The 1153433-nt window shown below is 40.7% G+C and overlaps 1 protein-coding gene across 4 annotated transcripts; it reads right to left on the bottom strand.

Moving 5' to 3' along the window:
* Positions 1 to 602719: 602719 nt before the first annotated feature.
* On the bottom strand, positions 602720 to 1107485 carry lrrc4ca (leucine rich repeat containing 4C, genome duplicate a). Of its 4 annotated transcripts, XM_063061795.1 has the most exons (8): positions 1107425 to 1107485; positions 1002430 to 1002629; positions 965634 to 965695; positions 891979 to 892047; positions 840513 to 840663; positions 746635 to 746715; positions 733313 to 733489; positions 602720 to 607469 (listed from the first exon to the last, which is right to left on the bottom strand). In XM_063061795.1, the coding sequence occupies exon 8, from the start codon at positions 607417 to 607419 to the stop codon at positions 605497 to 605499; it is 1923 nt and encodes a 640-aa protein (XP_062917865.1). In that variant the 5' UTR covers positions 607420 to 607469; positions 733313 to 733489; positions 746635 to 746715; positions 840513 to 840663; positions 891979 to 892047; positions 965634 to 965695; positions 1002430 to 1002629; positions 1107425 to 1107485; the 3' UTR covers positions 602720 to 605496. The 4 variants fall into 4 exon arrangements, with proteins under 4 accessions (XP_062917865.1, XP_062917866.1, XP_062917864.1 ...); XM_063061796.1 differs by lacking the exons at positions 733313 to 733489; positions 746635 to 746715 and adding an exon at positions 956941 to 957101; XM_063061794.1 differs by lacking the exons at positions 733313 to 733489; positions 746635 to 746715.
* Positions 1107486 to 1153433: the final 45948 nt, after the last annotated feature.

The following is a 1153433-nucleotide window of genomic DNA, read 5'->3' as shown; positions in this document are numbered from 1 at the left end:
TTATATGCATCTCTTCCACGCAGATCAGCTTTCACTGCTCATTTTCTTTTCTCTTAGCCAGCAATTCTGCCAACTGTTATTTAGATTTTCTTCTTATCTACCCCACTAGCATGTCTTATGTTGTCTTCATTTCATCCTGTTTGTGATTTCAATTATGTCTGATCTCTAACTTTGCTAGCTCTGAGAAAAAGGTCACCACCCTGAAATCTTCTCTGTTTCTCTTTTGATAGATGTTGTCTCGGCAGCTCTAGCATTTTCTCACTTTATTTCAGATTTCCTACATCTTCAATTTTCGCTTTTGAAACAAATTAAAATGGCAGCATCATCTTTCATTTTTGTAAACTGTCTAATAAAATGACGTTAAGCCTGCAGTTCAAAATCACATTTGGTTATGAAGCCAGATCAATGCTTCAAGTCATAGAATTATCTCCCTGGAACTCTTTGCTGTTATGAGGCCTTAACTGACATTTTGACTTACCTATAATGAACTCAGTGGTTTCAATACAACAGATGCTGAACTGCATGAGCCATAGGTGAATGCTAAACAAGTTATTTTGGTACTTTTAGATCTGTCAGATGTATGTTAAGTGTTAATATATTTTAAAACCTGTTTCACTAAAATATTCAATATGCTGCAATACTGCATAATTTCCACACTTTGCATGAAAATTGATTACAATATTCAGTATTTCCAGTATTTTTTTTATCATTGGAAGATGCTGAATTGTTAAGATGAAATAATTTGCTAGACGTTCTAGGAGCTCAATCTCTGATACTCCCAATTGTGTGTACATGTGCTAGGAGCAGGTATGCAGAAGTTTCCAGGTGACGTTCAGACAGAAGTGATGATAACAAGATTTTGAGACATTATCATCTATATTCTGCCAGCTGGTAGCGTAGTGGCATCAGCACCGGACTTCAGAGCGAGGACTCCCAAGTTCAAATCCAGCCTGCTCCCTTGTATGCTTTCCATTTGTGCTGGGTTGAGCGTCGAGCTAGCAACTCAGCCTCGTAAAAATAAGAAAGACTGAAATAAAAACACCGTTATGACAGCATCCCGAAGACTCCACTCGGAGTTAAGGGTTTTCTTCTTCTTCTTCTATCATCTATATGGTACATAATTGCATAAAGAAGTAGTTGCAGCTTAACGGATTGCCTTTACCAAGCACAGTTGGCATCACTGTAGCCTCTTTGAATCAAAGTGCTAATAGTAAAGCACCAGCTGTCCTTTAACTAGAGTTGGAACCCATCATTTAACAATCAATACAATCATGCAGCACATTAAAGCAATCACACTGAAGGCCATCAGCTCTACTATGTCAGGAGTTTGAGGAGATTCAATACGTTACCAAAGACTCTTGCAAATTTCTACAGATGTATGGTGGACAGATTGCATCACAGCCTGGCGTTGAGACGCCAATGCACCAGATCTTGAGGTAGTACATGATTCTGGACTTAGCCAGCTCCAGCACAGCCCTCCGACCATCAAGGTCGTCTTCAAGAAGCAGTGCTTCAAGCTGGTGGCATCCATTACTTATGACTGTCATCATCTGGGAAATACTCACTTTTCATCACTACCAACCTAAAGACCCACACTCAATGATTTGCGGACAGCTTCTTCCCCTCAGCCATTCAATTTATGAATGATCCATGAACATTATCTCATTATACTTTGCTTTACACTATGTTGTAGTAACACGTCGTTGCATGCACTATTAAGCACATATTGATCTGTACGTGTCTGCTGAGTTCAGTTTCTGCCAGTAAAGAAACATGAACCTTAGCTCCCGTCTCCAGCGTTTTTATTAATAGCATTGTTGTGTAGCCAGGCCATATACACAACAAATTGGCGACAAGGTTAATGAACCTACATCATATCAGAACGCCGAGTTTTAATTGATAACAACACTCGGAAGAAGAGCGCAAGGAACGAGCCGAGGAGCAGGAGAAGGAGGCAGAGCGAGGCCGCGAGTCTGAAAGGAAGTGGGAGCACACCCAGGGTCGGGAACGTTGGGACACCAAGAGACACAGTCAGAGCCACAGCATGTCCAGCCTAGACCGCAGCCAGCGCTGACCCCCAGGGGCTGAGGGTCTGCCTGCCCCAGAAGGGAGATAAAAAGAAGCAACACACACATCTAGATGGAGTGCGCACGTGGCGCTAGCAAAAAGGACACGTGAGTCAAAAAGGAGAATAAGGGGAGAATGGGGCTTAATTAACATAACAAAGATGGCAATGATTGGAACTATTCCAGCATTTGATAGTGGCATTGAAGACTAGGCAACCTGCAATGAGAGAGCGGAGTTATATTGTGAGGTTAACGGTGTTAATGATGAAAAGAAAGCCAACATATTACTCAGTATGATGGGAGCAAAAACATATGGGCTGCTACAGAGCTTGTTAACCCCTGAAAAGCCAGTTGACAAAGCGTTCAAGCAAATAGTAGACACCCTCCAACAGCACTTAAGCCCCAAACCACTGGTCATTGCTGGAAGATTTAAATTCCATAAACGAAATCAGAGCAAAAATGAAAGCATTTCTGAATATTGTGCTGAATTGCGCTAATTATCAGAACATTGTCAATTTGGAACGGGTCTATCAGATACATTGAGGGACAGGTTAGTGTGTGGCATGCACTGTGAAACCACACAGAAGAAGCTTCTGTGTGAAAGAGACCTGACATTCGAGAAAGCGCTAAACATCTCAATATTATTGGAAACAGCAGCACGGGGTGCTTCTAAGATACAACAAAAATCTCTGGTATAGGCCACAGATAAAATGTCACTGAACAGAAATGAAGGAAAGAAATGTTACCATTGTGGGAACAGGTGACATGACCTGGATTACTGTTGGTTTATAGAAAAATAATGCAAAAACTATGGCAAACAGGGCCACATTGTCAGAGTATTCAATGCTAATAAACAGCAGAAAAAGGACAAAATACAGTGAAACAAGAAACCCCAGGAAGGAAAATACAACAATGTTCACAAAATGAACGAAAGCAATTCTGATGAAAATGACTCAGACAAAAGTGAATTGTCTTGTCTGCAACTTCACAGCGTGAAAGAGACAGATGATTGAAGAGTAGTATGGATCACTCCACAAGTGGCAGGCATGAGACTGAAAATGGAGTTAGACATAGGCTCAGCTTTAACAGTGATGTCTGTACATGACTACAAACAACTGTTTTCTCACATACCTCTGAAACAAATTAAGCTGCTGCTAAAGACTTACACAGGACAGAAAGTGCATCCCACAAGTAAAATTAAAGTGACAGTGACCTACGGAGACAAAAAATAGCAGCTTAACCTCTATGTACTGAAAAATGGAGGACCAGCATTGCTGGGACGTGAATGGCTCAGGAAAATTCAGTTAAATGGCACACCATCAAGGCACTAAATGTGTCAGCAAAGCAGGGCAGCAAGGTTACATTTGAGAGACTGTCACAAATACTTACTGACTCTGATGAAGTGTTCATGAAAGGAATAGGAACACTTCAGGAGATGAAGGCAAAGACTGAGATTAAGGAAAATGCATGTCCAAAATTTCACAAAGCCAGACCAGTGCCATATACAATCCGTCCTACAGTAGAAGCAGAGCTGAAAAATCTGGAGCAGACTGGGTTCCTGTCGAAGGTGGATTGGAGTGAATGGGCCACGCTTATTGTTCCAGTGATGAAGAAAACGTCCAACACAAAACCAGGAAAACCAAACAAGGTGCACATATGTGGAGACTTTAAAGTGACTGTTAACCCAGTTCTCCGCACAGTACAGTATCCTCTACCCCAAACTGAGGACATTTTTGCTTCCCTGTCAGAAGGGGAACATTTCACAAAACTCGATTTGATCCAGATGGAAATCAATGAAGCATCCAAGAAATAACTGACAATAAATACACACAAAGGACTTTACCAGTACAACAGGTTGGTGTTTGGGATAGCATCAGCTCCTGCAATCTGACAAAGGGCAACGGACCAGATCCTGCAGGGGATTCCAGGGACTCAGTGTTACCTGGATGACATCATTGTCACCGGTAAAGATGGCAACAAACTTATTTCTAACCTAAAACAAGTGCTCACCAGGTTACGAGAATATTGGCTCAGAGTTAATAGACAGAAATGTGGGTTTTTAAAAAAGTAAATCTCATTCTGTGGGCATGTGATCAACAAGGATGGCTTACACATGTCTCAAAACAAGATAGAAGCGGTGCTTAAGGCACTACCACCTGAAAATTTGACTCAGCTGAGAGCATATCTTGCCCTAGTGAACTATTACCACAAGTTCTTGCCTAACCAGTCCATAGTCCTACACCCACTAAATGCACTATTACAGACAGGGACACAATGGAAATGGACTGAGAGCTGTGAGAAAGCATTTCAAGAAACTAAAAGATTCATAACTTCAGAAGGGGTGCTCGTGCACTTTGACCCTTCCTTACCTATCCGACTAGCTTGTGATGCCTCACCCCATGGCATAGGAGCCGTGTTATCGCACAAGTTACCAGATGGCTCAAAAAGACCAATAGCCTTTGCCTCAAGAACGCTAACTTCAGCTGAATGCAACTACACACAGATTGACAGAGAAGCCCTAAGCCTCGTGTGGGGAGTCAAGAAATTCAGTCACTACCTGTATGGCCAAAAGTTTACTCTGTTGACTGACCATCAGCCTCTGGTGTCAATCTTCAATCCAAGAAAAGGCGTTCTGGTGATGACAGCACAAAGGCTGCAGCGATGGTCTCTTTTCTTAGGAGGTCACATGTATGACATTGAACACAAGGGAACCAAGTAACACGGCCACGCAGATGGTTTGTCACGTTTACCACTGCCGACCTCAGAGATAACTACGGAAATGGATTCAGCAGAGGTCTTTCACACAACAATAGTTGACAATTACCAGCAACAAACAGCCTTATTGCAAGGGAAACACGCAATGACCCTATGTTGTCAAAAGTGTATGACATCACGGTAAAGGGATGGCCAGCGCGGGGTAACACACTGTCTCCAGCCTTCTCAGCGAGGAAGGAGCAGTTGTCAGTGCATCGGGGAACACTAATGTGTGGCTCACGAGTTGTGATTGCTCCCAAGCTACGCACCAGAGTGCTGGAGAAACTGCACGAGGGGCACCTGGATACCTTGAAAATGAAAAGTCTTGCCCGTGCCTATGTGCGGTGGCTAGGAATCGATAAACAGATTGAGAAATTGACCAAGAACTGCTCTGGATGTCAAAAGATTCAGAACACACCACTGAAAGCCCCTCTCTATCTATGGGAGTGGCCCTCCTCATGATGGCAATAAATGCACATCGACTTTGCCGGATCATTCATGGACTCTATCTTTTTAATTGCCATCGATGCACATTCCAAATGGTCAGAGGTCATCAAAATGAAAACAACCACATCGGAAAAGACCATTACAGTTCTGAGGGCCATGTTCACCAGGAATGGCATACCAGAACAAATCTGCACAGACAATGAACGACAATTTGTCATGGAAGAATTCTAACGTTTTGTGAAGAACAATAGAATCAAGCACTTTACATCGGCCCCTTACCATCTATCCACAATTGGCTTGGCAGAAAGATTTGTGCAGACATTCAAGAAAGCTATCAAGGACAGCGAAAATCGACCACTGCAACACAAGAGAGACAACTTCTTCCTTGCTATCGTAATGGAGTACACACGACCACTAAACAGACCCCAGCGATGATGTTTCTGAACAGGAACTGCATGGATCTTCTGGAAAACAGACAGTTCAAACACTTGAATGCTAACCCAACACGGAGCTTCAATGTGGGACATTGAACATTGAAAAGTTGCAACCGGGTATAATTTCTGCCATAGACGGGCCACTGATGTATAGAGTACAGGTGGGAGAGAACATATGGAGATGTCATGTGGATCAAATCTGGGATGCTTAGGTGAAAAACTCAACAACACCTTGCCCTGACTCCCTGGACATAGAAACAAACACCCCTGATGTGACCACATCAGCCTCAGCCACAGATAAGCCTGTCATCAGTGCTGAGGACCCACCTGATGCACCTGTGGAGACTAATCCCCCAAAGCAAACGTTTCAGGGCAGACATTACCCAGAGAGGCAGAGAAGACCCCCCCCCAGACAAGTTATAATTATTATTATTACGTTACTTTGTTATAATTTGATATTATTAAGTTGCTAAGTAAATAATTGGTAGGCATTTCCATGTTAGGGGTACACATATTTGTTTAGCGTAGTGCCCCAGAAAAAAAAGTTGACACACTATTAAAATAAAAGGGGAGGAGTGTACCATATAGCCTACTATATATTATGGGACGACTTTATGTTGTAGTAACATGTCGTTGCATGCGCTATTAGGCATGTATTGATCTGTATGTAGTGTTCAGTTTGGTTTCAGTCAGTAAAGAACCCTGTTAACTTAGCTGCTGTCTCCAGCGTTTTTATTTATAGCTTTGTTGCGTAACCCGGCCACATACACAACACACTAGATATTTATTTTGTTATTTATTGTAAATGTTGCGCCTTTGCACTGTACTGCTGCTGCAAAACAAAAAAAAAATGTAAGTCAATGATAATCTTTCTGATTCAGAATAAAGCAGGGGAAGAGATACAAGGTTTGCCAGAGAGTGGGCATCCCCAAAAAGAATTTTATGGTTAAGGGAAAATAGAGTGAAATATTTGAAACACAGGCTTTAGGCCAAGCAGTGAAGTTAAATATTAACATCATCAGACAGAATACCTCATTTCTACATTTTAAATGTCTACTAATTAATTGTTTTTAAACTTCAAATATTTTCCATTTGCTATCATCTTGGAGTGTTGCTGATCTGGTTAGCATTTCCAGCATTTTGTGATTTTATTTAGGATTTCCAATATATGTATTTCTTAAGCAAATCAGAATGCAAGATCATTTGTCATTTAAATAAGTTTGTCTAACAAAACAACTACAGTTTATCTATTGTGACATAAATATTCATTAGTTTACTGTGTATTTGGACAATTTGTAAGGAAAAGAATGGATAAAAGCATGAAATAAATTACTTCAACTTGATTACAATTCCTATTTTTAATTTTTGGTTGCTACGGTATCATATTTTCCTTATTTGGCATTGTTGTGTTAATGTTACTACTTTGACCAATGCATTAAGAAAGTCCAAGACTGTTTACTTCAACATTTTGTGCATTTGTATTATTCGTTTTGTCACCAGTAACTGCTTGAAACAGACCAGCAATTTTGTACTGGTATTGGACTTAGCATGTAATTTGAAGTTTTAATGTCCAAGACACTCCACTAGTGTTATTAAAATGGCCCTCTTGCTTGGAGTCCCAAGCAATCCTTGAGATTCTTTTAAGATGGAACTTGAAGCCCCATTGCATAAGTAGTGTATGAGCTGGCATTTTAAATGGGAAGCATACAATGCAATGCCCAGTCAGTTCAGCAGTTGGTGATGAAGAGATTCAATAAAGGTAAGTCTTTGTACCACTGGGTCACTAACATTTACTGCCACTTCATTGAAGTTCCATTCCAGATGGCAGTATCGTGCTGTTTAGTGTTTCCATAGTGAATCCTGTAAGCTCTCAGTATACTGTTGTTATTTGTTATTCAGGTAAGGATGTATTTCAGAAAATATTAAATTCCAACAACTTCGAACCGAACATATTTCTAATCTTTTTGACAACATTACACTGGATATATTCCTTATTGACAATATAGAGATAATGAAATAGTTGAATAATATACCCAATAATGGCAAGAATTAAAGCACAATTACAGTACTATGATATAACACTTTCCTTAATAAATAAGAATTTTTATCAGGGCAGCACTACACAAAATGTCCCTTTGAATTAAAAATTAACTTCATATAATAAGATAAAATTTATTTTATAAATGACAATATTAACAAATTAGACAAAATCAGGGTTTATACAATATGTGAATTGGATCAAACCCATCTACAGAACTATGCCATGCTACATATTCAACTGTAGACTGCGTGTGCAATATTGAGTACAAATCGATTCAATGAGCATAAACAGTCTGTGTTTCTTCATGAACTTAAATTGAACTTTTCAACCTCTTTAAAGATTGTATTGAGCTTTAGCCCAAAGTGTGATAAATGATTCAAGTGGAATCTTTCCACTACCATTTACTTTCCCTGAGGGCTAATCTTTTCTTTTAATCAATTTATGTGAACAACCTACTTAACTTTGTAAGGCTAAATCCAATATTCACGTTTTATGCAGGGTAGTGAATGGTGCTCAGGAATAGCTTAAGGTTTTTTAAGCATGCACTTTGATAAATATACACCAGTAGATTATCAGACGTCTTTAAAACATATACTTCATTGTAAATGAGCTAAAGCAACATTGAAAAAAGTAACCTGCTTCTAAGCAGAAAGAAGGGAAAATCTGCAGATGCTGGAAATCCAAAATGTTAAAGGATCTCAGTAAGCCAGGCAGCAGCGATAGAAAAAAGTACTGTCGACATTTTGGTCTGAGACCCTTTGGCAGGACTGAGCAGCATTATTTAATAATGTTATTTAATTATTAATAAATTATTGTTCAATTAATAATAAATTGGCTTCTAAGCAGTATTATTTAATTATCTAATTTTCTGCATAGTTGATTGTAAACAAAATCATTTTAACATGATAATATTTACCTTTCATGTTTGAGATTTTACTATGTTTTCAGGATCCCGCGTTAATAAATGAATTGCCCTACTGAAATGGCAAATAGTACTTCGAATTGAATCCACCAAATTAATTGTTGGTGCAGAAGCTTTTAGTTTTTTTTTACTTTTTCAAACAGAAGCACATTAATCCCATACATCAATTTATGAATAAAGTGCAATGAATATAGTTTATAGCTTAAATTTCCTGTCACCCAAATTCTCCAAGTGCAGATAAGTCTTGAATTTGCTCACATCATGGACCCTGTTCATCTGAGTTTCATACTTTAGCTGATGACCAATTCCTCCCTGGAAAAGAAATGAAAAATCTAACTGATTATTTCTGTGTAAAATTTGTAGCCCTTAGTGGGGCAATCCATCTCCTGGCCTCCTGAAAAAGGAAGATTTATTTCTGTGAGAATAGAAACACAGAAACATAGAAAATAGGTGCAGGAGTCGGCCACTTGGCCCTTCGAGCCTGCACCGCCATTCAGTATGATCATGGCTGATCATCCAACTCAGAACCCTGTACCAGCCTTCCCCTGATACCCCCTGATCCCTTTAGCCACAAGGGCTATATCTAACTCCCTCTTAAGTATAGCCAATCAACTGGCCTCAACTGTTTCCTGTGGCAGAGAATTCCACAGATTCACCACTCTCTGTGTGAAGAAGTTTTTCCTGATCTCGGTCCTAAAAGGCTTCCCCTTTATCCTCAAACTGTGACCCCTCGTTCTGGACTTCCCCAACATCGGGAACAATCTTCCTGCATCTAGCCTGTCCAATCCCTTTAGGATTTTATACGTTTCAATAAGATCCCCCCTCAATCTTCTAAATTCCGACGAGTATAAGCCTAGTTGATCTAGTCTTTCATCATATGAAAGTCCTACCATCCCAAGAATCAATCTGGTGAACCTTTTTTGTACTCCCTCTATGGCAAGAATGTCTTTCCTCAGATTAGGGGACCAAAACTGCACACAATACTCCAGGTGTGGTCTCATCAAGGCCTTGTACAACTGCAGTAGTACTTCCCTGCTCCTGTACTCGAATCCTCTTGCTATGAATGCCAGAATACCATTCGCCTTTTTCACCACCTGCTGTACCTGCATGCCCACTTTCAATGCCTGGTGTATAATGACACCCGGGTCTCATTGCACCTCCCCTTTTCCTAATTGGCCACCATTCAGATAATAATCTGTTTTCCTGTTTTTGCCACCAAAGTGGATAACCTCACATTTATCCACATTAAATTGCATCTGCCATGAAATTGCCCACTCACCTAACCTATCCAAGTCACCCTGCATCCTCTTAGCATCCTCCCCACAGCTAACACTGCCGCCCAGCTTCGTGTCATCCTCAAACTTGGAGATGCTGCATTTAATTCCCTCATCTAAGTCATTAATATATATTGTAAACAACTGGGGTCCCAACACTGAACCTTGCGGTACCCCACTAGTCACCGCCTGCCATTCTGAAAAGGTCCCATTCATTCCCACTCTTTGCTTCCTGTCTGCTAACCAATTCTCTATCCACATCAATACCTTACCCCCAATACCGTGTGCTTTAAGTTTGCACACTAATCTCCTGTGTGGGACCTTGTCAAAAGCCTTTTGAAAATCCAAATATACCACATCCACTGGTTCTCCCCTATCCACTCTACTAGTTACATCCTCAAAAAATTCTATGAGATTCATCAGACATGATTTTCCTTTCACAAATCCATTCTGACTTTGTCCGATGATTTCACCACTTTCCAAATGGGCTGTTATCACATCTTTGATAAATGACTCTAGCATACTACACAAAAATTGATAAGTGTTCCACACATGAAGGAAAAGCATGCAACCTGCACGCCAGGTCTTCTGTGCTCCTAAAATAATCACAGTTACCGTTTGAGATTAGCTCCCAAAATCTGCTGATGTAAATCATTTTCAGTGACATTCTGTGACTTTTAACTTCAGAAATCCCATAATTGCAGTAGGATAGATAAATTATAAGAATGACATACTTGAAGTCTTGCACCATTTCATTCTCCACGCTGGATACAGCTCAAACACCATGATGGAGTTTTGGCTGACTGCATTTACAGTTCTGCTGGCATACAGTCCAGAAGACTTTTAAACTTCATAGGAATCTGGCACAGAAAAGCCTGGAGTTGATCGGCCATGATCAATAAATGGCAGAGTAGACATGAAGGGCCAGCTAGCCTGCTCCTGCACCAACTTTCTTGTCTCTCTGAGACATGGAGAGTTTTCACACAGCAAATAAACAGTTCGAATAATTTAACATTTGCTCCTTCGATGTAAAAGGCAGAATGACTGCCCTTGAAGTTCTGGAGCACTTAAACACAACCAGCATGTTGAGATTGCTCCTGAACGCACAGCTTAGTTGAACGTGACATGTCCTTAGTACTGTATGTAAGAACATAAGAAACAGGAGCAGGAACAGGATGTCCTGTTGAGCCTGCCGTGCCATTTAATAAGATCATGACTGATCTGGCCGTGGACTCAAGCTCCACTTACCTGCCTTTTCCCCATAACCCTTAATTACCCACATTTTTCTAACTGTGTCTTAAATACATTTAATGATTTGGCCTCTTCTGCTTTCCTGAGGAGACAATTCCAGTCTCTGTGAAAAGCAGTTTCTCGTCTTCTCTGTCCTAAATCTATCCTATTGAATCTTAACACTAGAATACCCTCCGTTTCTAGTCTCTCCTACCAGTGGAAACAAGTTCACTGCCTCTGTCTTATCTATCCATTTCAGAATTTTATCTTCCTAACAGATCTGCTCTCATTCTTCTGAATCCCAGCGACTATAATCACAGGTGACCCAATGTCTCCTCATCTCCTGGAATTAACCTTGGGAACATCCTCTGCACCACCTCCAAATACAGTACATCTTCCGTCAAGTAGAGACTAGAATTGCATACAATACTCCAGGTAGGAGTATTGTATGGTGCAAAATGGTAGACCACTTCAACCTCCTAAATAGATTCTATATGGGAGCAGAGTTATGATAGGAGAAAGGAAAGTTGTCCATATAAGGACTGCAAAACAAGCTGAGGTTCAATGTCTAGAAAGGAGGCACTATAGCTGTTCACAGCATGACCAAACTAACCAATATATTTGGGACTGAGCTTTTCCAAATAAATGCAGTGAACCATCTGAGAAAGGTTTATTGAGGAATTCTAAAATTTAGCAGATCTGTGATCACTTCGTCCGGTCAGGGACAGTGAGGAGGTGATAGTGAGGAGCTATAGGCAGGTAGTCACTCCGGGGTCTGGGGAGACAGATTAGTGGGTGACAGTCAGGAGAGGGAAGGGCAAGAAGTGGGTGCTAGAGAGTACCCCGGTGGCTGTTCCCCTTAACAATAAGTACTTCTGTTTGAGCACTGTTGGGGTAGTGGGGGATGGCCTATCTGGGGGAAGAAACAGTGGTTACGCCTCTGGCACAGAGTCTGGCCCTGTGGCTCAGAAGGTTAGGGAAAGGAAGAGGATGGCAGCAGTGATAGGGGACTCTATAGTTAGGGGGTCAGACAGGTGATTCTGTTGAATGCAGGAAAGAAATGCGGATGGTAGTTTGCATCACAGGTGCCAGGGTCTGGGATGTTTCTGATCGCGTCCAAGATAATGGCAGAATATAGTATTAATGGTAAGACTCTTGGCAGTGTGGAAGATCAAAGGGATCTTGGGGTCTGAGTCTATAGGACACTCAAAGCTGCTACACAGGTTGACTGTGTGGTTAAGAAGGCATATGGAGCATTGGCCTTCATCAATCATGGGATTGAGTTTAATTGCCAACAGGTAATGTTGCAGCCATATAGGACCCTGGTCAGACCCCACTTGGAGTACTGTGTCAATTCTAGTCGCCTCACTACAGGAAGGACGTGGAATCCAGAGAAAGGGTGCAGAGGCGATTTACAAGGATGTTGCCTGGATTAGGGAGCATGCCTTATGAGAATAGGTTGAATGAACTCAGCCTTTTCTACTTGGAGTGACGGAGGATGAGAGGTGACCTGATAGAGGTGTACAAGATAATGAGAGGCATTGATCATGTGGATAGTCAGAGGCTTTTTCCCAGGGCTGAAATGGCTAGCACTAGAGGGCATATTTTTAAGGTGCTTGGAAGTAAGTACAGAGGAGATGTCAGGGGTTAGTTTTTATGCAGAGAGTGGTGAGTGCGTGGAATGGGCTGCTGGCGACAGGGGTGGAGGCGAAAACAATAGGATCTTTCAATCGACTCCTGGATGGATACATGGAGCTTAGGAAAATAGAGAGCTATGGGTAAGCCTAGGTAGTTCTAAGGTAAGGACTTGTTTGGCACAGCTTAGTGGGCTGAAGTGCCTGTATTGTGCTGTAGGTTTTCTATGTTTCTATGTTTCTAAATAGACTTTGTTTTTTTTTTGTTCTGATTATGTTCTTTCTTGTAAAAATGTGTCTTGTTTATGTTTAATGTATGTATGTTTCATGTGAGTGCTGCTTATTTGATGTCACATGCCTGTGATAGTGTTCTTCACTGCACCTGTGCATATGGCAACAAACTTGACTTGATTTTGTTTATTCTCGAACTATTTGGGTGCTAGGCTGAAAAACACATGATCACTCTGAGAATGTGCACATTCCAAATAGGCAGCAGCAGAGGTCAGGATTGAACTGGGTTCACTGGATCTGTGAAGCAGCAGCCTCAGTATCTGTGCCACTTTACCACTCTTATATTAATGTATTGTATAATGAACTTCTGCTGAGTATCATGGTATTGATTCTTTCTATGGTAGATAGCAATTGAGAGTCAGAGTGAAGAGGTGAAGGTTTGTATATAGAATTATGGTTGGGAATTATGAATGAATGAGAAGCCGACTAATTCTTGACATTGATTTATTCATTGCATACCTGTGGGATTTTCAATTCATTACAGTGGGCCACCAACAAACCCAAAGATCTTGCACGAACAGTGATTCTATCAGGATAATAATGACCGGCAGTCATTCACCGATCTGTGAGCAATAGTTTTAATGAACTTTGGCAATGCAGGATGTATGTGAATGGCTCTACAAAGTTGGAATCACATAGCATATTTCAACTTTTCACATGCCAACAGGAACCTGCATTAAGGTTCAGAGTTCCAAGTGAAATGATGAGTCTCACAAGAAATTCTTATGGATTACCATAAAAAGATAATAAATGTACTTTAACATTAATATCAGATTTTTCTGAAATTATATTGAGGAATATGTTAATTTTTTTAAAGCTGTGTTTTAAGGCTGGATTTCCTTTTGCCTGTTTTGTGTCCATTTTATTTCTGAAAACCATCGCTTTTGAAGGTCATTTGTTCTGAAATCACCAGAGGAATTGGAAATGACTTGTGGAGCTTGAAATCCTTGACAGAAAGATACAAACCCTTGGCATTCTCTTTACCACATCATATTCATATGGGGTTAGTGTTCTATTTGACCATACTGCCTAAATAATAGACAGTATTCTTGCTGAAGATGAACTTTGCTCCTCAGAAGGTGAGGAAGTGTTTCCTGTCCTTTTACATTATTTATAACTCTCATGAAAGATAAATACATTGCAACCTTGATTATCATGTTTCCTAGCTGTAGTATAACTGCTTGACCTTCAATTTCTGCTGCATCAAGGTTCCTAGAATGAGACGATTTCAAACCAACCAGGTACCGCAGGTACCACTTGTCCCTTAAGTCTAACTAGATGTTTGAAGTTGATTGTTGCAGGAAGTGACTTTGTGCAGAGTTCAGTTCTTGTAAAACATTTCCAGCCACTTGAATACACCACTTCAATCAACAAAATGAGCTTTAAAACTTGAATTTAAACAAAAGAACTGTAACTAAGAATTTAAATGAATCAGTTCAAATAAATTCTCAGAATGAAAATGGAATTTAAGTGATATTTTTCAAACTGCATTAAGAGAGCAGGGGCTTGAGAATTTGCATTTCTGTCCATTTATTTAATAGATAATGAATCTAAAGTAATGTAAACAAAAAATGCTGACAAAATAGAATAGATCAGGCAGCATCTATGGAGAAACAAAACAAGTTAGCCTTTCATATCAATGTTGTTTCATCACGCTATGAAATACTAGACGAGAAATACATTTTAAATTGCAGAGAAAGGACTGTGGGGAGGAGGAAATTAGGTGTGATGTGACAGAGTGGAGACCAAAGGAAATTTAATGAAACAGATTATGTTGGTGTTGTTATGGGCTGAGAGAGGGGGTGGTTTCATTAGTCACTGCTGATTGTCTCAAGGATATTTAAATAGTAAGAAGAGAGTAATAGTAAAGAGAGGGAAAGTAAAGGACATGATGCTGGGATGCAGAACATGGCACTTACTGGAAATTTGGAATATAAAACTATGGCTGAAAAATTCCCATCAATCAGCTTCTGTTGAGAGAGAAAAACAGACTTAGCATTACAGGCTAATAACTTTACTGTTGTGTATTTAATAGTTCAATAATAATTGTGTAATATTGTAAATATATTGTTTGATTAAGCATTGTTCATCGTTTAATAATTCATTATGGGTTATATGAAAAAGTACACGAATGACATACAACATTATGCCACCATGTCACATTTGTACACCTCACAAAGTAAAAACATAGTTTATATGCATCACTCTGTCTCCCTTGTTTTTCTGAAATTATTGAATCAGTGTAAATGCTTTAATGGCTCTAATCAGAAGAAGAGGTGCTGTTCCTTGAGTAGATATTTGGTACTGTTTGAACAGTGTAATCTTAGAGGTCAGAATGAAAACTGAATGGGCAATATGACAGGCAACTGGAAGTTCAGGTTCACCGTTGTAGATTTGCATCATTGTACTAGACCCATTTTAAATTCATTGTTTCCTACGGATGCAAGTAATGGCCCATGATTTATATTATATTTCTAAATGAAAAGTGAGTAACATGAGCTATAATTAAGGATTTGTGCGCTGATGAGACTGGGTAAATAAAAATCACCTTTTTTTACCAAACCTACACAACACCAAAATAATAAAATCCATAATGAAAATTAAATAAAACAGAACTGAGCTCTCAGGGCTTTGCAGCCTGAACTATAGTAATTCACCACTCTTGCTCAGGTATTTTATCACAGTTGGAGATATTGAGCTGATTGGGCCTAAAAATTAGAATAATGAATGTTTATCTTATTGATGCAGATAAAATTTTTATGAGAGTGACAACGTAGATGCATTTCAAGTTTCTGCTGGCTTGGATACCAACTCTGGAGACAGAGATCTTTGAATAAGATTTGAATCATGAGATATGGGGTTAGTGCAGGAAATTGAATGGCAGAGCAGATATGAGAGCCTCGTAGCCCACTCCTGCATCATTTTATTAGGTCTCCATCCCCGCTGCTTCTCTCCCAGGATGAGGCTTTCTGTTCCAGGACATCTCAAATGTCATCTTTCTTTAAGGATTGTGGTTTCCCTTCTGCCATCATCAATGATGCCCTCACCCGCACCTCCCCCATTTTCTGCACTTCAACCCTCACCCCATCCTCCCACCACCACAACAAGGACAGAGTTCCCCTGGTCCTCACCTACCACCCCACCAGCCTCCGGATCCAGCACATTATCCTCCGTAACTTCCGCCACCTTTAACAGGACCCCACCACTAAGCACATCTTTCCCTCTCCACCCCTCTTCGCTTTCTGCAGGGATCGGTACCTCTGCAACTCCCTGATCCACACGTTCCTCCCCACGGATCTCTCACCCGGCACTTATCCCTGTAAGTGTAAGTGCTACACCTGTCCCTACACCTCCTCTCTTGCCACCATTCAGGGCCCCAAACAGTCCTTCCAGGTGAGGCAACACTTCACTTGTGAGTCTGTTTGGGTCATCCGTTGCATCCGGTGCTCCCGATGTGGCCTCCTCTACATCGGTGAAACCCAATGCAGATTAGGGAATCGCTTCGTCGAGCACCTCCGCTCCGTCTGCCACAACAAACAGGATCTCCCGGTTGCCACCCACTTCAACTCTGCTTCACATTCCCATTCAGATATGCCCATACATGGTCTCCTCCTCTACTGCCATGATGAGGCTAAACTCAGGTTGGAGGAGCAACACCTCATATACCGTCTAGGTAGTCTCCAGCCCCTTGGTATGAACATAGAATTCCCCAACTTCCGGTAATTCCCTCCCTGTCCCTTCCCCTATCCATATTTCACTCTGCCCCCTCCCCCCAGCTGCCTATAACCTCCCTCATGATTCCACCTCCTTCTACTACCAATTGCGTTTTCCCCTATTCTTTCTTCACCTTTCCTGCCTATCACCTCCCTGCTTCCCCTCCCCCACCCCTTGATCTTTCCCCTTACTGGTTTTTCACCTGGAACCTACCAGCCTTCTCCTTCCCACCCTCCCCCCACCTTCTTAACAGGGCCTCTGCTCCTTCCCTCTTCAGTCCTGACAAAGGATTCTGGCCCGAAACGTTGACTGATCGTTTCCATGGATGTTGCCCGACCTGCTGAGTTCCTCCAGCGTGTTGTGAGTGTTGATTAGATCTCCATGTTTTTATGCCTCTGGTAATGCAAGTACTCTCCACAACTTTGATTTGACCCTATGGCTTGAATATACCTTCACAGTAAGCAACTAATGATAATTCTCTGTAGCAGAAACTTGCCTAAATATATCAGAAAATAGCATCATGAAGGTTAATCATTGTGATGATCTTCCAATTTCCATATCCATAATAAAGGCATTGATGTCAGTCCTGATTATTTGGTTTCAGTTAAGGTGTTCATGGAATTGAGGTCTGTCCAAATGATTCCAACCAGCAATGTATTAAATAATTTTATGATAATAGTAGATCAACCACAGATTCTAGAAGAACATAATGACTTCTTTTGTCAGTTGCAACTTTCTTAAACTCTTGCAAGAAACAGCGGTTCATTAGTAACAGTAGCAACCTTCTGAGTGGAATTGTCAGCATTTCACTATTCAATTCTGATGCATTTTAAGATGTATAGTTTGGAAAATAATTGATGCTGGGATCACTGCAAAAGGCAGGAGTAAGATTTGAGGAAAACACTTAAAGCAATGTCATAATCAGGAAAAAATTCAATAGATGGTGTCGGAGTATACAAGAATCTCATTTACCCTTACATGGCTTTCAAAGTTTTAACTGAGTTAACCAGAAACATTTGGAAGACTTCTATTAGCCAATATTATCATGTACAAACAGGCATCCATGGACATAAAACTAAACAAATGCAATGATTCAACATATACAAGTTTCCATGCTGGACGATTTTGTGATGTTTTTTACATGAGCTACAGATCTTCCTGATAAGCCCATTAGAAATGGATCAGAAGCAGAAGTGTTTTCAAGGTAAGCCATTTGCTTTCCATGTTCACAGCTACTGTACATGTTAAGTGTACTCCCTCAGGTTCCTCAGTAGATATTAGGGCTTCTACCACTCTCACCTTCTCCCCTCCTCAATTACAAAAATGCTACCTTCCACAACATCCAAGCCCTCGCCCCAAAAACCTCAAGCTATAACCAGAAACTGGAGTCAGTAAAAGAAAAATAATTAGACTCAGCATATAAAATCAACTGCCTTCCTGCTGGTTTGGCTGAAGCAGGAATTTGACAGAACCAAATGTGTACATGCAAGGATATAGCTTCATAGTTCAAATCTGCATACCCCTCACCATCACACATCCCATTCTGGTTTCAGTCATCTTTCTCTTTGTACTTGGTGAATATTTTCCTTATGGCTACCCCTGAAATGCACTTATCTTGAAGTTAAGGTGCTACATAAATGCAAATCGGTACTCATTCCCAAAAATACTTGATGCATGACAATATTAAACCATTTGAAATATGCTGCCATTACAATAGTATCACCAAGTTTTATGTTAATGGGTGGTCTAAGGATGATTTTACAAGATTCATTTAAATCTGCCCCATTAGGATTGGAGAATTCCTGGCTAAAGTTAACCAGAGCACTTATATATCTTCCTCCATGCTCACCCACTCTTCTGAAATCCATGCTGTTAAATTTTACTCCGCTCTGAGTTTGTGCTGTGAATTGTAAATGTTATTGCCTCTCAACTGCATTTTTTGTACCTGCATGTTTTATCTGCACAGAATTAATTTAAAATTATCACTAGGTATATTAGACTCAGCATTCTCATACAGGCATCTTGTATCATGAATTGCGAGTTTGGCTCGATGTCTCTCTGCAGAAAATTTAGCTTTACAACTGTATAATTTCTTGTTTACACTTTTGAATATCCATCCAGCATGCATCTCAATGATGCATTGGCGTGAAATCCTTATATGATTGAACCATGATTACAAGAGAACCACGATTCCGGTCGTGAAGAAAGGTCTCAGTTCGAAACATCGACTGTTTATTCATTTCTGAAGATGCTGCCTGGCCTGCTGAGTTCCTCCAGCATTTTGCATGTGTTTCATTGACAAACAGCATTCTTGAGGCTAAATCAGTTAAGATCCTAGCCTTCTGTAGCATGTAAACAGAGTGATTTTACCACTATTTTATTTTTAGTTTCATTCAGTCAGTTTTCAAGCCAAACTTTGAGAAAGGAAGCAAGTGACTGACAGATGGGAGTAAGGTAATTGTAGGTAATTCAGAAACAGAATCAGATTTAATATCATCGGTATATGTCATGAAATTTGTTAACTTAACAGCAGCAGTACAATGCAATACATGATAAATAGAGAAAAAAACTGTGAATTACAGTATGTATATTAAATAGTTAAATAATTTAGTGCAAAAATAGAAATAAAAAAAGTAATGGGGTAAAGTTCATAGGTTCAATATCCATTTAGAAATTGGATAGCAGAAGGAAAGAAGCTGTTCTTGAATTGTTGAGTGAGTGCCTTCAGGCTTCTGTACCTCCTTCCTGATGGTAACAATAAGAAGAGGGCATGTCCTAGGTGGTGGGGGTCCTTAATGATTGCCACTGCCTTTTTGAGACATCACTCCTTGAAGATGTCTTGGATACTACAGCGGATAGTAGCCAAGATACAGCTGACTAATTTTACAACCCTCTGCAGCCTACTTTGATCCTGTGCAGTAGTCCCCCATACCAGACGGTGATGCAGCCAGTCGGAATGCTCTCCACAGTACATCATTACATAGTTAGAGATAATTCTGTCATCTCAAATAATTGCCTGCAGTTGGAAAAATTGCATTTTTAATTAACTCAATTTATCAATTTGCAGGCAAAAATATAAAATAAGAATGAATAACAATGATAGTACAAATAAACCAAAACTGCAGATGCTGGAAGTTCAAAATATAATAGGAACTGTTAGAACAGCTCAACATGTCCCCCAACATCTGTGGAAAAAGAAACTAGCAACTTTTCAGATCTGGCAGACTACCTGAGAAATAGTGATGGTTTAGTTAAAGTTAACAGCATCACCGAGTCACAGAATCGTAGAGTAATACAGATTAGAAACAGGTCTTTATGCACCATTTGTCTAGACCAACCCTGGTGCCCACCAAGTTTGTCCCATTTGCCCACATTTGGACTAAAAAAACTATCCCAACCAAGTACTTATGCAAATATATTTTAAATATTATTACTGTAATTGTTAACTACTTCTTCTCATTTCATTTACACACTACCCTGCATATGAATAAATTGATCCTTTGGTCCCTCTTAAATCCCCATTGACTAGAATATTAAAGCAAAGATGTAATGTTGAGGCTATATAAAGTACTGGTGAGTCCTCACTTGGAGTACTGTGAGCAGTTTTGGGTCCCTTATCTTTGAAAGGATGTGCTGACACTAAAGAGGGTTCAAAGAAGGCTCACAAAAACGATTCCAAGATTGGACGGCTGGTCATATGCAGAGCTTTTGATGGCTCTGGGCCTGTATTCACTAGAGTTCATTAGAATGAGGAATGACCTAATTGAAACTGATTGAATGGTGAAAGGTCTTGATAGAGTGGATGTGAAGTGGATGTTTCCTATGGTGGGAGAATCTAAGACCAGAGGACACAGCCTCTGGTGAGAGAGTTTTCTTCTAGAATGGAGATGAAGGAGAATTTTTTTAGCCTGAATCTGTGGAATTCTTTGCCACAGGCAGCTGTGGAGGCCAAGTCTCTTTGTATATTTAAGGAAGAAAGTGATAGAATCTTGATTGGTCTGGGCATGAATGGATATGGGAAAAGGCAGGAGATTGGGGCTGAGAGGAAAATTGGATCAGCCATGATGAAATGGCAGAGCAGACTCAATGGGCCAAATGACCTAATTCTGCTCCTATATCTTATGGTTTTATCTTATGGTCTTAAATCTTTTTCTGTCACCTTAGACCTTTGCACTCTAGTTTTTAGAAGTTCTATATGTGTTCACCTTATTCTTATCGCACATGATTTCATACATCTCTATAAGGCCACTCCTCAGTCACCTACATTCCAAAGAACAAAGTCATAGCTTGTCCAACCTTTCCCTATAACTCAGACTCCTGAATCCTTGCAGCATCCTTGTAAATTTTCTTTGTACTCTTTCCAGTCTAATAATCTCCACTCTTTTCTATAACAGGCGACATACCATCCTAGTTCCTATACTCTATGCCCTGTTCAATGACGATCAGCAAGCCAAATGCCTTCTTCACCACCCTGTCTATTTGTGATGCTGCTTTCAGTGAAATATGTACTTGTACTCCTAGCTCCCACTGTACAGCTCAGTCCAACGCATCTGTAGATGTGAACTTCCCACTATTCAGGACATTTACAAAGACAGGTGTGTAAAAAGGTTCTGAAGGATCATTGGAGACTCGAGTCACCCCAACCACAAACTATTCCAGCTGCTACTATCTGGGAAATGGTACCACAGCATAAAAACCAGGACCAACAGGCTCCAGAACAGCTTCTTCCACCAGGCCATCAGACTGTATAATTCATGCTGATGCTATTGTATTTCTCTGTTATATTGACTATCCTGTTGTACATAATATTTATTATAAATTACAATAATTGCACATTGCATATTTGAACACGGGATGTAATGTAAAGATTTTTACTCCTCGTGTATTTGAAGGATGTAAGTAATAAAGTCAATTCAATTCAATTCAATGCCACAAGACTCTCCCAGTCCTCACTATTGACTCAATAAGACCGACCCTGTTCTCATTTCCCAAAGTACACTTCACACTCATCTGAATTGAAAACCAATCTTTGACTAATGTATCTGCTGACCATTATTCCTCCCCCCCACCCACCCCTGTGTTAGGACCAAGTCAAAAACAAAGCATGGAGATCCTCCAATTTTAATACAAGGAGTTATCTGATTTTAGTTTTTGCTTACTTGCTGACTCAGAAAGTAACACATGTCACCTGAATTGTCATTGCTTTCCTTACTGCTTCAGTAGCTGACATGTGTTAACCTGCAAAAAAAAACACATCATACAACCACCTGCTAATTAGACAGGAAGAAAATCATATGGTCTAAAGTTTTCTATTTCAACAGTAAGCTTTGATTCTGGTGTAATGCTTGAGACTCTTACCATAACTGTTCTTCAAATGAAAAAGCTGCTGTCACTGAATGATGGAATAGCTGCACCTGCACATTCAGTCCCATATGGGCCAAGCTATGTGTTTTACACGTTGTATAATGTCCCTGCAGTTGGCAGGCACAGGAGATGCATTTTCTATTTCACAGTGAGTAAGTCTTACGATAAATCTTTCTCATGGCAATGTTATGTAAAATTTATATGTGGCCTTTGAGAGAAAATTCATAAGCATCAGGACCCCAGTATTTCAAACAAGTTGAGAAATGTGTATCTTTGGCTTGCATAAAACTATACCGTATCCAGTTTAACCATCGTCTAAAGAATAAAGGTCTTGTATAGTTCACCTTATATAAATGTAGTTCTTGTTAAAATTTTGAAGGAGCAGAGTGGACGTTATGTGTTTTTTTATTAAAAGTATAATTTATTTGCTGAGAAAACATTTTAAAATGCTACTCCATTCTATAAAGTGCCAAGGGAATATTGGAATGTATGAAAAAAAGTATTTATCTCAAAATGGATAGGAAAGTTTTGCAGGGATATGGGCCAAACATAGACAAATAGGATGAGATATACAACATAGAATGTTACAGCATAACACAGGCTCTTCAGCCCTCTATGTCATGCCAGCCTTTTAACCCACTCTAAGATCAATCTTACCCTTCCTTCCCACATAGCTCTCCATTTTCCCATCATCCACAAGCTTGCATGGGAATCTTGGACAGCATGGAGCAATTGGGCTGAAGGTGCTTTTTCCACACTGTAAGAGTCTATGACAATATTTTAAATAAAAATGACATATTGAAGGTGCATACAAAGTGCTGAAAACAAGCTAATTCAGCTTTTTTCGAATTCTGAAGGGAGGATTTATGTAAACTCTGAATCAATAAAATTATCATAATTGATAGTCAGGTCATTGAGTAAAAATGCTGGCAAGTCATGTTGCAGCTGTATATAACTTTGTTTAGGCTATATTTTGATTGCTGATTTCAGTTCTGGTTGTCACATTACAGAGAGGTCATGAAGGCTTTGGAGAGGGTGTGCCAGGATATTGCCTGATAGAGAGTTTTAGCTCTTAGGAGGGGTTTGACAAAATTGGAATTGTTTTCTCGAACCCTGGAAGCTGAGGGGTGGCCAGAGGGATGTATATGAAAACATGACAGTTATACATATGGTAGATTGAATCATTTTTCCAATACAGGAATGTCAAATACTAGAGGGCATAGATATAATGCAAGAGGGGGAGAATTTAAGGATTTATGAGGCAAGTTTACACAAAGATGTAGCTGCCCAGAACACACTGCCATGGAAGGTGGATGGAAGTAGATAGAAAAGCTACTTTTCAGAGGCATTTGGACAGACACATGAGCAGGCAGAGAATACAGAGATATATGTACAGGCAAATAAGATTAGATCAAACTGATCTTATGGTCAATGCAGACATAAGGAGCCTTTCTTTTACTGTAATGTTCTAATAGTGGGTTCAGTCAGCAGGTTGTAATTACTTTAAGTAGCTGTAGTACAATTGCTTGTTTTCACTTACTTCATAATGAAAATTTTTGAGTTAAGTGAAATTTATTTTGATAAATTGTTCAAATATTAACACCGTGAAGTCATTTCACAGATCAAAAGGACTGCCCAGGTAAATTTCATATGACACCATTAAAAAACTGTTCAGTCAGCTCTTTGATGTTTCAAAAAGTTTATTGAGTGACATACAAGGAACACAGATTAAGAAGTTTAAGGCCAAGCATAGGAATGCGAAGCTATAATTAGATTCAATGTCACATGGTCAGGGTAGGGAAAATTGCTCGGAGCTCTGCCTGCCTTTTGTTATCCAACAACCATCAGACTATTGTCCCACACTATTGAGATAGTGGGTATGAACGTTAAGGAGGTGTATGGGGTGTCAGGGAGGGGTAGCACCTCTGGTGGGGAAACATATCGCGTCCTTTTCAAGGCGATTTGCCCACCTTTGGTCCCCACCTGGCACTCAGCTCTCACCTGTGGCTCCCCGTAGCTGTTTGCATGCGACAGCGGCCACACCCCGGGCAATGGCTTCGACAAGCTGGCTAAACCAGGTGAGGGTAGCCGACGGGTCTCAAACCCTCGGTGAGATAGGGTGTTGTCTATCCCAGCATGTGAAGACAGACTCCGGCGGATTGAGCGGACGAGACCAATGGAAGTCCAAAGGTCAAGAAGGTGGTCTCTGCAAGCGTCGTGGAACGTGTAGAGCAGGACAAGACACAGAAGATGTCCTGGTCATCCACTGCGCCTAGTCCCATCTCCAGCCATCTCGACTCTGTCTTGCCACTGGATCCAGATGGGAATTGGGAAGAGAGAGTGAGGCTGACACTGCACAACTCTCCCTCACTTAAATCCAAATCAAGCACTAGTCTCGACACCATCGCCGGTTGGTGGCACAGTGACATCAGCGCCGGACTCCAGGAACGAAGGTTCCCGAGTTCGAATCTAGTCGAGCCGCTCTCGGGCATGCTTTCCATCCGTGCCGGGTTGAGTGTCGAGCTAGCAACTTGACCTCGTAAAAAAGAAGTACTAATGGTGTCGAGGTCTTCATTGATGACGATGGATGAACCTTTTATGAATGTTAAGAGAGCTGCATATCCCTGCATTCTTATATTCTAGTCCTGATGAAGGGTCTCAGTCCAAAACATTGACTGTTTATTCATTTCCATAGATACTGACTGATCTGCTGAGTTGCTTCAGCATTTTGTGTGAATTATTCTTGTATCCTTACCTATTTTGAGTGGAACTATGATAAATCCAAATATATGCAACAAAAACAAAAAAATGTAGGCAGTACTCAGCTTGCATCATGGAATAAAACATCCTGTGCTTTCTGATCAAAAATGAATAATTAGTGATGAATGATTAATGTATCGAATGGAGGAAAAGGAAATGGATGGGAAAAGAAAGAAGACAACAAACTAGAAAAGAAAGATCTGCAAAAAGTTTAAATGAGGAGCAAAATGTGCTTAAATGTGAAATATGTTACCAGCATGAAACAAAGGAGGACCAAAGAGAGGAGTCTGAAAAATAAAAGTCCAGTTATAGACCAGGAGTGTGTAAAGATTTTATAAAAAGAGGGTTTTTGATAAGGGAGTTTAGGTAAGGGGACCCTTCAGAGGCAGTGACCATAATATTATAGAACTGACCCTCAAAATTGAGAGAAAATCTAAGGTCAGATGTATCACTATTACAGTGGAGTAAAATAAATTATAGAAGCATGAGAGAGATACTGCCTAATTTGATTGGAAGGAAACTTTGGTGGTTGGGAAGATTTTGGAGTCCTTTATTAAGGATGAGGTCTTGGAGGCACATGATAACATACATCAAAGTCAGCATGGTTTCCTTAAGGAGAAGTCATGCCTATTGAAATTCTTTGAGGAAATAACAAGCAGGTTAGACAAAGGAAAGCCAGTGGATTTTCTTTACTTAGATTTTCAGAAGGCCTTTGACAAGGTGCCACACATAAGATTGCTTATCAAGATAAGAGCCCATGTTATTATAGAAAAGCTACCAGCATGGATAGACTGTTGGATGACTGGCAGAATGTAATGAGTGGGTTTAAAAGGGGCCTTTTCTGGTTGGCTGCCAATGACTAATTGTGTTCGACAAGGATCTGTGTTGTGACAGATTCTGTTCACATTAAGAGTTAATGATTTGTATGATGGGATTGATAGGTTCGTGGCCAAGTTTGCGGAAGATACAAACATAGGTGGCAGGACAGGTAGTGTTAAGGAAGCAGGGAATGCAGAAAGACTTAGACTGGTAGAATGGGCAAAGTGGAAAATGGAATATCATTTATGAAAGTGTACAGTCATGCACTTTGGTAGAAGGAATAAAGGCATAGACTATTTTTTTTAAGCAGGGTGATGATTTGAAAAACAGAGGTACAAAAGAACTTAAGAGTCTTCTTGCAGGATTCCCTAAAAGTTAATTTTCAGATTGAATCAACGGTAAGGAAGGCAAATGCAATGCTAGCACTCATTCAATGACTAGAATATAAAAGCAAGGATGCAATGCTGAGGCTTTATAAGGCATGGCTCAGTCTGCACTTGGAATTCAGTGAGCAGTTTTGGGACCCTTATCTAAGAAAAGATGTGCTGGCATCGGAGAGGGCCCAGAGAAGACACACAAGAATGATTCTGGGAATGAAAGGGTTTACATAAAAGGAATGTTTGATGGCTCTGGGCCTGTATTTGCTAGAATTTAGGAGAATTAAGGGGAACCCCTTTGAAAATTATCAAAAACTGAAAGGTAAAGATGGAGTGGTTATGATGAGGATGTTTCCTACAGTGGGGGAGTGCCACTTGTATTTAGAACTTACCAGATAATGAAGCAATCCATGCCTCCCGGAGATGAGATGATTGGTCTCCAAGAATAAATGCCATCCTTCACGTGCAGAATTTATAGCGCTACCTAGCCAACATCCAGAAATGGGTTGATGAGAAGACTATGTCAATGTTGATAGACAAGCAATGACCATTTCCAGAGCAAATTAACTCCCTCAGTGACCATTTCCAGAGCAAATTAACTCCCTCCCCCCTGGCATTTAAAGTTACAAACTATAGAGAGTAAATCATTCTGCATCGGCAGTCCAGAAGCAGAGTATTCACATCCTGATTTCCAAAGCCTTTCCAACACTATCATGGATCTGGTAAGCTGCACATTATTGGGAAGTCAGGATGAGAGCACTCTGCTTCTGAACCGCCTTTACAGAATGATTTATTCATCAGAGTTTGTACTTTTAAACCAAGGGGAGGCAGTTAACTTGCTCTGGAATTGGTCACTGCTTGTCTATCATATTTACATATTATTTTCAAGCTTGGTCGAGAGAATAATACTTTGTAGAGTGGAACCCCAAGTACAACTGAGCTCAGTGCCACCGAAAAGATGGCAGTCCACATTATTGACAACCTATCCACTGCCTTTATCATTCATTACTTGTCTTTTTGCAGATTGCACCAGCTACAAAATGCAAACTATGGTTTTCTCCACATCAGTGGTAGGAAATGTCTGGATAAAGTTCTGAGGAATAATATCAACCAGTTCATGGAGAGACAGGGCTTTATTAAGGTGAGTCAGGGTGGCTTTGTTAAGAGTGGTCCTGTCTCACTAATGTAACAGAAATGTTTCAAAAAGATGGCAATGTGTGTTGATGAGGATAATGGTCTTGGGGATCTTTGGAAAAAATGAGAATGTTATCGAGGTGGAGAAACACATGCTTTGTAGAATGTTCAGAGGATCTCGTTGAAGGCTTGGAAATAGCTGGACTGTTGGAAAGTCCAAACGACGTCATCACGTATTCACAGTGGCCAGTGGAAACGACAAACACCATCTTCCAATTACTTCCCCAGCAGACGCAGATCAGGTTGTATTCTCACTATGGATCCAGTTTAGTGAAGAACTGGGCCCTGCAGCGTGTTTTGAATACACTATCCAGATACTATGTACTATCCTTATAAAAATACACGCACACAGAGAGTGGCGGGTGTGTGGAATGCACTGGCAGCGAAGGTAGTAGAGGCAGATACAATATGGTCTTTGAAGAGACTTTTAGATGGGTACATGGTGTTTAGAAAAATAGCGGGCTATGCGGAAGGGAAATTCTAAGCCGCTTCTAGAGTAGGTTATATGGTTGGCACAACATTGTGGGCCAAAGGGCCTGTAATGTGCTGTAGATTTTCTATGTTCTATCAAGGGCAGAGATTTTGTCATGTGTATGATAGTCGATGGAGGGAAGAGACCCCAGTCTTTCTTTTTGACTAAGAAGAATCCTGTATTGGCTGAGTATAGAGATGGTGGAATGAAGTTGCGCTATCGTGCCTTGGCTTGGGTCCCAGGAGCACAGATGGAGAACAGATGACCTTGGGGAGGGGCTGTGCAGTTCTGTGGTCTGTGAGGTGCCAGGATGCCAGCTTGCCTTTTACTGAAAGTGACGGCTAAGTCATGGTATTCCTGAAAGAGTTTGGTGAGGTGCCATGTTTCCTCTATCTCCATTGATTTACAGGGTGGAGTCAACTGAAGTTCTGGCAGATGGGTCCCCAACTCAGCAGTGAACAGGATGACCATGCAAAGTAAAGGTAATGAGTTGAGCGCCAGGGGTAACCCAAGATGAGAGGAGCATAGGGTGAGTAGATAAGGAGGAAGTGGATGGATTTTCAGTGCTCTCCGCTGGTTATGTGCACATTCTATGTGCATGCTCTGATCATCTCAGACCCCAAGGAACGTTCATCAATGGCCATGTTGCAGAAGGGGCAAGAAATAGGCTCAGTAGGGAGTCCAAGCAGTGGACACAGAATCCAGTCCAGAAGGTTGCCTGTTATGCTGGACTCCACCACAGCATCCTTTGTGCATAGAGGTGTCAGGGATGTTGAGGGGGACAGAGAGATAGGTTAGCCATGGTGCTGGAACAAGATGTTAGGGGAAGCTTACCAGATAGAAGTTCCCTTGTCTCTACATGGTGTTATTGCTTTCCTGAATGCACTTGTGGGCACTTGATATCAGGTGATACTTGGTTCTACAATAAGTGCATAGGTTGTTTCTCCACCAATGCTCATATTCTTGGGGTTTAAGTGAGCTCTCCCTAAATTGGCTCTAGAGGCATTGATGGTGAGAGCCTTTTAGTCTGAAATGCTTCTGGGAATGGAACTGGGGTTCCTGCTGATGATCTGAAAGGTTGTTTCATTAGAGCTTATACAGAGTGATGAGGTTTTTGAAGTCGGTGGGCACTTCCAAGGAAAACAGCTTATTTTTCAAGCACTCCAAGAGACCACTGCATTCCAGCCACACTCCACTGCGAGGATTCTGATTCTAATTCAGCACCGACCATGAGTCTAGGCGTAGGCAAAATAGCTGACCTACTGTCCTCTTTCCGCTTCCTGGATAGTCAAAAAAACCTGATGCATCTCAGCTTTAAAGTCCTCAGATTTATTACAAATGGTAGTTCTGTTGTCCTGCTTAGTAGAATCCCAGCTCAGATGTTCTTCAGTCAGGAGAGAGATGATGAAGAATCCAGGGCTCCAAGGGAGGAGGTTGACTGGCATAGTATTGCTGTTTTGACATGGTGAGTTGATTAAAAGTGGCATGCAGATGGTTAATATTTCCTGCTGCTTTGGGATTGTGTGCTCCTTATGATGGACAACTTCCTTTAGGCAAGCATACTCTAATGGGTCAATTGTTGGTTCACCCATCCAGGCAAAAAGTGTAGAGGAGACTAAACCAAAAAAAAAACAGAGTAGCAGAAACAATTTAGCAGTAAATGATATTTTACTAATAAATGTCAAAATGACAAATCATGAGGTGCCATAAAACAAGAAAGAACAAATATTGAGCACAACAAGGAAACTGAAAGCTAAGAGCAGCTGGCTAGTTCAATGGGTGAACAAAAGACTCGGGATGAGAGCTGGGCTTAAATAGGGTGCAGGTGATGAGTAGGAAATGAGTGGCAGGTGACTCCTGTTAGGCTGGATGGAGCCTGTGCAGGCCTGACATATGAGACTAAATCAACACCACAGGGACAGGTCTATGATGGGTAAATTGCTGACATTTAACTAATCCAAGATGGATTCTGCTTGGTGTGCTGGAAATTGGAGGATCACAGTTGGAAGAAGAATTATTTTTGCTCAGGTAAATAAATATATCATAAAAATAAAATGTGAGCATCTGGCTGCTCTCCTTAAAAACACAGCTGAACAGAATGTTGCACTCAAATTTATGAAAACAATTTAAAAATTGTAGCTTTAAGTTCAATACAAAAATAAATTCTAAAATCCTGACTCATATTTCCCTTTCAAAGACATTATTTCTTTTTTTAATTAGATTTACACCCTTTACACATAACTAAATGTTCATGTATCTGCTTCAATTTGATAGATCGATATTCTTCAAAATTGTATTTGTTCTCAAACTCATTTGGTGATTGATTACTTCATAAATCTTAATCATTTCACCTTTTTCTATTGATCCATCCTGTCCTCAACTATAGAATACTCTCTCAGAGTCAAGTTCATATGATTTACTAATTCAATAACTTTATAGTGTATGAGAATAAAACAGCTCGCATTTAGCATGCTGTATCAAATATTGGGACATGTTTAATGCTACTGTTTAAAATAGAAGTTTATTAGATTATATCTATTCTGAAGATGGATGCATTCCAGAAGTTAATCAGTAATATCAAGCATCTGGTAATTAAGTGAAAAGGATACAGTGGTGTATAGATACATTATAATCAAATGCATTATATGTGTTGGAAAATATAAATTGAATACTGATGAATGATCGTTGACCTTTAGCATTAGCTGTTGTTTCCTTCTCCATTGACTGTAGTAATGTTGAATTGATGGTTCTTCTTTGAGTCAGTGGGGTCATTGTGTATGCCTGATCTTTGGTAAATGTCATTTCTCTGTCAGGGAAATGATTGATTAGCACATGCTGGCTCAGTAGACTGGCAAGAAATAAATAAAGCCAGCTAAAGATTAAAAATAAGCTTCCAGTTTTTGGCTCAAAATAGAACAAACTGTTAACAAAGAAAATAGGATCATAATTGAAAATAACATACACATTAGGTAAGACGACAGAGCAACCAGTTTTCAAGAACAAAGCTGGAGTGGAGAGGGGTGGGGGTAGGAGTGTGAGAGTGTGGGGAAAAGGGAATGGGAAAGGGAAACTGAATCTGAAAGGGGAAAGGGAACAGGAAAGTGAATATCTGACAACCATGTGCATACAAAGATACAGGAACAGTGGAAGCAGCAGCACAATTCAATGCAGCATTTAATTCTCAATTCCAAACATGGGTAAGATATTCTGAAATACTACTGAAGGGTCTCGGCGTGAAATGTTGACTGCACTCTTTTCCATAGATGATGCCTGGCCTACTGAGTTCCTCCAGCTTTTTGTGTGTGTTGCTTGGATTTCCATCATCTGCAGATTTTCCCTTGTTTGTGAAATAGTGTGATGTTTTTTCCGTTGATGACCTTGAGTATGTTAATAACTAGCAGTCCACCTTAATCAGACCCGTATTTCCTTACAATGTTACATTCAAATGTTTCCAATATCAAATTGCATCCTTGAAATCAGGAAAACTCAGCTTCTTCTTTTTGTTTCAGGTTATAATATAGATGCTGCATAATCTGCTGAGTAGTTGCAACATTTTCTATTTCAGATTTATTCAAAACTAGTTAAAATGGTGACAAATGGTAATCATTTTTTCTAAGCCGCAGTTGGAGAGGGTGAGAAGTGGTGAAGAGATGACCGCTAGGCTGATTCAGTGTGCTGCGTGCATGATGTGGGAGGTCAGGGACATTGATAGTGCCTCTGGATCCTACACCTATGGAAAATGTGTCCAAACTCAGCTTCTGAAGGACCATGTTGCAGACTGGAGAGGCAACTGGATGATGTTAGGTTCATCCGGGAGAATGAGAGTTTTCTGGGCAGGACCTACAGTGAGGTCGTTACACCCAGGATACAGGAAGAGAGAAGGAGGACGACGATGAGCAAGGAAAGGATGCTTAAAGTACAGGAGACCCCGGGAGATGTGCCTCTCCTAAACAGGTTCCCCCTCTTGGAAGCTTTCGGGACAGAAGACAGTGCCAGTCTGAGAGGCGGACGGGTCTGCGAGTCAACAATTGGCACTGAGGCAAAGCCGAGGAGACAGAAGTCAGGCAGAGCCGTGGTAGTAGGGGACTCCACAGTGAGAGGTACAGAAAGGGGTTTCTGTGGCAACAGGCGAGATTTAAGGATGGTGTGTTGCCTCCCTGGTGCCGGGATCAAGGATGTCACAGACCGATTTCAGGGAATCCTCAAGAGCGAAGATGAACATCCAGATGTGGTGATACATGTCGGCACAAATGACGTAGGGAAGAAGAGGAAAGACATTCTACAGCGTGACTTCAGAGAACTCGGAAGAAGGCTGAAAAGCAGGACTTCCAGAGTGGTTATCTCCGGTTTGCTCCAGTTCCCCGTGCTGGAGTGGGCAAGAACAGGAAGGTAATGGATCTGAATGTGTGGCTGAGGAACTGGTGCAGGAAGCAAGGATTTACATTCTTGGACCACTGGGGTATGTTTCGGGGTAAGGATGAAGTGTACAAAAGGGACGGGTTGCACCTTAATAAGCGGGGCACCAGCATTCTGGCAGGCAGTTTTGCCTCTGCAACAAGGGTGTGTTTAAACTAAGTAGTGGGGAGGAGGGGATGAACTGGTAACATAAGGATGGAGATAAAGGGAAAGTGAGAATAAGAAAAGTTAAGAAAGACAGCAGAATCAACAGAGCAAAAAGCTCAAGAAGGGATCGTACAGTATGGCCAAGTGAAATAGGAATTGATATGGGAGGTGAGGGGAGTAACGAATTAAAAATATTGCATATGAATGCACGGAGTATAAGAAATAAAGTGAATGAGCTTGAGGTACAGTTGGAAATTGTTAAGTATGATGTTGTGGGAATAACAGAGACATGGCTTCAAGTGGACAGGGCCTGGGAAATGAATATTCAAGGGGATACATCCTATCGAAAGGACAGACTGATGGGCAGAGGGGGTGGGGTGGCTCTGTTGGTGAGGAATGATATTCAATCCCTTGCGAGGGGGGACATAGAATCAGGAGACGTAGAGTCAGTATGGATAGAACAGAGAAATTCTAAGGGTAGAAAGACCCTAATGGGAGTTATCTACAGGCCCCCAAACAGTAGTCCGGATGTAGGGTGTAAGTTGAATCAAGAGTTAAAATTGGCATATCGCAAAGGTAATGCTACAGTTGTTATGGGGGATTTCAACATGCAGGTAGACTGGAGGAATCAGTTTGGTACTGGGCCCCAAGAAAGGGAGTTTGTGGAGTCCCTCCGAGATGGATTCTTAGAACAGCTTTTACTGGAGCCTACCAGAGAGAACGCAATTCTAAATTTAGTGTTGTGCAATGAACCGGATTTGATCGGGGACCTCGAGGTAAAGGAGCTATTAGAAGGTAGTGACCATAATATGATAAGTTTTAACCTACAATTCGAGAGGGAGAAGGGAAAGTCGGAAGTGTCAGTATTACAGTTGAACAAGGGAAACTATGGTGCTATGAGGGAGGAGCTGGCCAAAGTTCAATGGAACAATACCCTAGCAGGGATGACAGTGGAACAGCAATGGCAGTGTTTCTGGGAATAATGCAGAAGGTGCAGGATCAGTTCGTTCCAAAGAGGAAGAAAGATCCTAAGGAGAGTAAGAGGAGGCCGTGGCTGACAAGGGAAGTAATGGACAGTATAAAAATAAAAAAGTATAACATAGCAAAGACGAGTGGGAAGCCGGAGGATTGGGAAACTTTTAAAGAGCAACAGAAGGTAACTAAAAAGGCAACATGCGGAGAAAAAAATGAGGTACGAAGGTAAACTAGCCAAGAATATAAAGGAAGATAGTAAAAGCTTCTTTAGGTATGTGAAAAGGGAAAAAATAGTTAAGACCAAAACTGGGTCCTTGAAGACAGAACCGGGTGAATTTATTATGGGGAACAAGGAAATGGCAGACGAGTTGAACAGGTACTTTGGATCTGTCTTCACTAGGGAAGACACAAACAATCTCCCATATGTAATAGTGGCCAAAGGACCTAGGGTAATGGATGAATTGAAGGAAATTTATATTAGGCAGGAAATGGTGTTGGATAGGCTGCTGGGTCTGAAGGCTGATAAGTCCTTGGGACCTGATGGTCTGCATCCCAGGCTACTTAAGGAGGTGGCTTTAGAAATCGTGGACGCATTGGTAATCATTTTACAATGTTCTATAGATTCTGGTTCAGTTCCTGTGGATTGGAGGGTGGCTAATGTTGTCCCTCTCTTCAAGAAGGGAGGAAGAGAGAAAACAAGGAATTATAGACCAGTTAGCCTGACGTCGGTGGTGGGAAAGATGCTGGAGTCAATTGTAAAAGATGAAATTACGACACATCTGGATAGTAGTAACAGGATTGGTCCGAGTCAGCATGGATTTACGAAGGGGAAATCGTGCTTGACTAATCTTCTGGAATTTTTTGAGGATGTAACTATGAAAATGGACAAGGGAGAGCCAGTGGATGTAGTGTACCTGGACTTTCAGAAAGCCTTTGATAAAGTCCCACGTAGAAGATTAGTGGGCAAAATTAGGGCACATGGTATTGGGGGCAGAATACTGACATGGATTGAAAATTGGCTGGCTGACAGAAAACAAAGAGTAGCGATTAACGGGTCCCTTTCGGAATGGCAGGCGGTGACCAGTCGGGTATCGCAGGGTTCAGTGCTGGGATCGCAGCTGTTTACAATATATATTAATGACTTAGATGAGGGAATTAAAAGTAACATTAGCAAATTTGCCGATGACACAAAGCTGGGTGGCAGTGTGAAATGTGAGGAGGATGTTATGAGAATGCAGGGTGACTTGGACAGGCTGGGTGAGTGGGCAGATGCATGGCAGATGCAGTTTAATGTAGATAAATGTGAGGTTATCCACTTTGGTGGTAAGAATGAGAAGGCAGATTATTATCTAAATGGAGTCAAGTTAGGAAAAGGGGAGGCACAACGAGATCAGGTGTTCTTGTACGTCAGTCACTGAAAGCAAGCATGCAAGTACAGCAGGCAGTGAAGAAAGCTAATGGCATGCTGGCCTTCATAACAAGGGGAATTGAGTATAAGAGCAAAGAGGTCCTTCTGCAGCTGAACAGGGCCCTGGTGAGACCACACCTGGAGTACTGTGTGCAGTTTTGGACATTCTTGCTATTGAGGGAGTGCAGCATAGGTTCACAAGGTTAATTCCCGGGATGGCGGGACTGTCATATATTGAAAGATTGGAGCGACTGGGCTTGTATACTCTGGAATTTAGAAGGCTGAGAGGTGATCTTATTGAAACATATAAGATTACTAAGGGATTGGACACGCTGGAAGCAGGAAGCATGTTCCCACTGATGGGTGAGCCCAGAACCAAAGGCCACAGTTTAAGAATAAGGGGTAGGCCATTTAGAACGGAGTTGAGGAAAAACGTTTTCACCTAGAGAGTGGTGGATATATGGAATGCTCTGCCCCAGAAGGCTGTGAAGGCCAAGTCTCTGGATGCTTTCAAGAAAGAGATGGATAGAGCTCTTAAAGATAGCGGAATCAAAGATTATGGGGATAAGGCAGGAACTGGATACTGATTGTGGATGATCAGCCATGATCACAGTGAATGGTGGTGCTGGCTCGAAGGGCCAAATGGCCTACTCCTGCAACTATTGTCTATTGTCTAAGCAATGCCTTATGATACCACCATTAGGAGTATCAAGATTGCTTTCCAGGGGGCGCTCATGGAGTGAGCTACATTCTGGCGGCACTCCATTCCCTTTATCTCTTTTACCTGTAACCACCCTTATTTATGTTACCTGTATGTACACTAAAGGATTTATACTACAAACATATCTTTGAACTTCGATTTTTACTTAACTGAAAATTCACACCAGAGCATGAGATGTTAAAAACGGAAAGGGCTCCTGTGGGAACGGAAAAAAAGATGGTGATCCTGAAGCATCGAAGGAGACTCCATTAACTGTTGAAGTAATGACGAAACTCCTACAGAACACACTTAACCAAAGATTTGCTGTGTTTGAAGAAGTTTTGAAGACGATTCAAGATGACGTTAAATCATTTAGACGCGAAGTTGGTCAACAACAAATTAGAATCTCAGAACTAGATGAAGATGGTCGCAAAAGGGATCAAAAAATTGAATCTTGAAAAAAATCTAACTTTGACAACTCAGCAGTTGGAGTGTTATAAAGCAAAGATTATCGATCTTGAAAATCGTTCTCAACGACAGAATCTATGAATAATCGGATTTCCTGAAGATGTTGAGACGAGAGATCCTACTAAGTACTTTTCTAAATTGTTAATGGATGTGTTTGGTTCAGATATTTTGGAGGAACCCCCATTGCTAGACCGCGCATATTGTACTTTACACTCTAAACTGTCTAATCAACTTAAACCGAGGCATGTCATTATTCAGTTTCTTTATGTTCATGTTAGGGAACAAGTGATACGAGCTGCTCAGCGGAAAGGCATGATCGAATTTCAAAGTTTTAAATTTCGTTTCGCTGAGGATTTCAGCCAAGAAGTATTGAAAGAATGGATGGCTTTTAAACCACAGGTGTCAGAACTTTATCGCAAGGGCTATAAATTAGCATTGCTGTTCCCAGCCTGTTTGAGAGTTGTTATGCCAGATAATTCTCGTCGATTGTTTAAAACTCTGGGTGAAGCTCAAAGTTTTCTTGACAATTTGTCTTCCTCTGCTGAGGACTAACTAACGCACTGTTTTTATTTTTTTTTAATCTGTTTTTCGTTTCCTTTTTTTTTTGAAAAAAAAAGCTAATATCTAGCTTACAGATTTAGATTTTTATATTTTGAGGGTTCTTGCCTTGATTCTGTAGTGTAGGTATCTTTCACATTTTTAAATGATAGTACTCTTTTTTTGTTAGTTATTTTGTACATCTCACTTTTAATATTTTTTTCTTTTGAGAGCAATTTAGTAACAGTTTTAATGTTTGCTTTTCCTTTAATTTTTGGAATGTTACTGGAGAAGTATTACATCTTAAGATGGTGGATTGCTTCTTTTTTCTTCTCAGAATTTTCTCCTCTTCTTGCGTCGTTTCCAATCATTTATATACAAAAAACTAATAATATGAATTGGCGGTTGGTCTTTTTTTTAAATATGAGTAAGAAGTAACTATTTTGTGTTTGTAATTGTTGTAATCTTTTCCTTACAGAAACTGCTTTTTCTTCACTTTTTTGTCTATGGGTGGTGTTCTTTAGATAAACATATTTCTTTTGGGTTACCTTCTGGAAAGATGGGGTTAGATTTAGCTGTAGATTTAGCATTGGCCACTTTCTGGGTTTTTGTGAGAGAGGGGTTGTATTTTTGTTCCTATTTTTAATTTAGTTTTTTTCTTTAAATGGGCTGACTTGAAACTACCGAAATGTCTGGGATGTTGTGACTTCGGGTCTCTCTTTGAACCTTCTTTCCTTTGCTGGGGTCATGAGTTTGCATTTTGGTTAACCCTTTACATACCTTATGTTTGATTTCAGTACTATAGATAAGAACATTAATTTGGTTTCTTCGAATACAAATGGTTTAAACCACCTGATTAAACAGAAGAAAATTTTTAAAGTATTCCATAGGATGAATGCTCACATTATCTTTGTACAAGAAACTCATGTCCAGAAAGAGGATAATCAGAGGTTTTTTTAGGTTTTAGAAGGGCTAAGACAGTACCACTCGAATTCACAGGCCAAAGTAAAGGAGTTTCTATTTTTATAGATCCATCAAATTCATTTTTGCATCATGAGACTATTTCATATCCGAATGTTAGATTTTTGTTAATTACTGGTTTGTTATTTAACAAAAAAGTTGTTATGCTTAATTTTTACACTCCAAATGTTGACTGTCCTGAATTTTTTAAGAGTCTCTTTACATCACTTCCTAATTTAAATGATTATATGTTGATTATGGGCAGAGACTTTAACTGTTGTTTAAATACTTTGATGGATAGATTCATCAAAGTACTTCTGAACAAATTGGCTACTTTTATTAAAGCAACACACATCAAAGTTGCTGGTGAATGCAGCAGGCCAGGCAGCATCTCTAGGAAGAGGTACAGTCGACGTTTCGGGCCGAGACTCTTACTAGCTCTTCTTTCAGTTAGTCCTGATGAAAGGTCTCGGACCGAAACGTCGACTGTACCTCTTCCTAGAGATGCTGCTTGGCCTGCTGTGTTCACCAGCAACTTTTATGTGTGTTGCTTGAATTTCCAGCATCTGCAGATTTCCTCATGGCTACTTTTATTAACTCTTTTATGGTTGACTCTGGAATCTTAGAGATTTGGAGATTCTTACACCCCAATGAGAAAGAGTTCTCATTTTTTTCACATGTATATCATTATTATTCAAGAATTGATTATTTTCTTACTGACTCTCGATTAATTCCACTTATTATTGACTGCAAATATGACTCTATTGCTGTCTCTGATCATGCGCCATTGAAACTATCTATTAAGTCAATGGATGCATCTTCTAATACTAGACAATGGCGATTTATTACCACTGCTTCAGGATTCGGACTTTGTTAACTTTATTGAGGAACAGATTAATTTTTTCTTTACAGCAAATTTTACAGAGGGAATTTTCAGCAGGGTACAATGGGATACTTTTAAAACATACAAACCCCATTTCCAGAAAAGTTGGGATATTTTCCAAAATGCAGTAAAAACAAAAATCTGTGATATGTGAATTCACATGATCCTTTATTTAACTGACAAAAGTACAAAGAAAAGATTTTCAATAGTTTTACTGACCAACTTAATTGTATTTTGTAAACATACACAAATTTAGAATTTGATGGCTGCAACACACTCAACAAAAGTTGGGACAGAGTTAAAATAAGCTTGAAAAGTGCACAGAATATTCAAGTAACACCAGTTTGGAAGACTCCAGATTAAGCAGGCTAATTGGTAGCAGGTGAGGTATCATAACTGGGTATAAAAGTAGCATCCATCAAAGGCTCAGTCTTTGCAAGCAAGGATGGGTCGTGGCTCACCCCTTTGTGCCAAAATTCATGAGAGACTTGATAGTCAGTTCAAAAGGAACATTTCTCAATGCAAGACTGCAGAGAAGTTAGGTCTTTCAACAGCTACAGTACATAATATTGTGAAAGGATTCAGAGAATTCAGAGACATCTCAGTGCGTAACGGGCAAGGTCAGAAACCACTGTTGAATGCACGTGATCTTCGAGCCCTCAGGCGGCACTGCCTAAGAAACCGTCATTCTACTGTGACAATTATAGCCACCTGGGCTCGGGAGTACTTCGGAAAACCATTATCACTCAACACAATCTGTTGCTGCATCCGGAAATGCAACTTGAAACTGTATTACGCAAGAAGGAAGCCATACATCAATTCTATGCAGAAACGTCGGCAAGTTCTCTGGGCCCGAGCTCATTTCAGATGGACCGAAAGACTGTGGAACCGTGTGCTGTGGTCAGATGAGTCCACATTTCAGCTAGTTTTCTGAAAAAACGGGCGTCGAGTTCTCCGTGCCAAAGATGAAAACAACCACCCAGATTGTTATCAGCGAAAGGTGCAAAAGCAGCATCTGTGATGGTATGGGGGTGCATCAGTGCCCACGGCATGGATGAGTTGCATGTATGTGAACGTACCATTCACTCTGAGGCGTATATTAGGATTTTAGAGAGACATATGTTGCCATCAAGGCAATGTCTCTTCCCGGGACGTCCATGCTTATTTCAGCAGGACAATGCCAGACCACATTCTGCGCGGGCTACAACAGCGTGGCTTTGTAGACACAGAGTGCGTGTGCTTGACTGGCCTGCTGCCAGTCCAGATCTATTGAAAATGTATGGCGCATCATGAAGAGGAGAATCAGCCAACGGAGACCACGGATTGTTGAGCAGCTGAAGTCTTATATCAAGCAAGAATGGACAAAATTTCCAGTTGCAAATCTACTACAATTAGTATCCTCAGTTCCAAAATGATTAAAAAGTGCTAATGAAAGGTAAGGTGATGTAACACAATGGTAAACATGCCTCTGTCCCAACTTTTGTTGAGTGTGTTGCAGCCATCAAATTCTAAATTTGTGTATATTTACAAAATACAATTAAGTTGGTCAGTAAAACTATTGAAAATCTTTTCTTTGTACTTCTGTCAGTTAAATAAAGATTCACGTGAATTCACATATCACAGATTTTTGTTTTTATTGTATTTTGGAAAATATCCCAACTGTTCTGGAAATGGGGTTTGTATATTCATGGACAAATTATTTCATATTCTGCTGTATTAAAAAAGTGAACTAATAATGAAATACTTAAACTAGTTGACAAAATCAAAGAAATTGACAAGAAATATTCTATTGCTCCTAATCAGGAGTTTTACAAAGAGAGAGTTGAACTTCAAATGGAACATAGTCTATTACTATCATCTTTGATTGAAAGCCAATTAATTAAAACTAAGAGTCAATTCTATATACATGGTGATAAAACTGGGAAACTATTGGTTAATCAATTGAAATTGGCTTCTGTTAAACACCAGATTGTTAAGATTCATAAAAAGGATGGTACTCTGACGGTTGATCATGATGAGATAAATAAATCCTTTCAAGAATTTTATACCTCCCTATACCAATCATAATTTCCTGATGATTCCACTATAATGCATGAATTTCTAAAGAAATTGAATATTCCAAAATTATTATCCAATGGACGTTTAAAACTAGATGTACCTATTACGGTAGAAGAAATAAAAAATGCTATTTCTTCGATGAACTCAGGTAAAGTGCCTGGCCCAGTCGGATATACAGTAGAATTTTTAATTTTTTTTTCTAATACACTGTCTCCTTGGCTATGTAGAATTCTTAGGGATGCAGTATCTATATGTAAATTACCACAATCTTTTTATCGAGCTTCTTTTTCCCTAATTCTCAAAAAAGGTAAGGATCCTCCTGAATGTGCATCTTATAGGCCTATATCTTTGCTGAATGTGGATTCTAAGATTTTTTTCTAAAATATTGGCAACGAGCTTGGAGAATGTATTGCCTCAAATTATTTCTTTTGATCAGGCTGGATTTATTGAAAATCGTTATTCTTTCTTTAATATTAGGAGATTAATGAACATTGTTTATACTCCTTCACCTAGAACTCCAGAATGCGTCATTTCACTGGACGTTGAGAAAGCCTTTGATAGAGTCGAATGGACATATTTGTTTAATACGCTTGAGAAATTTAATTTTAGTCCGATATTCATATCTTGGATTAAATTGATATATCCTATTCTTTTGGCTTCGGTATTTACTAATGATCAAAGATCTCCCTTTTTTCAATTATTCCGTGTAACTAGGCAGGGTTGCCCTCTTAGTCCACTATTATTCGACATTGCCCTGAAACCGTTAGCTATTGTTATCCTTGACTCTCCTAATATATTTGGTATTACCCGTGGAGATGAGATACATAAATTATCACTATATGCAGATGATCTATTATTATATATTTCTAACCCGGAGAAATCCATTCCAGCGGTATTAACTCTGTTTGCTCAATTCAGTAGTTTTTCTGGTTATAAGCTGAATCTTGGTAAGAGTGAACATTTTCCATTAAATATGCAGGTTCCCATTTATAGATGTTCACCATTCAGAGTGATTACTGACTATTTTACTTATTTGGGAGTTAAAATTGCTAAGAGACATAAAGACTTATTCAAGCTCAGCCTTTTACCGTTAATTAGTCAGGTTAAACAACTGATTACTAAGTGGTCCCCATTGTCTCTATTACTGATTGGCTGAATTAATGCTATTAAAATGATTATTCTACCTAACTTTTTAATATCTACTCCAAGCGATACCAATTTTTATTCCTAAATCTTTTTTTGATACTATTGATTCTAAGATTTCCTCCTATATAAGGCAGAATAAAAATCCCAGGTTAAGTAAAAAATTTTACAGAAGCACAAGAAAGATGGCAGTTTAGCATTGCCGAATCTAAGATTCTATTATTGGGCAATTAATATTCGATATTTAATATTTTTGACACAAGATTGGAATATTTCCAAGTCCACAATGGGTAAACCTTGAAGGTTACTCTGTACAAGGGTTCTCTTTGACTTCCATTTTAGGAACTTCATTTCCTTTTGTATTATCTAAATTGAATAAACAAATGGTTAATCCAATAATTAAACATACATTACAAATACGGTTTCAATTTTATAAACTTTCTGGTTTGAACAAATTTATATTATCAAGCCCTATTATATCTAATATTTTTTTTCAATCTTCACTTATGGATCAAGCCTTTTTGAAATGGAAAATGAAAGGTATAACATGTTTCCGTGACCTATTTCTGAATAACCATTTCATGTCTTTTGAACAGTTATCTAATAAATTTATTTTGCCCAAATCCCATTTTTTTAGATATCTACAAACAAGAATTTTTTTAAATACCACGCTGCCTACCTTCCCCATTTCACACCCTGCTGATTTCATCGATAAAATTTTAGGTTCAAATCCCTTTCAGAAGCGATTAATAGCAACTATTTATGATATAATTATGAGATTACAGCCAGGTATATCTGATAAAATTAAAAATGAATGGGGAAGGGAACTTCAACTTTGCCTACCTATAGAGAAATGGGATAAATTTTTTCAATTAGTTAGTTTTTCCTCTATATGTGGCAAACATATGTTAATACAATTTAAAGTAGTGCATATGTCTAAAGATAAACTAGCTCATTTTTATTCCCATATAAACCCTATCTGTGACAGATGTCACTCAGAGGTGGATTCCTTGACTCATTGGTTTGGTCCTACCCTCTCTTGGAAAAATTCTGGAAAGATATTTTTGATATTATTTCAACAGTTTTGCATTTTGACTTACTGCCCCATCCTATTACGGCAATGTTTGGTTTGCCAATGATGGAACACAGATTTTTATCCTCTTCAGCCTGTCGGATGATCGCATTTGTTACTTTAATGGCCAGAAGATCCATTTTATTGAACTGGAAGGAGACCAACCCTCCTACCACATTTCAATGGTTTTCCCAAACTATATCATTTTTAAATTTAGAAAAAAATAGAAGTGACGTTTTTGATCCTTCGGTTAAATTTGAAGAGACTTGGAAACCATTTATTCAACAATTTCATATGATGTAATTTGACCTTTTCTGAATCCTTCTCATTAACTGAAAATATATAAATAGAAGAGTGGAGTTGATGACATTATTGAATGTATTCGATCTAAGATATTGGTCTAGCCTTGTTTTGTTCCTTTTGCTTTCTTTTCGGGTTTAGCATTTAGTTTTATTATTTTTTTGTTTTTTTTGGAGGGGGTTCTTTGCATTTTTTTTATTTCCTTTTTCTCTGATTAACTATATAAGAGTTTGGAAGTCTATTACACCTGTATTATTTGAAGTCCTTTTTGTACATGTTTATCAATAATAAGATTACTCCAATCTCTCTGTATCAATACAGTTATTCTGTTTATAATTTTGGAAAATTAATAAAAGGATTTAAGAAGAAAGAAAAAGGAGTATCAAATTTCCTCTATGTTAGACACAACATATATTATGCTGCTTAAGTGTTGTTGCCTGAATGTACTGCTGAGTCAAACATGTCTGGAAGCTGAGTAAATGAGGAGGAAAAAAGATATGCTTATAGTCCTTATCTTTTTTTTTCTGCCGTGAAATTCCATTTCCTTGCTCTTGTTGGAAAAGATTCAGTGCCCCTGCATTTTTCTGTGTGTTGCTGTAGCATTTCTTTCTGCAGAATCTCTTTTGAGTGCATTATTATTTCATATAAGGCTTGGACTTGTCTTGAGAAACCTTACCTTTTGGGCAGTGAAAACATTTAAATCTGTAACAGAAGCTGCACGATGAATGATGCCAAATTTCAGCATTCTCTTGTAACTGACAACAGTGAAATTGTAAATCTTTGTTATATTGGTGATTCCTATAAACAGGGACAGAAGAGGATCAATTATATTGCCTTGGTTTTAATAATTCTACTCTAGTTCTGATATTTTTCTTTTCCATAGTTAATATTGATGGGCTTTATCTTTGCTTGGCACCATTGCAATAAAATGCACTTTGTTTAATGTGATTTTGCTGCTTTCAAAAGAGCAGAAACACATTCTAACATCTCCCTGTATTTTACCAGATTTATGATTTTTTCCACCGTTGAATCTATAATAATAAGTTTTCTTTTAAATAGATATTTTGGCTTATTAGGGCATGGTCTATAAATTTGTGTCTATTGTCTTGTTCTTGAATGAACTTTATTTATGAAATTGATTCTAACTGATAATGGTCAGCGTACTTCAACCTTCATCGAGGCTTTTAGGACAACTTCTTTGAAATTATTCCTCTAGACAAAAATAAATAATCAAGGCTGGCATTTTATTGCAGTCCTGAAGTGGTGTTTATAGATGTCCCTGAGCTATATTGATGCAAGATGGTCAGTCTTTCCATTCTTTCTTTTATTTTATGACATTGGCATTGATCCCCAATCTTCTCTGCCACTTTCTCATTAGCAATCATAAGGAAGCACAGTTGACCTTGTCAGGGATGCCTGTATCTTTTTAAAAGGTCACTTTATATTATGCTTCTTAGTCAGTGGTTAGTAAACTCTGAATGGACTGAATTGTCCTGATGAAGGTTTTCAGCTCAAAACTCCAACTGTTTATTCTACTCCATAGACGCTGCTTGACTTGCTCAGTTCCCCCAGCATTGTGTGTGTGTGTGTGTGTGTGTGTGTTGATCAAGATTTCCAGCATTTGCAGAATCTCTTGTGTTTATGTTATGCCCTGAATGGCAATGCCTTCCAAATATTTCAAGGCGTACCTGCAGGCCCTACTACAACAAGCTGATGTCAGCTGGAAGAGATTGACATGAAGCAATTTCTGTCACTGGAGAACCATAGGTCAAGCTTTCCTAGTTATTGTGAATAAACTGAAACATCACCTGACAAGAATTTGCAGAGGACTAGCAGAGAAATATTGCCTTTCAATGTTTATCTTCTTTCACTACTCATAATGGTAGCCCCCCCCCAAACTGAGAAACTGACTCTTCAGTGCATCAGGTGGGTGCTTGCCACCAACCACTGCATATACTGCATTCCTGTCAACTCCCCTCCATATTCTATCATTCACCTATATACAAGGGAAAATTTACAGTGGCAAATTAATCTACTAATCAGCATACCTTTAGTATGTGGGAGGCAACTAGAACATCTGGTGGACATTGAAGCTGTCACTGGGAGTGGAAATGTGAGGCAGCAGCTCTGCTAACACCAAGATTAACGATTAATTATTGTCATTCTTCAGTACTCGAGTGTAAAGGAGAACAAAATGATTGTTACTCCAGGTCCAATGCAGCATAAGAAAGCAATGTAACCACTATACTCTGCTGCTCATAGCTATGTTAAATCTGCATTGGAGTTTGTGAAATATAATGCATATGGATTAACCTTGGCTATTTTATTATAATTAGTGCCTTCTGCTTAAAACTTTATAAGATTTTAAGAAAATAAGTCTTTGGTTGCATAGAAAACACGCAACAATAGCAATTTCTCTTTATTCTTCGGAAACCAGACTTTACTGAATCCTCTTTATGAGTGGAGATAGGCCCCAGGGACCAATATCTGAGCTGTAAGAATGTGTGAAAGATGTTCAACCTCGTATTGGTTTTGGATTATTTGGTGGACACTGAAAACGGCCGTTAGGTTCATTTCATACGTAGATCAAAAAATAAACTAACCTATGCTATAGACCTCCACTCGGGCACTAGATAGCAATAAAAAGCTGAGCATATTCATTATGGGTAAAACAACAAGCATCATCAAAATATATTTTAGTATATTATTTATCTTGAAGGAAATTTCACCACATCGTCAAAAAAGTTCTACTGTCTCCTCTATCACCCCTGATATCTGTGGATCTCCTTGACAAAGTAATCTGGCCCAATGTTACCAGTTTAAAGTGGGCAACACTGGTATCTTAATGTAGAATTGTAGCTGAAGCCCACCATGATAAAATTTTCGATGTTCATATTGTATCATCTACAGCAACACAAAATCCATTCATAATTTATAATTCAGTGGATTAGCTTTTTGATAGGAAAAAAAGCCATGCTGCAGTATTGCATGCATGTCTCTGCCTGCACTGCTTGTTCTCTCAACTTTTATGAATTCTGTGCCAATCTTTGAAAAAGAGCAGCCAGGACTGCCAGAGACCTAAGGAACATCCTTTCCAGTATCATTTCATTAATGCGCTGTTAAAGTGTTAGTGCAATCCATTACATTTTAATTCACCAGGCAAAATTCTGCATACACCCAGTGAAGTTGTTGCCTGTGTTCATATATCAATTCCTAACAAGGACTCTAGATGGTGCATTGGTTAACAACAGGGTTTTTTTTCTCTATATTTAAAAAGACTGAGGCTCACTATTCACAGCTCTGCTTTTTTTTCCTTTTCACATTTTATGCTCATGCAAAGAGTCTGGCCAAGGAAAGTATGAATCATCAATGTTATGTATGAATTCACCGTATATGACAACAGTTTCATGAAAATTGAAAACTGGAAAGAACTTGAATCCACAGGGTAAATTATTTGAAATTGTCTACAGTGAAAAACCAATGCATTTATGTTTAGACTTCACACATCGCATTCCTTTCACGTCTGATTTCCCAATGGCCATTTTTTCCCTAGCAAACAGTGACATTGATTGGGGTTTACAGAAACACGGGCACTGATAAATAATTTTGGTGATAGTGTATAGCATGGTTTAAGAATACTGACGGCTCTAATCAGTCCTGATGTTCCTGTTTGGTTGAACCCCAAATCATACCGACCTAGACATACAGTATATTGTTTATGAAAGGTGGCCCTCTCACCACTCAATCACATGGCTGTTAACAGAGCTAGCTAACAAGCCAAGTCTGTATACACTCCCGGTGAGAGGATTACATAAGGAAAGATTAAACAGGTTAGGACTTTATTCCTTGGAACGTAAAAGATTGAGGAGAGATTTAGAGAAAGATTTACAAAATGATGAGAAGTATAGATGGGGTAAGTGCAAGCAGGCTTCTTCCACAGAGGTTGGGTGGGACTACTACAAAAGGTCATGGGGTAAGGGTGAAAGGTGAACAGTTAAAGGGGAACATGAAGGGAAACCTCTTCACTCAGAGGGTTGTGGGACTGTGCAAATGGTGCAGGCAAGCTCAATTTCAAAGTTTAAGAGAGTTTGGATAGGTACCCAGATGGGAGGGGTATGGAGAGCTATGGTCCCAGTGCAGTTCAATAGGAGTAGGCAGTTTAAATGGTTTTGTGAGCTAAGGGCCTGTTCATGTGCTTTTCTATGGGTATGACTCTACAAAGAGCATATTGGGCAAACAAAAGTCAATGGACTGCACAGGGAAGAGCAAATGATAAAAAGTCAAGCTGCAGTTTTAAAAAGAAGACGAAGCTGCCTGCTGTTGAGGATAAATCTGATAATGATGAGAGTGGCACAGGTCTGAGTAGCCTTGAGATTAACTATGTGAAAACTAACAATAGACAAGCAATGTAGTTTACACAAAAAGTGAACGTCAAATTAATTGAAAATGATTTGGACACTGGCTTGGCCGTTTCGGTCGTTCCATAAAATGAGTTTGAATGATATTTCAAAGATACTGAACTGAAAACTATGGATAGTCATCTAAGAACTGACACTGGAAAAAAGATAACTCCTGTGGGAATGACATTCGTAACAGTGAAATACAACAACCAACAAGCCACTTTGGGCTTGTATGTGGTAAAAATAGGAGTGCCAACGTTGTGGGTATATGACTAGCTGAGAGAACTGCAACTTGACTGGAGATCCATTGCCATTTGCATGCCATATCCCCTACAATAGAGTTAACTGAAAGCAAATTTAAAAAAAGATACTGGACTATGCCACAACTGTGTTCAAGGATGATGATGGAAAACTCAAACATATCAAGAGTAAAATAGTGTCAAATGAAAATGCCACACCCAAGGTTTACAAAGCCTGTCTGGTTCTTTTTATTATCCATGATAAAGTAGCCAGTGAGCTAGATCACATGGAGACTGAAGGAATTCTTTACAAGATTGTCTGGAGTCCATTGGCAAAGACACAGGTCGTGTAGCCAAGAAGAATGGGTCTGTTAGGATCTGTGGTGATTTTAAGGTCACCATCAACTCAGTAGTGGAAGTAGATCAATACCCTCTGCCTAGGATAGAGGACCTTGCAAACCTTTCTGGGGAAAGCACTTCAACATAATTGATTTAGCTGAAGTCTTTCTACAGATGAAGATAGAAGAGTTCAAAGAGCTTCTCATGATAAACACTCACAAAGGGCCTTATTGCGATAATGGACTTATTTTTGGAGTAGCAACTGCACCTGCACTCTGGCAGAAAGCTATGAACCAGATGCTGCAAGGCCATCCAGCCACTCAGTGTCACCTGGATGGCATCATTGTTACTGGTAAGGAACACAAGGGATATCTTCAAAACCTCAAGATGGCATTAACAATATTAGAAGATTATTGCCTCAGAGCATGATGCAACAAGTGCGAATTCTTTAATCCAAGCATCACTTACTGTGGTCACACCATCGATTCACAAGGATTTTCACATGTGTACTGAGAAAATTCAACCAGTGGTGGCGGCCCCAAGGCCAAAAGATGTGTCACAATTGCAGTCCTTTTTAGAATTTGTCAATTACTATAACAGGTTCCAGTGAAACCTGGCTAATATTCTCCATCCCTTGAACTCACTACTACAGATTGGGAAGAAATGGCAATGGGAAGGATGTTATTCCGGAAGAGCAAAACAATCCTTCACAACAATTAAATATGTAGGCTTGAATGGGGCAATTTAAAATTTACAATGCTGTGGATATCTATATAATAGTTGTATTATATGGAATATTGTATATACATATGTTATAAATTGATATGCATTCTATATTAAGTTGGAGTCTATAGTTCAGCAGGGAGCAGTGTTGTGTATTTATTATCAATAATGTTTCAGGAATATTGTAAATATATTGTTTGATTAAGCATTCTTTGTTGTTTAAATAATTCATTATGGTTATATGTAAGAAGTACAAGAATAGCATAGGTCATAACTCTACCAAGTTACACATTCAAACCTCGCTTAAAGCAAAAATGAAACTAAGACAAAATTTCCTGGGCTCCTGTCTTTTTGCTTTCAACTAATTTTATGATTTGGAGTTACAAAACATAACAAGAACAATGAGACCAAAGTAGGCTATTTGATTGAAATCTATCAATCACCATAAGCAGCCTCTATCTTCACTACTAATGCAGTGTGTAGCATCAGAAGACATGTTATAAAAAGTTCTATTGACAGCACTTCCCAAACTTGACCTCTCCTGACTGAATGGATAAACATAACAGGCACATCGTAATACACTGGCTGTGGTTTCCCCTTGATGCTGCAAACCAGGCTAACTTGGAAATATATCATCATTGCCTTATCATCACTGAGCGAAAATCCTACTTTTCCCAAAGGAATGTCATCATCACATAGAGTCTTGTATTTCAGGATGGCAGAATATTAGCACCTTCAGTGATTGTGACTTTATTAAGGTATTATTGGAAGGGCAAGAGTGTAGAAGACCCTTTCTCCCATCCCATCAACTCCTGCTGGTGCTTCTTTAGATTATGAGGACACACAGTCCTCTTTTATTGTCATTTAGTAATGCATGCATTAAGAAATGATACATTATTCCTCTGGTGTGATATCACAAAACACAGGACAGACCAAGACCGAAAAAACTGACAAAACCGCATAATTATAACATATAGTTACAACAGTGCAACAATACCATAACTTGATGAAGAACAGACCATGGCACAGTAAAAAGTTCAAAGTCTCTCGAATGTCCCACATCTCACGCAGACGGGAGAAGGAAGAAAACTCTCCCTGCCATGCCCTACCGCAGTCTGATTCTGAGTCATCCGAAAACTTCGAGCCTCCGATCAGCCTTCCGACACCAAGTACCGAGCACCATCTCTGTCCAAACGATTTGACCTCGATCTCGGTCGCTAGCAGCAGGCAAAACCGGGGATTTTTGGGCCTACCCTCCGGAGATTCTCGATCGCACAGTAACAACAGCAGTGAACGGACGTTTCAGAAATTTCTCCAGATGTTCCTCTGTGCTTTCACGTCTGTCTCCATCAAATCAGAATCGTCCATGGCCCCTATTTTACAGAGACAATATCATTTTCACCGGAGAGCTGCGCGTGTTGCTTGGATTTCCAGCATCTGCAGATTTTCTCATGTTTGGAATAATTGTTGACAGTTGGGCAAAATTTGTATTACCAAACAAACCAAGGTCATTAAGTTTTTATTTTTGCTATATAATCTTGCCTGGTGAAAGAGGGTAAGTAAGGTGTGAAACAGTAATCCTTACCTCCAATGACAGAGTCACATAGTCAAAGAGTTATACAGCATTGAAGCAAACTTTTCACTTCAACTTGTCCATGCAGACCCATTTGTTCCTTGAGGTACTCCTAGAAACATAGAAAGTCTACAGCACAGTACTGGCCCTTTGGTCCACAATGCTGTGCTAAACATGACTTAGAAATTACCTAGGGTTACCCATAGCTTTCTATTTTTCTAAGCTCATTGTACCTATCCAGAAGTCTCTTAAAAGACCCTGTCGTATCCAACTCAACTACCTTTGCCAGCAACCCATTCCACGCACTCACCACTCTCTGCGTAAAAAAATTAACCCCTGACATCTCCTCTGTACCTACCTCCAAGCACATTAAAACTGTGCCCTCTCGTGTTAGCCATTTCAGCCTTGGGAGAAAGCCTCTGACTATCTATTTCACTACCTTTGGCCTTTATCCCACTAAATCTTACCTATACAAAAATGTCAACAACAGGAATTCTGCAGATGCTGGAAATTCAAGCAACATACATCAAAGTTGCTGGTGAACGCAGCAGGCCAAGCAGCATCTATAGGAAGAACCTCTTCCTATAGATGCTGCTTGGCCTGCTGCGTTCACCAGCAACTTTGATGTATGTTGCTTATACAAAAATGTCTATATCTTTTAAATTATTGCAAATATAGCTGCCTCTATCACTTCCCCTAGCAATTCATCCTACATACCATATCCTCTCTGTGAAAAGATTGTCCCTCAGATCCATTTTAAGTCTTTCCACTCCTGCTTTAAACCTATGCCCTCTATGTTTTCCCTTATGCTGAGAAGAAGACTGTGACACTTCTCCTTATCCATGCCCCTCATGAGTTTATAAGGTCACCCCTCAGCATCCTTCGTTCCAGGGGAAAATGCTCAGCCTATCTAATTTCTCCTTATAACTCAAGCCCTCAAGTCATAGTAATATTCCTGTGACTATTTCTGCACTTAATCCCACTCACAGAGCCATGCTGATTATCCCTAATCAGTCCTTGCCTTTCCAATTGCTGGCAAATCCTGTCCCTCAAAATCCCCTCCAACTCCTTTCTCACAATTGATACTTGGCTCACTGGTTTATGGCTCATTGGCTTGTCTTTGCTGTTTTCTTTGAATAAGAGCTCAACATTAGCCACCCTCTTCGTAGTCTTCCTTACCTGAGGCTAAGGAAGGTATAAATATCTCTGCCAGGGCCCCTGCAATTTTTCTCCTTGCTTCTCACAATGTCTCAGGATACACTTCATCAGGCCACACTGATCCATAATGGGACCCATTTGCTTTCTTTTTATACTTTTGCTTTTGACATACTTGTAGATTCTCCTAGGTTTCTTCTTTACCTAAACTGCCAAAGAGATCTCATAAACACAAGAGATTCTACAGATGCTGGAGATCCAGAGCAACACACACAACATGCGTGAAGAATACAGTAGGTCAGGTAGCATCCACGGAGAGGAATCAACAGGATTTTTCAGGCCAGTGAAGGGTCCCAGCTCAAAATGTAGACTGTTTATTCCTCTCCATTCATACTGGCTCATCTGCTGAGTTTCTCCAACATTTTCTGCGATAATTCTCACGTCCTCTTGAGCATTTTATATGAGGGCTATCTCATGTCCTCTTTTTACCCTCCAAGTTTCCCTCTTAAATTAACTGTTAAATCTTTCATACTCCTCAAAGGAATCATTTGATCTCAAGAGCAAGAAATGTTTCTGTCAGAAGCAAATAAAAGACAACAGAATGTAAAGTATGAAAGAAACATTTAAATGATACTTGTCTAATGTCTGTACTGAAGGAAACAATGGAGATCAACTGCAAATAGACACCTATCACCATCAGTAATTCAATAAGTAAGTCAATATGTTCAAATATGGAATTAGACAGTCTAAATTATCCTCTGTAATAAATTCTTTCCTTTTATAAGCATATTGTGTGGATTCCTTTTTTAATCAAGATGAGGGAAGAAGTAAAAAATCTTCAGATTTTTCCAATGATCCCTAGATTTCTGCCTGCTCTTATCTTCATTGTATCAACAACAAAAATCCTTGTCTATCAGGTGAAATTCACAAGCACTTTAAAAAAAACAATATTCCTTCATTAATAGTTAATTAAATTAAAAATTGTTTCTTAAGTGATTCAGGGGGCCAGAGTCTATGAGACAATAGGAGGGTACATTTAAATGATGAAATTGTTTTAGACACTGATCCATCAACTCAGTGCATTTAACGTGGAATCCAAATGGACATTTTTTAATTGCAATCTACTCTAACAAGAGCAGCTTCAAAGGATAGAGGAAGGTCAGTAGATTACAAACACCAATCTCAGAAAAGCTTAATCAGGCAAATGAATAACCACATCAGAGGCAGGGATAATGTAAAAAGTAATTGCTTGAAATAGATTGCTTTATTGTATCATAATAAGCCATTAGCTATTTTAGAATTGGTCTGGGGAATTAATACCATTATGCCCTTAGTATAGCCCATTCCAGAAGCAACGCATGCAATTTCAGAATTAGAATCATGATCGGGATCAGGACTCAGATAATTTCCAAGTTCCGCATATCACTTTCCACTGTCCAATGTTAAAAAGAAAAAAAGAACTTCTATTTGTATAGATCCTTTTATACCTGCAGAACTTTCCAAATTGTTTTAGAGGCAAAGAAGAATGTATTTGAAGTGAAATTGCAGTTATATTGCAGGAATGTGAATTTTTAAAAAAGCATGTATCAAATCATAGAAAGAATAATATGTGCTAATGTATTTTGATAATCTTGATTACTGCAGCTTGTTCCCATTGACCTTTATCATTCTTTATAGTTGCAAGATAGAAAGCATCCTATCCAGATGTATACAACAGGACTTCTGCAGATGCTGGAAATTCAAGCAACACACATCAAAGTTGCTGGTGAACGCAGCAGGCCAAGCAGCATCTGTAGGACGAGGTGCAGTTGACGTTTCAGGCCAAGACCCTTCGTCAGGACTACACGGCCTGAAACGTCAACTGCACCTCTTCCTACAGATGCTGCTTGGCCTGCTGCGTTCACCAGCAACTTTGATGTGTATTGCTATCCAGATGTATCACAGCTTGCTACGACAACTACTTGGCCCAAGAGCACAATAGACTGCAGAGAGTTACAAGCACAACTCAACACATCATGGACTTTACTCCAGAGACTCTGTCTACATGTCTCACTGCTTCAGAAAAGCAGCCAACTTTATCAAAGTCCCTCCCTCCCTGAACATTCTCTTTTCTCCTCCCTACCATTGGGTAGAAAATACAAAAAGCCTGAAAGCACATACCACCTGGCTCATGAAGAGATTTCTATCCCATTGTTAGAAGGCTATTGCATGGTCCTCTTGCACAACACATGGATTCTTAATCTCACAATCTACCTTGTCATGGCTTTACACCTTGTGGTCTGCCGATACTGCTTTATTTCTGTAACCATAACATTACAGTCTGCATTCTGTATTGCTTTTCCTTTATTTTGCCTCAATATACTGATGTGATGAAAAGATCTGTATAGATGGCATGGAAAACAAAGTATTTCACTGCATCTTAGTACATTTGACAATAGTAAGGCACTCACAAATTACCATCAAAATAATGATATAATCTGTATTGGTCATGTCATTTAAAGGATAATTATTAACCAATGCATGAGGGAGAACTCTTCTGCCAGTCTTTGAAATTACATAATGGAAAATTTATACTCCCCTAGGGAAAGAGTAAAATTATGTGAAGTACAGAATAGTGAGACCTCTGGCACTGTAGCATTCTTTCAGACTGCACTGGCTTTCTAAATGTTGTGCTGGTATTTGTCCAAAAGTGAGACAATGTGAATGAATGTACAACAATTAGCAAGACAACAAACTTAAAGCAATTTATGGAAAAACAAGTTGCTATTGACTCCTGCGAGTTGGAAAGTCCTTGCTCTCTAGGAATAGGAATAAAGCAAAAGCTTAGCTGTAATTAACCTTTTTTAAATGGTTCATTATACAATTTGGCACTGAGCTGTGAAGTCTGTCATGGTTGTGTCTCAGAATTAGTTGTCTTTTTTTTAGGTTCGAGGAGATCATTTTGGAGACATCATTTTGAAGTTGAGGGTCAGGCTAGAGTTTATGGACAGAGATGAGATAGAGTTAGAGGTCAGGGGTAGTAAATGAAGATTTGGTTAGGAGCCAGTATTTGGAGAGCAGGTCAAAGTGCCAGATGAAAAGGAGACCAATGATCCCCAGGTTGGCGAGTCTTGGGTTCAATATCCAAAGGTCAGCCAACTCTAGAGGTTAGCGAGTCCAGGGGTAGAAGCCCAAAGCTCAAAGATCAAAGTCAGTGAGTCCAGCGGTAGAGGCTCAAAGACCCTGGGTTGGTTTTTCAGGAGTTCAGAAGCCCGATGTCTGCAAGTGTGAGAGTTCAGGCCCAAGGACTGGAGGCCTGGAAGTCTGTGTGTAAGTGGGTGGGTGGCTGGGTGGCAGGGTGTGAGGGATGGAAAGGGATTTGTTCCACACTCATCCCACCTTCCCATGGCCTTAACAGTGATAATTTCCTCTTGTTCTTACCTATCATAAAATCAGCCTCCACATCCGACATATCATCCTCCACAACTTTCACCATCTCCAAACAATAAGACCATAAGACATTGGAGCAGAATTAGGCCATTCAACCCAATGAGTCTGTCCTGCTACTCCATCATGGCTGATCCCAGATCCCACTCAACCCCATGTACCTGACTTCTCACCATATTCTTTGATGCCCTGGCCGATCAGGGAGCGATCAACTTCTACCTTAAATATACCCACAGGTTGGCCTCCACCGCAGTCTGTGGCAGAACATTTCACAGATTCACTACTGTCTGGCTAAAAAAATTCCTCCATACCTCTGTTCTAGATGGTCACCTCTTAATTTTGAGGCTGTGCTCTCTAGTTCTGGAGACTCTCACCACAGGAAACATCCTTCTACATCCACCCTATCAAGTCCTTTCAACATTCAGTAGGTTTCAATGAGATCCCCATGCATTTTTCTAAATTCCAGTAAGTACAGGCCCAAAGCTGCCAAACACCTCTCATATGTTAACCCCTTCATTTCTCAAATTATTCTTGTGAATGTGCTCTGGACTCTCTCCAATGACAGCACATCCTTTCTGAGATAACTGGGCCCAAAACTGTTGACAATACTTCAAGTGCGACTTGACTAGTGTATTATAAAAGTTCAGCATTATCTGCTTATTTTTATATTCTATTCCCCTTGAAATAAATGCCAAAACTGCATTTGCCTTCTTTACCACAGACTCAACCTGTAAATTCACCTTCTGGGAGTCTTGCACGAGCACTCCTAAGTCCCTTTGCACTTCTGATGTTTGAACCTTCTCCCCATCTACATGATAGTCCACACTACTGTTCCTTTTACCAAAATTCATTATCATACATTTCCCAACACTGTATTCAATTTGCCACATTTTTGCCCTTTCAATTTGTCTAAGTCCTGCAGCAAAGGCATTGCTTCCTCAGCATTACCTACCCCTCATCCGCAAACTTGGCCACAAACCTATCAATTCCGATCTTTAATTCCATCCCTCCCCCTTCCCAACTTTGCATTCCACAAGGATCACTCCCTTCCCCCACAATTCCCTTGTCCAATCGTCCTGCCCCACTAATCTCCCTCCGGGTACTTAACCCAGCAAGCGGGCTAAGTGCTCACCTGCCCGTTCACCTTCTCCCTCACCTCCATTCAGGGCCCCAATCAGTCCTTCCAGATGGGGCAACATTTTACCTGCAGATCTGCTGAAATCATCTATTGTGTCTGGTGCTCCCGATAATGCCTCCTCTTGGTTGGTGAGACCCATTGTAAATTGTGGGACTGCTTCATCAAGAACCATCTGCTACAATCAGAACCTCCTAGTGGCCAAATGTTTAAATTCTGATTCCTAATCCCATTCTGACATGTTGGTCCATGACCGTCTCTTGTAGCAAGATGAGATCAGCCTCAGGGTGAAAGTTAAACACCTTATCTATCTGAATATCCTCCAATCTGATGGCATAAATATTGATTTCTCCTTTTGATTAAAAAACCCTTCCCTCCCCTTCCCCTCTTCCTCTATTCCCCTCCCTGGCATGTTAACTCTTTACTCCTGCCTATAACTTCCCCTTGGGTCCCCTCCTCCTTCCCTTTCTCCTCCACTCCTCTCTCCTCTCCTATCAGATTCCTTCCTATCCAGCCCTTTATCTTGTCCACTCACCTAGCTTCCAGCTATCCTCTTTCTTCTCTCTCCCCACCTTTTTATTCTGGCATCTTCCCCTTTCCTTTGCAGTCCTGAAAAAAGGTCTCAGCCTAAAAGCCCGACTGCTTATTAATTTCTATAGATGCTACCTGACCTGCTGAGTTCCTCCGGCGTTTGGTGTGTGTGTGCTTTATATTTCCAAAATCAGCAGACTTCCTCGTGTTTGTTATGCTGTTGTTGTTTTGTTTGGTTTTGTTGTTGTTGTTGCTGCTTGCATTGCTCTGCTGAATATTGTGGTCATGCTCCGTCACCACCAGATTGTGCCGACACTTGTAGCCTGCCCCAGCACATCCTTAGCTGAGTTGGTTTCTAACACAAATGCCATATTTTATTGCATGTTTCGATGTAGGTGTAATAAATACATATGAATAAATCGGTGTAAGCCCTTTTCCGTAAGCATTGTATAATGCTCTAGCTTAATGATGCTTTAGTTAAGGTTTTCAAATGGGGATTGGGATAGGTTGTGAAGTGAGAAGTGGCGTCCACATGTATCTTCATTCAATGCTAATAATTACACTGAAGAACTACTGTCTGGAGTGCAGTAAAAATTAACATGTCTAGATAGCTAGCAACAAAACTTGAGAATCTTTGCATTGTAGTTTTCAGACTTTAAACTGCATTTTCAAGCCTTAATGAGCCTTATACACAGTTTTGGAATGTTTGCTGGTGGCACCCTGAGTATTTCAGGTCACTCAGAATATCAAATACATTGGCGATTTCAATTTCTATACCAGATCATACTTGCATTAGACCTTCAACTTAAAGCTGAAAGCGCAATAATAATTTGCAAAAACAATCACTATCTGCATCAATAACACTTTCAAAGTGTCACAATAGTAAAATGTAGAAAGGTTTAATGCATCAGGAGAAGAAAATCTTTGCACCTCTGTGTGGATAGTCAGAGGCTTTTTTCCCAGGGCTGAAATGGCTGACACGAAGGGGCATAGTTTTAAGGTGCTTGGAAGTAGTTACAGGGGTAATGTCAGAGGCAAGTTTTTACACACACAGAGATGGTGGGTGCGTGGAATGCACTGCCAGCAATGGTGGTAGAAGCAGATACAATAGGGCCTTTTAAGAGACTCTTAGATAGGTACATGGAGTTTAGAAAAATGGAGGTCTATGCAGTAGTGAAATTCTATACAGTTACTAGAGTAGGTTACATGGTTGGCACAGCACTGTGGGCTGAAGGGCCTGTAATGTGCTGTAGATTTCTATGTTCTATGTAATACCTTCTTAGAATTTTGTTTACAGTCGTTAATTGGATTGAATTATCATTTTCTGTTACCTTAGAAAGAGCTGGCAGGGAGTAAAATTGGAGAATTATACAAATGAAGCCGTTCAGCCCAGCAAATTAGTAATGTACAGATTCTTAAAGTGACAATCCCATTTGTTCCATTCTATTGCTTTCATAATCTGTGCCAATGTTTTCTCCAGCCAATAGCTGACTGAGGCCTGTAAAGATGTCATGTTCAATACATGGTCAGTGCTTGTTGGATTAAATCAGTCAGGTAGCATCATACATGTGCTAATATTAGCCTTAATGTTTTGAGACGCCAAAGAAAGGTTGGCAAGAATTTATGCTTCTAATCACTAGTCTGTGACTTCAACTGGAAAATTGGATTGTTGTGTGTAGATGAACATAGCCTCTGCTGTCACGTCCATCACAACCGTGAAGCTTTGCTGATGTACTAAGGTAGCTGACATAAATGCTGACTTAGCATGCAACTTATTAGATGGCCATTGTTACTAATGGAATGAAATTCCAAATGATTGAAGCAGGTTTGATAGAGAAAACAAGATAACTGGAGAATCTTATGTATAATTATGAACTTAATCTGTTTGGGGGAAGTGGGATCATAATTATATTCATTGTTCATTAGTATTCATCTCTGAGCATCATATTTCTAAATTGTTATGCCATTGCAGTGTTAGTAGAAAGTGATGTGTAAAACAGGAGAGTGATATAGCTATTTTTGATTGCCTGGAATGTATTCTAATTTCATGTGTTTTGAAATTGTGTTGAATATGTGCATAATTTTTAAAGGTCTGTTGTTTTTATTATAATCTTTAGAATATAAAGGATGTAGTGAACAGTGGATTTTAAATGAGCCTATTTTCCATATTATGTTGAAGCATGTTTAAGTTCCTCGGGAATCTCAAGGTATGCAAATAACTCCTCGTGTATTTGAACGCTATTTACTGATGCATTAGATATGATTGAGGAGAATCTGAATTTTACGTTGCTGAGATAGACCTGGGTCCAAACTGAAACCTAATGGATGCTGTGTACTAGCTCGTTCCTTTGCAACTCAAACTCCATCTAAAAAATTATGAAATAAGAATTAAGTACTTGCTTTAGTACATTTTAACCTGTTTCACCAATTAATTTGAAGTCTAACTGCTTTTTCCCAGTATTCCCTAATAACTTAGTCAACAAAGAACCATTAATCTCATAGTTGAAAGTAACAAATGGCTATTTGCAGAAGACAGCTCCAAATTTATACCAGTGTTAGCATGTAAAACTTTTTCTTAACTATGTTCTTGAAAGCCCTAGGCCATGCCACAGTCCTAGATTTCCCAATCTGCTTCAATAATTCCTAGCTTGCTTAACATTTCCTCTTCTGTATCTTAAAGCCTTCTATAAAATCATTCTTTAAATTATCACAATTCCAGTTCTGAAGTTTCTTCTCATAACACCTGCCATTCAGGTTTCATTCCAGTATATCTATCTTGGGTTCCTTCCATGGCCAGTACATACATCCTAACATGTGCTGCCCAGAACTGCTCTAGAAAAGAAATCAAAGAAAACGAAATTAAACTGAAATGGAAGAAGGATCTCCAATTCAAGACATTAATTATGCATTAGCATACTGAAGTGCATAAATTAAAAATTGTAGGGTACAGTACACATTATCTGCTGACACTTCGAATGTGATGTGTCAGGGAGTTCAGAAACCTAATGGCTTGAGGGAAAAAGCTGTTTATCTATCCAGACCATTCTTGTCTTTATGCATTGTAGTCTCTTGCCAGATGATAGAATATCAAAGAGGATGCTGGATGGATGGGTGGGATCCTTGATAATACTAAAGGCCCTGCATATGTAGCATGCCCGATAAATGTCCCCAGTGGATGATAGGGTGATCCTACCATCATTAATCACTACTCTCTCTATACTCATGAATGTGTGGCTAGGCATAACTCAAATGCCATCTATAAACTTGCTGATGATACAACCACTGTTGGCAGAATCTCTGATGGAAACAAAAGGACATACAGGAGCGAGATACGCCTACTAGTTGAGTGGTGTCACAGCCACAACGTTGCACTCAATCAGGGTAAGATCAAAGAGCTGATTGTGGACTTCAGAAAGGGTAAAATGAGGGAACATGAACCAATCCTCATCGAGGGATCGAAAGTGGAGAGAGTGAGCAATTTCAAACTCCTTGGTGTCAAGATCTCTAAGGATCTAACCTGATCCAAACATAGTGATGCATCTATAAAAAAGCAAGACAGTGGCTATATTTAATTAGGAATTTGAGGAGAGTTGGTTTGCCATCTAAAACACTGAAACATATCTACAGATGTATTATGGAGAGCATTCTGAGAGGCTGCATCACTATCTGGGTATGGTGAGGCTACTGTTCAGGATCAAAAGAAGCTACAGAAAGTTGTAAAATTAGTCAGCTCCATCTCAGATACCAGCCTCTGCAGTATCCAAAACATCTTCAAGGAGTGGTGCCTCAGAAAGGCAGTGTTAATTATTAAAGACCCTCCCTATCACTGAGGACATGCTCTCCTCATTGTTATCACCAGGTAGGAGGTACAGAATCCTGAAGGCACACACAGAATGATTCAGAAACAGCTTGTTCCCTTCTGCCATCTGATTTCTAATTAGACATTGAATGCATGAACACTACCTCACTGTCTTTTTTTATTTTTCCATTTTTGAACTATTTTTAATTCAATTGTTTTTAAAAAAAAATATATAGGACTGTAATTGATTTACTTATTTATTTTTTTCTATATTATTATGTATTGCATTGTACTGCTGCCACTAAGTTAACAAATTTCATGAAACAACATATGCTGGTGATCTTAAATCTGATTCTGATAACACTGTATCTCATTAAAGACTTCAACTCAATTCATATTGAAATTAACAACAAAAAAGTGGTGTGAATGGGTGACATATTTATTCTTTTGCTCTAGTCATTGGCAGAATGAAATTAATGCAGGGAATTGCTACAATCACATCACATTTTTTAGTTTTATTTGGAGATACAACACATTAACAGGCTCTTCCAGCAGTTCAGGACACTACATCTTGGTAAGTATGTAATGGTGACGGAGGGATCCCAGGACAGATATTCTGGAATAAAACCTGAATAACTGCCCAATTACACCCATGACAAATTAAACTACTAACCCACACGTCTCTGGAATGTGGAGGAAACTGGAGAACTCGGAGGAAATGCAGACTACTTTGGAAGTAAGATCTGTAAGAGGTGGAAATCCGTAAATTTTCAACAATTAATTTATCAGAATCAGTAATTTAAACAGGAGCTATCAGAGGTTGTGATGAGCTTGTGGCTTTTTTTTGTATCTCACAGCAGATTGTTATTGTTCTCAACAGAGAGCGGGGACTTTGGGAAAGCCTGCTGGAGCAGAGCGAGGTGTTCCATTGCTACAGGCAGCAACTGAGGCTCGAAGCACACTGCCAGACGATGAAACCAGAAGTAGACAGCAGCCAGTAGATTAATCACCAAAGCAGGTCTGAAGGATGGAGGATGTCTGTTTCTCTCCTGTCCAAATAAACCTGTAATGAATCCCATCTGGCTTGAAGCAACATAGTGAAAAATCTATTTCAGCTGCAATCTGCCAGTATTTTTTTCATCTCCCATACAGTACATGCTGAATGGGAGCTTTGTTACCGTAGTAACGTTAACACGGACAGTCATCTCATACCAGTATAACAAATGCCATTATCCTTTGTGTAGTCAAAGTAATCAGGGACGCTGTTAAGGGTACTGGTCAGAAGAGCTCAAACGATCAAACCTTGTTAAATTTAGCTGGGTCAATTGGGGCTCTCTGGGTCAGACATCTGTTAAAAGAAATTGGACAAGATAAAATACTGCCTGAGAAAGAGAACATCCCTTCATAGTAAGGGCAGTGATGTGGCGTGTTCTTGTTTTTATTAGAATGTCAAATAAGCTTCACTGAATTGGAAAACAAAGCAATTACCACAATTATGGCAAAAGCTATATTAAAACTAGCAGCTCACTAAAGGCAGCAGGTGATGTGTTCCAGCCTTCAGTGTTTGTGGTACAACTGCAAGTAAATAGGTAAACAAGTTTTCTGTGTATGAGACATAATGATTTAATGGTACACGTAATGTAAACATATGTAGTTGTTAGTCATCAATAAAAAAAATTGCATATGTTCCAAATCTCTGATGTCTCCTAGAGCTTACCTAATCAGCACCCATGAACTCTTTAATAGTGGCACAAATGCTGCCTCTCAATTTATCTAATTGCTGTTTGGCTGAAGCTTTAAAACTTCCATGTCTTGGCATTGTAAGTTTAAATTCAATTTAATTCTTAGCAGCTCAAGTAGGAGAACCCAGTCCATAGGGCAGCACAGTAGCACAGCAATTAGTGTAATACTATTGCAATGCCAGCGACCCAGGTTCAATTCCACTGTTGTCCATAAGGAGTTTGTATGTTCTCCTTGACCTCATGGGTTTCCTCCGGATTCCTCCCGCAGGTTAGACATGCAGGTTAGTAGGTTAATTGGTCACATAGGGATTATTTGGTGGTGCCCTATAAAGGGATCTTTGGCCTGGAAGGACCTGTTACCATGCAGCATCTGTAAATAAATAACTTCTCAGTTAGATTAAGCTGTCACTGATGAGGGCCACCAGAGGATCAAGACTGAGACCTGTTGGTTAGGCTACTACTTCCACCTGGCAGGTGAATCTGTAGCTACTGTGGGAAGGTTTGCCATTCTTCCATGTGAGTCTTATCCCACACCTCTTTCAAACATCACAGGTTTACTAATTTTGTTGTGTCACCTCACAACTCTGAAGATGTTATATGATCACTTCCCCTTCTTGGACAAGTTATCATTCCATGCAATTTTCCTTAGGGAAGCAGCTTTGCCTGAATTGAAAAGAACTTGAGTATGGTTCAGCCTCTGAATCATTGATCCCAGTGAAATGCTTTGATAGCAGCCGGATACTGTAATGGTTAGCACAACACTTTACAATAGAGGCAACAGGGGTTCAATTCCCACCTCTGCCTGAAAGATGTTTGTACATTCTTCCTGTGAAAACATGGACTTCCTGTGGGTACTCCAGTTTCCTCCCACAGTCCAAAGACATACTGATCGGTAGGCTAAGTGGTCATCGTAAATTGGTCCAAGATTAGGCCAGGATTAAATTAAGGAATTTCTGGGCAGTGTGGCTCGTAGGGCCTAATAGGCCTATTCCGTGCTCTATCTCAATAAATAAATGTATTCCCATCTCTGGTTGAAGCAAAAGTAAAACTTCCTCAAAGACTTTGAATGCTAGCAATTGTCTTTGAGGTTTACAAATGTTCAAGTAGTTAAAGTTGACTATTAAATTATTAAAACTATTAAAACATTTTTAAAATATTTACAAAATAAAGCACTTCAAATGTGCACCGGCATAAGTTACCTTTTTTGTAATCCTTTCCCTCACACCTGTTCCACTTCATTGAAGTAAATTAATTTGCGAAGGCCTGCCAGGTCTGCAGTGACAAAGTTGGCTGAGAAATTGCAGAGACTGACTGTCAACTGCTGGACTCTATGTGCAATCTGGATAATTGTGCTGATCAGTTGTGCAGATGTTTGAGACCAGTGATTTGTGTGGGAGCCCTAAGATCATGCAGATTTATGGAGGTAAAACTGGTTGTACAATACAGAACTGCCAGCTTTGTTGTAGGAACCTCGGGCCACTACCCAGACACAAAAGACAAGATGAATCATGTTTTTGTTTTGCTCTCGTGGTATTTCAAAATCATCCTGTTTTCTTTTGGAATAATGTCCTTCCGAGACACAAAGAAGTTAAATCTTTAAAGTTGCTCAAAACATAGTGCACCTGAACACTGGTTCTTAAGTAATAGGTTATGGCATGAAGTAGTCCCAATCACTTTTGAGTGTGACAGATTTACTCTGTGAAATATGGAAACCCCTCACTTCTTGCAGCGCACTCACTGAGCATCAGGAACAGCCAACACCAGAATACAATGGACAGCCAGCTCAAGCTGCTGGTATATTCTGATATGTTATACTGTGGCTTACCTGACTACTGAGACCAGCGGAGGTGGCTGACATTGTAGTGGGGAGAGTAAATGCTGGTTATGGAGCAATATTGCTCAGGAAAGTGTGAGTATCTGGTGTGGAGATCTGATAGGTGGGGAGGAGGGGGAGTAGGGAGAGGAAAAGGAAGAGCAGAAAGGAGGGAGGCAACTGAGGAAGAAAAGAAAGGGTGATGGTGAGGAGGAGGATATGTGTGTGTGTGTGTGCGCCTGTCTGTATGTATACGCATGCATGCCTGCCAATGTTCATGTGATCGGCGTATGTATGTGGTGCAGAAAAACATACAAACTCTGTATACCAGAGTTTATTGCCCAAGGTTTCTCACTCCTGTCCCTGGTGACCGACCCTACCTGCAATTTCTCATTCAGCTATCAAATCAGATCAGATCTGATTCAGGTCGCTCTCAATTTCAGATCATTCCCTCAATTACATTTAGGATCAGATAGGTTATTGGTATTGTTTTATTACTGTCACGTGATTTGCATACTGTTTAAACAGAACAAATCACTACACGATGCACTGAGCTAAAATAAGATAGATCTATAAGGCGTAAGATCATAAAATAGTAGATTGTGAGGCCAAGAGTCCATTCTAAAGTACAACAAGTCTGTTCAAGAGTTTGGTAACAGTGGGATAGAGGCTGTCCTAGAACATGGCGCCACATGCTTTCAGGCTTTTGTATCTTCTACCCGATGGAAAGAGGAAAAAGAAAATGCCCTGGGTGGGTGGATCTTTGATAATGCTGTCTGCTTTGCTGGGGTACTGAGAAGTATAGACTGTGGAGGAGAGGCTGGTTGCTCTGATGTGCCGAGCCATATCCACAACTCTCTGCAGTTTCGTGCGGTCATGTGTAGGATAGTTGCCAATAAAGCCGTTACACATCCAGACAAAATATTTTCTGTGGTGCATATATAAAAATTGATAAGAGTCAACAGGAACATGCCAAACTTCTTAAACCTCCTGAGGAGGAATTGGGCTGGGCATCAACATGCAAGTTGTTCCCTGTAGGTTATCAAAGTTCAAAGTAAAATTTATTATCAGTGTATATACCTGTCATCACATACAATCCTGAGATCATTTTATCTAATAAGTTTTCATAATTTTACAGCATTTTACATAATTTTACAAAGTCTTTGAAACTTTGAAAAACACCGACATATGTAATAGGTTGTCAGAAACCAGCTTAGGAAGCCATCATGCAACAAAGAAACAAATGCTCATCCAGATTCTTAAATATTGTTTGATACAGTACCTGCCTCCACTGCTCTATGCACTCCCACAGAGTACATTCCAGATTGCAGCCACCCTCTGTTGAAAATATCCTTCCTTCAATCCCCTTTACACTATTTGCTGATTGTCCTAAATCTATGCTACCACAACTGTGCTATGTCCTTCATGAGTTTATATACTTTTGTGTAGCTTTCCCACATTGGCTTTTAGCCTCCACCACTGCAAGGAAAATACGATCAGCTCATTCTCTTCTCATAAGTGAAATGCTTCATTTCTAGCAACAGCCTGGTGAATCGTTTCTGCACCCTCTCCTTTGTAATCTCACCCTTCCTATAATGTGGCACTGTGATCCACCTACAGCCTAACTAAAGTGTATTAAGCTGTACCACAATGTTGCTACTCTTATATTCTGAACTCGAATTAATGAGGATAAGAATCTGTGCAACACACATCAAAGTTGCTGGTGAACGCAGCAGGCCAGGCAGCATCTGTAGGAAAAGGTGCAGTCGATGTTTCAGGCTGAGACCCTTCGTCAGGACTAACTGAAGGAAGAGTGAGTAAGGGATTTGAAAGTTGGAAGGGGAGGGGGAGATCCAAAATGATAGGAGAAGACAGGAGGGGGAGGGATAGAGCCGAGAGCTGGACAGGTGATAGGCAAAAGGGGATACGAGAGGATCATGGGACAGGAGGTCCGGGAAGAAAGACAAGGTGGGGGGGGGACCCAGAGGATGGGCAAGTGGTATATTCAGAGGGACAGAGGGAGAAAAAAGAGAGTGAGAGAAAGAATGTGTGCATAAAAATAAGTAACAGATGGGGTACGAGGGGGAGGTGGGGCCTTAGCGGAAGTTAGAGAAGTCGATGTTCATGCCATCAGGTTGGAGGCTACCCAGACGGAATATAAGGTGTTGTTCCTCCAACCTGAGAGTGGCTTCATCTTTACAGTAGAGGAGGTCGTGGATAGACATGTCAGAATGGGAATGGGATGTGGAATTAAAATGTGTGGCCACTGGGAGATCCTGCTTTCTCTGGTGGACAGAGTGTAGATGTTCAGCAAAGCGGTCTCCCAGTCTGCGTCGGGTCTCGCCAATATATAAAAGGCCACATCGGGAGCACCGGACGCAGTATATCACCCCAGTTGACTCATTCCTCTTCTCACCAGAAGACTGGGAGACCACTTTGCTGAACATCTACGCTCTGTCCGTCAGAGAAAGCAGGATCTCCCAGTGGCCACACATTTTAATTCCACATCCCATTCCCATTCTGACATGTCTATCCACTGCCTCCTCTACTGTAAAGATGAAGCCACACTCAGGTTGGAGGAACAACACCTTATATTCCGTCTGGGTAGCCTCCAACCTGATGGCATGAACATCGACTTCTCTAACTTCCGCTAAGGCCCCACCTCCCCCTCGTACCCCATCTGTTACTTATTTTTATGCACACATTCTTTCTCTCACTCTCCTTTTTCTCCCTCTGTCCCTCTGAATATACCTCTTGCCCATCCTCTGGGTCCCCCCCCCCTTGTCTTTCTTCCCGGACCTCCTGTCCCATGATCCTCTCGTATCCCTTTTGCCTATCACCTGTCCAGCTCTTGGCTCTATCCCTCCCCCTCCTGTCTTCTCCTATCATTTTGGATCTCCCCCTCCCCCTCCAACTTTCAAATCCCTTACTCACTCTTCCTTCAGTTAGTCCTGACGAAGGGTCTCGGCCTGAAATGTCGACTGCACCTCTTCCTACAGATGCTGCCTGGCCTGCTGCGTTCACCAGCAACTTTGATGTGCGTTGCTTGAATTTCCAGCGTCTGCAGAATTCCTGTTGTTTGCATAAGAATCTGTGTGCCATCTTCACCACCCCATCTACCAATGCTGCCACCCTGATGAATTCTCACACTTATAAAAATGCTTGTTCTTTTCCCCAATATTCCTTACCTTTTTGCAATTGATATGGTCTACCTGGACTTTACGAAGACCTTTGACAAGGTTCTGTATGGGGACTAGTGTAAAGAGTAAGAGCCCATGTGATCCAAGGCAAATTGGTAGGGTGTATTGAAGAACATTATTGAGGAAACTGATAAATCCCCATGCATCACCATTGGGTAGCCAAACATTTAATTACTCTGAAGTCCCTTAGCTGGCTTACACATATATAGCTAGTGGATTATCATCCCTTACTGAAAACCTAGTTAATAACATCCACTGGCTTAACATTAACGCAGTCAGCCTTTTTCAAAAATCTCCCATTGGCCAATTCTACACTGGCAGTCGTGAGTGAAATTTTTGCCTTCTCTATAATCCTCGCAAATACTCCTTTACAAAATTTGAACATTTTTCCTAACAACATACAGAAGATTTGTCTGTGGGTTTATACTGTACATTCAGATCCTCAAGATAGTGAATCAGGAGAACACAGAAGACCTGCTTAAAAGGAGCAATCTTATGAAATACTCAGCCTCGTGTTACATCAGGCACCTCTTGCTCCAATTTGGAAGAATTTGCAGTTTCCATATTTGCCTCTCTAGTCATTTCAGAACAAACAGTACTGGATTGAAAGCAAGTTCTGGATCCTGAAGGGTTGCGGGAAAAAAGGGACATTGCCTAATTCATGTGAGATTTGAAAAGTGTAGGCAAGACAATCACAGATTGGTCATCTGAAACTTTCATCTTTTATGTAGCACAAAACAAAATCAACAATATACATCATTAGTTACGTATGTACACCTAGATGGCATAAAGATAATGGCAACTCCTACTATAGAGCCATAGCATCAATACACTACAGATACAGGACCTTTGGCCCAACTTGCCTATGCCAAATGTGATACCCAATGAGCTGTTCAAACTGAGTGCATTTGGCCTATGTCCTCTAATCCTTCGCCATTCACAAACTTATATATTACAGAAAAGTGTCGTAAAAGAGCTAGTAAAATCATAGAGGATCCCATCCACCCTGCGCTTGGATTGTCTGTCCCATTCCCATCTGGGAGGAGAGTACGTAGCATTCATGCAGAACCACCAGACTAAAAAGCAGTTCCTTTCCCCAAGCAGAAAGACTGACCAACATCTCCACCCACTAATCCAGCCCTGCACAGCCCCAACCACCAGTACTTTATCATTTCCTGCCGGTCACCTTATGTACAGACACTACTGTGCCTAGTGACACTTTGTGGACATACAATCAGCCTATGTATATAAGCTATTCTATGTATTTATATTCATTGTGTTTTTTTAAATTTTTGTATATATTGTGTTTTTGTACCCCTTTGGATCTGGATTAACAACTATTTTGTTCTCCTTTACACTTGTGTACTGGAAATGACACTGAACAATTTAGAATCTTGAGCTAAGTATTTAGTATTGTTAATGTGCATGCCTCAACCAATATATCTGGCAGCTCATTCCAAATACGCATCAACCATGGTGTGATTAAGTTACCCCTGATGTCCCTTTTAAATCTCTCGATCCGAATCTTAAAACTGTGCCCTATTTTAGAAGCCTTTCCTTGGGAAAAAGACAATGTGCCTTCACCCTGTCTATGTCCCTCATGATCTTATATGCATCTGTCTGGTCGGCCCTTATTCTCTTACTTTGCAGGGAGTAAGACCATAAAACAATAAGACTATAAGTCCTAGTCTGTACAACTTTGCTTTGTAACGTTGCCCTAAGCTACAAAACAGGATGACCAAAACTGTATCATCATCAGGTGCCGTGCCCAGTTTGAGCTTTGACTGCCATGGCCCACACACTCCTGTTTCGGGTCAAGTGGATCAATTCATTGGTATTCATTTCCAGTTCTCTGGCTGCTGTCTCCATCATTATTTGTCTCTGCCTTCCTCTTGCTTTCTTCCCTTCAATCTTTCCCATAATTACCATGCGTTCTAACTCCTCTTTCCGAATCACATGTCCGATGAAGTTACGTAGCCTTTTCATGATCTCATACATTATTTCTCTTTTTGTGCTTGCTCTGTTCATGACATCCTTGTTAGATACTCATTTCATCCATGATACTCTTTGCATCCGCCTCAAAAACCAGATCTCTGCTGCTACAATTAATTTCCTCATGTTACTAGATGTTGTCCAACATTCTGAGCCATATAACATAACTGGATAAACGTAACATTTCAGTACTCTGAGGCGGGTTGTCATGCCTAGTTTAGTGTTGGTCAGTATACTCTACTTTCTCGTAAAGTATCTTTTGCCATCCCTATTCTTCTTTTGATGTCCTTGTCGCACCTGCCATCTGATGTCACCCAGCTTCCTAAGTAGCAAAAGTTCTGTACTTGTTTTATGCCACCAACTTTGATTCCCAAGATGTCTCTTATTTTTTGTAATATTGTTTCACTGTACACATTAAATAAATCAGGGGAGAAAACACACCCTTGTCGAACACCTGCTTGATTTTGTAAACTGACTCTCACTTCTTCATCTATTCTTACAGCAGCAGTTTGTTCCCAGTACAGATTTCTGATTAGATGGAGGTCTTTCGAATCTAGATGTAGAGTTTTCTGTAATATTTCAAATAACTTATTGTGCTTCACTTTATCAAATGCTTTTGTGTAATCGATAAAACAAACTAACAAATCTTTTGCACTTGAATAGCTCGTCCTGATAGTATCCTTAAAATCAATATTGCATTTCTCATACCTTTGTCTTTCACAAAACTACATTGTTCTTTACTAATTTCAGCTCATATCTTACTTTTAGCTCTTGTCATCAAAATGCTTAGAAGTATCTTGGTGATATGACTCATTAAACTTATGGTCCTATGTAATTCACATTCTATTGCTCCAGGTTTCTTAGGAAGAGTGATAAATACTCTTCTGGTATTATTCCAGTCTCATAAATGTCATTGATTAAATCAGTGAGTTTTTCAATTCCATAACCTTCAAGGGCGATAATTTGTTCTACTACTAATTCATCAGGACCTGCTGCCATTCCTTTCTTCATCTTATTTATTGCATTATGAACTTCAGATTTTAAAATACTTGGACCTTCAATTCTTTTTCTTAATTTCTGGTTTTTCACCTCGATCATCTTCAAACCATTCCTGAATATACTCAGTCCATCTGTTCATAATCTCATCTTTTTCCATGATGATGGTACTGTCCTTCAAAACTGTATACAATACTCAAAGTGCAGCCTCAGCAAGATCTTATATAATCGCAACATAATTTCCCAGCTCCTGTACTCAATTAACTTGATTGATGAAAGCCAATGCCCTGACTGATGAAAGTCAATGGAGTCCATGTGTTTTTTTACCTGATAAGTTATGAATTATCTTGAATAAGTAATCATAATGATTTATCTCATGTGTCCTAATGGTATAAATTGGCGGCAGGTTATTGAAATTAACCATTGAATTTGATCACTTAACAGTAGAACATGTGGTAATTTTAAGCTTATGACTGGTGCAGCCAGAATTTATACACAATTTAGTTTTTCTACCAAAACAATAATCCCCACAGTCTTTGTATTATCAATATTCTGAGTGATTTAACTAACAAGAAATTAATATTGGCAGTTCTCATCACTGGGGATAGATTTCTCTCTCCTGCATATCATTAAGATCAACTATATGTCACCTCCCTTTATTTAATGTGCGTAATCTTGCATGGTCCCAGAACACACTGCATACAGTCAAGAAAGCTTACTAGTGCCTCTACTTTCTAAGGAGGCTGAATAGGGCAGGACTTTGCCCATTCATCCTCATATCGTTCTACATGCAGAAGTAGAGAGCATCCTAACAAGCTGGGTCTCTGCTTGGTTCAGAAACTGCACTGTGGCAGACAGGAAGGTTCTACAACAGGTAGTCAAAACTACCCAATGCATCACTGTCACCAGCCTACCCATCATCAAGGACATATACAGAAAGGTGTTGGAAAAGGGCCAGTAGCATCATGACCTGCTCATGGTCTGTTTGTCCCACTCCCAGCAGGAAGGAGACTACATAACATCCATGCCAGGACCACCAGACCAAAAAACCATTACTGTCCCCAAGCAGTTAAGTCTGTTCAACACCTCCACTCACTAACTCCACCACAACTTTATAATGGCAAGTCAGTCACCTTATTTACAGCCTAGTATCCTATGGGCAGGCAGTCAATCTATGCACAGTATATAAACTATCTCATGTATTTATATCTTTAGTGGGTTTTAGTACAAATATTATTATTGTGTCCTTCATCTTTTGTGTTTTTTTTATGCTGCTTTCGATCTTGAGTGACAATTATTTTGTTTTCGCTTATACTTGTATCCAGGAAATGAGATTAAGCAATCTTGAATCTTGAATGTGTCACATTTGTATTTATTGTGTATAATTCTCAATCACTTCTTAGTTTCACTTAATGACTGTGCCTAACCCATCCCTCTACTGTGCTTAAATGTATTTCATGAGGCTGTAAAGCTATTCTTCAGTTACCATGGTAGACATCACCATCACCTGTTTCCTTGCAGAATTATTTTTAGATATTAAAAGCAAAATATGAGCTGTTCTATCTGCTCTATATCAGAAAGCCTTTTAAGCTGCAGAAAGTTCAGTTATAAATCTTCAGCTCTCTGAGATGTCAACATAAAACTCTCCAAACTATTCTACTTTCATCATAGCATTAATAAATGGATTATTAAGATAATCTAACAGCCTGAAATACTATTAAATATTGAATCATAGCTTTTTCTGTTTGAATAAACGTGATCTTTACATCTATTTTTCTTTCAATTTTATAAACATTCTGGGTTCAAGGCCGAGCCTCACGGAATAGAATAACACCAAGCCGGAAAGATCAGGAGGGGGGAGCTGATTTTAACAGAACTTTCTGATAAGCCATTTTAATTATAAGGAACTCCGCTCCATTGTTACTGGATTTTTAATTCAATTTGTATTTGAACACTGCTTTAAACTTTAGTGTTCATTTAATTATGAAGCTTCAAATCATTGTTAAATAATGTAGCACTTACAGCGTATTCTGTGCATGATCACTTACTATAACAGGGGGAGCATTTGGCCCATCATATCTATGGCAGTTTTCAGCAGAGCAATCCCATAAGACCGTAAGATATAGGAGCTGAAGTAGTCCATTTGGCCCATCGTCTACTCGCCATTTCCTCATGATCTATTTCCCTCACAGCCCCAATAACCTGACTCACCATATCCCTTCATGTTCTGACTAATCAAGTATCTATACACCACTGCCTTAACTATCCCCAATTACTTGGCCTCCATAGCCACCTGCAGCAAATAATTCCTCAGATTCACTAGCCTTTGGCTAAAGAAATTCCTCCTCAGCTTCGTTCTGAAAGGACGTCCCTCTATTTTGAGACTGTGTCCTCTGGTCTTAGCCTCCCCCAATATAGGAAACATCCTCTGCACATCCACTCTATCAAACCTTTAAACATTTGATAGGTTTCAATGAGATCCTTCTTCATTCTTTTGAATTCCAGTGAGTACAGGCCAAGAGCCATCAAATACTCCATTCAATCCTGAAATCATTTTTGTGACCTCCTTTGAGCCCTCTCCAATTCCTTAGATAAGGGGCTCTAAACTGCTTACAAACAATTAAAACGTATCATTGCCTCTGTAACAGGGTGGCACGATAGTGTACAGGTCAGCACAATGCTTTATAGTACAGGTAAACTGGGTTCAACTTCCAATGCTGTTTGTTAGGAGTTTCTACATTCTCCCTGTTACCGCGTGGGTTTCCTTCAGATGCTCCAGTTTCCTCCCAGAGTCCAAAGATGTACCAGTTGGTCGGTTAGTTGGTTATTGTAAACTGTCCTATGATTAGCCTAGTGTTACATTGGTGGGTTGCTGGGCGGCAGGGTTTGAAGCGCCAGAGGGGTCTACTCCATGCTATATCTCAGTAAATAAATAAAATAAGCAGGCGATGCCTCACCACAGGAGATCATTTATACAGATTCTGCTCGATAACAGAAATATTTGAATAAAATCTGTTAGCAACTCCCATTGGTTTCAATTTCCTTCTAATTTCCCTGCTTATTCCCTCTTGCATACCTTTCAACTCCCCTGTGAGATTTCTTTACCAATTACCAACACCGGGGATGATTGCACCAGGGATAATCTAGCAGTACATCTGTGGAGCAACACACAGAAAGGCTGGAGCAACTCAGTCAGGCAGCATCTATGGATAAAAATGCACAGTCGACATTTTGGCTCAGGACCTTTCCTCCGCAAATCTTTGGATGATGGGAGAAAACTGCAGAGCTCAGCATAAACCCACTTAGTCAATAAAATTGCAACTGTATGTGACGTCACTTCCTTCTATTTCATTATACTGTTCTATTGAGCTAATCATGCAGATAACAGTTCCTAGCAGTTTTTTTTCAAATACTCCAGTTATCTGGCAGAATCTGTATAAATAAGCTCCTGTGCTAAGGCATCACCTGCTCCAGCTGCAGGTTCTCACCAGTTTTCCTTCTCAGAGAAACAGACTGCTATCTCAATCAACTGAAAGGAACAAAAGATGATGAGATAAGGGAGCATGATTTTAATTCCCAATGTGAGATTAATATTTATCTAAAGTTAAACATAACTACTTTTACAAATATCTACTGATTTGCAATATCTTTACATCAGTGATTTATTTGGTCTCTAGCTGAAGTGATAATATTATTGGTAATATTAAACTAATATTTACAATATCATTCTCTAAGCCACTTAATGCTTAATCACTATAGAGGAACATAAATTATGAATGAACTTCCATTGTCATATGCACTCAGTAGCCACTTTATTAGGTATAGGAGGTATCTAATAAAGTGGCCGCTAAGTGTAGTTTCAAAATTCCTGTTAACGATTTAGTATTTCAAATGAATTGGAGATTATTCTCAAAAAGATAGGCAAACTGAAGAAAGAATGTTCAAACTTATCTGAAATGTAAGTTGAATAACTGAAAGAAACAAAGTAACCTTACCCCAATTTCCCGTCACTTTGATGGTTTTGCTTTATAGAAATGGAAGTAGTTTGTTCAAATAATCAAACTTAGTCTGATAGACAGTTAAGGAAATTCCTTTCTGTATTCATGTGCTTACTTGTGAGAGTGTAGAAGGTCATTTGTCTTGTCAGCTCATGCTGGCTCTCAGCAGAGAAATCCCTTCAGCCATTTATCCTCACTCCTTACTTTCCTGTCACCTTACAACTTACGTCCTTTCACATGTCCTTTAATCTTCCTTTTTATTTGCTACACAAAGGTTAATATGCAGTGACCAATTAACTTCTCAGTATATCTAAGGGAGAAAACTGGAGCACCCAGGAATAATCTACATGGATACAGGGAGAACACAACAACTCTACACCAGCAATACTCAAGACCAGGATCTTGAAGCTATGAGCCGGTAATGCTAAATAACACAGCAGAATTACAGTCAAGTAGCCACATGGGAGAACTTAACTCTGGCCAGCCATTTTCTAACTCAGGGGTCACTTAGACCAGGTTATTTCTGCCCATCTGTCATTCTTCACAGCTAAGGCATCCCAGTACTGAATACAGAAACCAACATATTCCAGGCACTGTATTTTGCAGTAAAAAAAACACTTTTGAAGTATAAATCAATGCATTCTTACATGCAAAGCTGACATTTCATTCAAATGATTTTAAGTTTCTAGAAGTAGTTATATTAAAAATGTGATTTCTTCTGTATGTACAAATGTTCCATATAAACAACAAAATACTTCCCAGTTTAATGAAAACTCCCAGAGCCACCAGTGTTGGCCTACTCTGAAACATAATAACTTCATGCTTTGCACAGCTAGATACAATTCTTCAGAACTGAATCATCAACGCTTCATGGAGTGCCTGTACCAATACCTTTGACTCCAGCTTTGTGGCTTTCTTGAAACCTAACAAAACTGTTACCGTGTTAGAATTCAGCATATATAACAATGTATTTTTTCCATGTTTTTATGAACTGCTGTATTTAATAAATTTTCCATGTGATTTCTGTAGCAATATTCCTTATAAATATTCATATTTGACAATATATATTGCTTTTCCTTTGTTTCAATGTCCACTGATTTAAGTGTCTATTTTACAGAACTTCATTAAATTTTAGCCTTTTCTTCAGAGTATCCTGCAATCATGCACAAGGTGATAGTACTCTAAAACTTGCTTTTAAATTAAAATACCTTCAAAGTCATCATGTTACATTTTGAATAACTGACCCACAAATAGCTCTAAAGATCTTTGTTTTATTATATCCACATAATTACTTAATCAGCTAATAACCTCATCCATCAGGTTGATTCTTCATGTTGTCTCTTTCACTTTGATCTCCAAAATTCCATACAACCAAAAGAACATGGCCAAGATTTTAGCTCTGAGGCAAACTACATTTGAGCAAAGCTAGGAAAGCTATTTTGATGCTGTGAAACCCTGTATTCATATTTCTCAATATCAATAGACAATAGACAATAGGTGCAGGAGTAGGCTATTCAGCCCTTCGAGCCAGCACCACCATTCACTGTGATCATGGCTGATCATCCACAATCAGTACCCTTTTCCTGCCTTCTCCCCATATCCCTTCACTCCGCTATCTTTAAGAGCTCTATCTAACTCTTTCTTGAAAGAATCCAGAGAATTGGCCTCCACTGCCTTCTGAGGCAGAGCATTCCACAGAACCACAACCCTCTGTGTGAAAAAGTTTTTCCTCAGCTCCGTTCTAAATTGTCTACCCCTTATTCTTAAACTGTGGCCTTTAGTTCTGGACTCCCCCAACATCGGGAACAAGATTCCTGCCTCTAGCATATCCAATCCCTTAATAATCTTATATGTTTCAATCAGATCCCCTCTCATCCTTCCATTTTTAATGGTAGGCTTCCATGAATGACAGGCTAGCAACAGCTACCATCAATCAATACTCTCATGTCACACTCTAACTGAAGGGAGATGCAATCAACCGAGTTAAATTGTGAAACCAGGAGGTGGAAGACCTGAATCTCTCAAAAGTGGTCTAATTTTAAGATTTTTAGTAAAATGCAAAGAATGAAAGTGTTTCATGAAAACAGTGTAATCTAAAAACAATCTTGAAAATAATTGAGTCTTTTTTTTAAATGATTACTAATACAAAGTAATTAGCATTGCTTACCGTTTTACAGGAAAACCAATGGCATCTGAAGGCAATTATGTAGAAAAAAAACACATTAACATTGATCTCCTCATACATTACATTCTTAGATAAGCAGTTGAGGTATCAGCTGCACATAGGAATGGGAAGTTTGGACTTCCATGTTGATGTGAAGAAGCTGGTTCAGATGCTAAACCCAAATCTGAAGGTCCCATAGTCTATAAAGAAGTGCTAGAAAATAATAGCCTGGGATGAGCACTTGATTTTCACTTGTACTGAAAATACATTAGTTTCTAATTCTCTTACAGTTGATGGAGTGGGGACTGGAATATAACGGTGAAGTATCTGTGCATTTGCTACCTGCAGTGGGAAGTCAGAGTTTTGGAATGATCCACAACCTGATCATGGCACTATAGTACAAAAGTCCATTCAGACAGGAAAGAGGAAAGAGAAAGAAACATGGTAGTCATGAGAATGGTATAATCAAGGAGATACATACTCTGTCACTATGATCAGGAATTCTGATATTTTGTGTTATTTTGACTCATTCGTGCTATTATCAGGTTATCTCCTTGCCAATGGAGAGGGATAAAACAGATTCAAGTGTAATAGTTCGTACAGAACAAGGACTAAGATTCTGCTCTGGTAAATTAAGAAGCAGATGTTGAAATTAGGTGAATCACCTGAAAGAGTCATTACCTGAGGCACACACAAAAACCCTTGTTAGGACAAGAACATTCAAGTTGAATCTGTGACGTTGAGATTTTAATGGGAGACCAGCGTTTAGATACCTACATACAGAGTTTTACATTTGGATGTACTCAGACTGGAATTACTCTGAAGCAAATCCGCTGAATAAAGTTTAGGTCTGTAGAGAAGACATCAATATAAATTATAGTGAATGTGGCAAAAGAAATAATGCAGGCAAGGTGCATGGCAAAATATAAGGGCAAAGAATAACACAGGAATCTGTGGAGCAAATTGGCACTGGTATTCATCTTGGAAAGCATATTCTATGTCATTAAGGGCTGAGGTTTCATATTAACTTATTTCAGTGTTTGAAAATTGTGCAGGCACTTCTTTCAATCAGATTTTTGTACTGTATTGGTACAGTGCTATGAGGGAGTCATATATGTTCTGCTGGAAATAACTTGCAAAAATTAATATGATATTGAGAAAGGCAATGGACCAGTTACCTAGTTTATTTGACTCAGCTGCTGATATTGCAGTGACTGGGTCTCATTTGGAGAGAGGGCTTTATATCCCCGAGATGTTTTAGAAAGGAGGTGAAGAAAAGTAGATGCTAGTGTAGTGAAGCAACACAAACAGAATACAAAAGAACTCAGCAGGTCAGGGAGCATGTATGGGGGAAAATGAACAGTTGGCATTTGGAACTAAGGACCTTATCATCTTATCATAGTAGAAGCCTTATAACAATGAGAATCTGGTACAGGTGCTTTCAGGTGTTTCTATCTTCTATTGGAGGAGAAGGGGGAGGAAATAGTTGAAGGGTGGGTGGGGTCTTTGATTATGCTGGCTGCTTTACCGAGTCAGCAAAATGTATTGATGGAGCCCGTGCAGAGGAGGTTGGTTCATGTGATAAGCTGAGCTGTGTCCACAAATCTCTGGAGTTTCTTGTAGTTATGGGCAGAACAGCTGTCATATCAAGCCATGCTGCATTCAGGTAAGATGATTTAAGAACACAGAACATAGAATAGTACAGCACAGTACAGTACAGTACAGGCCCTTCAGCCCACATTGTTGTGCCGACCCTCAAACCCTGCCTCCCATATAACCCCCCACTTTATATTCCTCCATATATCTGTCTTGTAGTCTCTTAAATTTCACTAGTGTATCTGCCTCCACCACTGATTCAGGCAGTGTATTCCATGCACCAAACACTCCCTGAGTGAAAAACCTTCCTCTTATATCCCCCTTGAACTTAGCACCCCCTACCATAAAGCCATGACCTCTTCTGGTGCCCTGGGGAAGAGGTGCTGGCTATCCACTCTGTCTATTCCTCTTAATATCTTGTATACCTCTGCCATGTCTCCTCTCATCTTCCTTCTCTCCAAAGAGTAAAGACCTAGCTCCCTTAATCTCTGATCATAATCCATACTCTCTAAACCAGGCAGCATCTTCGTTAATCTGCTCTGTACCCTTTCCAATGCTTCCACATCCTTCCTATAGTGAGGCGACCAGAACTAGACACAGTACTCCAAGTGTGGTCTAAACAGAGTTCTATAAAGCTGCATCATTACCTCGCGTCTCTTAAACTCTATCCCTCGACTTATGAAAGCTAACACCCCATAAGCTTTCTTAACTACCTACCTACCTGTGAGGCAACTTTCACGGATCTGTGGACATGTATCCCCAGATCTCTCTGCTCCTCCACACTATCAAGTATCCTGCCATTTACTTTGTACTCTGCTTTGGAGTTTGTCCTTCCAAGGTGTACCACCTCACATTTCTCTGGGTTGAACTCCATCTGCCACTTCTCAGCTCACTTCTGCAACCTATCAATGTCTCTTTGCACTCTTTGACAATCCTCTACATGATCTACAACACCACAAACATTTGTGTTGTCTGCAAATTTGCCAACCCATCCTTCTACCCCCACATCCAGGTCGTTAATAAGAATCACAAAAAGTAGAGGTCCCAGAACAGATCCTTGTGGGACACCACTAGTCACAACCCTCCAATCTGAATGTACTCCCTCCACCATGACCCTCTGCCTTCTGCAGGCAAGCCAATTCTGAATCCACCTGGCCAAACTTCCCTGGATCCCATGCCTTCTGACTTTCTGAATAAGCCTCCCGTGTAGAACCTTGTCAAATGCCTTACTAAAATCTGTATAGATCACATCCACTGCACTACCCTCATCTATAAGTCTGGTCACCTCCTCAAGGAACTCTATCAAGTTTGTTAGACACGATCTGCCCTTCACAAAGCCATGCTGACTGTCCCTGATCAGACCATGATTCTCTAAATGCCCATAGATCCTATCTTTAAGAATTTTTTCCAACAGCTTTCCCACCATAGACGTAAGGCTCACTGGCCTATAATTACCCAGACTATCCCTACTACCTTTTTTGAACAAGAGGGCAGCATTTGCCTCCCTCTAATGCTCCGGTACCATTCCTGTAGACAACGAGGACATAAAGATACTAGCCAGAGGCTCAGCAACCTCTTCCCTCACCTTGCGGAGCAGCCTGGGGAATATTCCATTAGGCCCCGGGGACTTATCCGTCCTAATGTATTTTAATAACTCCAACACCTCCTCTCACTTACTATCAACATGCTCCAGAACATCAACCTCACTCATATTGTCCTCACTGTCATCAAGTTCCCTCTCACTGGTGAATACCGAGGAGAAGTATTCATTGAGGACCTCGCTCACTTCCATAGCCTCCAGGCACATCTTCCCACCTTTATCTCTAATCTGTCTGACATTCACTGTTGTCATCCTTTTGTTCTTCATATAATTGAAGAATGCCTTGGGGTTTTCCTTTACCCTACTTGCCAAGGCCTTCTCATGCCCCCTTCTTGCTCTTCTCAGCCCCTTCTCAAGCTCCTTTCTTGCTACCCTATATTCCTCAATAGACCCATCTGATTCTTGCTTCCTAAACCTCATGTATGCTGCCTTCTTCCACCTGACTAGATTTTCCATCTCACTTGTCACCCATGGTTCCTTCACCCTACCATTCTTTATCTTCCTCACCGGGACAAATTTATCCCTAACATCCTGCAGGAGATCTCTAAACATCGACCACATACCCACAGTACATTTCCCTGCAAAACATCATCCCAATTCAAATTCGCAAGTGCTAGCCTTATAGCCTCATAATTTGCCCTTCCCCAATTAAAATTTTTTCTGTTCTCTCTGATTTTATTCTTTTCCATGATAATGCTAAAGGCCAGGGAGCGGTGGTCACTGTCCTCCAGATGCTCACCCACTGAGAGATCTGTGACTTGACCCAGTTTGTTACCTAATACTAGATCTAGTATGGCATTCCCCCTAGTCGGCCTGTCCACATACTGTGACAGGAATCCATCCTGGACACACCTAACAAACTCTGTCCGGTCCAAACCCTTGGAACTAATCAGGAGCCAATCAACATTACAGAAGTTAACGTCACCCATGATAACAACCCTGTTATTTTCACACCTTTCCAAAATCTGCCTCCCAATCGGCTCCTCGGTATCTCTGCTGCTACCAGAGGGCCTATAGAATACTCTCAATAGAGTAACTGCTCCCTTCCTGCTCCTGACTTCCACCCACACTGACTCAAAAGAGGATCCTGCTACATTACACACCCTTTCTGTAGCTGTGATAGTATCCCTGACCAGTAATGCCACCCCTCCTCCCCTTCCCCCCCCCATCCCTTTTAAGGCACTGAAATCCAGGAATATTAAGAATCCATTCCTGCCCTGGTGCCAGCCAAGTCTCTGTAATGGCCACTACATCATAATTCCATGTCTGTATCCAAGCTCTCAGTTCATCACCTTTGTTCCTGATGCTTCTTGCATTGAGGTACACACATTTCAGCCCTTCTACCTTCCTACCTTTACACCCTTTTTTCTGCTTCTCTTTCCTCAAAGCCTCTCTATTTGTTAGAGCCGGCTTTACTCCATGCACTTCTTCCACTGCTCTATCACTCTGGGTCCCATCCCCCTTGCAAATTAGTTTAAACCCTCCCGAACCATGCTAGCAGTATATCACCCCAGCTGACTCACGGGTGAAATGTCGTCTCACCTGGAAGGACTGTCTGGGGCCCTGGGTGGTGGTGATGGAGGAAGTGTAAGGGCATGTGTAACACTTGTTCCGCTTACAAGGATAAGTGCCAGGAGGGAGATCGGTGGGGAGAGATGAGGGGTACGAATGGACAAGGGAGTCACGTAGGGAGCGATCCCTGCGGAAAGCGGGGGGTGGGGGGGGAGGAGGGAAAGATGTGCTTAGTGGTGGGATCCCATTGGAGGTGGTGGAAGTTATGGCAAATAACATGTTGGACCCGGAGACTGGTGGGGTGGTAGGTAAGGACAAGGGGAACCCTATTCCTAGTTGAGTGACAGGAGGATGGAGTGACAACAGATGTGCGTGAAATGGGAGAGATGCGTTTGAGAGCAGAGTTGATGGTGGAGAAAGGGAAGCCCCTTTCTTTAAAAAAGGAGGACATCTCCTTCGTCCTGGAATGAAAAGCCTCATCATGAGGGCAGATGCAGCAGAGACCAGTGGCCACATATTTTAATTCCACGTCCCATTCCCATTCTGATTTGTGTATTCACAGCCTCCTCTACTATCAAGACGAAGCCACACTCAGGTTGGAGGAACAACACCTTATATTCCGTCTGGGTAGCCTCCAACCTGATTGCATGAAGATTGACTTCTCTAACTTCCATTAATGCCCCACCTCCCCCTCGTACCCTATCCGTTATTTATTTATTTCTCTCTCTCTCTCTCTCTCTCTCTCTCTCTCTCTCTCTCTCTCTCTCTCTCTCTCTCTTTCTCTTTCTCTCTCTCCTTTTTCTCCCTCTGTCCCTCTCACTATGCTCCTTGCCCATCCTCTGGGCTTCCCCCCTCCCCCCTTCTTTCTCCCTAGGCCTCCCATCCCATGATCCTTTCATATCCCTTTTGCCAATCAACTGTCCAGCTCTTGGCTCCATCCCTCCCCCTCCTGTCTTCTATCATTTCGGATCTCCCCCTCCCCCTCCCCCTCCCACTTTCAAATCTCTTACTATCTCTTCTTTCAGTTAGTCCTGACATAGGGTCTCGGCCCGAAACGTCGACTGTACCTCTTTCTATAGATGCTGCCTGGCCTGCTGCGTTCACCAGCAGTTTTTATGTGTGTTGTCCAACGTTATGTTGTTGGTCGGCAACCAGAGAATCCAGCAGTAAGCCTTGTGGTCACAGGGAGAAAATGCAACCCCATACTGACAAAAAAGAGGATCGAACTAGTCCACCTAGACCCTCTGAAATAGCGTCATTTTCTGTTGTGACACACAAATGAACTTGTGTGTCAAGACAGCATCTATGAAGGGAAATGGACAGTTGTCGTTTTAGATTGAGACCATTCTAGACGGGCTGAAATCAGCAGCTGTACCATTAAGCAATCTATGCATCATGTGAGAACATAATTATTCCAACAGTAATTGTCTGATTCAGAGGTCATACAAACAGGATTAGTTTTATCCATCCATCTACTTTCACAGCTGAAGGTTCATAATACTTAGTGTAGAAACCAAGATGTTCCAAGCCCTGGTATGTTACATCTCTTACACTAGAAACCAGTCCAGAATTAAAATTCAATGCATTCTTAAATAAAGAGCTGAATTGACATTTGACATTTAAACATAACATTTAAAAAGTCACTGAAGTGATTATACATACCTAAGAATAATTACAGATCAATTGTTAGATTAGATTAGATTAGATTCAACTTTATTGTCATTGTGCCGAGTACAGATACAAAGTCAATGAAATGCATTTAGCATCTGACCAGAAATGCAAAGAATAGTGTTATTTCCAAAATAACTGTGAATAAAAAAAGTGCTACAGAACACAAATATAAAAGTACAGAGACAGTACAGTACAGATGCAATACTGCTTAGCGCTGTGATGAGAGGTTCAGCAGCGTCACAGCCTCAGGGAAGAAGCTCTTCCTGTGCCTGCTGGTGTGGGAGCGGAGGCTCCTGTAGTGCCTACCGGATGGCAAGAGAGTAAAAAGTCCATGGTTAAGGTGAGATGCATCCTTGATAATGCTTTTCGCCCTGCCCAGGCAGCATTTATGGTAGATATTCTCAATGGTGGGCAATTGGGTGCCAATAATCCGCTGGGCAGTTTTCACCACACGCTGGAGTGCTTTGCAATCTGATACAGGACAATTGCCATACCACACTGAGATGCAGTTGGTGAGTATGTTCTCAGTGGTACAGCGGTAAAAGTCAGTCAGTATCCTGGGACAGAGGTGAGCTTTTTTCATGCTCCACAGGAAATAAAGGCGCTGTTGTGCCTTTTTGATCAGGATGGAGGAGTTCAGGGACCAGGTGAGAGCCTTGGAAATGTGGACACCAAGGAATTTGAATCTTGATACACGCTCCACTACAGCTCCGTTGATGTAGGTGGGGACGTGAGTGTGACTCCTGGCATGCCTGAAGTCTACAATGATCTCCTTGGTCTTCTGGATGTAATTAGATGTTCTACATATGTACAAACAAAATGGACTTAGTAGCTTGCTGACAAAACTCAGAGCAATGCCATCCTGTTGTGTATAGCTGGCTGTGTTCAATAGACAAAAGACAATAGGTGCAGGAGTAGGCCATTCAGCCCTTCGAGCCAGCACCACCATTCACTGTGATCATGGCTGATCATCCACAATCAGTACCCTTTTCCTGCCTTCTCCCCATATCCCTTCACTCCGGTATCTTTAAGAGCTCTATCTAACTCTTTCTTGAAAGTATCCAGAGAATTGGCCTCCACTGCTTTATGAGGCAGAGCATTCCACAGAACCACAACCCTCTGTGTGAAAAAGTTTTTCCTCAACTCCGTTCTAAATTGTCTACCCCTTATTCTTAAACTGTGGCCTCTGGTTCTGGACTCCCCCAACATCGGGAACATGTTTCCTGCCTCTAGCGTGTCCAATCCCTTAATAATCTGATATGTTTCAATCAGATCCCCTCTCATCCTTCTAAATTCCAGTGTATACAAGCCCAGTCGCTCCACTCTTTCAACATATGACAGTCCCGCCATCCCGGGAATTAACCTCGTGAACATACGCTGCACTCCCTCAAAAAATGAATGTTTTTGAAAAATGTTCCTTCAGAAATGAATCATAAATGTTTCTTTGATTGCCAGCATCAATATCTTTAACTCCCAATTTGTATCTTTCTTGAAGCCTGACATAACTGTCTACCTTGTCTATTATCTGCATATATATTTTTCCATGATTTGATGAAATACCGTTAGCAATTTAGTCTATAGACATTCATATTTAGCAAAAATGTAAAATACTGATTTTCAATTTCTTTTATTATTCCCATATTTACGTGTTTGTAGATTTTTACTGAACTGTATCTATTTCTCCATAGCATTCTGCAATCTTATGAGTCAGTATCATTTGAAAACTGTGACATTCAAATTATGCTATCAAAGTTTTCAACATGTGATCTGAGTAACAGTAACCCACAAACAAGCTTATGGCTCTTTGAAGTTTGCATCTATGCAATAAAAACTGTGCAGGACAGGAAAATGGGTGACAGTCAGGAAGAGGAAAGAGGTTAAATAGCCAATGCAGAGTACCCCTGTAGCCACTCAAAAACAAGTATACCACTTTTGATTCTGTTGTGGGGTGGGGATTGACCTAACAGAAGAGAGTCACAGTGGTTGGGTCTCAGGTACTGAGTCAGCCTTTGTGACTTAGAAGGGAAAGGCGGAAAAGTTTGTGTAGGGGAACACTTCCATTCAGTGACTTCAATACCATTAGTTTCAAAGTAAACATGCAAAAAAATAGGTCTGGTCTGTGGGTTGCGATTCTAAATTGGAGAAAGGCCAATTTTGATGGTATCAGAAATGATCTGGCAAGTGTGGACTGGGACAGGCTGTTTTCTGGCAAAAGTGTACTTCGGAAAGTGGGAGGCCTTCAAATATGAAATTTTGAGAGTACAAACCTTGTATGTACCTGTCAGAATAAAAGGTAAATATAACAAGTGCAGGCAATATTGGTTTTCAAGAGATATTGAGGCCCTGGTTAAGAAACAAAAAGAGATGCATGCAGGTATAAGCAAGTAGGAACAAATGAGATGCTTATGGAGTACAAGAACTGCAACAGTACACTTAAGAAAGAAATCAGCAAGGCTAAAAGAAGGCATGAAGTTGCTCTAGCAGACAAGGTGAAGGAGAATTCCAAGGGAATCTGTAGAATTGTTATGAGAAAAGGATTGCAAGGGACAAAATTGGTCCTCTGGAAGACCAGAATGGTAATCGTGTATGGAGCCAAAATGGCTGAGGGAAATCCTAAATGAATTTTCTGCATCCATATTTACTCAGGAGATTGAAACAAAATCTATAGAAGCGAGGCAAAGTGGCATCAACTTCATGGACCCTGTACAGATTACACAGGTGAGGTATTTGCTATCCTGAGACAAATCAGGGTGGATAAATCATCAGGGTCTGACAAAGTGTTCCCTCAAACCCTACAGGAAGCAAGTGCAGAAACTTCCAGGGCCCTAGCAGTGATATTTAAAACATCCTTAGCGACAGGAGAGATACCAGAGGATTGGAGGTTAGCCAGTGTGGGTATGCTGTTTAAGAAAGGCTCTAAATATAAACCAGTAAATTATAGACCGGTGAATCCAACATAAATTGTGGGAAAGTTTTTGGAAGTTTTCTAAGGGACCGGATATATAAGTAGACATGGACTGATTAAGGATAGTCAGCATGGCTTCATGGTAGGTCATGTCTAACCAATCTTAGAGCTTTTTGAGAAAGTTACTAGGAAAGAGGATGAAGGCAAGGCAGTGGATGTTGTCTACATGGACTTTATTAACCAAGGCAACCTGTTCATATTCTATACCTTCACAGAATGGTCTGGGTCAATTTTGACCCGGCCTAAGAATCCCCTCATAACAAGTGTCTATACTAATTTTGAACCACAGATCTATTTAAAATGTATAAATAGCCTATCTGACATTAATAAATGGGTGATTAATCCTTAATTAATGTTTCAGAGATCTAAAGTCCATTTCAATAGATACGGGTCAAATTTGACCCGGAACAGCCTCAATGTACAAAAATTTGTATCACCTGTACAAAATTATAAAATTTTAAAATATTTTCATTTTTGCGCATTTTGGGTCACTTTAGGGAAAGTCATCAAATTTCGGCTAAAAAAATGGCATTTAGGGTGTTTTTACTGTTGTCAAATGTCAAAATGGGTCAAATTTGACCCAAACAGTATGAAAGGGTTAAGGCACCTGATACAGTCCTGCAGAGGAGGTTGGTCAAGAACGTTCAGTTGTTCGGCATTTAGGATGCGAAAGTAAATTGGATTTAACATTGGCTTTGTGGGAGAAGCCAGAGAGTGGTAGTAGAGAGTTGCCTCTCTGACTGGAGGCCCATGACTAGTGGTATGCTATAGGGATCGATGTTGGGTCCCTTGTCATATTGTCACGTATGATAATGTGGTGAACTGGATCAGTATATTTGTGGATGACACAAAGATTGAGCGTGTAGTGGACAGTGAAGAAAGCTATCATGGCTTGCAGAGGGATCTGCATCAGCTGGAAAAATGGACTGAAATGCAGACAGATGCGAGGCGTTGCACTTCAGTAGGACCAGCCAGGAAAGGTCTTACACAGTGAACAGTAGAGCACTGAGGAGTGTGGTAGAACAGAGGGATCTAGGAATACAGGCCTATTATTCATTGAGGGTCATAAAGAAAGCTTTTGGCGAATTGGCCTTCATAAATGTATTGAGTACAGGAAAAGGGATGTTTTGTTGAAGTTGTATAAAATGTTGGTGAGGCCTAATTTGGAATATGATGTAAACGAAGTTGAAAGAGCACAGGGAAAATTTACAAATATGTTATCGGGTCTGGAGGACCTGAGTTATAGATTGAAGTGGATAGGAACGCATTCCTTAGAACGTAAAAGATTGAGAGGAGATTTGATAGAGGTATACAAAATTACATGGGGTATTAAAAGGGTAAATACAAGCAGGCTTTTTCCACTGAGGTTGGGTGGGGCTACAGCTTGTGTTCGATCATGACTTAAGGGTGAAATGTGGGAAGTTTACGGGGAACATAAGGGGAAACATCTTCACTCAGAGGGTTGTGAAATGAGCTACCAGCATAAATGCTTGATTTCAACATTTCAAGAGAAGTTTAGATAGTAGGAATATGTAGGGCTATAGGAATGGGTAGTTTAAATGATTTCGGCCTGCATGGACTAGATGGGCCGAAAGGCCTGTTTCAGTGCTGTACTTCTGTATGACTCTATGGCTCTAAAACTATAACAACATAATTATTCAGCTAATAGTCTCAGTCCTCAGATTGATTCTTCATATTTAGTTATTTTTATTTTGTATGCTTTCTGAAACAACATATATCTGAAAGAAATTGGCCTAGATTTTAGCCTGGAACTGCATGAATGTGGAATCTGTTTTCATGTTGAGAATCCGAACTAAAAAGCAGCTTCTCCAATATCTAACTCCAATTTCTGTAATATTGAATTAACCATGAAAGGCACGCTTGCATAAATTATCTTCAATCAGTTCTCTCACCTAACATTCAAACTTAAAATCTGACACAATGAACTTAACTAAATTGTGAAGCCGGGAGTTGAGAGACCCAAATCTTTCAAAACAACATGTCTAACTTTAAAATTGTCACTAAGTAAAAAGCTTTCAATGAAATTTTTATGTGTGTTGCTCTGCAGAATTCCTGTTGTTAGCTTTCAATGTAAGCTGCAGTGCCTAATTAAGAACTTCTAAAATAACTAGAAAGCAAATTAACAGTGTTTTTTTTAAATAAGATACAATGCAAAATAATTAGCAACACCCACTCTCTCACAGGAAAACCAATAACATCTTAAGAAAAGTCGAAAGCCAAGAAAGTGTGCTAACATCGATGAAGATGAAGGTGAGGCACCAGCAGCATCTGGGAATGGGAGGCCTGAGCTGTCATGTAGATGTGGAAGGAGCTGGTAAAGATATCAATTACAAACTTAACAGACTCAGAAAACCTGCAGGCAGAAGAAACTGCAGATGCTACATGACCCATTGAGTTTCTCCACCAGTTTAACTTGCAGTTGAATTCACGCTAAGGAAGACAAATGCAATGTTAGCATTAGTTTTGAGACGATTAGATTTTAAAAGCAAGGATATAATGCTGAGGCATTATAAGGCATTGTTCAGACTGCAACTAGAGTATTGTGAGCAATTTTGGGCCCCTTACCTAAGAAAAGATGTGCTGGCACTGGAGAGGGTTTAGAGGACATTCATGAGAATGATTGTAGAAATGAAAGAGTTATCATAAAGCTATTTTCCATTTGTATGCATTCAATACTGAGTTGGAGCTAATCTCCAACTGTGAAATTGTCAAAGTTTGTAATCGGGCATCAAAGTAAATAATGGTGAGAGTGAGATGAGGAAGGATGCAGGTGAAATATACAACAAGACAGAATAACATAGGACGAGGAAATCTGCAGATGCTGGAATTTCAAGCAACACACATAAAAATTGCTGGTGAATGCAGCAGGCCAGGCAGCATCACTAGGAAGAGGTACAGTCGACGTTTCGGGCCAAGACCCTTCGTCAGGACTAACTGAAAGAAGAACTAGTAAGAGATTTGAAAGTGGGAGGGGGAGGGGGAGATCCAAAATGATAGGAGAAGACAGGAGGGGGAGGGATGGAGCCAAGAGCTGGACAGGTGATTGGCAAAAGGGATATGAGAGGATCATGGGACAGGAGGCCCAGGGAGAAAGAAAAGGGGGAGGAGGGGAAGCCCGGAGAATGGGCAAGGGGTATAGTGAGAGGGACGGAGGGAGAAAAAGGAGAGAGAGAAAAAGTATGAGTGTATATAAATAAGTAAATAATGGATTGGGTACGAAGAGGAGGTGGGGAATTAATGGAAGTTAGAGAAGTCAATGTTCATGCCATCAGGTTGGAGGCTACCCAGACGGAATACAAGGTGTTGTTCCTCCAACCTGAGTGTGGCTTCATCTTTACAGTAGAGGAGGCCGTGGATAGATATATCAGAATGGGAATGGGGCGTGGAATTAAAATGTGTGGCCACTGGGAGATCCTGCTTTCTCTGGCGGACAGAGCGTAGGCATTCAGCAAAATGATCTCCCAGTCTGCATCGGGGCTCGCAAATATATAGGAGGCTGCATCGGGAGCACCGGACGCAGTATATCACCCCAGCTGACTCACAGGTGAAGTATCACCTCACCTGGAAGGACTGCCTGGGGCCCTGAATGGTAGTGAGGGAGGAAGTGTAAGGGCATTTGTAGCACTTATTCCACTTACAAGGATAAGTGCCAGGAGGGAGATCGGTAGGGAGGGATGGGGGGTGGGGGATGAATGGACAAGAGAGTCATGTAGGGAAAGCAGAGGGGGGGAAAGAAAGATGTGCTTAGTGGTGGAATCCAGTTGGAGGTGGCGGAAGTTACGGAGAATTATATGCTGGACCCGGAGACTGGTGGGGTGGTAGGTGAGGACAAGGGGAAACCTATTCCTAGTGGGGTGGCAGGAGGATGGAGTGAGTGCAGATGTGCGTGAAATGGGGGAGATGCATTTGAGAGCAGAGCTGATGGTGGAGGAAGAGAAGCCCCTTTCCTTACAAAAGGAGGACATCTCCTTCATCCTGGAATGAAAAGCCTCATCCTGAGAGCAGATGCTGCAGAGACGGAGGAATTGCGAGAAGGGGATGGCATTTTTGCAAGAAACAGGGTGAGAAGAGGAATAGTCCAGATAGCTGTGAGAGTCAGTAGGCTTATAGTAGACATCAGTAGATAAGCTGTCTCCAGAGATAGAGACAGAAAGATCTAGAAAGGGGAGGGAGGTGTCAGAAATGGACCAGGTAAACTTGAGGGCAGGGTGAAAGTTGGAGGCAAAGTTAATGAAGTCAACGAGCTCAGCATGCGTGCAGGAAGCAGTGCCAATGCAGTCGTCGATGTAGCGAAGGAAAAGTGGGGGACAGATACCAGAATAGGTTTGGAACATAAATTGTTCCACAAAGCCAACAAAAAGGCAGGCATAGCTAGGACCCATACGGGTGCCCATTGCTACACCTTTAGATTGGAGGAAGTGGGAGGAGCCAAAGGAGAAATTATTAAGAGTAAGGACTAATTCCGCTAGAAGGAGCAGAGTGGTGGTAGAGGGGAGCTGGTTAGATCTGGAATCCAAAAAGAAGCAGAGAGCTTTGAGACCTTCCTGATGGGGGATGGAAGTATATAGGAACTGAACATCCATGGTGAAAATAAAGCGGTGGGGACCAGGGAACTTAAAATCATCAAAAGGTTTCAGAGCGTGAGAAGTTTCACGACCATAGGTAGGAAGGGACTGAACAAGGGTGGGATAAAACACTGTTGAAGTATGCAGAAATGAGTTCGGTGGGGCAGGAACATACTGAGACAATGCAGGTTTGTGGATCTTGGGAGGAGGTAGAAACAGGATGTGCTCCTCCTTTTTTAAAGAAAGGGGCTTCCCTTCCTCCACCATCAACTCTGCTCTTAAACGCATCTCCCCCATTACACGCACATCTGCTCTCGCTCCATCCTCCCACCGTCCCACTAGGAATAGGGTTCCCCTGGTCCTCACCTACCACCCCACCAGCCTCCGGGTCCAACATATTATTCTCCGTAACTTCCGCCACCTCCAACGGGATCCCACCACTAAGCACATTTTTCCCTCTCCCCTCTCTTTGCTTTCCCTACGCAACTCCCTTGTCCATTCGTACCCCCCCATCCCTCCCCACCAATCTCCCTCCTGGCACTTATCCTTGTAAGCGGAACAAGTGCTACACATGCCCTTACACTTCCTCCCTCACTACCATTCAGGGCCCCTGACAGTCCTTCCAGGTGAGGCGACACTTCACCTGTGAGTCAGCTGGGGTGATATACTGCGTCTGGTGCTCCTGATTGGGCCTCCTATATATTTGCAAGACCCGACGCAGACTGGGAGATCGTTTCGCTGAACACCTATGCTCTGTCTGCCAGAGAAAGCAGGATCTCCCAGTGGCCGCACATTTTTAACTCCACATCCCATTCCCATTCTGACATGTCTATCTACGGCCTCCTCTACTGTAAAGATGAGGCCACACTCAGGTTAGAGGAACAACACCTTACATTCCATCTGGGTAACCTCCAACCTGATGGCATGCACATTGACTTCTCTAACTTCCGTTAATGCCCCACCTCCCCCTCGTACTCCGCCCGTTATTTATCTATTTATTTATTTATTTATGTATTTATGTATGTATGTATTTATTTTTTTTTCCTCTCTCTCTCTCTCTCTCTCTCTCTCTCTCTCTCCTTTTTCTCCCTCTGTCCCTCTCACTATACCCCTTGTCCATCCTCTGGGCTTACCCCCTCCCCGTTTTCCTTCTCCCTGGGCCTCCTGTCCCATGATCCTCTCGTATCCCTTTTGCCAATCACCTGTCCAGCTCTTGATTCCATCCCTCCCCCTCCTGTCTTCTCCTATCATTTCGGATCTCCCCCTCCCCCTCCCACTTTCAAATCTCTTACTAGCTCTTCTTTCAGTTAGTCCTGACGAAGGGTCCCGGCCCCAGACGTCGACTGTACCTCTTCCTAGAGATGCTGCCTGGCCTGCTGCATTCACCAGCAACTTTTATGAGAGCAACATAGGAGTTCGTCCTTTGATGTGCAGACTCTGATGGGAAGGGACAATGGGAATGAGTTAGAAGTAAAGGGTGTTGCCATTAGAGGAGGAAATCTCCTATCATTCTGCCTCAGTGATATAAATTTTTGAATGCTTTTTGTATAGAGTAGTATGTTGTTTTTTCCCATTATCACAACATGGTGGGTAATAATGCACAAGTCCTGGCATACATTAAAAAAAAACTTACCATGATAAGAATTACAGTGAGAGAAACACAGAACAAGGTACTTACTTTTAACACAGCTGTTGATATCATAGTGACGAGTGATGGAGGGAAGTCCAGCTGTACTTTATGGGCAGTGAAACCTTCTAGATATTGTAGGAAATGGGAGGGATTACCTACAATCATAGCTTTTGGATATGGTTCCATTACTTGAGAAAATGTAGTGGTTTCATAAATATGGTAAAGATCATGGAGTACATCATTGAAAACAATCTACCAATAACTAAACTCTCATATATCTATCAAGAACTTCTATCAATAAATGTCCTGACTTTTTATTGTTCTTTCTCTTGTGTATTTGCTCTGTTTCATATCTTGAGGCTATGTCCCCTAGTTCTAGTCACACTCACCGATAAAAACAACATTTTTTCCTCTACCTTATTCATAATTCTGTGTTTCTATATGATATGCGAACATTTTCCTGAATTCCAGCATTTATAAACCAGGTGACTCAATCTCTTCCCATATGCTAGCCCATACATCTCCAGAATCAATCTTGTGCACATCCTCTGCACCTTCTCCAAAGCCAGGATATCTGTCCTCAAGAAAGGAGACCAGAATTACATATAGTAGTTTATGTGTGGCTGCATCAGTACCTGTACAGTTGCAGTATAATCTTCCTGCTCTTAAATTCAATCCCTCTAGCAATGAAGGCCAACACTCTATTTGGTTGCTTGAATACCTGTTGCACCTACAAGCCAATCTTTCGTGTTTCATGCCAAGGCTGTCCCAAACGCAACAGCACACTGCACCATTTAAGTCATACAGCTGAACTTCTATTTTACCATCCAAAGTAAATGAACTTGCACATACGAACATTGTACTCCATCTGTCAGACCCTCGCCCACTTAATTAAGCTATTTATAACTTTCTGTAGCCTTTTGACATCCTCTGCTCAATTAGCTTTTCCACTCAATTTAGAAGCATTAGCAAACTTAAACAGTCATAGAGTCAAAAAAAATACAGAAACAGGCCCTTCAGTCCATCTAGTCCATGGCAACACAATTTAAACTGCCTAGTCCCATCAAACTGCACCTGGACTATAGTCATTCATATCCCTACTATTTATGTATGTATCGAAATTTTGCTTAAATGTTGAAATCAAGCTTGCATGCACTACTTGTCTAGCAGCACTATCACGACCCCTGAGTGAAGAAATTTCTCCTCAAGTTCCCTTTAAACTTTTCACCTTTCACACTTAACCCATGACTTCTAGTTGTAGTCCCACTCATCCTCAGTGGAAAAAGCTTACTTGCATTCACCCTTTCTATGTCTCTTTTGATTTTGTATACCTCTGTCAAATCTTCCCATAATCTTTAATGTTCCAAGGAGTGAAGTCCTAACCTATTCACTCTTTCCTTATCTCTCAGGTACTCCAGTCTCAGCAAAATCCTTGTCAATTTTTTCTATACTTTTTCAACCTTATTTACATCTTCCCTGTAGATAGGTGAACAAAACTGCACACAATAATCCAAGTTAGGCCTCACCATTGTCTTATACAACTTCAGTATAATGTCCCGTCTCCTGGCATATATGACATATATGCCAGGAAAGTACTTGATCCTTTTTCACTGACTTCTAGGGGGAAGAATTTCACTGGAATATCCCATGTTCTGTACTCAATATTTTGTTTCATGAAGGCCAATGTGCCAAAAGCTTTCTTTATGACCCTATCTGCCATCACTTTCAATGGATAATGGGCGTATACTCCCAGAACCTTTGTTCTAACACACTCCTCAGTGCTCCACCATTCACTATGTATGTCTTTTCTTGGTTGCTCCTACCGAAGCGCAACACCTCACACTTGTCTGCATTAAATTCTATCTGCTATTTTCCAGCCCTTTTTTTTTCCAGCTGGTCCAGATCCTGCTACATACTTTAATAGTCTTCCTTACTGTCCACTACACCCCCAATCTTGGTGTCATCCACGAATTTGCTGATCAAGCTAACCACAATCATTCAGATCATTGATATAGATGACGAACAACAATAGACCCAGCACTCCACGAGGGGCACTCCACGGGTCAAAGGCCTCCAGTCAGAGAGGCAACTATCTACTATCACCCTCTGACTTCTCCCACCAAGCTGATGTCTAATCCAATTTAACACCTCATCCTGAATGCCGAGTGATTGAACCTTCCTGACCAACTTCCCAAGTAGAAACTTGTGCTTTGTGTGCAAATGCATTGCTGAAGTCCATATAGACAACATCCACTGCCTTGACTTCATCAACATTCCTGCTATGCTACACTCGGTCCCCATTAATGTATATTGTGAACAGTTGTGGGCCCAGCACCAACCCCTGTACATCAATGACTGCCAACCAGAGAAACACCCATTCACACTATTTCTCTGCCTTCTACTGGTTAACCAATCCTCTAATCATGCTAATATATTACCCCTCAGCTCCATGCATCCTTATATTACAGATATTCTTTATGTGACACCTTATCAAATGCCTTCTGGAAATCAAAATTGACAACATCCACCCATTCCCTCTATTCATTGTGCTCATTATATCCTCAAAGATCTCCAGCCAGTTTGTCAAACATGATCTGCCCGTCATGAATCCATGTTGTGTCTACCTGATAGAGCCACTTCTATCCCAATATCTCACTATTTCTCCATTAGCGATGATTTAATGCATTTTCCTGACTACAAGCATTAAGCTAGCTGGCCTTTAGATTCCCATTTCTTGCCTACATTCTTTTTATGCTGGAGCATGATATCTGCTGTCTTCCAATCCACATGGATCTGCCCAGAGTCTAGAGAACTTTGGTAAATTATCACATACATGTCTCAAAGCTGATTTGCTTGTACACAAGTTCTCAACGTTCTGAGGGAGGTGCGGGTTCCTATACAGGATATGTAGACTTTGGCACAGATGTGTCTATTGGTACTAGACAGAACAGTTAGATGGTGTCAAGAGATCTAGCAAGTATAGCAGTAAAGAAATCACATGTGTAAGTTTGTTTATTTACTCTGGTCCAGACAATTAGTTGTGAGTCTTTGTGGCAAACAAAACAGGAGGTAAAAGGCTTGCTTTCTTGGTTTAATTTGATTAGTTTCTTTTATTATATAGAGTAAAATTCCAATGGTGTAGCTGCCAGACTTCCTGGATTAGTGAATGATCTCATATTGATACACCAACACTATGCAAAAGCACTTTTTTTTTTACAAGCATAATAAATGTTTCAGAGAAACTGACGAATTTAAAGAGAGTTTGGGAAACAAGGCCCCAATGAATTTAAAGTGAGCAAATTAAACAGGCCTATGATGAGTTTAAAGGGAGCATCTGAAATTAGGCCACACTGTGTTTGAAGGCAAGCTGGGATATGAGGTGTTTTTGAGTTTAAAGGGAGTGCAGAAGTATTGCTCCAGTGAACCAAATACTGAACCATTGGGGTTTCTAAACAATCTAACATCTGATATGTCTAAAATCATTTTTCCAAAAAACTGTACTTGTAATTAAAGTATGTTACATAATCACAGTGGGATGGACGTGACAATGAAAGACTTTTTCTGCTGCATTTTGTGAACATCTTGTAGTTGGTTGTGTTTTTATTTAATTTTATTTTATGCATTTATTGAGATACAGCACAGAGCAGACCTTTGATTCAAAATTATTGAAAGAATTAAATATGGTAGCTCGAAGGAATGCTCTATCATCATCACAAACTTCCATCATATACAATGGGAGCATTTCAGAATAATATTAGATAGTCAAGTAAGATGGTTGGATAATGCTGTAATATGCAGATAGAGATAGAGGTATCACCAGTCTAAGTCGGAACACTTCCCTCCATTGTGGGAGAAGCATGTATTTTATTTAGTTTGGATAAACTGAGTTGAAGAAAGGGGTAAATATAAAGAACATCTTGTCTTTTGGAAATATTTTCAATACTGCTAAACATGAAAACCTATTCCCTTCAAGAAGAATAAGTTTAAAAGGAGAAGACAAGATGCTGGTGAGCCATATGGTCAATGCTAAAAACTACTGTGATAACTTGCCAAAGGTATTCAGTGTAATTTCATATAATTACACTGGAATACGTATTCAGTGACAGATGTGTTTGAAATTGGAGACTCAAAGATGCAAGAAAAATTGTTTCAAGTAACCTGGCCTTAGAGGAAACAGATGGAAGTCCTCATGTAGCCCAGAAAGTGTGGAGGTTCAGTTTAAAGTAATTATTGAGTCAAGAGTGCCACAGTAAATGCAATCTCCAAGAGCAACAGAAGAAAGCTGTAGGCAAAGGCAAAAGAAACCCCAGGAATATGTTTGATGGACTATAGATTGAAACATGAATTCCTCCAGAGGAAATGGTATTCTGTTTTGGGGAAGATGTCTAACACATGCGGAATGAGCAATCATTTTGTGTCAGCATGGTCACATGGTGCTTAGCACAGTACTTTACAGTACCAGCAGCCCAGGTTCAGCTTCCCGCTGTTGCCTGTAAGTAGTTAGTATGTTCGCCCTGTGACTGTGTGAGTTTTCTCTGGGTGTCCCGGTTTCCTCCCACAGTCCAAAGACACTGGTTTGTAGGTTAATTATTTATTGTAAATTGTCCTGTGGTTAGGCTAGAATTAAATTGGGTGATTACTGGGCGCTGCATCTCAAAGGGCTGGGAGGGACTATTCCCCGTTGTATCCCAATAAGTAAATAAATACATTTTACAAAGAAATACTGTAGAAAGTAATCATCTGTACAAATACAGACAGCTGGAACTATTAACCAGAATGTATTGCTCTCTCAGACTTGACTTCTAGTGCTATCTGTGTGAATTTGTTCATTCTCCCAGTGAATGCATGGAGCTACCCCGGGTGTTTCAATTCCTTCCCACATCCCAAAAACATGTTGGGGTTATTTGGTTAATTAGTTACTGGAAGTTTCCTCTGATGTGGGTGGATAGCCGATGATTCTCCGGGAGAATAAATTTGGGAGATATAATTGGGGGACTGGGTTCAATGGGATTTGTTCAGATTGCTGAAAAAGATTCAATGCGTGAAATAGCTTCTGCCCTAAGGTAATATGGAAAAAAAAAACTGCAATTAAAAAAGAAAATAAATATGAAGCTAGTAAAATATAAAAGGTCAGTGATTTTGATTTGGATTATGAGAAGTGTATTGCACTTATTTTTTATGCTGTGCAATTACCTGAATTACAAACAGATTTAAAAACCTAATATAAGACCAATAATTTCACTCTCCCTTATAGGAAATGCCTACACTGCTGAGTTCCTTCAGCAGATTTTTTATTGCTCTGGACCCCAACAAGTGAAGCCTCTTGTGTTTCTACTGTTCCCATTTTATTCTGCACCCAGATTCTACCAGTCACCTACACACCCAGGGCAATTTGTAGCAGTCATTTAAAGCACAAGGCATCTGAAGCATGTTGGCAAACTGAATCCAAACTTGGCTGAGTAATAGAAAGCAGATGATGGTGGTGGATGGGTGTTTATCTGACTGGAAATCTGCAATGTTTGTTGTATTGCTGGGATTGGTTTTGAGACTTTTGTTTGGGTAATATATATAACAGACTTGGATGATTAAATCCACTTAACTTGCAAAGGAAAGAAACTAAAGATCTTAAAACTTGCAGAGGTGGAACCACTCAAAGCTTTTGGGGTTCCCACCTTCCTATTAGAGAACAAGTACGGGGTATTGTTTCAGAGAAGCAATGATAAATTGATGTTAGACTGATAATTTCGTTGATTTTATGATTGATACCTCTGCTGGGTAGAAAGAGACGTTTGGACAAGGAAATTAATTAATGTGGTAATTATATAATTAATAGAACTCAATCTGCTGATCATGTGTTAGTCATATTAAGTGACTACAAGATAGCAAACAAAGTATGCTTCCTGATGAAATTTAACAACTCAGAAGATGCTACTAAATCAGATTTTATGAAATAATTCAACATGTACCTTGTCGTGCGCTGGTGGATTTAAAGGATAAGCTGAAATAAACATTAGATGAGTCAGCCAAGATATTCTTGTTCCATTAAGAATATATTGACTGCTTAGATCAGTTCAATGGCAGCAATATCTAAGATGGATGTGTCATTGCAAACATCTTTCAATCTTAAAGTCTTGAATAAAGCTATTAAAAGTGGGTTTTATCCACTGAAATGATAGAAGATGCATGCCTACATAGTGCTAAAGCTTTTATGATTCTAGTTATACTAAATGGGTTTATCATGGGAGTTTAGATGAAAGGTCATCATATTTCATTAGTTTCTGTAGACATTTTGTGAAGAACCACAGACTGCATGTGGTACTGAAATCATCTTTGAGCCAGATGTTTCCCAAAGGAAAATGCATGAATTGCTAGCAGGACATCCGAGAATGGTAGACATTATTGTTTATTTTACGACTACAGGATTTGGAGAAAAGCTGGAAGAAACAATTTCAAACCATGATCAAGATTTATTTGCATTTCTGCAAAGATATACTGAGCATGGAGTTGTGCAAAATAAAAACAAAGTGAAACGTTGGAGTAAAGGTTTGATTTTATTATAAATACTGCAATTGGGCAGAGTTTTGGTAGAAAGAAAGGTGAGTGCAGTCCCAGGTGACTCAAACTTTCATACTACAACCCCCTAATTTCTGGAATGAACCTGATGAACCTCCTCTTCACCACCTCCAAAGCCAGTATATCCTTCCTCAAGTAAGGAGACCAGAACTGCATGCAATACTCTAGGTGTGGCCTCACCAGTACTCTGTACAGTTGCAACATAAGCTCCTTGCTCTTAAATTCAATCCCGCTAGCAATGAGGGCCAACGTTCGACTTGCCTTCTTGATGGCCTGTTGCACCTGCAAACTAAGATTTTGTGATTCATGCACAAGCACTCCCAAGTCCCTCTGCACAGCAGCATGCTGCAATTGTTTACCAATTAAATTGTAACAACACACATCAAAGTTGCTGGTGAACGCAGCAGGCCAAGCAGCATCTATAGGAAGAGGTGCAGTCGACGTTTCAGGCCGAGACCCTTCGTCAGGACTGTTAATTAAATTAAATTAAATTGTAATCTGCTTTTTCATGTTTCCTTCTGAAGTGGATGGCTTTGTATTTACAAACATTGTACTTCATTTTCCAGACCCTTGCCCACTCACTTTATCTATCTATATCTCTCTGCAGATTCTCTGCATCTCCTGCACAATTTGCTTATATACTGATGGCTCCCAGCCATCAAAGGTACACTTGGGGAGTTGAAACTGTGTGTTGCCCCTATCCAATCCACCTCCTTCCCACTTGCCATTTTCTCCTCAATTGCAATCAGATTTGTACTGCATAAACAACTTGATTGGTACAGAGGAGACTTGGGCTTGCTAGGCAATCCCAGATGCTGGTATCATGACTCTGGAAATCATTGTTCAAAGGAACTTGGCAGTGCCATGTCACTTCAGGAACCTGATTTGCTGCAGACAAATAGAATCATTGAGACTTTGCTCCCATGAATAGGTGTCAGCTTTGAGGACTACATGTCTTTTGTCCTCAGTATAACATGAATGCAATACTGAGGACAAATGATATATGTAATCCTTGAAGGAAACTTCCGGTTAAAGATGGTTTTACAAAGACGTGCGACAGATCACTGGTGTTTCAAAAGGCAAGAAATTCAACCAAAAACATCACTAATAACACTCTTTCTGAAGTAAAGTGTGGTGAATTATCACCACAAACAATGAAGAGGTGAGAAAGGTGAAGCAAATTCAGGAGATGACCATGCTGGTATGTTGCAGAATTGACGCAGATTGAGTGAGCCATTTGGAGAAGAGGAGTTGAGGTAGAGGAGTTTAGATGCCCGCAGAACTGGTATGATGTTTGATTGTTCTGGATGTCAAGCCAATTTGGAGAAATTGAGAGCGGCTTCAGGCTGGGCTGTGAAATCAGGGCCCGGAAGAAGTTGCTGAGTGGTGTGGTCTAGACCCGGAGCATTGTGCTCCAGTAGTGCACAGGTCCTATTGCAAGGTACAATACATTGTTTGGACAATTTAAATGCTGACCCAAATAGACTGGAAAGACAGGGTGTCAGGATTGGTGGTGAGAGCCAATTTTGCTCGCTCTTCCGCATTGCTCATTTCTCTCTCCATGGCGCTGAGGCTCTGAAAACTGTCCCAGCTGCTGTCCTCCAAGCCTGCTAATATGATGAACTGATACCGGGGCTTTGGGCCTACTCAAGGCTGTACCAGGATTCAGATCTAAGGACTCATTTTGTTTCATAATGTTGTTGCTCACTTCTATTGTTTACATGATTTGTGGATTTTTTTCCCCTCTCTTTGCACATTAGGTGTTGATCATTACTTTTTTTAAAAATTAGGTTCTTTCTGGTTTCTTCATTTGAGGCTGCCTGTAAGCCAACAAATCTCAAGGTTGTATAATTTATTCATTCCTTGATAAGAAATGCACTTTGAACTTGAACTTTGAATCTTGATTGTGTGTCCCACCATGGTCACTCCATCAAAATGTCTGTGCCTGCCCTTCTGTCTATATGTACAATATATGTCTATATGTATATATATTGATATATATACAAAAATTAGTATACTATTATGTTACCTTGGTACATTATGTTTAAATTACATTGTTTGTATTATTTTTTTGTATTAATATCTTCTGTAATTTTATTATATTCTAACAGTGTATTAGTGCCTATATGGCTTACCTTTTTGTGTACAACTCAAAACAAGGCAGCACTGTATGAAGTAATCCTATCAACGTCCACAGTTAATCCTGACTACTTTTCATATCATCTCTTGTTGGATATGAGTGTAAAATTGTTATTTTTCTCATAGTTTATCCTTTCCTATGATTGCTAGTATTTTTTATATAATCACCTATATACATATGATTGTTTAGTGAATTTTTCAGTAAAGGCAATATAGTTGGTTCTGTATTTTTCTAGAAGCTTCTCTGCAACAGATGTGTCTATGAAATCCAGTGATTTCATAGGATATCCTTATTGCTGGAATGTTTATTATCAGTTTATTCTGAGCCAATTTTTATTATGAGGTAACCATGACTTCTTTCTTCTTTGTATTTTTTTTTATTTTTCAATCTTATCACACTTATTAAATGTCTGTAACTGACAAGCTTTATGCATCATTACTTATTTCTGAAGAACCCTTGGATTGCAAAATCACTGGGATCCAACATCTCCAATCTCCTTCACTACAAACCATCTATCTTCCATGAGCATGGCTGTATCTACTGCAGAATCTTGGGTACAAGTAGCAGCACATGCCCAGGTTCACAAATAACAGGCACTAGAAACACACAAGGGTAACTAGTCATGAAATGTATGGCTTTGATATTGAATAGGTAAAGACAATTGTTATGTTCTTTCATATATGATTTGTATTCAGAAGCTAATGTGATGATGGTTAACTAAGGATAGCAAAATGGGAAGTGTGTTATTTGGAGAATAACAATTTTCTGCATCTACATCCATTCCATGGTGGTTGGTTATCTCTAGGAATTCTGCATCAGATACCTACGGACACAGACTGTCTATTGTAAGGAGTTGACTTCCTATCTTCAAGTCTTTAACTTTCTAAATGCAATAGCAATCCAATTCAGTAAATGAGAACGTGTCAAATATGCACGTATCTAGGTGTCAAAGTGCGGGTCTAGAATCTCCTGTGGCCCCATGAATCAGTTGGAGATATAGGGCTCATTCATCTAATGTTTGCTTCTGCCATGTCCATGTTTCAATGATGCAAAATATCTCAGCCTTGGGTTAAAATTTTTTTTAAAAGATACCGATAATGTGAAACAAAATCATTCTTTAACTCCATGCTAAATTCTAAGGTATTACGGTCATTTCTCACTGGAGGATATCTTTCTATAATATCAACGGACCCTATTTCATAATATTAAACAAGAAAAAGATGACTTAATGAAGAATTGCTCCATGAATATGTTTTGATTGCATTCCCAAGGAATAGTGCTTTAGACTATTTTGATAATCTCCTGCAATTGTTGTTTTAGTCCTGTTCCATGCCCTGATTTGTGTTTTTTTTCAATTTATGCACTGAGAGTACAAATTATAATATCAGAACTTAAAACATGTGTAAAACAAAAATTATTGGAAATTTGCAAAATAGTTTAGACTTTAGAGGAACCACTTTAGTTCTTGTTCTGCATAATGAGCAGGCTTAGTTGAATAGATCTTCTGTGTGAGAAGTGACTATGTTAGAATTAAATTTGAGATTTTTGCATTTAAGTTGGAAACTAAAGCTTACACATAAATTAGGTTTATTGTTAAGCATGAGTGATGAGTAGGCTAAACACTGCATTAAATACTCCTGTCTAGGCTAACTCTAACAATTGCAGCATGATTCCTTTGGGAAATGCTCATGATATCACCAGCAGCCTTTGTCATTTACAAAGGTATACTGTGCATCCCCCTTCACTGTCCCCCCAGAGGGGCTAGAGGTGTTTGAGGAGCTCTTAGATAAATACATGAACGTGAAAATGAAGACAAATGAAAGTGTGGAAGACTGGAAATTTCTACATATTATTTGGGAAGCCATAAAATCCCAGGTTGTTGCAGGATACTACTGGAATGGAAGAGTGAACTGTACCACCTATTGTATGGAATATCTCACTCTACTATCATTACTGCAGTTACCTGATTTTTTTTTGAATAATCCTATTCAAATTGCAAAACTTCCTTGTGAAGCAGCATGGTTATACATGCCCATAGATATTGTAATAAGTCCCAATCCGTCCTATCTGTATATTTTGATCAATTCCCAGCTTTGTTTACATGGTGCTTTGCCAGGCAGCCTTGGTAATGACTCATACTGTCCCAGCCTTGCTGGCCAGTTCAGCAATCTTCACAGATGATTTTCAGGTGGCCATGAATAACTAGCTGAGGTTCTGATCTTTATTTACCAACTCAGCATGGTAAATCAGAAAATTTAGCATCCTCTGCATAGTGTCTGTGGATGCAGAAACCCAATCAATGGATCCCAAGTGGCTACGATCTCTTACAACCATGGACAGAATCTAGTTTACTCTGAATATGTTTTCTGAATTGCCATTTCTGTGTGATTATTTGTCTCTGCAGGTTACCAGCTATACCAGACAGGATATTAAACTTTCAGTTTCCTGTCACATATAGATAGTTCTCTATTTCTCTTCAACAGTTTTATTTTTGATATACTTTGTTTTGCAGCATCTGAACAGTAATGTGTTTGCTTTCAAACTACATAGTTTACTAGTTTGTTTTACATTGGCTGTATTCTCTCATTTGTTGGCAATGATCTCAGAGTGAAGATTATTCATAGCAGGCAATGTAAACTCATTCCATTCATTTGTAATACATTATATTTGAATACTTTTTGCTTTCACCTTTAACCTGGTGTAACTGTTCTACTCTTCAATCGTCTGTCTCTTAGCTTTTAAGTAAACTCAGTGGCTATTTTATTAGGAACACCTCTATACCTACTCATTAATGCAAATCATGTGGCCACAATTCACTGGTTAACAGCATGCATACATGGTCATGAGGTTCAGTTGTTGTTTAGACCAAACGGGGAAGAAATATGATCTAAGTGACTTTGACGGTGAAGTAATTAATGGAGCCAAACGGATGTGGCTTAATTATCTCAGAAACTGCTAGTCTCTAGAGTTTACAGAGAATGGTGCATTTTTTTTTAAAGTCTAGTGAACAAAAATGTGTTGTTGATGAGAGTGGTCAGAGAAGTATGGGCAGACTGGTTCAAGCTGACAATAATTCAAATAAACATTTGTTATAAAAGAGGAGTGGAGAAGAGCAGCTCTGCATGCACAACACATCGAATTTTGAAGTGGATGGGCTACAGCAGTGGAAGACCATAAGCATATCTGCGTGTATGTCTGTTCTTGCCCTGCTGTGTTTGAGAGAGGGGCAGCCTCTAGGGCAGAGGTTCCCAACCTTTATATGCCATGGACCAACATGATTAATAAGGGGTCTGTGGGGCCCATGTTGAACCCCTGCTCTAAGGGCATAATTTACTTTAAAAATACCATTTCCCATATGCAGACTGTTTTTTTTCCAGATCTATAGTGCACAGAGAAAAGACATCAATTTCCATCTACTCTTTATTTGCCCTTGAAACAGAAATATCTGTGAGTTCTAAGATTTTGGTAGTATTAGCAAACATTTATTAGATATATTTTGAAGAAAATATTGTTTTATTTTTATGTCACATGTTTACTCTAATTTACACTGCACAGATATGGAGCGTTATGTACATATACTGTTGAAATTAGTTGATCATCTGTCTGTATACTACCTCGGTTAATACCCATTATGAGAAACTGTTATTAACTGTTTACTGCATCCTGCTATTGCCAACACGCTGTGCAAAACTACCATCACTTCTTATCTGGATGGTATGAATGTGCACCCATTAATGTATAATATCACAGTAATTTTTGCACTACCATTTTATCAGTGTGAACTTGTAAACCTTGTACATCTTATTTTTAAGGTAACTTTTTTAAAATTCTTTTTTACTTCTAATATTTGTATATCTGTGCATTTGCAGTGCTACTGGGACACTGTAATTTCCTTAGGGATCAATAAAGTATCTATCTATCTATCTAATTGACAGTGTTCGTATATACAGTATAATAATATAGTATATTAGTATATTATACATCCATGGCATGATCACCAGACTCAAAAACAGTTAATTTCCCAAAGCAGTAGGGCTAATCAACACTTTCACCCACTAACCCACCTCACCACAAGACCCCAAAGCTACTACTTTATCATTCCTGGCAGTCACCTTATGTACAGTCAGTCCCATGGCTGGCATCATTTTATGTCGATCGAATGAAACTATGTACAAGCTATCATATGTATTTGTATTTATTGTGCTTCTCCCTGCCTTTTTGAATCAATGGTTTTCACAGCAACTTCACTCCATTGAAAGATTTTCTGCCCTCTCCACAGTTTAGTTAAGCAAATCCTGCTGCTCAAACCAATCAACTTGATGCATACATTTTACTCCACTGGATTTATTGCTTCTATTCTACCACACAGACACCTGCCACACCGAACTGTTTGCCAGGTATTCCAGAAGGAGTCAAAACTAAAAATGGTGATGATAATTAAACAGCTTTATTTAGTTTAAGACATGGCACAGTTCACAAAGCAGATTGCTAACAATCTTCCCATCTTTGGCAGAATCAATACAAGTAATATTATCCATTCCCATTTGGGAATAGTGCTTGGTAATTTTGAATAAAGAATCTGTTTCCATGCTGTAGATCTCTATGGCTTTTTTTTTCACTCTGAATTCACTCATCTGCATCCCTTTACCTTAAGGGAATGCAGAAAGTGCTGTTGTTTCAAGCAATGTCTTTGCGAGAAATGAACGTACATAAAACACGCTATGCCTCTCCTTCAAGCCCTTGGCGTATGGTACATGTCGGGTGACTTCTAATCATTTCATTTTGTACCTGAGCTGGTGTGCTTTACCGCATGTGTCAAAGAAGTTGTATGCTAGAATGCATTGTTGGTAAAATTCAATTTCCCCTGGAAATAATGGTTCAATTCTACCCTGTCATCAGAGAGTGCAACCTCATATCAGCCATTATTCTCTGGTTTTGTGTAGCCTCCTCTCACATTATATGAAAACTGCAGCAAACTGTCAGCTCAGTAGCAAAGGTCATTGGCTGTAGTCTACCACCAGTGCAGAACTTTTTAGTGTCCAGGGTAAAGAAGCTGGCAGGAAAAAAAATCATTGCGGACACTACAGACTCTGCAAATTGACTTTTCCAAAAGCTCCCCACTGGAAAACACTATAGGGCTATTATAACAGAAACTTCACACTATTGTACCCCAGACAGTTCATCAGAACAACCATTCTAGTTACCCCAAACCCCTTATATTTATTACCCCGGTCACCACACTGCACAGTAAACACTTTAAACCACTTTTTATAATGCTATTTACAATATAAACGCATGCTGCTATTTTACTTATGTTCATTTTATTCCCTATCCATCCTTTTGCATATAATTTTATTAGTTTTTTAAATTATGGTATATAATTTTCTTTATTTCCATATATTTCTTTATTTATAAATGCTTACTTTTGCTTTTTGTTGCATGTCATGCCCTGACCAATACCCCACAGCAAATTCTGAATACATATGAATGTATATGGCGAATTAAGTTAATCCCTGATCTTTGATCTCAAAATTGCCCATGATCTTCCCACCAATTATATTTCAAATGTGCACAATTACTTGAAGACCCTGATGATTCCCCTGCATTGACTTTGGCATCCCTTCCTCAACAGGAGTATATTTAACAACACAGAGTACAGTCCTATATTCCAGGCTCTACTCAGTTTCATATAATCAAATTCCCCTCAGGATTAAAGGAAAGAGAGACTTTGAGATCCAGAAGGTTGGACAGGACATCCTGCACCATTGAATAATGTGACTGAATACTGTTGGAACGTGAGGAATATTTGGATGCTCTATGTTTAAGTGCATGGGAGCAAATTCCAAAACAGGGTTAATTGTTCAACTCCAACCTGATGGCATGAACATTAATTTCTCAAAATTCCGGTAATGCCTACTCCCACTTCACCATTCCCCATTCCCCTTTCCCCTCTCTTACCTTATCTCCTTACCTGCCCATCACCTCCCTCTGGTGCTCCTCCCCGCCCCACTTTTCTTTCTTCCATGGCCTTCTGTTCTCTCCTATTGGACTCCTCCTTCTCCAGCCCAGTATCTCTTTCACCAATCAACTTCCTAGCTCTTTACTTCATCCCTATCCCTCCTGGTTTCACATATCACCTTGTGTTTCTCTCTTCCCTCCCCTACCTTTTAAATCTACTCCTCATCTGTTTTTTTTTTCTCCAGTCCTGCCGAAGAATCTTGGCCTGAAACGTCAAGTGTACCCTTTTCCATAGATGCTGCCTGGTCTCCTGAGTTCCTCCAGCATTTTGTGTGTGTTGCTTTAATTGTTCAACCTGCATTTATCCTCTTTAGAGATGCCACATCACAAGCAGGCATAAACCATGATGATATTATTGTAAATTGGAGGAGTCCATGTCACAACTCTTGCCTGCTACTGTGTTGCTACCTGACTTCTGATATCATCTGGAGACAGGTTTACACCTCTGAATGCACACAATCAGTAAGAATTATTGTGGAAGGAGTTAGCAAATACAATGAATGTAATAAAAAGGAAAAGAGCAAATTAATGGTGAATTGTGTAACTTGACCTAAAGTCATGAAATGCAGAAGTATACAAGTGAAATAAAAATATAATCCTATTCATGGTACCACTATTTTCCCATGACAGATTCTAGACTTAAGATTAATAATCATCAAAGTTTCATCCAATTTCTTCAAGTGAACAAGGAGGTGAAAGAGAACAGTCAAATTGTCTGCATACTGACTGACACGGGAAAAAATGTTGCTGCTGTCAAGGGCAGACCTATTGTGACCAAAACCCCAAGTGTCTATGACAGAGCAAAATGGAAAGCATCCAGCAATGATTAGAAAGGTGAGGGATTGTGAATAGCTTGTCAAGGATTTTGTCACAGTGAGAATCTAATCAGTTCATGTCAGTTGCCATGAGGCTCGACCTATAATGTGGTAAGCTAGCTCAAACATAAAGCTCAAGAACACCTCAACTGGGAATGTTTCACATATAGATGTGGAGGAATTTTTAAACTGTATTTGTACTGTGCTGCCTAAATGGTTGTGCTTCATTAGATAAAGTCAAGGGAGCTGTCTGCTGCATTCAGTATATTTTTAGTTAGCTGTACTTAGTCCACCAATTTTATTAAATTTTATATTGTGCTCAATATTATCGGGTAACAGTTAAGCAGATGCTACAGAGGCAGATTTCCCACTATTGGACAAGATAGTTGCACCATTAGATAAGAATGATAAACACTAGGGATTCTGCAGATGATTTAAATCCAGAGCAACACACACAAAGTGCTGGAGGAGCTCAGCAGGTTAGGCTGCTGATAATATTGATGATCCACTCCCTACTTTACTAACTTCTCACTCTTTTGTAAAACACCTGATTGCAATTTTTTTAATTTACTCCCAACTTCAATTACTTAAGCTATCTCTGAGCCTATAGAAAAATGAAATAACTGTTGATGCTGCAAATCTGAAGTAAAAGCATAAAATAATAGCACTTTCCAGAATATAGAACATCTGTGGAGAGAGAAACACACTGAATGTGTCATACTGTCCATATTCAATCTATCACAATACCTCCCACCTCAAATCCTGATGTGATTTGATCTTAGATTAGATTAACCTCCTTCACTGGAGATTCTATGAGCTGCTTACAGTACATGGCATGACTGGTCAGCATTGTCTTCTGTTACTATGTTCTACAGATCCAAAATGAGTGGTTGTTTGGAGATGCTTTAATTGCAGTAAATCATGAAGCATAGTATTTGCTTAACATGCTGGTTAAGGTCAGCGATCTTCATCCCAATCTAAAAAATATGCCTAACTCATCATTTTCTTCTGTTAATTTTGTTCTGCCTTCTTGTGGATCTGCTCCTCTTATCAGTCCGATTCTTCTTGTTACCACCATTTGAGGAGAAGGTAGAGGAGACTGAAGACCCACACCCAATTATTTAGGAAAAGCCTATACTCCCTTGCTATTCAGTTTCTGGAAGGTAGTTGAACCCATGAACCTAACCTCATTGTTCTTTTTCATTATACTAGTCATTCATTTTTATAATTTATATCATTTATTTTCTTTGCATTGTATTCCCGTTGCAAAACAATGAATTTCATGCCATATAACTGAGTGATAATGAATCTGATTTTGATTCATATTTGGCTACTAACATATACACAAGTGAAGACAACTTCCAGCTTTAAAACATCTACATCAGATTGGCCTGAATGGCCTGTTAATAAAAAAAAAACAGTTTATCAAGCTCCAGGACATTTGTACACCAACAATCTTTCCCAGAATTACTTTGGGAAAGGTAGCAGGCAGGTAATGGGGATTGGTGTCTAATGAATTCATATCTTTCGAAAGAAGTGCTGACATAGGATCAGAAGATTTCGAATGCTTGCCAATAGAGTTAAGTAACTGCAAGGATAAAATGTAATATGCAAAATGCTGGAGGAAGCAGCATCAAGTGAAAGAGTAGACATTTTAGGCCAAGACCCTTCATCAGGATTTCCAGCATCTGCAGAATCTCTTGTGAAAGGATAAAAAGTCCCTGATGGAAGTAAGGTACAAATTACAACAGGAAATGAAACAGGCATGTATAAGGGGCAATGTTACAATGGTCATGAGGACTTCAATATGCAGATTATCATCATCATTATGTGCCGTGTCGTATGATGTGGGCAATCATGGTCAAAAGGTCTCGGTTGTTCTTGGCAAATTTTTCAACAGAAGTGGTTTGCCATTGCCGCCTTCTGGGCTGTGTCTTTACAAGATGGGTGACTCCACCCATTATCAATACTCCTCAGAGATTGCCAGCCTGGTGTCAGTGGTTACAGAACCAAGACTTGTGACATGCACCAGCAGCTCATACATCCATCCATCACCTACTCCCATGGCTTCGTACTGTCCTGATTAGCGGGGGTGGGTGGGAGGTGCTACACCTTGCCCAAGGGTTTCCTGCTGATGAAAGGTGGTAAGGGTTGCCTTACACCTCCCTTGGTGGAGACGTAATTCCACCCCACCTTCAGTAAATATGCAGGTAAATTGGGAAAATCTCATTGGTACTGGATCCCAAGAGAAGGAATTTGTAGAACGTCTGTGAGATAGTTTTTAGAACTCTTAATGGCTAAGCCCACTAGAAGAAAGGCGATTATGGAAATCTTCAAACACCAAGAGGATCCCACAACTAATTATATCTTTATGTCTCCATACCTCTTCACTTTCTTCACTTTCCACAGGGATCACTCCCTCCGAATTCCCTTGTTAATTTATCCCTCCCCACTAATCTCCCTCCAGGTACTTATCCATGCAAGCAGCCTAGGGGCTTAACCAGCCCGTACACATCCTCCCTCACCTCCATTCAGGGTCTTAAACAATCCTTCCACGTGAGGCAACATTTCACCTGTGAGTCTGCTGGGGTCGTCTATTGTATCCGGTGCTCCCGATGTGCCCTCCTTTACATTGATGTCACCCTTCTTAAATTGAGGCACTGCTTCACACCATCTGCCACAAGCAGGACTTCCCAGTGGCCAAATATTTGAATTCTGATTCCCATTCCCTTTCCAACATTTCAATCCATGGCCCCCTCTTGTGCCAAGTTGAGGTCACTCTCATGGTGGAAGAGCAACACCTTATATTCCGCCTGGGTACTCTCCAACCTGATGACATGAATATTGATTTCTCCCTCCGGTGAACAAAGATCTCCCCTCCCCCCATTCCCCACTCTGACATTTTACATTTGACATTTCACCTGCCTATTACTTTCCACTGGTCTCCTCCCCATTCTCCTATTGTCCACTCTCATATCAGATTCTTTTTTCTCCAGCCCTTGACCTTTTCCAATCCACCTGGCTTCACTTGTCACCTTCCACCGAGCTCTTTTCCCTCCTCCTAATTCCTAATTCAGGCATTTTGCCTCTTCCCTCCGAAGAAAGGTCTTGGCCTGAAACATCAACTGCTTACTCTTTTCCACAGATGCTGCCTGATCTGCTGAGTTCCTCCACCATTATGTGTGTTTTGCTTTGGATTTCAAGATGTGCAGATTTTCTCATATTTTTGATTCTGGATATGGTGCTGTGAAATGAACCAGATTTGATTAGGGAGCTTAAGGTAAAGGAACCCTTGGGAGTTAATGGCCATAATATGATAGAATTCATGCTGCATCTTGACAGGGAGACTTTAAAATCAGATGTATCAATATTAAAGTGAAATAAAGGGCCTTGAGGCATGAGAGAGCAGCTGGCCAAAGTTGAATGGAAAGAGATACTAGGAGGGATGATGGTAGAGCAGCAATCGCTTGAGTTTCATGGAGTAATCCAGATAATGCAGGATTAGCTCATCCCAACGAAGAGGAGCATTGAATATGAAGCAAATGTGGCTGACAAGGGAAGTCAAAGTCAGCATACAAGAGAGGGCATAGAATATTAGCAAAAAACAAGAGTGGGAAGCTGGAGGATTTGGAAGCTTTTAAAGACCAACGAAATGCAACTAAACAGGCAAAATGGAAAGAAAAGATGAATATGAAGGCTAAATAGCTGGTAATATAAATGAGGATACCAAAAGTTTTTCAGCTATATAGAGTAAAAGGAAGGCAAGAATTGACAATCAGACATTGCAAAATGACACTAGAGAGAAAGTAATGGAATAATAAAGAAATGGTATTTTGTGTCAGTCTTCACAGGGGAAGCCTATACTGTGGTATTCTATTCTATTCTATTCTATGAATCTATGAACCTAGCAGGAAGGAGCTTAAGAATGAAATTAGGAGAGCTAGAAGGGCTCATGAGAAGGCCTTGATGGACAGGATTAAGTAAAACCCCAAGGCATTCCACAAGTAAGTGAAGAGCAAGAGGAAAAGTCATGAGAGATTACGACCAATCAAGTGTGACAGTGGAAAAGTGTGTTTGGAACTGGGGGAGATGGCAGAGGTACTTAATGAACACATTGCTTCAGTATTTACTATCGAAAAGGATCTTGACGATTGTAGAGATGACTTGCAGATGACTGAAAATCTTGAGCATGTAGATATTAAGGAAGGGGATGAGCTGGAGCTTTTGGAAAGCATCAAGTTGGATAAGTCACCAGGACCTGAAGAGATGTACCCCAGGCCACTGTGAGAAGTAAGTGAGGAGATTGCAGAGCCTCCGGTGATGATCTTTGCATCATCAATGAGGACAGGAGAGGTTCCAGAGGATTGGAAGATTGTGGATGTTGTTCCCTTATTCAAGAAAGGGAGTAGGGAGAACCCAGGAAATTATAGACCAGTGAGCCTTACTTCAGTTGTTGGTAAATTGATGGAGAAGATCCTGAAAGGCAGAATTTATGAACATTTAGAGAGGCATAATATGATTAGGAATAGTCAAAGGCAGGTAGTGTCTTATGAGCCTGATTGAATTTTCTGAGGATGTGACTAAACACATTGATGAAGGTAGAGCCGTAGATGTAGTGTATATGGATTTTAACAAGGCATTTGATAAGGCACCCCATGCAAGGCTTATTCAGAAAGTAAGGAGGCATGGGATCCAGGGGGACATTGTTTTGTGGATCCAGAACTGGCTTGCCCACAGAAGGCAAAGTGTGGTGATAGACGGGTCATATTCTGCATGGAGGTTGGTCACCAGCGGTGTGCCTCAGGGATCTATTCTGGGACCCCTACCCATTGTGATTTTTATAAATGACCTGGATGATGAAGTGGAAGGATGGGTTAGTAAATTTGCTAATGACACAAAGGTTGGGGGTGTTGTGGATCGTGTGGAGGGCTGTCAGAGGTTACAGCGGGACATTGATAGGATGCAAAACTGGGCTGAGAAGTGGCAGATGTAGTTCAACCCAGACAAGTGTGAGATGGTTCATTTTAGTAGGTCAAATATGATGACTGAAAATAGCACTAATGGCAACACTTTTGGCAGTGTGGAGGATCAGCGGGATCTTGGAGTCTGAGTCCATAAGACACTCAAAGCTGCTACGCAGTTCCTGTGGTTAAGAAGGCATGCGGAGCATTGGCCTTCATCAATCATGGGATTGAGTTTAAAAGCTGAGAGGTAATGTTGCACTATATCGGACCCTGTTCAGACCTCACTTGCAGTACTGTGCTCAATTCTAGTCGCCTCACTATAGGAAGGATGTGGAAACCATAGAAAGTGTGCAGGGGAGATTTACAAGGATGTTGCTTGGATTGGGGAGCATGCCTTATGAGAATAGGTTGAGTGAACTCAGCCTTTTCTCCTTGGATCGGCAGAGGATGAGAGGTGACCTGATAGACGTGTACAAGATAATGAGAGGATTTGATCTTGTGGATAGTCAGAGGCTTTTTACCAGAGCTGAAATGGCTAGCACAAGAGGGCATAGTTTTAAGGTGCTTGGAAGAGGGTACAGAAGAGATGTTGAGGTAAGTTTTTTATGCAGAGAGTGGTAAGTGCATGGAATGGACTGCCGGTGGTGGTGGTGGAGGTGAAAACGAGAGGGTCTTTTAAGAGACTCCTGGATGGATGCATGGAACTTAGAAAATTAGAGAGCTATAGGTAAGCCTAGGTAGTTTTAAGGTAAGGACATGTTTGGTATAGCTATGTGGGCCGAAAGACCTGTATTGTGCTGTAGGTTTTCTATGTTTCTAAGAATCACAAGATTCTGGAATGGTTCTGAGGACCGGGTAATCACCAAAGCCATTCCACTCTTTAGGAAACTAGGGAGGTATCAGACAGGAAATGATAGGCTAGTTAGCCTGATCTCAGTGGTTACATAGAACATAGAATAGTACAGCACAGTACAGGCCCTTCGGCCCACAACGTTGTGCCGACCCTCAAACCCTGCCTCCCATATAAGCCCCACCTTAAATTCTTCCATGTACCTGTCTAGTAGTCTCTTAAACTTCACTAGTGTATCTGCCTCCACCACTGACTCAGGCAGTGCATTTCACGCACCAACCACTCTCTGAGTAAAAAACCTTCCTCTAATATCCCCCTTGAACTTCCCACCCCTTACCTTCAAGCTATGTCCGCTTGTATTGAGCAGTGGTGACCTGGAGAAGAGGCGCTGGCTATCCACTCTATCTATTCCTCTTAATATCTTGTATATCTCTATCATATCTCCTTTCATCTTCCTTCTCTCCAAAGAGTAAAGTTCTAGCTCCCTTAATCTCTGATCATAATGCATACTCTCTAAACCAGGCAGCATCCTGGTAAATCTGCTCTGTACCCTTTCCAATGCTTCCACATCCTTCCTATAGTGAGGCGACCAGAACTGGACACAGTACTCCAAGTGTGGCCTAACCAGAGTTTACCTCGCGACTCTTACACTCTATCCCTCGACTTATGAAAGCTAACACTCCATAAGCTTTCTTAACTACCCTATCTACCTGTGAGGCAACCTTCAGGGATCTGTGGACTAGATCCCTCTGCTCCTCCACACTACCAAGTATCCAGCCATTTACTATATACTCTGCCTTGGAGTTTGTCCTTCCAAAGTGCACCACCTCACACTTCTCCGGGTTGAACTCCATCTGCCACTTCTCAGCCCATTTCTGCATCCTATCAATGTCTCTCCTCAATCTTCGACAATCCTCTACACAATCTACAACATCACCAACCTTTGTCTCGTCTGAAAACTTGCCAACCCACCCTTCTACCCCCACATCCAGGTTGTTAATAAAAATCACGAAAAGTAGAGGTCTCAGAACAGATCCTTGTGGGAAACCACTAGTCACAATCCTCCAATCTGAATGTACTCCCTCCACCACCACCCTCTGCCTTCTGCAGGCAAGCCAATTCTGAATCCACCTGGCTAAATTTCCCTGGATCCCATGCCTCCTGACTTTCTGAATAAGCCTACCGCGTGGAACCTTGTCAAATGCCTTACTAAAATCCATGTAGATCACATCCATTGCTCTACCCTCATCTATATGCCTGGTCACCTCCTCAAAGAACTCTATCAGTCTTGTTAGACATGATCTTCCCTTCACAAAGCCATGCTGACTGTCCCTGATCAGACCATGATTCTCTAAATACCCAGAGATCCTATTTCAAAGAATCTCACTGGTCTATAATTACTCAGAATATCCCTACTACTTTTTTTGAACAAGGGAACAACATTCGCCTCCCTTGAGTCCTCTGGTACCATTCCCGTGGACAATGAGTACCTAAAGATCCTTGCCAGAGGCTCAGCAATCACTTCCCTCACCTCGTGAAGCAGTCTGGAGAATTTTCCATCAGGCCCCGGGGACTTACCCATCCTAAAGTATTTTAACAAATCCAACACCTCCTCTCCCTTAATATCAACATGTTCAAGAGGTTGCCAAGAGATTAGAGTCCATTATTAAGGAAGAGGTTTCAGGGTACTTGGAAGCATAAGGCAAAATAGACCAAAGTCAGCATGAATTCCTTAAGGGAAAATCTGTTGAAATTTTTGAGGACTTAACAGGTGAGATTGAAAAGGAGAGTCAGTTGATGTAACTTACTTGGATTTTCAGAAGGCCTTTGACAAGGTGCCACATGTGAGGCTGCTAAACAGAATAAAAGCCCATGGTATTACAGAAAAGAGGGGTAGAAAATTGGCTTATTGGCAGAAGACAAAGAATGGGAATAAATGGGGCCTTTTCTTTGTTAACTGCAGATGACTAATGGTGTTCTGCAGGGACCAATGTTGAGTCTGTTACTTTGATTCAATGATTTGGATGACAGATTTGATGGCATTTTGGCCAAGTTTGCAGATGATACAAAAAAGATAGATGGAAAAATAGGTAGAGTTGAGGAAATGCTTGGAAAAAGGACAAAGAAGTGCTAGATGGAACACAGCATAGGTAATTGGGTGGTTGCACTTCTATAGAAGGAATAAAACTGTAGAATATTTTCTAAATGGGGATTGAATTCAAACATCAGAGATCCAATGAGACTTGAAGTTCTCATGCAGGATTCTGTAAAGGTTAACTTGCAGGCTGAATCAGTAATAAGGAAGGCAAATGCAATGTTAAAATTGATTTTGAGGTCTAAAATATAAAAGCAAAGAATTGATCTGATGACATTTAGAGTATTGTGAGAGTTTTGTTCTCCATATCTAAGGAATGATAAGCTAGCATTGGAGGGAGTCTAGAGTAGGTTTACAAGAATGATTTCTGGAATGAAAAGGTTAATGCATGAGGAGGGTTTGATGGCTCTAGACCTGCACTTGCTGGAGTTTGAAAGATATGAAGGAGTCTCATTGAAATGTACCAAATATTGAAAGGCCTGGATTGAGTGGACATGAGAGGATGCTTTCATTAGTGGGAGATTCTAGGACCAGAGAACACAGCATCAGATTAATTGGACATCCCTTTAGAACAGAGAAGAGGAGGAACTTCTTTAATCAGAGGGTGGCAAATCTGTGGAATTCATTGCCACAAACAGCTGTGACGGTCAAGTCATTGGGTATATTTAATGATAGTTTGATAAGTTCCAGATTAGTATGGGTGTTAATGGTTATGAGATAAGGCAGGAAAATGGGGTTGAAAAGGAAAATAAATCAGGCACAATATAATGGCAGAGCAGACATGATAGTCTTAATAGTCCAAATATGTTCCTATGTCTTATGGTCTTATGATCCTTTGACTGAGGTATTTCCAATTTTTATCTCTCTTACAAAAGTACATTTCAGATATCCAGTTTAATAGGTGATTTTGACAATCAATGCCTCATGACATAAGCAATCTCTAATTGGATTCCATATCAATGTTCTGGTTAGCAAAAGCTCCCACAAAATTCAGAGGATTATTGAGATATGATAATATCAACAGAGTTCTGATTTGAATTTCAGTTAAGTTTTAGATTGTCTGCAAAATATCCAAGTGTAATGAAATCAAAGAAGCCATTAAAACCAATGCTTTTGAGCTGAGAGGAGATAATTTTGGCCAACAATTTTTCAGGATTTCCTCTTTCCTCTATTTCGGATTCCCTCACAGCTTTTGACAATTCAGCTTTGTTGTGACCGTGACTAAATCACTGGCAAAACCGGTAGATAAGAGCATCTTTCTTCATCAAGGGAAGCAGACATTCTCTTGGAGACCCTCTCACTGAGATATCGCCGAACTTTCAGTGCATCAAGCTTTTGTAGTCCACAGAACACAATAACAGCAAGTGACTCAATACAATTTCAATCATGACAATGACAAGGTTTATTTTTGTGTCTGACAAATGGTTCAGTTGAATTACACACTGTATGGGCGCACACTGTGATTGACAAGACCTTGAACACCTTTGCTGTGACCAAGTGATTCACGTGGAAGTTCTAAAAGCTTTTGAGGACAGAGAAGTCTCAATACCCAAAATTAGTGTTGTGAGGTCTGACTCCCTGAATATATAATTGAGCAAATATGTCAGTGATCATTTTTGATCTGCTAAGTTGCAAAGTAACCTAGATGTAGATGCCTTGGTTAATGTAGGCCAATTAACATAGCAGAATATTTTATATTTACCTGATACCTGTTATGTCCCATTATCATGTTGCTGTATAAGCCATGTCTCTTAAGCATCCAGCCTCCTGTTGTGGGCCAGCAGCCAGTTCTTCATAAACAAAGATTAAAGTTTAAAGTTTAGCATTGTTTGTCACATGCACAGTGAAACACACAGTGGAATGAAATTAGAACAACTTTTAATTTGAAAACCGATTATTGCTTTTACTTTTTTTATGTCAGCAATTTATTGAAGATTTCTTCTTTTTTGGGATTAATGCCTGTGAGCCCTATTTCAAATCCCGAAAAGATATTTCATGTGTGACAACTCCCTAACAATCTTCTTACTGTAGTGTCAGTCCCAGTTCAAGATTTTATGTCGGGATGCATGTTTGGTGCTCTAAACTTTGTCTACCAATTTTAGATGAGGTTGAAATATCCTCAATATCCACATCAGTGTGTAAATGATTGGTTGACTGGTGCATCTCCCTGCCAGTCACCAAGAACCAAAACATACTCAAATTAGATAAGCCTGCAGAGTTGTCCACCCCACCTGATTGTGATCAGTTCCAATATCAATTGTCCTGAAACCCTGAATTGAATTGTCTTGGTGCCTGTGAGGCATGTTCAATGCAGGTATGTACAATTAACACCAACACGAGTGTTCACATGTTAAAAATGAGTTGCTTTTATTGCATGTGTTAACTATAATTAATTTAATTTAAGTAGATCAGTTGGAGTAATTCGCCTTTCTTACATTTAATTTGAATTCACCAGAGAGTGACAAAAAAAAGCTTTCTATTTTTGACTATGCCAATGATTAATCCTGTATTCCCAGGGCTGCAGATTTATCTTGAAAGTTAGCAAAGAGTGTGAATCTGAAGCAAAGTAAATCTGATCAGAGTAAATGGGAGAAATGTGAGCCTGAGGCAATGTGTAGGAGGAGTGCTCAGTGAAATGGCTTAGTGCATTCTGGACAGTGGGAGATGAATTTATCTGAAACAACAAGGAGGAGAGAATAATCTGAGATGATTGATAAGTGAATGCGGAAAATGGATTTGGTATCTGAGACAATGTGGATGCATGGAGTATCTGGGCAGAGGTTAGAGGGTGGATCTAACATCAAAAGCACCATGGTAGGTCAGATGAGAGTGCACTGTGTAATTCTATCCTCAAGCTGAGGAACAACACCTTATATTTTATTTGGGTAGCCTCCAAACTGATAGCATGAATATTTATTTCTGCTTCCATTATATTTGAAAAAAAACCCTCCCTGTATCTTCTTCTATTCCCAACTCTGGCATCTTTCTTCTTCTCACCTGCCTATCACCACCCTCTGGTGCTCCTCCTCCTCTCCTTTCTGCTATGGTCCACTCTCCTTCTCCTATCAGATTCCTTCATCTCCAACACAATAAATTCTGTAGATGCAGAAAATCCAAAGCAGCACACACAAAATGCTGGAGGAACTCAGCAGGGCAGGCAGCATCTATGGAAAAGAGTAAACATTACTGGCCGAGACCCTTCAGCAGGTTCTCACCTTCCTTTCCATCCCAATGAAAGGTCTCGGCCCAAAACTTCGACTGTTTACTCTTTTCCATAGTTGCCGCCTGGCCTGCTGAGTTCCTCCTTTTTCTCTAGACCTTTACCTTTACCTTTCCCACCCACCTGGCTTCATGTATTATCTTCTAGCTAACCTTGTACCCTTCCCCTTCCCTTCACCAACATTTTTATTTTGGAGTCTTCCCCTTTCCTTTCCAATCCTGAATGGTATTGGCCCAAAATATCGACTCTGTATTTATTTCCAGAAACACTGCTTGACCTGCTGAGTTCCTCCAGCATTTTTGTATCCATGCTCTTTTGTAAACTATATTGGGAATGTTTCACCTCAATAAAATGCTTGATTAATTGGTTAAAAGTTCATCTTTCTATTTCTTTCATTAATTCTATAATGTGTGTTCTAACCAATTAATTTTCTATTACTTTAAGAGAATGGTAAAAAAAAACTAAAATTGAGGTTAGAAGCCATGCTAAGGCAACAAATATCACAACTACACTCACTTCTGCCCATTGACATTCAATGTGGAAATCTATTACGCTTGAAAAGCCAGTGTTGAGGAAAAGAGAAAAACAATTACCTGTGACAATAATATAAAAGGAAGTGAATTTTATCAGGATGATATCGTGAAAATTTTGTGATTGACTATTTAGCTGGATACTGGCAGTTTTCATAAGTCTATTAAGTTCTTGGAAAAGGTGACAAGAGGTGAGCTCATATGAAAACATTAACAGTCGATTAATTGGAAGTGTTTAGCTCTGATGTATCATGGATTTCTTGTTCTATATTCATCCTATTTTGTACCTGAGTTTGTGTGCTTCATTGGATAGTGTTAAGGTATCAATAAGCTGCATTGAACGCATTCTACTTTCATAATGACTGTGTTGAGTGGCAGCATTTACTAAGCACTATAACCTATACTGTCATGACCTGGGATTATTTGAGGTGCCACTATTAAACAATCTTTACTGTGTATTTTGATAGTACTATTCCTGACTTGAGAGTATTTGTAAAATAGTACAAAGTATGATAAGATGGCCCAGTCAGTCAAGAACTGTAATGATCCCTCTATTTACTGACTATGACAATCCTTCAAGTAACTGAAATCTAAAAATGTTGCAAAACAGAATTTTTTTTTTACTTTTCTTGATTTATTACAATTTCACTTTTGTTCAGGTTAACTTTGAACACTATCAGGGATGATAGCAGAACAGCAATGGCTGGAGTTTCTGGGGGCAATTCCGAAGGCACAGGGCAGATACACCACAGAGATGAAGAAGTATTCTAAGGCAATGATAAGATGACCATGGCTGACAAGGGAAGTCAAAGACAGCATAAAAACAAAAGAAAGGGCATATAAACAGTAAAAAAAATTAGTGGTCATTAGAGAATTGGGAAACTTTTAAAAACCAACAGAAGACAACTAAAAAAACCATAAGGAGAAAAAGTAAGTTAGCCAATAATATAAAAGAGGATACCAAAAGTTTTCTGAGATATATAAAGAGTAAAAGAGAGGTGAGAGTGGATATTGGACTGCTCGAAAATGATGCTGGATGGCTAGTAATGAGGGACAAAGAAGTGGTGGAAGACACTAGCAATATGCTAGAAATTTGAATGTCAATGGGCAGAAGTGAGTGTAGTTGTAATTGCCAGGGAGAAAATCTTTGGGAAGCTGAAAGGCCTGGAGGTAGCTAAGGCATCTGGAGTAAATGGATTATACCCCAGGGTTCTGGAAGAGGTAACTGAAGAGATTGTGGAGACTTTAGTAATGATCTTTCAAGAATGACGAGATATTGGAATGTTTCCAGAGGACTAGAGAATTCAAATGTCTGTCCACTCTCTGAAATGAAATTATAGGTCAGTTAGTCTGACTTCAGTGGTTGGGAAGATGTTGGAGTCCATTATTAAGAATGAGGTTTCATGGTACTTGGAGGCACATGATAAAGTAGACCAAAGTCAGCATGGTTTATAAAGTGCATTCCGACTTGGAGTGCCTGTGCAGAATTCCCTGATGATAAACTTGGAGGTTGAGCCAGTGGTGAGGAAGGCAAATGCAATGTCAGCATTCATTTTGAGAAGACCAGAATATAAAAGTACAGGTGTAATGCTGAGACTTTATAAGGCATTAGTCAGACACACTTGGAGTATTGGGAACAGTTTTGGGCCACTTTTCTAAGAAAAGATGTGCTATTAGGGAGACCGCGCCTGTCTACAAATAGAGTAGCAGCAATTTTGTGCTGCCCTTAGTTTTGTTTCTCTCCCCCTAGTTTAAACTTTGAACCTAAAATTTTTATTTGCTGATTTTTGAGGGGGAACGATATGTCTATGTCTACGCGGAGTGGGAAGAACATGTGTGAACCTAGTGACAAAGGTAATGGGAGAGGAAAGATGCAAAAGGAAAGATCTGAAGAAATGCCACCATGGGCTGAAGATGTCATTTGGACATTGAATTCAATTAAAGATCAGAATGGGTCAATTAAAGACCAACTGGAAAAGAATAGTAACGAATGAATCATTTTGGGAAAACTTAAAGACTTGGAAACTCAAGTTATTACACACGAAGAGGAATTGAAGATAACTAAGCAAAAATTGTTTGCAGCTACAACTCATTTGGAAAGATATCAAAATAAGATTATAGACCTGGAAACTAGGTCTCATCAAAGGAATATACTAATCGTTAGGCTGCAAGAAGGAGCTGAAGATGGAGAGTTATCTGCTTACTTTGGTAAGCTTTTTCATACTCTATTTCCTACCATATTATCACAGCCGCCTGCTATAGAAAGAGCACACAGAGCTTTTACTTCGAAATTTAAAGATCCAAATAAACCAATATCTGTTTTGGTTTGTTTTCGTCACTTTAAAATTAAAGATTAAATAATTCAACAGACAAGAAAACAAGGGTTTTTAGATCTAAGAAATCTGAGCTCTGTTTTTATGAGGATTATCCGAAGGAGGTAATGGAACAAAGATCAAGATTTGCTCTGGTATTGAAACAGGCATATGATAAGAAACTGTTTCCTTTGCATTACTCGACAAGAATTAAAGTTTTTCCTCCTAACTCTCCTCGTACATTTTTTGATCCAAAAGCTGCACTGGACTTCGTTCAAACTATACCTGCTGCCGCTACCGATACCGCTACCGAATGAACTATCTGAAAGGTTGTTTGGTTATCTGTATATTACTGGCATTTTGGAAAGAAGATTTATGAAGGTTATTTGGATATTCCATTGAGAGACTAATACAAGAAGATAAGGAGATTTGTTCATTATTGCATATTATCGGTTTTTCTTTGGAAAGAAGATCTATGGTTCAAGTATGACTGTTTAAATGGTTACTCGGACATTCGACTGAGAAAAGAAGACAGAGGGACTTGTTTCTTTAACCTATTATCTAGTCTGATGTTTTTTTTTGTTTCTTTCTTAATTAACTAATTGGTAGTTTTTCCTAATAATGGGGTTTCTTTATATATATATATATATTTATATATCTATTTAGGGGAGGGTTCAATTACTTATGATATTATTAATTAGTATTTTTAAAAATTTAGTAGGGTTAAATATGCCATTTACTTTTTTTTTGCTTTATTGTAGTGTCTCATAACTGAATTTAAAGTTTTTTTTAGGGATTTAATGTTAAAATAAAAATGGCACTGTTTTATTCTTTTTAAGAGATAATATTATTTTGGTTCTTTCTTGTTTAATAGACGCTGGAATGTAAATACTTTCCTTTGTTAAGATTTTATTGCTTTTCTTACAAGGTCAGTCAGGTTTTTTTAACTAGGGGAGGGAGAGAAAAATCCTTAAAAAATTTTTTTCTGTGCAGACAGAGCGGCCCCTGGCTTCATATTCTATCATAGGTTGCTTGCCTTTTTCTGGGCTTTGGGGGGAGGATGGTGGAGTTAGACTTAGGAGTTTTTTCCCATTGGGTGGTGCTGGAGCATACGTGTTCTCTATGTGGTTGTATTCTTCATTGCCGCCACTTTTGATCATCCCGTATTGGTATGTGCTCTGCGCATGTGTAAAGTAGAATAAAATTATAGTATCACACATCAAAGTTGCTGGTGAATGCAGCAGGCCAGGCAACATCTCTAGGAAGAGGTATAGTCGACGTCTCAGGCCGAGACCCTTCATCAGGACGAAGGGTCTCGGCCTGAAACATCGACTGTACCTCTTCCTAGAGATGCTACCTGGCCTGCTGCATTCACCAGCAACTTTGATATGTGTTGCTTGAATTTCCAGCATCTGCAGAATTCCTGTTGTATGCGTTATTAAAATTATAGTATGGTATTTAAATAGATTAATGTAGTAAGCTGGAATGTATGTGGTTGGAATCATCCTATGAAATGAAAAAGGAATTTTAAAATTATTAACCGATTCCAACCTGATATAATTTTTGCTCAAGAGACACATATCAGGGCGGGAGATCAAAATAGATTTTTTGGATGGTGGAGGGCTTTGCAGTTTCACTCCACTTCTCAAAGTAAAACTAAAGGCGTTCCCACCTTTATGAAATCCAAAATATTTACTCAAGAAGATATTCAGTCAGATTTTAATAGTAGATTTTTAATTGTTAAAGGAGTGATCTGTATCAGAAAAGTTGTTTTGATCAATCTGTATGGTCCTAACTTAGATGACCTTTTCAGAATGGCAGGCAGTGACTAGTGGGGTACCGCAAGACTCAGTGCTGGGACCCCAGTTGTTTACAACATATATTAATGACTTAGATGAGGGAATTAAATGTAGCATCTCCAAGTTTGCGGATGACACGAAGCTGGGTGGCAGTGTTTGCTGTGAGGAGGATGCTAAGAGGATGCAGGGTGACTTGGATAGGTTAGGTGAGTGGGAAAATTCATGGCAGATGCAATTTAATGTGGATAAGTGTGAGGTTATCCACTTTAGTGGCAAAAACAGGAAAACAGATTATTATCTGAATGGCTGCCGATTAGGAAAAGGGGAGGTGCAACGAGACCTGGGTGTCATTCTACACCAGTCTTTGAAAGTGGGCATGCAGGTACAGCAGGCGGTGAAAAAGGTGAATGGTATGCTGACATTCATAGCAAGAGGATTCGAGTACAGGAACAGGGAGGTACTACTGCAGTTGTACAAGGCCTTGGTGAGACCACACCTGGAGTATTGTGTGCAGTTTTGGTCCCCTAATCTGAGGAAAGACATCCTTGCCATAGAGGGAGTACAAAGAAGGTTCACCAGATTGATTCCTGGGATGGCAGAACTTTCATATGATGAAAGACTGGATCGACTAGGCTTATACTCGCTGGAATTTAGAAAATTGAGGAGGGATCTTATTGAAACATATGAAATCCTAAAGGGATTGGCCAGGCTAGATGCAGGAAGATTGTTCCCAATGTTGGGGAGGTCCAGAACGAAGGGTTACAGTTTGAGGATAAAGGGGAAGCCTTTTAGGACAGAGATTAGGAAAAACTTCTTCACACGGAGAGTGGTGAATCTGTGGAATTCTCTGTCACAGGAAACAGTTGAGGCCAGTTCATTGGCTATATTTAAGAGGGAATTAGATATGGCCCTTGTGGCTAAAGGGATCAGTGGGTATGGAGAGAAGGCTGGTACAGGGTTCTGAGTTGGATGATCAGCCATGATCATACTGAATGGCGGTGCAGGCTCGAAGGGCTGAATGGCCTACTCCTGCACCTATTTTCTATGTTTCTATGATCCTTCTTTTATAAAAAAGGTACTTGCTTTACAGCCTGATTTAAATGAATATATGTTGATAATGGGTGGGGATTTTAACTGTTGCTTAAATCCTTTGATTGACAACGGTTCAACCAATCAGCGACTTCCAAATCACTCTGTGTCACTTATTAATTCCTTTTTGACCAATTTTGGATTGATCGAATTATGGAGGTATTTACAACCCGATAACAGAGAATATTCTTCCTTTTCATATCTTTATTAAAAAATGGGAGGATCAATTATATTATATTATATTATAATCGATCCCAGCTTCTTGCCTAGTGTTAAAAATTGTGAATATGACGCTATTGCCATATTTAATCATGTGCCTTTGAGTTTATCTTTTGAATTTGATGATGTCATTCTTGCCAATCCACAATGGCGCATGTCTCAGACATTATTGGAAAACTTTGACTTTGTCAATTTCATTGAAACCCAGATAAAATATTTTTTTTCTTTTTAATGATATAGGGGATACGTCCAAATTAATTATATGGGAGAAATTTAAAGCATTTTTACGTGGTCATATCATTTCTTATTCAGCGAAGCTTAAAAAACAGACTAAAGCAGAATTAGAAAAGATTTCAAAACAAATTAAAGACTTAGATAATATTTATGCAACTTCCCCTAATATTGATTTATTCAAACTTTCAGTCACAATATAACCTATTATTAACTCATCCCATTGAAGGCTATTTGCTTAAGTTAAAGAGCCAATTTTATATGTCTGGAAATAAAAATAATGAACTGCTTGCGTCTCAATTAAAAACGACTAAAGCCAAAAGGCAAATTTTGAAAATTCGTAGGAAAGATGGGAATATGAAGAAATCAGTAAGATTTTTCAAGATTTTTATACTGAACTTTATAAATCTCAATGTCCAGTAGATTCTTCTGAAATGAATGCTTTCTTACGAAAGATTGTTTTTCCTAAAATTTCTGTTGAGGATTAAAAAACTATTGATGTCCAAATTACTGAAGCCGACATTCATAAAGCCATTTTTTCAATGCAATCTGGTAAGGCCTCTGGACTTGACGACTTCTAAATCCTTTAGAATTTTATTAAAAAATTGGAAAATTGCTTTCTCCGTATAAGTTGGAAATGTTTAAGGATTCTTTTGTGAAAGGTGATTTACCCACTACTTCCTATGAGGCTTCTATCTCTTTAATTCTTAAAAAGGATAAAGATCCTACTGACTGTGCCTCATATAGACCTATTTCATTATTGAATGTCAATGCTAAGATTCTGTCAAAGATAATGGCCAATCGGTTGGAGAATATTTTGGGTAAAATTATTTTTAAAGATCAAACAGGCTTTAAGAAGGCTCGTTATTCTTTTTCAAATGTTCGGAGACTATTTAACATTATATATTCGTCCTCTTTTAAAACTCCAGAATGCATCGTTTCTTTGGATGCTGAAAAAACTTTCGATCGAGTTGAATGGAAATATTTATTTAATGTTTAGAGAAATTTGGCTTTGGTGTTAATTTTAATAATTGGATTAGAATACTATATAAAGCTCCTATTGCCGTTGTCACTAACAACTGTAGGTCTCCTTTTATTCAGCTTTCACGGGGGACAAGACAAGGTTGTCCATTAAGTCCTTTGTTATTTAATTTAATATTAGAACCCCTTGCTATTGCTCTTTGTGAAGCTAAAAATATTCTGTGAATGAGATCATTCATAAGATTTCTCTTTATGCTGACAATTTATTGGTTTATACACTGTATATCCAATCCTGAGGAATCTATTCCTGCCTTGCTAAAATTATTCAATGAATTTGGAGATTTTTCAGGATATAAAATAAATTTTAGTAAAAGTGAATTGTTACCTTTAAATGAATCTGTCTCTATATATGATAATACTCCTTTCAAAGTCACGGATTCTTTTAGATATTTAGGTGTTATAATCACTAAAAAATATAAAGATCTTTATAAAGCCATTTTGTTCCCTTGGTAGACTCTATGAAGTATTTATTTAGTAGATGGACTCCATTTACATTTTCACTTGTCAGTCGTATCCATATAGTCAAAATGATGATCTTACCAAAAGTTTTATATTTATTTCAGAATATCCCTGTTTTTTTGACTAAGAACTTTTTTGATCAGATTCATTCTATTATTTTATCTTTTATTTGGAATAATAAAAGACCAAGAATTAGTTAACGTCACTTACAAAAGTTGAAAAAGGATGGAGGTTTAGGTTTGCCTAATTTAAGAATGTATTACTGGGCTGTTAATGTGCGATACATGTCCTTTTGGCTATATTGGCTTGATAAGAATGATCAGCCCATTTGGGTGGACCTGGAAATGAAAGATATGAAACAGTTTTATTTAACCTCATTATTGGAAGTTGCTTTGCCTATGCAATTAGGTAAAGTTGCTAATTTAAACGTATACCCTGTGATTAAGCATTCTTTACAAATTTGGCTCCAGTTCTGCAATTTTTTTAATCTTAAAAAATCTAAACTTTGTAGTTTAATTTATGGAATTACTTTTTTAAGCCTTCTTTGAGTGATCCTTTTTTTACTTTGGAAAAATAAAGATATTTATTCTTTTTTGGATTTATTTAAAGAAGATAGATTGATGTCTTTTGAACAATTAGTTGATGAATTAGTTGTAGTAGACAGTGAGGAAGGTTTTCAGAGCCTCCAGAGGGACTTGGACCAGCTGGAAAAATGGGCTGAAAAATGGCAGATGGAGTTTAATACAGACAAGTGTGAGGTATTGCACGTTGGAAGGACAAACCAAGGTAGAATATACAGGGTTAATGGTAAGGCACTGAGGAGTGCAGTAGAACAGAGAGATCTGGGAATACAGATACAAAATTCCATAAAAGTAGCGTCACAGGTAGATAGGGTCGTAAAGAGAGCTTTTGGTACATTGGCCTTTATTAATCAAAGTATTGAATATAAGAGCTGGAATGTTATGATGAGGTTGTATAAGGCATTGGTGAGGCCGAACCTGGAGTATTGTGTTCAGTTTTGGTCACCAAATTACAGGAAGGATATAAATAAGATTGAAAGAGTGCAGAGAAGGTTTACAAGGATGTTGCCAGGACTTGAGAAACTCAGTTACAGAAAAAGGGTGAATAGGTTAGGACTTTATTCCCTGGAGCGTAGAAGAATGAGGGGAGATTTGATAGAGGTATATAAAATTATGATGGGTATAGATAGAGTGAATGCAAACAGGCTTTTTCCACTGAGGCAAGGGGAGAAAAAAAACCAGAGGACATGGGTTAAGGGTGAGGGGGGAAAAGTTTAAACGGAACATTAGGTTGGGCTTCTTCACACGGAGGGTGGTGGGAGTATGGAATGAGCTGCCAGAAGAGGTGGTAAATGTGGGTTCTTTTTTAACATTTAGGAATAAATTGGACAGATACATGGATGGGAGGTGTATGGAGGGATATGGTCCGTGTGCAAGTCAGTGGGACTAGGCAGAAAATAGTTCAGCAAAGCCAAGAAGGGCCAAAAGGCCTGTTTCTATGCTGTAGTTTCTATGGTTTCTATGGTTAAATATTCTCTTCCATACTCACACTTTTTACAACACCTTCAAGTTAAACGTTTTTTACAAAAATATTTAAGTAATTTTCCTTACATATTGGATGCTGATCTGTTAGACACTATTATGGGTATGAACCCTTCGATGAAGGGTTCTAGTGGAAGAATTTATAATTTATTATTACAATGGGATAATCGTCCTTTATTTAAGATAAATAAGATTGGGAAAAGGAACTCAATTTGACTTTTATGACAGAGGATTGGATGCGGATCCTGAAGCTGGTTAACTCTTCTTCGATTTGTGCTAGTCATTCATTGATTCAATTTAAAATTGTACATCGTTACCATTTGACGAAGGAGAGATTGTCTAAAATATTTCCTAATGTTGATAGTTATTGTGATAGATGTAAAACTGAGACAGCTACACTGACACACATGTTTTGGTCTTGTTCTATACTGGAACAGTTCTGGAAGTCAGTTTTTTCCACAATTTCTAAAGCACTTAAAATTAATTTACAACCTTAACTGTGATTTTTGGAATAATTCCTCAAAATATCCGTGGTATCTCTGTGTCTGACCAACATTTTATTGCATTTGTTACATTGATAGCTAGGAGAGCTATTTTGTTGAAGTGGAAGGATACATCAGCTCCCACTTTGTCACAATGTTTCTCTCAAGTGATGCTATGTCTTAGTTTGGAGAAAATTAGAAGTCGAATCTTTGAACCTATATTTGATTTTGCTTATCATTATCATTTGAGTTAATTGATAGATTTCCACCATGATCTAATTGTAAATTTTTGGTATTTTTTTTTCTTGCTGGCGGTTTGATGTTTATCTTTAGAAGCTTTTTGTATGACACATGGCTCCGGGGTTGAACACCTAATGGTTTTTTCTCCCCCACTTTTTCTTGCTTAGTAGGGTTTTTTTATTATCGCCAAAAATTTTTCAATCTTTAAAATATTTTTTTCTTGAGACATTGTAAGTGTCGCTTACTTCGATGTAATCGTATTAATTTTGGATAATAATAATCATAAAAAGATTTGAAAAGAAAAGATGTGCTACTGTTAGAGAGGGTCCAGAGGAAGTTTACAAAAATGATTCCAGGAATGAAAGGGGTAACGTATGAGGATTATTTGATGGCTTTGGGTCCGTACTTGCAGGAATTTCAAAGAACGAGGGGGGATCTCATTGAAACCTATTGAATATTGCAAGGTGTTAAATAAAGTGTATGTAGAGAGAATGTTTAATATAGTGGGTGAGTCTGGGACCAGAAGGCACAGCCTCCGATTAGAGGGACATCCATCTAGAACTGTCATGGTCAAGTCCGTGAAATCCAGATTCCGGTTCACGGTCCGGTCTATCATTCCTTATTCCAGGTTTTCTGGTTTTCCCTTTTTATGTTGGGTGCTGTAATTGAGGCAGCTGATTCACATTTTGGGCTGGCTACATAAATAGCTCCTTGGTTCAGCTTCAGTTTCTGGATTGTTCCTGTCAAAACCCTCTATCTGAATCCCTGCTTGCCCCCTTTCTCCTGAAGCCTTGCCTCGCCTGCACTGCTGTCAAGTTCAACTGCCGGAGAAAGATAAGGAACTGTCTATCGTAGTTTTGAACTGTCTCTGTGTCCATGCCTAAGTAGGTCTGGCCGTTTGCCACTACCTAGTGTTGGAAACTGTCTCTGCGTCCGCGCCGTCGCTAGGTAGGTCCAGCTGTTTGCCGCTACCTCGTGGTGGGAACCGTCTCCGCTGGGTAGGTCCAGCCGTTTGCCGCTATCTTGAGTGGAGATCTGTCTCTTAGTGTTCTGTGTGGAGCCCCGGCCCCAAGTTCTGTTCCCAAAGAAGGGTCCTGGCTCTGTGTTCCGTGTATGAGTCCCGGCCCTAAGTTCTGTTCCCAAGGAGGGGTCCTAGCTCTGTGTTCCATGTTCCTGTCTCCCAAGATTACCAAGGCTCTGCATTCCTGTCCCCCCTCGAGCAAGGCTTTGTGTCCCTGTTCCCACTCAACCGAGTCTCTGCGTTCCTGTTCCCACTTGACCGAGTCTCTGCGTTCCTGTTCTCCCTCGACCGAGTCTCTGCGTTCCTGTTCTCCCTCAACCGAGTCTCTGTGTTCCTGTTCTCCCTTGACTGAGTCAAGGTTTCATGTTCTCGTCCTGTGCTGGAGTTCCCTCGTCTTGCCCAGGAGTCTCTTGTTCTGTCCTGTAGCTTCACCTAGTTCCGTCTCCCAAGACTACGTCATGTCTTCGCCTAGTTCTGGAGTCCGAGCCTGAGTCAAGGCTCAGGTTCTGGGTCCTTGTGCAGTCTCTGGCTCACAGTCCGAACCCAAGCCTCATCAGGTCCTCGCCTCGTGGAACCCAGGCCTCCTCAGATCCTCGCCTCGAGGAACCCATGCCATATCCTGTCCTTTAGCCACGTCATATCCTCGCCTACTTCCGTGGTCCGAGCCCGAGTCAAGACCCAGGTTCAGGGTCCTTGTCCAGTCTCCGGCTTGGAGTTCAGGCCCAGGCTCCTAGTTTCTAGCTCCTCGTCTTGGTTCCGCTTGCCTAGCCCAATTCTGGGTTCTTGTCCCAGCTCCCTAGTCAAGTCCTGTTCCCAGTACTTCAGTGTCTGTGTCTTGCATTTGGGTCCACCTCTCAGAGACCCACGTATGACAAGAACAGAGATGAGGAGGGATTTCTTTAGTCAGAGGGAGGCAAATCTGTAGAATTTATTGCCACGGACATCTGTGGAGGCCAAGTCAATGAGTATATTTAAAGTGGATATTGATAAGTTCTTGATCAATCAGGGCATCAAAGGTTATAAGCGGAAGGCAGAAGAATGGCATTGAGAGGACTGAATGGCCTAATTCTCCTATATTTTGTGATCTTACAGCCATAATTTTAATTTAACTCAATGTTAGTAGTCGTACACATATTCAGGCTAAATATAGGACTGGAATTGCTGGAGGAATGTCTCTATAATTAACTGGGATAGGATTTCTCATAAAACCTTCAGTTACTTGTTTACATATCTGGTCAATATTCACAGCTATTTGTCCTATCAGGTTCATTGCAGGATCTCCTCTGCGGCTCTGCTTTTGGGTTAAGCCTCATTTACATTTCCTGATGAAATGTAGCAAATACATGACAACCACAAAATATTTTGTGGTCAAAGTGATTGTTATTTTACATAATGTATGGTGATTCTCAGTTCCCAGAGTATCTCTTTGTCCCTACAAGCCATGGCCAGTTTGCATATCAATACCAATGTGGTTTATTCATGTACCACTAGTTCTTAAGCTTTCTCCAGTGTGAATATTTTACCAATGATTCTTAGGATCACAATTCTTGACTTTTGGTCAGAAATTGTGGTTTTTGCCATTGTTCTGTCACATTTCATTTATTCTAGGATAAAATAGTGTACCACGGGCTTGGCAAAATACTCATGCCCCTAGACGTTGAATAAATTGACTGGATATAATGATTACCTACAAAGGTTTTTGGATTTGTCTGTGAATTTTGTTTTTCAAAACATGACTTAATGATTACACACTGTGTTCTATTGTCATCACTTAAATTCAAGTGAGATGTTACTGTTTTCAACCACGTTTTGCAAGAGGTGGAATGTTATCAAAAGCACTTCAGTAAGATCAACGTGATGGAGAGGAGTTCCTTTGTTTATTTCTTGATTATGACATGTCAAAATCTCTCACCTGCCAACTTTTATTTTAAAACTCTCCATATAAATATTTTCTCATTTCTAGCATCATAATCTAATTATACTGAACTCCAGCCTATTTTCACAATAAACAGATTAGATGACAATGTGACCTTAATATGGATTGCTTCAGATGTAATAAATAATGAATGCAGGCAACACAGCACCTGCTTCGCCATCACAGCCATTTCATCTGTGCAGGGAAGACTCTAATGTTGGGAATAGTAACACATTGCTGTCAAAAGCTCAAATTACCAAAATTCCAGAAAAAAAGTACAACTGTAACCTAATAAGAAATTATCTCTTTGGCTGTGACAACCTGTGACAAATGTGTCTCCTGATCACACTTCAAAATCTGCAAAGCAAATCCCAGCAACATGGGGGAATGCACTTACCTGAGTGAATGCAACTCCAACAATACTCAAACCAAAGAGGGAAAAAAGGGCATGGAAGGTGAGCATCATCCTCCATTGCAAGCCTTTTATTCCTTCAGCTATCATTTCGCAGTTGAGCACCATTTACATAGTGCACCACAGTTACTCGTCTATGCTGCTCCACTTGCAGTTTCCAAATACATTCACCACCAAGCAGAAGACACAGAAGGTACAATAGTAATCCCATCTCTTTCAGTTCGCTCTAATTTTTATGTTGTCTTGACTCCCTACTCATGGTATTATGTGAGTAATTTGACAAGAAAGGCTGCGATCACCCACGTAAGTGGTTTACCGTCACCTCTCTAGGGCAATTAAGGTTGACCATAAGACGTAGAAGCAGAATTAGATGTTTCAGTCCTATTGAGTCTGCTCCATCGTTCCATTATGGCTGATTTGTTATCCCCCTCACCTACTTTCTCTTGCTTTCTCCCTGTAACCTTTGGCGACTTTGCTAATCAAAAACTCATCAAGCTCTGCTTTAAATATACCCAATGACTTGATCTCCACATTTTAAGGATATCTTGGTATTCTGAGGCCATATCATCTTGTTCTAGGCAACCCCCCACTATAGGAAACTTCCTTTTCACACCCACCCTATCTAGGTCTTTCAATATTCTGCAGGTTTCAATCAGCTCTTCCCTCATTTTCCTAATAAACATGTACAAGGATGGATAAAAAAAAAACACTCAAATTACCAGTTCTGTAAATATCCAAAGCAAATCAAAAGTAAGTAAATCTTTCCTTATTTTGCTTGCTCTTGAAGCATTCACTCATGACTTTGTTACTTTTACAACAGTCAAATCCAAATCAGTCTGAGCTAGCCTCTGTAATGTCAACAAGCTGAAACTCCATTAGAGAAAAAAAATCCGTCAAGATTTCTACCAGAACACAGCTGTCTGCAACTGCATCCTGAACTTCTTCACAGGGAGATCTTGATCTGTATGGATTGGTGATAACATCTCCTACTCACTGACAATCAACAGAGGTGCACCTCAAGGATGCATCCTTAGGCCATCGTTCTACTTCTCTACACTTATCACTGTGTGTCTAAGCACAACGCAAAACACATCTATAAATTCAGAGTTGACATTAAATTTACAAAGTACACTACCACTGGTAAAATCTCAGAGGGCAATAAGGAGGTGTACTGGAATGAGATAGATTGGTTGGTTGAGTAGTGTTGCAACTACAATTGGCAATAAACTGGACTGGTCAAAGAACACTGAGGCGTCTACCAGAAGGGTCAGAGACATCTCTATTTCCTGAGGAGACTGAGGTCCTTTAACATCTGCCGGACGATGCTGAGGATGTTCTACAAGTCTGTGGTGGCCAGTGCTATCATGTTTGCTGTTGTGTGCTGGGGCAGCAGGCTGAGGGTAGTAGACGCCAACACAATCAACAAACTCATTCGTAAGGCCAGTGATGTTGTGGGGATGGAACTGGACTCTCTGACCTCTGACGGTGGTGTCTGAAAAGAAGATGCTATCCAAGCTGCATGCCATCTTGGACAATGTCTCCCATCTACTACATAATGGACTGGATGGGCACAGGAATACATCAGCCAGAGACTCATTCCACCGAGATGCAGCACAGAGCGTCATTGGAAATCATTCCTGCCTGTAGCCATCAAACTTTACAACTCCTCCCTTGGAGGGTCAGACACCCTGAGCCAATAGGCTGGTCCTGGACTTATTTCCTGGCATAATTTACATATTACTATTTAACTATTTATGGTTTCATTACTATTTATCATCTATGGTGCAACTGTAACGAAAACCAATTTCCCCCGGGATCAACAAAGATATAGAACTACAATCTTCTATTCAGTGTCAACAAGACCAAGGAATTGCTTGTGGACTTCAAAAAGGGGAAATCAGGAGAATATACACCAGTTTTCATTGAGTGTTCAATGGTGGAATGGATAAGTAGCTTTAAGTTACCTGACATCAGTGTCTAAGAAGATCTATGCTGGGTTCAGCACATTGATACAACCACAAAGAAGGCAAACCTGTAACTCCGCCTTGCTAGGAGTTTGAGGAAATTTGGTACATCACCAAAGACCCTTGAAAATTTCTATAAATATACAGTGGTGAGTATTCTGACTGGTTGTGGCACAGTCTGGTACGGAGCCTCCAATACACTGGATCACAAGAGATTGTAGATTCAACCATCTCCCATCATTTGCACAGCACTCCCCATCAAATACATCTTACAGAGGCGGATCCTCAAGAAGGTGGCACCCATCACTGAGGATACCCACCATCAAGAACACATCCTCTTCTAATCAGGGAGCCGGAAGACTCACACTCAATAATTCAGAAAAAGTTTCTTCACCTTGGCCATCAAATTTCTGAATGAACCATGAATCCATGCCACTAGCTCATTGTTCCTTTTTATTTTACATGATATATTTATTTATTTTGTAATTTATAATACTATTGCTGCAATGCAACAAATTTCTTGTCCTCTAAGATAGTGATAATAAAGTTAATTTTGACTCCTAAAATTTTAGAACCTTTATTAATTCTACCACTTCCTCAATATGGACTTTTGAACAACCCTTATTTAACCCTAAGAATATAACAACATAAGCTATTTAGCTCTATTTACCATTCCATGATTATAACTTCACAAGTCATCCATGACCTAATTCTCTGTAGACCCATCATTTTCAAGTATACTTCCATTAGTTACAGATATAATATTAATGATCATTGAGTCATCTCCCATCATTTTCAGAAGAAAATTCCAAAGGATTCCCTCTCTGCATTTCAACTATTTTTGAAAGGTTTGGCTTTAATTTTTACAACATAGTACTTTGTCCTAGCCTCCCCAGTCTTACTTCTATCTCCATCAAACTTCTGTATTTTCTTGAACTTCTTACAAGGCAATCAGCCTGTCCTTTAACCTTCAAAATTCCGGAGACACTTGATATTATATGTTCTACCCTACTATAATCAGTATCTGATTTATTATCACTGATATATGTTGTGAAATGTCCTGTTTTGCAGCAGCAGTATGGTGCAATGCATAAAGAATTACTATGCAGTGGGATGGAGTAATAAATAAATACATAAATAGATATTAGACCATAAGATTCAGGAGCAGAAGTAGGCCATTCAGCCCATTGAGTCTGCTTCACCATTCTATCATGGGCTGATGCAATTCATCCAGCCATCCCCACTCCCCTGCTTGCACCCCATATGCTTTGATGCCCTGGCTAATCAAGAACCTATCTATCTCTACCTTAAATACACCCAATGACTTGGCCTTCACAGGCACTCGTGGCATCAAATTTCACAGATTTACCACCCTCTGACTGAAGTAATTTCTCCGCATCTCAGGTGTAAAGGGTCGTCCTTCAATCCTGAAGTCATGCCCTCTTGTCCTAGAATCCCCTACCATGGGAGATAACTTTGCCATATCTCATCTGTTCAGGCCTTTTAACATTTGGAATGTTTCTATGAGATCCCCCCTCATTCTCCTGAACTCCAGGGAATACAGTCCAAGAGCTGCCAGACGTTCCTCATACAGTAACCCTGTCATTCCTGAAATCATTCACATGAATCTTCTCTGAACCCTCTCCAATATTATATATCCTTTCTAAAATAAGGAGCCCAAAACTGCACACAATACTCCAAGTGTGGTCTCACGAGTGCCTTGTAGAGCCTCAACATCACCTCCCGGCTCTTATATTCTATACCTATAGAAATGAATGCCAACATTGTATTCACCGCCTTCACAACCGACTCAACCTGCAGGTTAACCTTTAGGGTTTCTTGCACAAGGACTCCCAAGTCTCTTTGCATCTCTGCATTTTAAATTCTCTCCCCATCTAAATAATAGTCTGCCCGTTTATTTCTTCCACCAAAGTCCATGACTATACACTTTCCAATATTGTACAAAGGGAGCAAAATGATGAGGTGGCTTTCATGAGTTCATGGACCATTCAGAAATCTGATGGCAGAGGGGAAGAAACTGTTCCTAAAATGTTGATTGTGCCTCTATATCTCCACCTATATAGTTGTTCTATAACTTAACAATTCAGAACACCAGAGATTCTGCAGATGCTGGGTATCCAGCGTAACACATGCAAAATAGTGGAGTAACTCTGCAGTTCAGGCAGCATCTATGGAAAGAAATAAAGAGTCAACGTTTTGGGTCCTATTAAAAGATCTCGGCTCAATACATTGATTCTTTATTCCTTTCCACAGATGCTGCCTGAGCTGCTGAGTTCCTTTAGCAATCTGTATGTATTAGCAATTGGAATGTGTGCATTCAGTTGTGTATATGCAGCAATCTATCCAAGGCAATTCCTCCTTGAAGCTTCTGGTACTCGTGGATATTCTAATCAGGGATTTGATCAATGTAGATTGTTTTCTACATCTTTTAGTACCAGGCTTCTAGAATAGCATTGAAAATATTTTAATTAAGAACTCTAAATTTTTTTAATTACCTGCAGATGACAGTTTATGATCTGTGAATAGGGATTACAGACCTGATCATTTTGTCCTTGTTCTACAAGGCATCTCTATCGATTCAATATACAAACTGAAATGTTGCACTTCGTTTCAGCAAATGTGATTTCAGCAACTACTGCACAGAGTCTTGCCATCTTCAGAAGTTTTCTGATGACTCTGCCGTGGTTGGATGCATCAACAAGGGAGATAAGGCTGAGTACAGGGCTACGGTAGAAAACTTTGTCACATGGTGTGAGTAGAATTATCTGCAGCTTAATGTGAAAAAGACTAAGGAGCTGGTGGTGGATCTATTTCCTGAGGAGACTGAGGTCCTTTAACATCTGTCGGACGATGCTGAGGATGTTCTATGAGTCTGTGGTGGCCAGTGCTATCATGTTTGCTGTTGTGTGCTGGGGCAGCAGGCTGAGGGTAGCAGACACCAACACAATCAACAAACTCATTCGTAAGGCCAGTGAAGTTGTGGGGATTGAGCTGAACTCTCTGACGGAGGTGTCTGAAAAGAGGGTGCTGTCCAAGTTGCATGCCATCTTGGACAAAGTCTCCCATCCACTATATAATGGACTGGCTGGGCACAGGAGTACATTCAGCCAGAGACTCATTCCACCGAGATGCAGCACTGAGCATCATAGGAAATCATTCCTGCCTGTAGCCATCAAACTTTACAACTCCTCCCTTGGAGGGTCAGACACCCTGAGCCAATAGGCTGGTCCTGGACTTATTTCCTGGCATAATTTACATATTACTATTTAATTATTTTGGTTTTATATTGATATATTTATACTCTATTCTTGGTTGGGGCAACTGTAACGAAAATCAGTTTCCCTCGGGATCAATAAGGTATGACTATGACTTTGACTATTAGCAATATAACTCACGTCCAGCTGGGCTGCTGTTCAGTGCTGTCTTCAAGTTCAACAGTAATACGAAACTTCGCAGGTACTACATATTCAGTTTGTTTTTTTGCTTGGGTCAGTATGTCAGACCACATGGCTAAGATTTTGGCAGGTGACCATCACTCCCATAATCATTTTTTCCACTTGTTTCTTTCTAATGCTCTGGAAGAAAGCGGGTTCATTCTCAGTAATATCAACAGTAAATTTGTCCAGAGGACAGTGCTGTTATGTAGTACTTTATTGATTAGGATTGCTGTATTAACAATTGGAAGAACAGATTAAATAACTGCAGTAGTTACGCCCACTTATCTAATAAAGATTTGTGTTTCTCACAGTGTATCAAAGTCAGGCGTCTTTTAGACAGAGGAGACTGAAAATTTGCGGAGTATGGAGCAACAGTCATCTGAAGGAACTCACTGGTTCAAGCAGCATCAGTAGGGGAGAAATAAGTTATTTCCAAACCAGCCTGGGCCCTCCAGTTTCACTACTCTGTAAAGGAATTAATGCGTTGCTGATGTGAAATGCTGCAAGTGTGATTTACTGATTTAATGGTGGACAGGAGCGTAGCTGCATGGCCCTGATCATGGCAAGGACTGGGCACCAGGCCACGGTGTCACCTATTTGCAGCCACCAGGAGTGAGGCACTGGAATCCGTGCACTCCACCAGAGTGGTGGGGGTGGTGTGACGTGGCGTCCAAACTGGAGTCAGTGCTGTCCTCTAGTGTTCGCTCAGCAGAAGACAAGCTGTATTGTATTTGACTGCAGACTGCTGCAACATTCATGTACTCAGGGTCTTAGACTACATTCTTTTTCCCAGTGACTGTATTTTGCTGATATGTTATATATGCTATAGGTGCCTTGTACTGCGTATGAATGTTGGTAGTGTTTTTCACCTTGGCCCCTGAGATACCCTGTTTCATTTGACAATATTCATAGGTATTCACATATAGTTGATTGACAATTAAACTTGAGTTAAATTGAAGCTTCTGATGTAGGGGTTTGAAATGAAAACAATATTCTTTTCCCCCTATGGATGCTGTTTGACCTGAGTTCTTGCAGCAGAATGCCTGTTGCTTCAGGTAGCTTTAACATTGGGTCAAAAAGTTGCTGTTTATTCCAGTGGATAACTGGGCTCACTGTACAGTCATATAACAGCCCAGCTTTGCAATCAACACTGGCTGCATGCTGTGATTATTGAAATGACCAGGCAGAAAAAAAGTCTACATGCTGTCTGTATTACAATCAGTGAGCAATCATTTGTCTCCCATGGGTTCCTGCCATGACTTTCAGGGCTTTCCACAGAAACCTTAACTTTTTAGATCATGTTCTATTCATAAGGAGATCATAATTGTCTTTACACGGTCCCCTCCTATACATATGAGGTTAACAGCTGGAATCTAAATTCAGATGTCAGGAAATTAAGCAAAATTCTAGTTTTAAAAAAGTAGGAAAATATTGAAGGTCTGAAACTAGAAAGTAAACAAATCTAAATGAAAACTATTAAAGATTTAAAGTTGGAAGTTATAAACAAAAGAAGCTACAAGGCTTAGCTTATCCAATGATATAAAGAGAAAATGTCAAATTTGGAAGAAAGATAGCAAGGGACATCAAACTACAACATTCATTGTGGAAAGGTGCGATATGCCAATTCTGGTAATTATACAATATAATTATGAACCTGCATTCTTGAAACAGAAGAGATTAGTAGCTACATGCCCATTAAAATATTGAGCTTTTGAATATTCATCGTGCAACAACATAAGGTGGAATGGATCCAAGAATTACTGATTGAAATGAAGTGGAAGCAGGTAGAGCTTGGCTGAAAATTTTCACAGTCCATTAAATTCAGAAGCAGGACTAAAAAATGAGAAAACAGCTTATGCTGTTTCAGTTTCAAAAAGAGTAATCTGAGACATTGTCTTGGGAACAACAGGCCGGTTAGCTTGACAGATGCATCTGAGAAAAATTCTGAAATCTATTATAAAGAGAAAATCTGAAGTCCATATATTAAATCTTTTCTCATCTTTCATTGAAGTCTGGTTTTAGGTTTTCTAGTGTTCTGGAGAGGAAGGAAATTATTGTCAGTTATGTCAAAAGCAAAGGTACACAGATGATAGTGATGCTATTTCATGCTTGTTTGATTAGAGTTGACGTGTTTGCATCCTAAAGAACACTTTTGACACTATTCCAGCATTATATGACTGCAATATTATGTCCATTAACCCAATTAGGATTCACGTTCAGGGAATCAGTGATTCAAAATCAGATAGCTTTAACCTTAAGTCAGATATTAGTTATTTATTCAAGTTAATGTTTTTATCCCACATCTTCTCCCAGGAAACTATACCATTAGGTTCTGGTAGAACTTGGCCATGAGTTCATTGAGATTTCTGGAAGACCATCTAATAATGTACAAAAAGAATTGAGTCTCTGTGGGTTGGAAACTCTTTCAAAAGTAACGTCAACAACAATATTGGCAAAATAAGATTAAAGATGATAGATCTCATATATTGATTTTATTTCAGATGGTTGGTAAAGTAACAATTAAAAGAAAGGTTAATTATATGGTAATACTTGTACATCTTAGATTTCAAAGTACATTTAATTAAGTGCTTCTGAATGGCATAATTTAAGTTAAAGTCCCTTGGATGAAACTTGTAGCGATCAATTTAACATTTGGTTGGAACTTGCTGGAAAGTGCTAGTAGTTCTGTTCTGAACTGTTGAGAGCCATCTCCCTTAACTGCTCAAACACGAGGAATTCTGCAGATGGTGGAAATTCAAGCAACACACATCAAAGTTGCTGGTGAAAGCAGCAGGCCAGGCAGCATCTCTAGGAAGAGGTACAGTCGAGGTTTCAGGCTGAGACCCTTCGTCAGGACCCTCCGGAGAGGGAAACCAGAGGTCCATGAGCCAGTAATCATTGGAAGGTCAGAGGTGGGGAAGGTCAATAATTTTAAATTCATGAGTGTCACTATCTCAGAGGACCTGTCAAATAAATATAAATATAACTATAATTGTGAAGAAAGAACGACAGCACCTCTACTTCCTCAGAAGTCTGTAGAGATCCTGCATGTCATCAAAAACCTTGGCAAACATCAATAGATATGCGGAGGAAAGTGTGCTGACTGGCTGCATTATGGCCTGGTATGGGATCACCAATGCCTTTGAGCAGAAAATCATACAAAAGGTATTAGATTCAGCTCAGTGCAATACGGGTGAAAATTCTCCTAACCTCTGAGCACATCTATACAAAATGCTGTTGCAGTATTCATCATCAAATTTCCTCACCACCCAGGCCATGCTCTTATCTCACTGCTACCAACAGGTGGAAGGTACAAGTCCCTCAGGATTCACACCACCAGGTTCAAGAACAATTACTATCCCTCAATCATCAGGTCTTGAACAGAAGGGGATAACTACACTCATTTAAGAACCCTTTTATCTTGTTATTTCATGCTATTTATTTCTATCTGCATTTGCACAGTTTGTTTTATAGTTCCTGATGTTTACCATTTACAGTTACTGTTCTATAGATTTGCTAAGTATGCCCACAGAGAAAGTGTTGTATGTGGTGACATGTATGTACTCCGATAATAAATTGTACTTTGAACTTGGAACATCTGCAAAACCACAGAATGATTATAGTCTTCAGGAAGGGGAAGTCAAGAGGACACACACAAATCTTCATTGAAGGGCCAGCAGTGGAAAAGCCTAGCTATTCCGAGTTCCTGGGTATTAACATCTCAATCAATCTATTCCAGATCCAGCATATTGCTGCAATCATGATGAAGGCATCTCAGCGACTATACCTCATTAGAAGTTTGAGAAGCTTTGTAATATCACCAAAGACTCTAGTAAATTTCAAAGGATGTACGTGGAGGGCGTTTCCACTAGTTGCATCATTACCTGGTATAAAGGTGACAAAGCACAGGGTCAACAGAGCTACAGAAGGTTATAGGTTCAGCCAGCTCTATCACAGGTACAGCCCTCCCCATTATCAAGGACATTTTCCAAAGGCTGTGCTTCAAGAAGGCGGCGTCCATTATCTGGCCAGTACGTGCACTCTTCTCATTCCTGCCATCAGGAAGGAAATACAGGAACCTGGATACCCACACTCATCATTTTAGGAACAGCTTTTTCCTTCTGCCATCAAATTTCTGAATGGTCCGTGAACCCATGAACATTATCTTGCTATTGCTATTCCTCTTTTATACTGTTGATTTATTTTTATTGTAACTTATAGTAGTATTTTATGGCTGTACTGTACTGCTGCCACAAAACACTAAATTCCATGATTTATGGCAGTGACAATTGATCGAATTCTGATTAAATACTTGGCAAAAAGTAGGAATAAACAGGTCATTTTCATATTTTGAGGCTGTTACTAGTGGGTGCAGCAGAGATCGTTGATACAGCTTCATCTGTTCTTGACTTTTAGTGAGGGAATCAACAAAAACATATTGAAGTCACAAAGTCAAGGGGCATCTGGGGTTTGAGGAGGAGGCAGAAAAACGTCATGGGGGGAGTAAAGGCAGGGTAAAGAAATGGGCAAAGACACAACTAACGGAATAAGATGTTCAAAAGCTACTTTGGTAGAAAAATAGAAGCACATATTTAAATGTTCAGTTTATTTCAGAGAGAACTTGGCATCTGTGTACACAAGGCACTGAACATTGATGTTTAAAGAGAGTAAACATTCAGTAAGATAAAGAAATAGCAGTACAGCCAAGATTTGCAGAATGAATCCTGAGATAATGCATTTGACATTCATGGATGGACTAAGCAATGGTGATCTCTCATTGAAATATAGAAAGTACGTACAGGTCTTGACAGGGTGAAGTGGATGTGGGGATGATATCTATCTGGGCCAGCATGTCCAGAATGAGATGAAATCATTCCCAGTGCAAAACTCCCCTTGGGACAATGTAGTAAAATTTGAGACAACGTGAACATCAAACCCTGATCTCCAGCTTGAACTTCATTACCTGTTGATATGTTTCCCTGAAACTTAATTTCATATAAGTCACTGATAATAACTGTGATTCTGATACAGATTCAACCTCTTTGAAAAGGTTGGCCTGACATTTCACTCCTTTTTTTTTATCTCTACAAAAATGCTGCTGCCAATGCATCAGTCCCCAAGTGTAATTACATGGTACTTTCTTACTTTCCTCACACTGACTCTATACCAACTGCTTATCTTTCACCTACCCAATACCAAGTTCCCATCTCACACCACCAATGCCTTCCTGAGTCAAGCCTTTGGAAAGAAAGAATTGTAGCTAATTTTTGGCTATGAGGACTTGGATCTCAGACACAACAGGTTTTCAGTGGAGGACCACAATCAAATTGCATTGACATAGTTTCTCAAACAACTGCAGTGTCCAGATATGTTAGGAAGACCATAATGTCAATTAGAATCTTAGCTTGATTCCTAAACATAGTATATTGAATGGCAGCATTAGGAGAATCCTAAAGGTTCTCCTAATGCCACTATGTAATACACAGATTACCTGTTGACAGCTGATGATAAGGGAGGAGTTCATGTTGTTATTAAGAAGAGATGTACTGTCATTCTTAACAATCGAACATACTTTGATATAATATTGATGATGTCATCACACTAAAATTAGCTTTAATTAATATATACTTTCTATTTTTACAAAATTGATGAATTCTTAAAAATGTCTACAATTTCAAATATTTCAATCTGAGATTTTATGAAATAAGTTTTCCTTGAAAAGTATTTTGCCAAAATGACAAACAGTTGTCAAAGCTTTGAGGCACAATAATACAATGCCAAGAAATATTTATATATTTTTAAGTTCAGTTATTGTGGATGTAAGCTTAGGCCCAGCTCGTGTCAATTGGTCAGGGCATGAAGAGATACAGGGAGAAGCAGGAGTTTGGAGCTGTATGGAAAAATGGATCAGACAGAATGTGATGGCGGAGCAGACTCAATGGGAAAATGGCCTAATTCTGCTCCTATATCTTATGGTCTTAAAGCATATCCAAGGACTCTGAATGCCTCATATAAACATATTGCTGGTTTACATTTAGTGCAATAATTATTTGAAAGTCATATTTGAGAAAGAAAGTGTTTCAATGAAATTTATACACCCAAATATGAGAGCACTCCACAGACCAACATTCTGAAAAGAAATTGGTGTCCTGGGAACATTATTAGGGCAGAGATTGATAGGTTCTTCATAGGACATGTTGTCAAAGGTTATGGGGAGAAGGCAAGGAACTGGGGTTGAGGAGAAAAAAAAAGGATCGGCTATGATTGAATGGTGGAGCAGACTCGATAGGCCAGGTGGTCTAATTCTGCTCCTATGACTTATGGTCTTATTATTTCTATAAATCCTTCAGAGACAGTTAGACAAGCTGATGAATAGACAGGGGATGGAGGACTGTTGACCAAGTGCAGGCAGATGGGATTAGTTTAAATTGGCATCACAGTCAGCACAGACATCGTAAGGCATAGGAATTACTCTTGTGTTGTACTGTTCTATCATTAGAAATTGTAAACAGTTGGAGAAGCCACATATAGCATACTGTATAACTCCAGTGCTCATTTGTTTAACAATCTTGGGCTATCAATCCCTATCTTTTTTCAAGTACTCGGGTAAAATTCAGCAAAAGTTCTGGTGGTTCATATACCATTTTTGTTGAACAACTGACCCTTTCAGCCTCCCACTATCAACGAGACAATCCCTATCTGCAGTTGACCTCTAACTTCATCCCTTCAGATGACCACCTGCTCTAAATGTTTGCAATCTAACATCCTTCTACCACCAGTCATGCTGACCTTCACTTCTGTCAATCTCCCTGCTTAAGCACTCTATACACTTCATAACCTCCTGTGCTCCACTTTCTATCAACTGCACCTTGTCTAAGACATTGTGGCCTATATCCAAAGCTAATTTAAGTAACATTTATCCATCATCCATTCACTTGGACAGTTCCGTTGGCTCTGTGCCTTCCAATGCATTAGATTTCAAATATCTATGATCTTTGTGATGTCCTCAATCATATATCTTCTCCCAAGCTTTTTTGATCTTTGGACAACAAATGCTATTTTTTCACATTTTACCCTACCAACATTGACTTCAGATAACTTGAATTTTGATCTCATTTTTGTATTAAAATGACTTAAATTAATAGGCAGTATTTTATATTTGAATTCCAGGAAGCTTTACAACAAGCAAATTGTTGGTGAAATGTGGTAATTGTTGTGATGTAAGTACATGACGACCAAATGATGGACTCCATCAGCCTACCACATGGCACTGATTTATCTGCTCAATTAATTCTCCAGATCCAGACAATGGGACAACATTGACATTCCACAGTGTTTGACACTTCTTCTACATTTTAGTTTAGATTTCAGTAAGCTCAGAATCTATTCTCCCTTTCCCAGCTAGAGATTAACAGAGCCAGAGAGAAAAAAGAAATAAGTGTCCTTCCAAGATAAAATAAACGGACTAAACAATATAAAGATCACAGAAGTTTCTATCCAAGAATCTGAATCAAAGTGGCAGCCGTGGATGGGACTTCTACGATCTAGTACTGGACTTGTAGATTTAGCAGCTATCAACAACTTTAACATAGAATATAGAACATAGAATAGTACAGCACAGTACAGGCCCTTTGGCCCACAATGTTGTGCCGACCCTTAAACCCTGTCTCCCATATAAACCCCTCCTTAAATTCCTCCATATACCTGTCTAGTAGTCTCTTAAAATTCACTAGTGTATCTGCCTCCACCACTGACTTAGGCAGTGTATTCAATGCACCAACTACTCTCTGAGTGAAAAACCTTTCTCTAATATCCCCCTTGAACTTCCCACCCCCTTACCTTAAAGCCATGTCTCCCTGTATTGAGCAGTGGTGCCCTGGGTAAGAGGCACTGGCTGTCCACTCCCTCTATCCCTCTTAATATCTTGTATACCTCTATCATGTCTCCTCTCAGCCTCCTTCTCTCCAAAGAGTTAAGCCCTAGCTCCCTTAATCTCTGATCATAATGCATACTCTCTAAACCAGGCAGCATCCTGGTACATCTCCTCTGTACCCTTTCTAATGCTTCCACATCCTTCCTATAGTGAGGCGACCAGAACTGGACACAGTACTCCAAATGTGGCCTAACCAGAGTTTTATAGAACTGCATCATTACCTCGGGACACTTAAACTCTATCCCTCAACTTATGAAAGCTAACGCCCCATAAGCTTTCTTAATTACCCTATCTACCTGTGAGGCAACTTTCAAGGATTGTGGATATGTACCCCCAGATCCCTCTGTTCCTCCACACTACCAAGTATCCTGCCATTAACTTTGTACTCTGCCTTGGAGTTTGTCCTTCCAAAGTGTACCACCTCAGACTTCTCCGGGTTGAACTACATCTGCCACTTCTCAGCCCACTTCTGCATCCTATTAATGTCTCTCTGCAATCTTCGACACTAACCTCTACACTATCCACAACACCACCAACCTTTGTGTCATCTGCAAACTTGCCAACCCACCTTTCTAGCCCACATCTAGGTCGCTAATAAAAATCACGAAAAGTAGAGGTCCTTGTGGGACACCACTAGTCACAGTTAAGTCCGTATACTCTCACTTTCTTATGAAACTTCCATTTGACTAGTTTCCACAAAACATCGATCAGGATGTATAGTTTTGTGACTGGCAGGTAATTACTATAGCATTTCGAACACTGTATTCTGTTCAAACTATGCTCAATCTTCTTAATATGCTGTCAAGCATTTGGGAAAGCAATTAATTTAGATTAAGGGGTCAATCAGTTTTTACCATGTAAAGTTTCCCCACACATTTTGTTCTAGGAGACATTTATTTTTTTAATAAGAATCAGAATCCAGTTTATTATCATCGGCATGGGTCGTGAAATTTGTTACCTTTGCATCAACAGTTCAATGCAATACATAATATAGAAGAAAAAAACAAAGTAAAATAATAATAATAATAAATAACTAAGTAAATCAATTACCTTATACATATATTGAATAGATTAAAAATTGTGCAAGAACAAATAATATATATTCAAAATGTGAGGTAAATAATACAAAACAAATTGATTGCATTTGGGTGCATGCATGAACAAGCTTTGAACTTAATTTAGAAGAAAAGTTACCAATAATAAAATAAAATATTTTGTTCAAAGGCAGTTTGCAAATAAAGCATGATAATGGTACCTTAATATTTTTGGCATCTAGAAGTATCTATAAATACATGGGAATGAACTCCTCTGCATGATACATTTATTTGAAATAAAAGACAACAGCTGCTATTCATAACACATATAATTTTGGATAGAGCGGGTGAAATAGTTTTTGGGTGCTAGCAAAAATGGGTATTCATGGTACAAAATTTAAAATAAAGAAGTTGTAGATGCTGGAAATTTCTCAGAGTAATCTGCTGGCCAGACAGCATCTGCAAACAGAGAGATCCTGTTAATGTTGTGGGTCAATAATCTTCCATCAGAACTCATTTTATTTCATATACAAGCTGACAAATCCCTGTAAGCTGATCACAAACAAGAGAAAATCTACAGATAGTGAAACACATTCAAAATACTGGAACTATGGATCTATGGCAGCTCCTATGGAAAAAATGTACAGTCGATATTTTGGGCCAAGATATTTCTGCAGGACTGGAGAGAATAAAGATGAGCAGTAGATTTAAAAGGTGGGGGGAGGAGAGAGAGAAACCCAAGGTGATCAGTGAAACTGGGGTGGGAGGATGAAGTAAAGAACTTGGAAGTTGATTGATGAAAGAGATACAGGGCTGGAGAAGGAGGAGTCTGATAGGAGAGGACAGAAGGCCATGGAAGAAAGAAGAGAGGGGAGGAGCACCAGAGGAAGGCGATGGGCAGGCAAAGAGATAAGGTGAGAGAGCGTAAAGTTGATGGGCAATGGTGAAGGAGATGTTGAGAGTATATTACCGACCTGTAATCCCTGTAATCTGCCTTCTTGTCAACTCCCAGCAATTTCAAACCATTTTGCCTTGCAGTAGCCATATGAGATCAACTAGTATTTATGCAGCTTCATAAGCATTTTAGAATAAAATAAAACAAGACACTTAGGGGTAGAAATTAATTTCTGTTATACTTAGATTTTAAACACAATAATTTAATACTTCAAGCTGACCTCTTCAAAACAGGTCTAGTCTAGCCTACATCCATATGAATATGCAATGTTATTTCATCTAAAAAAAACAAACCATTTTGCCTCATTATTTCTATCTGAAAATATAGTACAGTGTTTGGTGGTTTAAGACTATCGAAGTTTTATCTCTACAACTTAGCATCCCTGCCAAGTTTCAGATTACTGGCAATAATAGAAAGGACAGATGGCTGTTCTCCACTGTCTGCACTCTGTTGTGTAACAGAAGTGACAATTTAAAATATGTTGAAACTAAACTGAGATCCTTTAACCTCTTAAATACTAAATTCCCAAGGCTGTCTCGAAAGCATAATGCATTAATTTCAAAGCCCTTTCCCACATGTGAGGCATTTTCTTGTCTGAGGTTGATACTAATAAATTCACTCATTTAGAATCATAAAGTGTGCTGAGTAGAAAGTAAAAAAAATATGAACAAGTACCTGATGAATGACAGATGCATTTGACAATTCCATCCTGTATCTTGACTGATCCAGACCAGATTTAACCGGTCACTAATGCAGTACTGAGTGGTTTTCAATGAACACAAAAATACAACATCATATCTTCTCGAAAAATGTCAGAGTAATTACACCTGGACAATGAGGTGAGTTCACCTGCTGCCTGGCAGCTCCAGAACCAGAATCAGAATCAGGATCAGAATCAGGTTTATTATCACTGGCATGTGACGTGAAATTTGTTAACTTAGCAGCAGCAGTTTAATGCAATACATAATCTAGCAGAGAGAAAGAAAAAAATAAAACATAATAAATAAACAAGTAAATCAATTATGTATATTCAATCGATTCTAAAAAATGTGCAAAAACATAAATACTGTATATTAAAAAAGTGAGATCGTGTCCAAAGCTTCAATGCCCATTTAGGAATCGGATGGCAGAGAGGAAGAAGCTGTTCCTGAATTGCTGAGTGGGTGCCTTCAAGCTTCTATATCTCCTACCTGATGGTAACAGTGAGCAAATGGCGTGCCCTGGGTGCTGGAGGTCCTTAATAATGTACACTGCCTTTCTGAGACACCGCTCCTTAAAGATGTCCTGGGTACATTGTAGGCTAGTGCTCAGGATGGAGTTGACTAGATTTACAACCTTCTGCAGCTTCTTTCAGTCCTGTGCAGTGGCCCATTGCAGAATCATTGTTACTGACATATGTAGTGAAATTTATTGTTTTGAGGCAGCAGTACTGAGCAGGCATAAGAAGTGACTGTAAGTTACAATATAAAACAGAAACATAAATAGTGCAAGAGAGGAATAGTGAAGTAATGTTCATGAGTTCATGGGCTGTTCAGAAATCTGATAATGGAGTGAAAGACACTGTTCCTAAAATGTTGAGTGTGGTTTTCAGGCTCCTGTACCTCTGCCCTGATTGTCGTATTGAGAAGACAACCTCTGGTGCTGTTTGTGTGAAGTTTGCACTTTATCCCTAAGCACACATAGCTTTCCTCAGGTTCCATAGAACATGGAACAGTACAGCACAGGAACAGGCCTTCCAGTACAAAATATTGTGCCGAACCATCTAAATTAGTAATCAAATGGCTAACTAAACTAATCTCTTCTGCCTGCACTGTGTCTATATCTTTCCATTTTCCTGACATTCATGTGCCTATCTAAAAGTCTCCGATGTCTCTGCCTCTACCATCACCCCAGGCAGCACATTCCGGGCATCCACCAGTCTCTGTGTAATTAAAAACTTCCCCCTCACATCTCCTTTGAAATTATCCTCTCTCACCTTAAATGCATGCCCTCGGGTATTAGACATTTCAACCATTGTGAAAAGATACTGTCTATCTACTCTATCTATTCCTCTCATAATCTTATAAACCTCTACCAGATCATCCCCTCAGACTCTGCTGTTCCAGAGAAAACAACCAAAGTTTGTCAAATCGCTCATTATAGTACAAACGTACATGCCCTCTAATCCAGGCAATATCCTGGTAAACCTTTTCTACACCCTCTCCAAAGCCTCAATATCATTTCTACAATGGGGTGACCAGAACTGAATGCAATACACCAGACACAGCCTAACTAGAGTTTTATAAAGCTGCAACATACTTCCTGACTCTTGAACTCAATACCTCAACTACTAAAGGCAAGCATGCCATATGCCTCTTAACCACTCTATCAACCTGTGTAGTCACCTACAGGGATCTATGAATTTGGACCCTAAGATCCCTCTCCTTACCAACACTGTAAAGGATCTTTCCTATAACGGTCTCTTTAGATTTGACTTACCAAGGTGCAACACTTCACATATGGCTGGGTTAAACTCTGCCTGCCATTTCTCTGCCCACATCTATATCCTGTTGCATTCTTTGTGAGTCTTCTACACAATCCCCAACACCACAACCATCGTATCATCTGCAAACTTACTAACCCACTCATCTACATTTTCATTCAGGCCCTTTATATACATCACAAAAAGCAGAGGTCCTAATGTAGATTCAATATGGAATACCACTAATCATAGATCTTTAGCTAGAATAAGTTCACTTGACTGCCACCCTCTTCAATCAATAAACCAGTTCTGAATCAAAACAACCAAGTCACCATGGATTCCATGCATCATAATCTTCTGGATGAGTCTTCCACGAGGGATCTTGTCAAACAGCTTACTAAAATCCATGCTGGCAACATCCACAGCTCTAACTTCATTAGTCACACTCGTCACTTCATAAAAAAACTCAATAGTGTTAGTACAATACAATTTGCCCTGTACAAAGCCATGCTGCCTCTCGCTAACCAGGCCATGGTTTTCCAAATGCTCATAAATCCCTTCCCTAAGTATTCTCTCCAGTAACTTCCCTACAACTAATGTGAGATTCAACTGCCTATAATTGCCAGCAATACTTGGTTCTCTTCTTGAGTAATATAAGAACATTAGCTACTTGCCAGGGTTCACGACCTTGCCTGTGGCTAGAGAGAACACAAAGACATCGGTCAAGTTCCCAGTAACCTCTTCTCTTACCGTTCGCAATAACATGGGGTATAGCCCATAAGATCCTGGGGATTTAATCACCTTAATGTTCTTTAAGAGGCCCAACACTACCTTTTTCTTTGCTTCGAAATGCCCTGGCATATTAATGCTTGGCACCGATATCCCTATCCTCCATGTCCTTCTCCTTGGTAAATACTGATATAAACTACTCATTAAGAATCTCAACCACATCCTCTGTATCGAAACAAATGATCCCCCTTTTATCCTTGAGTAGTCCTACAAGTTATGCTCTTGCTCTTGATGTATGTACAGAATGCCTTGGGAGTTCCTTCAATCCTACTTACCAAGGACATTTTATGCCCCCCACCTCCAGTTTTTTTAATTCCTTTCTTGAGTTCTTTTCTGGCTTCATTATAATTCTCAAGGGTTTTGTCTGATTCTAGTTTCCTAAGCTTTACATAATTTTCCTTTTTCTTCTTGACTAAAATCATCACCTCCTCAAAATCTAAGTTCTCTTACCTTGCCATCCTTGTCCTTCCTTCTTAGTGGAACTCCATGCAGTTGGTCTTCAAACAAGCTCCACATGTCAGATGTAGACTTGCCCCAAAACAGCTGTTCCCAATTAACTCTGCCTCCTGCCTAAAGCTAACATAATTTACCCTGCTCCAACTTAATACTTCCCCGCAAGGACCTGATCTATAGCCATCTTAAAACTTAAGGAGTTGTTGCCACTGTTCTCTAACTGTTTACCCACTGATAGGTCGGTCACCTGGCCGTGCTCATTACCCAACACCAGGTCCTGTACAGCCCTTCCTCCTGTTGGACTATCGACATATTTATTTAAGAAATCCTCCTGGATTCAGCTACCAAATTCTGCATCACCTAAACCTTTCGCACTCACAAGATTCCAGTAAGTACGTATTAGAAAAGTCGAAGTCCCCCATGACAACAGCCCTCTTGTTTTCATGCTTTTCCTTATTCTGCCTGCATCTGTGTTCCTCAAAGTCTCAGTGACTATTGTTGGGTCTGTTGTACAATTCCATCAGAGTGACAGCACCCTTCCTGTTTTTGTGTTCTACCCGTACAGACTCAGTGGATGAATGCTCTATTATGCCTTCTCTGAGTGTAGCTGTGATACTGTCTCTGATTAGCAGTGCAACTTCCCCCGCCCCCACCTCTTTAACCACCCTCTCTACCTTTTCTAGAACATTGAAGCCCTGGGACATTATATGATGATGAGAGGCATTGATCATGTGGATAGTCAGAGGCTTTTTGCCAGGGCTAAAATGGCTAGCGTGAGAGGGCACAGTTTTAAGGTGCTTGGAAGCAGGTACAGAGGAGATGTCAGTTTTTTTACGCCGAGAGTGGTGAGTGCGTGGAATGGGCTGCCGGGATGGTGGTGGAGGCGGATACAATAGGGTCTGTTTAAGAGACTCCTGGACAGGTACGTGGAGCTCAGAAAAATAGAGGGCTATGGGTAACCCTAGGTAATTTCTAAGGTAAGGACTTGTTTCGCACGGTTTTCTGGACCGAAGGGCCTGTATTGTGCTGCAGGTTTTCTATGTTTCTATTAAACACCCTCTTCCATCCAAATCTCTGTAATGGCCACAACATGATAGTTCTATGTACTGATCATCACCTTTACCCAGAATACTTCTACCATAAAAAATAACATACACTTCAAACTATCAGTCCCATCATATCTATTACGGTTTACTCAAGGGAAAATCTTGCCTGACAAATATGTTAGAATTCTTTGAAGAATCAACAAACAAGATAGATAAAGGAGAGTTGGTTGATGTTGTGTACTTAGATTTTCAGAAGGCCTTTGACAAGGTGCAACACATGAGGCTGCTTAACAAGTTTGCAGATGATATTAAGATAGGTGGAGAGGCGGAGGGCAGGTAGTTTTGAGGAAGTAGAGAGGCTATAAAAGGACTCAGACAGATTAGGAGAACGGGGAAAGAAATGGCAAATGGAATACAGTGTCAGGAAGTGTATGGTCATGCACCTTGGTAGACCAAATGAAAGGGTTGACTATTTTCTAAATAATGAGAAAATACAAAAAAACTGGAGTGCAAAGGGACTTGGGAGCCCTTATACAGGATTCCTTAAAGGAAAATTTGCAAGTTGAGTGTGTGGTAAGGAAGGGAAATGCGATGTTAGCATTCATTTCAAGAGGATTAGAATATAAGAGCAGAGATGTAATGCTGAGACTTTATAAAGCACCAGTGAGGATTCATTTGGGGTATTGTAAGCAGTTTTGGGCCCCTTATCTTAAAAAGGATGTGCTAAAACTGGAGAGGGTCCAAAGGAGGTTCGTGAAAATGATTCTAGGATTGAATGGCTTGTCATATGAAAAGCGTTTGATGGCTCTGGGCTTGCATCTTGGAAACAGCTTCAGAAAATGGAGGGGAGGAGTAGATGGCGGCGCGATGCAGCGCGCGCGGCCACTCAAAATTGATATCGTATTTGTTAAATAGGGGCCATGCACAATGCTGATTTGATGGAGACGGACGTGAGAAGCACAGAGAAACATCTGCAGAAACTTCTGAAATGCCTGCTTCGCTGCTGCTGCTGCTACTGTGCGATCGAGAATCTCCGGAGGGGAAGGCCCCAAATCTTTGGCTTTGCCTATTGCCTGTTGCCAGGGCTGGGGTCAAAGCACTCTGCAGAGATGGTGCTCGGTGCTCGGTTTTGGAGGGCTGGTCGGAGGCTCGAAGTTTTCGGATGGACTCAGAGTCAGACTGTGGTCAGGTGCTTCCAGGATGCTGCATCGGCAAGTTTGCGGCGCTGGAAGCTCATGGCAGGGAGAGTTGCTCCCTTCAACCATCTGTATGAAATGATGGCACTTTCGAGAGACTTTGAGACTTTTTTTTTTACCATGCCCATGGTCTGTTCTTCATCAAATTATGGTATTGCTTTACACTGTTGTAACTATATGTTATAATTATGTGGTTTTTGTCAGTTTTTTTTTAGTCTTAGTTTGTCTTGTGTTTCTGTGATATCATTCTGAAGGAACAAATTGTATCATTTCTTAACGCATGCATTACTAAATGTCAATAAAAGAGGACTGCGTGTCCTCATAATCTAATCTAAAAAACAGCTCTATTTCTATCTTTGATATCTCTTTTTTCCCTTTTCAAGGTTCTTTTGAAGACCCTGTCCTGGAGTTAAACTTTGACTTTGGTTCGTTGCGGGCATGGGACCCGCTCTCACGGCCTCATAACTGATCGCTTTTGATATCCCAAGGATGTGGCCTGGAAAACTAGTGCACCTTCAGGCTGCTGGATTTTCATGGCTCTGGAGACGGGCTGATTCAAGCCCGATGCCCCTGACTGAAGTACTGTGAGAGAACACCGAACACTGAGAGCAGCAATGGGCATCAACATCTCAGATCTATTCTGGAACCATAATATATCTGCAATCATAAAGAAGGCATGCCAGCTGCTTTACTTCCTTAAGGGTTTGAGGAGATTCGCCATGTCACCAAAGACTCTAACAGGTTTCTACATATGTACATGGAGGGCATTCTGACTAATTGCATCACCATCTGGAATAGAGGGTCCAAAGTACAAATCAAGGGGGCGGCAGAGGGTTGTAGTCTCAGGCAGTTCCATCATGGGAACAAGTATCCCCACAAATGAAGACAGCTTCAACAGGCATTGTCTCAAAAAGGCAGCATCCATGTTTAAAGTCCTTCTTCTTCTCATACTGCCTTCAGGGAGGAAATACAAGAGCCTGAAGACGCGCACTCCATGTTTTAAGAACAGCTTCTTTCCCTTGACCATTAGGTTACTAAATGTTCCATGGATCCATGGTCATTATCTTTCTATTCATCTTTTGCACTATTATTTATTTTATATTTTATTGTAAATTTCAGTAATTTTTTTTTCATTGTCCTGCTTCCATAAATTAACAAATTTCACAACACATGTCAGTGATAATTCACCTGATTCTGAATCAAGTGAACATGACATATCCGGTAATGCTCTTTTTGTGGGTTTGTTTCTTGTGCCGTCTGACCGATTGGGCATTTCCACCATTTTCTACTTCTATCCTGGATTTCAGCATCAGTGGCATTTAGCTTTGAGTAATCTGCCATTTGAGGAAAAGTTCTCTGAATTAGTCTGTGACTCATTCTTGAAGCGTCGTACACTTGTGTGATTATTGACTGTCACATTTTTCTCCATCCAGCTGTGTTACTAGGCACACTGGCCCTCTTGCAGGATGAGGTGACATAGTACTGCTGCTATTTTCAACTGTGTTCTTCTTGGTGTGCTTTCCCTTTCTTATTAGATGTAGGAATTATTGTTTTGTTTTAACCCTCGTTAAGAGTGGCACAATGGCACTATTCAAAATATCCTTTACCCATATTAATACAAGTACTAAACAAGCATATTGCATTAGGTCTATATTACTTTGAATTATTAACCAGTTTCAAAGCCCCAGCCCACGAATGTGAATCTGATGAATAATCTGTAGGAGTACAACAATGCATGAGGATCTGTATCAATGGGATCCAATGCCATTTCCACTTCAACTTCATGAATGATTAATCCTTAAATTCTCTAAATAATAAATGTACCACAAATTTTACTTTAAGACATTTTTCGAGATTCAACGCATATACATTGTCATTGTTTCAAGCTACAACATTGTTACAAATCGTAACATAAACACAGAACAGAAGTCTGTAGGACTTGGCTATACTGTTTACTGGAGCGACAAAGTGAAAGATCTGCGTGTATCTACCAGTCCTGACGTCGATATTGTGCCTACTATTCAATTAATTCAATGTGTGTGTAATCATTTGGACAATAGATTTCCTGATGATGAGTTAAGAGGATGGCAAGATTTTGACTTTGTTGCTACTTCAAAAGCAATCTATTTTGAATTTGGAAAAGAGAATGTTGTATGACTGACAGCAAAAAATACACATCTAGTACTATGGACTATGATGAAAGCATCGCCTTAAAAATGTTGCAGCAACATTGTGATGTCAAATTTGTCATTTCTGAGAAAGGTAAGACTGGTTCAATTAAGATGTTCACTGATATGTTGAACTATGTGCTTAGAAATAAAGAATTTGAAGTATTGTCAAGTCTTGTTGACATTGCTGGAACATTTCAAGCTTCTGGTGCTGACTTTGAACGTTTTCAGTCCAATGAATTTAGTTTTATGATTTCAATTAAAAATAAATCTAGAAACAAACTAGAAATGGAACATTTGTATAACCTAATGAGATTAAGATATACCTTTCATCTGGATGCAAAATTAATTTGGATAGTGTTTATAGACTTTGGATTTGTAATAAAGACATAAGAAAAAGTTTATGAAATGTGTAAGATTTTCTTTGTTGTATTGTATTTTATTATACTCTTCAATGAATAAATAAAATCAAAAGTATGCAACCTTTTAATTTTCATTCTAGATATTCATAGCATGCATATTACAAAAAAAAATTAGAAGTACCACGTAGATTTCAAGCCATGTAAAAAAATTTCCGGCACAGAGCAATGGTTGGTCGGCAGAGCTGTAAAACATTAGAAGGAATATTGCTCAGTGATCTAACGAGCCTGTTACCATGCTACAATGGTACGGCTATATTAATTGCATAAAAACTGATTTCTTAATATTAAGATAATAAGTAGATACTCGGTTAATAGGCACTGCAGTAAAAAGTCAGCCGTGATCTTATTGAGTGCGAGGCACATACAATGAACCAAATGGATGTACCCTACTTCCAATTTCTTCTAATCATATTATTTTGTAATTCACCCCACACATATACAGACTCTCAGTAGTTGGTATTTTTCTTTCAGTACAAGATGAACTATATCTGCTGCTAGCTACAGTAGACTGCCAGCTGCCTCAACTGTAGCTCAAGGTGCAATGGTCATCAGGAGATAGGACAAGCAATTGATGAGGCACAGTCTTATGCAGAGTTTGAGAATGTTCAAAGTGCAGCCTTTGTCAATCTTGCCATCACAGGGGAAAGAAGTGAAACTGGGGAATGTGACTAAGCAAGAATGCGAGGAAGAGGAACAACAAGTCAGGCCTTCACTCTCCTTTCCTAAAGTTTACCTTCGGGCCTGTTGTGTTTAGTTTCTGTTCTGTCTCTTGTTTTGTGGCCCCTCATGGCATGTTATCTTGCAGTCTATTAGTAAACTACTGTTTTACTGCTAAATCATCCCTGCTGCTCTGCTTTAGGGTCAAGGCACCTCTATATTTCCTGACAAGCAGAAACTGATTGACTTAAACCAGTCAACAGTACACAAGAGACTGAATATCCTATACTGAGGATCTCACCTAAAACCTCAAAGACTTTTCACCAAGAAATAATTGCATGAGAATTTCTCTATCCGTGTCTAAGAATGCAACTCCAAAGGCCACGAAAATGCTTGCATCCTGGACTTGACTGCCAATGCCATCTATTGCCATCAGCTTTCACTCCAAACCATTTCCAGCCAATGTTTGCAGTATGCATCATTTGCGAATGGATGCCATCAACTCTCAAATGTTTCCCTGGTAGTTCCTTATTTCTCAGCCATTGGCAGCATCTTCCAAATCCACAACATTTTCCTGCTGGACATTCAAAGGCAACAAAATCTAAGGGAGACTGCCTCAGGAAGGTTGTCTTCCAAGCCACATACCATCTTGACATTGAATTACATCATCTACTTTCACCAATTGCTAGATCAGGTTCCTAAGCACTAGGATTTTGGTAGTTCACATAGGCAGCTGATGGCCACCTTCTCAAGGGCAATGAGGAATAGGCAATTAAAGCTTCTGAAGCCCAGACTTTGAATGCAAAAAAAAAGGGCAGGAAATAGAGTGGCTAAGTGCATGTTTCCCTCTGAGTCACACAGCATCCTGACTTCAAAGCAACTCACATCCCTTCATTCAGAATGTTCAAGCTGCCTATCTTAAAGCACTGAAGGAATTCCTTCACCTCCACTATTATACTAGATTTGAAAGTTTCTCCCTTCCATCCTTTCTGATCATGAGGGATGATCAGTCAATGAGACTTTTCAATGATGCTTCCTATAACCTTGGCAATAAATAAACTATTCCTGGAATGAGATGAATATACAGACTAAATGAACTGAAGTTCAGGTGCAAGTCTTTATCCTGAAAATTATTATTACTTTTTTGTCGCCAAACAATTGATACTAGAGCGTACAATCATCACAGCGATATTTGATTCTGCACTTTGCGCTCCCTGGAGTACAAATCAATAGTAAATATAATAAAAATTTAAATTATAAATCATAAATAGAAAATAGAAAAGGGAAAGTAAAGTAGTGCAAAAAAACCAAGAGGCAGGTCCGGATATTTGGAGGATATGGCCCAGATCTGCGTCAGGATCCGTTCAGCAGTCTTATCACACTTGGAAAGAAGCTGTTCCCAGATCTGGCCATATGAGTCTTCAAGCTCCTGAGCCTTCTCCTGGAAGGAAGAGGGACGAAAAGTGTGTTGGCTGGGTGGGTCGTGTCCTTGGTTATCCTGGCAGCACTGTTCCGACAGCATGCAGTGTAAAGTGAGTCCAAGGATGGAAGATTGGTTTGTGTGATGTGCTGGGCTGTGTTCACAATCTTCTGCAGCTTCTTCCAGTCTTGGACAGGACAACCAGATTGTGATGCACCCTAGAAGAATGCTTTCTACAGTGCATCAATAAAAATTAATGAGGATTTTAGGGGACAGGCCAAATTTCTTTAGCTTTCTCAGGAAGTAAAGGCACTGGTGGGTCTTCTTGGCAATGGACTCTGCTTGGTTGGACCAAGTCAGGTCAGCTGGGAGGGCAATAGCAAAGAAATAAATGACTCCAGTGCTATGCGTAATTGTATCATTCGACTCAATCCCAAACAACAGAGGGATTACAGCAGATGCTGCTGAATTTTTTTGCTGGAAATGATATTGTCAATGTAAGTAAAAGGAAGGCAATCTGTGTTGAGTACAGGCATTTGCTCAATGAAACAAAATGAGATTTAAAAAATTAAGGACTTGCAAATGAAACAGGCTGTTCAATGTAACAGCACAGGCAGGGAACCAGCTGCAATACATAATATAACAGAGCAAATGGGTCATCACTTTCTAAAAGTAAACTCAATTATTAATGTTATTGTGAGCGATGCTGGCAAAATGATAGTTCAAGCAAACACCCTATAAGCAATTTTCAGAATGATATATAAGTGTTGAGGTGTATTCTAGAGTTAAGTTATATAGCAAAATATTAACTTCAGCAACCAATTTTTAGACCTGCATCTGGATTGTAGATTAAATTTAATGTGCAGCCCTGGACAATAGTTTCCTGGAACTGTGCACACTAGTTAATGCTGATTAACATTAATTTTGGGTGTCTGGAGTGTGGGTATGAAGAAGGCATAGAAGCATCCATTAGTCTTGCAAGACCATGGATCTGCGTCTGGAAAGTCTTCACTCTCCAGGGTGCAGGCCTGGGCAAGGTTGTACGGAAGACCAGCAGTTGCCCATGCTGCAAGTCTCCCCTCTCCACAACACCAATGTTGTCCAAGAGGAGGGCATTAGGACCCATACAGCTTTGCATCAGTGTCATCGCAAAGCATTGTGTGATTAAGTGCCTTGCTCAAGGACACAACAAGTTGCCTCGGCTGGGGCTCAAACCCACGACCTTCAGATCGCTAGTCTAATGCCTTAACCACTTGGTCATGTGCCCTTGAAGAAGGAGGTGTGAAATTATATGTAATTCAAAGGAAGTATTGTAGATACATTGTAAATATAGAATTGTCCTTTGATCTTTAGCAATAAAGTGTCAAGTAATACTGGATCGAACAGGCCTCTTCCACTGAAATTGTCTCGTTTTGTTGAATAAAACACTTCTGTATCCACTAGCATCAGAGTATCTCTGGGGACTTTGTTCATGTTACATTTAGGGGCTTGTACAGGATACCATCATGATGCATCATGTGGCCAGTGATCTCTATCAGTAGGTGAGTATTTTTTTAAATTAGCACCACTCACACTTGGATCTGTTCAGTCGCTGACTACAGGATCACAAAGTATCACAAACACCGTGGAGAGTTGAACTAGTGGTTATAATAGTAGTGTGTTTCATGTGTGCATGCATGTGTGTTTATGTCAGAGACTAAATGTTTGTGTGTTATTTTGATGAGATGGGGCCACCAGCTGCAAAGGATGGGGTACTGACATATTGGAATGCTAGTGGAGTGGATGGATAATTGCTCCGGGAACTATACCTTGGCAGATACATTTCTGAGTGCATGTTTTTTTTTTAAGTATACTGTAACCTTGATGTAGCAGTTTTAAATGCAAAGGAATTCTGCAGGCATTATGAGTTCATTGGCATATAAGTGGCAGGTTGTAGAGTGTGTACTCTGTGGTTTTAAGTATGTATTGTTTAAATTTTATCCATCATTTATATTTTGTACAGTGTGGGAATTAGTGTGGAGATATTTGAGAGAAAGGTTATCCCGCGATATATCCATCAAGATGGTACCAATCAAGGCTTGATTTTGATTACAACTATTCATAGTTCCTCCACCCTGGGGAGAGCAGAGCATTTTATTAGTTGTCCTCACTTAAGGTCGTCTGTGGGAATGCAGAACTCAGGTGCAAGCTCGAAGAAATGATTGAAATTCGTCAGATGCTCCCTAAAGATATACATGCGTTGGTAAAAGAGAAGTGCTCGAGAATATGAGGGACCTTATGACCCAAGTGGTGCGGGATGGTACCTTGGCAACTACTGGGAACACTAGCAATGAAGGAAGATAGCGCTTCTCTAACGGAGAAGTGAGGCAGCAACGAGAGGAAGTTGAGAGTAACTGGGGAAGGGTAACGTCAGTCGTTCAGAGAGCTGATGTGCCTGCCATGGATTATGCAGAACACAAATATCAAGTGTATGAGGAGTATTCAGGGTTAGATAATCGAGGGGGGATAACCCGGCCTTCCTGAAAATGCTGAAGGAAGTCCTGAGCTCAGCCCACCAGGAAGTTTAGATTTGGGGATAGTGGTGGAATCAGCCTACACCACGGTAGTTTCATGGCCGTTGAGATAGACCAGAGGACAGGGAAGAGAAGTTGGAAGTGGCTGTAGTGACATCACAGGGAACTTGCTTTGTGTGCTAGTAGCTAGGGCACGTAGCAAGAAACTGCTGGGATAGATGTGTGAGGATAAAGGAGATGATTTGTTACTGCTGAGGCTTCTCTTGCCATGGTTGGGGGCAGTGTCCTGAAAAGAGAGGAAAGTGCGAAAATCACTCACCAAAACATGCAGAATCCACAGCAGTATCCTTTCTTTCTAATTTGACTGCTGGCCGGATTATAGAGCTGGTGAGTCCAGACAAACAGCTGACGGAAGCCTCTATTACCAGTGCTGGTCATCTATGGATGTACACAAGATTTTTATTAGGGGATCCGCAATGTGAAAGGTTAGTGGACATGGGATTGTCAGTATCAGTTGGTACATTTAATGTCAGAGAAGTGTATACAGTACATATCCTGAAATTCTTTTGTTTTGCAAACATCCACAAAAACAAGAGGAGTGCCCCAAAGAATGAATGACAGTTAAATGTAAGCACCCCAAAATACTCCCCCAGCTCCCCCATCCGACGCACAAGCAGCAGCAAAGCAACATATCTCCCTCCTCTCCCACCAGCAAAAAAGCATCAGCACCCCTTACCAAGCACTCAAGCATGCAGCAAAGCATCAATAAAGACACAGACCGGCAGTACTCCAAAGACTACTTGTTCACCCGGTATTTGACATACCACAGGCTCTCTCTCTCACTAATAAGGGAAAAAGAGATGTCCCTGTGTCACAGCGAGAGGGGAGACATAACAAAACAACTCGCTGATTTATGGTGTTAAAAGTCTGTTGTGTCACTTTTGCTGAGCTCTGTGTTTCTGGACACACACCCAGCAGCAATCCCACTGCTTCCCATCTTCCTTGTTCTCCCATGGCGCATCAGTCGGCGGCATCAGCCTTGTATCAGCCTGCCTCCAGAAACTTGAAAATCCTGAGCCCTGAAGGCACGCTCGACTTCCCAGCCACATCCTTAGGATATCGAAAAGCAGCCGATCGTGAGCCCCTGCGAGCAGGTTCCATTCCTGCGAGGAACTGAAGTCAGAGTGTAACTCCAGGTCAGGGTCTTCAAAAGAATCTTGAAAGGGTAAAAAAGGGATATCAAAGATAGAAATAAAGCTGTTTCGGAAGATGCAAACAAAGGAGTCACTGTTTAGCTCCATCATCACTAAACTCTGCCCTCTTCAATCAATAACTGGAGGGGAGGAGAAGATGGCGGCGCGACGCAGCGCACGCGGCCACTCCAAATTGATATCGTATTTGTTAAATCGGGGCCGTGCACAATCCTGATTTGATGGAGACGAACGTGAGAAGCACGGAGGAACATCTGGAGAAACTTCTGAAATGCCTGCTTCGCTGCCACTGCTACTGTGCGATCGGGAATCTCCAGAGGGGAAGGCCCCAAATCCTCTGCTTTGCCTATTGCTTGTTGCCGGGGCCGGGGTCGAAACGCTCGGCAGAGACGGTGCTCGATGCTCGGTGTCAGAGGGCTGGTCTGGGGCTCGAAGTTTTCGGATGGACTCAGAGTCAGACTGTGGTCGGGTGCTTCTAGGATGCAGTATCGGCAAGTTTGCGGCACTGGAAGCTCATGGCAGGGAGAACTTCTCCCTTCAACCATCTGCGTGAGATTGTGGGACTTTCGAGAGTCTTTGAGACTTTTTTTTACCGTGCCCATGGTCTGTTCTTCATCAAATTACGGTATTGCTTTGCACTGTTGTAACTATATGTTATAACTATGTGGGTTTTGTCAGTTTTTTTTTAGTCTTGGTTTGTCTTGTGTTTCTGTGATATCATTCTGGAGGAACAAATTGTATAATTTTTTAACACATGCATTACTAAATGACAATAAAAGAGGACTGCGTGTCCTCATAATCTAATCTAATCTAATCTACCCTTGCCCATGACTGGAGAGGCAATTTATATTACCAGAGTAGGAGTTGAAACAATAAGAGTGGAGAGAAGTCAGCAGCAGGTACTTGAGATTGAGGGAGTGCAGCTTCCTGTAGATTTTTGTGTGTTCCCAAACAAAGACAACACACTGAGTAAGGTGGGTGCTATCATAAACTCAGGAAAAGGAGAACTAACATGGACAAGACAGGGACAGCAAACATGTATGACTCACAAAGCAGCTAACATGAGAGACAGTAGCCCCAAGCAGAGAGGAGAGATGGCAATGTGTGGGAATCATGTCAGGACATCCCGAGGGTCGGGGCCAAGCACAGTCAGGAGCTGTTAGAAGTAGTGAAGTTGCATGAGGAGGCCGTAGTGATTGAAGTAAAGGCTCACCAGAAAGGGGATAGTAAAGAGCAGAAAGGGAACGAGTGGGCAGACATCAGTGTGAGGAGCGCAGCAGAAGAACAAAAAGCAACATAAATTACAAGCGCACAGGAAGAAACTACAACTGCCAATTTAGCAAGATTACATGGAGATGTGAAGGACCACTGTAACCAGGGTAACACATTGAGGGATCGAGCAAAGCAGCAGCGACATATTGTGAATTAGAGAGAGCCAGAGGGAGAGAAGATAGCCACCCCATTGCCAGGTGACCAAGTTACGGCAAGGGCGCTGGTTGAAAGGACAGGATAGAACCTCAGGCAGTGCTCTGGACGAATGATGCCTGTGCTGGATGTGCAATCCGGTAAGGCAGCCAATTGAAACACTGAACTCAGGTTAAACTGTATAACTCACATTCTTGTCGCCTCGCAGACAGAGCAAGAGATCAATTGTACCCAGTAACAGTGTCATTGCAGAGAACCCAAGTGATGAACACCAGCCGGCTGCATCGACCTGACCACAGCTGATGGAAGCAGATACACAGCAGACGCGAAAGTAGAGGACGCTGAGAGAGCACGACAGCAAGCCATGAATATCATATTAAAGTATAATGGTAATGGTACTTTGTAATGAAGGCTGGTTGCTGAAGGAAGACAATTAATTGTATAACTTGGTATAGAAACACATTTGAAAAAATAGATGGGAAGGGATTCAAGTTACAGCAGAGACATCAAGTTCCACATCCTTGGGTCAGACAAAGAAAAGAAAATATACACAGCATCTGAAGGCAGTCACCCAGCCTGAATGAGGAGTGAACACAAATGAGCGAGGACCTTTCAGTGGTTGGGCCAGCAATCGAATGGGCAGTCTGGAAGGGGGTGCCACTGGGGAGAGGTCCTTGCAGCCCTTCAAACAGAGACCACCCCAAGTCCTCTGGTATATCTGTGAGCCTGAGACATCTACCTTCCTGTGCCCTTGACCAGAGAGTAACCACTGGTAGCCACTGTAGTGTCTTAGCTATCAGAAAATGAAGTAGTAATGATAAAGAATGTGACTAAACTGCAATTGGCCAGCAGGGAAGGAGGCAACAGGCATATGAATGATGAAGCTGCATATTGAAAATTGTTGGTCAAATTTCTGGAACAATCTCTGCTTAGAATCTTGTAGGTAGACATTAGGGATGATAGCATAGATGTAGATACACATAGAGTAATTGAGGGAGAGGTTCTGAAGCAGGGCATTTTTGCTGACCTATTTGATTTAGATCCTTCTTAAGGTTTGTCCTTTCCTGGAACAAATTTATTTCTCTCCAGGAGGGCCAAGAGGAAGGACTGTCAGTATGTATTCTGGAGTTAGGTTTTAACGCAAAATATTAACTTTAGCAACTGAACTTGAACATGGGTAGTAGGTTAAATTTAAAATGCTGCCGTGGACAATAGTTTCCTTGAGCTATGACCTCCAGTTAATTGAAAACCAGACAATGCTGATCAGCATTAATTTTGGGTGTCTAGAATGTGGGTGGAAAGATGGAGGTGTGAAAATGAGTTATAACTCAAAGGAAGCATTGTAGATACATTATAACTATAGAATTGACCTTTGATCTTTAGCGTATAAAATGTCATTGAGTTAAGCAGGCCTCTTCCACTGATAGTGTCTCATTTTGTTGAATAAAACACTTCCGTATCCACAAGCTTCAGTGTCTGTCCGGAGACTTTATTCACATTACAACAATGAGTGAAGCACTAAGCAGAAGGGAGGCTCTGTAAAGGAAGTAGTAAATTGGGAGTGGACTTAACAGTGTGGAGTGTGATGTCTGTGTGTGTGTGTGTGTGTGTGTGTGTGCGTGTAAGAGAATGGAAGGCTTAGGCAACCCTGAAACGAAGACGGCAGGATGGAGATCAAGAGGTCCTGGAAGCATATTGACCTCACTGGTGAACCAGGAACAGGGGTGGATAGAGTGTCGGGGCAATTAGGTAATCAATATACAACAGCAATCAGCTGCAGGGTGACTGGGAGTTGACTGCAAGGGTGATACGGCGGCACATTGTGTGGGAGGACCTTCCATCACGGAAAGATGGAGACGCCTCCACAGAGAGCAGCTCGAGCAGACATGAAAGGAAAAGACAGGATGTCACTTAAGTGACCTGAACAGGAGATGGTTAGCTGAATCTTGGGTAGTTCTGAAAGAGTGTTGCCCTAGCAGACCATGTAGGGTAAACTGGGGATACAGGGACGGACAGGCCGAGTGAATGGGAAAATAAGCAAGATATGGGCAATGGTAACTCAGTGCACAGTGAAGCCAGGAGAGTAACATGACTGGGAGGTAATCACAGTAACTGAAGTAGGTAGAGTGCTGGGCCAGAAGACCAGGTAGGAGAAACATGGACAGCCTGAGAAAGCAGTGAAGCAACAGTGAATTTGGTGGGCCAGAGGAACCACCTTCTGAAAGCACAGGAGCAGCTGAACATCCTGGAGTGGAAATGGCAAACTGGGTGCAGACCTGCCAGGGGGTTTCACAGGCAGAGGTGAAAGGAAGAAATCAAGGTGTGGCCCAAGGGGACCCGAGAGGGTGAATGAAGAGCTTGGATGGACAGAGTGTAGGGGATAGCTAAGGATTAAGCAACAGTAATCGACTGCAAGGAGATTGGAAGTGGACTGCACTATGTGAAAAAGGTGTTGATATGGGAGGGTGAAGTGCAAAATGACGTGCGTGACAGTGTAGACAGCAGCAAGGGTGAAACAGTAATTTTGGACTGAAGGGCCTGATTCTGTGCAGTATGACATTAAGCTACTGATGATCCAGCACGGTTGTTCATATCAAGGCTAATGCAATGAAATCTAAAATGAAGGCAGAAATTGATAGGTTCCTCAGAGAAAATAATTAACTGATGTACACTCTCCCATTGTGCTAACGCTGAAGTCTGATAGATCCATCAGTATCTGTGGTGATAACAAACTAATAGTTATTGAGTCTTGTCACTGGAACAGGGTCCTGTTCAAAGAACAGGAGGCAGAATTGATGTTTTATCTGGGAAATGTAGTTCACTAATTTGGATATAAGTCACACGATGTTGCCACAGTAGCATTGCGGAATCTGGAAGAAGTGCTTAGCAGACTGCAAGAAACAAGTAAATTCCAGTGAAATGTACTGTAGGTTTTTACTACAAGTGCATTTCAAAGCAGTGCTCATTTATTGATGGACTAATCTGCTGCTAAACAGCCAGAGAGTCTATCTTATCTTCTGATTCATTACCACAAGATGTTAATGTTGTATTGATTGGAAGAAAGTTTTGTAAGCTGATTGAGATGATAGCAAGAAAGCTAACAGCAGTAGATAAAGTTACTCTCAGCTTCATAAAGAAGGTTTAACTGTACATTTTGCAATGCAGCAGTTCCATACATATTTTATGAACATTGCATTCACATTTGGACAAAGCAACGAACTTTTGATTTTCAAACATGAGAAAATCTGCAGATGCTGGAAATCCAAGGCAAAATACACAAAATACTGTCCTGATGAAGGGTCTTGGCCCAAAAAGTTGACTGTTTGTTCCTTTCCATCGATGCTGCCTGATCTGCTGAGTTCCTCCCACTTTTTGCGTGTTTTATCCTTGATTTTCCTATGGCATGGAATAAAGCCAGGCCCTAAAGTGGTTCAAATATTGGCTTAGATCCTGAAAACTATCGTTTTCAAAGAATGGATGTGCAGATGCCCTCAGATATCCTGTTGTGCCAGAAACATGTCTGACCAAAGGAGGAAAAAGAAGATGGCGGTGTGACGCAGTGCGCGCGGCCGCTCTGAAATGATATCGTATTTGTGAAGTAGGTGCCGTGCACAATCCTGATTTGATGGAGACAGATGGGAGAAACATGGAGGAACATCTGGAGAAACTTCTGAAATGCCCGCTTCGCTACCGCTGCTACTGTGTGATCGAGAATCTCCGGATGGGAAGGCCCCAAGTCCTTGGCTTTGCCTATTGCCTGTTGGGGCCGGAGTCGAAGCGCTCGGCAGAGATGGTGCTCGGTGTCGAGGGCTGGTTGGAGGCTCGAAGTTTTTGGATGGACTCAAGAGTCGGCCGTGGTCGGGTGCTTCCAGGGTGCTGAATCGGCAAATTTGCGGAGCTGGAAGCTCATGGCAGGGAGAGTTTTCTTCCTTCCACCGTCTGCCTAAGATGAAGGGACTTTCAAGAGACTTTCAGACTTTTTTTTACCGTGCCCATTCTTTATCAAATTACGGTATTGATTTGCACTGTTGTAACTATATGTTATAATTATGTGGTTTTTGTCAGTTTTTCAGTCTCAGTTTGTCTCGTATTTCTGTGATATCATACTGGACGAACATTGTATCATTTCTTAATACATGCATTACTAAATGACAATAAAAGAGGACTGCATGTCCTCATAATCTAATCTAATCTAATCTAATATAGGAAGAAAGGGTTGTTCACCCGCTGTAGACTCTCCATCTGGAACCGCAGTTGTAACACACCTTTCCTCAGAAATAAAATTCTTCCACCTGATCTGCTCTGCATACCTCTCTAAAAGATATTGATCTCTCTTATTCTTATCACATCATTATGTCCTTCCTCAGTTGAAACTCTCCAGGAGTTGATTCAAAGTTCAAAGTTCAAAGTAATCTATTATCAAAATTTATTATTAAAATACTTGTAAGTCACCATAAACTGGTGTCAAAATTGTTGTTGTGATGCATCTCGTGTGGTAGTGTAGTGGGTAGTGCTTGTCACTTCCGCTTTCCCTTTCCACTGCTGGCTAACAGTCTCGTGAAAAGGAGAACTGAATGTGTAAGTCTATCCCTGTCAGTACGTAACTTCTCTAACAACAAGCCTCATGTGGTGCCTCCTCGCAGGTGACACACAAAAACTGGACTTGTCACAGTGGTGGAGCATTGGGAGCAAGGGTGGACTCAAGTGCAAGACACATCTTGTGAGGTTAATTAAATTGAGTTTATTGTTTGACACCAGGAGAGCAAAGCAGAAGCAGGAATAGCGAACTGGACTAGGACTCAGGATGACAACATGGCTGGGACCAAGGGTCTGGGCTAGGACTCGGAATCGGCTCCCAGAACTAGAGGAGACATGAAGAGGCTAGGGTATGGACTTCGAGCCAGAGACTGGGCAAGGACCCAGTACCTGGGTCTTGCCTCGGGCTCAGACCCCAGAACCAGGCATGGACATGACATGGGCTAGGGAAAGGAGGAACATGGAAAACAGAGCCTCAGTCTCGGGAGAGCAGGTACATGGAACCATGGACACGTACACAGAGCACAGAGTTGGGACCCCTCCCTGGGTACAGGACTTAGGGCCGGGACTCATGTCCCCCCGCGGGGCAATGGCAAGACGGCCTGACTTACCCCACGGAGGCGAGGACATGACACGACATGACATGACCCCCCGCGGAGCAACGGTAAGATGGCTTGACTTACCCCACGGAGGCGAGGACAAGACAAGACCAACACGAAAGAACACTAGACAGTACCCATCTAGCTCCGGCGATAGAACTAGACCGAGGTGCAGGCGAGGGCTAGAGGCGAGAGGGGCAGAGAAGGGATTCAGACAGCAGGGTAGGACAGGAATCACAGACCACCAGGGCCAGGACTTGACTTGGTACTTGGATGCCGCCAGACAGTGGCGAGCTCTCGACTCAGCCTGGGAACAGTAGACAGTGGTTCCGATTCCCTCCAGCAGGTTAACTGATGGACCCACCTCGGCAAGGAAACTTTGCAGATTCGCTTTGGCAAGGGTTGCTCCGGAGAGGAAAGGCGAATTACCGGCACTCATTTCGGGCGGAAACTAGTCTGGCTCCGGCCAGATGACACTGGCACGCTGTACCTTGGTGACTTTGCAAACGCTCATGCACCGAACAGCTGAAAGCCGAAGACTATAAACTACCGGTTCAGCCAAGAGTAAATTGCCTCTAATCACCAAGGCCGAGGGACATGGGAAAACAGGGAGTCAACAGTCCGGATCGTAACATAAACAAAGTAAATTTAAAGAGACCCCGATCCGGACCATGACAGAACTCCTTTTGGACTCAGGCTGAACTACAGTAGATGGGGAGGAGGTCTGGCTCCTGCACGTAGCGCACAGGCCCATCAGTATATGGAAATGCACTGGTGCTTGTGAACCAGATCCCCAGCTCTGGGTAAATAGCCCCACTGCCTAGTGAGCAGCCTTGAGAAGAACAAAGGCTACAGGAGTAAACCCAGACAGCAAATCCAGAGTGGCGCCCCTAAGACGGCTGGACGTTATTAAACATCCTTCTAGCAGCTCCTGCGACCAAGCTGGTGCCAAGCATATTGCTTCATAAGCTTTCCATTGGACTGCAATTGTGAGGCTGAAAGGGGGATCTTAACCACTGGGCATCTCAAGATCTCCAGACCTTACGCCCATGATGGAGGTACAGTCGACGTTTCGGGCCGAGACCCTTCATCAGGACTAACTGAAAGAAGAGCTAGTAAGAGATTTGAAAGTGGGAGGGGGAGCGGGAGATCAGAAGTGATAGAAGAAGACAGGATGGGGAGGGATGGAGCCAAGAGCTGGACAGTTGATTTGCAAAAGGGATATGAGAGGATTATGGGACAGGAGGTCTAGGGAGAAAGAAAGGAGGAGGGGAGAAGCCCAGAGGATGGACAAGGAATATAATGAGAGGGACAGAGGGAGAAAAAGGGGAGAGAGAAAAAGAATATATACGTAAAATAAATAAATAAATACCAGATGGGTTATGAGGGGGAGGTGGGGCAGTAACGGAAGTTAGAGAAGTCAATGTTCATGCCATCAGGTTGGAGGCTACCCAGACGGAATATAAAGTGTAGTTCCTCCAACCTGAGTGTGGCTTCATCTTGACAGTAGAGGAGGCCGTGGATAGACATATCAAAATGGGAATGGGACGTGGAATTAAAATGTGTGGCCACTGAGGTCCACACCACACAAGCAGTGGATATTAGTAGCTAGACCTCACTGTGGAATCTAGTTCTTGACGAGCAGATGGATACAATATAACCTCTCCATACTGAGGGTACCCATTGATATCTATATCAGATAGGGCTTAAAATTTATTTTTGAATTTAGAGGTTTGCAGGCAATGAACCCAATAGCATCAAGCACCACTTTTTTTGGTTCAGATTATAGTGGGCAGAGACATGCTGGCTCAGTATACTTGTAAGCAATTGATGAAACTGCCTAGCATATTATAATTAACCTGCTCCTCTTGTCAAAAAATAAGACCTGCTTCCCATGAAACCCAAAGCTGTTTGCCATCTGTCCAACAAACAGTTCATTATGCATATGACCTGGAGTTCAGTGGTGGACTTGCTATAGTCCCAGAGTATGACTTGAGAAATTGTCTGTCGAACCTATATTTAGTTCAACCTTACAAGAACTGCATTAGTACTCATATGACTAGAGAGCCCTCTCACAGCTATTGCACTAATAATTTAATGAACACAAATTTTAATATTAGCGTAAAGCAAGCATCCACTACTATATTGGACACAATGTTACAAATCAGACAAGATTTAAGTGAATTGAACTACATGAATTTACCCAGAACATCGTTTTTGTTGGTATTATTGTAGGTGTTTTGTTTGATTTTGCTTCATTTTCATAGTTTTAATTTTTTATTTTTATCATCATGAATTTTTTAAAAATTTTATGGAAATCCATAATGATGCAGAGTCCCTGGCAAACTTGATCATCGGATTAATCAATTGTAAAAGTCTTGTTGTTTGGGGATGAAGCTACCTTTGTCTTTTATCAAACAAAAGGCTACTTATCGTTTGCACTTTTAGACTTGATTGGCTTCACATAGCAGGTTGGTAGGCAGACTCAGAAAAGGCATGTTTGTAGGTTACTACGGAGCATAGGTTATTAGCCAGTTTCAGTAATTCTCAGTTCAATAGCAATTCACCATTTTGCAGTATCCAAATGACAGTTTCCTCTGTATTACTAACTTGACTAGGTATTCCAGGGGTTTCTGCTGCCAAGCTAGCTTGGAAGGCTCTGCAAAAGTACACGCTCAGGACAACAAATACTTCTTCGGGTTTTAATTCCTTTATCTGTTTTAGACGTTTAAATGCCAGAAGAGGGTTGCAAAACAAAACGAACGAACTTACAACCAGTTCTTGCCATTACAATCTCAGTTTAACTTTCGATCCACACCCTTGTGTATGGACAGAATTGCGTATGCAGAATAAAAATACCAGAACTAATGCGGTAAAAATGCGGTAGTGGCAATCCTGGAGGAACACAATATGAACAATATTAGAATCCCGCCCCCCCCAACCCTGTATCTTATACATAGCAACAAAAAATGTAAGCAAATACATCTCAACTAAGACGTACACACGTGCTGAACTTCCGAACAGCGACTAAACATTCACGTTACACTGTTACATGCACAATCAGTCATGATACAATAAAGTTAGACAAAAGGTATACTTTGGCAGAACTTTTACAAGATATTGCCTGGTAGTTAAATTATAGGAAGACTGACCTACTTGGACGGTGAGGAACTTTGCATAAGCCACGCAATCCAGCTTCGATGACTTCATTCGTGAAAGTCTAAAGCATCCACATGTAAAACATGTCAAATTACTGATATTCTTGATTCGCCAACAAGCATAAACGAATTCACATGGCAACTAAAGCTCACCTTTCCTCACCATGCCCGGTCCCGGGGAGGAACTCAATTCCAATGCCCCACCAGCGTCTTCAGCAGAAACAAAATGGTCTCCTCACGATCCTGCACGTGCGTAATGACATCACCGTCTCCACTTACAGGCACAGTCAACTCTTCTAGCGTTACCCGGATGGATGCCTAAGTACACTTTTAACGATACTGAATAAGATTCAACGGTTACCCGTTTGCACCCAGTTCAATAACAATTCACCATTTTGCAGTATCCAAATTAGTAGTTTCCTCTCTACTACTAATTTGACTAGGTATTCCAGGGGTTTCTGCTGCCAAGCTAGCTTGGAAAGCTCCCTTACAGTGGAGGCCATCGTAGTGTCAGTACATTCGGATATGGCCCACTTGTAGAGAGAGGGAGAGAGACACTGAAGTGAGTTAATCGTTCACAGATTTTAATGCAGCAGGGTTTTATGGGAAAGGAAAACAAAAAGCACTGGGCCACACAGGGCCACTAACTAAAACTCTCAAACGGAAAGCTATCTGCCAACACTGTGGCCGAAAGGAAATATTTAAATATAAAATTATTACTGCTAGTCTTCAGTGTCAGTCGACTCGATAGTCCACTTTCTCAGGCAAAGTGAAATGCAAGCAGGCACACATGAGGAAATCTGCAGGTGCTGGAATTTCAAGCCACACACACACGTTGGTCCTGACGAAGGGTCTCGGCCCGAAACGTCGACTGTACCTCTTCCTAGAGATGCTGCCCGGCCTGCTGCGTTCAACAGCAACATTTATGTGTGTTGCAAGCAGGCACCATAGTTTTGCTGTGCTTTGCTCATGCTTCAATGAAAAGCAAGGAGTTAAATAATTAGCTGACACGTGTACAGTCATGAGTACAAATGTCAAATCTACGGTACAGCCTACCTGTGGAGGCTCATAGACCCTGCAGCCAGCTCTATGGTTGTGGTGTGCAGATAGCCAAGAAGGACAACATGAAGCAGCTCTGATGCCCTGACTTCAGGTTACAGCAAACTGGGATACTTGGTAACAGGCAGTCAGTGGGGGCCCTGACCAAGGGGCAGCAATGAGAATACAAGTCATGTTACTTAGACTTTCTGTTTGTGAAGCCACTGCTCTGAAGTGAGACACAATCACAGTAGTCTCCTGAATTTCAAGAGTCTATGAAGATATATCTTGCGGTTCTGGTATCATGGCAACAAACTGAAATTGCAAGGCAGCAAGCAGGCTTTAACTATAGATGAAAAAAAATGAGTGTTTCCACTACAATACTCACACACTTTGCGTTGCTCTTGCCTTTGCTCTATTGTCTATTGTCAGACATGGGACACAGTCTGAGTCTACAAGTGTTGACATGTAACTGACCACAGTTTGCACACACTGACAAGGACGGTCTCCAGGGTCTGTGAAAAACCACACAACACCCAGAGCATCTCAATTACTATAAACCAGCTTTTTCTCTGTCCCACCTGAGCCCTCCTGGCTGCAGGCTACCTGAACTTAATAATTTTTCATATATAATTCTATCTCCAAACCACCTACTACTGAAAGGAAAAGACAAGGCTCTGGAGTGGTGGTTGGTCGGTGTCAGACTGTGATGCAGTTTCCAGTCTGATGGTATTTCAAGTTTAAGATCAATTTCCAATTTACTGTTACTCAACTAAAAGTGTATACTGCCACATAAAACCATGTTCCTCTGGACCAAGATGCCCAACAGAGTACATACGACTCACACACAACACATAAAGTAATGTACAGTAAGTAACAACAAATAATAAGGTGCCTTTACAAAACCCATTAAAAAGTAAACAATGTAACACTACTGGTGCTTCATTCGTGATCAGATATGGATGGTGGCAGGGAATTCAGAGGTCTCATGGCCGAGGGGAAGAAGCTGCTTCCAATCAGAACAGTCATTGTCTTAATGCTACCATGCCTCCTGCTTGATGGTAGTGGGTCAAAGAGTTTGGTGAATGGATGGGAGGGATTATTGTCAATACTAAGGGCCCTGTGTTTGCAGTGCTCCAAATAAATATCTTGTATGGGTGGAAGAGAGATTCTGATGATCCTCTCAGCAGTCCTTGCATCCTTTGAAGAGTTTTGTAGTTTTGTAGTTCCTGTAGAAAATGGTGACGCAGCGAGTTAGGGAAATCTCAATGATGCCCCTGTAAAAGTTGGTTAGAATGGAGTGGAGGGGGAGCCCCACTCGTCCTAATCTCCTCAGGAAGGGAGACACTGCTATGCTTTCTTGACTGAAGAGGTTGTGTTGAGGGACCAGGTGAAATTGTCCATTATGTGAACTCCCACAAACTTGGTGCTCCTAACTCTCCCCACAGAAGAGCACTTATGTCAGTGAGTCGTGGTCAGCCTGCAACTTCCTGAATTTCATAATCGTCTCTTTAGTTTTGACCATTTTAAGATTTAAGTTGTTGCGCTTACACCATCCTACCAGCCACTCTACCACTCTGTATGCTGTCTTGTCATTGTTGATGAGGCCAGCTACTGTCATGTTATCAGTGAACTTGATGACTTGACTTGAACTGCATCCAGCAGCACAGTCACATATCAGCAGCATGAACAAAAGAGGGCTGAGCACACAACCCTGGGGAGTGCCGCTGCTCAGCGTGATGGAGCGAGAGATGTTGCTGCAAACACAGATTAACTGTGTTATTCCTTTCAAGAAGTCCAAGATCCAGTTACAGGGAGAGGTGTTGAAATCCAGCATGACCAGTTTACCCACCATCCTCTGAGTGATGATCATATTAAATGCTAAGATGAAATCAATTATCAGTATCCTGGTGTCAGGGGTACCATTTTCCAGGTGGGACAAAATGGAATAGGGTGCAGAGGCTATGGCATCATGATTTGAGTGCTAGGGAAAGGGTCTAATGTAGCAAGAAGATGGAAGTTACTGTGATCAATCATCACCTACTCAAAGCACTTGATTAATGTTGAGGTTAATGCCACCGGGTATTAGGCATTAAGGCAGGTTACTGTCACCCTCTTGGGCACTGGGATGATGGTGGCAGCCTTGACACCTACGGGGATAGTGGACAGTTTCAGAGATGTTAAAGATGCTTGTTCGAACCTCTGTTAACTTGGCTACATAGTTCTCAGCACCTGACACAACATGTGAAATTGGGGTTCAAGGATTTTAAATAAATACAATACAGTTTTACATAGAACAGAAGCTGGCTATATAACCTAGTCATCCTGTTTATCATGCTCCATTCAAACTTCTTTCCATGTTTCTTCAACTGAATCTCCCATACTTGTCCAGCTTTCACCTGAGTATTATACCACTCAAATCACTTACTTGCTCTGGCTAGCAGTTCCAAATTCTTACAACTTTTATTTAAAACTGTGTGAATGGAATGATGCATCAAATAAATGCAAACTTTATACACTTATTAAGTATACTGAATTTATGCTCTCTCTTAGAAAAGCCATTCTGTTGGTTATGTTCCCCTACAATGATACATGTGCAGTGCATACTTAATTGTGTCCTTTAAATTAAAGCCATTAAATTTCTTCCAGCTCTGTGTCCAGAACAACACACAAAATGTTGTAGGGCTCAGCAGATCAGGCAGCATATATGGAAATGAATAGACAGTTGACATTTTGAGCAGACTCAGAAAGAAGATGGAGAATAATAAGGTGGGGGTAGGGGAAGGAGGCTAGTTGGAAGATGATTGGTGAAGCCAGGTGGGTGGGAAAGAAGGTATCTGATTGGCGAGGCAAGTGAACCATAGGGAAGCGGGATGGGGGGGGGGGGCACCCAGGGGGATGTAATAGGTAGGTGAGAAGAGGTAAAAGGTCAGAGTGGTGAATACAGGAAGGGTGAGGGTGGAGAATTTGTTTACTGGAAGGAGAAATCAATATTCAAGCCATCAGGTTGGAGGTTATAAAATTGGAATTTTTGGCCACCGGGAAATCCTGCTTGTGGTGGATGGTGCGGAGCTGCTTTCTGAAGCTGTCGCCCAATTTACAACAAATCCCACCAATATCCAGAATCTTGAGGAAATGCACCTAGTGGTTGGTCTATAATGCAATTATCACAAGTGTAAAGTGGATGAAAGGTATGTAAATAATGTAAACCATCTCCATCTTGTTAATCACAAATTTCTAGGATAAGGTGTATGTTGTACGTAAGGAGGAGAATTAGACAGGAGCATGTCATCATCTTCCATAATCTCAACTTCACCAGTAGAAAGAATCTCTGTGGTGACCAAGTTTGTGATTAGCTTAACCTCAATGTGATTCAGTCTACAACTACATTATGAATTCCCCTGTCAATCTACTGCAGGAACTGACACTCTTGCAAGAGGTAAATGATGATGTTGCAATGTGTCTGTGCTAGACTTGCCATTACTGAACACGTAGAGGTGTGTGTACCTGAGAAAGAATTGGAACAGAGGTAAGCATTTGAGTATATGTTCAGTAAGAGCTAGTTTGACAGATGTTGAATGAACAGTTCATGTTTAGTGTGGCCATGTAGTTTTGGCTGCATTGGCTTTGCTCACTAGTTTTGGTCACTGTGATGGGATCCTGAATTATCCCTATGAACTGTGTTTTTAAAAAAGAGAGAGAGAGTTGTTCAACACAAACACCTTGTTATTAAGAGAGAGAGAGAGAGAGAGGCGAAGACTGCTCACAGTTTGTTTGGAACTTCTGCGAGGACACTGGAAGCTTCTAAGTTTCTACAGAGAGAGAAGGGAGGAGCTACTTGATGGACAGCTGGTGTTCAGCACAACAGTATTGAAACCAGTGTAATTGCTTGTTTCACGGGGGGACACACGGACGCACAACAGTGTAGTGAAGTTACCACTATCCTGTTCAGGTGCCCACGAGTGTGAGACTGAGGATCGATCTGTGATTATTAATGCGTGAAAGAGTGACCCTGTGGAGTCTACTAATGTGTCTCACCCTCGCCTGGGTTGGTAGACTATCACTTGAAGACAGTGCTCTTAAGTTAGTCAAGTTCGGCTATTTGGAAGTTTCAGAGGACAATGGGAAGATCGACGGCATCAGCTCACCTGAAGAACTAAACACCTCTTTCTCTCCATCACTACTCAACTCAATACCATGAACTGAACTGAACTTTACTTATCACCGTAAGACTGTATCCATTTACGCCTAGGCTGAGGAAGCTTGGTTTTTATATTTCCACACTTATATATATATAATCATTGCTAACCTGTTTGATATGTCTGATTTTATATTACTGTATTGCGTAGTTACCAATAAAACACCATTAGTTAATAGCAATACCGAACTCCAAAAGTGTTTTCCATTTCTGCTGGTTCTTCAACCCGTCACAGGTTACATGACAGTCACTAACTGATCTCACTAATTTTATCCAGCACGAGGACTGGTTTCTTATTGTATCATTCCTGGCACTAACTATGCTAGCACCATTCTCCCAAAAATATTTCTTCTGATCTGGGGGACTTCCTGGGTCCCTAAGGATTCAAGATGTTTCCAAGGAGGATTTCTGATGCTGTTAAGGAAGCAATATATTAGCTCCCAGTTTTACAAGACCTTCAGTTTTACAATACTGAATCCTCATTCTGCCCAGTGATTGCAGTTTGGATAGGCAGCAACATCTCCATGAACTCCATCATCACAGGAGTACCACACTTCTGTGTGCTAAGTCCCCTGCTTTATCTGCTTTACCATTATGAGCACAGCTCCATGCTGTATTTAAGTTTGCTGATGACACCACTGTTGTGGGCTAAATCAAAGGTGGTGATGAATCAGCATACAGAAGGAGATTAAAGATTTGACTGAGTGATATCATAACGATAGGATTTCACTCAATGTCATCAAGACCAAAGAAATGATTGTAGACTTCTGGAGAAGGAAGCCAGAGGTCCATGAGCTAGTCCTCATGGGAGGATCAGAGGTGGAAAGTGTTAGCAATTTTAAATTCCTGGATGTTACTATTTCAGAGGAACTGTCCTGGACATAAGTACAATTGCAAAGAAAGCACAGTAACACCTTTACTTCCTTAGGAGTTTGCAGAGATTCGAAATGATATCTAAAAATTTGATAAATTTATATAAATGTGTAGTGAAGAGAATATTGACTGGCTGCAGCACAACCTAGTATAGAAACACCACTGCTCATGCATGGAAAATCCTACAAAACATAACGGATTTGGCCTAGTATGTCATGGGTAAACACAAAATACTCTGCAGATGCTGGGGTCAAAGCAACACTCACAACACGCTGGATGAACTCAGCAGGTCATCATGGGTAAAATCCTCCCAGCCACTGAGCACAGCTACATGAAGCTCTGTTGTAGGAAAGCAGCATCCATCAATGGAGATCCCCACCATCCAGGCCATGCTCTTTTCTCACTGCTGCCATCAGGTAGAAGGTACAAGAGCCTCAGGGCTCACATCACCAAGTTCATGTACAGTTACTACCCCACAACCATCAGACTCTTGAACAAAGGGGGACAATTACACTTAATTGCCCATCCATTGATATATTCCTACAAATAATGACCTCATTTTAAGCATTCTTATCTTGTTATTTCATGTTCACATTATTTATTGCTATTTATTTATATTTACATTTGCACAGTTAACTGTCTTCTGCACTTCACTTATCCTGTTATAGTTACTATTCTATAGACTTGTTGAGTATGGCTGTAGGAAAATGAATCTCAGAGTTGTACATGGTGACATACGTATATGTACTCTGGTTCCAAGGTTGCCAAGCCGAGGAGTGGTAGTGGGGACAAGATCCCGCTACCTAAAAGTGCTCTTCACGGCATGCGCCTCAAATATCCTCTGACAACTAAGTCCAACTCCTGGCCTTCTCGTGTGGCTTAGCCTCTAAGCCCGGTGGAACTGCTTCTACTGACAGGAGAAGGAGCGACAGTGGGTCCTGGAGCCTTAAAACCAGTGCTTTGGGTAGATGGAGCTGGTCAGCCTGGGAAGGTAGTCCTTCTAAGAGAGGGAAAACTCTGATTTGAAACCTCCACTGCCTTGCGGCCATACTCACTCATGGGAAAGGCTTCAAGAGTAAACCCTGAGGACAAATCTGGAGCTGGAGTCCCTAAGGCAGTACGACGTTGCCTTCAACCTCGTTTTGGCAACTCCTGCGATGACAGTGGTCCCAAGCTGTATCAGCCCTTGCCCTTCCCTTGGACAACATCAGTGTCGTGGAGAGGGAAGACTTGCTGCATGGGCAACTGCCGGTCTTCCATACAACCTTGCCTAGGCCTGCACCCTGGAGAAGACACTCCAGCGTCGCCTCATCGTGACGGCACAGAGACTTTCCAGGCGCAGATCCATGGTCTTGTGAGACTAACGGATGTCACCACCATAATAATAATGGCTCCGTCTGTCTAAGTAGACAATAGATGCGCCCAATTTAGGACTCAATTGGGTGTGGAACAGCGTCAGCTGTGGCTGAATAAGCCGATTCTTGAGTGGCAGTCCTTGACACAGCTGCTGCACACGAAAGCTGATGGCTGCAGCTGGGTCTCTCCAAAGTGCAGACCTGGGCGATGGATATGGAGATCCTGAGCTGCCAGACATCAAGATCCCCCTCTTGCCCTCACGGATGTAGTCCAAAGGAATGTGAAGCAGTACATTTGGCATCAGCTTGGCTACGGGAGCTGCTGGGAGGTGACGTGATACGTCATCCAACTGCCTTAGGGGCTCCACTCCAGATATTTATAGGGTTTACTCCTTAGCCTTCTCTTCTCCCGAAGATACCCACAAGGCAGTGGGATCCGTAACCCTGGATAGGGGCCCATATCGGGTACTGTCAGCCGGAGCCAGCTGAGCCCGGATCTCATGTAAGGCAGGGTCGTCACATCATGTAGTAGTGACATATAGAGCCACTACCCACGACCCAGCACCATATGTACTTTGATATCAAAATTTACTTTGAAATTTGGAATATCTGGCAGTTATCCCCTCCAGTTCGCCTACAAGCCCCAACTAGGAGTTGAGGATGCCATCTCTACCTGCTGAACCATGCCTACGCCCACCTGGACAAGCCAGCGAGCACTGTGAGGGTCAAGTTTTTTGACTTCTCCAGTGCTTTCAACACCATCCGCCCTGCTCTGCTGGGGGAGAAGCTGACAACGATGCAGGTGGATGCTTCCCTGGTATCATGGATTCTTGATTACCTGACTGGCAGAGCACAGTACGTGTGCTTGCAACACTGTGTGTCCGACAGAGTGATCAGCAGCACTGGGGCTCCACAGGGGACTGTCTTGTCTCCCTTTCTCTTCACCATTTACACCTCGGACTTCAACTACTGCACAGAGTCTTGTCATCTTCAGAAGTTTTCTGAAGACTCTGCCATATTTGGATGCATCAGCAGGGGAGATGAGGCTGAGTACAGGGCTACGGTGGGAAACTTTGTCACATGGTGTGAACAGAATTATCTGCAGCTTAATGTGAAAAAGACAAAGGAGCTGGTGGTAGACCTGAGGAGAACTAAGGTACCGGTGACCCCTGTTTCCATCCAGGGGTCAGTGTGGACATGGTGGAGGATTACAAATACCTGGGGATACAAATTGACAATAAGCTGACTGGTCAAAGAACCCTGAGGCTGTCTACAAGAAGGGTCACAGCCGTCTCTGTTTCCTGAGGTGACTGAGGTCCTTTAAAATCTGCCGGAAGATGCTGAGGATGTTCTACGATTCTGCGGTGGCCAGTGTGATCATGTTTGCTGTTGTGTGCTGGGGCAGCAGGCTAAGCGTAGCAGACACCAAGAGAATCAACAAACTCATTCATAAGGCCAGTGATATTGTGGGGATGGAACTAGACTCTCTGACGGTGGTGTCTGAAAAGAGGATGCTGTCCAAGTTGCATGCCATCTTGGACAATGTCTCCCATCCACTACATAATGTACTGGTTGGGCACAGGAGTACATTCAGCTAGAGACTCATTCCACCGAGATGCAACACAGAGCATCATAAGAAGTCATTCCTGCCTGTGGCCATCAAACTTTACAACTCCTCCCTTGGAGGGTCAGACATCCTGAGCCAATAGGCTGGTCCTGGACTTATTTCCTGGCATAATTTACATATTACTATTTAATTATTTATGGTTTTATTACTATTTAATTATTTACGGTGCAACTGTAACGAAAACCGATTTCCCCCGGGATCAATAAAGTATGACTATGACTATGACTATGTTAAGTGCAATCCGTCTTATCTGCCGAGAGAGTTTTCCACAGTCATTCTGGTAGCAGTGTACATTCCACTTCTGGCCAACGTCAGGCAGGCACTAGAAGATCTGAGCACCATGGTCAACAGTCATGAAACATCATAATGGCCCCGATGCCTTCCCTAAGATTCTGGGAATTTCAACAGGCCAACTTGAAGAAGTCTCTGAACAACTACCACCAACAGATTACCTGTGGAATCAGAGAAGCCAAAGCACTTGAACACTGTTATACCACCGTCAAGAACATTTACCAGCCCATCCATCTGTTATTGCCTATATGAAGCCACCCATGTCGATTTGATTGGGCAGCAGGAAATCATTGATGAATATCATGAGTGGCTGAGATGCTTCACTCCCAGATGAACACAACTCTTTTTATGCAAGCTTTGAAAGGGTGAATCCCTGTCGCCTCTGGTGACTCTGTGATCTCTGTCTCAGAGGCTGACGTCTGAACATTTTCCATTAAGGTGAACCCATGCAAGGCATCAAACCCTGATGGTTTATCTGGTGGGTTACTGAAAACCTGTACCAACCAACTGGTAGGAGTGTTTGAGGACATCTTCAGTCTCTCACTGCTGCAGTCAGAGGTTCCCACGTATTCCAAAAGGGTGACAATCATACCATTGGTGAAGAAGAGCAGGGTGAGATGCTTCAATGACTGTTGCCCAGAAGCACTCACATCTACTGTGATGAAGTGCTTCAAGAAGTTTGTCATGGCCAAAACCAATTCCTGCAGAAGCAAGGACTAGGATCTGGAATTTTCCTATTGCCACAATAGGCACAGAGCAGATGCAATCACACTGGTTATCCATACAGTCTTGGTTCACCTGGACAATAATAATATCTACGTCAGGCTGTTGTTCATCGATTACAGGTCAGGTTTCAGATCCATCATACCCTCCATACAAGCTCCAAATCCTGTGCCTTTTCACCTCCCTCTGCAATTGGATCCTTGTCTACCTTATCGGGAGACCTCATCATTTTATCTTACAAACTTCCATTTAGTGTTACACATTTCAGGTTTACATAACAGGAATTAATCTTAAAACTTTTCTTGTACATAGGTCCCACGTGACTTAATATTTTATATGGCTACCATTAGGGATCTTCATAAATATTCTTGCTAAAGTTATATTGAGCTGATACCTGCATATCCTGCAGTTACTCCCATTAGTCTGCCCTGATACAAATTACTGACTTTAAGTGTTCAAATTACTGCATTATGTCTGTGAATAGACTCTGGATGCCAGCAACATTTGTGAAAACTTGCACGCTCCCTAGCTAATCATGGCCCATACTCATAACACTCCTACTTTGGCAATGCAGCGAAATTGTAAATCCCGTCTCACCTTGGGTTACGATTTGTTTATGCTCTTGAGGCCAGTTATAATTCTGCTGCCATGTTTAATGAAGAGTTTTACAGTCATGTCAAAAGACTTGATTTCTAAATTGTCGAGAAGCCTCTGATAAATCTATCCTTATGTATTCTTTAGTTCATAAATTTCTCTGGATATTAATTCATATTTTCCCTTTTGGCCTGATATTTGATGTTCCATCTATTCTATCTAATCTCATTGCTTTCCTTCCTGTTGATGTTCTTCTTCTCCCTTCAGCTGCGATTAAATTAAATTCTCACTGCTTTGGCAACAAAAATCAAACCGCTGGAAGGACTTAGCAGGTCACTTAATAATATTTTTACTCATCAGTTTCTGGAACCTGCAGCCTTTTGTTTCTCTTTATCACTTCCAGTCTCTCTTTCTACCTCCACTCTCCCCTCTCCTGGCTCCATCTGCTCCTTTTTTCCTCTTCCCTTGTCTTTAACTATTTATCTATCATTCATAAGCCAGTATCTCCCTGCTCCACCTCTCCATATGCTCATCACCTCCCTCCTCATCTAGTTCCACTTACCTCACCCCTCTGTACTGGTCAGCTCTCCTTTTACAATCTGAGTCTCAATGCAAGGATTTGGCCCACAACCTCAACCATCTCTTTTCCCCCCATCTCTATCCTACTTCTCGCTCTCTTTGTTGTCTTTTCTCTTCCATCATTTTGCCTGGCATGCATCGCATAAGTATTGCCTCCAGTAGTTATTTAAGGTATTCCTGATTCTCTTTGTTCGGTTCACATTCAATTCTAATTGCTTTTGTCTATTGTATGTCTAAGTATCCGAAATAATGCAGCAATTTGTTTTTCTCTTTTTCAGAAGCATCCAGTGTCAATAGGTTTAATTGCTCCTTCAAACATTTTAAGCTTCTGACTTTAACGGCTGTTGACTCCGTTTTTTACACGTACCTAAGCAAAAACATATTTGTTCATTAAGCAATAGCAGCCCCTTATCAAATAAAAACTTGAGACAAAACAACTCATCTCTGAGTAATAATATAAAAATAATTAATATGTAAATGTCTACTTTAGTCATTGACTGATTTGGACTTTTTTTACTCTTTCATAGTTTTATCCTTTATGATTCATTTTGTCACAATCCCTTAAGTTTATTTCAGATTAATATGCGCAATGACATTTTTTAATTGATCTGTGGCCTCCAACAGTCAAGAGTGACTTCAAAGAAGAAGCAGATAGCAACTAACTCTGAGTGTGAATCATCATTGGAATGCCAATTTATTATACACTCAGGCTACGTCCACACTACGCCGGATAATTTTGAAAACGCCGGTTTTGAGTAAAATCGACAGGTGTACACACTAAGCGTTTTTCAAAATATCTCTGTCCACACTAACATGGATATTTGGGTGAATTTCCTCTACTGGGCAGATGCAGGACACACAGAAAACAAGTGAAGAGGAAACGGTATACTTAGCGCGCATTTGTCCAGTTACAGAGTAGAAAAACTTAAAAGGAATTGCTCTTGGCTCTCACGCAGGAGGACCTAAAACTAAAAAAAAACAAATACTGGAGCGTATGGAGGCAACCGACAGGGAGTTCACGGACAGTGTGACCCGACTGACGACGAACATTGAAAAACAACGAACTCTGTTGCATTAATAGAGCACCTTGTTAAATGTATAAAACATGTCTACATCAGTGTTATCTTGTATTTTCATACAATGTTACATTAGGCTGTTACACATCTATTGTCAGAGAAGTACTTGCATAAATAGGTAAACCACCTTCATACAAGCAAGGACAGAAAACAGGGCAAAGTGAGTATACTTATTTATTCAGTAAGCTATGGGTCAAAGTATTTGGTGAGTACATTTCTAACTCTTCTGGCTTCAGTCTCGTTGCCGTCTGTTCTGAAATTGGTAGATTCTGCGAAGCACAGAATCAAATATCGTTCTGATAATTGTACGCTCTAGTATCAATTGTTTGGCGACAATAAAGTAGTAGTAATAATAATAATAAGAAGAAGAAGAAGAAGAAGAAGAAGTAGAAGAAGGAAACAATGAAATGCCGCGCTGCCGCCATCTATTCCGGAACGTCATGACAGCGGTTTTAAAAAGCTCCGGTTACCCCATACACACTGCAACAGCGTTTTCAGATTTATTCATTCTGGAAACCATTTCTGAAAATCTCCATTTTCAGGGGATGAAAACACCGTTTTAGTGTGGACAAAGTGTCAAAATGAAGAGAAAAAGCTTTGTTTTCAAAATTATCCGGCGTAGTGGGACGTAGCCTCAGTAGCCACTTTACTAGTGTAACGCGTGGGTTATTTGAGTTACTATCACCTCTCTGTCAGCTTGAATCAGTCTGACCATTCTCCTCTAATCTATCTCATTAACAAGGCATTTTTGCCCTCTGAACTGCTGCTCACTGGATGAGTTTTATTTTTTGCACAATTCTCTGGAAACTTTACAGACTGTTGTGAATTAAAATCCCAGGAGATCAGCCATTTCTGGGATACACAAACCACCGTGTCTGGCACCAATAATCATTCCACAGTCATTTTAATCACATTTCTTCTTAATTCTGATGTTTGGTCTGAACCTCTTGACCATGCTTGCATGATTTTATGCATTGAGTTAAAGAAGAAAGAATCTGGGGAAAAATCAATGTCAATGAAGGATAAATACAATGAGATTAGTGTAGAGTTAGTGTAAATGATTGGCTGAAGCAGTCTCATTGGGCTGAGGGACTACTCAACAAGTCAGAAACTTTATTTACCAATACTGCCACCTATAACGGCTATTGGATATGTACACCATGATCCATCTGTTCCTCCATAATCACTAGGATCCAGTAAATATGTAGAATCTCCCCTCAATAGTTCTGTTGAAATGTTTCTTCACACCTGTCACTGCTCTGTCCATCTTAACAATTGATCAGTTTTACCACAAATTTTTGTGTCATCTGCAAACTTAACATACCTTCTGCATTCATATTCATATCACCTATGTATGTAACCAAACAGTCAGGGTTACACAGTTGATCTCTGCATTACACCATTGGTCATAATCTTCTAATCACAGGCATCATCATCATTATTATCATCCTTTGTCTCTTATTACTGAACCAATCATCAATCTAACTTGTCAATTTACTTTAGATCTCATGGGTGCCAAGTTTTTGGTCTTGACTCCCATGTGGGAATTTGTCAAAAATCTTACTGAAGTCCATGCAGACTATATCAATTGCATTGTCATCAGAATATTTGTTACCACTTTGAAAAATTCTGTTGGATTACTCAGACATCTCCCTCTCACAAAGCTGAGCTAACTGTTTTTGATTAATTTCTTGCTTTTCAATTGCAGATTAATCCTGTCCATAGGATTTTTTTCATTATCTTTTTCTATTACCTTCCTTACCACTGAGATTAGAATCACTGGCCTGTAATTACCTGGCTTATCCTTGCTGCCCTTCATGAATAAAGATACTGCATTTTCTGACTGCCATTCATCTGGTACCTCACCTGAGACAAGTGAAGATTTAAATATCTCTGTCAAGGCTCCAACAATCTCTCCTCTTGTTTCCCTTAGTTCCTCATTAGCTACTGGTGACATATCTACCTTTAAACCCATGAAGGGCAGATCCTCCATTTTAACAATAGCATTTTCTAGAATTTCACCACACCTTTTTCCAAACTCTCCAACACAATGTCTTCCTCTGTAATGATTACAGATGAGAACCATTCGTTTTAAGGTCTTGCCCCTGTCTGCTAGTTTCATACATGGATTTTAATATTGGTCCTGATTAACTGTTTCTGTTTTCCTTTGGCTACCATCTTGCTTTTAATATATGTAAAATGCTTTGGGATTTTCCTTAACCATTTTTGTCATTGTCCTCTCCTTGCCCTCTTAATTAAAAAAAAATTCCTTCCCTATATTATTTACACTTTTGTAAGAATTTACTTTTATCTTCTTTACTCAGCCCTCAATATCCCTTGACTTCTTAAGTTCCTTGGACTTAACACATGTGCTTTTCACCATTATGGGAACACATTGACACTGAACTCTTATTATCTTAATTCCCACATGGAGATGTAGATCTAGCTACAAGTAACTGGTTCAAGTACATTTTTGTCAGGTCTTGTCTTGTGATATTGAAATTGGTCTTTCTTCATTTCAGGATCAACATTCCCAAATCATCTTTATCTCTATCTACAACTACCTTGAAACTTACAGTGTGATGGTAACCAGCTCCAAAATGCTGTCCCATTGACACTTCAACCACTCACCCGTCTACGTTCCCTAACGTTGCTGGATTTGAACTTCAAACTCCAGAATGCCCTCATCTGTAATAGTGTCACGCTAAACAGCTACGCTACACTGACGCCCACTATCTCAGGGACAAAGAATTGCATACTAATGCTGGCCTTAAGAGTGACGTCAAGATTCCTGGAAAGAATGGAAATAACACAACGAGGTAGGTTTTAACTATGGGGAGGACTCAATCTATTTAGCACTGCATTCTCCAACTTTCACAGAATATTTAGGTAACATTCATGAATTACAAAGAAGTTTCTGAAGTTGGAGCCTGAAAAATCAGGCTGGAGCTGTTAATGGGAAGATCGTTTGTATGTGGAAATAGGGCTCTGAATTCATTGCTTACCAAATTGTTTCTATGATACCAGCAGAGGCACTTCCTTATCCTTGTCTGCAACATACACTTGTTTCAATATTCCATTAGAGTCATGGAGTTATAAACAGGCCCGAATGCCCAATTTATTAATGCCAATCAAGTTTCCTACCTGAGCTAGGCCTATTTGCCTGTATTACCCCACTTCTCTCTAAACCTTACCTGACCATGTACTTGTCTAAATACCTTTTAAATATTGAATTTCCGTGCCAGCTCATTCATATTCCCACAACTCTCTGAGGTCCCCATTAAATTTTTTCCCTCTCATCTTTGGACTTCCCAACCATAAGGAAAAAAGACTTTGGCTTTTCACATTATTTATAGCCCTCATGATGTTATATACCTCTATAAAGCCACTCCTCAATCTCATATACTCCAGGGAAAAGAAACGGCCTAACCAGTCTTTCTTTATAACTCAAGCCCTCCAGTTCTAGTAATATCCTTGTGAATCTTTTCTCAATCTTTTTTTCCAAATTAACTACATATTTCATGTAGATGGACAATCAGAAATGCTCAAAATATTCCAAGTGGTGTCTGAAACCGTTATCATATTCAAGTTCAAGCTTAAATTTATTGTCATCTGACTGTACATATGTACAACCAAATGAAACAATATTCCTTCAGACCATGGTGCATCTGCAATAAATATATCACATAAAGCACAGCTGTAACATAATATCACTATGCTTCATCAATACAAATTATCGGACCTTTTCTAAATTGAAAACCAAAGTCTGATTAACTCTATAACGGGGATCATCATTATTAAAAAAAAAACAACTTCTTTGGATGGTGCTGTGGATCCAGTGGTAAGCCCTTATATAGCAGTGCTAGTCTTATCACTGGATCTGACAAGGCAAGGGCACTCAAAGTTGCCAACAAGTACAGTTTGAATCTTTCCCAAGGTTTAGAAGTTTTATTTTCTTTCTGTTATCTATGAAGAGAGGGCAGACTGAGAAAAGCCAAGAAATGTGTGTGAAATGGGAACATGTACTTAAATGGAAGAGTGCAGCAATATTATCAGTTATATGAACTTATTTTTTCATAATAATAGAGTAGATCTCTGAAAGTTCCATGCAGCAAACTGTCAATCATAATTTTATTGCTACATTATTTCTCGTGCAGTCTAAATTGAATGAAATATCTGTCCAAATGTCAGCCTTAGTTTTATAGCCCTGCATACATCTCTGAATCACAAGGTTATAGTTCAAGGCCCCTTTCAGAGACTTGAGCACATAATTGAGCCCAGCAATTCTACTACAGTAATAAAGGAGTATTGTAACATTAAAGGCATTACTTCATGGTGTTGTCCATTGAGGAAAGATTAACCACACTGAAGCTTTACTCCCTTGATCTTAGAAGAACAAGAAGTAATCTTATTAAAATGTGCTAAATTCTTAAAGAGCTTAACAGGGTAGTTGCAGGGATTGTATTTCCACCATCTGACGTTTCTAGAAACAGGAGTCACAGTCACAAAGAACGAGCTTGGCCATTAAGGGTACTGATTTTTTTTACCCAAAGGGTAAAGCTTATTTGGAAGTCTCTGCCCTCATCTCTCACCGCTTGCTGCACTGTTGAACATGACACTTTATACCCGCTGCCTTCAATTTATCCCAGCAATGTCTTGCATTATTTAAAGTCTAGTAATATTCCACTTACCTGAAACTAGAATTTAAGTAGAAAAGAGTTAATATTTCATTTTGTGTGTGTGCTCTTGATAGTTAAGTCTATTATCTGCACAGTTATAAACAGGACCATATAAAATAGATGCAAGCTGAAATATATGCTACAAGGCAGATAATACCTTGGAGTTTAAGGACAGTATATGTACAGGTACATGAAATATTTTATCACTCCAAGCTAAATTTTCCATGAATTTCAAACCTCTCTTTTTCAACTACCTGTAGAAATAGGAAATACGTTGAAGAATGAACTCAAAGATGAAACTTACAACATAAGTAATTGTTAACAGTGAATATTTGGTAACTTCCTATAAGCAAGTTACTCTGATACTTGAATAGAAAAAAAAATACTTACGAGTTTAAGATTAGGGATAAAGCAAACTGGGTTGTGATGCAACTTAACAGATGCTTCTAAGTATAACTGTTAGGAGTACGTGGGTCAGCCTATTTCTGGTCTCATCACTGCAACGAGAAAAGAGCAGGGAGGTTGATGTCATCCGATTTAGTTATTATACTACTGGTCCATGCCAAATTCCAGCAGACCATCTCAACAATCCCAATCCACTTCCATGTAACTCTGCCTTGTACTCCCACCAAAATGTCCATCTACACATTTCATTCCCTTAAATACACTTTGGAGTAAGTAGAAAATGTAATTGACCGCAGTCTATTATCATTGCAGGACTCTTATGCAGCCAGGACAAAGAAGTGAGTTGGTTGGAAAAAAATAACTGCGAACATTATCCACTCAGCTAGCTGCCTTTTCCGAAAGCCCCCTTCTGCAACATGCTATAAGGCTATTAAATTAAAGAATTTGTACCTTCTTAAAAGTTTCTTCCCCCAGGCAGTTCATCTGATCAACCATTCTGGTCAGACCTCCCAACTCTCTCCATCATATAATCTCTGTCACTGCACTGCAAATGCTTTAAGCCACTTTCTAAAATCTTGCTTACATTGTAAATACATACATGTTGGAATTTATGTATTTATGCAAATTTTATTCCATATCTGTACTTCTGACTTTACATTCTTTATTCTGTATAACTATTGAATTGTTGAACTATTTCTGACACCTCCCTCTTGTTTCTTGATCTCTCTGTCTCCATCTCTGGAGACAAATTATCGACCAACATCTTTTATAAACGTACTGATTCCCATGGTTATCTTGACTATACTTCTTCCCACCCTGTCTCACACAAAAATGTTAATCTCTTTTCTCAGTTCCGTCATCTCCATTGCATTTGTTCCAAGGGTGCATTTTCCTTTCCGGGGTATCAAAAATGTCCTACTTCTTCAAACAATGGGGTTTTCCTTCCTCCACCATTGATCCTGCCCTCATCCGTATCTCCTCCATTTTCTGAACAACTATGCTCATTCTATCTTCCCACCACCTTAACAGTGATAGAATTCCTCTTGTCCTTCCTAGCACCCCATGGACCTCTGCATCTAACACATTATTCTCTGCAACTTCAGCCGTTGCCAAAGGGCTCTTACCACCAAACATTTCTCTACCTCCCCACCTTCCGCTTTCTGCAGGGATTGGTCCCTTTGTGATTCCCTTGTACATTCATCCATCTTCACTAATCTCCCTCCTGGCACTTAACCCTGCAAGCAGCCAAAGTGCTGCACCTGCCCATTCAGTCCTCCCTCACCTCCATTCAGGGCCCCAGTTGAGCCAAGAGTTCATCTGCAAATTTGCTGTGGTCATCTATTGAGTTTGGCATTCCTGATGAGACCTCCTCTACATTGGTGAGGCCTGATGAAAACTGGGGGACCACTTTTCCGAGCACCTCATTTAATAAATGTGATCTTTTACCTTAGCATTATTTTCCTGCACTAACTCCATATCCCGTGAAGTCATTAAAATCTACAAATCAATCAATTTTTTTCTTGGGTACATTGTCTTGATGCCTTGTCCAAGTGTAGGTTCAAGTTCAGTTTCTTGTCATTTAACCATACACATGAAACAACGTTCCCTTGGTCCAAGGTGAAAAACACAATACATATAACTCACACACATAACACAAAAATTAATATTACCTCTAATAATTTAACAAATAGTAAGGTGCATTTACGACACAAGTTAAAAATTAAACAGTATAACGCTACTGATGCTTCATGTGTGATGAGACCTGGGTGGTGGCAAGAAGTTCAGTAGTCTTACGGCCTGGGGGAAGAAGCTGTTTCGGATTCCAGCAGTTCTTGTCCTAGTGCTATAGTACCTCTTGCTTAATGTCAAAGAGATTGTTGGATAGATGGGAGGAATTATTGACAATTCTAAGGACCCTGAAGTCATTGTCCTCTTGATAACTCCCTTTGATGGGTGGAGGAGAGACCACAATGCTTTGGAGAGACTTGCAGTTGGATGCCTTGCAATTCTCAGAGCAGATGGTGATGCAGCTGGTCAGGACACTCTCAATGGATCTCCTGCACAAATTGGTTAGAAAGTGGATGGGGGAGGGGGGAGCATCACTCACCTCAATCTCCTCAGGAAGCAGAGATGCTGCTTTCTGGACCAAAGAGATGGTATTGCGGGACCAGGTGAGATTGTCCATTAAATGCAATCCCAGAATCTTGGTGCTATTAACTCTTTCCATGGAGGAGCTGTGTACATGCGGTGAGGAGTGGTTAGCCTACACCTTCCTAAACCTTCCTAAATCTTCTGTCATAGGAGGATTGGCACTGCTGTGTGGGAACAGGTGGGGAGCAGGGGAATGGAAGGAGGGGGTGAATGAGATGGAGATGCTGAAAGACAGGAAGGAATCTAGGAAGTAAGTAATATGGAACTTAATAGGTGTTGATATGATTGGGCACCTGACAATAAATGTCCGAATATGAAAAGTAACAGTATGCAAAAATACACACAACACCCACACACAAAATAGAAGGGAACAAACAGTTAACGTTTTGGGATGAGATCCCTCATCAGAACTGATGAAGGATCTCAGGCCAAAATATCAACTGCTTATTTCTTTCCATAGATGCTGCCTGACCTGCTGGGTTCCTCCAGCATTTTGTGTGCGTTACTCTGGATTTCCAGCAACTGCAGAATCTCCTGTGTTCGTCAGATGAAAACATTGGTGTTTCCAAATGTTTCCCCTAATTTTCACATGCCATTCACTTCCCAAGTCTACGAAAGAATTAATTTTTAATTGCTGCAAGCTGGAGATTTAATTTTCTCTTAACAGTGCATTTGCCCCAAAAGGTCCTCAGTATGTGGATAGTATTTCAGCAAAGAGAGAAGTTCGATGGGCAGGTAAAGATGTTGGCTCTGGTGAAAAGCACGGTCAGACCACTTGAACAACAATTTCACTTCAGTAAAGGATTGTTTTTTTTTTGTTTTACCAGGTAGAGCAGATTGCCAAAAATTTGACAGAGAGGATGCAATGCTGTTCAAAGTAATTTACCTCTGTTTCTGTCCCTTCGCATGAAGGTGAACTTAACGGAACAAGTAAGTGCATACATGAAAGAGATCCAATGTAGCAAACATCAAGAAATATTTTGCATATTCTCTTTATGGTGCATTCACATAATTTGTATACCTTAAGAGAAAGAAAATGTTTATGATTAATTATTGGAGAGAGAATGAGAAGTGGCAAAGGAGACTGTAAAAAGGATTGCTGATGGACTTGGGTTTCAGATAAAGAATCAGATGTGCTCATGGAGCAGATAATTATGGAGCATGGGCAGCCAGCACATGGTCCTTGACAGATTGCAGTCAGGGTCCGGTGGCATAGAATGCCAGATGACCAGGGAACCTTCACTGCTCCAAACTTCATCTGCCTGCATTGTCATTATGATGTGTCATCATCTTCTGTCAGTTCCACCACTGAGTTCTTGGTTGGATCACTCTTTGTCTGGAAATTCCTCCTTGACCTGACTGCTAAGCTCCAGAAAGCATCGCTCTTGGGATCTCAGGAACGCACAGACGTCTCCACCATGATAAGTTGATGATCCTTAGAGAAGTGGGGCAATGGAAGGCCAGATCAGGTAGATTGGAGTTGGGATCTCGACTATGTGGAGTCCTGGGAAATTAAGGCAGTTTCTGCTTCAATTGTGGATTTTGTCAGACAGGGCAGTTACAAATTCAGAAGCCTGTAGATCATTTATAAACAAATGATTGACTTGAGGTATAGAAATTGGCAAACAGCAGTTAACTTACAGATTCAACCATGAATGAGCTACAAAGATTTATTTCTCATCTAATTACTAATCTGGGTTACAGATAGCAGACATGACAATAGGTATGAATGAAGAGATGGCTGGTGGTACCCACTTTCCCTTAGACCCCTACATTTTGTCAGAAGCACACACCCCTCAAAAATAGAGTTAGGCCAAAGCTACATCTCACTGCATAATAAAAATGCTGAAGATATCAAAGTTTTCATAACTGAGTTCATTGTCATATGCACAAGTATACATAGGCACAGGAACACTTAAAAACTTATAGTTCTTGTGGTAGCATGACAGACACACAGCTTTCTAAAGAAACAATCAAATTAAATACAAATTTATTAGCCAAAAGGATTCTCTCACCCTCCCTCCCTCCCTCCCTCTCTCTCTCTCTCTCGCTCTCTCTCTCTCTATTGAATAATACCACTGAGTTAGCCTTGATTTCGTTATATTAATTGCATAGTAATACTCTTTAGGGAGTTAGTATCTACAAATCTGCTATCAGCTCGGAAAGAACAAGGGGCGGAACAAAATTATAATTCCTGAGGGATTAGTTTAAATGGGTGGTTGTTGGTCAGTGTGCATTTGGTGGGTATAAGTATCTGTTTCTGTGTTTCTTTCTATGACCCAACATAGCACATACACATTTGGCACTTTCTACACTAAAACTGGACCATCAGCTCCCAAAAAAGATTGAACAGATTTACATTATAGTTTATAAAACATTTTGCTGTATTCATAAAATATTCAACAATAGGTGCAACAGAGAGGAAATGTACTTCAGGAATCAAACAATTACTTCCAAGTTGAAACACAAATTGAGTGTGTGTGCCTTCAAAACAGGTGGGGCTGGATTCATGTGCTAAGGCAGTATGGCCCAGATTTCGATGGATTAATTGTAATTAAATGACCAAACTTCATTAGCAAAGTCTATGAGGCCTTTCTGAGCAGTGCAAAATAGTGCTGTTTGCAGCTATTACTGCTTGCTAAAAATCTAGTAGCTGAGCTTTTTTGCCTCACGTTGTTATGAAAAGATGTATGCTGTTGACTTATTCTTTTCCAGTGAATTGCAACAATTGCTGATGTACATTTTTAATCATCTGTCGTAATAATAGCTTGTGAAAAACTATTTATTGCTCGCTTATTCTTTGGAATTTTGCACCATGCAGATTGCTGGATCAACCTTTATAGATTGAGTTAGAAGTTTGGTCTTTGCAGAAAGGATGTTTATCTCTTTTAAGTTGATGAAAATGAACCAGGTTTCCATATCTGCATCCAGAGAAAAGTTTGTTTTGCCATTTACCTTCAACCATCAGGCTCCTGAACCAGCATGGATAACTCATATGTCTCAACAGTGGCTTGATTCCACAACCTATTGACTCACTTCCAATGAATCTGCAACTCATTTTCTCAGTAATATTTATTTATATGTCAGTCTGTTTGATTGTTTATTTATTATTATTATCTTTTTATTGTTTTTACACAATTTGTCTTGTTTTGCATATTTTTGTTAGTGTTTGTGTATAGTTTTTCATTGGTTCTGTTATATTTCTTTATTTTATTGTAAATGCCCGTAAGAAAATGAATCTCAAGGTAGTATCTGGTGAAGTGTGTGTACTCCAATAATAAACTTATTTTGAATATTAAGCTTATACCTTTAGTGCCCTCATCATTCATGTGCCATTTTGGTACCGTGGAGAACCACCCATATTATTTGAGGCAGGTGAAGCCCAGGTGTCTTGTTATAGGATCTGGAATGCATTCCCTATTTCACGTAGTGATTTCAATCTCAATTTGTTCTTGACTTACCAGTTAACAGGGTGAGTTTTGTAATAATGCTGTATCTCTCAAAGCTGATTGCCTTGTTTGAAGCAACTGCCATTTAAAAACTGTCATGGTGATAATTTCAATGAACTTCACAAACTGTTTTAGTTTTTAATTCCATGAGTTATGTGATCTTCACACCATAAGCAACAGCTAGTTAGCAGCCCTGAAATAGCATGCAAAACACTTCATGTCATGCTCCAGGAGAAGCCAAAGGTCACTTGCCGAAATAATAATGCAGTAATGCTTATTTGATATAATGTACCATAGCGGTCTGTGCAGAATGTTAATAGGACAATATTATGTCTAAAAGTGTATGTTAAAAAAATAAAAATCATCATTTCCTTTGTCTCCAGCAAAACACAATTGCAAATACACTGGATTCTGGTTAATTGTAACACATCGGGTCCCATTTAAGCAGTTGCCCCAATAGATGAAGTGTCATGGATATAGTTAAAAAAGATAAAGGAAAGACAAGCTACCATTTATATGAATAATAAATTATGTACTTAAATGAAATATGGAAAAAATAGTGAAACTAGAAATGCTACTACAGTACTATGAAACTGTGTATTAATTCCTAATACTTATCAGTGGAGGAATTCATTCAGTGTCCACTGCTGCATTCTTTTGATTCACTGTATATGAACAAAATCACTGCATACACCTAGAGCAGATAATTGATCCATTATGCGATCTGGACACCTCACTATAGGAAGGATGTAGAAGCATTGGAAAGGGTACAGAGGAGATTTACCAGGATGCTTCCTGGTTTAGAAAGTATGCATTATGATCAGAGATTAAGGGAGCTAGGGCTTTACTCTTTGGAGAGAAGGAGGATGAGAGGAGACATGATAGAGGTGTACAAGATAATAAGAGGAATAGATAGAGTGGATAGCCAGCGCCTCTTCCCCAGGGCACCACTGCTCAATACAAGAGAACATGGCTTTAAGGTAAGGGGTGGGAAGTTCAAGGGGGATATTAGAGGAAGGTTTTTTACTCAGAGAGTGGTTGGTGCATGGAATGCACTGCCTGAGTCAGTGGCGGAGGCAGATACACTCGTGAAGTTTAAGAGACTACTAGACAGGTATATGGAGGAATTTAAGGTGGGGACTTATATGGGAGGCAGGGTTTGAGGGTCGGCACAACATTGTGGGCTGAAGGGCCTGTACTGTGCTGTACTATTCTATGTTCTATGTTCTATGTTCTATGATCTATTGCTTTCTTTGATCTTGATAGTGTTGCATGCTTGTAGCTAAGGGAACCGCTCAGTATGGCACAATAAAAAAGGCCTGTAGATATCACCTGCACAAATTTTTTGAAGCAAATCAGAGAGTTTTGTAGATCTTCAGGTTTCTGCACTGCAATATCAGCAGCACCTTTCTCGCCTTGAATCTAATGTGCAAACAACATTTCCATTCAAGCAACCAAACATCTGTTATTTTAAATTCTTCATGTCCAGTCTCTTAGCTAACAGGTCTCTGACTTTTTTTTTAACTTTGGTCCACTGACGTGCACACTTTGTCCAGTTACAGTGGAAAACTATTGTTTGAGGTCTTCTTCATTATCTGGATCCTTACCTTCATGCTTTTACCTTTGGGATGTTCACTGTTGTCCCCCATGCAATGCCCATTCTTCTCGCAGTTGTAATCATGCATTTGTAACTTTCAGCACTGCAGTTATCTCTGCCAGCTGATGATGTGTGGTGTTAGGCTTTTAATTTGCTCCTGTTGGGTCATTGTTCCAGCTACTGTCAAATCTTTTTGTGGCATCTTGGCAGGGGTTGTGACTTTTTTAAAAGTCAATATAAAAAAACAAAATTCTCAAAAATTACTCTTTTTTGAATTGGCATCAATTGGACCGAACAGATAACATAACACAAGTACACACAACTGATACTATTTCAAAACTGTTAACTCAAAGCATGGTGTAGTGTCTACAGTCACGCAAGTGCATGTGACTAACACTAGTCAGAAACTGTTCAGCAACAATCTCCTGTCCCAATTAAGTGGTATGCTGTCCCAAATAAACAAAGGGAATCCCAGCTATTTTCTTGATTAGTTTTTGTACTTTAAGAGTTGCTACATATAAGCTGCTGCCCTAATTCCACCAATGGCCCAATTAATTGGAATCTACAGTAATTCCAAATCTTCTAAACTCATGTGAGGCAGTGCTAATTGCATTCATCTGTCATCAATTTTCTCACTGTTTAGAGGACAGGATTGTATTGTCATGAGCAATCTGGCTATGCTAACTGCTCATGGTCACAACATCTCCAAACTTAGCGGAACTCAGAAGGCTGTTCCTGCTAGTTGTAGTATCAGGTAAAGAATGTCTGCAGGGCAATGCAGTGGGTGCTGTACATGTATTCTTCTCGGAGGATCATCATCTAGTTGCAGTGGAGATGCTTATGAGTGCCTGAGTTCCTGAGAGCTGGGCCATCCAGAGTCTAGCCATCTGATACTTAGCTCCTAGTAGTACCCGTGGTGGTAAGGACAAGCGGGAAGTTCCACACAAACAGCAATCCAACCAAGACCTCAACGGTGGAGCAGGGGAAGGGGAAACTACAGCAGTGGAGAGTCCTCAGTTGTCCTGCACTGCATGCCATAGGATCCTGAGCCCGATCTGTCAAGGGCTGTGTGGTGGCTGCTCATGAATCAGCCTCTCCAAAGTCACGCACAGGCATTCTCCGGTAGGGAAATCCACCCATTAGGCCGTAAGACATAGGAACAGAAATTCTACTTCCCATTCCCATTCTGATATGTCTATCCACGGCCTCCTCTACTGTAAAGATGAAGCCACACTCAGGTTGGATGAACAACACCTTATATTCCGTCTGGGTAGCCTCCAACCTGATGGCATGAACATTGACTTCTCAAACTTCCGCTAATGCCCAACCTCCCCTTCGTACCCCATCCGGTATTTATTTATTTATATACACACATTCTTTCTCTCTCTCTCCTTTTTCTCCCTCTGTCCCTCTCACTATACCCCTTGCCCATTCTCTGGGTTTCCCCCCACCCCCTTTTCCTTCTCCCTGGGCCTCCTGTCCCATGATCCTCTCATATCCCTTTTGCCAATCAAATGTTCAGCTCTTGGCTCCATCCCTCCCCTTCCTGTCATCTCCTATCATTTTGGATCTCCCACTGCCCCTCCCACTTTCAAATCTCTTACTAGCTCTTCTTTCAGTTCGTCCTGACGAAAGGACTTGGCCTGAAACAACGACTGTACCTCTTCCTAGAGATGCTGCCTGGCCTGCTGCGTTCACCGGCAAATTTGATGTGTGTTGCTTGAATTTCCAGCATCTGCAGAATTCCTCGTGTTTGTGGAACAGAAATAGTCCATTCTGCCAATTGAGTCTACTCCACCATTCCTTCATGGCTGATTTATTATCCCTCTCAACCCCATTCCACTGCCTCTCCCTGTAACCTTTAACACCTTCACAAATCAAGAACTTATCTCTTCAATAATACCCAATGACTTGGCCTCCAACACAGCCATCTTAAGCAATGAATTCCACAGGTTCACCACCATCTGGCTAAAGAAATTCCTCCTCATCTATGTTCTAAAGTGTCATCTTTGTATTCTGAGTCTGTGCCCTCTGATCCTAGGCTCCCCCACTAGAGGAAAGATCTTCTGCAAGTGTACTCTATCTAGGCCTTTCAATATTTGATAGATTTCAATGAGATCTCCCCTCATTCTTCCAAACACCCTCACATCCCACTTATGTGAACCTTGGATCAGTCTATACAGCCTCCTGAAGACCCACCAATAGACAACCCTTTTGGAGAACATTATATCCAACTCAAGTGTTTGAACTACCTCTACTACTACTGAAAATGGGCCAGGGTCAGCTGCATTCACAGAACCTCTGGAATGGGTTTGAGCCAGAAAGACCTTGCCCTCAGCATTGCCATAAGCTTACAAGTTTTAAATGTTTCTGAATACCTCTCATCTTTAAAACTATTTAAGTTAAAGGATTAAAGTTTAAGGGTTCTGAACAGTTTTCAAAATAAAAGCAAAAAGAAAACAAGATATTGGAGATACTTAGCTAACACCCGTGGAGGTAAAAAGCTGGTGCAGAGTCTCAACACAAGATGTCAGCCACTCCTTTTACTCCCCAGATGCTGCTTGATCTGCTGAAGTTCTTCAGCAGCATGCTTTTGTTCCAGGTTCCGGCATCTGTAGTCTCTTCTGTTTATGAAACACCGAGAGGCAGGGTAGAGGGATGTTTTTTCTGACCGGGTCTATGACTAGTGTTGTTCCACAGGATCTGTACCGAGACCTCTATTGTTTGTGATACACAGTATATAGCTGAAACGACAGGTGAGCTGATTGGTAAAATTACAGGTGAGACAAAAATTGGTGGATGTTTGGCTGGTGAAGAAGGATTCAGCTGGACATAGATAAACTGGAAATGCAGGCAGAGAGATCATCATCATAGCTTGTCGCACCAGACAGCCAGCCACTCTAGCGTTGTTTGGTTGATGTTGAGCAGGTCAGTGTCAGGTAAATCAGGTGAGAGTGGGCAGTTGCGCAGAACGTGTTCAATGTTCTGCACCCTTTCACGACACTCGCAAGATTCGCTGGTCTTTAAACCCTACTTCACTGTATTGTCTGCCATCCTACAAACTCCAGCTCTCGCACTGTTGAGAGTGTACCACTTCTGTCTGTCAAGCAGTGACCTGTCTGGCAATATTTCTGTGGGGTGTTGCACTGTATTGTTTGGTGGGGTTCTGGCTTCTGTTTGTTGCCGGAGGTCAATCCTGTATGTTTGGGGTGATGCTCCGTGCGGTAGTTCCTCCACTGGAGCAAAGCTTTTCCTCAATTTTAGGTGGTTGGAAACTGGCACATAATGATGTAGTGGCCAGGCAGAGAAATGACGTATGGAGTTTAATCCTGACAAGTGCGTATGGAGTTGCATTTTAAGAGGTCAAACATAAGAGGAACGTACACAGTAAACAGCCAGACCCCTAGTAGCATTCACGATCTTGGGATGCAAGTCCATAGCTCCCTGAAACTGGCAAGCACATGTAGATAATGTAAAAAGTTAAACAGGGGTTTTCAGTAAAAAGACTGAGAAGTTCATGTTACAGTTGTATAAAACACCCATTAAGCTACATTTGCAGCATTCTATGTAGTTCTGGTTGTGATATATATCAGGAAAGATATGGAAGCTTTGGAGAGCGTGCTAAAGAGGTTCACCAGGATGTTGGCTGAAGGAAATGCAGTAGGTGGACAAAAGTTGATCGTTTACTCTGAACCATTGGCGGTTGAGAGAAATATAGAAACTTATAGAGGATATAGGTTAGAGCAGAGTAATTTTCTGAGGGAAGAAATGTCATATACTAAAGGGTATAACTTTAAGGTGAGAAATGGAAAGTCTAAAGGAGATTTACAAGGTATTTCTTTTTCACACACCAAGTGGTAGGTGCCCGAAATGCCCTGCCAGGACGCCCTACATAACCCTAACCCTAACCCTGACCCTGATGGCGGAAGCAACTATGACAGCAAATTTGAAGAACAATTTTGACAAACACGCGAATAAACTGAGAATGGAAGGATACAGACCATGTGCATGCAGAAGGGATTAGTTTGGATTGACTTCACGTTTGGCACAGACATGATAATCAAAATGGCCTGCTACTATTATTATTCGAAGCCTGATATTTATGTTGGGAGCTTGTTGGGCATATTCCTAGAGTGTGGATCCTAGTAATAGGCAGTGACTAATAAAGGCATTACTTAAAATGCAAATCTGTTTTCTATGCCTGATTAAAGGTCCTGAAATGTCTTTAATTCACCAAGAACTTTATGGCAAAAAGAGTCAAAAAGCCAATTTCACAAAAGGCACTTAATGATATCTTCAATTCCAATAGTATTCCTCAGTGGTTATTTAATCCAGGCTTTAGGACATCTTGGGGACTAAATATTCTGGCATATTAGTTTTTTGAGATTTTAAAAAAAATCATTTTCTGGGATGTGGGCTTCCTGGCAAGGCCAGCTTTTATTAGCCATCCTTAGTTGGAGTAGGTGCGCTACCTGTTTCAATCCTTCCGGGAAAGATATGCCCCCATTGCTGTTGAGTAAGGTTCCAGGATTTAGAGCCAATGATGAAGGACAAGTGGTTGTAACTCCAAATCAGAATGGTCTGCAACTTGGAGGAGAAGCTGCAGGTGGTGCTGTTCCCATGTGGCTGCTACCTTATCCTTGGTGGTTTTCATCTGGATTCTCCAGTTCCCTTCCATATTCCAAAGACGTACCGGTTAGTACGGTAGTAAATTGTGGGCATGCTATGTTACCGCTGGAGGCAAGGTGACACTTACGGGCTGTGCCCAGCACATCCTCTGACTGTTGGTCTTTGATGCAAAAGATACATTTCATTCTATGTTTCCATGTACGCGTGACAAACAAAGTTAATCTAGTCTGTTTTTGGTGGTAGGTGTTGAGGGGGTTATATTTGGTAACAAAACATTAGAGTAATTCAAAGAAACTCACGAGAGTCTGAACATACAGGTGTAGTTCAAATTTACTTTATGCAAGGTGCACACATATCGTGGTAGCGTGATGACATATGCAATTAACATATTTTTTACATATAACCTGTAATAAATTATTTAAACAAACAGAAATGCTTAATCAATGTTCAAAAGACATTTATTATCAATGTATACATTATACAACCTTGAGATTTGATTCCTGACAGCCACCCATGAAACAAAGAAACATAAAACAGCCCATATGAAAATAAGAACGACAAACACCCAATGTGCAGAGAGAGAGAGAGAGAAAACATACCATGTGAACAGTAAACACAAGCAAATAGTATTTTGAACTGAAGTCTGCAAAGGAAGTTCTATAGTTCAGTGCAGAGCTAGCCACAGAGCTGCAAGCTGAACCAGCCTGTCCCTTGCTTCAAGCCAAGACGTCTTGATCTTTTCAGTCTGACATGGCACCTAAATTAATGCCCAAAAATTGGGTTGCATCACCTCAATATGCTCTGAGGCCTGGACCCCACTGACTTGTTTCAGCCTTCATCTGACCTTTCCAATTCAGCCCTGCACTTAAGTCTCCATCCAAATATTTGACTACCATCACTCTGGTGCCCAGACCTCGTCGCTTCAATTTGACCCTCAGGTCTATGCCTGAAACAATAAGCATAGGTCCTTCTCGCTCTCGGCGATGGGCCTGCCACCTTGCCTTCCCTCACGTCTGTCACGTCGAATTGCCTCCAAGTTGAAAGGTAAGTTACAGACTACTACATGCAATGATCACTTTCCAGAAGAAGTGTGATAATCAAAATATTTTGCTCTTTTCCTTGTTTTGTTAGCCACTAGCCAGATGTCGCTGAGGTTCACCAGCGCCATCTTAAATTGGAATCTTAAGTACCATGTATACAAGATTACTCAAATATTACTGAAATATTAAATACACACCACCCTCCCTGCTAAGCTATAGAGAATGAGAATGTATTTCAACTACAGTATATAATATTATGCAACAACTATTTACAGTCATCCACAGCATTGTAAATTCGCTTTGTCCCATTCGGACATAAAGATTTAATCACTATGGGAGATTTCTTGCTCTTGGGGGATTACATCTTTCCTGACAGGAAGGATCAATCTCCTTGGCAAGTGAGAATTGTGGGTGAGAAAACAATCTCAGGTTCTGGGACCTCTTCCCTAATGGTTGAATGAGTTGTTTCTGAGACTGCTGGAAATGATGCTGACAGCTCTGAACACTCTTCTTCTCTTTTTCTCTCTTTATATCTACTTTGTTCCCTTTCTTATTCTTTCTCCCATTCTTTCTCCCTTTTTCTCTCTTTCTCACCTTCCTCCTTCTCATTCACATTTTTTTCTCTCCATCTCTTCCCTCCTATTTCCTCTTCTAGTTTGTGCATCTTGATCTTGGGAAGGTCCATTTAGTTAATTAGAATTTTCTCTTATTAATTCTTCTATTGCTCCCATTACTATCTGATCTCTCATCTTGTTTTCTTCATCCACAACATGATCTGATGAATCTTCTGTTTCTATATCTCTATTGACTCCTTTCTTATTGGTGCTCCATTCATCAAGCTGAAGGTTGGTCTTTGCATCTGCTTTTACAAGCAGCTTACTGTCTCGCACTTGAAGTTCATGCAATAACATTAATGCACATATGGTAGATTCTGTTTCCTTGTACTCACAAAAGCTGAATGCTTGCAACTTTCCTGAATCTCCTTGAGCTCTCTTCTAGCATAAAACTAAGCCACATTTTGCAAGTAACTGCCTTATTAACATAATCAGAAGCTTTCTCATTTATGTTTGCCTACGAAAACTGTTGTAGTCAGACCACTGCTTTCATCATTTTCACAATTCCACTGAGCAGCATGGTCCTTCCTTAATCCAATATACTGTCCAACCAGAGGCACAGAAAGAGGTTGGCATCAACACCTGTTTGTCCTCTGTTGGACAATGGTTCTTGCTGGTTGGTGTGGAGACATTTGTGGCACCTTTCTTAATTCACTATCAGTTGACTTCATTGCAGGGGATGTGGCATGCAGATGATGGATAGATCTCCAATTAAGTTGTAGTTGTCTCAGCCAATTACATCCCCACAATACTGGTCCTCCTGTTTTCCCACATACAAGCCCAATGTTACTTGTTGATTGTTGTATTTCACTGTTACAAATGCCATTTCCACAGGAGCCATCTTTTCTCCAGTGTAAGTTCTTAGTTGGTTATCTGCAAGCTTTAGTTCCGTGCCTTTGAAAGGCCGTTCAAACTCACTTTGTGGAATGACTAAAATGGCTGAACCACTGTTGAATTCCATTGTAATTAATTTGCTGTTCACTTCTGGTGTAAGCCATATTGCTTGTCTATTGCTAATTTTTACACTGTAAATCTCAAGGCTACATAATTCTGTGTCACTCTCATCACAATCAGATTTTTCATCAACAGCGTGCAGATCAATGTTCTTTTGGAAACTGCAACTTGATGTTTGAGCATTTTCTCTTCCCTGTACAGTCCATTTATTTTTGTCTGCCTGACATGCTCGTTGTATGTGTCAAACTTTGTTGCATTTTGACATTGTGTAGTCAAGTTTATTGTTATTTAACTATAGACATTATATATCATATATAATCACATATTGCATATAGAAACGAGGCAAAGTTTTTTTGAATCAGGGTGTAAAGCGCGATAGTGCACATAACACACAAAATGTCACGATAACTTATGAAGGTAAGGATAAAACCTGCAGGTGAATCACAAATAAATAACAAATTAAAATGTGTTTATATTAAATATTGTAAGGTACAGAACTGATTACCTAGTGACACTTTGAATACGATTCAGCAAGGAATTTAAATCCTAATGGCTTGGGGAAGAAACTGTTTCTCATACTGACCGTCCTTGTTTTTATGCATTATAGTCTCCCGCCTGATGGTGGAAAGTCCAAGATGATGCTGGATGGATGGGTGAGATCCTTAATAATACTAAGGGCCCTGCGTATGCAGAGCTCCTGATAAATGTCCCCAATGGCGCGTCGTGAGACCCCTGTGATCCTCTCAGCTGTTCTCACAGTCTTTTGTAGGGACGTCTGGTCTGAAGCTCAACTACTCCCATACCAGATGGAGATGCAACTTGTCAGGACACTCTCAATGGTGCTCCTGTAAAATGCAGTTAAGATAGGTGGGGGGCAGGGAGAGCCTTGCTTGCCTCAATCTTCTTACAAAGTGGAGACTCTGCTGTGCTTTCTTGTTCAGGGAGGTAATATTAAGGGACCAGGTGATGTCATTTGTGATGAGAACTCCCAGGAACTTGGTGCACTTAACTCTCTCTACAGAGGAGACATGCATTTGCTGAGGAGTATGGTTTGTCTGCACCTTCCTGAAGTCCACAACAATTTCCTTAGTCTTTTTCACTTTCAGACTAAGGTTGTTCTTCTTACACCAATCCACAAGCTGCTCCACTGCAAGGTTCTGCTGCAAGTTTCACCTTCAAACCTGCATTTGGTTGTGTACCAGCCACAACGGTAACACAATTTGTTAGGCCACACTAATTTCCATTCCTGACTGCAACTCAGTTGCATCCCTGTCTGCAGTTTCCATTGAAACAGTGATTTCTGCTGCTCTTTTACATGTAAGCTGTGCTTCAGTTAGGAGCCATTTTTGAATGCTTCCTTGTAAGATTCCACAAAACTAAATGATCTCTTGGTGCATCATTAAACCCAACTGACAATGTTCAGACAATCTCTTCAATTCAGCCATGTACACTGCAGGGGACTCCCATTCCTTTTGGTTCCACTTATGAAACCTAAAGTATTCTGCAAATTCAGAAAAATTATAGATGAGTTTTAAGCTGTACCTAGCAACAGAGTCACTTAACTTTTTCAATGCTATTTTTAGCAAAATATTGCAGATGCTGGAAATCGTCTGAATTCTGTTGAATATTCATTGATCTAAAACTTTGACAATGTTTCTCTGTCCTTGGAATGCTATCTGTCTGAAAAAGAATTGGAGCCTTGCCATGCTACAGATTTTCCCAATGTTCCAATATCATCATAAATGCAGACTATCTACAGTTCTGACTTATCCCAACCACTGCTTCTCTTAACCCTGCAGTAGAATTCTACGTAGTTGAAATTGGCATGGACTCACACATGCTTCCAATATCACATCAATTTTAGGCAACGGGACAAACAATGTCAGCATCTTCAGAAAATCTAATTAATTTTATGGCCAATTTTAGACAATATTTTGAACAATTTCAAAATCTGCTGATTTACTTAAAATGTATGGACATTGTGGCTAAACTTTGAAATTCTTGGGAAACATAATCATTCTGATTTATATTTTGCTGTAACTTTAAATTTGCACTGAATGCTACAATCTGGTGAAAGGTTTTCACTTGTTTTCCAAAGAAAAATTGCTGAAGAGAAGTTCAAGACAGAAGGGAACTTCCACTTCACAAATTGATAATGACTAAGAAAATATTCTTTTGTATTGATAACAGAATCTAATTTAGAGAAGGCCATAATGAACAAGATATTGGTTAAACACACAAAGTTTCAAATGGAAATCAAAAACAGGAGATGCTGGAATTCTGAACCAAAAAGAAAAAAAATACTCAGTAGTCAAGGGTGGACTTGTGAAGGAAGATTTTTAGTATTTCAGCCCAATGAAATACTAAATGATATCGTATCTGTTAAATAGGGGCCGTGGACAATTCTGACTTGATGGAGACAGACGTGAAAGCACAGAGGAACATCTGGAGAAATTTCTGAAATGCCGGTTTGCTGTCACTGTTACTGTACGATCGAGAATCTTCCGGAGGGAAGGCCCCAAAATCTCCGGCTTTGCCTGCTGCTGGCGACCGAGGTTGAGGTCGAAGCATTCAGATAGAGATGGTGCTCGGTACTCGATGTCAGAGGGCTGATCGGAGGCTTGATGTTTCGGACCACTCAGTCAGACTGTGGTCAGGCATGGCAGGGAGAGTTTTCTTCCTTCTCCCGTCTGCGTGAGATGTGGGACATTCAAGAGACTTTGAACTTTTTTACTGTGCCATGGCCTGTTCTTCATCAAGTTATGGTATTGTTGCACTGTTATAATTATGTGGTTTTTGTTAGTTTTCCAGTCTTGGTCTGTCCTGTGTTTCTGTGATATCACACCGGAGGAATATTGTATCATTTCTTAATGCATGCATTACTAAATGACAATAAAAGAGGACTGCGTGTCCTCATAATCTAATCTACTCTAATCTAATCAATGAACTTTCAATGGAACTGTGAAAAGTTAGCTAGAACATGACAAAGGAGAATGATGGAAAGGTCTTTCAAACGTATTATCAACAAAATGGAGAAATGTTTGAATCCTCTATTTAAGATGGCTTTGGAGGTTGTTACTGAACAAATTCAAGAAAGAGATTGATAGATGCTTGGATATCAAGGGAATTAAGGGATACACAATTAGAGAGTGAAAAGGCACTGGGTTAAAAATTAGTTTTGATGTTATTTAATAGCATACACAAGTGGACAACTACCCCACTCCTGCTTCTATTTCTTATGCTCAACTCCCTGTCCCTGGGCATGTTCAAACTTTATTATAAATAACCATTATTGGTGCAGAATTTGTGAGACCAGCTTGATTAAGCAAAGAGCTCAATCAATTCTGACTTTTCCCATCATTTTAGCTGCAACAAGAGGGATATTTATGACAAGTACAAGATATGCACTTCGAAGGAATCCTGTTTTGATGATGTGCATATAATAGTCTCTCCTCACTGAGAATATATCTTAGGTACAAGGTCACTATATTCTGATTGAATTTACTCTTTAAAGAGCTACTCCATAACTACCAGTAATTTTCATAGTGCTGGCTGAGATGGTACAATGAAAAATCAAATCTAAATCAATGCTGCTTTGGTTGAAATAATCATCAATTGTGGCTTATAAAAGCAATAACTCAAATTTTTGATTTTTTTTTCTGCTCTAATATCAAATAATTTCAGTTATATCCAAAATAAATAAATTCTTAACTAGGTTAGATAGCTGCTCTCAAAAGTGTATCCCAAGTACGTTCTAGTACTCTTCAGTTAATATTGCCAGTATTACTCAGACTCCTGTCAAAATGGCAATACTGTTATGCACAATTACACATTCTGTATATACCCTGTGGCTCTATAATGCTATTAAATTTCACTCATAATAATAAAACATAACATATATTATAAAATTATCACATTTTTAAGTGACCAGAAGGGTGAAAATAATTCATCCTAGGATTCTCAGCTTGTATTGAAATCTTGACTTTCCACTACAAACCATATTAATAGACAGAAAAGACCTAGAGGATATTTTCCTTAGAATTCACTGCAATGAATTAAATAGATACTCCATATATGCACATACATTTTCTGAACTGCCAACCAAGTTATAATTATGTGGCTGAAGAAATAATAAAAACATTTTTGCCACATTATTTCTTCATTTTGCCTTGCGTCTTTTTACATAGATCAAACCAACTTCCCCACTAACTTATATTTTGTAATTTTTCTTGAGATTAAAAAATGTTGCATATCATTCGGATATTTAATAAAATTCAAAGAAGTAAATCAAACTCAGTTTGTCTAGTTTTTTTTGGGGGAAAGGGTTTTGAAATTGCTAGGGTCAGTAGCTAATGGCAAAGGGAATATCTTGTAATATTTCAGCTGATCGGAAAGACCCACTATTAATTTGTGACGGTTAAGTAAAGCATGACGACCTTGACTGAAATTTTTTACAAGCTGAATAAATTGGTTAACATTGCAATGTTAATGAATACTATTTATGTGGAGCTTGAGAAAGCATATCATAAGGCACCATTTGATGAAGCTGACACGTGGATACAAATGCAGATTATTGAAGAGGCTAAGAAGTAGGCCCTGAGAGACCGGAAACAGTTATGTGCGCATTCTCCAATTGACAGGAAATGAGATTAGCAAACACGTTGAGAGACCTTTCATAAATATAGGAATGAAAGCAAGCTTGTTGGTGACAAAAAGGTAGATTGCATTATATAAGCAGTGTGGATGGAAAGGCGCAGATTATAGTTTAAGCACAACTGACAAGTGGAAGTTAGTGTAGATGAATTGAGAGACAACAATAATCAGAATGCCTAATGATATGCTAGACTTTATTTCTAGATAATTGAAAAACAAAATTTATGCTGCAGATAAATCAACCCTGGATGGACCATTGCCAGTTAAGTGAGAACTTCTCAGCATCACACTTTTGAAATATTAGCCAAAGATGTGTAGACCTTAGGTTTACCCGAATGATGCCTGGACTCCAAGAATTATAAGAAGAGCTTACTCATAGGGTTGTAGTCCTTGTAAATTATAATGTCATTAGGAGATTTGAAATTTTAAAACTCTTAAGAAGAATTGACTGAAACTATTTCAATTGCTTAGGATAAGGAGGCATTGTGCAAAAAATTGTGAACTTTGAAAAATATGTATCACACAGTGCTTGTTAGCACTTATTTACCTGCTTACAATTGTCTTTACACTTTGGTAAATAGTAGTTGTTATTTGCACAATGGGAGTTCCTATCTAAAGAAACACTGTTGGTGTGATGTCAGGCCAACATTTCATGACCCAGGAGACAGAATGTGCTAGTCAGTGACCTCCTGTATCTGTTAATTCACAGTTAACAGATTCAGCCACGAGTACTACACACATGAGGAAGTCTGCAGATGCTGAAAATCCAAAGCAATACACACAAAATGCTGAAGGAACTCAGCAGGACAAGCAACATCTGTGGAAAAGAGTAAACAGTAATGTTTCAGGCTTTGCCAGCTGAGTGCCTCCAGCATTTTGTGTGTGTTCCCTCACAAGTACTAATAATTTGGAGCCATTGGAAGGTTGCATTGGCATTTGTCCTTAATGTAGTGTGGATAAATTGGTCAGGTGAAGTAAGTATTGTGTGGAGCAGAGCATGACGCATCAACTGAAGAGAGATAACAAATCTTCATGAAAGAAAATGGGAGAAAATTGATCTGCAGCAGGCATGTTAGTTACAGAAAATAATCAATATATTTATTTGATGTAGATTTGTTGACAATAGATTCATTCAACTCCAAGATTTTCACTGACTGGTTGCCAATGCATTTGGGACAGGGCAAATGAGTTTAGATTGCAGATAAGCCAAGATCTCACTAAATGGCAGAATAGGGTCAAGTGGCTAACTCATCTATTTTTGTTCCTTTGTTTCTATGTTCCCTCAGCTACTAAAATAAATACAAAACTGTTAACACTATTTATTTCAATTTCCTGAATTTACATGGCTCCATTGTTAAGCTTGGAATATTGCCAGCTTAAAGTTTGGGAAGATGATCACATATAGTTTACAGTGGATATTTGATCAGTGCAACCAATGCTGTGAAAGCAATTTTCCAATAGTGGAGGAAGGGGTTCAGCAACGACTACAAGATCTACAATTGGAATATTTCCAGGCATACATTGACTACCCAAATATTTAGACCAGCCTAATAACATTTTATAGACAATTCCATAGATTCCAGGGCATACCTGTGAAAATTTCTCACAGCTGCTTCTTTACAAGAATAAATGGCAGAGGTTGAACCTCATGTCACAGTACATCTTCAGAAAATATCAGAAATAAGGTAACCTGCTCAACAGAAAATTAACACACTAGAAAGTTATGTCATTTCAGCATACCACATGGAATATTTGCTCCATAAGGTTGTGTCAAGCACCTTATAAATACTCTGTTTGCATTATCTTAACACATTATTTGTTGGAAAGTTGCTTTAGGCAATTTTCCCCGAAGTACCTTGATTGTATTGTACCTGTGCCATTAAGGTTCCTCATACCAACCTTAAAAATGGATAAAAACAAATCTAACTTCCATGCATTACGTGCGAGAGATGTAGTTTTGTGAAAAGTCAGTAGTGATTATTCAGGAAGCAGCAAAACACTTCCAGTACCCTGTGTCATTTAAACTCTTCTTGCCAAACATTGTCAGCAAGTACTCAACTTCACATTTTTTCACATTATTTCAAAAAGAAAAATTACTCACATGAAATTTGAGAGATATGCAAATGAATCAATGCAGTTGATTTCACTGGGAATTTTTCAAAAGACTGTTTAACTGGGTGCCTGATTATTAACCCTAACCATCACGTCCACTTTCATTGGATGTGTGGTGCATAGCTTTGACATAGGGAAAAAGTCTGCAGTCATTACTCACCTCATCTGTGGAAGACTCTGAATTTAATACAGTGGCTTCATCAGCTACTTTATAATCCAGGAAAGTGGAGTGGAAGCAAGTAATCTCCAATCATTGGAAGGAAACAAAGCAGGATTGCAATGTAAACAGCAAACAGCAATGCTTCAAATACAACTTCCCTGATGGTTGGTTTCCTAGCTGCTAAGTTTCATGCCAGTGCTGGAACTCCAGGCACAAATTTATCAGAAACTGAATATCAGTCCATTATCAATAGTGTCTTTTTTATTTGAAATCAATGATCATGTTGACTTTATCAGTGACCTCCATCCATTGAATTTCTAGCATTGCTTATTCCATAAGTAAATCCCCCACCCTCTTCTCCAATGTATACATGCCAGAGAAACCTGTGGCACCTTCAAATTCACATGTAAGAGCGACAAAGCGTTGTCAGCAATTTGTCAACATTTCCATCTCACTGTTCTCCTCTCAATACTGAGCTTCAGCTTGTTGAGGACGAATGCTGCTTGAATTTACATCCTAGAGTCAACAGTGATAATGGTACTAACTAGGACATGTGGATTTTCACCTATCACCTGAGAGCTTGTTCTTTCCATGCCACAGACTAAGTTTTGCTTTGGAATCCTTACAAATTCTTCCATGGAGCCTTACTCAGACCAATTAACACAGAGGCCCACTCTCGCATTGCATGATGTTGTCACTGTCTGCTAATGGCTCTCCCTATGAAACCTCCCCTCCTCTACAAGTACACATAGACTCCACAAACCTGAGTTCACCATTCTTGCCTTGTTAGTGGGATATTTAAATGAATTTTCAGGAAGTTATTATCGAAGCCTTTGAAATTTTGGAAGTGTTAACTGTAAACTTCCATTATTTTGAGTGCTTCACTGAATTGTTAGAGTAATGGAATAACCATTATACCTGGCACTCACCTCATGTAAAATAATATTTACTTTGTAATAGAATGCATAATAGGTTTGCATGCTATAGTTTCTGGAGTTTTCCAAACAGTAGCATATCTTCGCCATAGGCATGCTTCCCTATACTTAAGAGTAATAATGTGCCGTGCCTCTTCTCTTGTTTGTTAGCAGCAGAATGAATAGTGTACAGCTGTGTATTTTATTGCACACAATTTTACATCGGAAACTGAAATAGTCATTTTCTTTTACTGATCAAGGTGTTAATTCTCCTCACAAAAGGAAAATAGATCTTGGTTTTTATTGAACTGCTTTTACAGAGCCCAAAATGGTTGCAAAGTTTTTGGTAGATTTGTAGCATTGTAAATAAAGATAAAATATCTGAAACTTTTAAGTAACAAAGCAAACCTGAAGGATAGATTATTTGTGATCAAATTCTAATGGATTCAGAGAAACCCAGTAATGAAATAATGTAAGTTCTGGTGACTATAAAAAATGCATTTACTATTTTCTATGTTTTTTTTTAATATAAAACTGTTTTCCCAAATGTCTCTGGTTCTTTATAAACTATATCTTAGATCAATAGCAAACAACAGGAATTCTGCAGATGCTGGAAATTCAAGCAACATACATCAAAGTTGCTGGTGAACGCAGCAGGCCAAGCAGCATCTATAGGAAGAGGTGCAGTCGACGTTTCAGGCCGAGACCCTTCGTCAGGACTAATTGAAGGAAGAGTGAGTAAGGGATTTGAAAGTTGGAGGGGGAGGGGGAGATCCAAAATGATAGGAGAAGACAGGAGGGGGAGGGATAGAGCCGAGAGCTGGACAGGTGATAGGCAAAAGGGGATACGAGAGGATCATGGGACAGGAGGTCCAGGAAGAAAGACAAGGGGGGGGGGGTGACCCAGAGGATGGGCAAGAGGTATATTCAGAGGAACAGAGGGAGAAAAAGGAGAGTGAGAGAAAGAATGTGTGCATAAAAATGAGTAACAGATGGGGTACGAGGGGGAGGTGGGGCCTTAGCGGAAGTTAGAGAAGTCGATGTTCATGCCATCAGGTTGGAGGCTACCCAGACGGAATATAAGGTGTTGTTCCTCCAACCTGAGTGTGGCTTCATCTCCACAGTAGAGGAGGCCGTGGACAGACATGTCAGAATGGGAATGGGATGTGGAATTAAAATGTGTGGCCACTGGGAGATCCTGCTTTCTCTGGCGGACAGAGCGTAGATGTTCAGCAAAGCGGTCTCCCAGTCTGCGTCGGGTCTCACCAATATATAAAAGGCCACATCGGGAGCACCGGACGCAGTATATCACCCCAGTCGACTCACAGGTGAAGTGATGCCTCACCTGGAAGGACTGTTTGGGGCCCTGAATGGTGGTAAAGGAGGAAGTGTAAGGGCATGTGTAGCACTTGTTCCGCTTACACGGATAAGTGCCAGGAGGGAGATCAGTGGGGAGGGATGGGGGGGACGAATGGACAAGGGAGTTGTGTAGGGAGCGATCCCTGCGGAATGCAGGGGGGGGGGAGGGAAAGATGTGCTTAGTGGTGGGATCCCGTTGGAGGTGGCGGAAGTTACGGAGAATAATATGTTGGACCCGGAGGCTGGTGGGGTGGTAGGTGAGGACCAGGGGAACCCTATTCCTAGTGGGGTGGTGGGAGGATGGAGTGAGAGCAGATGTACGTGAAATGGGGGAGATACGTTTAAGAGCAGAGTTGATAGTGGAGGAAGGGAAGCCCCTTTCTTTAAAAAAGGAAGACATCTCCCTCGTCCTAGAATGAAAAGCCTCCTCCTGAGAGCAGATGCAGCGGAGACGGAGGAATTGCGAGAAGGGGATGGCGTTTTTGCAAGAGACAGGGTGAGAAGAGGAATAGTCCAGATAGCTGTGAGAGTCAGTAGGCTTATAGTAGACATCAGTAGATAACCTGTCTCCAGAGACAGACACAGAAAGATCTAGAAAGGGGAGGGAGGTGTCGGAAATGGACCAGGTAAACTTGAGGGCAGGGTGAAAGTTGGAGGCAAAGTTAATAAAGTCAACGAGTTCTGCATGCGTGCAGGAAGCAGCGCCAATGCAGTCGTCGATGTAGCGAAGGAAAAGTGGGGGACAGATACCAGAATAGGCACGGAACATAGATTGTTCCACAAACCCAACAAAAAGGCAGGCATAGCTAGGACCCATACGGGTGCCCATAGCTACACCAAATTAGATCAATAGGTTTCTTTAAGGGAGGAGAAGATGGCTGCGCAACGCAATGCGCGTGGCCTCTCCGGTGAAATGATATCGTACTTGTTAAATAGGGGCCATGCACAATCCTGATTTGATGGAGACGGACGTGAGAAGTACTGAGGAACATCTGGAGAAACTTCTGAAATACCCGGTTCGCTGCCACTGCTACTGTGCAATCGAGAATCTCCGGAGGGAAAGGCCCCAAATCCTCAGCTTTGCCTGCTGCTGGCGGCCGGGGCCGAGCTCGAAGCACTTGGCAGAGATGGTGCTCGGTGCTCGGTGTCGGAGGGCTGGTTGGAGGCTCGAAGTTTTCGGATGAACTGTGAGTTGGACTGTGGTCGGGTGCTTCCAGGGTGCTGCATCGGCAAGTTTGCGGCGCTGGAAGCTCATGGCAGGGAGAGTTTTCTTCCTTCTACCATCTGTGTGAGATGTTGGGACTTTCAAGAGACTTTGAGACTTTTTTTACCGTGCCCATGTTCTGTTCTTCTATCAAATTATGGTATTGCTTTGCACAGTTGTAACTATATGTTATAATTATGTGGTTTTTGTTAGTTTTTCAGTCTTAGTCTGTCTTGTGTTTCTATGATATCACACCGGAGGAACATTGTATCATTTCTTAATGCATGCATTAGTAAATGACAATAAAAGAGGACTGCGTGTCCTCATAACTAATCTAATCTAATTTTATTCAGAATTACAGAAAAAATTTGAAGTTCTGATTCACAGATACCTTCAAATTAAAGGCTATTGATCTGCATGCTGAATAAGTAAATGATAGGAAATACAGTTAGTAAAAGGTCTTTAATTTTAGGGCAAACTTATAGATATATTTCATTTTTAGCACACATGCTCACCTGTACATTTTCCCCTCCCTTGAAACCATAAGACGGAATTAGTTCATTGAGTCTGCTGTGCCATTCCATCATGGCTGATTTATTTTCCCTCTTGTTCCCATTCTCCTGACTATTCAGCATAATATTTGATGCCCTTACTAATCAAGAACATATCAGACTCTGATTTAAATATATCCAATTACTTGGCCTCAATAGCTATCTATGACAATGAATTCCTTAGACTTACCAACTTCTAGCTGAAGAAATCGCACCTCATCTCTGTTTTAAAGTGTTGTCCTACTACTCTGAGGTTGTGCCCTTTGGCCTTAGACCCTCCCACTATTGGAAGCTTCCTTTCCGCATCCACTCTATCTTAGCCGTCCAGTACTCAGATAGTTTCAATGAGATCTCCAATTTAATGTTCAAAATTCCAGCAAGTGCAGGCCGAGAGCAATCAAATGGTCCTCATACGTTAACCATTTATTCCTGGAACATTTTCATAATCCTCATCTGGACCCTGTCCAATGCCAGCATATCCTTTCTTGGATGAAGGGGCCAAAACTGCTCATAATACTCCAAAGTTGGCCTGATAATGTCTCCTCAAAATACCAGGAGAATGGTGTTTCACCTTTAATTTCTGAATTTGCTCAACATTTAGAAAATAGTCTATGCCTTTATTCCTTTGAGAAAAGTTCATGGCCATACACTTACCTATACTTTATTTCATCTGCCACTTCTTTGGCCATTCTCCTAATCCGCCCAAGTCCTTCTGCTGACTAACTGCTTACCTCTACAGCTATCGTTGTATCATCTGCAAATTTGAGAAAAAGTCATCAATTCCACCATCCATGTCATTAACATGTCATTAACATATAGCATGCGAAGTAATGGACCCCCCACCACTGACCCTGCAGAACACCACAGATCACCTGAGTCAACCGAAAAGGCTCCCTTTATTCCCATTCTTTGCCTCCTGCCAGTCAGCCCCTACTTTATCCATGCTAGTATCTTTCCTGTTGGAGATGCAGAGGACTTTGTTAGTCCTAGTGCAGAGTTTTCTAAAGGTTAACTTGCAGACTGAATCAGTTAAGTAACGCAAATGCAATATTAGCATTAATTTCGCGAGGACTTGGATATGATGCTAAGGAATTATAAGGCTTTGGTTAGACCATAATTGGATTTTTGTGAGCAGTTTTGGATCTCTTATCAAGAAAGTATGTGCTGGCAATGGAGAGGGTCCAGAGGACACTCATGAAAATGATCAAGGTATCTGGCCTCCTGCCAGTCAGCAAATCATTTGCCCATCTTCCTTCCTGTAATACCATGAGCTTTTATCTGCTTCACGTGTGGCACTTTGTCAAAGGCCTTCTGAAAATCCAAAAAAGTAATCTTCACTGACTCTCCTTTGTCTATACTGTCTGTTATTTCTGCAAAGAAATAAAATATAAATATAGCTGCAGATATAAAATTGAATATAAACAAATAAACAGATGCAGTCAACTATTACCAGCAAATGACAGGAGTGCCATATTATTTTACATAAGTACAAGGAAAGGTGTCTATAGTTAAGATACACTATTGATGGAATACGCCAAAATCTATAGCATACAAACATATCATGCATTCTAATACAAAGTAGAGATGATTCTACATGAAGTGAGTTTCAGATATAATAAGTAGTCCATTACTGTTCCCCCACATTTTTATCCTGGCTTCTGCCCACTTCCCTTACATGCCTGATGAATGTTCTCAGCCTGAAACATTAACTGTTTATTCCCCTTCATTGATGCTGACTGACCTGCTGAGTTCCTCCGCCATTTTGTGTGTGAAGCTCATGATTTCCAACATTTGCAGAATCTCTTGTGCATTTATATCACTAACACAGTGGTTATTGCAATGCTTTACAGCACTCAGCTGTAAGATCAGGGTTCAATTTCCGTCACTGTCTGGATACAGTTTGTATGTTCTCCCCATGAGCACATGAGATTGCTGTAGGTGCTCCAGTTTCTTCCCACGTTTCAAAGACATACGGTTAGGGTTAATGAGTATTGGGCATCCTATGTTGGCACTTATAGCTTGACAACACTTGTGAGCCTCCTGCAGCACGGACTTAGCTGGTTTGATGTCAGAATCAGAATCAGGTTTAATATCACATGCATATGTCGTGAAGTTTGTTAACTTTGCAGCAACAGTACAATGCAATACATAATAATAGAGCAAAAAATGTGAATTAAAGTAAGTATAGATACATTAAATAGTTAACTTAAATATCTAGTACAAAAAAATAGAAATAAAAAAGTAGTGATTCAATGTCCATTCAGAAATCAGATGGCAGAGCGGAGCAAGTTGTTCCTGAATAACTGAGTGAGTGCCTTCCGGCATCTGTACCTCCTTCCAAATGGTAGCAATGAGAAGGAGGCATGTGTGAGTGATGCTGGTCCATAATAATGGACACCTTTTTTGAGGCATTGTTCTTTGAAGATGTCCTGGATACTACAGAGACAAGTGCCCATGGTGGAGCTGACTAAATTTACAACTCTGTAGCTTACTTCGATCCTGTGCAGTAGCCGCACCCACACAACACCCCTTCCCATACCAGATGGTAATGCACCCAGATAGAATGCCCTGCACAGTACCTCTGTAGAAATTTGCGAGTGTCTTTCCTTAAACTGCAAATGAAATATAGTCACTGTCTTGCCTTCTTTATAGCTGCATCGTTATGTTGCATCCAGGTTAGGTCTTCAGAAATATTGATACCCAGGAACTTGAAATTGCTCACTCTCATCACCTGATCCCTCTATGAGAATTGGTGTGAGTTCTTTCTGAAGTCCACAATCAGTTCTTTGGTCTTACTGACGCTGAATGCAAGGTTGTTGCTGCGACACCATTCAACTAGTTGGTATACTTAGTTCCTGTACGCCTTCTCGTCACCTTCTGAGATTCTGCCAACAATGGCTTTATTGTCAGTAAACTTTTAGATAGCTTTTGAGTTGTGCCAAGTCACATAGTCGTGGATGCTGAGAGAGTAAGGTGGTAGACATCAACATCCCTGCGCCAGTGTTGATTATCAGTGAGGTGGAGATGTTTCCAATTTGCACAGACTGTGGTCTTTCGGTTAGGAAGTCGAGGATCCAGTTTCAGAGAGAGGTACAGAAGCCCAGGTTCTGGAGCTTTTCAATCAGATTTGACACAAACGACATACTTTACTGTATCTGTATGATTTGACATACACGTGACAAATAAAGCTAATATTATAAATAGTATAATAATATAATTATATTTTTTTCCTAGTTTGGGCTCTGTCTTGATATAGACTGGTTTGTCAGAATTGAAAGAGGAGAACACTGTATGTAATTATCTTCAAAAATATTTCCTAATCCTCAATACCAACAGGTGTGAAACTGAATGAACAGTTTTAAATGAAAGGTTATTGGCTGCATTTGAATAAATCTCTGGTTAATCTTTCAAAATAACTAATTGGCTTTTAGTTTGAAAAATATGTACTAGGTAGGTTTAAACGTTTTGGATTATGACTTTCTTGGAACTGACTATCTGACTAACAGTCTATCTTACCTGCACCTAATTAAGATACAAGGTACCGTCATGTTGAGCATTATTAAAGCGAGCTCCTTGTAAACTGTGTTACCTCTTATGATGTTAATTGCAATGCTGTGTTTCAGTGTCAAAGCCTCATTACAGGTTGTGACAGATGCAAATGACAATACTAATTAAACAAGTAACAGGGGTGATTGAAACAAATGCTGAGGACTTGGACCGAATATTGTGCTTTGCCTAGGTCCTTCATACTTGGAAAATCATGTTAATTTAATAACAGGATCACCTTCCAACTTACTCAGTATTCACGTGATGATACATGGTATTGGGCTGAACAGCATCTACATATTGTCCAGTTATCAGCTTGCTTACCTTATACAGCACTCTTTTCCCACCTATCAGACAAACGAGGGCAGTGAGCAAAAGCTACATGCTGGATCTGAGATACAACAACGTAGGAGCAGGAGTAGGCCATCAACTGCCTCAAACCTGTCCACTCATTTAACTGAGCGTGGACCCACAGTAATCTGATCTCAATTCTACTTCTGTGCCATTTCCCCAAAACCATCAATTGCCTGGTCTTTCAAGTATTTATCCATCTCCACCTTCAATATATCTAATGAACTGGCCTCTACCATCCTCGAGTCAGAAAATTGCAGATATTCACAAACATTATAAAATAGTTTTTTAAGTACCTCCACTTTTGATGTATTCCTTGCTAATGAAAATATAGGGACATCTACTCTGTCAAGTCCCACTAGGATTTTATATATTTGAAAAAGTTTACACGTTATTCTTCTAAACTTCAAGGAAAGCAGCCATAAAACACAAAACATATGAAATAAAAGAGCATGCTGTAAGTATTCAATAGATTAGGTAGTATCTGGTCACTGGCCAGTTTGGCACACCCTCAAAAGTCTGCTGTCATCAGAATTTGTTGACTTCACTCTTGAGTCTCAAAGACTGCAGACTGCCTGGTTGGAAGACGATGTGCTGATATTCAAGCTTACTTGGAACCGTGCAGGAGATTAAAATAAGAGAGATCAGAATGGGAGTAGGTTGGAGAATTAGGATTGCAATTAGAAGGTCAGGAACATAAATGGTAGTGGTTTGCAAAGTGGCTTCCCGTTCCTCATTTGGATTCTCCAGAAAAGAGAAGACCTCATTGTGAGCAATTAATCTATTGAAAGGGGTCTAATTTGGAATACGGTGTGCAGTTTTGGTCACCTACCTACAGGAAAGATATAAATAAGGTTGAACGTGTACAGAGAAAATGTACAAGGATGTTGCTGGGACTGGAGGACATGAGATATAAGGAAGGATTGAATAGGTCAGGACTTTATTCTTTGCACTGTAGAAGATTGAGGGGACAGGTATACAAATTATGTGGAGTATAGATAGAGTAAATGCAAACAGGCTCTTTCCACTGAGGTACAATTTGGCATATAGTATAATTCTCCCCTCAGAACTAATCACTGAGCTCCAAGTCCTTGGCCACAATACCTCCTTGTGCAATTGGATCCTTGAGTTCCTCACTTGCAGGTCCCAGTCAGGTTGGATTGGCAAAAACATCTCCTCCCAAATCTCTATCAGCACAGGTGCACCACAAAGCTGTGTGCTTAGCCCTCTGCTGTGTTTGCTTTACACTGATGGCTATGAGGCTAAGCACAGCTCCAATGCCATATTTAAGTTTGCTGATGATGCCACCATCACTGGGCTGAATCAAAGGTGGTGACTAATCATCATATAGGAGGAAGATTGAAAATCTGGCTGACGGCACCACAACAGCAACCTCTTACTGAATATCAGCAAGACAAAGTTACTGATCATTGATTCAGGAGGAGGAAACCAGAGGTCTATGAGTCAATCAACACTGGGTGATCAGAGGTGGAGAGTATCAACAACTTTAAATTCCTTGGTATTATCATTTCAGAGGACCAGTCCTGGTCCCAGCATTTAAGTGCAAATACCAAGAAAGTACAAAGACTTGACGTGACTTCTAAAGGTTTGACAAACTTTTATAAATGTATGGTAGCGAGTATATTGTCTTGCTGCATCACAGTTTGGTATAGAAACACTAATGACCTTCAATGGAAAACCCTACAATCTGTAGTGGATATGACCCAGTCCATCGATGGTATATCCCTCCCAACCACTGAGCATATCTACATGGAACATTGTCACAGGAAAGCAACATTCATCATCAGGGACCCCCCACTACCTAGGTCATGCTCCCTTCTCAGCTTTGACCTCAGGAAGAAGGCACAGGAGCCTGAAGACTCACACGTTTATGTGCAGGACGAGTTATTACCCCTGACTTATCAGGCACCTGAACCACAGGGGATAACTTCAATCAACTTCACTTGCCCCATCACTGAACTGTTCCTTCAACCTATTGTCTCACTTTCATGTTATTGATATTTACTGTTAATTTTTATTATTATTATTTTTATTACTTTTTCTTTTGGTTTTGTACAGTTCGAATAGAAAATCCTGCAAAACGTAGTAGATATGGCCCATCCATCACAGGTAAAGTGCTCAACACAATTGAGTACATTTACGTTGAGTGCTGTCACAGGAAAGCAGCATCCAACATCAAGGACTCCACCATCCAGACCATGCTGTATCAGGAAGAAGGTACAGGAGCCTTAGGATCCACAACACTGGGTTCAGGAACAGTTATTACCCCTCAACCATCAGGCTCTGGAGCCAGAAGTGATAACTTCACTCAAGTTCACTTGCCTTAGCACTGAACTGTTTCCACAACTTATGGACTCACTTTCAAGGACTCTTCATCTCATGTTCTCAATATTTATTGCTAATTTATTTATTGTTATTATTCTTTTTCTCTTTCTTTTTCGTTTTGCAAAGTTTGGTGTTTTTATTTGCACCTTCGTCATTGTCCATTCTGTTGGGTGTAGTCTTTCACTGATTCTATTGTGCTTCTTGTACTTAATGTGATTGCCTACATACAGTATAATATGCTGTTAGAAGAGAAATATTTCAAATTTCAATATCAAGAAGTCTATCAAGAAGAAGCCAAATTGCTTTGAAAGAAGACCCCATTATTCAGCGGAGTAAGAATCTCTTTATGAAATGGTGCAAAACCATTTTGAAATTATCTGTCATTGACTCATAATACATTGCTCTCCTAATTAGAAAGGTAAAATGAATGACATTCCTCACTGCCTCAGAAATGTGAGCTATTATATCAGATATGCCATTCCTCACACATTTGCAGTAGTAGCTGATGGTTTTTACTCTAATGAGCATTCTTGTCCCACAATACCATTCCATCATTTAATTAAAAATGATAAATAAAAGTCAGCAGAATTTATCACCAAATAAAAGGCTATTTTACTTTAATTATTTTGTGTCATTACTTCATGAAGGCTAAGCTCCGCTGACAGTGCGGAGTGTGAGATCAGTCTGGCAGGTGAGAAATAATGACGTTCCTTGCAGGCTAAGAGTATTTTCCATTTTTATAAGCCAAAAAACTATATATAGTTTCAAACAAATTTAAAATACAATCATTTTTTTAATTACTATGGGCTTACAATGGTGAAAAATTACCCTCCTAAATAATTAATCATAATCATCTTCTTACCTTGTTGATGATAATAGCTTCAACACATCTTGGAAAAAGTTCAGGTTCCAGCTATTGCACTCCAGATGCTCTCTGCACTTTTTGAGACTCAATAATCCTTTGCATTTGACAAATTATCATCATAAGCAAGTCCTAAGCATGTTTAAGATAGATTTCCTTTATTAATGCATGAAGGACCAGATCCCATGAATGTGATAGAAGCCTTTGGATTTTTATTATTGTCATTCCTGCTGAGATACTACACTGCTGATGATCTCATGACTCTTTGACTCTAAGATTCTTTGTACAGCAAAATCCACTGTACAATATGGAGCTAATACTGGATATAGATAAAGGTACATGCATTGTATGGTTGCATTGAAGATGTATTCATATGAACTTACCATGGGAAAAAAAAGATGAGCATGCAGAAAAACAACAGAGGCTTATATTTCATGAGATTTGAGAGTTGCTGACTATGCCATAATTTGTTATCCATCCCAGAACTACATAACTTGCTGAGGTATTTTAATGGGCAATTACAAATTAACCACATTCTTAGTGTGGAGCTCCGTACAAATGTGAATGATATGATAGCAAAGCACCTGGTTAGATTATCCAGCATACCGTGGACGTTTGTAGGAAGGCTTCAAAAAGAGTGCACTGCCAAATCTGATCGCTGATAACAATAGAAACCAAAGCAGATATTTAATTCAACCAACACACATAAAAGTTGCTGGTGAACGCAGCAGGCCAGGCAGCATCTCCAGGAAGAGGTACAGTCGATGTTTCGGGCCGAGACCCTTCGTCAGGACTAACTGAAAGAAGAGCTAGTAAGAGATTTGAAAGTGGGAGGGGGAGGGGGAGATCCAAAATGATAGGAGAAGACAGGAGGTGGAGGGATGGAGCCAAGAGCTGGACAGTTGATTGGCAAAAGGGATATGAGAGGATCATGGGACTGGAGACGTAGGGAGAAAGAAAAAGGGGAGGGGGGGAAGCCCAGAGGATGGACAAGGGGTATAGTGAGAGGGACAGAGGAAGAAAAAAGAGAGAGAGAAAAAGATGTGTGTGTATATAAATAAATAACGGACGGGGCACTAGGGGGAGGTGGGGCATTAGCGGAAGTTTGAGAAGTCAATGTTCATGCCATCAGGTTGGAGGCTACCCAGACGGAATACAAGATGTTGTTTCTCCAACCTGAGTGTGGCTTCATCTTTACAGAAGAGGAGGCTGTAGATATACATATCAGAATGGGAATGCGACGTGGAATTAAAGTGTGTGGCCACTGGGAGATCCTGCTTTCTCTGGCGGACAGAGCGTAGGTGTTCAGCAAAACGATCTCCCAGTCTGTGTCGGGTCTCGCCAATATATAGAAGGCAACATCGGGAGCACCGGACGCAGTATATCACCCCAGCCGACTCGCAGGTGAAGTGTTGCCTCACCTGGAAGGACTGTCTGGGGCCCTGAATGGTGGTAAGGGAGAAAGTGTGAGGGCATGTGTAGCACTTGTTCCGCTTACACGGAAAAGTGCCAGGAGGGAGATCAGTGGGGAGGGATGCGGGGGACGAATGGACAAGGGAGTCGCGTAGGGAGCGATCCCTGCGGAAAGCAGAGAGAAGGGGGAGGGAAATATGTGCTTAGTGGTGGGATCCCGTTGGAGGTGGCAGAAGTTACGGAGAATTATATGTTGGACCCGGAGGCTGGTGGGGTGGTAGGTCAGGAGAAGGGGAACCCTATTCCTAGTGGGGTAGTAGGAGGATGGAGTGAGAGCAGGTGTGCGTGAAATGGGAGAGATGCGTTTGAGAGCAGAGTTGATGGTGGAGGAAGGGAAGCCCCTTTCTTTAAAAAAGGAGGACATCTCCCTCTCCCTCCTGGCACCTATCTTTGTAAGCAGAACAAGTGCTACACATGCCCTTACACTCCCTCCCTCAAAACCATTCAGGGCCCCAGACAGTCCTTCCAGGTAAGGCCACACTTCACCTGTGAGTCTGCTGGGGTGATATACTGCGTCCGGTGCTCCCAATGTGGCCTTATATACATTGGCAAGACCCGACGCAGAATGGGAGATCATTTTGCTGAACACCTACGCTCTGTCTGCCAGAGAAAGCAGAAACTCCCAGTGGCCATACATTTTAATTCCATGTCCCATTCCCATTCTGATATGTCTATCCGCGGCCTCCTTTTCTGTAAAGATGAAGCCACACTCAGGTTGGAGGAACAACACCTTATATTCCATCTAGGGAGCCTCCAATCTGATGGCATGAACATTGACTTCTCAAACTTCTGCTAATGCCCCACTTCCCCCTCGTACCCCATCTGTTATTGATTTATATACACACGTTCTTTTTCTCTCTTTTTTCTCCCTCTGTCCCTCTCACTATACCCCTTGCCCATCCTCTGGGTTTCCACCCCCTCCCCTTTTTCTTTCTCCCTGGGCCTCCTGTCCCATGATCCTCTCATATCCCTTTTGCCAATCAACTGTCCAGCTTTTGGCTCCATCCCTCCCCCTCCTGTCTTCTCCTATCATTTTGGATCTCCCCCTCCCCCTCCCACTTTCAAATCTCTTACTAGCTCTTCTTTCAGTTAGTCCTGACGAAGGGTGTCGGCCCAAAAGATCGACTGTATCTCTTCCTAGAGATGCTACCTGGCCTGCTGCGTTCACAGCAACTTTTATGTGTGTTGCTTGAAATTCCAGCATCTGCGGATTTCCTCGTGTTTGCAGATATTTAATTGTCAAAAGGTTCTCTCAGTTTCTTACTGGCAGTTGTGCTGTGGAGTGATTGGAGACATGGGAGTGGTGTGGTGGATGGAATTGTACATAAGTTGTTGTGAGCGAATGCGGCCATGATTAAGGGGTGGAGAGACTGGTGGTGGATATGCAGAGATGAGGGTTTATGGAGACTATAACTACAGGGGCTGGTGCAAATGTCATATCTTGTTCTACGTGGGAAAGGGAATAACAACCAAACCACTCTGAAAATTTAAATATCTACTGTATTATTGATTTGTGCAAAATAGTTTCATGGGTTGAGATCAGCTCGTCAACTGACTTTCTGGAGGGCCAGTCTGACAGGGGTCTGTGATGGAGGCCCAAGTGCAGAGAGATAAACACTGAAACAGTTTGAACAGTTCACTGAATTTTAATAAGAACTGTGCAGAACAAAAAGAAAATACTAAGTGTTAGGCAAACAAGGTCGTTAACTAAGACTTTCAAACCAAAAGCTTTCCCGACATTGCGGCTCAGAACATTAAATAAATACTAAATAAATTCCGCTACTTTACTTGGACAATCTAAAGCGTAGTCTTCTTTCCTGGGTCACAGAGTGAAGTACGCAGGGATCATTACTGTTGGTGTGCTTTGGACAAAACTCGATAAGACCGAAATGAGAGGAAGGGAGTTAAATACAACCACAAAGAAACACTACTTGGTTGGAATGTGCATACTCACGAGCATGATTGGGGACCTCCTTCAGCCGCCTACCTGCAAGGGCGTCCAGACTCCGCGGCAGTGTCCGTGGTTGCGACAGGTGCACAGCCTCCAAGGCACCAAAGAACTGGGCCCGCAGGAAGTCCTGAATAAGAGACTTGTCCAAGAAGTCATTAACTGGAACTCAGATGTTTTTCAGGGCTACATCCCTCTGAATCCATGAGATACTGGACCCTGCCCTGCACCTAGCATGATGCCAGAAGGTGCTGGACAGAACAGACCACGGGCACATGCAGCAAGCTGAGAGGAGAGGCGATGGAAGAAGTCGCCAGCTTGAGCTGGGAGACATGGAACACTGGGTGAATCTTCATCGATGATAGTAGGGGGAGTCTATAGGAGGCTCTGTTGATAACCTTCTCTGCTACAAATGGTTCAACGTAGTGTGGGGTCAACTTGTGGCCCTTAACCTTCAAATGAAGATCTCTGGATGCCAAACAGAAGTTTATTGCTGGCTTGAGAGACTTTATTTTTCAGCAAGGCTGTGAGGCACATGCAGTTGGCAGAGTAGACCAGCAGGGCACTGACTTGATGCTTTGTTGTGGGCACAAGTGGGACAGGCATAGACAAAGTCGTGGATGCCCTGAGACATAGACGGCCATAAATCATGCCTTTATAAATTCCAGGATCCATTGAATTCCCCGATGGCCAACCAGGTGGAAAGAGTGACTTGGTATGTTAGGGCAGGCATGTCCCTATCTCACAGGTATATGACAGCGCTGATTTCCGTCCTGTGGTTCTGCCTGTCTGTTGAAGCATTATACCTGGGTGTGGCTGCTGTTGTATGCAAACAGCTACTTGGAGCCATAAGTGAGAGCTGAGTGTCTGGTGGAGACAAAAGGTGAATGAGCTATCCCAAAATGGACATGACAAGCCTCTTCACCAGAGGCTCCATACAAAAGGAATTACTCAAATATTACTAAAATATTAAATACACAACATACTTCCCTGCTTAGCTATAAATTCCTACTCAATATAGAATGTATCTCAACTATATACACAGTATTCTCTATAATACAACTACTATAGAGACAGCCACAGCACAGAAAATTTTAATTTGTCTCATTGAGGCATAAAGATTTAATCGGTCTGGAGTATTTCTTACTCTTGTGGGATAACGTCTTTCCTGACAAAGGAGGTCACTCTGCATGGCAGATGAGACTCATGGCTGTGAAAACAATCACAGGTCTATTACTCACATTATGATCTGATCCCTCATTTTGTTTTCCTCATCCACAGCATGATCTGATGAACCCTCTGTTTCGGTATCTCCATTGACTTCTTTCAGAATCTTTCTCATTTATATTGCCTACAAAAAATGTTGTAGTCTGATCACTGCTTTCATCACTTTCTCAATTCCTCTGAGCAGCATGGTCCTACATTGATTTGATTAGTATGATTTCCAACCAAAGTCACAGACATTCAGCATGGATACAGTTGTGGCATCATCCAGTATCTTTCTTAATTTGCTTTCAGTTGACTTATTGCAGGTGATGTGGCATGCAAATAATGGATGGTTCTCATATCAAGTTGTAGTTGTCTCAGCCAATCACGGCTCGACAATGCTGGCCATCCTGTTGTCACCACATACAAGCCCGATGTGCCTTGTTGGTTGCTGTATTTCACTGTTGCAAATGTGATTCCTACAGGAGTTATCTTTTCTCCAGTATAAATTCTTAGATGGATATCTGCAATCTTCATTTTAGCATCTTTGAAATGCATTTCAAACTCGTTTTGTGGAATGACTGAATCAGCCAAATCAGTGCCCAATTCCTTTTTAATTAATTTTCCCTTCATTTCTGATGTAAGCCATATTGTTTGTCTCCTGTTAGTTTTCACATAGTAAATATCAAGGCTGCCCAGTTCTGTATCACCATCATCATTATCAGGTTTTTCATCAACAGCATGCAAATTGGTGCCTTTTTTGAAAATGCAACTTTACTTTTTATCTTCATCTCTTCCCTGTGCAGTCCATTTATTTTTGTCTGCCCACATACTCTTGTATGTATCCTACTTTGAAGCATTTTCTGCAAGTGTCTCCTTTAATCTTGCTTTGGTCTGGTGTATGTGAGACCCTGCCAGAACAGTAACACAATTTGTTCAGCCAAGCTTGTTTCTATTTAGGCATTGCAATGTTGCTCATGCTCACTTTTATTACTGAGTGCAGCTCAGTTACTTCTATGTCTGTTGTTTCCATCGATACAGTAATTTCAACTGTTCTTTTCAATGTAAGTTGTGCTTTACTTAGGAGCTATTTTTAATACTTTCTATTTAAGATTCCACTAACTAAACAATCTCTCAGTGCATCATTATACCCATCATTGAACTGACATTATTCAGACAAATTATTAAATTCAGCTATGTACATTGGAATGGACTCCCCTTTCTTTTGATTCTGTTATGAAGCTTAAAGTGTTCTGCAGACAACAATGGCTTCAGTTCTAAGCATTCTTGCATAATTTTCATGATATTATTTCAGCTGGTTTGGTTTATAAGCAATCTGTATGTCTTTACACCCTATGCACGCAGCAAAACTGGCACTCACTTTTCATTGGCTATTTATTTGCCTCAAACTACAGCTCAGTTAGCTCAGTATACATGACCCAGTTATTCATTGTGTAATCAAACGCATCGATCTTTCCTATGCAGCCAGCCATTTCCACTCTTTTTTTTTTCTGATTGTTATCATCGGGTACTCACTATTTATGAACCAGTGAATTGTCCTGTTTTCCACTTTTTAAAAATCTCAATAACTGTTCCATTTGTGAAGGAAATGTGCTGCTCTAAAGAAAAAAAAATCATACTCTGCTGTTTTTAACTCAAATGTTTTGTTGCACTTCAATAAATAAGTTGCTGTCTTCAATCATCTTAACGGTACCTGGTTATTGCTGTTAAGTTGTGTAAGAAAAAAACATTAAACTAATTGCAAGAAAAAGACAAAGCCCAGGAAAACTGATCTTAGTTTTGCTCTTTACCTTAAATGAGATGCATGGCTGTGTGAAGACGTATGCAATTTGTGCACTTTTACAGATAATTGAACTGCATTATGTAAACAACTAGAATGCTTAATCAAACAATATTACTTTTTTCTGACCTGACAAATGAATGTCAGGGCAATGGTCAGCTGTTCTTTCTCTATTGGGTCCATTTTGGCCGCCGATTCTTGCTGACAGGAATCTTTGGTGATGGTCCAAGTTGCTGAGGGAGAAACACTGAAGAAGATTGAACAGTTCACTGAATTTTAATATGAACTGTGCAGAGCAAAATGAAACTAATAATGCTAGGCCAACAGGGCTTTAACTAAAAATCTCAAACTAAAAGCTAATGCCAACACGGCAACTTAGAAGCAGAAACTAAATACTAAACATTATTAGCTATGCCCGTACATCAGGTTATATTAGCTTGAGCTGAGACAAAATAAAAATGCAATAATAAAAATAAGAGTTAGAGTACAAATTACATTATGATCAATCCATTATTACAGATAGGAGAATCAATAATTAACTGCCCCAGATATAATATTACAGGATAAGCAAGATAGAACAGCTTACTTGATAGATGTAGTAATTCCAAAACACACATAACATACAGAAATCAGTTAGTGAAAGACACCAGAAATGTGCTGAATTAAAAGAGGAAATAAAAAGACTAGGGAATATGTACAGGGTATACATTGTCCCAGTAGTAAAATCTGCAACTGGAATCGTCCCAATGCCACTACACAATGTCATTAAACAAATATGGCTATGCAGCAATATTTATGTAAATCTCCAGAAAACTACAAAACTAAGCACTCTTGGAATAGTTAAAGTTTTCAAGCAATTGAGAAATTAGTGTGCCCGTGTCTCAGATTTTTCCAGATTGAGCTGGGAAAAAATAAAAACATAAAGATTAATAGTAAATAAACAATACTGAGAACACGAATTGTAGAGCTTTTGAAAGTGAGTCTACAGGTTGTCAAACCTATTACAATTTTTTGAGGAAATTACAAGTAGGCTAGACAAGGGAGATGCAGTGGATGTTGTATATTTGGATTTTCAGAAGGCCTTTGACAAGGTGTCACACATGAGGCTACTTAACAAGATAAGAGCCCATGGAATTACGGGAAAGTTCCATATGTGGATACAGCGTTGGCTGATTGGCAGGAAACAGAGAGTGGGAATAAAGGGATCCTATTCTGGTTGGCTGCCGGTTACCAGTGGTGTTCTACAGGGGTCCGTGTTGGGGCGGCTTCTTTTTACATTGTACATCAACGATTTGGATTATGGAATAGATGGCTTTGTGGCTAAGTTTGCTGATGATACAAAGATAGGTGGAGGGGCCGGTAGTGCTGAGGAAACAGAGAGTCTGCAGAGAGACTTGGATAGATTGGAAGAATGGGCAAAGAAGTGGCAAATAAAATACAATGTTGGAAAGTGTATGGTTATGCACTTTGGCAGAAGAAATAAACAGGTAGACTATTATTTAAATGGGGAGAGAATTCAAAGTTTTGAGATGCAACAGGACTTGGGAGTCCTCATACAGGATACCCTTAAGGTTAACCTCCAGGTTGAGTCGGTGGTGAAGAAGGCGAATGCAATGTTGGCATTCATTTCTAGCGGAATAGAGTATAGGAGCAGCGATGTGACGTTGAGGCTCTATAAGGCGCTGGTGAGACCTCACTTGGAGTACTGTGGGCAGTTTTGGTCTCCTTATTTAAGAAAGGATGTGCTGACATTAGAGAGGGTACAGAGAAGATTCACTAGAATGATTCTGGGAATGAGAGTGTTAACATATGAGGAATGTTTGTCTGCTCTTGGACTGTATTCCTTGGAGTTTAGAAGAATGAGGGGAGACCTCGTAGAAACATTTCGAATGTTGAAAGGCATGGACAGAGTGGATGTGGCAAAGTTGTTTCCCATGATGGAGGAGTCTAGTACAAGAGGGCATGACTTAAGGATTGAAGGGCACCCATTCAGAACAGAAATGTGAAGAAATTTTTTAGCCAGAGGGTGGTGAATCTATGGAATTTGTTGCCACGGGCGGCAGTGAAGGCCAAGTCATTGGGTGTATTTAAGGCAGAGGTTGATAGGTATCTGAGTAGCCAGGGCATCAAAGGTTATGATGAGAAGGCAGGGCAGTGGGACTAAATGGGAGAATGGATCAACTCATGATAAAATGGCGGAGCAGACTCAATGGGCCAAATGGCTGACTTCTGCTCCTTTGTCTTATGGTGTTATGGTCTTAAATCAATTCAGTTTTGAGGTGAGTGAAGTTATCCACGTTAGTTAAGGAGCCTGATGGTTGAAGGATTTATAACTGTTTCTGAATCTGGTGGTGTGAGAATTAAGACTCCTATGCCTCCCCAATGGTAGCAGCTAAGGGTGAGCATGGTTTGGATGGTGGGGGTCCTTAAGCAGAATCTTGTACTGAATCATTGACTGATGATACCTGACCTGCTGAGTTCCTCTAGCATTTTGTGTATGTTGCTTTGGATTTCCAGCATCTGCAGATTTTTTAATGTCCTTAATGATAGATGCTTCATTCTTGTGACAGCACTCTGTGTACGTGTACTGAATGATGCAGAGGGCTTTTTTACTGATAGACTGGGCTGTATCCACCACTTCTTGCAGTTAGTAATAGTGTCATGGTTTCCTTCAAAAATGGTTCCTCCTACAAGACAAAAAACATAAGGGCCTCTGCAGATGCTGGAAGGTTTCACACACTATTACCAACCTCATCAACTCTGGAGATCTCCCATCCACTGCTACTATCCCCTGTTATCCTGTTAATTCCTAACCAAGATCCAAAAACAAGACTGTTCGGGTAGACCCACTGGTTCTGCCTGCTCCTGCCCCACTGAACTTACGTCCGCATAGCTCAACTCTATTTTATCCCCCTTCCCCCCTATATCCACAACACTTCACATGTTCTCAATCTTCCTTTTTCTTCATTCCTTTGTCTCTGTTACCAGAATGAGGCTTTTCTTTCCAGGACAGAGATGTCCTCCTTCTCCAAAATATGTCCATTCTCCACCATTGATGCTGCCCTCATCCACACCTCCTCAATTTCCTGGACATTCATACTCACTCCTTCTTCCCACCTCCTTATTAGGGATAGAGTTCCTCTTGTCCTCATCTACCTCCCATTGAGACTTCATATCCAACATATATATCATTCTCCACAACTTCCACCATCTTCAACAGGATCTTGCCACCAAACATATTGTTACTTCCCCCCTCCCACTTTCTACTTTCCACCAAGATTGCTCCCTCCATGATTTCCTTGTCCATTCATCCCTCCCCACTAATTTCCCTCCTTTCTCAGATCCCTGCATGCAAAAGAGATGCTACACCTGCTCATTCACCTCCATTCAGGGCCTGAAACAGTCCTTCCTGGTGAGGCAATACTTCACCTGTGAATTTGTTGGGTTGTTCACTCTATCCAGTGTCACTGATGCAGCTCCTCTACATTGTAGAGACCTAACCTAGATTGAGGGACTGCATTGTTTGACACCTCTATTCTATCCACAGAAAGATGGGATTTCCTGGTGGCCAACCATTTTAATACCTGTCCTGACATGTTGGTCCACGGCCTCCACTTCTGCCATTGTGAGGTCACTCTCAGTTGAAGGAGCAATACCTTATATTTCATCTAGGTAGCCTCCAACCTGATGACATTAAAATCAATTTCTCCAGCTTCTTCTATTCCCCAATCAGGCCTCCTCACCAGCACATCACCTCCCCTGGTGCCCCTCCTCCCTCCCTTTCTTCCATCTCCTTTCACATTCCTTCTTCTCCAGTCCTTTATCTTTTCAACCTATTACCTCTTACTTCATTCCCCCTCCTTAATTCAACTGGCTTTATCTGTCACTTTCTAGCTTGTACTTCTCCACACCCCCACCTTCTTCTTCTTGAATTTTTCCTCTTCCTTTTCAGTTCCGATAATGGGTCTCAGCCCAAAATGTCAACTGTGAATTCATTTCCATAGATGCAATCTGCTGAGTTCCTCCAGCATTTTGTGTGTGTGTGTGTGTGTGTGTGTGTGTGTGTGTGTTGCTCCTACTTTATTAGACTGCAGGGCCTAGAGAGCAGAGATAAGCACCTGGAGATATATACTGTAACTGTCCTGTATATTTCCCTCTTTGGCAGAGCAATGATTGTTGGTGTTGGCTCCACTTCAAATTAAAATGCTCTCTCTAGGCATTTTAGGATAATTACCATAATATTTATCATTTACGATACTTATCAGGAAAATAGGCAAGGTGGCAGGAGATTAGACAGGCAGACAGACAGACAATAAACACTACTCATTTCATCTAAAGGAGTTTATGGTATCAGGAACCATATGAAAAAAATCACTCATTGAAGAATTGTCTGTCTGCAGAGTGCGCATTTAATTATATGGAAGGCAACTGCTATAATGTTGTTGCAAGGTTGTAATATTAATAGACATATTCCCTGGCTCATAATAATTCCATACTTATCATATTTCCTCACAACATACAAAACTATTATGAAACATGCTGGCACTGAGCACAATCCTTTCAATACCATTTCTCCACCAATGTTCCTGCAAAACTTTCTCTCTGACCAGCCCATCAACTCGTCTGCTACCCCCACTAGTAAAAATTTATTGCAATTAATTAAACCAATCCTTGGTTGGGTTCAAATTAGGAGTTTGATGCAACGTTCTTCACTTACCTGGGAAATGTTGCTTCAACAGTCCTCAAATGCTCAGTACCATTCAGGATAAACCAACTAATTTGATTAATACCCCAATCACCAACTTCATTCATTCCATCCACTATCCATTGCACAGTAATTGCAGATTGTACCATCCATAAAAAGCACTGCAATTATTCACCTCTTCTAACACTAAAACAAAACCAACACTCTCTCAAGAAAGAGTATGAGAGCACCACCAACTGTGTACACATCACAAATTGGAACTATGTCAATCTTACCTCATTGCCACTTAGTCTTAATCTTGGGACTCCTTCCCATTCAGCAACATAGTACTACAATATTTTAAGATGGTGGCTTAAATACTGAAGGTCAATTAAAGAGAGGCAATAAATGCTGGTCTATCAAGCAATGCAAACATTCTGAAAACTGTTGTATCTTATTCCACAAGGGTAAGAAAACAAAAGGATTTCTCAATCTTGGGCAGCCAACCATCAATATCAATTGAGTAGAATTGAACCTGTTGGAATCTGCTGTTTAAATCCAAAGTTCTTTTATAATGGGGCATAAAACTTGTTGCTTTATGATTGTTTTATTATGGATTTGATAAAATAAACAGAACAGGAACAGAAGTGTGACAAGGTGCCTTAGTACTTGAAGATGAGAGGGTCTAAAGATTGTGACTATCGTATAACAGCTAATTTTATACCCAGAGATAAGAAGGTTCTATATGTAACAATAATTCAATGAGAAAGTATTTACTTAGTGCTGTTGTAAAATCAACCAATGCAAAAAAAACTAGCCGCTTAATGAAAGAACAGAGAAGATTTAGAATTATAATTTGTTTAGCCACCAGAGGTATATTAAGCTGTTATGAATATAAAGGCTACTAAAAGTACAAGCAGATAATTAATTGTTAATCAGCAAAAAAAAAGACAATTAAGTTTAAACAGTCAAATACAAAACCCGCCCCCACCCCCAACATTTGACCCTAAATCACACCTTTGGAATCATTCCATCTGAAAATTCTGAGGCGGTATAACCTGTAGTATCTCCAGTACTTTATGTATAAAATAATCAAGAAACTGCTTATGTTCCAAAATATCAAAGGGTATATGTTTTTCAAATTATTCATAAGTTTATTTTATGGTTAGGCAGATCTGTAGACAAACTTAAACTGTTCTGTTAATGATCACATTAAAGCAAGTAAAATAGATGGAAATTATAATAAGACATATTAATATGAATAATATGACTCATAATATTGAGTGATCCCAGCTTTCAAGATATGAATGAATCCAATCAAAGAAATCCCGTCCATCAGATTGATGAAACTCAGCTGCTTCTTTATGAACATGATCAGCCAAATCAGTATTTCTTCAGACTCGTCATGTATGTAAGTACAACACTCTTTGCCTATAACTGCACACGTTCACCCCTTAACTATTAGAAAAGATCTAATGTCATATGATTTTAAAGTTTGATCGAGGCATGACTGCACAGGTGCATGGATGTCAGCAAGTTAGATCAGCGGGAAGAATTTAAAAAGGAGACAGCTTTATAAAGAGGGCACATGTGTAAAGAGAGTCAGAGTAGGAGGGCTTTTGCCCAACGGGGCTTCGGTGATAACAGGTCGAAGCCAGGTAAGTTACTTGTGAGGAATAGGAATAGGAAGTATGTCTGCGAGGCCTGTGTTCTGTACTGGGTGTTGGATGTGGGATGTCCGGGAGACTCCCAGCTTCCCAGACAGCCACTTCTGCGCCAGGTGCATTGAGCTGCAGCTCCTTAGGGACTGGGTTAGGGAACTGGAGATGCAGCTTGATGACCTTTCATTGGTCAAGGAAAGTGAGGAGGTAATAGATAGGAGCAATAGGCAAGTAGTCACACTGGAGCCTCAGGAGACAGATAAGTGGATAACAGTCAGGAGAGGGAAGGGCAAGAGTTAGATAATAGAGAGTACCCCTGTGGCTGTCCCCTTTAACAATAAGTACTCCTGGTTGAAAACTATTGGGGGAGAACGACCTATTGGGGGAAACAACAGTCGCTGTGCCTCTGGCACAGACTCTGGCCCTGTGGCTCAAAGAGTAGGGAAAGGAAGAGGATGGCAGCAGTGATAGGGAACTATATAATTAGGGGGTCTGACAGGTGATTCTGTGGATGCAGGAAAGAAGCATGGATGGTAGTTTGCCTCGCAGGTGCCAGGGTCTGGGATGTTTCTGATTGCGTCCATGATATCCTAAAGTGGGAAGGTGAACAGCCAGAGGTCGTGGTACATATTGGTACCAACAACATGGATAGGATAAGGGAGGAGGACCTGAAAACAGACTACAGGGAGTTAGAAAAGAAGCCGAGAAGCAGGTCCACAAGGGTAGTAATCTACGGATTACTGCCTGTGCCACGCAAGAGTGAGTATAGGAATAGCCTGAGCTGGAGGATAAATGAGAGATTGGGGCAGGGGGCAGGGATTCAGATTTCTGGATCACTGGAACTTCTTTTGGGACAGAGGTAACCTGTACAAATAGGAAGAGTTGCACTTGAATCTGAGGAGGACCAATATCCTGGCAGGGAGGTTTGTTAAGGCGATTGGGGAGAGTTTAAACTAGAATGCTGGGGGATGGGAACCGAACTGAAGAGACGGAGGAAGGGGCAGTTGGCTCACAAATAGAGAAAGCCTGTAAGCAGTGTGAGAGGGAGGATAGGCAGGTGATTGAGAACGGATATACTCAGACTGATGGTTTGAGACGTATCTATTTTAATGCAAGGAGTATCATGAATGAAGCAGTTGAGCTTGGAGCGTGGATCAGTACTTGGAACTATGATGTTGTGGCCATACAGAGACTTGGATGGCTCAGGGGCAGGAATGGCTACTTAGAATGTCAGGCTTTAGATGTTTCAGAAAGGACAGGGAGGGAGGCAAATGAGGTGGGGGCATGACACTTAAAAACACAAACACGAGGAATTCTGCAGATGCTGGAAATTCAAGCAACACACATCAAAGTTGCTGGCGAATGCAGCAGGCCAGGCAGCATCTCTAGGAAGAGGTATAGTCGACGTTTCAGGCCGAGACCCTTCGTCAGAACTAGTCGACTGTACCTCTTCCTAGAGACGCTACCTGGCCTGCTGCATTCACCAGCAACTTTGATGTGTGGGGCATGGCACTGTTGATCAGAGGTAGTGTCACAGCTGCAGAAAAGGAGGAAGTCATGGAGGGATTGTCTACTGAGTCTCAGTGGGTGGAAGTTAGAAACAGGAAGGGTTCAATACCTCTACTGGGTGTTTTTTATAGAGCACCCAATAGAAACAGAGACGTCAAAGAGCCGATAGGGAGGCAGATTCTGGAACAGTGCAATAATAACAGGGTTGTCATGATGGGAGATTTTAACTTCCCCAATACTGATTGGCATCTCCCTAGATAGAGGGATTTAGATGGGGTGGAGTTTGTTAGGTGTGTTCAGGATGGTTTCCTGACACAATATGTAGATAAGCCTACAAGACGAGAGGCTGTACTTGATCTGGTATTGGGAAATGAACCTGGTCAGGTGTCAGGTCTCTCAGTGGGAGAGCATTTTGGAGATAGTGGTCAAAATTCTATCTCCTTTACCATAGAATTGGAGAGGGATAGGAACAGACAAGTTAGGAAAATGTTTAATTGGAGTAAGGGGAAATATGAAGCTATCAGGCAGGAACTTGGAAGTATAAATTGGGAGCAGATGTTCTCAGGCAAATGTACAGCTGAAATGTGGCAAAGGTTCAAGGGATATTTGCGTGGCGTTCTGCATAGGTACGTTCCAATGAAACATATAAAGGATGGTAGGGTACGGGAACCTTGGTGTACAAAAGCTGTTGATAATTTAATCAAGAAGAAAAGAAAATCTTCTGTAAGGTTCAAAATACTAGGTAATGATAGAGATCTAGAAAATTATGAGGCTAGCAGGAAGGAGCTTAAGAATGAAATTAGGAGAGCCAGAAGCGGCCATGAGAAGGACTTGGTGAGCAGGATTAATGAAAACCCCAAGGCATTCTGCACGTATGTGAAGAGGATAAGATGTGAGAGAATAGGACCAATCAAGTGTGACAGTGGAAAAGTGTGTATGGAACCGGAGGAGGCAGCAGAGGTACTTAATGAATACTTTGCTTAAGTATTCACTACAGAAAAGGACCTTAGTGATTGTAGGGATGACTTACAGTGGACTGAAAAGCTTGAGCATATAGACATTAAGAAAGAGAATGTGCTGGAGCTTTTGGAAAGCATCAAGTTGGATATGTCACCGGGACAAGATGAGATGTACCACAGGCTACTGTGAGAAGTGAGGGAGGAGATTGCTGAGCCTCTGGCAATGATCTTTGCATCATCAATGGGGACAGGAGAGGTTCCAAAGGATTGGAGGGTTGCAGATGTTGTTCCCTTATTGAAGAAAGGGAGTAGAAATAGCCAAAGAAATTATAGACCAGTGAGTCTTACTTCAGTGGTTAGTAATTTGATGGAGAAGATCCTGAGAGACAGGATTTATGACATTTAGAGAGACTTAATATGATTAGGAATAGTCAGAATAGTTTTGTCAAAGGCAAGTCATGCCTTACGAGCCTGATTGATATTTTTTGAGGATATGACTAAACACATTGATGAAGGTAATACAATAGATGTAGTGTATATGGATTTCAGAAAGGCATTTGATATGGTACCCAATGCAAGGCTTATTGAGAAAGTAAGGAGGCATGGTATCCAAGGGGACCTTGCTTTGTGGATACAGAATTGGCTTGCACACAGAATGCAGAGTGGTTGTAGACAGGTCATATTCTTTATGGCAGTCGTTGGCCAGTGGTGTGCCTCAGGGATCTGTTCTAGGACCCCATCACTTTGTGATTTTTATAAATGACCTGGATGAGGAAGTGGAGGCTGATGACACAAAGGTTGGAGGTGTTGTGAATAGAGTGGAGGGCTGTCAGAGGTTACAGTGGGACATTGAAAGGATGCAAAACTGGTCTGAGAAGTGGCAAATGAAGTTCAATCAAGATGAGTGTGAGGTGGTTCATTTTGCTAGGTGAAATATGATGGCAGAATATAGTATTAATGGTAATAATCTTGGCAGTGTGGAGGACCAGCAAGATCTTGGGGTCTGAGTCCATAGGACGCTCAAAGCTCCTGTGCAGCTTACTGTGTAGTTAAGAAGGTATATTGGCTTTCATCAACCGTGGGATTGAGTTCAAGATCTGAGAGGTAATGTTACAGCTATATAGGACCCTGGTCAGACCCCACTTGGAGTACTGTGCTCATTTCTTGTCACCTCTCTACAGGAAGATGTCACATTGGCGGGGGCATTGGGAGCAAGCGTGGACCCAAATGCAAGACACCTCTTGTGAGGTTACTTAGATTTAGTTTATTGTTCGAAACCAGGAGGGCAAAGCAGAAGCAGGAATAGCGATCTGGACAAGGACTCAGGACTACGACTTGGCTGGGACCAGGGGTCTGGGCTCGGACTTGGAATCAGCTCCCAGAACTAGAGGAGACACGAAGAGGCTAGGGTATGGACTCTGGGCCAGAGACTGGGCAAGGACCCAATACCTGGGTCTTGCCTCGGGCTCGGACCCCAGAACCAGGCATGGACATGACATGGGCTAGGGAGAGGATGAACATGGAACACAGAGCCTCGGTCTCAGGAGAGCTGGTACACGGAACCATGGACACATACACAGAACACAGAGTCGGGACTCCTCCTTGGGTACAGGACATAGGGTCGGGACTCACGCACAGAACAGAGAGCCGGGACCCCTCTTTGGGTACAGGACATAGGGCCGGGACTCATGATCCCCCACGGGGCAACGGCAAGCAGCCTGACTTACCCCACGGAGGCGAGGACAAGACAAGACAAGACCAACACGAACAAACACCAGACAGTACCTAGCTAGCTCCGGCAATAGAACTAGACTGAAGTGCAGGCGAGGGCTGCAGACGAGGGCTAGAGGCGAGAGGGGCAGAGAAGGGATTCAGACAGGGGGGTAGGACAGGAATCACAGACCGCCAGGGCCAGGACTTGACTCGGAACTGGGAAGCCACCAGGACCAGGACTTGACTTGGTACTTGGATGCCACCGGAGCCAGGACTTGACTTGGAACCTCCGGGTAGTGGCAAGCTCTCGACTCAGCCCGGGAACAGTAGACAGCGGTTCATGAATCCCTCCGGCGGGTTAACTGACGGACCCACCTCGGTGACAAAACTTTGCAGGCTCGCTTTGGCGAGGTAACTTGACAGGGTTGCTCCCGTGAGGAAAAGCGAATTACCGGCACTCGCTTCGGGCGGAGAGTAGGCTTGGTCCGGCCAGATGACATTGGCACGCCATACCTTGGTGACTTTGCAGATGCTCCCGCACCAAACAGCCGAAAGCCGGAGACTATAAACTACCGGTTCAGCCGAGTGTTAATTGCCTCTAATCACCGAAGTCGAGGGACACGGGAAAACAGGGAATCAACGGTCCGGATCGTAACATAAATAAGCTAAATTTAAAGGGACCCCGATCCGGACCATGACAGAAGGATGTGGAAACTATAGAAAGGGTGCAGAGAAGATTTACAAGGATGTTGCCTGGATTGGGAGCATGCCTTATGAGAATAGGTTGACTGAACTTGGCCTTTTTTCCTTAGAGTGACGGAGGGTGAGAGGTGACCTGATAGAGATATGTAAGATGATGAGAGGCATTGATCATGCGGATAGTCAGAGGCTTTTTCCTAGGGCTGAAATGGCTAGAGCGAGAAGGCACAGTTTTAAGGTGTTTAGAAGCAGGTACAAAGGAGATGTCAGGAGTAAGCTTTTTACGTAGAGAGTGGTGAATGCATGGAATGGGCTGCTGGTGACGGTGGTGGAGGCAGGTACAATAGAGACTCCTGGATAGGTACATGGTGTTTAGAAAAATGGAGGGCTATGGGTAACCCGAGGTAATTTCTAAAGTAAGTACATTTTCGGCACAGCATTGTGGCCAAAGGGCCTGTATTGTGCTGTAGGTTTTCTATGTTTCTATGTTTCTAACCATCCTGTGCATGGGGACCAGTCTTGCTATCACTTTTACCTAAAGGCACCAGCAGTGTTATTGCTTATCCTTTCTAAGGCTGCAGCAACCTTTTAAGTCTCTTGTATACTCTTTGCAACACCATAAAATAGGAATAAAATGGATGCAAAAGGTTCTCCTTCAGAAATGTCTCGTTCACTTCTATACTTGGGAGGTAATGTTACAGTGTGTATATGTGTCATGTCACAGAGAGCATACCCTAAATAACAAGATCCTAAACAATTAAGTGGAAGAGCGGGGTAGGTGTAGACGCCATTTCCGCACAATACGTATTTACTGTTCCATGAACTTAGACCATTTCTTATCACTTGACAGGAGCTTTTATGAATTGTGGTATTTCTGATCATCAATAATACAAGTGTACCATGTGAACAGGAAAATTTGGCAAGAATACAACAACAAATAATATTAGAATGAACTTTATAATGTCCAGTAGTTGTTGACTTGCTTGAAGTCTTCTGGCAGGTTAGTGATTTGGTCACTGTAGCCCAGCAATGTACATGCTGTGTCAGAAGTTACTAGCACAAGAACCACAATACTTATTGTCTTCGATGTATTGCATTTCAGCTCCTTTGCAGTGGCTGGCATGTATCTACTTACTTTGACCTTCTATTTTCACCACTGAGTTGGAAATTAACAGCACTTGATAAGGACCTTCCCATCCAGCTCCCGGTGGTCCTCCCATGACAGGAATTAGGATGTGTCCTCCTTCTGTTGGATCTTCCCAAGCAGCAGAACCTGTTGAGAAGCAGACTGGACAGCTTGGATTAATTTCTCACAATAGATACCTAAACTCTCTGTCATAATCCGTATATCAGCCTTTCTGAGATTGAAGGCTACTGGCAGTGACATAGAACACCCTATTACCACCTCAAATGGACATAGTGCAGTTTTCTTGTTTGAGGTTGTCCTGATACTGCTCAAGATCATAGGAAGAGTTGTAAACCGTGCTACACCTTCCTCAGTGAAATGTGTTCCTTGGTCAGAATCAATGTGACATGGCAATCCCCATCTCAGAATGTAGTCCTTGATTAAAGTTTTAGTTGAGTGCTTTGCAGTGGCTTTCTTTTCTGGAATAGCTTCCACCATCTTGGAAATTTGCCCTCTACTACCAGTACATCTGAGTATCCTTGGCACATTGGAAAAGAAATATACTCCACTTGTAAATGTAAAAAATAGACCAGGTGGGGCAGGAACACTTAATTGTGTAGCTTTGCTGCTGCCCCATGATTTATTTTCTGGCATGTCAGGCATCTTTCAAACGTTTGTTGAGCTTGTGCCCTGAAGTTTGGATTCCACCACCATGGGGAGAATTTGTTGATCATCTTTTGCACTCCGATGTGTCCTAGAGAGTGTATTTTCTGTGTTCAATAAGGAAGCAATGGAGTTGGGGCAACACTTTATAGCTATTGATATATCTCTATACTCCATTACTATTTAACTTCCCACCATTCTCCATCCAGAACCACTTTTCCTGTCTGGAGCATTGAAATTGCATCTCTCAGATATCTTGGATGTTCACCTGTGATACAGAATTCAACCTCATTTCCATACTTTCAGTTGTTGTGTTCACGCCATATGTTCCCAGTATTGCTTTTACTTCTCTTATTTCTTCCCATGCTGCCTTTTCTACAATTTCATCTGAAATGCATTTCCATGGCTTTCCACTGTAGTCATTTTGCAGTGACTTATACATTTAAATGCGCCAATTTCTGATGGCAGATATATGAAATCCATAAGTTCTTGTACTACTTGGCCATTCCTGAAGCAACTGTATATGGAATCAGATCTTTGGCACAGGGTAATAAAGAAAAGTGCACTGATGGTGTCTATGTTCTTGGATAAGGACTGCTGTCATTACTTCTAGTTGACATGGTTTACCTATATCAGGATTCTTATTGCAGGTGCAGTACACAAATGTCTCCTTTATAGTTTGAAACACTTTCAGTTGTTCTTCATTAAGTGACACAGGGTTATCTGACCACTTACTGTTCTTCAGCAAATTGTTGAGTGGTTGAGCAATAGTTGATGAATCCACCACTAGATTGTCAATACATTGATTAACAATGCTTTCTTTTTCAGTCCTGTGGGTTTTCATTCTCTTGGGCTTTATTGGAGCAAGCAATGACATAGCTGTCAACCTTATCGTTTCATCACTGTCATCCTCACTCGAATTGCTTTGGCCACTGTAGCGTCCATGTAATGTCCATTCTATCATTCTTCGGAGTTCAAATTGTGTCACTCTTCCAGAAGTCTGTCTGTTGTAGTCTGCATTAGTCTGAAGATCAGATGGTGTCATATTTAGGGAAACTGATCAATGTGAGCTGTAATTCCTCAGGCAGAGCTTCGGAAGTCATTATTTCCCGGATGAAGCGCCAGCAGTAGTGTCAAAAGTAGCGTCACTCGAAACCAACATCACCCCTTTGAAGTCATGGCTGCGCTGTTACATTTTGTTTTAGTTCAGTTTGAAAATCTGCACATTGCACATTGATTAAATTAGCATGTAACTCTCTCCCTTGTTCAATTAATGCAAAGATTTGTTCTTTAGTCTTCTTATTGAATATCATGCTGTTTTTGTAGTTTATCACAAGTTTCACATTTCATTTAATTAGCAAAAGACTTCACTTGTCCCGTTAACTCTTTCAATCACTCATGTATTCAAACAAACTGATGAAGTGGTCTTTTTCTAAATTAGAACCACTATTTTCTTGATCTCAATGCATGCTTTCTTATTCTTAATAAACTTAACATTGTTGGTATTTTTCATTTGGACTTATTTTATTAAATTGAGACATTTCATTCAGATAAGAGTTGTTAGTATGTTTCACAACTTTGGCCATTGTTTTGATTTGATCTTAATTACGTATACCTTTTTACTTCAACCGTGATCTTGAATTTTAGTAGTTTGCAGCTGAAATTTTGAGAAGGTTGTCGTGCAACCCGAGTTTAATTCTTTTTCTGTCATGCTCCACAAGCTTGCATGTATTTAAGTTTTCTCACACACTCTACTGGTTCACATGACTTTTAATATTTTGTTTCTGTCCGTGCCCCATTGCATGAATAAATTTAATTTTTGACACTCTACCAGCTTGTATATTTAGTCCACGCACTCCTGGTTTTGCACGTAGCTCTATCGGGTTGCATTTCTTTTTACAGACCTGTTTTTTTAAAGTACAAACACAGCAATCCTCAATCCTGATTTCCATCTGATGATGTAGAAGCCAGGACTAATTATTCTCTCAGACAATAGAAGAACAGATCTTTCTTACCCTTTTTATTGTGCACTAAAAATTCCATCTTTGGTCTTTGAGTAAAACAAATTTTAAACTTTGGAATATCCTGCCAGCTATGCCAATTGTTGGATTCTGATGTATAACCCAAAGTTCTTTTAGAAGTCAAGCATGAGGCATAAAACTTGTTGTTTCATTAATCTTTTATTAAGAGTTGATAGAATAAAGAAAACAGGAATGGAACAGTGACAGGGAGTCTTACTATTTGAAGACGAGAACATCTAAAGCTTGTAGCAAGCATAAAACAGCTACTTTATACCCAGTGAGAAGAAAATTCCAGAGTTAATAAATCCAGTTAGAAAACACTTATTCAATACTGCCATGATATCAACGAATGAGAAACTACTAGCCACTTAGTGAAAAAACAAAGAAGTTTTAGAATTGTACTTTGTATACCCATTAGTGGCATACTAAACAGTTATTGATTGTTAAACTGCAGGAAGTTGACAAGTAAAACTGAACAGTTGCATCCAACAAACTCAAACTTTTATACCACATGATTTAACATCAAAAATTGCCTTTTATTTTATTTTTTCATCTTCCAACTAGATATTTAACTACTCAATTAAAAAAATTCTAAAGGCAAAGGGAAAAAGTGTTTTAACGTGTCACTTATGACTCTTCATTGTCTACAAATATTTGAATTGAATTGACTTTATTTCTTACATCCTTCACGTACATGAGGAATAAAAATCTTTACGTTTTGTCTCCATCTAAATGTGCAAGGTCCAATCATAGTATTTTATAATAATTTATAATAAATAGAACAGTAAATGTTACATAGAAATACACTCAAATCTGCATGAGTTAATCAGTCTGATGGCCTGGTGGAAGAAGCTGTCCCAGAGCCTGTTGGTCCTGGCTTTTATGCTGCAATATCATGGTAGCAGCTGGAATAGATTGTGGATGGGGTGACTCATGTCCCCAATGATCCTTTGGGCCCTTTTTTCACACCTGTCTTTTTAAGTGTCCTGAATTATGGGAAGTTCACAACTACAGATGCACTGGGCTGTCTGCACCACCCCCTGCAGAATCCTGCAATTAAGGGAGGTACAGTTCCCACATCAGGCAGTGATGCAGCCAGTCAGAATGCTCTCAATTGTGCCCCTGTGGAAAGTTCTTAGGATTTGGGGGCCAATACCAAACTTCCTCAACCGTTTGAGGTGAAAGAGGTGCTGTTGTGCCTTTTCACTACACAGCTGGGATGTACAGATCAAGTGAGGTCCTCAGTGATGTGGATGCGAGAAACCTGACGCTGTGCACCATCTCAAACCCAGATCCATTGATGTCAATAGGGGTTAAGGTTGATTTATACTTGTGTGTCCAATCGATGCTGTAGGTATGGTATAGCTGTGAACCCTACGCAGTGCCTACGCAAATCCCTACGCCGTAGCCTGACGCGCACCTCTCCCAAAATGTAACTACGCATCGCGGCAACGCAGACCGCAACAACTGTGATTGGTCCACTTGATAGCATCGCATTTCCTCCTACGCTGCAATAGCTTCCCATTGGGCGACTGAAGGGCAGGGAAGGAACTCTGACTGCAATGCTTTCCATAAAGCTTTACAGACCTCCGAAATTATGGAAGACACATTTCGCTTTTATGAAAAAAAGACGCTCGCTTTAAACTTGTTTACCCTGAGAAAGACTACCATGATCATGAAACCTTGCACGGGCAGGTGCGTGCGTATGCGCGACATACAAATACGTGATGTGCACACCCGTGTACGTACCTGAATTGCAGAGCGACGCAGACACACCAACGCACAAGTATAAATGCTCACAACAGCGTAGGCTGCGGCGTAAGCTGGTATGCACAAGTATAGATCAGCCTTTAGCCCGTCTCCATTCCTCCTTTCTTTTTCAATCTTTTTATTAAATTTCAGATTAATATACATAACAATACTGATGATACAAAGAGATCGGTATAACATTGATAATGGTTAACATGTACAAACATAATTTGAGTAAATTATATAATTCAAGCCTCCCAATTTCTGAGTAATTGAACATGAAAAAGAGTTTTATAAAGAACCCCCTAAACTAATAAAAAACAAAACAAAGTGTGGGATGTCCTATTCCCTTGGATAAGAACATTATTTGTCATTAACTCTGCTCTTCCATAGATAAACAAAAGATTATTTAAAAAAAAGAGTTCTGAAAGGGAGAACTTACATCATATGAAAATGTTGAATAAATGGTCTCCAAGTTTCTTCAAATTTAACTGAAGAATCAACCATACCACTCCTAGTTTTTTCCAGGTTTAAACATAATGCAGTTTGAGAAAACCATTGAAAAGTAGTAGGAGGATTAGAATCTTTCCATTTAAGTAAGATGGATCTTTTAGCTATTACTCTAACAAATGCAATCAAACAGCAAGCTGAAACAGATAAATGACCAACATCTCTCACTGGTAATCCAAAAATTGTAGTAATAGAGTGAGGTTTTAAATTAATATGCAAAACTTTTGAAATAATACCAAAAGTATCTTTCTAATATTTATCTAAAAGAGGGCAAGGCCAAAACATATGTGTCAGAGAGGCCACCTCAGAGTTACATCTGTCACAGACAGGATTTACATGTCGGTAAAAATGAGCTAATTTATCCTTAGACATATGAACCCTATGGACTATTTTAAATTGTATCCGTGTATGCCTAGCACACATTGAAGAAGTATGAACTAGTTGAAGAATTTTCTCCCATTTCTCTATAGGTAAAGATACCTGAAGTTCTCTTCCCCATTCATTTTTTGTTTTGTCAGATGTACTTAGATGTATTTTCATAATTAAATTATACAAAACTGCTATTAAGCGCTTCTGATAGGGATTTAAACCTAAATTTTTTTTCTGTAATATTAGTTGGATGAAATATTGGAAAATTAGGCAAAATAATATTCAAAAAACTTCTAATCTGCAGATGTCTGAAAAAAACATGAACTAGGCAACTTATATTTATTAGATAATTGTTCAAAGGACATGAAACAATTATCCATGGATAAATCACGAAAGCATGCTATTCCCCTTGTTTTCCATAAGGAAAAAGCTTGATCAATTCTAGAAGGTTGAAAGAAAAAAATAGATAGAATAGGAATAGATAAAATAAATTTGTTCAGTCCAAAAAATTGCGAAATTGAAACCATATTCATATTGTATGTTTAATTATTGGATTAATTATTTGTTTATTCAATTTGGTTAATGTAAAGGGGAGCGAAGCTCCTAAAATAGAAGCTAATGAGAACCCCTGCACAGACTCACCCTCAAGGTTCACCCATCGTGGACAATGAATTTCATCCCAGTCTTGCATCCAAAACATTAAATATCGGATATTAATTGCCCAATAATAAAATCTAAAACTCGGCAATGATAAACCACCATCCTTTTTTGATTTCTGTAGATGTTTCTTACTCAATCTAGGATTTTATTCTGCCATATATATGAAGTAATTTTAGAATCAATAATATCTAAAAGGATTTAGAGATAAAAAATTGGTACCATTTGAAATGAATACAGAAATTTAGGTAAAACAGTCATTTTAATAACATTAATTTGACCAATCAATGATAACGACAGTGGGGACCATTTAGTAAACAATTGTTTAACATGGTCAATTAAAGGTAAAAAGTTAACTTTAAATAGATCTTTATATTTTTTAGTAATTTGACACCCAAATAAGTGAAATAATCAATAATTAATTCAAATAGCAATTGTCTATAAATTGGAACTTGCATATTTAATGGAAAAAGCTCACTCTTATTAAGATTTAGTTTATAACCAGAAAAACTACTAAACTGAGCTAGTAGTGATAAAACTGCCGGGATAGATTTCTCTGGGTTAGAGATATATAGTAACAAGACATCTGCATATAATGATACCTTATGTGTCTCATTCCCACGAGTAATTCCAAATATATTGGGTGAATCACGAAAGGCAATTGCCAAGGGTTTCAAAGCTCTATCAAATAACAAAGGACTTAACGGACACTCCTGTCTAGTACCTCTGAAAAGCCTAAAAAAGGGGGATCTCTGATTATTGGTAAATACAGAAGCCAAAGGTGAATGATATATCAATTCAATCCAAGAAATAAATTTTGGGCTAAAATTGAATCTCTCAAACACATTAAATAAATATTTCCATTCAACTCTGTCAAATGCCTTCTTGGCGTCAAGCAAAATAACACATTCCGGAACTTTAGATGAAGGAGTATATACAATGTTCATTAACCTCCTAACTTTGAAATACAAAAATCAATTTTAATAAATCCTGTCTAATCATCAGAAATGATTTCTGGCAATACCTTTTCCAATCTATTTGCTATTGTTTTAGAAAAAATTTTGGAATCCACATTCAACAAAGATATAGGTCTATATGATGCACGATCAGTAACGTCTTTATCTTTTTTAGGAATTGAAGAAATGGATGCTTCATAAAAGGATTGTGGTAACTTACCTACAAGTAAGACATGCTTAAAAATTTTTGCATAGCCATGGTGAAAGTAAATTTGAAAAAGATTTATAAAATTCTACTGTAAATCCATCCAATCCTGGTGCTTTCCCAGAATTCATCGCAAAAATTGCTTTCTTAATATCATCTTCCGTAATGGATGCCTCTAGTTCTAAGCATTTATTAAGTGGTAATTTTGGAATGATCATTCCTCTTGTCATCCACAACCAACTCTGTTGTTTTTGCGACATTGAGGGAGAGGTTGTTTTCTTGACACCACTGTGTCAGGGTGGTGACTTCTTCACTGCAGGCTGCCTCATTATTATTTGAGATTCAACCATATTGTCAGCAAATTTAATTAGCAGATTGGAGCTGTGAGTGACGACACAGTCATGGATATACAGAGATTTAAGCAGGGGGCTTAAGACACAGCCCTGAGAGGCACCAGTGTTGGGGCTCAGAGGGTCAGAGGGGTAGAAGTGACGGAGCCTATTCTTACCACCTTCCGGAGATCTGAAAGGAAGTCCAGGTTCCAGCAGCATTAGACAGAGTCAAGGCCAAGGTCTCTAAGCTTTCTGTCGAGCGTGGATGGAATTATGGTGTTGAATGCTGAACTGTAGTCCAAGAACAGCATTCTCACCTAAGAAGCTACTGTTTCTAGAAGGTAACTTGTTTTGTGGCCTAACAGGGGAATATATGGAGGTTTACAATTGCAAAAAGCACAGCCTGTCATAAAATTATATTTGGAATAATTGCTCTTTCCATTTAAGGTAAACATGTTTTGTGGATAACATAATGCACATTCAAAAGAATTCTTATATAATTTATAGATATTGTTGGATGGGTGCAGAATTGTTATGTTTCTGATCATTTGACTTTCTTATACTTGTTTGTATTTTTGTTTAATCAGCTATATACATGTAGTTGCTCAGTGAGTTTTCTAACGGTCATAGTAGCATTTGTATTTTCTTTTGGAAACTTCTTGGTTTCAGTGGTGGGTGTCATGTTACTTCAATCTTCCCATTTTATTAGTTAATGTTATCAATGGAATTTTCTGTTATCAATAGTCTGCTATAAGAAGACCACAATACTCTTTTTCCCTGCTCTTTCCTTTGTCTTTTCCATTCTCTTTCCATTGTTTCTCACCATGCTTTTTGCTTTCCCTTCTTTGCTCTTGTAACACTTAATAAAATGATCGTATGCAACAAGTTTTATCCCTCATTTTTAACTTCTGAAGATCCTTTGGATTGCAATAGCACCATGATCCAACAATACACTCATCGCAGATGATATTAATGCAAGGCCTTATCATTTCAAATGATTTGTCAAGCATTTTATCATAAAGTAGATTCAGCTTTGAGGATAATTATTAGAGGACAACATATACTTTACACTGTAATACATTTATTATTCATGAGTTGATTTAAATTGATCTTGAAAGCTTTGGTTGATAGGAACAAATTAACTAGAAAGGATTGAAAATGCAGAACTTCTTGACTAAAATATCAGCGTAAAGATGACTTAATTATTTTTAAAATAACATCACAGCTTACAAAAAATAATTAAGTGGTAAAAACACTAGGATTCTGTCTAAAGTTACTTTATTTTAAATTTAGATAAAATCCATCTAAAGACTACTATGTTCAAGAAATCATTTACTCAAGCTGTATCTCCATATAAATTTGTGAGTGGTAATAAGGCTGGGTAAAAACGTTGGTGAATGAAGTATTTCTTTTTCCTGAAGTAATTGTCAATGACTATGAACATCTGGTTTGTTGGAACTGAAAAAAAAACACGGATATGGCAACTAATGAGAAAAATTATTCAAAGGAACTGACAAATATTTAATAATTAGCACAAATTAAACATAGATGTCATTTTTCTCAATGTAAGATCACTTGTACAATTATTTGCATCAAGCAGCTGAGATTCACATGGCCAAAAGGAGTTTTCCAGTCTGCAAGAATCACTAGGGCTTTGGTTCTGAAGTCTGATATTGTTAAACAAAAAATTATACCTAAATGTCAATTAGAATGCTGCCATTTGGAAAGGCTTTTTGCCTCTTATTTTATATAACAGCAATCTGCAAACTTATCTGAGTCAGGAAGGCATCTAGATATCCAATAGGTTTGAATAGGTACACTTAATGTCAGAGAAATGTATACAACATTCATCCTGAAATTCTCTTTCTTCACAAGCATCCACGAAAACAGAAATACCCCAATGAATGAATGACAGGTAAAACGTTAGAAGTCCAAAGCAACCCCCCAACTCCCCCCTTCCAAGCACACATAGCAGCAAGGCAGCACCCCCACCAACAAAAAGCATCAACACCCTCCACTGAGCACTCAAGTGTGCAGCAAAGCATCAATAAATACACAGACTTGTAGTACACCAAAAACTACTCTTTCACCTGGTAATTTGACATACCATAGGCTCTCTCTCTCCCTAATAAGAGAAAAAGAGATGTCCCCATTTCACTGCGAGAGTGGCGATATAACAAACAACTCACTGATTTACTATATTAAAAGTCTGTTGCGTCACCTTTTCCGAGATCTGCACCCGGAGAGTCGGCACCAAGAAGGCACAGGTCTCCAGACACACAACCCTTGGCATATCCATGTCTTTCAATCCACATTTAAAACTTTATCACTAACCTTTTAATAGCAGCTGAATTTCACATCTGAATTTTCTACAATTGTTTCTAAGTTTTATAAGACTTCTTGTGCAAAGTAAAATTGCTGTAGATTGACTTATGATTACCTTAATTCAGTGAAAAAAATATAGAAGACTGGAAAAGTCATTACAATTTATCTAGCTGGCCACAAGTGTCTATTAAATTTCAGTTCCCATTCACCACTTTCACATTATTTTGCCTTATTTTCTACTCCCTAGAAACTTCTATAAATCTCTTGAATTTGCTCATACTATCACCTCAAGTGACTGATTTGACAAAACTGCCCATATAGTTAATTTATTTCTGGCACACATTTCAATCAATCTTACCCAACAGGAGTGTTTTTCCCCCCAAGTCTATTTTAAGCTTGTTAAATTTACTGACGGTTAATATTGTTGTTTCTGTTTCATCAGCAGAATAATTCTGTCTGGATTCTCCTCTTATAATTTAGGAGTCACGTGCTTCATTTGTGAGGAAGTCCCAAATCTGAATGGTTTCCAACAAGCCAATACTGCAAATAAGAGCAATTATTTTAGTTTTTTTGTTAAGTCTCATAAACTCAATCGGTTAGTAAATGGTAATTTCACAGGGGTTTACAAATTACAAGGCACAATTTTTAATACACTAAATTTTAAAAACATTCCTTTAATAATAATCAATTTACAGTATAATTACTAATTTTCAATTATATTGTTGGCTTTATAATATAAAGTATCTTCCCAGTTGTTTTTTGTTCAGTTTTAAATAGAGCGTAAGTACGTATCCTTTAATTTTGGCAACCAACTAGATATGTTTATGTTATATTCCTCAACTTAAATCAAGATATTTACCCAGCTGGAAATTTGCTCATTGTTGCTGGAGTTTGTAAGAACTCTTCAGCTGAATAATCAAAATCAGGCATATAATCACCGACATACGTCATGAGATGTGTTGTTTTGTGGCAGCAGTACAGGTCAATATGTGGTGAGAGTCCTTGATGAGGATGGCTTGGACCCCAATGCTGGAGTATCCGAAGCAAGGATCGAGACACGATATCAAACTGGAGTGACAACCGAGCACAAAAAAAATGATAGATAATATCACTAGTAGGGCATCTGATTGAGCACTGAGGCTCTGTTCAGGTGCTCTTTAAGTATTCAATTCTTGGCTCCCAAAACATGATTGTCAATTAGCCTGACAGTCCTGAATCTTTACAGGGGCCATGTCAGCTATCCATATTCTGGAGAGTTAGAGCATCTAAAGCTGGCATGGTTGGGTGTATGGTGTAACAGGTCCCTTTCCTCTGTGCCCAACTCCTAATGGCCCTGCTGTTTAGTGAGACGATAATTATCATGGATGAGAGTCAGATCCAATATGTCCCTATCAGGAACCCGGCACTGATTCAGGGAGCTGCCACTGGCTTGAAGTTTCTGATGAACTTTGACATGAGCGACGTGTTCCTCCGTAGACTTTGAGAAAATTAGGATGTCATCCAAATAGACAGAGGCATACTTATGGAGAGCATCTCTGGCTGATGGGCATGGCCAAGTACTCATAGTGCCCTGTGAGTCATAGTTGGTGTGAATGTCGTCTTCCACTCCTCACTCTCCTTGATGCAAACCAGGTTCTATGCTCCCCTCAAGTCTAGCCCTTGCCTCTTGGAGAATCTTGAATTCAGTGTTCATGAGTGGAAGAGGGCAACGATTCTTGATGGTTTTACAATTCAGCCCTCTATAATCAATACATTGTTGCAGGCTCCCATCCTTTGACTGCTTGAAGAAGAAGTCAGCACTGGCTGGAGAGGTGGAGGGTCGAATGAATCCTAGGCCAAGAGCCTCCTTTATATACCCCTCCATAGCACTTTTCTCTGGGCCTGAAAGCATGTATAATTGGCCCCATGGAGGACAGGTTTCAGACAATAGATCTATTGCACAGTCATAGGGTCAGTGCAGTGGAAAAATCGAGGCCTTTCTCTCATTGAAGACTTTTTCCAAATCCTTGCAATTACCCCGGAATCTTCCTCTAAGGATGACTTCTGAGGCTCCATAGGTTGCAAGAGTCATTTGGCAGACCCCCAAATCTTTTCCATAGGTTCACAAGAGTCTTCAGTTAAAACAGAGGCCAAATCACTATCCAAATCTTCATTTGTATCTTCAGGCAGCAAGCCATTCCGGATGGTCTATGCCTCCCCCCCAACCCCACCAAGAATAGACTTCAGGGATCTGCATACAGGGGTCCTTCCTTTCATGAGACCTGACGGCTGGATTCCTTAGGCTTAACTGTGAGTTATCCAGACAGTTCGGCCATCTCCTTGGTCTTCTCCTGAAAAAGAGATTTCCTTTCTTTGGTTCCCATGTGGTCCCGACTAGACATAGTTGGGACACGCACAGTCCGTTGGCCAGGATGGGCTTGTCTGCTTTTTTGTACTTGAGAGCAGAATTAGGTCTCCAGAGAGCCGTAGGTTACCTTGCACTGAAGGCCACCCCTTTGTTGGTCGTTTCTATCAGGAGAGTCTGAGGGTCAGAACACCATGACACAAACAAACCCTCTTACTTTGACTGGACCAAGCAATGATTCTCCCCTCCCTCCAGTCCACGGATGGTTTATGCTGGGATCGCCAAAGGTACCCGAGGATCAGGGGTATGATTGGTGAGTTAATAATATAGAAACTCATGTCTTCCAAATGACGTCCCACCCTCCTCATCTTTAAGACAGTCTGTTGCTGAATCTGCCCGGAACCTGGCAGTCAACTGTCCAAGACAGTTGTGGGCATGGCCTGTCTCCACCCTCGCAGCGGTATGTCAAGCCGATAGGGGGTTCCTAAGTACAGAAGATTAGCCACTGCCCTAGAGTCCACAAAAACCTTCACCCACCTCAGGTGCTTACCCTAGGTGAACTCTGCCTTCAGCACGAAACCAGAATTCATGGGATTGGGAGTAGTAGCTGCTACAATCACAGTCTTTCTGACAACGGACAATCATTCTCCCGATGATTGCATCCTGGAACATGTGGCCTGCAAGTGATCAGTTTTCCCACAGTAAAAGCGGCTACCTTGACCACTAGCCGGGACCTCTCATCAGTGGAGAGTGTAGTGCAGCTGACCTGCATGGGCTCAACAGGACATTGAGCAGGAGATGAGCTGATCGTGGTCGAATGTTGGGGAGTGGAACTGCAATGCTTTAGGGCGGGGCTTAGAACTGCTTCCTTCAACCTCCTGAACTATTCCCATTCTTAATCTACCAGGAGATTATCGACGAATGGACTGGTCAACCAGAATATCTAAATTTTCTGCAGGCTCTCCCAAGGTGTGGGTATCCTTCTGTTCATCTTGGAGTCCGCGGCGGTATAGAGTGGCCACGCTTCCCTGTTCCGGCCACTCTCTTGGGCCAATGTCTGAAATTCGATCACATAATTGGCCACTGACATTCTATCCTGTTGAATCTTCATCAGGTAGTGCGAGGCATGGCTGGTTCCAGCAGAGCGATGAAATACCTTGCTCGTGGCGGCCATGAATTCCTCCGAATCAAAGCAAATCTCCAACCTGCATTCCCAATGTGAGGTGGCCCATGCCAAGGCTCTCTCTACAGACCTTTTTACACTCTGTAGGGAGCAGGTCCAGTGGAGTTCAAACACCAACGAGCTTTGAGTAATGAAGCCACGGCAAGAACCCAGGTCACTGCTGAATCTCTGCGGGGTCAGAAGATGGACCGGCAACCGATAGCCACATCCAAGCAACTTTGGCTTCCTCCCTGCAAAAGCTGACACATGGCAACCTGGAGGCTGTGTATCTCCAGGCTCTGTCTTGAAATTTTCTCACTGTCACTGGTCACAGCCAACGAAAGGGACCATGTTGACTCAATTGTACTGTGACGAGGGTCCTTAATGAGGATTGTTCGGACCCGAGTACTAGAATACCCAAAGCAAGGATCGAGACACGATACCAAACTAGATCAAAAATTAATACTAGACAATATCACTAGTAAGGATTATGATTGAGTACTGAGGCTCCATTCATGTGCTTTTTAAATACTTAATTCTTGGCACCCTAGACATAGCCACCATTTAGTGAGACAGCTCTAAAGTTTAAAGGGACTGCACCAGTGATCCATTTACTGGAGAGCTAGAGTGTCTAAACCCTGGAAGCTGGCACGGTTGGGTGCGTGTTGTAACACAATACATAACAGAAATTACTATAAGTTACAATACAAAGTCAATAGTCCAAAAGCAGATTATCAAGTTCGTGTTCATGGGTTCATAGATGGTTCAGAATTCTGATGGCAGAGGTAAAGAAGCTGCTTCTAAAATATTGCGTGAGGGTCTTTAGGCTCCTGTACCTCCTCCTTGATGATAGTAAAAAAAATAATGAACTTCATTGCTTCTTTTTCCAACATTGTCCATTCATTAAACTGACTTTAAAACATCGAGCATCAGAAAACAGAAAGATATGTGGAGTGGGTCTAAAAAGCCTTTAGACAAGTGGTTAAATTGATGGAACATTCTGTTGTTCTAGTTAATGACAACATATTATCAAGCAAAAGGCAAGTTTGTCAAAATTGTAGATAGGTTATTGAAGGCAGAATACAACACGCTTGCCTTTATTTTTTGAGAAGTTGCTTATAGAAGGCAGGAAGTTATGCTGTAGCTACATAAGACTTTGGTTAAGATGCATTTGAAGTATTTTGTGGATTTCTGATCACTGTATGACAGGAAAGATGTAAAGCCTTTGGAGAGAGTGCAGAAGAGGATCACCAGAAGGTTGCCTGGATTAGAGTGTGCTAGATGTAAAGAGAAGCTTGACAAACTTGGACTGTTTCCTCTGGAGCATTAGAGGCTGAGAGGCAACCTGATAGAAGTATATAAAATTACTAGAGATATAGATAGGAGATGTAGAGTCTTTCTTCCCAGTGGATATGTCAAATACTAGAGGCATAGTTTAAAGATGGTGTGCAGGGCAAGTATTTTACAGAGAGTGGAGAGTGCTTTGAATGTGCTATCAAAGGTAGTGATGGAAGTAGATATGAGAGCGGCAACTTAAAATGGATCTGGACAGGCACATGAACATCCAAGCAATGGAAGGATATGAAGATTTACCCTGTTTGAGAACTTTGCAGTTTAGACTGACATTTTAGCTGTTGACTATCATTTGGGGGGGAATGGGGTGTGGAGAAAGTGTGTTGGATGACCCAGTGCTGTCAGAGTGATGGAGGGATGAAGATCTGCTCTCATCTGGGTAGCTCCAGTGAATGACACACTATACTGAATTAAGGTCCCAGGCAACTGTTTATGTCTGCCTCATCTTAACACCAGGGAAATTCTGGTGGTAAATGAGACCGAATGCCTCCCTCCTTCAAATTTGAAGTAAGCCATCAGAAAATCAGCAGTGCAACCCCACAACTAATTACTTGTGCTAAAACTGTATGCACATTTCTGCAAGAGAATTGAAAGCAGAACGTACCAACTTTCAAGAGGCCAATTTCTCTTTACAGTAGGCTTTGCGAGTCAGGTTAATCATCAAGGCTATAAAGCCAATGGGCTGCCCAATTCCAACTAGGCTCATACATGTAAAAAAAACCTGAAATTAGCACTTCATATTCTCAAACTATGCTAAAGCATTTAAATACAAAATTATTGATTTTGAAGGTAAATGCTCTTGCATTGTGGGGAGAAAAGGAGATATGACGAACAATCTGTATGCTGAAAGCATTATAATATCAGTCAGAAGAAAATATTGGTCAAATCACCCCCAACAACTCCTCTAATCTTCATTAACTCACTATGGGGATCCTCTGTTATGTCTCAGAAGGAAGCTAGATTAATTACTCTGAGAAATGCCATTCCTGACAGTACAGCATTCCCTCTGTACCAAGTGTCAGCGTGCATTTTGTAACCAAGTGTCAGTGGGACCTGAGGACAAGGTTTTCTGACTCATGCTACCAATGTCTCATGCCATCACATGGAAAAGTATGGCTCTGCAGTTAGAACTGCCAGGGAAGAAAAAAAACTGGAGACAAAAATAATCACAATTATTAAGAGGAATGAACGTGAGGAAAAGTGCTGAAATTTCTGTCTCTAAGAAAGCCGTGCTTGTAGGGTTTCTTTAGCAAAGGGGTTCCCAACTGTTTTTATGCCATGGACCCCTATCATTAACAGAGGGGTCTGTGGACCCCAGGTTAGGAACCCCTGCTAGCATTTGCACTGATATTCTAACAGAACATTGAACAATTACCATAGATACACATCCCAATGGATTCACATGCACTCAAAAGCCAACTATAATTAAGTAAACCAGCATTGAACTGAGTTTGAAAAAGCATCCATTTTAAGTGGAGCTTTAGTCAAGGCATTTCATTCCCACAGCAAAATATGCTAATTATAGGTTCACCGAGCCCTTATTCACTGTGGGCTAGAAGCAGCAGACGTGGGAGCCTCTTCCAGCATCTATGCAGCAATTAGAAGTATATGCAGTGCAGCCTGTCACAAGTGAAACACCTCCTGCCTGTATTTTCAGAACATCTCACCCACCCACCACTTGAGTTTGTAATTGCTTGTGCCCACTACATCTCAGCTAACAAGTCAGAGGTTATGATGTCTCCGCTCTCCAAATTAGAGAAAACATATTCCGATGCACTGTGGTTTCGGCAGCAATCTGTGATTAAGTATTTAGCATTTCAATTTTCCTGACAAACAGTACTTTAAATTGCTGATTAATATATTTCAGCACTGCTGTGTTATGTATCATGTGAATGTATTGATTTTTCAACACACATCTGGTCAAGCGAAGAAATCTTTCTGCAGTTAAATCCTATGCAAAGCTCTCTTGTTCACTTGAAACGAGTATTTCCTCAGCGATTAATGCCCATCAAAAAAGAATACTTTTTACTTTTTAAACAAGCTCAGAAGAAAGCTTGTTTACCTCTAAAGGTATTCAGATGGAAAAGGCAATTAGGATCTAAGATGACAGCCTGGTGCCTGCCACTTAATCCATTCTAGCCTATTTGTCTGATTCATATTCTTTCACATTTCCCTTTTGTACAGAGTAAAACACCATAAAACCATCAAAAGCTACAGTGACTGCATCACAGGTGCCACCTACTCATTTCTATAACCCGATCCCCTCAAAGGTCTACGATATTATAAAGCCAATCTCAGTTCTCACCCTCGTCATCACAGTCACAATGACTGCATAATCTTCCAAAATTGGCACTTAATTATTGTAGATATTCTGCATTCGTTTGACCTTATCACCGTGGCTATCTTCTTCAGACTGGTAAACAGCAAGGATAGTCAGATTTTTTTAGGTTTTGCATATCTCAGCATTAATATGAACATTAATCAGTTAAGGTACAACTATCCTCTTCGATGCATTAGCTCACATTTCTCTAAATAAATAAAATGAAAGGGCCACAGGGCTTTCTTTTCTGGGTGCGTGTGGAAACTAATATCATTTAGTATGATTCTCATTGTATTAAAGGGAGCGATGGCAAGAATTGGAACAAACTTGTCATACTGCTCAGAACATGTTGTTTTACTGATTTAGAACACGAAGAATTTAAGAACAGCAAGGATTATGCAGCCAGTGGTTTGTCTTATCTAGTAATCTTGTTAAAAATGTTAAAGACATTTGATGGTTAAGGAGGGGACATCTCCTCTACCCACGCACCCACCCAACTCAGTCAACAACTCCAGCACCTATCACTGACAAAAGGGACTTTAAGTAGATTTTAATGTTTTCAAAAAGCTTAGACATAAGCTCTCCTCAACATAGAAGCAGTATTAGAGATACAATGAACTCTAGTTAATTGGGCATGGGTTAATCAGGGCTGCCACTTATATGGGAAAAGTCTTAAAGAACAAAAATTAATTGAGAAAGTAGCCAGGATTCACTTTGTTTATTTGGGACACAATGCAACTTAATTGGGAGAGGAGATTGTTGCTGAACAATTTCTAATTAGGATCAGTCGCATGTTGTTGTGTGGCCATAGACCTACACCATTCTTCGAGCAATCAGTGTTTAAATAGTGTTAGATGTGTGTGTTTGTGTTCAAATAGCATAATTTTTGTCATTGATAGTTGGCGAGAAATATGTAGTGAGATAATTCAGAACAGTTTGGCTAACTGCGGTTTCAAGCATTCAGGCCAGGAGATGCCAGAGATAGCTGGGAATTAAAATGTAATGACCTCACTACGTCAACAGGTTAGGTACTATGAAGAATTTGAAGGTATTGGTATCAGCAATCATTTTGAATTTTGCATTGAAGAAGAAGATTTGGAGGAGGCAATTGTTGAACACCTCAATACATCCTTGTTCACCTGGTTCCTCAAATCCCTCACTTGAAGATCCCATGTCAGTTTAAATTGGCAACAATGTCTCTTTCACAATCTCCTTCAGCACAGGGCACCACAAGGCTGTGTACTTAGTCTCCTTCTCTACTCACTTTATACTTATGACTACGATGCTAAGAACAGCTCCAATGTCATAGTTATAAAAACAGAAAACCTTCCTTCAGCACAATACAGGCTCTTCAGCCCACAATGCTATACCAAACATGTACTTACTTTAGAACTTACGTGGAGTTAACCATAGCCCTCTATTTTTCTAAGCTCCATGTACCTATCCAGGAGCCTCTTAGATGTCCCTATTGTATCCGCAATATTTAGGTTTGAAGATGACACAAGTGTTGTTGACTGAATCAAAGGTGGTAACAAATCAGCATATAGGAGAGAGATTGAAAATCTGTCTGAGTGATGCCATAACAACAACCTTTTACTCGATGTCAGCAAGACCAAGGAGATGATTGTTGGCTTCGGGAGGAGGAAACTGGAAGTCCATGTACCTTTCAGAGGTGCAGAGGGCCAGCAACTTTAAATTCCTCAATGTTATCACTTTATTGGACTGTCCTGGGCTCAGCATGTAAGTTCCATTATGAGGAAAGCATTGCATGCCTCTGCTTTCTTAGAAGATTGCAAAGATTCAGCAGGTCATCTAAAACTGGGAAAAATGTCTATAAATGTGCTGTGGAAAGTATATTGACTGGTGGCATCATGGTCTGGTATGGAAACACCAATGTCCTTGGATAGAAATGCCTACAAAAAGTAGTGGATATAGTGCACTCGATCACAGGAGAAGCCCTCATCACCATTGAGCAGATCTACTCAGATCACCGTCATCATGGACCATACCCATCTCGGCCGTATTCTTTGCTTACTGCTGCCATCAGGAAGAAGGTATAGGAACCTCAGGACCTACACTACCAGGTTCAGGAATAGTTACTCCCCTTCAACCATTAGGCTCTTGAACTAGAGGGGATAACTTCACTCAACATCACTGACCTCATCTCTGAATTGTTCCCTGAACCTACGGACTTTCTTACCAGGATTCTTCATCTCATGTTCTTGATATTCACTGCTTGCTTATTTATTTATTTGTTTGTTTGTTTGTTTGTTTGTTTATTTATTATTTCCCTTTTCTCTTTCTTTTTGTATTTGCACAGTTGGTTGCCTGCCTATCCTTTTGGGTGCAGTTTTCATTGATTCTATTGTGTTTCTTGCAACTACTGTGAATGCCTGCAAGAAAATGAATCTCAGGGTCATACATGGTGATGTATATGTACTCTGATAATTTACTTTAAAGCTTGAACTTTGAAAGCATTGCATGAAAGCAGTCCATTATAGGGTGTTTGTGCTGATTTTGTTTACTTACAGTCAATTGAAAGAACAAGCAAGAGTTCTTTGTATGAATTCCTCCATCAATAATTATTAGGAACTAATACACGGTTTTGTAGTACTTTAGTAGTATAAGTAGTGTTCAAATTTATTCTGTATTTCACTTAAGTACATAATTTGTTAGTCCGTTAAATGGTAACTTGTCTTTTTTATACCTTTTCAACTAGTTCCATGAATCTTTGTCTAATTGGGGTAGATGCTCAAATTGGCCAAAATGTACTGGTCCTGATGTACCCTAATTAACTAGAATCCACTGAATTTGTCTAACCTGTGATCAGTTCTGATGATGTTGTATTTATGTCTCATGACATACGAGGCAGCTTATTGGCCCATTGAGTCTATACCCCTCAGAGCATTTCCAGCAATCTCTCTATCTGCCTTATTTCCTGGTGGACCATTATCTCAGCAAACAGATGACCCCACGGTAGTGTAGTGATTAGCTATTACAGCTAGAGATGGAGTTCAGAGTTCATCCTCTGTAAGGAGTCTCTTGTACATCCTCCTCATGGAATGCATGGGTTTTCTCTAAGTGCTCCGATTTCCTCCCACAGTCCAAAGCCGAAGCGGGTAGGTTAAATCATCATTGTAAATTGTCCCAAGATTAGGTAAAGGTTAAATCGGGGCTACTGGGAGTTGCTAGTCGGCACAGCTCAAAGAGCTGAATAGGCCTATTCCGCAATGTATCTCTAAATAAAATAATTAAACAAACCCACACTGATTCTCCTCCCACATACACCCAAGAGGCAATGGCTTATTAACCCAGTCTTGAATATGGGAAGAAATCAGAGTGTGCAGAGAAGCTCACAGTCATCAGGAGCAAGGGCATACTCGCAGGCTAAACTGCCTTTATATTTGGCCTCCCTTGTGTCCAAAACCCTCCAGTACAAAATCATAAGAACAAGAGATTCTACAAGTGCTTGAAACCTAGAGCAGCACACACAAAATGCTATAGGAGCGCAGCAAGTCAGGCTGCATCTATGGAGCCAAATGAACGTTCAATATTTCGGGTCGATTCCTGGTGAAGGACTCAGCCCAAAATGTCGACTGTTTAGCCCTCTCCATAGACGCTGACTGACTTGCTGAGTTCCCCACCATTTTGTGTGCCTTGCCTTTGTATTTGTCCTTTTAACAATTCTGATCATTATCAGCGCTCCCTAGAACTCCACCTCCTTCATTACCTCGCCTTACTAGGCACCATCCTCACAGTCTGGAGCCCTGTCTCTCTGTCCACTGCATGCTTCAACCCCACCCACTGGCCCTGATCAATCACATCCCTGCACGTTCTCTCTCCCTACTGTGTGACCTTATAATACAGGCAATCACACTTGAAAAGTAGTTTATCTGCTGCACAAGAAACAGAATAAAAGCATTCAACTGATCCTGGTTTGAAATTCAATCGGCCCTCTGTTACATAAGCATTTTTTAGCTGCTATGACTCAGTCTCCTTATTCTCTCCCTCATCCTGCTCATCGTAGTGAATAACTTCCATATTTTTACTGAATAGATAAAAATAGGCAAATAACCTTGGATAAAGTGTACAAATCCTTCCCTTTATTCCAGAAGGTGAAAATAAACTTAGAAATTGAGTGAATTTGACATGTTATTATAAAGCATTCTGTTCCAATTCTTCACCTGCAAACTTCAAGGAAAATTTTATGGGCGTTAAGTTGACAAATCTGCAAAAAGAGTGGTTTTCGAGAAATAAGACAAGCTGTCATTATTATGCATTTAAATTTGTAATGAATATTGCCTCAATGGTGTGCATTCATTGGAACTATGACTTTTCCTTGGCAACATGCAAGTCATTTATATCTATATATTTGTACTCTCTTTTATTGATCAAGATAGTGATAAGTTACGAAACACCAAATTATTACATGTACTGGAAATCTGAAAGAAATACAGAGTGCAACAGTTAGTCAAAAGCTGAGAGAAATGATAGGATATTAATTTTTAAACATGCTTGTAAAAACAATGTACGAGTAAAGACTGGATGACTTAGAACTGGATGAATGAAGTAAGGAAGTGTATATAAAAACGCAAACAGCAGGAATTCTGCAGATGCTGGAAATTCAAGCAACACACAGCAAAGTTGCTGGTGAACGCAGCAGGCCAGGCAGCATCTCTAGGAAGAGGTACAGTCGACGTTTCAGGCCGAGACCCTTCGTCAGGACTAACTGAAGGAAAAGTTAGTAAGAGATTTGAAAGTGGGAGGGGGAGGGGGAGATCCAAAATGATAGGAGAAGACAGGAGGGGGAGAGATGGAGCCAAGAGCTGGACAGGTGATTAGCAAAGGGGATATGAGAGGATCATGGGACAGGAGGCCCAGGGAGAAAGACGGGGGAGGGGGGTGGGAACCCAGAGGATGGGCAAGGGGTATAGTCAGAGGGACAGAGGGAGAAAAAGGAGAGTGAGAGAAAGAATGAGTGTATAAAAATAAATAATGGATGGGCTATGAGGGGGAGGTGGGGCATTAGCGGAAGTTAGAGAAGTCATTGTTCATGCCATCAGGTTGGAGACTTACACTTCCTCCCTTACCACCATTCAGGGCCCCAGACAGTCCTTCCAGGTGAGTCGACACTTCACCTGTGAGTCGGCTGGGGTGATATACTGCGTCCGGTGCTCCCAATGTGGCCTTCTATATATTGGCGAGACCGGACGCAGACTGGGAGACTGCTTTGCTGAACACCTACGCTCTGTCCGCAGAGAAAGCAGGATCTCCCAGTGGCCACACATTTTAATTCCACATCTCATTCCCATTCTGACATGTCTATCCACGGCCTCCTCTACTGTAAAGATGAAGTCACTCTCAGGTTGGAGGAACAACACCTTATATTCCGTCTGGGTAGCCTCCAACCTGATGGCATGAGCATTGACTTCTCTAACTTCCGCTAATGCCCCACCTCCCCCTCGTACCCCACACGTTATTTATTTCTATACACGCATTCTTTCTCTCACTCTCCTTTTTCTCCCTCTGTCCCTCTGACTATACCCCTTGCCCATCCTCTGGGTTCCCACCCCCCTCCTCCTTGTCTTTCTTTCCGGACCTCCTGTCCCATGATCCTCTCTTATCCCCTTTGCCAATCACCTGTCCAGCTCTTGGCTCCATCCCTCCCCCTCCTGTCTTCTCTTATCAGTTTGGATCTCCCCCTCCCCCTCCAACTTCCAAATCTCTTACTAACTTTTCCTTCAGTTAGTCCTGACGAAGGGTCTCGGCCTGAAACGTCGACTGTACCTCTTCCTGGAGATGCTGCCTGGCCTCATTCACCAGCAACTTTGATATGTGTGGTTGAAGGAAGTGTATAGTTATTTCTGACCACAAGCTGGCCCAAATATGGTATAGACAATGAAGTAGTTAATGCTATATCAAGCCAAAAATGCATAATTCGTGCAAATTCAGGCCTCTTCAGAACTCATCTGAGAGATCCATTTGAATACAAAGCTGATAAACTCAGTGTGTGAGGAACAAGATTATCCAATTAGCAGAAATAATTTGACAAAAATCTCAGTCATTTTGAATATCTTAGAAAATAAAGGTTGTTGCCAGGTACAGTACTGTGCACTTATATATAGCAGAGAGTGAGTTTGTAAATCTGGTGGGAGCAAAGGACATTGGGAATGGCGAGGGTGGAGCGCTGCGAGAGGGGTGTAGGACAGGTGGCAGAGGAGTGCTGAGGCAGGGGTGAAGAGACACCAGGCACAATTGGTTTACTGATTATTACCCCCTTCCCACTCTCAGTCCAGAATAGGGACCCATATCAGAATCAGCTTTATCACCTCTCACATATGTCATGATTTTTTTGTGTGGCAGCAATACAGCGCAATGCATAAAATTACTACAGTACTGTGCAAATGCCTAAGGCATCTGAGCTATGTACAGTACATGTGCTTAAGACTTTTGCACAGTATTATAGGTGTATATATTTTGTGGGATAGTGTTGAGTACTTATCACAAGAAAATAGATCAAAAACTTGCAGATGTTAAAAACTTGCATTCTGCAAGTACCCAATAGGTCAGGCAGGATTTGTGGAGAGAAAAGCGGTATAGCAGTCTCCAGGTTATGGCGGTGTTCTGTTCCCGGGAAACCATGGTATTGCAAAAAGTTCAGAAGTCAGGAATGAGCAAAAGCAGATCAGAGAAGAAGATCATTAAAACAGCTGTGACAGGAGAAAGAACAGGTGCAGGAACCATGGCTGCCAGCCAACCTCACTGATGCAGTGAGCGCGCGAGTGAGCCAGCTTAGCACGTCCAACTCTGCTCAACTCAAACTACCCTGCGAGTTTTGTGACTTGGTGCAGAGGGGATTTGGGAGGGGAGGTGGGGTGGGTGAAGAAGGTTCCCATTTAGTAGATGCTTGCTGCCCCATTGCAGCCAACAATTCCATTCTCAGACATCCCACCGGTGTCCAAACACTCATTCATATGTACTGGACATCCACAGCCCGGGCATTCGTAACCTAGAGAGGACACGCGAATGTCTGAAGGTTATATGACATTTCATCAGAAGCATACCCCAATCTTTATGTAACTCTCACTACAGATGACATTATATGGTGTTATACTGTATACATAACAATGAAATAATTCAAAAACAATCCAGGAATGGCTGTAATATCATTAGGATAGCTAAAAGTCATGAAAGGAGCAAGTGAGTAGATTTGTTCTTCACGGAATAAGAATTGTAGTGTTCATGTCAGCTACAATACAAGGCACCTTATGTTATTTGAAGACAGCAGTTAAAGATCAGACACTGAATTAACACTAAGTTGTTTCGACATTAATCATTCTGCAGGTATAGATGCAGTAATTATCCTACTGGTCTGGTGGCCAGAAGACTGAACCATGGATCAAAAACTAACAAGGCAGTCAAATTATGAAAATTCAAATAGTTAAACAAAATCTGGAATCAAAACCTAAAATCAATATTGGCGAACATGAAGCTATTAAATAGTTATAAACCATCTGGTCGATTAATATAATTTAGAGAAAGGAATTTGCCAGCCTTATCTAGCGTAGCTTATGTGTGATTCAGCCCCACTAATGTGGCGGACACTAACTGACATTGGAGTAACCAGGAAAACCACTTGTCTTTGTGCTGTAGTTATTTCATGGATGAATAAAATAAAATCTTTGAGCTAAGTCCATTTGGGAAGTGATTTAATTATAACAACAAATGAAAACTATATTTAATAGCATTAAAGTAACTCAAGACTATGGTACTTTATTTGGTTCTGCTGCTAAATGAGTGTTGGACTAACAGCCTTTGTTGTTCTTCCCCTGTGACATCTAATTCCATTGAACTTTCAGCCCAGATATTTGAAGGAGGATTTCCACCTACGCCTTTTCACTGCACAAAGCCCAGATGTGAAGCCACACTTTAGCAGTTACAGTCACCAGACGCATTATCTTTATGCTCTGTGAAAACTGCAGATGTCTCTTCAGTAAGCGAGAACTATTTGATAGCATAAACCATGTAACCTAGCTCCCCTGAGGACCAATGGATCAGTTCCGCAGACACAAGCCCGTTCAGAACTTGTAGAGGAGATCCCCTGGAAATACTAGTGCGATAAAGTCAGAGGAAATTATCCAACCAGCAGATGGAATTCAACAAGAATTTCAGTCATAATCATATATGACCAAAAAAATAGATTTCCAGGTAGGTGTGCTCATCTTATGGTAAATACAGATCAGCAAGATTATCCTGCTTATTTTTTCATAAATCCACTGATAACATGACATTTTCTACTTCCGAAGAAACAAGAAACAGAAATCTAATTTTCTACCTATCCCTTGCTTTGTGTGTTCAGTGATACCCCCTTGGTGTTATCTGGTTCTTACCCATAGGTCTGAATACTCATTTTACAGTTATGGTCCATTTCACTTCAGTGTTAACGACCGACATCCCAACAAGGGCTCTCTGCTTCCTTGTTTCAATGTTAATATGATCCATTCCTCTTGTAAATTTGCTGTAATGTGGTGATGAACAGACAGCTGTCATGGTTTCAGACATTGAAAACCCATTTTCTATGTATCAGTGAACAACCACAAGAGGTCTACTGGTTTTAATTAAACAATGCAATATATAAAATGTATTGCAATTAAGCAGTCAGGATTTAACATCCTTGTTAGCAGATATTGAGGTTCTTGTCTGGAGCACAGTAGTAATCCTATATGTCAATAGAGTCAGCAAACCAAGCCATGGAGTACTTGACATTAGTTCTACTAGTTTGAGGTAGAAAGATTCATTTCATCATCATGGTACAACAGAGAAATTAGACTTAGATTAATCCAAATCAATTTATTAGTGAGATTAAAAAAAACAGATGTGAAGGAAGTTCTATAATGGATGTTAAAGAGAAGGGATAAAAGATGACTTCAAAGGTCACAACAGTTGATATGCTAATACATTGTGCAAAATTTTCATATGCTAATCGTTCAATTGCTTTGACATAAACTGTGTTCTTTGCATTTTGAACTCCATTCAGTCATAAAATAGAAAGAAGCTGGTGGATAGAATAAATGAAAACTGCCAGAGATTTTCTGATCTCAATACTGGAAATCATGATTGGACAATGGTTAAATTTTATTACTACCCATTATCTTCCACATTTCAAATTAATACAAGTATAAGCAAACCTCACTAAACAAAACATAACCTTGTGCTTCAACAGCTACATTATTAAAACATTCCACAACTCCTCTCTTAAAATAACATTTGAATTTAACAGTTGCTTATTGCTTATAGTAAGCAAATTGTTTAACAGTAATAGAGTTGCTTATATAGTCTCAGATCTGTATTTTAAGAGCTCAGTTGGATGTCTGAAACCAATCACATTCATATATTCAGTTACTTAACTGCCTGAAGTCAGTAATCATGCAATAAGTCCTTAATTTAGATTTTTTTTTCCTTTATGTTAAGGACAGTATATACAAGCTAATAAATTAAATGGTCTCCTGTTGGCACTAAATCCTGGTGTCCCACTGGAAGTAAACAAATAGAGGCAAATAATTGTAACTAAATATTTATTGCTCATTTAAGAAACCTGTCAGTAGAAGAACAAAAACCAAATTAAATAATTATGTCCGTTGCTGTATATAATTTGAAACATTGAAGGCTTCCCACATGCTGACATTTACACAGTGATGTCAAATAACTGGCTAATTTCAAGAGGCTTATTTTAGCTCAATTAATGGAGTTAGGAATGTGAAAATAATTTGTGTGGTATTTCTTCTGTTGTAGAAGATAAGGTTTTGCTGGAAGATATTCTGAAATAATCTCCAAAACCCAGAACCACAAACACCTAAGAAGACAGGGACACCAGGTACGTGGGAACACCACCCTAGAGTGTATCTCTAAGATATCCACACATCTGTCTTGAAATTGCATCACCATTCCCCTCCCCACCACTGACTCAAAATCCTGATAGGTATTAGCATAGAAAGGAGGCATGTTCCTTTTGGGTCCAGCTTATCTTTCCAGCCAAGTTCACAGAGATGTTAATAGAGCAAAACTTTGAATATTCACAATATAACTCCAGAAATTCTGATAGTTCAGCTCTGGGAGGAGAGGGAGGAGAAAATGGTGGCGCGACGCAGCTCGCAGCGGCTACTCCGGTGAATGGTATCTGTTATCTGTCAAGTAGGGTGCCGTGCACAATCCTGATTTGATGGAGACAGACGTGAGAGCACGGAGGAACATCTGGTGAAACTTCTGAAATGCCTGTTTCGCCGCCGCAGCTACTGTGTGATCCAGAATCTCTGGAGGGGAAGGCCCCGAGTCCTCGGCTTTGCTTGTTGCTCGGCGTCCAGGACGGGGTCAAAGCGCTCGGCAGAGATGGTGCTCGGTGTCGGAGGGCTGGTCGGAGGCTCGAAGTTTTCGGACGGACTCAGAGTCGGCTGCGGTCTGGTGCTTCCAACACATCGGCAAGTTTGCGGTGCTTCCGTCTGCGTGAGATGATGGGGCTGTCGGGGCTTGAGACTTTTTTTTTACCGTGCCCATGGTCTGCTCTTTATCAAATTACGGTATTGCTTTGCACTATTGTAACTATATGTTATAATTATGTGGTTTAGTCAGTTAGTCTTGGTTTGTCCTGTGTTTCTGTGATATCTTTCTGGAGGAACATTGTATCATTTTTTAATGCATGCATTTCTAAATGACAATAAACAAGGACTGAGTGTCCTTATAATCTAATCTAACCTAATCTAATATGGCCCAAAAGGTAATGTTTGTTGTGTTCCCTCCCATTCAGCACCAGGCCCAAGAATCCCACACTATAAGTTGGACTGATTGAAACTTGGTTCCTGCACTCATTTCCTATTCAGTGTGGTCACGTTTCCCGCACTCCATCCCATTCAAAAGATCCTCGTACCTCACTTATTTTCAAATTATCAGGACACTGACCCCTATGCTTCCTTTCTACTTACCTGGTTCACTTGAATATTTATTAATATAAGGTGCAGCATCTAAAGCGTAACATAAATATGTGTGAAAATTAACAGAAATAGCATCCATTATTCCAAGAATTCTGCAAAAAGAGTCTCAAATAAGCCCAATAGTCAGATTTTTACTGTATTGAGATCAATGCTGAAAGAGGTAACTTTTAGATCACAGAAGAGTGCAGTATTACACAGGCCCTTCAGCACATAATGTTGTGCTGATCCATTAACCTCCCTGATCAGTCTAACCCTTCCCTCCCACATAGCCCTCCATTTTCCTTCATACTTTTGCCTAAGAGTCTCTTAAATACCTCTAATGTATCTAGCTCTAGCACCTCTCTTGGTAGCGCATTCTATGCACCTAACACTCTCTGCATTAAAAAAACAGCTAGCTCTGACATCCCGCCTATACTTTCTTCCAATTATCTTAAATTCATGCCACCTCATATTAGTCATTTCCACTCTGGTAAAAAGTCTCTGATTGTCCACTCGATCTGTGCCTCTTATTATCTTGTTCACCTCTATCAAGTCAGCACTCATCCTCCTTCTCTCCAAGGGAAAAAGTTCTAGCTCACTCAGCCTATCCCCATTATGCATGCTCTTGAATCAAGGCAACATTCCAATAAATCTCCTCTGCACCTTCTCTAATGCTTCCACATCCTTCCTATAACGAGGATACCACAACTGAACACAAAATTTCAAGTGAGGTGTCACCAGAGTTTTAAAGAGCTGCATCTTAATCTTGTCCCAATCCGCCATTCACCTAACCACCCTAACAACTTGCACTGCAACTTTGAGGGATCGATAGATGTGGAGCCCAAGATCTCTTTGTTCATCTACACTGCTAAAAATTCTGTCATTATTCCTATATTCTTTCTTCAGTTTTGACCTTCCAGGTGAATCACTCACACTTTAAATTTATTCCCTTTATAAAACCCTGTCCCTTGGTTTTGCTGCCTTTAAAACATCTGATCATGTGTTATTCTGATTGCGAAAAACTGGGATGCAACTACTTCGTAATGTTCCCTTTCTTATGACAGCATGTTCAGTGTTTACAATTGTCTTTCATCATCAAAACATAGTCTCCCCTGTTATTCTTGTCACATATTTCTCCATCTTTGTAATAATTGCTTGAGAAATGAATAAACAGTCAATGTTTCATGCCAAGACCCTTCTTTTGGACTAGGATGAAAGAGGAGTTGGTGCCAAAATAAAAAGTTTGGTGGAGTTCTTAGAAGGTAGTAAGTGAAGCCAGGTGTGTAGTGGAAAAGCTAAAGAGCTGGAGAAGAAGGAATCTAATAGGAGAGGAGAGTGGACCATGGGAGGAAGGGAAGAAGGAGGGGCATCAGAAGAGGTGATAGGCAGGTGAGGAGAAGAGGTAAAAGTGTAGAATGGAAGAAGAAGGAAGGAATGGGGAAATAAATTACTGGAAGGAGAAATCATCGTTCATCCCATCAGGTTGGAGGCTACCTGGACAGAATAGACAGAATATGAGGCGTTGCTCCTCCACTCTGAGAGTGATCTTATCATGGCTAAAGAGGAGTCCAATGACCAGGATGACAGAACGAGAATGGGGATAGGAATTCAGATGGTTGGCTACTAGCAAATTCCACTTTTAGTGGATGGAGCAGAGGTGCTTGTAAAAGGGTCTCCCCAATAAAAAGGAGCTTCACCAATGTAAAGGAGGCCATTGCATTTTAAAGTAAGTTCTATCGCAAACAATGATCAAGCTTCACATCCTAGCATGCTTCGAATCAGAATTAGGTTTAGTAGCACTGACCTTTGTCATAACTTTTTTGTTTTACAGAAACAGTACAGTGCAATACATAAAACACTATAAATTACAATAAGAAATAATTTTAAATAAATTAAAAACAGTATATACTGTCAAAATAGAGCAAAAATTGTGGAATAGTTTTCATGGGTTGATTCATTGTGCACTCAGAAATCTAACGATAGAGGTGAAGAAGCTGTTCCTAAAATGTTGAATGGTGGCATCAGGCTCCTATACATCCTCTCTGATGGTAGTAATAAGAAGATAACATCTCCTGGGAGATGGATACTGCTTTTTGAGGCATCGCCTTTTGAAGATGTCCTCAATGCTGGGGAGGCTAGTACCCATGATGGAGTTGGCTAGTTTGCAACCCTCTGTGACTTTCTGTGATCCTATGTGGAGGCACCTCTGTACCAGGCGGTTGTGTAGCCAGTTAAAGTGCCCTACATGGTATATTTGTAGAAATTTGCCAAAGTCTTTGGTGACATATCAAATCTCCCCAAACTCCTAATAAAATATAGGTTCTGATATGCCTTCTTCGCAATTGCATTGCTATGCTGGGCCCAGGGTAGATCTTTCAGAGATGTTGAAACTGCACATCCATGCTGTGTGAAACCTAGCAGCATCTTAATAATTTATTTAAAGTTGGCTGTGAATTCAAGAGAATATTGGAAAAGCAATCCATGAAGAGATACGCTGGATAAAGACTAATCCGACTATACAATGCTAGAACATAATTAGCTTTTTCCTTCCTTGAACTCCTGTTGTGTGCTTATGAACAAGATTTACAAGTCAACAAACGTCATTATGATGGTTTCACTGAGCTTGGAATTGCCTCAAACACAGCCACTGAAAGTGCTAAACATATGAACTGTCAATGGTATAAATCCCATTAGAAAACCTACAGAATTATGATATTTCCCTAGTGCAATATTTATGTTTTGAAAATGGCCGAAAAACAAACAGAATGTCATTTCCTTAATGACAATGGACTGGTTGGTTAATTTAACTAATTCATGGAATACATCAGAAAGAGGGGCTAATGATAATACAACCAATAGGGGACTACTTCAATCATAGAGTCATTGAACATTTCAATAGAGAAACTGACTTCAGGCACATCTAGTCCACGCCAAACTGTTACTCCGTATGTTCCCATCGATCTGCATCTGGACAATAGGCTTCCATACCCTTTCAACTGTGCTTAAATGTTCTCTTAAATGTTGTGATTGGACCCACATCCATCACTTCCACTAGCAGCTTGTTCCACACTTGCACCATCTCTGAGTGAAGGAGTTCCACCTCAGGTTCCCATTAAATATTTCATCTTTCACACTTAACTTATGACCTCTAGTTCTAGTCTCATCCAACCTCAGTGGAAAAGCCTATTTGCTCTGTACATACCTCTCATAATTTTGTAAACCTCTAACAACTCTTCCCTCACTATGCCCCATGAAATAAAATCCTAACTTACTCAGACTTTCTCTATAATTCAGATTCTGAAGTCCCAGAAATATCCTTGCAATCTATTTCTGTGCTCATTCAATCTTATTAATATCTTTCCTGTAGGTAGGGGACCAGAACAGTGCACAATACTCCAAATTTGGCCTCACTAATGTCTTATACAATTTCAACATAACCTACCAGCACCTGTACTTAATATTTTAATTTATGAAGGTCAATGTGCCTAAGCTTTTTTTTTTACAATCTTATCTAACTGTGCTACCACTTTCCAGGAATTTTGGGTCTCTGTTCCCAGATCCTTCTGTTCTATAACAATTCTCAGTGCCCAACCATTTATTATATAAGACCTACTTACATTTGTCCACCCAAATTGCAACACCTCACTCCTGTCTGTATTATTTTTCAGTCCATTATTCCAGTTGGTCCAAATCCCACTGCAATCCTTCATCTCTGTCCAATACAGCCCCGGACTTGGTATTATTTGCAATATTTCTGATCCACTTTATCACATGATCATCCAGATCATTGGTATACAGTAGATGACAAACAAAAATAGACCCAGGATCAATCCCTCCAACATATCATTAGCCATAGACCTTCAGTCAGAGAGGCAGCCATCTACTGCCACTCTCTGGCTTTTCCCATGAAACCAATGTTGAATTCAATTTACTATCGCATCCTGAATGCCAAGCAACTGAACCTCCTTGACCAACCTCCCAAGTGGAAATTTGTCAAAGGCCTTGTTAAAATCCATGAAGACATCATCCCCAACTTTCCTTCATCAAATTTCCTCATAGTTAATTCAGAAGCAAAGGTTCTGAACTTAAAGAGGGGTAACTTTGAAGGTATGAGACGTGAATTAGCTAAGATAGACTGGCAAATGACACTTAAAGGATTGACGGTGGATATGCAATGGCAAGCATTTAAAGGTTGCATGGATGAACTACAACAATTGTTCATCCCAGTTTGGCAAAAGAATAAATCAAGAAAGGTAGTGCACCCGTGGCTGACAAGAGAAATTAGGGATAGTATCAATTCCAAAGAAGAAGCATACAAATTTGCCAGAGAAAGTGGCTCACTTGAGGACTGCGAGAAATTCAGAGTTCAGCAGAGGAGGACAAGGGGCTTAATTAGGAAGGGGAAAAAAGATTATGAGAGAAAACTGGCGGGGAACATAAAAACGGACTGTAAAAGCTTTTATAGATATGTAAAAAGGAAAAGACTGGTAAAGACAAATGTAGGTCCCCTGCAGACAGAAACAGGTGAATTAATTATGGGGAGCAAGGACATGGCAGACCAATTGAATAATTACTTTGGTTCTGTCTTCACTAAGGAGGACATAAATAATCTTCCAGAAATAGTAAGGGACAGAGGGTCCAGTAAGATGGAGGAACTGAGCGAAATGTTAGTAGGGAAGTGGTGTTAGGTAAATTGAAGGGATTGAAGGCAGATAAATCCCCAGGGCCAGATGGTCTGCATCCCAGAGTGCTTAAGGAAGTAGCCCAAGAAATAGTGGATGCATTAGTGATAATTTTTCAAAACTCGTTAGATTCTGGACTAGTTCCTGAGGATTGGAGGGTGGCTAATGTAACCCCACTTTTTAAAAAAGGAGGGAGAGAGAAACCGGGGAATTTTAGACTGGTTAGCCTAATGTCGGTGGTAGGGAAACTGCTGGAGTCAGTTATCAAGGATGTGATAACAGCACATTTGGAAAGCGGTGAAATGATCAGACAAAATCAGCATGGATTTGTGAAAGGAAAATCATGTCTGACGAATCTCATAGAATTTTTTGAGGATGTAACTAGTAGAGTGGATAGGGGAGAACCAGTGGTTGTGGTATATTTGGATTTTCAAAAGGCTTTTGACAAGGTCCCACACAGGAGATTAGTGTGCAAACTTAAAGCACACGGTATTGGGGGTAAGGTATTGGTGTGGGTAGAGAATTGGTTAGCAGACAGGAAGCAAAGAGTGGGAATAAACGGGACCTTTTCAGAATGGCAGGCGGTGACTAGTGGGGTACCGCAAGGCTCAGTGCTGGGACCCCAGTTGTTTACAATATATATTAATGACTTAGATGAGGGAATTAAATGCAGCATCTCCAAGTTTGCGGATGACACGAAGCTGGGCGGCAGTGTTAGCAGTGAGGAGGATGCTAAGAGGATGCAGGGTGACTTGGATAGGTTGGGTGAGTGGGCAAACTCATGGCAGATGCAATTTAATGTGGATAAATGTGAAGTTATCCACTTTGGTGGCAAAAATAGGAAAACAGATTATTATCTGAATGGTGGCCGATTAGGAAAAGGGGAGGTGCAATGAGACCTGGGTGTCATTATACACCAGTCATTGAAAGTGGGCATGCAGGTACAGCAGGCGGTGAAAAAGGCAAATGGTATGCTGGCATTTATAGCGAGAGGATTCGAGTACAGGAGCAGGGAGGTACTACTACAGTTGTACAAGGCCTTGGTGAGACCACACCTGGAGTATTGTGTGCAGTTTTGGTCCCCTAATCTGAGGAAAGACATCTTTGCCATAGAGGGAGTACAAAGAAGGTTCACCAGATTGATTCCTGGGATGGCAGGACTTTCATATGAAGAAAGACTGGATGAACTGGGCTTGTACTCGTTGGAATTTAGAAGATTGAGGGGGGATCTGATTGAAACGTATAAGATCCTAAAGGGATTGGACAGGCTAGATGCAGGAAGATTGTTCCCGATGTTGGGGAAGTCCAGAACGAGGGGTCACAGTTTGAGGATAGAGGGGAAGCCTTTTAGGACTGAGATTAGGAAAAACTTCTTCACACAGAGAGTGGTGAATCTGTGGAATTCTCTCCCACAGGAAACAGTTGAGGCCAATTCATTGGCTATGTTTAAGAGGGAGTTAGATATGGCCCTTGTGGCTACGGGGGTCAGGGGGTATGGAGGGAAGGCTGGGGCGGGGTTCTGAGTTGGATGATCAGCCATGATCATAATAAATGGCGGTGCAGGCTCGAAGGGCCGAATGGCCTACTCCTGCACCTATTTTCTATGTTTCTATGTTTCTATAACTTCCTTGAAAAACTCTAGGAAGTTTGGTTAGACACAATTACCACACATTAAGCCATATTGACATATCTATCTAAATACATGTATATGTTTACGGTACAATATTTTCCACTACTGTCATCAGGATCACTGGCTATTACTTTACTGGCTTATTCTTAGGGCCCTTTTTGAAGAACGTAACGTTACCTATCATCCAGCCCTCCGGCATCTTGCCTGTTGTTAAGGACATTTTAATTACTTCTGTCTAGGCCCATGCAACTTCTGTACTACCCTCCCACAAGGTCCAAGGAAGCACCTTGTCAGATCCTGGGAATTTATCCAACCTAATTTGCCTTGAGGCAGTAAGCACTTCCTCTTCTGCAATCCAGATACAGTCCATGACCTCACAAATATTTTGCCTCAGTTCTATACACTCCATGTCTGTCTCCTGAGCAAAAAGAGTAGATGAAAAAAAAGTCCATTAAAATTCCGCCAACCCTTTTGGCTCCATGCATAGATGACCACACTGATCTTCAACTGGGCCATTTCTATTTTGTCCCTTAATATCCTTTTGCTCTTAATTATCTATAGAAGCACTTAGGATTGTCCTTCACCTTGTCTTCTAGAGCAACTTCATCCTTTTTTTAGCCCAGCTGACTACATTTGCCAAATCCTTTCTGATACCATCAAAGTTGGTCTTTCTCCATTTCAGAATCTCAACTAGAGGATCAGTCCTATCCTTTCCTATAATTTTGAAATTAATGGAATTATGATCACTGGATCTAAAGTGTTCCCCTGGACACACTCATGCCCTGTTTCTTTCTCTATTAGGAGATCCAGTATCACACTCACTCTGGTTGGGATTGCTACATATTGATTAAGGAATCCTACCTGAACACATTTGATAAACTTCTATCCTACTGTATCTTTTACAGTATGGGACTCTTAGTCAATATGTGCAGTGTTAAAATCACCTGCTGCCACAACCTCATTTTCTTGTAACTGTTATCTTTCTGCAAATTAGTTCCGCTAAATTACACTAACTATAGAGTGGTCTATAATTTAATCCCATTCATATGGTCATCCCTTTTTTTATCCCTCAGTTCTATCTATATAGTGTGCAGATCAACTAGCTGGAGTGTTCACTGATATCCCCCTCCTCTCATTCGGCAGTCTGAAGTACCCACTTGTTTCAAGCAGGCTTCAATTATACTGGTGCCAAGGAAGAACGTGATAACCTGCCTCAAAGACTATCATCCAGTAGCTCTTACATCCACTATGATGATGTGTTTTGAGAGCTTTGTGATGAAACATATCAATTGTAACCTGAGAGGCAATTGGGTGTGCTCCAACTTGCGCACTGACACAAAAGTAAATGGAATTTCATTGGCTGTTCTCTTAACCCTGGAACATCTGGACATTGAAGATGTATACATTATGATATTCTACATTGTCTACAGCTTGGCATTCCATGTTATCATCCCATCAAAATGAATCAATAAGGTTCGATTCCTCGACCTCAGTACCTCTTTGTGCCACCAGATCCTTGATTTTCTCACCTGCCGACCTTAGTCAGTTCAGATTGGCAACAACACCACCTCCACAATAATCTGCTTAGCCCTGGCTCTGCTTTCTTTATGCTTGTGACTGTGAGGCTAAACACTGCTCGAGTTCCATATTTAAGTTTGCTGATGCCACTTAACACCACTGTCATTGGCCAAATCAAAGGTGGTGACAGATCAGCATACAGGAAGGAGATTGAAAATCCAACAGAGTGGTGCCACAACATCAACCTCTCACTCAATGTCAGCAAGATCAAGAAGCTGATTGCACATGGCCTGGTATCAAAAAATCAGTACCCTTGAAAGGAAAAGCCTACAAAAAGTAGTGTATACAGCCCAGTCCGTCACAGATAAAGCCTTCCCCACCATTGAGCACATCTACATGGAAAACTTTTTGCAGGAAATCAGCATCCATCATCGAGAAATCCACCATCCAGGCCGTGCCCTCTTCTCACTTCTGCTGTCCAGAAGGAGGAACAGGAACTCAGGACCCACAGCACCAGGTTCAGGGGCAATTATTACTCCTCAACCATCAGGCTCTTAAATCAGAGGAGATGATTTCACTTAACTTCACTCACCCCATCACTAACTGTTCCCAAACCTATGGACTCACTTTTAAGGTCTCTTCATCTCACATTCCTGATATTTATTGTGTATTTATTATTATTATTAATATTATCATTGTCATTATTATTTTTTTCTTTCGATTTGTATTTGCACAGTTTGCTGTCCTTTGCACTTTGGTAGTTTGTCCGTCCTGTTGGGTATGGTCTTTCATTGATTCTATTGTGTTTCTTGTATTTATTGTGAATACCTGCAAGGAAAGTGAATCTTGGGATTATATACAGTGATATAAATATATTTTGATAATTGATTTACTTTGAAATTTGAGCAATCCAGAACAAGATTAACAAACTTTCCTGCTGGATATTGATCTCCCTCCAGTTCAGATGCAAACCGTCGCGTCTGTACAGGTCCCACATTCCCTAGAAGAAAACCCAATGATCCAAATATCTAAAGCCCTCCTTCCTGCAGCAGCTACTTAGGCATATGTTAAACTGTATTATCTTTGTACTTCTATCTTAAATAGCACGTGGCATGGTAGTAAAGCCGTGATCACCACCTGTACAAATGGCACTTGCTCCACTTGCAAGGATAAGTACCAGAAGGGAGATCAGTGCCCACTTGCAAGGATAAGTACCAGGAAGGTGATCAGTGGTCGGCCTCCTGGTACCTATCCTTGCAGGCAGAACACATGCCATACCTGCCTCCACACCTCTCCCTCAGTACTATTCAGGGCCCCAGACAGTCCTTCCATGTGAGACTACACTTCACCTGTGAGTCTGTTGGGGTCATCTACTGTATCCAGTACTCCTGGCGTGACCTCCTGTATATCGTTGAGACCCAACGTAGATTGAGAGGCTGCTTAGCTGGGCATCTATGCTCCATCCAGCAAAAAAAGCAGGATCTCCCTGTGGCCACGCATTTGAATTCTCCTTCCCATTTTCATTGTGACCTGTCAGTCCCTGGCCTTCACTACTGCCACAATGTGGCCACACTCAGGTTAGAGGAGCAACACCTTATACTCCATCTGGGTAGCCACCAACCTGGTGGCATGACCATCGATTTCTTGAACTTCTGGTAATTCCACCCCCACCGCCACCACAATCTCCCATTCCTGTTTTCCTCTCTCATCTTATCTCCTTACATGCACATCACCTTCCATGATCTTCTACCGTCTCCAATCAGATTCTCCCTTCTCCAGCCATTTATCTCTTTCACCAGCTTCCCAGCTTTTTACTTCATTTACATCACCCCTCCCCCTCTCCCAGTTTCACCTATAACCTACCACCTTGTACTTCTTCCTTCCCTCCTCCCACCTTCTTGCTCTGACTTCTCATCTTTTTTTTCCAGTCCTGACGAGAGGTCATAGCCCAAAACTTTGACTGTTCACTCTTTTCCGTAGATGCTGCCTGGCCTGCTGAGTTCCACCAGAATTTTGTGAATATTAAAAAAGGACACCAATAGTGAAAAAGAGAGGGGAGAGTAGATTTAGGAACATTGGAAAAGGATGCTGGAGTGGTAGTAATGGGGGGCAAGGAAATGGAAGATGTACTGAATAGGTACTTTACATCATTTTTCATTGTGGATGACATGAGCAGTATGCCAGAAGTTTGAAAGTTTGAAAGGAGACAGAAGTGTGTGAAGTTGCCATTACTAGAGAGCAGGTGCCTAGGAAACTGAAAGGACTGCAGGTCGATAAATCACCTGGACCAGATGGTCTACACCCCAGGGTTCAGATAGACGTGGCTGAAGAAATTGAGGAGGCACTAGTAATGATCTTTCAAGAATCAATGGATTCTGGCATGGTTCTGGAGGACTGGAAAATTGCAAGTGTCCCTCCACTCTTTAAGAAAGGAGAGAGACAGAAGAAAGGAAATTATAGGCCAGGTAAACTGACCTCAGTGTTTGGGAAGATGTTGGAGTCAATTGTTAAGGATGTGGTTTTGGGATGCTCGGAGGCACATGATAAATCGGCTATAGTCAGCATGGTTTCTTTAAGAGCATGGTTTCTTGCCTGACAAAGCTGTTGGAATTCTTTGGAGAAATAACAAGCAGGATGGACGAAGTAAAATTGGTGGATCTTGAGTATTTGGATTTATAGAATGTCTTTTACAGGGTAGAAACATGGAAACATGCCTTTTGGCCCACAATGCTTTGCTGAACATGTACTTACTTTAGATATTACCTAGGGTTACCATAGCCCTCTACTTTCCTAAGCTCCATGTACCCATCCAAGAGTCTCTTAAAAAACCCTATTGTATCTGCCTCCACCACTGTCACCAGCAGCCCATTCCACGCACTCACCACCCTCTGCGTAAAAAACTTGTCCTTGACATCTCTGTACCTACCTCCAAGCACCTTAAAACTGTGCTCTTTCATTTTAGCCATTTCAGCCCTGGGAAAAAAGCCCTCTACCCACATGATCAATGCCTCTCATCATCTTATACACCTCTATCAGGTCACATCCCATCCTCTGTCACTTCAAAGAGAAAAGGTCAAGTTCATTTAAGCTATTCTCATAAGGCATGCTCCCCAATCCGGGCAACATCTTTGTAAATCCCCTCTGCACCCCTTCTATAGCTTTCATATCCTTCCTGTAGTGAGGTGACCAGAACCGAGCACAGTGCTCCAAGTGGGGTCTGACCAGGATCCTATATAGCTGTAACATTACCTCTCAGCTCTTGAACTCAGTCTCATGGTTGATGAAGGCCAATACACTGTATGCCTTCTTAACCACACAGTCAACCTGCACAGCAACTATGAGTATCCTATGGACTCAGACCCCAAGATCCCTCTGATCCTCCACACTGCCAAGAGTCTTACCATTAATACTATATTCTGCAATCATATTTGACCTACTATAATGAACCACCTCACCCTTATCTTGGTTGAACTCAAGAGGTACTTTTGGAGAAGGTGAGAAGGTACCAAACATGAGGCTACTTAACAAGTTAAGAACCCATGGTATTACAGGAAAGGTACTAGCATAAATAGAGCATCGGCTGATTGGCAAGACCAGTGGTGTACCACAGGGGTCTGTATTAGGACTGCTTCTTTTTACATTCTATGTCAAAGTCTTGGATGATGGGATTGATGGCTTTGTGGCTTTCAAAAACTTGTGGAGGGGCGTTTCATTTTGAATAAGCAGAGAGGCTACAGAAGGACTTAGATTAGGAGAACTGGCAAAGAAGTGGCAGATGGAATACAGTGTTGTGAACTGTGTGGTTATGGACTTTGGTAGAAGAAATAAAAGAGTGGACTATGTTCTAAATGGAGAGAAAATTCAAAAATCTGAGGTGCACAAAATGAAAACTGGAGGCATTTGACTTGTGAAATATTGAAAATGATTTCAGTAAAAGAGCACAGTTATTTAGAGGATCCTAGAGCATATGATAAAGGAGGTGCTGGGGCTATTGTTGATTAAAGACCAAGATTAATGATTAGCTTTATTTGTCACATGCACGTCAAAAGTTACAGTGAAATGCGTCATTTGGATCAATCACCAACACAGATTGTTGCTATATTTATTCTCTTGCTTCAGATATCTGAGGTGGTCACCTGCTTCAAGCAGGCAATAATTAATAATAAAAATGTGGTAACCTGCGTCAATAACAATCATCCAGTAGCACATACAGTGCATCCGCTGTCATAAAGTGTTTTGAGAGGTTGCTGATAAAACATACAAATTCCTGCCTGAGGAACGATTTGGATCTGCTCCAATGAGTCTACCATCACCAAGGTCAACACTAGATGCCATTTCATTGGTTTGTCACTCAACTCTGGAACATCTGGACAGCAAAGCCACATAGATCAGTTGACTTAATTGACTACCACATGGTATTCAACACTATCATTCCCTCAAGACTATTCAATAAGTTGCAAGACCTTGGCCTCAACCCCCCCTCATGCAATTGGAATCTTGATTTCCTCGCTTACAGACCCCAGTCTCCTACATAATCACCATCAGCACAAGTGCACCACAAGGTTGTGTTTAATCCCTGCTCTACTTGCTTTATACTTATCACTCTGAGGTGAAGCACAGCTCCACAGCTCCAATGTCACACTTAAGTTTACTGATGATACCCCTGTCACTGGCCAAATCACTGATGGTGACGATTCAGCATATTCATGTAGGAGGGAGATGGAAAACCTGGCAGGGCGGTGCCACAACGACAACCTTTCACTCAATGTCAGCTAGAGCAAGGAGCTGATTATTAACTACAGGAGGAACAAACTGCAGATCCAAGGGAGATCATTGGTGGATCAGAAGTGGAGAGGCATCATTAACTCCAAATTCCTCAGAGTTCTCATTTCAGAAGACCTGTTCTGAATGAAACACTTAAGAGCCATTTCAAAGAAAGCACGGAAATGTTTCAACTTTCTCAGAAGTTTGCGAAGATTCATCATGTCTTCTAAAACATCTATAGATGTGTGGTGAGAGTATATTGACTGGCTGCATCAATGCCCTTGAAAGGGAAAAGCCAACTATAGGTAGTGAAGGCAGCCCTTCCCACCACTGAGCAAATCTATAGTACATGGAGTGGCGTCACAGGAAAGCAGCATCCATCATCAAGGACAACTGTCATCCAGGCTATGCTATCTTCTCACTGCTGCCATCAAGAAGAAGGCACAGAAGCCTCAGGTTAGGTTAAGCACTCCACCAGGTTAGGAACATCAGGCTCTTGAGCTAGAGGGGATAGCTTCACACTTAACTTCACTCACCCTATCACTGAAATGTTCCCACAAGCTATTACTCACTTTCAAGGACCCTTCATCCCATATTCTCAATATTCATTGCTTATTTATTTATTATTATTTTCTTTATTTTTCTTTTTGTATTTGCACAATTTGTTATCTTTGCACTTGAATTGCTTGCCCAACTTTTTGGGTGCAGTCTTTCACTGAGTCTATTGTGTTTCTTGAATTCCTGTGAATGCCCACAAGAAAATGCATCTCAGGGTTGTACATGGTATGTACTTCAATAATAAATTTAATTTGATGTTTGAATTTTGAACTTCGATGTTTTGGTGGGAGGCCCGCTAGTGTTACCATGCTTCCAGCACCAACATAGAGTGCTCACAATTTACTAATCCTCCTAACTCATGCATATTTGAAATGTGGGAGGAAACTGGAGCACCTAGAGGAAGCCCACACAGTCATGGGGAGAACATACAAACTTCTCACAAGTAGCGGTGGGACTTGAACCCTTGTAGCTGGAACTGTAAATGGTTACACTAGTCACTATGCTACCATATCGTCCCATTATCATAAGATAAATGACACACTGTGGTCACATTATTCAGCAATCAGATCAAACATTACTGGGTTTGCTTCTTTATCAAATAATTGACAGGATCAGATTAAAAGGCAGACAAAAAAAAGTGGATGAATGATGTAACGAAAAGATAGATTACTAATGTTGAGTCATGTCTTATTCACCAAATGATGTATTCTCTGCAAACTGCCCTATTGGCCTGTTAATCCTGGTGTTTCATAGAGCGTTTTGACATCTTTGACATCATTACTTTGTTCTTAACTCATGCTTGGTTACTTACTTCCTCTGTAAAAGAAGCAGTTGTGCACTTAATTTTATGATCATTTTGGCCTCTGATGTAATGCTGTACTCTGATCTGCAATACACCGGTTTCAAATAAAACTGCTTTCAGAATTCAGGAGAGGTGTTGTAGCCAATATCATTTAAAGGAAGTTTGTTTAGTTGCTATCCTGGACACCAGGCCTACATCAGCCTGAAATTTAATAGCAAGTAGTTGTTTCTCGTGACTGGTGACTTAATCAAATTCCAAGGTTAAAGCTGCGACATGCTTAGTTGGAAAGTTGCTTGAGATATCAAAAAATTATAAGGACAATCTGAAGGCAGGCACAGGATCTGTGATATGTGGATATGCAGGAACCCTTTTGCTTTCTGGTATAGTCAATGCAGCAAAACCTGGAGCTTAATTTGACCCAAGGGCTGCATAAAGCCAGCATATATGCAGTCCTGTCATGAGGAGTCGGCTGGATCAAGGCTGGTCCAACCTGATGTACTCAAAGGTGAAGGGAAAATAATGCTGTGTGTAAACAATAGAATCTGAAGAAAAGAGGTAGTTGGTGAAAGCCATCAATAGGTCAGGAAGCAAGGCAAAATCTAGGCATTTAAGCGGACATAGTGGGCAGAAACCATGATTAATAACACTTACCTAAGCAATAACACTGACAACCTGGCATGCTTGGAACTTCAGATTGGCAGATTTTCCCAACTGTTCAATGTTATTCCCATTAATATTCCAAATAAACTTTAATTCACCTTTTTTGATGTTACATTGTATGATGATAAATTTTGCAGTAAACCCAGTAGGTTTAATGGGAAGCAAACATCAGGGATCATGGGAATCATCAACTGGTTAGCAAATGCCAAGCTATTGGGATTTCTGAATTAATAGATTGTAAATGTCTGTAGACAGTAATGTAGTACAATACAATTAAGATTAAATGTTTCACTAAAGCAATTTTGTTTATAATTTATTTTACTTTTTCATGCTCACATTTATCTGTTCCAAGCTGATGTAACATCTAATACCTCCTATAGTTTCAACACATGAAACTACACCCATCAATTTCAGAATCAGAATCAAGTTTATTATCACTGGCATGTGTTGTGAAATTTGTTAACTTAGCAGCAGCAGATCAATGCAATACATAATATAGAAGAAAAATAACAAATAAATAAATAAATAGATTGCCGTATATGTATATTGAATAGATTAAAAATTGTGAAAAACAGAAATAATATATATTTTAAAAAGTGGGGTAGTGTTCATGGGTTCAATGTTCATTTAGGAATCAGATGGCAGAGGGGAAAAAGCTGTTCCTGAATCGCTGAGTGTGTGCCTTTAGGCTTCTGTCCCTCCTACCTGATGGTAACAGTGAGAAAAGTGCATGCCCCGGGTGCTGGAGGTCCAAAATAATGGACTCTGCCTTTCTGAGACACCACTCCTTCAAGATGTCCTGGGTACTTTGTAGGCCAGTACCCAAGATGGAGTTGACTAAATTTACTACCTTCTGCAGCTTCTTTCTGTCCTGTGCAGTAGCCCTCCCCATGACAGACTGTGATGCAGCCTGTCAGAATGCTCTCCACAGTACATCTATAGAAGTTTTTGCGTGTTTTTGTTGACATATCAAATCTTTTCAAACTCCTAATGAAGTATAGTGGCTGTCTTGCCTTCTTTATAACCGCATTGATATGTTGAGACAAGGTTGGGTCCTCAGAGATCTTGACACTAAGGAACTTGAAGCTGCTCACTCTCTCCACTTCTGATCCCTCTATAAGGACTGGTATGTGTACTTTCGTCTTACCCTTCCTGAGGTCCACAGTCAGCTCTTTCGTCTTATTGACATTGAGTGCAAGATTGTTGCTGCGACACCATTCCACTAGTTGGTGTATCTCACTCCTCTGCGCCCTCGCATCTCCATCTGAGATTCTACCAGTAATGGTTAGTAGAAACATTCTCCACTCTATACTGGCATCTAGACCTTATCCAGTTTATCATTATCCTCTCGTTTAATGCTGTTATAATTTCAGGTGCCAAACCCCACTAATCCCTGCTAATATCTTCATTTGACTTTTTCCTTCACCTTCATCATCCTTGGTTCTCAGTATGCCTCAGTAGAAAACCTTGTCTTCTTAATTCTACCTTTGAAATTCTAGCGGTCAGGGGTGACAACACAGATCAAAGTTGCTGGTGAACACAGCAGGCCAGGCAGCATCTCCAGGAAGAGGTACAGTCGACGTTTCGGGCCAAGACCCTTCGTCAGGACTAACTGAAGGAAGAGCTAGTAAGAGATTTGAAAGTGGGTGGGGGAGGGGGAAGATCCAAAACGATAGGAGAAGACAGGAGGGGAAGGGATGGAGCCAAGAGCTGAACAGGTGATTGGCAAAGGGGATATGAGAGGATCATGGGACAGGAGGCCCAGGGAGAAGGAAGAGGGGGAGGGGGGAAAAACCCAGAGAATGGGCAAGGGGTATAGTCAGAGGGACAGAGGAAGAAAAAGGAGAGAGAGAGAAAGAATGTGTGTATATAAATAAATAACGGATGGGGTACGAGGGGGAGGTGGGGCATTAGCGGAAGATAGAAAAGTCAATGTTCATGCCATCAGGTTGGAGGCTACCCAGACGGAATACAAGGTGTCATCTTGACAGTAGAGGAGGCCGTGGATAGACATATCAGAATGGGAATGGGATGTGGAATTAAAATGTGTGGCCACTGGGAGATCCTGCTTTCTCTGGCAGATGGAGCGTAGGTGTTCAGCTGAACGATCTCCCAGTCTGCGATAGGTCTCGCCAGTAAATAGAAGGCCACATCGGGAGCACCAGATGCAGTATATCACCCCAGCCAACTCACAGGTGAACTGTCGCCTCACCTGGAAGGACTGTCTGGGGCCCTGAATGGTGGTAAGGGAGGAAGTGTAAGGGCATGTGTAGCACTTGTTCCACTTACAAGGATAAGTGCCAGGAGGGAGATCAATTGGGAGGGATGGGGGAGACGAATGGACGAGGGAGTCGCGTAGGGAGCGATCCCTGCGGAAAGCAGAGAGAGGAGGGGAGGGAAAGATGTGCTTAGTGGTGGGATCCCGTCGGAGGTGGTGGAAGTTATGGAGAATAATATGTTGGACCTGGAGGCTGGTGGGGTGGTAGGTGAGGACCAAGGGAACCCTAATCCTAGTGGGGTGATGGGAGGATGGAGTGAGAGCAGATGTGCGTGAAATGGGGGAGATGCGTTTGATAACAGAGTTGATGGTGGAGGAAGGGAAGCCCCTTTCTTTAAAAAAGGAGGACATCTCTCTCGTCCTGGAATGAAAAGCCTCATCCTGAGAGCAGATGTGGCAGAGACAGAGGAATTGCGAGAAGGGGATAACATTTTTACAAGAGACAGGGTGAGAAGAGGAATAGTCCAGATAGCTGTGAGAGTCAGTAGGCTTATAGTAGACATCAGTAGATAAGCCGTCTCCAGAGATAGAGACAGAAAGATCTAGAAAGGGGAGTGAGGTGTCAGAAATGGACCAGGTAAACTTGAGGGCAGGGTGAAAGTTGGAGGCAAAGTTAATGAAGTCAACGAGCTCAGCGTGCATGCAGGATGCAACGCCAATGCAGTTGTCGATGTAGCAAAGGAAAAGTGGGGGACAGATACCAGAATAGGCACGGAACATAGATGGTTCCACAAAGCCAACAAAAAGGCAGGCATAGCTAGGACCCATACGGGTGCCCATAGCTACACCTTTAGTTTGGAGGAAGTGGGAGGAGCCAAAGGAGAAATTATTCAGAGTAAGGACTAATTCCACTAGACGGAGCAGAATGGTGGTAGAGGGGAACTGATTAGGTCTGGAATCCAAAAAGAAGCGTAGAGCTTTGAGACCTTCCTGCTGGGCGATGGAAGTATATAGGGACTGGACATCCATGGTGAAAATAAAGCGGTGGAGGCCAGGGAACTTAAAATCATTGAAAAGTTTAAGAGTGTGAGAAGTGTCATGAACATAGGTAGGAAGGGATTGAACGAGGGGTGATAAAACCCTGTCGAGGTATGCAGAAACGAGTTCGATGGTGCCGGAGCAAGCTGAGACAATAGGTCTGCCAGGACAGGCAGGTTTTTGGATCTTGGGTAGGAGGTAGAAACGGGAAGTGCGAGGTGTGGAAACTATAAGGTTGGTAGCAGTGGATTATAGATCCCCTGAGCGGATAAAGTCGGTGATGGTGTGGGAGACAATGACCTGGTGCTCCTTAGTAGGGTCACGATTGAGGGGTAAATAAGAGGAGGTATCCGCGAGGTGTCACTGTACCTCGGCAAGATAGAGGTCAGTACGCCAGACTACAACAGCACCCCCCTTATCGGAGGGTTTAATAGTAAAGTTAGCATTAGTGCGGTGGGAGTGGAGAGCAGAGCATTCGGGGGGAGACAGCTTTTCTCAAACATATGCTCATTCATGCCTTGCTTCCATTTTTTTAAACATCCATCTTTCCACAGAATGACACTGCATGGCCCAAAATCTTTTTGAATTTGGCTACTTGTTTGTGGCCATGGCCTTCTTTGGTTAGTCTGTAGATTTTTGCAAAGAAAAATGACAAAGACGCTTTATGTTTAAGAAAATCCGTAGCAATTCAGTTATTGTACTCCAAAACCTGAACACAAAATTCAGTAAAAGTAATTTAGGTATTTATGTCATCACATCAGACCAGCCTCTTAAAGTGAAATCTCAACTCAATATCAATGGTTGAGAATTATGTATATTTCCACCAATATTATTACCCTACACAGCCACCCTTTCTTCCCCCTAAAAACATCACAAAACCTGGCATTGTGAGACTGTCCAGAGCGTGGACAAGCTACCTGGCTTGGGTCTTAAGTTCCATAGGTGCAGAATAAGCAGATGCCTCTGGCTCGTCTAAAAGTATGTTGACACGCTCGTGGTCATGTCATGACTCCGGGGGCATGGTGAGCAAAATCCTCCAAATGTTGGTGAGCTTGTTTAAGGTTATGTACTGAATTATGTTCAGGTTTATCCCTCTTGTCTATCATAAAAGTCTTTTCTCCTTATTCCAAAATGCAGTACCAGCCATTGTAAGGGGACCTAAGGGGATGCTGATGTGCATCATGGTGGACCAAAACAAACAAGGCAGAATGTAGGTCAACAGGAATCTAAGAGTGCTGTACACCATGATGGGAGGTAGTATAGGTGATAAGGAATTGAATTTACTTAAGAAGGTGGAATGCTGTTGAGAGGCTGACTGGTCATGGCATCAGGACTGAAATCACCTGGTATTCGTAATGGCTGTCCATACATCAACTCAGCCATAGATGACAGAAGCTCCTTCTTGGAAGCTGTTCTGAGCCCAAGCAGGACCCATGGGATTTGATCATGTCCACACTCATTGGTCAGGGAAGTCCTCAGAGCAGCCTTTAAGGAGCAGTGAAACCACTCATATACACCATTGGACTGCAGGTGATACGCCATGGTGTGATGTATCCTAATGCCAAAGTTATGGGCCACCGCAGCCCAGAGGTCTGATACGAACTTGGACTATAGTCAGAGGAAATATCAGACGGGGTGCCAAACCAAGCAAACCAGGTGCTGATGAATGCCTGAGCCACATCTGCTGATGTCATCAATGCCAGATGAGATGACCTCTGGCCACCTGGTGGTACAGTCCACCATGGTAATGAGATGTGTGAAATCTCCAGAGGGAGTAAAAGCACCAACAAGGAACACATTGACTTGGTCAAACCATCGCTCAAGGACCTCAAGAGGTGCCAATAGTGTCTGGACATGATGGTTAATTTTTGCCCGCTCACACCCCACACAGGGTGCATTCCAATCATGCACATCTTTTAAACACAAAATACTCTGCAGATGCTGGGGTCAAAGCAATACTCACAACACACTGGAGGAACTCAGCAGGTCGAGCAGCATCTGTGGAAAAGATCGGTCGACGTTTTGGGCCGGAACCTGACAAAGTCCTGACGAAGGGTTCCAGCCCAAAACGTCGACTGATCTTTTCCACGGATGCTGCCCAACCTGCTGAGTTCCTCCAGTGTGTTGTGAGTGATGCTCATGTTTTCTAAGGTAGTGTCACACAAACTTTAGAGCAACCTATTTCTCTGAGGACATCCGGCCCAGATGCAAGAGGCCATGTATGGTGAAAAAAGCAGTCCACCTTCAGTTTTTGGACACTATGGAGTGAGGGTGACCGGTTGAGACATCACACAGGTGAGAAACCACAGCTTCCCCAAACTTAATGTCAGTCAGCCACAGGCCTGTAACTGCTGTTCAGTAAGCATGGACCACTGCGTCACTAGCTTGGGCAGCTGCCATGCCGGCATTGTCAACCCCATATGCACGGTCTCAACAGCTGACCATGAAAGGCAGTCAGCCACAGCATTATTTTTTCCCCTTGATATGTTGTATATCAATTGTGAACTCTGATTTGTAGGCCAGGTGGCATTGCTGCCGTGCAGACCAAGGGTCTGATATTTTGGCCATCATGTGCATGGGGGGTTTGTGGTCAACAAGCACAGTGGAGTGGTGACCCTCTAGAAGAAAATAAAAATGGTGGTCAGCCAGATAGAGATCAAGAAGCTCACAGTCAAATGTGCTGTATTTCCTTTCAGGAGGACAGAGCTGTCAGCTAAAGAAGGCAAACGGCTGTCATATGCCTCTGATCAACTGTTTGTGCACAGCACCCGCAGCATAGTCTGAAGTGGAAGTGTCAGTAATAATGGCTGTTGGTGCGTTGGGGAGAGGGAGCGCCAGCAGGGTCACTTAGGAAAGAGTTTGATTGGTATCGTCTAATACCCTGGCCATGTCTCTGTTGTCCAGTCCAGCACATGATTAGGGGTATTCCCTTTAAGCTCACTGTACAGGGAAAGCATAAGTTCAGCAGCTTATGGAATGAACCGGTGATAAAAATTCTCCATGTCTAAATCCTCCTGTAGTTTTAAAAAAAAGTGCACAGTGTTGGAAAATCCATAATAACAGCTACTTTCGATGCGAGGGTTTTGGCACCTTCTGATAAGATGCGATAGCCAAGAAAGTCAACGATTGACAACCCAAACTGGTATTCAGCAGGGTTAATAATCAACCTCTCTTTGAAAAGTGTGCTGAGATGAGATATGTGTTCAGATATGGATGCATTGATGACAAGTATGTCATCCAGGTAAACAAAAAGAAAATCTAAGTATTTTAATACACAGTCCATCAGCCATTGGAAATTCCGTGCTGCATTTTTTAGCCCAGAAACGGCAGATTCAGAAAAGCACAGAGGCCAAATGGGGATATCACAGCTTTTTTTGGGAATGTCCTCCAAGCACACAGCGATCTAATGGTCGCCCGTAACTAGATCAAATTTGAAAAACATTCATTTTCCCACTAAAAGTCCTGGATGTGTGTGAACAGGTAATAATTGGGGTTGCTGGTCTTGTTAAGACATCGGTAATTACCACATGGGTGGCAACCATCATCAGACTTAGCGATCACACAGAGGGTTTGAAACCCAGGGGCTATTCAACCAGCTGTTAAAGTCTTTTCATGTTGACTAACTCAGCCTTTTTGGTTACTAGCTTTTCTGGGTCCAGTCTATGCGCACGGGTATATTCTACAGGGCAATTGTAGAAATGTGGGGTGCTCGACCCTATGGTTGTGACTGCAGGCTTGGTGGGGTTTGGGAATTCACCCAGCAGTCAAGTAAACTCACGTGTGGTGGTGCATACATTTGACAGAGTCGTTGCGGGGAACGTACCGGGGGCAGGGCAATGACCCAAAATCCTTGATATCCACAAGCCGGCAGTTCTTATGACCGACAAATAGTCCTTGGGCACACAGGAAATCTGCACGGAGCAGAGGACTAGCCACTTTAGCCAGGACAAAGTCCCGAGTGTAATGTCAGTCGCTGAAGCAGAGTATCATTCATCGTGCCCCATAAAATTGGATCCTGCTGCTGTTAGCGGCCTCTAGTGAGATTTTGTCAATCTTTGCCTTCTCATCAATGGGCAACGCAGGCAGCACACCCCCTTCAACATCCATGTCACACAGGAAGCATCGCCCTGAAAAGGTGTCCATAATGAACAGTGGATGACCCTGGCAGCCGGAACCCAGGGTACACAGACCTCCGATGTCCCATTGCAATGACACTGTCGAAGCTGCAAGAAGGTCGGCACATCCTAGCATTTATACCAAAGCTAGCATGGTAAAAACACAGGCCCGGCCTCGTCTCTTTCGCAGCTACTGGTGTCCTTATGTCGGGGACCATGCTGACTGGGGTTATTGAGGTAGAGAAAGAGGAGGAATGATGTAGCACTGCCTCGCTGAGTGTGGACTACCAGCCATTTTGCCAAGCTCCCTATAGTCCTTCACGGCTGCATTATCAAGGGCTATGCAAGCTTGATCAGGCATTTGCTGCATGAAGAGTTCTTTCAAAGTAAATCAAGGATGGTGATTTCTCAGGGGAGACAGCATGTAGTCCATTAGCTCCAGTGGCTTAGTATTACTGAGAGTGCAAAGCAGAGCAACTGTTCATCCCACTCAGACTCCAATAGTCCAAAAGTCCGTAAAAGGTGAGTTTTCAGTGATTGGTATTTCTAGTGTTCAGGCGGGTGCTCCAGTAGACTCACCATTCTTGTAGCCGTACAGTTGCTAAGCGACACTACTAGATAGTAGAATTTAGTGTCGTTAGTGGTGATTTCTCACAGTGCGAATTGGGCCTTGGATTGTACAACCCAAGTGATGGCATTTTGCTTTTAAAACTCTGGCAGTTTCAAAACAATAGTGTTGGTCGACATATTCAATCATCCTAGAGCATCGGGGTCACCAGCGTAGGCTATTGAAAATAAAAACAGCAGAGGCATTTTAAGTTTAAGGAAAACCATAGCAACTCATTTATTGTACTCCCAAAACACAGTAAAAGTTCTTTACGTAATTGCGTCATCTCATCAGGCTTGTCTCTTACAATGAACCCGAACTCAATGTTGGTGTTTGTGAGTTATCTACATTTCCACCAGTTATGTTATCCTACAAGCCTATCCTTTATTCATTACCAATTCCTAAGTGTGTTAATAGGCATTTTCAGAATATTCACCATGAAAATATTGAGTTATTATACATATTCATGTTTACTAATGAGGTGAATTGTCTTTAAAATGGTAATTTTCATATTTCATGCTTCAAATTTGAGTGCATGTAGATTTTTGAACAAGAACCAAAATTGAATACATTACAAGCTCTGGTGATGTTAAAGTCAGAGCAATACAGCACAGATACAATCCTTTCAGTCCAACAGTTCCATGGAAACATGATGCCCACCCTGTTAGTCTCAATTTCCTGTGATCAATCTATATTCCTCCAAGACTTAGCCCTCTATGTGCCTATCCAAGTACATATTAACTGATACAGTTGCATTTGCTCAAACATTGGTGCATATACTCACCATCCTGCGTGAAAATTTGCCTCTCAGGAGTTTTAAATCCCTCTCACCCTAAATTTATGCCCCTTAGTTTTGGTCTCCCCTACCTTGGGGAGAAGGCTATTACCATCCACATTATCTAAGCCTCTCATAATTCTAAACATTTCAATTGTTCAATAGTTCCATTTAATATCAGAGAAATGTATACAATATGCATCCTGAACAATTTTTTCTTTGCAGACATCCGTGAAAACAAAGGAGTGCCCCAAAGAATGAGTGGCAGTTAAAATGTTAGAACCCCAAAACCCCTCTACTCCCCCTCCCATGCTCAAGCAGCAGCAAAGAAATGACCATCCCCCACGGACTTACGCAGAAAAGCATTAGTACCCTCCACCCACCAAGCATGCAATAACAAGGCCCCATAAAGAACATGATCTGCAGTACGACAAAAAACTAGTCATTCACTCGACAATTCGACTTGCCACAGTCTCTCTCTCTCACTAATAAAGGAAAAAAGGTGTCCCTCTTTCATGGCAAGAGGGTAGACATAACAGAACAACTTGCTGATTTATGGTGTTACGTCTGTTGCACTGTTTTTTTTTTCAAGTTCTGTGATTCTATACGGCTTCACCTCATTCTCCTACTTTCTAAAGAATAAAAAGTTAGCCTGACCAACCTCTCCCTCGAACTCTAGTCCTCTGGTCCTGGCCACATTCTTACAAAACTTTTTCTGCACTCTTTCCACGTTAACCACATCTTTCCTATAACAGGGTGACCCAACCAGTACTCAGTGCTCACCAACAACTTATAGAAATGCAACATAATGTCCCAACTGCTATACTCAGTGCTCTGACTGATGGAGGCCATCATGCTAAACACCTTTTTTCACCACTCTGTCTACCTGTGACACTGCTATAAACTCTGACTTGTACTCCTAAGTCCTTCTGTTCCATTACACTACTTCGTGCTCTACCATTCACTGTGTAAGTTCTATGCTTTCCAACTTGCATCACCTCACATTTATCTGTACTGAAATCTATGAGCCACTCATTGGCCCATTTTACTAACTGATCAAGATACAATTGTAATTTCCAATAGCCTTTACCACTATTAACACCTCCTAACTTCATGTCATCCACAAACTTTCTGATCAAGCCTTGTTCATTTGCAGACATGAATGTCTGGTGATGCCCCATGTGCAGAGCGAGAGACACTGAAGCTGATGGGTCTGCAAGATTCAGCCTCATCCTGTCCAGTCACGGTAAAGCTTGATGCATCAGATGTCAGCATTGGAGTTGTAGTCTCCCTACTCTCTTCTATAGATAATCAGCTGCACCTCTGTGCTTTTCTTTTCTGTCAGTTGACTCTTGCAGAGTGTAACTATGCAGTTGGCACAGGAGATGCTGACAGGGGCTTGAGTTGAACCCAGAAAAGTGTGATCCCCAGTCTTGGAGTGCTTTTAGAGATGAAATGATCCATGCGCTGTGTCAAGATAGCCAGGGAAAGCCAAGCAGCAGTGGCAGTTCAAACAAATCAGTAAGCTAGAAGGAGAGCTGTTCCCTATGGTCGTCTTGTAGCATAAGTTTTAGGCATTCTGTGGAAAGACAGATCTTGCCAATGGCCAGAGTCTTGACATCAATGTCCTGTCTCAGTAGTTGAGTCCGGAACTCCCCGTCTTTGAGCCAGAGAGATATCCATGAGATTCCCAACTGCCTCGGAGACAGTAAGTTCCTGAAGCTTAAGGATCTGGAGATCCTCCACAACACACAGGCTTGGGAGCATTACACGATCAGGGGAAAAATCAACCATTAAAATTCCCCTTTCTGCTGACAGGTGTCCTCTTTTACCAGACAATTGGGACACAATACCTGGAAGCGTCCTAGAGTATCACAGTAGAGGCAGTAATCTCTTGTCCTGTGCTGAACTCGTTTCACCTGAGTTGAGGCACAAGCTCGCCCACCACCCCCCCCCCCCGCCGCCACCTGCATGGGTTCCGCTGCAGACTGTGTACTAGGTGATGAGAAAGAGGGTGAACATAAAGAGCGGGAGGCTTGGGACATTCTCTTTCCATGCCACTTAGTTGCCCGGTTGTCAATTCGAATACCCAGATTTATCAGATCATCCAGGCTGTCCTGTTAGTCACACATTTCAATCTCATGCTGGACTCCTGCACCGAACCCACACTGTAAAGCAATGATGAGGGATTTCTTGTTCCACCCTGTCTTAACAGCAAGCATATGGAACTTTACTGCGTAATCGTTCATTGTCCCTTCCCCTTGGTGCAGATCCAGAGATCAGTGGGCAGCCTCCTGAGCCCTTACTGGAAGATCAGGCACTCTCAAATTGTTGGAAAGGCTGTGCTGCAAGGAAACCTTGTTCTCATGGAGCATTGAACAGGCTGAGTGGGGGCGACCTAACAGATTGACCATGTAAGTCAGTTACACGCATCATCACCGAACTGAACTGGCTAGGCTGGGAAGGTCAGTTTCACACTGTGTAAGCAAGTTGCTGCAGCCATCAGGGTCACCAGAGTATCTGCCTGCTGGAGGAATACTTGGTTCTGATCCAGGAACTGATAAGGGAATTGGGGCATTAGTGGCTGATCCTGAAGAGACTGTTAAACAGGGGGATGTGGGAGATGCTGGGAGAAGGCCGCTGAACCACAGCACTGAGAGCGGTAATAGCTGCCACCTGATTCCAGCTGTCTGCAGTGAGTAGCTGAACAGCCACTGCGTGTCCTGATACTTGTTCTTCCTGCTTGTATTAAGCTTGCCCCTCTGAAGGTGCTTGTTGCACAGCTGCCAACCCCAACTTTAACTTCTCCGTGAACTTTGATTTGGGCCGGGCTTTTATTCTACGAGTTGCTGTTACACTACATGAGCCAAATCTGCCTGTAGAGCCTCAACTGATTTCAACCTCTCCAACCTGACCAATGAACGTCAGGGATGTGGTCAGCCGTTCTCTCTTCACCCCGTCCATTGTGATGGTCAAGTCTTGCAGATACAAATATGCGATGATGGCACAAATGCAGAGGGAGAGGCACTGAAGTGGATTGAAAATCTCACTGAATTTAAGAGGAACTGTGCAGAACAAAAAGAATACAATAAATGCTAGGCCGATAAAGCTATTAACTAAAATTTTCAAACTAAAAGCTGTCGCTGATATTGAGGCCTGTCCTTGCTACCCTTTTAAAACAACAGAACAACATTAGTCATCTTCATTCAATAACATTGTCGATCGAAGCAAATATCTCTGCAAGGGCCTTCATAGTTTCGTCTCTAGTCTTCTACAAATTCCAAATGCACTCAGTCAAGCCCTTGGGATTTGTCCACCTTATTGCACTATAATTCTTCAAAAATTTCTCCTGATAGTATTACTGTGCCACAAAGCATTTCAACTTGCTTCCTTTATTACACCTTTATTACAGCTCGGGGCATCGGAATTCGGAGTTGAATCCCAGTGTTCAATCTGTATATCCTCCCTGTGGAATATGTGGGTTTTCTCTGGGCCCTCCAGTTTCCTTCCACGGTGCAAAGATCTACCGGGTAGGTTAATTAGTCATTGTAAATTGCCCTGTGATCAGGCTAAGTTTAAATCGGGGCTGTGGCGAGCTGCAGGTAGGGCCTATTCCACAAACAAGAGTAAGTTTGCAGATGCTGGAAATCCGAGCAACACGCACAAAATGCTGGAGGAACTCAGCAAGCCAGGCAGCAGGCCAGGGCCCATTCCATGCTGCATCTCTAAATAAAGCATTGTTGTCATGATGATTTAGAAAGATTTTAATGTTATGATCATTTACTTTCTATTGACAATCTTTGATTATAACTTTACTTTACTATTCAATATTGGAATAGTTTTCATCTTTTTCAATTTTTTTATATTTGTTCTAAAATGAAAAGAAATAGCTTTCATGGAATGAAAATAAATCTTTCTGACCTAGGGCAGCTTTCAGAATGAGACAACTTAAATAGTGTCAGATGGTACAAAGACAGTATTGGAACTGAGGAAATATAAGATTCTGATTAGGTACACCGACAGCTTTCTGAACAGGGCTCAAGTAGCCAATCATATATGAACAACATATTTATTATATCATGATCACAAGAAAAAAATGAAAATATTATACTGGCAATTTTAAAACTATTCCTGGTTGTTTCATGAGTGCAGTACTATTCAATATTATTATTCCAAGCAAACTCATCACCACCAGGATCAGTAACATTTATTACCCTTCAACCATCAGGTTTTTGAACCAGAGGGGATAACTTCACTTGTCCTATCACTGAACTGTTCCCACAACCTATGGACTCACGTTCAAGTCTCTTCATCTCACATTCTTGATATTTATTGCTTATTTAGTTATTACGATTTTTTTTCTTTTGCATTTGCAGATTATTTGTTTCTCCATCATGTCGGGTGCAGTCTTTCATTAACTCTCAAACAAGAAAATATTTCCAGATGCTGGAAATCAAGGTAACATACACACACACAGAATGTTGAAGAAACTCAGCAAGCTAGGCGACATCTATGGAAAAGATTAAACAGCCAACATTTCAGGTCGAGAACCTGCATCAGGACTGTTGAAGGCTGTCAGCCTGAAACGTCGATTGTTTTCTCTTTTCCATAGATGCTGCTTGGTCTTCTGGGTTCCTCCAGTATCTTATGTGTGTTAGATCAGATTATGAAGACACGCAGTCCTCTTATTGTCATTTAGTAATGCATGCATTAAGAAATGATACAATATTTCTGCCGGTGTGAAATCACAAAACACAGGACAGACCAAGACTGAAAAAACTAACAAAACCACATAATTATAACATATAGTTACAACAGTGCAACAATACCATAACTTGATGAAGAAGTCCATGAGCACAGTAAAAGTTCAAAGTCACTCAAATGTCCCACATCTCACGCAGACGGAGAGAAGGAAGACAAACTCTCCCTGCCATAACCGACCACGGTCCGACTCTGAGTCATCCGAAAACTTCAAACTCTGATCAGCTCTTTGACACCGAGTACTGAGCGCCATCACTATCCGAGTGATTTGACCTCCTTCTCGGTCGCCAACAGCAGGCAAAGCCGGGGATTTTGAGGCCTACCCTCCGAAAGATTACCGACCACGCAGTAACGACAGCAGCGAACGAGCATTTCAGAAATTTTTCCAGATGTTCCTCTGTGCTTTCACGTCCATCTTCACCAAATCAGAATTGTCCACGGCCCCTACTTAACAGGTACGATATCATTTTCCATCGGAGGGCTGTGCACGCTGTTACGTACCCCGTAACTGGGTTGCCAAACCAGCAGAAATGGATCACTCAGTTGGAGTCTGGAGTACTAGAACTAAGAAAGTTTTATTAAAGAAACAAGCAACACAGTAATCGAAAGGATAATAAATGCAACAGTTCAGTGATGATAAACACACATGTGCACAGCATTAAGATAACAGCATCAATCAAGCTCTATCGTTGTCTAGGGGTAAATGACCAATTTCAAAATGACTCAAAGTTCAGTCCAGTTAGTAGTTCAGTTCGCAGTAATCGTTGCCATGGTGGTGGACAACGTGGGGGAAGAGAGAGACAGAATAGGAACAACTGATCATTCAGAACACTGCTTCACTCACAGACCAGCAAGATGGCTCACAGACCAGCGAGATGGCTCACAAACAGCTTTTGGGCGGGTCCTTGGTGATGTCACCTGAGGTCACCGACTGTGACCCCTCCTCCAGATGCGGTCGATCCTCTGCAGTGAACCCGGCACCCAGGCAAGGGCGGACACACACCGGGTTCCCGCTGATCGTACCTTTCCACCCTTGTCGTTGTCTGGCACTTCTCACCCACTCGTGAGAGGCGCACCGCTTCCAGGGTCTCGTTACCTCGGGTGGCGTGTGTGTCTGTCTTAGCGAACCTGTCCCTTTTTATCCCCCTGCTGGGGTATCGCCTGTCCATCACTTCAAACAGTTCAGGGTTCAAAGGGGGGAGCCGCTCCAGACAGCTCTTCCTCCCACATCCCTTCATTACACATCTCCAGACGCTGCTCCATTGTTCCTTATCTCTCCTTCCCCTGAGGGCAGGTGGCAGACCAACTGCTGATGCCACTGATGCTAGCCCAGGCCAGCAAACATCTTAATTTTATGTGTATTCTCGTAACACTTCCCCCCTTTAAGGATTTTTACCGGGAGGTAAAAATTACAAACATGACTACATTATCTGATACATACACAATATACATCTTTAACAGTTATTTAGCTAATACAGAGAATTTGAAGCTGTCAACACCTTGACAGACAGTCATCACATTTTCTGTTCCTTTTACACGTGTTATTAATAATCCCTTAGACCAGGCTCCAACTCAGCAAACTTCATAGTGGCCAAAAACACTGATGAATTGCGACCAATGTAACCTCTCATTTGGTTTTGTCCCGGACCACAACAACAAGGGTCGTCCCATTCCGACTCAATTTTCTCTCGCAAGGGCTTAGTAGGAGGGGGACGGGTATTGACCGCAGAGTTATTGCAAAACTTCCTGCAGTACCCCACCATCTCCAAGAGCCTTCTGAGGGCCCTCTTGTCTGTCGGGGTTGGGAGGTCAGCGATAGCCTGCACTGTAGCTTGCATCACTGTCAGCTGCCCCTGTGTCACCACAATTCCCAGGTAAGTGACCCTCGTGTGGCCGAATTCATTTTTTTCAAGGTTCACTATCAAACTGGCTTCAGACAGCCGTATTAAATTGCCAATACACACCTCTGTGTTCATCAGCCCTTTAGTCACTGAATTACTCGAAAAATATGGGTGTTGTTTACTTGGCTGCCCTATTGTAACCACAATCACCCAACGTCCCAGTTCTTTGCATTTCCTCGGGACAATCAAACACATAGGTGCGAGTCGTTTAATTACTCCTTCTAAAGATTCGCTTTGTTCGGGGATTAAGGGAGAGACCTTATCAGTAGACCTGGCCAAAACAATAGCCTTCTCCCATCTGACCGATCCCATCCTAATCTTTTCAAAATGGTTCTTTTCTCTTATCAGGGGGCCCCTAGCTTCATTGATTTCCACGCTAACACCGACTAGGTTTGTTAGCATATCAAAAGCCGGTGACCGTCTCAGTTCGCGTCGGTCATGATCAATAACATTTTTCCCCCTGGGCAGCCGGTAAATCTCTTTCATGATTCCACCAACTGTTTCCTCCAGCACCGCAAAATGTCCACCGGGGGGTACCTCGTGGGCCATGTTAAAAACCTCATCCCCATAACTTTTTTGCACCACCCCCCATTCCTCATCTGCGGGTACTGTACTTGATTTCCCTTTCTTCCTTAGCACTTCCTCATCCGCACAATAGCCTACTAGTTCCCTTGTCAAGGCTGTGTCAGAGAGAGCTGTCTCTGCAAAAACCATCAGCCCCTCGTCTCGCTCCTGCGTCTGCACAAATTCTTTCCTGGCTACTGCTACGTCCGTCCCAGCTCCCTCACTACCTCTTATCTCACTACACCCTGTCTCATACAAGGTTGGCAGAAATGTTTCAGCCAAATTCACCATCGCGGGCGGGGCCTCCATGCTGGCAGGCTGACCCGTCAATCTCACGACTGGGAACACGATTCCTCCGGCGATGTCATTACCGAGCAAGACTTCCACGTCTTTCATCGGTAATTCGGACCTCACCCCGATCGTGACTAGTCCAGAGACCAGGTTGCTCTGTAAATGTATCTGGTGCAAAGGGACTGACTCTGTCCCTTCCCCAACACCTTTGACCTCTACCTCCCCAGTCTGGGTCTCTGAGCTAAACTCTAATACACTCTTCAGTATTAGTGACTGACACGCTCCCGTGTCTCTCCAGATCCGCACTGGAACTGGTTTTAACCCCTCCTTCACTGACACCAGTCCGGCCGAGATAAACCTCTCGCGCCCTTCCTGGACTTTTTCAGACCTGTCCTTCCCTAGCGGTTCACTTAACAGCTCGATACAGCCATTCCAAATTTCCGCTTTTCCTTTCCCCGTCTCCTTCCTTGGGGCAAAGCACCTGGACGCAAAGTGTCCGGCTTTCCCACAATTATAACAGACGACCCCAGGAGACTTCCTACCAGACTGCTCCCGGTCTACCTTATCCTTTTCACTAGTCCCCGGCTTACTTTCTGACTTTTCCGGCGGACTCTCCCCTCCGTCCTGACTACCCTTCTGGTAGCCTTTACTCGGGGCAAACTTCATTTTATGCGTCAACGCATACTCATCCGCTAACTTAGCAGTTGCGGCTAACGTGGCTGCCTCTTTCTCATCGAGGTAGGGTCTCATACCCTCAGGGACACAACCTATAAACTGCTCAATCAGAATCAGCTGCAGCAGTCTGTCATAATCCCCCTCTACCCCTTTCGAGGCGCACCAACGCTCACAATATGTTTGCATCTCACGAGCAAACTCCAAATACGTGCGGTCCCACCGCTTCCTCGCATTCTGGAACCTCTGCCGGTATGCCTCCGGGACCAACTCATAAATCCTGAGGATGGCCTCTTTCACCACCTCATACCTCTGGGCATCTTCCGCGGATAAAGCTGAGTAAGCTTCTTGGGCCTTCCCTTTCAGTACACTCTGAAGTAAAACAACCCACTTATCCCTCGGCCAGTCCTGACTTATAGCCACTTTTTCGAAGTGGAGAAAGTACCGATCCACATCGGTATCGTCAAATGGGGGAACCAGCCTAACCTCCTGGGTCGCCCGGAACCCTCCACCTTGGTTCGGCACGAGCCCCTGCTCGGCCCTTATCTTTAACTTCTCCAGCTCAAATTCCCTTTCCCTCTGTTTCTCCTCTCTCTCCAACTGTCTTTCTCTCTCTTGCCTTTCTACCTCTTTCTCTCTCTCCCGCCTTTCTAACTCTTTCTCTCTCTCCCGCCTTTCTAACTCTCTCTCTCTCTCCCGCCTTTCTAACTCTCTCTCTTTCTCCTGCCTTTCTAACTCTCTCTCTTTCTCCTGCCTTTCTAACTGCTTCTCTTCGTGTTCTAACTGCCGTACCCGGAACTCGTGCTCGAGTCTCAGTTTTTCAAGCTGTACCTGTACCGCGTCTCCAGCAGGTTTTTCAATAGACACCACCCCCAGCTCACCTTGGGGAAACACACCTTTAGATACATAGTGCTCTACAATAGCTCTGTGTATCTCCTCTCTCCTCATTGTCGACTTCACCTTAGCAAGATTCACCCGTTTAGCCACAGCTATCAATTCCGATTTCCTGGCATCCTCTAATGCCTCCAAGGTCGGCGCCTTTATAAATTCCTCAACCTCCATTTCTGCTGTTTGTCTTTTCTTTCTTTCGGGAATTTTAACCCAATCAATTTACTCCGTCCCAAATTTAGCGTTCAAAATCCCGGACGAGCCCCCACTTATGTTACGTACCCCGTAACTGGGTTGCCAAACCAGCAGAAATGGATCACTCAGTTGGAGTCTGGAGTACTAGAACTAAGAAAGTTTTATTAAAGAAACAAGCAACACAGTAATCGAAAGGATAATAAATGCAACAGTTCAGTGATGATAAACACACATGTGCACAGCATTAAGATAACAGCATCAATCAAGCTCTATCGTTGTCTAGGGGTAAATGACCAATTTCAAAATGACTCAAAGTTCAGTCCAGTTAGTAGTTCAGTTCGCAGTAATCGTTGCCATGGCGGTGGACAACGTGGGGGAAGAGAGAGACAGAATAGGAACAACTGATCATTCAGAACACTGCTTCACTCACAGACCAGCAAGATGGCTCACAGACCAGCGAGATGGCTCACAAACAGCTTTTGGGCGGGTCCTTGGTGATGTCACCTGAGGTCACCGACTGTGACCCCTCCTCCAGATGCGGTCGATCCTCTGCAGTGAACCCGGCACCCAGGCAAGGGCGGACACACACCGGGTTCCCGCTGATCGTACCTTTCCACCCTTGTCGTTGTCTGGCACTTCTCACCCACTCGTGAGAGGCGCACCGCTTCCAGGGTCTTGTTACCTCGGGTGGCGTGTGTGTCTGTCTTAGTGAACCTGTCCCTTTTTATCCCCCTGCTGGGGTATCGCCTGTCCATCACTTCAAACAGTTCAGGGTTCAAAGGGGGGAGCCGCTCCAGACAGCTCTCTCTCCCACATCCCTTCATTACACATCTCCAGACGCTGCTCCATTGTTCCTTATCTCTCCTTCCCCTGAGGGCAGGTGGCAGACCAACTGCTGATGCCACTGATGCTAGCCCAGGCCAGCAAACATCTTAATTTTATGTGTATTCTCGTAACAACGCGCGGCACACTGCTTCTCTTCTCCTCCTTACCTTGATTTCCAATATTTTTGAATTTTCTCTTGTTTGTGATTTGACTACTATACTGCAAAGTCTCTTCCTGGGATGCCTACCCTGAAGAAGTTTAAATCTTCCTTTCGATGTGAGTTCAGTGAAACCCTATCTCACTGCTCCCCCTCTGTGAACATTCATTGACTCCATTGTGTTTCTTCAATTTACTGTAAATGTCTGCAAGAAAATTAATCTCAGGGTTGTATATGGTGACATATCTGTATTTGGATAATAAATTTACTTTGAACTTTGAGCTTGAACTTTGTACTTGGTCAGGCTAAAGAAATTTGACATGTCCCTATCAACTGCAACCAATCCGTATTGATTCACCAAAGAAAGCATTCTGTCTGAAAGAATAGCAAATTGTTATGGCAATTGTTCTATACATGACTGCAGGAAACTGCAGACAGTTGTGGACGTAGCTCAACACAGCACAGAAACCAGTCTCCCCTCTCTGGACTTTATCTATACTACTCACTACCTCAGTAAAGCTGCCAATATAATCTAAAACCCCGGGCACCCCATCCATTCTGTTTTCTCCCCACTCTCATTGGGAAGAATATACAAAATCCTGAAAGCACGTGTCATCTGGCTCAATGATGTCTGCTATCCCACTGTTATTCAGCTCCTGAACGGATCTGTTGTGTGATAAGATGGCTTCACCAGGTTACCGTGTTATGATCTTGCACTTTATCCTTCACTTGCATTGCCCTTTTTTGTAGCTTTTACACTTTATTCAGCATTGTAATTTTTTTCTATTATTCTAGCTTAATGCACTGTATAATGATTTGATTCATATAAACATTATACAAGACAAACTCTTCACTATATCTTGGAACATGACAATACTGAACCAATTACAATACCAGTACGTAGTTTTGGTGCATACTGATGTTGCACAGTATTTCACTCATGTCAAGTTGGAAGAAATGAAATGGATAATGGGGACATTCTGTAAAGAGAGTCATGGTGACATAGAGAGAGAAAAGAAAATACTTCATATTGAAATATGAAGCATTTCCCGTCCTCTCTGTATATCAGTGAAGACAATATCATTTAAGACACTGGTTCACATGAAAAGTAATTCCTCTTTCGATCTATCAGTAAGCAATACTTTCTTCAGCCTATTGACAGCTCCAGTCTACATTATTCTTTGTAATACTACAAATGCAAAAGAAACATGTCTCTCTCCATCAAGAAATCAGTGTGTCACTTTAAGTATTCATCATTGTGCATCAGCAATAGCTCTCCTGCCTAACCTGATACTAAAATTTTAAAGATACTTTTTCCTGTTGAACGCAGTTTGCACTTGTTACCTAGTGACATTAAGAATCAGGAGGAATCAGGAAAAATAAGGAGCGGTGAAAGCAAAATCTCGCCATGACTGAATGAATATTCCATGAGTCATGATTCGACCAAAATACGCAGCAGTTCTCTCCTTAATTTTGCACAAGGTCAATATGACTTGAATCCAAGAAGTTATTTAAATTCTGTGGTTTAACAAAAAAGAAGAAACAAAATTAAGCTTAAGTCTTACTCTTGCTGGTGCTGCTTCAGGTTTGTTGAAGCACACAGCTGAGATAAGTTGAAATTGTTTGATTTTGCTCATTCAAGCAGTTCATCGGGTTGCCTATCATTTAATTTCAGTTAAAAACTAGTGTATGTTAAGAGCTTAAAATGTGAAAGTTTGCTACCATCAAACTATAGTATTATTTATTCTTAATTTGTATACATTTTTGCTGTTTTTTTCTTTAATAAAATAGTATGAAAGGATGAACAAGATGATGGAATAGCTCAACGGTTCAGGCAGTATCTATGGAGGAAATGGGCAGTCCATGTTTAAGGTTGAAACCCTTTACCTGGATTCACCTCATATTTCTTTATTAAACACTGATACATTTGGATGCTACTTCCTTTTGTTGCAGAGTATTAGCACTACAGACCCCAGCCTTGTCATCTTATAATCAAGGGAACAACACACACTGGGAAGGGAAAAGGCAGAAGCCTGAATAAGAAATTGGGAGAAGGGAGAGGGTTACCAGCTGGCAGATGATAGGTGAATCCAGGTGAAAGGGTAGGCAGAAGGGTGAGCAAGGGGAAAAAATGGGATGAGAAGCTGGGAGGTGATGGGTGGGAGAGACAAAAAGCTGAAGAGGAAGGAGTCTGATAGGAGAGGACAGAAGAGCACAGAATAAAAGGGAAGCGGCTGGGGAGCCAGATGGAGGAATTGGTGGATGATGAGCAAGACAAAATGGTGGGGAAGGGATCATACTGCACCTTCAAACTGTGAGTGGATTGTTGAGGCACCAGCCACATGCCGTGAGGTAGTGAGTGAATGGTACAGGGCGTAAAGGTCAATTGGGTGAGCGATCTTGCTAGCAGTAGATTTTTAATGAAACAAAGAGATGTGAAAAGTTCAGAGCACAGGAGTGTATGGAGGAGAGTTTGCACATCTCATGTGAATCTTCCACCAGGTTTTTGAATTTCTTGTCACATTCTAAAGATATTCTGCTAAGTCACCTTGCAATAAAGGGTACACTACCCCTTATTGTAGATAAGTGGGAAAAAAAGGAGGGTTTGATGGGCACATGAGGGTTTGCTGGGCACATGAGAAAACATACGGTTTTAGACAGTGCTGGTGAAGCATAGCAACTTCTTGTCAGTAACCAACAAAACACAAAAAAAGCAGAACTACTGACTACTTTATTAAACACACTTTTTCTCAAAATGATCACTGTAATCAATAGCCTGTAAAGTCTCAAAGCTGCAGGACGGTTGCAGCGAGCTGTGTGTGGGCCAGATCGAGGCGGCAGGCCCCAGGCCTGAGAGCAGGGAATGAGCCAACGTTTGACCATTGCTGGAGTGAACTTGAAGATGATTTGATGCAGCAGAACTGAGGCGTGGTGAGAGAGGACAGCCCGAGAGCAAGCAAAGACCTGAGGTTTGATCGATTTAGGTGCCAGGCCGAATTGGAAAGGTCAGGTATTTGCCGAATTGAGACAGTAGAGCTTATGCCCAAGAGTGTACCAAAGCTGTAGGGTCCGAGTCTGGGAGCAAGCAACAACCCAATGTTTATTCAGGGCCAGATTGAAGGGGTCAGGATGTCAATGCAGGAGGCGAGAGACAGGCAGGTTCACTTAACTTGCAACTCCGTGAAGTTAATTCATCTTTGCACTGATCTGAGGCTATATCCTGCAACTAACAGGCTACTGGATCGGCTGCAGTGATGACTGGCTTCGTGGCTGTGGACCCACTTTTGTGAACTGCAGTTGTTTGCTTGCTTTTCTTGTTTGCAGGATTTGTTTTCTTTCTACACATTGGGTATTTGATGGTCTTTTTTAAAAATGGGTTCTTCTAGGTTTCTTTGTTTTGTAGCTGCCTGAAGGGAGACAAATCTAAGGCTGAATATAGAATTCAAACTCTGATAATTAAAAAAGGCAATGGAGGTGATGCATTTGCTGCGGAGGAAATTATTTACAATTGAAGGACTTCTTGCCCCATTCTGCAGTATATTGTCATTAGTAAGTAAACTTTAGCCTGTTGAAGATGCCACTTGATTATCGAGCTAAAAGGTCTCCTCTGGTGTCTGGTTAAAGCAAGCCGAGAATATTTTATCTCTCTTTTAAGCATCAGCTGCAAAGGCTGGTGGATTGGCTGCTCTGCATTTAGGAACACTGACTGAAATGTGTCAACTGTGTGCGTTGGTCAGGCATCAGCCATTTCTCAGAATCTCTGATATAGATTATACATTGGGTTTCTAATGTGTAATCTATATAATAATGTGTAATGCCCAATAATGCCTGTTTCAGGCAGGAGGCCTGTACATCTGCTGGCTGCCCTAGGCATACACTACATGTTGTATTAAGTGTGAAACCAACCCCAAAGACCATGCTTTTCTCATAAAAAATGGTTACTGCACAACACCGCTCTTCAACAGGGTACTAAATACTTTCACAGGAACTTCTCAAATAAGCTTCTTTGTAAGATTTCAAAATTAAACCTTTGAAATAGAATTCAATCCTACTTCAAACAAATAGATTTAATGGTATTTAGAGTACACTGCATTGCTTAATCACATGATGGAAAACCTCAGTAAGATATCTTCACGTGATATACTGTTCTTCTCATTTAATCTCCCCATGGCTTTCCTTTAATTGTTTTCTTTTGTTGCCTCTGTGCTATTATTATATTGTTCCAGGAGAGCTTTTATTAAGCTGTTTCTGTGATGCATAATTTGTTACTTACTCAAAGCAGCTGCACCTAAAAATCTGAGTGCTAGTTCTTATTAAAGTGTAAAAGAAAAGTCAGCTCGTGCATTCCTGTGCACAATGCAGAGGTATAAGATATGCTTGACAAACTCATTGTAGTGGATGCTCAGCAAGATTTAATGCTAGTCGTATAACACATTTTTATTATACTTCAAAAAGTGGCATGCATTGCACATTGTTTCATTCAGTTTTCATTGAATATCTTTAAATCTGCAAATTATTTGTTTACTTCTCTTTCTGGAAATAAGTAAATATCTCTGACACTTCCCAGAAAGGGTAATAGTAGATACTCAGGATTTGCTAATCATCAATAAATATTCCAACCTATATCCATTGCTTTTGCTTGTTTGTTTTGGGGGATTGCAGTTAGAGAAATGTGCAAGAGTATTTCTACTGGTTCTAATTGGTATTACAGGATTTAAGTTCTGATTTGCTGAGATCAATACTATCCTGATGAAATGCCAAGGGCAATTCTAGAAACTGCATTGCTGGGTTGAGGATTAGGCCTGTTCCTTGTACTACAACAGATATTTTGTGCAAAAAAATTAAATGTCAACTCAGTTCAAACCCTGAGCTTTCATACTGAGGTGATAGTCAGTCTGAATCACTGCTATAAACTACATTAAAGTGTTACCAGGAAGCAGCAAACAAACAGAACTAAATGTTGTCAGCAGCAGAATTAAGCCAAACTATTTGGAAGCAGAATAAGCAAGAGAAAGTTGAGGAGTATAAAACCTATGAGATTTATCTGCTCTAATAGGCAGAATCTGAGAGGTGACACAGTAACAGCCCTGGGGCCACGGGAAGAAGCTCCATATTGCTGTCTTAGCAGTTGCTTTGACATTCCCGATGTTGCCAAAGTTTGAGTAAAGCAAAGACATTTTACTTGGCAGTGGAATGGTCCATGATGATGGTAATGGAGGTGGTGAAAAAAGAGAAGGAGGAGGACAAGAAAAAGAAGAACTTTTAGTACAAATTTCAAGATTCTTCCTATATGGTGACACCACAGAGTTAATGTTAGTGAATTCACTTAGTCCCCTCTTCTCTTTGGAAGGATTTCCTGATAAAAAGTCTTGCTTCTGAGTCTTTAGCCTTAACTGAACAAGGTTTATTTCAGTAATATTGAGTAATTTGATTACAACCCAGAATTAAGTTAATTGATCCAAACTACGCATCAATTATGTCTTGTGAACACTCAAAGTATTGCATTCTCCAAAGAAATTGTTTCCAGTCTATTGCAACCTGAATAGCATGTTGCTGAATCCTTTCTAATAATTCCACCAGTCGTGCTTTTGTGATGAATGATCTACAGAACTGTTGCCAATTCAGCTGTTCATGTATGTTCTTGATGCCACATATTATTCATAGAACGACTTGATTACATTATTGACAGAAAATGAAATGGACTTTTTTATTTTGCTAAGAGAACTGGCTGTAGCAGTCTTGGTCATGGCAGTTTATAACTATTATTTATAAACACATTTGCCATCTTAGTGAGTGACACTCCTTAAATATGTGCATTGAGAAGCAATTTAACTCCATTCACTCAGACAAGCTCTTCTGATAGTGATTGGTTCTTGTCCACGATACAATAATTCACTTAGATTTTTAAGAAAATAAGATCTGGTGAATTATTCTTGTTCCTGATCTGTTCATATTTGTACTAACTTTCTGTGACTACTGATCAATAAAGCAAAAGTATTAGATGTATTGATATCACAATGTGCACATTATTAAATGTCAGACTAGGAACGAGATCTTGCAGTCAAGTCATTCCATTACTCCAGAAAGCTGTACAAATGCACACCACTCAGCAGGCTGCAAGACAATATATACCCAGTGCAAGATTCCCAATAAACAGACACTGAAAACCACTGCTCATTTGGAAGCAAACAATAGTCAATTAATGAGAAGTAATTAATGCACTCAGTGGTGCATAGAATGCAACTATGTCCAGAAGCTCCAGTGATGAGTGTTGGGACTGGGAGATGGTGTTTGCCACAGGCCTATGTTGATCAATGTTGAGGTTGCCTAGGAGTTAATATGTATCCTGACCAGCCTCTCAATGCACTTCATGATGGTGAGTTTCGTATCACTGAGGATGATTAGAAATTGTGAAATTTAATTAAATTAAGGAACACTAAAATATATTTCAGAAATACCAGCAGAAAATAAAACAATTCATAAGACTAATAATGAGACAGGAGCTTAAACACTAGGGAAGAAGCAATATATTCATGACACTTGGCTATCTTTTGGATACTGTCTCATGAAACTTAACATGAATGCCAAGCAGCCTTGCAGAGAATGGAGTAAATATTAACAAATAAATTACTTTAAATAGTCAAATGCAAAAAGTTGTCTATTACAGAAACGTGACAGAATTAAGTTAGAGTAAATAGTAGTAGATATTAAATAAATTAATTAAATACCGGTCATTTTGAATCCATGTTTGGCTTTAAAAAAATCTAAACTTCAGACAACAAAGGAGCATAACATCTATTTAATCAAACTCAGAAAAAGTGAACAGTAAATAAATTGAAACCAGCTGGCAGTTTGGCAAAATTGTGCCAATTAATGAACCAGTCATTCTGTGGATATCATTGGGGTGCCACAGTAGCATGGCAGTTAGTGTGTTGCTATTACATCTCAGGGCATTCCAGAGTTTGGAGTTCAATTCTGGTACGGTTCTGTAAGGAGTCTCTGTACGACTTCCCCCTGGAATGTGTGGGTTTTCTCCAGGTCCTCCAGTGTCCTCCTGCAGTCCAAGGACATACTGGGTAGGTAAACTGGTCATTGCAAATCGTCCTATATTAGGTAAGGTTATTTCAGTCAGAATCAGAATCTGAATTAGGTTTAATATTACAGGCATATGTCATGAAATTCGTTAACTTTGCAGCAGCAGTACAATGCAATACATGATAATATAAAACACCATGTACATACATAATAATATATAAATACACAGTAAATGTATATATATATTAAACAGTTAAATTAAATAAGTAGTGCAAAAACAGAAATATTAAAAATAGTGAGGTAATATTCATGGGTTAGATGTCCATTCAGAAATCGGATGGCAGGGGGGAAGAAGCTGTTCTTGAATCATTGAGTAGGTTTTTTCAGGCCTTTGTGACTCCTTCATAATGGTAGCAATGAGAAGAGGGCATGTCCTGGATGGCAGGGGTCCTTAATGATGGACACCACCTTTTTGAGACACCAATTTGATGACGTTATGAATTGACTAATTTTTCAATGCTCTGCAGCTTGCTTCAGTCCTATGCAGTAGCCACCCATACCAGACAGTGATGCAGCCAGTCAGAATGCTTTCCGTGGTACGTACATAGAAATTTGCAAGTGTCCCCTCAGTCCTAATGAAATATAGCTGCTGTCTTGCCTTCTTTATGGCTGCACTGATATGTTGGAACCAGGTTAGGTCCTCTGAGATATTAACACCCAGGAATTTGAAATTGCTCACTCCCTCCACTTCTAAACACAAAATACTCTGCAGATGCTGGGGTCAAAGCTAACACCTCGTATACAGTCTAGGTCGTCTCTTGCCCCTTGGTATGAAAATTGAATTCTCCAACTTCTGGTAATTCTCTCCCCCTCCCTTCCCCTATCCCAGTTTTGCTCTGCCCCTCCCCCAGCTGCCTATCACCTCCCTCATGGTTCCACCTCCTTCTACTACCCATTGTGTTTTCCCCTATTCTTTCTTCACCTTTCCCACCTATCCCCTCCCCCACCCCTTGATCTTTCTCGTTACTGGTTTTTCACCTGGCACCTACCAGCCTTCTCCCTCCCATCCTCCCCTCACCTTCTTTATAGGGCCTCTGCCCCTTCCCCCTACAGTCCTGACGAAGAGTTCTGGCCTGAAACATTGACTGATCATTTCCACAGATGCTGCCCGACCTGCTGAGTTCCTCCAGCGTGTTGTGAGTGTCTCTCCACTTCTGATCCCTCTATAAGGACTGGTGCATGTTCCCTCACCTTACCCTCTCTGAAGTCCACAATCAGCTCTTTGGTCTTACTGATGTTGAGTGCCAGGTTGTTGCTGTGACACTATTCAACTAGCTGCTATATCTCACTCCTGTACGCCCTCTCATCTCCATCTGAGATTCTGCCAACAATGGTTGTATCATCAGCAAATTGATAGATGGCATTTGAGCTGTGATATACACACCATCATGGGTGTAAAGAGAGTAGAGCAGTGGGCTAATCACACACCTCTGAGGTGCGCCAGTGTTAATTATCGGCGAGGCGAAGATGTTATTACAAATCTGGACAGATTGTGGTCTTCCAATTAGGAAGTTGAGGATCCAGTTGCAGAGCGGGGTACAGAGGCTTAGATTCTGTAGTTTATCAGACTGTAGGAATGATGGTGTCAAATGCTGAGCTGCAGTCAATAAACAACATCCTGACATAGGTATTTGTATTACTCTGTCATGGTCCGGTCCGTGAAGTCCGCATTCTGGTTCACGGACCGGTCCGTGGACTCAGGACTCCGAGCCTGAGACTGGACGAGGACCCAGAACCTGGGTCTTGCCTCAGGCTCGGACCCCAGAACCAGGCAAGGGCATGACGTGGCTTGAGGACAGGACGTGGCTTGGGTCTAGAGTCCTGAGCTTGGAGACAGGTTGGGGTCTTGGTCTTGGAGCTTGACTTGGGATCTTGGTCTTGAGGCTAGTGTTCTTGGAGCTTGGTTTGGGGTCTTGGTCCTCAGGCTTGAGGCTGAACTCCTGGGCAGGCCAGCCTGTAAGCCTGAAGACCAAGACCCCACCCCAAGCTCCAAGAACACAAGCCTCAAGACCAAGATCCCAAGCCAAACTCCAAGACCAAGACCCCAGCCTGTCTCCAAGCTCAGGCCTGACCCCAGCCACGTCCTGTCCTCAAGCCATGTCATGTCCTTGCCTGGTTCTGGGGTCCGAGCCTGAGGCAAGACCCAGGTTCTGGGTCCTTGTCCAGTCTCGGGCTTGGAGTTCAAGTCTTGTCTCCTAGTCCATGGTTCCTAGTCCTGGTCCTGCTTTCCCTAGCCCAAGTCTGTGTTTTTGTCCCTGCTCCTTGCCTCTATCCTGTTACGTCCCTACTCCAGTCAAGTCCTGTTCCCTGTACTTCAGTGTCGTGTCTCGCATTTGGGTCCGTTCCCAGCCCCCCCCTTGTGACATTCTCAGCTGATCCAGGCCACGTAGATTCCTGTGGTAGAGTGGTTTGAAGGGCCAGAAGGGCTTACTTCCATGCTGTATTGCTAAATAAATAAAATCATAAATTAGAAAAAGCTTTCTGATGAATTTGGAGGAATAGTTACAAATAAATAAAATTAGACTTGAAAAATAATCAGTAATGGAGAATGGTCAGGAAAACTAATTAGATAAATGTTGGAATTAAAAAAAAATGAATAGAATGATGTTCAAAATGTAAACTTGCCCAGTTAAGCAAAAACGTCTGCTAGATAACTCGTATTAATACTACCTTACTCCGCTGAAGACTAACTTCATTGTATTATAGCTAGATTTACTAATGTCATAATAATTTTAAGTGATGAGCATAATACTCAGCGCCTGTAATAGAATGTAGATAGGTCAAGAGACCCTGTACTTGGCCTAAATCCTTCTAAATCTTTTCTATCCATGTACCTGCCCAAACATCTTTTAAATACTGTAACTGTACCCACTTCCACACTTCCTCTGGCGATGAGTAGGCATAGTTTCAGATTAACGGATAATCTATTTAAAATAGAGATGAGATTCGTGATTCGAGATTCAAGAGAAGCTCTCAAATAGCCGCAAACGTTTGAAATTCTTTCTCCCTGAGAGAGCTAGAGGCAGAGTCATTAAATCAATTCAAGACTGAGACAGACACATTTTGGTCAATTGGAGAACCAAAGGTATTGAGAAACAAGTAGGAAAATGGATTCCTGATGTTATTGGATGACCAATTGCTGCTCCTTTGCCCTATGTGCTGATGTTGGTTCATAGGAATAAATACAGATAAATGGGTAAGTGGTACATGACCATACTATGTTAGCTTTAGTTGACTATTTGTTGTAAGTGAACAAATATTAAGAAGTAAGTTTCATTTATTTGAAGCCTTTGAAGACAAATTTAATTTTAAGAGACATCTTCTGGTCAAGCTAGCGCCAGCCAACAACGATTCCGCAGACAATATCTTCCAAATAGCAAATCTCTCCAATTATTTCACTTTTTCTATGCCTCCTGCTTGTTCTTTTCATCTTGTTTGTGTTACAGAAACTGCTGGAGCCTGTGATATACAATTTGGAACTCAATCCAAGGATCCTGTGCTCTACTGTGTCTGGAGATTTGCCTCGTGGAGATTAGAGACGGTGGGGGGGGGGGGGCAAAAAAGACCAAGGAAACAAGCTGACTCATGGAAAAGACCAGAGATGAGGCACGGGGTCATGAATGACTCCATCACAAAGTGGCAAGGGAGACTGAAGCATTGAGGTGAATGCAGAGAGAGTCAGTGATGGCTCCCAACGGAGACAGTCAGCAACCGGATCTATGTATTCCGCCCCGGATCGGCAGTGTCCGGACGCAGTTCGGCAGTCACTCTTTACGGGGGCGTTCATGCAGCTGCTTTCCTTGTATGCACATGAAAATGTTTCTGATATTCTCAGATTTATGTGATTATTGAACTCTATATTGGTTTCCCTCAGTTTTTCGGTGTTTTCTTTCTTGTGGTTGATTGGCGGGTTGGTGATTTACTAATTTTTTGTGTGTAAGTGAGGGGTCGGGGATTGTAATCGTCGTTATTCTTTTCTACAAGTGAGGGGGTTGGCGACTGTTAATTGTCTCTGTTCTTCTCTGCAAGTGAGGGGGGTTGGGGATGGTTAATTGTCACTGTTCCTTTCTGTCGGGAAGGTGGGATTTTGGGATCTGTGAGTTTTGCTTCTTTTCTTTTTCATGTGTGGGGGCAGTTGATGTCTTTTCTTTCATCAACACACAGGGTCTTTATGCATTTAATGGCTATCTGGAGCAGGCAAATATCAGAGTTGTATTGTACATGCATACCTTGACAATAAACTTAACCTTTGAACCTTTAATATGGCGTAGCCAAAACTTGTGGATAGGAGAACAAAATGGCAGTTGGTGAATTAACTACACATTTTGCCATCCACCCAACTTTAAGTGTCACAGAAAGACATCAGTTTCATGATCATTATTTTTACAAAGTCACTCAAGACCAGCTTCAAACCAAGGAACATGGAAATAAGAGTTAGATCTTCAGCCACTCTGTCATTTTCTTATACTGAACAGATCAGTGCTAGTCTGTGGCTGAACTCCATACATTATTGGAGACTGCGACTTATCAGATAATTTCACTGATTAGAAAATCTGTCTTTCACCCCTTACTCTATTTTTTCCTCAATAATTATCCCTGAACTCCAGGGACATCAAACTTTTGGTACATGCCTCCTTATCAAATGCTTTCCAGCTGGCATATAAAAAAAAAATCCACAGACATCGCCTTGTCCAGTACTTTATTCCTCTTTTCAAAATTATTTAGTAAATGGCCAATTTGTAGGCCTGAGACTATGCCTGTCAAATCAGGAAAAAAGCTAGTTTTGTTACAAGACAGCATATTGTCAATCAAAATTAAATGACTGAATGATGTACTTAAAACAAATCTGCTGTCTGTACGCATTCAGACACATATCTAAAGAAAGCAGAATGTACAATAAATATTATTTTATTCATTTTGCCAAATTACTAAACAAGAGCCTGTCACTAACTGACCTCAGGAGTTCAGGCATCTTTCAATACATTGTTAAACAAACCCCTTGTGCGTGGTCACCATGGAGATCATGAGCAGTGAAAGCAGCAAGAAGCTCACAGACCTGCTTTATATGCACAGCAGCCACTATGCTCAGTTTATGGGGATTACTACAATTTCCGATCTGACATACCCATGCTAAAAAGAAGCCATGGTTTAAAAACTGTTCAGTAAATCTCACAGCCAACTGGTACACTGCCAATGCATTAGGGTGAGTACACACTTCCACTGTTTTATTAAAGTAAAAATAGTTGTAAAAGCTTTCTTAAGATCTGCCCTGCAAATTAAAAGAAAACATTTATGAAACCTTTACATATTCAATTTCAATGTGTTAAAAATAGTTAAGAATTTCTTCACAGTGCACTCACATTCTTTCACTGGGAACATAATCCTATAGGAGTCTTCATCTCTGATGGTAACAGCATGAGAGTTTTGATCAGGAAAAGCCCAAAGGAAATTCCCTATGTATAATCTTAATAGTTAAATATTGTGCATTGGAAGATCTGAGCAAGAAGTGTGTCAGAGAGCTCATGCAAAATTAATTTCACCGAAAGACATTTAGGGAAATCCAGTGTTATTCTTTGAATTGTGACCATAGGGTTCTTTACATCCACCCGAATAGGCAGATAGCAATAAAATCTTGTGTAAGAGCTGATGCCCCTAGCTGCATACTTTTCGATCAGAATCAGAATGAAGGTGCCCCTCAGGGCTGTGTACGAAGTCCTCGCCTTTACTCTCTGTATACCCATGACAGTGTCTCCACCCACAGCTCCAAACTGTGAAATAAATTTGCTGATGACATTGCACTGATTGGCCTACTCTCAAATAAGAATGAGGCAGCCTACAGAGAAGAAGTCACCTGTGGTGTCAAGAGAACAACCTCTCCCTCATTGACACTGAAACAAAGGAGCTGGTTGTGGACTACAGGAGAAATAGAGACAGGCTGGCCCCTATTGACATCAATTGATCTGGGGTTGAAAGGGTGTACCGCTTTAAGTTTCTCTGTATAAACATCACCAAGGATCTCACGTGATGTGTACATACTGGCGGTGTGGTGAAAATGGCACCACAGCCCCTCTTTTATCTAAGACAGGAAGTATGGGAACTGTACTTCCCTCAATTGCAGGATTCTGCAGAGATTGGTGTGGACAGCCCAGCACATCTGTAGATGTGAACTTCCCACTATTCAGGACATTGACAATGACAGGTGTGTAAAAAGGGCCTGAAGGATCACTGGGGACCTGAGTCAAATCTCACCACAAACAGTTCCAGCTGCTACAATCCAGGAAACTGTACAGCAGCATTAATACCAGGACCAACAGGCTCCGGGACAGCTTCTTCCACCAGGCCATCAGACTGCTTAACTCATGCTGACACAATTGTATTTCTACGTTTTATTGATCATCCTGTTGTACATACTATTTATTATAAATTACTATAAATTGCATATTGCACATTTATATAACCATATATAACCATATAACAATTACAGCACGGAAACAGGCCATCTCGGCCCTTCTAGTCTGTGCCGAATTCTTACTCTATCCTAGTCCCACTGACCTGCACTCAGCCCATAACCCTCCATTCCTTTCCTGTCCATATATCTATCCAATTTAACTTTAAAAAACAACATAGAACCTGCCTCAACCACTTCTGCTGGAAGCTCATTCCACACAGCTAGCACTCTCTGAGTAAAGAAGTTCCCCCTCCGTTACCCCTAAACTTTTGTCCTCTAACTCTCAACCCATGTCCTCTTGTTTGAATCTTCCCCACACTCAATGGAAAAAGTCTAACCACGTCGACTCTATCAATTTCCCTCATAATTTTAAACACCTCTATCAAGTCCCCCCTTCAACCTTCTACGCTCCAAAGAATAAAGACGAAACTTGTTCAACCTTTCTCTGTAACTTAGGAGATGAAACCCAGGCAACATTTTAGTAAACCTCCTCTGTACTCTCTCAGTTTTATTGACATCTTTCCTATAATTTGGTGACCAGAACTGTACACAATACTCCAGATTTGGCCTTACTAATGCTTTATACAAATTCAACATTACATCCCAACTCCTATACTCAATGCTCTGATTTATAAAGGCCAGCAAACTAGAAGCTTTCTTCACTACCGTATCCACATGAGGTTCCATCTTCAGGGAACTATGCACCATTATTCCCAGATCCCTCTGTTCTACGGCATTCTTTAATGCCCTACCATTTACCATGTATGTCCTATTTTGATTAGTTCTACCAAAATGTAGCACCTCACATTTTTTCAGCATTAAACTCCATCTGCCATCTTTCAGCCCACTCTTCTAACTGTCCTAAATCTCTCTGCAAGTTTTAATAACCTACCTCATCATCCACACTACCTATCTTAGTATCATCTGCATACTTAGATAGATAGATAGATAGATAGATAGATAGATAGATAGATAGATAGATATACTTTATTAATCCCGAGGGAAATTTGGTTTTGTTACAGCCGCACCAACCAAGAATAGAGCAATATAGCAAATAAATAGCGTAAATATAGCAATACAAAAAACCCCAACAATCAAACAACAAAATTCAAAACTATGCCAGATGGAAAATAAGTCCAGGACCAGTCTATAATACAATTTACCACCCCATCATCCAGATCATTAATATATATTACAAACAACATTGGACCCAGTACAGATCCCTGAGGTACACCGCTACACACTGTCCTCCAATCTGACACACCACTACTCTCTGGCGTCTCCCATCTAGCCACTGCTGAATCCATTTTACTACTTCCATATTAATGCTTAACGATTGAACCTTCCTAACTAACCTTCCGTGTGGAACCTTGTCAAAGGCCTTACTGAGGTCCATATAGACAGCATCCACCGCTTTACCTTCATCAACTTTCCCAGTAACCTCTTCAAAATATTCAATAAGATTTGTCAAACATGACCTTCCACGCACAAATCCATGTTGACTGTTCCTAATCAGATCCTGTCTATCCAGATAATTATATATACCATCTCTAAGAATACTTTCCATCAATTTACCCACCACTGACGTCAAACTCACAGGCCGATAATTGCCAGGTTTACTCTTAGAGTCCTTTTTAACCAATGGAACCACATGACCAATACGCCAATCCTCCAGCACCATCCCCGTTTCTAATGACATTTGAAATATTTATGTCAGAGTCCCTGCACTAACTTTCCTCAAGGTCACAGGGAATATTTTGTCTGGACCTGGAGACTTATCCACTTTTATATTCCTTAAAAGTGCCAGTACTTCCTCTTCTTTAATTGTCGTACTTTCCATAACTGCCCTACTTGTTTCTTTTACCTTACACAATTCAATATCCTTCTCCTTAGTGAATAACAAAGAAAAGAAATTGTTCAAAGTCTCCCCCATCTCTTTTGGCTCTGCACATAGCCGTCCACTCTGATTCTCCAAGGGACCAACTTTATCACTCACTATCCTTTTGCCACTAACATAACTGTAGAAATCCTTTGGATTTATTTTCACCTTACTTGCCAAAGCAGCCTTGTATCTTCTTTTAGCTTTTCTAATTTCTTTCTTAAGATTCTTTTTACATTTTTTATATTCCTCAAGTACCTCATTAACTCCAAGCTGCCTATATTTATTGAAGATCCCTCTCTTTTTCTGAACTAAGTCTCTAATATCTCTTGAAAACCATGGCTCTCTCAAACTTTTAACCTTTCCTTTCAACCTAACAGGAACATAAAAATTCTGAACCCTCAAAATTTCACCTTTAAATGACCTCCATTTCTCCATTACATCCTTCCCATAAAACAAATCTTCCCAATCCACTCCTTCTAAATCCTTTCGCACCTCCTCAAAGTTAACCTTTCTCCAATCAAAAATCTCAATCCTAGGTCCAGTCCTATCCTTCTCCATAATTACACTGAAACTAATTGTATTGTGATCACTGGACCCAAAGTGCTCCCCAACACATACCTCTGTCACCTGCCCTGTCTCATTCCCTAACAGGAGATCCAACACTGCCCCTTCTCTAGTTGGTACCTCTATGTATTGCTGCAAGAGACTATCCTGCACACATCTTACAAACTCCAAACCATCCAGCCCTTTTACAGAATGGGATTCCCAGTTAATATGTGGAAAATTAAAATCTCCCACAATCACAACCTTGTGCTTACTACAAATATCTGTTATCTCCTTACAAATTTGCTCCTCCAGTTCTCGGTTCCCATTAGGTAGTCTATAATACACCCCTATAAGCATCACAACACCTTTCCTATTCCTCAATTCCACCCAAATAGCCTCCCTGGACGAGTCCACTAATCTACCCTGCTAGAGCACCACTGCTATATAATCTCTGACAACCATGCAACACCTCCCCCTCTTGCCCTTCCTATTCTATCACACCTGAAGCAACAAAATCCTGGAATATTTAGTTGCCAATCACACACCTCCTGCAACCACGTTTCACTAATAGCTACAACGTCATATTTCCAGGTATCAATCCATGCTCTAAACTCATCCACCTTTCTTACAATGCTCCTAGCATTAAAATAGATGCATTTAAGAAACTCTCCACCTCCCACTCTCTGTTTATCCTTAATCGAGCAAACAACTTTATCTTTTTCTTCTTTTTCCCCTACATAAATCTCCCCTCTCCTAGTCTCCTTAATTTGATTCCCTCCCCCCAAACATTCTAGTTTAAAGTCACCTCAGTAGCCCTCGCAGATCTGCCCGCCAGGATATGGTCCCCCTAGGATTCAAGTGCAACCTGTCCCCTTTGTACAGGTCACGTCTGCACCAATAGTGGTTCCAATGATACAAAACCCTGAATCCCTGCCCCTTGCTCCAATCTCTCAGCCATGCATTTATCCTACATCCCATTGCATTCCTACTCTCACTGTCACGTAGCACAGGCAGTAATCCCAAGATTACTACCTTTGTCGTCCTTTTTCTCAACTCCCTTCCTAACTCCTTATATTCTTCTTTCAGGACCTCACCCCTTTTCCAACCTATGTCATCAGTACCTATATGTACCACGGCCCCTGGCTCCTCTCCCTCCTACTTCAGGATCTCTTGGACGTGATCAGAAACATCTCGGACCCTGGCACCAGGGAGGCAAACTACCATCCAGGTTTCCTGACCTTGTCCACAGAATTGTCTATCTGACCCCGTAACTATTGAGTCCCCTATTACTATTGCCCTCCTCTTCCGTTCCCTATCCTTCTTAGCTACAGGGCCGGACTCTGTGCCGGAGGCACGGCCAGTGTTGCTTCCCCCAGGTATGCTGTCCCCCACAACAGTACCTAAACAGGAGTACTTATTGTCAAGGGGCACAGCCACAGCCACAAGGGTACTCTCTATTACCTTATTCTTCCTATTCCCCCTTCTAACCTTGACCCACTTGACCCCGGTGTGACCATCTGCCTGTAACTCCTCTCTATCAAATCCTCACTCTCCCTGACAAGACGAAGGTCATGGAGCTGCAGTTCCAGTTTCCTAACGCGGTCTCTTAGGAGATGCACCTCGACGCACCTGCGCAGATGTGGATGTCTGGGAGGCTGGGAGACTCCACTACCTCCCACATCCGGTGCTGAGAACAACAAGCTGCCCTCACACTCATATTTCCCCTTTTCCTCAAATAACAGTGAAAAAAAATGAATAACCAAACCCTCTTTGCCTCGCCCGTTTCGAAAGATTTAGATTTAGACGAAGATGTAAAGATTTTTACTCCTCATGTATATGAAGGATGTAAGTAATAAAGTCAATTCAATTCAATTCAAGTGTCAACCCAGATTTTGTGTTTGAAGTAAAGCTAGAATATACAATGCATTTATTATTCAATTGAATCTGAAATTTTCTTGCTTTGGCATAGAAACCATAGAAACTACAGTACAGAAACAGGCCTTTTGGCCCTTCTTGGCTGTGCCGAACCATTTTCTGCCTAGTCCTACTGACCTGCACACGGACCATATCCCTCCATACACCTCCCATCCATGTATCTGTCCAATTTATTCTTAAATGTTAAAAAAGAACCCGCATTTATCACCTCGTCTGGCAGCTCATTCCATATTCCCACCACTCTCAGTGTGAAGAAGCCCCCGCTAATGTTCCCTTTAAACTTTTCCCCCCTCCCCCTTAACCCATGTCCTCTGGTTTTTTTCTCCCCTTGCCTCAGTGGAAAAAGCCTGCTTGCATTCACTCTATCTATACCCATCATAATTTTATATACCTCTATCTAATCTCCCCTCATTCTTCTACGCTCCAGGGAATAAAGTCCTAACCTCTTCAAGCTTTCTCTGTAACTGAGTTTCTCAAGTCCCAGCAACATCCTCGTAAACCTTTTCTGCACTCTTTCAAACTGATTTATATCCTTCCTGTAATTTGGTGACCAAAACTGAACACAATACTCCAAATTCGGCCTCACTAATGCCTTATACAACCTCATCATAATATTCCAGCTCTTATACTCAATACTTTGATTAATAAAGGCCAATGTACCAAAAGCTCTCTTTACGACCCTTTCTATCTGTGACGCCATTTTTAGGGAATTTTGTATCTGTATTCCCAGATCCCTCTGTTCCACTGCACTCCTCAGTGCCTTACCATTAACCCTGTATATTCTACGTTGGTTTGTCCTTCCAACGTGCAATACTTCACACTTGTCTGCATTAAACTCCATCTGCCATTTTTCAGCCCATTTTTCCAGCTGGTCCAAGTCCCTCTGCAGGCTCTGAAAACCTTCCTCACTGTCTACTACACCTCCAATCTTTGTATCATCAGCAAATTTGCTGATCCAATTTACCACATTATCATCCAGATCATTGATATAGATGACAAATAACAATGGACCCAGCACTGATCCCTGTGGCACACCACTAGTCACAGGCCTCCACTCGGAGAAGCAATTCTCTACTATCACGCTTTGGCTTCTTCCATTGCGCCAATGTCTAATCCAATTTACCACCTCTCCATGTATACCTGGCGACTGAATTTTCCTAACTAACCTCCCATGCGGGACCTTGTCAAAGGCCTTACTGAAATCCATGTAGACAATATCCACTGCCTTCCCTTCATCCACTTTCCTGGTAACCTCCTCGAAAAACTCCAATAGATTGGTCAAACATAACCTACCACACACAAAGCTATGTTGACTCTCCCTATTATCTCCCTGTCTTTCCAAATGCTTGTAGATTCTGTCTCTTAGTACTCCCTCCAATAGCTTATCTACTACCGATGTTAAACTTACTGGCCTATAATTTCCCGGATTCCCGGCAAGGATGTGATCGGTAGGTGGGAAGCCTTCAAAGGAGAAATTTTGAGAGTGCAGAATTTGTATGTTCCTGTCAGGATTAAAGGCAAAGTGAATAGTAATAAGGAACCTTAGTTCTCAAGGGATATTGCAACTCTGATGAAGAAGAAGAGGGAGTTGTATGACATGTATAGGAAGCAGGGAGTAAATAAGGTGCTTGAGGAGTATAAGAAGTGCAAGAAAATACTTAAGAAAGAAATCAGGAGGGCTAAAGGAAGACATGAGGTTGCCTTGGCAGTCAAAGTGAAGGATAATCCAAAGAGCTTTTACAGGTATATTAAGAGCAAAAGGATTGTAAGGGATAAAATTGGTCCTCTTGAAGATCAGAGTGGTCGGCTATGTGCGGAACCAAAGGAAATGGGGGAGATCTTAAATAGGTTTTTTGCATCTGTATTTACTAAGGAAACTGGCATGAAGTCTATGGAATTAAGGGAGACAAGTAGTGAGATCATGGAAACTGTACAGATCGAAAAGGAGGAGGTCCTTGCTGTCTTGAGGAAAATTAAAGTGGATAAATCCCCGGGACCTGACAGGGTGTTCCCTCGGACCTTGAAGGAGACTAGTGTTGAAATTGCAGGGACCCTGGCAGAAATATTTAAAATGTCGCTGTCTACAGGTGAGGTGCCAGAGGATTGGAGAGTGGCATATTCAGCAGTTTGATGCAAAAGTGCCATGGGGTGGTAGAATAAATGGTTATCCCCTCTTATAGTCTCCATTAGGAAAGTTCCTAAGATCACTCATTGATTAACATACCCAAAGGAAGCTGGGTACCTGCTGTAAAGCAGCAAAGAAAATTCTGAATATGTGTTATCCATTCAGATCTTGGACATCATCCAGATGCTAGCTCAATGTATGGAAACCTTGAAGTAGGTCATCCCTTAAGACAAATGCATTATTCAGGAATATAATCAAGTAACAGTTAATAATTCTCATTGGACTCATAGTGGGTTAGTGACAACATTTTGCTTTTGTGTCATGAATGTTTCAATGTAAGTTGGAACTGGGCTGATTTTGTCAGATGGATACTTAAGAAATGACAGTCATGAAGAATAGCACAGCAGTGATTGTATTTACTGGCGGTCATCACTAAGTTATATAATAGATCATGAACCAAAGGTTATTTTCATTTGAATAATGTTTTCTAAAGTCCCATTTCCCTACCAAATTTCCTTCAGTAACTGCTATGAAATGGACTATAGCCATACCAAATCAGGAATGAAATTTGTTGTCAAGGACAAAATGCAAAACTACTCATACAAACACAGTATAATAAATACATATCTTGGGGATCCAGAATTCTGCACATTGACCAGATACTTATTTTTTGCTGTTCTTGATTCAATATTTGCATCTAAATTATTTTCATTTACTCATTCATAAAAGATGCATTTCCAATTTCATTAACACTGCAACAAAACAAACACGAGATTAACTCAATGCAAATTTCAAGGACATCTAGAAATTCCGAAAATTCTTTGGACCCATAAGTTATTTAACTGATGTTATATAGATGCTTTTGTTTCAGTATGTTATGCTCAAGATTAGCATTCTGTTGTTTTTTAAAGACACCTAAAACAGACTAGTATGAGACAATGATCTTAATTCATCAAAAATAGTAGTACATTTTCAGGCATACTGTAAGTATATTTTGAGCACTGCAAAACCACCCCCAACTCCATTCTGTTTAATCTTGAGAGTAGATAATTCTCAGTCTTTCAGTGTCCTGCCCTTTGACTTCTGAAATAATTATTATCCACTTTCACCATCCTATTTCAGAGCTACCAATTTAATGAAAATAAATCAGGAAACTAAGAGCTACTTGCATGCATTCTATCTTAAATTATGTTTTGAAGAAACAAGGCAAAGCCATTATTCTGATGCGACTGCAGTGCTGTTAATGATACAGTAATGAGCCATACACAGCATTTAAATTAAATTCCAATTGTACAATTCACAATATTTGGGTTGGTATATAGAATAATGTGTACATTCTGGAATACCCTTTACATTTGTTAATAATAAACCTATAAAAATAGCTGGTTTACAGAAATAATATAATCAGCCTCTGCACCTTTACTCTGCCAAGATGCTACAGATACGCACATAATATAGAGTCTGGTTTGGTCCAGCAAATTGGACCAAACGAGTTTTCCTTCTGGGGGAAATCTGTTCTGCATTTGCAGGAAAGGAATATAAATTCCAACTTTCCCTTTATGTCTCACTTTTCTCACACACAAGCTGACTTAATATTTCATCACTGCCCATCTGTCATGGTCCGGATTGGATTCCCTTTAAATTTAGCTTGTTGATGTTACGATTCGGACCGTTGATTCCCTGTTTTCCCGTGTCCCTCGACTTTGGTGATGAGAGGCAATTAACACTCAGCTGAACCGGTAGTTTATAGTCTCCGGCTTTCAGCCGTTCGGTGCGGGAGCGTCTGCAAAGTCACGGCGTGTCAATGTCATCTGGCCGGAGCAAGCCTTGTCTCCGCCCGAAGCGAGTGCCGGTAATTGGCCTTTCTTCACCGGAGCAACCCTGTCCAGTTACCTCGCCGAAGCGAGCCTGCAAAGTTTCCTCATCAAGGTGGGTCCGTCAGTTAACCCGCCGGAGAGAATCAAGAGCCGCTGTCTACTGCTCCCGGGCCGAGTCGAGAGCTCGGCACTACCCAGAGGTTCCAAGTTCCACGTCCTGGCTCCGGCGGCATCCAAGTACCACGTCCACGTCCTGGCTCTGGCAGCATCCAAGTACCACATCCACCTCCTGGCTCCGGCAGCATCCAAGTACCACCTCCACGTCCTGGCTCCGGCGGCATCCAAGTACCACCTCCACGTCCTGGCTCCAGCAGCATCCAAGTACCACATCCACCTCCTGGCTCCGGCAGCATCCAAGTACCACCTCCACGTCCTGGCTCCGGCGGCCTCCAAGTTCCACGTCCACATCCTGGCTCCGACGGCATCCAAGTACCACATCCACGTCCTGGCTCCAGCAGCATCCAAGTTCCACATCCACGTCCTGGCCCTGGCGGTGTTCAAGTACCATGCCAAGTCCTGGACCTGGCGGCGTTTAAGTACCATGTCAAGCCCTGGCCCTGGCGGCTTCCAGTTCTGAGTCTAGTCCTGGCCCTGGTGGTCTGTGATTCCTGTTCTACCCCCTTGTCTGAATCCCTTCTCTGCCCCTCTCACCTCTAGCCCTCGTCTGCAGCCCCCGCCTGCACTTTGGTCTAGTTCCATCACCGGAGCTAGATAGGTACTGTCTGGTGTTCATTCGTGTTGGTTTTGTCTTGCCTTGTACTCGCCTCCGTGGGGTAAGTCAGGCCGTCTTGCCGTTGCCCCGTGGGGAGTCATGTCTTGTCTTGTCCTGTCCTCGCCTCCGTGGGTTATGTCAGGCCGTCTTGCCGTTGCCCCGCGGGGAGTCATGTCTTGTCTTGTCCTGTCCTCGCCTCCGTGGGTTATGTCAGGCCATCTTGCCGTTGCCCCGCAGAGGGTCATGAGTCCCGGCCCTATGTCCTGTACCCAAGGAGGGGTCCCGGCTCTCTGTTCTGTGTGCGAGTCCCGGCCCTATGTCCTGTACCCAAGGACGGGTCCCGACTCTGTGTTCTGTGTATGTGCCCATGGTTCCATGTACCTGCTCTCCTGAGACCGAGGCTCTGTGTTCCCATGTTCCTCCTCTCCCTAGCCCATGTCATGTCCATGCCTAGTTTAGGGGTCCGAGCCCGAGGCAAGACCCAGGTACTGGGTCCTTGCCCAGCCTCGGGCTCAGAGTCCATACCCTAGCCTCTTCATGTCTCCTCTAGTTCTGGGAGCCGATTCCGAGTCCAAGCTCAGACCCTTGGTCCCAGCCCAGTCATAGTTCTGAGTCCTTATCCTGTTCACTATTCCTGCTTCTGTCTTGTTCTCCTGGTATCGTACAATAAACTAAACCTAAGTAACCTCTCAAGATGTGTCTTGCATTTGGGTCCACCCTTGCTCCCAATGGCCCGCCATTGTGACACCATCACTTTCAACGAGCCAACAAGAAAAGCATATAGAGGCTGTAAGTGCTAACACAATTAATAACTCTTCCCATTATTTTGTTTATTATTAATCTTAAGCTAATGGAGCAGAGATTGACTATGGAAGATATTTACAGCTTTTTTTTTGGATAGATACCACTATATTTGTGGTATTAAAGCAGCTTGGCTGTACTCTCAAACACAAGAAAAAAGCCCTGCTCTGATTTGGCATATTGTTAGGGACTGCGAAAAAGTCTAATGACAATTTAAATTGACATAGCAACTGTTGAAATAGAAAAAAAGTAATACGTTTGAATCAAAATAGCTTTCTGAGTTATTCACATTGGTTTGACACAAGTGGCAATTAAAGTTGCCTGATCATTCAGTATTGTAGTAGTGATAGCTGCAAGACCAAAACAAGGCTAAGGTCAACAAACAGCTTTCATGCCCAAACCTGCTCAGTTGATATATTTTGTTGCTGTTCTATAATAATACACATAACTTCTGGTCACATGTCAGCATATCAACTCTTGCATTGTTATCTTGCCTGTAATAAGCTATTCAAATATGAATGGAGTTGATTACTTTTGAGAAGTAGCTTCACTCTAGAAAAAAATATCGTGGCTGATAGTGACAACTTCTTATGGTTAACTGGCCTTATCCTTCAATCCATCAAAACTAAAATAATGAATATCAATGTTATTCAGATAGACTTCTACTCTAATTGATTCTTCTTTGTTCTCAGTTGCTCTCACAATTAAGTACGGACATTGCTGCTTACTCCAACCGTACTCCTTGCCTCCCCAACATCATTATCCTTTCTCAAATTGTAATACTATCATATAAGAGCATCCATGAGTCAAGCTATACAGGTTTAAATTAAGTGGTATAAATAAATGCAATTATTTAAAATGAAAATGTAGAATTTTATAAGAAGAATTTCACTGATACTTAGCTGCAAATTTTAGCTATACCTCATGACTGATCATATTTTGATTTAAGAGAGTTTATCAAAAGATTCTCTGGATTATTGTTCACATTTTGGGACATCCATAATAGAGATGTAAATGAACTTTCCTGAATACCTACCTCTTTAGTTGTGATGCACCTATAAATCTCAGGATTCTATCTGAAGTCTTAAGTATGTTAGAGCTAGTAATAATAATGTAGATCTAATATTTAAGTCTATTGAGTGATGGAGATCATGAGAGACTAAACTTGTCACAATTACATTAGCTAAGTTGCTTCAACAGAGAAAGAAGTGGTCGATAAATTTGCAATGAAAGGAGGAAAATTAAATGGAGAAGTAGCCAAAGGAATAGTAAGTTCAGCAAAGAGAAGAAATAAAGAAAACAAACCCAGAAAAAATTACGATATGGTCTTTGCATAGATTCAAAAACAATTTTCAAACTTAGTTTCAATTCCATTTTCAAAGTTCAAGTAAATTTAGTATCAAAGTCCATATATGTTACCACGTACTACCTTGCGAGTTTTTTTTTCTTTGCAGGCAATTAAGGTCAAAGAGAAATACCGTAGAAACTATGAAAAACTGGGCAGAAACAGACAAGGACTGACAAGGAACTGAAACCAAGTGCAAAAGAAAACAAACTTTGCAAATAAAAATATAAAACGGAGAAAAGGACTTGTAAAGAGTCTTTGAAATTGAGTCTTTAGGACGTAGAATCAGTTCAGAGTGGTAATGACTAAAGTTATCCATGCCAATTCAGAAGCCTCATGAGTGTTAGGTAATAACTGTTCCTGAACCTGTGGTGTGGGATTGAAGGCACTGTACCACCTGCCCAATGGTAGTAGCAAGAAGAGGGCATGGTGGGGGTCTTTGATAATGGATGTTAGCTTTCCGTGGCAGCATTCCGCATATATTTACTCAATTTGTAACAAAGATATCACCTTATTCTGCCACCAAACATCTCAACATATTTTACACATTGTTTCCTGATACAGACTGTACTGAAAGTTACTATAAGCAAATGTTTTGTCCGTGCAATATTCTATGAAACTTCATAGTCAGTCTAATCTAGTCATGGTCCAGATTGGGGTCCCTTTAAATTTACTTTGTTTATGTTACGATCCAGATCGTTGACTCCCTGTTTCCCTTTGGTTCCCTGTTTTCCTGTGTCCCTCAGCCTTGGTGATAAGAGGCAATTTACTCCCGGCTGAACCGGTAGTTTATAGTCTCCGGCTTTCAGCTGTTCGGCGCGACAGCTTTTGCAATGTCACCAAGGTACAGCGTGCCAATATCATCTGGCCGGAGCAAGCTTAGTCTCCGCCTGAAGCAAGTGCTGGTAATTCGCCTTTCCTCACCGGAGCAACCTTGTCAAGTTACCTTGCCAAAGCGAGTCTGCAAAGTTTCCTCACCGAAGTGGGTCCGTCAGTTAACCCACCGGCGAGAATCAAGAACCGCTGTCTACTGTTCCCGGGCCGAGTCGAGAGCTCACCACTACCCGGAGGCTCCAAGTCAAGTCCTGGCGCTGGGGGCATCCAAGTTCCGAGTCAAGTCCCGGCGCTGGTGGCATCCAAGTTCCGAGTCAAGTCCTGGCCCTGGTGGTCTGTGATTCCTGTCCTATCCCCCTGTCTGAATCCCTTCTCTGCCCCTCTTGCCTCTAGCCCTCGTCTGCAGCCCTCGCCTGCACTTCGGTCTAGTTCTATCGCTGGAGCTAGATAGTTACTGTCTGGTGTTCTTTCGTGTTGGTCTTGTCTTGGCCTCGCCTCCGTGAGGTAAGTCAGGACGTCTTGCCATTACCCCGCGTGGGGTCATGAGTTCTGGCCCTATGTCCTGTACCCAAGGAGGAGTCCCGATACTGTGTTCTGTGTATGTGTCCATGGTTCCATGTACTTGCTCTCCCGAGACCGAGCTCTGTTTTTCCATGTTCCTCCTTTCCCTAGCCCATGTCATGTCCATGCCCAAGGGGTCCGAGCCCAAGGCAAGACCCAGGTATTGGGTCCTTTCCCAGTCCCTGGCTTGGAGTCCATACCGTAGCCTCTTCATGCCGCCTCTAGTTCTGGGATCCGATTCTGAGTCCAGCCCAGACCCTTGGTCCCAGCCTAGTCGTAGTCCTGAGTCCTAGTCCAGTTCCCTATTCCTGCTATCTGTGGAATTCTCTGCCACAGGAAACTGTTGAGGCCAGTTCATTGGCTATGTTTAAGAGGGAGTTAGATATGGCCCTTGTGGCTACAGGGGTCAGGGGGTATGGAGGGAAGGCTGGGGCGGGGTTCTGAGTTGGATGATCAGCCATGATCATAATAAATGGCGGTGCAGGCTCGAAGGGCCAAATGGCCTACTCCTGCACCTATTTTCTATGTTTCTATGTTTCTGCTTTGCTCTCCTGGTATCAAACAATAAAATCAATTTACTTAACCTCACAAGATGTGTCTTGCATTTGGGTCCACCCTTGCTCCCAATGCCCCTCCCCACCATTGTGACAAACCTGAACCTTGGCAATATGAAACAGAATCCTTTCAACATAATTAAATGGTACTGTAAGTTCATTTGTTATTGCTACATGTACTGAGGAACAGTGATAAAACTTCACTTTACATGCCATCCATACAGATTTTAATTACAACAGTAAATTGTGTTAATTCACAGGAAAACAATAACAGAATGTAGAATAAAGTATTATGGTTACAGAGAAAGTGCAGTGCAGGCAGACTAGTAAGATGCAAGGTCATAAGCTGTGGGGTCAAGAGTCCATCTTCCATTTAACGGTCCATTCAAGGGACAATTTAACAGTCTTATAACAGTGGAGTAGAAATTGTCCTTGAAATAGGTGATAGGTGCTTTCAGGCTTTTATATCTACTGCCTAATGGGAAGGGGCAGAATTTGTAGCTATTTCCTGGCAAATGAAATCGATGATGAGTTAATCACAAAATAGTAATATCAAAAGATTGTTGTTCTTCCTTTCTGCACCTTGCAGTGCATGGGGCAGCAATCTTGCCATTTCTTTAGAATTTGTCTGTTTTTTACAAGCCTAAGTCACTAGCTCGATACTCAATCCAACACAGATGAAAAGTGTGCAGGGATTTAGCCAGAATTGAACTTGGGACCACTAACCTTGAAGTCCGGTATATATACCACTGGCTGGCTAATATCAGATAGTGTTGTATATTAATCTGAATGGTCAAGTATGCCACACACTTCTCAAACAAGATTGTATTCCACCCGAATTGTGTTAAAGTATCAACGAAGCTTAAGTTATTTAAAAAAAAATCTCTGAATATCTCTTATTGCCAGAGATTTTGCAAAGAAACATAACTTTTAACGTATTTGACAACTGGCTAAATCAGGGAGCTGGATTAAATTTGTTGCCAAAGTTCTTTGTTGACCAGATTTCCCCTGCTGGGGTTCGTACAGATTCCACAATGTGATAGCATTGTCCTACATAAAACCTTTTGTTTCTGAGGATCAGGTTGGCTTCTGAACTGAAGCTAACAATGAAGATTATCACAGAGAACAAGCAACAAATCCTGGCCCGTGGAAACCCTAGGCTTAAGGTCCAAAGATAATTTACCTTAATAATGTGATGTATAATGATATCCATCCCATAGGCTTACTAAACACATTCACACATTGTCATCCAGAAAAATAGTCATAGTTATAGTCATAGTCATACTTTATTGATCCCGGGGGAAACTGGTTTTCGTTACAGTTGCACCATAAATAATAAATAGTAATAGAACGATAAATAGTTGAATTGTAATATGTAAATTACGCCAGTAAATTATGAAATAATTCCAGGACCAGCCTATTGGCTCAGGATGTCTGACCCTCCAAGGGAGGAGTTGTAAAGTTTGATGGCCACAGGCAGGAATGACTTCCTATGATGCTCTGTGCTGCATCTCGGTGGAATGAGTCTCTGGCTGAATGTATTCCTGTGCCCACCCATTACATTATGTAGTGGATGGGAGACATTGATCCAGATGGCATGCAACTTAGACAGCATCCTCTTTTCAGATACCACTGTGAGAGAGTCCAGTTCCATCCCCACAACATCACTGGCCTTACGAATGAGTTTGTTGATTCTGTTGGTGTCTGCTACCCTCAGCCTGCTGCCCCAACACGCAACAGCAAACATGATAACACTGGCCATCACAGACTCGTAGAACATCCTCAGTATCGTCCGGCAGATGTTAAAGGACCTCAGTCTCCTCAGGAAATAGAAACAGCTCTGACCCTTCTTGTAGACAGCCTCAGTGTTCTTTGACCAGTCAACTTTATTGCCAAGTCGTATCCCCAGGTACTTGTAATCCTCCACCATGTCCACACTGACCCCTGGATGGAAACAGGGGTCACCGGTACCCTAGTTCTCCTCAGATCTACCACCAGCTCCTTAGTCTTTTTCACATTAAGCTGCAGATAATTCTGTTCACACCATATGACAAAGTTTCCTACCGTAGCCCTGTACTCAGCCTCATCTCCCCTACTGATGCATCCAAATATGGCAGAGCCTTCAGAAAACTTCTGTAGATGACAAGACTCTGTGCAGTAGTTGAAGTCCGAGGTGTAAATGGTGAAGAGAAAGGGAGACAAGACAGTCCCCTGTGGAGCCCCAGTGCTGCTGTTCACTCTGTCGGACACACAGGGCTGCAAGCACATGTACTGTGGTCTGCCAGTCAGGTAATCAAGAATCCATGATACCAGGAAAGCATCCATCTGCATCGCTGTCAGCTTCTCCCCCAGCAGAGCAGGGCGGATGGTGTTGAACGCACTGGAGAAGTCAAAAAACATGACCCTCACAGTGCTCGTTGGCTTATCCATGTGGGCGTAGACACGGTTCAGCAGGAAGACGATGGCATCCTCAACTCCTAGTTGGGGTTGGTAGGCGAACTGGAAGGGATCTAAGTGTGGCCTGACCATAGGACGGAGCAGCTCCAGAACAAGTCTCTCCAGGGTCTAAAACAAGGCTAATATAATGAGGCTAGAAATTCTTAATGTGGGCACATGGCCAAGTGGTTAAGGCATTCAACTAACCATCTGAAGGTCATGAGTTCCAGCCCCAGCCGAGGCAGCGTGTTGTATCCTTGAGCAAGGCACTTAACCACACAGTGCTCTGCGATGACACTGATGCCAAGCTGTCCCTTCCCTTGGACAACATCGGTGTCGTAGAGAGGGTAGACTTGTAGCATGGGCAACTGCCGGTCTTCCATACAACCTTGCCCAGTCCTGCGCCCTGGAGAGTGAAGACTTTCCAGGCACAGATCCATGGTCTCGCAAGACTAATGGATGCCTTAAGGAAATTCTTATGTAATTAATTGATCGTACTGAAGCCTTTGATTCTGCAATATGTTATCTAATCTTCTATTTGTCTTTTAGTGCTTTTCTTTTGAGCAGCTAAATCACAGGATAGGCAAATTTGTCTGGGCCAGATATATGCCTCCCTCCGTAATGAAAAGAACTCTTGAAAATATGACACAATTATGAGCCTCCTGAAAGAAATGCAGGAGGCAGCAGCAGAGACTGGGTCGTAGAAGAGCCAGGTATCATCATGGGAAGATTTGAAACTTACCTGCATGAGGTATGTGAGGAGTAGAAGGGTCACTTCCCATAGTCTGGCTTTCCAATTTTTCCCTTTCCATGAATCTTCATTCAATCCACTCCGATTTTCAGTTATCTAAGAGAATCAGGGTGTTTACTTTTAAAATACAATGAAAATGTAGTGTGATGAAGATCCGTTGTTCAGTTTTTGTACCTAGCCAAGACTTTTATACATTGTGGGGACCGTTTTTGAGTTATTTTCAAAACCTTTGATTTGTTCTGAAAGTACAGATGGTGGCTAATAATATATTTTATTATTCGATAAGGGTTTTTTCCCTCTTTTCTTGCTTTTCTCAACAGCTCTGACTTTGGTAGTGGGTTTAGATTTTTTTCCTGTATAACAAAATTATTGTATTTCAATATTATGATGTAATTTAATTTTATGAATACAGGGTTTTGTGATTGTAACTATTTTAATACAACGTATTTGGTACTATTTTATTTTTTTATTTTGACTTATAATATATATTATCTTGTAGTCTGTATTCTTCTATGCAGAAACTAATAAAAATATTGAAAGAGAAAATGTAGTGTGATGATGTTTTTGGAGCCAAGGGCCGAATACTGAGTGAACACAAGCATCATTCAGGTAACGAGCAATTACCAATAAGACTATGCCTGAATTTCTATGCAATGATTTGACTTCTGGGGCTCAAGCACAGTAATTGGGAAAATGTTTGGAATCATTAATCTGCAATATTTTCATTGCCCTTGGACATTTATTGTGATTTTTCTTACACTGTGTATGCTATGAGCAAAATTAACCCTCAAAGAGTTGATTTTCTTTTAATAGTCTAAACGTTGGAATTGCATGTTCTATATTTCATAATTGACTCAATTTCTCACCGATCTCACCTATTAATGTGTAGAGTAAGATTCAAATCAACAAGGATGAGAACAGAAGGGGAGTAGGTGTTCGGTGCCTGTGTTTGAGGTTTCGCTCTCTTACTCTTGTTCACTGCTGTCAGAGGAAGTTGTTTGCATTTTACCTGTCTCTCTCTCACCAGGTGGTGCCGGAGCCTTGAATCTTGGGCAAGGTTTAATCAACGTGGATTGTGGTTGGACTCTATTCGTGTCATATATATTTTTAGTTTCTGGTTACTCCTTTTTTCAATGGGTATTTTTTGCAATTTTGATTGGAACGGACTGGCTCGAAGGCCTGCAATGAACGACACAGAAATAAACTGAACGCGCCTAAGACTGGTTCAATGACTCTGTGGCTTGATGCTTTATAATTTGCATTCTTCTCTCGTTTTTTGACTGTTTGCATGATTTTTTTGCGCGTTGGGTTTTTGATGTTTTCTGTGAACTGGTTCCATGGTGTTTTCTTTTGTTTTACGGCGGTGTGTGGGAAGACAAATCTCAAGGTTGTATACTACATTCAGACTTTGTTAATAAATGTACTTTGAACTTTATTGAAAGGTCTGGATAACATGGATGTGGAGGGGATGCCCCTATAGTAGAGGAATTGAAAACCAAAGGACACAGCCTCAGAACTGAGGGATGCCCATTTAGAACAGAGATGAGGAAAATTTTCTTTAACCAGAGGATGGTGAATCTGTGGAATTCATTGCCACAGATGGTTTTGCAGGCCAAGTCACTGTGTATATTTAAGGTGGAGGTTGATAGGTTCTTCATTAGTCAGCGTGTTGAAGGCTATGCGGAGAAAGCAAGAGAATGGGGTTGAGAGTGAAAAGAAATCAGCCATGATGAAATGGTGAAACAGACTCGAAGGGGCTGAATGGCCTAATTCTGCTCCTATGTCTTATGGTCTAATAAACTTTAAGCTAAGATCTACACTCTCAGCAAAACTTCTGCCTATTTTGAGTCACCACACACCTTGAATGTAATCAAGGAGCAATTCTCACTTCATCACAAAAGCAATTAAAATTTGTTTTAATAGGTCAGGCCTTAATAATCAATTCTTTAAGGGTCTAGTTTAAAAGAGAGGAGGTTAGCCTTTTGACTGATCTTTTCATCTACCTCTAGAATAAGTTGTCAGCATGTGAGGTAAGTGAAGATTAATTGTCTTATTCAATTATGTTTGGAGATTGATAGAAATTTCAGGGATATACTTCTTAAATTAGCTGAGGAGTTATTTCTTTTTTTATGCCACTCCCATGAAATTTATTGATTGATTGTGCTATGGATACTGATTAAGTGTGCTGCTGGTGGTGAATTAATATTGAAATTATAGTAAAGGACTATACCTTTGGATCAGCATATATATTCCTGTCATTTTCCATTAGTCTTATGTTCATAAGGCCAGAATGACAGTGATTAGGGGTTTTTTACAGGTTTCACTGAAATTGGATTTTAGAATGTAATGAATAATTTTCCTTACAAAAAAGTTTTAAAAAAAGTGAATAAAATGCAATCACCTCATTTTAATACAGGATGCAGAAATAGAAGTGAAATTTACTCTGCTGTATTTTATTCAGGTTTCCTACTGTATATACACTTTCTAAATGACAAGAGAATGGATACTCATACATGTGAGAATGCATATCATTCTCATACTGAGTAGAGACATGGATCATATAGTCAAGACTAAAGTGTTTTAGACCTGGAAGTAATTTGGAAAATGTGTACCTTGTGTGGTTGATGGTTGGGTCGAGTTGTTCTCTGATCTTGGCATTTACTTGCAAACATTTCATCACCACGCGAGGAGACATTGTCAGTGTGCTGTTAATTGTAGTGTGTCTTCCAAATGCTTGGACTTTATATAGTTTTCAATCAGCAGATTGGACGTCATTTCAGAAATTCATCTATAATATGGGAGGAAATCTGTATGCAAACTTCCTGCAATATGGCCTGGAATTTTGCCTGCATCGGCTCATAAACAAGATCAAGGATATTTGTTTACAGAACTGATTACAGAAAACCACTCCTCTAGGAATTCTCTTGTATGCTGCATGTTTGCTAGACGTGTTTCTGGCCATATCTCTATTCTTACTTTCTCAACAAGGTTGATATTACACATTAAATGTCTGATGAAAGGTCATTGTTAAGAAGGGTTAACTCTAAATCTCTTCAGACGCTGTTTAGCATGTTGAGTATTTTCAGTGTTTTCTGTTTTCTAGAGTTTTCATTTGCTTTGCAAATTTACTATTACCCTTTGATGAACAGTTAGCTATCAAACAATTTGAAAAATAATTACGTGAATGGAATAAAGAAGAGTGGTCAGATTTCACAAAATCAGGATTTCCCAAACTTTTTTATACCATGGAGCCTTACCATTAACTGAGGGGTCCATGGCCCCCAGATTTGGAACCCCTGTAATAAATGATTTGCAAAAATGTTTTATAAACACACATATACAATGGAAGAAAGACTCCTACTAAAAGGAAAACAATTCAGATTTTGCACTAAAAGCTCTCAGTCAGAGGAACCTATTATCCACTAAATAATTTCCTAGGACACATACAAGAAGTTTCCTATCACTATATTAAAAGATCACCTGTAAGGTTGTAAAGAGACGAATGCTTTAAGTTTCAGGGCAACACGACAAATTTGGAAGGATGCTGTCATTGTATTTACATACGTTTATAAATTAGTTTTCTTGCAATCAGAGAAATAACACAACTGTTTAAAGAATGATTGTGATGGTGGTGTAGCGAGGGATAGGGATGGCCATAATGAATCAGACAGAGGCAGGCTGTACTGCAGTTTCGCCATGGGGTTTTGGGAAGCAAGCTGCTTCTGCCTGACTCCATGTTCAGATAAACACTTGCAATACAGGTCTCATTTTGGTGACTGTCTGCAGTAGCTGCTGCAAGGATTTCCTTGTTTCCCTGATAGAAGTTCGGCTGACTCAGGGCAAATGAACATTGCGGGATGGCCAGATGGTCCACTTCCCCGTCTCACCCATTGGCCCGTGTGCCTCCATTCATGGTGATACCAATACAGCTGGCAGTGTAATTCTGACTCTCAATGGGCATAGGCTACATGCCCTCCACTTCAGAATAATGAAAGGCAGTGAAACATCTCAAAAAGCAGCCCTTATGACACTCAGATGAAGAAAATATAAATCAGTATTTATTGTGTTGACAATTCATTGAGAGAACCCATAAATATTCAAAACTCAGAGGAGTTTGTGGCAAAACTTAGGTATAATTTATAATCTTTCTGACTCTTGGGAAATATGCTATATAATAGAACTGTTGTCAGTTGCCCATGGGATTAGGGATGAATTTGTATGGCTCAAGGATAGAATGTATATCATTGCACATATCTCTGCATGGTTGATTCATGAAATTCCCAGAGGGATCTTAAAACGAACCCAGCACACAAAATCTGTGTGTGATTGGGATGTTTTACACCTGCTGAAAATGCATGCATTGTGTGTTGGTATTTAACTATAAGTCAGAAAGTGTCACATGGTATCACTCTGTCACAGTTTTCCTCAGCCATTTATAGGGGCCACAATGAAGGTTAACTGGTCAGGATAAGTCACTTGAGGATGTGGAGAATAGAATGCCCCTGGTGTCGAATAGCACTGATCTTCCCAATTTACTCCAAGTGATCATTTATAAGCAAATATCAGAAGGAAAACACTGCAGGAACAAAAGTTATTTTGTAGATGGACAACAGTAATTACTTCACAAATTATTGGAAAACGTTAGTGACAATGAGAAATCTAAGGATAAGAAAATGACCTGACAGTCCAGTGAAGACTTTCTGAAGTGGAAAGAGATGTGGAGCTCATAACCTAGCAGCCATGAGCACGCAGCTTGTATAAGCATCTGAAGCAAATGTGAAATAAGCATAAATGATGAATTTGATGACAATACTTCACCTCTTTGTGCACATACCCGGCAGACTATAAACTCAAAATGCAATTGGAATTTTAATTGGTTTGCAAATAATTGCACATCAAATAGAGATTCAAAACAAATTATTTCTGAATTAGCAAATCCTATTGTCTCTACAGACTCAATAGAGCTCATTAAAAATATGATTCTTTGATCAGAAGAAAGTGGTCAATGGTTTTGAACAGACATTTTCAAAGACCTTTACATCATAAGACTATAAAACATAGGAGTAGGATTAGCCCATTTGGCCCATTGAGTCTGCAACATCATTCAATCATAGCTGATTTATTTTCTCTCTCAAATCCTTATTAAGCATGAAGATATCAACTTCTGTTTACATATATCCAACTACTTGGCCTCCACAGCTCTTCCACAGATTCGCCAGCCTGACTGAAGAAATTCCTCCTCATCTCAGATCCAAAGGGACATCCTTCTATTCTGAGTCTGTGCCCTCTGGAGCTAGACATTTCCACTACACTAGTGTTCCCCAACCTCCAGGCCGCGGACCGATACATTGCCGCGAAGAATGCAGCGGTGCTCAGAACGCACCCAGCACATCTTTAAGAAAAAAGCCGAAATAAACAAGATAATTAATTAGGTGCCGCCTGGCACGTAAATGTCGGCCCAGATCAGAGGCGATTGCCGATTGTGTCGCCTCTGATCTGGGCCGACATTTATGTACCGGGCGGCACCAAATCAATTAGCTTGTTTATTTCGGCTTTTTTCTTAAAGATGTGCTGGATGCGCTCCGGCCACCGCTGCACCGCTGCATGCTTCGCGGCAATGTATCAGTCCGCGGCCCGGAGGTTGGGGACCACTGCACTATAGGACACATCTTGTCTTGTACACTCAGTCTAAGCTTTTCAATAATTGGTACATTTCAATGAGATCTTCCTTTATTCTTCTGAACTCCAGCAAGTACAGGCCCAGAGCCACCAAATGCACTACATACGTAAACCCTTTGATTCCCAGAATCATGCTTGGAAAGTTTATCTGAACCCTTTCCAGTGTCATCACATCCTTTCTTAGATCTCATAGAACTTTCTGAGGATGTAACTAGTAGAGTGGATAGGGGAGAACCAGTCGATGTAGTATATTTGGATTTTCAAAAAGCTTTTGACAAGGTCCCACACAGGAGATTAGTGTGCAAACTTAAAGCACACGGTATTGGGGATAAGGTATTGATGTGGATAGAGAATTGGTTGGCAGACAGGAAGCAAAGAGTGGGAATAAATGGGACCTTTTCAGAATGGCAGGCAGTGACTAGTGGGGTACCGCAAGGCTCAGTGCTGGGACCCCAGTTGTTTACAATATATATTAATGACTTAGATGAAGGAATTAAATGCAGCATCTCCAAGTTTGCGGATGACATGAAGCTGGGCGGCAGTGTTAGCTGTGAGGAGGATGCTAAGAGGATGCAGGGTGACTTGGATAGGTTAGGTGAGTGGGCAAATTCATGGCAGATGCAATTTGAGGTGGATAAATGAGGTTATCCACTTTAGTGGCAAGAACAGGAAAACAGATTATTATCTGAATGGTGGCCGATTAGGAAAAGGGGAGGTGCAACGAGCCCTGGGTGTCATTATACACCAGTCATTGAAAGTGGGCATGCAGGTGGTATGCTGGCATTCATACCAAGAGGATTCGAGTACAGGAGCAGGGAGGTACTACTGCAGTTGTACAAGGCCTTGGTGAGACCACACCTGAAGTATTGTGTGCAGTTTTGGTTCCCTAATCTGAGGAAAGACATTCTTGCCATAGAGGGAGTGCAAAGAAGGTTCACCAGATTGATTCCTGGGATGGCAGGACTTTCATATGATGAAAGACTGGATCAACTAGGCTTATACTCGTTGGAATTTAGAAAATTGAGGGGGGATCTTATTGAAACGTATAAAATCCTAAAAGGATTGGACAGGCTAGATGCAGAAAGATTGTTCCCGATGTTGGGGAAGTCCAGAACGAGGAGTCACAGTTTGAGGATAAAGGGGAAAGCCTTTTAGGACCGAGATTAGGAAAAATCTTCTTCACACAGAGAGTAGTGAATCTGTGGAATTCTCTGCCACAGGAAACAGTTGAGGCCAGTTCATTGGCTATATTTAAGAGGGAGTTAGATATGGCCCTTGTGGCTAAAGGGATCAGGGGGTATGGAGGGAAGGCTGGTACAGGGTTCTGAGTTGGATGATCAGCCATGATCATACTGAATGGTGGTGCAGGCTCAAAGGACCGAATGGCCTACGCCTGCACCTATTTTCTATGTTTCTATGCTCATAATACTCCAAATGTGGTCGGACAAATGCCTTATATGGTCTCATCCTTGCTTTTATATTCTATTCCTCTCGAAATAAATACTAACATTGCATCTGCCTTCCTTACCACTGACTCAACATACAAGTAAACTTTTAGGGAATCCTGCACTAGGACCTGCAAGTTCCTTAGCACCTCCAATTTCTGAATTTGTCCCTATTTAGAAAATAGTCTATACATTTATTCCTTCTACCAAAGTGCATAACCAGACGCTTCCTCACACTGCACTTTGCCCATTGTGCCAATCTAAGTCCTTCTGCAGACTTACTGCTTCCTCAACACTACCTGCCCCTCTGTCTATCCTTGTTTCATCCACAAACTTGGCTGTAAGACTATTACTTCCGTAAAGGCCAGGCTCATTCTATTAACTGAGGTTTTGATTCATTTAAAAACAACAGAATTTGAAGATTTCTCTTTACATTCCCCAGTATTTATTAAGCAATCTACTTCATGTGATCAGGAACCTAATTAATGAGTACTTCACTGTTGAAATACTGTGGAAAGTTTCTTTTTGTCTCTTTCTTTTGCTTTTTCACTGACTGGTAACTTATTAGGTTTTCCCTTTCTATCCAGGCAAGTGAACTAGGACCATTTAGAAAAGAGACCTCGAGGGAATATCTGATGAATTTGTTGACAGTGTATCTTCTGAGTTGGTACTTTTTTTTGGCTTATTTTCTATTGATATTATTTTAACAACTGCAAAGAAAACCATTATATTTTTCTCTTTTTTCCAAATACTTTCAATAACTCATCTATTATTGTTGATTGGATTCTCTATAAAAGCATTACTCTAAGTGATCATGGCAGAAATTCCATGAAAATCAAGTAGTTGAAAAGCAGTGAATGGTTCAGTAGAGAAAGAAAAATAAAGGGTACATACAATACCTGAAATGTTTAGTCTCGCTTGTCATTATTCCAAGTCCCATCACACCTACTTGGATAATTTAGAAATCTGTCAGTATTGTCTCCGATTTTCAAGACGGGCTTGTATTAAGCTGCTCCAGGTTGAATTGAATACAACATTTATCCTTGAAATGAAGGACTTTGAAAGGTACCTACTTTATCACTTTCCCTATGGGGAAATAACTCAACAGGATTCAGACCTCTCACTAGGTGTCAGGAATTCAAACAAATTAACTGCTATAAACACAGCTATCCAAGCTTTTGACATCAATCACATGATTTTTGCAACTCAAGAGGAACTTTCTGTTAACTTTCAGGTGGTACCTAATAACATCTTAAAATATTATCCAGAAAATTTTATCCACAACACCCACAGTATCTATTCCATTGGTATCCTTTCCTAGGTATCTGCTAACACTAAAAAGGGATCATAGACTTGAAACTGGCCAGACCCTTTAAATCAGTTGAATTCTTCCCAACATTATTCAAAAGCATGAGGAGGGATTTATACCAATTGCTTGGAAAACATTAAACTTCAAACAGATTGGTCTAATGATTTGGTTATTGCCTTTGTTTTCTTTTCTGTGAGCCTGCCATACCCAAATGAACTGCTTATTTCCTCCATAATTTCCCACAATATTAATGCTCCTTACTTCCTGTAATGCTGAATTGAATTGAATTCACTTTATTTCTTACAACCGTCACATACATGAGGAGTAGTGTAATCTTTACATTGGTGTCTCCATCTAAATGTACAATGTGCAATTTATAGTAATTTATTGTAAATAGTATGTACAACAAGATAGTCAATATAGCATAGAAATACAATTGTATCAGCATGAATTAATCAGTCTGATGGCCTGGTGGAAGAAGCTGTTGCAGAGCCTGTTGGTCCTGGCTTTAATTCTGTTGTACCATATCCCAGAAGCTAGCAGCTAGAACAAAGAAACATAGAAAATAGGTGCACGAGTAGGCCATTCGGCCCTTCGAGCCTGCACTGCCATTCAGTATGATCATGGCTGATCATCCAACTCAGAACCCTGTACCTGCCTTCTCTCCATACCCCCTGATCCCTTTAGCCACAAGGGCCATATCGAACTCCCTCTTAAATATAAATATAGCTAATGAACTGGCCTCAACTGTTTGTGGTTGGGGTGACTCAGGTCCCCAATTATCCTTCGGGTCCTTTTTACGCACCGGTCTCTGTAAATGCTCTGAATAGTGGGAAGTTCACATCTACAGATGCACTGGGCTGTCCGCATGCTGTCTGCAGAGTCCTGCGATTGAGGGAGGTACAATTCCCATACCAGGCAGATGCAGCCAGTCAGGATGCTCTCAGTTGTGGTCCTGTAGAAAGTTCTTGGGATTTGGGGACTCATGCCAAACATCTTCAATTGTTTGAGGTGAAAGAGGCACTGTTGTACTTTTTTCACCACACATCCAGTATGTAGAGACCACCTGAGATCCTTGGTAATGTGTATGCTGAGGAACTTGACGCTGTTCACACTCTCTGCCCCAGATCCATTGAACATAGAACATAGAACATAGAATAGTACAGCACAGTACAGGCCCTTCGGCCCACAATGTTGTGCCGACCCTCAAACCCTGCCTCCCATATAAGCCCCCACCTTAGATTCCTCCATATTCTTGTTTAGTCGTCTCTTAAACTTCACTAGTGTATCTGCCTCCACCACTGACTCAGGCAGGACACGCACCAACCATTCTGAGTAAAAAAAACCTTCCTCTAATATCCCCATTGAACTTCCCACCCCTTACCTTAAAGCCATGTCCTCTTGTATTGAGCAGTGGTGCCCTGAGGAAGAGGCGCTGGCTATCCACTCTATCTATTCCTCTTATTATCTTGTACACCTCTATCATGTCTCCTCTCATCCTCCTTCTCTCCAAAGAGTAAAGCCCTAGCTCCCTTAATCTCTGATCATAATGCATACTTTCTAAACCAGGCAGCGTCCTGGTAAATCTCCTCTGTACCCTTTCCAATGCTTCCACATCCTTCCTATAGTGAGGTGACCAGAACTGGACACAGTACTCCAAGTGTGGCCTAACCAGAGTTTTATAGAGCTACATCATTACATCGCGATTCTTAAACTCTATCCCTCGACTTATGAAAGCAAATACCCCATAAGCTTTCTTAACTACACTATCCACCTGTGAGGCAACTTTCAAGGATCTGTGGACATGTACCCCAAGATCCCTCTGCTCCTCCACACTACCAAGTATCCTGCCATTTACTTTGTACTCTGCCTTGGAGTTTGTCCTTGATGTCTATAGGGGTTAACCAGTCTCCATTCCTCCTGTAGTTCACAACCAGCTCCTTTGTTTTTGCGACATTGAGGGAGAGGTTGTTCTCTTGACACCACTGTGTCAGAGTTATGACTTCCTCTCTGTAGGCTGCCATGTTATCATTTGAAATAAGGCCAATCAATGTAGTATTAGTAGCAAATTTAATTAACAGTTTGGAGTGGTGGGTGGTGCCACAGCCATGGGTATACAGAGAGTAAAGGAGGGGGCTTAGGACACAGCCCTGAGGCGCTCCTGTGTTGAGGGTCAGAGGGGCAGAGGTGAGGGAGCTCACTCTTACCACCTGCCAGCGATCTGACAAGAAGTCCAGGATCCAGCTGCACAAGGCAGGCTGAAGGCCAAGGTCTCTGAGCTTCTTGTCAAACCTGGAGGGAATTATGGTGTTGGATACTGAACTGTGGTCCAAGAACAACAGTCTCACATAAGCATTCTGTGTCCTGAAAGAGACGAAGAAGTGTAATGCAAATGCTTTTTGGTGATGCTATATGTTTAGTATATCTACTCCTCACTAGAATTCATTTTCTCAGTGTAAGCTCAAAAGTGAAAACTAAAAATTGTCCTTAATTTTTGAAATATTTAAATTTTCTAGCTTGCTCTGTAATGTTATTGGTATTGAGTTCACTGTCCACAATGCCCCAAACTCAAAAGGAGATTTTAAGCTCTGTCTTATATAGGTAACTATGTATGCTCTCACTTTATGCAGGTTATACTGTATTAACTTATTCAAAGATCACTTACTTCCTTGTCTCGTCTCTATGGTGAGATCTAGCTGCCAATACTAAATACTTGATTGATGAGATCAATCAAGAGATACTTCCAGCTAACAAAGTAATTAAAACACAGTTTATTGTATTTTTAATGATATATGAATAAACTTTTCGGACTTATGGCCAAGTACAGGTATTGATTATGACCGACATTTCGATAACAATCTCTGCCATCTTCATCAGTGGTGATGCCTATGTATGCCTACTCTGGTGGTAGTTATACCCCTGTAGTCCGTCTTTCCTGGTTGGTTAGTCGACATCCAATCAGGTTTCTGCTCTCTCACCACTTTTTACAATCGAATTCCAGTTTTTACTTAGAGTGAGCCCTTTGTCTTTGTTAAAATTGTTTTCCTCTAGTTTTATTTCAGTTGCTCCCATTAGCAGGTGGTCCTAAAAGCCATTGGCATGGCACAGTAGTTTTGTGCTGTCTAAGTCAATCCTATGGCCATTGCAAATCTAATGTTCTGCTACTGATGATTTCTCCGGGTAATCCAAATAGGTATACCCACCCACCCCACCCGCCGTGCTCCTTGATGCGGGTTTCCACTATGTGTCCCACCTGGTCGATATATGCTGCTCCGGATTCATAGATTCACGGGGATTCTTGTAAATGCCAGCCATCCTGAGTCCCAGGTCACCTTTAACGCACATAAGCCGTAATTTGTGCTTCCTTTTGGGTTGTGAATGGTATTAATCTAGTATTTCTTCTGGGCCCTGGCGATCCTACCAGAAACCATGGAAATATAGAAACATGGAAACACAGAAAATAGGTGCAGGAGTAGTCCATTCGGCCCATCAATCCTGCACCACCATTCAGTATGATCATGGCTGATCATCCAACTCAGAGCCCTGTATCAGCCTTCCCTCCATACCCCCGATCCCTTTAGCCACAAGGGCCATATCTAACTCCCCCTTAAGTATAGCCAATGAACTGGCCTCAACTGTTTCCTGTGGCAGAGAATTCCACAGATTCAACACTCATTGTGTGAAGAAGTTTTTCCTAATCTCGGTCCTAAAAGGCTTCCCCTTTATCCTCAAACTGTGACCCCTCGTTCTGGACTTCCCCAACATCGGGAACAATCTTCCTGCAACTAGCCTGTTCAATCCCTTTAGGATTTCAATAAGATACCCCCTAGTTGATCCAGTCTTTCATCATATGAAAGTCCTGCCATCCCAGGAATCAATCTGGTGAACCATCTTTGTACACTCTCTATGGCAAGGATGTCTTTCCTCAGATTAGGGGACCAAAACTGCACACAATACTCCAGGTGTGGTCTCACCAAGGCCTTGTACAACTGCAGTAGTACCTCCCTGCTCCTGTTCTCAAATCCTCTTGCTATGAATGCCAGCATACCATTCGCTTTTTTCACCACCTGCTGTACCTGCATGCCCACTTTCAATGACTGGTGTATAATGACACCCAGGTCTCATTGCACCTCCCCTTTTCCTAATCGGCCACCATTCAGATAATAATCTGTTTTCCTATTTTTGCCACCAAAGTGGATAACTTCACATTTATCCACATTAAATTGCATCTGCCATGAATTTGCCCACTCACCCAACCTATCCAAGTCACCCTGCATCCTCTTAGCATCCTCCTCACAGCTAACACTGCCATCCAGCTTCGTGTCATCCACAAACTTGGAGATGCTGCATTTAATTCCCTCATCTAAGTCATTAATATATATTGTAAACAACTAGGGTCCCAGCACTGAGCCTTGTGGTACCCCACTAGTCACTGCCTGCCATTCTGGAAAAGGTCCCGTTTATTCCCACTCTTTGCTTTCCTGTCTGCCAACCAATTCTCTATCCACACCAATACCTTACCCCCAATACCGTGTGCTTTAAGTGTGCACACTAACCTCCTGTGTGGGACCTTGTCAAAAGCCTTTTGAAAATCCAAATATACCACAACCATTGGTTCTCCCCTATCCACTCTACTAGTTACATCCTCAAAAAATTCTGAGATTCGTCAGACATGATTTTCCTTTCACAAATCCATGCTGACTTTGTCCAATGATTTCACCGCTTTCCAAATGTGCTGTTATCACATCTTTGATAACTGACTCTAGCATTTACCCCACCACCGATGTTAGGCTAACCGGTCTATAATTCCCCGGTTTCTCTCTCCTTTTTTTAAAAAGTGGGGTTACATTAGCCACTCTGACCAGCTTTCTGGTAAGAAAGATGTGGTCGTGACTGTTTCCTGCTTTTTGTGTCAGCCCTTTTAATTTCCATTTTGATTTCCATTTTGTAGCCATTCTGAAGGAATGTTGTGCATAATTGTCTTATTTCTTAAAGAAGACTTTCTGGGCCTGAAATAATTTTTGCATGGTTAATCAAAGTAGAATGTTTAATGATATTACATTTAAATCTAGCAAATAGTTCTTAAAACTCAGAGCATTGCTGACTTATGAAAGAATTGTGAATTCCAAAGGATTTATAAACTACAAAGCATTTCTGAATACAGGGTCAATTCCTATGAACTAAAGGAACATACCAACGAGTTGCAGATGAAAGGATTATCCACTGCAGACACTAAAGGTTTCCTTTTAACATCAGACTATTTATTGCTTGCAATTTTACATTAAAAACTGAAAGCTGGTTCTTCTTTACAACAAGAAGCTGAGCAGGAAATATTGGTTAGAAGTTTATCTTTGTTAGAACCAAACCCTGACCCTCTAGAAAGGTCATGCTACTGTATTATAAAGCTGAGGTTGGCAATAACCCTCTTGGGGCCTGGAAAGTGAATATCCATTACAGCTCCTCCTGCTGAGCAGATTTGGTTGCACATAGTATATATTTTGATGTACATTATGTATTTCAGTTATGGTTTAACTGGTCAGAAAGCTGTGTGCATGGAGAGAAAGAATTTCTCATTTATACTCCTAGCAAAATACATCACCTTTTCAGTACAGGCAGGAATTGATAACAGTTTTTACTGCTGACTTACTTTCCAGGAATTGTAGACAAAAAGGTACCTTGGTTAATATTGTTGATTAATTTATTGGAGATAAATTATTGGAATGATATATAAGAAGTGGTATAATATATTAATATAAAGAACTTTAATGGATAACATTTATTGGTTTGTGATTAACAGCCCAGCACCTCAGTAGTGTTCTAATTAAAACTGATTCCAGCAGTAAGTCATCTAGCATCAATAAAATAAAATAAACTGTTGCCCTTGCAGCTTTATAGATCTCCACAATTATTGACCAACCTTTTGGGGATTTGCCTGTGTTGTATCTTTATCTATTAATAAACATGTAATGCTGTTTCAATTGAATAACTTTTCCTGTTCTTATCTTGTGTTTATGTAAAATAAATTGGTTTGGTATCTGCATAATCCAGCTGGAATTGACAGGATGCATTTACTGTAGGATTGTTGACTATGAAACCATTGACAGTTGCCATACTTTAAAGCTCAATGATGATTGCATACTTTCAAGAGTACCAGTAAGTAATAACACTGAATTAATATAATCATACTTTTATTGTTGATACCATTTCTGGAGGGTGAAAAGAATGTGAGGGTTTATTTATTTATTCTTTGTGACAGATAGGTGACTTTATATAGAAGAGAATTGAAGAATATATGAAGCTGTAACTTCATCAAGATGATTGGTTTCCAAAAGTGATGCGTCATCAGTTTAGGGAAGTTATCAAAGTGTCAAATTATTTCTAGGTACCCCTTGTTTAATTTTACATTTTAAGACTGCTCTGGACTGAAAAAAATCAGTATTACATAGTTTTGAATTTGTGATGAAACTTCCAATAATTTTAATGCCAGTTAAAAGGTGGAAAATTGGTTCTTAATGAAATTGCATCTAAATAATAATACAAGTTGGAGTAACATGGTTTGTTTGAATATGCACTGACATGCAGTTAGATAATGGCTGATCATGGCTTTAACTCCAAATAACTGCCCTATCCCTGTAATTATTTTGGAACCCAAATGTTAAATAATCTATCTATTTCCTCATTGAACATACTTCATATTTCACTTTTTGCCATTATTATGCTTAATGACTCCGCATCCACAATATGATGGAGTAATGAATTCCTATCCCTTCATGTTCATCCCTCCTCCATGACCTAGATCAACACATTGACATCATGTGGAGGCTTGTGTGCTTCAAGGACTCCATCAGGCATTGCCAACTCAGGGTGACCCAGTTTGACAGACTCACATCTACCCCTCCCGGGCCGCACTTCAACTAGAAGTATGAATGTCATATGAAACAACAAGATATTCATCCCTAACTGGGAAAAAAAAGTCCTCCAGTCCTCTACCAACAAAGAAAATATCATCACAACATCTGTTCAGTCAAGTTTTGCAGGAAAACTTTTTTTCCTCAATGTTGTGAGTAATTTAATATAAGAGTGTTTGCACATCACAAGATCAAGTGATCAAATACCATTATGTTCACAAGTTTTCAAAACAACACTTAAAACAGTAAAATGAGTAAAAGATGAAGATTTGTTACATGAAGGTTTTAGGTCAAGCTTCAGAAATTATCTAAAGTTTTAAACTAAGTGAATCTATAATATTTTTAATTTGGTACCCAACAAGGAGGAAACTGTTTAACAATTCTGCCATTATCATAACTAGTCATGGGTATACAGAACCTATTATATAGACTAAACAAGAGGTGCAGCAATGGTAGATTGAGAACTTAAAGCAGACTTTGGATTATTAAGTACACATAAATGTGGGTTAGGATTCTTCTCCTTAGTCCCTATGTGTCAAAGATGACAAAATAAAAAAAGAATACACAGAAGAATATGAGTAAAACAATATGCCCTGTCAGCTTTTTCTCTATTCATAGAAGAGAGAAATACAGCACTGAAAAAGGCCCTTCAGCCCATCTACTCCATGCCAAAACCATTTAAACTGCCTACACTCAAAAACCTGCAATGGGACCATAGCCCTCCATATCTCTACTATCTGTACACCTATACCTATCCAAACTTCTCTTAAACATTGAAATCGAGTTCACATCAACTGCTTATGCTGTCAGCTCATTCCACACTCTCACGACCCTCTGAGTGAAGAAGCTTTCACTCATCTTCCCCTTAAACTTCTCACCTTTCACTTAGCCATGATCTCTGGTTGTTATCCCACCCAACCGCAGTAAATACCTGCTTACATTTACTCTATCTATATCACTCATAATTTTGTACAACTCTATCAATTCTCCTCTTAACCTTTTACATCTAGAGAATACAGTTCTAACTTATTCAGTCTTTCCTTATAACTCAGGTCCTCCAGAACCGGCAACATCCTTGTAAATTTTCTCTGCACTCTTTCAATATTATTTACATCTTTCCAATAGGCAGATAACCAAAACTGCACACAATACTCCAAATTAGGCCTCAACAAAGTCTTATACAACTTCAGCATAACATCCCATCTTCTGTACTCAATATATTGATTTATGAAGGTCAATGTGCTTTACGAACCTATCTACCTATGATGCCACTTTCAAAGAATTATGTACCTGTATTCAATTTGATTAAATATTATATCACTTATTTAATAATTGGTTGATTTTTGTCCTGTAAATTTTAGTTACCTTGGCATCAATGTCCTTCAGGGTAAGTGCAATTTATATTTCTACCAGCTTTGCATTAAAAAATGTCCTGCATTTTAATCCTAAATGGCCTTGTTGTAAGATCATGCTTACCTGCTCTGGATCTATCCAGCAGAGAAAGTAAGATTTCCATTTATTTTATTGAATTTTTTTTAGTGTTCACCCTATTGTGTCATGATTCAGCTTTGTAACCAGGAGGATATTGCCCAGATTATGTAACTTCTCCTCACATTGTAATGCTTTCAACTGCAGTATCATCACAGCCTGTTCACTCAAGCATGGTAGCTGGAGAAATTATTAGGAAAAAATGAAGATCATTATAAATCACAGAGAATAGAATAGTTTAATCATGGTCATTCAGTGAGCACTTACCTGGGACAGGTTGTGACTGACTAAAGATTGAAGGTAATATGAGGACAGTATGTTTGCTGTTGTCTCAATGATTGTTAGAAAGATTCTTGATATGGTTTCAAATGAGATAAGAAACATAAAAACCTATAGAAAAAGAGCAAATGAGGTTAGATAAGTGGTTAAAAAGAAATAGAAGGAAATATTAGTAATTAGATGGGATGAGGTTCTGTATTATATATTTTTAAGGTACAGTGTATATCAATTATTTTATACTTAAAAAGAGGAGCATTGACTTAGAATTTTTCAGAAGGCTCCAAAATTGGCAGTGGAGTTCATGCTTGTAAGCTATATATCAGGTGGACTTTAAATAAGAAGACAACGGAAGAGAGTACACAATATATCGTAGGATATTGAACAGCGAAGAGCAACCAGTAGACCACGGATTGTATAGCCATGGTACACTAAAGGGAAATACCCACATAAGTGAAGAAGTCAAGGCAGCATATAGCATATTAGCTTTTATTATTCCAGACTGCATTGTTTAAGACAAGGGCATGGGGCTGATATCATATAACACATAATGTGTATAATTCTGGTCACCAAATTAGGGGAAAGGTTTGATAATATGAGAGGAGGCAATGAAGAAAGTAGATGAAGAATTTACCTGGAAAGGTGAATATTAGTTATGAGGGGAGAATGGTAAAGATATGGTAGTTTTCTTTGGAATCAAAGAAAAAGAGGAGAAATTTAGTAAAGTTATTAAATTACAATTCCACTCTTGGTGATCAAGAAAGTCATGTAGAACTTAGGGAAAACCCACTTAAGGAAATATGTTGAAGAACTGGAGAAAAATTGAAGACTCTTTTTCTACTGAGTATGATAGGTTCAGAACCTTACTGTTCAAAAGTTAGTACAGATGAAAATCCCTATTGCATTTAATAAGTTTACCGGATGAGTACGTGAACTACTATAACCTACAAAACTGAGTTGGGAATTACCGTTTCTAACACAGTAGTAGTTACATTAGTAAGGTAGCAGCCTGGTCAAATGACTGGGAGAGCTAATTTCAAATGCCAACTTGACAGGTGAGAGTTATTAATTTGTAGTTAACTATTAAATACTAATGTGGTGTGTGGCCAAGTGGTTAGGGTGTTGGGCTCACGATCTGAAGGTCGTGGGTTCGAGTCTCGGCCAAGGCAGCGTGTTGTGTCTTTGAGCAGGCACTTAACCACATTCTGCTCCAGTCCACCCAGCTGAAAATGGGTACCCCCAAATGCTGGGGGTTAACCTCGCGATAGACTAGCGTCCTATCCAGGGGGTGGGGGGGGGAGTCTCGTACTCTCAGTCGCTTCATGCCACAGAAACCGGCATAAGCACTGGCCCGATGGGCCACAAGGCTCGAGACAGACTTTAACTTTAAATTAACTACAAAACTTGTTTTTGTAATGGTGATCTTGAAGCTACGAAATATATGTAAAATTTCATCTTGGAATATAATCTACTGTTGTTATGTGGATATGTTGTCCATAACAAGTTTACTGATCTACTCTCAACAAACAAACAAACTCTAACCAACAAATCGAGTATGAAGGAAAAAGAAATTACTGAAGCAGACCGGGTCCTCTAATGTTGACGGTTAAAGAAAAAAATAAGGTTGCAACATATATACCTGAAAAGCAAATTAACATCTACTCTAATTTAAAAAGGCTTTAAAAACTTTCATTAAGAAACATACAATAAACTATGATATTACCTAACCAATCTCACATAAACACTTATATTAATGTAGGCTTTACATCATCTAACAAGGTGTATCAATTTAATTGGAAAGCAATTCATATGCACAATTCAGCCAAAATAAAATAGAGAAAATTAAAGGCCTGGAATCTCCTCATCTCTATAACTAGAAAAATCAGTCACAAATTGGTAAGCAGTTCGTTTTCTTATGTTGTTCAAAATCTTTTAGTTGTGTCAGCATTCAGTGGCTGTTTTTATTATAGCAACGACTTACATCTGTCGAGCAGCTTTCATCTCAAAGCATTTCTTAGAAGCAAAGAAGAGGTACCTCAGTGGAAAGATTTCCAGTTGTGATCAAAAACGTGGTTGAGAAAATAGGATTGACTTTCAGGATACTATTTTTCAGGCAAATTGAAAGAAAGACATGGGTAGGGAATTTTCAAGATATCATTCCAGAAGCTGAATGAAGTTTATAGAATGAAAGGTAAAAAAATACAGCTTTTGGGGTCAGATAAGAAAATCATAAAGAATAAGATGCTCATATGATTGCATTTTATACAAAATTCAAATTAAAAATCTATACATTGGGGAGTAGGGTGCAAACGGAGATCAGCTGGTATCATGATTGGAATAGAACAGGACTTAAGTCAGTTCTTCGACAACTGGTATATTCTAATAATGGTGGCAAGGTAGCATGGTGGTTTGCACAACGCTTTACAGTACCAGCGACCCAGGTTCAATTCCCACCGCTGCCTGTAAAGAGTTTGTACATTCTCCCTGTGACTGTGTATGTTTCTTCTGAGTCAACATGAACGTAAGAAATAGGAACAAGGGTAGGCCATCCAGCCCATCGAGCCTGCCCTACCATTCAATAAGATCATGGCTGATCTGTCCATAAACTCAGCTCCATCTACCTGCCTTTTCCCCATAACCCTTAATTCTCCTAATATGTAAAAACCTATCTAACTGTATCTTAAATATATTTAGTGAAGAAGCCTCAACTGCTTCCCTGGGCAGAGAATTCTACAGATTCGCCACTCTCTAGGTAAAACAATTTCTTCTCATCTCTGTCCTAAATTTTCTCCCCTAAATCTTGAGGCAATATCCCTAGTTCTAGTCTCACCTACCAATGGAAACAACTTTCCTACTTTAATCTTATCTATCCCTTTCAAAATTTTGTAAGTTTCTATAAGATCCCCTCTCATTCTTCTGAATTCCCGAGAGTATAGTCCCAGGAGACTCAGTCTCTCCTCATAGGTTAACCCCTTCATCCCTGGAATCAACCTGGTGAAGCTCCTCTGCACTGCCTGCAAAGCCAGTATATCCTTCCTTAAGTATGGAGACCAGAACTGCACACAGTACTCCAGGTGCGGTCTCACCAGTACCCTGTATAGTTGCAGCATGACCTCCCTGCTCTTGAATTCAATCCCTCTAGCAATGAAGGCCAACATTCTGTTTGCCTTCTTAATAACCTGTTGTACCTGGAAACCAACCTTTGGCAACTCATGCACAAGCAATTCCCAAGTCTCCCTGCACAACAGCATGCTGCAATCTTTCACCATTTAAATAATAATCTGCTCTTCTATTATTCCTTCCAAAGTGGATGATCTCACATTTACCAACATTGTATTCCATCTGCCAGACCTTGGCCCACTCACTTAACTTATCTATATCCCTCAGCAGACTCTCCACATCCTCTGTACAATTTGCTTTTCCACTCAGTTTGGTGACATCAGCAAATTTTGCTACGCTACACTCAGTCCCCTCTTCCAAATCATCAATGTAAATGGTAAACAGCTGCGGGCCCAGCACCGACCCCTGCAGCACCCCACTCACCACTGACTGCCAACCAGAGAAACACCCATTTATACTAACTCTTTGCCTTCTGTCGGTTAACCAATCCACTATCCATGCCAATATATTTCCTCCGACTCCATGAATCCCTGTCTTATTCATAAGTCTCTTGTGCGGCACCTTGTCCAACGTCTGGAAATCCAAGTATACGACATCCACCTGTTCCCCTCTATCCACTGCACTCATTATGTCCTCAAAGAACTCCAGTAAGTTTGTCAAACAAGACCTACCCTTTCTGAATCCATGCAACACACATAAAAGTTGCTGGTGAACGCAGCAGGCCAGGCAGCATCTCTAGGAAGAGGTGCAGTCGATGTTTCAGGCCGAGACCCTTCGTCAGGACTAACTGAAGGAAGAGTGAGTAAGGGATTTGAAAGTTGGAGGGGGAGGGGGAGATCCAAAATGATAGGAGAAGACAGGAGGGGGAGGGATGGAGCCAAGAGCTGGACAGGTGATTGGCAAAAGGGATACGAGAGGATCATGGGACAGGAGGTCCGGGAAGAAAGACAAGGGGGGGGGGAACCCAGAGGATGGGCAAGGAGTATATTCAGAGGGACAGAGGGAGAAAAAGGAGAGCGAGAGAAAGAATGTGTGTATAAAAATAAGTAACAGATGGGGTACGAGGGGGAGGTGGAGCATTAGCGGAAGTTAGAGAAGTCGATGTTTATGCCATCAGACCTCCCCCTCGTACCCCATCTGTTACTTATTTTTATACACACATTCTTTCTCTCACTCTCCTTTTTCTCCCTCTGTCCCACTGAATATACCCCTTGCCCATCCTCTGGGTCCCCCCCCCCCCGACCTCCTTGTCTTTCTTCCCGGACCTCCTGTCTCATGATCCTCTCGTATCCCTTTTGCCTATCACCTGTCCAGCTCTTGGCTCCATCCCTCCCCCTCCTGTCTTCTCCTATCAGTTTGCATCTCCCCCTCCCCCTCCCACTTTCAAATCCCTTACTCACTCTTCCTTCAGTTAGTCCTGACGAAGGGTCTCGGCCTGTAACGTCGACTGCGCCTCTTCCTAGAGATGCTGCCTGGCCTGCTGCGTTCACCAGCAACTTTTATGTGTGTTGCTTGAATTTCCAGCATCTGCAGAATTCCTGTTGTTTTCTTTCTGAATCCATGATGCATCTGTCTAATGGAACCACTCCTTTCTAAATATTTTGTTATTTCTTCCTTAAGGACAGCTTCAAGCATTTTCCCGACTACAGATGTTAAGCTAACTGGCCTATAGTTGCCTTTCTTTTGCCTACATCCTTTTTTAAATGGTGCTCTGGCTTCCTCCCACAGTCCAAAGATGTACCACTTGGTAAATTAATTGGTCATTGTAAATAGTCCCATGAGAGCTGGGCAACTCAATTCGAAGGACTGGAGGGGCCTATTTCACACCGTATCTCAATAAATAAATAAATGCATATTCAGGGCCCCGTTTACAAATCTGTCGCATTTTCTGTTAGATTTGATTTGCAGTTTTGAACTTGATTTGCAGTTCTAACTTGAAGGAAACAAAGTGTTGAACTATTCCCAAAAATTTGGCTATTTTATCATCCTGTTGCATAATCCTGCGAATCACACACTTTGAAATAAGGTGTTAATGATCTCAATGGTGTGTTTACATGGCATTATATTACTGCCAATTTGCTAGTGCAGACACAATCTGTGATACATTTGTGATCTAAATCTCACAATGCAGTTTTATATTTATGTGCAATAATCCCCAGTATTATAATGATTTCATTACGCTGTTTTGATAATAATATCACAACTTTTAAACCACTCTACTGATTTTATTAGAGGGCATTTTTGTGCAGCCTCTTTATGTGAAGTTTCTCAGTCTGTCACGTGTCAGTGTATGAGCAAAAAAACAAGGAGAAGAGGAGGAAAAAAAAGCAATTCATTTTCTGTCATTTCAACTAGGTCTAGCTCAGATTTTCCCCTAAAATTCAATCAAGCTGTGTGAAATAAGTCAGATACTTAAAGTAAAGGGAGTTGAGGTGGAAAAATATCCCTACCAAAGGAAGTGTAAGGTGCTCCTCCCCTCCACCAACCTGGAGGTCACCCTTGGGCAAGGTGTAACATTTGGTTGGCTCCTAATCCCCTCCCCCATTAAGGTCATGTGAAGCCATAGGGGCAGGTGGTGGATGGCCGTATGAGTAGCTGGTAGATATCACCAGTCCTGGTTCTGTGACCACTGATGCCAGGCAGACAATCTTTGAGGAGTATTGATAATGCCTAGGGTCACCCGTCTTGAAAAGATACTGCCCAGAAGAAGGCAATGGCAAACCATTCCTGTGGAAAAATTTGCCACAAACATTGGCGATCATGGAAAGACCATATGACCAGGCACATAATGATGATGATGACTTGAAGTAAAGTAAAACAACGATCAAATAAATGAGTTATTGTTTTCAACTTATGATAAAAATAACCTTTTCCATATTTTGTCTGTATGTTCAATATACTGTATAATTGTGAGGCATCTTTTCCATTCAATTATCAGAAACCAGTCATACCAGAGCAAAAGTGTCTACAATATATTGTTTTAGCATTAAAAGCACTTTAACCTAATATCCCAGAATACCATTGCACAGAAGACACATACCACTAGCCTCAAGATGCTTCTGGAAAGTGGCGAATCTCTGCATGCAGCTCCAAAGGGAATCATCAAACATTTCTATTTAAGACTACTACAACTGAAATCCCCTCTCACAGCCATGGGTATTTCAGTAAGCAGCATTGCTTCAAGAGATTTTTTTAAATCTATCAATCCTCAAAGTCAGCAGGAAACTGGAGCCTCCTGTCACAAATGCAGGGTCCTGAAGCCCCCACTTTTATTATCCTGCTGGTGACTCCACAGTCTCTGGAAAATAAAACTGAAGAGCTCAGAATAAGATGGAAATACCTGAGGGAGATCAGGGACTGCTGCATACTTTGCTTCACAGAGACATGGTCCACCATACCATTTTGGGGATAAAACTGCAGCCTGAGGGCTTCACCATCCACTGCCTGGACAGGACAGTGAACTCTCTTAAAGGCAGAGGGGGTGAAGTATGCTTCTTGATCAACTGCACAGACATGGTAGTTCTGTCGCAGTCCTGCTCAACTGACCTGGAATATTTGACAATCAAGTGTCATCCATTTTATCTGTTGAGGGAGCTTTCCACTGTCATCCAATGCCAATGTCAAGCAGCACTAGAGAAGCTGAGCACAATGATCAGCAATCTCAAAAAAGCACACCCTGATGCCTTCCCAATCACACAGGGGATTTCAACTAGTCTAACTTAAAGAAGTCTATGAACAACCCGCCACCTACATAGCCTGTGGAACCAGTGGGGCTAACACACTGGACTACTGTTACACCACCATGCTTACCATGCCATCCCACTCCTACACTTGCCAAGTCTGATCACCTAGCTGTACTTCTACTCCAGGTGTATAGGCAGAGATTGAAGACTGCAGCACCAGTAGTGTGGACAACAAAGTTGTGGTCAAGGGAATCAGAGGAGAGCTCACAGGACTGTTTTTAATCAGTGGACTGGACAATATTCAGGGACTCATCGTTGAACCTGAATGAATATGCCACAGTTGTCATCGACTTCATGAAGATCTGTGTGGATGAGAATGTGCCTTGAACATATCGGACATTCCCAAATGAGAAGTTGTGGATGAACCAGGAGATTTGTAGTTTGCTGAGGACTAGATTAGTGGTGTTAAAGAATGGTGATTCAGAACTATACAAGAGGTCCAGGTACAGAAGGCTATTTTAAGAGTGACAATCTTGACTGAAGTTAAAGATGGAATCGGATGTGCGTCAGTTTTGGCAAGGGTTTCATGCTATTACATCCTACAAGGCGAAACCTTACATCATGAATGGCTGTGATGTTTCACTGTCAGATGACTCAATGCTTTTTATGCGTTCTTATAAACAGAGAATAAAACTTCACCTCTGTGAATCTCTGCAGCATCTGGTGATCCTGTGACCTCAGAGGCTGATGTCAGAACATCATTCAAGAGTGTGAACCCTTGCAAGACATCAGGCTCCACAGCTTCACCTGGTAGGGCACTGAAAACCTGTGACAACCAACTGGCAGGAGCTTTCAAGGACACCTTCAATCTCTCACTGTTGCATTGAACCACCAGGAATAGTAATATTAATATCTTTGTCAGGTTGTTTTTTTATTGATTGCAGCTCAGCATTCAACACCATCATAGCTTCAGTACTAATTATCAAGCTCCAAAATCTGGGCCTCTGTACCTCCCTCTGCAAATGGATCCTTGCTGATGGAAACTGTAAACTTCCCAAACCTATACCATTTCACCAGAACTAGAATGGTTAGAGAGGTTATGAGCAAACTTAAAAGAACAAATGAAAAGGCTGTAATAGAATGGAAGTTAAGAGAGATTAAATGACAAAAATGGACAGCAGTGTGTGGCAGTAGAAAACAAAAGCAGAATAAACACAAGTTTATAGTAACCTCCACAACTTATGGCATCTTCAAGGGGATCCTACCACCAAAAATATCTTTATTTCACCCACTTCCAAACACCCAGCTTTCCACAAGGAGCACTCCCTCTGGATTTCTACATCCTTTTGTCCCTCCTGGTTCTTAACCCTGCAAGCGCCAGAGTGCTACACCTGTCAATTCACCTCCTCCCTCACCTCCATTCCAGGCCCCAAACAGGACCTCCAGGTGAGGCAACATTTCATCTGGGAATCTGCTGGGGTTGTCTATTGTGTCCAGTGCTCCCAAAGCAGCATCCTCTGCACTGGTGAGACCCGTTGTAAATTGAGGGACTGCTTTGTAGAGCACCTCCACTCCATCCGCCAAATGCAGAACTTCCCAGTGGCCAAACATTTTAATTCCGATTCCCATTCTCGTTCCTGCATGTCAGCCCATCCTGTGCCAAGATGGGGCCACCCTCAGTGTCGAGGATCAGCATCTTTATATTCCATCTGGGTAATGTCTAAACTGATGCCAATATTGATTTCTCCTTCCGATTTTATTTTTATATATATATAAAAAATTCCCTTCCCCTCCCCTCTTCTTCCATTCCCCACTCTGGCCTCTTGCTCTTTCTCACCTGCCTATCACCTCTCCCTGGTGCCCCTCCTCCATTATCCCCTACTGTCCTTTATTCTGTCCTATCAGGTTTCTCTTTTATCTTTTCTAACCATCTAGCCTCACATATCATCTTTTATCTATCCTACTTCCCTGGCCCATCTTTTTATTCTCTCATCTTCCCCCTTCCATTTCAATCCTGAATAAAGGGTCTCAGTTGGAAACATCAACTCTTTATTCATTTCCGTGGATGCTTCCTGACCTGCTGAGTTCCTCCAGCATGTGTGTGTGTTGCTTACAGCAGAATGCTTCTGACAAAAGGTGCTTGCCTGATCTGCTGAGTTTTTTTGATATTTTCTATTTAATTTCAATTTTCCAGCATTTATATTATTATTTCATTTCAACTTTAATTATTATTCAACTTAAATTATTATTTAATTTCAACTTTCTAGCATCTATTACTATTTCAGAATTTCAGAAAGCAACAAATACACATACTGGACTGAGAGTGTTATATTTGAATGCATGCAGCGTAATGAATAAAATGGGCGATCTTGAAATTCAGCTACAGATTGGCAAATATGAGTTTGTGGCCATCTCCGAAACTTGGCTAAAGGATGTCTGCCATTGGGAGCTTAACATCCAATGCTATATGGTATATCGGAAAGATAGGTTAGGCAGAGGGGATAGTGTGGCTTTGTGTTCAAGAAATAATATTAAATCATTGGAAAGCTATAACATGGGATTGGAAGGTGTAGAGTCTCCATGGGTTGGGTTAAGAAATGGCAAGGGTAGAAGGACCCTAATGGCAGTTGTATACACGCCTCCAAACAGCAGCCGGAAAGTGGATTACAAATTACAGCAGGAGATAGAAAAGGCATGTCATGATAATTTTGGGGGATTTTAACATGAAAGTGGATTGGGAAAACCAGGTCAGTACTTGACCTCGAGAGAGAATTTGTAGGATGTCTAAGGGATGGCTTTTTGGAACAGCTTGTTGTTGAGCCTACTAGGGAATCGGCTGTACTGGATTGGATGTTGTGAAATGATCCAGAGGTGATAAGAGCATTTAAGGTTAAGGAGCCCTTAGGGAGCAGTGATCACAATATGATCAAGTTCACGTTGAAATTTGAGAGGGAAAAAGTAAAATCCAATGTGTCGGTATTCCAGTCGAATAAAGGAAATTACAATGGCATTGGAGGGGAACTGGCTGAAGTTGACCGGAAAGCAGCATTTTCTAGAAAGACAGCAGAGCAGCAATGGCTGGAGTTGCTGCGAAAAATGAAGGAAGTGGAGGACAGATATATTCCAAATAAGAAGAAATTTTCAAAGGGAAGAAAGACACTACCACGACTGACAAGTGAAGTCAGAGCCAAAGTAAAAGCAAAAGAGAGAGCATACAAGGAAGCCAGAGCTAGTGGGAAGAAAGAGGATTGGGAAGCTTTTAAAAGCTGGCAGAAGGAAACTAAGAAGTTCATTAGGAAGGAAAAGATGAATTATGAGAGGAAGCTGGTGACTAATATCAAAGAAGATACTAAAAGCTTTTTAAGTATATAAAGGGTAAAAGAGAATCAAGGGTAGATATAGAACCAATACAAGATAATGCTGGAGGTATTGTTATGAGAGATGCAGAGATGGTAGAGGAACTGAATGCATATTTTACATCAGTCTTCACAATGGAAGATGTCTGCAGTATACCGGATATTCAAGAGTGTCAGGGAAGTGAAGTTTGTGCAGTGACAATTATGACTGAGAAGGTGCTCAGGAAGCTTAATGGTCTGGGGGTGGATAAATCTCCTGGACCTGATGGAATGCACCCTTGGGTTCTGAAGGAAGTAGCTGGGTAGATGGCAAAGGCATTAACGATGATCTTTCAAGAATCGATAGATTCTGGCATTGTACTGGATAACTGGAAAATTTCAAGTGTTACTCCACTATTTAAGAAGGGTGGGGGGCAACATAAAGGACCGATTAGCTCGATATCAGTGGTTGGGAAGTTGTTGGAATCAATGGTTAGGGATGAGATTATGAAGTACGTGGAGGCACATAGGAAGATAGGCCAAAGTCAGCATGGTTTGCTGAAAGAAAAATCCTGCCTGACCAGCCTACTGCAATTCTTTGAGGAAATTACAAGCAGGGTAGACAAAGGAGATGCAGCAGACGTGATGTGCTTGGATTTTCAGAAGGCCTTTGACAAGGTGCCGCACATGAGGCTGCTTAGCAAGATAAGAGCCCATGGAATTGCAGGGAAGTTTCTAGCGTGGGTGGAGCATTGACTGCTCTGCAGAAAACAGAGTGGAAATAAAGTGATCCTATTCTGGCTGGCTACCAGCTACCAGTGGAGTTCCACAGGGGTTGGTATTGTGACCGCTGCTTTTTATGATGTATGTCAATGATTTAGACTGAAGTATTAATGGATTTGTGGCTAAATTTGCCGATGATACAAAGATAGCTGGAGGAGTAGGTAGTGTTGAAGAAACAGAGAGCCTGAAGAAAGACTTAGATAGTTTTGGGGAATGGGTAAAGAAGTGGCAAATGAAATACAATGTTGGAAAGTGTATGGTCATGCACTTTAGTGGAAGAAATAAATAGGCAGACTATCATTTAGATGGAGCAGAGAATTCAAAATGCAGAGATGCAAGGGGTCTTGAGAGTCCTTGTGCAGGATACCCTAAAGGTTAACCTTCAGGTTGAGTTGGTTGTGAAGAAGGCATTGTGATGTTGGCATTCATTTCTAGAGCTATAGAATATAAGAGCATGTATGTGATGTTGAGGCGCTATAAGGCACTCGTGAGACCACACGGAGTATTGTGTGCAGTTTTGGGCTCCTTAGTTTAGAAAGGATATACTAAAATTGGAGAGGGTTCAGAGAAGATTCACGAGAATGATTCCAGGAATGAAAGGGTTACTGTATGAGGAAAGTCTGGCAGCTCTTGGGCTGTATTCCCTGGAGTTCAGGAGAATGAGGGGGATCTCATAGAAACATTCCAAATGTTAAAAGGCCTGAACAGATTAGACATAGAGAAGCATTTTTCCATGGTAGGGGATTCTAGGACAAGAGGGCACAACTTCAGGATTGAAGAATGTCCTGTTACAACTAAGATGCGGATAATTTACTTTAGTCAGAGGGTGGTAAGTCTGTGGAATTTGTTGCCACGAGTGGCTGTGAATGCCAAGTCATTGGGTGTTTTTAAGGCAGAGATATTTTAGTTCTTGATTTGCCAGGACAGCAAAGGGTATGGGGTGAAAGCAGGGGAATGGGGATGTCTGGAAGAATTGGATCAATCCATTAATGAATGGCGGATCAGACTCAATGGGCGAATGGCCTACCTCTGCTCCTATATGTTATGGTCTTATGATATTATTATTATTCTGATGCAAAATCTTGATAAATGGACAAAAAGCTACAGGATTTGTTCAATGATTTGAAACCATTGCAGCTAAAGAATTTGATGTACTAATCAAACTTGGAATTTGAGACCAATATCAGTAAGTGCGAACATACAACTAAAAGATTGATATAAAGAACAAACTGGCTCATCAGGGTTGGATATTTGCTGAGTTAACCTGCTCTGGGCATACCAGTTTGGTTGATTACTAACTAGGTCATGGACTAAGTTCAAAGTTCAACGTACATTTTATTATCAATGTATATATGTCACCATATCCAGCTCTGAAAGTTGTGTTCTTGCGGGCATACACAGAAAATCCAAGAAGCACAGTAGAATGCATGAAGTACTGCACCCAACAAATGAGTAAACAAGCAATGAGCAAAAGAGAATAAACTCAGAATACAAAAAGAGAAACAAAAACAAACAAAATGAGAATAAATAAATAAATAAGCAATAAATATTGACATCATGAGATGAGGCATCCTTGAAAAGGAGTCCAGAAGCTCACTAAAAACTACCTGCTTTTAGCGCATTTGAGAACGGAAAGTAAAACCTGAATTTGGGAGAGATGCCCCAACCTATGAGTGGATCCCTTGTTGGTCAAATTCAACCATGAATGTTGGGTCCCAGCTGTATAGATAAGAAAGCCAGACCAGCATGATATAGAGAGCAAGCTGCTGCCCATTTGGCAGGTTCCCCTCCCCGCAAGTTTTGAGATTCGAGTTTTCTTTCTCCTTGTTGAGCTACCAACCATGTTTGAAGAGCCCTATTTTCCTGAAGAGACTAGTTTTAAGGCACCAGTAACCTACCTTTGTGCCTTCTCCTGCCAGTAGAAATGGTTCTCCCAGGCTTAGTAGTTAAGACACACATGAAGGCCAGGAGCTGGACGGGGTTGCCAGAGGCTATTAGAGATGCATGCCATTGGGAGTATTTAATTGGTAGTGAGAGCTTTTCTCCACTACCTTCCCGGCTATAATAATCTTAAGGAACCCAATCCTATGAATTAATTAAAATATATTTAAAAGGAAAGATGTTGATTATAGAACAAAGTTAGTGGTCATACCTGAAAATTTTGGACTCTGTATTGAGGCAAAGAGCTATACCTTTCATATGAGGAGTGATTAATACATTTGTGGCCTAAGGTAGAAGGAGTCAATTTTAGAAAACCTAGCACACTTATTTTTCAACATAGTCCCCTCCTACATGTACACACTCAGTCCAGCAGCCGTGGAGCATACGGATCCCTTCTTTGTAGAAGTTGTCCACAGCAGGGGTGATTGATAAGTTCGCGGCCTAAGATAGAAGGAGATCAGATATTAACTTCAAACTTTCTGCATTATCACTCAGAGTTGAACTGCATGTGCATGTAACGAGAGCATCTTGGACCTCCAGGTGGTCCACAGCAGGGGTGATTGATAAGTCCGTGGCCTAAGGTAGAAAGAGATGAGTTATACAGCTCTCGTTACATGCTCGTTCAGTTCAACTTTGAGTAAAAATGCAGAAAGTTTGAAGTTTCTCCTCATCTCCTTCTACCTTAGGCCACAAACTGATTAATCACCCCTGCTGTAGACCACTTCTGGAGGTCCAAGACACCGACTCCTACAACCACTCCACGACTGCTGGACTAAGTGTGTAAATGTAGGAAAAATAAATGTGCTAGGTTTTCTAAAATTGACTCCTTCTACCTTAGGCCACAAACTTATCAATCACCCCTCATATGTCTGCAAATATTGTCCAGGTGTTTGGTCACTTGCCGCTTCAATACTAGAGAGTCAACAAAAGCTTAATGAACTACACCTCATCTTTCAGTAGGGTTGATAACACCCCCGCGCCTCCCCTCATTAACTCAGCAGCATGCAAAATGTGCACAAGCACTACTGGTTTACAAACTTTTCTGAGCAATTACCTATTTGCAACGATTTAGCAGGAAGGATTTACTTTAAATGACAAACATGTTTCTGTTGAGATTAGATTGCATTATAAAACTATATCCTACTTTATGAAGGATTTTCATCTCTTACCAGGCTATTCTGATTGCTTACCACAGCTCTATGTTGCCATGGTGAGGAACTTTAGTTTACTTGCTATTGAATAATGTGAAATGGTTGTTTATCCAGGCATGTCTCCCTAGTCAACACTCTCATGACATGGGATGCCAGCAGTAACAGGATTACACAAGTTACCTGCTTTTGGAAATCTCCCTGAATTCTTTATTAGCCAATTGATGCAAAGCAATGAACTAAAAGGAAATTAAAGAGATTTGCTCACGAAACAGATCCATTAGACATCCCTCTACTGTTTTGGATTATCTTTTAAGCAGCTTTCTCTTCACTCATAGAATGAAAGCATTGCCAGAAAAGTCAGTGTGAAAAAGACACCTCTAAATTGCTGCAAAAACATCAAGGTTAGCTGCTGCCTTGAACTAATGCGGTCCTTTTGCTGAACACCTTATAATTTGCAAATGGTGCAGATTACTTAGCAATTGTGGCCTAGGAATAAACGATTCAAAGTTCAGAAGAAATATGAGCCAAAAAAAGTATGGAATTGAACCGCTGATTTCAACCTCTCAGTGCTGCTTCTCCAAAAGACGTCTGCTGTACTCATTACATTAACTTTATCACCGCTTTCAGCAGCAGATAATAAAATCCCTGATTAGCAGGGAAAGCCAAATATCCTCTGCAAATTTTAAGGAGTTGTGAAATGAGCTATTAAGTAGATTCCTGATCTATAGTGACTCAGGGAAGCCAGTAAACTGATTCTGAACCAATTAATACTGTCAGGTTGTGCCAAGGAGAAGGGTCTCACTCAGAGAGACTGGCCTGTGCATCGTTATGTGCAAGTCTCATAGCAGCAGCCTTTAAAACTGGATTGCTCTTCACTGCTGGAATAAAGACTCTGTGGAGCATTCATTATAAACTACCACTGCCTATTCTATCTGCAGCCAGCTGGGATAACTCTGTATGTGGGTGGATCTTCCCAATAAAAATGAAAGAGACATTTGTAATGCTAGATTATAGATAAATGGTTGCTTGTCTCATATATAACTCCATTAGCAATTTTGTAGATGCAGCAAGCAAGTTTTGCAGAAATCTTCTCCTGTTCATCCATTCAGCAGAATAGGCTCCAGAAAGAATTAGAAGACATAAAAAGGCAAGGAGATTTATTTAAGAAAAAGAGTGGCATGTTAAGGTGGCTGTTAGTGCAATGCTATTACAGTGTCAGTGATCGTGGTTCAGTTCCATTGCTGCCTTTAAGGAGTTTCTATACTCTCACCATGACTGCATGGGTTTCCTCTGAATGCTCCAGTTTCCTCCCACATTCCAAAGATGCATGTATTGGAAGGCTAATTGGTCAAATGAGTGTAATTGGGTGGCACAAAGGTTTTCTGGGTCGAGTGGGCCTGTTACTATGCTGTAACTCTAAATAACAAAGTAAAATACATGTTGCAGATTTATGGTCCAGTGAAACATAATTCCGTATGAAATGCAATGAAACCTAATTCTCTAAAAGGCACATATTAATTTCAGTTTTCTAACAGGGTAGAGTTTAAGGCACAAAAAAGATTCTGTTGATGCTGAAAATCTTGAACAACACACATTAAATGCTGGCGGAACGCGGCTGATGAGGCAGCATCTACGGCTGGAGATAAACAGTCTACATTTCGTGCTGAGACCTTTCATCAGGACTCAGAGTTTAAGACAACTTTCTTGTACTGAATTCAACAAAGTTCATTCTAGATGGGCAACTGAATGGGTGACAACGTGGTAGTAGGAATATAATGTGGAAAAAATACAAGGCCATCTACTTAGTAGAGAATTGGAAAAGCAACATTGTCTTAAATGCAGAGAGATTGAAAGGCGTTCATGCTTATCGTTTCCTGGAAGGTATTGTTAACAGTTGCAGTTATTCTTCGCAGAGAAGAGGATTGATGTTGTACGCGATTAATAGCCCTGGAGCTCACTTTCATCAGCTGCATCATGAATGACCTTGTTTCCCCTTAAGATCAGATGCAGGATGCTCATCACTGATTCCATATGTTAACTCCATTCATAACTCTTCAGCAAGTCAAGCCATCTAATCACATATGCAGCAAATCTGGGATAGCATTCAGTCACGGGATGATAAGTTAAAAGTAACATTCAATCTACATCATAGCTAAAGAGTGAACATCTCCACATGGGAGATTCTAACCATTTGTTCTTGATATTTAAGGGGTTTACCCACTATCAACATTCTCAAAATAATATTAACCAGAAGCCCTACTGGACACAACATCTAAATACTGTGGCTACAAAAGTGTTTCAGAGACTGGACATCATGCAGTGGTTGAGGAGAATAACATGATGTATTGAAGTTTCCGGATAAGTGAATGTGTTATGAAGGAATAAAAGCGCAAATTGAATAAAGGAATAAAGAACTAAGAAATAAAAGAGCAATAAAAGGGTGTGATGATGGTCGGTGAAGGAAGTCTCCTGTGTAAATGAACTGATATGGAACAACAGGGCAAAATGACTTCGTGATCATGCAATGCAGTTCAATGGACTTTGTCATAAGAATAGTTTTATTTACATTTCCGTACCTTTATTGATAACATTAAATTTGCTGTAGGGTTTAAATATGATGCAGTAAATTTGTGCTTAAGGTATTTTTGTATTGATAGCAACACATTGCCATACAGCAAGCAACAGAAGACAATTGAAACAGACGGACTGTATTTAATTCTCTTCTCACATCAAAAGCAAAGAACCACAATCTCAAAGATCACTTTCTATTATAGCATCTTAAAAAAAAATCTATTACTTCCAACTTCCATGATGTTTTTTGGTGACTTGAAGGAAGCTCACATATCTACCATATGCTTACAACAAGATCATTCCACTGAACCCATAAAGCATGATTTTAATGACCTTTAGACTGTTCAATACAACATTAACAGAGTGTATCCAAGCATGATTCTCTTGTCATCCCCATGAGATCAGTATTTACAGTAAACTGAAGATGTGACATTTTATAGCAAATGGATTTTACAAGGAAAATGGCCCAGAATTTGTGGTAGTGACATTAATAAGGTTATTGAAGAATAAAATACTACAGATGCTAAAAAAAAAAGAAAATAGTCAGGAAATACTCAGGCAGTATCTGTAGAAAGGGGAACAGAGTTATGTTTCAGGTTAATGACCTTTCACCTAACTTAGAAATGTTGGAAATACAAGCTGTTTGAAAATTCAATATATTATGGCACATTGATAGACTATCAGTGCTGATTCCTGCCCTCATACGGAATTCATATGTTACAATACCTTTTGATGCCAACTTGCATCCATGTTTGCCATTTTGTTCCTTTTATTAACTTTGATCGAGATGACAGAGGAATTGGTATAAAAATTACAAGCCCGCACAGCGGCATGGATGTTAATACTGTCCCTCCTACCCTACTTCCCTTCTCCCAGTATTTTCTGCTCTCCCCTACCTGTTTGAAGATTACACCATACAGTGATGCTTCTGAAATGTTTTTTCTTTATTCCTCAATACTAGTTTGCCTTCTAAAGTAATTGACAGGCATTTTCTCGATTTCCATGCTTCTACTCTTACCTTGTCCCCTCCCACCCAGGCAAAAGTAGAATTTTCTTTGATCTCACCCTCCAACACACGTGCTTTCACGTTCAATAGATCACGCTTTGTAATTTCCACCATCTTACAAGTGTTGCCCGATGTATTTTCCCTCCCCTCCATTCTCAGTAATATGGTCCATTATTCCATCCATCAAGACACATTTTCTGTCGCACAATAGATTTCCATGAAAATGCAGATGTTGCTACACCTGACATTTACTTTTCCTGTTTCCAGCTTTCAGAGATCCAACATTCTTCTGTGCTCATAAGAGATCACCTCCATTTCATTTGAAGGAATCAACCGCAATTTAGATGACCACTCGTAAAAATCTCTGTTCAACTTGCAAAGTTCACTCTGACCCTCCAGTTATTTATTGCTTTAATGCTCCACCCCACTCCTACCCTGAATTCTTTGGCTCCTTACAATGATCCGAAAACTTTCAAAGGAAGTTTGAAGAATGACATCTCATCATATGCTATTGTTGTTGCCCTCAAGAACTTACAGTTCATTTAACGCAGTGGTCCCCAACCACCGGGCCACAAAGCATGCGCTACCGGGCTGTGAGGAAACGATATGATTTGTCGATAGGAGTCAGCTGCACCTTTCCTCATTCCCTGTCACGCCCACTGTTGAGATTGAATGCATGCGAGGTCATTACGCACGTGTCATCCATGTCAGCGTGGGAAGGAGATCAACTCCTGGAGCTTGCAAAAGACAACGGGCTGAAAAGTATGTTTGACAGAACATCTCTGCCGGCATTCCGGATCAAAGTCAAGGGTAAATATCCTGAGATAGCCAGGAAAGCACTGAAAACGTTGCTAACATTTCCAACATATCTCTGCAATGAATGCAACGAAAACCAAATTGCGGAATAGACTGGACATAAGGAACCCCCTTCGAGTATCGCTGTCTCCCGTCACCCCTCGATAGGACCGTGTTGTTGCAAGGAAACAAGCCCAGGGCTCCCACTGATTCAGCGATATTGGTGTGTTGCAATGATTTTATATGTTTCATACGGGGAAAATATGTGCTGTGTGTTTAATATCCAAATGTTACTTAAAATGTTATGATGCTATTGACTTACTTATATAACCATATAACAATTACAGCACGGAAACAGGCGATCTCGGCCCTTCTAGTCTGTGCCGAACACTACTCTCACCTAGTCCCACGACCTGCACTCAGCCCGTAACCCTCCATTCCTTTCCTGTCCATATACCTATCCAATATTTCTTTAAAAATGATAATATCGAACCTGCCTCTACCATTTCTACTGGAAGTTCATTCAACACTTGCTTCAAGCTCCCCTATCCTCCCCTGATAATTGACTTATTGCTATATTCATGCGAGGAAAATATGCGTTGTGTGTTTAATATTAAATGCGTTAGATAAATCCTTTTAGAAACGAAATTGAGTGTATTAGCGACTTATCACCTATATTCCGGTTGAGATTAACACCCCCCTCTACAGAATCGCCAAAAATGATTTGTAGAAAAAATAGGCACGTACATACATACGCAAATCACGCATGCGCTCTGGTGCCTGCGCAAGGCTTCATGGTCATTGTAGTCTCTGGGTAAACGTATTTGACTGCTACTCTTGTCTGTTGGCAACCCTACCGCGCCCCTCCCCACCCCAGGTCGGCTGGTCCGCAAGAGTATTGTCAATATGAAACCGGTCCGCAGTGCAAAAAAGGTTGGAGACCCCTGATTTAGCATATAGATAAACAACCTTTCCACTTGTATCAAAATTGGCCAGTCATATAGGATGGTGGTCACCCAAAAGTATTATCATTCTTCTTTCCTCTGCACAAATGATACCTATTGGGAAATCAAACCCCAAGTGACCGCAGCAAAGCAATTGCACTAACCACTTTGCTACCGTGCATAACTTGCTTCTCCACAAAATGCATTATTGCAGTCTTCGTCGATGAAATCAAGGCTTTCAGATAGATCATGTGTAATTAACAGCCAATATCACCAGCAGGCGAGTAATCCAGTATCCGTTATTCATTACCCTATCAAGGGTTCACTATTATGGTGCCAACCCTTGCCCATCTCTGAATTTGAAACGTGTCTCATTTTTTATCTTTTCCTAGTTCTGATGAAAGCCCATCCAGCTGTTTATCCCCCCACTGATGTTGCCCGACTTAAATTACTAGTACTTTCTATTATTGCTGATTACCGCTAATTAATACAGCACCTCTGACATTTAGGCATGCAGCATTAAACACAGAGATCCAGAAAGGACCAACAGATAGGAAAAGATAAGCTTTATGTGTCACTGGTACATCAAAAACTTGAAATGTTTTGAAATATGTCATTTGTGTCAAATCAAACTGGTGAAGATTGTGCTGTGGGCAGCCCATAAGTGTCACCATGCTTTTGGCACCAACATAACGAGCACACAGCTCACTAACTCTAATCTCTACTCCTTTGCAATGAGGGAGGAATGCGGGACACTTGGAGCAAACCCACACTGTCATGAAGTGAACATACAAACTCCCTACAAACAGATGAAAGTCAAATCCGAATCGGTTTTCACTGCTGGAAGCTATTGCACAATGTTGCCGTACGTAATCCGCTTCTTCAGAAGATGCACCATTGCAGTCTTTGCTGATGACAATGAGACAGTCTTGCTGCTTTACAGAGGAAGCAGAGGTTTTGGCAGATCCTAATCTGACTGACTAGTCCCACTGATTCGTAAGGCCAGTGATGTTGTAGGGATGGAACTGGACTCTCTCACGGTGGTGTCTGAAAAGAGGATGCTGTCTAAGTTGCATGCCATCTTGGACAATGTCTCCCATCCACTACATAATGTACTGGGTGGGCACAGGAGTACATTCAGCCAGAGACTCATTCCACCGAGATGAAGCACTGAGTGTCATAGGAAGTCATTCCTGCCTGTGGCCATCAAACTTTACAACTCCTCCCTTGGAGGGTCAGACATCCTGAGCCAATAGGCTGGTCCTGGACATTTCATAATTTATTGGCATAATTTACATATTACTATTTAACTATTTATGGTTCTATTACTATTTATTATTTATGGAGCAACTAACGAAAATCAATTTCCCCCGGGATTAATAAAGTATGACTATGACTATGACTGTGACTATGACTATGATGCTCTCATCTGTTTAGTCTGAAGTACGTCAGGTGCAGCCTTAACCAGTAGTCAGAAGGCATCCAGGGCCAGCTCCTGTCAGAATAGTGACTTGCATCCACTTCAATTCTCCTACTAAAGCAACAGGTCTACAGCAGATGCTCTTCACACAACCCTGGTACATCTGGACAGCAAAGAGGCATACATCAGAATGCCCTTTATCAATTATAGCTTAGTAGTTAACACCATCATCCCCTCAAAACTAATCAGTAAACTACAATACCTGTGCCCGAATACCGTCTTGTGCAATTGGATCCTGGATTTCCTCACTTATAGACCCCAGTCAGTTCAGTTTGACAAAAACATCTCCTTCACAATCTCCATCAGCACAGGAGCACCTTAGGGATATGTACTTAGCCCCTGTTCTATTCGCTTCACACCTACAACTTTGTGGCTAAGTACAGATCCAACACCATATACAACTTTGCTGACAACACCACTGTTGTAGGCTGTAACAAAGGGGGTGATGAATCAGCATACAGATGGGAGACTGAAAACTTGGCTGAGTTGTGTAATAACAACAAACTCTTACTCAGTGTCAATAAGACCAAGGAACTGATTGTAGACTTCGGGAAAGCAAAACCAGTAATCATTGCAGGATCACAGGTGGAGAGGGTCGGTAACTTAGAATTCCTGTGTGTCACTATGTCAGAGCACTTATTCTAGACCTATCATAAAAATATTATTGTGGTGAACGTACGACAGCACCTCTACTTCCTCAGAGGTTTGGCATGTCATTGAAAACTTGGCAAACTTCAACAGGAGAGTGTGCTGACTGGCTGTATTACAGCCTGGTATGGGAACACCAGTGCCTTTAAGTGGAAAGTCCTGTGAAAGATAATGGATTTAGCCCAGTGCATTATAGTAAAATCTTTACAACCATTGAGCACATCTACATGAAACATTGCTGCAATGCAACATTTTGTTGAAAAGCAGCATCCATCAACAAAGATCGTCACCACCCAGGCCATGCTCCTTTCTTGCTGCTGCCATCAGGTAGAAGACACAGTTTCCTTGAGACTTGCATCACCAGATTCAAGAACAGTTACTACCCTTCACTCATCAGGCTCCTGAACCAAAGGGGATAGCTACACTCATTTAAGGACTCTGTTATATTGTTATTTCATGCTCGTCATTTATTGCTATTAATTTATATCTGCACAGCTTGTTTACAGTTTACAGTTACTGTTCTATAGATTTTCTAAGTATGCCTGCAGAAAAAGAATCTCAGGGTTGTTTCTGGTGACATGTATATACTCTGATAATAAATTTTACTTTGCTTGTACCATACGTATGAACTGTGTATCTTTTATCGGTGACATTTGTAGGAAAATGAAAATGAGTTTATGATTGTTAGGAATGAGTCAGAGTTGCTGGAAGATGAATGATAGGAAAATGATGCATTGTAATTGACTGAAACTAATGGCATTCAAAGATTCATTCATTAATGCAACATAATAGAACTCCTGGCTGCACTCAGTAAGTGACACAATAGCACAGCAGGTAGAGCTGTTGCCTGGTAGCTCCAGTGACTCATGTTCAATCTTGGCTTCTGATGCTGTCTGTGTGGAGTCTGGATATTCTCCTCATGACTGTATTGGCTTTTTCCTGGTGCTCCATTCCCTTTAACATCCCAAATGCGCAGAGGTTGGTAGGTTAATTGGTCACTGTAAATGGTCTTAATGTTATGGATGAGGCTAGAACCTGAGAGGAGTTGACAGGAATAAGAAGAGAATAAACATAGAACATAGAATAGTACTGCACATTACAGGCCCTTCGGCCCACAATATTGTGCCGACCCTCAAACCCTGCCTCCCATATAACCCCCCACCTTAAATTCCACCATATACCTGTCTAGTAGCCTCTTAAACTTCACAAGTGTATCTGCCTCCACCAGTAACTCTGGCAGTGCATTCCACGCGCCAACCACTCTCTGAGTAAAAAACCTTCCTCTAATATCCCCATTGAACTTCCCACCCCTTACCTTAAAGCCAGGTCCTCTTGTATTGAGCAGTGGTGCCCTGGGGAAGAGGCGCTGGCTATCCACTCTATCTATTCCTCTTATTACCTTGTACAGCTCTATCATGTCTCCTCTCATCCTCCTTCTCTCCAAAGAGGAAAGCCCTAGCTCCTTTAATCTCTGATCTTAATGCATACACTCTAAACCAGGCAGCATCCTGGTAAAGCTCCTCTGTACCCTTTCCAATGCTTTCACATCCTTCCTATAGTGAGGTGACCAGAACTGGACACAGTACTTCAAGTGTGGCCTAACCAGAGTTTTATAGAGCTACATCATTACATCGCAACTCTTAAACTCTATCCCTCGACTTATGAAAGCTAACACCCTATAAGCTTTCTTAACTACCCTATCTACCTGTGAGGCAACTTTCAGGGATCTGTGGACATGTACTCCCAGATCCCTCTGCTCTTCCACACTACCAAGTATCCTACCATTTACTTTGTACTCTGGCTTGGAATTTGTCCTTCCAAAGTGTACCATCTCACACTTCTCTGGGTTGAACTCCATCTGCCACTTCTCAGCCCACTTCGGCAACCTATCAATGTCTCTCTGCAATCTTCAACAATCCACTACACTATCTACAAAACCACCAACCTTTGTATCGTCTGCAAACTTGTCAACCCACCCCTCTACCCCCACATCCAGGTCGTTAATAAAAATCACAAAAAATAGAGGTCCCAGAACAGATCCTTGTGGGACACCTGTAGTCTCAATCCTCCAATCTGAATGTACTCCCTCCACCAGCACCCTCTGCCTTCTGCAGGCAAGCCAATTCTGTATCCAGCTGGCCAAACCTCCCTGGATCCCGTGCCTTCTGACTTTCTGAATAAGCCTACCGTGTGGAACCTCGTTAAATGCCTTACTAAAATCCATATAGATCACATCCACTGCACTACCATCATCTATATGCCTGGTCACCTCCTCAAAGAACTCTATCAGGCTTATTAGACATGATCTGCCCTTCACAAAGCCATGCTGACTGTCCCTGATCAGACCATGATTCTCTAAATGCCCATAGATCCTATCTCTAAGAATTTTTTCCAACAGCTTTCCCACCACGGACGTAAGGCTCACCGGTCTTTAATTACCCGTACTATCCCTACTACCTTTTTTGAACAAGGGAACAACATTCGCCTCCCTCCAATCCTCCGGTACCATTCCCGTGGACAACAAGGACATAAAGATCCTAGCCAGAGGCTCAGCAATCTCTTCCCTCACCTCATGGAGCAGCCTGGGGAATATTTCGTCAGGCCCCGGGGACTTATCCGTCCTAATGTATTTTAACAACTCCAAAACCTCCTCTTCCTTAATATCAACATGCTCCAGAACATCAACCTCAATCATATTGTCCTCACCATCATCAAGTTCCCTCTCATTGGTGAATACCGAAGAGAAGTATTCATTGAGGACCTCGCTCACTTCCACAGCCTCCAGGCACATCTTCCCACCTTTATCACTAATCGGTCCTACCTTCACTCCTGTCATCCTTTTTTTTTACATATAATTGAAGAATGCCTTGGGGTTTTCCTTTACCCTACTCACCAAGGCCTTCTCATGCCCCCTTCTTGCTCTTCTCAGCCCCTTCTTAAGCTCCCTTCTGCCTTCCCTATATTCCTCAATAGACCCATCTGATCCTTGCTTCCTAAACCTCATGTATGCTGCCTTCTTCCACCTGACTAGATTTTCCAGCTCACTTGTCACCCATGATTCCTTCACCCTACCATTCTTTATCTTCCTCACCGAGACAAATTTATCCCTAACATCCTGCAAGAGATCTCTAAACATCGACCACATGTCCATAGTACATTTCCCTGCAAAAACAACATCCCAATTGACACCCGCAAGTTCTAGCCTTATAGCCTCATAATTTGCCCTTCCCCAATTAAAATTTTTCCTGTCCTCTCTGATTCTGTCCTTTTCCATGATAATGCTAAAGGCCAGGGAGCGGTGGTCACTGTCCCCCAGATGCTCACCCACTGAGAGATTTGTGACCTGACCCAGTTCATTACCTAGTACTAAATCTAGTATGGCATTCCACCGAGTTGGCCTATCCACATACTGTGACAGGAATCCGTCCTGGACACACTTAACAAACTCTGCCCCATCTAAACCCTTGGAACTAATCAGGTGCCAATCAATATTAGGGAAGTTAAAGTCACCCATGATAACAACCCTGTTATTTTTGCACCTTTCCAAAATCTACCTCCCAATCTGCTCCTCTGTAGCTCTGCTGCTACCAGGGGGCCTAAAGAATTACCCCAATAGTGTAACTGCTCCCTTCTGTTCTTGACTTCCACCCATACTGACTCAAAAGAGGATCCTGCTACATTACTCACCCTTTCTGTAGCTGTAATAGTATCCCTGACCAGTAATGTCACCCCTCCTTCTCTTCCCCCCCCCCGCCCCATCCCTTCTAAAGCACTAAAATCCAGGAATATTGAGAATCCATTCCTGCCCTGGTGCCAGCCAAGTCTCTGTAATGGCCACTGCATCATAATTCCATGTATGTATCCAAGCTCTCAGTTCATAACCTGTGTTCCTGATGCTTCATGCATTGAGGTACACACACACTTCAGCCCTTCTGCCTTACTACCTTTACACCGTTTATTCTGCTTCTCTTTCCTCAAAGCCTCTCTATATGTTAGATCTGGCTTTACTCCATGCACTTCTTTCACTGCTCTATCACTCTGGGTCCCATCCCCCTTGCAAATTAGTTTAAACCCTCCCGAACCATGCTAGCAAACCTACCTCTAAGGATATTGCTCCCCCTCGAGTTCAGGTGCAACCCATCCAATCTGTACAGGTCCCACCTTCCCCAGAAGAGATCCCAATGATCCAAAAATCTAAAACCCTGCCCCCTGCACCAACTCCTCAGCCACGCATTCAACTGCCATCTCCTCCAATTCTTACCATCACTGTCACGTAGCACTGGCAGCAACCCTGAGAACGCCACCCTTGAGGTCCTGTTCTTCAGCCTTCCCGACACTCACACTTCAGGACCTCATCCCACTTCCTGCCTATGTCGTTAAAATAGGATTAATGTAAATATATACTTGATAGTGACCATGAGTCCTGAGATGGTGAAGAAAATTGACTTCCATAGTTCTGTGCTCCCACAGCCTTCTTGAGTTACATTTGTTGAGTCTACTGACTCACATGGAGATATTAATTCTCTTTTGGTTATATTCTCCACCAAGGCCTTCCGTACATGATCTAAAATCGACCCCACTTCTCCCTTGATACTTTACATTTCAGATTTTCTTCTTCAGTAGATGTCCTCATCTTCTCCAACTGCACTGCACTGCTGATCGAAAAAGAGCAAACTAACCACTGACGATACCTCCCTCCAACTGATATGCAGCCAATCAACAGCTTGGCTAACATCAGCCGAATGTAAAATCCATTCACTTGAGAAGGAAGCACATCACAATTAAGGAGCCCAGAGTATATCATACATCACAATTCACCATGACCAATTTTGGATACTATCCAATTTGGCTCCTAATATATTTCAGAAGCTTTAAATTAAATCTGATATTAAAAGCCAAGATAAAGAAATGTACTTACCATTCATCAATTCTTAAAGTAGTAACAATTCAATAATCTTAATGAAAATCCACAATGATGTTTAAGAGAAATTTATGCCATGATTCAGAATCAGCAAGGGATAAGATTATTTTAAGTGCATTTTTTAAAGGAAGTTACATATATTTAGTACTGCACTTGCCGCAAAACTGAAATGGGGACTATTACTAAATAGAAAAGTAAGTAGAGAAAGATACTCCTTATATAGCACCATCACTTTTCACGACATAGACTACCACATCATGGCTACCACATGTCAAGAGAGATAGTGCAGAGAAGCAGGATTCATTAATTCTGATGCACATGAATTAGAGTGAGACTTGTGTAGCCTGGGGAAAAGTACACACTGAGGACAACAAATACTTTTTCGGGTTTTAATTCCTTTATCTGTTTCAGACGTTTAAGTGCCAGAAGAGGGTCGCGAAACAAAAGGAACGAATTTACAACCAGTTCTTGCCGTTACAATCTCAGTTTAACTTTCGATCCACACCTTGTGTATTGAAGAATTGCGTAGGCAGTATAAAAATTCCAGAACTAATACGGTACAAATACGGTAGTGGCAATCCTGAAGGAACACAATACAAACAACATTAGAATCCCCCCCAACACTGTATCTTATACATAGCAACGAATAATGTGAGCGAATACATCTCACCTAAGATGTCTACTACTTTTTAGTACACACATGTTGAACTTCCGAACAGCAACTAAATATTTACATTACGCTGTTACATGCACAATCAGTCATGATACAATAAAGTTAGACAACAGGTACACTTTGGCACAACTTTTACAAGATATTGCCTCGTAGTTAAATTACAAGAAGGCTGAGCGACTTGGCTGCTGAGGAGCTTTGTACAAGCCACGCTATCCAGCATCGATTTCTTTACTTGTGGAAATCTAAAGCATCCACATGTAAAACATGCCAAATTACTGATATTCTCAATTTGCGAACAAGAATAAACAAACTTACATGGATATTGTCAATTAATGATCACCTTTCCTCACCGTGCCCAGTCTCTGAGAGGAACTCAATTCCAACGCCCCACCAGCGTCTTCAGCAGAAACAAAATGGTCTCCCCACTATCCCGCAGGTGTATAATGACCTCACCGTCTCCCTAAAGGCACAGACAACTATTCTAGCAATACCTCATATGGATGCCTAAGTACACTTTTAACGATACTGAATAGGATCTGATGGTCACCCGGTTACACTTATTAAAAGTAAAATTAATTTACAAGTGCACCAATGGTATAATTGAATTATGTGTGCAACCATCAACAGTAGTACTGCACACTTTGTCTTTTCAATAGGATATTGAACATGGTCTACAGATGGCTCTTGGTTGACTATGTACTAAGTTCAAATTACTGTCATAGATCACTTTTAACTCCATTTTGTCCTATTTGGTCTGTACTATACCATAAAGTTTGCTATTTGTATCCATCACCAGGGAAGAAAGTAATACAGCCACACAGAGGTGATGTATGCTGTTGATTAAACCTTTGCCCTCTCTTGTCCACTTTCTCCAATGAGCAGACAAAAAGATAATAAAACATCAGGTCACAGGCATTAAAAATGTCACATGTGACAGATGGTACCAATAGTGACCTGCTTCCCTAATAAGCTTCTCCACATTTCTTAGGAGGGTTGACTCTAGTATTAACTGAGGCCACATTTACATTGTCATAAAGGAACTAAGCTATACTACATGATGGCTGCAAAATTGTCAACAGGAAGGAATGAACTGGTTGAAGACTTTTTGGATGATGCCTGGCCTACCTTGTAAAACAGAATGATTAATGATATTCATCTCTTTGTTATTATTCAACAGAGTCACCACTATAATATACATCAGAATAAAACAAACATTCAAGATCTTGTTTCATTGAATGCAGAAGATAATAATTTTTAGTTTACTCTCACAGAATAACATTTTTTACTAATTTATACATGTGTTGATCAAAGTAAAGAAATTTACATATTCCAGTTCACCAGCAAGAAAACACCAATATTATCTGTTACATCAACCGCAAAATCAGCAGTGGATCACTGAATTGATAGAATCAGAAACAGGTTTATTAATTTTTGACATATGTTGTGAAACATGTTGTTTTGTGACAGCAGTACAGTGTAATATATAAAATATACTATAAATTACAGTATACAGTATTTTCCAGTTAATTGTTACATATTAGAACAAGTACATTTTGACCCAATTAAATAGTTGCCCTGGTTAGCTGAAATCTCATAAAAGTAGTTAATACATTGTAGAGTAGAAAATCTCTCATTTAACAGAGTAATAAATTATGTACTTAAGTAAAACACAGAACAACTTAGTGCACTATCAATACTACTACAATACCATAAAACTGTTTATTAGTTCCTTTTCGTTATCTACAAAGGAAAGCATATGCTGTGCTGTGCCTTGTTCTTTTGATTGACCATAAATAATCAAAATCGGTGCAAACACCTGCTGTAAATAATGGGCTGCCTTCATGCAAAGCTATCAAACAGTGCATCCTCCAAATCTTCATTTTCATTGTAACATTCAAAATGATTATTGATACCTTCACATTCTTCATAGTCCTTAACTTGTTGAAGTAGTGAAGTTGTATTATTTTCACTTCTGGCCATTTCTGGCATCTCCAAGCCTGAATGCTGAAACCACAGTGAGCATTGTCTCACTGCTTATTTCTTGCTAACGATCAGTGACAAAAATGCTGCATTTTGGATGCAAGCACACATAGCTGATGCTATTTAAAAACTGTCTGCCCTATGCACGGTATAGTGTCTAACTGCCACACAAGTGCATGTGCCTGATACTATTTAGAAACTGTTCAGCAACAGTTTCATGACCCAATTAAGTGGCATACTATCCCAAATAAACTAAGGGAATCCCGGCTTTCTTTTGGTTAGTTTTTGCTCTTTAAGAGTTGGCCCAAATAAGTGGCTTCCCTGATTAACAGGCTGGGCAATTAACTGAAATACGCTGTATATAGATATACAGTGGATTCCCGTTAATTGACCTTTACCTCTTCCCTGATGGTAGTAATGAGAAGAGCGTATCTCCTGGCTGAGAGTAAAGAGTTCAAAGTTCAAAGCTGAAAGTGAGTTATTCTCAAGGTACATATGTGTCACCAGATATAACTCTGAGATTCATTTTCTTGGGGGCAATGACAGTAAATACAAGAAACACAATAGAATCAATGAAAGACCACACCCAACAGGACAACCAATGAGCCTAAAAACAAACTGTGCAAGTACAAAATAAAGATAATAATAACAATAACCGAATAAATGCAGAAAATTAAACATAAAGAAAGGTGCAATACAAAACGGAACTGCAGTATACAATACAACTGATGGATGAATATAAAGCATATCAACATGAAAAGAAAATAGATCATAGTGTGATAATGGAAAAACTTTTGACAGAATTTATTTCAAGACTTAAGAAAATATGCCAAACAGAGCTCAAAGGTAGAAATATAACAAAGGCAATAAATGCTTTTGCTATATTAAGGTACACTTCTGACATAATATCTTGGTATGAAACCAATCTGGAAAATTTACAAAGAAAAATAAGAACAGAAATGACAAATTTCAGAAAATATTATGTACACTTGAATGTACTTAGATTAACACCACCTAGTAAAGAACTGGGGGAGAGGAATCACAGACATCAAAAATCTACACAACAGTCAGATAAAACTTCTAAATATAAATTTTCATCAACAAAAACAAGATTCAGTACTCCACACAAGCATATGCAATTATCATAAGAAGTATACAATGCTACTTTTAAATGAGAGTACATCCCAGAAAAATGAAATGTTTGATGATGAAATTAAATAAAAAATAAATTACAAAAAAAAAATTATCAACACTTAAGACAAAGTTAACCAATGGAAGAGCATGACTCTCCATGGAAGACATCTCCACGATGTGAGCAGACTAGATATCAACAAGGAAGCGTTGAATGCGTTGCTTAGAGTTGGAGACCTCTCCCCACAAACAGAAGGGTTCCTTGAGACAATACAGGACCAGGTGGTTAACACAAAAAAAAAATCAAAATAAATAATAAAAGACTAACAAATTCAAAATGATAAATGTGGAAAATGTCAAGACAAAACAGAAACAATCCAACACATTACAGGATCCTGTAGCAGTTTAACTGATTACTTACGCAGGCAAAATCAAGTGACAAACATCATTCACATAAATCTTGTTTTAAAATATAAATTCATAAAAGAAATCATATCTTACTACAAAATCAAGCCTGATCCAGTTTTAGAGGCAGAATCCCACAAATTATGTTCTGAACGATCCATTATTACAGATAGGACAATCAATAATAACCATCTGAGTATGATAAGAAAGGATAAGCAAGCAAGAAAAACTTACTTATAGCCATCCCAAACACACATAACTGTGTGTTTTAAAAATGAATATGCTGAATTAAAAGAGGAAACTGAAAGACCATGGAACATGAACAGAGTATACATTGTCGGATAGTAATATCTATAACTGGTATCATCCGAAAGTTACTACACAATAGCATTAAGCAATTAGGGCTACACAGCAATAGCTACGTAAATCTTCAGAAAGCCATAATACTAAACACCACTAAAATAGTCCAAAAGTTTCAAGCAAATGAGAAGTACATCTTTTAACTAATATTATTAATAAAAAAAGGCAACAAACATCAGCATTATGTGATGAAAAATCCTTGAAGTTGTGTCCATAGGTTGTGGGAAGAGTTCAGTAATGGTGCAAGTGAAGTTACCTGAAGTTATCCCCTCTGATTCTAGAGCCCAATGATTGAAACTCTTGAACCAGAGAGCAGATGGTTGTCAGTGTTTGAAAGGATATACTGGTTTGATGGTAAAGTAGGAAACTGTGTCAAATAACAACCAATTTTGCACACTTCAATCAACTTTTATTAAATGAACTTCATTGGCTTCAAGGCACGATCAACAGATATATTTCATAAACCTCATCATTATCAACTATCCTGATGTGCATTCTGCTATGTCTGTGTTACATCCATTGACTGCTCCTTCAGGATCATTTGAAATTCATTTTAGATGTCTCAACAGATGCAGCAGCTCAAATCAGGGAAATAATGCAGCAGACAAAGACATAAATGTGATGGTCAACAGCAAGAAAGATGAAAAATTCACATAAGAGTATTTGAAATGTGTAGGTTAGCGGTCTAGAAATTCATTATGCTAAAAATAGTATTTTGCAACTACCTGCAGCATCATGTCATACTGATATTCACTCAAGGATTAGTGTGCTCTCGTAGCACCATTCTCCATTTTTTGTTACTTGAAGTGTACCAACAGGTGATTAGGAAACACTTGAACCAGCCAAATCTCACTGATAGAAATTAAGTCTCTACACCTTAAAGTGGATGTGATCACTGACTACAATCTAAATAGTAGGAGATTACAGATCTCTGGAATGGAAAAGAATCTAATGCATAGTTTGCAAAAGGCCATTATGCAGGTGTAGTGCATAGTTTGGTAAGCAAGCAGAATATTCTAGTAAATTGTACTTTAGTTATTTAGGGCATTGGTCAGGCCAAATATGGGGGTCACTGTAAAGTATTGTTCTCCTTATTTAAGTATAGATTTAGAAGAGTGAGAGCTGGTTTGATTAAAGCATCCAAAGTCCTACGCTTCCGTAACAAGTTGGATGTAGAGGAGATTTTTTTTTCTCCTTTGCACAGAATTGAGGTCTAAGGACCATTGTTTTGTAAATAGGAGCTGCTTCTTTAAAAGCAAAAATCTGGTCTTTCAGGGCCTCTGAGTCTTTGGAATTCTCTTCATGAAAGGATGAGCTTCAGATATATTTAAGGCAGATGCAACAATATGAAGTTGAAATGGAGTCACTTTAGCCATGATCTTATTAAATGATGGAATCGACTCAAAGTATTGAATGACCTACTCCAACTTCTTATGTACATACGTATGACTGCAGCTACTGCAGGACACATTGCACAATAAAGGATGAAAACAACAAATGCATGGAGATGAACACATCAGCTCCCTTACACTGACTCTGAGATGATGATTAAAGAGATGGGCTTCTAGAAGGAGTCTACTTTGAAAATCAGGCAGGCCTTGGAACAGAAATGTAGAGGCAATGTATTGAGGATGTCAGGATGACTTATTCATTCAGTGCTTCTCCTTTGATATAGTCCAAGTGAAGAAGAAAGGTTAAATTTTTGTGTGAGTAAAGGCAGGTGGTAGACAATCACCGTCTTTAGTAATTAAGGAGTTTGTCCAAGAAAGCCAATGCAAAAATAATAGCAAAACTAATAGAATGATAGCTCGAGATGAAGAGGACAATTGTATATTTTGTTCAACACTCCATAAAAGTGTGATTCATGGATGGCTGGAATACACTTGAGATAATGACTATGGTTGGAATGTGAATAATGAGGCCTGGGATTCTGTAGATACCTCATACTTGTAAAACAAAGACAACCAGACTCATTTTAACCCATGCCAATAAGGGAATATCTGCTAACTGAGTGAAGATACTGTAGAATGATGTTACTTGTCTCTAATCATGCATAAAAAACTGCCAAGCTCTATAAAACTGGGGAGAAGGCATGAGCCATCTCCTCCCACTTGCAAGCATAAAATTCAGTGTGAGTAATTCTTTTCACTGCAACAATCATGATGAGCTTTGGTAAGTAAAGTGGGAGAAACCAAAGATTCAAAGATCATGAGATACAAATTTAAAGTGTTTGGCAAAGCCCCAGTGCTAACTTGAATATAAACATTTTTTTCTACAGAGTGTCTATGATCTGGAATGATCTGGAAATCACTATTTGCGTGGTTGGCAAAACAAAATCAATCAGAGCTTATAGAAAATAAATGTAATAATGCTTAAGAAGAAAAGATGTTTTTCCAGAGATATATGGAAACAAGAGATAAATAGGACTTACTGGATTTCCCTACAAAGGATTAGTGTGAGCTTGATGTACTGCTTTGCCATAAAGATTTTATAATTCAATGTGTAGTTGGTAGGGCAAAGGCGGTTCGAAGACAAAGATTTACACAAGTATCAGCCAAATTTTAGACTTGATTCTCTTTCTCCTTCCCTTTATTCCATGGTCCACTGTCCTCTCCAATTATAAATGTTTACCTCATCCACATCACCTCCCGGCTTCTTACTTCATTCCCCCTCTCCCACCTACCCACCATAGATGGTGAGCATGGCTGGGAGATCAAGATTTATTGATTATCACTGCAACAAAAAGTCATCTAAGATATTCCCAGGCATAACTGTGTGAGTTAAAATATTTTTTTGTTAAATTAATTGGTCAAGTAGGTTTGCATACTAGCAAATAAATATAACATAGTGCACCAGAAGCTGACCAATCATAACATGGCTAGTGATGTGCTGTTGAAAGAGCTTTATAGTTCACTCAATAAGGCTAATAATTGAAAATAATTCATTTGCTGCAAATGACATCTTACTTCTAGTCCAAATGCTAACTAATTAACTATCATTACAGACTTAACAAGGAAGCATTTACCTAATAGAGAGCTTTATAATTTCTGAAGAAAAACATGGTGTACATATTTTCTTGTGACAATGTGAACTTGAACAACTTTTTCAAGGGAAGATAATTCATTAAAACAGATTCAAAGACACAGAGTCTAAAAATGTTTAATCATTCATTCCATTATGTATGTTTTAGATACAAAATAGCTTTTTTGTAGAAATTCTATGTTTTGTCGAAGAATATATTTATTTGGTACTGTGTGATTAACAACATGTTAAACTAATTGCATTATAATTAATGGAATATATTAATTGCATAATAATATTTATAATATAATAACGCATAACATAAACTGCCATCTCAACTTATCAGACTACTAGTATGATAGTTGACTTTTACAAATAAAATCTTTATAGGTGAGAATGCTACCATTTTATTACTATTTGAAAATGATGGCATGTTTTTTCCCCAAACCATGTTCAAGCACCCATGTAGTGAACATACCTTTCCTTTTCAAAATCATGAAAGATGTACACAAAAGTCTGATCAAAATATACGCTTTAAAGCTAATTTGACAGTGACTTTACATTTACACCAGTACCCTACACATCAGGAATCCTTTCTTAAGATTAAAAGAAATACAGTATGCTGGACTATTCTAACAGATTGGTCAATATCTGTAAGGAGAGAATTACTGTTACTATTTCAGATTGATTATCTTCACTTTGTCCATTATCTACAGGTGTCAATGTAGTGAAAGTCATGTGTCCACTCATAAACTAGAGTCATAGTATCATAGAACCATAGAGTAACACAGCATGGAGATAAGCCCTTCAGTTCAGTCATCCATGCCAGCCAAGATGCCCATCTAAGGTAGTGCCATTTGCCTGCATTTTGTCCATAATCCCTCTCAACCAGGGGTGGCATTTGAGAATGTTTGTTCAAATTGACAATAATCTTCAAAAATAACCTCTCTTACGTGCCATGGTAACTTTGAGCAGAGGTTATTATTGATTAATGAATTAGTTACAACAATTATGGACTTCAAGGAAAATGGATGAATCCTGATGCTTTTTTTATGTGTATTCATTGATTTTATTATTAATAAAAGTATAACAGACAAATTGAAATAAATGAGGGATTTTAGAAAACCTGTTCCAAAATTATTAATATCAATATTTTAAAAAGACAATTAATAATAATACCAAATTCACATAAGACTTGTGAATTTGAAATTATAAGCTTTGGTGCATATTCATAAAAGATTGGGGAAAATTAAATACACACTTTACTCTCAGTGAGGCTTTCTTTGCTGCAATAACAGTGACAAATATTTTATGTCCAGTTTGTATTTGGTTGTTTTGAGAGCCACACAGACAACACTGGTTTCATCAGTAAGTCTACCTTTACAATTACACTTGACCAGGTTCATCACTGAAAACAATGACTCACATGGATATGTCAATGAAATTCTGTTAATATTGCTATTGCAAGATTTTTCAGATAGCTAAAGATTTCAAGAATGGAATTTCAGAATTTCATTTTCTGCATTTTTATGCTTTGTAAATCAATCAAATATATTTCAAATTCATCCAAATCAATCCACTGCAACATTTCTAAATTCTGTTTGTCTAATGTTGCACTGTCTGTATTTTTGATGAATTGTGCAGTTTATTCAAATTCCAATTCAAGATTGTTGGATGTCCAACGTATTTTGCAAACCAATTGACAAAAGCTGTCTCCTTACAAAACAAGCTGGGTGCACCATCAGTTGGTATGGAAACTATTTTTGAAAGGTTAACTTGTTGACCAGCCAACTCTTTTGTTAATGCATTACATATTTCAACCCATGTTCGGGTAACGTTACCAAATTAACTAGTTCTTCACATATTTCATCACTCTTACAAAACCGAGCAATAATGGCTAGCCCAGCTGATGATGTAACATTACTGCACTTATCTAGAAAAATGGAAAGAAATGTACATTAACTAATATCTTTAGTTAGTTGTTCTGCTATGTTTGTTCCCATCATTAATATTCTATCTTTTACTCTGTTTCTGCTCAGTAGAAAATCCTTCATGCGCTTAATATTTGTTTTTGTCTGGAAAACTGTGTAGAACTAACATTCCAAAAAAGCTGAAAAGTTTAAAACTAAATTTAAAACTTCTCACTGATAAACTTAAATAACATAGTTTTATTAATATAAATAAAAATATGTTTATTCTGAAAAAAACTAAATATTCATGAAGACACTAAACTACATAGAGAATTTTTTTGTTATTATCACTGAATATCCAGTGTTCTCTCAAAAACGACAATAGAATTTCTGAGATCTTCCAGTATTTTCAGTGTCCCAGTACTTGACCTCCCTAGCGAAAGGAGAGGTCCTGGAGGACTGGCAAGTACTTAAAATGGTATAATCCTGGAAGCTATAGACTGGCAAGTTTCACATTAGTGGTAGGGAAGTTACTGGAGATGATTCTAAGAGACAGGATGTACGAGCAATCGGAAAAGCATGGCCTGATTAGGAACAGTCAGCATTGCTTTGTGTGAGGGAAGTTGTGTCTTACTGTCTTGGCTGAGTTTTTTTGAAGGAGGTAACAAAGGTAAAGCTGTGAATGATTATGATTATGAGGACACGCAGTCCCCTTTTATTGTCATTTAGTAATGCATGCATTAAGAAATGATAAAATGTTTTTTCCAGAATGATATCACGAAAAACACATGACAAACTGACTAACAACTGACAAAAACCACATAATTATAACATATAGTTACAATAGTGCAAAGCAATACCGTAATTTGATAAGAACAGACCATGGCACAGTAAAAGTCTCAAAGTACCTTGAAAGTCCCATCATCTCACGCAGACGGTAAACCTCCAGTGTCGCCAACTTGCCGGTGCAGCATCCCAGAAGCATCCGACGACAGTCCGACTCCGAGTCCGTCCGAAAAACTGCGAGCCTCCGACCACCTATTTGACACCGAGCACCGAGCACCATCTCTGCCGAGCGCTTCGACCCCAGCCCCAACAACAGGCGATACGCAAAGCCAAGGATTTGGGACCTTCATCTCCGGAGATTCTCGATCGCACAGTAGCAGCGGCAGCAAAGCAGGCATTTCAAAAGTTACTCCAGATGTTCCTCTGCGCTTCTCACAGCTGTCTCCATCAAATTCGAATTGTGCACGGCCCCTAGTTACACATATCGATATTCATTCGGAACGGCTGCGCGTGTTGCGTCACGCCATCATCTCCTCCCACCTGTTTCAAATCTCTTACCAGCTCTTCTTTCAGTTAGTCCTGACAAAGGGTCTTGGCCCAAAACGTTGACTGTACCTCTTCCTATAGATGCAGCCTGGCCTGCTGCGTTCACCAGCAAATTTTTTGTGTGTTGCTTGAAAACATAGATGCTTTGAGTCGTAAGTTTGCATAAGACGTGAAGACTGATGGTGTTGTGAATAGCGTAGAAGACTGGCAAAGTATATAGTGGGATATAGATCAGTTGCAGATATGGGTGGATAAATGGCAGATGGAAGCTAACCTGGCCAAATATGCAGTATTGATCTTGGCATTCAAGTTCAAAGCATCCTAAAAGCGACTACATAAGAGATATGGCATGCTTGCCTTTATTAGTCAAGGAACTGAGCTCAAGAATCAGGAAGTTATGTTGCAACTTTATAGAACTCTAGTTAGGCCATATCTGGAATATTGCATTCAGCTCTGGTATCCCCATCATAGGAAGGATGTGGAGGTTTCGGAGATGGTGCAGAAGAGGTTTACCACAATGTATCCAGGATTATAAGGCATGCTCTATAAGAAAAGGTTGGACCAGTTTAGGATGTTTTCTCTGAAACGGTAGAGGCAGAGAGGAAGAGAGGAAATTTGATAGAGGTTTATCTAGAATTTAAATGCTTTTCCAAGAATTTAAATGCTAATACCAGAGGGCCTGTATTTAAGGTGACAGGAGGTAAATGAAAGTGATGTGTGGGGCAAGTTATTTTACACAGAGTGGTGGGTGTCTGGAATGCTCTGCTTAGAGAGGTGATGGAGGCAGGGACATTCAAGAGGCCCTTAGATAGACACATGAATGTGCATGAAATGGAAGGATATGGACGTTGCGTAGGCAAAAGGTATAGTTTAGTAGACATTTGACTACTAATTTAAGCAACACACACAAAATGCTGGAGGAACTCAGCAGGCAAGGCAGCATCTGTGGAAAAGAGTCCCAAAACATTGACTGTGTACTCTTTTCCATAAATCCTGCCTCGTCTGCTGAGTTCCTCTTGTATTTTGTGTGAGTTATTTGGATTTCCAGTGTCTGCTGATTTTCTCTTGTTTGTGATTTGTCTGCTAATTTAATTGGATTGGCAGTACATTGTAGGCCAAAGTGTCTGCTCCTGTGCTTTACTGTTCTATGCTCTATGCAGTGTTTTTGGCTTTCAGTCCAAGGTAGAATTTAACCATTCCCTAAATATGGTCATTAAATGTCATTGTTTGCTTCATAGGCAGTCTGTAATATAATTGTGATCGCACTTGTTTCTGAAGAAAGAAGCAGAACACCAAATTAAAGTCCATTTCTCAGGAGGCAAAATTTCACCACTAACAGAAGCTAAAAACTGACATCCGATGAATATTCCAGAAAATTCACCAATCTAGCAGTCTGCTTGAATTTACATGACAGTAGGAATTCCTGACAATGTGAACAATGTGCTTTGCCAGCAGGAATATCTTGAATTAACTCAGTCTAGGTTTCGCCTCAGAAAACAGTCAGGCCTGATAGCATCATGGTGTTAAGAATTTGGGGGCTTAGGCTCTATGGATTCTAAATGGCAAACAATATGCATATAAAGCTTGGTGGTCTGAGGTATTTGTCCGTTATTTCAGTAAGGACATCAGTACAACTGTCTCTCTCTCTCCTCTATCAGATGTATGCGAAGTGTGTTAACCAAATTACCAATCAATGTGCAGTCCTGTTTTACCACTAGCATTACTGAAATGGAAATCAATGCTCTTAATCTCTTAGTCTCACATGCACTTCACAGTTTTAAAGGGATCATTAGCCACTTAAAAGTCCTTTTCTGAAATTCTACCAGCTGCTTCTGTGATGCTACAAGGATTCGATGCTTTGGAGTTTTCTTGAAGACTGCGGGGGGGGGGGCCTCACCTGTAGGAAAGAGAAGACGATCAAACCACCACTTTCTGCCATTGCCAAGCATGAACAATTCAAAACCTTATTTCCTCTTTCACAGATCCCATGTCCTTTCCCCTGTTGTTGACCGTAATAGCACCTACTTGGCCTCAGTACCCTAAATAATTGAAATTCATTCCATTTTGTACTGGTGAAGTGAAAAATTACAAATGCACACAAACATCAGTTGATTTATCTTCTGCACCATGCACCAACCCCAGCCTTATACCATTGAGTATACTTTGCTAATAAATGATAATTAATTGTCCATTTAACTGATTGCAGATGACTTTGGTGGGAAATATTCCTGGATTTAAAAGAATAATTAGTCTTCAGACACTATCCTGGTAAGAGCAGTACCAACCTGGCCTGAGTATTAGTACAGGTGAACTGCCAGCAGTGGGATGGTGAATGTTGTTATTCTCAGTAATAGCAGCATATTTATACCTCTGAGGCGTGAAATGGTTCCTCAGCAGTTTCAGTCATACTGTTATATTACCCACTACCCTTTGAAAATAGCACAGCCAAGATGGAAACAATCTAATCTGAGTCAGCTGCATTCTGAGATTCAATGTAGCACTATATATTAAGTACCCTCTATTGTGGAAAAATGGAGGCTGAAATATTGACCATCTCGTGTTATGTTATGGTTACGTCAATTTATATGCATAAGAAACTTCATGTGGGAAAGGATGGGCTCCTGGTTCTCAGGCTTGCCAATGCACAATACAGCAAGCAATAAAATAGTTTCAGCCCCACCGATGGCCACAGATGGGCGATAGAATGTTGGAAATTGATGAACTGAGCAGTGTCAGGGGACCGTGCTGCAGTTAGTGGGATATGGCATTTGAAGACAATTTCACTGATCTTAATAAGTATAAAATCTTTGAACTTTAGTAGCAGTATATCCCAGGTCTTCAAGTCTTGGCTCCTTCTATTGACTGCCACTGTTCTCTCCACCCACATATCTATGTCTGGAAGGTCTCCTCAGTCACTAAGGATAGAGGAGATTTCTCCTCTTGCCCTTCAGCTCTCTAAAAGGTACAGATGTAGCACTGGAAAAGTATGGCAGTTGTCCTCTGTCTTGTATAATGTCACCAGATACTTGGCAAATTGCAATCCAGTGACCATGACCAGCTGCAACTATAATGCAGCTTCGCTTTGAGCACCAGAGGTTAGCATTAGGCTAGCTTGAAGTTATGCTATTTATTCAGAATATAAGCTTTTGGAGAAATAGGACAAAGGCATAGACCATATTTTGCTAGTGAGTGCTACAATATCATGTGTGAGCCATTGAAATACCACATCCTGAGGACAGAGAAGTGAAAGTTCATTGGGTCAGTTGTGCAAAGCAGCCCAACACCTCATCCCCAACCACTAGTTTCAAGCACTACCTAAATTAGTAGCCTTAGATTATTTTAAAATGTGAAGTATGTCTTCAGAACCTCTGGAAAATTAAGTGTTTCTCTTTTGGAATACTGCCAGGTTTACTCCACAGCATCCTTACCTCTGGACTCATATGATATCTACTATGTACTGTACATGAACTTATTGATTTAAGTTCCACATGCACAAGTTTACAGAGAGAGTATGATTCAGTTTTTCAAATACTAGTAAACCATTCCTGACAAATGACAGTATTTCCAGTGCATCTTCTAGCTGAGGAGATCTGACAAACTTTGATGGAGGATTGAAAAAAAAATTGTTTCCCCAACAAAAATGGAAAGCTGTGAAGGCTTTGCTGCTTCAACTTGTTTTCCTTTTCAGTCAGAATGCACTTATTAGCATTGGCATGTGTTGATATTCATGAGTTTCCAGAAAGTGACTATGCACTTCAACTATCAATTGTTGGCAAATAGCAAAAAGAATGATCAAAACAGGGAAATGTGAAAGTCATTCCAACAAGAGGTGGGTTTGGCAGCTATAGAGATGCGTCCTACGCTGTGACAAAGTGAGGACTGTCCCTTTAAAAATATGGGCAGGAATTTCTGCCAGCATTTTAGTATTCATACTGAAGCTTCTGTGAAGCCATCAGAGGCAGACATTTGTTCATGCTCACTGAAGCAAATCCACATGCTGAGTGAATCGCAAGCTCTCTGCCTTGATATTTAGAAAGTAAGCAAGGAATATCCATGTTTTGCAATGTGATCAACTAAAACTCATAAGTATATTTCTGTAAAAGAAATACAAGTTCTGCTTATTGTTCTTATAAAGGAAGCATATTTTCCATTGAACTGCATCCTATTGATTCATTGAACTGCAGGAGCCAACATTAAGCTATTATTTTGGTATACCAGTGGTCATTCTGTACATTTTCAGCCAGTCTCATGAATGTGAAAGAACAGCACATTGTGATCATAGCTGTAGAGCAGAGGAGGAGACGGATGTCCACAGCAAAAATTGATCTCCTCAGTACATGCTCATCATAAAAAAGATAACTGCTTGCAAGTTCACAACACTGCACACACATGCAGATGCTCACAGCTAACGCTGCTTCTATTCACAACATAAAATTTAATGGTACATCTTCGTCTACAAAATTGTTTCACTCCTGTAAAAAAATCAAAATCATTCTAAATCCCCATTTTGCACTTGTTTTCCTAATTATTAACCTAAGTAAAAGAACTGAGACGTTTGGTTCATTGCACCTACTTTAAGTTCAGTAAGTTCACCATCTTCCATTTTAGAACTTAGTAAAAAATTTACAATCACATTCCTAGGCATCTCCGTTCATTATCTGGTAAACTTATTTTCCAACAATGCTCTGTCCTAAAGGAACAAATCCACTGTTTTAGCTACTTTGAGATCTGATTTTTTTTTATATAGTACTGGTTTGAAAGTCCCACTCTTCAGGCAGTAAAAACTCCCAGCATTTCCATAACTTCAGAAGTAGATCAGCACAGTAATCATTGTACAATTATTGAATCAACATTGTCCAACAGTCCTCAACCCAATACATGGCAGGTACATTCCTCCCCAATATCAGTAGTATCTACTGATCGTCAAAGGTTTCCAGTATCCCAACCTTTCTATCATCTTGCAGCTACCATCAGGCAAGAGATACAGTGCCATACCACTAGGTTCAAGAACAATTACATCCCTCAACCATTTCGTTCTTGAAACAGCTAGCACAACACTAACCATTAGAGTTTAGCAACGCTATGACTGCTTTAAGCTGAGAACATTTGCACACGCTGTGTGTGTTGCTATGACTGCTTTGGTCACTTTGCAATAAAATTGTCTTTGTCTTTTTTTTTGACTAGCTGTGTTCTTTCTTGTAAAAACTGTGTATAATTTATGCTTATGTTTTCTAGTGAATGCTGCTGATACAATGCAATTTGCCTATAATACTGCCGCAAAGTTGAATCAATTTCAGCTCAGCTCTGCTGTGTCCTTTTCTCATGGTATTTCCTAAATTTGAAGATTAAGGAATGCAAAGAGCTGTCATTTTGTTGTGAGTAAGAAGCGTTAGTTGAATGCCTTCTGAAATCTGTCAGCCTCATCTGTGAAAGTGAGACTAAGAGGATGGTAAAATGTGATATTCTACATTTGTGGAAGCAACCAATAACTCAATTTAACATCCTATTCAATAGGTGAACCATCCACATTGGACTCCTTTAGCATTCTGGAGAGCAGCCGAGAGTGGGATCACACAACCTTCTGCGAGTTAAAATGCTACCAAATGAGCTACAGCTAAGTCCACTGAGATAAGCTGTGTACTTCTTTTGAGTGGCATTATGACATGGGTAAGTATAAACTTATTTATATTCCTAGCCCGGCATGAGTGTGCATCATGCATCAACATGAGTCATGAGGTTTCTCAGCTCAGTCATTGACAAACATAACAATGATGGATATACACAATGCTGAGAAAATAACTCCATAAAATGAGGGTGATGACAGAGCTCGAAGTAAACTGAGGAGAGGGCTGCAACAAGGTGATGGGTCTGCACTTGAGTGCCATTCTCTCGAGACCTGAACAATTATATAAAAGCATCTCCTACCCTGCTCTGAAAATGCAGCAAGATCAAAGATATGATGATTTAGTTTTGGCTATAATGCACTGTACTTTCATCTGATTTTCATGCCATTTTATGCAGTTTTTACTATCTAAATCAGAATCAGCAAAATGTTTAATATCACCAGCATATGCCGTGAAAGTTGTTGTCTTTGTGGCAGCAGTACAATGCAATACATAATAATAGGAAAAAAAAAACTCTGAATTATAGTATGTATACACAGTGCTTATAAAAGGTATTCACCCCCCCCCCCCACCCCCGGAAGATTTCATGTTTTACAACATTGAATCACAGTGGACTTTTTTGACACTGATCAACAGAAAAAGACTCTTTCATGGCAAAATGAAAACAGATCTCTATAAGGTGATCTAAATTAATTACAAATGAAACACCCTGATTTCTTTGGCTGCATAAGTCTAGAAAAGACAACCTGAAGCCCTGCTAAACTCGTGGTATTGAGGCACGCTGGATCCCACCCCAAACCCCGGTTTGTGTGGATGATGTGTCATTTGCTACCCTGTTACAAATTATTGCCACAAAATTACAGTGCATATAATTAAAGGAATTCTATTTATGAAGCTTAACTGAAGGATTAGTAAAAAATAACAAAAAGAAACTAGCCCGTTTTAATTAAACAGTCAAATGCGGACAAGTTGCAGCTCATCTTGAACTTCTCTGTCACTCACGCGCTGGGTCCTCAGTCAACGTAAAAGTATACACCACCTTCCGAACCTCGCTCACAATCCATCTCGAACAAACAGGTCTCCCACCGATCATATGCTATGACCAGTTCTCTCCAGCATCTTCTCTCATCATCTCCTCTCAAACAAAAGCCCCAAGCCCAATCTTAGTGTCCCTCACCAGAGAAACCTCCCCTTAATCCAACTATCCTAATTGGATGGCATACATTTCTCCTCTCTCTTATCTTCAACAGTAACCCAAATAAGCATGAAAACAGAGCTACCAAAATGAAGTACATACAGCATAACAGTAAAAATATGAACCAGGGCATTACATAATTATAACACACAATAATTAATTGCTTAAGTATTCACCCCCTTCAAGTCAGTATTCAGTAGATGCAACTTTGGCAGCAATTACAGCCTTGAGTCTGTATGGATAGATCTCTATCAGCTTTTCACATCTGGACACTACAATTTTTGCCCATTCTTCTTTACAAAACTGCTCAAGCTCTGTCAGATTGAATGGGGATTGTTTAGTCAGCAGCCCTTTTCAAGTCCAGCTACAAATATTCAATTCAATTGAGGTCTGGACTCTGACTTGGCCATGCCAGGACTCAACTTTGTTGTTTTTAAGACATTCCTATGTAGCTTTGACTTTATGCTTAGGGTTATCATTTTGCTGGAAAACAAATCTTCTCCCAAATTGCAGTTGTCTTGCAGACTGCATCAGGTTTTCCTCCAGGATTTTCCTGTATTTTGCTGCATTAATTTTACCCTCTTCCTCCACAGGTCTTACAGAGTCTGCTGCAATGAAGCATCCCCACAGTATGATGCAGCCACCACTATGTTTCAGGATAAGGATGTTGGATTTTTGATGGTGTGAGGTGTTTCGCTTATGCCAAACATACCATTTAGTCTGATGGCCAAAAAGCTAATTTTTGGTTTAATCAGACCATAGAACCTCATCCAGCTGACTTCAGAGTCTCCCACGTGCCTTCTGGCAAACTCTAGCCAAAATGTCATGTGAGTATTTTTCAACAATAGCTTTCTCTTTGCCACTCTCTCATAAATCGGTGACTGCTGAAGCACCCAGGCAACAGTTGTTGTTGCAGTCTCTTCCATCTCAGCCACTGAAGCTTGTGACTCCACCAGAGTTGTCATAGGTCTCTTTGTGACCTCCCTCACTCATCCTCTTCTTGCACAATTACTCTGTTTTAGAGGATGGCCTGCTTTGGCATATTTACAGCTGTGCCATATTCTTAACTGATTGACTTAACCGTACTCCATGGGATATTCAGTGACTTGGAAACTTTCCTGTATCCATCTGCTGACTTAAGCTTTTCAATAACATTGTTGTGGCTTTGCTTGGAGTGTTCTTTTGTCTTTCATGGTGTAGCTTTTGCGAGGATACTGATTCACCAGCAGTTGGACCTTCCAGATATTTTTACTACAATCAGTTGAAACACCTTGACTACACACAGGTCTCCAAAATCAGATCTTCAGTTAACAAATTATGTGACTTCTAAAACCAATTGGTTGCACCAGTGATGATTTGGTGTGTTATATTAAAGGGGAATGAATACTTATGCAATCAGTCATTTTGTATGTTATACCTGCAACTAATTTAGATCACTTTGTAGAATCTGTTTTTACTTTGACACAGCTGAGTCTTTTTCTGTTGATCAGTGTTAAAAAAGTCAAATTAAATCCACTGTGATTCAATGTTGTAAAACAATAAAACATGAAAACTATTAAGGGGGGTGAATACTTCTTATAGGCACTGTGTGTGTGTGTGTGTGTGTGTGTATATATATAATAGTTAAATTAAATAAGTAGTGCAAAAATAGACATAAAAAAGTAGTGTTTATAGGTCAATGTCCACTCAGAAACTGGATTGAAGAGTGGAGGAAGCTATTTGAAGCTGTTCTTCAATTATTGAGTGTGTGCCTTTAGGCTTCTGTATGATGGGGGTCCTTAATGATGAATACTGCATCTTCGAAGCATTGTTACTAAAGAGTTCCTGTCTACTATGGAGGCCAGTGCCCATGATGGAGCTGACTAAATTCACAACTCTCTGCAGCTTATTTCAATCCTCTTCAGTAGCTGCTCACCATCACCCCCCGATACCAAATGGCGATGCAGCCAGTTACAATGCTCTCCACAGTACACCTGCAGAAGCTTGCAAGTGTCTTTGGTCACTCAGTCTACGAGATCTGTACTAACTTGAGAGCACTTGAATAGAGCCCAAATATCAAATTTCATGGTGGAATTTGAAAGTACCCATGTCCTGGATTGCACATCGAAGAGGCATGTATAATTAGAATTCCGCTGCCAAAACCAGTGGAAGGAGTTTTGTATTGTGTCACCTCCCTACCGATTTTTAGGAAATTGAGAGAACTGTTGGTCTCAATCCTCTACGAACCAACTAGTTGCTAGTAGGAGTCACATACATCATTTTGCCTTTAGTTTGCTCAGTAGCTGTTAATGTTATTGATAGTGTGCAAGGAAAGCCCTTTGACTTCTGATATTCCCTTCAGTGTCCTAATCCTCAGCAGTCAGTGATCGATGACTGAGTGCCCGTCCAATCAGCTAACTGCATGGAATCCATTAGACCTCCACCTACATCATACTTGTGTTTCCGATTTGTGCTTGGATCTATTGGGTTTGCAAGGTTCTGTGATGCCTTTTATGTATACCTACATTGCAATACAAAACATCTGATGAATTAAACAGCATCTGTCACAGCCAGAAGCTATTTGTATCAACAATGGTACTTTATATCTTAGGCAGTGGTGGCAATTATTATGGTTCACCCAACCAAAATGAGTTAATTTTGCTCTGTGAACACAAGAGACATTTTTATGAGTACAGTAATAGGTACCCTATTTTGGACATGTCATTTGAAGCAGTATACATAAAGTCTGAAGTTAAATGCAGGGTATCCAATCCATCTTCAAGAACTGCTGGAAAATTTAAATAAGCACTCAATAAAGCTTAAAAGGCATTGCTTGTGTAAAGAAACTGAATAATAGGGTAACTGAACTGGATAATAGGGTTTCACGGCCCTGCTGATGGGCGGATTTTACGGCGGTTCCACTGACTGAAGCATTGCAGGAAAAAATGGAACATCAGGATCAGCTGTCGGGGCTCTGTATTCAGCGAATTGTGCTTTCGCTCTCTCATTGGTGGAGAGTTTGTTGCCCGTTCTTCAGTCGGAGAACACCGGGGGAAAAAAAATGATGCAACAGACTTCATCATCGCAAATCAGCGAGTTGTTTTGTGATGTCTGCCTTTTCACTGTGAAAGGGGGACACCTCTTTTTTCCCTTTACGAGGGGGAGAGGGCAGAGGGCAGAGGGGAGAGGGGAGAGGGGAGAGGGGAGAGGGGAGAGGGGAGAGGGGAGAGGGGAGAGGGAGAGGGAGAGGGAGAGGGAGAGGGAGAGTGTGATAGTGATATGTCAAATTATCAGGTGGTCGATTAGTTTTTGTTGTATTGCAGATCATGGTCTTTCTCGGGAGCTTGCTATTGCTTGCTTAGTGAGTAGAGGGTGCCGATACTTTTTTGCAGATGTGGGTGGGGGTGGGGAGGGGAGGGTTGTTGCGAAGAACAAGAATTTGAGGATGTATATTGCATAAGTTTTTCGGATATTAAATGGAACTATTGAACTAATAATACTGAGGATGGGGCTCTCTGAAGAACTGATGTAAAATAAATGTGGTCTTTTCCAGTAATAGCATTCCTAGGAAGATATTTTGTAATATGTATTAAGCTTTTTGTTTTATGTAAATATATACAGTATATGCAGTGATGTCACAAAGCATTAAAAATGAACTGAAATTTAAAAATATATATATATTTCTCCAGATTCTTCTGAGCCTGTTCACTCATAAACCATTATTCTTGTTACATTTCATTTTTCTTTCTCTTTTATTTTCTACCTTTCTTTTATCTACAAATATTTTCTTTTAAAATAAGGTTGGATTCTTAATATATTAAGTTCGGTTTTAAAATTGTATAGTTCTTAGCATGCCCAGTTTCTTGGCTGCAGCAATGATGCAAGAAATCTTTGTATCAGGATTGGTTTCAATTTCTGCAGTTGTCACAGTTTACATATTATCTTTCAACCTTAGGTTGGTGAACTCTGTCAGAAATGTGGGCTATGGCCAAAAATAAAATGATTGGAGTCACTTAGCATGTTAGTGAATGAATTTTTGTTTGGCGCATCAAGATCAAATTTTAAAAAAAAATCAATGAAAATTAGTAAAAATGGTGAAAAGAAAAATCCCAATATTTACTAAGTGATATCTACAAGAAAACACATAATAGCTATGTATTTATTTTGTGCAGTTTGAACTCCTGGCAGTCCCTATCTCTCTCTTTCTTGCTGAGGGTGATGAGCCTCTCTTATCAAGCACTAGATCATACCATCTTAATTACTAACAAAATTGACAAGAAGACACATGAATTAGAATATGATGCATCCCACAATGTAGTTACAATCATAGAAAATAAACAGAAGCATCTATATTAAACACAGTATACAAATAACAGTTACATATCCCCATTATTAAAGAAATGGAGTATTCACATGTATGGCAGGAAAGGCACCTTGAAGCCAGTCTAAGCTCATCTGCACAGTTTGGGGCGCAACGTACACTGCTGGACTGATGGGAGACAAAAGCATGAAGCAGAACACGCAGCACAATCACATACTTATAGTTTAAGTACAAATGAAGAGTGAAATTAAACTAAACTTTGATGTCTGACTCTGAATGTATGGAGTAATGTAGAGGAAAAACAGTGGGTTAATTATGAGAATATACCGAGGAAGCCATTGAAGTGCATACACTCACCACAATGACAGCAGACTGACAAGGTAATGTTTTTGTGTGAGTGAATGTGCTTGTGTAAGGAGCGTGTTTACCGAGTGCTCTCCGTCAGACACTTAAAATGTAAACAGGAAAACACACTCTCATGCCATTTCATGTGATGTTTTTGACCTTCAGATTTCCTACCAGTAAGCTCTGATTGACAGGCACAAATTTGCAAGTGATTGCAGCAAAAGAAGAGTTTGGTTTAGTGATATGTAATAGGGTCAGGATGCTGGAGCAGGGACCCAGTACCATGCACACAGTGATATTGAGTGACAAATCCCAAGGTGCAACCAAGTCAGAGTCAAAGTTCAGGCAGAAATCAAAGCATCCAGAAAAATCCAAAAACTAGAATCAGGAAACAGGCAGAGCTGATACTCAGACAGACAGAGTACAGATACAAATGCTGGAAAGGCTCGGGAAATTTCACTGGCACAATCTGCTAACAAACAGGTGAAAACACAGGACTAAAATACACTGAGCAATAGACAGGGAGGCAGATGATAGGTGGAGCACAATGAGCCACAGGTGGCAGCAATACAGGTAATAATGAGAAACAGGTGAGAGATGGAGTACTCAGTAATACAGGGGCCGGAGTAGAGCAGGAGCGGGGACAGGAGCACATGGCAATACAAAACCACAGACTGACAGCTAGAGCGAAACACACAAAAAGATAGAGTTCAACTGGAGGTTGAAGGGTACTAACAAGGGTAGAATGATTGTGTCTCATGCTTAATATCACGAGGATGGTTCAGAGGAGCTGAGAGATTGTGGGCTGGTGAGGCAAAGCATTGAGGTGCAATAATGGAGATAATATTGCTGGACAGATCTGTGAGGTTAATAAGGTGTTTTAGCCATAATATTGAAATCCAAAATTACAACAGTACTATCAAATTCACATTGGATGCTGATTGTTGTAACAATTAACCTACTCTGCAGAAAACAGCCTCAACAGCATCAGATCTTGCATGATTTGTGCCACAAAATTGGTTGCATGTGATGGATGCTATTTTGTAAAAGATTTGGCACAAGCTGTTTATTCAGTCCCGAGTTCAGTTTACTCAATGGTGCCCAACTTGCTGAGTCCGTGCAGCAGATTATGTCGGAGGCACAAACAGCCATCAGAACGATACCATTGTGATGCTGAATTTTGTGATCAGTGTCTCTGGGATTGCCCCTTCAGTACAATGACATAAATTAGCTTCAAAATCTCTCTGGTCCAAGTGGCTTTAATATCCAAGAATTGAAGGGATCATTTAAAGGTGCAGCAATGCCTAGAGAACTCCCAGTGATAAAGAAAATTATAGTCCATCATTAGTTAACTATCAGAGAAGTTATTCTAAACTATGGTGATGGTAATCTTATAGTACATATGGTAATCTTATTCTCTTGCATGTTATTTTAATGCTTCCAATTAATCACAAAGGATAGGGATGTCAAACAATTAAGGTGAATGGTTTTTACAGTAATACTTCCTGGAGAATGAATGGTGCTAATAATTATTATTTGTGAATAGAATAAAGATCACACATTATTTTAGTTCAATCTTCCAAAATTGAAATTAATTATATTGCATTCTGGATAACTTGGTGCTTAAAAAATACATTTCAGTTCTCTGTCCTCTACTGACAGCATTTGGAAACAATATTTCTTTTAGTGACTGGATTTTACAATCCCACAATTTTCACTCTTTTGCACCCATGTACAATCCATTGCTGATCTTATACAGTTTTGGAATTTGACATTTCTGTTGAAACTACAATCTATAAAATGAATGATAGTTTCAGTTATTGCTTCTGAATTGGCAAGACAATGACATTTTTACTTTCTTGATATACAATATTGTAATCTAAAATATGTTAACAGTTTCCACAGACTGATGAAATCCACACAATAAATTAGGCACCTGAATAAATCTGCATTTAATAATTGCACTGGAAACTCTTGCAAGCATTTTCTGCTCAAATGAAGGATATTTAATTAATTAATATGACTGAAAAAACCTGGACTCACTGATGGAACGAAAAGCCTCCTTCAAAACAGATTAGCAGTCAGAAGCAAAGGACTGTGATAAATTAGCTACTGAATATCTCAAAAGTCTGCACACAAATGCTTGAATATGCTTTAAATATATTATTTCTGATAGCATAGGGCACAACCTGGTAACCCTCCAATTTCAGAAGGATATTGTTTTGGAATAGAGAAATTGAACTAGGCCATTCAGTCTCTTGAGCCTTCCTTATTGCAATTAGATTACGGCTAATCTATGCCTGAGCAGCAGTTCAGATAATACACATAATTTACAAAAATCTATCAATCTCAGTTTGAAGACCTTCAGTTATTCTACCATACATAACCTACTGAGAGAGACTTCTAAACTGCAACATGTCTGAGTGTGAAAGTCTTCCCCAGTCTCTTCACTCGAATGAAAAGACTTTATTTGCTTGTTTTGATTTCCTATCAGTAAAAATAATTACCTCCAAAATGGATGTGGTAAAAGATTGAATGTTGAGTTCAAAGCAGGAAGCATGTCGACTTTGTATCTGTTTTGATAATGATTGTGCTTTTGCTTTTCAAGGAGACTTAGAATTACATAGTATGGAAACAGGTCTCTTGGCTCTCTGAGACCATACCCTTGAATGGCAAAATGCTTCCACAAGATGTCAATGCCATGAGTGGTAAGCATTAAAAGTAAAGTGAGTTTGCATTGCTTAATACTCGCTTGAAGACTCTTAAAGGGAAGGTGTAGCATGACCAGAGGAAGTATGCGAATATACAGTAGTGGCATACAAGAGGAGAGAGGGGAATCAGCTGTTTGTGAACATTAGGTTGTAGGATGTTGGAGGAGAAGGTGGAAGGATGAATAGATATACAGGGTGCAAGCAAGGACAAGTGATAGACTCATGCTCAGTTAACAAGGGAATAGATAATGAGATAGATCAGGATCGACCTTTAAGACTGGGAAGCAATGGTGTAAGATGTTCAAGGACCTTTTATAAACAGTTTAAATCACACTTCATGTGCCTTCAAATGTCACATTCCACAAATTGCCCTCGCCATATTAAATATTGTTCAGTTCACTGCATTCTAATCCTGATTGGGATCCACACCTACCACTGCTGCAGCTGTCGTACATATAACTCAGAGCTAGCACACAGTGCTGTCCTTGCAGCTATGGTTCACACATCATCCAAATTACATAAAGTTTGTCTGACAAAATATAGTAGCAGACACCAATAGTGACCAGATGGGACACGTGCACCTCATGTGGCAACTGCTGTGCAAGAAATAATGCATTAACACTATTATAGGAAAAGCTACCCTCAAGGCCTTGGTCAGCATTGGGCTGAACCCATGGAAGATGTTAGTGTCCTTGCACCTAATCTTCCTTCTCAGATCATACATCCCTCTCAGTTCATGATTTCCTAGTAGTTAATGGTTGAAGAATACCTCTTACTTTTTGAGCCCACCCCATGCAACATAATGCCTTTCTCCAGATGTCCCAGAACCACAGCTATCTGAGGATTGAAAGAATGATATAAAGATAGCGAAGCTGAAAACCCTTAACAGCTGTTTTCATGTTTTCAGCCATGAGCTGAAAAATCAACTCTGTGTGTGGTTTGAAAAAAAGCATAGAGTTGGGGCATATCTACAGGGAGAGAGCAACACAAGTGATCTGAAGCCAGGGCAATGAGCAGAGCAGTGAATATGCCGGCTTGCAATCTATTTCTGCCTCAGAGATCCATTTAATGACTTTAATGGAAGATGGCTGGCTACCTAAATGAAATGCTTGGGGCTTAGAGGGGCTGCTAGGAAGTCTTGCAAGAAATTGGCAAAGGGAACAACACAGAAATTATGGCAATTCCACTAATACATGTGGAGCTCATAGAATATCTTATACACAAATTTCCAGTGAAAAAAAGGATGTCCTCCCAACTTCAGACATGCCAGCTCAAATGGCTGGGATCTTGGCTATGGATTACAATGAGCAATGGAACCAGGAAGGAGTAGTACAGTCCTAGATTAGCTGGTTTTGCCCTAAAGAAGTACCAGGGCCTCATGATGTACAAATTCACTGTTCTAACAGAGGAAAACATGACTTATTCTCTCAGCCCTGGCCCATAGACCCTGCAACCTATGCCAGAATACAGCAATCTCCATCTTAGTCTTTCTAGGCTCAGAGGTGCTCAAGAGGTATGAAGCAGGATCTTTGAACTGGAGTTGCTGAAGCCTCTTTAGAGCACTATGTCAGAGTACTAGGAAAAGCAAAGGCAAAAAGAACAAGAAATGCTCAGATGCAATTAACACACACAAAATGCTGCAGAAACTCAGCAGGTCAGGCAGCATCTATGGGAAACAGCAAACAGTTGATGCTTCGGGCCGAGAACCTTCATCAGGACTGGAGAAAAAAATATGAGGTCAGAGTAAGACAGTGGGGCGAGGAAAGGAAGAAATACAAGTTAGTAGGTGATAGGTGGAACTGGAAGAGGGGAGGCGGTAAGTAAGGAGTTGAAAAGTTGATTGGTGAAAGTGATAAAGGGCTGAAGAATGGTGAATCTGATAGGAGAGGACTGTAGGCCATGGAAAAAATGGAAGGGTTAAGTGAAGTGATAAGGTGAGAGAGGGAAATAGAATGGGGAATAGCGAAAGAGAGAGGAGGGTCTTACTGGAAGTTTGAGAAATCGATGTTCTTTCCATTAGGTTGGAGGCTACCCAGGTGGAATATAGGTGTTGCTCCTCCAACCTGAGTGTGGCCTCACGGCTTCAGTTGAGAAGACCATGGTCCAACCTGAGTGTGACCTCACCCTCCCTTCCCCCCACCTTCTTACTGTGACCTCTTATCTTTTTTCTTCAGTTCTGCTGAAGGGTCCTGACTCAAAACATTGACTGATTACTCTTTTCCATAGATGCTGCCTGGCCTGCTGAGTTCCTCCAGCATTTTGTGTGTGTTGCTTGGATTTCCAGCACCTGCAGATTTTCTCTTGTTTGTGCCCAAATGCAATTAGTTGTTTTTGACTAAAATATGGAATTATTATTTAATTTATAAATGATTTAAATTAATTTTTATTTGGGACACTATTTCTGACTTCTAATTAAATTTTGGGCATTGGGCAATGTGATTTATTATGGTTACAAAGCAGTTTAATAATGAGAGGAAGCATTAGTTTGGTTTCTGTTCTAGATCAGAGTTGGTATTTAGCACCTACTAAACAATGTGCAAATAGATATTGCACACTTTACAATGGAGAAGCTTGCAAGCTTCACATATTAACTTTTCCTGTTGGCAAGAGAATAACATGCAGTTGGTTTCTTTGAGCAGAGAGCATCAGTGAATTCCCTCATCCAGAAGCAGATGACAAACTGCATGATGTTGCAAGTATCTCCAACTTTGGCCTGTTGTAGCTAGGTTCATTAACTTAATTACTGAAATGATTAGCTCTGTGATTTTTACTTTACATTGAACTTGTGATGTGACTTCAGTACATGACAGATTTTGTTGAGAATGTCCATGCACACATCTCAGTCCTGGCAGATGTGGCTTCTTGCTGAGAGACCCACTGTCCATTACTGCCCTGCCTCTTCTAACGTTTTACACTGGAAACTTCATGTCCACTGTGTATTTCCCAGTTATGCTATATATGTGAGCTAATACATTCATATCTGTGAGTGCCTGGTGTGCATAAAAGCCTGAATTCATTGATATAGTCCTGCCATACAATTCACAATAACTTGAATCAATGCTCTGATTGGAAACCTGTGACTAATGACGTTCGCAAACAACAGAAATTCTGCAGATGCTGGAAATTCAAGCAACACACATCAAAGTTGCTGGTGAACGCAGCAGGCCAAGCAACATCTGTAGGAAGAGGTGCCGTCGAAGTTTCAGGCCGAGACCCTTCGTCAGGACTAACTGAAGGAAGAGTGAGTAAGAGATTTGAAAGTTGGAGGGGGAGGGGGAGATCCAAAATGATAGGAGAAGACAGGAGGGGGAGGGATAGAGCCGAGAGCTGGACAGGTGATAGGCAAAAGGGATACGAGAGGATCATGAGACAGGAGGTCTGGGTAGAAAGACGGGGGGGGGGGGACCCAGAGGATGGGCAAGAGGTATATTCAGAGGGACAGAGGGAGAAAAAGGAGAGTGAGAGAAAGAATGTGTGCATAAAAAAAAAGTAACAGATGGGGTATGAGGGGGAGGTGGGGCATTAGCGGAAGTTAGAGAAGTCGACGTTCATGCCATCAGGTTGGAGGCTACCCAGACGGAATATAAGGTGTTGTTCCTCCAACCTGAGAGTGGCTTCATCTTTACAGTAGAGGAGGCCGTGGATAGATATGTCAGAATGGGAATGGGATGTGGAATTAAAATGTGTGGCCACTGGGAGATCCTGCTTTCTCTGGCGGACAGAGCATAGATGTTCAGCAAAGCGGTCTCCCAGTCTGCGTCGGGTCTCGCCAATATATAAAAGGCCACATCGGGAGCACCGGACGCAGTATATCACCCCAGTCGACTCACAGGTGAAGTGTTGCCTCACCTGGAAGGACTGTTTGGGGCCCTGAATGGTGGTAAGGGAGGAAGTGTAAGGGCATGTGTAGCACTTGTTCCGCTACACGGATAAGTGCCAGGAGGGAGATCAGTGGGGAGGGATGGGGGGGGGACGAATGGACAAGGGAGTTGTGATGTTCATTCATTTGTTATGTGCCATGTCTTTATGACATAGGCGATCATGGTCTTTCCATGACCATGATTGTTCTTGGCAAATTTTTCAACAGAATTTCTTTGCCATATCCTTCTCTTGGGCAGTGACGGGTGACCCCAGCCATTCTTATCTTCAGAAATTGTCAACCTGGCACGTATAATAATGGTGTATACTTTTTATTGATGCCTTGGCCAGTCGTGTTCACTTACAGGGACTCTTACTGTTTGTTATATACATATTAATTTGGATATGAATGCATGAGGAATGACTAATGTTTCCTGATGACACAAAATTGGTGATGGTGTTGCTTGTGAGCAAGTTAGTTGAAACTACAAACTACTTTTATTGAATGCAGACACTTTCACAGCTCAAAGGACTTGGACTCTTCATCAGTGAATTGAAGCAAACTTTCTGGGTCAAAGTAGTTCAGAATACCCAGGAAGAGATCAAATTCAAAGTCAATGCAGTCAGTAGGCATGCGGAAGGAGTCAACCTGACGGACAAGTGGGCCAGCACCTTCTAGTAAGACGGCTGAGTAATGTACTTTTCTGTGCTCTATTAAGGTGGATGGTTATATGGGAGACAGGGTTTAAGGGTCAGCACAACATTGTGGGCCGAAGGGCCTGTACTGCGCTGTACTGTTCTATGTTCTATGATAGATGTTATCTAATCATCTGAACTGTAACAGTAGAACATACATGATGAACGGCAGGGCCCCGAAATGAATTGAGGAACAGAAGGACCGCAGTGTAAAAGTTCAAGGAACCCTGTAGGCAGCACAGGTAGATAAAGTGGTGAAGCAGATATATGAAATGTATGCATTTATTAACCAACGCATAGAATATAAGAGCAGAAAAGCTGTAGTACAACCATACAGTGGTTAATTCACAGATGCAGTATTGCATACTGTTTGGTAACCACATTCTAAGAAGAAGGTGATTTCACTGGAGAGAACGCAAAGGAGATTCTCCCGGATGTTTCCTGGGCTAGAGTGTTACTGGTATGAGGAGAGATTGGATAGGCTGGGTTACTTCCTGGAATGGAAGAGCATTAAGGGAAAATAGGAATTATTTCTCCATTTCAGAGTTAATTAAAATCAGAGTCCATAAGTTTAGGATAAGGCGTAAAAGGTTTGGAAGGACTCCGAGGAAGAGAATCATTGGAATCTGGAAAGAGCAACCTCTGTAAGTGATGGAGGCAAGTACTCTGATGACATTTCAGGCATATCAATATGAGCACTTCAGTTGCCAAGATATAGGAAGCTAGTTAGTGGGATTAGTGTAGACAGGTCCTTATACTTTATACTTCATTGTCGTCAAACAATTGATACTAGAACGTACAATCATCGCAGCGATACTTGATTCTGCGCTTTGCGCTCCCTGGAGTACAAATCGATAGTAAATATTAACAATTTAAATTATAAATCATAAATAGAAAATAGAAAAGGGAAAGTAAGATAGTGCAAAAAGAAACAAGAGGCAAGCCCGGAAATTTGGAGGATAAGGCCCAGATCTGGGTCAGGATCCCTTCAGCAGTTGGAAAGAAGCTGTTCCCAAATCTGGCCATACGAGCCTTCAAGCTCCTGAGCCTTCTCCTAGAGGGAAGAGGGACGAAAAGTGTGTTGGCTGGGTGGGTCGTGTCCTTGATTATCCTGGTAGCGCTGCTCCAACAGCGTGCGGTGTAAAGTGAGTCCAAGGACGGAAGATTGGTTTGTGTGATGTGCTGGGCTGTGTTCACGATCTTGATGTTCATTGTGGACAGGAAGGGCCAAAGGATGCATTCCAGTGCTTTGCTTTATGACTTTATGACTGGAAAGGACCAAGCAATAAAAATAAATACTCCAAAAACTGAAGTTTAAATGGTTGACACACATGGGTATGGCAAGTCTATTTATATTAATATTTCTGTATTCTTTAACCATCTGAAATACCTGAATTAGACGTTCTTTCACTCATTGCACAGACAAATTAGTTGGAATTCAGAATCCTTTAAGTCTAAGTAATGTTCCAGTTCTGCCCTCTTTATGAGGTCAAAGCATCCTTCATGAGCACACAAAAAAAAATACAAGCCAACAGATTAAACAAAACTGTTTCCCCTTTGAAAACCAGCTAATTTAGAAAAAATGCAATGGTCTGAGATAATGCTACCATACAATTTTATCACTTTCAATGGATATTTTGTACACTCATCAGAAGCTCGAACTTTATAGGAGAAATTTAATTCTTCATTCTTGGAAGAGCCAGCTTTAACTCTGGTATTAAAGTGTTGGTAAAAGCCTGCACAGCAGAAAGCTTCAGCAATAATGCAGACACTAACAATACAACTTTTCAATCTGAATGTTTCATCTGCTTTTACAAAATATTATTACATTTGAGACCTATTATCAACACAATCAGCATTCAGAATAAAGAAAATATTTTTCATATCAATGTGAAAAATATCCCTTTGGGCCTTACAAGGATGATACTGGCATTGGAGAGCTTGAGGATGAGGAGATTCTGTATAGGTGAGGACTATTTTCCCTGAAGTGCAGAAGGCTGAGGGGCAGTCCCCTTCTAGAGGTTTATAAAATCCTGACAAGTATAGAAAGGGTAAATAGTCAGTCATTTTCTCATGACTCGAGAATTGAGAACTGGAGGGCATAGGTTTGAGATGAAAGGAAAAAGTTTTAAAAGTAAAGATGAGAAATTCAGCAGATGCTGGAAACCCAAAGCAGCACACACAGAATACTGTAGGTCTGATAGCATCTGTGGAGATAAACAAATAGTCAAATTTCGGGCTGAGACCCTTCTTCAGAACTGGAAAGGAAGGGAAAAATGCCAGAATAAAGATTTGGAGGGAGTGGAAGGAGAATCACTGGAAGGTGATAGGGGAAGCCAGGTGCATAGGAAAGGTAAAGGGCTGGAGAGTAAGGAATCTGATAGGAAAGGAGAGTAGACCACAAGAGAAAGAGAAAGAGGAGGAGATCTAGGGGGAGATGATAGGCAGGCAAGAAGAGGCCAAAGTAGGGAATAGAAAAAGAGGGGAGGGGGAGTGATTTTTTTTTACCGGAAGGAGAAATTGATATTCATGCCACTTGGTTGGAGGCTACCCAAACAGATTACAAGGTGTTGCTCCTCCACCCTGAGGACAGCCATGGACTGACATGTTTTAAAAGTATCTAAGAAGCAATGTTTTTCATACAGAAGGTAGTGGGTATATGGAATGACCTTTCAGAGGAAGAGGTAGAGGCTGATATACTTAAAATACTTAAATGGCATTTGGACAGATACATAGGAAATGTTTAGACAAACAGAACTAGCACTTTGTCCACACAGATGAGTTTTGCTGAAGGGCCAGTTCCTTGCTATATAGCTTTGTGATTCCATGAGTCTATTATTTTCTATGCACAGGCAAGCAGCCCAGAATTGCTACCTGCAGTAGTTAATGTGTGTTGAAACATACCCCATCTATTTAACTGACCTGAACGGTCCGTGAATTCAGAAACATAGATGACCAGTGGCTGAATGGGAAACTTCAGCTTTGTGCTGGCTTTGATTGCTGTCAAAGTTGAGAGGTTTCTTCAAAATAATAAAAACAAACTTATATATTTTCCAACTGTAAGTGCATAGGTCATATAATATAAAACATTTAAAACAAAATAATTTAAAAAAAAATTTATTTCTTGTCCTCTGCTTCTTTTTTTTAAAATAACATCACAACGCATAATAGACAAGACCTCTGCATTTGACTACATGTCCGGCAGTCTTTGATTCTCTGGCATGTTAGCAAGTGTGTACTTGTATTCAGATTTGTTGATACTTAACACAAATGATTGTCTTACAGACAAATATTCATTCAAATATTTAAATATTTGAATATTAAATGGCACTAAAATGAATACACAGTACATAATCCTGAGATTATTGCTGACATGTATTCCAAAATGATGCTAGTAAGATACTGGTACAAAACATACAACTGGGATACAAGACGAAGGATTCAGGGCAAAGTCAGAGAGCACAATAAGCACAACACTGCTCCTGTTTGCGATTAGCAGAACTATAGACACGTCATTTCCAAATGCCATTTCCACAGACACAATGCAACCTACTCCTGTGTTGCTATGCAATTAAGCAGCACATTCTACTATCCAGCATGTTATCAAGTACCGTTGACTGTATCTTAGCAAAATATATTACACTGGATAATATAAACTAAAGTACCTATCAACAACATTTGTTCCTTTCAGAATTCGGAACAAACATTATTAAAGGGCAATATGTTTCTGACTAGTGATTGTTAACATGTTTCTTGTGTTCATTACTTCCTCTTCCATTTGTATTACCTTATCTCACCTCGTTCATCTCCTTCTGTATTTAAACTCTGAACCTATTTTATTCTGTTGTGTATTTTCTGTCCCTGAAACATCTAGTGTGCATTCTATCAGTTCGGTCTTAAAAATTCACATTCTTTGACATGGTACTAGGTCAAGGCATCAAGTAGAAAGCTTTGATCTTTCTCAAAAATGTGAGAGAGAGAATTTACAGTGATCATCCATACCGGGCTTCATCTTTGGAGATCAGAAACAGGTTTTTTATTACCAGTATGTGTCATGAACTTTGTTAACACAGCAACAACAGTTCAATGCAATACATAATATTGAAGAAAAAAAAATAAATTAATAAATAAATAAATAACAGTATATGCATATTGAATAGATTAAAAATTGTGCAAAACAGAAATAATATATATTTAAAAAGTGAGGTAGTGTTCATGGGTTCAGTGTCCATTTAGGAATCAGATGGCAGAGGGGTAAAAGCTGTTCCTGAATCACTGAGTGTGTGCCTTCAGGCTTCTGTACCACCTGCCTGATGGTAACAGTGAGAAAAGGGCATGCCCTGGGTGTTGGGGGTTCTTAATAATGAGCGCTGTCTTTCTGAGACACCGCTCCTGGAAAATGTCCTGGGTACTTTGTCGGCTAGCACCCAAGATGGAGCTGACTAAATTTATGACCCTCTGCAGCTTTCTTCGGTCCTGTGCACAAGGCACCCCCTCCCCCCTCCCACCATATTAGACAGTGATGCAGCCTGTCAGAATGCTCTCCATGATAAATCTATAGAAGTTTTTGAGTGTTTTTGTTGACATACCAAAACTCTTTAAACTCCTAATGAAGTATAGTCGCTGTCTTGCCTTCTTTATAGCTGCATCAATATGTTGGGACCAAGTTAGGTCCTCAGAGATCTTGACACCCAGGAACTTGAAAATGCTCACTCTCTCCACTTCTGATCCCTCTATGAGGATTGGTATCTGTTCCTTCATCCTAACCTTCATGAAGTCCACAATCAGCTCTTTCGTCTTACTTACGGTGAGTGCAAGATTGTTGCTGTGACACCACTCCACTAGTTGGTATATCTCGCTCCTGTATGCCCTGTCGCCTCCATCTGAGATTCTACAAACAACGGTCTTTACATTACTAAAATATACTCTCAGATGTGGTCCAGAGCTTGGATTTCTGTAATATAGAATATAATGTATATTCTGTACAGTGTAGTGCAGACCCTTATGTGTCACACAGATTTGGGAAAGAACAAAAGCCAAGTAATGAGAAGAGTCTGGTAAAATAATCAGATGGCATAAACGAAAGCTTTATTCTTGTAACACATATAAAAGTTACTGGTGAACGCAGCAGGCCAGGCAGCATTTCCAGGAAGAGGTACAGTCGACATTTCAGGCAGAGACCCTTCGTCAGGACTAACTGAAAGAAGAGCTAGTAAGCTTCTTTCAGTTAGTCCTGACAAAGGGTCTCAGCCCAGAATGTCGACTGTACCTCTTCCTAGAGATGCTACCTGGCCTGCTGCGTTCACCAGCAACTTTTAATGTGGTGCTTGAAATTCCAGCACCTGCAGATTTTCTCATGTTTGCATCTTTATTCTTGTGTTTATGATAATCTAACGTCCCTGTTATCAGTGTGATATTCTAGCCAAATCTTATTGTAGCTAATAGCTTCTATTTTTCCATTGCATCTGCAAGCTAATGAAAGAATTTCTTGAAAAAGCAGCTTGGAACTTGAAATGATCTTCTATGCCCATTTAACATCTACTTTATGCCTATTCTATGCCCATGGACGTCTTCTATGTCCGTGAATCTATGATCACTACCTCTCTATTCCTGATTCCGATTTTGATATATTTATTCTTAATTTTTACAATTAATATTTTACTTGGATCATGACCACTGTTCCCTCTAAGCTGCGTGGGTGCGCAGCTGCACAGTAACGGAAATACTCACGCACACATAACCTTTGTTGCCACACAGCTGGAATTTTCTTTTATATAATGTCAATATAATTTTGAAATTATGCTACTATAATTTTGAAATCTATGTTAATATAATTGTGAAATACCCTGTAAAAGAGGGTAATTGGCTAATTTTCTGTGTGATGATCTTCATGATTGTCTGAATGAAATAGTTAGAAATAGCTAACACTTCAACACAACCCTTCAGATCTGCCCTATCATTAAATAACAGCAGCAACTCTGTGTTTCTGTCTTACACTGGCTATCTTTCATCCCTTGCTGATCAAGATCTATGTACATCTACCTGAAAACTGTTGAATGATTGATTTTCCTGCACTTTGTGGAAGAAAACTATAAAGACCTATGCCCTTCTAAGATGAAAAAGAACTGCCTCATCTGTCTTCAATGAGTGACCCCCTTTCTTCTTCAAAACAGCTCCAGATCTTCATGCAAGAAAAATCATCCTATCCTCATCAACCTTATCAAAACCCCTCAGGACCTTGTCTGTTTCAATCAAGACATCCTTCACAATTCAGGCCTAGCTAACCTTTCCTCATAAGACATCCTGCCCTCTCCATTCAGAATCTCATTCTCTGCAGCTTTTATAATCAACAATGTTATGTTTTGTAACTCCAAAAACTTATCAAAGGAAAACCACAGGGGTTGGGGATAACGTGTCTATTTTGTTTCTTCTTGTAGTGAGGCACTCAGGTATGACATGGTAGCGCATTAACATATGCCATTCACGTGCTTCTTATATATAATGGATTATGTAAAAAAAGAATGCTCAATCCAGCAATATATTTATAATGTTATTCAAATGTTACTGAAATATTAAATACATTACTCTCCGTCCTATTTAGCTATAAACTACTCAATATAGAATGCATCTTAACTCAAATATGTAATATATTGTTTTCTAGTCATGTTATATACACAGTATACTATGTAGTTCACCTACTATAGAGACATCCACAGCATAGTAAATTTTATATTGTCCCATTCTGGCCTAAAGATCTAATCGCTGTGAAGGATTTCTTACTCTTGTGGAATAAAGCCCTTCCGGACAAGAGAGGGTCAATTTGCTTAGCAGGTGAGACTTGTGGCTGATAAACAGTCTCAGGTTCTGGTATTTCCTCTGAGGTTGTTGTAGGAGCTGACTCTGAGACTACAAGAAATGGTCCTGACAGGTTTAGACATCTTTCTTCTCTAACTATTGACTCCACCAGGGAAAAGCGGGACATTCCCAGAGATGGAGAGGCACTGATCTTGTCATCTTCTGGATGTGGTGGCATCCAGGAAAGGCCACTGCAAGCTGCTCAACGTATTGATCTACCCCAGGTCACCAGATAAAGCTTCAAACCAATGCTTTCATCTTCACCATGCTTAGATGATTGATAAGTAGCTCCTTCAATACTTGAATTCTCAGCTTGGACGTTGCAAGACTCAATCCCCACATCAGGCAACCCCTATCAAAGGCTAGTTCATCCCGGCTCTGATAAAAATGGAGGAACTGGAATTTCTGCTGCACATTCCAGCCACTTCGTGTGGCCATGTAGACCTGAAACAGTGTGGGGTATTTTCTGGTTTCCCTTTGGATCATCTCTGCCATAATAGGGAGACTTTCAATTTGCACTAGGGAGAAGAAACTATTAGGAGTGTCCTTGTTTGCAAATATTTCAGTTATTTCCATATTGAAGTGCAAACAGTACAATACATCAATGTTTCCATTATTAGTTGTCTCTTGAATTTGATCTTGTAACTGTGTCCTCCAAACAAGACCATGTCTGCATTTGTGCTGCTGCTGTTAGTGAAGCACCCTTCTGTGGATTGAAAATCCACTCTAGTGGCTGATAATCCATTGGAGTGGATTGAGAGTGAGAGTGAGAGTGAACTCTCTCCCTATGCAGGTACTTGTTGAAACGTTTTACACCCCAAACCAGACTCAAGGCTCCTCTGTCAGTTTGTGCATAATTTTTCTGTGCAGAGGTAAGAGAACGTGATGCAAAGGCTATAGTGTGTTCACTTCTGTCACTCATAACATACGACATGACTGCACCTATACCATTGGTGAAGTGTCACAAACAAGCTTCACTGGACAATGTGGATCATAGTGTGTGAGTACAGTGTTTGACACCTTTGCCTTTTGGATAGTCACTTCACACTGCTTTGTCTATTGCTATTTCTTCCCCCTTTATAGTAATGAATTCAAGGGGTGGAGCACAGTAGTCAGGTTTGGCAAGAACCTGTTATAGTAATTGACAAATTCTGAAAAGGACTGCAACTGTGTTATGTCCTTTGTCCTTGGGGCATCCACCATTGCTTACATTTTCTCAGCACAATTGTGTAAATACTTGTGTGTCAGTGGTGGGACCACAGTAGGTGATGCTTGGTTTAAAGAATTCACACTTGCTGTGTTGTGCTCTGAGCCCATTATATTCTAATATTTTAACACTGTCTTGAGATTTTAGTGATGTCTGTTGCCTCTCTCACAGGTAATAATGATGTCATCCAGGTAACACGGTGCCTGGGCAGCTTTGCAGCACCTGGTCCTTAGCTTTCTGCCAGAGTGCGGGTGCAGGTACAACTCCAAGAATAAGCCCGTTATAGGAATAAAGCCCTTGTGTGTGTTTCTGGTGAGGAACTCTTTGGATTCTTCTTCCATCTCCATCTGTAGGCAGGCATCATCTGTCCATTTTGCTGAAGAGTTTCCTTCCAGAAAGGATTTCAAAGATACCCTCTATCCTGAGCAGAGGGTATTGATCTACTTTCAAAACTGAGTTGAAATCAGTGCAGATCCTGACAGACCCATTCACATTGGCTACTAGGATCAGTAGCATTGTCCATCCCAACTTGGAAAGAATTCCTTCAGCCTCCAAGCAATCTAGCAGAATCAGAATCAGAATCAGGTTTATTATCACCAGCAGGTAACAGAAAATTTGTTAAACTCACAGCAGCAGTTCAATGCAATACATAATCTAGAGAAAAAAAGAAATAATAAATAACATTTAAAAAAATAATAAAACATAAATACATCAATTATGTATATTGAATATTTTCAAAAATGTGCAAAACAGAAATACTGTATATTAAAAAAACATTAGTTACTTTATCACAGATGTTATAAAGAACCAAATAGGATTTGTAAAACTTGGAGGTGACATTTTCAATTTACATTATTTTGCCCTTGACATATTTGAGTTTTCCAATGCCATCCTTGAATACGGCTGTGGCATCATCAGGTAGATTTCTTAATTCACTTTTAGTTGACTCTGTTGCAGGGGATAAGGCATGAAAATGGTGGATGGATCTCTAATCAAGTTGTAATTATCTCAGCCAATCACGGCTTCTCGGAGCATTTCTCGGTGTCTACCCAGGAGATGCCCATTGACCTGGAAAGCCTCAAAAGTCTGGCACTCTGAATTGACAAGCATCTTATGGGCCGACCTTCCAAATCATCTCCAGTGCCTCCAAAATCTAAGCAATTAGGGAGAGCTTTTCTTAAACCCCTAAGTGCACATCGGTGGAGAAACAACCTGTGCACCTACTGCAAAGTAGCTGACCACTAAAGCAACAAATTCCCACTACTTTCGTGAAAATGGTGCCTCCAGGTAGAGACAAGGGGACCCCTATTTGGCAAACTTTTACCAGTCTCTCATTCCAGCACGATAGCCCATCTCACCTCACTGTCCTCCTCCACACTCCGTCAGCCCTACACGCACATGAGGCTCCGGTGGATTCCAGCGCAGCAGACAACTTTCTGGACCAGGCTCTGTGTGTGCAGCTTGGACTTCACACGGAAACTATTTCTCACCCCTTCGGCATCACGGCCATTGACAGAATTCCCTTGGGATCTGTGATGGTCAGAGCATGCACCTGGCCTGTAGCATCAGAGAGCACATCAAATCCATCCAATTCCTCCTGATCTACTTCCCAACACTCCTCTCATTATGGTAACCCTTGACACTCCACTCATGACCCTCACTTAGTCATCCATGCACTGATGAATTGGGTGCCCAAATGCCAGACCACTTGAGTGCATCCTCAGTTGACCTCACCCCATAAACCCATGGAGATGGAGGAAACCACAGTCTTCACCAAAAACGCATAGGAATATCACGACTTAATCATCATCTTCAGTACCTTTCTGCCTCACAGAACACACGGCCATATGATTGACCTTCTCTGACCCTACATTGACTACCGTGGAGTCAACAAAATTTGCATTAATATTATAAGACCGTAAGATATAGGAGCAGCATTAAGTCAGTTGGCCCACCACGTCTGTGCTGCCATTTCATCATAGCTGATACATTTTCCCTCTCAGCCCCAATTTCCTGCCTTCTCCCTGTATCCATTCATGCCCTGACCAATCAAGAATCTATCAACCTCTTCAGTAAATAAACACAATGACTTGGCCTCCACAGCCACCTGTAACAACAAATTCCACAGATTCGCCACTCTGTCTAAAGAAATTCCTCCTCATCTCCATTCTAAATGGATATCACTATTCTGAGGCTATGTCCTCTGGTCTTAGACTTTGCCACCATAGGAAACATCTTCCCCACATCCACTGAGGCCTTTCAACATTTGATAGGAATGAGGTGGTCACTCCTCATTCTTCTAAATTCCAGTGAGTAGAAGCCCAGTGCCATTAAACGCTCCTCATGAAATAAACCTTTCAATCCCAGAATCATTTTCATGAATCTCCTTTGAACCCTCTCCAATGTCAGCACATCCTGTCTTAGATAAGGCGCCCAACTTCAAGTTCAAGTTTAGTTACCACTAACCATACGTGAGCATAACCAAATGAAACACTGTTCCCTTGAAACCAAGTTACCAAGCACATTACTAACAGCACACAGCACATATGTTAATGATAGCAGAAAGCACACAGTCATAATAGCCCAAACCCCTGTGTGGCATAGCCTGTAAATTAATGGAGATGGTCTGGTTCAGCTAATTCTTTCACAGAGCAAACACTGGAGAGCAGCACTCATTAAAAAAATGTAAAGAACAAACAAGTACTCCTTTGGTTGGACTGGAGTGTTGAAATGTCTGCCTGCTAACAAGCCAGTTCAGCGAGCTACTCAACAACAACAACAGTCCAACTGTTTTCCAAGCCTTGACTAACGAGGTCCTTTGAGATGTGCAACACAGATATGTGTTCATCTACTTCGACGATACTGTCACCTTCTCCAAGAACCCCCAAGACCAAATCAGTCCTGCAGCATCTCCTTGAAAACCAAGTACAGTGCAAGTTAGAAAAATGTCCCTTCCTCACCCCAGTCATCTCCTTCCTGGGTTACATTCTTTCTCCTCAATGCATAACCATTGATTTAGACAATGTGTATGCTGTCATTGAATGGCTCCAACCACACCCCATCAGAAGTTTACAGCACATTTTGGACTTCAACTCCTAACGCTGTTTCATCGGAATCTACAATCAAATCACTGCTCCTCTCAGCTCCCACATCAAGTTATCTGCATCGTGGAGAACCTGGTTTCTTGCCATGGGCCATGTTTTTGAGGAGCTCTAGAGACATTTCAGTATCACTCCCATTCACTGCTATCTGAACTCCTTTGTGGCAGAGATGGTCGCATCTAATGTGAGTGCTGGGGTCATTGTCTCCATGGATGGGAAGTCACCCCCCTTGTACCTTTTTCTCATACAAGTTCAACCCTACAAAGCACTGTCATGGCCTTGGAGACAGGGAGCTGCTCACAGTTAAATGGGCATTGGAGGAATGGAGACATTAGCTGATGGGAAATACCAAGCCCTTCCTAATCTGGACTGACCAGCAGAACCTTATATCCATACACCAGACACTCCCCCCTACAACTCAACTCATGTCAGGCTCACTGGACTATCTTCTTTGAACAAGCAAATTCACCATCTCCTAAGACCCAGTTTCAAGAACACAAAGGTGGCTGCTTTGACTGACAACACCTGACAACCGAGGCCGTGGCCAAGGTTCTGTCCACTGGGGCCTTGGTTCAGAGCTGCTGGAATGCTTGGAGGAGGGCATGGAGTGCCATGTTAGCTGCCAGCCGTGCCCACTGCTGCCAAGCCAACACTTTCAATGCTAAGCCAGACCACTCCGGCCTGGGGAACACGTCTAGCTGTCCACCTGAGAACTGCCCCTGCTCACTGTCCCCTAGAAGCTCTCACCCCAGTCCATTGGTCCCTTCAAGATCACTCATCACATCAATCTAGTCACGAATTGACTCCAGCTGTCACAAGCTCTCAGGATCACACCCACCTTCTGTGTCCTGCCTCGAACCTGTTGTCTATGGACCACTCTATCTACCTGAGTCTGCACTTCTGGAACCTAGGATCATGGAATGTGATCCAGTTTATACAGTTCACCAGTTGATGGACTAACAACACCATGGATGGGGTACACAGTACCTGATCAACTAAGAATGGTACAACCCAGAGTAGAGGTCTTGGGTGCTGTCAAATCACACCTGGGATTTATCGCTTATCAATGAGTTCATCATACCCATTTGGATTGCCCTGGGTCATCAGAGGCCAGCTGTGGGAAGAGTCCTGACAGGCCTACTGAGAGCTCCTCATCTCCACCCAACTAAGAGGATTCACCTGCTGCTCATTCCACTCATCACCTGCAGCCTATTTAACCCCAGTATTTATCCACAGATATTGAACCAGCTTTCACTCTCCTTGCTGTCTATTGTATTTAGTTTTGTTTTTCTCTTGTTTTGTGAACCCATTGTGGCCTGATATTTTATGGCCTACTATAAAGTTATTGTTCACTGCTGAATCATCTCCAGTGCTCTGCTTTAGGGTTAAGCTTCCTCTACATTTCTTGACATGGGTGGCATTAAAATTCTTTTAAAACAACCATTTCAATCATTTTCACTTCAGTGAAAATTCAATATTTGTAAAAGGGAAATAGGTCGTGAAAAAGAACTGATGCGGGATTTGAACCCAAAATGTCACCAATTTCTCTCACTCAGCCCACCCCTCCAAAAGAACCTGTTGAGATTGTTTGTTGTTGTGGATGAAGACAAGAACTGCTGCCACTTACATAGAACATGTTTCATTCTAAGATATTAACAAAAGTAATGGATGTAAGAGTAGTACATGCATCAGTTACTGGCCATCAAAGTGCATCACAATCTACAATTTATGCATCTTAAATAAATGGATTCAATCTTGGAACTGCTCAACAAATAAATGTAACTTAATAAAAAAGTGCAGTTTTAAAAATACATACCATGAGCATATAATCGTAGAGCTTCACAATATTACAGAATATTGAGCTCATCTTTGCTGACTCTCTGAAAGACATTTAATTCCTCTCTCTTTATCTCTCTCTCTAGAGTCATTGCTCTACAAACTTTATGATTTCAATTCTCATTTGAAGGTTATTGTTGGTTTCATTATCTGCACTTTAAACCTTGTTGGTCAAGATCAACCTCCTGTCATCAGTTTGGTTCTTTTGCCAATTATCATCAGTCTGTGCCTTCAGTTCACCAACCCACCTGACCCTATATTTATTCAATTAGACCTCTGGATTGATTATAGATGATCAAGTAAAGCTTCTAAACTTCTCAGCTCTAATGGAAGCATCCTTAATTTCTCTGGCTTTCGAAGAGATACTTGGCATCTTATCAACACCTAGTCTAAATGCTGTGCAATACTTATACTGAGACCTAAGGTGTGAGCAATAATGGTTACTATGACTTCTCTGCTATCGTGATCTTCACCTCCATGAATAAAGCAGATTCCTTAAATTTGAAGAAAATTACAAACATGCCAGTACCCTCAAGGATATGCGTATGTGAACCATAACATTTAATCTACAATTTGTATCATTGCTCTTTATTCCTCCTACCAAAATCTATCACATTATTGCTCTCTATCAAATTTTATTTGTTTACTTTATTTCCTAAAAGTACTTACTGTTGCTTCACTGCTTGCATATATTGAATGTTTGGGCTGTCAGCAGACTTAAAAATTAACATCTATCAAGAAAAATGGTTATTTTAATGATTATTGCACAGGGGTATATTTCTCTATAAAATAACTATTCATCAGAAGTGTCTGCTATGTGACTCTCAGCTAAATTTATGACCACTTTCACTTTAATATAATGGGCAATCCTGTTTATATATGTAATGTTAATATTTTACTCACATATTTACTGGAAATTATTTTGAAGTAACATGAATATAATCACTATTTAATCGTGAGATTTATGTTTTTACCTGTAAGAAGTAAAAAAAAGTACTAATCACCTTAGGTTTTTGTGAATCTGATTATGTTCACTGCTGCCATTTCAATGATCCAAGTTAAATTTAATAAAAAGAAACACTTCACACATCAGAAAATTGAACAACAAAATCCACCACCTAACTTTTCACACTGAATTCTTAATAAGCCAATGTAACACTTCACAACCAAGAAGAGGATTGAAATAGAGAACTCTGAAAATACAAAGACTGCATGTATTCTATTGAATATACTTGGAACTAAAATAACAAAATGTATTATCATCATATTTGCAGGCAGATACAATTGCATATGCACTAATGTCTGCACATGCTCTATTTTGCACAGCTCGACTTTCAAATTGGATCCAACCTGAAATAGCTAAATAGTGCACTAAATAAAGCAAATCTGCAATTCAGTTCTTAGGTTTGCTTTGGTTATTTAGCTCAAAAGAAATACTAAGAGCAAGATTGGCATTTATCCTCATGGCTGCATGTCTTTGAACCACTATTGATGGTCAGAAATCAATCGTAATGGTCTGGAACTCCTGCCACCAGCAGACCAACTAGTAAGGATAGCAGATTTCCTTTCTTGAAGGATGTTAAACCAGCTGGGTTTTTAAATGCATTCAGCAGTTCCATTGTCATATTTACCTCAAGATGTCCTGAATTAATTTTTAAAATTAAAATAATTTTTTGTCTTCCGTAAGTATAATTGTGCATCACTAATCAACGCTGCCAGAAGATCAGTCTGGTAAGATGCTCTCTCTCTCCTAATAATTGCACAATAGTTTGTTATGGGTGTTTTGTGAAAGTTTTCATGCTTGGTTGATTTTGGTGCTATTAGTCTGATATTCCCCAAATCACCATGGACAAAATCACAGCACAAACTGACTCTTTTTAATCTCTTGCAATTGCTTATTTTAAGCATCTCTTTCGATGCTCTTTGCTTACAGAAGTAGCCCTGTTACCTGATAGATGAGCTCTTTTGAAGGGTTATTGTGATAATTTGTAGACTTGAAGGGATATTTTAGATGGTGCTAAACAGCAACTCCTTTGCTTGCATCTTCAGAAACAGCTCTATTTCAATCTTTAATATCTCTATTTTTCCCTTTCAGGGTTCTTTTGAAGACCCTGACCTGGAGTTACACGTTGAATTCGGTTCCTTGTGGGAATGGGACCTGCTCTCGGGGTTTCACTACTGGCCATTATCTGACATGCCAAGGGCATGGCCTAAGAGCTTGGCTCAACTTTGTAGGCCTATGATCTCAGGGCTCTGGAGACAGGCGAATCGAAGGTTGGTGTCCCAACAGACCGGTGTGTTGTTGGAGCCGTAAGATCTTTGGCTATGTGCCCTATGTGCCCAGAGATCTGAGATCTTTTAACATCGTAAACCAGTAATTTGTTTGTTATGTCTCCCCTCTAGCTGTGAAATGGAGACATCTCTTTCTTCCTTACTAGGGAGAGAGAGAGCCTGTGGTATGTCGAATACTGGGTGAACACGTAGTCTTTGGAGTACTGAAAGTCTGTGTCTTTGCTGTTGATTCTGCTGCATGCTTGACTGCTTGGTGGTGAGTGTCAATGCTTTTTTTTTGCTGATGGGAGAAGGGAGGGATCGTTGCTTGCTGCCGCTTATGCACGGGAGGGAGAGGAGCTGGGGGGGGCACTTTGGGGTTCTCACATTTAACAGTCATTCATTCTTTGGGGCACTCCTCTGTTTTCGTGGATGGTTGTGAAGAAAAAGCATTTCAGGATGTATATTGTATACATTTCTCTGACATTAAATGTGTCTTTGAAACCTTTGAAAAATTTCTCAAACTATATCTTATTTAAATCTAGAAAAAAATTAGGTGTTATTTTTGGACCCATCTATTAAATTTGATGAGACTTGGAGACCATTTATTCAATACTTCCACATGATGTAATTTGACCCTTGCCAATCTATTTTGTGATTTCAATATATGGGGAGAGGAGCGGAAATGGCGACACTATTGGTTCTATCCGAGGTATCATAATAGCCATTTCTTTGCTTTTTTTCCCCTTAGTTTTCTTTAGTTTGGGTAGATTAGTATTTTCGGGGGGAATTTTTTTTTCCTTTTTCTTTTTTTTAATGATATTTTATATTTTATGTATACTCCTTATATATTTTGTTGTTAATCTGTGTGATTTTGGGATGTTTCTAACTAGGTGTTACCTGGCTGTAAACTTCAATAATTATTATCAATTAATATAATCCCAATTACTATATACTTACTTTTTGTAATGTGTTTGTTGTTGAAGCTAATAAAAAGATTGAAAAAGAAAGAAACCTTTGAAAATATTTGTTTTTATGTATATGGATAAGGTTGCATTTTCTAACTTCAAAGCATTAAACTAATTCAAAGCAAGACAAGGAAGCCGAGAGATGCAAGTCTTAGTTCGAGTTTACCTTAAGTGAGGTGCCCACATATCCCGTGATACCATCATGACGTATGCACTTCACATATTTTTATATATAACCCTTAGTGAATTATTTAAATGAACAAGAATGCTTATTAAAACAATATATTTACAATATTACTGGTATATTAAATACACATTACTTCCACCTGCATAGCTGTAAACTCCAATTCAATATAGCATGCATCTCAATTATATATACATTTTACTATATATTACAACTACTATATACAGACTTCCACAGCATGGTAAATTTTAAAATGTCTCATTCAGGTCTAAATGTTTAATTCTTGTGGTCGATTTCTTCCTCTTGTGTTTTAACATCTTTCCTAACAAGGAGATTGCTCTGCTTGGCAGGTGAGACTCTTGGCTGTGAAAACAATCTCAGATTCTGGGGCCTCCTCTGTGGTGATTGTAGGAGTTGACTCTAAGAATGCAAGAGTTGGTTTTGACAGCTTAGGGAATCTTTCTTCTCTTTCCTTTCTCTTCTAGTTTATTTATCTTGATCTTGGGAAGGTGCCTTGAGTTCACTGGAATATTCTCTTAAGAATCCTTCTGTTGCTTCCTTCACAATCTGATTTCTCCTTTTGATTTCCTCATCCATAGCATCCTGGGATGAATCCTCTGTTTTCATATCTATATTGTCTCCTTTATTTTTGGCCTTCCATTCCTCCAGATTGGCTTTGGTTTTTGCATCCACTTTTACAAGCAGCTTTTTATCTCCGACCCGATGTTCATGCAATAACCTTAATGAAAATGAACACACAGAGGAGATTCTATTTCTTTGTACTCACAAAAGCTGGATGCTTGCAACTTTCTTGTAGCTCCCTGAACTCTCTTCCCACTGCATTTCACTTGATTAACAGATCAGAAACTTTCTCATAAGTTGCCTACAAAAACTGTTGTAGTTGGACCACTAGTTTCATCACCTTTATGATTCCTCTGAGCAGCATGGCCCTTCCTTGGTCCAATATGGTTTTCAAACAGAGGCACAGAAGTTGGCACTGACACCTGTTTGCCTCTGTTCAGCAACAGTTTATGGTGTTCAGCATGGATACAGTTGTGGCATCATCCATTACCTTTCTTAATTTGCTATCAGTTGACTCTATTAAGTGGGATGTTGCATGCAAATGTTGGATGGACCTCCAATCAAATTATAGTTGTTTCAGCCAATCACACCCTCACAATGATAGCCCTCCTGTTTTTACCACATACAATCTCAGTGCGGCTTGCTGGTTGTTGTATTTCACTGCAATGGATGTTATTCCCACAGGAATTATCTTTTCTCCAGTATAAGACCTTAGATGGATATCTGCAGGCTTCAGTTCAATATCCTCGAAGACCATAAGACCATAAGACAAAGGAGCAGAAGTCAGCCATTTGGCCCATCGAGTCTGCACCACCATTTTACAATGAGCTGATCCATTCTCCCATTTAGTCCCATTCACCCGCCTTCTTACCATAACATTTGATGCCCTGGCTACTCAGATACCTATCAATCTCTGCCTTAAATACACCCAATGACTTGGCCTCCACTGCCACCCGTGGCAACAAATTCCACAGATTCACCACCCTCTGGCTAAAAAAATTTCTTCGCATCTCTATTTTGAATGAGCGCTCTTCAATCCTTAAGTCATGCCCTCTCGTACTAGACTCCCCCACTGTGGGAAACAACTTCGCCACATCCACTCTGTCCATGCCTTTCAAGATTCGAAATGTTTCTATGAGGTCTCCCCTCGTTCTTCTAAACTCCAAGGAGTACAGTCCAAGAGCAGTCAAACGTTCCTCATACGTTAACCCTCTCATTCCCGGAATCATTCTCGTGAATCTTCTCTGAACCTGCTCCAAAGTCAGCACATCCTTTCTTAAATAAGGAGCACAAAACTGCACACAGTACTCCAAGTGAGGTCTTACCAGTGCCTTATACAGCCTCAACATCACATCCCTGCTCCTATACACTATTCCTCTAGAAATGAATGCCAATATTGCATTCGCCTTTTTCACCACCAACTCAACCTGGAGGTTAACCTTAAGGGTATCCTGCACGAGGACTCCCAAGGCCCGTTGCATCTCAGAACTTTGAATTCTCTCCCCATTTAAACAATAGTCTGCCCATTTATTTCTTCTACCAAAGTGCATAACCATACACTTTCCAACATTGTATTTCATTTGCCACTTCTTTGCCCATTCTCCCAATCTATCCAAGTCTCTCTGCAGACCGTCTGTTTCCTCAGCACTACCGGCCCCTCCACCTATCTTCGTATCATCAGCAAACTTAGCCACAAAGCCATCTATTCCATAATCCAAATCGTGGATGTACAATGTAAAAAGGAGCAGCTCAAACACAGACCCCTGAGGAAAACCACTGGTAACCGGCAGCCAACCAGAATAGGATCCCTTTATTCCCACTGTTTCCTGCCAATCAGCAAACACTCCATCCACGTATGTAACTTTCCCATAACTCCATGGGCTCTTATCTTGTTTAGCAGTCTCATCTGTGGCACCTTGTCAAAGGCCTTCTGAAAAACCAAATTCACAACATCCACTGCATCTCCCTTGTCTAGCCTACTTGTAATTTCCTCAGAAAAATTGCAATAGGTTTGTCAGGCAGGATTTTCCTTTAAGGAAACCATGCTGAGTTCGGCCTATCTTATCATATGCCTCCAGGTACTCCGTAACCTTATCCTTGACAATCGACTACAACCACTTTCCAACCACCGATGTCAAGCTAACAGGTCTATAATTTCCTTTTTGCTTCCTTTCCCCCTTCTTAAGTAGCAGAGTGACATTTGTAATCTTCCAGTCCTCTAGAACCATGCCAGAATCTATTGACTTTTGAAAGATCATTGTTTAATGCCTCCGCAGTCTCCACAGCTACTTCCTTCAGAACACAAGGGTGCATTCCATCTGGTCCAGGAGATTTATCTACCTTTAAACTATTCAGCTTACAGAGTATTTTCTCTGTCATAATTGTGATTGCGCACACTTCTCTTCCCTGACACCCTTGACTGTCCAGTATACTGTTGATGTCTTCCTCAGTGAAAACCGATGCAAAATACTCATTCAGTTCCTCCGCCATCTCCTTACCTCCCATTACAATTTCTCCAGCATCATTTTCTATCGGTCCTCTATCTACTCTCACCTGTCTTTTACTCTTTATATACTTGAAAAAGCTTTTAGTATCCTTTCTGATATTATTTGCTAGCTTCCTTTCATAGTTCATCTTTTCCTTCTTAATGACCTTCTTGGTTTCCTTTTGTAAGCTTTTGAAAACTTCCCAATCCTCTGTCTTCCCACTAATTTTTGCTTCCTTGTATGCCCTCTCCTTTGCTTTAACTTTGGCTTTGACTTCTCCTGTCAACCACGGTTGCATCCTTTTTCCATCGAAAATTTCTTCTTTTTTGGAATACATCTGTCTTGCACCTTCCTCACTTCTCGCATAAACTCCAGCCACTGTTGATCTGCCATCCCTCCCTCTAGTGTCCCTTTCCAGTCAACTTTGGCCAGTTCCTCTCTCATGCCACTGTAATTTCCTTTACTCCACTGAAATACCGACACATCGGATTTCAGCTTCTCTTTCTCAAATTTCACAATGAACTCAATCATGTTATGATCACTGCTTCCTAAGGGTTCCTTCACCTCAATCTCTCTAATCACCTCTGGTTCATTATACAATACCAAATCCAGTACAGCCGATCCCCTAGTGGGCTCAACAACAAGCTGTTCTAAAAAGCCATCTCGTAGACATTCTACAAATTCTCTGTCTTGAGATCCAGTACCGACCTGATTTTCCCAATCCACTCGCATGTTAAAATCCCCCACAATTATCATAACACTGCCCTTCTGACAAGCCTTTTATATTTCCTGTTGTAATTTGTAGTCCACATCACTGCAGCTGTTAGGAGGTCTATATGTAACTGCCATCAGGGTCCTTTTACCCCTGTGATTTCTTAGCTCAACCCACAAAGATTCTGCACCTCTTTCTAATGATTTAATATCATTTCTTACCAATAAAGCCATGCCACCCCCTCTGCCTACCTGCCTATCCTTCCAATACACCGTGCATCCCTGGACATTCAGCTCCCAGAGACATGCATCCTTTAGCCACGTCTCAGTGATAACCACCATATCACATCTGCCAATTTGTAGCTGTACGACAAGATCATCCACTTTATTCCTTATGCTGGTGCATTTAAGTATAACACCTTATGTCCAGTATTTGGTACCTTTTGCTTTATTTGCGCTACAACTTTATCGCACTGCAACTCATCCCAATGGCTGCAAATTTGCCCCATCAGTTGCCTGTCCTTCCTGACATCTTTACTGCTCACTATCTTAGATTTATTTCTGTTTTCCCCCTCTTCCACTCCATCATTCTGGTTCCCATCCCCCTGCCAAATTAGTTTAAACCCTCCCTAAAAGCTCTAGTAAACCTTTCCGCCAGGATATTGGTCCCCTTCGGGTTCAGGTGTAACCTATCCTTTTTGAACAAGTCATACTTCCCCCAAAAGAGATCCCAATGATCCAAGAATCTGAAGCCCTGTCCCCTGCACTAGTCTCTCAGCCACGCATTCATCTGCCTGATCCTATTATTCTTGCCCTCGCTAGCATGTGGCACAGGTAGCAATCCCGAGATTACTACCCTGGAGGTCCTGCTTCTCAGCTTCCTTCGTAACTCCTGGAAATCTCTCTTCTGGACCTCCTCCCTTTTCCTATCTATGTCATTGGTACCAACATGTATCAAGACAGCTGGCTGTTCGCCCTTTCCCTTCAGAATATTCTGGACCCGATCTGAGACATCCCGTACCCTGGCACCTGGGAGGCAACACACCATGTGGGTATCTCTATCAGGCTCACAGAATCTCCTGTCAGTTCCCCTGACTATGGAATCCCCTATGACTACCGCATTCCTCTTCTCCCTCCTTCCCTCCTGCACAACAGCGCCAGGCTCAGTGCCAGAGACCCGGTCACTGTGGCCACCCCCTATCGGGTCATCCCCCTCAACAGCATCCAAAACGATATTCTTGTTGCTGAGGGGGGCAGCCACAGGGGTGCTCTCCACTATCCGGGCATTTCCCTTCCCTCTCCTGACAGTCACCCAGTTTTCTGATCCAGCGTCCAATTCCATTTTAATTAATTTGCCATACACTGCTGGTGTAAGCCACATTGCTTGCCTCATGTTAGTTTTCACATTATAAATCACATGACTAGCTGGTCCTGTGTCACTTTCATCTATCACAACCATGGATTCAGCAGTGCAGCAGATTTGGCAATTGCACTCATGACTCTGCACGTGTCAGCTAATTATTATTTCATTGTGATCATATTTAACTCCATTCAATCTGTCGTAGTGTTTTTTCGAGACTTGAACCCAGGACATAGCTACGCTTCGCTTCCTGCATTGCCTGACAAATTGAACTGTCGAGTCAACTGACTCTGAAGACTAGCGGTATTAGTTTTATTCTTAGTTGTTCTTTTCAACCGCAGAGTAAGCTTCATTGCCTATTTGAGTGTTGTAGTCAACGGCCCTGTTTGGCCTAGCGTATATTGTTTTCTTTTCCCTTTAACATCGTTCGCATTAAAGTCTGTGAACTATCGACCTGCTTCAGTGTCTCTCACTCCGTACTTGGGCCATGTCCGAACCCGGTGACGCTCAACAATTCCACATTTCTCTTCATTAGCATGCAGATTAGTGCTCGTTTTGAAACCACGGCTTGACCTTGTTGCTTTTTCTCTTCCCTGAGCAGTCCATTTATTGTTGTCTTCCTGACATGCTATTTGTATGTGCCCTACTTTGCTGCATTTTCAGCAAGTTTCACCTTTAACCTTGCATTGGTCTGGTGTATGTGAGCCCCTGCCACAACTGCAATTCAGTTTGTTCAGCCCGGCCGGTTTCTGCTTTGATGTTGCAATTCTGTTCACACTCATCCTCATTGCCACCGTTATGCTTTGTAACTTCAAAACATTAACCTAATTCAAGGGAAGACAAGAGAGCAAAGAGCTGTGTGTCTTACTTTGTGGTTACTTTAAACAAGGCGTGCACGTGTCCCATAATAGTGTCATGTCGTGTGCAATTTGCATATTTTTATATGTAACATGTATTGAATTATTTAAATGAACAAGAATGTTTAATCAAACAATATAGTTACAATATTACAGAAATATTAAATACATTACAGATAGCAATAAACATGTTTTCAAAATAGTCTGCTTTTAAAATTCACTGAAGTGTCAACCCATTGACCACAATATAACCACCAATTCGAAAGGTAATCTCCACATGCACAAAGCTTCATTGCCAAAGCTCCTTCACAGCTGGAGTTTTGATATGGAAATTGCCCTAGTCACTCACACTCTATCTGAAGAATTCCAAGAGAGGAGGAGAGGAAATGTGGAGACAGTTTCACAAGGATGGAGGATGCAATCGAGTTCACCATTGTCATGCAACAAAGATAGATTCTGCTCTCTCAGCATCCACAAAATAATTGGTAAATTGGTTTATTATTGTCAGTGAAAATCCTGTTTTGAATAAGTCATAGAGCCATAGATTACTACATCACAGAAACAAGCCCATCCATAAATATTTATTATCCAGACCATTTCATTGCAACAGTGAATTGAGGTAGTAAAGGAAAATAATAATAGAATGCTGAATAAAGTGTTACAGGCAGTCAGTAAGGTTTAAGTCTATAAACAGGATCCACAAGCTGATTTATTTCCATGGATACTGCACAGCTGTGATAAAGAAAAGTAAGAATAAAGCAAAGCATACCATTTTTTCTTTAATTAGCTGTACTTTAGTTCTATACTTAAAGAGCTTCTAGGCATGATTTTATTTCATTATTTTCATTTTATTGTTATTTTTATTATAGCTTATTTCATTGTTGAAGGGTGTCCCTCTGGGGTGTCAGAGGGTAGCTCCTCTGGAGAAGGAGCTTGTTGTGTCCGTTCTGGGGCAGCTCAATCACCTTTGATCCCCTGTACACTTAGCTCTCATCTGTGGGTCCAAGTAGCATGCGACTGTGGCCACACCCCTGTACACCACTTCAAAAGGCAGGCTTCAAACAGATGAGGGTAGCTGGCAGTCTCGTACCCTGATGAGATAGGGACATGCCTGTCCTGGCATTTAAAGATAACTCTGGCAGATCTAACTGAGCTCCAACGGCCAGGAAGGCAGTTCTGCAACGTTCTGTAGAGGGCAAGGGGCATGGTGAAGCGCAGAAGAAGTCATGACCACTGCAAACAAAGAAGACTCCAATTATGATGAATACTTGTACCATTGCAACTGGACTTCCAAGGACAAGATAGTGGAACTGAACCAGTACAATAGCTTTTCCACTTTAAAATCTCTCCCATAGCGGTTTTCTGTCATCATCAGATATGACAGACAACCACCACTGCAATGTTGATTCTTCTTGATTTTCAGATGTTAGGGCTATTCAGCATTCCAAAATCTTAACAACTTGGAAAGATGGTACAGCTGGGCGTGGTATCTGGCTTCTGGTGATGTAAGCAAAGGTTGGGTGGACTGTACTTATGCTGGAATGGCAAGAGCTGTCATTTGCAAAAGTTTCTTTTTGTACACAGGTTTGTTACTGGAGTTGCTCACAAACCTCACAATAGAAAGAATAAACTCTAAGCCTTGTGCATGGCTGATGCTGAATTTCTCCAGGTTCATTGATATTGCAAGGTCAATTCTCCACTCAGTTTGCCAATGAACGAAACATCCCATTGCATATCATTCACATTCTCCTGTAAACTGCATCAACAAAGTCCTCAGCTGTGGTTAACTAAGATGAATTTGTACTGCCTCAATGCACTTATGTTTTTGTTTAATTATTTATTTATAGATACAGCTGGTAGCCAAAGCTATTTGACAGCTGGAGTTACCGTATGGCAATTGCCCTGACCACTAACTCTCTATCTGAAGAGATCCAGGAGCAGGACCTTCTGGCCCAATGAGTCCCCACTGACCATTACATCCTTGTGACCAATGAACCTACTAACCCGTAAGTCTTTGGTATAGGGGTGGAAACGAGAGTACCCGGAGGAAACCCACACAGTTATGGGGAGAACATACAAACTCCTTACAATTGAACTCAGGTCGTTGGCACTGTAATAACGTTATGCTAACAACTGGGCTTCCATGCTGTGCAGTGTTTGGAATGATTTGTCTGGATGGCATCCTTTGTATCTCAGTAGATGTGACAATAATAATTCAATTATCACTATTGTGATTCTATGAATACTACATGCAAGTTGTTGTCATCTTTTTTCTTCCCAGTATTAGTGATCATTAAAGAACTGTCAAAAGAATATATTGTACCTTACAATCAAATCAGGGTGATAGTATCATGGTTTATAATCTACTTTTATTATAAAAACCTTTTTTTTTTGGGATTGGCAATGGGGTTACGTGGTCAAGCCAGACCATCTGACTAAGTGTACTCACCTCTCACCTTGTAACTGCAGGTATAACATCTTTCCAACTGTAATCCTGAACATCTCCTGACTGAACTTGGCAGGTAGACCCTGCAGTGTGCTCTGCACCAAAGAACCAACATCGGTGCTACAGAAAGACTTGTGACCAACCCACCATTGCCATGATTGTGCAGCTTTGATCCCCTCACAATTCGTGGTATTTCCCTTTACAGATGCTGCAAGGCCCATTGTGTTGTTCCAACATTTTGTTTTTTTAACCATAATTTCTTTCAACTTGTCATGCACTTTAGATTTTTGTTCTATAAATATATAATTATTACAGAACTTACATTTATTATTATATAATAAAATATGTTATATTTTTTCCAGAATTTCTGTGATGTGTTCAATGACTAACTTTTTAAAAATCTATTTGCTTATTTTCTCTTTCTTATACAGTAAAACCTCTTCTGTGCTCTCAGTCTGTTTAGAACTCACACAGATCTTTGTTAATCTTTTTCTCTTTTTTATATATCCACAGATATTCTGACAGACTATTTTTCTGGAGAGCTGTGATATTCTATTTTTCCCTTTTCCTATCAATGTCCTTCTTTGCTGCTTTCTGAACTTTTCCCAATTCTCATATTGCTCTTCTAGATAACGTTGTCCTGTGATCCAATAACAACTTTAAGTTCTCTGGTTGGTCACAGGGGACTACATTTCCTTCTGATTCCACTGCCTTGGAACATGACCTTTGTTGTAAACTGTACTAATTAGTTTGATTAGCGACAATTAACTCTACAGATCCCATTGCCATCTGAACAGAACATGTGAAGTACTGGCAGTTATTCCCGTTAGCTGGACAGACAACCCATCCCAATTATATGCATCACAAACAATTACTCTCATAACTGCTGTTTGGCAGGTCAAACAAATGAACCTTGGTTTTGAACTCACAATTCCTCAATTGCTGGAGTTATTCAGAAGCAGAGCATCAGATCAATGTTTTTCAAATTCAAATTCAAATTCAAAAAACTTTATTGTCATTCTAACCGTACATCAGCTCTGCAGGGCAGAATGAGACAGCATTTCCCAGGAGCAATGCAATCATAACATAACAAATGCAACACTAAATAATAAACATAACAATAAATAGTAAAATACAACAGCCACAAGTCAGTTAAAATCAAGTTATAAGTGTCCAGTGCAAGTTAAAAGTGTCCAAAGCAGAGTCAGGTAGAGCAGCTATTTAGCAGTCTGACTGCCTGTGGGAGAAAGCTGTTTAGTAGCCTTGTGGTTTTAGTTTTGATGCTCCTGTAACGTTTGCCTGATGGCAGAAGAACAAACAGTTCATGGAGAGGGTGTGAGGGGTCTTTAATGATGTACCGTGTCTTCTGGAGGCATTGACTTTGAAAGAGGTCTTGGACAGAAAGTAGGTAGACCCTAATAACCTTTGAAATAAAAAAGGACAAGCACTATCAAGTACAAAAAGTAAATGACTGAAGTAAGGAAATAAGAGGAAACAGAACCATGTCAGTTCATTAAAATGAACAGAATGAATGCATGGTTCCTCCATTTTTGAACTGCAGCCAAGAAATTCATAACTATGTTTCCTCTGAGGGCAACTCAATGCTTTGATCACCAAACTTGTAAACTAAAGACTCTATTTGCCTTTAAACACTGATTTGAATGTTTTTTTTTGGTTTCCCTCATTTGTTTGTACTTTTCAGATTGCCAGTTAATTTTGTACAGATCTACTGTTGTTTCGCATCAGCAAGCTTCTACTGCTATTAACAAGCATTAGACGGGTCATAGTGGGTCATTGCTCAGACAAGAGAAGGTTACACGCATACACATGAAAAGGTAAGGCGAGTGTTATCTTCATCATTGTGTTATCCTTTACCTTGATCTGAGTGCATACAAAAAGGGGTTACTACACAGTGTGGATAGCAAAAATGTGTTCCAGAGACTTGTTCTGCCAGCTTTTTGTACGAACAAATAACAGAGTGCATCAAATAAGTGCAACCAACTCAGGAATCTGAGTTCATGTTGCTTGGAAATTTACCTACAATCAGTGGAGCTAAACACACCTCATTGTAAGGCCCAAGTGTTCAATCCCTCAAACAAAAACGTGTGCCATTGAAATCGTTTTTAGAAGTGTCCATTCTACTTCTGTTACTTCAGAACCTTTACATCTGGGAAAGAATTGCAAACTAGTGCTGTTTTATTCTGCTACAGGTATTTGAAGCATATTTCTTGCAACAGTATTTCCCTTATGTGATGTATGGTGGTAGGGAGAAAGTCCAAAATTCAAATTTATTATCTACCCAAGTATATACATGTTACCACATACTAGCTAAAGATTTATTTTTGTTCAGCCATCCACAGTAGAACTAAGCAATATAATAAAATCTATGAAAATCTATACCAAGACAGACAAACAACTAATGTGCAAAAGAAGAAAATACGTATATATATATATATATATATATATATAAATATAAATAGATAGATAAATAAAGCTGACAACACATGAGTTAGAGTCCTTGAAAGTTCAGCCATAGTTTGTGGAATTAGTTCAGTGTTGAGATGAGTGAAGTTATCCACCCAGTAAGTCCAGGTAGAAAAACAATTCTCAACTTTTCTTGCTTCAGAAAATCTAACAATGTGCAGTCAATTAATGAAGCTCTTTCAGCAACTGTTACAATCAGACATTTAATGAATAGATCACTTCAATTACCAATGGAAACATGTAAACAAACTCCTAAGAGGTGAATAACAAGTAATTGTAAATGTGACAATGGATGAAATTGCTAATTGCACTATTACATGACCTTAAGGAGTCGGGTAGATTTGAACATTGGTTCAGTCAAAGAAAATTAATTTCTCAATGCAGAGTCAAGCACATATCAGACTAGAGATAACTGAATAGGAAAAATTCTGAAAATGAAAATGCTGGAGTAAATTGGCACATAAGATATTGCAAATCAAGATCCATTTCTGAAAAACAGTACACACAAATCCCTGGGTTATTGTTTATTAGTAATCATTACCCCATTGTTTACAGCACAGTAACTAAGTTATTTTCTGTAGCACTGAATCAAGTGTTTGGTGTACATATGTTTCCTAATAGAGAGTAGAGTTTCTACTTCCCTGATTTCCCAAGTGGAGAATTCTCATTTACAGGTATGCCACCTTAGTAAAGTATAAAGGATGTTTAAAGTATCATTATTCTGTCGGAGAGGAAAATAATCAGATACAAATATTTAATTAATCTCTTGAGGCTAATCCCAAATGGAAAGCCTTCAACTGAAAGTGTTGGGGGCCTAATTAATATTATTTAAGTGTAGCTGACCAGCAAAGTGATAACAAGGGATCACTCCTGACTTTGGAACAGATGTGCACAGATGCACAGAGCCATTAAAATGCTGTGCTATAAACAGTGGGCGTTGAACCACTGATAACCCTGGGAAAATAGAAGTGGTGTTAAATCACACATAGTTGTGTAATCCCTTGCTGGTGTCAATAATCTACAGGATTTCTTTCATCTTAATTTGTAGGATTAAAGGATTTTATTTTCTTGCATTCCTAACTGTCCATAATATCTGAAAGTTTTACTGAATGCTGTGCCATAAAATTAAGTCCCTGCCCCCAACACTATCACACTATTGCACCAAGGGCTGTTATGTTCATGCCGTTGAAGAGAATTGAGGCATATCTGAGAAACTTTGGAGATTTAAGTACTGAGAGCCCCTTGTTCAGGACTTAGTGCTGGCAAGAGCAGCTGGTGTCAAACTCATTTAGCCCAAAAGAATGTGTGATAACTTGAAATGAGTTACTAAATTTAATGACTTATGTGTGGCCAAGGAATGGAATATAGGGATGGAAGTAATGGTTAAGCTTGATAAACCTCATTTCTCATTGTTAGACGCATTAGTCTCCATTTTTTGTCATGATCAGAGCAATTGTCAGCAGGTTTGCCTGGTATTGTTGCTTTCTGCACAATATGAGACCACCTCTAACCCTGCAGAGTCAATCTCATTCTGATGTTGGAGAGCTCTCAGATCTAGGAAAACAATTCACTTGCATTTCAGCCATTTACAATTCATACATTTCCAAGAAGGAAAACAAAAGCCAAACTTTAGGTTATTTTGCCATGAAGATAGACAGGAGTTTGTGAATTGATATTTGCACATTGCTCACATTTTACTCTAGTGCCATTCCTGTCCCTTTTTTGTGTAGGTATTCACCAAGAATCTTTGGTTGTTCTCTCAGATTTCTTAGCTAAATGCTGCATCAGAGCAAAGTCACTGTATGCTTTACCCATATTTTCCTCGTGTAAGCAAACAACACCTAGGTCCCTTCACCATTGCTTCCACTGAATTCTCTACTGTCTCTAAGTTGAAAAACTGCTTGTCCAACATGGAGTAGGGGATCAGACGAAATGTTCTCCAACTGAATATTTGAGGTCCATAGATATTGTCTTCATTTTGCACTGCATTTTTCAGCCAGCAATTCACTCTGACAATCTGAAATCTAACCAGGCTGTTTGCAGACATAGTTTCATGTTGACTAAGTTTAGCTTTAATACTCACATGTACCTCATTACTAAAACTGCCTATATCAACCAGTACACCAATTAACTTCATCCCTGCATCACCACAAATGCTGTTGATATTCTTCATTATCTCTAGGCTTGATTATTGCAATTCCTTTCAGGCTCTCCCCACTCATTCTAATCTTCATAAGCTAAAGAATATTTGATGTACAGACACCAGTTCAGCTCACTCCCGATTACAAAGAGCACTGCCACAAGAAAGTTATATCCATCCCCTGAGGACATTTCACACAATAATAAGCATTCTGCTTTGGATACTGCTGGGGTGGGGCGGGGGGGGGGGTCTGCCTACCAGGTAAAAGCCACAGTGACCGAGACTCTGGCACTGAGTCTGGCTCCGTGACTCAGAACGAAAGGGGGGAGAACAGGTGCATTAATGATAGGGGATTCCATAGTTAGAGAAGCAGACAGGAAATTCTGTAACCATGAAAGAGACACCTGTATGTTGTCGCAAACAAGAGAATGTCTGCAGACACTGGAAATCCAAGCAACACACACAAAATGCTGGAGGAACTCAACAGGCCAGGCAGCATCTATGGGAAAAAGAACAGTTGACATTTCGGTCTGAAACAGGAGGGCTGTGAATAGCCAGATGCCATGATACCAACAACATAGGTGGGAAAAAGGAGGAGGTCCTGAATATAGGAAGTTAGGTGGAAAGCTGAAAAGCAGGACCTGAAGGGAAATAATTTCTAAATTCCTACTTGTGCCACATGTCACTGAGGGTAAGAAAAGGATGATTTGGCAGATGAATGTATGGTTAAGTGACTGGGGCAGTGGGCAGGGTTTCAGCTCTCTGGAACAGTGGGATCTCTTTTCAACCATATGTGACCTGTACAAAAAGTATGGGTTACACCTGAACTTGAGGGGGACCAACATCCTTGTAGATAACTTTGCTAGGGCTTTTAAGGAGGGTTTAAACTACTTGGCAGGTGAATGGGAAATGGAGTGTTAAGGCTGAGAATGGGGCAGTTAGTTTGCAAGTAAATCCAGTGTGTAGTGAGACTCAGAGGAAGGATAGACAGATGAAAGGTCAAAATTGCATCAGTGGAATGAGTTGAAGTGTAATCCGCAGGCAAAATTGAAATGGATGATGAAAACAGGACTGAAGGAGTTATATTGGAATGCACGCTGTATAACAGAATAAGGTAAATGATCTTGTAGCTTAATTAGAGATGCCACCCAGTCCTTTAACAGTTTGTGAGTCCCGGTCAATATGTGGAAAGCTAAAGTCACCTGTGATCCCTAAATCACCTCTATGATAGATAAATCACCGGCAGATTAGGAGGGAGAAGCTAAAATCAGACGTATCAGTATTACAGTGGAGTAAAGAGAATTACAGAGGCATAAGAAAGGAGCTGACCTAAGTTGATTGGAAGGAGACACCAACAGGGATGACTGAAGAACAGCAATGGCTGGAGTTTCTGGGAGCAATTCAGAAGGTGCAGGATTAATACATCCCACAACAAATATTCCAGATTCTAAATCTAGAATCTAGATCCTGTAAAAATCTAGAGCAAAAGAAATGTTGACTGAAGTTAAAAAGACCTCATCATTATTCTAGATTCTATATCTAGAATCTAGTTCCTGTAAAAATCTAGAGATATAGAAATGTTGACAGAGGTTGAAAAAACATCATCTATGGGTGAGGAAGGATCTTGGCCTTGAAGATATATGAGTTAGCAAGTTGAAAGCCGCAAGTCCACATAAGCCACACGGCTAATCATCCTTCTATCACCCAGGAATCCCCAGGGAAATTGGAAGAGAGAGTGGCCACAGAATACCTGGCAACATGATCTTGAAGCTGACATCAAGAAGGTGGGCTACACCTGGGGACAACTTCAAAGACTGACCCAGGACAGAGGACTCTGGTGAGCTGCTGCCCATAGCTTATGCGCCAGTAGGGGAAAGGGGCTTAACTAACTTCGGTGTGGAAGACACTAGTATTATGCCAGAAATTCAAGAGTGTCAGGGGGCAGTGGTGAGTGTAGTTCTAAGGCCAAGGTGCTTGGGAAGCTGAAAGGTCTGAAGGTAGATAAGACACCAGGACCACATGGAACGTGCATTAGCATTCTGAAAGAGGTAGCTGAAGAGTCTGTGCAGACTTTATCTATGAGTCTGTGTAGGCATTAGCTATGATCTTTGGAGAATCATTAGATTCTGGAATGGTTCCAACAGACTGGAAAATTGCAAATATCAGTCCACTCTTTACGAAAGGAGGAGGGAGGAGTGGAAAGCAATGAAATTAAAGTTCAGTTAGCCTGACTTCAGTGATTGGGATGATGCTGGAATCAATTATTAAGGATGAGGTTTTGGTGTACTTGGAGGCACATGATAAAATAGGGCACAGTCAGCATAGTTCCGTTTCGGGGAAATCTTGACGACAAATCTTTGAGAAAATATCAGTCAGGGTAAACAAAGGAGAGTCAGTAAATATTTCATGCTTGGATATTCAGAAGGCTTTTGACAGGGATCCACACATTACACTGCTAAATATGTTGAGCCCATGAGATTTTGAGTTCTGAGATTCATTACTTAAACCTTCCCACTTCAACATCTAATCCAAAACTCTCTCCAAGCTTTTAGTCATCTGCCCTACTCCATTTTTACACAGTTTGGTGTTAAACTTGTTGGACAGCTTTCCACTGAAGCAGCTTGGGACATTTTCCTATTTTAAGTGGGCTGTTTCCTGTTCCTGTATGTTTGTTTTGTGAATCCAGAAACTAATGAAAAGAAAAACACAGGGATACTTTTCTACTTAGTTTTTTAGTGAAGTGCTCATATAAGACTAGGAGTCATCATGATGGATGTCATTCACGTACTTCTTACATATAACCCGTAAGAAATTATCTAAACAAACGAATAATGTTTAATCAAGCAATATATTTACAATATTACTCAAATATTGAATACACCACTCCTCCATGCTTAAATATAAACTCCAACTCAATGTAGAATGCATCTCAGCTCTAATAGTAACGTAATGCTCTCTAATCAACTTATATACATATTATGCCATATAATACAACTGTTATATAAATATCCACAGAATAGTAAATTTTAAATTGTCCCATTCCGGCTGAAAGATTTAATTCCTCTGGAGGATTTCTTACTCCAGTGGGATAATGTCTTTCGTGACAGTGGGGGTGGGGGGGAGTCGCTCTGCTTGGTAGGTGAGACTTGTGGCAGTGAAACAGTCTCAGGTTCTGGCGCCTCCTCCGTGGTGGTTGTAAGAGTTGACTGTAGGACCACAGAAAGTGTTTCTGACAGCTCTGGTCACCTTTCTTCTCTAGCAATTGACTCTGCTCTCCTCAACTGATTGATGTGTCTTCTCCAGGTGACACCAGATGCAGACGCAATCTCCACCGTGTAGGAGAGTGGTCCAGATCTGTCCCTAACCTTTCCAAGTAACCACTTTTGATCACCTCTGTCATGCCTTGCCAGGACGGCTTGTTCAGGAGTAAAACACTGAACCTTCTTGTTTGAGGAGCCTCAATTTGTCTCAGCTGTTTGCCCTGCATACTCCTTCTGAGATTGGGTTTGAGGAGTTCCAAACTTGAGTTCAAGGGATGATCTGGGAACAGCATAACTCATTGTTGGGTTTTGGTTATGGAGGGCAATATGCAAAGAGGAATTGCACAAGCTTCTGATTCATTGTAGTGTTTTCTGCTGATATTGTACACAATGAATTCTTTAGAAACTTAGAAACGTAGAAAACATACAGCACAATACAGCCCCTTCAGCCCACAAAGCTGTGCCAAATATGTCCCTACCTTAGAACTAGCTAGGCTTTACACATAGCCCTCTATTTTTCTAAGATCCATCTAGCTATCCAGGAGTCTCTTAAAAGACCCTATTGTTTCAACCTCCACCGCCGCCACCGGCAGCCCATTCTATGCCCTCACCACTCTCTGCATAAAAACTTACCCCTGACATCTCCTCTGTACCTACTTCCAAACACCTTAAAACTATGCCCTCACGTGCTAGTCATTTCATCCCTGGGCAAAAGCCCCTGACTATCCACACGATCAATGCCTCTCATTGTCCTGTACAACTCTGTCCGGTCACCTCTCACCCTCCAACTCTGGACAAACCTTTCTGCTAAACCATTGTAGCTGTAGTATGTCTTATTCCATTCATTTTCAGGAATGACTGAAACTGTTCTGCAACAAACTGTAGTCTACTCTCACTGACTAAGTATCTGGAATATCAATCTTTGAGAAGAGGCTTCTCAAAACATCAACAGTGTAAGGCTGTAGTGGAGGGTACAGGGATCACCTCTGGCCACCTTGTAGCTGTATGCATTACTAACAAGAAATTTTGTGCTCGTAAATGATCTGGCAAACTGCACATGAATCATCCACCAGGGCAAATCAGGCCATTCCTTGGGATGGACAGGGACTGTTCTTGTCAACTTCTGGGTGTGTTGCATCCAGAACAGTGCATGGCAAGCTGCTTCATCTACTGATTATCCCAGGCCACCAGATGAAGCTTTGAGTCAATACTTGCATTTTGCATGCACCTAGATGACCCGCATGTATCTCCTCCTACACTATAGCTCTCAGCTTGAATCGTACAGCAACTTTCAATCCACACATAAGACAATCCCATCAAGGGCAAATTCATCCCAGTACTGGAAAAAAGGGGGAACTTCAATTTCTATCACACATTCCAGGCATTTTGGGTTGCTGTAATAGGGAGATTTTCAATTTGCATTAGCAAGAATATGTTAAGAGGAGTGTCCTCTTTTGTAAATTTTACCAAGGGTAAACAAGATAATCCATTAGGATTTCCATGTCCTCTTGAACTTAACTTAGTAATTGTGTCTGCCAAGAAATAGGGCACTTCCCTACACTTGTGCTTTTGCTTTTAGTGGGACACCCTACTGTAGATTGAAAATGAACACCAGCAGTTGATGATCAGTAATGAGGGTAACCTCTCTCCTGTACCGGTACTGGTTGAAACAAATTACACCCCAAACCAGACTTAAGGCATCTCCATCAACCTGCGCGTAATTTTTCTCTGCAGCAGTAAAGGAATGTGATGCAAAGACTATGGGGCCCTCACCCCCATCACTTATAACGTGTGACATGACTGCACCTACACCTACACCATAAGACAAGGCATCACAGGCAAGACACCTCACTTGCCTTGTCCATGACATTTCTTCCTGATTTGCAGTAATGAGTTCAAGGCATGAAACACAGCAGCCAGGTTTTGCAGGAAGCTGTTATAGTAATTGACAAGTCCTAAAAGAGGGCCACAACTGTGACATGTCTTTGTCCTTGGGACATTCACCACTGTTTGATTTTTCTCAACACATCTGTGTAATCCTTGTAGGTCAATAGTGTGAACACAGTAATGATGCTGAGTTTAAAGAATTCACACCGGATGGGTGTTGTAAATCTTGGTTGTGGCATTTTCATCTAACACTATTTTACCCTTGATAAGTTTAAAATTCCCAGTGTCACCTTTGATCACTATTGTGGCATCATCCTGTATCTTTCTTAATTCGCTTTAAATTGACTCTGTTGCAGGGGATGTGGCGTGCAAATGGTGGACGGATCTCCAATCAAGTTGTAGTGTCCAAGTCAATCATGGCCCCACAATGCTGGCCCTCTTGTTCTTACCACATACAAGCCCAACATGTCCTGTTGGTTATTGTATTTCACTGTTATGAATGTCATTCCCACAGGAGATATCTTTTTTTCTGATATAAGTTGTTATAAGTTGGATATCTACAGGCTTAAATTCAGTATCTTTGAAATGCTGTTTCAACTCATTTTGTATTTGGACTGAAACAGCTGAGCCAGTGTCCAATTCCATTCACTTCTGTTGTAAACCATATTGATTGTCTCTTGTTAGTTTTCACACTGTAAATCTCAAGGCTACCAGGTCAGAGCCATTCTCAAAGTTATCCAACTTTTCATTAACAGCATGCATATTAGTGCTCATTTTAAAATGCAACTTGACTTTTTATCTTTTTCTCTTCTCTGTGCAGTCCATTGATTTTTGTCTGCCCAACATGCTTTTTGTATATGTCCTACTTGTTGCATCTTCGGCAAGTTTTACTTTTAAACCTGCAATGGTCTGTGAATGTGAGCACCTACCACTATAGTAACAAAATTTGTTCAGCAGGCAGGTTTCTATATAGTAATCTCAATTTTGTTTTTTCTTACTCACATTCCTCACAGTAACTCAGTTGCAGCTCTGGCTACTGTTTCCATCGATACAGTGATTTCAATTGTCCTTGTAAATGTGAGTCGTAATTCAGTTGAATTGTTGAATGATTTTTGTAATGTTCCACCAACTAACTGATTTCTCAGTGCATCATTAAGCTCATTGATGAACTGACACTTCCATCTATTTCTTCATATGACAATTTCTTTAATTCAGCTACATTAGCTGTAATGGATTCCTCTTCCTTTTCATTCTGCTTATGAGATGTAAAGTGTTCTGCAATCAGCGATGTTTTCAGTTCTGAATGTTCATGACAGCAGCAAAACTCAGTTCAGCTGGTTTGGTTGGGCCAGTTAAACATCTAAGCAAACAGTGTGCTTTTCCACCTATTGCACTCAGCAACACTGGCGCTCATTTTTCAACACTATTTCATTTGCTTCAAAATAGTTCTCAATTTATTCAATACACAACATCCAGTTATCCATTGTGCAAAGAAACACATCTATCTTTCCAATGCAGCCTGCCATTTCTGCTTTATTCACTCATTATTATTGTTGTTGTTGTTATTATTATTATTATTATCATCATCATCATCATCATCACCTGGCACTCACTGTATAATGACCATGGCTGTGCTTATCGTTTGTTAATTTCATTCATTTTCTGCCTTTTTTTAACTTAGAAGTCTCTCTTCCCCTCTGAAAAAAAATTGCTGTACTTCAACAGGTAGATAGTCATCATGGGTTCATTTTTAAACTTTCTCATCAGCACTGTTAAGTTTTGTAATTCCAGAAACTAATTTAAAGAAAAACACAGAACCTGAGATACTTGTCTACTTAATTCCTTTCCTTTTTTTTAGTGTAGAGCTCACATATGACATAGTGGCATAATGACGTATGTCATGCATGTACTTCTTAGATATAACCCATAATATACTGAGTAAACAAACAAAGAATGCTTAATTAAACAATATATTTACAATGTTACTCAATTATTACTGAAATATTGAATACAACACACCGTTTGTTCAAATCTCAAGTGGGACGTGCAAACAAAACATTCAGACACAAAGGGAAAAGTGTAGCAAAAAGTTTCACAGCTGACATGAGCAACAAGAACATATTATTTCTATTTCTTCAGGTTCTGCTTTAGATTTAATGGATAGTTAACTCTGGAAGCCATGTCTGGCAGATAAAGTTGAATGTGTTTACGTTAGCTGCCGACATCGCTGAACATATGCACCCATCATATAAGGGAACTTGAACACAGTTCCCATGAAAGAACAGGATGAAAACAACACTGAAAGAGTTGACTTGAAATTGACTCAAAAACTGCTTCAACTGTTAAGCTGAAATTTTGCAAATTGAGTAATGAATGGTGGAAAAAATCAGTAAAACTTGAGAAGCAGAGATAACACTTCAGTGATTACTCTGAAAGACCACTAATCTGTCATGTTTTCACTGACTGAGAGTACAATAAAATTCCAACAATCTAGCATCCAATTATGTTGAAATCCTAATGGTTAAACATTGAGTTCACTAGGTCCTTATTTCCGTGCTTGCACTTTCACATCGGGGCCCTAGTTTCTAAACTTCATTTCAAATCAACAGGGCCTTGTTTCCTGCAGTCCATTCAATCATACTTTGTTTTCAGGAAAGCTTATTTTTCAGCTGTGTTTGCTGGATATTTTTGAGTCATGATGAAGAGTCTTGGCCTGAAATGTTGACTTTTCGTTCATTTTGATAGATGCTACCTGACCTGTTGACTTGCTCTGGCATTTTGTGTGTGTGCTACTTTGGATTTCCAGCATCTGCAGAATCTCTTGTATTTAACTGTAGTACCTCTGTAAAAGAAGTGAAACAAATGTGTGTTAACCTCCAATTGTCCAGAAAATCTGAGAGCATGGCATCACAGTCATATGTGCCTGCATTAACTACAACATTTATTATAGATTGTACTAAAGAAAGAGAAAATGAATCTACCATCTAGATTTTGTTGCATTTTTACCCAAGGTCCAAAGTTCAAAGTTCAAAGTAAATTTATTATCAAAGTACTAAAATTATTATCAATGCCACTATATACTACTCAGAAACTAATCTTCTTGCAGGCATGCAAAGACATTCCTTTAGCTCTTACAAACTCAGCTCATTTAATTGACTGACAAATTAACAACAAGCATGTTTTCAAATACATATATCATATCAGATTAATGACAGTTCACAGTTCTTTGTGAATGATGAAGGAAGCACAGAGTAGTCTGTGATGAAGTATTATTAGGGAATAATTTTCATAATGTTTACTCCAACATTGGGATTCTCCACCTAATATTTCTGTAACCAGGCCTCTGCTAAAAACCAGTACTTTCCCAAGGCAAAATCTGCCTTCTTCTATTGAAAGGACAGGAAAGAAAAGACAGGTTAGAGACTTGTGACTGATAAGTGACGGATTTTTTTGTTTTGGTTTCTTTCCAACGAATAAACACAGCTTTAAGGAGCATCGAAACAAGAACAAATGCACCAGCTATTATCCAGAGAGTAGAAGTGCTCTTAACACAAGCTCATAATAACAAATTATAGTTTTTATTACTACATATTTTCAGTAGTACATTGTTAATTAATGACATTACATAGTTTTCAAATTTTGTCAAATATTACTGATCAAAAAGGATGGGTTATTGGACACCTCTAGAGTAAGTGCACAAAGGCCCCAATCACTCATTATACTTCCAGTAGTTAGTAGATCCTCCCATATCAGCTCTTCAGCATTCATTTCCCCATGAAATACAATTGATTTAATCTTTTCATTTTGGATCTAATATTATGTGAAGTTAATTTGATGACTTTATGTGTGTCAAATCTATCATCTTTAATATGAGATGTGATATCCAGCTCTCTATCAAGAAGAAAATTGGGGATCAAGTCCAGAGTAAAATTACAATTATCTCTTAAGTTCTGTAATTTAATCACCCAATGAGAGTCGTTGGCAATTAATTATCAATAAACTCACTGATTTTGAAATGGTATAGAGCTGAACCACCCTCCTAGATATTTCTGGGTGATGCCATGCATCTAAATCCATAATGTAACATAAAATATTATTCCTATAGTCGTTAGATGCACAGTAGAGTATAGAAAAAATGAAAACAGAGGTTTGTATTTTATATAGCATCATCCATGACCTAAGGCATTCTAAATCACTTTGCAGTCAACTAAATATTTTTGAAGTGCACTCACTGGTGTAATGTAGGATACACAGCAGTCAATTTACATACAACAGTATACCTTAGACAGCACTGTGAAAATGACTAGATAATCTGTTCTGAATGGTGATTGAGGATAAAGATTCAGCAGAGACATTGAGGATTAATGCTTTCATTTGAATCATGGAGTGCTTTTTTTTAGGTTCATCTGAGAGGATAAATGGGACAGGGTTGGTCTAACATCTCACTTGAAAGATGATTTCACCAAGAATTCATCACTTCCCAAGGTACTAAGGTACCAGGTAGGATCATGTATTCAAAACTGTGAAGTGGGGATTGAACTTTCAACTTTCTGCTTCATGGAATCATGGGAAATAGAGTAGGAAGAGAACATTCAGCCCTTCAGGGTTGTTCCACCATTCCTTGTGATTGAGGCTAATTATCCATTTCAGTAATCTCTTTCCACTTTCTCCCCATTTTGTGTGATCTCTTTAGCATTTATAAACCTATCTAAGTGATACTTGAATAAATTTGATTGCCTTCTAGGGAATGAAATTCTTAAGTTCATCACTTTCTAGGTGAACACATTTTTCCTGTCCTGGTTCCAGATGGTAAACCCATATCATAAGGCTGTGATTCTTGGCTCTGGACCCCTCAGCTATTGGGAACATCCTCCCTGAGATATCAAATTTCATGAAAATAATGATTCCATAATTAATCCACAGCTATTCAGGTAATATTTCAGCTCAAACTTTCTACTCCAAAGTGTGCCCAGCATACTATGATTTAACTAGAATAGTAACAAGCATATATTTTCTGTGAATTATTCCACTTGCTCAATTTAAAATGAATGGAGAAATGAAATATGTGGAATATTAATGTCAAAATGTTCAAATTGAAGAGTTTTCCCTAACACTGCATCAAATGTTCAAAGTTATTTGTTACCCAACCTCCCCATCACAACATTCAAACAAGAACCAAAATTTCTTTTGGCTGGCAGTGAGAAAAGTCCTCTCCATCTCATACTTCTTTCCACAGCTGGAATCTCACTGCACAGCACATTGCCCTCAAAATTGCTGCTCAACCACTGATCAAGCTGATCAACCACTTTTTGTGAACTGTAAGCTAATAAGTTCTGGAATAAGATGTAAGGACCCTTGTCAAGGTTTATCCAATCTATTGCATAAAAAACGACTCAGATCTACAGGCTGTTCCCAGAGATGCGAACTAAGACAAACATTGACTGTTGCAGACCGATTAACAACTCAATGAATAACGCAGTTTGATCCACTTGAAACTTTTTTCCTTCCTGAATAAGGAGACAGCCATAAGCAAGTGGTGCTGACTGCCACGTTCTAGGGTGCAGGACTCCATGTTACTTGGTGTAGCTACTGTAACAGCTTTGTCAGAGAGGACCACAGACAAGACCAGATTTCCACTGGACATGAGGGGCTCGGCCCTGTGTAACTGTCACTCAACCACTTGATGGGCATATTACTTAAAGAGGAATTAGGAGTGAATTTGTGCTTTGTAAGAGTATGTGATTGTTTGATGACACAATGACTGTAAGGCAAGATGTATACCAATTGTGTTTTCTGAATATACTGTATGTTTAAGAATAAATATGGTCCATTGCCCACGGTGCAATAAAATATACACTCTCTTTGGAGTAGCATTCAAACAGTAACCAAAAGGAAACAAAAACCTTCATTCAAGCCATTCATATATCAATTTATAGTAGCTTTTCTTGCAAACATTAATGTTAATGTTATACTTTGCGGGGATGACAAATGTTCAATTTTGAATTGGCAGCAAAATATTTTCGACCATCTTAAAAATGGCGATGAAAAATGATGAACTACACTGGAGCTGTGTCCAACTGATCAGTGGCATTTCAAATCTGATGTCAGCTGTTAGATGCTGAAAGCCCTGAGACAGTGCAGTGGCCCTGGTCTCAAAACCACAATTTGTGCTGTACTCTAATCGGTTTCTTATTATGTCCACATCATCAGGCTGGTCTTCTGCAGAGGCAGAGGCCTCTGTAATTCACGATCAGTGTTTAAACAAGGGAACTGCACCTTGCAATGACATTGACATTCTGATTGTTACAAAGTACTGATGGAGGGATTTAACCTGAATGTTGACAATTCCTTTCCTTCTACAAATGCCACTCAACCCACGAAGTTCCTCCAGCAAATTGCTTGTCGCTCCAGATTCTGCAGACTCTTGAATCCTCACTCATTCTCTTCCCACTGCTGCCATCAGGAAGAAGGTACAGGAACCTTAGGACTCACAACTACCAGCTCCAGGAGCAGTAATTATCACTCCCACATCAGTCTCTTGAACCAATGGGATTTCTTCATTCAGCTTCACTTGTCCCATCACTGGACTCTTCCCATAAATCACTTTCAAAGCCTCTTCATCTCATATTCTCGATATCAGTTGCTTATTTATTTATCTCTTTTGTATTTTCACAGTCTTCCGCACCTTAGTCTGCTCTGTTGGATGTGGTCTTTCATTGATTCTCAGATTCACTGAGTATGCTTGCAAGAAAACAAATCTCATGGTTGTGTAAGGTGACATATATGTACTTTGATAGTAAATTTACTTCGAATTTTGAAATTCAAACTCATCTTGTTTATATTGTGTACAGTTCTGGTCACCGAATTATAGGAAACATGTCAATAAAATTGAGAGAGTACAGAGGAGATTTTCTAGAATGTTGCCTGGGTTTCAGCTCCTAAGTTACAGAGAAAGGTTGAACAAGTTGGCTCTTTATTCTTTGGAGCGTAGAAGGTTGAGGGGGGACTTGATAAAGGTATTTAAAATTATGAGGGGGATAGATAGAGTTCACGTGGATAAGCTTTTTTCATTGAGAGTGGGGGAGATTCAAACAAGAGGACATGAGTTGAGAGTTAAAGGGCAAAGGTTTAGGGGTAACATGAGGGGGAACTTCTTTACTCAGAGAGTGGTAGCTGCGTGGCACGAGCTTCCAGCAGAAGTGGTTGAGGCAGGTTCGATGTCATTTAAAGTTAAATTGGATAGGTACATGGACAGGAAAGGAATGGAGGGTTATGGGCTGAGTACAGGTCGGTGGGACTAGGTGAGAGTAAGAGTTCGGCACGGACTAGAAGGGCCGAGATGGCCTGTTTCTGTGCTATAATTGTTATATGGTTGTATTTATTTACTTACAGTTTGAGAGCACTGCTCACTAATCCAGTGTCTGCCTCACCTTGCATTATTCTGAAACAGCTTACAAGGTCCTTTCATTTGAGAGTTTACTATGATGGACACACATGTGTAAAACAGAGTAAAGGTGGCTGATTTCCTTCCCTGTGTGGCAGCTGCTATTTCCAAAGGCCAGCTCCAGGATCAAAAGGGACCATTTCACTTTCTGCACAAGATTTGAGACCTGTGTTCTTTTGCAAGTATGATTTGCCTCGTTCCTTTTGAGTTCTGCAGTCATACCTTTGAAGTCTTTGGTTAAACTTTAAATCTTGCCCAAATTGTAAAGCACATTCTTACTCTCTCTGCTCATTATTCTTGTTCCCACATGCTCCGCGAAAAACCCACTTTCTCCTCCTACTTACTACCAGTTCTGCTGTAGCTAATGGATTAAAATTTATACTGGAAGGGAAGAAGCTGCGGTGTGTTACGAAAGCCAGGGAAGAGAAATATGAAATGGGCAGGGTTAATCATCCTCTTTCGAGATGACGTAGAAACAAAACCTACTTAACCCACTCCTCCAGTAGCATCTTATTCCTCAAATGGCTCACATTACTTCTGTGGATCCAATGAAAGCAGCACAGGAATTAAGTTCTGTATGGAGTTATTTTCATGAAACTGAGGATACAAAGAAATGGAGTGGAAGGTTCAAGCAGTGTGCGGGACAGAATGCTGTTAGGGTTAATCATCCTCAAAAGTTCTTAAAGGTGAAGCTGCAGCTATCCTTGGTGGGAACTCAGTTGTAGTTTCTTCCCACAGAAAAAAACTTAAGCAAGTTAACATGAATGTTTGAGGGGTGTGTACAATATTTTATGAGTGAAATAAAGTAAAAGGTATGGGATTAAAATACTCTTAACTTGCTAAAAGAGTCTTCTGTGTTGTTTTAGTAAGTAATTGATACCAGGGAGGAAATTTATATTTGGCAGGAAATGGTGTTGGATAGACTGTTAGGTCTGAAGGCTGATAAGTCCCCGGGACCTGATGGTCTGCATCCCAGGGTACTTAAGGAGGTGGCTTTAGAAATCTGGACGCACTGGTAATCATTTTCCAATGTTCTATAGATTCAGGATCAGTTCCTGTGGATTGGAGGGTGGCTAATGTTGTCCCTCTCTTCAAGAAGGGAGGAAGAGAGAAAACAGGGAATTATAGACCAGTTAGCCTGACGTCGGTGGTGGAAAAGATGCTGGAGTCAATTATAAAAGATGAAATTACAACACATCTGGATAGCAGTAACAGGATTGGTCTGAGTCAGCATAGATTTACGAAGGGGAAATTGTGCTTGACTAATTTTCTGGAATTTTTTGAGGATGTATAAACGGGACCTTTTCAGAATGGCAGGCGGTGACTAGTGGGGTACCGCAAGGCTCAGTGCTGGGACCCCAGTTGTTTACAATATATATTAATGACTTGGATGAGGGAATTAAATGCAGCATCTCCAAGTTTGCAGATGACACGAAGCTGGGTGGCAATGTTAGCAGTGAGGAGGATGCTAAGAGGATGCAGGGTGACTTGGATAGGTTGGGTGAGTGGGCAAACTCATGGCAGATGCAATTTAATGTGGATAAATGTGAAGTTATCCACTTTGGTGGCAAAAATAGGAAAACAGATTATTATCTGAATGGTGGCCGATTAGGAAAAGGGGAGCTGCAACGAGACCTGGGTGTCATTATACACCAGTCATTGAAAGTGGGCATGCAGGTACAGCAGGCGGTGAAAAAGGTGAATGGTATGCTGACATTTATAGCGAGAGGATTCGAGTACAGGAGCAGGGAGGTACTACTGCAGTTGTACAAGGCCTTGGTGAGACCACACCTGGAGTATTGTGTGCAGTTTTGGTCCCCTAATCTGAGGAAAGACATCTTTGCCATAGAGGGAGTACAAAGAAGGTTCACCAGATTGATTCCTGGGATGGCAGGACTTTCATATGAAGAAAGACTGGATGAACTGGGCTTGTACTCGTTGGAATTTAGAAGATTGAGGGGGGATCTGATTGAAACGTATAAGATCCTGAAGGGATTGGACAGGTTAGATGCAGGAAGATTGTTCCCGATGTTGGGGAAGTCCAGAACGAGGGGTCACAGTTTGAGGATAGAGGGGAAGCCTTTTAGGACCGAGATTAGGAAAAACTTCTTCACACAGAGAGTGGTGAATCTGTGGAATTCTCTGCCACAGGAAACTGTTGAGGCCAGTTCATTGGCTATGTTTAAGAGGGAGTTGGATATGGCCCTTGTGGCTACAGGGGTCAGGGGGTATGGCGGGAAGGCTGGGGCGGGGTTCTGAGTTGGATGATCAGCCATGATCATAATAAATGGTGGTGCAGGCTCGAAGGGCCGAATGGCCTACTCCTGCACCTATTTTCTATGTTTCTATGTTTCTATGTAACTATGAAAATGGGCAAGGGAGAGCCTGTGGATGTAGTGTACCTGGACTTCAGAAAGCCTTTGATAAGATCCCACATAGGAGATTAGTGGGCAAAATTAGGGCACATGGTATTGGGGGCAGAGTACTGACATGGATTGAAAATTGGCTGGCTGACAAAAAACAAAGAGTAGCGATTAATGGGTCCCTTTCGGAATGGCAAGTGGTGACCAGTGGGGTACCGCAGGGTTCAGTGCTGGGACCACAGCTGTTTACAATATATATTAATGATTTAGATGAGGGAATTAAAAGTAACAGTAGCAAATTTGCTGATGACCCAAAGCTGTGTGGCAGTGTGAAATGTGAGTAGGATGTCATGAGAATGCAGGGTGACTTGGGCAGGCTGGGTGAGTGGGCAGATGCATGGCATATGCAGTTTAATGTGGATAAATGTGAGGTTATCCACTTTGGTGGAAAGAACAGGACGGCAGATTATTATCTAAATGTTAGATAATAATCAAGTTAGGAAAAGGGGAAGTACAACGAGATCTAGGTGTTCTCATACATCAGTGACTGAAAGCAAGCATGCAAGTACAGCAGGCAGTGAAGAGAGCCGATGGCATGCTGGCCTTCATAACAAGGGGAATTGAGTATAAACGCAAAGAAGTCCTTCTGCAGCTGTACAGGGCCCTGGTGAGACCACACCTGGAGTACTGTGTGCAGTTTTGGTCACCAAATTTGAGGAAGCACATTCTTGCTATTGAGAGAGTGCAGCATAAGTTCACAAGGTTAATTCCCGGGATGGCGGGACTGTCATACGTCGAAAGATTGGAGCGACTGGGCTTGTATACTCTGGAATTTAGAAGGCTGAGAGGGGATCTTATTGAAACATAAAGATTATTAAGGGATTGGACACGCTGGAGGCAGGAAGCATGTTCCCGCTGATGGGTGAGTCCAGAACCAAAGGCCACAGTTTAAGAATAAGGGATAGGCCATTTAGAACGGAGTTGAGGAAAAACTTTTTCACCCAGAGAGTGGTGGATATATGGAACGCTCTGCCCCAGAAGGCTGTGGAGGCCAAGTCTCTGGATGCTTTCAAGAAAGAGATGGATAGAGCTCTTAAAGATAGCGGAATCAAAGGTTATAGGGATAAGGCAGGAACTGGATACTGATTGTGGATGATCGGCCATGATCACAGTGAATGGCGGTGCTGGCTCAAAGAGCCGAATGGCCTACTCCTGCACCTATTGTCTATTGTCTATTATCATGCAGATTAGTTCACAGTGGCCCTCAAGGAGCTGGTGTGTTATCATAATGGAGTGAAGGATATGCTGTTTCTGAGAGATTACAGATTGTCAGTACCTCCAGTTGAACCCTGTCTTTTTGTGTGTTTCCCCCTCTCTGTCAGTCTGTTGTTTTGTATTGCCATGTGCTCCTGTCCTCACTCCTGCTCTACTCCGGCCCCTGTATTACTGAGTACTCCGTCTCTCACCTGTTTCTCATTATTACCTGTATTGCCGCCACCTGCGTCTCATTGTGCTCCACCTATCATCTGCCTCTCTGTCTATTGCTCAATGTATTTCAGTCAAGTGTTTTCACCTGTTTGTTGCCAGGTTATGCCAGTGAATTTTCCTGAGCCTTTCCAGCATTTGTATCTGTACTCTCTCCATCTGAATATCAGCTCTGCCTGTTTCCTGATTCTAGTTTTTGGATTTCTCTGGATGTTTTGATCTCTGCCTGAACTTTGAAGCTGACTTTGTTTGCACCTCGGGTTTTGTTACTCAGTTAATATCACCGTGTGCACAGTACTGGGTCTGCGATTGGATCCCTGCTCCAGTGCCCTGACACTGATTTTAAAAAAAGCAAAATCTGTTACTGTTCCTGTCAGGGTGTTAACAGCATTGATCTGCAGTTTGAGGGGGGTGATACTTTGGGTAATCTGGCAGCGTAGCAGATAGTCTAAACTTCAGCCCTTGCACAAGTCATATTAACATCAAAGAAAAGGTAAATTTGATTATACAGCCTCAATATGGTCTCTTACAAAGTGTTTGTATCAGCAGAAGGTCCCAGAATAGGCTAACTCCTGAAGTAGATGTGGCAGACACTGGACTTTGACGGAGAAAAGAATTAGCTAAACACAGCTTCTCTAGCCAAAGTCCAATTGCCAGGCAAAACTACAGGGCAAATCTTGGTGGAAAATCTCAAAAGATGATTCGAACTGGTCACAGCAATAGAAAGACATCTAGGCAACCATCAAGAAGCAAAAGGCATGTCGAAGAGCAACTGTGATCAGATAGCAGTGAATGGATGGGTTGTCAACACAGTGTATTATGTAGAGTGTGCGGTTCCCAATGACCCAGCAACTCTACAAAATACAGTGAAGGTCTCTTAAGGTGCAACAAAGTATTAACAGCCAAGGCTGCACTTGGGTCTTTAATACACCACATTCTTCATGTATGGGTGGCGAATAGAAGTGCATGATTGGAGCGTCAAGGAAAATCTTGGACTCTTCCTGTACGCACAGGATCATCCAGCTTGAGTCATGATGTTCTGTGCAATTTCATTGCAGAAGTAAGGCAATTATCAACTGGAGGCCAATGCTTCCAGGCTTTGCAGATGCAGACACACCTTTGGTTCTTACTCCTGCTACGCTTCTCACACAGAAACACAATGCATCAAGGTTGTAAGTGTAAAGCAAGTAGAGCAGGGAGGTAACACATAGCCTTGTGGTGCACCTCTGCTGGTGGAGATTGTGGAGGAGATATTGCCAATCCAAAATGACTGTGTTCTGCAAGTGAGGAAATTGAGGATCCATATGCCAAAAGAATGATTAGGGCCAAGGTCTTGAAGCTTATTGATTAGTTTTCAGGGGACGACAGTATTGAATGCTGAACTGTAGTCAATAAAGAGCATCCTGATGTGTGCATTTTTTTTTGTTCAGATGTCCCAGGGTTGAGTGAAGAGCAGTGAGTTAGTATCTGTCGTGAACCTGTTGTGCCAGTTGGCAAATTGCAATAGATCCAAGTCACTTCTCAGGGAAGCATTGATATATTTCATCACCAGCCTCTCAAAACACTTCATCACTGTGGATGTAAGTGATACTGGACAATAGTCATTGGAGAAGTTCTTCAGGCCTGTGTCTGAGATTATTCTCCTTCTGAAAATATAGGACTGAACTTTGTAACCTGTTCCATTAACTGTTTCTGGCATATTTATAGAAGCCAGACAGGGAGTGTTCAGGCTTTTGTTTTGAAGTATAGCCCTGCCAACATTTATTCTAACTGAGCTACCACCTTCAATTTTGAAATTTAGTTGGAGCCAATGAGGGCAGCCATTTTGTTTTATGGAGTTTTTAAATCAGGCACATTTGCAGAATCCTGTGTTGACTTTCTTTTCTTTTCACCATCATAAACCATCCTCTGTAAGTGTTGGCCTAGTTCATAAAGGAGAGCACTATCTGAGCAATATTTTGTATTAATATTATGCAAAAGTTTACTCCTGATTATCAGTATAGTGTTTGACCAACATTGGTAATTTAATTAAAGCTTACATGATATTAATCTTCTCACATACTTTAAAACATTGCTTACTCATGGTATGTATAATTCTGGATATTTTACATGTAAGTCTAGCTTCATACTCCTAATTTCTTAAGGATGTGTGAATTAATCATCATAAGTTTGCTACATTAAGTACGTATGATATCTTTCTGTCTTCCATTCAGTTTTATTCTTACTCAATTTTATGTGTGTCTGCTGCCCAAATAAAACAATGGGAGCTTGGATGCTGTATCCTGACTGCTGTATTCAGATGAGTAGAGTTTGGCTTACTGCTGAATTGTGTACTTCCTACTTTGCGCACAAACAGAGCTATACATAATGATTTTCTACCTCCTCCCCCCCTCCACACCCACACATAACATATGGAGATTTCATTCTAGTGCATGCAAAATCAAAGAAAATACACTATAATATTTTTAATGCCACTACAAAGTTTGGAAGCTGCCCACCAAAACCAGATAACTATCAAAGAAATCATTCACTGTTGTATGTGGGATATATGCACGTTCAATATTAAGGATACATGTTGGGTAAAAAGCAACTTAAAGCAAATGGTAGTCATCAAATGATCTTCAGTCAAGTACTTCCCATACATCTTAGCTGTAAATTGTTAATGTTAATCACAGTCGAGTTGACTGAATCCTTACTTCTAATGTCAGTAGTTTGTAGTTCAAGTCCTACTCCAGAAACTTGAACATATAAATGTTTATCGGTGCTCCAGCAGACTGCAGAGGAATATTGCACTGCTGGTGCTGCATTTTTAATTTTATTATTAAGACAAGGCTCATATTCTCTGCGGTATATATAAAAGATTTTATGTTTTATGAAACACACATAAAAGAACTCAGCAGGTCATGCAGCTTCTATGGAAATGAACAAAGAATCGATGTTTTGGACTGAGACCCTGCTTCAGGATTGAAAAGGAAGGGAGAAGGTGTCAGAATAGAAAGGTGGGGGAGAGGAAGCAGGATAGCTGGAAGGTGATAAGTGAACCCAAGTGGGTAGGAAAAGTAAAAGGCTGGAGAGAAAGGAATATCATAAAAGAGGAGAGTGGACCATAGGAGAAACGGAAGGAGGAGGGGTTCCAGGGGGAGGTGATAGGCAGGTGAGCAGAGGTAAGTTGCCGGTATGGGAGTAGAAGAGGGGTGGGGAGGGATTATTTTTTACTGGAAGGAGAAATCAATATTGCTACCATCAGGATGGCGGCTACCCAGATGAAATATAAGGTGTTCCTCCTCCACTCTGACAGGAGGGCCTCATCATGGCACAAGAGGAGGCCATGGCCCAACATGTCAGAACAGTAATGGGAATCAGAATTAAAATGCTTGGCCACTGGGAAGTTCCGCTTTTGGCGAATGGAGTGGAAGTGCTCAACAAAGCGGTCACAGTACTTATGACAGTTGTTACCAGTATGATGCAAGGTGCACTGGGAGCACCGGATGCGGTGGATGACCTCAGCAAAGTTGCAGGTGAAGTGTTGCCTCACCTGGAAAGAGTGTTTGGGGCCCTGAATGGAGGTGAGGGAGGAGGTGAATGGTTTGGTCACTTTGACTGCCTGCTATGTGCTAGGAGGGAGATTAGTGAGGAGAGATGAATAGACAAGGAAATCACGGACAGAATAATCCTAATGGAAAGTGCAGTGTATGGTGAGGTAAAGAAAGATTTGGTTGTAAGGTCCCTTTGGAAATTGGCAGAATTTGCAGAGAGTGATGTGTTTGATGCTGAGGCTCATGAGGTGGTAGGTAAGGACAAGAGGAACTCTATCACTGTTAACGCAGCAGGAAGATGGGGTGAGCACAGATGTTTGGGAAATGGAGGAGATATGACAGCGTATACTGGGCCAATCATAAACAAGAGAAAATCTGCAGATGCTGGAAATCCAAGCAGCACACACAAAATGCTGGAGGAACTCAGCAGGCCAGGAAACATCCATGGAAAAGAGTACAGTCAACATTACAGGCCAAGACCCTTCATCAGTCCTGGGAATAAGTAGGTTTACAAAAGATGTCAGTTGACAGTTTGTCTCCAGAGATGGAGATGAGAGATCAAGAAAGGGGAAGGAGGTATCGGAAATGGACCGAGTAAATTTAAGGGCAGCGTGGAAGTTGGAGGCAAAGTTGATGAAACTGATAAAGCAGCACTAGTGCTGTTGTCAATGTAGTGGAGGAAGAGTTGCGGCGCATTACCGGGGAAGGCTTGGAACATGGACTGTTCTATGAAGCCAACAAAAAGGCAGGCTTAGCTGGGGCCCAAGCAGGTGCCTATGGCTACCCCTTGATTCTGGAGAAAGTGGGAAGAGCCAAAAGGGAAAAAAGAGGATGAGGACCAATTCTACCATATGTATGAAGGTGGTGGTTGAGGAGAACTGATTGGTTCTTTTACTGAGAATGAAGTGGAGATCTTTAAAGCCTTCTTGATGGGGGTTAGAAGTGTATTGGTACTGAATATCCACAGTGAAAATGAGGTAGTCAATGCCAGGGGATTGAATGTTAGTAAAGAGATTGAGAGCATGAGGTGCATCACCGATGTAGATTGGATGGTACTGAACCATGGGAGATAGAATGGAGTCGAGGTATGAGGATACAAGTTCAGCGGGGCTGTAGCAGACAGAAACAATGGGTCTACAAGGACACTTAGGTTTGTGGATCTTGAGTAAGAGATAGAAGCAAACAGTGAGGAGTAAAGGAACGCAAACAACAGGAATTCTGCAGATGCTGGAAATTCAAGCAACACACATCAAAGTTGCTGGTGAACGCAGCAGGCCAGGCAGCATCTCTAGAAAGAGATACAGTCGAAGTTTCAGGCCGAGACCCTCCGCCAGGACTAACTGAAGGAAGAGTGAGTAAGAGATTTGAAAGTGGGAGGGGGAGGGGGAGATCCAAGAGCTGGACAGGTTATTGGCAAAGGAGATATGAGAGGATCATGGGACAGGAGGTCCTGGAAGAAAGACAAGGGGGGGGGGAACCCAGAGGATGGACAAGGGGTATATTCAGAGCGACAGAGGGAGAAAAAGGAGAGTGAGAGAAAGAATGTGTGTATAAAAATAAATAACAGATGGGGTAAGAGGGGGAGATGGGGCATTAGCGGAAGTTAGAGAAGTCGATGTTCATGCCATCAGGTTGGAGGCTACCCAGGTGGAATATAAGGTGTTGTTCCTCCAACCTGAGTGTGGCTTCATCTTTACAGTAGAGGAGGCCGTGGATAGACATGTCAGAATGGGAATGGGATGTGGCCACTGGGAGATCCTGCTTTCTCTGACGGACAGAGCGCAGAAGTTCAGCAAAGCGGTCTCCCAGTCTGCATCGGGTCTCGCCAATATATAAAAGGCCACACCGGGAGCACTGGACGCAGTATATCACCCCAGCCGACTCGCAGGTGAAGTATCGCCTCACCTGGAAGGACTGTTTGGGGCCGTGAATGGTGGTAAGGGAGGAAGTGTAAGGGCATGTGTAGCACTTGTTCCGCTTACAAGGATAAGTGCCAGGAGGGAGATCAGTGGGGAGGGATGGGGGGGGACGAATGGACAAGGGAGCCGCGTAGGGAGCAATCCCTGCGGAAAACAGAGAGAAGGGAGGAGGGAAAGATGTGCTTAGTGGTGGGATCCTGTTGGAGGTGCCGGAAGTTATGGAGAATAATATGTTGGACCCGGAGGCTGGGGGGGTGGTAGGTGAGGACCAGGGGAACCCTATTCCTAGTGGGGTGGCGGGAGGATGGAGTGAGAGCAGATGTACGTGAAATGGGGGAGATGCGTTTAACAGCAGAGTTGATAGTGGAGGAATGGAAGCCCCTTTCTTTAAAAAAGGAGGACATCTCCCTCGTCCTAGAATGAAAAGTCTCATCCTGAGAGCAGATGTGGCGGAGACGGAGGAATTGCAAGAAAGGGATGGGGTATTTGCAAGAGACAGGGTGAGAAGAGGAATAGTCCAGATAGCTGTGAGAGTCAGTAGGCTTATAGTAGACATCAGTGGATAAGCTGTCTCCAGAGACAGAGACAGAAAGATCTAGAAAGGGGAGGGAGGTGTCGGAAATGGACCAGGTAAACTTGAGGGCAGGGTGAAAGTTGGAGGCAAAGTTAATAAAGTCAACGAGCTCTGCATGCGTGCAGGAAGCAGCGCCAATGCAGTCGTTGATGTAGCGAAGGAAAAGTGGGGGGCAGATACCAGAATAGGCACGGAACATAGATTGTTCCACAAAGCCAACAAAAAGGCAGGCATAGCAGTGAATGGGTGATTTCAGAGTTGTTGAAGTCAATAAAGGTGTCAGAGACAGTTTTCATGGTCCGGGGTGGGGTCCTCTTCAAGAGGTAGGTATGAGAATGTGTTTGAAAATTGCTAGCTGGCCTCACTAAGGTAGACATCAGTCCGCCACACGACAGCAGCACCTCCTTTGACTGCGGATTTGATGGTAAGTCTGGGATTGGTGCAGAGGAAGTGGAGGACAGTGCATTCAGAAGGGGTAAGGTTCAAGGAGAAGAGAGGGGCGCTGAAGTCAAGACTGTTGATGCCTCATTAGAAATTTGAGATAAAAAGATATAGAGCAGACAGAGAACTAGAGCGGAGTGTCTAAGAAGAGGAAGGTGGTTGGAGACGGAAAAAGGGGGCATCAATACGGTGTGCGGAATTCTTGCCAAAGAAGTGGGCTTAGATACAGGGACAATGACAGAAGAACTTGGCATAATGGCAGGCGTGGAAATCCCTTGTTGAGCACAGAAATTTCCACCTCGGAGAGGGGAACATCAGAGTGAATGGTGAAAACACAGCAAAGATTAGAGCAGGGATTGGGGGGGTGGGGGGAAGAGAGTTGGTGGCACCAGAGGAGAGGAATTGGCTGGAGGTTACCAGGAAAGTAGAGTATGAGAAAGAGAGAGGCTTCGAGGAACTAAGAGGTGATGGTGGAGCTTGAGAGACCTGGGGTTGGATGGTGGCATTGGGAGAAGTGGAGCCTAGAGTTTTATGCCACCACTTCAAAGAAGAGCAGAAAACTTGCTCCCAGAATTATGGATAGTAATTATCCCTTTTCAATAATAGGTTATCTAGTTATTTTATTATCTTATTGTGCACAATTGTTTATTGTGTTTCAAATTGCAACATTGCTTCATTTAAGATAGGGTTACATTCTTAGGGTTCATACATATGATTCTTTATTGCAAGACGGCGCCAGTGGCCAACGCAACTAACAGTAACATCCTGCAGACAGTTCAGGAAAATACCTCTTTTTCTCCTTGTACCAATCTGTGCACAGTTGGAGCCTATAATTTACATTTTGATAATGTGTTTTTGAGCCACCTAAGCAACCTGGCACATTTGCTGACTCCAAGGGAATTCGGTGCGGTTGTGGGCAAAGTTGAGAATGAATTATGTAGCCTAATGCTAGAGTGCAAACCCTTCCATTAGTCACCCATCTCACCAATTAAATCTTCGAACAAGTTTGAAACCAATGAGGATGAGAGTGGAAAGCAAGCGGGCGTTTAGCGCCATTTTCCATGTTTGACTAGTCTCCCTCTCTGTCCATCGCTCGCTGCAGCCAGAGTTCAGTACAGGAGTCCTGGATCTTGGGCAAAGCTTGATCAACTATATGTGGATTGGACTCATATTTAAAGAACTCTGCAGTTCATGTTATATGTGTTGCTGGTTTCTGGTTACATCTTTTTTTACTGCTATTTGGCGCAATTTTGATTGGGATAGACTGTCCCTGTGGCTTGCAGTCAACAAATGACACGGTGCTATATTGAACCAAACTGAAATATACTGAACATTCCTAGACTGTTTCAAGGACTCTGCAGTTTGATATTTAATATTCTGTGTGTTATTCACAATTATTTTTGTTGTTTGTGCAAGTTGGATGTTTGATATTTCTTTGAATGGGTTTTAGAACCATAGAACCATAGAACAATAGAACATTACAGCACAGAAACAGGCCTTTTGGCCCTTCTTGGCTGTGCCGAACCATTTTTCTGCCTAGTCCCACTGACCTGCACCTGGACCATATCCCTCCATACACCTCTCATCCATGTACCTGTCTAAGTTTTTCTCAAATTTTCTTCGGCAGTTGAACGGGGCATGACTGCGCAAGCGCGTGTAAGTTGGACAGTGAGGCAGCGGGACTGTGTTTAAAAAAGAGATGATTAACAGAGCGGGCTACCTTGTAGAGGGCGACAGAGTAGTGGGAGACAGAGTAGGAAGGCTTTGGCTCGAGCAGCTTCAGTGAGCAGAGGCTAAGGAAGAGCTTCACTCCAAGTGAGGTAAGGCTGGGTAAATTCCGTTAATAAATCTAATTACCTTAAGAGTAGGTAATGGAGGCAGCAGTTAGGGCAGTTAAGTGCTCCAATTGCAGAATGTGGGAAGTCAAAGCGAGCACAATTGCCCCTGATGACCACACCTGTGAAAGGTGCATCCAGTTGCAGCTCCTGTCAAACCGAGTTAGGGAACTGGAGCTGGAGCTGGATGAACTTCTGATCATTCGGGAGACAGAGGCAGAAATAAACAGGAGTTACAGGGAGATAGTCACCCCTAAGATTCAGGAGACAGTTAGTTGGGTGACTGTCAGGACAGAGAAGGGGAAGGGGAATAGACAGAATAAGCAGAGCACCTCTGCGGCCGTCCCCACCAATAATAAGAACACCATTTTGGATACTGTTAATGGAGATGACCTACCAAGGAGAAGTTGCAGTGGTTGCATCTCTGGCACCGAGATGGGACCCTCAACTCAGAAGGGAAGGAGGGAAAAGAGGAGAGCAGTAGTGAAAGGGGATACAATAGTTGCCTCCCTGGTGCCAAGGTCTGCGATATCTCGGATCGAGTTCTCGGTATTCTCAAGGGGGAGGGTGAGCAGCCGGATGTCGTGGTCCATGTAGGCACCAGTGACATGGGTAGGAAGAGTGAGGAGGTTCTGAAAGGTGAGCTTAGGGAGTTAGGCGCCAAGTTAAAGGACAGGACCTCCAGGATAGCAATCTCAGGATTGCTACCAGTGCCACGTGCAGGTGGGTTTAGAAATAGTAAGATAGCGCAGATCAACACGTGGCTGAAGACATGGTGCAGGAGGGAGGGCTTCAGATTTTTAGATAATTGGGCAGTTTTCCGGGGAAGGTGGGACCTGTTCTGGCAGGACGGTTTACATCTGAACTGGAGGGGGACAAATATTCTTGCAGATAGGTTTGCTAGAGAGGCTCCAGTGGATTTAATCTAGATACTGGGGGGGGGGGGGGGGAGGGGAACCAAAGTGTAGGAACAGATGTAGGGGAGTAGGAAGAAAAAGAAAATAGTAAAGTTGTTTGCACCTTTGGTGATAAACAGAGAGTTAGAGGAGGAAAATTTCTTAAATGCATTTATTTTAACGCTAGGAGCATTATAAGAAAGGTGGATGAGCTTAAAGCATGGATTGATACCTGGAAGTATGATGTGGTAGCTATTAGTGAAACATGGTTACAGGAGGGGTGTGATTGGTAACTAAATATTCCTGGATTTAATTGCTTCAGGTGTGATAGAATCGGAGGGACAAGAGGGGGAGGTGTTGCATTGCTTGTCAGAGAAAATATTACAGTGGTGCTCTGGCAGGATAGATTAAAGGACTCGTGTAGGGAAGCTATTTGGGTGGAACCGAGGAATGGGAAAGGTGTAGTAACACTTATGCGGGTGTATTATAGACCACCAAATGGGGACCAAGAATTGGAGGAGCAAATTTGTAAAGAAATAACAGATACTTGTAGTAAGCACGAGGTTGTGATTGTGGGAGATTTTAACTTTCCACACATAGACTGGGAAGCCCATACTGTAAAAGGGCTGGATGGTTTGGAGTTTGTAAAATGTGTGCAGAGTAGTTTTTTGCAGCAATACATAGAGGTACCAACTAGAGAAGGGGCAGTGTTGGATCTCCTGTAAGGGAACGAGATAGGTCAGGTGACGGAGGTATGTGTTGGGGAGCACTTCGGGTCCAGTGATCACAATGCCATTAGTTTCAATATAATTATGGAGAAGGATAGGTCTGGACCCAGGGTTGAGATTTCTGATTGGAGAAAGGCTAACTTTAAGGAGATGTGAAAGGATTTAGAAGGAGTGGATTGGGACAATTTGTTTTATGGGAAGAATGTAATAAAGAAATGGAGGTCATTTAAAGGTGAAATTTTGAGGGTACAGAATCTTTATGTTCCTGTTAGGTTGAAGGGAAAAGTTAAAAGTTTTAGAGAGCCATGGTTTTCAAGGGATATTGGAAACTTGGTTCGGAAAAAGAGAGATATCTACAATAAATATAGGCAGCATGGTGTAAATGAGGTGCTTGAGGAATATAAAGAATGTAAAAAGCATCTTAAGAAAGAAATTAAAAAAGCTAAAAGAAGATATGAGGTTGCTTTGGCAAGTAAGGTGAAAATAAATCCAAAGGGTTTCTACAGTTATATTAATAGCAAAAGGATAGTGAGGGATAAAATTGGTCCCTTGGAGAATCAGAGTGGATAGCTACGTGTGAAGCCAAAATAGATGGGGGAAATTCTGAATAATTTCTTTTCTTCGGTATTCACGAAGGAGAAGGATATTGAATTGTGTAAGATAAGGGAAACAGGTAGGGAAGTTATGGAAACTGTGATGATTAATGAAGATGAAGTACTGGCGCTTTTAAGGAATATAAAAGTGGATAAGTCTCCTGGTCCTGACAGGATATTTTTTAGGACCTTGAGGGCAGTTAGTGTGGAAATAGCAGGGGCTCTGACAGAAATATTTCAAATGTCATTAGAAACGGGGATGGTGCCAGAGGACTGGCGTATTGCTGATATTGTTCCATTGTTTAAAAAGCATTCCAAGCGTAAACCTAGCAATTATCGGCCTGTGAGTTTGAAGTCTGTGGTGGGTAAGTTGATGGAAAGTATTCTTAGAGATGGTATATATAATTATCTGGATAGACAGGGTCTGATAAGGAACAATCAACATGGATTTGTGCGTGGAAGGTCATGTTTGACAAAACTTCTTGAATTTTTTGAAGAGGTTACTAGGAAAGTTGACGAGGATAAAGCGGTGGATGTTGTCTATATGGACTTCAGTAAGGCCTTTGACAAGGTTCCACATGGAAGGTTAGTTAGGAAGGTTCAATCATTAGGTATTAATATTGAAGTAGTAAAATAGATTCAGCAGTGGCTGGATGGGAGACGCCAGAGAGTAGTGGTGGATAACTGTCTATCAGATTGGAGGCCAATGACTAGTGGTGTGCCTCAGGGATCTGTACTGGGTCCAATGTTGTACGTCATATACATTAATGATCTGTATGATGGAATGGTAAATTGGATGAGTAAGTATGCAGATGATACTAAGATAGGTGGAGTTGCGGGAAAATGAAGTTGGTTTTCAAAGCTTGCACAGAGATTTAGACCACTTAGTAGAGTGGGCTGAAAGATGGCAGATGGAGTTTAATGCTGATAAATGTGAGGTGCTACATTTTGGTAGGGCTAATCAAAATAGGACATACATGGTAAATGGTAGGGCATTGAAGAATGCAGTAGAACAGAGGGATCTGGGAATAATGGTGCCTAGTTCCCTGAAGGTGGAATCTCATGTGGATAGGGTGGTGAAGAAGGCTTTTCGTATCCTAGCCTTTATATTCAGAGCATTGAGTATAGGAGTTGGGATGTAATGTTGAAATTGTACAAGGCATTGGTGAAGCCAAATTTGGAATATTGTGTACAGTTTTGGTCACCGAATTATAGGAATGATGTCAACAAAATAGAGAGAGTACAGAAAAGATTTACTAGAATGTTTCTTGGGTTTCATCGCCTGAGTTACAGAGAAAGGTTGAACAAGTTGGGTCTTTATTCTTCGGAACGTAGAAGGTTGAGGGGGGACTTGATAGAGGTATTTAAAATTATGAGGGGGATAGATAGATTTGACGTGGATAGGCTTTTTCCATTGAGAGTGGGGGAGATTCAAACAAGAGGACATGAGTTGAGAGTTAAAGGGCAAAAGTTTAGGGGTAACATGAGGGGGAACTTCTTTACTCAGAGAGTGGTAGCTGTGTGGAACGAGCTTCCAGCAGAAGTAGTCGAGGCAGGTTCGATGTTGTTGTTTAAAGTTAAATTGGACAGCTATATGGACAGGAAAGGAATGGAGGGTTATGGGCTGAGTGCAGGTCGGTGGGACTAGGTGAGAGTAAGTGTTCGGCACGGACTAGAAGGGCCAAAATGGCCTGTTTCCGTGCTGTAATTGTTATATGGTTATATGGTTATATGGTTAAATGTTAAAAGTGAGCCCGCATTTACCACGTCATCTGGCAGCTCATTCCACACTCCCACCACTCTATGTGTGAAGAAGCTCCCCCCTAATGTGCTTCCTTGTTTTGTGGCTGCCTGCAGGAGGACAAATCTTAGAGTCGTAAACTGCATACATATTTAGATAAATAATGTTCTTTGAACATTGAACTCTTTTGAAAATAAATTAAATTCAATAATTCAGAAAGATAGGAAAATTTGCATTATTGTATTTCAGCATAGTGTATTGCTGTGGGGAGGCTGTAGTGCATTTGTTATAGGGAAATTGCATTAATAAATTGATATCATCCCAAAGAGTCAACAGTATAGCAAAAACTCATAAGTTGAAGAATTCATGTATCTTCTCTTCCTGCAACTTTACTGCAAAAGTAGTTTGGAACATTTGGGGAGGTGCTTTGGGATATCAAGGTTGACAATGTTGCTATTTATATGAAACATGTTTTATTTTTCTTTCATTATGCAATGAAATTTTAGAATAGGTATAAAACAATTGACCTTTAATTATGATTTTTATAGTAGCATGGACATGATAATAGCAGATTTCAAGATCAAATTTAATGGATATTATGTTATAGTTGGCAATGAAGACTAGCTTAAGTGGCAATTTACTAATGTGTTCCAATTTCAAATTAATTAGCAGCACTGGAATCGTGAAGCCCTGACATTGAATCATTTCAATTAAGAACTTTTTACATGCCAGATCTAATTGACTTTGCATGTTAAAGCCAGCCTGCTAATTTGTTAACTATGCTCTGAGTGTTTGCCATTCGTATTTTAAAATGTATAACTGCAGTGGTCCATGGTTACACGGCAGAATCAAAATGGTCATACGTATATACTACACTGCAATTGTCCACACCAGTAAACACATTTAGAGGAGCATTCTACTTAACCCCTCCTGCCTTTACTGGCATATAATGCAATTATGTCCATCTTCTCGCTACTGCAATCGTCAGGAGGTACAGGAAGTTTAAGTCCCACACCACCAGATCCAGGAACAGTTCAACAGTCAGTTTCCTGAACCAGTGTGCATATATTCACTCATCTCAACGCTGAACTGACTCCACAACTTATAAATTCACTCTCAAGAGCTCTAAAACTCATGTTCTCTGTATTATTTATTTATTTATGTTTATTATTGGCACAATTTGTTCCGTTTTTCACATTGACTATCAGTCAGTTTTAGTTATGTACCATTTTTCATAAACCCTATTGTATTTCTTTATTTTCCGGCAAATACCTGCAAGAAAATGACTTCAAGGTGAAATTTCATGGTGACATATATGTACTTAGAGAATAAATTTCCTCTGGCTTTGACTTTGATCCATCAGCTTATCCCCATACGACTTAATACTTTAGTCGACATGCATCTTTGAATCTTAATATTAATAATTTGTCTTGCCTCAATTTGAAGAGGGACTTTAAAACTTCTATCACTCTCCATATGATTCTTTTCTCATAACTTTCCCCTCAATAGATCTTGCTCCATTTTTTTAAATAGCATTCTTCACCCAGCAGAAATGATTTAACTAAAGTTACATTTCACAACATCACAGATTTTGCAGAAGCGAGCAGGTATGATCAATAAAGGTCAGAATTCACATCCCTGTTCTATATGTACACCACAGTACATTTCTGAAGCTGTCAAAACAAAACTCCATATTCAAACATATGAAGGATAACATCAACCTTCTACAGGAAATAAGAATGGTCCAACAAGAATGTTATGAATTTTTGCTCCCATCATACATTTTCAAACAATTCAGTCCAATTCCTTGGAAATCTGATTTGGCATCCCACGATACAGATCCTTCTAATGTTCCTTTATTCTATCACTATATTAGAGTGAACAACAAAGATTTTGCTTCCTTTATACTTTTGGGTGTATCTTATGGATTTTGGGCTGCTGATCATGAAAATCACCATGAAATTTCCCTATCACGCACCTTTTTTTTAATTGATTATATTTGTTATTTCAATTCATAATTCAAATTGAATACCTGATGTCAAGATTCAGGAAGGCATTTTTTTTTTGGACAGGCGATTTGAAGAACTTCTAGTGGGACTGAAGAAAATCACATGTTGTTGAAAATCTTCTAGGCAACTACAGAGCACAGAACTACATACGACTGGTTGACAACATGCTTCAGGCATATGAAACCATGAAGTGCAATATGTTACTAAAGATTCTTTTTCTGCATTCCCATGTGGACTTCTTCCTGGCAACTTTCGGTGTTGTCAGTAAGGAGCATGGTGAAAGGTTTCACCAGGACACTACGGTCATGGAGAAATGGTATCAGGGCAACTGAAATCCATCAGTGTTGGCTGTTTACTCCTGGACACTTAATCTAGAAACCTCAGATGCTGAGTACAAATGAAAATCATCAACATAACATTTTCTATTTAGTTAGTCTGTTGAAAAGCATCAGGACTGTTATGCAATTAAACACATATACAACATTTAACAAAAGTTAATTTCTTGTTTCTCCAAATTCCTGCATGATGCAAGTAGTCTACAATTATGCACCATGAGACCAGTCAAAGCTGATCTACCTGAATATGAATTTGGTAGAGCTCTTACATTCCCAGTTAATGAAATTACCAGTAAAACTACATTTTGATAACAGAATGGTGGCTACAGGAGGATTTGATAAATAACAGAGATGGTCCTGATTACAGAGTAAAATAAATGTGCACAGGTCTTGCAGTAAATCCAGTTTTCTAAAACAACACCGGGTGCATGCTATAACATAATTAATGAAATGATACATGCTATAACATAAATAATGAAGCTCCTGAACCTTAGACATCATCAGTGCTGCAATCATATCTCTATTCTAGGCTTTCTCTGCAGTTCTTTATTACCATGTTAGCACAACCTCATCCCTATTTGCTAGCTATTAGCCCTCACTCTTGTTTCCCCTACAATAGTCCTCTATCTCAGTCCTTCCTTCTAAAATGTCAATAAGGCCTAAAGATTAGTACGCTTGTTTAGCCTACTAAATGACAATCTCCCTAACACCCTGTGATGCATGGGCAGAACCTTGCCATTTCTTTAGCATTTCTGACTGTTTGTTCTTATGAGGTCAAGTTGCCAGCTCGATGCTCAGCTGAGCACCAATAGAACGTGTGCAAGGAGCTGGCTGGATTCAAACCCAGGACCACTGACCTCGATGTCCAGTGCGGATGCCACTACACCACCAGCTAGCTATTAAAGTAGACACACTGAAAAAGTAACAATCATTAAAACAATCAGCTGTAGAACAATGAAAATGTGCAAGTTAAGTTGAAAACGGGTGGATTTGTACGTACAAAACATTAAGATGGAAAGTGACATAGTTAATTCAGAAACAAAGGTTCTGAACTTAAAGAGAGGTAACTTTGAAGGTATGAGACGTGAATTAGCTAAGATAGACTGGAAAATGACACTTAAAGGATTGACGGTGGATATGCAATGGCAAGCATTTAAAGATTGCATGGATGAACTACAACAATTGTTCATCCCAGTTTGGCAAAAGAATAAATCAAGGAAGGTAGTGCACCCGTGGCTGACAAGAGAAATTAGGGATAGTATCAATTCCAAAGAAAAAGCATACAAATTAGCCAGAAAAAGTGGCTCACCTGAGGACTGGGAGAAATTCAGAGTTCAGCAGAGGAGGACAAAGGGCTTAATTAGGAAGGGGAAAAAAGATTATGAGAGAAAACTGGCAGGGAACATAAAAACTGACTGTAAAAGCTTTTATAGATATGTAAAAAGGAAAAGACTGGTAAAGACAAATGTAGGTCCCCTACAGACAGAAACAGGTGAATTGATTATGGGGAGCAAGGACATGGCAGACCAATTGAATAATTACTTTGGTTCTGTCTTCACTAAGGAGGACATAAATAATCTTCCAGAAATAGTAGGGGACAGAGGGTCCAGTGAGATGGAGGAACTGAGCGAAATACATGTTAGTAGGGAAGTGGTGTTAGGTAAATTGAAGGGATTGAAGGCAGATAAATCCCCAGGGCCAGATGGTCTGCATCTCAGAGTGCTTAAGGAAGTAGCCCAAGAAATAGTGGATGCATTAGTGATAATTTTTCAAAACTCGTTAGATTCTGGACTAGTTCCTGAGGATTGGAGGGTGGCTAATGTAACCCCACTTTTTAAAAAAGAAGGGAGAGAGAAACCGTGGAATTATAGACCGGTTAGCCTAACGTCGGTGGTGGGGAAACTGCTGGAGTCAGTTATCAAAGATGTGATAACAGCACATTTGGAAAGCGGTGAAATCATCGGACAAAGTCAGCATGGATTTGTGAAAGGAAAATCATGTCTGACGAATCTCATAGAATTTTTTGAGGATGTAACTAGTAGAGTGGATAGAGGAGAACCTGTGGATGTGGTATATTTGGATTTTCAAAAGGCTTTTGACAAGGTCCCACACAGGAGATTAGTGTGCAAACTTAAAGCACACGGTATTGGGGGTAAGGTATTGATGTGGATAGAGAATTGGTTAGCAGACAGGAAGCAAAGAGTGGGAATAAACGGGACCTTTTCAGAATGGCAGGCAGTGACTAGTGGGGTACCGCAAGGCTCAGCGCTGGGACCCCAGTTGTTTACAATATATATTAATGACTTGGATGAGGGAATTAAATGCAGCATCTCCAAGTTTGCGGATGACACGAAGCTGGGCGGCAGTGTTAGCTGTGAGGAGGATGCTAAGAGAATGCAGGGTGATTTGGATAGGTTGGGTGAGTGGGCAAATTCATGGCAGATGCAATTTAATGTGGATAAATGTGAAGTTATCCACTTTGGTGGCAAAAATAGGAAAACAGATTATTATCTGAATGGTGGCCGATTAGGAAAAGGGGAGGTGCAATGAGACCTGGGTGTCATTATACACCAGTCATTGAAAGTGGGCATGCAGGTACAGCAGGTGGTGAAAAAGGCAAATGTTATGCTGGCATTTATAGCGAGAGGATTCGAGTACAGGAGCAGGGAGGTACTACTGCAGTCGTACAAGGCCTTGGTGAGACCACACCTGGAGTATTGTGTGCAGTTTTGGTCCCCTAATCTCAGGAAAGACATCGTTGCCATAAAGGGAACACAAAGAAGGTTCACCAGATTGATTCCTGGAATGGCAGGACTTTCATATGAAGAAAGACTGGATGAACTGGGCTTGTACTCGTTGGAATTTAGAAGATTGAGGGGGGATCTGATTGAAACGTATAAGATCCTAAAGGGATTGGACAGGCTAGATGCAGGAAGATTGTTCCCGATGTTGGGGAAGTCCAGAACGAGGGGCCACAGTTTGAGGATAAGGGGAAAGCCTTTTAGGACAGAGATTAGGAAAAACTTCTTCACACAGAGAGTGGTGAATCTGTGGAATTCTCTGCCACAGGAAACAGTTGAGGCCAGTTCATTGGCTATATTTAAGAGGGAGTTAGCTATGGCCCTTGAGGCTACGGGGGTCAGGGGGTATGGAGGGAAGGCTGGTGCAGGGTTCTGAGTTGGATGATCAGCCATGATCATAATAAATGGCGGTGCAGGCTAGAAGGGCCGAATGGCCTACTCCTGCACCTATTTTCTATGTTTCTATATAACACAATTCCAAATACTGTCCCAAAAGGGCAGCTTCTGTAGAGCCACCATGGCTCCATTCTCATGATCTGTTATCCTTTTGTTAGTGCATCCCCTTTCTTAGTGACTTCCTTATCCTTTCAGACGATCTTTTCTGAATCAGAAAGAAAATGTGGTAGTTCTGTGGCTACATTCATTTGTCTGTGACACTACCATAAATGGTAAGCTCCAACTCCAGTATCCTGTTCTTGTATGAGTGAAGTCACTAGAGAAAAGTACTGGTAGATATGAAGCGGTATCTTTAATGGGCAAAACAAGGTACAGCAGGCGTCATATGGAAATGCGTTTGGTGGGAAGGTCTGCTGATGTCCAGTACTACACATGTTTTAAGTGCTAAAGATCAAAGAAATTCAGCACGATTCAAACAAATCCATATTTACAATCTTCCCACCATCACACGCAAAAACAGTATTAATCACTGTCACATCCACTCAACAGATGTGGATTGGACTCATGCATATGCAGACAATCAGCTGGGTGCCTGTTTCCTGGTCTGCCTGGTCTGTGAAGCTATTAAGAGCTGCATTAAAATCAAATCCACAATCCATATTCAGATCTGAACACTGGCGGCCAAAATTATCTGCTAAATGTGCTAAACCCAAAAATCGCTCTAACACATCCCTTCTGCAGCTGGCTTAGGCATGTTCTGCCCCACAATCATTGACTCAGTTGAATCGTCACCGATGGCCACATTATAGACAGTCAGATTGCTTTGCATTCGCTCCTTGTAATATTTGTAATATGCCCGTGCTGTTGTAGATGTAGTTCACCAAAGTAAACTACAGGAAGGTTTTGTTATTAACTAGCAATATGGACAGGAGACAGTTGTCATTTGTAGCAAAACTACATTCTGTCAGTTTCTTTGTACAAACTCTTCTGGTGATGTTGCATCAAATCCACTACCATCTTGGACTTGTGGAACTCAAATGTGTAGGCTAGGAGGTTGCTTTTTGATATCCATGTTCCCTCATGATATCTTCTGACATGATGTACTGTCTTAAGGAATATGCCTGATTGTCACCATGTAAGGGAATGTGGTAGGCTGCAGAAACATACAGTCCCCTCCTCTCATTTTTGCAGTGAGAGGATTAGTCTGAGCAAGATCTCAGTTGTGACACACAGGGGCACTTCCAACCACCCATTCTTTCAGCTGGTTGTCTGATATCCATTCTGAGATATTGTGGCCATCTAACTGCAGAATGCTTGTTCCGACTCCAGAAAAAACAAGGTAGCATATGTTGTAGAGACAGCATTTTTATTATGACGTTGAGTGTCATTGTTCACTCTGTCAATAACCTTGATAGTTATATCCTTTAATGGCTGCAATAACTGGATTATTTCCAATTCCACCTGCCCCTTGATTCACTGTTCTACTAAGTTGTCCCAAGTCCCCATAATTTTGTTTTATAATCCTGTTCCATTTAGGCTAGTGGGAACTGAGCAGTGTATTTGAGGAAGTAGAGGAGCTACAGAAGGACTTAGATTAGGGAATGGGCAGATGGAGTACGGTGTTGGGAAGTGTATGGTCATGCACTTTGGTAGAAGAAATGAAAAGATTGATTATTTTTTAAATGTAGAGTAAATTCATAAAATGGAGACACAAAGGGACTTGGGAGTCCTTGTGCAGGATTCCATAAAGGTCAACTTGCAGTTAAGACTGTGGTGGGGAAGGCAAATGCAATATTGGCATTCATTTCAAGAGGACTAGAATATAAAAGCAAGGATGTAATGTTGATACTTGATAAAGTGCTAGTGATGTCTCACTTGGAGCACAAGGATGATTCCAGAATTGAGGCTTCTCATATGCAGAATGTTTGATGGCTCTGAGCCTGTATTCACTGGAATTCAGAACAATGAGGGGTAACCTCATTGAAACTTATCAAATGATGAAAGGCCTTGATAAAGTGGATGAGGAGAAAATGTTTCCTATGGTGAGAGAGTCTAAGATCAGAGGACACAGCCTCAGAACAGAGGAGCGTCCTTTTAAAATGGAAATGAGGACGAATTTCTTAGACAGAGAATGGTGAGTCCATGGAATCTGTTGCCACAGGCAGCTGAGGAGGACAAGTCTTAATGTATACTTAATACAGAGCTTGATAGATTCTTGATTGGTCAGGACATGAAGAGATACGCGGAGAAGGCAGGAGATTGGGACTGAGAAGAAAAATGGATCAGCCATGATGAAATGGCAGAGCAGACTTGATAGACCAAATGGCCTAATTCTGCTCCCATATCTTATGTCTTATGGCATTTATTCCTGATATATCTAAAATATTGAGTATGGAGACCCCCTCTGAACATCCTGCTCCTAACAACTCTATTAAACCCCTTTTCCTACTCTGCCTTTCTGTCCTAAACTCACTCTAAGTAATTTGCTTATAGAATAAATGCTGGAAAAGGTGATTCATACTGACCTGCAAAACTGGGGAGTCATAATGCAGTCAGGTTAAAGGCTACCTGCACGTGTCTGTAGCCTGGTACTAGAGTAGCCCTGTCACCTGTATCTTCCAATACTAACCTTGTACCCCCGGTGTCCATCAACCCCTCACCACACTGTTGGTGCTCTTTTGGTAACAGGGAGTTCTGCAGTAATTGATTCCTGAATGGAGCAACCTTGCCGCTTTACCATTCAAGTTTAACTGTGGCACTTAGGAATGAATGGTTTGTGGGTCTGTGACTTGACATAACAAATAAAAACATGAGATGTCCCTCCCGTGTACACCCAATCCCACCGGACATTCCCTGAGCACTATACAGCTTTCAAATATCCCTTTCACAGCACCGCATGCTCACTTCCCCCATGTTGTCCTTCATTATTCCTTTGGTTTACAGTCTGTATTTTATTTGCTCCTGAGAGATAGCTCTAAAGAGTAACAGTTTTAATTATCCGGATTCTTCTGAACGTAGTTTGACAGGTTCCATGTTACTGTTTCTATGCAAATATGTTTGCATGGTTAAATTATTCCTGCCCAAGGTATCTTTTCCGGAGGAGTCAGAGTTTCCACCTTGGCCCTTCCTTAGTTTCGCTAGGAATCATGTTTCTAGAATACTGTAAACCAACATTCCTTCTCATTTTTTTTTTCAATTGCGCGGTCCAACCATTGCTCTAAGCAGGAAATTTTTACATGGCCTGAAAACTGTGTTGCACTTAAAATTAACATTATCTGAAAGAAAATTCTAGCTGAGCAGCAACAAAGGCTATGGTCATGGTGGCATTTCAGTTACTGCGCAGCCACGCACCCGGGGAGCTTGGAGGAAACTCTGGTATAATAGTTCCAAACATCTGGGTTGTAGTCCTGGTTTTGCTGGTTCTGCTTTAATCATTACCTTTCCTCTTGCTTCTGCTAGGCTCCCTTTTAGTTAGGCACTCTTGTACTCCCAGTCCCACACTCTCTGTTTATCAATGACTTCTCTTTCAGATCATGCAGATGAATGGCCAACTTGTGTACAAAATTGGGTAATCCAGTCCTTACCATTGGAGCTCTCCAGTCCTCCTGTAATCACATACTCCGGCAATTGCCCATTCTGTTACTAACTCAAAAAGAGCAGATCCTATCCCAAGAGTAGGGCTTGCTCATAGTTTTATCAGCACTGCTGGTAAGAGCTTAGGTAAACCTTCCCCGGCCTCCAATAGTGCCTTTGCTAAGCTTCATTTAAGGTGTAATTCATTACTTCAACCACACCAGAGCTCTAAGGTCAGTTTGGAATGTCAAAATTCTGTCTGACCCCTAACAATATGCAAGCCCTCTTGATTGCATTCCCAGTAAAGAGTGTCCCCTGATCCGCATCAAGGCTGGCTGCTACTCCCCACCTGGGTATTACCTCCTCAGTTAGCACATGGTCGACCATCTCAGTGGAGCGACCCCAGCACACAAATAATTTCAGCCATTTGCTTAAGCGATCAACGATCACAAAGCAATAAACTTTTATCCCTAGACTGGGATAAAGGCCCCGTGATACCCCTATGAAGCTGATCCCATGGACGTTTATGCATGATCTGAATCAGATTCTTCCACATTCCTTTCGCTGTCTGATCAGCAAATGCGTTTTCCTTTTGCTCAGGGGCGCCAACCCTTCTGTGCACCCTAATCTTTATGTCTGCTACTTCGCAGGGCAGCTTAGCAGCATCAGCTAGTTCCTTCACCATTTCTGCATGATGTATATCACCTCCTGACAAGATCACATATCCTCTCCTTGTCTAAACTGCCATTAAATCATGTACTACTCCATATGTGAGTCTACTGTTTGTGAAAATGTTTTTCCTCTGACACTTACCTAATTTAAGTGCCTCTGTTAGTGGTTTTAGTTCTGCCAATTGTGCTGACCTGTGGTCTGGGAGATTTCCTCCTGCCATTAGGTTTAATCCTTTATCTACAACAGCCCATCCCATTTATGGGCTACGAAATGGTACTTCCTAAACCTTTGTACAAAAAGAGGTCAACACATCTCTCCCCTCTAAGAGTGTTTCTCCTATGACTGACTCCTCAGGACCTTGAATTAGTCCATGCACTCATGTGGGGATCCATCCTGTCCTATCAAACTACCCCTTATAATCTGGACATGTTTGTCAGAGGGTAACAAAACTACCTCCCATTTTGCTCACTTGCTGTTGGAGACTGTCCATAGTTTCCCTGCCTTCAGGAGAGAGACTATGCTGTGAGATCTGTGCAAGACTATCTCACTCATCAAAGTCATAGGTTCTGAGTTGCAGAGTCCATCTCTTGCATACACCAATACATTCCTACCCCAACAGGATCCCGTTGACAGAATGATATGTTACAGACCACAACTTGTCACCATGTTCTTGCCATACAACTTGCATAAAACTTCTGATTATCACAAAAAAAGATGGAACAGCAAGTCCAAACCTGGCACTGAGGTTCGGGTTTACTATAGATGCAAAAGTGTCTGTTCTAAATCCCGCATCCATTCCACCTGTTCTTTGCCCTGTTTCTCTCCTTTTACAAGAGATTGCAGAGGTTCTGTGAGCTCAGTGTAATTTTCCACAAAAAATGTAACAATAATTTTGGGGCCCTAAGGTTTGACGGATTCCTTTCATTATGTATGGGCTGGGGAGTTTAAGATTTGCTTCTTTATGTTCCTTGGTTATTACTTTCTCACCCTGTCTAATTTTGTGTCCCAAATATACTTTCTTCGGACTGTCCAAATTGTAAATTGGAGGGGTTTTCTTTAAGGTCCACAATTTTGATAACCAGTAGATTCTTTGAAACCACTCAGATGTGATCTTTCTCTCCCAGAGATGCAATTGGAATATCATCCACATATTGCAAAATACTGCTACTGGTATCAAGCATGGTAACATGGGCAATTATTTTTGCCATATGTTAATGGAAGTAGGTGCAGCTTTATGTTGAGGCAGCCTTGTCTGTCCTGTCTTACACCTGGCACTATGATAACACGTTCTCCTGTTTCTTCCCTCTCTGCTTCTGGTCTCATTGCCCAGTTGATTAAATGTTTGGTCAAAAGGTAGCCCTATTTTTATTATCCGTGTCAGATGCAAACCCATGGCATCTTTCAGAAGTTGTGGGAAGATGTCATCGTCCCATTTAGGCCCATTTCAGCCACTATATTGTTCATATGCTTGATATTTTCGCTCAGCATAATCCTTGGCTTTCCCTTTTGGATCTTGCTTAATCAAAGTGAACTTGGTCCAATTCACAAGCCCTTCATCAATCGCCTCATTAACTGCTTTAGTAAAGTCTCCAGTTTGTCCACTGGGGATCTGCTTCTCCCTTTAAACCAATTTTTATTTTGGATATAGTCAGGTAACGTGGAACAGACCTGCCTGGGTATTTTGCCTTTTAAAAGGATGTGTATATTACAAAGAGTTAGGTGGTGAACCTCCCTTAATTCTTAAACCTTCTGCTAAAAGAACACGTTGTTATCATTACATTTGATAACAGGTAATTTATTATCTTTTGCTCTAAAAAGTTCTTCCACCCTGGACTCTGTTGAGCTATTCACTATGGTCTTTCAGATGACCCAGAGGGGTGCTAGTTCTGGGGCACTCATTGCTGCTTTATTATAGGATGGAGGTTGGGATTCTTTATTATCAGTCCCATTTTGTTTCTCCACTGCATCAGCTGAATTGGGGACACATGTGGACTTAGACTACCTACAATTCACCCTGAACGGCAAGGGGGGTGGGTGGTTCTGAACTTGTTTTGCAATCACTAGTCTGTCTTGTCTTACTATCATAACAGCCTTTTCATATTTGCCCTTCTCTTGTCCCTTCCATCAAACAATTTGTTCAGGGATTAGTTGATTTGGATTGTAACCTTTATTTATCATTTTTTGCGTCAGCTTATGGTTATGGTGTGCTGCCATCTGTATGAGGGATCCCCCTGATTCCCACACTACTTCCCCAGCTTCCTTTGGCTTCCTCCTTTCTGCCATGGCCACATCCTACAGTTTTGGCTCCCAAAACTATGTTCCAAATAAAGTAGGTTAGTCAATCGGTTTTCCAAATCAACTGCAACCCATCACCACCCATACCCTGTCTGCCAGTTACCCAGACACCCTAATCCCCTGTTCTTCTACACTAAACTCCTCATGCTCCAAGCTCTCTTTCTACCACAACTTACAGGCGCAGCCAACTATAGGGCTATCCTCTAACCTAACAGGGTGGTATCTCAAACACACTCACCCAACCAGGGGGCTCATAGTTGATTTGCGATCCACTGGCGTAACCTGCCAACTGTGCCAATTGTAGGAACACACAGAGTTGGTGTTAGAAATGATAGGTGGCTTATTAAAAACTGGTGTGCACCTGGACACCAGTCAAAGCTGATACACCTCAGTATGAATTTGGTCAAGCTTTTACATTCTCAGTTGATGAGATTACCAGTAAAACTATATTTTGATATCAGAATAGTGGCCATAGGAAGACAAAATTAAGTAATGGATTAGGTTCTGATTGCAGAGTAAAATTATTTTCCTCAGGTCTAACAGTAGGTTCAAATTCCTAGTACAGCAATGGGTGCACACTATAACATAATTAATGAAATGTACACACGATAATCATGGACATCGTCACTACTTCATTCCATGTCTCTACTTCTAGGATTTGTCTGCAGTTCCCTGTAACCACATTAGCTCAACCCACGTCCCTATTTACTAGTTATCAGCATTCACTTTCCCCTATAACAGTGTGTATTCCTGTACATGCCATCTATCAGACTTACAAATTTCTGCACAAAATTTACAGACAATGCTATAAAATTTATTATTGTTAGATGTTCAACAAAGTATGTCCAGAGTACACTTTATCATAAGGGACAAGCAACTCATGAACATTATTACAACAATGAATCAAAAACAAATAGTTTTCAACAGCTGGTGATAAAAATTATATTTTTTGCCAAAAAAGTCTTGAACTTTCCAGTGGCCAATGAAATTAAGGACCATATCACAATAAAGAAATACAACATATTTACTACATTTATGCAACTGAATATTTTTATAAGCTAGCAATACAGCTTTCTATACGGAACCTAAGCCAATATTAGAAAAAAGGATTCGGAGTTCATTAATGATATCGAAACCATTATCTTTAGCGGAAGTGATTTGGTATGTTTGTCAACTTGTATGCAGACTTAACTTCATAGAATTCTAACATAACTCACAGAGTTTAACATGATTTACTCTTTGAAAGTTTCTGACCAATGAAAATATGCAGGAAAGCTATATCTTGAACAGTGAAAATGAGCAGAAATTGTTAAAAGTTAAAAAACATTTTAAGCTGAATTAATCGTTTTCTTTTCCAGAGGCAATGCAAATGTACAAAATGAGGTACAGTATAAACTTATTGATCATCCACAAAGTGGTTAATAAGTTTCAGTTAAGCTGTAAGGAAATTGAAGAGAATTCTAAGAGTTCGGAAGGAAATAGAGGCAAAAAAGATTTACATGTTGTGTGAAATAAACTCCCTGTTTGGCTGAGACTAATCACCTGTTAGAGTGATTAGGAATGAAGTACATTTATTCCCCATAACAGAGCTTTAAAAGTCCCCGTTTTCTTTTTGAATCAAATTTCAAATTGACTGGAAGCATTTCCTGACACTGCTGTTAAAACTTGAGCTGGACACAGCTATCCAAAAAGTTGTGTATGAATTTCCATCTTAACTCCAGCACTTTCTTACCATCGAGATGGTGATCTATTGAATAAGTGCTTAAGTGTTGAAAGTTGGTCGAGACAATCGATAGTCCTGTACCTATTTTATACACCAAGGGTTCAGTTGGATTGCTGACAGATATCAACTCATTTTGCTCCAGATGCATGCAGCTACTACACTGATACAAGCTTCTCCACTGGATGCGGGATTCATACATGCAAACATGTGGGGCCTAATGATCGTTTAAAGCTCTACAGTATTTACCTGATTACACATCAACAACCAAATAAGATTTCCTTAAGGCTACTTCCTTTAACTAACACTACTTTGAAATTGACAGGAACAGAATGTATTTATTCAATAGCCCTGTGCCAGAAACCAAATTCAATCCCGTTCCATCTTTGCTCCCAACAGAATCTCTCTAAATTCAGAGCCCGAAAACATCACTGTACCGCTGCAAAATGTCCTCCGTTGTGTGTGCATACTTAATTTCATGCCAGTTTAGACGGATTTTGCGAAGCTAATCGCGACCCAAAAGACTGAGCCCCCTGCCTTTAGCTATCACTAGCCTGGTTTCAGCCTTCTGACCCCCGGCTGAAATGTCCACATATAGCACCCCTAAATCAGGTATGGGCAGCCCCATATATGTCCTAAGTTTGAGCTTTGATGGTCTAATGGGAGGCAGATTGAACCCCCATGTCTTCCTGTAGGTCTCCTCACTAATGACCGATGCAGTAGCCCCTGAATCAATCTCAAACTTAATGTCCTTTCCCCTGACAGTGACTGTGGCATAATATGGTTCAGGTGGTTCCTCATCTGTTTCCACTCCAAACATGTTGTAGGCACACGCTGCCTCTTCATCTGCTTCTTCTAGATGGTGTGTGGCTGCCTGAGCCTGTTGAGCTTTCCCCTGCCCAGGCTTAATCTTACCCTTTGAACTTCTGCACTTTTTAGCTAAATGTCCCTTTTTGCTACAAGCATGGCAGACAGTGTCTTTGAATTTGCAATCATTTGCATAGTGCGTCCCTCCACACTGGAAACATTCCACCTGGTTTGCCTGTTTACCAGTCTCCCTCCTGACTTGGTGCACTGCCGCTGACTGCAACCCCCAATGTCCTTTCTGGATATCCTTGACATTATTAGCAGCCATCTCCATGCCTTGGGCAATCTCTAAGGCTTTCTTGAAAGTCAATGATGGGGTTTCCTCTAAAAGGTGGCATTGTATGCCATCATTATTAATGCCGCATACCAATCGATCATGGAGCACGTCATCCCACACCGCTCCAAGATCTCAATGCTCCGACAGCTGCTGAAGCTCGGCCACAAAATTGGCCACAGACTGACCTGGCTTCCTGAAATGGCTGTGAAACTTGCACAGTTGGACTATCACAGAAGGTTTCGGATTGTAGTGGTTCCCCACGAGCTTGACAGTTCATCATATGGAATGTCCCCCGGTTTCCACGGTGTGGCTAAATTCCTTATTAGCTTGTAAGTCTTTGGCCCACACACACTTAGGAGAATAGAGCACTTCTTAGCCTCCTCAGTAATTCCATTAGCACAGAAAAAGTGTCCCAACCTTTCCTCATACTCCAGCCAGTCCTCGGTTCGCTCCACAAATTAACCGATAGTCGCAAACGTAGCCATCTGAACGTGGGGCCCCTTATGGGTACTGCTGCTCCTGTTCGAAAAGCGCCAACACGTCCACAAAACCAGTTCACCCTGTCGCCAAAAATACGTGGTAACTTCTACTTTGCAAAAGACCACTTGACAATTTCATGCTCAAAAGAACAACTTTATCCAGAACAGCAAAACCAATATACATATATGGAGGCTTTCGCCAATTTGAACGGCATGGCAGAGAAACTATATACAATGCACACTGGAAGTAAAAAGAATGGAACTAACCTCCCCCCCGCCCCATTATCCTAATTAGTATTATCTTACTTTGAATTATGCTCACATTACAACATCCATGGTAACCAGACAGAAGACACTGTCCATGACTACCATGGAGGAAAGATGCAGCAGGCTGGAAGTAGAGAGCTTCAAAATTTATTGAAGGTCCTATGAAATTTTCATAACTAACATATAGAGTGTGCTGGGAGAAAGGATTTGTGCATCAGAGAAGCTGGGTCCATCGTGTGAAGAGACAAATAGGAGGGGCATTTTTGCCTTTTCCAAAATTAGAATCCTTGTCCAATAGAGCATTGTTGGAACTATTTTATAGGCAGAAGCTAAATGAAATCTGTCACACATGCCCATTAACACGTTCATTTTCAGTCATTGATTCTCAAGTGATATCCGACTTCATCACAAACTGTTCCACTTGCAGCTGATGCATGCACTTATTTCCTGTTTTGCCTTTGCCATGAGGACAGACTCCAAATTTTCCATCACCTAAAGACCTAGATGGCATGCAGGAAGAGTAGAAGGGTAGGAGGAACCTGAGTGAAATAGTGCAGAGAGAAGAGGACTGCAAGCATGATTAAGTGGAGGGTATCTAAGTATGACCTTGGATTTAGGCAGCACAGAGAAAGAAAATTATATGAGTGAAATATGTTTATTTTATATGTTAAAATAAAATGATTTTATTTCTATCATAAAATAATGATAATTTTATCAAAATTATATGAGTGAAATATGTTCACTGGGAACAGGCTAGTTTCAGAATAGCAGCAAACATTAGGCATTTGTTTTCAGGACTCGTCGAAGAGAAGGCTTATGCATCAATATTCTACAAGTATGTGAAGAGCAAGAGGGGACCTTGCTTTGTGGATCCAGAACTGGCTTGCACACAGAAGACAGAGTGGCCGTAGATGAGTCATATTCTGGTGGATGTTGGTGACCAGTGTATGCCTCAGGGATCTGTTCTGGGACCCCTACTCTTAGTGATTTTTATAAATGACCTGGAGAAGGAAGTGGAGGGATGGGTTAGTAAATTTGTTGATGACAGAGAGGTTGGGGGAGTTGTGGATAGTGTGGAGGACTGTCAGAGGTTACAGCAGGACATCGATAGGACGCAAAACTGGGCTGAGAAGTGACAGATGGAGCTCAACCCAGGTAAGTGTGAGGTGGTTTATTTTGGTAGGTCAAATATAATGTCAGAACATAGTATTAATGGTAAGACTCTTGGCAGTGTGGAGGATCAGGGGGATCTTGAGGTCCAAGTCCATAGGACACTCAAAGCTGCTGTGCAGGTTGACTGTGTGATTAAGAAGGCATGCGGTGTATTGGCCTTCAACAACCATAAGATTGAGTTCAGGAGCTGAGAGGTAATGTTACAGCTATATAGGACCCTGGTTAGATCCTACTTGTTGTACTGTGCTCAGTTCTAGTCACCTCACTACAGGAAGGATGTGGAAACCATGAAAGGATGCACAGGAGATTAACAAGGATGTTGCCTGGATTGGCAAGCATGCCTTATGAGAACAGATTGAGTTATCTTGGCCTTTTCTCCTTGGAACGACAGAGGATGAGAGGTGACCTGATAGAGGTGTATAAGATGATGAGTGGGATTGATCGTGTGGATAGTCAGGGACTTTTTCCCAGGGCTGAAATGGCTAACACAAGAGGACACAGTTTTAAGGTTGTTACGAGAATACACATAAAATTAAGATGTTTGCTGGCCTGGGCTAGCATCAGTGGCATCAGCAGTTGGTCTGCCACCTGCCCTCAGGGGAAGGAGAGATAAGGAACAATGGAGCAGCGTCTGGAGATGTGTAATGAAGGAATGTGGGAGAGAGAGCTGTCTGGAGCGGCTCCCCTCTTTGAACCTTGAACTGTTTGAAGTGATGGACAGGCGATACCCCAGCAGGGGGATAAAAAGGGACAGGTTCGCTAAGACTGACACACACGCCACCCGAGGTGACGAGACCCTGGAAGCGGTACGCTTCTCACGAGTGGGTGAGAAGTACCAGACAACGACAAGGGTGGAAAGGTACGATCAGCGGGAACCCGGTGTGTGTCCGCCCTTGCCTGGGTGCCGGGTTCACTGCAGAGGATCGACTGCATCTGGAGGAGGGGTCACAGTCGGTGACCTCAGGTGACATCACCAAGGACCCGCCCAAAAGTTGCTCGTGAGCAATCTCGCTGGTCTGTGAGTGAAGCTGTGCTGAATGATGAGTTGTTCCTATTCTATGTCTCTCTTCCCCCACCTTGTCCATCGCCATGGCAACGATTACTGCGAACTGAACTACTAACTGGACTGAACTTTGAGTCATTTTGAAATTGGTCATTTACCCCTAGACAACGATAGAGCTTGATTGATGCTGTTATCTTAATGCTGTGCACATGTGTGTTTATCATCACTGAACTGTTGCATTTATTATCCTTTCGATTACTGTGTTGCTTGTTTCTTTAATAAAACTTTCTTAGTTCTAGTACTCCAGACTCCAACTGAGTGATCCATTTCTGCTGGTTTGGCAACCCAGTTACGGGGTACGTAACATAAGTGGGGTTCTCGTCCGCGATTTTGAACGCTAAATTTGGGACGGAGTAAATTGATTGGGTTAAAATTCCCGAAAGAAAGAAAAGACAAACAGCAGAAATGGAGGTTGAGGAATTTATAAAGGCGCCGACCTTGGAGGCATTAGAGGATGCCAGGAAATCAGAATTGATAGCTGTGGCCAAACGGGTGAATCTTGCCAAGGTGAAGTCGACAATGAGGAGAGAGGAGATACACAGAGCTATTGTAGAGCACTATGTATCTAAAGGTGTGTTTCCCCAAGGTGACCTGGGGGAGGTGTCTATTGAAAAACCTGCTGGAGACGTGGTCCAGGTACAGCTTGAAAAACTGAGACCCGAGCACGAGTTCCGGGTACGGCAGTTAGAACACGAAGAGAAGCAGTTAGAAAGGCAGGAGAGAGAGTTAGAAAGGCAAGAGAGAGAAAGACAGTTGGAGAGAGAAGAGAGAGAGAGGGACAGACAGTTGGAGAGAGAGGAGAAACAGAGGGAAAGGGAATTTGAGCTGGAGAAGTTAAAGATAAGGGCCGAGCAGGGGCTCGTGCCGAACCAAGGTGGAGGGTTCCGGGCGACCCAGGAGGTTAGGCTGGTTCCCCCATTTGACGATACCGATGTGGATCGGTACTTTCTCCACTTCGAAAAAGTAGCTATAAGTCAGGAATGGCCGAGGGATAAGTGGGTTGTTTTACTTCAGAGTGTACTGAAAGGGAAAGCCCAACAAGCTTACTCCGCTTTTTCCGCGGAAGATGCCCAGAAGTATGAGGTGGTGAAGGAGGCCATCCTCAGGATTTATGAGTTGGTCCCGGAGGCATACCGGCAGAGGTTCCGGAATGCGAGGAAGCAGTGGGACCGCACGTATTTGGAGTTTTCCCGTGAGATGCAAACATATTGTGAGCGTTGGTGCGCCTCGAAGGGGGTAGAGGGGGATTATGACAGACTGCTGCAGCTGATTCTGATTGAGCAGTTTAAAGGTTGTGTCCCTGAGGGTATGAGACCCTACCTCGATGAGAAAGAGGCAGCCACGTTAGCCGCAACTGCTAAGTTAGCGGATGAGTATGCGTTGACGCATAAAATGAAGTTTGCCCCGAGTAAAGGCTACCAGAAGGGTAGTCAGGACGGCGGGGAGAGTCCGCCGGAAAAGTCAGAAAGTAAGCCGGGGACTAGTGAAAAGGATAAGGTAGACCGGGAGCAGCCTGGTAGGAAGTCTCCTGGGGTCGTCTGTTATAATTGTGGGAAAGTCGGACACTTTGCGTCCAGGTGCTTTGGCCCAAGGAAAGGAAAGACGGGGGTTCCGACTGGCTGTATTGAGCCGGCAAACCCACCCCCAAGGGGGAGGACGTCTGATAAAGTTCAGGAAGGGCGCGAGAAGTTTATCTCGGCCGGATTGGTGTCAGTGAAGGAGGGGTTAAAACCAGTTCCAGTGCGGATCTGGAGAGACACGGGAGCGTGTCAGTCACTAATACTGAAGAGTGTATTAGAGTTTGGCTTAGAGACTGAGACTGGGGAGGTCAGTGTGATACAGGGCATTGGACAAGGGACTGAAACCGTGCCTTTGCACCAGATACACCTACAAAGCAACCTGGTCTCTGGACTAGTCACAGTCAGGGTGAGGTCCGAGTTACCGATGAAAGACGTGGAAGTCTTGCTCGGAAATGACCTCGCGGGAGGAAATGTGTTCCCCGCCGTAAGACTGACAAGTCAGCCTGCCAGCATGGAGGCCCCGCCCGTGGACTCGCAGGTTTATCCCGTTTGCGCAGTAACTCGGCGGATGGCGAGGAAAGCTGCAGAGGCCGACATAAATTTAGCTGAAACGTTTCTGCCCACCCTGTACGGGGGGGAAATAGAAAGTGAAAAGACGGAACGAAATGAAACAAGAGGAAGTAAGGGAGCTGAGGCAGACTTAGCATTAGCCAGGGGGGACTTTATACAGGCCCAGGAGCGGGACGAGGAGCTGATGGATTTGGCAGAGACAGCTCTCTCCGAGGCCGAATTAAAAAAGGAACCAGTAGGTTATTATGTAAAAGAGGGAGTACTAATGAGGAAATGGAGACCACCTACTGTGCCCGCAGATGAGGAATGGGGAGTTGTACACCAGGTGGTAGTGCCGAAGATTTATAGGGGCGAGATTTTTAACCTGGCCCACGAGGTACCCCTCGGTGGACACTTTGGGGTGAGGAAGACAGTCGACAGAATTATGAAAGACTTTTACTGGCCAAACATGAGGAAAGATATTGTTGAATACTGTAGGCGATGTCATTTGTGTCAGGTAGTAGGGAAGCCAAATCAGGTCCTGCCTAAAGCGCCCCTTCAACCGATACCCGCTTTCGGGGAACCTTTTTCCCGAGTCATTGTGGATTTTGTTGGTCCCCTGCCCAGAACTGCGAGTGGGCGGGAGTATGTGATGACTGTCTGTCAAGGTGTTGACAGCTTCAAATTCTTTGTATTAGCCAAATAACTGATAAAGATGTATATTGTGTATGTATCAGATAATGTAGTCATGTTTGTAATTTTTACCTCCCGGTAAAAATCCTTAAAGGGGGGAAGTGTTACGAGAATACACATAAAATTAAGATGTTTGCTGGCCTGGGCTAGCATCAGTGGCATCAGCAGTTGGTCTGCCACCTGCCCTCAGGGGAAGGAGAGATAAGGAACAATGGAGCAGCGTCTGGAGATGTGTAATGAAGGAATGTGGGAGAGAGAGCTGTCTGGAGCGGCTCCCCCCTTTGAACCCTGAACTGTTTGAAGTGATGGACAGGCGATACCCCAGCAGGGGGATAAAAAGGGACAGGTTCGCTAAGACTGACACACACGCCACCCGAGGTGACGAGACCCTGGAAGCGGTACGCTTCTCACGAGTGGGTGAGAAGTACCAGACAACGACAAGGGTGGAAAGGTACGATCAGCGGGAACCCGGTGTGTGTCCGCCCTTGCCTGGGTGCCGGGTTCACTGCAGAGGATCGACCGCATCTGGAGGAGGGGTCACAGTCGGTGACCTCAGGTGACATCACCAAGGACCCGCCCAAAAGTTGCTCGTGAGCAATCTCGCTGGTCTGTGAGTGAAGCTGTGCTGAATGATGAGTTGTTCCTATTCTATGTCTCTCTTCCCCCACCTTGTCCATCGCCATGGCAACGATTACTGCGAACTGAACTACTAACTGGACTGAACTTTGAGTCATTTTGAAATTGGTCATTTACCCCTAGACAACGATAGAGCTTGATTGATGCTGTTATCTTAATGCTGTGCACATGTGTGTTTATCATCACTGAACTGTTGCATTTATTATCCTTTCGATTACTGTGTTGCTTGTTTCTTTAATAAAACTTTCTTAGTTCTAGTACTCCAGTCTCCAACTGAGTGATCCATTTCTGCTGGTTTGGCAACCCAGTTACGGGGTACGTAACAAGGTGCTTAGATATAGGTACAGAGGAGAGGTCAGGGATAAGTTTTTTACACTGAGAGTGATGAGTGCATGGAATGGGCTGATGGCAATGGTGGTGGAGGTGAATATGATAGGGACTTTTAAGAGACTCCTGGATAGGAACATGGAGCTTAGAAAAATAGAGGGCTATGGGTAACCTGTGGTAATTCCTTTTTCTTCAATATTTTTTATTGATTTCTATATAGAAGAATACAGAGTTCAAGAGAATACTTATTATAAAACAAAAGAAAAAATATAATAATACCAGATACGGTAAATTGAATCACATTAATGAACTCCCTACTCTATATTCATATGGATTAGATTAATTTGTATATTAGAATATAAACAATTTTATTTTTAAAAAAAGGGATCTATACCCACTACCAAAGTCGAAGCTGTTTGGGAAAAAAGAAAAAAAAACTTATCAGATAATAAAATACACTATTAACCAACTTCTGTACTTTAACAAGAAGTCAAAGGTGATGAAAATAATTTAAAAAAGGCCCCCACAAACTTTGAAAAGCTTGGTTAGATTCAAAAATTGAGCAACAAATCTTTTCTAAATTTAGGCATGCCATAACATCCCATAACCACTAAGCATGATAAGACGGAACAGCATCCTTCCATTTAAACAAAAGCACCCTTCTGGCCATAAGAGAGATTTAAGCCAGAATGTACGGATCAGCTGTCTTCAAAATGATATCTTTCCTTCCAACAATACCAAATAGGGCAGTCAAAGGATTAGGCTTAAAATTTACTTTAAGGACTACAGAAAAAGTTTGGAATACTTTCTTCCAATATTTTCCAAGACATGGACATGTCCAAAACGTATGAATAAGTGAAGCTTCTCCATTGTTCCACCTATCACAGTAGGGAGATATATCCCTATAAAAATGACATAATTTATCCTTGGTCATATAAGCCCTATGAACCACTTTAAATTGTAGGAGGGAATGATGAGCACATAATGATGAAGTATTAACCAATTTAAAAATCTCGTTCCACGTTTCTTCAGAAATTGAGGTCTGTAAATCTTGTTCCCAAGATTTTTTAATTTCTCTAAAGAATCATTTATCATTCCCAACAACATCTCGTAAATATTGGATATTGAACCATTATAGAATGGTTTCATATTTAGAATTTCATATAATATGTTCTTACCAGGTCTATTGGGAAATGTATATAATTGAGATTGCAGAAAATCTCTAATTTGTAAGTACCGAAAAATATGTGTTTTTGGTAAACTATATTTAGTTGACAATTGTTCAAACAAAGAAAGACTTTCTCCTGCAAACAGATCCTGGAAGCATGTAATGTCCAATCTTTCCCATTGTTTAAAAATTGCATCAGTCAGAGAAGGCTCAAAAATAGTTTGTAATTTTAAAAAATGGGACCTGAAAGGGAGAAACTCAATAAACCAAAGTGTTTTGAAAATTTATTAACTGAGTTACCTTCTAAAGAATCCCACCCAGGACAGTCCTCATGGTTAATATAGTATAAACAAAATGTGAGATTCCATAATAAAACCATAATTCTGCCCAGTAATAAAACCTAAAATTTGGTAAAGCTAAATCTCCATTCTTTTCAACTTTCTGGAGATGGACTTTATTCAATCGAGGACGTTTATTTTTCCATATGTAGGAGGATAAAATAGAATCCAGAGAGTCAAAAAAGGATTTAGGAATAAAAATGGGTAATGCCTGAAAGAGGTATATAAATTTAGGAAAAACATTCATTTTAATAGAATTAATTCGGCCAATCAATAATAGCGAAAGGGGTGACCAACTTGATAATGTTCTTTTTATATAATTTAATAAAGTAAGAAAATTTTCTTTAAATAAGTATTTATAATTCTTCGTAATTGTTACACCCAAATAAGTGAATTGGTTTCTTACAATTTTAAAAGGAAGGTCAATATCAGTTAATGGCAAAATATTCAAAGGAAAAAGTTCACTCTTGTATAGGTTCAGTTTGTATTCAGAAAACTGACTAAAACAAGATAGTAAAGAAAGCACAGAAGGTAATGAAGTTTCGACATTAGAAATGTAACGCAATAAATTATCTGCTTAAAGTGAAACTTTGCGGATAGTACCCTTCCGTAAAATACCAGTGATATTGTTAGATTCTCGAAAAGCAATAGCTAAAGGTTCTAAAGCCAGGTCAAAAAGCAAAGGACACAAAGGGCAACCTTGTCTGGTTCCATGGTTGAAGTTTAAATGGTTTAGAATTCTGAGAATTAGTAAGAACCCGAGCAAAAGGGGAATAATACAGTAATTTAATCCATTGAATAAAGTTGGACCCAAAAACTAAATTTTTCTAAGATTTTAAATAAATAATGCCATTCAACCCAATCAAAAGCCTTCTCAGCATCTAAGGATATCACACACTCTGATATCTCCTTAGAAGGTGAATAAATAACGTTTAATAGTCGACGAATATTAAAATGAGAATATCGATTTTTAATAAAACCAAGTCTGATCGTCAGAAATGATAGATGGTAAGATATTTTCCATCCTACAGGCCAGATAAAATTTTAGCATCAACTTTAAGTAAAGAAATTGGTCTATATGAAGAACATTCAATTGGGTTCTTATTTTTTTAAAACGATAAGTGAAATAGAAGCTTCGTAAAAAGATTGTGGCAACCTACCTGACTTAAAAGAATCTGAAAAAATTGAATATAAATGGGGTATGAGCAAAGAAGAAAAAACTTTACAAAATTCTCCAGAAAATCCGTCAGGACCTGGAGCTTTCCTTGAATGCAACAAACGTATAGCCTCGGCTATTTCTTCGTGAGAAATACATTGATCCAACTGTTTTCGGTCATCAACAGAAAGCGTAGGGATATTTATTTGGTCTAAAAAGTTATCCATTACAGTATTATCTTTAAGAAGATCAGAACTATAAAGTTTAGAATAATGTTCTCTAAAAGTATCATTTATTTCTAAATGATCAGTTGTCCTAGTACCATTAGCTTTATAAATTTCTTTAATCTGTCATTTAGCACTAGAAGTTTGAATTTGGTTAGCCAATAATTTACCTGTTTTATCTCCATGAATATAAAATTGACTTTTATCCTTTAGGAATTGAGTTTCAATAGGGTATGTTAATAAAAAAATCATATTTAGTTTTAATTTCATCCCATCTTTTCTATACAATAGGATCTGAAGTCAAAGCATATTCTTCATCTTATTGTTTCAGCCGATTTGCTAAATTAATTTTCTCTTTATTAGCTTTTTTCTTAACACTTACAGTATAAGAAATGATTTGTCCTCTAATATGTGCTTTAATGTCATCCCATATGACAAGGCTAGAAGTCTCCTCCACCATATCAGCTTTGAGAAAAAGAGTGATTTGCCTTTCCAAGAACTTTAAGAAATCCTTGTCAGATAACAGAGTTAAATTAAAACGCCAGAAACTACTTGTCTGAGGAAAACCAGGAAGATTTATGGATAAAATCACAGGAGCATGGTCAGAGATAGCAATCTCTTTATATTCACAAGATCGAACTAATGGAATCATTTGGTTATCAATAAAAAATCGTCAATTCTAGAATACATATGACGAACATGAGAGAAAAACGAGTGTTCTCTATCTGTTAGATATAAGAAACGCCATATATCAACAATACCACATTTCGTTAAAAATGAATGGATAAACAAAACTGATTTATTAAGTGCCGCTGATTTAGAAGAGGACCGATCTAAAACTGGGTTTAACCAACAATTAAAGTCTCCTGCCATCACCAATGAATACTCGGATCAGGCAAAAATGAAAAAAATCGCTCAAAGAATCCTGGATCATCTATATTTGGGGCATAAACATTGGCAAATACCAACAATTTATTCTCTAATTTCCCTGATACTATAACAAATCATCCATTAGTATCAGAAACAACCTTGTGTTGAACAAAAGGAACTGTATTTTCTATAAAAATCAAGACACCTCTAGCTTTGTCCTGAAAACTTCAGCCCATCAGCTAAAAAGGCATGACTTATCAGAATTATATATGTGTGTTTCTTGTAAGAAAATAATTGGGACCTTAAGTTTTTTAACATAGGCAAAAATCTTACTTTGTTTCAAAGGATCATTTAATCCCTTCACGTTAAGACTAAGTAATTAAGTATTATAATCCAATTTATTATTACTTTAAAAAGAATTTAAAAGGATAATCCTTAAGAAGATTAACACAACTAAAGAAATGACCTATGAGATAAGAAAACCAAACAACAGGTTTGACTAAAAATCCCAAACAGCTTCCAAGAAAAAAACCCAAACACCCTCCCCCCTCCCAAAGAGAGGAAGTCAACCAAGGAAAGTCGACGCCTACAACTAATGATGACATCCCCCCAAAAATCCTGCTAGCTCATCTCCAAATAAATTACAAGATTAGATTATTCCAACCTAGTCAAAACAACAGATAATAAAGAGACAGTTAATTCTAGTATATAAAAAAAACTCTAGAAAAGTAAATATAATATAAAATAATATGGACACACAAAACATTGGCTCATTACAATCTTAATCTCAAAGTAAAACCTTAAGAAGTTCTGAAAGAAAATTGACTACAAGATTCACCAGACGCAAAATACACAATTATTCATGTAAGTTTTTGTTAAACAGCTCTAACATGACACTTTTAAACTTAACAGACAAAGTAATAGCTCATTAAAGTTTTATTCTCAAAATAAATCTTTAAAAAGTTCAAAAAGAAAGAGTTAAGTACAAAGTTTAGCAAAGGTAAAATAAACAGTTATTCATGTAACAAATAATCAGCAGTCACTTTACTGACTCTAAGTATTCCTGAGCCTGGAGATTGGAACGGAACCATTTTTGTGATCCATCCTGCAGTGTAATTCTGAGCTTCACCGGGTACTGTAAAGAAGGTTTAAGATCTTTTTTGTAGAACTCTGACATGATGTTTTCGAACTTAGCACATTCCCTCATAATCTCTGCTGAGAAATCTTCAACGATTCCAATCTTTTTTCCATTAAGGTCTCCTTTCCAACGAGATTCACGAATTATACGGTCCTTTGTCTGAAACTCATGAAAAGCCATTAGCACTGAACGAGGTTTGCTTGTAAACATTCTGTCCTCAGGTATTCTATGCGCTCGGTCAATCATTGGTGTCAATTTTTAAATATCAGGAAATAACTGAACCAGAAAGTTTGCAAAAAGTTCCGTAGGACGATCGCCTTCAGTTAACTCTTCAAGACCAAGAATTTGTATGTTATTCCTTCTACTTCTGTTTTCTAAATCAATAATCTTCTGTCTTAGTTCATCATTAACCTTGGATAGTTTTTCATAATGCTTTTGCAGGTTGTCCATTTTCTCATCCAGAATCAACAGCATTTCTTCTTTCTCTTTTATTCGTTTATTGTACTCAGTTATGGTTTCTTGAATAGAATCCAGTTTTTTGCTTAATTTCAGAGCCAAGATTTTGAAACTCTTCAGAGGATTCCTTTCTAGATTGCTGAAATTCCTGGGAGGATTCTTTTCTGAATTGCTGCATTTCCTCGGATGCTTCCTTTCTGTGGTTTTGCATCAATTCAATAATAGAATCCAAAGATGTAGAAGAATCTTAAAAACACAAACACGAGGAATTCTGCAGATGCTGGAAATTCAAGCTACACACATCAAAGTTGCTGGTGAACCAGTGGCCACACATTTTAATTCCACATCCCATTCCCATTCTGACATGTCTATCCACGGTCTCCTCTACTGTAAAGATGAAGCCACAGTCAGGTTGGAGGAACAACACTTTATATTCTGTCTGGGTAGCCTCCAACCTGATGGCATGAACATTGACTTCTCTAACTTCCGCTAATGCCCCACCTCCCCCTTGTACCCCATCCGTTATTTATATACACACATTCTTTCTCTCACTCTTCTTTTTCTCCCTCTGTCCCTCTGACTATACCCGTTGCCCATCCTCTGGGTTCCCCCCCCCTTTTCCTTCTCCCTGGGTCTCCTGTTCCATGATCCTCTCATACCCCTTTTGGCAATCACCTGTCCAACTCTTGGCTCCATCTCTCCCCCTCCTGTCTTCTCCTATCATTTTGGATCTCCTCCTCTCCCTCTCACTTTTAAATCTCTTACTAGCTCTTTCTTCAGTTAGTCCTGACGAAGGGTCTCGGCCTGAAACGTCGGCTGTACCTCTTCCTAGAGATGCTGCCTGGCCTGCTGCATTCACCAGCAACTTTGATGTGTGTTGCTAGCAGAATCTTCTTCTTTTTTACCTTTAGCAGTTCTCGTAGTCATAGTGTCAGATCAGGTTGGAAAGTAAGAAAAGTAAAGTAATCTAGGAGCGGCTGTAAAATGTTGTTATTCCATCCACCGCCAACAGGGAATCCAGGTAATTTCTAAAGTAAGTACATGTTTGGCACAGCATTGTGGGCTTAAGGGCCTGTATTGTGCTATAGGTTTTTATGTTTCTAAGTTTCTATATTACTCGAGGTAATGGACATGAGGATCAGAACTAGAATAGTTTCATGGCAAAATGTAAGAACCTACATTACAACAGAGGAGGTGCTGATGGCCTTAAAGTACATAAAGGTGGATAAATCCCTGAGCCTTACTAAGCATATCTTTTGACATTGTGGGAAGCTGGCAAAGAAATTGTTGGGGCCCTGGTAGAGATATATGTAACATCATTAGACATTGGTGAGGTACAGGAAGACTGCAGATGGCTAATTGCTAAAGCAGCTTTAAGTTCCTCAGCATGCACATCACCGAGAATCTCACATGGTCTGTACATACCGGCTGTATGGTGAAAAAGACACAACAGCGCCTCTTTCACCTCAGACAGTTGAAGAAGCTTGGTATGGGTCCCTAAATCCTAAGAATTTTCTTTAAGGACACAATTCAGAGCATCCTGACTGGCTGCTTCACTACCTGGTATGGGAACTGGACTCCCCTCAATTGCAGGGCTCTGCAGAGAGTGGTATGGACAGCCCAGCACAACTGTAGATGTGAACTTCCCACTATTCAGGTCATTTACAAAGACAGGTGTGTAAAATGGATCCAAAGGATGATTAGGGACCCAAGTCACCCCAACCACAAACTGCTCCAGCTGCTACCATCCGGGAAATGGCATCGCATCATAAAAACCAGGAGCAACAGGCTACAGGACAGCTTCTTCCAGTGGGCTATCAGACTGATTAATTCATGCTGAGGAATCATGGAACAGAGGTACAAAGTAAATTTATTACCGAAGTACGTTCAGTATACCATATACAACTTTGATTTTTTTTTTTGCAGGCGCCCACAGGAAAATGAAAAAATACAATAGAATCCAAGAAAAAACACACATAACAAAGACCAATGAACAACCAGAATACTAATGAGGACAAATTGTGCAAATAATATAAAGTAAATAAACAATACTGAGAACATGTGTTGTGGACTAGGTTAAGGCTGGGGCATTGTGCATTAAACAAAACATTGAAAATGATAAGGAAACGCCAGACAGGATTGCGTGAGGAATGCCAGGAAGAGGAGTCAGTAGAACATGTAGTTTTGTGTTGCAGGAAGTAAGGGATGCAGAGAGAGATGATGAGAAATAAATTAAGGGAGTTGGGGATGCAGGAATTCACATTAAAAGGGTTGCTGGACATGGGTGAGAGAGCACAAGTCCGGGTATTTTTAGCGTTTTTAAGGGTACAGGGGTTTTTTATAGAATATGATGAATAAACAGGAATAGGATACTAGGATGGTCAAAGATGGGAGGGTGAAGTGTAGGTTTGTATATATGTGTGTGTGTGTGTGTGTGTGTGTGTGTGTGTGTGCGCGCACGCGTGCGTGCGACGATTGGATGAAGGGATTTAGAGTGTATGTCTAGTGCACATTCTGGAGCAGAGGATGGCGGTAATGCACCATTAAGCTGGATGCCAACCGCCGTAAAACAAGATACAGACAGACAGAGAACATGTGTTTCAGAGTCCCGGAAAGTGAGTCCACAGGCTGTAGAGACAGTTCAGTGCTGAAGCACGACTAGAGAAGCCATCCCAACTGGTCCAGGATCCCAATCATTGTAGGCCAACAACTATTCCAAAACCTTTTGACATGGGACATAAAAATGCACCTCCCACCCAATGGTAGTAGCAAGAACAGAGGTACGCAGGTCAAATACAGGTATGCAGGACAGACTCAGTTGAGGGATCTTGGCTGCCATAAATAGTGGAGCTGAGCACTGGTTTGTTTTCTGTTCTCAGGCCTTAATGCTTTAATTTGGCTTGTAGTCCACCCTGGCGCCCTCACTTCAGGTGATGGCCGACCTTCATCCAGTTTAGGGTGCTGTACCAGCATTCCTGACAGTCTAGTTTGCTGAATCCTTCAGGAGCTCGTAAAATCAAAAGAGTGTTGCTTAATGGGAAATTACAGGCTGCAGATTGTGGTGAAAATACATGGTTCAGAAAAAGTATTTCTAGTGCAATATCTAGTAGTTTTGTGAACTGCCTGCAAAACATCGTCATGCGTTGCCAGTGCCAGCATGTTCATGAAGCAGTGCATAGTTCCCTGAAAAGGAAGCACAGGTAGACTGGGTGGCAAAGAAAGGGTTTGGCCTGCTTGCATTCATAGGTCAGGATATGAAGTAGAAGAGTTGGAATGTTATCTTACAGCTGTACAATACATTCGTGAGCCTGAACTTGAGTATTGTGTGAAATTCTGATTAGCTACCTATTCAAAGAATGCCCTTAAACTGGAAATTGTGCACATAAGATTGACAAAGGCGTTACCAGCTCCGGAGGGCTTGAACTAATAGGAGGCTATTGGATAGGAAGGGACTTCTTTTTCCGGGACACTGGAGGATGAAGGGTAACCTTATAGAGGTATATAAAATCATGAAGGACATAACTAAGGTGAATATTCACAGTAACACACACACACAAAATGCTGGAGGAACTCAGCAGGCCAGGCAGCATCAAGGAAAAAAGGTACAATCGAAGTTTCAGCCCAAGAACCTGTCTTGGCCCGAAAAGTCAACTGTACTCTTTTTTTATAGATGCTGCATGGCCTTCTGAGTTCCTCCAGCATCTTGTGGGTGTTACTTGGATTTCTAGCATCTGCAGACTTTCTCTTGTTTGTGAATAGTCACAGTCATTTTTTTTCCCCCCAGGGTAGGAAACCTGTGCTTAAAGTGAACTGGGAAAGAGTTAATGAAACTTGAGGGATATATTTTTCATAGCGAGGCTGGAGAATATTTAGAACGAGTTGCCAAAGAAAGTGGTAGAATTTGGTATATCATTTAAGACATTTAGACAGGTACATGGACAGGAAAGACCCAGAGGGGTATGGGCCAAATGCAGGTATATATAAATCACTCAGGTAAGTATCTTGTTTGGTATGTTGGGCTGCAAAACAGACAAAACTGGTACAATTTTGCAATTATCATTATTTTTCCATTAGAAATGATTGCAGAAGAGATTGCTCCAGGTTAAATTGACGTTTGTTTTTGGATTGCAGTGTGCTTAAAAAGAAAGTAAAAAAAATTGTTCAGTCAACTGGCTCCTCTGAATCCTCTGCAGCAGAACTCTGACTCGATCTTAACTACCACGATGTGGGCATATTGTCCAGACTGTATGCGATTGCAGGCCACTTGTGTTAAGCGGGTAAACCATTTGTACATTAAGCTTCTACAATCTGCAAAGTGTCTACATCTGAGCTGGTGCTGCATGTTTCAGATGGAGGGATGCTGTGGCTTCATCTTGGAGTCTAGTTGTTCAAATACATTGTAAAGATTGGGGGTTCCTCATTACTGGTTTCCCCCACCATCCGAAGGTAGAGCGTTCCTATGAAACAGTTCATAAGCCGGAATGTCATAAATTGAAGAAGCAATTACCATTTATTTATACGGGAAAAATTTGTGAGTGTTCACAGACCCAGAAAATAATCTACCAGATCACGCCAAATAACACATAAAACCTAAAATAACAGTAACATATAGTCAAAGCAGGAATGATATGATAAATACACAGCCTATATAAAGTAGAAATTCTTTTCTGCAATCATTGCTGCACTGTCCACCGTAGCAAAAATCTCACGCAAGTGCTCTCGGTAGAAACACTCTCTCTAGTAACCTTTTAGCTATGAAGCTGCAAATCATACCAAATAACACATAAAAATACACAGCCTATATAAAGTATAAATAATGTATGTACAGTGTAGTATCACTTACCGGAATCGGGATTACAGCGAGCATACTGATGATGGTGTGTTAGGCTGAGTCGTCGGAGGTTGGAGTGGTGCGACACTGGGGTGTCATCTCATCGTCGTCTGTTTCCATCAGGGCAGGCAGATCATCTTCTTCTATGTCTGCCTGCCTTGATGTCGAAGGTCGAGGTTCGTTGTCTGCTGTGGTTGATGTGGAAGGCTTGAAAAACGACAGTATGCTAGACTGCTTGGCCTCGCACATTTTTCTATCATACAGTTCTTTGTAAGCACTCAAACCATCCTGCAAATATGCCGTAAACTTACGTACCCTTTCAAAATTAAAGTCATACTTTTCTGCAATCATTGTTGTCAATTGCAGCGAAAATCTCATGCAGTTGCTTTACGTTCAGTTGCTGGATGACTGCACTTTCAGTCCATTTGCTACTGCATTCGGTTTCGATTGTTATCCTTTCCTTTTCCAATTGCATCAGCTCTTCATCTATCAGTTCTTGGTCATGGGATGCCAAAACCTCTTCAACATCTTCTTTGTCAACTTCCACAAGCCAAACTCTCTTTGTCCTTACTTCGTTCACCATGATTGAAACGCTTAATTATGTCTAGTTTTACACTAAGTGTAACACCCTTACGAGGTCTTTTAGGCTTTTCCGATACCTTAGAACTCATCTTGCTAACGGATGCTCAAAATAAATCGACATAAAGTACAGATGCTCACACGCATGTGTTTAAGCAATGCCGGCTAGAATGCAGTTCCAGGGGAGGAGCTCGGCTGCTTGGGGCGCCCGCTGCCTTTTTTCACATGCTGCCTTTTTCGTAACAGTGAAAACACCTTCTGTTAGTGAAAACAGGTAACTAATGTAGATCTTTCGTAACAGCAAGGCGTCATAAAGCGAACGTTCGAAAAGCGGGGGACACCTGTATCTGAAAGTATACACATTATCTGAAATTACCAAATATGGCACTGGAGAGAGGTGACACTTTACCAACAGGTAGCTTTCTTGTGAAGCAGCACACGCAAACTGTAGGAGGAACTCAGCAGGTCAGGCAGCACCTATGGAAAAGAGTAAAGCCTTCATTATGGGTCTTGGTCCAAAAAATTCAACTGTTCCATAGACGCTGTCTGGCCTGTTGAGTTCCTCCAGCATTTTGTGTGTGTTGCTTTTGATTTCCAGCACTTGTGCATATGACAGTGAGCTCGACTTCAAGGGAAAAAGCTCATATAAGCTAGGTCTGGTGAAGTCAACTATGTATCTCCATTGGGAAATGTTTAGATGTCAGAAGTGTGGTCCTTTAAATGATGCTCAAGTGAAGGAGAAAGAAGTGGGGCAGATAGCAAATCATAAGAGCATGTGGAACCTGAGGGATCTGGTAATGAGGAAGATTAGTTACAAACATGCCATCATCCCCAGTGGTCACCGACCCGTTTGCATCTCCATTTATAACCAGCACTCTATCTCTTGGGAGAATATGACCTGGAAGTCATTTATATTCCACATTGGTTTGTTACTGCTGACACTGCAAAAGGAGAGCAAAATGTAATGAGAGTCATGCAATTTATCCAACTGATGTGGTTGAGTGGACATTATTATGTATCAGCTGTGGGATTATATTTGTTGTACTGATGACATATGCCATCTGTGGATGAATTTGCTAATTGTGGCTAATGTGTGTGTCCAGCAAACATTTCCCATTACTAAAGTCAGCTCCTTAGATCTGCCGTCCTTTACCATGGCCATTTCAGTATATGTCTGCAGTACCTCCAGCATGTATCTCCCTCCTCCGCTGTCCATCTCATCAATACTGCTTTGGTAATTTATAAAGAACTATTTTTTCCCTTTCTCCTACTTCTTTGCACAAATTGCTGCAGCCACTAATTGCAGTCATGATGCACTGTGTCTTAAAGAGGTACAGAGGAACTGTATTATAGTCTAAACTAGTGCTAGTCGTTCCCAAAACTGCACGAAGGTAAGAAGCAGCATTGCTTATACGAGGCAGTCACTGACATCATGATAATCAGTTGGAAGCGGTAACTTCTTGTGTGTCCTGCCCCTACATGAATGGATGCATTCTCAGTGCACACTTCCAGCATTATCACATTTGGTATCACTTTAAAATGAATGGTGAAAAAAATGGCAATTAAATTTGCACTTACGAGTCCTCAATCAATCAGTGTTCAAGAAATGAAAGACTCTTCATTGAAAAGGGATATAACATGAAAAATAGCATGGAAAATAACATGGAAAATGATGAGAGAATAGATTCTGAACTGGAATATTAGCTTTTGGGGATACCTTTCAGCTGACTCCTCCAATGTTTTCTGTAGGCAAGGGCCAAATATAAGTAAAATTAGCAATGTATTTTCCCATCACAATTCTCTTTACGACCTTCACTGAGGTAATAAAGTGTAAATTACAATAAACATAGAACACTACAGCACAGTACAGGCCCCTTGGCCCAGGATTACATGTGGAAAATTCACCTCGTGGCCACTTTATTAGGTGCACATCATTGCAAATATCTATATAACCATATAACAATTACAGCACGGAAACAGGCCATCTCGGCCCTTCCAGTCCTTGCCAAACTCTTACCCTATCCTAGTCCCACCATCTCCCCCTCTCCCTCCCTCCCAGACCATCTCCCCCTCTCCTTCCCTCCCAGACCATCTCACCCTCTCCCTCCCTCCCAGACCATCTCACCCTCTCCCTCCCTCCCAATCTAGTCACTCATGTGGCAGCAACTCAATGCACAAAAGCATGCAGACATGGTCAAGTGGTTTAGTTGTTGTTCAGACCAGACATCAGAATGGGGAAGCAATGTGAGCTAAATGATTTGACCATGAAATAATTGTTGGTGCCAGAGAGGGTGGTTTGAGTATCTCAGAAACTGCTGATCTCCTGGGATTTTCACACATAGCAGTCTCCAGAGTTTAATGGTGTGTAATACAAAGAAAAAAAATCCAGCGAGCAGCAGTTCTGTGGGTGATACAGCCTTGTCAATGAGAGAGGCCAGAGAATGGCCAGACTGGAAGGTGACATTAACACTATGCGTTACAATAGTTGTGTGCAGAAGCACATCTTTAAATGCACAACAGTGGATGTGCTACATCAGTAGAAGACCAGGAACATACAGTACACCCAGTTGTCGCTTCATTAGGGAATTTCTGTACCATATAATGGAGCTGCTAAACATAAGTATATCTCAGTGCAAATCAACATCCAACTAATAAATCATCTTATATATAGCAAAATCTATTAAAAGCATGGGGACAGCAAATCAGAAATGCCTTTTTTGTGCCATGGACCCCTACCATTAACCGATAGGTCATAGACCCCAGGTTGGGAACCCCAGCCTCAGACTATATCATATTTTTACACCTTTGTAAACCCTCTCCAGACTTCATTGAATTATTTACTTCAAGGCATATTGCTGTATTACAAGACTTAGAAAATAAACAATTAAATGATGTGGTGCACAAACAGATACAGCAAATACCTTTTGTTATATTGCAGTCTCTAGAAATGTTCCTTTGTTAAATGTCATCTGGTAACCACACAATGAAAGAGCCTAAAACAAATCCAAATGCAAAATTAAATGTCACCTTGGGAACAAACTGCATGTGACTAACTCTTGATTAAAAATACCTTTATACTCTGCACTTGTGAAAAAAAAATATTTTGATGGTTATTTTCAAAAGGAAATAGCTTTTCACTTATTTATGTTTCAGTTGATAAGTGCACTGCTCTGTCAAACCTCATTAACTTAGTTCTTTTAATGTAGTGTATTGTGGAAGACAATGAAATATTTATGAATGCAAAAAAAAGTATGCCTATTTCTATGTTAAAATATAAACATCTATTCACAATGCTTCTGCCTCCCACCATGAAATATTTTTGGGTTGTTTATTAGGATCCTGGTATTTTCTAACTGGTATATTCCTTGACTAAATTCGATTTGGCTTGCTCTCCAGAATTTCTTGCCACGCAGGAGTTTATTTCTCTGCATAAATACTGCATACATTAACATTTTGAAGTAAAATGCTTTGGTTGAATACAGTAGTGTACTTGTTTATGTTTCGAAGTCTATTAAATTTGGAATTAACTATTGCTTTATTCATAGAGTTACTGCAGCAGTCCATAGGTAAATGGAATAATATGCTCCAAGAAAGTATAAAAAATAGCCTATTTCCAAATTTCCTATTAACTTCCTTTGCAGCGTCTACTCTTTGTTTTGATTTCGGTTGTAGATTAGAACAGTTCAGTTCAAAGTTCAAATACAAAATCCCGATTTGGAAAATCAGATTAAACCATCTACACATATGCTACCAGCGAAGAAGAGTTTCTCTGGATAATTTAATACGCCCTTCTCATACAAGGGCAGAAAATACCAAAGTACAAATAGTTTGAATCATTGGTAATAATCTTACCAAGGGAGATACAACACACTGCCGATCCTGAAGCAAGAAATCAAATTGCTGGGAAAATTTGGGTAGCAATCATACCTAAGTTAGGGTCTCCTTTACTGATAAAGGGATGAAGGTATAACTAGATGTTATTCATACTGACATGAAAAAAAAAGACATTTAGCAAGTCAGAAAGCATCTGTGAAGAGAGAAGTAGAACTAACATTTCAGGCTGATGACCTTTCATCAAAACTGAAGAGAATCAGCCCAAAATCATTAGCCTATATTCTTCTTTGTATGGGTTGTCTAACATGCTGAATATTTCTGTTTTATGTTTTATTTTTAAATTCAGGTCTACGGCGCCTGCATTTTTTCCACACTGCTGGTAAAATGCAAGCAGCTCCATTCAGATAAAAGGAGACCAAACATAATTAAAAGCTTTGGTATCACTGCAGGTACACCTAATGATGAAAATTAGAAGAAATTGCTTTTCTACAATTTCTTAATTAGGCCCATTTTTATTTTTGTTATCCAGGCTAGTACGACTAAATAACTGGAAGTTTTAAACAAATTCACATTCCACATAATTGAATTAATTATTTATTTTTGGTGGCAGTGTACTTGTACAGTATAATGTTTAAATGCAGTTCCAATGAGATACAAAGCAAAGATCTATTTGCTAAATTAACATCATTGAGGTAGACACAGTTTAACGTAAAACATTTATTAGGATATCACCACAATCATAATGTATATAGGTCTATATTTAACTTTCTGAAAAAATTACACTTTTTGATAGTTGTTGAGTTTTAAGGAGCGAGCAATTTAGTGGATATACTTCCTGTCTCTTTGGTCCACACTCCATCTCAGTAGTTGGCGGTAATGCACCTTATGCTGATCTGCCAGCTGCCATTAAACTTTATAAGAGGAAGAAGAAATTATTACTTCAAATTTCTGACTATTCATTATGTGTATCCTGCTACATACGCGTGGAGCAAGAATGTAAATTGAGTAGTGTGATTAAATGTTTTTATTGATTCGTGCCAGTAGCGGCACATGCTGAACAACATACAATCTTAGAACTATGGACTAGGCCTGCCGAGATGAAAATATGCGCACTCAAAAGACCGCATCTAAAAGAAAAACCCTGTACGTGTAGGAGGCCCTATGAATTTACTACGCCATGTGCACATCTGCATCATTCTCACAACTGATCTGTACAGTACACATCACAAAGCCTGTAAAACAGCCAGAGAATGCAAGTATTGTGTGTGTAATGTATGAATCTATTTTTACAGAGCAAAGAGTCCACACCCCTTAGCACTACATATTGATCAATTCTTTGTGCATGTGCTGTTATCTACATATGTGCATTGTGCTCTCTCTCTCTCTCTCTTTCTCTCTCACATTGCAATGTGAATGCACCAGTTAAAGCCTTCACACATATGCGTGCTTTAATTTAATTGCTATGTAGTTGTGGACTGACACCACAAATTGGATGTCAGAAAATATCACGAACTGCACCAACAGTTACGGCAATGTTACAGAACAAAACAGCAAGGGTTAAACTGTGGAGAAAACCATCATGGATGCTAACAAATGTGTGAGTAAACTGAAAGGCGCGCTGAATTTAAAGTAAAGCGATGGCTTCAGTTGGAAAGTTGACAAATTTGATAACGCTAATGAAGACTGGGAGTCATACATCGAGAGGGTTGAACTGTATTGTAACACAAGTAACGTGGAGGAGCAAAAGAAAGCCCCTAATTTCTTAGCTTAATGGATCCAAGAATGTACAGTCTTTTAAGCAACTTAGTAATGCCTGTGAAGCCAGCAAGCAAGACATTTGATGAAATTGTTACAATTTTATAAAATCACTTGAGCCCCAAACCCCTGGAAATTGCTGAGCGATTTGGATTTTACAAAGGAACCAGAGGAAAGTTTAAACATTTCTGAATACATTGCAGAACTGTGCAAGCTTTCCCAGTACTGTGAATTTAGAGATGGACTTTCTGATGCATTGAGGGACAGGCTTGTATGTGGCATGCATAGTCCAAGCACACAAATGAGGCTCCTGACAGAAAGAGACCTTAGTATGGGTGTTGACCATTGTAATATAGTAAGAGACTGCAGCAAAGGATGCAGCAGAACTACAGAAAAGGTTAGAATGTGAAATGCTCAAAATGTTCCTGAAATGTGCACAAAGCTAAAAACGCTATCAATGTGGCAAATCCTTCCATGATGCAAATGACTGTTGGTTCCAAGAAACAGTCTGCAGAAAGAGTCACAGAGAAGGTCACATAGAGAGAGTGTGCGAGGCAGACAAAAAGCACAACCAACTGAAAAGTCCCAAACACAAAACTAAGCAAATGCATAAATTCACCAAATGCAAAACAGAATCAGACAACATAGAGTCTGACAAAAGTGAACTGTCATGTCAAGAACTGAAGCAGATCACAAAATTGTCTGGATCACAATAGATGTGTCTGGTGTAAAACAGAAAATGGAGCTGGGTACAGGGTCAGCTTTGTCCATAATTCCAGAGGCTGACTACAATAGACTGTTTTGAAAGATACCTTTAGAGAAGACCTCAGTGATGCTAAAGACTTGTATGGCAAAAAAGTGTCTCCCAAAGGCAAACTGAAAATAAATGTGATGGATGGAGGTCAAACACAACAGTTAGAGCTTAATGTATTGCTAAATGGAGGGCCAGGTTGTTTCAGATGGCAATGCTTAAGAAAAATCGAACTAGACTGGCACTTAATCAAAGCTGTCAGTGTGACATCAATAGGCAATGGCAGCCCAAATGGTAGCACTAAACAGGGACTAGCTAATTCTAATGAGAAGGCGTTTGTGAAGGGGATTGGTAAATTCAAAGGCATGAAGGCCAGAATTGAACTGGATGAAACAGCACCAAGGTTCCATAAAGCACGTCCAGTGCCTGAAACATGGCATCCTAAAGTGGATGCAGAACTGCAGAGCTTGGAGGAGTCTGGAATTCTCTCCAAGGGATCAAGAAAGAGAAGGGTGGAGCCATTTGCATGTGTGGGGATTTCAAGGAGAGCATCAACCTGGTACTGTGTGCTGTGCAGTATCCTTCACCACGAATGGAAGACACTTATGCATCTTTGGCAGGCTGAGAGAGGTTTTCAAAGATGGACTTGTCACAAGCCTGTCTGCAAGTGGATATTGAAGAGTCAAGCAGGAAGTTCATTGCAATCAGTACTCTCAAGGCACTGTTCCAGTATAATTATCTCGTCAATGGCATTGCATGAGCTCCAGCAATTTGGCAAAGAGCAATGGACCAAGTGCTCCAAGATACCCCAGGAACACGATGTTACCTTGATGACATCATTGCGATAAAACCATAAGACCATAAGACATAGGAGCAGAATTAGGCCATTCAGCCCATTGAGTCTGCTTCGTCCTTCCATCATGGCTGATCCGGATTCCACTCAATCACATAAGCCTGCCTTCTCGCCATATCCTTTGATGCCCTGACTGATCAGGAAGCTATCAACTTTGTCCTTAAATATACCCAGAGATTTATCCTCCACTGCTGTCTGTGGCAGAGCATTCCATAGATTCACTACTCTCTGGCTAAAGAAATTCCTTGTTACCTCTGCTCTAAAAGATTGCACCACAATCTCGCATTATTCCCTCTAGTTCAGGACACCCTCACCATCAGAAACATCCTCTCCACATCCACTCTATCTAATTCTATCAATATTTGGTAGGTTTCAATGAGATCCCCACGCATTCTTCTAAATTCCAGTAAGTACAGGCCCAAAGCTGCCAAATGCTCTTTATATGTTAGCTCCTTCATTCCCAGAATCGTCCTCGTGAACCTCCACTGGGCCCTCTCCAACTACAACACATCCTTTCTGAGATATGGGGCCCAAAACTCTTGACAATACTCCAAGTGTGGCCTGACTAATGTCTTATAAAGCCTCAGCATTATCTCCTGCTTTTATATTCTATTCCCCTTGAAATAAATGCTAACATTGCATTTGCCTTCTTTACCACAGAATCAATCTGTAAATTAACCTTTTGGGAGTCTTGCAAGAGTATTCCTAAGTCCCTCTGCACCTCTGATATTTGAAACTTCTCTCCACTGAGTTAATAGTCCTCACTATTGTTCCGAAGAACACACTTGTGTTGACGGCATCCAACAAGATGGACACATTACAGATAGCGGACTTACAGACAGCAACCTGACACTGGAAACCGAGAATGTTGTCTTAGACAAGACACCTAGCAAACCTAATGCCAATCTACAGGTCCATAGGTGCGACGACAACGTTATTGTTGACAAGACATCTGCCAAACCTGATGCCACTCCACAGGTCCAGAGGCGCTACACTGAAAGAAACAGAGCGCCACCCAACAGACTGAATCTTTAGAACTGTAAAGTTAGTTATGGACTGTTATTGTGGAAGCGTGTTTATTTGGAATATGGGTTCATGAAAGGGGAATTGAATGTTTTGTGCATATACAGTTTTAAGTTGCATTAATCTAAAGGAGAAGGAAGTGTAAAGTGTGGATTTATTTTATTTAGAGCAATGATTCCCCCCATTAACACTACATATTGATCTGTTGTCTGTACATGCACTGCTCTCTACGCATGCACATTGCTATCTCTTGTTGCAATGTAAATACACAAGTTAAAGCCTTCTCCTATGTGTGTACTTTTACTTAATTGATATGTAGTTGTGCACAGACACAAGAGGGTGTATGGCAAGTTGCTTTGTAGCAATTTTTAGGATGAGGTTTACAGTCCTGAGGAGGTTGGCTGTTCATTTTCTTTCCATATTTATCTTTAAAATTATGAAAATGCTTTAATTCAAGTCTTTTAGTCCTAATGACTCCTCTAATGGAATCTTTCATTGATCCTTTTCCTTTAGGCTGATACTGAGTAATTAGATTCTTTTTCATTTTCTGCTTTCTATTGTCAGCATCGAAAATTCCTACTCAGATTTAAACTGAGTTAATTACAGGGAAAAGCTCTTTTTACATTCTAAAATGATGTCCCTTAGGTTCCAAAGAAACACCCTCATCTACAGCACTGTAACTTTTCCATACTACTGCTTCAGAACAAAAGTTCAAAGTTCAAAGTAAGTTCACTGTATTATTAAATCACCTTATACAACCCTGAGATTTATTTTCTTGCTGACATACTCAATAAAACCAATAACCATAATCAAATCAATCAAATACTGCACCAACTTGGATTTTCAATCAGTGTACAGAAGACAACAAACAGTGCAAACACAAAATTAAATAAATAATAATAATATATAAATAAACAATAAATATCAAGAACATAGATGAAGAGTTTTTGAAAGTGAGTCTATAGGTCATGGGAACATTTCAATGAAAGGAAACTGAAGTTACACCCTTTGGTTCAAATGCCTGATGATTACAAGTTAATAACTGATCCTGTGTCTGTTAGAGTGAGTTCTGAGGCTCCTGTATCTTCTTCCTGATAGCAGCAGTGCGAAGAGAGCATATCCTGTGTGGTGGGCATCCCTGATGATGGATGCTGCTTTTCTGTGACAACACTCCGTGTAGATGTACTCTGGGGTGGGAAAAGCTTTACCTGTGATGGACTGGGTTGAGTCCACTACTTTTTGTAGGATTTTCCATTCAAGGCCATTGGTGTTTCCATACAAGGCTGTGATACAGCCAGTCAATATACTTCCACAATACATCAATAGAAGTTTGTCAAAGTTTCAGATGTCATGCCAAATCTTTGCAAATTCCAAAGGAAGTAGAAGTGCTGCCATGTTTTCCTCATAATTGTACTTACATGCTGGGCACAGGACAGATCCTCTGATAACACAGAGGAAATTTAAAGTTGCTGACCTTCTCCATCTCTGATCCTCGAATGAGAACTGGCTCACAGACCTCAGGTTTCCTTCTCCTGAGGTAAATTATTATCTCCTTGGTCTTGGTGATAGTGAATCTTGCTGTGACATGACTCAGCCAGATTTTCAATCTCCCTCCTATATGTTGATTTACAACCACCTTTATTTCAGACTACAACAGTGGTGTCATCAGCAAACTTGAATGTGACTTTAGAGCTGTGTATAGCAACACAGTTACAAGTGTAAAGCAAGTAGAGCAGGGGACTATCTACACAGCCTTGTGACTTAGCTGTGAAAATGGTTGTATTTGGGAGTTGAATGTCCAAAGTTACACATTATATCGGAAGGATAGGAAGGTAGGCAGAGCGGGTGGTTGGCCTGTGCTGATAGTTGTAGTTGGGAGCTGAACTTGCAAGGTTACACATTATATTGGAGGGATAGGAAGGTAGCCAGAGGGAGTGGTGTGGCTCTACTGGTAAAGAATAGCATCAAATCAGTTGAAAGATGTGACATAAAATCGGAAGATGTTGAATCCTTGTGGGTTGAGTTAAGAAACTGCAAGGGTAAAAGGACGTTGATGGCAGTTATATGCGGGTCTTCCAACTGTGGTTGGGAGATGGATCGTAGTTTACAACAGGAAATAGAAAAGGCAAGTCGAAAGTGCAATGTTATGGTAGTCATGGGAGATTTTAACATGCAGGTCTATTGGGAAAATCAGGTTGGTAATGGATCTCAAGAAAGTGAGTTTGTTGAAGGCGCAAGAGATAGCATTTTAGAGCAGTTTGTTGTTGACACTATGAGGGGATCAGTTATAGTGGATTGGGTGTTATGTAATGAACTGGAGGCAGTTAGGGAGCTTAAGGAAAAAGAACCCTTAGGAACCAGTGATCATAATATGATTGAATTCAACTTGAAATTTGACAGGAAGAAAGTAAAGTCTGATGTAGCAGTATTTCAGTGGAGTAAGGGAGTTATAGTGGTATGAGAGAGGAGTTGGCCAAAGTAAATTGGAAGGAGCAGCTGGCAGGGATGTCAGCAAAGCGGCGATAGCATGTATTTCCGGTAAAAATGAGGAAGGTGGACAATGGACATTTTTAGATATGTATTCCAAAAATAAAGAAATACTCAAATGGTAAAATAGTTTAACCATGGTGGACAAGGGAAGTCGAAGCTTTCGTAAAAGCAAAAGAAAAGGTGTACAACAAAGCAAAAAATTTGTGGGAAGATAGAGGATTGGGAAGTGTTTAAAAACCTACAGAGAGCAACTAAAAAAATCATTAGAAGGAAAAAGATGAATAATATCAAAGTGGATAGTAAAGGTTCTTTCATAGTATGTTAAACATAAAAGAGAAATTTGAGTGGATATAGGACCGCTAGAAATTGAGGCAGGAGAAATAATAACTGGGTCAAGGAGATGGCTGATGAGCTAAATAAGTATTTTGCATCAGTCTTCACTGTGGAAGACACTAGCAGTATGCCCGATGTTGTAGTGTATGAAGGAAGAGAAGTGGGTGCAGTTACTGTTACAAGAGAGAAGGTGCTCAAAAAGCTGAAAGACCTAAAGGTACATAAGTCACCCGGACCAGAGGAGCTGCACCCTAGGGTTCTGAAAGAGGTAGTGGTGGCATTAGAAATGATCTTTCAAAAGTCATTGGACTCTAGCATGGTACCAGAGGACTGAAAAGTTGCAAATGTCACTCCACTCTTTAAGAAAGGAGGAAAGCAGTAGAAAGGAAATTATAGACCAGTTCACCTGACCTCAGTGGTTGGGTAGATGCTAAGAGTCAATTGTTAAGAATGAGGTGATGGAGTAACAGGACAAGATAGTACAAGGTCACCATGGTTTCCTTCAGGGAAAATCCTTCCTGTTGAACCTGTTGGAGTTCCTTGAGGAGATTACCAGTAGGATAGATAAGTGGATGCAGTGGATGTTGTATATTTGGACTTTCAGAAGGCCTTTGACAAGGTGCCACCCACGAGGCTGCTTACCAAATTACGAGCCAATGGAATTACAGGCAAGTTACGAACTTGGTTAGAGCATTGGCTGATTGGTAGGAGGCAGCAAATGGGAATAGAAGGATCCTTTTCTGGTTGGCTGCCAGTGACTAGTGGTGTTCCATGGGAGTCAGTATTGGGACCCCTTCTTTTTATGCTGTTTATAAATGATTTAGATGATGGAATAGATGGCTTTGTTGTCAAGTTTGCAGATGATACGAAGATTGGAGGAGGAGTAGGTAGTGTTGAGGAAACAGGTAGGATGCAGAAGGACTTAGACAGATTAGATGAATGGGCAAGAAAGTGGCAAATGAAATACAATATTTGAATATGCATAGCCATTCACTTTGGTGGTAGAAATAAATGTGCAGACTATTTTCTAAACGGAGAGAAAATCCAGGAATCTGAGATGTAGAGGGACTGGGGAGTCCTTGTGCAGAACACCCTAAAGGTTAACTTGCAGGTTGAGTCGGTGGTGAGGAAGGCAAATGCCATGTTAGCATTCATTTCAAGAGGTCCAGAATACAAGAGCAAGGATGTGATGCTGAGGCTTTATAAGGCACTGGTGAGGCCTCACCTGGAGTATTGTGAACAGTTTTGGGCCCCTCATTTGGAAAAAGATGTGCTGGCATTGGAAAGGGTCCAGATGAGGTTCACACGGATGATTCCAGGAATGAAAGGGTTATCATATGAGCAACATTTGATAGCTCTGGGTCTGCACTCATTGGAATTCAGAAGGATAAGGGGGATCTCACTGAATACTTTCGAATGTTGAAAGGCCTAGAAAAGTAGATGTGGAAGGGATGTTTCCCATCATGGGAGAGTCTAGGACAAGGCGCATAGCCTCAGGATAGACGGGCACCCTTTTAAAAGATGCGACGAAACTTCTTTAGCTAAAGGGTGGAGAATTTGTGGAATTTGTTGCCACACGCAGCTGTGGAGGCCAGGTTGTTGGGTGTATTTAAGGCAGAGATTGATAGGTTCTTGATTGGAAATGGCATCAAAGGCTATGGGGAGAACGCCAGGAACTGGGGTTGAAGAGAAGAAAAAAAATGATCAGCCATGATTGAATGGCGAAGCAGACTTGATGGGCCAGATGGCCTAATTCCGCTCCTATGTCTTACGGTCTTTTAGTCTGATGGAGATTGTGGAGGAAATGTTGTTGTCAATCCAAATTGACTGGGTCTGCAACTGAGCACCCAATTGCACAAGAAGGTATTGAGACCGAGGTCTTGAAGCTTGTTGGTTAGTTTTGAAGGGATGATGGTATTGAATGTGAAACTTGGTCAATAAAGAGCATCCCGATGTATGCACCTTTGCTATCCAGATGTTTCAGTGTTAAGCGAAGAGCTAATGAGATGGCATCTGTTGTGGACTTGTGCTCTAGGAGACAAATTACAGTGGATCCCAGTCGCTTTTCAGGCAGAAGTTGTTATATTTCATCACCAACCTCCCAAAACATTTCTTCACTGTGGATATATGTGCTACTGGATGGTAGCCACTGAGACAGGTTACCACATTCTTCTTCGGCACCAGTATAAGTGAAGTCTATTTGAAGCAGGTGAGTACCTCAAACTGTCGGAGCAAGAGGTTAAAAGTCTCATTGAGCACTCTAGCCAGTTGATCAGCACAGGACTTTTGCAATTGGCCAGTCTAAGCTGGAGGCTTTTCATCAGTTCACCCTCCTGAAGACACTGGCATGTCAACCTCAGAGTCTAAAATCACAGGATCATCTGGGCTGTGGGATTTCGTGATAGTTCCTCCATGTTTTCATGGTCAACTTATCGTATAATTCATTTGATTTTTTTGCAATGCTAAAAAAAGGACTAGAGATTGTGCATTTCAACCCTTGCGATTAAAAATTAACAGTTAAGAAAGCAAATTTCAACATGATCATCTGGATTGGATTTAAATCAAAGACCAGCATCTGAGGAAACAGACTCAGTTATCCTAATACTTTGTTGGTAGTCAACTTGCCAGAAGATTCTGGATGCAAGGAACTAAGAACAGAAATTTAGGCTGGCAGTCCAGAGCAGTACTAATGAATCCTATGCTGCCAGATGAGCCATCTGTTTGATGAAACATTAAAGCTAGATTCAATTTTCCTCTTAAGAGCATGCAAAAGGACCCACAGCATTATTTCAAAAAGAGTGAAAGAAATACGACCAGTTTCATTGATGATAATTACCTCACAGTCAGCATCACTTGCCTGAACATTATTACATTTCTGCTTGTTGATGACTGTTGTGCATAAACAGCACTGTTTTCCACTTAAAAATGATTGCATTTTAAGATAACTTCAGTGATCATCTATGCTTGCAATGTTCCAACCAAGAGGAGAAAAGATTTATATCTTATATATTTCTATCTCCATACTGGCAAATATTATTTTTTTTTAATCTGGCAATGGAAAAGAATGCACTTCCCAATCTCTTGAAATTGTTTTATGCTCTCAACAATCATTTCATCCCTTTTCATTTTCTGAAACAATAGCCAGAAGAAATTGTGAATGATGACCACCTAGAAAATGGAGACAAATATCATCCAATATCTTTGATATATGCAGTTTTAAAGAAAACATTTTAATGAAATTATTAAAGTTACTGCAAAATGCGTTCAGGACAGAGGAGAATACTTACCTACATGAGTGACTGACAAGATCTATGCACTCATTCTCAATACTACACGAGATTAAATATTATTTTCACTCAATAAGAGCACTCTTACTTTCAAGTCAGAAGATTTTAAATTGAAGTCCCACTGCAAATATGAATACTGCATTTGAGGTAATACTGTATATACAGTACTGTGGTAAAAATCTTATATAGCTAGGGCACCTAAGACTTTTGCACAGTAATGTAGCAATTTTATGTATTACACTGTACTGCTGCTGCAAAATGAACAAATTTCATGACATATGTGAGTGATGATAAACCTGATTCTGATATGGGTCTCTTCGCAGACTGAGAATGGGAAGGGGCAGGGAGAGAGGAATCATGGTTGAAAAAAGGGGAAGGGAGTAGGAGACCACAGAGAGATTTTCTGTAGTGATCAAACCAATTGCTTGGAATCACATTCCCTTGCCTAATGTCTCAGGGCTGGGTGTACCTGCACCCATGCCAGCCCCTACCCTGGCACTCCTTCTCTGCCTCCTGTCCCACATCCTTCCTGCAGTGCTCCACCCTTGCCATTCCAAACATGCTTTGCTCCTGAGGGATTTACAAATCTGCTCTCCACTCCACATTGACAAATGCACAAATACAGTCCTGTGCAAAAGTGTTAGTCTAAGGGTGGAGAGGGGGAACATGTGCAGCTGTAGTCAAGGAGTGTTGGAGTTAATGTACATACATGATGAGTCTGAAGGCATAACTAATTTGGCTGATCATATTCATAAAGAAGTAGTTCAAATACATCAATCTGATGGATGATATTTCTTTGATGAGATTCATTCAAGTCTTGGAAACTGGGGTTACTGACTATTATGAGTCATAATATTCATACCAATATGCTTTATCATAATTCACATCTTTTTATTTGTTTAAAGGTGATTATTAACAGAATAGTTCAAACTCGCATAAGTGTGTCTACTAATCTGCCTAACCATTGCATAACCTTATGAATACTTTGAAGAATATATACCCTCTGATATTTCAAAACCTAAGCAGTTTTCTGATTATTTTCTACCTCTGAATTTTCAGATGTAATGATTCTAAACATGTGATTTAGAATCAAAAGGGGATTACTGAATCCAGCTGTTCAATTTTGATTATCATTTTCTTTGATGATTAATAACAATGATCTGCTTGTATTTTAATTAACCTTTATAAACATAACAGTTTAATATTTCTCTAATGGCTATACAAAGTATAATTATAGAAGCTTCTTGGCTTCTTTGTTCCTTCATTAAGGGGCCAGTATTTTCTCATTGGTTAATTTTATTACAGAATTAAATAAGTATTTTCTAATTAGATTAATGTTATCTATGGAATTTTCTTATCTATTTAGTATAATAGTAGTTGTTTTATGCTGATCACCATCTTTAGATCCTCTCCTCTTCAAGTTGTAAGATTCTGTTCTATTCCTGTTCCCTTTGTTCCATCAATTCTTAAAAAAAAGATATGAAGCAACAAGTTTTATGCCTCATTCCTGACTTCTAAAAGAACCTTGGATTTAAGCAACAGAATCCTAAAAATTTTTAACATCCCTTTGCAACAGTCCATGTCCCTGCAGGCTTCACGGCAACCACTATCATTCCAGAATCCAAGAGAGCAATGGTAAATGGCCTAAGTGATTACTGCCTAGTGACACTGACCTCAGCAATCATGAACAGATGGCAATGGATCATATAAAATCCAACATCCACCTACATTGGACCCTCTCCAGTTTCCCTACCACTCAAACCGGTCCACTGATAAAGCCATTGCCTCGGCCCACCACTCCATCCTTTCCCACCTAATAAACAAAGCCTCGTATGCCAGGATGTTGTTCAGCACCTTCAGTTTAGCGTTTCATCTATCCCTCAGAGGCTGATAGGTAAACTCTCCTTGTTGGGACTCAACACCTGTTTCTGTACCTGGATCTCAGACTTCATGATGGGAAGTTCCTTGTCTGTCTGAGTTGGCAGCAACAGCTCAAGCTCCATCACACTGAGTACTGCTCCTTCTCAGGGCATACATTCTACCTGTTGCTGACTCATGACCGTGCTACTAGATCCAGCTCAACAGTGGTTGGCCTCATCAGCAACAGACAGAGAGGAGTTAGGGACTCTCGACAAATGGTGTGAGAACAACTGTCTAATTCTCACCGTGGACAAGACAAAAGAGATGATTGGAGACTTTGGGTCGGCACAGGTCAAACACTCTATTGCATATGAATGGTTCTGCCTTGGAGTAAGAGAAGAGCACAAAGTTCCATGGTGTGCACATAGTGGACAATCTAACCTGGACTCACAACTCCAGTTAGTTGAATTCAGCTTCTTTTCACATATTCCACAATATTTTTTTCTTGAAGTCCATGTCCCTACACTATGACAAGCAGTACATTCCAAGTTCTTATCTTTTGTGCAAAACCACAACTCATACTCTGGTTCCTGTACCTCCACAAATCACATCTCCATGTCCTGATGGTGGGTCTGAACTCAAACTGTCAACTCCCTAGCTGCCGCCTAGCTTGCTGGATTCCTGTTGCATTTTGTACGTGTCGCTCTTTATTTCCATATCTTGATTAGTTTTCAGCGATCGGAAAAATATTTTAATTTCTTTATTCTTGTCTAAAAGATTCATAATTTTAAACATCATCAAGTATCTAGTCATTTAATGATTTTTTTTACTGTAAGAAGAGTCTTCTAGTTTTTTTTTTCATTTTATCCAAAAAACTGACAAGGACTAATATTGTTGTGGGAAGGTTTGCCAGTACTGCACTGGAGTGGGGTGCGGTGTGGGGGGGGGGGAGTAGGTTTGGGGTTAAACTACAGTTGCAAGGGGATGGGAATAAGAGGGCAAGAACAGGTAGTGGATTGATTGTGGGAAAAGATGCTGCTAAGCCTACATACAAAATCAGGAATCTGAAAGATTGAGCATGATGGGACTAAATGTTCTGATTTGTGTATATATCAATGCAAGAGAGTATTATAAGAAAGGCGGATGAGCTTAGGGCATGGATCAGCATGTGGTATTAGGACACTGTAGCCATTAGTGAGACTTGGTTGCAGGAGAGCAGGACTAGCAACTCATTGTTCCATGGTTTCTTTGTTTTAGACGTGATACAATGGTAGGGATTAAAGGGGAAGGAAAAATGTCATGGTAGTGGTCAGACAGGACAAACCAGAGACCTCATCTACTGAGGCTGAGGGTGGAAGTGAGGAATCAGAAAGGCATGTCCACATTAATGGGGCTATATTATAAACCACCTAACAGTTCGTAGGATTTAGTGGAGCAAAATTATAGAGAGATCATTCTGTTGCAAGAAACATAAGATAGTGATAGTAGGTTATTTTAACTTTCTACACAGTAAAAGGGACTCCCATACTGTAAAAGGACTGGATAGGATAGAGTTTGCCAAATGAGTTCAAGAAAGTGTCCTTAATCAGTGCATAGAGTTTCCAACCTGAGGGACTGTGATAGTTGATCTCCTATCAGGAAATGATATAGTGCAGGTGGCATCTAGTGATCATAATGCGATTAATTTCAAGATAATTATGGAGATGGATATGTCTGATCCTTGGATAGAAAGACTAAACTGAGAAAGACCTATTCTGATGGTATCAGAATGGATCTGGCGAGTGTGGATTGGAACAGGTTGTTTTCTGGCATAGGTGTACTTGTCAGGTGGGAGGCCTTCAAAAGTGAAATGTTGAGAGTACAGAGTTTGTACCTACATTCCTGTCGGAAGAAATTGCAAGGATAGCAGGTTTATGGAGCATTGGTTTTTGAGAAATATTGAGGCCCTGGTTAAGAAAAAGATGGAAGTGTATAGCAGTTATAAGCAGGAAGGTGAACATGAGGTACTTGAGGAGTGTAAGAAATACAAGACAACACTTCAGAAAGAAACCAGGAGGGCTAAAAGAACACATGAGTTTGCTCTAGCGGACAAGGCAGAGGAAAATCCCAAGGGCTACTGCAGATAAATTAAGAGCAAAAGGATAGGAAGGGGCAAAATTGGTCCTCTGGAAGATCACAGTGGTAATCTATGCATGGATCCAAAAGAGATGGAAGAGATCTTAAATAGATTTTTGGCATATGTATTTAATTGGAAGAAGGACACAGAGTCTATGTGTTCATGAACCATATACAAATTACAGAGGAGGTGTTTTCTGTTAAGAGGCAAATTAGGGTGGATAATTCCCCACAAGCTGACAAAGTGTTCTTTTGGACCCTGTGGGAGGCTAGGAGAGAAAGTGTGGGGTGTTCAGCAGAGATATTTAAAACTTCCTTCACCATGGATGAGGTGCTGGAGGATTTGAGGATGACTAATAGTGTTCGACTGTTTAAGAAAGGCTCGAAGAATAAGTCAGGAAATTATAGGCCAGTGAATCTGATATCAATAAGTTATTGAAAGGTATTCTAAGAAACCAAATATGTAAGTACTTGGATAGACATGGACTGATTAGGAACAGTAAACATGACTTTGTGCATGGAAGATTACGCCTAACCAATATTATAGTTTTTTTTTAAGGAAATTTCCAGAAAGGCTGAGGAAGGTAAGCCAGTGAATGTTGTCTACATGGACTTTAGCAAGGCTAAATATGGTAAACTGATTCAAGATCCAAGATTCAATATTCATGATTGTTTAATGCTATTTTCAGTACACAGGTGCAATCTTCTTACTTAAGCCTATCACCCCTATTGGGGAATAGGTTGCTGACAGTAGCTCGCCAAAGTCTTCAGTCCTGGGCCAGTCTTTCACATTGTCTCCAGGTGTACCTCACCTTCCTGTTGTATCCTTCCTCTCCCAGGGATGAGGTCTTTGGAGCTTCTGTTGGTGTTTCTGTGCCACTGCATTTTTTAACGGGATTGGGGTGCTAGCCCCATGGCCAACACATTTGTAAAGGGGAACTAAATAATTGTTACTCCAGATCTGGTGCAGCACCAAAAAAAAACCCAATAAGATAAAGAACACAACAATAAAAATATAATAAATGTAGTAAATACATAAGGTAAGATTATGAACATAGATTGCCTGCCTGGTTATAAACTGATGTTAGGCACAGGAGTGTCTTGTTATAAGGTGACTGACAGGAAATGATAAAATAGTAGTGGTAAGAGATGTGGTGTGGTGGGTTAGTGTGTGGACATGTTGATCAGTCTTGCTGTTTGGGAAAAATTGAATTTTGAGTTTGGAGGTCCTGATGTGGATATTATGTTGCCTCCTCCCAGGTTGAGAGGGACAACCATGAGTAGGGTAGGTAGGATGCTTTATGATGTTACTGGCCCTTTTCTGTATACATGTCCTTGAGGGAAGGTAGGCTAGTGCTGATGATGTGCTGAGTAGTTTTGATTACCCGTTGTAGAAGCTTCCTGTTCACAGCAGTGCACTTTTTGTATCATGCAGTGATGTACTATGTTAGGATATTCTCTACTGCGCACCTGTAAAATGACGTGAGCATAAGTGTGCATGGTCCATCTTCTTTGAAACACTTCTGAAAGTAGAGACATTTTTGAACTTTCCTGATTGCGTAGAATGTATTCTGGGACCATAAGAGTTTGTGCAAGATGTGCCCTCCCAGGAGTTTGAAACTGCTCGCAATTTCCACTGATGTAAAGAGGAGTGTGTGGTGCAAGTTCTGAAGTCCCTTTGTCTTAGTGACATTGAGGAACAGGTTTGCCTGGAATCAGGCCCGGAGTGCTTCCACCTAATTCCAAATTGTCTGAGAGATAAGCCTAGTTCTGGCTTCAATACATTATTGGATAGAAGTAGGTGTGAGGAGAATTTCATGTTGTTATTTTGAAAAAAAATCAGAACGGTAAAAATTAAATTTACAAGCCAGTGAGCCACGTGCAGGCAGTTGTTGCGATAATTAAATGTGCCAGCCAGTGGAGCCAAGTGCGGAGCAGTGGAATGCTAATTAAATATGTGCAAGCTATTGGGCGTGAATACATGTAAGGCAATGGAGCACAAAACAAAATAAATATACACAAGCAGTGGGACACAATACATGCAAGCCAATAGAATGCATGAGAAAATATTGGGATACATGACAACCTATTAAAATTTCTGTTGCCATCTATTAATATTTCAAGATCATGGTCAAAGTAACAAAATGTACTGTATTATGAATTAAGTGCTTCACGAGATTGAATTAAGACAATGGCCAAGGTTGTGAAACCTACTACAAGTACCCATCTGAATAAAACATCTCAAACTGATAAAATTAATGAAAAAGTCCAGATGAAAAATGCCAACAATGTTAAGTTCATTAAGGAGGAATATGATAAGATCTGGGGAAAGGAAAAAAATCTGAATGTGTGAGCCAAAGATAAAAATACTCAGTCGGCTTAGTCAAGTGTGAGAGTGAATAAATAAGTTCACAGGCCGAGTAAAGACTTCTACTAATCGATTGAGAAGGAAGTGCAAAACTTGCGATAAACTATAAAAACAACATGATAGAGACACTAAAAAGCCAAAAGAGCACATCTCTGCATTAACCAAGCAAGCAAAGAAAGCATGATAAATGTAATCAACTCGAAGTGAAGTGTATGGAGCTTCAAGGCAGACTGAGCTGATATGCGAAAGCTCAACCAGGACTTCATGTGGGCGGTCCCGCTAGAGATGCTGCTGTTATGTTTCCTACTCCAAAATGTTAAATTAATTAATAGAAGGACAAGGGGCTGGGAATGCATGTCTAAGTTATTTTTTTCTTTAAGCAAGAAGTGCACATGTATCGCAGGAGCTTAATGACGTATGCTATTCACATACTTCACACATATAACTATAAGAGTTATTTAAACAAAGAATGTTTAATCAAACAAGATATTTACAATATTACTCAAATATTACTGAAATGTGAAATACACAACACTCCTCCCTGCTTAGCTATAAACTCCACCTCAAGATAGAATGCATCTCAAATTACATACACAGTATACTATACATGCAACTACTACAGAGACATCCATAGCAAGACAAATTTTAAATTGTCCCATTCAGACCTAAAGATCTAATTTCTGTGGAGGCTTTCTTTCTCTTGTGGGATAATATCTTTCCTAACACAGGGGATCATTTTGCTTGGCAGGTGAGAATTGTGGCTGTGAAACGATCTCAGATTTTAGGGCTTCTCTGTGATGGCTGTAGGACATGGTTCTGGCACCTCAGAATACCTTTCTTCTGGACTGTTGGCATCCTGAACCGTGCATGGGACGTTTCACTGGACAATATGGATTATGATCTTTCGAGTACGTGTACTGTGTCTGACATCAGCATTTGCTTTACCTTTTGGAAAGCAACCTCACACTGCTTTGTCTATTGCCATTTCTTCCCGATCTGTAGTAATAAATTAAAAGGGTGGAACAGAGTAGCCAGGTTTGGCAGAAACCTCTTATATTAAATGACAAATCCTAAAAAGGACATCCAACTATAACATGTTCCTTGACATTGGTGCATCAAGCAATGTTTCAATTTCTCACCACTCTTGTATAAATCTTGGGCATCTATGGTTTGACCATCAATAGTTTGACCACAGTAAGTGATGCTTGGTTAAAGGTATTCACACTTTTTGCATTGTGCTCTGAACACATAATCTTCTAATCGTATTAACAGTGTCCTGAGAACTTGGAGATGTTCCTTGTCATCCTTCTTGGTAACAATGATGTCACACAGGTAACACTAAGTCCTTGGACAGCCTTGTAGAACTTGGTCCATAGCTTTCTGATAAGTGCAGCGACAGACGCTACACCAATAGTATGGCTATTATAGTAATAAAGCCCTTTGTCAATGTTTATGGTGAGAAACACTTTGGACTCTTCTTCCATCTCCATCTGTAGGTAGGCCTCAGCTAAGTCCACTTTGCTGAAATGATTCCCTCCAAAAATGCTTGCAAAGGTACAGTATCCTGGCCAGAAAGTATGGATCTACTTTCAGTACTCGGTTGATAGTGACCTTAAGATCAACACAGATCCATACAGACCTATTCTTCTTCAATACTGGGATTACTGACATTGCCAAGGGGCTCCATTCAAACTTGGAAGAATTCTTTCAGCTTCCATGCGACCTAGCTACTTTACCATGGATGGTATAAAGGACTGAACAGTCTTTGCAAAATGTGTGTGCGGCATTTTCATTTAACACTCTTTAACCTTTGATATGCTTGAGTTTTCCAATGCAATCCTTGAACACAGCTGTGGCATCATTCAGTACCTTTCCTAATTCACTTTCAGTTGACTGTGTTGCAGGGGATATAGCATGCAAATAGTGGATGAATATCCAATCAAGTTGTAGTTGTCTCAGCCACTCACACCCCACAATGCTGACCCTCCTGTTTTTCACCACATCCAAAACCAAAGTGGCTTGTTGGTTGTTGTATTTCACTGTTACAAAAGTCATTCCCACAGGAGTTACCTTCTCTCCACTCTAAGTTCGTTGTTGGATAGCAGCAGGCTTCAGTTCAGTATCTTTGAAAAGCCATTCAAGAGTTCCATTTAATATCAGAGAAATGTGTGCAATATACATCCTGACATTCTTGTTCTTTGCAAACATCCTTGAAAACAGAAGAGTGCCTAAAGAATGAGTGATAGTTAAAGACATTAGAACCCCAAACAGCCCCCCACTCCCAAGCACAGGCAGCAGCAGTGCTACAACCTACCCCACCCACCCCCATCCACTTCTGCAAAAATGCATCAATACCCTCCACCCACCAAGCATGCAATAGCAAAGTCCCCTATAAAGACCATGATCTGTAGTACAACAAAAAACTAACCATTCACCCGATAAACTCATTTTGTGGAATTACTGAAAAAGCCAAGCTAGTGTCCAATTCCATTTTAATTAATTTGCCATTCACTTCTGGTGTAAGTCATATTGCTTGTCTCATGTTAGTTTTCACTTTATAAATGTCAAGTATACCCAGTCTAGAGTTACTCTCAACATTATCAGTTTTTTAATAATTTTTTTTATTTATTACTAGCAAACAAATGAACAAAAAAAACACAGCACATCCACAAAAACCACAACCATAGCAAAATCAAATTAAATATTGAGCAGCAAAAGAGAGAAAAATTTAAAGGCAAAAGTAAACATACACAGCAGAGGTGTACCGCACCAAAAAACCTCCGTCCTCACCCTGTAAAAAAGCCAATACAGGGCCCCATATCCTTTCAAAGATGTCCTCTCTGTCCTCATTACATAGTCTCAGTCACTCCACATGCAAAGTATTTGCCAGTTCTCTCATTATCAGTTTTTTGATAGACAGCATATTGATTTGTGCTCTTTTTGAATCTGCAACTTGACTTTTTATCTTTTCTTTTTCCCTGTGTTGTCCATTCATTTTTGGCTGCCTAACATGCTTTTGGTATGTGTCTTACTTTGTTGCATTTTCTGCAAGTTTCGTCTTTACACCTGTATTGGTCTGGTGTATATGAGCCCCTGCCACAATGGTAGCACAATTTGTTCGGCCGGGCAGCTTTCTGTTTTGACATTGCAATTTTGTTCACACTCACTTTCATTCATGACTGCAACTCAATTGTGTCTCTGGCTGCTGTTTCCATTGATACAGCGATTTCAACTGCTCTTAATATGTGAGTTGTTCTTCAATTAGGATCAATATTTAAAACCTTTCTTGTAAGATTTCACAAACTAAACAATCCCTCAATTCATCATTAAACCCAATACTGAACTAGCAATGCTTAGACAATCTCCTCAATTCAGCCACATATGCTGAAATGGACTCCCCTTGCTTGTGATTCCACTTATAGAACCTTAATTATCTGGCAATCAACAATGACTTCAGTTCTAGATGTTCCTGCATTACTTTCATGATATCAGCAAAGCTTGTTTGGCTGGCTTGGTTGGAGCAGTCAAACTCCTAATTAATCTGCATACTTCCTAAATTACTCAATTAATTAATTAATTAATTGGGAGGGACACACTGAATAGCTTCTTCTAGCCCTTCAAGCCAGGCCACCAGCAACCCTGATTTAAAACTCTAGCCTTATCACAGGACAATTTACAATGACCAAGTAAACTACTAAACAGTACGCCTTTGGACTGTGGGAGGAAACCAGAGCACCAGAGTATACCCACATGGTCACAGGGAGAACATACGAACTCCTTACGGACAGTTTTCCACACTTCTGTAAACATACTCCAGTTATCTTTTATGTAAACAAACACGTCAATCTTTATGATGTAGCCAGCCATTTCTGAACATTTTTTTCTGATTATTATCACCCACTACTCAATGTTTATGAACCCACAAATTCTTCCAATTTAGGCTTTTCTTTAAATGCCAATGTCTTCTCTCTTTGTGAAGATGCATGTGCTTCACTGTTTACTCAACCATTTTTTGCTGCGCTATTTTTAAACTCAAATTTTCACTGCACTTCAACAGGTAAAGGGTCATCTTGGGTTCACTTTCAAAATACCACGTTAGCCACTGTTATGTTCTGTACTCCAAAACATTAAACTAATTAAAAGGAAGACACAGGACCAGGAAAGTGAGCCTAGCTTCATATTTTACTTTAAGCGAGGTGTATATGTATGACATGACGGTGTGTTGACATATAGCATTCATGTACTTTGCACATATAATCATAATGAATTAAAAAATAATAAAACACAAAAGAATGCTTAATCAAACAATATATTTATAATGTTATTCAAATATTACTGAAATATTAAATACACAAAACATGCCAGTGACACTCCTACATCGGACAGTCTTCCGAGACAGTGACACCATTTGAATTCCAAGGAATTACAGGATGGACAAGACATGGACTCTACAGCGGTCTCTAGTGACTCATGTGAGGATGACAGTGATGAAACAATAAGCTTGAGGAGCTGGGTAACAGCTTGCTCCAATAAAGACCAAGGAAGTGAAGACATGCTGGATTGAAGGTTAAACCATTGCTAATCATTGTATTGAAGAGCTAATCCCTACATTGGCAGATCCATCGATTATTCCTCAACAACCCAAAAATCTTCTGAAGGGCAGTGAGTGCTCAGTCAACCTTGTAACTCGATGAAGAACAACTGAAAGCTTTTCAAACTTTAAAGGCGACATTGTTAACTGCACCTGCATTAAGAATCTCTGGTACAGGCAAACCATTTACCCTGTATGTCAACTAGATATACATGATAGTAGTTTTAACTCAAGATCATGGAGATTGACAGCATCCTGTGAGTTATTACTCTGCCAAAGGTCTGTTCACAGATGGCTCTTCAATGACTGAGAGAGGAGATTGAATGGCTGGATGAGCCATTGTTTCTGGAACTGAAGTGCTGGTATCAGGAAGCTCCTAGTACCTCTGAGCAACAGGGGAACAAAAAAAGCTCTGATTGACAGCAGAAGGAAAATCAGCTGGTATCTGCAATGATTCTTGATATGCCTTTGGTGTGCTCATAAATTTGGAAACTTATGGAAACAAAGAGGATTTATTTGTAGGAACTCCAGTCAAGAATAGCCAACAAGTACAGGAACTTGTGGATGTTGTACAACTACCATCAGAATTTGCCACATTAAAATGTAAAAACCGCTCCAAAATGACTACAATGGAAAGCCATGGAAATGCAGAAAAGGCCGCATGGGAAGAAGCCAAAGAGGTAAAAGAAATAAAAAAACAATTAAAAAAAGTACCAAGAACATCTGCAGTGAACTCAACAACTGGAATTATGGAAAAAAAGTTGAACTCTGTATCTCAAATGAATATACAAGATGAAAAAAGAATTAGTGCTTTCCCGGCATATATGACAAATAAACTTTCCTCAGGCATCCAGCAAGGTATAGGTACTGAATATAGCTAATGTTTGATGACAAACTCCATGACCTTCATCAGATCCCTGATGAAGCTGGCAGAGTTTGTCATCAAAATGTCGGTTATAATCAATACCTTTACTCAGCTGGAAACCGGCGAAGAATTTCTTCAAACATAAAAGTATTCGAGAGATGCTAGCTCAATACTTTAACCAGGAGAAGTATTTATGGATGGAAAATGGTGGGAAGTTAAACAGTGATGGATCAAGAAAATATGGTACTAGTCATAGACTAGTAGCCCCAACTACATTGCTTCCTTATCTGGCACGGCAAATACACATCCTGGGACACATTGGAGTGTAAAAGACAGATTCTCCCAATGGGTGTGGAATTCAAAATTTAGGGTATAAGCTCGACAAATGCTTGAAAGATCCATGACACGCCAGAGAACAAAGCCTGGAGCTGCCGGAAAGCTACCACAATTAAGTGCTTCTGCCCACCTATACCATTTTCACAATTACAAGTGGACTATATTTCTTTACCAAAGTGTCAAGGATACTCAGACATATTAGTAATGGTGGACAAGTTTACAAGATGGTTGGAAGCTATTCCAATAAGGAAAGGCACTGCCACTCACGCGGCAAAAACGCTGATAAAGGACTATATTCCAGGATGAAGATTGCCACTTCACGTTAACTCTGATCAAGGAATACATTTCACTGGGAGTGTTTGTCAGGAATTACATCAACTGATGAACATTGAATAATCTTTTCTTTGCCCGTATCAGCCAGGGTCATCAAGACAAGTCAAAGGAATGAATAGAACCATAAAGCAATGATTGACTAAGTATCATGAGGAAGACATACAATGGCCTATGGCTCTTCCTGTGGTCTTATGTAGCATCAGTGCAACCCCAAACAAGAAAACTAAATTATGCCCATTCAAAACAGTAACAGGACAACTCATGTCACTGCTGCAGAGCCATCAATCTCAGAGAGGCTGATATACACTTTATGGTAGACAGTTTAGGTACGTATTTTCTGAAATTAACCCAAGTAGTCCAGTCTGCTTCTCAACAGGTCTCTGCCCCTTGGAGTCATTTAACAGAAGGAAATAAAAACACCCTGATTCCTGGTGATTGGGTCCTGATTTAGAAACCGCATAAGGAAACATTGGGAGCTCAATGGGAAGCTCCTTATCGAGTGCTGTTACTTATCAACTCAGTAGTGAAGGTAGAAGGTGAAAGCAGGTGGATATACGCCAGTGGCTGCAAATGAGCCAAAGTGGTATCTGAAAAGGAAAACAAGCACTATGGTTAACCTCTGACTCAGTGCCTATGTTGCTGGGCTACAGTGGGGAAATCACTAATCAGCCAAGAGACTTCAAGCAAAATTAACAACTACCAGACATTGTGAAGTTTATTCTAAAAATATTCGTTGTTGTTTTATTTTTGCTAATTTTCCCTACTCACAATGTGCATGTTAAGATGACTCATAATGTATATGAGTGAGTATCACATGAATTTGCTGATACTGTTAATGACTAAATGCTGGGTATGTCAAAATATACCGCACACTTCAAAATATTCACCACTTCTAAGCATTTCTGCGGATCCGGAAGAAACATGCACCCTCTTTATTAAACATTCCAACAATGGTAATATTGACATTGTGCCCATGGTTCATTATTCTTAAGGGAGACATAAATATATGATCATCATGTCCCCCACATTCCATCTTAAATTAGATAATTTATGTAAATATGAACAGTATGATTTAGGGAATTATATCATACTATATCTGACCCTATTCATGTTTTATTCTGGGATATCCACCCACATCAAATGTTCGTGGCAAAGCTACTAAATATTTTCTTGTCTTCACTGTAAAAGCTCCCTTTTGCTTGAGTTCAGAAGGTACCATTCCAGAAAGACACCCTGCAATTTTACTTTACATTGTCCCAAGAGGAGTAGTGACTCTAGAATTTTCATTGACGATATTAATCAGAAACATATTACAATTCAACAAAGCTCCTGTTGAGTCATAAGGAGTGGACTAATTTCATGGAACAATACACACCTTAAGTGCAGAAATTGAACCTACACTCCTCTTCCATGTCATTTGTGAAGATCTTGTTATCTGCAGCATGTTTTTCTTCCTTTGAGACATACACAGACGTTAACTTTAACTCCTGATACAAGAAGTAAATGAGACACATTGGAAGGAGATTGTTTTGTATCAATTTTATGGTGTTGCAAGGGGTATAAGAGGAGTTTAAAATGTTCATGCAGTCTTAGAAAGAGTAAGCAATGACACTGCTGATAACTTATAGTTGTAGGCAAGGAGTGTTTTGCTTACATATCTGATGAGTCTGAAGGCATAACTAATTTGACTAATCATAATCAGCTAAAATACATCAAAGTTCATCATTCAAACTTAGAAGTAAATTTATTATCAAAGTAAGTAAATGTCATCATATACAACCCTGAGATTCATAGTCTTATGGGCATACTGAATAAATCTATAACAGGATAATAACCGTAATAGAATCGATGAAAGATCGCAGCAACTTGGGTATTCAACCTGAGTGCAAAAGACAACAAACTGCAAATACAAAAAGAAAGTAAAAATAATAATAAATAAATAAGCAATAAATATCAAGAAAATGAGAAGAAGATTCTTTGAAAGTGAGTCCATAGGCTGTGGGAACACTTCAATGATGGGTCAAGTGAGGTTGAGTAAAGTTATCTCCTTTGATTCAAGAGCCTGATGGGTGAGGAGTAATAACTGTTCCTGAACCTGGTTGTGTGAGTCCTGAGCCTCCTGGACATTCTTTCTGATGGTAGCAGTGAGAAGAGTGTGTGACCTGGATAGTAGGGGTCCCTGATGATGGATGTTGCTTTCCTGTAACAACACTCCATGTAGATGTGCTCAGTGTAGGAGAAGGTTATGTACTGGGCCATATCCACTACTTTTTGTAGAATTTTCCATTCAAGGGCATTGGCACTTCCATACTAGGCAGTGATACAGCCAGTCTATATACTCTCCACCACACATTTATAGAGGTTTGTCAAAGTTTTAGATGTCATGCTAAATCTTCACAAACTCCTCAGGAGGTAGAGGGGCTGCTGTGCTTTCTTGGTAATTGCATTTACATGCTGGGTGTAGGAGAGGTCCTCTAATCTGATAACACAGAGGAATTTAAAGTTGCTGTGCAAATACAAAAAGAAAGAAAGATCCTCTGAAGAGGATTCTCTGAGATCCTTCTAATTCTCTCAAGAGGACTGCACATGAACCTCTGGTTTCCTCCTCCTGAAGTCAGTAATGAGCTCCTTGGTCTTGCTGACCAATTGCATAAAGAAGTATTGAGGACAAGGTCATGAAGCTTATTGATTAGTTCTGAGGGAATGATGGGATTGAATCTGGAGTTGTAGTCAATATATTGAGCATCCTGATAAATTCACCTTTGCTGCTTAGATGTTCCATGATGCAATGCAGAGTCAATGAAATGGCATCTTCCATGGAGCTGTTGTACCGGGGAGCAAATTGTAGCAGATCCAAGTCATTTCTCAGGCAGGAGTTGATATGATTAATCACGAACCTCTCAAAGCACCTCATCAATGTGGATGTGCTACTGGATGATAGTCATTGAGGCAGGTTACCTGATACTGGTTTAAGTGAAGACTACTTGAAGCAGCTGGGTACCTCATACTGCTGGAATGAGTGGTTAAAAATCTCAGTAAACACTCCAGCCACTTGATCAGCACAGGTCTTTAGTCGCTGGCCAGGTACCCATCTGGAGAGGTGACCGTCTAGAGAGGGAAGGGAGGGCATCAGGTTGTGGAGAGCACCCCTCTGGCTGTCTCTCTTAACAATAAGTATTTCATTTTGTGTGCTGTTGAGCGGGACGACCTACCTGGTGGAATCAATAGTGCCGTGCCTCTGGCACTGAATCTGGCCCTGCGGCTCAGAAGGGTAGGGAAAGGAAGAGGATGGCTGTGGTAATAGGATACTCTGTAGTTAGGAGGAAAGATAGGCGATTCTGAGGGCTCAAAAAAGAAACAAGGATGGTAGTTTGCCTCCCAGGTGCCAGGCTTCGTAATGTTTCTGAGCGCATCCATAATATCGTGAAATGGGAGGGTGAGCAGCTAGAGGTCGTGGTACATATTGGTACCAACGATATAGATAGAAAAAGGGTGGGAGTCCTGAAAGCAGAATACAGGGAGTAGGGAAGGAAGCTGAGAAGAAGGACCTCAAAGGTAGTATTCTCGGGATTGCTGACTGTGCCACGCAATAGTGAGTATAGGAATAGAATGAGATGGAGGATAAATGTGTGGCTGAAGGATTGGAGCAGGGGGCAGGGATTCAGATTTTTGGATCATTGGGACCTCTTATGGGGAAGGTGTGACCTGTACAAAAAGGATGGGTTGCACTTGAATCCGAGGGGGACCAATATCCTCACGGGGATTTTTGCTAATGCTATTGGGGAGGGTTTAAACTGGATTTGCAGAGGGGTGGGAACTGAAGTGAAGAGGCAGAGGATGGGGAGGTTGGAGCACAAGTAGAGACAGCTTATAGGGCAGCGGTCCACAACCACCGGGCCGCAAAGCATGCCACGAGGAAACGATATGATTTGGCGACATGAGTCAGCTGCACCTTTCCTCATTCCCTGTCACGCACTGTTGAGCTTGAACGCACGCGAGGTCATTACCCGCGCGTCATCCATGTCAGTGAGGAAGGAGATCAACTCCTCAAGCTTGCAAATGACGGCGGGCTGAAAAGTATGCTTGACATAACATCTCTGCCGGCATTCTGGATCAAAGTCAAGGCTAAATATCCTGAGATAGCCACAAAATCACTGAAAGCGTTGCTTCCATTTCCAAGCAATACATATCAAAGTTGCTGGTGAACGCAGCAGGCCAGGCAGCATCTCTAGGAAGTGGTATGGTCGACGTTTCAGGCCGAGACTGTTTGTCAGGACGAAGGGTCTCAACCTGAAACGTCAACTGGACCTCTTCCTAGAGATGCTGCCTGGCCTGCTGCGTTCACCAGCAACTTTGTTGTGTGATGGTTGAATTTCCAGCATCTGCAGAATTCCTCGTGTTTGCACTTCCATTTCCAACATATCTCTGCAATGAATGCAACGAAAACTAAAATGCGGAATAGACTGGACATAAGGAACCCCCTTCGAGTATCGTGTCTGCCATCACCCCTCGATAGGACCGTCTTGTTGCCGGGAAACAAGCCCAGATCTCCCACTGATTCAGCGATATTGGTGTGTTGCAATGATTTTATGTGTTCATACGGGGAAAATATGTGCTGTGTGTTTAATATCCAAACGTTACTTAAAATGTTGTAATGCTATTGACTTATATAACCATATAACAATTACAGCACGGAAACAGGCCATCTCTGCCCTTCTAGTCTGTGCCGAACGCTACTCTCACTTAGTCCCACCGACCTGCACTCAGCCCATAACCCTCCATTCCTTTCCTGTCCATATACCTATCCAATTTTTCTTTAAATAATAATATCGGACCTGCTTCTGCCACTTCTACTGGAAGTTCGTTCAACACTTACTTCAAGCTCCCCTGTCCTCCCGATAATTGACTTATCACTACATTCATGAGAGGAAAATATGCGCTGTGTTTAATATTAAATTCATTAGATAAACCCTTTTAGAAATGAAATTGAGTGTATTAACCACTTATCACCTATATTCCAGTCATGATTAACACCCCCCATCCCCCCCAACAGAATCGCCAAAAACGATTTGTAGAAAAAAGTCGGCACGCACACGCATGCACATGTCACACATGCGCACTGGTGTCCACGCAAAGTTTCATGGTCATTGTAGTCTTACTGGGGTAAACACAGCGTATTTGACTGCTATTCTTGTTCGTTGGCAACCCTACCCCTCCCCCCCACCCCCCGGTCGGCTGGTCCACAAGAATATTGTCAATATTAAACCGGTCCGCAGTGCGATAAAGGTTGGGGACCCCTGCTGTAGGGAATTTGTGAGGAAAGATAGGCGGATATTAGAGCAAAGATGCACTCAGCCTGATGGTTTGAGATGTGTCTATTTTAATGCAAGGAGTAGCATAAACAAGGCAGATGAATTTAGAGCGTGGATGAATGTGTGGAAATGTGACGTTGTGGCCATTACAGAGACTTGGATGTCTCAGGAGCAGGAATGACTGCTGAGTGTGCCAGGCTTTCGATGTTTCAATAAGAACAGTGTGGGAATCAAAAGAGATGGGGGTGCGGCATTGCTAATTAGGGACAGTGTCATGACTACAGAAAAGGAGGAAGTCATGGAGGGATGTTCTACTGAGTCAGTGTGGGTGGAAGTCAGAAACAGGAAAGGGGCAAAACTGGGTGTTTTTTATAGACCCCCCAGTAGCAACAGGGATATGGAGGAGCAGATAGGGAGGCAGAGTCTGGAATGGTGCAATAATAATAGGCTTGTTATGATGGGACATTTTAACTTTCCTAATATTCATTGGCATCTCCTTCGTGCAAGGGGCTTAGATGGGGTGGAGTTTGTTAGGTGTGTTCAGGAAGGTTTCCTGAGACAATATATAGATAAGCCAACTAGATGAGTGGCTGTACTTGATCTGGTATTGGGAAATGAACCTGGTCAGGTGTCAGATCTCTCGGTGGGAGAGCATTTTGGAGGTAGTGACCACAACTCTATCTTCTTCACCATAGCACTGGAGAGGGATAAGAGTAGACAATTTGGGAAAACATTTAATTGGGGTAGGGGGAAATATGACACGATTAGCAGGACTTTGGAAGCAGAAATTGGAAACAGATGTTCTCAGGGAAATGCTTGGCAGGAATATTCTCAGGGAACATTTGCATGGAGTTCTGCAAAGGTATATTCCATTGAGGCAGGCAAAGGATGGTAGGGTTAAAGAACCGTGGTGTACAAAGAATGTAGAAAGTCTAGTTAAGAAAAGTTTATGAAAGGTTCAAGAAACTAGGTACTGTTAGAGCTCTTGAAAATTACAAAGTTATTTGGAAGGAGCTGAAGAATGGTATTAGGAGACCTTGAAGGTGCCATGAGAAGGCCTTGGTGAGCAGGATTAAGGAAAACTCCAAGGCATTCCACAAGTACGTGAAGAGCAAGAGGATGAGCCGTGTGAGAATAGGACCAATCAGGTGCAATAGTGGAAACATGTGCATGGAGTTGGAGAAGGTAGCGGCGGTACTTAATGAATACTTTGCTTCGGTATTCACCGGGGAAAAAGACCTTGGCAATTTTGGGGATGACTTACAGTGGACTGAAATGCTTGAGGATATAGACATTAAGAAAAAGAATGTGCTGGAGCTTTTGAAAAGCATTAAGTTAGATAAGTCACCAGGACCGGATGAGATATACCCAAAGCTACCGTGGGAAGTGAGGGAGGAGATTGTTGAGCCTCTTGCGATGATCTTTGCATCATCAATAGGGATGGGAGAAGTACCAAAGTATTGGGGGGTTGCAAATATTGTTCCCTTGTTCAAGAAAGGGAGTAGAGATAACCCAGGAAATTATAGACCAGTGAGTTTTATTTCAGTGGTGGACAAGTTGTTGGAGAAGATCCTAAGTGTCATGATTTATGAGCATTTGGAGAGACGTAATCTGATTAAGGATAGTCAGCATGGCTTTATCAAGAGCAGGTTGTGCCTTACAAGCGTTATTGAATTCTTTGAGGATGTAACAAAACATATTGATGAAGGTAGAACAGTGGATGTAGTGTATATGGATTTCAGTAAGGCATTTGATAAGGTTCCCCATGCGAGGCTCCTTCAGAAAGTAAGGAGGCGTGGGATCAAAGGAGACCTTGCTTTGTGGATCGAGAATTGGCTTGCCCACAGAAGGCAAAGTGTGGTTATAGATGATTCGTATTCTGCATGGAGGTGGGTGATCAGTGGTGTTCAACAGGGATCTGTTCTGGTATCCCTCCTCTTTGTGATTTTTATAAATAGCCTGAATGAAGAATTAGAAGGGTGGGTTAGAAAGTTTGCTGATGACACAAAGGTTGGGAGTGTTGTGAATAGTCTGGAGAGTTGTCAGAGGTTACAGCAGAATGGTGATAGGATGCACAACTGGGCTGAGAAGTGGCAGGTGGAGTTCAACCCAGATAAGTGTGAAGTGGTTCATTTTGGTAGATCCAATTTGAAGATAGAATATAATATAAATACTACGACCCTTGGTAGTGTGGGGGATCTGAGAGATCTTGGGGTTCGTGTCGATTGGACACTCAAAGCTGCTGCGCAAGCTGACAGCATTGTTAAGAAGGTGTATGGTGTGTTGGCATTCATCAACGGTGAGACTGAGTTCAAGAGCCGTGAGGTAATGTCACAACTATATTAGACCTTGGTCAGACCCCACTTGGAGTACTGTGTTCAGTTCTGGTCACCTCACTACAGGATGGATGTGGATACTATAGAGAAAGTGCAGAGGAGATTAAGAAGGATCTTGCCTGAATTGGAGGGCGTAACTTATGAGAATAGGTTGAGTATACTTGGCCTTTTCTCGTTGGAGCAACAGAGGATAAGAGGTGACCTGATTTGAGGTGTATAAGATGATGAGGGGTATTGATCATGTAGATAGCCAGAGGGTCTTACCCAGGACTGAAATGGCTAACACAAGGGGGCATAGTTTTAGGTGATTAGAAATAGGTACTGAGGGCATGTCAGGGATAGGTTTTTCACACAGAGGGTGATGGGTGTGTGGAATGCACTGCTGGCAGTGGTGCTGGAAGTGGATACAATAAGGTCTTTTAAGAGCCTCTTAGGTACATGGAGCTTAGAAAAATAGAGGCTATGCACTAGGGAAATTCTAGGCAGTTTCTAGAGTAGGTTACATGGTCGGCACAGCTTTGTGGGCCGAAGGGCCTGTAATGAGCTGTAGATATCTATGTTCTATGTTCTGTGTACCCCACCTGGGCCGGATAATTTTCATGAGTTCACCGTCCTGAAGGCCGCTGGCACATTAGCTTCAGAGACTGAAATCACAGGATCAGTGGGGGCTTTGGGAGTTTGTGATGATTCCTCCATGTTTTAACCATCAAAGCCAACATAGAATACATTGAGCTCATCTGGAAGCAAAGCCCTGTTGTCACCTATATTGCTTGACTTAATTTATAAGCGGAGAAAGCATTCAAGCTCTACCACTCCTGTCAAGCAGCCTTCACTGATTCAAATTTAATCTGAACCTGCCACTTCCCCTTTGAGATGCCTTTCCAGAGATCATACCTGGACCTCTTGTAACTTTCTCGGTCCCATTCCTGAATGCCTCTGATCTGGCCCTCAGCAGAATGATGATCTAATGGTTCATCCAGGGCTTCTGCTTGGGGAAGACGCTGAATGATTTTGTGGGGACACACTCGTCTACAATTGTTTTAATAAACCGATATGATAGATGGGATTTCTTTGATTGGATTCACTTAAGTCTTGGAAACTGGAGTTAGTCAGCATTAAGTGTCATATTATTTGTCTGGATGGTGGATATCGGTCATGTCTGACGATAACAGGAATCCTGTGTGGGAGAGTTTTTAAAGTGGAAAGGCCGTTGCATTGTGGCAGTTCCACTCTCTCGACCTTAGAAGCCTGGGTCCAGTGGTAGGAAAAAAAGTCACAAATTGGTGCCTTCCTTGGTTGCAGCGGATGAATATGACATCTTCTGTGTCTTGTCATGCCCTCGTGCTCCACGGAGCATTGCTGTACCACATTCCTGGCCATTGGATCTCATTTCTCAGTCTGTCGGAACTGACTTTGCATGCTTGGACAGGCATGTCCCTATCTCACCGGGATATGAGGCCTGCTAGCTACACTCTCCTGCTTTAGCCCATCTGTTGAAGCGGTGACCCTGAGTGTTTCCGCTATCACATGCAGACAGCTACTTGGAGCGACAGGGGGTAGTTAAGTGTACGGCAGGAAATGAAGGTGACTGAACTGCCCCATAACAGACACAACGAGCCCCTCGACCAGAGGTGCTGCCCCTCCTTTGACACCCCATACACTCCACTTGTCTTGATATGCCTTATCATAATTTACACCTGAACCTCCTATTAACCGGGCATCTACAGAAACATGGCTTGTTAGCCCCTCACTAACAGTCCTCGGACTCAGTGGTGAGAAAACCACCTTTCTCAGTCTCCACAAGTCAAGGGTTGGTAAAACTTGGGTCCCACTAAAACCAAGGTTGGGATGTCTTGACCACCTGAACCCCAATCTGTGTGAATACTGTGTAAATTCTGACCCCATGCAAACAGCCGTCAGCAGAAATAACAGATTATACTCTACATACAATTATAAAGGAAATATATTTACAAATTTCAGCTCTATTGAACAGTTAGTAGGAAAAAGAATAGAAAAGCAATAAAAAACGGCCATTATAGTTAACCCAGTGCAAATATGCACATAAATTGGAGCTCATCTTGAAATTGCCTTTAACTCAAGCAATAAGCCCGTGGTCTGCGTGAAAGCACACACCACCTTTCAAATGTAACTCAAAACTCGTCTCAAACAAATGCACTCCCCCAGGGGAGTATTGGTTCTTCCTCCTTGTAGCCATTCATCTGCACAAAGCACCTTTTTCCTCAGCCATCTGTCTTTTTCCAGCTCCTGCCAAAATGACCTTGACCCACACTAATATCCGTCATACAAACCGCTTCGTGCATGTTCTCTGGAACCTTCTCCCAATTCCACTATCCTGACTGGCTGACACAGCATTCCTAAGTTGAACAACATATCCCCTTATCTTTAGCTCAAACCCAAACATGCTAAAAGCAGAACAGACTGTTCTTACAGAACTGCTGAAGCAAAATGCCGACAGCATAGCAGTAAAAATCTTAACCACGGCATTACACTCTCCCCCACCAAAAATAGTCATGTCCTCATGACCCTGAAATGTATCAACCCATAATTAGTAATACAGTGTTCAAAGGAATTTCAGGACCTCCAATCCATTTGTAAATGGTAGTGACATATCTCACTAGGTGGCTAGATTCAGCACTCTGTTCCCTTAGTGCGTCTTAGGCCAGCATACCTGAGGGGTTCCTGACTATTTGAGACCTCCCTATCCCATTCTCCAGCTTCAACCACCCTCTGTGACCCTTCCTGTTGTCGACTAGAGAATGCTTTCCCCATCCAGCATTCATGTCTTCTGACAGCTCAGGTCCCCCGGATCCATGACTAAGCTTAACTTCCTTCAGTTTAGACAAGTGCTGCCAGACATCTTCAACCTTCAACTGGTGCTAAGCAGTGAGACCTCTCTCGGAAAGGGCTGTCCTCAGTCACTCTAATAGCATGACAAGTACTTCTGGAGTAACGAACATCAGACTCATCAGTAGAAAATGCATCTTGGCATCCCAACATCTGTTCAGTTAACCGCATTTTCCACTCCTCGGACACTGGCAAATTTCAGGGTTCCTGTCACTCTAGTTATTCCTCCAGGATGTAACATGACAGGTTTAGGCTGAATGCATTGTTTCTGCTCATCGTGCTGCTTAGGAGGAACATGTACCTTTTCAAAAGCAGCTCTGAACATAGGGTGAATGGACAAGGTTTTCAAAAAGTTCTCTCCATTTCTTCCATTGCATGCTCCCACGAACCTTCTCACAATGACAGTTTTTGATCTAACAAGAATGGAAGCTCTGCCCTTTGTAACCAGATCTGGACAGACCAACACCGGGTGTCAATAGTCTTAATTACTCCAACATCTGCTTCTGAAAACTCCAGCTTCAATAACAGGTCACCATCGTATGTGTACTCATCAGCAACCCCCCCCCCCGCCCCCAGATCTCAAGGGTACTGAGTGGCATCAATGGTAAATGTGGTTGTAATAGGATCTATGAAGCAAAGTAACTTCGGTACCTGTGACAAGTATGCCTCTAGCATAAACACCTTCAATCCATGTGGATATATCAGAGATTCTTCTTTTTCCCCCTTCCACTTTCAAATCTCTTACTATCTCTTTTTTCCGTTAGTCCCGACGAAGGGTCTTGACCTGAAACGTTGACTGTACTTCTTCCTATAGATGCTGCCTGGCCTGCTGTGTTCCACTGGCATTTTGTGTGTGTTGCTTGGATATATCAGAGTTTGGTCCCACTAAACCTTCAGGAATAGAGTTTGTACTTTAGTACTTCCCTTGATACACTGATAGGAACATATTCTCTCTGTAATGTCAGCCTATTCCTTTACTGGGTCCCTTCATAGTTTGACCTCTTTTCTTCGCTGTTTGATTAACCACAGCTTTAGTTTCCACAGATTTTCTTGTCCTTCACACTGCTTGAAATGTTGATCTTCTCCACAGTTGTAACAGAAAATACCAGTCACATCCTTGGTCAAGGAACTCCGCTAATAACAGCCCTCGCTTTGGTACATTCCACTAGTAAATTCAGTTTCCTACTGCATTGTCATGCCTGGTGGCAGCACCGACCAATATCATCCAAAATATTTTGGCCTTAAACATATTGCAAAACCCCCACTTGTGAGGCAGCAGGAGTCATTTTAGCAACAGGGGCTACAACTGAGGACTTTGCCCTGCTGACAGAGACCTCCCACTCCACCATCATGTTTTCCCTCTTTCTAACTTCTCTGAGTAACTCAGTAAGTTGAACAACATAGCCCCTTATCTTTAGTTCAAACCCAAACATGCTAAAAGCAGAACAGACTGCTCTTACAGAGCAGCAACATTGAAATACCTACAGCATAGCAGCAAAAAATTTTAACCAGGGCATTACACATTTATTTACTTGTTTAAGGTAGATCATTAATAGAATTGTTCAAACTCTACTAAATCTGCCAAACCATAACATAATCCTATGAATAATTTGCAGAATCTATACCCTTTGATATTTTTAACTTAGGTTGTTTTTGATTATTTTATACTTTACGTAGATACCACAAGCTTTCCTGCTTCTAAATTTTCAGCTGTAATGATTCCAAATGTATGATTTAGAATCAAAGGGGGATTGTTGGATTAAACTATTTAATTGTAATTTTCTTTGCAGCTTAACAATTAATTACTTGCTTGTATTTTTATATATACATGTAAACTGTTCAGTATGTTTCCTAGTGGCAACAGTATGTATATGCATTTGTTCAGTGTGTCCCCTAGTGGCTACATTTGTTTGATTCTGGAAGCTTCTCTTGGTAGTGCATTATTTAAATAGGGGCCATTTGATTGGTTGACTCTTAAGGAGGGAGGAGAAGATGGCGACACAACACAGCGCACACAGCCGTTCCGAATGAATATCGAGATGTGTTAACTAGGGGGCCGTGCACAATCCGGATTTGATGGAGACAGCCGTGAGAAGCACAGAGGAACATCTGGAGTAACTTCTGAAATGCCTGCTTCGCTGCTGCTGCTACTGTGCGATCGAAAATGTCCGGAGACGAAGGCCCCAAATCCTCGGCTTTGCGAATCGCCTGTTGCCGCGGTCGGGGTCGAAGCACTTGGCAGAGATGTTGCTCGGTGCTCAGTGTCAAAGAGGTGGGTCGGAGGCTTGGTGTTTTTTGGACGGTGTCGGACTGTCGTCGGATGCTTCTGGGATGCTGCACCGGCAAGTTGGCGGCGCTGGAGGTTTACCGTCTGCGTGAGATGATGGGACTTTCGAGAGACTTTGAGATTTTTACTGTGCCATGGTCTGCTCTTATCAAGTTACGGTATTGTTTTGCACTGTTGTAACTATATGTTATGATTATGTGGTTTTTGTTAGTTTTTAAGTCGGTTTGTCATGTATTTTCGTGATATCATTCTGGGAAAACATTTTGTTATTTCTTAATGCATGCATTACCAAATGGCAATAAAAAGGGGACTGTGTGTCCTCATAATCATAATCATAATAATCGTAAATTTGAATGGAATGTTTCTTATCCATGGGGTATAAAAAGAGCTGACCATGCAGCACTGCCATCTTTTTGTTTCTTCTCTCCCTCCTGCTACTAGCGTCTGCTTCTGTTACTGTTCAATTTCTATTTTCTTTGTTCTATTAACGCTTAATAGTCATAGTCATAGTCATACTTTATTGATCCCGGGGGAAATTGGTTTTTGTTACAGTTGCACCATAAATAATAAATAGTAATAGAACCTTAAATAGTAATATGTAAATTATGCCAGTAAATTATGAAGTAAGTCCAGGACCAGCCTATCGGCTCAGGGTGTCTGACCTGCCAAGGGAGGAGTTGTAAAGTTTGATGGCCACAGGCAGGAATGACTTCCTATGACGCTCTGTGCTGCATCTTGGAGGAATGAGTCTCTGGCTGAATGTACTCCTGTGCCCACCCAGTACATTATGTAGTGGATGGGAGATATTGACCAAGATGGCATGCAACTTAGACAGCATCCTCTTTTCAGACACCACCGTGAGAGAATCCAGTTCCATCCCCACAACATCACTGGCCTTACGAATGAGTTTGATCATTCTGTTCGTGTCTGCTACCCTCAGCCTGCTGTCCCAGCACACAACAACAAACATGATAGCACTGGCCACAACAGACTCGTAGAACATCCTCAGCATCATCTGGCAGATGTTAAAGGACCTCAGTCTCCTCAGGAAATAGAGACGGCTCTGACCCTTCTTGTAGACAGCCTCAGTGTTCTTTGACCAGTCCAGTTTATTGTCAATTCATATCCCCAGGTATTTGTAATCCTCCACCATGTCCACACTGACCACCTGGATGGAATTAGGGGTCACCGGTACCTTAGCTTCAATAAAAACTGTATTGATGTAACAAATTCTTGTGCCTCGCTCCTGACTTCTGAAAGAACCTTAGATTAAAAACATCAGAATCCTACACTCTCTCATCATTGTTGATCATGAGCCTCACCACTGTCATGTCATCATCAACTTGACTATGATTACTTGAGTGTTTGGTCGCGCTGTCATACGTGAGCATAACGAACTGCAATGGGCTCTGGGGGGAGCCCATGTAGAGGATGATGAGGAGGGAGGAACAGTTGTGCATTTGAAATCTATTGGTTAGGAAGTCCTACACCTAGTTGCACAGCTGTTTATTTAGATCAAGCAGTAGGAGTTTGTTCAACAAGATCTGTGGAACAATAGTGTTGAAGTTGGTAGAGCTATGATGGCATTAGACAGTTACTTCTTTGAGCTCATCTGCGGAAACAGCTTAATTTTTACCTTTAATGTCTTTTTTTTTCCTCTTCAAGGAGGATAGGGTTCTGTTAAAGCCCCTGACCTAGAGTTACACTTAAACGTAGGTTCTTTGCAGCAAAGGAACCTGTTCCGGGGCTCACAGTCCAGCCATTTTTCAATATCTCAAGGATGCAGCCTAGAAGATGAGTGCATTTTTGGGAATCTGAGGATTTGCAGCCCTGGGGATGTCAATTCTATGCCGGTGCCTCCAACTAAAGCATCGGGGAAGAAAACGGAATATCGGGAACATTGGATCAGCTGTTGGAGGGCTCTCTCTCGTTGGTGAGGGAGAGTTTGTTGTCAATTCTCGAGTCAGAGAACTCAGCATAAAAGCAGTGCGGCATACTTTAACGGTAAAACAGCGAGCATTTTTCATTTGTCTTGGTAATATCCCTTCTCGCTCTGTGTCATCTCTATGCCCTTTATGTTGAATTGTCAGTGAATGATTAGTTTTTGTTGTACTGCAGATCATGGTCTTTCTTGAGGGGCTTTTCTGTTGCTTGCTTGCTTGGTGAAGGGTGCTAATGCTTTTTTGTTAAAATAAGTTGGGGGGGAGTAAAGGGTCTTTGTTCTGCTGCTGCTTATGTGGGGGGTGGGGAGTAGGGGGGCTTTGGGCTTCTAACGTTTTTATTGCCACTCATTCTTTCAGGTACTCTTCTGTTTTCATGGATGTCTGCGAAGAATGAAAATTTCAGGTTGTATATTGTGCAGATTCTCTGATATTAAATAGAACTATTGAACTATTGAATGCTGAAACAGCAATCTGGCATAACTCTGCTTGTTTTCTGAGTGTGTCAGGGCTAAGTGTATGATATATGCTATAGCATCTGTCATAGAGCGGTTCAGTTGGTAAGCATATTGGTGAATGGCCAATGTTGCAGGAGTGGAGTTTTTGACATGTGCTATTGCTGGCCTTCAAAGCACTTCATGATGATTGGTGCCAGTGCTACTGGGCAGTAGTCATTTAGTTCCAAAGGTGTAAACTTCTTTGGTACAGGGATGATGGTGGCTGATTTGAAGCATGTGGGGGCAGCAGACTGGATGGGTGAAGTGTTGAAGATATCTGTGAAGATGTCAGTGAGCTGGTGTGCTCACACTCTGAGCACTCAGCCTGGTATGTTGGCTGGCTCTTCTGCCTTACAGGGTTGAATCTCTGCAGCATCATTTTTCACGTCACCTGCTGTTACAGACAGTGGCTGCTCACCTGGGAGGGTAGGTAACTGTTGTGGCCGGTGTTGTGTTGCATGCCTGGTTTCTCCTGGCTGCTTTGAGAGTTGTTCTGTCACCAGACTTGAAGACGGCATCTTGGGCTTTTAGTCCTAATTTAGGCGGGGTCTCTGGTTGGCCATAAGATGACCATTCTTGAGGTACCAACATAGTCTACACACTTGCTGATGTAGCTGGAAAGAGATGAGGCATCTTCTACATAGTCCATATCTTCTCCATCTATGGTGGTCTCCTTGAACATCTGCCAGATAGTCCGTTCAAAACAGTCCAGTAGCAAATTTGAGGATAACACCAAGATTGGGGGTGTAGTGGATAGTCATAGTCTTAGTCATAGTGGTAGGCATAGTCAGCAAGGAAGACTATCAAAGATTACACTTGGATCTAGATCAGCTGGAAAAAAATGAGCTGAAAAATTTCAATGGAATTTAATGCAGACAAATGTGAAATGTTGCACTCTGGGAGGACAAACCAGGATATAACTTACACAATCAGTGGGAGGGCACTGCCAAGTGCAATAGAACAGAGGAATCTGAGGATACCAACTCATAATTCCTTAAAAGTGGTGTCAGAGATAGATAGGGTCGTAAAGAAAGCTTTCAGAATATTAGCCTTCATGAATCAATGTATTGAGTACAGGATTTGGGATGTTATGTTGACTTTGTATGAGATGTTGGTGAGGCATAATTTAGAGTATTGTTTGCAGTTGTGGACACCTACCTCCAGGAAAGATGTCAATAGGATTGAAATGAGTGCAGAAAAAGGATCTTACCAGGACATGAGGACCTGAGATATAGGAAAAGTTTGAGTAGGTTAGGGCCTAATTCCCTGGAGTGTAGAAGATTGAGGGGAGATATGCTAGAGGTACAAAACATAAGAACATAAGAAATAGGAGCAAGAGTAGGCCATCAAGCCTGCATGCCATTCAATGTGATCATGGCTGATCTGTCCATAAACTCAGCTCCACCTACCTGTCTTTTCCCCATAACCCTTAATTCTCCTACTATGTAAAAACCTATCTAACTGTATCTTAAATATATTTAGTGAAGAAGCCTCAACTGCTTCCCTGGGCAGAGAATTCCACAGATTCACCACTCTCTGGGAAAACCAGTTGCTTCTCATCTCCATCCTAAATCTTCTCCCCTGAATCTTGAGGCAATGTCCTCTAGTTCTAGTCTCACCTACCAATGGAAACAACTTTTCTACTTCTATCTTATCTAACCCTTTCAAAATTTTGTATGTTTCTATAAGATCCCCTCTCATTCTTCTGAATTCCAGAGTGTATAGTCCTTGGTGACTCGATCTCTCCTCATAAGTTAACCCCTTCATCTCTGGAATCAACCTGGTTAACCTCCTCTGCACTGCCTCCAAAGCCAATATATCCTTCCTCAAGTATGGAGACTAGAACTGCACACAGTACTCCAGGTGTGGCCTCACCAGTACCCTGTATAGTTGCAGCAGGACCTCCCTGCTCTTGAATTCAATCCCTCTAGCAATGAAGGCCAACACTCCGTTTGCCTTCTTAATAACCTGTTGTACCTGCAAGCCAAATTTTTGTGATTCATGAACAAATACTCCCAAGTCCCTCTGTACAACAGCATGCTGCAATCTTTCACCATTTAAGTAATAATCTGCTCTTCTATTATTCCTTCCAAAGTGGATGATCTCACATTTACCAACATTGTATTCCATTTGCCAGACCTTGGCCCACTCATTTAACCTATCTATATCCCTCTGCAGACTCTTCACATCCTCTGTACAATTTGCTTTTCCACTCAGTTTAGTGTCTTCAGCAAATTTTGCTACGCTACACTCAGTCTCCTCTTCCAAATCATCAAAGTAAATGGTAAACAGCTGCAGGCCCAGCACCGACCACTGCAGCACCCCACTCAACACTGCCTGCCAACCGGAGAAACACCCATTTATACCAACTCTCTGCTTTCTATTGGTTTACCAATCCACTATCCTTGCCAATACACTTTCTCCGACTCCATGCATCCGTATCTTATTTATAAGTCCCTTGTGCGGCATCTTATCGAACGCCTTCTGGAAATCCAAGTATATGACATCAACCTGTTCCCCTCTATCCACTGCACTCATTATGTCGTCAAAGAACTCCAGTAAGTTTGTCAAACAGGACCTGCCCTTTCTGAATCCATGCTGCATCTGTCTAATGGAACCACTCCTTTCTAAATGTTTTGCTATTTCTTCCGTAGTGACAGCTTCAAGCATTTTCCCAACTACAGATCTTAAGCTAACTGGCCGATAGTTGCCTGTCTTTTGCCTACATCCTTTTTTAAAAAGTGGCAAGACATTTGCTATCTTCCAATCCACCGGGACCTGCCCAGAGTCTAGAGAGTTTTGCTAAATGATTACCAACGCATCTACTATAACCTCCGCCAATTCCCTCAGCACCCTGGGATGCATCCCATCAGGACCAGGGGACTTATCTATCTTCAGGCTCTCTAGTTTGCTCATCACTATCTCTTTAGTGACAGTGATTTTATCAAGATCTTCAACTCCCATTTAGTTCATAACATTATTCTTTGGCATATTAGACGTGTCCTCCACCGTGAAAACCAACACAAAATAGTCGTTCAATGCCTCAGCCATTTCCTTATCACTCAATATCAATTTCCCCTTCTCATCTTCCAAGGGACCTACATTGACTTTAGCTACCCTCTTTCATTTTATATATTTATAAAAACTTCTGCTATCTGTTTTTATATTTTGAGCTAATTTACTTTCATACTCTATCTTCCCTTTCCTTATTTCTTGTTTAGTTTTTCTTTGTTGCTCTTTAAAGTTTTCCCAATCCTCCAGTCTCCCACTACTCTTCGCGACTTTGTACACATGAGCTTTTAATTTGATACTATCTTTTATTTGCTTTCTGGCTCTCCCCACACTTACTGTCATTACTTTTGACTGGAATATATATATTTTTGAGCACTATGAAAAATATCTTTGGAAATATTCCACTGTTCCTCAACTGTCCTACCAAATAGCCTGTGCTCCTAATCCACTTTAGCCAACTCCTCCCTCATCCTGTTGTAGTCTCCCTTGTTTAAGCTTAATACACTAGTTTCAGATCTAACTATTTCATCCTCCATCTGTATGTGAAATCTAATCATACTATGATCACTCCTTCCAAGAGGATCTCTGACTACAAGATCGTTAATCTTACCTGTCTCATTGCACAGGACTAGATCTAAGATAGCATTTTCCCTTGTAGGTTCACTAACATGCTGCTCAAGAAAGCCATCACAGATGCATTCTATGAAGTCCTCCTCAAGACTTCCATGACCAACCTGGTTCACCCAATCTATGTGGAAGTTAAAATTCTCCATGACAACTGCTGTTCCGTTCTTACAAGCCACAGTTTATTTCTTGGTTAATTGCCTCTGCCACTGCAATATTTTTATTAGATGGCCTATAGACAACTCCCACCAGTGATTTTGTTCCTTTACCATTCTTAATCTCTAACCAGATGGACTCAACATTCTGCTCCGTAGATCTTATATCGTCTCTCACAATCGCCCTGATCTCATCCTTAATTAAGAGTGCCACTCCACTTCCTTTGCCTTCCTGCCTATCTTTCCGCTATGCTATATAATGCTATTTTATGCTATATAAAAATTATAAAGGGTATAGATAGGGTAAATACAAGCAGGCTTTTTGGACTGAGATCGGGTGAGACTAGAAATAGAGGTCATGGGTTAAGGGTGAAAGGTGAAATATTTGAGGGAAACAGGAGGAGAAATTTCTTCATTCAGAGGATGGTGAGAGTGTGGAACGGCCTGCAAGCAGAAGTGGTAGATGAGATTTTGATTTCAACATGTAAGAGAAATTTGGATAGGTACATGGATGGGAGAGATATGGAGAGCTATGATCTGGGTGGAGTTCGATGGGAGCAGGCAAATTAATAGTCTGGCATGGACTAGACAGGCTGAAAAGCCAGTTTCTCTACTGTCGTGTTTCCTTAATGGTTTTTTTTACCCTCTCTGAAACTGTTCTTATAGAAAGCTGCTTGAAATTCAATAAATTCTAAGGATGAAACAATGCTTTATACAGGTTTAGCAATATTTTTTGTTTTGTGGCGGCCTGCACATGTGGGACTCGAACCGCCATCGGGAGCCCTGGACAGACACGCGGTACACGCGGCAGTGCGTTTGGAACTACCCGCTCGGGGCGGACCTTCTGCGAACAGTCTGATGTCACGTCTGCCCCATGGGTCACAGGGGTCCATGGGAGGGGAGATTTAAACGCGCAGTCTTGAATCAGTAAAGGCATTCTGAATTCAACTCTCTCTGCCTCTGTGTGTTTCTTCAGTAACGGGTTTGCGCATGACTACAGTTTTTTGTATTTCATGCCAAATTTTATATTGCCAATATATTTATTAACTGTTTTGTTAATTATTCCTATTCTGCCACCTTCAAAGATCTAAGTACAAAGAACCTTTCTGTGTACAAAAGTTCCCTCTATTTGCATCCTTGTTGTAAAATCATGCTCATTCCTCCTATACTTTTCTATCTTGATTTACATCTGCCAAAGGTCCCGATTTCACAATTACCTACGTACTGCTGATGTCCATCTATGTCACAAGAATGTTTATATCTTTCCAAGTTTTACATCACATGGACATTTTAAAATCATATGTGAGGATAACTCCAAATCATTCACATACACATGAAATACAACAAAATGTCCTGTTAAAAAGTCCTACAGAAATCTTGCCTTCCACCAATCCATAAAAACAACAGTTACTGATTACAACTCTTTGTCTTCTATCCTTAGTCACTTCTGTATCCATTCCACTGCCACACATTTACCCAAAGGCTTGTGCTGCTGTCACATGAACTGTATAATATTTTATCCAATTAATTTTGAAAATTCTAATATATATTCAATGCAACCCTGGTGCAAGGATATTGACTTGAAAAATTAGCTGTTGCTTCTCTCTCCAAATATGTTATCTGACTTTCATCATACTTTGGTTTATCAATAGGAGGACTCTATACTCGTATTCGTAAATTCAGTCTATTTAACCAAAGATAATTTACTGTTAACAACCTGTGTGGAATCTCCATCGTTAGTCCAATGTTACCAATATGGTTATCAATTCTGTGCCAGGTGATTGTTTCAAAATGCTTTCCTATCATTAACTGGTCTGCAATTGAAAATTTTATTTTTATTCCAGTTTATGACCAAGTGTATAAAGTATCCTCCACTGTCAATTCTTTTTTCTGTTAAGGATCAGAAGACTAGAGTCAGTATCTCGTCCATTGTTACATTCCCATGCCTCAGCAAAACAGGCTCTTTTCCAAACAATTTACCTCACAGAGTGGTGTGTTACTAATCACAGCTGTAGTGAAATCTTCTTCTGTGGTAAACTTTAATGCAAATACGCATTTGGTACCTTTCTGTCTTCTATCATTGCCAATAGTTTCCTATTCTGTTCCAAATTGGCACCACCTCTAACTACATTTTCCCTATTAATATGCTTTTAGAGGATTGTTCTCCTTTTATTTCAGACAAATGTTCATTTTCATATCATCTCATTGGGAGCCTTAATTCCATTTATCCTAACTACACTTTATACTCAGCCTGATCTTTCGGTGCATTAGCAAGCTGATGTCTTTCATCAGCCATCTAGTTCTGTTTCTGCCTTTAATAACTGCACTTCTTTCTATTTCACTTTCTGGAGTTAAACTAAAAAGAGGCATTATTAAATAAAAGAACTGGAAGAGGCACATGGATGCTTTCATCTACTGTGCATCTACACACAACAAAAAAGAAGCTGCTCCACTTTGTTGCATTGTATGTAGTGAGCAATCAGTTAAGTGCTACAATCCTTAAAGCAATACATATCCAATAGATCGGCATCGTTATTGGCCATAGGTCCTCAATAACTTCCATTTATTATTGATTCATAGGATTTGTGTTTCATTGGCTTAACCACTATGTAATACTAACCTCTAACTGATCTTCATCTGGGAGGGCCACATTTGAAAGCTGACCACATTTAACAACAGTGACATGAAGGCCAGATTGAGTCGTGATCAGACTTCTCTTCTTTAAGAGTAACTTTTAAGTAGTAATTTTGCAGTTCCACAGACATAATAGTTTGTGTGTGTGTGTGTGTGCCCTTATCTCCTGGTGGAGTCATCAGTGCGCCGTCATGACAAGCTTTTTTGGTATGCTCATCGTACAGCGTGTATTGGGCATCTGAATCCTGGTGGCGCCTATCCCTCTCCAGGATTTTTTTACGAGGTCGAGTTGTTAGCTCGACATGCAATCCAGGAACGGATGGAGAGCGTGCAAATGAGCCAGCCGGATTCGAACTCGGAATCTCTCACCCCGAAGGCCAGCGCTGATGCCACTGTGCCACCAGCTGGCATAGATATAATGGTGTGGTGCTCATTTGTCTTAGCTTGAGAATATATATAATAGCGGCATGGTAGCATCAATGGTGTAGTGCTAGCATAATGCTTTAAAGTAGAGGTGACCCAGATTCAATTCTCTCTGCTCCCTGTACATTCTTGGGGAGTTTGTACATTTTCCCCATGACCATGTGGATTTCCTTCGGCTGCTTTAGTTTCCTACCAGAGTCCAAAGATGTACCAGTTGGTAGGTCAATTGGTCATTGTAAATTGTACTGTGATTAGGCTAGGATTAAATCGAGATTGCTGGTCAGTGCAGTTGAAGAGCGTGGAAGAGCCTATTCTGCACTGTTCCTCAATCAATCAATCAATGAAAAATAAATAAATAAATAGAACTATATTGAACAGATGCCATGGTGGGATTCATTTCTGGATTATCTCTCAGTAGGTCTGCATGCTAGCCAACAACTTTAATGCCACAACCTTCTTTCAGAATCAGAATTAGAATTAGAATCAGAATCAGTTTTAATATTACTGGCATATGTCGTGAAATTTGTTGTTTTGGGGCAGCAGTACAGTGCAGTATGTTAAAAGCCTATACATTACAGTAAGAAATAGATATATATATATACAGGGAAAAAGTTACTTAAATAAGTCGTGAACAAAGAAGTAGTGAGATTGTGTTCATGGATCGGTTCATTGTCCATTCAGAAATCTGATGGCGGAGGTGAAGCAGCTGTTTCTGAAAAGTTGAGTATTTTTCTTCAGGCTCTTCCCTGTCCTTCCTGTTGGGAGAATGAGAAAAAGGCATGTCTTCGATGATGGGCGACCTTAATGATGGATGCCACCTTTTTGAGGTATCACCTTTTGAAGATGTCCTCAGCGCTGGGGAGGCTAGTGTCCATGGTGGAGCTGGCTGAGTTTACGAATATCTGCAGCTCTTTCAAATCCTGTGCAGTGGCTATTCCATACCAGACAGTGGTGCAACCAGTTAGATTGCTCTCCCTGGTATATCTGTAGAAATTTGCTAACCTTTGGTGACGTGCCAAATCTCCTCAAACTCCTAATGAAACATAGCTGGTGACATGCCTTCTTTGTAAGTGCATCAATATGTTGGGCTCAAGGTAGATCTTTGGGGATGTTGACACCCATAAATTAGAAACAGCTCACCTTTTCCACTGCTGACCCCTCGATGAGGACTAATGTCTCTTTTCGATTTTCCCTTCCTAAAATTTACATTCAATTCCTTGGTCTAATTGATGTTGAGTGCAAGGCTATTGTTGCAACAGCACTCAACCAGCTGATCTATCTCACCCGTGTACACCTCCTCTTCACCATCTGAGACTCTCAGATGTTTCCTAACACCTTATGACCCCCAGTCCTAGATTCCATGCTATAACAATAACACAAAATGAAAATGTCATTGATTGTAAGATGATGAGACACTCTATAATGGTTACATAAAGAAGATCCATTGGAAAAAGGTGAGAATCCAATATTTCTAGAAGAGCATGTTGATGCTGATACAGAGGAAGTCAGATTAGGGACTAGATACGACATTACAAAATGGACCATCAGGTCTCACTCTCTTAAGTACCAATGAGGTGTTATTCATGTCCTTGTAAGCTATCTTTGACTTCCCAAATGAAGGCTCTCCCTTTTTGCTTCTGCAGTCTACCGGGGAATAAAGTCCACTGTCTTATTTGTCCCCTTAGGCAGTTTGTTAGGGTTTGACATTGACTTTCCTCATTTGAGCTTTGAGGTGAGTACTCAGTCCTATAATATTGAGCTTCATGCCCAACACTGGACTCTTGAGACAGACATGCTACTCTGAGCACTGTCATGGGGAGAGATTACTAAGTAGAGAGGAGGAAGCTACAAACTCAAAGCTACCTTGTAGAAGTGCAACATCCCCATTAGCTAGTGGGAATCTTGGGCCCATGACCACTCAGAACAGAGAATGGAGAGGGTGCATTCAGGATGATAGCATGAACTTTGAAGCTGTGCATTGGGAACAGACTCTGCAAAAACATTGGAGTTCCAGATGACTTCATAAAGTAGTCCATGCTTCTAATAGACTTACAGAAGGTGGGTGAGATCCATTGCTGCTCAGTAAATTATGAACCTGATAGGATGTTTGAAGTTCTGTCTTTGAATGCTCTTTTCCTCAGGCAGGCAAGTGCTATGCTGAAATATTGGAGGCAGTAATAGATTTATTCATTAATATCTCTTCAGACTGTTTCCCAAAGTTAAGAAACATTGATTAGGGATTGACATGGATCCTGATTATTGGAGAATGCTGAGACAGGAGCTGATTAATGATTTAGCTTTGTCTTCTGGGAGTTTATTCTGAGGACCATTTTATTTATGTCCTTCAGTGAAGGAATAAGCAGGTAATAGCTTAGCCTCTGAATGTGCACATGTGAAAATGCTGTCTACATACATTAAATCATGAAGAATGAAGTTAGTGAGAGCTTTGTTCTGGAGTAGAGGCAATGCAGGCTGAATAGTTTTCCAACTTTTGTACAAATACAATTTTATCAAGTAGCTGTATCTATGATCATAGCTTTTATTTGTCCTGCAGCTGGATTCTTACAGGATAACTTAGGTGAGTTTAGTCACTACAGTTAATTAGCTGTGAGTCACAATAATAGGGGATTATCAGCAATTCATTTATTTTAACCCCTTATGTTATACTGTATGTTTTACTTACAGTATATGGCAGTGGACGTGCTTATGGGAGGCCCTTCTTTCCCACCTCCCAATCCAATTTCATAAACTAGAAATAAGTGTCAGTTTGTGTGCAGTAACAAACCTGTTCTGTTGAGACAAAATATTCTACCAGAAAGCTTAATTGAATAACAGAAGTATCCCCTGGAGCCTTGGCAAATTAAACACATTGAAACAATTCAAATTGTAATTGAACAATCAAGATGCTGAAACCTTTTTCAGATGTGTTGGAGTCATACACATGCACAAAGAGGAACAGTGGCTTACTGTAGCACTCTCAACTGTTTAATGCTGGAGTCTTTATAGCGCAGCACAAACATGAAGATGAGGAAGGGGAAAAGGAATGGGCCATTTTTAACCAAGTCATTGGGATTTCAGACAGGATGATTTGCTCCTGCAAGGAGCTCATTGCCTGCAGATTGTGGATGTCATATTGGGAGCTTTCTGACAAGATTTTTGTGCATGGGTATTCTTGACAGCATTCACTCATAATGGCTAAACTGTGATCAGGGTGGGATTAAACAAGTGAATTGGACTACCTGAGCTTTCTTCCTTCAAAACATCTCTTTTTGGCAGTTGATTTACCTAACCTCATCTTATGCGTAACGGTAAGGCATCCATGTGGGCATTTAAGAAGTTTGGAGAATTTCCAACAGAGATTTATGTTTTCAAAATGCACCGTTTTTCACCATTATATTTCTCCTCTTTTGTCTTGTAATTCCTCTTTTCCTAGAAATATGAACCTCAACAAAGAGTAGCTACATTTAATTCCTTGCAGTGGCAATGTGAGTTCACAATACCTATGGTGGAGTAATGAAGTTAGGGACCAGGATGCCACTCTAAAGCTTGCTATATAACTGTACCATCAACGTGATGGTGGATCTGCATTTCTTGTTAGCAGCCAGTGGACTTGTTCGTATTGAACCTATCCTGCAGAACAGAATCTCCACTGGCAATTCTTCAATATCTGCTCCTCATCTGTCAGGCATAGCTTGAGTGATGCAGAGACACACCAGGCAGTGCTACTTACAGCTTCAGCAAGTACAGTCTTAACCTCCTGAGCTGTCTGTGGAGGGTTTGCCATTCTCCCATGGCCATGATTTCCTGTAAAGATTCTCATTTCAGCTTCCTCCCATGCCCCAAAGACGTGCTGATCTTTAGATTAGTTTGCTCCGAATGAAGATGGCTGTTGGAAGAATCAGAGAAGAGATGATGAGCACGCGAGTGAGAATTATCAGCAAGAGTAAATGGAAAAATACTGGCAGATCTGGTCAAGATGGCACCAGTGAACAAACATTCCTCAGCAAACGTCTTACAGATAGTCAATCATTTCAGTTTCTCTACATCTTCTACTTAATCTCTTTATCTTAATTTTGTTCTTGAAACCGCTGGAGCCTGTGACTTATGGTCTGTGGTTCGACTGAGTAAGCTAGCATTCTGCAGCCCTGTGGAAACTCCAGGAGAGCAATATTGGCACAAGCTACCACAAAGGGAGGCTCAGAGATGAGACGAGTGGCCATCTTCACTACATTTCTCGCTAACTAAAATGCTGAGGAAGATTGAAACATTGATGCAAATGCAGAGGAGAGCGAGCAGTTCTCAGTGAGGTCGCAGGTTCATGTCGCTTCCCTCCAAAAGGCTGCTGGTTTGTGTTGCTGCTCTTAAAGGAGCTGTTGGGTCATGTCACTTTTCTCGGAAAGGCCGCAGGGTCCCGATGCTCTCAGAAATGTTATTGAAATTCTAAGATTTATGGATTGGACAGTAGTTCATATCGGCCTCTTTCAGTTCTAAGCTTCTTTCGTGTTCTCACCCATTCTTTCTTGTTGCCAGTTGGTGGGCTGGAGATTGGGTGATCTGTTAGTTTTTGTGTGAGGGCGGTGTTGGTGGGGGGGGTCTTGGGGTTCATGAGTTTTTGCTTATTTTTCTTTTCATGTGGGAGGGGTTTATTGATATCTTCTATGGTTTTCTGTGTTTTAAGACTATCCACAGAAGACGAACCTCAGAGTTGAATTCTGCAGAAATATTTTGATAATAAAATGAACCTTTGAAATGGAGGAACAGCATTTCAGGTATTAATTTCAGAGCCTGCATTGACAAGATAGCTTACATTGCCTACCATATTATGCAAAGTATGACAACTAACCTTGAATCAGGCAACTAGATGGTCATTCTGACTTTGCGTGTGTCTTGGTGTGCCCCTGATAGTCTCTGATAAAATGCCTTTAAATGCTTAACATTAAAAAAGTTAAATAAAAGCAGTTGGAAATAATTAAAACAGTTACAATGGAATTGATCTAAACTATTAGCCTTCAATCTTCATTAAAATCAATAGGACTTTTGAGCCTCTGGAAGTGCTAACCCAACATAGAATTCAGGTGGCTATTCCTCAATTTGCTGATGGTGGATCCAAGCAATACTGGCCTCAGCCAACAAATCCCACAACACATAGAAACCAAATTAGGCCATTCAGCCCATCAACTCTGCTCCACCATTGCACCATGGCTGATTTATTATCCTTCTCAACCTCATTCTCCTGTATTCTCCCCATAACCTTTGACACCCTGTTTCATCAATAAATTATGAACTCCATTTAAATATACTCAATGGCATGGCCTGCACAGCCATCCATGGCAATGAATTCCAGAGAGTCACGATATTCTAGCTGAAGAAATTTCTCCTCATTTCTGTTCTAAACTCTCCCTCAATACTGAGGCTGTGCTCTCTGGTCCTACACTCACCCACTATAGGAAGCAACCACATCCACTCTTCCAAGGCCATTCATTATTCAATAAGTTTTAATGAGATCCACTGTCATTCTTCTAAACTCTAGCAAGTACAGGACCAGAGCCACCAAACACTTCTCACACTATAACCCTTTCATACATGCAATAATTGTTTTGACCTCCTCTGGACCCCCTCCAATGGTGGCACACCTTTTCTTAGATGAGGGAACCAAAACCACTCACAACACGCCAAGTGTGATCTGATTAATGCCTTATAAAGTCTCAGCATCTCGTCCTTGCTCTTATATTCCAGTCCTCCCAAAAGGAATGCTGACATTGCATTTGCCTTCCTCACCACTGGCTCAACCTGCAAGTTAACCTATAAGGAATCCTGCAGCAAGGACTCCCAAGCTCACTTACACCTCTGATTTTTGAATTTTCTCCCCATTTAGAAAATAGTTTACACCTTTATTCCTCCTACCAAAGTGCATGACCATACTCTAACAAATTTCACGACATATGCCGGTGATATTAAACCTGATTCTCTGATTCTGATTCTGATTCACTACATTATATTCCATCTAACAAGAGGAATTCTGCAGATGCTGGAAATTCAAGCAACACACATCAAAGTTGCTGGTGGACGCAGCAGGTCAGGCAGCATCTCTAGGAAGAGGTACAGTCGACGTTTCAGGCCGAGACCCTTCGTCAGGACTAACTGAAGGAAGAGTTAGTAAGAGATTTCAAAATGGGAGGGGGAGGGGGAGATCCAAAATGATAGGAGAAGACAGGAGGGGAGGGATGGAGCCAAGAGCTGGACAGGTGGTAGGCAAAGGGGATATGAGAGGATCATGGGACAGGAGACACAGGGAGAAGGAAAAGGGGGGGAACCCAGAGGATGGGCAAGGGGTATAGTCAGAGGGATAGAGGAAGAAAAAGGAGAGAGAGAGAAAGAATGTGTGTATAAAAATAAATGACGGATGGGGTACGAGGCGGGGGAGGTGGGGCATTAACGGAAGTTAGAGAAGTCAATGTTCATACCATCAGGTTGGAGGCTACCCAGACGGAATATAAGGTGTTGTTCCTCCAACCTGAGTGTGGCTTCATCTTTACAGTAGAGGAGGCTGTGGATAGACATGTCAGAATGAGGATGGGATGTGGAATTAAAATGTGTGGCCGCTGGGAGATCCTGCTTTCTCTGGCGGACAGAGCGTAGGTGTTCAGCAAAGCGGTCTCCCAGTCTGCGTCGGGTCTCGCCAATATATAGAAGGCCACATCGGGAGCACCGGACGCAGTATATCACCCCAGCCGACTCACAGGTGAAGTGTCGACTCACCTGGAAGGACTGTTTGGGGCCCTGAATGGTGGTAAGGGAGGAAGTGTAAGGGCATGTGTAGCACTTGTTCCACTTACAAGGATAAGTGCCAGGAGGGAGATCAGTGGGGAGGGATGGGGGGGGGGGAACGAATGGACAAGGGAGTCACGTAGGGAGCGATCCCTGCGGAATGCAGAGAGAGGGCGGAGGGAAAGATGTGCTTAGTGGTGGGATCAAGTTGGAGGTGGCGGAAGTTACGGAGAATAATATGTTGGACCCGGAGGCTGGTGGGGTGGTAGGTGAGGACCAGGGGAACCCTATTCCTAGTGGAGTGGCGGGAGGATGGAATGAGAGCAGATGTGCGTGAAATGGGGGAGATGCATGTGAGAGTAAAGTTGATGGTGGAGGAAGGGAAGCCCCTTTCTTTAAAAAAGGAGGACATCTCTCTCATCCTCCGTTTTTAAAGAAAGGGGCTTCCCTTCCTCCACCATCAACTCTGCTCTCAAACGCATCTCCCCCATTTCACGCACATCTGCTCTTATTCCATTCTCCCATCACCCTACTAGGAATAGGGTTCCCCTGGTCCTCACCTACCACCCCACCAGCCTCCGGGTCCAACATATTATTCTCCATAACTTCCGCCACCTCCAACGGAATCCCACCACTAAGCACATCTTTCCCTCCCCGCCTCTCTGCTTTCCGCAGGGATCGCTCCCTATGCGACTCCCTTGTCCATTCGTCCCCCCACATCCCTCCCTACTGATCTCCCTCCTGGCACTTATCCTTGTAAGCGGAACAAGTGCTACACATGCCCTTACACTTCCTCCCTTACCACCATTCAGGGCCCCAGACAGTCCTTCCAGGTGAGGCAACACTTCACCTGTGAGTCGGCTGGGGTGATATACTGCGTCCGGTGCTCCCGATGTGGCCTTTTATATATTGGTGAGACCCGACGCAGACTGGGAGACCACTTTGCTGAACACTTACGCTCTGTCCGCCAGAGAAAGCAAGATCTCCCAGTGGCCACACATTTTAACTCCATATCCCATTCCCATTCTGACATGTCTATCCACGGCCTCCTCTACTGTAAAGATGAAGCCACACTCAGGTTGGAGGAACAACACCTTATATTCCGTCTGGGTAGCCTTCAACCTGATGGCATGAACATCGACTGCTCTAACTTCCGCTAATGCCCCACCTCCCCCCCGTACCCCATCTGTTACTTATTTTTATACACACATTCTTTCTCTCACTCTCCTTTTTCTCCCTCTGTCCCTCTGACTATACCCCTTGCCCATCCCCTGGGTTCCCCCCCCCTTGTCTTTCTCCCTGGGCCTCCTGTCCCATGATCCTCTCGTATCCCTTTTGCCAATCACCTGTCCAGCTCTTGGCTCCATCCCTCCTCCTGGCTTCTCCTATCATTTTGGATCTCCCCCTCCCCCTCCCACTTTCAAATCTCATACTAGCTCTTCCTTCAGTTAGTCCTGACGAAGGGTCTCAGCCCGAAACGTCGACTGTACCTCTTCCTAGAGATGCTGCCTGGCCTGCCGTATTCACCAGCAACTTTGATGTGTGTTGATTATATTCCATCTGCAACTTCTTTGCCCATTCTCCCATTTTGTCGAAGAATTTCTGCAGATTCCCTGTTTCATCAACACTACCTACCCCCCTGCCTGTCTTGTATCATCCACAAACATGGCTACAAAGCCATCAATTCCATCATCCAAATTATTGACATGTAACGTGAAAAGAAGTGGTCTCAATACTGACCCCTATGGAACACCACTAGTCACTGGCAGCCAACAAGAAAAGGCTCCCTTTATTCTCATTCTTTTCCTCCTGTCAGTCAGCCAATCTTTTATTCATCCTAGTATCTTTCCTGTAATACTGTGGGCTGTTATCTTGTTAAGTACCCTATGTGTGGTACTTTGTCAAATGCCTTCATGAAATCCAAGTACACAACATCCACGGACCCTCCTTCTTCTATTCTGTCAGTTATTTCCTCAGAGAATTCCAACAGATGTGGCAGGCAAGATTTCCCCATCAGGAAACTATTCTGACTTCAGCCCATGAGCCTCCAAGTCCCCCAAAACCTATCCTTAATAATGGACTCTAACACCTTCCCAGCCACTGATGCCAGACTAACAAATCTATTACTTCCTTTCTTCAGCCTCCCTCCCTTCTAAAAGAGTAGAGTGACATTTGTCATTTTCCAGACCTCCAGGACCATTCTGGAACCTAGTGATTCTTGAATGATCATCGCTAGTGCCTCAACAATCCTTCAGCTACCTCTTTCTGAACCCTGGACTGTAGTCCATCTGGTCCAGGTGACTTATATACTATACCTTGATCCCTTTCAGCTTCCCAATCACCTTCTCCTTAGTAATAACAGCTACACCAATTCTGCCCCCGACAGTCTCAAATTTCTAGCATCCTACTAGCATCTTCCACAGTGAAAATAGATGCAAGTACTTATTAAGTTCGTCTGCCATATTTAATTGTCCATTACTACCTCTCTAGCACCATTTTCCAATGGTCCGGTATCCACTCCCATTTCTTTTACTCTGTATGTATCTGAATAATCTTTTGGTATCCTCTTTTATATAATTGGCTAGCTTTCCTTCATACTTCATTTTTTTTCTCTCCTTATGACCTTCTGTTATAAGGTTCCTGATCCCCTAATTTCCCACTAACTTTACAATATGAAATGCCTTCTTTATGACTTCCGTACTCAGCCAGTGGTTCCCTCGTCCTCCTTTAGAATACTTCTTCATTTTTGGGATGTATCTGCCCTGGGTCTTTGGAATTTTCCCATAAGCCTAAGCCTTTGCAGTACTGCCCTCACCCCTGCTAGTGTCCCCTTCCAGTCAACTTTGGCCAGCTTCTCGCCCATTACTTTGTAATTCCCTTTACTCCACTTCAATACTGATATATTTGATATTTATCTTCTCTCAAACTGCAGGGTGAATTCTATCATATTATGATCACTGCCTTCTAAGAGTTCCTTTACCTTAACTTTCCGAATCAAACCTGGATCATTACATAACACCCAATCCAGAATTGCTGTTCCCCTTGTAGGCTCAACCACAGGCTGCTCTAAAATGCCATTTCATAGGCATTCTACAAATTCCCTCTCTTGGGATCCAGCACCAACTGAATTTTCCCAATCTGCCTGCATATTGAAATCCCCCATGATTATCACAGTGTTGGCCTTTTTTACATGCCTTTTCTACCTCCTGGTGTAATTTTGTAGCCCACAGCCTAGCTACTGTTCTGGGGCCTGTATATAACGCCTTTGCAGATTTTTAACTCAACACAAGGATTCTATATCTTCCAAATTTATGTCATCTCTTCCTAAGAATTTTTTTTCCATTTTTCTACCATTGGGGTCATTCCACCCCCTTTGCCTGACTACTATCCTTTCAATACAATGTGTATTCTTAGGCGTTACGCTCCCAACTATGATCTTTCAGCCAGGACTCTGTGATCCCACAATATCATACCTGTACTTGTCAATTTATCAGTGTGCCGCAGGATCATCAGCCTTGTTCTGTATACTGCATGCATTCAAATATAACATCTTCAGTTCTGAATTCTTCACAATTTTTAATGTTGTCCCCATGTTACACTTCAACTTATTCTACTGACTTCAATGTTTCCTATCATCTGCCTCCCTTTCCTCTATATGCATCGATCTTGATCCAACTGCACAATCCTCAGCCTATCACTGTTGTTCCACACCCCTGCCAAATTAGATTAAATCGTCCCTGGCTAACCTGGCGGTAAGGATAGTGGTTCCCCTCGGGCTCAGGTGTAACCTTTTTTGTACAGGTCATACCTTCTCCAGAAGAGATATCAACGCTGGAGTATCCTGACAGATTCCATATCTTTTGTTGGTCAGCCTTACAATAAGTTCTTCAGGTTGAGTGGCTGCGCTGTGTCTTCCTTTCAGAAGCACCAGCTAATGTCAACAAGTTGTGGTATAGTTGCTTATTTTTCTACCTTGATCATAAAACATAAAACAGCACAGAAAATCCTAGGAGAACCCTCTGTAAAATTAACATCATGGAATATGAAGTTAATGACAATTAGAGTATATTTTTTCAGAGGAACAAATATGTTGTTGCCTTTAAACACCAATTTAATGTGGTAAGCAAGCAGGAACGTAAGTTTAAAGTAGTCTCTACTGTACCAGGAAATCATAAAACAAGGTCTCATGCCATTTATGGGAAAAATCTCAATGGTTTGCTGAGCTTATTTTCATCACAGATTACTTGGTTTATCATTAGTACAGGCACTTTATATATTGCTTACACTTTTCAAAAGAATACTAAGAAAATTTGAAAATTGAGTTTGTAACATTAAGGGTTCCCCACTGAGCATTCTACATTCAATTTGATGTGAAGTAATTAGTACACAAAAAGCTAAGGGCCATTTAATGAGGGGTTGAGAAAGCAATCCATTGGTAAGTGTATGAAAGGAACCCTCTCCTTTTCAAAATCTCTGATTTCTTTGCACAATATCAGATACATAGGAAAGAATAAAATATAGATTAAAAGACAGCTCTCTGCCATCCTAATACAGACGTTTCCTTTGGTTCTTTCCCCGTTTCTGCATTGATTTAAAACCATATGATTCTAGTCTCTTTCCGTCCTTTCACCTGGCAAGCTTCAGGTGAAAGTTAATCCACCTTAATCACGTCTGCCTTTTCCAAAAGAATTGTCATTCATTTAAAAAACTGTAAGTGTGGCTAGCAAAGCCAATACCTGCTGCCTTCTCAACATCCAGGGGAGAGATAGCAAGAATTCTTCTCCAAATAATATTAATGAATGGTAGTTGTAATTTTCATGTAGCTTGCCTTTTACTCCACCTACTGTGAGCTTTATTACTCTAGATTTTCAACATCCCCAATATTCCTGATATTTTCCTTTGAGTTTCTCTGCTTCAGTGACAGTTTTCTAGCTAAATAGTTGTTATTGAAGCTGAGAACTTAGTGGATGGAGAAAACACAGTCCCTTGCTTTTTGATGGATACATAATAATCTCCATAACTTGGGAATTGTTTATTTTCATAAGCAATATACTGTGGGCATGGCAATCACACAAGTGCCAGACTTCTCATATTCTTGACATCAATTCTACTTAAATATGTTCCAAATTTACCTCTGCCATCACAATCACTTTATCCTGTAAAACCTCTTGTGTTTTGTTATAGTGAGGACAACATTCTGCAAGCTTTTTCATGAAGTCAGCCTCCAAAAGAAAAAGAAAATCTGCTGCACCCTTTTCAGAGATGCTACACGTCTGAAATACCCTGCTATTTGCCCTCACTTTCATAGTGAGATGTTTCACACTGGACTTGGGAAAAGGCATGCTCACAATTCAGGTAAATCAGGTGCTCTAGATGGATCTGGATTTTCATCCAGGCCTGGGTTGGATTTACTTGATGCCTCATCTCAGAATTATCCTTTGCATTGCAAGAAGGTTCAGAGCAGTGGAAGCATCTGGGAGACAAGAGTCATAATCCAGCATAGGATATGAACAAATATTTCTTCATCCATTGTAATATCAGTTTGTAGCAGTTTAACAATATAATATGCTTGCCCTCCAGTTGAAACCATCAATAAAAGCTATAATAGGAATAACAATAATACCACCAAGTGGCTGTTCATTACCGCTACAGCTATATTAATTGTGGACTAAGGTATGATGGAATCAAAGAGCAATGCAGCATGGCAACAGGCTCTTCAACCCAGCTCATCCATGCCAGTCTAAGCTAGTCCCATTTGCCCACATTTAACCTGCATCTTTTCCGAATTGTCCTAACCGGGAGCTGTCCACGAGTCTTTGAAATAAGTTGTCTAATACAAAAAAACATTTTATTCCCAATTGTTATATGCTGCAAGCAAAGCTTGTAACACATACTATGTGAATATTGATTGGTGTATGACCTATGGTAACCGTTAATGATACATTTGAAGCAGTATCCAGATAGTGAAGATAAACTGCAAGCTTGTTGTCAGACGCATTCATATTTGTAGTTTGTATTCTTATATTCTACTGATATATATGAAAAATAATATATTTGTATCAAAGGGATCATCATGATTTATGCAACAGGCATAAAGATACATGAGCCTAGTATTTCTTCTATGGTTAGAGCTCCAAAAGTAGATCTAAAGATTTTCCAAATGTATATGCAGGTTGATAACAATTTGGTTTCAACCATCTTCCAAAATTTATTAGTTTTATAGCCAAATTTGAAATGATGTAAATCAATGTGAATAATTGGCGTCTAAGGAAAATGCAAAAGCCACACAATTGTATCCAATTATTATGCATAATATGCACATTTTAAAGTGTCATGTGCACATTCCTGTTTGCAGTTCTACCCAAATTAAACAGAAGGAATTCATTTCAGCACAGTCTTATTTCCTCTTCATTATTTGGACACGTGATAGGCACAATGCTTATTTATTGAAATCGGTGCAAAAGTGTGCAAAATTACTAGCTGCATTATTCACTCGGAGTGAAATATGAAGCAAACTTTGCACAAGTTGTCAGCCTGATGTTAATTAGATTGTCCTCAGTGGAACATTAATGTTTTAAAGCCATAGCCATAGAAAAGCACAGAAACGGGCCACTTAACCTATTTAGTCCCTGCTGAACGATTTAAACTGACTAGCCCCATCAACCTGCATCCGGACCATAGTCATTGATACCCCATACAATCCATGCACAAACTTCTCTTAAACAGTCAAACTGAGTAGCATGTACCACTTGCAGTGACCATTCATTTCACTCTTTCATGACTCTGAGTGAAAAACTTTTTCCTTATGTTTCCCTTAAGCTTTTCACATTTCACCCTTAACCCATGATTTTCAGCTCTAGTCCCAACCAACCTCAGTGGAAAAAAAAGTCTACTTTATATTTACCCTCTCTGTACCCTTCATAATTTTCTATAGCTCTATCAAATCTCTCCTCTGCATTCCTAGGAATAAAGTCCTAAGCTATTCAATCTTTCCTTATAACTCAGGTAGCAGTAATATCTTTATAAATTTTCTCCACAGTCTTTCAACATTATTTACATCTTTCCTGTAGGTAGGTGACGGAAAATACACATAATACCTGACTTGCAAACCACAGTTTCTGTGGCTTCAGAGCTGTGTGTCAAACATGGCTGTAAGCAGCACTGGGGCCCCACAAGGGATCATAATGGCTCCTTTCCTATTTACCCTATATATGTGGGTCTTTAAATACAACACTGAGTCATGTCATCTGCAGAAATTCTCTGATGACTCAGCAGTAGGTGGGTGTATAAAGGAAGGACTGGAGAATGAATACAGGGCCCTGGTGGAGGACTTTGTCAAATAGTACAAGCTGAATCATCTGCAGCTGAACATCAGTAAGACAAAGGAGATGGTGATGGACTTTAGGAAGACTAAGCCTGCACTGCTCCCTGTTACTATTGATGGTGAGGACGTGGTTTGGTGAGGATCTACAAGTACCTAGGGGTGCACCTGGATGACAGACTTGAGAGGCGGTCTAACACAGAAGCTGTACACAAGAAAAAACAGAGTCACCTCTACTTCCTGAGGAGACTGAGATCCTTTGGAGTATGCAGGCCTCTCTTTCACATGTTCTACCAGACTGGTGTTGCCAATACAATCTTCTATGCAGTGGTGTGCTAGGGCAATGGCGTCAACATAGGTGATGCCAGCAGGCTCGATAAACTGATTAGAAAGTCTAGCTCTGTTATAGGGGTCAAACTGGACACAATGGAGGCCGTGATAGAACCTATGTAAAATCCTGGTAATTCTGGACAATGTTTCTCACCTTCTGCATATCACCTTGGCTGAACAGAGGAGCATTTTCAGTAATAGACTAAGACAACTGCGCTGCTCCAAAGGGCACTATATGAGGTCAATCTTACCCTCAGCCATTAGGTTCTATAATGAGTCAACCTATAGCTGGGGAAGTGATGACCCCTCCCTCCCCCTCCAGTTAGACTATTTGAGGTAACTTATATTTTATGCTTTCTTAGTTCTGTTCTAATATTTGTATATGTGTGCACTTGTAATGCTACTGTGACATTATAATTTCCTATGGGATCAATAAAGTATCTATCCATCTATCTATCTAACTATCTACCTAAATTAGGCTTCACTAATGTCTTATACAACTTCATCATAACATCCAATTTCCTGTAATCAATACTTCAATTTATGAAGGCTAATGTGCCAAAAGCTTTCCTTGTGACCCTATCTACCTGTGCTGCCTGTTTCAATAGATTATGTATCTGTATTCTCAGATCCCTGTTCTCAGTGCTCTATCCTTCACTCTGTAAGACGTATCCTGGTTGGTCCTACTGAAGTGGAACACCTTAAATTCCATCTGCTATTTTTCAGCCCATATTTTCAGGTGGTTCAGATCCCACTGCAAGCTCTGATAGTCTTCCTCATTGTCCACTACATCCCTCATTTTGGTGTCATCCGCAAATTTGCTGATCCAGTTAACCACATTATCATTCAGATCGTTGATATAGCTGACAACAAACAATGCACCCAGCACTGATCTCTGTAGCACTCCACTTGTCACAGAGCTCCAGTCAGAGAGGCAACCATCTACTACCACTCTCTGGCTTCTCCCACAAAGCCAATATCTTATCCAATTTACTACCCCATCTTGAATGCCAAGTGATTGAACCTTCCTGACCAACCTCCCATGAGGGGCCTTGTCAAATGCCTTAGTAAAGTCCAATATTTTGCTTCTGCAATCCCACTTGAATTATTACTGATCTGTTGGTGAGCAGATCTGATGGCCTGCTGTAGCTTTTCATTGCAGGGAGCACTGTTCTAGTTTGAATTGGATTGAGTGTGTCCTGCCTACCCTGTGTTTTCCCTTTTCCCCTCCTACACATGTTGAGCGGAGCACATTAAATCTGGGATCCACTTCCCATGAACCACCATCAGATTAACACAGCAGTGGTAATCTCTATAAGAAGTTGTCTTATGTAAATTGTGCTTCTGCGCACAAATAAATAAATACTCTTGAATCTTCAAAAATTAATTTAATTAATTTAATTAATGTTATATTTTTTCTGGCTGCCTCAATTTAATATATGATGGAAGTGCAACATTTAATTAGTGAACATGTAATGGATGAAAACCAATTTCCACACATGTATATTTGGTCGCCATTTTATTAGGTACCTCCTGCATCCAATAAAGTGGTCACTGAGTGTGTGTCGATGGTCTTCTGCTGCACTAGCCTCTCCACTTCAAGTTTCAACATGTATGCATTCAGAGATGCTCTTCTGCACACCACCTTTGTAACATGTGATTATTTGAGGTACTGTCCCCTTCATGTCAGTTTGAACCAGTCTGGCCATATTCCTCTGACCTCTCTTACTAGCAAGGCATTCTCTTTTCATAGAACTGCCACTCACTGGATGTTTTTTTGCACCATTCTCTGTAAATTCTAGAGACTGTTGTGCACAAAAATCCCAGGAGATCAGCAGTTTCTGAGATATGCAATCCATCCCATCTGGCACCAACAATCATTCCACGGTCTAAGTCACTTAGATCAGATTTATTTCCCTATTCTTGTCTGAACAACAATTGAACATCTTGTCTATGTCTGCGTGCTTTACTGCATTAAATTGCTGCCACATGATTGGTTGATTAGATTTTTGCATTAACAAGTGGGTATACAGGTATACCCAATAAAATGCCCACTGAGTATATTATTCAAGTATGAAGATTTAGGTTTATGAGCATACATGTGAAAACAGAAATGTCTGCTTGTTCCCTCTAGCCGGCTTTGCAATTTAATAAAATGATGATAACCTGATTCTAACTACATTCTCAATTACCCCAGCTACTGCTTCACTTATCAGGTATCTACCTACCTTTCGTTTCAAAATATCCAAAGACATTGCTTTGAGGAAAGTGATTTGAATATGTTTAACCAGTATTTAATAGCCTGACATTGAAAAATCCTATCAAAACCTATTTAACTTGCATCAATGCCATACAAATTTTTTTAAATGGGAAGAAAATTCAGAAATCAGAGGTTCAAAGGGATTTAGGAGCCCTCATGCAGGTTTCTCTTAAGGTTAAATTACAGGTTGAGTTGGTGGTAAGGAAGACAACTGCATTGTTAGCATTCATTTCAAGAGGACAAGAATATGAAAGCAAGGATGTAATTCTGAGCCTTTATAAAGCATTGATCAGAACTTACTTGGATTATTGTGAGCAATTTATGGCCCCTTATCTAAGAAAGGATGTGCTGGCGTTGGAGAGGGTCCAGAGCAAGTTCATGAGAATGATCCTGCGAATGATATGTTTAATGTATGAGGAGTGTTTGATGGCTCTGGGTCTGTACTCTCTGGAATTTAGAAAAATAAGGAGTAATCTCATTGTAACGTGTTGAAAATTGAAAGGCCAAATAGAGTGAATGTGGAGACAAGCAACACACATCAAAGTTGCTGGTGAAGGCAGCAGGCCAGGCAGCATCTCTAGGAAGAGGTACAGTCGATGTTTCAGGCCAAGACCCTTCGTCAAGAAGAGCTAGTAAGAGATTTGAATGTGGGGATGATGTTTCCTGTTGTGGAGGAGTCAAGGACTGGATGGTACAGCTTTAGAATAGAAGGATGTGACTTTAGAACAGTGATGAAGCGAAATTTCTTTAGTCAGAATATGATTAATCTGTGTAATTCATTGCCACTAATGTTTGTGGAGGCCAGATTATTGGGTATACTTAAAGCTGAAGTTGATAGGTTCTTGATTAGTAAAAGCATCAAAGGTTACACGGAGAAGGCAGAAGAATGAGGTCGAGAAGGATAATAAATCAGCCATGCTGGAATGGCCTATTTCTGTTTCTATATCTTATGGTCTTAAGTCTTAAAGTTAGAATTGACTTTCCTTCTACATTAAAATTCAGGCAGCAAAGTGATGGAAATCTACAAAGGTGCATACCCTATGAATCTGAGGCTGTGCCGAACAGAGGTTTTTTGGGGCAGTATGTTTGAACATTTGAAAAATGACCACAAATAAATTCAAGGAGATTTCGAAGCATTGCAATAATGCAAATAATTCACTTCTTTAAACATCCTTGTTCTTTTACTTTAGTCTTAAAAATGCTCATTTTCATTAGATGATGACCAAATTATTTGTAACTGGGTTTAAACACAGAAGAATTTCAAGGTTGTATAATTTAATTTTAATTTTGATTTCTCATCTACATCTGAGAATCAGATTTATTATTACTGACTTAAATCATGTGAAACATTGTTTTGCATCAGCAGTACAGAGCAAAGCTGTAAAATTGTGATAAATTCCAAAGATAAATAAATACTGCAATAAAAATGAATAACAAAGAAGTGTTCATGGGCTGTTCAGAAAACTGATGGTAATAACAAAAAGAGGCAAGTCCTAGATGCCGAGAAGTTTTCTGATGGATTCCACCATATATCTACTTTTCAAAAATGTGTTAATAATTGCTTGCCACTTATAAAATTGTAGTTATATATTAATTTAGTAAAATATCCTCTGTAATGGGTACCTTTCTTCAATTTATGCTTTACATTGTTTGAGGTATTTATTGAATCCAATGTTCCACTTAGAAAAATTACAGATTGACCCTTCCTTTAATCTCAGGTACTAACTCCAGAAGTCTCTTGTGATATGGTTTTTAGCTGAGTAGTCTGAATTTATTCAAGTTACAGATCAGAATAATTTTGGATATTAAGGGAATCAAGAGCTATGGGATTAGTGCAGGAAAATGCCACTGAAGTACAAGATCAACCATGATCTCACTGAATGGCACTTTATACATGAGACATTGTCAATCACAAAATATTGAATCCAAGGTTGTTTTCTGGATTTTTGTCTGTAACTTACAAAGGTGATATTGCAGGAAAGAAAGTTTAAAAATAGTAATATGATTGTCTTCCAAAAACTTTAATGTCTCATATTATTTTCACTGTATTGGTGAGGAGTACTATAAATATTACATAGCTAATTCTTTATCGCATTTAACATTATTGCTGAACAATTTTTTTTGTCCAAGATGGCACCGCATACAGCGGCTGTGTTGCGAGTTCTGTTCCAACTTTACAGTACACTTTTGATTTCTGCAATTTCTTTCTCATTTCTTGTTCTGGAGTACCTGGTGCTGCTGTGTAGATATATCTGGCTGCCTTGGGAGTTCACGGCTGTTATTATCACAGTTGTGTATATTCCACCGCAGGCTGATACTGACCTGGCTCTCAAGAAACTGTACGAGACCATTAGCACCCTGGAGACTACACACCCGGAGGCTGCACACCGGGAGGCTGCCTTCATCGTTGCTGGCGTCTTTTGTACAGCGTCACTGACTAAAGTCTCTCTGAACTTTTGTCAACACATCCACTTAAGTGCATGGGGAGATAGCATGCTAGACCACTGCTACTCTCCCTTCTGCAACGCTTACAAAGAGATCCTTCGCCCGCCATTTGGAGAATCAGATCACTCCTCCATCTTGCTGCTGCCAAAGTACAGGCAGAAGCTGAAACAAGAGGTGACCATAGTTAAAACTGTCCACTGTTGGTCTGACCAGTCATCCTCCATGCTTTGATGATGTGGGCTGGAATATCTTCCGTGATCATAGTAGTCATACTTTATTGATCCCGGCGGAAACTGGTTTTCGTTACAGTTGCACCATAAATAATAAATAGTAATAAAACCATAAATAGTTAAATAGTAATATGTAAATTATGCCAGGAAATAAGTAGAGGACCAGCCTATTGGCTCAGGGTGTCTGACCTGCCAAGGGAGGAGTTGTAAAGTTTGATGGCCACAAGCAGGAATGACTTCCTATGACGCTCTTGTGTTGCATTTCAGTAGCATGAGTCTCTGGCTGAATGTACTCCTGTGCCCAACCAGTGCATTATGTAGTGGATGGGAGACATTGTCCAAGATGGCATGCAACTTGGACAGCATCCTCTTTTCAGACACCACCGTCAGAGAGTCCAGTTCCATCCCCACAACATCACTGACCTTACGAATGAGTTTGTTGATTCTGTTGGTGTCTGCTACCCTCAGTCTGCTGCCCCAGCACACAACAGCAAACATAATAGCACTGGCCACCACAGACTCATAGAACATCCTCAGCATCGTCCGGCAGATGTTAAGGATGTGGATGTCTCCGAGTTCATGGAAAGAGTCATGAGTTTCATCCGGGAGTACATCGAGGATGTTGTCTCCCAGAAATCAGTCAGGGTCTTTCCAAATCAGAAACCCTGGATCAACAGTTCCGTGCGAGCAGCATTTACCACACGAGACAGAGCTTACATTGCTGGTAATCAGCAAGAGCTCAAGAAATGTAGCTATGATCTACGCAAAGTCATCAAGGCTGCAAAACAACAATACAGAGACAAGATTCAGACTCAACTTTCCACCAACAACACACACAGCTTATGACAAGGTCTGCACATCAATGCAGACTTCAAATCTAAACGCAATGGAGTTTCCAACATTGATGCCTTCTCCCAGAGGAGCTAAATCTTTTTTATGCTCGATTCGATGTCGCCAATACTGAGTCCCTGAGGATACCTGCTGATGATATGACCAGCAGCTTGTCATCTCTGAGGCAAAGTACGCAGGTGTTTCCAATGGGTGGACAGTCGCATGGCTGCAGGACTGGACAGCATTCCAGGGCAAGTACTCAGGATGTGCATGGCACAACTGGCAGGTGTGCTTACAGACATTTTTATTCTCTCCCTTTGCCACTGTGGAGTGCCCTCCTGCTTCAAAACATCCACCATTGTCCCTGTATCTAAAAAGACCAAGGTAACATGTCTGAACGACTGGTGTCCTGTCGCACTCATGTCAATAATAAGCAAATGCTTTGAGAGTCTGGTCAGGGACTACATCGGCAGCATACTACCACCCACACTGAACCCCCCACGATTCACCTACTGACACAAACGATCATTGGGTGACGCAATAACCACAGCTCTACATACCGTCCTTACACATTTGGGGAAGAGGGATGCTTATGTGAGAAAGCTGTTCTTGGACTATAGTTCAGCATTCAACACCATATTCCCTCCAGGCTCAACAAGAAGCTCAGAGACCTTTGCCTTCACCCTGCCTTGTGTAGCTGGATCCTGGACTTCCTGTCAGATCGCTGGCAGGTGATAAGAGTGGATCCCCTCACCTCTGCCCCTCTGACCCTCAACACAGGTGCCCCTCACAGCTGTGTACTAAGCCCCCTCCTTTACTCTCTGTGTAGCCATGACTGTGTCACCACCCAGAGCTCCAATATGTTAATTAAATTTGCTGATGATACTATACTGATTGACCTAATCTCAAATAATAATGAGGCAGCCTACAGGGAGGAAGTCATCACCCTGACACAGTACTGTCAAGAAAACAACCTCTCCCTCAACGTCACAAAAACAAAGGAGCGGGTTGTGGACTACAGAAGGAATGGAGACAGGCTAACCCCTATTGACATCAATGGATCTGGGTTTGAAAGGATGACCAGCTTTAAGTTCCTCAGCATAAACATCACTGAGGATCTCATGTGGTCTGTACATACTGGTTGTGCGATGAAAAAGGCACGACAGTGCCTCTTTCACCTCAGACGGTTGAAGATGTTTGGTTAGCCCCCCCATCCCCCCGCAAATTCTGAGATCTTTCTATAGGGGCAACTGAGAGCATCCTAACTGCCTGCATCACTACCTGATATGGGAACTGTACTTCCCTCAATTGCAGGACTCTGCAGAGAGTGGTACAGACAACCCAGCACATCCGTAGATGTGAACTTTTCACTATTCGGCACATTTTACAAAAACAGGTGTGTAAAGAGGATCCGAGTCACCCCAACCACAAACTGTTCCAGCTGCTACCATCTGGGAAATGGTACCACAGCATAAAAACCAGGACCAACAGGCACCGGGACAGCTTCTTCCACCACCAGGCCATCAGACTGAGTAACTCATGCTGACGCAACTGTATTTCTGTGTTATACTGACTATACTGTGTTGGCGCGTGGACAAGTGGTTAAGGTGTTCATCTAGTGATTTGAAGGTCACCTGTTCGAGCCTTGGCTGAGGCAGCGTGTGTGTCCTTGAGCAAGGCACTTAACCACACATTGCTCTGCGACGACACCGGTGCCAAGCTGTATGGGTTCTAATGCCCTTCCCTTGGACAACATCGGTGGCATGGAGAGGGGAGACTTGCAGCATGGGCAACTGCTGGTCTTCCATATAACCTTGACCAGGCTTGCACCCTGGAAACCTTCCAAGGTGCAAATCCATGGTCTCATGAGACTAACGGATGCCTATAATAAACTGACTATCCTGTTGTACATAATATTTATTATAAATTACTATAATGGCACATTGCACATTTGAATGGAGATGTAACGTAAAGATTTTAACTCCTCGTGTATGTGTAGGATGTTAAGTAATAAAGTCAATTCAATTCAATCCATGAAATTTGCTCACAGGGTTTTTGAAGGAATGCTGTTTTAAAACAGGATGAAACCTCTAAAATTTCAGATCATTCCAACTTGTCCCACTATTATATCATCACTTGGAGTCAGGGTGCTACAGAATAGAAGCAAGGCCCACCTAAGCCCACTTATTCTGCCAAGTACCCTTGATCCACACCTGGACCAAAGTGCACCATACCTCTCAAATCGATACACTTATCCAAACTTCTCTTAAACTTTGCAAACAAAACCACATCCACCATGTCTGCTGCAGCTCGTTCCATACTAGCACAACCCTCTGAGTGTAGAACTTCCTCCTCAAGTTCCCCTCACCTTTCACCCTTAACCTGTGACTTCTAGTTCCAGTCTCATCCAACCTCAGTGGAAAAAGCCCACTTGCATTTACCCTATAAATACTCCCCATAATTTTATGTACATCTATCGAATCTACCCTCATTCTTCTACTTTCCAGGTAATAAAGTCCTAACCTATTCAGCTCTGCTCTTTTCCCATAACTTTGCATAATTTTCCATCAAATGCCTATTCAATTCTTTCTGAACCTTGGGATGTGGGCGTGCTATTGTAGTGCTTCAGTTAGCACAGTTGGTTTGCAGCACCACTGATCACCAATTGGGGTTTGATTTTCACCACTGTCTGTAAAGAGTTTGTACATTTTCTCTGTGACAGCTTTGGTTTCCGCCGGGTGCTCCAGTTACTGCCATGTTCCAAAAACATGAGATTAGGGTTAGTAAATGGTGGGCATGCCTTATTGGCACCAGAAGCATGGCAACATCTGCGGGCTGCCTCCAGCACAATCCTTGCTGATTTTATTTTATTTGATGCAACAAAGTATTTCAGTGTATGTTTTAATGTACATTTGACAAATAAATCTGATATTCTTCTGTTCCTTCTTGATTCCATTTTGCCAGTCTTACGGGAGACTAGTTCTGGATCATAGCTACTCTCAATTTTATATGGAAAAAAATTCTCCCATTCCTATTTTTACCAACTTAAAATGATTTGAATAAACATAAGAAAACAGATAATGAGTAGGTACAGTGACAGCGTCAACTCATTATTTTGTGAGAAATTATAAGAATAGAAATATTATAACAGATCTATATTTGTATTTATGCTCTACACAAGCTTTTTGCCAGCTTGCTTAATTTCATTTGTTCAGCATAATATTCCATTCCTTTTTCACTCTCTCACTTATCCAGCATCCCCCTAATCAGATCAATGCTCTTCACCTCAGCTATTCTCTGGGTGATGAGACTACATTACTTTCTGCCTCAGTAAAGAAGCCAAAGGTCACTCCCAGCCTAGTCATTCTCGTTTCTCCCTACTCCTATTGGGCAAAGGATACAAAAGCCTAAAACCATGTAACATCAGGCTCAAGTACAATTTCTATCCCACTGTTATAAGACTAGTGATGGCTCCCTGTTTTGAAATTATGGATTCTTTATCTCAGACTCTTCCTCATTATGATCTTACATCTTATTGTCTACCTGCATTGTACCTTCACTGGAACTGTAACTCTGTATTCTGCATTCTGTTATTGTTTCACCTTATACTAACCCAATGCACTATCGTAATGAATTGATATGTATGCAGGGTATACAAAGATTAAAGATTACTTCTATTTGCCACATGTACAGTGCATTAAAACATACAGTGGAATACATTTCTTGCGTCAATGAACAACACAGCCTGAGTAATGGCAAATGTCACCATTCTTCCTGTGCCAACATTGCATGCCCACAACTTATTAGCCCTAACACATGTCTTTTCAAAATATGCGAGGCAGCCAGAGCACCTGGAGAAAACCCACACAGTCTTAGGGAGAATGTACAGGCTACATACTTGAAATGAATATAAAAGAATCTAAGTACTCAATTTCATTTCTGAAAGTAAAATTCTCTTCAATTACTGGAAAATTCACTCCAGGGACTGTACACATATTATCAGAATGTGTTTTTTTTCCATTTACTCACAGTCATCCAGCTTTCCACCTGCTCTGAAAGAATATTACCAATTAGATCTCTCATATTCACTAGAGATTGAAAAGAATCACCCTACGTCATATCCACAGGGATTCTCAAACACTTTTCAGCACCCCCTTGTCTTGAACTCTAATCCATTTCCACTTCTGTGTATAAACCATACATACTGGCTGTTTAAGAACACTCACCAATAAGAGTTTTTGAAGCTGTAAGCAGTGGCGTTAGAATATGCATGCTCTGCAGGAGTGGAAGAACTCTTTGCACTGGTTGTTATTGGTGGCTGTGGCAATGGTAGAAGATAGGGATCATTTCTTTAGGGATCCGTGCCTTTGGTAAAGTGGCAAACCATGTGAAAGAAAGTTGTGGCTGCAGGTCCTGGTTTGCTGGGAAGCCCTGGGCATGAGTAATGCAAGACAAGTTTTTCACTGTACCGTGGTACATATGCCAATAATAAACCAATTTACAACTTCCACTTTCTAAACAATCTATAGAGAAGTTATCTTTCAGTTGAATCACTAATATAGATCTATTATTTTTCAAATATCTTTTAACTCTTTATTTCATTACCTTATAAAAAACTGGAGACATTTTGAAGAAATCACACTTAATTTTGAACTCTCTTTGCTCCCCACCAACCTAACTACCTGGCAAAGATCTCTTTCCCAGAATGGCTCAGTCTGTATAAGCAATAAAGCAAAATGCAACATGCCACTTATTTATATAATAACACCATAGTGGGATAACTGGGCTTCACAGAGTCTGCAAATTAAATGGTGAAATGAAAGCATTATCATTAGATGCAGAAATTCTGTGAAATCCCCCCAATAAGTTAACCGAGGAAATCTTGAAATTGATGAAATATTTGAAATTACATCCAGGCTTCTCAAGTTGGATTTGTACTTTTTTTTTCGTGAAGACAGATCTTCACTCCCAACAACTGAGAAGCCATAATTACCTTTTTTATCTTGTAGAAGTTAATGTCCAAGGGATTGATTGCTTTTCCATATACTGTATTAATTCTGGTTTTGCTTGAGGTATGTTTGTACTTTGGTCCGCAAGTTCTGTGTTCAACACAGTCAAGCTTAGCAATCTACTTAGGTCCACAACATGAATAAGTCTCATTTTAGCTGGTTTCCACATATCGCATTAAAACTATTAACGAATGAACATTCAGTTCCTTTTTGTTAGTTCATGGGACATCAGTAGGAGCTCAACGTGTATTACCCTTTGAACCCAGTGGCTTATGAGACCATTTCTGAGGCTGGATAAGAGTGAATCACTTTGGCTTTTAGATTCACAATTAAAAACCCAGACTGGGTAAGAATGGGGGATTTCCTTCCCGAAGAAAATTAGTGAACCTAAGGTTTCTGTTTAATATAATTCAGTAATGTTATGGTCATATTTTTTGATATAAACTTTTTAATTTCAGATTTAATTACTTAAATGTATAAAGCTCAGCTGCCATGCTATGATTCAAGCTTATGGCTCCAGGTCAATATTCGAGACCTAGTAATTTCACTGTGTAAAAAAATGGGTTTTAATTTTAAAGATTAAGGAAAAGATTAGCTTTATTTGTCACATGTACATTGAAGCATATTGTTAAATGTGTTGTTTGCATCAACAACCAACGCATTCCAAATATGTGCTGGGGGCAGTCTGGATGGGTCACCATGGTTCTGGTGCCAACCTAGCATGTCCGTAGTTTACAGTACTAATGTTTAGTACTCTGTACATCTTTGGAATGTGGGAGGAAACTGGAGTACTTGGAGGAAATGCGCACAATCACAGAGGAAAAGTACAAACTTCTCACAGAGAGTGGTGGGAATTGAACCTGGCTGACTGGCACTGTAGACCATTACACTAAACACTATGCTATCATGTATCATCATTTTTTTCCATGTCAAAAAATGCACATGAACCATTCAATATAGCAACCATACCACCACATATTGAAATGAAAAGATTCAAAAACACAAGTTTTTATATGTGGAGAAGAAAGATAAATTTTCCATTATATTGAAGATGGTGGAAGGAGAGGTAGGAAAAAAGGGAATACCTGTGATAGGGTAAGACCAAATGGTTTGAGGTCGCAGGTAGAAGCACATCATGCTTCTTCGTGGGTTTTACATGCTGTTTACAGCAAGCCAATCGGACATTCACAGAAGGCCAAGCTATCCTCATTGAGTTGCAAGCTGAGTGTGCCTCTCTCATCCAGGTTATTAGAATAATGAAACAGGGGAGGACGAAATGGATGGTGAAAATTGGTATCACAATTTGTTGCGTGTCACATGATGGATATATGTAGTTCCTTCTACTAGGGTTCAGCTGTCATTTAGAACACATAACAACAAAGTTCTGTGCATCTCTCAGGCAGGCTTTTCAAAACCCTTAAGCCTCTAATCTGGTAGAAATGCTTTTAATAAAAATACAGAGAAGAGTCCTCTGCTGCCTTTCTTAGCAAGGTTACAGTGTCAAATTATATTTTCATGCAAAGATAAACATATTATGGGCACTATGCTGTCTTTATTATTATCGACCACACTGCCATTCATTAGTGCAATTTATCAATGGACATTTCCTTTCCTTTGCTGATATTCAGCCAAACTTTGGGAGATAGTGAGATCCCAGGAGGAAATGTTAAACTGGCTTGTTACAGACTAACATGTCTTCTCAATGTCTTCTAGTCTATTTTGTAGATTAATCACAACAATCAGGGCGTATTCACTCCATTCTTTGAACACTGGCCATTGATTAGACTATAAGACTACAAGACCATAGGAGATTTCTCTCTAATGATCAGGTTTCTTAAAGATCTTCATCCATCACAAATACACATTGGCCATTCTTAAAGCATGCCTAGGAAGTTGAGATCAAGAATCATATAGAGTCAGACCGCACAGATGTAGGCCCTTTGGCTCTCCTTGTCTGCTCACCATTGTACTTACATACGCTGGTCCCATTTACCTATATTCACTCCATAACTTTCTTAGCCTTAGTGATTCAAGTGCCGGTCTTGGTTCTTCTGAAATGATTGGAAAATATTTGCTGCCACCATCTCCTCAGGCAGCGGGTTCAGATTCCTACCCATCTCAGTATGAAAAGCAGTTTCCCTCTCATCTTTTACGTTAGGTACCTCTCACAATTTTATTTATTTATTTAGAGGTATAGTGCACAACAGCCCCTTTCAGCCCAGTGAGCCACACAGCCCAGCAACCCACCTATTGAACCCCAGCTTTATCACAGAACAACTTACAACAGCCAATTAATCTGCCAGGTGGGAGGTCTTTGGGATGTGGGAGGAAACTGGAGCTCCCAGAGGAAACCCGCATGCAAAAGGAAGGATGAACAACTTTCTTTCAAACAGTGTTGGAATTGAACTCTGAGCTCCTGAGCTATAATCATGTCATGCTACCCATTATGCTAACGTGGCTCTCCAGGTATTTTCTATACCTCTATTGAAACACCTCTAAACCTTCTCTGCTCCATGGAAAACAAGCCCAGTCTATCCAATTGCACCGTATAGCTTGAATAATTGAATCCAGGCAACATCTTGCAGATCTTCTCCACAGCTTCTCGAATGTAGTCTCCTTGTTCCTATAGCATAGTGACCAGAACCACACACGGTATTCCAGGATGGCTTCACCAATGATGTATGATGATGCCCCTGCTCTTATGTACCCTGCCATGTCAGATAAAAGCAAAGATCTTATGTACCTTCCTCACCAACATATGTCCAGTGCAGCCACTTTCAGGGAATTATGGATGTGTAACCAAATGCCCCTCTGATCATCAACGCTCCCTCATTGTAAATGCAGTCACCACTTTATTAGCTACTTTCTGTACCTAATAAAGTGGCTACTGCACTTATGGTCTATGGTCTTCTACTGCTGCAGCCTGTCCACTTCAAGGTGCAATGTGCTATGTGTTCAGAGATGCTCTTCTGCACACCATTGTCATAATGCATGGTTATTTGAGTTACTGTCGCCTTCCTGTCAACTTAAACCAGTCTGCTCATTCTCCTCTGACTTCTCTAGTTAACAAGGGCCACAGAACTGCCATTCACCAGATGTTTCTTGTTTTTCTGTAAACTCTAGAGACTGTTATGTGTGAAAATCCAAGGAAATCAGTAGTTTCTGGGATAATCAAAACTGGCACCAACTATCATTCCACGATCGAAGTTATTTAGATTATATTTCTTCCCTCTTCTGACGTTCACTTTGAACAACATCTGAACATCTTGACCATGCCTGCATTTTTCAAGCATTGAATTACTGGCACATGATTGATTAGATATTTGCATTAATGAGCAGGCATACAGGTGTCACTGAGTGTATGTACAACCTTTATATTTGACCTTCCCAAAATACATCACTTTGCATTTGAGATACATTTCAATAAACTTTGCTTTGTCCACCTTTATGACTGATTACTTTCAATTGGTAACCCAAGACAATCTTCCTCAATTTGTAAACTTAATAATCATACCTCCTACATTCATGGGCAAATCCATGACATTGTCACTAATATCAAGGACCCAACGTATGTCTTTGGTCACAGATTTACAGTCAGAGAAGCAATGCTCCATCAATACCCTCAAGTCAATTTTGGGTTAAATTTGCCAACCTGCTCTGGACAGCATGGGCTTCTAAATGACAGTGGCTATATTTCATGAGGAGTTTGAGAAGATTTGGTTTGTCACCAAAAATATTCAAAAAATTCTACAGATGTACTGTGGAGAACATTCTGACAGGCTGCATCACAGTCTAGTTTGAGGTGCCTTTTGCACAGGATCAAAAGAAGCAATAGAAAGCTGTAAAATTAGTCAGCTCAATCTTGGATACTAGCCTCCATAGTATCCAAGATATTTTCAAGGACTAATGCCTCAGAAAGGTGGAGTTCGTTATTAAGGACCCCCATCACCCAGGAGATGCTTTCTTCTCATTATTACCATCGGCAAGGAGGTACAGAAGCCTGAAGGCACACACTCAGTGACAACTTCTTACCTTCTACTGTAAAATTCCTAAATAGACACTGAACCCATGAACACTGCTTCACTTTTTATATTAATTCTGTTTTTGCATTAGTTTTAATTTAACTATTGTATATATTTATAATATTAAACCTGATTCTGAATCTGGTTTTGATTCTTCTCAACGCACCTCCTGCATGAATCCTTGTCCAAGACCTTACTAAAATTGATATCCAGAAAACTCTACCAGACTTACCTTGGCAATATGCTCAGATACTCCCTCAAAAAGCGCAATCAGTTTATGAGACAAAACTGTGCTGAATATTGTTAATAAATTCCCGTATTTCCAAGTGTAAACAAATGCCATCCTTATCACCCATTAACACTCCCAGGCGTGCAGTTACTTGGATTATTCCTGCTGCTTTTCTTCAATAAAGAAACAGTATTTGCTATCCACTATTGGTACCTCAGCTATGCAAGTAAAGATACAAAAATCTCTATCACAGCCTAAGCAATTTCCTTTTTTCCTTCCAACTGAAACCTAGGTAAATCTTATCTGGTCTTGGGATTTTACCAGGTTTATTTGCTTTAAGACATCCAAAACCTCCTCATTCTAAATGCTAACCTGCTCCAGAATATTACTGTCCCTCTCTTTGACCTCACTATTCACTATATCTTTCTCTTTGATGAATACACAAGATGAGTATTCATTTAAATCTCCACCCACCTATCTTGACTCCATGCATGGATTGCCTCTTCAGTCATGTTAGGATAACACTTACCTCTGATTACCTGCTCATTTGTAATATACTTATAAAAATGCCTTGGGATTCTCCTTAATCTTGTTTGCCAGTAATATTCCATGTCCTCATTGCCCTCCTGATTTATTTTTTAAGTAGTCATGCAATCACCTTACTCTTCACAGGTCTCTCATCTTCAGTTGCGGAACTTTTTAGATTATGAGAACACTCAGTCCTCTTTTATTGTCATTCAGAAATGCATACATGCATTAAGAAATGATACAATGTTTCTCCGGAGTGATATCACAGAAAACAGGACAAACCAAAGACTAACGCTGACAGAACCACATAATTATAACATATAGTTACAGCAGTGCAAAACAATACCGTAACTTGATGAAGAACAAACCATGGGCATGGTAAAAAAAAAGTCTCAAAGTCCCCAAGTCGATCGACTCCTGAGACCCCGATAGCAGGCGGCAAAAGGGAGAAACTCCCTGCCATAAACCTCCAGGCACCGTCAACTTGTCGATGCCTTGGAAGCAGCTGACCACAGCCGAAACTGAGTCCGTCTGTCCGAAAACATCGAGCCTCCAACCAGCTGCTCCGATACAACCTCCCGAGCGCCATCCTCTGCAAAGCGCCTTCGACCTAGCTCCAGCCACTGAAACAAGCAAAGCCGAGGATTCGGGGCCTTCTGCTCCGGAGATTCCGGTTACTACTGTGACGAGAATACACATAGATTAAAATGTTAGCTGTCCTGTGCTGGCACCAGTGGGATCAGCAGTTGGTCTGCCACCTGCCTTCAGGAGAAAGAGAGATAAGGAAAACAATGGAGCATCATTTGGAGATGTTAATGAAGGGACGGGAGAGTTTAACGGAAGGAGAGCTGTCAAGATCGGCTCCCCCTTTGAACCCTGAACTGTTTGAAGTGATGTACAGGCGATACCCCAGCAGGGGGATAAAAAGGGACAGGTTCGCTAAGGCAAGACACACACGACACCCCGAGGTAACGAGACCCTGGAAGCGGTGCGTCTCCCACAAGTCGGTGGGAAGTTTTGGATGGCTGGTCGCGAAATCAAGCCATAGACGCACAGGGTGGAAAGGCACGATCAGCGGGAACCTGGTGTGTGTCGACCCTTGCCTGGGTGCCAGGTTCACCGCAGAGAAACGATCGAATCTGGAAATGGAGGGGTCACGGTCGGTGACCTCAGATGCCATCACAAAGGGCTCGCCCGAAAGCTGACTGCGAAGAATATCGAAGGTCTGCATGGAAGCCGTTTGAATATTCATTTGTTTTGCTCTCTCTCTCCTTCCCCCACTGTCCATCTCCCATAGCATCGATTACTGCAAACTGAACTGAACTAAATTGAACTGAACTTTGCGTCACTTTGAAACTAGTCATTTACCCCTAGACAACGATAGAGCTTGATTGATCCTGATATCTTAATTCGGTGTACATGTGTGTTTATCATTGCTGAACTGTTGCATTTATTATCCTTTTGATTAGAGTACTGTGTTGCTTGTTTCTTTAATAAAACTTTCTTAGTTCTAGTAATCCAGACTCCAACTGAGTGATCCATTTCTGCTGGTTTGGCAACCCAGTTACGGGGTACGTAACTCTACACAGTAGCAGCAGCAGCGAAGTGGGCGTTTCAGAAATTTTCCAGATGTTCCTCCGTACTCTCACATCTGCCTCCATCAAATCAGAATTGTGCACAGTCCCCTACTTGACGGATAATAGATATCATTCATTCACCGGAGAGGCTGCGCGCACTGCCGTCGCGCTGCCATCTTCTCCTCCTCCACTTATTACTTGAGTAATAAACCAGATTCGGAACCATAAGACTATAAGACATAGGAGCATAATTAAACCATTCAGCACATTGACTCTGCTCTCCATTCCAGCCTGGCTAATTTATTATCCTTTTCAACCCCATTCTCCTTCCTTCTCTCCATAACATTTGATGCCCTGACTAATCAAGAACCAATCAACATCTGCTTAAATACTGTACATACAATGACTTGGCCTCCACAGCTGTCTGCACCACTCACTGCATCTACTCATATACCAACTGCCCCGTCTTCAGCCCTATTTCTCCAGTTCCCATTCCCCTGCCAAATCAGTTTAACCTGCCCAACAGCTCTCGTAAACCTGATCACAAGAATATTGCTGGTCCTCAAGTTCAGGTGCAACCTGCCCTCTTTGGACAGGTAATACCTTCCCCAGAAGAGATCCTAATGATCCAGAAATCAGAAATCCTGACCCCTGCACCAATTCCTCAGCTGTGCATTCATCTGCCAAATCATCCTTGCTGGGCAAAGAAGAGGCAAGTGGAACATACTGGAAGAAAGTGTATGGTCATGTACTTTGGTATAAGGAATAAAGACATAGACAATTTCTAAACCATGAAAATATTCAAAGATAAATCAAGGAAGGTAGTGCACCCGTGGCTGACAAGAGAAATTAGGGATAGTATCAATTCCAAAGAAGTAGCATACAAATTAGCCAGAGAAAGTGGCTCACCTGAGGACTGGGAGAAATTCAGAGTTCAGCAGAGGAGGACAAAGGGCTTAATTAGGAAGGGGAAAAAAGATTATGAGAGAAAACTGGCAGAGAACATAAAAACGGACTGTAAAAGCTTTTATAGATATGTAAAAAGGAAAAGACTGATAAAGACAAATGTAGGTCCCCTGCAAACAGAAACAGGTGAATTGATTATGGGGAGCAAGGACATGGCAGACCAATTGAATAATTACTTTGGTTCTGTCTTCACTAAGGAGGACATAAATAATCTTCCAGAAATAGTAAGGGACAGAGGGTCCAGTGAGATGGAGGAACTGAGCGAAATACATGTTAGTAGGGAAGTGGTGTTAGGTAAATTGAAGGGATTGAAGGCAGATAAATCCCCAGGGCCAGATGGTCTGCATCCCAGAGTGCTTAAGGAAGTGGCCCAAGAAATAGTGGATGCATTAGTGATAATTTTTCAAAACTCGTTAGATTCTGGACTAGTTCCTGAGGATTGGAGGGTGGCTAATGTAACCCCACTTTTTAAAAAAGGAGGGAGAGAGAAACCGGGGAATTATAGGCCGGTTAGCCTAACGTCGGTGGTGGGGAAACTGCTGGAGTCAGTTATCAAGGATGTGATAACAGCACATTTGGAAAGCGGTGAAATGATCGGACAAAGTCAGCATGGATTTGTGAAAGGAAAATCATGTCTGACGAATCTCATAGAATTTTTTGAGGATGTAACTAGTAGAGTGGATAGGGGAGAACCAGTGGATGTGGTATATTTGGATTTTCAAAAGGCTTTTGACAAGGTCCCACATAGGAGATTAGTGTGCAAACTTAAAGCACACGGTATTGGGGGTAAGGTATTGGTGTGGGTGGAGAATTGGTTAGCAGACAGGAAGCAAAGAGTGGGAATAAACGGGACCTTTTCAGAATGGCAGGCGGTGACTAGTGGGGTACCGCAAGGCTCAGTGCTGGAACCCCAGTTGTTTACAATATATATTAATGACTTGGATGAGGGAATTAAATGCAGCATCTCCAAGTTTGCGGATGACACGAAGCTGGGTGGCAGTGTTAGCAGTGAGGAGGATGCTAAGAGGATGCAGGGTGACTTGGATAGGTTGGGTGAGTGGGCAAACTCATGGCAGATGCAATTTAATGTGGATAAATGTGAAGTTATCCACTTTGGTGGCAAAAATAGGAAAACAGATTATTATCTGAATGGTGGCCGATTAGGAAAAGGGGAGGTGCAACGAGACCTGGGTGTCATTATACACCAGTCATTGAAAGTGGGCATGCAGGTACAGCAGGCGGTGAAAAAGGCGAACGGTATGCTGGCATTTATAGCGAGAGGATTCGAGTACAGGAGCAGGGAGGTACTACTGCAGTTGTACAAGGCCTTGGTGAGACCACACCTGGAGTATTGTGTGCAGTTTTGGTCCCCTAATCTGAGGAAAGACATCTTTGCCATAGAGGGAGTACAAAGAAGGTTCACCAGATTGATTCCTGGGATGGCAGGTCTTTCATATGAAGAAAGACTGGATGAACTGGGCTTGTACTCGTTGGAATTTAGAAGATTGAGGGGGGATCTGATTGAAACGTATAAGATCCTAAAGGGATTGGACAGGCTAGATGCAGGAAGATTGTTCCCGATGTTGGGGAGGTCTAGAACGAGGGGTCACAGTTTGAGGATAGAGGGGAAGCCTTTTAGGACCGAGGTTAGGAAAAACTTCTTCACACAGAGAGTGGTGAATCTGTGGAATTCTCTGCCACAGCAAACTGTTGAGGCCAGTTCATTAGCTATGTTTAAAAGGAAGTTAGATATGGCCCTTGTGGCTACAGGGGTCAGGGGGTATGGAGGGAAGGCTGGGTTCTGAGTTGGATGATCAGCCATGATCATAATAAATGGCGGTGCAGGCTCGAAGGACCGAATGGCCTACTCCTGCACCTATTTTCTATGTTTCTATGTTTCTATATAAGGCACAAAGGGACATGGGTCCTCATGGGATTTCCTAAAAGTTAACTTGCAGGTTGAGTCCACATGGCCACAAGAAATAGGAGCAGGACCAGATCATTTGGGCCAACAAGTCTGCTCCACCATTTCATCATGGCTGATCCAATTTTCCTTTCAGCCCCAATCTCCTACCTTCTCCCTGTATGCCTTGACCAGTCAAGAATCTATCAACCTCTGACTTAACTATATATAAAGACTTGACCTCCACAGCTGCTTGTGGCAAAGAATTCCACAGATTCACCACTTTTTGGTTAAAGATACCCCTCCTCATCTCAGTTCTAAAAGGAACCCCCCCCCGCCCATTCTGAGGCTGTGTCCTCTGGTCTTAGACTCTCCTACTTAAGAAACATCCTCTCCACATCTACACTACCAAGGCCTTTCACCATTTGAATGGTTTCAATGAGGTCACCCCTTATTTTCCAGAATTCTAGTGAATACAGGCCTAGAGCCATCAGATGTTCTTCATATGACAAGCCATTCAATCCTGGAATCATGGTCGATGGTAAGGAAGGCAAATTGTAGTGCTTGTTGTATCTTGTGTCATTGGTTGCCTCACAAAATGATGGCTCATTTGAGTTTGATGGTTTCAGTCTAGTACTCACTAATGTTTAGAAGAATAAGAGGGGCATCTCTTTTCTTTCTTTTTAAATCTTTTTATTGAGTAAGTATACAAAAAAGGTAAGCCATATAAACATTGATACAATGTTAAAGTATAATAAAATTCCAAAAGATAACAATACCAAAAAGAAAATACTACAAACAATGTAATTTAAGCATAAAAAACCAAGATAACATAATAGTATACTAAATTATGTCCAAAGATAAGTTAGCGCGTTTTTACTCGCATATTAATCCTTTCTGTGATAGATGTTCGGGGCAGATAGCCTCTTTAACTCATATGTTTTGGTCTTGCCCTACTTTGGAAACTTTTTGGAGAGATATTTTCAATATTATTTCTAAGGTATTAAATATAGATATCTCTCCTCACCCTATTACTGCTATCTTTGGACTACCTAAAATTTCTAGTAATCTTTCCCCTTCAGCCCGTAGAATGATTGCATTTCTTACTTTAATGGCGAAAAGATGTATTTTACAACATTGGAAAGAGCTTAATGCTCCAACTACCTTTTTTTGGTTTTCTCAGACGATTTTATGTTTGAATTTGGAGAAAATTAGAAGTAACCTTTATGATTCTTCATTTAAATTTGAACAGATTTGGGGACCTTTTATTCGATATTTTCATTTAATGTAATACTTACCCTTCTTGTTTTTTTTTTCACTGTTTTTAATGGAGGTCGGGATTGAGGACGTGATTTTAAGTTTAACTCTGTTTGGTTTCAAGTTAGCCCATTGCTTTGCCTTGCTTTTAGTTAGTTGCACGGTGGGGTTTTTTTTGGGTTTTTTTTTTCTTTTTTTTCCATTGATATATATAAAATTTAGTATACTATTATGTTAAGAGGGGCATCTCATTGAAATCTATTGAGTACTGAAAAGCCAGGATAGAGTGAATATGGAGAAGATGCTTCCTGCATTCGGTGAGCCTCGGGCCAGAGGGCACAGCCTCTGAGTAGAAAGAGATCCCTTTAGAACCCCTTTTTGCACTTTGGGAGAACAAACCTGTGATTTATACAGAGAATTGTAGGGGACTGAGGAATGCAGTAGAACAAAGGGATCTGGGAATACAGATCCCTAATTTCTTTAAGTGGCATCACAGCTAGATAAGGTTGCAAATAAAGCTTTGGCACATTGGGCTTCATAAATCAAAGTATGAGTACAGTAGTTGGGATGTTTTATTGACATTGAATAAACACAAGAAATTCTGCAGATGCTGGAAATCCAAAGCAACACTTACAAGATTCTGGAGGATCTCAGTGTCAGACAGCATCTTCTCCAAGAAGAGTCTCAATCCGAAATGTTGACTGTTTTCCATAGATACTGAGTTCCTCCAGTATCTTGAGTGTATCATTGTTTAAGATGTTGGTGAAGCTTAATTTGGAGTATTGTGAGCAGTGTGGGTCACTTACCTACAGGAAATATGTCAATAAGATTGAAAGAGTGCAGAGAAAATTTATAAAGGTATAGGCAGGACTTGAGGACATGAGTTGTGGGAAAAGGTTGAATAAGTTATGACTTGATTCCCTAGACTGTAGAAGAATGAGGGGAGAGCTGATAGAGGTACATACACAAAATTATGAGTGGTTTACAGTAGATTGAGTAATTGTAAGCAGGCTTTTTTCCACTGTGGTCTGGAGAGAATAGAACTAGAGGTCATGGGTTAAGTGAAAGGTTAAATAAATGAGTGGAACATTAAAAGGACTTTCTTCACACAGAGGGTGATGAGAGTGTGGAACGAGCTGTCAGTGGAAGTGGTGAATGTAGGTTCGATTTCAACACAAGAGAAACTTGGATAGGTACATAGATCGGATGAGTATGAAGGGTATGGGTGCAATTCGATGTGAGTAAGCAGATTCCTACTTTGGCCTAGACTAGTTGGGCTGAAGGGCATGTTTCTGTGCTCTAGTGTTCTATGCTTCTATAACAGAGATGAGGAGCAATTTCTTCTACCAGAGAGTGGTGAATCAGTGGAATTCATTGCCAAAGTTGGCTCTGGAGGACAAGTCATTGGATATGTTTAAAGTGGAATTTGCTAGGCTCTTAATTAGTAAGGGTGCCAAAGGTTGCAGAGAGAACTTTTGGCAGGAGAATGGGTTTGAGAGGAATAATAAATTAGCCATGATGGAATGTCAGAGCAGACTCATTTGGCCAAAAATATCTTAATTCTGTTCCTATGTCTTATGATTTGTTATGGTCTGCCATGTACTTCTTGCTTTTCTTTATCAAATCCTTGACAACCTTGCCATGCTTGCTTTCACTCTTATAGGAACATGTCAGACTTAATTTTCACCACTGCATTGTTGAAAGGCTGATTCTTATTTGATGTTGTTCTACTTGCAAGCAACTACTCCCATTCTCCTTTCACCATGTCCTTTTCATATATTATTGAAATTATCTTCCCCACCCTCTGCCCAATTTAGGACCTTCCTTATTCCTTTCAATTGTTATTGGAAATAACAAAATTATGATCACTATCCCCAAAATGCTCCCCACTGTCACTTCCACCAGTTGTTCAGCCTCATTTCTCAAGACGAGATACAACTCAGCACCAAATCCAGTGGACTATCTATGTATTGACTCAAAAAATCTCTTCTGGACTCACTTTACAAATTCCATACTATCTGAGCTCTTCAAACTAAGGAGATCCCAATCAATATTGGGGAAAGTAAAATCCTCCACTACTGTACCATATTGTTCATGCACCTTCTGTGATTTGCTTACATATCTGCTTCTCATGCTCCTGCTAACTATAGGGATATCTATATTATAATCCTATCAGTTCTTTATATTTCTAACCTCTATCCATTTGGTCTAAGTTTAGGGGCCTTCCAGGACTATACCACCCTCCCATGTAATTGAAAAAAGAATGGTGATGCTGCCTCCTCTTTTAACTCCCCCTCTATTAGATCTGTAAATGCTATCCCTTGAAAAGCTGAACTACAGTCCAACCCTTCTACAGACCATATTTCAGAGAAGTGCTGCTCGAAAATGTTGTGCCAGATGTCTATGTAGATTCCAGTGCAAATGTTCTCCACACACTAGACAGCTCAAGGTAATCTGTGAAAAGAAAAAGAGTGTGCTTAAGTAAGCTATTAAAGAGATTTTATTTCAGTCAAAAGTATTGCCTTTGTACAAGCTTTTATGAACTGGTAATGCAGTACATAAAGCACACAATTACAGGTATTATTTGGGACTAAATTTCACATTTATATAAGTGAGATAGACAACATAATATTGAAGGAAAGACATTTAACAGTTTCATGGGTGGGTAATTCCAAATTGACTTTCATCAACTCATCCATGTTCTCAAGGGCAAACAATAGAACTAAAGCATTTTCTGTCTGTGGGAGACATCTAGAAGCAGTAATCCTCCCTCAGTGGTCAGGCGGTTGAATGATATGATCATCTTGCTGTGTTGAATTTGCAAGTATAGTAAAATCGTAATAGATTTTCCTCTCAGCGAATTCAGCCAATATAATGTACAGCTAAAATAGTAGATTTAAATGTCAGAGGATGTGATGATCAAACTTTGAGGTAACTTGGGCACACTGCAATTAGTTTTTATCCAGTTCTGAATTCTGAGAAACAATAGTGACTTAGAAGCATAGGAGTGAGTATAGATAAATACTAGTGGAAAAGTCTCTATTGCTCCAGTTTCTAAAAAGATGCAGATATTTAAAACTTGCAACACATACTTCTGAGAGGTGATGTTCGTAGGAATACAAAATTACCAATGAATTTGTAAAGCAAATCCAGAATATCAGTTTATTTTAACAATGGAAGTATAACAGCTTCAAAGTTAGTACCAAAATGATCTATTTCTAATTCTAACCTGTTCACGAAAATCAGTTGATTTGTAATGATCAAGTAGATGGCCTTTTTTGACAATTTCAGCAATTCACTAGGCTTCATTCTTTGAACTTAGAATTTACATCCAAATTGCACAATTTTAGTTTGGCCACTGAGAAAATAAGTCCTGTAGAAATAGCCCTCACTTAGCCTCATTAAAACACATTTTCACAAAGAAAATATTCCCTTCTACATTGGTAATGCTAGAAGGTGAAAGGTTTTATTATTTATATTTGTTATTTTGCAAAGAGCCATAGAGTTACAGTATATAACACAGAAAAACCCTTCAAGTGAACCTCTCCATGCAGATCAAATTGCCTTCCTGATTCTGTCCAATTTGCCTGTATTTGGCCCAAATCCCTCTAAACTTGCCTATCTATGAACCTTTGTAAATGTCTTTTAAATGTTGCATTGGAAAAGACAAAAAAATAGCCTTTTCCTTTATCCATCATCAGACTATATTTTGGTGAGCTTCTGTAAGCCATGACACTCTTTAAAAATTTACTTCATTGCTTCCTTCCCAGCACCCAGGGCATGCCCTATTCTCACTATTACCATCAGGTAGGAGGTACAGAACACTGAAGGCACATACTCAGCGACTCAGGAACAGCTTCTTCCCCTCTGCCATCCAATTCCTAAATGGACATTGAATCGTTGGACACTACATCACTTGTTTTTAAATATACATTGTTTCTGTTTTTGCACATTTTTAAAAATCTATTCAATATATTGAACTGCTAGATTGAACTGCTGCTACTAGATTAACAAATTTCACGTCACATGCCGGGGGTAATAAACCTAATTCCGATTCTGGTTCTGATTCTGCCCTGGGTGCTGGAGGTCATTAATAATGGAGCTGCCTTTCTGAGACACCGCTCTTTGAAGATGTCCTGGGTACTTTGTAGGTTAGTGCCCAAGATGGAGCTGACTAGACTTACAACCTCCCGCAGCTTCGTTCAGTCCTGTGCAGTAGCCCCTCCATACAGACAGTGATGCAGCCTGTCAGAATGCTCTCCACGGTACAACTATAGAAGTTTTTGAGTGTATTTGTTGACATGCCAAATCTCTTCAAACTCCTAATAAAGTATAGCCGCTGTCTTGCCTTCTTTATAACTACATTGATATGTTGGGACCAGGTTAGATCCTCAGAGATCTTGACACCCAGGAACTTGAAGCTGCTCACTCTCTCTGCTTTTGATCCCTCTATGAGGATTGGTATGTCTTCCTTCATCTTACCCTTCCTGAAGTCCACAATCAGCTCTTTCATCTTACTGATGTTGAGTGTCAAGTTGTTGCTGCGACACCGTTCCACTAATTGGCATATCTCACTCCTGTACGCCCTTTTGTCATCACCTGAGATTCTACCAACAATGGTTGTATCATCACCAAATTTATAGGTGGTATTTGAGCTATGCCTAACCACAGAGTCATGTGTATATAGAGAGTAGAGCAGTGGGCTAAGCACACACCCCTGAGGTGCGCCAGTGAGGAGGATATGTTATCACCAATCTGCACAGATTGTGGTCTTCCATCTCATTAGTGACATCGTTTGGGGATGAGAAACAATATCAATTTACAATATATCTACAGCTAATACGTATAACCCTGATTCTAGTTTTCTATAATAGTTTAATAATTTTGTGCATTAAATAATAATGTGTACATTGAAACTTCAGAAAGGTAAGCTGTCACTACCTCAGCTGTCCTAGTGGACAGTCAGTGGCTGTTCGGCATCACGATAATTTCTGACTCTGAATTTATGTGCTACCAGCAAGCAGTCTATGTCTTAAAATTATTTGTCATGTGTATTTGTGATTTTTCATATTAGATTTTTCATCAGCAACAACTTTGGTAAACTCATCAAAGAGCAGACGCTTTATCACCACAAAAATATTTAAAAGTTCAATGCTGTGTCTTTTCATAAATTTCTGCCACCAGCCTGCTGAATATTCACATTACCTTCAATTTTCAATTCATCGTGATAGATCTTGGCTTGTTTCATGGTCAGCATACTATTAAGTGGCATATGTTCACTCTGATGCTGACGAATCCACTCTTTCAATAAATGATCAAAACCTTCAATTTTTGCTTCATGCAGTGTTTTTCCATTTTTCATTAACTTCTTTACTTTCAGCATAGAACTTCTAACAGTTTGTCCTTTTGTTTCTTCAGGTTGCAGATTGTGGTCGTTCCAACACCATACTCCTCTGTCAGATGATTCACACCTAACACCACTGTCAACAACTTGACTTTCTTTGTTAGAGATAAACATAAATGCTTCCTCTTTTTCTTTTCACCATTACTCATTGGAGTAACTACAGGCCTTGTTGACATTTCCAACAATATATTCACAGCGAAGAGCAGAGAATAAGCACGAAACACATGGTAATCACTGTGAGTAATGCACGAATGTCTGGCCATGATTGTAGTATATTTAATATTTCAATAATACTTGAGTAACATTTGAAATATATTGTTTAATTAAACATTCTTTATATAATTTATTACAGATAAATGTACAAAATACATGAATGCCATATGTCATTACACCACCATATCTGAAGTGAGCGCCTCAGTAAAGTAAACTTCAGTAGTGATGTTTACCTGGCTCCCATACTTTTCTTTCTATTGGTTTCTGGAGTTACAAACAGAACAGCGGTGATGAGGAAGTTTTAAAACAAACTCAAGATGACTACCTGCTCATTGAAGCACAGTATGTTTTTTTTCACAAGGGGATAAAGACAGTCATGAAAAAAAGGCAGGAAGCAGATGAAATTCACAGGTTCATAAGCAGTGAGTACTGGGTAATAATAATAATAATAAATAAAAAGTAGAAATGGTTGGCTACATCCCAAAGATAGACGTGTTTGATTGCGCAACAGGTAATTGGGTGATGTATACTGAAAGATTTGACAGTATATTAAAGTAAATGGAATAGCCAATGAGAAATAATTGCCAGTTTTGCTGGGAGCAATTGGTGGAAAAGCATACAGTTTGATTAAAAATTGAACTGCTCCAAACAAACCAGCCAAAATTAGCTTTGCTGTTATTGTGAATGTAATGTAGGAACATTTAAAACTGAAGCCATTTTTGAATGCAGAGAGCTTGATGTTCCTTAAGTGGGATCACAAGGAAGGGAAGTTCTTTTCAGCTCACATGGATGAACTGAAGAAGCTGTCCAAGTAGTGTCAGTTCAGTGCTGAGTATAATGGTGCACTGAGAGATTGTATTGTTTGTAGAATCTTACAAGAAAACATTGAAAAACAGCTTCTAACTGAAGAGGAGCTTCTAACTTAAAAGAGCAGTTGAAATCATCGTATCAATGGAAACAGCAGCCAGACATGCAATTCAGTTGCAGTTCGGAATGAAGGTGACCGTGAACAAAATTGCAATGTCTAAACAAAAACCCACGTGGCCAAATAAATCATGTTACTACGATTTATTTGGGCTCACACACACCAGACCAATGCAGGTTTAAAGGTGAAACTTGCAGAAAGTGCAACTAAGTAGGACACACATAGCAGCATATCAGGAAGATTTAAAAAAATGGACTACACAGGGAAGAGAAAAAGATAAAAATTCATATTGCAGTTTCAAAAAGAACACTAATCTGCATGCTATTCATGAAAAATTTCATTATGATGAGAGTGTACAGGACTGGGTACTCTTAAGTTTTACAATGTGAAAATTAACAAGAGACAAGCAATATGACTTACACCAGAAGTGAATGGCAAATTAATTAAAATGGAATTGGACACTGGCTTGGCTGTTTCCATTGTTCCATAAATTGAGTTTGAATGGCATTCCAAAGATACTGAACATAACCCTGCTGATATCCAACTAAGAACTTATACTGGAGAAAAGATAACTCCTGTGGGAATGACATTTGTGACTGAAGTACAACAAACAAAAAGCACGTTGGACTCATACTATACCTAAAAAGTATACACCCCCCCCCCCGGGAAGTTTTCACGTTTTATTGTTTTACAACATTGAATCACAATGGATTTAATTTGGCTATTTTGACACTCATCAACATAGAAAGATTTTTCCAGGTCAAAGTGAAAACAGATCTCTACAAAGTGATCTAATTTAATTACAAATATAAAAAACAAAATAATTTAATTGCATAAGTACTCACCCCCTTTAATATGACACACCAAATTATCATTAGTGCAGTCAATTGGTTTTAGAACTTACATAATTAGTTAAATGGAGATGAGCTGAGTGCAGTCAAGGTGTTTCACTTGATTATAGTAAAAATACACTGTATCTGGAAGGTCTATCTACTGGTGAGTCAGCTGGAAGAAGGTAATATGGTTTGATGAAATCAAAATTGAGTTTTTTGGACATCAGACTAAACTCTACGTTTAGCAAAAGTGAAACACTGCACATCATCAAAGAAACACCATCTCTGCCATGAAGCATGGTAGTGGTTGCATCATGCTGTGGGGATGCTTCACTGCAGCAGGCCCTGGAAGGCTTGTGAAGGTAGAGTGTAAAATTAATGCAGAAAAGTATAGGGAAACCCTGGAGGAAAACCTGATGCTGTCTGCAAGACAACTGTGACTTGGGAGAAGATTTGTTTTCCAGCTGACTTCAAGCATAAATCCAAATCTACACAGGAATGGCTTTAAAAACAACAAATTTAATGTCCTGGAGTGGCCAAGACAGAGTTCAGACGTCAATCCAACTGAGAATTTGTGGCTGGACTTGAAAAGGGCTGTACACTGATGATCCCCATTCAATCTGACAGAGCTTGAGCAGTTTTGTAAAGAAGAATGGGGAAAAATTGAGGTATTCAGGTGTGCATAGCTGATCAAGACCTATCCACACAGACTCAAGGCTATAATTGTTGCCAAAGGTGCATCTATCAAATACTGACTTGATGGGGGTGTGTAATTATGCCATCATTCATTATGTTTAATAATTATGATAAATTTAGACTAATTTGTAGAAATTTGTTTTCATTTTGACATGAAAGAGTCTTTTCTGTTGATCAGTGTTAAAAAAAGCCAAATTAAATCCACTATGATTCAAAGTTGTAAAACGATAAAACATGAAAACTTCCAAGGGGGATGAATACTTTTTATAGGCACTGTATGTGGTAAAAACAGGAGGACCGGCATTGTGGGGCCATGCTTGACTGAGACAACTAAAACTTGATTGGAGATCGCTCCGCTATTTGCATGACACAATCCCTACATAGTCTACAGAAAATGAATTGAGAAAGGTACTGAATGATGCAACAGTAGTGCTTAAGGGATTATTTTCAAAGTTGGGTGGCACCCATGGGCAATGCCAGTGGTCCCAGTAGCCAAGAAAAATGAGTTCATCGAGACCTGCGATTTTAAGGTCACTATCAACCCAGTACTGAAAGTAAATCAATACTTTCTGGCCAGGATAGAAGATATCTTTGCAAACTTTCTCTGTAGGGATCACTACAGTAAAATGGACTTAGCTGAGGCCTGACTACAGATAGAGATGGAAGAAGAGTCCAAAGTTTTTCTCACCATAAGCACTCACAAAGGGCTTTATAGCTATAGCAGACTTATTTTTAGAGTAACATTTGCATCCACACCTGCTCTCTGGCAGAAAGCTGTGGGCCAGGTGCTGCAAGGCTGCCCAGGCACTCAATGTTACCTGGATGACATCATTGTTATCAGTGAGGAACATCTCCAAAATTTCAAGACAGTTTTAAACAGATTAGAAGATTATGGGCTCAGGGCCTGATGCAACCAGTGTGAATTTTTTAAACCAAGCATCACTTACTAGGGTCACACTATTGGTGCAAGCATTACACAAGTGTGCTGAGAAAATTCAAGCAGGGTTGGATGCCCCCAACGCCAAAGGATGTGTCACAGTTGTGGTCCTGTTTAGGGTTTGTCAATTACTACAGCAAGTTCCTGCCAAATCTGGCTACTGTGGTCCATACATTGAACTCATTGCTACAGATTGGGAAGAAATGGCAATGAACAAACCAGTGTGAGGTAGCTTTCCAAAAGGCATCGGAAATAGTGACATTAGACATTGAACTCTCACATTATGCTCCATTTCATCCAGAGAAGCTTGCCTGTGATGCCTCACCTTATGATATAGGTGTTGTCATGTCACATGGTATCAGTGATGGAAGTGAATGCCGTATAGCCTTTTTATCACATTCCCTTGCCCCTGCAGAGAAAAATTACACATAGAATGACAGAAAGGACTTGGGCTTGTTTTTGGGTGTCAAATGTTTTAACCAGTACTTGTGTGGGAGAGAGTTTACCCTCATTACTGATCATCAACCTATTCCGTCAATTTTCAATCCACAGAAGGGTGTCCCACTAACAGCAGCATCACAAATGCGGAAATGGGCTCTGTGTCTTGGAGGACACAATTGCAAGGACAAATTCAAGAGGACAACTAATCATGAAAATTATTTATCCTTGGAAATGGAAATATCTGAAAATTTTACATAAAGAGACACTCTTCGTGATATATTCTCCTTAACACAAGGCAGAGTTGTTTCAAAGTGAAACCAGACAAGACCCCACACTGTGTCAGGTCTACATGGCAACTCAAAATGGCTGGAATGTGCAGAAGAAATTCCAGTTGCCCCATCGCTACCAGCACCAGGATGTATATGTCTCTGACGGGGATTGCCTGATGTGGGAATCGAGAGTTGTTGTACCATCCAATGTGAGAGCTAAATTGTTAGAGGTAAAAAAAATGCATGTCACCTAGGCATTGTTAACATGGGAAGTGTTGTCTTGAAGATTTTGTATTAGCCTGGGATAAGTCAGCTGATAAAGCAGCTTGTCTTGCACTGTTTGGGATGCCAACACATCCAGAAGATGATGCCAAGAGCAGTGGCTCTCCATTTTAGGGAATGGCCTGCATTGCCATGGCAGAGTAATTCCCCCCCCCACCCCCCACCTTTCAGGAAAGATGTTGGTCCTCAAGAGTAAGAAATCCTCCACAGCGAAATAAATCTTTAGGCCTGAATGGGTCAATTTAACACTTACCATGCTGAGAATGCTTATATAGTAGTTGTACTATATACATATATATGGCAAGGGTGCCTAAGACTTTTGCACAGTACTGCTGTAATTTTATGTATTTCACTGTACTGCTGCCACAATCAAAAAAAATCATGATGAATGATGAGAAACCAGATTCTGATTTGGTTTCTTTTGTGGGCTGAGGGTGAGAAAGGGCAAGAAATAGTGACTCATGGTTGGGAAAAGGGGAAGGGAGGGGAGAGTGAGCAGGAAGAATCAGAAAGACATTCTGTAATGATCAATAAACCAATTGTTTTGACTCACCTTGCCTGGTGTCTCAAGGGCTGGGTGTGTCTGCACCTGAGCCACCCTCTCCACCACTGACACACCTTTTCCGCCACTTCTCTCACACCCCTCCTGCGATGCTCCATCTTCACCATGCCCCACATCCTTTGCCGAGCCAGCAATAAGTTACATATTTGAGTTGAGAGGCATTCTATATTGAGGTGGAGTTTATAGGTGAGCAGGCAGGAATGTAAAGGACAATAGACAATAGGTGCAGGAGTAGGCCATTCGGCCCTTAGAGCCAGCACCGCCATTCACTGTGATCATGGCTGATCATCCACAATCAGTACCATGTTCCTGCCTTCTCCCCATATCCCTTGACTCCGCTATCTTTAAGAGTTCTATCTAACTCTTTCTTGAAAGAATCCAGAGAATTGGACTCCACTGCCTTCTGTGGCAGAGCATTCCACAGATCCACAACCCTCCGTATTTAATATTTCTGTAATTTTCAAAGATTAAGTATTCTTTGTTGTTTACCTAATTCTTTTTGGAATATCTGTATGAAATATGTGAATGGCACACATCCTTACAGCACATCATAAGTGCGCACCTCACGACAGTAAATTTAAGTGGACATGTTTATCTCAGCTTCTGTGTTTCTCTTTTTATTTGTTTCTGGAGTTCCGACGAAAACAAATTGGCACCAGCAGGGCCCCACTTCGGGTATGGGAGATCACTTCTCAGAGTGGTCTGTGGTGTGCAGAGACCTACATATCGCTTGGGAACCTTCCCAGCAATTGGTGAATTTTCCATTTGTGGCGTAAAGTTAGCACTCAAAAATAATTTCGGAGTTTGGAGGTTTTCGGATTTTCGATTTTCAGATGAGGAGTGCTCAACCTGTAATGGTTCAAGTCTATAGGACCTTCTCAGTCTTCTGCCACTTATATCAGCTTGGGTATCTTTCAGTTGTCCCATCACTTTTATCCTAATCACCAATATGCCAGACCCCTTCTGGGAGGTACCACTTCTGTCGTTACAAGTTCTTCCTTCAAGTTGCCTATCTTCTTCCATTTATTCTATGGTAGAGTGTCCTCTTCAATCAGATTCTATCCATTTTAGCCCTTTGCCTCTTCTGCCTATCACCTCCCATCTTCTTACTTCATTCCCCTCCCTACCTGTCTGTCTTCCCCCGTCACTTAGATTCACCCATTACCTGTCAGCTCATGGCCCTCCCTCTCCACCCAAACTCTTTTATTCTGGCTTTTGTCATCTTTCTTTCCAGTTGGCTCAAAATCATACACTAAAGGGCACATACTGTACTGTAGTTCTATATCTTCTATATACATAATGTATATATTTACTTTAAACTTTGAACTATATTCCTGATGAAGGGTCTCAGCCTGAAACTTTAACTGTGTATTTCACTCCATAGATCTTGCCTGAACAGATGAGTTTCTCCAGCATTTTTTGTGTATTGGTCCTTTCTTAAGTCTATCATTGTTCTTTCCTCAAAACAGCTTACTGCAACCATTTGTTTAACAATCAATGAATCCTTGCTGATCTTCTTCTATATATTTTATTAGTGTAGCCAATGTATATGTAAAAGTTAAAACTTAAGCTGCATTTATTTCTAAATTTGTTAAATACGTACAATGTCACTAACCTGAGAAGTAACAGAAATCAGTCTTCCTGTAATCAAAGGGAGTAAAATCCAGTTGGTTTGCATTCTTTGGTCTATGTCTGAGTTATTCTGCTTTTAGTACATTAATGCATTAGTGAGGTTCAGATTTAAATAGTAGAAGCCATCCACTGTTTCATAGATCAACGAACAAAAATACTGGAAGAAATGAATCTGTCAGATAGAACTTGGGGAGGGAGATGGAGAGTCAATGCTTAAGGTTGAGACTGATTTGGATGTGTGTGTGCTGCAACTGCAAGCTTGTAGTAAAACCCTCAACTCATGAGCAGTTTGTATAGATCTGTTTGTTCTTCCTGACGCAAGAAGCAACTTCAGGAAGTGAGCAACTCTGATGAAAAAAGAGCACAACTGGCGGTAATCTTCCGAGGTGTGTGAAGCTTTCTTTTCATGGATTGTTTGCTTGAGGAAAAAAATGACAATTTCCTTGTGATTCTCCCTGTTTTGTTATCAGGCTATGACCAAGCATTCCGAATTGTCTTTCCAGTTAGAGAAGAAGAGGCAATATTTAAAATCAGCCTTGTGGGCGTGTCAGCAAAACAGCATTATTAGGCATAATAGGAAAGGATTGTCCAGGAAGTACAAATAATTTAGCATTCTGGTGAAGATTTATAGTATTGATGGTATTATCTACTATATAATTCACTTGAAGATCATGGGAAGCTATTATAAAATCAACGTATACATTTCCTTCACTGCAAAATATCAACCCAAAACCAAAGCACATGCAGGTATCAATAAAAGGGGTGAACACAGAAGATTAGATTAGATTAGGTTAGATTATGAGGACACGCAGTCCTCTTTTATTGTCATTTAGTAATGCATGCATTAAGAAATGATACAATTTGTTCCTCCAGAATGATATCACAGAAACACAAGACAAACCAAGACTAAAAAAACTGACAAAAACCACATAATTATAACATATAACACAACAGTGCAGGCAATACCGTAATTTGATAGAGGAACAGACCATGAGCACAGTAAAAAGTCTCAAAGTCTCTGGAAAGTCCCATCATCAAACGCAGACAGTTGAAAGAAGAAAACTCTTCCTGTCATGAGCTTCCGGCTCCGCAAACTTACTGATGCAGCATCCTGGAAGCACCCGACCACAGTCCTACTCCGAATCCATCAGAAAACTTAGAGCCTCCGACCAGCTCCCCGATACCAAGCACCGAGCACCATCTCTGCCGAGCGCTTCAACCCCAGCCCCGGCAACAGGCAGTAGGCAAAGCCAAGGATTTGGGGCCTTCCCCTCCGGAGATTCTCGATCGTACAGTAGCAGCGGCAGCGAAGCAGGCATTTCAGAAGTTTCTCCAGATGATCCTCCATGCTTCTCACGGCTGTCTCCATCAAATCAGGATTATGCACGGCATCCTACTTCACGAATACCATATCAATTCGGAGCCACCGCGAGCACTGCGACGCGCTGCCATCTTCTCCTCCCTCCTGAAAGATGTGTTTTCAAGTAACATTTACATAACTGTAATCAAGGTCATGATGAAGCTGACAACCAATGAACATGTTCGCCCTTCATTGAGTTCCATTCCACCTATTTATTTGACCTGTTGGAGGTTACAACACCAATAATTCTGTAGGTGACCAGGTATTTCTTTCATGTGTACTGGGACCAATTCCTTCTTCATGATTCAGAAGCCAAGGGCACAGTTCATTGCAGCTAATGCACATATTAATTTTGCACTTTGCCATATCTCACCAGGCAATGCTGAGCTTCCAATACCACCTCATTGAGCATGGAGCAGTACAGAACAGGAACACGCCCCACCGCCCACAATGGCTACACCAACCATGATGCCAAATTAAACTAATTCCATATGAGTTGTCTCCTTCTATTCTATACCTGTTCAAGAGCCTGTCTAAATGCATCTTCTTCCACCAGCTCCCATAGAAGTGTGTTCCAGATACCCACCAGTCTCTGTGTAACTTAAAAAAATGCCTAATAAATCACCTTTAAACTTCTACCTTCCCACCATAGATCCGTGCCTTTTAGTATTTGACATTTCCACACAGGGGAACAATACTCTGATTATCTACCCTAACCATGCCTCTCATATTTTTATATAATTCTATCAAGTCATCCCTCAGGCACCTGGCAAATCTCTTTTTCATCCTGAACTGCTCACTATACTCCAAATGGGCTTAAACAAAGTTCAATATAGCTGCAACATGACTTCCAACTTTTATACTCAGTTCCCCAACTGTTAAAGGCAAGTATGCCATGCAACTTCTTTCTCACTCTATCTATGTTCAGGGAGCTCTGGATTTGTTCCTGAGGATCCTACCATTTACTGTATACTTTACTCTTACATCTGACCTCCCAATGTGCAATCACATATGGATTCAAATCCATCTGCCATTTTTTCAGGCAGACTGTATATCCTTTAATAACCCTCCTTAAGCACATAATGATTTTTTAACAGTTAAGCATCAACCAATGACGGTCTATTTATGTGAGAGGGGCCTAAACCTCTGAGGAATTTCTATTCTTTATCTCGTTATGGATACATGTATATGTGAAATTAATTAAAAACATAGTTGTATATTGAACTCCATTAAGAACAGGCAATTTCAGCCACTTAAATTTCAAATAAACCATCCAGAGAGAGCTAAGGAAATAATATAGTCCTCACTGCGTTCATGGAACAATGTGCTGTAGGTGTTGAACATAGACAAAGATAGAATCATTGACTGAATAACTTTGAAGCTCACATTTCACATAACTGAGCAACGATACTTGTAGGTTCCTCTATTTTATTTGATTGGTAGCACCATGATGCTACAGTGGCTGTGCTGAATCTCTTGATGTCCACTCCATAAATCAAAAGTTCCCACTGAAAGGCAAACTGGACCATACTTATAGTACCTTGCTGTATATAAAATTAACATAAAGTCCTTAGTGTCATATTCAGAAGGTAAACTAGATGGAACGAATACCAAAACTGAAAACACAGCAGGACCGCAAAGAGCAACAGACAAAATGCTGGAGATACAATCAGTCAGGCAGCATATGTTGAGGGAAGTGCAGTCAATGTTTCATATCTGGACCCTTCATCTGGATTGGTCCAGTGCAAGTGTAGGTTCTCAATCCAGAACATTCCAAATGAAGAGTGTTCACCATTTCCTAAAACAATACCGCCTGAACACTCACTTCTGCCCGCATTTTGCCTATTGCTACAAATTCTAGCACCTGAAGTCTCCTGCATCAGAGTCCAAAAGAGATCTGGTGGAACACTTTAACAATAGACCATGAAGTGGTGAAGAAGTGGAGGATCCAACTTTTCTGAAACAGGCTGTTAACTGAAATGTGTAGTGTGAATTTCCTCCATCAGATCCTACTACAAGTGTATGAGCTTGGAATAGTTCACCCTTTGTTCCCAGCGGAGCAAGGAAATTTTACAATGACTAAAACTACTGTGAACAATTCCTCATGACCAAAGCAATGTAGAAAGTGGATTTCAATGCAAATTAAAAACAGCATGCATTTGTGTTTTTTAAAATATTTTAATGGCATAAGGTTGAATGCATTGTTGCTTAAACTAGGCAAATGTCAGGACAATGGAGCAGGGATCCAATCGCAATCCCAGTACTGCGCACACAGTGATATTAATTGCGTAACAAATCCCGAGGTGCAAACAAAGTTGGTGTCAAAGTACAGGCAAAGATCAAAACATCCAGAGAAATCCAAAAACCAGAATCTGGAAACAGGCAGAGTCGATATTCAGACAGACAGAGTACAGGTTCGAATGCTGGAAAGGCTCAGGAAAATTCTCTGGCACCATCCAGCAACAGACAGGTGAAAACACAGGACAGAAATACACTGAGCAATAGACAGAGAGGCAGATGATAGGTGGAGCACAATGAGACACAGGTGGCAGCAATACAGGTAATAATGAGAAACAGGTGAGAGATGGAGTACTCAGTAATACAGGGGCCGGAGTAGAGCCAGAGCGGGGATAGGAGCACATGGCAATACAAAACCACAGACTGACAGCTAGGGGAAAACACACAAAAAGATAGAGTTCAACTGGAGGTACTGACAGCAAGAGTCTCTGCATGATATGCAGAGAGATATTTGGGTCCAGGTCAGTAGCGTTTTGAAAATGGCTGCACAAGCTGACATACTTGTCTTTATTAGTCAAGGCATTGAAGTCCAAGATTCAAGAATTTTGTTGCATATTTATAATTTTGGTTAGGCTGCCCCTGAAGTATTCCATTCAGTTTTGGTTGCCCCATTGTAGAAACAATGTGGAGGAAATAGAGAGGTGCAGAAAGTTTCCAGGATGGTGCTTGGATTAGAGGGCATGTGCTATAAGGAGAGTTTGGACAAACTTCTGTTACATTTTTCTGGAGCAATGGAGGTTGAGGGGAATCCTCACAGATGTTTATAAAGTTATGAGAGGCATAGATAGAAAGCCAACATTTTTACCAGAGTCAACTACTGAGTCGACTCAGGCTTAGGGGGTCAAAATGTCTACTAATAGAGGACATGCATTTAAATAAGGGAAGAAGTTCAAAGGAGAGGAGCAAAACAAATTTATTTTCACAGAGAGAGAGTGGCAAATGCTTGGAATTCATTGCCTGGGGTTGTAGTATAGGCAGATATGACAAAGGTAATTAAGAAGTGCTTCGATCGGCACATGAATATAGTCATAGTCATAGTCATACTTTATTGATCCTGGAGGAAATTGGTTTTCGTTACAGTTGCACCATAAATAATTAAATAGTAATCAAACCATAAGTAATTAAATAGTAATATGTAAATTATGCCAGGAAATAAGTCCAGAACTATTGGCTCAGGGTGTCTGACCCTCCATGGGAGGAGTTGTAAAGTTTGATGGCCACAGGCAGGAATGACTTCCTATGACGCACAGTGTTGCATCTCGGTGGAATATGCAGAGAATGGTGGGTTATGGACCATGTGCAGGCAGAAAGGATTAGTGTAATTAGGCATCATTAGCCTAATTAGATAATCTCAGTCCTGTACTGTACTACATTCTGAGTCTCAGATACCAAACTTTCATTACTAACAGGTTGAGTGACTAAAAGCTGCATCCAAATGATAGACAAAGCCAGACACTCTTAGAAGATGAAAATAGAATAATGGAACCAGTTATCAGATTGCCAAATTTCATCAGCACAGATAATAGAGTACTTATAAAGGAATGATCCACCCATCAAAATGGCAGAATAGACATATGAAATAGATCAGCATATGCTGGAGAACTCTTTCAAAACCTGATGCTTGAAACTCAATCCGGCTATGAGTTGGTCTTCAGACCACCAGGGAATTCCAAAGCCACTGAGTGTCTTCAGAGATGGATATTTGGCATTGGTCTTGTATGCCATTTTTAAATGAGTGAAACCTGGTTTCATAGCAAAGACCAATACCTTGGAAAACCCAATGAGTTTCAAGGTGAGTATCAGACAGAAGTTAGTAAGACAAATACAAACAATCAAATTCTCTAGGCATTGCCATATGCGTTAGCAATGTCAAGAGGGAAGAGTGCTCAGCAGTCTAGTAAGTCACCTGCCAGAGTACAATTGCCACAAATGCTAATCTGCCAAATTTGCAGTGCCAAACCAGAAGAAAAATAATTTTATCCACAACTCCTTCATTCATCTTTTGGCTAGTGTAGTGAATTTTATTATTGGAATGCAAAACATTCATTGATTTTTCAAAGAGTCAACAGTCTCAGTAAAAAATGCAAACAGGACAGCTTTTGGACCTGTTGAAGATGTCATTCCATGTTTAGTAACAAAAGTACAAACCATTCATCCAATAATGTACTTACTTTATTTACTTTCAAATTTGTTAGCATTTAATTTAATAGAATATTAAATGCATTGCTACTCCATCTGTGGAATGGAGATAGCTAATGTTGATAGAAAGCAAATGAATTTACTGGTGTGACTTGCACTCTGCTGGCTGAGACAGATGGGTAGGTGCTCACTTCTCAACATATTGGAAAAATACTATTTCCTCTCATTCCTGAAATATATACTGAGCATTTCGTGATTGAAGATATTTAACAATACAGTCCTGAGCTTAGAAATTCTACTGTGTTGTACAATGCCTATTTGTGCAACAGGATGGAATTTTACTGAAATCCGAACACTATTATCATTTCTTTGTCTTTTGTGCATCCAGTTGATTTATGCATAAGATGCAACTGGAATTGTGCACTAGTTTCCAAATGTGTACAGAGATGTATTCATTACTTGAATTAGGTTCCTGCCACTTATGCTGAAACAAGACTCCACAATTAATGGAAGGAACTTCTGTGCTGAAACTGGAAGAAGCCACAGGTCGGGTCTGTAAAGTCCAGGACTTGAACTCAGGCTAATGGGGTTCCTACACCCCTCATCATAGTGCCACCCAATTACACCATTTTGACTTTTGCTCTCCAGATTTGATAATGACCTTTCCTAGATGTTTGGCATGACCCTGGAGATCAATATCCTTCAAATTATGGTTCTGACCCTCTCACTACAGCTTTTCTACTCTATATCCTAGTTCCCAACTCAGTTTACATTGTCCTTGACTTTATATTGTGCAAAGACTCTTCTGTTGCAGCAATGGTTCAGTGTGACTTCCTAGGGACTGCTGCTATTTTTGCCTTGCACTGAATTGCTGATTTTTTTTAGAATGTTGACTAGCATGAAGAGAGACTAAATTCCAATAACAAGTTGTACCATCAAGTTGGGGGGGGGTGGGTGGGAATTACAGGGTTGGATCATATCTACTTCCAGCCTTTGTTAGTGGATCTGGGAATGGATATCATGCCCGGGATACCCAGTGAGAATCAGTGTGGCCTATCACTACACATAAGCTGGCTGTTACTGCTATGCTTTGTTACCTCTGATGAGAAGGTTAGAGGTCAAGTCCCACACAGTGATTTAAACACAGAAACCCCAGCTGACATTCCAATGTAGTGGAATAGAGGGTGGTGCAGTGAGCTGTCATCTTTCAGAAGCGAGATTAAACCTTGACTGTGCCACAAATGAACAGATAGAGAACCAGAATATGATGAAAATACCTAATTTTATTTGAGATGCTCATCCGTACTTTGCAGCTGGTTAAACTCCAGTAGTGTTCCTGTTGCAACTCCTGTGAAAAGCAGTAATTAAAGATATAGACTACCATGGAAGCACAAAGAAAACCAAGCAAAGATGCAGCTAGCAATAGATTAGAAGGAGGAACAGCAGGGTTGTGCAAATTACAGTATTCATATCAAGAAACAGGTGGTGGAGCTCATGACATTAAACAGCTCTCTCCTTGCAAAGAAGCTTTCACTAAATTATTTGGGCAGGAAACTGGGAGATTTTGGAATTGTCAAATGATTATGGGAGGGAGAAAAGTTGGTACCGTAGGCATGTCATACCAGATTAGCAAAATATTTTAAGCATTTGTAGTGAAAGGTTTTTCCGGTGAAAATCATTTAGAAGTCATGTGAATAGATAAATCCCAGTTGTGTGAAATCTGTTTATTCTGCCGTTTTACCGATGAGAACAAGATGGTTTACTGTTCAATTTGCGTTGAATTTCACATTGTTTTCAGTACAATAGAAGTCCATTATATCACTGCCATTAAATTGTTGTCCTGTAATTGACCTCAGCTGGCAACTCGCAGTAATGATGCAACACAGCTTTTATTTTTGGTGTTCTCACTTGTTCTGCACTTTATTCATCCCAGCAAGTGAAACATATTCAGATTTACCGTGCTGTCAGAAGAGTCGCTGTGACTTTTTTTCTATCACCGCTGATATGTGTGGCAGATGGTGGGATGTGCAGGCAAGGTTGGGGGAAGAACTGCCACTGAAATTGCAGGCAAATAGCTTCAAACATAAATTACTTTCTAATTTAACTCAGCTGTGAAAGACTGAATCATTTTGTCATTTAAGACCTTTAAAAAAAGGTTTCTCAGCAACATAAAATCAGTCTTCCCACCTTTAGCCAGCCTTTTTATATTTCTTTCAGAGAGGAGAAATTCTCAGATATACTTATTCCACTTAACATGTATCTTAAAGTTACCTTTATTAATCTTAACCAGCTCTTGTAGATTCCCTGGCAACACAAAAGATCTATTGCAGAAAGGTAGCTTTTTCTCCTTTTTTCAATAAGAAGATTTGACAGTTTTTTTATTGAATGGATCTTTAGCACAAATATATTTTTCATACATCCATTTTTATGGCAACACACTCAGAACACTGGAGGAACTCAGCAGGTCAGGCGGCATCTATAGATAAGAGTAAATTGTCGATGTTTCGGGCTGAGACCCTTCTTCAGGATTCACTCATTTTTATGGTGTGTTCTGTATCCTGCTTTATTCTATCACTGGTTTAAACATGTTCTTTCAACATGTGCTTATCATTCTTTATTTAAGTATGTATTGGGAGCAGTTCACAAAATAAAGTTATTCAACACTCTTTTGAGCCTCAAAGAAATTGTATAAGAACTCATTAAAATAACCTTTTTAATTGACCGAGATCCACAAGTGAAGCAGGATATTTCAAGTACTGACTGCATTATGAAGCATCCATAATTCATAAACAGAAAAGGGTTGATAACCTAAAATATTAGCCCGTACTGTATGTACTTTATTGAAGGAAAATGATATTGCATTAAAAGGATGGAGCCAAAGACAGATAATGAGTTCTTAGAATCACTAAGAAAATTTATGATCATAAATCATTATTCCAAATTCGCTGCTCAGATTGTTTATTTATTTATTGAGGTACAGCACAGAAAAGGCCCTTCCAGCCCTTCATGCCGTGCCACCAATTTAACCCTAATCATAGGACAATTTACAATGACCAATTAACCTACTAACCAGCATGTCTTTGGACTGTGAAAGGAAACAGGAATACTCGGAGAAAACCTGTGCATTCTATACGAGGACGTACAGACCCCTTGCAGATGACATCAGAATTGAACTCCGACAGCCCGAGCTCTGGTAGTATCATGCCAACGGCTTCGTTGCCATGGTGCCCAATGGTAGTTTAGTCACATGCAGAAGTTGCAAGTATTCTTACAGTGCTAAAGAGGAGGATAAATTATAATTTTCTATTCTGGAGTTGGTGAGATTGATGGTGAATCTTACTAACTAATTTGTATAATTAAAACAAAAGGAAAAATAAACAATTTATTCCTTCAGTCATTGAACACAATCACAATCAGCCACTTCAGTATCATGTTTATGCCTTTACCCCTCATCCCTTCACTTCTTTAGCATAAAAATATTCTAACTCCTTGAAAAAATCAATGACTTGTCCTCCACAGGCTGTGGTGCAAGAGAATCCCACAGGATTCTCTCCACACTGTGAAAGCGTTACTCCTGACCTCAGTGGCAAATAGCATATCCCCATGTCCTGAGTCAGTGATCCCTTGATCTCAGCTTTCTAACCATTGAGAACATCCTTCAGATTCAAGTCTTTCTAATCCTATCGTATTATAGATTCAGTTTGAACTTGAATGGAGGCAGAATTGTGGCTCTCTGGTGTTGCCAATGGATAGAAAAGTTGATTTATAACAGACAAGGAATTCCAACTTTCATTAATTAAATTCAAGTTCAAGTTTAATTGTCATTCAATCATACACATGAATACAGCCTAACAAAACAGTGTTCCTCTGGGGCCAAGGTGCAAAACACAGAACCAACATTCACACACTGCACATAAAACAGATATGACAGCAAAAAAACATAGTTACAAAAATAATATTAAAACAATAATAATCTTGCCCAAGCTTTTGAGTGTCATAGTCTGTAGATTGATGGCGCATGGATGTTGTCCTGGAGCCATGTTTCTGCAAGAACAGACTGCAGCAGTTCCTCATATCAGGCAGTATAGCTGCAGATGAACGCAGTCCAGCTTGTCTTCCATTGAGCGAATACTGGAGGACAGAACTGACGGGAGGGGCTAGCTTGCATCCCACCATGGAATCCAGTGGCACTCAGCCAGCTCTGGTGTCTCCTTCCTCAACAGGCATCCCTGGGGTATGTTTGAGCCTGGTCCGTAACAGGCGACCACAAGGCATGAATGAGGCCTGATTCGCACCTCAACCAAGGCCATGTAGCTCCGCCAGCACCGGTCTCCCCAATGAACCAGTGAACTGGACTCACAGTATTCTACGTTACCACCGTACAACTGGGTCTTGCGAACACCACAAAAACATCCAAGACCATCACCCGCACCGTCCTCCGCACACCACTATTGGTGCCTTTTTCCCTGGGTAGCTGAAGCCACAAGCTATCATTGCTATCCAGCAGCTCATTAGTGGGGTAGACTTGCAGTAGTCGACGTTCTTGATAACGAGCGATTGTGTAAAAGATATGAATTACAAATAATCACACTTTTGTTTGGACCCAGAGAAGCTGCTGCGTTCGAGCGCGCCGCCATCTTACTGGACTAGTTCATCTATACTCAGTGGCCAATTTATTAGGTACACCTGCTTATTAATGCAAATATCAAATCAGCCAAACACGTGGCAGGAACTCAGTGCATAAAAGCATGCAGACATGTTCAAGAGGTTCAGTTGTTGTTCAGACCAATATCAGAACGGGGAAGAAATGTGATCTGAATAGCTGACTGTGGAATGATTGTTGGTGCCAGACAGGGTGGTTTGAGAATCTCAGAAACTGCTGATCTTCGGGGATTTTCACACACTACAGGCTCTAGATCTTATAGAGAATGGTGCAAAAAAACCCAGAAAAAAATGTCCAGTGAGTGGCAGTTCTATAGGCAAAAAAGCCTTGTTAATGAAAAAGCTCAGAGGAGAATGGCAAGGCTGGTTCAAGCTGGTAAAAAGGCAACAGCAATTTAATAATCAAGTGTCACTAGAATGGTGTGCAGAAGGAATCTCCGAATGCACAGCAATTCAAGCCTTGCAGTGGATGGGCTACAGGAGCGGAAGACCACAGACATACTCTCAGCAGCCACTTTATTAGGTAGAGGGGGTACCTAATAAAGTGGCCATTAAGTATATGACAAGATAAATGTGATAGTGGAAATACAAAAAAAAATAGAAGTCATTTCCTATATAATGCATTTCCAATTATCTTAGTAAATAGCATTGAGTAAAATGTGAGATTTTTAGAAGCATCTACAATGGTGGGTTTAACACATTTAAGATAACATGCTAGTGTTATTCCTTTTTATTTGCTTATTATGATCTGAGCTCTCACTTCATCTGTGATTGTTTTTTTCCCTGAAATCTAAGCATGCAGTTATTTTGCAATAATTACGCATACTTTTGAATAATGTTTCAAGAGGTAATGCTTGGGGGCCACTGTTACCATGGAGAACTGCTTAGTTACATTTTTGTATCAGGTTTCACTTGATGATGCAAATTGTGTCAAATACTGACAGTAGAAAGCATGAGCAGCTATCCTAGACTTTAGTGTTTTCGGTTTTATATAAATTTATAAAAAAATTATTTGACTGAACAGTCTTCTTTTAACTATGTCTTCTGAAATTAGCAGACAGAATTTCATAATACCTATTTTCCTGGAAATTTAATGCAACAGGTATATTATAAATACATTCTAAACATTGTCATAATCATTATTCTTCCCTTACTTCTCCAAGGGAACAGATATGATCATCCTCTGTTCTTGCCCAATAGCTTTTTCCTTATTAATTCAAAGTAACTCAGATAATTGGCCTTAATAAGCATATCTCTGACCCCATGTTCTTCAGGTCTGATTTGCAACGTGGCCTGATTTTCTGAATATCTGAATGTGCTTTTTAGCTTCTTTAGATGTTGAAATCAAATACCAGGCAATCTTCCTAAGGCTTTCCTGCCAAACAAAAAAAAAAAGATAATTTAATTTAAATTACAAGCTCAAAATGACCTTGACTAGGACTTTTTAATCTCTTAGAGTATTGGTATAAGTTTGATCCATGCAAAGAGAGTGAAAACAAAGGTCAAATGGTTCCTCATCGCTCTTGTATCAAAACTTACCAAGGTATCAAAATATCAGGACGTAAGTATGAGGTGCTACTTCCAACAAAAGCACAATGGAAGCATAACAACTTGCATTTCTATACCATTTTTACATCATAAATTGACAGAATGTTCTTCCCAGGAGTACTGGCAAATGTGGTTAATTGGTTACATTACAAATTATTTTTAAATGAGGTGTTAAGAGTTTTTAATTAAATCTTGGAAGCTCGGATCACACATCATAACATCTTAAAAAAAATGAACTCTTAATATTAATGCAAATCTATTCAGATGAAATGATATTCTTCAAAGACAAAGCTGTAATTTTATTCCATTAAGGGCATCGTAAGTTTATAAATACTGTAAACAATATGACTAGAATAATCATCACATAATGAAGGAGAAGGAAAGAGAAATGATTGACTGGTAACTAATACTTTACTTCATATAATGTGAAGATTGGTTATCTCCATTTTTATAGAAAATGTTCAAAGTAATATAAATACACTTTAATAGGGTTCAATTTCTAATCCCCAGTGTCTTTAAATGCAGTGGTCATTACTTATCTTGAGATGAACTGGAAAAATTGAATGGTATTTAATTATTTTATTTATTGCATGCGGGCATTGATGACAAAGTGATGCTTAATATGCCTCCCTTGTTATCATGAGGTGGCACTTAACCACTCACTTTATACTGTTAGACAGGAAGTTGACCCGAGAACAATGTAAAAATTCCATTATTTGTGCAAACCAAATGTATTGTAGATTTTTGGGGGGGAAATGTTATGCAATAAAATGGGACATAGAGATTAAAACCCTTTTTAATCCATTCATATAAATCAAAACATATTATGGCAATTAGTGTGCCATTTCTTAACACAACCTGTAATCTGTTTAAGAATTAGGTGTATATTTAATCCCTTGATAAAGTGATTCCATGCACAATCTTCAATTCTGGTTGTGACAGTTTATCCTGATGATATGTCTTCAGTGGAATAACCTTTAGTGTGATGTAAGCTTCATAATCTTCAAGTGGGTCCTGCATTATGTGCTGAATGCTTTTCTCAAAAAAAACCTGACAATTATGTGTTGAGTACCCATGCAATGTACATTGGGTACGTATTAACAGGAAATCCTATCTGTCTTTGCATCTTTCTTTCCCCAAAATATTTGTTACTGCTTGCCATACCTCCACAGCCTTGTGCTATGTTAACATGACAAAATGAGAAAAAAAAAGATAATGTGGTTATTATACCAATTAAATTAGAATTGAGCTAATCAAATTTGAAGTATTGATTCCCTCTGAACTGGGTTAATATGTTACTGAATATTGCAAATACAGTGTCAAATTCCAACTTCAGAACCATTAATTTTGATATCTGAAGGTACTGAAAACCAACAATAGTTTATTTATAATCTTATTTAGTACTTAACTACAAATTCTGGATCTAGAATTGTTTAAAAGATCATGGGTATGTGTTTTTTTTTTGATTTTTTTTACAAGCAATCTTCACAGAATGATTCTGTTTGTAAATATAGAACAAGATGATACATGGAAAATAAAAGATTTAATATAAATCTACCTCTAATACTGCATTCTCTGTCATTACCGGTTGTGAGAGTCATGAAATAACAGAATGAGACAAAACAGACTGAATCTCACCACTAGAATTCACCATAAAAACCCCATGTGAAACATAATCCTTACAAAATATCTGAATAGTCCCTTAGAGAATCAAAATCTCCTATGAAAAACATGGTGATGACTAAATTATTGGGCGCAGCATCATGTCAAATCAGTGTTTGGAATACACATAATTGTCTCTGTTTTAGATCACAATAGAATTATTTTTAATAAATAAACCTCTTTAAAGACACTTCTTTTAAACAGTAGAATCAGCCTTGTCCTGTTTGTCATTTGTAAATTTGTGTATTTTATCCCCCCGCTCATATTTGTGTCTCTTGCACATTGTCCTTAGAGTTCATTGGCATCAATAATGGTTCATGCACAGAGCTGTGTAGTGAGTTAATTGTGTTTACTGTGGTAGTGTGGTTGAAAGGAGCTTTATAAGAGTTATAATGGTTTATATACTCATGCTCTATCGTGGGCATGGTCAGGTGACTCTCCACAGCAGTACTTCCTGTGATGTCATCTTCTGCATTGATGATCTCGATGGTCCTGGTGGGAGCATGGTGATTCTGGTGGTGATGCTGTTTGCGCATTTTGTAAAAAATGATTAACATCACTGCCGCCATTAGTGTGATGGCAACAAAGCAACCAATAATAATCTTTGTAGTTTTCATCACCTCATCCAAGCCAGGTATGAGATTTTCTCCTGCATCTGTAATAGCAACAGTGATTGTCTTTTCTGTTGACTTTGTGCTCCGAGGAGTCAAGGAGGTCGTTACAAATGTTGTATCCCACTCGCTGAAAGGTGTAGGCCTAAATTTATCATCCGTCGTGTGCACCTGTACAGATGGCTCCATAGTCTCCACTGTAACAGTTGTAAAATAAGTGAAAGTGCTGTTTTCTGTAGCAGTCACATTCAGAGTGGCTGAAGCTGTTGTATTTCCTGCAGAGTTGCTCACCAGACATGTATACAATCCCGTGTCCTCCGCAGTCACATTTGTGAAATTTAACGTGCCATCGTTCAGCACGGAAATACGAACTTTATATGCTCCATGAGTCATAATTGTGCCATTGGGAGTAATCCAACTCACTGAGGTCATGGAGGTTGAGGCTCGACATTTCAACTCTGCAGCCATTCCCTCGGTCAGATTGAGATCAGTGGGAGCCTCTACAATTACTGGAGCGTAGCAGTTGAATTTGTTCTGGTCCAGTTCTCCAATGTAATTCCCTTTTAAACTAGGAGGTGCGTGACAACGAGCGCAACATGTTGTGTTGGAGGGTACAATCTCCTTCAGCCACCAGCTCAGCCACAAGATATCGCAATTGCAGTTCCATGGGTTGTGATGCAAGTGGACCCGCTCTAGATGATGAAGGGGTGTGAAGAGGTCATGAGGCAGCAGAGTCAGGTTATTGTGTGCCAAGTTAAGCTCTATTAGTGACTGAAGGTCATCAAAGGCATTCCTCTCAATCACCTGGATCTGAGCATGCATCATCCACAGTTTCTGCAGGTTAGTTAAACCCTGAAAGGAGCCCGGTCGGATTAATGAAAGCCGATTCCCTGATAGTTCCAGTTCCTCCAATTTTATCAGAGGCATGAGGTTTGGGATTTCCCGAAGATTACACATACCAAGGTTCAGATATCTTAGATTTGACAAACCTTCAAAGGCTCTGTCTGAGATATATTCAAGTCTTTTCAGCTCACCTAAATCTAATCTCCTTAGAGAAGGAATTCGACTGAAAGCATACGATTGTATACTTTCAATGGGATTATTCCTCAACCACAGCTCTTTCAGTTTGGATAGGTACTCAAAAGCTCCGCTGGGGATGGTGGAAAGGCGGTTGTCAAATAGCTCCAGGGTGTTGAGATTTGTCAGGCCATTGAAGGCTCCAACCTCAATCTGCCGGATGTGGTTCTTACTTAACTGTAGAATCTCCAGGTGCCTTAAGTGCTTGAAGCTGTCAGCTTTGATTACTTGGACTCTGTTCTCTTGCAGGTTCAGGTAGCGTGTGTTAATGGAGATGCTATCCGGCACTTCTCTCAAGTTCCGTCGCGTACAGATCACTTTACTGAATTGGTTGCTACAGGAGCACACGGAAGGGCAAGTCTGCGCTCTAACCAAACCAGCCACTACAAGAAGTTGTAGAGCCAACAGCAGCACAAATAAAGGGTCGAGTATCGCCCTGTTAAACTTTGGACCTATCATCATCTGCTGTGGATGCAATGTCATCTTGTTCAACATTCATAATTTATTGGATGTTTGTTTTCTTGAGTTCAAGTTATTAGTATAATCTGAAAAACAAAGAAAAAAGATGGAATTACTGCTGTGAACAAGTGCATCATTAGACTATTCTGTAAGCTTGCCATATTGCTTTCCCTGTTCAATGTTTTTCCTGCTCAGTACTTTAATACCTGTAATAATTCCCACTGGCGCATGCTGGGTTGTCTTGAGGCCAGCTCATATTGACATTTGAACTAAGTGCATTTGTATATTGTAGATATACTAACAAGGCTATCATACTTCCACAAACATTCTTTAAATATTCTTGAAAGAAAATTTGCCCAAGAGACATTTTCCCTAAGCATGCAGTGTAGCTGCACTTGTAGTATTCCACTTCCAAACTTTGGTTATATTGTCTTCAACAGAACTGAATTTTGGAAGCAAATTGCACCACACACTCCTTGCATGTGTTGTACTTCCTTCACCTGTATGCATGCCCAGCACCTATGTGGAGAAACATATGTACCAGTAGCTACTTTTTCATTTAAAATCCCAATTTCAAACACATGACATACACTGCTGAGAAGCACAGACTCAAAAATGATTTCTAACACAGTTATTTAATGCGTACCCACAACAGTTTCCAAAATAGAACAATCCTATAATTTCAAGGTACTTCAACTAAATTTGAAGTGTTTGAACTGCAAGTAAATTATGCAATACCAGAAGTGCTATTATGTAAGTACTTGGACAAACATTCTCTGTATACAGTATGTATTAACTGTTCTGCTACTTTAAAGGAGAAATTGATCCACTGCAAATGAGTGGTTTTGTAAAAACAAGAGATAAAGGAGTCCTTTATTTAAAATGATATAACATGTGTACAGTATGAATGAAAAGTGCATTTTCTATGTTTTACTGGCACTGAGCATGCAAGACTTTAATGATGAGGTTTCTGTAGTAACAGATACCTTTCAATGAGCAAACACCACTCCTAAAAACTGTACTGAAAGCTTTAACCATTGGCAAAGCCTCAACCCTACTACACAAGTTGTAAAATAATTGTGAGATATTTATAGTTTTTAAATATCTCTATCATTCATAGTAATTTAAAAGCAATTACATTTGAACTAAAAATAAAAATGTTAATATGTTAATGTGACTGATTTAACTATAATTTACCTGAAAATACTTCTGTACACGAAAACCTTAAAGCAAAGCAACATAATACTTTAAAAAAGATTAACTTGTTCTTTGTCTCTCATCTGCCCAACTGTCTAAAGGACATCAGCTTTGCATAGCTGATCCATAGCCACCGTGATCCTGACTCAGGAGTCAATAAAACCACAGCAAGACAGCACTTTGCTACCAAATAGATCATTGTAGTAAGTCTGGCACTTCTGCATTGAACAGTGTGTTCAAGGCTTAATGAAATGACTAACACTGGTGATTTTATTCAGAAGAGCCTACTACAGACAGTAGAATCTGGCCTGAAAGCTTAGCGTGTCATTTTATTATCAGCATATAAAAATACATCAGTTGGGCATTTTTTAATGATTTCAAAATATTTTACATTGTGAGGAAAATGCCTTTTAGTTGCATACGTTAAGGAATATATGTTGAGGTGAATTTGAGTTAAGTTGTTTAAAATATTGGCAAGTAGAGGTATAATGATATATGTATCAGGTAATAGTGATATATTCTCAATGATTCAAAATATTTTTTTTTCAAAGAGATGTGCAAGTCACACCCTAGGTCTCTAACTCCTTTACGCTTATCCTTAGTCTAGAAAAATTAGTTGGGAGTTCATCTTAGAGAATCATCTCAAATGACATTTCAGTACAAAGTCAAGTTGTCTTAAAAACTTTAAGTTCCCCAGAAACATCATACTTTTTGTGAGGCTCCTTTTCAATGTTCTAGGAAATGTGTACACCAGTTTACATTCTTAAAACATCTCATATTTAACACTGTAAAGTGATGCACAGAATGTGACGTATCACAAAGCAACTTAATAGAAGCAGATTGCACTACATATATAAATAATGAGGCATAGAATAAAGTGATACTTGAGGCAGATACTTGTTGTCCTCTATTACATATATTAACAGTGTAAAAATGTTATGTTGGAACTCTAACTCCTAAACAAATACCAAAAAGTTAGAAAAAAATGTTGAATTAATTGATTCTTTTATTCTTGTCTCTCTTTTAAATGTATGTCTTACGTTCTTTTCGACACAATTGAAGGAGCTTTATAACTCTTGGAACTATTTCACTTTTACATGTATCTTGTTACACATTTTCGTTTCCCAACTTTAGTCACTACAATTAGATGTGCATCAGATTCGCTGGTCCAACAGCAAACATTTTCCACAGATCTGGAACTAAAATTGTATCATTAGTTATATTAATTGTATATTTTTGGCTTACATAAAGTCTAAGTTTAAATCTCATCCAACTGATTACATAATAGATCTTCTAATATCAAGTCTACTGATATGCAAATTAAATAATCGCAGCAGTATTGGTGCCTCATATTGACCATATGTGATCTGTATTGAAATTTTTGAGTCCCTGTCTATTTCATATTTTTTTAAAAAGGTACAATATTGCTAATTTTTGACACCTTTTGGAAGTTTTGTCTCTTTGCTGAACTAATTCTATCAGGTGGACACAGAGTTGATATCTACAGCTTGTGGGAGTATCAATATCTACCATTAATAATTGTACAATAGACAATTATCAATTCAGTGTGGGCACAGAAGATTCACCTTTACCCAGAGTGGTTAAAACGCACAAAATTCTCTCTCTTGGAGCAAATTAAGGCAAATGGTTTTGATGCCTTCAATGTGGATAAATTTATGATGGTGAATTAATATGTAAAGTAGATTAGATGAATCTGGTGGAAAGGACATAACCAACAGCATTGAGGAATTGAGCTGAATAGCCTTTTGCTATGTTGTAACTTCAATGTGATTTTATATGGTACTAGCGTTCTGCAGTGTTTCACAGAAGTCACCATCACTGAAATGTAGTACTTTAGATGGTGCGGCTGCATGTACTCGGTGATGGGGAAGACATTAAAATTGCAGCTTGTTTTACTGAACAGTGACAGGAAAAGCACCAATTGCCTTGTGTACGTTTGGCTGGATTCATATCACTGTAACTTTAATTTAATGGAAGGTTGAATTTTAAATAAACCTGCTACTAATAGGTATGTATAATTCAATAGGTTGAACAACAAAAATTACAGTTTACATAATCTGAAGACAACTGCAAAATAAAACCATAAGAGCAACTATTGAACTAACAGAATATAAGCGTGCGGAGGTTAATGTATATACTGCATATTAAAGTAAACAAATTGATGGAAGAACTCAGCAGGTCAAATAACATCCCTTGGGGGAAGGCAAAGGAATGGTTGAACATTTGGGTCAAGACCCTGTATTAGAACTGGTGCAGATGCTGCTTTATTGCTGAGTTTTTTCAGCTGTATGTTTTTTCTCCAGATTTCAGCATCTGCAGTATCTTGTGTTTCCAGGTTATGGTCCATTCATTTGTTATGTACCATGTCATATGACGTGGGTGATCCTGTTCTTTCCATGACCATTCTTGGCAAATTTTTCTACTGAAGTGGTTTGCCATTGCCTTTTTCTAGGTTATGGCATAAGTTATTTAAAAAAAAAACATTAATTAAACCACAACTGGAGTACTATCACTCAAATGAAGGAAGGATATGATTGCACCAGAAAGGATACACAGAAGATTCACCCAGATGTTGCCAGGGATGAAGTGCCTCAGTTTTGAGGAATACCGAGACAGGCTGGGAGTGAAAAAGAATAAGAGTAGGAAGGCGGAGGGAACAGATTAATGTATAGAGGGTAAAAGTAATTCTCTGTGGTAGAGGTATGTAAAATCAGAAAGCATTGTATTAAAGTGTAGGAGATTCAGAGAGGATCTTGAGAACAACGTTTTGTCCCACCCAGTGGATGGCCGGAATTTGTAATACATTGCCTAAGGAAGTGGTGGAGATGGTGATTCTCATCATTTTTTAAGAAGCACCTAGACAAGCACCTAATTTGCCAAGACATAGAAGGCAATGGGTCAAAATGCTGGAAAGCAGGATGAGAATAGATGAGCACTCAATAGTCAGCAAGCACATAGTGGGCTGAAGTGCACGTCTCTGTACTGTGATGAAATGACTATGACATAATGATTCTCTATTTCAATGCAATTACCATCTTGGGCACCATTGATCAGTGGGCAAGCACTTAGTACTCTGGCTACCAGAGCAGATCATTGTCTTCTGATGTTACTGTCATAACTTCCTCATCTTCAGGCATCTCAAAGCCATTCTGTCATTGACTAGGAGTGTAATGGAATGCTCGCTACTTGCTTGGGTGAATGTAGCTCCGTCACCACAAGAAATTCTATGGAATTTCAATTGGACATTGTGTAATAACTTTGAGAAAACATTTTTCATAAATTATATCATTTGTATGTTGTAATTTATCTCATTTTAGCACACAATTTTCCTAGCAAATTTTGTACATATTAGTTTTGTATGAGTATTCTGAATAACCATTCACCATCAAATAATGAGGCTTTTATTGAATGTAATGGTCATAAAATAAAATCAAATGTTGTTTTATGGCGAGGTGTTACCTAGGGTAAAATCTGACAGTTAGGGAGAAAGTATGTTTGGCAAGGAAAACAGCAAGAAATTAAAATCAGTTTTGTCTGCCTGATTAGTTCAAAATATTTGCTGATATAAAACATATTCTACAAGAAATCCTAGAAGGTTACTAGGTTAAAGTGCAGTTATTCACAGGAAGAACTGTATTTTCATTGAACTCCCAATTCCTCACATTGCAGGCTGATAACTAACTTCTGTGTTCTATGGTACATCAGCTTTAAAAAAAAGACAAATCTAGTGGGGCATGAAACAACCTATAAGATATCAATTCATTATCTGATCCAAGTATCAAATTGGAATCAGAGGAGAAAGTTTATATCAACATTGGTAAAAGTTGCAAAACTATTAACATGAGAACATTCATTTCCTTCCAGAGTTGAGTAACTCAGTCAGGCTTCTCTTTGAACTTCCAAAGGACATTCACATAACATCTAAATCACAGTTAGTAATTAGCACACTCATATTATAAAGCTTACTGTCTTTGAGAAGGATCTGCTCATATCTACAAAGTGTTGAGACATATTGGTAACCCATTTTCTCCAGAGTCTCAGTTGTTCAATAAATTTTTTGTTTGGCAATCTTTTGAGATCAAAGATGAATGTTTACCTAATGTTCAGATAGTTTTGAGGTGACTAATGAGACAAGGATTAGAATTAGATTTATAATCACTGACCAGTCATGAAATTTGTTGTTTTTTTAGCAGTAGTACACAAAACTCATATTAAGTTGCAAATAAGAATAAATAAATAATGCAAAAGATAAATTATGAGTTAGTATTCATTAACTGGTCAGAAATCTGATGGCAGAAGGAAAGAAACTGGTTTCTAAAACATTGAGTGTGGGTCTTCAGTCTCCTGTACCTCCAACCTGATGGTAATAATGAGAAGGGGTCATGTCCTGGGTGATGAGAATCTTTAATGATGAATACTACTTTTTGAAGATATATTTAATGGTGGGGAGATTTGTGTCTGTGATGAGCTGGTTGAGTCTACAACCCCCTTTTGACTCTATGTATTGGAGTGATGATTCAACCAGTCAGAATGTTTTCCATTGCGCATCTATAAAAAATTTCTGGAGACTTTGATGACATAACAAATCTTCTCAAACTCCTAATGAAGTATGGTCTCTGTTATGCCTCCTTCATGATTCAATGTGTGTTCAGCAGACTATCCTATAATGGGACATGAGGTCCCTGATGAGACAACTGGATGGGTAGTATGTGAGGTGGTGTTTTCTTTCCTCCATCTACATAGAGCTCCTGACGCGTGCGTTTTAAGTTCTCTGTACCATTCTGGATGCTCCTTCTACATTCCGAGTGCTCATGAGCCAGGAATTCTTAAATGGGGATGTTGTGTTCCTTCAAGAAGCTTTTGAACACATCCTTGAATGCTTACCTTTATTCATCTGGTAATTTCTTCCTGTGACACAACTTGAAATAGTGTGTCTGTTTCACGAGGCTGGTGTTGGGCACAGGAATTAGCCTGCCCAACAGACTTGTCTGAGAGTAACTACTTGAATCACATTTATGATCACTGATATGATGGGAAATGTTTTGTTTTGCAGCAGCAATGCAGTCCAAACACACAAAGTTACTATAAATTACAAAAATAAAAAAAACTGCAAAAGAAGCATAAGGAGATAGTGCTTGTGGGTTCATGGAGTTTTTAGCAATCTGATGGAGGAAAAGAAGCTATTCCTTAATCAATGATTGCAAGTCTTCAGGCTCCTGTACCTCTGCCCTGATGGATGTAATGAGGCGAGGGCATGTGTTTAATGTGTTTTTAGTGAGGGATGCAGCCTTCCTAAGGCACCATCTCTCGAAGATGTCCTCAGGTGATGCTGGAGCTGGCTGAGTCTACAATCTGTGCAGCCTCATGCGATCCTGTTCATTAGAGGCTACAGTGCACCAATCAGATTACTCCTCACTGTATGTCTATAGAAATTTGTAAGAGGCCTTTGATGACATACCAAATCTTATCAAACTCCCAACTACAAAGAGCCATTGGCAAGCCTTAATGGTGACTGCATCAGTGTGTTGGGCCCTGGGTAGATTCTCAAAATATTGATGCCCAGGAACTTGTAGCTGCCTACTCTTACCATCACTGACTGGTAGGCCTCAGTATTCTGGAGCTTGGCCTGGAATAGGGCACCAATGTGAATTTACGTATACATATAAAGAATTTGGAGTACCTTAGAGTCATAAAGTCATAGAACACTACAACATAGAAACAGGCCCTTTGGCCTATCTAGTTTGTGCCGACTCATTAATCTATCTATTCCCAATGACCTGCACTGGGGCCATAGCACTCCATCCCCTCCTATCCGTGTACCTATACAAACTTTTCTTAAATGTTGAAATTGAGCTTGCATCCACCACTTGTGCTAGCAGCTTGTTCCACACTCTCACCACCCTCTGAATAAAGAGGTTCCCCCTTACGTTCCCCCTTAAAGATTTCACCTTTCAACCTTAACCCATGACTTCTAATTTTAGTTTCATCTGGCCTCAGTGGAAAACACCTGCTTGTGTTTACCCTGTCGAGATCCCTCATAATTTTATATACCTCTATCAGCTTTCCTGCCAGTCTTCTATGTTCTTGGGAATAAAATCCTAACCTTTTCAGTCTTTCCCTATACTCAGGTCCTCCAGTCCCGGCAACATCCTTCTAAATTTTTTCTGTACTCTTTCAATCTTATTTACATCTTTCCTTAGGTAAGTGACCAAAACTGGACACAATACTCCAAATTAGCCCTCTCCATTGTCTTACAGAATTTCAACATAAATCAATGAGGAATTGGGATGTTATGAAGGCCGTGTGCCAAAAGTTTTTTCTATGAACCTATCTACCTGTGCCGCCATTTTCAAGGAATTATGGATCTGTATTCCCAGATCTATTTATACCACAACACTCCTCCCTGCTCTACTGATCACTGTACAAGACCTACCTTGGTTTGTCCTCCCAAAGAGCAACAACTCACACTTGTCTGCATTAATTTCCATCTGCCATTTCTCAGCCCATTTTTCCAGCTGGCCTAGAACCTGCTGCAAGCCATGGTACTTTTCCTCACTATCCACTACACCAGTGGTCCTAAACCTCCGGGCCTCGGGCTGATACATTGCCGCGAAGAATGCAGCGGTAACCGGAATGCACCCAGCACATCTTTAAGAAAAAAGCCGAAATAAACAAGCCACGGCACCTAATTAATTAGCTTGTTTTTTTCGGCTTTTTTCTTAAAGGTGTGCTGGGTGCATTCCGGCTACCGCTGCACCACTGTATTCTTCGCGGCAATGTATCGGTCCGCGGCCCAGAGGTTGGGGACCACTACACTACACACCCGGTCTTGGTGTCATCTGCAAACTTGCTGACCCAGTTTTCCACATTATCATCCAGATCATTGATATAGATGACAAACACCAACAGACCCAGCACCAATCTTTATAGCACAGCACTAGTCAAGAGCCTCCAGTCAGAGAGGCAACCATCTACTAACACTCAAACACAAGAAAATCTGTAGATGCTGGAAATTCAAGCAACACACAAAATCCTGGTGGAATGCAGCAGGCCAGGCAGCATCTAGAGGAAGAAGTACAGTTGACGTTTCAGGTCAAGGCCCTTCGTCAGGACTAATGGAAAAAAGAGATAGTAAGAGATTTGAAAGTGGGAGAGGGAGAGGGAGACCCGAAATGATAGGAGAAGACAGGAGGGGAAGGAATGAAGCCAAGAGCAGGGAAGTTGATTGGAAAAAGGGATACAAGGCTGGAGAAGGGGGAGTATCATGGGACGGAAGGCCTTGGAAAAAAGAAAGGGGGAGGGGAGCACCAGAGGAAGATGGAGAACACTCTCTAGCTACTCCTGTGAAGCCCATGTCTACTCCATTTTACTTCCTCAATTTTGAATGCTAAGTGACAAAACCTTGAAACACAAGACTGAAATCATGTGGAAATCAATCCCTGATATTTTCCTAGTGCCTTCAAATGCACACTATATATAGTCCAGGTTTTAGAATCATTTATATGTTGGGCTTAGAGTAATTCCTGTAATGAATTTCTTCTGCTACAATGATAAAGTGGTGTATGTCAGAATAAGGCGTTAAACATAAAAACATAGAAAACCTACAGCACAATACAGGCCCTTTGGCCCACAAAGCTGTGCTAAACATATCCTAACCTTAGAAATTACCTAGGGTTACCCACGTCATTTTGATTTATCTTAGTTAAATGTGATCAGATTTCCATCATTACACTTAGTAGTGCTGAACTAATACTGTTTTTGAGTTATTCTGGGCTTTTTATACACACCAAATTGTTTCTCAGAAAATGTAGTATAAAAGTCATCCTTCACCTCCCCTTCCTTTCAAAAGACTAAAATAACCCAGGAAAACTGTGTCACAACAATCATTGCTATTTTAAGTTTATTCTCTCATTAAATTCCATGAAAAGATGCAACACAGCCAGTTCATAATAAAATAAATAAAAATAGTGTACAGCAAAGCAATGGGAATAATGATTCCTTTAATAAATCTGGCTGCATTGATGAAAGACTCAAACTTGTGACAAGATTTGAACAGGGATGTTTCCTCAAAGTTCCCTGACAAGCTTGTTTGTCAAAATTTGGTATGATAGGTGCTAAAAGTTAAAGCAATGGTTAAAAAAAGTACAAATGCAAAAATGCCACGGATCCTGGAAGTCTGAATAAGAACCAAAAATGCTGAATGTCTCTCAGCAATTTAGCCAGTGACATTTCAGCAATTCACCAGGGTCCACTGTCAGACTGAAATAGTGCATCATAGGGATTAATTTTGTCAGAGAATAAAATGATTTAAGTATCCAGATTGAAGCTAGATTTGAGCCAAAGGCACAGTGCATCTTTTAGCAATAAGCCTGTCATATTTGAAACTTGGAACTGGTCACACCTTTGGGGTATCTATGTGGAAAGTAAATGCAAAGCTGAAGCTTGGGTGTATTGTGACAGAATTAATAGTCAATAGTAGGTTGACCAAACTAACGACTGACCAATGTGCCAATTCACTTGAATGAGCTTGACAAACACAGGACTGGAGACTGAAAATAGAGGAATTGGTGGGGAACTGCACCCAGGTCTCCTTGACACAACCCTCTGAACAATCTGATATATATCAATGACTACTGCTGCAAGAAAAAATTATAACAGTGTTTCCCAAAGCTTTTATGGGTTACCATCCCCTTGACTCCCAGACCACATCCCCAATAGGCTGTTAGCAAGAAAGAACTACAATTTACAAATCAGAAAACAGGTATGAGGCAAAGGCAGTGGAACCTGTCAAAGGAAGAGTATTTGTTCTAGCATTGTGGTTGTAGGACTGGAGGCGACCAGTTTCTGAGATTCTTCATGCAGCCGCCATTTTGTGAACTGTTTTTTTTCCTTTCAGGAATAACATATTCAGAACAACTGAGTGCGAACATGAATTCTACTGCTGATCATCTGCTAAACCTGAGAGCTTTCTCAAATAAGATACTGCTTATTATGCAAACGGGCGGGCATGCCGAAGGAACAGCCTGTGATCTGGTTGCCTGGGTCCAATGTTTGGCTGATCTGATTGGACTGGGTTGAATCAGTCTGAGTTAGAGAGAACAAAAGATATTACCTAGATGACACGGCTGGTGGAAATAGCCATAAAGCAATAAAGCTTGTAGCCTTGGCCACTTCCAATAAGAAGCTAACATAGGTCAGTCGGATAATCCTTGGTCAATGAAACTGAAAGGTAATAGATTGATCTGATAAAGAAAAGAATAAGAATGTTGAATTTTGAGAGCACAGTCAGTGACAACTCGGTGGAGACCAACCATCACAGAAGTGGATGACCTCACGCCTGATATGTGGAGACTAAGTCAGGATTAAGAAGAACACTTGGGCAGCCTAGACTCCTTTTCCTGGGTATTACCTTTTCTCTTTTTTGACTGCTCACAGAAAGTCAGAAAAGCCTAGTGGATGTGCACACAGGTATTTCACTTTGTAAATCCACGTGTTTGTTAGTTGAGCAAATAAAGGTTCTTGTCAGTAAATTCAGGTTCTCTCTGTGCCCAACTGATTTTTATTATTGATGGCTAATACTTAAGTAAATCCTTGTAACAATCCCCCTCTTCCTTTCCAGTAATTACATAAAAACCATAAAGAATTTTGATTTACGTTGCACAGTGAAAGAAAACAGAAACTGCAAATTCAAAACAGTGAAAATAATTGCAAAAAAATATATACTAGTCTATTTAAAACTACAAGAAAGTGATGCTTTATTTAATTACAGTAGAAAAATTCATAAACAATTTTAGAGTGTAAACTAGTAGTCTAACCATTCACTACTTCATTGCCTTTTCACCTTTCAGTCAGATAGATGGGTTTGGTGCAGTAATATCAGCTTCTCAACATCAGTCTGAATGTTACTCAGCAGTCTCAGATCCCCACGTTCAGTAATTTGTAGTCGGTCTGTTGATTTGAAAGAAGTTGGGCAACTGTACTGAAACCGCGCTCCACTAAATATCATGTCGGAAAGGCAATAAAGAACATCTTGACCTTTTTCAACAGTGAAGGACAGCGTTCAGAGATTTCTTTCTGCAACCAAAAGTCTTGTTATGATTTTGAACCTTTGCTTCAGGAAGTAATTTTGTAGTAAGACAAGGTCTTCCACCATCCTTCTTATTAATTTCTCATTAGAAGTGTTCAGGGATGGATTTATTACCCGATATGAAATTTGAATCGAGAGGAGATTTTGAAATCTCTCTGATATGCCTTTATGCATCTCACCCAGCTGGGCAAAGTGTACTTGAAAATCATCATCTATTATTCTTTCTTTAACTTCCAACTCAGAGGCTCAGAAATTGAAAAAGGTTGCGACGGCCCATCTTGCACTTAAACAGGGTTAACTTGGACTGAAATTTGGAGGCGACTGATTTGACTTTGATAAGATTTGTATAATTTCCTTGCAACTGAAGCTTGATTTCATTAAATTTTGTGAATGATTCTGACAAAGAAGCAATGTCATGCCTAATATTCTTGAGTTGGTTATTGAATGAAGTATTCGACCCTTCAAAGAATTTTATCAGTTTCTTAAAGTGCCTAAAAGCATATCAGGCAGTTTCCTTTTGACAACCATCTGACTTGTGTGTGCAAGTGTTCAAACTATTTATCATTCTCGATACAAAGCTCTCAAAATGTTCAAGAATTGAGAACTATGGGACTTCATTTTATTTATTGCTGTGGTAACAGTATTTAAGATTTGTGCAGCCTATCACTTAGGATTTTGTGACAAGCTGTCTGTGAATTACACAATGAATGATAATGTTAGGTACAGCTTTTTTTCAGTAAAGGAATAATCCTACCGTGGCATCCTGTTAGTAGTGATGTTGTGCAGCAAGAATGTTGGTAAGTGGAATGTTCTTCCCTATGAAAATTTGCTCAACAACCCGAAATATTGACTCCCATTTCATATCTGTTTCTAGTCCCCTTGCAAATAATACCCAGCTTTTGAATCATGTTTTTTTTTTTATCTTTTGTGAAGAGAACATAACCAAGATGCAAAGATTTGTTGCCTGGCAAAGTTGACTCATCCAACTGCAGAGCAAGTTCTGTTGTCCAAAGTATGTTGCACAATGTGTCTTCCACATTATCAGACAGTTCATCTACTGATTTTTGAACAGTTGTCACTGAGCAGAATTGCCTTAATGACTTGGTCTGGTAACTTATGCAAAACTGTACTCAGAACCTCCCTTACTGCTGGCAGAATCAGTTCTTCTCCAATTGTATGGGGACTTCCAAATTTATTAATGAGCAATGAAATCTTATCTGAAGCTTGCAAGCCATCACTGTTCTGTTGTGAAATGCTGGCAAACGTTTAGAACTGCTTTCCATTTCTGAAAGTTTTCACAAAATATGACTGAAAATAAGCCAAGTTCTTGATTGCTTTATCAGGGTATTATCTTTGAATGTTCAAGAAGCCTAGATGGTTTCATTGCTTAATTTGAAAAAAAAAATGTTCACACAACAGACACAATAGCTGCTGTTGGTTGTTTGGTGCTGGTATAAATCCACACTTCAGATACTGAACGTTGTACTGTCTACATTTCTTTTTCATTTGGTCTGCTTCTGCCAGTTTTGTTATGGATTATTGACCACAGTCAATTGTCTATTGTTTAATTCCAATCTCAGGCAATCAATAAAAGGAACAATTATGATATCATCATAGCTCAGGCAAAATATTACCCTGCCTAAGGGTACATAAAGTGGGACAGTGATATCTGGTTGGGCCATGGACTAGAGAAATTTGGTCAAGATCATTCAAAAGGACAGATTCTGACATTTACCCCATTGAACACCACACCGTAATTCACAGGAATTGTGTCACTGCTTGGTTAGAGTATGGGAATGGTTCTAGCTAACAGTGTACTACAGTAGTGAATGGCAATAATACTTGGGCCAACCCTGGAAATAAAGTGATTTCTTCAGTCCAGATTTCTCATGTTATTTCTAAATACAGAAGTATAACGTTGCTTTTCAACAACTATAACATGCTTCAAGAAGGTACAAAAGCCTGAAGGCACACACTCAGTGATTCAGGAACAGTTTTTGTCTCCTCTGCCATCTGATTCCTAAATGGACATTGAACCCATGAATACCATCTCATTTTTATTATTTCTGTTTTTGCACTATTTTTAATTTAACGCGCATATACATTCTTACTGTAATTGATTTACTTATTTATTTTTCCCTATACATATTATCATATATTGCATTGTACTGCTGCTGTTAAGTTAACAAATTTCACGACATATGCCTGTGATATTAAACCTGATTCTGATTCAACCAAAGTCTAAGAGAACGGTGGTTAGCAGGAGGTGAGGTGATTACAAAATCATTGTGTTCAATTATCAGACACTGAGGATCAAATACTTACAATAAGTAAACAACAGGAATTCTGCAGATGCTGGAAATTCAAGCAACACACATCAAAGTTGCTGGTGAACGCAGCAGGCCAGGCAGCATCTATAGGAAGAGGCGCAGTCGACGTTTCAGGCCGAGACCCTTCGTCAGGACTAACTGAAGGAAGAGTGAGTAAGGGATTTGAAAGTTGGAGGGGGAGGGGGAGATCCAAAATGATAGGAGAAGACAGGAGGGGGAGGGATGGAGCCCAGAGCTGGACAGGTGATAGGCAAAAAGGGATACGAGAGGATCATGGGACAGGAGGTCCGGGAAGAAAGACAAGGAGTGGGGGGGGGGGTGACCCAGAGGATGGGCAAGAGGTATATTCAGAGGGACAGAGGGAGAAAAAGGAGAGTGAGAGAAAGAATGTGTGCATAAAAATGAGTAACAGATAGGGTACGAGGGGGAGGTGGGGCCTTAGCGGAAGTTAGAGAAGTCGATGTTCATGCCATCAGGTTGGAGGCTACCCAGACGGAATATAAGGTGTTGTTCCTCCAACCTGAGTGTGGCTTCATCTTTACAGTAGAGGAGGCAGTGGATAGACATGTCAGAATGGGAATGGGATGTGGAATTAAAATGTGTGGCCACTGGGAGATCCTGCTTTCTCTGACGGACAGAGCGTAGATGTTCAGCAAAGTGGTCTCCCAGTCTTCTGGTGAGAAGAGGAATGAGTCAACTGGGGTGATATACTGCGTCCGGTGCTCCCGATGTGGCCTTTTATATATTGGCGAGACCCGACGCAGACTGGGAGATCGTTTCGCTGAACACCTACGCTGCACCCCTTGCTACTGTGACCTCAGCCACCCGCTTTATCTTTACCTCCCACCGCTCCAGGGAACTACTATATGATTAAAAATTACAAGATACAGTAATTTTCAGTTTCAGTGTTTTATTTATATTTAATATTGTACATTTTTAATCATGAGATTAATTTTCAAAAGGTTTTTGAATATGTGCCAATGTTATACTCTTTGCCACCCAATAAGATAAGGGATATGCCACAGACAGCTGTCAGTGCATTTCCTTCTTGGGGCATCTTCAGTCATTACCATGTGATGATGCCAATCTCTGAGAAACTACAGGGTCTCACTGGTGCTCACTTTGCTCAAGATGATCAGCTGCAGATCTCTCACCTTACAATATTAGAATATTTTGATTTTGTACCATTTACCTCAGTGAAAGTTGTGGGAACAGATCGTAGGCTGCCATATTTGCCTTTGAAATGGTGGGCACAATTAAATATCTATTTCTTCTGAAGCATTTTCAGATGTTCCAGGTCTTACAAAAAACATCCAATTTTTTTCTTTGCTTTATAAATGAATTTCAATGACTTACTTTGAAAGGAATTCATGTCCAAATTGATTGAACAGAATGAAAGGAATGAAGGTATGCATCCCTCTGGATTTCTGATATGTGGAAACCAAAAATTAAAGGTGATTTTTTTTTTTATTTTGAGCTTTCACAAGAAAATCCAATCTTCTTACGATTATTTTGATGGCAAATGTGTGTTTTATGTAATTATTTAAATTACTTCCACATTTAGTTTCTACAGCCTTGTATGAAGTTCTACAATTAGCTCAAGCCTTTAAAATAGAACACTGAGTGTATCAACATGTCATCCATGAAATCAATTTCCTTGAGTGGCATGTTGTTCTCCCAGAATAATGTAACTTTAATGGTTTCAAATATCGTTTGCTACATGATTTGAAATTTTGCTGTCAGGTGTAAAATCGCAAGTCACAAGCAGCAGAGCATTTCCCATCTATAGTGTCTAAATTCAATTGGATAGACAGCTGGTGAACTGGTAGAACAAAAAGACCAACTTTCAACCATGGATTACTAGGTTGAAGGAACTGCACAATGTGCCATCATTTCTTAAGTAGTAATAGATTTGAAACGTGGCGCCATCTTGAAATATATTCAAGATGGTGCTGCGTACAGCGGCTGTGTTGCAAGCTGCATTCTAAATCTACTCTATATTACTAATTTCTACGATTTTCTTAGCATTTTCTGTTCAAGTAGCTGATAGTCATTTCAGATACGATAGACTGACCTTCTGAACATCGGAAAGACAGCATTTACCCACTATGTGCCGCCTTTCCTACACTGGGATCTCCTGCTTGTGCAATCCATGGGAGACTCATCTCTTACACCGCCACTACCTCGGAAGAAGCGCCGGAGGCGAGGGAGGAGGGCTGGCGACCTGGTGAGGCTGAGTCGGCATGCAAATCGACCGCCACTCCCCAGCATACTCCTGGCTAATGTTCAGTCCCTGAATAACAAGCTTTGTGAACCGAGAGCCAGAATCTCCTATCAGCGGGAAATAAAGAAATGCAACATTTTGTGCTGAGTGGAGACCTGGCTGATGGAGGAAATATCGGATCCTGCCATCGAGCCCTCTGGGTTCTACCTGTTCCTGGCAAACAGGTCAAAAAACCTCACTGGGAACAGTAAAGCAGGAGGGGTATGCTTCATGATCAGCAATGCTTGGTACGACCCCTAGAATATTCAAGCGCTCAAGTCCTTTTGTTTCCCAGACCTGGAATACCTGGTACTGCTGTGCAGACCTTACTGGCTACCTAGGGAGTTCACGGCTGTTATCATCACAGCGGTGTACATTTCCCCACACGCTGATACTGACCTGGCTCTCAAGGAGCTGTACAAGACCATTAACACGCTGGAGACTGCACACCCAGAGGCTGCCTTCATCATCGCCGGTGACTTTAATCCAGCGTCGCTGACGCAAGTCTCTCCGAAGTTTTGACAGCCCGTCCAGGTGAGCACTCGTGGAAATAACACACTTGACCACTGTTACACTCCCTTCTGTGATGCTTACAAAGCTCTTCTTCACCCAGCTTTTGGAAAATCAGATCACTCTTTGATCCGCTTCTGCCGACGTACAAGCAGAAGCTGAAACAAGAGGAGGCCATAGTTAAAACTGTCTACTGTTGGTCCGACCAATCGGCCTCCATGCTGCAGGACTGCTTCAATGACATTGACTGGAATATCTTCCATGATGAGGACATCTCCAAGTTCACTGATGGAGCCACGTGCTTCATTCGGAAGTGCATTGACAACGTTGTCCCCCAGAAATCGGTCAGGGTATTCCCAAACCAGAAACCCTGGATCAAGAGTTCTGTGCGAGCAGCACTTACAGTGCAACATCGAGCTTACGTTGCTGGCGATCCCCTAGAGCTCCAGAAAAACAGCTATGATCTGCGCAAAGCTATCAAGGCTGCAAAACAATACAGGGATAAGATTGAGTCAAGATTCACAACAAATAGCACATGTGACTTGTGCCGAGGGCTGCACACCATCGCAGACTTCAAAGCCAAACGTTGTGGTGTCACCAACATCGCGGCCTCTCTCCCAGGTGAGCTCAATTGCTTTTATGCTCGGTTTGACGTCACTATCTCTGAGCCTCCAAGGAAAACCACCGCTACAACCTGCAACCTGGTCATCTCTGAGGCTGAGGTATGCTGACGCATCCAACGAGTGGACAGTTGCAAGGCTGCGGGACCCGACGACATCCCAGGGTGAGTACTTAGGATGTGCACAGCACAACTGTGTTTACAGACATTTTTAATCTCTCCCTCTCCCAGTGTAGTGGCCTCCTGCTTCAAATTATCCACTATTGTCCCTGTACCAAAAAAGACCAAGGTAACATGCCTGAATGACTGATGTCCTGTCGCACTCATTTCAATAATAAGCAATTGCTTTGAGAGTCTGATCAAAGGCTACATCTGCAGCATGCCACCACCAAAACTGGACCCTCTATAATTCGCATACTGACACAACCAACAAATGATGCAATAGCCACTGCTCTGCATACAGGCTTTACACATCAGGAGAAGAAGGATGCTTATGTGCAAATGCTGTTCTTGGACTACAGTTCAGCATTCAACACCATAGTTCCATCCAGGCTCAACGAGAAGCTCAGAGACCTTGGCCTTGACCCTGCCTTGTGCAGCTCGATCCTGGACTTCCTGTCAGATCGCCAGCAGGCTGCAAGAGTGGGCTCCCTCACCTTCAACCCTCTGACTCTCAATACAGGAGCCCCTCAGTGCTGCGTACTGAGTTCCCTCCTTTATTCCCTGTATACCCATGACTGAATCGCCACCCACAGCTCGAATCTGCTAATTAAGTCTGTGTTGATTGGCCTTATCTCAAACAATAACGAGGTGGCCTACAGGGAAGAAGTCATCTCTCCGACACGGTGATGTCACAAAAACAAAGGAGCCGGTTATGGATTACAAGAGGAATGGAGATGGGCTAACCCCTATTGACATCAATGGATCTGGGATTGAGAGGTTAAACAGCTTCAAGTTCTTTGGCATCCACATCACAGAGGACCTCACGTGGTCTGTACACACCAGCTGTGTGGTGAAAAAGGCACAACAGCACCTCTTTCACCTCAGACGGTTGAGGAAGTTTGGTATGGGCCTCCAAATCCTAAGAACTTTCTACAGGGCACAACTGAAAGTATCCTGGCTGGCTACATCACTGCTTGGTATGGGAACTGTACCTCCCTTAATCGCAGGACTCTGCAGAGAGTGGTGCAGACACCCCAGCGCATCTGTAGTTGTGAATTTCCCATGACTCAGAATATTTACAAGGACAGGTGTGTAAAAAGGCCCTATAGGATCATTGGGGCCCCAAACAATTCCAACCACAATCTATTCCAGCACCATCTGGGAAGTGATACCGCAGCCTAAAAGCCAGGACCAACAGGCTCTGGGACAGCTTCTTCCACCGGGACATCAGACTGATGAACTCACGCTGATTTCAGTGTACTCTATATTACATTTACTGTTCTATTTATTATAAATTTCTATGATTGCACATTGCACATTTAGATGGAGATGTAATGTAAAGATTTTTACTCCTCATGTATGTGAAAGATGTAAGAAACGAAGTTAATTCAATTCAATGGCCCACTGTGTCTACAGTGACAACCACGCCTTTCTATACTGATTCCACTTGCCTGTATTAATTCCACAACTCTCCATATCCTCATGGAGAGTAGGGATTAGTAGTGATCTTCCAAGAATCACTAGATTCTGGAATGGTACTGGAGGACTAGAAAATTGCGAATGTCACTCCACTCTTGAAGACTGGAAGGAGGCGAAAGATAGGAAATTATAGGTCTTGGCTTTTCTGAAGACCTTTGACAAGGTGCTACACATGAAGCTGCTGAACAACGCAAGAGCCCATGGTATTGCAGGAAAGATACTAGCATGGATTGAGCACTGGTTGACTGGCAGGAAGCAAAGAGTGGGAATAAACAGGGTTTTTTTTGGCTGGCTGCCAGTGACAAGTGGTGTTCTATAGATATCGGTGCTAGGACGGATTATGTTCACATTGTATGTCAATAATTTGGATAACAGAATTAATGGTTTTGTGGTCACTTTGTGGACAGTACAAGGATATGTGGACAGCCAGGTGCTGTTGAGGAATCAGGGGTTCTGAAGGAGGTATTGAACAGAATAGGAGAGTAGAGGAAAAAGTGGCAGGTGTAGGGAAATAGTCATACAGTTTCACAGAAGGAATAAGGTGTAGGCTATTTTCTAAACAAGGCGAAAATTTAGAAATCATTGCTGCAAAGGACTTGGGAGTCCTCATGCAGGATTCCCTAAGGGTTAAATTGCAAATGAATTGGTGGTAAGGAAGCAAAATGCAATGCTATCATTCATTTTGAGAGGACATGAATATAAAAGAAAGAATGTACAAATGTAATACAGAGGCTTTTTAAGGAATATGTTAAGACTGTATTTGGAGTATTATGAGCAGTTTTGAGGCCTTTATCTCAGAAAAATGTGCTACCATAGGGAGGTTGATAAGAATGATCCCAGCAATGAAAGGATTAATATATGATAAGCATTTGATGGCTCTGGGCCTTTACTTGCTAGAGTTTACAAGAAAGAGGGGGCAACTCATTGAAACCTACTGAATATTGAAAGGCTTAGAGTGGATGTGAAGAGGATGTTTTCTATAGTGGGGGAGTCTAGGACCAGAAGGCAGAGCCTCATACTAGAAGGACACCATTTAAAACACATGAGGAAGAATTTCTTTCACCAGAGGTTGGTGATTCTTTGGAATTCATTGCCATGGACAGCTATGGAGGCCAAGGCATTGGGTATATTTAAAGTGGAGATTGATAGGTTCTTGATTAGGAAGGGTGTCAAAGGTTATAGGGAGAAGGCAGCAGAATGGAGTTGAGAGGGAAAATAAATCACGCACGACAGAATGATTGAGCTATCTCAAGGGGCTGAATGGCCTAATTCTGCTCCTATATCTAATGGTCTTATGGCCTTGCTTATTCAAGTACCTGTCCTGATGCATCTTACATGTTGTAACTATTCCTGTCTCTGATCATTCTCGTAAACCTCTAATGGCAGCACATCTTTTCTGAGCTAAAGGGCTCAAAACTGTTCACAATACTCCAAGTACTGTCCATCTTCTGGTAGCTCATTCCAGATATCAAGTACTCTTTGTATGAAAAATCTGGCCCTTGGGTCTCCTTTAAACCTTTTCTATTATGTCACCTCTCCTATCTGCTTCAAGAAAAAAATTATTATCTTAAGCACTTTCATATAGGGAACATTGTTGTGAATCTTTTCTGTCCCCTCTGGATCTTAAATACGCATTTCTTGTGGTGTGGCATCCTGAATTGCACACAATGCTCTAACTGCAGCAAAACCAATATTTTGTACAGCTCAAACTACCCTCTCAACATCTGTGCACAGCGCCTCTGGAAATGAGGACAAGCATGCCATCTGCCTGATTCATCACCCTAGATCTATTGCCATCCAAGGAACTACGTACTTGTATCTCAAGGTCTCTTTGTTCAAGAAAACTCCCCAGGGCACTGCCATTCATTGTATATGGCCGGCCTTAGGCTACGTTCACACTACGCCGGTAATTTTGAAAACAAAGCTTTTTCTCTTCGTTTTGACCCTCCATCCACACTGAACCGGCATTTTTAGCCCCCGAAAGTGGAGATTTTCAGAAACGGTCTCCAGAGTGAATAAATCTGAGAATGCCTAATAACCGTCACAGTGTGTACGGGGTAACCGGAGCTTTTTAAAACCGCTGTCACGACATGCTGGAACAGATGGCAGCAGCGCGGCATTTCATTGTTTTCTTCTTATTATTATTATTACTACTTTATTGTTTAGAGCGTACAATCATCACAGCCATATTTGATTCTGCATTTCGCAGAACCTAACAATTTCAGAGCAGATGGCAACGAGACTGAAGCCAGAAGAGTTAGAAATGTACTCACCAAATACTTCGACCCATAGCTTACTGAATAAATAAGTATCCTCACTTTGCCCTGTTTTCTGTCCTTGCTTGTATAAGGGTAAGGACAGAAAACACCCTCCGCCACCTCCAGTTTAAATTCCATGCGGAATATTTTGGAGGGTCAAGAACCAAGAACCAAGGTGGTTTACCTATTTATGCAAGTACTTCTCTGACAATAGATGTGTAACAGCCTAATGTAACATTTTATGGAAATACAAGATAACACTGATGCAGACATGTTTTATACATTTAACAAGGTGCTTTATTAATGCAACAGAGTTAGTCAGTTTTTCAATGTTCGTCGCCAGCCGGGTCATACTGTCCATGAACTCCCTGTCGGTTGCCTCCATATGCTCCAGTATTTGTTTTTTTTTAAGTCTTAAGTCCTCCTGCGTGAGAGCCAAGAGCAATTCCTTTTAAGTTTTTCTACTCTGTAACTGGACAAACGCGCACTAAGTACATCGTTTCCTCTTTGCTTGTTTTCTGTGTGTCCTGCGCATGCCCAGTAGGAGGAGATTCGCCCAAATATCTGCCTAATGTGGACAGAGATATTTTGAAAAACGCTTAGTGTGGACGCCTGTCGTTTTTACTTGAAACCGGCGTTTTCAAAATTAACCGGCATAGTGTGGACGTAGCCTTAGTTTAAATTCACAAAATACATCATTTTACACTTGACTGAGTAAAAGCCCATTTGCCATTCTTTTGCCCTTTGTCTCAGCTGATCAACATCCCATTGCAACCTTTAAGAAACTTTTTACAGCTCGTGACACCACTAGTTTTGGTATCACGTTAACCACATTCTCATCCAAATCATTAATATATGACAATAAGAAGACACCATATCAATTATCAATCCCTGTAAAATCATAAGCCTCCAATTTGAAAAGTAGCCATCTACTACTACACCCTCTACTTCATATCACTAAATCAATTTCATGTTCAATAGGATTAATATGAATATAGTAGATAGGAATTTTAGGTGCAACTGTTGTGTATTTAATACTTCAGTAATATTTGAGTAATCTTGTATATGTGTGTATAGTTTGTGTGTGTGTGTATATATATATATATATATTAAACATTCTTGTTTATTTCAATAATTCATGACGGGTTATATAAATAAATGCATGAATTACTTACATCATCACACTGCCACGTGATATGTGAATGCCTTACTTAAAGTAAACACAAAGTTAGCCTCACATTTTGGACCCCCATGTATTCTTTTTGAATTATTTTAATGTTTTGAAGTTATAAAGCATAAGGCTGCACTTGGAGTATTGTCAACAGTTTTCGGCCCCATATCTCAGAAAGGATGTATTATCATTGGAGAGAGTCCAGAGGAAGTTCACGAGGATGATTCTGGGAATGAAGGGGTTAACATACAAGGACCGTTTGACCGCTTTGGGCCTGTACTCACTGGAATCTAGAGGAATGTGGGGAGATCCCATTGAAACCTACCGAATGTTGAAAGGACTAGATAAGGTGGATGTGAAGAGGATGTTTCTTATGGTGTGGGTATCCAGAACTAGAGGGCACAGCCTCAGACTTGAGAGATGACCTTTTAGAACAGAGGCAAGGAGGAAGTTTTTTTATCCAGAGAGTAGTGAATCTTTGGAATGGTCTGCTAATTGGAGGCCAAGTTTGTGGGTATATTTAAAGCGGAAGTTGATAGTTTCCTAATTGGTCAGGTCATCAAAGGATATGGCAAGAAGGCAGCTGTGTGGGATTGAATGGGATCAAAGATCAGCCATGTGGAATAGCAGAGCAGTCTCGATGGGCTGAATGGCCTAATTCTGCTCCTATGGTTTATTGTCTTATTAGAGCAACGGTTAAAAGATTTGGATGCTAGCTTCGTTGTCTAATTTCACCTTAAGCAAGGTGCTTCACACATATCATATTGGAGTTTCAGTCAGCCCTTTACTCAGTTTAAACCTAACTGATATTACTTCTGTCCTGCCATTCAAAACACATACACATAATCATGTGCAGCAGTTCAGTTTTGAGCTTTTGTGCAGCAAAGCCATCTTCCATAAATTCAGCACATTCAGAGAGATTAGCTTCTGTTCAATTTTGGAAAAATGTTTAAGGCTAGCACTTTATTTTAATGGCTTCCCCTTCAACTGTTCACTCCGAATAATGTATTTACTTCTGATTGAACAATATTCCTTTATACCAAGGTCAAGGCAGTTAAACAGCTGGCTCGAATTGTCTGGAAACTGGAAAATGTAGCCCAGTGTTTTTGAATGTTATATGATCTTACCCCATTAGACAACAAAATATGTCTTCATATTGCAGACTGGGAATGATGCAAGTTAAATAAAGTCCATTATTTTTATACAGTTTCTGCATGATTCTGATTCAAATAGGAATTCCAGATGCAAGCAGTGTCATACAGTGCATGCTTGGATATTACTTGTGCTTGTTTGCCACACAGCCCTCAAATAGCACGCAGATACAAGTGCACATACGATCTCTCAACTACAAAGCTAGGGTCAGAATACTTGCCTCGGAATTTTTGTAGTCTGTTTCTGCTGGGAAATGCTACCGATGACATGATGCTATTTACTGCTCCAATGCAAAAGTCAAGCAAAGTTCTCCTGGCAAAGTGAGGAAAACTTCCATTTTTGATAAATGTGACTTTTTTTATTCATGACTGGAGGGGGTTGTTGGCTGCATTTCAAGGCTCCCATATTTATATGAGTATTCCTACCCTTACTGATTTTCCCTGCAATATTCTGCCAAGCATCCCTTTTTATATGGCTAAATGTTTTCCCCAAGGTTAGTTCTTTCTCTCTGATGGCCAGGGATACACTGTCTCTAAATTTTATACAAGGCTTCTGGCCTTTCAAATTTTTTAAGAGGAAACAATTGAACTTACTTGCTATGGTGACTGGTGCAACTTGAAGTTTGTTTTATTGAGGTGGATGAAGTCTTACTGAGGTCTTAACTAATGGAGAGTTGCATTGTATATAGTCATAAAAAAGGCCTCACTAGTCCACTGACCATTAAGCAGACATTTTTTTACATTAATCCCTCCATGTTTCCATTAACTGCCCCTAAATTAGGTGACACAGAGAAGCAGCTAGTAGAACCACTGCCTCAGAGAGCCAGAGACCAGCATTCAATTCTGACCCCGGATGCTGTCTTGGTGGGGTTTGCACAATTTCACTGTGACCATGTGAGTTTCCTCCAGTTACATCCCACGTTTCAAAATGTGTAAAGCTGGTGGCATTAGGAAATTTTCCCTTCATGTGCAGGTGAGAATGGGTAGAGAATTAAAGCAGGATGAAGATAGGATTGGTGAAAGTATGAAGATGATGGTCAGAGCAGACTCAATGGTTCAAAAGGATCCATTTCCCTGCTATATCTCTCCCTGACTCTACTATTCATCTATCATAAACTTATATCTTTTATGACACAAAGTCTGGATTGGCTAGAGGGATAAAGATTTTAAAAGAAGCAAGCAGGGGCAGTCAGCACATCTTGCACATTATGGTCCCTAGGCGTCTCTGGATAATTTAGAGGGAGAGAGGGTTTAAAGGAAGCGAGTGGAGACAGTCAGCACATCTTATGCGCTGCAGTCCTGGGGAGACATGGAAGTGTGGAGTTGAGGCTTTGGCAAAGAGAGGGTAGGCCAGAGTAGATTTTGCTGTTAATTATTTTCTCTTTATACCTTATTGTACATTTAGAGCCCGGCAGGATACTGGAATGCTACTCTTGCAGGATGTGGGAAGGTAGTGAGACCTCCAGTGACTCTGATGATGACAGCTGGACAAAGTGTATCAAGCCATTGATTCTAATAGACCGTGTTAAGGAGTTGGAATTAGAAGTGGATGAGCTCCTGATCATTCAGTAGGCAGAGAGGTTGGTAGACAGGACATACGGGGTATTTACACCCAAGGAGCAGGACACAGGTAACTGGGTGACTGTCAGGTGGGGGAAAGGGGAAAGGGGAAAGGCAGCCCATGCAGAGTACCCCTTTGGCCATTCCCCTCAGCAACAAGTATACCACCTTGTATAGTGTGCGGGGGAATGACCTAGCAGCGGAAAGCCACAGTAGTCAGGTCTCTGGCACTGAGTCTGTCTCTGTAATTCAAAAGGGATGGGGGGGGGGAACAAGAGGCAAGCTGTAATGAGAGGGCATTCTTTGGTTAGGGGAACAGAAAGAAAGTTCTGTGGATGTGAATGAGATTACCAGATGTTTTTTATTGCCTCAGGGTGCCACATTGGCTTGAGTCTACATCACTCTTAAGTGGGAAGGCGAGCAGCCAGAGGTTGTGGTCCACGTTGATACTAATGACATGGGTAGGAAGGGTGACAAGGACCTGCAAAGTGAGCTCAGGGAGTTAGGTGTTAAGTTAAAGTACAGGATCTCTAACATTATGATCTCAGGATCGCTACTCATACTAAGTGCTAGTTAAGTGAGAAATAATAAGATCATACAGTTTAACATGTGGCTAAGGAGTTCATGCAGGAAGGAGGGCTTTACACTTTTGGATCATTTGGCTCTCTTCCAGGGAAGGAGAGATCTGTACAGAAGGGATGGTTTGTAGCTAAACTGGAGAGGGACTAATATACTAGAGGGAAGGTTTGTTTGTGCTGCAAGGGGGAGGGAGGGGTTTAAACTAGAGTTGTAGGGCAATGGAAACCCGAGCGCCAGAACAGATAGCGGAGTGGTTTTGTAGAAAGATATTGTTAAGCCTACATACAAAGTCAGGAATTGAAAGGTCAAGCATGATGGGACTAACGTTCTGAGCTGCATATATTTCAATGTAAAGAGCATTGTAGGAAAGGGGGATGAACTCAAGGCATAGATCAGCATGTGGAGTTATGACATTTTTGCCAATAGTGAGACGATGGCAGCTCAATGTTCTGAGGTTCTGTTGTTTTAGACATGATAGAGCAGGAAGATTGAAGTAGGAGGAGTGACATTGCCAGTCAGGAAAAATTCTTGGCAGTGTTCAGTCAGGACAGACCGGAGAGCTCATGTAGTTAGGCTTTATGTATAGAGCTGAGGAATAAGAAATGTTAATGGATTTATATTATAGACCATCTAACGGTCTGCAGGATTTAGAGGAGCAAATTTGTAGAGATATTACAAACTGTTGCCAGAAACACAATGTTATGATAGTAGGTGATTTTAGCTTTCCACATCTTGAATGGGACTCCCATATTGTAAAAGGGCCGGATGGAAAAGAGTTTCTCAAATGTTCAGAAAATCAGTACATATAAGTTCCACGTACAGAGAGTGCAAAACTAGATCTCCTGTTGGGGAATGAGGCAGGGCAAGTGGCAGAAGTTTGTGTGAGGGAACACTTTGCAACTGGTCATCGCTCACTGCGTAAGACCTACCCTGTCAATTTCTTTAGCCGGGGGTGGTGAATCTGTCGAATTCTTTGCAACAATCAGCTGTGGAGGACAAATCATTAGGTATATTTAAAGAGGAGGTTGATAGATTCTTGTTTAGTAAGGGGGTCAAAATTATGCGGAGAAGGCAGGAGAATGGGGTAGATAGGGAAAATAAATCAGCCATGTCTGAATGGTGGAGCAGACATGATAGGCTGAATGGCCTAATGCTGTTTTTATATTTTATGGTGTTTCCTCGAACTTTCTTGTTGCCTCTTCAAATTACTTTTCCAGTTCCCATTTGAATCTTCTGTAATTAGGTCCAACAATAATTAGTCTGGTTCTTAACTGCATTTGCACTCTGATTCCATCTTACAATAAGGAAGCTTAACAACAAATGGCAAGAAGGAGCTCGGAAATGTAAGCTGCTTATACAAGTTAGGCTGGAATGTTACTAAATTCTTCAATCAGACCTGCTGCGTGGACTGGATGGACTAAAAATTCTCAGCCTCTCTTATAGCTGCATTAATAGCATGTAAGCAAAGGAGCCTGAAAGATTGTTGTCTGGTAGACTGTTAGTGTCAACTTCAGGATGGGTCCGAAGTGGTTGTGATGATGGATGGCGTTCATGGTGACATGGTTGAATAGCCCAAGTGGGCAAGTGTGCCAGAACAGTGGCATAGTTGATCATAGGGCATAAACATAACATCGGGACACTGGCACAGAGAGGATTGGAAAAGCTTTACAGGACACATTGGCCAGATAATTGATGGTTGGCTGGGCAGAAAAACTATAAGTATACTAGATGACAGCTTTGTAATACATGGTCAGGGCTGGTAGTGGGGCATGTTGAATGTTCCTCTAGTGGATGGTTGGGCACAGGAAAAATGTGATTACATTAAAGTGACTTTAGTAAAGGAACCAGATCATAGAAGTCAACAACTTAGGCTCGAGGAACAGTTAATCAGATGACCAAAAGAGCTCAGACGATGAAAATTAATTGACTATTTAACTGGTGTCCCCAAAGCTTTACTGGAATGTGCAGTTTTATTGACTGTGGCCAGCAATGACCTCTCCTAGGACATCATGGATCCCTGAAACAATCCAGTAGGAATCTAGGTGTTATTGCCATTGCTCTGTGGCATACACATTAAATCAGGATGCTACGATTTTCAATCTTAAAATCACTCAGTGAAATTTTTCCAAATTTCAGAAAAATGACCAAGAGATGCTTATCATCAGATTTCACTCTGCAACATAAAAGAATATTTGCTGGCATAACACAAAAAAAATGCAACTTAATTTTTGAAAAGACATCTTTTCACAACCTTCTTTTGATATTAATGATGGAAAAGTAATTTCATAAATAGAAGCTGCATGCAATGCCTTACAAGTTGCAGGAGAATTTTACCATGCCATCTTGTTAGTGATGCCTATGTTCCTACTCATACTTACTCTCATTTTTACCCTGATATATCAGATTGGCTCAGTTATTTTGACTGCTGACATACTTGCCACTGAAGCTTAAACTTCAGTTAAGCAATAAGGAAGTGCTACATTGTTGATTGTGCCGACTTACAAATGAGTGATGAACTGAAGTCTTCCTGTCCATTCCAATAAATTTAAAAGCCGTCATGCCACTAAAAAGAATAGGGAATTCTACTAATGTCAAGGCCAATGCTCTTCTCTCAGCCAATGCCATTAAAAACAGATTTACTTGTCCTTCATCAGCTGGCAGACACCTGCTAGTTTCAATTTTCCGTGACAAATAACAAGATAATTCACTGGATGCCAAGAGCTTTCAAAACTTTCAGAAGTCATACTTTGTCATACTGCTAGAATCCTTTATAATACTCTTAAAATTCTATTCTTATTTGGTTGAAGCACAACGGATTCAGTCAATCCAATCAATTAATTGAAATAACTGGAGTGACACCTCGATATTTCAAGCATAATAATGAGGAATTACAGATTATATTGAAAGATTACATTAAAGTCTACTTACATTAAAATTTTAATTGCAAGAAATATTGGTCTGTTTCCGAGATATTTATCAGGGGCGCTGTGCATACAGAGCCCTTAGCTTTGTCGACGATCCCTCCCATCCATCGCACAATCTCTTCAACCCCCTACAATCAGGCAGGAGGTACTAGAGCATTCCGACAAGGGCTGTTAGGATGGGAACAGCTTCTTCCGCCAACCTGGGAGACTACTGAACTCCCTGTCACCACCCATGTCTCATCACTTAAGTGCCAGTTACTTTTTAACCTTGCAATGTAAATGTACCTTATTGTTTGTTAATGTACTTGTGATTATATTAATGTGTTATGTGTGAATTATATGTACTATGTTGTGCACCTTAGCCAGAGGAACATTGTTTTGTTTGGTGGTTTACTGTATATGTATACGGAGGAATGACAATAAACTTGAACTTGATCTTTTCTATTCACCAAAGCACAATAACTCAAAAGGCATGGATTTGTATTTATTCAGCTTTTTGTTCCAACTTCTCTTGTGCAATATACACAAAATCAACATCCAGTTAAATCCTGTAAGTTCAATGCTTTGGCTGATGTGATAAAAATGTTCATTATGTGAGAAAGTGCAAATAATAATGGCTGGAGAAATAGAAGGTATAAGAAAGTAAAGTCTAAGTAGAGTTGATGAACAGAAGGATCCAGTGAAATAGATACAGAAAGCATTAGATGCAGAGTAGAAGTAAAATCAAATGAGATTACTATCATTTTTTTCTAGATGTATATCATTGAAAGTTAGGAATCATTCAGGAACTAAATTGGTTCTTTCTGCCAATGCTGTGGACCATTCCCATTATAAAAGCTTCGGACAATATATGGAAGATTTGCAAGGGCAGTAACTCGCCTGACAGTTTATACTTGTCAGGAAAGACTGAATAAGATGGGGCTTATTCCTCTAGGAACATAATGAAAGGGAATCTTTGGCTGGAATTCTTCAAGATCATAGAACAATTTAATAGGCAGAGAGAAAAGCTTTCCACTTACAGACAAGACCAGACTGTGAATGAATTTATGTTGGCTACAAACATCTGCCTTCAATATTGAATTCCTGAAGTTTCTCTTTCATTTGTTCTGAATCACATCAGTCCATTTTTGCCTGTCATCTATCCAATTTTGGCTTAGATTTTCTCTTTCCCTTAATACTGTATGATTATCTAGACATATTTCATAATGCTGCTTTAGTCTACACATAGCACAGTTAGAGAAACATAATCTGATTTTAACTCATTTGGCCTTACCACACAATTTGTTCCTCTTTTCCACCCATCCTTTCTCCTCCCTCTCTGAGAGCCAAGTTGTTTTCTCTTTTACTCAGTTTTGATGAATGGCATCAGACACAAATTCCTAATTGTATCACTGTACATCCTGACCTGATGAATGTTCTGAACATTTTCTGTTTCATTTCAGAATTCCAACGTTGGCAGGGTTTTTTGCTTTCAGTGTTCATTGCCATTTTTATGAGGTACTTCTCAAATAATTCCATGGAACTCCAGCAAAAATACTTTTTCATATAAAGATTGGTCCACTAAACTATAGGATTCTAGGATTTTTTATGTGCAATGTACCTATTCATATCCATTTTTGTTGCATTAATTTTAATGGCAACTCTTTCTCAGCTCTACTTTCAAAATGAATTCTGCACCAAACCAATTGCTCCAAAGTGAAAAATAAATTATTTTTCACACATCCATGTTTAATAATCACCCACAGAGTGAAAGGGTTCCAAGTCTCTCCTGCAATCAATGAGCCAGTGATAAGCAGTAATTCTAGCATACAAAATTCAGTCCAAAGTGTTAATTCAGTTTCTCTTTTAGCAGATGATAGTATATTTCCTGCATTTCCTATTTCATTTCAGATTTCCATCATCTGTTGTATCTTTCCTTTGCATTCATTGGTGCAATGATTTTGCAGTTTAATATTATTTGACTTCTATAATCAGCAGTACTTCCGCTCGATCCAATGAGTACTTTCAACATATGAATACTTAACTGTTTTTCATTAACATCAGTGTTTTTTTGTCTCTTCGTCCTCCTCCCAGTAAGTGGAAGTAACAAAGAGCTCAGGTGGAAGACAGCATATTATCACTATTTTTCCTGCCTTCAATATTTTTATCTAGCCAAATTCAACGTGTTTATCACAGAAGAAAAGAGGTCCTAATTTAAACAGAAGCAACTCCCAATGACATAAAGTCACAGCATGGATACAGGAACTTTGGCCATGGTGCTCACCCATCTTTGTTGCTTCCACCTATAATTTCTGTTGCAATTTCTACCCGTTTTGTTTCTGTAACAGTCCATCACCCCTCCTCAAATGGTCAAAGATCAAACCAGTTTATACTGTCCATAATATTTTAGAGCGAATTGAACATTTTAATCTCTATATTCTTGATTATTTTCCAAGCTCATGTTTGATTATTTGTCTAAACTAACAATATAGAAAATACTAATAAGAGAAAATCTGCAGATGCTGAAAAGTCAAGCATCAAACAGAACATACTAATTGCCTGACTTTGGCTGTCTTACAGCCTCCAACTAGCCTGAGAAAGCAGGGGAGAGCTGGTTAGAGAAGCTTAGTGAGATTTTTATAATGCACAAAATGCATGTCTTTTGATTTAACAAGAATTCTTTAAGCTCCTCTCCTCTAATTTCTTCATTTTAAACTTGTTGATATCTCCACTTTTATATACATCCTCCCACAGTCTCCAATCTTTACATGTCAAGAACAAATGATGACTTAATCGCCCATCAATTTTAACTTCCATCCACGTTACCAAATTTCTTACTATTTTCAGCCAGAAATCAGCCTCCGGAATGTCCATATTGTGCCTTGGAGCCCTTATAACTATTAGGACATAAAGAACTCTATGAAATCAGGGCCCAAATCATCACACCCCATACTCAGCATCACGCAAAAGTACCAGAGGAACGCCACGTGTCAGATAGCATCTATGGAAGGAATGAGATGGTCAACATTTTGGGTTGAGACTGAATCAAGTACGTATGAGAGGTCTCAAACCAAAACACTGACTCCCTGTTTCACTTTGTAGATTTGTCTGGCCCAGTGAAGTCCTTCAATGCTTCTGTGTGCTGCTCCAGATTTCCAGCATCTGCAGTTGCTTGTGACACCCTATACTTACTCCTCTTAATTCACACTTTGTTAAAATTGGCTTTCCTATACCCTGTGGTGCAGGTAACTCGCTAATAAACTCAAAGCTGAGCTAAAGAAATATAAACACGCTGAATCAAACAGTTCCACATTCAAACAAACAGTAAACAGCCCACTACTTCAAAACATTATAAATTCTAAAGTCTATATATTTAGAGCTGGAATTTCCCTTAGATTACTCAGGTGTATTTATTTTAGTTCATGATACAAATAACACAAAAGTTTTCCAATCCTACTTTTGGTCAGGATAGCAGACTAAATAAATTTCAATTCTTGAGTCTCCCCATCCTTAGCTTGCTCAATGTCTTATTCTGCACACTGGCACAAAGATACCAGTTCGTAGATTAACTGGTCATTGTAAGTTGTCAGCAAACTTGAACATAGCATTGGAGTGGTGCAGAGCCACACAGTCATAAGTGTAAAGCAAGTAGATCAGGAGGACAAGCACAAGGTTTGTGGTGCAGCTGTGCTGATGGAAATTGTGGAAGCGATGTTGTTACCAATCCAAAAGGACTGGGTTTACAAGTGAGCAGATAGATGATCTTGCACAGGGTGTATTGAAATTTATTGATTAGTTTAGAGTAAATGGCAGTATTGAATGCCAAGCTGTAGTTGAAAAACAGCATCTTTGCTGTCCAGATGTTTCAGGGTTGAGTGAAGACCCATTGAGATGGCATGTGCTGTGAATCTGTTGTGCCAGTGGGCAAATTGGAGTGAATCCAAGTCTCTTCTCAGGCAGCAGTTGATATGTTTCATCACCAACCTCTCAAAACACTTCATCACTGCTGATGCAAGTTGCTCTGGATGATAGTCATTGAGGCAGGTCACCATGTTCGTCTTAGGGACCAGCATAACTGAAGTCTGCCTGAAGCAGGTGAGTGCATCAGACTGCTGAAGCAAGAGGCTTAGTATCTCAATGAACATTCCTGCCAATGGATTGGTACAGATTTTTAGTATTTGGGCAGGTAACCCATCTGGATGGCGAGTTCACCACCCTGAAGGATGCTTGCACATTGGGTTCAGAAACTGATATGACAGGACCATTGGGGGCTTTGGGAGTTTGTGATGGATCCTTTTTGCTTTTATAGTCAAAGTGAGTATAAAAGGCATTCAGCTCATCTGGGATCAAAGCTCTACTGTCACCTATGTTGCCTGATTTCACTTTGTAAGATGTAGAAGCATTCATGCTTTGCCACAACTTTTGAGCACCCTTCATTGATTGAAGTTTAGTCCGGAATTGCCACTTCACCAATGAGATGGCTTTCCAGAGCTTGCACAAGACCTCTTGTAACTTTATTGGTCACCAGGTTTGAATGCCTCCAAATTGTGTCTCAGCAGATTTCGGATCTCATGGTTCATTCAGGGCTTTTGTTTGGGGAAGACTGAGTGATTTTGTGGGGACACGCTCGTCTATGACAGTTTTTATAAAGTCCATGACAACCACGACAACTCATTCGTTCAGATGCACAGATGAGAACTTGAACACGGTCCTGTCCACTGACTCAAAGCAATCCTGTAGTCACTCCTCTGCCTCCCACAACCACCTCTTAGTTATCCTAAACTCTGGGGCCTTGCTCTTTAGCCTCTGCCTGTATACATGTAGGAAAAGGACAGCCAAGTGATCAGTATTCTTGAAATACAACTTGACCATAGGTATTCCTTATCTTAGTATAATAGTGCTCTCGTGTGTTGGGACCTCTGGTGTTACAAGTGATATGCCGATGGTAATTAAGCAGGGATTTCTTCAACCAATCCTGACTGAAATCCCTGACTATGATATGAGGTGCACTGGGGTTTCTTGTTTAGTGATGGCATCATGCAGTATCTCAAGTGCTTGATTACAGTCGGTCACTGGTAATATGCAGACTGCAGTCATTATAACAGAGGAGAACAAACTCTCAGTTGGCATTTGATTATTAGGTGTTCAAGGTGAAAGGACACGAGTATGACAAAACCACCGCAGAGAACTTATCAAGAAACATGCACCACCACCTTTTGCCTTTTCTGATATCAGCAGTTCAGTCCATCCTGTGTATCGAGAAGCCTTTGCATCTCATCCCCGTATCTAGCATACTCTGAGTAAGCCAAGTCTCAGTAAAACACAGAATGGTGATTTCTCATTTCCCTTCGATGTACCAATTTTGCTCTCAGGTCCTCAGTTTTGCTGTCCAGCAACTGCACATTTTTTAACAGAATGCTGGGAAGATGGTTATCTCATTCCTCTGTGTTTCAGTTCAGCTGGGAACGCCAGACTGCCTCGCTTCCAGCCATGGTGATGTACTTTCGTCCACTTAAAGGTGGCATACCTGTTTGCTGAAATCTGCCAAATCCTTCAGAAGATCATGAAATCTACAGTGTGTTAAGTCGATTTGAAAGTACATTGCTTATCAGCTTATGAATAATGAAAGTGAAACACAGACAGAATTCAGAAACATCAAACAAATTACAAGTAGGTTCAGCAGCACTTTCAGAATAATTTTGAATTTCCAAGAATTCAAAACCAATCGTCATGGCAGCAATTAAAAGGAAAACTAATTGAGGTATTATAACGGCATTCTCGCCCTCCTCATTTTCAGATTCTAAATTAGAAAAACGCCTGTTTGCCAGGATCAGACAGTTGGAGGTAGGAGATCGCTTCATGCAACTTCTGAGAAAGTGTCTCATTAGAGTTGTGAACTGGAAGATCTGGCAGTAGTCAGTCTTGATTTGAAACCCCAACCTTGCCCAAAGGCTTGGGAAAATAACAAATGCATTCTCTATTTCACATCTGTAATTTTTGTTTTAGCATATATGAGGTTTGCAATCTATTGAGCAAAATGAGAAAATCAGAGGCCATGCTTTATTGCAACATATTCTAATGGAGGATAGGTCTGATCCTCAGGTTAAAATTCTAAATTGCAGAAATGCCAGTTTTGATGGTATCAGAAAGGAATTGGCAAGTTTGGCTTGGAAGAGGTTGTTTTCTGGCAAAGTGGGAGGTAAGTGGTAAGTGAGAGGTCTTCAAAAGTGAAATCATGAGACTACAAAGTTTACATGTTCTTGTCGCAATAAAAAAGCAAGTATAACAGGTATAGGGAACCTTGGTTTTGTAGAGATTTTGAGGCCCTTGTTAAGAAGAAGAAGGAAGTGCATAGCAGGTATAGGCATGGAGGAGCAAATGAGGTACTTGAGGAGTATAAGAAATGCAAGAGAACACTTAAGAAGGAAATCAGGAGGGCTAAAAGAAGGCATGAAATTGCACTAGCAGAAAAGGTGAAGGAAAATACCAAGGGCTATTACAAACATCTTAAGAGCAAAGGGATAGCAAAAGACAAAATTAGTCCTCTGGAATATCATAGTGGTCATCCATGCACGGAAACGAAAGAGATGGAGATCTTAAAAGGATTTTTTTTGCATCTGTGTTTACTTGGGAGATGGACACGGAGTGTATAGAAAGAAGTGAGACATTGAGATCTCGGACTGTATAGAGTTTACAGAGGAGGAGTTTGCTGAATTGAGGCAAATTAGGTGGATAAATCCCCAGAATCTGAAGGTGTTCCCTCAAACCCAGTGGGAGGCTAATGCAGAAATTGCAGAAACAGTCCTTCCAAGTGAGGCAACACTTCACTTGTGAGTCTGTTGGGGTCATCTATTGCATCCGGTGCTCCCGGTGCGGCCTCCTCTACATCAGTGAAACCCGACGCAGATTGGGGGACCGCTTCGTTGAGCACCTCCGCTCCGTCCACCACAACAGACAGGATCTCCCAGTAGCCACCCACTTCAACTCTGCTTCCCACTCCCATTCAGATATGTCCATACATGGCCTCCTCTACTGCCAGGATGAGGCTAAACTCAGGTTCGAGGAGCAACACTTCATATACCGTCTAGGTAGTCTCCAGCCCCTTGGTACGAACATAGAATTCTCCAACTTCCAGTAATTCCCTCCCCCTCCCTTCCTCTATCTCTATGTCACTCTGCCCCCTCCCCCAGCTGCCTATCACCTCCCTCATGGTTCCACCTCCTTCTACTACCCATTGTGTTTTCCCCTATTCCTTCTTTACCTTTCCTGCCTATCACCTCCCTGCTTCTCCTTCCTCACCCCTTTATCTTTCCCCTTACTGGTTTTTCACCTGGAACCTACCAGCCTTCTCCGTCCTACCCTCCACCCACATTCTTTATAGGGCCTCTGCCTCTTCCCTCTACAGTCCTGACGAAGGGTTCCGGCCCGAAACGTTGACTGATCATTTCCACGGATGCTGCCCGACCTGCTGAGTTCCTCCAGCGTGTTGTGAGTGTTGCAGAAATTACAGGGTCCCTAGCAGAGATATTTTAAAAATTCTTAACCATGGGTAAGGTGACAGAAGATTAGGGGATAGCTAATGTTGTTCTATTGTTTAAGAAATTGCAGGCCAGTGAGCCTGACATCAGTAGTGGGTAAGTTATTGAAAAGTATTCTCAGGGACCTAGTCAACATAGCTCTGTGCACAGTAGGTTGTGTCTAACGAGTTTAATAGAGTTTTTTGAGGAAGTCAGCAGGAAAGTTGATGAAGCCAAGGCAGTGGATGTTGTCTAAAAGCACTTTACCAAGGCCTTTGATGAGATCCCACATGGGAGGATCAGTCACTTGCCAATCAAGGTGAGGCAGCAAATTGGATTAGATATTGTCTTTGTGGCAGAAGCCAGAGAGTGTTAGTAGATGGTTGCCTCGCTGACTGGAGGCACGTGACTTGTGGTGTGCTGCAGATATCAGTTCTGGGACGTTGCTATTTGTTATCTATATCAATGATCTGGATGATTGATGATAGGCGGGAGGAGAAGATGGCGGCCCTAGGCAGTGCGCAGCTCTCTGGTGAAATGATATCGTATTTGTAAGTAGGATGACGTGCACAATTCTGATTTGATGGAGACAGATGTGAGAAGCAGAGGAACATCTGGAGAAATTTCTGAAATGCCCGGTTCGCTGCCACTGCTACTGTGCAATCCAGAATCTCCAGAGGAAAGGCCCCCAAATCCCTGGCTTTGCCTGCTGCTGGCGAACGAGGCTGAGGTCGAAGCGTTCGGCAGAGATGGTGCTCAGTACTCGGTGTCGGAGGGCTGATCGGAGGCTCGAATTTTTTGAACGACTCAGAGTCGGACTGTGGTCGGGCATGGCGGGGAGAGTTTTCTTCCTTCTCCCGTCTGCGTGAGATGTGGGACTTTCGAGAGTCTTTGAACTTTTTTACTGTGTCATGGCCTGTTCTTCATCAAGATATGGTATTGTTGCACTGTTGTAACTATATGTTATAATTATGTGGTTTTTGTTAGTTTTTCAGTCTTGGTCTGTCCTGTGTTTCTGTGATATCACACCGGAGGAATATTGTATCATTTCTTAATGCATGCATTACTAAATGACAATAAAAGAGGACTGCGTGTCCTCATAATCTAATCTAATGTGATTAGCTAGATCAGCAAATTTGTGGATGACGTTTGGGGGTGTGGTGAACAGTGAAGACGACTATCAAAACTTACAGTGGGATCTGGTCCATCTGGAAAAATGGGCTGAAAAATGAGAGATGGAATTTAATGCAAGTAAGTTTGAGGTGTTGCGCTTTGGGAGGACAAACCAAGATGGTGTAGGACTTACATAGTGAGGAGTAGGGCACTGAGGAGTGCAGTAGAACAGAGCAGTTTAGGAATACAGATCCATAATTCCTGAAAAATGGCATCACAGGTAAATGAGGTCATAAATGTAGCTTTTTAGCACAAAGGCTTTCATAAATCAAAGCAGATGCAGGAGATGGGAGCTTATGTTGGAAGTTGTACAAGATGCTGGGAAGTCCTAATTAGGAGTATTGTGTGCAGTTTTGGCCAACTACTACAGGAAAGATGTCAATAAGGTTGGAAGAGTGCAGAGAAAATTTATAGGGATGTTGCCAGGACTCGAGTACCTGAGTGATAGGGAAAGATTAAATCGGTTAGAGCATAAGAGAAGGAGGGGAGATTTGACAGAAATATACAAAAATATGAGAGGTATAGATAGGGTAACTGTAAGCAGGCTTTTTCTACTGAGATTTGGTGAGACCTGAACTAAAGGTCATGGGTTAAATGTGAAAGATGAAATGTTTAAAAGGAAATATAAGTGGGATGTTCTTCAGTCAGAGCGTGGTAAGATGGAATGAACTGCCAACAGAAGTGGTGGATTTAGGTTTGATTTCAACATTTAAGAGGAATTTGGATAGGTACATGGATGGGAGGAGTGTAGAATGCTAAGGTCTGAGTGCAGGTCAATGGGCCGAGGCAGATTAATGGTTCAGCACAGTATGGATTTGCCAAAGCGCCTGTTTCTGTGTGGTAGTGTTCTATGACTCTAAAAAAAAGACTATCAGAAAAGAGAAAGTCATATTCATATGAGCCATTCAGTAATGAAAGCACAAAAGAAGCAAACATCACAGATTAATTCTTAACCCTTTCTTATTTGTCAGTAAAGTATTTTAGCTCCCAGCCAAAACAATCAATAATACATCAAGTAGCTTTCTGAAAAGACAAATGTAGGAATATCTGATTCAGAATGATGCACGTTTAGAGGATTAAATAATGATAAAGATGGCCACACAACACAGGAAAATAGACTCCATGAACTACTAAAGTGACATAGTGGGAAAAAAAGCCAGAATTATAAAAAGAACCCTGTGTCAATCAATCTCTACAACTCTATCTTTATTTGCACTTTAATAAAAATTACATATCTCATAATTCTGACCCTTATACCATTTAGCTTCTCCAATTCACTGTGTTTTCTGTCTCCCTTTATATCTACTTCCTACAATCATGATTTTCTCATTCTGTTGCTGGTAAAAGGCAAGAAAACAATCAGAGTCAAAATAAATCTGCAAAACCTTGGACAATATTGTTTTGACTTATTGTACTCTTTCTTTAACAGGTTAATTCAGCCTTAGAACATAATCAATATAAATACGGATTATATTGAAACTTGGCCTGAACTTCAAGCAGATCAATATATTCATGTTACTGAAGCTTTCATACATACTCGGTGATCTTAAGATACTACTTACACTGGTCTGGTGTCTGGATAAGTGAAAGACTTACACTATTGGTTGAAGATAGCTGATGAAGGATCAACACCAAATAAACTCAAAAATGCTTAGAAAGTCAGATTATGAACCTTAAGACTGTAATTTTATTAAATAGTTGATAACACTTTAATGCTGTATTCTAAGGGTGCAAATGCATTTACTGATTTATTACTAACTGTCCTCAATATTGAAATTCAAATGTTGTCATTGCTCCCTACTAAGGCTTAATGGAAGATGCCTTTCACCCTCTTTATTCATAAAAGGTATGTCATCACCCTATTACTTAAAGGATTGAATAATGTGAAGTAAAATTAATACATTTTAATGAAAAATGCTGCAAGCACAGCCTTTAAATTGATGTGCATAGAATATCTGTTCCACTCTGCCAGTTCAAATCACTTTACAGAGAATGCCCCTGGTAATGTGATGATAATCTAGCTGCATAGCTGAAGCTGCCACATAGAAAATTGTTTGGCAACATCAATGGAAGGAAAATTTAGCCGCTCTCTGATACGAATGAAATCAATTCGGTGCTTGACTATTTGGAGGTGTAACCATGTCAATCTATTTACAATAGGATAAACCCTCAGCGACATTCATGGAGTTGGTTATGCCAACCACACTGATGTAATGATGGCCCCTGCTTTCTCCTAGTTCCTTGTGTGGTGCTGAGTGAATCATGGTGGACAGTCATCAGCCCTTGATGATTATTCCAGCTCTCAGCAGAAGCTAGTTATGTAATACTATTTTCCCCTTAGATTAATAATGATTCATATTGACATTGCTAGCTTGTTACTTCCAGTAAATTATTACAGTGGCTATCCTGATTAAAAATGAGTCATTGTCAAAATAATACAGAGTGAACACTCAGTGGCCAATTGATTAGGTATACCTGTACACATGCTCGTTAATGCAAATATTTAATCAGCTAAAGCATGCAGACATGGTCAAGAGGCTTAGTGTTGTTCAGACCAAACATCAGAATGGGGACGAAGTATGATCTAAGTGACGTTGACTATAAATGATTGTCGGTGCCAGGCGGTGTGGCTTGAGTATCTCAGAAACTGCTGATCTTCTGGGATTTTTGCGCAAAATCTCTAGAATTTACAGGGAATGGTGCAAAAAAAAAGGAAAGAAAGAAAACATCCAGAGAGTTGCAGTTTTGGTGGGGGGGGGGGGGGAGATGTGAAACGCCTTGTTAATGAGAGAGGTCAGAGGAGAAAAGCCAAAATGGTTCAAGCTGACAGGAAAGGAAGGTAACTCAAATAAGCACTTTTTACAATAGTGGCATACAGAAGAGCATCTATGAACACACGACACATTGAACCTTGAAGCGGATGGGCTACAGCAGCAGGATAGCACAAACTTACACTCAGCGGCCACTTTATTAGGGACATGAGGTACCCACTAAAGTGGTGACTAAGTGAATATGACAAAAACTTTGGCAAACTATCCAAAATCATTTCAAAGCCTGTATGTCAAAAGCACAAAATTGCCAAACTGTCAGTACTCATTGATATTCAATTCATTCAACCCAAGCGAGGCCATCCAGACAGAAAGTTATTCCAGTACTGTAGGGAGGGATGTTAAAAGAAGGATGGCATTTTGATAAAATACTGGTTATGCATCAGATGTTTTGCAGTGTAGTTGTCTCCTCAGAGTGTTTCATTTCAAACTGTCAAAGAATCAAAAGTCCTCCATCCAGACCATCTCAACGAGCACAGACACAGAGATATTAAAAGACTGTAACTGTTAGACCTTACTTGCTGTCAGTGTCACTCGCTGGACTGCTCTAAATTCTCTAATATTATACTTTTCCTCAGCTTTGGCCAACATCATTGTAATGACATGCATAGAGTCATATGAAGTGTTTTTCCTTCCAACTGGATAAAACACAAGACAAAGGAGCCACATATGCTTCACATTGCTAATAACTTGATAGACAACTGAAAAATTAACCATTATCCTCAACCCACTGGATTTCATCAGTACGCTCACATATCAAACCAAAAAACATTGGCAAGTTGCTGGATATTTGCCCATCAAACACCCATTTTATAAGCCTTTAAAACAATCCAAGCATTGTAATCACTGGAAAAGTGCTAATAGTGTTGAAACATAGATCATCAGACATGCCACTATAATTACTAAAAGGGTCATTTTAAACAGACTTTTAAGTATCTTCAAGACCTGTAACTATCAGGAACTGCTGCACTCTTTCAATACTTGTCCCTTCCATTCCCCTAAATCTTGTTGCTCCATAACTGGTCACTATGTTTTTAAAATATATTGCCCCAAGTCCTAAAGGTGCCTATCTTCCAACCACTTTTTCCTGTTTTAAGCTATTACAAAAAAACAGCCAATAAACTACTATCTTGTGACTTCTCTCAATGTCACATGTCGCATGGGGCCACTTTCTATTAGTTAACACTTACTCCAAAGTTTTGATCTGATAAATCTACTATAACAATGCAAAATATTGCAGGACATCTCATTCTTCATATCAGTTTTATGTAAATCCCAATGTAATTACTCTATATACATGATCCAATATTATTGTATATCATCTGTTAGCTTCCTTTACCTACCCCCACAACACCGTAACACAGGCGGTGAGAACCATAGTAATAAAACTGTTGCTGGAGTGGTTAAAAAGTTTATTCCACAGACTGGATTTTTAGGTAATGAAATATAAAATGCTGATTTTTTAAACTCATATTAAAAAGGGATACCACACTGTGGCAAATAAGATTAAAGCTTGTAAATGTTTCCCTCCCCCCTCACGATTTCAGCTATCACCTACCACTTTGTACTTCTTCCATCCCTACCCCCACCACCCAACTCTTGACTTCTCATCTCTTTTCCCCCAGTCCTAATGAAGAGTCTGGAGCCGAAACGTCAACTGTTTATTCATTTCCATAAATGCTGCCTGGTCTGCTGAGTTCCTCCAGCATTTTGTGTGTGTTGCAATGTTCCTCTAATTGCTTTTCCTTCTGTACACAGCTGAGGTGTCAATAAAAAATATGACTAAGAAATAAACAACGTTTCAAATTAGTTTGAAAACTGATTGAACAAGAAAAGCAGGCAGTCTTGAATGGCGCAAGTCAGCCATGAATATCAAATTCAAAATTTAACAGCTCTTTGGTTTAAGATTGGGAGCCTTGGGGATAATTTAGCAAGTTTCTGTTACTGGTGAAGAGCCCAGATCTATTGGCTGTGCAAATTGGGATGCACAGTTGCACTGCCAGTAATTCTCTATCCATTAAAATAAATGGCTGGAAAATCATGGCAGCTAATATGCGACTTTCCAACTGTTCATTTCCAGTCAGAGATTCCCTTTCTCAATCCTGGACTTGGAAAACTGCCCCCCCCACCGCCTTATTTACCATTTGTCAATCAACCACATTGTGCTTCCTCTAATAATGTTTGCAAATGGAGGAGAATAGTATTTGCACATCTCAGCAAAGAATTCATTCTTTCCAGCAATGTTGTTAAGGTGTGAAACAACTTAGAACAGTCAGTATTTTTTCCTCAATCTGTTATAAGTATCATAAACAGTTTTTAAACCCATTTACAATTGGCAGTAACAGGAATCCACCACTGCATTGCTGTGATAATATAACACCATTTTATGAAAATATACGACTGCCACCGATTTTTGTACTTGATCATCTCATTTCCTGCCAATAAAATTAATTAAATCAACCAACAGGAGAACTGGAATGTGACCATTGGAAGGCTTTAAAATAATGAATGGCTGCGATAGATAACACTGGAATTTCCCACACTTCTTATGAATGACTGCAAGTAATTATGTAATGTGCTAAGAAGACAAGGAACAGGAACATTGAGAGAATCCTCTAATGACATCAGAAGCATAACACAGAATTGATCAAATAAGGTTAATTGCAGTCAACAATTAAAATGATGCACAAATTCAAGTCTTCCAACCTTTAAACCATACCAATTTAAATCAACAATTCATGATTTTGTAAACTATCTAACAAGTAAATTGGAATTAACTCAAGCCTGTGAGCATAGTTAAAATAAATTGAAGATGATTCTGAACCAAAATAATATCCTTATAAAGGAGAGTTTTACAATTAGAAGAACACTGATTCCCAAAATCACATGAAATATATTCTCCTTTCTCATATACCAATTCAGCTCCTCGAAAAATTACCATTAACTGAAGAACAAAAGCTTTTACTGCTGAAATTTAGGTCAACATCTGTGTCTGTGGCCATGATGAAGTTTATGGCGGCACAGTAGCGTAGTAGTTAGCACAACGCTTTAGAGTACAGTCGATGCAGATTCAATTCCCACCTCTGAGGAGTTTGTACGTTCTCCCCACGACCGCATGGGTTTCCACCGGGTGGTCTGGTTTCCTCGCACGGCCCAAAGACCTACCGGTTGGTAGGTTAATTGTAAATTGTCGTGTTTAGGCTAGAAATAAGCCAGGTGATTGTTGGGAGGCATGGCTTGAAGGGAATAAATAAAACAAAATCAGTAAGCCGAAGGTAAATGGCACCTCATAAGATGTCTGCTATTTTTTAATTGATGGTAACTCAGAACGCCGTTCATAAAGTGCATTTCTACCAGCATATTGTTTAACTACATTGCCACCAGGAAGGGTTGTTTCTGCAGACATTTTCTAGTGTGATAAAGTAATGTGTTGTTTTAAAGACATGGGATTCTGCAGATGCTGGAAATCCAGAGTAGCACACACACAAAGCTGGAGGAATTCAGCAGGTCAAGCAGCATCTATGGAAAGGAAAAAAGAGTTAGTGTTTTGGGCTACGATGATGGGTTCTGATGAAAGGCCTCGGCCCGCAACACCAACTCTTTATTCGTCCAGCATTTTGTGTGCATTGTTTTAAAGAAACATCATCATCAAGAAAGTATATTTGCTCTTCTCTGCTTTCCGGAATCACCATGAAATATATTGTTACTTCACCATCCCTGTGAACACCAATAAGTTTATATAATAGTTTTTGAAATAAGCATTAGGGTTTTCAGAATCATAATCAGGTTTATTATCACCGGCAAGTGATGTAAAATTTGTTAACTTAGCAGCAGCAGAGAAAAATTAATAATAGTAAATACAATATTTAAAAAATAATAAATATATAAGTAGAATTACTTCTATTGAATAGACTAAAAAAATGCAAAAATCAGAAATACTGTATATTTAATAAAAGTGAGGTAGTGTCCAAGGGTTCAATGTCCATTTAGGAATCGGATGGCAGACGGGAAGAAGCTGTTCCTGAATCGCTGAGTGTGTGCCTTCAGGCTTCTGTACCTCATACCTGATGGTAACAGTGAGAAAAGGGTGTGCCTTAAATATATACAAGCAGCACTTTAACGGAAGCATCCTAGGACTGCTATAAGACTGTATATTTTTTTTATTCTGATAGGTTAAGGAGATCAAGCTTCCTTGAGCTTAGTTTGATATAGTGAATACTACCAAGATAGACAATACTGATAATGTCAAAAGAGCATGCATAGAATTCCCTACCACAGAATGCACCATCTTCATCTTGGGTATTCTTCATTCCTTTGTTGTTGCTTGGTCAACTTGGGGCAATCCATCAGCACTACCAACAGCATCCTAATTATGATGGTTGAAGAAAACCCACCTCTAGCTTCTCAAGTTAATAAAGGGTGGATGATAGTGTGGGGGCCAATAGTTGCAAACTTACCACCATTGTCACAGCTTATGATGCAAACATATCGAATCTGCTCATCTGGTTAGTATGAATGAAATAAAAATGTCACATTATGTAATAAAGAAAAAAGGTAACATGGAAAAAAGGCTCATTTTACATGGGTTCTAATGGGCTCCGGGCTCACATTTGTTTTCTGTAGGGTTGTTGTAGCTACCTTTCTCCAAACGTCCTCAGTGTGTCACCACCATGACACTGCCATGGAACAAAACACTTTGCCATGAGCAACTAGACCGCAGGCATGTAAGATAAGACTCCAATCCCAGGCCACGTTATTGGCTTTCCGAGACCTCTGCCTGCAGAGGCCTTTCCCATTAATCAGAAACATTTGGAAACAGTTCTATTCATTAAAGTGATCAAAACTAAATATTTGGTAGAGTTAAAACATTAAATGTTACGCAGTCATTTAAAAGCACAAAATCTAGTACTGAGTCCGATGTTAGAGTGGTAAGTCAGATGCCCATGTAGTGCACAGACATACCAAAAACTGTCAGTTGCACTGGAGCGAGCCCATACTTCTGTATAGAACTGCCAGCTGGTCATTGCTGCAAAGCCTGGCCAATGATGTTTGAGAAATGCATCATGGAATTTGGAGAGAAAGGATAAGATTAAAATGAGTGTCTACATATAGAGTAACAATGGGTAGCAGCTGCAAGTATCAAGTTGCTCCAATGCAATAATAATATAGAATAATGTATTTATATTATTATAATATTATTAGTTATTATTATTGGTAAATGTGTTTTTAAATGTTGCTGTAATGAAATAATTTCCCACTCAGGATCAATAAAGTACTTATTTTTATTAAAATTTTGAAAATGAGGAATTGTACAGATATACTGTCAACACATTAATTGTAACTACTCATCAACAGTTCAGTGCAAGTATTCTGGATTCCAGACATACAGAACTCTGGTGATTGTGCTAACTGAGGGTCCAATAATTTTCAGACGATCAGACCCAGGCATGAAGTAAACTCCGGACTGAATAGTAGAAATTAACGATGAAGATTTATTCGGTGAATAATACAGGGAATAAACAAATGCAGAGCTCAACTTACTCAGCACACGAAGCACATAGAACGGTAGTTCATGCAGAATTTGAATCCAGGGTGATGAGCGCTAGTCCAGAATAACTTTAAACAGAACATAAAACACAGGAAGCCTGTTGTGTGTCAAAATCAAAAACTAATCACTGAAGAACAAGAAGCATAAGGAAGCTGTATTCACACAATGAGTTTCACTGAAAACACAGTGACTGCTTAATGATAAAAGTCGTGCCTTTTGTCTTCTCATAAAAGCAACTGTGAGATTATCCTTAGGATTCCACCCACAAACTAATGGGCTGACAAAGAGGGATCAAGATTTAGAGAGATCATCAAGAAGTCTGGTTAGGAAATCCAACTATGTGGAGTGACCATCTTATTTGGGAAAATTCATGCACAATAACCTTTTTCACTCCTCCTCTGGGATATCCCCTTTCAAATGTCAGTTTGGCCAACTCTCAACAGAAGCAGTAACAGGCTAACCATTGAAGGTGACGAGCTCCTTCATTATCTCTGGGCCAGCGGGTTTGGCTTTTCACCCGGGACTTTCCCATACAGGTGAAATCTTGGAAATGAGCTCCCAGATACATTGGAACTTTTAGGGTTCTCCAAAAAATCAATCCAGTGACATATAATTTACAATTACCCAGAATCTTGTGTACCCATCCCACCTTTCAAATTTTCTGCCTCGAGTTTGTACTTTCCAGTCCCTTGGGCCCTGCTCCCAAGACTCTTCCTCCTCCTCATTTTGTTGATGGACCACAAGTTAACATAGTTAGGTGAATACACTCTTATCAAAAAGGCTTAGCAGAGGTTGTATTTCCTACGTCAACTCAGGAAGTACAACCTGCCTCAGGAGCTGTTGATTCAATTCTATTCAGGAATAATCCAGTCTGTTCTCTGTTCGTCCATCACTGTTTGGATCAGCTACCAAACAAGACAAGAATAGACTCCAAAGAACCGTCAGGGCTGCTGAAAGGATTATTGGTGTGAAGCTTCCCTCGATCCAGGACTTAGATGCATCTGGAGTCATGAAGCGAGCAAGCAGCATAACTGTAGACCCTCACACCCTGGACATCACCTGTTCTAACTCCTTCCTTCTGGTAGGCGCTTTAGATCACTGTATGCCAGGACAAATAGGTACAAGAAGAGTTTCTTTCCACATGCCATCAGTCTTATGAACACTTGAATTTTAGTCTATTATAAACCAAGTCCACCTGTGCATACACAGGTATACCTCATTGTATATAATTCACAATTATTTGCACTATTGTTTTGTTTGCTTTTTGATTCTGTACAGCGAGAGCTCAGGGAAACCGGGATCAAATTCCCCGTATGTGTCCACATACTTGGCGATAATAAAGGATTCTGATTCTGATATTGGACTCCCGTGTTCATGGTAAGATATAGACTGAGAAGGCTATGGCCCAGTGGAAAGTTGCTGGGTTCCCTTACTGGACCCTTAATTTATCATGGACTTTCATAAAGGTTATCATAATCCTGCCCATGAAAGGGCCCTGCCCGAGAAGAGGGAAATTATATGGGCCACCTTACTCCTGTCCGAAGGGAACTTTGCGAGTTGAAATTCAAAGACTAGGGAGCATTGATTTAAGAACCTGCAGCAAGACTCATTGTCCCCCTAGTACCATTTCAGGGCCAACAGGCTAATTGACGCTCCATGGTAGTTTTGGGAACATGTAGCAGGACACATAGGCTGGATGCTTGGGACCGAAGTCTATCCCTGAGGAACACGAATCCCATTTACTGGTCTCAGAGTCCTTCTGCAGTGATGCAAGCATCTCCCAGAGAAACTGCTCATGCTGTCTAACTGCCTGTCCTTGGCAGGCCAATGATGTGCAGAGTTATTCATTCACTACTGTGTCTGTGATAGGCTGTAGCAATCTTCTGACGAGCGGACCCAGGTGCAGAGTAAACTTGGGACTCGATAGGATTAATGATGAAGATTTATTCAGAGAATATTAATCAAATTAAGAGCTCACTTATGTGGGACTTAAGCACACCAGAACAGTAGTTCACACAAAACTCAAATCCAGGACTCAGTAATGAGTATTGGTCCATAGTAACCTTAAATAGAACAGAAAACATAGGAAGCCTGTGTGGGTTGAAATCAAAAGCTAATCACTTAAGAATAAGAAGCATAAGGAAACTGTATTCACAAAACGAGCGTCACGAAAAACAATGACAGCTTAATGATGAAAGTAGCCATTAAACAATTCTAAGAAACTCAAATAGATGATGTTCAGGTGAGTCAAGGCCTGCCGCTACGCAGCGCCCCTCGCTGGTCTGGAGGGTTCATGATGGAAGGTCAATGTAGCAGCTGTTCTAGTGAGCCCTAAGTAACACATTACCAGCTATAAGCAAACTGCCTGGTTAAAGTAAAAGCTTGGAGTTGTTCTGGATGCTTGCCAAAGGGCTGGTGAGCATTTGAGAAATCCATAGACTGGAGTAGTAACAGAAATGAACGGACAACAATAATCACGACCATTGAGACAGTATGAGAAATCAAAGTGATGGGCAAGGTTGCAGATGAAGCTTACCATGACATCTCAAACACTGGACTGACAAAGCAGTAAGTTTTCACCTGTACCTTACCAATTCCTCAAAAAAGGAGTTCTTTTCTGCCAAGATCTGCACCTGGTTGATGCTGTTCATACTTCATACCACTCGGTAAATCTGGTCCCTGCCATAATTCCCAGAGCAGCAGTGGCAAACTCAACAGTGTAATCCTATCTTCATTTTAACTGGTTTGTTTTTCAAATTTGTATTAGGTGCATGATTAAGGATGAAGTAGAAATTGGATTAGATAGAAACTGCCCCAGATTCTAAATGCCATTCAAACACTATTGTTTTTTTTTCAGCTCAGCAGCCAAGACTCACACAGGGAAATGGAAATGACTGACTTAAAAGGAACACTCACCATTTGATCAAATTTTGATTAACACAGAGGTGCGCTTGCCACTAAGGTCAGCAGAATATGGACAGGAGACAACCAGATGCTAAATCTTCTGCCAGAATATAAAACTGTCTGCCTTGAATGATAAATGACAGAAATATACATCTTTAAATATCTGCTTCATCTAAAAATTGCCTGTAATTCTTGTGATTTCACACACATGTCCTAGTACACTGGGGTAAAAAATGCTGGCGAAGACTTCCTGTGTTATATCCTTTCCCCCAAAAATCAATGGAAAAATGCATTCACCCTATTCAACATTGTTTGACTTCATAAAATAAATACTGTTTTAGATGTGGAGGATAGATACGGTTATGTCTGTGTTTCTGTGTATAATTTGTTTCACACATTCTTACCACAATTACAAGCAACTGGAACTCTCTGAACAGCAAAAAATAATCATGTGCCTCAACCCTCCTCAATTACTGTCTTTCCAAAATACAGGATATTAGGTTTAAAGTAAGAATTCTGGCACGAACTGCAGGTGTAATCTTTTCTACATTCTCTTATCTGGATCTAGAGACAATATTTATAATTCACCTATGCTGTGTTCGCTTATCTGTAACTACTAATGATACCTGAAGCCAGGAGATAAGACAAAGCTGGAACTCAAAAGACTTCTTTATTCAGAAAATCCACACAACTACAAAATTTCAAACTCAGACTCAACTGTACATCGCAAAGCACCTCTATTTGAATGGTATCCCCAAAGAAGATTCAAGACATTGATTAGAACAATTATTGAAAGTCAGCCTGTGATTGGTTGTCAGCTGACCAATAGGTGTTGGTTGCTCATTGTAACCATCTGAAACAATTCTATTTGTATATTCTGCAGGGATAGTGAAAGTGTAATCATGTATTTTAATGTTTGAATACATTAGTACTGCATGAGACTTTTAATAATGCAGATTCTCCATTTTTATGATTTCTGATGAAAACTACCTCCTTTAGGCCACTCCAAATTATTGTATTGTATCCAATTATTAAATATTATTTTTGTGAATTACAAATCAGCTAAATAGTATCACATAGAAATTCAACTTTACCATCAAGTTAAGTGTTGGAACAAGATGAATAATCCCACAGCAAACAAACAACAGGTTGGCTTGCTGCTAAATAATTGTTCTCGAAATACCTTTAAGCTGCCTGTGCATCAATATACCCAAAACTAATTAAAACAGAAGTGATTTAGTAAGAAAATAGAAATGGTGCCTTGAAAAAGTATTCATCCCCTTTCGTATCTTACCAACTCACGCAATTTGTTGATGTTTGGAGGATCACCTGCCTTCAATGAATTCAGAAGAATACTGTAAATACCCCCTCCCTCTCTCTATCACGTCCAACAGTCTGGTGGATTTTCAACAGACTGAACCAAAATGAAGACAAAAGAGCATTCAAGATAAGCCATGGAAATGATAATAGAGAAGCACACATCTGGGGAAGGGTACAAGACCATCTCAAAGCCACGGAACATACCTCAGAGCTCAGTGCAGCCCATCACGGAAAATATATGAAATCACAGCCACACTGCTTAGGTCAGACTGCCCCACTAAACTTTGTCGCCAGAGAAGAATGACAAGAGGCTACTGTGATGCCTACAGTCATTCTGAGTAAGCTGCAGGAGGCAGTGGCTGCAACTGGAAACGACGTCCATGGCTCCACAATCTCTGAGGCCTCGTACAAAAAAAGGGTGTTTATGGAAGAGTGGCAAGAAGAAGCCCAAGCTTAAAAAAAATCATATTCATTCCTGTAAAGACTTTGCAAAGCATCACTTAGAAGATACTGTTAAGATGTGGAAGAAGATCTTGCAGTCAGATGAGAGTAAAGTGGAACTTTTTGACCTCAATACTAAGCGGTACATGTGGTGTAAATCTAAAACTGCACATCAACTAGGCAACACCATCCCTACTGTAAAATATGGTGGAGGTAGCTTCATGTTATGGGGATGCTTTTCAACAGCAGGGACTGGAAGTTTGGTCAGGATTGATAGGAAGATGAACGCCTCTATTTACAAAGACATCCTGGATAAAAACCTGCTAGCTGCTGCCAGAAAACTTATATTGGTGAGGAAACTCATTGTTCAGCAGGATAACGACCCAAAGCACACATGGAATGGCTTCAAATGAAGAAAATTGAAGTCCTTGAGTGGTCCAGTCAGTGTCCTGACCTTAACCCAATCAAACATCTCAGAAGACCTCAAGATTGCTGTCCACTGCTGCTCCCCAACTAACCTGGCACAGTTTGAGCAATTTTGCAAGGAGAAATGGGAAAATCTTGCTCCATCATGTTATGCAAAGCTAACAGAGACTTATCCAAAAAGACTACCGGCTGTAATAGCTGTGAGAAATGGTTTCACTAAGTATTGAGCAAGGGAGATGAATATTTTTGTACTGCTAACTTTTCAGTTTTGATTTTTTTGTTTTTCATGTTAGAAACATAGAAAACCCACAGCACAATACAGGCCCTTCGGCCCACAATGCTGTGCCGAACATGTACTTACTTTAGAAATTACCTAGGATTACCCATAGCCCTCTATTTTTCTAAGCTCCATATACCTATCCAGGAGTCTCTTAAAAGAACCTATTGTATCCACCTCCACCACCGTTGCCCATTCCGCGTACTCACCACTCTGCATTAAAAACTTACCCCTGACATTTCCTCTGTACCTCTCCAAGCACCTTAAAACTGTGCCCTCTCATGTTAGCCATTTTAGCCCTGGGAAAAAGTCTCTGACTAGCCACACCATCAATGGCTCCCATCATCTTATACACACACCTCTATCAGGTCACTTCTCACCCTTCGTCACTCCAAGGAGAAAAGGCCAAGTTCACTCAACCTATTCTCATAAGGCATGCTCCCCAATCCAGGCAACAGCCTTGTAAATCTCGTCTGCACCCCTTTTATAGTTTCCAAATCCAATGTTTTACAATTTTCGTTGCTTTTGGGCTGTACTATGGGGGAAAAAAGGAGCATGTGATTCACAAAAAAAACTATCTCAGTTAAATTGATCAAAATCCCGGGCTGTGATACTCACTTATGTGAGCAAATGGTTGGGGACTCAATACCTATTCAAAGCACTAGATTAAAAGATGTATGCATATTGTGGGTATGGTGAAATTTAAAAGTGCAGAGCCAACGGTGAAGCAGTATTTAATTTCAGAACACTGTCTGAAATTTAATGGGGTCCAGACATACTGCAAGTGTGATTGCTTTAAAATTGAAAATCCCATGGACTGAAAGGGGGTACTTAAAGATTTTAATTGTACTTTCCTTTCAGCAGCAGTACAATTTTAACTACTGGATATTTAACCTTGGCTATGGAACATAAATTATATCACTACCAGGTCACTTAGGTCAGTTGCATGAAAATAGTTTCAAGACCAGAAATCGCTCTTGCCATTAGCATTAATGGAGTGGAGCTATGATAGTAACTTCCTAATTGATTTTCATTCAGGATAAGAGCAGGGTGGCACAAAAATCCCAGAAAAAAATGGAATGGCCTACCTTACTACTGAAATCACCATTCCATTATTTCCACACTCTGTTAGATTGGCCAGGATTCAGTACCGTTTTAATGTAGAAATCCCTGGGAAAATCTGAACAAATATTGAATACTGTTGATAGAAGTGTATCATTGTGTATCTGCAGTTGTGGTAATATAAATACTGCATTCACATAATTTTTGTCTCCTTTATATTTCTGTTATTTCTATACATATTAAAGGTCATTTATCATTTCCCATAATCTCAAAATATGCCATAACCCTGTATCATTTTATGACTAACATTAGCAGTGTTTTATCATGCTGTAACATAGAGTTTCTAAGGCATTTGTCCACTTGTAAGAACATTTCTCTCGAGGGGAATTGTAAACTGTTTAATTTATTTAACTAATAAGTACTTTGAGAGCTGGTATTCCTTTACAACCTTCACCGCTAACATTATATTCTTTAGTTGCTCAACATGTTATTCTGGCTTATGTGAATGACCATGATACAAAATGCCCAGTCCCCATTAAAATAGAGCAGCCACCTGGAACAAGCAAAGTTGTACATTCTCTATGAGGTGAACACAACTGCAGACAATATGAAAGTCTTTGCTTAGTTCAACGTATTGGTCAATGTTATTTCCTTACAGAGAACAAAAGAAAATGCTGAAGCCTTTAGCATGTCAAAGCAGAATTTATGGAAAGTGGAACAATTAGTGCTTCAGATTGAAGTCTCTTCATCAGAATTAGTTAATTGATAAACTAAAGTTTACTTACTTAAATTTTGTTCGCAAAGAAATACCTGTCAGATATTTTAGGCACAAGTATCAGTTTCTGTGCTAATTTCATTGCTCTGATAAAAAAGCAGAGCATAGAAATTTATTGAGAAGTGAAAACCTCTGATTACTGCATTGCATTTATATGCTATCAAACCCAGATACAGATGAGTATTTTTTAAAACAGCATATATAAATTGTCAATGGAGTTATTTCCCTCTGGAATGATTTTAGTAAACCTGCTCTTATGACTACAATAAGTCGTCATCTGTCATAAATATTCTTCCTTTATCGTACAACAGCAGGCATGTTCTGTGATTAAGATGTTTTGTTATTGAATGCTGTCACAGTCAGCAGTATAAAGATTAACGATGCTGTTCATTATGCTTCTGTGAACAACAAATATGTCTTTAGTGGTGGGATGAGGGAGGCTCTCAATTCATTATCAACTTCTGCTTGTGTTCTGAAATTAGTATAAACAAACATCTTACATTTTTCAGCACACCATCATTTCCTGAGTTTGTGAATTTTAGTGTTAATTTGTTATGGCAGTTGGACATCACTATCTTCTGCTTATAAATAGATAACTAACTAAACACTTTCTCTGCTACTGTGAAGAAATGTGCAACTCAACAAAATTGCAATAAGGAACTAGTGATAAAGGATCTAACACAAGTTAAAGCAGCAACTACTTCCATTTTTAATGTGGCAGGCGTGTCAAACAAAACAAATACGGATGCCAAGTTCAATCAGGGGACATTAAAGCAGATGGTAGTTCCAAGGTGAATTTTACAGGAGGAACAAAAGCTGGAAGGGCAGAGAGATTTAAGGAAATAAGTCATAACTTCGGATCTAGACTGTAAACAACAGGGGGCTATGAAATTTTCCAGTAGGTGAAAGAACCAAATTTTCAGTTTATGATAAAAAACATAATACAGTGGAAATACTCAGCAGGTCTGGGCAGAACTGAAGAAAGGACGTGGACCTCAAACTTCCCTTCCCACAGATGTAGCTTGATGTGGCTTGCATCGGTAGGTTTTTCCCAGCATTTGTTTTTATTTTAGATTTCCAGCATCTTTAGGTTTATTATGACATTGGCAAACTATAAGTTTGATAAGATATAGAAATATTGATTTTTACTATGTAACATGCAGAAACACAATATTTAATGAGAAGTACCTGGTTAACAAATACAAACTCTAGCATGTACTGTGCAGATTGAAGACAAAGAAGATATACCAGACTCAAAAATTTGGCATTGCAGGACTTTTTTTCCCACATTTTTCTAGTTGAACCTTGTTTTTGTTTTTCTTTCTCTGGTGACTTATTTTTAAGTCACCCTCCTTGCATACTTCTGCTGCTTTTAAGTCTAAATGCCATTATATCTTAGCCTCTGAAGAAGACAACTTCACCTGTTAATCCTAATAAGATTATGCTCGAAAACTACCTTAAACAAGTTTTGCCTGTTACATTCCAGCATCAAATCAAGACATAGGGGTCTGCTTGGAATCAAGTACAATGCCGTAAGACCACAAGACATTGGAGCATTGGAGCATCCAGCCCATCAAATCTCCTCCTCCATTCCGTCATGGCTAAATTATTATCACTTTCAAATCGATTCTCCTGCCTTCTCCCTGTAACCTCCAATGCTCCTACTAATTCTGGACCCTCTCCAACACCAGCGCATCTTTCTTTCGGATTCCGTTGATGGCACTATGTACTTAAGCAGAACACGCTTACATTGACAAAAATACAACCTCCCATAACTCACTGCATACATCTTTGATGTGGTGAAGTATTAACATGGTCTGGGGAGGCACTGCAATACAGTTCTGAGAAGGTTCATTTTTTTGTCGGCGTGCTGCATGTCCTAGACTCTTCCATCATGTTGTCTGCTTCGGGGTTTGGCCGCTGCTGCACAGCATGGAAAGGAGGTGAAGGAGGGCAATCTCCTTCCTGTCCATGCTGAGCAACCTATCCCTATCTTTTACTGTAGAGATCTTTAACTGATTAACTACCAGCTGGAAAACAAAGCATTTTGTTCAATATCTGTGCAACGTTCCTTAACGAGTTTAAGGCAGGAATAATCTTCTGCGCGAGTGTCTAGCTTTGTATATGTCCTTGAACCAATGATCATGATTCAAGATTCTTGTTAAGGGTTCACCCTTAACAAGAAAAATTAATATGACTGCAAGAACTGGTCAGAACTTGGCTATTACATTTTTAGTGACCCATTCCCGAACTCTCCAAAGCCTTTCCACCATGTACAACACAGAAGTCAGGAGTGCATGAAATGCTACACACTTATTTGCTTTGAGTGCAGCTCAATGAATATTCAAAGGTCTCAATAATATTGTGGCAATTAAGCTCAATTGACTTGTACCCTATTCGCCACCCTGGAAAGTGGGTTTCTGTGAAACTAATACGTGGACAGATTCAATCTGTACTGCAAAATATAGCGTAAAGAATGCTGGGCATTTAGTGAGACACCAGACTTGGTTTTGTTCTAGTGTTGTACTGTCATTAAGTACCAATGGTTGGTCATTAAAGTCTGTTGTCATTTCACTAAGATTTGCATAGTCTCAGATTTCTATGGGCTGAATATACTTTATCAGTAAATCCAAGCCTGAATATTCTGCAGGTTTTACTCCATGCAGTCACAGTATGCTCCATGTTAATTATTGTTGAATGGGGATAGGTTACTCAGCATGGACAGGAAGGATATCTTCCTCCTCCACCTCCTTTCTATGTTGTGCAGCAGCTGCCAAAAGCTGTGTCATCTGGCACCAACAATCATGCCACGAGAAGTCCTACCATCCTGGCAAAGCCCTGCACAGACATCCGCTGAAGCTCCCTCTCCAAACAGGAGTACTTGATATCAGCATCAACCTGGAAAGACCCAAAAGAAAAAGAAATTCATAGTCAGTCACCTCAAAGCTCACTGACAAAACTGACCCTTGGCTGCAGTTGTGTCTACAGTATACGGCAGATTTTTGCTGGCAAAGATGGAGTTTCCCCAGACAGAGGTTCAATTGAAGTACATGTTTGAGAAATGAATCCTCTGATGTCCCTTCACTTCTGTGGCATGGTGCGTTCAATTAAAATAGCTATAGGGTTTATATAGGTAAGAAAGTAGATGCATATTGCAGGAAAACAAGAGCACTGGAGGGCAGAATACTGTCATTTGTAACACCAAACCTTCCCAGATTAGACACTGAATGGAAAAGTTGATTAGAATATATTTTCCCAACCTTAACTCTAAAAATATGATGCACCCATAAGCGAAACAATTTACTAATCTTGTAGTATGCTCATATTTGACTAATTATTGGTAAAATTACTTTGTGCATTGCTGCAGGCTAAAAACTGACACTATGTAAACTCTCATTACTTTGTAGAGTTCAGTTAGCTAATAGGCAGTTCAGGGGGGGGAGAGGGAGGAGAGAGGGATGCAGACAGAAAGATAAAGAGAGACACAGAGACAAATTGGGGGGAGAGGGTGAGGGAGACATACACACACACACACACACACACACACACACACTGAAGCACCTTCAATTACTCCAAAAGACTGAGGTTTGGTAAAATACTGAAAGGCTTTTATTCGCTGTACAATACGACCTCCACAGTGAGTGTCTGCCCCCGGACTGAGGGGGAGGGGCAAGGCGAACACCTTTATACAGGACTCTGTGGGAGGAGCCACAGGGGCAGTCAGCAGAGGGGTGTGTCCAGACAGGTAACCGAGTTACAACATATATACATGGTTTACTACATTCACCCCTCCTTTTTTAAAAAGAGTCCCGCGGGGTGAAGTGACTGACAATATTTACAAGAAGTATATTTACAGGTTAAGTCTATCAGGCGGTCGAGTCCGTCGCTGTGATCTACGTAGCACTGGCGATGGCGGTTGTGCTGGCTCTGGCCTGACTTCAGGTGCCAGCACGTTAGGCATCGGTAATCCCTCGTGCGTGTGCGTCGCACCCGGTATGGGAGTGTCGTGTGGTGTCTGTATAGGGTTTGGGGTGCACGGTGTCTCGTAGGTACATACATTGGTGGATACGGGGTCAATAGTCACCACGGAGTGTTCAGGGTAGGGGCCCGGAGCTCCTGCGGGCGCCAGGTCGCGGATGGAGACCGTGTCCTCCCGCCCATCAGGTAAAACCACGTAGGCATACTGGGGGTTCGCATGAAGTAAGTGAACCCTCTCGACTATCGGGGAGTATTTATTGCTCCTCGCATGTTTCTGAAGCAGCACTGGCCCCGGGGATGTCAGCCAAGTTGGTAGGGTGGTTCCAGTGGTCGATTTTCTGGGAAAAGAAAAGAGCCACTCATGAGGGGTGGCATTGGTGGCTGTGCATAACAGGGAGCGGATGGAGTGGAGTGCCTCGGGAAGGACCTCCTGCCAGCGGGAGACCGGCAGTCCCTTTGACCTGAGGGCTAAGAGTGTGGCTTTCCACACTGTGCCATTCTCCTTCTCTACCTGTCCATTCCCCCGGGGATTATAGCTCGTGGTCCTACTGGTTGCAATTCCCCTAGCCAGTAGATATTGGCGCAGCTCGTCACTCATAAACGAGGACCCTCTGTCACTGCGGATATAGCATGGGTATCCGAACAGAGTGAAGAGCTTGCGCAGGGTTTTTATAACTGACGTGGTAGTGGTGTCGGGGCAGGGGATGGCGAAGGGGAACCGCGAGTACTCGTCAATTACGTTAAGAAAGTACACATTGCGGTCGGTGGAGGGAAGGGGGCCCTTAAAGTCAACACTCAGTCGCTCAAAGGGGCGGGTGGCCTTGATGAGTTGTGCCTTTTCGGGTCGGTAGAAGTGCGGTTTGCACTCTGCGCAGACTTGGCAGTCCCTGGTCATCATCCTGATCTCCTCAAGGGAGTAAGGCAAGTTCCAGGCTTTCACGAAGTGGAAAAGCCGGGTGACCCCGGGGTGGCAAAGATCTACACGTAGGGCGTATAGCCGGTCGATCTGCGCGCTGGTGCATGTTCCCCGGGATAGGGCATCGGAGGGCTGGTTGAGCTTCCCAGGCCTGTACATGATGTGTTAGTTGTAGGTGGAGAGTTCGATTCTCCACCTCAGAATTTTATCATTTTTGATTTTGCTCCGCTGCTGATTATTAAACATGAACGCGACTGAGCGCTGGTCAGTTAGCAGGGTGAACCTTTTGCCGGCAAGATAGTGCCTCCAGTGCCTTATAGCTTCCACTATGGCCTGGGCCTCTTTCTCTACCGCAGAGTGCCGAATTTCAGGGCCTTGAAGGGTACGGGAGAAGAACGCCACTGGTCTTCCTGCCTGGTTGAGGGTAGCAGCCAGCGCAAAGTCGGAGGCGTCACTCTCTACTTGAAGGGAATGGCCTCATCCACCGCATGCATTGCTGCTTTGGCAATGTCCCCTTTTATGCGGTTGAAGGCCGCGTGGGACTCGGCAGAGAGGGGGAATGTGGTGGACTTGAACAGGGGGCGGGCCTTGTCTGCATAGTTAGAGACCCACTGGGCGTAATATGAAAAGAAGCCCAGGAATCTTTTGAGGGCTCTGAGGGTATTGGGAAGAGGGAGTTCCAACAAGGGGTGCATACGGTCGGGGTCAGGGCCAATAACTCCATTCTCCACGACACACCCAAGGATAGCAAGTCGGGTGGTCCCAAATACACACTTGTCCTTGTTACAGGTGAGGTTGAAAGATTTGGCCGCTTGGAGAAATTTTTGGAGGTTGTTGTCGTGATCCTGCTGGTCGTGACCGCAGATGGTGATGTTATCCAGATATGGGAACGTGGCCTTCAGTTGGCACTGGTCCACCAACCGGCCCATTGCCCTCTGGAAGACAGATACACCATTTGTGACACCAAAGGGGACGCGCAGGAATTGATAAAGCCTGCCGTCCACCTCGAAGGCAGTGTAAGGGCGGTCCTCCCGGCGGATGGGGAGCTGATGGTAAGCGGATTTTAGGTCTATGGTCGAGTACACCTTGTACTGTGCTATCTGATTGACCATATCCGCGATGCGTGGTAGAGGGTACGCGTCGAGCTGCGTGAACCTATTGATGGTCTGGCTATAGTCCACAGCCATCCTATTCTTCTCCCCGTTCTGAACAACGACCACCTGCGCCCTCCAAGGACTTGTGCTTGCCTCAACGACCCCCTCCCTGAGCAGCCGCTGCACCTCCGACTTAATGAAAGCTCTGTCCCCCGCGCTGTACCTCCTGCTTTTAGTTGCCACAGGTTTACAGTCGGGGGTCAGGTTGGCGAACAGCGGTGGGGGAGGGATCCTGAGGGTGGAGAGGCTGTAAGTGGTGTCGGTAGTGTGGCAGTTGGCATGATGTTGGGTGGGAGGCGCGGGTCGGTGTCTGTGTGTGGTCAGTAGCGGGGTACGTGACATATCTCTACAAAACAGGGCATTTATGACAGTAATTGGTGGGAGGGGCCCATCATACTTCATTGTCACGATTTTCAGGTGGCTCTGGAAGTCCAACCCCAACAGCACAGGGGCACACAGCTGAGGCAAGACCAGTAACGTAAAGTCCCGATATTCTGTGCCCTGCACTACTAGTGTCACTACACAACCCCCCCAGTTGTCTGTTGTATGCGACCTGGAGGCCATGGTGACCCTCCGACTTACCGGCTGTATCATGAGTCCACAATGCTGCACCGTGGCCGGGTGGATAAAACTCTCCGTGCTGCCTGTGTCAAACAGGCAGCTTGTCCTGTGCCCCTCTACCAGGATGTCCATCATTGACCTTGCGAACTGGTGGGGAGCGCTTTGGTCGAGGGTCACGGAAGCCAGGGTGGGGTCGCTGTCTTGGTCCGGCATGGTGGGGTGCCCCGTGAGCACCCGTTGGTCGTAGGCGGTGGGAGGTGGCGCCGACCAAGATGGCCGCCCCCATGTCTCGCACGTGGTGCTGGCGTGCAGGGAAGATGGCAGGCAAGATGGCGACCCCCACGTCTCGCACGTGGTGGCCGTGTGCAGGCAAGATGGCGACCCCCACGTCTCACACGTGGTGGCAGTGTGCAGGGAAGATGGCGACCCCCACGTCTCGCACGCGGCACTGCTCGATCCCGCTCGCGGTTTTGACTTACAGACCTTGGCGAAGTGGCCCTTCTTTCCGCAGCTGGAACAGGTAGCTTGTCGGGCCGCACAGCGTTTCCGGGGGTGCTTCTCCAGTCCGCAGAAGTAGCACTTCGCGGACTCACGACTGGCTACAGCCGAGGTCGATTCACCGGCGGGTTGCGGGGTCTGCGGCACCCACGAGGCCATCGGGGGATCGCGTGCCTGGAGAGCCTCGGAGTTATGCAGAGTGGCCTCCAACCTATCAGCCAACTCGATCGCCGAACTTAGGGTAAGATCGGCTTTTTCCAGCAGCCGCTGGCGCACGTACACTGACCCGGTCCCCGTGACGAAGGCGTCTCTCACTAGGAGTTCTGCATGCTGCGCCACCGTCAGCTCCTGGCAATTGCAGGCCCGTACGAGTGTCTGTAGGGCCCGGACAAACTCAGCACTCGATTCCCCGGACCGTTGTTGCCTTGTCGCTAAGCGATGCCGAGCATAGACGCTGTTTATCGGCCGCAGGTATTGTCTTTTGAGTGCGTTCATCGCGCCGTCAGCGAATAAACCCGTGGACTGACCCTGGAGAGTAGAACTCTGCGCTTCACTACGGGGTCTGTCGCTTTAATCTCCTCTAGATACGCTTCGAAGCAGACCAGCCAGAGTTCGAAAGTGTTTCCAGCGTCAGGCATTTGCAGATGGAGGTCTAATTTTTCTGGTCTCAGGGCCTGTTCCATGTTTTAAAATGTAGAGTGAATAAAATTGAAGCACCTTCAATTACTCCAAAAGACTGAGGTTTGGTAAAATACTGAAAGGCTTTTATTCGCTGTACAATACGACCTCCACAGTGAGTGTCTGCCCCCGGACTGAGGGGGAGGGGCAAGGCGAACACCTTTATACACCCAGCAGAGGGGTGTGTCCAGACAGGTAACTAAGTTACAACATATATACATGGTTTACCACACACACACACACACACACACACACACACACACAGATTGGGGGAGGGGAGAGGGAGAGACACAAACAAACAGACAGATTGGGGGGAGGAGAGGGAGAGAGAGAGAGAGAGAGACACACACACACACACACAGACAGAATGGAGGAGAGAGAAAGAGAGGAACACACACACACACACAGGGTGGGGGGAGGGAGAGACACACACAGACAGATTGGGGGGAGAGAGGGACAAACACACAGACAGATTGAAGGGAGAGAGGGAGAGGGAGAGACAGACAAACAGATGGGGGGAGAGGTAGAGGGTGACATACAGACAGCTAGACAGATTGCGGGAGGAGGAGAGAGAGAGGGAGATACACACAGATAGAAAGGTGTGGAGAGAAAGAGAGAGGAAGAGGGAGACACACACAGAAACAGACAGATGAGGAGACGTAGAGAGAGTGTGTCAAAGGGATAGTGAGATGCAGACAGAAAGATGAAGAGAGACACAGACAAAGGTGGGGAGAGGAAGACAGAGAGGGAGAAAAAGACAATCAGAGCTGGGGAGACATAGAAAACAAGGAAAAAGAGAGACGGGGGGGTGTGGAAAGAGTTAAAGACAGACACAAAAGGCAGAGGATTGTCAAATCCAAACAACAAACATAATATGCTGACCAGTTATACGATTCCTGCACATTAAAGGGAATCAGAAACAAGAACGTGCATTAATAATGCACTATAGATATTTCAGATGCTTTTAAAGTTGTTGCATCTAAGGAATTTTTTGACTGATATCAAAACAACCAACAGATGACAGACTTGGGGCATTGAATGTCATTTAAAAATTGTTTCATATATTGAAGAGACTGGCCCAGATTTGATGGAAAATGCAGACTGCTCTATGCATAATTGCTGCCATTTGCCCATACAAGTGGGGGAAAATTCAAGATCTCTGTACGTGTCAGCATTTCATAAAGGCCCCTAAGTTGCAGACAGCTGTTTATTGGCATAGGACCACAAAAGTGAAGAGATTTCCCTCCACTTAGTCAATGTGCCAAGTTAGAGCTGCACGTTATACTCCATTAATTTCAGAAGAGGGGAATTGTTATAAAGAAATATACATTTTAGAATTTTAAAAATTGACATATTTGAAGGAGTATTTTAGTTTCATATAGCAACACACCAAAATGCTGGAGGAACTCAGCAGATCAGGCAGCATTTATGGAAATGAATAAACAGTCAATGCTTTGGGCCAAGACCGTTCTTCAGTACTGAGAAGGAAGGGGGGAAGACGTGAAAATAAAAAGGTGGTAGAAGGGGATATAACTAGAAGGTGATAGATGAAGCCAGATGGGTGGGAAAGGTAAAGTATGGAGAGGAAGGAATCTGATAAGACAGGCAAGGGGAACAAAGGAGAAAAGGAAGGAGGAGGGGACCCGGGGGAAGTAATAGGCAGGCTATTTTCTTATATATTTGAGATAGATTTTGGTAATTCTTTGCTGTTATTAAAACGTTTAATATTTTTCAATGTCAACAACATTCAAAACACAATAAGCTTGTGACAGAAACAAGGTATTTTTTGCACGTGGGCTCCAGGATGATGGAATATTCAAGGAAACACAGTGCATCATCTCAGATTTAAATAATAAATCCAGGAGGTCTGAATTGCTTCTACATCATGTCATAGCTTCAAAAATTGGGCTGGAGGCAGGTTGGAAGTGGGTGGCAAGAGAAGAATATTAAAGTTTGTAAAACCTCAGGCATAATTTCTCTGTGAGGGGTGAGTCATTTTTGACGAAATACACTTCATGTCAAGGGTTTGAGAAATATTTATGGTTTTGTTTATATATATTCAATTTTAAAACACTATCATGCACGTGCAAATGAGCTGCCAACTTCTGCTTTCAACAGCTCTGACCAAGGACAAAGGCACTTTAGCAAACTTTTTCCATAGACTGCAGATTAACTCATCCAGTTCATAGAGATTAGCACAACACTTCACAGAACCAGTGACCTAAATTCGATTCCCGCCTTTGTCTGTAAAGAGTTTGCACATTCTCCCTTTGACCATGTGGGTTTCCTCCGGGTGCTCCAGTTTCCTCCGACAATCCAGGGACGTACCAGCTGGTAGGTTAATCGTTCATTGTAAATTGTCCTGTGGTTAGGCCACAGTTAAATTGGGGCTTGTTGGGCAGCACAGCCCAAAGGACCAGAAGGGCCTATTCCACACTGTATCTCAATAAATAACTTATTAACACCTTAATATGCTTACAATTAGTGGTCACTTTATTAGGCACACCTGCTCAATAATGCAAATACCTCATCAGCCTAATCATGATCATACCTAATCATATGCAACTCAATGCACAAAAGCATGCAGACACGGTCAAAAGATTCAGCTGTTGTTCAGACCAAACATCAAAATAGGGAAGTAATGTGTTCTAAGTGACTGTGACCGTGGAATAATTGTTAGTGCCAGATGAGGTGGTTTGAGTATCTCAGAAACTGATGATCTCATGCATAAGTCTCTGTGTTTTACAGAGGATGGTGCTAGAAACAAAAAAAAACTAGTGAGCAGCAATTCTGTGGGCAAAAACTCCTTGTTAATGAGAGAGGTCAGAGGAGAATAGCCAGACTGCTTCAAGTGGTCAGGAAGGTGACAGTAACTCAACTAATGATGTGTTACAACAGTAGTGTACAGAAGAGCATCTCTGAGTGCTGAACACATTGAACCTTGGAGTAGATGGGCTACAGCAGAAAATGACCATGAACGTACACTCAGTGGCTACTTTATTTGGCACAGGAGTTACTTAATAAAGTGGCTTTTGAATGTATTAAGCCATTATATATTTACACTTCAGTGGATGCTGCTGAGTTGGTAAACATAGGAACTTCGTCCATAATCATTCAATGATTTATTTTTTTTTAATCTTCATAGGGTTTCATACTTACATAGATGAGGAAATAAAATATCAACTTTCTCCCAAATTCTAAAGTTAAATTAAAGCAAAGCTTTGGAATTTCCATTTATTCTTATTACCAATTCAGCTCAAACTGCCTTCTTTGACATGATATTTCCAATGTCATAGCATTGGTGGACCGCTGCAGTTGCACTACATTTGATCACAGAAATCATTTTACAACCAAACTGTTTCCCAGGAACGATAAAGAAGTTCAATATTCCTTGGAACTCGTCATATATTTAGGTCATATTGTTTTGAGTGCAGGTACATTTTTAATAATGCACAAAAATGCATTAATTTAATCATAAATGTAATCATCTTATGCCGCCTGTATAACTGGCTGATAGGCATCACAAATAGCATTGCATATTTTTCATTTATATGGTAATAATAAAATATATAATATGCATTTACATAATGTTTCTACAATATTAGAAGACCTCAAGATGCTTTCCAAATAATTGAATGGCTTTGAAGTGTAGACCCTAGGACACAGGAGCAGAATTACGCTATTCAGTCCTCTGAGTCTGCTCCCCATTCTCCGACCTTCTCCCTGTAACCTTTGACATCCTTACTAATCATGAACCTATCAAACTCTGCTTTAAATATACCCAATGACTTTGACTCCAAAGCCATCTGTGACAATGAATTCCACATACTTACAGTCCACTGGCTAAAGAAAGTCCTCCTCATCTATGTTCTAAAGGGGTGTATCTTGTATTTTGAGGCTGTGTCCTTTGGTCCTCAAGTCCCCCATTATAGGAAACATCCTCTCCATGTCCACTCTATCTTTCAATACTCGATAGGATTCAATGAGATCCCCCCTCATTCTTCTAAACCAGAGGAAGCTAGCCAGGAATTTTTGTAACTTAGTGATAAAGAATCCCTTTCTGTCTTAAAACAAAAGGTCATGACAAAGAGGAAATCAAGTACAAGAGTTCAGAATAGGGCATAGACTGTGCTGTGTACACCAGGACAGTGGGCAAGGGCAGAGAAAACCAGAATAGATGGGGATTCCTATTGATGTTACAATGGTCAAGGACAATAGTGTTCCACGAAAGATCAGCTACACTGCACAATTAGAGGAAGTAAATAGAACCTAAAAGCAAAGGTCTGGAAGGGAATGGAGTCATCAGTTGGCATTGAGAACGGAAATCAAAAGTGGAACTTTGGAAGTTTGAATTTAAGGAATGCTAAAAAGAAAAAAAAAATTGCAAAGCACAGGGTTAGAGCCTTATAGCTAGGAATTATTAAAGAACAGGGGACAGTGACATGATCGGTCACAGGCAGTTGCAACACCTTGGAGATAAGGATAACCTCTGCTGCTGAAGATGGGCTGAGGAACAGGAGTGATTGGTTATGTGGGCATGTGTCTGTAGTTGTACAGTATATATTGGCATTCCATGGGAAATTCCAAGGAAGTGATTACTGGAACTGGCTGATAAATTGGTATTTGATCAGCTGGAGCCAACAGAACTAAAACTGGACTGAGATGGAATTGCGTACTGAGACAATCTGCATAGAGGTAAAAACCCAGGCAAGACATGTGTTCTGGTCAGGGCAAATATCTGACCTTACCACTTTGCCATAGGTTACCATTACCATATACCCGGGAAATCATTGGGAAGGAAAGAGGGAATATTTTTCTTTTTAGTTAGATAACTAGTTGAAAAACACTGATGCTTGAGCCTCGTCAGATGCTTTTCCTAATCTGTTTGCAGCTTTTCTCTTTGAAATATTTAAGCAATATTTCTTGTCACTTTCTGTATGCTGTGAAAAATATTGTATCATTACCAGAATGCATGATAAACAAAAAGTTCATTCTTTGTGTATTCATTAAGAGTCTGATTGTTACTGGTGTTAATTACTTCCCAGACTGCAGCTTTTCTCTACACTCTAATTATCTTTTTATTGATATTCTAAACCCTTGCAGTATTGAGGTACTTGGTGACAGGTCAGTAATCTAGCAATTCTGAGCCAGGCAGCTAAGCAGAGTGCCACACAACAACACAGTGACCGCAGTAGGAGATCAGGCCACGGGAAGGAAATGAATCCATTTTATCTTACTCCTGCTAGCTAGGTTGAGTAGGGCAATGCGACATAGGGATATTTTCTATTCAGTTCTCAGAACCTGAGGTACAGATAATTTTCATGTGTAACTAAGGGAAACATCTCCATGGTGAACCTGCTATGTTTGCTTTCAACTGGGAAGCAATGGTGTTTCTAAGCTGACCTACAAAAGAAATGAAATGTAAAGAGAGCACATTTAAGCACTTTGGAAACACGGAATGTCTATTGCACAGAAGCCACTGGCCTGCAGTTAATAGCATAAGCTCATAAACTAAGGTTTAAAGAGAGCCAAAGCAGTCAGAATTTGTGACTTTAAGGTTAGCACCAGTGTCTACATTGTACTCCAGTTAAATAATACCTTTTTTTTGTTAGACTTGCCAAGGAAGTGTTTGTAAAGCACACAGTTCCTGGAATTCATTATTAGAGGTGTAGAAGACAAAAGCAGGAAAATTACATTGCACCTGTTTAAAATACTGGTAATGGTACAAATGATAAACGAAATCCAATTCTGATCACTTAATATTAGAAAGGAAGAGAAGGTCCAAATATGGGTGCAGGCATGATTTACTAGAATGCTTCAAAGGCTAAGAGATTTCAGAAATAGGTTTAAACTGAAGAATAAAATAAAGATGAACAGTCTCAATCCAAAATGGTGACCATCTATTTTCCTCCATTCTCTGTTCATCTTTCTACCACTAAGTTCCTCCAGCAGCTAGTTATTTACTCCACTGCCCAGCATCTGCAGTGGCTTATGTCTTGACTGGAAAAGTTGGGCTTGCTTTCCTTGGAACAGAAACCTGCTTGAGAGGAGATTGATGGAAGGGAACAAGTAGTGTAGATAGTGTCAGCAGAAAGAAGCTCTTTGCCCTAGCATAAGATTAAAGGGGCAGATTGCATTCATTTAAAGTTTTGAAAAAAAAAAGTAATGGAAATGGAAGGGGAAAATATTGCCCATGATAATGGGAGGCTCTCCCCTTTAAGGATAATGAAAATCAGGGCTTTCAAAAGAAATCTGGAGAGGCACTTACGAGAGAATAATTTGCAGGCCAATGTCGGTGGAAGGAACTGCACTGGAGGTTTAACACACTGATTGGGATTCACATTAGGAACGACATATGATTAGGCCACAATCCAGAGAGTGAAGAAAGGAAGTGGGTGTCAATGGTAAAACTGGCGGATCAGTTACAATAGGCTGGTGGAGGTGGGGGTTTGAATGGATATTAGTAATGAGATAGTTACTAGGACCAGCTTTACCTATCTACTCTGTTATGGTCCTCACCTTTCCAGTGGTCAGCACTGTTCATGGGCCTTAAATGTTCAGACGTAATTTGCCCAAATGACATTGCAATGTCTGCCGCGTAACTTTTGACATCATTTGGCCTTCATGAGTAGGTACAACCTGGTAACCCATTCCTTTGCCTTGGACAGATTTTTTTTTACTAAAATTCAGTTGATTCAAATAGCCGTTTATAAAGCAACTGATGATAATATCCCAGTTAATGCAAGAAATCTTGACAATAAACTGAAACAAAGACTTGTTTACTAAAAAAAAATGCATATCAACTTTTACAATATGCATTGTAAATTAAGTTTAAGTTTCCTTGCTTTTGATATATATGGTTGTGAAATTCATCAGGCAATATCTTTGGTCTAAAACACTGAACTTGATATTAATAAAGCACTTTCCAGGCTTTTAATTAATAGAACACTTTACAAGGATACCTTGTAGATGTTATCAATTAGAACTTTGACAAACTTCTACAGATGCAAAGTGGAGAGTGTCCTGACTGGTTGCATCACAGCCTGGTATGGAAATACGAAGGCACAAGAACAGAAAAGCCTTCAAAAATAGTGGATACAGCTAAGTCCATCACAGGAAAGGCCCTCCCCCCTCCATTGGGCACATCTACAAAGAACGTACCACAAGAAAGAAGCATCGATCATGAAGGACCACCATCCAGGCCATTCTCTCTTCTCCCTGCTGCCATTAGAGAGGAGGTACAGGGGCCTTAGGGTCCACATCACCAGGTTTAGGAACAGTTATTACCCTTTGACCATCAGTCTCCTAAACCAGAGTGGATAACTTCACTCACTTCAACACAAAGCTGATTCCATAACCTATCTACTCACTTCCAAGAACTCTACAACTCACGTTCTCTGTATTATTTGTTTTTTTATTTATTATTAGTTCTATTATTTTATTTTTGTATTTGCAAAGCTTGTTTACTTTTGCGCATTGGTTGTTTATCAGTCTTTGTGTGTAGTTTTTCATTGATTTTATTGTACTTCTTTGTTCTGTGAATGTCCACAAGAAAATAAATTTCAAGTTAATATATAACTCCGCCACGGATAGTTCCATGTACGGCCGTGAAAGGAGGAGGGTTGGGCATGGGGCTAGCAACTCCATCTCGAAAAAAATCTAGTGCTACAGAAGTGACAACTGAAGCTCCAAAGACCCCATCCCCTGGGAGAGGAAGGATCTTTGGAAGGTGGGCTACATCTGGGGACAATTTGAAATACTGACCCATGATAGAGGACTCTGGCAAGCTGCTGCTCTCTATGCCCCAGCAGGGTGATGTGCTTAAGTAAATAAGGAAGTAGTATATGGTCCCGTATACATACTTCGATAATATATTACTTTTAACTACAACTTTATACAGTTGTCACATTTTAAATGCAGCAAAACAAAATACCTAAAAGCATGTAATTGCCTGCATGAAGTTTTGGATTAACAGTGCGATAAAAATAAATAACAACAGAAATAGATGAAGTTTGAGGTAGTTCCCTTTTGAGTTCAACTACTGGAAGGATAACATGATTCACAGGATTCATATTACAAGAATACCTCGTGGCAAGTATCCCACTACAATTTCTTTACATTGGACCTGTTACATTCTGGCACTGTTCCCAAGTATTATAAGCATCACTTTCATTTTAATTGTTTATGTTCAAAAACAACACACAGTCAGAAAAGAATATAATGATTATTTTTATGTTTTGGTTTTAGTAGTGACCTTACATCAATTAAAGTTTTGATGAGGTTATCTGAATTTGCCATTAGGTGACATTCCCAATCAGCCATAATCCTATTAAATATTACTCAGAAAAATCCTTGTAAACCTAAGTGTCATCAATAAATAAAGAAAATCCATTTCTACAGGAACTCTGTGAGTGACGTTATGAATTGAAATGAATTTATTATATAGTGACATTTGAACAACCCTGAATATTTTTTTTATAACAGACTTATGTAAGAGTTAATGAGGTGCACACTGAATACTGCTTAAGATGCAGTTATAAAGATGCATTATTAACCCTTGCTCATTTAACCTGCCATAGGGTACACACAGAATTCATGCTGCCATCTCGTTATCAGGGTTTTAGTATCCAGGCATGTTAAATGCATTGGTTACTGACTTAACAAGAATACAAAAGGCCCCGTAGCTTATTCTACTTGGTGCAGATAGAACGCATTAACTGCATATTTTAAAAGAGAATCTGTCATCCTTTGAAGACTGTGGAATGATTTTTGGGCAGAGACAGGGTTATTTACCCTGATTTTTGGATCCAGTTCTATTTGCAAGGGTTTAAGAAGCCCTGCAGATCTGTAATGAAGTAGCAGAAAGATAAGATTAATGTCAGGATCTAAAGGTTAAGGGCAGATAATTTTATTAACCTAATACAAAGTCAAAATCAACAAAGACAATAACAAATACCAACTCCCAACAAATGCACCTAGAGCCTCATACGCTGCTTAGAGGAATGGCACATCATTCATCCTACAACAACTGTTATCAAACATGACTTTGACTTACCATTCATATGCACCCACTTATTCATGTTTACTCTAGAACTCCACTTATTCGCCTTACTCCAGGACTCGTGCCACTACCTAATAACTGTTTCAAAGACACATTACTCACTTTGGAATACACACAATTGAGAAGGAGCATTACCAGTGCTCACGGGCATGAACTACACAAGACATGACCTTGTTCATTGGTTCACTGGCTTCGAGAGTGCTGACGATTTCTTACACAGCTGTTACGAGTGAGTGAGCACTAAAAGGATTGAATCCATTGAAGATGTTTGAATGTTCATATCTAATCCTACTCTTTACAGGATCTATTAACTGCACATAAGACACAACCTTTACTTGTCCACTATCCTCAAAACAACTCTCTCTCTCAATCCTTTCCAGAGAAACAAGAGCTTCCCCTTTGACCAGTCTCAGCTGCTAAATACCAAGAGTCTCTGTTTCCGAAATTGGCAATGTGTAGTATCTAGGTAGAGTGAGCCAGAGGACATGTGGCTTGCAGCCAGGACAAGAGAAAAGGTAGCCTATTTGTCATCTCCATGGAGAGCAAAGTCACGTGGCCTCCAGAGCCTATAGATGTGAAAATAGATGGAGACTGATGGACATTGAATGACAACCATGAATAAAATGTCTTGTAGGGGAGGGGGAGTGCAATTGGGAAATGGTGTAGAAGAGATGGAATCCAGCTTAATATTTACACATTGCTTTGTGTGCAGAACAGAATTAAAAAAAATAGATTCCAGCCCCTATGCAACACTTGTGGTTCTGTTTCACAGGCGTTCCTGATCACACCGTAACCAAGGCAGACCATGTAATGCAAGTAAATTTCTGTAACCCATCAATCTATTATATCCAATTTGCATCACAGAATCTCATTATAGCAAAACTACTTATATTGGGAAATCTTGAGATTTGCATTTACCACTCAAAATGTAACTATATATATATATATATATATATATATATAGCACCCCTTATCTAAAATGCTTGGGGCTGAAAGTGTTTTGGATTTTGAATTTTTTTTCAGATTTTGGAATATATAATGAGGTAGCTTGGGATCACCATTTCCGACTCTGAATTTAAGTGCTACCTATAAGTAGTTTTTGTTTCACACTTATTCATCATGCACATATAATGAAAATATATTAAGGTAAGAAAAGCCGCACGGCAGCATCAGGAGAATGCCTGAATCAGCTGTTGAACAAGAAGAAACAATGACAGGCTTTCAGTCTCCACCCACCATGCCGTGTTTTGCTTAAAAGGTTACAGTGCGCTGTATTTGTATCTTTTCTTTTTTTACTGCCTTCTCTCCGTAACCTTTGAAGCCCTTACTAATCAAGAATCTATGAAACCATGCTTTAAATATACCTCAAACAACAGGAATTCTGCAAATGCTGGAAATTCAAGCAACACACATCAAAGTTGCTGGTGAACGCAGCAGGCCAAGCAGCATCTATAGGAAGAGGTGCAGTCGACGTTTCAGGCCGAGACCCTTCGTCAGGATGAAGGGTCTCGGCCTGAAACGTCGACTGCACCTCTTCCTATAGATGCTGCTTGGCCTGCTGCGTTACCCAGCAACTTTAAATATACCTGATGACTTGGCCTCCATTGAATTCCACAGATTTACCACCCTCTTGCTAAAGAAATTCCTCCTCATCTCTGCTGTAAGTTTATTTATTTTTTCTTCTTTATTGACATACAGTGTAGAATAAGCCCTTCCAGCCATGCCATCCAGTAATACCCTAATTTAATCCTAACCTAACTACCAGACAATTCACAATGAACCTACCAACCGATTCGTCTTTGGACTGTGGGAGGACACCAGAGTGCCAAGAGGAAACCCATGTGGTCACGTGGAGAATGTATAAACTTCTTGCAGGCAGCAGCAGGAATTGAAACCCGGGTCGCCGTTACTGTAAAGCATTATGCTACCGTGCCGCCAATATGGATATCCTTTAATTCTGTATCCTCTGGTCCTGAACTCTCCCACTATTGGAAACATTATCTCCACGTCCACTCTAACTGTAGCCTTTCAATATTCAGTAAGTTTCAATGCGATTTAACCCACCCCATTTTCTAAACTCCAGCAAGTACAAGTCCAACACCATCAAAAGCTCCCTTTACATTAACCATTTCATTCACAGGATCATTCTCATAACCTCCTCTAAACTTTCCCCAATGCCAGTACAGATTTCCTTAATTGAGGGGCCCAAAACTGCTCAAAATACTCCAATTGTGGTCTGCATTGTAAAGCTTCAGCATTACATTCTTGCTTTCATATTCCAGTCCTCTTGAAATTTATACTATCATTGCATTTGTCTTCCTTACTATTGACTCAACCTGCAAGTTCACCTTTAGGCAATTCTGCACCGAGACTCTCAATTCCTTCGGCAGTTCTGATTTCTGAATTCAGTCCCTGTTTAGAAAATATTTTACACCTTTATCCCTTTTACTAAATTGTATGACTTGTACTTCCCTACATACACTGTACTCCATCTGTCATTACTTTGCCCATTCTCCTAATCTATTTAAACCCCTCTGATGACTCCTGTCAGTACCTCCAGTTGAACTCTGACTTTTTGGATGTTTCCCCCAAGCTGTCAGTCTGTGGTTTTGTATTACCATGTGCTCCTGTCCCCACTCCTGCTCTACTCTGGTCCCTGTATTACTGAGTACTCCATCTCTCATCTGCTTCTCATTATTACCTGTATTGCTGCCCACCTGTGTCTCATTGTGCTCCACCTATCATCTGCCTCTCTGTTTATTGCTCATGTATTTCAGTCCTGTGTTTTCACCTGTTTGCTGCCAACTGTGACAGTGAATTTTCCTGAGCCTTTCTAGCATTCATATCTGTACTCTGTCCATCTGAACATTGAATCTGCTTGTTTCCTGATTCTGGTTTTTGGATTTCTCTGGATGTTTTGATCTCTGCCTGAATTTTGACGCCAACTTTGTTCACACTTTGGGATTTGTTACTCAATTAATATCACTGTGTGCACAATACTGGGTCTGCGATTGGATCCGTGTTCCAGCGTCCTGACAACTCCCTTCTATCACAACACTACCTAGCCCTCCTGCTCTACCTATCTTTGTACCATCCGCAAAATTTGCCACAAAGTGATAAATTCCCTCACCCAGATTATTCTTTTGAATTATGCCCAGAAACTCCAGCCATTGCCGCTCTGCTGTCATCCCTACTAGTGCCCCCTTCCAATCAACATTGGCCAGCTCCTTTCTCATGGCACTGTAGTTACACTTACTAATCTGTAATCCGAATATATCCAATTTTACCTTCTTCCTCTCTATCTGCAGGGTGAATTTTATAGAATTATGAAGACTACCTCCTAAGAGTTCCTTAACCTTACACTCCCAATCTGTCTTCCCACCCAAAACCCATTGTAAGTGTAATCCCATTGTAAAACACAAAATTATATCTGAAATGTAATTTAAAATTGTGGCATTATTAGGAAATAGAAATTGCATCAAAAACAGCAGGGACAGTAACTAGGCAACAGATAGGGAAAGAGAGTTAGAAAGCTGAAGTCCTGTTGCTCAGGCCAGGGAACAAAACATTTGTAAATTTTAAGTAAAAGGGGAATTGCAATTAACAGCTGTTTATGGCTGGCAGAATTTTAGCTCAGAGGTAAAATCTCTCGGCCCAGTGGACACCGCTGTCAGGGATGAGATTCCTGATCAGTCATCAGTTACAGTAAGCAAGTAGATAACAGGGACAGAGGCAACAGTAGGGAAAAGATGACTTTGTCAGATTACCATACCATACCCAGGACCTCTAGGATGGCTGTGAATACTCGAGGCTCACCTTTTAGCATAGAAAGATAAAGTGAAAGAGAAACAAAATCATAGATTATCTATCATATGAAGGTAATTGTAATCTCTCAAACTCAGTAAAGGCATATCACCACAGAATAACTTCTTATATCCTCTCACCATTTATTAACTTCCCAGCAAAGGACAAATGCACACATATGGTAATTCTATTACCTGTCTGTTGCAAACACAGGCCGGCAGCGGAAGGCATCACCCTGTTGGATTATCTGGCATGAAATCAGATGAATTAAAAACTTCAGAAAGTTACTACTTTTATGAGAGACCTTTAGAACAGCTTACCCTAGAACAAGCTTTCAATCTATAACATCTGAAGAATGATTAAAATGCTGCAGAACTGTAGTGACGGGACATTCTCTCATGAAAGCTTCAAACAAAGAATCCAAATCCACTGGGAAGAACCAGCAACAACCTCGAGTGGAAAACTGGTGGCATCCTACTGGAAACAAGAAAGTGACTAGTAGTGAGTTCTGCTCAGGCTCAGCAGTTAATGGGCATGTGTGAGAGAATCAGTTTTAGAAATATGTAGAGGAATGGGATTGCTCTCAGATTGGACTGCTCTGGGTCAAATGGTCTCCTTCTGTGTCAAATGGAAAATGGAAATGACAGTGTAAGAATAAATGATATTGTCATGCAAATCATTCAATACTTAAGTAAACTATAATATCTAAAGCTTATTCCATTCAATAACATGTGAGAGTATATGGCCTAGTGCCACCTTTGCAGTGCCTCCATGTGGGTGCAGTCTGGCTGCTGGATGGTTGCACTCTTTCCTGCAAAGAGCAATTCATTGTTCCTAATGAATCAGTTCTTGATCTCAAAGGCACCAGTTTTAGACTGCTGCCCAGGGGCAAGAAGAACTGTTTGGAACAACTGGATGGGTATGCTGCCCGAGAGGTGGTGATAAGAGGGTTTAGGACCCTGATGAGGGCAAATATCCAAACCACCAGTTAAACTCTCACGTGCCCAAGTAGACAGCAATGTGATAATCTGCTCAAGTGCAGCTTCAAACTCCAAGCTGGCTGACAGACATTCAATCATACTATTGATGTCTTACATTGCAGAGATGTTGCATACATGCTCTATCAACACAGTGACCAGCATGCACCATTTTTGAGTTGACATGTTGAGCAGCATGCAGCACTGAACAATAAAGTCTCTGCCTCTGCTGGGTTTATACTGCAAGGCACCTCAGCCTGGTGCAAAAACTAGAAGCATATGGTCAAAATGTATGATCTTCCCAAAATAATGTTGAGGTTTCCTTGATCTATATGTAATGGAGTTCAACAAATACTCTAGGTACAAGAAGCCAGTGCATAGGATGCATTTGTCTTCCAGAGTCCATCCCTCTGATCATGCAAAACATGTGACAATTTGAAATCCCTGAATATAAACACATCCAGATTGATTTCCATACACATGGTATCCAACACAAGGAAAATCATAGAATGGTTATTCATCCCCTCAAGTCTATAGTAGCTCCAGGTATGACCAATCAAACTTGTTTCACTCTCCAGCCCTGCAAACTCCATCTCCTCAGGTACTTACCTTGCTCATTTCTGAGAGCTCTGATTGAACTTGTTTTCACTGCAACACCTGAGAGGGCATGACAAACACCTACACCTTGCTGCACGGAAATTTACCCTCATGTCACTTTGATTCGTTCATAAATCGCCTTCATTTTAAGTCCCAAAGTTCTTGACACATTTGCCAACAGGATGTTTCCCTTAATCTACTGTATGTTTATTCTACATAATTTTAAATAATTCTAACAGATCTCTTTGCAACCTTCTCCACTTTAGCTGGAACCAACCCATCTTCTCCAGTTAAATAAAGTCCCTCTTCCACAGAATATTTCTGTATTTTACATAAAATCATACTAACTTTCCAAAACTGTTGTAGCTGGAATAAAATGGCACGGAAGTGGCTGAGCCAACATTTTATAAAAGGTTCATTGTAATTTACTTACTCTTGTTCATTTGTACATGTAGAAAATCCAAGATACTGTATATTTTAAGTAACTTCTCTTCCTGCCCTAACACTGCAACTATATATTTTGATCTCACTGGCCCTGTGCCCATTTTTGAATTGTGTTCTCAATTTTTATTGGCATTACTCATTCTTCCTGCCAAGATGCATTACTTCACATTCCCAGCGTTGCATTTCATCAGCTACTTTTTTGACAACCCACTGGCTTGTCTGTGTTTCCTTGAAGACAATTAGTCCCTTTTCACTGTTTGTCTCCAAGTTCTGTGTCACTGGTAAATGTGGAAATTGGTCCCTAACTATCCAAGTCCAGGTCACTGAAAACCAATGATCCTGCTACTGATCCCTGGGAACTCCCTTGTGAATCCTTGTATTTGGACTAGTTTCATACAGCTCTTTTAACTCCATTCTTCAGAACAGATCACATGCACGTTATTCAGTACCTTATCAACAATTCTCTAGAGTTCAAATATATCATGCAACACACATAAAAATTGCTGGTGAACGCAGCAGGCCAGGCAGCATCTATAGGAAGAGGTACCGTTTACGTTTCGGGCCGAGACCCTACGTCAGGACTAACTGAAAGAAGAGATAGTAAGAGATTTGAAAGTGGGAGGGGGAGATCTGAAATGATAAGAGAAGACAGGAGGGGGAGGGTTGAATCTAAGAGCTGGAAAGTTAATTGGCAAAAGGGATATGAGAGGTTCATGGGATGGGAGGCCTAGGGAGAAAGAAGGGGGGGAGCCCAGAGGATGGGCAAGGAGGGACAGAGGGAGAAAAAGAGAGAGGAAAAAATGATATATATTAATAATAATAATAATAATAATAAATAAATAACAGATGGGATATGAAGGGGAGGTGGGGCATTAACGGAAGTTAGAAAAGTCAATGTTCATGCCATCAGGTTGGAATATATCATATCAATTACATTTCCCCTATCTATGTAACATCAAAAAAAATCTATCAATCAAGACATAATTTCCTGACTTCAATCCACATTTCTCAAAGTACGTGCCAATTCTGTCAGTGATTATTTTTTCTATTACATTCCCTCAGCAATGAAATTAAACTGACTGGTCTCCAATTACAAGTTCATTCCTGTAGCCTTGTGGTAAACCATGTATATATGTTGTAACACGGTTGCCTGTCTGGAAACACCCCTCTGCTGACCGCCCCTGTGGCTCCTCCCACAGAATCCTGTATAAAGGTGTTCGCCTTGCTCCTCCCCCTCAGTCCGGGGGCAGACACTCACTGTGGAGGTCATATTGTACAGCGAATAAAAGCCTTTCAGTATTTTACCAAACCTGTCTTTTGGAGTAATTGAAGGTGCTTCAAGCCTGTTGACTTAAACAGAAGTACAAAGTTTCTTGAGATCAGGCAGCATCCCTAAATCTACACAAGTTTCGAACATTATGATGGAAGCGTCTGTAACTTCCCCCCTTACTCCCCACAACAACCCAAGATGCGGGCAATTTATTCACTTTAAGCAGAGCTAGACTTTCGAGTGCTTCTCTTTATCAATTATCCATCACCAAGAATGTGAATTACATTTCATTTTTCTAAAACTCCAGAGGGTCATTCCTTTGGCTGAAATTGGTATGCAGCAGTCTGTATTGGCATGAGATGTAGCTCTGATGCCAGAGAAGAGTCAGATATGCAATCTAAATAGCAGCTATAGCATCCAGCCCATTTTCCAGTGGGTGTTATGTCACGGACAAATGATCATGTAAAAAGCAGGTCCAATTTCTAGGCAATTCCTTTTTATTTTGCAACATATGTTTCGCAGTATTGCTGGGACACATGATTGAAGTCACTGGAGAAAGGAAAGACTGTATACGATGGGATCTAGAGCAAAAAAAAAACAAGCAGTCATGTCATATCCAGCATGACTGCAAAAATCCACCTGCAGTTAAAATGGAATAACAAGGTGATCTGAAAAGGAAAGTCTTCTTATACCAAATTGCAATGCCAAGAGAAAGAAACATTCACAAACCTTCTTTCAACTTTGTATTAAATTATTAAGGCCAAAGCTAATATCAACGAAAAACACATTCATGTGACTCTGAAAACAAGTCAAAAAAGTGCAAGAAAAATATCTTATAGTGATGACAATCTTTTGGACTGGTATCTCTCAATAAGCAGAGTGCAACAAAGATTTCGCAAATTGCACCAACTTAGTGTAAGGAAGATAGGTATCACCGATTTTTTTGAACAGCCAGATCTAAGGAATGTAATTTGCTCATGGGTAATAAAATAAGGTTTTCTTTTAAATAGTTCTCAAGTGGTGTCTCAACACGGCTTGAAAATTTGGTAAACAATTATCGCAGCACTTAACTGTAATAATACACCTTCAGACAGGAAAGTATTGGTTTATAGACCACAATGATTCAAGGTATTTACTTCAGACTGTGAGATAAAATTACTAATTTGTGGCCACTTTTAGAAGTGATCCAGTTCTTGACTTGCTCCATCACCATGAGCAGTACTATTTTAATTTAATGCAATGGATTTGATTTAGTGTTCAAGCAGGGCTTTGGGCTGCACACATAACTTAAAAAAAGGCTGGGAACAGACAATTCATTATTCATCGATGAAGATCATCAAGGGAATGCAAAGCCATTAGGATGGGGAAGAAAACTCTATGAATATATTTAGGAGGAATAGCTTGTAAACACACACACACACCCCTCTGAGATGAGAGATTTCAGTTAAACCCCTGACACAGCAAACTCTCCACTAATTTCTAGATCCAAGCATTTCTAATTCAAAAATCATAGAAACACAGAAACATAGAAAATAGGTGCAGTAGTAGGCCATTTGGCCCTTCGACCCTGCACCGCCATTTATTATGATCATGGCTGATCATCCAACTCAGAACCCCGCCCCAGCCTTCCCTCCATACCCCCTGACCCCCGTAGCCACAAGGGCCATATCTAACTCCCTCTTAAATATAGCCAATGAACTGGCCTCAACTGTTTCCTGTGGCAGAGAATTCCACAGATTCACCACTCTCTGTGTGAAGAAGTTTTTCCTAATCTCGGTCCTAAAAGGTTTCCCCTCTATCCTCAAACTGTGGCCCCTCGTTCTGGACTTCCCCAACATCCGGAACAATCTTCCTGCATCTAGCCGGTCCAATCCCTTTAGGATTTTATACGTTTCAATCAGATCCCCCCTCAATCTTCTAAATTCCAACGAGTACAAGCCCAGTTCATCCAGTCTTTCTTCATATGAAAGTCCTGCCATCCCAGGAATCAATCTGGTGAACCTTCTTTGTACTCCCTCTATGGCAAGGATGTCTTTCCTCAGATTAGGGGACCAAAATTGCACACAATACTCCAGGTGTGGTCTCACCAAGGCCTTGTACAACTGCAGTAGTACCTCCCTGCTCCTGTACTCGAATCCTCTCGCTATAAATGCCAGCATACCATTCGCCTTTTTCACCACCTGCTGTACCTGCATGCCCACTTTCAATGACTGGTGTATAATGACACCCAGGTCTCGTTGCACCTCCCCTTTTCCTAATCGGCCACCATTCAGATAATAATCTGTTTTCCTATTTTTGCCACCAAAGTGGATAACTTCACATTTATCCACATTAAATTGCATCTGCCATGAATTTGCCCACTCACCCAACCTATCCAAGTCACCCTGCATCCTCTTAGCATCCTCCTCATAGCTAACACTGCCACCCAGCTTCGTGTCATCCGCAAACTTGGAGATGCTGCATTTAATTCCCTCATCCAAGTCATTAATATATATTGTAAACAACTGGGGTCCCAGCACTGAGCCTTGCGGTACCCCACTAGTCACCGCCTGCCATTCTGAAAAGGTCCCGTTTATTCCCACTCTTTGCTTCCTGCTATACGGCCAAGAAATATAAGTAGCTGAGTTTACTGAGATAAATAATGCATTAGAAGTATATTGAATTAATATGTGTGGCATAAATATAACATACAGAAATGCCCAGTGTAGCTGTACATACAATAGAGACCAGGACAGCACAGTACAGGTCCTTCAGCCCATGATATTGTGCCAAGCTTTTAACCTACTGCAACATTAATCTAATGCTTCCCTCCCACATAGACCTCTATTTGTTTCTTTCATGCATGTGCCCACCTGAGAGTCTCCTAAATCTCCCTAATATGTCCATTCCTACCACAACCCCTGGAAGTGAGTTCCACTCTGTGTAAGAAACTTACCTCTGACCACCCCCCACCCAATCTTTTCTCCAATTACATTAAAATCATGCCTTCTTGCATTAGCGATTTCCACCCTGGGAAAAAGGCGCTGGTTAGTCACCTTTTATCATCTTATACACCTCTATCAAGTTACCTCTCATCCTCCTTTGCTCCAAAAAGGAAGTCCTAGCTGACTCAAACTTTAGTAATAAGACCTGCTCTCTATAAAGGGTACAACAAACACGATTCGTACATTTTGATGAGACTTCATATTTATCAGTGATTATACATTTCAAACTTCAGGGAATGTTTGGAATAAGAATCTAACCACATATTACAATTCAGTTTTGAAATATAAAGATTTCAAACAAGATTGCCTTTATTTGTCCCATGCACATCGAAAAATCTAAATAAACAGTAAAATGTTTCATTTGCATCAATGGCCAACACAGTCCTAGGATGTGCTGGGGGTAGCACGCAAGTGGGTCCGGTGCCAACGTAGCAGGCCCACAACTTACTAAACCTAACCCATACAACATCGGAATGTGGGAGGAAACTGCAGCACCCAGAGGAAACCCCCACAGTGATGGGAAGAGTGTACAAACTCCTTACAGACAGCCACAGGAATTAAATTTCAACCACTGTCACCGGAAAGCATACTAATCACCATGCTACTGTGCCTCCATGAAGAATAGAACTTAGAATGAAAAAAAGGACCTGATGTTAAATCAGGATGCTCTATCATGTAAACGTATTGGTGACCACAATAGCAATTTGAGCTGCAAGCAGCATTGCTGAATATAACGATGGCTAATCCTAAGTGAGCAACAGTAAAGGCGGGCAAAGGAGAGAGCACTGTCAATAATGTTGAAGGGTATAATGAAATTCAGTACAAAGAAAAGTTTTCAAGTTTTTTTAAACGCAAACAACAGGAATTCTGCAGATGCTGGAAATTCAAGCAACATACATCAAAGTTGCTGGTGAACGCAGCAGGCCAAGCAACATCTGTAGGAAGAGGCGCAGTCGACGTTTCAGGCCGAGACCCTTCGTCAGGAAGTTTTTTAAACTTTTAAATTTATACAGATTCCGCGAGCAGTGGGCCAGCTGTTTATCTAACAATGAGCTACCGACTTTCATTCTGTGAATATTTTTACAATTTGTAACAATCTTGTAACTTGAAACTCTAACAACACTGGTCAACAAAGATTTTGCTTTCTGAATACCTTTAGGTGTATCTTATCAAATTTGGACTACTGATCATGAAAATCACCATGAAATTTCCCTATCACGCACCATTTTTTAAAAATAAGCTTATGTTTATTATTTCAATTCATAATTCAAGTCAATTAAAATGTTGTCTACAATGTAAGCTGGAAAGTTTCCTATCTTGTCCAGACATGCTCGGGCATGCTTAGGTGGCACAGCTGCTGCATGGCAGGGCAGGGTTTAGTAAAAATTATTGGGTTCAGGACTGTAAGGATGGAATTTGCTATCAACAACACAAAAATTTCTATGAAGGATTTTGATATTTGAGACAGATGCTTCCCAGAATAACTGATGCCAAGATTAAGGAAAGCATTTTTGTTGGTCTACAAATTAAACAGGTCATCAATGACAGGCAATTTGAAGAATTTCTAGTGGGACCGGAGAAAATCACATGGAAGGCATTCAAGGAAGTTGTTGAAATTTTTCTCGGCATCTACAGAGCACCAAACTACATGGAGCTGGTTGAAAGCATGCTTCAAGCATATAAAACCACGAAATGTAATATGTCACTAAAGATTCATTTTCTGCATTCCCATTTTGACTTCTTCCCTGCAAATCTTGGTGCTGTTAGTGACGAGCATGGTGAAAGGTTTCACCAGGACATTGCAGTCATGGAGAAAAGATACCAGGGCAACTAGAATTCATCAATGCTAGCGAATCATTGTTGGACACTTAAGGGAGAAGCCTCAGACACTGAGTACAAATGAAAATCATTAACAAAATATTTTTAACTTAGTTGAACTATTGCAAAGCATCAGCACCATTATGCAGTTAAACACATTATATTCAATAAAAGTTAATTCGTTGTTTCTCCGAATTCCTACGTGGTACAAGTAGTCTGAAATTATATTTGTGTTCAGCTTCAAGCATTCTATCATAAACAAAAAAAAAAATTCTGAGGAAGCAACACTTTTGAAAAAATTTGTTGTCCAGTGCAATGGAACCACATTGAAACTCTAAAATGTTTCAAATGAAGAGTATATTTATTATTTAGAAAATTTATGAATTATGTTCATTAACATATAGTTATAGGGTATTTCATAATTATATTAAGATTTCAAAACTAGATTAGCATAATTTCAAAATTCATCTTAATACATAAAAGAACATTTCTGCTAAATGGCAATAAAGGCTATAATTGCAGGAGCTTTCAATTACTGTGCAGTCACACGCCGCATATCTTAGAGGGATCAGTACTTCAGAGGCAGTAATCATAACATGATGGAATTCACCCTGCAGTTTGAGAGGGAGAAGCTAAAGTCAGGTGCATCAGTATTACAGCAGAGTAAAGGGGATTACAGAGGAATGAGCGTGGAGCTGGCCAAAGCTGATTGGAAGGGGATACTCGCGGGGATGATGGCAAAACAGCAGTGCTTGGAGTTCTGGGCACAATTTGGTAGGCAGAGGATAAATAGTCCCAAAGAAGAAAAAGTATTCCAAAAGGAGGATGAGGGAACCATGGTTGACATGGGATGTCAAAGGCAGCATTAAAGCAAAAGAGAGAGAATGTAGTACTGTATAGCAAAAATTTGAAGTAAATTTGAGTATTGGAAAGATTTTAAAAACAAATGGAAGGCAAATAGAATAGCCATAAGGAAAGAAAAGATGAAATATTAAGGTAAGCTAGCTAATAAACGTGCATACCAAAAGATTTTTCAGATGTATAAAGAACGAAGAGTGGTAAAAGTGGACATCTGACAGCTGGAAAATGACCTGGAAGATGTAGTAATTGAAGACAAAGAAATTGCAGATGATTTTAGTAAGTATTTTGCATCAGACTTCCCTGTAAGACAGAGGTGTCAGAAATTTGAGTGTGTCAAGGGGCAGAAATGCGTGTAGTTACTATTAGTAAGGACAAGGTGCTTGGGAATCTGAGAATTCTGAAAATAGGTAAGTCAACTGGACCAGATAGACCACAACTCAGAGTTCTGAAAGAGGTAGCTGAGGAGATTGTGGAGGCATCAGTAATGACCTTTCAGGTAATACTGGCTTCTGGAGTGTTTCCAGAGGACTGGAAAATTACAAATTTCACTCCACTCTTTAAGAAGGGAGGAAACCAGTTAGATTGACTTCAGTGGATGGGAAGATGTTGAAATAAATTATCAAGGATGCGATTTTGTGGTACTCATAGGGACATGACAAAAACAGACCAAAGTCAGCATTGTATTTATATGATGTAGATGATGGAATGGATACCTTTGTGGCTAGGTTTGCAAAGATACAAAGATAGGTGGAGGGGCAGGTAGTCTTTAGGAAGCAGAAGGACTTAGACAGATTGAGAGAATGGGCAAATAATTTGAAGATATTTAGTGCATGGTCATGCACTTTGACGGAAGGAATAAAGGCATAGACTATTTTCTGAACGGCGAGAAAATTCAAAACTCAGAGGTATAAAGGGACTTGGGAGTCCTCGTGCAGGATTACATAAAGGTTAACTTACAGGTTGAGACAGTGGTAAGGAAGGCAAATGCAATATCAGCATTCATTTCAAAAGGCCTACAATATAAAAAGCAAGGGTGTAGTGTTGAGGCTTTAGAAGGAATTGGTCAGATTACAATTGGAGTATTGTGAGCAGTTTTTGGCCCCTATCTAAGAAAAAATGTGATGGCATTGGAGAGGGTCCAGAGAAGGTTCACAAGAATGATTTCAGGACTGAAAGGGTTAATGTATGAAGAGCATTGGAGTTTAAATATATCCCAAAGAAGTAAAGGTATTGCTGGAGTTTATAAGAATGAGGGGTGGATCTTGTTGAATCCTATTGAATTCTGAATGGCCTAGATGTAGTGGACGTAGAGAGGTTGTTTCCTTTCGTAGGGGTGTTTAAAACCAAACTGCACAGTCTCAGAACAGTGGGACGGTCATTGAGATAAGAGATGAGGACGAAGTTCCTTGGCCAGAGAGTAGTGAATCTATGGAATTTATTGCCACAGATGGCTGTGGGGGCCAAGTCATTGGGTATATTTAAAGCAGAGGTTGATAGGTTCTTGATTAGTCATGCCATCAAAGATTACGTGGAGAAAGCAGAATTGGGATAAGAGGGATAATAAATCAACCATGATGGAATGGCAGAACCAAATTGATAGTTTGAATGCCCGCATTCTTCTCCTAGGTCTTGTGGTCTTATAGTCTAAAATGGCAGGAAGCCTTGTAACGTTGTCAGTCTTGGTGGAAATGGTAAGAGAAAGGGGCTTACTGCAAGAAAACAGCAAGATGCATGCATGAAAAAAATAAAACCATAGAGCAAATAAGTCTCCAGGTAAAGGTGAGAATATACAAAAAGCCCTAATATAAGCTGTCAGTAAAATGAAGCTATTTTAAGTGTAATTGGTAATTGATTTATTATTGTCACATATACCAAAATATGGCGGTAAATACTTTTCAAGACTTTGAACCTTTGGAGTGATGGAAGGGAAAGACGAGAGAAAGACCAAGGTGGAAGACCAACATACAATTGATTACTGTATGTTGGCTGTTTTTCAGAGGCAGTATAAACAAAGTCAATGGGGGAGATGCTGCTTTTCATGATAGATGGGGCAGTTTCTTACAGCTTTGGACAGAGCAAATTCAAGTTCATTGCCATTCAGTCGTATACATGTAGACAGCCAAATGAAACAATATTCCTCCAGACTATCAATCACAAACCTCATATATAACTCACACACAACACAGAAAGTAATGTAAACATGAATAGATTAAGAAATAACTGACACTTAGCTAAAGGTGCATTTATGACACAAGTTAAAAAGTAAACAGTACAACACTACTGGCAATTCATATGTGATTACACCTGGGTGGTGGCAGGGAGTTCAGCAGTCTCACAGGCTGAGGAAAGAAGCTGTTTCTTGTTAGAGTGATTTGTGGGGATACCACATGTAGCAAATAACTTGAACTGACTTCAGCCACTGGCCTTCAGATCTGAATACGTATTGAAGATTAAATTAAAATGCAGTTCCAAACAGTAAAATGCAGACCAGACAGACCAGGAAACAGGCACTTAACTAATTGTCTACAGATGCATGAATCCAATCAACATCCTATTCCATGAGTATGATGGTAATTAACATTAATTGTGGCCTGATGGCGGGAGGATGCAGGCTTTTGAAACTGTTACACGTAGTTCAAAGGAAGTAATGTGAATATGGATGTTTGAATTGCCCCGATTTTTTCTTTGATCTTTAGCACATAAAACGTCATGTAGTGTTGGGTGAAGCAGACCCCTTGCTCCGAAAGGGTCTCAACGGTGACATCCTCGGTGCTCTTCTCATTTCCACTGCCTTTTTTCCCTGGGTGGCTGCAGCAGGCAATGCCACAGTACGCAATAAGCCCATGCTGCACAGCTCCTCTGCTAACCAGCAACTCACTAGTGAGGTAGACCTGCAGTACTTGGTGTTCTTAATATCCAGCAGAGTCTTTGATCATAAGAAAGACATAGAGGATGAACAACTACACCATTAGCTGAAGCTATCGTGCCCTCTCTGACTGGACACACCGCCATATTGGAAACCAGTTGCCATACCAAACTGTGATGCATCCAGACAAAATGCCTCCTGTGGAGCATCTGGAAAAATCACTGACGTCGTCTGGAACATGAAAAATTTCTCACCAGAATTATCATACCATTGATGACAATTTTTAGGAGAATTCTATCTTGAATATTCTAGAATTGTGACCATAAATGCGATTGTCAGTGATTTTGTTTATTAGCCTTGGTTAAGTAAAGATCTTTAGGAATAAGTAGACAAATGTTAAGACTGCTGAATCAAACCAACCAGGCAATCTTCACTGGTTTGAAAAATCAGGTTTATTATCACTGATCTATATCCTAAACAGCCTACAAACCTCCATTTTTCTTTTGTCTATTGTTCTGTGCTCTCAAAGAGTACTCTTTAACTATTGTGCAACTTTTTAGTGCACATAGTCACTTCTAAATCAATTGGGGGAAAAAAAAACATGTTGAATCCTATATTGCCGCAGAGTATATTACCAAAAGATTGAAAGTTATTTTCTCATGCCACTGCGCAGCAGAGATAATCTCAGATAATGATCCTCTGCTTTGTTCATTTCTATTTGTGTTCTCTGAAACAAAATGGCATTTATACACATGATTATTTCACCATGCCACTTAATGCCAAAGGATTTGGCCATTGCTGTTAAAATAGATTCTTCATACTGACTGTACAAATTAAATTTAAGGTAGTCTGAGAAAACCCCCAAGAGCATCAGCTGCTTTATTTTTTCCAGCATTCCAGCAGAAAGTTGTTCACTTGTAACACCCAGCAGAAATCATTAAAACAGTTGATAAGTCACATAGAAGATCGTGCAGTTTAACTGTGCTAATCATCATGAATGTTGAGAAGTAGTTCAGAGGAAGGGATAAATCAATTGGTTCATCCATAAATATTTATTAACCCACTTCTGAAGAATTTCTCATTGTTCTTGTTCTGTTCCTGACTAGTCAGCTTTCTCTTTGATTAAGATTCTTTACTTTTGAGGAGAGACAGGATAAGCTGTGGTTATTCTTAGAACCGAGATGTTTAGGCAACATTTAATGAAGTGTTCAATGTTAGGAATTGATTTGCTTGAGCAAATAAGGGATTACAATTTTACCCATTAGAACTTGTGAAAACTAACCAGACATAATACTTAGAGAATTTTGTCATTCAATAGATAATTTGTCTAGGTGCAATCTTACTCTACACAGCAAGTGGACTTTGTGGCAAAATCAGTGTGTTTCTCATTTTCTTCCCCTAGAATCTGTGACAGAACTACATCAATGTTGTAAAGCAATGGAATTCACAACAGAAACAGCTTCACTAGATCATGATGAGCAACAGTCTGTAAACTTGGCAGCAAATGCTATTATTCGTCGAATGCAACTCCTTGTATTTTTGTCCAGTTCCCACTTGCTTTGTGATTCACAAACTCATGTAGAGGTCCAAACATGATATTAATGATGCCAGCAAATTCAGAAATTCTAAGCACATCTTCAGTTGTTCAGAGTAGGTACATCTGTTATGGTCATCCTGAGCTCCCAGCTGCGGACCTTTACAACTCCCCTTCCCGTTCCCACAAGGACTTGTTCATCCTTGACCATCTCTATTGCCAGGATGAAGCCCAATGTTAAATACAGGTTTCCCTTGCCATCCAAAGGTAGAGCGTGCCTATGAAACGGTTCGTAAGCCAGAACGTCGTAAAGTGAAGTAATTACCATTTATTTATATGGGAAAAATTTGTGAGCATTCGCAGACCCAAAAAATAACCTACCAAATCATGCCAAATAACACATAAAACCTAAAATAACAGTAACATACAGTAAAAGCAGGAATTATATGATAAATACACAGCCTATATTAAGGTAGAAATACTTTTCTACAATCATCGCCGCACTGTCCACTGTAGCGAAAAACTCACACAAGCGCTCTCGGCAGAAACACGGCGTAAGCGCTCTCGGTAGAAACACTCTCTCCAGTAATCTTTAAGCTATGAAGCTGCCAAATCATACCAAAGGACACATAAAAATACACAGCCTATATAAAGTAGAAATAATGTACGTACAGTGTAGTATCACTTACCAGAATCGGAAGACAGCACCGAGCACACTGATGATGGTGTGTTAGGCTGAGTCGTTGGAGGTTAGGATGGTGTAGTGGTCCCCAACCTCTGGGCCGCCGATCGATACCAATCCATGAAGCATGCACTGGCGCAGCGGTAGCCGGGACGCACCCAGCACATGTTTAAGATAAAAGCCAAAATAAGCAAGCTAATTAATTAGGTGCCACCCAGCACGTAAATGTCGGCCCAGATCAGAGGTGACACAATCGGCAATCTAGTTAATTAGCTTGTTTATTTCGTCTTTTTTTCTTAAAGATGTGCTGGGTGCGTCCCGGCAGCCACTGCAGCACTGCATGCTTCGTGGCCTGGTATCGGTCCATAGCCCGGAGGTTGGGACCACTGGGGTGGTGGGACACTGAAGTGTCATCTCATTGTCGTCGCTTTCCATCAGGGCAGGCAGGTCATCTTCTTCTATCTCTGCCTGCCTTGATGTCGAAGGTCGAGGTTCGTCTGCTGTGGAAGGCTTGAAAAACAACAGTATGCTTGACTGCTTAGCCTCGCGCATTTTTCTATCATATAGTTCTTTGTAAGCACTCAAACCATCCTGCAAATATGCCCTAAACCTACGTACCCGTTCAAGATTAAAGTCGTACTTTTCTGTAATCATTGCAGCGAAAATCTCATGCAGTTGCTTCACATTCAGTTCCTGGACAACTTCACTTTCAGCCCATTCGTTACTGCATTCAGTTTCGATTGTTATCCTTTCCTCTTCCAATTGCATTGACTCTACATTTATCAGTTCTTGGTCACGGGATGCCAAAACCTCTTCAACATCATCTTCGTCAACTTCCACAAACCAAACTCACTTTGTGCTTACTTCGTTCACCACGATCGAAATGCTTAATTATATCTAGTTTTACACTAAGTGTAACACCCTTATGAGCTCTTTTAGGCTTTTCCGATACCTTAGAACTCATCTTGCTAACGGATGCTCAAAATAAATCGACATAAAGCACAGATGCTCACAGGCACATGTTTAAGCAATGCCGGCTAGAATGTAGTTCCGGGGGAGGAGCTTGGCCGCTCGGGGTGCACACTGCCTTTTCTCCTAACAGTGAAAACACCTTCTGTTAGCGAAAACAGGTAACTAATGTAGGTCTTTCATAACAGCGAGGTTTTGTAAAGCGAACGTTCGAAAAGTGGGGGACACCTGCACTTTATATTCTTTCTGGGTAGTCAATATTGACTATTTCAATTTTTGGCAACATTCTTTGCCTCCAATTCTCCTATACCTCACCCAGCCTCTCTTCACACATCTTCATCTCCTTCCCCCTCATGGTTTTCTCCATCCACTTCACACACAGATTCCCTCCTTCTCCCCCCCACCTCCAAATCTGGCTCCAAGTGTCTTTCACCTCTCCCCCAATGGCTACCATTCTCATTTCCTTTTCTTATCTGAATCTAGCGCTGATAGTACTTTGTGTTGCTGCTCATCTCCCTCTGGCAGCTGTTCCACATCTTCACACTTCCCTCATCCACTTTGCTCCATCTGATTTCCCTGCCCCCTTTTGTCTCTCTTTATGTTTTGCTCCATCTACTATTCTCCTGCCACTGTCTTCCAAAGCTATCCCCCACTCTCCCCGACATGGCGCCAACTGCCTAACATTGTACACCCCTCCTCAGTCCACCAATTGCCTCAAAATCCTTACTTGTTACTTCCTTTCTCTTTACAGTGGCCATCTCGCCTCTCCACTCTCAGTCGTGATGCAGGGGCTTTGACCCAAAGAATCAGCAAATCCCTTCCTTCCACAGATGCTGCTCGAACTGCTGAGTTCCTCCAGCACATTCCCAAATTCCCATTGTTTGCTGCTCCAGACTCCAGCATTAGCAGTCCTGTGTCTCTCTCTTCTAGGCATCTTCAAATCTTGTTTTCACATTGTCCCCAGTTGTGTCAATTCCACCAGGGTCTATCTTGTAATAAGGTAGCCATGTTTTGAAGCAATAAAAGCATATACCGTTCTTCAAACATCTTCTGCTTCTCAGAATCCAAGTACACATTCCAGATTTTCTTTGTGTTCCTGCTCTGTTCTTGCAGGCATCCATATGTCATCTAAGATGTCCTTACTACTGGCAGATAAAACATCAAACTGCTCATTGCTCTCAGGAAAATGCCTGGAGCTGATATTCCCAAATGGAAGTTTAGCATATTGGAACAATTCACAGTGAGCATTTATTATAAAGTATTCCCTTTCTGGTGAGCATGTGACATATCAAGGGTTTAGACGATCTCTTCTCCTTCTATCTGAGCAGAGAAATAATCAATCAGAACTAAGAGATATCTGCCTACCTTTGCACCCTATAGATTATTATCTTGTAATCTCAACAGATCCTAATAGTGCCATCTGTCTTCACTACAGGAAAGACTATTGCAGCCCAATCGGAAACCTCAGCCAGTTTAATGAGACCTGCTTACTGATGACTCCAAAATTAAGGTGCTTCAGATATTACTCAATTGCATTCTCCTTCAAGTGAATGTTGAGTTTTATGCCGTGAATACTTTCAAGTTTAAACGTAATCTCTATTGAACACATTTGACATAGACAGTTTATTGATGTTCTTCTTTGTTGTGTATTTAATATTTCAATAATATTTGAGTAATCCTGTATATATAATTCTTGTTTAAATAATTTATGATGGTTTATATGTATAAATGTGAATTGCCTACAGCATCGCATTACCATGTGATACACGAGCACCTCACTTAAGATGCAAGTGTGGATTACTCAAATATTATTGAAATATTAAATAAACAACACTCAATCATTCTATCTTTCTAAATGCAAAATCTGCAAAATGAGGTATTAAAACAGGGAATACAGCAATTGCTCAGCAGGTCAAGCAACATCTGAGAAGACAAAGGAAAAAAGTCAATGTCATAGATTGATGACCTTTTATTTGTACTGAGAAAAGTTAGAAATAAAAACTTTATATCTGCAAATAAACTTTTATTTTTAACTTTTCCCAAAGGGCATCAACCCAAAACATTAAATGATTTTCTTCCTACACAGATGCTCCACAAATTTTCTATTTTTATTTTTGCTTTTATCCTGGATAGCTATTTCTGGATCATCAAATTATTTTTGTCCTCAACCTGGAACAACGAGAAGATGAAGATGTGATTCACTTCCATGAATTCTCACTAGCTTCACAAATTCCTCTCACTTTGATTCTTTCTCCAATGTAGGTACAAAGGAAGGTAGAAATGTTATGCCACAATCTTTATATTCAGACTTAAATTCCTGGTCACACATTAGCAGTGTTGCAGTAGTGGTGTCCAGTTTGATCAACTGGCTCTCCTTCCTTGAATATAATCTCCAGGTACTTAAGGAAGGCTCAGTCGAATTCTGACATTACGTAGGCAATCTATATGATTTCTGCGGCTCACCACATTCGTCAATTAGTTCATAAATATAATGAACTTCTCAACAGATGTAACACTCCGCTCATTTTCCTGAGCTTGTCATGTTCTTGCTTTTCTTTCAAACAAACTATTGACAAATATTCTTTGATATTGCAATCAGTAACCATTCTCTGTGCAATTCGCTTAATTCACTTAAGATCACGTAATAGCGTAATGATAACATTTCCTCCTCAGATAGTTCCTTGTTCTTCCAGAAGATTGAGATTTGATAGAGGTATACAAAATGATGAGGGGTATAGATAGGGTAAATGCAAGCAGCCTTTTGCCACTGAGGTTGGGTGGGACAACAACTGCAGGTCATGGGTTAAGGGCAAATTGTGAAAGGCTTAAGGGGAACGTGAGGAGAATCTTCTTCATTCAGATAGCCATGAGAGTGGGGAATGAGCTGCCAGTGCAATGGGTGCATGCAAGCTCAATTTCAATGTTAAGAGGTTTGGATAGGTACATGGATGGTAGGGTACGAGGTCTATGGTCCTGGTGCAGGTTGATGGGAAAAGGCAGATTAAAGGGGTTGGAATGGAATAGATGGGCAAAAGTGCTTGTTTCTGTGCTGTACTTTTCCACGACTCTGTGACAGTAACCTAAAATATCAGACCTCAACATATTAACAATCTGAGCCAGCACTCGATGCTGATGCAAGTTCTGTATTGTTTGACCACAGTCCCTACTACCTGGGCTATTTCAAACACCTGCTGGACATTCATTGAGAAGCCTCCTTTGAAAGAAGCAATTGCAGATTCCACAAACAATTCCAAAACATCTCCTCCAAACTCATATCAGACCAATGTATTCAGCAAACTATCCCAAACAAACTGCTATAAGGTCAACACCGTTTCCATCAGAATTTTGATCCCAGTTGCTAAATCTTTGAACTATGGAAATTGGAGTAAGGAAGTTATGCCATTCGACTTGTTTAACCAGCCCTATGTATCTTTTCTCCTCACTTGGTTGGAGCCAGCAAGTTCTTTTTTAAAATCATCCTTTAGGTCTTAACACCCAAAGCTACAATCAAAGTGGTCTTCTTCCTTTTGACATCTCATTAGCAGAGAAAAAAAAATGTCTCATCCTTTCCAACATCAATTCCACAATTTGATTGAATGAGTAGAATCTGAAATAGCCCTTCTGGTCATCTCAGCCTGAATTATGACTTGACACAGCTGGCAGAATCAGAGAAAAACGGAATTAATCAACTATAACTCAGTTTTGTAAAACAAACTGTTCATGTTCTGCAGCTACAGAACAAAGAGATGTTGAAAGAAATCAGAATGATTTTTTTCCCCTCACTTCCTTTCCAGTACTGATGAAGGATCTTGGACCAAAATATCGACTGTTTATTCGTTTCCAAAGATGCTGCCTGACTTGCTGAGTTCTTCCAGCATTTTGTGTGTGTTGCTTAGGATAACTTGACTTTCAGTATTAGTTTCATACAAGGCAATCCATTTTTTACTCCTGTAACCATAGGGGTTAATCATTTTATCTGCTGCTTATTACCAAGGATCATAACAGCACCATTCTGTCTTTGCAGACATTTACAAGACTCACTTTGTTCAGATCACTGGCATTCAATCATGTATTACTATGTGTGAAGTAATTTTATTTTGCATGAATAGCTGACCAATAGAGGGAGCTCATGACAAATAATAAAAGAAAAACTTGTTTCTTAAAAGGTTTCCCCAGCCTGGTCAGACTTTGATAACTTTATGACCGATCAGTTTGTTGACTAAATTTCATTTACTTTTTTTTAAAAATCCTTACAACCTTTGATTTCCATTTTGTCTGTGACATAATTTCTATGAAGTTGCAAATACTGCAGCCAAGGTATACACACAAGAACACCTACACATAGCAGTGTGATTATAAGCAAATAATCAACAAATATTTATCTCTTAAGCCATATGTAAATAGATTCTGATTAAATAGATGCTCAGGATAGTTCCCATGCCATTTTTAAGCATTCCCTGAGATTTTATGTTTCAAGTTAAGATATCAGGCAAAATCTTACTTCAGCATCAACAATCTTCAGGCCATGCCACTAAGAGACTTGTGCTAACATTATTTTGGGACTGTATTGTGCCTTAAGGTAACTGTATGTGCTGTATCATGGTCATATGTGCTGTGTGTAACTGTATGCACCGTGATTTGCACATTTGCTCCAGAGGAACGGTGATAAGTTTAGCTGTATACATGTGTTTGGCTGAATGATAATAAACTTGAACTTCAACATGAAATTGATTCTGGGCAAGTGTTACTCACAGGCAAATGCACTACTAATTGTGGGGACGGGGGCGGGGGGGTGCGGGTGTAGAGTGGGGAATGCAAAGAATGAGAGAGTTTAGGTGTGGAAGATAGGATCTCCAAAATTCAAGTGATGGCAGTTGAAGAATTACATGAAGGTTGGATAATTGCAAGATTTTCAGAGGCCTTAGGGATCTTAACATTCACGGAGTCTGGAAGAAATAAAGCCTTAACAAGATTTGAACACATGGCCTTTGTCAGCTCCAGTTTATTTCAAACATGTACCTCGAGGAGACCATGTTCTTTTCACAATCAAAAACTAGGTGAAAAGTTAGACAATAAATCAAAAATCGAAACAGGATTTAAGTTTTCAAGGTATCTCAAGATATTGAGATACAACTTGCTTTGCCTTTACTCTTCAGAGCAATTTCTTGTTTAAAAAAAGACTTGCAGCAATAATATATACAGAAGTAACTAAGTGAATATTTGTTTATAAATGATCAAGTGAAATATCTGCTGAGAATAACAAAAATATGCTTCCTGTAAATCTATTGAAATACATCCCCAAAAAAATTTCACATGAATACTTTCAGAGATCATTTTTGTTAATCAAATTATGCTGATAAGGGTGCATTAAAGAGTTTTCCAGACATCCAATGAGCACTTGGTCAAAGTGCAAAGTTCAGCAGTGTACAAGGTCAAGTTGTCCCATACTATTTCACCAGATCATGTCCTTTCATTCACAGTTGTGATGTATGCAGACCAAGTGGATTAAATTACAGAGGCAGGTGATTAATTGTTAGGATAGGATACAGACCTAGGAGATATAATGTCAACAGTCAGGAGGTCAGATGGGGTTGGGATGGGTTGGGATTCAAAGACAGGAGCCATAAGTGGGATTCAAAACTGAATTGCAAGGCATTCTGAACCACTGTCAAAACATTCAGCCTCTTGTGACTGTTAGTATGAAGGACTGTATGTTTGCCACAGTTAAAAGTTCAAAGTAAATTTTATTATCAAAGTACATAGACTGTACAATCCTAAGATTTATTTTCCTGTGGACATACTCAGCAAACTTATGGAATAGTAACTATAACGGGATCGATGAAAGTTCAACCAGACTGCAGAAGACAACAAACTGTGCAAATGCAACTATAGATAAACAGCAATAAATAATGAGAACACGGGTTAAAGATATAAAGGGTCCATGAAAATGAGATCATTGGTGTGGGAACATTTAAATAATGGGGCAAGTAAAGTTGAGTGTAGTTATCTCCTTTTAGCGTATTGCAAGTCTTGAGGCTCTTGTACATTTTACCTGATGGCAGCAGGATCCAAAAGGTTCACTAAATTTGGGTGGTCTCAAATTAAGTCCACTATTTTCCATGACAATAGATTTTTCATTGCTATTGAATTGCATAACCCAGAAATTTGCAAAAATTGGCTTCTGTTAATGAACACGTTCTTTCCCAGTTCAGACCCAAGTTTGGCACTAACAATAGCATACGGTGTGCTAAATTCCGATTCTCACCAAGAGACAGAACTTGCTTTAATACTGCAGCTACATTCTTGGTTGCATAATATAATGTTGCTGGGACTGAGAACCAGTGACTGATGCAGTGGAGCGCACAATCTGGCCAAGGACAAACGCAAGAAAGGCAGTCACCTGAAATGCCAGCAGCCGTTTTTTCTGTCACAAGCGCTATGGTGTCTATTAACAAGCAGTCCTATTTATTTCAATTAGGATCATCAAGTAGCTTCATAATATTGGCTTTGTGCAGTGATGCCTGTTGGCAACTTTCTTAATTCCAAATGTTTTTTTTCATAGGAAGGTGATTCAATTGCAATTAACTTGATACTCTGGAATGGATTTTGCAGATTGGGGATAGCTATTGTGACCTCACCGTTTAAAAAAGGAGAAAGAATGCAGGGAACTACAAACCTGTTAGTTCAGGTATTAGTCGTCAGGATAGTGTTGAAACTGATTATAGTGGTGTAACACCAGGTCACTTCATAAATGAAAATGAGTAATTCCAAAGGTCCAGTATCCTGAATGAAGAAATTCTCTTCATACCAGTCCTATCTGTCCTCTGCTTATTCAAATTCAAAGATTCAAAGTACATTTATTATCAAAGAACGTATAAAATATACATCTTTGAGATTTGTTCACTCACAGGTAGCCACAAAGAAACCCTGAAGAACCCAATTAAAGAAAAATAAACTAAAATACCAATACCCGATGAGCAAGAGAAAAAGAAAAACACAAATATCATGCAAACAATTGAAGCGAACAACATTCCGAAAGTAACCAGATTTCTTGATTCCTCAATCAAAGTAAACAGCCTCCTCATATCTATTCTATCAAGCCCTGAGAAGCCTGTATATTTTAATCAGGTCACCCTACATTCTTTTAAACCCAAAAGAATAGAGAATTAACTGACTTAGTCTCTCTGAATATGATAGAATCTACATTTCATGAATCCATTTGTTGAATCATTGTTATGATGCCTCTATAGAAACCAAAGTTCAAAATAAATTTATTATCAAGGTATGTATAGGTTACCACATACTAGAGATTCATTTTCTTGAAAGCACATACTGGAAAAATAAAGAAATATAATACATTTTTATGAAAAAACCTATAAATAAGCAGACAAAGATTGACAAACACCAATGCACAATGTGCAAAAAGAGAAACTGTGCAAATAAAAAATAATACTGAGAGTGTGAGCTATAAAGATTCATTGAAAGAGAATCTGTAGATCATAGAATTAATGCAGAGTAATGGGGAATGAACATGCCAGTTCAAGAGCCTGAAGGTTTTAGGATAATAACTGTTCCTGAACTGGTGATGCGGGATCCAAGATTTTTGTACCTCCTACTTGGTGATAGTAGCGAGAAGGAAGTCTGGCTTGGTTGGTGGGGACCTTGGTAATGGATGCTGCTTTCTTGTGCAGTACTCTGCTTAAATGGCAAAATAGACTGCTCAGGCATGGAATCCAAACTGAAACTCCAGTGTGGTCCCACTCAAGTCCTAAATAATCATAACAAGATATTATTACCCACAGGCTCAAATCTTTTTGCAAATAAAAGATTAACATGCCATTTCACTCCCTAATTACTGCAGCAGTATGCATTTCAATACAGTGCCATTAAATCTGGCGTTTATAATTTTTTTTTGCTGTTTGCCTTTGCTTCTGCTGCCTACTTGTTTTGTTTAATACATTTCCAACTTCCACTTTCACATTATTTTTCTTTCCCTCCTGTCTCTCTTTGCAGGCTCTACCTGCCAAACTGGTTTAAACCCACCTCAAAACCTTGATCAAACCCCAGTGTGCGGAGAGTAGTTCCAATCCTGTTGGGGAAATAGCCTGTGTGATCAGAACAGGCTTCCCATGGCTCAGATATGATCCCAAGTTCTCAGAAAACTGAACCCCTCTTTCTACAAAATCTCTTTGGATGTAATCACTTGCAATAGCGGGAATGCAGCCACAGTCCTGTACTGATTGCAAAGCTCTTTGTACTCTTAAAAGTCCAAAAATCTAATGATCCTTGTCTAGAATATACACAACAACTGTGTGTCCTCATGGCTGAGAATTCCTAAGATTTATTTTACTTCAAATGAAGACATTTCCTTCTGATTTCTCATCTCAGCTATATATTCCAATAGATACCACTGATATCTCTATACAACCACTGTAATTTACAGAATTTAGAATCAGTCATACATGCAATCCCTCTTATTATGTTAATGATTAGCCTTACAATAACTTGTCTTCTATGTAAATCACATGTAACCCTGAGCTTTGGCCAGTATACGTTTGTCTAGGGCAAGACAGCCTCTGGCCCAGCCAAACTGAGAAATCTCATTTGTGTGGATGCTGCATGATGTGTTGCCCGGTTACAAATCCATACCACAAAATATCACACAGTACACCATATGCGATTAGACGATTGAAGTTTATAAATCACCCTCTGTTCGCCCGATGCCATGTAGGCCAGCCTATCTGGTGGTCTCCTATTCCTCTGAGACCTCTGCACCCCCTCACCTAACTCTTCAGGTTCAGACACTACTGCGGAGACTTCTGGCCTACCTGGCGAGGCCTCCCCCAACCTATCACTCATGCCCACCTGCAACTCTGAGCCTTCTGTCCCGTGGCCAAGACCCACTTCATCCCTTATAGGGTCCTGCTGCAACCCAGGCTGTGCCCCCACTTCACCTGACTCAGTGGGGGAAGGGCTAGAAGTCTCTTCCTCAATCAATGGGGAGTTAGCAAAAGGCAACATATACCACTCATCCAGGCTCTCATCCTCCGAATCAGTATCACTCTCAGGAGTGGGGATCAGCGTAACATCGCCTGCTGTGGGCCCTGCAGTTGCCCCACGTTTCCGCAGAGTCCTCTTACTGGGTGTAGGCTCCAAGTTGGGCTCTGGGCCTACCCGCACCTCTTGTCCCGGGGCAGCAGGTGGTTCCGATGGAGAATCTTGACAGGCCCATTCCCATCCTCTGGTTTCACCCGGAAAACTGGTAGGTTTGGCATTTGACTCTCCAGAATATAGGGCTTAGCCACCCAGCAGTCCACCAACTTATGTTTCTCAGGTAGCCCCAAATTCCTTATGAGGACCCGGTCTCCCGGCAGGACTTGGGAGAACCTCACCTTTTGATCATACATCCTCTTATTTCCTTGATTCTGCCTGGCAGCCGTAACCCCAGCTAATTCATAAGCACTTTTCAGCTCTCTTCTTATGTCAGACACATACTTCGGGTAAGTCTTCAGTGGTAAGTCCCCCTTGTCAGTCCCAAAACAGAGGTCAATGGGCAACCTTGCCTCGCGCCCAAACATCAGATAATATGGTGAGTACCCAGTAGCTTCATTTTGAGTACAGTTGTAACTGTGAACCAGATGTCCGTATATTGACTCCACCTGCTCTTCTTGCTGATCTCCAGGGTCCCGAGCATGTTTAGCAAGGTCCGATTAAACCTCTCGGGCTGGGGATCACCCTGCAGGTGATAGGGTGTGGTCTTCAACTTTTTGACCCTAAGCATACCCAGTAACTCATGGATAAACCTGCTCTCAAAATCCCGTCCCTGATCACTATGTTTCCGCCTGGGAAGGCCATAATAAATGAAATGCTTCTCCCATAACACTTTGGCCACTGTGGATGCCCCTGGTCCTTGGTAGGAAAAGCCTGCGCATATCCACGGATGACATGACTCTGTACGAGATTTGGTTCTGCTACTCCAAACGAGGTCATTCTCTCAGTAATGAAGGCACCACCGCGTGCTTCGCCGTCTTCACCTGAGCATGCCTCCCTTTTCGACCGCTGACCAAATGGTACTGATGCTCAGATCATCCGGCTGAGCAGCTGCCACTTCTCCAGAACTCAATCCCGGCAGCTGATTTGTCTTCAGAGCAGTTAGGTTACAGTAAACTTGGGGGATGGCATCATCAGAAGCTCCCAATTGATCCACGCTTGATCCTGCCCCTCTTTTCCCTCTGCCTTCATGGTGTTGGCAAACTGACACGTGGCCTTCACCCCCAGAGCAGGAACGCTCTCCAACTCCTTGTCCCTGTCTAGTCCTTCATGCGCCCATCAGGACAAACCATCAGCATCAATGTTCTGGCTTCCCGGCCGGTACTTCAGGCTGAAATCATAGGCAGGCAAACGCCGCCAACCCCCAATGGCTGTGGCATCCAGTTTTGCTGAGATCAGTATATAAATTAGGGGGTTGTTGTCCATCCTCACCTCAAACTTGGTCCCGTAGAGGCAGTCACTCAGCTTATCCACCGCTGCCCATTTCAATGCCAGAAATTCCAACTTGTGTGTGGGACAGTTTTTCCACGGAAGGCGACAGACTCCGGCTGACAAGTGCAAAGGCTCTCAACCTGGTGCCCTGATCCTGATAAAGGACGCCCCGCACCACCCCCCCCCCCCCCGCAAGCCCTCTTGGCTGGCATCAGCGTGCAGTATGTAAGGCAATCAGGAGTCTGCAAAAGCCAGCACTGGCACCTCGGTCAGCAGCTCCTTCAATGATTGAAAGGCCTCTTCACATTTTGCATCTCACCTCGGTCCAAAGGACTCCAATGGGCTAAGATAATCTCCACCCTCCAGTCCTTTTTCCCCCCCTCCCCTTCTTCCCCAAGGGAGGGTAACCACACAGAAGCTGATTCAATGGGTGACTCACTTTCGTATAGCCCTTCACGAGCCTCTAATAATAACCACAGAACCCGAGGAACGGGCGCAGAGCGCTCAGTCTGAGGTCTTTGCCAAGCGGTCACCGGCTCTATCTTAGCTACTCCATCCGGTGAGCGTATGTGCTCAACATAGTTAACAGATGTTTTGCAGAACTGGCACTTGTCCAGGGAAAGTTTTAACCCTTCAGCTTTCAGGTGATGAAGCACCTTCAGCAGCCTCGATTCATGGTCCACCAAGGTGGATCCAAACGCTATGAGGTCATCCAGTTACATCAATACCTCAAGCAAGTTCATATCCCCCACTGTCTTCTCCATGACCCGCTGGAAGGTTGCAGGGGCTCCCGATATGCCCTGGGGCATCCTTTCGCACTGAAAGAATCCCAGGGGACATATAGACGCCATCTTCTCTTTGTTGGCCTCACTCATGGAGATCTGGTAATATCCACTCCTCATGTCCAGCACACCGAACCACTTTGCACCAGACAGACCAGCATGTGTTTGATCCTCGGGACCGTATACTGATCAAGGACCTATAGTCCATGCACATCCGTATCTTCCCATTCTTCTTTTGGACCACTTCTACTGGGTATGCATAAGGGCTTCTGGGCTCAGTGATGATTCCAGCTTCCTTCAACTTACACAAATGCTGCCAAACATCCTCCACTTTTGCAGGGGCCAGTCGCTGCGACCGTTCTCGGAACAGGGTATTCTCAGTCACCTGGATAGTGTGACGAGTGCACTTGGAACAATGCACATCAAACTTGTCAGTGGAAAAGACATCTCCCAGCTTCAACATCTTCTCTACCAGCCTCCTCTTCCAACCTGCAGGCACCAGGGAGTCCCCAAAGTCGAACCACTCAGTTGTCAACTTTCCACCTTTTTCCAATACTTTCTGTCTGGCTTGTCTCAGAGGGACACTAAACACTACTGTCACCAGGAACAGATGCGTGAGGGGTATCTCCCACCTATGGGGGACTTCGTAGTGTTCCTGACAATCACTCCCATCCTGCTCGCCTGTACAACCGAGGGCTTCTGCAATTCGGGCCTCACCAGTACCCCAGCAGGAAGTCTTGACTCCCCTTCGTGGACTTCCAGAGCGTCCACTAAGAGGGCCTCGCGTTTAGGCACGCTGGGAAATTTGGGAGCCTCCATCATTCTCGCTACTTCCCCGGGCCGTACCACCATTGGCTTCAATGGGGTAAACCACACAGTCCCTTGTCTAATGTCAGAATCCAGCCCAATGCAGCCACGCACTTCCTCAAAAGCAGCTTGAAATACCGGGTGCATGGACAATGTTCCCAGAAAGCTCTCGCCAGCCTTGTCCTTGCAGGTCCCTATGAGCCTCCTCACAAGAGAGGTGCTGGTCCCCACCAGAATTGAAATGCTGCCCTTCCCAACAGGGTCCGGACAAACAAGTACTAATGTATCAATGACCTCAGACACTCCCACATCAGCCTCTGAAACTCAGCTCCACTGACAAACAACCGTTGTATGGATAATCACTAGCACTAAGCCCCCAGATCTCCAGTGCCCTGAATAGTGTCGATGGTAAAGGCTTCAGATACGGGTTGTAAAACGAATGGTACAACAATGTGACCTGCAACCTGGTGTCGAGTATGGCTCTAGCATAAATACCCTCTATCTGGTCCCACTAAGCCTTCAGTAATTGGGTCTTTCGCTTTCGGGGGTTCCTTGGTAAATTGCTGGAAACGTGTTCCCCCAGAGATACCAGGCCATTCCCTCACTGGGTCTCCTCTACGTTCTCCCGACGACTCTCTCTGCTTAGGCACCTGGGAGCTCACTCTCCTTCTCATGTGACACCGGCAGTTAGCAGTCCTTCGCATTGCTCGTCTCCCTAGGGGATCCACCCCACCCCCATCAGCTCCATCATATGGGGGGGGGAAATCACACCCACTGATAACAGCTGAGACACCTCAGTTCTCAACTCTGCCTCTGACACACCCTCTTCCCCTCGTACCTCTAAGATCAGCTCAACAAAAGAGAGGGTGATGCATCTTACAGGACTGTCGGAGACCCTAAGCAATCAGGTCCTGGGACTGGGCGTCCTTGGCTATCTGGTTCATTCTTAACTGATCCACCTCAGTTGCCTGAATGACACTTCTATGCCATAAGCAATTTAGCTGCCTCTCTGGCCGAACAATGTAAGCAGAAAGCTTCTACCCCTTCTCCTGACGCATGTTCTGAAACCACACCATGAGCTCCAGTGGGCTCCCTGTCGTACCAAAGGCGCTCTCCAGTGTGCCCAGATAATCAACAGTGTTGGCTAAGAGCTGGTGTGTCTTCACAGTCCTCACCACATCAGCGGCCTGCCCACTCAAAAACTTTCAACCATTCTCTGTCGCTTTACGTCATCAGGGCACTGCCACTCAGCTAAGAGCTGAGAGGTCCGCTCCGCCCAATTCTCGTACCCCTCTTCCCCTTTAGGGGTGGGCATTATTCTAGAGAATAGGCGAAGCCTACCACAGCAGGGACTTTGAACCTGGGCATTTTTCCATTCATTCGCCAGAGAGGCAAGGGCGGATACTACCTCAGAATTGTCACTGTTCACTGGGGGACGGGGACTAAATAGACATTCCAAATCCGACCACTCCTTCCCCTCACTCCTCAGAAACGATAGAACCCTGTCTTTGAAGTCTCCGCCCCCAGCTATGGGAAGCTCTATTGGGACGCGGCCCGCTCCGCTACATTCCCCTCCTCCCTGAGGGTATGGACAGGCCTTGGCCTGCCTCACCTGGGGCACTGATAGAAGTGGGCAGTTCCACCCCGTTACGTCAGTGCTAGTCTGAACTAAAACAAAGTCTGAGCCCACCATTTTATCAGACCTCCGCGCTACAGCCTTAACTTTGCCAACAGCTTTAAAGAGTATTCAAAAACTGAATTAACAATTCATCCGGGTTACGAATATCCCCCCACTCAACATGCATTGGTTACCGGTAACCCCACGGAGACGCACCACCGCTCCACCCGGTAGCATCCATCCCAGCACAGACTTAAACACACAACCCACTGGTTCAATGCTCAGGGCAATCACACAGCATCCAACAGAATCAATCCCGGAACGATACCCCCATAATTGTAACCCTGAGGTTCGGCCAGCATACATTTGTCTAGGATAAGACAGCCTCTGGCCCAGCCAAACTGAGAAAACTCATTTGTGTGGATGCTGCGTGATGTGTTGCCTGGTTACAAACCCAAACCGCAAAATATCAGACGGTACACCATATGCAATTAAAAAATGGAACTTTATAAATCTTAATCTGACTATAGGGTTGGTAAAGAAAATTAAAAGAAAAAGGGCCTATTTTAATGAAACAGTCTAAAGTGCACACTGGAGCTCATGGAATCGTCCATTCGACCCCACTGACCTCCTTCAGGCATTGCGGACTGTTGGACCCTCACTCCGAGTCCACTCTGTCCAGCGGTGTATGAACTCTTTCCATTCGTGTCTTCTGTCTTCATCTCTCGCCAACAAAAGGTCACAAAATCCCTGCTCCCAGACCCACAAGGAAGAACAACATGCCTCCCATTGGCTAACATACATTCCAAAGGCCCAATTATCTCTAGTCATAACCCAAACATTGCTACTACAGAGAAATCATTACTTTAGCAGTGAAACCTTACAGCGTGTTACGTATACTGAGTACATTTATTCTACATTTAAGGTAGCCATAATTTCTTCCAATATCCAGGTGGTAGTATCAAAAACTAATTCCATTACAACCGGGTAAGTACAAGGCAACTTTGAACTTAGCAATGCATTGCTCCAAGAATACTCACACTAACATTAAGGTCTAAACTGGGCATGAACCATCTAGATTTTGCTGCAGGGGTCTGTAACACTAATTGCTCAGCAGTTCTATGTCTTGTACTCTAATATATTTGGAAGTTCACTTTACCTGGAGTCATACCTGTTTGAATAATCTATTTCTTGCCATTATTACCTTTTCTGGAATATATACTCATTTACTTCACTAGACATTATATTTGCACCTTTCATCATGTATTAAGAGGAGGTAGAAAAAAAGGCTATAATTAAAATCTTGACCAGACAAGATTCAGCAGATGCTGGAAACCTGGAGAGAGACAGACAGACAGACACACACACACACACACACACACACAAAAAGTGCTGGAGGAACTGAACAGAACTGACACCCACTTGGTAGCATCTATGAAGGGGTATAAAGGGGTACAAACAGTTGACATTTTGGACCAAGACCTGTTATCAGGACTGAAAAGGCATAAGGAAGAAAACAGAATAAAAAGGTAGGGGATAGGGAAAGTTGTAGGTAGAACCAGGTGAGGGAGAAAGTGGGCAGGTGAGTTGGCAGGGGCGGGGGGAGAATGAAGTAGGAAGCTGGGAAGTGATAGGTGATAGAGGTACAGGGCTAAAGAAGGAATCTGATAGAAGAGGGTAGTGGACCATCGAAGAATGGAGGAGGGACACCAGAGGAAGGTGATGGGCAGGTGAAGAGAAGAGAAGGGATAAGAGAGAAGCCAGTCAGTGTACATTTGAAACATGGTTTGTTCCACGTAGCAGACGAAATGGCAGAATTAAAATCTCATGCCAATTACATTACACACAACATTTGAGAAAATATCTTGGTTAGTAGTGCACATTAATTTTAGTGTGGTGACAAAATAATCAGATTATGCAATAATCTTTCAAATAGAGTGTGCATAACCTTGGCCAATGTACATAAGCTAATCACTGCAATTTTCTGCTCAGTGTTGGCAGAAGGTGACTTCCATAGCTGCCAGAGCCTCCTTCGATAGTTATTCCCATTGGCTTGAGTTTATATTAATGATTAGACAGGTTTGGCCCAAATTTTGCAGTCACATATGAACATCGGAAATAAAAGCAGAATGATGCTATGATCCTTCAAGTCTGCTTCATCATCCAGTAACATTATGGCCAAAATGATTTTGGATCCTTTCCCGTCTCTTCTAAACTCTGTATTCAAGAGATTTGTAGTATCTCAGCTCTGAATATATGCAACAACATGGCTTCCACAGATTTCTGGGGGAAAGAATTTGATAATTTTATAGCCCTCTGAGAAAAGAGATTGTTTTATCTCTGTCTTCAATGGATAGTTTGAACCCATACTCTTCAGTTCTATGTTGCTCTCACAGCTACTACCTTGTCAAAGTCCCTTTGAACTTTATCTGTTTCCATTAGGTCACCTCTCATTCTTCTGAATTCCAGTAAGCGTAGGTCTGATGTTCAACCTTCACTCCAGGAATCAACTCACAGAACCTTCTCTGGAAGTATGTCAATGCAAATATATCCCTCATTAAGTAAAGGGAATTAAGACAGAAATGGGTTAATTTAAACTAACAGTTGAAGCAAGATTTCCTACAATTTGTACTCCAATAAAGCAACAGCTGACCTTAAACTTGAAATCTTTTTGGCAACATCTTCCTCCTTTCCAACAGGATTTCAGCAGTGTGATGTCACCAAGTTGATTCAATAGCCAATGACAAAAACAATCTCACTGATAACATTACAACAACCAAATGACATTCTTTTAAAATATAGTAGCCATTTATAAAAATATAGCAGCAACTTTGAATGAGAAAGCTTTCACAAGCACCAGAGAGGTATGATTGAGTTTGTTTTAGTTGGCTGAAGAGAGAACGATTGGCTACAGTACCATGTTGAAATCCTCCATTGTTCTTTGAAATGTTCCTGTAGGATCTGGAGTGCAACTGGGTGGGTGGATAGTTCCTTACTCCAACATCTTTTCAGGCACATGGATGAAAGAAAAATGGAGGGGTATGTGGAAGGGAAAGGTTAGATTAATCTTGAAATAGGTTGAAGGGTTGGCACAATATCAGGGGTTGAAAGACCTGTATTGTACTGTACTGTTCTATGTTCTATATGTTCTAAGATGCAAAAACGCACAAATTTTAATTTACTTCCTTAACATTAAAATGTCTGTTCAATAACAAATGGAAAACAAGACAGGTGGAGGGGTAAGCAGTGCTGAGGACTTAGACAAATTGGAAGAATGGGCAAAGAAGTGGCAGATGGATTACAGTATTGGGAAATGTATGATAATGCATTTTGGTAAAAGGAACAATAATGTGGACTGTTATCTAAATGGGGAGAAGGTTTAAATATCAAAGGTGTAGAGGGACTTGGGAGTCCTCATGGTAGAGTCTCAGAAGTTTAATTTAGAGTTTGAGTCTGTGATAAAGAATGTAAATAATATGCTGCATTTATTTCTAGGGGAATAGAATATAAAAACAAGGGGATAATGCTGACCCTTTATAAGACACTAGTCAGGTCGCTCTTGGAGGTTCGCGAGACTGATTCTGGGAATGAAAGGGTTAACATACCTCACTGGAATTTAGAAGATTGTGTGGGGATCTCATTGCAACTTACTGAATATTGAAAGGACTTGATAGGGTGGATATGGAGAAGATGATTCCTATGGTGGGGGTATCCAGAGCTAGAGGGCACAGAGAGTAGTGAATATGTGGAATGTTCTGTCACAGACTACAGCAGCGGTCAAGTCCATGGGTATATTAAAGGTGGAAGTTGGTTGTTTCCTGATCAGTCAGGGCATCAAAGGATACGGCGAGAAGGCAGGTGTATGGGATTGAGTGGGATCCAGGATCAGCCAAGATGGAATGGCAGAGCAGACTCGATGGACTGAATGGCCTAATTCTGCTTCTATGTCTTATGGAATTGCTGAAAATATAAAATACTACTTTTAAATATATTTGGAAACATTTGCATTATAATATGATATATGACGTTAGAATATTTGGGACCAATTAGATTACTAAGCAGCCATTATAACTTGAAAGTGCCAATAAAATCTCAATCAAAATTTCCACTGCAGAATCAAGGAATACTGTAGCTGAAAATCTTTGCTTTATTGTGAAGTCAAGGCTGTGGAGTCTTGCTGAATCATTGACAGCAACTTCAGCATTACTATTCAGAAATACTGACGATGTTTTCCGTTTCACAGAGAATTGTAGTGAATACAAAATAAGAATTACTGGATTGCTTTCAGATAATTAAAATTTTCCTCACCTCTTATGTTGGAAAACTTGTACTTTCTAAATTCATACTAGAGTTATCAATCAGAATTCAAATCCATTAAGAATTAAACTGGATCTTATATCAATGCTACAAAATCAAGCTCAGATGCTTTTGATCCCTTTCCTTCAATGCAGAGTATTAACAGCAAATTGGAAGTGATTAGCTGGAGACTGATGGTCTTGTTGCAACTGTGCATGCTCATGTTCTACCTCATGGAATTTTATTATTAGATTTTATTCAGGTCTAATGCACTCTGACAGTAAAAATAGTACTCTACTCCACAAGTAGACTAAAGTCTGTTTAGAAGTCTTACATTTAATCACCAAGAATCCAATCTTTCATTGCCTCATTTCAAGTGAAGAGATCTGCAGTTGGATGAAAGGAGCTCCTTTGAATCGTGGCAAAAACAAGTGGCATTGCAATGGGTTATTAGCTCATGTTATCTGATGCAGGCTACAGATGAAAAGAGTGTTCAAAGTAGATTTATTATCCAAATACATATATGTCACTATATAGAAACCTGGGATTCATTTTCTTGTGGGTATACTCAATAAATGTATAATAGAATGGAAGAACGCGCCAACTTGAATGTTCAACCAGTGTACAAAAGACATAAACTGTGCAAATACAAGAAATAATAATAATGATTAGAAGTAAATAAGCAATAACTATTTTGTACTTGCTGTGTGGCTGATTTGCAAAATTTCAGTGATCAGTCAGCAATGACCACTCAATAGATTACCTTATAACATCAGTTTTGTGAGTTCTTCAGATTTGTTTAACCATCTTGCTGTGATTAAATGCAGATACATCTCCAGCTGGAAAGGAGCATTGGGATTAGAACCAGTGGTTTAAGGTAATTCCTGAGCTCTTTGCTTCAGAAAAGGCAAACACAGGTGAGAACAGTCACCTGTAGTTTCCAGTGTTGCATTTGTTAGGTGAAATGAACAAGACAAGAGAGTTCCTCTAATCTGGCAGACCAAGGAGCTGTCCAAGCAGATACTAATGTGGCAGTAGGAGAGAGTAGTTCAGGGCTCTGTAAAAGAGAAGCCTGTCCAAGGAAAGCTCAATAACCTAACAATGGTGGTCTAAAATTGAGAATGGATCTTCCGATAATATTCTTTAGCACTGGATCACTACGCCTATGTTTGACTCAGCACATCACACACTAACAATTTCTGTCAGTCTTCCAAATGTCCTGCTCAGTCTCACATACTTATTGCTTCTTTGGGCTCCAAAACCATATTCCAAAGCTTGCAAGCATTGCCAGTTCTTCAATCAATACAGGCGACGCACCAGAATACATTGCACAACACTGACCAATGTAGCATTGGGTACATTCCAGACTAACTGCAGAATTAGAGAGCAAGATGTCTTGCCAATGCAGCTTTTCTCTGCAGTCAAATATGCTGCTGTAAGTGCAGTTAGAAGCATCCTGCACCACATGTGTTCATTCTGCCTGCTTCTCAGTGATGAAGCAGAAGATGATATACTCCACTCTCCTGGAGTCCAGACTGTCTTGATCTTCATCATAATATTAAAAAACAAATTGCAGTTGCAAATTGTTCCAGACTGGAAAAAGACAGATGCATAACAATTGAAGCCCACCGGGAGTGTAAAGTCTATTGACAACACGGTCCTCACCCAGCTCAGAGGCTGCAGGGTGTAGCTCATCTTTGCCCAGATTGTCCTACTGAGGTATAATCTCCAAAGACCTTTCTCCTCACTGGGCAACATACAGGAGACAGCTTCGTGAACACTTATGGTTTGCCTCTTAGGGACTTCCTGCTTCTCTCTTCTGATCTGATTGAAATTTGCATTTACAACTAACACAACCTGTAAGTTGCTAATAAAACAATTAGGTCTGTGCCACGATCTCAACGAGACTGTAGCTCACCACCATCTTGATTGGAATAGTCAAGATGAAAATGCTATCTTAATAGGTCTCCTTGCTGTGCCCACCTTCCAATTCATTTGCCACATAATACTGCAATCTAAACTGGTTGGGTACAGCAGCACAAAGAGCAATAATCTGCTCAAACATGAAGGCACAAAATCTCCCCTCCTTCAACTCCACGTCAGATGATGTCAAAAAAGGCACAAAATCTGGAAAGAAGAACTTTTACATCTAGCACAAGTCAATCAGCAACATCCTAAAGTAATTATCTATCCCTTTGCACTGGACAGGTAGGAGGGGTCGATCCCGCTGCCATCCCACATAGCAGGCATATTGGATGCAATGGTAGCCACAGAAGTGAAGTCCCTTTCAACAGTGCAGCTGATTCTGCATACTTCCAGTTTTCAGGTACATCATCGACATAAATGCTCGTCAATGAACTATGGGGAACCCAAATAGTGGTCACCACAGAGTTGAACTCTGCAGCCATGTTTTTTTTAAGACCATAAGACAGAGGGAATTAGGCCATTCAGCCCATCAAATCTCCTCCAGAGTTCCATCATGGCTGATTTAGTATCCCTCTCAAACTTATTCTCCTGTCTTTGCCCCATAACCATTGATGCTCTGACTAATCAAGAACCAATCAAAATCCACTTTAAATATAACCAATGACTCTGCCTCCACAGCCATCTGTTGCAATGAATTCCACAGATTCAGTACCCTCTGGCTAAAGGAGTTCCTCTTTATCTCTGTTCTAAATGGACGCCCATCTATTGTAAGGCTTTGCCCTCTGGTCCTAGACTTTTCCACTATAGGAAACATCTTCTTCACATACATTCCATCTAGGCATTTTAATATTCAATAGGTTTCAATGAGACCACCCCCCCCCCACCATTCTTCTGAACTACAGCAAGTACAAGCCCGGAGTCATCAAACAGTGTTCATAAGTTAATCCTTTCATTGCCAGAATCATTGTCCCTGAACTTCCTCTGGATCCTCTCCAATGCCAGCACATCTTTTCTGAAATAAACTGCTCAGAATACTCCATATGCAGTCTGACCAATGCTTCATAAAGCCTTGTTTTTCTATTCTAGTCCTCCTGAAATGAACACCAACATTACAATTGTTTTCCTTACCACTGACTCAATTTGCAAGTTGATCTTTAGGGAATCCTGCACGAGGACTCCCAGGTCCCTTTGCACCTCTGATTTTTGAATTTTCTCCTGTTTAGTAAATAGTCTTCACCTTTATTCCTTGTTCCAAAGTGCATGACCATACACTTCCCATAAATTGTGTACTACCATCTATCTTTTACCTTTTGGAAAATGTTCTCAAAAGATTTGAAAGATTGGTCTCATTACCGCTAATCCACATTTTTCCATTGCACTTGAAGTATATTTAAAGTGCTAGCAATCTTTATTGCAAGGGGTGATTACGGTTGGTACTTATATCCTGACATTTTAATGTTATACGCTATTTTCTCAAAGTAAACGTTCAGCAGCTTGCTAAAGTAACATAAGACCATAAGACATAGGAGCACAATTAAGCCATTTGGCCAATTGAATCTGCTCTGCCATTCTGTCATGGCTGATTTATTATTCCTCTCAATCCCATTCTCCTGCCTTCTTCACATAACCCTTGACACTCTCACAAATAAGACCACAAGATAACATCTTTCCACAAAGTTAATATATTTCTAATACTATGTTTTACTAACTCCTAACCTCAGAATTAGTTCATTTTACCCATATTTAGACACTGGATGCTTTCTTTAACCCCTCCTCTATTATATTAGCAATGTTCTATTCATAACACTAAAGGAATTTTCTACTGTGATTTATTCTGTGATGGCATTTCTACAACAGCTGAGACTTTTCTGGCTAATTATTTTATATTAATGAAAAATTATGAAAATAGATGTTTTAGAAATTACTCAATTATAGTCTGATTTTTTCCTGCCACTAATTAACTCCAACCTTGACAAAAAAAAGGTGGCATAATTTTTTTCAACTTCAAATTGATGAAAATCTACAAAACTCAAATCACATTTACCTCACAGCACTTTCTCAATTACACTGTGCCGTCCATTGGGAATTTTGATCTTTTTTGCCAGAAGTTTGAAATAATTTGGACTAAAACTTTTCTGAAATGGTTAAACTGAACAGCAGCATTTGGAGATGTGCTTTGGAAATCAGATGAGGCAAAACGGACTACTTGAGTTGAAGGAAATTCATTTAACAGACCAGTGATTTTCCACATCCATTACACTTAGGATAACCCTGCTTACTTGAGCTCAGCAGGATGGTTGGCAGGAATCTTTAACTAGTTCAATTGCCATTGCTGAACTGCGAGCAAGTGAGACTAGGAAGTACCAATATGAAGATAGGGTAGAAAGCACAAGGTCAGATGAGCAAAATGGAACTGGGACACATTTATACAGTCGCGACAGGAAATCTGACTAATAGAGGAGGAGCATTGCCCACAAACAGGTCAGAATCAGAGAAATTAACCAAGATTGCTGTCACCATGGAGTGCAAAGAGTGCTTTGCTGTTTTAAAAAATCTGAATTGCAAGAAGGCAGTGAACATTATTGCTGCTAATTTCATGTCCACCTACTGATTCTAAAGTACTGCAGTTTGATGATTCACACAAGATCTTGCCTCAATAAATTGTTAATCAAGCTGCCTTTAATAAGACTGGAAAAATGCAAGTTGTCTCACACACACACACACAGCATTCTGGCATTCACTTCATATAACACAGAGCTTCCATTGTTCGAGACTCGAGATGTGCTATCACATGACTGCATATTCGCACGGTAAAGGAAAGTTCATTGATCATAAGAAGCAAGGGGTTAGCCACGCCGATTCTAAAGATGACTTCCAATAACATAAGTAATCCAATGTCACCAACTTGAAATGTTTAACTGTTTTTCTTTCCACAGATGATGCCTGACACACCAGCATTTTCTATTTTAAATTCAGATTTTCAGCATCCAATTACTTTCCTACACCAAATTCCTCCCTCTTTAGGTATAAGGTTTGTGTTTTTTTTCTCTGCCTATTTTCTCCTAAAAAAGTATGCTGTACCTTTTCTTTAAATGTACCTGAGCTACTTATCCCAACTGTATTAAGTGATAGCAAATTCTATATCCTCTCTCTTGAATTCCCTCCTGAATTCTGTCATGGATTTATTGGCATTGCCCAATAATCAGACACCTGCCAAACTACTTTTAGAAAAACACATAGATAGTCACCCCACAAGACTTTTAAATGAACATGTGGTCAATATGCAATCCACTCTGCATTGCTCCCTTGTTTGTGGATTTTAATACATCATTTATAATCCATCAAGATTCTACGTTGATGTGTCTTCTCTATTCATTGCTAAATTAGATAATTTGGCACATCTTAATCATAGGTGCCCACCCTAGATCATCTAGACATAGAAATATTATAAACATGCTGATTATTATTAAAATTCAAGTTTAACATTTTCCTTTATATTAATAAATAAAACCTGCATCCTAAAGAGACTTAAAATTGTTATTTTGCTTTAAAAAAAAAGAACTGAACAAAATAGTCTCCATGATGGCAGCCTTTCCTTGGGCTGGTATTGGTATCTATTAAATCTGCTGCTTTTTTAAAAGCTATTGGTGCAGGGCGAATACAATTAATAGAAAGGGTTAAGCTCAGCTACTGAATTTTGGATCTGTGGTTATTGTGCATCATTTCGGGATTCCTTCCTGGTCACAGCCATTGAAATGGCTGTAAGCATTTTCTAATTTGCGCTCTGCAATGGCAGAGCAAGGAAGTCTAGAAATAGGTCATATTTTTTTACAGCATTGAAATAATACTTTTAAATTCTGATGAACACATTAACACCATAAGGGAAAGAATACAAATAGTTAAACTAGATTAAGTCTATGAATTGCAAAATAGTGTTGGAAGCACACGTGCAAAATAACCTGAAGTTAGGTTAATTAGCCTCGAAGCCAAAATAAAATGATTTTAATTACACGTCTGAATAGGGCCTGATAACTAACTTAACAGATAGGAGATAAACCAATCAAATAATAGATAGATTGTAATAAGCCTTTCATTTCCAAATTCTACCAGGAATAATTAAGGAAAATAGTGATTCTTTATGACGTTGTACTTGATATCTGCTTTTGCAGATTTTTGTGAAGTAGTGAATATTCACATTGACATTACGAATTTCGTACATTATCTCAATTTTAAATTTGATAAAGACTGGATTTTAGGAATTGAGATGTTTAAGAATTAAATATTAGGGTAAAAATAATGTCTTTGCAAAATGAATCTAAATAAACTTCAGTACCAATGTATACAATGTTACATTGAAATATCAACTTTTTAGATTCAGTACAATAAAAATGTGCAATAAAATCTAATTACTTTGACTATTTTCTTAATTAGCATACTAAAATATGAAATTATAATTAAAATATTGAATTGCTGTGGAATCCAAGGAAAGTATGAATACTTCTAATATTACACTAACATCCAGGCTTATTTTTACATACTTTAATATAGTTACAAATCGCAGTTTAGGACATACACATTACATGCCCACAAAGTGTTAAACCCATGCTCAATCAGAACATTGAGAACTTTAAAAGTTGGAGATAAAATATTTCTAAATGTGCGGCTAATACTATTGGCGTTGTTCATTTTCCTGATTTGTCAGCTTAACCGTGGAAACACAAAATAATTATTTCTGGCTGGGACTTTAGACAAAATGGACAGTTTCTCTATGGCTGATGCATTCTCAATCATCCAGAGGACACGAGCATGCCCAGTATTAATGAAGTCCTCTAACGAGAATTTCTTCTCAATGAATCTTCCAGACTGATCTAGCACTGGGATTCGTAAGCAATCGGGAAGAGAACTCACGGTGGTTACTGACATGTAACAGGGAGCATCAATATAATGAGATTATTGTTCAACGATCGCACCGTACTGAGTACACTATTGTATCTCAACTGACAATAGGCGCGTTAAGAAAAACTCCACATTCAACATTTTTAATCTAAACATATGAGAAAAAGCTTCGAGCGTGGTGGGAGGGCTTCGGTTGTGTAATGCTATTTTAGAATTCAACCCTTTATCGCAGTTCACCCGTCAAATATGCCTACAAGCACCTTGCAATAATTCATATCACAGGAGGTTCGTCTTGAATTCCCTTCAGTATAAATTCTTGCGCATAGAATTGCGTGAAAATTAGAAATTCCTCATGAAGAGAAGTGTACTCTTATCAACTACTTGTTCTTGACAGGTAAGGCGAAGATTGTGAGTCTTTAATTTAAAATAATTAACGCATATTGAAACGGCACAGCGGATGAAATGACAGGGACTTCACGTTGGCGCCTGTGTGCAGTGACAGCGATAAGGGAGTTAAAAGCGGGTTCCGCACAGCCGACCGTCTCATTATCTGCAGCTCATTAGGAAACTGCAGCGAACCGGCGGCTTCCCGGAGAGGAAAAAATAAACCCGGCCATCCGTTACTTCAGCTCTCAACCCCAAACAAAGCACAGCAGCTTGGAAACGGAAATTTAACCGCCTTTTATATGCTTTGCCAACCCCCTTACTACTCGGTCGCTGGATGGATAAATTGACTCAACTAAACAAATAAAAGCACGTATATTTAAATGGGAAAAAAAACGAACCGAACTCACAGATTAATTTCCCTTGCTCCCGTTTCCACGTCTCTTTTAGTTCCCAAATCTCTCCTCCCCTCTCAGCAGAGAAATGCACATCTGCAATTTCAAATCAATTTCCGGCATGGCATTCCCGTCCGCTCCGCAGAAATATCCAAAAGGCACGTCTCTTCATTCACTCCGTCTTTCCCTGGCCATCGGCCCCTCTCTCCTTCTCCCGAGCAGCGTATTCTCTCTTTAAACAGCGGCATTCATTTCTTCTTCCCAAACTCAAAGAGCCATCACATCCCAACTAGAATTCCCCTCTCCACTCAAGGAATCGGAATCTTTTAGCGTGTTATCCTGGCTGCCCGTGTCTGAACGCCAACAAACCTCTGTTTGTTTTTCTTTAAATATACATACGTTACTCCCAGAACAACTTTCTTTCCTCCTCTACGAACTGATTATATTTTCCAATCACAAAGCAGTGCGGTAAGGGTTTTTTTCTTTTTCTCGGTTCCCGTGGCCCTTTAATTCTCCTCCTTTTCTTCGCGCTCTCTTTCATCTCACATCAGAGATAAGATCGGCCGGTGCAATCCTCAATTTCATTTTCTTGTTCCTTTCTCAATCCCTCGGCAGAGCACAGCATCCAAGCCCAGGCGCTGATTTCCTTCGCCCCTCTGCTCTCTCTTTCGGCTGTCGAACAAGCTCCTTCCGAATGTTCTTCCTTGCTTTTCATTCTCCTTATCTTGGCACCATCAGGGCACAGAGCGATCCTCCCAAATCTCTTCCTTTCGTTTTATTCCACGCTCTATCCTTCCACTTTACCCTCCTCCCTTTGCGGCTCTTGAGTCACGGTACCATCTCCCAGACCGCCATCTACAAGTTAATCTCTCCTCTGAACATCATCAGTTTGGCTGACACCTTTAAAATGTCAATTAGTTTTCCCGGGGAGGAGGGGAGAAGGGGGAGGGAAGGGGCGGGTTGGAGAAATCCTAGGGAGTTTCAAATGCAAATCTTGCACTCCTTTAAAACCAGAAAGAGTTTCCTGTCAGTTGGATGAAATTCCAGCCCACATGTCCTTTACTTATTGATTAACATCCAGGATGATCTTGGACGCTTCGGCACTTTGCGCGGCTGTCTGCTTTCACTCTGTAGTTCTTTTTACTTACTCTTTCTCTCTCTCCTGATGGGGAAAAATGCCATTACCCGATTACCTCCCATCATCTTAGCACTGATTGGTCAATTGTATTGGCCCTTGACGTCGGCCAGGGAGCTTTTTGGCGGACGAACATCAAGCCACCACTGCCACCGTGCGGGCAATCTATGCATATCAAGAACCCAAGCGAGCGCAACATTTATTCAGCAAAAAATATATATTTTATTCGCATTCTCAAGGGGGAGATTCGGAGTTCGGTGAGATTCCTCCATCTATTTTTAGCGCAGTTTTCCACTACAAAGATCTAGCGCTGCTAACCCTTGCTGCTTACTGCCACGGGTACTTCTACGTAAGATAGACGTGCATACAACTTAGACACAGAGTATTGGTGCAATCGTGACATTTGTCAGTGAAGAACGTGACGTAGATGTTAATATTGAGAAGACACTGGAAGGTCCATTCCTCTCACCTCCGAAGTTTTTAAACTTTTCACCTAAAATTTTAAAATGCACGTAAATAAAGAGTAAGTTATTAACAATATTTTAGGTAGAATCAAGCCTGGGGAAATTTCTCAACCTACAATATTAGGTTTGCCTCTCTGCACATAACAGTCCTTCCAGGTGAGGCATCACTTCACCTGTGAGTCGACTGGGGTGATATACTGCGTCCGGTGCTCCCGATGTGGCCTTTTATATATTGGTGAGACCCGACGCAGACTGGGAGACCGCTTTGCTGAACATCTACGCTCTGGCCGCCAGAGAAAGCAGGATCTCCCAGTGGCCACACATTTTAATTCCACATCCCATTCCCATTCTGACATGTCTATCCACGGCCTCCTCTACTGTAAAGATGAAGCCACACTCAGGTTGGAGGAACAACACCTTATATTCCGTCTGGGTAGCCTCCAACCTGATGGCATGAACATCGACTTCTCTAACTTCCGCTAAGGCCCCACCTCCCCCTCGTACCCCATGTGTTACTCATTTTTATGCACACATTCTTTCTCTCACTCTCCTTTTTCTCCCTCTGTCCCTCTGAATATACCTCTTGCCCATCCTCTGGGTCACCCCCCCCTTGTCTTTCTTCCCGGACCTCCTGTCCCATGATCCTCTCGTATCCCCTTTTGCCTATCACCTGTCCAGCTCTCGGCTCTATCCCTCCCCCTCCTGTCTTCTCCTATCATTTTGCATCTCCCTCTCCCCCTCCCCCTCCAGCTTTCTAATCCCTTACTCACTCTTCCTTCAGTTAGTCCTGACGAAGGGTCTCGGCCTGAAACGTCGACTGCGCCTCTTCCTATAGATGCTGCTTGGCCTGCTGCATTCACCAGCAACTTTGATGTATGTTGCTTGAATTTCCAGCATCTGCAGAATTCCTGTTGTTTGAGTATTTACAGTACTTGTCTTTATCACAGATTTCTGCTTCTAGCAGATTTTTTTTTTGCTTTTATTAGCAGTAAGCTCTGTGAGGATGTTGGTAATGGAGGGAAAACTGAGATGTGGACAAAGTTAACTCTGGTTTGTAACATTATACAGATATACAATCAGTGGCCATTTTATTAGATATCTCCTGTACCTCATAAAGTGGCCAATGAGTGTATGGTCCTGGTCTTCTGATGCCCTAGCCCATCCACTTGACATGTTGTGCATTAAGAAATACTCCTCCAAACAACAACTGAAGCCTTTGATGATGTCTATATGCTTTAATGCACGAGGTTGCTGCCATGTGATTGGCTGATGAGGTATTTGCATTAAGGAGCAGGTGTACCTAATAAAATGACAAATGAGTGTATATCATAGCAACATCAGTCTACCGTACTTTGCCTCCAAAATTAATTGCATTGGCATGAATGCTTATAGCACTATTGATTAGGATGAATTTCTTGGCTAGAGTCTCCAAAATTTATGGTTTTGTTTCCAATTGCTTTGTTAGTGTTCTTTATAAACTTGGTGTTGTGCAGGTTAAAAAATATAACTTTACGTACAATGACCTGGAATTTTGTAGCTTTAGTGATGACAGAACTATCAATACCATGTAAAAATGAGAAGTTTCTTGTGCCACATTTCAATTAAACACAAATATGATAACATCAGAGACTCTCTGCCACATCTATTGTGCAGATAGAATTAGCTGACAGAAAGAGTTAAGCTTATGTGTGTAGTTTTGTTCTCTCATTGCATTATTAAAAACTAATTTTAAAATTATATTTCATTTTCCTTAATTTTGTACTTAGGTTCTGATCTTTTATTTAAAGTATGTTTTTAGTACTGCTTTACCTCCTAGTTTGCTGACTGAAATTCTATACATTGATTGGCTTCATACCCAGCTTGATGACTTCACCATTCCTTGAATGCAATTGCCACCACTAGATTTGAAATACAGTGAAATGGGGAAAGCAATGGTATGTCTTCAAGGATAGCTATCACTGTGATCAGCACTTCCCTGCTACCTGAAAAATATAGGAATTGCTTTGACTTTGTAGTGTGTGATTCTTTTCATGAAATTGTTAATTATCTTAATAGTAAAGGCACATTCATGAAATTCATAAAATGTGAATTAAAGCTTGGGAAATTTTCACTCATATGGTATAGTGGAAGACGATCTAAGTACCTGACTGGATAGGAACTTATCTGAATAGTATTACTGAATGTGTCAAAGCTGATGTCAATGATTTTATCCAGCATTCACTAACATTTTCGTCAGTTTGTAAGATGCCAGCAAAGATCCACGTTATACATATCTGGACATTATGGACAATAAAATGACAGTTCCTAATACGGTTTCCAGTAATGGATCTCAGCATCAGGGTAGAATCTGTATGTCTCTATCAAGATATCAATTTATAGCATTTCCATTGCTAGCTTCATTATTGGAGCCAAGTTCAAAGTGAAATGGGGAGTATAATGTTGTTTGTTTATACATTCCACATCCATGGCAACCATTCACTGACAAAAATGGTAGCAAAAGGGGATGAATTAATGTGAAGGTTGTATTGCCTCACCCCCAGGACATGCCCTGTTGTCATTACGACCATTAGGAAGGAGAGGTAATCGAGCCTGAAGAGACACACTCAATGTTTTATTGCACTCTACTGCCACCACAAAACAACAAATTTCATGTCAGTGACAATCAACCTGATTCTGATTCTGATTAAAGCACAACATTTGGATACTTAAAAGAATGAATAAAATCTGTAATCAATGGCAACAAAAATGAATAGAGCAGAACAGCCATTTAGACCGCAATGTTATGTCAATCTTAATGCCAATTTATACTAAATGTACCCCTCCTGTGCTTCATTTCTTTCTCTCTCTTGCCTTCATATTCATGTGCCTATCTAAAAACTCCACCAAACTGCCTGATTACATACCACTCTCTGCTTTAAATAAAACTTACCCCTCGTGTCATCTTTAAACTTCTCCTCTTTAACCTTAAAAGCATATCCTCTGACATTTCTACCCCAGGGTAAAGTTTTTCACTGCCCAGCCTCTTGTAATTAGTAAAATACAAACACTATCAGATTTCCCCTGAACCTCCAATGCTCTAAGAACAACCCAAGTCTCTCCAATCTTTTATTATAGCTCATGCTCTCTAATACAGGCAGCATCTTGCACAGTCTCCACATCCTTCCTACAATGGGCATTTCAGAACTGCATGCAGTGTTACTGAAGTTCTATATAGCTTCAGTATAACTTCCTTACATTTATACTCAATACCCCTACCAATGAAGGCAAGTTTGCCATATGCCTTATTTAACAACTTATCTACTTACATGGTTACTGAGTGAATTATGGACATGGATCCTAAAATCATTTTGTACTTCAATGTCCCACCTCTTATTTGGCCTCCCTACACTTCACACTTGCCCAAATTAAACTCCATTTGCGTCTCCTTTGCCCAGATCTTATAACTGGTCCATATCTCACAATTTTCTTTCATAGTCCTTTACATCAGGGGTCTCCAACCTTTTTAGCACTGTGGACCGGTTTAATATTGACAATATTCTTGCGGACCGGCTGACCCGGGGGGGGGGGTGCGGTGTAGGGTTGCCAACGGACAAGAGTAGCAGTCAAATACGTTGGGTTTACCCCGGGAAAGACTACAATGACCATGAAGCCTTGTGCGAAAACCAGTGCGCATGCGTGTACGTGCCGATTTTTTCTACAAATCGTTTTTGGCGATTCTGTTCGGGGGGGGTGTTAATCACAACCAGAATATAGGTGATAAGTGGCTAATACACTCAATTTCATTTCTGAAAGGATTTATCTAACGAATTTAATATTAAAAACACAGCGCATATTTTCCTCACATGAATATAGTGATAAGTCAATTATCAGGGGAGGACAGGGGAGCTTGAAATAAGTGTGGAACAAACTTCCAGTAGAAGTGGTAGAGGCAGGTTCGATATTATCATTTAAAGAAAAATTGGATAGGTATATGGACAGGAAAGGAATGGAGGGTTATGGGCTGAGTGCAGGTCGGTGGGACTAGGTGAGAGTAGCGTTCGGCACGGACTAGAAGGGCAGAGATGGACTGTTTCCGTGCTGTAATTGTTATATGGTTATATAAGTCAATAGCATCATAACATTTTAAGTAATGTTTGGATATTAAACACACAACACATATTTTCCCCGTATGAAACATATAAAATCCTTGCAACACACCAATATCGCTGAATCAGTGGGAGCCCTGGGCTTGTTTCCCTGCAACAAGACGGTCCTATCGAGGGGTGATGGGAGACAGTGATACTCGAAGGGGGTTCCTTATGTCCAGTCTATTCCGCAATTTAATTTTCGTTGCATTCATTGCAGAGATATGTTGGAAATGGAAGCAACGTTTTCAGTGCTTTCGTGGCTATCTCAGCATATTTAGCCTTGACTTTGATCCAGAATGCCGACAGAGATGTTCTATCAAACATACTTCTCAGCCCGCCGTCACTTGCAAGCTTGGGGAGTTGATCTCCTTCCCACGCTGACATGGATGACGCGTGGGTCACGACCTCGCATGCGTAATGACCTTGCGTGCATTCAAACTCAACAGTGGGCATGACAGGGAAAGAGGAAAGGTGCAGCTGACTCCTATCGCCAAATCACATCGTTTCCTCGCGGCCCGGTAGCACATGCTTTGCAGCCCGGTGGTTGGGGACCGCTGCTTTACATTGTCCGTAGCTCCACCAACAACATTGGTGTCAATCGCAAATTTGTTGATCCACCTATCTACATTTTCATACAAATCATTGATATATATATAATGAACAACAAAGATCCCAGCACCAATTCTTGTACAACACAATTGATCAAGGACCTCCTGCCAGAATAACAACCTTCCATCACTTCTCTCTGTCTGCCATGGACAAGCCAGTTCTGAATCCAAACTTGTAATTCACCCTGGATCTCATAATCTTTATAGAGCCATAGGACGCAACAGCAAGAAACAGGCCCTTCAGCCCACCCATTCTGTGCTGACTTATTAATCTGCCTAGTTTCATAATACTGCACCCGGACCATGGCCCTCCCACCAATCTACCTGTCCAAGTTTCTCTTTAACTGTTGAAATCGAATCCACATCCATCACTTCCGCTGGTAGCTTGTTCCACATTCTCACTGCCCTCCGAATGAAAAAGTTCCCCCTCATGTTTCAGTTACACATATCACCATTCACCCTTAAACCTTGGTCTCCAGTTCTCATGTGGAAAAAGCCTCCTTGCATTTACTGTATCTGTACTGTATCTCATAATTTTGTATACAAATTATCTTCTGAATCAATCTTCCATGAGGACACTTATCAAATACCTTACTGAAGTCCATGTAGATAATGTCCACTGCCTTAACCTCATCAAACTCCTTTGTCATCTAAGAAACCCATTCACATTTGTAAGGTACTGTATGACCTACCCTGCCCAACGTCATATTGACTGTCCCTAAGCAGACTACCTTTACAAATGCACATAAACCCCATCTCTCAGTATCCTCTCCAATAGCTTTCCTATCATTGATGTGAGACCAACTGGCCTATAATCACCTGGATCCTTCCTATTTCCTTTCTTGAAAACTGTTGCTAGGGACGATACAAAAATCTTTGTCCAGGCCCCAGCAATCTCCTCACTTGCCTCTTTCAGTACTGGAGGATAGATGCCATCAGGTCCTGAGGTTTTAACCACTTCAATGTTATTCAGAAGACCCACACTACCTCCTCCTTCATCTCAAAACATCAAAGCATGTTAGGATAGTTTGCCCCACTCTGCCTTGACTATCCTCAAAATCCTTCTCCTCAGTAAATACTGATACAAAAGTATTCATTTAATGCATCAGTTACGTGCTCTGACTCCACGCACAATTTCTCTCCCTTAATGTTGGGTCAATTTACTTTCCCCTCAATTATCCTCTTTTTCTTAATAGTAAGTAAAATACCTATAAAGTACTTACAAGTATAAAATGCCTTGGAATTCTCCTTGATTCTAATTGCCAAGGACATTTCATGGCCTCTTTTGGCCTCCTGAATCCTTTGCTTCAGAATTTTCTTGCTATCTTTATATTCCTCAAGGGAACAGTCTAATTTCAGCTTTCTAAACCTTGTATATACTTCTTTTTTATTCCTAAATTTAAGGTCTTGAGTCATCCAAGATTCGTTCACGGTCATCTAAAGTATCTTACTATCTTTGATTTTACTCCTTAACTGGAATAGAGTACTGAACTATGATCAGCTGGTCCCTATCATTGTGGGGGATCTCAACCAAGCCAGCTTGAAGAACTCTCTGAACAACTACCACTAACATATCACTTGTGGAACCAAAGAAGCCAACATATTTGACTACTGTTATACCACCAATAAGAACACTTAACATCTCACACACATATTTTGGAAAGTCCAATCACCTGGCTGGACTTCTACTCCCGGTGCATAGGCAGAGACTAAAATCTGCAGCAGCAATAGTGAGGACCAAGAGGGTATGGTCAAGAGAAATGCATACAGGACAGCATTGAGTCAGTGGATTGGACAATATTCAGGGATTCATATTTGAATCTGAATAAATATACCATATTTGCCATCGACTTAAAGACCTGTACGGATGAGGGTGGACCTTCGAGAACATACCAGACATAGCCAATCCAAAACCAGTGGATGAACCAAAAGATTCACAGTCTGCTGGGGGCTAGATCTGTGGCATTCAAACCCAGTCATCCAGAACTGTCCCAGAAGAACAAATACAACCTACGGATAGCTATTTTAAGAATGAAAAGCAATTCTTATTGAAGTTAGAGATAGGATCAGATGCACATCAGCTCTGGCAGGGTTTGCAGGCCATTACTTCCTACAAGGTGAAACCTATTGACTGAGATGCTCCACTCTCAGATGAGCTCAACACTTTTTATGCACGCTTTTGAAGGGAGAATAAAACTACACCCATGTGAATACCTGCAGCATCTGGTGACCATGTGATCTGTCTCAGTGGCTGACATCAGAACATCTTGCAGGAGAGTGCCTTGAAAGGAATCAGGCACTGATGGTGTACCAGTAAGCCATTGAAAACCTGTGCCAACTGTCTGGCAGAAGTGTCCAAGGGCATCTTCAATCTCTCACTGCTGAAGTGGGAGCTTCCCATCTGTTTCAAAAGGGTGAAAATCATACCATTTCCCAATAAGAGCAGGGTGAGATGTCTCAATGACTATTGTCCAGTGACACTCACACCTATTCTGATGAAGTGTTTGAGAGTTTGGTCATGGCTGGAATCAGCTCTTTTCAAAAGATGGACCTGAACCCACTGCAATTTGCCAATCAGTACAATAGGTCTACAATAGATGCCATCTCACTGGCTCTCCACTCAGCCTAAGATCACCTGTACAATAGTAATACCTACCTCAGGCAGCTCAGCATACAACACAATCATGCTTTCACTTCTGATCAACAATTTCCAAAACCTGGACCTGGTACCTCCCTCTGCAACTGGATCCTTGATTGACCCACCGGGAGAACACATTCAGTGCAGATGGGGAATAACATCTCCCCCCTGCTGACAATTGACAACTGAGTGTTAAAAGGACTGAACAGATTAGATGTGGCAAAGTTATTTCCCATGGTAGGGGAGTCTAGGACAAGAGGGCAAAACTTCAGGATTGAAGGACGTCCATTTAGTACAGTGATGCGAAGAAATTACTTTAGTCAGAGGGTGGTAAATCTGTGGAATTTGTTGGCACGATCGGCTGTGGAGGCCAAGTCACTGGGTGCATTTAAGCAAAAGATAGATAGGTTCTTGATTAGCTAGGGCATCAAAGGGTATGGGAAGAAGGCAGGGGAGTGGGAATGACTGGAAGAATTGAATCGGCCCATGATTGAATGGCGGAGCAGACTCAATGGGCCAAATGGTCTTATGGACACTGGCACACCGAAGGAGACAAGCTTAGCCCACTGCTTTACTCCTTCTACACCTATGACTGTGTGGCTAGGCACAGCTCAGATGCCATCTATAAACTTGCTAACAACACAACTATTGTTAGCAGAATTTCAAATCATGACCAGGAGGCATACAGGAGTGAGATATATCAGTGGGTTGAATGTTGTCACAACAGCCTTGCACTCAACATCAATAAGACCAAGGAATTGATTGTGGACTTCAAAGAGAGGAGAATGAAGAACACACCAGTACTCATCGAGGGATCAGAAGTGGAAAGACTAGGCAGTTTCAAGTTCCTGGGTAACAACATTTTTATATCTATCCTGGGCCCAACATAGTGATGCTGTTACAAAGGAGGCATGACAATGGACATATTTCATTCGGAGTTTGAGGATAATTGGTATGTAACCAAAGCCTCAAGCAAATTTCTGCAGATATATCATGGAGAACTTTCAAACTGGTTGCATCACTGTCTGATATGGAGGGTCAACTGCACAGGAGTGCTAAAAGCTGCAGAAAGTTTTCAACTCAACCAGATCTATCACGGGCACCAGCCTCCCTAGCATTCAGGACATTTTCAAAAAGTGATGCCCCAAGAAGGCAGCAGTCACCCAAAATGTGCCTACTTCTCATTGCTACCATCAAGGATGTGGTACAGGAGCCTGAAGACACACACTCAACATTTCAGGAGCAGCATCTGGCCCTCCACCGTCAGATTTCCGAATGGACAATGAACGGATGTCAGTTTTTTTAAGCTTTCTTTTTGCACTGCTTATTTAATCTTAGTTTTATGTGTATTTATTATTGTAATCTTTTTTTTTTACTATTATGTATTTTTGAAGGATTTACATTTTGATCTCCGGTAAAAGAAAAGTTAAATAGGTTTTAAACAATGACTCAGTGTACCATTGATTGTCAGAGTAATATTATTTAAGTTAAAGTAGGAAAACTTGATGAGTCAAATACAGAGTGAAAAAATATAAAACTATCTTGATGGATGAATCCATTTCTAATATACAGTATCTCCCACATTAGTTGTGAACATTTTAATATTTGGGTTCTATTTTTATCTGTTTCTTCAGGAAGCTTGTGACAAAATCTACCTAGAATTACACGGCTGAATGACTGCTCAGTAATGTTGTCTGCATATCTAAAATTGACTAAAATGTAATATGGTAGCATGCTATGAGAAAATCGAGGGCTCCATAAATGTACAATCTGAGAGAAAAAGAGAGTGCATTTTACAAACATTAAGCAACTGACCTCCCGTTGTTTTTGGGTACCCACAAAATTATAACATTTACAAAGAACAAGAGTGCTGAAAAGCTTGGTTTTGTGCCCAAAGCCTTTGGAAAAATAAAACAGTCAAAGCCTGTTGAGTACAAAACTATGAGAAGTGTACTTCAACTATACAAACAAAGAAAGAACTGCTACAATCAAACCCCTACTGTGTCAAGGCATTTCATGTTTCAATAACTGTGTTAGCACAAGCTTTCAAAAAAGTCCTGTAAAAACAGTGCAATCAAAAGGAACACAAGTTCTGACATTTGCATTTTCCTACTTGAAATGTAACACAATCATAGATACAGTAGATTCTAGTTAATTGGGCTATCATTTAATTGTGACTGCCACTTATTTGTAACAATTCTTAAAGAACAAAAACTGATCAAGAGAACATTCATTTATTTGGGACACCATGCTGTTTAAACGGGACAGGAGACTGTTGCTGAATAGTTTCTAAGCAGCATGAGTCGTGTGGCCATTAGATACTACAACATGCTTAGCTTTTAAACAGTGTCAGCTGCATTCAAAAACCAGTGATTCTTCTCACTAATAAGCAATCAATTCAGAACTATTTTGTTCACTGTGGTTTCAAGCACTGAGGCTTGAAGATGCCAGAAATTGCCAGGAGTGAAAACTGCTTGACAATTTAGGAATTACAAAGAATTTGAAGGTAATGAGAATTATATTGAAAATTACAATGCAAATGAAAATTTCAAGGATGAAATAATCGAAAACATTGTACAAAGGCAGTACATTATCTGCATTAGGTGTCTACACTGATTTTGTTCACTTACAGTCAATCCAGAGAACACAGCTGAGTATACTGAATGAATTCCTCCTCAATAAATATTAGGAATTAATACACAGTTTTCTGGTACTGTGGTAATATTGGTGGTGTTCGAATTTGTTCTGTATTTCATTTAAATGCCTAATTTGTTACTCAATTGAATGGTAGTTTCTATTTTTTATACCTTTTTAACTGTTTCCTTTTTAGCTTTGGCTAATTATATCAGCCACTTAATTGGGCCAAAATGTACTGGTCCCAATGTGTCCCAATTAACCAGAATCCACCGTATATAATTCTATTCTAATTACCTATTTTAACTGAAACCCTGTCATAAATATAATCCCATTGTAACTATTGACCAGCTGGAACAGAAGTCAAACTCTATCTTTAAAATTCCACCACAGTTACCCAACGGAGAAGTTGTAGTGCGTGCTGAAGTTCTGTTTCTACAGACTGAAAGATAGGGAGTATGAAACTTAGCAATAGATCAATGGAAAACTGCTGTTATATCTGTTTATGGGTATGAGGTTTCTACCTTGAAAGTAAGATCTCTTGGTCATCCAGTCAGTAGGGTGAGCTCATCAGTCAACAGCAGACGATAACTTAAATTCATGGATTTGGAAAAGAGTGACTCACAAGAAATGATGCGTCATCAGATCATTGGTGGATTGACCTATGAGATGGTCATGGATATGCTGAGATTAGTTTGTACCTAAGAGAGTAGAGAGGAAAGTAAGGCTAACGTATTAGAACTATTGTAATTTCTTAACCCCAAATAAAACTATTTCATCACAGAATAAAGAATTCACAATTATTGTCATTTATTAAATGTTTATAAAAGCTTAATTTTCAGTAACATTTTTCAATTTGCATAAACATGTTCATTTATTTATGGGGACTTGCAGCTTATATGCAGAATATTCTGTAAGTATTCGCAGAGGATGTACAGCAAAATGAAGAAATGTGTGTAAGTTCAAATATTGTGCTCCATAAAATTCTGGTCCATTGTTTAATATTCCATTTTAAGAATATCACCCTCGGTCATTTTGTTTTCTCAAATTCTTTTCGTTTTAGTTCCTTGTTCTCTTGAAACGTATTGAGCACATTGCAGTTAAGTGCTTATCTCTGATGCATTTGCCTGTTGCATTCACTCAGTATAAATACCAATAAATAGAGAATGCTTTAACCAAATTAAGGGTATTTTCTGAAACATATATTGCATTTCTCTTTGTGTGCTGCTATTTGACATAAATGATCATATTGTCATGCACAGCAACTGCTTTGTGGATTACCGTTGTGGTCCCAAAGCAGCAGTAACATCAAGAACAAAGGTTTTTTGTTACTTCTCTAAAGTTCTTTCCTCATTCTTTTCCTATTGCTTATTTCCATACTAACTCCCTTGTGAACTAACAAGTGGCCTTTGGTTTGTTACTGGATGTACGGTCTTGGTCTCCATCCTGGCTTTGTCAATCGGGATGTCTAACCTCATCATCAATGAGCCAGCGTATTTTCTATTGCTGCGTTTCACTTCTCAGAAAGTTAAAAAAATATATATTGCTGCTCAAATCAATCATTTACAATTTAGGAATACAAGTTAAAAATCAAGCTTGAAGGAAAATAGCTTCCATTATAATACACAATTTAAATGTACCCCAGTGCATAACATGCAATGAGAATGAAAAGTATATGCATTGGCAAAAACAAATTATGAAATTGCCAAAGGAATTTCATTTCCCAAACCTCTAATGCCTATAATGTGACATTTTGAGAAATGAAATCTTCTGGCCTTCTGATTCAGCTACTAATTATTTTTTATAAAATTTGTAACATCCCAAAATGTACAGTATACACAAAATGGAGACATCGTGACCTCTTTGACGACTCAATAATAACACAACAGAGTGACATGAAACAAGAAAAGCTAGTAAGTCTTCATGAATGTTGTATGGAGGCATTTGAAATTATATACTCAGTATATAGAAAAAGGTAGATGATCTTGTATCGCAGTTAGGAATGGCATTATGACATTGTGGACATCACTGAGTTGTGGCTAAAGATAATCATAGTTGGGAGCAGAACATTCAAAAATACACATTGTATTAAAAAGATAGGCAGGTAGGCTGAGGAAGTGACATGGCTCTGTTGGTAAAAATTGAAATAAACTTCTAAGAAGGAGGTGACATAGGTTCGGAAGAAGTAGATTACTGGTGGATAAGATACTGCAAGGATAAAAAGACCCTGATGGGAGTTATATACAGGCCACTGAACAGTAGCCAGGATGTGGGTTATAAATTTCAATGGGAAATACAAAAGGCATGTAATAATGGCAATGTTATGTTAGTCATGGAGGATTTCAATATGCAGGTAGATTGGGAAAATCGATTTGATGCTGGATTCCAAGAGAGGGAATTTGTAGAATGCCTACAAGATGGCTTTTTAGAGCATCTTATGGTTGGGCCCACTAGGGAAAGGCAATTCTGGATTGGGTGTTCTGTAAGGAAACATATTTTATTTGTGAGCTTAAGGGAAGGGAACCTATTGGAGGCAGTGATCATAATATAGAATTCACCCTGCAGCTTGAGGGGGAGAAGATAAACTCAAATGTATCTCAGTGGAGTAAAGGGAGTTATAGAGACATGAGAGAGGAGCTGGCCAAATTTGATTGGAAGGGGACTCTAGCAGGAATGATGGCAGGAAAGCAATGGTTGGAGATTCTGGGTCAATTTGAAAGGCACAGGAAAGATGAAGCAGTATTGTAAAAGGAGGATGAGGCAACCATAGCTGACAACGGAAATCAAAGACAGCATAAGATCAAAGGAGAGGGCATATATTATAACAAAAGTTAGTGTATGTTAGATTGGCTGAATGGCAGGAGGTAAAGAGTCAGAATAAAGGCCTATTCTTGTTGACTTTCGGTGACTAGTGGTGTTTCGCAGGGGTCAGTATTGGACCGATCCCTTCTTTTCACGTTATGTGCCAACAATTTGGACAATAGAATTGATAGCTTTGTAGCCAAGTTTGTGGATGATACGAAGATAGGTGTTGGGGTGGGTAGTGGTGAGGAAGCACTGAGTCTCATACTTTACACTTTATACCTACCCTAACCCTAACCCTGAACCCTAACCTTAACCCTAAACCCTAACCCTAACCCAATAGTCTGCAGAAAAATTTAAAACGATTGGGAGAATGGGCAAAGAAGTGGCAGATGGAATACAGTATAGGGAAGAGTATGGTCATGTACTTTGATAGAAGGAATAAATGCAGTGACTACACTCTAATTGGGAAGAAAATTCAAAAATCAAAGGTGCAAAAGGAGTTGGATTCCTTGTGCAGGATTCCCTAAAGGTTAACTTGCAGGTTGAGTCAGTGATGAGGAAGGCAATGTTAACATTCATTTTGAGCGGACTAGAAAATAAGAGCAAGGATGGGATGCTGAAGCTTCATAAGACATTGTTCAGATCAGTCTTGGAGTGTTGTGAACAGTTTCGGGCCACTTATCTAAGAAATTATGTGCTGACGTTGGAGAGGGTCCAGGAATGAAAGGGTTAATGAATGAGGAATATTTGATGGCTCTGGGCCTGAACTCACTGGAATGAGGGGATATCTCATTGGAACCTATCAAATATTGAAAGGCTGAGATAAAGTGGATGTGGAGAGGATGATTCCTATGGTGGGAGAGTCTAAGACCAGAGGACACAGCTTCAGAATTGACAGATGTCTATTTAGAACAGAGATGAGGAGGAATTTCTTTAGTCAGAGGGTGATGAATCTGTGGAATTCATTGCCATCGACAGCTGTGGAGGCTGAGTGAGTGTATTTAAAGTGGGAATCGATAGATTGTTGGTTAGTCTGGGCACCAAAGATTATGGGGAGAAGGCAGGAGAATGGGTTTAAGAGGGATAGTAAATCAGCCATGAAGAAATGGTGGTGCTGATTCTATGGGCTGAATAGCCTAATTCTGCCCCTATGTCTTATGGTCTTATATATGATTTGGGTTATTGCTTATATAATGGTGAGTGAAATGAGTAATTATAACTTTATCCTGTTTTGAAAGGTTAGTGGAAAACATAGATAGCCTTCATGACTGAGATCACTATTTAGAAAACTCTATTTTCACCTTTAGGTATAAAGTCAATGGAAGATTCGTCTGGACTATGGCTATTTCCACAGCTGACTAACACCTGAAAATTGACTATTTGTGGTTGTTGATGCATGCCATTACCAATAATTCCACTATGGGTAGCTGGAGAAATTACGGTACTCGGAGAACTGCCCTTCGCAAAAAAATAAGCTTCACCAATTTTATGGCCCAGAAAATAAACGGGGAGATGATAGAGTAGGAGGAAAGGAGGTTTGGAATCAGTGACAAAATTTCACTTTTGAAGAACACCAAGAGCTGTGATCTGGATTGTTTTAGAAATTTCATCTTTACAACAGGTATTTATATAGTTTGTTGTAATGCGAGCATTATTAAAAGTAAGTTAATACTAATTAGGATAATGGGGGGTTTTACTTCCATTCTTTTTACTTCTGGTGGGCTCTGTATATAGTGTTCCTGCCATGCCGTACAGGTTGTGAAAGCCTCTGTATATACATAACGGTTTTGAAGTTCAAGCTAAAGTTGTTTCTTGGGCATGAAGTTGTCGAGTGTGCCTTTTTCAAAGTAGAAGTTACTACATATTTTTGGTGACTAGGTGAACTGGTATTGTGAACGTATCGGCACGTTTTTCGAACGGGGAACTTCGTGTTTTAAATGGCTATGTTTGGAACTATCGGTGAATTTCTGGAAGGAAATGAGGACTGGCCGGAGTATGAGGATAGGTCGGGACACTTTTTCTGTGCTAATGGCATTACTGAGGAGGCTAAGAAGCACTCTATTCTCCTGAGTGTGTGTGGGGCAAAGACTTAAAAGCTGATAAGGAATTTAGCCACACCGCGAAAAGCAGGGTACATTCCATATGACGAACTGGTCAAACTCGCGGGGAACCACTACAATCTGAAACCTTCTGTGATAATCCAACGGTGTAAGTTTCACAGCCATTTCAGGAAGCCAGGTCAGTTTGTGGCCAATTTTGTGGCCGAGCTTCGGCAGCTGTCGGAGCATTGTGATTTCGGAGCAGTGTTGGAAGACATGCTCTGTGATAGATTGGTATGTGGCATTAATAATGACGGCATACGACACCGCCTATTAGGGAAACCCCACCGTTGACTTTTAGGAAAGCCTTAGAAATTGCCCAAGGCATGGAGATGGCTGCTAATAATGTCAAGGATATCCAGAAAGGACATGGGTGGGGGGCGGGCGGTCACAGTCGGCGGCAGTGCACCAAGTCAGGAGGGAGACTGGTAAACAGGCAAAGTGGGTGGAATGTTTCTGGTGTGGAGGGACACACTACGCAAATGATTGCAAATTCAATGACACTGTCTGCCATGTTTGTAGCAAAAAGGGTCATTTAGCTAGAAAGTGCAGAAGTTCAAAGGGTAAGATTAAGCCTGGGCAGGGTAAAGCTCAGGCAGCCACACACCATCTAGAAGAAGCAGATGAAGAGGCAGTGTGTGCCTACAACATGTTTGCAGTGGAAACAGATGAGGTGGAACCACCTGAACCATATTATGCCACAGTCACTGACAGGGGAAAGGACATTAAGTTTGAGATTGATTCAGGGGCTACTGCATCGGTCATTAGTGAGGAGACCTACAGGAAGACATGGGGGTCCAACCTGCCTCCCATCAGACCATCAAAGCTCAAACTTAGGACCTATACGGGGCAGCCCATACCTCATTTTGGGGTGTTATATGTGGACATTTCAGCCGGAGGTCAGAAGGCTGAAACCAGGCTAGTGATAGCTAAGGGCAGGGGGCCCAGTCTTTTGGGTCGCGATTGGCTTTGCAAACTCCAGCTAAACTGGCATGAAATTAAGTATGCACACACGACGGAGGACATTCTGCAGTGGTACAGTGACATTTTCAGGGACGAGCTAGGAACACTAAAGGGCATGACAGTGAAACTCCATGTCGACCCTGAGGCTACACCACGTTATTTTAAGCCCAGGTCGGTGCCCTATGCCATGAAAGGCAAAGTCGAGGAGGAGCTGGGACGTTTACAGAGGCTGGGCATTATTGAGCCCGTCCAGTTTTCAAGGTGGGCGGCTCCCATTGTTCCAGTTTTGAAGGCAGACAAAACAGTGAGGATATGTGGGGATTATAAACTTACGGTGAATCAAGTCTCTCGGCTGGAGGAGTACCCATTGCCACGGGTGGATGACCTGTTTGCGACCCTGTCAGGGGGTAAGCTGTTCGCAAAGCTGGACATGAGCCACACCTACCAACAGCTGCTGCTCGACGAGGATTCAAAGGAGTCCGTCACAATCAATACGCACAAGGGATTATTCAAGTACAATCGCCTGGTGTTTGGAGTAGCGTCCAGCCATGCCATTTTCCAAAGGACAATGGATACTTTGCTGCAGGGAATTCTGCACGTAGCAGTGTACCTTGATGATATTTTGATCATGCGGGCTACGGAGGTGGAGCATCTGGCTAATTTAGAACGGGTGCTGAAGAGGCTCTCAGACGCAGGGCTGCGGTTGAAACGCGGAAAATGTGTGTTCCTGGCATTGAGTGTGACTTACCTGGGACACAAGATCACAGCTGAGGGGCTTTGCCCTGTGGAGGACAAAGTGAGAGCTATTAAGGAGGCCCTAAGCCCTAAAGACCGTCACGGAACTCAGATCATTTTTGGGCATGGTGAATTATTATGGCAAGTTTCTTCCTGACCTCTCAAAGGTTTTGACCCCACTGTATAAGCTGCTTTGTAATGACACTAAGTAGCAATGGGGTGAAGAGCAGGAGAAAGCTTTCAAGGAAGTGAAAGAATTCCTCCACTCAGCGAAGCTGTTTGTTCACTATGACCCAGACAAGAAGATCACCCTTGCATACAATGCTTCGCCCTATGGAGTCGGGGCAGTTCTCTCACATGTAATGGAGGACCATTCAGAGAAGCCTATTGGTTTTGCTTCACATACCCTGACAGCTGCTGAGAAGGGATATTCACAGCTAGACAAAGAAGGTCTGGCCATTGTTTTAGCAATCAAACGCTTTCATCAGTACCTTTTATGGATGCGTATTTACAATTTATACGGACCATAAACCACTGATGAGCCTGTTCAGTGAGACTAGATGCCTCAGCCAGGATACAGTGTTGGGCTCTTACATCGTCAACCTACCAGTACACTATAGTGTACAGAGCAGGTGGGAATAATGCAAATGCTGATGCACTGAGTCGACTACCTTTACCTGAGACACCTGTTACTACATATGTGCCTCCAGAGACTGTGTTTTCATTGGACAGGCTGTCAGAGACACCTGTAAGGGCGACCCAGATTAGGCAGTGGACAGAGAGGGATACAGTCCTGTCCCAAGTCAAGACTTTTCTTTACAAGATTGGCCCAGAGTCGTGGAAGGAGAGGAACTGAGGCCTTATGCCAAACGCAAGTCAGAACTCAGTCTGCAGGATGGTTGCATTTTCTGGGGGGCGAGAGTCATTGTGCCTCCCCCTGGCCGTTCACAGATTGTGGAGGATATTCATGAGGCTCACCTCGGAGTGTCTCGAATGAAAAGCCTTGCAAGATCCTACATTTGGTGGCCAAGAATGGATCAGGATCTGGAGAACAAGGTAAAATCATGCACGCAATGTCAGACTAATCAGAATATGCCACCACCAGCTCCTTTGCATCCATGGGAGTGGCCAGACCACCCCTGGTCTAGGCTACATTTTCACTTTGCTGGCCCTTTTATGGGGCAGATGTTTCTTGTAATGGTAGATGCGCATTCTAAATGGATCGAAGCTCACATCATGAGCAACATCACAGCCCCCTCAACCATAGACAAACTCAGGCAAGTGTTTGCAGTCCACGGGTTGCCTGACACTCTGGTCACTGATAATGGCCCGACGTTTACCAGTGAACTGTTCAGTGAGTTCATGCAGCAGAAAGGCATTCATCACATTCGGACGGCCCCTTTCCACCCAGCCTCAAATGGTTTGGCTGAGTGGGCTGTTCAGACAGTGAAGGAAAGCCTGAAGCGGATGACAGGGGACTCTCTTAGCATGCGGCTTTCACGTTTCCTGTTTAAGTACCGCCTTACGCCACAGACTACGACTGCCCACCTTCCAGCAGAGATGCTGATGGGGCGTAGGCCCAAGTCAAGATTGGACCTGCTGCGCCTGGACATGAAGGCGAAAGTGGAGAGAAAGCAGGAAAAGCAGAAGGAGGGACATGATCAACATACGCGAGAGGGACAGTTAAAACCTGATGACAATGTCTTTGTGAAAAACAATCAGCAATGGCTGCCTGGGGTTATTCTTAAGCAGAGTGGTCCCGTCTCCTATGTTGTTAAGCTGACTGATGGGTGTGTTTTCCGCAGACATCAGGAACATGTGCGCCTGCGTCATGATACCGGCTCAGAGGCAGACAGTTCCATGGAGTTTCCACTTGTGAGACAGACTACGGTGGAAGCATGTCCACCAGGGACTTTGCCAGAGGGAGAGAAACTGGCAGAGGGTTCGGAGTCCCCTGAAGAGGATGGACATTCTCACGCAGACACACAGACCCCTCTCATGCCCCCTAAACTAGATCCACCCAAAACCCCCTCACCAGCAGTGCCTGCTGGGTCACCGGGGGTGGTGTGCAGATCACAGCACACTCGTAAACCTCCTGACAGACTGAATCTTTGACGGGACAATTTTTTTTGTTGTTGTTGTTAGACTGAATGTTGAATCTGTCATGTTTTCCAGATGTTTGGTATTTATTAACTGGTGCTGAGATACGAGTATAAGTTTTCAGGGGTACGCAAGTTAATAACACCACTGTTTTTATTTCCTGGTTTTTACATTTGGGAAGTGTTGTAATGCGAGCATTATTAAAAGTAAGTTAATACTAATTAGGATAATGGGGGGGGGGGTTTATTTCCATTCTTTTTACTTCCGGTGGGCTTTGTATATAGTGTGCCTGCCATGCCGTATGGGTTGTGATATCCTCTGTATATACCTAACAGTTTTGAAGTTCGAGATAAAGTTGTTTCTTGGGCATGAAGTTGTCGAGTGTGCCTTTTTCAAAGTAGAAGTTACTACATAGTTAATTCCAGAACTATATTTTATATAAAATTAATCATTTCCATGTTAGTAATCACACAGTAAATATACTGTATATACACTTTGTAGGCACTTTATTATGTACTACCTGTACCTAATAAAGTGGCCATTGAGTGTATGTTCATAGTCTTCTGATACCGTAGCCCATCCACTTCAGGGTTCAAAGTATTGTGCATTTAGTGATGCTCTTCTGCGTGCCCCTGTTGTAATCTGTGATTATTTGAGTTACTGTCGCCTTCCTGTCAGCTTGAACCAGTCTGGCCATTCTCCTCTGACCTCTCTCACTAAAAGGCATTTTTACCCACAGAACCGCCATTTATTGGAAGTTTTTTTTTTGTTTCTTGTACCTTTCTCTGTAAGTTCCAGAGACTGTTGGCCGTGAAAACCCCAGGAGATCAGCAGTTGCTATGATACTCAAACCATCCTGTCTGGCTCCAACAATCATTCCACAGTCAAAGTCACTTAGATCACATTTCTTCCCTATTTTGATGTTTGGTCTGAACAACTGAACCACTTGACAATGTCAGCATTCTTATTTGTTTGCAGAGTTGCTGCCACATTAAGAGGTAGGTGTACAGGTGTACCTAATAAAATGGCCATTGAGTGTGTGTTTATTTTTGCACTTCAGCTTATGTGCAAAAATAAATCCCAAACTGAACTGTCCCAGTCATGAATGGCACGTGTGATCAGGATGGATAGGCCCAGGAAGATATTAAGTATAGGTGTGGAGTGGTCAGGGTAGATCTGGAGGGTTGAATGGCCTGTTGACAAGCTTTATGACTTAACGACTCTAGAACTTCAACATTTGAAAATAATTCATTGAGATGCATTAAATCTAAGGGCCCAGCTAAAAAGCAGAGCATGGTTTTATTACAGAATCCACAGAGCTACATCAATGAGGTGTAGCTTTTGCAACATAAGGTAATAAGGCAATGATTTTATTTTCAATTTAAAACATGTATTTATATAATTTGATTTTATAGTCATATTCTCTTATAGATTAAAATTACTGAGAAATAACATGGTAAACAACAAATAGGCTTCAGATTCAAAGGCACTTCTGTAATCAACCAGAATTGGCTTATTCCATGCATCACTCCAAAATAATGGTAACTGGTGAATAAGGTTGTGGGTCAGCTAAAAGTATTGAATGTTTTGAATATAGTGTCCTTAATGCAACTACAGACTAGATTGCTAAGTGAAGTACTTCAGGGAGGGTAGGGCTTTGATTAGATTAGTAAATACATTAATTTAAACAGACTTGTTTGGGCAGGTACTGTTTGTAGTATGTGCAAGTTGATCAAAACTACTGGGATCCATGCTGACCATATTTGTATTAAGTGTCTACAATTTTATGAACTTTGGTTCAAAGTTAAAGAGCTGGAATTCAAGATTTGGACACAGTGATGCACTTTGTTTCAGGAAGTAGTTATATCTCTTGGATTCAATGTAGTAGAAATAGCCACACTAGAGAGACTGGTAGTTTTACTATGAGTTAAACATGTATGAGTATCCAAAAGGTAGCATTGGAGGATTCTCATAATTTGCACTTGTCCAATGATGTTCCTCCCAATTGTGTTGAGGGGAACAGGAACTGTTAGGAGGAGGACCAAACGGATCTCAGAATTATGATACAGGGGCAATACAGGTTGGATACACTGAAAGACTGGAACATGTAGAATCCTTGTGGTAGAGCTAAGAAGCAGCAAGGGTCAAAAGACCTTGAAGGGAGTTATATACATGCCTCTGTACTGTAGCTAGGATGTGGGATACAAATTACAATGGGAGATAGAAAAGCTGTTTATAAAGAGTAATGTTACGATAGTCACGGGGATTTCAAAATGCAAGCAGACTGGGAAAATTGGGTTCATGGTGGATCTCATTACTGTTGCTGTTGCTATTACTAAGGAAAATGTACTTAGGAAGCTGAAAGGTCTGAAGGTAGATAATTCAGCTAGACCAAATGAACAACACCCCAGAGTTCTAAAAGAGGTAGCTGAAGAGTACTATGTGCATTTTGGACCTCTTAACTAAGAAAGCATTGGAGAGGGTCCATAGCAGGTTCACAAGAATGATTCCAGGAATGAAAGAATTAACTTATGAGGAGATTTTGATGGCTCTGGGCCTGTACTCACTAGAGTTTACAAGAATGAGAGAGGATCTCATTAAAACTATTTGATATTGAAAGGCCTAGATACAGTGGCTGTTGAGAGACTGTTTCCTATAGTAGGAGAGTTTAGGTGCAGAGGGCATATCCTCAGAATAGAATGATGCCCCTTTAGAACAGCGATGAGGAGGAATTTCTTTAGCCAGAGAGGGTGGTGAATTTGTTGAATATATTGCCACAGATGTCTGTGGAGGAAAAGTCATTGGGTGTATTTAAGGCAGAAGTTGATCAGCTCTAGATTAGTAAGGGCATCAAAGGTTATGGGGAGAAGGCAGGAGAATGGGTTTGAGAGAGATAATAAATCAACCATGATAGAATTCCTGCTCCTATGTCTTATGGTCTGTGGCCTGAAACAAAGAATGGGCAACTCACAAGACGTTTAGAGTCATAGAGATTTACAGCACAGAAACATGTTTGTTGTGGCTCAGCATATCAATGTCTACGATCATAACCAAAATACTAATTTCACTTGTCTGCATTAATTCCATATTCCTCTATGCCATGCTCATTCAGCTAACTATCCAGATACTTTCTAAATGCTGTAGCTATTCCTGACTCCATCACCTCTGCTGGCATCTCATTTCAGATTCTGACTAATCACTGTGTGAAAATGTTACCCTTCAGATTGCCAGTAAACCTTCTCTCACTTTAAACCTAAGGTTTTGCCCCCAAACCACAAATAATGAAAACCCACTTTTTCTATCTACACTAAATATGTCTCTCTTAATTTTGTATACCTCTATCATGTCAACTCTCAGGCTTCTTTGGTCTAGGGATAGACCAGAACTTGCCCAGCCTTATGTTCTGTGCCCAGAGATTTTGTTGACTCTTGCACCAGGGATCCTTGACTTCCTCACCAACCAACCACAATCTCTAAGGGTAGGCAGCAACAGCCTCAACATGATTATCCTTAACACTGGTGCCCCACAAAGCCATATCCTCAGCCCCCTGTGTTACTCCATATAAACTCACAACTGTGAGACCAGCTTCTTCACTAACTCCATTTGCATTTTTGCAGGTAACACTGGTGTAGTGGGCCAAATCTCAAAGAGTCAGAGGGCACAAAGTGGCTATGGAGCCTAGTGAAATGGTGTAATTACAATAACCTTTCCCTTGATGTCAGAAAACCAGTAAGAGTTGGTCATTGACTCCAGGAGGGAGTTAGTAAACAATTCTTGTTAACATCAATAGTGCTGAGGTTGAGAGAGTTGAAAGGTTCAAACATCATCAGATACCTGTCCTGGTCCAGCCATATGGACGCCATAGCCAAGAAAGCTAACTAATGCCACTATTTCCTCAGAACCAATTCATTTTTATTCATGCACCACAGCAAGAACTCTATCTGGATGTATCACAGCTTGGTATGACAACTGTTCTGCCTGAGACTGTAAGAAATTGTAGAGAGTTGTGGACACAGTTCAGCTAATGAAAACCAGCCTCTCCTCTATGGACTCAGTCTATACCTCCTGCTGCCTCAGTAAAGGAGCCAACATAAATCAAAGGCCCCACCCACCTGGACGTTCTCTCTTCTCCCCCCATCTATTGTGTAGAAGATACAAAAACCTGAAAGCATGTACCACCAGGCTCAAGGACAACTTCTGTCCCACTGTTATAAGACAATTAAACAATGCCATAGTACAATAAAAAGGACTCTTGATCTCATAATTTACTCATTGTGGTGTGGTCTACCTACACTGCAATTTTCAGTAACTTTAATACTTAACATTTGTTTTTGCTTTTCTGCCATATTATCTTGATAAGCTGATGTAAAAAAATGATCTGTTTTGATGGCTCAATAAGTTATTCACTCTAGCTCACTACATGTGACAATAATAAATCAATTTACTAATTTACATCATCTGCAGTGTTTCTCCCTGCCATAGAACCAACTGTCTGTGCCCCTGACTATAGAGTTCCCTATCACTACAATTCACCTAGTTGATCTACCATGCTGTACAACAGAACCAGCCATGGTACCTCTGATCTGGGAATTGATGTTGTTTTACTCAAGGAAACATCACCCCAACATTATTAAAGGGCATACTTGTTAGAGATGGAAACAGTCACAGGGGACATCGGCCCTTCCTGCCCTTCTTGCTCTTCCTGTCTATTACCTACGTGTCTATTTAGCCAAATCTGTGGTGTGACCACCTCCCTGCAACATATTTCACAATACCTCCGTCTCCTGTGAGCTCCTCACTGAGTTCAAATTTCACTCCAATTGATCCACATAATCCAAGGGGAGCTGTAGCTGGTTGAACTTTCTGCAGACATGGTTGTTGGGGACACTTGACTTCCCACCCCCCGCCAGCTCCCATATTTGCAAATTAACACTTAGTAAAGTTACACAATCTTGGTAGCTTGCATTGTAACCAGACATGTCACTCGTTTCCTACGTCTAAATGGGTCAGAGCACCAAGTACACAATGTTGGAAACAGCCTTAAAATAAAAAGATTTTTTTAAAAAAGCAGCAAATAACCTTTTAAATCACATTTTACTGTTTGTCAAACCGAATTCAGTGGATATTTTTTAACGGTTATTTACCATAAGGGTCACCTGCAGAACTTTTATCAAGAGACCAATTTATTCTTGCCATTCTCTCTACAATCACCTCCAGGATGGACCCTATTAAAAAGAAACACCCTATTTAAATAGTTTCCTTTCCACATACTGCATTAGTTGGATAATCAAAATGCTGCTAATTTAATCAGTGTCCTGCTTGCAATGGAAGTCAGTCACCTCTATACAGCATGCCGTTTTAAATTGGCCCTGAACTCTTCAAATAAATAAAATCACAAACTAGTAAAATTAAGCAAATGTAATAATTAGTACAAAAACACAAATAACAAATGCCTTTTGGGTCATCTCTAGTTAGCATTTGTAATGTTAGTGGTATGCTGTATTATTCACCATGGAAAAAGCTACATACGTAGGTATCAACTATCAGCAATTCATGAAGCAGATCTGATTCAATCCAGCACAATTTTTCAATTTCAAAATATATTTCTAGGGAGATTACAACTCGCGTCTCAAACCTGTAATTCTGTTGGCTCTGAACTGGAGTTCTGTGATCCTTTACCATTTTCTAACAGCAGTGGCATTCGTTCGTAGAAATTCCTTAGAGAAAATTCCTTTCGCACTGAGATGCCTCAAAGCAATTTATGCAATGATTCATTTCCTTGAGTTATTGCAACAGTTGTTCTTTAGGCAAGTGATATCAGCCTGAATTGGATACTCCAGATAATCAAGATAATATCTGATATAAAACAAACCTTCCAGTTGTAGGGTACGTAAAAGCAGAGGGATTATTCACTCATGTCACATTTGCAGGCTTCCTGTGAGGTGGCAATTTAGGAAATGTGGGAAGAGTGTAACATCTTGTCATACATTTTATCATTCCCAAATTTTCATTCTGCACACTCCAGTGGCCCAGAACTCACTTAGAACAAAATACCTCAGATATTAACATAAATTTAAAACACTAGTCTTAAAAGTTAAGCATTCTTTTAAATTGATTTACAGTTATTAAAACTTGATAAAATAGCATTAGATTGGGAACTTGAAAATACTTATAACCATTAAATGTTAGGCACAGGAGATACAGCAGATGATGGAAATCCAGAATAACACACACAAAATGCTAAAGAAACACAGCAGGTCAGGTTGCATCTATGGAGAAGAATAAAGAGCTGGTATTTCAGGCTGAGATCCTTCATCAGAGGTCAAAGATTAGATTTATTAGTCACATGTACATGGAAAGATGTAGTGAAATGTGTTGCTGTGTGTGTTAACTTATTAAATGTGATTGAATTAACCAAAGTCAGGAAAAGTAACTGATATATAACTCCCTAGCAACCATTCCACTCCACTGAAATAAACAGACCGTCCCGGATGCACATCCAACCAGCAGGTTATGCAGAACCACAGCTGAGAAATTGGGAAATCTTCTGCTCCATTATCACAGTGCATATTGAATGATAATAGTGACCAGCTCTGAGGAAGTTCTGGAATTTTGCACCTGTACCAAAGTCCCTGGCTTTCTCACAATTATGGAGGTAAATGTCATCAATTATACATGGAACAGCTGTTTTGTAGTAATTTTGGGCTATTGGTTACACCGCCAAATTTAAATAAAGTCCAGACGTAATAATCATCATTTTGAAATTGAGGTTTCCAGTTTTCACATATCTGTGAATTATTTTCCCACCTCATCCCACAACTGAACTAACAGTAATCATATTGTTTTAGAAACTATCTAGCTGTGAAACCTGAAAAGTCAAAACACAATGCACTAGAGGACTTTATATTTGCAAAAGCCTTTTGTCCAATAGAGAACAATAAAAATCAATGTAAAATGTGCAGAAAGTGTGCATATACACCTCAACATTTGATGACATTCTGCTATATATCAGTGTTCTATCCAAGAAAATTACAGATCCAATTAGTCATTCTAGCCAGCTACCTGGAATATTGACCACAATTACCAGTGCTTCATCATATCTCCCAACCCATCCACCCACCAACATGTCTACCCTACACTCCTGACTACCATCCCTTACAAATAATCTCATCCCAACCAAGCCTTTAAGGTCACACACTGCACTCCAATCACCAAGTCTAAACTCTCCCCACAACTCCACACTATAAAGTGCATACCCGTACTATAACCTATACATCTCTATCAACATCCCCAACTAATACCAAAACACCTAATTTGTCAAGATCTAACTGGTTAACTAATGCCCTTCAGAGAAGAAAACTGATCTTAGTCGGATAGGGCTGAATGTGACCAAAGATACAAAATAATCTTGTTCACAATTAAAGGTAATCTGAAATGGTCCTGCAGATTTCTTAAATGTATCAAAACCTGGATTTCAATGGATAACCTCACATTTTCCCACATTACACCCCATCTCCTAATCCTTGCCTACTCACTTCTGCTGTTTTAAAACTGTTAATTCTGATTAATAACAAAATAATAAGTTAACCTCAGTTTTAATCACACAGCCAAAGAATGATTGACCCTAATTATATTTTCAGAATTACTTTTTTTTTGTTTTATTTGCTTAAGTCTGCATTTTAAAATTTATTTCTTCCAAAATAAAGGGCTTTGTTAATTTTTTAATTGCATTGACTGCTCCTGAATGTCAGGAATTCAGCAATTTGACGGCCAGCAAATTATATCCTCAGAGAAATACTGAAAATTTACCTAACATAATTCACTTTTACATCACTATTTTGACTCAATGTAATTGTCCTATGATCTCCTAAATATCTTGTTATCACCCTTTTAATAATGGATTCTAGCATTTTCACATTCAGTGACGTTACAGCAATTGTCTTATACCTGTTGATTCCTGTTTTTTCTCTTTTCTTTCTTGAATGGTAGCATTACATTTGGAGTTTTCCAATCATTGGTAACATCTCCAGAATGCAAGTAATTTTGGAAGATATCAACCAATGCATTAATTCTGTTTGCAGCTACTTCCTTTAAGAGAAAAGGATACTGACCATCTGATCACGGCATTTATATCTATTTAGCACTGTGAGTTGACTATTACATGTCTCTCATGAGTTTGTTAAAAGTTCTTTCTTTATTGAAGGGATACCTTTTGTGCATTTTACCATGAAATCTAATCCAAAATAATTATTCTGTATCTCAGCTATTTCTCACTTTCTCAATTTCAGCCTCAAAGAGACCAACATTTACTTTGACTGCTTTGAATATTTATTAGAAGATCTCATTGTCTCTTTTCATATTAATTATTAGTTCACCATTATGCTATATCTTTCCCCTTTTTAAAATATCCTCAGTTATTTCTTACTGGATACTAAAATTTCCCAATCTTCTGCCATACAATTAATCTGTGCAACATAATCTGCATTTTCTTTTGGTTTGACACTATCCTTAATGTCTTTACTTTCAGAAGGACCAGCTTCCTCTTCATAGAGCTTTTTTCACTCACTGGAAAACATGTTTGCTGAAATTGATGAAATATCTCTTTAAATATCTGTCACTTCTGATTTTACCCTTTAATCTATATTCTCCATCCATTTATTCAGCTCTGACATAACACCATTGCTTCAGACACAGATTTCATACTGTCAGACTGAATGTGAAATTCTACCAGGTTATAATGAATCTATCCTAGGCTATCTTTTACTATGAAATCAATAATTAATGACAATTACGATTTATGACAGCAGAATTAAATATAATGTACATACAGTCAACCTATGTATATAATTTATGTAATTATATTTATTATGTTTTTATTGTGTTCTTTATGCTTAATGTGTTTTTTTTTAATACTGCATTGGTCCAAAGTAACAATCATTTCACTCACCTTTACACTTGTGTATTGAAGAATGAGAATAGATGGTCTTATCCCTTGAATGCTAGAACTAATAGAATGCTTGCCTGATTAGAGACATCCCAATGTATGGCACTGTGAAATCATCCTGAATATGTTCTATAAACTCTTATAAAGCCTATCCTCACTAATTTGATTTGCCTTGCATTAACACCAGTAAGTAAGTGGTTGAATTTTGCATTAAGTTCACACTTCCTTCTACTTTTCAGTACACTGTTTATTTTATACTGCCATTGTGAGCACCAGTTCATGTGCAGTTTTGAAAACTGAAAACTAGCCGTCTCTTCTATATTACACTTTCCTCAAGATGGCCCCTCAGATTCTTGTTGTATCACCAGCATGATTATCTATTCAAATATATGACACAAACAATAAGCAGAACACCTATACTAAAGTGTTAAATGTTGCGTAAATTGCAAGTTTCCTGACCTTTCTCCTTACAAATACTATGTGTCAGCTTTGTAGTGTCAACTTGACTCAGTTGGTAACATTCTCACATTTGAGTGAAAAATCCCACTCTACGAATTGAGCATGTCATTTGGTGTGAAACTCTGTGCAGAAATGACAGAACACTGTTGTTGATTTTCACCTAGCAATCCATACCTGTTCAGAAGTACTACATGCATTGTGCAGCAGCAACTACAATAGAACTGAAATACAGAGGCTCAGTACAATTAGACCATAGAGTTGTAGTTCACATACGGAAACTCTCTGGCCTATTGTGCCAATACCAATTATCAAGTTATCATCATTATGTGCTATATCATATGACTTGGGTGATCATGGTCTAGACCATGATTGTTCTTGACAGAAGTGGTTTGCCATTGCTTTCTTCTGGGCAGTGTCTTTACAAGATGGGTGACCCCAGTCATTACTAATACCCTTCTGACATTGTCTGTCTGGCGTCAGTGGTCGCATAATCATGACTGCTATGCACAAGCTGCTCATATGACCATCCGCCACCTGCTCCCAAGGCTTTACATGACCCTGATTATTGCGGGGGGGGGGTGTGCTAAGTAGATACTACACCTTGCCCAAGGGTGACCTGCAGGCTAGCAGGGGGAAAGAGCACCTTACAACTCCCTTGGCGGAGACATATCTCCACCCCACCACACCATCAATCTATTCTAATTCTATTTATCAGCACTTATTCCATAGCCTTCTCTGCCTCCGGTTCAAGTGTTTGTCTAAATGTTTCTTAAATATCCTGAGGATTGCTGCCTCACCATTCCCACAGGCATTGTTTTCCAGATTCCAAACAACCCTTGAATAAAAAATTTGTAGAATACACAAGACAGAAACAAGCTTTGGCCTAACTCATCCAAACCAACCAAGGTTCCTGCCTGTCCCATTTTCACCCATGCTATGTGATGGTTAAAATGTCTATTATATTATCATTGCCAGTCAACACCCTCCACTCATCTGATTGCTCATCAGACTCCCTGTGTTAAAATAAGTGCACTGCGTCTTGCATTCCTTCTAATGTGTTAAGTTACACCTATGTATGCTCTGCTTACTGTACTGATAGCTTTTCTTCTATATTTGACTGTACTTCTCCCTGCAGCCCCCATCACACCACCTCATCCCACATCTACATACATATATTCCGTGCCTTACTTCTTTGACCGATTAGTTTAAATAATCTCCAAGTCTATATTCTGTGCATTGGGCCATGAGGGATGAACTTCCCAATATTTGGCTTTCAAGTAAGACATTAAACAAGTCCCAATTGAATATAATTGTTGTTGAAAAAAAATCATGGGACTGTTCAAAGAACAAGTTCTCCTAGGATCCAGATAATCTCCTAGTTAATGTGCTTGTCTCGATCAAAATAAGCAAATATTTTTAAATATAAATTGGACAGTTTTTTCCTTTGATGTTTGTTCTGTATCTGCTCTGTACAGATTGGATGCTTCAGATTCTTAACAACAATCAGAACAGTTCATAGAGTAATTCACTGCATGTCAAAAAACTGGATTTGTTTCAGAATCATGATATGGTATTAAACAAATTAATGGAACATTAAAGTCTTGCAACATCACAAATCTCTCCACCGCAGTGATAATTTGCAGTTGCCTTATCATGATGCTGATATTAGTCCGGGCCCATATTAAAAAGCAAACTATTTGCCAATTTGTATCTTAAATAATTATTCTTGTTCTATTTACTGGATTGAAATTTCTTTATAATTTTGTTCACAGCAACCAGCTAAGAACTGAGATTTTTCATAGGAAATTTATAACCAAATTTCTTTTGATGCTTGTACCAAAACTTACCATGCACAGTTTTTCTTGACCTTTTGCATTAGTGAAGAGTTGTGTTTCCTGAAATCCCAAAAAGCCTATTAACTTAACTCTGAACCCCATCCAAAAAATAATGAGCACCAAATTTCTTTGCAATAACACAGGCTTACATATAGCCTTAATTTTAGAAGCAGCAGGGTGAATTCACTATTTCCATTGCCTTATTTATTTTAAAGTTTCAGCTTTTTTCTGCAGTTTAGTTTTTGTCTATCATGTAACAATCCATTACAGTAAAAGAAAAGATCTAAATAATATCTTACCCAAAAGTTTTCACTTTGCAATCTAGTCATTTAAAAAAAATCACTGAAGATTTAAAAGGAAGCTTGTTTCAACTGAGTAAGGGACTAACGTAAATATATTAGTTACACAATATTAGATAACAAAATAGTAAAACAATTTGTATATAAATGTGCAGTATTCAGTTCCTTAGCACATTAGAAAATATAAACTATATCACTGTTGGTGTTCATAAAATAATATAGTTTTAAGGTCCTCCAAAACAGATCATGCACTGATACATTTAAGAAAGGTTCCCAATGGTTTTCTTTCATTCTGCATAGCATAGCTAGCTTTGTGGATGGAATTCACTCAAATCATAAAGTTTTTGGAATGAATGTAGTATATGATAGAAACTTGAACTTAACATTAACTTCTACAAATTTTTGTGCTGGGTGGATGATTATGCCTGCAAAGAAAGAGTAACCTGATGAAAATTGCAGCCTATTGCACAAAATATGCATAAATGACAGATTTATTATCTTACAAAGTAATTTTCATAACATCAGTAGGGAAAGGAAGAGTTTGGAGAAAAGGATTTTACATTAATTCTATCTTTATTTCCTCCAAGAGGACCACAACCATGTTGTCGGGTTTGGAGACCTGAGTCCCTCAATGACCTGGAGAGCTACAGTATGTTAGCTGGTGTCAGGGCTTTATGCTTTGACTTTTGGTAGGATCACCCATGTCTAACAGGTCAAAGGATAAAGACCAGAATAATAGTGGTCCACCGGTTCTTCGGGACTATTTATGAGTGTGATAGTATTCCTGAGTCTCCAAGCGAGACTTACATGACTGACAGAAGTGAAAACCGGGAGGAAGCTACTGACATAATGAAGGAAGCCCTGAACACCACTTGAGATGGAGGACCTTCATTGCTGCCCTAAATTCCAGCGGCAAAATGGGCAGTATGCAAGTAAGTATCTTATTTACATTGAATCTTATGTTTATTTCATGTGAGCGAAGTTCAGTGAAAAAGTTTATTCATAAAATCAGCATATTAACCAACTGCATCTGTGGAATCCTACTCATTCAAAATTCAAAAAGTTTAAAGTAAATTTATTATCAAGCTACATATGTATTATATGCACTGAACTCATTGTAAAAGCTCTATGATAAAGGTTAATTCCGTCCACTAACCGTGCCATCCCTGCAGATTGAATGAAAACCATTGGGACTTTTCCCAAATGTATCAGTATATGCAAACACGAGGAAATCAGCAGATGCTGGAATTTCAAGCAACACACACAAAAAGTGCTGGTGAACACAGCAGGCCTTCATTCACCAGCATTTTTTGTGTGTATTGTATCAGTATATAATCTGTTTTGGAGAATCAAAACATTAAATTATTTTAGGAACAACAGGACAATCATATATATTCAATACAGAATTACATCAATTCCTCCATTTACAGTTGGTGGGAAAGTTATAAATGTGAAAACAAAAATCATGCTTCTGATGTTTACCACATCTTGTTAGCAACAAGATATTAAAAGTATCCCGTGATTGTTATGATTAGGAACTATGGCATTTTTAAACCTTTAATCGTGTGGATTAGATGTTTGAACCAAAACATCTTAATTCATATTGTTTAGTTTATCCATTGTTTGAAAAGATACGAAGTCTCAGTTCAACTTAATTTACTGATACCAGCACAGAACTAGGACCTCTCGGTCCAATAAGCCCACACCCCCCAGTTGCACCAAAGTGACCAATTAACCTACTACCCCTTACATTTTTGAAACGTGGGAGGAAACCAGAACAACTGGAAGAAATCTATGTGGACACGTGAAGGGCATACAAACTCCTTACAGGGAGTGGCAGGAAATGATCTCGGGTTGCTGGCGCTCCAACAGCATTACGTTAACTGCTATGCAAATGTGTCACACCAAAACAAAAAACTGTTTTAGACTGTATTTCAATTAACACCTGCATTAAGATATTTTTAATATATGCTTAAAATTTCACCAAATGCACTGTCTGGTAGGTACAAACATACAAACTTGAAATGATCTATGTTTATCACAGAATCAGAATGTTGTACATCACAGAACAGGCCCTTGAGTCTACTTTTTACCCAACTGGACTAATTCTATTTTCCTGCATTTGGACTATATTCTTCTAAATCTTGCCTGTTTAAGTGTCTGTCTAAATTTCCCTTAAGCAGACTAACTGTATCCACTTCCACTACCTCTCTAGCAGCATGTTCCAGATATCAAGTTCTCTCTGTATAAAAAAAAACTATTCTTAAGGTCTCCCTTAAATCTTCCACCAGGTTTGTTAAAACTATGTCTTCTGGTTTTTGATATCTCTGTTCTGGAGGAAAGATTTCAACTACCGAACCTATCTACACCCGTTATAATCTTGTATACTTCTGTCAGGTCACCTCAGCTCCATTCAGTCTGGGAAAACACAAGGCCCTGCTGAAGCAATCTCTCCCCATAACTAAAATTCTCAAGTCTAGGAAACATCCTGGTACATCGCCTCTACACTCTCTCCAGCATAACCACGTCCTTATATGGCCGGACTACACACAGCACTGTGCTGTAAACTTGCAACCAAGCAGCCCAACTCTTATATCCTATCCCTCGCAAGCGTGCCAGATACTTTCTTCACACACGTACGTTGCCACTTACAGAGAAATATGGACTTGGGCGCCTAGGTCTCACTATTCAATATTTCTTAGCTCACAACATTTACTTTATAAGTCGTTGCTCTACTTGCATGCCTATAATGCATCCCCTTGCATTTGTAGAGATTAAATTCCACCTTGCAGTGCTCTGCCCTAGTATCCTTCTAAATTCTACTGTAACCTTAGATAACTATCCTTAATGTCTGCAATAATTTTCCTTGATCTGTGATAATACACTTGTCCCTATTATAGTTATAATACGACACACATGGATCAGGAACAAAATAGAAATGTTGGAGGAACCCAGTCAGTCAGGTTAACACTGGTGGAAAGAGAAAGCAATTAACATTCCTCCGAAGTTATTAATAATGAATGTGGCAGATGTGGGTCATGCAGGTGAACCAGACAGAAATTTTTCTTCTGATCATAATGAAGTTACCTGGAAAGATTTCATGTTCATCTATTGGTAAGAGCAAATTCGGGCTTTGCTGTGACGTTTATTGTTATATGTAAAAAATGTCTGCTCTTTAACATAAAGATAAGGAGCAGTCAGATAGAGATGGAATTGGAATGGTCCAGTAAGCAACATCCAATGAGAGAATTTGAAATAAATATTAATACCAAATAGCCAGATAAGCTTTGCTAAAACTTACTTAATTATGAAATATTCCAAGTGGAAATTTAAGTAAATACCTTCCTGGCAGGTTTTATGCAGCTAAAAATGTCACATCACATGAATATTGACATTACAATTTTAATGGATGTTATTGTACTAGGACATTGCGATTTACAAGCTAAATGTTTCAGTTTTATAAAAATCTGATGTGTTTTATGTTAAATGTAATACTTGATGATTTGAAGAGCATATCTTTATAATACACACTGACAGGAACACCTAACACTTCTTTAAACTATCCTGAATGTTGCTGAATATAGCAAACATACTGAACTTGTTCCATGTTTAATTTGCTCAGCCAGCTGTTTTCTGAGGAATTTCCTATGGTGGGATTACTCAAGGATAAAGAGTTCAAAATTGGACACCATAAATTCTTTTTAATTGTCACTGTTCATCGGTGATAGTTAAAAACAGCACCAAAAATCCTTTCAATATGCATGAGCTGTCAAATGTCATTTCATACTTCCGGAAGCATCTTCACAATCTGCCATGAGGTATGCTTGAAGTACAGAGCTTGTTACACCACAACAGATGCCCAGGGGATGCAGAGGATCAACTCAGCTAGTTGTCTATATCTGGAAAAGTGTAGTGCAGACATGGGTTACAACGTGCACTTTCTCCAATCTACGTCAATGGTGTTGAGGTTGAGAGATTTGAGAGCTTCGACCGTCAAGGACTGAATATGACCAACAGCCTATCCTGGTCCAACCACGTAGATGCCAATGGTAAAAAACTCACCAACACCTCTACTTCCTCAGGAGGCTAATGAAATCAACCGTTACAATTTTTGTCACAGAAAGCAACTTATCTGAATGTATAATGACTTGATATGCCAACCGCTCTGCATGTGATTGCAATAACTGCAGAGAGTTGTGGATACAGCTCAGGACATCATGGAAAGCATCCTCCCCTCTATGAGCTCCGTCAATACTTGTCACTGCCTTGGCAAAGCAACCAACATAATCAAAGATCCCACAGACCCTGGACATTCTCTCTTCTCTCCTCTCCGTTAGGCAGAAGATACAAAAGCCTGAAAGCACATACCAGCAGGGTCAAGGACAGCTTCGACCCCACTATTATGTTACTAAATGGTTCCCTAGTACGATAAGACAGACCTTTGACCTCACAATCTACCTCGTTATGGCCTTTGCCTGTACTGTATATTCTCTGTAGCTGCCACAGTTTATTCTGCTTTGTTGTTTTACCTTGTTCTGTCTCAATGCACTGCATAATGGTTTGGTCTGTATTACTTCAAGATCTGAACCACCGTTTCCTTGTCATTAATTTCTCAGCAGAATAGGCTCTCCATACCTGGAGCAAAAGAGACTGCAGATGCTGGAATCTGGAACAACAAGCAGTCTGATGGTGCAACTCAGCAGGTCGAGAAGGGGGGAAATGAATTGTTGACATTGAGCCAAGCCCTGAATGAGTCCTGATGCAGGGTTTTGACGCAAAATATCAACATTCCTTTCTCACCACAGAAGCTGCTTGACCTGCTAAGTTCCATCTATAGCTCTAGTTTTCCACATTTACCCGACTCAATATGTGTGCCAATTTGTATACCTCAAACAGATCACCTTTTGATTGCCTATGCTGAAAAAAAAATACAAGCTGAGGATATAAAACCAGTCCTCAGATTAAGTCTTTCGGAGCCTTCTGCAGATGTTGTCACCTTCAACTGCTGCTTTGAAAGCACTCCTGTAACATCATTAAATTTACACAAGGATCCCATATACTACGGTCTGTCAAATCATTCAGCTTTTCAAAAATCCCATCCTGACATAAATGCAAACATTACCAATATTCAAGGACACAGTGCATGTATATATTGATTTAGTTCAAGCCAATGCTCACATGTTATGAATTAAAGTGAATGCCAAGTGCATATAGAGACTTAATAATTAAATCAGATATGGGATGAATATTTCATCTTTGCTATAGATGTTAAGAGTTTTGAGTTTGACACAGACTGACCTATCTAATTGGAGGGAAACCAGGCTAATGTACTTTTTTTCCCTCTCACTATTCCGCAACATGTCACTGCAGTGCAGAAAAAAGAAAAAAATATATACATACATTACATTAAGGACTCTGGGTAATTCAGACACTGGAAAGTTTACAAATATGATTTTACAAGTTTTAATAATTATTATTTTTGATTTTATTTGAAGAATATTCCATGATTTGAATGCTGAAAGTAAAATAGTTCCAGTAAATGGTCATCGGCTGATGTGCAGATACCCAAATATTATAAACTTAGTTTTAAACAGAATAAGACTATAAGGCATAGGAGGAAATTAGGCTATTCAGACCATCAAGACTGCTGCATATCATGGATGATTATTTTCACTCTAAATTCCATTCTCCTGCCTTCTCCCCATAGTCTTTGATGTTATTACTCATCAATAACCTATCAATCTCCACTTTTAAATATGCTCAATGACTTAAACTCTACAGATACCTGTGGCAATGAATTCCACAGATTCACCCCCTTTTGATAAAGAAAGTCCTCCGCATCTCTGTTCTAAAGAGACAATCAGTACTTCTATTCTGAGGCTGTGTCCTCTGTCCTAGATTCTCCCACGATAGAAAATATCCTTCCAACATCCACTCTATCTAGGCCTTTCAATATTCAATAGGTTTCAATGAGAACCCCTCCTTTTTCTAAAATGATCACAAATAGGAGGAGAAATCATGACAGTTTGATGGTTAGCAAGGTAACTAGCATCAGTTATGTTCAGAAATGAAACATTCAAAGACGAATGTTCAGAAATTATTCCACTCTTTTATTCCTTTCCTTTGTGCTGTTCTAAACCTTAAAGGTTGTTAAATCTCAAATATTTCCAGTACTGATGAAGGGTTCATTCATCTGAAATTATAAGTTTTCCTTTCTCTATATATGTTACCTGCCCTGCTAAATATTTTCAGTATTTTCTTTTTTTTTTAGTTTAAATTGCTTCAAATATTAGGAGACAAATAATTTCTGCTTGAATGGAATGAGTGATTTTGGCTTTAAATGGCATTATTTTAAAAAGATTGCAGTTAGATTACCATTTAGACTTACTGAATATAAATTCTACCATGGAAGAGCACAAACAGGAAATATCTTACAGAGATATTATTATAGTTCTTGATGAATTAAAAAATACTAATCCAATGTTGGTTGATTGATATGGAAGAACTGTGGAGTTTTCATATTAAAGAACCAGTTTTCCTTGCTCACTATCTGAGTAATCGGATTTTGAACAAGACAGCATTATTATTTTGTGATATGATGAAGAATCATTTGGTAGAAAATAAACTTAATTATGAAAGTTTAAAAGGTAACCTTCAAATAAATAGCAACACACATCAAAGTTGCTGGTGAACGCAGCAGGCCAAGCAGCATCTATAGGAAGAGGCGCAGTCGACGTTTCAGGCCGAGACCCTTCCTCAGGACTAACTGAAGGAAGAGTGAGTAAGGGATTTGAAAGCTGGAGGGGGAGGGGGAGATGCAAAATGATAGGAGAAGACAGGAGGGGGAGGGATGGAGCCGAGAGCTGGACAGGTGATAGGCAGAAGGGGATACGAGAGGATCATGGGACAGGAGGTCCGGGAAGAAAGACGGGGGGGGGGTGACCCAGAGGAAGGGCAAGAGGTATATTCAGAGGGACAGAGGGAGAAAAAGGAGAGTGAGAGAAAGAATGTGTGCATAAAAAAGAGTAACAGATGGGGTACGAGGGGGAGGTGGGGCCTAGCGGAACTTAGAGAAGTCAATGTTCATGCCATCAGGTTGGAGGCTACCCATACGGAATATAAGGTGTTGTTCCTCCAACCTGAGTGTGGCTTCATATTTACAGTAGAGGAGGCCGTGGATAGACATGTCAGAATGGGAATGGGATATGGAATTAAAATGTTAAAATGTGTGGCCACTGGGAGATCCTGCTTTCTCTGGCGGACAGAGCGTAGATGTTCAGCGAAGCGGTCTCCCAGTCTGCGTCGGGTCTCACCAATATATAAAAGGCCACATCGGGAGCACCGGACGCAGTATATCACCCCAGTCGACTCACAGGTGAAGTGATGCCTCACCTGGAAGGACTGTTTGGGGCCCTGAATGGTGGTAAGGGAGGAAGTGTAAGGGCATGTGTAGCACTTGTTCCGCTTACACGGATAAGTGCCAGGAGGGAGATCAGTGGGGAGGGATGGGGGGGACGAATGGACAAGGGAGTTGTGTAGGGAGCGATCCCTGCGGAATGCGGGGGGGGGGGAGGGAAAGATATGCTTAGTGGTGGGATCCCGTTGGAGGTGGCGGAAGTTACGGAGAATAATATGTTGGACCCGGAGGCTGGTGGGGTGGTAGATGAGGACCAGGGGAACCCTATTCCTAGTGGGGTGGTGGGAGGATGGAATGAGAGCAGATGTACGTGAAATGGGGGAGATGCATTTAAGAGCAGAGTTGATAGTGGAGGAAGGGAAGCCCCTTTCTTTAAAAAATGAAGACATCTCCCTCGTCCTAGAATGAAAAGCCTCATCCTGAGAGCAGATGCGGCGGAGACGGAGGAATTGCGAGAAGGGGATGGCGTTTTTGCAAGAGACAGGGTGAGAAGAGGAATAGTCCAGATAGCTGTGAGAGTCAGTAGGCTTATAGTAGACATCAGTGGATAAGCTGTCTCCAGAGACAGAGACAGAAAGATCTAGAAAGGGGAGGGAGGTGTCGGAAATGGACCAGGTAAACTTGAGGGCAGGGTGAAAGTTGGAGGCAAAGTTAATAAAGTCAACGAGTTCTGCATGCGTGCAGGAAGCAGCGCCAATGCAGTCGTCGATGTAGCGAAGGAAAAGTGGGGGACAGATACCAGAATAGGCACGGAACATAGATTGTTCCACAAACCCAACAAAAAGGCAGGCATAGCTAGGACCCATACGGGTGCCCATAGCTACACCTTTAGTTTGGAGGAAATGGGAGGAGCAAAAGGAGAAATTATTAAGAGTAAGGACTAATTCTGCTAGACGGAGCAGAGTGGTGGTAGAGGGGAACTGATTAGGTCTGGAATCCAAAAAGAAGCGTAGAGCTTTGAGACCTTCCTGATGGGGGATTGAAGTATATAGGGACTGGACATCCATGGTGAAAATAAAGCGGTGGGGGCCAGGGAACTTAAAATCATCGAAAAGTTTAAGAGCGTGAGAAGTGTCACGAACATAGGTCGGAAGGGATTGAACAAGGGGTGATAAAACAGTGTCGAGGTATGCAGAAACGAGTTCGGTGGGGCAGGAGCAAGCTGAGACAATAGGTCGGCCAGGACAGGCAGGTTTGTGGATCTTGGGTAGGAGGTAGAAACGGGAAGTGCGGGGTGTGGGAACTCTAAGGTTGGTAGCAGTGGATGGGAGATCCCCTGAGCAGATAAAGTCGGTGATGGTGTGGGAGACAATGGCCTGGTGCTCCTTAGTGGGGTCACGATCGAGGGGTAAATAAGAGGAGGTATCCGCGAGTTGTCGCTGTGCCTCGGCAAGGTAGAGGTCAGTACGCCAGACTACAACAGCACCCCCCTTATCGGCGGGTTTAATAATAAGGTTAGGATTAGTGCGGAGGGAGTGGAGATCAGAGCGTTCTGAAGGAGTGAGGTTGGAATGGGGATAAGGTGCGGTGAAGTCGAGACGGTTGATGTCCCGTCAGCAGTTAGCAATAAAGAGATCCAGAGCAGGCAGAAGACCAGAGCGGGGTGTCCATGAAGAAAGGAGGGTTGAAGACGGGAGAAGGGGTCATCGGTGGGGGTGGAAGAGTCCTTGCCGAAGAAGTAGGCTCGGAGACGGAGACGGCGGAAGAAAAGTTCTGCATCGTGGCGAACACGGAACTCGCTGAGGTGTGGGCGAAGGGGGACAAACGTGAGGCCCTTACTGAGAACAGAGCGTTCTGCCTCCGACAGTTGAAGGTCGGAGGGGATGGTAAAGACCCGGCACGGATGAGAGCTGGGATCAGAGGGGGGAGGGGGGAGGCTGGGGGTGTCAGTGGAGAGGGAAGGGTTGGGGTGAGAGGAAGATGGAGCCTCTGAGGGCCCAGGAGTTGACGGTGGGATCTGAGGAAGACGGGGCTGCGGAATGGTGGTGGGGGAAGGGGAGACGGGAGTCACAACAGCAGCACATAAAGACCCGGCCTGGAGTTCAAGGCTGGAGTCGCAGTTGGTGGTTGCGCGATCGCTTTGAATGTCTCCATGGTCGTTGCTGGAGTCCGGGTTTTGAATATGTCCTGAGGTGTTGGAGCCGCCGAGATCAACAGCAGGGGCCGCAACCGAAAGTTCATGCCTGCTAGCGTCGGGGCCGGCAGGCTCTGGAGTCCGTAGATGTAAGATCTTGCGATCTTTGCCTAACATGACAAAGTCAAAGAAACGGCGATTGCAGGCGTGGATCCGACGGAGGATGAAATAGCGGGTAGGACCATTACAGACGGCGAAGAAAGTGTCCCGAAGGTGTGGAAGGGTCTAGGATAGGGACACCAAGTACCTCCTCATGGCGGAGAGCGTCGCCTTCAGAGCTTGACGGGAGAAGCGGCGAGAGGCAGAGTCAATGAAATGTGAGTACCTGGGATCCTCAGAAGGTCCAAATTGAGAGGCTTGGAAACGAATCCTAAAGCCAACTGGAGTAAGTATAGAATTGCACAATGTAGCTTAATATGATCTGGGACTGCAGCTACTTTTGTTGGAGCAAGTGGCTGTAATGTAATAGTTTATATATATTTTAAAAAATGCAGAATCTCAAATTGTAATTGTCTGTAGTTTGGAATTCTTGGATTATTAGTATTGTTTTATTTCTGGAACTTTAGGTGAATTGCACTGGAAAATAAATTATGTTTGAACATACTCTCCAAGCCACAAATTTAATGTCATTCATTAATTAAATTAATAAGAAAATTAAAATTATTTACCAATCTGACAGGGCTATTTGAGTTCACTGTGTGTACATTTTGCTGATTTTGTCTCCTGACTGTTGTTGTGCTTTAGTTATGTAGGGAATGCTGAGGCAGTTATGTGCCTTTCCTTAAATCAGCAGATTTTGGCTGGAGTCAATTATCTGCTTATGCTAATTTCAATCTAAAATTGATTTTGTTTGATATCATCCACTAATTATGCAAGAAAGATTTAAAAATACACATGAAAAATGCATAAGTATATTCTCCACTAAGAATGGTTTATGCTGATCATAGAAATCTGGTCAATCATATTCAAAAAGCTTATAAATCACTGAACAATTACATTCAAAATGCAACAGCAAAATAGTAAAATTAATATTTAGTAACTTTATTAATGCTTAAAATATGTGACTGCATTTATTTCTTGATTTATTAAGATTAAATAGAAATATGTTTTGATAGTGTGTAGTTAGCTAACATTATTAAACATTGTTCATTAGCTTAATTTAATCCTGACATAATGAATTAATCAAATTGCTAAATTTATTAATTCTGATCTGAGGAATCTCTGGACCCTCGCATCAGCCAACATGCAACTAAAATTGCCCTTTTCATAAGGATAATTGGTTTCAAATACCATAAACAATATGTGAATTTGCATGTTATGAAATTAGTTCCTGTCCTTGCAATCAATAAAGCATTTCTTCTACCTATTAGCTATTTATGACAATGAACTTTAAGGTGATCAACACAATTAACGTGACTGCTCTTCAAGTTAATGCTAAATATCATGTAATGAAGATTAGTGGGGCTGAGTCATCCTACCTACACATAGGCGGAGACTAAAGAGCAAGGTACAAATGTAAGGGACAACATACAGGTAATTTTGGAAGGTAGAGGGTCAGCTGAAGAACTGCTTCGAGTCAGTGGATGGGGCCATGTTCGAGGATTCATCAGAAGACCTGAATGAATACACCATAGTTGTCACAGACTTTATGAAGACATACATGGATGAGTATATCTCTACAAAAGTTATTCAAAGTCTTCCCCAACCAGAAGCCCTCGATGAACCAAGAGAATCAAAATCTGCTGAGGTCTAGATCAGTGGAAATTTAGGTCTGGCATCCAGGTATGACTTCTGGAAGGTGATCTCACATGAAAAGTGGCAACTCCAGAATAAACCTGAATCACAGAAGAACGCTCAACACTGTGGCAGGGCATAATCTTCTGCAGAGCAAAACCAAGCAACATACAAGGGGTGATTGGTAAGTTTGTAGCCTAAGGTAGAGGGAGTCAATTTTAGAAAACCTACCACATTTATTTTTCAACATAGTCCCCTCCTACATTTACACACTTAGTCCAGCGGTCGTGGAGCATATGGATCTTGGACCTCTAGACAGTGTCCACAGCAGGGGTGATTGATAAATTCATGGCCTAAAGTAGAAGGCGATGAGTTATACGGCTTTGTTACATGCACATGCAGTTCAACTCTTTGAGTGATTATGCAGAAAGTTTGAAGTTAATAACTCATCAGGGGTGACTGATAAGTTCATGGCCTAAGGTAGAAGGAGAGGGGAGGAGGGAGGAGAAGGTGGCGGTGCGACGCAGTGCACGCGGCCCTTCCGAATGAATATCGTATGTGTAACTAGGGGGTCGTGCACAATCCGGATTTGATGGAGACAGCCGTGAGAAGCACGGAGGAACACCTGGAGTAATTTCCGAAATGTCTGCTTTGCTGCTGCTGCTACTGTGCGATCAAGAATCTCCAGAGATGAAGGACCCAAATCCTCGGCTTTGCCTACTGCCTGTTGCCGGGTCTGGGGTCGAAGCGCTCAGCAGAGATAGTGCTCGGTGCTCGGTGTTGGAGAGCTGGTCGGGGGCTTGGAGTTTTCGGACGGACTCGGGGTCGGACTGTGGTCGGATGCTTCCGGGATGCTGCATCGGCAAGTTGGCGGCGCTGGAAGTTTACCGTCTACATGAGATGATGGGACTTCCGAGAGACTTTGAGACCTTTACTGTGCCATGGTCTGTTCTTATCAAATTATGGTATTGCTTTGCACTGTTGTAACTATATGTTATAATTATGTGGTTTTTGTTAGTTTTTAAGTCGGTTTGTCATGTGTTTTCGTGATATCATTCTGGAAAAACATTGTATCATTTCTTAATGCATGTATTACTAAATGACAATAAACGAGGACTGCATGTCCTCATAATCTAATGTAATAACTCATCCCCTTCCACCTTAGAACACAAACTTATCAATCACCTCTGCCGTGGACACTTTCTGGAGGTCCAAGATCCGTATGCTTCACGACCGCTGGACTAAGTGTGTACATGTAGGAGGGGACTATGTTGAAAAATAAATGTGCTGGGTTTTCTAAAATTGACTTCTTCTACCTTAGGCTACGAACTTATCAATCACCCCGTAAATGGCAATAAAGTTTCATTCCCAGATGAGATTAATGCTCACTGACTGGCAGGACATAGAGACAACTTTAAGAACTTTCACAGCCCCCGCCGACCCTGTGATCTTAGTCTCTGAGGCCAGCATGAGAGCACCCTTCTGGAGGATGAATCTGCGAAAAGTATCTGGCCCAGATGGTGTACCAGGCCGAGTATTGGAAACGTGTGGTAATCAACTGACGAGAGTATTTATGGACATCTTCAACCTTTCGCTTCGGCACTAAGATATCTAAGAAGAGCATGGTAACCTGCTTCAATGGCTATTGTCTAGTAGCGTTTACGTACACCCAATGCAATGAGGTACTTCAAGAGGCTCAAAATGTAGTATATCAACACCTGCCTGAGGAGCGACCTGAATCCACTCCAATTTTCCTAACATCATAACAAGTCAACAGAGATACCACTTCATTGGCATTTCACACAGCTCTGGAACATCTGGACAATACAGCTGCATAGCTCTGGATGATTTTCATTGACTACAGGTTAGCATAAAACACTATCATCCCCTCGAAACGCATCACAAAGCTCCAAGACCTCGGCCTCGATATCTCCATGTGCAAATGGATCTGGATTCCCTCACTTGCACACCCCAGTCAATATGGACTGGCAACAACATCTCCTCCACAATCACCATCAGCATAGGTGCACCACAAGCTGCAGATATCCGACTAAGAACTCACACTGGAGAAACGATAACTCCTGTGGGAATGACATTTGTAACAGTGAAATACAGCAACCACATTGGGTTTGAATGCGGTATGATTGGCTGAGACAACTACAACTTGAATGGAGATCCATCAAACATTTGCATGCCACATCCCCTGCAACAGAGTTAACTGAAAGTGAGTTAAGAAAGGTGCTGGATGATGCCACAGCAGTGTTCAATGATGGCATTGGAAAACTCAAATATATCAAAAGAAAAATGCTGTTACATGAAAATACCACACTCGAGTTTTACAAAGCTCATCGCGTTCCTTATACCATCTGTGACAATTAGCCAGTGAGCTCGATTGCATGGAATTACTGTGGTCACACCACTGGCACACAAGAATTACACAAGTGTGCTGAGAAAATTCAAGCAGTGGTGGCTGCCCCATGGCCAAAAGACATATTAATATTGCAGTCCTTTTTAGGATTTGTCAATTACTGTAACAGGCTCTTGCCAAACCTGGCTACTGTACTCCACCCCTTGAATTCATTATTACAGTTCGGCAGTGGACAAAGCTGTGTGAGGTGTGAGGTGTGAGGTGCCAGTCCAAAAGGTAAAGGAACACATTCGCACATTACTCGCACATTATGAGAGGTTTTAAGTCTGGTTTGGGGCGTAAAACGTTTCAAACAGTACTTGTACGGGAGAAAGTTTACCCTTATTCCTAATCATCACCGTTTGTGTCCGTTTTCAATCCACAGAAGGATGTTTCACCCACACCAGCAGCACAAATGCAGAGATGATCCCTGTTTCTTGGACGACAGAAATGCAAGATCGAATTCAAGATGGCAACTAATCACGGAAATGCTGACTGATTGTTTCATTTATCTTTAGAAATGGAAATACCTGAAGAATTTACAAAAGAAGACACTCCTCTTGATGTATCCTCCATAAAGCAAAATAAGCCAATCCCTATTACAGCAAAGATGATCCAAAGGGAAACAAGAGAAGTCCCCACACAGCCTTAGATCTACATGGCTACCCAACATGAGTGGAATGAGCAGCAGAAATACCAGTTCTGCCATTTTTCCCAGAGCCGGGATGAACTTGCCCTTGATGAAGGTTGCCTTAAGTGGGGATTTAGAGTTGTTGTACCATCCAAGCTGAGAGCTAAAGTGTAGGAGCAGGTACATGCTGATCATCTAGGCATGGTCAAGATGACAGCATTGGCTTGAAGGTTTGTCTGGTGGCCTGGGATAGATCAGCAGATCAAACAGCTTGTAATGCACTGTTTGGGATGCCAAAACATCTTGAAGATGCCAAGAGCGTTTCTCCATCCCTGGGAATGGCTTGCACTACCGACAGAGGACTCAAGTGGATTTTGCGAGACCATTCATGGGCACAAATTTCTTGGCGGTAGTGGATGCAGCTACAAAGTGGCCAGAAGTGTTCCCAATAGCCTCCACTATAGCCCTGCACACTGTTGCTGTGTTGAGAAACCTCTTCTCGAGGATAATTATCTGCAGCTTAATGTGAAAAAGACTAAGGAGCTGGTGGTAGACCTGAGGAGGGCTAAGGCACCGGTGATCCCTGTTTCCATCCAGGGGATCAGTGTGGACATGGTGGAGGATTACAAATACCTGGGGATACGAATTGACAATAAACTGGACTGGTCAAAGAACACTGAGGCTGTCTACAAGAAAGGTCAGAGCCGTCTCTATTTCCTGAGGAGACTGAGGTCCTTTAACATCTGCCGGATGATGCTGAGGATGTTCTACGAGTCTGTGGTGGCCAGTGCTATCATGTTTGCTGTTGCGTGCTGGGGCAGCAGGCTGAGGGTAGCAGACACCAACAGAATCAACAAACTCATTCGTAAGGCCAGTGATGTTGTGGGGATGGAAGTGGACTCTCTGACAGTGGTGTCTGAAAAGAGGACGCTGTCCAAGTTGCATGCCATCCTGGTCAATGTCTCCCATCCACTACATAATGTACTGGTTGGGCGCAGGAGTACTTTCAGCCAGAGACTCATTCCACCGAGATGCAACATAGAGTGTCATAGGAAGTCATTCCTGCCTGTGGCCATCAAACTTTACAACTCCTCCCTTGGAGGGTCAGACACCCTGAGCCAATAGGACTTATTGTCCTGGACTTATTTTCTGGCATAATTTATATATTATTATTTAATTATTTATGGTTTTATATTGCTATATCTATATTCTTGATCGGTGCAACTGTAATGAAACCCAATTCCCCTCGGGATCAATAAAGTATGACTATGACTATGAGTAATGTTTCAGGACACCTTATCAGTGACAATGGACCAGTTTACTGCAGAACAGTTTCAGTCATTCCAGGAAACAAAGGGACTAAGACATATTACATCTGCACTATATCGCCCAGCTACAAATGGCTTGGGGCTGAAAGGTTTGTCCAGTGTCTAAAGAACTTACTGCGAGCAATATCAGCAGAACACACTACACTGAATCAGAAGCTCCTCCTCGCATATTGCAGTGCAGCTCACTCCACAGCTAATGAGTCATCAGCTATGCTGTTCCTGGGTCATCCCTTGAGCTCACGTTTGGCTCTTCTCAAGCCCAATCTCAGAAGGAGTATGCAGGACAAACAGCTGAGACAAATTGAGGGCTCCTCAAAAAAAGAGGTTTGATATTTCACTCCTAAACAAGCAGTCCTAGCGAGGGCTACAGAGCTGATCAAAAGTGGGTACTTAGAAAAAATTAGGCACAGAACTGAACCACTCCCCTACACAGTGGAGATTGCATCTGATGTCATCTGGAGGCAACACATTGATCAGTTGAGGACAGCAGAATCAATTGTTACAGAGTTGTCAGAACCACTTTCCTGCAGTCCCGGAGTTAATGTCTACAACCACCATGGATGAGGCTCCAGAACCTGAGATTATTTCATAGCCACAAGTCTCACCTGCCAAGCAGAGTGAGCCCCCCCCCCCCGTTGTCAGGAAAGACCTTGTCATACATACTGTATATTACGTAAGTTGAGATGCATTCTATATTGAGTTGGGGTTTATAGCTAAGCAGGGAGGAGTGTTGTGTATTTAATATTTCAATAATATTTGAGTTATATTGTAAATACATTGTTTCATTAAGCATTATATGTTGTTTATGTAATTCATTACACGTTACATGTAAAAGTATGTGAATGGTATGTGCCATTATGCCACCACGTCATATGTAATTGCCTTACTAAAGTAAAATGAAGCAGACGCATTTTCCCAACTCCCATGTTTTATTTTTGATTAGTTTTTGAAGTTATAATATATAGCAGGACCAACCATCATGCTTTTGAACCGGCATGGATAATTTCAAACACCATTACTCTGAACTGTTACTATGGCCCACAGACTCACTTTCAAGAACTCTTTACAACTCTTGCTCTAAGTATTTTTTTCACAGCTTGTGTTCTTCTGCACATATGTTGTTTGTCAGTTTTTATGTTTAGTTTTCCTGAAAATCTATTGTATTTCTTTTTTTTCTCTAAATGCCTGCAAGAAAATGAATGTTAAGTTATATGGTAACATTTACATACTTTGATAATAAATTTACATTGAACTTTGAGTCACCTGGTTTACATATTACACAGTTAGCTTTCTTCACAGATTTACCACTGCTGGATGTTATAAAAGCAATGCATTTCCCACATCATCTCTTGGATCCCCCAGACTGCCAAATTACCACTTGCTACTGCTGAATTTTTAAAATGTTAGTTTAATTTTACTGAGGACCAGAGGTTTTATGAATTAAAACCCTTCATGATTTCTAACATGCATCAAAGTGAAAAGTGATTCATCATCATCATCTCAGCTGGATACATATACACATCTGTAAAAGAAAATGCAGTATTTTACTGTACTATGCTAAATCTCAAACATCGCAGGCCTCTAGCATTCACCACTGTGTTATATTATATTTTGTAAAGCCTTGGATGAATGGCCTGAGGGCTAAATAACAATTTAGCTCTTCCTGGACTCACAGCATGTACAATGTCTGTCCAAGTTAAACACTATAGGTCTGTTAAAGACTAAATGTGTGCTGGGTATTTTGAGACCTGGATTGATGGACATTTTCGTAGTGTTTGTCTACATTTGGGCTTATCACTTATCTGTAAACATTAATGTTCTTTTGTAAATCTAAAGGAATGTGTTGCAATGTCTAATTAATTTGCGTGGATATTGTGAACACTATATTAATGGACACGGGGTGTGTCTGAAAAGAAAAGGCGGTATTGAGACTAAAGAACACAGTGTCTGTTTCCAGGTCTCTCTGCACTTATAAAACTCGGATTTATTGGGATACCTTCCATGATTTCATCGGACTTCAACTGAGGGCTGGAAATTGCGATCGGTGCCTGTGACCAGGGGTAGTTTCATGAGTGAATTGAAATTCCGAGTTCCCCCGAAAACAGCAACAATCAATTGGTGATGGATAATTGTGAACCCTGAATCTCTGTGTGGTTTATTTGTGCTTTCTATTTCATAATAATAAATTAGGCTTAAGTTACTTTGTTGTGTTTGTATGCTTATTACTATAACTGCAACTGCTTGGAACTAATTAATCCAGCCTGTAAAAATTATAAGCAAATGCTTTGAGAGGCCAGTTAAAGACTACATCTGCAGCATGCTACCACCCACACTGGACTCCCTACAATTTGCCTACTGATGGAACCGGTCTACCGATGACGCCATAGCCACAGTACTACACACCATCCTCACTCACCTGGAGAACAGCAAAGCATACATTAGAACGCTGTTCCTGGAATTCAGTTCAGTATTTAACACCATAATTCCCTCCAGACCTGACAGGAATCTTGTGCAGGCGGATCTTAGACTTCTTATCTGATTGCTGACAGGTGGTAAGGATGGGCTCCCTCACCTCGGTCCCTCTGACCCTCAACACAGGTGCCCCCCAGGATTGTGTCCTGAGCCCCCTTCTCTACTCCCTTTACAGCCACGACTGTACGGCACACACAGCTCCAATCCGATGATCAAACTCGCAGATGACACGACCTTGACCAGCCTTATTTCTAGTGGTAATGAGAAAGCCTACAGAGAAGAGGTTGACACGCTGACGCAGAAGTGCCAGGATAGCAACCTGTGACAGGGTCCTGAATTACCCCTATGAACTGTGCATTTGGAAAGAGAGAGAGAGAGGTGTGGGACACAGACACCTTGTTAAAAAGAGAGAGATAGAAAGAGACAGAGAGAGGCGAAGACTGCTCACAGTTTGTTTATACTTCCTACAAGGGCACTAGCAGCTTCCAAGTTCTTACAGAGAGAGAAGGGAGCAGCCGCTTGATGGACAGTTGGTATTCAGCACGTTGAGTGTCACAATGGCGGGGAATTGGGAGCAAGGGTGGACCCAAATGCAAGACACATCTTGTGAGGTTAAGTAAATTGAGTTTATTGTTTGATACCAGGAGAGCAAAGCAGAAGCAGGAATAGCGAACTGGACTAGGACACAGGACGACGACTAGGCTGGGACCAAGGGTCTGGGCTTGGACTCGGAATCAGCTCCCAGAACTAGAGGAGACATGAAGAGGCTATGGTATGGACTCTGAGCCAGGGACTGGGCAAGGACCCTGTGCCTGGCTCTTGCCTCAGGCTCGGACCCCAGAACCAGGCATGGACATGAGATGGGCTAGGGAGAGGAGGAACATGGAAAAACAGAGCCTCGGTCTCGGGAGAACAGGTACATGGAACCATGGACACATACACAGAACACAGAGTCGGTAACCCTCCTTGGGTACAGGACATAGGGCTGGGACTCATGACGCCCCGCGGGGCAACGGCAAGACGGCCTGACTTACCCCACGGAGGCGAGGACAGAGAAGACAAGACATGACCCCCCGCGGGGCAATGGCAAGACGGCCAGACCTACCCCACAGAGGCGAGGACCAGACAAGACAAGACATGACCCCCCGCGGGGCAATGGCAAGACGGCCTGACTTACCCCATGGAGGCGAGGACAAGACGACCAAAACGAAAGAATACCAGACAGTACCTATCTAGCTCTGGTGATAGAACTAGACCGAAGTGCAGGCGAAGGCTGCAGACGAAGGCTAGAGGCGAGGGGGCCAGACAAGGGATTCAGACGGGGGGTAGGACAGGAATCACAGACCTCCAGGGCCAGGACTTGACTCAGAACTTGGATGCCGCCAGGGCCAGGACTTGACTCGGTACTTTGCTGTCACCAGGGACGGGACTTGACTAAGAACTTGGATGCCTCCAGGCCGGGACTTGACTCGGTACTTGGATGCCGCCACGGCCAGGACTTGACTCGGTACTTGGCTGCCGCCAGGGCCGGGACTTGACTCAGAACTTGGATGCCGCTAGGGCTGGGACTTGACTTGATACTTGAATGCCCCCGGAGCCAGGACTTGACTTGGAGCCTCCGGGTAGTGGCGAGCTCTCGACTTGGCCCGGGAACAGTAGACAGCGGTTCTTGATTCCCTCCGGCGGGTTAACTGACAGACCCACCTCAGTGAGGAAACTTTGCAGGCTCGCTATGATGAGGTAACTTGACAGGGTTGCTCCCGTGAGGAAAGGCGAATTACCGGCACTGGCTTCAGGCTGAGACTAGGCTTGCTCCGGCCGGATAACATTGGTACGCCGTACCTTTGGTGACTTTGCAGAGGCTCTCGCGCCGAACAGCTGAAAGCCGGAGACTATGAACTACCAGTTCCGCCAAGAGTAAATTGCCTCTAATCACCAAGGCCAAGGGACACGGGAAAACAGGGAACCAAAGGGAAACAGGGAGTCAATGGTCCGGATCGTAACATAAACAAAGTAAATTTAAAGAGACCCCGATCCGGACCATGACAGTGAGATAAATAGAAGGTCAGACTACAGATATACGGTTTTGGACACTGAATGAGCTTTGTTGTGCCCACAGAAAAGATGGGTTTTGGAGGATCGATCAGGCGGATCAATCAGTGGCTCTCGCAGTGTGAAAAGGGTGTGACAGGTGGGGAGTGATTTGTGTGTCCAACCCCCGCCTGGGTTGATAATTCCACCACAGAAGAACGGTCCCCTTTGTTGTGGTCACAGTCCGTGACTTTTAAAGGATTTCGGAGGACAACGGGAAGATCGACGGCGTCAGCTCACCTGAAGACTCAAATCTCTCCCTCTCTCTCTCTCCATCACTACTCAACTCAATACCACAGACTGAACTGAACTGAACTTTACTCATCATCGTAAGACTACCTATTTACCCCTAGACTTCAGGAAGCTTGGTTTTCATATATTTCCATACTTACTTATATATATATAATCATTGCTAACCTGTTTGATTTATCTGCATTTATATTACTGTATTGTGTAGTTACTAATAAATACCATTAGTTAATAGCAATACTGGACTCCAAAGTGTTTTCCATTTCTGCTGGTTCTTTAACCCGTCACGGTGTACGTGACACAATCTCTCCCTCAATGTCCAAAAAACAAAAGAGGTTATTTTGGATTACAGGAGGAACGGAGACAGGCTTGGCCTGATGAATATCAATGGGTCTGCAGTTGAGAGAGTGAGTAGTTTCAAGTTTGTCGGTATACACATCACTGATGATCTCACCTGGACTGTACACACTGGCTTTGTGCCAAAAAAAAAGCACAACAGCATCTATTGAAAGAAGCTGCAGAAGATCGTGAACACGGCGCAGCACATCACACAAGCCAATCTTCCGTCCGTGGACTCACTTTACACCGTACGCTGTCGGAGCAGTGCTGCCAGGATAATCAAGGACAGGACCCACCCAGCCAACACTTTTCGTCCCTCTTCCCTCTGGGAGAAGGTTCCGGAGCTTGAAGACTCGTACGGCCAGATTTGGGAACAGCTTCTTTCCAACTGTGATAAGACTGCTGAATGGATCCTGACCCGGATCTGGGCTGTACGCTCCAAATATCCGGACCTGCCTCTCGGTTTTTTTGCACTACCTTACTTCCCATTTTTCTATGTTCTATTTATGATTTATAATTTAAATTTTTAATATCTACTAATTTTAACTATTTTTAATATTTAATATTGTAATCTGGGGAGTGTGAAGCGCAGAATCAAATATCGCTGTGATGATTGTACGTTCTAGTACCAATTGTTTGGCGACAATAAAGTATAAAGTATTCCACCTCAGTTCGACAAGGGCCCCAAAATGCTCAGCACCAAAATGCTCAAGACCTTTGTAACGTGCTGTAAGGATTCACTGCTAATGTAATAGCTTCTTTGTAATGTTTCACTGCTAAGGCTAATGTAATGGCTTCTCTGTAATGTTCACTGTTGATGTAACGGTTTCTCTGTAACAGCAATGTTTGGGTTATGGCTGGAGATAACAGGACTATGGTCTGCTTGTTAGCCAATCAGAGATTGCTGCTCTGCTTGTGAATCTGGATGGAGGTTTTTTGCGGTCTTTTTCGAGGAGAGATGAGGAGGGAAGGCACTTATGGAGAGAGCTGGTAGACCACTAGACAGATTGGACTGGGATCTGAGGGTCTGAATGTTGGCGACGCTCAGAGATTGATGGAGGAAGAATGGCAACTGAGTGAACGCCAATGTGCACTTTTGACTTTTCCTTGAATTGGGCCCTTTTTAAATTTACTATACTAACCCTATATTCAGATTAAGATTCATAAAGTTCAATCATTTAATTGTATATGATGTACTGTCTGATATTTTGCCTTGTGGGTTTGTAACTGGGCGGCATATTACACAGCATCCACACAGAAGTGATTTCTCAGTTTGGCAGGGCCAAAGGCTGTTTTCCCCGAGATGAACACGAGCTGGCCGACGCTGAGGGTTCTACAGGGGTACCATTGAGAGCATCCTGACTGGCTGTATCAACTCCTGGTAGAGGAACTGCAACAACCTTGATCACTGGGCACTGCAGAGAGTGGTACGGACAGCTCAGTGCATCTGTGGATGTGAACTGCCCTCCACTGAGGACATTTATAGCAGCAAGTGCATAAAGAAGGCCTGGAAGATAATCGGGGACACCAGTCACCCCAACATAAACCGTTTCAGCTGCTTCTGTTTGGAAAATGTTACCACAGCATTAAAGCATGGACGAACAGGCTAAGGGACAGTTTTTTTTTCTACAAGCTACTTGTCTTTTAAATTCATGTCGGTACATTGCAACAGAGTCATAAGGCAAAGATTTTTACTCTCTCACATTGTGGGATGGATGTAAGATTTAAATAAATTCCAATTCTAATTCTAAATTCTTTGGCGCTGCAAATAGGTTGCGGGAAAATCTGGAGGTGGACAAGCAAGTCAAGCGATACCATAGTTGAGACCTATCAAGTGTTTGGATGGATGGATACTTCTGAGGGTTTGGGTCATTGGCTAATATTCTGAGATGTTTGGAGAAGGTATTTGCTGAATTTTCTGGTGCTAAGGACAATGTGTGTAGAATCACAGTACCTTAAGTATATTGCTTTTCCCTCCAAGGTGGATTCTTTGCCTCAAGTAAGGTGGATTTTTATGACTGCATTGTGGCATTTGAGTATCGGAACAGCTGAACCCTCTGAGGAAAACAAACGACCGCAACGCAAGTTGGCCTCTTTGAGTTCTCAGAACATACTTTAAGATGAAACACCGTGGGTGGTGCAGGGGCACGCTAAATTGCCTGAGCCTAAACAGACTGCCGTAGCTGACGGGGATATTTGGGATGATGATTAGGATGGGGACGGGAATAATGTAATCAAAGCCCCCTCAGACATGTAAAAGTTAAAGAGGAATGCAGGAATGTTGATGAATAAAAACAAGCTGCAGCGGTGGTCCCTACCAGCACCGGGACCTGATCTGTAACTACACTACCACCGAGTTATAGGATTTAACCCAAAGCTGCATCAATGGCCAGGGGAATCGTCGCCTAGTCGGCACACCCACCTATAGGATTTACGGGCCTCACAACTGATGTAATGTGCAGGAACTGGTTCAGTTAATGTCATAAACGACGGACCCATTGGTCCCGGCTCAACTGCAGGCTAGTCGGGTTTCTGTACAGAACTGATGCTCTCTACAGGCAGTTGTTATAGACGCTGTCCGTGCTTGCTACCCTGCCCCTCTGGATTGGGATGCGGCTCCTCGTCCCTGGAATATACCTCCCCCCACCCCATCTCCGAGGCTACAACTGCATGATATGGCAGCACAATCTGTCATTTATAATAATAATGCGTTTAACAGCCCTGAGGCTGTCCCCTTTCCCTTGGTATGCGCCCCCGATTGAAGGAATGTGGACCCTCACAATGGAAAGGTATCTTGCTAGCTCTGTTAGGGCCAGCTGAGGGTCAGACTGTTGCAAACAGGAGTCTATTGACCCAACTTGAAGGGTCAGATGTAGAGTGGAAACGTTTCAGGTTAATACTGCTTTTAAATCTGGTGGCAGCAGAAGAATCCTGAGCGCCTTATGTAGAGAACTGTGAATGCTCCAAAGCTGCAGGCGACCGTGCCTCAACAGTCAGTATCAAAGAGCCCTCTTCCCACCTTAGTAAGGAAATGTGTCTGTTCCTCCTGAATGCAGGACTGGAGAAGGAAAAAAAAATGATGATGTACCTTCTTGTGTTCTTTATATGTTACACCTTGAGCATTGTGATCCAGCTGGGTTGCATTCGACTTATAATGTTCATCCCAAGAAGGGTGTTCGCCGGTTATATCCGAACTTGGGTGAATCGGACCCTGGATGGCGGGTTACTCAGCCCATCGCCTTGGCTGTATGGCCAGGGCACCGGCACCTTCGCTCTTGCTCTGGCAACTCATATTTCCGGCATTCCAGAGGGAAACATGAGGCCGTATCCTTTGGTGGTCACCAGGTACCAAGCAGCGGTGAATCTCCCTGGTGGATACTGAGGCTTATATTACCTTAGTTCATGGGAATCTGGATCTATATTCAAGGGAGCTTGTGTGTATTCAAGGATATGGGGGATCGGCTATGGGCACTGTACGAACGAAGGTTTGTTTCACTTTGGGCGAGGGCCTCCTTGGTCTGACCTTGTGCTCATCTCCCAGGTACCTTCAAACATTTTGAGAATTGATGTGCAACGGGAGCTTTTATCACAACACCTTTTGGCAAATTTGCTTTTGCTATTCGGAAGGTGTCTATTCTGTGTGGAAAGCACAATGGGAATCTGACTTTATACCTTTGGCATTGCAAATAATAGTTGCCAATCAATATTGTATCCCAGGAGGGCATAAGGAAATTGCTAAAACAGTCGAGTGCCCTTGAAACCTGGGATTCTTTATTCAGCCTTATCCCCTTTTAATAACCCTGTTTGTACAATTCAGAAACCTGATGATTCATTGCACGTGACCATTGAATACTGCCGGTCAAATCGATTTGCCCCTCTGCAGGCCACAGCTGTCCAGACATTGTGACCCTGACTGAGGACCATTCTTGCGGGACTGACAGTTATTGTGCTGTTAAAGATTTGACTCATGTTTTCTTTTCCACCCTTATTGCTGAGCAGTCCCAAGTTAAGTTTGCTTTCACGTGCAATGGCCTTCAGTATGCCTTTCACATGGCTTCCACAGGGATATGTCCATAGTCCTCCTATTTGCCATAGTGTGGTGGCCCGAAATTTACCTGAATGTGTCCTATCCCCCAGCATTAAAGTAGCTCACTATACAGATGATGTGCTGTAGTGGGGATCCTCTGAAGAGGGGGTTTCTGAAGCACTTAATACTTTGATTGACCACATGCAATCGAGGGGGTGGGAAAGTAACCTGATAAGTATGGTGCCCAGCTACAAATGTTCATTTTCTGGGAATAAAATGGACTAAGAGAAAGAGGATAATTCCTGATAAATTTGGAAATAAGATCCTAGACATAGCACCCACTACGACAAAACAAGAAGCCCAATGTGTTGTTGGCCTTTTGGTACATAGGCAACATCACATACCCCATTTGACTACCTCATACCTCATGTGCCTTCAACTCTGGTATGCTGTTACCAAAAATAAATATAGTTTTGTATGGGGCCCCCGAGCAACAATCAGCATTTGAGACTGCAAAGGAGGCTTTGTTGCCGCCTTATCCCTCTCTCTTCATCAAGAGGGCCTCCCCTTAGAACTAACACAAACAAAATGCCAGAGGAACTCAGCATCTATGGAACAGTTGCCTGCACTCTTTTCCATAGATGCTGCCCGGCCTGCTGAGCTCCTCCAGCATTTTGTGCGTGTTGCTTGGATTTCTAGCATCTGCAGATTTTCCCTTGTTTGTGATTGGACTTCCTTTTGAACTGCAAATTTCTGTTACAGATTATGTGACTGTCTGGAGCCTGTGGCAGAAGTATGGAAGAAAGAATATGCCTCTGGGTTTCTAGTCCCGAAAGCTTTCTGATGCTGCCACCAGATACTCTGGGTTTGAGAAACAACTTCTTGCCTGCTACAGGGCTTTAATAGAGACTGAAACACAGATGGGAGATTTCCTCATCTCTCTCTGCCCTGACCTTGCTATTATGGGATGGGTACTCTCTGACATGCTCACCCATAAGGTAGGGTGTGCACAATAGAGTTCAATCATCAACAGGAGGTTCTGTGGAAGAATAGTTGTCCCTGTTGGAAGGCTTCTGTCTTTAACCCTCTCACCCAACAAGTTCTGAAGAAGGAAAGCTTTGATGGATTGAGTCAATATGCAGAGCTCGTAGTAGTGCATACTTTCATACATGAAACCAGAGAAGCTTCTATTTATACTGATTCTTAGGCTGCTGCATTTCAACTTGCTGTCTGCTTGCCCTGGTGAACTCAACAGTCTTATACTGTTATAGGACGTCCCTTATGGGGAAGAGTTATGGAGGAACTTTTGGAACTGATTATTGTATGTTACAATTACAGTGTACCATGTCAACACTATTTGAAAGATGATTCACCGATGACAATATTTAACTTGCTTATGTTGATGTGGTGACATGTATCCCTCAGCCTCAAATACCATTATTGCTACTTGCTCAGTGGGCCCATGAGTTTCCTGGTCATTTGGGGATACAGGGGACCACAGAGTGGTCCAGGCAGCAGTGATTATTCCTTCCCATTGATATAGCTCATACAATGGTAAGGAATTGTGGGCTATGTTTAGAAAATTAAGGACTGAGAGCTTTTAAAACAACCCTTGTCTGCCATTTGCTGTGGGCGAGCTCCTCACAGGTTTGGCAAATACATCCCCTTCCTTCACAGAAGCAATTCCAGTACCTCCTCACTATGGTGGACGTTTATTCTGCTCTTTTGATGACAATCCCCACTATTAAAGCTAATCAGGATGGTATGCTTTGGGGATTAGAACATCTATTTACTGCCTATGGTGATCCCCTTGAAATTCAATCTGATAATGGTTCACACTTCTTGTGTTCCAGGGTACAGAGTGGGCTGCGTCTAATGGTGTATGGTGGGTCTTCCATGTCCTCTATTATCCTCAAGCCAGTGGCCTGATTGGCTGAAGGAATGGCCTATTAAAACAGAAAAATTGTTTACTTATTCCTGTCCAAACCTTATCTGGATGGTTACCTGTCCTCCCCGTGCTTTGTATAATTTGAACAACTGCCCCTTGAAAGAAGGCACTCTTTTTTTTTGTTAATGACAGGACAATATATTTCTCTTGTTCCCGATGGCAGAACTGAATGTGCAGATAAAGAGCTGATTCAGTTCTGCAAGGAGGTAAAGTGTTTGTGACATACCTGTCTTCCCCTCCAGTGGAAGGTGAGTTTAATAACCGATGGACAAGGAGATACATACTGGGTGATGATGTGAAGACAGACTCATCCTTTGTGTGTGGATAAGGTTAAACTGATTAAGAGAGAATGAAAACTTTTCTAACTACTGTATTGCTCCACTTTTGTTTTTAAAGGTTCCTGCCAGAGTGTTGCTTTGTGCAGTTTTAATGCTTGTCTTGTGTTCTGCTGGATGTGGGACTTCTCTTGAGACCTGACAAGCCATTGATTACACTGTGATTTGTGAAAATGATTTTATTGTTTCAGGAAAAGAGGTACATTTTGTGATATGTGCTAATGGGGGGCCTATAAATGTGAGGGAATTTTTTGAACCTGGAGTGACTGGCCCCATGTGACTTTTTACAATGAAACATTTGAAGTGCCAAATTGATTGTAATTTGACTCTAGCATGTCTGATTACAATGTAGTGTATGTAAGTTTTACCCATTCTGTTTGAACTGTCATTAAGATGAGGACATATATTTTAATGTGAATGTTGAAGATACTCCTTGGATATGTATAATTTTTCATATTTTAATTATCATGTTAATATTAGTTTTAATCATCTGAGGGATATTAATATGTATTCTTCATTTTAAGCAGAATGAGGAGTACAATGAATCTTTCACCTGTCAGAATTCAAGGGGTGAATGTATTCTATTTAATTTTGTAAAACATTGGATGAATGTCTGGAGGATAAATGACAATTTAATGCTTTTTAAGCTCACAGCATGTAGAGCGTCTGTAGGTCCGTTAATGACAAAATGTCTGTTGGTCACTTTGAGAGCTGGGTTGATAGATTCTTTCTTAGTGTATGTCTGCATTTGGGCTTAAAAACAAGAGAACGTCTGCTGGAAATCTAAGCAACACACCAAAATGCTGGAGGAACTCAGCAGGCCAGGCAGTATCTATGGAAAAAAAAGTACAGTCGATGTTTCAGGCCGAGACCCTTCAGCAGGATATAGATGCTGCCTGGCCTGCTGAGTTCCACCAGCATTTTGTGTGTGTTGCTTGTATTTGGGCTGATGTTCCTTTGTAAGTCCAAAGGAATGTTGTGTGCTCCAACATAACGGGTAGTGGCTAATTGATTTATGTGGATATGCTGAACACTGTGTTACTGGATACATGGTGTGTTTGAAAAAAAAGACAGGCTGTGTTGAGACAAAAGAACAAAGTGTTTCTCTGTTTCTGGATCACTCTGCACTTGTAAAACTTGTATTTATTGGGGTGCCTTTCCTGAGTTCGTCAGACTTCAACTGAGGGCAGGAAATCGTAATTGGTGCCTTTATCTAGGGGGTGGTTTCACGAGTGAGTCGGAATTCGGAGTTCCCCCAACAACGGGAACAATCAAATAGTGACTGAGAATTGTAGGTCCTGAAATTTTGGTAGCAATCTTTATGTCTTGCTACATAGTATTTTGTTTGGTTTATTTGTGCTTTCCATTTGCTGGTAATAAATTAGACTTTGTTGTGCTTGTACACTTATTCCCACATCTCTTGGACACTCAAATAGTTTGGGACTGATTAATCCAGCCCATTACAATCGCTTCTGATGTAGAACTGGGAAAACTTAAGGAACCGACAGCTTATCTGACACTCCCCCTGTTAGGCTTCAGACATGAAGTAAATCAACCGAATCATCACTTAAACATTCATAATTCAGTTTTGAGCTTCAGTGCAGTTTTTAAACACTAACTTCTTTTTCATCTTATAATTACTGATGCCAAAATTTATTTGCCTTTGCTCAAGTGCCAGGGTTATTTTAAAGTCTTTCCACTGCAGCAACCAAATATTTTTTGAGTAATTCTCAGACTTTTGTTTCACTTTGCTCCACCTGGGAAGTCATGACATATCGTCCTTGCTTATGATAAAATTTCCAAGTTTACTATTTGAAAGTTTAAAGCCATGATATCCTCACCTCCTTATTTTTTGTTCAATTTTCTGGATGGAACTTCTCTGTCCCACTTAGAGTCTTCAACGTCTGTTTAAATTTTATTCTTAGGCATCTCACTTTGAGTCTGCAAAAGGATGAAAGGTTCCTGCAGATGAACGAGACTGTGGAAATGGATCAGCCACATTCTCAGTAAGGTACAGAGGAGTTTTGAAGGGCAGTGGCCTAATTTGTATATACATATGTTACCAATTATACTTCTTCACTGATTTATTGGTTTCTAAATCAGCTTATATTTTAAAAAATACACTGGTTTATTGCTATTTTGCACAACATCATAACTTTAATTTGTTTTGAGGAAAGTACAGGGAGGATTTCAGAGGCTGTGTTTTTTAGTCAGAGAGGGGTAGGAGCATGGATCATACTGCCAGGGATATTGGTGGAGGCAGATAGAGACAATTAAGACTCTTAGATAGGGACATGGATGCAAGAGAAATGGAGGACTATGTGGGAAGGAAGGGTTAGATTGATCTTGGAGTAGATTGAAGTGTAGGCACAACATGGTGGGCCAAAGGGTCAACTGTACTCTTCTTTGCACAGCTACGCTGTGCATTTCTGCCTGTGTATGCTATATGTATGCCACACATACTCATTCAACACAGTTCACAGTTCTAAGTTTTCTACCATTATTTCCTGACATCTCTTGTATCTGATAGCATAAATCAGATTTACCTTTATTTTTTATCTTGATTGCACGAATGTAGAAAATGTTACATAATTTCATGATGTTCCTTATTGTGAGGACACCTCTATCTCAATGTACTGAGTACTTCATTCAGAGATCCAAATATCCGGAACCTGTGACCAGCCGTGAACTGCTTGTGCTCGCTGCTGATATACTTTCTAACTAGTACATGACCATGGTCAGAAAATTACTGAAGGAATCTATGCAGCAACTTAAGGATTTCAATTCGCACATGGAAGTCCAAAATTCCTTAACACTTACAATGATAAGTGTTAGCACAGAACTGTTAGCATTTCCTAGCAAGTTTCAAATGCCTACAAGTAATAAACAGATGTAAATAAATACATCTACTGTATTAATTTTCCTTCTTTGGTTCAAAGACTCAGAATGATGATAGAATTATGCAACGTTCAACAGGGGAATCTGATGAAAAACAATGTTGTTCTTTGAAATAGATGTTGTCATTAATCAGCCAGTTCTTACAGTAAACTGACATCAAAACTGAATTTTATTGGAGATGTTGCAGTGGAGCAGTTTATCAGAGATGGTGGAGGTGAAGGTGAGCAACATGATCCCTGTGGTTTAACTCTTTGATTTGAAATTTTTTTTTGCTTGGAGTTGGGATTATGAATCTCTTGCAAAATAGGACCAAGCTGACACATGCTGTGGATTGTTACAGTGTTTGTCTGATAAAGCCAATATTGTTGCTGTGTTATTCAATAGTATATCTAATTAAGGTTTAGTATGTTGGCATTCAGTATTTGTCCTGTATTCATCCAAGTTGGCTATTTTTGTCTATTAAACTTTTAAATGAATAATCTTACAATATGGAAGCCCTGCCTATTTAATTAAACAGTAACATTGGGCCACGGTCAAGATGTTAACAGACCTGCACAAAGTATCTGGTGAACTCATTTATTATGGAAGTAAAGCTGCAACACTGCATCTTCCTCTCAGCCTCAGGCATATAATACAGCAAACAAGCTCCTATACTGTGACTTGGTTTACTTTTTTCACATATTCCATGAAGATAAATGTACATGGTTAAGATTTTTTCTTGGTCCTCTATTCTTGGATAGGGGTGATAGACAGGAAATATTGGAAGAGCCATATCTATCGAGAATAAATGCAACTATTCTACCTTTGTTCTTCATGACTCTTGTATTTTACTTTATTTGTATCTTTTGAATTTCAGATTACCTGAAGAATAACTATAAAAGAATAATTAGGATTGGCAGTTCCACATTAACTGTATTGAGTTGCCCAGTAATGCTCGGGAATCTATCAGTGCCTTTGCTCATTTCCTTTCTTCTTTGCCATTAGAAGTTACCCCTTAAGTACTGTAAATCTTGTGTAAATCCCAGCTGTAGAAAATGTTTCAGATACTATGCCCTACTTTCAAACCTGTGCTTTAAATGAGCTTTTTAGTATTTTCTAATTATTTCAAACTGATTTCCTATATTCTTTACCAACATCGTTCAAATGGACAATAGGCTAATTCATCTGAGGCAGAAATACAATATTACAATGACTGCAGAATAAATATTTCCTCTTTATTGTCATCCGATTACCACATACACTTTGCTATTAAGGACCAGTCCGGATTTCTATTTTGTATTACCAACAGATAGGTAGATATTTTATTGATCCCAAAGGAAATGACAGTTTCACAGTAGCATTATAAGTGCACAGATATACAAATAGACAAATATTAGAGTAGAGGTAAGAAAGAATAAACAGTTACATCAAGCAGTCTAACAGGACGGAGTCATCACTTCCCTGGCTATAGGTTGACATTATAGAGCCTAATGGCTGAGGGTAAGAATGACTCATAGATTTGGAACAGCACAGTTGTCTTAGTCTATTATTAAAAGTGCTGTTCTGTTCAGCAAAGGTGGCATGCAGAGGGTGAGAAACATTGTCCAGAATTGCCACGATTTTCTTAGGGTCCTTTGTTCTACCACAACCTCCAGTGTGTTCAGTCTGACTCCGAAAACAGAGCCAGCCTTTCTAATCAGTTTACTGAGCCTGTTGACATCACCCAAGTTGATGCCATTGCCCCAGCACATCACCACATAGAAGATTGTATTGGTGACAACAGACTGTTAGAACATGTGAAAGAGATACCTGCATACTCTAAAGACCTCAGTCTCCTCTGGAAGTAGAGGTGACTCTCTCCCTTCTTGTGCACAGCCTCTGTGTTGGTGCTTCAGTCAAGTCTGTCATCCGGGTGCACCCCCCTCCCCCAGTACTTGTGGCTCCTCACCACAGCCATGTCCTAACCATCAATAGTAACAGGGAGCATTGCAGGCTTAATCTTCCTAAAGTTCATCACCATCTACTTTGCCTTACTGATGTTGAGCTACAGATGATTCAGCTTGCACCATTTGACAAAGTCCTCTGCCAGGGCCCTGTATTCATCCTCCTGTCCTCCCTTTATACACACAACTATTGCTGAATCACCAGAGAGTTTCTGCAGATGACATGACTCAGTGTTGTATCTAAAGTCCGAGTTATACAGGGTAAACAGGAAGGGAGCCAATACAGTCCCAGTGGGGCCTCAGTGCTCTTTATAGGGAGAGTAAAATATAAAACCCGGAATAAAGACTCCAATCGCACTTGACTGGATCAGTCAGCAACTGACCCATCAGAGATACTGACTCAAAATAAATGCTTGTCTTTCAGCTCAAATGCAGCCATATTCAAGCATTGTAAGTATCTAACATGGATTTCCTCAAATCCCATAGAAATTTACGTGTGTGTCCATCTGTCTGATTTTCTTAGTGATTTAGGAAACTATCCATTCAGTTCTCATGAACCGAAATGCCTTGATGTTTTATTTCACATATGAGCAGTCATCTGTCTTGTCTACATTGGACAGATGAAGACAATCAACTGCAGGTTCATGTGCCAGGAATTAATTTGTTATCAATTACCAAGAGTAATTAATTCATCCACAGAATTCCCACAGATAAGAGACTGACTCCAGGTTTTCACTAATATTCAGCCAGTTTTTAAGTGCTCCCGCTCCCCCTCAAGGCCTGATCAAGATCAAGAATTGTGTGCAACAATGAGTGAGAACCCCAATAGCAGGTGCGCTCATAGCATTGCACATCTCTTTATCCCAGCTTGATATAAATGTGAGAGCTTACAGATAAAAAAATGCAATTTGTGGAACCACCGAGAAAAATAGCAGCTAGGTCAATAAACGCCTCACCATTTAAGAGAACAGGCAGCTAACTAAATTTCCAAATTTTTTGGAAATTTTAATCTTCAGTTTTCAGTAGGTCTACTTAATGAAAAAGTTGCACATATAAACCTTTGTCTCTGAAATCCTGAATATTTTAATACATAGAATTAACAGCCCCAAAACAGGCCATTCAGGCGAATTGGTTGTCAGTTTTTCTTTAATTGTCCTCAAAACCTCCTACACTTTATTCACATATTTTTTCCTCACCAATTTGGCTATCTACATTCCTCTTATGTGCAACCATGTTATTTGCCACAGCTAATCCATTTGGTACCAAAACTGCAGAAGTTCTTCCTCCTCATTGAAAATGGAAAAGCTGGAAGTTTTGAGCATTAGCGTTTGCCTAGAGGAATCACAGAACTCCATATCTGCCAGTTATTCTGTTAATGTACTGCAAAGATTTACAATACTTTAAAAATATTTAGGTAGCACTGTGTCATCAAGTGGAACTCTGCCTCAAAAGTTTAAATAATTCCTAGTTTATATGCTGATTATTCATAGCCTGCACAATCTGAAAGCATTCTTGCATGTAATAACAATACAAGAATTGCTTCATAGTTACTTTTTCTTCAGAAAAGACGTTTAAAGGGCAGTGTCAATCCTCCAGGGAAAATGGAAGGCCATGCATCACAAAAAAGGCTTGGGCAATCCTTATCTTTCAGCTGGAGACACTGAACAAGCAAAGATATTACATATGAGGGGTTAGTTATGGGTTAGTTAACAACTAAGTACAACCACCTAAAAGATATTAAAATTGATGTTTCCATCTGTTTCTTATATGAATCCAATTCTCTTATTTTGTACCTAATGATTGGAAGTCCAATATCTATTCTGGTCAATGATGGGATTATTTGAGTGGTATGATATTATGGAAGGCAAATATTAACATAACAACCAGTTTTCATGAAATTACATCTGTTCAAAACGCATAGCAGTTAGGGTGACACCATTCCACCCCTGGGTGTTCTTGAGTTTGACATTCAATTCCAGCACCATTCTGTAAGGAGTCTGTATATCCTCCCCAAAGAATGTATAGGTTTTCTCCAGGTCATCCAGTTACCTCCCACAGTCTAAAGACATACTGGGTAGTTTAACTGGTCATTGCAAATTGTCCCGAGATTAGGTTAGGGTTAATTTGGCTTGTTTTGGGTTGCTGGAGCAGTGTGGCTCGCAGGGCTGGAATGGCCTACCCTGTGCTGTGCTGCTAAATAAAATAAAATCAAATTCGGCTGATGCCGTAAAGCTATCAAAACATATCTCTGGGTGTTAGTCATTCTCATTCCGTACTATTAGAACTACACAAGGAAAGGTAATAGATGTTTATTTATATTAATTGGACCTTCATAATGAAATCAGAGAAACAAGTAAGTGAACATCTCCTGTATTAACGTATTGTTAAAAGCATACGCTTGTCACTTACTGCACAGTTCAGGACATGTCTGCTATGTCACTTTGTATTCTGGTTACTTGTATATTCAAGGAGTCATTCCACAATACTGTAAATCAAGCAGTATATTTTGGGTGTCTGAAGTCAATAGCTTTCAGACAAGTCACCAGGATATAAATACTCATAGGGGGTTCTGCAGTTCAAATGGAAAACCACAAGCCATAGGAGGAGAATTGGGTTATTTGTCCTGTCACATCTGCTCCACCATTCAGACATTGCTGAATTATTTTCCCTCTCAACCTATTCTCCTGCCTTCTCCCTGTAACCTTTACTAATCAAGAACCTATCAACCTCCACTTTAAATACACACAATGACTTGGCCATCTGTGGCAATGAATTCCACTGATTCACCACCCTCTGGCTAAATAACTTCCTCCTCATCTCTCCCTACCGGGATACCCTTGTACTCTGAATCTGTATACACTGGTCCTAGATTCTCCTACTACTGGAAACATCCTCTCCACAACCACATTATCTGGGCTTTTCAATACTCTGTAGATTTTAATGAGATCTTCCTTCATATTTTTCAGCTCCAGCGAGTACAAGCCTAGAGTCGTTAAATGGCCCTCATATGTTAAGCGCAAGAGATTCTGCAGATGCTGGAAATCCAGAGCAACACACGGAAAATGCTGGAGGATGCATCAGCAGGTCAGGATGCATCTATGGAAATGAATAAACAGTATTGATTTCAGCCCAGGACCCTTCATCGTGGCTGGAAAGGAAGCGGGAAGAATCCAGGATAAGAAGGAAGGGGGTAGAGGAAGGAGTACAAGCTGGAAGGTGAGAGGTGAAAGCGGGTGGGTGGGGGAGGGGAGACGAAATAAGCAGCTGGGAGTTGATAGGTGAAAAAGGTAAAGGGCTGGAGAAAAAGGAATCTGATTCTAGAGGTTTAGATTCAAGATTGTTTAATGTCATTTCCTGTACACACATGTAAAGGAGAATGATGCAATTGTTACTGCGGATCCAATGCAGTTCAAAAAACCCCACAAAAGATAAAGAACATGATAATAATAGAAAACACAATAGTCATAAATACATAAGAATGCTTGTATACATAGACTGATTGTATGTCCCTAAAGTGACACTAGTCTGCGGAAAAGGTGACTGACAGGAAATAATAAAGTAGTGGTGGAGTTATTGGTAGAGGAGTTGATCAGCCTTACTTCTCAGGGAAAGTAACAGTTTATGATTTTTGCTCGTGAACGCAGCAGGCCAGGCAGCAGCATCTCTAGGAAGAGGTACAGTTGATGTTTCGGACCGAGACCCTTCGGCGACTGTACCTCTTCCTAGAGAAGCTGCCTGGCCTGCTGCGTTCACCAGCAATTTTTATGCGTGCTGCTTCAAAATCCAGCATCTGCAGATTTTCTCGTGTTTGCGTTTATGATTTTGGTGGTCCTGGTGTGGATGCTGCATGGCCTCCTCCCTGATGGGAATAGGACAAACAGTTCATGAGCAGGGCATGCGGAATCCTTTATGATGTTACTGGCCCTTCTCCAGCACCTTTCTCTGTATATATGTCCTTGATGACTGATAGGCTGGTGCCAATTTTGACTACCTGTTCTAGAGCTTTCCTGTCCGCTGCAATGCAGTTTCCATACCAAGCAGTGATGCAGTTTCTTAGGATGCTTTCTTCTGTGCATTTCTAGGATGACATGAGTATGGATGTGTAAGGTCCAGCTCTGTTCAGTAGAGGCATTGATGGGGTTTCTTGACTCTGTAGGATGTGTTCTGGGACCATGCGAGGTAGTGTGTGATGTGCATTCTCAGGTGATTGAAACTGCTTCCATTTTCCATTGCTATGCCGCCACTGTAAAGGCAAGTGTGAGTTCTCCTGCAGTCGATCTTCTTTGTCTTGTTGACATTAAGGAAGAGGTTATTTTCCTGGCACCAGGCCTTGACCTCTTCCACCTTCTCTCCGTAGGCCATGTCATCGTGGTTAATGATGAACCCTACCGCTGTTGTGGTATCAGTGAATTTGACAACGTGATTGCTCAGATGTTTAGTCATGTAGTTACACAGACAGGAGAGGAGAGTGGACCATGGGAGAAAGGGAAGGAGGAGGAGCACCAGGGATAGGTGATAGGCAGGTGAGAAGAGGTTAGAGGAATGCCAGAGTGGGGAGTTGAAGATGAAAGAAGGGGGAAGGAGAAAATTACCAGAAGTTGGCGAAATCGATGTTCATGCCATTAGGTTGGAGGCTATCCAGATTGTGCAGCTCCTCCAACTTCATCGTGGTAGTAGAGGAAAACATGAACCATCATGTCAGAGTGGGAATGGAGATTGGAATTAAAATGGTTGGCCACCAGGAAATACTGCTTTTTGCAGATGCAGCTAAGGTGCTTGATAAAGTGGTTCCCCATTCTACGTTGGGTCTTACCAATGTGAAGGAGGCTGCATCGAGAGCCCTGGATACAGTAGGCAACTCCTACAGATTTTCAGATGAAATGTTACCTCACCTGGTAGGACTGTTTGGGGCCCTGAATGAATGTGTGGGAGGAGGTGAATAAGCAGGTCTAGCACTTCATCTGCTTGCAGAGATAAATTCCAAGAGGGGGATTATTTGGTGGGGGGCGTGAGAGTGGGAAAGAATTAACAAGGGAATCATGAAGGGGGTGATCCCAGTGGAAAGCAAAGAGTTAGGGGTAAGTAAAGATCCGTTTGTGGCAGGGTCCATTGGAGATGGTGGAAGCTGTGGAGAATGATCTGCTGGATTTGGTGGCTCATATGTCCTCCATATGGTTCTCAAATGTTAACCTTTCACTCCTGCTATCATTCTTATAACCTTCTTCTGGGCCTTGTTCAATGCCAGCACATCCTTTCTTAGATATGGGGCGCAAAGCTGCCCACAACACTCCAAATGTGGTAGTACCGTTGGTTAACCCATCTGCATTTGAAATGTTAAATTTAAGTAGGTAATTATGGCCATTGAAACAGTAGTTCATCATTTATTGTTGTCTTTGTGTTTAAAATGTACACCACATCATGTCAGGAGACGAGAGTATGTTTTCCAGAAGTTCTGTTGTGTTGAATAAGGTCTTCTTTGTCTCCCAGCTACAGTTTCTGCAGCCAAAACACCCACTATTTATTTGTGAAGAAAAAATTACTGAGTTCAGTCCTAAATATATCTTTAAACTAGCTTAAACTAATCTCACTAATACATTTTACTTATTTTTTACACTTGATGTTGCAGTAGGAGTAAAAATTAAGCCTGCTGTTTGCTAGCGTTACTGAGTGAAACTGAGAATAACTCTGGGATTACAGCACAGTGTGATTTAACTGCAGAAATCCCGAATCTCATGTCATTAATTCAGTACAGTTCTGTAGGCTGTGTCGATCATGACTCCAATGATGAAGTTAACATGAAGATCAACAATGAAGTGTGAACTTGGGTTAGGTGTTCACTGCCTATAATTAACTCTCAGTGGATTTGCACCAGGTTTTAGCAAAACATGGACTGCTTCAGTATACCATAGAAGATTTTCAAGAATGGCAAAGAGAGGTACAAGTGAGGGTATTTAAATAGATTATTAACTTTAAGAATGACTTTTGGAAGTGCTTTTCAAATATTTATTAATTTAATATAATTAAAAAGACTTCTTAAAGTATTTTCAGAACTTTTAACCTTCCTTATTTAGACTTTTTTTAGAAAATTTAAGTTTTTATAAAGTCACTGCAGATGTTCTTGAAGGCAAATTCATTAAACTTTCTTACAAATGATTCCCCTGTCATCTTTTGCTAATTTTGTTAGCACAATCTTTTCCTGACAACAACATAAATCATCATGTTTATGACCATGCAAAAATCAATTGTTTTAAAGAAAGCTTGAAGCACTTTAACAAGTTTTCACTCTGGAGATAACTTGACGTAAATGAAAAATACTTCTGTTTCACTATTGTATACATTTTAGTTGTATAATTTTCCCTTCTTTTTAGTATTTTGCACATTTTAATTTCACAACCCAAATGATCAAGTGCTGTAGATTTTCTATGTTTCTATGATCACTTTCTTAGATTTAAAGCTATTATTACCTCCTCCTTTTCTTATGTTGCTGTTCTTGATACTACAAATGCAGTAATTGTTTCTGCTCTTCTGTGCCTTTGATACATGCATTGGTGATTATAATTGGTTGCACTCTGGCGAGAACTTGGTATGGTTTTATCATGACTATTCAGATTCCTATGGACTCCACATTTTGACTATTAATTTTGCATTCTATTGTCTTTGTCAGGTACTGCTCTGTGTTGGTTGGACATGTTAAGATTCTTGAGTTTCTGTCAATGACTTTAAAAGCCATTTCATCATTATTACTGTAGTTCATGCCCCTGTTCAAACTTTATATTGACAATATTTTGTACATCTATACATTCTCTATATTAATATCTAACTTCCCCAATGCAATCTGTGTTTGGTGAACTGCCATCAGAGACTATCAGAAAAATTCATCATTTAAGTATGGAGCCAGTTTTTTTCAATAATGAAGAGATAAAACCATTTGCCTTTTGAAATAATGTTTCAATAAAAAAAGGACCAGAAAAGCACGAGAAGGCAGAGTGGTAGTAGATGGTTGCCTCTCTGTTTGGAGGCACGTGCCTAGTGGTGTGCCGCAGGGATTGATACTGAGTCCATTGTTATTTGTCATCTATATCAGTGATCTGGTTGATAATATAATAAACCAAATCAGCAAATTTGAAGATGACACCATGACTGGGGGCATGGTAGGCGTTGAGGAAGGCTATCAAAACTTGCAGCGGGATCTGGACCAGCTGGAAAAATATGCTGAAAAATGGTAGAAGGAATTTAATGCAGACAAGTGTGAGGTGTTCCATTTTGGTAGGAGAAACCAGCATAGGACTTGGATGGTGAGTGGTAGGAGATTGAGGAGTGTGGGAGCACAGATTGATCTGGGAATTCTGATCTATAATTCCTTGAAAGTGGCATCACAAGTAGATTGTGTGGTGGAGCAAGCTTTTGCCAGTTTTGCATTCATAAGTGAAAGTTCTGAGTATAGGCATTGGGATGTGATGTTGAAGTTGTGTAAGACATTGGTAAGGCCTAATTTGGAGTATTGTGTGCAGTTTTGGTCACCTACCTACAATAAAGATATCAATAACATTGACAGAATGAAGAAAACAAATACAAGGATGTTGCCAGGGCTTAAGAATCTGAGTTATAGGGAAGGATGAATAGGTTAGGATTTGATTCCATAAAGAGTAGGATAATGAGGAGAGATTTGATAGTGGTATACCTATTTATGAGGGGTGTAGATAGAGTAAATGTAAGCAGGCTTTTTCCATAGAGGTTGGGCAAGACTAGAACTGGGGGACATGGGTCTAGGGTGAAAGGTGAAATGTTTAAAAGGAACATGAGGGGGAACCTCTTCACTCAAGAGAATGGTGAGCATGTGGAATGAGTTGCCAGCTACCAGAAGTTGGATTTGGATTCAGTTTCAATATTTAAGAAACATCTTGATGGATGGGAGGGGTATGGGAGGCTATGGTTCGAATGCAGGTCAGTGGGACTAGGCAGATTAATAGTTTGTCATGGACTAGATAGGCCAAAGTGCCTGGTTCTATACTGTAGTGTTGTATGACTCTGAGTCTATGATCACTGTTTTTCAAAAACAGTACCAAAAAAATTCAGTTGCAACTTGGGGTGTTCTGGAGTTCAGAGTTCAATTCTGGCATCACCGAAAGGAGTTTGTACCTGTGCACCGCGTGGGTTTCCTCCAGCTGTTCCGATTTCCTTCCACAGTCTAAAGGTGTACTGGTTAACAGGTTAATTGGTCATTGTGAACAGGCCCGTGAATAGTCTATGGTTAAAAAGGTGGGTCGCAGGGTGGTGCAGCTCGTTGGGCTGGAAGGGCCTGTTCTGCACTGTATCTCCAAATTAGGATTCATTCTTTGATTTCTCAAATAAATAGCAGAGGTAAAACTGAAGAAACTGTCTTTCTGAATTGCTTGAAGATTCCTCCTAAATCAAATTTAACAATTTCATAATATGCACTTTACCTCATCTGGACTTGGGAAGTGATGCAGATCTCTTGACAGTGTCCAGAAAATACTTAAGGAAACATTCTTGAAAATCTATTGTTTGAATTCAGTAGATTTTGAGCTGTCAAAATCTAACATTAAGTATTTAAAAACAAACCAAATACAAGGAATAATGTTGCTTGTTTATGGTGTTATATTCGATACAGTGCAGGTTTACACATCATAAAGTAGTTTTATCTTTCTGGCTTTAGCTTTTAACAATATTAAATTGTTAGTATTTATCCTGATGCTCATGTAGATTATTCCACTCATACCCTGCATTATTTGCTGACATTTTAGTGCGGACTCAAGGAAATCGAATATGAAATGTCCATTTCCTTATGTTAATGCATGATTATATATTATTTCCAGTATTATCTCTACAGGGAGGCTGAGGCCCAAGAGAACATAGATGTTGGAACCTGGAGAAAAAAACAAGCTGGTGGGTGAACTCGGTAGGGCAAGCAGCATCTGTAGGGGAAATGATGGAGAGTTGAAGCCTGAAGACACATACTCAGTGATTCAGTAACAGCCTCTTCCCCTCTGCCATCCAATTTCTAAATGGGCATTGAACCCATGAACACTTCCTTACTACTTTTATTATTTCCGCTTATGCACTATTTTTAATTTAACTATTCATTTTTTCTATATTTATCTTGTATTGCATTGTATTGCTGCTGCTGAGTTAACAAATTTCACGACATATGCTGGTGATGTGATATTAAACCTGATTCTGATTCTGATTCTGACATTTCATGTTGAAACACTGGTGTCTGAAGTACCTGTTTTCTGTTCGGATTGTAACTGTGGACTTTTGCTTTTATTGATTCATCTTTTTATAATGTGTGATGCTTTGACTAGTTCTCTCTTTTCCTCTCATGTTACAAGCAATATATCTTGAAGAGTGAAAATACTGAAGACAGAACAATACCAATGACTAATTATTAGTAGCAGAAAATATTATAAAATACTTGTGGATAGTGTGTCAACAGTTTATTTCCAGTATAATGGATTGTTTTGAACATCATTTTTTGACACTAAAGTTGATTCACTTCCTATTGAAGGCTGGGTGACTGTTTAGTCCCTGACTTCATATACAGATCTAGTATCAAATACCAGTAATATATGCCCATTGCAATATCTTTTATTAAATACAATACAACCTGTTTCAAAAGATCTTCCCACTCTATATCTTATTAATTTCCTTTCTTTAATACTATCTATTTTCTACTGAGTTTGTACTCCTCTTATATTGAAAACCTCATCTGAATGACAGCAAGTCCAACCATTCAGCATCCACCACTTGCATGTTCTTTCCAGTGATCACTCTTTTTCCATTCTTTCCTGACCTCTTGGCATTCTTTCATTTCCCTTTTCTCCTCCTCCATTCCTTCACAATATGGCTTCTCGCAATCTCAGTTCACTTGGTAGCTTCATTTTCTCTGAGTGAGAAGATTATGGATTGAATCCCACATTCAAAACCCAAGCACAAAAATTTAGGCTGACAATATTACTGAAGACATTTTGCAAAAGAGCACAATTGTGTGTTGTGTACAGTTCACAGACTACTTCACTGGGTGTAAAGTGCCCTAGGCATTTCTGAAAGGGTTGACGAAGAAGGCATATATATGTGAGTCTTTGCCATGTAGAGATTATCACCAGCTGTGCAGCAGGCACAAGTTTAAATAAATGCACCATTTGTATCCCACCGTGAGCAGGTGATAGCTGCACACAAAAAGTACCGTCACAGAAGGTCTTTTACCTCAAACTATAAATGAAAATAATGGTAGTCTTGCAGCTAAGGGGACACTTTTTAATTTCAAAACAGCTATGTAAACTCAAATTATTCTCTGCAGTTCTAATTATATCCTTGTGCTGTTAGATTATTTGTCCTGTTAGACTGTAATTATATCAATTAAGTCTATGCATTATTAAAATAATTCACTGCTTTACCAAAATTATTATTTTGCATTTTCTATGATATGTTTGATATTTACATTCAACAAACTGATCCTAGCTTAAGGCTCTTTCATACTGATGAAATCTTCACGTAAGTAAGATGAGAAATATTTGTTAATCTGAAATTTCAGGACCTTGATGATCTAAGAGAGGGAAAACTCTGATTTCAAACCTCTGCTGCATTGCGGCCATACCCACACATGGGAAAGGCTTCGGGAGTAAAGTCTGAGGCTAAATCTGGAGCTAAGGCAGTCTGACGTTGCCTTCAACCTTGTTCTGGCAACTCCTGCGACGACACTGGTGCCAAGCTGTATCAGCCCTTGCCCTTTCCTTGGACAACATCGGTGTCGTGGAGAGGGGAGACTTGCTGCATGGGCAACTGCCGGTCTTCCATACAACTTTGCCTGGGCCTGCGCCCTGGAACTTTCCAGGCGCAGCTCCATGGTCTCGCGAGACTAACGGATGCCACCAGAGATGATCTACACAACCTAGGAAGAGGTTAATGTCTGCTTGTTGCAAATATTGAAAAAAAGGAAATCCTCTGAGATTCAGTGACTGACTGCATTGAGCTACAAAAACGAGAATGACATTGCGCATTTGCTCACTTTCTCTCACTGGTCAGACATATTTTTTGATTTGCCTGCTGAAGATTCTTTTTATAGCTTAAAGATTTCCCAAAGCCCTTCACAATCATTGATGCTTTTGACAATAAATGAGAAGTTGGTAATGCACAGCATGTAACCAGGAAACAACATTGTTATGGATGAGCAGATATTCTGTTTTGGAGGGTGTGATGGCGAATTCCAACTTTTCTTCAAATAGTGCATGAGGAACTTTTAAATGCAGCAGCCTAAAATTTGTTGCAACAAATTATCCCTGCACACAAATATGTTAGCTAGAAGTGCACTTGATAGTGGGTTGGGTCTCAACCTTTGCGAATACTAGATAAGCAAGCAGGCATTTGCTGAAGGTCCCCCAAACCCCACCCCACCACAGCTCAGTGTTAAACAGGGTCACATTTATGGACAGTCAAGTTGTCATCAGCATTCACTGATGGTGATAAGTGTCAGAGATCTAATAAAAGGAGCTAGACCATCCATGTGAGAGGGGATGGTTATCAGAAGAGGGCCGAATGGAAGTTAACAAGAATCTTTAGGTTGCAATGAAACTGAGAGGAGAACTGGTGAACCTCTTAATTCCATATTGTTCAAGCAGATTTTAGCAAACTTATTAGAAGTAAAATAAACAGGTGCGCAAACTATGTAAAGTTAAAACAGGAAATGCTGGAAATACTCTCTCTCTCCAAACATGCTGCCTTACTAAGACTGACTAATTTGAAGGCAATTTCTGGTTATGTTTACTTGGAAAGAAGTATTCAAGATAAACTTCTCACTGTGTCTTGGTACATGTGACAATAGTAAACCAATTCCAATTCAAAGTGGCAGCAAACTTCTTTTTATTTGTTAATTTTCAGAATCTGGTTGTGGTTATTAATCTCATTATCTGTTACCTAACTCCCTTTGTTAAAGTGGTGATGAGACATCTGCTTGAACTGCAGTGATTTTACTGTAAATTCCTCTTTCAATGTGTGTTTCTGTTCAAAATGTGAATATGCTTATTGCCTAATATATCATAGAACACAGAACAGTACAGCACAGTAAAGGCCCGTTGGCCTATGATGTTATTGGCATTAATCTACTCCATGTTCAATCTATTCCTTTCGTTCCACATAACACTCCATTTTCCTTTCATCCAGATGCCTATCTGTATCATATGCCATTACATCTATAAAATTTGTGCAGTATGATTTTTTTACATCACGATCTCAGATAATGCAACATGTTCTCTCTCAAGTAATGGCGAATAATGGCTAATTTTCAACACCATGAGCAATTCACTAACAATGCATTATTTTTTCTCAATGAAGTACAAGTTATTAGGATGTTCAAACAGCAATGATTTATATTCCCCAGGGTCTGCATTTCTTCAATGTTTGAATGTGAGAAGTTGTATCTGATCTTCAGTGAAGAGTTCTTGTTATCAGCTAAATTAACTACATTGGGTTCAAAATGTTAAGCTTGAATGATTATTGAATTCATCAGTATATAACAATTTTGGTACAATCTGAATTTGGAGAAAATAATATGAATTTGGGTGAAATACTTGATTGGCTGTTATTGTTAATCGATGAAAGATCTTCAAAATGGCTTCCCTATTCTCCGCAGGCAGGACAGGTCAGCCTTTTAAAGGGAAAGGAAGTGGAGTATGCGTTATGATTAACTCATCATGATGCACAGGCATGGTGGTTCTATCACAGTCTTGCTCAGCCAACCTGGAAAATCTAATCGTCAGGTGCCGTCTATTTTATTGACTGTGGGAGTTTTCTGCCATCATGAGTGTAGCGATATACATTCCACCTGAGGAACATCCTAATTTCTTTCTTCTCATTGTGGGGGATTACAAGCAGACCAGCTTGAAAAGTCTCTGAATAATGTGACGACAAACCAAGTTATCAGAAGATTGATGCTGATGAGAGAGATAAGGGAGACAAATGGAGAAACGTTCAAAATGTTAATGAGAGAGGAGAGAAAGATAACGAAAAGAGACACCAGTCCCAGTATTGACAGACCGGTTGCTTTGAACCTGAACTGTTTGAAGTTTGATGGACAGGCGATACCCCAGCAGGGGGATAAAAAGAACAGGTTTGCTAAGGCAAGAGACACCACGAGATCACGAGATTACGAGACCCTAGAAAAGCGGTGTGCCCCCACAAGTCGGTGAGAGTTTGGAGGTCTGGTCGCGGGACCGACCATAGATGCACAGGGTAAAAAGGTACGATCGGCGGGAACCTGGTGTGTGTGTCCGCCCTTGCCTGGGTGCCGGGTTCACCGCGGAAGAACGGTCGTATCCGGAGCGGAGGGGTCACAGTCGGTGACCACAGAAGATATCAAAAGGGTTCGCCCGAAAGCTAACTGCGAAGAACAAAGGTCTGTCTGAATCAGATTTGCATATCATCCTCTCTCTCTCTCTCTCCAACGGCACAACAGCGATTACTGCGAACTGTCCTAAGCTGAACTGAACTCTGTGTCACTTGAGACTGATCATTTTACCCCTAGACTGTGATGGAGCTTGTTTGATTCCTATTATCCTAGTTCTGTGTACATGTGTGCTTTACCATTGCTAATCTGTTGCATTCATATCCTTACGATTAGAGTACTGTGTTACTTATTTCTTTAATAAAACTTCCTTAGTTCGAGTAACCCAGACTCCAACGAAGCGGTCCATTTCTGTTGGTTTGGCAACCCAGTTACGGGGTACGTAACAATAACGACCACCATCATATTGCATGTAAAACCAGAGGAGCCAACACATTTGACCACTGTTATACCACAATCAAGAACACTTACCATGCCATCGTATACCCACTCTTTGGTAAGTCTGAACACCTGGCTATGTTTCTGCTCCCAGCATATAGGGAGAGACAAAAGACCGCAGCATTAGTGGTGAGAACCAAGAAGGTATGGTTAAGGCAGGTGGAGGAGCACTAACAGGATTACTTTGAGTCAGTAGACTGGATAATGTTCTTCGATTCATCTATGAATCTGAATGAATACACCACAGTTGTCATCAACTTCACCAAGACCTGTGTGGATGAGTGTGTAACTCCGAGAACAGACCATGCATACTCAAACCAAAAGCTGCGGATTAACTAGGAGATTCATAGTCTGCAGAGGGAAAGATCTATGGCATTCAAGTCCAGTGATCCAGAACTATTCAAAATAAAATCCAGGGACAAACTATGGAAGGATATTTTAAGGGCAAAAAACAATACTGATTGAAGTTAGAGACAGAATTGAATTCATGTCAGCTCTGGCAGGGTTTCACAGAACATAGAACATTGAACAGTAAAGCACAGTACAGGTCCTTCAGCCCACAATGTTGTGCTGACCCTTAAACTCTGCCTCCCATATAACCCCCCCCACCTTAAATTCCTCCATATACTTGTCTAGTAGTCTCTTATATTTCACTAGTGTATCGGCCTCCACCACTGACTCAGGCAGTGCATTCCACGCACCAACCACTCTCTGAATAAAAAACCTTCCTCTAATATCCCCCTTGAACTTCCCACCACTTACCTTAAAGCCATGTTCTCTTGTATTGAGCAGTGCTGCCCTGGGGAAGAGGCACTAGCTGTCCACTCTATCTATTCCTTTTAATATCATGAATACCTCTTTCATGTCTCCCCTCATCCTCCTTCTCTCCAGAGAGTTAAGCTCCAGCTCCCTTAATCTCTGATCATAATACATACACTCTAAACCAGGCAGCATCCTGGTAAATCTCCTCTGTACCCTTTCCAATGCTTCCACATCCTTCCTATAGTGAGGTGACCAGAACTGGACACAGTACTCCAAGTGTGGCCTAACCAGAGTTTTATAGAGCTGCATCATTACCCCGCGACTCTTAAACGCTATCCCTCGACTTATGAAAGCTAACACTTCATAAGCTTTCTTAAATACCCTATCTATCCGTGAAGCAACTTTCAAGGATCTGTGGACATGTACCCCCAAATCCCTCTGCTCCTCCACACTTCCAAGTATCCTACCATTTACTTTGTACTCTGCCTTGGAGTTTGTCCTTCCAAAGTATACCACCTCACACTTCTCCGGGTTGAACTCCATCTGCCACTCCTCAGCCCACTTCTGCATCTTATCAATGTCTCTCTGCAATCTTCGACAATCCTCTACACCATCCACAACACCACCAACCTTTGTGTCATCTGCAAACTTGCCAACCCACCCTTCTACCCCCACATCCAGGTCGTTAATAAAAATCACGAAAAGTAGAGGTCCCAGAACGGATCCTTGTGGGACACCACTAGTCACAACCCTCCAATCCGAATTTACTCCCTCCACCATGACCCTCTGCTTTCTGCAGGCAAGCCAATTCTGAATTCACCTGGCCAAACTTCCCTGGATCCCATGCCTTCTGACTTTCTGAATAAGCCTACCCCGTGTGGAACCTTGTCAAATGCCCTACTAAAATCCATGTAGATCACATCCACTGCACTACCCTCATCTATATGCCTGGTCACCTCCTCAAAGAACTCTATCAGGCTTGTTAGACATGATCTACCCTTCACAAAGCCATGCTGACTGTCCCTGATTAGACCATGATTCTCTAAATGCCCATAGATCCTATCTCCAAGAATCTTTTCTGACAGCTTTCCCACCAGACGTAAGGCTCACTGGTCTATAATTACCTGGACTACCCCTACTACCTTTTTTGAACAAAGGGACAACATTTGCCTCCCTCCAATCCTCCGCTACCATTCCCGTCGACAACGAGGACATAAAGGTCCTAGCCAGTGGCTCAGCAATCTTTTCTCTTGCCTCGTGGAGCAGCCTGGGGAATATTCTGTCAGGCCTCCGGGATTTATCCATCCTAATGTATTTTAACAACTCCAGCACCTCCTCTCCCTTAATATCAACATGCTCCAGAACATCAACCTCACACATATTGTCTTCACAGTCATCGAGTTCCCTCTCATTGGTGAATACCAAAGAGAAGTATTCCTTGAGGAACTCGCTCACTTCCACAGCCTCCAGGCACATCCTCCCATCTTTATCTCCAATTGGTCCTATCTTCACTCCTGTCATCCTTTTGTTCTTTACATAATTGAAGAATGCCTTGGGGTTTTCCTTTACCCTACTCGCCAAGGCCTTCTCATGCCCCCTTCTTGCTCTCCTCAGCCCCTTCTTAAGCTTCTTTCTTTCTATCCTATATTACTCAATAGACCCATCTGATCCTTGCTTCCTAAACCTCATGTATGCTGTGTTCTTCCACCTGACTAGATTCTCCATCTCACTTGTCACCCATGGTTCCGTCACCCTACTATTCTTTATCTTCCTCACCGGGACAAATTTGTCCCTAACATCCTGCAAGAGATCTCTAAACATCGACCACATGTCCATAGTACATTTCCCTGCAAAAACATCATCCCAATTCACACCCGCAAGTTCTAGCCTTATAGCCTCATAATTTGCCCTTCCCCAATTAAAAATTTTCCTGTCCTCTCTGATTCTATCCTTTACCATGACAATGGTAAAGGCCAGGGAGCGGAGGTCACTGTCCCCCAGATGCTCACCCACTGAGAGATCTGTGACCTGACCTGGTTCGTTACCTAATACTAGATCTAGCATGGCACTCCCTCTAGTCGGCCTGTCAACATTCTGTGACAGGAATCCATCCTGGACACACTTAACAAACTCTGCCCCATCTAATCCCTTGGAAATAATCAGGTGCCAATCAATATTAGGGAAGTTAAAGTCACCCATGATAACAACCCTGTTATTTTTGCACCTTTCCAAAATCTGCCTTCCAAACTGCTCCTCAGTATGTCTGATGCTACCATGGGGCCTACAGAATACCCCCAATAGAGTAACTGCTCCCTTCCTGTTCCTGACTTCTACCCATATTGACTCAAAAGAGGATCCTGCTACATTACCCACACTTTCTGCAGCTGTAATAGTATCCCTGACCAGTAATGCCACCCCTCCTCCCCTTCCCCTCCCTTTCCCTTTTAAAGCACTGAAATCCAGGAATATTGGGAATCCATTCCTGCCCAAGTCTCTGTAATGGCCACTACATCATAATTCCATGTATGTATCCAAACTCTCAGTTCATCACCTTAGTTCCTGATGCTTCTTGCATTGAAGTACACACACTTTATCCCTTCTGCCTTACTACCTTTACACCCTTTATTCTGTTTCCCTCTCCTCAAAGCCTCTTTATATGTTTTATCTGGCTTTACTCCATGTACTTTACTTGCAGTTCTCTCATGACCTTTATCCTCCTCCAACTCACTATCCGCTCTAACACTCTGGTTCCTCTCCCCCTGCAAATCTAGTTTAAACCCCCCGGAGCAGCACTAGCAAACTTTCCAGCAAGGATGTTAGTCCCCCTCCAGTCAGGTGCAACCCGTCCCGTTGGATCAGGTCCCACCTTCCCTGGAACAAGTCCCAATTGTTCAGAAACATGAAGCCCTCCCTCCTGCACCAACTCCTTAGCCACGCATTTAGCTGCATTATCTTCCTATTTCTAGCCTCACTTGCACGTGGCATGGGTAGCAATCCTGAGATTGCAACCCTGGAGGTCCTGTCCTTCAACTTTGCACCTAACTCCCTAAATTCTCTTTGCAGGACCTCCTCCTTCTTCGTATCCACGTCATTGGTCCCTACATGGATCATGACATCTGGCTGCTCACCATCTCCCTTAAGAATACTGAGACCTCGATCCGAGATTTCGCGGACCCTGGCACCAGGGAAGCAACAGTCCATCCGGAATTCTCGATCTTTTTCACAGAACATCTTATCTGTCCCGTTAACTATTGAATCCCCTATCACTACTGCTCTCCTCTTTTCCCTCCTTCCCTTCTGAGCTGAGGGTCCAGTCTTGGTTCCAGAGACGCAACCACTGCAACTTGTCCCTGGTAGGTTGTCCCCACCAACAGTACCCAAAACAATATACTTATTATTGATGGGATCGGCCACAGGGGTGCTCTGCTCATTTTGTCTATTCCCCTTCCCTCTCCTGACAGTCACCCAGCTACATGCCTCCTGACTTTTAGGGGTGACTATCTCCCTGTGACTCCTGTTTATTTCTGCCTCTACCTCATGAATGATCCAACGTTCATCCAGCTCCAGCTCCAGTTCCCTAACTTGGTTTCCAAGTCATTATTCCTACAAAGCAAAACCTAACATCATGAATAGTGGTGATACCTTTTATGCCTGCTTTGAAAGTGAGAATAAGACTACATCTGTGCAAATTCCTGCAGCACGTAATGATCCTGTGATATTGGTCTCTGAGACTGATGTCAGAACATCTTTCAAAAGGGTGAACCCTCACAAGGAGTCAGGCCACGTTGGTGTAACTGGTAGGGCATTGAAAACCTATGCCAACCGACTGACAGGAATGTTCAAAGTCATGTTCAATCTCTCACTGCTGCAGTTGGAGGTTTTCCCCTCCTTCCAAAGGGCAACAATCACACCATTGCCCAAGAAGAGCAGAGTAAGTTGCTTCAATGACCATCGCCCAGTTGCACTCGCATCTACTGGGACGAAGCGCTTTGAGAGGTTTGTCATGGCTGGAATTAACTCCTGCCTAAGCAAGAACCTGGACTTGCTGCAATTTGTATATCACCACAATAGGTCTAGAGCAGATGCAATATCCCTGGCTCTCCACTCAGCCTTGGATGATGTAGACAATAGCAATACCTACATAATGCTGCAGTTTATTGATTACAGCTCAGCAGTCAACACAATCATACCCTCAGATCTAATCAAGAAGTCCCCTGTCCCTCCCTCTGCAACTAGATCCTTCACTTCCTCACTGAGAGACTACAGTCAGCAAATAACATCTCCTCCTCAGTGACAATCAACACCTGCGCTCCTCAAGGATATATGCTAGGCCTACTGCTCTACTGTCTCTACATCCATGAGTGTGTGGCTAGGCATAGCTCAAATGTCATCTATAAATTTGCTGATGATTCAACAATCATTGGTAGAATTTCAGATGGCGATGAGGAAACATACAGGAACAGATAGATCAGATGGTTGAGTGGTATCGCAACAACTCCCTTGCGTTCAGTGTCAGTAAGACCAAGGAATTCATTGTGGACTTCAGGAAGGGGTGGTCAAGGGAACACACACCAGTCCTCATTGAGGGATCAGAAGTGGAAAGGATGACCAGTTTCAAGTTCCTGCAGGTCAACATCTCAAGATCTATCCTGGGTCCAGCACATCGGTGCAATTACAAAGAAGACACAACTGCAGCCATATTTCATTAGGAGTTTGAGGAGACGTGGTATGTCGCCAAAGCTACAGGTGTATTGTGGGGAGCATATTTAATGGTTGTATCACCATCAGGTATGGAGGGGTTACTACGTAAGATTGGAAAAATCTGCAGAAAGTTGTAAACTCAGCCAGCTCCATCATGGTCATGAGCCTCCCCAGCGATTCTGAAGGCAATTACCCTAGAAGGCTGCATGCATCATGAAGGACCTGCATTGCCCAGGACATGCACTTTTCTTATTGCTTCCATAAAGGAGGAGGTACAGAAGCCTGAAGATACATACTTAATGTTTCCGTTGAGCTGTATCCTCCCCTCCGCCACCAAATTTCTGAATTGACAATGGACAATGAGTACTACCTCACTATTTTAATTTGCTCTTGTGTTGCATTTCTTACTTGACTTAATTTTATACAGTATATTTCTTATTGTAAGTTATAGTTTTTTTAATTATTACATTTTGCAATACACTGTTGCTGCAAAACAACAAATTTCACAACAGATGCCAGTAGAATTAAACCTGATTCTGAGATTGGATTTTCAACACTTTGACCTTGTAGATTATGAGGCCACATATTTAATTATTGCCACTTATTCAAGATATGGAATTCCAAGAATGACTTTATGTCACACTTTGTTAACTTGACAGCTAGGTGAATAATTAGCATTCTGTAAATAAAACAGAAAACAATGGAAAGACTCAGTAGATACTTGCAGGGAAGAGAAACAGAGCAAACGTATCAGGTCAGTGACACTTTATCAGAATCTGTTTATCAGCATTCTGTCTTCATCATGATATGTACTGAAAATGTGTAATGTAGTGACTCTTATTGAACTGCTGCTGATGATTTTAGCCCCAACTTTGAGAACACAAATGTTCTATCTTTTTCCCTTGATAATCTCATCTTGGATTCAAGTATAAAGCCATTCATGGTTAATTGCTTTGTCTTCTTCTTGGATTTTTGCTGTGCCTATCTCAGGATAAAGGTGATTATCAGTGTCAAGATCTAAGGTACATTCTCATTTAATGCTTCCAGTTATATCATTATTTACTATTGGAGATGATACAAAGATTGGCGGACGGGCAGGTAGTGTTAAGGAAACAGGAAAATCGTATGGACTTAGACAGATTGGGAGAATAGGCAAGAAAATGGCAATGAAATACATTGTTGGAAAACGCATGGTCATGCATTTTGGTTGAAGAAATAAATGTGCAGACTATTTTCTAAATGGGGAGAAAAAAAAATCAAGAAATCTGAGATGCAAAGGAACTTGGGAGTCCATGTGCAGAACACCCTAAAGGGTAACTTGCAGGTCGAGTCAGTAGTGAGGAAGGCAAATGCAATGTTAGCATTCATTTCAAGAGGTCTAGAATATAAGAGCAGGGATGTGATGCTGAGACTTTATAAGGCACTGGTAAGACATCACCTCGAGTATTGTGAATAGTACTGGGCTCCTCACCTAAGAAAAGATATTCTGGCATTGTAGAGGGTTCAGAGGAGGTTCACAAGGATGATTCTGGGAAAGAAAGCATCATATCTCTGGGTCTGTACTCACTGGAATTTAGAAGGATGAGGGGGGATTTCATTGAAACCTTTTGAATGTTGAAAGGCTTAGACAGAGTAGATGGTGGGAAGGATGTTTCCCATGGTGGGGGAGTCTAGGACAAAAGGGCACAGCCTCAGGATAGAGGGCTGTCCATTTAAAAGAGATACGGAGAAATTTCTTTAGCCAAACGATGGTGAATTTGTGGATTTTATTACCACCGGCAGCTGTGGAGGCCAGGTCATTAGGTGTAATTAAAGCAGACCTTAATAGGCTCTTGATTCGACATGCCATCAAAGGTTACAGGGAGAAAGCTGGGCAGTAGGACAGAGGAGGGGGAGAAAAAGGATCAGCCACGGTTGTTTTGCAGAGCAGACTCAATGGGCCAAATGGCCTAATTCTACTCCCATGTCTTATGGTGTTATGGTGAAGGTGAAATAATAGATTATCATGCTTACACTGAAGGTAGGCCTTAATGCTGGAGATATTGGCTTGGCATTGGTTTATTTAACCTTCTATTTGCAGGGCTTTGAGGAGTCAATTTAGGTGTCATTTAGTGTATTGAGATACCGGTACAGGTTTCATAAGCTTGATGAAGCACAGGGAACTCTTCTGTCTAGTAGATCCTGAGTGTTAGGCTAGCTAGATCAAGATAATATCAATAAATAACAACTCTTTGCATGCAGCTCCAATAGGAATCATCACATATTCCCATTCAGGACTACAATAGCTGAAATCCACAGTCACAGCCATAGGTACTTCAGTAAGCAACGTGGTTTTAAGGCATTTAAAAAATCTATCCTCAAAGTTGTTGGACCCTGGATGGTAGACTCAGGTCACAAGGGCATTTCCCCTTTAAGATAAAGGAAGTGTAGAAAGCATGCTGGGCTTCAGGTATAATTGCCTTAGACTCCCACGCCCTACTATCCTGCTGGCAAATGTACGGTCTCTGGAAAATGAAATTAAAGACCTCAGAGCAAGATTACAGTACCAGAGGGACTTCAGGGATTGCTGTGTACCTTGCTTCACAGAAACATGGCTCACCCCCACCATTTCTGATGAAGCACTGCAACCCGAGGGCTTCAACATCCACCACAAAGACAGAACAACTGAATTATTTAAAGGTAGAGGAGGTGCAGTATGATTCATTTTAACTCATTATGCTGCACAGACGAGGTGGCTCTGTCTCAATCTTGCTTACACAACTTGGAATATCTGACGACCAAGTGTTATCTATTTTATCTGCTTTAAGAGTTTTTCGCTATCATCCTGGTAGTGATGTATATTTCACCTCTGGCCAATGTCAGGCAGGCACCTGAAGAGCAGAGTACCATGGCCAGCACTCCGATGGTTTCACTACCATCGTGAAGGATTTCAACCAGGCCATCTTGAAGAAGCCTCTGGGCAACTATCACCAACATAATTACCTGTGGAACTAGAGGAGCCAACCTATTTAGCCATTGTTATACCACCATCAAGAATGTTTACCGCACCAACACATTGGAAAGTTCAATCACCTAGCTGTACTTCTACTCCAAAGTACAGATGGAGACTAAAGACCACAGCCATGAAGTTATGGTCAAAGTTGGTGGAGGAGTGCTTACAGGACTGCTTTGATTCAGTGGAATGGACAATATACAAGGATTCATATTTTAATCTGAATGAATACGCCACAGTTGTCATCAACTTCACTAAGATCTGTGTGGATAAGTTTATGCCTTTGAGAACATACCAGACATACCCAAACTAAAAGCAACGAATGAACCAGGAGATTTGCAGTCTGCCGAGGGCTAGATCTGTGGCATTTTAGACCAGTGATCCAGAACTATACAAGAAGTCCAGGTACAACCTATGGAATGCTATTTTAAGAGTGAAAAATCAGTTCCATGTGAAGTAAGAAATGCAATCAGAGGCACGTCAGCTCTCATGGGTTTGCAGGCCATTACTACCTACAAAATAAAAACTAATATCATGAATGGGTGTGATGCTTCATTCTCAGATGAGCTCAATGCCTTTTCTGCATGCTTTGAAAAGGAGAATAAAACTATGTCTGTGCAAATCCCTGCAGCATCTGATGACCCTGTGATCTCTGTCTTGGAGCCTGACATAACAGTGTCTTTCAAGAGGGTGAATCCTCGCAAGGTGTCAGGCCCTGATGGTGTACCTGGCAGGGCACTGAAGACTTGTGCCAACCAGCTGATAGGAGTGGTGAAGGATATCTTCAATCTCTCACTGCTGTACTCAGAGGTTCTTACCTGCTTCAAAAGGGTGATGATCCCCAAGCAGGGTGAACTGCCTCAGTGACTATCACTCAGTTGCATTTACATCTACTGTGATGAAGTGCTTTGAAAGGTTCGTCAAAGCCAGAAACACTCCTGCCAAGCAAGGACCTGGACCCGCTGCAGTTTGCCTATCCCCACAACAGATCTACAGTGGATACAATCTCACTGGCTCTCTACTTGGCCTTGAATCAATACCCTTCTGGACAACAGCAATACCTAAATCAGGCTTCTGTTTATTGATTAGAGCTCAGCACTCAATATAATCATATCCTCAGTATGAATCAACAAGCTCTAAAACCTGGGCCTTTGTACCTCCCTCTGCAACTGGATTCTTGATTTCATCTTTCTCCTCGCTGACAATAACATCTCCTCCTCACTGACAATCAACACTGGCACACTTCAAAGACGTGTGTTTAACACACTGCTTTACTCTCTCTCCACACCCATGACTGCATGGCTAGGCACTGCTCAAATGCCATCTATAAATTTGCCGATGGCACAACTATTGTTGGCAGAATTTAAGATGTGATGAGAAGACTTATAGAAGTGAGACTGATCAGCTGATTGAGTGCCATCGCTACAACAACCTTGCACTTAACGTCAGTAAGACCAATGAATTGATTGTGGAGTTCTGGAAGGGGAAGTCGAGGGAACACACACCAGTCCTTGTCAAGGGATCAGCAGTGGAAAGTGTGAATAGTTTTAAGTTCCTGGATGTCTAAGTTCTGAAGACCTATCCTGGGTCTTCCTCTCCCCTTAAGTATATGCTCTCTAGTATTTGACACTTTCACCTGCCGTCTACCCTGTCTATTCTTCTCATCATTTTATATACTTCTATCAGCTCACTTCCTCAGTAGTAGTACATTGTATTGTAATTACATATCAATGTCATTACAAAGAAGGCAAGACAGAGGCTGCATTTCATTAGGAGTTTGAGGACACTTGGTATATTGCCTATGACTATTCTAACCAGTTGCATCACTGGTATGGAGGGGACACTCAGAAGATGGGAAAAAAGCTGCAAAAAGTTGTAGACCCAGCCAGCTCCATCATGGACACTAGCCTCCCCAGCATCGCAACATCTTCAAAAGGCAATGCCTCAAAAAGGTGGCATCCATCATGAAGGACCCCCATCACCCCCATCATGCCCTCTTCTTATTGTTGCCATCAAGGAGGAGGTACAGAAGCCTGAAGACACACACTCAACATTTCACGAACACAGCTTCTTCCCATCTATCAACAGATTTCTGAATGGACAATGAACCCATGTATACTACCTCAATTTTTCCTTTGGAAATACACCAAACATATGGGAAATGATGCAGCTGGTGAAACGTGAAACTAATATTGTTTAAAGAAAAAACTGTGCAGTAAATATTAATGTATTCCACAGATTAAATAAAGCTTGATTCCTAGAGATTAGCCATGTGACAGGAAGAACTTGTCACGTAATAGGATGCTATTTAATCACATGTATATAAAAGAGAATTTCCAATGATGGAGAGGACTTTACCTCTGGGGTTGTGAGCATGGCTATAGTCCATGGACAGAGAAGACGCTGGTACATTCACTGATGCCAAGCGTCAGAAAACAGAAGGAATGTGAAAGCATCATTTTGTTTGAGAACTGTCTCTTTCTTGGATCAACTGAGTGGACTTCCCTTTTGTAGATAATCCTGAGTTGCATTATGGGTAATCAATGACTCATAAATTTTCTTTCACCCAAGGTCTCATCTATCAGTAGGATTATGAGTGTTGTGTGTTTTTTTAGGAATTAGAACATAAAACATTACACCAAAGGAAAACCCTTAAGCCCATCATGTCTGCGCCAAATAAGATGTCAATTGAACTAATCCCATCTTCTCGCTCATGGTTCACGTGCCTCTATTCACAATTCAAGTGTTATCTATATGCCTCTTAAATGCTGCTAAGATCTGCTTCAATCATCTCCCCTCGGAATACATTCCAGGCACCTGTAACTCCCTGTTTTGAAAAACCAATGAACTTACCCTGTAAACCTTCTTTAAACCCTCTCCTCTCTCCTTAAACATATGCCCTCTAGTATTTGACACTTCCACCCACTATCTACCCTGTCTATTCCTCTCATAATTTTATATACCTCTATCAGCTCACTCCCTCACCCTTAGAGGTAAATTGTATCCCTCCTGAGCTTTGTCATAAATTCATAGCCTATTGGCTCACATCTGGGAAGAGGGGGTGTTTGGGGTAGATGATAATGGTCAGAAATCTCATAATCTTGAGAAAATCCCAACAAAAGGAGATAAACCTGACTGTGGTAACCACTCAGGGGTTTCCCTGCTAACTATCGCAGAGGCAGTGATCACTAGAATCCTTCTGAATAGTCCCGACACAGTGGCCAAAGTGCTGCTCAGGGAACCACACTGTGAATTTGACCCATCTCAAAAGATGTGATATTTATAGCATGACCAGCAATTTTTCAAGCTCACTAATATCTTTGACTCTATCCACTAGGTGAAACTGTGGAACACCCTCTTCTGATTTGCCTGTCAATAAACTTGGCCTTTATTTTATGTTCGCTCCAAAATAGAATACAAGTTATAACACTAACCTGCAGGTTTACAGTAGTTTCAATTTCAGTGAAAATTGATGTCAAATAAAGAGCTGCTTCAATGCCCCATCTCCTTTCTCAATATTTCATTCTGCAATGCTGTACCTCACAACAAACTCATTTCCTACAGACTTAAGATACTCTTTAAAATGAAAGACAAACTCAGGCTTACTAAATAAAAAAAAGAGGAGTCCAAACAGGCCTAATGATAGTAAATCATCTAATCACTTACGCACAAACCCCGATGACAAAATCTCTCTGCTTATGATTTTTTTCCTAACAAGTGAAGTTTATTGGAAACAGCTTTTCCTATTTGCCACAACACATGATCTGCACAGTAATATTGGATCAAATGCAATTTTTGCCAGTTCAAGCACTTGCTGATTGGTCTGTAACATCATTCTGAAGGACATCAAAATGATTTCTACTGATGTCAGCAATCAGATACCATATGTCAGTTGGAAATTACATTAGTCGAGAAGCTCCCAGGTGTGGGTGGTGATCCAAGATGGCAGGTCTTCATTAAAGAACGGAAAATTAAAATATAAATAGCGCGTAGGAGATTTACAATCACTTACTTGAAGGTACATCTTTCTAGACATGTCTTAATATGTCATTTATATCTTTTTTACTGTTATTATTAATGTTTTAATGATTTTATTCTTATTATTAGTGTCAGTAGTGTAATTGGCTTACTGAGTCACTCTTACATTGAAAGACTATCACTGCCTTCGTTGTATTAAAAATTAAAGCTGTATAACTACTGTCAGGCTCTATTTTCTTTCAAACACATTCATTACTGTAAACACGTTCTTAGCATGTCCTTGTAAAGCAGTCTTGCATTTTATTTAAAGTAGTTGACTAAGGTGAATTTGCCCAATAACTTCCAATTCAGTCGTTGTGCTTATTCCTGATTATTCAAAGGATTAAAGGTTCATTTTCTTGTCAAAGTATGCATGGACAATACAACTCTGATATTAATCTTTTTCAGATAGTCATGAAATATGGGGAATAAAACATGGGTTCTGTTGAAAAAGACATCAAATCCCAACTATGGAAAAGAAAAAGAAACAAACTTCACAAACACCAAATCCCCCCCTCACCCTCTCCCTTGGACAAAAAGCTAACAACTCACCCACATGGAAAACAGCACCTGGAATATCGAAACCCTAAGCCCCCACCCACCTCCTTCACAAAAAAAATACAATGACAATAACATCAAACCCCAAACCTCCTCTCTCACAGAAAAAGAACCGTGTTCCTTATTGACACTAATATTAACATCCAAAACTTTTGAAAAGAAAGAAAGACGAATCAAAATCAAAGAAAAGATGTTGGTATATTAATACTTTGAAGAAAACTCTGTAAGAATTCATTGTACTGTTCAATGATATTGATTATCCCACATTCTTTATTTAAAATGTTGCTCACTTGAATTATTGTTTTGAAAGTTACTGCTACATAATTCTTGATACTTTTTTTGCCATGGACTAAGTTGAAAGGATAATGCTGAAACAAAGAAAAGATCATAAATCTTTGCAGTCAAGACAGGTTATCATTTTTTAATATTATTGTTTACACATTAGTCTTAAATTTCCTTGGAATCTGCAGAACTTCGGGGTACTTGCAAACTGAATTTCCATTCTCCAATGATGTCTCATTATTATAACAGTAGACAATCAAAGTCAAATTCCATCTCTGTTAACGCTGACAAATAAACTCTTTTCAGACTTTCAGCCGGGTACAGGTATCGATTTTAACTGATGGTTCTATGACAAAATCTGCCACCCTCAACAGGGATGATGCCTGAGCATACTGTATCCAGTCTGGTGTATTTATACCCCTGTTGTTCATCCCACCTGATTGCTTAGCCCTCATCCAATCAGGTTTCTGCTGTCCCATCTTCTTTATAATCGAATTCCAGTTCTTACTTAGAGTGAGACCTTCATCTTTGTCAAAATTCTTTTCATCTAATTTTATTTCAAAGGCATACTTTATCAGGCAGTTCCAAACGCTATTGGTGTGGCACAGTAGTTTTGTGCCGTGAAGGTCAATCCTATAGCCATTGCGAGTGCAATGTCTGCTGCTACTGATTTCTCCGGGTAACCCAATTGAATACACCTCCTCTGCTCCTTGATGTGGGTTTCCACCAACTGTCCTATCTGACCCAGTCAAATCACAGTTTATGCAGGTCAAAGATGACCTGGGACTCAGGAAGCTGGAGTTTACAAGATTCTCTGGGAACATGGAGCAGTGTATATTGACCACTTGGGACACACAGTGTCAAGAGCTTGGGTGTATCCATCATCAAGAAAGGTGGTTTCTTTCTGAAAATCTGCAGTACCATGAACCATCAACATTGATTTGCTGTGCCTAAAAGATCACCCAAAATGTACCTCCTGTTATTTACTTCCTTAAAATAAGCTCTTGCACTGGATCAGTACAAAACATGTAACTGTAGCTCATGCATACTTGATCAATAATTCATTTTGTGGCACAAGAGGACGATCAACCGATAACAACACTATTGCTACAGTGTTATTTCAATCCTTGGTTGTTGAACCACAATCTTGCATCTGTTTTAACAGCAGGCTTTCTTGCTGCCAGTGCCGGTCCCTGCTTGATCTGCAACAGTCAGCACATCTTCTTCCATTCTCTGCTCTGCTGTGAATTCCAGACTGGACTAAGCATCAAAGATTCCCTTAGCTATGTGTTTCTGCTCCTCCTCCAACCCACACGCTCTCACTGCCTGATACTGTATTGAAGATACTGCGTGGACTAGGGACTTCTGCCCAACAACTTACTGATTTAACCCTAGTCTAATCACAGAACAATCCACAATGACAAACTAACCTACTAACCTTCCTGGGACTGTGGGAAGAAACTGAAACACCCAGAGGAAACCCACACATAGAAGAGAAAGAATGTACAAACTTCCTTAAAGAGGGCACTGGAATCAAACTCCAAACTCTGATGCCTTGAGCTGTAATAGCATCACGTTAACTGCTATGCTATCTATTAAGATCAATTCCCTACAACATTACTTGTGTTCTCCTTGACATTGCCATAACGACAAGGTAAGCAATGGGATTCCAGTCCCATTTACTTGATGCCATTCTGCACCACACTCCTGTGTTCCAATGCATGTCAGTGGGAAACAATCGAACAGCAGCCATCATAGAAATGGTATGGATCAATTGCATGGATGCCTTGCTAAGACAAAACCAAAGAACTGAATGATTCAGGGAACATTTTGAAAGAGTTGTAAAAGATTTGCAATGTAGATCAGCTATGAGGTCAGTTAGTATTGGAGAGAGAAAAAGACAGACTCTGGTTTGAATGCAGCAGGATGGGATGTGTGACGAGAATACACATAAATTAAGACGTTTGCTGGCCTGGGCTAGCATCAGTGGCATCAGCAGTGGTCTGCCACCTGTCCTCAGGGGAAGGAGAGATAAGGAACAATGAAGCAGCATCTGGAGATGTGCAATGAAGGGACGGGAGAGAGAGCTGTCTAGAGCGGCTCCCCCTTTGAACCCTGAACTGTTTGAAGTGATGGACAGGCAATCTGGAGATGTGTAATGAAGGGACGGGAGAGAGAGCTGTCCAGAGCGGCTCCCCCTTTGAACCCTGAACTGTTTGAAGTGATGGACAGGTGATACCCCAGCAAGGGGATAAAAAGGGACAGGTTCGCTAAGGCAGGACACACACGACACCCGAGGTAACGAGACCCTGGAAGCGGCACGCCTCTCACAAGTCGGTGGGAGCTCTTGGACGGCTGATTGGGGGATCAGCCTTAAACGCACAGGGTGGAAAGGTACGATCAGCGGGAACCCGGTGTGTGTCCACCCTCGCTTGGGTGCCGGGTTCACTGCAGAGGATCAACCGCATCTGGAGGAGGGGTCACAGTCGGTGACCTCAGGTGACATCACAAAGGACCCGCCCGAAAGCTGCTTGTGAGCAATATCGCCGGTCTGTGAGTGGAAGCCGTTCTGAATGATCAGTCGTTCTCGTTCTCTCTCTCCCTCCCCCCACGTTGTCCATCGCCATGGCAACGATTACTGCGAACTGAACTAAATTGGACTGAACTTTGTGTCACTTTGAAATTGGTCATTTACCCCTAGACAACGATAGAGCTTGATTGATGCTGTTATCTTAATTCTGTGCACGTGTGTTTGTCACTGCTGAACTGTTGCATTTATTATCCTTTCGATTACTGTGTTGCTTGTTTCTTTAATAAAACTTTCTTAGTTCTAGTAATCCAGACTCCAACTGAGTGATCCATTTCTGCTGGTTTGGCAACCCAGTTACAGGGTACGTAACAGATGTCATCAGATTGAAATACTAAAAATGCCAGAAGGCCTCAGTCTTTTGAACATAGAACATAGAACATAGAATAGTACAGCACAGTACAGGCCCTTCATCCCACAATGTTGTGCCGACCCTCAAACCCTGCCTCCCATATAAGCACCCACCTTAGATTCCTCCATATACCTGTCTAGTAGTCTATTAAACTTCACTAGTGTATCTGACTCAGGCAGTGCATTCCACGCACCAACCACTCTCTGAGTGAAAAAGCTTCCTCTAATATCCCCCTTGAACTTCCCACCCCTTACCTTAAAGCCATATCCTCTTGTATTGAGCAGTGGTGCCCTGGGGAAGAGGCGCTGGCTATCCACTCGATCTATTCCTCTTATTATCTTGTACACCTCTATCATGTCTCCTCTCATCCTCCTTCTCTCCAAAGAGTAAAGCCCTAGCTCCCTTAATCTCTGATCATATTGCATACTTTCTAAACCAGGTAGCATCTTGGTAAATCTCCTCTGTACCCTTTCCAATGCTTCCACATCCTTCCTATAGTGAGGTGACCACAACTGGACACAATACTCCAAGTGTGGCCTAACCAGAGTTTTATAGAGCTGCATCATTACATCTCGACTCTTAAACTCTATCCCTTGACTTATGAAAGCTAACACCCCATAAGCTTTCTTAACTACCCTATCCACCTGTGAGGCAACTTTCAGGGATCTGTGGACATGTACCCTGAGATCCCTCTGCTCCTCCGCACTACCAAGTATCCTGCCATTTACTTTGTACTCTGCCTTGGAGTTTGTCCTTCCAAAGTGTACCACCTCACACTTCTCTGGGTTGAACTCCATCTGCCACTTCTCAGCCCACTTCTGCATCCTATCAATGTCTCTCTGCAATCTTTGACAATCCTCTACACTATCTACAACACCACCAACCTTTGTGTCGTCTGAAAATTTGCCAACCCACCCTTCTACCCCCACATCCAGGTCGTTAATAAAAATCATGAAAAGTAGAGGTCCCAGAACAGATCCTTGTGGGACACCACTAGTCACAATTCTCCAATCTGAATGTACTCCCTCCACCACCACCCTCTGTCTTCTGCAGGCAAGCCAATTCTGAATCCACCTGGCCAAACTTCCCTGGATCCCATGCCTTCTAAGTTTCTGAATAAGCCTACCATGTGGAACCTTGTCAAATGCCTTACTAAAATCCATATAGATCACATCCACTGCACTACCCTCATCTATATGCCTGGTCACCTCCTCAAAGAACTCTATCAGGCTTGTTAGACACGATCTGCCTTTCACAAAGCCATGCTGACTGTCCCTGATCAGACCATGATTCTCTAAATGCCTATAAATCTGATCTCTATGAATCTTTTCCAACAGCTTTCCCACCACAGACGTAAGGCTCACTGGTCTGTAATTACCTGGACTATTCCTACTACCTTTTTTGAACAAGGGAACAACATTCGCCTCCATCCAATCCTCCGGTACCATTCCCGTGGACAACGAGGACATAAAGATTCTAGCCAGAGGCTCAGCAATCTCTTCTCTCTCCTCCTGGAGCAGCCTGGGGAATATTCTATCAGGCCCCGCAGACTTATCTGTCCTAATGTATTTTAACAACTCCAACACCTCCTCTCACTTAATATCAGCATGCTCCAGAACATCAACCTCACTCATATTGTCCTCACCATCATCAAGTTCCCTCTCATTGGTGAATACCGAAGAGAAATATTCATTGAGGACCTTGCTCACCTCCACAGCCTCCAGGCACATCTTCCCACCTTTATCTCTAATCGGTCCTACCTTCACTCCTGTCATCCTTTTGTTCTTCACATAATTGAAGAATGCCTTGGGGTTTTCCTTTACCCTACTCGCCAAGGCCTTCTCATGCCCCCTTCTTGCTCTTTTCAGCCCGTTCTTAAGCTCCTTTCTTGCTTCCCTATATTCCTCAATAGACCCATCTGATCCTTGCTTCCTAAACCTCATGTATGCTGCCTTCTTCCTCCTGACTAGATTTTCCACCTCACTTGTCACCCATGGTTCCTTCACCCTACCATTATCTTCCTCACTGGGACAAATTTATCCCTTACATCCCGCAAGAGATCTCTAAACATCGACCACATGTCCATAGTACATTTCCCTGCAAAAACATCATCCCAATTCACACCCGCAAGTTCTAGCCTTATAGCCTCATAATTTGCCTTTCCCCAATTAAAAATTTTCTTGTCCTCTTTGATTCTATCCTTTTTCATGATAATTATAAAGGCCAGGGAGCGGTGGTCACTGTCCCCCAGATGCTCACCCACTTAGAGATCTGTGACTTGACCCAATTCATTACCTAGTACTAGATCTAGTATGGCATTCCCCCTGGTCGGCCTGTCCACATACTGTGACAGGAATCCATCCTGGACACACTTAGCAAATTCTGTCCCATCTAAACCCTTGGAACTAATCAGGTGCCAATCAATATTAGGGAAGTTAAAGTCACCCATGATAACAACCCTGTTATTTTTGCACCTTTCCAAAATCTGCCTCCCAATCTGCTCCTCTGTATCTCTGCTGCTACCAGGGGGCCTATAGAATACCCCCAGTAGAGTAACTGCTCCGTTCCTGTTCCTGACTTCTACCCATACTGACTCAAAAGAGGATTCTGCTACATTACCCACCCTTTCTGTAGCTGTAATAGTATCCCTGACCAGTAATGCCATCCCTCCTCCCCTTTTCCCGCCCTCTCTATCCCTCTTAAAGCACTGAAATCCAGAAATATTGAGAATCCATTCCTGCCCTGGTGCCAGCCAAGTCTCTGTAATGGCCACTACATCATAATTCCATGTATGTATCCAAGCTCTCAGTTCATCACCTTTGTTCCTGATGCTTCTTGCATTGAGGTACGCACATTTCAGCCCTTCTACCTTACTGTCTTAACACCATTTATTCTGCTTCTCTTTCCTCAAAGCCTCTCTGTTTGTCAGATCTGGCTTTACTCCATGCACTTCTTTCACTGCTCTATCGCTGTGGGTCCCATCCCCCTTGCAAATTAGTTTAAACCCTACCAAACCATGCTAGCAAACCTACCTGCAAGGATATTGCTCCCCCTCGAGTTCAGGTGCAACCCATCCAATCTGTGCAGGTCCCACCTTCCCCAGACGAGATCTCAATGATCTAAAAATCTAAAACCCTGCTCCCTGCACCAACTCCTCAGCCACGCATTCAACTGCCATCTCCTCCAATTCTTACCATCACTGTCACGTAGCACTGGCAGCAATCCTGAGAACATAGAAACATAGAAAATAGGTGCAGGAGTAGGCCATTCGGCCCTTTGAGCCTGCACCACCATTTATTATGATCATGGCTGATCATCCAACTCAGAACCCCGCCCCAGCCTTCCCTCCATACCCCCTGACCCCCGTAGCCACAAGGGCCATATCTAACTCCCTCTTAAATATAGCCAATGAACTGGCCTCAACAGTTTCCTGTGGCAGAGAATTCCACAGATTCACCACTCTCTGTGTGAAGAAGTTTTTCCTAATCTCGGTCCTAAAAGGCTTCCCCTCTATCCTCCAACTGTGACCCCTCGTTCTGGACTTCCCCAACATCGGGAACAATCTTCCTACATCTAGCCTGTCCAATCCCTTTAGGATCTTATACGTTTCAATCAGATCCCCCCTCAATCTTCTAAATTCCAACGAGTACAAGCCCAGTTCATCCAGTCTTTCTTCATATGAAAGTCCTGCCATCCCAGGAATCAATCTGGTGAACCTTCTTTGTACTCTCTCTATGGCAAAGATGTCTTTCCTCAGATTAGGGGACCAAAACTGCACACAATACTCCAGGTGTGGTCTCACCAAGGCCTTGTACAACTGCAGTAGTACCTCCTTGCTCCTGTACTCGAATCATCTCGCTATAAATGCCAGCATACCATTCGCCTTTTTCACTGCCTGCTGTACCTGCATGCCCACTTTCAATGACTGGTGTATAATGACACCCAGGTCTCGTTGCACCTCCCCTTTTCCTAATCGGCCACCATTCAGATAATAATCTGTTTTTCTATTTTTGCCACCAAAGTGGATAACTTCACATTTATCCACATTAAATTGCATCTGCCATGAATTTGCCCACTCACCCAACCTATCCAAGTCACCCTGCATCCTCTTAGCATCCTCCTCACTGCTAACACTGCCACCCAGCTTCGTGTCATCCGCAAACTTGGAGATGCTGCATTTAATTCCCTCATCCAAATCATTAATATATATTGTAAACAACTGGGGTCCCAGCACTGAGCCTTGCGGTACCCCACTAGTCACCGCCTGCCATTCTGAAAAGGTCCCGTTTATTCCCACTCTTTGCTTCCTGTCTTCTAACCAATTCTCCACCCACACCAATACCTTACCCCCAATACCGCGTGCTTTAAGTTTGCACACTAATCTCCTGTGTGGGACCTTGTCAAAAGCCTTTTGAAAATCCAAATATACCACATCCACTGGTTCTCCCCTATCCACTCTACTAGTTACATCCTCAAAAAATTCTATGAGATTCGTCAGACATGATTTTCCTTTCACAAATCCATGCTGACTTTGTCTGATCATTTCACCGCTTTCCAAATGTGCTGTTATCACATCCTTGATAACTGACTCCAGCAGTTTCCCCACCACCGACGTTAGGCTAACCGGCCTATAATTCCCCGGTTTCTCTCTCCCTCCTTTTTTAAAAAGTGGGGTTACATTAGCCACCCTCCAATCCTCAGGAACTAGTCCAGAATCTAACGGGTTTTGAAAAATTATCACTAATGCATCCATTATTTCTTGGGCTACTTCTTTAAGCACTCTGGGATGCAGACCATCTGGCCCTGGGGATTTATCTGCCTTCAATCCCTTCAATTTACCTAACACCACTTCCCTACTAACATGTATTTCGCTCAGTTCCTCCATCTCACTGGACCCTCTGTCCCTTACTATTTCTGGAAGATTATTTATGTCCTCCTTAGTGAAGACAGAACCAAAGTAATTATTCAATTGGTCTGCCATGTCCTTGCTCCCCATAATCAATTCACCTGTTTCTGTCTGCAGGGGACCTACATTTGTCTTTACCAGTCTTTTCCTTTTTACATATCTATAAAAGCTTTTACAGTCCATTTTTATGTTCCCTGCCAGTTTTCTCTCATAATTTTTTCCCCTTCCTAATTAAGCCCTTTGTCCTCCTCTGCTGAACTCTGAATTTCTCCCAGTCCTCAGGTGAGCCACTTTCTCTGGCTAATTTGTATCCTTCTTCTTTGGAATTGATACTATCCCTAATTTCTCTTGTCAGCCACGGGTGCACTACCTTCCTTGATTTATTCTTTTGCCAAACTGGGATGAACAATTGTTGTAGTTCATCCATGCAACCTTTAAATGCTTGCCATTGCATATCCACCGTCAATCCTTTAAGTGTCATTTGCCAGTCTATCTTAGCTAATTCACGTCTCATACCTTCAAAGTCACCCCTCTTTAAGTTCAGAACCTTTGTTTCTGAATTAACCCTTGAGGTCCTGTTCTTCAGCTTTTGACTTCAATACAACCCAGAATATAAGATTTAAGTTCAGATTTCTTTGTCACATATATGTTGAAACATATAGTGAAACACATTGTTTGCATTAACAACCAATATGCTGAAGTTTGTGCTGGGGCAGGCTGAACATATCGCCAGACATTCCAACGCTAACATGGCATACCTCCCAGGCTCGTCAGAACAATACAAAACACAACAAAACAGAACAAACCAAGCAACAAAGAAACAACAGCAAAGCAGGCCCCATTCACCCCTCCCAACCACGCACACACGAACACAGTGCTTTAACTTCAGGACACGTCGTCTTCAGCCTCCAGTATCCAAGACCCTCGTGTATTTGCAGACTACGGGCCGTTGACTTTCCCAGCATACTCAAAGAGTCTCGCATACTTGGATCTCCATCCATTGGGCCTCACATGTGGACTTCCAATCAACCTTCAGGCTTTGATCTGGATGTCTGATTCAGAACTCTCCAATGACGATGAATGAGGACTCTGGATGAGGTCCCAAACTCCAAACTCGCTTACGTTGGGACTCAAACACCAGGCTTCTAAATCAGTCCATAAGACCATAAGACCATAAGACAAAGGAGCAGAAGTAGGCCATTCGGCCCATTGAGTCTGCTCCGCCATTTTATCTTGAACTGATCCATTTTATCCTATTTAGTCCCACTGCCCCGCCTTCTCACCATAACCTTTGATGCCCTGGCTACTCAGATACCTATCAATCTCTGCTTTAAATACACCCAATGACTTGGCCTCCACTGCTGCCCGGGGCAACAAATTCCATAGATTCACCAACCTCTGACTCAAAATTTTTTTTCGCATTTCTGTTCTGAAAGGGCGCCCTTCAATCCTGAAGTCATGCCCTCTCGTACTAGACTCCCCCATCATGGGAAACAACTTTGCCACATCCACTCTGTCCATGCCTTTTAACATTCAAAAATTTTTCTATGAGGTCTCCCCTCATTCTTCTAAACTCCAAGGAATACAGTCCAAGAGCAGACAAACGTTCCTCATATGTTAACCCTCTCATTCCCGGAATCATTCTAGTGAATCTTCTCTGTACCCTCTCCAACGTCAGCACATCCTTTCTTAAATAAGAAGAACAAAACTGCCCACAGTACTCCAAGTGAGGTCTCACCAGCGCCTTATAGATCCTCAACATCACATCCCTGCTCCTATACTCTATTCCTCTAGAAATGAATGCCAACATTGCATTTGCCTTCTTCACTACTGACTCAACCTGGTGGTTAACTTTAAGGGAATCCTGTACGAGGACTCCCAAGTCCCATTGCATCTCAGAACTTTGAATTCTTTCCCCATTTAAATAATAGTCTGCCCGTTTATTTTTTCTGCCAAAGTGCATAACCATACACTTTCCAACATTGTATTTCATTTGCCACTTCTCTGCCCATTCTTCCAATCTATCCAAGTCTCTCTGCAGACTCTCCGTTTCCTCAGCACTACTGGCCCCTCCACCTATCTTCGTATCGTCAGCAAACTTAGCCACAAAGCCATCTATTCCATAATCCAAATCATTGATGTACAATTTAAAAAGAAGCGGCCCCAACACTGACCCCTGTGGAACACCACTGGTAACCGGCAGCCAACCAGAATAGGATCCCTTTATTCCCACTCTCTGTTTCCTGCCAATCAGCCAACACTCTATCCACATATGTAATTTTCCTGTAATTCCATGGGCTCTTATCCTGTTAAGCAGCCTCATGTGTGGCACCTTGTCAAAGGCCTTCTGAAAATCCAAATATACAACATCTACTGCATCTCCCTTGTCTAGCCTACTGGTAATTTCCTCAAAAAATTGTAATAGGTTTGTCAGGCAGGATTTTCCTTTAAGGAATCCATGCTGAGTTCTGCCTATCTTGTCATATGCCTCCAGGTACTCTGTAACCTCATCCTTGACAATCGACTCCAACAACTTCCCAACCACCGACGTCAAACTAACAGGTCTATAATTTCCTTTTTGCTTCCTTGCCCCCTTCTTAAATAGCGGAGTGACATTTGCAATCTTCCAGTCTTCCGGAACCATGCCAGAATCAATCGACTTTTGAAAGATCATCGCTAATGCCTCCGCAATCTCCACAGCTACTTCCTTCAGAACACAAGGGTGCATTCTATCGGGTCCAGGAGATTTATCAACCTTTAGCCTATGCAGCTTCCTGAGTACTTTCTCTGTCGTAATTGTGACTGCGCACACTTCTCTTCCCTGCCACCATTGAGTGTCCGGTATCCTGCTGTCTTCCTCAGTGAAGACTGATGCAAAATACTCGTTCAGTTCCTCTGCCATCTCCTCATCTCCCATTACAATTTCTCCAGTATCATTTTCTATCGGTCCTATATCTACTCTCACCTGTCTTTTACTCTTTATATACTTGAAAAAGCTTTTAGTATCCTCTTTGATATTATTTGCTAGTTTCCTTTCATAGTTAATCTTTTCTCTCTTAATGACCTTCCTGGTTTCCTTTTGTAAGGTTTTAAAGATTTCCCAATCCTCTGCCTTCCCACTAATTTTTGCTTCCTTGTATGCCCTCTCCTTAGCTTTAACTTTGGCTTTGACTTCTCTTGTCAACCACGGTTGCATCCTTTTTCCACTCGAAAATTTCTTCATTTTTGGAATATACCTGTCTTGCACATTCCTCATTTCTCGCATAAACTCCAGCCACTGCTGCTCTGCCGTCTTTCCCGCCAGTGTCTCTTTCCAGTCAACTTTGGCCAGTTCCTCTCTCATGCCACTGTAGTTTCCTTTACTCCACTGAAACACCGACACATCAGATTTTGGCTTCTCTTTTTCTAATTTCACAGTGAACTCAATCATGTTATGATCACTGCCTCCTAAGGGTTCCTTCACCTCAATCTCTCCAATCACCTCCGGTTCATTACACAATACCCAATCCAGTACAGCCGATCCCCTAGTGGGCTCAACAACAAGCTGTTCTAAAAAGCCATCTCGCAGACATTCTACAAATTCTCTCTCTTGAGATCCAGTGCCGACCTGATTTTTCCAATCTACTCGCATGTTAAAATCCCCCACAATTATCATAACACTGCCCTTCTGACAAGCCTTTTCTATTTCCAGTTGTAATTTGTAGTCCACATCCCTGCAGCTGTTTGGAGGCCTATAAATAACTGCCATCAGGGTCCTTTTAACCCTGCTATTCCTTAGCTCAACCCATAAAGATTCTGCACCTTCCATCCTATATCACCTCTTTCTAATGATTTAATATCATTTCTTACCAATAAAGCCACGCCTCCCCCTCTGCCTACCTTCCTATCCTTCCGATACACCGTGTATCCTTGGACGTTCAGCTCCCAGAGACATGCATCCTTTAGCCAGGTCTCAGTGATGGCCACAATATCATACCTGCCAATCTGTAGCTGTACGACAAGATCACCCACCTTATTTCTTATGCTGCGTGCATTTAAGTACAACACCTTAAGACCAGTATTTGATACTTTTTGCTTTGATTTCACTGCAACTTTATTGCACTGCAACTCATCCCAATGGCTACACATTTGCCCCATCACCTGCCTGTCCTTCCTGACATCTTTACTGCTCACTATCTTAGATTTATTTCTGTTTTCCCCTTCCTCTGCTCTATCATTCCGGTTCCCATTCCACTGCCAAATTAGTTTAAACCCTCCCTAACAGCTCTATTAAACTTTCCCGCCAGGATATTTGTCCCCTTCGGGTTCAGGTGTAACCTGTCCTTTTTGAACAGGCCATACTTCCCCCAGAAGAGATCCCAATTATCCAAGAATCTGAAGCCCTGCCCCCTACACCAGTCTCTCAGCCAGGCAGTCATCTGCCTGATCCGACTACTCTTGCCCTCACTAGCACGTTGCACAGGTAGCAATCCCGAGATTACTACCCTGGAGGTCCTGCTTCTCAGCTTCCTTCCTAACTCCTGGAAATCTCTCTTCAGGACCTCCTCCTTTGTCCTATCTATGTCATTGGTACCAACATGTACCAAGACAACTGGCTGATCACCCTCCCCCTTTAGAATATTCAGGACCCGATCCGAGACATCCCGTACCCTGGCACCTGGGAGGCAACACACCATGCGGGTATCTCTGTCAGGCTCACAGAATCTCCTGTCTGTTCCCCTGACTATGGAATCCCCCATGACTACCGCATTTCTCTTCACCCTCCTTCTCTCCTGCACAACAGCGTGGGGGTCCCCCGTCAGGTCATCCCCCTCAACAGCATCCAGAACAAGATATTTGTTGCTGAGGGGAACAGCCACAGGGTTGCTCTCCACTATCCGGGCATTTCCCTTCCCTCTCTTGACAGTGACCCAGTGTTCTGACTCCTGTAGCCTAGGAATGACTACTGACTCCTGTAGCCTAGGGATGACTACCTCCCTGTAGCTCCTGTCTATCACCTCTTCACTTTCCCTGATAAGCAGTAGGTCATCAAGCTGCAGCTCCAGATCCCTAACACGGTCTCTGAGGAGCTGTAACTCAGTGCACCTGGCGCAGATGTGGCCATCAGGGAGGCTGGAAGTCTCCCAGGATTCCCACATCTGACACCCTGAACAAAACACTAACCCTGCAGGTATGCTACCTATTTCTACACGAATGAAACAGAAAAAATAAGTCTACTCACCCACTTACCTCGCCAAACAGACAAACATTTTAAACCGTTAGCTGTGAGAGCCCTGCTGTTCCTGTCTGTCCGGGCCGATTCGCGAAAGGGGTGGGGGGGTGGGGGAGAGAAAAAAGAGTTGGCGCTTCGCTCTCGCCTCTTCCCGTTTATCGCCGAAGCCTGTTGAAGCCAAAGCCCAACACTCTGCTACCGCTCACTCTGCTGCCCACTCCGACAGCTGCCCACTGTATAGGGTGGTCGCATTTTTAAACACTCCGCGCGGTCCTGCTGACGTCATGCGCTTGCACAGTCTCGCCCTTCTTGCACGCGAAGAAGTTTAAAAAAAAACTGCCTTCCTTCACAATTCAGCTCCCACGACGCTCTGTAGTCCCGATCCAAAGGAGAGCCATTGGTAGCAACCTGCCTTTTTAAACTCTTAAAAACTTTTTAAACTTTTAAACAGTCTTACCTATTTGTGTAGCTACGAAGTCATCATCAATCATACCTCCCGCCCACATGGAACCCTGGAACAGGCCAAAGACTTGATAACTGTTGACCTGGGGAGGTGGGGCACATGCTGACCTGACAACGTCCAACTACAATCACCTTGCTTGGCTTTGAACCCAGAGCGAAGATTTAGACTCCAGCCTATCCTCTAATTGCCACACATCCCCATCGCTAAACCTTAACTTGACCACTAACTCCCCTGTCCATCCCCAAAACCATCCCTACAACTTAACGAAAAACTATGTCTGAGCTATGACCTCAACAGAGACCATAGCCTGGCTCCATCTTGACCAGAACCATTAAGTGCCTCATAATAGAGAATATTCAGTTCCAGTAACCAACACATGTATAGTTTCATGCCCTTTCGCAAATATTTCAATTTAATTTGATAAACTTGCTGTTAAACAGCCAGTAGAAAGCTGTTATCATAAAATGGTTACAATATATTTTACTTTAGGTTTGCTAGTAAATGAAAATCCAAAAACTGCAATTCTTCAACATCTAAAATTGAAGTAATAAAAACTGGAAGCAATCAGCAGCTCATCCACTTTTACTCTCCATCCCTCTCCCACTCTAAACTACACTGAGAGACAACTTCATTATGTACACCTGAAGAGCAGGTCATTAATACAAATATCTAATCAGCGAATCATGTGCAGCAACTCAATGCATAAAAGCATGCTGACATGGAAAAGAGGCTCGGTTGTTGTTCAAATCAAACAACAGAATGGGGGAAGAAATATGATCTAAGAGACTTTGACCTTGGAATGATTGTTGGTGCCAGACTTTGAGTATGTCAGAATCTGCTGATCCCCTGGGGCCTGTCGGGACATGAAATGGTGAAGCAGACATGATGGGCTGAGTGGCCTAATTCTGCTCTTATGGGTTATAGTCTTATGAGATTTTCAGACACAACAGTCCCTACAGTTTACAGAAAATGTTGTGAAAAGCAAAACTAAAACATCCAGTGGGTGGCTGTTCTATGGATGGAAGCTCCCTGTTAATCAGAGGAGTCAGAGGTGAATAACCGAAATGGTTTAAGGTGACAATAACTCAAATAACCATGCATTACAAATTGTGGTGTGCAGAACAGCATCCCTGAATGCACGATATGTCAAACCTTGAAATGTACAAGTACAGCAGGAGAAGTTCATGAACATACACTCAATGTACGTCCTGTCTTCTACACCATTATAATGAGGCAGAGCAGCACCTCATCTTGCACCTGGGCAAATTGCAACCCTTTAGATTCAAAAGGAAATTTCAGTATCTGCGGTAACTACTGTTGTGATACAAGCTTATTTTATCCCCTCTTCAGTAGAAATGCCCGGCCTATTACATGTGTTAGACAGCTAGGCAATTTAGAACTTCTACTTTCCCTTATTTGTATTCTCATCATCCAAATACCCTTATTTCATAGCAACACACATCAAAGTTGCTGTCTGGCCTGCTGCGTTCACCAGCAACTTTGATGTGTGTTGCTTGAATTTCCAGCATCTGCAGAATTCCTGTTGTTTACTCTTATTTCATAGTTTTTTACATTTTTTAAAATATTTCTTTAAGTATCATAATTAATACATCAACTAATGACTTCATTTACAGTAGAACATGATCTGCTAGAGGAGAAATTAAAGAAAGCATGAGGAAAGGACATACAAAGTTCCTTTAAAAATCCATAAATCTGAGGTTTGGAGTGTTTTAGAATAACTGAAAAATTAACAAATAAAGGGAAAGTGGAATGTGAGAATAAACTGGAAGAAACAAAAACAATGTGTAAGGGTTTCTATATACATAAAAATGGTAACATCTAAGAAGGACAAATAAAGATTGATTACAGACAATGATACTAGGATTCACAATGGTAGATGAAGGAAATTGAACAAACAGGTTGTGCCTGTCTTCACTAGACAGGTTTATGGAGGAATTTAAGGTGGGGGGTTATATGGGAGGCAAGGTTTGAGGGTCATCACAACAATGTGGGCTGAAGGGCCTGTACTGTGCTGTACTATTCTATGTTCTATGTTATGTTCAGAGAAAAGAAATACTCAAAGAATTTCCCAGAAGTACTAAAGAACTGAGGGTGTGGTGCAGACAATAAAGCAGAAGTGAAGAAATGCTGCCAATGAACCAGAAAATTGATGATTACTAAGTACCTCATGACTGACCTCTCGGAGTATTGAAAGAGGTTTGAATGGAGTTAGGGGCTGCTCGGATTACTACCTTCCAAATCTTCCAAAATTCTGTAAATTTTGGAATGATTCTTGAAGCTGAAAGTTTGTCACAAATGCAGCTTCACTTTGGTGGTTAGAAGAATGAGAGAATAAGTACCAAGTTGTCAGAAGCACATAAAGGAAGATGAAAAAATAATGGTTCCCTAGGATGAAGAGCTTAAGAGTAGGGATTGCACTGTTTAAGTAAAGGAGTGGTTAAAAAGGACTGAAATGTGTAGACATTTTTATAGTCAGAGGGTTTAATCTTTGGAATTTTCTACCCTGGAGGGATGTAGATGATCGGCAAGTGATTGTAGAGTGAAAAGTTCAGTCGCAATCACCTTGTTGGTGGAGCAAACTCAAGGGGCCAAAATCTACACCTGCTCCCATCGTTGCTGTTTTTCCATAAGTGGAACAATTAATAGATAAATATTCTATCTGGGTGTCCAGAGGGGAAAGAGAAACAAACTAGTCGTAGTCATAGTCATAGTCATACTTTATTGATCCCGGGGGAAATTGGTTAAAGAAATTAGCAGGGTGGGGGACTGTGAGGAGGGGTAGGAGGGGAGAGTGGAATATGTGTTGGTTGGGGGCTGACAACAGATGACACATATGGGGGATGGGCAGGGGCCACAATGTCAAATCTGATAAAGAACAGGTTAAGTTCATTGGCCCTGTCCACACTGCCTTCAGCTCCTCTGTTGCTAGCTTGCTGGAACCCAGTGATGGTCCTCATCCCCCTCCAGACCTCCCTCATGTTGTTCTGCTGGAGTTTCCACTCAAGCTTCCTCCTGTACCTGTCTTTAGCCTCCCTGATCCTGGCTTTCAGGTCCCTCTATATCGCCCTCAGCTTCTCCCTATTTCCATCTCTAAACGCCCTCTTTTTAGCATTCAGGATGTCCTTAATGTCCTTTGTCACCCATGGCTTGTTACTTGAATAACAAAGGACAGTTCTTGTCGGAACATTACAGTCCACACAGAAGTTGATGTAATCAGTGATGCACTCTGTGAGCCCATCAATATCCTCTCCATGTGGCTCACAGAGTGCCTGCCAGTCTGTCACCTCAAAACAACCCTGGAGCGCCTCATAAGCCTCCACCAACCATTTTCTCACTGTCCTTGAGGTTGCAGGTTTACTCTTCACCAGAGGCACGTAGCAGGGTTCTAGATGCACCAGGTTGTGATTTGACCTTCCTAGTGGAGGGAGGGGAGAGGAGCTGTATGCATCCTTAACGTTAGCGTATATCAAATCCAGAGTCCTCTCCCCTCTGGTTGTACAGCTCACATGCTGCGTGAAGTTGGGCAGTGTTCTAGCCATGGTAACCTGGTTGAAGTCACTCGAGATGGTAATGAGGGCACTCGGGTGCTGAGTTTGTAATCTGGCTATGACGATGTAAATGATGTTACACGCCGACGTTGGATTGGCAGAGGGAGGGATGTACACAAGAACCACAATTGCATGCGAGATTTCCCTTGGCAAATAATATGGCCAGAGTCCAACAGCAAAAAGTTCAATATCCGGGCTACAGACACGTTCCTTGATCATAATATGCCCAGGATTGCACCATCAATGTTATTTACCAGAACCGCCAGCCCCCCCCTCCTTTCCGCTTACCGCTCTCAGTGCAATTCCGGTCAGCTCGAACGGTTTGGAAGCCCTCTATGGAAACGCTTTGATCGGGTATGTCCTCGTGCAGCCACGTCTCAGAGAAACACATGACACTGCTCTCCCAAAATGTTCTTTGACTCCTGACAAGCGCTGTCAATTCGTCCACTTTATTCCCCAGTGATCTCACATTTCCCATGATGAGAGAGGGGAGACATGGCTTATAACTTCTCTTCTCCATAAGCCTCTGTTTTCTCGACCGGGTCCTCTTCTCTTGCCTTTTTGATCCACCCCTGCATCCTCTGTGTGTTTTCCTCCAGATTTCAGCCGGGATGTCCGCTGCTCTGTTCGCTAAGCCGGCGGGCATGAGCGCAATCAATTGGTCCCTGGAATAAATAATGCGACCATTCTGCTGCCACGCTAATGAGACGTGTCGGAATCTAACTCATTCCAGCACTAAAAAAACAAGTAAAACTCTCTCCACCAGCATGTTAGAGAGGGTGCAGCTTCAACGTGTTACCGTGAGAAAAAAATACAACAAATAACTAAGTTAAAAAGTTTAAATGTAAGACACTAAGGAGCATCTGTAACAGGCTGCATGCACGACCGGCGCATGCGCACATAAAAAAAATGGCTGGAGGCAGTTGAGATGTTGCCTACAAACTGCACACAACAATTCATCATGTGGGAAAGACATGAGCATGATTCCCTCGGTAAATCAGTTCTCCAGTTTAAATCCCATAAAATGGCTTGGATTTGTACAAAACAAATTACGTTAATGAAAAAAAATGATAAGAATATAAAGATTGACTTTTATTTCAACTGCTAAAATGCAGATAAAATTCAAGAGTTACATTTAAATTTTGGCATTGATTTGATGAGATCTGATACTGATTAGGTTCTTTGGGGATACTGGCTGTCTTTAGTTATAGAGTAAATGCTTATGAATAAGATCAGTTACATTTTCAATGCTCCAATGACATCATCTCCCAAAAGTATAACATGTAAATATCCAAGAACACATTGAATTAACTTGCAGGAGTTAAGAGTCTTTAGATGGAAATCATAAATGCACTGAGTGAATATTTAATCTGAATAGAAGATTTGCTTTTTTGGAATTTAAATGAGCTGAACTGTTTCAAGGTGTTGATTTTCTCTTGCTAGTCATGAGCTTGTTTAATATGGAGACTTACATTGCAGCTAAGAAATGAAATGTAGCAACATAAAAATAATGAACCATACATCAATAATTAGTGGCAATGCTATTTCATAATAGGAACTGCACTGAAGATACAAAGAGTTTTTGTGCTTTTAGCTTTCCAAATCAAAAAGCATCCTCAGATGTCATTTTATGTTTGCCAGTGATTTTATATAATCTAGTAATTTCCTTATGAGTAGACATCTGTAGTACAGTGTTAGCTGCACATTAGTAAGAATTGAAACTGTTCAGACAAGAGGGCTCTGTGACATCCATTACAAAGGACAGCTGTATCGGACTCAGCAGTGCATTACACAAGAGACAATCCATTGACTCCACATTGCATTACACAGGGGAACTCCATGGGTACAACAGTGCATTACACAAGAGACATACAGATTCAGCAGTGCATTATATAGCAGACATCCAGAGTGGTGTTCTGTGAAGCAAACAGGACATTCCAGGCAGAAGCAGTAGTGAATACTGAAATGTTAGCACTAAGAATGTTAGATGCTGACACTTGGTACATGGTGTAAGATAAAATGTTCTCCTATTCACAGCTCTTAATCTGTCTAAACACAAGCTCATGAAATATTCTTGTAAAAAAGCAATGAGATAACCTTGAACTTACTTACTTTGTGTTATATTAGTCTGCAAAACCTAAATGCATCATTATGGATTAACAGTGTTTGCAACTCATATGGAGAAATGAGAATACAAGAAAATATTCTAACAACTTGGTTGCAAAATAAATAGGACCATTTCTGATTATGTAATTTATGGGAAATATACAATATGTTGGAGCAATTGTTTCAAACATACTTTTGTTACTCCCTCATTTTTGAGATTTGTTTTCCCTACGCTACCACCCTATACCAGCTTCCATTTTCTACTCTGATTTATGGATTGGGCCAAGTCTGTCCACCCAATCATTGTGTCAGCAAAGTACCATTCAGCAGGTCTGAACATCAGGAAGTACCTCTGTGACTAGAATGTTTAAAGAGGATCTTAATACTTGCAGTTTGTTTGGAAACTGAATTGAAATGGATCTGGCTGTGCTCGGTTTGAGTGAAGGACAATATTTTGTAACATCAAGGTTGAGCTGAAGATGGCTTTTTCCCTCTTGAATCATGAACTGATTGTGAGTTTTGTTGAACACCACCATAGAGTAGGAATGGGTGGCATAGGTGAGTGCAGCAGGAAGTGGGAGAGGAAGATCTAGCTTGGGGATTGGAAGGCTGAGAGATGGGTTGGAGCCTTCTGTTGCTGTAGCCCATTCATTTCAAGGTTTGGTGTGTTGTGCTTTCATAGATGCTCTTCTGCACACCACTGTTGTAACACGTGATTATTTGATTTACTGTTGCCTTCCTGTCAGCTTGAACTAGTCTGACCATCCTCCTCTGACCTCTCTCATTAACAAAGTGCTTTTGATTAGAGAACTGTCGCTTACTGAATGCTTATTGTTTTTTGCACCATTCTGTATAAACTCTAGAGACTGTGTCTGAAAATCCCAGGAGATCAACAATTTCTAACCACCCCATCTGGCACCAACAATCATTCCACGGTCAAAGTCACTTAGATCACATTTCTTCCCCATTCTGATGTTTGGTCTGAACAAGAACTGAACCTCCTGACCATGACCACACATCTTTCTGCATTGAGATGCTGCCACATGATCGGCTGATGAAATATCTGCATTAATGAACAAGTGTACAGATGTACCTAATAAAGTGGCCACTGAGTCTATATATAAATCTTGATCCATTCAGGAATAGAAAGGGCTATCAATCCCTCATGCGAAATAGTTTCAGATCACCATGAACATAACCTTGTGCTCAATACTCAGAATGAGAGCTCACATGCCATTTCATTCCATTCCATTTTATTCCATTCCATTCAATTCAGTTCAATTCATTGCAATTCAGTTCAAGTCAAGTTTAATTGCCATTCAACCATACATGAATACAGCCAAACGAGACAATGTTACTCCAGGGCCAAGGTGCAAAACGCAGTGCCAACAGTTACACACCTCACAAAGCACATTCATCACACACAATATAGCAAGTACATGTAAGATATCAGTAAAATACATCCATGCAAAATAAAATAGTCCAGGCCCTAAGTCCATGAATGCCACAGAAATCTGCAGTCGAACACAATACAGCTTGTCTTCTGCTGAGCGAATATTGATGGGGTAGCTATGACCTCAGTCTGAACGCAGCACCACACCACCCCCAGGTGGAGTGCACCAGCTCACCTGGTGTCTGTAAACAGACAACACCATGGCCTGAGGCCTAGTCCTTGCTATGGCTGAAGCCGTGCAGCTCCCCGGCATCTGCCACTGCTGTCCGCCAACATATCAGTGAATCGGATTTGCAGCATTCTACACTAACAAGGTCCAAAAGGGTCTTGTGATTACACTCACTATTAGTCAGCTCACATCCTACATGCACCAAATCCCCAGAAGCCTCTTTGATGTAAGCACACAACTCCTTCAGTACTTCCTTGAATGAGCAACTTGCTAATGGGTAGACCTGCAGTACTTTAAGTTCTTAATGTCTCGCAAAATCTGGCAATCGTGAAAAATGTTTAAAAGGGACAGTAGCCCCTTTGTTGACCTCACAGAAGCCACTGCGTTTGAACGCGCCACCATCTTACATGAATCTATTCTAAACTCTGTCATTTTAGCCATCATGCCTAACCAAACAATAATTCTTATGTGACAAAACCAAAGGAGAAATGTGACTATTTGTCTCCTTAATACATTGGCTTGAAGTGTTACAGAATTAACAGTGGGAGGATTACGAAGGCAGTATAAATCAGAGTGGGTGAATTCATCGCCAAATCAAATGCAGACAGCAAAATGAGAGAGAGAAAGAAAAACTCAAATGGGAGAATAAAATAAACCTTTTGTATGAGTGAGACTCCATATTTAGCTTTTCAGTGCCAGAGAGACTGACAGTAATTAACATTATTATGTTGTTAAAATGTACTTAGATAAAAATAGATAAGACTCAAGTTTCTTTGCCAAGTCCTGTTCATGTCTACCAAAACAATCACTACAATTTCATGTCTTTCAATGAAGTTCAAACATAAGCCCAGATTATCCCGCCACTTTAAAGAAAGAACTTCATTTAAGGTGGCAGGTAAAATGGTGGCACACTTCTTGCAGCAGTTTTTCTGGGTCAAACAGAGGTGTTTTTGTCTTTTTTTTAATGATAACAGGGCAATGTTGGACATTAAGAATTTCAGGCAGTACATGTATATCCCATCAGTGAGTTGGTCATTAGTGGAGAACCTGGAGGAGTTGGACTTGGTGCCATCGGTGTTGCTGCCTGCTACAGAACCGTGTTGATGTGTGATGGGGGAGTGCTGTCTTACACTGAGTGATTAGCCTGCATGATTTTCTTGTCCTCACAAGTCTCTGTTGGACACTGGCAATATAAAGTACTGCAAATCCGGTTCACTGATTTGTTGGTGAGACTGATAGCGAGAGAGCTGTGTGGCTTTGTTTGTAGCAAGCACCAGGCCTCATGCAGCAGGCTTGTGTAACCCCTGTGTAGTAGCAGTCGTATCGTGTGTGACTAGTTGCTGCAGTCTTTGAGAAAATCAAATTACACTAGGTGCTAGGCCATCAGAAGATTCTAGGTATCAGAAGGAGGCAGTGAATAGAAGCTTCTGGAGGAAAAAAAAACAATTTGTACAAAATATTTACACGAGCAAGAACAATTCAAAATTCCAACGTTCTGTTTAAGTTCCAAATCTTAGATATCAAACCAAAACAAATTCCTTTTTAATTAGAATCAGTGAGATTCCTTTATTACTCGAATCTCTAACTAATTAGATCTAGTGTTATTCCCTATTTAAAAGTTTACAGACTAAACTTTCCTTGTTACTTATCCCTAATTAATTAGAAAATCAAATATAATTCCTATTCTTAAGTATTATAGTTAACTTCAGTTTCAGTTGCAGGCAGTATATCTACAAGTTTAAATTCAAATTCAAAAATTATATATACACTATTTAACTCCTTTCATGACAATTCTCCAACATCACAACTTTTAAGCAAAATAAATCTCATTCAGTAACTTATCAAAGTCTTTGCAAAAATAATCAATTCTTGCAGGAAATCAAATACAAATTCTTCGAATGAAAATAACTTATACATCCAACTGTAATAAATCCTCTGCATCATTACACATTTCGTTCCCGTACTGGTTCGTCAACCTTTAGGTAGCTTGCATCTTCGTTCTTGGTTCATTGGAATGAAATAGTTTATCATACGCGGCAAGTCAATTCACAAACTTGGACAAAAACTTGACCAAATCCCTTGGCATAATTTTACAAAACTAATTCCCAACTACACAGTGAGGGGTTTGGACACTCATCTCTGCCAATATTGTCTCGTTATAGCTGCTGCGTGTTATAGCTGTAGTTTCAATAAATCTTTTATCGCTGTTACCACTCCTCCAGGGGTTTCAAACTGAGGTTTTCAAGATAGTAGAGTAAAAAGATATTCCTACTAATTCCACTCTTCACAGTTCATGTCTTCAGCTTCTAAATGTTGTTGCGTTTCTCTCCTTGTCCGTGCCTGCGTCAGCCACATCTTCTCTCGCATAGCATTTTTTTTCAAATTCTCTCTTTTTTAAATTCGTAAACCTCATTTTCATCCCTCGGCAGATGGAACTTTCTAACATTACATCTTTGGGCTTAACTAACCTGGGTTACACCTGCCCATTGCAGCAGTCCAGGACGAGAGACGCTGGAGGCGCTGTAGCACAGCGTTCGTGCTGGATCGGGGGCTGTCCCCTTCTGCTGGTGCTGCCTTCCAGTGTTCGATTGGTGGAAGACGAGCTGGATTGCGTACATGTATGTGTTCAAACATTTGTCTGGGTACTGCTGAAAACTGCTTGTTCTTGCCGACAACACCCATGCATCATCAATTTACAGGACGTGTCACTCAGGGACTTGGTCTATACATATTCTTTTTTGTGTGACTATATGTTTACTGTGATCTGACATGTGTTATATGTGCCTTATGCTGTGTATGACTGTTGGTACTGTGCTTTGCACCTTGGAACACGGTTTCATTTGGCTGCATTCAAGGGTATTCATGTATGGTTGAATAATAATTTAACTCGTACTTGAACCTTTAATGGCAGTGGCATTAGCTAATCACCTAAAGATCAATTACACTGAGTGCTTGAAGAGCCAAACTTACAAAGCAACACAGCACAGCCGAGAAAGTAGGATAAACCTAAACAGTTAATTTTGGCCAGAATGGATCTGGTGGGTTGAGTGGTCTTCTGAGTGGCAAGTTCTATGTTTCTTGGATTCTATTTAGAAATATAAGTAAAGGAACCTTTCCATTAAACGCTTGCTTTGCTGACCCTGTTACTGATTTTTTGGAGTTGAAAAAATACATTATCTGTTGACGGAAAGTACATAAAGAAGATAACCATTCAATTCAAGCTGTAAAGAAGTCCACAAATAACATGGAAACAACTTTCTGGTTAATTAATTCAGATGAGATATCCCCCATAAGACTGGGACAATGCACTGCTATGCTAAAGAACTATTACACTTGTTTGCCACTTAACAGAAACATTTTGTGCAAACTCTTAAGAAAAATAATGCAATAAATGATTTGAATATTTATTCTGTAACATAATGGTTATTTTGTTTGAAACGTATCAGGCAATTTAAGAATTTAACACAGAAAGCAGAGATCCAGAAATTACATCATTTATCACAACCTTTATGTGCACTAAGCAAATTAATTTTTATGGAAAGATGTTTGGTAAGGAAATTGAAGACCTAGTACATAACTCAAGGAGCCACCTGAATATGTGTAATGGTGTTTATGTAGGAAAAGACCTGTACTTCAGATTCCCATGAAGACATCCCAGGTTCTTGAGTATGTTGCTCAATGCTGCTCCTCTATGACTCTCAACCTATGACCTATCAGTTTTCCTACACTTACAATAAGAGCCCTTTTGGCACTGAAGAGTGCTCAGCTAATTCACAACCATGTGACACAACATCCTGGACCTTCACAACTATAGAAACTTTCAATGGCAGGCCCTCAAAAAACACTTTGTTAGTCCCCTCCATGCCTGCACTGTGTGCCATTTACAAAATCCTCAGCAAATCTGGTAGCATCACCAGACCTGTAAACTCTGTCACCATTGAAAGACAAGTGTAACTGGCATATGGAAGCATCATCACTTGCAGGTTTCTTTCCAAGTCACACACCATCTTGACTTGGAAACATGTTGCTGGTCCTTGTATCTCAATTGATCCAAGTCCTGAAAGTCCCCGCCTAAGGGCCAAAAGCTGCAGCAGTACAAGAATGAGTCTCCCTTCTATGTCCCCAAGAAGAAGATGTTTTAATGATTAACAATAAAGGCTGACCATACTAGTGATGCCCTTAGCTGAAAAGTTTATTTTAAATATATGTACCATTTACTTATCATGCCTTCCCATGCAGTGAAGGATTCTGGGACCATTCTCTGTCTGAGAATGTTACCAAAGCTGTAATTAGAGATATGTTGTTAGATCCATGTTATAAATCAGTCGCTTTATCACCAACTTTCTGAATTAGTCATTTCTCTTCTCTACACTTTCCTTTTTTTTTGTTTGCTTGAAACTTTGAGCAGTTACATTTCCCAGATCAGATTGAAAATTACTAGTCTGAAATGTTATCCACCTACCAAGCCGGCTTTATCTCCTGCGCATCTCCATCATTTTCTGTTGCAATCTCAGGGAACTGACGTGGAGTATTTTCTGTTATCTGCAACATATGTTTAGCAGCTACTAACATATCAAACATCTACTAACAGATACACTCAGTGGCCACTTTATTATTTATACTTGTACATCTGCCCATGAATGCAGATATCTAATCAGCCAATCATGTGGCAATAACGCAATGCAGAAAAGCATGCAGACATAGAAACCATAGAAAACTACAGCACAGAAACAGGCCTTTTGGCCCTTCTTGGCTGTGCCGAACCATTTTCTGCCTAGTCCCACGGACCTGCACACGGACCATATCCCTCCATACACCTCCCATCCATGTATCTGTCCAATTTATTCTTAAATGTTCAAAAATAACCCACATTTACCACCTCGTCTGGCAGCTCATTCCATACTTCCACCACTCTCTGTGTGAAGAAGCCCCCACTAATGTTCCCTTTAAACTTTTCCCCCCTCACCCTTAACCCATGTCCTCTGGTTTCTTTCTCCCCTTGCCTCAGTGGAAAAAGCCTGCTTGCATTCACTCTATCTATACCCATCATAATTTTATATACCTCTATCAAATCTCCCCTCATTCTTCTACGCTCCAGGGAATAAAGTCCTAACCTATTCAACCTTTCTCTGTAACTGAGTTTCTCAAGTCCTGACAACATCCTTGTAAACCTTCTCTGCACTCTTTCAACCTTATTTATAACCTTCCTGTAATTTGGTGACCAAAACTGTACACAATACTCCAAATTCGGCCTCACCAATGCCTTATACAACCTCATCATAACATTCCAGCTGTTATGGTCAAGAAGTTCAGTTGTTCTTCAGACCAAACATCAGAATGGGGAAGAAATGTAATTTAAGTGATTTTGACCTTGGAATGATGTTTGTGCCAGATGGGGTGGTTTGAGTATCTCAGAAACTGATGATCTCTGGGGATTTTCACACATAGAGCTTTTACATTAATAAATAGACTTCATATAATACCAACTCTCATTTCCTGTTATCTCAAAAGAGCCATTTTCTTGTATATATTACACTTCATTCCTCAATGCCACCATATGTCAAAAGAAAGAGAGAATCAAGTATTTTACTGCAATGCTGAAAGGAGAATATAATTGGCAGCATTGAATAATTCAAGGGGGAGAATATCTTCAATACCATCTTTCTTCCCCTCTTAGTTTGCACTGCCACATCAAATACTATCAAGATTAGACACAGCTTTATTTTACATTTTACATGCTCTCTCAGGGCAATAGACTCAACAGCATTAATTAGTTCATTTATCCTTGACGCTCAGTTCCACACCACTGAGCACTTAAATATTAATGCCATATTAAAGCAAAGTAATAAATATAGAAAATATTAAAAATATTGCTGAATAAGATTTGCTGGCAAGGAATAACAGGTAAATGAGTATGAAAAAAACAACCAGTCAAATCTGATCATGCTGACCAAATTTTATCAAGGAGCAGATTATAAATCATTTAAAAACTGACTTAGATAACCTTTGCTAAACTGCTCAGGATTTCAGCCATTCTGTTAAACTGCCGGTATTTAAAGGACAATTCACCAATGAATTTCATTCACCAATGAATAAGTGATTTTACTTAGCTTCCTTTGTACACACATGGTAGGAGTAATTTTGAAAAGTTCCAGGTAAGAGTGATCAGAGAAATTATGTTATAGCAGAAGCCCTTTAGGTGAAGTTAGTTCTCTATTTTCTGAGCAAGATACATGCACCATGTGCTTTTTACCACAGACCAGCTGAGTTTCTCTTCTGACTCCGGTGCATTGTTACATTATGTGCTAAGGATAGTAAAAATCTATTGTACTATGTTTTTAAATTTGATGTGTTCTTAATGAAACCAAAATCATGTTTTTCCATTCAACTTTTCCATATCATAATGACATTACATGGCTAATGAAGTTTATTATATCCTTCCCTTTTAATCATAATTATAAATTTAATTTAAATAAAAATTATTTGCTCCCTAAGATCTTGCAATGACGAGTTTCAATCATACAATATAGCAAAGTTATAGGGTGTAGCCTTCTTACCTTCTAGAACTAGGTAGTTAAGGATATTGTGTTTTTTTTTTCAATATATTGTCACATTGAGGAAGATATTCCCCATGATATAAACTGTATAACAAATTTTACAGATATTGATTGAGCCATTATAAGGTACTTGTAACTTTATTATTGTGAATGTCAGTGAACAAGGTCTCTAATCATTATATCACTGTATCAGCCTACTATCTTTATCCCACAAAAACAATGCAAGTTTATTTGGGAGTGTGTAGGGCAGCTACTGAGTTGCTTAGACTATGTTGTAGTTTTTATAATTATATAATTATAATATATATTTCTAGTTAGTTCATCCTCCGAGGACCCCAACCTTGTCCTGGGTTTTGGGGTCTTGAGTGCCTCAATGACCCAGGGAGCTATGTTAGCTGGAATCAGGGCCTTGTACTTTGACTATTGGTAGGGTCACACATGCCAAACAGTTCAAAGAGTAAAGGCCAGACTAAGATTGTTCAGCACATTGCTCCAGGTGCTGGAGTTCTGCTCAGTGTCAACAACCCTGACTGGTCAAAATTTTTTTTTTACGAAAACACCAATGGAAAAAACCTTCATTGCTGTCCTAAACACCAGCAGCGTAACAGGCAGTAAGTATTTAGTTCATGATTTTGAAAAACAAATTGCTTTGCTTATTGCAACCAACTCCCTGTCATACTTGAAGGCCAATAATTCCCAAGTGAACCTCCCAGGAAGACATCAAACAAATCTCAGCAACCAATTTGTTGGCAATCTTCGATAGAATGAAGTAGCCCTAATTTCAAATTAATGTATTCACCACTATATTACAGAAGTATGATCAAAACAAATTATTTCAGTATGTAAGCAAGAATTCACTAGCATTTCACTGAGTTGCTGCACTCAGTTATACTTTTGCCTTGAAATGATAATATAAAACTTCAATAAACCTCAAGCGTTGAGAAATTATACGTTTCAAGGAATACATTTGCTCATAATTTATCTCATCTACTGCAAGTACACAAGCAGCCTCAGCTGACACCCAGCATGTCCAACAGATAGCCTCTTTAAAATTCAATGAGATTCATACCTCCTTCTCCTTATGCTTTCAGTTCCTCCACTCTGCATGGCAGCTGGTTCCTTGAAGTTTGTGTGGGATCTCCAGATTTCCGATGGAAGATACTACCACAACATCTTCAAATAATAGCAACACTGAATATATCCTCTGCCACTTGAATGACCTAAGTGTGAAGAACAAGACTCCAATATTATGCCAATCCAATGTTGTTCACTCAACAATACCAAGAGAAAGCAGAAATTATTTCTTTATAGAGCTTAAGTCATTAATAAGAATGAGTTGGTTTGGTGGCCAAAATGGAAGCTACATCACTTCTGTCACCTTATAATGAAGTTTGGAGAATTGCAAATGTCTGAAGCCAAGGGATATTTTTAGGTATGCTGTTCCCATGGAAATAGTCCTTTTTCTGTGAAACTACAATTTAAATTTACTTAACCACTTTTCACAAGTTGGTTTCAAAGCCAGCTTCATTAATTGAAATTAGGTCAAACTAATCTAAACTGATGTCAATGCACAATGCAATTTTGCTATAACAATTGTACTTTTATCTGTCTTGTATTTTTTTTTCAATGAGAACATGTTAACCCTATTGAAAGCCATTCCATTCCATGACAATTCTTTTATTGAGTACTACAATTAAAAGTTTCTTAAAATCAGAAAAGGAAATGGAATAAAAACTGGCCATATTCCCTTACAGTGTTGGTAAATTCTGTACATAATTATAAATAGATTATATTTTCACATGTTCCATGTAAATACCTGCAACAAAATTAATTTCAATGTAGTTAACAGTATGCTAAAATCTTAACACTTCCGGTTGAAGATAGCACTATCAAAGCCATGCAACAGCTTACTGGTAGATTGAAAAGTAAGAAATTCAACTAAACACATTACTTATAACGTCTTTTCTGAAGCCAGTTGTGGTGAACTTGTGCCACAGACAGTGAGGAGGCTGGTGGAGGTGAGGCTGATCTGGCCAATGAGCAGTGCTGGGGCATTGCAAGGTGCAGTGTGTCTGAGCAGGGTTAGCAGACGGAGTTCATATTGCTACTGGAGATGGAGTGCAGGCGATGTGGAAAAGTCTCGATGCCTGTCTACCTAATCCAGGTGCAAAGTTGGATCGCCTCATGTGCCATAATTTGAGTGAGATTGAGAATGGCTCTGGGCAGGGTGGCCCAAGGGTATCACGGTGCCGCGGTCCGGATCCTAGAGGGAGGCACCAGCACAGAGAATCTAGAAGCCTGAATGCTGGGAAAGGAGGCAGGGGCTGAGCTGATTTTGCCTGCTCTCCCAAGAAAGTTCATTCCTTTTTCCGTGGCACTATGGCTGAGAACTGAGCTGGCTGCTTTGTGTTTTTACCCCACTGAGGTGATGACCTGGGAGCACGTCTTGGGACTACTCTACCTGTTCTGGGAGCAGGTCTGTGACCCAGTCTGGTTCAGAAAGCTTCTATTGTTTGCACGATTTGTTTTTTCTTTTCTCTCTCTTTCTCTGCACAGTGGTTTTTTGTCTTTCTTAAAATTGTGTTATTCGGGTTTCTTACTTTGTGGCTGCCTGTAAGCAAACAAATTTCAAGGTGTATAATTTATATATTTTTTGATAATAAACGTGCTTTGAATTTTAGAAGCTTGAATATATGTACTTTGATAATAAAGTTACTTTGAACTTCCAACTTTTGAACTTATACACAATAAGTATTTTTAAATTGCAGTGGAAACTAAATAAAATCAAAACTGCACTATCTCAAGAGCATAACATTATTCAGATTTGCAACTGAATGAAAAATCTTAATTCTTCTGAGCCCTCGTGGAAATCAGCTGCTTCCTTTGATGTGCCTTCAATTATCTAGAACAGGGGTTCCCAACCTGGGCCCACAGACTTCTCGGTTTCATAGTAAGGCACCATGACATAAAAAAGGTTGGCAACCCCTGATTCAGACTCTGAGGTCTTGCAACCGTTACCTACACCCCTCCCTTTCTCCCTTCTATTAGTGCTTACAAGCTTTTGGTTCCCTACCCTAATTTATGCTAACATATCTCCTATTTTATCTGATAATACTCTTATCTGTATCTTGGATGTTTTACCACATTTAATCTTATTGCGAGCTCATTATTGTAACCTAGATGCTCAGTTTTGTAATAAAAATGAAGAGAATGGAACCACACCGCAAATCAGGCAGCAACCATGGAAATAGAAATAGAGAAAAGCAGGAAAGAAGTTAAGTTTAATTTGTAGAGAAGTAGTTACAATGAATGTATAGGATAAATAGAATATCTATGATAGGATGAGGCTAAGGTTGCTCCGGGATAAAGGGTAAAGATCAACCAGTAGTTGGGTAAATGGGAGCATCGAGAAAGTGAGAATAGAAGGAAAGGAAAAGTTGTGAAATACTGTGTTAACTGAGAGATATAAGGTGTGCTAATATCACTAATTGATGGTTTGTATCAGAAGTAGCCACTTTGATACAAAAAGAGAAAGTAAGCTACATAATTGATCCAACCAGTACTACTGGCTGTAACACTCCCAGACAGAAGATGAGGTGCACCTCCAAGCCTGAAAACTTAAAACCGCAGTGAGCAAAAGCAGTCTAAATTGTCTTACTACTTATTTCACTCCAACTACCAGTGGTAAAAAATCACTGCTTTTTAAGCACAATTACCTGCAACTGACGCTATTTAAAAGCTGATCACTCTAAGCATGGTATAGTCTCTAACAGCCATGCAAGTGCACCCAGCTGACATTAGTTAGAGTATGTTCGGCAACAGTCCCCTGCTTCAATTGAGTGTCACAGTGTCCCAAGTAAATGAAGGGAATGCTGGCCAGTTTCTTGATTTAGTTTTTTTGTTCTTAAGGTTTGTCCCAAATAAATGGCTGTCCTGATTAACTGATAGCCCAATTAACCAGAATCCACTGTACTCCAAACATTATTATAGGACTAAAGTATTACAGGACATTTTATGGAAAGACCAAAAGATCCATTGGAAATAAGTCTTTTTCAACACTGCCCCAGTCTAACAGTTCTACACTGAAGTGCCAGCGTGAATTTACAGGAGTATCAGTCTCTGGAGTGGGTGGTGAATCCATAAATGTCTGACTCAGATGTGAGAGAACTCCCACTGAAACGAGGCTGGCATTTACTACACAGCCCTGGTGGTGCTATTGGTGTGTTAATTAAAACTGTATGTAATACTGCTTAGTAGTCTATCAGTTGGTTGCTTAGCAAAATTACAACAAATTTAAATTATTAAACATATAGCACAGGGGCTCAATACAACAAAGCAAAAATGCAGCCATATACTGATTTTTGCAGTCTTATAATATATCTGCTTATAGACGAACAACGTAATCCATCATTGCAAACACAATTTAATCAATTGTAACGTGAGAGTAACTGTTGTTGATATCAAGATGGCACTTAAGTGAGTGCAGGATCATGGAGACTTTTTGAAAATGAAGCTTATGGAAATCAAGGGGAAAAGTTCACTCGAAGTTAGTTGTTGGAGGTCAATCTTCCCAGCCCCATAATATCACTTCATGGGTTTCTTAGGTCCAATATCCCTCACCTTCTCATTTAATGGTCTTCATTGCATCAGGACCATTGAGATATTCAAGATTCTTGGATGGTGACAAAATCAGAGGAAATGGGGATCAGGCAAGAAAGTTGAGCTCAGATACAAGATAAGTGTTAGGTAGTGGAACAAGCTTGAGAGATGGTAGGGTCTCCTCCTGCTCCTATTTCTAATACTTTTTTTAAAGAATGGCCATCTTGGACAATTCACCTGGAATGCCACTAACTGTAGTGAAGGTAAAAGCAACAAAACTTGGTGCCTTTCACATCTGAAGCAAGGGAGGAGAAAAGGGTTTGGTGCTGGGATTTTGTTTAATACTATTTTCTGCACACCCTGCTAAATTGAACACACATTTGAAATTAATAACATAATTGGACTAAAGGCTTTAAACATCTGAGTGAAGTAGAGGTGAGGGTTTAGTTTACAGGTAAGATTCAGAGGTATGAAAGATGTATTTCTGCAGTCTGGCCCACATATTAGAGAGGCATGGAATCTGTTAGGTCCAGAGAAACAGTAGATACATGACAGTGAAAAGCCTTAACAAACCTCGAAAGGATAAATTAGCCTCTGGTTAACAGGATTTTCACTTTGTCCCTTTCTGAAATTAAGTGTCTGAGACCTGGATTTTAGCCATGTTTGCCATTTTAAAATTATGAACCTCACCTTCCGGCTGTCCATTCTCCATTCCTCTGCCTTTGAGGTTTAACACTTCAAAATTTCAGAATTATGCTATTTTAATCCTGTCTATTATTTAACCGGTTCAATTCAACTGTACTTCTGTCTTATAATTTAATTAGTAGTGCTGCTACACAGAAAGTTTCTGATGAGATCAAGCTGACTTATTTAACTAAAAAGAAAAAGATCTTTAATTGGGAGCAATGGACATTGCTTGTTAAAATTGTCAGTGTGGGTGCAAGTGTGTTTGCTGGGGAGAGGTTTTGATACATGTGGTCCTAATAATATATAGATCATGCCCCCCCCCCCGCCCCCTGCCGTAATCACCATTTTAATGAAGCTGATTTCAGGCACAGCTTGCCTAAAAGATCAGGGACCTAGATTAACTATCATTTGTTGGGTCTGAAACATTTTATTACCTCAGAAACCTCCTGTGATGAGTTGGGAAAGGATGTGCAGATATCAGTGTTTGGCTTGCAAATACATGTTTCTCACTCTATTACTGATTTTGACCACTGGCCACAATGTCAGGAATGATGAGGCTGGTAGCACTCTTGTCTTTGAGTTAGAAGGTTGTGAGATTACAAATGTCCAGGCTGCCATTCCATTGCAGTGCTGATGGAGTCCTACAGGGTTGTACTTTGACTATTGTTAGATTATTTCTTCAGATAAGATGTAAGGTGGTACCTGCCATCAGACAGGTTAGGTGGACATAACAGTTCCCTGCAATTTTCCAGGGAATTATCTGTGGTTACCCAGTTAATAGTTACCGTATGTCTTCCTCAACATTACCAAAATTAATTGTCTCATTATCTATTTGACAATAAACTAGACTGGTCTAGGAACACTGAGGCTGTCTATAAGAAGGGTCAGAGCCGTCTCTATTTCCTGAGGAGACTGAGGTCCTTTAACATCTGCCAGACAATGCTGAGGATGTTCTACGAGTCTGTGGTGGCCAGTGCTATCATGTTTGCTGTTGTGTGCTGTTGTGTCCTGCCCATGGCCATCAAACTTTACAACTCCTCCTTTGGAGGGTCAGACACCCTTAGCCGATAGGCTGGTCCTGGATTTATTTCATAATTTACTGGCATAATTTACATATTACTATTTAACTATTTATGGTTCTATTACTATTTATTATTTATGGTGCAACTGTAATGAAAACCAATTTCCCCCGGGATCAATAAAGTATGACTATGACTATGACTATGACTATCTATTTATTGGTGTTTGTGGGACTTCGTTGTGCACTGTCCATTTGTCACTACAGTGATAAACTTCAAAATCCATTCCATTAGCTGGAAAACCCTCTGAGATATTCCAAGGTAATGACAGACATTAAGGATATTAATTTTTTACACAAATTGTGCTAAATTATAAGCCTCTTTGTTTCATCCTGACCATATATTTAAGTGAGTTTGGAATATGATCTCACTGCTTCAGGAAACTGGTAACTAGCCTGATGACAGGGTTCTAAATGAAAATTACCTCTGCACTTTTACTGTGAAACAATTCCTGCTACCAGAGTGAAAACAGAACCAGGCTCAGGCTACAGTTTCATTCTCCTTGTTCTTTGCGTTTCCAGTCCAACCTTTCATATGATTCACTCAGACCACTGTTTCTAGTATTGGTGCTGCCAAATTGTGCGGAGGATATCATGTGATCCTGCAGGGTAACTCAGGAGATGACGCAAGGCTTGCTTCTTCAGATCTACATAATAGTGTATTACACAGATAATTTACATATGTCAAATCCAATTCTCAATCTGTTCAGACTCTGCTTCGTGTGCTGACACCAATCATTGCTCACTTCAGAATCAGGATCAGGATCAGGGTTAATATCACAGACACACGCTGTGAAATTTGTTGTTTTGCGGAAGCAGAGTAGTGTAATGCATTTAACAAAAACTATAAATTACAATAAGAAATATATATATTTCCTATCATTCATGGGTTGGTTCATTGTCCATTCAGAAACCTGAATGCGGAGGGAAAGAAGTTGCTGCCAAAATGTTCAATGTGTGTCTTTAGGCATCTGTACCTAAGAAGTGAGCATAAACCTGGCTGATAGGGGGACTTAATGATGGAGGTTATAACTTTGAGGCATAACTTTTGAAGATGTTCTTAATGCTAGGGAGGTGATGCTCATGATGGAGTTGGCTGAGTTTACAACCCTCTGCAGCTTTTTCCAATCCTGTACAGAGTGGTCTTTCCATACAGGATGGAGGTGCAATCATTTAGAATGCTCTCCATGGTACGTATGTAGAAATTTTCTGGAGTCTTTGGTGACATACCAAATTTCCTCAAATATTTTCAGGCTCTCTGTTAACAAAATGTTGCTTAAAAAATAAATTCCTGGGCAATAACACTACATGCTTTATACAATCGCATAGTACATTGCAATTAATCTCTAAGCCCAGCTCCATTTATTCCAATGGAATAAATTATGTATAATTTGTACAGCATTATTGACAGGGAATGAAGTTTGAGGTAAGTGAGATGCTGGAGGTTGAGAAGTATGAGTCATCATAGTCAGACATGGAGGTGAGAAATGGGACATGAAATAAAGAAAGTGTTCCAATGGAGGAACTACTGGAGTAAACATTTGTCTGCAGTTCTCACGGAATCAACAGCACAAAACAATAACTATTATAATCAGAAAATATAATGACAAATCAGCAATTGTCACTTGGGAAAACCAGATTCTTTATGTTGAATGGCAGATTACAGATAGTCCACAACACTGTCGGAATTATTTTGATATGAGATCAATCATATCATATGCTGACCAATCCTTGGTGTCTTGTGCTCTGGATTATGATTAAGATGAATCTTCTGATGAAAAGGAAGTAATTCTTGCAAATAAATTAACTTTAGATCATAAGTAACTTTAAGGGAATTTGCTTAGATGAATTAGGATCATAGAAGTAGTATTCATTAATGACGATTAGCAAAAGATTATAAAATGGGTTTATTTAATTAACTGTTGATTAGGTTTTAATCTGCTGCAAGCCATCCCGTAAAAATATCATTTAAAATTCAAAGTTGATGTTGCCTTTATTCTAAAGTGCACTGTACACTCAAACTGATTTTTTGTTTGATAAAGACTGACCTTGAGTTGATGAAAGAAATTGTCATTAATCCACATTTGAATAATCCTTATGTGCCCTACAAAGCAATTGAAACTTTCCTTGCATAGACTAAACCCTTGTGAATTATTTATCCAGAGAATGATTTGATTTATGACTCTTGGTGGGCATCACACTACTATGCGGACAGACAGTTGAGGCAAAGAGAATTGCTGTAATTAAAGGGAAAGCAGATACTTATATGAGAGAGAAAGGAACAGAACATAATGTTAAAATGATTATATCATGGATGGGAGAAGGTTTGCAAGTTGCATAAATACTGGCACATACCAATGGAGAAAAATGGCTTGATTTTGTCTTTTATGTTGAGTATAATTCCAATTGAAATATCTGGGGGTTGAAACAATAATCTCTCAAATTGGAGTCACATTCATTTTTATTGGAATATTTAGTAAAATCAGTACTAGAATTGCTTGTAACAAGGCATGACTTTGTACATCATCATATAAAACAAATTTAAACAAGATTTACAAGCAAATAATAATTTAGAGCCACTATTCAATGCGTTATCTTGAGACATATCAGGAGTGACACCTAAGTGATGATAGCAAGTTTTTTTTTGTGTTGTTGCCTGGAGCTTTCTGGTCCCTTCATCAGTGTCACATCTCTTAAGTTTCTGCGTGTTTATCGTATCACTTTTACCTCCTGTGTTTTCTTACCTTTTCCTGTGATATTTTAAATTTATATTCACTTAGTTATTTTCCAAATTCCCTTATGAAAAGGTGTAAGCTTTCACCATCATTACAGTTATGGTGCTCCATGTCCAAACATGTCACCATGATATAAACACTTGTGACCTCTCCCTGCATTCAACTTGATCTTGAGATTACACCTTTTGATTACCAATTCACCAGCTTGTCAAAATATTATTTTCTGATTAAGTTTTATCAAGATTCTGTTTTGTTTTGAGCATCACTATATTATAGACTGAAACAAATATCTGCATTCTTTTAAAAACAAGAAAGTCTGCAGATGCTGGAAATCAAAAGCAACACACACAAAATGCTGGAGGAACTCAAAAGGTCGGGCAGCATCTATGGAAATGAATGAATGGTCAATGTTTCGGGCCAAGGCCTTCTTCAGGACTAAGAAGGAAGGGGGAAGATGCCAGAATAAAAAGGTGTGGGGAGGGGAAGGAGACTAGCTGGAAAGTGATAGGTGAAGCCAAGGTGAGTGGGAAAGGGAAAGGGCTGGAGAAGGTGGAATCTGATAGGAGAGGAGAGTGGACCATAGGAGAAAGGGAAGGAGGGGGGACCCAGGGGGAAGTAACAGGCAGGTGAGAAGAGATAAAAGGTCAGGGTGGGGAACAGAGAAAGGGGGGGGATGATTTTACCAGAAATAGACATTAATATTCACGCCATCAGGTTAGAAGCTACCCAGGCAGAATATAATGTGTTGCTCCTCCACCCTAAGGGTGGCCTCATCTTGGTACAAGAGGAGGCCATGGACCACCATGTTGAAACAGGAATGGTAATTGGAATTAAAATTCTGCTTGTGGCGGATGGAGCAGAGGTGCTCCATGAAGTGGTCCCACGATTTACAATGAGCCTTACCAATGTAGAGGAGGCCACATTGGGAGCAACAGATACAACAGATGACGCCAGTAGATTCGTAGGTGAAATGTTTTATATTTCCTTGTAAAACTTTCATGTCATCCAGGTTATCAGTAGCCTCCTTAGATGGGCTGTCAGTGAGAAAGTGCATCCAACCACAAGTTCAGTGTGCAATTCTATCTCAGAACTTTATCAAGGAACCACATACAAATTGCCTGCATCTCAGGAAATGCATTCTCACTAATGTCCAGCAATAGCTGCACCTCAACGTAAATCAATGGCAACATTGATAGTTGTCAAATTCACTTTATTTTGCTGGAGTCCTTCCAGAATAAACTTGAACATAACATAGTACCTTGCAATTTGCCATCCATTCATTTCTAATGAAGACTACTGATGCATTTTACATAAAGAGACATTGTTTCTTGCCAGAAAGCAACAGGCAAAGGCATCAGGCTTCACAATGATTCTTAGGTTGACTGCATGGTAATCACTTTGTGAAACGCACAGTGACTCAGGAATGTGCTGTTGTCAAAGACGATTCTGTTTCCTCAAGACACACAATGTATATAGGTGGTGAGACCTAGAATACAGTGGATTCTGTTTAACTGGGACACACTGTAACCAGCGACTGCCCCCATTACCTGAAGTTTCATGGAAATATCCAAAAAGGTATAAAAAACACAAACTACCATTCAACTAAGTGTAGCCCCCCTGGCCAGCCTCAGGGTCGCTAGGGTCGCTCGGCTCGCTGTCGTCTAGGGAAACAGCCCTCCGCCCCACCAAACTGGGTTATCAGTTTGTGTGGATGCTATGTGATGTACCCCACCCCACCCAAATAACAGACAATACACCAGATACGATTAAATGATTTACAGTTTATAGATATTACTGGAACTATGTAATTAATAGAGAATAAAATATAAAAGGAAAATCAAAGGTGCCACACTTATCAAAGTTCAATCTCTTTGTGCACAACCAGTTGGAGCTCAGGACCCTTCTTCTTCACCCTGCGACCCCTCGGACCACCTCGACTGGCCGCCTGGGACCAACAATGGTGGTCGACCAGATGCTCCACACGAGTCCGTCTCCGTCTCCTCTCCTCGCCAAACGCCCCGCTCGGGGTCCGACTCCGTTAGCGGACTCACAGCACCTGGTCCATGCTCTGTCTCTCTCTCCCGCCTTCTGCCCCAAAACCCCGCGCATACAATATCTTACAGATACGCCAAAAACATAACAACTATCACAATTGGTTCATAGCATCTTCTTAGCAGTAACGTGATTCAAACAAACTGCTAGTGGGAGGACTTTCTCAGCAGTTAACATAACAAAGAAGCCCTTTCAATTATAACATAAACAAAGAAGCCATTTTAATTAGACTGCACAGTGACATATAAAAAGAAACCCCTTACATAAGTAACAAATTATGTATTTGTAAGAAACATAGAACAAACTAGAATGCTACCAATAGTACTATAACACTATAAAACTGTGTATTAGTTCATAATGGTTACGGACAGAGGAATTCATTAAGTGCACTCAATTGGTAAACTATCCATTCTCAGCTCCTTAAAGCATCAAGGTTTAATGCTTTCCCTAATAACCAACAATTTCTTTTCATCTCTTCCTCAAATATTTGAACAACACATCACAATTATGAAATCCAGTGCTTTCTTTGAACGTGATAGTGTTGCGTGTTTGTAGGAAAGGGAACCGTCTGGCATGCCACGATTAAAGACCTGTTTCTTCAGCATTGTAGATATCACCTACACAAAATTTTTGAAGCAAGTCGGCAGCTTTGTCGATTTCCATGTCTCTGCACTTGTAGCACCAACACTACCTTTCTCACCATGTGCTTTCTTGAATTTAATGTGGTGCCTACATTTCCATTGAGATAACCAACCATCTGTTGCTTTAAAATCTTCATGACCCAGCTTCTCAGCTAGCTCCATTGACTTGTTTTTTAACGTGGATCCACTGATATGTACGTGTCTTGCAGTTAGAAACATAGAAACATAGAAAATAGGTGCAGGAGTAGGCCATTCGGCCCTTCGAGCCTGCACCGCCATTTATTATGATCATGGCTGATCATCCAACTCAGAACCCCGCCCCAGCCTTCTCTCCATACCCCCTGACCCCTGTAGCCACAAGGGCCATATCCAACTCCCTCTTAAACATAGCCAATGAACTGGCCTCAACAGTTTCCTGTGGCAGAGAATTCCACAGATTCACCACTCTCTGTGTGAAGAAGTTTTTCCTAATCTCGGTCCTAAAGTTGCAATGGAAAACCATTGATTGAGGGCTTCTTCAACATCTGGATCCTCAGCATCACACGTTCATTTTTGGGATGTTCTCCGTTGTTGCTCGCAGTTTATCTTACTGACGTATCCAAGCGTGCTATTGTACATTTCAGCACTCCAGTTATCTCTGCTAGGTGATTGTGAATGGTGTTAGGTGGATGGCTTTTTATTTGGTCCAGTAGGCTAATTTCTTCATTCCAGTAGGCTAATTTCTTCATTTATTTTCAAATCTTTTCTTGGCAAGGGCCTCAATTTTTTAAGTCAAAGTAAAAAAAAACCTCAAGATTATGAAAAAAACCCACCACTGTTTGAATCGGTGCCCATCAGCCCAAATGAATAATATAACAAAAGCACACACAACTGATGCAATTTTTCACTCTAAGCATGGCGTAGTGTCTAAGTGTGATACAAATGCATGTGACTGACTGTCTCCTGTCCTAATTAAGCAGTGTAGTGTCCCAAATAAATGAAGGAAATCCTGGCTATTTCCTCAGTTTGTTTGTCCCAAATAAGCAGTTGCCTTGATTGACTAATGGCTCAGTTAACTGGAATCCACTGCACTCTTTACTGCTCTGATCTACTGAACAAAGGAAGGGTGTACTTGAAATAAGTGGAGACTATCAGAGGTTTCCCAGATTAATTGGTGAGGTATGGTCTCCTCTACATTGCAGAAATGAAATGCAGATTGGATGACTAGTTTGTGGTATACCTACTTTTTCCACAGATGCCACCTGACCACAAAGTGGTTTCTGTCTTTTATTTAACTCTTTTGCATTGTCCTCACAGAGAGCCAGCAGAGATGCAATGGACCAGGTAGGCTCATTCTTTCCATATCAATTTTGGAAATGTACAAATGTATAACCTATTAAAACAAGCAAAATTATTCTGGGCTTTGTCTAGGTAAATGTGGGGCTGATGTTTGCCCTGGATTGGTTGACAAGATCTGTTATTACAGACTGAGGAAGATTGTCCATATAGACCAAGACATGCAAAAACTACAGAGGCTTTGATATTCTCTACTCAAGGCAGCTAAGAAGGCTCAGTTCTTGAACGTACATAAGGCTGTGATAGAGCGTTTTAGACATCAAGTGAATCAGGGGACTGGGGTAAGTTTAGACATTTACATGACAAAGCAGGCACGAGGCATTATTCCTGCTGCTATTTCTTACCTGCTAACTTGGAACCAATATGGCAAATGCTTGGTATCCTAGCAGTATGTATGATGCCTTCATTGTGCTGCAGTCCAGTGGGTCTTCTGCATAAAGAGATTTTGGCTTGTTGGCATACAAAATGCAGAAGGTTCAAGGATATGATCGATAGATTTTTGGGGGAAAAAGTGTGAGTGCATAATCAAACTGGATCACAGCCACAATCATTAAAGATTGTAGAGCAGTCATAGTGAAAATCTTAGTCTGCTCTGCCTTCCTTTGCTTTATGCTTTCAGGGATGCAAGGAATCAGCCTGGTAATAAGGCGAGGCTAATGAAATGACCATGTTCTCACTGAAGTTTTGGTTGTTCCAAGCAAAGGGAGTTCTCAGTAATAATACAGTTTCTGTAGATGTTGGACCATCACACAAACAGATTATATTTCAACATTAACTTGTAAATTCTGTATGCCATGGAATTTTACTATATAGAAAGAGGCCACCTATCCCATTGTATTTCAAAGTTCAAAGTACATTTATTATCAAAGTATGTATACTATATATATTGAAATTTGTCTCCTTATGGGCAGCCACAAAACAAAGAAACCAAACAGAACCCATTAAAAGAAGAAGTCCATCAACTATCCCAATGTGCAAAAGAAAATTCTTCCACATATAAGCTGTATGGCAGCTGATGCAAGTGTATGATATTGAGACACTGACTTCCATTGTTTCAATTACTGTAAAATTAGTATAGAGGACTCCACCTGTTTTTGAGGGATTTACCTGCTGATTTAACCATGAATCTGACCACTAAATAAAAGATTTGTTTTGTACATGTTTTATATATAATAAAATGTAAAATATCAAACAATAAAACAATTTAAAACTTTATTAGCATGATAAAGCCCCTAAAAAGCTTCAGAAGACTTCTTAAGCAAAAACAATATATAAAATCATAGCATGCTTCCAGGTATTACAGGGAAACTTCATTTCGTTGTGTCTACTAAATTTATTCCACTGAAAGAAATGTAATGAATTTTAGATACAGAGTGCATTGTACTGATACAACTAGAGGCACTATTGACCAGGGATGAATTTCCAAGCAATTGATTCTGTTCTGTTTACAATAAATGCATAATTTGTCTCATGCAGAGCTGCATGCAATGGAACAGCAGTGTATCCTCATGAGGTGCAAGATAGATGCATGTTGGCTCCCTATCACCAGCACAGCTGGTCCTGTTTTTGAAAGTCAGCTTCATGGTGGGTTTACAATTTACCAAATATAGTTCAGGAGCTAAAATTGAAAATAGCCCAAGCCTATCAGAATCAGATTATAGTAAAGAGTCAGTTTCAAGTCTGTGTACTGATCACAGACAACATTACTAAAAGCTCATTTACTTACACCTGAAAGATGAAATAAATTGAATGATGGAATAAGCTGTTGGCTTGGAAGAGACTTGCTGGTGATGTCCTCTTTGCAGATCACTGCACTTCTAAATTTGCCCCAATGTATTGCAGCACAAAGGATAAGACCTTTCATAAGGTTTGACTTCCCTCTCCATGACTGAACTCCATATCAAATACAGGATGGTGCTATTTTGTGAGGCTGAATGAACTTTGCACGTTAACACGAACATTTCTGTCAACCACAGAGCTGCCTCATGCATTGTCACAATAACCTGGATTGTAAATGTAATTATAGATAAAGATATACTAATGTTATAATTAATATACATCATGTACATCTGCTTTTATTTTCTAAGGTATTTTTATAGAGTCATAGAGTACTACAGTACAGAAACAGGCAATTTGGCCCATCTACTCCATGCCAAATTACTATTCTGCTTAGTCCCATCAACCTGCACCGGAACCATTGCTCTCTGTACCCCTCCCATCCATGTACTTTTCAAAATTTCTCTAAAATACTGAAATCAAAGCCGCATCCATTATTTCCTCCGCCAGTTTTTCCCACATATTCACCACCATCTGAGTCCAGATGTTCTCCCTCATGTTCCCTTTATGTAAATATTTCTACTTTCAGTCTTAACCTATAACCTGTAATTCTAATCTCACCAGCCACAGTGTATATATCTGATATTATTTACTTATTTATTGTTATTCATTCTGAATTATCGGAGGTATTTTGAAATAATTAAGAAGTGATACAATGAGCTGTCAAAAGGCCATTAGTGGACAAAAAGGAGGATCGAAGGGACTGCCAACTGAGGCTTCTTCACTCCATTTTGCAGAAGAGCAAAGTATTGCAGCAAGGTCTGGGGCTTGACTGCATTCTGAGAGCTACAAATTGTTAGTAAAACCACAGGGATTCCATTGGCCGATATGGAAAAAATAGGAGACATAAGTCAATACTTACTTCACACTTGTGGGGTGGAAAATGTACTCCTTTAAGGCATAGATATAAAATAACTACTTTGTCACAGATTTTAGACTTCATGTGGAGAATTTTGAATTTGGATACTCACACAAAATACATGCAAAAGTATCATTAGCCAGTTCTACCTACCACCTGCATATTCTGATCACTTCAGTGGAACTGAATCTCTAGCTATGCCAAGATAAACATATCTACAGCTGACACCTAGCACCCAGTTAGTGATAGTAGCCAAAGGTAATTTATTCCCATTTTTGTATAATTCTGTCATGTCAATTTTCAGTGTAATGTGCTAAGGTGCCATTGCAATCTTTCAAAAAGAATCCTTTGATTTGCCATATGTTACTATTTCTTAGCATTTTTTAAGAATATCCACCACTCAAAAAGATGGCTTGCACATTTGGCTCAGTTTGTGTTCATTTATCTCAAAAGAAAAAGCCGGTTGTACTCCTGTGCTATGTCTACTGAACAGCTACCTAACTTTTTGAGATTGAAAATAGATCAAGTTGACAGCCAGAAAGCATAGAGGAAAAAAGTACTGCAAATTCTAGATAATTGGATTAAAAACAGAAATTTTTGGGAATAAAGATGAAAGCTTCTGCAGATGCTGGAAATCCAGAGTAACATACACAATAGCTGGTGGAACTCAGCAAGTCAGGTAGCATCCATTGAAAGGAATAAAGGAGCAACGTTTTGGTTGAGACTCTTCACCAGGACTAGAAAAGATGGGAGAAGAAGCCAGAATAAGATGATAGAAACGAAAGGGGTACAGCTGGCAGGTGATAGGTGAAGCCAGGTGAGGGGGAAGGTAACTGAGGTGAAGGGGTGATTAAGTGAGAAGCTGGAAGGTAATAGGTAGAAAAGGTAATGCGCTGACGAAGAAGGAATATGTTAGGGGTGGAGAGTGGATCATGCGAGAAAGAGAAGGAGGAGGGGCAGTAGAGGGAGGTGACAGGCAAGGAGAAGAAAAGAAGTAATAGATAATAGAGAAATGGGAATGGAAAAAAAACAGAAGAGGGAAGGCGGGAGAAATTACTGGAATTTAGATTCATGCTGTCAGGTTGGGGGCTACGCAGAATATGAGGGTGGTTTCACTGTGGCAGCAAAAGAGGCCATTGACCAACATGTCAGAGTGGGAACAGGGATTAGACTTATAATAGTTGGCCACCAGGAAATCCTACTTGTTGTGGATGGAGTGAAGGTACTTGACAAAGCGGATCCAGTCTACTTTGGCTCTCACTGATGTAGAGGAGGCAGCACCAAGAGCACCAGATACACTAAATTACCCCAACTTACTCACCTGGAAGGGCAGTTTGGGGCCTTGTATTGCTGGGCATACCCCAACATGCCAGAGAGCAATCATGAAGAGAGAAATGGTTCAACGATATTTTATCAGATACACTTGATAAATATTTTGTAATTTTGTTAATTTATGCATTTTCTTTGATTCAATAAGTGATGGGAGGAAATAATACTTCTGTTGAAATATATAAAATCTGAAATAGTCATCATTCAATAATGTTAACTATTGCCTCTCCACAGGCACTGCCAAATCTGATGAACATTTCCAACAGTTGCTGTTTTTATTTGAAGGCCACAAAGTAATGAAACAACAGAATTTACCACCAAGTGCTTTGTACTGCAAAACAAGTCGATTTCTACCCTTCAATCCTACCGCAGTATCGATATAGTACTCAGGCAACTGGGGTGATCCTTTTGATTTGCTCCTTTTGTGATGTTAAGCTACCAATTGAAATCAAGCGCACAAAAATAAAAATATCTATGCCTCTGCAGTGATCGTATTGATTTCCATTGTTTTCAATTTAAGCCCTTCAAGCTTGTAGAGAAACAGCAAATCGTAATGCAAAGGCACTTTGTACCGATTGTAATGACAGGACTTTGGAGGTTCAGCAATTCAGGAAGCTAATGGCATCAGTAAACAACTTGCTCTACCCTCACTCCGTCACACTGCCCCTGACAATAAAGTTTCAAGTGTGATTCTGGAAACGTGGCTCACTTCCCATATCTTGGAGTGGGTGAAGACAGTTATTGTTGATGTAATTCATTACCATCTTTAGAGGATCAGCACAGCCTTTGGTTAATTCAAGAAAAGACTATTTTAAGATCAATATCTCATGCCTGGCCCCAAATTCAAGCTCTAATGGACAGCGAAGATCCCTGTCCTTTTACATGCTTCTGAGACCCAGATTACTTGCAGCTGATGCCTCAGGCCACTGGAACAATATTACTAGTAGCACACACAAATGCTGGAGGAACTCAGCAGGCCGGGCAGCATCTATGGAAAAAAGTACAGTCGACATTTCGGGCTGAAACCCTTCAGCAGGACTGGAGAAAAAATGCTGCGGAGTAGCTTTGAAAGGTGGGGGAGGGGAGAGAGAAACACCAGGCAATAGGTGAAACTTGGAGGGGGAAGAAATGAAGCAAAGAGCTAGGAAATTGATTGGTACAAGAGACAGAAGGGCATGAAAGAAAGAAGAAAAGGGAGAGGGGAGGAGCACCGGGGGAGGCGATGGACAGGCAAGGAGATAACATGAGAGAGGGACAAAGGGATGGAAAATAGTGAAGGGGGGAGGGTGGAGGCATTACTGGAGGTTTGAGAATATTACCAATGCTAACTTTGAATCATAAGGGTTCTAAAGTTCTGGAACGGATTCATTCCAATGCCATGACAACGGTGGGTAGAAACAGTTTCAGAATTTATTCATACAGTTACACTACACTACTCTGTCAATTGATAACAGATCATTTACTACAGCTAAGCAGTTATCAATAGAAAATGCACCTTTCCTGAAAGGAGATGGGTGCATAGCACAATTGCACAATCTTTGGGAAATGAGATGTGAATTTTCAAATTGTAATTCATTGCCTGCAGCTAAAGATAACACACACACTTATTAACATACATTCAGTGGCCACTGTATTGGGTACCTCCTGGATCTAATAAAGTGGCCAGTGAATGTATGTTTGTGGCCTTCTGCTGCTGCAGTCTATCCACTTCAAAGTTTGACACTTTGTCTTTTCAGAGATGCTTCCTGCACACCACTGTTGTAACATGTGGTTACCTGAGTTAGTGTTGCCTTCCTGTCGGCTTGAACCAGTCTGGCCATTCTCTTCTGAATTCTCTCATTAAAAAGGTGTCTTCATTCACCGAACTGCCACTCATTGGACATTTTCTTTCGTTTCCACACCATTTTCTATAAACTCTAGATACCGTTGTGCATGGAAATCCCTGGAGATCGTCAGTTTCTGAGATACTCAGACCACTCCATCTGGCATCAACATACATTGCACGGTCAAATTCACTTAGATTGCATTTCTTACCTATTCTGATATTTGGGCTGAACAACAATTGAACCTCTTGACCATGTCTGTGTGCTTTTATGTATTGAGTTGCTGCCACATGATTAGCTGATTAGATATTTTCATTAACGTGCCGGTGTACAGGTGTACCTAATACAGTGTCACTGAGTGTAAATTGCATCTAAATTCTGTACAAGAGGCAAAGTTGGAGCTATTCAGAAGAAACAAAATGTAAAAGAATTTATATTTTTGTTATTAATTTTCTGCTCATATTGAAAAATATAAGAAAATAGAATACATTGAATTGAGTTATCTTGTTATAATTACTATCCTTAAAGAAATATCACATTCTCTGTAATATCCAAATCTTAACTTTGTCAGCCTATTCTATAGATTAGCCCCTTAGGTTCATAACTTATGATGAGTTCAATGCCAGTTCTACCACCTCTGTCTATAACAGCGCACCCAAGGAAGGAGCTTGGTATTTCTGACAGGAGTTTCTGAATTTCAACATCTGGGAAATGACAAATGCTATTAGATGATTACAAAGGTAAGTTCTGAATCAATGCATAGACTCAAGCTGGATTCAGCCTGGTATTAGACTTCTCACTGTTGATCCTGACGATTGTGTTTACTTCATTTGAATATTGAGCTGGACAAATTTATTTTCATGTTGTTGGTGAGGCATAGTAAAGCCTCAGTCACAAATAGACCTCTGCTGGCTAACCACTGAAGCCTTGTCCCTTGATGCCTGACAACCTTTGACAGGCAACAGGACTGGGATGTCGACACTCACTACCTGTCATAGCTGGGTGTCACCTGTAACAGTTTTTAAATTATATTTGACAATAAAATAAACCATTAGATAATTAAAAAAGAAATTAATTTTAAACAAATTTAAAGACTAAGAAATCCAAAATAACAAAAATAAATTTACATAATCAATAAATGCTATTTTTCCTCCTAGTCTCCAGATAATCAATTCCCATGCAAAAGAATAGGAAGTCCAAATCTTTGCTAGGACTACCTGCCTAGCATAAAATCAGAGAGCTGGTTTCCCTAGCATATACGTAGGGAATCTTAGCATGATTGGGTACTGCCAATACCAGTTAAATAACTATTGCTTTCACTTATCTAACCTGTTCAGAATGGTGGAGATTATTTCTGCTTCTCTCATGACCACTGGTATTACATTCTACATCTCACAATCTTCTGTGTGAAGATAACATTGTACTCTCCCAGGCTAGAAGGGTGAAGATGCATGAAGCTGCATTTCTACTGAAACTTCCTTTCAATTATGACTGGCTTTGCACAAAATAACTTGACAGTTTTGCAACATGTAGTTTACTTGCCTAGTCTTTGGTTGGTATAATTATTCCATTACAGTTATCACAGAACAAGTAAGACACATATTTCATATCATATTTCCACACCTGAATTCTTGCAAACTCTATTTTCAACATCTCTTACTTTCACATTTACAAGTTGGAACAAATTATGTGATATATTTGATATGCTTATATGTATTGTTTTGATGCTGTTTGCAATGTAGAAAAAAATATTAGATTAAGAATATATCCTACCAGTCGTACACGATAAAATTCAGATCAATGTAATAAGTGAATGAAATTTTCAGCAAATCATGAACTATGTTAAATACAAATCTATTTGTTGACCAACATGATTACCTTTGCAGGCAATAAATCTGTAATCAATAAACATCCAATTTTTGACAACTAACCCTACTGTTTCTATTACAACCAAAGATGAAACTCTAATGATACAGACACTTCTACAAATAGTTCTTCTTGTTCTTGATTTTTTTCCATCAACACCATGAATTTACTCTTGAAATAAATATCTACGCTAGCAGATTACAAACTGAACAATCATAACTTTCAACCAATTTCTGCCAATAGGAGCAAGACAGCATATGCTGGCTTGGATTTGAAATTCTGGTTGATTAGTTCAACCAGATTTGAAATTTTTTTTTTTAATCTTAAACCAATCCCAGCATTCACTTTCTTAATGCAGGAGTGCTGAAACGTTGGTAGTACTTTGATTATTACCCTAGCTGGCATCAAACCTGTTCCTTTTGGTCACTAGCTCCCAATTCTACAAGATTAAGAGTTATAATTCTCATACTCAAAGAGAACGCTCACAAGTTATTCTGTATCCTCTGTACGTTTCAATTATATCTGCTTTTCCCGTGGCTGAGCTACTTCCTGCTGTGTATTCCAGCATAGGCACACAAAAAAGCCGATAAATGTACGGAAGCAATATAAATGCTTAAATATTTTGATCAAAGTCATAACATAATGTAATAAATGCTGGCCATAGAATTTCCCATTAATCAGCTGCAGTTTCTTGAAATATCTCCAGCACCGACATCGCTATCATTAATCATGTAGTGTGAACGTCATCATGCATCAACAGCGCGGAGCATAGTGGCTGTCAAAGTTATATTGATGGCCTCAAATGAAAAAAAATGCTTGCATAATTTACAACACATAATAAATAAAAGCCCATACCCCAGAGTAGTTTCTTTCCAGTTTGGTTGCTGAAAACTTCAATAAGGTTATCAGTATTTCATTTTTCTTAGGACACATATTGTACTATGTTACAGTCAGGAAATGCCAACTTAGTTCCAACATTAGTTTTGTCCTGATACTAAATATAAGGCTTCCATTGGGAATGAGTGTTCATAAATTTATCCTGGATTGTAGGTAACTGAGACATCCATTTTCTTTATTTTCCTATATTATTGTTGCTGTGGTCTTTGCCTATTTCTCATTTTCTTTCTCTATTTATCTTGCCATGTGTTGTCAATTGCTCTTTCCCACACCAATTGTTGTTGATTTCTTTTGTACATTCCTCCTTTGCCTTATATCTCATTTCTACTTCTGCTAGCTGTTTTCCCCCATAAACTTGGTCCTTCGCCATCTTTTCCCATAATCCTTCTCACTCCTGCTGCTGTATCCTCAAATGTACTTCAATTTTGTTGCTGTTTGCACTCTCCTTGCTGCTGACTCTATCTTCCATTATTTGTTATTGCTAATATTCATTAATTTTTCCCATTTTTCTAAATTTTCCACTTATGTCTCCTCTATCTTTTTCCAACCCAATTCAACAACTGCTAAGAGAGAAATTCCCAGAAAGCCCCAGCACTACAGCAATCTAAACATGAAGGATCAATCAAAATGTCTCCTGAGGCTCTCTAAATCTGGAGATCTCTGAAGATCTATCTCGGGTCCAACATATGGAGGCAGTTACAAAGAAGGCATGACAGCAACTGTATTTCATTAAGAGTTCGAGAAAACTTCGTATTTCACCAAAGACTCTCACAAACGTCTTTAGCAAAACCGTGGAGACCATTCTAACTGGTATGGTGTGGCCACTACGCAGGATTGGAAAATGCTACAGAAAGTTGTAAACTCAGCCAGCTCCATCATGGGCACCAGTCTCCCCAGCATCGAGGACACCTTTAAAAGGAGATGCCTCAAGAAAGCAGCATCCCTCATTAAGGAACGCCAATTACCCAAGACAAAGCATGCCCTTTTCTCATTGTTACAATCAAGGAGGAGGTAAAGGAGCCTGAAGACACACACTAATGTTTCAGGAACCTATAAATTTATAGGTTTTTAGAAAAATATTATATATTGCAATGTATTGCTGCCACAAAACTACAGATTTCACAATACATGCTAGTGATATTGAACTTGACTCTGATTTTTTCCAAATTCTTTGTCACATTCTCACCAACAATTTGATTGCATTTTCTTTCTGTCTGTGCATTATTTATTAATATGGAAAGTGAGCAGTTTGTAAATCTGGTGGGATGTTGGGAATGATGAGGGTGAAGTGCCGTGGAGGGGTGTGGCACAGGTGGCAGCGAAGGAGTGCCTGGGCAGGGATGCGGGGGTGCAGACACACCCTGTACTGAGTCACCTGGCAAAGTCTTTTGATTCCAAACAATTGGTTTATTGATCATTACACAATGTCTCTCTGGTGCTTCCTGCTGCCTTCCTTCTCCCTACCTCTTTCCCACTCTCTGTCTACAATAGCGCCCCATATCAGAATCAGGTTTATCATCACTCAGATATGTCATGATTTTTGTTTGTGCCAGCAGTACAGTGCAATACATAAAATTGCTACAATATTGTGTAAAGGTCTTAGGCACCTTAGTTGTATATATGTTCCAACAACTTCGGCAAAGTTCTGTAAATATATTACATTTAGCAACTAATATGAATGATATTACGCCAAAAAAAAGAATACGCCTATTGGTCACTTGTACAACATGGATACACAAGTACAAACAAGCTCAAGACCTCAGGATACACATTGACATTTACTTTAGATAGAGAATGATCCTTGCATGGAACTTCGTGGAACCCAGCACCATTACAAACAAAGCAGAGGTTCGTCTGGTGCCTTTACTGACAGTATTTTAAAAATCCTTGTAGAAAGCTCTTTGTCAATCTCAGAATTTAGCATTATTTTCTGAGTGTTTTGTGCAAAATACAATATAACCGTCCAAAGATCAGTCACTTCAGAAATAATCTATGTGAAGCATTTGAGACATTCCAGAGAAACCCGATAAATACTCTGAAATGCAACTTTAGTGGTATGAAGAACAGTATAGCCTGAGTGGGGACTGTAATATTTATGTGACTCGGACACTGGTGTAGATTGAACAACCAACGTTTATTCACCAGACTTCCATTTTTTTGAAACCTTTTTTCCACGTCCTGACGTCATACGCACTCTGATGCTACGAATACTCACTCAATACATTACATCCCCCTTCTCAAGATTTTTTTTACAACACTGTGAATTACCAAAACAATGCCTCTAGGTATGCCCCTCTTACAGTGCAACAACTATGACTTAAACTAAAAAAAATCTTACCTTCTTGTACTGTATTCTGCATTGTATTTTACAATACTAACAGCAGTGTATTTTCTTTTACTAACATAGACTAATAAACCTTTTATTTCACACCTTGGAACTTATGACATCTGTGACTTTGCCTCAAACTGTATGTCTAGTCTCTGTATCTAGCTGGAAGTTTGACTTGTCTCCCAGACCGTGTGTGATACAACTGCGACTGTGTTCGTCCTTCACCAGTGTCAGTCTCTCCAGTGACCTCTGTGTTCTTGGGGTCTGCATCACTCTTGGTGTCGTTTGTTTCCAAGTCTGTATATCTGGAAATGTCTTTGTCCTACTCTTGTTAGTTTTCACAGTTTTTACTTTGTGCACTTCAATCTCTTCATTGAGCACTTTAACCTGACTTGACGTGATCTCGCTGGCACGGCAAACATCAATCGCCTTTTCTAATGTAAGATCTGCCTCTCTCAGTAGCCTGCCTCTCACTTGATCATCTCGTATGCCGCATACAATCCTGTCACGTATTAAAGAATCATGCAGTTGTCCGAACTCACAGTCTTTTGCCTTGCTCTTCAAATCTGTTACATAGCATCTATGGTCTCCGTTGGTCCTTGAGCCTTCGTGAAAAACCGGTGTCGGATGAACAGACATGAATGCTGAAAAACTCCAGCAAGTTTTTTGCTTTATTGTTGGATTATGTCAACATGATCATCCCCTCAGTACTAATCAAAAAGCTGCAAAACCTGGGCCTCTGTACCTCCCTCTGCAACTGGATGATTGGCTCTCATTCCATGGGGAAAATGCTGGCGAAACACTTCAAACCAGTTTTTTCTCGGTTCGCAGTAATCTTGAAACTTTTTTTTTCAACACTTCAATTTTTTCTTGCTCATCATCTTGGAAGACAAACGTGTTGCAAACCTTTATTGCCTCTTCTCCCACTACGTGCAGAAACGTAGCATATGGCACTTTCTCCGTCTTTTCAGCTAGGCCGCTAGCGGTGCAAAACAGCTCAAACTTCTGGATCCATATTTTCCAGTTCTCAGCAAGATTACCTTGTAGGCTTAAACTTGACAGAGGCTGTAACTGTGACATCTTTTATGTGTCTTCTCTTCCTTTTTATTTTTCACGTTTTCTTCTTTTATTGATGTATAAATATTTGTACCTGAATATACACGATGAAGATAGAGATGATCACACGTGATGTAATGTATTGAGTGAGTATTCAGTAGTCACAACAAACAGTTCTCCAGCAGAAAACGAAGCCTAAAACCTGCAGACACACTATGTATGGTATATTTAAAAAATCAAAGACCAAATTAGACAATTGAGAGGATCGGCAGTTGTCTAATGCAGCAGTCTATCAGTTTTTGTTTGGGAGGCATGAAGGCATCACTAAATTTTAAACTGACTTATTGCAGGATAAGCTTGCATTCCAGAGATGTAAATAAATCCCACCTCTGACACCATGTAATATTTATGTGACTCGGACACTGGTGTAGATTGAACAACCAACGTTTATTCACCAGACTTCCATTTTTTTTAAACCCTTTTTCCACGTCCTGACGTCATACGCACTCTGATGATACGAATACTCACTCAATACATTACAGGGACTGTCACCCACAGTCGTTCACTACTGACTACATATACAAATACACTTCCTTTGTCCACAAGTATGCAGGTTCTTATTTGGCTTTCTGTTTTAGTGGCACATCAGTGAGTTATAGTTTGTACCAAACATATAACCTTTTGGCTGAGACGATGTTGGACCTGTGTGTCAAAATCCTGAGCAATAACAAGGCCTCACACAAAGTAATCACGTCATGTAGGGACAACAGAATAAGCCTTGTCTTCAGTCTTGCTCTGAAAAACTATTACTGATTGCTAGGCTAAGCCCCTAGATTTCCCTTCTATAAAAAAATGTGACAGCCCTTATTCTTAAATTTCTCTGTTACAAGTTTAAAATCTTCATTGAAATAAAAGGGATTGAAATCAAGGACAGGTGTAAACTGATGCATAGACATGAATGCTGAAAAATTCCAGCAAGTTTTTTGCTTTATTGTTGGATTATGTCAACATGATCATCCCCTCAGTACTAATCAAAAAGCTGCAAAACCTGGGCCTCTGTACCTCCCTCTGCAACTGGATGATTGGCTCTCATTCCATGGGGAAAATGCTGGTGAAACACTTCAAACCTGTGCACATAATGGAGGAAGCATTTCTCTCTTGTTTGACTTTGACGAGTAAATATTTTGACGTGTGACCAGTTCAATGTTCTCAGGAATAAAAGCGACTGATTCATTGCACAAAAATATCTTCATTCTAAAAAAATATTAGAACCAGAAATGGAGGATTAAAACATGTCAAGAGAAAAAGGGACATTAAAGGGAAGAAAGTGGTCTTGTCCATACCTACACTTCACATGCTTGGGAAATTGTTATGGGGACAAGTTAATGGCAGAGATATTTAAGATAAATATGCACATCATATCAATACCCAAAATATGGGAGAGGAATTAAATACCTCCACCATCGTAAGAAATTGGTATCAGGCAAACTAATAAGGTTAAGAGCTGTTAGTGACCTGGACCTGATGATAGAATCCTAACCAGAGTGGCTAGAAAGATAATTGATACAGTAGTTGAAATCTTCCAAAAGTTGTTAGATTCTGGAGAGTCCAAAGGATTAAAAGCTGTCAATGTGATACCCTTATTCAAAAAGGATGGGAAGCCTAGTCTAATGTCTACTACTGGGAAATTTCTAGAATTTGATTTGAGGACAGAAAGCAGATCATATAAAAAATCATAAATTTGATTTAGCTATTTTTTGGCACAGCATTCTTCGAGGAAGTATCAGCCAGATTGGATACAGACCAACCATATATAATAAATTTTGTTTTTTTTTAGAGGAATTTGCCACACACAAAGTTGCTTTGCAAAATAAGAGCACATGACATTAGTGGTAATACATTCGTAAGGATAGGCTAATGAGGAAACAAACATTTGGGAAAAGGAGGCCATTTTCACGTTGGCAGCCTGTATTCAGTGAGGTGCTGCAGGGATTGGTGTTCACTGCTTGGAATGCAGCTCTTTTTGATATATATTAATGACTTAGAAGAAGGAAGAGAATGGGCTGTAGCCAAATTTGTAAATGATACAAAAATAGCTGGGAAGGCAAACAGCACGGAGTGTTTACACAGAGAGATATTGATAGGTTTAGTAACCATAAGACCATAATGACTTGATAAATGGAGAAGAATGTGGGATATTGTGAATTTGGTCAATTTGGAAGGACAAATAATAAAAGAGATTATTATTTACAGAGCGAAGGACTATAGAGTGCTCCAGCACAGAGACAACTGAGGTGCCCTACTAGTGTGATAGATATTCAGTTTCATGGGCACAAGGGAATTACTGCTAACTTCACCTTTCTAGCACGACAGCAGGCTAGCTGCTAATAGATATGGTTTTCAAAGCGAAGTGGCCATGAAACCTTCTTGTCTGCATCAGCCTAACGTAAAACAATGTGGTCATGCTAAATCGGTCTGTGTCAAACCAGACAACACCACTTAAAGTTATTTGAACCATTGTGATTGAGTTCAAGGAAGCTTGCAGACCAGATTGATTACGTCACTTAGCACATCAAATATGGTCACAGGTATAGTTGATCAATTGATAGTTGGGATATTTGTGTACTCAGAGTCAGCTCTCACAGTATTAATTTTTGGGTGTCTGGGATCTCTGTCTCCAGAAGCTTTAAGACCATCTGTGTGAATTACTTTGTCCCAGCAAAGACATCTGGAAAGCATCACATGCAGACAATGTCAAACTACTAGTAAAACAGTATAAATGTTAGACACCAAATGGGATTGTTAGGAATGACAAGGAGAATGACAGAAAGACAATGACAGGAAAAAAAAATAGAAATTATTTCTCAACATTCAGTTTTCGGAACAATTGACTTGTTTGATTGCAACTCATTGATATGTTCATTTAGTTCAAAAGAATTGTGCATGTGTTTGGTAATCCTACATAACTTATAAACCTTTGTATTTCAGAAAACTTTTATAAATCAGATATCATCAGTGAGTTTTATATGTGTGCTATAACTAGTATTTGTCTAAATTTAAATGTGCATCATTAAAAATAATATCAACTATGTTTAAACTACTTTGTTAGCTGAAAGTATTGCCACCTTGGTAGGGAGAGGGAACCTACCACTCAAATAGTTAGTACTGACAGTTGGACCTCACCCCAGAGACTAGACAGGAAAGTAAGTTAGGCTATGAAGAATAGGTTGATACGATAGTAAGGGTACCCATAGATACCTATAGGTACATCAGATAGGACTTTAAATCTTGTTTTTCAGTTCAGGACTTTGCAGACAGTAAACCCAAGCATCACACTAGGTAAGACACAGAAAGCTTGCATTCAGGTGAGTAGATCGTCAGGAAGGCAAATGCAATGCAATAATTATTTCAAGAGGTTGAAGCATAGATGTAGAGAATTATAGAAGCTCTACTGAAGCCACATCAAGGGGACTGTTGGTCCCATTACTTAAGGAAAGTTTTATTTATTATTAACAGCATTCAGGGAAAATACATCAGGAAGAACCCAAGAATAAAGGGTTTGTCTACTGAATGCACATGAAAATATCAGCATAAGTAAGCTAGCAGGCCCCCTCAGACTGCACCACCATTCAATACAATCGTAGCCGACTTACACCGGCCTCAACTCCTCTCCTATGCCAGTTCCGTACTGCCCTCAATTCCCAGACCTTTCAAACATTTAGTATTTGTAGTAATCTAGCCCCCACAACAGTGGGGTAAAAAATTCCAAAGATTCACAACGCTCTGCAAAAAGAAATTTTTGCACACTTTTGTTATAAATGACTGGTCCTCTATCTTGCAACTATTTCCCTTTGTCTGTGATTCACCCACTAGAGATTACATCTCAACATCTACCCTATGAAGATCTCATATGACCCAACGGCTTCACCCTTCATTCTTCCAAACACCAAAGAGTATACACCCAAAGTATTCAGCCTTTCCAGACAGGGACAACGCTGTCATCATGGAAATTAGCCTGGTGAATCTATTTTTGGCTGGCTCCAATGCCACTGGTTGAGAGGACCAAAACTATACTCCAGCTGAGGCCACGTCTTAACACTGTGAAAATGTAACAAAAGCTCCCTATTTTTAAGACTCTAAACGCTTTGCAATGATAAAAATGAGAAAATCTGCAAATGCTGGAAATCCAAAACAACATATGCAAAATACTGGAGGAGCTCAGCGGGTCAGGTGTTTTCTATGGAAATGAATAAACAGTCTTCGTTTTGGGCTGAGACCTTTCCTCAGGACTGGAAATGAAGGGAGAAGATGAGGGAAGGGGAAGGAGGATAAGTAGAAGACGATAGGTGAAGCCAGGTGGGTTGGAAAGATAAAGGGCTGGAGAAGAAGGAATCTGATAGGAAAGGAGAATGGACCATAGGAGAAAGGGAAGGAGGAGGGGAACCAGGGAGATTATAGACAGCTGAGAAGAGGCAAGAGGCCAGAGTGGGGAATAGAAGAGGGGAGGGGAAGAGAATTTTATCTTTACTGAAAGGAGAAATTGATGTTCATGCCATTGGTTTAGAACACTGTATTCCATCTGCCATCTTCTTTCTCACTCTTCCATTTTGTCTAAGTCCTGCTGCAATCATATTGCTTCCTCAGCACTACCTACCCCTCCCCCTATCTTCATATCATCCACAAACTTTGCCACAAAGCCATCAATTCCATTATCCAAATCACTGACAAACAATGTGAAAAGTAGCGGTCCCAATATTGACCCCTGAGGAATACCACTAGTCACCGGCATCCAAGCAGAAAAGGCCCCCTTTATTCCCACTTGCTGCCTCCTGCTTGTCAGCCATTCCTCTACCCGTGCCAGTATCATTCTAGTAATGGACAGGATTTTATCTTGTTAAGCAACCTCATGTGTGGCACCTTATCAAATGCCTTGTGAAGTGAGGCTCATCAACTCATCTAGGGGAAAGAAAGCTGATCTCAAACCTTAAACCTCCACTGCTTTACAGCTACACCCACTGCCTGGAGTCCTGAGGCAGTCTTATGTTGAGCTCAACGCCGACTGGCAACTGCTGCGATGCCGCCAGTGCCGAACTGTATTGCTCTCTGCCGTTCCATTAGTCTCACTTGCATGAAGAGGGTGAGCCTGCTGCGTGGGCAACAGCTTGCTCTCCGTATCGTTCTGCCCTGGCTTCTGTATGACAGCTGCGAGGCAACGTCCACAGTTCACCCCGACCAACGGAGACCCCCACTCGCTCACACCAGTGCAAATTAAAACTTCAATTGATCCATTTTTAGTTGAAAAAATACAGTCTAAAACACTTACTTATCATGTGCCGCGTTGTACGAGGTGGGTAATCACAGCCCATGACCATAACTGTTCCTGACAAATTCCTCCGCAGAATTGGTCCACCACAGCCTTCCTCTGGGCAGCATCTCCACAGGGCAGGTGAGCCCAGCCACCATCAACACTCCTCAGAGAATGCCTGGCTGGCGCCAGTGGCCGCAAAACCAGGACCCGTAACACACACCAGCTGCTCCTACCCATCCACCTTGCTCTGTACAAATAATAGGCACCAATTTAAGATTAAAGTAAGGACGCACTGCTTCTCTGAGGGGTTATGAGTCTTTGGAATTCTTTAGCCTAAAAAGCTGTGAAGGCTTGATTATATTCAATGCTGAGATACATGGATTTGTAATTAGAAAGGACGTTGTGGATTATGAGAGTAAGACAGGAAAGCAGATGTGAGAAAATATGAATTAGCTACTATACTTATTTAAATGGCACAGCAAGCTTGAATGGTGTATTCCCATTCCTATTTCTTATAATTTTTCAGGCAAATTTGCTCATCTATGTCTTTGTTACATAGACTGCTACACAAAGTGTTTCACATGGCAGTAACGAGGTCACGTGGCAGAGATTTCAGTTGCCATATGCCAATAGCAGTTTAGTTTTATAATTTTCCCAGTTTAATAACTTTATCCTCTAAATGTTGCCCTGTTGCTTCTGCTTTCAGATGAGTAAATCACAATGACTGGTTACCATAGAACCATAGAAACTACAGCACAGAAACAGGCCTTTTGGCCCTTCTTGGCTGTGTTTAGAACCATTTTCTGCCTAGTCCCACGGACCATATCCCTCCATACACCTCCCATCCATGTATCTGTCCAATTTATTCTTAAATGTTCAAAAATAACCCACATTTACCACCTCGTCTGGCAGCTCATTCCATACTCCCACCACTCTCTGTGTGAAGAAGCCCCCCCTAATGTTCCCTTTAAACTTTTCCCCCCTCACCCTGAACCCATGTCCTCTGGTTTTTTTCTCCCCTTGCTTCAGTGGAAAAAGCCTGCTTGCATTCACTCTATCTATACCCGTCGTAATTTTATATACCTTTATCAAATCTCCCCTCATTCTTCTACACTCCAGGGAATAAAGTCCTAACCTATTCAACCTTTCTCTGTAACTGAGTTTCTCAAGTCCCGGCAACAACCTTGTAAACTTTCTCTGTACCCTTTCAACTTTATTTATATCCTTCCTGTAATTTGGTGACCAAAACTGAACACAATACTCCAGAATCGGCCTCACCAATTCCTTATACAACCTTATCATAACATTCCAGCTCTTATACTCAATACTTCGATTAATAAAGGCCAATGTACCAAAAGCTCTCTTTATGACCCTATCTACCTGTGATGCCACTTTTAGGGAATTTTGTATCTGTATTCCCAGATCCCTCTGTTCCATTGCACTCCTCAGTGCCTTACCATTAACCCTGTATGTTCTACCTTGGTTTGTCCTTCCAACGTGCAATACCTCACACTTGTCTGCATTAAAATCCATCTGCCATTTTTCAGCCTATTTTTCCAGCTGGTCCAAGTCCCTCTGCAGGCTCTGAAAACCTTCCTCGCTGTCTACTACACCTCCAATCTTTGTATCATCAGCAAATTTGCTGATCCAATTTACCACATTATCATCCAGATCATTGATATAGATGACAAATAACAACAGACCCAGCACTGATACCTGTGGCACACCACTGGTCACAGGCCTCACTCGGAGAAGCAATTCTCTACTACCACTCTTTGGCTTCTTCCATTGAGCCAATGTCTGATCCAATTTACCACCTCTCCATGTATACCTACCGACTGAATTTTCCTAACTAACCTCCCATGCGGGACCTTGTCAAAGGCCTTACTGAAGTCCATGTAGACAATATCCACTGCCTTCCCTTCATCCACTTTCCTGGTAACCTCCTCGAAAAACTCCAATAGATTGGTCAAACATGACCTGCCACGCACAAAGCCATGTTGACTCTCCCTAATAAGTCCCTGACTATCCAAATGCTTGTAGATTCTGTCTCTTAGTACTCCCTCCAATAACTTACCTACTACCGACATTAAACTTACCGGCCGATAATTTCCTGGATTACTTTTCGATTCTTTTTTAAACAACGGAACAACATGAGCCACTCTCCAATCCTCCGGCACCTCACCTGTAGACAGTGACATTTTAAATATTTCTGCCAGGGCCCCTGCAATTTCAACACCAGTCTCCTTCAAGGTCCGAGGGAACACCCTGTCAGGTCCCCGGGATTTATCCATTTTAATTTTCCTCAAGACAGCAAGGACCTCCTCCTTTTCGATCTGTACAGTTTCCATAATCTCACTACTTGTTTCCCCTAATTCCATAGACTTCATGCCAGTTTCCTTAGTAAATACAGACGCAAAAAACCTATTTAAGATCTCCCCCATTTCCGTTGATTCTGCACATAGGCGACCACTCTTATCTTCAAGAGGACCAATTTTATCCCTTACAATCCTTTTGCTCTTAATATACCTGTAAAAGCTCTTTGGATTATCCTTCACTTTGACTGTCAATGCAACCTCATGTCTTCTTTTAGCACTCCTGATTTCTTTCTTAAGTATTTTCTTGCACTTCTTATACTCCTCAAGCACCTTATTTACTCCCTGCTTCCTATACATGTCATACAACTCCCTCTTCTTTTTTTATCAGAGTTGCAATATCCCTTGAGAACCAAGGTTCCTTATTCCTATTCACTTTGCTGTTAATCCTGACAGGAACATACAAATTCTGCACTCTCAAAATTTCTCCTTTGAAGGCTTCCCACCTACCGATCACATCCTTGCCAGAGAACAACCTGTCCCAATCCACGCTTTTTAGATCCTTTCTCATTTCTTCAAATTTGGCCTTCTTCCAGTTAAGAAACTCAACCCTAGGACCAGATCTATCCTCGTCCATGATCAAGTTGAAACTAATGGTGTTATGATCACTGGAACCAAAGTGCTCCCCTACACAGACTTCCGTCACTTGTCCTAACTCGTTTCCTAACAGGAGATCCAATATTGCATCCCCTCTAGTTGGTTCATCTATATATTGATTTAGAAAACTTTCCTGAACACATTTTACAAACTCTAAACCATCTAGACTCCTAACAGTATGGGAGTCCCAATCAATATATGGAAAATTAAAATCCCCTACCACCACAACTTTATGTTTCCTGCAGTTGCTTGCTATTTCCCTGCAGATTTGCTCTTCCAATTCTCGTTGACTATTGGGTGGTCTGTAATACAATCCCACTAATGTGGCCATACCTTTCCTGTTTCTCAGCTCCACCCATAAGGACTCAGTAGACAAGCCCTCTAATCTGTCCTGCCTGAGCACTGCTGTAATATTTTCCCTAACAAGCAATGCTACGCCCCTCCCATCTTTCATTCCTCTGCCTCGATCACATCTGAAACATCGGAACCCTGAAATATTAAGTTGACAGTCCTGCCCTTCCTGTAGTCAAGTTTCACTAATTGCTATAACGTCATAATTCCACGTGTCAATCCACGCCCTCAACTCATCTGCCTTCCCCGCAATACTCCTAGCATTGAAATATATACACCTCAGAAGATTTTTACTACCACTCACAACCTTTCTATTAGCGGATCCTTTAGGCAGATATGAAATTGATCTGCTTGGGACAGTGACACTGCGGAACAGCAGGGATTGTTACTTCTCCACAGCTTTAGTAAGCAGATTCGATCCTGATCTCCGATGCTGTCTGTATGGAGTTTGTACATTCTTCCTGTGACTCTGTTGGTATTCCCTGGGTGCTCTGCTTCCTCCCACAACCCAAAGACGTGTGATGTGATTGGCTAATTGACTAAAGTAAATTAGTGGTGTTAAGTGATGGGCATGAGTGACAGAGAGGTTATTGGGAAATAATTTGGAGGAATAGGAGTAGGAAAATTACTGGAGAGCCACTATAGACTTGTTCCGTTGAAAGCCATTAGAAAATATGAAAACTACCTGAATCTAATAAATCTGTTGTTAGAAAATAAAGTGCCCATTAAAAAAAATATAAATGCATCTTAAACGCAAGAAATTCTGCAGGTGGTGGAAATCTAGAGTAACATACACAAAAAATGCTGGAAGAACTCAGTAGGTTAGGCAGCATCTATGGAAATGAATGAATAATTGATGTGTTGGGCCGAGATCCTTCATTGGGACCGAAAAGGAATGGGGGAAAATGCTGGAATAAGAAGTTGGGGTGGGGGGGAGGTTGGAGGCCAGAAAGGAGTACAAGCTAGAAGGTAATAGACGAAGCCAGGTGGGTGGGGGAGGGGGGGGGATGAAGTAAGAAGCTGGAAGGTGATAGGTGGAAAAAGTAAAAGGCTGGAGAAGAAGGAATCTGATAGGAGAGGAAGTAGACCATGGGAGAAAGGGAAGAAGGCAGGACACTGGGGGAGGTGATAGGCAGGTGAGTTGAATGGGTAAGAGAGGGCCAGAGGGCCAGAGGGCCAGAATGCGAAAATGAAGAAGAGGAAGGGGAGGGGGATTTCCAGCATCGGTAGAATCTTGTGTCTTTTACGCACACACCCACAATGTTGGAGAATTCAGTAGGTCAGGTAGCATCTATGGAAAAGAGTAAACAGTCAACATTTTGATCGGAGATATTCTATATTGTCAGTATGCTTCAGATGTTAACAATTAGGTGCCTGTCTGTCCAGATGAGGAAAAGCTGTTTTAGCAAATACATATTTACTGTCACAATGGGCCAAGTATATCAGAGCAAAGTAGATCATGATTATTGTTGTCAGGCATGAGCTCTGTTGTGACTTGAGAAAAATGATGCCACCTGATGTGAAATTGTTCCCAGCATCCATGTACCAAATATCATTTTAGCTCCGTTTGCAGCAGACACAATTCAACTGAGACAAGTGATCACAATAGTATAATCTATCCTCAGGGCAGAAAAAAAGGTAATGACTTCAAAGATTGTGTGCTGGTAATTTCTCGTGAAATTGTGATAAGTAAAGGCTTGAAGTAATTAGAGAAGTCGAATTACATGAAGACAAGACTATTACCCATGAAAAAGGGTGTCTCACAAACATGCCCTCTTTTAAGAGAAAAGTGGTTCCAATTTGTGAAAAAGTCGCATAATTGTGATTTTAGCCAATTATTAGTAATACCACACAGACACCTGTAAGGAGATGCTGAGCCCAGGAACATGAGAAAGCTAAACTAACAGTTGCAGGTGTACTGACCAAGATTACTGAAGTGTTCAGCACTGAATCTCATTGGCTTATTGTCCTATAATGCAGTCAGAAAGGCTGATGGCCAGGAAGAACTTGAATAGTTTTCACCAGCTTTTTTGTTTCTCCTGGCTAGTAATTAATACAGTATTTAAATTTACTTCAAGAATGAATCACATGTTTTGACATCTGAATCCTTACTTGATCTCAACAATATTTTATGGCATTCTTTGCTTGATTTGGGGGCCTATTGGGTGTGTTACACACAGACAGGAGCAGTAATTTTGTTGGAATGCTTGTTTACAGAACCAAAATTCTCCTGCATTCACAATAGCAGGTACAGAATATATCTGCCTGTGATTGAGAGGGTATATTTGAATGACAAATTAACCATTAGAATTCCAGCATTTGGTCATTAATATATTCTGCTTAATTATTTGATTTAATGAAACTTTTGAATACAGTACTTGGGATTGAACTGGATAGGAATGGAAAGCTTGGTCTGGGAAAGGGATACATAATCTTACACCACTCCACTACCCAGCATTCCCAGTTTGGCATGGTGTAGAACACATTCTATACATATATCAAGAGTAATAGGATAACTAGAAAGAGGCTGGGACCACTCAAGAATAAAAGGTGGAACTTTTGCTTGAATGTAAAGAATGTAAGTGAGTTTCTTGATGAGTACTTTGTTTCAGTATTTACCAAGGAAAAGGATATGGAGGACCAGGAGATCAGTGTTGAATGTGTAAATATGTTAGGGCATTTAGCGATCGAGGAGGAAGTGTTGGACTTGCTAACGAGTATTAAGGTGTATAAGTTCTCAGGGCCTGATGAGATTTACCCCAGGTTTTTGAAGGAGGCAAGTTTTCTGGGTCCTTGACCAGTATCTTTGTGTCCTCTCTAGCCACACGCAAGGTCCCGGAGGACTGATAAGTGGCTAATGTTGTACCTCTATTTAAGAAGAGAAGAAGGAAAAATCCTGGGAACTAAAGACTGGTGAGTCTCATGTCAGTTGTAGGGAAATTGTTGGAGAAAATTCTTAGGGATAGGATATATGAGCATTTGGAAATCCATAGCTTAGTTAGGAAAAGCCATCGTGCTTTGTGTATGGCAGGTCATGCCTTGGCAACTTGATTTAAGTTTTTTGACAAGGTGACAAGAGAGATGGATGAGGGTAAGACAGTGGGAGTTGTCTGCATGGATTTTAGTAAGGCGTTTGACAAAGTTCCTCATGGGAGGCTAATCCACATATTAAGGTGCATAGGAACCACGGTGAACTGACTGTTTGGATTCAGAACCGGCTTGCGCATAGAAGACGGAGGGTAGTGGTTGAAGGGGCTTATTCGAGCTGGAAGTCTGCAGTTGGTGGAGTTCCGCTGGGATCTGTGCTGAGACCTCTGCTGTTTATAATGTATATAAATGGTTTGGATTAAAATGTAGATGGATGGGTGAGTAAATTTGCGAATGATACCAAGATTGGTGGAGATGTCTCCATAGATACCGGATGTCTCGGATCGGGTCCTGAATATTCTGAAGGGGGAGGGTGAGCAGCCAGTTGTCTTGGTACATGTTGGTACCAATGACATAGATAGGACAAAGGAGGAGGTCCTGAAGAGAGATTTCCAGGAGTTAGGAAGGAAGCTGAGAAGCAGGACCTCCAGGGTAGTAATCTCGGGATTGCTACCTGTGCCACATGCTAGCGAGGGCAAGAATAGTAGGATCAGGCAGATGAATGCGTGGCTGAGAGACTGGTGTAGGGGGCAGGGCTTCAGATTCTTGGATAATTGGGATCTCTTCTGAGGGAAGTATGACCTGTTCAAAAAGGACAGGTTACACCTGAACCCGAAGGGGACCAATATCCTGGCGGGAAAGTTTAATAGAGCTGTTAGGGAGGGTTTAAACTAATTTAGCAGGGGGATGGGAACTGGAATGACAGAGCGGAGGAAGGGAAAAACAGAAACAAATCTAAGATAGTGAGAAGTAAAGATATCAGGAAAGACAGGCAGGTGATGGGGCAAATTTGTAGCCATTGGGATGAGTTGCAGTGCAATAAAGTTGCAGTGAAATCAAAGCGAAAAGTACCAAATACTGGTCTTAAGGTGTTATACTTAAATGCATGCAGCATAAGGAATAAGGTGGATGATCTTGTCATACAGCTACAGATTGGCAGGTATGATATTGTGGCCATCACTGAGACGTGGCTAAAGGATGCATGTCTCTGGGAGCTGAACGTCCAAGGATACACGGTGTATCGGAAGGATAGGAAGATAGGCAGAGGGGGAGGCGTGGCTTTATTGGTAAGAAATTATATTAAATCATTAGAAAGAGGTGATATAGGATCGGAAGGTGCAGAATCTTTATGGGTTGAGCTAAGAAATCACAGAAGTAAAAGGACCCTGATGGCAATTATTTGTAGGCCTCCAAACAGCTGCAGGGATGTGGACTACAAATTACAACAGAAAATAGAAAAGACTTGTCAGAAGGGCAGTGTTATGATAATTGTGGGGGATTTTAACATGTGAGTGGATTGGGAAAATCAGGTCGGCACTGGATCTCAAGGGAGAGAATTTGTAGAATGTCTGCGAGATGGCTTTTTAGAACAGCTTGTTGTTGAGCCCGCTAGGGGATCGGCTGTACTAGATTGATAATAGACAATAGACAATAGGTGCAGAAGTAGACCATTCAGCCCTTCGAGCCTGCACCGCCATTCTGAGATCATGGCTGATCATCTACTATCAATACCCGGTTCCTGCCTTGTCCCCATAACCTTTGATTCCCCTATCCATAAGATACCTATCTAGCTCCTTCTTGAAAGCATCCAGAGAATTGGCCTCCACTGCCTTCTGAGGCAGCGCGTTCCACACCTCCACAACTCTCTGGGAGAAGAAGTTCCTCCTCAACTCTGTCCTAAATGACCTACCTCTTATTCTTAAACCATGCCCTCTGGTACTGGACTCTCCCAGCATCTGGAACATATTTCCTGCCTCTATCTTGTCCAATCCCTTAATAATCTTATATGTCTCAATCAGATCCCCCCTCAATCTCCTTAATTCCAGCGTGTACAAGCCCAGTCTCTCTAACCTCTCTGCGTAAGATAGTCCGGACATCCCAGGAATTAACTAGTGAACCTACACTGCACCTCCTCCACAGCCAGGATGTCCTTCCTTAACCCTGGAGACCAAAACTGCACACAATATTCCAGGTGTGGTCTCACCAGGGCCCTGTACAAATGAATCGGAGGTGATTAGAGAGATTGAGGTGAAGGAACCCTTAGGAGGCAGTGATCATAACATGATTGAGTTCACTGTGAAATTTGAAAAAGAGAAGCCGAAATCTGATGTGTCGGTATTTCAGTGGAGTAAAGGAAATTAAAGTGGCATGAGAAAGGAATTGGCCAAAGTTGACTGGAAAGGGACACTGGCAGGAAAGACGGCAGAGCAGCAGTGGCTGGAGTTTATGCGAGAAGTGAGGAGGGTGCAAGACAGGTATATTCTGTGACGACAAACCAAGTTATCAGAAGGTTGATGCTGATGAGAGAGATAAGTGAGACAATGGAGAAACATTCAAAATGCTAATAAGAGAGAAGAGAGAGATTAATGAGAAAGAAACATATTTCAGAATATTGACAGACCGGTTGCTTTGAACCTGAACTGTTTGAAGTTTGATGGACAGGCGATACTCTAGCAGGGGGATAAAAAGAACAGGTTCGCTAAGGCACGACACACACCATGAGATCACGACATAATGAGACCCTGGAAGAGCGGTGTGCCCCCACAAGTTGGTGCTAGTTTGGAGGTCTGGTCGCGGGAACCGACCATAAACGCACAGGGTGAAAAGGTACGATCGGCAGGAACCTGGTGTGTGTGTCCACCCTTGCCTGGGTGCTGGGTTCACCACGGGAGAACGGTCGTATCCGGAACGGAGGGGTCACAGTCGGTGACCACAGAAGACCTAAAAAAGGGACCACCCGAAAGCTAACTGCGAAGAACATCAAAGGTCTGTTTGAATCAAAATTTGCATTCACTCTCTCTCTCCAACGGCACAACAGCGATTTCTGCGAACTGTACTAAGCTGAACTGAACTCTGCGTCACTTGAGACTGATCATTTTACCCCTAGACTGCGATAGAGCTTGATTGATTCCTATTACCCTAGTTCTGTGTACATGTGTGTTTTATCATTGCTAACCTGTTGCATTTATATCCTTACGATTAGAGTACCGTGTTACTTTTTTCTTTAATAAAACTTTATTAGTTTCTGCTAAACCAGACTCCAACTAAGTGGTCCATTTCTGCTGGTTTGGCAACCCTGTTACGGGGAACATAACAATTCCAAAAAAGAAGAAATTTTTGAATGGAAAAAGGATGCAACCGTGGTAGACAAGAGAAGTCAAAGCCATAGTTAAAGCAAAGGAGAGGGCATACAAGGAAGCAAAAATTAGTGGGAAGACAGAGGATTGGGAAGTTTTTAAAAGCTTACAAAAGGAAACTAAGAAGGTCAATAAGAGGGAAAAGATTAACTATGAAAGGAAGCTAGCAAATAATATCAAAGAGGATACTAAAAGCTTTTTCAAGTATATAAAGAGTAAAAGACAGGTGAGAGTAGAGACAGGACCAATAGAAAATGATGCTGGAGAAATTGTAATGGGAGATAAGGAGTTGGCGGAGGAACTGAACGAGTATTTTGCATCAGTCTTCACTGAGGAAGACATCAGCAGTATACCGGACACTCAAGGGTGGCAGGGAAGAGAAGTGTGCGCAGTCACAATTACGACAGAGAAAGTACTCAGGAAGCTGAATAGTCTAAATGTAGATAAATCTCCCGGACCAGATGGAATGCACCCGCGTGTTCTGAAGGAAGTAGCTGTGGAGATTGCGGAGGCATTAGCGATGATCTTTCAAAAGTCAATAGATTTTGGCATGGTTCCGGAGGACTGGAACATTGCAAATGTCACTCCGCTCTTTACAAACGTTAAGAAGGGGGCAAGGAAGCAAAAAGGAAATTATAGACCTGTTAGCTTGACATCGGTGGTTGGGAAGTTGTTGGAGTCGATTGTCAAGGATGAAATTACAGAGTACCTGGAGGCATATGACAAGACAGGCACAACTCAGCATGGATTCCTTAAAGGAAAATCCTGCCTGACAAACCTATTACAAATTTCTGAGGAAATTACCAGTAGGCTAGACAAGGGAGATGTAGTTAGTGTTGTATATTTGGATTTTCAGAAGGCCTTTGACAAGGTGCCACACATGAGGCTACTTACCAAGATAAGAGCCCATGGAATTACGGGAAAGTTACATACGTGGATAGGGCATTGGCTGATTGGCAGGAAACAGAGAGTGGGAATAAAGGGATCCTATTCTGGTTGGCTGCCGGTTACCAGTGGTGTTCCACAGGGGTCCGTGTTGGGGCCGCTTCTTTTTACATTGTACATCAATGATTTGGATTACGGAATAGATGGCTTTGTGGCTAAGTTTGCTGATGATACGAAGATAGGTGGAGGGGCCGGTAGTGCTGAGGAAACAGAGAGTCTGTAGAGAGACTTGGATAGATTGGAAGAATGGGCAAAGAAGTGGCAAATGAAATACAATGTTGGAAAGTGTATGGTTATGCACTTTGGCAGAAGAAATAAATGGGCAGACTATTATTTAAATGGGGAAAGAATTCAAAGTTCTGAGATGCAACGGGACTTGGGAGTCCTCGTACAGGATACCCTTAAGGTTAACCTCCAGGTTGAGTCGGTAGTGAAGAAGGCGAATGCAATGTTGGCATTCATTTCTAGAGGAATAGAGTATAGGAGCAGGGATGTGATGTTGAGGCTCTATAAGGCGCTGGTGAGACCCCACTTGGAGTACTGTGGGCAGTTTTGGTCTCCTTATTTAAGAAAGGATGTGCTGGCATTGGAGAGGGTACAGAGAAGATTCACTAGAATGATTCCGGGAATGACAGGGTTAACATATGAGGAACGTTTGTCCGCTCTTGGACTGTATTCCTTGGAGTTTAGAAGAATGAGGGGAGACCGCATAGAAACATTTTGAATGTTGAAAGGCATGGACAGAGTGGATGTGGCAAAGTTGTTTCCCATGATGGGGGAGTCTTATACGAGAGGGCATGACTTGAGGATTGAAGGGCACCCACTCAGAACAGAAATGCGAAGAATTTTTTTTTAGTCAGAGGATGGTGAATGTATGGAATTTGTTGCCACTGAGAGCAGTGGAGCCCAAGTCATTGGGTGTATTTAAGGCAGAGATTGATAGGTGTCTAAGTAGCCAGGGCATCGAAGGTTATGGTGTGAAAGCGGGGAAGTGGGACTAAATGGGAGAATGGATCAGCTCATGATAAAATGGCAGAGCAGACTCGATGGGCTGAATGGCTGACTTCTGCTCCTTTGTCTTATGGTCTTATGGGGTTGTGGATATTATAGAAGACTGGCAAAGAATACAGCACGATATGGATCAGTTGCAGATACTTTATACTTTATGGTCACCAAACAATTGGTACAAGAATGTACAATCATCACAGCGATATTTGATTCTGTGCTTCCCACTCCCTGGATTACAAATATTAAATATTAAAAATATTTAAAATCATAAAAATTATTAAATATTAAAAATTTAAATTATAAATCATGAATAGAAAATAGAAAAATGGAAAGTAAGGGAGTGCAAAAAAGCTGAGAGGCAGGTCCAGATATTTGGAGGGTACGGCCCAGATCCGGGTCAGGATCCGTTCAGCAGTCTTATCACAGTTGGAAAGAAGCTGTTCCCAAATCTGGTCGTATGAGTCTTCAAGCTCCTGAGCCTTCTCCCAGAGGGAAGAGGGATGAAAAGTGTGTTGGCTGGGTGGGTCGTGTCCTTGATTTTCCTGGCAGCACTAGTCCGACAGCGTGCAGTGTAAAGTGAGTCCACGGACAGAAGATTGGTTTGTGTGATGTGCTGCGCCGTGTTCACGATCTTCTGCAGCTTCTTCCGGTTTTGGACAGAACAACTTCCATACCAGGTTGTGATGCACCCTAGAAGAATGCTTTCTATGGTGCATCTATAAAAATTAGTGAGGGTTTTAGGGGACAGGCCAAATTTCTTTAGCTTTCTCAGGAAGTAAAGGCGCTGGTGGGCCTTCTTGGCAGTGAACTCTACTTGGTTGGACCAAGAGAAATATGGGTAAGAGGAATGGCAAATGGAATTTAACCCAGATAAATGTGAAGTGTTGCACCTCGGTAGGGCAAATGCAGGGAGACAGTACACTGTTAAGGGCAAGGTCCATAACAGTGTTACTGAGCAGAGAGATCTTGGGATCCATGTTCATAGCTCTTTGGAAGTGGCTACACAGGTTGATAAGGTGGTTAAAAAGGTTTATGGAATGCTTGCTTTTATTAGTCGAGGTGCTGAGTTCAAAAGTCAGGAGGCTATGTTGCAACATTAGAAAACTCAGGTTGGGATGTGAGGGGGCAAGTTTTATCTCAGAGTGTTGTGGATACCTGGAATGCACTGCCTAGTTTGACGATAGAGGAAAATATATTAGAGGCTTTTAAAAGATGTTTGGATAGGGACATGGATATTAGGAAGTTGGAGGGATATGGGTGGTTTGGATGGTTTTAATTTGCTTTTCTAGGTCAGATTGGGAAAAGGAATTGGGTCTTATTATTCCGGTGGATGATTGGGCGCATATTTTACAACTAATTAATACTTCCTCTATCTGTTCTAAACACTCCCTAATTCAATTTAAAGTTGTCCATGGAGTACGTATGTCTAAAGATAAATTAGCTCGTTTTTATTCTCATATTAACCCTTTGTGTGACAGATGTCATGGGGAGATAGCTTCCTTAACTCATATGTTTTGGGCTTGTCCTACTCTGGAAACTTTTTGGAAAGATATTTTTAATATTATTTCAAAGGTATTGAATACAGATATTTCTCCCCATACTATTACTGCTGTCTTTGGATTACCTAAAATTTCCAGTAATCTTTCCCCTTCAGCCCGTAGATTGATTGCATTTCTTACTTTAATGGCAAAAAGATGTATTTTACAACATTGGAAGGAGATTAATGCTCCAACTACATTCTTTTGGTTTTCTCAGACGATACTATGTTTAAATCTGGAGAAAATTAGAAGTAATCTTTATGATTCTTCAGTTAAATTTGAACAGACTTGGAGATCTTTTATTCAACATTTTCATTTAATGTAACTTTTTTTTCTCTCTCGGTCCATATTTACATTCCCTTCTTGCTTTTTAACTGTTTTTAATGGAGGTCGGGTTTGAGGACGTGATTGTTTTAAGTTGTTTAACTCTACTTGATACCTAGTTAGCCTATTGCTTCGCTTTGCTTTTTAGTTTAGTTGCACGGTGGGTTTTTTTTTTGAGTTTTTTTTTCCTTATTGACATATTTGAAAATTAGTATACTATTATATTACCTGGTTATTTTATATCTAAACTGCACTGTTTGTGTATTAATATCTCTTGTAAAGTTATATTGGAACTGTGTATCAGTGCCTATATGGTTTACCTTTTGAGTACTAACTCAACAAAAAGACTTATAAAGAAAGATTTGCTTTTCAGCTGGTTCGGTACAGCATTGTGGGCCAAATGGCCTGCTCTTGCGCTGCAGTCTTCGATTTTCTATGTTCTTTTGAAACTTACTACAATAATCCTGAAAGAACATGTCATTATTTGCCTCGGCACATCTCCATGAGGTTCAGTTACGCAAGTTGCAAGCGTCTACTGCTAGTGAGTGAAGCCACCTCTAGTGTTCTTTAACGGGAGAAACTTACTAAGAACATTCATTGCAACAAACCATTGGAGAAGTTTGGAAAACTATATAAGCTAGAGCTGGCCACTAAAGTGATTAAATTCTCCACTTTTCAGGTTTAGAACTGGATGACTATGTAGCAAGATAGCCAGAAGGAGGGAGGCCCTCTGTGATGGCTTAGGCATTCAGGAGGAGAGTGCACTTAAAGTTAATGCCAGGAATGAAGCCTCAAGGCCTTAGAATTTTTTATCATTTGTTTTTCTAAGAGTTGGGTATTACTTACAAGGGCAACAATTATTGCTCAGTTTTAATTGGCCTTCACAAAGTGATAGTGAAGCACTTGAATGTCTGTAGTTCTCTTGCTGAAGACATTTCTGCGTGGTGTATTCCAGAAATAAGACTACATGCTGAGAAAGAAACAGTAATATATTTCCGGGTAAGGATAGTGACAAGGATTTGATAAATCCATGCACCGTGTCAGTTAAATTTCTTTCTAGCTGGAGTAGACCATTTGATGTAAAGGTATCATTTACTCCTTTTCAATATCTGACTAGCCAAGTAAATTTATTATTGAATTCCTTCTCCAACCATCTCTCTTTGATTGTGTAAAAGGAAGAATAATGTTGTTAAAAAAATACCAGTTGCACAGATTCAAAATATTTTTTACTATGAGGCCTACAATTGCTAACTTGCTCTGAAGTTCCACAACAGCTGAAAGCTTAAAGTATGAATGAGTTTTAAGCACTGTAACAAGTAATTACTGGTGAATAGCCTTTCTGTCCCTGAGCAATTAACTTTACAAATGTGATGTCATATCAGTACGAAAAATAGTGTTGCAGATTAATATATGTAGGCATGTGTCTCCTTTTATTGCCTATTTGTTGTTTCTTGCATTTAATTCACTTATATATCTCAGTCTTCACATTGGTTCCTCAGTCTATACGATTATATTTTTCACTTTATATTCTGCTTTGTAGTCTGCAAGTCTCAACGAAGAAATTTCAAGATGATTCGATGAGCAGCTGTATTATTACTGGTTCCGATGCTGCAGTATCTAAGCATCTATTTCAGTCATACAGTGCTGAGACAGATGTCAGGTTGGAGTTTTCCCACTGATAAGACCACAAAAATGTCTTTGTGCAACTGAATATGAGGTGAACAGTGAAAAGCATTCTGTTAATGAAAACAAAATCCTTGTCATTGCCTGTCATTTCCTTTAACTGATCATGGTAACTGTACACCAGGGAACTGCCTTGTGTTAACAACACATTCCTTTCCAATCTCATGCTCATTTCCACCAGTCTGGATGAGGTCCATGTATGCTAATGTGTGTGGCACAAACTGCTATTACTTGACATAGACAATATAAGTGAGCATCATCAGTATATGCATCACACTTGCCAGGTCACATTCTTATGTATATCAGTCTGCAGTGTGGCCCCATCTGAGTTTTCAGATTTCAATAGCAGAGAATTGACATGGACTTTATTCTTTGTGACAATTTAGCTCTTCCACGTCAGACTAAATAGAGGGTAATGATTTAGTAAAATGTGAATTCAAGGGGTCAAAATGCACAGTGATAAACCGCAGTGTGTGACTTTAACCACCAGTGTTACACATCTCATTTGTAAACAGAAGTGAATGCACCAAAAAAAAAGATACATTTCCAGAACGAGGGGTCACAGTTTGAGGATAAGGGGGAAGCCTTTTAGGACTGAGATTAGGAAAAACTTCTTCACACAGAGAGTGGTGAATCTGTGGAATTCTCTGCCACAGGAAACAGTTGAGGTCAGTTCATTGGCTACATTTAAGACAGAGTTAGATATGGCCCTTGTGGCTACGGGGATCGGGGGGTATGGAGGGAAGGCTGGTGCAGGGTTCTGAGTTGGATGATCAGCCATGATCATAATAAATGGCGGTGCAGGCTCAAAGGGCCGAATGGCCTACTCCTGCACCTATTTTCTATGTTTCTATGTTTCTATCAGATGAAAGATAGGATCCTTAATTGCTTTCTGCAAAAATTGAATCAGTTAGTATGCAACATACATTTTGGATACTCTCCAGTTGCCAAACTTTTAATTATAGCAGTAGATTGGATATATTTCACTCATGACACAAAATGGTCTCTTTTCTGCTTCACAATGCTGCAAGAAGGATTAAAGATCTTTGGTTGTCAGTTGACTCGATATTTTCTCTAACAAAGAAATCTGTTTGACAAATACTGACGTATGTAAAGTTCATGCTATTTGTAACTGGAGCTTGCAAGAGTCTATTTAAATATTGCATTTGTTTGAAACTATTGTGAATAGCTTCTTTGAAAATTTAACTGCAAGACTTTTTGCATATAAAGATATTTCTAAAGATGATTAATGGTCCACCCCTACTCCAAGTTGTTCACTGTCAGTCCCTCCAGTTGAACTGCCTTTTTGTGTGTTTCCTCCTAGCTATCAGTCTGTGGTTTTGTATTGCCATGTGCTCTTGTTTGTTTTCATGCCCCATATGCTCCTGTCCCCGCTCCTGCTCTACTCCGGCCACTGTATTACTGAGTACTCAGTCTCTCATCTATTTCTCATTATTACCTGTTTTGCTGCCACCTGTGTCTCATTGTGCTCCACCTATCATCTGCCTCTCTGTTTATTGCTCAGTGTATTTGAGTCCTGTCTTTTCAGCTGTTTGTTGCCAGATTGTGCCAGTGAGTTTTCCTGAACCTTTCCAGCATTTGTATCTGTACCCTGTCTATCTGAATATTGACTCTTCCTGATTCTGGTTTTTGGATTTCTCTGGATGTTCTGATCTCTGCCTGAACTTTGACACTGACCTTGTTGCCCCCCCCCCCTGGATTTGCTATTCAGTAAATATCACAGTGTGCACAGTACTCAGTCCGCAATTAGGTCCCTGCTTCTGCGTCCTGACAGTTACAATATTCAAAGTCCCTTGTGGTTGTTTAATTGACAAAGATATTCTTGGGATTATAAAAATTTATGACCCAAAAGGCAGACATATGTTCAGTTGTGTTTATGTTGGCTGAAGTGGAGCTATCAAGTCCATTCCCACTTTTCAATTCTTGGTCAGCAGCCTTGTTGATGCAGAACTTCAAGTACCAAGCCCATTATTTCTTCAACATTCAAAGTTTAAAGTAAATTTCATTGTCAGGGTACACATATGTCACCAGTAACAACCCTGAGGTTCATTTTTCTGTGGGCATACTCAGCAAAACTATAGAATAGTAACTATAACTGGATCAAAGAAAGATCAAACAGAGTGCAGCAGACAACAATCTGTGCAAATGCAAATATAAATAATGAGAACATGAAATATAAAGATAAACAGTCCTTAATGTGAGATCATTGGATGTGGGAACATATCAATGGATGGGCAAGTGAATGTAGTTATCCTCTTTTCAATGTGATTCACCATAGAGTGAAGAGAAAACAGAATTAAACTTCAGGCCAGACAATGGCCTTTTATAAGAATCCAGCTGATCTTCCTTTATTGCTAAAATTCTTCAGCCTTACCAACATTTCTGAACCTTCTGCACTAGATTTAACAGATTTATTTCAATCAAAACAAGATCCAAGGTAGGAAAGCTGTATTTTCTACAATGGAGAACATTCTCTTCTGGTCCATCTTTTTGGAAGCAACATTGTCCCTGATCTGTATTTTCAGTTAAGTACACATGGCCTCTTATCATTCAAATATGTCCTCTCTTCTTACAGTAGCATTTGTTTTTTTTATTAATGCTCTAATCTCTAATAATTTTTATTTACTCCTTCTTCTCATTTCCAAAGCCTTAACCAGAAATGTTTAGTATTCCTATAATTACATCATATTTCAGTTATTCCTGTGACATTATATGCCCCAGTGTTTAATGGTGACTCACATTAATCAGCGTCATATCTGAGAAGTACTACCAAATTCCTTTGTTGCCTCTTTTCTTTTTTTTCCATTTCATTTGCAGATTTAAAGCTTCACCATTGGCATCAGCAAACCTCCACATGATGACATTTGCCCCAGCCCAGCTCAGATGCACCCTCCAGCTGAGTGGTAACATTGACCATATGTCAGGCAACATACAATGGAATCACATCTGTGGCACAGAGTCACTGGTTTGTCCCTTATATATTCAGTCCATGAGAAGAATTACTTATTTGTACTAACAAATAAGATATTTTCTTATATTATCTTTGAAATCAATTAAAATAACTTGAATGTTACTATTAATCAGATCTATCAATGGATTGTTTTATTTCTATCACCCAGATAATTTCATTGAACCATGCTGTACAAATAAACTGATAAAACAGATGAAAAATGTACATTGTCTGGTTTTTGAAAAAACCTAATAAACCACTCAATTGTTCTATGACAATCATGATACGGAGGAATTCCTTTAGCTGGACAGTGGGACTGGTGAGTCTGTGGAATTTATTGCCACAAACTGTTGTGGAGGCCAAGTCATTGGGTATATTTAAGTGGATGTTGATAGAGTTTTGATTAGTAAGGGTGCCAGGGACTACAGAGAGAAAGCAGCAGCATGGGATTGAGAGGGGTTATAAATCAGCCATGACGAAATGGTGGAACAGACTCATTGGCCCAAATGGTCTAATTCTGCTCCTATGTCTTACAGTCTTCTGGTGAAATTGAGAAATTACCACCTGAGTATCTGCCTGGGCACCACAGACACTCTTGGCCCAGACAACCTGCAAAGCCTTCCTCACATATGTCCTGTGACCGGCATCTAAATAGGGGGATACCTCCCAAAGCTTACTTAAAAGACAGGTGAACCCATAATCAAACATTGCAGAAAACTTGCCAATTCCTGGATAAGTCGAATCTCATGATTAGGATAAACTCACTATAAGGGACAAAATAGTGACATACAAGCAGAAGGGAATAGCCCTGGGATTCTTTGTCACTGACCCCAGACATCATGAAACCTCAAGGCATCTTTCATGGCCGGTAGCTGGTGCTTGGTTAGCATTGCTATCTCATTTTTCCAGGATCCCTGATTTGATCCAAACATTGCGAGCCATCATTTGTCACATGTGCGGCTGGGGTAATTGGTGACTTGTAAATTACTTCTTGTTATAGGTAAGTAGCAAAAGAGTTGATGAGCATGAGGAGAGAGAGAATAGTTCGCAGAAGTAATGAGAGATGAGGGAGGGGGGGAGGTGGAATGTGACCAATGGGATTTTCTGCTCTGGAAGATGACATCAACCTGATCATCAAAATGCCCTCTTCTCTGTTGTAGGAGGTTAGTAAGTATACCCTGAGGAGTTCCTGCAGTGATGACCACTGATAATTACATCTAACTTTGTGTAAGTACAACTTCAACCATTCCAATGTTTACCTTCTGAAGTCCATTAATTCTTGTTACCACATTCTTGTTTTGATGTCACAGATTGGCAGTCTCACCTTATCTGAGGAATCCTGCTCATCGATCCATAGAGTCCTAGAACACGACAGCACAGAAAGAGGCCCTCTGGCCAATTTAGTCCATGCCAGCCAGATTTTCTGCCTAGTTCCATCGACCTGCACTCAGGCTACAGCCCTCCAAACCCCTCCCAACCCCTCCCATCCAAGAACCCATCCAAATTTCTCTTAAATATTACAATTGAACTCAGATCTACTGCTTCTGCTGGCAGCCCATTTCACACACACACCAATGGTTCCCCTCAGAGTCCCATTAACATTTCACCTTTCACCTAAACCTGTCACCTCAAGCTCTAGTCTCACCCAACCTAAAGAAAAATGGCCCCCATGCTTCTTTGATTAATGTGATTAATGACTGGTTCTGTATGGTGCTAGTAAATCCTAAACTGAACATTGGAGACCATGTTGCTGGTAAGTAAATACTGATTTACGAGACCATTGTTGATACCTTTCATCTGTTTACTAATGATTGGGAAAAGACTGATTTTGTGGTAATTAGCTGAAATTGAGTTGTTCGGCTTCTTGCAAACAGAACATACCTGGGCAACTTTGTATATTAATGGGGACATGCAAGTTTTGTTACAGCTTGGCTGAATGTTCAGTCAGTTCAGTTGTCCAAGTCTTCAGATGACAGCAAGAATATTAGTTGGCTCTTTACCTTTGCTGTATTCAAATCTGTTAGCCATTTCTTGTCATTGTATAGAGTTCAACAAATTAACAAAATATTAGTTTAAGTAATGTGGATTTCATGACTGACAAAGATGGTTCAACCACTCACCATTTGGCTTAAAATTACTGCAAATACTGCAACATTGTTCTGAGCACTCACATGATGAACCCCACTTTCAATGATGATGGGAATGTTCTTGATGCCTCCCCCTCACCTTAGTAATTGAATTGTTTGCCGTTATTTATGGCTCACTGGCACTGCTGGTGGAATACAATACTTCATGGATATTCAGTTATTTGTTGCCAGATCTGTTCTGAATCTGTATATTGGCATGACTGTAGTCCACACAACACAACTGTGAGTGTCTTTGGCATGAAGGTAATACTCCTATGATGGGACTACTATCATCAATACACACACATGTTTTTAAAACTGTTTGATGAGGGTGAGGTTACCCATCATATTTGTTCACTCCCTACCTGACAGCAGACCATGTCTGGCAGCTATGCCCTTCAGAATTTGACAGTTCATTCAGTGGCCTTACTAAACCAGGCTTGGTGTTGGACATTGAAATCTCCCATCCAGCACACACTTTACCCTTTGTACTTTTGGTGTATTGTCCAAAAGCAAATCAAAATGAAACAGCACTGATGGAGGCCAATAGGTGATAATCAGGAGGATGTTTCCTTGTCCAAACTTAACTTGATGCCATAGTATTACATGGAAGTGGTATTCATGGATCAAAATTTTTAAATGATCCTTCAACACCCTTCTAACACAAGCCAGAGGTGTAGATGCTTAGTGCTGACTGCACAATGTTTGATTCCATTCTGATGAAGAACCCCATGCCTTTATAACACCCAGACAATTTTCAGGTTTGGGCTTAAAAGCAAATATGTATCATTGGATACTATGTTATCACAACCTCCAACAACAGAGAGTCTATAAATTGAGAGAATTCAATCCCTACAAAACAATCTATATAAATACGGTGTCTACACATTTGGATTAGAAGCTGTGTCTCTTGATTTAAGTTATTCACCTTATTTCCCAAATATTTTCACCATCTACAGGGCATAAGAGAGGGTCGAGATACAATATTGTCCACTTGCTGGAAAGGTGCAGCTCTAACAACAGTTCAGAAACTTGACCATCAAGCACAAGTCAATGCTTGACTGGTACTCCATCTTTCACTAATTCTCTTCACCACCAGTTATATTGTGCAGCATGCAAAATGTGCATTAGACTTACTCGCTTAGACTACACCAACAAATGACCCAAGTACAGAAGATGGGATGTTATGGTGAAGTTGTGTAAGATGTTGGTGCGGCCTAATTTGGAGTATTGTGTACAGTATAGGAAAGATGTAGATAAGGTTGAAAGAGTACAGAGAAAATTTACAAGGATGTTGCCAGATCTGAGTTTTATAATGAAAGTTTGAATAGGTTAGGGCTGTATTCATTAGAACATAGAAGACTGAGAGGGGATTTGATACAGGTATACAAAATTATGAGAGGTATAGATAGGATAAATGCAAGCAGGCTTTTTTTACTGAGGTTAAGTGGGACTACAACCGGAGGTCATGGGTTAACAGTGAAAGGTGAGGTTTAATGGGACATGACAGGAAACTTCTTCACTCAGAGGGTTGTGAGAGTGTGGAATGAGTTGCCAGCACAAATGGTGCATGGGAGCTTGATTTCACCATTTAAGAAAAGTTTGAATAGGTACATGACTAGTAGGGGTATGGAGGGCTATGGTCTTGGTGCACATTGATGGAAGTAGGCAGTCTAAATGGTTTCAGCATGGACTAGATGGGACAAAGGTTCTGTTTCCATGCACTCTTCTCTACAACTCTATGTGATCCAAATTACAAAGGCAAGGACCATGGGTGCACACCATATTGATTTGGAGAAATACCACTGTTCTCTTATTTTGGGTCTGAATCCTGAAACAACCTATTCAACCACTGGGACTACCATATCCAGAAAGATTACAGCAGTTGAAGGCAGTGACTTACCACCAACATCTCAATGGCAATGAAGGATAAGGAATCATTAAATGCTGGCCTTGCAAGTGACACCCTCATCTGAAAAAAAAATAAATAAATGCATTCTCAATTATAAAGCATATTTAGTCAAAGAGTGTCTTACAATTGAAATAACAAAGCTTATGCATTGGGAGCCTCCTGAGGAAATTCAGGAGCATTAAATAAAATCACATTTGACATTAGAGGAATCAGCATAACAAGGCCGTGAAAAAGTGATAGAGTAGCAAAAAAAAAACTGTAATTTTCAAGTGAATTTATATGACAAAGATTCTTAAATGACAGGATGGCATGGCCTTGCACAAAATCATACACTGCATCTGTCAGAATTGTTTTGGATCACGCTGAAAGGAGGCTGCACAACTTGGCCTGTGTGCAATGTCTAGAAAGAGGTAGCTGTCGGAATTCGATTAGCTAGTCTAATGGCAAAGTAATGAAAAATGAAATATTGGCAGGATGGGGTGATTCATGTTCTGCTCTCACTGAACCACGACCTTGAGAAATTGAGAAGTCTGTATCAGAGAGATAATGGAGGTTTGCATTTTGAAAAAACCACGGCTTCTGATGTTGCAGCTAGTGTCTGAGCATTGCCTTTTTATTATACATGGCTGGACTTGAGACATACCCAATCTGGGTATAATTTCAATGAGTGGTGAGTGGTTTATGATTAAAGTGCATTAAAATCTGAATATCTGATGATTTATATTAATATAAACTTGTTGAAATACATATTTTGTTTCCACCTAAGCAAAGAAACTAATACTTAATTATATGTTCCAGATCTGGAATGTCACCATATATTAAGTTGCGGAGGATAGCTTTTCAACTCCTGGCAAATACAAGCACAAGACGTTTTGTACTTATTTTCAGGTACGTTCCACACTTAAACTTGACAGTCAAAGTGTCACAGTTAGTCATGTTGGTAATTGAACAAATTGTGAAATGAGGTGCGGACTTAACAACCGTTCCCAGCACATAAGGCAAAGTATTGTGGATGCTTGAAATAAATAGTAGAATTTTTTAAAATACCAAGTGAACTCTGAGATCAGGCAGCTATGCGTGGAGTAATGGAGTTAACATTTCAGGTTGATAGAACTCAGCAGGTCAGGCAACATCTATGCAGGGGAATAAACTGCAGATTTCTGGGGTTTTAAATGAAGGGGTAGCAGCCAAGTTAAGAAAGTGGGAGAGGGGAAGGGATCAAGTTGACAAGTGATAGGAGAAAATGATTGGTGAAGTGGATGAGTGAGGGAGGCAGGATGAAGTAAAAAGCTGGAAGGTGATAGATAGGAGAGGTAAAGGTCTAAAGGAGAAGGGATCTGTTGGGAGAGAACAGTGGATCATGGGAGAAAGGAGGAGTGACACCAGAGGGAATTGATGGACAGAGGAAGGAAAAAAGGGATGAAAGGTTAATCAGAATGGGGAATGAAAAAAGAGAGAAGGGAGAAAGGGGGAGAAGTTAGAGAAATTAATACTCATGCCATCAAGTTTGAGGCTTCCCAGATGAAATATGAGGTGTTGCTAATCCAACCAGACTGGCCTCATTGTGGCAGCAGAGGAGTCCATGGACAGGCATATCAGAATGGGAATGGGAAGTCGAATATCTATAATGTGTAATATTGTACATTGTAACATATATAACACATAATATTATATATATTTCAATGTGATGATCCTTTATTATTTTAAATTCCAATGTACAAACCTAAACTGTACCCTTTCCTCATTCAATATCCCTCCTTAAGTGGGTTCATCCAGAGTGAAGCTTCTTTTAACTACTTCCAAAGGCAATGCATCTTAAATCAGTAAATTCTACACAGTATTCTGTGTGTGATCTATCCAGAGCCTTAGTACATTTGTAATAAAGTTTCTCTACTCTGACACTTGAAATAAAAGTCAGCTATCCCAATTATCTGCAGTTAAATGCATCAATCTTCTGTGTTACTTCTTACCTTACTGTATTTGCAATCTTTCCCTATTTAAATAGAAATTATTCTTCCCTCCAGTGTGGTCTCTCTTGCCACTGAGAAGAAAGCTATGGAAAATTACATCATTAAAGAGGTTTCACCAGCAATTGTTCTGATGAAAGCCCACATTCACAAAATCAGAATCAGGACTACTATCACTATCTTATATGAAGTTAAAATTGTTGTTTTGCGCAGCAGTACAGTGCAAAGATATAATAAAATAACAATAAATTACAAAATAAATAAATATTGTAAAAATGAACAATGGGGTAGTGTTCGTGGACCATTTGAAAATCCGATGGTGGAGGGAAGAAGCTACTTCTGAATCACTGAGTTTTGGTTTGCAGACTCCTGTACCTCCCCACTGATGGTAGTAATGATAAGAGGGCATGTATCAAATGGTGAGGGTCCTTAGTAATGGAACAGCCTCCTTGAAACAATGCCTCTGGAAGATGTCCTCGATGGTGGGGAGGGTTATGCCTGTGATAGAACTAGCTGAATCTAGTTGTGATTACCTTCTTGTGATGCTGTGAATTGGAGCCCTCATACCATACTGATGTGTAACCAATCAGAATGCTTTCCACTGTACGTCTATAGGAAGTAGCAAAAATTTTTGGTGACATACCACATCTCCTCAAACTCCTAATGAATTATAGCTATGGTGTGCCTTCTTTGTGACTGCATCAATGCATTGGGCTCAGGACAAATTCTCTGAGTGCTGATGTCCTGGAAACTGAAGCTGTTTATGCCTTCAAACACCGATCCTTCAACGAAGACTGTAGTGTTATCCTGATTTCCCCTTACCAAGATCTTGCTGATGAAGAGTGTAATAGTGACACCACTCAACCAGCTGACCCATCTAATTTCTGTATGCCTCCTTGTCACCGTCTGAGATTTTATCAACAACAGTGGTGTCATCTGCAAATTTATAGATGGTGTTTTGAGTTGTGCTTAGCCACACACTGACGAATGTAGACAGAGTAGCTCAGTAGGGGTGATGACAGTAGCATAGCGGTTAGGCTAATGCTTTACAGTGCCAGCAACCCAGGTTCAATTCCCACTGCTGCCTCAAAGGAAATTGTACATTCTCCCCTTGACTGTGTGGGCTTCCTCTGGGTGCTCCAGTTTCCTCCCATATTCCAAAATTGTACAGCTTACTGGGTTGATTAGTCACATGGGTGTAATTGGGCGGCACAAACAAATTGGGCTAGAAGGAACTACGACTGTGTTGTGTCTCTAACTAAATAAAAGTTGGCGAAGTACATGTCCTTGAGGTGCACTTGTGTTGGTTATCAGTGAGGAGAAGATATTACCAGCAATCCATACTGACTGTAGTCTCCTGATGAAGACATTGTAGATCCAATCCCAAAGGGAGTTACTGTGGCCCAGATTTAGAAATTTGGTGATTAATACCGAGGGGATGATGGTAGTGAACACTGAGCTACATTTGATAAACAACAGCGTAACTGCTGCACCTCTTTCATCAAAGTGCTCCAAAGCAGAGTGCAGAACTAATGAGATTGCATCCAGATCCTTGCTCAGGCTGGCGTTAATCCTAGCTGTGATCGGTCTCTCAAATCATTATCTAATTGTAAATGTGAGTGTTACTGGTCAATGGTCATTGAGACAGCTCACCCTGATCTTCTTGGATACCGGTATGATGCTGTCTTTATGAAGCATCTAGGAACCTCAGACTGCAGTTGTGAGATATTGGTGATATCCTTGAACACTACAACCAATTGATCCATGCGGGTTTTCAGTAGCCAGCTGGTTAGACCATTGGGGCCTGACGCACTGTGACAGTTTATCCTCATAAGGAATTTTCTGGCATCAGCCTCGAAAGCAAAGATTACAGGGTCACAGGATGTTGTGGTAATTTGCATGGGTGTCGTTCTATTCTCCCTTTTGAAGCGTGTATAAAAGGTGTTGACCTCAGCAGGAAGTGAAGTACCACTGCCATTTCTGCTCTTGGGTTTCATCTTATAGTAAGTACCATCATGCAAACTCTACCACAGATGATGTGATTTCCCTTTATTTATTAATACTGACATTTGTGCCCTTAATGGCAATTACTTAATTTTGGACTAACCTGGCCAAATTTTTCTCAGTAAATACAAGTACAGAATTCTGGTGTTTATGAAAGTCTTCTAATAGATATACTGCTGTGCTCATTTCTTTCTAAAATTGATTTGAACAATAATGCTTTATATAAAAACTTCAGTATATTGCATGGATAATCTGCAATGAATTCAATAAATGTGAAATCAGAGACCAGAGACTGTCATCATGCAGTTCTATAATACTATTTGATATCACAGAAAGTGTCCCAAGGTCAACAATGGGAATGTGCTGTTGTCGACTGTGATGAATGAAGCTGACACTGTGCCATCCATCTAATGGCAGCAGATGGGACCTTTAGCTCAGATGTCTCATTGACCAGAGTTCACTTTCAATAAAATAACAGAGAAAATTTATTTGGGGTATAAATGGATCAGTTTTCAAGAATATCTGTTGGATTTCAGTTGACATTTCTGTACTCTTCCATAGATTTGTGGCTGTTCAGTCCTCCACCCTCAACTTCAATCATATTAATAGATGAAAGCTTTATTTGGTTCCAGCAATAAAACTCGTCAGGGTGCCATGATTTATTTTCCTGCCAATTCTCCATACTGTGAATGCAAGTACAAAAAACACTGTCCAATCATATGAATAGACATGTAACACAAACACATTTGGAGCAGCGCAGAGATCCCAGTCTTTTAAGCCTGTGTTCCTATTTATTAAGGTCATCGATGATCTGATTGTAACTCTAAATTTCTGTCTACTTGCAGTCAAGTTTCACCTGCCATTATCAAATATTTATCAATCTGCCTTATGAATATTCAAATATTCACGATTCTCTGTGAGAGTAAAACTATTTCCATCACCACTGTAAAGGGGTAACTGCTTATATTTTTAATAATAATAATAATAAAAATAATTATAAATACTTTATTAATCCTGAGTGGGAAAATCTTTTGTTACACAGCAACATTAAAAAAACACTTTGCAGTGTACAGACTTAATTAATAATAAAGTACAGAATAATATTATACACAATAATAATTTACCAAAGTGCAATAATTTGCAATAGTGTATAAAATAATAAAACAGAGGCTATTGTATTATAATGTGTGTTCTCCTGTTGCACAGAGATGAACTATTGTATATGTGTATTGCATTTAGTTGGCACAATTTTCTGTGATGATCCTTGTGACAGTGGAGCCGAATGAGTCTGTTTAAAAGGGTGCTCCACTGCTTATTCAGTAGGTCGTGCAGACGATATGCCAGATAGTTCATAATAGATAACAGCTTGTTTAGTGACCTCCTCTCCACCACTAACTGAAAAGAGCCTAGCTTGTAGCCAAGGGCAGATTCAGCCTTTCTGATGAGTTTCTTTAGTCTTTCTGCATCACCAGCACCGATGCTGCTCCCCCAACACAAAGCTGCTAAGAAGACTGCACTTGCTACAACAGACCGGTAAACAACCTCCAACATCCTGCTGCATTCATTTTAAAACACAACGCTAATTTTGGATTCCTTCACAGAAGTAAACGTCCGCTCCACATCCACCCTGTCAAGACCCCTCAGGCTCTTAAATACTTCAGCAAGCGAACTCTCACTCTTCTAACTCCTTCCTTAAATATTGGAGATCAATACTATACATCGTAAGCCACATGAGCTGTAATCAATTTCATAAGAACTTAACCACAATATTCTGTTAGTTTTCCTATTACTCCCTACACATGCATCTAGGTTTCTTGTAAATCATGCCTCGGGCCACTCAGATCCCTCTACATCACCATTTGTACCAATAATTCAAATGTTCTGTCGTCGCATTCTGCATTCTAAGTCAGAATTTTTAAAGGTCAGAAAAAATTTTTTCTTCATTACAGTAATTGTTTCTTCAATTTTCCCCATCTTGAGTTCATTTTGTTGCGTGGATACTTGGAGATTAGAAATAGCAATCTGATATTCCGTGATAGATGCTTTCATTTTATCAATTTCATCGATAATTTTCTGCAGTTTAGTTAAAATTTCCGCACGAATCAGATCCGATATAACCTGCATAGTTACCGCTGGTTCAATCGGAGGGGGGTTGGTAACTTTCGGTTTAACTGGAGGTTTCCCGTTTTTCCCGTTCTTAGATATAGTGGACCTTAAAAGCATCCAGATATATAATAGCAATCTGCTGCAAGGTATTGTAAAAATCGGTGCCTTAAAAGTTAGCTTAAATGTAGCTGATCATAGGATAAAGCTCAGAGGTAATGGAGCGAGTCAAGAACACGACTTCACTCCATGAGCTCTACCGGAAGTCTCGCATCACTATTTGTAAACAAAAATTCAAGTCAAAATGGACAGTTTCATATTCACTACAAAATATTCCACTTGACAGATCCTTGTCCACTCAGTTAAACATATTATATCTCTTTGCGGCCTCATTATTTCCTCTTCACAACTTATTCTTCCATTTTTCTTTGTATCAAGTCTCTTTGATGAAAGGTTATCACCTCAATCCTTTTTGATCAAGTATCAATCTTTAGTAGGTCAAAAACTTCTATTCTCAAAAGTAGTTTCCTTAGTGATATAAAAGCAATTTTAAATAATTAAAAGGTCATCCTCATTTAGATATATTACATTTTTTAATCAAGTAATGTACGGAAGCACAATTCAAAAATAATCGATATTCTTTGATCATACTTGGTCGCATTTTCATCAGTTCACTCCAGAGAAGTTAAATCCAGGGTGCCACTGTAGCGTAGCTGTTAGCATGACATTATTACTACATGGAGTGTTCCAGAATACAGAGTTCAATTCCAGCACCGTCTGTAAGGAGTCTACACATCCTCCCTGTGGAATGTGTGGGTTATCCCAAGGTCTCTGGTTTCCTCCCACAACCCAAACATGTATTGGGTAGGTTAATTGGTCATTGTAAATTGTCCCGTGATTACATTAGGGTTAATCGGGTTTGTCAGGGATTGCTGGGCGGCATGGTTCAGAGGATCAGAAGAGCTTACTCTATGTTGTATAGTTAAATAAATAAAATATAATATGCAGACTAGAATACATGGGTTATCAGATACAACAAAGATCAAGAGTGACTACTTATGTGAAAGTATGTTTGGTTATACCATATTTCCCCTATATACCTAACATTAACATAAACTGTATTCTGTACAACACTCTTTCCAAATAGGATTAGGGGAATAAAATCCTAACATTATGTGATGGATGTTACATTTCTAAATGTCAAGCCATCTTTTGAACCATCCAGTGAACTCCAAGACAAACTATAATTTCTGCACTGTATAACAAACCTATGATGAGCTGGTTTCATTAGAACTGGACATGTATTCATAGGCAGTCTCTCACTCTCGCTCTCTCTCCCTCCCCCACCCCGTGCTAAATAATTCAATGTCTCTCCTCTGAGGTAGAGCAGCAAAGAAACTTCCGCACACTGGACTAAAAATCTTGCCCCATCTGCAGTTCTGTCTTTTTTATTTCATTACTTTGATTTTAAAATTTCTTAAAAGTTTGAGACATTTAAAAACTGTCACATTGCTTCACCATTCAGACCTCAATGTGCAGCCTCCACCCCCACTTTCTGTCATATGCTGTTAGTTGATTTCAGTGGTGGTGCCTTTGGGTTATGGTGCCAAACACCCACCTGATACTCTGCAACTCTGTGCTCACCACATACAGGCAGGTGATTACTGGTGGGTAGCAGAATAGGCAGCAAAATCAAACCAAGGGAATGCTGAACCACAATAACCTGTACTGCTCTTGAGTTGCTAAGGCAGATGTGATTGGTCTTCATGCCTTCACGATACAGGCCAAAAGTTTTCTTCCTCAGTACATTGCAGTTCATGCATCATCTGTTTTATTAACACCCCCAGTAAACTAGTAACTCTAGCATATCTCCTTTGGATGCAGAAATTGAAACTCATAAAATGTCACCAGTAACTGGCAGCATGAAAATGAAATTTTTTTTAATGTAACTATTTTTCGGGTTTGCAAGATCTTTTGTCTGTAAATAGTAAAGTCACTGATTATGTGTTTTACAAGTGACAAGAACTGACAATTCATCATGAAATTTGCATTTTAGTAAAGAAATAATGAATTAGATTCAATGGACACTTTTTTTGTATGGTTTGCCATGGTTTTCAAATGTACACCAAAAACACAGTCATTGGAAAAATTGTTCTCATTGATTGAAAAGATGTACCATTGCAAAGGGGAAGAGAATAGCATAAGCTTTAAGAAATTAATCAGCAAACGATTCATCAGGGGTATATTAGCAATCCATAAAAAAAAGCTGAATGCTCCATTTTGTCTTTCAATTAAGAATTGAGTCATTTTGTCCATATTTTGACGTCTGTCAATACCTCCAAAACTGCCGTTTATGTTCTAATGGTGTATTTACTTTGAGAATAATGATAACAGGAGAGGGGGTATGGATGCTTGCTCTGCTCTGTGATCTGTATGTTTTCCTGATCGGTGGACCAACCAGATTAAAAGCAAGCTCTGCCAAATCTTCCACGCCAGTTTGAGCTACATTTAGGAAATAATTTAGCAACTGGATTTGTATAGGGAAGGCAAGGGTAACATTATTATTCATCAAAGTTGAGTAGATTTAGGAACTGCTGAATAAGAAAAAACAATTTCCTGGCTCAGAAAATAGAATTCTGAGTGCAACAAGAAGAGACGCACAGTTTAATGGATTGACTGTGGCCTCTATCTCAGTTATGCATAATGTGCGATAAACTGAGTAACATTTGTCAGCAATTCTATCCTTGATTTGCAATGATTTAAGTAAATATCTACTGTGTTAGCTCTGAATTGAACAAATGTATAAAATGTCAGTTCAGTGGATAGCTTAATTGTGGTGGTGTGTGACTGCCCTGCTTAAGTTTCCCTGGAGATCCCCCGAGGCCAGTGATGGTAGTAATGGTAGTTGCAAAGGGATTCATAACTGGAGGCAAGATAGCACCAGCGACCAATGGTGACATTTTGCAGACAGCTGACAATACTACTAAATAGTCTAGCATACTTCTTCTGAACTGTGATCACTGAAGTCTGCAGCCTGTGATTTCACTTTAAGGGTATTCTTTTGAACCAACTAAACAATCTGGCACTTTTGCGATTTCCTGGGGGATTTAGTGAACTAGACTCTTGAGAATACAGGTACAGCTAGGGCAGCCATCACTAGGGGTGGACGCTAAATCAAGGCCTGATGGCAGAAGATGAACCCATGGTTGACTCCATTACTCCGCACCAATTAAAGTATCGAGCAAGATTAAAATTATTGAGGACAATAGCATAAACTGAACTACATCTGCCTGTGTTTCACTGGTCTTTCTCTCTTCTCACTGCTACTGTTGGGCAGGAGATGCAGGAGTCTTGGGCTCCTCCCCGCCTGGTCTGGGAGCAGTTCTTGATCTGTAGCCGTCGGGTTCCTGGACAGGCTTCCCTCACCTCGCAGCTCAACAGGCTCCGAGCTGTGGACTCACTTTTGGGGACTCTGCAGTTTGTGTTCTGTGTGTTTTTGCTTACTTTTCTTTTACTATTTGCACGATTTGATCAAGGCTACAAGGCCGAGGGCAAAGGATGAACCGGTGTTCTATTTACTACTCCATGAAGCTTACTCGCTTCAGCACTGAACTGAATCTGCGGCTGTGGCCTGCAACCATCAGCACACACCTCAGAGCTGAACTAGATCCGTGGCTGTGAACTCACTTTCGAGAACGCTGTGGTTAATCTTCTGTGTGCTACTTGTTCACTTTTTTTTATTGCTTGCATGATTTGTTCTTTTTAATGCACCTTGGGTGTTTGACAATCTTTGTGGTGTGGAGTTTTTTTTTACTGGGTCCTATTGCGTTTCTTTGTTTTTGTGGCTGCCTGCAAGGAGACGAGTCTCAAGGTTGTAAAAGCATACATATTTTAATACTTTGATAATATACATATTTTGACCTTTGACTCTGCAGTTATTGGTTCAGTTGCCTCAGGTAAACCTGAGGGTAGCCTCAAACTTAAGGACATTACCTGTGCTTATCTAGATCCCACTTACTTTGAATTCAATGCTTCTGGACCTCTTCAAACACAAACATACATGATCTCTGTGTGCAAAATATACTGCCAAACCTATAACTCCAGAAACAGTTGTCACCTGTGCAGAGTTGTGCAATGTATTGGAATCTTCCCACAGCCCATTGTAACTCAAGCTGTTCCACAAGTGTTCACACAATAACAGGAAAACTTGAGATGCAACAAAAATATCAATATGTAATCAAGAATAGGTCATATTGTCTATTATCTGTACTTGTGAAAAATTATATCAGAAGCTCTTTGCAGAATCCCTCAGAGCAATTGGAAATTGTGTCCAACTGCTTTTGTTGGAAGTTAAATGACCTGAAAAAAAAACTTACAAAAAGGATGGGTTACATCTGAACCCAATGGGGACCAATATTCTTGTAGGTTTGTTAGAGCTGTTGAGGAGTCTCTAAGCTAATTTTGCAAGGGGAACCAAAGTGATAGGGTGGAGGATGTGCCAGTTGATGTACAAGTAGATGCAGTGTCTGGTGAGGCTATGAGGAAGGACAGGCAGATAATAGGGCATAATTGCAGTCAGTAGAATGGTTTAAAATGTAATGAGGGCCAAAATCAAAAAGGGTGATGAATACAGGACTGAAAGTGTTATATTTGAATGCATGCAGAATATGGAGTAAGGTAGATGATCAGTTAGGGTTAGAGATTAGCAGGTATGATGTTGTGGGCATCTCTGAGTCGTGGCTTACAGAAGATCATAGTCATAAGCTTACACGTTATATTGAAAAGACAGACTGGTATGGAAGGGGGTGGGATAGCTCTATTGGTAAAAAAATGAAATCAAATTCTTGGAATGAAGTGACATAGGATTGAGATGTAGAATCCTTGTGGGTAGACCTAAGGCACTGCAAGGGTAAATAACAAAAAAAAAACCCTAATAGGAGTTACATACAGGCCTCCAAACAGTAGCCAAGATGTTGGCTATCAAACTAAAACGGGAGATGGAAAATACATGTCAAAAGGGCAAAGTTACATTAGTCATGGGGGATTTCAATATGCAAGTAGATTGGGAAAATCCACAATCTTCTTAGGCACTGGTATAATTGAAGCCTGCTTGAAGCAGGTGGGTACCTCAGACTGCTCAAATGAGAGGTTAAAGACCTCAGTGGACACTCCAGCCAGTTGATAAGCACAGGTCTTTAGTACTCAGCCAAGTGTCCCGTCTGGACCAGATGCTTTCTATGGGTTCACGCTCCTGAGGAGTGCACTCACGTCGGCCTCAGAGACTAAAATCATAGGGTCATCAGTGGCTGTGGGAGTTCATGAAAGTTTTTATGGTCATAAAGAGCATTGAGCTCATTTGGGAGTGAAGTCTTGTTGTCACCCGTTGCACTTCATTGCATGTTTCAATATACGTATAATAAATAAAATTGAATCTGAATATGAAACTAGGAATAAGCTGTGTAATGTGGTATTTCTTCATCCTACTTCAAGGCTCTTACTAAAGATGCATGAATGTCCAGTTAATAATTTTGAGGAATTTAATTTAACTGTCTGTGAACTTAATTGAAGTTGAAGTATTTAGTATTGTATTTATTTTTTGGAAGTTTTTAATCATGTCATGTAAGCAAAGTTTTTCAGTGTCATTGAATGACAGGAAGACATATGCCTCTGCATTTCAACAAGGCAAGCATATAAAAATAAACACACAAAGATCCAGGCTTCATCTAGGTATTATCTATTGTAGGTTTTGGAACATAAGAAAGCATTGGGTGCCACAGTGCATTGCAGTTAATGTTATACTATTAACGCATGGAGCATCAAAGTTCAGAGTTCAAGTCTGATGTCATCTATAAGAAATCTGTACATCTTCCCCCTGTGGTATGCATGGATTTTCTCCGGGTGCTCCAGTTTCCTCCCACAGTGCAAAGATGTACCGGTTAGTAGGTTAATTGGTCATTGTGATGTGGCTAGGGTTAAATCAGGGGCTTCTGGGCAGCACAGTTTGAGGTACCAGTAGGGTCCATTCCATGCAGTATATCTGAATAGATGAATAGAATTAAGAGTCATAGGAGACTTCTAGCATAGCCGATATAAGATTTCACAATAGATGCCTTTTGGTAGAAAAGATGAAGAGGGTATATGAACCAAAGCATGCAGGATCCTATGCCACAACAGCAGCAGATACATGTAGAGGAAGTTATGAAATATAAAGCACTGGATAGACCTCATCTGGAGTATTGTGTCCGAAATTGGCACCATACTGCAGAAAGGCATTAAACCTTCAAAACAATTCTGAGGAGATTTATGAGAATCAAACAAATTCAGCCATGTGGAGAAATTGTTCTCTTCACAGCAGAGATGCTTCCTAAGAAATAAAGAATGGGTATTTAAATAATGAGGTGTTTTGAAAGAGTAATTAAGACAACACCATTTCTGCTAGCAGGTAATTAATAATAAAACTAGTGGTGGAGAGATGAAAGCACTGACTCTAAATGAATGAAATGATACTCCTTCATAGGAGTATCAGATTTTCGAAGAAATTCTTTAACACACACTCAGTGGCCAAATTATTAGGTACACCTGCTCGTTAATGCTAATATCTAATCAGCCAATCATGTGGCAGCAACTCAACGCCTAAAACCAGAAGACTATAAGACATAGGAGCAGAATTAGGCCATTCAGCCCATCTAGTATGCCCCGTCATTCCATCATGGCTGAAACTAGATCCCACTCTACCCCATACACCTGCCTCACAATATCCTTTGATGCCTTACTGACAGGAAATGATCAACTTCCGTCATGAAAGCATGCGGACATAGTCAAGAGGTTCAGTTGTTGTTCAGACAAAACATCAGAATGTGGAAGAAATATGATCTGGGTGACTTTTACCGTGGAATGATTGTTGGCGCCAGACGGGGTGGTTCGAGTATCTTAAAAACTGCTGATCTCCTGAGTTTTTCAGGCACAGCAGTCACTGGAGTTTACAGAAAATGACACAAAGAACAAAACAAATCCAGTGAGCAGTAGTTCTATGGGTGAAAACACCTTGTTAGTGAGAGAGGCCAGAGGAGAATGGCCAGACTGGTTAAGGCTGAGCAGAAGGTGACAGTAACTCAAATAGCTACGTGCTACAGCAGGGAAATGCAGAAGAACACAACACGTCAAACTTTGAAGTGAATGGGCTACAGCAGCAGAAGACCATGAGCATACCATAAACACTCGATGGTAGCAAAAACCATTGAGAATGTATTTTATACCACAAATTCTTATGATCTGAAATATGTTGCCAGGAGGGAGGAGAAGCAAATTCAATCACTGCTTTCTAAAAGGTATACTTGAAAACATAAAATCAATTACAGGGCTGTGGGGAAAAATTCATGGGACTGCAACCAACTGAATTGTTCTTTCAATGTGCTGGCACAGGCAGTTCAGGATGAATCTTCCTTCTGTTAACAATGATCCTATGGTTATTTCCATAAGCCATTAAGAGCAATAGTTACACATACTTACTCATTATATTGTCTCCTGGTATACAATGGATTTCGCTCAATGCAAAATGTTTTATGGTGATTTGGAGCAATTATTGATAAGTTATTAAACAGTGTAGGATATGATTACCCTATTTATTATCGGAAGAATAACTATCTTATGAATAACCTAATGACTGCATCTTCACCACCTTTAGGGGCAGTGAACTTCTGCTTTCTGAGAGAAGACATTTCTACGCACATCAATTTTTTAAAGACTGGCTCCTTATTTAGCAGCTATATCACCTTGTTTGTCACTCTCTAAAAGTGAAAATGTCTCAACATGTCCCTTGTCCAATAGAATCTTACACGCTTGAATGTAGTCATAACTGTGCGGCCAGATTCAACTCTAACTCAATATACAGCCATAGTGGGCTGTATCTCAAATACAGCAAGGGGGGGAGTAAGATGATGCCATGACAACAACCTCTCTTTCAATGTCAGCAGAACAAAAGAAATGGTTATGGTCTTCTGGAAGAAGAGCAGCACATGTGATCCTGTCTACAGCAGTGGTGTTGACGTTGAGAGGGCTGAAGTCCTTGGAGTAAATATCAGCAATACCCTGTCCTGGTCCAACCACTTTAATATCACGGCAAGAAAACTCTTGTGCACATTACTGCTGTAACATGTGGTTATTCGGATTACTGTATCATGTCCCCATAGACCCTTGGCAATTTTTATCAATGTACCACAGAAAGCGTCCTATCTTGATGCACCTTGGCTTGGTATATCAACTGCTTTGACCGTAACCACAAGAAATTAAAGAGAGTTGTCCACAAGAAACTACAGAGTGTTGTGCACACAGCTCTGCATATCATAGAAGCCAATCTCCCCTCAATGGTCTATACTTCTCACTGCCTCAGTAAAGCAGCCAACATAATTAAGGACAACACCCACCTCAGAAATTCTCTCTTCTCCCATAGGGCAACAGATACAAAAGCCTGAAAGAATGTACCACCAGGCTCAAGGAAAGCTTCTACCCTATTATTATAAGACTATGTTTAGAATTAGAATTTTATTTCTTACATCTCACAACATGAGGGAGTAAAAATCTTTATGTTGCATCTCTGTCACTATGAACAAGCAATAAGGAAGGGAAATGTGGGAGGATATTACCCGAGCACTAAGATTGTATACAGAATTGTTTTGTGTACATGTATGTACAGTCAGATATGTAATCAGATCAATGTGTATTGAGAAATCTGATGGCCTGATGAAAGAAGCAGTCCCGGAGCCCGTTGGTCCTGGTCTTAATGCTGTTGTACCATTTGCTAGATGGAAGCAGCTGGAACAATTTGTGGCAGGGGTGGCTGGAGTCCCTGATGATCTTCCAGGCCCTTTATATGCACCTGCTGCTGTATATATTCTGAAGAGAGGAAAATTCACATCCACGGATATGCTGGGCTGTCCACACCGCTGTTTTGTAGTACCCTGTGATTGAGGGTAGCGCAGTTCCTATACTAGGCAGTGACACAGCCGGTTAGGATGCTCTCGATGGATGTGGTGCTTTTTTCACCACATTGCTGGTATGTACGGTCCAGGTGAGATCCTCGGTGATGTGTACACCAAGGAACTTGAAACTATTCACCCTCAACTACAGTCCCATTGATGTCAACAGGGGCTAGCCTATCTCCATTGAATAACTCTCTTGCATGATAAAATGAACTCTTAAACTCACATTCTCTGTATTATTGTCTACCTGCACTACACTTTCTCAGTAGCTGTTACGCTTTATTCTGCATTCCATTATTGTTTTTTCCTTGCACTATCTCAACGCACTATATAACAAATTGCTCTACATGAACAGTCCAAGATCAAAGTTCAAATTTCAAATTAAATTTATTATCAAAGTACATATCTATCACTATATACAACCCTAAGATTCATTTTCTTGTGGGCATACACAGTAAATCCAAAAACGCAATAGAATCAATGAAAGTCCACACCCAACAGGACAGACAAACAACCAATGTACAAAAGACAACTAACAGTGCACTTACAATAGAAAACAAACATAAATATGTAACCAGATGACCACTGAATATCATTTTTTATTGTTAAAGTGCACTTATGTATTCACCTTGGTACTGTAATGCTAAAATAGCTGCCTGTGCCTTTAAGAGAAAACGGTGATGTCATTTTGCATGGATGCAGTAGAACAAAGAGTTGCCATGTTCTAGAAAGGACAACGTTCGAATGCTTTTCCCAGGTTTGGTGAGGAAAGGAGAATACTGTTTGATAATATCCATGTAAATTCATGTATACTTGTTTGTAAATCTAGTATAGCAGTAATTTGACATGTTTTACATGTGAATGCTTTAGATTTTCACGAGTAAATTGATCAGCGCTGAATAGCATGATTGCAAAGTTCCTTAATCGGCCTACTAGGTTAGTCTTTTTAGTAATTCAACTACAACGCAATATATTGTAAAAGTTAATTTGTCTTTATTGTTTCATGATCGAATGGGAATGTAATGGAGTAATGTGAATGTGTTAATCCCTTCACGTAGCGTGAGAGAGAACTCATTTCAACAAGGTCTAGCCTATATGTGCTTGGAAGTTAAGCACGTGTGTGCCAAATATGAGTATATCTCTTAGTTAAGATGAGATGTATTTATTCATATTTTCAATGTTGTGTATAAGGTACAGGTTTGGTGGGATTCTAACATTCTTTATATTGCTTTTGTTAGAATTGCCTCTACTGTATTGGTTCTGTACATTTTGTTTTAGTTATTTTCATTCTGCATACGTAACAAGGGTGTGGCCCGAAGTTAAACTGAGATTGTAATAGCTGGAACTTTTAAAAAATTTATTTTTAAGTTTTTATTTTGATAACTTCTTTCTACAATAAAACATCTGAAACAGATAAAGGAAGTTAAGACCGAGGAAAAATATTTGTTGTCCTGTGTGTGTATTTTTCCTCAGGCTACTAAATTTGGAACTGGGAGTGGGTTAGTTCCAAGCCAGTTTAGAAGGTTTTTTTTAATTTTTGTATACAATACAATATACAATAGTTGTGAAGAATAAGACAGCTGCTCCCATGGGATGGAAGGAGAGCCTGTTAATGCACGGAGACCGTGGTAGAGCCTTGAGACCGGGCTGAGACATTGGGACTGACGCCAGGATGCAAGAGATGTCAGCAACTCCTTTTCCAGGCTTGTTGTAGACACATTAAAGACTTGAATTTTCAAAATGTTACACACAGAGAATAAGCAAACTGAACCTTATTTGGATGAACAAATTAGAAAGTTGGTTGTAAGCATGAGGAAGCCATGACAACTATAGATAAATTAAGCAAAAGTCCTATGTATATGTTCCAAGGGAAAGACTCATTGCTCCATTTACAGGAGATGCTGAGAAAGCTGGGGGGGAGTGTTGTCTGTTGATGACTTTATTGAAGAAGTCGAATGGGTGCTTCATGCTAGAAACCAGTTTGAGCAGGATCATATGATTTTGTTATGTCACTGCTCAGGGGTGCAGCTCTAGAAGAAGCACGTATGCGTTGTGATGCTGAGGAAGACCAAGCTGATGATTTGTTCACCTATCTAGTGACAACCTTAGTACATCCAGCTGTTGCATACCTTCCTATAGTTGCAAGCAGCATGAGGGTGAAGACATAAGAGAGTTTTCATGTGCCCTCGCCCAAGCTCTTAACTTGCTACTGAAGCATTCCCCTGATGCTGTGGTAAATAAGAGGGTGGCGCTCAGAGATCAATTTATAGAGGGCATCAGAGATCCTTCTCTTAGAAAGAACCTCCACTGATTAGTGCAGAACAACCCTAAGTCCTCAATGATGGAAGTGTGAGAGGAGGCCGTCTGTGATTTTCAGAAGAGTCCTTGGGAGATACACAGACTGTAGAGTCAAAGTGTAGCAGTAGCCAGGCACAAAGCTCAGGAATATCAGTCTGTCGCTCTAGATGATGTCCTTCAAGAAGTTGCAGAGCAGGGCAGAACCATTAGTGAGTTGATTCAAGCAATGAAAGATCTTGCTGGACAGAGAGGTGTTGCACATGCTACCAGGCGTAGACCCAAGTTAACAGTCAGGTTCACAAAGGATGGGCAACCAATATGTTTCAAGTGTCAAGTGGGAGGGCATGAAGCAAAGAATTGCCCACAGAAGCAAAGTGCGAAAGATGTAGAGCCTGAATCCTCCAGCGCTCAGGTTGTTTTGAGTCGGACAATTCGGGGGAACCTCACAGATTCGGATAATGTACAGCCATCCCATGTTCATGTGCTACAATGTGCTGTAGGAACATACCTTGTTGTTGAGCTTAAGATATCTTCATTTTTCTATACAAAATATCTTTATTACAAATTCAGTGTTATATATACAAAACAGTGACTAACACAATTACTTAACTACAAATAGACAATACACATTAAACCAAAATGTTTCCATCTCTGTCAATGATGGCAATTACCCCCCGCGGAGCCTAATGGTTTCGGAATACCCCTAAGGTCACCGTGGACTGTGCGTGTTCCTCCGCAACATTTACCCGGGCACGAACGTACCCCCTAAACATGGCCAGGCAGTCTACCCTGGCAGATCCTCCCGCCACCCGTTTCCAAGACTCACAGATGGCTGTTTTCGCCAGCCCCAGGAGCACGTTGACTAGGACATCCTCGTCCCTCCATGCCCCCCCTTACTGGATGACCATATGTAAATAGGATGGGGCTAAAATGCAACCAGAATGTGAGATGCAGCCCACGCAGAGAGCTTAAGATAGCAGGTGTCTCTGTCTATTGTCTGTTATAAACAGGTAGTCAAGTGACCACCATGACTGAGCAGTTCCTTCAAGAAGGCGAATGGAGAGGATGAGATATGTTGTCCACTGCTGGCTGGTTTAGATTAACAGCTGTTAATGGTCTTGATATTCCTTACCTTGGGTATCTAGAGCTAGAGGTTCAAGCGATAGTCCGAGTATCGGCAAGAGACTGAGCACATACCTGCTGAATCTATAGTTACCATTATGGCTAGAAAGGCCACTGGAGATGCTGCTACTGACCATAAGAGGTTACTTAAGTCACTTAACTTCCTTCTACCAGGTGGTCTTGTAGTTATTCCCATGCTTGTTGACTCTCGTTGTTGTACACTGCCAGTACAGGTTTTAAACCTCTATCGAGAGGATGTATGGCTCTCACCTTGGACCCGGCTGGGTATACTATCAAAGGTAGAATGCGTAGATGGTGATCAGTGTGGTGCTGTAAGATTTCAGCAGATCTCAGCTGGCATTGAACAAGTGACAATTGGTGTAAAAGAATCCCAAGTTAAAATCAATTCTAGACAAACTCGACATTGGGGGTAGTGAAGAACAACAAGTTCAGCTGAGAGCTTTACTGGCTAAGTACCTTGACATCTTTGCAGTCGAAGATGAAGACCCTGGATGCACTGATGAGGTCAAGCATGAAATTCATTTGATTGATGATGAGCCCGTTTCACAGCCATACTGTCAGGTTCTGCCAAATCAGTACAGTGAAGTGAAAGAGCACATCACAAAGTTGATGAAGGAAGGTGTGATTCAGGAGAGCAATACTGCAAGTGCCTCACCTGTAGTGTTGGTACAGAAGGCTGATGGTAGTAGAAGACTGTGTGTAGATTATTGGAGACTGAATCTTGAGATTAAAAAGGATGTGTTCCCACTTATGTGTATTGATGAGATTTTTGATGCTCTGCGGAAGCACAGTTTTTCTCAACGATAGACCTTGCGAGTGGTTATCACCAAGTGATAGTAGAGGCATTAGACTTTTTTTTCACTCCATTTGGTCTATATGAATATCCTTGCATGCCGTTTGGGGTCTGCAATGGGCCGACGACTTTTCAAGGACTCGTGCAGGCAACCATGAATGATTTAGTTTTCCAAATTATGCTAGTGTACCTGGATGATTTTCTGGTGTATTTACAGACTTTCCAGGAACACTTGGAGAGGCTTGACACTGTGCTTCAGCATCTCAAGGAGACAAGTCTTAAAGGTGAAGTTGGAAAAATGTCACTTTCTGCAGTCAGAGTTTAACTTCTTAGGACACCAGATATCAGCCAAGGGGATAGGCATAGATCTCGGGAAGATCTCGACTGTTCAGCAATGGCCACTACCATCTACTGTTAAAACAGTCTTGGACGGGAGAATGTCAGACTGCCTTTGATTTGCTCAAAGAGAAACTGACTAGTTCACCTATCCTTGGCTTTGCCAATTTCACACAGCCTTTCATAGTGGAGACCGATGCAAGCAGTCACGGACTAGGAGCTGTTTTATATCAACAACAGGGAGAGACAAAAAGGGTTATTGCATATGCAAGCCGACGACTGAGAAATGCCAAAAAGAATGATAGGAATTATAGCAGCATGAAATTAGAGCTGCTTGCACTTAAGTGGGCTATAGTAAAGAAGTTTTGTGGTTATTTATTGGGTTCTAATTCACAGTAATAACTGATAATAATCCGTTAGCCCACTTGAAAACTGCCAAGTTGGGAGCAATTGAGCAGAGATGGATCTCACAACTGTCAGGATTTGATTTTGACGTTCAGTATCGTCCAGGTCAGAGCAATACCATGGCTGATGCTCTCTCTGGCAGCCTTTTGCAGGGGAGCTTGAGCTTATTTCAGAGGATGCTGAGTCTGACGGGTCTGTGGCGATCTGTAGTCTGACCAATCGCGGCACAGTTCTTGACCCAGCACTGGTTACAGCTGGTCTTAAAAACTCCAAGGTTAAGCAAATTTGAGCTCTTGAACCTGGTACTAGTGATATAAGTGATCTGAATTTGCACACTTTTCAGCAGCAACACCCCGTGTTAAGTGTCTTCAGCCCTTTTGGGACAGAAAATGAAAGCCGAATGGCAAGGAATATAGAGCCCTGCCTAAGCTAGTTTTGTCTCTGTTAAAACACTGGGACAGGGTCAGGGATTGTAAGGGGTTACTGTATTGTGTAGTTGAGGATGAGAAGCCCGGGGAGTGTTATCAGCTTCTGCTACCTACTAGCTTGAGGAGTAAAGTGTTAGGGTACGTACATGACTCTATGGGCTATCAAGGCATTGAGCGTGCTCTGCATTTGTTGAGAAGCAGATGTTTTTGGGTGGGCATGCACAAGGATGTGGCACAGTGGATCAAAAATTGTCCGCGTTGCGTTTTAACTAAAATGCCACATCCTAAGATCCATACCCCCATGAAATCATTTCTTGCTTCTAGGCCACTTGAAGTTGTCACTGCAGGTTTCTCTGTGCTTGAGCCGGCAGCTGATGGGCATGAGAATGTCTTAGCAGTCACAGACGTTTTTACAAAATTCGCCCAAGCATTCTCAACTAGGGATTAAAAGGCAGGTACCACAGCAAAGGTGCTCTTGAGGGAATGGTTTATAAAGTATGGTGTTCCTGAGAGGTTGCATTCTGACCAGGGCTGTAACTTCGAAAGTGAGCTCATAACTGAGCTTTGCAAATTGTACGTGGCAAAGAAAAGTCTTACTACACCCCGTAATCCTACTGGCAGTGCTCAGTGTGAATGTCTCAATAGGACGATGCGTGATTTATTGTGTACGTTGCCTCCAGAAAAGAAACGCAGGTGGCCAGAGCATCTACCTGAGTGAGTGTATGTGTTTAATGTGACGCCTCACGCAACCACCAGATATTCCCCTTATTAACTTCTGTTTCATACTGATCCCCACTTGCCAGTGGATGCTCTGCTGGGGCGAGAACAGTCTGTTCTCAGGAAATATGACTGGTTAGCCAAACACCAGAAACAACTGAGTGATGCTCATGCCAGAGCAAAAGAATACTCTGAACAGAAGGGTGCAAAAGCTTTGCCTTACAGAAGGGTAAAATTGATTGTCCCAAGATTGATGTAAATGCACCAGTTTACCTTCAGAACAGACCATTAGGTTGTAATAAGATCCAGGATGCTTGGAAATCAACTGTGTGCAGGGTGGTAGAGGTGCTAGAGAACACATACTCTGTGGAACCTTTGGAGGGAGGGCCTAGCAAGAGGGTAAACAGGGTAGTCCTGTGAGAACACTCCCACCCTAGTTCCTCAAGAGACTGCAAACTCCTGTAATTCAAGGTAGACCTTATCTGGGACATGAATCAGATCCTGACGATTCAGAGAATACTGTGATATTAGGAGAAGATGTTTTAGAACAGGGTGTACATAATATCGACCCTAGCCTTGACAGCAAAACTTCTGGAACTGAGACTATAGCGCCTGTGATGGCTGATACAGGGTCAGATGTTGGTAGTCTTCCTGTGGCAGCACCCCGGAGAAGTAAAAGTAGATGCTTGATAGCACTCTAACCCACATCACGAATCAAGGTCAGTTTTAGATGTAGCCTCCAAAGGTCCTGCAGCAGTGTCACAGATACTGGCTAGTCTAAATTCAGTTCTATACAGAGAAACAGTTAAAGAGGTTAGAAGTATTTTTGCCGTGGCATGTCATCTAAAATGTTAACAAACTTGTATAGATTCATGGTAGAGAGTATCCTGACTGGTTGCATCACAGCCTGGTATGGATACACCAATGCCCAGGAATGTAAAAATGGTCGATACAGCCCAGTCTATCACAGGCAAAGCCCTCCCATCTGTGAGTACATTTACAAGGAGTGCTGCCACAAGAAAGCAGCATCCATCTTCAAGGACTCCCATTATCCACGCCATGCTCAATTCTTGCTACTATCATCAGGCAAAAGCTACGACAGCCTTAGGTCCCACACCACTAGGTACAGGAACAGTTATCACCCTACAACATCAGGCTCCTGAACCAGTATGGATATCTTCACTCACCTCAATACTGAACTTATTCCACAACTTAAAGCTTCACTTTCAAAGACACTACAACTCATATTCTCAGTGTTATTTAAAAAAAAAATGTTATTTGCATGATTTGTCCTCTTTTGCACTTAGTCAATCTTTGTTATGTAAAGTTTTTCATAAATTCTATTATATTTCGAGGACGGAGGTTTTTTGGTGTGGTGCACCTCTGCTGTGTATGTTTACTTTTGCCTTTATATTTTTCTCCCTTTTGCTGCTCAATATTTAATTTGATTTTGTTAAGGTCGTGGTTTTTGTGGATGTGCTGTATTTTTTTTTTGTTTTTTTGTTTGTAATAAAAAATAAGAATATAAAAAAAAGAAGAATCTCAAGGTTGTGTTTGGTGACATGTATCTACTTTGATAATAAATTTACTTTGAACCTTGAAATTTGAACTCTGAACTTAACAGTTTCCATTACTGGGGGATTTATATTCATATAAGTAAATAAATCTGGAATTAAAGCTAGTTTAATGAAGCAACAGAACCAGTGAATAGTTGTCAAAGTCACAAGAGATTCTACAGGTGCTGGATATCAAGAGCAACATTCAGGCAGCATGCATGGCTGAGAATAAATTAGCCTGTGAATCTTCATCGGGACTGGAAAAGATGGGAGCTAAAGCCACTTCCTCCCCGACTTTCTGACTTTCTGAATTTCTCCAGCACTTTGTGTATAGATAGTTGTCAAAAATTCACCTGGATTCACTTGTTGACCATTCATCAATAGAATTAGGTTAGGAAACTCACTATGCAACTTGTAATTAATGGAAACTCACACTTTATTGTCTCTGCACAAACAACAATGTAACTATGTTGACCCTGGGTCAACAATTTAGTATATGAATTCTGCTGTTTCTTCCATATTAATACTCACTCAGACAACTTGTCCAATTTATAACACTGGAATAGTGAATCTCTGTTGGCCAAATGATTGATCCTTTCTACTCCTAGCCCCAATGTAGAGGTTCTTCCTTGCGATAATGGGTCTCTTGAGAGAGTTATCGCTGCTAAGATGATCAGAGAGTCCATTTTTATATTTGTTTCTTATCAATTCAAATGTAGAGTTCCAATGTCATTGGCTCCAGGCCCTGTGTCAGACCTTTAACACCTTTTTATTGGCTCTGCTCCAGGCCAGCATCCATTTATTGCCCTCTTCCCAGCAAGTGACAATCGGTAATTTATGGCTCTTTGTTCTCGCAAATAACCAGCTCCAGTCACTCCAGGCAGACACAGATCCCAACATTCACAAACCTGCACGTTATATCAGAAACACCTCATAAATAAATTCTTATATGGAAATTATTTCTAGTCCAGCAGATTACATGAAGCAACATTGTGTTTACTTTAAAATACAGAAAGCAAAACAACTTCATCTCACAAGATGAAGGATATTAAACAGTTCCACAAAAGGGTAGAGTCCATCTCAAAGAACATGGCAGGAACAAAGACAATTGATATGTCTGCTTCCACTGTCCTTGACCCATTCAAGCTTGACATTTTCTTCCATATTTTAAATCCACCATGGACTAAGGGGAAAGAAAATCTGCCATCCTTTCTTGGTCTGCTATATAAGGAACTCTGGATCCAGCATTATGGATGACTCACAAGTGCCTGTTCACTTCAACAGCAAGTAAAATGGACCATGGATGCCAGCACAGCTGAAAGATTCTCATCCCATAAAGTAATATGCTAATATTAATATTGCATACTAATTCACATTTTTTGCAAGAATGAATTGCTTGTGGCTGTCCATCATGTTGCATGTCTGCATGTTGATTTTTACAAATTCGAAAAATCTCATTATGAGTTGAATTCCATCCTGAATAGAAGAAAATAGTGCAAGTGCTAAAACTAAAGCAGTCAGATAGTTTTACATCATTGTCCAGGTACACTTTTGAATTAGATAACACAGCTATTGTTCTCTATTGTTAAATGAATAGTTAATTAAAAAAGATAAAACCTTGCATTAATCCACATGCTGGACTCAAGTTGCTGCTCCAGTTGCACTGGTCCATTTTGAAGTTATTCACCTGAAATCCCTGCGACAGATACAAATTTGCAAAATTTTACGTGCAAAATTACTTTAAGGAAGCCTGGAATTCTACAAGGAGACACCAGAGAATGCAGATACTGGATCATGGAGCAAAAAAAAGATTAATTTAGCAGTAATGCTCAATCAGTGGTGTGGCAGCGTCTGTGTCTATAGAGGCAGATGGACAGTTGACATTTTGGGTTGAGACCCTTCACCTAGACAGAAAGAGCAAAAAAAAGTGGGAGAAAAGTGTGGGGCAAAATCTGCTTTGATAGGTGGATTCAGATAAAGAGGGGTGATGGCAGGTGGAGGAGAGAAGTGTGGAAACAGTGACATTGGCTGCAAGGTGATAGGTGGAGCAAACAAAGGGCTGATGATGGAATCTGACAGAAAAGGAAACTGAAACATGGAACCAAAAATGTGAGAGATGATAGGCAGATGGGAACAGTGCCAGGAGGAGTCTGAGTGGGAGGAGTGGGTGGGTGATAGGCAGATGGGAACAGTGAGAGGTGGAGTCCCAATGGGAAGACTGAGTGGATTATGGGCAGATGGGAACAGTGAGAGGAGGAGTGTCAGTGGGAGGAGTGGGCAGGTGATAGGCAGGTGGGAACGGTGGGAGCAGTGGATGGATGATAAGTGGGAAAGGTGAGGAAAACGATAGAAAGTGGGTGATAGGGGATTGGGGGGAAGTTATATATGTGTAGGGGACCAAGACTATGTGTGAGTAGACCAGGAGGGAAAAGAAAAGGTTTAGAAGAGGACTGAGTTACATGAAATGAGATGGTTCAATATTCATACTGTTGCATTGAAGATCACCCAGGCAGACTATGAGATATTGTTCCCCCAGTTTGTGTTTGGTCCCTTCCTGACAGTGGATGAGGCTGAGGACTAACTGGTCACTGAGAGAATGGGGAGAGGAAAACAAGTTATTTTAATACACATCACACTAGCAGAATGATTGCTAAAAGTTTGCTCTCTTTCTGAATTCTCTGCTACTTGTGTGCTTATAGTCCTACTCCTTTTCCTCCAAATAGAATGGGACCTTCAAGCTGCACTGAATCCAGGAGAGATCTGAAGCGTGGGACAAATGTAAATTACTTCTCATGATTTCCATGCACATTTTCAACCGCTATCCAGCTAAATCTTCCAAATCTACAACCACTGAGTACACAGAGAAGTGAACAACACTATCAACTTTTCCTTATTGCTTCTTTTCAGTCTTCACTCTTCCTACAGCTAATTAAGAAAAGCTTCAAATTCTTATAACATGTTTGTCACAAATCTCTGTCAGTGATAATTAATTAGGGCCTGACAAGCATTATTGTGAGCACCAGTTGCTCAAAAAGGCATTATGCCTTTCAAGGGACAGATGCCAGCCCCTTTCATCTTGTTTTATTAATGCTTCTTCCCTTTATTTCAATATTGACAAGGTGTGTGTTTTACTAAGTAGCCATGCAAACAAGTTAAGAGCCACAGATCTATAAATCTCGACCTCCAGAAAACTGGCAAGTGAAATAAAACCTTGGAATGAAGAGCTTTTAATTCTTTCATTAACCTAAAAAGACACCATAAACCTTTAATCAAATACAAGATTCAAGATTGTTGTCATCCTTCAGTACACGAGTGTAGAGCAGGACAAAATGATTGTCATTCCAAATCCAATGCAGCATAAAAAAATCACGATAGGCATAAAGAACACAATTTAAAAAAACAAAAAAAAACACAATAAATATAAATATGAAAGTAATCCTTGCATAAAAGCAGCATAAATATCACAATAAGCAAGTATACACAGTCTGATTGTATGCATATAAAGTGATGCAAGATGATACGTATGTGGTGGCATTGGAGGGTGGTGGGGTGGGTTAATGGGTGGAAGAATTGATCAGCCTATCGGATTGGGGGAAGTAAACGTTTTGGAGCCTGGTGGTCCTGGGTGTTGATGCTGCGTAGCCACGTTCCTGATGGGAGTGGGATAGACAGTCCATAAGCAGGTTGAGTGGGATCCTACATGATACTGTCAGCCTTTCCCCAGCACCTTTCTGTATACTGTATATGTGCCTGACAGCGGGTTCACTGGTGCCGGTCAGGCATTGGCCAGCTTTGACTGCCTATACTAGACCCCTCCTGTCCGATGCAGAAAGGACGAATACACTAAGAAGATGCGCTACATCTGGGGATAACTTGAAAGACTGGCCCAGATGGGACTCTGCCAAACTACTGTCAGCAGCCTATGCCCAGGTATTGGTGATGAGCAGAAATAAGTTGATAAGTAAAATTCTGCATTTAGAAATGCATGGGGCAAATTTTTGAAACTGTTGATAAAAACCCAGGCTACAAGCAAAAGCATAGCAAAATATGATTAATTGTCATTAATCTACTGTAAGTTTGAATGACCTATATTAAAATTTTGTAACAGGGGAAGATGCAATTGATGCAACCCTATCAGCAAAATCTTAACTCAATCAATAAATGAGTTTGGGAACTGCAGTTCACAGGAGGAAGAGTAATGGAGAGTTTGTAAGGCATGAAGTCACAAAAACACTGTGTGTAAGTAGTTGATTAATTGATATGTTGCAACATAAAAAATAACAGCCTTCAAATTATCAGGCATCTGGAAAGTCCCATTAAAATATCAGTATGTTGGCTAATGTGTTGACAAATCACTGCACAATTTAATAGCACACAAGGCCAAGTACATGTGGTTTCGAACAGAACTTCTGCAGTTAATGTGCTGACAATCCTTCCCCTTGTGAAAATCGGCAAGGAATGATTACTGGTTGGTTCAGATAAAGGTATGTGTTATAGGATGTGGGAGGTGGTTGGAAGATTGACTGGCTGTTCTGTATAGGTTAATATATACAACAGCAAGGGTCAAATTTAGGACTAAATTTCAGGAGGGTGGAAGTTGAAGCAACACTTGGAGTTGAGTACTAAGAAGAGCCATTATAATCAATAAGCATTGGGCTTCGTTCAATCATCAGGCTCCTGAACTGGCATGGATAACTTCACTCACTTCAAAATGGAACTGATTCCACAACCACTAACTTACTTCCAAGGACTCCACAACTCATGTTCTCAGTATTATTTATTATTTGGATTTGCACAGTTTGTTTTCTTCTGCATTTTGTTTGTCAGTCTGCTTGTGTATAGTTTCTCATTGTTTTTATTGTATTTCTTTGTGCTACTGTGAATGCACACAAGAAAACAAATCTCAAGGTCGTACATGGTGACATAATTGTACATTGATAGCAAATTTACTTTGAACTTTAAGCGTATAATTTTAAAGGAGCCATCCTGAAGCAAGTTTCCAGTTTCAAATTACATGGTCTCAAAATTGCTTAAGAAAAACCCCTTGAACTAAAGGTGAAACGAGTCGAACAATATTGTGAGAGCTTGTTTCTACTAGAGTAGCATGAGTCCACAGCACCATGCAGGCATTTCTGAAAATTTATGGAATTGATTGCATGCTGTTATAATCTACTGTGAATGTTTGAGGAACCTGTGTGTGAGCACTTAAGATCCCCAAAGGATGTAGATGGAAAATTGCAAATACATGATCCAAGCAATGTCTCTGATTTTTTTTTTAACAGAAGTTTTTCACTTAAGTTAAATAGTGAAGCATGCATAAACATTGTAATTTGGTATAGTATATCTCAGCCAGTGCTTCAAACTAAATAAGATGAAGTGTGATTTCATATTATGGTTGATGTTAATTAATTTCAATTGACTATTCACAGAAGAATGCAATAAAATGAAATTGAGGAAGAAAATGCAGACTTTGGATCACATTAATATCAGTTAAAGAGCTGTACAAGGAAACTTGCTAGGCATCCATCATGCCAAAATCCTTGATTTCTGATGGTAAGTCAAGGAAGGATTTAGAGGCCAAACAATATTTTGCCTTCATTAGGAAAGCTTTATTGCATCTTAATTTGTTTTCATCTAAAGCTCTGCAGTTTTAATTGCTTTGTGTAAGTACATTATGCTGATACTCCTCATGAATTGTGTCAGTAAATTTGGGCAGGTGTGAATAAGGCGGGGCTGTTTGCTATGGAAGGAGAGAAATCCTGTCAGAATCGCTACTGACAGGTTGACACATGGCAATCTCATGACTGAGATGTGTGACCAGATGTGATCAGATGTTTAAATAGATCTGCTCAGGTATAGATAGCTAGATTCAGTGATAAAAGGTCAAGAGCATCTAATGGATCTCCTGTCATTTCTGCCTTGTAATACAGATCTTAAAGATCACTAGCTGATTTGCCAACACTAGAAAATTCTAAGTTACAAATAATTGTCCATCGTTCTTTCACCAATCACTCTTGATAGTCTATTCCAAGACAACATAATAATTTGCTTTGCCTCATGCGAAGTTAGTTGTTACTTATAATTATTTAAATTACCCTGTTCCCGATAATGTCACAGAATAATGCATGAAGATAGAAATTGCAAATTCTATTCTATGAAATTGCAACTGTTAAGGGAATTGCACTGAGATAACTTTGAGTATTTCAGATGTACAATGCCTTATCCAAGCATTACATTGAGCACATTATATATAATGCACCTTGTAGAAACAGCCTATAAATCCCATCTGTTCTGTGTAAATATTACTGAGACACCAATATTCTTACAAAATAACAAAAAGCATTTGATAAAAAAAAGTTAGGTACCATCTGTACCAAATAAAGTAGGCACTGAGTGTATATTCATGGTCTTCTGCTGCTGTAGCCCATCCACCTCAAGGATCGATGTGTTGTGGATTCAGAGATACTTTTCTGCATACCACTGTTGTAGCATGTGGTTATTTCAGTACTTCCTGTCAGGTTGAACTTGTCTGGCCATTCTTCTCTGACCTCACTCATTAACTGCCCACAGAATTGCTACTCACTGGATGCTTTTTTTTTGCTTTACATACCATTCTCTGTGAGTTCTAGAGACTGTTGTGCATGAAAATCCCAGGAGATCAGCAGTTTCTGAAATATTCAAACCTCCGCATCTGGCACCAACAATCATTCCACAGTCATAAATCACTTGGACCAGATTTCTTCCGCACTCTTAATGTTTGGTCTGAACAACAACTGATCATCTTGGCCATGTCTGCTTGCCTTTATGCTTTGAGTTTAGCTGTGACCTGATTGGCTGTTTAGATATTTATATTAACAAGCAGGTGTACTGGTGTACAGGTGTCCCCCACTGTTTGAATGTTCGCTTTACGAAACCTCACTGTTAGGAAAGACATACATTAGTTCCCTATTTTCGCTAACAGAAGGTGTTTTCACTGTTACAAAAAAAATCAGCGCGCGCCCCAAGCAGCCGCTCTCCCCCGGATTCAGAATGGCATTGCTTAAACACATTGCATTGAGCAGCCGTTAGCAAGGTGAGTTCTAAGGTGTCAGAAAAGCCTGAAAGAGCTCATAAGGGTGTTACACTTAGCGTAAAACTAGACATAATTAAGTGTTTTGATCGTGGTGAACGAAGTAAGGACAAAGTGAGTTTGGCTTGTGGAAGTTGACGAAGATGTTGAAGAGGTTTTGGCATCCCATGACCAAGAACTGATAGATGAAGAGCTGATGCAATTGGAAGAGGAAAGGATAACAATCGAAACCGAATTCATTAGCAAAATGAACGTGAAGCAACTGCGTGAGATTTTCGCTGCAATGATAAAGTACGACTTTAATTTTGAAAGGGTACGTAGGTTTAGGGGATATTTGCAGGATGGTTTGAGTGCTTACAAAGAACTGTATGATAGAAAAATGCGCGAGGCCTAGCAGTCAAGCAAGCCTTCCACGTCAGCCACAGCAGAGGACGAACCTCGACCTTCGAGATCGAGGCGGGCAGTCATAGGAGAAGATGAGCAGCCTGCCCTAATGGAAACAGATGACGATGAATTGACACCCCAGTGTCCCACCACCCCAACCCCCAGGCCGCGGACAGATACCGATTCGCGGAGAATGCAGCGGTAGCCGGGAGGCACACAGCACATCTTTAAGAAAAAAGCCAAAATAAACATGCTAATTAATTAGGTGCCGCCCAATACGTAATTGTCGGCCCAGATCAGAGGCGATGCAATTGGCAATCGGCACTGATCCGGGCCGACATTTACGTGTCGGGCGGCACCTAATTAATTAGCATGTTTATTTCGGCTTTTTTCTTAAAGACGTGCTGGATGCCTCCCGGCTACCGCTGTACCCCTGCATGCTTCGTATATCGGTATTGGTCGGCGGCCCGGAGGGTGGGAGCCACTGCACCACCCCAACCTGCGACGACTCAGCCTAACACACCATCTTTAGTGTGCTCCGTGCTTTCCCAATTCTGGTAAGTGATACTACACTGTACATACATTATTTCTACTTCATATCAGCTGTGTATTCTTACATGTTATTTGGTATGATTTGGCAGTTTCATAGCTTAAAGGTTACTGGAGAGAGTGCTTTTGCCAATAGTGCTTGTGTGAGATTTTCTGTCGAGAGCGCTTGCGTGAGATTTTCGCTACGGAGAACAGTGCCGGCAATGATTGTGGAAAAGTATTTCTACTTTATATAGGCTGTGTATTTATCATATCATTCCTGCTTTTACTATATGTTACTGTTATTTTAGGTTTTATGTGTTATTTGGCATGATTTGGTAGGTTATTTTTGGGTCTGTGAACACTCACAAAATCTTCCCATATAAATAAATGGTAATTGCTTCTTCGCTTTACGACATTTCGGCTTATGAACCGTTTCATAGGAACACTCTACCTTCTGATGGCGGGGGAAACCTGTACCTAATAAAGTGGGCACTGAGTATATATCAACAACTGTTTAATTATGAAAGTGCCTTATTAAACTAAAAGATGCTGAATACAGAGAAATAAACATTTATATTTGCATGAAGCAACATGCTTTCTCAACTTTTGATTAATGAGCCCTAAGATCCAGAATCATTTTGTACTATATCTAGTCAAAATCATAAATAATTTTAAAGGGAGGTGCATATTCTACAATAGTGCATAACTCTATGGAAAGGTATCAGTTCAAGCAATGGAGGAATGTTGAAAGACTTAAGGTTGTGGTCATGCTTTGGTGTCCATCGTATCAGATAGAAATAACTTGTTGAATGTTGCATAAAGTTTGTAATTTTTCGGGGAGAATCTCTTGGTTATCTGGTAATATTCTGTGCAAGAGGTTGATTGGGTGAGCTCTGGTCAAAAAGCATTGATTGCAAAAGATTAATTTATACCAGGGCATAAGCATAGTGGAGCAAAAAGAATTAATGCTGACTGCATGCGAGAAGTAGTCATGCCCCCAGCTTGGGATGGCATGTGTTGCAAGTTTTGAAGTGAACAGCACGTTCAAACTTGTGTGATCAAAGGGAACCTAGATTTGCAATATATCTGATTTGGCGCAAGTGCAGCACATAACATGATGAAAAGTTCAACAAATTTAAAAAGTGTCCCTGTGAATTGGAAAAAAATGTGATGAACAGGCCAAAATCTAACAACACGAGAGCATGAGCAGAATCAGGTGCATTATCGCTGACATGCTGTATGATCTCAGATTTGTTGCTTTGTGGTCGCAGTACAGTTCAAGGACATGAAGGTGTATAAAATACAATATAAAAATAACAAGGTAATGTTCATAGGTTCATGGGCCATAAACAGATAAATAAAGGCATGTTATGTTTTCATTATTGTGAAGTTGCTTCAGTCTATCACAGAAAACAGGTCCTTGTTGACCAAAATAGGTCAGCGTAGAATTCTGAAGTGTACGGTTTCAACTGAGAAAGTTTTGCTAAATAATTTACAACATTATTAGTTTTGTATCTTGGAACATTACTTTCTATAGACATTCATAGAGCATTTAATAGTTTTGCACAATACTTTTTCGCATGATTGGCAACTAGTTGACTGAGAGTTAAGATAAAGTGTAGGATATTTTAATTGTTTGGATATAACATGTGATAATTCAAAAGTTCTGTCCTGGAATCTCAGCTTTTAATTGGATATATTCATACCACCTATGAAGGAATAAAGACTTGTACAGTACATCCAAGGGTGCAGGTTTCAAGTTACCCAATCTTTAAGAGGCATCATTTCAGTTATATCAGTTCACATCATACTTTGACAAATTTCTATTGATGTGTGGTGGAGAATATATTGACCGGTTGCATCACAGCTTGATATGGAATCACCAATGCCATTGAACAGAAAATCCTACTAAAAGTAGTGAATATAGTCCAGTCTACATGGAGTGCTGTTGCAGGAAAGCAGTATCGATCATCAGGGACCCCTCCACACAGGCCATGCTGTTGTCTCACTGCTATCATCAGGGAGAAGGTACGGGAGCCACAGGACTCACACCACCGGGTTCAGGAATTGTTATTATCCCTCAACAATCAGGCTCTTGAATCAGTGCAGATGACTTCACTCAACTTAACTCACCTCACCTCAACATTGAACTGTTTCCACAACCTATGGACTGACTTTCAATGACTCTTCATTGCATGTTTTTGATATTTATTGTTTATTTACTGTATTTATTATTAATAATTTTTTCTATTGTGTTTGCACAGTTTATTGTCTGTTACACATTGGCTGGGTGAAGTCCTTCATTGATTCTATTACAGTTCTTCGATTACTGTGAATGCACACAAGCAAATTAATCTCAGGGTTGCATATGGCGACATATATGTACTTTGATAATTTATTTTGAACTTTGAACATGGAAGCTGACACCTGTTTTTGGAAGATGTGATACTGAATATATGATATACGCCAGTTAGATCAACAGACTCACAATGTTTAGCACAGTACATTCTTGGATTGCTGAGGCAGCTATGCCTAGAGCAACAGCCAGCTTAGTTCAGATTTTACCATCGTCATAACAATGCCTGAATGTCAAGTCACAAAAAATAAACTGATACAAATATAATTTTATTGTGCAATTCAGCAACATAAACACAGGGATATTTTTTGCCATGTTATTCACCCTTTGAAAATTGGGAGCTGGTATTGATCATCAATGATTTGTGAGGGCAATTGATTATTGAGATACCATATACTTTCACTAATGGTATTAATTGTTTGAATACATTATTATCTGTGACCTAACTAATTCACTTGCTTCACATACAGTGTATCCGCTCAACTCAAAGAATGAGAGGAAGAATTAATTTGTTGATTTGGAAGACTTCCTTCAAATAGTACATTCACAGTTAACGTGGTTGTGTGGTCCCTTTGCACATACACATGGATTATTGGGATATTGAGATATTACTCTACAAAGTAATGAAGGGACTGGGAGAAAATCATGGCTGAGTTCAATCTAAGCCTAGCAGCCACCAAGTGCAGAAGTGATGTCATGAAACATGATAACAGCTTTGTGTTCAGAATCTGAAATTGTAAAAACATATCTGACTGTTTATAATATTGTGCTCACAGCAGTAATGTAATTCCTATCCAGCTTACCTGATACCTTCTGCCTGCCTGCATTACAGGCAGAGGCTAAAAAGCAAGGCTCCAGAGATTAGAACAACAAAGAGATGGTTGTGGGAGGTAGAACAGCAGCTCAGTGGACTTTGCCATGTTCAAAGACTCATCTATGGATCAGAAAAAATACACCATGGTTGTCACTGACTTTATAAAAACAGTCATAGACGAATGTGCCCCCACAAAATCATTCACAGTCTTCCCCAATCAGAAGACCTGGATGAACCATGAGATCCATAATATGCTGAGGGCCAGATCAAAGGCATTCAAGTCTGGTGACCAAGAAAGTTACAGAGGGCCAGGCACAATCTCTGGAAAGCCACCTCATGGGAAAAGTGGCTATTCCGGACTAAATTTGAATCCATGAAGGATGTTCAACAGCCGTGGCAGGGCTTGGATGTTATCAACTCTTGCAAAGTGAAATCAAGTGACATAGGTGGCAACAGGGCTTTGCTTCCAGGTGAGCTCAATGCCTTCTACAGCCATTTTGACTGTCAAAATATGGAACCAGCATGAACTCCCACAGCCCCATATGACCCTGTGACTTCAGTCAACAAGAAAGCATCCTTCAGGAGGGTGAACCCCCAGAAACCACGCAGCCCAGATGGGGTTCTCGGCCATGTACTAAAGACCCATGCTGGTTAGATGCCTGGAGTGTTCACCTCTTGCTTCAGCAGTCTAAGGCAACCACCTGTTTCAAGCTGGCTTCAAATATACTGGTGCTTAAGAAGAATGTGGTAGCCTGTCTCAATGACTTTGTCCGGTGACACTTAGAATATATTCATAATGATGAAGTGTTTTGAGAGGTTGATAATGAAACATATCATCTCCTGCCTGAGAAGTGAGTTGAATTCACTTCAATTTGCCTACCCACACAACAGGTCCACAGCAAATGCCATTTCATTGGCAATTCACTCAACCCTAGAACTTCCGCACAGCAAAGATGGATACATCAGGATGCTCTTTACCTACAGCTTGGCATTTAATGCTACCATCCACTCAAAACAAATCAATAGGCTTCAAGACCTTAGCCTCAATCCCTCCTTGTGCAATTGGATCCTCGATTACCTCACTTGCAGACCTCAGTCAATTTAAATTGATAAAAACATTTCCTCCACAATCTCCATCTGCACAGTTGCACGACAAGGCTGCGTGCTTAGCCTCCTGCTATGCTTGCTTTATACTTATGACTGTGTGGCTAAGCACAGCTCCAATACCATATTCAAGTTTGCTGATGAAACTACTGTTATAGGCCAAATCAAAGGCTGTGATGAATCAGCATTTAGGAGGGAGATTGAAAATATGGTTGAGTGGGGCCACAAAAACAACCTGTCACTCAATATCAGCAAGACCAATTAGCTGATCATTGACTCCAGGAGCAGGAAACCAGAGGTCCATAACCCACACTTCTTTGGGGGATCAGGGGTGGAAAGGGTCAGCAACTTTCTTCAGTGCTATCATTTCAGAAGCTCTCTCCTGGATCTAGCACATAAGGGCAATTATAAAGCAAGTACAGCAGCACTTCTACATCTTTACAAGTTTGCGAAGATTTGGCGTGACATCTAAACTTTAACACATATCTATGGATGTGTGGTGGACAGCAAGTTGACTGGATGCATCATGGCCTTGTGTGGAAGCACCAATGCCCTTGAATGGAAAATCCTACACAAAGTAGTGGATACGGCCCAGTCCATCATGGGTAAAGCCCTCTCCATCATTGAGCACATCTACATGAAGCATTGTTGCAGGAAAGCAGCATCCATCCGCAGGGACCCCCAAAACCCAGGTCATGGTCTCTTCTTGCTGCTTCCATCAGGAAGAAGGTACAAGAGCTCAGGACTCACAGCACCAGATTCAGGAACAGTTATTACTCCTCAACCATGAGGTTCCTGAACCATAGCCTAAAGCTTCAGTGAACTTCACTTGCCTCTTTACTGAACTGCCCCTATAAACTATGCTCTCACTTTCAGGGACTCTATCTCATGTTCTTGATGTTGATTACTTATTTATTATTATTATTATTATTATTATTATTATTGCTCACCTTTCTTTTTGTTATCTTTTGCAGACTGGTTGTCTGCCCTGTTGATGGGCATTTCATTCATTCTATTATGGTTCTGAAATTATTGAGTACGCCTGCAAGAAAATGAATCTTAGGGTTGTATATAGTGTCATATATCTACTTTGATAATAAATTTACTTTAAATTTTGAACTTTGAATGCAAACGCCATTCATAAGAAAATGCTTGATTTAAGTTTATTTACTTAAACACCAAACAGAAGTAGAAAATAACTAATTTGGGACAAAAACCAGCCCATCAACCAGAGCTATATTTATCAACAAATACCTCATCAGATTTTTGCAATACCATGAGGAACTTTGTAAAACTACAGATGGTGGTACACTTCCAGTCAAATCTGTCAGAAGTAATTAGACCATCAGACCATAAAGCACAGAAGCAGAAATAGAGTATTTGGTCCATCGAGTCTGCTCTGCCATTCCATCACGGCTGATTTACAGTGCTTATAAAAAGTACTCAACCCCTTGGAAGTTTTCATGTTTTATTGCTTTACAACACTGACACACAGTTGATTTAATCTGGCTTTTTTTTCTTTTCAATATTTTTATTAGTTTCTACATAAAAGAATTTTACATTCTTGTAGTCCAGATAAAAGAAGTTTCTACATAAAAGAAAAGCTTTTTTTGACACTGCTCAACAGAAAAAGACTCGTTTATGTCAAAATGAAAACAGATCTGTACAAAGTGTTCTAAATTAATTATAAATTTAAAAAAAACACAAAATAATTGATTGCAAAATTATTCACCCCCTTCGTCAGTATTTAGTAGATGGACCTTTGGCAGCAATTATAGATTTTGAGTCTGTGTGGATAGGTCTCTATCAACCTTTCACATCAGGGCACTACAATTTTTCCTCATTCTTCTTTACAAAATTGCTCAAGCTCTGTCAGATTGAATGGGGATTGTGAGTGAACAGCCCTTTTCAAGTCCAGCCACAAATTCTCAATTGGATTGAGGTACAAACTCTGACTTGGCCAATCCAGGACATTAAAAACGCAAACATGAGGAAATCTGCAGATGCTGGAATTTCAAGCAACACACATAAAAGTTGCTGGTGAATGCAGCAGGCCAGGCAGCACCCCACTAGGAATAGGGTTCCCCTTGTCCTCACCTACCACCCCACCAGCCTCTGGGTCCAACATATAATTCTCCGCAACTTCCGCCACCTCCAACGGGATCCCACCACTAAGCACATCTTTCCCTCCCCTACTCTCTCTGCTTTCCACAGGGATCGCTCCCTACGCGACTCCCTTGTCCACTCGTCCCCCCCATCCCTCCCCACCGATCTCCCTCCTGGCACTTATCCTTGTAAGCGGAACAAGTGCTACATATGCCCTTACACTTCCTCCCTCACTACCATTCAGTCCTTCCAAGTGAGGCGACACTTCACCTGTGAGTCGGCTGGGGTGATATACTGCGTCCGGTGCTCCCAATGCGGCTTTCTATATATTGGCGAGACCCAACACAGACTGGGAGATAGTTTCACTGAACACCTACGCTCTGTCCGCCAGAGAAAGCAGCATCTCCCAGTGGCCACACATTTTAATTCCACATCCCATTCCCATTCTGATATGTCTATCCATGGCCTCCTCTCCTGTAAAGATGAAGCCACACTCAGGTTGAAGGAACAACACCTTATATTCCATCTGGGTAGCCTCCAACCTGCTGGCATGAACATTGACTTTTCAAACTTCCACTAATGCCCCACCTCCCCCATCCGTTATTTATTTATTTATATACACACATTCTTTTTCTCTCTCTCCTTTTTCTCCCTCTGTTCCTCTCACTATACCCCTTGCCCATCCCCTGGGTTCCCCCTGCCCCTTTGTCTTTCTCCCTGGGCCTCCTGTCCCATGATCCTCTCATATCCCTTTTGCCAATCAACTGTTCAGCTCTTGACTCCATCCCTCCTCCTCCTATCTTCTCCTATCATTTTGGATCTCCCCCTCCCCGTCCCACCTTCAAATCTCTTACGAGCTCTTCTCTCAGTTAGGCCTGACGAAGGGTCTCGGCCCGAAATGTCGACGGTACTTAATCCAGGACATTAACTTTGTTTTGTTTCAGCCATTCCTGTGTAGCTTTGGCTTTATGCTTGGGGTCATTGTCTTGCTGGAAAACAAATCATCTCCCAAGTCACAGTTCCCCTGTTGTATGTGCAGTATCTCTCAATAAAGCTTATAACTCCTCCAGAATTAACATAGGTCTCTTCATGGCCTCCCTCACTAGTCCCCTTCTTGCAAGGTCACTCAGATTTTTGAGAACAGCCTGCTCGCGGCACATTTACAGCTGTGCCATATTCTTTCCATTTCTTGATGATTGACAACTGTACTCCAAGGGATAATCAGTGACTTGGCAATTTTATTGTATCCATCTCCTGACTTGAGCTATTTAATAACCTTTTATGCTTGGAGTGTTCTTTTGTCTTCATGGTGTAGTTTTTGCCAGGATACTGACTCACCAGCAGTTGGACCTTCCAGATACAGGTGTATTTTTACTACAATCAATTGAAGCACCTTCCTGCACTTGGTTATCTCCATTTAACTAATTAGATTTGTGGAGATCAGTTTTCACTTTGACACGATAGAATCTTTTTCTGTTGATCAGTGTCAAAAAAAAAACGAATTAAATCCACTGTGATTCAATGTTGTAAAACAATACAACATGAAAACTTCCGAGGGGTGGTTGAATACTTTTTATAGGCACTGTATTATCCCTCTCAACCTTATTCTCCTGCCTTCTCTCCGTAACCATTGATGCTCTTACTAGTCAAGAACCTATCAGCCTTCTCATTATACCCAATGATTTGGCTTCCACAGCTATCTGCCGCAATGAATTTCACACATTCAGCACTATCTGGCTAAAGAGAAAAAAATCCTCCTCATCTCTGTTCTAAAGGGAAGGCTTTCTATTCTGAAGTTGTATTCTCAGGTCCTAAACTTCCCCATCGTAAGAAATATGCCCTCCACGTCCACCCAATCTAATCCTTTCCATTTTCGATCCATTTCAATGAGATCCCATCTTATCCTTCTAAACTCCAGTGAATACAGCCATAAGATGCTCCTCATATATTAACCCTTTCACTCCCAGGGTAATTCTCGTGAACCTCTTCTGCACCATCTCCAAAATTATCCTGTGCTTGGCTCCATTACTCCACACTAATTAAAACATCAAATCAGATTAAAGCATTGAGGCCCCAGAAAATGAATTGGTGTTCAGTGCTGTCTGCCTCTCTCCCCACTGCGACCATCGGCCAGGAGGTGCAGGAGACTTTGGTCCTGTGCGCAAAGTTTGGAAAAATTTGCTGCCCTGCAGCCATCAGACTCCCTGACTGGCTGTTTGCCGGCCTTTGTTATGTATAGTTTTTTTTTGAGAATTCTATTGTGTTTCTTTTTTTGTGGCAGCAAGAAGATACATCTTAAGGTTGTTTATGGTGTATATACTGTGGTAATAAATTTGAACTTTGAACGTCAGCACATCCTTTCTTAGATAAGGGGCCCAAAACTGCCGACAATACTCCAAGTGCGGTCTGACCAATTCCTTATAAAGACTCTGCATTACAATTCAAGCATGACTCAAGGCAAGCTAACTCGCTGCTAATGCACATCTCTCTTGACAGCTAGTTTGACAAATAAACTGCAGAAAGCTTAAGGTTGCCACTACAAAATTATCTGAAATCCCAATGTGTACTTAGATTTGAATATCAGAGTCCTATGTGATCCTTAAATCTCTATAATGACTCAACAATGGTTTTCAGCAATAACTGGGCTACATAGGGAATATCTTAGAGAATTTTCTTAAATTTTGTCAAGTGAAGTAAACAGTATGAAGCTGCAGTTCTTACATTTTAGAGTCGTTTGACCTTTACACAGATGAGAGATTTCAACATGAATCTGAAAAACAGGAAAGACTGATCTTTAATTGCCCGAGCAACTGGATACTTGGATCTAGTGAAGGTACATATTTAGAAATCAAAAAGGCTGTCCGGTCATTAAATAAAAAAGACAAAAGCCAAACATATTAGGCAGTAAAGTTCTCTTTGTCATCAGCAATGGGTAGTGCCCGAAGGAAGTACAATGCCACCTCTTGTCAGTGCTTCTCCTCGAGTTATTTCAGTTGGATGTATTTCCAGTTTATTTCTGTACCAGCACACTAAAATGCCTCAATGAATTCCCCTGTAGGAAATCAGTAACAACAGCATCACACACTTTGGACTGTCTCTCACCTGCAGAAAGATTACATTAAGGAAGCAAAATAAAAAGATGGTAGCAAACAGTAGGAAATAAAATTCTAAAATAAAATTAAACACAACTGCAGTCAAGGAAAAGAATTGCAATTTTTTTTAATATTGTGAGGCAAGTTGAATGGCTGAGCTTCCCCGCTGACCTTTTTGGAATCTACCACATGGTGAACTAACATAGAACAAAGAACATTTCAGAAAAGTACAGGGCCTTTAGCCTATGATGTTTTGCAGACCCTTTAATCTACTCCAAAATCAATCTAACCCTTCCTTCCCACATTGCCTCTGCTTTTCTTTGAACTATGTGCCTCTCTAAGAATATCTTAAACGTCCATAATGTAGCTGTTTTTACACCACTCCTGTAATACATTCCACACCTGCATAAAGGACGTGTCTCTGAGATCCCCCTTACTTTCTTCCCAACACCTTAAAGTTATGCCCTCTTGTATTAGCCATTTCTGCCCCAGAAAAATATCTCTGGCTGTCCATTTGATCTATGCCTCTTATCGTCTTGTTTATCTCCTTTAAGTCACCTCTCACAACTTAGAACAGTAAAGCCAATCATGTGGAAGTCTTAATGGTTGACATCTGGCTCACTGAGTTATGGTTGCCATTCCCACTCAGCAGGGGCCCTGTTCCTGCACACACAAGAGATTCTATAGGTGCCAGAAATCTTGAGCAACAAACACAAAATGCTGGAGGATATCAGCAGGTTAGGCAGCATCAATGGAGAGAAGTAAATAGTCAATGTTTGGGCTGAGACCTTTCATCAGGATTGGAAAGGAAGGAGGCAGAAGCCAGGATAAGAAGGTAGGAGGAGGGGAAGGCGTACAAGCTGGCAGGTAATAGGTGAGACCGGGTGAAGTGGAAAGTGGGTGGGTGGAGGAGGAAACATGATATAAGAAGCTGGGTGGTGATAGGCGAACGAGGCAAAGGGCTGAAGAAGAAGCAATCTGATAGGAGAGAGGACAGTGGAGGACCCTGTTCTTACACTTCCTTTATACTGACTATGTCTCTGGATTCCATGCTTCCCAATCACTTCATGTGGTGCAAGTTCCTGTACTCCCTTCCACTCAACAAGTTCCAATTTCCTATGATCTACACCCACTTGTCTCCATGAAGACTATAACCTTGTCCTGGTTTGAAGGCTTGTGCGCCTCAATGATCCGGAGAGCTATGCTGGTTGGAGTCAGGATTTTATGCGCTCTAACTCTTTGTAGGGTCACCAATGCCAAGCAGGTCAAAGGATAGAGGCCAGGCTAGGAGTAGTCCACCGATCCTCCAGGTTCTGGGGTTCAGCTCAGGGCTGACAATGCTGACTGGTAAAACAAGTCTGTTACAGACACAGCAAAGAAGGCTACTGAGTCTCCACCTGGGACCTGCATGGCTGACAGTAGTGAAACTAATAGGAAGCCACTGGCATGATGAAGGAAGCACTGAACACTGCTAACACCAAGAGACAGACAGAGATGAAGGACTTTAATTACTGCCCTAAACATCAGCCCACTTAATAAGCATCCACTTGCCAGGATACTGTCCATTTTCTGTGGCCTCAGTTGCCATGCTCACTTTGCACTCACCAGCAGCCCACTCAGTTCCTAGGTTTTAAACATATTTTGTTGGCTGCTCTCCACTTAAGCTTTGAACTTCTGATTCTGGTGATCATTTAAATGACACAGTTTCATTTCAATGTTTCTGTGTAACATCTTTTAAAAATAATGTATTTAAGCTATGTTGGAATATTAATAAAATAACTTACAGTAATCCAAAAAAATCACAAATCAAGCATCTCCGAAGTTTAGATCTTTCCAGATTAACAGAGTTTTTTTTTAGTGATAATAGGATGGAGACAAGAATTCTGCAGAGTGACAGTTGTCATTTTTCCATTTTTTTCACTCTTATCTATTTTAGGGTGGGCAGGATTAAAATTGGGCCATCAGCTCTGGTAAGATTTTGTGGGATAAGTACACCGAAAGGCTCGCGATTAAGTAAATCTATCACGTATGTCGTTAAACCGAAGTAAATGAGTGTCAAATCAATTATATTGTTTCGTCAAGTAAAGATTATCAGTCCCTTCATTCTATTGAATTTCTTAATGTGATTAAACTGGAAACATCAAAATGAGAAAAATATCATTGTGAGCCTGTGGCATTAATATTTAAGTTTTTTATTACTGTACAGCCATTCTCAAAGTCAGGGCTGGCTGAAATTCAAAGGCTTCATGCATAACCTTCTGTCTCTTCACTAAATTCCTTTCATGTTAGTGACATGTTGTCAAGGTCACAATATACACACAGATTGAAGACTGATTCTTTGTTGTAATTGCACAGCAACTAATTACAATCTGTCAAGTCACTTCCTAACAGGACATTGTCATTTGCTTGGATGTTTTTCTGGTGTGTTCATTCCAGAAGTAAGGCAGAGTAATACCACAGGCAGCAGGAGGCATGCATCTCTTCCACTTTCTGTCCTTCACACCATTAAATATACACTCAGTGGCTACTTTATTAGGTACACCTGTATACCTGCTCATTAATGCAAATATCTAATTAGCCAATCACATGGCAGCAAATCAATGCATAAACGTATGTAGATATGCCCAAGAGGCTCAGTTGTTTTTCAGACCAAACATCAGAAAGGGCAAGAAGAGTGATCTAAATGACTTTGATTGTGGAATGATTGTTGGTGTCAGACGGAGTGATTTGAATATCTCAGAAATTGGGATTTTTACACACAGCAGTCACTAAAATATATAGAGAATTGCGTAAGAAACAAAAAAAAAATCCAATGAGTGTTAGTTTGATGGGTGAAGATGCCTTGTTAGTGAGAGAAGTCAGAGAATGGCCAGATTGATTCAAGCTGGCAGGAAGGTTGTACTAACTCAAATGTTACAACAGTGGAGTGTAGAAGAGCACCTCTGAATGCACAACACGTCAAACCTTGAGGTGGATGGGCTACAGCAGTGGCCACTTCATTAGGTACCTCGTATACTTAATAAAATAGCCACTGTGTAAATTCACAAAATGAGAATTAGTTGAATTAGTTTCAAGCAGGTGAATCAGAACCTGGTCTTGTATGGAGAAAGGTGCATAATTGCATAATTAAAAGGTTGCTAGGAGCTGGCAGAGTTTGTGTTCAGATGTAAGGGTGAGGGAAAATAACCAGACTATTATGTCAGGCCTTATTCAGGGAGATCCTGAGGCATTGTGGAGGGTGGAAGGGGTGGTGCAGAATGTAGTAAGTGCTGGTTTTTGGGGGGAGATATAGATGGAACTGTGAAGATGGCTGCTGATGCTGTGTAGTAGTAATATTTCAACACTATACAGAACAACCAGTGAGAGCAAGAAGTGACTTCCTTCACAGCTTATTCCCATTGTTCCAAACAAAAAAAAAATATTTTGAGCTTAAGAAAAATCACAATAAGGCTGAATTAAGTGTGCTAATGAAACTCTGAACAATATTACCAAATCCCTGGTAGTGTCATCATAGGCAGAAAACTGATGTAGAAAGTAAGGAAACCATGGACAATTCATTAGGAAATCCAGAGTACAGCATGAATGTGGAAGTAGGACTTATTTTGTAAGATGTTCTATGACCCAACTGTCGTCAATAAAATCAAGGAGAGTGCCTTATAACAGGGGTCCCCAGCCTTTTTTGCAACGCGGACCGGTTTATTATTGGCAATATTCTTGTGGACCGGTCGACCTGGGGGGTGGTAGGGTTGCCAACGGACAAGAGTAGCAGTCAAATACGTTGTGTTTGCCCTGAGGAAGACTACAATGACCATGAAGCCTTGCGCAGGCACCAGTGCACATGCGGGCACCTGCCGATTTTTTTCCACAAATCGTTTTTGGCGATTCTGTTCGGGGGGGGGTGGTGTTAATCACGACCGGAATATAGGTGATAAGTGGCTAATACACTCAATTTCGTTTCTAAAAGGGTTTATCTAATGAATTTAATATTAAACACACAGCGCATATTTTCCTCGCATGAATATAGTGATAAGTCAATTAACAGGGGAGGACAGGGAGCTTGAAGTAAGTGTTGAACGAACTTCCAGTAGAAATGGTAGAGGCAGGTTCGATATTATCATTTAAAGAAAAATTGGATAGGTATATGGACAGGAAAGGAATGGAGGGTTATGGGCTGAGTGCAGGTCGGTGGGACTAAGTGAGAGTAGTGGTCAGCATGGACTAGAAGGGCAAAGATGGCCTGTTTTCATGCTGTAATTGTTATATGGTTATATAAGTCACTTATAAGTCAATAGCATCATAACATTTTAAGTAACGTTTGGATATTAAACATACAGCATATATTTTCCTCGTATGAACATATAAAATCATTGCAACACACCAATATCGTTGAATCAGTGGGAGCCCTGGGCTTGTTTCCCTGCAACAAGACGGTGCCATCGAGGGGTGATGGGAGACAGCGATACTCAAAGGGGGTTCCTTACGTCCAGTCTATTCTGCAATTTAGTTTTCGTTGCATTCATTGCAGATATATGTTGGAAACGGAAGTAACGTTTTCAGTGCTTCCGTGGCTATCTCAGGATATTTAGCCTTGACTTTGATCCGGAATGCCGGCAGAGATGTTATGTCAAACATACTTTTCAGTCCGCCATCATTTGCAAGCTCGAAGAGTTGATCTCCTTCCCGCGCTGACATTGATGACGTGTGCGTAATGACCTCGCGTGCGTTCAAGCTCAACAGTGCATGATACGGAATGAGGAAAGGTGCAGCTGACTCATATCGCCAAATCATATTGTTTCCTCGCGGCCCGGTAGCACATGCTTTGCGGCCCGGTACCGGTCCGCGGCCTGGTGGTTAGGGACCACTGCCTTATAAGATATTTTAAACCCAAAATATTGATTATATCATTGAAGCAATGCAAAAAAAAAATGGGGCAGGATTTCTATTTGTCATTACGCAGGCCCTGCCTTAACTTGAGTAAAAACCACTGACAAGAGCAAGGGAGAACACAGAAGTTAAGGATTTTGCTACATAAAGCTACTTGGTATGTGTCAGAAAATACTTGAAGTAAAATACAGAGGTGCCTACAGCAGGGTCCAACATTTATTTCCATTTAAAGGGAAAATGGCAGCTCAGGAGGGAGCTAGTAACCAGGGCAACAAGAATGACAGTTAAATAAGCAGCAAACTTCAGGGAGCCAAGTCTGCATATTTTATGTACTGTTTGTGGAATCATTTCTTGACTGGAGAACTGATATTGCTAACCTTAATGAAAATTGTGGCCAGTCACAGCTGATAAATTCAGTCTCTTCTTGTTTTGAGGAGTCTCACAGATAATGTAACCTTTTTATTTTCTGCAGGCAGCTGTTAAGCCTTCTGAGATTCTAGCATAAATTATCAACCTCTTTGGACAGCAGCCTTTGTGTTCTTCATCCTGCAACTGTATGTATACACGCATCGCTCTGGAGAAAGCACAGTAACTTTACTAACATTTAATTATACCTGAATTTTGTGTAGGTGTAACTCTGTAAATCCCATTTATAACATAAATTCTGGTGCCTTTACAAGAAAAAAATCTACTTTCCTCCCCATCTTTACTATAAGCTGCATATTTGGGTAGAACAACAAAAAATGTTGAACCTTTAATTTTTTTCAATATTTTTCATTTAGTGTAAACACATGGGAATATCAAAGTAGAATGTTTATCAACTCTTATGACTGATCTATAGGGAACATCAAGCAGTCATAATTAACATATTAGTGAAAGTCTCAATACAAAGATGTATAATTTAGTGGAACACAGTAAAACTGTTTCATTTATATCTCCAGCAAATATCTCACAATAATTAAATTACTGATCCTAGTACTGCCATTCAGTATATCGTACAATGAAGCCACTGGCATCCACCTGTAAACAAAAACTGATTGGTGAATAAATTATGAACCAAATATCATCTCACTGGACATTACACTGGTTCCACAACACACCCAACTGCGGTTACTGTAGCTAAAATGGGTTTTTAGAACACAGTTTACTGCTGTGAAACTCCCAAAATGACAAATTATACCATCAATAAGTACAAAGGCAGCATTTATATGGGAAACCTTGATTGTAGTTCCCCTTGAAGTTAGACACCATCCAGACTTGGAAATCTTTGTGGCTGGATCTACATCATGGAACTCCCGACTCAACAATACTATTGGAGTAACTTCAGCATTTAAGGAAGGCAGCTCCCCATTATCTTCACAGTGCCAAATGTGCATGGACAATAAATGGTGGGGTTACCAGGATCAGTCAGTAACTTTAAGTTCCTTGGCATTGTCAAATCAGAGGATCTGTTCTGGGGACAGCACATAAGTGCCATTTCAAAGAAGGCACGGCAATACTTCTACTTTCACAGAAGTTTGCACAGATTCTGCCTGTCATCTAAATCTTTGACAAACTTTTATAGATGGACGGTGGAGAGTATCCTGACTAATTGCATCACAGACTGGGATGGAAATGGCAATGCTCGAAAATAGAAAGGCCCTCAAAAAGTAGTGGATACAACTCAGTCGTTAACAGGAAAAGCCTTCCCCTCCACTGACCACATCTACGAGGAGTGCTGCCACGCCACAGGAAAGCAGCATCCATCATCAACGACCACCAGCATCCAGGCCATGCTCCCTTCTCGCTGCTGCCATTGGGAAGAAGGTGCAGGAGCCTTAAGTTCCACACCACCAGCTCAGAAACAGTTATTACCCTTCAATCATCAGGCTCTTGAAGCTGCATGGATCATTTCACTCACCACAGCACTCAATTGATTCCACAACCTATGGACTCATTTACAAGGACTACAAATCATGTTCCCAGTATTATTTATTTATAATTTTTTTGTATTTATACAGTTCGACTTCTCTTGCACACTGGTTGTTTGTCAGTGTGTGGTTTTCCATTGATCCTGTTGTATTTCTTTGTTCTATTGTGAATGCCTGCAATAACATGAATTTCAAAGTGGTATTTGGGAACATATACTGTACATATTTTGATAATAACTTTACTTTGAACATAGTTCAGTATTTCTCCAGTATTGATCTAGTTCCGTCAAAAAGCGTTTTAGATTTCTTTATAATTAGGAAATGACTATAGTTTGCATAATGAACACAAACTATTTTTAGAAATGTAAAGCCAACTTCCCGAAATCTGAAATCAGGAAACACACATAAAATGCTGGTGGAACACAGCAGACCAGGCAGCGTCTATAGGAAGAAGCACAGTCGACGTTTCGGGCCGAGACCCTTCTCAGGACCCTACCCGCCTGCCACAGCAAGCCACACAATAGGCTGCTCACAGACAAGGCAGATAGTCAGCGCTGAACTCTTGCTTGCCTTCGGCATTTTCCTTAATGCTCAATCTTCCTTAATGCTTTAATTGGCAAAATGGGTTCAGACATCGGCTCGCGTCTCATCACTAAGTTTCTTCACATTGAGGCCATCTAAGTATGTATTCACTTCTCAGAATCTTCTTGGGGACAGCTCAATTGCTCTCCAAACATTAAATCACAGGCTCTAATAGTCCCAGAAACACATCTAAGATGAAAAACAGATGTAAAAGAAGTAAAGTATACATTTTCGTGGGCTATCTGGAAGATGTCAAACAAGGGGGCATAAGTACCCGGGAGCCATCTTGACCCATCTGTCAGCATGAATTGCAATGGCCCACACTCATCATCCAAACTCTGACATATGCCTGAAGAGTGCCCACACCTCTCGCTTTAACTCACCCTACACCAACCCTCTCAAACATTCTATCCACATCAATGCTGGATTCACACCAGGTTTCCAGTAAAGCAATGAAAGCAATGTAGTCAGTAGTGCTGTTATGATCCTTTTTAGTGCCAATTTCATTAGCTCTTTTGTTCTTGGCAACCTGTATGCTCAGTGAGGATGTGGTGTCTTTGTACACAACAATGCAGATACTTCACATCTCATGCATATTCTGCAAAATGGCTCAGCACCAACATGCCTATGTGATCTGTAAAAGATTTGGATGCTTTTTTTTAAAATTTAGCACAAGTTTAGGCATCATTCCAATAAAGAGCGTGAAGAATAATTACAGTTGCTATATTTGAGTATTCTCCAGCAGCCTCTGAGTAAATAATTTATCACGGTTGTTCAAAATCTTCATGTCTCTCCGATCCCTCGGCAAAGAGAGAAATCAAGAGTGGATAAGATTGGCTCTGCATAGGACTTGTTTACTGCCCCTGTTCAGTCAATATAAAGGTATAATTTAAATCAGAGGCACAGTAAATTAATATCCTTTTGCACGGTGCCTAGAAAAGTAAGTTCAGGATGGTGCTGTTTGACTTAAACTTATATAATTATCTTTACCAGTTATCAATGCAATTTTTTATTGTTTTGACTGAACAATCTGATGATGGCTATCTGAAAATGCATGTAAATTCCAGAAACAAGTGTTGAAACATAATTTAATTTATTCATCTATTGTACATCAGTTGAAAAGCAGTTGTACTGAAATAGAATAAATAGTAATAATTTGATTTTGTTTCTAATTTGCACTGAGCTCAGCACATTTTTTTACTGAAATCACATCAAAAGGAACAGTCTTTTCTCAAATTATGCTAAAGAGCCAATTATATTTCAGATGTACATAATTTGAAATACCATATATATAAAGAATGTTTTGTACATCAATAGGCACATTTATAAAATTTTTGAATGGGTAACACGGAACTTTGAAGTCAGATTTATCACTGCCATATGATGTGAAATCTGTTGTTTTGCAGCAGTAGTACAGCACAAACACTTAAAACCTGTAACTTACAAAAGTAAATAAATAGTGCAAAAACAAAGGAATAATGAGATGGTGTCATGGACCATTCAGAGATCTGATGGTGGAAGTGAAGAAGCTGTTCCTAAATTGTTACATTGGGTTTTCGGGCTGCTGATACTAATAACAAGAAGAAAGAATGTCTGGATGGTGAGGGTCCTTTATGATGGATGCAGCCTCTCTAAGATATCTCAATGGTGGGGAGGGATGTGCTCATGATGTAGCTCTGCAGCCTACTGAGATCCTGTACATTAGACCCTTCATACCGGTTGAGAGGCAGCCGGTTGGAATATTCTTCACTGTATATCTATAGAAATTTGCAAGAATCTTTGTTTACATATGTACTTTCATTGTGCCATCAATGTGTTAGGCCTAGGCCAGATCCTCTGAGAGAGTGACATCCAGAGCGTTGAAGCTGCTCATCCTTTCCACTTCTGACCACTCAATGAGGACTGGTAACTTCCAACCTCCCCTTCCTTAAGTCTACAAACATTTCCTTTGTCTTACTGACCATGAGCATGAAGTTATAGGTGCAACACCAGTCAACTTATCTCACTCCTGTAAGCTTCCTGGTCACCATCTAAGATTCTACTAATAACATGTGTTGTCATTTGTGAACTTATCGGTGGCAAATGAGCTGTGCTTAGCCACGTTGTTTTGAATGAAAAATAGAATAGAGTAGTGGGCTAAGCATGCAATATTGAAGTGTTCCTGCAATGATAGTCAGCAAGGAGAAGATACTATCATTGATCCACGCTGACTGTAGTCTCCCTATAAGGCTCTAGTTGCAGAGGGAGGTACAGAGGTCTATTTATGATGAAGCCAACTTTTCTTGCTTTTAAGCTTTATCACTTCAGGTCTGAAAACCAGCAATCAACATTTGCCACCTTAGATCAAAATAAGTCAAGCAGAGAATCTATAAAGACCTTTGTGAGCCTTAAAATGTAATGCTGTGAAGGGTGATACACAAAGTAGAAACTAAAGCATAAAGGTAAGTGGATTAATGAAATAATAGCTACATTAAAATGATGGGTTAAAGGCGAACTCCCAGTTTTCAAGGGTCTAAATAATATGCCTTAAATTATATTTGATTAACACTCCAATAAATTTACAATTATGGTCACCTTTCACCATGTATATATTGCTACATTATGAGTACTGAACTGCCTAAATGAGTTGCTGTCAAGGAGAAGGAACAAAGAAAGGAAATAATCTGTCTTTTGTACATAATTTTGTTCAATAAAGCAACTTGCTGCTTTAACTCCCTGGCTATACCTCAGTATCTTAAAAACTGATGCTAATAAAAGTTGTCAGCATAGCCAGTTAATGGGATTATAAAGTTTTGGCTCTGTCACCGAAAGTTGAGATGATATATGGGTGTACATAAGACCATATGAACATAAGACACAAGAGCAGAATTAGTGAATTCAGCCCATCAAGTCTGCTCCACCATTCAATCATGGCTGATTTATTATCCCTCTCAACCCCATTCTCCTACTTTCTCCCCATAACATTTGACACCCTCACTAATCAAGAACCTCTCAACCTTTTCTTTAAATAAACTGTACCCAATGATTTGGCCTCCACAGTTGTCTGTGGCAATTAATTCCACAGATTCAACACCATCTGGCCAAAGGAATTCCTCCTCATCTCTGTTGTAAAGGGACATCGTTCTATTCTGAGGCTCTATCCTCTGGTCCAGTACAGGAAACATCCTCTTCACATCCACTCTATCCAGGACATTCAAAATTCAACAGGCTTCGTTGAGATCCCTCTCATTTTTCTAAACTCCAGCAAGTACTGGGCCAGAGCCATCAAATGCTTACCATACCCCTTCATTCCTGGGATCATTCTTGTGAACATCCTCTGGATCCTCTCCAAAGCCAACATATCCTTTCTTGGTAAGGGGCCCAAAACTACTCACAATACTCCAAGTGCATTCTGGCCAATGCCTTATAAAGCTTTAGCATTACATTCCTGTTTTTATATTCTAGTCTGCTGTTCACGTCTGTGAGCTGTGTGATTCATATAAAATATTATAGCATGATACAAATAAAAAGCTACTGAACGTCCAGGCTAGAAACCTGTCAAAAATGGAAAGAGTGAGAGAAGATCTGGTGCTATTTATTGAGGTACTAACCAGTGGAAGTATAGATACAATTATATTGTCATGTGTCAGATACATTGATGCTTCTCAATTACATAATCATTAATGTCATTATCAACCACACTCCAGTAGCCATTAACAATTTAATTACCTGGTGAAAGTTTTCTTTTTATCTTCCATATAATTTTCAACATGTGGTTGCATCAAGTCCTGATTATGAAACACCAATATCCAGGAATGAATAAATCAACAGAAAGTGGCCCATCATAATGCAAGCCCTCCACACCATTGAGCATATTTATAAGGAGCAATACCACAAGAAAGCAGCATCCATCATCAAGGACCCCACCATCCATGCTCTTTTCTTGCTTCTACCATCGGGCAGGAGATACAGAAGTCTTAAGTCCCACACCACCATGTATAGGGACAGTTATTACCCTACAACCATCAGTCTCCTGAACCAGTGTGGATAACGTCACTCACCTCAACTCTGAATTGATTCCCCAAACTGCAGACTCACTTTCAGGGACTCTACCATTCGTGTTCTCGTATACTTATTCATTCATTCATTCATTTACATACTTGCACAATTCATTTTCTTTTGCACATCGGTTATTTGTCAGTAGTTATGTATAATTTTTTATGAAGAGTATCTAACGTGTTGCTTTATTTTCCTGTAAATGACTGCAAGAAAATGAATCTCAAGGTAGTTCTTTGATAATAAATTTACTTTGATTTAATTTTCACATAGAGTGAAAGAATGTAAGCTGGCAGAGTATTTATTGCTGAAGTATTACTACTCCTGCATAAACATAGGGATGTGAAAAATAAGTTAGTCATCCAATTTGGCTGACAGAGGGTCACCTGAGACTGCTTGAAATCTAACATTGAAAAGATGTATTATTTTATGCTATATAGACCATGACGTATGAAACCTCAAAGAAAGCCACCTAACCTGAAGATATAAAAAGACAAAGTTTGCTAAAACATTCTGAAAATATCCCATTTCTCAACATGTTTAAGGATATTATCCAAAACTGTTCATCTGTATTGGTACTGGCATTGCTTAATCACTTGAGACAAAGCATGTAAACTGTGGAATGGTTCTCAACAAGTTTGAGATAGTCTTTTACATGAAAGTGCTGACACGAGTTTCAGTCCAAGCAAACCGTTCCAACTCAGTCAAAGTCAGATTTTATATTTAGCTTAATGCAATTTGTCATTGTTAAAAACAATACAGCACAATATAGTAAACAACAAGTTTTTAAAAATAACACATATCACACACATTTTACATCATCTTGTCTTTATAGTGGGTGTACAGTCTCTTTTTAGCTCCATCCCACATCAAGATAGTCAGGGGACCCTCCTTGAATGGAAGTCCACACAATTCTCCTCTGCCACTATGCACAGTTGTCTGGTTGAAACTCTTCTCACATTAAACAACTTCTCCCGTACATCCACTCACTTTCACTAAAAGGTACAAACATGGTAATTCATATGAGCTCAAGATATGCTTATCTTTAGGCAAAATATGAAGAACAGTCTTTGTTTTAGTCCTAATTGGATTACTGCCCTCAACCCATTTCCTGAATGCATCAGTACCTCTTCAGAACTGCTACCCAACTCAATGGTTCAATGGTTCCATTTAATATCATAGAGTGTATACAGTATACAGCCTGATATTCTTAATCCTTGCAGACATCCACAAAACAGAAGAAAATCCCCAAAGAAAAACATTAGAACACCAAAGGCCCCACTCTCCATCCCATGCCCAAGCAGCATTGAAGCATCAACTCTCCCATCTGCCCCAGCAAAAGCATCAGTCCTCCACCACCTGCTATGAGCAAAGTCCCCAAAAAGACCATGATCTAGGGTCCATCAAAAAAGCACTGTTCATCCCAATACTTCGACATGTCACGGATTCTCATTCTCTCATATTCTTTCTTTCTCTTCTCTCTCTCTCTCTCTCTTTCTCTCCTCCCCCCGCCCCCAACAAGGGAGAGAGAGAAAGTTACCAACCCACGATCTTGGGATTAAAAGTGCTGTACTCCACTGACTGAGCTAGCAGTGTTAATTAATTTTGCTGTCATTTCACTTACAACCATCTTTCCTCCCACCCTGGATCCTGTTAGCACTCTATCCATTCTCCCACTTCCTCCTTATGTGTTCCAGGTCGGTAACCTCTCAACTATTTTTGGAAAAGCTGGACTAATGTGAAACTGTGACATGTAGACAAATGTTTGTTTGAGCCGGGCAGTGATACACTCATACATTACCCAGACTGAAACATGAGAAGGAGCCAAATGTATATCATTCAATTAGGCTTCTAGCAATTAAAAGCTGTACTCACAAATGTGCGAGAGGCCACAGGGCAAACTCATAAAGATAACAGAGAGCCAAAAAAATGGACTAAAACAAATCTGCAGTGAAAATTTCTCTATTGAAAATTCGAATGCTTTGTTCTGTTCATACTTTGGTGAGGGTTTCTGGGATAAGTTTTTATGAAGACTTTATGGAAGAGATCAAAATTCTGAGATAAGTGGGATTAAATTGGAATGCTGCAATACATAGCATTTACAGTGGAATGATTACTGCGGATTTTGTGCAGTTGTAACATTGAACTTGCTAGAACATACAATATCCTCACAAGATAATTATGCATGTGCACTCAGAACAACTTTACAGAATGGATTAAATGCGAATAAGAAAATATGATTAAGAGATATGGGGAGAATTCGAGAGTGACAAGACTCAAAGAATGGCAGTTAGATATTTTAGAGAGTTGAAGAGTATTGTGGATTTAATTAGAACATAAGAACATAAGAAATAGGAGCAGAAGTAGGCCGTCCAGCCCATTGAGCCTGCCCCGCCATTCAATAATATTATGGCTGATCTGTCCGTAAACTCAGCTCCATCTCTCTGCCTTTTCCCCATAACCCTTAATTCCCTTACTATGTAAAAACCTATCTGACTGTATCTTAAATATATTTAGTGAAGAAGCCTCAACTGCTTCCCTGGGCAGAGAATTCCACAGAGTCACCACTCTCTGGGAAAAGCAGTTTCCGATTTCTATCTTATCTATCCCTGTCAGAATTTTGTATGTTTCTATAAGATCCCCTCTCATTCTTCTGAATTCCAGAGAGTATAGTCGCAGGCGACTCAATCTCTCCTCATAGGTTACCCCCTTCATCCCTGAAATCAACCTGGTGAACCTCCTCTGCACTGCCTCCAAAGCCAGTATATCCTTCCTCAAGTATGGAGACCAGAACTGCACACAGTACTCCAGGTGCGGCCTCACTAGTACCCTGTATAGTTGCAGCATGACCTCCCTGCTCCTGAATTTAATCTCTCTAGCAATGAAGGCCAACATTCCATTTGCCTTAATAACCTGTTGTACCTGCAAATCAACTTTTTGCGATTCATGCACAAGCACTCCCAAGTCCCTCTGCACAACAGCATGCTGCAATCTTTCACCATTTAAATAATAATCTGCTCTTCTATTATTCCTTTCAAAGTGGATGATGTCACATTTACCAACATTGTATTCCATCTGCCAGACCTTGGCCCACTCACTTAACCTATCTATCTCCCTCTGTAGACTCTCCATATCCTCTGTACAATTTGCTTTTCCATTCAATTTAGTGTCATCAGCAAATTTTGCTACGTTACACTCAGCCCCCTCTTCCAAATCATCAATGTTAATGGTAAATAGCTGCAGGCCCAGCACCGACCCCTGTGACACCCCACTCACCACTGACTGCCAACCGGAGAAACACCCATTTATACCAACTCTCTGCCTTCTGTTGGTTAACCATCCACTATCCATGCCAATACATTTCCTCCAACTCCATGCATCTGTATCTTATTTATAAATCTCTTGTGTGGCACCTTATTGAACACTTCTGGAAATCCAAGTATACGGCATCCACCTGCACTCTATCCACTGCACTCATTATGTTCTCAAAGAACTCCTGTAGGTTTGTCAAACAGGACCTGCCCTTTCTGAATCCATGCTGCGTCTGTCTAATGGAACCACTGCTTTCTAAATGTTTTGTTATTTCTTCCTTAATGACAGCTTCAAGCATTTTCCTGACTACAGATGTAAAGCTAACTGGCTTATAGTTGCCCATCTTTTGCCTACATTCTTTTTTAAAAAGTGGCGTGACATTTGCTGTCTTCCAATCCACCGGGACCTGCCCAGAGTCTAGACAGTTTTGATGAATGATTACCAACGTGTCTACTATAATCTCTGCCAATTCCTTCAGCACCCTGGAATGCATCCCATCAGGGCCAGGGGATTTATCTATCTTCAGGCCCTCTAGCTTGCTCATCACAATCTCTTTAGTGACAGTGATTTTATCGAAGTCCTCACCTCCCATTTCATCCATAACATCCTTCTTTGGCATATTAGACGTGTCCTCCACCATGAAGACCAACACATAATAGTTGTTCAATGCCTCAGCCATTTCCTTATCACCGAATATCAATCTCCCCTTTTCGTCTTCCAAGGGACCTATGTTGACTTTAGCCACCCTCTTCTGCTTTATATATTTATAAAAACTTTTGCTATCTGTTTTTATATTTTGTGCTAATTTACTTTCATACTCTATCTTCTCTTTCCTTATTTCTTGTTTAGTTGTTCTCTGTTGCTTTTCAAAGTTTTCCCAATCCTCTAGTCTCCCACTACTCTTTGCGACTTTGTACACGAGCTTTTAATTTGATACTATCTTTTATTTCTTTAGTTATCCTCAATTACCTTCACCTTGTAGAAATCTATGATTCTCAACTTTTCTTAATTTATTCTAAACATTACATTGGGACTGTCTGAATGGGAAGCATATCAAATGAGTTGAAATCAATTAGTTTTACAAACAATTATTACATTTTGAACTACAATGACAAAATATATACTTCTGTTAATAATAAACAGAAGAGACTCTGCAGATGCTGGAAATCCAAAGTAACACACACACAACGCTGGAAGAACTCAGCAGGTCAGAGAGCATCTATGGAATAAAGAAACAACAGTTCAGGATGAAACCCTACATTAGGACTCATTATGCGTGATACTTCTGTTGATATTATACTGGATATTCACTTCCTGAGTCAGGGGGCCTCATGTTTGCCAAGCTCCGCTTTCTAAACGCAGAAGCTGTCAGGTTAAACAGTTGTAAGTAATCTCCGCAGTGATCTTTGCTTAGTTTCTGGTCATAAACAGGAGCCAGGTTTTGGAGCTTATTAATTAAAACTAAGAGTATGACTGTGTTGAACATTGAGCTGTAGTCAACAGCAGCCTGACACAGGTATAGCTATTGTCAAGGTGCTCTAAGGCTGTGGCTGAGCCAGTGAGATTGCATTCACTGCTGACCTACAGCTGCGATAGGAACATTGTAGTGGGTCCAGGTCCCTGCTTAGGCAGGAGTTGATTCCAGCTATAAGGTACCTCTCAAAGCACTTCATCACAGTAGATATGAGTGACACTGTGTCACAGAGGTTGTGGCAACTCACCCGACTCTTCTTGGGCACAGGTATGATTGCCACCCTTTTGAAGCAGGTGGGAACCTCTGCAACAATGAGAGATTGAAGATGTATGTGAACACTCCTGCTAGTTGGTTGCCACAGGTTTTCAAAGCCCTACCAGGTTGGGCTGATGCCTTATGCCTTGTGAGGATTCACTCTATTGGAAGATGATCTGACGTTGGACTCTGAGACAGAGATCACACAGTTGCCAGATGCTGCATTGTTTTGCACAGGCATAGTTTTATTCTCCCTTTCAAAGCACGCATAAAAGGTATTGAGTACAACTGGGAGTGAAGTCACTGCCATTCATGATGTTAGGTTTTGCCTTGTACGAAGTAATGGCCAGAAAACTCTGCTAGAGCTGAGATACGTCTAATTCTGTCTGTAACCTCAATTGGAATTGTTTTTTCACCCTTAATTTATCCCTCCTTAGGTCATACCTGGACTCCTTGAATCGCTCTGCACCAGTCTTAAATGCCACAGAACTAGTCCTCAACAAACTATGAATCTCCTGGTTCAATCATGGCTTTTGGTTTGATAGGGAATGCATCAGGTCGTGCAGTTTTGTGCCTGCTGATTTTATTGCTCAGCTTCTCCAGTATCTGCCTGATATTGGCCTGAGATGGAAAATACACCATGACCAGATGATGGAAAACTCCCACAGCATTTAAAATGGATGACATTTGACCACTATATGTTCCAGGTCTGGTGAGCAGGATTGTGTCAGAACTCACACGTTTGTGCACCACAATCAGTTAATCGTAAAGAAAACTCCACCATCTCTGCCTTTAATATTGAGCTTTGCAGAGAATGGTGAAGCCATCCAGTTGCAGCGCTGTGTCTGAAATTGCCAGTGTGAGTTATGTTTCTGTGAAGCAAGTTGCATAAAATTCCCTGATGTCCCTTTGGTTGTTCTGAGGTCTTCAATTTTATTTTCTAGAGACTGTGCATTTTTTGCCAGCAGAATAGTCGGGACAGGAAGTCTAAGGGCTCTGTGTTTCAATCATACCTATAGACTAGACTGGCATCCCTGCTTCTGTTTTCTCAAAGGGGAACTGCACTCGTGACCCAAGTCCACCGTTCGAGGATCATCGATTTTGAGTGTCAATAATTTTTTTTAGCATCTTAAAACAATGCTATTTACTGAAGCACCTATGGCTGTGACTGTGGGTTTCAGCTGTAGTTTTCCTAAACAGGATTATCTAATGATTCCCATTGGAACTGCACATAAACAGTTGTCAGTTAAGGGTGCCAACTTAACACCACATCCTCAGGATAGAGGGATGTCCATGTAGAACAGAGATGAAGAGGAATTTCTTTAGCCAGAGTGTGGTGATATGCAGAATTCATTGATATGGACAGCTGGGACAGACACAATACAGCTACGATGCCTCACGGTTTTATTTTGGAAATGTTTGAGAAGATCCAATCCTCTGTGAGTTTTAAATGTTTTTTTTAAGAATGTTGTTTAGATTTAAATGTGTATTACTGAAAAGAAAAGAAAAGTATTTTAAACTACTTTGTTAGCTAGGAGTATCTTCTCCATAGTAGGAAGTGGGCTCCCTCTCCCACCGTTCAAATAGTGGGCAACACACACAAAATGCTGGACAAACTCAGCAGGCTAGGTAGCATCTATAGAAAAAAGTACAGTTGACATTTTGGGCTAAAAACCTTCTACAGGACACCAAAGTCGACTGTACTTTTTTCAATAGATGCTGCCTGGCCTGCTGAGTTCCTCCAGCATTTTGTGCGTGTTGCTTGGATTTCCAGCGTCTCTAGATTTTCTCTTGTTTGTGCTCAAAAAGTGGGTGTTGGCAGCTAAACTTGCCACGGAGAATAAATAAGGAAGTGACCTGGTCTTTGAAGACTGGGCAGGTAGCGTACAATCTTCCTTTAGTGAGAGTAAGAGTGGCTATTTACATCTCTAGGGCTTAAGGTATTCATCTAAGTTTAGGATTTTGAGGTCAGCAAACCCTGTACCATGATAACATTCACTCAGGAAATTTCTCAATCATGTTTGTTACTCTCAGTGCCTCTCCAAGGATACAGACAACCAAGAAGCAAATTCAGACAGAAGAATATTTTCTCAGCATCTGTGGGTAGTGTTCAGGATTTTTCTTGCAAAGTGACTGAAAATTAATATTAAGTACATGGCATCAGAAGTGAAATGAGCAGGAAACCTGAAATGATCTGGTGATGAAAATGAACTCTGTTCATTGAGTAACAGATTTATCCCATGTACCTTTTTGATGTGCTTCGTTTATTAATGGTAACACAGCTGTTTAAAAATCCCCAGCTGGCTCCATGCAGATGTGAACTAAGCAGAGGTCAGATACTCCCGAACTACCAGGAGAATTAAACCTCTCGTTTAGCTTTTCATACGTGTGATAATAATTACATTGACACTCACTGAGTGAGGCAGGAGTCCATGCAATCTCACCTTAATGACAAGGAAATTTATTTCAATGATTATGGGCAATAAACACCTGTATAATAAAGGATGATATTTTCTGGTAAAATAGTTCATAGAATATCATCTTTGGAAAGCACTCACTGCTAATTTCTTGCTGCAAGGTATTTCAACATAGTCTGTGCCACCAGTTCTCTGCTCCCTGCTATACAACTCTTTGTGTGTGATTTTAAGCAGCAATTGGTCAAAGCAACATGCAGGAAAAAAAAATAACATATACAGTCATGATGTCCTGTTGAAGAGTCTCAGTCCGAAACATCGACTCTTTCTATAGATACTGCCTGACCTGCTAAGTTCCTCCAGCATTTTGTGTGTGTTACTGTGGGTTTCCAGCATCTGCAGGATCTCTTGTGTGTTTATGGAGAAAAGATGCTTGCTGCTTGTAAGTATGAACTGTTTGGGAATAGAAGCAGATGTTTGAACACTCACACACATACACAGAAAAGTGAATAATGTATGCCTACCATGACTGTGCACCTGTAATCATTAACTAGCTGCTTATATAAATTGCTGGATTTAATTTTACCTTATGTTCCGATCTGGGACTTTAAAATTCCCTTTCTTTTAATAGCAATTATCGCCCCAACCACTATGTCCAATCATTTATCATTTTATTGAGGTGGTTCACGAAGAGGCTAATAGCCTCCTTCCACTAGCCAGAGAGAAAAAAGATTTTTTAATAAAGAGTCCAGCCACTGATTACATATATTGTAGCCTCCAGTTGTAAACAGTTTAAAAATTGTGGGAGTAATGTGTGAGAGTAAAGTGACTAATTTACCACAAAGAATATACTGGAGAAACACAGTTGTTCAAGCAGTATCTGAGGGCTGGTGTTGTGGGTGGGGAAGCGACCTGGCACAACCTGTCCATCATTTTTCACACAACCTCAATCCATCAGTCATCTTGGCCTCTTGTTTCATCACTCCCACTCTCTTCTTTATACTGGCCATCTGCCTTCTCTGCTCTAATGCTGGGTTTTAACACTGGAACATCAATTCTTGTTTTCTCCTGACTAATATTAAGCTTGACCACCTTAGTTCTGCCAGCAGATTGTTTGTTACTCCAGATTTCAGCATCTCTAGTCTCTCATGTCTTTGAATAATTTCCCTCCTCTGACATTTGATGCCTTCCTGCCAAGTCTCAATATTAACCTGTTCTCTTTCTGGGAGGAGAGCAACTGAAGGATTTTAAGTTAAGACTTAACCCTGCGATGTCAGTGCCCAATTTCAACCTAAGATGTCAGCAGAGATTAGCTCTGACAATAAAACAATGTAAATCAAATTTCTGCTTACTGTCTCATGTTTTTGCATTTCCTTTCCGACACTTTTGCTTCTTTCTACCTCATGAAAATGAGTAAGAGTCCAAGCCAGTGTACAAGTATACATGAATAACTTATGAATTTCTATGAGACCAGAAGATATATGAGCAGAATAAATTCGGCCCATCGAGTCTGCTCTGCCATTCCACCATGGCTGATTTATCATCTCTCTCTACTTCATTCTCCTGCCTTCGCCCGGTAATTTTTTCTAACCAAGAACCTATCGACCTCTGCCTTAAATATGCTTGTGACCCAGTCACCACAGCTGTCCACGGCAATGAATACCATTGACTTACCACCCTCCAGCTAAAGAAATTCCTTCTCAGCTTTGTTCTAAAAGGATATCCCTCTATTCTGAGGCTATTCCCTCTGGTTCTAGACTCACCCTCAAAAGGAAACATCTTCTCCACATCCAGTCAATCTAGGCTTTTCAGTATTCAATAGGTTTGAATGAGATCAATCAAATGCACTTCATATGTTAACTCTTCCATTCCCAGAATCATTCTTGCAAACCTTCTCTGGACCCTCCCAACACCAGCACAGCTTTTTTTATATAAGGGGCCCAAAACTGCTCACAATACTTCAAGTGCAGTCTGACTATTACCTTATTAAGCCTTAGCATCAGATCCTTTCTCTCATATTCTAATCCTCTCGAGACGAATGCTAACGTTGCATTTGCCTTCCTTACTACTGACTCAAACTACAAGTTAACCTTTTGGGTATCCTACACAAGGACTCCTAGTTCACATTGCAGCTCTGACTTTTGAATTTTCTCTCCACTTAGAAAATAGACTACGTCTTTATTTCTTCTACCAAAATGCACAACCAAACACTTCCCTACACTATATTTCATCTGCAATTTCTTTGCCCATTCTCCCAATCTGTCCATGTTCTTCTTCAGACTCTCTGTCTCAAGAGTACCTGCCTTGTAACCTTGGTCACAAAGCCACCAATTTCTGTCATCCAAGTCATTGACATATAATGTGAAAAGAAGCGGCCTGAGTAATAAACCCTTCAGAACACCACTTGTCACCAGTCGGCAACTAACTAGAATCGGCCCCCTTTATTCTGACACCTTGCCTCCTGCCAGTCATCTCATCTTCTATCCGTGCTGGTATCTTTCTTGTAATATCATGGATGACTTTGGTGTGTCTTATTATGGACGTTCAAGTACCCTGAAACATCATCCTTCATAATATATGCCAACATTTTCCCCACCATTGAAATGAGACTAACTGGTCTATAATTTCCTTTCTCCTGCCTCCTTCCCTTCTTAAAGAGTGGCATGATATTTGCAATTTTGCAGTCCTTTGGAACTATACCAGTATCTAGCGATTCTTAAAAGATCATTACTTATACCTCCATATTCTCTTCAGCTATCTCCTTCAACATCCTGAGGTGTAGTCCATTTGGTCCTAAGCACCTTCTCTTCAGTAACAGCATCTAAAATCACCTCTGCACCCTGACACTCTCAAATAGCTAACATACTGCTAGTGTCGTCCACAATGAAGATTGATGCAAAATACTTATGAAGTTCATCTATCATTTCTTTGTCCCACAATACTACCTCTCCAGCATCACTTCCCAGTGGTCCAATATCCACTCACTCCTCTCTTTTATTATCTATATATATCAGAAAAACTTTTGGAATCACCTTTGATATTTTTGGCTAACGTATCTTCATATTTCATCTTTTCTCTCCTTATGGTTTTTAGTTGCCTTCTGTTGTTTTTTAAAAGTTTCCCAATTCTCAAACTTCTCATTAATTTGTACTATATTATATGCCCTCTCTTTTCCTCTTGTGCTCTTGTTGACTTCCCTTGTTAGCCAAGGTTGCCTCATTCTCCCTTTAGGATACTTCTTCATCTTTGAAATATATCTATCCAGTGCCGTCCGAATTGCCACCAGAAGCTCCAGCCATGGCTGCTCTGCCATCATCCCTGCTAATGTTCCCTTCCAATTAATTTTTGCCACCTCCTTTCTCATGCCTCTGTAATTCTCTTCACTCCACTGTAATTCTGATACATCTGTCTTTATTTTCTCCCTCTCAAACTGCAGAGTGAATTCTGTCATATTATGATCACTGCTTCCCAAGACTTCCGTTACCTTAAGTGCCCTAATCAAATCTGGTTCATTTCACAACACCCTATCCAGAATTTCCATTTCGCTTGGGGTCAACCACAAGCTGCTCTAAAAAAATCTATTAGGCATTCTACAAATTCCCTCTCATGGGATCCAGCACAAATCTGATTTTCCCAATCTACCTGCTTATTGAATTCCCCCATGACTATTGTAACATTGCCCTGATTACGTGCCTTTTCTATTTCTCATTGAAATTTATACCCCATGTCCTGTCTAGTATTTGGGGACCTGTATATAACTCCCATCAGGGTCTTTCTACGCTTGCAGTTTCTTATCCACACAGATTCTACATCTTCCAATCCTATATCACCTCTTTCCAAGGATTTGATTTCATTTTTTTTTTACCAACAAAGCAATTCCAGCCCCTCTGCCTCCTTGGCTTTCCTTTTCATACAATATGCATCCTTGGATATTAAGCTCCCAACTATGCTCTTCATTCAAGCATATCTCAGTGATGCCCATAGCGTCATACCTGCCAATCTCTAACTGCGCTACAAGATCATCTACCTTATTCCATATACTGCATGCATTCAAATAAAACACCTTCAGTCCTCTATTCATCACCCTTTTCAATTTTGCTCCCATGTTACACTTCATCTCATCCGACTGACTGGAATTTTAACCCTATCATCTGTCTTTCCATCCTCACAGTCGCACACCGCATTGACTTATATACGAACCGCCCCATCCCATCCTCGGTCCTATCACTCCGCCTCCTATTCCCATGCCAACTTTGTTTAAAGATAATTTAACTTAGTTTTCTAAACGGGAACAAATCTAGTTGGCTTTGAATATTAAAAATTGAAATGAAATAATAGTTGGATTCAGATTTATTTTTCACATGTACATCGAAAAATGCAGTGAGATGCATCATTCACATTAAAATCAACACAACCTGAGACTGTGCTGCTATACATTCCGGCACCACAATGCTTAGAACAGCGGTCCCCAACCATCGGGCCACGGACCGGTACCGGGCTACAAAGCATGTGCTACTGGACCGCGAGGAAACAATATGAGTCAGCTGCACCTTTCCTCATTCCCTGTCACGCACTGTTGAAATTGAACATAGGGTTGCCAACTGTCCTGTATTTGCCAGGAAATCCCACATATTGGGCTAAATTGGTTTGTCCCATATGGGACTGCCCATGTCCCGTATATCCCCCGTTAAGGTATAGCGTTCCTATGAAACCTTTCGTGCCGAAATGGCATAAAGCAAAGAAGCAATTACCATTAATTTTTATGGGAAAATTTTTTGAGCGTTCCCAGACCCAAAAAAAACCTACCAAATTATACCACATAACACATAAAACCTAAAATAACACTAACATATAGTAAAAGCAGGAATGATATGATAAATACACAGCCTATATAAAGTACAAATAATGTATGTACAGTGTAGTTGGGAAGATTAAGCCAAAACCAATTTATGGAAAAAATATCGGCACATATACACGCATGCGCGCACAGGTGCCCGCACAATGCTTCATGGTCATGGTAGTCTTTCTCGTGGTAGACACAAGTGTCCTGTATTTAACTGCTACTTTTGTCCCTTATTTGGGAGTGAGAAAGTTGGCAACCCTAACTGTGAAAGACATGTTGAAGTGAGTTTAACCCTAACTGAACACCCACCCCCGCCCCCATCGGCCGTTCCACAAGAATATTGTCAATATTAAACTGGTCCACGGTGCAAAAAAGGTTGGGGACCCCTGGCTTAGAAGAAAAACACCGAACACAGCAAGGAACTGAACAAGAAAAATAGCAAAACAGCTCCTTTTCCTCCTTCCCTCCCAGCCCCTCACACATGGACAGGCCTCAAGAATCCAGTCTCCAGACTTCAATCACATCAGGCTCCAATGTCCAGAATTCTGATCGACCTTTGGGTTTTGATGTTCAATATCAGGTGTCCTAAGGCCCAATGACCACATCGCTGAACTTTGAGCAGGAAGTGGAGAGCTGACCTCTAACTCCCCCACACCTGTGTCCCTAAACCCTAAACTGATCCCTAACTCACTGCTCAGTCCCTAAAGCTGTCCCTATGTACTTAAAAATAACTGAGCTACAATCTTGACAGAGACCACAGCTCACTGCCATCTTGACTTTTAAGATTACTCTTTGTGAAAACTGAGTCTGCCCTTTGTTTTTGTCAGCTTAATACCTCTTCTGTAGTCAAGATTTAAAAAAGAAACATCATAGAACCATCTTTCTATCATGCACATACACAGGCCTTGATCATCTTTATATCATGTGGACAGACAATCAATGACTAAGATGGACATCCTGTCAGATTGGAGGAGGCAATATGCCTGAGTTCAGGGCCCAGAACCACAAACATGCAACTCCTTTTACCATTTGCACACATATGAATTCCACTCCAAATCACCTTGGCATCTGATTGTATTTTGTTCCATGCACGTCCACCCACTGGTATCCAAGGATTTAGTTGCTGTATGTTTCAAACAGGGCTGCAAATTGGTAACACCATGTAATGTATCTCTAGGCATGGAATACCATCTTCACTCTGTAACCATGAATGTCTTCATACTGTGAACCGATTGGACAGGAGAATCATGTGGTGTGCCTGCTGTGCAGGAAAATACTTGGCACATTCAGTTTTCTCTGACATCTGTAAATCTCAACAGATAAATACATTAAATATACTACTATGTAAACAAATCTTGACTCCTTTGGAAATATTATGACATGTTCCAATCAATCAGAGAAAATATTGCAAATTTTCGATGAGAGTTTTCTTTAAAACTTTGAAGATTTTAAAGAAACATTTAAGGGCAGTGGTGACTTATATGGCACAATTTAGGTGATTACATATTACCAAAATGGAGTTTTCATGGCACTTACCTGTGATCACACATGGAATTCACAGCAAACTAAAAAGACAAGGGACAACTGAGGCGAATCACCAATGAATCATCCCAAGTGCCAAGTTTAAGTCTATGTCTAATAAACTTTAACTAAAAAACATCTAAAAAGCATCTAAAACTTTGAAAAATTTCTAAAGATGTGTGGTGGAGAGTATACTGACTGGTTGCATCACAACTTGGTATGGAAACACCAAAGCCTTTGAACTGAAAATCCAACAAAGAGTAATGCATTCAGCCCAGTCCATCACAGGTAATACCCTCCTCACCACTGAGTATGTTTACAAGAAATGTTGCAGGAAAGCAGAATTCATATTATTGTTGATATACTAACTTTACTTATCTATAGTATTCTGGTATTAGTATACAGAAGTAAGAACTAAATATTTAAAACTATATATTTGATTAGATCTTTTGATCTAATGATTGATCAATTTTTGTTGCAAATTGCAACTTTAATCAGAAAAAAAGTGAAACTTAGATGAAGAAGCGTTGATGACAAAACATAATCAGACCAGAATGTGAATATTAATCATCATTTCTCTTTTCTAATCCTGCTATAAAACATACTGTAGTCTGGTAGGAGCAAGATCAATATTTTATAAACAAGAAAGCCAAAATAGAACTGACTGGAATTAATATGTTTAACCATGTTTGATGGGGTTCAATATTGTTTGCAAAGTAAGCAAAAAAAAAACAAATGATTTTTTGGGAGGCAGTGAATGAACGTTGATTTCATTTAGAAGTAACAGCATTTTTACTACTTCTGCAGCAACTGGTCATGCAAAATACCAAAATAAACCTGACTCTAAGGTTATTTGCTTCATGTTTCCACCTGTGATCTAAAGCAACAGCAAATGACAACGATGTCCTCATCAGGTTGATGATTTCTTCAATTCATTTTGTCATCAAACAAGAATACATTATGAAGTTGGAGCCTTTCCTTTGACAGGAGTTTTGTCTCAATTATTTCAGAAATCACACTTGTGTATTTTTAGTGCAGTGTCCTAGATGTGCCACACAGAGAATCTGAGATGAACAGGTATGTACCATCATGGTGAAAACTAGAACCTTAGCATGGTGTATATGTCCAAACATAATCTTGCTCCAAGCTGTTCTCAGATCTGGCATAACAAGACACATTTCTGAATAGAGGAGATAATTCAAAAATATTCAGCACTAATGAAAACCTATGGTTCTACTTTCAGTTATCACAGGGATATTACTGGCAAAATCTGATTCAGATTAACCCTGCAAATATTTGCATGGAGTTTCAGAGCTGCAGAACCTTAGTTTTTGCATTCCATCTTGGAAAAGGTGAGCTCCTTGACAAGAATAGGTTTTACCTAGAAGGATACTGCCCATAGCTGCATTACTTAAAGATAATGAACAACAGACTTGGGCAGTAAATATTTAAAAAGGATGGCCACTTTCCTTTAAGATAGGATATTGTTTACCAAGATCTGCTGTTGACACCATTAATATTCAGCCTGGCACTCTGTACCTTCCTGGATAAGACATCAACCTCACCTCAATTTGCGTAAAGAACTTCAGGATACTCTGTCTATACCACCGAATCTAATCCACACTATCTCCTACTTCCCCCATCCCATCATTTTTCTTCCTGCTGCCAATGGTCCTCGCACTGATAACCTCATGTTTGTCTCTGGACCTTGATCTACTTCCAAATTCTTCCCTGAACTACTCCTTGGCCTCCTCCATTCTATCACCAATATCCTAACAGGTCAATCCAAACTTATTGGCAATGCAGTCTATCTTATCATTTACATCTGAATTTCTGTCCTTACAGACTGATTTCCTATATTAACATCACTTTTCCTCTGATCATCAAATTTACTGCCTCATACTTATATGAGTTTTGATTTTATTTTTGGTCAGGATTTGATGTGTCCTTTAAAGGAAAACATCTATTACATCTATTCTTCGATTAAACTGCAAAATATATTTGTTGATAACTATTTTTGTGTGTTTGGGGTTTATGTCTTATCCACCAATGATATGTGAAATTAATCAACTTATGTTTTTATTATTAAACATGAAAAAATAATCCTCACTTGTTGCTCCTGCCTTCTGAAGCAATTCTAAAAAGGTTCACTTTCCTATGCAATTTGGACTACAGGGAATGGTTGCATTTATTTGATAGCAGCAACCTTGAATATTTATTCGACGTTACATCCTTTCATATAAAAAACCTTAATGTGTTTATCTATATTTCCCCTTCAGTAAGACGTATGATGCTCAATCTCTGACTAAGTAACTAAGTTAAGTCGACAAGCAGTTACATAAGACAGCAGGTCAGGACAAATGTGTCATGAAAGATCTGTGTTGGTAATGTTGGAGCTGACAGGCTTTCCTATATTGTATAATTGTTCATTTTTTAAAAAATTATGACCAATAATTCTCACACAGAGCAGCTGAAAACCTTCTGAAAACTGCAAGATAAATTACTCATACATCTCAATGAAGACCATGTAAATTCCTTCTTTAACAACAATGTAATAAGCTCTTCGGGCCTGCATAGGGGGTTGTAGAGTGTTGTTAACTGAAGTTTAATTGGTTAATTGTTGTTTAATGACAGTCAATAGTTGTTTAGATCAGGGGTCCACAACCTTTTTTGCGCCGCGGACCAGTTTAATATTGACAATATTCTTGTGGACCGGCCGACCGGGGTTGGGGGGGGGAGGGGTTCCACGGACACGAGTAGCAGTCAAATACGTTGTGTTTACCTCGAGAAAGACTACCATGACCATGAAGCCTTGCATGGGCACCGATGTGCGCATGCGCTAAGTGCGCATGTGTGTATGTGCCGATTTTTTCCTACAAATCGTTTTTGGCGATTCTGTTCAGTGAAACTACACTGTAATACATTATTTCTACTTAATATATAGGCTGTGTATTTATCATATCATTCCTGCTTTTACTATATGTTAATATGTTATTTTAGGTTTTATGTGTTATTTGGTATGATTTGGTAGGTTATTTTTTGGGTCTGGGAACCCTCAAAAATTTTCCCATAAAAATTAATGGTAATTGCTTTTTTGCTTTACGCCATTTTGGCACGAAAGGTTTCATAGGAACGCTCTATCTTAGCGGGAGAAATACGGGACAAGGGTGGTCCCATATGGGACAAACCAATTTAGCCCAATATATTTGATGTCCTGGCTAATATGGGACAGTTGGCAACCCTGGGGTGGGGGGGTGTTAATCACAACTTGAATATAGGTGACAAGTCAACTATAAGTCACTTATAAGTGGCTAATACACTCAATTTCATTTCTAAAAGGGTTTATCTAACAAATTTAATATTAAGCACACAGCACATATTTTCCTCACATGAATATGGTGATAAGTCAATTATAAGTTACTTATAAGCCAATAGCATCATAACATTTTAAGTAACATTTGGATATTAAACACACAGCACATATTTTCTCCATATGAACATATAAAATCATTGCAACACACCAATATTACTGAATCAGTGGGAGCCCTGGGCTTGTTTCCCTGCAATAAGACGGTCCCATCGAGGGGTGATGGGAGACTGCGATATTCGAACGGGGTTCCTTATGTCCAGTCTATTCCACAATTTAGTTTTCATTGCATTCATTGCAGAAAAGCCCGCTGTACAGAGATATGATGGTGGAAATGGAAGCAATGTTTTCAGTGCTTTTGTGGCTATCTGAGGATGTTCAGCCTTGACTTTAATCCAGAATGCCGGCATAGATGTTACGTCAAACATACTTTTCAGCCCGCCATGTTGATTTTCTTCCCGTGCTGACATGGATGACGCGTGCGTTCAACTTCAGCAGTGGGCGGGACAGGGAATGAGGAATGGTGCAGCTGACTCATATCGCCAAATCATATCGTTTCCTCGCGGCCAATTAGCACATTCTTTGCAGCCTGGTGGTTGGGGACTGCTGGTTTAGATTTCCTTATGTTTTTCTCGAGCAACTCATTCTTTCTAATGTAGTCTCATGGTGCTTTTTGTTTAAATTTTAAATTTTATTTTGATTGGCTGGGGATTCCGTGTTACTTGTATTATTTAAGTAGATGTCTGATTAGTTAATTGCGGGGTCCTAGTTTTGAGAATGTTATGTCCGGCAGTGTTGCTTGGTTCAGCCACCAATGTTCTTTTGGAATTCAGATCACTGTCTCTACATTGGACTCTGTCTTTCCTCCACAATTGGGTTTCAACATTAACAGTGCACGGCATGACAAATAGGCCTCAATTTGACTTGAGACAACCATATTTTTCAGAACCCTCAATATGTGGGAAGGGCTGATAGTCAGTGTTATGAATTAATATTTCCACACAAAGTAACTGGGTTATCGTGTTAACAAAGGTATATGAATTAAGTTGGAATTAGAACATTTTGGAAAGGCGTAAAATGACAGGCCTTATCAGCTACAAATATAAATGATTTGCCCAGGCAGACAACAAACACAGAATTAAATAGATTACTTCAGGAAAAATTGTTTTAAAATTGCAGATTTCACAGGACGCAGCCTATCAGCTCTCACAGACAGTGGGATAAGCTCACTGCAAACTTGGCATTATAATAGTTTGCCTGGGGAAAAATTAAAATGTAAAGTTAATTACACTTAGTGCTGTGGCACAGCAATTCTACAATAAACTATGAAAGGGTAAGTAATATCACACATTTGCATTGATTATTCTTTGCATAATTTATAGAAAAATTCCTACGAGGTACGAATCAGAATCAAATCATACCCAAGAGAACTATACAGCTCCCCTGTGGTGGAACATGATTTAAGGTGATTGATATTTAATAGTTCATTGGTGAGCTCAGCATTAGATAGGAAAAAAAAAGATAACAGTTTGCTAAAATTCAATTACATTGTTGAGAAAGGTGGAATTTGCTTTGCTGTGCTAAGACAAAACAAACTTAAGCAGCTGTTTTGGTGAGGTCTGTGTGACCCTGTGGCTATTTTCAGTGAACTGTATGATTTGTATTGAGCCTTCAAGAAAATGTGCAGGGCCACTTGCAGAATATTAATGCTATGTGAGGAAATCACACTATCATCTCACATCTGACTTAGTAACTACAATCATAGACCCACTGTGAGTTGTACATTTCATATCTACACTGAAAGACACAATTAACTTGTTTTTCACTTGTTAATTCAGAATTACAGTGCCTATGGGCCTATTGATTTTTTTGGGGGTTTGAAACAGTGCTGTTTTCTAGAATAATATTCTCAGTGACTTTCCATTAGGCTGGCATATTACAGAAGTAACTAAGCATGCACACAAGTTGATAACTGTTCATACACAACATTGCAGCAGGCATGGAAATGCAAAATTTACCCAGAAACCCCACAGGTCAGGCAGAATCTGTGGAGTTAACCTAGAGATCAATGACCTATTATCAGAACAGGCAAAAGTAGCAATGTAACAAACTTAAGATACAGTGAAAAAGAAGGGACAGAGGAAAAAGTGGAGCATCTGTTATAAGGTGGAAAGCAGGTGGTAATATATGATAAAAAGGGATGATGTGAGGACGGTAACAGGATGGGAATAAACAAATGAAAGTTCCTGAGAATTGTAAAGGAGAGGCCAGGATCATTACCTTAAATCAGAACTAAAGTTTGAATTCAGAAGGCTCTAAAATGCCTCATTTAAAGATAAGGCGATGGTCATCTTGTTTACCCTCAGGTTACTTAAAGTGATTGGTTACTAGAAGCTTAGGATCATGCTTGTGAATGGTAATGAGGTGAAATTATTATAATCAGCAAGCAGCAGGTGCTTTGACTGCCGGCTGTGCCAGTTTTAATGGGTGTTTGTTAATTACAAATTGTGATCTTTATTCTTAAGGACTATTTATTTCAGCATCATATGGGTTTACAAAAAGTAAACTGAAAGAATTTAAACACATTGAGCTCAACACCCAACTATTTTATCGATCATGAGTCTATCCAATTTTATGTATAACATTTGTGGAAGAAAAATATCAAAGAGAAAATAGAGCAAACAATCATCTACTTTGATTTCATGGACCTTTAAATATGGAGAGAAACTGTTTAAATCCTCGCCTTTTGTATTTCCTCTTTCTTAGACCGGCTTCTTTCACCAGTGAAGGGGGAGTGTGGCAATGAAATAAGTAGCACGGTGTACTACAACAACGGTCACACAACCCTACGCCCGGACATTGTACTGTGGTCAACTGAAGACAGGAAAATAATTCTGGTTGAGCTGACTGTGCTGTGGGAGGAGGGATGGGAAGAGGCCCACGAGAGAAAGGCCTTGAAGTACCAGCCCTTAGTGCAGGAATGCAAAGACAAGGGATGGCAGGCATGGTTGTTCCCTGTGGAGATCGGCTGCAAGAGGTTTCCCAGCCGAACCAGCATGGCGGTTGTTGTCAGATCTGGGCCTGGACGAAAGGAGCAAAAAACAAGCAGCTCAGAAGATGGGGGAAGAGGCAGAACGAGCCTCTTGTTGGATTTAGAGTAGACGAGAGGAGGGAAGCTGGAAGCCAGGAACAGATGGGCAGTGATTTGGTCACCACTGCCAGCCCCCCAACTGGAGAGTGTCGTGGTTAAGGGTCGAAACACTCTGGGAAGGTTGGGAACCACCTGATGACATCTGCTCAAGGCTGAAGGCTATAGTTACCTTAGAAGGTATCTGGAGAATACACCCTAACAGGTGTATGTAACAAGCACTTTGTATGTCCCAAAGTCATCAAATGAGCCATAGGAATGTATCTCTTTTTGCCTAAAATTAATGCAGTCTGGAGTAACGGCAGTTAGAATTACATGATGCATGTATTTATTGAGAACTATTTTCAATAACAATTAAATAAAGTGCCAACCTTGGCTCTGTGATAGCACTATACTGATGAGAATATGATGAGTTTAAGAGCCCATGCAGTGTTGGAGTGTTATTATTGGAACTGCTGCCTTTTACATGAACAGGTAAACTGGCATCTAATCTGCCCTCTTGAATAGATATACAAGACCAAAATGGTATTATTTAGAAGCCAACACATTACACAAGCTAATATTTATTCCTGTGACGTTGTAATTAGAAGATCTAGCTATTTAACTCCTTGACAGATGAAGGATGTTGTTGCATTTCTCTCTGCCATTACATTTGAAAAATAATTTTGTTAACAGTTTTGTACTTCAGTATGTTCTAAAATGAGGATAGTATTTAACTTTTTTTCTCTTTATGAAAACTTTCCATAATTCTTCTATAAAGTGTAGATTATGTAATCTGTTCAAAAACCCAAGTGGGCAGGAAACAGATGTTTCTTATCTAGAGACCTCTATAACTTGTTCTGAATATTAGGTGGCATTATGAGTTCCATTTTGCAAATAAGCAACAGGGAACACATAATCTATCTGCCTAATGTTGGCAAGCATTTTCAGAAACTAGGTGACTCCAATAAAACTTAATTTGATGCCAAGAAGCACATATTTCCATCTAAGTGACTGTCCCTAGCCACTCATGTTGGCTCTACATCTGTATTCATGACCGGAGCAATTGAGATGAATTGGCAGAGGGTAGACACTGTGGAATAATTTGTTCTTTGCTGAAATTTACATGTTTTAAATTGCACAAAATCCAAGCATTGAGAGGAAGACCCGGAATGGCCGCTTCAATGATTTCAGAGTTAATACTGTATGAGTTTCAGTCTCATTTCATATACGGATACAGTCCTTTATTCTTCTCCCTCTGTGCCTCCATATCATTTTGCCACTTTGCAGTTATTGGAAGAATTCAGAGCAGAGAGTCTAAATGGCAAAACCTTTATGGTTGTTTTGTGAATTATTCTGTGCCCTTCTATTTGCTGATACATTTACATGATACGCTGCCAGAATGCGAATTGGAAATAAGCAAGCAGCTCATGGATATTTTATAAGATATTCTCTGCACAACAGGTTCTGCTCAGATCACTGTGAGCAAGAGTGCAGATGCAGAGTAACACAACTTTTATTGCAGGTTATAGAAGGGAACGAATGCAACAGAACAACAAAAAGTGTTCTAAGTAGTGCCAAAGGGACAAAGGATACTCTGTTAACCAGTAATTGTGATTAAAACAACTAGGAAACACACACCACACCACGCAAAACTAAATATGGCTTCTTCTCTTACAAATTGCAATATATTCACAATGATGAATATCAGAACCATACGACAGCAGGATTCACTCACTGTGTTCAACTTGCATTCAACAGACATATTATGCAGGCTGTGAAATCTGGATGGATGATAATCTGCAGAGAAAATCAAAATAGACATGAATAAATAAAAACACAAGAATTCCACAGATGCTGGAAATCTAGAGTAATACTCACAGAGTGCTGGAGGAGCTCAGGGAGTCAGGCAGCATTGATGGAGAGGAATAAGCAATTAACTTTTCAGGCCGACACTCTTCATCAGGAGTTCATTATTCCTCTCCATAGATGCTGCTTGATCTAGTGAATAAACAGAGATATTCAAACTTTTTTGGAGTATTCTGTGCAGTTTCGGTCACCTACCTACAGGAAAGATGTAAATAAGGTTGAAAGACTACAGAGAAAATTTACAAGGATTTTGCTGGGTCTGGAGGACTTGAATTAAAAGGAAAGATTGACTAGGTTAGGACTTTATTCCTTAGAGCATAGAAGATTGAGAGGAGATTTGATAGAGGTATATAAAATTATAAGTGGTATAGATAGGGTAAGTGCAAGCAGGTTGATCCACTGAGATTGCCGGGGACAACATATAGACATTATGGGTTAAGGGTGAAAGGTGAGAAGTTTAAGGGGAACATGAGGGGAAAAATTTTTATTCAAACAGTCACAAGAGTGTGGAATGAGCTACCAGCGCAAATGGTGCATGCAAACTTGATTTCAATGTTTAAGCCAAGTTTTGATAGGTACATGGTTGATGGTCATGGTACAGGTTGGTGGGAGTAGGCTGATTAAATGGTTTCAGCATGGACTAGATGGGCTGAAGGGCCTGTTTCTGTGCTGTACTTTTCTGTGACTCGATGGCTTTAACTTCTCTTCTTGCTAATACATTACAATAATGCAATTCACTGAGTATGCTTCATTTCCCACCTGTCAAAATACAAACGTGCACTCTAATATTAATATTTTATATCCAATTGTTATGAGCATCAACTCCATCTGATGAAAAAGGACTGCACATTGCAGTCAAAAGGTTATAGGTAAAATGTAATAATGCCTTATATTGCCCAAACAAATTAATGGTCAGAATCATGATTTATAAATTGATGGAGCACTTATATTTGTAAGAAGTGTAGAAGTTAAGTTATTGCATAGCAGCCAGGAGGCCTGAATTGAAATGTACAGTATCCACAATGGTCAGGGTATTTAAATTTGGTGAATTAAATAAACAGACAATAAGCAATAGCATTGATAATGATGGCCACAAATCTACAGCACTGTTTTAACATCTTATCTGCTCTCTTGAAAGAAGAAAATATTTCTCCTTCACATAGGCTGGCAAAAAATCCAGGACTGACAATGGGTCTCAGTCTGCAATATTGACTTTTCATTCTTTTCAGTAGATGCTGCCTGGCCTGCTGAGTTCCTCTAGCATTTTTTGTGTGTTGCTTGGATTTACAACATCTGCAGATTTTCTCTTGTTGTTGAATAGAATAAGATGGGATGAGCTCAAGAAATTCAACATATGAATCTGAAGAATGTTAGAAATTATAGAAATATTTGGCCAGTCAGGCAGCGTTTACACAGTATGATGCTCCCTCAAATGGCCATCGTCCCATGGCACCATGTCAAAAGAGGGAAGCAGAACCCTATAGTTCTGGTCTATGCATGAAAATTAGCTTGTTACTGCACAGATAAGAATTTAGGCACTAAATGTTTGGATATGTTTGTGTGATTTACCAGTAATGCACACCTGCCTGCTTTTTGAACAGGAATAAGAAAAATAAGAAATAGATGTGTAAACTTCCAACTAACCAAGGTCCACATGCTCCTACAACTCTACAGTTAATAGTTGACATCTCCCACGTCTCCTGTATATTCCAAATGCATTAGGCACTGGTCTGGATCATTCATCACCCTGAGATTCTGCTCACCTGCAGCTGGGCCCCTGTTATTTTTCCCCAGCATTGTCCTAGACACCATCACTTACTGGCAACCAAGTCAATGACATGGAAGGGGCTAGTTATGTTAATAAGCATTTTTGGGATTCACTTACATTAAAAGGAACACAGGAACTACTAAGTAGTCAAAATAATGCTTATAAACTTAGCTCCATTTGTTTAAAAAAAAGATTGCACACAAAAGTACTTACAGATATCTAAGCATTCTAAATTAAATCAAATAAAATGATCAATCTATCTTTCTTCCTACAGCTGACTTCTCTCAGTCATTTTAATGGTCTCCTTGGATATTCAGCAGGCATGGGCTCAGTGGGCAGATTTCCTGGCTTATGAAATCTCTGAGCTTGTCCCAGCCTAACAGCTGGGAAATCTGCAGCACTTTGTTGCCTTGTCTTGCTGATCTTCGGGGATAGCCTGGGTATATAGCCAGTGGCCACTTTATTAGATACATAAGTACACCTACTTGTTGATGCAAATATCTAATCAGCCAATCATGTAGGAGCAACCCCATGCATAAAAGCCTGCAGCCGTGGTCAAGAGGTTCAGTTGTTGTTCAGACCAAACATCAGAATATGGATAAAAATTGATGTAAGTGATTTTGACCATGGAATAATTATTGATACTAAACAGGATGGTTTGAGTATCTCAGAAACTGCTGAGCTCCTGGGATTTTCATGTAAAACAGCCTGATGTGTTTACAGAGAATGGTGTGAAAAACAAAAAAAAAACTTCCAATGAGCAGCAGTTCTCTAGACAAAAACACATTGTTAGGATAGAGGTCAGAGGAGAATGGACAGAATGGTTCAAGCTGACAGGAAGGAGACAGTAACTCAAATAACCATGCAGGGACTACCCAAGAAAGTAGCCACTGAGTGTACATTATGAGATAGAACTTCCAGTAGAATATAGTGTTTTTCTCCTCCCACCTCCCACAGGAAATTGATCACATCCAGGCAAAGCAGGGTAAGATATAAAATAATTTCAACCACAACTCTTGTCTGACATAAACTGATAACCTAATCCTTTGCTGTGGTATAAGGAATATTGTGCTGCAAGCTCCCTTTGCCCAGGGCATTGACTGTGCCTCCACATCATATTAATCAACATGTCAGGCTTCCACTAATTGCTGTACAGTTATATCCATTTCAGCCTTAAGTTAAACAATAACTTGATGTTTGACAAAAGCTTATCAAATTGAAATTGCTTCTCTTACAACAGAACTTTCCAGAACTTCTGAGCATGTCCAGCTGTTTTATAACTGCACTGTTGAAAACTAGCACAATCTCAAGTTCAACTTGCAGCTGAATATTCAATGAAACATAATGTAGAAACTCCACCTCCAGGTTTCAAGTAGCATTGAAGTCTTTTTTTCAATTGACAGTTTAAAAAACAGAATAATATTAAACAAAGTTTTGGGATTCAAATCATTGGCATTAAGAAGAAGGAGAGGAGATCTTGTTGAAACATTTAAGGTTCATAGAGGCTAGATGGGATTAATACTGAGGCAATGTTTCCTCTTATGGGAGAGCCTGTATTCAGAAGTTATGGTCTCAGATAAGTGGACAGCCATTTATGACTGAGACAAGGTAAAATTTCTTCTCTCAGACGGTTATGAATCTTTGGAACTCCTTGTCACAGAAAACTATTAGGACAGAATCCTTATGGATATGAAGGCTGAAATAGATTTCTACGAAAGAAGGAAATCAGGAAGAAAGTGAACGGCAGAGTACTCTCTAGGAGATGAATGCCACTCACCAGTTGCCACTTCTCACAGGTTTACTGTCTTATTTTCTCAGATCAATTCTTGTTTTCTAGACATTGAAGTTAAAGCCAATTTTTCATATCAAAATAGTTTCAATGAATCAAAACCTTAGTCTTCATGCAAACCTGTACAAACATCCCATTTCTAATCTAATTTACTTGAAGAGTCTAACAATCAAGCATTGAATTATTTAGATTGTGTTTCTTATAAAATTATAATTTTCCTCCACGGACTTAGGGACAGAGAAGTCAATAAGACTATATGACCATAAGATGTGGGAGCAGAATTAGGCCAATCAACCCATTGAGTCTGCTCTGTAATTCCATCATGTTTGATATTTTATCCTTCTCAAACCATCCTCTTGCCTTCTCTCCATAACCTTTGACGCCCTGACTAGTCAGGAACCTATCAACCTGCACTTTAAATATACTCAATGACTTGGCCTCCAGAGTTGCTTGTGGCATTAAATTCCACAGATTTACCACCCTCTAGCCAAAGAAATTCCACCTCATCACTTTTCTAAACAGTCATCCCTCTATTCTGAGGATGTGCCCTCTGGTCCTAGACTCACTTGCTATAGGAAACATAGTCTACACATCCACGCTCTCTAGGTCTTTTAATGTTCGATAGGTTTCAATGGGATCCCCCTCATTCTTCTAAACTCCAGGGAGAACAGGCCGCATGCCATCAAATGTTCCTCATACATTAATTCTCTCATGCCCAGAATCATTCTTATGAACTTCCTCTGGACCCTCTCCAATGCCAGCACATCTTTTCTTCTATAAGGGGCCCAAAACTGTTCACAATTATCCAAGTGTGGTCTGACCAATGCCTTATAAAGCATCAACATTACATCATTGCTCTTATATTCTCATCCTCTTGAAAAGAATGCTAATGTTGTATTTCTCTTTCATACCACCAACTCAACCTTTAGGGAATCCTGCACAAGGGCTCCTAAGTCTCCTTACACATCTGATTTTTGAATTTTCTCCCCATTTAGGAAAGAGTCTACGCCTTTATTCCTTCTACTAAAGTGCATTACGATACCATTTCCTGAAGTATATTCCATCTGCCACTTCTTTACCCATTCTTCCAATCTGTTTAAGTCCTTCTGCAGACTCCCTGTTTCCTTCACACTACCTACCCCTCCATCTATCATTGTATCATCCACAAAGTTGGCCACAAAGCTGTAAAGTCCATCATCCAAATGATTGGCATATAGTGTGAAAAGAACTGGTCTCAATACCAATCCCTGCAGAACATTACTAGTCAATGGCAGCCAACCAGGAAGGGCCCCCTTTATTCCCACTCTTTGCTCCTGCCAGTCAGCCGATCTTCTATCCGTACTAGTATCTTTCCTGTAACACCATGTGCTGTTATCTTGTTAAGCAGCCTCGTGTGTGGCACTTTGTCAAAGGCCTTCTGAAGATCCAAGTAATCAACATCCACTGACCATCATTTGTCTGCCTTGCCTGTTATTTCCTCAAAGACTTTCAACAGATTTGTCAGACAAGACTTCCCTTTAAGAAAACTATGCCTATTTTATCTTGTGCCTCCAAGTACCCAGAAACCTCTTCTTTACTAATGGACTCCAACATCTTCACGTCTATTGTAATTTATATCCTACAACCCAGCCACTGTTCAGAGACCTGTACGTATATAATTTGCATCAGGGTCTCTTTACCTTTGCCTTCTATTCTACATCTTCCAATCTGATCCTATGTGACATCTTTCTAAGGATTTAGAGCCACCCCACCACATCTACCTATCTGCCTCCTTTTTAGATACAATTTATATCCCTGGATGTTAAGCTCCCAACTATGATCATCTTTCAGCCATGACACAATGACATACCTTTCTATCTCTACTGTACAAGATCATCTACCTTATTCTGAATACTGAGTGCAGTCAAATATAACATCTTCAGTCCTTTAGTCATCACCCTTGTAACGTTTGACCCATGTTACATTTTAACTCATTCCAATGACTGTAATTTTCACCTACCATCTGCCCGTTCTTCCTCACAGTCTCACTACACACTGCATTGACATGTATACAAACTGCCCCATCTTCAGCCCTGTCACTTTGGTTCCCATTGCCCAAGCAAATTAATTTAAATATTCCCAAACAGATCTAGCCAACCTGCCCACAAGGATATTGGTCCCCCTTGGGTTTAGGTGTAACCCACCCCTTTTTTTCCATGCCATACCATCCCAAGAACCCTCTCTTTGCACAAGATCCTCAACCACTTATTCATCTATACTCTTATCCTATTCCTGTCCTGACTAGTATGTGGTACCAGGAATAATCTAGAGATTACCACCTTGGAGGTCCTGTTCTACTAGTGTTATTGATGCCAATATGCATCATAACATCTGATCATAAGATTATTCTGCTGCCGTCCTGAGACCTCCTTGACCCCTGCACCTGGGAGGAATCACACCATCTAGGCATTTTTTTTCACATCGACGGAAGCTCCAATCTGTCTCCTTAACTATTGAGCTTCCTATCACCATCACACTACCTGACTTTACCTGACCCTGCTGAGCCTCAGAGCAGATCACGGTGCCAATGGCTTGGCCGCTGCTGCAATATTACAGCTTTGCCAAACATAGCTAAATTTTGATTAATTGCTTAATAATATCAGCAGCAGTACAATGCTACAAAACATTTTTCACAGTTAAATCCTGTACATGCTGTACAGAATGATTATTTGTAGTGAGTAATGATGTGCAATGCTAAGACTGTAAGACCATAAGATATAGGAGCAGGAGTAGGCCATTCAGCCCACTGAGTCTGCTCCACCATTCAATCATGGGCTGATCCAATTCTTCCAGTCATCCCCACTCCCCTGCCTTCTCCCCATACCTTTTGATGCCCTGGCTAATGAAAAACCTATCTATTTCTGCCTTAAATACACCCAATGACTTGGCCTCCACAGCCATTCGTGGCAACAAATTCCATAGATCTATCACCCTCTGACTAAAGTAATTTCTCCGCATCTCAGTTCTAAATGGACATTCTTCAATTCTGAAGTTGTGCCCTCTTGTCCGAGAATCCCCTATCATGGGAAATAACTTTTCCATATGTAATCTGTTCAGGCCTTTTAACATTGGGAAAGTTTCTATGAGATCCCCTCTCATTCTTCTGAACTCCAGGGAATACAGCCCAAGAGCTGCCAGATGTTCCTCATACGGTAGCACTTTCATTCCTGGACTCATTCTTGTGAATCTTCTCTGAACTCTCTCCAATATCAGCATATCCTTTCTAAAACTGCACACAATACTCTAAGTGTGGTCTCACTAGTGCCTTATAGAGCCTCAACATCACATCCCAGCTCTTATATTCTATACATCTGGAAATGAATGTCAACATTGCATTCGCCTTCTTCACAACTGACTCAACTTGGAGGTTAACCTTTAAGTTATCTTGCACAAGGACTCCTAATTCCCTTGGCATCTCTGCATTTTGAATTCTCTACCCATCTAAATAATAGTCTGACCATTTATTTCTACCACCAAAGTGCATGACCATACACTTTCCAACATTGTATTTCATTTGCCACTTTTTTTTCCATTCTCCTAAACTATCTAAGTTTCTCTGCAGGCTCTCTGTTTCCTCAAGGCCACCTGCTCATCCACCTATCTTTGTATCATCAGCAAATTTAGCCACAAATCCATTAATACCATAGTCCAAACCATTGTCATACATCGTAAAAAGCAGCGGTCCCAACACTGACCCCTGTGAAACTTCACTGGTAACCGTCAGCCAGCCAGAATAGGATCCCTTTAATCCTACTCTCTGTTTTCTGCCAACCAGCCAATGCTCCACCCATGCTAGTAACTTCCCTGTAATTTCATGGGCTCTTATCTTGCTAAGCAGCCTCACGTGCAGCACCTTGTCAAAGGCCTTTTGCAACTCCAAGTCCACCACGTCTACTGCATCTCCTTTGTCAACCCTGCTTGTAATATCCTTTAAGAACTGCAATAGGTTTGTCAGGCAGGTTTTTCCTTTCAGAAAACCATACTGGCTTTGGCCTATCTTGTCATGTGCCTCCAAGTATTCCGTAATCTCATCCCTAACAATCGATTCCAACAACTTCCCAACCACTAATGTCAGGCTAACAGGTCGATAGTTTCCTTTCTGCTGACTCCCACCCTTCTTTGTCACCTGGTTCAGACATGGCCCAAGTGCAGAGTTAGAGACACTGAAGCGGGTCAATATTTCACAGACTTTAATGCGAACAGTGTTAAAGGTAAAAGAAAGCAATAAACACTAGGCCAAGTAGGGCCACAGGGCCGTTTGCTAAAACTCTCAAATGGAAAATGAAGCCTACACTGCGGCTGAAAAGAACAACTAAGAGTAAAACGAATACCGCTAGTCTTTAGAGTCAGTTGACTCGACAGTCCAATTTCCTCAGGCAAAGCGGAATACAAGCAGGCAACAAAACATTGCTGTGTCCTGGATTCAAGTCTCGACAAACACTATGATGGAATGAATGGAGTTAAATACTATCACAATGAAATAATAATTAGCTGACACATGCCTATCCACAAGCACAATTGCTGAATCTGCTGCGCTGCCAAATCCGTGGTTGTGACATTCTTAGATAGCGGGGTAACATTTGCAATTTTCCAGTCATCCGGTGCAATGCCAGAATCTATCGATTCTTGAAAGATCATCATTAATACCTCTGCATATCTCCAGCTACTTCCTTCAGAACCCAAGGGTGCATTCCATCAGGTCCAGGAGATTTATCCACCTTCAGACCATTAAGCTTCCTGAGCACCTTCTCAGTCGTAATTTTCACTGCACAAACTTCACTTCCCTGACATTTTTGAATGTCTGGTATACTGCAGATGTCTTTCACTGTGAAGACTGATGTAAAATATGCATTCAGTTCCTCTGCCATCTCTGCATCTCTCATTACAATATCTCCAGCATCATTTTGTATTGGTCCTATATCTACCCTCAACTCTCTTTTACCCTTTATATACTTAAAAAAGCTTTTAGTATCTTCTTTGATATTAGTTACCATCTTCCTTTCATAATTCATCTTTTCCTTCCTAATGACCTTCTTAGTTTCCTTCTGCAAGTTTTTAAAAGCTCCCCAGTCCTCTATCTTCCCACTAGCTCTGGCTTCCTTGTATGCCCTCTCTTTTGCTTTTACTTTGGCTCTGACTTCACTTGTTGGCCATGGTAGTGTCCTTCTTACCTTTGAAAATTTCATCTTATTTGGAATATATCTGTCTTGCACTTCCCTCATTTTTCGCAGAAAATCCAGCCATTGCTGCTCTGCTGTCCTTCCTGCAAATGTCCCTTTCCAGTCAACTTTGGCCAGTTCCCCTCTCATGCCATTGTAATTTCCTTTATTCCACTGAAATACCAACACATTGGATTTTATTTTTTCCCTTTCAAATTTCAATGTGAACTCGATCATATTGTGATCACTGTTCCCTAAGGGTTCCTTAACCTTAAGCTCTCTCATCACCTCTGGATCATTGCACAACACCCAATCCAGCACAGCTGATACCCTAGTGGGCTCAACAACAAGCTGTTCTAAAAAGCCATCCCTTAGACATTCTACAAATTCTCTCTTTTGAGGTCCGGTACTGACCTGGTTTTCCCAATCCACTTTCATGTTAAACTCCCCAAAGATTATCATGACATTACCTTTCTGACATGCCTTTTCTATCTCCTGCTGTAATTTGTAATCCACATCCTGGATACTGTTTGTAGGCCCGTATGCAACTGCCATTAGGGTCCTTTTACCCTTGCCATTTCTTAACCCAACCCATAGAGACTCTACACCTTCCATTCCTATATCGTCTCTTCCAAATAATTTAATATTATTTCTTATACACAGAGCCACACCACCCCCTCCGCCTACTAACCTATCTTTCTGATGCACTGTATGTCCTTCGATGTTCAGCTCCCAATGGCAGCCATCCTTTAGCCAAGTTTCATAGATGGCCACAACGTCAGATTTGCCAATCTGTAGCTGAATTTCAAGATTGTCCATTTTATTCCTTATGCTGCGTGCATTCAAATATAACACTTACAGTCCAGTAATTGTTGATTTCAGTTTTAACTGCACCATGCCTCTATTGCCCTGTAACTCATGCCACTGGCTGTGATTAAGCCTCATCTCCTGCCTGTTCTTTCTATAATCTCTGTTGCATGCTATCTTCAATTTATTTCTGTTTACCCCTTCCTCAACCCTATCACTCCGGTTCCCATTCCCTTGCCAAATTAGTTTAAACCCTCCCTAACAGCTCTATTAAATGCGCCCACTAGGATATTGGACCCCTTTGGGTTCAGGTGTAACTCGTCCTTTTTGTACAGGTCATACCTCCCCCAGAAGAGGGCCCAATGATCCAGGAATCTGAAGCCCTGCCCCCTACACCAGTCTCTCAGCCACACATTAATATGCCTGATCTTGCTATTCTTGTACTCTCCAGCATGTGGCACAGGCAGCAACCCTGATATTACTACCCTCGACGTCCTGCTTTTCAGCTTCTACCTAACATCCTGAATTCTCTCTTCAGGACCTCCTCCCTTTTTCTACGATGTCTTTGGTACCAATGTGTACCAAGACTTCTGGCTGTTCACCCTCTCCCTTCAGCATACTCTGCACCCGATCCGAGACGTCACATGCCCTGGCGCCTGGGAGGCAACACGCCATGCGGGTATCTCTATCAGGCTGACAAGAGCCGCCTGTCTGTTCCGCTCACTATGGTATCCCCTTTGACTATTGCATTCCTCATCTTCCTCTTTCCCTTCTGCACCACGGAACCAGGCTCAGTGCCAGAGACCCGATCGTCGTGGTCGTCCTCTGTTAAGGCAGTTTCTGAGAAGAAATGAAGTAAATGGCATCAAATTCACTTTCTTTTTGTGGCCAGACAAGATGATGAGGGAGGAGAAATAATGTTTATTAAAAAGAGATATGAGAAAACCTTTATTTAGAGTAACAATTAACATGTATAACTGTGTTGCTGTGAAGACACATCTGTTTCACAAAAGTGTGTCAGGGAAGGGAATTTGCCACTCTGTCCGATATATGAATTTCAGCTCACCAATGCAATTGGCATTCATCTGCCTTCTTGGTTCAGGGGCAATTAACAGTAAATACTTAAATTGAAAAAAAAAATTTTTGAGCTCCATCATGGGTACTAGCCTTTGCAGTATTCATGACATCTTCAAGGAGCGGTGCCTCAAAGTGGCAGCACCCATCATTAAGGGCCCCCATCACGCAGGACATCACTGTTACCATCAGGAAGGAGATACAGAAGCCCGGAGGCACACCCTCAGAGACTCAGGAGCTGCTACTTTCCCTCTGCCATCTGATTTCTGAATGGACAATGAAACCATGAAGATGACCTCACTAATTTTGTTATTTCTGTTTTTGCCCTACATATTTACTTTAACAACTTGATACACATATATATACTTACTGTAATTCACAGTATGACTTCCTATATTATCATGCATTGCATTGTAATGCTGCTGCAAAGTTAACAAATTACACTAAATATGCCGGTGATACTAAACCTGATTCTGATTCTTCTATTCCTAAAATGAACAGCTTCTACTTTCATGTGTAATATTATAATTGACTTTCATTGGTTTGGCGCAGCTGGAATCAGAAGCTGACACAGATTTAGTACGGTAAACTACATATTTCTGATACTCCTAGTTAAACTTGTAATATAGGAGGTGTTGCCTTTGATATCCAGCTGCAATCCTCCCTGATAATTAGGCGACTGGGTGGCAGTGATAATGTATCACCATGAGAAAGTTATGGATTTCAGGTGTCACCCTGAGCTACAAGCACTTCAGTGCAATATTGAAAAGATGCTGACTTATTACAGGTGTCATCTTCTTGATGACTCCATATTGCTTTTTACTGAAGACAACTTTCAAGACAGAAAGAAAAACATGATGGATGCTGGAAATATGAAACAAAATGATATAAATCAGAATAGGCCCAGACAGCTGATATTTTATATAGATAGATAGATACATAGGTATAGATAGAAAAATAAATTAGCAGTTGTCTCGCTTGAATCTTAATAAATTTCAAAGTTTTGTAGAAATTTTCCCTTTAATTCCTGCTGATGTTCATTGATAATTCATTGCTAGACACTAGTACTTCTGTGCATGACCATTTTATTGAGCACTTTTGCTCTATCTGCCATGATAGGTAGATTCTCCAGTGGCCACCCATTTTTTACTTCCCATTCCCAATCCAACATGTTGGTCCATGGCCTCCTCCACTGCCACAATGAGGCCACTCATAGGAGCAACATGAAGGCTTGAACATTGATTTCAACTCCTGGTAATCCCCCCTCCCCTTTCTCTTGTTTCCATTCCCCATTCTGGATCCCCTGGTATGTCTTCACTTCTCTTCAACTGTCCATCACCTCCCTCTGGTGCCACCCCTCTTCCTTCCCTTTCTCCCGTGGTGAACTCTGCTCTCCTATCAGATTACTTCTTCATCAGCCCTTAACCTTTTCCACCTACCACTTCCCAGCTCTCACTTCATAACTCCTACCCCACCGGCCTACCATCCCCCTCACCTGTCTTCACGTATCACACTCTATATTGCACTCCTTCTGCTCCTCCAACATCTTATTCTGGCTTCTTCACACTTACTTTGAATGAAGGGTCTTGGCCCAAAATGAGGAATATTTCTTCCTTTCCAGAGATGTCACCTGACCTGCTGAGTTTCTCCAGCATCTTGTGTGTGTTGCCCAGGACTTCCGGCATCTGCAGGATCGCTTGTGTTCAGCATTAATGCAAGTATGCTCAAGGCTTCCCCACATCTATCAACAAACTTAACTGTTTTCTCTCTGCATCCTTTAGAAATAATCTTTAGATGCTCAAGTATAAGTCATTTATAGACAATGTACCTGATACTGACTCCATTTCTATTTCCTTCCAACTTGAAATTCATCTGTTTTCCATAACTTTTCTTCTTTGTGCTTCACCCAATTTCACATCTAACCTGCCATAATTCCCTAAATTCTGAGAAATTTATATCTGTTGAGATATTTTGTGAAATTTATTTTTAAGATTTCATGTACTCAATATCATGTAAAATATCTTTATCAACTATAGCTCATGGTATACCATAAACTCTTGAGCAATGCCAAAATATTAGCCTAATCAAATAGAGTTTTAGGTTGAATAGGCAGGACAGTCTAAAATGAAACATGTTTATCTTTTTCCTTGTCATCAAGAAAGAAAAATCAGAGAATGACTGGGAGAATAATTTCCAGCTCAATATATTTCATTCATACAGAAAGCTATTAAAAGACCAAAAGAACATAAGACACAGGAGTAGAATTAAGGCCATTCAGCCCATCGAGTCCACTCTGCCACTTTATCATGGCTGATCCTGAATCCCATTCAACCCTATACACCTGTCCTCTCACCATTTCTCCTGATGCCCGACCAATCTTGAATCTATCAACTTCCACTTTGAATACACCCATGTATTTGGCCTCCAGCGCAGCCTGTAGCAGAGCATTCCAAAGATTCACGACTCTTTTGCTAAAAAAAAATCCTCCTTACCTCCATTCTAAAGGGTCACTCCTCAATTTTGAGGCTGTGCCCTCCAGTTCTGGATACCCCACCATTAGAAGCATCCTATCCACTTCCATCCTATCTTCAATGAGATCTCCACGCATCCTACTACATTCCAGGGAGTACAGGTCCAAAGCTGCCCAATGCTCCTTATATGTTAACCCCTTCATTCCCAGAATCATCCTTGTGAACCCCCTCTGGTCTCACTCCAATGATAAAATATACTTTCTGAGATATGGGGCCCAAAATTGTTGACAATACTCCATGTGCGGTTTAACTTGTGTCTTATAAAGCCTCAGCATTTCTCCTTGCTTTTATATTCTATTCCCCTTGAAATAAATGCCAACATTGGATTTACCTTCTTTACCACAGACTCAACCTGTAAGTTAACCTTCTGGGAGTCTTGCACGAGCACTCGTAAGTCCCTCTGCACCTCTGATGTTTGAACTTTCTCCCCATTTAGGTAATAGCCTGCACTATTGTTCCTTCCACCAAAATGCATTATCATACATTTACCAACACTGTATTCTATCTGCCACTTTTCTCCCATTCTTCCAATTTGTCTAAGTCCTGCTGCAATCACATGGCTTCCTCAGCACTACCTACCCCTCCACGTATCTTCATATCATCTGCAAACTCCCTCTGCAATTGGATCCTCCTTCCTAACTGGAAGACCATAGTCTGTGCAGATCGGTGATAACGTATCCTCCTCGCTGACAATCAATACTGGTGCACCTCAGAGGTGTGTGCTTAGTCCACTGCTCTGCGCTCTATATACACTTGACTGTGTGGCTAGGCATAGTTGAAATACCATCTATATATTTGTTGACGATACAAACATTGTTGGCAGAATCTCAGGTGGTGACGAGAGGGCGTACAGGAGTGAGATATGCTAACTAGTGGAGCGGTGTCACAGCAACAACCTGGCACTCAACATCAGTAAGACGAAAGAGCTGATTGTGGACTTCAGGAAGGGTAAGATGAAGGAACATATACCAATCCTCATAGAGGGATCAGAAATGGAGAGAGTGAGCAGCTTCAAGTTCCTGGGTGTCAAGATCTCTGAGGATCTAACCTGGTCCCAATATATCGATGTAGCTATAAAGAAGGCAAGACAGCAGGTATACTTTATTAGGAGTTTGAAGAAATTTGGCATGTCAACTAGTACACTCAAAAACTTCTACAGTTGTACCATGGAGAGCATTCTGACAGGCTGTATTACTGTCTGGTATGGAGGGGCTACTACACACGACCGAAAGAAGCTGCAGAAGGTTGTAAATCTAGTCAGCTCTATCTTGGGCACTCACCTACAAGGTACCCAGGACATCTTTAGGGATCAGAAAGGCAGAGTCCATTATTAAGGACCTCCAGCACCCAAGGCATCCCCTTTTCCCACTGTTACCATCAGGTAGGAGGTACAGAAGCCTGAAGGCACACACTCAGCGATTCAGGAACAGCTTCTTCCCCTTTGCCATCCGATTCCTAAATGGACTTTGAAGGTTTGGACACTAACTCACTTTTTTAAATATACAGTATTTCTGTTTTTGCACATTCACTGACAAACATTGTGCAAAGCAGCAGTCCCATTACTGATCCCTGAGGAACACCACTAGTCATTGCCAGCCGAAAAGGCTCCTTTTATTCCCACTCGCTGCCTCCTGCCTGTCAGCCATTCTGCTATCCATACCAGCATCTGTAACACCATAGGATTTTATCTTGTTCAGCAGCCTCATGTGTGGCACCTTATCAAACACCTTCTGAAAATCCAAGTAAATGACATCCACTGCCTCTCTTTTGTCCACCCTGCTTGTTTCTTCCTTGAAGAAATTTAACAGATTAGTCCGGCAAGATATCCCTTTTACAGAAGCCACACTGAAGTTGACTTATTTTATCATTAATCTCCAAGTACCTCGAAACCTCATCCTTAATACTTTCACTCTATCACTTTCCCAACCTCTGAGGATAGGCTAACTAGCCTATAATTTCCTTTCTTTTATCTTTCTCTCTTCTTAAAGAGTGGAGTGGCATTTGCAATCTTCCAGTCCTTCAGAAACTTGCCAGATCTTAATTGTAACCCACCTTTATTTCTGTTTGCAGTTTGCTCCATTTACCACCACCCTCTGTATGAAAAACGGTGCCCTCAGGTCCCCTTTAAATCTCATCCCCTTTACCTGAACTCTACGCCCAAAGGTTTTAGACTCTTCTACCTAGGGAAAAAGTCTGTGATCACTCACCTTATTCATGACCTCCGTGATCTTATATACCTCTACAAGGCCATCATTCAGAGTCCAATGCTACAGGGAAAACAGTCCAGCCTATCCAGTCTCTCCTTGTAACTCAAGCCGATCACACTCAGCAGCAACCTTGTTAGTCTTTTCTGCACCCTTTGCAGATTAATGACATCCTTTCTATAGCTAGGCAAACGGAACTGCACATAATTGTCCAAGTGTAGTTTCACTAACACCTTATGTGGCTATTATGTGATATCTCCATTCTTTCACACGAGGCCCTGAACAGCAAAGACAAGTATACTGAATGCCTTGTCCACCGTGCAATCAACTTGAATCTCTATTGTTTTGATGCAGAATATCATAAGACCATACGACCATAAGATGTAGGAGCAGAATTAGGCCATTTGGCCCATTGAGTCTGCTCTGCCATTTCAACATGGCTGATCCAATTTTCCTCTCAGTCCCAGTCTCCTGCCTTTTCCCCATATCCCTTCATGACCAGACCAATCAAGAACCTATCAACTTCAGCCTTAAATATACATAAAGACTTGGCATCCACAGCTGCCTGTAGCAAAGAATTCCACAGATTCACCACTCTCTGGCTAAAGAAATTCCTCCTCCTCTCCATTCTAATAGGGTGCTCCTCTATTCTAAGGTAGTGTCCTCTAGTCTTTATTCAGTTCATCCACCATTTCATGCTCCCCCATTACTACCTCTCCAGCATCATTTTCCAGTGGTCCTATAACCATTTTCGACTCTCTTTTGAACTTTATGTATCTGAAGAAACTTTTGGTATCCTCTTTAATATTATTGGCTAGGTTACCTTTGTATTCTATCTTCACCTTCTTAGTGACTTCTTTTAGTTGCCTTCTGTCAGTTTTTAAAAGCTTCAATCTTCAAACTTCTCACTAATTATTTGCTCTATTATTTATCCTCTCTTTGGCTTTTGTGCTGGCTTTGACTTCTCTTGTTAGCCTCGGTCATGTCATCTTTCCTTTAGAATACTACTTGCTCTTTGGGAAGTATATATCCTGTGCCTTCCAAATTGCTTCCAGAAATTCCAGCCATGACTGATCTGCCATCATCCCGGCCAGTGTTCTTCTCCAATCAATTCTGGCCAATTCCTCTCTCATGCCTGTGTAATTCCCATTACTCCACTGTAATACTAATACACGTGACTTTAGCTTCTCCTTCACAAATTTACGGGTGAATTTGAACATACTATGATCACTTGCCCCTCAGGATCCTTTTACCTTAAGGTCTCTAAGCAATTCTATTTCATTGCACAACACCCAATCCTGAATAGCTGATCCCCTAGAGGGCTCAACCACAAGCTGCTCTTAAAAGCTATCTCATAGGCACTCTAGAAATTCCCCTTCCTGGAATCCAGCTCAAACCTGATTTTCCCAATCTCCTATTGTAATTTGTAGACCACATCCTACTACTGCTTGGGGGTACTCCCACCAAGGGCTTTTTACCCTTGCAGTTTCTTAGCTCTATCCACAATGATTCAACTCTTTAATGACTGCTCCAAGGCCTATTTTGTGGGATGGGACTAATCTGTACATAGTTTCCTTTCCAAAAGAGAACAATTTCTAAGCTACTCTGTATCATCTAGTGTACAGATGGACAACCGGTATCTAATGTGCTTGAAGCATAACTCAAGATACTACTCATAGCTGCATTTATTTTTAACAGCAATGTTGACAGAACGGTATATTTTGTCTTTGCTTTCTGTTTTCTGAAGTCCTGTAATTACAAAACTGTCAAATACAGCCCAGTATCAGTGAAGAGCCATACATACTTCAGACATCCCACATCCCACCCTGCAAAAACTCACTTCAGGAATGTAGCACCACCATTTCAGGGAGGCAGCACCTCCGCCCCCCCCCACCCCGTCGACCTCCAAGGGTGCATGTAATACTTTGTTTAGTGATTTTGCCCAATCTGTAAACCAAGTTGGGTATATGCAGAAAATATGACATTAAAATATGTACTTATATTATATTATCATGTTTATTCTATTGCAACTTTAAGCATGTCTACAGGGAGTTTGGCCTCATCACGTAGGACATCAATAGAGTAGCTCCTTAGCAGCCAGTCAGCTATTTTAAATAACGTTAGCGATGCTAATGAACGAATGACACCTGTTAAACTCACCTCAACATGTCTCTTACAGTCATGTGGGCAATAGAAAAGTCACTGTTGCAAACAGTGCAGCGAGCAACACTGTCATTATTTTTGACCCTTATTAGGCAGGGGTACACTTTAGTGTAGTCTGGGGTGAAGTGTGTTTTATATATTTTTTTGAAACACTCTGTCATGGTGGTGCAGGACTCGAAACTGAACTGATGGAGAGACAGAGGTTGACTGCAAAGCCCGCCCACAGAGAAAACTGATAGGTCTACTTAGCACAAAGAGAGACCAATCAGGATGCTTACTCTTGCTCCCACTCTCGATCTCACTCCTACTCGCACTCCTGCTCCCACTCCAGCTCTCGCTCTGCCTCTCAAAAAAATCAATTTCCAGGATATTGTGTATAATTTGCGGGTGTCAGGGAGCTGCCATCAATATGCGGGAGACTCCCGGAACTTCCAGGACAGGTGGGATCTCTGCATACTTACTGCTGCTAATTTCTGTCGTAGCTAACAAGCCACATAGCATTACTTGGAATAGAGAAGGTGCTGAGATTTTTGGTGCACAACTATTGGCAGTAAGTTTTATGTTTTTGTGTGCATGCATGCATGTGATGGGAGGGAGACATCAAGAGAGAAAGAGAACAAATTAGTGTGATGTTTTGGAAGAGCAAAAAGAGAGAATTTGCAGAGGGATGCTATATGAAAGAGGAAGGCAAAGGCAAAGAGTATGAAAAAAACAATGCAAAAAGAAAAGATTTGCATTGTGCATGGCGCAGGTACAGTGCAATAAACTGGAAACGTGGAGAACAACACGTGAAAAGATTCGAGCATGAAAATGATTATATGCAGTAAAATATGTACAATGGGGTTGCTGCACATTGCTACATGCTCTGCTGTGAGTTAGCGGTTATCTACAGTCCCACAGATGTCCTTCATTGCAATCTGGCCCATTATTTCAGTTAGCAACTATTTGCTTTGTTATGCAGGAGGTATTACACTTATATAGCAAAGGCTAGTTAGACTGTTTTATCCCCTGATTATCACATTTTAAGCAAAGATTTGGATTTAAAAAAAAATTAGTGACACTTTAGCATCATAGGGTCATAGAGTCATGGAGTCATGGAAGAGTACAGCACAGAAACATCCCAACTAGTCAGTGCCATTTAAACTGCCTACTCATATCGACCTGCACCAGGATCCTGGCCCTTCATGCTGAGGCTTTATAAGACACCAGTCAGGCCGCACTTATGAGAGTATTGTCAACAGTTTGGGCCCCATATCTCAAAAAGGATGTGTTGTCATTGGAGAGGGTCCAGAGAAGGGTCATGAAGATGATTCTGGGAATGAAGAGGTTAACACATGAAGAGTGTTTGGCAGCTTTCAGCCTGTACTCACTGGAATTTAGAAGAATGCAGTGGGGGGGGGGGGTCCCATTGAAAACTACCAAATATTAAAAGAACTAGATAGGGTAGATCTGGAGAGGATGTTTCCTATGGTGGGGATATCCAGAACTAAAGGGCACAGCCTCAAAATTGAGCGGCAACCCTTTAGAACAGAGGAAAGGACGATTTTTTTTTAGCCAGAGCGTAGTGAATCTGTGGTACCCTCTGCCACAGACTATGGTGGAGGCCAAGTCTGTGTGTATATTTAAGGTGTAAGTTGATTTTTTCCTGATCGGTCAGGGCTTCAAGGGATATGGTGAGAAGGCAGGTATATGGGGTTGAGGGGGATCCGAGATCAGCCATGATGGAATGGTGCAGCAGAGACAATGGGCTGAATGGCCTAATTCTGCTCCTATGTGCATGCACCAGTTGTGCTGGCAGCTTGTTCCACATTCTCACCACTCACTGAGTGAAGAACTTTCCCCTCATGTTCCCCTTAAACTTTTCACCTTTCATCCTTAACACATGACCTCTAGTTGTAGTCCCACACAACCTCAGTGGAAAAAGCTTGCTTGCATTTACCTTATCTATATCCTTCATAATTTTGTATACCTCTATCAAATTTCCTCTCAATCCTCCTCTATGCTCCAAGGAATAAAGTCTTAACCTATTCAATCTTTCCTTATAATTCAGGTCATCCAGTCCCAGCAATATCCCTGTAAATGTTCTCAGTACTCTTTCAAACTTATTTGCATATTTCCCGTGGGTAGATGACCAACACAGTATACAAGTACTTTGATTTATGAAGGCCAATGTGCTAAAAGCTCTCTACCTGTGCCACCGCTTTCAATAAAATATGGACCTGTATTCCCAGATCACTTTGTTCCAACACACTCCTCAGTGCCCCACTGTTCACCCTGCAAGACCTACTGGTTGGTCCTACCAAAGTGCAACACCTTGCAGTTGTCTGTATTAAATTCCATCTGCCGTTTTTCAGCCCATTTTTCCAGTTGGTCCAGATCCCGCTGCAAGCTCTGATAGTCTTCCTCGCTGCCCACTACACCCCTAATCCCAGTGTTATCCACAAATTTGCTGATCCAGTTAACCACACTAATGTGCAGATCAATCATATAGATGATAATCCACAATGGATCTAGCACCCATGGTTATGGCACTTCAATAGTCACAGGCTTCCAGTCAGAGAGGCAACCATCTACTACCACCATCTGGGTTCTCACACAAAGCCAATGTCTAATCCAATTTACTGCCTCATCTTGAATGCCAAGTGACTGAACCTTCTTGACCAACCTCCCAGTGGGACCTTGTCAAATGCCTTGCTAAAGTCCATGTAGACAACAGCCACTGACCTGCCTTCATCAACTTTCCTGGGATCTTCTTCAAAAATCTCTAAGATTGGTTAGGTGTGACTTTGATGAACTACATTTCAAAACTCGTTGCATGATATACTTGCATCAATTTAATTACAATCAAGATATCAGCGAGCGCATTAAAATAACTTTAGGAATTGTAAAATGCCTTGGGGAGGGACCGGCAATCAGCTACCACTGCACAAAACAGCTAATTTTGTTCGACTATTAGACATGTCTTCCTAATGCTCCAGATACATCAGTTCCAACTTGAAAATATCAGGAGCCAACAGCCAGAAAAGTGCAGTCAACTCCCTGATGAGTTTTCTGTGAAATACAGAGAAGCATACAGCATTTGGCGTTCAAGGAGACCTGCCAATATGGGCGAGATGTTATGAAGCATATTGACCAGTGGTGGCTGGAAGTTTCCTCAAACAATAAGACATCCAGTCCAACTGTCCATTTAAAATCATTTTGACTTTGCTAAAAGGTCAATACTAGGTGAGATCTCAAGTCCACTTAATAATTCAGTTACTCAGCCATGCTTGGAATATCCTGTAAGCTTTTGGTCACTACAATACTCCAAAGTATTGCAATAATTAGTTCGATGGAAAAAAACAGAGTTTGGCTTGGAAGGTTTATAAGGTGGATAAAGATATAAATTAGTTTTATTTGTCACATGCACATCAAATCATGCAGTGAGGTGCTCCATTTATGTCAAATTCAATCAGCCTGCAAGTGTCACCACATTTCTGGAACCAATGTAACAAGCCCACAATTTACTTATCCTAACCTTTTGTCTTTGCAATGCGGGAGAAAACCGGAGCGCTCAGAGGAAACCCATGTGGTCATGGAGAGAATGCATAAACTCCTTACAGACAGCGGTGGGAATTTAACCCCGATCTCACAGCTGGTGATGTAACAGAATAACGCCTACCACTATGCCACCGACTACAAGAAGCAATAATGTGGGCTTTGATTATAAATAACAGAATAAACAAGGTTCAGAACTGATATAATTACTTTGAAATTACTAAGGAGTTTAAATGAAGTAGGCAATAAGAAGGAGTTTCATCATGGGCAAATGGTGAAACCAGAAGGCCTCATTTATGTTCAAAGGAAGTTCAATTCTAAGCTAATATATGGAATTATTATTTCACTGAGCAAGTAAAAAATCAGTGGAACTGGCCCATAGGGAAGCAGAGAGTATGGATTTATTCAAATCTAAATTAAAAATTACTCCCAGGAAATCATTTTTAGGAATATATTACGTAAGTAATCTGAGATATGAAGTAAGGCAAGAATAGCAGACCAGAATTTGGATTGTACAGTGTAATTTTTATAGACTTATCGTGCAAAATCTGATTTCACTTTGAGCACATTTCACCAAAGGTCATTTCTGGGTGAAATCACATCAATCAGAAAACTGAATCAGGCACTTTAAGTTGCAATCCACGTTAAAGAATCTAATCTTTTGCCTGCATTAGGTGTATACCTAATGATTTCACTGGCAGTGCACTGTCCTTTTACGCCTGTTTCAATTCACACTGAACTGCATCTTGAAACTCAGTATCACCAAATCTTGGACAGCCAAACCGTGAGCACATCAAACTGATACACACATGATCCTGTTGCAGGATTTCAATCTGAAATGTTGCCAGCTCCTTTCCTCTCTCAGATGTGGTTTGACTCACTGAATTGTTGCATGTCAAACTCACTTGGAGTTTTTTGCACTCCTTACGTAGAATCTGTTAAAATAGGGAGACATGGTTGGACAGCTTCATATGCAACTACAAGCTGTTCAGAAATCTTCCATAGTTTACAAGTTGTGCAAAAGTGAACAGAGCAGCTTATGCCATGGAATAGACACAAAGTGCTGGAGGAACTGGCAGCATCTAGCAAAGTGAATAAACAGTCAAAGATTCATGCCAAGACTTTTCAACCAAGTGAGGGGGAAGATGGATGAAATGAGAAGCTGGAACAGGTAAAGAGCTGAAGAAGAAAGAATCTGTTAAGAGAGAAGAGTGGATCACAGGGAGAAAGGGTAAGAGAGGAGTCAGAATGGGAAATGGACAAAAAAAGAAGAAGGGGTAGGGGAGAAGTTACCGGAAGCTAGATAAATTGATGTTCAAACCATCAGACTGGAGGCTACCCAGAATGAATATAGTTGCTGCTCTTCCAACCTGAGTTTCGCTTCATCACGGTAGCAGAGGACGGCATGAACCTACATATCAGAATGGGAATATGTAGAAGAATTGAAATGGTTGGCTACCAGGAAATCCCACTTGTTGTGGCAGACAAAGCAAAGGCACTTGATGGAGCAATCCCTCAACGTACACTAGGTCTCACCGATATAGAGGAGGCTGCATGGGGTGCACTTGGTACTGTTTCCAGTTTACCTGGAAGAACTGTTTGGGGCCTGAATGGTGATGAGGGAGGCAGCGAATGGGCAGGGATAAGTGCCAGGAGGGAGATCAGTGGGGAGGGACGAATAGACAAATGAGTCACATAGAGAGTGATCCCTGTGGAAATCGGTGAGTGGAGGTGGTAGGAGGCGGAGGGAAAGATGAGCTTAGCGGTAGGATTCTGTTGCAGACGGCAAAAGTTACTGAGAATGATGTGCTAGATGCCAAGGCTTGAGTGTAAGGACAACGGGGAAGGGGCATGGGTAGGGGAGGAGGGGTGAAGTAAGAAGCTAGGAGGGGAGGTGGAAGAGTTAAGGGGCTGGAGAAGAACAGATCTACTAGGAGGGAACAGTGGACCATGGATTAAAGGGAAGGAGGAGGGGAACCAGAGGGAGGTGTGGAATAGGCCATGAGGGTGGGGAACAGATTGTTGCCATCCATAAATGATGCCTGACATGATGAGTTCCTCCAGCACTTTTTGTGTGTCGCTCAAGATTTCCAGTGTCTGCAGAATCTCTTGTGTATGAAATTTCTTTCAGTGCTCCCGGTTGGATAAACACATGACTGTGGTCTTTCCCTGTCCCTAGGCTCACTATCTTCTGCTGAGCTTTTCTTAAGATGAACCTGGTGGGTCTTTTAGTTGTCCTGGTGAATAGGACCTTTCTCTAACACCTAATATCTCACTGGCCAGCACTTTCGTGTTTTCTTAAGTGAATGTCAGAGTGTCTTGTATCTCCTTAAGGACCACCCATCACCCAGGACATGCCCTCTTCTCATTGTTACCATCAGAAAGGAGGTACAGAAGTCTGAAGGCATGCACTCAACAATTTAGGAAGAACTTGTTCCCCTCTGCCACCTGATTTCTTAATGGACATTGAACCCATGAACACCACCTCATAACTTCTTTTTTAATTTTTATTTTAGCACCAGTTATTTAATTTAACTCTATATAATTTATTCTAGTTCACAGATTTTTCCTCTATTATTATGTACAGTGTTGTACTGCTGACAATAAATGTCACAATATACGGAGGTGATATTAGACTTGATTCTGATCCCTCCACTGAAGGCATTTTGAGTGTTGCCATGGGACGTGTCCCTTTAGGAACTAAAATTCTTCTCTGACTGTTGTGCAGCAAAGTGTCAGAAGCTGTGTTGAAGTGAGTGACAGCCTGTCTGGAATCACATGTCTTGTTTCAATCCCTGCTTCTGGATGTGAACCACTGTAATGCTGTTTAACATTCCGAGTTTGATGTTAGAACAAAGCACAATCATGTTTTCATATCTTACAAAAGTGCATTCCAAACAATCAGCTCAGAATCTGTGAGAAACAGCGACTTTCAATCACAAGCTCCCAGAGCTTTTATGACTAGTGGGCTACACTCATCCCGCATCTCAGTGTGTTGTAGACTAATTGTTAAAGATTGATTGTAGCGATTAGGTATCAACTCCATTACTGTTTTAGTAGCCAGTGTCAGGATAGTAGAAGGCATTGTACATGGGCCTTGTTTTGTTTTCATCCATCAACTGCATTGTGACTATGTTCCAAATGTGTCTGGACCGCTTCACAGATACTACAGCTGCATTATGGGGAAGGCCAACTAATTTAAATGAAAATTTGTGTTCAAACAAGCTTAGTTTGTGCCTGCATTGGATCACATTAGGTAATGAGGGAATATATTACAACTCAGCCTCTGAAGAAAAGCAGTGTCAGGCACTTAATTGACTTCAGTGCAATGGGCAACCATGATCATATTAGAAGTTTCTATATTTAAAACTCTTTGGCTTTATGGGGGGAGGGTAACAGTTCATCTAACATCACTGACACTATTACAGTAAATTACTCCTTAGAGAGAGCATACAATTCCAATGCTGACCAATTTAGCATTAAAAGTAAATTTCACATCAATCTAATGGCATTTCTCAATAAATTATAAAAGTATAAATATCCTATGTGAAACATACTGTGGATCACATTTGATGGATATATCTACTTTATATTTAATCCAACATGGACCTGTAATAAATGTCACCAATTCCTGCTAATTTGTGTCTGTGATAACGCAAACATAATCTTGTAGTTTAATACTATTTCACATATTAGACAGACAGATAATGTGCTGCCAATAAATGTGCCATACATCTGCCCTGAGTTTAAAAGGGCAATGGCAAAACAATACAAATCATTACTGTAGAATTCACAGAGATAGGCAGCACACTTACGGCATTTAACTCACAGTAGACCAGAGTGAAATATCATATGCAGCTGAAGGTGACAGTAAATAAAGTGGAGATCTCTGGAGGAATATATCAGCAATTTTAATTTTGTCAGAAGTCAAAATCTCTCCAAGGCCATTAAGAGTAACACAGAACACAGTAGCACAAATTTGAACTGATTTTCAGGTTCACTACTTACAGTAGAGATGCGAAATCATGACTTTCAATCAGGTTACATTCACATAGATAACGCTCACATTCCAAATGAGTGACACTCCATTTGAAACACATTATTACTAAAGAGATCAACAGACTGACATCCATTATTGGAAATTTATTGGAAGGGATTATAAGAGATTTATGATAATAAGGAAAGAAAAACGATCATCAGAAATTCGTAACATGACATCCAAAGAACAGTAACCCAAAAGCAAAATACTACAGACTCTGAAAACCTGAAACAAAAATTCAGTAATGCTGGGACTACTCAGCAGGTCAGGCAGCAACCACGGAGGGGGAGACAGAATTAATGTGACCTGATGAGAGATCACTGTCCTAAAGCATTGTCAGTCCTGCTGCGTATTTTCAGCATTTTCTGTTTTTATGCTGAACAAAATAAATTTAGATCTTTATGGGATAAAGTTTGAGGAAGATCCAGTGGACACTGGCAACCAGAAATCTCATCATACAATACAATCTACAGACTAGGTTTCTTCAGACTGTAAAGTTGGTAGAAATTTGAAACCTGAGGTATCAACCAGAGCTTATTTCCAAACCCATTCCACAGGCTGAGAAGAAGTTGAACATAATTCAGACTGTAAATATGTCACTAATGGTTTTTTGCAGCAATCAAATCTGTAACTGCTATTCTCACAACTTATATCAAAACATAGAACAGTACAGGCCCTTTGGCCCATGATATTGTGCCAATCCTTTAAACTACTGCAAGATTAATCTAACCCTTCCCTCCCCTATAGCCCTACAATTTTTCTTCATCCATGTGGCTATCAAAGTGTCTCTTAAATGTCCCTAATACATCTGCATCTATCATCACCCTGGCAGTTCATTACACACACCTACCACTCTCTGTGTTAAAAAAAAAAGCCTTTGACTGCCCCTCTATACTGTCCTCCCATCACCATAAAGTTATGTCCCTTTTTATAAACCATTTCCACCCTAGGAAAAAGTCTTTGGCTGTCCAGTTGATCTAGGTATCTTAACACTTCTGTCTAGTCACCTCTCATGCTCTGTCTCTCCAAAGAAAAAAGCCCTAGTTTGCTCAACCTAGACTCATAAGACATGCTGTCTAATCCAGGCATTATCCTGGTAAATCTCTTCTATGCACTTTTTAAAGCTTCCATATCCTCCCTATAATGAGGCGACCCAAACTGAACCCAATACTCAAGTGTGGTCAAACCAGGGTTTTACAGAGCTGCAATATTACCTCATGGCTGTTGACTCAACCCCTCAACTATACACCTTCTCAACCACCCTATCAATTTGCACTGCAACTCTGAGAGATCTACAGATGTGAACCCCAACATTCCACTGTCCCTCCACACTGTCACAAATCCTGCCATGAATCCTTTATTCCGCCTTTAAGTTTGACCTTCAAAAGTACTTTTAGGAGTCCAGGCAATTAGTTTGCAGATGACACCAAAATCCTTGCAAACTTTAACACAGTAAAATCAAATTCCATGTAGATAATTATTATACTATTTGTATAGCCATAATTTTCAGGGAATAAGAGTGTCATCAATGGTATTTTAACTTAATAATCAGCATTATCTACCTATCAGTGTTCTTTGTTCACCTATTAATTCTGTTATCTCAATATTTTAGGATTGTATCAATCTGAATGAAGTTTGCAATTTTTCTAATTTCCTTTCAATAAATTACATATGATTTAAAAAATCTACAGTATGGCTGTAGTATTGATGACTAAAACTGAGTATGACAGGGTATTAAGAGTTGTCTGCCAGGTCTTGTATCTCATCACATTTAACTATTCAGTGGTTAGATCAGAAAATTACACAATAAACCAGCCACCACAATCAGTTTGCTGGCATAATATAATCTCTATGTTCATTTAATGAGAACAGATTTTTCATTATTTTGATCAAGCAGATTGTTGATTTTAACTCCAGGCATATTTTAGAGAAGAATCTCAATGAAAGATTTTCCACTTAAGAGTTCTAACATTCTGAAAACTGGCACTGACTTATTAGTAATGTTTTGTTTTGATGAGACAAACAGACAGAATTCATAAAGTCACAGTGTCATACAGCATGGAACAGGCCCTTCTGCCCAACTAATCCATGCTGACCAAAATTCCTGTTTAATTACATCCCTTTATCAGCATTTGACTCAAATCTCCCTAAACCTTTCCTATCCATGTCCCAGTCCTGGTGTTTATTGAATGCTGTTAATGTACCTTCCTCAACCATGTCCTCTGGGAGCTCATTCAATTAACTGACCACCTCTGAGTGAAAAGGTTGACCCTCAGGTTTCTATTAAATCTCTCTCCACTTATCTCACCCTATGCCTCCACGATGGTGCAGATTTACCTTATCATCCTCATGATTTCATACTCCTCTGTAAGATCACCCATCATTCCCCTATGTTCCGAAGAATAAAGTCCCAACCTGCTCAACCTCTCTCCATAACTTGACTCTCCCAAGACCTGGCAACATCCTCATAAATCTCCTTTGCACTTTTTCTAGCTTAATAGCATCTTTCCTATTGCAAGGTAACTAAAACTGAACACAGTATTCCAAAATTGCCACTTATCAACCTCTTCTACAACTGCAAAGTAACATCGCAACTTCCATACTCAGTACCATGACTGACATCGGCCGTCGTGTCTAGAGCCTTCTTTATTACCCAGTTCACCTGTGATGCCACTTTTGGAGAACCATGAACTTTCAATAATTGGTTTATTATTGTCACATGTACTGAGCTACCGTGAAAAACTTTGCCCTGCATGACATGCATACAGATCACTTCAACACATCATTGTCATAGTACAAGGGGAAACAATAACATAATACAGAATTAGATGTTACAGTCACAGAGGAAGTCAAGTGCAGATAGAGGATAAGGTCCAAAGCCATAGTAACGTGGATTGAGAGGTCAGTCAGCTCATATCATACTAGGTGACCTATCAATAGTTTATTAACAGCAGGATAGACATTTGGTGACACCTACTTTCAGATTTTGTATCTTCAACCCAATGGAACGGGGAAGAAGAAAGAATATCTAGGATTGTGGGGTGGGGAGGGGTGCTTTGATTATGTTGGCAGCTTTATCGACTAGTGAGAAGTAGAGACAGAGTCCGTTGAGAAAAGGCTGGCTTCCATGATATATTGAGCTATAGCATAAAACCATGAGACAAAGGAGCAGAATTAGACTATTTGGCCCATTGATTCTCAACCCCATTCTCACAACTTCTCCCCGTAACCTTTGACACTCATACCAATCAAGAACCTATCAACCTCTGCTTTTACATATACCCAATGCCTTTGCCTTTACTGCCATCAGTGGCAGTGAATGCCACATTTTCTCTACTCTCTGGTTAAAGAAGCTTGGTCCACAATTCTTTGCAGTTTCCTGTGGTCTTCCAGTTTCCATACAAGTCATGATGCATCAAGAAAGGATATTCTTTTTTAATGGAAGGTCAATAAATTTTAGTGAAAATCAAAGGGGACATGGCAAATTTCTTTAGTCTTCTAAAGACTTATAAATTAGAAACACTATTGTACACTCTTGGCCATAGAGACTATGTGGTGGACAGACTATTGTTGATATTCAATCCTAGTAATTTGAAGCTCTGAACCGTTTAAAAATCACCATTGTTGATGTAAACAGAAGCATATGCACCACTTTATTTCTCGAAGTCAGTGGTCAGCTCATTTAATTTGCTGACATTGAGGGAAAGGTTGTTGTCATGCCACCATGTCACTTCTCCCTCTATCTCCTCCCTGTACTCAAACACATTGTTACTTGAGATACAGCCAACTACATTGGTATCATCTGCAAACTTGTAAATGGAGATATAGAAGAAACTAGCCACACAATTGTGAGTGCATGGGGAGTAGAGAATGTAGTTGAGGACCCTTTATTTGATGAGGATATTGAGTGGCCTATCCTTACTGTTTGCAGTCTGTTGGCCAGGAAATCAAGGATCTAGTTGCAAAGGGATGTTTTGAATCCCCGGTCTAAGAGTTTGGAGATGAGTTTGCTTGGAATAATAGAATTGAAGGTGGGAGTTGTAGTTAATAAACAGTCGGCTAGCATACAGTGAGGTGTCTTTATTTTCCACGTACTCCAGAGGTGAGTGTAGAGCCAGTGAGATGTAAGGACAGATTTTAAGGACAGGCAAGTGGGCAGAGTGGGTAGGGTGCCTCTGTTAGCAAAAAATAAATAAATCCTTCAAAAAAAAAGTGACATAGGGTCAGAAGATGTAGAATCCTTGTGGGTAGGAAGTAAAAAGATCCTGATGGGAATTATATACAGGCTTCCAAACAGTGCTCAGGATGTGGAATACAAATTGCAGAGGGAACTAGGAAAGGCATGTAAAAAAATGGTAATGTGCTGATGATCATTGGGGTTTTCAATATGCAGGTAGATTGGGAAAATCATATTGGTACTGAATCCCAAGATAAGGAATTTGTAGAATGCCCATGAGATTTTTTTTTAGAGCAGCTTGTGATTGAGCCCACCAGGGAGAAGACTATTGTGGATTGGGTGTTGTGTAATGAACCAGATTTGATGAGGGAGATTAAAATAAAGTACCCTTAGGAAACAGTGATCATAATATGCTAAAATATAGCCTGCAGTTTGAGAGGAGAAGCTAAAATCAGATGTATTAGTATCGCAATGGCACAAAGAGAACTACAGATGCATGAGAGAGAAGCTAATCAAAGTTGATTGGAAGGGGATATTATCAAGGACTATAGTAGAACAGCAGTGGTGAGAGTTTCTCTGAGTAATTCAGAAGTGGCAGGATCAGTTCATTCCAAAGAGAAAGAAGCATTCCAAAAAGACAATGAAGCAACTATGGCAGACAAGAGAAGTCAGAGACAGCATAAAAACAAAAGAGAGTGCATACAATACAGCAAAGTTGAGTGAGACGATAGGGGATTTCAAAGTTTTCAAAAACTATCAGAAGACAACAGAAAAGGCAATAAGGAGACAAAAGATGAAATATGAAGGTAAGTTAGCCAATTATATAAAATAATCAACACAAAAAAATACAAAAGATTTTTTCAGGTATATAAAGATTAAAAGAGAGGCAAGAATGGAAAATGATATGGTACAAAGAAAATGTGCATGTATTCTGCATCAGATACCAGCAGAATGAAGATATTCAAGAGTGTAAAGGTGCAGAAGTGAGTGCAGTCGTTATTAAGGTGCTTAGGAAGCTGAAAGATCTGTTACCCAGACAGTTACCTGGGCTAAATGGGCCACACCTCAGGGCTCTGAAAAAGACAGCTAAAGAGATTGTGGAGGCATTAATAGTGATCTTTCAAGAATCACTGGATTCCTGAAATGGATCCAGAGAACTGGAAAGTTACAAATACCACTCTACTCTTTAAGAAGGGAGGAAGGCAGAAGAATGGAAATTATAGACCAGGTAGCCTGACTTCAGTGGTTTGTAAGATGTCAGAGTTTATTATTAGGAATGAGGTTTGGTGCACATGGTACATGAAAAAATAGGCTGAAGTTAGCATGGTTTCCTTAAGGAAAATCTGTTGGAATTTTTTGAGGAAATAACAGGCAGGGCAGATAAATTAGATTAGATTAGATTCAGCTTTATCGTCATTGTGCCGAGTACAGATACAAAGCCAATGAAATGCAGTTAGCATCTGACCAGAAAGGCAAAGAATAGTGTTATTTACACAATAACTGTGAATAAAAAGTAAATGCTACAGCACACAAATATAAAAGTACTGAAACAGTACAATGTGGGTGCAGTATTGCTTAGCACTGTGATGTGAGGTTCAGCAGGGTCACAGCCTCAGGGAAGAAGCTCTTCCTGTGCCTGCTGGTGCGGGATCGGAGGCTCCTGTAGGGCCTACCGGATGGGAGGAGAGTAAAAGTCCATGGTTAGTGGTGAGATACATCCTTGATAATGTTTTTCACCCTGCCCAGGCAGCGTTTATGGTAGATGCTCTGAATGGTGAGCAATGGTGGGCAATAAAGAAGTGTCAGTGGATGCTGTTTACTGGAATTTTTAAGAGGTTTTTGACAGCGTGCTAGACATGAGGCTACTAAAAAGATAAGAGCCCATGGTATTACAGGAAAGATACTAGCATTGATAGAGCATTGGTTAACTGGCAGGAGGCAAAGAGTGGGAATAAAAGGGGCTTCTAGTTGGCTTCCATTGACCGGTGGTGTTCCGTAGGGATCTTTTTGAGACTGTTTCTTTCCATACTATATATCAATGATCAGGATGATGGAATTAATGGCTTTGTGGCCACAGTTGAGGATGATACAAAGATAGGTGGAGGAGCAGGCAGCGTTGAGGAAGCAGGAAATCTGCAGGACTTGGACAGATTAGGAAAAAAAGGGATAGAAATGGCAAATGAAATACAGTGTAGAGAAGTGTATGGTCATGATCTTTTGTAGAAGGAATAAAACCAGTGAGCAAATTCAGAAAACAGAGGCGCAAAGAGTTTTGGGAGTCCTTGTGCAGCACTTCCCAAAGGTTAACCTATGGGTTGAGTCAGTAGTAAGGAACCAAATGTAATGTGGCATTCATTTTGAGATGACAAGAAGAGAAAAGCAAGGATGTAATGCCAAGGTTTTATAAGATATTGGTCAGTCCATATTTGGTATTGCGAACAGTTTTGAGCTCCTTATCAAAGAAAGGATTTGCTGGTATTGGAGAGGGCCTAAAGTAAGTTCATAAGAATAATCCTGGAAATGAAAAAGTTAATGTATGAGGAGCGTTTGATGGCTCTGTATCTCGAGTTTAGAAGAATGAGGTGGGATCTCATTGAAAACTGTCAAATATTGCATGGTCTAGACGGAATGGACATTAATAAGATATTTCCAATAGTGGGGTAGTCTAGAACTAGAGGGTACACCCTCAGGATATAAAGACATCCCTTTAGAACTGAGATAAGGAGGAATTTCTTTAGCCAGAGGATGGTGAATCTGTGGAATTCATTGCCACATACAGCAAAGTCATTGGGTATTTTTAAAGAGGAGATCGATAGCTTCTTGTTTAAGGGCCTAACAGTTTACAGGTGGAAGGTAGGAGAATGGTGTTGAGGGATAATAACTCAACCAAAATCAAATGGTGCAGATGATTAGTGAGATGAATGGCCTAATTCTACTCTGCTGTCTTATGGTCTTATCGAGATGTCATCCATTGTCCTATTTGGTGGTGGCGAAGTGCAATATGTTGAGTTTGTCTGGGAAGTGGTATTCCCAGGTCCCTCTGTTCTACATCACCGCTTGGTGCCTACTGTTCACCATAAAAACCCTACTCATGGCACATCAGAAATTATTACAGCACAGAAATCAGGGTTTCCATCTGCAAGTCTGCACCAGTCTGCTTCACCAGAGGCCAAGTTTATAGCCTCCCCTTTCTGCCATAAATATAATTGTCATGGTTTAAGTATGATTTGGTTCAGTGATGGCTTATTTTACACCAGTGAAGTAGCTGCCATCATCTAAGGTTGAATTCTGAAAAGGGAGGCCATTACTTTTACTTCAGGGTAAAGATCACTTTGAATATGGAGATTAGGTGTCCTATGATGCATAAAGCACTCTGGAATTTTCAGAAACAGTTTGTGGTATCTGCAACTCTGAAAACTCACCCTCCTTCCTCAGTTTTCCATCTGACTTCACTCCTGTCCACTTTCCACCATCTGTGCACAAACACATACACACTCACACACGGAGGCCTTTCATTTCATTACATCTGTCATAGAGCTATAGGGGAGCCAACAAGTTTCCAGCCTTCCCTGATTGGTGAGCTATTTTGTAGTATTGAGTCAATGCTTGCCGAGTTTCAATCAAATGGAAATGAAGCTACCAGTGAAATTAGTTTTGGGTCCCCTACTAAGTACATTCACTGCATCCATGAATATCAATACCTATACAAAATATAACTCAAGCCTCGATGACTACAGCAATCAGGAATCAGAAGATGCAGAACCTTATAATATGTACAATTAATCAAACCTCATGTCCAAAATATGATTAACCATTAGTTCCAAATAATAGCAAAACTTACCATGAAGAACTTTAATCTTAAAAATCCTGCATTTCAGATAAATATTTCCGGTGTATAAGAATCCATATAGCTACAATTTTAAGAAACCCAGGTAACGATTATAGAAAAGTACATTGTTCTTTTTAACTTCTTACTTTGTATACTCTATTTTTAATTCTAGAATGCTTAAGATTTGTATTTTAAATACAGCATTGATCAACCTTTTGCTCAGAGGTGGGTTCTCACCATCTAGTAAAGCAATTGGGAGATGGGTTGTAGGTCTCACATTTATTATAGCATTCAGTTTAAGACCCAAGGCTTAAGCTTTGAAATATAAAACTTCATTGAAAGGAAATATATTGGCACCTGTTCATTTTGAAGGACGCAATATGGATCTGTGCAGGAAAGCAGCTGAAAGTCGTTTGTACTAATAACAGTAGTACTCTTGCAGAGGGAAGCTCTGAACTCAGCGTACATCAACAATATAATTTAATCAGCATCTCCAAACCTCTCTGCATCTTTCCTAAAGTGTCTAAATAAATATATACATCAAGAGGTTGCATTTACACTGATAGCTCCTTTCAATGAGCCAGATTAACTGTGCTCTTTACTGAAATTGATCGCCCTGCCTGAGAAATGCTTTAACCTCCAACCAGACACACGTCTGTGTGTATTTTTCCCAAGTCCAATCTATTGCTGCAATATAATTTTCATGGGGCTATCAATAAGTCACTTCTTCGCTGATTGCTATCATTTTACGTATTACAAATGGTCAGCCATGGTAAAATATCCACTAACTTTAGGAGATAAAACAATCAAATATACCGACCTGAAAAAAAATGGTATCATCAGCTGTAGTCTGCTTTTGGTGACATTTAGCCTTGTGTTCTGTTGAAAGGAGATGAAAAACAGCCAATCTATGCCCTTTCATCGAACCTTTCCTGTAATCTATTTTAAATGTAGTCTTTGTAAGTGAGGAGCATTGGGTGGGACTATTGCTGACACAGAATTCGACTAAAATGCAATTAGCTAAATCTGAATAATAAAATATAAGTGGCTTTCTTTATCGTATACTTATAAAACAAATCTGTGAGTCAGAATTGAACATCTGTGCATCGTCACAGAGAAAACTTGAGATTAGCCTAGCTGGCACATCTGCTTTTTTCCAACACCCTTGTGCTTGTTAACCTTCACTGACTCTAAAGGCCAATTTATACTTCTGCGTCGAATCTACACCGTGGCCTGACGCGCACCTTCCCAACTATGTAACTACGTGTCGCGGTGACGCAGACCACAGCAACTGTGATTGGTCCACTTGGTAGCATCGTATTTCCTCCTATGCATTTCCGGTTGCTTCTTCTTCTCCGTCATTTTCGAATTGAGAGAGAAGAGAGAAGAAGAAGTTAAACCAAATCGTCAAATCTACCTGCCGACACCTGAAAATATTTGAAGTGCATTTCCTCATCCATGTCTCTCAGTGGCTGGACAAGCACAGAAAATTCACCCTCCTTCAGCCTCAATCCACTCAAAGGTCGTACACACCATCTCCTCCGACGTCTTCTCTCTTTTCTGCGTGGCAGTAATTTCAATAAAAGTACCTCTTGATCAACATTTATTAGCTCCAACTCTAACGTGATGTGCTCAGTTTTAGTCGCCATTGTTTGAAGTACACCAAGAAACTCAACACAGTGGCATAGAAACTCCGCTGCCAACTAGCCTTTTGGCAGTGAATTGCAGAACGACGTAGACACATCAACGCACAAGTATAAATGTTCACAATGGCGTAGGCCACTTGTGTAGGCTATGGCGTAGAGCTTACGCAGAAGTATAATTCAGCCTAGAGTTAAGCAGCACCTTGATTTTGAAATTCCAGTGCTTATAATCAGAATCTGCTTTAGCCCTCACCTCACACAACATACGAACACTACTGTGAATTGTCATGTCAGCAGAAAAGGTTATTGGGTGCAAATTACCATTGCTGCAGGACTTGTATGTGTCCAGGACAAGAAGCGGGCAAGGAAAATGATTGTAGACACTACCCTTCCAGCAAACTGCCTTTTCCAAAAGCTCCCTTCTGGAAAGCTCTATATGTCTACTAAAACAAAATCTTCACACCACTTTAAAAATTTCTTCCCCCCAGGCAGTTAATCTGATGAAGTATTCTAGTTAGACCCTACCCCCAACCTATTCTATTACCTCAGTCACTACACTGCACTGAAAACTCATTAAACCCTTTTCATAATGTTCTTTCCATTGTAAATACATGCTGGTATTTATGTATTTATGCCGATTTTATTCTATATCAGTACTTTAACCTCAGAGTTTATTTTTTATGTATTTTTTATTCTTTATAATTGTTTAATACTATTGTTTGTTGCACGCCATGCACTGACCAACACATCACAGCAAATTCCCAATATATGTAACTGTATATGGTGAATAAAATTGATCCTTGATCCTTGTTCCCTGACCTGTACTTATCTCTCAACTCTCTGCGGCACCATAGAGTAGCTGAAAGAGCAACTGCCTCACTCTACCAGAGACATGGGTTCATTACCAAGTTTGGTTGCTATTTGTGTATATTTTGCATTTTCTCTCAAGGACTTTCATGTGTTTCCTCAGTCTGATCTGGCTTTCTCCCAGGTACCATGCTGTCGGTTAAAGTAACTGGCCTTTGTAAATTGCCCTCAGTGTGTGAACCTGAGGAACATTGATGTGAATAAGGGAAGAATAAAAAAAAAATTGGATTAAGGTAGAAATAGTAATTCATGGTTTGTGTGGATATGGCAATCTGAAGGCTTGTTTCTCTGCTATATCTCAATAAGACTCTAATTCTAGGAGATGCGATCATCTGCCCTGCTTGATCTTGATTATTCTCAAACTTAATCCCTCCAACATTAGAAGCCATTATTTTTATGGCCAAGAACCAAAGCTCTAAAATTTCCTTTGAAATTTTCTACATGACTTTCTCACTTTGACTACTCCTAAAAGCCCAGTGTTATGGTTGACAATCCTAATATCTTTGCAAACACAAGGGACTGCAAAAGATGGAATCTTGAGAAAATAAAAACTGCGGGGGGAACTCAGTGAGTCAAGCAATATCTGTCGGGAGAAAGGAATTGTCAGCATTTCAGGTCATGCACTACATCAAGACTTATCAGGATCCTGATCATGATGATAATGTAATAAGCTGCCATGAAATGGCAATCATGTCATAAAGTATGCAGGCTAATTCTAGGATGTGAAGAGGACATCCCTGTGGAGGAGATAGTTTCATATAAAATTGCAAATTATTTCCTTCAATAAATGCACCAGAGAGGAGATATGGGTAGAATCTGGAATCTTTGGGAATCGTTGAAAAAACTTTACAGTGGAAATGATGCTGCTAGCTTGTATGATTAATTTTCTCCAAAGCAGATTCAAGTGTGATTCAGTACACCTAACGCGCTGGACACCAAACTTTTCATTCCCATCATCCTCCAAGTACACATCATGTGTGTTGTGTTATTGCTTCAAGCCTCTAACTCCAAAGATTATTCCACCAACATCATCACTCACCTGCTGTCTTGTTGGCCCCTCAGGTTCAGTCCTTTCACTGGCTTCTCTAATTCACCTTCAATTAGTAGAAATGCTGCATCCTCAAAGATCTGATGAGGAGGTGCATGTTGATGCTGGTAATTTATATCCAGTACTGGCATAGGCTAGCAGCTTCAGTTGTTGTAGAAAGTGGACTTGTACTCTCTATGGCCCAGGATTAGCTGTTTAAAAAGAGCTACATTTTAGTTCCACAAGTTCTCTTGGGCAGGTCATTGATGCAGCTGATGAACAGCTATTCACATTGCATATTCCAATATTTGTTGCAGCTCTTGAATTCAATATTTGAGTTTAAGAGCTGTGTGGTAATATTGAAGCTCTATAAAACCCTGGTTAGATCACACTTAGATTATTGTGTTCATTTCTGGCCACCTCATTATAGGAAGGATATGGAAGCTTTTGAGAGGTTACAGAGAAGATTTACCAGGATGCTGTTTGGATTGGAGAGCATGTCTTATGAGGATAGTTTGAGCAAGCTAGTGCTTTTCTCTTTGGAGCAAAAGATGGTGAGAGGTGACTTTATAGAGGTGTTCAAGATGAAAAGAGGCATGGACAGAGTGGATAGCCAGAGGCCTTTTACCAGGGTAAATATGGCTACTCCAAGACGGCATAATTTTAAGGTGACTGAAGGAAAGTATAAGGGAGGTGTCAGATGTAGGTTCTTTACACAGAGAGTGGTGGGTGCATGGAACACCATGGCAGGGAAGGTGGTAGAGACAGATGTATTAGGGGCATTTAATAAATTCTACAACTCTGCCAGTTGTAGAACCCTCTGAAAAATAGATACCTTCAAAGTTATCCTTGGGTGAGTTATTATTTTATCTACTCAGGAATGCTGGAGCATTTAGACCTATAGTTGAAAGTAAGCCTATCATCTCTTCCTTGATCTAACAGTGGGGGAAGGGTGGGAAGGGCATCAGTCATGGGGTGGAGGGGAGCATGTGAGGAAGCTCTAAAGCAGACTATCCAATGTTAGCTATAGTGCAATGAGGGGATTAGCTAATCACCTTATTGAGTGAGTGCCTTCAGAGAAGGGTGACCACAACATGTTAAAATTCTTTGTTAAGTAGTTCAAACATAAACTGGGGCCATAAATCTAAACAAAGGAAACTGCAAAGGAATAAAAAGTGAGTTGGCTATGAACAAGTAGGGATCTTCAAAGGAAGGCAATGGAGGACGGTAAGAAATGTAATTGTTATACATTCTTTTTTTAATGCAAAAAACTGCAAAAGGAGAGTGACCCAACCATGGCCAATGAAGAAAGGTGAAGGACAGCATTTGATCCAAAGCAGTTTCATTTCAACTGGCCAGAAAAAAATAGCAATCTTGAAGACTAGAAGCAGGTTAGAATTAGAAATAAAAATTGGGAGATTGATTTAGAGAGTAAACATTTGGATATACAATAATACATTTGCAAGGATCATAAAAGCATATTGTAAAAGCTTCTACAAGAATGTAAAAAAGGCCTTGTTGAAGAAGTCTCTGAACCACTACCACCAACATATCACCTGTGATATGGAGCCAATCCACTTGACCATTGTTAAACCACCATCAAAATTTTTTTACCATGCCATCCCATCCTGCACTTTGGAAAGTCTGATCATCTATATTTTACAGCTATATAGGACGCTGGTCAGACCCCACTTGGAGTACTGTGCTCAGTTCTAGTCACCTCACTACAGGAAGGATGTGGAAACTATAGAAAGGGTGCAGAGGAGATTTACAAGAAATTTGCATGGATTGGGGGGCATGCCTTATGAGAATAGGTTGAGTGAACCCGGCCTTTTCTCCTGGAACAGAGGAGGATGAGAGGTGACCTGATCGTGGGGTATAAGTTGTTGAGAGGCATTGATTGTGTGGATAGTCAGAGGCTTTTTCCCAGGGCTGAAATGGCTAAGAGACTCCTGGATAGGTACATGGAGCTTAGAAAAATAGAAGGCTATGGGTAATCCTAAGTAATTTCTTAAAGTTAGGACATGTTCAGCACAGCATTGTGGGCCGAAGGGCAAGTATTCTGCTGTAGGTTTTCTATGTTTCTATGTTTCTATCTGACTGTACTCATACTTTCAGCATACAGGCAGAGACTGAAGTGTACAACACCTGTAGTGAGGATCAAGAAGGTATGGTCATAGGAGACAGAGGACCATTCACTAGACTGCTTTGAGTCAGTGGGTTAGACAACATTCAGGGATTGATCTTCGAGTCTGAATGAATACACTGGAGTTGTCACTGACTTCCAGACCTGTGTGGATGAATATGTTCATTCAAGAACATACAGGACATTCCCAAACCAAAGCATATATGAATGAGGAGATCTGTGTACCTGCTGAGGGCTAGGTCTGCAGCATTGAAGACAAGCGATCCAGAACTATACAAGAAGTCCAGGTACTACCTACAGAGTCTATTTTAAGAGTGGAAAAAAACACAATTCTGATTGAAATCAGAAATGGAATCAAATATGTGTCAGCTCTGGCAGTTTGCAGGCCATTACCTCCGACAAGTTGAAACCTATCATGAAATGCCCTCAAGTTTACCTGGTCCATTTCCGACACCTCCCTCCCCTTTCTAGATCTTTCTGTCTCTATCTCTGGAGACAGCTTATCTTCTGATGTCTACTATAAGCCTACTGACTCTCACAGCTATCTGGACTATTCCTCTTCTCACATTGTCTCTTGCAAAAATGCCATCCCCTTCTCACAATTCTTCCGTCTCCGCCGCATCTGCTCTCAGGATGAGGCTTTTCATTCCAGGACGAGGGAGATGTCCTCCTTTTTTAAAGAAAGGGGCTTCCCTTCCTCCACCATCAACTCTGCTCTCAAACACATCTCCCCCATTTCACGCACATCTGCTCTCATTCCATCATCCCGCCACCCCACTAGGAATAGGGTTCCCCTGGTCCTCACCTACCACCCCACCAGCCTTCGAGTCCAACATATTATTCTCCATAACTTCCGCCACCTCCAACGGGATCCCACCACTAAGCACATCTTTCCCTTCACTCTCTCTCTGCTTTCCGCAGGGATTGCTCCCTACGTGACTCCCTTGTCCATTCGTCCCCACCATCCCTCCCCACTGATCTCCCTCCTGGCACTTATCCTTGTAAGCGGAACAAGTGCTACACATGCCCTTACACTTCCTCCCTTACCACCATTAAGGGCCCCAGACAGTCCTTCCAGGTGAGGCAACACTTCACCTGTGAGTCGACTGGGGTGATATACTGCGTCCGATGCTCCCGATGTGGCCTTCTATATATCGGTGAGACCCGACGCTCTGTCCGCCAGAGAAAGCAGGATTTCCTAGTGGCCACACATTTTAATTCCACATCCCATTCCCATTCTGATTTGTCTATCCACTGCTTCTTCTACTGTAAAGATGAAGCCACACTCAGGTTGGAGGAACAACACCTTATATTCTGTCTGGGTAGCCTTCAACCTGATGGCATGAACATTGACTTCTCTAACTTCCGCTAATGCCCCACCTCCCCTTCGTACCCCATCCATTATTTATTTATATACACACATTCTTTCTCTCTCTCTCCTTTTTCTCCCTCTGTCCCTCTGATTATACCCCTTGCCCATCCTCTAGATTTTTTCCCCCTCCCCCTTTTCCTTCTCCCTGGGCCTCCTGTCCCATGATCCTCTCATATCCCTTTTGCCAATCACCTGTCTGGCTCTTGGCTCCATCCCTCCTCCTCCTGTCTTCTCCTATCATTTTGGATCTCCCCCTCCCCCTCCCACTTTCAAATCTCTTACTAACTCTTCCTTCAGTTAGTCCTGACGAAGGGTCTCGGCCTGAAACGTCGACTGTACCTCTTTATAGAGATGCTGCCTGGCCTGCTGCGTTCACAAGCAACTTTGATGTGGGTTGCTTGAACTTCCAGTATCTGCAGAATTCCTCGTGTTTGCGATTATGAATGGCAGTGGTGTTTCTCTTCCAGATGAGCACATCTTTTATGCACACTTCTAAAGGGAGAATAAAACTACACCAGAGCAAATCGCTGCAGCATTTGATGACTCTGTGATCTCCATCTTGGAGGCTGATGTCTGAACATCTTTCAAGAGGCTGAACCCGGGCAAGGAGTCAGACCATAATGGTGTACCAGCATGTGGCACCAAAAACCTGTGCCAGCCAACTGGCAGTCATGTTCAAGGATATCTCTTAATCTTTCACTGCTGCATTTGGAGGTTTACACTTGCTTAAAGCGGGCAGCAATCATACCAAAGCCCAGGACGAGCAGCGTGAGCTGCATCAGAAACTGTCACCCAATGACACTCACTCACATCTACTGTGATGAAGTGCTTTGATCATGGCCAGAATCAACTCCTGCTAAAGCAAGGACATGTGCCTCCTGCAATTTGCCAATTGCCACAACAGGTCTACAGCTGATGTAATCTGACTGGCTATCTGCTCTGCCTTGGATCAGCTGGACAATAGCAATACCTTGGTTAGGCTGCTGTTTATTATTGATTTCAATCCAGCATTCAACACCATCATACCTTCAGAACTAATCAACAAGCTCCAAAATTTGGGCTGCAGTACTCCTTCCCTCGACAATTGGATCCCTGACTTCCTCATCAGGAGAACACTGTCAGTGCATATAGAAAATAACGTTTCCTCGTCGCTGACAATCAGCGCTGGTGCAATTCAAGGATGCGTGCTCAACTCTCTCTAAACCCACAATTTGTCTGGCTTGGCATAGTTTAAATGCCATCTATAAATTTGCCAATGACACAATTATTGTTGGCAGAATTTCAGATGGTGAAGAGGAAGCATACAAGAATGTGGTAGACCAGCTGGTTGAGTGGTGTTGCAACAACACTCCTGCTCTCATCGTCAGTAAGACCAAGGAATTGATTGTGAACTTCAGGAAAGAGAAGTTGAGGGAACACACACCAGTCATCATTGCAGGAACAGCAGTGGAAGAAATGAGCAATTTCCACATCCTTGGTGTCAACATCTCCAAAGATCAATCCTCGCCCAACATATTGAAGCAATTACAAAGAAGGCATGACAGTGGCTACATTTCATTAGGAGTTTGAGGAGAATTGCTGTATCATCAAAGACCCACAAATTCCTATAGATATACCATGAAGAGCATTCCAGCTGGTTGCGTCACTATCTGGTACGGAGGGGCATCCATCATTAAGGACCCCCACGACGCAGGACATGCCCTCTTCTCATTGCTTCCATCAAGTTGAAGGTACATGAACCTGAGGACGCACACTCAATGTTTTACAAACAGCTTCCTCTCCTCTGCCATCAGATTTCTTAATGGATAATGAACTCATGTGCTCTACTTCACTGTTTTTGCTGCCACAAAACAACAAATTTCACGATATATTCCCAGTGATATTAAACCTGACTCTGATTATGATTCCAAAAAAGCACCGGATTAATAAAGACAAATGCAGTTTCTTTACAGTCATAAATGAGAGAATTTATGATGGGGATCAAAGAAATTGCAAAGCAATAAAACAATTTTTTTCTGTCTTCCTGGAAGAGAACACAAATAACTTCTAAAAAATGCCAGGGAATCACGATGCAAAGAAATGGAAGAGTTGAAGAAGATTGAAAAGATGAAAGTGCTGGGCAATCAATGTGACTTAAAGCCAGAAGGCTAATAAGTTGCATCCAAGAACACTTAAAGTGGTAGCCATGAAAATTTTGTCTGCAATATTTGTCTTCTTCCAAAATTCTACATGTAATTGACTGTAGATTAGAGACTGGGAAATTTATTTTAACTAATTGTGAAAAAGGTGGAACAACAAACCGATTAGCTCAAACACCAGTAGCAAGGAAAATACTAGAGTCTATTACAAAGAACATTATGAGTAACAAAAGGCAGATTGCATTTGACAAAATTTCCAGAGTTTTTTGATGGTGCAATTGATAAAATAGATTAGGAAAGAGAGTGTATTTGCATTTCCAGAATGTCTTTAATAAAGTTTCATATGAGTAGTGACTGTGCAAAATTAAAGTATATAGTATAGGAATCCTATACTGACAAATCAGTTGACAGATAGAAAGCATAAAATAGAAATAATTGAATCTTTTTAACGGGGAGGACTGTCATATGAGAAGGAAATAGTCTATCTGGACTGTATTTACAAGAGTTTAGAAAAATCAGGAGTGATTTTATTGAAAAATATAATTTGGCTGCATATTTCTCCTGGCTTTGGGGATCACATCAAGTATCACAGTCTCAAGATAATTAGCACCGAGAAGTATAGGAAGGAGGTAGGAGGTAGAGAGTCTAGTGGAATGTGTAATGAAAATAACCTCACCCTCAATGTCAGCAAAATAAAAAAGCTGATCATTGACCGGAACGGGGAGCAGTGCACATGCTGCTGATTATATCAATGGTGCTGACATCGAGGGGATTGAGAGCTTCAAGCTCCTAGGAGTGAATATCATCAACAGTCTGTCCTGGTCCAACCACATAGATTCAATGGCAAAACAGCACATCAGTACGTGTTAAGAGGCTGAAGAAATTTGGTATGACTTTTTGTACCTCACCAACTTTTACAACTAAGAAATGTCTTCTTTCAAAAGGTGGTGAAACCATAAAATTCTCCATTACAGAAGTCTGTGAAGGCCGGGTGCTGAATATATAGTAATACAGTTCTGCATTATGCAAACAGTCCCTTCAGTTCAACGTGTCAATGGCTAACATGGCTTTCGACACATATCACATTTGTCTGCATTTGACCCTCTAAAACTTCCCTATCCATACACTCGTCAGATTAAATGTTGATAATTCATTTGACTTCAATTTCTGCGAAGGATGACTGGTTCAGCTGCATCATCAATACAGGAATTATACCTGTGTTTTGGAATCCTTTGTATTTTAGAAATGGTTTGTAATTTGGAAGTCTTTTGTAAGATAAACATCCTCTGTGAGATTAAAATGTGTTTCTGTGAGATTAAAATGTGTTTAAGAATGCTGTTTGCATTTAAACATGTACCACTGAAAGTAAAGGGACCACGTTTAAATTACTTTGTTAGCTAGAAGTATCTTTGTCTTGATAGGGAGAGGGAACCCACAACTCAAATAGTGGGTATTTCCAGCTAAACCTTTCTTGGAGAATAAACAGGGCAGTGAACTAGTCTTTGAGGATTGGGTAATTATAGGATAACTTCTTTCAACAAATTTCACAAAGTATGCCAGTGATATTAAACCTGATTCTGATTCTAATTCTCTTTAGTAAGGGTACTCCTGGCTATATATATTGGAAAGGGCTTAAGTTTTTTGTCTGAGTTTAGCACTTCACGATCAGCAAACCTAAATCCAGCACAGCTTCTGATCAGTCAAGTACTCCAGACCAGACAGCATTCCTGTGAACCTTTTCTGCACAGTCAATAGTTTCATCATATCCTTTCTATAGTATGGTTGCCAGAGTTGCACACAATACTCCAAATGTGGCCTGATCTCTGGTACTCAATGCCCTGGCTGATGAAGACAGGTATAACATATGACTACTTCACCAATATTTTTTATGTGCTGCCACTTTCCGGGATCTATGAACTTGAATCCCAAGGCCTCATCTTTCAAAAACACTTTCTTGAGCCCTGTGTATGTCCTAACCTAGTTTAAAAGGTATGATTTGACACTGGTTTCAGTTAAATTCTAACAGCTATTCCCTCGCCCCTTTTTCCAATTAATCTAGATTCTGCTGTATCCTTTATCAAACTTTCTTCACCGAATACTAAACTTAACAAAGGAAAAGATAAATAGATTTTTAGATACAAAAGACATCAGGGAAAATGGAGAATGAGTGGGAATATGATTCTGAGAGGAAGGATATACTCTGAATGTTTTGAATAGTGGAGCAGGTTTATAACAACAAATTGTAAACTCTTCTTTCTGTTTCTCTACGTTTCTGTTTCCTTCACCAGCTGGACATTGAGCATCATTTGCACAGAACTTAGAGAAAAAAATTGACCACACAGGATCCAAAACCATATCTGATTTATTGGGATACAGTGAGGAATAGGCCACACCGACCCTTCGAGCCATGCTGCCCAGCAATCCCCCAATTTAAGCCTCGCCTAATCACAGGACAATTGACAATTACTAATTAACCTACCAACCAGTATGGCTTGGGACTTCTGGAAGAAACTGGAGCACCTGGAGGAAGGTCACAGAGCGCGTGACCGCAAACTCTTTACAGGCAGCATCGAGAATTGAACCCAGGTTGCTGGGACTGTAAAGCATCGTGCTGATCACTACACTAACTGCCACCCCAATTCTTCTCTGAATTTAAAGTAATAGATTGATTATGTTTTATTATGACCATGTCAGTTTTCCACATTTCCCATAAATAGCACCCATGTTATTAGATCTTACAAGATTTTACATAGTTTGATGCATCAAAGAATGGAGAAAGCCATTTAAAAAGCTGATTTCTATAAAACTGTAGTTACCTAGGAATAAAGGAATTAAGGTATACTAGTATAAAAGGAGTATGTAGTATAGGTTGAAAAGATTTCGGGAGGAAAGTCCATGTAACTGAAGGTAATATTGTCAGTGGAATATACTTCTGTCTGAATTTGGGTGACTGCTGGGATCGCAGCCCTGAAGAGATCTGAAAACACAAATTAGAGATTTGAAAACACAAATCCAGTTAAAACCTTTAAACCAGTAACTGTTTTAGGTCTGCAAGGTCAGGGCTGAAACAGAAGCAGCCTGAAATCAGGTTGGTGCATAGGTGTCTAGGTGGAGATAGAGGCCACCTAGATAGTGTGTGTGTCTGTGTGTGTGTGTGTGTGTGTGTGTGTGTGTGTGTGTGTGTGTGTGTGTGTGTGTTTGTGTGTGTGTGTCTCTGAACAAACAGATGCACACATGACAGGTAGCACCCACACATGTGTCTACCTTTATTTGTGAGCATTCAGCAGAACCTGCTCTCCTGGAGCAAGAATTTGCTCTGAGATGCTCCCATGATTGCTGATCTGCAACAACCACCATGTGTTAAAGGAAATCTCACACAGACTACTTCCACCCCCCAGCAATATTGGTCTCGGTCCTAGTTTATTTTTATTGTCACATGTACCAAGATATAGTGAAAAATGTTTTTTACATAATGTTCATACAGACTAAATCATTACACAGTGTATTGCAGTAGAATAATAAGAAAGCTGAATAAAGTGTAAAAGGAGCATCTGGATTGGCGGGACCTCAAGGTCAATACCAACAGCGCTAGAACTGAAACTCCTTTCCCATCTGTGGAAAAGGCTATGCTTCCCACATGACCAAATCAGTCAGCTCAGAATCTACAAACCCACACTTAGAAATAGGTCAACATTGATCCTGAGGAACTGCCTAAGAAGGAGAGGAAGTAAAACAGGACTTGGTCTGAGATAGGAGAGCAGAAAAAGAAGTGAAGTTTGAGAAGGATAGTCTGAAGAGTAATGGAAAAAGCAGTAAGGAATGCTTAGAGTTTTCCTTTGAATGCTTACATTTTTGATGAGCTGGAAAGAAAGGTTTTCTGCAATAAATGTCTTTTGACAGCAGAGTCTGGCTCACAGCAATGCCAGGATTTGCACTGGCTGCTGTTTCCTTCATAAATCAGCATTAAAATAAAAGCACTGGCTTGGCTATACTTCTTGCAACTGTTAGGGTCATGCAAAGAATAAGTAAGCCACATCAGTGATTTAGATGGCATGTGGCACACAAGTGTCTAGAAATCACATTGCACCATTACTTGGCATACGAAATAATTGCTGTGTGTAGTGTTAATGACCAATCTAGGAACTCCACCCACAGAAAAGAAAAAAAAACACAAAATTAGGGAAAAAATCTTGAGAAATTCTGAAGGAAACTTAGCTAGAAGAGCTTCCACCATGATGAATGTTCGAAAACATGACCTATACAGTTCCCAATAACAAATGACCGGAAAAATCATAGAAATGTAAGAACACAAGAAAATAGTAACATGGGTCACCATTCGAAAAGATCATGGTTCATCTTCTCCAGGCCTCATTGCCTCTTCTTGCCAGTTCCCCATGGCCATCAATCAATTCTAAAAGCTGATCTTTGAATAGCGCAATGCTCTAAGCTCCACAAGCCTCTGAGCTAAAGAAAAGCCATGTCTTTGTTGTTAGAGTTTCAAAGACTAGTCACAGCTTTAAAATTATATTTTCCACAACAAAAGTGGAAGGAAAAGAGAAAAAGAGATAAAAACCATCTTACTTCTCCACTCCACCCTTCTTTCTTTGCAATATGATTGTTGAGGCACATTGAACTGTATGTCATGCAATGCAAGGCTGGTCTGAACACCCTGCAGAAATCGCAGCATATATCTTTGCTGTGCATATCTGCATTAAGTATTGTGAGATCCAGTAATGATGTGTGAAATATGCAGAGCATTAAAAATTCAGGCAGGCAGATGCACATGGCTACGCATCAATGCCCCAGTGGGGTCTAGTGGATTCAATCTCCTTAATAACAGTGGCATGATTTACTCCCCATTTTCTTGGGAGTTAAAAGTAAAAGACACAGGTCACAAACTATTGCTTCAATCTCTTGTCAGTCTGACAAAGGTGAATGTCACGCATTTAGATGATGTCATCACATTTGTGTATGACACTGGAAAATATCAGCTACATTAAAATGAATCTTGCCAAGAAATGCCCATCTGTTTGATAACAGTCAGTATTGTAACTGAAAATGTTCATTATTGTGCTAAAACATGTAAATGAGTTTTGTGTATGATTTGCATTTTTAAAAAGGTTGAAATGCATCCAATTTCAATGGTCAGACTCCTAATTTTCACTTAACTTTCAACTGTACCTCTGAAAAAAATATACTATACTATACTAAGACATATACTACATAGTACTTAGACATATACTACATATTTACATGCTTTTAATGTAAATGATTCAGATAACTTTTTAAAAGAACATATACAAAACAACTCACATAAAATGCTGGAGGAGCTCAGCAGGTCAAGCAGCATTCATGAACCACTCACTGACCCAGCATTCAGTCCATTATAGGATACACAGCTAACCAGAGGAAAACAAGCACAGTCAGTCCTCTTTCCTATGCATGCATAAGAGGAACAAGTGCTTGGCAACACTGGGATGCCCATGCTGAGAGTGCGAGTGAAACCACTGATGATGGCTACATCTCCAGACCTAATCCTGCTTTTGCAAAACCTAGTTCCCCTGCAGCCTACGCTTTCTACTTATTTACAGACTGCAGATGATACTTTCAAGTTGAGCCAGTGGTAAGGAAGGCAAATGAAATTTTTGCCTTAATTTCAAGAGAACTAGAATGTAATTCTGAGGCCTTATAGGCATTGGTCAGACCGGAGTAATATGAGAGGTTTTGGTCTCTTATCTAAGAGACGATGTGCTGGCATTGGAGAAGGTCCAGAAGAGTTTCTCAAGAATGATTCCTGGAATGAATGCCTGATGGTTCTGGCCCTGTACTTGCTGGAGTTTAAATGAATGAGGGGGTATCTCATTGAAACCTATTGAAAGGCCTAGACAGGATGGATGTGTAGAGGATGATTCCAACAGAAGGGGAGTCTAGGGCCAGAGGGCATTGCCTTCAAATAAAGGGATGCCCCTTTAGAACAGAAATGAGGAGGAATTTGTTGTGCCAAGAGATATATGAATCTATGGATTTCATTGCCACAGATGGCTGTGGAGGCCAAGTCATTGGGTATATTCAAAAAGAAGGTCGACAGATTCTTGATTAGTAAGGGTGTCAAAGGTTATGGAAGAAAGCATGAGAATGTGGTTGAGTGGAATAATAAATCAACCATGATGGAAAGGCAGAGCAGACTCGATGACCTGAATGTCCTAATTCTGCACCTATGTCTTATTTTGGCCTTAGATGGGCAAAATCAACTAAGTTTCTTGCCTGTAAGAATTCTCTCCTCTCTTCCGGTTGATTCAATTCTGGGGAAGTAAAACTGGTCTTAGGGATCTCTGGGAATGGATAAGATTTGCATCTCTAAACACAAGAGATGTTGCAGATGCTGAGCAATACACACAAAATGCTGGTAGAACTCGACAAGTCAGGCAGCATCTATGGAAGAGAATAAACGGTTAGTGATTTAGGCTGAGACCTTTCAGCAAGCCTATATAGTTGCTGCACTGTGCTGAAGAACGGCCTCAGCATGAAACATCGACTGCTTATTCCACTCCACAGATGTTGCCTGAATTGCTGAGTCATTCCAGAATTTGGGTGTGTTGCTCAAGACTGGCTTCCTGTTCAGTGGCTTAACTGGAATGCAGAACAGTGAGGTAAAGCAGAATGTCCTGGATTTTCCTGGGAATTACTGACAGTTATCATTGATAGGAATTTGGGACTCTTGCCTTTGTCTGCATGATTGTGGAAACCCAAAGGTTCTTCTTCGGTCCTTGCAATTGTCTGTTTTATGCAATTTTGCAGAGAACTCGTGGGGCTGAAGGGTACCTATACTGATTCTCAGATCTTATGTTGGCTACTTACTGTGGGGTCCAGGACAGAGTACCAACACTTCAAACAAAGGTCTCTACACTGAAATACAATGTATGTACTAGAGTAGCATATTAGATTTTGTAAACCCTTGCATGAATGAGCGTCAGGTCTAGGACAATATAACACTTTCTGATCTTGTAGAACATGAGGTCTGTAGAGTAAGCAATGGGAACATCTGTCAGGTGGTTTGATTGTTGGATTCGAGCTTATTGCTGATATGCAAACTTTAGCGTACTTTGTAAGCCCAAGGAATGTTGTGTGTCCAGACATGAGTGAATGATGTCACAATAGGTAACCACTAAAATGCCAATCTACCTGGATTCGGGCTTATTGTCTATCTGTAAACTTCAATGTACTTTGTAAGCCCAAGAAATGTAGTGTGTCTGGACATTGTGAGACTTATGAACAAAGAGTGACCAATAAAATGTCTAATTGATTTATGAGAGTATGCTGAATGCTGTGTTAATGAGCACAGGGTGTGTTTGGGGGGAGAAAAACAGGCTGTGTCAATGGAATGAGAGCAAAAGATCAAAAAGTTAGTCTCTGTACTTTGTGAAACTTGTGTATACATTGATGTGCTTTTTGAGGTTTTCTTTGGACTTCAGCCAGGGTCTAAATCGTGAACAATGGCTGAGACCAAAGTGTGGTTTCATAAGCGAGTCGGAAATCAGAGCTCCTCCAACAGCGGCAATCAAGTGGTGGTTAAGAATTATGAGTCCAGAAATCTTCCTGACTTTCTGAAATGTTTGTAACTTCCTGTGAAGTATATTTTGATTTACTTGTGTGATAATAAATTAAGCTCACAGCAAGATTACTTTGTTGTGCTTGCACACTTATTGCCACACCTCCTAATTTGGCTCTGATCAACCCAATCCATTACACTTTGGTGAAGTGACTAAGGTCTAGGAAAATGTGGAAGCGGACAAGCAAGTCGAGCAATATAATATTCGAGACATATCAGGTCCCCAGAGGGACGGATACCTCCATGAGTTTTGGATTGCTGGCTAATATTCTGAGTAAATGGGGTCTTCGCAGATGTTGGAAGAAGGTATTTACTGAATTGTTTGATGTTAAGCTTCCATGTGTAGTATCATAATGCCTTAACAATGTAGCTTTTCCCTCTAGGAGGGATTCTCTGCTCCAGGTAGGGTGGGTCTCCATGGCTGCATTGCAGCAGCTGCATAGCGTTAAAGGTGAGTTCTGTCAGGAAAAGAAGTGTCTACAGTGTGAGTTGGGTTCTCAGAACACTATATTAAGTGAAACAGCAAACAGGAGCGCACCGAATGCTCCAAGACTAAACAAGTTGCCATGGTATATAGATTGTCGATTGTAATGCAAATGCACCATATGCAGTGTAGCTGAATGACAATGGATCCTGTAAATGTCCGATATATGGTCCTGTAGGAGTATTGGGACCCAGCCACATTGGGATGGAGTTATTTGATATAGTCATAGTCATACTTTATTGATCCCAGAGGAAATTGGTTTTCGTTACAGTTGCACCATAAATAATAAATAGTAATAGAACCATAAATAGTTAAATAGTAATATGTAAATTCTGCCAGTAAATTATAAAATAAGTCCAGGACCAGCCTATTGGCTCAGGGTGTCTGACCCTCCAAGGGAGGAGTTGTAAAATTTGATGGCCACAGGCAGGAATGACTTCCTATGACGCTCTGTGCTGCATCTCAGTGGAATGAGTCTCTGGCTGAATGTACTCCTGTGCCCACCCAGTACATTATGTAGTGGATGGGAGACATTGACCAAGATGGCATGCAACTTAGACAGCATCCTCTTTTCAGACATCACCGTGAGAGAGTCCAGTTCCATCCCCACAACATCACTGGCCTTATGAATGAGTTTGTTGATTCTGTTGGTGTCTGCTACCCTCAGCCTGCTGCCCCATCACACAACAGCAAACATGATAGCATTGGCCACCACAGACTCGTAGGAGATCCTCAGCATCGTCCGGCAGATGTTAAAGGACCTCAGTCTCCTCAGGAGATAGAGACGGCTCTGACCCTTCTTGTAGACAGCCTCAGTGTTCTTTGACCAGTCCAGTTTATTGTCAATTCGTATCCCCAGCTATTTGTAATTCTCCACCATGTCCACACTGACCCCCTGGATGGAAACAGGGGTCACCGGTACCTTAGCTCTCCTCAGGTCTACCACCAGCTCCTTAGTCTTTTTCACATTAAGCTGCAGATAATTCTGCTCACACCATGTGACAAAGTTTCCTACCGTAGCCCTGTACTCAGCCTCATCTCCCTTGCTGATGCATCCAGCTATGGCAGAGTCATCCGAAAACTTCTGAAGATGACAAGACTCTGTGCAGTAGTTGAAGTCCGAGGTGTAACTGGTGAAGAGAAAGGGAGACAAGACAGTCCCCTGTGGAGCCCCAGTGCTGCTGATCACTCTGTCGGACACACAGTGTTGCAAGCACACGTACTGTGGTCTGCCAGTCAGGTAATCAAGAATCCATGATACCAGGGAAGCATCCACCTGCATTGCTGTCAGCTTCTCCCCCAGCAGAGCAGGGCGAATGGTGTTGAACGCACTGGAGAAGTCAAAAAACATGACTCTCACAGTGCTCGCTGGCTTGTCCAGGTGGGCACAGACACGGTTCAGCAGGTAGACGATGGCATCCTCAACTCCTAGTCGGGGCTGGTAGGCAAACTGGAGGGGATCTAAGTGTGGCCTGACCATAGGACGGAGCAGCTCCAGAACAAGTCTCTCCAGGGTCTTCATGATGTGAGAGGTCAATGCCACCGGTCTGCAATCATTGAGGCCGCTGGGGCACGGCGTCTTTGGCACAGGGATGAGGCAGGACGTCTTCCACAGCACAGGAACCCTCCGGAGCCTCAGGCTCATGTTGAATACATGGCGAAGTACTCCAGATAGCTGAGGGGCACAGGCTTTTAGCACCCTGGTACTGACACCATCTGGTCCTGCAGCCTTGCTTGGGTTGAGACGTTTCAGCTGTCTTCTCACCTGTTCAGCTGTGAAGCCCACCGTGGTGGTTTCGTGTGGGGAAGGGGTATAGTCATGAGAGCAGGGTGGGGGACTGTGAGGAGGGGTAGGAGGGAAGAGTGGAATATGTGTTGGTTGTGGTCCGCCAACAGATGGCTCATGTGGGGGATGGGCAGGGGCCACAATGTCAAATCTGTTAAAGAACAGGTTAAGTTCATTGGCCCTGTCCACACTGCCTTCAGCTCCTCTGTTGCTCGTTTGCTGGAACCCATTGATGGTCCTCATCCCCCTCCAGACCTCTCTCATGCTGTTCTGCTGGAGTTTCCACTCAAGATTCCTCCTGTACCTATCTTTAGCCTCCCTGATCCTGGCTTTCAGGTTCCTCTGTATTGCCCTCTGCTCCTCCCTATTTCCATCTCTAAACGCCCTCTTTTTAGCGTTCAGGATGTCCTTAATGTCTTTTGTCACCCATGGCTTGTTATTTGAATAACAAAGGACAGTTCTTGTCGGAACATTGCAGTCCACACAGAAGTTGATGTAATCAGTGACGCACTCTGTGAGCCCATCAATATCCTCTCCATGTGGCTCACAGAGTGCCTGCCAGCCTGTCACCTCAAAACAACCCTAGAGCGCCTCATAAGCCTCCTCCGACCATTTCCTCACTGTCCTCGAGGTTGCAGGTTTACTCTTCACCAGAGGCACATAGCAGGGTTTTAGATGCACCAGGGTTTTAGATATGATGACGATACAGATGGAGACGAAAACTATGTAATCAAGGCTCACCCTCCATTAGTTAAAGAAGAACAGTGAAATGCAAATGAACAAAATCAGATGCCGCGGCTGTCCCTACTACCAGTGAGATCACTATCTGTAACTACACTACCACCGAATTACCGGATTCAGCCCAGTAGCTGTATCAGCATCCAAGGCTATCCTTGCCCAACAGCCCACCTATCTTTGGGATTTAGAAGACTCCCAACTTTTTTTAAAAAGTATGTATGAATTGACTCAGTTAGGATGACCTGGGGTACTGTCGCCATTGCCTTACCCGTCTCCTTGTCAAGAGGGCCTCCCTGTTGAACTGCAATTTTCTGTTAAAGATTATGTGGCTGTCTGGAGCCTTTGGCAGAAGAATAGATGAGTGATTATGCCTCTAGGTTTCTGGTCACCAAAGCTTCCTGATGCTGCCACCAGATACACTGCATTTGAGAAAGAATTTCTTGCCTGCTACTGGGCTTTAACAGAGACTGAAACACAGACAGGAGACTTTCTTGCCTCTCTCTGCCCTAACCTTCCCATTGCTGGGTGAGTACTCTTTCAAACACTCATCATGGTAAGGCAAGCACAACAGAGTTCAATTATCAAACTGAAATGGTTTATTTCTGAATGAGGGTAATGGGCTGGGTTGCCAGACTCAAATTATTCGAGTGTCCAGGAGATGCGGTAATAGATATATAAGCACAACAAAGTAACTAAAGCCTAATTTATTATCATAAAAATAGAAAGCACAGATAAATCTCACAAAATACTACATAGCAAGTCATAAAGATTTCAGGGCTCTGAATTCTTAGTCACCACTCGATTGTTGCCGTGATAAGGAGAACTGCAAATTCTAACTCACTCAGGAAATTACCCTGGGTGCTAGGCACCAATCATGAATCTTGGTTTAGCTAGGCCAAGTCCAAAGAACTGAGTGAAATGTACCCCAAAATATGAGTTCCACAAGCATACAGAAACAGACAAACTCTTTAATCTTTAGTTCTCATGCTATTAACTGAGCCTGGCATCTTTCATTGAAGCAACTCAAGTTCATTAACATAGTGTTCAGCATACTCTTATAAATCAATTAGACACTTTAATGGTCACTCCTTATCCATTAGTCCACTAATGTTTGTTTAGTTACAAAAGAACATTAATATTACATAAAAGCGATAAGCTCAAATCCAAAAAAGAATCCATCAAGGCAATTTGGCATACACTAAGAGAGAGTCTATATATAGACAGATATATAGTCATTAACAGACCTCTTCATATTAATGGTGCCTGAGACTAAGAAAAAATCCAGCAGCTATCAGCAAACATTAGACATTAACAACTCCACAATGTTTACCTTGTACAGATACTCTACATGCTGCGAGCTCACAAAGAGTTAAACTGTCATTTTGAACTGTTCAGGTATTCATCCAGAATTTACAGACATTAGTTCAACACGAGCTTCAAAGAGACCTGACAGTATTAATAAAATACACAAACTGGTTGTTGAGTCCCCTCAGGCTATGTCACCCATGCTTGGAGCTACTCCAATTGAGATATCACCTGTTGTGTGGGGTGTTCCCTTTGATTTTCTGACTCCTGCTCAGCAGCAGCGTGCCTGGTTTACCAATGGTTCTGCGATATGGAAGAATGGTTGTCAGCATTGGAAGGTTGCTGCCTCTCACCCAACAAGCTCTGAAGAAGGCAGGCTCTGATGGGTCCAGTCAATATGCAGAGGTCATAGCATGGCACACTCTCATTATGCATGAAACTGAAGAAGCTTATATTTATACTGATTCTTAGGCTGCTGTTAATGGAGTCGCTGTCTGGTTGCCCCGGTGTCACCAGTAGTGTTTTACTCTTGTGGGGAATCCCTTATAGGGAGCAGAGTTATGGAAAGACATATGGTGCTGATTATCGTGTGTTACTATTACAGTTTACACTTCAACACCCATTAGAAAGATGATTCGCTGATGACAAGATTTAACAACAATGCAAACTCGCTTATGTTGACATGGTGACATCTATCCCTCAGCCTCAATTAACATTCTTACTACTTGCTCAGTGGGCCCATGAGTCTTCTGGTCATTTGGAAGTACAGAATACTGTGGAGTGGTCGTGGAAGTGGTGATTATTCCTTCCAACACATATAACTCATACAATAGTAAGGAATTGTGGGCTATGTTTAGAAATTAAGGACGGACATCTTCCAAAACAACGCTTGGTTGCCATTCAACATGAGAGTGCCCCTGCTCGGATTTGGCAAATACATTATGTCAGTCCCTCTCCTTTGCAGAAGCAATTCCAGTACCTCCATACTATGCTGGACACTTATTCTAGTCTTTTGATGGCAATCCCTGCTGTTAAAGCTAATCGGGATGGTAGCTTCAGGAATTAGAATATATTTTTACTGCCTATGGTGATCCCCCTAAAATTCAATCCGATAATGGTTCACACTTTTCAGATTTCAGGATGCAAGGGTGGGCTTTTTGTGATGGTGGATGGTGGGTCTTCCATGTAAACTAAGCCAGTGGCCAGACTTGATGAATGAATGACCTATTAAAACAGAAAATAGATTTACTGAAACTTGTCCAATCCTTATCTGGATGGTTACCTGTCCTTCCCTATGCTTTGTATAATTTGAACAAATGCCCTGTGATGGCCTTGCCAGTTGTTAATGACAGGGCAATCTATTCTTTTTTGTTTCTGATGACACAACTGAACACGCTGATAAAGAGCTGAATCAGTTCTGCAAGGGAGGTAGAGTATGGATAATATAGCTGTCTTCCCCTCCAGTGGAAGGTGAGATTATAGCCGACGGACAAGGAGATACATACTGGGTGATGGTATCAGGGTAGATCCATCCTGCATGCATGGATTAGGGTAAACTGACCAAGAGAGAATGGAAACATCTCAAACTACCATACATCCGTTCTTGTTTTTAATGATTGTTAAAGGCAGAATGTTGCTTTCTTCTGCTTTAATGCTTGCTTGTGTTTTGTTGGATGGCGGACTTCTGTTGAGACCCAATAAGCCAGTGATAACCTTGGGATTGTAAAAATAACATTATTATTCCAGGAGAAGATGTACATTATGTGATATGTGCTAATTCGGAGCATGTCATGCCTATAGGTGAGGGAATGTGGTACACCTAGAGTGAATGGCCTCATTTGACTTTCTTTGTGAAACAAATAAAGAGCCAAATTGATTGTAATTTGACTTTTGCATCCCTGATCACAATATAGTGTTTGTTAAATTTACTTATCCTGTTGGGTTTAGTGTCAAGACGTTGTGCGTGTCCAGTAGCATGAATGTTGAAGTTAATCTTAGGATCTGTACAATTGTGCTACTATTAGTTTTAATGATCCATGTAATATGTACTCTTAGCTTAAAGCAGAAAGAAGAGTTTCATGTGTCTCTAAACTGACAGATATTCAAGGAATGAAATGTAGCTTATTAGATTTTGTAAATTGAATAAATGTCTGCCAGCTCAAGGAAAATTTAACTCTTCCTGATCTTGTAGCAAGTGAAGTTTGTACAGAAAACACTGAGAATATCTGTCTGGTGGTTTGATTGCTGGATACGGGCTTACTGTTTATATGGAAAGTAGTGACAATGGGAGACCAATGAGCAAGAGGGACCGTTTAACTGTCTAATTGAATTATGAGGGCATGCTGAAAGCTGTGTTAATGAACACAGGGCGTGTTTGAGAAAATAAACAAGCTGTGTTAATGGCAGGAGAATAAAAGTTCAAAGAATTTGTCTGTCTCCGTGCTTGTGGAGCTTGAGTATATATTCACTTGCTTTTCAAGAATTTCTTTGGACTTCAACCAGGACAAGGATCGCAATTCGTTCCTGGGACCAAGAGGTGGTTTCAAAAGTGAGTGGGAAATCAAAGTCTTCCAATAGCAACAATCAAGTGGTGACTAAGAATTGTGGGCCCAGAAATTTTTTGTGACTTCCTAAGTAGTATTTTGTGTGGTTTATTTGTGCTATCTAGTTTATGATAATAAACTAGGCTTAAGTTACTTTGTTGTGCTTGTACACTTGTGCTACATCTCCTGGACACTTGTGGAGTTTGGGTTTGATTAACCCAGCCCATGACAACTGGCAACAGAATATGGAACAGGGGGCCTGAAGCCTCTGGGAGTTGGATTGGTTATAGATTTGGGGGCAAGTGTAGTCATTCTTCCTGTTTGTCTCGCTCTCTTAAACACACACGCATACACACACACATACACACGCACACACACACACACACACACACACACACACAAAGACTACTGCTCCCATCTCTAGCTCATTGTGTCTGAGACATACATTCACCATGACTCTATAACAGCACCACAGCATTCACTCAGCAGTGCATTTTCTTGCTCATTCCCTGACACTTCCCACATAAGCACTCTCACTCCATGACAATGTCACATAATCATCGAACAAAGTCATCATGATGACAACTGAGCTACCTTTCAAAAATGATCACCTATTGTAACAAGGAGCCTGAGTTTTATTGGGAAATAATAGATAGATAAGATGAACTGTGAGGAATATTGAATGGTAAGTATGAAAAGATGAATCCTGACTACACAATTAACCCCAAGATCTTGTACTTTATTGTCCAAAACAATTTATCTGTTGCTATAAAACTTTTTTCTACATTCATTTATCATTTTACCTTGTACTGCCTCAATGCACTATGTAATGATTTGATCTGTATGAATAGTATGCAAGACAACCTTTTCACTGTACCACAGTACATGTGATAATAATATATCAATTTCATTTCAATTCCATTTGAAAAGGTACTTGAATAAACATTCAAGACATTCGTAAACAGGATTAGTATTCAGAAGAATGAGGGGTGACTTCATTGAAACCTATTGAATGGTGAAAGACCTTGACAGATGGATGTGGAGAGGATGTTTCCTATGGTGGGTTAGTCTAAGACCAGAGAACACAGCCACAGAATAGAGGGCCATCCTTTTAGAAAGGAGATGAAGAGGAATTTCTTTAACCAGGCAGTGGTGAATCTGTGGAATTCTTTGCCACAGGCAGCTGTGGAGGCCAAATCTTTATGTATATTTAAGGTATAGATTGATAGATTGTTGGCTGGTCAGGCCATGAAGGTATAAGTAGATAAGGCAGGAGATTAGGGCTGAGAGGAAAATTGGACCAGCCATGATGAAATGGTGGAGCAGACTCAATGGGCCAAATAGCCTACTACTGCTCCTATACCTTAAGGTCTTATGGCATAGATGGTTCCGTGATGGTTGGTATGGACCTAATGAATTGAAGGGCCATCTTCAATTGTGTATGATCCTATTGAAGGATAGGGTCATACACCAAACACCATTTGATGTGACTAACCAGAGACTAACCTCACAAAGCTAGTGAGGAAATGCTCATCAGGAGTCTGTTTTGGAAAGAAACATAACGATCATATAAAGAGGTATTCAATGAGGTTGGATGAATACTTAATAATGCATTTGATTAAAGAATACCTAGACAACTTCTGCAAATTTTGTTTAATCCTGTTAAGTTCAATAATGTCCATAGGAACAAAAGATATAGGAGCAGAATAATGTCACTTGGTCCATTGAGTTGGCTTTGCCATTCAATCAAGGCTGACTATTTTTAAACCCCATTCTCCTGCCTTCTTCCAGTAATCCTTAACCCCTTACCATAGTCTCATTTGAAAATGCAGACAAACCTTGAACATAGAAGCCCATTAGGCATATCAGTGAGTATAATATAGAACAACAATCATAGTTTGGGCCTCAGTGCTTCCAAAAAGTCTTTGTGAAGGAAATGCAGCGTTAGAGCTGAACAACAATATGCTTCGTGCAGAAATCTCTATTCCACCTAGCACTGATTCTTGAGGCAGAAATGTGTCATGCAGCAAGGCGTGAAACATGGCCTGCTGTTTCAATGCTTAGTGTCTTGCAGCTTCATTGCAATATTGATGCCATTCTCACATTTCCAAAAGCACTTTAGATCACTGACTGCTCTGCCAATTGGAACTGACTCATAATGGCGTCACTGTGTACTGCTGGATATTTCCCGAGGAAACCCTGTTCTATTGTAAACATCATTATAAACCTTGAAGCATCCACAAGAGCCACAACCATTATCAGCATTTCATCATCTTGTTGTGAGGGAGTCTGACAGTAATCATCTGCTGCTGGCAGTGCTGATTGCTTTCTGAAGCCAGGCTCCATAAATTAGATTTTGTTACTCCACATGCCCTTCTGAAATGCCCCCTTGATTATCCTTATGCACAACAAGTCTTTGAATGACATTTTAAATTTATCCTATTAGTGGACAAGCATCATTCTAGAAAGCAGCTTTATAGTTTGTCGGCTAGGGTACAGAACCAACAGCACCACCAACATGCTGTTGTTTGTATCTTCCTTAACTTGGTTTAAGGAAGGGGAAGGAAATGAGGGACAAAGTGTAGAAACAGAAACTGTATTCAGTTAAATTAAATGGCCTCAGTCGGCATAAGTTGCTGAAACAGAATAACAAAACCTTTAATGAAAGGATTGCAGTGGAAATTTACTGAAATAGTTAATCAATATCTCTTCGCCACTCACGCCTCTCAGTTGCAATAATTTTCTACATGGCCTTGGAAACCTATCACCCCACTGCTGTGCTTCCTGAATGCCCGCCAGAAGATTGCTCTGGTCTTTGCTATGAGAAAAAGCTGTCTTTGCATGATGATCACAATGAGCCTGTGCCCATGATGTGCCAGCTACCAAGTGTGAGATATGAACCTGTGTGAGAAGGCGGCTTGGTAGTGTCTGATAACCAAAGGCTGCCCAAAAAATCCTCAGATCCCAAAAGAGTACAAAACTTTCCATTCCTGCTCTACTGACTCTTACAGCATGGTCAAACAATGCACATCTAACATTGCCGTTGGTGGCAATGAATTCCACTAAATTCACCACCATCTGGATGAAGAAATTCCTCTTCATCTTTGTTATCAAAGGACATCCTACTATTTTGAGGCTGTACCCATAGTTCCTAGACTCTCCCATTTCAGGAAACATACTGTCCACATCCTTTCAATATTCAATAGGTTACAATGAGATGCTCCCCCCATTCTTCTAAATTTCGGCCAGTGCAGACCCACGGCCACCAAACACCATGGCACTTAAAATACTCATCTAGATACTTCTTAAATATTGTGAGATTTCTTATTTTCCATCAGCCCCTTTGGGAGTGCCTTCCAGAATCTAACAATTTTTTAGCGAAAATAAATATTCCTCATGTTCCCTGAAATCTTCTACTTCGTACCATAAACCTTCTGGTTCTAGGCACCTCTGCTAATAGGATCAGTTTCTTACTATCCCCCTATCCACATCTTTTGTTGTTTAGCTGATTCTTGAGGCATTCAAATGGACTTCCTATGGTAAAAAGGCATCACTCTGTAACTGACTTCACAGGTCACATTAAACCCAACTTCAAGAAGCCACCTGCAACTGAAAGATCTGTTGCGGTAGGGGAGTGGCTTACTGTTCGCAGGAAATTCTGGACGCGATCCAAATAACTTCTCGTTTCCAGCTTATGCATTCAGAATCATGACTTGGCTGTTAGATACAGCATAGTCTTCAATGCCATTTATTTCATAACAAGGTAAGAGAGGATAAAAGTAGGAAAAAATCATGCAGGCAATTACTTTACAATTGCAAATTGAATGCAATACTTAACTGAGTCATTATATTGCAGTATGGTTTTAAAATCAAACAACATATGAATTATTATTATAAACTGTCATTCTATACAGGATTAGTTTAATACAGTGCTCATCTACACATGACTAAATATATGCAAATAATGTCCGCTACCAGCAGTAATTGTGTCTGTTTCATCGCTGCTTGAGAAATCAATTGACTTAAAAGTAAATACCAATTTATCAGCCTTCTTTTGTACCATGACAGCTATTAAATCCCTTGCTTAATACTCTGGACAAAATGTTGAATATGCATCTTAATTTAGTGACAAAGTTGATTTGTAGAGTCGAAGGAGAGCAGTACGATGCTGAACCAGGGACCTCATCAGCTACCACACATTTATATCTGTCTAGAGAATTTATACCAGCTTGGAAGGGAGATAAAGAACTAAAAAAAAATTGTTGCAATTCTGGAGTGTGCACAAGCTGACCAAAAGAATTAGAATTCATGGAGTCCAGGGAAGGTTGTTACCAGTGGGCTTCCACATGGTACACTGCTCAGTCCCTTGCTGTTCATAATACCAATTAATGAGTTAGATTTAAAACTGGAAGTCACGATAAAGACGTTGTCAATGTTAGAAAAAATGGTTTTGTGTTTGAGGGGGAGAAGGAAAGCTCAGGACTTCTGGAAGATGTAGAGCTCCTGGACAGCTGCACGGACAAGTTACAAATGGACTTCATTGGTAAAGCGTTTAGAGATGGACATCAAGGCATAAGAGAAGACAGTAAATGAAGTGATACTGAGTGGATATTGGAGTGCCTGCCCACACATCTTTAAAGGCAGTAGAAAAAGAAAGTGCAAGAAGAATTGCTTTGCTTTATTAGCCAAAACATGGAATACAAAATCAGAGAGATTCTGTTAGAATGTATTTGCATCAGAGCTTGAGGATGCTTTAACACACTTGAGAAGGGAGTAGATGAAATTGACAATACTGTCAGTTTGTTTTCTGTATGGTGTAGAGTAGGTTAAGAAATGATTTAATTGAGATGCATAAAGCAATGAGCAGCTGACATTAAGGAATGAAAGGACCAATTTCCCTTTGTAGAATATTTGTAAAACAGAGACACAGGTTCAAAGAAACTGGCAGACAGAGCAAAGAGAAAATGTGTAAATATGGCTAGATATGAGACAAAGCAATAGGCATGCAAATTACCAGAAGAGACCAAGCTAATGTTTGACATTTGACACCAATTATGAAGCAATTTCTGGTAAGATGGCAGCATGCTCAGATGTTGCAACCACTCCAGATCTAATCAATGGTGTATCCATTCATCTTTTACATCTTTTTTACAAACTCAAATCACTGCTGGATACCAAGAACATCAGGAACTGCAAGATTATCCCATAAGTGAGTTGCTCAACTACAAAGGAGCTGAAATTATTGCATACCGTAGTCGTGTTGTTGCCTGGATTTGTTTCGTACCATTGTGGTGTCAAAATGGTGTGTGATGCAAGTGATTGTCTTGGATGCTTTTATTGTGATCACAAGACCCCATTGGACATTGGTGGCGTAGAATATGAGTTTATTGTTATTTTCTCCCCCATGGAGCTGTGTTGCCTTGGTTGTGGCAAGGACTAGGCCCTCACCGTGGGGTCGGCTGTTGTATGGTTCAGGGGAGGAAACAGATGTCAGAGGTGGTATGGGAGAGTGCAGTGGCCTCTGTGGGTTTGCTGGCATCTGTGGTGGGTCAGGTAGGGTTGGTCCTCCTGTCTGTGCTGCTCTTCAGTGTTTGCTCAGCAGAAGAACAAGCTGCACCAGGACAATTTAACATCATGCCACTCAGGTACTTGGGCTATATTATTTTTGTCATTTGTGACTATGTTATTCTGCAATCATAACCATTATGTGCTATGTATAGTGTGAAGTGTGCTGTTGGTAATGTGTTTTACACCTTGGTCCCAGATGAGCACTATTTCATTTGGCTATATTCATGTATGATTGAATGATAATTAAACTTGAAATTTAACAATGGCCATAACTGAGATCTATTCAGGTATGGCAATTGGAGAGGGCAAAAAACAAAATGTTTGTACGTGCAGAGAATTTGTGAGAATTCCTGTTTCTTTTGATATTGATATCAATCTTCTAATTACGATCTGTTTCATTATATGTGTGTGGTTTCCCTATGCACAGAACAAGTCGATTCCAGAGATATCAAAACATCCCTCTAAAGCCTCCATGTATTAGCTCATCATGAATATGGAAAACCTGGGACAAAATTCCGTAAACATGCTTCTGGTTGTGAGGAACTAACATTTTTTTGATAAAATCGCATAGTATATTGCAGAAAAAAATCATTCTAATAGTATTTCAATGTTGGTATGCATTTTTCTGTTTCCTTATCAGTCACTTTATTGCCCCAAACAATTTAAACATCCAAATCAGAATGAGTAACTACTGCCTTTTTAAAAATATTGAACAATAAATCAGGGCACAAAAAGAGCAACATTTGAGGATTAGATCATGCAGCTGCTGAACTTCTAACAATAGTGGCAACAGCTCACTGATTGTGTCATTATTCCTATCCTCAGGAGAGAGCCACTGTAAGGCATTTCTGCAGATGAGAAATCAATAAGCAAGATAAACAGAACAGTGTGAGGTAATTGAGCAGAGATAAAAGACTTGTCAGTCATTGTAAGCAAAGCAATGAGTGGTGATCTCATGGCCCTGATACAAAGGAATGAGTGCAAGAAATTCATCCAATATCCAGGGTACAAACTCGTTCTCTGGCACTCTCATCAGCATGCAGATTTCCCTGAGTTGAATGCAAGTTTCGGGTCGAGACTCATCATCAAGATGATGTATCGCAATCAGAAACATTTGACTGTCCATTTTCCTCCTTAGGGGTTCCCTGAGTTGTCGAGTTCCAAATGTGCTTTTTATGTGATGAACCAAAGTAGAAGCAGATCCCTCTCTTTACCTTGTGGGACTTCTATAATTAAAGCAGTGACGAAAAACTGAGCCAAAAGCACAAAACTGTTCAGCATGCTGTGAATTCAAATTCAGGATGTTGTACATGTCACCGTAAATAAGCTGCACTTTCAGGATGTAGAAGGTTTTCCTATTCATAGTAATATGGACCTCATACCATGCTATGTGCTGCAATGTGCTTTTTTTCTTATAAAAATAAGAAATGCTTTAATCTACTAAATCCTAAGGAATCCATCAAATCAGGGTCTTCAATGGTCCATTCAAATATAAGTGGTGGAATGCGAGCAGGTAATTTGACAATTGCATAAATAAAGGTGTTTTGGAAAGCAAGCCATAATAATTTGCTTATGGATGAGTACACAGCAAATTAATTTGATAGCATCTCCTCAGAGGCTTCCCAGATTATACTGTTGGCATGAAATCTGTAAACTATGAACTTTCATTCGGGAACTTACAGCTGATGAACGGAAAGATCATCCAAAGCTTTGTCTCTGAAAGGCTGCTTCCCGAGAAAAAGCTCATGGATTAATGTTGGGAAGTATGCTTTAGTCTAACAATCCTGTTGAATGTCTGATGGTAGTCTCGTACTGCTATCCTACAATCCTTCTTAATCAAACTCTCTCTCTAGCAACCTCCAGCTGTCCCCCCCCCGATAAGAATCATGGGAAGTCCAGTGAAATCCACTGTGTGCCTCTCTCAGAGCCACACTCAATGCATTCACATTTAATTCAGAAGACTTCCTGAGAAAAGATTATGTGAACTGCTGGAGTCCAAACATAGACACATTTCTCTAAAATCTCTCTGTGCAACCATCTTGACCCTGACAAACGGTGCATCTCAGACACTAGGGAAGGTCTTAAATCCCAGGATCCTTTGCAGATAATAAACGCAGCAAAGTTTAACGATTATCACTGAAGACTTTCTGGTTATCGACGGCATTATACACATGGCCTCTGATCAGCCCTGTAAAATACAGAAGTGCACAGAATGGACTCAGAAAAAAAAATGGAAATTTATAATTGGAACTTCACTGTCCTGCACTATTCAATGTCAATGAAACAGTCTACATAACACAGAGACAGAGATCAGTTGCAGCTGGAGTAATAGGCCTTTTTAACATCTCACACAGTCAACATATCCAAAGAGGCAGAAGGTAGCTTTGAATAGCAAATGCTTAACAGGAATGAACAATGATAAACACTACTTTCAATTAAAACCACAGGAAATTGAATGCAATCTCAAAAACAATGTTTGAGTTTTTAATTTAAAATTTAATCATACAAATGACCTTCAAATCAGTCTCCATAGATTTTAAATACTGGAACTGAGAGTTAAGAGTTGTTGCCCTTGACATCAAGGTATAATTTGACCAAATATGGGAACAAGAAACCAAAATATTGCAAAGGGAAATCAAAGAAAAGATCCATCACAGACAGAGTCATAACCAATTCAAATTAAAATGGTTGCAGGAGGATTATCATTACAGGCTTGGAACAGCCTGTATCTGCAGGCATTCATGGGGAAAGCAATTTGAGCTACCTTTTTGCTGCAACACACATCAAAGTTGCTGGTGAACGCAGCAGGCCAGGCAGCATCTCTAGGAAGAGGTACAGTCGACATTTCTGGCCGAGACCCTTCGTGTCCTGATGAAGGGTCTCAGCCCGAAACGTCGACTGTTCCTCTTCCTAGGGATGCTGCCTGGCCTGCTGTGTTCACCAGCAACTTTGATGTGTGTTGCTTGAATTTCCAGCATCTGCAGAATCCCTCGTGTTTACCTTTTTGCTCACTTTCTTTCCGCACTAGGGTCAGAAATAATATTAAATCATCCGCCCCATACACAGCTTCCCCAATAATGGAACAACCTTTGCTTTGCAAGTGGCCTGGACAATCTTCACTCTCCTGTGATACAACCTGCTGAACCATATCAGGTGGATTGTGAGAATGTGGCAAGAGCAGATGCAGCCAACCGATCATGCAGTGAATTTATTGGGCCTCCTACATGTGAGAGGCCCTCTCTTTTGGCACGGATTATCAAGTATGCACTGTTTTCATCTTGGTGGTCTCGGTTTGGAGCCCAGGCTGTAAGTTGCCCAGCGTGTGCCATGACTAACATACTCTTCCTCAGTAAAAACATTTAATTGCACTGCTCTGTTGTCGTACTTAAACTCCGTGCATATGTAACACCTGCCAGCATGACACTCAAATGAGATAAACATTTTATTTCTTTTGCTGTCAATTTCAACCCTCTTTCACCTTCACGTGATAAACACTTGGTTCTTCCCTTCTATTTCTCTCTGTTATCATCTCAAGAAATAAGTAAGCATCGAACACCCATTACAAGTCTGAAAACTCTTACAGCTATAGCAAATACATTTACTTCAACCCAGAAATGTCCTCTGCATTTCCCTCCACGGATATTGCCTGTCCTGCTGAGTTCCTCCAGTTTCTTGTTTGTTGTATCAGATTCCACACCTGCAGTCCTTTGTGTCTTCGCTTGATCTTACCCTGCCTGCTGTAAAGGTACACTTACAAGACCTACAGGTTACATTACTAGACACTTCTAACCTGTCCTCTTTTGGGCCATTCCCTTTGTAAATGCCCTTCTGTCTCCACTGCTCACATTCCTCCTTACAGAACTTCTCTTGTAAGTACAGGTGGTTCAATGCCTGCCCCTTCATCTCATCCCCTCACACCACACAGGAGCCCAATCATTCCTTCTAGATGAAGAAGCAATTTAAAATCCAATCTTAAAAATAAATTTCAAAATTCCAAGGAAATTTAATATCAAATTACAAATACGTTTCCATATACTATCTTGAGATTCGCTTTCTGCAGGAATTCACATTAGAACAGAGAAACACAATAGAAACAATGAAAAACTACACACAAAGGTTAACAAACAATCAGTGTGCAATAGAATATAAACTATCTAATAAATACATTAACAAATAATAAATAAATAAATAATAACCAAATAGGCAGGTAAATAGACAAACAGGCAAATAATAAATAAACAAACAAACAAATAAATAAATAAATAAATAGATCAATAGATAGATAGACAGAGAGACAGATAAATAAATGCTTACATACATGCTAAGAACATGAGTTGTACAGCCTTGGAAGTTAGTCTACAGGTTATGGAATAAATTCAGTCTTGAGGTGAGTGAAGTTTTCCATGCTGGTTTAGGAGCCTAATGGTTGAAGGGTGATAACTGTTCCTGAACGTGGTGGTGTGGGACCCGAAGATCTTGTACTTCTTTACCAATGGCAGCAGTTTAAATAATATTTTGCTGATCTTGTTTGCTGCATTCAGTGCTCACAGTGCGAACTCCATGATATTGGAGAAACCAAATTCATAATGCATGACTTTGCTTGTGGAAAACCTGCATTCAGTCTGCAAGGCTGACCCTGAGCCTTCTGCACTTCGCCGTGCAAATTCTCCATCCCATTGTAATCTTTCTGCCTATGGTTTCCTGCACTTTTACAATGAAGTCCAAGGTGAACTTAAGGAACAGCACTTCATCTTCTGTCGAGGCATAATTCAGCCTTCAGATCTCAGTAATGGACTCACTATCTTCTAAGAATTTTGATGACAAGAGCTAAAAGTAAGATACAAGCTGAAATAGGTAAAGAACAATGTGGTTTTGTGAAAGACAAAGGTAAAAGAAATGCAATATTGATGTTAAGGATACTATCAGCATGAGCTATCCAAGTGCAAATAGATTCGTTTGTTTGTCTTATTGACTACACAAAAACATTTGATAAAGTGAAGCGCAATACGTTATTTGAAATATTACAGGAAACTCTAGATCTAGATTCGAAAGACCTTCGCCTAATCGGAAATCTGTACTGGGAACAAACTGCCGCTGTAAAAATAGATGGAGAAGTGAGTCAGTTTACGAAAATTAAGAGAGGCGTTAGACAAGGGTGTGTTTTCTCCCCTGATTTATTTAATGTGTACAGTGAAACAATATTACAAATAATAAGAGACATCTTGGGAATCAAAGTTGGTGGTGAAAACATCAATAATTTCAGATATGCAGATGACACTGTGTTAATTGCAAGTACAGAGGAAGAACTACAAAACTTAATTGATATAGTTGTTGAAGAAAGTGCAAAAATAGGTCTATCTATCAATTGCAAAAAGACAGAATGTATGGTGATATTCAAAATGAAGGAGAATCCTATCTGCGGGCTGAAAATACAGGCTGTAAAAGGGGAAGACATAGAACAAATACAGAACTTTTGCTAATTAGGAAGCTGGGTGACATCAGATGGCAGGTGTGACATGGACATCAAAAGAAGAATAGGGATGGCAAAAGACATCTTAATGAGAATGAAGAGTATACTGACCAATAGTAAACTAGGCATGACAATCCGCCTCAGAGTACTGAAATGTTACGTTTATCCAGTTACGTTCTATGGCTCATAATGTTGGACAATATCTACAAACGTAGTAACAAGAAGAAACGAATTGAAGCAGCAGAGATGTGGTTTTTGAGGAGGATGCAAAGAATACCATGGACGAAACGAGTATGTAACGAGGTTGTCATAAACAGAGGAAACACAAAAAGAGAAATAATATATGAAATCATCAAAAGTCAATGTAACTTCATTGGACATGTGATTAGGAAAGAGGAGTTAGAATGCACGGTAATTATGGGAAAGATTGAAGGGAAGAAAGCAAGAGGAAGGCAAAGACAAATGATGATGGAGACAGCAGCCAGAGAACTGGAAATGAATACCAATGAATTGATCCACTTGACCCGAAACAGGAGTGCGAGGGCCATGGCAGTTTTTCCATAGAACATGTATCTGTAGTATTGCCCCAGTCTTTCTCTCTCCATTAACATTCCCTACTTCCACAGTTTTCACAATCCTTTTCTCTCTCTAATATCCATCATCTCAACAAAGTTTCAATATTTCATTCTTATGATTTCTCACGAACTTTCTCAATTAATTCATCAATCCAATTACTTTATTAACACTTTATATCCATGGGAATCCTGACCTCACCTATCAGAGATAAACTCTTCATTGTATCCATCACTTCCCCGAATCTCTGCTACCTTAACTTGCAGTCTCTATTTCCCAGTTGTGACAAAGTGTCTTCAATCCATCGCATCCCTTCTCTTTCCCCAGGTCTTGCTTAACCTCCAGAGTGCTTCCAACATCTCAGTTTTTATTTCTAATCTCCAGTATCTTCAGTTTTGTTGATTTTTACAGAATTGTAGAATCTGTGTTAGCATTCACTAAACTCATGCCAGTGTCTGATGTGGTCTGTGGATCCCGTGACACGGCGATAGTGTCCTTGAATAAGTTCCTGGAGAAATGAGAGTTTTGTATTAGAGGATTCTGTGCCCTTCCACTCTGGTGTATATTTTCCATTGGAAAACCAACTTGAATATTTACTCTGGTGAATGGAAGAATCTGCTCGATTCATCTGTACACTGTGCATTGGCTGTTGTCACTTGTGTTCCACGAAAGAATGAAATATCAGAAATTTCAGTCTTTTTTGTAATTGCCATTGCAACTAGCAGAGATGTTCCACAGGCAACGTTGTTAAACTCCTGAAGGTGGTACAACTTAATTACAGTCTCACTGGAGAAGTGCAGCTTTTGGAAACATTCCTCCTCAGATGTCTCAAAGAGGAATGTCAACATCTATGCCAGCTGCTGGGGAAATCAGTCCAGGCGTTCCAGCTCTGCTGGAAATATTCCCTTCCACCTTTGTGCTCCTCTTCAACGAAATTCAATCACAGGATAATTCTCTCATCAATCTGAAAATATCAGACTGCAGCAGCTGGAATTGAGGCAGTAAGAGAATTGCACTGGGTTTTATTACTCATGTAATTGGGTGAGCTGATCACATAGCTTATTGACAGCAAGGAAGTCATGAAGAGCACATTGTCATGGAGTTTAATGTTGAAGAAAAGCTCTTGTATACCTTTGATCCTGGCTGGATTCTTAAGCCCGGTATCTTTTAGCATTGATCAGATAACCAAAGGTTCGTGAATCAGATTCTTACTAAGCGTTAGCCATTTCCCTTGACTCCTCAGCTTCACCAATGAATCTACTCCCTTTCTCAATCACCACCTCAGATTTACAGCTTCAGAGCTGATTGACTTTCCCACATCCTCCACCAAAGAGTTACCTCTGTATACTCACCAATTTATGACAAAAACCCTTACATTCTTTCATCCCTATCATAGCAAATTACATCAATGTTGTCTTCCAAGTTTATTAAATTCTAGGTCCCATCTGAAATTTAGGTCAGCTTGATACTATCTGATCTGCTGCCTTTCTTAACTCCTTCACATCCCATTGTTCTACTAGAAGCAATACAAACAAAGCATTAAAGATTCAGGTATTAATTTTATAGTCAAAGCATGCATGTACAAAATAACTCCAGTATTTGTCTTCTCCAGATAGCCATTGTTGCCCTCCTCCCTTGGCCACCCTCAGGGTCGCTCGGCTCGCTGTCGTCTAGGGAAACAGCCTCGGCCCCGCCAAACTGGGTAATTAGTTTGTGTGATGCTGTGTGATATACCCCACCCCGCTCAAATAACAGACAATGCACCAGATACGATTAAATGATTTAAAGTTTATAGATATTACTGGAACTATATAATTAAGAGAGAATAAAATATAAAAGGAAAATAAAAGGCGCCACACTTATCAAAGTTCGATCTCTTCGTGCACAAAACAGTTGGAGCTCAAGGACCTTCTTCTTCACCCTGCGACCCCTTTTACCACCTCGACCAGCCACCTGGGACCAACAACGGTGGTCGACCAGACGCTCCACCCTAGTCCGTCTCCGTCTCCTCGCCGAACGCCCTCCTCGGGGTCCGACCCCGTTAGCGGACATCACAGCACCTCGTCCATCCTCTGTCGCGCTCTCCCGCCTTCTGCCCCAAAACCCCGCGCATACAGTATCTTCTAATACACCAAGACCATAACAACTATCCCAATTGGTTAATAGCACCCTTTTATCACAGTCTAAATCAAAACAAGCTGGTAGCGCAAACTTTCTCAGCGTTTAACACAACAAAGCCGCATTCCCCAGATTAACATAAGAAAGACGCCATTTTAATTAGCCTCCGCAGTAACATAAAAGTCGAAACCCTCTTACACCATGAAATACAGAAAATCCATGAAAGTTGTTAAAAAGGCCATCACTCCCCATACCCCAACAAGGAAAAGCAAAATTACAACTCACAAACCCCAAAATCCCCCACCCCCACACCTCTCTTGCAAAAAACAGTGACGATAACTTCAAATCCCAGCCCCTTCCTAGCAGAAAAGAATAGTGGCAATAGCGTCAAAACCCATCTCCCCACACAGAAAAACTGACATCACACATCAAACCCCAAATTTCAGACTCTCCTTTGTATGAAAATTAATTTATTGTCCACTGACCAATCAGCTCCAAGAAAGAAGAACACTGAAAACTGAAGGTGACTAATAAAAAGTGCAGTCTAATAATCACATCAGCTTTTGAGGAGAGCAGCTGCACATACTCGGTCCTTCTGTGACGAGCGACCACCGTGCCAGGTCAGAATGCAAACATGGCTGACCTGCCTACAGCCCTTCCGGCCTCCGTCGCGAGCGACCGCTAACCTCCTCAGCTCAATGCTTCAATCTTCCTCAGCGCTTCGAGACAGAGTCATTCATGACTCTGCATCCCATCTCTGGTCTTTTCCACTCGTCAGCTCATGTCCTCCATCCTTTTTGGGTCCCCGTCTCTGACCTTCTCCACAAGGCAGCTATCTGGACACAGCAGAGTGCTAGATCATACAATTAAATTCCAAACTGCAAGTCATAGGCTCCAACAGTTTCCATAACACAATCAAGACAAAAGAAAAAAAAGCAGAAGACATAGAGGAAGTGAAATCATTGAAAAGACTGGTCATCTGAAGATGTCGCTGGAGGAACCATTGTTCAATGGCGCCATTTTGACTGGAAGTCTCGACTAAATTACAACCACAATGAAAAGTAAAAGCTGATGTACAGAAATATGTTTGTACTCAAAATCCTAAAATGCTATTGAGTAAATCATGTGCTAATTGTAACATCAATCAGTGTTGGTTTATCTTCTGATAAAATGCTCATCTCAGATTCAGAGTTATATTTATTCAAAATACTTGGTGGGACCCGAACACACCACTTAAAGTATAGTACCTCATGTCACAGATGTCATAGCCAGTGTGAGATATTGACCTGAGTCCACTGCTAAAGTAACTGGATAAGGGTATACAGATCCAATCATGCTGCTCCACCCAATCCTGGAATTGAGAAGTGTGGTATTGTCAGATCATATTGGTGGCCCTGTGGCAGCTGATGTACTACTGAGGTCCACTCCCTCCAAACTCCCAGAACATAATTACCAGGACTGGAGAGTAGCTGCTTGGTCAAAGTTGTCAAGCGTAGCCAGTGACCTTAGAATCTCTCCTGCTCTTTTCAAAATCACTCTGATAGATGAAGATGAAGGGTTTCTATCTACATGGTCCAATTAAATATCAATCACCACTCCAATCCCATGCACACCATCCGGCAGTCTGTGGGCTATCGACCAATTTCACGAATTCAGAGCCTCCTCCTGATTGGACTATAGAAATGGAGTCCAGTTGACAAGCAATCATAATTACAATGTTAACATCTTAAGTATAGGGAGGACACAGTGCCTCAGACACCAGCAAATTTTATACTTCCAGGGCAATCAGGGCAGCTCATATGGTGATCTCAGACAGAGGGCCAGGACAGAATAGAAACAGTTTGTTGTTATTTTGCACACTGATTGCCCACACTGTTGGTGTGGTCTTTCACTGATTCTCTTATGTATTGGATTTATTGAGAATGCCTGCAAGAAAATGAATTTCAGGGTTGTACATGGTGACATATACGTCAGGGACAGATGAGGCCTCACCTTAAGTATTGTGAACAGTTTTGGGCGCCTCATCATAGAAAAGATGTGCTGGCATTAGAGATGGTCCAGAGGAGGTTCACAAGGATGATTCCAGGAATGAAAGGGTTATCATTGGAGAAACATTTGATTGCTCTAGGTCTGTACTAGCTGGAATTCAGAAGGATGAAAACTTTTGAATGTTGAAAGGTCCAGAGAGAGTAGATGTGGAAAAATGTTTCCCATGGTGGGAGAGTCTAGGACAAGAGGGAGCATCCTCAGGATAGAGGGGCACCCTTTCAAAACAGAGATGTGGAGAAATTTCTTTAGCCAAAGGGTGGTGAATTTGTGGAATTTCTTGCCACATGCAGCTGTGGAGGCCAGGTTGTTAGGTGTATTTAAGGCAGAGATTGATAGGTTCTTGATTGAACATGACTTCAAAGGTTACGGAGAGAAGGCCAGGAACTGGAGTGGAGGTGAAGAGAAAAAAGGATCAGCTATGATTGAATGGTGGAGCAGACTTGCTGGGCCAAATAGCCTAATTCTGCTCCTATGACTTATGGTCTACTCTGATAATAAATTACTTTGAACTTTGGTCCACTTAGTCCTTTCAGTGAATTCAATGATTGGATGGTATTTCCAGTGCTGATTGTAGATAGTAGAGTCTCAAATGCATGTTGGAGGGCAGAGATCCACCAGAAAAGACCAATATTGGCAAAAACATGTCGTCTGCTTGTCGGTGGTCACTGCCCCTTTCCACCTGCTTCTGAGGCTGGCACATGGTTACAGTAGGTATCTCACTGCAATGTTGACATACACATATTTGGAGGTAGTCGATTTTACAAAGAAGCATGCAAAGATAAATTATGAGACTGACATCACTGAACCAGACTGAATCCTTTGGCAAAGTGAAGGCGCGCTTTAATGAGCTCATTACGATAAATGGATTATATAGTTAATGGACACTGAAAGTAGTTGCTCACAGAGAATAGAATGAAATCCTGAAGTAACCATATGAGACATGACAATAACAGTTAATTTAGAGTAATTATGCAGAAGACAGAAGTGTTTAGTTTATTATGCCGTATTCTGTCCACTGTATATTCTGTATCATCTGGCGGGATACTAATTTGAATTATTACTACTGTTTGCATTGAATTAAGTTTTTTTATGATAAGAACAAACAATAACTTGGTTAAGAATGGTTTCAAAGGAGAAGCCTTCATGAACTCCAGATGAAACTGATGGATACACTGGACCTGAGGTAGCACAAGCCAAAAAAACCAAACCATGCTGAGGTAATGGGTTGTATAAATGCCGATGGCTCAAATCCTTTACAGGATTGAAACATAAGATAAGAATTTTACTTCACAGATTAGTGCAAGAAAACAAATGAGAGGTAGGAATTGTGGAAGAGTAGCAAAGAGATGTTTGTAGAATGTAAAGGGTAAGAAGATGGTAAGAAAAATACTGGAACAATCAGTCTGGTGGTGGGAGAAATATTACAATGGAAAGGAGGAAAGTTGCAGTATTTGTAATGAAGGTTATTTTGAGCTCAGCAACTAAGCTCAGAAAAAACTGGGATCAAGGGAAGTACAACCATTTTAGTTAAAGCAGAGGATATAGAGAAGGTTAGGTTTATTGTTTTTATCAATGTGCCTTCTGCCATCTAGTCCTAAAGAAACTGGAACATCAACTCAAAGGTAATGTAACTTTGGGACAAGAAATCCAGGGCTTTGATCTTATAGGTCACTTGCTTCACTTTTTCTCTACCCTTTATGTTTCAGCTCCGCCACTCCTAAGTTCTAGACATTCACATTGATCCAATTTATAGATCATAATATTGCTCTCAACCAATCAAAATCAGTGAGAACCAATGTTAAACATTAGTCTTAACTGACAGAAAACCAGGAAACGATGTAAATATATAGTCTCAAAATCTTTTTAATATTGATCTTCTATACACAATCTCCTGCCACAATGTCTCACCCAGTAGGTAAAGAATAATAACCATATTAAATCAAATTAGAATGAATTTACAACACATTGACAACATATATTGAGAACTGGATGATATATTATTTTCCAGACCAGATAGACTATTGACTGCATCTATGATTTATTAAATATTAAGCTCCCAAGCAGGAAATAATTAAAGAGTCTTCGTTTTCTAATGTGTTATAGATAAATTTTCTTTCCATTCCACTGATCTGAAACTTTCTATCGCCTTCCAAATCCCATACTTCCCATTCTGCTACAGTACTGCAGTCCTTTCTATCAAATATACAAATTGTATTTAATGTCATCTTGAACCTCACCTTGCCCCACGTATATTCATCTAACAGCAACCGAATTAGAATCAGAATCAGGTTTAATATCACTGATATATGCAATGTAATTTGTTGTTTTTAGACAGTAGACATGGTTAAGAACACCAGTGTTCTTCAGTCCCTTGCCACTTCTGCCCAGTCTGGTGAGATTGAAATTGCCTGGTTTTATACTTATTCTCACCAAGCCTATTTTATCAAAACAAACTTCAAAATGGTGTTGACCCAGGAGATATCCTTGGCATTGTTCTAGTTCTCATCTATATGCAACCAGGTGACCATTGAAAATTTTTTTTTTGTTCTTATAAGTACACTTATGTATTCATCCTGGTAATGCTAAAATAACTGTCCGTGCCTTTACGAGAAAACAGTGATGTTATTATACACTTGCGGAGTAGAAAGAAAGAGTTACAATGTTCTAGAAAGACGGGCATTGAGTGCTGGGAATAGCGTTTTCCATGCATGCTGTGGAAAGATTTTTGTGAGTAAGGTATCAGCACTGGATAGCGTGGTTGTGAGAAGTTTCATATTGGCCTTGTAGCGTGAGTGAGGAGAATTTGTTTCAGGGTCTAGTCTATACATACTTTTAAGTTAAGCACATGTGTGCTAAAAATTGCCACTACCACATTGGTTTTGTATATTGTGTTTTATTTATTTTTATAGTACATACATAACTAGTTGATAAACAAGTGTGTGGACCAAAATTAAGCTGAGATTGTAAAAGCTGGAATGTTTTTTAAAAATTTCTTTTGTTGTTTTTATTTTGATACCCTCCTTCTGCATTAAAACATCTAAAACAGATAAAGGAATTAAAGATCCAAAAAAGTATTTGTTGTCCTGAGTGTGTATTTTTCCCAGGCCACAAAATACATATTGGGAAGAATTAAGCCATAGTTCTCAATGTCCATCTCAAACTTGATTTCAGAGTTTCTGACACCATTCTTCTCCCTGACAACTGTCTATTTCTTCCTTCATAATATTGACCAAGCACTTTATGTATAACCACTCATCTACTATTTGGTCACCTTTCAATGACTATTCTAAACTTGCCTATCTGCACTCCATATTTCACTGTGTCTTTCACCCATTACATCTTCTAGTAACTTAACAATTCCCTCTCCAACGAAGCCTTAATTTTCCAACTCTTATTATCTGTCATTTTGTTTCATCTCCCTTTACCTCTTTAAGCTACTTCAGCATCACAACCTGCTGAAAGAAAACTGCCCTCCTTTGACAAACAAGAGGAAAGCTGCAGATGCTGGAAATCCAAGCAACACACTCAAAATGCTGGAGGAACACAGTAGGCCTGGCAGCATTTATGGAAAAGCGTATATTTGACATTTTGTGCCGAGACTCTTTATCAGGACTGATGAAGAGTCTCGGCCCAAAATGTCAGCTGTTTACTCTTTTCCATAGATGCTGCAGGGCTTGTTGAGTTCCTCCAGTATTTTGTGTGTGTTGCTTGCTCTCCTTTGATCCAAGTTTCTAGATAATCTTCACTTTCAGTTTCTGAGCAAATGGTGACAGCATTTTGAGTGGTCAAGAATCTGAACTCAGGCATTCTGTTTCAGCAATTTGTTTGTCTCCATTTCCTTCTTTGGGATGTTTACTCAGACTTACCCCACTAACCGAGGTTTTATTGAGCCTCATGTTCTAATAACAAACACGAGTAATTCTGCAGATAATGCAAATCCAAAGCAACACATACGAAATGCTGGAAGAACTCAGCAGATTTGCCTGTTCTAATACTTTCTCATATTGATTTTTTGTTAAACATTGTCTAACATTTTTTTTAACTTCAGTGAAATACTGGACATGCTAAGAAAATATATTCTATTCTAGATTTATCCAGAATGGCTTTATTAAAAGCCTATGAAACAACACACACTGGCTTAAGAAATAATGCTATGTGCAATTTTGTGTATGAGTAAGAACTTGGAAGTTTGCACACTTTAACAATGGCAGGAATGTTCATTAACACAAGCAAAATGAGCAGGTGCTGGTTATTTTTAGATTATGAGAACACTCAGTCCTCTTTTATTATCATTTAGAAATGCATATATGCATTAAGAAATGATACAATGTTTTTCCAGAGTGATATCACAGAAAACAGAACAAACCAAAGACTAACAGTTACAGAACCACATATTATAACATATAGTTACGGCAGTGCAAAGCAATACCATAATTTGATGAAGAACAAACTATGGGCACGGCAAAAAAAGTCTCAAAAGTCCCCGAGTCGATCGACTCCCGAGTCCCCGATAGCAGGCGACAAAAGGGAGAAACTCCCTGCCATAAACCTCCAGGCACCGTCAACTTGCTGATGCCTTGGAAGCAGCCGATCACAGCCGACACTGAGTCCATCCATCCGAAAACTTCGAGCCTCTGACCAGCCCTTCCGATACAGCCTCCCGAGCACCATCCTCTGCTGAGCGCCTTTGACCTAGCCCTGGCCGCCGAAACAATCAAAGCCGAGGATTTTGGGGCCTTCTGCTCCAGAGATTCCAGTTACCACACGGTAGCAGTGGCAGCCAAGCGGGCATTTCAGAAGTTTTCCAGATGTTCCTCCGTACTCTCACATCTGCCTCCATCAAATCAGAATTGTGCACGGTCCCCTATTGACAGATGACAGATAACAGATATTCATCACCGGGAAGGCCGCGTGCGCTGCCATCTTCTCCTCCTTTGGTACTTTGAAACTACTCAGCTACTTAGCATGAGCATGGCCTGCTAACTTAAATCCTTCTACATTATCTGTATATCAACTGATACTCTTGGCCATCACAAAATCTTAGCAATTTCTCCTGAATATAAATATTGCCTGAGTATTCACAGCCCTCAGAGTAGAAATGTTTTCTGAGGAAAACATTCTCATCTCAGACTTAGATTAAGAAACTCTGATCCCTAGATCCAACTCCCTAGACGGTAGAAATATTGGCTCAGCATCAACCTTGTAAATTTTCTTAAGAATGTTATGTTTCAATCAGGTCATCTCATTTTTCTGAACACCAGTAAATATCAGCCCAGACTACTGAATCTCAGCTCCTGGGCCCATCTCCAACCAATGAGCCTACATTGGTATGTCGGAATATCGTTCTCTAGCCAAGCAGACCAAAACTGGACAGATTCTTCCAGATGTAGATTCACTAAAGATCAATAAAACTTCTATTTTCAAATTTCAACCCATTTATAGTGAAGATGGGAAGTTTATGAAGCACCACATTTGGAACCTGTCATCATGAAGGCAGGGAATAAAGAATGACTTGCCATAGACTAAATATGACAGAGAATAGAATTTTTCATTTGATTTATACCAGATGTATATTCCCATACCTGCACATATCTCTTCCCTTCTTCTTCCCTCCACACCCACTAAGATTGATATAATAGGTTTTTCCATGTCACAGTTACTGTATGTGGGAGTTGACTTAAAAAAAATTGAGAAGTGAGACAATTTACTGCTGCTGGTGTTTAATTATATACTATAAAACAAGTTATTTATTTTCTTCATCGTCACTCTTTCTTCTTGATTTGCTTTTGTTTTTTTAATCATTCAATAGCTATTTGCCTCCTCACATCCCCCTCAATCCAGAAGGCATGGATAAAAATAGCCTGGCATTTGTAAGAGATGCTGTCAGTGCCACTTGCTGGTGAGTCAGCAGAGGTGTGATTCAAGTATAAAGTTAAATAGGTAGTTTTTAACATGCCCCTCAGGCTATAACTGAAGGAATCCATTGCTGTGTTGTGAGAAAAGAAAACTGACTTATAGGGTGTTGAATCACTCGGTGTATCCTATAGAAATAAAGGAGATTTGTGGGTCAGACACCCAAGGGTCTTCAAGTTAACATGGCAAGTTCCTCGTGTTTCAGACTGCATGATGTTAGGCCATGTCCCAGCTTTTAGGACCAGGCACACTAGCCACACTAGTCACTGATGCAGCACTGCACAGGAATTGTAAAAGAAGCAGAGGTACTTAGGAAGGCTGCTGAAGGTAAATGCATGCAGTATGGTATATGGAAGCCTGTGGCATTCAGTAGTTGACAAGCAGAGCAGCTGCCTCACAGCTCTTTTAATGTGGGTTCGATCCTTACCTCTGGTGCTGTCTGTATGCCATTTGTATGTTCTCAATGTGACCAAATGTGTTTCCACCAGGTGCTCCATGTTACTCCCACATCCCAAAAACATGCCAGTTGGCATGGCTAATTGGCCACAGTGGTATAATCTAGGACGAGATGTTAGGAATCGGAAGAAGCAACAGAAAGTTGTAAAATTAGTCAGTTCCATCTTGAGTACGAGCCTCCGTAGTATCCAAGACGTCTTCAAGGAAGCTGTGCCTCAGAAAGGTAGTGTCCATCACTGAGGGCACCCATCACCCAGGATATACCCCCTTCTCATTGATACCATCAGGAATGAGGTAGAGAAGTTGAAAGCGCACACTCAACAACTCAGGAACAGTTTCTTCCCCTCTGCTATCTGACTCCTAAATGGACACTGAACCCAGGAACACTACCTCACTTTTATTATTTATGTTTTTGCACTATTTTTAACATAACTGTTTAATATACTTACATATACTTACTGCAATTGATTTACTTTTTTTCCTTATTATCATGCGTTACATTGTACTGCTGCCCCTATCTTAACAAATTTCACAACAAATGCCGGTGATATTAAACCTGATTCTGATTCTGAATGTATGGAGAACATCAGGGAAATTTTCAGGGAAAATTAGGTGATGGATGAGGTGGCTTTGTGAGTTGGTACTGACTTGATGGGCTGAATTAGACTTTTTCTATATCATATGGAAACATAGAAACATAAACAAAATGGTTCGATACAGAATATCAAGGAATTTGGGAGTTGGGTGGGAAAGTAGATTTCATGACTGGATTGCACATAATTGACAGTGGAATTTCAAAGTCTTGAATGAGATATGCTTTCAATTATTTGTTACTTTTTGAATTTTATGTTTGCTTTCCTATATTTACTTTTTTATTAGATTTTATTTTGTCCAATCAGCTGAGATGGTCAGAAGCAGATGGAAAATAATACGTTAGATTTATGTATGTGCTTATCCAGATGGGTAGATTGGTCACACATAGCCCAGTCAGCAAGGTTTGTTACCGTCCACTCTCCACTTTCCTTTACTCCTTTTCTTCTCTCTCCTGATACTCTTCCTCTTTTTCTTCCACCTCTGCTCAATATATCACTGGTGGCTAAGATGTACAACATCCAGCATACTGCCATGAAACTCAGCTCCTGCTCTGCTTGTCCTCACAGGGATTTTCCAAAGCAGCACGGGGAGCTAAAACTCTAGCCCAATATCATCTGAACTGAACTATTGGTGTTGAAATGGCAATAGGTCTCAGACTTGCCTACAGTGGCAAACAAAACAATATTGAATTTACTGCAAGAGTTGGAAGCCCAATACTGACTGGTTCTTGGGCTAGGTGAAGATGCTGGAAGCGGTTAAAACTTCCAGATTAGATTATGGGACAGGCATTCCTTCCTATACCCTCCAGGATCTGGATTATCACTGACATATTAATTTAATCTATTTAGAGATAGCGCACAGAACATCTTCAGAAACTGTTCCAGAAACTAGTGATCCTTGAAAGACCATTACTAATGCCTCCACAATTTCTTCAGCCATCTCAATCAGAACCCTGGGGTATACACCATCTGGTCCGGGTGACTTATCTAGCTTCAGACCTTTCAGTTTCCTAAGAACCTTCTCCCTAGTAATGGTAACTTCACACACTTCTGCCCCTTTGCACTCTAGAACTTCCAGCATTCTGCTAGTGTCTTCCACAGTGAAGAGTGATGCAAAATACTGATTCAGTTCATCCACTATTTCTTTGTCTCCAATTACAACCTCACCAGCATTATTTTTTAGCAGTCCGATATCCACTCACACCTCTCTTTTACACTTTATGTATCTGAATAAACTTTTGGTATCCTCTTAAATATTATTGGCTAGTTTACTTTCATAATCCATCTTTACCTTCTTATGACTCTTTTAGTTGCTTTCTATTGGTTTTTAAAAGCTTCTCAATCCTCTAACTTCCCACTAATCTGTGCTCTATTATCTGCATTCACTGTGGCTTTTATGTTGAGTTTGACTTCTCTTGTGAGCCATGGTTGAGTCATCTTGCCTTTAAAATATTTCTTCCTCTTTGGGATGTATATGTCTTGTGCCTTCCAAATTGCTTCCAGAAATTCCAGCCATGACGGCTCTTCAGTCATCCCTGTCAGTGTTCTATTCCATTCAATTTTGCCAGTTCCATGCTCATGCCTCTGTAATTCCCATTACTCCACTGTAATACTGATCCATCCGATTTCAGCTTCTCATCAAATTTCAGGGTGAACTTGATCACATTAGTATCACTTGCCCCACAGGACTCTCTTACCTTAAGCTCTCTAATCAATTCTGGTTCGTTGCACAACAGCCAATCCAGAAGAGCTGATCCCCCAGTGTGCTCAACCATGAGCTGCCTTAAAAAGCTATCCCGTAGGCATTCTAGATTATTTCCTCTCTTAGGATCCAGCACCAATCTGATTTCTCAATCTACCTGCATATTTAAATCCCCCATGACTATTGTAACATTGCCTTTTTGGCATGCATTTTCTATCTCCCATTGTAATTTGTAGACCCCATCATTACTACTGCTTGGGGATCTGCATATAACTCGCATCAGGGTCTTTTTACCTTTTCAGCTCCTTAGCTCTACCCACAACAATTTAACACCTTCTGATCCTATGTCACCTCTTTCTAATGACTTGATTTCATTTTGTTACCAGCAGAGCCATGCCACCCGCTCTGCCTGCCTGCTGTCCTTTTGATACAATGTGCATCCTTAAATGGTAAACTCCCAGCTATAATCTTCATTCAGCCATGATTCAGTGATGCCCATAATATCATACCTGTCAAGTTGTAACTGTGCTACAAGTTCATCTACTCCATATACTGCATGCATTCAAATATAACATCTTCAGTCCTGTGTTCATCCTTTTCGAGTTTGTCTGCCTTTTACATTGCAACTCATTCTGTTGACTATAATCTTGCCCTATCTTCAGCCTTTTCTTACAAGGAGTCTCACCACACTGTCGCTGTTTGCAAACCAAGTACCTCATCCTCAGCACTAAAACTCCAGTTCCCATTCCCCTGCCAAATTAGTTGAAACACCCCCTGAACAACTCTAGTGAACCTGTCTGGAAAGATATTGGTCCCCCTTGGGTTCAGGTGTAACCCATCCATTTTGTACAGGTCGTACTTTTCCCAGAAGGGATTCCAATAACCTATAAATCTGAATCCATGCCCCCTGCACCAGTTCCTCAGTCACACATTCACCTGCCAAATCATCCTATGCTTATCCTCACTGGTGCATAGCATGGCAGCAGTCCAGAGATTACTAAACCGTTGGTCCTGTTTTTCAGTTTTCTAACTAGCTCCCTAAAATCTCTCTTCAGGAATTCTTCACCTTTTCTACCTACGTCACTGGTGTCAATATGTGCCAAAACTTCTAGCTCCTCCTTTGAGAATGCCATGGACCCAGTCCGAGACGTCTCTGACCCTGACACCTGGGAGGCAACATACCATCCGAGTGTGTCTATCACGCCCACAGAATCTCATCTCTGTTTCTCTGACTATGGAAACTCCTATCACCACTGCAGTCCTATTCATCTCTATACTCGCATGAGCACAGCACCAGACTCACTGCCAGAGGCTGGTCAATGCAGCTGCCCCCGGTAGGTCATACCCCTCAACAGTTTCTAAAGTGATATACTTATTATTGAGGGGAACGGCCACCGGAGGAGTCTACACTGGCTGTGCAATTCTCTTCTTTCTCCTGACAGACACCCAATTTCCTGTCCCTTGCAACCTAGGGGTGACTACCTCCCTGTAGCTCCTATCTATCACCTCTTCATTCTCCCATATGAATTGAATGTCATCGAGCTGCAGTTCCAGTTCCTTAATACATTCTCTGAGGAGCTGCAGCTCGGTGTACCTGGTGTAGATTTGTTTATCCAGGAGACTGGAGGTCTCCCAGACTTCCCACATTCACACGGAGTACAAAACACTGCCCCGGAGGCATTCTCACTGCTCTACTCTGCCCTAACAGTCAAGGAATGAACAATTAGTAACAAAAGGAAAAATCTACCAGATACTTTGCCTCGTCAAAGCCTGATGAGCCAAAGAAATTTATATGTATATAAATAATAGAGTGGATGAGGAAAGACTGTTTCCTATAGTGGAATAGTCCCAATGTTTTACAGTATGCCATTCACCACTACAAAAGAAAAATCACTGATGCATTATATTGCATGAAAGCAAAGTAGATTTCGTTCTGTCTTCTCGGAGAGTAGCAGGCAGAATAATTATGAGGGTACAGCCTCAGAATAGAAGGATGTCACTTTAGAACACAGAAGAAAAGGAATATTTTTTGCCAGGCGATCGTGAATCTGTGGAATTCATTGACACAGATGGCTGTGGAGGCTAAGCCATTGGGTACAGTATACCTAAAAGCATAGGTCAATAGGTCCTTGATCAGTAAGATTGTGAAAGGCTATGAGAGAAGGCAAGGAAATAAATCAGCCACGACGGAAAGATGGAGCAGACTCAATTTGTTGAATGACCTAATTCCGCTGCTGTGTATCATGGTCTTATAGTCTTAGAGAAATTAATAACAGTAGTATGAAAAGACAGCAAAAATAGTGAGGTACTGTTCATGGGTTCAGTGTCTGTTCAGAAATCTGATGGCAGAGGGGAAAAAGCTGTTCCAGATTGTTGAGTGTGTGTCTTCAGTCTCCTGTACTGCTGCCCGCAAGGCACTGGACTCCCAAATGATCTTGATCAGCAAAAACAGTCTCTCTGAATCCAGCCAGGTAAGTTCACTGTGGAAAACAGTGTGGGGTGGAGGAGATATAACTCCAGGCAGTAAACCAGATGAGCAAGATGTGATTTGTGGTTTTGCCATGTTAGTTATTAATTCTATCACCTTTTACGTGGTACTAATAGCTGCCCATGTGTGAATTAAAAGATAAGCCATCAATGGACTGACACTAAATAATCATTCACTGATCATTGGTGGCACCTCAAATGCAGATTGCATGGAAGACAGCCTCAGAATGAGTGTATGATAATTGCTGCTAAGTTATGGAGCATCAAATTGAATGATTTGCTGCATATGTTCTCACTCCAGCTTGATACCAAGAGAGTGCTATCTCTTCCATTATGATTTATCTCTAAGTTGACAATGAATGCTTATAGTCAATGGCAGCCTGCAACATGATGAAGCCAGAAATCCTTGTAAGGCTGGATAATTATTCTGCCTGCTACTCTCCGAGAGGACAGAACGAAATCTACTTTGCTTTCATGCAATATAATGCATCAGTGATTTTTCTTTTGTAGTGGTGAATGGCATACTGTAAAACATTGGGAATATTATCAACTCAAGCTTGGCACAATCCCAGTGCATAAGAATTGAAGGCCACTGGGACCTTGATTGCCACGGCAAACATTTCAGCCTTTCCCTGGGGTAGTAGTTAGCAAGTTCAGTGAGAATTCCCTTATTGAATTAAGTTGTTTCACATTGTGTGCCTTGCTAATATTTACCTAATAATTGTCTGAAAGATCTATGCAAATATGACTTCCAGCCAGAAATTCCTGCTTCCTACCTCTTCTCCCCTCTTGTGATAGCTTGCCCTGTTCTCCATGCTCATTGAACATTCTCCCAGGGAAACAGTGTAATAAGTACAGTGCCTGCATTAGAAGCTTTAAGATTATAGGAAGTGTCAAACCTTTGTAGAATCGTGGAGTCATAGGATTATACAACAGAAACAGGTCCTTTGACCATCTTAGTCCATACTGGCCAAGATACTACATCCAAGATAATCCCATTTGCCAGCATTCGGCCCATAACCTTTCCAATCCATGTACCTGTTCAACTGTCTTTTAAAAGACACTTGGACAAGGAAAACATCAAAGTTGCTGGTGAATGCAGCAGGCCAAGCAGCATCTATAGGAAGAGGCGCAGTTGACGTTTCAGGCCGAGACCCTTCGTCAGGACTAACTGAAGGAAGAGTGAGTAAGGGATTTGAAAGCTGGAGGGGGAGGGGGAGATCCAAAATGATAGGAGAAGACAGGAGGGGGAGGGATGGAGCCGAGAGCTGGACAGGTGATAGGCAAAAGGGGATACGAGAGGATCATGGGACAGGAGGTCCGGGAAGAAAGACGGGGGGGGGGGTGACCCAGAGGATGGGCAAGAGGTATATTCAGAGGGAGAAAAAGGAGAGTGAGAGAAAGAATGTGTGCATAAAAATGAGTAACAGCTGGGGTACGAGGGGGAGGTGGGGCCTAGCGGAAGTTAGAGAAGTCAATGTTCATGCCATCAGGTTGGAGGCTACCCAGACGGAATATAAGGTGTTGTTCCTCCAACCTGAGTGTGGCCTCATCTTTACAGTAGAGGAGGCCGTGGATAGACATGTCAGAATGGGAATGGGATGTGGAATTAAAATGTGTGGCCACTGGGAGATCCTGCTTTCTCTGGCGGACAGAGCGTAGATGTTCAGCAAAGCGGTCTCCCAGTCTGCGTCGGGTCTCACCAATATATAAAAGGCCACATCGGGAGCACCGGACGCAGTATATCACCCCAGTCGACTCACAGGTGAAGTGATGCCTCACCTGGAAGGACTGTTTGGGGCCCTGAATGGTGGTAAGGGAGGAAGTGTAAGGGCATGTGTAGCACTTGTTCCGCTTACACGGATAAGTGCCAGGAGGGAGATCAGTGGGGAGGGATGGGGGGGGGACGAATGGACAAGGGAGTTGTGTAGGGAGCGATCCCTGCGGAATGCAGAGGGGGGGAGGGAAAGATGTGCTTAGTGGTGGGATCCCGTTGGAGGTGGCGGAAGTTACGGAGAATAATATGTTGGACCCGGAGGCTGGTGGGGTGGTAGGTGAGGACCAGGGGAACCCTATTCCTAGTGGGGTGGTGGGAGGATGGAGTGAGAGCAGATGTACGTGAAATGGGGGAGATGCGTTTAAGAGCAGAGTTGATAGTGGAGGAAGGGAAGCCCCTTTCTTTAAAAAATGAAGACATCTCCCTCGTCCTAGAATGAAAAGCCTCATCCTGAGAGCAGATGCGGCGGAGACGGAGGAATTGCGAGAAGGGGATGGCATTTTTGCAAGAGACAGGGTGAGAAGAGGAATAGTCCAGATAGCTGTGAGAGTCAGTAGGCTTATAGTAGACATCAGTGGATAAGCTGTCTCCAGAGACAGAGACAGAAAGATCTAGAAAGGGGAGGGAGGTGTCGGAAATGGACCAGGTAAACTTGAGGGCAGGGTGAAAGTTGGAGGCAAAGTTAATAAAGTCAACAAGTTCTGCATGCGTGCAGGAAGCAGCGCCAATGCAGTCGTCGATGTAGCGAAGGAAAAGTGGGGGACAGATACCAGAATAGGCACGGAACATAGATTGTTCCACAAACCCAACAAAAAGGCAGGCATAGCTAGGACCCATACGGGTGCCCATAGCTACACCTTTAGTTTGGAGGAAATGGGAGGAGCAAAAGGAGAAATTATTAAGAGTAAGGACTAACTCCGTATACTTCCATCCCCCATCAGGAAGGTCTCAAAGCTCTACGCTTCTTTTTGGATTCCAGACCTAATCAGTTCCCCTCTACCACCACTCTGCTCCGTCTAGCGGAATTAGTCCTTACTCTTAATAATTTCTCCTTTTGCTCCTCCCATTTCCTCCAAACTAAAGGTGTAGCTATGGGCACCCGTATGGGTCCTAGCTATGCCTGCCTTTTTGTTTGGTTTGTGGAACAATCTATGTTCCGTGCCTATTCTGGTATTTGTCCCCCACTTTTCCTTCGCTACATCGACGACTGCATTGGCGCTGCTTCCTGCACGCATGCAGAACTCGTTGACTTTATTAACTTTGCCTCCAACTTTCACCCTGCCCTCAAGTTTACCTGGTCCATTTCCGACACCTCCCTCCCCTTTCTAGATCTTTCTGTCTCTGTCTCTGGAGACAGCTTATCCACTGATGTCTACTATAAGCCTACTGACTCACAGCTATCTGGACTATTCCTCTTCTCACCCTGTCTCTTGCAAAAATGCCATCCCCTTCTCGCAATTCCTCCGTCTCCGCCGCATCTGCTCTCAGGATGAGGCTTTTCATTCTAGGACGAGGGAGATGTCTTCATTTTTTAAAGAAAGGGGCTTCCCTTCCTCCCCTATCAACTCTGCTCTTAAACGCATCTCCCCCATTTCACGTACATCTGCTCTCACTCCATCCTCCCACCACCCCACTAGGAATAGGGTTCCCCTGGTCCTCACCTACCACCCCACCAGCCTCCGGGTCCAACATATTATTCTCCGTAACTTCCGCCACCTCCAACGGGATCCCACCACTAAGCACATCTTTCCCTCCCCCCCTCTCTCTGCATTCCGCAGGGATCGCTCCCTACACAACTCCCTTGTCCATTCGTCCCCCCCATCCCTCCCCACTGATCTCCCTCCTGGCACTTATCCGAGTAAGCGGAACAAGTGCTACACATGCCCTTACACTTCCTCCCTTACCACCATTCAGGGCCCCAAACAGTCCTTCCAGGTGAGTCGACACTTCACCTGTGAGTCGGCTGGGGTGATATACTGTGTCCGGTGCTCCCGATGTGGCCTTTTATATATTGGTGAGACCCGACGCAGACTGGGAGACCGCTTTGCTGAACATCTACGCTCTGGCCGCCAGAGAAAGCAGGATCTCCCAGTGGCCACACATTTTAATTCCACATCCCATTCCCATTCTGACATGTCTATCCACGGCCTCCTCTACTGTAAAGATGAGGCCACACTCAGGTTGGAGGAACAACACCTTATATTCCGTCTGGGTAGCCTCCAACCTGATGGCATGAACATTGACTTCTCTAACTTCCGCTAGGCCCCACCTCCCCCTCGTACCCCAGCTGTTACTCATTTTTATGCACACATTCTTTCTCTCACTCTCCTTTTTCTCCCTCTGAATATACCTCTTGCCCATTCTCTGGGTCACCCCCTCCCCCCCCCGTCTTTCTTCCCGGACCTCCTGTCCCATGATCCTCTCGTATCCCCTTTTGCCTATCACCTGTCCAGCTCTCGGCTCTATCCCTCCCCCTCCTGTCTTCTCCTATCATTTTGCATCTCCCCCTCCCCCTCCAGCTTTCAAATCCCTTACTCACTCTTCCTTCAGTTAGTCCTGACGAAGGGTCTCGGCCTGAAACGTCGACTGCGCCTCTTCCTGTAGATGCTGCTTGGCCTGCTGCGTTCACCAGCAACTTTGATGTGTGTTGCTTGAATTTCCAGCATCTGCAGAATTTCTGTTGTTTGGACAAGGAAAACTATCAGTAACATCCAGTCAAAATCAGTAGCTAAGTTGAATGTTGTGATAATCTTTTCAAGCAGCATTGATGTTGGCCCCTTTCTCCCACAGAATGTGCTGTGAGATCAAAAGGGAGCAATGAGAGTAGAACTGAGTTCCAATAAGGCATTGTCAATATTAGAACAGTGAACAATCTGGTGACTTGCATTGTTGCACAAGACTTTCACTTCACTCAATCAATGCCCTATCAGCATGGTGTCCAACATGTTCTACTTGATAAATGTGTCTGCATACATTGTTTCTCGAAATCCAGCTATTACACAGCCCACAGTCACATTTGCCCAAACGAAAACATTTGCTTCTGGGAAATCCTGCCGTTTGTGGATGGAGCAAAGGTACTTGACAAAGGGGTCCCCCCAATCTTTCCACAGGGATCGCTCCCTCTGTGATTCTCATGTTCATTCATCCCTCCCCACTAATCTCCCTCCTGGCGTTTACCCAGTGCTACACCTACCCATTCACCCCTATTCAAGACCTCAATCAGTCCATCCTGGTGAGGCAGCACATCATCTGCAAATCTACTGAGGTCGTCTACTGGATCTGCTGCTCCCAATGTGGCCTTTTCTACACTGATGAGACTCAATGTAGACTGTGGTATCAGTTTTTCAAGCATTTTCACTCCATCTGCAAAAAGCAGTGTTTCCTGTTGGCCAATGATTTGCAACTTCAATCCCCATTCCCATTCCAGCATCTCAGTACATGGCTTGCTCTCCACCACAGTGAGGTCACTCTCAGGTTGGAGGAGCAACATTTTGTCTGGGTAAATCTCCAAACTCCAAGGTTGTCAAGCCGAGGAGTGGTAGTGGGGACAAGCTCCCACTACCTGAAAGTGCTCCTCACGGCATGCGCCTCAAATAGCCTCTGACAACCAAGTCCAACTCCTGGCCTTCTCATGTGGCTTAGCCTCTACGCCCAGCGGAACTGTTTCTACTGACAGGAGAAGTGGCAAAGGCGGGTCCTAGAACCTTAGAACCAATGCTTCGGGTAGATGGAGCTCATCAGCCTGGGAAGGCAGTCCATCTAAGAGAGGGAAAACTCTGATTTCAAATCTCCACTGCCTTGCAGCCATACCCACTCTTGGGAAAGACTTTGGGAGTAAACCCTGAGGATAAATCCGGAGCTGGAGTCCTTAAGGCAGTCCGGCATTGCCTTCAACCTTGTTCTGGCAACTTCTGAGATGACACTGGTGCCAAGCTGTATTGGCCCTTGCCCTTCCATTGGACAACATCGGTGTCGTGGAGAGGGGAGTCTTGCTGCATGGGCAACTGCCGGTCTTCCATACAACCTTGCCCAGGCCTGCACCCTAACAGGTGCAGATCCATGGTCTTGCAAGACTATCGGATGCCACCGAGTCTCCAAACTGACCTCCAACTTCCAGAGATTGTTTCTTCCTCTTCTTCAATTCCCTACTCTGTCCCCCTCTTACCTTTTCTCCTCACCTGCCTATTACCTCCCCTGGTGCCCCTCCTGCTTCCCTTCCTCCCATGGTCCACTCCACTCTCCTATCAGATTTCTGCTTATCCAGCATCTTACCTTTTCCACCTATCACCTCCCAGCTTCTTAATTTATCACCCCCCCCCCTTACTCTGGTATCTTCTCCTTTCCCTCCCAGTTCTAATGAAGGATCTCAGTCCAAAAAAACAACTATTTATTGCTCTCCATAGAATCTGCCTGACCTGCTGAGTTCCTCCAACATTGTGTGTGTATGTGTTAAGTCATTTTATTTTCAGACATTGCTTTATTTTGCTGTTATGATCCAAAGCATGTTTCTCACTATTTATCACAACTGAATTTTCCAGCAATTACAAACCAAAACTTCTGTACTTATCTGGCATCCTTCATGTATTGTTTTGCTCTGTAACAACATAACCAAAGTGCTGATGATTTAGCAAGTTAGTACTAAGAATAGCAAATATTTCACCCATTCTTCCATTGTCTTTAGCAGTAAAACTGCTGCAAATGCACACATTTCCCGATCTAGAGAATGTAATCTGGTTATTTGTCAAGGCTGGTGAGGTTAGAGAATTAAGGCCAGGGGATAACGTTAGCCTGACCAATTTAATGGAAATGGATGAATTGACTTTATGTATCATATGCACCTTGTTACCTTCCATTGACTTCTCTGGAGAATTTGATATATTTACCTCATCACTGAAACCAGACATTGGTTGGTTGCTGAAGGAAATGAATTTGAATGATCTTTCAGTCCTTGATGAGGTTCTTATAAGACAAAGATAACAAAGCTCATGAAGATTTATCTCTCATAAGCAGCTTTGTTCCGGTCCAGGACTTTGACCTCAAGTTGTCCGAGAAAACCAAAAAAAGGTAGTTGGAGCATTAAGCTCTTTCCAATGTTGTAAGATACATCTTTTCGCCATTAAAGTAAGAAATGCAATCATTCTACGGGCTGAAGGGGAGAGATTACTGGAAATTTTAGGTAGTCCAAAGATAGCAGTAATAGGGTGAGGAGAGATATCTATATTCAATACCTTGGAGATAATATTAAAAATGTCTCTCCAAAAAGTTTCCAAAGTAGGGCAAGACCAAAACATATGAGTTAAAGAGGCTATCTGCCCCGGACATCTATCACAAAAAGGATTAATATGAGAATAAAAGCGCGCTAACTTATCTTTGGACATATGTGCTCTATGAACAACTTTAAATTGAATTAGGGAATGTTTAGCACAGATAGACGAAGTATTGACTAATTGTAAAATCTGCCCCCAGTCATCCACAGAAATGGTAAACCCCAATTCCTGTTCCCAATCTACCCTAATCTTATCAAATGGAGCTTTCCTAAGTTTCATAATAGTATTATAAATCATAGCCGATGCACCTTTCTGACATGGATTAAGGTTGATTATAGTATCTAAAATGTATGTAGGAGGGAGCATTGGAAAGGAAGAAAGTATAGTACTTAGAAAATTTCTAACTTGTAAATATCTAAAAAAATGTATTCTTGATAAGTTATATTTATTAGATAATTGTTCAAAAGACATAAAGAAGCAATCTTTATGACTCCTCTTTTAAATTTGAACAGACTTGGAGATCTTTTATTCAATATTTTCATTTAATGTAATATATACCCTTCTTGTTTTTTTCACTGTTTTTAATGGAGGTCGGGATTGAGGACGTGATTTTAAGTTTAACTCTGTTTGGTTTCAAGTTAGCCCACTGCTTTGCGTTGCTTTTAGTTAGTTGCACGGTGGGTTTTTTTTTTGTTTTTTTTTCTTTTTCTCTATTGATATATATATAAAATTAGTATACTATTATGTTACCTTGGTATATTATGTTTAAATTACATTGTTTGTAGTATTTTTTTTGTATTAATATCTTCTGTAATTTTATTATATTCTAACAATGTATTAGTGTCTATATGGCTTACCTTTTTGTATACTTACTAAAAAAAAAGTTGTCCAGTCATTGGGTCATTTAGCTCCTAGACTATGGAAACGTTACTCCTTTGAAAAAGTTCTATGGTGTTGATGACATAGTAAGGTAATAGGAGGAAGGTGCCCTCCACCTTGATTGTTACTGCACCTTTCTGCCATCTAAAAGCTTTGTTTGTTCTGCCCTTCCTTTGCAATAGGAAAAGCAGAAAAGTCTCTACCATGGAAAAGCCATTGTAATAAAGTCTGTTTTTCCTATTAAACTTCCTAGATCCCCTAAAAATAAGTCCAAAATTAATATCCAATACATCAATGGTCTCATAATTTTTATGCATGTAATTTATATGCAAAGTCACCAAAAACAATGACAATATATTGTCTATTAATTAAATATTTGAAGTGAATTAATACCAATTACCTATTAAATATACAAGATATTATTTTCCATTTCCTTAGCATTATGAGTAAAGGCATAACCATATTATACTGTCCTCCCATTGTACTGTACTGTTTCATTCTTTACAATAAAAAGCAGAATATCACTTGTAGAAATCTATCTGCCACAGAAACTTCTATTTTTTTCAGATCCCAAGGTGCTAATTAATTGACCTCAAAGAAAATGCAAATAGTTAGCAGGTAACAATTGTCATAATTGTTTCTAATGAGTTGTTTTAATAATGTAATTCAAGCCAGTGTTGTTTACTGCTGTCAACGTTTTTCCCTCTAAAGTCAAATTATGTGCTGCAATTAAACTTGTTTTTTTTAAATATACAGGATAACCAAAATCCCAACAGCCTGTCTAAGAGCAGGTCAAAAACAATGCCAAATATTCATGAGATTCAATGTGATGCCAGAGATTATGAAACACAAAGCAGTCAAAGTTTGAAAGCATTACACATTGAGAAATGGATTTTCTCCCACATTACCTATGTAGGCAAAGCACAATATGTTGGACATAATCAGCTATTGGTAGTCTTCTTCCTTTAGAAGTATCAATCTTCCTTCATATTCATTTTGAATGCTATTTGGCAAGAATGACCCGATTAGCCATTATTAATAGAAAGTTTTAAATGCCTCCATGAACACAACCTGAGATATGTCTAATATATTTGTAATAAGTACTTTTTGGTAAATGCAGTGCATGTCATTATATTAGTAATTTATTTGAAATGGAGCTAGAGCTCATAAAATATGACTTAATTTGTAATTTTTGGTGGGTTGCTTGAGGAAAAAGTCCATCCATGCCGCTAGGAGGAGAACTTAATTTGAAATCAAATGAAAAGGGAGCTTTATTATCCATCTGAACAGCTTGATTTGTTGAGGGGAAAGTACATTCAATTATGCAGCACACCCTCCCTGCTGGACTGTAATATACAATGGATTACCAGTGAAATCCTGGAGAAGGGGTTATATCACAATCATTGAGGCAATATGCTGTTGTCTGAGTCAAGCAATGAAAATAGTGACCTCATGACATTTTTCATTTAGGGCTGTCTTGGGCAGACTCTCCTTTCATAAAAACTGACTTACAGAATTGCGCAATTACTTCCATCAGGGAAGCTTCAAAAAGGCATTCCACCAACACATTCACAAGCCAGTTAATTACTGTTAATAGGAGCTCTCCTTGTCCGAAGAATATAGGAACAAAACAGCATAGCTTTCTCCATTCTAAGGACATTGAGGCTCTCCTTACGTACTTTACCAGTCTTTTATCCTCATAACTGACTTGAACAGATAGAATGCCTTATTATTGATCTTCATATAATAGAAAAATCGTAAAGCCGTAATCCATGACATGACTCACAATGGTAACTTCATGGATCAATGGTCAGCATTCTAAGTACAGAGAACAATAAGGACTAGTGATTCACATTTCAATCCATATTTAAATAAAGACAAAGAGCATTCAGCAGGATCAACAACACGTATTGAATAACAGAGAAAACAGCTTATTGACTTGAAATGTTAACCTTGTTACTTTCTCCATTGTTGTGGCCAGACTAGAAGTACATTGTCTGATTCTGCAAAGTTGTTCATTAGTTTAGTTGATATTTTTATAAGGGAAGTGAGTTGCTGTAAGCAAAATTACAACTATGATTCAAGCAACACACATCAAAGTTGCTGGTGAATGCAGCAGGCCAGGCAGCATCTCTAGGAAGGGGTACAATCGATTCAATCTTGTTTCATAGAAGCAAAAGTGATGGGTGCTTGACTGTTTGGAAGGATCAAGTGCAGTCAAAAACCACAATCTATATCTCTAATCCATAGTTACAATTACCTGAGAAAGTTAGGAGCCCAAAGCATAAAACAAAACATAGCACAAGCGAATTATGCTAGAAAGTTATCAGCCTAAAAATCTCAGCACTATTTCTCTCTTTGCAAGTGCTGCCCCGGCCTGCTGAGTACTTTTAGCATTTTTTAAAAAAAATTCAGGTCAGATTTCCCACAACAGCATCTTTTATTTTGTTTTGCTTTTCAATTCAAATTTGATCTTGTGAATGAAAGGAAAAGAGTAGATGTTAAAAATTAATCTCTTGCAAATGTTGACACAAATATGAATGAAATAAACTGTCATCTCAGATCAATAATGGAAAACTTTCCCAAGCATGACAATAAGTATAACTGATGTTCTAAATATATCGATCTGAATGAAATTTATAATGAATTCCCCACAAAATAAACCTACAGAGTTTCTAGAATTTAATGCTACTAACTAGTACAGTGTCTTTGCTCTTTGCTCAGCTGTAGTATAGGATACACACATGGAAAAGTCACCCTGATGTCACATTAATGGATTAATAAAAGATATATCTCTGACACAGTAATATCTTGCAATATGAAGGCATACAATATATTTGTACACAAGTTAAATATAACACTTTGAATTTTGCTCAGCAAGACTGTGAACATTGTTAAAACTTAAAAATAGATCAGTGCTTCCTGTATCGGCACTCGTATATATGCTTGAAAATGTTGTCAGTATCTATATTAAAACAGTACCTTTTCAACAGTTCTCTCCCTCTTACCTCATTAAGCTAGGACTCAAAAATCAGTTTCATGATTGCAACATCATTGGCATGCCAACAAGCACTGTGGAATTCCGTCAAAAAACAGAAAGCTTCCAGAGAACATGTTGAAAACACCCAATCTGGCAATGCCACATGGTCACTGAGAACAATGCATAAAACAGCTGCCACAGGGAATTCTTTCTCTCCCCACCAAAAACAAAAGCAAATTTCAACCAATATCTTTAGAACACCTCCAGCATCTTGTTAGAAATCTTGTGGTGATTAGTAAACATCCCTTCAAGTTTCAATTCCCACCACATAGCAGTAAGCTAAATATTTAAACAAATAAATATTATCCACAAATAATAATTATCCACACATATCTTATAATTACTTATATTCTTAAAAGCAGCTTCATATTATCCTTAATGCAAGATGTATATCAAAGAAGAATGATTAAACTACATTTGATTTCCACACCCCCCCCATAAGGGCCAACTTCTTGACACCAGTCGATGGATAATGTGATATTATTTAGCACATTATAATTGATCTGTCATATGTCAGAAATGAAATTCTTTCATGTTTAATTAAAGATAAAGCCAGACAATGTTAAAACCCAGATACAAGCAAACATAATGCTGAAGGGTAAAGCTCCAACAACTAAAACAAATATTCCTTTTTTCTCAAGCCATATATGATTCAGGATGCAACCACAGTCTCTGCCTCAAGGAATTATTTATCAGCATTTAACAGCACAAGGACATTAAAATACAGCTTCAAAAAGCAATAACTCACTCAATTTATCCAACATTAAAATTTCAAACAAAATATCCATTTCTTCTAATCAATGACACTTTCAATCTCATTGCCAAAGCAACCTTTTAATTATTTTACTATTAACACAATTGACTTTGCAGCCTTATTCTGGAAAGTTGACAATAATGTATTGTACTTGCTGTAAATAATTTTATTTTATTATGAAAATGCTGTGAGTATGATTGTTCTCATCAAAATGAAAATGTAGGTTTATTCTTCAATATTCTTCTATATTCTGTGTTTATAGGGGCAAAAAAAATGAATGCAAGAGTTGCATAAAGGTTTGACAGTAATGGAGGACCATATCCATTATTCTCCATTGAGCCATGTATATGCTTTGGTCACCTTGGAAGTTTAATTGGAAATGTCACAAAACTGCCATGATTATGATATTTCAACTACTTCTTTACTACCATAGAGACTGCTTGATCCACTAACTTCAAAAGTCTGTTGGGTAAAATAAAACAATTCTGAATTTCATTGGAATAGGTGTCTTTCATTGGTTTATTATCATGGGCTCGTTATTCATCGCTTCCACTATTCATTTATTTGTAACTTAAAGCAACTTTTATGCCTTGCACTGTGCATACATTAATGCTCATAAACCTGATCCTGATTCTGAAAATTTACGCAAATATTAAACCTGTTCAAAGAAGTTGAGACTTCCTTTATCTCAGCAATTCATTTAGCGGAGGTAGAGGTACATGTGAGGAGTGGGGGTGCGAGTGTTATGAGGGTGCATACTAAATAAAATAAGCTGCAATGTTAGCATTCATTTCAAGAGAACTTGAAAATGGAAGCAAGGGTGTAACGCTGAGGCTTTATAAGGCGTTGTTCAGACTGCATTTGGAGTATTGTGAGCAGTTTTGGTCCCCTTTTTGAAGAAAGAATGTGCTGGTATTGGAGAGAGTCCAGAGAAGGTTCATGAAAATGATCCGGGGATTAAAGGGGTTAACATATGAGGAGTACTTGATGGCTCTGGGCATGTACCTAGTGAGGCTTGGAAGAATGATGGGAGATCTCAATGAATCCTATTAAATATTAAAAGGCCTAGCCAGAATGGATGAGGAGAGTGGGGAGTTTAGGACCAGAGGACACAGCTTCAGAGTACAAGGACATCCCTTTAGAACAGAGATGAGGTGGAATTTCTTGAGCCAGAGGGTGGTGAATCTTTAGAATTCATTGCCACAGGCAGCTGTGCAGGCCAAGTCATTGGGTATATTTAAAGCTGGGGTTGATAGGTTCTTCAAGAGTAAGGACATCAAAGGAGAGAAGACAGGATAATAGATTTGAGAAGGATAATAAATCAGCCATGATCTGATGCTGCAGCATCTTTGATGGGCCAAGGGCCTAATTATGCTCTTATGTCTTCTGGTCTTTTGCACAACATGGCATGACAAGATGAACATATTTCTTCAGAGCTGCTCCTCCTTCACAAAAATTACTTCCATGGAGGCTTAGTTAAAACCTTCCAAGGATCTGTAGTTTCTGTGAGTATAAGCATGTTTTAATAACCGTATGTACTATGTAAAATGACTTCTGTGACATTGTTGTGCTGACTGACCTCAATAAAGGACATTTGTTGGATATGTGTTTACCTGTTTGAATGAACAACAACATGAAACAGTACATGGGCAGTATTGAATCAAAAATTAAACTTACACTTAACTGATAGAAGATGTGCAGCATATGTCCAAGGAAATTGTAGAGTCATAGAGAATGGCAACATGCTCTTTGGCCCAAATGGTCCATGCCAATCAAATTTTCCATCCAAGCTACTCCCACTTGTCCATGTTTGACCCATATCCCTCAAAATATTTCCCATCCATGTATCTGTACAAACACCTTTTAAAAGTTGTTTATGTATCTGCCTCAATCACTTCCTCTGGCAGATCATTCCATCTATTGGTTCAGAATCAGGCTTAATGTCATGTTGGTTTATGTTGTTAAATTTGTTGCTTTGCTGCAGTAGTACATTGCAATACATAATAATAAAAAAACTATAAATTACAGCAAATTATAATTATAAATTATAGCAGCAAATATAAAGTATATAACATATAATTAAATGAAACAAGTAGTGCAAAAAGAAAGCAAAAAGAATAGTGAGGTAGTGTTTATGGGTTAATTGTCCATTCAGAAATCTGATGGTCAGGGGGAAGAAGCTGTTCATGAAACATTGATAGCATGTCTTTGGGCTTCTGCACCTCTGCCTTGATGGTAGCAATGAGGAGAGGCATGTACTGGGTGATGGGGGTCCATAATGATGGATGCTGCCTTTTTGAGGCATTGCCTTTTGAAGGCGTCCTCAATACTGGGGGAGGCTAGCGCCGAGTATGGAGCTGGCTGAGTTTACAACTTTCTGCAGCTTTTTCTGATCCTCTGCAGTAGCCTCTCCATACCAAATTGTTACGCAACCAGTTAGAGTGCTCTCCACAGTATATCTTTAGACATTTCTGAGAGTCTATATGACATACCAAGTCTTCTCAAACTCCTAATGAAATATAGCCACTATCACGCCTTCCATGTAATTATATCAGTATGTTGGGCCCAGAATAGATCTTCAGAGATGCTGACACCCAGGAATGTGAAACTACTCACCCTTTCCACTTCTGATCCCTCAATGAGGACTGGTGAGTACTTGACTTCCCATTCCTGAAGCTCACAATCAACTCCTTGTTTTTGCTGATGTTGAGTGCAAGGATGTTTTCGTGGAACCTCTCAATCAGCTATTCTTTCTCACTCCTATATGCCACCTCATCACCATCTGAAATTCTCCCAACAGTAGCTGTGCCATCGGTAAATTTATAGATCTGCACTGACTATCATCTCCTGGTGAGGAAGTCTAGCTTTCAATTGCAGAGGGAGGTACGGAAGCCTAGGTTTAAGAAACCATTGATTAGAGCTGAGGTTAAGACTGTGTTGAACGATGAGCTGTGATCAATAAACTGCAACCTGAGGAAGGTATTGCTATTGTCCAGGTGATCCAAGGCTGGGTGGAGAGCCAGTGAGATGGCATCTACGGTAGACCTATTGTGGCGATAGGCAAATTGCAGTGGGTCCAGGTCCATGTTTAGGCAAGAGTTGATTCTGGCCATGACCAACCTCTCAAAGCACTTCATTACTGTAGATGTGAGTGCAACTGGGCAAAAGTCAGTGAGGTAGCTCACCCTGTTCTTCTTTGGCATTGTCACCTTTTTGAAACAGGTAAGTACCTCCCACTGCAAAAGGGAGAGATTGAAGGTGCCCTTAAACTCCTGCCTGTTGGTTGGCACAGATTTTCAATGCCCTACCAGGTAGACCATCAGGGCCTGATGCACCCTCTTGAAAGATGCTCTGACATTGGCCTCTGAAAGCGAGACCAGATGCTGCTTCGACTCACACAGGTGCCGCTTTATTCTCCCTTTCAAAGTATACATGAAAAATGTTGAGCTCATCTAGCAGTGAAGCTTCACAGACATTCATGATGGTAGGCTTCATTTTATAGAAAGCACAGTGCCCATAAAATATCATTCACCCCTCACCCACCTCCCACTTGGAAGCTTTAATGTTCTATTGCTTTACAACATTGAACCACAGTAGATTTAATTTGGCTTTTTTGACACTGATCAACAGAAATCAGAAGATAATTGATTGCATAGGTGTTCACTCCCCCCCCCCCTTTTAATATGACACCTCAAATCATCACTGGTGCAGGCAATTGGTTTTAGAAGTCACATAATTAGTTAAATGAAGATCTGTTTTTGGAGACCTGTGTGCAGTCAAGGTGTTTTAAATGATTGTAGTAAAAATACACCTGTATCTGGAAGGTCCAACTGCTGGTGAGTTAGTATCCTGGCAAAAACTACACCATGAAGACAACAGAAGACTCCAAGCAACTCTGTGAAAAGGTTATTGAAAAGCACAAAGTCGGGAAATGGATACAAGAAAATGGATACAAGAAAATTTCTAAGTCACTTGGAGTACAGTTAAGTCAATCACCAAGTAATGGAAAGAATATAGCACAGCTGTAAATCTGCCAAGAGCAGGCCATTCTCAAAAACTGAGTGACTGTGCAAGAAGGGGACTAGTGAGGTAGGCTACCAAGAGACCTATGACAACTTTGGAGAAGCAACAAGCTTCAGTAGCTGAGATGGGAGAGACTGCACACACAATAATTGTTGTCCAGATGCTTCACCTGTCACAGCTTTTTTGGAGAGTGGCAAAGAGAAAGCTACTGTTGAAAAAAGAACTCACATGAATTCTCAGCTAGAGTTTGCCAGAAAGCATATGGGAGACTCTGAAGTCAGCTGGAAAATCGTTCTATGATCTGGTGAAACCAAAATTGAGCTTTTTGGCCATCGGACTAAATGATATTTTTGGTATAAGTCAAACACCACACATAATCAAAAACACACCGTCTCTACTGTGAAGCATGGTCGTGGCTGCATCATACTGTGGGGATGCTTCACTGCAGCAGGCCCTTTAAGGCTTGTGAAGGAAGAGGGTCAAATGAATGCAGCAAAATACTGGGAAATCCTGGAGGAAAACCTGATGCAGTCTGCAAGAGAACTGCAACTTGGGAGAAGATTTGTTTTCCAGCAAGACAATGACCCCAAGCATAAAGCCAAACCTATGCTGGAATGGCTTAAAAACAACAAAGTTAATGTTCTGGATTGGCCAAGTCAGAGTCCAGACCTCAATCCAATTGAGAATTTGTGACTAAACTTGAAAAGGGCTGTCACTCACAATCCCCATGCAATCTGACAGAGCTTGAGCAATTTTGTAAAGAAGAATGAGGAAAAATTGCAGTGTCCAGAGGTGTAAAACTGATAGAGACCTACCCACACAGACTCAAGGCTGTAATTGCTGCCAAACATGCATCTACTAAATACTGACTTGAAGGGGATGAATACTTATGAAATCAATTATTTTGTGTTTTATATTTGTAATCAATTTAGTTCACTTTGTAGAGATCTATTTTCGCTTTGACACAAAAGAGTCTTTTTCTGTTGAGCAGTGTCAAAAAAGCCAAATTAAATCCACTGTGATTCGATGTTGTAAAACCATGAAACATGACAACTTCCAGGGGAGATGAATACTTTCCATAGGCGTTGTAATTGTTTGCAAACCCGGTCAGAACTGACATGCATCTGATTCCATCTCTAACTTCAATCAGAATTGTTTTATTCTTCTTATAATAGTTTCTGAAGGTCATACCTGGACTTCTTGTATAGTTCTGGATCAGCAGTTTTTGATGCCACAAATCTAGCTCTCAGCAGACTACAAACCTCTGGATCATTCAAGGCTTTTGTTTGGGTGTGTCCAGTAAGTTCTCGAAGGCACACACTCATCATACAGATCTTGATGAAATCGGTGATAACTGTGGCGTATTCTTTCAGATTTGAAGATGAGTCCTTGGAATATTTTTCAGTCCACCAACTCAGAGTAATCCTGGAAGTGCTCATCTGCCTTACCTGACCGTACCTTCTTAGTACTCACCACTGTTGCTGCGGTTTTCAGTCTCTGCATATACATCGGGATTAGAAGTACAGCCAAGTGATTGGACTTTCCAAAGTGTAGGCAGGAGATGGATGGCTTGGTCAGCATTCTTGCCGATGGTATAACAATGGAAAAATATGTTGGCTTCTCAGGTTCCATAGGTGGCATGTTGGTGGTAGTTGTTCAGATTTTACTTCCCACTGTCTGGGTAAAAAAAACTTGCTCTTCAGACTCCTATTTAATCTTTCCACTCTCACACTAACCCAATGCTCTCTAGTTCTTGAAATTCCTATATTTTAAGGTGTTTTTTTTAAACTGTCAGTTCTAGTTAACTGTCCATCATTAAGGCCTCCCAAAACCCAGACATGCAGTCTTCTTATTACTACCATTACTGAGTGGGAACACAAGTTTGAAGGCACACTCGTCATTTTAGGAGCAGTTCTTCCTCCATGCTATCAAATTTCTGAATGGTCATTGAACCCATGAACACTACCTTACTGTTTTTGCTCCCTTCTTGTACTACTTAATTTAATTTCTATATATATTCCTTATTGTTATTTACAGTAAATTTATGTATTACTGCCACAAAACATCAAATTCCACAGAAACATAGAAAATAGGTGCAGGAGTAGGCCATTCGGCCCTTCGAGCCTGCACCGCCATTCAGTACAATCATGGCTGATCATCCAACTCAGAATCCTGTACATGCCTTCTCTCCATACCCGCTGATTCCTTTAGCCACAAGGGCCATATCTAACTCCCTCTTAAATATAGCCAATGAACTGGCCTCAACTGTTTCCAGTGTCAGAGAATTCCACAGATTCACCACTCTCTGTGTGAAGAAGTTTTTCCTCATCTTGGTCCTAAAAGGTTTCCCCTTTATCCTTAAACTGTGACCCCTCGTTCTGGACTTCCCCAACATCGGGAACAATCTTCCTGCATCTAGCCTGTCCAATCCCTTTAGAATTTTATATGTTTCAATAAGATCCCCCTTCAGTCTTCTAAATTCCAGAGAGTATAAGCCTGGTCGATCCAGTCTTTTATCGTATGAAAGTCCTGCCATACCAGGAAACAATCTGGTGAACCTTCTTTGTACTCCCTCTATGGCAAGAATGTCTTTCCTCAGATTAGGGGACCAAAACTGCACACAATACTCCAGGTGTGGTCTCACCAAGGCCCTGTCCAACTGCAGTAGTACCTCCCTGCTCCTATACTCGAATCCTCTTGCTATGAATGCCAGCATACCATTCGCCTTTTTCACCACCTGCTGTACCAGCATGCCCACTTTCAATGACTGGTGTACAATGACACCCAGGTTTCGTTGCACCTCCCCTTTTCCTAATCGGCCACCATTTAGATAATAATCTGTTTTCCTGTACTCGCCACCAAAGTGGATATCCTCACATTTATCCACATTAAATTGCATCTGCCATGAACTTGCCCACTCACCTAACCTATCCAAGTCACCCTGCATCCTCCGAGCATCCGCCTCACAGCTAACACTGCCGCCCAGCTTCGTGTCATCCGCAAACTTGGAGATGCTGCATTTAATTCCCTTGTCTAAGTAATTAATATACATTGTAAACAACTGGGGTCCCAGCATTGAGCCTTGCGGTTCTGAAAAGGTCCCGTTTATTCCCACTCTTTGCTTTCTGTCTGCCAACTAATTCTCTATCCATATCAATAACATACCCCCAATACCATGTGCTTTAAGTTTGCACACTAATCTCCTGTGTGGGACCTTGTCAAAAGCCTTTTGAAAACCCAAATATACCACATCCACTGGTTCTCCCCTATCCACTCTACTAGTTACATCCTCAAAAAATTCTATGAGATTCGTCAGACATGATTTTCCTTTCACAAATCCATGCTGACTTTGTCCGATGATTTCACCGCTTTCCAAATGTGTTGTTATGACATCTTTGATAACTGACTCTAGCATTTTCCCCACCACCAATGTTAGGCTAACTGGTCTATAATTCCCTGGTTTCTCTCTCCCTCCTTTTTTAAAAAGCAGGGTTACATTAGCCACCTTCCAATCCTCAGGAACTAGTCCAGAATCTAAAGAGTTTTGCAAAATAATCACTAATACATCCACTATCTCTTGGGCTACTTCCTTAAGCACTCTGGGATGTAGACCATCTGGCCCTGGGGATTTATCTGCCTTTAATCCCTTCAATTTACCTAACACCACTTCCCTACTAACATGTATTTCCCTCAGTTCCTCCATCTCTCTAGACCCCCTCGGTCTTCTACTATTTCCGGAAGATTATTTATGTCGTCCTTAGTAAAGACAGAACCAAAGTAGTTATTCAATTGGTCTGCCATGTCCTTGTTCCCCATGATCAATTCACCTGTTTCTGACTGTAAGGGACCTACATTTGTCTAACCAATCTTTTTATTTTCACATATCTATAAAAGCTTTACAGTCAGTTTTTATGTTCCCTGCCAGCTTTCTCTCATAATCTTTTTTCCCCTTCCTAATTAAGCCCTTTGTCCTCCTCTGCTGGACTCTGAATTTCTCCCAGTCCTCAGGTGTGCCGCTTATTCTGGCTAATTTGTACGTTTCTTCTTTGGAATTGATACTATCCCTAATTTCCCTTGACAGCCACGGGTGCACTACCTTCCCTGGTTTATTCTTCTGCCAAACTGGGATGAACAATTGTTGTAGTTCATCCATGCGATCTTTAAATGCTTGCCATTGCATATCCACCGTCAACCCTTTAAGTATCATTTGCCAGTCTATCTTAGCTAATTCACGTCTCATACCTTCAAAGTTACCCTTCTTTAACTTCAGAACCTTTGTTTCTGAATTAACTATGTCACTCTCCACCTTAATGAAGAATTCCACCATATTATGGTCACTCTTACCCAAGGGGCCTCGCACGACAAGATTGCTAACTAACCCTTCCTCATTGCTCAATACCCAGTCTAGAATGGCCTGTTCTCTAGTTGGGTCCTCGACACGTTGGTTCAGAAAACCATCCCGCATACATTCCAAGAAATCCTCTTCTTCAGCACCCTTACCAATTTGGTTCACCCAATCTATATGTAGATTGAAGTCACCCATTATAACTGCTGTTCCTTTATTGCACGCATTTCTAATTTCCTGTTTAATGCCATCCCCAACCTCACTACTACCGTTAGATGGCCTGTACACAACTCCCACCAGCGTTTTCTGCCCCTTAGTGTTATGCAGCTCTACCCATATCGATTCCACATCCTCCCGGCTTATGTCCTTCCTTTCTATTGCGTTAATCTCCTCTCCAACCAGCAATGCCACCCCACCTCCTTTTCTTTCATGTCTATCCCTCCTGAATATTGAATATCCCTGAATATTGAGCTCCCGTTCTTGGTCACCCTGGAGCCATATCTCTGTGATCCCAACTATATCATATTCATTAATAACTATCTGCACATTCAATTCATCCACCTTGAAACGCCATGACATACGTCAGTGATAATAAAAGTGATTCTGATTCTGTTGCTAGGGTCTGTAAGCAACAGAATAAAATAATAAGCTCTGAAGGTCATTAAGTGATGAAGTTCTGTCATTTAGTACAGCCAATTGGCAAAGTACCTTCACTCGAGGATTATACAGCCCCTGGCAGTATGAGGTCGCCATTGACATCAATTTTCTGCCTCTGTCTCTTGAAATTATTCACTGGGGTCCCTTTGCAACATTAGTCAATCTGTTGTGCATAGATGCATCAATCAGGCTCACCAGGGCAATCCTTTTATCACATATCCAACAGAAAAACAGCAGGAGAATAATAGGAGATGTGCCTTGGGGTTCCTTCTTTTACATTATGAGAATTTTACAGGAAGTTATGTACACAGGAAACTTGAATAATGCTTTTGATAAGACTGAGGTTACCTTCTTTGTATTTCTTCCAATTTGCTTATTAAGTCATGTGAGATCCACAAATATTGTGTAAACACAAAGATTACCATCACACTCAGATAATGCAATCAATATCATCAGCTGATGGACTGATCATCAAGTCCAGTGACCGGGGCCAGATTTATTCAAACTCCAACATGTGTGCTGGGAAATCAGTTCTCGAATCTGTATCAGGTTAGATTTGGTGCAGAATCTACAATGCTCAAGAAAGACACCAACTTCAATAACATTGGAATTGTCATTGTGAATGCCATATTTTTAAACTCAGTGGGTCAAGCAACATTTACGGAGGCCAAAAAAAAAGTCAACATTTTGGTTTGAGACTTGTCTGGGATCTGAGATCTGAGAAAGCCATGGAAAGATAGCCAGTATAATGAAGAGAGGCACAGGGTAATTCAAAGAGTGGTAGGTGAGAGGTGAAACTATGTAAGGGAGGAATAACGGGCAGACAGTACTGGATGTGCGAGGGGTTAGGAAAAGTGAACCAAATGAGAAGTAGATAGCTCTGTGGATGATGGGCAGATGGAAGAGGTTAAAGAGTCTTGGTAATGAAAGGCATGGTGTAAAAGTTGAACAGATGTATAGAGAACTGGGAACAGAAGATGGGGGTGTGCACCATGGCAGCATAGCAGTTAACGCAATGCTATTACAGCTCAGGGTGTCAGAGTTCAGAGTTCAATTCCAGCATCCTCTGTAAGCAAGTTTGTATGTTCCTTCCTGTGTGCACGTGGGTTTCCTCCAAGTGCTACAGTTTTCTCCCTCAGTCCAAATATATACCTTTAGTAGGTTAATTGGTCATTGCAAATTGTCCTGTGATTTAACTAGGGTTAAATCGGTGGGATGCTGGGAGGTGAGGCTCGGTGGGCCGGAAGGGCCTGTTCAGAGCAGTATCTCTAAATAAATAAATAAATACTATAAATTGGAAAATGAATTGTGCATGCTATCAGATTGGAGGCTACTCTAGCAGAATGCAAGGGATCATTCTTCTAGTTTGTATTTTGCCTTATCCTGGCCATGGAGAAGGCTGGGGACAACAGCTCAGTGTGGGACTGGGAAGGAGCGCTCAAATTACCTGCAACTTTAAGCTCCTGATGGCTGTTGTGTACAGGGTGCAGCTGCTGAGCAAACTGGTCAGTTTCTCAGTTTCTTAATTTAAGTCATTGGGTTTTGTTACTATAAAAGTTTTCAGAGACACTCAGAACCATTTAGAGGTTCTGAGTACCTCGAAAAGATTTGTGTGTCTAACGTTTCTGGCAGCCACAGGCTCTGAGAGGATAGCCCAGTTTTGTCCACCTTCCATTTGAGATGTTTTTCTTCTTTGTGGAGAAAACCGGTGGACTCAGCTCTGGGTGCCCACCTCTGATAACGTGATGACCCATCAGAAGGACACACAAGGTGTGTCTTCCTTTGTGCTGTAAACCTTGATCTCCCTCTCTGACACATTTTAGTTTTAAATATGTGATATAATGTAAATGATAATTAGCACTGCTGCCTGAAAGCTCCAGTGACCTTGGTTTAATCCTGGCCTTGGATGTTGTGTACATTTTGTGAGATCTCCCTGTGACTGCATGGATTGCATCCAAATGCTTCTGTTTCCTCTCTCTGTGAACCAGAAGGAGGATAGATGTTCAACTCTCAGAATGAAGAGTAGGATAAATGCCTTACTGAGAAATTTTTAAACATTGAAATCTAAAACTTCCAATGGAAATGTAGATTAAGCAATTGATAATGTGGAGAAGATGAAACAAAAACTCATTAATTCATGGCACAAAGCTTTGGCAGTGGTACGTCTGGGCAACTCTGTCCACCAATGTACTCCATCTGATTCAGAAGTGATAATATTCACACTTTCAGAGTGGTTGAAATGTTATGGAAAAACAATTTACAATTTAAGAAATTCTATGATCTACAGTTGTTAATTTTATTCAATGCAAAACAGAAAATAATGGAAAAGTACAGCAGGGCAGGCAGCATCTCTGGAGAGAGAAACCAAATCAAAGCTTCAGATCTATATTCTGATGAAGAGTCATTGACCTAAAAGATTGACTCAGTTTCTCTCTCCATACTGAGAGTAAAAATGTCTTATTTCGTTCCATTCTCTCCTTTCAAATTTGCATTTGTTATTTAACCAAGAACCACTTCCAGTCAGCTATCTCTTTATTCTCCCTCTCCAATGGGACAGAAGATACAAAGGTTTGCGAGTAGGTATCACCAAACTCAATGACAGCTTCTCTCCCACTGTTATCAAGCTCTTCAACAGACATCTCAAATGCTAAGAAATAAACTCTTGAACTCAGAACGTGAACCCTCCACTTTTTTGACTACATGCATTGCAGATTCTCTGTAATTACAACACTATATTCCGCATTCAGTCTGGCTTTCAATATACGAGGGGTGATTGATAAGTTTGTGGCCTAAAATAGAAGGAGATGAAGAGAAATTTCAAACTTCCTGCATTTTCACTCAAAGAGTTGAACTGCATTTGCATGTAACGAGAGCTGTATAACTCATCTCCTTCTACCTTAGGCCATGAACTTATCAATCACCCCTGTTGTGGACCACCTGGAGGTTCAAGAAGCTCTCATTACATGCATATGCAATTCATCTCTTTGAGTGATAATGCAGAAAGTTTGAAGTTATTAACTCATCTCCTTATACCCTAGGCCACAAACTTATCAATCACCCTTGCTGTGGGCCACTTCTACAAAAAAGGAATCCGTATGCTCCACGACCGCTGCACTTAGTGTGTACTGTTACGTACCCCGTAACTGGGTTGCCAAACAAGCAGAAATGGATCACTCAGTTGGAGTCTGGATTACTAGAACTAAGAAAGTTTTATTAAAGAAACAAGCAACACAGTAATCGAAAGGATAATAAATGCAACAGTTCAGCAATGATAAACACACATGTGCACAGAATTAAGATAACAGCATCAATCAAGCTCTATCGTTGTCTAGGGGTAAATGACCAAATTTCAAAGTGACACAAAAGTTCAGTCCAATTTAGTTCAGTTCGCAGTAATCGTTGCCATGGCGATGGACGACGTGGGGGGAGAGAGAGAGAGAGAGAACGGGAACGACTGATCATTCAGAAACGACTTCCACTCACAGACCGGCGATAATTGCTCACAAGCAGCTTTTGGGCAGGTCCTTGGTGATGTCACCTGAGGTCACCGACTGTGACCCCTCCTCCAGATGCAGTCGATCCTCTGCAGTGAACCCGGCACCCAAGCAAGGGTGGACACACACCGGGTTCCCGCTGATCGTACCTTTCCACCCTGTGCGTTGTCCGATACTTCCCACCGACTCGTGAGAGGCGCACCGCTTCCAGGGTCTCGTTACCTCGGGTGTCGTGTGTCCTGCCTTAGCGAACCTGTCCCTTTTTATCCCCCTGCTGGGGTATCGCCTGTCCATCACTTCAAACAGTTCAGGGTTCAAAGGGGGAGCCGCTCCAGACAGCTCTCTCTCCCGTCCCTTCATTACAAATCTTCAGATGCTGTTGCATTGTGTTCCTTATCTCTCTCTTGAAGACAGGTGGCAGACCAACTGCTGATCACACAGGACAGCTAACATCTTATCTATGTGTATTCTTGTCACAGTACATGTAGGACGGGACTATGTTGAAAAATAAATGTGCTAGGTTTTCTGAAATTGACTCCTTCTACCTTAGGCCACAAATTTATCAATCACCCCTTGTACTTGTGTATGACATGATCTGTCTGGTTGGCATGCAAACAAAAGCTTTTCATTATACAGTATCTGAGTACATGTGACAATAATAAATCAATACCAATATCAACTCGGGGGGCAAAGTGACTCATTCTTTTTTACTTTATTGGATATTACTGAGAAGAATAGATTTACCTTGTATACTCAAAGGTCCAAAGTGTGATTTTAGTCATAGCATTACAAGCAAGTGAGAGAAAAACATCTGGAGGTTAACGCCAGCAGTCAGGTCTAATGTCCCACAAGAACTTTAACATCAACTGTGCAAAGATATGTGAATGCATCTTAAAGTAGAATATTGAGCCAGTAGTGTCAGTGGCCTCATTCCACCACATTCCCAACACTCAGCTGGCATGCCTGTCAATCACCACACCAACGTACCATTCATATGACTCATCTCTTCTTCACTCTTCGCATTTCTGTATGACTCATATTTCCATCTCACAATTATTGAATGATGACAGCAACCAAACACTGGCATGACACTCACTGACACAGCATTCACTCCACTGTAGGAAAAGCACCAAACTCAGAGGGAGACGAGTACATTTGTATGCCCAAGCACTCATGAGAGCAACAAGTGCTTGCCAACACTGGGATGCCCATGCTGAGAGTGCGAGTGAAACCACTGATGATGGCTACATCACCAGACCTAATCCTGCTTTTGCAAAGCCAAGTTCACCTGCAGCCTACTCTTTTCTACTTATTTACAGACTGCAGATGATACAACCACAAACTACTTAAGTCTACCATCCTTGAAACAAAATCATTTCCCATTTCAGAAACTTCAGAAATTCAACACAGTTAGGCAGCATAGGAGGAGTAGGAAAACACGATGAGAACACACACAAAATGCTCAGCAGGACAGACAGCATCTATGAAAATGAATCAACAGACAATGTTTCGACCCTTCATCAGGACAGAAAATATAAGGGGAAGATGTCAGAATAAGAAGGTGGTGGGGGGGGGGGAGGGAAAGAGGACAAGCTAGAAGGTGATAGGTGAAGCCAGGTGGGTAGGGAGAGGGAATGAAGTAAGAAACTGGAATGTGGTAATTGGAAAAGGCAAAGGGCTGAAGAAGGAAGAATTTGATGACAGGATTATGGGGAAGTGATAGACAGGTGAGGAGGAGAACTATCAGGCCAGGGTGGGGAACAGAAGAAGAGGGAAGGTGGAGGGAAAAAAACATTACTGGATGGAGAGATCATTATTCATGCCTTCAGATTGGAGGCCACCTAGACAGAATATGAGGTGCTGCTCCAACCTGAGAGTGGCCTCATCGTGGCAGAAGAGGAAGCCATGGACTGACATGTCAGAATGGGAAGGGGACAAGAATTAAAATGGTTGGCCACTACAAAATTCCGCATTTTGTGGATGGGGCGTAAGTGTGCAACAAAGTGGTCCTCCAATTTATGCCGGGTCTCACTAATGTTGAGGAAGCTGCATCGGGAGCACCAGGTGCGGTAGACGACTCAACAGATTGACAAGTGAAGTGGTGGCTCGCCTGGTAGGGCTGTTGGAAGCCATGAATAGAGGTGAAAGAGGAGGTGAATGGGCAAATGTAGCATTTATTTCACTTGCAGGGATTTCCAGCATCTGCGGTTTCTCTTGTGTTTATGATGAGGACATTCCATCAGTTAATTTCCTTTTCACAGCTACTGGCTCATTATAAACTGAGTATAGCTTAAAGTAAGTATCATGCGTCTACAGGAAGTGCCTGAGCACAGGGCTATAAATAGAGTCATCAGCAGAAGACTCAGATAGAAACTTTGACAGAGCAAAAGGTCGATAAATAGGCACAAGCAGGTACTTCAAAAACGCAAACACGAGGAAATCTGCAGATGCTGGAAATTTAAGCTACACACACAAAAAATGCTGGTGAACGCAGCAGGCCAGGTAGCATCTATAGGAAGAGGTACAGTCGACGTTTTGGGCCGAGACCCTTCATCAGGACAAGCAGGTACTTGGGGTACAGTACTGGAAAGTTAAAAAGCCTGTGTGCAATGCCAAGAAGTATGTGGGCTTCTGAGCTCAGCAGAGGGCACAACTGCAAGCTCTGAAGTTCAAATTTCAGTGTGGAATTGGTGGTCAATCCCCACTAGCACATCTGTGGTCCCCGAACGTCAATATTTGATGTCAGTCCTCTTAGCAACATTAGCAGCCGCTGCTCAGCCTCTGAAAGAAACAGTCAAACTCAGACTGCAGTCATGCTGGATCTCAGTGTGAAGCATGGCTTATTGGATGCAAAAGTAAATTCAGTCTGCCCTGTTGAAGAACACAAAGATTCACCATGGCATTAATAACCTGTGTATGCATATGCCTATGACAATGTTAAACTTGAACTGGAAGAGAACCTATTGTACTCTTTCATTATGTCAGCATTTGATCTCCACTGCACCAAGGCCACTACTGCTGTCAGCTAGCCCCCTAGCTGTTGCTTCCCAAATTGGTACTGAGCAACCTCCAGCCAGGCCCTCTGGATCTAGAGATCCATTACCCACCTCCTTTTTCTGCAAATTCAAACATGTTTGCTTTCTAACTTTCTCCAACTCTGTCAACAGAGCATCAACCTGAAACATTAATTATATATCTGTCTCTACCAAATCTGCTGAGTACTTCCAACATTTTTGCTTTCATTCAGGAATATTTAATTCAGTGTCAGTGCATAACTTACTTAAAATATGCATTTTTAACATGGCAACATTTTGCATTAGCTTAGTGGAGACAGAATTACTGCCATTGGAGTTCAAGCAAACATCATGCATGGATATTCGATCACAAACAAGAGAAAATCTGCAGATGCTAGACATTCAATGCTGTCCATCCAAAGCTCAAATCTTGTTTAGAGACTGCTCATCAAAGAAAATACAAAATGTTGTCCTATTTCACTTACAGAGGACATTTATCAGTAGATTTTTTTATAGTTTTATTTTCCCTTATGTTACTTCAATTAGAATGACAGGATTGTTAGTAGACAGAAGGAATACTGTCACCACATGACGTTATACTGATTCCTGACAGAAAAAATGATCAGCCTCATTCTACTTCCCTTCTTTAGAGTGCTACAAGTTATTCTCTCTCAATTTCCCATGCAGTTCTCTTTAGAAGACAATGATTTGATTCTATTTTGATCGTCCTTACATTTCAAAATAAGAATTTCAGTTCATACCTATTTTCTGTTTGTTTTTTTTAAATCACACTGAAAAATTCTAACTGAATTTTTATAGCATAAAACAAGTAAAATAGATAATTATGAAATAATCACTGTGTGGAGAACGTCACACTTCAATTTGTTCTTCAGACTAATTATTGTCAATAATGCTTCAATTTCCTTACTGCTTAAAATATTAAGTTAGGTGTAGGAAGCACTTACAAGAAAACAGTCTGGTAGCATTATGTTTCCTCTTTTGCTACTAGCATGCAGAAGTTGTCGCCCTCTACCTTGTTGGCATGCTAAATATCTTTCCCATCCGTACATGATCATATTTCCTTTTCCAGTTTCTGATATGGACGGTGTTGACAACATGGAGCTTATGATGACCTGTCTGTAGATTTTAGAACTGGCTTATTTATACTGTTTTTATTGAAGAAATTATTGATACACTATGTTGAGTTACAAAGAAGCAAAGGGCTTGGAGTGGAAAAGGACTGCTAGTTCATTTAAAGTGGAATGGCTTAATGAAACAGTAGAAACTGCTACAGGAACATGCAGCTACAAGAAATTTTTATATACAATACAGAAACTGGTGTAATCTGCATGTATTGTCATGATGCCAAAGTTGCTGGAGAAGTTGCAAATGGGAAGAAGTGGAGTGATATTTGGAAAGTAGCAGGCCAAGCAGTAACTTTGATGTATGTTGCTTGAATTTCCAGCATCTGCAGAATTCCTGTTGTTTGATATTTGGAAACTTGACTTTTTAGTGTCATTTAGCAAACAAATCACAAATGGATGGTGTGCAAAAGCTCCGGCGAGATAATCCTTCATTACCTGCTACAGGCCTACTATATATGTTTTCTAAGAGGGCGAACAAGTGTGAAAACAATCAGACCCAGAGGAGATCAAAGTTCTTATTGACAGTGTTTTGCGAGCTGTTAAAATGAATACCTCTATATATAAAATTCAGAGCGTACATGTTGTCACTGGGCCTAAAATTGCACAGCACAAGATTTTTGCACACACTGGTCATTACAAATTAGAGGGAACATTGGTGGTGGTTACATTGATAGACTAGTAATTCATGGCCTGAATTCAATTGCAATATGTGAATTCAAATCCCACAATGATCAACTACAAATAATTGAAAATTAAAACATTTAGTGTCAAGAATGAGATGGCATGAATGGTTTATTCCTTGCAGGGAAGGAAATCTGCCAGCCTTGTGCAGTGTGACTCTTTGTGGTTGTAATGAACAAGCCAACTTTGCTTTTTGCCTCTGAAATCTCTGAGATCAGCTTCCAATTCAGAGTCCAGTTCATGGAGGATAATGACAGGTTAACCTACCTTCAAATAATTCAGAGAAGGGACTCTATTATCAACAGCTATAAGGAAAGTGATGGCTCAATGGCATTTTCACAGCTGGACATACTTAATAAAGCATCTGCAAATTCTCTGTAGCAGCCTGTACAACAGGAAGATCACAGCCAGCAGAGCAACCCAGAACTTTCTGGTATTTTTGATTGCAGCATGTTCACTGCTGATACCCTACTGATGTTAAAATATTGCGAGTGAATGTGCTGATTTGCATGGTAAATGGAATGAAGATAAAGAAATGTTCTATTTGTATTACTATATTTTATGAGTTAAGGGTAGGAAATGAATGCTGCCGGCAATGCCCATATCCTATATATAAACAGGAGGATTATTCAGTTAAAATCTGCCACGAGTATTATGAAAGCAGAACTTTAATCCACCGGGCATAATTGGTTACAAGCCCTCTGGCCTTGAATTTAAGGTTCTAATAGAGATTGTAGGAACTATTCTTGGCAAAAATAAATATCACATTCTTCACCAATGTTCTTCTTCTATTGAACTACAGTATATACAATATTTAACATGGAATATAGAAAAACAATTTCTTTCTGAACAGGTACTGCTGGGCATACGGAATACTTCCAACATTTTTTGTTTTATTTCAGATTTCCAGCATGTGAAAAATACTTCTTAAGAAATATTGGAAAGTTTATAATGTACTTATACATGGAAAACAATTGAGGATATTATCTTGGATAGTCATTGGTTATGAATAATACACACATACATAATTTGGATGCACTGAGTCCCATAAATTGTTCAAAGTTCAATGTAAATTTATTATCAAAGTACATATATGTCACATATACAACCATGAGATTCATTTTTTTGCAGGCATAAGTCAAAGAAACACAATAGAATCAATGAAGGCCCACACTCAACAGGATGGACAAACAACCAATCTGCAAAAGACAACAAACTCTGCAAATGCTGTTGTTAATTAGCTCACCAAAACTGGGTTGTTAGCTTGCCGATGTTTCGTTACCCACCTAGGCAACATCATCAGTGCAACTTCGAATGATATGTTGGTGATCTACATAGCTTGTCCTTTATGCATCCTGTGCTGTGTGTGTGTGTGTGTGTGTGTGTGTGTGTGTGTGTGTGTGTCTGTGTGTGTGTGTGTGTGTGTGTGTGTGTGTGCGCGCGCGCATGCCATTTCCATCGGTTATCTATTATGTAATCCGTGATTGGTTTGTTAAAATCCAATTAGGTGAAAATTGTTGTCTGGGCTGTGTTAGTTGTCCTCATTGATTGATGTGTGTAATCAGGTGTGAATTGGCTCTTGGCTCTGTACTGACAACTTGACGCTGAAGTCGGATGTAAACGGGTTCATTTTGATGTGCTTGTTGATAGAATTCTGAGTCAAGAACAAAGCTTCTAAGAATTCTCCGGCGTGTCGTTGACGGGCTTGGCCTAGGATAGTGACATTTGTCCAGTTGAATTGCTGTGCTTCACTGTCACACTGTATAGATATAAGGGAAAGTTGATCATGACAGTTTACGCAAACAACAGGAATTCTGCAGATGCTGGAAATTCAAGCAACACACATCAAAGTTGCTGGTGAACGCAACAGGCCAGGCAGCATCTCTAGGAAGAGGTACAGTCAACGTTTCAGGCCGAGACCCTTCATCAGGGTCTCGGCCTGAAACGTTGACTGTACCTCTTCCTAGAGATGCTGCCTGGCCTGCTGCGTTCACCAGCAACTTTGATGACAGTTTACAGCCAGTTAGTGTTCATGTACCCTTGTTAATAGCTCCCTATGGAAGAGTGAAGAAGAACATCTCTACAAAGGTCTCAAGATCAATGGATACTCAAGTAATTTTTTTCAACGCTGTTTGTCCAGCTGAAAAAAAATCAAATAAGCACAAAATATCCAACCAAGCTTGTCACCTTACCCTACATCAAGAACGTATCGGAAATGACCAATAGATTTCTACGATCATTTGACTTCACAGTAGCACACACACCTACAGTCACACTATGCCAATGTCTATCAGGAATAAAAGACCCCCTACCTACGACACACTGAATGAATACCATATACAAAATTCCATGAGCCAACTGCGACAAGCAGTATATTGGACAGACTGGTAGGAAGCTTTCGTAGATGCACTGATGACGTTGCCTAGCTGGGTAATGAAACGGCTGGCTGCAAGCTAACAAGCCAGCTCAGTGAGCCACTCAACAACAACATCCTCAACATGAGCTACAGATCTTTTCCAACTCTGCAAATGTAAAATCAAAAAAGATTAATCATAATAAATAAATAAGCAATAAATATTGAGACCATCAGATGAAGAGTACTTGAAAGTGAGTCCATAGGCTGTGGGAATAGTCCAGTGATGGGGATAGTGAAGTTAAATGAAGTTATCCCTTCTGGTTCAGGGGCTTAATGGTTGAGTAATAACTGTCCCTAAAGCTGGTGGTCTGGATGCTGAGGCTCCTGTAACTCCTGATGGCAGCAGTGAGAAAGGAGCATCACCTGGGTGGTGGGCTTCCTTGATGTTAGATGCTGCTTTCCTGCGACAGTGCTCCTTGTAGATGTGCTCAATTGTGGGGAGGGCTTCAACCATGATGAACTGGGCCATATCCACTACTTTGTGTAGAATTTTCCATTCAAGGGCATTGGTGTTTCCATACCAGGCCGTGATACAACCACTCAACATACACTCCAGTACATATCTATAGGCGTTCATCAAAGTTTTAGAGGTCATGTTGAATTTTCGCAAACTTCTAAGGAAGTTGAGGGACTGCTTTGCTTTTTTTGCAATAGCATTTACATGCTGGGCCCAGGACAGATCCTCTGAAATTATAACGCTAAGGAGTTTAAATTTGCTGGCCCACTTCACTCTGATCTCCCAACGAGGACTGGCTCATGGACCTCTGGTTTCCTCTTCCTGAAGTCAATAATCAGCTCCTTGATCTTGCTGACACTTTCAATCTCCCTCCTATATGCTGATTCATCACCACCTTTGATTCAGCCAGTGAAAGTGGTGTCATCAGCAAACTTAAATGTGGCACTGGAGCTGTGCTTAGACTCATAGTTTCACAGTGTTACGTACCCTGTAACTGGGTTGCCAAACCAGCAGAAATGGAACGCTCGTTGGAGTCTGCGATTACTAGGAACTAATAAAGTTTTATTAAAGAAATAAGTAATACAGTACTCTAATCGTAAGGATATAAATGTAACAGGTCAGCAATGATAAAACACACATGTACACAGAACTAGGGTAATAGGAATCAACCAAGTTCTATCTCAGTCTAGGGGTAAAATGATCAGTCTTAAGTGAAGCAGAGTTCAGTTCAGTTTAATGCAATCGAAGTGATCACTGTTAGAAAGGGAGAGAGAGAGAGTGGGAGATGCAATTGGTTTCAGGCAGACCTTTTGATGTCTTCTAATCCCGCTGTGGTCACCGACTGTGACCACACCGTTCCGGATACGACCGTTCTTCCGTGCTGAACCCGGCACCCAGGCAAGGGCGGACACACACCCCAGGTTCCGACCGATCGTATCTTTACACCCTGTTAGCCTCTGATCGGTTCCCGCGCACCGGTCCTCCAAACTCCCATCACTTGTGGGGGCACACTGCTCTTTCCAGGGTCTCATGGCGTGTCCCGTGCCTTGGCAAACCTGCTCTTTTTATCCGCCTGCTGGGGTATCACCTGTCCATCAACTTCAAACAGTTCAGGTTCAAAGCAACCGGTCTCTCAATAGCTGAATTGTGTTTCCTTGCCGTTAATCCCTCTCTTCCCTCTTATTAACATTTTGAATGTTTCTCCATTGTCTTTCTTATCTCTCTCATTAGCATCATCAACCCGGTACCTCTGCTGGCGTCACACATGAACAACAGTCATAAGTGTAGAGTGAATAGAGCAGGTAACAAGCACACAGCCTTGCAGTGCACCCATACTGATAGAGGTTGTGGAGGAGATGTTTTTGCCAATCAGAAGTGTCTGGAGTCTACAAGTGAGGAAACTGAGGATCCAATTATGTAAGGAAATATTGACACCAAGGTCTGGAAGCTTATTGATTGGTCTTTGAAGAAAATAATACAGAAAGTGGTGAAATTATACAACTAAGTTGTCAGGTTTGTTTCAGTCAAAGCACCATCATTAACTATATGTCTCCCCACAGATGGCAGTTGGCCTGTTGAATATTTTCAATCTTTATGTTTTTATTTCAGATTTCCAGCATGCTCAATATTTTAAATTTTCCATTTACTGGAAATCTGGATACAACTGCTGATGTTAGTAAACACGAGGAAATCTGCAGATGCTGGAAATTCAAGCAACACACATCAAAGTTACTGGTGAATGCAGCAGGCCAGGCAGCATCTCTAGGAAGAGGTACAGTCGACGTTTCAGGCCGAGACCCTTCGTCAGGACTAACTGAAGGAAGAGCTGATAAGAGATTTGAAGGTGGAAGGGGGAGGGGGAGATCCAAAATGATAGGGGAAGACAGGAGGGGGAGGGATGGAGCCAAGAGCTGGACAGGTGATTGGCAAACGGGATATGAGAGGATCATGGGACAGGAGGCCCAGGGAGAAGGAAAAGTGGGAGGGGGAAAAAACCCAGACGATGGGCAAGGGGTATAGTCAGAGGGACAGAGGGAGAAAAAGGAGAGAGAGAGAAAGAATGTGTGTATATAAATAAATAATGGATGGGGTACGAAGGGGAGGTGGGGCATTAGCGGAAGTTAGAGAAGTCAATGTTCATGCCATCAGGTTGGAGGCTACCCAGACGGAATATAAGGTGTTGTTCCTCCAACCTGAGTGTGGCTTCATCTTTACAGTAGGGGAGGCCGTGGATAGACATATCAGAATGGGAATGGGATGTGGAATTAAAATGTGTGGCCACTGGGAGATCCTGCTTTCTCTGGCGGACAGAGCGTAGGTGTTGGACCAGCCTCCGTGTCCAACATATTATTCTCCGTAACTTCCGCCACCTCCAACAGGATCCCACCACTAAGCACGTCTTTCCCTCCCCCCACCTCTGCTTTCCGCAGGGATCACTCCCTACGTGACTCCCTTGTCCATTCGTCCCCCCCATCCCTCCCCACTGATCCCCCTCCTGGCACTTATCCTTGTAAGCGGAACAAGTGCTACACATGCCCTTACACTTCCTCCCTTACCACCATTCAGGGCCCCAGACAGTCCTTCCATGTGAGGCGACACTTCACCTGTGAGTCGGCTGGGGTGATATACTGCGTCCGGTGCTCCCAATGTGGCCTTTCATATATTGGTGAGACCCGACGCAGACTGGGAGATCGTTTTGCTGAACACCTACACTCAATCCGCCAGAGAAAGCAGGATCTCCCAGTGGCCACACATTTTAATTCCACATCCCATTCCCATTCTGATATGTCTATCCACGGCCTCCTCTACTGTAAAGATGAAGCCACACTCAGGTTGGAGGAACAACACCTTATATTCCGTCTGGGTAGCCTCCAACCTGATAGCATGAAAATTGACTTCTCTAACTTCCGCTAATGCCCCACCTCCCCTTCGTACCCCATCCGTTATTTATTTATATACACACATTCTTTCTCTCCTTTTTCTTCCTCTGTCCCTCTGACTATACCCCTTGCCCATTGTCTGTTTTTTTTCCCCCCTCCCACTTTTCCTTCTCCCTGGGCCTCCTGACCCATGATCCTCTCATATCCCTTTTGCCAATCACCTGTCCAGCTCATGGCTCCATCCCTCCCCCTCCTGACTTCTCCTATCATTTTGGATCTCCCCCTCCCCCTTCCACCTTCAAATCTCTCATTAGCTCTTCCTTCAGTTAGTCCTGACGAAGGGTCTCGGCCCAAAACGTCGAGTGTATCTCTTCCTATAGCTGCTGCCTGGCCTGCTGAGTTCACCAGCAACTTTGATATGTGTTGCTGATGTTAGTATTGTTTTTTTGTTGTACCAAGTTACAGTGAAAGGTTTGATATGCACATTGCTCGTACAGATCACATCATTACACAGTGCATTGACGGAAAACAATAAGACAGAATAAATTATAAAAGCTAAAGCAAAAGTGCAGTGCAGGTAAATAATAACGTGTAAGATCATAAAGAGGCAGATTATGAGGTCAAGAGTCCACTTGGTCATACAAGAGGTCTGTTCAAGTGTCTAATAACTGGGATAAACATTGTTCTGGAGCCTGGTGGTAGGCACTTTCTGGCTTTTGTAACTTCTGCCCAATGGGAGAGGGGAGAAGAGAGAGTGTCTGGGGTGTACGTGGTCTTTGCTTGTGATGGTAGTTTTCTGAGGCAGTAAGAAATATAGACAAGATTTGTAGAGGGGCAGTTGATTTCAAACGGTGTGCCCAGCTGTGTCCACAGCTCTGTAGTTTCTTGCAGCTATGAGTACAGCACTTGCTATACAAAGCTATTATGCATCAAGATAGAATGGTTTCGATGCTGCTTTGATAATAATTGGTAAAGGTTGTCACAAAGTAAAAAGTGACAATCAGAATGGTCAGTATACCCATTGTACCCTGGGGTTTTTTCAGTCCTGGCAGTTGGACCAGCTACTGAGCCCATGCTAGCTGTCCATTTACACTGGTCTTACACTTTCACTAAGTTCCAGGCCCTGAGATTCTATCTCTTGCTGACACACTGTGTATGGGTTGGTAGGCTGGTGTCTAACCAACCCACCAATCCGTACAGCTCTGTGATGTGGGAGAAAACAAAAACAACATTTAGTTGGAGTTCACGTGGTCACCAGGAGAAGGTGCATATTCCACGAAAAGAGCCCCTCAGCATCAAATCTGATTCTCGGGAACTGACAAGCAGCTAACCTACCTGCTACACCACCGCCCTGCCCCCAAGTTTAACTGCCCTTGAGCACTACAATGGGTGACCGTCTGGATTACTGCAGCTCTTCTGCTGAACCAAGGTGCTGATCGATAGGGCGATTCTGGGATAAAACACAGCAAGGAAGGAATTAAGGTACACTTCTAAGTTTGGAGATCGTGTAGTTTTACCAAGAGGCTAGAGGCACTATTCCCCTGACTCTATTGGCATTATCCTTCTTGGTGGCAGGTATCATTTGCAAGATGGTACATACTGTCATCGTGCTGAGCCAGTATTTGAAGGGCTGTGTGTTTAGGACAGTGGGTGGGATGCCACATGGGCTGCCTTTTATTGTCTTTTTCCCTTCATGCTTAGAACAGAAAAAAAATGCTACTATGGTACATTTGCTATGAGATTATTTACAGCATAATTAGAAAAACCCATTACCTAATTTCTGATTTTGTTTGGCATTAGGAGGTGGAGGGTTTTTAAAATGTTGACCTTGGATCTTCTGAGCTGTCTGTTATAGCTGACAAACACACACGTGCCTGCTGAAGAACTATCTTCAAATATCAAACAATTGTAACATTGCAATGACGAGTTAGAAAGCTTTATAAATTTCTGTGCATTATTTTTATCATTTTCAAATAAGTGCAAGCCATTAATTTCTGTAAAAAACATTTAGAAGTTTGCAGGTGAGCCACACAAAGGTTCTGCAGTTTTGTATTTTGTTTTTCTGTTTAAAATTCACTTAGTTAGAAACTGGAGTTCACACTCTACCAATGCTAAATATACAACCAGCGGCCACTTTATTAGGTACACCTGTTCGTTAATGCAAATATCTGATCAGTCAATCAGACAGCAGTAAAAGCATGGTCAAGAGATTCAGTCGTTCAGACCAAACATCTCATTCCAAATAAACTGATTTCTAAGCTCCAGAACCTGTACATTAGCACTCAGATCTGCAGCTGGATCTTCAGCTTCCTCAGACAGGACCCAGGCTGTAAAAATAGGGGACAAGCTCTCTTCTACAATAACTCCGAGCACCAGTGCCCCACAAGGCTGTGTACTCAGCCCCCGGCTGTACTTGCTGTACACCCATGATTGTGTAGCCAAGTTTCCATCAACCTCAATATATAAGTTTGCTGATGACACAATTATAGGCCGTATCTTGGGTAATGATGAGTTTGAGTACAGAGAGGAAATTAAGAACCTGGTGGCATAGTGCAAGGACAATAACCTATCCCTCAACGTCAGCAAGACGAAGGAATTGGTTGTTGACTTCAGAAGGAGTAGCGGACCGCACGACCTAATTTACATCGGTGGTGCGCAAGTGGAACAGGTCAAAAGCGTCAACATCACAAATGACCTGACTTGGTCCAACCAAGCAGAGTTCACTGCCAAGAAGGCCAACCAGTGCCTTTACTTCCTGAGAAAACTAAAGAAATTTGGCCTGTCCCCTAAAACCCTCACTAATTTTTATAGATGTACCATAGAAAGCATTCTTCTAGGGTGCATCACAACCTGGTATGGAAGTTGTCCTGTCCAAGACCGAAAGAAGCTGCAGAAGATCGTGAACATGGCGCAGCACATCACACAAACCAATCTTCTGTCCTTGGACTCACCTTACACAGCACGCTGTCGGAGCAGTGCTACCAGGATAATCAAGGACACAACCCACCCAGCCAACACACTTTTCGTCCCTCTTCCCTCCGGGAGAAGGCTCAGGAGCTTGAAGACTCGTATGGCCAGATTTGGGAACAGCTTCTTTCCAACTGTGATAAGACTGCTGAACGGATCCTGACCCGGATCTGGGCCGTACCCTCCAAATATCTGGACCTGCCTCTTGGTTTTTTTGCACTACCTTACTTCCCATTTTTCTGTTTTCTATTTATGATTTATAATTTAAAAAAAATACTTACTAATTTTTACTATTTTTAATATTTAATATTTGTAATCCAGGGAGTGGGAAGTGCAGAATCAAATATCACTGTGATGATTGTACGTTCTAGTATCAATTGTTTGGCGACAATAAAGTAAAGGAGGAACAAATGCAATCTATATGACTTTGATTGTTGGTGCCAAGCGGGGTATATATGTATTTGTGTATTTATATATTATGAGGATTTTCACACACAACAATCTGTAGAGTTTATAGAGGGCATTACAAAAAATATAACAAAATCCAATGAGTGGCAGTTCACAGAGGAGAATGAGCAAACTGGTTCAAGCTGCAGGAGGACAACAGTAACTCAAATAACCAACAGTGGTGTGCAGAACAGCATCTCAGAATGCACAACATATCGAACCTTGACATGACTGGGCTATGGTATCAGAAGAGTACACCAGATTTTACCCCTGTACCTAGTAAGTGGCCACTTCTGCCAGCGTAGATCTCTCAAAATCATTCTGAAACTAGCAAAAATGTGTCAATGAAACAGTATGGCTTCTCACAGGCTGAAATGGAATTGTAGCTCACTGCCAGGGCTTATATGCAGAGTTGTCAGCTACTGTATACAATACTGACCACTGGAAAGGTCATAAAGAGCTTTCTTTGTGACACTGATAATACAGCAGTTGAAAAGGTTGCCCTGGAGGTGAGAGTTAAGTTGGGAAGATAAACTGGCCCAGTCAAATGCCATTGTGCAATATGTTCGTTGATCAAAAGACCAGTGATTACAACATGCAGTTCACGACTATTTAATATAAAAAATTCAATCAGTAAAAACAAAAATAATGATGAACTCTTTATGTTGCTAACCAGATCACTGACTGGGAGATGAAAACCAAAGAGATTGTACACACTGTAATCTGGAACAAAAGAAAAACAAATGCTAGAAGAATTTAGCAGTGCAATCAGTGTCTGTAGAGGGAAAAGGTGCAAGATGATGCTGCATTTACTTCACTCTATACTGGAGTATCAGCCAAGATAGTTATCTTAGGTTTCGAGAGTGAGGCAGGGTCTCATAATCTTCTGACTCAAGAGTGGTATGTTACCAATGAAACATAGATGACACTAATGCCTAAATGTTACCAATAGTTCTAGTTTATGATATTAAAGTTAATACAGCAAAGGTGCTTGAAAGACGTAGTTTAACATTTCTGGATTCTGATTCAGGTATCTCACCCAGCAAATGTGTTAAAAACCATTGGATTGAATGTCAGCAGGAGGGAAAATTCATCAGTCCCAGTGATTCCTTGTAGGTTTACCTTCAGATCTGAGACTGCCACTTATGCCAGAAAACTTCAATGGGAGCAAGAATCAGATACTGTTTTTCCTGCGCAAAAATATTCTGAAAACACAAAACTTTTTTTGTGCATTGCAAACTGAAAATCGTCCTCTCTAATCTGCAGCCTAGGACATTAACCTGAATTTCATAGAGCCCTATATTCTTTCACTTTTCTCTACAGCCACTTCGTTTATGAATGTTTGCACAGAACTTGAAAAGTGTATCCCATTTAAAGAACTTGTTTATGGCAAAGATAAAGATGTAAATTTGCTGTAAATTCACAGCTAGCTAGTTCACCACACCAATTCATCCTCCACATAAACAGCCTGTGTTAATTAGTTTGAAGTGAAGAGATAAACATTCAAATTAAAATTCAGATTTAGGTAACAGTTATATTGCCACTTTTGGATTGATGCAAAGTACCCTTGGGCTTGCGATGAAGCAAAGTGACAGCATAGCTCCAGGAACACATCCTGACTGGAAACCAACAATAGATCATTCCAGGAAGAAGTCATGTAATGCTGTGAGATTTCACCAGGTGCAATGAACTTCCAATACACCAAACAAGATAGCAAACACTAACATTTCTACAACACACACACAAAATGCTGGATGAACTCAGCAGGGCAGGCAGCAGCAATGGAAAAGAATAAATAGTCGATGCTTCGGGGCAAGACCCTTCATCAGGACACCACCATCAGCTCTTGGTCCTCAGAGACTCCATCTTCCTCCCACCCCACCTTCCCTAAAAAAACCCGCCCCTCCCCTCTCCTCAAACACTACCAACTCTCATCTGTGCCAGTCTTCACAATTCCCTCGGGCCTTCTCCTCTCTGCAGTAGAACTTTCTGGCTTCAGTAAGGGCCCCATTTTTGTCCTAGACCTGATGAAGGGTCTTGGCCCTAAATGTCAACTGTTAGCTCTTTTCCAAAGATGCTGCCTGTCCTGTTGAGTTCCTCCAGCATTTTGTGTGTATTGCTTGGATTTGCAGCATCTGCAGATTCTCTTGTGTTTGTACTAATATTTCTATCAATTGCAATGATAATCTGAAAGTCCTTCAGAAAGCAGTGACAGAGATGGAGACACAATCCTATTTCTCTTTCATTTGAGTTATGGACTGCACAAGATGCTTACAAAGTATTTGCATCTGATTTTAAACTCTAAATGCATTAGCAATATTTGTTTTTAGATATTAGCTTCATACAATAGTGCTTCAAACACCGGAAATGTTTGTGGTAAAACTATATTGTCAATCCAATCCTCTTTCTTATCAGATACAAAATATGATAATATTATACTAAATTTTGTGAAGAACTTCCCATTAACCTGAACTCACTATGATATCAGTTCGCTGAGACATTTTAAATGAAAAATAACCCTGACCTTTCAAATTGAAAATATTTAGAACATCTGCAACATTTGACAGAATGTCTCATTCACCAAAACAGTCAACTTCAATGAGTCAATAAGATCAGAATTTTTGTTTATCTTAAAATTCAAAATTCAAGATTAAAGATTGTTTACTGTCATTTTTCAGTCCGCAAGTATAAGAGACTGAAATAATTGTTACTCCAAATGACTACACCAGCCTCAACGACTACCTCCCACATCATGAAGACCCTGGAGAGACTTGCTCTGGAGCTGCTCCGGCCTATGGTCAGGCCACACTTAGATCCCCTCCAGTTCGCCTACCAGCCCCAACTAGGAGTTGAAGAAGCCATCGTCTACCTGCTGAACCATGTCTACGCCCACCCAGACAAACCAGCGAGCACTGTGAGGGTCATGTTTTTTCACTTCTCTAGTGCGCTCAACACCATCCGCCCTGCTCTGCTGGGGGAGAAGCTGACAGCGATGCAGGTGGATGCTTTCCTGGTGTCATGGATTCTTGATTACCTGACTGGCAGACCACAGCACGTGTGCTTGTAACACTGTGTGTCCGTCAGAGTGATCAGCAGCACTGGGGCTCCACAGGGGACTGTCTTGTCTCCCTTTCTCTTCACCATTTACACCTTGGAGTTCAACTACTGCCCAGAGTCTTGTCATCTTCAGAAGTTTTCTGATCACTCTGCCATAGTTGGATGCATCAGCAAGGGAGATGAGGCTGAGTACAGGGCTATGTTAGGAAACTTTGTTGCATGGTGTGAGCAGAATTATCTGCAGTTTAATGTGAAAAAGACTAAGGAGCTGGTGGTAGACCTGAGGAGAGCTAAGGTACCGGTGACCCCTGTTTCCATCCAGGGGGTCAGTGTGGACATGGTGGAGGATTACAAATACCTGGGGATACCTTAGGATTAGTACAGAGGGAGTAGAGATCAGAGCATTTGGAAGGAGTGAGAACTGACAATAAACTGGAGCCGAGGATTTGGGGCCTTCGTCTCCGGAGATTCTCGATCGCACAGTAGTAACGGCAGCGAAGCAGGCATTTCAGAAGTTACTCCAGATGTTCCTCTGCGCTTCTCAGGGCTGTCTCCATCAAATCCGGATTGTGCACGACCCCTAGTTACATATAATCGATATTCATTCAGAACGGCCGCACGCGCTGCGTCAAGTCGCCATCTTCTCCTCCCTCATATATCATCTATCCTTTGAAAATGCTTCTCAAATTCTGTATTGAAAGATTAAAAAATGCTTCCTGTTTTGATTAAGATAATATTCCTGTCATATTTTCAATTCTTATGACTATTAATGTTGCAATAATTTTTTTCTGCAACATTGCTTTACAACTATCACACGTTGTTTATTGTGCCTTCTTATGTTGAAGAAAACTGCTGTAATCAATTTGTCTGGTACCTTTGTCTTCTGTGCATTTTAAAAGATAAATCGCTGTTACCAGTTAACATAACAGAGAACAGAACTTTTCCATCTAATGCAATCTCATGGAAAGGCTCACATTTTTGTCTCAAATGTAGATTGCTCACAAGAAACAAAGAATCATTATCTGGGAAAATTAATAACTGGAGCAGATCTCATTGCTTGATATCGATCAGAAACAGAAAGCCACATGTGACACAATCTATCTTCAAAACTATGAACTTCTAGTCAAATTAAGCTTCGAAGAAGATTCGTTATCAAAGTATGTATAAATTATACACCTTGAGATTTGTCTGCTTACAGGCAGCCACAAAGCAAGAAAACTGAAATAACCCAAATAAAAAAAAAGAAAAGAACACCCACTGTGCAAAGATAGAGGTAAAAAGACACAAATCATGCAAACAACAGAATCAAGCAACAGCATTCTGAACCAGATTGAGTCTATAAATCTGATTCCCCAGAGCAGCCAGAGTAGGCCCAAGATTCATTCTCAATTCATCATATTGTGGGGCAAATCGGCATGAAGCACAACAGCCAGAGCAGTTTATAGCCTCAGCGCTGTAGAGAGAGGAATCAACATTGCGGGAGAGTGAGCAAAGTTTGCCCAACACCCTCCTCCAATTCCGACACCCGAGCTTTCCAGTCTATCTGGGTTGGTGTTTAAATTGTCTATGCACCGGGTGGTGCTTCAGTCCAGGGCCTGGGTCCCAGTGCAGCAATATGCTCTGGGCCTAGATCTCACTGCCCAGTCCAAAATTGTTCTTGACCTTTCCAGATCGGTTCCACACTTAGAGCGATCCATCCTCATACCTGGTTTGTGTGGATTTGCATCAAAACTCTTCCGCATCGATTTCTCTCAGAATTGCTCACTCCAACTCTATCTCCGAGAGTGACAACATCTCCATCTGCGACACGTTACGCTTTGGCTTTGCGAGGCATTAGCACAGCTCATCCCTCGAATCAGCTTCACCTCCGCTCACCTCTTCATTATTTGTGGTGATAGTTTACCACAACTTACTTCAGAAAAGGTGTTATTAATAATACTTGTAGTCAAATTTCTTGACCTTTCAACTACCAGTTAGCTGTTGCTTGCCTTCAGTAGTGCCGTTTAAACTGAAAGAACCAAAAGAAATCAGCCATGACAGACCAGCAGAGACAACTCGCTGGGCCAGATGGCCTAATTCTCATGTTGTGTCTTAAGCACAAATAATTATCAAAAAACTATCAAAGTATGCTACAATCTAAGGCTACGTCCACACTAGACCAGACAATTTTGAAAATGCTGGTCGCACGTAAAAACACTAGGCGTCCACACCAGGCATTTTTCAAAATATCTCCGTCCACATTAGAATGGATAATTGGGCGAACCTCCTCCTACTGGGCATGCACAGGACACACAGAAAACAAGCGAAGGGGAAACGGTATACTTGGTGCGTGTTTGTCCAGTTACAGACTAGAAAAAACTTCAAAGGAATTGCTGTTGGCTCTCGCGCAGGAGGACTTAAAACTAAAAAAACAACAAATACTGGAGAGTGTGGAGGCAACTGACAGGGAGTTCACGGACAGTATGACCCAGCTGACGACGAACATTGAAAAACTAACTAACACTGTTGCATTAATATGGCACCTTGTTAAATATATAAAACATGTCTGCATCAGTGTTATCTTGTATTTCCATACAATGTTATGTTAGGCTGTTACACATCTATTGTCAGAGAAGTACTTGCATAAATAGGTAAAACGCCTTTATACAAGCAAGGACAGAAAACAGGGCAAAGTGAGTATATTTATTTATTCAGTAAGCTATGGGTCGAAGTATTTGGTGAGTACATTTCTAACTCTTCTGGCTTCAGTCTCGTTGCCGTCTGTTCTGAAATTGTTAGGTGGCTGCGTTCAAGAAAACAATGAAATGCCGCACTGCGGCCATCTGTTCTGGCACGACATGACAGTGTTTTTAAAAATATCCGTTTACCCCATCCACACTGCTCTGCAGAATCAGCGTTTTCAAATTTACACACTCTGGAGGGCATTTTAGAAAATCTCCGTTTTCCGGGGAGGAAAACGCCGTTTCAGTGTGGACAGTGGGTCAAAACGAAGAGAAAAAGCTTCGGTTACGGACTTATCCGGTCTAGTGTGGACGTAGCCTAACAGTGTAAGGATATAAAATAAAGAATAATAATTGGTTTGTATACAAGATAAGATTTTGATGTAAGCCTTGTAAACTACTGAACGTAAGGTATAAATACTGTACATGATAATGGCCTTTGTGTAACAGAAAACAAATTAAAACAGGATGAATAACTATGGCAATATAAAACTAGATATAAGGAGGTAACTGAACTCCTGTGCGTTACATTTGCAGTTTATATTACAATCTACACAGGGCTAACTTCTCCCAATATGTTGTGAATTAGTGAACTTCATTCTGCATAACTGAACCACACACAATAAAATATACTGCATTCAATTGAAGTGAGCTGAATATAATGGGACTGCACAAGTGCATTCCCTGAATTTGCAATGAGAAGAAGAAGAAATTTAATCATGCTTGCAGTTACTTTCTAAGATCCACTCCTCTAGAAAAAAACTGAGTAAATGTGAATAATGATGGAGCAGGAATTATGAGAGTACCCCAGAGACTGTCACATTGACATCTATCATTCTGGTCCACTTTTGAAAACTGACTCTTTTATGTGAGTTATGAAATTGCTTCTGGGACCCAATGTCCATAACTCAACACACTGAACTTTTCAGTGGTTAAAAAGAAATAAAGAGGCAAACTCATGTTTAAAAGCAAGATCTGAAAAAGATAAAATTAGCTTTGCTTGTCACACAGTGAAATGTGTTCTTTGTGTCAATGACCAACAGAGTCTGAGGATATGCTGGGGGCAGCCTGCAAATATTGCCATGTTTCTAGCAGCAACATAGCATGCCTACAATTTTCAATCCCTAACCCGTATCTCTTGGGAATGTGGAAGGGAACCTAAGTAGACATGGGAAGAACTACTTATAGACAGTAGGAAAATCAAACTTGAATTGTTGGCACTGTAAGGCATAACGCTAACTGCGATGCCACAGTGTTGAAAGGTCTTGGCATCTCAGTGGTCTTATCAGCATAGAAGGAAACAGCTAGGGTTTGCTGGTAGGGCATTGAATGGAAAGCTAGAGACCATTTCTGTTACCAAATACTTACTGTTTCTTTCTGGTTTAAACTTAAAAAAAATATATATCTTTTCCAACTTAACCAGTCATTGGTTTAAGTATCAAGATATTGCCAGTAAAGTATCTTGCCAAGAATGAGTATCTGATCCGTATCATGTGGTTTACTGCACACAAATGCTGCTTGCAGGAAATGACACAAGTTTAAGTAAAGAGGTTGATGTTAGGATTATCATAAATACTGCAGTATTTGTCACCATTGTTTTTAAAATTGATGTTCTTTTGCACTTTAGGGTTCAGCACTCAACCATGTGAAATCTTTAACATTTCTCATATCTTGTCAAGAGGATCAGTTCCTCCTCGGACTTCTGAATAAAGAACTTGGGATGTTGCTCCAAAACATGTGTAGTTTGAAGAGAGGAAGGAAAATAAACAAGGTGGTCAGAATCACACTGACTCTAGCTCGTGCCATAAAGTGCAGAGGGCCACTGACTATAAGAGATAATTGATTACAGTTGAAAGGTTTTAACTTCAAAATAATCATATTTATTATGTACACAAGAGACTCTGCATATGCTGTAAATCCAGAGAAACAGACACAAAATGCTGAGGGAACTCAGTAGGTCAAACTTGATAAAGAAAGTGTTGACAGTTTATTCCTTTCCACAGATATTGTATGGCCTATTGAGTTCCTCCAGCAATTTCCATGTGTTAATCAAAATTATTAATTAAAATTTCATAAATACATTTAAAAAGAAATGGAAATTGTGAAAATTAATTATAATCATAAGAATGATGAAAAAAACCCTAACATATGAAAATGTAAACTTACGAATAAACTCTCCTCCGGGAAAGTAGTAGACCCATGTAAACGCAAACAACAGGAATTCTGCAGATGCTGGAAATTCAAGCAACATACATCAAAGTTGCTGGTGAACGCAGCAGGCCAAGCAGCACCTGTAGGAAGAGGTGCAGTCGACGTTTCAGGCCGAGACCCTTCGTCAGGACTAACTGAAGGAAGAGTGAGTAAGGGATTTGAAAGTTGGAGGGGGAGGGGGAGATCCAAAATGATAGGAGAAGACAGGAGGGCGAGGGATAGAGCCGAGAGCTGGACAGGTGATAGGCAAAAGGGGATACGAGAGGATCATGGGACAGGAGGTCCGGGAAGAAAGACGGTTGGGGGGGTGTGACCCAGAGGATGGGCAAGAGGTATATTCAGAGGGACAGAGGAAGAAAAAGGAGAGTGAGAGAAAGAATGTGTGCATAAAAATGAGTAACAGATGGGGTACGAGGGGGAGGTGGGGCCTTAGCGGAAGTTAGAGAAGTCGATGTTCATGCCATCAGGTTGGAGGCTACCCAGACGGAATATAAGGTGTTGTTCCTCCAACCTGAGTGTGGCTTCATCTTTACAGTAGAGGAGGCCGTGGATAGACATGTCAGAATGGGAATGGGATGTGGAATTAAAATGTGTGGCCACTGGGAGATCCTGCTTCCTCTGGCGGACAGAGCGTAGGTGTTCAGCAAAGCGGTCTCCCAGTCTGCATCGGGTCTCGCCAATATATAAGAGGCCACATCGGGAGCACTGGACGCAGTATATCACCCCAGTCGACTCACAGGTGAAGTGATGCCTCACCTGGAAGGACTGTTTGGGGCCCTGAATGGTGGTAAGGGAGGAAGTGTAAGGGCATGTGTAGCACTTGTTCCGCTTACACGGATAAGTGCCAGGAGGGAGATCAGTGGGGAGGGATGGGGGGGATGAATGGACAAGGGATTTGTGTAGGGAGCGATTCCTGCGGAATGCAGAGGGGGGGGGAGGGAAAGATGTGCTTAGTGGTGGGATCCCGTTGGAGGTGGCGGAAGTTACGGAGAATAATATGTTGGACCCGGAGGCTGGTGGGGTGGTAGGTGAGGACCAGGGGAACCCTATTCCTAGTGGGGTGGTGGGAGGATGGAGTGAGAGCAGATGTACGTGAAATGGGGGAGATGTGTTTAAGAGCAGAGTCGATAGTGGAGGAAGGGAAGCCCCTTTCTTTAAAAAAGGAAGACATCTCCCTCGTCCTAGAATGAAAAGCCTCATCCTGAGAGCAGATGCAGCGGAGACGGAGGAATTGCGAGAAGGGGATGGCGTTTTTGCAAGAGATAGGGTGAGAAGAGGAATAGTCCAGATAGCTGTGAGAGTCAGTAGGCTTATAGTAGACATCAGTGGATAAGCTGTCTCCAGAGACAGAGACAGAAAGATCTAGAAAGGGGAGGGAAGTGTCGGAAATGGACCAGGTAAACTTGAGGGCAGGGTGAAAGTTGGAGGCAAAGTTAATAAAGTCAATGAGTTCTGCATGCGTATGTAAACTTATTTTTAAAATTAATAAATGCCCTAGCTGTGTCAGGTGTAACTTATGCAAGTCGTCTGAGCTGATTCTACAGCGCGGAGCATCACATATTTATCTGACCATCAGCATTTCTCCTACTGTGCTTAGATGTGGAAGTCCAGAACAAATTACCACACCCGTCCTTTCATCAAGGATCTGATAGCCAGCCACAGTGCATTTTGGACTATATTTGCTCTAATAATTTGTAACTCAGCATAACATTGGTAGCAAACTGCTGTGGTACAATTCATCACCACATCATCATTAACAGTACTTTTTGGATTCAAGATACCTCATTTCCTTCAGATACATTTTCACACTTGGTGATCAAACAATCACAGGAGTAAACTTTCTGCTTTTCAGTTTTACTGTAGAATTTAACAAGAATAATACTCCACAACAACAAATCCTCAAAGGAGGAAAGAGAATTAGATAAATGATGTAACTTCAAGGAGCAATACTAGAGCCTAGTGCTTGGGGTCCAGCCATTGACAAGACTGGTGTTCGAAGCCTGGAATACAGCTCCTCATTCATCTTCCCTGGCGAGTCCTCAGTCAATACCAAGGATCAAAGCCCGAAGGTCGATCAAAAGTCCAGAAGTTAAGTCCCAGTGGCCGGAGACCTAAATCTGTTAATCTCTGTGAGCCTGTCGGGAAAGTCTAAGGTCCAATATCTGCATATCTGTGAGTCCACTGGAGGCTAAAGATGACCTGCCCTGGGGTTAGAGGACTTTGTTTGTGTGTGAGTGAGTAGCAGGGAGGAACAGGACTTGTTTTGCTGTTGTTGCTTTGTCGCTTCAGATGTTCTGCTTTGTTGTGCTCTGTGTTGTTCGGCCGAGCATGGTGAGCAAGCTTTGTTGGCATCAGAAAGCACTGTGACATTTGTCTGCTGCTCCAGCACATCCTTGGGTGTATTGTTTGCAAACACAATTGATGTATTTCACTGTAGGTTTTGATGAATGTGCGATAAACATATCAGAATCTGAATGTGGAGCCTTGAGAAAAGACTGACGCCCTTTCTAAAGGATGTGCTTCTATTCTGAGGCTATGATCTCTGATCCTACACTCCCCCACTATTATAAACATTCTCTCCATGTCCACTCTGTGTAGACCTTTCAATATTAGATTGGTTTCAATGAAATCCCCCACTCAATCTTCTAAACCCCACTGAGTACAAGTCTAGAGTGTCAAATACTCTTCATACGAAAACCTTTTAATTCCCGTGATCATTCTTGTAAACCTCCTCTGGACCCTCTCCAATATCAGCACACCCCTTCTTAGCTATGGGACTCAGAATTGCTCACAGTACTCCAAAGGCCTTATAAAACCTCAGCATTACGTCCTTATTATATATTCTAGTCTCCTCGAAATGAATGTTAACAATGCACTTACCTTCCTTAATTTCAACTCAGCCTGCAAGTTAACCTCCAGGGAATCCTAAACAAGGACACCTAGGTCCTTTTGCACCTCTGGTTTTTGAATTTTCTCCCCATTTAGAAAATAATCTATGTATTTATTCCTTGTACCAAAGTGCATGACCCTACACCATGTTCCATTTGCCATTTCTTTGCCCATTCTCCTAATCTAAGTCCTTTTGCAGACTCCTTGCTTTGTCAGCACTACCTGTTCCTCTACCTATCTTTATATCATCCACAAACTTGCAAACAAATCTAGATCATTAACATATAACATGAAATGTAGCAGACCTTTTAGGGCATCACAGGTCACTAACAACCAACCAAAAAAGGTCCCTTTATATCTTTTTTTTTAACCTTCTGTCAGTCAGCTAATCTTCTCTCTGTGCTCGTGTCTTTCTTGTAAGGTCATAGGCTCTTATTTTGTTTAAGCAGCCTCATGTGTGGCATCTTTTTGAAAATCCAATTAAACAACATCCATTGACAATCCTTTATCGATCCTACCTGCTACTTCCTCTGAGAATTCCAACAGATTTTTCAGGCAAGATAACCCCTCAGCAAAATCATGCTGACTTCTGCTTATCTTATTATGTACCTCAAAAGTACCCCAACATCTCAGTTTTGGACTCTAATGGACTCTAACATCTTTCCAATCAAAAATCAGGCTAACTGGCTTATAATTTCCTGTATTTTGCCTCTCTCTCTTCTTAATGAGTGACATTTGCAATTTTCCAGTGCTTGGAACTATTCCAGAATCTGGTGATCGTTGAAAGATCACTACTAATACCTCCACAGTCTCATCGGCACTTTTGGAACCATGGGGTGTAGCCCATCTGGTCCAGGTGACTTATCTAGTACCTTCAGACCTTTCAGCTTCCCAAACAGTTTCTCTTTTGTAACATGACTACATCACTTTGGTGCCCTAGATTTCTGACATACTGCTGGTGTCTTCCACAATGAAAACTGATGCAAAATGGCTATTCAATTCATCTGTCATTTTCTCATTCCTTATCATCTTAATGTCAGCATCATAGGTACGAGTTCAGATTTGTATGGGCAGCCATATTCCCTTGACAATCTTCCCCAGCCTTAGAGAAACATCCTCTACTGGGAGGAACATTGGTACAGAGTTCCAGCTCCAAGGAGTTGCCGGGCTTTGATGTTAAGAAGTGAACACAAACAATTTACTTTTTATTCATGAATATGTTGACTTCAGGAATAAAAGGTGAATATCTCATGCAGAAGCAACCAACTGCACCAATACAATTCTTTAATATGACATGTTCACCATTCCACTGGATTTTAAATGCAAAGACTCAACATATCCGGTCAAGTCTATTACAGAGATTGAAATCTTCTTCGAGCAAGTTCGCATTATGACATACTTATTTCCTTATTAATTTCTGTACAGAAATGTTTGGCATTAAGATAAAAAAGCAGAAAATAACAACATCACCACAAACTTAAAAGCTCAAAAAAGATTCACATTTTCCTGCAACATAAAGCAATTCCACTTAAGTTACGTATCATACATGTCACAGTTATGGTCCTGTAGTTATTTTACGTTATTATCCATTGGTATGCATTTCAGATTTGCTCCAAAAGCCAAGGTGTAAAGGGATAAAAATACAATAGTTTAAGCACTGTTTTCCTAATGATAAAAGCAGATAGGTCGTAAGACATATTCTTTAAACTATCATCATTACTAACTGGTTAGTCCTATCTGATACCTGATATGGAATATTTGCTAAGTAAGGTTATGGAGAAATTATGTTAAATTATTCTTCTAAGGTTAAATATTTCTCTTTTTTAAATAAGGAAACAAACTATGCACATTTTGTTCCAAGTTTTGCCCTTTTCTTAGCATTAGATTAAACCATTCTAACATCGAACCAGCATCTTCCAATCCGTAATTTGATTCAGTAATACTTCATGTTTTTTAAAAAATATATTTACATAACATAGGGGTTTTGGCAAGGACAGCATTTGCTGTTCATCCCCGTTTTCCCTGAACTGTATGCTTTCACCATTTTAAGTTGCAGTTTTGAGTTAAAGAGATTATTAGATCTGCAGTCCCATTCAAGGTAAGCTAAGTAAAGATGGCTGGGTTCCTTGCCAAAAGGAACAACTTTTAAGCTAGTTCAAGTGTTTCATGGTTGGTATTACTGATACTATGTACCTACTCCAGATTTATTCAATTGATTAATTGAAGTTCCTAAATTAACAAGGTGGTCTTCAAATGCATACCTCCAGATCAAAGGTCATGGCCTCATGATATGTGTCCAGTAATCTATCACTTTCAATGTATAACCATTGATCACTTCATATATAATATCCTACTGGAAGTGCAAGACTACTTAATTTTTATTCTGGATTAGTTCTGGATTATAGTTCCGGACAAAACACTTAGTCCGGATTAGTAAAATTGACTTTTTGTAAACTGTGTCACACTTGTCAATCTCTTTTCATATTTGTCGTAATTCTGCATTCTTCCTTACACACGAGAGCCAATACAGATGTTTTCCATATCAAACAGTCTAAGTTATGGATCTAATGTTAACTCTCATTTGTGTTATCCCATTACTACATATTACGGGAATTTTGAAGGCATTAGTACTCAAGATATAATTGATGAAGGTCCAAATCCAAATTTTACAACTACCTAGAGATTTCATTTCTATAATGCAAAGCTGGTATATTTTTTACAGTTCTTTCAAAGACGACTCATATTCTGCTATTAATAACAGCCATACGAGAGTGAAATTAGGCAATGTTAATGGCACATTTTAACTAGATATCAAATTAGCAGTTTGTTTTACACCATTACCCTTAGACATAAACATCGAGCCTGGCGTAAAGCAAACTTCTCAGTTGTTATCAGACCAGCTTATGTGGCCGATATTGATGGCTGTCATTCCCTAGGATATATGTCACTATTCAGATTGGGGAAAGGATCATGCTAATCAAACTCTACCAAGACCAGCCCTTAAAATCAATCTTTGAGAAAAAGTTATCTTTGAAATAGACATTTCTATTTTCCATATATGTAACACAAGAAATGACTAAAAAATAATAACAGGTATTATCATGGATTTAACAGAAGTGAGATTCAGGTTTGGGAGCAGATACATACAGTATATATAAAATGAAATCACATTCCATTAGTTAACTACAGTTAAAACACTGTAAACGCCTGAACAGTAAAGATTTGACAGAATTCCCAAGGTCTATCTCTTGAGCATATATTTCCATGAAGTTCGAGTCAGAGATGTTAATTTAATGCCGATCTATTAATCTTTACTTTCAACTACAACAACTCTACTAAGGCCAGGAAAATGTACGGTAAAAACTAACAAATACTGCACCCAATAGCTATTTCTGATATTCTCTTTTGATGAAGGCTAATTGTCAATGAGTCAATATCAGCACTCAGAGCTTTCTCATCACTCTTATTCCCCTGTAATCACTCCTCCTCCATTTGCTCAATTCCTCCCAGATTCTTCCATCATTTGCCCATACGACTATAAGACATAGGAGCAGAATTAGGATACTCAACCCACTGGGTCTGCCCAATCTTTCCATTATCACTCTCAACCCCATTCTCCTGCCTCCTCCCCGTAACCTATGATGCCCTGACTGATCAAGAACCTATCAAACTCTGCTTTAAATATACTCAAATAACTTGACCTCCCCAGATGTCCATGGCAATGAATTCCACAGATTGACCTCCCTCTAGCTAAAGAAACTTCTGCTCACTTTTGTTTTAAAAGGATATCCTTCTATTCTGAGACTGTCTTTTGGTCCAAGACCTTTCCACTAATGGAAATACCCTCTCCACGTCCACTCTATCTAGGTCTTTCAATATTATTTTGGTTTCAACGAGATTCCCTCCACTTTCTTCCAAATTCCAGTGAGTATAGGTCTGCAGCATCAAATGCTCCTCATACATTAAGCCTTTTATTCCCAGGATCAATCTCAAAAACCTCCACTGGGCCACTTCAAAGGCCAGCACATCCTTTCTTAGATAAGGGCCCCACAACTGCTTACAACACTCCAAATGTGGCACGATCAATGTCTTATAAAGCCTCAGTATTACATCCTTGTCTTTACTTTCTAGTCCTCTCAAAATGAATGCTATCAATGCATTTACTTTTCTTACTGTTGACTCAACCTGCAAATTAACCTTCAGGGACTCCTGCTCTACGACTCCAAAGTCCTTTTGCACCTCTGATTTCTAAATTTGTTCCCCATTTAGAAAATAGTCCATGGCTTTATTCCTTCTACTAGAGTGCATGACCATACTCTTACCTACACTATATTCCATCTGCATCTTCTTTTCCCACTTTCTCGAAGTCTTTCTGCAGACTTCCTGCTTCCTCAGCACCACCTACCCCTCCACCTATCTTTAGATCATCTGCTAACTTGGCCACAAAACCATCAATTCCATCATCGAAATCGGTGATGTATAACGTGAAAAAAAACGGTCTTAATACTGGCCTCTATGGAACACTACTAGTCACCGGCAGCCAACTAGAATAAACCCTGCTTATTCCCACTCTTTGCCTCCTGCCAGTTAGCCAATCTTCTATCCATGCTGGTATCTTTTCTGTAATACCATGGGCTCTTATCACACTAAGATAAACTTACAGAAGATACTAAATGCTCCAACCTGCATGTCACTGGAATGTGGGAAGAAAGCAAAACATGTTCTCACAGAGAAAAAGTACAAACTTCATGTAGTGGAAATTAGGATTGAACCCAACCATCAGAACTGTGAGGCAACAACATTGTTTTGCCATTGTGCTACACAAGGTAAAGTGACATATCTTAGCTAATATTTTATTAACATGTTAGCCAGCAGTCGCTTTACTCCAGTCATTAACAACACTTAATATAGTGTGGTATCTTCCTCGAAGATTATATGCAAACACTATATACAGAAAGCACAGGTTTATCTGACTACAATTACTACAAATTATAGCAACATAAAATAGATTCATCAGATTAACAATGATTCGATTATGTTGGCTTGTTTAATATATTCACCATCAGTTAGTCTTTGTGGAATACATACTATGACTCTTGATGCATTCTTGCATCAGTTAGTTGAGCCAACTGAAGTAATAATATTACCTCAGCATAGGATTGTTTTTTATACAGAGGTAATTCAAAATTTTTCTCCACATTTCTTCCCCACTGCTGTCAAGTCCTTAAAAAAACAGAAAAACCTGAATCCTACCTTGGGAATATATTTCACTCAGCTTGCACTAATGTTGTGTTTATTTTTGTTCATTCTGCCATGTAAATTATGTATAATTTAAGTTTATGTAATTTGTTCTGTCAAGTTTGTAATGTACTGTATGGATGCTGCAAAAAGCTAACTTTCATTGCATTTACAGTCTGGGTATTCATGCCCGTGACAACAAGCTTGAAATTTGAACTTGAAACTTGACAATGAGGAATCCTTGCAAAAAGTAAGAAACTTCCATGTAATATATGATGCCCATACCTCTCAGAAATATGTTTATCATGTAGTGTAACTTCTGATACATTATTGTAGCATAGTGGTTAATGCAACACTTAACAGCCACCAGCTGTAAGATCAGAGTTCAATTCCCACCCCGTCTGTAAATAGTTTGTATGACTGCGTGAGTTTCCTCTGGGTGCTCTGGTTTCTTTCCACATTCCAAAGACATACGGTCAGGGTTCCCGAGTCGTGGCATTCTACGTTGGTGCCGGAAGCCTAGCAGCACCTTGCAAATGCCCAGCACAGTCCTCGCTGATTTGATTTGACGTGAACAATGCAGCTCACTGTATATTCCCACATTCATCTGACAAATAAAGTTGATCTCTCTTTAATCTCTGTATGTGGTAGATTCTTATTTGCCTTCAATAAAGTATTCTGGTTACATACACTGTTCTTACTATACAAGACCATAAGACATAGAAGCAGAGGCCATATGAACCATCGGTACTCTGCCATTCCACCATGGCTGATTTGTTATTCCTCTGAACCCCATTCTCCTGCCTTCTCTCCACAACTTTTGATGTCCTGACTAATCAAGAACCTTTTAAGCTCAGCTTTAATTATACCCGATGACTGGGCCTCCACAGCCATCTGTGGCAATGTATTCCACTAATTCACCTCCCTCAGGCTAAAGAAATTCCTCCTCATATCTGTTCTAAATGGATGTCCCTCTTTTCTGAGACTGTGCTCTCTGGTCCTAGACTCCCCCACTACAGGAAACATACGGTCCACATCCACTCTATCCTGGCCTTCCAATATTTGACAGGTTTCAATGAGATCCCCCTTCATTCATCTAAATTCCAGCGAGTACTGGCTCAGAGCCACCAAACACTCCTAATACGTTTATCCTTTTAGTCATGAAATTATCCTTGTGAACTTCCTCTGCAGCCTCTCAAATGGCAGCACATCTTTTCTTAGTAAGGTGGCACAAAATTGCTCACAAAACTCCAAGTGCAGTTTGACCACAGAGTATTTCTACATAATAATATGCATTATTATGCAGAACCATAGTAAAATCTAGAAGTGTCACAGTTCCGAGGTTATTACTGTACAATTTTCATCCCAGATAAGGAAGGTTGGATTCTATGGAACCTACTGTTAGTTAGAATGGTTGTTGCCGTAGCTCGCCAGACTTGGCTGGAAATAAGTTAGTCCATCTGCACAACATCATCCAAGTACACAATTCCACTCTACTAGCTACAAGGCATGTCAGGAGTGTGCCAGCTGACTCTCCACTTGTCTGGGTGAAGTTAGTCGATGAACATCACATCTTCTACACTATCTTGTCACATTTTACTTCCTACAAGATGCAAGTCAGCACTGTGATGGAGTATTCTCCACTTACTGGTGTGGAATTCATCCATGCACATAACATCTGCCACATTACCATCTGGAGGTAATCATTTTAGCTCTCTTTTTGCACTCTTATTTAATTTAAATTTTAAAAAAATGTATGTACTTCCTACTGTGACTCACAGCTTTTATTAAGTATTGCAATGTACTGCTACTGCCTAACAACACATTTTATGACATATGCCAGTGGTATTAAACCTGATTCTGACTTGGGGTGTAGGAAATTGAAGGGTGGTATTACAAGGATGGGAGCATAGGAGATTCAGACGTTACCTTATAAAATAATGCAGTGTGTAGATATGGTGAATGCATATAGCATTTCTCCTCGGGCTGGGGAATCAAGAAATGGAGAGAGTTGATTTAAGATGAGAGGAGGACAGTCTATGGGAACTTTAGGGGCAACTTTTTTTTTTACACAGAGGATAATAATCTATTGAATGAGCGAAAGAAAGTGGTTGAGGCAGGAACAATAATAACTTTTGAAATACATGGACAAGAAAATAGGTATATAGACAGGAAAAGTTTAGAGGGATATGGGCCTTAGGCAAATGGGACTAGCTTAGAAGTGCAGTTTGGTCAGCATGGACCAACTGGGCTAAAGGACCTATTTCCATTCTGTATGACTCTACAAGACAAAAAATATATACGATTGCTATGGGGTGCACCAACAGTTTTCATCGTGGGCCCTATGTAGCAAATGTTAGCAGTGCCCAAGAATTCAGGGGCTACTGAATCAGAGTTACACAAAAACACAAAAGCTAGGGCAGGGGCGGAGTTCAGTGCTAAGAAGTCAGCTTGTGCTCTGAGTTGGGCTGGGGTGGAGTTCAGTGCTTAAAAACCTTCTTGTGGCCTGAGGTGGGTTGAGTGATGGGAGATTGGGGTAGGATGATGTCAGGACTTTGAATACCTAGCAGGGATCTAGGAAGGATGTTGGCTGGTTGGGGAGATGAATTTGGAAATTAAGAGTCAAATTGGAACTTACAGGGATTTTATCTAGCTGGAGACAGAAACCTTCACATTGAAATCTCAGTCTCTGACTAGAGATTTAGGAGGCTGGAAAGTCAATTAATCAGGACTCAAGAGAAAGTCAGGAAATTTGGGTGCTTAAAGCATTGAGGAAACAGTATATCAGTAAATTTTCTGGTCAGAGGTTGGAATCAGGGTGACTGAGAAAGCTGAGTCTTAGAGCAATTGGAAAGTTGGAGTGAGCAGTGGATAAGAGGCTAATGTATAGTGAACATAGAATAAAGACAGTAAGTATGATGGTATAGTTCACTTGTTAATGAAATCTGATTATTCCAGGTATACTCAGTGATAGACACTGCTGAGATAGATCACTGAAGATCTTAGCTTCAGTCATGAATTTCTTGAACTCAATCATAGCATAATAGGCTACCATCATCAGACATTGACAGGACAATTGATCCCTCAGTAATGATTTTCAAGTCGGTATTAGGCAAGGAAAAGTCAACCCTCCAACTGGGCAAAGGGGCAGATTTAGTCTGAGATTTGAGGAAGAGTGCTACAAGAAAGGCATATTGTTTTTATATGTTATTGGAGTCAGTAATTTCTCTCATCTTACACACAGGTACCTATAAATTATATTGCTTAGGTTAAGGAAGTATTTTCACTTCAATTTCTGCAAAGGTACTAGCACACTGATTTATAGCAATAGACTAAGAAAATATAAAATATACATTTAACTTGGATGAAGAAAGCTGGCCTGAATATTAATCAGAGGTATTCAAAGCAAACTTCAGAACATTTGTTCTTCCTAGTTTAATCAATATGAAGGACCTCTAATGGCTATGCCCTTCACACGTTCTGTAAACCTGTTTTACCTCTTGAATTTAGTTTGTATTAAATATCCCTGCTGTCACTCAGATACTGCCATTTTATATTGCACTTGCTCAATTAAAATAACAGAAAGAAATGTTACATTACCTTTGTAGAACTAAAGAAGAGCCACACCTCCATTGTATAGAGTTGAAAACTGATGCGATTTCTGAAAATAAAACAATGCAAAATTATTTTTTGTCATTGTTCATTCTGACATTTAAATATTATGAAAACATACTGAGTATTTGAAAATGTTGGGAATAATGACTTGAAAAATCTGGTGATATTTGCTCAACTCTACTGCAAAATTGAAACAAGTTCAAATAAAATGCGTTAATAATATTGATGAGGAGACTTACAGTATCCTTAATTTTTAATCATAAACAATTTCAGTATTTCAGCACTTTTTTACAGATTTGAAAATATATGAGACAAACAGTGACTTTGTCTGTACTGCTTGTTCGTACTATTTCTTTGGAATAGAGTGATTGCAACTGGGTTCATACCATGATTAACTTGCCACACATAGAAGTAGATTGCTAGATTAAATATGTAGCCTCAAAACTATGTTTGCCTTATCACTTAATTCCTGCCTGATTCTTTCTTATTTGTTGCTGAAACATAGGTTATTTATGTTAAGCCTCACACAGCAAAGACTGAGAGCAGCCGGCCTGGATTGATGGTACGCAAGCATCAATCACTGTAAATTCTCTCAGTGAATTGAAACGTACTGTCAGATAAAGTGACTACTTCCAGTTTCCATCTGATGCATTCTCAATCCTCAAGGGAATTCAAGAGTCACAACTGTCAGAAAGCACGCATCTACCAGGCTCTTCCTTCCGACATACCATCTGCTCTGCATACTAGATTTCAGACTAATGATAGCATATTTACCAGTGGACTATCCTCTAAGCAGGCATCTGCAAAGTAAAATTCAAGTGCTCATGGCATTTAACTTAAGTAAAAATTAATCCTGGCAATTTCCATCTGGAGGATATAGGTAATCCTCTAAAACTTCCCTCTGTGAACATTATCTCTAAAACTTACTTAGATGATTTAGTAATCTCTACTAAATCTCAAAATGTGTTCTTAAATACTGTGTGTGTTTATAAATATGTAAGGACATTTGCATGAAGGAAATCAGCTCACTCTAAACTTCTACAGACAGTGCAGAGTCATAAGTGACAAATGTTCATTCTGATCACTAACTTTCTCTTAATAAGAGGGATGATAACAATGGCAAAAATGAATCAATATGCTGTAAGAAAATTCAACAATAAGCTCTAAAAAAAGAATCAGAATGTAGATCACATACAACATTAATTTGGTAATAGTGGGGGTGGATTGAAGGAGCTAAAGTAGAAAAGCCAGAAACAGGTGCAAGTATGGTCCTCCAAAAGCACACTCCATGCCCTCTTATTTATGTGATTCAGTCAGTTATTACTGGTCAGTAGTGAGATTTGAGACCTAGATATGAGGGACTTGTTGGAGTTGGCTTGCTAGACATGATCAGTATCCAGATGACTGAGAGGGGGTTGATAGAGAAGTTATTTCTTCACGAAAGCTCTGTCATTTTTTGAGCTTGGGTCATACCTAAAATACTTGACATATTGTCAAATAAATACCAGATCCATAGATTTACTGGAATAGCTTGGCTAGAAGGGTATTAAGTAGCAGAACAGCTAGAATATTGTCAGGATCATAGACTTCACTGCATTATGTGCACTCAGTCAGCTCTTAGTCACCTGAAGTGTGTCCATGTTCAGTGTTTGGTACACTCACTAACAAGGGGGGGGGGGGGAAACAAGGAGTTAAGAATTCAGCTTTGGCACCAGGTGAGATTTTAATGATTCAAAGTCCTTGTCAAATCCAATCTTCTGACTTACAAGTTCAAATTTTTAAAAGCAAAACAAACCTCATCAGTAATGCAGAATATTATTTTGTTGCTATTCCAAACGGTCTTCAATGTTAAATAGCAATTGTATAAATTCACAGTGTTATATAGCATAGAAATAGATCATATGGTCTAAGTTACCCACGCTGACCAACAGATTATCTGTGTTAATCACATTTGCCTATATATGGCCCATATCACTCTGAACCATCTCTTTTCATGCAGCTGACTAAATGTCTAATACATGTTTTTAATTGTACCAACCTCTACCACCTCTTCTGCTGGCTCACTACCCTCCGTGTAAAGAAACCCAACCCTTAGATCCCCTTTTAATCATTCCTATTTCACTTTAAACCTATGCCTTTGGAAGTCAGGAAAGAGGCATAAAACTTGTTGCTTCAGGATTGTTTTATTATGTGTTAACAGAACAAAGAAAAGCAAGAATAGACAATAACAGGAGCCAAGGCTAGTACCAGGAGAAAGAGAAGAAGCAAAAAAAAAGAGAAGGCACCACCACATATTCAGCTCATTTTGTACTCCATATATAAGAAACAATTAGATAATGCAGTACCAAGTGAGGCTTCCAGATCTTTTCAGGATCATACAAATGCTACCACTAGGGAACATACTGAACAACTTCATATACATACAGTGGCCACTAGGAAACATACTAAACAGTTACATGTATATAAGTATTTATAAAAAATATATGCAGGTACAATGAAGCTACAAAGAGAATGACAAGTAATCAGTCTAATTCAGCAAGACCTATATGTTATTTAACAAATGGATAGGGAACTCAAAACCAGAAGGAAAATACGTATAAGCTAGTGGAGCACAGGACAAAACTTAGGGTTTTGTAGGACAAACAGTTAAAATTTCAGTTGCAATCTGTTAATATTTCAAGATCACATTTAAAGTAATGAAAAACATATATAATTAAACCATGGCCAAGTCATGAAACAAAGCACTTATCTGAGTAAAGCATCTTTGTTTGATGAAATTAATAACAAGTCCAAACAATGTATACCAACAATATTAAGTTTATGAAGAAGCCGTGTGATAAGATTCAGAGATTGGCTGAGGGAAAGGAAAAACCTGGAATGTGTGAGTTAAAGGTAAGAACGCACGGACGGTTTAGTTGATTGTGAGAGAGAATGAAAAAGTTAACGGGGCAAGTAAAGACCTTCACTAATCAATTGGGAAAGAAATGCCAAACTTGTAATAAACTACAAAAACAGTATGATATAGATAGTAAAAAAGGCTAAAGAGTGAATCTCTGAATTAACTGAACAAGCGAATAAATAACTGTAACAAAATTGAAATTAACAGTATGGAGCTTCAAAGTGGACTGAGACAATTTCAAAGAGCTGAACAGATGTGTGGTTCTGCCAGCCCAGTGGGCGGTCCTGCCAATGGCTCTGCTGGTGACACTTCTAGTGACACTCCCAATGACACTATTTCTGATGACCCTCCATTGGACTATCCTGGACACAGCAAAACTAACCAAACTCCAATTAATTATGGCCTATATTGGAGAGTCCTCCAAGACATCAGCACTATCCAAAATCCAAAGGGTTAGAGCCTTTATCAAACAGTCTCCAAAATATTGCCACCATCTGACCTTTGTAGAATTACAAAATGGACATAAGATGGACTCTACAGCAGTCCCGATCAGCTCAAGTGAAGATGACAGTGATGAAACAATAAGATTGGCAGATATGTTCAAAGTTCAAATAGATCTATTATCAAATTGCATATATGTCACCCTATACAACTTGAGATTCATTTTCTTTTCTTGCAGACGCACAGTAAGTCCAATAACCATGATAGAATCAATGAAAGACAATATCAACAAAATAGAAAAAAGGAAATAATAATAATAAATAAATATCATGAACATGGAATGAAGAGTCCTTGAAGGTGAGACCATAGGTAATAGGATCAGTTCAGTGATGGGATTGTGAAGTTGTGAAGTTATCTCCACTGATTCAAGAGCCTGATAGTTGAGGGGTAATAACTGTTCCTAAACATGATGGTGTGAGTCCTGAGGCTCCAGTACCTTCTTCCTGATGTCACAGCTTGCTCCAATAAAGACCAATGGGACTGAAAATGAAACCATATTTAATCAATGTGTTCACAAGCTAATCCCTGTAGTGGCAGGTCCATCAGCTACTGGCTAATCTCTCCACAACCTTCTGAAAGACAATAAGTGCTCAGGTGACCTGTACCCCTTAATGAGGAACAACTGACTGCGTCTCAAACTTGAAAAGCAACTTCCTCTCCTGATAGACATAAACTCTTTACCCTGTGCGTCAGTGTAAAACACAGGATAGCAGTCATAACTCAAGATCATGAAAATCGACATTATCCTGTTTATTACTCTGCTAAAGGTGTGTTCACTGATGGCCCTTCAACGACTGAGAGAGGAATTCAAATAGTCCGATGGAGGGAGAGCTGCATGACCTCGGCTGTAGCACAGACTAGGCCTCATGCCACATTACAGCTGCCTAGGAGAGATGACGCCAGGAGTGGTGTGGCGTGGCATCAATGCTCGTGTCAGTGCTGCTCTCCAGTGTTTGCTCAGTGGAAGACAAAGACAACAGGCGCTTTGGCTAATGTGCTAGTAACCTCTGTGACAGTGCCTACACCGCAGGGTTATACTAACCAGCCAGAAGACTTCAAACAAAGTCGACAACTACTGGACATCATGAAATTTATTCTGATATTATTTGTTTTTGTTATACTTTTGCTAATTTTCCCCATTCACAATGTGCCAGCTGAGATGACTCACAATGTATACTTGTATTATATGAATTTGCAGATGCTTATAATGCATCTAGCTGTTTGCTATGTCAATTTATACCACACATCTCAAGATATTCACCAAAGCTAGACTTTCTAAAACAAAGATGCACCCTCTTTATTAAACTTTCCAGCAATGGTGATGTTGACAATATGCCCATGGTTCATTATTCTCAAGAGAGACATAAATATATGATCATCATGACCCCCACATTCCGTCTTAAACATGATCATTTATGTAAATATAAAGAGAATGATTTAGGGAATCATATTATACAGTATCTGACCCTATTCATGTCTTATTCTGGGATATCTCTATATCTACATCTAATGTCCACGACAATACTATTAAATCTTTTCATGAGATCACTATAAAAGCCACTTTTTGTTTGAGTTCAGAAGGTACCATTCCAGTAGGGCATAGTTCATGTAATTACACTTAACACTGTCCTAAATGTGGTAGTGACTCTGGATTTTTCCATGACAATATCCATCAGAAAAAATATTAAAATTCAACAAGGCTCCTGTTGCGTAATAAGGAATAGCCTAAGTTCATGGAACAACACATACTTTATGTGTAGAAATGGAGCCTACACCTCTTTTCTATGTGATTGGCTAGGGTCTTTATATTTAGGATATGTGTTTCTTGCTAGGTGATATACACAGACATTAGGTGTACCTGACATAGCTGATTTGGCTGATCATGTTCATTAAGAAGCATCTAAAATACATCAATATGATGGATGGGATTTCTTTGATTAGATTCTTTCAAGTGTTGGAAGCTGGAGTTATTCAATATTATGAATCACATCATTTGTCCTGAAATGCCTTATCATAATTTACATTTTTTTTTACTTGTACAAAGGTGACCATTAATAGAATAGCCCAAACTCATGTAAGTGCGCCTACTAATCTGCCGAACAATGACATAATCCTAAAATACTTTGAAGAATATATAGCCTTTGATCCTTCATAACTTATGTAGTTTTTGATTAGTTTATACTTAATGTAGATACCGCATGTTTTTGTCTCCGAATTTTCAAATGTAATCGTTCTAATTAGGTGATTTAGAATAAAAGTGGGTATTGTTGGATTAGGCTGCTTAATTGTCATTTTCTTTGCAATTTAAAATTAATTATCTGTTTGTATTTTATATAACTACATACGTGTGTGTGTGTGTGTGTGTGTGTGTGTGTGTGTGTGTGCACGTGCGTGTGTGCGTGTGTGTGTAACTGGTTAGTATGTTCCCTAGTGGCCATAGTTTGTACATACAGTTGCTCAGTGTGTCCCCTTGTATGATTCTGGAAAGCTCTGGAAGCCTCTTTTGGTATTGAATTATTTGAACTGGGGCAATCTGAATGGCTGAGTCTTATCTGCAAATTTGAATGGAATGTTTCTGACCTACGGATTATGAAAAGAGCTGACTGCACAGCGGAAGCATCTTGCTTTCATTTTGCTGTTTCTCTTCCTCCTGCTATTAGCCTCTACTCCTGTTACTGTCCATTTGTTTTTTTTTGTTCTACCAATGCTAAATAAAATAATTATGAAGCAACAAGTTTTGTGCCTCTTTCCAGAGTTTGAAAAAACCTTGAATTAAAAACATCAGAATCCAACAGTGTACTTTTGAAAAACAGTTAAAAATTTTGAGGCAGTGGGAATTAGGCAAGAATATTGTTTCTGAATAATGGAAGAATTCTGTCCCAGACTTTTACTTTTTGACTTTTCTAACTAGGAATATATTGTTTGAATCAAAAAATTGCAAATTGGAGATCTATTAAACAATATATTCCATTTCTTCTTGTACATCATTTACAATCCATGTCAATGCAAATTTAACTGAAATGGTTTAACTGAGGTGCAGTATGTGACTAATAATTGGAGAGAATTAGTGTGAAGTTTCCTTCAGATATAAGATGGCAATTCAGGTAATCCTTCAGGGTATCAATCTAGAAGACCTTTGTCCTATAGCCCAGATGTCATGAATGCAGTCTGGCTCTACTATTTTTCAATACTTAAACTATATATGGATCACCTTGTTGATCAGGTAATTTCCAAGTGATTTTCTGATTTATTATCCACTGTGCAAGCAAAATTCAGCTACACTGCCATGCCACACACATACATGTTGGCATCGTGGAGAGTGACTATTTGATTAGTTTCAGTCATGATCTCAGTCATGATCTAAGTCATGAGAAAGGATCAGAGAAACTTCCATTTTACATACAGCACTGATAACAATATGTTTAATTGAAAAGGAAACAGAAAAAAAATGACCAATATAACATCTTTTCAAATATACAGGCTTTTCATAAAGTGTTGCTATACAAGATTATTTAATGTAATTCCTAGTACACATATTACTCTGGATATGATGCAGTACAAAAAAAGCACAAAATATAAATACATAAGATAGCTTATATACATAGACAGATCATATCTATGCTAAGAATAATTTTTTTGCTGTGTAAGATATTGAATGCATAAAGAGTACTTTAAATTAAAATGTAAGCATTCTGCTCCAGCTGAGAACGCTAGAGCCAATGAGTGCCAAAGGTTTGAGACCTCTGCGTGAATGCAGAAGGTTTGATTTTGCAGGCACAGCAGCTCTGACAGCTCCCCAGCTGTGCTTCAGTGTTGGACTCCTTGTGGAATCCAGCAGAGCTGCATGAGATTCTTGTAATTCTCTATGAGGCAGAGGACTAAATATAAAGCTGTTTACATTTCGTGGTTTGTTTTAATACCTTCCTTTTTTTCAAGAAGTTCATTGTGTGATTTTATTTCTTACTATCCTACACATTTAATCACTTATGTTTAATTGATTTTACGTTGATCTTGCAGAATATCAGAACTGTTCAGTGTCATTCAAAGTCCTTTACAATTTTTCAGCCTGTAATACAATTACTCTGTTGTTGGCTACAAACCCCACACTCAGCTAGTCTGACACCAGTAGTGGAATACAAGAGTTTCGAATAAAATTTGTCTCTGAATAGATACTATTTCATTACAAGTCATTGCAACTGACAAAAATTTATATACCCTCCCACACAATAGCTGAAAACATGATAACTACTGAGCTGGATACAGTTGAAGTGAGTATTCTATCCGCAGCCTCCAAAGCTGCTGTTTTTGTGATATCAGTATTGCACTCACAGTTAAAGAAGGCGGTTCAAATGAAACTCAGTACAACAGCGGAACAAGCTCGTCATCTGTTCCTTAAATGTCTATAAGGAGAAGCAGCAGAGCAGGCTGCTGGCTATAGATTCAGTCAGCACCACCTGTTAGATGACCCGATGCTTACAACTGCTGAGTTCCTTATGATTTTACTTCTCCTTCCCACCCTGTCTCAGAGCTCAGAGCCATTGTCCTCTTACTCTGTTCAAATGAAGCCCAACATAAAATCAGGGAACCATAGCTCTTCTTCCAACTTGACACAATTCAGGTCTCAGAACGTAACAGATTATTCGACTATTTCAGAACATTTGCCTTTCCAGCTTTTATCCGTACTATCCAATTTTAATTAAAGATTAAGGAAATTTTTAAAAATGCATATGTTGGAAATATGGAAGATAACAGAAAATGTTGATCAATGAAAGAACAAGTGAGGCAACATATCAAGTCAATTCAAGTCAAGTCAAGTCACTTTTTATTGTCATTTCAACCATAACTGCTGGTACAGAAGATGGTAAAAATGAGACAACGTTTTCCCGGACCATGGTGCTACATGAAACAATACAAAAACTACACTGAACTACGTAAGAAAAAACACAAAAACTATACTAGACTACAGACCTATCCAGGACTGTATAAAGTGCACAAAACAGTGCAGGCACTACAATAAATAATAATAAATAATAAAAGACAGTAGGCACAGTAGAGGGTATAGTAGGTTGGTGTCAAGCCAGGCTCTGGGTATTGAGGAGTCTGATGGCTTGGGGGAAGAAACTGTTACATAGTCCGGTCGTGAGAGCCTGAATGCTTCAGTGCCTTTTTCCAGATGGCAGGAGGGAGAAGAGTTTATATGAGGGGCGCGTGGGGCCCTTCATAATGCTGTTTGCTTTGCGGATGCAGCGTGTGGTGTAACTGTCTGTGATGGCGGGAAGAGAGACCCCGATGATCTTCTCAGCTGACCTCACTATCCGCTGCAGGGTCTTGCAATCCAAGATGGTACAATTTCCAAACCAGGCAGTGATGCAGCTGCTCAGGATGCTGTCAATACAACCTCTGTAGAATGTGGTGAGGATGGGGGGTGGGAGATGGACTTTTCTCAGCCTTCGCAGCAAGTAGAGATGCTGCTGGGCTTTCTTTGCTATGGAGCTGGTGTTAAGGGACCAGGTGAGATTCTCTGCCAGGTGAACATCAAGAAATTTGGTGCTCTTAACGATCTCTACGGAGGAGTCATCGACGTTTAGCACAGAGTGGTCACTCCGTGCCCTCCTGAAGTCAACAACCATCTCTTTTGTTTTGCTTACATTCAGAGACAGGTTGTTGGCTCTGCACCAGTCCATTAGCCACTGCACCGCCTCTCTGTCTGCTGACTCATCATTCTTGCTGATGAGACCCACCACAGTTGTGTCATCGGCGAACTTGATGATGTGGTTCGAGCTGTGTGTTGCAGCACAGTCGTGGGTCAGCAGAGTGAACAGCAGTGGGCTGAGCACACAGCCCTGGGGGGCCCCCGTGCTCAGTGTGATGGTGTTGGAGATGCTGCTACCAATTCAGACTGACTGAGGTCTCCCAGTCAGGAAGTCTAGGATCCAGTTGCAGAGGGAGGTGCTCAGGCCCAGTAGGCTCAGCTTTCCAATCAGTTTCTGAGGAATGATTGTGTTGAATGCTGAACTGAAGTCTATGAACAGCATTCGAATGTATGTGTCTTTTTTGTCCAGGGGGGTTAAGGCCAGGTGGAGGGTGATAGCAATGGCATCGTCTGTGGAATGGTTGGGACGGTACGCGAAACTGCAGGGGTCCAGTGAAGGGGGCAGCAGGGACTTGATGTGCCTCATGACAAGCCTCTTGAAACATTTCATGATGATGGATGTGAGTGAAAAGGGACGGTAGTCGTTGAGGCAGGACACTAAAGACTTCTTCAGCACGGGGACGATGGTGGCAGCCTTGAAGCACGTAGGAACGACAGCACTGCTCAGGGAGATGTTGAAGATGTCAGTGAGAATCTTCAAAGAGAAACAGTCAGCATTTTGAATCTGGTAGAAAAATAAAGGGCTATGTAGGAGGAACTGGTTAGATTGATCTTAGAGTAGATTAAAACTTCAGCACAATATAATGGGCCAAGCGGTTTGTACTGTGTTCTGATAAAAACCTAAAATCTGTTCTGACAAAGGGTTACACACCTGCAACTTTAACTATTTCTGTTTCCACAGATGCTGCCTGAACTGCTGAGTTTTTTTCCAGCATTTTCTAGTTTTGTTCCCATGGAAATGTATCAGCCCAGTTTCTCCCTCCATGGATACAGCTGGACCACTTAAGAACTTCCAGCATTCTCTATTTTATTGCAGATTTCCCGTACCTGCAGTGTTTTGCTTCCGTTGCATATACAACATTCTCAGTATTGCTATTTTTTTTCCTCTCCATCTCTGGCCCACCCTTTGCAATGTAAATCTTGTTTTTTGATCAAGACTTCTCAGCTTCGGTGAAGGGTTGAACGGTTGTGTTTGTTTCTATTTCCACTGCTATTGCCGGGCCTGCTGAGGACTTCTAGCAATTTTTGTGTTTCATGTTGTAAATGTAGTTATCTCGTCTTCAGCAAGAGTCTCCCAGCAGTGTAGTTCAAGCTTGGAAACAGTAATTAAACAATAATACCACAGAACTTTATCGCTTTTCTAATTTGACAGAATTGATGCCAGCTTTAATGTTGCGAAACTAGGGATACCACTGATGTTTAGAGTTAACAGGCTAATAATTAAAAGGAATTAGTTAATTATCTTCATACCTTTGAAAGTGTAAATACTAAGCAATGGGGCAATGGCCTAAATGTTTAGCTGCTCTACTTATGAAATTCTCTATCAGAAGGTCAGAAATGTTTATTGTTCTAGCAACGATGTAATTTAATTAACTTTGCTCAGATAATAAAGTATTGTGCGCTGTGCATACATGCGCTATTTCAGGGTCAGAATGGAAAGCAATATTCGCGTTACTCAAGTACCAAACTATGACCACCTCCAACAAATGGCAGCTACTGGCCTTCTCTTTTCTTTCAATGGAACTACTTTTGCTGTCAAGTAATTCTGATGAAGCATCTTGGCTCAAAATGTCAACTATTTATTCCTCTCCATAGATACTATCTGGCCTGTTGAGTTTCTCCAATATTTTGTGTTGTTCTGGATTTCCAGCATCTGCAGGTCTCTTCTGCTTCCCTTGTCAAATTGCCCAGGATTAACTTATTAGAGGAAAAGGTAGGGTTCACCACTGTTCAGAAATGAGCTGGACCAATCTTATACACACTGCAGCTATAACCACAGGTTTGTATCAAAATACTTCATGTTGAATGACTCACCTTTGAACACCTCAGAACTTTGTAATCATTAATTTCCTTCAGAATACATCATAGCTGCTCCACATGCCAGCCACAAAGTATCTTTCCAAACCTCAGCTAAACAGATTCCTCTTTAAACTAGTGGCTCCTGCCAGCAAGGAGAATGTGGATACTCAGAACGGAGGAACACCAGCAGCCTCAAGTAGCCCTCCAAGCCATTTGCCATCTTGACTGGAAAAATGCCGGGATGTTCTCAGCGTCACTTGATGGAGCTTTAGAATATCCTGCCACATATATAATGGGAATGTCAATACTACTGGGACATCTTTGGTTCAAGAGGGTGATTTACTATGTTAAGGGAAGAAGATAGGGCCTACTTTTTTTTCCTAGATGAATTCTAGGATGTTTTGGAGTTGCACTCATGCAGATAATTGGAGAGTATCCCCTCACATGTCTGATGTGCTCATTCATGGTAATGAAAAATATTTGGGAGTCAGGAGGTAACTTATTTTGTGCCAAAAAATACTACCCCTAACCTATTCTTATGGCCACAATGTTGACCCAGAAATTTCTGATGGAATAGCAACCTAATAAACCTGCTCTTAACATGAGCATATCCCCTGACAGAGACCTCCTCAACAAAGCCTGCTTTGACTTAGTTCAAGAAACTCATGCAGCACAAGGCCTTTTGATCAACAACCGGGCAAAGACACTTTGACAGCTATTTAACCTGTGCCCCTAACCTGAAGCAGCTGTCCCATTCCCTAACAACTTCAACGTTGTTGATATTCTCTTAGGATAGTCGGAGTTACAGTGGTGAGGAAATTTTGGGAGCTTGGTACTTCTTCTATTTTTGTGATTGCTTAAAAGGGAGTCCTGAATTTTCCTTTCATCACATGGTGAAATACCAGAATTGTTGGAATTTCTCAGGAAAATGCAGGACATTTATGTGGTCAGAACATTTTTTTTTAGATCAAAGCTGAGCTTCAGGGTATTGATAGTGGGCAATTCAGTACAGCAATGACCCTCCCTGACTCTGTCTTGGTAGGGATAGTTATTGCCTGACATTTTGGTAAAATGTTACTTGTCTCTGAATTTTACAGCTGTGTATTAGTTCAGTTGCAGATAACTAGTGAATTAAATTGAACACAATGCAATATCAGCAAATGTCCTCACATCGTTATGGAAGGAAAGTCATTGATGAAGGCATTATCTTTGACATTGCCCTGAGGAAACTTGTAGCAATGTCCTGCGACTGTGTTGATTGACCTAGAACAACTGCACACATCTACATTTATGCTGGCTATGACTCTAACTAAGGGAAGACTCCCCTACTCACATGAATACTGATTCTGACTTTTGTTTCATTTTCAGATCACACAGAGATAAATGAAGTAATCATGGCCACATCAACCATGCCTTGTAAAACAGATGACAAACAATGCTTCAAAAGACATGCAAATTTTTCAAGTTGCATTGCTTTTCATCAAAATTAAATAACTGTGATAGTGAGGCTCTTAGTATTTTTACTTGCTGTCAGAGATGACATGTACTTGGCCCATCTTGGTCAAAGGATTTATGTTCTAACAGATTCTGCATATATAAAAATTACACTTTTTTTTAAACTTACAACAACTTAGCAGCCAAAGAATTTGCTTTTTGAAATGCAGCTACTAATATAGGAAAACTAATTATCATATCAAAGCAAAGAAATACATGAATTAGTATAAGCATTTTGGTGAAATTGGTAGCAGGAAATTGAAGTTGGCTGACAAACTCATTTTGCCTCAGGAATCATTGTGACAAGAGTGGCACATCTGAAAGACAGATCCCCAAGTTCAAGGTCTGAGGCTCACTCCTTTCCATAATGTTTATTAAACATTCTGATATACCATGGTTGTTGGGGCATCCACAGATCATCCAGTCCTGATACTATGCTTTTATGCAGCTGGGTCATGGGAAGTGCAACTATGCACCTAGTTAGAAGAGATATGATGAATTTGCACGCTGCACCGTGTGCCTGGACCTGCCCAAGGCCTCCGCCTAAGGAAGGGCCGAGCTTGAAGAAGTGGCCGTGGCTGGAGGCCAACATGGCCTCGGGCTCGAGCTCGGCGGGGGCAGCGGTGGGCGGTGCCAAGATGGCCAGCGAGAACAAACTGGAGGAGAGGCTGTACTCGGTGCTGTCGCAAGATCAAAGAAGATGGAGGTGTGTAGCCGCCAACCCCGGATTCGGGACGGCACCCACTGACTGACTGACATGGGAAGTGGGTGGGAAAGAGCAGAATGAGAAGAGAACAGCTAACTACTAAAATCAAGCAGGAAGCCAGATGCTGATCCTCCTCTCTCCAGATTCAGTTAAGAAATATGAAGATATGAGGCCTGTGCATCCTGTGTGCACATTCTTCTCAGCTGCTTTTGAACATACATCCAAACATTGAATTTTGCCAAAACCTTCAATTTAACATGTCCATCAAATGGCCACATCACCACTAACACTGGATTATAAGCACAAATTATGATGTGACATTTGTGATTAAAAGAAAAAACACTACCAGTTATTGCACTCTGACACTGATAATATGTTTACAAAAATACAGAAACTTTGCTTCCTTTAACGGCTTTCTGTACATAAATCTCAGTACTTTTTTAAATCTTTGAGCTACCTTTTAATAATATCAAATGTAGAAGCCTTAAACTAATTTGTGATAGCAGTGTTAATCATTATACTGGAGAGGCACCAAAATTTTAAAAACAGCTTTATAGTGATCCAAAATGGCACTGCACATAAAAAGCAAAAACAGAGTGCATTAAAATAGAAGAACTTTTTTCACCTAGTGAGTTGTTGCAATCTGGAACACACAGCTTGAGAAAATGTGGAGACAATTACTCTCAATGACATTTAAGGATGTCTTGACAAGCACTCGAATTGACAAGTAGGATACTGACCAGGTGATGGTAAATGTGATTAGCACAGCTAAAGACTTGGTGGTCAGCCCAGACACTATGGGTCAAATACCCTCCTTATGAGCTGAATAACTTTCCAAACCTATTTAGAGTAGCGCTTCAGATACATGTGTTCTTGTAGAATGAGCATAAATAATATTACTACACAGATTAACTTCAATGATAGTCTTCTGTTTTATTAATACCTATATTTGTTTCCTTCTCTCTTAAGGCAAACTAAGAGGACCATGCATATAAAAGTGCATACAGTCACAAAGAAAATATTTGACTCACAGCCAACATCTTTTCACTTGGAATTCAAAAATCCCTTCAGAAAAATCAATAAATGAACTAATTTTGCACTATGGGGCAATGTTGGTGTGTTTAAGCGGAGATGTTAAAAGTACCTCAATAGTAACGGCATTGTCATGCTCTTTCCTTAGTAGGCTACTTTAACTAAAACTTGCTAACACAATGCTCATCTATTGAAATATTGGTGTTGGTTTCTGCCTATCATTACTGTTTATCAACTTCAGTGGGGTGCAATACTGGAAGTGTGGGTATAAAACAAGTAAGGGAATCGATGTAATCATTGAGGCCCTCTATTGATCAGAGTTGACCATAGATATTGCATCCAAGCTGTCTAGCCAAGACAGTGTGATACGGAAAGCCACCTGCTGTCCACGCAGCAGGCTCCCCATCTCCATGCAGTTGACAGATCGAAAGGAATGGGAAAGACTGATACAATTTGGCACCAGCAGTGCCGCAGGAATTGCCAATCAGTGTTGTACCCAGTATAGGACTGCCTAGGGACTCCAGCTCCAGAATTTTCCTTGGGTTTACTCTGGAAGACTTCCCCATGAGCTCCAAGGCAGCAGAGGTTTGAGATCACAATTTTTCTTCACCTAGATAAGCTGCCAACCATGGCATTGAGCCCCATCTGTCCAGAGTGACTGGTTTTAAGGTGGCAGTAAACTGCCCCTGCCCCTTCTCCTGTCAGTAGAAGTGGTTCTGTCAGGCTTTGTGGCTAAGACATATGTGAAAACCAGGAGCTGGACTTGTTTGTCAGAGGCTATTTGAAATGTGTGCCATTTAGAGCATTTAATAGACAGTGGGAGCTCATCTCTACTACCCTTCCTGCCCCACCCCATGCCTCTAATAACCTTAAGGGACCACCAATTGAATCACTGTCTTAAGATTAGATCCATTATCAGACATCCCACCTCTCCCAGAAGTTCCGGGAGTCTCCTGTATATTATTAGTGGCTCTCTGATGCCTGCAAATTATATACAATATCCCTAAAATCAATTTTTTTGACAGCGAGAGAGAGCAAGAGAGCGCAAGCGCGAGAGCGACCACGAGAGAGAGAGAGCATGAGAGAGCACGAGCGAGCGCAAGAGCAACCACGAGAGAGAGAAACAGAGTGCGAGCGAGAGTGAGAGTGACCATGAGAGAGAGAGAGAGCACGAGTGAGAAAGAGTGAGCGCGAGAGCGACCATGAGAGAAGAGAGAGTGCGAGCAAGAGAGCGAGGATGAAAGAAAGAGTGAGAGAGCGAGTGCGCCATGGCAGAGTGTTCCAAAAAAAAGAAAATATAAGATGTACGACACCCCAGACTACCCTAAAGTGTACCCCTGCCTAATAGGGGTCAAAAATAATGACAGTGTTGCTCGCTGCACTGTTTGCAACAGTGACTTTTCTATTGCCCAAATGACTGTAAAAGACATGTTGAGGTGAGTTTAACAGGTGTCATTCATTCATTAGCATAGCTAACATTATTTAAACCAGCTGGCTAGCTGCTAAGGAGCTACTCTATTGCAGACATCCCGCCTCTCCTGGAAGTTCCAGGAGTCTCCTGCAAATTGATGGTGCTATCTCCCTGAAATGAGTTTTTGCAGGGTGGGATGTCTGCATTATAATTGCCCCAAAGTATCTTAGTCAACACAGATCAAAGCAGCACAGGAGCAGGTCTTTTGGCCCACAATATTGTGCCACGGTAATAGCATTATTAATCTGTCTACTCTTTCTATACCTCTCATAAACTTATAGACCTCTATAAGGTCTCCCCTGAGCCTCCGCTGCTCCATAGAAAATAACCCAATTTTGTCCAACTTCTCATTCAGGCAGCATCGTTTTAATTTTACTTCATTAAAAATCTGAAAGCTTAATCAAGTATAAAAAGAATTCAACATGGAAAATCTTCTGATTGCTAAACATCTTATTAAACATTTAGTGAAAATAAATTTCAGATCCTTGAGGATACTCTCAATGGGAAAACTCCAATTGTAAAATATGCCGTGTCTACATTGTTTAAAGTGGAGCTCGGTTTAAACAAAGGGGCCACACTTGAATCCTATGGATTCATCATCTATCTACTGTACACCGTTCTTTTCATTTACTTATAACTATTCCTTAAAAATAGTTTTGGAGACTGTATATGAAGAATGAAGCAAATCAAAAATTAACAGAACTTCACTGCAGAAATTAAATTAATTTTGTTTTTTCTTCTAATGCATCCATCTTGTATTATCAAATGCTCTCAAAGTCAGAGATTTGCACAACACAGAAATGGGCCATACACCCCAACATGACCATGCTGACTATGATACCTGTATACACTAACCCAATTACCTGTATAAGGCCCTCTACTCTACTCCTTTCCTATCCAAGAACACACTGAAAAGCCTTTTATAACTGCCAGAATTGTGACTGCCTCTAGCATTTCCTCAATCCATACAGCCACTATACTCTGTACTCTGTATGAAACACTTGCCCCTTGGATCTCCTTTAAGTTTCTCTCTTCTCACTTATGCCCTCTGGTTTTAGACTCCTCTAGCCCGGAAAAAAGACTCTGACTACCTACCTTATCTATGCCCCTCATAATTTTATAAACCTCAATAAGGTTTCCCCTCAACTCCCTGCATTCTATTGATAATAAATCCAGCCTATCCAATCTCTCCTATAAATAAGCCCTCCATGCCAGGCAACATCATTTCAACACTGTCAACAGTTATTACATTCTTCCTGTTTTATAATAATCAGAGATGTACACAAAACTCCAAAATATGGTTTTGCAATGCATAATACAGTTGCAACATGATATCCCAATTCTTTTACTCATTGTCAAGGCCAATGAAGGCAAGCTTGCTGAATGCCTTCCTCACCACCCTCTCCATCTGTGTCTCCATTATCAGTGAGCTACCAACTTGCACCTTCAGGTCTCTCTTTGGTTTGTCAACAAAAACACTTGAAAACTTCTACAAATGCATATTGGAAGGCATTCTGACTGGCTGTATCACCATCTGGTACTAAGGTGCCAGTGCACAAGATCGAGCTAACTCGCAGAAATTTGTAAAATTAGTCAGCTCCACCATGGGTACCAGTGTCCATAGTATCCAAGACATCTTCAAGGAGTGGTACTTTAAGAAGGAGACAACCATCATTAAGTACCCCCACCACTCACTAAACGCCCTCTTCTCACTGTTACCATCAGGAAGGAGGAACAGAATCCTGAAGGCACATACTCAGCGATTCAGGAACAGCTTCTTCCCTTCTGCCATTTAATTTCAAAATGGACATTGAACACACAAACACTCCCTCCCTATTTTTTTTTAATTTTTGTTTTTTTTTGCATACTTATTTAATAGACAGATATATACTTACTGTAATTCAGCTTATTTTCTCTATATTTATTTATCATGTATTTCATTGTATTGCTGCTGTAAAGTTAACAAATTTCAGGACATATGCCAGTGATACTAAACCTGATTCTGATTTGCTGTGCATTATTTCACACTTGTCTAAATCAAAATCCATGGGCCAGTGCTCCATCCAACCTTCTAATTGATCTAAATCCTTCTGCATCTTTTTACAACCTTCTTTGCATTTACATCTCCACCAATTTTCGTTTCTTCAGGAAACTTGCTCATCAATTCAACTGCATAAATGTATTTATTGTTATTATTTCAAGCATAACCTTAAGAGATGAAATATTGTAGACACATCTTGTTGTATTGTGACAAGCAGCACAACACTGTGAACTGAGCTGCAATGTATAATCATTCTCAATTAATAAAAAAAATTCATAACAGTATCGCTTCAGCATATTCTTCAGTAGAATTATCGTGTAACAGCAGGTACATTTAAATTATTTGTTCGTTTGCCAGTGATCACAGTCTTTATCAGCATTTTGCCATTCACAGCAAGTATTATAATACAAACATACGCAAAGGTTTATTTTTAAGGCATTTTGCTCCTCCTGATTACCTTTATGTACAAACTTGGTATTTTGCATTTTATTTTCTTATTTGGTGACTGAACTTAACTTGAGGTGAAAGACAATAAGTAAAAGTACTGATGAATCAATGCACTAGGCCAATGCCACAACAAAAAATACCACGTCAAGGATAATAAGATTTTCTTATACTTAACTCCACAATATTATAAAAGTTGCATTCTATCTTCCACAGTATTAATTAAATTTCAGAACTGAAAAAAGCTGATTAGATTAGATTTTAGATTATGAAGACTCGCAGTCCTCTTTTAATGTCATTTAGTAATGCATGCATTAAGAAATGATACAATATTTCCTCCGGTGTGATATCACAAAACTCAGGACAGACTAAGACTGAAAGAAACTAACAAAAACACATAATTATAACATATAGTTACAACTGTGCAACAATACCATAACTTGATGAAGAAGTCCATGAGCACAGTAAAAGTTCAAAGTCTCCCAAATGTCCCACATCTCACGCAGACGGGAGAAGGAAGAAAAACTCTCCCTGCCATGCCCGACCACAATCTGACTCTGAGTCATCCGAAAACTTCGAGCTCTGATCAGGTCTCCAACACCAAGTACTGAGCACCATCTCTATCCGAGCAATTCGACCTCCATCTCGGTCACCAACAGCAGGCAAAGCCGCGGATTTTGAGGCCTTCCCTCCGAAAGATTCCCGACCACGCAGTAACGACAGCAGCGAACGAGCGTTTCAGAAATTTTTCCAGATGTTCCTCTGTACTTTCACGTCCGTCTCCATCAAATCAGAATTGTCCACGACCTCTATTTAACGGATACGATATCATTTTTCACCGGAGGGCTGATTAGCTATTTCTAATGAGTTTCAAGTGCTTTGGAAATAGATATCCTCCTATTTAGCTTTGCACTTAGACTGTTTTAAAAACAAGTTGTCCATTGATACAGACATCTCAAACAATTAAATCTTCCCCTTCCAGATTTCTTTTGTGACACCACCAGAAACGCGCAATGCTACTATTGCAGGAAATTCAGTATGTTAAAGATCACTCACAGCAGTGTGGTCTGCTGAAATATTTCTGCAAAAGTGATGTTCAACATAAGCATCCACTAACAACTGCAAATCAATTTCAAACCCTGCTGTGTTAAAGACTCTTGGTGAACCTCCAAAGTCCATCTTCTAAACTCTACAGTTAGCACTTTTAAGATAAGCAGTAACATCTTTGAACAGATTATGTATATTTGCATTTGGACCACAATAAACTTCCTGGTTAGAAGTGATGAACACTTGCCTTTCAGAATACAATGATGTTCCCTTGGATGTTTGTTGCTGGGAAGATTATGAATCTTGATACTTCACTATCATGGACTGAATGTTGCAAATGGTGCCAGGGAGAGTGCAGTTCTGGTGTGATGTACAAACTGAAAGCATCAGGACCTAGAGTTAAAGAAGCACGACAAAGACCACTGGGAAAAATCCCAGTTTAAGTCATTCAAACCTCGGCTTGTTCCTTGCTCTCAGGCCTGGACCCTGACGACTCGACTCTGCCTCGCCTTGGTTCTGCTGCTTCGAACCGCCTCCAAGTCCACTCCAGTGTTGGCCAAACCTTGGCTCATTCCCTGGCCTCCATCGCCTCGATTCGGCCCATACCCGCCATGCCACAACCATCTCGTACCTTTAGGACTTCCGTTCACATAACTAAAATACCAGGCTGTACAGGCAGTTCAGAAGCTTAACCCCATGAGGTAAGTTACAGGCCAGTGATTGTTCCTGAGAAACAGTGTGATTAATAAAGTAGCTAATAGTTTTGTTTGCTGCCAGCCTGTCATCACTGTGGTTCATTAACACCATCTTAATCTGGGGTGCTGGGGTGAGACTTCATTTTTCTATATCTCCTGTCTTACAGTCTCTGTGAAAAGATGGCATGGCTCAAATGGTGGGCATCTTTGATGATGAATGTTGCCTCCCTGAGGCAGTGCTACCTGCAGATACCTCCGATGGTGGGGAGGAATGTGCCTGTAATGCACTGGGTGGAGCACACTCTGCTCGGCAGCTTTTTCTGTTCCTGCATATTCAAATTACTGTACCAGACCATGGTAAGATCTGTAATATATCAGAATATTTTTATCGGTATATCTGTACATGTTTGTTAGAGTGACAAACTTTAGAGTAACAAGCCGGGCGTCCTTAACCTCCTAAGAAAGTAAAGATGCTGGTATGCTTTCCTTGTAATTACATCTATGTGCTGAAACCAAGACGGGTCAATTGATATGTTAATTCCCATTAATTTAAAGGAGCTTACTGTCTCTGCTACAGAGCCTCCAGAGTAGATACAAGATTGTTTAATGCCGTGATGCAGTCCAGATGAATGGACTGGGCCCGAAACATCGACTGTTTACTCTTTCCCACAGATGCTGCCTGACCTGCTGAGTTCCGCCAACATTTTGTGTGCGTTGCAGTGGATGAGCAGAGAATTTTTTGGGCTACATGGTTGTTCTGGTCATACAAGCATTAGACATTTTATTTCTCCCAGAATAGATGACAATGTGCCAAGCAGAACAGAAGTAGTTGACACATACTGATAAGAAGGTTAAAAAAGGACGTAGCTGGGTGTCTGTACCTGCAGACTCTTCACCTGAAGCTATTTCTGGATCAACAGTGGAAGTGTTTTTCATTGGTGGTTATGATAGAGGAACTGAAGAAGGGGAAGAATAACTGACACAAGAAAAGACTGAAACGGGAAGTGGATGAATGGGAACTGTCCTGAACAAAAGATTTCTGATTCAACAGTAACATTTTGATTGCTGTTACAATGATCATTAAGGTGATCTTATTTCAGCATATGTTCATAATGTGTAAATGCCCAGAAGCTCAGAGGACATAACATATTGATAGTGCATGTCCTAATCCACGATGGTCACACAAACACTGTACTGGATTACGGAGCCTGCCACGGCACATTAGCTTTAGGTCTAATCCAAGATCCACAGACACTTTTACAAAGCAAATAAATGCACCTCTATTTCCTTCAATTCAAAAACTCTGCATAATCCTTTCTTTTTGACTTTGACAGCTAACATTGTTCAGTATTAATCTATGGAGTGTTGAAAACTAGCGCATTGATACTTGTCATGCAAACATTGTTTCTTTTTTAACATGAATTTATTGAATACTTTTACTTAAGCATGAAGGGATTTGGAAACAAGCATTCAAAAAATTAAGATCGCCAAGGAGCAGGGTGGGTCAATGTGTACGTGTGAACCCAAATGTTTGGTTTCAGACAGCAACATACATAGGAAAGGTCTTTTTAACTTGAGTCTTGATGAAAGGTCTTGGTCCAAAACATTGACTGTGCTTTTCCATAGATGCTGCCTGACCTGCTGAGTTCCTCCAGCTTTCTGTGTGTTACCTTTTTTCTTGGTAGTGCGCTCAAAAACATGGACCTAAAAATTGGTAAAAGGATTGGTAAAATGAAGTTTTTTGTTTCTATCTAAAGAATGCTACAAGTCTGAAACTTATTACCAGAAAGGTAGGTGAAGGCAGAAACACTCAACACATTCATAAAAGTACCATGCAAATGAAGAATTGAAGAAATGATTATATTCCAGGAACCAGGAAGTAATATTCACCCCAAGGTCTATTTTTGGGTTGTATAGATATGTTAGCCCAGCGGTCCCCAACCACCGGGCCGCGGACCGGTACTGGGCCGCAAAGCATGTGCTACCGGGCCATGAGGAAACAATATGATTTGGCGATATGTGTCAGCTGCACCTTTCCTCATTCCCTGTCACGGCCACTGTTGAACTTGAACGCACACGATGTCATTACCCGCTCGTCATCCATGTCAGCGTGGGAAGAAGATCAACTCCTCGAGCTTGCAAATGATGGCGGGCTGAAAAGTATGTTTGACCTACCATCTCTGCCGGAATTCTGGATCAAAGTCAAGGCTGAATGTCCTGAGATAGCCACGAAAGCACTGAAAACATTGCTTCCATTTCCAACATATCTCTGCAATGAATGCAACGAAAACCAAATTGCGGAATAGACTGGACATAAGGAACCCCCTTCGAGTATCGCTGTCTCCCATCACCCCTCGATGGGACCGTCTTGTTGCAGGGTAACAAGCCCAGGGCTCCCACTGATTCAGCGATATTGGTGTGTTGCAATGATTTTATATGTTCATACGGGGAAAATATATGCTGTATGTTTAATATCCAAACATTACTTAAAATACTATTGACTTATAAGTGACTTATATAACTATATAACAACTACAGCACGGAAACAGGCCATCTCTCCCCTTCTAGTCCATGCCAAACGCTACTCTCACCTAGTCCCACCAACCTGCACTCAGCCCATAACCCTCTATTCCTTTCCTGTCCATATACTTATCTAATTTATTTTTAAATGATAATATCGAACCTGCCTCTACCACTTCTGCTGGAAGTTCGTTCAACACTTACTTCAAGCTCCCCTGTCCTCCCCTGATAATTGACTTATCACTATATTCATGCGAGGAAAATATGCGCTCTGTGTTTAATATTAAATTCGATAGATAAACCCTTTCAGAAACGAAATTGAGTGTATTAGCCACTTATCACCGATATTCCGGTCAGGATTAACATTCCCCCCCCCCCACCGAACAGAATCACCAAAAACGATTTGTAGAAAAAAATCGGCACGTACACTCATGCGCAAGTCACGTATGCGCACTGGTGCCTGCGCAAGGTTTCATGGTCATGGAGTTTTTTTCAGGGTAAACAAAACGTATTTGACTGCTACTCTTGTCCGTTGGCAACCCTACACCCCCCACTCCCCGGGTCGGCCGGTCCACAAGAATATTGTCAATATTAAACCGGTCCGCAGTGCAGAAAAGGTTGGGGACCCCTGTGTTAGCCGAACAGCCTCCATCAGTGTTGTAAATTTCCAGTTTCACAATGGCCTGGGTCTATATACAGTAAAGGATGCTCAGCAAGAATAATATATCAGGTAATAACCAAAATGGATGTCACAGGAACCACTGGGTGTTATTTAATTTACTCCAAACTGATTGTTCTTCAACTGTTCCCCCATTTTATTCTAAAAAATATATTTTTCAAGTTTCAATGCTTTCTGGAAGATGTCACCTTTACTGTCATAAGGAAGTACAGCATGGTAACATGTCCTTCTGCCCACCAAGTTTTCATTGACCATCAAATACACATTATATTGGCAATCCTACCTTTACTCACTTTATTAGTTATTCAATTATACAGCAGAGAAAGAGATTCTTCAGCCCAACTTGTTCATGCCAACCAAGTTGTCTACCTGTGCTAGTCCCATTTCCCCGTATTTGCCCATACCCCTCTAAACTTTTCCCAACAATGCACCCATCCTTGCAATTGGTCTTGCCTCTACCACATCCTCCAGCAGTGCACTCCCCATGTATCTACCACCCTCAGTATCAAACACTTGCCTCTCAGGTTCCACATCCATTTACACCCATGAACTCTAAGTTCACAGTCACCACTCTGGAAAAAGGACTGTTATCATCTACTTTAACTATTCCCATCATACTTTTATAAACCTCTGTAAGGCAAAGTGTAGCAGCTGCCTTGCCCCCTGATCACACAAAGCCATGGGAGCAAGTGGTGGATGGTCATACGAGCAACTGGTGCCCATCACAAGACCTGATTACGCAAACACTGATGCCAGGCAGACAATCTCTGAAGAATATTGATGACGGCTGGGGTCACCCATCTTGTAAACACATTACCCAGAAGAAGGAAATGGCAAACCACACCTGTAGAAAAAAATTGCCAAGAACAACTTTGCTCATGGATAAGACCATGATCAACCATGTCATAAACCCATGGCACATAATGATGATGATTATGATAATGGAAGTAATCTCTCAGCCCCCTTCATTTCAATGAAAACATTTCCAGTTTATCCAGTCGTCATTCTTAACACAGGTACTTCTGTCTCATCAATAGAAATATCCTCAAAATCGTTTTATTGCACCGACTCAGACTTAATGGGACCTTTCCTAGAGAATAGTGACCAGAAAAGTATGCAACACTCCACATGTAGTCTCAACAATATCTTGTATAGTTAGAACATGTTGGTTCAACTCTTGTACTCAGTGTCACAACCAATGAAGGGAAGGTGACATACGCCTTCTTCACCACTATCTAACTGTGTCTCTACTTGTACCCTTAGGTGCCTCTACTCTACAACATTCTCCAGGGCCCTGCCATTCACTGTGTTTATCTTGCCCTGCTTTACTACCCACAATGCACTATTTTGTACTTGCCTTTGTTATGTTTCTTTGTCCATTCTCCCAGTTGATCCGAATCCTATTGTAATCTTAGACAACCTACTTCACTACCCACTCTGCCACCAGTTTTGACATCATCTACAAATTTAATAATCATGCCCAGAAATTATAGGCTAGTGAACCTGACATCAGTAGTAGGAAGGTTATTGGAAAGTATCCTAAGTGATTCCATGTGAGTATTTGAATAGACATGGACAGATTAAGAATAGTCCCCAGAGCTTCATGCATGGTAGTTCATATCTAACCAATCTTATAGAGTATTTTGAGGAAGTTTACCGGGAAAGTTGATGAAGGCAAGGCAGTGGATGTTGTTTATATGGACTTCAGCAATGTGTTTGACAAGGTCCCTCATGGGAGGTTGGTCAAGAGTGTTCAGTTACTTGGCATTCAAGATGAGATAGTAAAGTGGATTAGATATCGGTTTTGTGTGAGGAGCCAGAGAGTGGTAGTAGATGGTTACCTCTCTGACTGAAAGCTTGTGACAAGTGTACTGCTGTAGGGATTGGTACTGGGTCCATTGCTGTTTGTCATCTACATCAATGATCTGGATGATAATGCGGTTAACTGGATCAGCAAATCTGAGGATGACAGCAAGATTGAAGGACTTGTAGACAGCAAGGAAGACTATCGTGGCTTCCAGTGGGATTTGGACCAACTGGAAGAATGGGCTGAAAAATGCAGATGGAATGTAATGCAGACAAGTGTGTGGTGTTGCACTGTGGAAGGACCAACCAGGGTAGGTCTTACACAATGAATGTTAGGGCACTGAGGAGTGCATTAGAACAAAGGGATCTTGGAATACAGGTCCATAATTCATTGAAAGTGGCGTCAGAGGTTGATAGTGACATAAGGAAAGCTTTTGCCATGTGCATACTCATCCAAATCATTAACATAAAATATGCACAACAGGGGATGCCGTAGCAATCCCTGCAGCACACCACTTGTTACAGGCCACTAATATGAAGAACAACCCTCCACTTGACTCCTACCCCCAAGCCAATTTTGTATTCAATTGTCCAATTCACCGTGGAACCCGGTAGTCCCAACATTTCTCCCCAGATTCCTCTACCCGTACCCACACTGGGGCAATTTAGTAACACAAGAGATTCTGCATATGATACAAGTTCAGAGTAAAACATAAAAAATACTGGAAGAACTCAGCAGGTCAGACAGCATCCATGAAAAGGAATAAACAACTGACATTTCGGGCAGAGATCCTTCATTGGGATTGGGTAATGTAGCGGTCAATTCACACATCCACATCCACATTCAGCCCACACATTTCTGGATGTGGAAGAAAACTGAAAAAATCAGAGGAAACCCAGATGGTTACAGGGAGAAGATGCAAACTCCACATAGATAACATCAAGGGTCAGTATTGAACCTGAGTTGCTTGAGCCAAGAGGCAGTAGCTCCACTCATTGCATTATTTAGAAATGTTGATGTAACTTAATTTCCCAATTCCTATTGGTCCATTTTGCCCTTCAGTGATGAGGTATTTTGCTTGATTCGTCCAATACAAGTCTGGACTTTAAAGAAAAAGAAAAATCATGGCAGATGATGACAATCTGCAATAAATGTTTAAAAAATGCTACAAACACACAGCTGGTCAGTCAGCATCGGTGGAAAGCGAAACTGTAAATGATCCTGTACTCAGAAAAGGAACTGGACTTAAAACTTTGCTAATCTTTCCACCAATGCTGTATGATCTGCTAAACGTTTCCAGCAAGGGTTCATAGTTTTTTGCGTTGAGAATAAAGCCAAATTTCTTTTAAATTAGGTCCTTAGTAAAAGTGACAGCTGTTTTCAATTGATTTTAGTGCAATGTAGTCCATTGTGAGTGGTTTTTACAAGGACAAAGATACCATTATGGAATCCAGGCAGATCAACGATACTTCTTACTTATTTGGACATTTATACACAATAGTGAAGTTAAAATGAGATCACTGTGCTTTACTGCCTGTCTGTTGTCTTGGTGGATGCATGATAGGCTTTTACAATGCATAAAGATGGATATGTCAATTCCATAACTGTACTGAGAAAAGTGAATTGAATGGGACCCAGCGGAAAACATCAGCCTCTTAGACCTTCAAAAGGAAAGGAAATATTTTTTCCTGTCAGATGCATCTTCTTGTATTCTTGGGGGTGGGCGGGGGGGGGGGGAGTTACCATTTAGCTCTACTGCAGAAACTCATTTCTTAAAGATTTGAAAACCCAGGTGTGGGTTATTTATTACTCTGCAAGAGTTTTCTTTAAAAAGACAGGAAGAGTATACCTTGTTTAAAGGGAAATTTTATTTCCATGATCATATGACCACAATGTTGCTAAGGTTCTTGAAAGCAAAAAGTTCAGCCTACAATATGCAAAATTGTTAACATGTTATTTCCTTGCTGTAGTGAACACACACACACACACACACACACACACACACACACACACACACACTCAAATGCTGTTTATCACAAATAATTGATTCGGTACTAAGATACTAAGATATTATGCAGGTGAGGCTTGGAGGCTTGTGATCAGTCCTGTCGAAGGTTTTTGGCCCGAGAAATCAACTGTACTTTTTTCCATAGATGCTGCCTGGCCTGCTGAGTTCCTTCAGCATTTTGTGTGTGTTGCTCAGATGTCCAGCATCTGCAGGTTTTTTTTGAGCGATTTGATCAGAGCGTTCAGTCGGTGAGGACTGGGGCACTTCGGTGAAGACTGACTCTGCAGCCTGTATTCTGCTGACGATGCTGAACTGAACTAAAATGAATATCCCACTTTCTTACTCTGACTCATCTTTTTTTCCAATCCTGATGAAGGTTCTTGGCCCAAAACGTTGACTTTTTACTCCTTTCCATAGATGCTGCCTGACCTGCTGGTTTCCTCCAGCATTTTGTGTGTGTTGACTCCTGGACACATGGTTTGATATTACTATTCAACATGTTGTTCACTCTCCTTTTGCATTTTTTTTCTTTTGTGTGTGTGCTGTGAGTTTGATGTTTCTCAAGGAAGGGGTTCCATGATGTTTTGTTGTTTCATGACTTGTGGGAGGGAGAATGTCAGAGTTGTATTCTGTATACATATTTTGATAATAAGTGTACTAACAGTGGTTTCCATGTCCAAGCTTACAGAGTACACAGTGTTGGAGCATAAGAGCATTGACCTCCCTAGTGGTAATATTGGGCCATCCGTCTACAGAGCCTGCACCAGACTAGAACATTGAGGCTCTTCATTGGAAGGGACAGGAAGAGCTGTTAAGGCAAAGAATACATATACAGCATTTTACATTCTTTAGTTAATCATGTTTTGTTTTCATAATTTAATTAGAAACTTCTTCAATGTTTCAATTAATTTTCAAAGAGTTTTTACATTTTTATGAATTTATTATTTTCAATTTTAAATGCTTCCTAGATATGACTGAAGCTTTCAAAGTCCTTGACAATTTTGAAAGCAGGCAAATCCTGGCAATTTCACCGCTTTTCATTTTTTCTACATCCACCTCATTGGCAGAGAACATTTTTGACGACCTTGCTGACACTGTACAATGTCTTGCTGCCACTTTGGCCTTCATAACTTAGGACCAGGTCTTAGTTACTGCAAAAGTGACATTACAGGATCAATAAAAATGCAAATATTCTATTCTACATTATCTCAGGACATTGAAGCATACCATAGTTCCCATCAGTTTCATGTCCAAACATATTCCCTTGTAATCTATTCCCTTTCACGTGCCTGTTGACTTTCTATGCTCCTTCTGTCACCCTTCTATGCTAAAAACCATTTATAGGTGGCAATTATCCTACCAACAGATCAGAATCAGGTTTAATATTGCTGGCATAGGTTAGGAAATTTATTGTTTTATAGCAGCAGGACAGCACAATACAGAAGAATAATTTTAGAAACCTATGAATTACAATAAGTAGATTGCATAAAAATATAAATTAATTAAGTAGTGCAAAAAGAAAAAAAATAAGTGAGGTGGTATTCACGGTTCATCATCCATTCAGAAATCTGATAGTGGAGGGAAAGAAGCTGTTTCTGAAACCTTGAGTGTGTGTTTCAGGCTTTTGTACCTCCCCCTAGATGGTGGCTATGAGAAGCGGGCATGCCAAGGGTGATGGAAGTCCTTAATGATGGATCCCGCCTTCCTGAGGCATCGACTTTTGAAGGTGTCCTTGATGCTGGGGGGGGGGGGGCGAGTGCCCATGATGGAGTTGTCAAGGAAACCCACAGAAACAATGGCTACAGGACTGAATGTACATTGCTGAGGTTACGCAGTAGTGGAACTACCTGCTGCCACATAAGAGAAGCTTGAAGCTCCTGAGAAACAGCAGCACATCAGCAAGTTGCACCTTGATATGCTCCCTGAATGAAAATGTGCTATTCATGAGCAATGAGATGCTACTTTGTGAGATAGCTGCTACCCTGAGTGGACACTACTCACAGATCTACAAAGTACAGTGCACATATGCAGATCTTTTCTGCGGACAGCGAGCAGCGTGGCTGCGGACTGCCCTCCTGCATGAACAAAGAGAAGCTGTGTGAATGCAGATGGTTCTCTCACAGAAGCAGAGAAATGGTTCTGGCAGTTTGTTTCTCTTCTACTGTGGCAAAGATAGGTTCCCCTACTCGTACCTCCCTTCACTATGAGCAGTGTCTTGCCTCGATTGTGCGGTGAGCTAACACAGACGAAGAGAGGAGAAATCAATGACTCAGCATCAGTCAACCTACTCTCCTGTATTCAGGAGGTCATAACACTGGTCACCAAACTGCTGGACCACTGCCTATTTAGTTCTGAAATAAAATAGAAAATGTAACACAGCACATAAGGTAGTATTTATGGAAAGAAATTCAAAGTTGAAGTTTCTGTGAGGTCACCTGGTATAGAAAATTACGACACTGATGCTTCCCTTTTTAAGAAATATCCTCACCACATCCACCCTATCAAAACATCTCAGCATTTTCTCTACTTTAGTCAGGTTACCTCTCCCTAGATGGCAGTGGGTACAAACCTAACCTTCTCATCTATTCTTCATTAGACAAGGTGCCCATTCCAGATCCTAACCAAGTAAACCACTGAACTGCTTCCAACACATTTACATCCTTCATTACACAACAAGACCAATTCTGTACATTACTCTTCAGGTGTGGTCTCACCAATGCCCCATAAAACTGAAACAAAGACCCCTTAATTTTGCATTCAGTTGCCAGAGATATAAAGTTTTCTGCTACTTCTCCAAAGTACAGACTAGCCTTTCATACATCTTGTGCCAGGAAACCCACATCTCAGAGTTCTGTAATCTCTCACTATTTTAATAATATTCATCATTTTTGGACAATTTCACATTTTTCCACATTATAATCGATTTGCTCACTTATTCAACCTTTCTATATTTCTGTGTAACTTTGTGTCATCAGAAAAACCAGCAACAAAACTTTCTGTTCCTTCACCCAAAACAATTATATAAATTCTAAAAAGTTCAGGCTCTTGCCTTGATACCTGTAGCACGCCACTCAGCATGCATTGCTGTGGAAGTACAGATCTGAGAGTACATCGCTCTCCAGTCGTGTTACTCAAGACTCATGGGAATAAGCCCTTTTGCTGATGGCACAATATTGTTTGCCTCCTGATAAGTGCGGTGACGTGATGTGTAAGAACGTGATTGGAGAGAGTTCTGAGCATGCGCAGGAAGGATAGAAAGATCGAAAAACATGGTATTGTAAAAACGTTGTGGTTGTTGTTAAATAAAAGTTCTATTTCTCCCAGAACATGGTTCTTTATTAGTAACCCACAGTATGTATGAATATAAAGAACACAACGTAGTGTCAGAAGCGGGATTTGGAAAGGCAACAGCATTTTTAAATAGTGATTAAATCCGAATAAAAACAACTTCTTCCCCAAGTAAATATCTAGTAACAAGAGCCTTGTAAATGCTGCATTCTTTCACGAGTAAAAGCATCTGTTCCTCCATTATCTAAAATAAGAGTGGCTTTACAATTAACCTGAATAGCATAAATAACTGATAACTGTAGAGACAGCAGTTTGTGTGGAAGGCATGATTGTATATATAACGTCAATTTAGAATAGTATATGTTGGTTGCCATTTCACATCTGGTACAGGAGATACATTTGTTACCCACATGCACTGGATAAGGAGTGCTGATCAGTCATTTGTGACTGTTGGCCAGAGTTTGACTATAGCAAAATGATTTCCCCCACTGAGGAAAGATGGTTTCATTGTGCCATTAACCTCTGAACTTGAGTTTCTGGCTGAGGTAGAATTCCTCTGGCTGGCGCACTGATGTAAGAATGGAATGTTGTTTCCTTGTTGTGATGTCTAACTGGCATCGATTCATAACCTGGAGGAGGTAAGGCAGCGTTTGACCTCTCTGCAAGATTCAGGATGCTCATACTCCGTGCAGCAGCTGTGCTGACTGCAGATGATGTGTCTTGACCTTGTTCTATTGGTCTGGTGTAGGAAGTTGGAAACCACCCTCTCAGTTTAGTCATGTCATGTTCTCCATACAGCCAGCCATCCTTTTCTTCTGGTATTAGAAGTGTCAGTATATCTCTTTCAACAAAGCTCAACATATTCCTGTTATTTCCTGCAGTGTGGGGAAAAATGCTTTTCACCTTTGGCCTCTGAACCATTTTCAGTCCAGTTGCACATTTTCCCATACGCTGGACACTGTTTTGGCCGATGCTGCCGCCCCTAGCGATCACATAGCTTTTTTCTCTCAGATGACGTCTTGCTCTCTGTCGTTTTTGTTGTTGTATTATTATTTTTTCTAATATGTTTGCGCTTCCTCACAGCATCTATGTTGCAGTTCTCAATGAAAAGTTCTTTAGCCTATTGCAGTACTCCACTTGAATGTGGATTTTCACCTGCTCAGCTCTTGATGGGATGCCATTTGAGATCTAATCTGCCAATAGATGAGAGACTTCTGAGAACAGAGGGAGGTGAACAAGTGAAAAGATGGAAAGATGCACACAAAGCAAAGCAGAAAATATACTTTGACAGATGATCCCGTCCATTACCTGAACTGCACCAAGCAGAAGAAGTAACGACACAAAATGACACATGGACACAGAAAGCTACAGTACTTGAGGAAGTACAACCCAGATCATACATGGTCCAAACAGAAGAAGGAGCAGTGTTAAGAGGAAATCGCAAAGACCTCAAGAAAGAGCTAACTTCAGAGTCTCAGTTAACTGATATAGACCAGACAAAACATGGAAATAACAATGAAACAAAAGAACTGTGTGAACCACTTAAAAAGTGTACTCGTGTTCATAAACCCCCAGAGAGACTGATAGAGACATGTTAAATTATGCATTTTCTCTAGTCAGTGTTGCTAATTGTTTTTCTTTCTAAGGAAAGGAAGATGTGGTAATATGACGTGTAAGAACATGATTGGAGAGAGTTCTGAGCATGCGCAGGGATGATAGAAAGATCGAGAAACATTCTATTGTAAAAACGCTGTGGTTGTTGTTAAATAAAAGTTCAATTTCTTCCAGAACATGGTTCTTTATTAGTAACCCACAATACTTATGAATATAAAAAACACAACTATAAGGTCTTTAATTCTCCAAGTACCCTGCTACCCCTATCCCAGAGCCTCCAATAATGAAATACTTCCAGCAATATTATTATTGAGCAGCCCAATGAATGGGTCTCTCTGAAGAATATTCCCTGTCAGTAGCAACACCCTGTATGGAATTGGGAAGCTGTTTGAATATCCTAAATTCAATCTGAAGCCACTCTGTTAGGTCACCAACACAACCCAGTTCACTTAAAAAAATAAATGCACTGATTCATGGAAAGCAAAATTGATATTTGGCTTAGCGACTTGAAAAAAGAAAACTGATTTACACAATCCAATTTCCGTTTTCTTTCTCAATGTTAGTATAAGATCCTTGGCCTGAAATATCTGTCTCTTTTTCTTTCCACAGATGTTGCTTGACTGCTAAGGGGTTTCTGCGTTTTGTTTTTCATTTACGTCTGCACAAATTCAGTCTGTTCGACCTACCTGAAACTAATTGCACTTCCTACCACACTGCTCACAGCATTACATATTTCTAGGCTATACATTTTCATCTCTTCAGGCCAAAGTATTTCATTTCAAAACACCTCGCCTAAAACAAATCACCTAACCTGCCTCCCTGCCCCTATAAATTGATGATCCATTTTCACTAACTCCTCACCCAGAGAAAATAATTTTTAGACCTTCAAATCTCCCCATTATTAATTTTTTTAAAAAGCATAATTAAACTACCTAACCTCCTCTTGTGTTCTGGAAATATACAGTATTTCTAATCTCTGCATTTGAGTGTAATTTCTCATTTCTGGTATTGTGGTGAATTTCTGTTGCGTACACACCATGAATCAATGGATTTAATTTTTTAAGTGAAGAATGCAACATACAGCAATCCAAACATTGCCTAACCTTACAGAAGAGATCAATCATTACCTCTTTCCCACTTTACGAATGTCTGTTGAGAATTCTAGTAATGATGATTTAATTTTTGATTCAAGGGCTTCACAATATATTACACATGATTGTTCATGGTATTCTGCCCTAGGGTAGCATGATTGATGACATCACCGAGACTCCCACATCTAATCTCAAGACGAAGAAGAATTTTAAAAATGTATACTCAATTTTCTGTAGAATTTTATTTTAATTTCTGTAACAGGTGATAGTTTCCTACCCTCTCCTAAGGTAACTGTGACTAATGGTTGAAGAGGTGACTAATCTCTTTGTTCTGTCTGCTGACCACTTAGAACAGTGTTGGTTGGATCCAGTATATTACAAATCAGGATTGGTGAAGCAAAGTTTTAGTGTAACGCATTTTACTAATCAATGCAGTTTCATCTTCACATACTTCATATTACACTGTTTCCATTCACAGCCTTCCCTAGAGAGCATCGTCAAGATATTTACCCATACAAAAGCAATCGAATGGTAAACAATAATATTCTATTCAAACAAGATAGCATGTTAAGCAAGGAACAATTCATCAATGGCAAAATAAATGCTACTTTAATGACCATTCAGATAAAATACCGTGCTTGCTTTCAGTTAGTCAATGGGCCAAGTGAATCATAGATATTTGATCACCGGCAAGGGCACTTTAAAATAAAGCAGAAAGCAATTTAAAGTGCAAGTTAATAACTACTAATAAAATATTTCAGGAGGAACGCTAGCATCTGGAAATTCAGTTGCGTATGAAAATATACAATAACCTGCTGTTTTGTGTGAGCTTGTACCAGTGTTACTCACACAAGGTTTCTGACGTACACTTGGCCCTAACCACTACTATTGTCATGACCTTTTTTGCATCTGTGCCGGCTGACTGCAAACTATAAACGCAAAATAATCTGCAGATGCTGGGGTCAAAGCAACACTCACAACACACTGGAGGAACTCAACAGGTCGGGCAGAAATGTTGACCGATCTTTTTCCACGGACGCTGCCTGACCTGCTGAGTTCTTCCAGCATGTTGTGACTGCAAACTATTTTGTGCCCTTCAAATCAGTTGAAACTAGCTTTGTTCCAATTGATAGTATGCAAGAAATGGAAGGTGTTGAACAAATCCAAGCTCTGCTGGATGACTGTGGAGTGATATTCAGGGAAATGGCGAATTAGATTAAATTGTCAGCAACTAAGCCTGGTTAAGGAGGTAGACCACTGGAAACCACAGAGGTCTAAGATGAAATTAGCTGTAGAAAAAGGTGGACCGTTTTGTGCACTGGGGTGCTGTACCTTGGACGCTAGCCTCAATGCAGAAAGAAAACTGTTTATTGGCATCACTGTCTGTTAACTAAGTCCAAGTTAACAAACACACACACCTGCAATACATGGTTCCGTGTTCCAGCAATCAATGCTCTAGCCTATACAGTCAACTTTATATAATAAACATGCAAATATCTCACAGCTTCACACACTTCAGTCAAGGGAGGCACATCACATTGCAATATACTGACATACTTCTTTAATTCTTCAAAAAGAGAATGAAACACAACCATTTCCAACAGCAACAAATGAGGGAAGACTGTCAATTTCCCCTATGGACTTGATTATATTGAGTCAAGTTGACACATTCTGGAGCTGAACTACCACAAGTATTTCTAATTGTCAAATGATATGAATCCTTTAATTGTATCGCCCTTGACTCCACCCTTTCCACCCTCCCTTCTCCACACCAAACCTTTTGCATCAACCTTGCCATAGTTATAAATCTTGTGCTTCATAATTCTAAATGGCAATCAGGTCTGATACAGTGACACGTCTCTCATCTGTAGATTCTGCATGATTTGCTGAGGTCTTCCAGCAGATTACTTTTTGTTACAGTTTATTTTGTTAATTAATTATCCAAAGGTGGAAACATTTTCGGTTAACTAAGTTTGGAATGTTGGTCATGAAGAAAATTTGTTTAAAACAAAAAATACAACTGAAAGAAAACTTTTTCTTAAAGTTAAAAAAGTACTTCTTCTGAGTTGTATAAATAAATAAATAATGTGTTTATGGTTGGACCCAAGGGTTACTAAGTCAGGAAAGTTGAACCTTAATGGTAACAATCCACACTACCAACAAGCCCACTGAATAACAGCCAGTGGAAAAGAGACCAGTCATTACATGATTGTATTCCTGCATGAGCTAACTCCCAGAGACGAAAAATAAATTTAAAAAAAACGGGATGATCTGGAAGTACTCTTACTTACTGAATGATTTTCCTGAATGACTCAAACATCAGGCATATCAGTCTTCTTTTATTTTATCGGTCACTCTCTGATTGTCACTCAGGGGGCTGGTGGCAATTTGATAGATTGAAGTTTGCTAAATTCAATTTCATCACCGAGATTTTCAATTAAAAGTCAAAGATGTCAAGGACTGTACTTTTAATAACAAGACCAGAAACATTGAGAATGCTTTCAAAATAATGATGCAAATCTTATTCTCATACGATTTGTATCTGCCACACATTCTTCCAATGGTTCATGATTTATTGTCAAATTTACGAAGATTATTCACACGGGAGAACTAAGAATAAGTATATCTCTGAGTTACTTTCTAATTTATACAGCCCTTCTAGCCTGCTCTGCCATTCACCATATTTAATTTCTCCAAAAATCTATTCATCATACCCTTGATTAAGCATCTATATTTTTCTGTTGTAGATGTCTCAAAAGATTTATGATCTTCAATGCAAAGAGATGCAACTTCTCAGTTCTTAGTGTCCAATTCTTTACCATGAGGCTCTACCCCTGTTTTTATGAGATTCTGTAAAAGGAAACAACCTTTAGGTCTCAATGAAATCATGTTTCATTTTCCCAAACTCTAATAAATTCAGAATAACTTTTGTCTGTTAATTAAGTTCGAAGCATTGGAGACAGTGCAGAAGGATTCATTGGATTGATTTCTGGAAGGAAGCAGTTAACCTACCTTAGGTTAACTCATTCTAAGGCAAGTAAATACATTTTTGGAATTAATAATTATACACAAACTATTTGATATCAACTCTCATTGAAAGTAAGAGAAAGTCTGTTTTGATTTCCAAGCTCTTTACAATGATCGCCAACTTCTAATTTGTTTAATGAACAACAAAAAAAATCTTCTGGTGGAACTCAGCAAGTGGACTGGAATCTGGGTGGGGGTATGTGGTGAAAGGTGAAGAAACATGGCAACAGGACCCCGTCTGATCCAAACTGCCAACAATTCCTTTTCCCGTATAGATGCAGCTTGACCTGCTGAGCTCCCCCAGCAGCATGTTTGTTGCTCTAGACTCCAGCATCTGCTGTCTTGTGTCTCTGTGATGTTTAGCTTCTTAATTGTTTGCACTGCCAATATATATACTTTTTGTGTTTGAAAACCAAGACAACAATATCCTATTGCGCTCCGACTTTCATGACATGTTCAATTGAGCTGCAGATCAAATTTTGGCTTTGCTGACCACCTATTGTGTTATTGGGCTCACATTTGAGCTTCTTTGAGGACATGAGTGGGTACATCCTGCTCCAATCATTTACAGCCCAAGCATAACTTGGTCTTCCTCACTATGGGATGATATACATGCAACAGAGAAAGTGCAGCAAAGATTCACCAGACTGATTTCTGCAATGGTGTATTATCCAGTCAGGACAGATTAAGCCCACTGGACCTGTACTCCCAAGAGCTTTGAAGACTGAGAGATAACCTTATTAAAATGTCCAAAATGATTAAGGAACTTCACATGTTCCTCGTGCACCACTGGGATGAGTTCTCTCTCCTCTCCTGTTTTCTCTATATACCAATGACTGCGTCTTCAGTGATCCACCTTTTAAACTGATAAATTTTGTGAATGACACTATGTCATTGGGCTAATCACCAGAGACAACAAATCCAAGAACCAGCAGGATGTAAACAAGCTAGTATCTCACAACTTGGAGCTGAATGCCCTCACAGCCCTGGAGATGCATATTGACTTTAGGAGAAATATGCCTTGTCTCCATCCACTCATCATCAACAACTCTATAGTTAGCACTGTTCCAACATTCACTATTTCACAGGACTACATGTGGGAGAACCACATCCCCTTCATTAACAAAAAGGCTTGGGGGAGGATGTACTCCTTGTGGCACTTTGTAACATTCCATTTTCCCCAGAACATATTGGTGCAATTCCACACTGCAATTCATAGAGAGCATCCACACATTAGCCATTACTGTCTGGTTTGGTGCAGCATCCTTTCACAATAAACAAAAAAAATACAGTGAACTATCAGGTCAGTAGAGAAGGTCATTGGCTGCAGGACTTGTATCTGTCCAAGACAAAGATGCAAGCAGGGAAAATTAATACAGATACTACCCGGCCAGAAACATGCCTTTTCCAAAAGCTCCCTTCTGGAAAGAATAGGGCTATCAAAACAAAAAAAAAACACATCAGCGTCTTAAAAGTTTCTTCCCCCAGGCAGGAAACCTGATCAAACATTCTAGTCATCCCCTCACCCCCACTCCCCTCTATCTATTACCTCAATCACAGCACTGTATTACAAACACTTTAAACTGCTTTTTATAGTGTGGTTTGCATTGTAAATACATGCTGATAGTTATGTACATTTTATTCCATATTCATACTTTAACCACTAAATTTATTTTTTTATAAATTCTTTATTCTTTCTAATTGTTGAATGTTGTTTTTTATGCATTCTTGCTAACCCACGTCAGCAAATTCCTAATACATGTAAATATACAAGGCAAATAAAGTTGATCCTTAACCTTATCCTTATTTAGATGTGGGGTTGCTGCTTCCCTTGGCCAGGATGTTTCGAGCTGAGTGCCATCATCTCAAATTATGGAATCAGCTATTCTGGATAGAGACAAGGAGATGCAAGTCTTCACAGGAGGCCATCGTTCTCCACACAAGCAAACTTTGGAGGCTCATTTGTGGAATATACTTAAAGCAAAGTTCACGAAGGGAAACGATGGATTTGAAGTGATTCTGGAAAGTAATGCTGAGGCAAGGTTTAGCTATGATCTTCCTAAATTTCAGAGTAGGCACAAAGGGATGTAAATCCTACGCCCTGTTCTGCTATTTACAATTCTCTGTTTCTATCAGGTGCTTACCTTTACACCAGAGCTAGGAGGTGAACAGGTGGTAATCACATTCATTTGAATGCACCATCAATGCTATCTGAAATGGTTAATACAACTGAGTACTTGAGTTATTCTACTTTAGCGGTTTGTGGCTTATTATTTATTGCTTTTAATTATATATTTTAACTAAATTTTAAAGATTTATTTAAATTTGCTTCAACAGCTTTTAATTGACTCTATCAGAGACACCTAGAAACTGTTCAGAAACCTTATAGAGTCAGCAAGCTGTCAAAGGACGCCAGGGTATGTCATTGTTATTGGGTTTCTCTGCGTAGTCGATACTGAAGCCTAACTGGGCCTCACCATCTGTTTACAGGATTGGAAGTCTGAGGATGATTGAACTAACCTATCTATACTAGGTTAAATGGGCATGATAAAGGCATGGGATGAAGAGACAAGTTCCACCTGTCAACTGACTGAAATATTCAGCAGTATACTTTAATACAAAATGATTGAGCTCCAACACAATGGCCGAACTTTCAGATTCAGAATTTTGTGCGTTTCAGTGAGATTTTCAACTCCACTGAGGATAAACTAATGTATTGCTATCTCTTCTGAGGACAACCCAAGACTGTTTCATAGGGTGCGGCAATGAACAACCTCAGAACGACAAGGAAGGATAGGGATGAAGTTATTGCAGTTTGCAGGGTTAGCTACAAAGTATAAATCTGTGAATATCACCATGCAAGAATGTTATTTGACTTTGCTTGTGAAACTGCTCTTCTAGTTTTGACACATATCTACAGACACCAATAAAGTGACTTTTAAAGGTTCAATTGGACTGAGCATGCAATTACCATCTTCCGTACCTAATGCTAATTATTTAATAAGTGTCATTTGGATCGCCAGAATTAGGTCTATTTTCTTAGGCCAAATAATATTAGTCACAAACAACAGAAATTCTGCAGATGCTGGAAATTCAAGCAACACACATCAAAGTTGCTGGTGAACGCAGCAGGCCAGGCGGCATCTCTAGGAAGAGGTGCAGTCGACGTTTCAGGCCGAGACCCTTCGTCAGGACTAACTGAAGGAAGAGTGAGTAAGGGATTTGAAAGTTGGAGGGGGAGGGGGAGATCCAAAATGATAGGAGAAGACAGGAGGGAGAGGGATGGAGCCAGGAGCTGGACAGGTGATAGGCAAAAGGGGATACGAGAGGATCATGGGACAGGAGGTACAGGAAGAAAGACGGGGGGGGGACCCAGAGGATGGGCAAGAGGTATATTCAGAGGGACAGAGGGAGAAAAAGGAGAGTGAGAGAAAGAATGTGTGCATAAAAATAAGTAACAGATGGGGTACGAGGGGGAGGTGGGGCCTTAGCGGAAGTTAGAGAAGTCGATGTTCATGCCATCAGGTTGGAGGCTACCCAGACGGAATATAAGGTGTTGTTCCTCCAACCTGAGTGTGGCTTCATCTTTACTGTAGAGGAGGCCATGGATAGACATGTCAGAATGGGAATGGGATGTGGAATTAAAATGTGTGGCCACTGGGAGATCCTGCTTTCTCTAGCGGACAGAGCGTAGATGTTCAGCAAAGCGGTCTCCCAGTCTGCGTCGGGTCTCGTAAACATATAAAAGGCCACATCGGGAGCACCAGACGCAGTATATCACCCCAGTCGACTCACAGGTGAAGTGTTGCCTCACCTGGAAGGATTGTTTGGGGCCCTGAATGGTGGTAAGGGAGGAAGTGTAAGGGCATGTGTAGCACTTGTTCCGATTACACGGATAAGTGCCAGGAGGGAGATCAGTGGGGAGGGTTGGGGGGGACGAATGGACAAGGGAGTTACGTAGGGAGCGATCTCTGCGGAATGCAGGGGGGGGGAGGGAAAGATGTGCTTAGTGGTGGGATCCCGTTGGAGGTGGCGGAAGTTACGGAGAATAATATGTTGGACCCGGAGGCTGATGGGGTGGTAGGTGAGGACCAGGGGAACCCTATTCCTAGTGGGGTGGCGGAAGGATGGAGTGAGAGCAGATGTACGTGAAATGGGGGAGATGCGTTTAAGAGCAGAGTTAATAGTGGAGGAAGGGAAGCCCCTTTATTTAAAAAAGGAAGACATCTCCCTCGTCCTAGAATGAAAAGCCTCATCCTGAGAGCAGATGCGGTGGAGACAGAGGAATTGCGAGAAGGGGATGGCGTTTTTGCAAGAGACAGGGTGAGAAGAGGAATAGTCCAGATAGCTGTGAGAGTCAGTAGGTTTATAGTAGACATCACTAAGCACATCTTTCCCTCCCCCCCCCCTGCATTCCACAAGGATCGCTCCCTATGCAACTCCCTTGTCCATTCGTCCCCCCCATCCCTCCCCACTGATCTCCCTCCTGGCACTTATCCGTGTAAGTGGAACAAGTGCTACACATGCCCTTACACTTCCTCCCTTACCGCCATTCAGGGCCCCAAACAATCCTTCCAGGTGAGGCAACACTTCACCTGTGAGTCGACTGGGGTGATATACTGCATCCGGTGCTCCCAATATGGCCTTTTATATATTGGCGAGACCCGACGCAGACTGGGAGACCGCTTTGCTGAACATCTACGCTCTGTCCGCCAGAGAAAGCAGGATCTCCCAGTGGCCACACATTTTAATTCCACATCTCATTCCCATTCTGACATGTCTATCCACGGCCTCCTCTACTGTAAAGATGAAGCCACACTCAGGTTGGAGGAACAACACCTTATATTCCGTCTGGGTAGCCTCCAACCTGATGGCATGAACATCGACTTCTCTAACTTCCGCTAAGGCCCCACCTCCCCCTCGTACCCCATCTGTTACTTATTTTTATGCACACATTCTTTCTCTCACTCTCCTTTTTCTCCCTCTGTCCCTCTGAATATACCTCTTGCCCATCCTCTGGGTCCCCCCCCCCCGTCTTTCTTCCTGTACCTCCTGTCCCATGATCCTCTCGTATCCCTTTTTGCCTATCACCTGTCCAGCTCTGGGCTCCATCCCTCCCCCTCCTGTCTTCTCCTATCATTTTGGATCTCCCCCTCCCCCTCCAACTTTCAAATCCCTTACTCACTCTTCCTTCAGTTAGTCCTGACGAAGGGTCTCGGCCTGAAATGTCGACTGCACCTCTTCCTACAGATGTTGCCTGGCCTGCTGTGTTCACCAGCAACTTTGATGTGTTTTGCTAATATATTAGTCATGTGCATAACAGACACAAGGTTTCCACCATTTTATTGATAGTTGGTTTATTAGTGTTGCATACAGCAAGATACAGTGAAAAAATTTGTTTACATGCAAAAGTACATCAAGGAAGTAGAAAAGGGAAACAAAAACAGACTGTAGAATATAGAGAAAGAACAGTGTAAGTAGAAAAATAAATTGCAAATGCCATGAACAACTCCATAGCAAAGAAAGCCCAGCAGCACCTGTACTTTCTGCAAAGGCTGAGAAAAGTCCATCTCGCACCCCCCATCCTCACCACATTCTTAAGCACCTGCATCACTGCCTGGTTCGGAAATTGCACCATCTCAGATTGCAAGACCCTGCAGCGGATAGTGAGGTCAGCGGAAAAGATCATCGGGGTCGCTCTTCCCGCCATTACAGACATTTACACCACACGCTGCATCCGTAAAACAAACAGCATTATGAAGGACCCCCGCACCCCTCATATAAACTCTTCTCCCTCCTGCCATCTGGCAAAAGGTACCAAAGCATTCGGGTTCTCACGACCAGACTATGTAACAGTTTTCTCCCCCCAAGCCATCAGACTCCTCAATACCCAGACCCTGGACTGACACCAACCTACTGCCCTCTACTGTGCCTATTGTCTTGTTTATTATTTATTGTAATGCCTGCACTGTTTTGTGCACTTTATGAAGTCCTGGGTAGGTCTGTAGTCTGGGTAGTTTTTGTTTTGTTTTTACGTAGTTCAGCGTAATTTTTGTATTGTTTCATGTAGCACCATGGTCCTGAAAAACGTTGTCTCATTTTTACTGTGTACTGTACAAGCAGTTATGGTCGAAATGACAATAAAAAGTGACTTGACTTGACTTGAGAAATAAAGAATTCATCTTTAGAGTGCATATTAAGCTTTTACAAAGACCCTAATGAATTATCATTACAATTGCATTCAGTCAATTATATTTCTGGAGATTAATGGAGATTGATGAAAATAAGCATTCAGCTAGCAGGAGAATCCTGAATTGCATTTTATTAGCTTTGCAGTAGTATGAAAAAGCTATAAACGTTATTAGTGTTTCCTTTAGCACAGTTTAAAGGTGATCTAGATGGACATCAAGAGCAGTGTTTACAGTTTTTTGATGGAATGATTGGAGAAAGAGACAGGGGAATTGAGGCAGAAGAGAACCTCATGATGGCTTAAGCAGAAGGTTCATTGATGGCATCCAAGGTAGACTCTTGGTCCTCCATGCTCCTGCTTTCAAAATTGCTTTCAGGATTATATTGAAACAAGGAAAAGGGAGCAAAGTGAAGAATATGGATAACAAATATTCTTCCAAATGTTCTCCATGTTCTGTGTTTCTCCATGACAAAGAAGGAGATACTTCAACTCATCAAGTAGATGCCACCTCACAGAGCAATTCATTCGCTCGCCTATTACCACCATATTCTCCCCATAGTCCCTGCTGTTCTATCATTTGAACTAGACAAGAGATTTGTTTAAAGCAGGAGTGGACAACCTTTTACATTCCATGTGTCAATTTTTTCACGCACAAGTTCAGATGAGCCATACAACTCTTGTATCCCCACAATTCTTGTAAAAATATGTTAATATAGAACTCGTGCGTGAAAAAAATCACATCTGAACTCGTGCATGATAAAAATTGACGCATGGAATTTAAAAAAGTTGGCCATCCCTGGTTTAAGGTGCTTAATTAACCTTTAGAATATGGAGAAAATTGGAACATCTGGAGGAAACCCACACTATTGGAGCATAGCAGTTAGCGCAACGCTATTACAGCTTGTTGCATTGGAGTTCAGACTTCAATTCCGGAATCATCTGCAAAGCGTCAGTATGTCCTCCTCACGGAATGCTTATGTTTTCTCTAGGTGCTCCTTTTCCTCTCACAGTCCAAAGTCGTACTGGTTATTAGGCTAACTTATCATTGTAGATTGTCCTGTGATTAGGCTCGAGTTAAATCGGAGGTTACTTGGTGCCATGGCTGTAAAGGCCAGCAAGGCCTATTCTGGCTGTATCTCAATTAACTAGTTAATTAATTTCACGAGGATGTAGAAACTATAAACAGATAACACCAGAGATCAAGATTGGACCCAACTCACTGGAGCAGTGAAGCTGCAGCTTTACTATTTGACGTCACGTCTCCGTTAACCTACTGAAATTCGTGAATCACAAACAAGAGAAAATCTGCAGATGCTGAAAATCAAAGTGATGCACATAAAATGCTGGAGGAACTCAGCAGGCCATGCATTTCATTACCTATGGAAAAGAGTAAACAGTCTATGTTTTGGGCCGAGACCCTTCATCGGGACTAATTTCATCAGAAATTAGTGAGTCATGCTCAGGTTAAGGTTCCACAGGTTCCCTTCATAGTTAATTTAAATAGTTATTTTCCTATATGTGTACATGCAATAGACATTTTGTATGTTGTAACAGTGCAGCAGAAGCTCTTGGAAATAATTCTACATGACCAGTTTTTTTTGTTGTTTTCAGTATGGAAAAGGAAGTTATGATAGCAAAGCTACAGAAAGGCTGAAGCAAAGATAATGATTAATGAAACAGGTCATTTAGAAATTATCAGGGAAATTATATTCTATGATATAATATATCTGGAACAGTCAAACCTGGAGGCCAGATAGTCTCCAACAAAAGATATTAAAATAGGTCATCCACACAGTGCATTAAAATGTCATGAACTTCAACAAAAAATTATATTTTTAAAAGGAATGTTACAAGACAAGTGAATCAAATTTATGATCTAATTATACAAAACCTTGGTTAGACAGGACCTGGAGTACAGTGAATATTTTTGAGCATCACGGATTATATTTGTTTTGAAATGCATATAGTATTGATTTTGCAGAATGATACCTAAACTCCAGAGGTTAAGTGATGAAGACAAAATAAAACAAATTAGTGTTGCATTCCTTGAAATTTGCAAGGATAAGCAACAATGATCAAAATTGGCAACATATTGTATGAAGAAAAACTGTGAGTTGCTAATTAGGTGTAACAAGTGTTATCTAACAATTAAAAACTGGCTTCTCAGAAGTGAAGGTATGAAACACTTCTATACACAAATGGCAGAGGTTTGAAATTCACATCTGCAAATGCTAACTGAGGGCAGGCCAATTATAAACCCAAGACGATAGACTTTAATTAACTAAAATTATTAAAGGTTAGAGGAAACAGCAGGCACTGGAGACCGAGCCAAGATTAGCCATGCAGCCTTGAGTTCAGAGTGGAACAGGCATATTCCTAATTCTTATTGATACAGAATATCCAAACTGCATTTGAGGTGTAATCTGCATCCTTGTTTACTTCTGAAGTGAATAGTGTTGATACATGTTGTGTCCAACAGTGGCCTTAAGAAGATATTACTATAACGTTACAATTGTGATAAGGCTAGTCATTATTTTTATTGGAACAGTGATGGCAGAAAAGAGAAAAATATTAATAAATCCTGCTACTAATACTTAAAATTTTTAAGCTGCATAAAAAAGTTGTTTTTTGTTTACAACATAAAACCATTTTCAAAACTTGTTGCAGTTAAAAACGCAGCCCACTTCTCCATTCTTAATAAAATGATCAAAACTCTATGGCTGAAATATGCTTAGTTGTGCTTAGTGATCCTATTAGGAACCGCTGGAGAGGTCCTTCTCATGGGCCAGGTTGTAATGTGGTAAAATGCCTCAATGAGTATCATCCAGTAGAACTTACATCCAATGAGATGAAGTGCTTTGAGTGGTTGGTGATGAAACATGTTGACTCCTGAAGTGAGGTGGTTTGACCCCAATTTGCCTACTGTCACAATAGGTCAACAGTAGATGGCATTTCATTTGCTCTTTACTCAACCCTAGAACATCTGGACAGAAAAGACGCATACGTCAGGATGCTCTGCATTGACTACACTCGCAGTCAATACTATCATTGCCTCAAGCGAACCAAAAAGCTTCAGCTCTTAGGCTTCAATACCCCATTGTGCATCTGGATCCTCAATTTCCTCATTTGCAGACCCCAAACCTAAGATAAGGGGACAGACAAGCACACTCATTTCTCAGTCGTTAGGAACTTTCAGACTATTCTAGTGGGGTTCAGTATTCTGGCTTTCTGAAGATTTACATATATACATTGCTGTATAGACCTAATTGCTTAATGTTATTGTGTAGTGACTTTGGGATGATACCAGCTGTAGATTTTACTATTATGGCAATGTATACCCTATTCATAGTCCATAGTTTTTCAATTTCCTCTTTTAATTCAGCATATATCTGGTGTTTTTCATTTATTGATTTTTGTATGTTGTGTGTGCTTGGAATTACTATATCTATTAAATGATTCTTGTTTATCCTGTAAAATTATATCTGGACGATTATTATCGTTTGTCCTATCTGTAATAATGGATCATTTCATAACATAATTTGTAGGACTCTAACTCTAAAACCAGCTCAGGCTTGTATTTATAGTAAGGCATGGTATCTTTTATGAGTTTGTATCTTAAAACAAGATCTTGGTGAATGATGTTTGCTACTTGATTGCGCCTGTGTAAGTAATCAGTTGGAGTTAAACTGCTACAGGATCCTGTCGTGTGTTGGAATGTTTCTGGTTTTTCTCAGCATTTTCTACATTTATCATCCTGAACTTGTTGGT

Source organism: Mobula hypostoma, chromosome 11 (genome assembly GCF_963921235.1).
Source record: "Mobula hypostoma chromosome 11, sMobHyp1.1, whole genome shotgun sequence".
Classification (NCBI taxonomy): Eukaryota; Metazoa; Chordata; class Chondrichthyes; order Myliobatiformes; family Myliobatidae; genus Mobula; species Mobula hypostoma.
The sequence above is the reverse complement of the archived record's forward strand: the minus strand, read 5'-3'. Positions and strand labels throughout refer to the sequence as shown.

Bases quoted from the DNA above. Each gene is read 5' to 3' on its own strand.
- lrrc4ca (XM_063061796.1), bottom strand. From the start codon at position 607,419: ATGTTGAACAAGATGACATTGCATCCACAGCAGATGATGATAGGTCCA.